General features: G+C 39.8%; 11 protein-coding genes across 37 annotated transcripts; 4 read left to right on the top strand and 7 right to left on the bottom strand.

Annotated features, from left to right (window-relative positions):
- The first annotated feature begins 37,723 nt into the window (after positions 1-37,723).
- LOC117213563 (transcription factor SOX-6) lies at positions 37,724-361,818 on the top strand. 4 transcript variants are annotated; one of them, XM_033459006.1, is made up of 10 exons: positions 37,725-37,835; positions 217,236-217,330; positions 311,082-311,807; positions 319,300-319,510; positions 353,204-353,488; positions 354,406-354,781; positions 356,147-356,371; positions 356,770-356,817; positions 356,960-357,112; positions 357,393-361,818. In XM_033459006.1, exons 1-10 carry the CDS (start codon positions 37,830-37,832, stop codon positions 357,884-357,886), a joined length of 2,619 nt encoding a protein of 872 aa, XP_033314897.1. In that variant the 5' UTR covers positions 37,725-37,829; the 3' UTR covers positions 357,887-361,818. The 4 variants fall into 4 exon arrangements, with proteins under 4 accessions (XP_033314900.1, XP_033314897.1, XP_033314899.1 ...); XM_033459009.1 differs by lacking the exon at positions 353,204-353,488 and having other exon boundaries at positions 37,724-37,835; XM_033459008.1 differs by lacking the exons at positions 37,725-37,835; positions 217,236-217,330 and adding an exon at positions 219,467-219,605 and having other exon boundaries at positions 357,393-357,886.
- A 1,220-nt stretch (positions 361,819-363,038) lies between these two features.
- On the bottom strand, positions 363,039-365,511 carry LOC117213565 (DNA-directed RNA polymerase III subunit RPC3). Its single transcript, XM_033459010.1, has 8 exons — positions 364,996-365,511; positions 364,811-364,929; positions 364,580-364,710; positions 364,234-364,468; positions 363,963-364,171; positions 363,722-363,875; positions 363,273-363,633; positions 363,039-363,198 (listed from the first exon to the last, which is right to left on the bottom strand). The coding sequence occupies exons 1-8, from the start codon at positions 365,140-365,142 to the stop codon at positions 363,064-363,066; spliced, it is 1,491 nt and encodes a 496-aa protein (XP_033314901.1). The 5' UTR covers positions 365,143-365,511; the 3' UTR covers positions 363,039-363,063.
- Positions 365,512-365,967: 456 nt separating this feature from the next.
- LOC117213798 (N-alpha-acetyltransferase 15, NatA auxiliary subunit) lies at positions 365,968-411,163 on the top strand. The gene is made up of 11 exons (XM_033459458.1): positions 365,968-366,161; positions 366,433-366,780; positions 366,920-367,054; positions 367,180-367,324; positions 367,416-367,673; positions 367,746-368,056; positions 368,136-368,417; positions 368,493-368,706; positions 408,856-409,049; positions 409,126-409,234; positions 409,387-411,163. Exons 1-11 carry the CDS (start codon positions 366,105-366,107, stop codon positions 409,902-409,904), a joined length of 2,571 nt encoding a protein of 856 aa, XP_033315349.1. The 5' UTR covers positions 365,968-366,104; the 3' UTR covers positions 409,905-411,163.
- LOC117213797 (adhesive plaque matrix protein) lies at positions 368,888-385,748 on the bottom strand. Of its 3 annotated transcripts, none has more exons than XM_033459456.1 (2): positions 385,216-385,748; positions 368,888-372,926 (listed from the first exon to the last, which is right to left on the bottom strand). In XM_033459456.1, exon 2 carries the CDS (start codon positions 372,924-372,926, stop codon positions 369,753-369,755), a length of 3,174 nt encoding a protein of 1,057 aa, XP_033315347.1. In that variant the 5' UTR covers positions 385,216-385,748; the 3' UTR covers positions 368,888-369,752. The 3 variants fall into 3 exon arrangements, with proteins under 3 accessions (XP_033315347.1, XP_033315346.1, XP_033315348.1); XM_033459455.1 differs by lacking the exon at positions 385,216-385,748 and adding an exon at positions 383,570-383,588; XM_033459457.1 differs by lacking the exon at positions 385,216-385,748 and adding an exon at positions 374,781-375,428.
- A 212-nt stretch (positions 411,164-411,375) lies between the features above and the next one.
- Positions 411,376-414,390, bottom strand: LOC117213799 (deoxycytidylate deaminase). Its single transcript, XM_033459459.1, has 5 exons — positions 414,213-414,390; positions 413,890-414,131; positions 413,576-413,789; positions 413,204-413,311; positions 411,376-412,973 (listed from the first exon to the last, which is right to left on the bottom strand). The coding sequence occupies exons 1-4, from the start codon at positions 414,260-414,262 to the stop codon at positions 413,215-413,217; spliced, it is 603 nt and encodes a 200-aa protein (XP_033315350.1). The 5' UTR covers positions 414,263-414,390; the 3' UTR covers positions 411,376-412,973; positions 413,204-413,214.
- A 2,880-nt stretch (positions 414,391-417,270) lies between these two features.
- On the top strand, positions 417,271-448,418 carry LOC117213586 (growth arrest-specific protein 2-like). Of its 5 annotated transcripts, none has more exons than XR_004488690.1 (9): positions 417,271-417,626; positions 430,220-430,654; positions 440,408-440,532; positions 440,695-440,836; positions 442,943-443,189; positions 443,661-443,922; positions 445,045-445,170; positions 445,499-446,831; positions 447,503-448,418. XR_004488690.1 is itself a non-coding variant. In XM_033459056.1 (8 exons), the coding sequence occupies exons 2-8, from the start codon at positions 430,435-430,437 to the stop codon at positions 445,703-445,705; spliced, it is 1,329 nt and encodes a 442-aa protein (XP_033314947.1). In that variant the 5' UTR covers positions 417,271-417,626; positions 430,220-430,434; the 3' UTR covers positions 445,706-448,418. The 5 variants fall into 5 exon arrangements, 2 of the variants coding, with proteins under 2 accessions (XP_033314947.1, XP_033314948.1); XR_004488689.1 differs by having other exon boundaries at positions 446,916-448,418; XR_004488688.1 differs by having other exon boundaries at positions 445,499-447,069.
- A 38-nt stretch (positions 448,419-448,456) lies between these two features.
- On the bottom strand, positions 448,457-450,958 carry LOC117213587 (septin-2). Its single transcript, XM_033459059.1, has 8 exons — positions 450,736-450,958; positions 450,344-450,461; positions 449,919-450,255; positions 449,716-449,827; positions 449,451-449,643; positions 449,254-449,381; positions 449,006-449,179; positions 448,457-448,930 (listed from the first exon to the last, which is right to left on the bottom strand). Exons 1-8 carry the CDS (start codon positions 450,763-450,765, stop codon positions 448,757-448,759), a joined length of 1,266 nt encoding a protein of 421 aa, XP_033314950.1. The 5' UTR covers positions 450,766-450,958; the 3' UTR covers positions 448,457-448,756.
- Positions 450,959-451,586: 628 nt separating this feature from the next.
- LOC117213639 (neurobeachin) lies at positions 451,587-868,516 on the top strand. Of its 18 annotated transcripts, none has more exons than XM_033459150.1 (53): positions 451,587-451,957; positions 719,508-719,612; positions 763,013-763,139; positions 763,233-763,333; positions 763,494-763,589; positions 765,066-765,187; positions 765,693-765,819; positions 766,318-766,437; positions 766,602-766,748; positions 767,091-767,198; positions 768,199-768,339; positions 768,885-769,030; positions 769,144-769,357; positions 771,363-771,615; positions 771,703-771,845; positions 772,124-772,314; positions 772,395-772,503; positions 772,568-772,649; positions 772,744-773,060; positions 773,132-773,353; positions 773,608-775,432; positions 775,657-775,822; positions 776,114-776,267; positions 776,386-776,565; positions 777,428-777,568; positions 777,746-777,853; positions 778,129-778,300; positions 780,185-780,556; positions 781,941-782,071; positions 783,319-783,432; positions 784,425-784,632; positions 785,176-785,523; positions 786,700-786,826; positions 786,953-787,061; positions 787,174-787,349; positions 787,578-787,852; positions 788,028-788,164; positions 845,614-845,731; positions 849,190-849,292; positions 852,205-852,320; positions 856,592-856,704; positions 856,778-856,918; positions 858,290-858,409; positions 858,492-858,644; positions 858,732-858,804; positions 859,728-859,912; positions 860,793-861,012; positions 861,093-861,173; positions 861,249-861,416; positions 861,528-861,791; positions 861,919-862,115; positions 862,264-862,415; positions 862,548-868,516. In XM_033459150.1, exons 1-53 carry the CDS (start codon positions 451,799-451,801, stop codon positions 862,636-862,638), a joined length of 10,068 nt encoding a protein of 3,355 aa, XP_033315041.1. In that variant the 5' UTR covers positions 451,587-451,798; the 3' UTR covers positions 862,639-868,516. The 18 variants fall into 18 exon arrangements, with proteins under 18 accessions (XP_033315041.1, XP_033315043.1, XP_033315052.1 ...); XM_033459152.1 differs by lacking the exon at positions 451,587-451,957 and adding an exon at positions 629,393-631,586 and having other exon boundaries at positions 767,091-767,147; XM_033459161.1 differs by lacking the exon at positions 451,587-451,957 and adding an exon at positions 629,394-631,586 and having other exon boundaries at positions 767,091-767,147; positions 771,393-771,615; positions 780,188-780,556; positions 785,176-785,514.
- Positions 829,783-832,035, bottom strand: LOC117213641 (protein mab-21). The gene has a single exon (XM_033459163.1). It carries the CDS (start codon positions 831,600-831,602, stop codon positions 830,505-830,507), a length of 1,098 nt encoding a protein of 365 aa, XP_033315054.1. The 5' UTR covers positions 831,603-832,035; the 3' UTR covers positions 829,783-830,504.
- LOC117213642 (protein mab-21-like) lies at positions 833,628-836,035 on the bottom strand. Its single transcript, XM_033459164.1, has one exon. It carries the CDS (start codon positions 835,637-835,639, stop codon positions 834,542-834,544), a length of 1,098 nt encoding a protein of 365 aa, XP_033315055.1. The 5' UTR covers positions 835,640-836,035; the 3' UTR covers positions 833,628-834,541.
- A 4,066-nt stretch (positions 868,517-872,582) lies between the features above and the next one.
- Positions 872,583-922,345, bottom strand: LOC117213640 (synaptotagmin-10-like). The gene is made up of 10 exons (XM_033459162.1): positions 922,255-922,345; positions 881,564-881,826; positions 880,590-880,733; positions 880,133-880,261; positions 876,534-876,688; positions 876,233-876,401; positions 875,740-875,860; positions 874,761-874,932; positions 874,472-874,672; positions 872,583-872,974 (listed from the first exon to the last, which is right to left on the bottom strand). Exons 1-10 carry the CDS (start codon positions 922,343-922,345, stop codon positions 872,971-872,973), a joined length of 1,449 nt encoding a protein of 482 aa, XP_033315053.1. The 3' UTR covers positions 872,583-872,970.
- Between the last annotated feature and the right edge of the window lie 5,290 nt (positions 922,346-927,635).

Raw genomic sequence — 927,635 nt, 5'->3', positions numbered from 1 at the left:
TATTAAGTATCGACCCCACTAAAATCATTCCACACGAACCTTCCATTTAACCTACTTTCATTTAATTTCTTCACCTCCAATCTTCCAATTTTTAATAAAAAAAAGCCACAATTAAAACCATGTGCTCACTCTCTAAATCATTTCAGGGGATTAAAGCCACGCCTCATTAACAGTGCACGCTGCAGAACATGCGATTAAGACATAAATTTCGATCGATCGGCGCGGAATGCGAAGCGACCGCGGAATCGTAAATGAAGTCATTTAATCGACGTGTGTGCGCGCGTACGAGAAAAACCTCGCGACCATGGGACAACTATCCCCGGTCTTGATTACTTTCATCTCACGTAGAGATCGTTTCATTGCGAGCGCGCGACGGAAATTACCCATGTCGCGCTGGATTTTCGCCGCGTTCTCAATGCGGCTGCTCCGCGCGACATAAAGGAGGACGAACGTCGGAGAACGAGGGCGAGCATTCGCGAAATTCATAAACTTCTCGGCTCTCCCCGTTTCCTGCTCCCCCTTTTCTCCCCCGTCCTCGTTCCTTTCTAGTCCTTTTCTTCGAGGCGTATAATGAAAGCTGACGGATACCGGCGTGCTCTTTAGAAACTATGACTTGCAGTACCGTAACGCCCTCCAACGAATAATTCGCCATTACAAATGGCTGAAGTTCCGAAGCTCTCTCTCTCTCTCTCTCTCTCTCTCTCACTTTCTCTCTCTCTTTCTCTCTCTCGCTCTCTTTCTTTTCCTCATTTAGTTCATTATCGACTTCTTCGAAAGGACTTCTTGCTCGCGAGATGCTCGATCCGTTGCGACGGTTACGGAGAATTCCCTGGGCGAACCTGCCCGTTTCGGGTCAAGGGATGACGTTTCAAGGAAATCGTGCTTGTCCGGCCTGACTGTCCTGTCGATGGAAATACAGTAATTTCTTGAAGGCTTGGAAAATACTTTGTCTTATTACTGGGATCGTTATTCGGTACGACTTGAATGGCTCGGGTTTGTGGTAAGAGGATTACTCCCATTAAGAAGATAGAAAGGTGCATGGACATCTTTGAGTTTCGGCAGCGAATTTCAAGGCAGATTATGTCATCTCCGGTTTCATTTGGATGATTTTTAAATGGAGTTTCAGATTTTAAGAGTCGAGCAGTTGGGAATTAATATCAGGTTCGAGAACCATGTAAAAATATGGTATTGTTAAGATCTTGAAGACTTTAGGACGTTAGACTTTAACATCTGAGATATTGGGCACCTTATGATCCTTATAATCCTTGACAGCTTAATTCAGGGACCGCTGGACTTTCACACTTGAAGGACTTTGTGCTTTTTCGAATAGCATTCGAACAGGTTTTAGGAAAGACGTATATAAAATTCATCCGACAGACAAAAAGGTTAAACATGAAAGGAATCAAGTAAGCACCTATATTTTGTCTTCAGTACATTACAATATCCCCTGCCTCATTTTGAAATTTACAATATTTTAATATTCTACGTTCCCTTCACGAAACACGACAAGTTCAACAAATACTTTACACAGCGGAAAACTCTGCGCGTTCCGAAAAGGCAGAAGGCAGAGAAATTTCGTTGGATATTGAAGTTGACGGTCAATTGCTTTCGGCTTATCCCTGAGTGACGTGCGCGCGCGCGCTTTCTTTCGGCGCGATTGCACGAATGCTCGAGCGTGTTCCTATAACTCTTTTCGGTGGTTGCACCCTTATATCAGGCGACTTTATTCCACGAGCATGCAGCGGCACGGTATATCATTCGGTTCGAATTCGACGCAGCGGCTGCTGTGTCGATAACGATGCCCGAGGTGAAAAGAAGAGTCAAAACCTGAGTCGATGCGGAACTCTCCTCTGCTCCTTCATTGCACGAACGCACGAAATCGAAGTCCATTCGTAACACTCGAGGTAATGGTGATTAATTGACCTTCGTTATAACGAGCGACGATAATAAATCGAGTAACGCAATTTTTATCGAAGTTCTCTTGATTCCCGAATGAAAACGCGTACAACCAAGCGCATTACCAATTAGAAATTACTTCGAAAGTTGGGATTGAGAACCGATGTAATAATTAAAGCGTAAATTCAATTACGCACGATACCTGCCCATCTTGTATCGTAGATCGTGGCCGGATAATTCGATGAACTTTAAAAGGAGCACGTTTAAGCGTCGGTTCTTGTGCCACAAAAGCCTGTTTGACTGAAGGAGATCGGAGGCGACGTGCAACTTTGTTGCCGATGCCGTTTTGGTCTTGCCCAGGCAAACCTGTTATCATCCAGGCAGCCGCAAAATTGACTTTTCGATGTATATTTTAAGTACGGGCTTAATGTCCTTATTACTATTGAGACTTAATCGTATTTCGATTGCGATTGATGCTTCCTGTTGCGAAATGATAAATATCGCTAAATTGAATTAATTCTGGTATTTTATTTATTGATTATCGCATGTTGACAGTAATTTTGTGGGTTTAACGAGACAAATTCGATTAAAACATTTTCTGAATTTGATCGTTAACGTAGCTATCTTACTTCTATGTGCCAATGTTTTCAAAGATACACTCGTGTTAATTTCTAGAACACCACCGAATACTGTTATCCTATAATTACGAATTATCGTGTCACTAATAATCAGAAATGTTTCTCCAAGGTTAATAAATATACTCTCAGACATAATCAACCATTCCATCCTACAAAACTGGTCTAAACAGGTGCGTTATGATTCCATGCATCGTGCAAATCAACGTTCTCCTTTCAATCGACAATTATCCTTTCAAATACGATCAACGAAAAAGTACCAGATTATTTCTATTCGAATAACACACCTTTTTCACTCGAAAATAACGTCCACTATATATAGTAATCGCACTTACGTACGCAATTTCACCGCGTGCGTACATGACACGTTAGGCAATAAGAAAAATTTCCTGTATTCTATCGAATAATTTTCTTCGTGCATTTCCAACAAGTAACTCCTTCGAGTATCGACTTTCGCGCGCAATGGCGCGTAGCGAGGTTAATCACACGACTGCAACACCGCCAACAAATTCGGCTCTTTACAATGCACGCGTTGACCTTAACAGGAGATATCATGCGGAAGTTCATTCATTTTCTCGCGTCGTCTACCCGTGAATTTACCACACGGAACATACGATACAATCGAACGATAGATACGAAAGGTCGTCGACTTACGCACAAGCTTCCTCGACGATTCCTGCTTTATGTTGAATAGCGTGTACTTATGGAATCTTGGTTGGGTTAAGGGCAATGGCAGTCACGGACGAGAGTATTCAGTAAGTACTTACGTTCATCGTGCTTGAAGCTAATCGGATGATTCCTTTGAATGGAATTGATCGTGTATTGGCTAACGAAACATTTGTGCTCTACGATATAGTTATTATTAGATGAGTTAGGGTAGCGCGCGGCCGTTTTAGTAGTCGAATGACTGACTGGTTTTATCCGGTGTTTATAAAGTGTTCTGTAAAGTCTATTATATCGTAGAACAGGGTATGATTTTCTGTAGAAGAACTAATCGAAAATGGAAAATAAATTTTTTTTTTGAGACTTCATTCTCCGGCTAATCGATCGTGGAAAAAACCACTCAGTTTTCTCGAAAACGAAGCTTTATTTATAAGAATTTCATTTCTTATACGAATCGTAAATCTTATCTTGCTCGATAGTCATACACTTTGCTGGACAACCTGTATAGAAACGTGCAGAAATTTGTAAACGGTTGAGTCGTCTTTTCCTTCTTCTTGCCTTAATGCAACCATTTTTTAAATATAACAGCAGACAGTATTTATTTGTAATATTATCTTTCTTTATATAACATGACTTCCATACTTAATATTGGTTAAAGTTTATTTCGATCTACTTAAATAAAGACTTTTGCACGGTACTGTATATCGAAGATAGCAGCAGGTAATGAAGTTTCCGAAGTGCATAACGTAGATAACTTGATTTCCTCATAAAACGTTATGCGAGCATGCAACGTTGCCTCTTTTTTTTTTACTTACGTGTAGAAAGCGTTTTGCTTGGAAACAATCGTCATTAAATTAACACATAATTGATGGTTAGTGCCGAATTAAATTCTCAGTGTATGAAAGTGGTGATGTTATAAAATAAGTAATTGATGTTATAAAGTACTACTGTATCAGATATAAATATATTTTATACGGAATTGTAATAGTATAATGATCGAGGGAAGAAAGAATGAAATTAATTTACTAAATAGTAATAAACTTCTGTGTTACGATGATGATTATAATGTTTCGCGTTGTAAGCAGATAACATAGTCGTTACACAACATTGTTATTAGGCTTCCAGAATTAAACCATTTACGTTTATCCATTTTTTGCTTCAAAAATCTTTAATATCGATGGTATATTGTATACCGACGCATCATTTTTAACGACTGTTTACACTACTATTAAAATAAATTTAAGGCTTTCCTGTTGACCTCGCGGAGGTCGCTGATGACCTGTCAGATCGTGGTGAAGTTAATTTTTAGCGAAGGGGAATCAGTGGAGCGAAAGGAAAGAACAGACGGAATATTAGGACAACAAATAAGAAGCAGAGCAACCAACATAGAGTAATGATACGGCTTGAAACAGTTCGAATTAAGATTCAAGACTGAATCAAGACCTTCAAGAGTTTAAGCTTCGAATACTATCCGAAGCAATTCGAATTTCTCGCAGCACTTGCGAACTGTCTCAGATCCCATCGTTACTCGCCACTCCATTATAATTTCGGACTAAGAGAAAGAAAAAGCAAAGAAGGAAATGGAAGGAGGGAGAGGAAGGAAAAGTCAATTCTTTTTAAACCATAAATGATCTATACCTCCTCTGAATTTTTTTTACCAACAATTAGAACATTCATAGGCTGAAGTCACAACATCCAAGACAATCTTAATTTATCTCTTACGAAGAACGATACTCAAATCTGGTCTTCAAATACCACGAGAGGTTCGTTGAACGCGGCCTCGCGTCATCCCCTGCTGCGGGTCGTAGTGTTAAAGCAGTAGCGTGACTCCTCTCGTCCATCCCCTCTGTTCGACCGGTTACACGGGCAAACAAAAGCGTCTTGCGGTCTGGCCAGGTTCCGTGACGACGCAATACGGCCGCGAGATCGCAGGACCACCCGATGCGCCGAGCATCCGAATTAATTATTTGTTTTAATATAAGATCCGCGGGGTGTGATTTAGTTGGCCGCCACGGGGCTAAGCAGACGGGTTGCGAGCATAAACAAGTCAGTCCGCAAGCTAAAACCAGCGAACAAAGTGCATGCCGATCGTCTTTTGCTTCGACGAGTCACTGGCCCCTGCGACGATCGCAAGGTGATCGTTGTGCGAGAACTGGCGTGCACCGAGCGTGGGATTCTGACGAAGCAGGGATGAAGATTTATATATAAAGTCGATTTTTGAAGGAGTTACGATCTGTGGATTAGATTCGATATCGTAGAATTGACAGAAAGATTCTTGACATCGAAGAAAATTTATGAATAAATTGTGAAAAATGATTTATATAAATTTCGTATCGTTGTTTGGTGGAACGATTTATTTATGAAAATAAGAATAGTAAATATGTATTTCTAAAATTCTAATATTTTTCAATGTCATCTATGTATCTTATTCATAATGTGTACATTTTCTGAAAATGAACAAGTCCTCTTGATGTTCCTTCTTTGAAGATATTTTAAATGCTGTTAGTCAACAACGATGAAGTAACATAGGATGAATCTGAATGCAACTATAGCAAATTGCCTTCTTTTCTAAAAGTGAAACTGCAGGATATTGGACTTCACTTATGAAATTTGATTTTTCCTACGTAGTATCCTTTTCACACAAGAAGAACTTCAAGTCTGCATATTTTATTAAACTGATCGTCAACATCGTTTCCACGATTGAACATATTAAAAGTCTGTGATTTGCATATTTAGGGTTTTATCTTCGTTTCTTTCTTGTTTTTTATCGAGTCGTCGCAAAGGATTAATTTATATAGAAAGTAGGAAGATAGAAGGATATATTCCTTTAAATCATTCAACTGCTTCCGCTGCTGTTTTTTTTTTTTTTTTGTTGTCCACGGCTAAGGAACAGACATAACTTGTTCCAGTTGCGTGACTCGTCCTGTGCGTTAAACTCGTTAGTAAAACTGCCTATGTTGTGCACCTGTACCAAGAAATATTTGATGTCAGGATAAAAGATTTATTTCGTGGCACCAGTGACTGAAATTAGGAATTAGTATAAAACTGCGTGAATGCACCATATAAACCATACATCTTCTTTATCTGTATGATTGGTCAACAATTTATCTCCAAGACTACAATTTTTTTTTAATTTTGCATCCATACAAATTCCCACAGCTGTGTTAAAGCTGTATTAACGTGTAAGTATTCGTACAAACATAAAAAACTCAATTCTAAAAATTATCAAGTTTCGTATTCTTAATTATTGTCCTCAACCAAATGCCGTACTATCCATGTAAGGCAGTCTCAATGAAACAAACAACCATTAAAAAAGATATTATCCAAGAAAATCGTCGCAGCTTTTCGTCCAGAAGGCTAAGTAACATCAGCGACGACTGTCGTCGACAATTACGAGTCAATTAATTAATTACGACAGACACACCGGGCGGTCGATCGTGCGCGAATATGTTGCTGGGCCCAACTAGTCAAGACCATTAAGCACGTTTATGCTGAAAGCGTATAAATTTCACCCTATCGGACGATCGATGCTGAAATCGAGCATAAATAAACGGCAAACTGCCTCAACAGCTGTCCTGCGCGACGCGTTAAAAGGCGCTCGTAAATTTCCCGCGTAGCTGTCAATAATGTAATTAGCATAAGAAGCGCGGACTCTTATCCATGGACACGACACTGGTTAATACTTATTGGTATTTTTATATTAATGAATATTAATCGTCTACCCTCCTGATAATCACTCGGTCGATAACGCATCGTTTGAATGTTAATACGACAGTCGTTCTGTGAATATTCGCAGAACCAAAGAACTTTATGAACTTGCTTTATTAAGAAAATTAGACTTTTGACACTTTGATATCGGTACAAGTGAACTGTTCAATAAAATTTGATTGGTTATTAATAACATGGAACGTATATTTGTATTGGCAATCGCAGAAAAGATGAGAAAATAAATAGTCGTTTTTTAATTATTTTAACATTTTCGGAGTTAGACTCCATAAAATATTTCTCTCGAAATTTGTTCTCTATCATAAGCTTTTGTAAGTGCAAGAGTCGAGAGAATAGTCATATGTAGTATACGAAATATAGTCTCGTGCAGAAGCATCGGAGAAATGGGAGGGCCTAAAATCAGAGTCGACCTCGGTCTGGGAAGCTCGTTAATGGAGGGAAGGTCGCGTGTAGAGGAGAGTAGCGTTTAGAGCTATTGGCCGGCATCAGGAGGTCGGCAGCCCACTAATCACCGCTAATGTTAATATTATGCAGCGACCACAATGCTCTACGTGAAACCTCGATAAACCACAGGCAGATCCGTCGAGATGCATGCACCGTTCGCATGCGAGCCCCTTGTTCATGGTATCCGTGATTCTTCTTCCTCTCGGCCGGGCGTAACACGATGGACTAGAATTGTTCGACGCTTCCGTGTTTCATCCTGTTTGAAAAGGATCTGCAGCTTTTTGTTTCCAGTTAACAGTGGCGGATTGCATGCGTTCCTCACGGAGAGGTAATTTCGTTGTAGACAGTTTAAATGGCTGTTATTTAGCTTCTTGATCCTTCTGTGCGCAGTGGATACGTCCAGTCTTGGTCAGGCGCTATTTCAAATAACAAATGAACTCGATTCGCGAATAATGAAAGTATATTGGTAAATACTCTATCCATCCATACGTCCAAAGATGTATCCCAAAATGAAATCGAAATAATAATAATCATTACGAATACAAGAATGTAATGAATAAATAAGTTTCTAATTCGTTTTAATCACTGACGAATTATAATTAAGCAATGAATGAAAAAAATGACATTTCATTAAATATCAGACACATATTAATCGAAGGTAATTGTTCAAATCGATCAAAGCATTCATATCGATAACCATCAAAACGATTACGTACTCTCAATCTCAACCTAAACACACTCATCCAACTCGAATATCCATCCCGAATGAAGCTCGCGTGCACCTCGATTCAACGCGAGGCGTAACATCGTTGCCTGGATTACAACATCGCCGGCTCGTTACCCGCGGGAATAATAGAGAGGATCATCGCTTCCGCGCGGAGAAAGCGCGCGGTTCATAGATCAGCTTACGGGTTCTGTAATTCCGGAAATTTAACATCGCTTGTAACGCACCCGCATCAAGTCATCCACGAAATCGTGGCCTGCTGCTGGTGCCGCGCAGGGGAAAATTAATGCCCCGGCGAAATTACCATTTATTTCCACGTCCCCGGCAATCAGGCAGCGCGCGGCTAAATGTTAATGGATGGCCACTGACAGCAAATTGAATACACGCATCGATTCCAAGGCGATACCGTGCGTGTACGCCGCGACGCGCCACTTCATCAACCGTTGACCTATCAACTCATTCGTCCGCCACGATGCGACAGACAGGAGGACGTTTCAAAGGAAACTCGCGGGACGCCGCGCTGCGCCGAGTTGCTACGGGTGGCCAATTAGAAATGCGCCAATTGGTGTTTGTGTGTATGTGTACGTGTGTGCGTGCATGCGTATGTCGCGTTTATTGACAACGCGACGTTTTATTCGTCGGTGAAGTATCACGGTTGGTCACGCGATTACCGTCTAAAAGGTAATAATAGCGTGCCGCAAGTGGCGCGTAATCGCGCATACGTATAATGTTAATTGCGCGGTATACCTGATTAATTCGACTAGCGGCCCCTTTTTTGGCGTGGAAACAGCAGGCGGGAACCGGCAGTAGTCTGCCGATTCACTCGCCTGAAGACGCTTTTCCATCCCCCGTTAGAACTCGCCATGTTTTTTTGAGACGTTCTCTTGATGTCGTATTTATGGCAGAAGCTTGAAGTTCGTATATTAGAAGGGATGGAAAGGATGAATACAGTTAAAGTTCTAATATTAGGCTACTTATTAATTATATCGCGTTTTAGTAATTTTTTGTTATCGTCCAAAGAAACTATAATTTTTCCTTCTTGCCAAAAGTATAAGTATAGCACAGCTTATCATCTTTCCAACCAACAGCCAATCAACATCCACTCTCGTTTTCTATACATGTCAAAATACGCGCTCGAACCTCGAAGAAGAATATCAAGAAGACAGCCGTCAGCTGATACAATCGGCTACAATTAGTCACCGGTAATCACACGACACGCTTCAAAATCACGTTCGCACAGTATCGACATAATACTCACTGTTCCTCGAACACGCAGGAATTCCGTTTCACAACACTCTCGAGTTAAACGTTGTTGCAACACATCCTCGCCTGAAATGTTGCCCGTTAATATTAATTTATCGTACGATCAGAGGGCACCTACCGAAAGAAGAACGAGTAGCAGCTATCCGCGACTCGGTGTCGCAAGGGGGAAGATAAATGGGGATTCGCGAGAAGATTCAAACGCGTACTCGAAGATAGCATTGTGATGTATAATAAGAAGTTTGACGCCAAAGGAAATTGCATGGATTCAACTTTACAATGGCGTCGTCACCGTGCTTCGATGCTTGTTGTTTGTTTGTTAGATACCTGTTTCGTATACGCGAACAAGCGTGTCTTCCATCGCTTGAAAGAGATCTCCTCGTCTACCGTGAATAATTTCTTCGATGAAGAACTTGCTCTAGGCGCATTCGATTCGTTGATACGTCGGTCGAAGATAAAAAGTGGGAAATGTTTTACGGAGACACATTGATCGGAATAAATTGATTTTCAAATAATGTTTTGTACGACAACCATTCAAATCTGATTTTCTAGGAAATTTTTTCATCGTTCTTGGTTTCTGTAATCGGATGAACACGGTTCGCGCAAGGCTTAACTATTAAATTAATTATTTCAGGTTTTTCCTACGGAAATTTTATCGAACCGAATGCACTCCGTCACTTCGTTGATTGATCACTTGGTATAGAGAAGAGAAAGATGGTTGAAACGTCGTTAATGGCTCTGTGAACAGTTCCTTCGGTAAATATCGTTGAAATATGTACTGTTTTTACGTAATAGTGTAATTTAGTGACATCAAGTTAGATCGAAAGTAAAAGGTAGTACGTGAGAATGGAATTTTAAATATTTTTCTATTTTTCTGCGACTCGCTGTACTCTCTGCCTTCTAACTCTATGTCAAATATAAAAATTATTTATACAATTTTTCTTTGCTTCGTTAGGCATGTAATTCAGTAAGTGTAATTCGCGTTAAAGGTTACAACACGAGCAACGATACAAATGATAGCGACAAATAAAACACGACTATTATAATTGCTCTCGTGTGGCAACGATTTTATGATTTATAAGTTTCGCTTGATACCCAGATTTGATTGATTTGCTCGAAGATTTTCCTCCTAATTACTTTGGAACTGGATCATTATCTAGCGGAAGAAGATAAAGATAAAACGTAATATTTTGCGCGAATTTAATCACTATCTCATTTACACATTTATTTTCTGATTTCTTAACATGTACTTTTTCCACCGCTATCCATCATTGCCATGTTCTCTCATTCTACTGTTATGGCCCGATAAGACATATGTAAAATCTATTCAATCTCTTTTATACATTCAAATGCGTTCCATAGATCGAATAGGTTATCCTCCACCACTCGTAACCATCAGTTTAACGATAACCAAAAACCGTCGATTCGAGACATCCTTTAATGGATCCATTATCTCGAGACTAATGAACCAACCTCGGCAATTTATCGTAAGAATAGCAGGTATCTTTCACGAGAATCCCCATCTATCGAGTCTACCCGGCGTGCCAATAAATCTAACCTCACCGATCGAACGAGCAACAACGGAGGAGATCGTATCTTCATTTTCTACGTTTCGTTGGGAGTCGAGACTCCAAGAAAGCGGAACGGTAATAAGAAACAAGAAGAAGCTCGGGGTGGCTGTGAAGAAGTTCGGAGCGCGCGCGTCTTAATTAAGGCGGCGCAATGACAAAGCGGCGTGCTTTTTCTCAGAGTCCGGTTGAACGTGAACGTGATGCATCCGCGGCTTTCTGTGCGCGGAAAAAAGTCGTAGAAAGAGAAACATTTAAAGCAGATAGCGGGGTGCGTAGAGGTATTTCGGAATTGGGCTACCTTAATTGGGGACGACCGGTGGGGCGCGGGGTGCGCTCTGTCAACGCGGCGCTTCCGTATTCACGTGATCGGGGCGTGAATTCCGCGTATTTAAGTGTCCGACACGGCGTGCTGGCTTTCTCCTGCCCCGGCTCGGGTAATGATCCCTTTGTCCGGCCCGAGTGAACGCGACTTTAAGTGAAAACGTCCATTCACCGAACGACAACGACGCTTTGCACCCTGAATATATTGCACCGATTGCGAGGGAAAGATAAGTACCGGAGACTGAGGTCCGTCGGAGCTTCTCTCCAGCTTCCGACGACCAGTCTCAACAGAAGGCCTTCTTTTTTCCACTTATCCTCCTACCTCCAGCGCTTGTATTCTTTCTTCCGTTCCTATACTCGGTATGGTATATATACATATATATATTCTTTCCTTCTTCTTCGTGTTCCTTTTTTTATGGGTGCCTCGCTTCCTTGTAGAAAAGGAACTTAACGCTCGGTTTCCGGATGCTGGGCAAGGGGACGTTATTCATCGGCCGTCGAAACGACAAAACACTGTCATAATGCGATCTCAAGGCTGGATGGGAAACGTTCACTAGCTCGTGACACGCTTTAAAATTCGCTTATTATTCGCGATGCCGCGAGACCGAGCACCACGTGCTTCTTCGATGGCGGACGTGTCACATGGAAACGTCAGTTGAAGTTGGAGAATGTATTGTATGATAAGCTGTTTGACTTTTGCATGGGGGCCTTCAATTGACTGTACGAGTATGGTTTGTCCAAGGATTGACCTTTGTCTCGGAAATTGGTCGGGAAAGTGGATATAAAGTTCCCTGTTTAACATGGTTGCATTTTCAATGGAAGCGTCTCCTTCTATCGATGGAGAGATATGTCCCTTCGTTGGTAGAAATGATTATTTGTTCAAGGATTTTCTCGATATCGATGCACGAATGCAGTGACAGGTGTTATGGTCTTAACACTTTCTTCCCCTTCTTTCCATTCCTTTTCAATACTTATTGAAACGGATGCGGTTGAATCGAGTAGTCTTTTTATACGGCGAATCAGTATAGCTACAATTCTGCTTAAAGAATGTTCTGTAACGGTAATAAAGCGCGTTTCTCTTTCAACGAGCCGAATGTTTCCAGTTAATTACACGGTGGAACCACGTGACGATTACATGAATATTCTACCTGGTCTTATTTGTTCTACATCCACAGCTGTGCATATTTTAGGAAAAGTATCGCTTTTTATGTTTGATGAATTTTGATGAAAAATTTTTTAAGAAAGAAATGTAGCGAGTAGGAATTTCACTTTCGTGCAACAATAGAGAGATTCTCACTTTCATACATTTTTTTCCATAACGATATATACAGATCTTTTCAAGATATAGCAGCTTAGCGTACCGATCATTCCACTTTCACGATAATGAAGTAATTTTCGTACTTCTACCAACGTTCTCAAGTACCAACAGATTCGCAACTCTTTGCTTTTCTCTCCCCCGTACATACCAATTCAACGATCCCGTTACGACATACCTACTCGCGGAAGGCCGAGCAAAGTAGACGTGGACAGGCGTGCAAAGTAGATCCGCGAAACGACACTGATCTAACGGCGTTACCAGCGTTATCAGCATCGACTAGACAAATATCGCCAGGAATTCCGTTCTTTTCTTTTCTCGCGATAAAACTCGCCTCGATTTACCAACAGGGCCGCGTTATCTGGTGGCCGCTGTTCTCGCGCATTAGTATAGCGTACGCCTGTCTTCCCGGTCAGGAAACCGAGACCAGGAGAGATCGATTCGACGTGTTTACGCGGTTGGACGGCGCGCTGGCAAAAAAAATTAATTAACACCCGCCCGCAGATAAGCCGCTTAGTTCAGATAATATTGGCCGGCCACCACTACTTAATAGACTGGTCGTCATGAATCTAGGCGGGAACCCGGGGCGTGTAAATAAACGCCTCGTGAGTGGCTCTATTAATAGGATTCCAGAGAGCTTAGCAGCCGGAACGCTTTTTTTCCGCGACTAGATAGAACGCGACGTGATATCACCGTTCTCAGAGTCGATCCAGGAGCCGATCTTGCCGCCAGATAATTGCGAAGATTTTACCGCGAAGTATGAGCATACAGTCAGCTAGTCAATGACCAAGCATCGCGTCCACAGACCTGACCCTACCGATCTTTCGATATCGGATCGAGCTTCGAGGTTGCATTGATTAGAATTTTGTGTGGATGTTATCGGAATTTATTGGATAAGCAATTATAGGATGAATTATAAATCTACATAGATTGCTTCACGAAGTATAATTGCCAATAGGAATGTAATTATACAGCATTCACTTTTTAAGGTTCGAGAGTGATACCACTAATAGGGTTATAAAAATATAACAACGCTAAATCTACGTATATTTATATAGTAAATCTGTATTATAAGCAGAACCAAACAAAAAAAGAAATAAATATGTCATACAATAATACGAAACTCTGGAGAGTTCTATGCGTTGCTGTGGAAGAGCTTCTTGAAATGAGGCACACGTAGATTTGACGAAGGAGTTGAATAGAAAGGGGTCCCGAGGTGAGAAGCTCTGACCTGGTGAACCAGATGTATATGCGATGATGTAATTGCTGGGTAGGTAAAGGAGTAGGTTTTGTACGCCAGAAGGTGGATTGTGACAGGGAGTAATCGGTGTTTTTTTGTAAACAAATCAGACATGTAATTTGTAAGTTATTAATTTCTAATTGAGGAAATGTTAAAGGGTTGTATTGTTAGGAATTCGATTACATAAGCACAAGGAGTACATTAAAAACGAATGTACTAATAGAAGTTAAATCTCGTACAAGTTGTTATTAACTGCTAATGTCTTTTTGTAGTTTAGTTGAATACAGCCTTTAATGATTGGTTTATGATATCCATCAGAATGCGTTTCAAAAGTCACATAACTTCGTTTAAAAAGTTCCAACTTGTTGCAAAATCATCAACCATTGCAGAATCATCACACGTATGCGTTAAGTGTTCTGCTCCTCTTAACATGCGTGAAACTCACAATTTAATTACAAATTCAAGATCTTTTGCATTGATCCGTTACTTATTACAAAGACTGTTAGATTCTTAGAATTTACACAGTATCTTTTAAAGAAATACCTCGTTTCAAATCTTGTCGAAGAATTTGCTTGGAAACAACAACCAAATAGACTAAAATACGTTGCAACAATAACAAAAAGCGACACTCGATTCCAGACATCGAAGAATCCAATTAATCCGTTTCCTGTCAATTCATCACCAGAAGCGCACATAGTAGAAGAACCATCATCGCCCATCAATTCACAACTCAGCCACGGTCACTGAAATACATAAAACAACTTGGGTTGCTGTGAGAAGAGAAAGAATGACAAAAATGTACCCGATCAAAGACACCATAATCATCGAGAATATGCAGATAACCAACCTGTTGAGGCAGGTACGCGGAGCATTGCATAAATCGCAGATGATAAAGCCAGGACTCGCGACAGAAATGGCCGTTAATTCAAGCATTATACGTTTAACGAAGGACTATTAATAGAGGGGGCTTGGAGCTCGCACGCGGGGAGGCGAGTAATGTCGCCTTTTGAAAAGCGGCCTGTAGCAACTCGCCACCACATATTTGCACGTAGCTGCCGCATAGATAGGCATATACCTGCTGGAACTTGGCGGTAATTGCAAAGACGGCTCAAAATAATGAAAATCTATTAGTTGGTAGCGGCCTGTTAGGGGTCCACTCGTTTCGAACGCGTGCGACCGTGTAACGAGACAAGCGAAAAGAGACAGCACCATACCAATGCCAAGTGGCTTGGTCGGTTCCGTTTCGCGTTAAGTGGACGTTTGTTAAATTGACGAGCGAACTGGCGCGTCCTTGTGGTCGGCCATCTTTGTCGTCTGATCAAAAGTTCACTGTTTTCGCTATTCGTTGATAAAAGCTTTCTGCATGACGACTCAGCAATTTTGGTTTCATATTTGGAATTCTTTTTACCTTTGACGAATTGGTTCAGGCTATGTTTAAGATGGAAGCTTATAAATCATACTATACATACTGTGAAAAAAGATTCTTATCTTCAAAGGCAAATCAAGCATGAACAGTTTCTCTACGCGTCTGCCACAATTAAGCCATAAGATTTACTACCCACTAATAACACCCATTACACCCACACTTGAGCAGCTTAACGCCTAAAAGTATTCCGGAAACAAAAACGCGAAACATCTCCCACTCAAGCAAACCCTCGTCACTTCACCTACCAAAAATCCATGAACATTATGCGCGCCATTCGCACCTCTCGATAAGAACCTTCTAACCTCCATCAAGAAAAATCAACACCTTTAACCCCATTACCCTTCCATCAGGCGTTCATTAATCCCCTTACCTTTCCCTCGACAAACCTCATCAACGACCAAACACTTCCACCCACGTAACATCCTCTCATCCTCCTCGAACGAGAATAATCGCGCCGCGTACAGTGCGTTTACTCTGGTAAAACCTCTTTAGAACTCGCGTTCCCCGAGTCGAAGGTGGAACGTACGCGGAGAGGAGAAACGTAAGTATAGGAAGAAACGGTGTCCCGCAGGAATGCGCGGACAAAGGAGGAAGAGGAGGCCCGGTCGCGTCGGGACGACGACGCTGTCGACGATCACGGAGGCTTGGTGGCTCTCTCGCGGAGGGATCGAGCGAGCGGCGTCTCGGTCGGTCGGGGTCGCTGACTCGAACGGTCGCCGATCCGTCAGTCGATTACTCCGGGGATCTTACGTGAACATGGAAACAGGTTCTTGGAATCCGGTTCTCGATTCTACATACGACTCTAATCAACGCGGCTAGATTGCTGCATCGTATAGGCCGCGGCGGCCTGCTATACCTGCACGGTGCGTTGCGTTCGTTCGTTATTCCCTTCGGTGCGGATCGTTCGTTCGTTTGTTCGTCGTCTCGAATCCGCCGGCTCGTCTCGCTTTCCACGCTGAACGACGGACAACGAACGATATACAGGGTGTTTTGAAATCGGTGGCGAAATTTGAGAAAGGATGAATTTACGCGGAAAAAGAAGTTGGGAGGGTGAAGTGATGTTTCGGAGTACGGAGATTCGATTTTGAGGATCTGAGAAAGATCTGTCCTTCAGTAAGCTGGAGAATAGTCCCTAACTTATCATCACGGTGCCCTCTTAATTCTTGCTTACTATTTCTCTTATTTAATTGTATATCGATCTGTCAATCCTACCCTATCATCGGTTCAAAAATGCTTTGTATGTCTCCAGAACCAACTGTACGTTCTATGTTAAAACGCAACTTTATTGGGAAGGTTCGGTTTGAGCTGCGTTCGAAGGCAATGGTTGTTGTCGCGGATCGGCCGAACCGGCCGCGATTTTATGCGAACGATTCGGTCGGTTACGGTAGCCGCCAATTATCGTTAATTGAGATCCCGAAATTGCAACGCGGACGGAGGCAGCTGCCGCATCGGATACGATCGAGAATGGAGATCCACCGGAGGAGGATCGACGCGCTCACCGGGGCAGAAATGACCGAGCTCGTCTCCTCCTGTGTGGCATCGTAAATGCTAATTTATATCAATCATAGCCTTTGCCTACAACGTTGTCGCCACGGGAGGCTATCGCTCGTGGCGATTCCCTTTTAGTACTCTTTGCAGCCAGAGATATGCGCGATTATTGTGCGTACGGTTACAAGATATGAGACGCGGATATGGAGATAAAGAAGAGATTTTCGGGTTTTACAGCGTTGGAAGACGTTTTTTGGTAGGTTAAAATTAGCGTCAAGCCACTTTCTAATTGATAGTCACGTTATACACTCGTCGATTTGGATGGTATAATGTAACTGTGAATTTATAATGAGCTGTCTTGTATGGTAGTATTCTGAGTATCACGTCGCATGTCTTATCACAATAAAGAATTTAATTCTTGCTGTTTAGACTAATTCTAATTGGTTAGTTCTAGCATGTCATAACATCCTAAGATATGTTTCTTTAGAAATATATTAGAATTAATATTGCATGCATTAACGACGATTCACTTACTTTCTATAGATTAATATCTAAATAGTATCTAGTGAAAAAGATTATATTTAACGGAGAGAGAAATTTAATATACAGGATGTTTCTTATAGCTGGAAACGGTAGAATATCTCACGAGGGATTAAAATTATCAGAAAAATGTTTGAACGAAAATTATATGGTTTGAAGGGGAACATCGTATAGGGTGGAGTAACGGGCGAGATTTTATGGCCAACGTCCTTTTTTTTAAATGGAACCATATATTTTTAACACATCAATCGAATGCCCTATAAAACACATCAATCGACATTCCCTATAAAAAGAGTATTAAACTATTTATGTGGAAGAATCATTTGTTTAACAGATATTTCAACTTCAACTTGTGAAATTTAACGTATGAAAGACAAAGACAACGCAAACATGGCAACACCTATGGCTGAGCTGAGATATTCTACCGTTTCCAGTTAAACGAAACACCCTGTAGATATAGAAAGTAGAGAACCACGCAACCGGTATAGAAATGCTCAAACAGCGAAATTGTTCAACTTTATATAAAATTTTCTAACGATTTCTGCGTTTCGTGGAATGTAAGGTGATTTCGAATCTTCAACTGACAAGGTACATTACGGGTAATGTCATGCACACATCGTTCGTTTCTCAAATCCTTGTCATTTCAGTCATTCGATCTAACGCATAAAATGTTCCTTCATTTCTGCATATACTAATGATACGTGTATATTAACAGCATGAGGCATTACAGTAAATATGTGCGTAGAGCAAGAGGTGAAATTCTGTCTTGTATCATTAATTCGTCGTAACTGTTTCAGCATAGACAAGTCGAAGCCATTGATGGAAAGGAACTATAATCTCTGACAGAACGAAGAAGTACGTATATATTCAATCGTCGTGGAAGAGTTTATCATAGTGCTGGATCATATTTCTTCTCCTACCCCCCCCCCTCCCCTCTTGTAATTTCTTCTTGTTCTCCATATTTAAACAAGTCACCCGGTACTTCGTTGCGTGGATGTAGAATCAACTAAAGAGGAACATCAGACCTGCTTCCAGCAGTGCAAAATAGCTACCGCGTATACATACTTTGCTTGGTATCAATTCATCGCTCAAGGCCATGAAAGGGTAGATAAATCCACTCTACCCACATTTAACTCTATTGCTCTATCCGTTTCAGAAACGAAACACACAATTTTGCAACCATAGATGGTAATAATAGAAATTACTTGTAATATTCTTCATACTGGAAATATTAATTTTGAACGACCCAAAGATCCACATTTACTAGATCTTTCAAGAAGAGTATAAAATTCTTTGCATGATTATATAAGTTTCATGGACAGTATATTGAATTTTAAAATTGCTTTCCTCTAAGAGACAAAAAACATGACTTATTACACTCTTTCTCTGTGGTCCAACAGGCAATTACCAAATATAGACATTGAGTAATCTAAGACAGAAGAAAAACTGTACATATCGGTTTATCGGTGTCAATGAGATGCCCACGGGCCACAGTCCTGGTCCAAGGTTGTCCACCTGCTGCGCTATCTATCCGATACACGATGTGTCCAAGACCGTCCGGCGAGTCCACGCCCCGGCTTGGGCGCAAACGTCGCGATCGTAGCTGCGCGTGCGACACTTCTAGCCGTCCTGTCGCCTCCAATGAAGACATCCTGTTTCAATAACGTCGTCAAATCTAAGCAAAGTCACTGACGTGATGCGTAGATGCGTTCAGGAAATCTTCGATCTACGATACGAGGATCATAACGAACAAAACGGACAGATCAATTAAAGTCATAAGATAAGCGACGTCAAAACCGTAGAAATATGGTAAAAGGTGCCTCAAAGATGCGGGACACTGCTTCTACAGACTCTTAATATCTGTTTGGAAGCTGTTCTCTTACATTTTTGTAGCTTTAACGCAAGTCATGCGGATGCTTTGAAATTGCCACAGAACGCGGAATAATTAAAGAAATCTTTCGCATTTTTTTATTTAGAAACAATCCATTGCTAAATGACGTCATTATGTACTACTTAAGTCGCAGATTAAGTATAAAAGCAAAGCATACATCTTGGAAATTCGCAATCGTTACGATCGATCGTAGAAATTTTTCATGTTGGCGTGACCGAACGCATGGTCTGACCACGTCACCTATTCTACTGTGAATCTATCGCGTGGAACATACGCCACCGAGTATTCTGCGTCGCTCTGGCTGCTCTCGATACGTTCATAAAAGACGATACAACAAGAGGAACGTGTTTTACCTGCTCGAACCGTTTCCATTTGTTCACCTGTTGTTTTCGTCTCAGGAGGCCCGTCAAGGGATTATAAGGATTTCGTGGATAGCAGAGCCAGCAAGAAGACCAATTAAATTTCGCCCGTCACGAAGAGAATCCCTCGGTTAAAGAAGCTGCTTGCTTAGGGCCCCCTCGAGAATAATGTACCGCATTCCAAATGAGGAGATTTACACAATCGGGGCGGCGGCGGACCCTCGCTCGAAGCAACAAGTCTTTTTGCCGGAATCGTTCCGGTGATCGTTTTCTTTGCTGATTCTGGCTTTCTTTTTGCCACTTGGTTCCACCGTCGCGGCAATTAGGAAGTCCTGATTTCTGAATTACGTTCTCGGTGGTTGTTTTTATTCTGTAAACCGCGAGGGGCCAGAGACGAAGAACAATCGACTTCTACGATCGCGAGATGGCGAAACCAGGAGAGAATACAGAGAGGAGCGTTTAAGCGAGCATTAAGCGGTCAGGCGTTGTTTCGACGTCATTACCCACGAAAACAGGTTTGGGTATTAAGCGTTTGAAAATATCAGCCCCGCTTTTCTCCCTGGTATTACGGTCGACGCGGAATTACGCATTCAGCGTAAAGTGGATTACGATTATCGCGAGCTGCGTTGAGCGTTTACCGCTTAAGAATATCTTGGTCTTCATAAAGGCGCACAAGAATGCGTAAGAACCTAGCTGACGCGACGGGGTGGATGAAACGTGGATGACACGATGCTTGGAGAGCACGATATAATCATTAAGAGAATCCTGCTACGAAGTATGTATTATATCTCGAAGCGATATACGATTTTATTATTACTATTATTTATTGTTATTTCTAGTGGTGGATTTAGCTTGGATGTGAATCGAGTCTGAATTAATTTTGATTTCTTTCGCAAAGACAAAGAATGTATAATTTTTCGTTTAACTTCTCCTCTCTTAACTTTTCAATTTGTTTGCGCGGCATCTCATCAGAGCTTACAAACTTCGTTATCGAAAATATGTTATTTATTTTACTCGTTATTTTTTTTCTTTAAATATTATTTTTTATCGCTTGTCTTACCTTGTATTATTAATCGAAATTACTCAATCCTGCTCACAACACACACTCCCTTTTGACGCATCTCATTCGCTTAAACACAGTCATTGTCTACACGCGAGCTTTTCGAAACCGCTCGAAAAGTCGGAGGCAACATTCATCATAGTCACCGTAGCCGGATATTCTAGCGAAAGATTGCTTTCCTCCATAACTATATCGACAATCCACTACAGTCATTTGGAAAGCGGGTACGTAATACATCATCATGGTAGAATGCAGCGACTCGACGAGATGCAACTCGATCGTCACTACGTGCCGGCAGGTGTTGCCGGTTTACTGCAATTTTGCGAACCGGGTTGCAATTTCGAAAGGCAAATAACTGACACAGAACTCGAGGGGGTATGATTGCGATAAGTGCATTGGTCGCGGTACGAAATCCACTGGACGACGATCGAGACTGTAATCGCGTCGATTGCGAGAGACACGTCCGTCTGTCGTTTGTAACGCGACGAAACGCAATACATCAATCGGATGGTTGTAGAAGATCGAGCGTAAAAATATCGATGGGGCGAGTTTCGAATGAACTTAATAGCATCGACGTTATATTCTACGCAATTGTTCTTTCTTTAGCTAGTTCGATGAAACGTATACTGAGAAATATTTGTCTGTGATATTTTTATGTCAAACAAACGCGTGATAATTGATTCGTGATTGGAATTGTAGAAAAACGTTCGTTTTCTCTAGAATAAAATAAAAAGTGTAAATTTACATCAACTATTGATACGAATATTATAGTGTTAAATGTAATAAGATAATAATCGTGAGACCCAAGTACACTTTGATTAAGTTCTATCGGATTCTTGTAGTACACTCGATACTCTTGGTTTATAAACCTAGCTAACTCGATATTTTAAGTGGTTTGCATACATTAAGATAAATATAATTTAGTATGTTTAATCTAAGGAAGAATATGTAGCGTGTGTGTATGTATGGAGGACACTTCTGCATTCTTTTAATTGTAGGTAATCATGCGTGAAGCTAGAAACACAGCTCGACATTCTTGATTCTTTCGCTTCTTTCTGTATCTGTCTCGTTAATTATTAAACATATTGTCGCAAGTACCGTACGAATGTTGTCTCGAGCATACTTTGCATTCAAGCGGAAATGAGATTACTGGTTCTTAGCGACAACTTCTAAATGGCCCAGTCACTGAACTTTGTTTCTGATATTCTATCCGAAGAAGTTAGGATTTATAACATTATTAAAATATAAATTATCTGTACATAAGTAAATTGTTAAGAAAACGTTACAGAAAGATTGAAAATGGAAAAAAGTTATACGAATAAATGATGGAAAAAAATAGATACTTCGATTTTCTAATCCTAAAATTGTATTCACATATTTGTATTCACCCAGCATATAATCCCGATAACGTCAAAACTATTTCATGCATTTCCTATTTTGGACAATTTTACTCGCTCCTCGTGGCAGCATCGGAATAAGCGTCTCATTTGCGGTTTATATAACCGAGCCAGGCCGATTCCTTTTCAGATCAGGGATCGAAAATGCGCATAACTGTTTTTGTGCCGCGCAACCCAGCCGGAGGTGTGAAACGCGATTATGGCGGACGCGGCTACAGTGCTTCGCTTCGAATTTGGTATCGATTAACGAGATCATCTAGAAGACCTCGTATATGGTGAAGTTATTTGCGATCGCCGTCTCCCATTTGGAAAAGTTGCCGCGGACTGCGACTCTCTTCCGCGTTCCCCCGCGCAACATATTTCTCGTTAAGATGTTTATTTCATACCGGTCGCTACGAGGGATTCAATTAATTTCCTTCCTGCTCTCCTCTTTCTCTCGTCTTCTCGCACACGTTCAAAGTTCCTCGATAACTCGAGCAGATTTCCGACGAACGAGATAAAAGAGGATCATTAAGAATTTAAACCGGGTTTCTCTTCTTCCTCTGAAACGTATCTACATGCGGTCTACTTTCTCCGACTTGATGGCATATCATTTTTAAAAATATCTCCGAAGCTGAAAAAACGATTCTAGGAATGATCCGTGTCGCGACGTAACAATCGTAACGAGAATCGTAACAAACGTAACGATATTCTTCGTTTGTTCGATATTTTGTGTAGAATGACCAAAGACTTGGAGACTGGTATCTATTCTTATTCGTTGACATATTGATTGGAAAATGATGTTAGGCCAAGAAAATTACTAACATTTAGTCTAGCTTTCAGGATTGCGATAACACGTCAGTGAAAAATATTGTTTCCCACAATATTTGCTGCGATTGTTTTCTATTTAAATCTTATTCGTATCGTTTCCCTGTCTTCTTCAAAAAATCCATAAGAATTACTCGATCGATCCATAGCCAATGATACATAAATACACCTAAAGTGTCCAAATCGTACGACGTTTCATTGCGCTCTCCCATTCTGCTACATTCGTGACATCTGTAACCGACAACAGCCAATGTGTTCCGTCTCACATGGCCTTAAAGGAGACGCATACGGTTGCGGTAATACGCAAAAGTGAAACAAGTTAGCCGGAACAGCAGTTAGGTCGAATGGACATCGAGTGGTCTATTGGTGGAGTGGTGACGCGACCTGGGGTCACGGAACGATCGGAGGAAACACGTGCAGCTAGCACCGAGCATCCGCGGCTAGCCGTGACGCGGTGGTGCGGTTGAGTTGCGTGTCGGTCGATCGCATACCTGTAACAAGACGGACAATAACAGGCGTTGCAGCGCGTCGTGCAGGTCGAGGATGTTCGACGTGCACCGTGCACACGACGCATCTCCGTACGCACGGGGCGACGAGAGGGGGAGAGGAAAAGAGAAGAGCGAGGCAGAGCGAGAGGCGATCGCGCGACACACGGCGAACAGAAGAGAGAGCAGCGCATGGCTCGCCGAGAGACGACTAGGAAGGAAAAAGAGAGAAAGGGAATGGAAAGAGCGCGATACCTTCTCTCAGCCGGTGGGAAAGGAGAGGCCTGTAAGAGCGGATCGAAGATGTAAGGAGGCCCGTGCATCACCTGTGTCGGCCCACGGCTCACGGCTATTGCCGCTGGCGTGCCGATGCAACCTGGCGGCCCGAACGAGGGGTGCAACACGAGAGGGAGATCAATGGCGAAGGGAATAGTGGGGAGCAGACGCGCTGCGTGTGTGACAAGTGAGGCCCCGGGAGGTATCAGCAACCACCACACAATCGTGTAGACGCATACGTGCCGGAGGATGTGGACCGGGAGGAATCAGTTGGAAGATAGAAGAGGAGATGATTATGGAATGGACGAAGACCGAGGGATCGAGTATTCTCTGTTACCGCGAGGGCAAAGGGTGGAGGGAGAAGCGTTCTGGAAGCGAGAGAGAAACCTCGCGCGGCTGCCCTCCGGCGCTCGTCCGACGGCATTCCTTCCACCGACCGAGTCGTCTCTTCATTCTTCTTATCGGCTCCTCTTTCTTCCTCCCCTTTGTACTCTCGGCCGCTTCTCGTTCGTCGGCTCCCACCCTGACGTTCGATTGTTCAGGTCCCAATTTTAACCTGGGAAGACGTCTAAACGCCCGACTTTGTCACCTATCGCCCCTTGACCCTCGTGCTCTTCCCTTCTCGGTCCTCTTCTCCTTCCTCTGAGTGTGGCTCGATGACCACATGGTTTGTATCGTAACCAACGATTCTCCGGATCTATCTCGGTCAGACGAGGTTTCGTTCTCGTTACGCGGTCGATGATCGATCGTACCACGCTCCAGACACTGGACAGGATTTTCGTGGTTTCGCTCGTAAGCACGGTTTGCTCGCGTGATTAGACAGCTTTGTCAGCGTCCCTCTAGTAACGGAAACTCGAGTCGAGAGTAATGGCACGCGTTTGAGTAAATTCCGTTGTGCGTGGCACTTTCGTCATGCTCCCAAACACGGTGACCAAAACGTACGCGTAGAAGGAGAAAGTTGGGGGAAAAAGAAAAGTTCAATTGTCCGACTGGTTTCACCTATCGTTCGACGTTAGTATTCGTGCTCAAATGAGCGTTCGTTTGAGTAGATGAGGATAGATATGCGTACTACTAAGATAACGAGATCTTCGTCAGAACGGATGATAGTCAGTAAACGAAGACCGACGATGAAACTTTTTGTGCAATGCTGCACGAATATAAATATTCACAATATAGTGAAAATTTGTCAAACAAGTAACAAAACATGATACAACTTGTTATCCAGGAAGACTGTTCAAGATCCGACCGATAATCCTCGACAAGAACTGATCCTCTGGCGACGACGTAACAGATCCAGCAATGAGCGCAACGAAGGAGAAAGAGATGAATCTCGGCGGCGTAATTAAAAGTAATTTCCTTAAGCAGCGTCGGTATCGGCCGGGGCTAAATTTCAACGCGAGATAACATCAACGACGCATAATTTATACGAAGCGCAGAAAAACAAATACATTTCCGACGGCCGGGTCATTATACGTTGCGTTATTTATCCTTGATGATCATGAAATACCGGTTCCCCGCGGGCCGGCTTACGTACAATAATTAACGTACGATAGTAATAACGATAATTCGAGATCTCGCGCAGCATTCCGCGCTACCGGACAAGCGACTGCTGGCACAAGAGCGCGACCCTTCATTCATCGATCCTCCGGCTCGAGCTTCGCCTAGGGACGACGCGCGCTCTGCTTCGCTCCTTTCGACTTTATCATCTGTTACGCTGTATCAGTGCCGTGTTTCGATATTCTGTTATCTAATCGTGGTGGTCATGCCATGCGCTTCTACCACGCCATTCGTTCTCCGGCCTAGTTGTTCGCCTCGTAGACGTCGTCGTTCCGGCGAACGGACGTCTGTAAGAGTTTGAGGCTACAGAGGGCCCCGGTGGTGTTTGCGCGCGCGAGTATTCCGATGCGTACACACGCATGTACGTATAGTATATATATATATATATATATATATATAAAGGGAGCATTGCTGGAACGAACGCCGCGGGTCGTTTCCTCGGTGATTTTTACTCGCGGCAAATAATAAATTATCGGCCGGCCGTGCGTAATCGGGCTGGAATATAATCTGCGCATGGACAACCGTATCGCGCTGCGGTAGCTACGGAGGCTCCCTCTTAGCCTACAATCTGTCTTACATATTCATTATGGCTGCAGGCTGAGCAGGTATTATCTTAGATGGTCGGTTTGGAACAACGTATAGCTTGTAATTTTCAGGGGGCCCCATGGACTGCCCCTCTTTGCTCTTCCACGTCTTCGTCTCGTCTTTCTCTGACCCTTGTTTCTCTCTTTCTTTCTTTCTTTTCTCCCACACCTCACCCTATAACCTCTCTGCCTGATCTCATTCCCTTTGTTTTGTTTTCTCGATGTTTTAAAGCTACAGGAGGGTAGACATTTTGAGAATCATGCGAAGAGAAGCAAGTACGCTCCTCAGCGCAGTGATCACAGATGTCATTGAGCAGGTAGGCTTAACGATCGGAGGATTTCGAGTGTGGTTCAGCGTACGCGCGCATGCGACCAACAGATGATATCCATGGTTAACCGTAATTGCCGACCCTGCGCCCATCGTCTACCTGCTCCGCGACCATCCTGGCATTCCCGGAACTCTGAGCGGCGCCTTCCCCGGAGAACAATCACTGTACACCGGCCTTGCGATCGTACTAACCGCGTCACGGTTGCTCGTAATGCGCGCTTTGCATTTAAGGGGCTAGTATGTCACTTCTGGAACTGTAGAAAGGTTGAGAGGACACTGGGCGATCTCGTTGGTAATGAAGGACCATTTTCTCGTTATTAAGGAATTGAGAACACTTGTATCGTTATATTTATCGCAACTGAGTATCGTGATATACAGATATTTAATTTAAAAATAATATCGAACGATTCTGTATATTGAAACTAATCCGTGACACGAGTACTTTTTATAATGAAACTGATAATAGTTGAACAAATGCTGACAGAATCAGTTTAGTATTCAATGGAATAATGATTAAAGGTGAACGTCTTCTGACTTTGAACCAGACAATAAGGTGAAAAGTATATGAAGGATAAAGGTAAGAGCTACAGCAGCTGACCATTATGACGGGATGTAGGTAGCCTTTAATACCTGTGAGCGGGTAATTGATTTTGGACGAACTATAAGCTGTACTATAATTAGGGTCAAAGTTTCTGGCTGTCCGAAATTATTCCCCTGATTATAAATCATGCCAGGTATGGCTCTTACATCCTCGTATTAATAATTCCATTGTGCGTTTCATTTTTTTGTTGCGCACGATTTCTTTGACACGGGTATTCAGCGCAATCTTGTTCTACATTCTTCTTCCATTGCAAAGAATACCGTAACGTGTCTAAAGTATATATGAAGCAGCGCGTATTTCTCCCTCAAATCTATAATTGTTCTCATAGATTATAATAATCAGATTAAAGTAAAATAGAACTATACAGCCGAACGGTTGCACATAAAGAAGGCGAAATAAAACAATTGGCTTACCAGCGAAGAGCGTCGATCGATAACGGCGGATACACGGCCAGAAATCGCGAGGAGTCGGCTACCGAGGATGTAAAGAGGGGAGGATACCCCGGAGATCTCTGCAGCGCGAATTACGCTTCGGTTCTGTGGCTCCTGATAGCGTGTTTTCTTGACATCTCGCCGTCACTCGACGGCGGTACGGCTCGGTGTGCTGGACGGTTGCACGGACAGAGAGGAACAGAAGAACGAAGAGAAAGGAAGACAGGGAGAGAGAAAGATCCGTGGCACAGAGCAGGTGGCACGTGAAGTGAATGACTGGAGGGACGATGGTGGTGGCTGCTCCGGAGACGGAGAAGCGGGGAGAAGGTTTAGCGAGTAGCGTGAGTGAGGTGTGTAACTCGAGTGAGCGGATAACGCGAGTTTGGTGAATGAGGCGAATGAAGTGAAACGCTCCAAGTCGACGGCGCGTGCAACGAGTGGGTGATACGCTTTCTAATTATCGAGATTAATCCGACAGGAAATAGAGACGGCCGGTGTGTACCAGGTTCGCGCGCTTTGGCCGAGCCGCGTCGTTCTCTTTTTTTCTCTCCCTTCGACTGGGGCGCGCTTTGCACCGCCACCAGACTTGACACCGGTTCTGTTATTTTCCTGCGTGCATATAACCCCGCATCGAGCGCAGCATGACCTGCATTCGCGCTTGTTTACGCTCGCCACTTTGATGCGGAATAGACAGATACCTTTGGTCCTTGTAACTCCCGTTTCCACAATTTTACGCATGTATTTTGGTCACGATATAAAGTGAAATCGCAAGCAAATACATGTTCGGTGATGTTTCTAGCTTCTGATGAATTATAAGTGTACGCATATACGTATATCTTTTGGTGCAAATGTCAATGAAACGAAATGTAAATACAATGCTATGGAGCTTGATAATGGTATTAGCAGATGGTTGATTGTCCGAGAAAAAATGGTTCAATCGGAATTACGGTGTAAGTTCTTTTTGCATTTCTAAGAAAAAGGGAAGACTTCCTCTATTCACACATCCTGTTCTCACACATCAAACTAATCTGTCACAAACTCATTATCCTCTCTTAAAACAGTATCTCTTACTTTTTCTTCAATTTCGTCAAGCACCATTTATCAACAATAAACCTACCATGTATCCTTTTTTCCGAAATCAGAGACCGCAGAGCCGGTGCACGTCCCGTGGCGCGCCATACAAACACAGTGGAAGCAGCATCCAAGAAAAAGCATTAAGAGACAGACTCTGAAGGCGCATTAGCATTGTTTGTACCGGCGACGGCCTCTTACAAATTTCCTAACATGGAATGTTGCTGGTACGAAACACCTTGCGAGCCGCCGCTAGCTGGCTGGGACCTGGAATCAGGGCATACTTGTCGTTCGCCAAGGCGGGGTAGCAAGTGCACCGGCAACAATAATCAATGGAGTTGCTGCATTGGGGTGTGGCGCGCAGTACCGGCGCCTCCTTGCTGTCCGACGTACTTCGATCGTACCCCCTTGCCAATCCTGCCTTTCCCTCTCAATCCCCTCGCGCTCCTCACTCTCGCCCCGTCTCTCCTTTTCTCGTTCTACGTCAGTTCTTCGCCCACCTATCCCCCCTTTTTTCGCGGATATCGACGAGCCACCTTGTGCCCTTCTTTCTTCCACTTGAACGCCGGCTGAAAGTTGGTAAGACGTCGTAAGAAGAAAGATTGCTTGTCTCGAGAAAGAAGGTTTTGGTGTCTTTACTTCGTTTTTTGGTGCTCGCCTTGAATTTTATGGACGTTGAAGCAGAGATCGAGTTTTCAAAGTTTTAATTTCTGGGCGGTTTTTTGTTCGCTGTATGATTATTTTGCTTATCCGATTACTTTTGATTATCCCGTTGCACGTTTTATTGGAGATTAACGAAAGATTATGCGGATGGCTTTATCGTGTAACGATCATTAAGGAATATTTTTGTACGAATGGTGTACAAAGGAAATTGATAAGGATAAAGTCATAGAATCTTCTTATCAACTAAATATAGAAATCCTGGGATAATAGCGTTCATCAATTATGTTAATGATTCAATTGAAATACCAGCTTTAAACATTAAGGGTTCTTAATAGTCACGTATTTCAATTCTTATTCTTAAACAAAGATATTATCAATGTTTCAAAAGCATAATCTTCATAAATAACATGGAAGCGTCTGTCGTATAAATAGAATTCTAGACTTGGTTCCTCGATCCATCACTTCACATAAAGCATTTCGCGCAATCACACCCACGTGTATCCGCTTCGTCTAATTAATTGAATTCCCATAATAATTAGCCGGTAACGAACAAGGTTGGGCAGTGGTTATCAGCGTATTAAGACGGTTAAACACAGGCTGTCACCGGGCTATCGACAAATACGGGTCTTTCGGGTGTCGGCGGGCTAGCGGCCAGGTAAAAGTGTGGCTTTCAGCCGGCTTTGGGACTGGTTCCAACGGCGAGGGCACGCGTGGGTGGAAGACCAATCACAGTAGCGGCAGCGGCGGCGGGCCGCCGGTGTGCATTGCAGAGCGTGTGCAGGTGCAGCGCAACGGAACAGTGGCAAAAGAAGCGGCGTTGCGCTGGTCAGCGCTGACACGCCCGGTTGGCCGCGCTTCCGGCGCCACCGTCGTACGCGCCACGCTCCACGAGCTGCCGGCGCCTACGAATTTGCAATTGCACACGCTCCGGCTACCGCGAACTGCAAGTCACGTCCCGTTGTAAACATAAACCAGCAACGTGAAAGAACGTCGTACCGCCTAGCCTGCTCCCGTGTAAATATCCATCCTGACGTACCGTAGAAATTTCGCCGAAGAGGAAGTTACGAAGAGGCGTAACAATTCTGTTGCAGATAATAACTGCGGCTAATTAGGCTTGAACGATTGGGTGTGGAAATGTGGAGTTCACATTGTGTAATTGTGGTTGAAATTAAGGTGGAAATTCCATTACTTGTGATTTTGTTTGGAACAAGGGAAGTGCATGGAAGTGAGATATTCTTGGACGCGTCATAATTTTTGTAAATATTTCATTAAGCTTTTGTAGCAATGATTATGTTTTTTGTAAATTTTGCTAACATGGCTCCCATTTAGAATCTTCATTACATTCTTTTCATCCAGAGCTCGATATATTTGTAAAAAGATTCCATTTCTCTGTTCTATTCCATATTAACAAGTCATCTACCATATTAGTCTTCAGGGGCGAACACCTATAGTTAGCGATAAAATATCCTCGAAGAAGGATTTTAAGCCTTTCCACGGAAATCTTAGCGATAGGGAAACGACGATGAAGCGGGCAATTTGAATGCGCGCGATCGTTTCTAAAATGCCGCAGTTAATTAACATAAATAACATGTACACACGCTCGCTAAGACGCGAGCGTGCACGGCGAGCGTCGCGTCGCGGATGTAATGTTTAAACGACAGCGTTTTCTCCGTTCGATGCAATTTATTCGAGATGCAATTACCGCACGGTAAAGCTATATGTTATTACAGCTAATTGGAAATCGACACTATCAGACGCACAGAAAGCATCGTGTCTTATAATTCCTGCGTTAATCACTTTAAGTGGAAGTCGGTAATTAGTACTAAGCGCGGCAATTTCGCCTTTAGACGTATTTACTGTGCAGTCGCGATTCATTTTGATAAATTTAATCGTGATACGTCCCTGTTTGATCGTCCGCAATGCTGCCCTTTTCAACGACGTTGCCATTGTCTCGACGGATAACGTCTTTAAATGTTAACGTGGATCCTATCGTTCTCGTAAAACCTCCACGGTTCATAGAATGCTTATAGGATGTTACGCCAAGCACTTCCTTATTGCTATAGAGATTACACGTCAATTGAAAATTGTTTCGTGCGAACGGTAAGTAAATTGCGCACCGAGAGAGGACGATAATTAACACCGCTATAATATACCAATGTGCTCGATGGCGCTAGTGTTCTCTGTTTGGCTCGTTAGAGAAATCATATGTCTCTGAATTTCTTGTATATAACATTTTTTGAGACATAGAAATTGCTTTCGAGATTCGCTAACTAGATGATCATGATTTCAACGCATCTGTAACACTTAAATCGCGCGTGGAAGCTAATAAAATTATGGTTAATTGCTACTTCCATTTGTAAGAATTAAATAGATGTAATACGCTGTTCGATTTAATCTTTTAACGAATAAAAATTTTCTTGCATTTTTTCACACACAGCAAAAATATAATTCTTTCGTCATTACGTAAAAAGAGGAATGATAACTTTTCGATAGAAACCCATGAATTTTATTTAAAGAATGAAAGTAAGTTTAAAAGTTTTGCTGATTCATAGTGATGAAGGGCTGACAAACGTGACACGCTGTTCAACATGCGATACGCTCGCTGATTGAACGTCCGAATGCCTTTAATTTATAATCGTCGCTTGTACACTGATCTTTTTTTTGAGTTTCCCGATAAGTCTCCCATTCCATTTACTCGTTAACATCGTTAAACGTATTCTGGACCATCATCGTAGAACGCCAAGATAACGTGACCATTTTGAACGTGTAAAGAAACGTGACGCAACCGTTTCAACGCGCTCGTGTTACGCGGCATACTTTTCTGCTTCTGTTATTAATTACGGCATACGCATCAGATAAACGCGGCAGCATTAATTCCTGTAACGATTATTGCATTTAATGATACCTACATCGTTCCTGCCTTTTTTTCACCGAGTAATTTTTGTAATATTACTAGCAGTGTGCACACAAGTCACGTGCTTGTTAGGCACGAAATTAACAAAAGGGTCGATACACTTGTACCACTTTGCCAGAGGTAGACGTGTCTCGAAACGATCCCGTATACTGGCACATGTATATTTCTTTAATTCGTCCATAATTCTGAAAGTTACGATGAATATCGTCTTTACGATGATATATTTGATGAAATATTCGTGAAAAAAAAAACAAATAATTATCTTTTCTGGTCTTATTAAACTCGTTTCTAAAGAGGTTAAAGAAGAAAGGGTCCGACAAGGACGCCGTTCGAGCGGTAGCGTTGAAAAAGGTGCTTCGTTCCCACGTGTACGTCAGACAGTAGTTTTTCCGATTCACGATGAGCTTGCAAAGCTAAATGCTCGGTAGCCTGAAATCCCAGATTGTAATACCAGGCGGAACTCGCCGCGCTATTGTGCGTTCATTGTCCCGCTGAATGAGGAACATTTTTAGACACCACTTAGGCGCTCCACCTTGGGGTGACACACAACCGCGACTCATCCTTATCTCTGCTCCGTCTTTTTTCGTTCTCACGCGCCTCGTGTCCATTGTCTGCCACGAGCTTTTAGAACGGCACGTCATCCGCATTCTAAGTGAGCGTCCAGCTGGAAGGAAGTGTGCATTCGATCAGAGATTTCAGTTAGTTTATTGGTACTGTATCTGTTACTTTTGCTGATGCAAATTTTGTTTCCTTCGAATATTAGTGTCTCGTCTGTACGTTCGAAGGTAATTCAAGATCATGGAGGAATATTCATTTTTACTACGAAAAAAACTTTTTATCCGGACAATGGCATGCTATAATATCAGTAAAGCGTTTCTCCATTTCTAAATTGTGCAAAATGGCAAGGCAGGACGGAAGATGCAAATTACTGACATCGAAGGTTACGGTTGATTCGGCGATTATGGTTCGACGAACGAATAAGAAGTCCAATAATGGAACAGCAAAGGTGCGAAACATCGTGATGTTCAACGATCGATCAAGCGATCGTTAAACGTCAAACAATATGCAACCGAGTAAGTAGATAGCATTTATGTACCAAGGGCCATTTATATTTTGCGCGGTCTACAATTTCGAAACACCTTGCGCGACGGTGCTCTTTTCACGAAGGCTGCGTTAATCGCCACGCGCGTCCGTCAAGCTGAATAAAGTAAATTGCACGAACCGATGCTTACGTGTCGGGAATTCTATGTGCCAGCCCTCATTATTCTAACAGCCAGCATTATTCAGTACAGTGTTCCGTATTGTCCGGAAGATAACAGCCTGTGGATTTATACTGTTCTTCGTTCTCTGGTCGACGGTTTTCAGTCTGCATGAAAAACTTGATAGCCTTAAGATAGCGGTGGAAGTTCTAACCTCCGGCAATCTCGAATTAATTTCATTTCTGCATTATCAAGTTCCTTAATGTCTTAAATTCGTGAATATTTAGTGAGTTGAAGCATATCTATATGTTTTAACTGTAGTATTTAAATATTTATTAAAAGTTACTTCGAGCTTTAATACATTTAATCGATTTAACTTTAATAATTCAATGATTCTGACTCGTTACATTAGTCTAAATTTATAATCGGAGATCGTCTAAAATTCTTCAAATAATTAATCCAATCACAAGAAGAATTGTCAACCAGCAATATAATTTTAATCAAAATAAATTCAAATTCCGCGATATTTATCCCGTGGTCAACGAAACCAGCCAACCATATAACTTCGACTAATGGAACATCTAGGCACAAGTTTCACGATTCGATCATTGTCCCATCGTCACTGTTCCTACGATGATCGTTGGATCTTCGTCAAACGCGTCTCTACTCGCCACATCTCTCGTGCAACAATGCATTCTCCTCGTCGTTGTCTTGGTGCTCTGTCCTCGTGTATACCGGTCCAGGTTGCAATCAACGTTGCAACGAACGTTGTCAATCTCGCAGACGCAAAGTGTACTGGACGAGATGGCGAACGCAGCGAAACGATTTGCCGGAGCAGCCGGCGGGTAAAACTTCGTTTAGCATCGCATCGGGGTGAAACAAACCGGTCGCGTGCGTGTTCGCTGCGTACACGCCGAGCGGGGCAGAGGGTCAATCTCCTCGCGTCTTTTTCTTGTTCTTCCTCTTCGTCTTCTCTCTTTCCCTTCCGCGTAACTATCTTCTTGTTTCTCCTCTTCGCCCGTCCTCCGCCTCTTCTTTTCTTCTCTTCACCTCCTCCTCTTCACTCTCCACCCTCCTCTTCTCACCCTCTCCGCGCTCGTCTTCTCCGTTGTACCCGCGTGTACGCTTATTGGCATCGTGCCTTTTTCTGCTCATCTTTTTGATTTTCTTCTACCACTCCTTGCTCTCCTCTATTCTTGTTCTTCCTGTTTCCCTTTGACCACCCGTCTGCGCTTGTTCGCTCGGCCGGAGGTCGGACATCATTGTCCCTGGACGTTCGAAAAGGGAAAGCAGCTTGCTCGGAGTGAGAGGGTGTAGCTACGGGGGAAAAAAGAGGAAGATGACGGAGGAGAAGAAAGAACGAGACGCGTATTCAATCCGGTAGACGCGAGAGGTAATCAGTTACTTCCGTTGGGCTGCCATTAAACGCGCGCTAATTACGATTTTATACGGAGAACAGGCGCGCGCGCGCTAAGACGAGCTCTCGTACTGCTTCGCGCGGCCAGTGGAAATGTATTATTATGTCTCTATCGACGGCCGCCAGCCGACTATGAAAGCACAACGCACCGCTACTAAATCGGAGCTGGATATTTCTGATTTCCAACGAGCCATGAGAATAATAATCACGACATAATTAATTGTTGGCGTGCACGATGGATAATAATTAGAGGATTCTGGCTAGAGGCGGTTTAAAAATCAGATGCTTGAATTTATTGGCTGTTTAGTGTGTTCGTGCGACTAACATATTCAGAGCTTTGACGGGTTGCGGACGTGAATGAGTCATTATGGAAAATTATATCGCGGATTTGAATATACAGCGATGAGACGGTAATGGGGGAAATCTGTTAATTACATGTACGCTGTTATTTTGTGCATCGGTTCACGATCAATTTATCATATTTATTTTCGTTTGCTCTCATCGTATTATTTTCTTAGTTTACGATTTGAAGCTATGATACCCTAATTGCTTCAAGCGATACACTTACGACTGATGGGCGAAATTATAGTGGCGCGCGTAAAGCGTTTGTATCGTTTAATTTTATTTTAGCGTTTGTGGCTACATTTGCTTGAAATTGCACGATTAGTTGAGCCTACATTTTTTTAATTTCGTATTATTCAGATATATTTCAATTTAGCTAGAACGCGAAATGTAAATTTACAGTTTCATACGAAAAGTACGATTGATATGACATACATTCGTTGTAACACGATGAAATTCAATGTAATTCGATTTCTTTGGATTTTATTAAGTATTTTTTCGTTTCTCGTTAATAATGCATAAGCGTTTGTACAATTGAAAAGATAGAATACGACGTAGAAAAAAATTCTGTGATTCTGCTCTCGCGAATGAAACGTATCTGTTCATTCTTCGAAATTGAAGAATTCGCAGTTCGCTGACTCGATACCTCTGTTATCTGCTGAAATGAACAGCAAGAAAGCAATGTAAAATACTAACATGTTCGACGGCAATGTTACTCAGAATAGCCATTCAACGCTATTACAGCCTTCCATAAGTCTCTAAAACAAATTCTACGCAGGCATTCCGCGTGCCCTCCCCGTTACACGAGCGATCATTAAATTAACCTAGAGATTACGCGCTAAATTTCACGGAATACGCCGAACGTTCCCGTCGCCTGGCTAATTCATAGTATTATCGCGAATGTATCATCATAAATTTGCATACGCTATTACGACAATCCACGACGTCACGCGAAACGAATTTCCATAGACCATTAAGGCCGTTCTGACACGTTTACGTCCAAAGAAACTGCACCATCTACAACGAGTATAATCTTGAATTCTCTGACATTGTAGGAAATTGCTGAATTAATTTCCATTTTAAGAGACAATGTTTTATGAATAGATTCGTTTGAGAATAAAGTATAAAAAGTTGTCAGGTTCATTAACTCTAAAATATTATTGATGATAATTGTAGAATCTAAATGTCTACAATTTGATTACAGCAGAACTCCATTTCAAACTAATCAGACCTAAAGAAAAGGTTCAGTGGAACTGTATCGTATGAACTGTGTTGCCCTAATGAGACATAATAAATGAAATTCTATTGCAAGTGATTCTACGCCAAAATTCTATAACTGTTATGGATTTCTATCCCATCATTGCGAACAGAATTCAACAATGGACATAACTTCAGTATCCTGCCCATGATATCTCGTCGAAATCATAGAAGCAGAGCCAAATTCTTTCTTTTCTTTCCTGGCTAAGTTAGCCAACTCTTTGGCGTTGTTGCACGCACGTGTGCAAAGGAATCGCCGTGAAACGCTAACGTTATAATAACGGTCGTAACAACGGGCAGAAGTCGTAATTTAAATTGAGTTTCTCGCTTGTCTGGCTGTAATAGCTCTATTGCACGCTACTTGGACGGAAACGCGAAGGAAAGACGAACGAACAGAAGATCGAGAAGAGGACGGAAAGTGGAAGAAGGACCAGATTAAGCTGAGAAAATGAGACGCTAAAGGCGTGAGGAGGATGACGAGGAGAGAGAAGATGGATCATAGCGGGTGGGTGTGAGTGATATCTGGCGACCCAGGTTGGGGTGCGCTGATCTAATTGATGGCCGTGCTGGGGACAGAGCCAGGATATGACGCGAATCCATTGTGGCCCACATTATTATAATATATATTATATACGTATCCTCTACGATCGGACAACGAGCGAGAATCACGCCACGGGGAAAGAAAAGAGACAGAGTTACGTGGTTGCCCGGTGTAATAATCCGGCGACATTGTTCAACACGACAGTTAGGGAGAGTGGTCAGTAAGTGTCAGACAGATTGCGGGATATATCGGCGATAAGATAAATTGTGGTGTTTCTTCGTAGAGGATGTCGCGAAAATGATTTTTAAAGATTTCGAGGGTGACTGCTCGGGGACTAATAGCGTGAGGTGCTCTTTTGTAGTAAAATGGTTTGTACACTGTATTTATTAATTAAATTGGTACGCGAGATGATGAGTGGAAAAGATTGGATTCTAAGGTTTGGTATTGCGGTTATGCACATTGCCAAGAAGATATAAAATTCAAATTTTGGATACAGTAATATAGCATCGAAGAGAGTGGTGTCACTTATGAAGATTTATTTCGTGCTGGAAAGATAACGACGACTTTGAAGACACAACGTTCGGTTACTAGCTGAAATGCACGTCTGAGAGAACTTCCAGGGAATTTTAAATTGGAAAAATAAATTGAAGCTTTCTATTAACTTGCCGGAAACTTAAAATAACGGAGTCGGAAGGTGAAATTGAAGAAAGTTCAGTTCTTCGGAACAGAGTGCCGACCCAGCCTGTAACTTTCTTTCACTGTGATACTCTGCCATTACCAAATATTTAAATTACATCAATTACAGAGATACTGTTCGGTAATTTACTTAAGGCAATCTAATCTCACTCCACCAATTTTCCACTCAACTGTAATAGCACTATCTATGAATTACGAGAAGGAGTACGTACCATCGAGACATTTCTACTCAATTTGCGGTGTTAAAACAAGTGCTCAACAAGGCTAGCAAACGAACAAACAAATCAACTACTTCCATTATCTACTCGCTATTCAACAATAACATCGCGAGTTGTGAATCATTAAGAGAAAACATTGTGCCAAGATATATTTCCCTTAATCACTTTTTAGAAGAATTTCAGAAAAGGCAGTAGTTTCTGTATCGGTGTTCTCCAGACAATACTTCGGTGTTAAAACAGCAGTGCTCAAAAAGATTCAAAGACAAACAAACACGTCAAGTGCCTCCACCAGGATTCTACTCGCAACATCCGAGGTCCCAGCAGGCTGAGTTGACCCTCGCTGGCGGCAAGATCCCCGGGGGCGGCATGGCGCAGCACGGCGCAGCTGGGTTTCGCGGCGGTAAATCTGAGGACGTGGTGCGCGCCGGTGGTGCGTCTTCAAAGTGGCAACTGCCGATCCCTCGGGCCGGCGATTCGTTAAAAGACATGCCGGTAAGTCGTGCATGCCTCGCGAGCGTGAAGCGAAAATTGAAGCGCAACCACTCGAGAACGAGAGAGCGATGCGCAGTCATGGCCAACCTTTCCAGGGCGAAAGTCTTGCGAGCCACTGGTTCTCGGCAGCGTTACGCCGTTCTGAAACTTATAATGAAGAAAATCCTCGAGACGATCGAGTATAGGAGTGCGCGGTGATACTAAAGCGAGAGCAACCGTGTGCAAGCATCATCCTCCTCGTCCTCCCCCCTTTCGAACGACGCGCACCCTTCTCCGAGTTCTCCACCCTTTTACCAGCCTTCGGATTCAAAGTGTCCTCGTTATAGCTGAGTGGATGTCGCTTGAAGCGAGACTGGCTCGCGCGACGTGCGCTACCATCTAACGTTTAATTGCATCGGACTTTGGCACCGGATATAACTTCACTGCCGGAAATTAACAGGCTTTAACTATTGCCCGTGAGCGGGGACACACGCGTGTAAATTATAGACGCGCCAGCTTCCACAGAGAGATAGAAATAGATATTTGTACCAGGTCTCTGATACGTGGATAAATGTATACATGTGTGTGTACGTATATATATATAGGTCGGTGGTGGAGGTTCACACGTGTGAAATTAGGCTATGGGAATAAGCGTGCACGCGGTGAATTGGTCGAGCTTATAAGCGTGTCCGCCTCTGGACGCCCGTTATTAGAAGATCGAGCGAAACGTCACGGCATGATAATTAATGTCCCGATACGCTAAGGCGAACCGGCCGACCGGGCCGGGGTTATTACCGATTATGCAATATGTTTGCGAACGCAGCCGGGATCGCAGCGAGTCCCGATCTTACTCCTCATCGGTTGCTCGTTTCAATTAGTTTCGCCAGCGCCGATCCCTCGTTCCAGCAATAAGATTTCGGCACCCGTGTGTTTAGTATCGAATTTTGTTGATAAAGCGTTGGTAATAACTGTTGATTTACGACTTTTGATTATTAAGCAATACTCTTGCGTTTTCTTAGATAAAATACTTTTTATTTATTCACAAAAAGAATTTAGTTTTTGAGATATTTACTTCAACGCTTAACGACTACTATTGTTTAAACCAAATTATATACGTCCCCGCAGTACCTACCTTTTTTTATCGATTTTCAACTTCTTACAACTTCTCCCCATTCCAGTCCTTTAACACCAACTTACGAAAACACTCCTTAACTTACCTACTTTCCGTCATATTCCCTTTAACACTCCATATAGAAGCTCAAACAATCACTAATTCAACCAAATCATTGAACCTTCCAGACAAACCGGTGTATTTCCAACAATTAACAAAAATATTCACGAGTTCGAACCAAGAATAATCACATCCTCTGCGAATATTCATCGAATATCTATTCAAGCTTCACTTGGAACGTTTAATTCCTAATCCGCAATATCCAAGCGTTTCAGCAACGACTAGTCAAGACGCGAGATGAAAATTCTCCTGTAAGAGAATGAAGAATCTAGAATGGGGAGACCCGTGGTAGCACCGCGAGCGGTGGTCTCGGGTTCGAACTTATCGGACACCCGATGGGCACGGCCAGGGCCCGAAATAATTGCCCGCAGTGAAATATAAATGATACCAAGATTGTGGAGCGGTCCGAGGGGATGGGTTACGCGTTTGCCGCTCTACGGTGTCCGTGGCTTCTTGCCACGTGTGCGCGTATGCGTGCGTGGCCCGTCGACTGGCTACTTGGTACGCGAGACGTACGCGCACGTAATTGCGTGCCCGTCCTGAAATTATTCATCTCCCCGACCACGGCTGATCCCAGGCACCGCACGGACCGGCCAGCCACCACCGGAGCCAGCCCCAGCGGTATGATAATGCATAGAAGTGCCAGTCATTATACTTATACGTAGCCGGTGTATCCACTGCCCATCCTACCTACTCGCTACGTAGATTACACCACCTCGAGATCCCTCTTCTCTTTGCCTCGTCCTCCTGTTCCTCCTCGATTCTCTATGTTTCTCTCTACCGTTCTTTTACATTCGCTGGTCTCTTCTTCCTTCGTTCTTTATTCTTTACTCCCTTCGTTCACCATCGACGCGCACGTAGACGCGACTATCGCGTGTTTTGCATTGCATTGCATTGACATTTGATTAGTGTGCGTATTTGTGAGCGTATGGTTGTATGGTAAAATTTATGGAAGTACGCAATAGAGAGGGATCCGAGACAAGTGTGCAAATTTTTTGAGTGATATTCGCGATAACCGACAGACGTTAAGAGGGTTTCAAAGCATTTGGGAATAGATATTTCTGGAAGAAGCAAATTGATCGATAGAAGCGGTGAAACCCCTCTATCGAGGTGGTATGTCTAGCTATTAGTCTTAGTTCTCGAAACATTACCTCCGTGAAAGCCTGTTTCACGGAAACCAAATACCAAAATTAGTTCGTCGAACGATCGAAACGACACTCAGTTCGAACCAACACGACGCAGTTAGTTTGAATAATATTTAACGCTTGCTCCCCATTAAGCGTAATTCCTCGATTCCAGGCATTCGTCCAGCGCAGCTAGTTGATCTTGTAATCTCGAGCTGAGCTGGTAACATGCAATTAGGTACACACGCGCGCGTGTGTAACGTTTACGGCGTGACGGGTTGGACGTGTCGCGTTCCGGCACAATGTATCCTCCCTCCTTTCCAGAAACTTCAATTACACGCGAGCGGCAGCGTGCAATTACGCGTGTACGCACTCTCGCGTGTGCGACAAGCGTCGCCCTGTTCTCTTGCGCTCTTCGTTCTCGTTAAGGCGGCCCGGAGAGCCGTGAACGACCCTGGACAACCGTACGATTAACCGAATTTCCGACGAAGTTTCGCGTGTTCTCCGCGGACACGGCCGCGGTGCCACGCTCTGATTTGAGTCATTAAAACTCACTTAGGATAATACCCGGGTGATTCGTTTTTAAACGGAACTCGCTCCCCCGAAGCAATTTATACCGAATTCTCGCGGTGCCCCGTGGCTCCACCGAAATGATATCGTCCGAGGTGGACGCTTCCAGACATGTAGCACCAAGAATAGCAATTTTGGGCCCTGCTCGGCATCGTAAACGAGAGAAAGAAACATTTTATCGCTGGTTCACAGGGATATTCAAACACAGTTCGAGTTAATGGCGAACTGATTGCGAACTGGCTAATCGTATTGTAACACATGGTCCCGGGGTTATTTTCCGAATTCTTCTGTGAGATTGTTTAGATAGTTACGTGGTATTCGAGGATAATGCGAATTCGAAGAAAACCCTCCAGATCTTAATTTTAGTCATCTAGGTCGGGCAAAGTTCTTTACTATTTGCCGTGTCAAAGAAACGGATGTTTATCGAAACAGTAGGAATCGCATGTAGGAATCGGAAGGATAGGAAGAGCACATACGCTGCGCGTGTAGAGCGGAAGTTTCGCGGCCGATTCGCGATATCCGACGTTCTATCCCTCTCGCGGCGCCATTGCTGTTCCCCCTGTGGCGTCCTCTTTGTTTCTGGGGGCCCCGAAGATAATGAACACAATTACGGCAAGCTTTTTGTTCTAGAAATTACACAGTAGTGCTCGAATGCATCTCTGCGGCTGATTGCTATGCCCTGCCATCCTTACGGCGATACATCGACGTCCACCGTACTCCTATATACACTCTATTCCCTACGTGCATGTACTCTCGAACGCGACTACACGGACGCGTTTATCCACCAGCACCAGTGAAGAAACGAAGGATTACGGCAGGATACGAGGCTGTGTATGCGAGACTCGAACCACCTCGACGCGAGAAGACGAAGAGGATGAGAAGGGAGAGTCGCGCAAAGGGGCAGGCGGCAGGGGGACAGGGACACGGAGTAAGCTCTAATTGCATTCAATAAAGCAAATAATAGCAAGCTCATTAGAGCAGAGAGAGGAGCTGGCGAGTTGACCGCGGCTCGTATGCCAACCTGCCTACGCTCTCGGACGAAGGAAGAAGAAGAGGACGAGGATGAGGACGAGGAGGATGAGAAGAAGTAGGCTGGGGATGAGGACGACAGTGGGAGTGGAAGCGAGACAGAGATCGGAGCCAGAGAGCAGAGAAACCGGGTAGAAACTGGCGGTCGTGCCGTCGTATCGTCGCGAGAACCACGGTCCAATGTCATTTATTGTCCCTGGTGGACAAGCGCAGTTTGCCAGAGCGCACCCCCCCGGCCTGGCCACGAACAGAAGAGAGAAGCTGAGAGAGGAAAGGAGAGGAGAGACGAGGCGAGCCGATGGCCAGCCGGCCTGGTCTATATGAATGGGCAATAGCCATGCAACCATTCGCGTCCTTCGTTAGCTATTTATCCCCGTTTATTATTATTCGACCGCATCCCATATATACTCGCGATCCCACTCAACACTGTATACCGCGTAATCGATGAGTAGCTATTCCCAGGGAATGTCAGCCCGTTCCCTGGGATCTGGGCATCCACGGCAAGTCTTTTCGTCTCTTTCACAACACCAATCTTGCTCCTTCCCGTCGCTTGGTATATGTCACTTAATAGTTGCTCTTTCGTGGTAGTTGTGTTTTGATTCTGCTTTTCGCTGCTTGGTGTTTTCTTGTCGTGGATGAGAAAACAATACGGCATGAGTTTGAAGTTTTGTTGGCAGATGGACTATAGTTCAATTCACTTTTAGTAAAATCTTCTTGTTCTCGTAATACAAAATGCAATTAAATTCAACGCATTCGATGTAAAGTACTAGAAGGATAAAAGTAAATCGTAAATGTAGAATACGATTTTCCTGCATGGTAGTTGGCTTTCGAGTTAATTGAATTTGAACATTCGCCCAACACTCGATTAACTCCGGACTTAACCCTCTTCAATTCAATTCTTTTTCTACCTGCAGGCTTTTCAAATCCGGTTATTTTCCTGGGAGACATGCGTTATACTAACAAGCCATTTAAACGTATCATTTACGAATAAGACATCAATAATGAATATTGAAGAGTCGCGTTTATCAGCTGACAAATAGAATTATTCATGCTACGTATAGAACTCTGTATGCTACGTTGCACGGAGCTGTATAAAACACAATTTTCATTTTATTTCATAAAACGAATTGCTCTTCTTAAAATAAACAAACGTTCCTAGTCGCCAGATAATTTGGGACTGAAAGGATTAATATGTAAAATTCATTACACCTCTTCAACTCCTATTTAAACAAAACCGCAAATTGTTCAAATTTGACCAACCCACGTCCCGTATCTTCCCACGCGTCCATTCAGCGCGTAATTACTATCTCTACCCACTAGTCACGCGAACCATACGAAAAACCAAAAAAAAGGAAAGTAAAATGCTAGAAAGCTAAACTTGGAGTAACGTCCATGGCGCCATTGACAACCGCGTGAATTCCAGCTCGGAGGCAAATTAATCTACTCGTTTCCCTATAGATGTAACAACGAGACGAAAGGAAGAAAGAAAGGAAGAAGGAAAAGATGTGACGCTAACAGTCGCGCGCGCCTCGCGAACAGCGTCCGTTTTTTCGTCCTCGGCCATAAAGGACAACACCTGAACCGGATCCTATTTCAGCTTAACAGGGAGCGTACAACGAAGACCGCGGTTGTGCCGTGTCGTTCAGGGACGCGAACAATGAACCACGCATGGACAGGAAAGCTCGTTCCGAACAAATCGAAGCCGTCCTTCGTGGAACGGAGAGGCCGAACAACGGACAAAGAAAACGGAGAAGGAGAGAGCGAAAGATCGCGGGTTCCCAGTCGGTGGAACGGAGATAGATGGTAGACGAGAGCGGAGGAGAATCGGCCGCCCCCGACGCGAGTAAACGCCGGTAAGAATGGCGATTCGGCTAATGTATTCCGCGGTTCTGCGCGCTCATTATTCAGCGATAATTAATTGACGGCTATAAATAAGCGGCGCGTCCCGGCACCGCGTAAATAAATGGTTCGCGCGAACCGGAATGGTAATGGTGACTTTGACGGACCGTTTAAACTGGAATAAAGCTGGGATACCTTCGTTCTTCCCCCTGGGGTTTCCGTGCCTCTTCAACGACCCATCCGCGCACTCCACCTAACGAATATAACTCACCTGCCGAGGCACCGCTACCCTGCCTCGACCCGTCTATACGGTGTCGTTCTATACTCTCCTCGTCTAAATGCGTTTGTATACCCCACAACCTCTCGCCACTATCGCCAGGTCTAGGCGAATATTTACTCGTCCGGCCGCTCCCTTAAACGTCGACCACCCTGTCCATCCTCGCTTCGTCCGACGCGACCCTCGAGTTTGCGCGGCAGTTTAGCTCTCGGCTCGTTTTACACCTCCGCGACCTGCGATCGGGTTCCTGCCGAGGACAATGAAACCACGATGTAATCGTTCGCTGTAATTCTTGTGTAGCTTGCTATTAACTGAGGGGAGAACTGGATAGATTAATCGTAAGCGGTTAGGATGAATTATGGGTGTATCGATACTTTGTTAACGTGGGTAATTGTCATTTAAACGTTATTCGACTCCTGTTGAATCTAGAACGCTTGTTTCCAATAGACGTGGTTCTAGTCGTAACTTTAGCAGAATTTTTACATTTTTATGAGTATACTTATAATTCTTCGATTATCGAATATCTAGCTTCTATTTTCGAAACCGGAGTTGCTTAGACGATTTGATTATTTCTATAAAGACGCACATTATTGGACAAATCTAAAACAGAATAGCTCTACTTCTTCCAGAAGTATATCGTAACGAGTAATTGCCTGTTAATCCATTATTTTTTCTGTTATTTATCGTAATTACATAATTACCACTACGTACATCGTGCATATTTCCTAAGAAACGAAGACGAAAATAGATAGTAATCGATAGATTTCATCGGAAATCGACGACTGTAATTAGAAACCAGAATTAAAACATTCTTTAATAGCCACATTCCTTTCGATAAATCTTGAAAATTGCTGAAGGTGCATCGAAAAAACAATAATACTTGAAAGAATCTTCCCAACATAGTTTTCTCAATCCATCGCATCGCTAGTATATTCGACGAGTCGCAATTTAGAAAATTGTAGTTATCAAGCCAGTTTCTGGCACTGCAAACAGCGGTTAATTGATCGTTATTATCAACGAATTGCCTCGGGGATGCTGATTACGCCTGGAAACGTTCCATTCAGCCACACTGTTCAGCACGCCGTTGCCTAATTCTATTTGCAACAAGAACGCCAGACAGAGACAGGAATTACGAGTAGCTCGAGGACGAAGAGAGGGACAAGGCAAGCCTCTCATGAAAGCGGTACAAGTTATTATGGCCCCGAGTTCGTAATAACCAGTGGCTTTCCTTCACTTCCTCGTTCACGCCCACTGTTCTAACGTTGGACAGTGCACAATTAATTTCCAACGCAACAGTAACTAATCGCGGCTTAATTCCTCCATCGTGTACGCGGAGAATCGTTTCTTGGCGAGAAGCAATTCAACGATCATCCTTCGTCCGTGAGCATCTGAAAGATGGAGCTTCTACTCGACATGCTTGAATTATGCGAACCGGCCAGTAACCAAATTCGACATGGCGCCTGGTTTCTGCTGAGAATCAATAACGAAGCTGAGTGTTTAGTAAGCTGATATGTAAGGAATTAAGATTTGAAATGTCCATCAAGATTAGTACGTAGTATGTATTTGATAGAATAATAAATTACGAAGCTAACAGTATCTAATTTCACCTTTTTGTTTCGTCAAAAAAATATACCTACTTTTAATATTAACTCTAGAGTAACCACAAGTTAACAAATCTTTTTAATAACTTCGAGCAAATAACGATGAATACAAAATACATTTTATTTAAAATCTCTATCTCCTGTCTGCAGAAATAATTTTCAGTAATTTTCATAAAAATCACTTACGATAATAAACCCTGATCCTTAACCAATAACTTAATTAAATTCACAAGTAAAATTCGCTAATTTAAATTCATTTACGTATCCCTACCCAATATTTTCTGTCCTTGTATCACCGTTCTGAAGACCTAACCAGTCACCTCATTCCTTCCTCCGAATTCACGGAGCAACTTCATCGGTCTACTTCTTACCAGCTTTGCTGGTCGTATCTTACGTACATTGCACGCATCCAAACGAATCGGCTTTCTTTCCAACTTGCTTCCCAGGGTTCTTCTTTATCGGTGGCAAACTGCAACCGGACAGCAACAACGTCAAGAATGTTCGGTGGTCGCTGTTTCCATGCGACTGTATCGTTCCCCCCGAAACGCGATGGCGGACACGGTCCAGCCGCGGGGCGAAAAGGGTACACAGATGCGTATCTGTATCCGCGCGAATCGCCGAAAAAAATAATACAATGAATCGTGGGCCTCTATCGGGCGCGTAATCTCGGGAGGACGCGGAATCCCGCCTAATAACCTTTCCGTCGATCGACATTGTTATGGGCTGGTCATTAGAGCCTCTGCCCCTCGCCCAACCTCCGCTCTCACTCGCTCGATGCTGCTTCTGGCCGCTGCCCTGCTTGGCCAAAAAACGTAGTGCGTCGTTTATCGGGCCCTTGCGCCGTTGGGTTTCATCGGCGTGCACTTATCTCAAGGGACTTGAAAATCCGGTCGCATTAAGATATCTATCGGAACAACGGATGTGCGCCATTAAACTTTTACTTTATTTAGCGCTCGGAGCGGCGGGCACTCTCCGCGCGAGTCAACGGGAACGGAGAAAGAGACAGGTCGGACAACGGCAACCAGAAAATCGACCGGAGGATGGGAAGATGAAGAGAAGCGAAGAGAAGGATGGCGGGAAGCGAAGAAGAAGAAGATCAGAACACCTACATTATAATTTAGTATTGATATTGATAGTTATACGTTTAACGATGATATATGTAGATTAATTAGTGACACGTAGTAGGTTAGAGATTTCATAATTTTTAGAATCGACTATTTCAAGAATTTATAATTTTACACTGAGTAGATCGAGCAATTGATTTGTAATTTGTAAAATTGACTTGTTTTATCATTGAAATTGCAATTCGGGAGGATTTACCTGTGACTTGTAAAATTTTCATTAATACTATTTCGATTTTACGTAAAGGCTCGCGTTGGAAGTTACGAACGACGTAAGGACAAAGAGAAGAAAGGAACGAAAGACGAGCAAAGCGGTGGCTCGTTCATGAGCTTGTATTTCTTCACGTCAAGCGATTGTTCTTAGCCCTCGAACGTGTAATTATTATTTACGTTTACTCCTAATGACCAGGCCTCGCACGACACCATTTAGAATTGCTAATGACCGCGCATCTGCGCGCCTCGGCTACTGTCAATAGATACTAAAACTCATTACCTAGCCCGACAACTAATTGGATACATTTGGATTGACGGAATGCCCGCGTACGATTGGTTATTAAATCGCCAACTCGCCGGGCACCAGCCAAGAGAATCCTTATGTTAATACCACTGCTACCATTACGGAATAGGAGCATGTACACGCGTCGCTCCTGAGTTTCTTTTATGTGGAGAACGCAGAATGGTTTATTAGTCTCTGACAAACGTTTCTTCCTAGGACATCGTACGAAGAACTCATCGGTAAAGAGCAAGTAAAAAATAAGAAGAGCGAAAGAATGTAGGAAGAAAAAGAATCTACGAGAATACGTAATTCATTTCTGAAATAAAAATACTGTTTGATTTATAACTTGTCGTGCCTATCGCTGCTTTGACAAAAGAAACAATCTGCGTATGAATTTTATTAAAGTCTATGTTGTATGTTAGTCAAGTTAGCTAGTACAAAATGTTTTGAATTAAATGATAGTGCACTGGATCTGATCGTTTCATGGCTGATAGCCGCCAAACATATTAAAATTGTACCTGTATTCCTTGAAGCTGAAATCTATGACTCCCTTCTACTCCCCAAGAGATCGTCATTTCCACTTTCCATTGAAGACATTCGGAAGATCGTGAACAATCGTGCAAATACTCGGCTAATATACAACAATTTCATAACCTGACTCCGGAGCCTCGATACTTTTATGAAACAAATCACTCAGGTATCAAGAGACAAAGATACAATCCAATTAAAGAAATTCAAGAGAAACGAAGAAGCGTTAGAACAAATCGCGTCACAACGCCGGAATAAATCAACACGCACACGCTCAAGAACAGAAGCAGAGTTTTCCATTCGCTTCCATCGGTCACGCTCGCAACAAAACCCCTGAAAACAGAATGAAAACGAACGTCCTGCCGACGTAAACGATTGTTAACCGCTTATCTACTCCGAAGCAGTCGGTTTAACCGGAGAGTTACGAGCCTCGAACTCGTTACGCATGCATAGGCGTGAGCATAAAACACTGGAATTGCGCGCATGCTGCTTGCCTTCGTCCCTAAACAAGAGCTCTTCGTTCTCTTCATTGCCCTCTTCGTCACCCTTTTCCACTCAACAACGACTCGACCCGCGAGATTTTTCCAATTTCTTTCAACATCGAACGCCGACCATTCCGGCCACCATGGAGACTCGTCTTAAACCACGTCCTTAACCGTGCCAGCGAGACACTTAAAAGCATCCAGACGTTTCCTTCTCCGGATGTAGGGGAAAGTTTTTCGCGGAGGTTGTCTCATGGCGAGGCCTTCCGGCGATTCGCGGGCGAGAAGGATGTCGGGCAAGGGCGACGACGGGCGTCGTTACTCGCGCTGATTTAGTTGAAGGCAGCGAATTTACGGATCCACCCTTTTTGCGCGCACGCCGGAGCCGTGCGGAATGGAGCGGAGTCTGCCGCGGCGAGGCCTTTCTCGTTAGCCGCCTACATTATATTACCCATCGAGGGGCATACATCATTCCCTCTTTATGTAAGTATCTATAACAGCCCGAGAAACATTTGCAGCTCGCGCTGCCTCGCGATCCACGGGCCGCAGACGCCGGCCCATGGAGAACGCTCGCGTGGGCAGCCGCGGCTCGCTCGCGGAATTGATGTACTGCGACTCAAGAACAATGCCTCGTACCTGGACGACGGACGCGCGTTGTCTCGGTCCGAGCCCACGTGCCCCTCCCGTCCTTTTCCGCTTCGTCTTCTCGTCCGACACCGAGTCCTCGTCTGCGAGGCTTGAAATTGCTATTCTTTTTTGCCAATTCTTCTTAGGGTTGAAAGCGGTCGCGATAGTATAGAAAGTTGGTGCGATTGATTGATTTATTTAATTTTCATTTTTTTTACTTTGTTATATAGTTTATTTAATTGTTCATTCCATACAATTCTATATTTTTCTGTATTTTATGTTCTTTTACAACGAATACATATAAAAGGTATTCGAATTGGAGACCGTTGCAAAAACAGAGTTATTCGTTAATAAATAATTAAATTGAACAAAAAGAAGAAGAAGGAAAGAAGCAATGGCCAGAACAGTAAAAGAAAATCACATAAATCATTGCACAGAGAAGTGAAGCACAGCGCTCTAAAACATTACAGATTCTTAGAGAGCCATAAACGAGCAGAAAATCTACACTACATTTATAAAGTTTTACAGGAAACAAAGAAAAAGATAAATGCTGAACAAATTATGTCTATAAAACCTCTCAACAACCAGTTCATAGATTTTTGTATACTACACTGAATGTATAATACAGTGTATACTACGCATGGAATGGATAATTAAGCGTTAAAGCGGACTACTCTCGCGATTACCCTTTGATTCCATCTCGCGTTGCCGCTAATCGGAAGACTCCTATACAATGTTGTTGCCCCGTGTAATTCTCGATAGAACGATACGTCTCGATGGTATCTCGACGAACGGACATTGTCGTGAATCGTACTAGTCGTCCCGCCTTTGCAGATTACGCAAGAGCTATAATTATTGCCTCACATTGGCAGAAAAAATGATAATTACTTTACATGCTTAATTACGTTCTCTCTCTCTCTTTTCCTTTCTCCTTCTCTGTTCGGAGGCGGTATGCCCAGGGACCGGTAGGCAGCGATAGCGCTTTAATGGCAGAAGAATTAATTATACACTGCACGCGATACGAAGAAAGTACCTCGACTCTTTTTACCCGCGGGAAGATGCCGCATTAGGCGCTTAATTGATCGGACATTGCGTTAACGAAGATCAATGGCAGCTACGCCATCCGCGATCGGCCAACAATCAGATCGAAAATCGAACAAATACTTCAATTACGCGTCACTACGTATCGTCGAAGGACAAAAATATTTCAAAAATTATATTATATATCGTTCATGAAGAATGAGTTTACGCTACACTGGCTCACGAAAATATTTGAACGCTCATCGTAAGAAACTTTTATGTCAAATCATTTTAAAACTTCGCCGGTATTATAACGAGACACGACAGTCACGATTATGTTAGCTAAATTTGAAACCAATCTGAGAATTTATATAAGAATTATGATGTATTTATTGCAAACATATATCTAGTAGGAAATTTTAGTATACAGCATGAAAATCGCATTTCCCTTCGAAGAACGATCGCAGGTTCGATTTTGTCAACAATTCACCGGATTACCGTAAATTTTCCGCGACATAATAGCCGCGACAGTTGCGTGACGGAGATTTACGCTGGATGCACAGGTAAGATCAGCTTAGCCAGGTTAAGATCCGACGGTGTAGCGTACGTATACCAAATTGGGAGCAATCGTACGTCTCATTAAGTATCGAACGGTTCGGCCGATCCCGGGGGCAGAGACAATTACCGCGTGAGCGACAGCAGGCCCGAGATAATCGGCCGGATAGAAGGCGAAACGTGGACGTATATTTCACGTGGCCGTGGGTTCCTTCGATCCGTTCGTTTCCATCCGCGGCCCGCCGGTGTCTTACAATTCACGACAACGTCACCGGGCCAGATACCATCGCGGCCAGCGAGCAACAATGCACCGGTGCCGATGCATGCGACGTTCCAGCTACGGTAAATGTTTCGTCCGTGCACCTTCCCTTTGCCTTCACGGAGATTTTCTGCGATAGTCTTTTTGCCTCGTTCCTTCGTTTCTGGTTTTTGTTCAAACTGGGTGGACACTGACGAAGGTCAGTTAAGGGGTAATTGCACGAATAGGAAAGTCTTTCCAGGTTTGGGAAGATGATGGTTTCACACAATGTTGATGTTAAGAGGTATATACTTACTTACTATTATATAGCTAGCCCAGGAATCAAATACAATAGATAAGGAATAGATACGACTTGCAATAAATTTAGACAGTCATGCCCTGGGATAGCTGGCGTGTACGTAGTTAACAAGAACAGTTACTCGCCAGATTGTACGTATTGTCTACCATCGGAAGTCTACGACATGATTCACGAGAGATGTCTATCTTTGAAGAATAATCTCTTGTTCGACTATACCACCCTCCTTCAATTTGAAATTAATTAAACAAAAAATATGAAGAATACTAATTCGCTGCAGAAAAACGTTGCTTAATTGATCACTCTTAATCAATCAACAAAGCTTCTTATGATCAACCTTACGCTAAAATAATTTTCTCCGTACTTCGTGCCATTTCCGCCGAACCAACTCAAACACATTAACCCTGTACATTGCACTGCAACTATTAATGAATATTTGTGAATCGACCAACAACATTTAAGTTGGAATAACTTCTAATTTGAGCGTCTCTAGGGGGAGAAGATATCGTGGAGGAATTCGAAACTGCCCGAAACGCGAGTCGCAAATCAGTGTTGACAGAGAAAGCTGAATATATATTCGCGAAGCAGTAATCCATCGTGAATCGATCCGCAGATATATCGGGCCGTGCGAACTGGAGAACCGTGGCTCGTCGTGTGGCCATGCCACATGCATGTGTAATACTTATATACGTTGCCCGAGTATCGATTCGAGAACCGATGCACGAACCTAGCGTATAATCTGGCGTGCTCGTGACGAGCGCGCAACTTATCTCGTTACACAATCCGAATCTTTCGTACCCGATGAACACGCGCTTGCAAATTAACACGCGTCCTAACAATCGCGAGAACTGGGGCAATGTTTCGCAAATGGGATGTCGTTTGGTTTCTAGCGCATTATTCGAGTAACATTATTCGATGGCATCTTTTGTCGATCGTTGTATTACAAACTTTTTGAGAATGATCGCTTTGGTGATTAGCGAGGATTTGTGCCGAGTATTTTCTTTAATAATATTATTTTCATACTCTTTGATGAGTATTATTTAAGAGATAGCTAAGTTGAACATTTATAGTCCTTTCTGAATTATTGCATCAGACGTGTACATATTGGTTTTCGAATCGCGAGACTCGACTTGAAATATGTTACAGGGAATGAAAATTATGATTTAAAAAATGTGAACTGGCTAATAAGTTTCCCCTTTATGATTAGTTTAAAATATGCTTCCGATAGTCAATGTCTTGAGATTGACAGAGATTTAAACGAATTCCTCTAATTTTACATTCTGCAACTGGTAACAAATCGTGCATGGGATTCGTTTCGCAACACAAATTCTCATAATCTCGGTGTAGCCTCGAGCGACCGTTTAACGATTGAATTCTTTGAACAGTTTCCGGGGAAAAGTTGCAGGTAGCGAAGTAAGTCAACAAGATTCGAGTCGCATAAATGCCGATTACGTTCCGTTCTGGTGTTATCATGTTTCTGGGTGATCATCCAAGAAACCTCATTAATTACAGACCTTTTAAATTTTATAAATTCAGACAGATGTTAAAAATGGCGCCTAGAAATGCATGATTACATTAAGAAGTAGTTTAGTTGAGTAATTTCTAGGATCTATAATAAAAGGATTACATATTTAAATTACATTCTAGAAACAAGACAATGCCCCATGGTACATAAATAATGGGTCAATTATTTTTAACATTGTAATTGGCCGACTAATTGATAGCAGAAAGTCAGTTACAATTTAGCCATTACTAATTATGAAATAGGTTCGTTACCTGTACTGAATTGCTCAATAAAGCAATCTGTCATTGTTACTCAGTTCTTTGAATGTTAAGTAGTAATGTAACTCACCGACAATGAGAAGATGGTGTTGAAATGTTATCTATGACTCACATGTCAACGTCACATTGCAAGAATAACTAAGAAATTGAACAAAAAAATGATAGCAAGTGCATTGATGAAGAAATATGAAGATGTCTGACATCTGACAGCTGATATCGCTATATGCTCGCTTTAGTCAACTAAACCTTGTATGTAGGTACCTAATTGGGTTAACACGCAACGCGCAGCATCACTTGCCGCAATTATTCATTTAAATCAATGATGTTTGCTCCGATATTAATTTATTAAAAAATTAATATTGCACCATATGCTACGCATATGATACACATGCTAGAAACATACATTTGATAGTAAGTTGGAAATTAGAAAAGTTTAATACTTGTATGTAAGTCTTTCATCGGAGAAACTCGAAAATCATACAAAAATTTTGACATTAGGAAACGCGTAAGAATCATTCACAAATAAAATAAAACTTATGTACAATTTCATGAGTACCCTCTGTTCAGAACAACTTTAAAACCATCCAACCAGCCCATAGAAGCAAAGAGATCAACAATACTGAAGGAACAGTACCAGCATACCAACCCACGACATACCACTATCTTCCAATCCCAAACAACTTAGCGCAAAGACACAGAGGAAGAACCAGAAACGCATCTCGGTCTGCATGGGATCCAGCAGAGGATGGTAAATTCCAGCGAGTGGGTCTCGCGAGGATTTTCCCTCGGTCAGGAAGTACAAATCCTGAACAACCATTCGTCGTTCCGATGAAATTAATCACTGAACACGGGACTTGTCTTACCGGGAGAGGCAGAGCCGCGGACGACGACAACAAATAGGTACTTAAGGCCAATGGGATGTTCGGCCAAGGGAACAAGCGTGGATTCTACCGGTTTTTAATAATTGTACTCGGCTCAGCCCTCGTGGAATATACACCCGGTTGCTTATCTGCCGCAAAACATTGGCGAGGGAACGAAGGCTCAAGAGATGCCTGGATAATTCTTGCATATCTTCGCGTTGACGCAATGGCGCCCGGCGGAAACGCGTGGCCGTCAGAGGCGCCGCGCTGAGCTGCGCCGCTCCGCCGCGATGCATTAGCATCGATGCACGAAGGATTCCTTCGGTCCCTTAAACGCGCCGATACCGCGGCGAGGAACCATTAAAAACGGACGTCTCGAATTATTACAAATTCCTCGCGACGCGTTTCGCGCGCTCACTCGTCGTAAATACTCGGTTTTACAGCGCGAGCGGCGCGACCGACGATCGAGCGTTGATCATAAACCGCGATCCTTAATAAACCGACGCTCGAAGCAGCTTTTAACCGGTGGATGAGCGTCAGGTGACGAAATTGTTGGGTAATTTGTATGGTAGTAATTGACCAGTCGTTTTTGTGAGTATTGCGGAGTTAAAGAATGTCCTCGCGTCTCGTTCGAGGTCACACGGGTGGTAAAGCTTGTCAGAAATTTTAGCTACTTTGTTGGTTTATTCTTTGTTCGTATGTAAAATTATGAAAAGATAACGACGAGGTTTTAATTGACCAACCGATTTTCAAAGAAGGATAAAGATTTTTCTGTATATTAACGTTCCACGACTGTCGTTGCAGCAATGTACTTTGTTGGTAATTACAGATTTCCGTAAAAGGAATTCCGCTGAATGAAAGTTCGCGAAATTTCATTCTAAGAAATAAAATCCGAATTCAATGTTTTTAATTTACGAAGATATCGATCTTCTACTTATTCGTATACGTAACGTATATGTTTGTAGACAATTTAATCTTAAGAAGCTTTCAATACTACTGCAATCTTCAACGTTTTCAACAACTTTTTTTCATAGTATAAACCAGTATAAACCAGTTACGCCGTTTTACATAAACCTTCCTAACCATTCCACTTCTTCACATCTATCCGAACTCCACACCTGTATGATCGAGGATCGTCCTGCGATCATCAGCATCACAGCAACCACGCAACTGCAGGAACTCGTCCGATCTAACCTGAGAAGGATCACGGAAGAGCGTGACACCGAAAGGAACCGAAAGGAGGGAAGACAAGAGACAAGAGACGAGAGCAAAGGAGTTACGGGAGACTCGAGGCCCGCCTGACAGTGAGGTGTCGGGTGGTCGGGGTCCAGCTCGCTGTCAGCTTGTCAGCCTGTCAGCCCACGCACGTTGGCACCGCGCCAGTCAGCCCCGTGTGGATTCACACCGACTGTTCGCGCGGCGCATGCACACAACCTCACGGCTCTCCGCTCGACACGCATTGTTCCGAGCACGCCGCACGTATATACCTACGCTTAACGCGTAGAGCAGTCTGACGCGTCGGATCCGCGGCTTACACGGCCACGTCATTAGTCGCGGGACCACGGACGTCGTGTCCGTGCCTTCGATCCGCTTTAACGAGCGCTGCTCGAAAATTCCGCGCGCGGTTCTCACCCCTAAAGGTGTTCTTCTTTCGATTCTGGACACGAGCTGTCCTCGCGCGCGATGTGCCGGATTCCTCGCGCTGGACTGCACGCATCGTGCCCAGATTAGCGATCTACGAATCGAGAGGAATCTTTTTTCGACGATTCAGGCTGATTCGGCTGGCGTTAAATCGGTATTTTACGTGGCAGATCGGTTTGATATTTTGGGTAACGGGTAACGGTAATTAGAATAGCGTTGGAAGAATTTTTATTTTAATATCTTTGTGGAAGCTAGAATCGTGGAGAATTTATTAAAAAGGGATGAACTTCTTACAAATGTTTTTTGTAGATTGCATAACACGCAATCCTATTCCCATATCTACATCGAATCATTAAATCTACGCTGAATACCCGCTCGACAATTCTCGTCCATGTCGACATTCAGGAAGAAAGAGGAAAGACGTGCGCACGCAAGGATCGACGAAATGCGCGTAACGGATGGAAAGGCGTCCGAGACTGTGGTAATTAAATATAATCGGGATCTACGCGAGGCGGAAAGATGGCTGCTTGATTAATTAAAAGGCAGTAATTGGCTAATTAAATTTTATAGGCTACAAATGTGAACATTATCGAGGCTGGGGTTACCCGCGCGAAATTTGCTTCAATTTGCAGGATATAGGCAACCCAACCACCGATAACACGAATTTATAAACTGCTTGGGTCGTCTGAACTTTACATCGCGTACTGGACATTGTGAAATATAACATTTTAAATGGTATCATTGGAATATTCAAGTTATCGCGTAATTAAGTTCTGCAACTGTTCTTGCGAGATTCTGTAAAAGAAAATGAAAATAACGAAGAATTACGCAGTGAAGTTCGACTGTAATAAATGATAATTAAATAAAGCCAAATAAAGAAACAAATATGTGTTTGTCGGTAACAAACGTGTGTTTTAAGGACTCCTTTCATGTTTAAAAGCATAGTCGATGAAACGCAATTAACGAATAATTTTGTAACGATGTTGTTGCATTATAATCAACAAGAAAAACTATTCGTATCATCTGATAACCAACAGCCACTCGATGGCGACCGGTGCCACGTCGGAATTAATATCACGCTGCTGACTGCGATACCAATCTACGTAACTGTTCGTTTATTGTATCCAGACCAGGTAGTCGTTCCCCTAATCTTTCCTCGTTGACGTCAGAACGCTCTTTTTCAACCAGGTCGATGCAACCGGTTCCTGACTGCTAGCAAAAAAAAAATACACATGGAGTCACGATGAAAAGAAAGAGGTGCGAAAGTAGGCAACCGCTGCGTTGTTCGTGCTACTCGCGGTTAAATTGCACTTTCATCAGAGTTACTTCGCTTGGCAGTACGAGTACGCTATTAATGTTAATTATTATGCGCCACTTTACAATTTATTGAGTCATAAGCTGGGAAATCATTTATGTAGATTAGATGGAAGATCATTTACCTTGATGTTATGGCAGAACAATGTAGAGAATAAGAAGAGTCATTTAAGGGGTTGTTAATCTGGAAAGTCGGTGAAATTTTAGGATATCGGGTTACAGATACTCTCTACGATGATCAGAGTTGCCTACAGTTTTATTCAAATAATACGTGGATATTTTTAAATTTAATAATTAAAATGTTAATTTTTGTCTATCTTATTGTATCTGTTCGCTGCGTAAAGTCCAAAATTAATAAGCTACTCAAAACCACTTCCTTCATTTTATACAGTTCCTTCCACCACTTTTACACAGTTTTCAGATTATAAATTAATACACGGAAAATATATATCTGCGGACTTGTATAGCGGTTCTTACACGCTACATTATAAATGTTAATTATATACTTAGATTTCGAGTCGTTGATACATGTATTAAAATCTAATTTTTAAAAGAAATATGATACTGCTGGTTATGACTGATTTATATAGCACATTTACTTATAACGATGTACCCCCAGAATTTTTAAAACCTTCGCACATTTTCACTCTGTACGAAGCATTCAATCATTTTTGCAATATTTATCTCACACCCACTATAAATTTTATATCACGTCGTTGCATTAATCGCTATTGCTAGTTCACGCGAAGACGCTCGCGCATCGATGTCACGATCGCCAATTTCGCTCGAAACAATTTGCACCGAGCATCGTAAGTAAGTCTCACCGAGTCTCACCGAGTGAAGTCGATCCGTGACAGTTGCGAAACGGCTGGCAAAAGAAGAACGCGTCCACCCGATAAGAGACCTCGATCGCCGCGGGCGTCTATCAGCTTACTATTGAATTATTTAATTTATAATATAAGAGTCCCGTTTCAAAGTGCGCCGCGACTCGGCTACGCCAATAAGTCACGGCTGGAGATGATTTACAAGCCGATCTACAATGATAATGCACGCGATAATTAATAAAATTCCTGATAATTTACGATCCTACCTCTTGCACGGACACGTCACGCGTAATATACCTATGTACCAACCTTCTCACCGATCCAGCGTCCGGCTTAGAATCGGTCATTGGTTCCGTGATCGAGGATCGTTCGAGCCCCGTTGTTCCCGCACGTACTACGAGCTTCCTCAATCTCGAAAGGGCTCACCCCCGAACGTATCATTATCCGGTAAGTCATCTTAATTGACCTAACCCCGAACGATGCGTGGTTAGCTGGTAATCGGCGCGATTAAATCGGCCGATCGCCGACGCAGCCAGCGCATATGATAATTCAGTGGGTAACCAAAGGCGGCGGTCAATGGTCGCGCACCTGTTCTCTAAACTCTCTACCTTCTCTGTTTCTACCACAGCTCGGCTTCGTTCGCCTTCTCTTTTTCTCTTTCATTGCCGCTCGCCGTGGTAGTGTATGCTCTCTCTTTTTCTCTCCCGTGGGTCACGGTACGTCTAGGTTGTTGGGAGGCCGTTTACCCCTTGGCACGGTACACAACACACCCGTCCTTTTCTCTTTCTCCCTTTTTCTCCCTTTCGGTTCTCTCCCTTACCGTTCGCGTTATTTCTTTCTTTTCCTCCGCTTTTTCTACGTCTGCATCATCCCTCGATGGTTACGTTCGTGTACTAACCGCATATATCTAATAATCTCGTTCCATCGAGTCCCGTAGAACCGGGACACCGCGCCGCGCCGGTCCGATCGACGCGGGTTAGCTTTCGACCGGGTATTAAATGCCAGGATGCGTGAAACGCGCGAACACCGACTGGACGGCTCTTCCGGAGATTAATGGCGGCGCGCCGACTCGGTCGCCCCGGAATTTAAATAACTCCGAGTTGACGTTTGCTTTAAGAACTATCAGTATCTGGCTTTTTCTCGTCTTGTGTACTTGGGTACTTGGGAATTTTTTGGTTAGATGAAAATGAAATTTCGAATGAAGATTCGAGGGTGTAGGATTGAATTTCTCTGACAGATTGTTTTCTGTAATCGATATCTATAATACAAACAATTTTTCCGTTGTTCTGAACAAGTAAGTTCATAATCTCTTACTCTTTTTGTTAAGGCAATCGATCATTACTTAAGCAATGCGCGACTATCATTATTTGTTTACTTCAGTCTCGCATAAGAACTATCGCATTAATTATGATTTGCAAGCAAGTTATGATGGAATGTGCATGAAACGTCGACAAATAAAACTTTACGACTTTAACACGAATATGAAAGATACGCAGATTATCGGAGGCAGTAAATGAAACGTAAACGATTGCATCGAGTGCATGGAAAGATTAAGAGAATATATATTCGAACGTAAATAAACAATAAAAGAGAAATAGCAAGGAAACGCAGGCCGGCAAGACGAATTTTTCAAATTGTACATCTTTACGACTTAAAATTCCTTCGAGTCGATAAGACGTATAAATACAGGGTTTTACTGGAAATTTCAATGGAAAAACGTAGAAAATATTAAATACGTTTATCACGAGAACCGATACCTTTCATAAATATTCGTATTCTTACCTCGTTTCGATATTGCAATATTCATTCGATATCGCGGCGATAAATCTCGTTAACAGCACCTTTTTTGATTCAATTGATCCAACTCGGAGTGTCGATCGGATTTAGCCGCGAACGTCACGAAGGACAGCCGTAGCTGGTCGACGGGTGAAAGGTGAATCACTTCAGATGCGGAAACGTGTCGTTGGATTGCAAGGTTCCGGTGCACGATCATCGTGACACAGTCGTCTGCTATCTCCGCGACGGATACCGGTGCCTTTCACTGACCGACGTTCCCGAAGATTTAATAGACAAATAGAAAGACGTTCGCGCGCGTAATATATGATTATCGTTGGATACTTTCCTGCTAAACTGCCGTAATACATGGTTGAATGGTAAATAATTGCGGCGCGCGAATAGAGAAGACAGAAGGAAAAAATACATTGACGGAGAAACCAAGCGATGCAATGTCGCGTATAATAGTTAATAAATATCTGAGTAGGCTATCGCGACCTATCAGAAGTGCGTATCGCTTACGCGAAAGCCAATCTTGTTGTCACGGCGACTGCTCGATTAATTATCTTTGACGAAAGCTTTTCACCGACGCGTCCGACAACTGTTCAGAATTAATTACTTATTCTCTGACCGACTGGTCGACGACAAGGAGTGCAATGTCACCGATGCAAGGTCAACCGTGGACGAGGCAAGTCATCGAACGCTATCTTTCCCGTCTCTCCTCTCTCTCTTCGTCGAACACGAGAATAACGGACAATATATATTTCTCGATTATTCGCCGGTCGAAGCGCAATCGCAAGCACAACCGCGCATCGTAGAAACATAAAACCATTAAAGAGATATCGACGAAGGAAATTAATTTCCTGTGCGAGAGCGTGCTACACACCAGGCGCTGGTTTCTATCGGGCGAAAATAAAAAGGCGGTTTCCACGTTTTATCCGGGAGCCAGAATGCTGCTACGCACTACCAATTTGTAGACGCGTGCATGCGTGGCGCGGACGATTCGCTGGCAGGGGGAGAGATCAAGAAGGAGAGAAAAGAGCCAGAGAGAGAACGATGATTCGACACGGTGGTGGTGCGTACGCACGCGAGAACACCTACACGACAACGTCCGGTTGCGGGTATCCCAGCCCGTTGTAGTCCCGGTTTCTCTCCGCGGCATGCGTTATAATCTCGATATCCCATATATCCACGTACAAGACATGCCTCCCATTTTAAATATACCATCGTGTAATTCATAATAAATGACTTATAAATGCAATGTACTTTTTGTAGCGGAGCATCGCGCGCCCGTTGTGCGAGCAACCACGCCGTGGCTCCTCCTTTTCTTGCAACGCGCGGTATCGCGCATGCGCGCCAGCTTTCACGCATGCGCCTCAGACACGCTCGCAGCACGAACGCATGCGTACCCGCGTGACGCGTTGCTCCTCGCTTTTTGTTTCTCCCATTGCGACGCGCGCGTGTAGCGGCGCATTTTTACCGCCGCGCAGCGCTTCTTCTCGTCCTCCTCTTCTTCTTTTTCCACCGGTTCTTCTCTTCTTTCTCTTCTTTCTTCTGCTTCGGTGATTTAGATGAATTAAAAGTGTATCGCGTAACGCGTCTCTACCTCCGCCTTTCAGTTTTCCCATGGATATCGCGTGCCGTCGTTTCACCGTTCCGCCGGTTTGATTTCGATCCTAGAGCAAATTGAATCTCGTGCGTGGCTACGTTCCGAAGCCATGTTCAGCGTTTGCACTGCTTCTATCGTAGAATATCGTCGCGCAACGATTGCTATAGAAACTCAGACACAATCGTCGCGTTCAGCGTCGACTGTGGTGTTACGTGGGCGGACGGATTAAAACGAGTAATCAGAAACCTAGACGACCACGCGACAGACCGTGCGATTCGAAAGGACGTTGGACAAGAAACGGAACAAAACTGAAACGAAGCAAAAGAAGGGAAACACGCGACAACGGACGAAAAGCCGTCTATCGAGTGATCTATCTCCGGCCGGTTAAACGGTTGTCGCCGATACGAATTACCGAGTAGTCGAGGCCCCGGGATCTTTGTGTTTCTCGTGTATATCCACGGGATCCGAGTGGGACGAGCGGGGCTGCGTGACCGTGCCTCTGGTAAAAGACACGGCAAGATTTATCGAAACCCGATGCGGCAAATGCGCCGATATATGTATGTCGAGGGCCGTTCGAAAACGCTCGAAGAATCGTTCGATACGAAAAATAAAGGATCGTCGCGCCTCGGTCGCCGGGCACGCGGTGTCTGCGCGAGCTCGCCGTACGTACCAGCAGGGGTGCGATTAATCGTCGTAAGCAATCGCTTATATTCTGGAATTTTAATTCGCAGTCAGTTAAGCGAGCTCGTTGCCTACGGGACGAACAAAACGTCTGCGAGTATTGCGAAAAGCGGGATTCAAGCGGCGCGAGAGCGGTCGTGTATCTACTTGAGAGAGCCGTCGAACAGCACGACGCACGCTTGAAATCTAGCCGGCTCGGCTCGACACCTGCGTCGCCCCGCCGGACGAAGCGGTCGTACCGGTCGGGAATACCATCGGGAAGGTGACGATGATATGTGCCGCGTTAACTTCGCAACTACTCTGGGATGAAAATATGTACTTATCAAAGGGAAAGGAACCAATCGAATGTCTGGTAGAGCGGGATTCGATGGTGGATCTTTCGGATTGACCTCCTAACTCAGTTTGCAGGTTCCTCGAGTCTGCCTTTTCTACCTGCTTCAAATTAACTCATTGGCTGTCGTAGTTTTCATTTGGAGATCGTACAGAAAAATTTACGTCGATCGTGCTCTTCAAATTAATACAGATTTACAAAGTATTGACCATATCGATCATAACAAAAAGAATCATTGAACATATAAGGACATATCTAAAGCACCAATGACGGGTTTGAATTTTTTGCGATACTATAAAATATTACCAGCTTTGAGTAGTGTACTGATATATAAATGTTTCGTTACAGTACAGCTTCAAATTTATACGTAAATTTATTTTGATATCGCTACGTCAACTAATTAGAGTTGATCCAAAATTATATACTTTTTTCGATAGTAATCGATGATATTTGAAAAGCAGTTTAATGAAATAAAAAATTTATTACAAATATTATATCAATTACTAGCGATCCAAAAATGATATATAATCCAAAAATAAAATATGTAAGTATACGAAATAAAAGACTAAAAGGTGTACGTATTGTATCTTTAGAAACTCATTTCTAATGACGAAACAAACTACTATACGTAAAACCCCTTTTTATAAAAATGCGCATCGTCTAACATCTTCTTAGGAACTAAACACACGGAGGTCGAGAAATGTCCTCCGGTGGTCGATGGTTCAGCGTCGGATCCCTATATCATTTCGCAGTTTCCTCGTATTCCCGTGTTCGTCTGCATCGTCGGGACGGGCCATGCCTCTTTTTCGCGTGGAACGGTTGGAAAGTACGCGAGGCATGTGTATTACTTATAATAGCCAGCCATACGCCGCTGGTGTACAAAGATGTAAAACGCGAGTTGCGCGCCGGTATCCGGCCAGATTCCACGTCCCCCGCAGCAGGGCGCCGCCGCTAAATAATGCAATAACATAAGAATTATGGCAACTTAATGATACTTTATGTATAATTATACGGCTGCGTTACAGGACCGCGTCGCCTGGCTATTCTGTCTCCAATCGCGGGTGGTGGAACCGCCGCCTATTCCCGTCTTTCCAATAAATCCCGATTCGCTTTGCGTCGTGTGACTTCCCGCCTTGCGGTCATTCCGCCATTTTCGAGCTTAAGAGTCACGCTTTAATCGCCAATTAATTTACCCGTGACTATCATAAATGTATATTCGATAATAGGATGTCCAAGTATTTAATGAGAAGTGTTAAGGAAAATTGAAATCGTGGATACTTGGTATAAATTTTTCATGTCGATACTCCTCGAAGAATTACTCTTTGCAATCGACGATATTCGGTGTTATTCAAATCACTAATCAAAGACGAGACGAAGAGTGACGTAATAATACCACGAATCGAAGCTAAAATCGACGACAGAACTCTACCAAAAGGAACGCAATCTGCATCCTAAAGAAGCATTACACAATTTGCTCTGCAGCCTTTTCTCGCCGATTCCACGAACGCATTAGCATATTCGCTGAACATTCGTCGACGAGGAAAAGAGCACGAATGTCGCTTTTTACTCGTCGTACGTCGTCCTGGCGAATTATTCTCGCATAATACGAACGACATTAAGTTCGCGTTTTCGAAACAAACACTGTCGCCTCGAGTGGAGGAGAAGAAGAGGTGGCCTCATCGCCGTTAGGCACCCCGCGGCGAACATAATCGCGGCAATTTGGTAAGAATCCCTTTCTACTTTGTAAGGCGACAATGTCCGAGCAAGCTTAATGGGCCAATTGGGAAAGTTCGATCGAATATTCAATATTTTTCTCACGCCGAACTCGTGACGGCGCCTGCATTTTGTTTTTCGCTTCGATTAGCGCAAGACGATGTCACGCGAGCGCTTTGACGAGTTCTCCATCGAAGGAGACTTTGTACGGGTTTTCAGATGGCGAGTTAAAAGCGGCACGGACGGTTCATTTAAAACACGTTATACGCGAGTGGTAATGGCCTGTCGACCATAATTGTCGATCCTCTTAAACATCTCTTCGATGCGTGTTCACGGGTTTCGAGGGAGCGCCGTTTTTTACTTGCATTATTAACTGCAGATACATCGATAAGCGTGCAGCTTCTCGGGTTTTTAGTCGTCTTAACGGAATACGAGCGAGATTCGCGAGAGATGTGCGCCAGTTCACCACCTTCCTTCCAGTCCCGATGGCGCACACCGCGTCAAGTCACTGGTATTGCTTAAAGGTTTTGTCGTCGTGTGAGTTTTTTCGCGAAACGAGATCGTTCCGTTGCTTCCGCGACAATTAGTCCAGTGTCGGAATCCTCGGCTGAGATTGGGATGTCGGTCACGATTTTAATCGTTGGAAATGTTGTTCGTCTTTTATTGGATCGATACGTATAAGATATCGTTCTCTTGAATAATACTTTGACCACACGTGCGGTTTCTTCGCCGCATAACGTATTTAATTATATTTTGTACACCTTTTACAATGATTAATTGATTTATTTATTCCGTCCACTTATTTATTTTAATTGATTTATTCGAATGCTGTTTTATGGAGAGAACGATTTATTCGTTAAAGAATTTTTACGGGTACCGAGGAAAATAGACAAATGGTCGTAAGATCAAAGGCAAAATTTTGTAAGCTGATACTTAAGGACTTCCTGTGGACACTTCTCTTATATATGACGCAGGATGTTTACAACGCCATCCACGTTAACAAACAACAAAAATCGGAATTACAGTATCACAGTGCAGCAGCTTCTGGGCATTTCCAATCGAACGGAAACCTCAAGGCCCTGGTGTTATCAGAAGGCGATCGAAGGCTCCCAAGATTCCGCAAAAGCGCAAAAAGAGAGGCATCGACGGCAATCAGGTTGTCCCTGGTGTAGTTTACCTAAATTACAGGTCAGACGTTCGTAACAACACGTTGCTCCTTCTCTCTTTCACCACCGATCTGTAAACATCGATCTAATAGAACGTGGCCGATGTAAACTGCTGCCATGTTGACCGCCGGTGGTCGATCTTTCTTAACGAGGTGTTATTTTCTTAATAGATTTCCACTATTCGTAACGTGTTCGTCACGCTTCGGCGACATGAGAACGAACGACACCATATACGAACAACGCGGACACGAAACAGCAAAATAAGAAAAAGGAACACGTGGAAGAAACGCAAACATTTCCTCGTGAAACTGGTGAAATCTCTCTGATTACTCGTCTACCTGTCCACAGGTAGAACGAGTGGAGAGATAACGAGAGCCGGTACCCTTCGAAACATTTGACGAGTGCGAGCGGTTTCGTGCGGGCAACGATGAGGAGGATGCGGCCCTAAAAAATCAGCCCACGGAACGAGCGGGCACGCGGTGAGGCGCGAGGGACGCGCGAGGAACAGGGCGGGAGGGAGACAAGGAGAAAGAGGGAGAGAGAGAGAAAGACTGGTAATTTATAATGTGTAATATGTAAAGTGGTAATGGACGGCCGGTTGTAGTGGTCGCGTTCGATGCAACCTGGAACTGCAGGTTGAGAGAGTCTCGAGGCAGTCGAGCAGCCACAGCCAGCCAGGCAACTGGCCACGGAGATGTTGCAAGGGGGCACCGTGGGGCGAACGGGGGGACCCCAGGGGCGTCGTATGGGGTACCTGGCCCCGTGAGGGCAACGACGGTGGGGGATGAGGGACGAAACGGAAAGGAGATAGAGTGGAAATCGGACAGTGAGGGAAAGAGAGAGGGAAACGCGCGGCGACCACGGCGGTGGCGGCGGCGGCGGCGGCGGTGTTGGCGGTGGCTATCGAAGGGGGGAGACCACGGGAGAAAGAGAAAGAGAACATCAACCGCCACTGCTTGCGTGTCGAGGCTTAATGAATGCAAACCACGATCCGGAGGCAGCCCGCTCGACCTGTTGTTTTCCAGTCCAGATAGCCTATAATTTTTATTGTCACGGGAGAAATAGCAGCCTGATGGAGGCACGGCTTATCTTGCTCCTCGTTTTGCGTCCCGGCAAAGCATGTTCCATGCGTTTTGTTGCCCACTCTTTAGCCCTCTCCGGCGTCCTCTCATGCTCCCTCCTTCTCTGCCCGCCAACACCCTTCTCGTTCGTGCTTTCTCACCACCTTCCCACCTACCAGAACAAACCAACCCCTCGTGATGCTGCTACTCGCTTTCTCGCTTCTGTTCGTCTCGTTTTTCGAAATCGACCAACATCCCACGAAGGAGGATCGCCTCGCGATGCGATTAACTCGAAAGAGATAAACAAGGGAACGAAAGAGAAGGAAACAGAGAGAGAAAATCGAAAGCAGAGTAAAAGAGGAAGCTCTCGATAATGGTGAACCGAAGCTACGACCATCGCAACAGTGCATCACGGTGTTCTGGCCGCAAATCCGGTAACTGGCGCACGAACAATCGTCCATTATCCGAGATATCGATTTCGATGCGGCCGGTCGAAGCTCAGCACGCACGGTAGGCCCAGCTACGATCGCGGATACAGAAGAATTTCGAGCGCGGCTCGGTGCCGCAGGTGCACAGGAACGCGATGATCGCCAGAGAGACCGAGAGCTGGCCGGCAAAGATCGAAGACTCGTAATCGGCTTCGAGGAATCGCATCGGAGTGGAATCGATGAAGACACGTCGGATCGCCAATAACGATTATCCTGGCTACGAGGTATATCGTTCTACCCGCGTGGTATTCAACGAGCCTTGTTATACGCTCGTTGCGGCGGCGCATTGTCGATCGAGCTTCAATGGTTTCGTGGAATCCTACTCGCGGTGGCCGCCGATCGTAACAGCGACGACGCTACTAGCGGAATCGATCGGATACTCGTGTGTGCAACCCGCGAAATCTGTTTCTAGAACGAAGCTTAAATTTGTGGGAAATCGAGCTCTTCGATTCGATTGGGTTCGTTTAACGTTGCCATTAGCGACGATTATCCATGAGAAAGGTCTCTTTTTTAACGGTGCTGTGTAGTCTCTGGACAATAATGTTGGAGCGATTGTTGCGGTCGTTTCAAATCTCAAGAAGATCGAAACTGTTCGAAACTACCAGTAAACGTTGTTTCGGTACTTGACAGAATCACATTCAAATGTGCAAAGTCAAATTTTCCTATTCCATTACTAAATTATCAAAGCAAGAATTCGGACCTAACGTGACAATAGTATGCTACCTATTCCCCCTTTATTGGTTAAAGATTCAGATATATTTACAGTCTTCCGTATCTATTAATAACATCTCGTATACTCAAGATTTCAACAGAGTTCGGTTAAAAAAACATCTATAGGCCATACAATCAGTACCACTGCGCTTTCTTCAGTCTTCGAAATGGCAACAATAATTTTCATCAAAATATCGTGTATCTAATTATAATTATCACACACGTTGCCCACCATCTACTGACACACGTATTAATAGAATGTAGAACGTCATCGAAAGAACGGAACTTGTCTACGTGCGTGTAGCCGGTGCTGCGTGTGGAACGGCGTCATCATCATTATCATCGTCATCATCGGTTGAGCCGCGTCTGCAAGAAATTCCACCGGGCGAACGGTATAGCGACCGCAGGGCAATCAGCGTTAACAATGTTTTATTGTTACGTCACGGATCGGATCGGCGTGCACGTAGCAGACGAATGGACAGCCGTGCATTAAGCTTATCATAACGGTTTGCCGTTAAGTCGCCGTCAGGCCGAACTCTCTTCGCACAGGGTAAGATAAAAGAACGAAAGACAGAGGAGTAAGGGGTTGCCAGAGTAAAAAGAAAAGGCGTATCGAAACGATCGCTGCTGGGATTCGTCTGCACACGGAAATTTCAAACGGAGAAAGTTTGCAGACCGTGAAACGCCTCGACCGAATTTTTTTCCCTCATTTGTTTCGATGTGACGAAGTCGCTGAAAACGCGACCGCCCTCGCGTTCACTACCTTTATTCGATAGTATACAGCATATAGATAATCATGCATGATCTCGAATTACGGCAATAGGTATATCACCTCTATTGGTATACCAATAAATGTGATAGGAACATACGAGCTGAAGTGCACTTAATGTAATGACTCCATGAAAGGTTCGAGGTAGAATGCTCAACGATCAGTGGATTGGCCGAAGTGGAGGACTAAAATGACTAGCTCGTTCTTTAGATCCTATCTGTGCTTAGATTACACGCGATGATGCACAGCAAGAAGATCCCGTTTTGTATCAATGACAATTGATATCTGTCGACAGATATCGAGTTAGCATCGATGCTCGCCACATGTCCGTTGCTTTCCCGTATTAAAAGAAAAGAAAAAATATCAAATTACATACGCCTACGAAATATATTATACCGAAGTGATAAATATATTAGTTTCTCCATATACAATATTCATCGAGTATTGGCTCACGATATTTATTAAGAAGAATAAAACAATATTTAATCAACATAAATTTTAAGATTTATAATCACTAAAATGCTTCTAGTAGAGATACTTGATCAGCTTGAGTTATTTCACGTACTTGACTTATTTGATTTAACCATAATAAATAACATTGAAAATTACGATTAGTTGAAATACGACAATGAGCTCATGTATCCCAGAGAATATAGGTATCTCGAAAGCATATTTGTCGATCCATAATTTACACATGTGAATGTTATATTCGAGTGAAAGGAAGACGCATAAAACATCTCTTGTGAAAGAGGAAATAAAGTTTTATGTGTTTCTATGATTTTTTGTTGATACTAGTAATAACCTCTTGTCACGACACAATATTCTTGTCTTAGATTTCTTTCGTCAATTACGTTTAACATGCACATACGATGTAGCTACAAAATTACATTTTATTTCGGAAAAATTGACTTCGCGTTCTATGTCGGGTAAACCTGTTTTACACTGTTCACTTAGTAACACAAGCTCTTACTTCGTATCATCCTATACAATAAACTTCACAGCAAAAACTTTACATCTTCGATACGATAAAAAGAAACACCGACGCAACATCTTCGCAAGTTCGATCGTTGCATGATATGGTGTTCCAGAGAAGCTTCGAACGATCAAAAGAAGAAAGCTTCGAAGAATGGAAAGAAAATATTTGACACCCTGTAGATGCTTTGGCGAATGCTTCGTTTCCTTTCCGCGTGCGGCGATCGCAAAAATTGCACGTTGGGGGGAAAAGAAAGTAACACCTTTGGGCGCTTAATGCAACCGAACGTTTCAGTTAACTGTACTCCTATATGATAGGTTGTTCGTTCTCTCTTAGATCGACTAATATATGGCGCATGAAATGAGCAAACCCGTGAGCCGGGATGAACGGTGGGGGAGTGGATGTCGAAGGGGGGTAAAGGTGTAACGGAACCCCGATGATCCACGTATTCATCATGCGCGACCTTAAGCGAGAAAAAAGTGACAACCAATTTATAACCGAGATAATTACAATATCAAGTGGCTGGCTTTTAATATATGCTTAATAACCAATAATGAGCGTGTCGACCAATCGATGCGACCGATCGACCCGCTCTTTCTATTTATGGATTCCCTTTACAGGATCGACGAGGAAACCGTTTCCGCGAAAATTACACCATTATCGCAATTTCTTCTTTAACGAAAATCCCCGTTACCTTCCTTTCCTGCGAAAATTTGGCATTTTTTGGAACAATTAGGAGACGCGATTGCCTCTCATAACAGTAAAGATAGAGAATTTTCGAAATATTTTGACGCAAAGCAATATTTTAAAATTATTGCTGTCTTAATAAAAGGTAATAATTATTCTCTTTCATTATACCTGACAATAGATAATTAAGGTTTCGACCTTCCATTCGTCAACCAGATGTACTGTCATTAGATTTCAATGGCTTCCTGCGATAAATCACTGAACTGTACAGCATGTTTCCAAGCGGTAAGATACAGCTTTGAAATTCGATACAAAGTGTCAGCTTAAAAAATGATTAAAAAAATGTTAACACTAAAATTTACACGATTTATCTGTTTGTTACAGTGAATTATAAAAGATACTCGTAAATTTACCCATAAAAGTATTTAGTACCTTGTTATTAGCAAATTAACGACTACTAAAGTTGTTCCTACCGTTCGTACATAGAATTGTACGCTTTCGCTATGTTAGAAACCAATCCTCCGGCTACTTAATGCTAAACAAACTACATCTACTAGTTTTTCCTAAACACAACGATTCGAAGTAGTTAGATGTAACGACAGTATACATTAGAGAGGTTCAATTGCATCATACGACAAACAACATAATATTCTACGAACACAAAGTGTCTTAGCAGTGACTTTCTAAGAAAATATTTCCAAACCCATACTTACGGTTTTTTCTCGGAATCGCATTTCCTGTCATATTCTATGCAGGCGTCTTTGCGTTTCACGTATTATGCAGCCTGAAGGACGATCATTATGCTACAACTAACATTAAGTCCGTAAAAACATTTTGTTCCCAATGAAAAGGAGATCTAAAGTAGTATATTAAGAATGAACCATGAGAATTGTAAAAAGACTGAAATGATATTCTTTCAATTATTTCTTCGCATCGTGTTCCATAAAACCAATTCTTCTACAAATATATGTAGATAAAGTGTAACTTCAATCAAAATAATATACAACGAACATTAATCAATATTAAATGGACAAAATTGCAATTGAATTACGAGCTCTTATCTTTTTCTCTAGAGACTTGATCCATTAAAAAGAGAGATTCTTGCTTTCCCCGTCATATTCTCTATTCCAGATTGCACTCAACCTTTTTCAAACAAGCGAACACGCATCCCAAACACAGAACAAAAAGCGCCGTTTCGCGTTTGCCACGCTAAATGCGAACAACAGGCAACCGACGTTTAATGCGTGTCGCAGTACAAGTATGTCATTGAAACGAGCGAATCTCACGGCAGAGGACTAATTGACAAACATTGACGGACCGTCGGTGTAATGCCCGAAGTGGCCTTTGTTGACACGAAGACCTTTACTTCGACAACGATCGTACCGTCTCCCACAAAAGCCCTACACCTTCCAGTCCATTTGCTCGTCGCCTCGTCCACTACTCTCTTGCATCAAACCTGCAATCGCTCAAAACACGGACACGCGATATCTCTTTCCCCTCGCACATAGAAAACAATCCATTACGGAAACGTTCGTGAAATTCGTCACGGAGAAAGATTCGTCGCGTTAATTTCTAACCGCTAACATTAAACTAATGGTGGATGATATCTTGTAAAAAAATGTTCTCCCTTATATTATGCATTCTTCCCTGTACCTTCCGTTTCCATTTCCTTAGTACAAGTTCTACGTTACAGCGATCAGTAGTTTCAGTATCAAGCCTTTCATATTTAATGTCGCTTATATACAATTTTCTTTACAAAAGTATTCCAAAACGTATGTTCTATTAATAATTAGTAAAGAAAGCAATTTTCCGCACAGTCTAAAAACATCCGACCCTGAAGGGATTAAAAAGAAAAGGATCGAATTTCCTCTTGGTTGTTTCCACCTCCATTATAATTTAATCTCACCTTACACCCTGGAATTTGAGTGGAATTCGGGGACTTCCAACGCGATGGGTATCTCGTCGATCATGGGTGATTGGCTCGAGATGATGATACATTGGCGGAACGATGACAAGATAGCTCGAATCGGGTGGGAAATTTGTGGTTACATGACGATCAGATGGGACGAGAGTACCTACGATGTCACACGGAAAGATGTTTATTTGCACGAGACAGAGAAAGGGAGAGGGCAAAAGGATTCCCCGATAATCTGATGCAAATTGTTAAAGTTGAACCATTAGCGGGAACTAATGTTGTTCTCCGTGGATCCGTGCGAAGACGGGTCGAATATAATATTGATGGGTTTGACATGGGGCTTACAGCGTTCGATTGGCCCGATAGAGCGAGGGTTTGAACCCCTCATTATTTATTAAATCATCGCCGCGAAGTCGCAGGCAGCCGCGCCTCTCGGAAATTCGTTTTGCCTGAATAAGGCGAGACCGCTTTAAAGATTGGCCCCGCGTGGGGCGTGCATTATGCAAAATGATCACCACGAGAATAATGGTCGCCGCTTTTAGTCAAGCGCACCTGTCCGCCGTGCGTGCCGTTAGAACATAGGAAAGAGGAAAATAGACAGGAAAAGAAAAAATAACCTGCGTTTATGTATGTACATACGTTCTACCGAAGGCATTTATTAATTAAATTTTTGAGAAAATTGCATTTTAATGTACCTTATTGTGTCCATTGTGTCTGTACGAAAAATCTTTCTATAAATATCGAATGTTACCTTTAATTTGACAGTAAGTTTTTGACTCGATATAAGAAAACAAAATTTCTATCAAATTCGATACGATAGTTTTCCAAAAAACGAGGTATTATTTGCTACTCGAATACCGATCAAATGACATGAAATGAAACGTGGAAGTCTGAGACGACCTTGATCCTTGAAACACAGGATGTCGATGCCAGCATCTTACCGATGCAGATCACGTTGTCGAAGCTTAAAAAACGAAACTTTTACAAGAGAGCCTGGCAATCAGGTAAGCATCATCTTCGACTACGCTTCAGTTACGCTTGAATCGCGTGAGCCAGTCGAGCGGTTTATTTTCACCGACTTCCTGCTCTTCTTCGTCGACGTAACCCCGTACGTCACGATGCAGATGTTATCAATCATCCGTTTTAATTGCTAGACAAATGGACGTATTAGGCTACGTCCTGGGAATATAAATAGTATCTTCGTGCAGGGTGCACTTAATATTCTATTAGCTTCGTCGCGTTCTCTTTCTCTCTCCCTCTCGGTTTTCCTTCGTTCTCTATCCACCTTGGCAAGCCAGGCTGGTTGTGAGTTTGCCAGTTAGTTTAGAGCCTGAAAGCAACGCGTTCTTGCACAATCTTCGAACACAATAGTTTCGTTGAACCCGTGACGAGAGTAACGCGCCTTTCGTTCCTCCGCTCATCTCCGTTTTTTCCTTGTGTTTCTTCCGTCTCCTTCTAACCTGTACACTCTGCTCGAATCCGGGAATCTTTATGAAAGGCATAAACGGCCATCTTCCGTAACGGTACCGGACCGGGAATGGTATTCATAATTATACAGTTGCGACATACGCATTATTTGTTCAGAATTGTAATGGCCGAGGTCTTCTTTCATTGAATCAAGCCAGCGACCAGTATAAAACGTTAATCGCCGTGCCACGGCACGATGTCCTTTACGACCGATTATAAATCGTCGCTTTCTCACCGCGTTATATTCCACTCGCCTGATAGAATAATCGCATTGGCCGGCCCGGCCTCGGTTAATGGGCGTCAGTCGAATTTCGCTGATTCTTTTCACGATTCTATCGATCTTCACCAAACGAATGTATCGTAACATTCACAGCAATGTATACGATTTGCCACGTTGGAATCTTCCATTCGTACTGGAATCTTGGGTTAAGAGGTGAGGAGAATCGTGTTAATGGTAAGAGCATTCTTTCGATGAGGATGTAATTTTAGAAGATTTCTTTTTATTTTTAAATCGTCGATAATGGAAGATGATTTGATAATACGATCGATTTTCGTTGAATTAAGCGAAGAGTAACGAGAAAATTCGGGAGGATTATTTACGATTATTTACAATTTGGGGAATTGGTAGAATCGGGCAGCTCCTGTACAGCAGAAAATAATAAAGATAACTGTGTTATCGATTATCTGCATTCGAACGTTATTTATAAAATGAAGAAAGAAATATTTTTCCGTGAAATTTAACGATACTCGATTCTACGTAGAATGTTTTCCATGATTTTATTCAAAATTTATTTATTCCATAGAATCGTCCATCAACAAACGATATTCAGAGTTTGGAAAGCTACTTGATGATCTCTACATGATTCAATATTATACTTAGAGATATTACCTGGTTGCTTGCTGTGTCAAATACAGGCGGAGAAAGGAAAAGAGAAGTCAGCACCTGACACGCGATTCGTGCAACGATTAAAATTAATTCAAAAATCAATACTTTGGTGGTTCGTGTCACGTTTTCAATACCTATGCAGGGATAACAGCTTAACAATAAAGTGCACAAACGCAAGAACGCGGTGAAGTATTATATATACGCGTGTAAACGTTTCAAAGAAATCGCCACGGTGCATCGAAGAACTAATGACAGTGAACGGTTCGTTCCATCTTTTCATCGCCGATACCAGCAAACCAACGTCTTCTGTGTAATCGCGTGCGTGCAAAAATTCGTCCACGTAAATAAAACGAACTCTTTTGAGGCTGTTTCACTCGTGCAGACAATTTCCTTGCCAATCGAAAGCAATTTAATCGTTCCCTCCTGTCGGCCACCACGGGCGAAAACAGTCAACGTGAAACAGTCGCGCTTCTACTCTGCAAATAATGCAGGTTCGTTGGCCAGCCAGCGACGTTTTCTCTTTTCTTCTGTCGCTCGTTCGTTACACCTTCTCTGTTCGTCCATCTCTCTTTCTCTTGCATTCTGTTTCTCGTCTCGTCTCTTTCCGACACACTTCGCGACTTGACTGAAGCGGAGAAGAGCTGAGTTTTTGTCGCCCCATTGTGTTAGTCAGGGTTGCTGCCACTTCTGCTCTCCTATTGTACGCATTCATCAGCGTATTCATTCATTTCGTTCGCATTGTCTCGCCGCTGTCCTCGCCTAAGGTCCTCTCCTCTCGCTGCTTTTCCACCTCATCCTCCTCGGCTCATCGGGTCCGGCATTATGCTCCGCGTTAACGATGCCCAAGTCGTGAAAGGACAGCGACGGAGGAGCGTCGAAACAAATTGCGCCGTGCGTGCAAGTTTCCCGCCGAGTGATGGTAGGGTTTCGAAGTTTAGAGAACTTGTTGTGTTCTGTCTACGTGTATATGTAAGTTAGCTTTGTGGAGGAATGCTAGTGACATTATACCGTACATAAATATTATTTCATTTTGAATAATTCTGAAAATTTATATATTTAACGCAACTTTATATTAAAGGACTTCAAAGTCAATTAAAGATCAAGAGCGAAACTACAAACTTTTATCACTCGCTGTCCATTGCAACGATCACATGCACCAACTTTGTCAAAGCAACGCTTCACCCTCGACAACATATTTGTACAAGTTCCAGCTAACCCCAACCCATATCTTGACGACATTGTCGCCCGCTCGATAAACAGTTTACATCCCCTTCTTCCGGAATTCAGCTGGTTGCCGGTCGTAGGTGTGTAACAACATCCGCCAGCGACTTCCTTGGACGAACTTGGCTCCCCCGGTTGTCGCGTTCGCGAGGGTGAAGTAACAATCGCATTTCCCTGACGAGAATTATCGAGCCCATGCAATATCGTTGCGGATATTGTTTCGACTCGGAGCAACACGGTTAGAGGCCGGGTTTGGTATAGAAAACGACAATAGCGTATACCCCATTGCATTGCCTGGTGGGTAGAACGTGGTAAAGGGGAGTTCTGGATCGAAGGCAGAGAGAACGAGACACGGAAAAGAGAAGTTGACGCGGATCGAAGTGGATTAGAGAGAACGAGGAGAAATACAAGCGGGAAACGCGTGGCGTGGGAGGACGTTCATTGTCGTGGCAGCGCGAGCCATTTTCCCATCAGTGGCAGTCAATCAGGTCTCTCTCGGTTTAGTTAGTCAGTCAGTCAGTCAGTCAGTCAGCCAGCCGTGGCTCGAGTAGTCTCTCGCTACTTGCCGACCTACCGAGCATGGAAATACAATTACCACCGGCGGGAACACTATGCCTCGCAGCTCTCCGCCATTACGAAGCGCGGCAGCCGCCTCTCTCGCGCTCCTATTCAGTCCTACCGTCCGTAATGACGTTTGATTGTGCGCCACCGACGGATATTCGATTAAACAAACAATATTAGATTCGCAGTCGGAATTCGCGACATCGTCGCGTTCTCGTTGTCCTGATCTACCGTCCTCGTTATCCCGCCGTAGCGGCTGTTTCTAAGCGCTGGGCTCTCAGCGAGCTCTAGGCCTCTTTGGAACTGAAATAATGACGTGAAAGGATGAGTGGATGGAACGCGTTTATGATGGGTTTATGAAGTGAATGTGATTGGTTTATTACTTCTAGAGATTCGTATTTCTATTCTTCATTTGACAGTGCGTTTAAGGAACTTATATCTTTGTTCATGAATTAGGTGGATATTATAATTTTAGAGCGAAAAGAAACTTTGATGGGAATTTTAGAATATTATGTAGGAATTGTGTTGAAAAATGATCCATAGAAATTCGTTCAAATCTTCAAAAGTGTATCATCCGAGATCGACAACGATTTTGTGAAAAATTATGAATTGATCATTTTGATCATTCTGGTAGATCTAGTCTTAATACAGTAACCGTAATTTGTAGAACGGGGAACAGAAAACTCTGGAAACTCGGGGTCGATCGACCGTCAGGGTAGCAGAAGCTAAGTTGCTCGTTCGTTGCCAACCAAGGGATTACCAGTGGATAGCACTCATCAGTACCGTTACGCTCATTAAATATAATATCGACGTCTAAAAAATATGATGAGTTAATAGTGATGCCGGTTGCCGTGAACGAAGGAAGACTTATGCCTCCGTAGTAACAGGATGCTAGATATAATATCGATGCATGCGCGCCGTTGAAACGCAACGTTCCATCGAAAGGCAATAATTTCGCGATTTATTCGCCGTCCGGATGAAAAGTGTTCATTGTAACCTCCGTGAACGTCTCCCTTCTCGATTACGTGCGACGAGTTTCGTATACGCGATCGTTTGAGAGAAAGGCGGATTCCTCGAGCTCGCAGAGAGAAAACCAGATCGTATAAAGCGGTATAAAGTGGATTATCCATTAAAAAAGTAGTTTGTAATGTGTACCAATTGGGTGGTGGGCGCAAACAGAAAGTATTTAAGCCCGATTTCGAGGGGATCGATAGTCTCGCGCGTCACGAGCAAATTCAAGGCTCAAAGACCGATCCGTTCGACCAGAGCGTATTCGCGTTTCCATCAACTGGTTTTTTATCGCGACGTGGGTTAAATCTCCATTAAACGTATTTACAAATGTTCCTCCTCGAATCTGCCAATTTAGATTTGCAGACAGTTCGAGCGTAGAATTCGTTTAACCGATGATGAAATTAAAAAATTCTCGAGAACCCAGCACGATGATGAAATTCGTTCTAGAAAAATCCACGCGATTCGTCTATCACGTTGAACGCGTTCGTGTGGCATTTCGATAACAACGATTTATTTTCCTGGGCTGCATCGGTCGAGCTAGTTCGATCTATCGATGGAAACAGAAGAAAACTCGGAAACGAGTAATCTTAGTTGGCGAACTCAGGCTGTCCTGGCAATCCCTATGATTGAATACAGAACTCGATTTCACTGGAACGTCACAGCGTTCGCGGAAGTTGCTTCTTTGCTAGATCCACGAGTGTCTGCACGCACCAGTGTTGAACTGATAAGGACGTAAGCGAGGGTAAATTCGTTCCTGAGTCATATCCTGAGCAGAACGCCTGCAGACAAGCGGAAATCTGAAAAATTGCTCTGCCTCTCGGGCAACCACGTTTTTTCCCGGTTGACAAATGCACTTAGCTTCTATTTTTCTTACACCCGCGGTACGTGCATATATCCTATTTTACGATGGAATCGATCATGCATGTTTTTTATTTTTTTTATTTTTTTTCTTTTTTTTGATACAGATAATTGAAGCTGTGGCACACGTTGTACTTAATGCAATGTATGTGTTCACGTGTAACTTAATACTGCAGCAGAGAAAGTGCAACTACAAGTTGACGTGCTTTATTTATATATGAAATATAATTATCCTGCATTTATTTTTATGCAAATTTACTCTGTCGAATATTTTACGTATAACATGTATGCTCAAAAGATAAGCAAAAGTATAATTAATAACTTGCGCTCTTTGTTCCTGGAAATGCTTAAACGTAAGATCGCGTAACAAGCTTCGTATTCCTTATAAGCCATTCGCGTTAATAGATGGGTGCAAACACGTTTGACTTTGTCGATAACTTCGCACAAAAACGCCCCGCACATCTTAATGAGTTTTTATAATATATTCCATGCATGCACTTTACAGGTGTTCTCCTGCACTTACGAACAAAGTAAGGTTGCGCGAAGATGAACCCTGATATGCCATTCAACTTTTTTCTACCTACGATAAAACAGCTACGAATGGCCTTAGCCTCGTTATCTGTCTTCTCTGTGAAAACCCTATACATTATGTATATAATATCTCTTTTCTTTTGCGAGTTGGAAACCTTCCATTCTATATCTAAAAAGTATTTTTTCTTTTCTTCTCTTTTTAGACGAAGAGAACAATACGTTTTCTCGCACTCAGTTTTTACATAGCAATGCCAATCTACGCATTGTATAAAATATGTTATTTAGCACAAAACGTCGTTATTTAATACAAACGTCAGACCTAACTGGTGGCGTAGCTTTAATCTACGCAACTACCCAAAGTTTTCAGGAAACGCGAACGTATTTGAGAGAAGAGCTCAATGTATACCACCCCGATTCATCGATAGATATGCATCGGTATTAAAACTTGTACAATTTATAAAAACCGCTACGAGCTATCGATTTGAGTAAACAACCGAATTACCGGGCTTCGTTAAACACAAGCACGAAATGGAAATAATTTAATAGGAAAGTATTGCACACGATATCGATACGGATACACAAACACGATGGCCGGTCAATTAACATATCGGCCGCGAAAGTATTCCTTCCTTTGTATCGTGTTTACCAATCACCATGGTCTGTATTTTCGTTTAACCCGTAGCCTAAGGACTGCTACGTTATCCGTCCGATATTACCGGCATTTACCGCCGATACTAAGAAGCCCTTAATAATTCACCGTCCACAGCCGAGAGCGTATTATTTGCGCGACCACCGACAAACGTTGCGATTACATTAACTCAGAGTGCGAGAAAACGAAAATCCAGGGAACCCTAATTTACTTGTTCCTCGCGAGCAGATATCGGGCTAGATTACCGTGTGCATGCGAAAAAATTCATTAGACGACTGACTGTTTCACGAAGAGTGGAACCCTGGAACGGTGACGATGGGAGTTATTTCGCCCGAAACAGTGAAATTTGGTGTAATTGATTTTTTTTTCAAATACAAATCTCCGATTCTTATTAAGTCGTAATTATTGTTGCCTCGAAAAGTTTTCTAATTTTGCGGGGAAATGAATCTCGATATACCGTAGGCAATATCTAATAATGGAACTTACTTTCGTGCAAAATTAGGAAATTTAAAAATATATTCGGATCAAAGTAGGAGAACGAAGGAGATTTTTCGTGATAAAAAGAATAAAAAGGATTAGGTATCGAGATGGAATTATATCTTCAATGCAAGTTTAATTTGCGTGGCTAATAAAATTGTCAATTACTTTGAAGAACTTCATTCATTATTTAAACTCTGCAATGAGGTTATGATTAAATTATACTTCAGTTTGATGTACAGATTAATAATCTATTCGTACATCAAGTCTAATTACGGGATAGAGTTCCCAATAAATTGCTCAAAGATTGATATGATTGACTTGTGATTTCCGAGGTTGAATACACTGAATTATTATTTGACGAGATATCTAAGCTTAATAAGGAAACGAATCAAAAATGAACAGAGTAGAAAATCAACTAATATACTAATCAAAGATTTAAATAAAACCTAACAGCAACCTAACCCTAGCCTCTCGGTAAATCGATCTAAAATATTTATTTCAGTAAACTTTTTAAGCAATGAAATAGCTAATACAACAGAATAGGGGTTGAACAGTACAATGAAACAATAATTTGATCGCATTACGTTGCGACCACAAATTTATATCGAATCCTACCGAGTTTTCCTCTCTCCTCCTCTTCGACGCATAATTAAGGAGGAAAAGCGTCAAGCAGCGTCAGATTCGGGACAAGAGGTCTAATTATTGCCGACATTATTAGCGCTCGCGGTAACAGAAATCGTTTAGAATGAAGGCTGGCTGAATAGGTGTGTCGGAGGGTAGAAAAGCGATAGATGGGTGACTTCGAGACGCTGCGTCGGCTTGAGGAATACTTGGCGAAGGAAACCAGAAGCTACTGACTATAGAAGAGCATTATGTCTCCTTTCGCCTTGCAACGCACCGTGTGACGTGACGTGAGTGTTCCAGACAACCTAATTACATCACAACATAGCTCCACGGTATGGGCCACCCTCCTCTCCTATATTCTCGTCATTCCACACCTACAAACCGCCTTTCCCTTCAGCCTCCCCTTTCTCCTTACCCCTACCATCGTCCAACCCTCTTCCATATTACTCGGTTACATACTTTCAGGAACAAGTGCGATATAATTCGTTCTGTCTTTGTATAGTTTGCAATATAATATATCGTATATCGGTCGATTCCTTTGATGATAGTGAGATGTAAAAGTGTTGTTCGTGGTTCTCGTAGCGCTGGTTGTAGATGTCGCTGATGGGGTACTGCTATTTTTTTTCTAATTTAGATGCGTGAAAGAAAAATCGGACTCTGGTTGCCAGGATTTGAACCCGGGTTCCGAACGTTCGCAACCTAAGGCGCTAACCACTGCGTTGCCGCCTTTCGACACTAGTTAGTGTCGAGTGGTGGTATTTGCTGTTGAGTGCCGCCACAATAGTTACAGGCTTCATTCAAGTATGTACTTATTTTTTGAAGTTGTTCCCTGATGAGACCGTCGATGATCTGCATATCCTCTTTCTGCCAAAACCATAGAATAAGATAAGGTTATGTGCAAGTTTTCATTGTTTTTGCAATCAAGAACAGACTATCCTACTTGTTAGTGGCATCCATAATTTATCTACAAAGGTAAAATTTGAATTTTAAGATGTTAAAACTTTCCTCATAGTTGACCCAAAATAACCCACTTTACGTTAACTAAAGCAACTCTAGTTACTACAGTGTCCTATCAACAACATATTAAAAACTAGATAATCATATTAATCGATATGCAAAACCAATAATAGAAAATTGAACGCGGACTGAGTATCCACGAGTATCCATGTGATGCTGAACGCGTGAACCACCCATACAACGGTCATTCATAAAGCGGGCAACGAAAGCGTTTCAGTGTGCCCTTTCGCCGTACTTTCACCGATAGGTAGGCCGAGTCAAGGGCACTTACGGTCACGAAACAGTTAATCGGGCGCGTTCGAGTTAAACATCGTCCGGCAATCTGTCGCGGCTATCGGTCGGCTGCGCTCGACGTGAAAAGCATGGCTGCTCCCGCGGAGACTAATCGTTCGGTATCGCTATCGGCGACGTGCACGCCGCTCGTCGTTTAAACTAGCGGATCGCGACGTACCAATTAACGGACGGGACGTTTCAACAGATTGCACGGGAGGAACGATGCCGAAGTGGTCGTCCGTTAGCAATTTTTCGCGCACGCCTTCCTGCATCCGATAAATCGAAACCCTTTCGTAATCGACTGAAAGCTCGTTTCGTAGATAGCGTCGATGGCTAGAGAGTGCAGTGTCGGGGATTAACGACATGTTAAGTGGAACACGACCTCGTAATAATCGACACGAGCTGGATCGCTCGATGGATATGCGTGAGGACGTGGCGCGAATACGTGATGCATCCTCGCGTTTTGGTTATTTTCTAGGAGCAACGCGATATCGCTCATAGTAGGTAAATTGAAGAAGATGGAAAAAGGAAATTGCATTTTATAACGATTAAAGAATCAAGTTTAGTATGATATCTTCACGATATCACGGTATACCAAACAGTATACCAAAGATAGAGCAACCGCAAATAAAATTCAACGTATAAAGAAACATGTATCTCCTTCATTAGGAATTTGTTAAAAATACAGCATAATAGCTCACAAATAATCAATTAAGAACGAATTCCAAGTTTATACGTAGTAATTACTTTGCAAAAAACAGAAAATTTCTCATAATTACCCTCATAAGAAGTTACAAACCAACATTTGACTAATTTGATAGTTCTTTTACTGCCACCTTAATAACCATAGATACATCATCGCGCAAATCCAATGGTATCCGTTAGATTTCCCTAGATTTACGACAAGTGATCGAACGGATTTCATCGCCGGTTAATTAACGGAAACAGAGAGTCCGACGGACTTTCCCCGATACGTTTAAACGCGAAGTTGGATGCCGCAGCGATTACGTGTGGCTGAAAGATTAAACTTCCAATGATATAAAGGTTAATGATTGAAAACTGACCAGCCAAGGTGGGTATCAATCATTCGCGTCACGTACACAACGATCAGGCGGGAGTAAAATTACGAGCCGTCGTTCCGCGTGATTTTCTGCTCATTTTTCAGATTGATCCAGGTTTTTCAGGAATCCCCGTCGGCTGTGGCGGCCGAGTGCCTTCGATAGACCCAGCGATTTATCTCGACGGCGTTTAACGTTATTTATGGACTATATGTAATGGCGAATCCTATACCGAGGAATTTTCTCGCTGGGATAAACAAGTTTTATGCGCGCGGAACCGACGTCGCCTTCAAGTTGTTGCAGAAACTCGTATAAACACGTGTCACTGATCTTCTCCCGTGTTCGTTAGCTCGAACGCACATCCGTGGGATTATTCGGATTGGCTGGAGAACGATTTTATTTGACAAATCGGTGTACGTATCGGATTTTTCAAGCGAGATTTCTCTACTCCTTTGAGAACGAAAATTACGTTAACTTTGCTTACGAGGGGTAATAATTGGTACATAAGTAGAGATGGTAATAGGTAATTTTATTAAATTCATAATAATTCAAATATTCGAAATTGAAATATTTAAAGTTCAAATTTAAACATACAATAGCTATACAACTTTTCGAACGTCCAACTCGATGACAGTCCATAAGTTACCCAAGTATTCGCAAGCATTCCACCGAGCTCGCAAATATTCAAAAATAGCGCTGAGATTCTGAGGAATTCGTTCAGAAACATAACAAGCCGAGTGTTTCTAGAAGACCATCGGCTACGAAATCAATTAAGGGCGTCCGGCTTCCTTCCCCGACGAGTACCATTAACCAATTAGATCTATGCGTACGCTACGCGAAGCATTTTGTATAATTAGAAAGGAAATGCCGGGTAACATCTACGAAGCGCAATTATATTTTCTTCGGTGCCGTACTTTTCCCAAAACGTCTTTGTCGGTAGCCATTACCGTGAAAGCATTGCTGCGGATATTCAGACGCAAAGAAAAAGTGAAGTGGATAAGTAAGGAACTGTGACTAATAATGAACGGTAGCCGCGTTATGTTCACCCGTTAGCGGCTGCCCGACTCCTTATGTAATGCAAATAAACACAACCATTTTATTACAAGCATACAGTAGCATATCTGTTACGTTAAAAAGTGTATTCCTATTACGAAGAATCACAAAGTGATCTCTTGCAATCGTTTCCTAAGCAAATTATAACGTAAGGTAATCTTCCGAAAAATCGTTCGTATACTAATTTGCATTTAAACGCACGTTCCCTGGTGTTTTGCCTACTAATGTTGCACCGTAATTGAGATATATTCTTTCGGAACGAGCCAAAATTTTTCTGTTCTTTGGCTCGATACGAACGAAAGATCCGTCAACAGTGATCGTTTTCTAACATATTCTACATTTGTTGTATACTTTTGTCGACTATTTGTCATTGATCTCTATGACTTAAATCAGATTTCATTAAGAATATCCTCCACCAAGTTCTAGCCTTCTCCTGTAATCTAACGTCTATGATAATCAAAGAGCAATTGCTAGTTATTCGACGAAAAGATAATAATTGACAAAAAGAAGGCTGTATTTTCGCTTGTATAACTTCTAGCCTGAATCATTGCTTACATCAAATAGATATGATCAGTTTCACCTGACTGCCATGAAAATGGTCATTAAAACTAGATCACCCATAAATAACGCGATCATTACGACAAACCTCGAAGGCAACCTCGAACTTCGCTTCGACGGGAAGAAAGAAACGGAAAGATGGAAGAAATCGAACTGTCGTTTCGCTTAGAAAACTCATCGTGGCATTAATATTAATTCCTTGGCGCATAATAGTGGACGGTGCTCGTTCCGCCATTAACTCCCCGTTAGAGACGTTAAACGCGCTAAAAACGATCGCGTGGGAGTGCAGCGAAGTGCAAACGCGCCGTTTCATCGGTCACTTCGACCAGTTCTTGGCACAGCTGGCCACTGACCTTCGAGTAAAAACGAGCCAGGATATACCGGCGCGCGTACTTCAACGAAGGAAGGTTGTCATTAGGCAAACGGAATGAGTCGTAGCCGTGGCTGTGACGCGCTCTCGCGATTCCGCTCGATTCGCGTGGATCTCTCGCGAGAAATTACATCTTTGTCTCGGTTCGGGGAACTGGGATGGCTCGCGGCGAGGACCCGGCAATTTCGTTTTTCCACGTTTCTCGGGACTTCAATCGGAAGGCGGCTCGTTCCCTTGTGCGCTCCGCTTTTTGCTACGTTACGAGAGGAAAGAGTCGGAAAGATGAAGACTATGCGTAAAAATTGCCCCGAGGTATTCGAAAGTAGTTTCAGATAATGTGAAATGTTACGTTAATATGTAGCGCGGTCGTGTTATACGTAAGTTGCTATTGAAAATTTTACACGTTATGAGAAAATATCCCATTGGTATTATTATATTAATCTCCAAAGTTCTTCGTTCTAAATAATATTCATATGAGAAAAAGAAAAAGGAAAATGCGTTCCAAGTACTGTTTTCATAATAATATAATCTAAAGAATAATACAGATAAAATGAAATTAAAAATTGATTCGGGCCATCGTAAAACTTTATCCCCTTCTATTACTCATAACTCTATCACTTACGAGGAAAACGCAGGGAACTAGCAACCTGAATATTCTACATGTAAAGGCAATATAGAAAATTTCTAAAATTCCTTGCATTTTTAAGTAAAATTAAAAATTGGAAATCAATAATTCGTCAGCGCTTATCTACTATATACATCATGAAATTCTATCAGGACAGTATAATAATTTTAATAGAGAAGCATGTGAATATAAGGAGTAACGTAGGAAGCAGAATTTAATATGACATTGAAGAAATGATAATGTATAAGCTTACACGTTTTACAGCGACGTGCCTCTGTTCATAAGTCACTGGATATTTCATAAGTTTGAGTGAGATGTTTCCTAGGTTAGGTTCTCCGTGCGATTTTAAAGAAGCGCTTAATAGTTTGATATCTCTTATAATATGAATAATTAATAAGCAATAAATAGGTTTACAATCAAGAAATTTTACAACTAAAACACGAATATAGCCTTATTCTAGACGTAGCTACGAATCGTAAATATTCGATGAATTATGAACAGCCGTACGTACGTCTAAATCTGATCCTTTAACGTACAATTCTGAGAATACTTAATAACAAAAAAAAAAAAAAAAGAAACAAAATATAGACATTTTCTTACATTTTCTTACATTTTCCACTGCTAATAAATCCAGTCAATTCTCCCTAAATAATCCTCACGTCAGGAAATTAAACAAATATCGTCAAGAGTGAGTTTAGGAACTTGTGAAAAGACAGTTAAGAGTCCATCAACATGACCAATAAAACTCATCGTTGCAGCGATTAGTTACGCGCTCGTCGAACCCGCACCGCATCGTAACAGCGAAACGAAACAATCGTCGGCATAGTAAGTTCGTTCGACGAACGATCGCATAATAACCGCATAAATTTCAGCGAGACGCGCGCAACATACTCGGACGAGCTTGTTCTTCGGCATCGAACTTGGTCACGCAACGGGGCCGTTTGCGTACCACGCAGACCATCGCCAGAGACACGCGAGACGGTCCACGTTCGCGTCACCGGTGTTTGCTTTCAATGGAAAATTTCGAGGGAATCGGGCCAGACGCGCGCCAACAGGCCTCCTTCAGCGTGGCGTGTCCAAAAACGGGCAAGCTGACCGCGATCGAGCGCAGGCACCGATCGATGGATCGATCGATCGCGGCTGTACGTCGCATTCCAGGAGATCCGGCGATCGGTGTGCACGGAATATAATATGTAGTCGAGCGTAGTTAGCCAAGCGAGCCGGACGGCCGCAAGAAACCGCTGCCATTCCTGAATCAGGTCGTGCGGTAGCCGCACGTCCCGACAGCTTGATTAATAGCCTTAATTAAGATATTTAATTGCTTTTATTTTTATTTGCCGTCGGTGCTGTTCGTACGGAACGGCACGACGCGACGTCGCGACAGCGCCGAGAACAGGGTGAGATCGAGGAGGAGGCTCGAGGGGATCCAGACCTCGGTGTTGTAGCTACGTGGACGATGCCAGAAGGAAATCGGGCCTGACAGAGGATAGCGATAATGCAGGTGCAGAGGAGGGCAGAATAGAGTGTTTAACGATTAAAGAAGCAAACGTATGTGAGTGATTCTGCAATTATAGCCGGTTGAATGATAGTTGTGGATTAAGAAAAGATCGCGAGAAAAAAGACAGAAATTTTATAAAGGTGGAAAATTAAAAGGTGGTTCATACGCTCGTCGAAACTTTCTATTTCCTTGCGGCTGATGTCTGGATAAATAGATACGTGATATAAAAAAGTCGATCTTCGCCATCAAAGTCCTCCTTGGATTTCGTGTACCGAATCGAATGCAGTAAGGACGAATATTTAACGCAATGTCCAAACAATACTTATGTTTTTATAAGGTAGACAATATAAACGAACGAAATATAGAGAAACCAAACGTTGACTCTATTATTTAACTACAACAATTTCTCGCTAGAGTTGTTCTCTCCTTTTCGCAAAATTTTTCTCCACGCAAAATTAATCGCCGCGACCTCGATACTGAGTTCTCGTCGCGCGCGCATTGTGAGCGATCCAGCGGTGTGCTCGCGGCACGTCGTACAGAGCGGGGTGTCTTGAAAAGGGAGCGGGCGACAGCGTGATAAACCGTCGGTCCATTGTCCGCCAGCGGCGGCAGACAATACGGGCAATCACGTATGAAGGAATCGGTGATTGTTTCGTTTTCGTCTCGCGCCACGGTTGCAGAGAGGGTTGTTAGGTTAGGCGCGGTCTGCAAACTGCCACGGAAGCCGTGCTATAGACTCGCCACTTCGTGTTCTTCCCATGTATACGTACGACACACCACGGGTGTACGAATCGGACACGGATGGACGTGGTTTTCTCGATGAAGCACGGCGCGAGGCGACGCGACGCTGGTCGTACGTGTGCGCCTCGAGTGTAGAGGAGTCGGGGGATGCCTCTCAGAATGGAACAATCAGGCGAGAATCAAGCGGCCGCTTGTTCCATATGCAGGGACCGCTCGTCGCTCCTCCAAGTGGTCGAACAATACAAACCCGCGACAATTATTGCAATTATCGCCCGAAACTCTGTCAGAGAACGCGCAAGGATTCGCGTGGCGGACGTTAAGTCGCACCATTTCCATGCAAATGCCGCGCCGCGTGTTTCGGCGTAGCTTCGCTTCGTGTCGAACACGAGACGTGTTGCCGTGGTGTAATATTTCGGGAAACTTGTGCCTTTGGACAAACCATGTTGTTGTCTTAGTCGCGTAGATGCAAATTGATCCGATATACGGTCGCTGGCGTGGAACGACGTTTGTGGGTACTGCATGGGTTAGAACGCGTCGAACACTCGTTCTCACGGAGAAGTTGATTGAGATTGCAAATGAAGGCGAAGGCTTTAGGTGCCTGACAGCTTGGAATGGAAGACGATTTGGAGACATGGTATCGCGTGAATAATACACAGAGTGTACAACGTATTAATGATAATTCTTCCTCTCGTAAAAATAATATATAATTTCTATTGTACTTGAAATTGATTTAAGATTCGCCTATGTGGACAGACAAAAATGTAACGGATAAAAATTTACGAATTACACGATCAACAGAGCTCTCTTTAGAAGTTACCAGTACAAGTTGAAAATCCAACACATTGGAATGCCCGTCAAAACACGAAGCAGACTCGCCACTCGAAATCTCCCGAAAGGAACGCCGAGAAGAAAGCGGGGGAGCAAAAGCGTCGAACGCCAAGAATCGTCAACGTCGAAACAATGAGCCGCGAGTACGAAAGGGCGGAAAAAGCCATGACCGAGTTCGAAAAAGAGAGTCGACAGCGATCGGTGGCAAATGAACGCGCTCGTTCGTGCGATTCCCTCTAAGCCGATGTAGCGCAGCACGAATACCGGCATTGTCGAGTCGGCATCCACCACGGTCGGCGGTGGAGGGTCACGGAGAAGAGACGACGGCAAGCGCTTTTTTCCGCGACACGCGGATTACACGTCGGCTGGTGTGCGGGGATGCGCACTAACACTGTGGTGGCACGAGGGCCACGAGAGAACCACGACGACGATGTCGACGACGAAAACGATGGCAATGACAACGGACAAAGAGAAGAAAAAGTGCACGGCCAGACAAAGAAACAAATTTCTAAAGAGGACGCCTCGTCGTAGTTGCTGGTTCGTTGCTGGCGACGCCGTCGTAATGTTGTACGCACGCGATCGCGACTAACGATGGTTAGGGATGGCCGTAGAACAACCGAGAGAGGCAGGGACACGCGAGAGACAGAGAGAGGAAAGAACGCGCCTACGGAGAGAAAAAGTCACAAAGGGCGTACACGTATCGCGCATATAAATGACAATGCCGGCTGCCGGTGGAACTGATGAGGTGTCGCGTCTGTGTTTCTCACTCGTCCACCCCTCCAAACAACCACCCACCCCCGTGAGACTTTGTCGTCGTCGAAGGGATGGTGACTTCTCATCCGTCGCCTCGCCCTCACACCTCGACGCCGAGGGTGGCGGCGCGACCCTTCACGAAGGTTATTGTTGCGGTTACCAGAGAAGCCCTCCGACGACGGAGTTAATTGAGCGACGATTGTGCTGCCGCCGTTGCTTTTCCTTTCTCTCCGTGATACACGCGCGCGTTGACCTCTCGCGCCAACGCGACCCTGACCGAAGGGGAACAAAGGTTGCGGATGGGTTTCCGCGCTTCTTTCCAGAACCGAGAAATCACGAACGCGTCGTGAGTTAAGGTTCCTGGTAACGATGCTGTTGTAAGTTGCCGTTGTTTGAGAAAGTTGGAATTTTGAGGTTGGCGAGTGTTTGGTAATGAGGTTGGAAAGGTTTTAAAGTAGTCGTGTAGCGGAAGAAGTAAAAGTCTATTGTTGGAAATCTTTGTATGGCTGGTGTTAAATTCAGATGTGAATTTTTAATGTTTCGACGCTTTTCTATATGTAATTTTGTTATTAAGAGATTTAAGATATAAAGATTTTTACAAATTGATGTATACATTATGTAATGCAACATCGAACAAAGAGAAAAGAACAGACACTCGAGTTTCGAAACAAAGGACTGTTTTTCTTATTGTATTCCAATTTAATTGGTATAATCTCACGATTAAATAACACACCGCTATAATATTTTCCGAACAATCGAAACTCCTACGCATTGTCCTAGAATTGCAAACACCGATTTAACGACATTAACAATACCTTTTGTATTTGATACCAGCTCGATGGGAACAATATTTATATTTATAGATACATCGTCTGTCACGTAAGAACATCTTAATTAAATATAATCTGCGACTATATAAATATATAGCATTGTTGTTTATCATGAATATCTATCATGAAACAAGTCACGATTAAGCTTCATGGAATTCCTATAACGTTAAATGATTCTACTCTTTTTGCGTAAATGTAAAAATGTAGAGGGAAAAGGAAGAATGAATCCCCAATATTTTAACGTGGTCGATATAATTTCCATCGTTCGTACACAGAGCATAGTGGATCGAACAGAAACGAATTGAATTTTTGTCTGACAGTGGAAGTTCTGCAACGGAACTTCTATTACGAGCCATTCAAATCCCCGATATCGCTGAGCCAATAGTCACGTCACGCCGATCAATACTACGCGCCCTTTCATTGATTTCGACGTAATTGCATTTACTTGGGCGTTTTCGCCCAGAAACCTAGTGACATTGACGTTCACCTTCGGGCTATTCATCTATCGCTCACCACGCGCTCCCGGCACCCTTGTAAGTGAAGTCAATGAAACTGACCTTTCTCATGTAAATGCGTCATGATTGGCAGCGCGCGTCCCGCAACCAGAGAATTAAAGCTTTAAAGATAAGCGAAACGTGAACCGAATATAGCATCGCCGCTCCGGAAGAAAAGCGATGATTAAAGTCGCCATGAAATTTCTCGTTATGGAAACTGGACGGTTAAAGGAGTTTTGACAAAGGTAATAAATATTTACGCTTATAACTACTGCATTACTAAATCTGTCACTAATTCGAAAAAATTCTGTCAGTAATGTAATACGAGTAATAAATTTTAAACTTTCTACATAAATTAAAAGCTATCGCCAGAAGAAACTGTTGACTTTATGATTCAAAGATTTGCACGGTATATGGTGTAACCTAGAAGTATATATGTATAAGAGTGTGACACCAGCAATAAATTTTTTTTCGATAATGAAAACATATATTACCGAGCAACTGACATTTAACGTTGTTTCGTTGTTGTTAACGAAACGAATTATCGAGAAAACTTTTCGTTGATTGGGGTTTAAAAACATCGTACGAAATAATTAATTTAAAATTAATTACCCAACGAATCGGTGGTAGGCGAGCGTTAGCGAACAAACGAGCGCCGGCCGAACGGTGAAAGCATCGCGCCCGATTTTTCTGCGTATTTCGCCAACGAGCAGGAAGCAATTTCAACGAGGAAATCGTTGATATAATTCCATCGGGAAAAATAATAACGCGAGACAGCCCTGAAACCGTCCGACCGGTAATCGTACAAAACGGCCGGCCGCTGCATTTCCGTAGATTCCTTAATTGCGTTTCGCATTATTCCGTTCAACGGCGAATTCAATTTGATCCGTACCGTCCTCCTTAATTATTCCAATTACAAAACCAGCCGACATGACCGAATCGAAATTATATAATCAACGATAAAACAGAAACGCGTGAGCGCGATTCGTCTTCATTAATTAAACGGACATCGTGCACGAGTCTTGACTGACGTGACGGCAGCAGAAAAGGAAAAGAGATGGCAGAAAAGTGTTGGAAAGAAAAAGAAACAGAGATAACAACTACTTCCGTTTCGACACAATGCAATTAATCACATTCGCGCATTTACATACGATAAGGATCGGCAGATACAGTTTACTTGACAGGAAAAGAGCGGCCTATTACAGACAGACACCTGTCGCCTCGATATGGCGCGATCAAAAATTCAACCTTCCGCAGGAAAGAATTCCTTTTGTTCCATAGGGTAAGAAAACACATTTTTGGATCGTTTGCTTGGCCACCTTCCGATGGTCCACAAGATCCTCCATCTGTGTGTATGCATCTGTGCATTCATGCACATACGATGTACATTGTGCATACATATACAATATAGGCACATATACGGTTACACAAAGGGTCGCATACGAGCATGCACAGCGGAGAGCCGATAATACCTATGCGGCACGCAACCAGCACACGGACACCATCCAACGACTGCGCATTGTTCTTCGGGGAGGCGCTCCCGCTAATTGCGCATTGTATACCATTGTTGCTCTCAGCCGGTTAACTCCTATCGACCTGCTATCTTTATATAAAGTAACACAAAACAACGTAATTAATTACCAGTCTTCCAGGCATTGTTAGACGATAAATAACGCGCGCCGGGGCCTACGTCCAATTAAAATATTCAGCAAGACAAACAACAATGGGACGAGACTCGGCCGTGTACTCTTGGCCGCCGCTTCCTCCTGCCGCGCTGGCGAGCGTACTCGTCTCCTTCTTCTTGCGTCCCTTTTTCTGCCAGCGATCGCGTACGATTCCGCTATTCAGTAGCTAGATAACGCTTCTGTGCGTTTTTCGCGGTTGTGGTTAACAGAGGAAAAACTCAGTAGACGTAGGGGTTAGAAATAAAACTGCTCTGATCGGAAAGAATCGGCTTTTCTTTAATTCAAGATTAATTATTTGGCAAGATGCAATGATCGTCGCCGTTAACAAGTGTTCCCGTGTGTATGTAATCTTTTCACGAGCAATTAACCTCAACACTGTAGTTATGATGTTCGGCTAAGTATATGTTTGTAGAAACTTTATTAATACCAAGCGGTTTGTCACTTATACTTGGCTGATTCGTGAATTTTCATGAGGACTTCAGTTGCCTTTAAATAAATAGCGATCATTTTTTTCAAGTCATACTTTTCAGAAGAATCATTAATTTTTCCGAACTTTATACAGTTTCATATTTCATGACTTTCAACATCTCAAATGTTACTTGTCAATCAAAGTATCAAAGAGGCATAATTCATCTTTATAATTTTCAATTAATTCCAGAAATTAGTACCTTTAATGTAACTACACTACAACATTTCTAAATGCCATACATAAATTTACTAAGAACAACTTGGACTACCCTGTATATCTTATCTTCGTACACAGTCGGAGCGGCATCGAACCTGAGGCGATCGCAGAAGACCGCTTCTGGTCACTGACGATCGGCAACCGTGTTTCGCGGAATACGCGCACAAAGCGAACGCAATCGACGAAACCGATCCGATAGAAGAGATCGTTACGCGTGACTCGTAGAAAGCAATCGAACGACCATTGTGTCCTGAATGGATACAAGTGGAATGGTGGAACATCTCGTAATTTAGATTGCTGGGAACATCGAGAGAGAGAGAGAGAGAGAGAGAGAGAGAAAGAGAGAGAGAAAGAATTACAGGAATAGCACACACGATGGAAGAATATTGGTACGACTCGGTGGTGATCGAGCGGTGAGCGGAAACGCGCGAAGGAAGCTGTCTGCAATGACGTTATTGTCGATCGTGGTGATCATTTAATAATGATTGGCTGCCAACTACCGCGGCGGCCGATTCTACTGCAAGTTTATCCACAGACACTTTTCCCGCGGCTCGATATTCACGCGTTCGCGCGACTCCTAGACGTCTTGATTACAGGTTGCCCACCAGTTCCCACTTTCTAATGCAACGTATCGCTATGCTTTTTTCGTTTTCGAGTGAAACTCGTATCGACGAAGCCGATAAGCTCGCGCCCGATCGTCGTGCTTGCGTAACCCTGTTGCCTGTCGTGTTCTCTTGTTTTGATTTGACAGCTGGCACGGCACGTCGCGTTAAGTTATATCGCGCTATGCTACGCTACTTCACGCCGATTGGATCGGCTGATTTCGAGAACGAAAACATATCTTCCGCGCCTTCCGGCTACCGGAGAACGTTTCAGTCGGACGCGACACGGGCTTGGTAGCGCAGGTAGCCACGCGTCTGTCTTTCGAGAGTGACGGCGATATTTCATAACTCACCGGTGACTGATGACCCTATGGAACGCGGTGCAACGGAAATCATGATCTAGTCGAACGGGAACGGCGCGTTGGAGCTTGGCGGGCCGTTTGTAACCGGTGGTGTTTGATCGACGATGACAAATGCCTGCTCCCAAGTAGTAATCGATGGTTGCGATTTTTTCGTTGTTTTTTTTTTTTTTTTTTTGTTTTTGCCAGACAGATGAACGAAGGTGAGAGCGGACCTAATTAAGCGTCTAATTCGTGTCGATGACAGTGAGAAAGTAATTCGGAGCTACGAATTCCTCGCGCTGTGCATCTTCGTATTAGCATACTAAGAAGGCATAGCCAAAGAACAAGTACCTACGATGAGCTCCCTTGATTTTCCCTTATCAGAGACGACCACTCGCGAATGGCCAGAGTAATTGCAGGCAATCGTTCACACGGTTGCGTGGCAATTCGTTTCCCCGGTTGTAACTGGCCGTTGGAAGGAGGAAACGATTTCTTCCAGTATATGTATTCCTTCCAGGATGGCCAGGTCGTGTTTCGTACTTCCATCCATCGCGTTCTCGCTTCGGCTCGCGCATGCCGGCGACTTATCAGCAAGAAATTGCCTCGGAGAAAACAAGGCACTGCATTCTCGCACGCTCTAACGACGCGGCTAACTTTCAGGGGCAGGAGGGAGCGGTCCAGAGAGAAAACCGTTTTCCCCGCGTGTCCAGAGAATGAGATGCCCAGAGAAAGAGGGAAGAACGAGGGAAGAAAGTGGGAAGGAGTGGCCGTTGAACGCTCGCGTACCACACGTACGCCCATTATTAGACATTAGAAGAAGCTGAGACGGTTCGCGGTTTACCTGCGAATAATGTAAATTCGCTCGGCCATTGTAACGTGGTATAACGTTTACATGTTCACGCAGGCGCGAGTCCGCTTACTCTAACACGCTTCATCTCGCTCGAGCAACGAGTTGCTTCGCAAAGCTCTATCGCTGGTATAATGCGAGCCTCACCTTCATCTGCTATTTTACTTCCCTCCAAGTACAGCTCCCTGTCCGCCCCTGTTCCTCGCATCGGTTCTTCGTCTTCTTTCTCCGGAGTCTCTTCTTTTCATCTTTTCTTCCGCCTGTTCTTCTTCTTCTTCCCGTTGTCCCTCGCTCCGCCTCGTCCCCCGTTCCCCCGACTGGCCGCGTTATTTATTGCCAGCAGCGCAACGGCCGCAAAACTTAAAGCCAGTACACGCGTGTACACTTTCTGCGTACGGTTTTTACACCGTGCATTACAATGCGCGCGCATGTACGCATTATACTGTCCGCGTGATTCATTACCGGCCGATCCTCCGGCTGCTTAAGAAAATACGGAAACTATAATTGCGCGAGACTTATGATGCCCGGCTGTACACCACGGCGACCACTCTCGCTTTGCGAGCGAACGAGTGGATAACCGCCAGATAGGAGAGCGTATGAGGAGTGAAGAAAAGAGAGAGAGAGAGAGAGAGAGAGAGAGAGAGAGAGAGGCTCGTACGAGCGTTTATGATCGCCGAGAAACTTCGCGAGATCATATCGCCGGATCTCTTCATCCGTGGAGCCCCGTTCCCTCCATTGAGTCGTCCATTGTCGCTGATTGTGACAGTGCGTAATCGTTGCTGTTTTATTGGTGGTTGTAAAGTAATCAGTCGGTTGGAATGTTTAGTATTTAATCACGTGGACGATGATGTACACAGGTGTATGACTTTACGTGCACGTGTACGTGTATATATACGTCTGTATATACGTATGTACGTATGCATGTGATGCTTCCGTGAACGTTCATAGACGCGTCGCTGGTATTTTGTAGGAAAGTTCCTGTTGCCACGGAGGATACTCGTTTGGACGGGAAGCGGTGATTATAGATAAATGTGAGTTTAATGGCCGCAATAATTGCGGTTAAACGTAGCCTGTTATTACCGGCAAGAACGTATTTCGGGGCGACAGAAAGAACAGCCGCTCATGCCGCGTCTTTTATCTTTATATGGGCTGATTGGATTTTTTATTTTTCGATCTGCTCCGTTTCTTTCTCTTCCTTTTTTTTTCATTTTTCAAAGAGAAGAAAGGAGTCTATTAATCGGCTTTGTGGGAAAGAATGTTCGGGCTCGTGGAAACGTGATCCTTGATGGGCGAGTTTTTAATGGCAAGGTACTGGCAAAGAGCGATCTAATTTTGCTTCAATAGTATCTCTAGCGATCGACAAGAAACCAGCGGACGGTATGATCGTTACGCTGATACAGCATCCTCGCCTCGATTGGTCCTTAATGAAGCAAACTCTAACGCTTGCGAAACGTCCACGCGTAATCCTGGCTGGACACAAATCTATCCCTGGAGCCATCTTTGATAGTCGCGATCTTTCACTCTCTTGGTTGCAGTTTCTTAAGAGTCAATGTGAATGCGAGAAGCAGGGTTTGCTGGGAATATTCAACGCGAGTTTGTTCTTATTCTCATTTAACTTTCGTGGGGAAATATTAAATGTGATTTACGTGTACCAATAAGTACAGGAAAATGTTCTACACGAAAATATATCTACACTTGAAATAGCAAAAATTCTGAAGATTTTAAACCTCGTAATTTATAGATAAGGTCGAATTCCACTGCATCGCTCGATTCTCTCACTCAGCTATTTGACCGCCGACGTGCCTCGATACAAGGACATAGTGTACATATTATTCTGAACAAGACGTAACATTGTCATTAAGAATATTCAGAAGCGTCTAGCAATTATATGACAGATGATGACAGTCCCCCTACCGTTACACAGTGTACATAATACTTAACTCTATCGTACATTTCCACGATGCGTCTATTTATCAACGAAACTCTTACGATACCGTTCGTTTACAATACCAGTGAGTATCAAATTAAGCTTCAACCTAATTGAAAACTATTCTGCGTGGTAGCAGGGGAACGGTAACAGGAGGGCATGGCGCTCGCGGGCCAAACGCGGCCCACGGTGGCGACACAGCCTCATCCGGGCACGATCTAGCCTGCGGATAAGTCGTAAGCAGAGATCTCTCTGTTCTGTTACGTGGCCACGCACACGCACAGGCGCGTATCTGCTCGGCTGTCTGCCCGATTCTTTCTTTCGCTCCATTGCTCTCTTACCATATACCTTTCGCTCGTTCTCTCCTTTTTAAACTCTTACTCCGTCTTTTGCACGCGTACGGCGGTCCCGTCGAGTCATCAGCATTGCAGTCAGGTGCCGCTACTTGCACAACCTGATGAATTCCATCTCTGGAGCCGGATGGAGGAGACCACGGGCCTGAATAGTAGCGGTTTCTATTTTCTGCCATCCCGGTGTGTTCGACCGATTTCATCGGGCCGGCCTCTAGCCTATGTCGATTTATAGTATCATGGCCCATTAGAGATAATTGTTGGGGCAGTGGCTCGAGCGGACACGGACCACGCCACGCTCGTTTTTCCTCGTCATCTAGCCACCAATCCGGACTGGACCGCGTCGATGTCTGCGCTGTTCTTGCACGCGTATGGCCACCTAATACAGGTTGGTTTATTACGTGCGAAATTTTTCTTTCAACTATTTTCCACGTGCGTCTGGTGCACGCTTATTTTACGGTGGCGCCGTGGTGCGACGTCAGGTTCGCCATTAGGAATGCAGCTCCGTGCGATTAAACTATTAGAATGATACGCTGCGTCCCGTCCGTCTCGAGAGTTTCAACTTATCGACGCCGATTTCTTATGTGCGGCGGTCGATGAAAGGAATTTGTTTACAGCTCTCCCATATTCAAAGGAGATTAAGTCTTTTATGGTTTTCGATGTGAATTTTTGGGGATCTGTGACTTGGTTTGCTATTCTCCCAATGAGTACAGGATATTCTCAGAATACAGTATATTCTCTATATCTGTGTATGTATATTACAACAGTTTTAAAACTTTCTATTCATTAGATAGTCTTGTTTAATTTATAGATCATAGATCACTAAGAATCACGATAATACCGGAGTATTTGCTATCTTAATAAGCGTTAAAGCAGTTCCAAGCTTATAATGGATGGTACTATGAACGGAGAAAGCCTGGATTTTGACATTTCATTAATATCGCAGCTGGTATTACAATAAGCTCCGAGAGTACTCTAATCTTAGCGTTGTATTGTCATTAATATTTATGGATTGTCATTAATATCTCATTCTGAAATGTTGAATTTTTCCTTGTCGTTTTTAATTGAGATAGACAATCCTCATTTCCCAGCCCTATGCCTAATTGCAAAGTTATAACGGCAATGATCATTAATTTGTACTCTGTCATAAAATAAACTGTTAAATTTGCATTTTTTTCAGAGAGATTTTACATCAATGTTTGCAAGGAAAATGCATATTATGGATTAGACATGGGTAGTAGCAGACAATTAACCGCAGCACTAACCATAGTATTTCATTTTTCTTTTTATACCGCTTTTGTTCGCCAGTTCCGCATTAGGAAGGTCTGAAGAATTTTTACATTCATTATTCTAAAGTTATACTTGAACAAACGTAATGAGGATTTTCCGTAATCACTAAAATGTAATGTTGATTCATTAGACGCGAAACCGAATGCAACAGATTGGATTAATCGATCAACTGTACGTCATATCTCTGCCGACTTTTCTTCTATCCTTATCTTCCGCATTTGTTAAACGTAATAGAACGTCATCAAATGTCTCGATGACTAATTATCTACTTCCTTCTGTCCAACTACGATTCGTTTTTGCTAACATACCAATGGTAGATTTGCTCGACCGAATCTTCTTCGTTGAACAATGGAACATAACGTTTAAATTCAAAAGAAATATGTAAGATGAGAACATTAAGATAATTTCAGTAGGTACTAAATTTTATTACTGTCATGCACAGATACTGCAACTATTATACGTGTCATAGCATTTACCTGTCCTAAAAACTAAACTATTTCGTCTTGATTGATGAATTTTCTCTAGTCGAAAGTACGAATGTCAAGCAACCACTTTTTTCATCTATGCAGAGAAAGTTTCCAAGGCTAATTTTCGCCATCAACACTCGCCCACATCCAGTCTCGAAACCCAGACACGCAGAACCTAATACACCAGTAATGATACACACATCTAACAATAATTGAACCTTTCTCAACCATGATGCATCCACTCGAACGAACACTTTAAAATTCAATTTTGCTACTCGATTAACTTTTATATTTTCCAAATAACGCTCTTTACGTACGATTTACTCAACAGAGAAGAAATCAACAGATCTTACATTTTAATCTCGTTTCTTGCCCCTTTTCCACTAACTTTAACTATTTAAGATAACGTCGAACCAGATTGCCAATCGGTAGTCCAGTTACGGCTCGGCTATTAATCTTACGCAATTCATCTCGTTCGGCCTGTCCGGTTTATTAATCCTAGTAACGACGAGGCGATTCGCTTTTCCGAGATTCCGTTCGAGGCTAGTTCCACAGCAGAGCAAAGAAATGACATAGTCCAACGTTCCTTCTGTCGTTCATTTTTCTCATCTTGCGGTTCGCAACGCGTGGCGTCCGTATAAATTCCAGCTGTAATTTAGATAATTTCCCCGACTGGTAATAAACTAATGCAAGGGAAAAAGGAGCACCGTGGCCACAATATTTCGCTGGTGCATATAATGAAAAGTCGGAAGGGGAACGGGCAACGAGAGCATTTTATTTCTAATTGTAAGAATCGAATGTATCACACAATAGGTCATCGTCAGATTACGGATGATAACGCAATATTTTTGTTAATATAGGTAATTAAAAAAATGGAATCTAATCAAAGATTCGTATTTTACTTCGGATATTTTCTCAGTACACGTCAGAGAAATTGAAGTAGAGTCAATGAAGAGGGTGGAAGATAAAAAGAAGGAGTAAGAGATTGCAATTATCGTAAAATAAGACTCTTGTATCGCGATCGTCAACGAATTCTCGTTAATTCCGGGGAAACTGTATCGAACGGCCAAACCAATAAACGATAACGAAATAACACGCGCGTTACGACTTCCCGTTATTCACCTTTGAAACCGAAGCGACTCTTACGGGATTCCACGAAGAAGCCGAGTTTCATTGCAAATATACACGCGCGTGTACATACGCACGAAAATTTGTCTTACGTGGCTCTCGTCCAATTGTGACGTTTGCCAGAACAAAATTCGATGAAAGAAAAGAGGGAATAAAGGAAGAGGAGAGGATTATAGCAAGGAATGAATTTAAACTCGTGGAAATTAGCAATGTAAACGCGAGGCAACACGTTCTACTTCTACTCTTGCTCACTTTATCGTTTATCAAAGGAATATGCAGATGATGAAAAACGCTGTGTGAAACAGGAAATTGAGACGAATAAATTTACAAATGAAAAAATGTAGAAAAGAAATAGGTAAAATATATAAATAAGTTAACTTTATATCCAATGTGCACTAATATATAATACTTTAGATTGACATTTCTATATCTTAATTTAAACAAATTGTTTCTATCACACTTATATACTAAGCCTGTTATTTTAGTACTCTGAGAAATCAAAAGACACTGTATGAGTATACGTACATCAGTATAATCACGCGCAAAACCGCAGTACGTTTCGATGAAGCAGTTGGCATTGTTGGTTGACAGTAATATTCGAGTGACCATAGAAAGTGCCAGTATGCTTTCCTATTTTCCTCCGTAGCACTTGAAAAGGCGAAACACGGAGTGCAGCTGGAGCGTGCACGCACGCGGCCATGTGGTTACATCCTACTGGTACAACAATTCTCTTAAACCGGCCAGTTTACGTTCCGCGGCAGCCAGCAGCGATGCTTGTAAAGGGGCGACGATTGATTGATATTCCTTCCACGGCTGTCTTTACCCCATACATTTTTACACAGCTTTGTAACGCGGTGCTCCTGGAACAGGGGCGGCCATCAGCCCGAAATGTGCCATCTATTCGGCCGACGAGTGATGCACTCCACGCACCCTCTTCCTCGCTCTTTCTTCCTCTTTCTTTTCTTCGCGCCCATGTGTGCCACCAGCACTTCCGTCTTTCCCTCGTGCATCATGTGACGAAGGAAGATTCTTCGTTCCACGCAGGGAACTTATCCCATCGAGACGAAAGTTTCAAACGAATTCCTCTAATCGGGCCTGGCATCTTTCAGATGACGCTCCTCTTGTCTCGTGACAGATTTAAAATCCGTTTTCGTTGTGGAGACGAGTTCTGGATGTTTCTTAAGTAGTCGTTTCTGGGTTATGGGTGGCATGGGTTTTTGTTTTGGAAATATGGATAAAAATAGAAACGAGAATAGAGGTGGTCAATTGGAGCGCCGATGGATCGACGTTCGAGTTTGAATCGGTTGTTTATCGAGTTACTGTTCTACTGTTTTACCGAATACTTTTGGATTGTTTGTTTGAACGATCAATTGTTTGAGATAATGTACAAATGTACTACAATTAAAGTAGCTCTCATATTTCAGGTTTCATAGCACAGCATTATAAGTTCTACTGTTCATAACTATTCGATTGGCTTCCGAAACGAATAAATGCTACCTGAATAGGTTGTATTTGATATACGTAGAGTTGCAACGAAAGATGTAATAAGAGAAGTGTTTATTTCAATGAACATATGATATCGAGAAAAGCCACGGATCATTACTCATATTCTACAATAAAGCCGAGGTAAAATGCAAAAAGCCCTATCTTTCTATTAATTACAAGCAACATCGTACATCCTCGTAAAACAGCGCACACGATCATCGTCCTCGCGAGGAATGTCCTTAGAGGCAATCCACGCGTTCGACTTCCCGCGCTCATTTCTTTTTCTCGTATCGGTTGGATAGAGAAGTTTAGCGCATTAATTACATGGAAATGATATATCGACTGAGAACTTATGCGACAGCCAGGCCAGAAAGGGTTCATTAAATCGGGTGTACCGTGGAAAAAAGCCGTAATTGATTCGCGCGTTTCCCGTGATTTATATGATTTACGCCGTTCATTAAGGAAGCGTCAAATAACTTCACGCGGCCAGTATCACGGCACTACGAACAGCCACGACCAACAAATGCAACACGATCTCTGTCGCTTGAATAGCATTCCGAACGCAACGAGAGAAAGAGAGAAGGCGAGAGTGAGAAAAAGTTTTAGGTCGTTCTGTCGCGCGAAACGTGTTCCCTCGAACGCCGGCATCGCCGCTCGTATACACGGGGATTCACATGCAACGAGGCGAACATTGCATCACCGTGGACTCGCCACGGCCTTATACGTTTCTTTGCTTCCACTGGCTTCCTACATCTCGTGATAACGTGCTTATAAGGCTCGATCTTCGAGAAACCCGGCCCCGACGTAGCGAGCGCGCCGATGCCGAGCAGAATCGAGCTCGCGGGCAAGACGTCGCGCGTCCAGCATCGCTACAATTGTAACTTCCGATTTCTTCGGCCGATAAATTATGGAAACTCAGCTCGTCGTCGAGGGACGAGCCCCAGCGCAAACGAACCGGCCACGTTCGTTCAGACTCAGCCACACGCTTTCGTAAAAGTAAACGTAAGTACTCGCAACACGCACCTGTACAAGCGACAGACGCGGGACAAACCTTAAGCGTACACACGTGCGATCGCGTTTCGCAACCGTGCGCCGTGTTCGCGAATACGGTAATGGGAAGGTGGATTCCTATTCGAATTGCCAACAGTTTCTTGTTTTCGTGTACCTTTGCTAATATTGTTGTTGACTCTAGACTTTTAAGCGTTGCGGCTTGGCAATTTTGTTTTGATGAAAATCAGAAAGATTGCAATGGAACTATTAATAAATTTGATAAATAATCATTGTTTGATAATTGTGTCTTATAATGCGGGAAAATAGAAAGATTGCCGTGGGATTTTTTACGATTTAAATTTAAGAAATTAAATTGCAAATATGCAGCCTGAGTCGCGTAACGTGTTACGAGTTCGATTTGTTTCTCTTAATTAAATGAGACAGAAAGCATCATATCAGAAACATCGTTACTTTGCTTCATTATTTAACGAGCACACGATACACTATACGATCTCATTATCAATTGTAGAAAGTTTACGAGACCGAAACCATTCTCTAAGTTGTAAGTAGTTTTCAACACTGTGTTTCCGCTATTTAATATCTGTAATTGTTGACTTGCCTATACCGTATTTCTTCACTAATGAAGCTGCATTCTCAAGTACTACAGTTATTTCGTATTTAATTGCAATAGTTAGCATAACGCGTTTCCGTCTTGGCGACATTAGACGTACCTGTGGTACGATTATGTAAACGATTCGGCTCATAGATTTAAAATAAATCATATGCCTATATAGATGGATTATTGGATAAAAGTTTGGAACCACTACGCATTTCGTACGACCTAAGAAGTTAGAAATTAGTAACAAAAAATTTCTAGTAATGCATTTACAACGTTCGAACGACAAAACCTTCAAATCACAGTGTATTCATAAAAAAAAAAGAAAATATATATATATTGCAATAATAAAAGTTCCACTCCATCGCTCGAAGCGGCGATCACCGGAATCGATGTTATCAGACCAAACATTGCTCATCGAACTTCCTTCGTCGAAAGGTAATAAACCGCCTGAACGCGAATGACAACGCGTTCTTTGTGGACGAAACGGCGGAAAAACGGCGAGAACAGGAAGGACTCGTAGTCACCGCGTCCTGTGGAAGGCCAGCCTTCCGGCGCGCAGAGTTATTTCACTGTCGAGGAGTCGTAAGAGAGTGCGAAGGATATCTGGCAGACACATTTCTACGGTCGGGCCGTAAAGCCGGCTAACAGTGGCGCAGCAAAGTAAATGTTATAACAAACACGGTGAGCAGAGGCCGCGACGCCCCGCTATTTAACATTATTTAGTTTGCTTTGTGGACGTTTAAACAGTGCCTGCCTACTTTTTGTATGGATATTTGATGTGGCTCGGCCGGCCTCGAACCCGGGTGTGTATATAAACGAGGATCGCGTGTTTGTTTTCTAGGAGGCACTGCTCAAGCAAGGATAGCCCTATCGTTCTCTATGCATACGTTACGCTGCGCGTGTATGCGCTACTATGGAAGTCGCGTCTTTGGCATCATCATCGTCGCGAAACGGTGTTTAACACGTTCGGCATCGAGTATGCTTTACCTGGACATTCATTTGCACTTGGCTCGGTATTTTGCATTGAGAAACACAACTTTAGTCCAATTGACATAAATATCATGGATATAACGTAACTGGCACGAATTGCATGGTTTGATTATACGGTACGATTGACATAAATTAATAAATTAATAATTTATGTCGTTAATGTCGTAGATAATCGCTATTTTCTTTCTTTTTTTTTAACTAGAATATACGATATATAGTTTCAAATATAAGGTGACGTATGTCGACTATGTTAAATTTGGAGTGAGTGAAATATTTCCACGTGTTTAATAAGGCGTGGTCAATACGATTTCTGATTAGATACAGACAAGATATCGATGGTTGTAAAACCGTACGAGATAATATTATCACGTTACGGAAAATTCAAATAGGAAGCGAGGTAAAATGTATTGATCTTTTGGTATATCGTTTTATTTATATTTGCTCGTACTCGATACAGCAAGCATGTTAACAACGCTCAAAGGACTGAGGGACAGAATGTATTTCTTTGTAACTTTATTTTACGTCGGACAATTTCCTTATTTATTCCCAGTTTGATTCTTTTATATTGATGAAATAAGTGTAAATATCACGCATCGACGAAGTAACATTAAGATCTTGATCTTTGAAAATTAGTTTACTGTCAGACAAGCTATAACTCAGAACTTTCGAACAGCACATATTTTATTATAATTCGCATCGTTAGATACTGCATGTCACTTTCGAAAGTCTATGGTTAACGTGAAACAGCGAAAATCAGTTTGATACTTTCTCTACCGGATGAAATATCAGTCGCTTTACACCCCCGTAAATACCTATCATTTCCTTTATATTTTTGTTCCTACACTGACAGAACAGATACAAAATCTAATAGTGGTATTTTACACGGCTCGAAAGATCCCTGCGAGTTTCGAAAGTCTCCTGTTCTTTGAATTGAAAGAAACAACGATTGCTAGGTAACGGGATCTTATTTCTAGGCCCACACTTTCTTTTCTTGTACCATCTTCTTCATTTCGTATCGGACAATACATCCATTCGAAGACAACTTGAGTATAATCTGTTTCAAATCAGATAACTCGATTTGTACGAACACAAACTTAAAATCAAGTTACTCGAATTCGCTTGATCGAGTCTGAATTTCACCCCTTATGAACAATTTGGCTATACGTTATCCGTATATTTTTGCATAAACAAAGGATCTCACAGTTATCTATTGAAGTTCCATTTCGTTAGTGAAAATCCAAAATTGTCAAAGAGTTAGTTATTCACCAGACATATTCGCGAACAGGGAGCGTTTGAAAAAGAATCAGAGAACTGCTGGTCTGGGAAAGTAGCGGCTCTTCCGATTCGGAACGATAGCGATATATTTTTCCCCCGATGTAAAGAACGCGGCTGGCCGTGACCGGGGGAAGATTTACACGCGTATTAAATTACCCCGCGACTTCGTGACACGCAAAGCGGCCTTTTCTGGGTGGAGCGGCACGACGAGGCGTGTTTCGTTGTAAGAGTGCCGCGGCTCGTTGTCCGGGAGAGCATAGAAATCAAGATAGAAAGCTCGTGTATACCTGGAGACGCCGGAGACAAATGGTTGTGACGTACGGCGCGGATCCTCTCTCTCTTTCTCCTTCTTTCTCCGGCTCTCCGCTTAAATCACACCCGGAATATTTACGATACGGCGTATCACGTTTCAATATATCTTATTGTAGTCGCAGCCCGCATCCCCCGGAACGAAAAAATCGTTTATGTAACGCGTCATATTCGCTGCTTCCCCCTGAGAAATTAACGGTGTCGTGTAATGATTTTTTATACGCGATTGTAGAGTTTAAAAGTTGAACTAAATAATGAACCATCATCCACCATTTACAATTAGTTTCCGATCTTAAGTTGTTTCTTGGTCGGTATCAAATTGATATGAGGGATAAATAGGAATTCATACAAATTCTCGAAATGTTGAACTACACCGCCGATTCGCAACTTTTCGGAAGAATATCAATATATTTATTTTTGACCGATCTTCGTTTCTTCACTCACTCGATCATTTAACATTATCACAAAAACATTTTAGAAAACAGAAGAAATGATTTTAGAAACGTTTGCAATAACCTTCGCTTAGAAAATATTATTTTAAACAAAAATGTCCTTTTGCAATGTACCAGATAAATAATTATAACAAAGCAGAAATTATACCTGCCACTTTCGTTCACATTGTAACGAAAGCGTTAATCGCAATCGTGAACCGTATAATAAAAAGAATTGTTTATTTCCATTTAATAATACCTGTTAGTTCTGACCACCGCGGTCGGAATGAACACGCGACTAATTTCATTAATTCGATCGAAATGACCATGATATTATATTGGAACAGGGATCGGTATTCGTTATTAACGAAAGGAAAATAGAGCTCTTGTTACGAAACACATCTAAATATGGAAGTGGTGTGTCGTGATAGTTGACGTTGTGCAGTACGAGAAATTAACCTTTTGTGGTATTAATTGTACGTTCTTGGGTAGGATTGATTTGGATCGAGGAATTTCAGGTTTCTTGAAATATTGGGTAATGATATAAATTTAATTCGGAGTTTAATTGTCACCAAGTAAAAAAGACACGAAGTTTCTTTATCTGTCATAGTATCAACGATCGATCGTTATCTCAAAATTCAGATCCAAGCAAGTACATATCTACAAAATACAAAAACCCAAGGAATATACCGACGTTACGGAAATCTTTCATAAAGCTTTCGCAACGAAGGTGTCAAATTAATAGCGATTCTAAGCACGAAATACTCGACAAAGAACGTTTCCCTTTTAATTCACCAGTTTCTCGTTACAGAAGGCGCTCGTTTAAGAGCAAAACATAAATTCGTATACCCGGTTCCGAAAACGTCAAGAAACGAGCGTCCATTGAACGCAAGGATAGCAGGCGCCCGCGCTCGTTACGCGCAAAGCGTAACTGTCAGGAAAGGAGGCAACGTCTTCCGAATCGGTGAAGTTGCGAACGGCACGGCGGCAAGAAACGCAGTGCCGTCAGTCCACGTTATAGTTGGCGTTCCGCGGTGCTACCGTAACGGGGTGCAGTTCTAGAGACCATTCTCGCGTTACGCAAACCCTCATTAGACATCCTATTCTCGAGCGCGATTTAATCGAACCGCGGCTGCGTACTCGCTCACCGCGTCCGGTCCTTTTAACCTTTTCTTGTAAATGTAGTACAGATATACAGGATGAATCTTAATTTATGGTACAAATAGGATGAAAAAGATTGTCTGACTCGAAATAAGACCAAATCAGGAATAATCAAATTGCGTTGGAAGCTTCGTTTTCGTGAAAAGTGTCGCGTAATACTTGTCTGATCATTGACTACCTATTTCACTGCATGTGTCTGGCTAACAAATTCTTAATAATTTCATTGCACGGTTTTATGGGTCGCAGAAAGCTATGAATTTCTCATTCTAACGAGTCTTTTATATCTAGCGTAGTGTTAGGAATTGTAGGAAAAATTGGAAAACATCATTAAATATTGATATACCATCTCAGAAAATGAACCATAAAATAGGAAAAAAAATTGCTTAACGTCTGTACCATGTATAATACATTCTCGTAACTCAACGATTGGACGTGATACATCAGGGAATAGTTAGTTTTGATTTGAGTAAAAGAGCCGAGGAGGGACCTACTTTCTATCGTAGTTAGCCTACTATAACGCTGCTCGAGTATCCGGCAGCGCCCCGGGCGATACTCTCGCTTTGAGACGAGCTCCAGAGAACTCGGACGAAAGCACGATGTTCCTTGTCTACATCGTGTCCATCCGTTGTCGGTTTCCCAATATACGTTGAGTTTACCAGTCTTGCTTTTTCTATAGGCTAGGATAACTTTATTAAGTGTGATGAATATAATTTGCAATAGGTGTGCTGCGATGTTTCTCACCGTGGAAATTTATCGACATAGTGTGAACTCACACTAATGTTCTAAACTGTAAATATTCATGTTTATCAAGATAATTTTCGAAAAGAATGGGACCATCATTTTTCAAATAGAGTTATTAATAGAATTGTTCAAGGATGTAATAAATCAATACATCGAAGATCGATCTTCTGAATATACAATAGAACATGAAAAATATTTTTTAGACGTTCAGGAAAAGTATTGCATGTCTTTGCATATTCAGTGCTGCGAATAATTGTACGCTCAAATACATTTTTTGTTTTATTTATTTAATATTTCGAAGGAACTGATCATGCTTTGGTATGTTAAATAAAAGTGTTTTCGTAAAAGATAAATTGAACGTTATAGGATATCAGGAGATGTTACGTGGCGAATTATGACCTTTCATTGAATTTTTCATTGAATTCATTTTTCAAAGTCATTTTTCATTGAATTGAATTGAAATGGAAGACAAAAAGATAATCTTTTCAATAAGACGATGCTCCTATTCATACAGCCGCCACTACGCACAAGTGGTTTCAAGATTTCCGAAAAGATTTATTATCATGACCAACAATGAATCCTGATTTGAATCCGATCGAGAATCTATGGTGGATTCTAACGAAAAAAAGTTTACAATCAGGAGAAGTCACCTATAGAGAGCATCGTTGAACTTAAGAAAAAAATTGAAAAAAATCCAATTCAAAACGAAATTTAAATAAGTTAGTGGATAGTATAGCTAAAAATTAATCAAAAACAAAGGAAAATTCACTAAATATTTCATGAAAACGCAACGAAATAACAATGAGTTTATATTTACCAATGGCCAAAGACACGATCTTAAGAGGAAATTTAATTATTAACAAACTTCAAAAGAAGATCTTTGTTTGTTGCACCTTCAGTTTTATTTTATATTCAATATTTTAAATATAACTCAATTTTTTATACATATTTCAATCGTAACTTTAAAAACCAGTCGAATTACAAGCTTCTCGAATACGGATAAATCGAACTCCACCAGCGAACAAATCACCAAAATCGAGGACGGATGACCTAACGAAGATAATGCCTAGTGGCCAGAGAAGCACACGCTGGTTATTTCCGATTCACGGTGCGCACGAGCTTGCCAGTGTCAGATGGTCGCGTCGACGCTGTACCGGCGAACGAGACGGAAAGTTGCGTAACGACTGGCATCCACGTGCTGGAGATCACCGACGACGGTGGATGCCCTTCGTGGAAACCTTGCCAAGGGTTATCGCGAGTACTTCGCTGACTGAATGGTTAATTGTCGACGAATGGAGGTACACGATGCTTGGAAGCGATACGGTGTACAGATTCGGCCCCAGCCACTGTCCCGACTGCTTTTTGGATTGATGCATTTTGCTCGTGGAAGCTTTTGTTCGCACAGAGGAATGCAAACTGCGAATGGAGATGTATCATTTGTGCGGTTTTATATCTACTGTTTTGCATCTGTGTTTGTAGAATGAAGGGAAAATAAAGACAGTGATATACAGGGTGTTCTGTAACTGGCGGTACAACCCGGTAAGGGATGATTCTTCGTGAAAAAGTTAGTCGAAAATGTAGACTGAACTTTTTTCATATATCGCTTAGTTTCCGAGAAAATCGAGTTTGAAAATTTGTCGAGTACACTTAAACTTGGCTAAGTATTGACTAAGTATGAGTAAACAATCAGTAGGAGGTTATTCTACATGGGAAAATAAGTAAGAAATGTAAATTAAATTTTTTCCATTAAAGGTCTTATGTTGAAGAAAATAAAGTTTAAACATGTTTAGTTAAGAACAAGTCTAGTGTACACGCATGGTACATTTTTAGATTTATGTTTCTCAAAGGTAAAGCGACTCACGAAGAAATTTTAGTTGACATTCTAGTGTCATCAGTGACCGAACACTCAGTATTGTCGTAGACAATGTATATTTTTATACATTGAAGACATTGAAAATTTGAAAGTTTCTGGTATTAGAACGATCATCCTGTAGACCTAATTGAACATTATTGAGTCATTTAGCGCCATATGTTATGCCAGAGTACACTTACGAGTAGCTGAAAAATTAATGACTTAATCAGAAAAGAAACCTACGAATCACAATACCAGTAGCAATTCCAGTTACAAAACATTCCATCGCTTTACGCAATTTTCTCTGCTAATTAAAACCAAACACCTTTGCAATAACTCCGACTACAAGTATCCTGGGTTTGACAGCTTGCGTAAATCGAAGCGTTTCCACTTGTTCTAGTTGTCTAGCGACGAGGGGAGAGGCGTTGAAAAACAAGAGAAGGGAGGGGAAGGGAAGAACGTTAGAAACGCTATTCGCGAATCGCAGCCTCGATCCGACACCGCTCGCCATTATAACCGGATCAGGCATCGTTTCGTGGCTGAAGTTAATCCAGTTGACGAAACCCGATCCACGGCGCGGCACGGCGTTCCATTTACGCGCAACACCGACAATCGATTTCTGCAACACATCCACAAATTTCAGAATCGGTCGCGTGTCCGATCCTACCTGTTTTTCTGGTTCGTGTCGTTCACTTGTTCCTTCGACTCTACGTGTGTATAAGTAGGTGCTTGTGTACTCGCGTCGTAAATACACTAAGTCTGAGTGGAATTTGCGAACCGAGAAGTATCAACGTGTACCAGGGATACATTAGCTGGATTCAAGTGAAGGGACGAGGGACGAATCCTGAAGAACACGAAGGTGTAAATGGAGTTTTAAGATTGATGTGGGTGTGAGCCACAGAGGATTTCGTCGATATGAATATGCGTATGATGGTTAAGTAGTCATAGAGAAGATTTAGAGTTAAATAGAATAGAATTTTAAAGAGCAACTTTTTTTAAAGAAAAATGATACAGCAGAAGGAGATTATCAAAGAACTAATTCAATAATTAATTTATTCGTAATGATTACATTTTAAATAAAAACATAGTAGATGCAGCGTAATCTGTACATTGATTTGTTTGTAGTTATGTTCCGTCTGTGTACTTTGCAATTACGTACTTGAATGGAGTTGAACAGAAAGTCTCACGAGGTGTGTACACTACGTTAACCCTTTGATCCCTGTTCCAGCACATATGTCCCTTGAGATGTTTAGAATGCTCTTACGTGGCATTATCATGCAAATAGTCATGGTATTTAACTATAATAGTAGGTTATAATCAGATTCAAAGGGTTGTCAAAATATTGCCTGAATAGTAACGTTGCTAAATATAATCCTAACAAATACGTGTCCGTCTTCTCGTGTTAATTATTAATTAATATCTATTGATCTATCTGTATCAAATTGCTCGCATTTCCTTACGAAAAATTATAGAAGATCAGATTTCTCACAATTCCTATTGAAAAATTATTCTCACTAAAATACAGAATACCGAAATTTTTGGTATTGTATATATTATTTATGTTCATTATCACGAATAAATTACTGTTACTGCTTGTCCGTGACAAAATGTGTCTTAAAATCGACTTTAAGCAGAAGGTAGCACTCGTATAGTCACATTGTGCTCCGTTGCATTCCTGGAGGCACAAATGTCGGAATGTCAAGAAGAAAATCACTCGGAGGAAGCTCGGGCGAGGCAACGACAGCGGTAACGCAATGCACGCAGACATCAATGTTAACAGAGTTCAGTTGATGGAAAACCGTTGGTATGCCCGGCAGGCCACAAAAGCCATTTCAACGACCACAATGCTCAGCGCAGGCGTGCGCGAGCACAACGATACGCGTGCAGGCCCGCTCGTCTCGTTTAGATGCGCGCAATATGCGCGCCACCGCAGACTCGCGGAAAAATCCCCGAGGAAAGCAGCGGAGTAACCGCACTTATTAAGACGTCGTGCCTCGGCCGGAATTTAAAGTAGCTGCCAGTGGTCGGGCACGAGCTGATGGTCTGCCCCTAGCGACCTTTTCTACCGTTGCAACCGCGTCTCTCCGCTTTGCTGCTCGCGAAAGGGCTGGAAAACGAAGGGACCGGTTCCGATTTACGCGAAAATTAATGTTCTCATTAGAATCCCAATGATCAGTCGGATGACTCCGAATGTAAGGGGCTGTGAGATCGTTTCGAGGTGACGTTTAATGGTATCCTTTGCTAGCGTTTGCATATAAGCACAGTTGAGAAGAAAGCCTCTGAGGCGTGAGGACGCGTGAGCTCGTGTTGTAATATAGAAGCGCATAAATTTAGTGAAATGTCGACTGATTTAATGTCATTGATGTTACATATACGAAGCATTGGAAGTTACGATTTGTAAATTGTGCGCTGTCAAATTCATTTTGCGTCGTTATATTTTCGATATAACGATGGTGTGAAGGATTCAAAGAAGGAAAAGCAATTCGGAATGTAACATCCTATTCTGTTTCAAAGTATTCTACCTAATAATTGCAAGTATCATTGAAATCGCATTCTCAATTTATTAATCTACATTCAACAAACGCACTTAACTCACTTTTCAAAAAAATCAATTCCAGTCAAAGAATCAGAAAAGAAGCATCCTTCCCTTATTAAGTACACCAAGTACCAGGCAACCAAATCTTCATCAAAGCTCCACAAACTTCTCTCACCCTCTCTCATCAACCATCTCCGAGGCACGTTTACAAAATACAATATCGAAAATAAGAAAGATGCGCCGAGAAAAAATCAGGGAGAGAAAAAGGAGCGAAAGCTGAAACCCTACAAATGAGAGGAGAGAGAATTTAGGAAGCGACGTGTCCATGGCCGAAGCATCGGTGCGGCGATCGGTCAGCAAAAGGGACGAGCAACGGAGGGTCGCCGTTCGCGATGGGGTGAGTCGCGAATTTCTGAATTACTGGAAACAAATAGCGGGAGGGAGTGGCGCAACGTCGAAACGATACGAAGCTACGCGTGGACCAACGAATATACACAGAGAGAAAGAGAACAAGGGAGGAAGAGGAAGGGAGAAGAACCCCTTTTTGGTCCGTAGGTGGGTACGTGTCTCGGTTCGCGTAGCCGATGGTGGGAGATTTGGGGCGGTGGAGAAGAGAACGGCTGGGAAACAGGAGGGATTCGAAGACCCGGGTGAAAGAGGGACAGCCCGTGTCGTGTCGAGGAAAGAGAGGTAGAAACCGAGGGACAGAGGGAGCAAGAAGTGCGAGAGAGGAGTACGAGGAATGGGACGGGTTGGAGGAGAGAGGCTGGGACCAAAGCGGCGTACACGGTAGCTCACATCAAAGAGTCGTCTTAATAGAAAGCCTTAGAGGCGTTTGTTCGAGTCTCCTCATCTGACTAAATATTCCTGGCTGACTGAGGAGATATCGGCGGGCCAAGATACACAGAGCGCGCCGCGCAGATCTTACGTATAGAACAAACAGCCGCGCGCGCCCGTGCCCCGGGATTACGGCTTCCGTTCCCCGTGTGCCTCCTGGGTAACGATCGCTCTCTCCCGCATAAGTTTCTCCGAGTTTCTGCAATCTGCGTGTATACATATCGGGAAGCCGGGGCTTCGACGAAATCCCCGATAGCCGTGTTTCGCCGCGGATAGAGAGAAACAGAGACCGCGGATGGGATGAATCTATACATATAAGGCAGCATGGAGCGTGCTAGCGGGAACGCGAGCACACCAACACTCGGGGGATGAGGACCGTCTTTGCTGTCTCTCCCTCCTGCGTGCGACGATATCGCGAAGAATTCAACGGACAGACGTTTCGCCAACAAGCAAACGAGCTCGATTCTCGGCTAATTGATAGCGTTCTGTAAGATCGGTAAACATTCAACGTCGAAGAGTTTGGTTCTTGGTACGGCGAAGAAAGTTTAGATTCGTTTGATATATGATTGTAGAGGAGAGGTAACTCTTGATTGTGTTATGTAGGCTGTTGGAAAAAAATTTAAGAAAAATCGACCACAATTATTGCCAACTATGTTCAAACTGTTTAGATTAGAGAATGGATGTTTACCGAGCTAGGGGATGTTTATTTGTTCGGCTAAAAAAACAAACCAATTTATGCTTGTTGGAACTTGTAAGGTTAAAAAGAGGATAATGGTAATGATAATAATGACAGTAATAATAGTAATAACATAATTTAAACAAATATACGTGTAGTGAATAGAAATATAGTATAATAAGCAAACGTATAAAGTTTCTCCATTTTTACATAGTTAAAAACACAGTACATTTACGATTGATAATGATAGTAATTATTCAACAAATATAGCAAGATATACTCCCAGATAAAAGCAAGTGAATAGCCTTAAATTAAACGTAAAGTTGCAAGAGATGGAAACAGAAATAAAAGCGAAAGTTGTCTTCTTTTGAATGCCAATTCGAATCGACAGACTTGACCTTTCTACCTTCTTCATCGGAAAAATAATCGACTATTAATTTTAATTGCACCTAATCAATCTTTGATAGAAATCTTGTAGTCACAATATGTACAATGTCAATATGTACAATTTTTCAATATGCTAATAAGTCACGGTGTATTCTATATTATACACTTAATACACGTGCTCAATTAATTTCTTTAACAAGCGAGAAAAACATTTCCTTTGCTAAAGAAATTATATATTCAAAAATCTTAATGTAGGAATTATAAAGATCTTTTTTCTTATTGTTGCGTGCCATGGTTCTTACCACGCATTAATTACTTACAATCATCTTCGTTAATTCTGTAATTCTAATTTCTAAAGACGATCCTAAAATTAATTCCATAAAAAGTCTATCTAAGCTACATACGTATATGCTAATCAGCCTTTCTCTGCCATTTATAGAGAACTGTTTCAGCGCAAAGACTTTGCCCCAAGAATATTCACATACCTTCCTCGTTCATCTTCCTATCGCCTCAATTTCACAGTACGCGCCCGCTCCCGTTGCACATTGTCGATTAATACCTGCGGATATGCGACCGCATATCCGAACGCGGAGCCGTGTTTGATTGATTTAAATAGCTCCCCTTATCCTCTGACAGATATAAATGAATCGGATGCGTCCGTTACTAAGCGCCATACAGATGTAATCCTTTAAAGGGATATTCGGCCTGTGTTTCGCTTCGGTTAAGCTGTACAAATAGACGTGGGATGTTCGCAATCAGCGTTGGCCTCTCTCCGGACCGGCGGGTTGGGTCGTCGGCTATTTATAAATGAATCGTCGCGCGGGACACACCCCTCGGCGAATCAGCATCCTTCCGTTTATTATTCGAACGGTTCAAGGACTATTCCCCATTATATCCTTTCCGCACAAGCCTTGTTCCTTTTTCGCCGTGGTTGATACGGTCAAAGCGCGATTCGTCGAAAAGACGTCGAATCTTAACGTCAATGACGACCGATCAAACGGGAGTTGCGTGAACGACTTCGTTCGAAAGAAATTCGACAAAAACTCAATTCACCGTGAAACACCGTGGGGATGGATGAAATACATTGCAACCGAAATCATGAGACTTGTATCGATTTTAAGACAATAAAAAAAAGAGTGTATAGTACGTGTAATGGTATAGTAGTATGTATGTAGGTCAATTTGATCAGGATACTCGGAGTAATTGTTGCACCCAGGACTAATTACACCAATCTGGCAAACAAGAAGACTCTAAGTCTTTAATTCGAGCATCCGCGGAGGCAGGAACATTACGGTTAACAATTATTCGAGCACGAGCCAAGAGGTTGGCTTGTGAATTTAACAAGATCTATCAGTGCCTTGCTCTTCGTTCGTTGCTATCCCGCCCCTCCCACAAAGCAGGGGCGCACTCCAGTTCTCGCAAAGATCTTACTGCGAATCATCGTGCCAAACGACCTCGTCGGTAACGACGAAGCTTCCGTCGCTTGTTTGTACGCTTACTTTGCTCCTCTTCTCTCTGTGTCTCTGTCTCTGTCTCTTCCTCCCTCGTTCATCTTGTCTACCCTTCCGCTTCTCTCATTCGCTCTCCCGCTTCGAATCTTCCGCCATTGTTTAAATACAATTTTGTCGTTTACTAATTAATGCGCTGTACATCAAAGAAGATGTTTATTGGTTCATGTGATACTAAAGAGACGGTAACGAAGAGGTAACTCGCTAAGGGAGCGGTTGAAGGAGTGACGAAGGGTGGCAGGGGCAGAGGAACAGGTTTGGGGTAGAGGCAAGAGGGCGGGGGGTGGTTCGAGGCAACGAGAGACGCCGTACGCCCATGAAAATATCTATATAGAATGCTGCAAGTGGTGTTCCTTCTCCCACCGGTTGCCGCTCTTGTTTGCAGCTGTCCTTCTTTCTCTCCGTTTCTGTTTCCACCCCCTTGTCCCGGTTCTCCTCTCTGTTCCTCTCTGTTGCTCCATCCTTTTATCCCCGACAAACGACGCCAGCCACCCACAGACTCATCAGCTAACTCTGTTTCAGAGTTACAGGACTTCTGCTGCTTTCCTGCCATCTCTTTCTCGTATCCCGGCCGTGTCTCGCGCTTCACGGACCTCGCCTCCCGCTCGAAACCCGGTATCGTGCCGCCGAATCAGCCGTAGTTACCTACGGTAGTTCTCTCCCACTCTTACTCTCTCTTTCCCATCCCTTTCTATCCATCGAGTCGTCGACGTCAAACGAAAAGCAGCGAGGTACAAACATCGTCGCAGACGTAGAAGCAAACGCCCGGTAGGCGTTCGTGAGTCGGCGGACGCGGAAACCGACCAACTTGTTTAAGCGTGTAATTTGAGCGCGACCTTACTCCCTCTTGTCGCTGTTCAATTCGATAATTCGTCCGCCTCGACTTTTGTTCGTCCTTTGGAATTGGTACAGGGTTGGGAATACGAAAGTAATGGATGATAGCAAAGGAGAGTAGCCAAGCTCCGTGTGAAGTTTGGTTTACAAATCGAAATTAAGGTGTGTTGTTTAAATAAAAATAATACGAACAAACATGCACGTATCAATAAAGTATGGAGCAGACAGAAATGATTACAACTCGCCATAAACGTTCGTCTGAAATTCCAGTTCACACATATTTTTCCAGGAGAATCTGTTCAGTTCGATATCCTGTATACTAGTTAAATGATTCGAACAGAAATACCAACGACCGATGAAATAATCTGTGCAAGATAATCCCTGCTCATAATCCTTCGTCCACGCTCGCGATCGGTGCGCAATGAAGCATGCGCGATCAGCAAGAAATTCCACGCGACATTGAACGTTCCTCGTCGAAGTGGATACAGCGTACTCGCAACATGTCTCGAGAAACGCTTATTAAGCCTATCGGCCCTCGCTACCAATCGACTTTCTTACACGATGATGCAGAACCCAAAGCGGATCGGTTCGCTTCGCGTTCAGATGAACTCGTTCATTGGCGCGACCACCGATCCGACGTCGTTTTTCTTTCACGGTACGCACTGGGATCGCCGTTCGATCGACTTGACGCGGAATACTCTGGAGCGTCATGTAAATTTCTCGCGTGACGGAGCAACTGGATCGTTACACCGGCGCCGCGACGTGTATGATACGTCTCTTGGTTCTTCTCCTTCTTTCTCGTCGAGGAATTCCAAATGGACGAACAGAAGCGTCTCTTTCCGCGCTCCACGCCCTTTCCCTTCCTTTTCACGCTGATCACTATCCCTCCGTTTTAATCTTTCTCTGTCTTTCTCTTTCGTCTCGTTTCGCTCATTAATTTCCCGTTCGCGCAGAGAACAGTGAACCGGGTCAACCGCACAATGCGCAACACCTTGCCTGGCATAATGCAAAGGGGTGAATTAGAAAATGCAATCTTTCCTAATGGATCAGAACGAGGGGGGAAAATGCGGACGAGCGATGATACAGGGCGGGAGGGGAGGACAGAGAGTACAGGGGGGAGGCATAATGAATGCGGGGATCATAGCGGTGGTAACGTGACGATATAAAGGAGGCTTAGAAAGCCCGATGGAACAAAAGCAGCCGGTGATTGATCAGCCCTCTAGATGCAGCCTGTTGATACTACCGTTCGAGAGCCGCCGATCCATAGAATTCCCGCCGGCCTCGAACGGGAACGAGCCGCGGACCGCCGATAAAAGAGGCCCGAAAAAAGGGTAAGAGCGCGAGGGAGGTCGAGAGGAAGAATTGAAATCGAGAGGCAAGTTCGAAGGAGTGGAGCGAAAACAGAGAAAGAAGAGAAGTAACCGAATGAAATCGCATAGTGATATGAACGATACCTGACTTAATACTGTCTGTTCTTAATTCCATACCCATCAGGTTTACTAAAGTATTGGAAAAATATTAAGACATCTAACATCTGTGTGGAGAAATTAATTTAATAGAACTTCCCAATTGACCGTAAACTAATTTCCTTCTGACAAAACTAAGTCATAATTTCTCCGTTTCCCACGAAAAATATATAATACAAACCAAAATCGCGCAAAATATAAGAGATATGTCTCGTGAACTGCCTCGATACGGAATGGAAAATCAACGAGTCCAGGAATACCCTACCAGGAAAGGAAAAAAGTAAACGGTGAAAGTAGGATGGTGAAAGGGGAAAAAAAAGGGAAAAGGGGACAAGTACATACGTGGACAGACGTGGCCTGTGATTTCGTGAATCCACGACGCGATAATGTTATGCTCGACGGACCGAACGAAAAACCTAGGGAGCCAGGGGATCGGGCAACGGGACCTATTATGCTGGATGGAAGAGGAGAGCAGCCCGCTGCCCGGGTCTACCCTGCCCTTCCTGTGTCAATAGGCTCGATTTCCCTTTCAAGTTGTCAACTCTTTTTGTGTGCACGGCAAATTGTCGCCGCCGGTACAGAAGCGGCGCAGAGGAGAATCAGGAGAAGCAGGAACGTCGAATGGGGTTGGGTGGGGTTAAATTAACATTATTGTTGTGACAAAGAGAGGGGGCGGCCCTGGGCCACCCAGGACGGCGCGCACCCCGGGGGACTCGTAGCTAGGTAAACAATTCCACTTGATGATCGGCTCGTTTGATGTCGCCTGATTACCCTCCGCAAACAATCGTTGATTCTCCGCGGAAAGGAAGATATCTTTTCGTTCGAACCGAGCCAGGCCCGGCCCAGCTTTCGCTCTCGACCATCTTCGCGAATTGACCGCTCGTTCTGCATCATTTCCGTTTCTTTTCTTTCCTTTTTTTCTTTGCGCTTTTCTGCGCTGCCCTCTGTGTTTTTTTTCGTTTGAAAAGAAATATCGATTCGAAGCATAAAAGGACCGCGAGAGTCAAAGGGAGCTTTTGTGAAAGTTCACCTTTGACTGTGCTCGTATCAGAGAGCGATCCTCGAGGACCAAGAAAGGCAGAAGTGGTTTCGCGTCTCGCCTTTGTTGTATCAACGTGGAATTTGATATTCCAAATGTGTTGGATATTGAGATTAATATTGCGAAGTTAGTCCGAGTTAGGAGATTTTAGAATAAACTTCTGAAATTCCTCGTTTGAGTACAAGTTTTAAAAATATATTTATGTCTTTTCAAACATGTTTCTATGTTACAATATAAATTATTTTAATGCGAATTTATATATCGTAGAGTGTAATCAAAAAAAGTATTACCGTTAGAAATAAATTTGAAACATCATCTTAATCACTGACACGAATGGTGTAGTAGCTGTTGCATATTTATTCAGATTATGTATATCTGATAGTCTAAACGATACTGCAACTCGATACGCTTATATTTGAAATATAGTTATTTAACCATTACGTTATGAGTGTAGAATTTAGTAGAATTAATTCTGCGATGCAGACACGCCTAACTGGTTACTCTTGGATCTCTAGCAGACATAATTTCCATAGAATTTCATTTTGTTTTCTAACTTGAGAAAATGTATCCGGTAACATTTTATTTGCATCATAGCATGAACTTATACAATAAAACTGCGTTAATTAAGTAGAATTTACCGTAATCTTATTCATGCTTCTAATTATCTATAAAGTATTCCATTATTTTCAACCTTTCCATTACCAAAAATGCTTGTAGTTATGAAACGTCCAACGTTTACTATAATTCGCAATACTTCGCCACAGCGATAAAAGTTTATTTTTAAAATAACCAACAACATTTTCCAAACTCGGCAATGAAAGCGACACCATCAACGATACTTAACGATATTTCGTCCGACATTTGTCTCGAAGCGATAAATCACCGACATATTCACCATGCTATCTGTCCGTCAACGTTCGCAAAGAAGAGGACAGTTCGATACGACCGATCTTTCCACATTCGTTTTCGACTTGCTGAAAAAGGGTGTTCGTGCACGCTCGATCCCACACGAGACTGACCGTGACGCAAGAACAACCTCGAGGAAGATATATACACCTCCGTACGCTTAAACAGCAACCCTATCCAACGAGCCGTCGCCTACATATCGGAACCTGTTCTTACGGCGATGCTTCGTTGATCAATCTTATTAATTAACACCCGAGACCGTTCACCATCGTATGAAAGGACGCCGCTGGGAATTTCCATCGTGTCCCATCTTTCATTCGTTTGACGGGTTTTACGTGAAAGTAAAGACACACGCGACTTCGATTTTTCCGTCCCCCCATCTACTTATAAGCACAAAGAGAGAAAGAAAGAAGGGAGAGGAAGAAAAAAGGAAACCCGAATACCTTTGCTCGTATATAGGAGCCCTCCGATTGGCCAAGAACCTGAAGAAAGTCGAAGTCAGTCGATGTCGGTCAGAGGCCGCGGTGGCTCATTAATTAACCTTGGTTCGAGTCACGCCGCGCTACCCTTACGTAAGCCCTGTCATGCGGTGACAATGGGCGGCGATTGGCAATCATAAAGAGATTCGCCGTTTTGCGCGAGCGTCGCGCAATCTGAATAAAATATACGATCGAATCGATAGATAAAGGACAATGCTCTTTTCAACGGCGACTGGAAGGAGAGCACCGCGAGCTGCCGCCGGCATGGGACGAGCAGAGGGTGCACGCGCACGAAGAAACGCGGAAAAGAGAGGGAACGATCGAGTGAGGAGCACTCCGACTCTCAGCCAGTCGACAAAGAGGCTCCTTCTATGCAAATTAAATGCTGTTTCCATAACCATTCGTCCGTTCCATTGAGTGAGGTTCGGCTCGCCCGTTCGCCCGGTTCTTTGTCATCAAGGTAAAGGGAACTTTCACAAGGGGCCGCTCTCGCTCGCTCGCTCGTTCGCCCGATCAACCAGCCAACCAACCGACCCAATCCACCCACCCAAACCACCACCCATCCGCCAACTACCCTCTCTCCATTTCAATAACCGAAAACTGAGCTCTCGCTCTTCTATATGCTATTAATCAAAAGAACTTCCCCGACTTTTTTCGCTCTGTCTCCCTGCCACCCTCGCAGCTACCCTGTGTTTTTCCTCCCTTGTGCGACCGTTTGTCTCTACTTTACACTACCCAGCATAACTCAGGGAAAACGAACGGTTTGTTCCTGCTTCTCGATCGTACTATCGCGAAAGTTTTGGTGTATCGTTTCAAGCTTCGCGATGAGGTAGATAAAAATTGCATCGGGATTGGACGACCGAAGAGTCGAGATTGGGTCGGTTGTCTCAGATGATCGAATATATCAAAGAATTATCAACTATGATATTGCCTGACGTAGGTATTGTTTATTCAAAATTTCACGTGAGATCGGTATTACGGTACCAAATAAAATTTCCGACCCTTGTTTTATTCACCATATATCTTATCTATGGAGATACTTTCACGTATATTACATCCGCCTACCATTATTGCTCCCATTCTTCCGTTATACATTCCCTTGACAGTCGATACTTGAAACAGCAAAATACCCTATTTTGCTACATTTTTTCATATTTCGAGCTAGTGTTCTTATTACTTTTAACTATCACATAAACATTGTTAGTAAACATAATTAAGTATAAAAAGGTATCTATTTTTACCAAGCTCTTGTCAAAAACGTTTCTGTCTAATATATAAACAACATACAAGGAAATTTTTGACAAACGATTTCTGCTAACAGTAACACACATTTTGACAAGCCGTCGCTCGAGAGAAATCGATTTCGGAGCATTTTATTGGCGACATTCATAGACTGCTAGTCTATAGCCATTAAAGAAATCTACGAGCTTAACGATCCACTAAATTATCGTACGTGGTCGTTCGCCACCGTAGGTCGCCCTAGCTCATTGCCATTAAATCCAATGTCCGGATTGTTAGTGCTCATTAACGGCGGGTGTCATAACACCGAGCGCAACGGAGCGGAAGAAAAAATGGAACAGTAGTTGATACTCAAATACGGATAATCGCGCAATACATTCAGCTCTGTATTCCATGTCTGATTTGCCCCCACATATGTTCATGTGTTTGCTGTATTCGCCACGTTTAAAATCCTATTTATTACCACGAACAGCGGGTCAACCAGACCAATCATGGACATTTAAAGTGTCACGGATAATACGCCATTTTCTCGTTTTACGACGTTTAATAAACATGAAGCAATAAAGACATGGGAATATGATATGTTACGGAGTGGTTTGAGACGACGATAGTCTATGAAATCGAAATTGATGCGAACTTCAACATAAAATGTATCATTTAAATTGAAGTGAGATAAAATTATGGAATTTAATTGAAACTCTTACGAATCCTCTACGACCTAAGAATGCAAATTGAAAGCTGATATTACTCTATCTGACGTTTCAAATTGTGTCTTTCAAAAATTGATTGAAATATCGATATAAAAATTTAGGGTTAAATTTCATAAGAATAAGTAGAAAATGACATCCTGTAGAAGGAACATTCAGAAAGTAAGAAGCGCACAATTCCAGAAACAAGATCACTCAACCTTCGTTCTACCATTTTTCGAAACCTGGAATCACGCGACATGTTAATTCCTGTCACAATGGCGAACACTAATAGCGGCAAAAAAAATGAAAAGATTTTCCGCCGGCAGTATATCGGATCGAGACGACCCGCGCTCTTCTGTCCGAGCGAATGCACGCCGATAGCAATGAAATTACGCCCGGTACAAAGAGCGCCGCGGGCGCACCGTCCCGTAATGATGCAGCGCGTTTATGTTAAGAGCACGCCAGTTGCCTCCGAACAGAAGCAGCCACCTCTTACAGCTCATCGGCTCATATACGAGCGTCAGTTCGTAGCACGCGTGCACACACGGGCGATCGTGCGCTTTGCGTGCTAGGCCTATTCTAATTTGCAAATGTCGTGCGGACCCACAGGAAGCTACCGTCAAGATTGATACTATTAGTCTGCCAGAGAACTACTACCTTTTGCTTCTAGTACCACATTGTTGATTCGGATTTACCATTCAGGTTTTCCTGTTACCTATACGTTCGGTTGGTTTAGTAATAACGAGATGGGCGGTTTGTTGAGTTAGTATAGACTACGTACGTAGATGGAAAGATAAATAATTTTGCTTTGGAGAAAGGTGAAAGTAATGGAGCATGGTAAGCTTGCGTTTGTAATACGCAATTTTGTAAAAATCAAACGCACTGGAGGAAAAAAAATTTGTCGGCGAAATCATCGATATTGCTACTTAGAAAGCAGACACATTTCAATTAACATTGATTTACCTTCTAAATAATCAATTTGTATTTGTTAACAGTATCGTGTATCTACGTAAAATATTTAAACGCGAGATAGTAAAATTATTAAAATGAAATGTTTCTTAAATAATCACGTAAATTCATAGTTGATTTAGAATTATTGAAAGCGTGAAAAGTATTTTAATGATAATGGAGATTACAAGATAACACGCGCAAGGAAACTATGTAAATGTTGTCGTAGAGAAGCCTACTCAGTTTAAGTTGCTAAAAATACAAGTATTTATTCGCTGCTTAAAGCAAAATCCACATTATGGCATTGAATAATCGCGAGATATTCTTACACGTCGGGCTCCAAGTATGCTCAGCAATTATTACTACAGTAATGGGAAACTACTAAATGAACTGTAGACTGGACTAGCAAACTGTCAGACGTTGAATTGCGCGCCAGATAAAATCCAAAAACTATTACTAGGTTATCGTAATTCTTGTACCTTTTCTTTTACACCTTGTGAATTTATTAAACGTAACTGAATATTATCAATTTCGTCGGTGATTAATTTATTACTCCTAGTGGCAGTCATAACGCGTTGACGTTGATTATCACTATGCTAATATGGCTATATGCATTTAGAAGTTCTCCAAATAGTAATTAGATCAGTAATATATGAAATTACGTGTTGGCTGCGTAAATTAAATGGAATAGACAAATTCCCTAACTTCATGATAACCTAATCATTATTTAGGATTAAATCAAATGAAAGGGCAGGGTCTACAAACTGATTACGCAACAAATTAATGAACCATGTTCTATGATAGAAACTAGAATCATACTACAAAAATAAAGTAAGCTGAAACTTCACTGATATTTTCCAATAAGAACATTGCCATGAATTCCTTAATCCATCATCCCCTCGTTCAATTAACGGGACTCCAGTTAACAATACCGTACTGACAACACTTTCAGAAAATTCCATTCCTCTCCATCATTCTTGGCAAGCCTGTACCGAGACAGGACCCATCCGTTGCTCATCGCAAACGTCGATAGGAGACAAGTGGTCGATAATTAATGGCCGATTACCGAAAAAGGTTTGCGAGCGTGAACAAATGGGAAAATGAGAACGGGGGCGCGGGGTTGAGGGAACAGAAGGACGGCTCGTTAAGTTTCTATCAGCTGGCGGGACGGAAGGACGAGCGAGTAACGAGCGTGGAAAAGAAGGAGTAAAACAGAAGAACGCCGAGGGAATGGCGAGGCGTTGCGGAAGGTCCGAACGACGGTGAAGCCTTTAACCTATCACCTGGCACGATGCCTCTGTGATAGTATTTCCGAAGTGGTCGTCGGAGTACCGTACGCCGGTGACGAAAGGTTAACCCGTAATTGGTACGTCCGCGAGGCGAATAATTCGCACGGGCCTCGTTTCGCGCGCGTTCTACCTGCTCTCCACGCGATAAGATGGCTCCATTAAATCAGGAACGCCATGACGTGGAACACGATCGCATGGAAATCGAAGGAAATTACAGAAGCCAGCCGGCCGCGCATGATTTATATTTGTGGGATCGGTGGAGCACGACCCGGCCCATGAGCACCGTTTCCCTATCGCCGCCACTCGGCGAGAGCTTGGCTCTCGTCGTCCGGCTGAATGGCTTCTCCGCAAACTGCGACGGTAACGCGGTTCGAAACGATATTAGACACGCGCCGAGTTGTGTGCTCGTCGAATCGTGGCCGAAGCCACCCGTAACCTTCCGCCGTGACGTTATGGCCACTCAACGAGCAGAATATCGGTTAGTTGGTTCGCTGCTCCCAATCTCTTTAACGTCTAGCATTGTTATAAGCCTCTACTTCTTGTTTCCTGACTACCCCGCTAATTGCTGAGAATGTTATGGTTGATTTAACACGAGAACCAAGCCAGAACTGCTAAAGGCGGTTTTATTCCTATGTGAAATTATTCGATCGACTGATTTATTTTTCCTGTTTTCTTTAAATAATTATACAGTTTTCTTTCAACTTTACTCTCAGAACTATTTCTATAATATTTGAAATTTCATAAAAATGTCTCGTCCGAAAGTTGCATAGTGTTTCGGGAGCAACATATATACGAATTTTGAAGATTAATTGCTCTGCCTTTTCTTGAATTGAATATATTATATTTTCGGTTTATTAAGTTAGTAAAGAAATTATAGAGAAATGAAATTCTGCGTGTAATATTTATTGAATCTTCATGACCACGACAATCCCTTGCATAATCTCTCCTTGCGTTAACCGCATTTGACTACCAGCCGTGTAACCACTAACCAGAAACCGTTTTTACATGGACACCAAATCACCAACTATATACTGCCAGTACCAACAATATATTTACCTATCTAAGCGGTAACCGCGTCTAATTTACCTTCGTTCGAGTACCAGACACGAGACGAGGCTTTCTCAAGGCAGAAACGACCTAGTCTTTTTCTACGCGTAGCCTAATCAACCGCAAATCTATCGTAATAGTGCAAAAAATCGTAACAGCTAAAACGCGTTCGGCTGAGTGATCAGGGATTGTTTCTTCGTCGATAAGAAGAAAACGAGGCCGCGGGCGAGTATGAGTCGAGTTAAAGGAAAAGGCAAAGGAGCTCGCCCGCTCTCTTCCTCGCGTGGCGATCGTCTTACAGCGAGCACACGACCTTGCGCGCAGTCGCGTTCAGCGTTTGGCATCCCTGTTTTTATCGTAGCAGAAAGCTGCTCGTCAACGGACCGCGTCATGTAAATCCAGTTGGATTTAAGACCGACTACGAACTGATCGACAAAAACAGCCATAACAATATCTACGTAAGGCACATATGCTACGACGAATGCTAGTTAGCAAGGCGTTTCATTAGGCAGATAAGGCAGCCAAGAGACCCGCCGTCTGACTGGTTAAATTGCGCATGCGCGCCTGCAAACCGACGCGGTCGTATTTATTTCGCGTTCTTAACCTTACCGCGTGTTCTTACATGCTGTTACCATCCTAATAAGTGCACGCTTGCATCTCATATTTCGTTCACGATAATCTTTCATGCTTATTCGAGTTTTGGTTCTTATAAAATTGAGAGCAATTAATGAAATACGAATTGTCAATCGTTATTTAGAGGTTTATGCTTAGAGGATGGTAACCGATTCGCTAAGACAGTGTATAAAATAGGATCGCTAATGACTCGTTAATTAGATCGCTGATAATTCGTTGATAACTGGTTGATAACTGATCGACAACTGACTGTAACTCATTTCCTCGCGATCGCGTCTGCTTATTTATACCGCTGGGGGGAGAGTCGGAAAATTGAAATTCGTCTTTGTTCACACGGTTACACGTAGCGGCAACATTGTTTTGCTCGGAGTCTGTTTATTCTTACGTTACGTGTATCCTAACGATCTTGATACTCCGAGGCAAAACATCAACATGATTTGAATTGATCTCTAACTCATGTGTCGCTACAGTTACATGCAATCACTATGACACTCCATAAGCAATATATTAGAAATAAAACTTGACTTACGATAGGTGAATCGTAGAGCTCAAAAAGATAGATCTCTCGCTTCTCTGAACAAAACCTGAGACTGCAATCACTTTCACCCACTCTTTCTCGCAAACTTTCAAAAACACTTATTCTCACCCACGCCGCACATTGCTACTGACGTTCGCCATTCGATTTCCTCCATCCGCGCATGCGCAGTTTCGGAACCGCTAACTTTTCTAACATGGCGATTACACTTTAACTTCGAAAAAAACGTTATTCTTGCGCGAGTGAAGCAGTCGAATTTCGGTCGTTTATTTGCAGCTTGAAGTCGTATAAGGTTGTGCGAGATAAACCTGTAGAGGATGTATCTTATCAAATATCACGAATAACAGTCTATATGTTTGTGAGCAATTTATTAAAGATATTACTTTGACACAAAGCACAAGTCCAGGTATAATAAGTTTTACGAAATAAATACGCGCGTGTCAAGAGACTCCGTATACACGTATGATGCGTCGGTATGCTTATGCTGCGGACAGTCGGAAAGTTTGAACTCGACTGCGTTTGACGGTTGAAAGTAGCGGCGGCATTGTTTTGCCGGAGTTCATTACTCCTTGCAATACCCGTGACCTAACGGTCATGGTACTCCGAAACAAAACAACAATAAGATTTGAATCTGTCCTGCTCGCGTGCCGCTACAAACCTGCCTGGCGTTGGCAAATCGGTAGCTGGGTCGGTTATCCCAGTACACGAAGGCACCCCGCGCATCCACGATTGTCCCGATATCTTGAGGTCGGCCCACGTGCGAGACTGGGGAACCGCGGCAGCGTGTTACGCACTTCGAAACGAGCGTGAGCGCGCGCGCACTCTTATGCAGACCGGATATCTCCAACATCCTACGTGAAAAGTTCGACATGCTGTACCATTTGCTCGTACGATGTAGTATACTCGTTCGGATCGTGCACTTCCGTGACTGTCGTGCGAATGTCCAGTTTGATATGCTGCTAGGAAATAATTAGCTTGCCAGGTTTAAGCGAATACCTATGCTTCCGTCAAGGTTTGGTAAGTTAATTTGATTTCAGTACAGTGTTAATTTGATTTCTAATTTGGTAATACTTTTAAACGAATGATACCACGCACGCACACACACACACATGCCGTTGTTACGTTATGTTTATAAAATACCACAGAAAGTGTGAAAGGAAGAATTGAATTTATTTGAGATTTTTGGTTATCTAACAATCGATCATTTAATATCTTGATATTCTTAGACACTCGATCGTATGAATTTCAAAATTCGATTTCACATTTTAATTGCCATTATGTGAAATAACTATATTTCATTGATGCAGCAACGCTATCATTTTAAATATCTCCAGAACATTTAGTTTCACCTTCCTAACCTCAAAAATTAGAGATACTCGATGCGTTCCGATTAAAAATCAATTTTGCCTCTTACTTCTTCGAGAATCTATTCGTGTTCTTGGCCGTTGATTTACGACGAGCGTCGTAAGTCTACATTAAAATGATCGTTGCAAATACGTAGTCACATCGAATCATCAAACATGTCAATGCGGTAATTGTACCGTTTCACTACGTAACTACCAGCAATTCCGCGCGGCGTCCACCTAGCTTGCACCGACTAATTAGGAAAGTTCGTGCGATTCGAAGCACTGGTCGATCGCGTCGCCGAGTAAATCTTCCGATTGATTACCACCTGTCATTCGAGTATACGCGTCCACGCACCTGCTTCGTGCAACGTTCGATCTCACTGAAATTACTGAAACGTAGTTGAGCGTGAAACGCACCGAGAACCTAAGGTAAGACAAGAAGAAAGAAATGTATACGGAGGTAAACGCTGTTTAAATACCGTATATAGTTCGTATCTTCTTGGCATTGGTATTTTAATCGTGTAAAAACTGAACCAAAAAGAAGTCGTTGGACACAATGTATCTTTGTTAATTTTTCGATCTCGGAATTCAAGTTTTCCTTATAATGTTACTAAATCAAATGGCGTACTTTAAAGAAAGAAAACAGAAGATTACGCATTAAAATTTCAATACTACTAAAACTTAGGCGATACATATTTATAAATTACAAACACAGACGTCAGCTCGCGAGTCGCGAAGTTCAACCAGTAGTAACACGTAACATACAACGAAGTCCGCGCTGTTCAGCGAATCTTGTAACGTGTCACGTCCATTGAGATCGCTAGTCTTCGACGGGACGAGTCGTGGCATGGTCTTTCTAGACTTAATAAAGCGATTCACGCTTTCGACGCTCGTCCAGGCGTAAGGAGCTTGAGCAAACTCGAACAAGCGGCCAAGAAACTCGTACAAGCGTGCACGCACCGGTATCCTCAGCTCATTTGCGCACCGTCAAACCAATCACCTGCCTTTTTCCACGAAACTTGTATCGCGCAGGCTGTTCAGCACACGCATATAATTAGATGCCACGGTTATCATCATTTTTACAGGAAGCAGATATCTTGAACCGATCGTCCGGCTTCTCGATCTCGCGTAATTAAAGCCGCATTACCATGTAGCTCGGAGGCAAATTACGCTCTATAAATTCGGCGAATTCTCCTCCGTGAAATTTCGACACCAATCTTCAGGTTTTCGACTGATCGATTTACCGTGAAACGCGCCGCTTCCATGACTCTCGATAATTGCGCGAAATTAAATGAGTCACGTGCTCTCCCGTATGCGTAGTCTATTGTAGCAAATTCAATTAAATCAGCCGATTCGTATCGCAATCGAGTGAAAGTGTGCGGTTAAAAGGAACGTTTATACGAGATCCATCGAAGTCGGTCGTAGCACGAAACACTTTCTGATAAATTCGGAAATAATATTTTACTTTCTTTTATTATTTTACTATTTTATTAACTGTTAAATACGTAAAAATTTATAACTACCTTTGTTACACCGATACGAAAAAACCCAGGGAACGCAAAATGACAACTCTATTAATAAATTAAGGAATTGCTTTTGTTAGATACAGAAATGATTTATCAATACTTAAATCAGTCTAGCCTTACAGATCGCTATAAATCAAACTACGCTTTAACAATCTAACCCAGAAGCCACGCGCGTTCACCGAAAGCCGAACCTGTCTCGCGAAACCTCAATGCACGTATGTTTATATCCTTATCGAAGTCGTAAGCCTCCAGAAACGTACACGAATCGTACATTCTCCGTGCAGGCCGAATGGAAGGGACGAAGCCGAGCGTGGGCCGCGAAATTTCACAATTATTTCACTTGCGATTGAATCGCGGAGCGCTCGTGACTTCAACTCCGGCGCGAATAATCGCGTTTTCTTTTCGCACCTGACTGCCGTCGCTTCGATCGGTAAATCACGCCTCGCATGATACACACGTGGGCAATTAATGCATATCCATGGACGATTAGGTGCGTTCAGGATTACGAGCGCCTCCGGGAACCATTCGTGGTGGAATTGGTCGCGTGGGCGTGCAAACGAGCGGCCGTGAAGCAACGGAAAAAAACCTGTCGAACGGTGACATTTATCACCCGCGTTATCTCGCTGGATTAAATCGTGCTCCTCTTTAGCATTCCGCTCCTGCGTCTTCCACGACGAGTATATTTAACTCGATTATTCTATTTTTCCAGATCGCGATTCGATCAACTATGAAAAGCAAAGAGGCTTTTTAATCGCTTGCATTCGTAATAGAGCGGCTAGATCGTGGTATTGAAGGTTGTCCGGATTGTGTGTGGTCGAGGTTTCATATCTAAGCGTATTAAGCGAGATCGCACTGCGATTAGTGTAGTTTTTATCGATTAGCAAGTATTATAGGAATTTCTCTTAAAGTTGCAAAAACTATTTTAAGAGTTGTGATGTTCTATAATATTATACTGCATAGAACTACAACGATATAGTGGTTATCGAAAGTTTGCGATCTTAGCGTAGTTTTATTATACAGTATTTACATTAATATCATGTAATATAATTTATTATAAAAATTTATGTGGTGACCTATAAGCCACCCTGCATTCATGCGTAACCTGTACTCAAGGGGTTAATTCCGAGGCTATGAAGAAACGATCAGAGTTCAAAGCTTTCTGGCGATATCGTAGACACTCTCCATGGTAATTTTTATCCATCGATTCTATCAGACAACAAGGTTCACGATCCCAGTGCTCTCCGTAATATCGGCACGTAACATGCACACAGGAACGTTTCCCTTACGTCGGATTACTTTGTCCGGGCGCGCTTCGAACGTCTTCCCGCCGCACATTCCACCGTGCCACGTTTCGTTTAACTATCCGACAAACGTACACATTCACGTGCACACATCGGTTTCGTATCCAAGAATCTCATTGCTCGTTCGCGGCCACATGGGACAGCACAAAGTAAGCGCGCGTATAAAGGCGCGACCTTCCTTCCAGACTTCGTCCCCGACAGCGAGCTCGGCCCACAGACCGCGCACAGTGGTGTGTATTGCGGGAACGCACATATATTTTCTCCTGATCTGGAAAACAATACGCTAAGCGTGGATTTATATGCACCGCGGCCCGAGGCAATAACTTGCGAGGCGAAACACTGTCTCTTCTTTGGCGTTTCCCTGCTTACCCCGGACGTGTCCCTCCTCTAAATAAGGACACGACGGAAATGGCTTCCCATTTCTTTTTCCTCCGCGTCTCCCGCGTCTCTTCGCCTGGGTACGGATAATCCACCGGCGTCGCCTCTCTTCTCGCCGTTCCTGCGGAATTAACCCTCCACGTCGTTGGCTTTTTAGAGAAGATCATCCGCTTCTACACCGAGCATATTCGTTTTAGTCCCTGCTTCCGAAATTCTTTTAAACACGAAATTGTTCGTCTTCAGCGAATAGATTCGTTGAATCTTTCGTGCGGTTTCGGAGTGATTTTTTCGTTAACGAGTTAGTAAAGTTCTTACTGTGGTTTAAAAGAAAGAAAGGGAAAGGAAACGTATCGGGGGAGTGATTTGTCGGAGTATGGATAATTGAATAATGTTAAAATTGTAGCACAATATTGGTAGAATATAAACTACGCTGATTAATACAAATTATCAATTAACAAGAAGCAATTTTTTCTCTTTCAAAAGAGTAGTACTGATGCGATATTTCTAATTTCTCGAACTATTAGTTTTTAACTTAATACTTTTATGCGGAAGCAAATATACCAAAAAACGAATAACACCACAATATCAACCAGAAACTATCTCGATCAATTTCCCGGCTACTTCGCCGTGTATTATGCGTGTTTCCTGAGACGTGGCATCTATAAAACATAAATTCAGATTATCGGTGATATTTGTGCGATAGATGGCCGGGCAAACGGCACGCGATAAATCGAAGAGGCGCGTGTGTTCCGGGCCACGAAGAATGGAGTTTCCCCGACAAGCGTCGATTTGTCAAGAAGGGCTTCGAATGCCTCTCAATGGCAACAAGCGGAAAGCTCACCCTCTTCGGGGCGCCCATTCCGACCGCCACAATGCCTTCAATGCGTTCTTTATCCCACCGCCAAGTGAAACGCGCGCACCCGCTCGCGGGAGAAAGCGGCGAGTCAGAAAGAAGAATAAATTCGGGCTCTCCTTTCGCCGATCGGGCCGAAGCCTACAAAATTTACTTACCTACGCGAGCCGCTCTTTTTCCTCCGGCATCGGCCCATTCAGCTCGGATAACTGTATTACGTTCCATTGTGCGCCGCGTCCATCGCCCATTGTCGGCTTCCCTCGCCATTTCCACGGGAAACGTCGTTCGTTTGCATTTTTGCCAGTGACCCAGTCAGTTCGGCTTTTGCACCTACGCAACTTAGATTTTTTATGAGTGTTGTATTCCTTCGTCTTTTAATCTTTTCCTTTCTTCTCTTTTCTTTCTCTTTTGATGCAGCCTGGTGGAACATAAACTTATTATTAGCATCGCGTAATCGTTGTCGAATTTAGAACACGTACGCTAAGCAAAATGAATCTAGTGTTTGCAAATATCTACGTACAGATAAGTTGTATGGGAAATGAGCCTCCAAAATGATAGATTATTTCCTGATGAATGGAAATAAAACTGTGTCGAATCTTGATAAGTCATCTCTTTTTTGGTCTGATACGCGGATAACGACAACACGACGAGGCGAGCAATTATTCAGCCAACGAGCGCGTTCATACTTCGCACATGTTTCCAGATTCCGCGTGCTCAAAAGCACCAGTAATCTCTTTTACCACTTTGTCGCTTGGTTGACACTTCGTCAGAACCTGCTGCGTCGAGTCACTGTAAAACAGCAGCGACTATTTTCTCTCCCACGCGTCGCATGTGCGTGGATGTTACAAAGCTTGAACGAGAGAAAGGTGACTTTTCATTTCAAGGATTACATTTTTGTAAGTGACTACTCACCCCTATGCTATGAAGCTTTTTAAAATTCAGAATTTAAATATTTCAGTATTTAATTACCATTATCGTATTTAGTTTGTCATTTAAAAAATTCTAAAGTTTATTTTACCCTGAACTACGAGTAGTTCTATTCGCTTCCTATTTTATGCTAATAGTAACTAATAACTAAAACCTTGACAATAACTTCATCAATACAATAACATTCTTAATAAGCTTTACCTTTCACTAATCGTCTGACGAATCGCGCAACTTCGGCTCGGAGCGAAACACAGTCAATTATTCCGATTCCTGTGAACCGGACACGAAACGCGACCAAACGGATCCATTACCAAGCATTGTTTCAGTCTTAGCTGTCGCCTGACATTTCCGCGTCGATTGTCACGCCAATAGATCGATTCGCGCTCGTTCCCTTTCCCCGAGGAGATTTATATCGTATGCGCCTCGGGATCGCCTATAATAGGTTGAACGACCTCGACTTTATCTCGCCACTTGAACCTGCCAGGTCCGCGAACAATCGATCTCTCCTCCACAAGATCCTCCGCCGTGGCCGCAGAAGGACGGGGACCGTGTTTCACACACGCTTGCGCTTCGTGCGTGCGAAAGGTCACGACTGCGCTCGCTGCTCGAGAGTTTTTTCCACTTTCTAATACCTTACCACTCGCTCGCCGTACGGGGTTAACGATAACCACGATTCCCTGCCGCCGTTGGCCATGGGCAACGCGACGACGTCCTCTCTTATTCGCCGCGATTACGTCGATTGCTCGATCTAAGCTACCAGCATTGGCAGCACCACGATTTCGCGGACTTTTCTCTTTGGAATACCGTCAATCACGATAGACAGAAGATAGTGGTATAAGAAGAGGTGAAAAGGAAAAGGTTCGTTATCAAACGAAGAGAATTTGAAAATTTTTAGAGTAGAGTAATCTAAAGTATAAGGAACGATTAAAGGAAGAACTACTGGTACCATGATTTTGTAAGTTTTGATGGAGCACTGTCGGTTAAAGTAGAGACGAATAGAGTGCCGATAAAAGAAGGAAAACACGCGTTTCCAAATGGTGCATTGACAATGGAGGAAGTAGGCTATACTAATTAAGAACAATGAAAGACAGAAAAGCCCCGCAGTGATCGAAGTTACTGGCATCGCAATTTCGTAAATCTTTCCCTTTGGAACAACGTCGGTGAGGACAGATCCGGACAGAACGTCAATACACATAAAGGAGAGACGCGTTATCAAAGCTTCCCTCGACGATTGAAAAGATATACTAATAAAGGACGGTGAAAAGAAGAAGAGTATCATGATACGACGAGGCGATTAATTACGTGACGTTCGCGACGCGAACCGTTCGAGGCGATTCGAATTCACGTTCGAAGGAACAAAGAACGTGGAGGAGGAAGGTGGAGAAAAGAGATGCTCCTTTGTGAACGCTAACAAGCGTCGACAATTTAATGGTATAACTTCGTTACATTGACGGGGAGGCGTTGCGCCGCGATAGAGATATAATAGGACTGGCGCTAATTAATAATTAATAACCCGGATCCGAATTAAATGGCTGTAAGGGTCGAGGGTGGCCGCTGACACGGAGCAATGAATGCCGCAGCGCGCGTGCTGTATCGGAAATGACGTATAGGGTGGTCGGAGAAGGCACGTACACACCTACAGGCATAGACAGGGGGTTGCGAGGGTTGTGAAACGAGACAGGCTGGCAACTCCGGCGTTCCAAGGGTGGCCCGCCAGCTCAGAATCGCACCGAGGGGTGTTGCATTATTTATGGCCGCCATCGATCATCGTCCGGCTAGCAGTATCGCCGCCAACACCCCACTAATCGCCATATGACAACCGTATTTATTTTAAAGTCGCCTACGTCGACCTACGATGCATTAATTCTAATTGTTTGATCCGGCCGCCCGTATACGCGGGTGCCTCCTCATTTTGGGGTGACTCGTGTTTAAATTCTCGTTATAACCGCGAAACCACCGGCCTTTGCCTAGGGCTTAGGGGATTGTAATTTATTCTTGAGAGTGGATAGAGACAATTTATGAGAAGTAGCGTGTTTGGAATCGGGCGTGTTCGGTGATGAACATTTGTCATAAGATGATCGATTCGAGTACCATATGAAATGTAGCAGATTCTTTATATTAACTTCGTTGCGAATGTGTGTCGATACAACTTGACGTTTCCTGTAAACAGATACAAACCTGTTCGTGATTAGAAAATGTACCTAACCTGGTATCTTACTTATACGTAATTAATTTAGGAGACATTTAAATTTCAGCATTAAGAGGTAATACGGACTACTTTGTATGGAAATTTTAAAATGATATATGATATTTTTATGATATAGAGGATGATGAATGAAACTATATTTTCTAGATAATTAGCATGGCATAGGTTCAACTAAGTAATCTTCTCCTATATGACCTTTATCCGTCCAAGTTGCTAAGAACCTTCTGTAAGAAACTAACATTTTCACTTAATGTTACTTCAATTTTCTTTTATTATATAATGCTGCAAGATCGGATTAGATTTATGTGAAATCTGCTTCGTTCAAACTCTTTTATTTATTGAAATTAATTACAGATTGAATTAGACGTTAAATTTCTATTTAATCACCCTCGATCTTCCATTACTTTGTAATACTAGTTCTTCCAGCGTCTTTTTATCACACGAGAAATACTAATTTTATCCCATCTTCAAAATTAAACCTGTACTCACAGGTTCGCGCCGTGTACGACCTTTCTCAATATTTTGTCGATAGAAGCCGAATAGAATATCTTTCGTTCATCGTCTAATTAAATATTATTCATTCCCAGACAAATCTCTGTTTTTTATACTGTTACTACACTCATATGTGTATCTCCTAGTCAATATGGTTCATAAGAACAGCCTGTACCGCATAATCAAGTGACACGCTAATGAAACGTCAATACCGATATCTGAATAGATCGTCCGACGCAGAGCGTGCGCTCTTTGACCGTAGTCAGGGTTAGGAGGTAAGACGCGAAGCGAAGGAGGTCGATGATGCGACGTACGCGATGGAGTGTGCAGAAGAGAACCGTATCGTGGGTATTGCCGTAAAATATGCATAGAGAAAGGGCTGACAGAGGGAAGGTGGAGCATGGCGAGGAACTACGAAGAAGAAGGGACGCCCGAGGACGAGAGGTGGTTGATGTGCGAGAAACTGGATGCTCGGGGGTTGACGGGGAATTACGCTGCATTCGAATCTCAGATGGGTGGATAGGAGAGACAAGGAGACTGCTGCACCTCGGCGAACATCGGCGGCTAGAATGCCTGCAACGAGGGTGCGGATGCAAGAGAGTAGAAGATGGTGCGAGCGTTGCTTCCACATGAAAAGGGAGTTGTCGTAGATGTCTGCGAAAGGAAGTAGGAGAAGGGAGGACATTTTATCCCCCCGTGTTACACATTCACGGCGTAGGTCGTCCGTTGACCCCGACCGCCTCGCGTGAACCTGTGACGCGAACTATTATCTCCTGACCGTACAACCGTGTGTTTGGCGTGTACGTCGGAATCGAGTAATAGGCTTTTGGTTAGCGTGATGGGTGTTCTGTTAATGGGTATAAATGTATCGAGGGCGATGTAGGGAGATTTGTAGGGTAGCACGGAAGGGAAGGGTTGATCGGAAAATGTATTCCGTTTTGCATGAAAGTGAGATACAGATTCCTGTATTTCTTTGATATACGGATCGGAGGATGGTAAATAATTTAATCGAAGTCGTTGAAGATTTCTATTTATGACATCGATATTTCGTTCTGATACTGTTACTATTGTCTCTGAAATTATCTTATCTATTTGGAAGTACTTGTACCTCAGAAAGAGACACTTTCTAAACTTACGGCTACATGACATTTCCTTACGTTTCAAGTAAATTAGCGAAGGCATTTCCGAAGTCTACTTATTTCTGAAACATCTTTATACCTTAATGGTCGCTGCTCAAATTAAGAAGCGGGAACTTTCTCTCTAACTAGTTGCAAGTTGCCAACTAGTTTCCTTTTTAAACACCGTTCGCTACTTTTCCTTTCTCTGCTTCGTATTTTAACACGGGGAAAGGTGGTTTTATCGTTTAGTAACGTAAGTAACTTAATATCGCTACTAAATTTTAATATATATTCACCTCGAAGCTTTAAATCGTCTTTTACTTATCAATGGTACAACATTCACTTCTGTTCTTTTTACAATTAATCTGTCATGCAACTCATTAACTGAGTAGGTGAAATAAGAAAATAAGATCATAATAATATATTTAAACGATACGCAGTTCTATAAATTAAATGATATATAAACTGCTATCGTAACACACTCGGCAACTTCATTTAGTTACTGACACACACACATATATATAGATCCTATTACCAAGCAATTAAATTCTTAAATTTATTTATCCTCTCAAACCTCAAAACCATGAAAAATTCTGACCGTACTACAACCCATCGCACTCAACAGCTCCTATTCACTCATTAATATATACATACACGCAATCAATAATCATCCATCGATATCTCAACTTCATTTACCTATCCACCATAACAAATTCATAAAGGTCTTCAGGAAGTCACGCACCTCTCGCTATTTAAAAAGACGAATTGGCTAACGAATCCTCAACATTTCAAGAAGCAGTAATCTAATACTTCCAGCAAGAATCAACTTCTACTACGCCACCCACTACTCGCAATCTTTTCCATTTCCCTGTACAACCTGTTTATCCACGGTGGCTGCAAAGTAGCCGGAGGACATCGGTCGCTACCAGAATGAAATCGATTTCCGTCTCCGCCGGCCGGCGTTTCACGGTCCATCGAGCTTCATCCGCGCGCGATCCTCGAGGAAACAACAAGAAGGAGAAAAGGAGAAGGGAACAACGACCGAAGGGAGACAAAATGTATCCGGCAACGAGAGTAACAAAAAGGACAAGCGAAGAGGTGGCTGTAATACGCGAGGCGAGTCGAAGACGTCCGTGTCTCGCAAGGTTGCTGGCTCGCGAAAGCATGGGTCTCGGCGACTGGCATAACTTGTTCAACACGTTTCTCGCGCGATGGGGTCACCGACGAACGAAAGATGCATCGACCAGCGGGGTCACCACAGGGTTGCGCTGCACACGTGGCAGCCTGCCGCCGGCGATTCGGTTGCCGCCAATACCATCCCGACCGGCAAGATTTTGACCACCGTGGCGTACGCCACTCTCCGTATAAATCACTCGAGATAATCGCGGCCGATGCCCGCTTAATCGTAGGATGTATCACCGGGTCGTGGGGCAATCGTGTGTTCCGCTCAAATGCGATATCGCGCGAGTGGTTCGTGTGTGACTAGCCAAAGTTTTCAAGGTGTGACGGTGACTGTTTGATGAGCTTTTGCTTAGAGTTTGCAATATTAAAACCTTATTTTAGGCCCAGACAGATTACGAAATGTTTAACATTAAAGTTATGGTTCTCCTTTTTGGAATACGACATTTAGTCGAAGCTATTGTAAAATATCGGTTCGAGTTCTGTTAAAGTGATTTTTCAAAGATATTATACTTCTCGCAGATATCACTTCACTTTTTATAAATTTCTTTCGTCTGTTCACGACTAACTTTTAAATGGATATCTTTCGAAAATATAACTGTAAGATTCTGGCCAATAGAAGTGATAAACGAAGGTTTCAAGATAGGACTCGATCAGAGAAAAGATATGCGACAAGTTGCGGAAAAGTTCATGAGAGCGTTAGGTTGAGAGCAAGGACAAGATGGCCCCTATCGAACGGCAGGTGTTCGAGGTTGTAATCGGGCATCTTATCCGGCCGAAATCTCGTTAAAAGGGTAAACGATTGTGTTAAGCGAATGGCCACGCAACGGTTCCCTGGTGAATATCATCGACAGGCCCGGATGAAGATCGTACGAAATGGTGATTTATTGGTCGGCGTTGAAAGTAAACAGCCGGCCGGCTGAGAGCGCCAATGACGTTGGAATTGATTCGACGGTTTAAATGGAATTGTCGTTTACTAATGAAACGGACTGGCTCGATAGCATCGACGGCTGAAAATTCATTTATAATTCTTTGCGGCGGAATAGAAACGTTATTTCGAATTCGAGCTTTTATTAGGTAGCTGCGTTAGTTGGATTCATTGATTGAAACATGAGAATTCATTTTTCATTCAGTACGCTTCCTTTTTATTCCTCTTTTTTTTTCTCTTTTTTGATTTAACGTAATACGTAGATGAAATGCGAATGGGTGAACGAAGTTGAATAAAAACGAAATGAAAGAATTTTCGAACAATCATACACATTTAATTATTTATAATATAAATTGCTTGGTAATACATGCAGTAATACGTGCATTTTATTCGCACAATTATACGAACACTCGCCCTATCCGGTTCATGTACATACAGTTCATGTACTTTAATGGATAAATCGAATTTCTAAAAGAACCTCTGCAAAAAACCAAACTGTATACACCGACTCAACAGTATCGACGAATGATCGAACAATGCGTTTTTTCCCCAATTATCGTTCTTCTTGTATCTCGTAATTAAGTCCGGCACGGTCATCAAAGAGCGTAACAAACAGAGAAAACGAAGAAAGAAGAGAGGACAAAGATCTTGAAGCTTGGAGGTGTCAGAGTAATCGAGTTTTCGGAGTTGCTACTTCACGAAGATTCTTTCTAATTTCTCACCGTACTCTCTGTCTCTCTCTTCCCCTCTACTTTGCCCTTGCGAATCCGGATAATATGAGAGCGGCGAAGCTGGAGGGCGGCCACCTCCGTTACTTTTCTAATGACAACGGCGCCAATCGGGCGACCCGCGACAAAAGCAGGGTAATGAGAGCAGAAGTAAATCATGGGCCATTGTGAGGTAATCTCCGGGTATTGTCTGCCGCTACGCGCGTGATGTATTATGTTATTGGGGCTAGCAAAAGACCGTGCCCCGTCACAGAGACGCCACAGACTTCTCTCCGCCGTCCCTCCGTTCTTTCGTTTCTTCCGATATCGGGGTATTTATACGCCTCGTCATTTCCAAATTCATCTCTGCAACGGGACACATCCGCTACGTGGCTGTTGTGATAGTTACATCACCGATGGTCAAACATCGTTCGATACAAATGACGATAGATGAGAAATATATCGTCGATCCCCTCGTCGAGATATCGTTTCGTAGATCCTACATTCCGACTTTGCTTCGCCACATGAAGTATATAAATGATGCCTAAAGAAGCGGAAAAGAAAGCAAGAATATCGAACATATTATTATTTGCAACGAAGAATTCCAAACGCTTGTAGAGTTTTTCACAAAAAATAATCTGTATATTCATTATATCAACATTTGCTCCACTTATCTTGCAAATTTCACGCAACTTAACAATCCAACCTCGCGTCATCATAGATACAAGCTCGTTTCATGCTAATGTTATGGCCGACTGAACAGCAGTCGGTACCACATCGTTTTTTCCCCTATCAATCATTCCAACGATTATACAGTGTTCACTATGGTTGTTTTATTCCTATAAAATCAGCGGGGTGTATTCATATAAATGACGAAATCGTACGCGAATAACGCCTCAGCTGCTTTAAACGATCATCAAGGTGACAAGAAGACACGCGAAGCACCTTACACGATTCATCAACTACGACTCCGCGTACTGTACAGAAACCTTGCAGCAAAACGAGAAGCACAAAGTGAATTAGTAAATTTCTAAAGTAACCAACGGCTGTTCGAAGATTACCGGAAGTCGTTTTCTGTGCTGCATTCGGTTATGTCGAAGTTCTCAACCGTCTCGATAGCGTCTATCGATCAGCCAGAGAAACTTAACCTCGCGGCAGCCGATTCTGCTCGTCAGACACCTACGCGAGTCGCGTTTCTTTAAAGGGACGTACGTATGTTCGCACCAGCGATACTGGAGCCACTTCCGTGTCGGGCCGTGGTAAATCGAAAAGACAACGTACGGCCATTATTACCGTACAATTCCGTGCACACGCCTCACTCGAGATTCCCGCGATAAGCATCCTCAACGACGAGGATTTTTCTGTTTGATGAACCGTGAATTGCACGGGTGAATTCGTAACGCGAGAGACGGGGAGCTTTAATCCCGGCTTTTCCAGGATCTGACTTTACTCTAGTCGCTCTTACAGACGATTGACTGTTATAACACCGCGTCCAAGATGGTCGATCGTATACACAAGAACGATCATAACGGGTTTTCGAATTAACAGGCTGGTTTTTCCGTAATCAGGACTCGCTGCCGAGAGCCTACGTAAAGTATTGGATGTACAAAGTTCTCGAAGATGGCGTGTTAGACGCCGAGTTGTTGGATAAGGATTTTCAGGTTTCCGCGGCTCGATACGGTGTCAATGCGTTCGTTGGCTTCTGAAGAAGTTAAGTGCAATGTGGGCGAAACATTGGACCGCGATTTTAGCAAGATAGGGTTTACTGTTATTGCAAACTGTTCATAGTTCTCGTTGTAAAACTTAGAATGATTCGATTGCGACATTTTAAAAATTTGAATAGGGATTGTGTCGTGTCGATCGATATGTCGGTATATCGAATCTGATTCGGCTTAAGTTGAATATGAAAGGTACGTGGAATGTAATCGAATAGTTTCTGAACGCACAGTTTCGTGGCTTACGTTATCCAGAGAACATTGACCGAAGGAGACGCGGTAGTCGGTTCGACAGAAAGCGGCGGCGAGCTAATCTATTACCTCGAGATGCGTATCCCGTTTCGGCCGACTGTTTCTCGAACAATTGACAAGACCGGCATGCGTTCCCGTTAGATCGAATTCACTCGGCTTACAAGCATTATGCTTGCGATCTTTAACGACCGCGAGATAACGATGAGCAATATAACGATCTACGTTCGGGAGATCGAGCAACGCGTGCCTCGATCCCGTTACTGTCCCGGACGAGAGAAGTTTTCTCGAATGATCGGTAAATGGAATGGCACTTGTCTGTTTCTCCTTTATGTGGAACAACGCGTTTTGGTTTAACTTGTGTACATTTTATAGTCGTGGATATATCGACGAGGCGCGTCCGTTATATTTTCCTGAGTCGTCGATTTGTTGCTTTTTTAGACATTTTAGTATTTCTCATGCATGTTGTATCAGAGTTACGATATATGTAACGTCTTACGCAGCAACAATGATCAACAGAACTCCAGCATTCGCCTCGTGAATTCGTCCTATTTGTTCACTTTTCTTATATAGCTCTTCTCCAAAGAATTGAGCGAAGAATTTTTCCTCCTTATCAGGGAAAAGCGCATCGAAGGCAAGGTCGATGATTCCACGCAAATGGATCGATTCTTCGCGCTGTGTTATCCACCTGCAAGCGCGGCCTTAACGAGCCACAAGGACGTCTCGTGTTTGACGAAAAGGGATTCGAATCTTGGTAGGCGATCGAGAGGAAGCGGAACGCGAAAAAGAGGAAGAAGAGACCGACGGTAGACAGTGGAGTCTCGCTTTCCGACTACGAGAGAGAGAGAGGGAGAGAGAGAAAGAGAAAGAGAGAGAGAGAAAGACAGTACAAAGTGTAGGACGCGCCCGTTAAAGGAAAGGCAGAAATATATCGTGTCTCATCTCCGCGCGTCCGTTCCGGCTATCTTTCGTTTCTTTATCGCACCCCGGCTCTTTATGCTCTGTGTACTTGGCTGCGTTAATCTAAAAAGTCATACGGGAAATGCAAATAACCCACGTGTCCGTCTTTCGCCCCTTTCTCTGCACCCTCGTGTCCGCTTTTTCTTCATTCGTTCTTTTCTTCCCAGTTTTTCCTTGATATACACAGAAAATGTTGGTCCGCGAGTATACGAGAGCTTATCTTCCGTCGACGTGGTCGGAAAAGGTTGTTGCGATCATCCTATATCCGTCACCAGAGAAATATACAGAGAATCTGGCATCATATATGAATAATTGTTAAATTTGATCAGATAAACAATCGATTAAACTTTCCTGGTTAATAAAACGATTCGCCAGAAGATCAACAAGTCCACTGGCAGGTTCTGGGCATAATTCTTTTGCTTTTCTCTTCAGTTTCTTTCTACCTCTCTTTCCTATCATTACAACGCCACAAGAAGGTCACGAAGGGCTGACCGGTCGAAAATCACTTTATTATATGGTAACGAGTGGCGCTCGAAGGTTTGTCTGGGCCTGACCAGGGCCCATTAATACCTTATTTACCACATGCTGGCCCCCACGGAACGGTCGGTTCATTTTCAGTGGGGAAAATCCAGCTGTGTATTTTACCGTTTATGTAAATCGAGCTGTAGAACGAAGAATGCATGCAACGATGGGAACGAGGCTTGAACGAAGGCGATGGGCCTGAATGGGTGTTTCTACTCGAGGTTTCAGGGATATTTGTGCGATAGCATAAGGGGAATGAGTGATTGAAAAGTTAACAAGCGGTATATTTATGGTGCGTACCGTTATAAACGTTTAATTGGATTTTATTTTCTTTGGAATGGGAGATAGAGATTTGGTATCTCTCGAGCAATAGAAATAAGTACTCGATAATATATCAGTCTAGAATACGGATAACCAATAAATCGATCTGCATAAAATTCCTTACGAATGATTATCTCTTCGTTCATTTCTCACGTATCTTTAAACAAGTGCAACTATTCGACCCCTTGATTATTTCTAAAGAAACAATAAGATATACTATTCTGCTGGTTGCAGTATATATATATTGCGTATCTATCCAATAGGCTAAACTCGAAGGAGCAAAATATCACGATTTAGACAGAACACAGTAAACATTGGAAACTATAAAAGTTCACGCCAGTTTGCCACAAGTCGATTGTTTCCGAGATACTGCCTTTCTCCATATTTGGTCAGTACGAGCAATATCCGAGGATAGGATCGTCTCGATTTTCACGAGCTCTCGACCAATGCATATTCGCGTGCGTGTGCACGCACAAACAGGCAGGTAGGAAGGCTGGCCGGTGATCGGGTAAATTTAAACCGATGCGGAGATACCGTTACCGCCACTGTACCAGCGATATAGTCGTTGCTACTGAAACCGCACTCTGTTTCACCGTAGGCTGCGTCCGCGGAGAGCTCGGCTCGCGCTCACGCAGCTTTTTTTCCAGCGGCGCGTATACAGGTCCCCGTTATCGCACCTCGACTCCTCCGCCACGCGTAATGTTACAATTTGTCTTCGCACGACTCCGTACTCCCACTCGTTCTCGCCTCGCGCGCCCGTTCGACCGCCTCGCGGTATAATTGAGTATCGACGCCAGTTAATAAATCCTTTCAACGTGTTCTTTCAACGCTACTCGCGGGGAAGGGAACGTCCGAGATAGAAGGTTGTCAGAGGTGTTCGCCAACGAAGAGTTACATCGGGTGTCGTTCGATGACAATTGGTAAATTGGAAAATACGTATTAATTGGCGGATAGCGACTACGTTTTACTATAAGGTTACGGAGACTAGTTGAGATGGTTATGACGTTGATGTTAGATGGATACGTCGAAATAGTTTGTGTTGCGGTTATTAGATGTATAAACAGAACTATAAACGCACGCTAGCAGTGTTAACCTATAACTGAAAACCCCGATGCCATCGTCGCCTGTCTACTGTCTATGGTCTGCCTTCGTCCCAGTCTATTGTTTATACGCTGTCGATGGCTTCAGTGCTTGAGAAAACTAAAAAGACCAGATGTAGAGTTTTCTTAGAAGTGGTGACCACTTCAAGAGTTTGGTACTAGAAAGTGAGGGATTTCTGATTTTTTGTATAATTGCTGCAGATACGTAGCTACCTCTAACAAGCTTAATATTTATTTTCCTGGGTATAGATACGTGATTATTAGTTCGTTAGTTGGTGCATTGATTGTAATCATTTATATAAGATGCATCTGGGGATACGACAGAGATTGGTAATTCTAGTGCTGTAGAACAAAGTGTATAAAATGCGACAAAGAAGATATAAGAAAGAGATTATCTAAACAAATCAAAATCATAATCGTTCGGTTCGAAACGTGATAGGGAGGCGGTAAGGGCAGTAAGCGAACGGTAACACGGGAATAGAGAGGAAAGTAGGGAGAAAAGGGAGGTGTAACGAAGATAAGGAAGAGGCGTATCGTGAAAGAGGAGCGCGGGCGAGCAAGCGGCCAGGGATAGAAAACAGCGGAGAGGGCCGAGGCAGGTCGGCAGTCAGGCAGAGGCAGAGAGGCAGGGCAGAGGCACGGCAGACTCGTAACGTGGGCTAAACTACACAGCCTCGGTGGGTATAAGTCGGGCTATTATCGGGCTATGCGCTGAGAGCCCTCCGCTTTCATCCGCTAATGGGCAGCTCTCCGCCCGTCTGCTCCTTTACTGCGTCATTAATACAAGTTGCACATGTCGAGAGTCGGTGCGCTACAATAATTTACATGAATGGAATTGAAAATTTTCTACTCCGCGGAGGAGAAAAAGACACGAAAGAGCGAGAACCGACGTCGAGAGAGAGAAAGAGAGAGAAAGGACGGACAAGAGACGGGGTGAAGGAGGAACGAATCGAGAAAGAAGGAGGAAGACAGTCAGAGAAAACGGACACAGAAGGGAAAAGGAGGAAAAGAGTGCGGGTAGAGAGAAATTCAGGGGGAAGAGAGAAGGCGATCGGAGAGACCGCGAAGTTGTAGGTGGGGAACGGAGGAAAGGAAAGGGCGAAAATCTTCTGGCATTTTATGTCAGTAATTACATGAAAGATGGTATAACCTATCCGACCGACCGACCGCCCGATCCCCTTCTCCCTTCGTTCCGTTCGGAACCAACCAACCAACACGCGACCTCCTCTTTCAGTCGTCGGCCTGAACCCCCTTTAGCCCCCGTTACTCATCTTTCCGACTATGTCTCTCTATCTCCCGCCCTCGCTTTTCTCCCTCTCTTATACCCCCGTCCTCGACTCTCGCGGCCCCCGCAACCGGATGGCAAGGGGTTTTTTTATGCTTTAATTTGTGCATGAAGTGTGTCCGGCTGAGTGGAGGATTTATCTACGCGGTGTACGTCTGAATACCGTTTCTGCCCCTCTTTCAAGACGGAGCTCGTTTCCTACGTGCCGTGGCCGTTCATCCTCGACCCGAGTCCGATTTAACTAAAACGCAGATCGCTACAACCACTCGGCAGTCTTCGTCGACTATTGTTGACCCCGTGCACTTTATTATGCGCAGTGTCATGACTTTACCGCCGCATATAATGTCATCGTAAAGCAATCAACCAACCCTGCGCCATCCCCACGACTCCTACGCGCCAGGATTCTCAACGTCACCGCGTTCGTCGTCGAATCTTCTCTGAGGAGGTCACGCTGCCGCGTGTGCATGTAAGTATTGCCGGTACATCGACGCGGATTGCATATATTACGCATGGTGTGAATTAACACGACGATCCGACTAACCTTCCCGGAATAAATCCGCGATGGCTACGTGTCCCTCCGATTCTTCTAGCACTTAACGATCGCCTGACAAACAACTATTTGAAACCGCGTCTGGCTGGACTCGCGCCTGCTTGAAATGGCACCCAATGCTCGTTGTAGAATCTTAAATTAATTTACCATCTTCCAGTCACACTTTCTAATTGTTACGTTACAATTTCGTAATAATTTCGTGGTACGAGCAATTGGAGCCCCGAGCGTACCAGAACAATCTTTGTCTCTTTGACAAGATTCAAGGAAGTTCTCTAATCTTACTACTCGAAACAGTCTATTCCAAATGTTCGACGAATTAGTCAATAATCTCTGAGATTTCTTCGCAATTCTCACGAAACGCAGCATCAAGGTGTAACCGCGGTATCCTCGGGAAGAAGCGCGTGTCTAGAAACCATAGCTATGCGAGCGGTGCGTTAATCACGGCAGGCGATTGTTGGTTACATTGTAACACAACGACTGCAAGATTACAGAGGCGAATCGAGATCGTTGCACTTGGGTCTAATTTCGCGAAATTACATGGCGAGGCCCATACGCCGACGAATCTGAATAATAACGCGTCGGTCACTCTCTTCGGACGTTATAGAACGATCGAGGATTATTCAGTACACGTGGCCGCGGGCTGTCGAGCGATTAAAGATCGACACGAGCGAGATCTTGAAAGAAAGAGCTGGGACACGTACTTTGCGTTCTCCCTGTATATGGAAAGTCGTTGCCAAGTACTTCTCCGGCATCAGCAGCGGGCCTCTCGGTAGCTATACCGGCCATACGTCAACGTCCATTACACTTCCACCCTGCTGCTGGCTTTAATGTTTTCGACTCGGCCACTCTTTATCCCACCTTGCAGCTAATTAGCGAGCCGGATACCGGACACGCGCTCTCTCACTGCCTCCCATCCTCTCTTGTTCGTGTGTACATACGTAGCCTGCTCGTGTGTATGCCTACAAAGTCGTCCCCGTACATTCGGTTCTCTTGCCTTACTCTCTCTTTTTCTCTTTTTCGTGCTTTGCCCCTTTTTCTCCTCCGCCTCTATCTCCAGCCCTTTTCCTTCTTCAACCCCGTGGTCACATCTCTGCGCCCGCCTGGTCATTGCGAGGCGAACCAGACTCCGCGATTATTCCAAACTCATTTTAACTCATTACACGGGTCCACTGGCACAGAATGGCGCCCGACAAGTGTGCTCCGCTGCTCACTAGTCTCCGTAAGCTCCTTCCCCCATCCTCGAGACATTGAAACGTGAACCTCGGAAATTCGCATCGCGTGGTCTGACTTGTGGCCCGTGGTTTTTCGCTTAAATTATCCACTGAGCGATTATTCGTCCGGAGAAAATGCCATCGATGAATAGAGATTACGAACCGTGCGATTCCTGGCTGGTTAACGAATAATATTTAGTCCTTCTTCTTTCACATTTCTTGGGCGTCGTTCAGGGTTATCGTTACGAATCGTTATCTATCCGTCAAGGATTCACCAACATATTCTTTCAGTGTTCGGAAGGGTTTGAAGAGATCGTTTTCGCGACAGAAAAGTCGCGACGATCCAAACCGTTTAATTTCACGCTTCTCCCAGACTCCGTTAACTACTTTCGCGAAAGGATCTTGAGGAACGATTTCTACGTCAGGCTAAGAAAGGTAGAACTAGGAGAGAAAGAGAGAAATTTCTCTTAGGGGTGTACACGCGGCATCGGGATAAGTTTCGAACTGATCATTAGGTAAGTTTAGAAAAAGGGCCAATCCGAGGAGGTTTCATTAGGAAATGGATGAAACAGTGGATATAGGAGGATTGGAAAGGAGGCGGTTCTGTGTGGAAAGGGAATGAGTAGAGCTTTGAAGCTCTCGCGATGACTCGAACTGATAATCCATTAGGATCCGACTACTTAGAGTATAACATCTATTTGAATGCAAATCAATAGGGAATGGGAAAGGACGGTAGTCAGTAATTGGTCCGGCTTTATTGGAGCTCTCAGTGTCTCAAAGAGCATCTCGTTCGGTCATCTCCTCTGGCTCCGCTTCGGCCTCTCCTACTCCCTTTTCCCCTTTCTCTCTGCACAGAGTCCAGCTCCCATTCTCTCTTTCCCTCTTTCTCGCCGAGTCACTTCGTTTCCTCTTCCTTCAACTTTGCAAACCTCTGTCGTTTCCTCCGTGTTCGGCCTCCTTCTGTAAAATATATACATATAGATGTATATGTATACATAAGACTCGACAGTAATTAACCAAGAACTTGTCCTGTCTGGCCACTTCACTGAAGTGGTAGATGCGTACGAACGACTCAAGAATATTGCGGCTACCGTGATGTAGACCAACTGTGTTGCGCGTTTGTCTCGAAATCGAAAGGAACAAACAGACTGACGCGACACGTCGTAACACCGGAGTACAGCAGCCATGGCGTACGCTCGTTTATGGCTGCAATTTTTACGCTTCTCGAGCGTAGATACGATCGATGACTTTAGAATCGGTTCTACGAAAGGAAATAATCGGAGGGAGTATAGTTGTGGACAATGGCTATTTGAGATTCTTTCTGCATCATGGATTAAATTTTGTTATTTCTATGGTCGTACTACATTTTGAATAAAACTCGTTACGCGACTGACTTGGGTCAGTTGTTAATGATTTACAAGTTCCGTTTGGTATTTACCACCGGTTGAGCAATCGGATCGCCTCTAACGATATACACCGAACGTTAACGAAGCTCTTGAACAAATTGCCGTTCCCAATGTCTGTCGCAAGAAGAAGGGGCACATGGTAGGTACAGTTTGCCCCGTTGTCTTTGCACCGAGCAATCGGTAATGACTCTTTTCTAAGCAGGTGCAGAACCATTCATCCGCTGTGGTTGCGTGAGCGCTAGCAGCGTAGCAAGAGATGAAATTAATTCCAACCACGTTCATGCCACTCAATGGCTTCTTACTTTTCCGTCTTCGTACTCTTCTAGCCATCGTCACCGTCATCGTCGACGACGCGACGCTTTGCGATCCAGCGAGTACCCGAGTTCTCGTTCGGTAATGGTTTGTAAGAGGAAACGGGCGAAGATTTATTGGTTGCCAGAACGAAAATGTATGTGAGTCAACAATACGTCGATACAATATAAGGGGCGCGGGACTCTGTGTGGCTAGTGGTGCCGGTGGTGGTACTTACATAGCACACCCGAGAACGCCGACAAAAACGCGTGCACACAATCGACCCAAGCGCGATTTCCAATGGAGTTTCTTTTTGCTCGACCGCATGATTAACGATTGAACGCACTCGACTTCCGATCCGTGCCGGCTCGACATGGCCAGAACGGTAAGGAACGCTTGGCGGTGTCCTCGATCGTGTTCGATTTTTATTTCTCCCCGCGTACCCCCTACCCTGTTCTGTTGCCACTTTTCTTCCTTCGCTCTTTGTCCGTTTCGCGCCTTCCAGTTTCTTGATTTATCGTCGCCCGATGCGATTCGACGCCGCCGCAAAATCTCGCCTTCGAGCTCCGTAAGAGCGACGCCATGACACGAGGTACGGTCGATCGCTCGAATTCTCGCGGACGATGGAAGATCGTTCGCTGTGGTCGGACCGAAGGCACCATACTAACGCAAAGAAGACAGTGAAGTATAAATCGAACGATACGAGATAGAAAAGACTTTTCTGGGGATTGCTCTTGTCTTAGCCGTAAATTAAACTATAATATATCAACGTAACGAGTACGCGACTTTTCTGCGGCGATTGCGTTCAAAGGGTGGGCTATATCGACCAGCAACAGCGCGTAATGAGCTTGAGACATCCTGTTGAGGGTGTTACGCAAGCGATATTAACGGAAGAAGAATGAGATCGCTATTAAAAGCGGCGTTCGAGACCAGGCCTAATGTCTTTATTCTTGGCGTGACGGGCGCGTTCGCCGAGTTTTGCGACGTGTAGCGTATTAGTTATGATATATTAATAGTCCTAGCGACTTCGATGCCGCGATAAAATTAGTATTCCCTTCCGATGAGGCGCACCGAGCGATTCACCGTGCGATTCATCGTGCGTGCCTCCCTGATCTATCCGCTTGTACATGGAGCCAATTCACGATCGTTGCGATCTATCCAACTACGTTTCGTCGATGAATATAGGGGTTACCGGAGAATTGTAAAATAAAATATAATCTTAACGTACGAAAGAGTTTAGAAGAGAAAGTTCAAAATTTTTTAAAGCGGGAACTATTATATATTTCCTATTCTTTCGTCACAAACAGTTGCAAATGCATCACTAAGTAATTACTTGGAGTTTACATCAAACGCTTTCCAACCGTAACAAACTCCAGTTTCACGTGTTTCGCAAGAATCGGTCAATCAGCATACGCGTATCGATCGCGACACGATTGCAGAATGTTAAATGTTTTAAGCACGAGGGCATAGCGGAGCTTGATTTAAACGAGTAATAAGATATTAATTGGGCCAGGATTTCGATAATTCGAACAAACACGATTTACATAAATGACAGACACGCGAATATCGGCGGGTCGATCGGCGTTCCGAATCCGACGTTAATAGATTGTCAGCCAATGTTGTTTCGTCGTCGTGCAGTTAAGTTACAGCACCGAAATTCGAATCTATCAATGGCTATTGAACGAGACCCATTCGCTCGATAGATCGATCCGCGGAATTTCCGCCGGGGGCTACGCGCGCCACATCCACGCAACTACTCAATGTACAATTTAATCTAACAGTTAAGCGGCTCTTTCTTCCTCTTGCAAAATGTTAAAAAGCTGCACGAGAATCGAATCGACTTGGACGTTTGAAAGGGGAAATCGATTCGATTTGTGACTTAACGAGCGTAAACAGCAAGGAGCTTTGTGAAACAATCACGCTTTATTTGCAATTAATACGAAGAGTTCGGATATCTAAAATTTTCTAATATATAATAGCAATCACTTCTTGCCAGAATTGAATATTTTCACGTAAAATTGAGAAGGCTGGGATGAACCGAAATAATTATTAAATTAATTATTTGTTTTGCTGCATTCCGTATTAAAAACAATACTATTTTGTGTAATATTACTACCGTGTAATATAAATAATTATAATCCTCAAAAATGTAATTGAATGAAGTAACAGCGGTGCGTAATATTCTTACACGACAAAGGTTAATACGATTTCTGCTAGACCGGTGCCATTTATCGCGGTATAAATTACTTTCATAACAGCCGCACGGTTTTTAACAGAATTATTGCGGTTCTACGATCGTAGGCTGGCCAATGAATGCCGGTAAAATTGAAATATTAATTCCGCAGTTCGGGCGTGGCATTTCGCGCGGGAAAACCGACTTTGTCGTAATCTTTAAAAGGTATCGCTTAATCGGTATTCTTCACGAGTAATTAAATACGAAGGTTTCATGGAGTAAGTCATTGACCGCTCGGAAAGTCGGTAAAACATTGAAATTATTCGCCCCGTAAAATAGCATGACGTATAGCCGTGCGTTCGTACAAATGAAACGCCATTCAAATTACACGTCGAACGACAACAGCCCCGGTAAGTGTCTTTAAGGAGACTGCAAAGAGATCGTTACTTCTACCGTATAATTTGCCCGTTACGCAAGCAAACGTAACTACTTGAAAATCTTGTCATCGCCGACTGTATAAATCATTGCGATTGCGTGCCACGCACGTTTTCCTGTTTGTCAAAAAATATACCAATTCGTGTCAAAAAGAGAGAAAAAGGAATGCGGTTGCAATCTTTTGGACACTGACCTTTTCAAGTTTGTAGACCTACTTGGTATTTTATTTTCGTTGCTTTATACTTAATGGAAAATGTTAGGAATAGAATAGCAATTTCTACTGTATATAGGATCGCTCAGATGTAAGAGGTTATACACGCTTCACACACCAGTCCAACTTTGCGTGAGTCTTCCTATAGAAAAAAATAGGATGAAAATAGATAGGTTCGAAACCATTCACTCCAAAATTGACGAAGGTGATGACATTACATGCTTGGTGATTTGCTTCGATCCGCCTTACGCTTTCAACTATCGTGTCTAAAATCAACGGTAGAAGTGCTGGAGTAAGAAAATATTCCTGATGCAAATAATGAGAAAAGGTTTCTAGTCTAAATCTTAATAAATCACTAAAGTTGAGATAAAATTACCAATAATAAAACATCTAATTTATAATAAGCTATCTACGCTTAGAATATTGAAGATTCTTTACAATTACATTTAATATATGCCTTAATCAAAACGAAATAGAAGAACAGACAGACATTCATCAATCTTATTTCCCACGTACACATTTTACAATGTACAGCAGATAAACTGCAAGTGCCTTCTTTTCCACGGAAATCAACGACAGAAAAGTGAAGGTAAACAATTGGCCAGTAAAGAATCGCACGTTGCACTCGGACGAGGTTATCTGCTCGTCTGCACTTTGCAGCCTCTCGTAGATTTCCTCGAGCTGTACGCGCTGGTTCGCGCGCTTATTCGCCATCGAAGCCGGTGTACCGCGCGAAGTGAAAGTTCTCGTAGTCCCTCGTATAGTCCCGCGAGCGAGCTATTCTTTTTTCCCCCGATTGTCTCGTCACTGGGCGCATACGCGGCATTATCGCCGCTGACGTGAAGAAGGAAACGCCGAGAGAATGGATGCTGAAACGGCGTCGTTGATCCTGAACGATCTCCGATCCAGTCCCCGCCGAGACAAATTCTCACGCTTCGCGGCCCCCAGCGCATACACCAGTCACCATCATGCAGGTTAATAACGCCCGGCTCCGCATCGTTCGCGATATAAATTAACGCCTGACCCGGACGAAACGATCCTCCGCTCTTTTACGTGCTCTCTAACCGTGTCCTCGATGCCTCGAGCGTTACGCTTTGCATTATCGTTTTATGTTTCTTCTTCGAGGATAAGACTGGTAGATCGAGTTATTGGAATAGGAATAGGAATTCCAGCTTCGTTTAATGTCTAAGATCTGGTTTAGATGTTACTGTCACTAGATGTTTATTCAATTTAATTTATTAAACATAGAGAGGATATTTCGGATTATTCTGAAGTTTAGTGGTATCTTTATATGTCATTCGTTCGGTAGAATCTGTAAAGGATAGTTAGGACGTGAGGTTTAAAGGAAGAGATTGCTCGCTGTTGAAACCGTCGAATGTATTTAAAATAATAAATTAATATACAGCCGTATACGTGAGTCGTTAGTACAAAGTATAAATCGCAAAATAAAATCGCGAAATAAATACTCATTAATGCTCGTCGCGTAACTCGATAAATACTCGCAAGATACTCGGAGATACTCTGTCGTTCGCGATCGCGTTCGTTTATTTATACTGGTCCGTGGGAGACGGAAAATTTGAATTCGTCTTCATTCGATGGTTGCATGTAGCGGCGACATTGTTTTGTCCGGAGTTTGTTTATCATTACATTTCTGCGTCAAGGCTGAGTCAATGTCCTGAGGCAAAACAACAGCATGAATCGCTCTCGACTCGCGTGGTCCTTTGACACCTGTGCCGCTACAAATCTTTGCATGAAGTAAATTGGTAAAGTTGTAGAATTTTTTTAAACTGAAATACGTGGCGTATATACTTGACACAGAATTGTCAATAGGCTTTCTCCATTGAACTTGATCGAGACTTACTGTCAAGTGTAAGCTGTACGAACAATGGATGTGAAATATGTGGACTGGATGAGTGATCATAAATACAAATGAATAATATCGACAAACATCATAAGGTATAACCACTGATTATGGAAAGAATTTGTACACTGTTAAACGAATCTTTCTCTCTCCATCTTTTTCTCGTTTATTAAGTTAATTAATTCATATAGATAATACCTGACATTATACTTTTTACAAATAAAGTATCAAACTATATAATTAAATCAGTCAAACGTGCGTGCCGACCGTACCTAATTCCGACTTGACATTTGGAAATGGTTAGGTAAAATAAAACAAATCGAGCGTTGATCCCGAGCGTAACCAGTTCGCTGGACGATGTTAGCTTCACTAACGCTAGTTAGTCGAGCAATGCATAATCGAAAGTCGAAAAATGGTAAGACGACGAAGGAAACGTGCGCAGGTCTGGGTCACAGCGGGGCCGATCGAACGCGGTCCGCTAACGATCCACGGCACGCCGATAGATTTTCGTCGAGCGATTTTTAGCTCAGCCGGCAGCTGAGGGGAAGCGAGAATTCTGCAAAACAAGGTTTCGCGAGAGAACAGGTCTCCTCGTTGTGCTCACGGTTCTTACGTGCTTTCTAATGTAAAGTATGCGCCCGGCTAATGGCTCGGAGGAGAACAGATATTGCATCGGGACGCCGCCGGAGCCGTGGTAAGGTGCCACGGCAGGCAATTAATTCCTCCGGCAGACTTCCGTATCGGAAAGAGATAAACGTTGGACGCTCTCGGTCGGGACCCTAGGATCGTATATTACGCCGCTGGTTTTGCGAAGAACTTTTTCCGAGGCGATCCAACCGTGTGCCGGTGAGAGCTGCAACTTCGAACCAAGAGGAAGAAGCCACAGAACTACGCGTCCTCCACCTCGTCGTCTTCGTACTGCTCTCTGGTCCTCCGTGTTCTGTCCTTTCCTTCTTCGACAACGTATAGAACGTGTCGGGATGGTACGCTTGCAGAACGAGTGGACTGGCGCCAAGTAGATGTCGCCACTACCTATTTGGCAACACAAGGACGCGATCTACACGCACGCGAGCGCTGCCCCGCCGTGTCCTCTGTTCCCTATTCCGAACTCCCCTTTAATCGGATGCCTTAGATTCCATTCGACTAATTAACCAAGCGTTATGCTAAATCTTGCTAAATTTAACTCTGGATCGGCGTGCCGGGGCCGGTGCTCGCGACGGTTCATTAATTGCATAGCCATCCTAAACGGAGACACGTCGCTGCGGAAAAATCTTCGGAACTCTTCAGAACTCGTACCGACGCCGTAATTACTCCGGCCGCGTAATATCTTACTTCGCGGTGATCTGAATTACTAATCATACCCGCACCTTGAACGAATCCTGCTCATGCGACGGACGGACGTGAATCTATTAACAACGTGTTGCAATTCCCGTCGAACTTGTAGAAATATTACAATTCTAAGCGATGCTGGAGGTGATATCAACGTTAAAATGGAAAATGCGTATCAAGATTTTAATTTTTAGTGTGTATGCTCTGACGAAACGTTTATAGTGGATTGAAGACTCATCTTGTTTTTACAATTCGTCTTTATCTTCGGAGTCACAATGTGTCGCTATTTCTCTTATCAATTGAAAGACGTTGTATTTAAGCCTTCCGCTACTACGCCTCACATATATGTGACGCATTCTAAAAGCCGCTTGGATTGTCTACTTATCATTTTCTATTATTGTATATCTAAAGCTATTTGTCGTATTATGTAACATATTAAAAGTTTGAAATTTTCCCTGCGAACAACGACTTTTACTTAAACTGCGGTAACGAAAGGGCCTTCATATTATTAGTTCTTATAAATTATTGGCAAATAACATGAGCCTCTGAATTACATTTAAATATACTTCTTAGATTCGTTGCTTTGTACCCTATTAAAAGTAATTTATTCTAGTGAAGTCTATAGTTACCCAATAGAAAACTATAAAAGGCAACGGCGACTTAAGTAAAGTAAGGAAACAGTGATACATCTTTATTAAAACAGCGTAAGCCATACTCGCAATGCCAATAGCAATGATTCACTTACCCTTCTAACAAGAAATCATTTCAATTATCTCAACATCGCAGCGACGCTTGAGCGCGCACTATAATTTCGAATTTTGCCGCTAGAGAGACCGCGGCGCGTCATCTGTCAGTCAACAGACAAATATGGCTGCGTTCGAGTTGTTGCCGCGTGTAGCCGGTCGAAAAAGGTTCGTTTTTCCGTAAATAGTTGTTGTATCGAGCAGAAGTTACGTACACACGACGACCGTATTTCTGAATAACAAGTGCTGATTTACGTGATCGTTATATCGTATGTGATTCGTCGATCACATTCGTTAACAGTCGCATACGAATTTACGCATTTGACCGCGTCGCGTGTGGTTATACGGTAAACAATCGCTGTGACGCACATGCGCGACAACATATTTCTGACATCTACGCTTACATACAGTGTTTACAAACTTGACATCTACGAGAGATTTTCTGGCCAATGAACGCAGTACTTCGACGGGCACCGGTAAGTTCCCACATTCTTTTCCCCTCGAATGAACGATCGTTTCAGACGTTCCATCAGATAATAAGCCCGCGGGCTGATTCGTGAAACGTGCAACAACCTCTAACAAAGAAATCAATGGTAAAGGTACGTCGTATCGTCGATATTGACGAGCTGACACGTACGACAGTAGAATGCAGCGATTGTCTCGGAGGTGAGTACGAGCCGACTTTCTATACTTTGTGCCGACTTTAACATAACTCAAGTGCCCCGGACAAAAGTCAAGGGGAATCGTAGAACGTTGGCATTCAGGGACGGCGCGTAGCTTTACCCACGGGGAAAACATTTTCGCGCGGTGCAATGCAGCATCGCGATAGACTATCGTGGCGGAGATCGCGCGATAAACGATTCGCAATGCGAGGAAAGACTGGCGCACGCGTCGATGAATTAGAGAATCGGCGCGGATTTGACGTAGAACGTTGTCGAACCGAATGTCGACTGTCGGTCGAGTCTGTGTACATACGTACATGTGTATATGCGAAAGCTTTGAAAACTCGCGGCAGCATTCGCCTGTGTGATTAACGAGTTGTACACCGCGGGCACGACTGCTTTTCAGTGGCAGTCCTGCTCGTTTCGAGGCTCGCCATTATGTAACGGGAACGGTGTACCCGATGGTGGGGAGAAAAACGGCGCGAATCGCCGCGCGCGCGCTCGAATTATCGCACCTCACCGTACTCACCGTTCGTTGTATATTACCAGATGCGGAGATAAGGGAACGCGCGTTAAATGTTTCATTACCGGCCGGGCTCGCGCAACGTACGCCGGGATTGAATGTCCGGGACGTTGATACAACTTATAGCGTGAATTTCAAGCAGCCTGCGTGTGCACGAGCGAGCTAGCTAACTCGCTGCCGGTGCACCGCGATTCTGCCTCCTTAATAAGCGTGAAAGTTTAGTGTAACCCTTAACTGGCGAGGTGTATTTAACGGGAAAATTGCGATTTTCGATTCTGACAAGTTCTCCGAAGGGGGAACCGTGGAACAGCTCGGTGCGTGCGAGATGTTAAATGAGGTTTGTTGCTTACTTATTAAAGAGAACGTCAGCGTGAAAAATGACGTCGAGTGAGTAAGTGCACCGGTAACTCGACAAAATCATTTATGGTGGCTCAAGGGTCGAATGCACTTACGCATGTTAGATTAGTTTAGTATCGACGTCTCGAAAATTGGGTATTTCGTAGCAGCTAGACATCTGTCAAGAGTTATAAGCAATCTAACGATTATTTTCGATTTATTAAACGTACTTGGTACGCGATACCTTTAACAATACGATAGTAGTTTAAACTCATTATTCTCTTAAGCAACAACCGGTATATGATCACTTCGATGTCTCATTTTTCCAAGGATATAAAGATAACATGTCAGCGTATTTTCCTAATTAACTTGTGTATCCTGTTCATATTGAAATGCATGGAATTAGCACAGGTAAACTAGAAAGAGGCGTCTTGCAACATAGAAGCGATTAATTTGAATTCCAAAGTATAACAATTAAAAGCAAATAATCTAACAACAAGATGCATAATAGGTATGCATAATAGGTATCGGTATTACAATCTATCCATAGTAACGAATTTATGACAATAAAGTATAATAGATTTATGTGCTTCTACACTGTACATTGCCATACATTCGTATAAGATTTATCGGCGGTCGGAAAAATTGTCATTAATTAATTTCATTTGCTTCTCAATGAATCTGTCCCTTTTATCCAGTCTGAAAATAGAAATCAAACCTCGTCCTATAACTTGGTGTCGGTAACAATCCGGCGTTGCATAAGTACAATAATAAACACCTGTAATCGGTATGAAACCGGTTCTTTAAAAACAGTTTGAACGCTGCAACAGCGTAAAAACTGGCGGACAGGCGTTTCACGCGGTCGCGGTTAGAGCTGTTGCGCTCGAAGAAGAACGAGCCGTCCTCTCGCGCCATAGTCGATGGTATATTTCGCTTTGTCTTATCCCGCCGGGGTGTAGGGTGTAAAATGCGTGTGGAATACGTGCTAAGACAAGGGTCACCGATACACCTGCCCCGGAGCTTCTAGAGCGCGATAATATAGGATTCTGATCCGACAACTGCGACCGGTATCTTCTTCTTCTCCCCTTCGCATCGTTCCAACCCATCCAGAGAACATAATGCCGTGTAGAGCAGCCGCTCATAACGCTCGGCGAACCTGTTGAGATATAGCCCGGGTAGTGTTTCAATCGCTAGGCCACGGAACGTCGACAATGATACGTACGCGCGCGTATATACCACGTATGCAAAACGTATTACAATATTGGATAGCCGGCCCATGCATCACGATAGTCGAAATAAATCAACCGCGAACAAGCACAGACGTGGCCGGCGGAGTCTTAAATAATTTACTAATTTTTCAATGGGTCGACCCTAAAGGTCGAGTCCGCGTCGAGTACCGCGTAAATCCCTTTGGCTATGCCTCTCCCGGCGAGCCCTTGCGTCTGAGTTCAATCCCAACCCGTTCGAAACTACGCGAGAAGTCTCTACGTACTCGTACTCTCGGATACGGTACGTTCAGCCCGTTGGAAACCGAGGGAAATCGCGCGATTGGTACCGTTGAAAAATCCCTACGAAACGCGTATCCCGTGCGTACTGTACTCTACGAGCTGGCGATAAAGAGTCATAGTTCTCTCTCTGTCTCTCTTTCCTTCCTTCGTTTTCTGAGTCGCGAAATGTTTCCGCAAAGGGACCAACAAAACGACTTGAGTTCGCATCGTTGCCGTGGCTGAACATAATGTAAACATCGGAACGAGCAAAAATCCTTACTTATTACCTTCCACGAGCTTTCCTTCTGGCCCAGGGTCACGACTCTCCATTTCCAAGCAGAGCTAAGCGACATTAGGTGAATTCGTTCCTCGGGATGTTTTATCGTTCTCTGCGTATACGGGAGGCATTCGAATCGCTGGCTGGCAGCGATGCGCAAGATCTTACAAAAGCGAGGGCATCGTCGGACCGGACAATGCCACTTGATCCCTCAGCCAGTGGCTCTGCGTTTCTGGTCTATTCCTCACCCCACGTGTCCTTTTTATTCCATCCCCTTCCCGTCGTCTCTGTTGCTCCGCTTTCGACTCGTATCTCTTTCTCACTCTCGTTATAATGGGCAAACACATAATAAAGAGGGTAAGCGCGGGCCGCGTACGCGATATGTGGGGCGTTTAACAATGGAGCACACCTGAGCACGGGCCGGTGCGTTTGAGATGGCTTTAGGGAGGTGGAGAAAAAGAGAGAAAGGGAGAGAGCGAAGGTACCGCATGGTGCATCGGTATGAAGCGTAGTGGGACGAAAAACGAGCGGTCCGCGGTGTACGGTGCGAGGGGCGCGGAACAATGCTTTCGACCTCTTCTTCTTCTTCCTTCTCCTCCTCCTCTACCTCCTCATCCTCGTCTTCGTCGTTGTTTCGTCGCCGTCGCCGTCGCCGCGTCGTCGTCGTCGTCGTCATCGTCGTCGTTGTCGTCGTCGTCGTCGTTCGTGGCGGTGTCCCTTTTCCTCCGGCATCTCCTCGCCACCGAGCCAGGGTGCCGGCACGATGCTCTCCCATTTGTTCGCGAAACACCGAACACAGGCAGTCACCTCGTACGCACGTCGTCGTAGCGCAGCTTGGCATTGTCCGCGACGCTCCCCCTGAACCGGCCGCGCATGTGTGCGTCACGTATCTCTTTCAACTGTACCGGCTAAGCTGCTGCGCTGGAAAACTGCCACCTTCGAGTGTCCGGTCTGTACTTCTTTTTTCTTTTCGTTGCTCTCCTTCGGTTTTTCTCTTTAGTTCCTTTTCACTTGTTTTTCTTTTTCTATGAAGATGTTGGCCAAGACGTTAGTACATACCTATATATACTTACGTACGTCTGTCCGGGAAACTGGTGATTCTGAATGATGAATGTTCTTTTCAATTTCTCAGTCTTAATTTTGCTTCCTTTTCCGTTTCTTTTTTGTGGAAAGAATCGGTAAATCGGTAAAGGAAAAGAAAAATTAATTACACGCTAATTACACGTAAGAGTAAAGTAATGTTATACGCTGAAATAAAATTATCCTATTAATTATTAATGCCTTTATTGACGTTTTCGTTGAAGTCTCGGTAAAAAAAACAAATTATGCATATTTAATTTGAATCCAAGAAATTACAAGTAACAAAATATTCCGTACAGTGCATATCTGAACGTTGTAAAAAAATGTTAATCTCATTCTAAAAATGATTTGCATCGTGCCTGTGCAGATAATTATAAATAAACGTAACGTATATGTAGGTATATTTAAATAGCGAAGGAGGAGCAAAAACGATCATTGCAGATTTATCGAAGTATCATAATATGCAACGCGATGGATTTAAATAAAACGATAATAGATTACCACAAAAAGTAATATCACGACTTCATGGACGAAAGAAGTAAGACAATTTATACATGTCAGAACTTAATTAATCGTTCTAGAAATAGCAAGATTTTTTCGATTAAATCCTTTTTACACGTTCTGTAATTTTTGGTGATAGAATCATATTTGCAATGAGATCTCTCTAATTAAAAGATTCGGAGTTCAGAATACAAAAATATCGCAAAGCTGTTGCAACAGAATTTAAGATTAGTAAAAAGTGAACCTATAAAGACTGAGATTAAAAATAAAATGTAATAGTGGTGGAAAATCAAAGTAGGTCGTTAATCTTTCATTCCGCTTATTGAACCTGTGTCAACAGCAGCACGAATGATCGTTATTGCAAAGCCTGGGACGATAACGCGTAGAAACGAGCATAGCGCGCTTACGTTGCGCTGTGAGCGGGTCGTTAAATACGTTCGTTTACACGACAACGTCTTATTAGTCGCATTCGTTCGTTACGTAACAATGATTCGAATCGTTGGTCGCGTTACACATTAACAGAACGGAATACATCGTCGTGTCGCTCAAAGGGGAGGAATAATGAACGGTTTCGATCTCGAGAACCCATTTTTCTCCACCGTTGCGCGAACGCTCCACCCTTTATTTGCTTTTTCCACGTAAAGTTGTGTAACCAGGTCATCGTATTACCGAAAAAGAATACGCACAATTTGGTATTTGTTGTAGATAACGATAGAACAGATTTTACATTTATCATTTAGGATTCAATTGTTTGAAGCTGTTTGTGATTACGGATAGTAGTATATATATACATATACCAAACAGTTAATCACGAGAACAAGCAACTTAAACTAATACTGTCATCTATACTCATTTTTATTCGCATTAGCGGTAAAACCCCGTTTTTGTTTTTTCCATTTTTTCTTTCGATCAAATATTATTATGCTCGCCTTAGAGAGATATTGGTCGAGAGAACGTCTTCCTTCACAACAACGAGCTGGTTTTCCATACGATTTCTCGCAATGGTCAAGAAATTTTTTTATTGTGACGTTTATTCGAGCGGGAACGCGAGCTTCTGCTCGTTCAACACGTATCTTTAACGACGGATATCGCGGCCCAGGTCGTTTCACGTTCGACAAAACCGGTGACGACGTTAACCGCGTTTTACTTTGATCTGTTGCACCACAGGCACTTTCAGCGTTAATTTTTCTCTCTTTCTCCAGCAAGGGTCCCGCTCTGTCGCGCTCTCCGCTCGTGACGAGAGATCATTAACCGGCTTGCGGACTCGCCGTGCTCGGATATTAGAATTTAAATCGTCGCTGATATAATTACGAGCAAAAGCTGAATATCTCGGCCGCGGAAGAAATTACGACGGCGATCCGCCCGGGCGAAAAATTAATAAGGAGATCCCACAGGGTATTCTACGCGGCCACACTAACGTTGTTATTAACGCGTTCGATCGTCAATCCCGATACACACTAGCTGCACGTCTATTTTCAACTACAAAGCCATCTTTCTTCCTTTTCTTCGTTCCTCTGCTCGCTACGCATCTCGCGTATCAGCAGAATAATAATAATAATGATAATAAAACCACTTGCTCGTGAAACAACTCTTAAAATGATCAATCGAGCGTTCGATTTGCGGCATTATAAATCCAGGGCTAATTAAGGTGGATGGTGAAGCTCGACGGGAAGATCGAGACGCGGCTCATCGAGTCGGCAACCCGTTCCACGACCAAACGGAATGTTAACAGGCACGTAGATTCGTATTATCTCCTGGAGCCAGGATTTTCCATGACTGACATTGTATCTGGTGCGTTTAATCGTCGCGGATTCTGCATCCGCGGGTCTCTTTAGTCGTCCCGCCCGAATTACGATAAACGACCGCATAAACTCGCGTACAAACCGCAGGTAATGTCACGAAGACCGAGAGAAGTTTCTTGGCCGAGGGAATCTCGATGGCTCGAGGTATCGTTCGGAATGCGCGTAATCTAACGTCGATTCGAAAGGAGAAGAAGCTGGGCTCGCCGCTCGAGTAACCCATTATCGTGCTAATGAACAAGCTCGACCGAAGATGGAACGCTTCAGAACGGATTCGTGAGCAATGAATCCGATATCGGCTTCGCGGAATATTTCCGTGGACCGAGTATCCGGCGATAGCATCCGACGAATGGGAGAAATCGCCTAGTCATCGTTCGGAATGATCCCCGCCCCCGACTGCCCCTCTCTTCAATGTCCTCGTCGTTCGTACGAACCTCCGGGCGAAAGTATTTTTTTCACGGGAGCCGCGAGAAAGGAGCGGACCCTTAAGTACCGTTCTTTCGTTCCTCGTCGACGCACCGCTCGATTCGTGCACGCTTTCATTGCCGTTGGAATGCGATGGTTACTTCTCTCGCCCGTATGCGCGCCGTAGGATCGCTCAAGGCCGCCGTGGCTCAGGTGAACGGATGAATGGATTTGTCAGATGAATGCTCGGCATATAAGGGCGCATCTTCTTCAATTACCACTCACATGTGTCCAAATACCGTGTTTTCTTTTCGTTCCTACCCATGTTTGCTATCAATAGCAGCTGTGTTATGCTAACACTATCATCGAAAGGTGGTCGGCTACTATTGGTGGTTATTTGGTTAACGGAAGAGATATGTATAGCACTGATTAGTTATAGCATTGTGACAGGACCTTCCTTCGTACAATCTCAAAAATAAGCATAGTTTCATTATTAATTGGAATGATCAAATCTGCAAATCGAGTAATGTAGCAACGTAAGATGAGAATGAGCAAGCTGGTTGTATTCTTTGTCCCTATGCCGATTGTGTATCGGTAGTTAACTCTCCTTGTGCTCCACGTGTCGTGTCCACGTTGAAAGCGATTGTTTGCCGTTCGACGCGGCTAGATGAATCGATTCGTTTCTGCGTGTCGGATTTCTTTTTTTTTTTCGATTCGCCGTAGACACGATGAGTCGTGTTTTCCGTGGCTGCTTAATAAGTCGGATTAATTCCGCGTAGATCGATATTCATGAAGTTACTCCACGTGTGTGCGCGGTCATTACATACCTTGTTAGCAGTAAATTAGATTCTTCGTGGTGAGAGATACGATGAATTTGAGATATGAGATTCTAATGATATCATGGCTGAATATTGCAATAATTCATTCTAAAGATGCACCGCATTCGTAGGTTTATCTTTTCGATAGCGTTGCTATCTTTCTCTAATTGCATATTCTAATCTAACTGTTCCTCAATCGTTCGCGTGTTTTTAACGCTCTATCAAATTGCACACTGCTGCAGTTGTTTTTACGAAATTGTAACTATGGTAGTTACACACTATATCATTCACTAAATTCTGCTACAAGTGTTCTTAAATTATTAATTCTCCGAAATGTTCTAGAAAAATTTTAACACTGATCCATCATTACAAAGATAGTTAATCTTTACACCGTGTCTATTTCATTCGATTCCCTGTAAACATTTACAATCCCACTGTCGATATGACAAGCAGAAATGTCAATTTACGATCAGCAACGATATCTACAATTACCAAGTACTTAGGTATTTATTGCACAAAGATCTCCATATCTGCGATCTACAACGAGAACGACACGTTTCTAGCAACATAAATTATCCTAATACAAACTCTACAAACATTCTCTCTCCACATTACCAATTCCTCTACATCCATCTCAGTTATGCATTCTAACCACCACTTTTAACATTCATTTCCAAAAAATTCAACTCAAAGTCCACGAAAAAGTTCCACTTGTGTCGTCGAAGGTTCGAAACGACCTCCGTAAACATCTGGTCCTGATAGTGAAAATCGTGAGCAACCTGATCCGAGGGTCGGAGCTGGCCTAGGTCCGCATAATGGAGGCAGTCCGTTAACAATCGCGTAGAAAGACGCCGCGGCGGTCGGTTTTAGATCGAGGAATATTGGGGTATTGTAGGAGCGGCACCTAGCGCGGTGTGTGCGTGTGTTGACAATGGGAAGCCTAGTGGGTGCGTTAATCCCATATGTAAGCTCGCTCTGTGGGAATATTTCGTCAGGCTGTTGGGGGTGGGTGTGCTGACGAAGGGGCGGTAAAGAGGGGAAGGGACAGAAACGGTAGAAGATGCTGGAGATCGGGAAGGAGGGTAAGAGGGACTCTGGGTCTATTGTTGCATCCTGGCGATATAATCTGGGGTACACGCGATGCCTCTGTCGGCGAACCGAGACAGACGGAGGTGACTCGCGCGCTCAAAGGATCGCGCGGTGCGTTCTTCCAGGCTCCTTCGTAATTGCCGCGAACGAACGAACGATCGTAAGAGCGAGCGAACGAACGAACAAATCGCCGGACAGATCTCCGCTCGCGAGCTTATCGGACTTCGCGGCGCGCCTTTGTTCGAAATCGATAAACACGTTGCCGAAGAATCATTTTCCATTTTCACTCGGCGATCGATCGACGGCCGCGAGTACTACGCGCGAGATACTCGAGACCCGATAAGGGTCGCGCGAGTCGAGGGGTTACGCTTAGAGGCGTTTCTCACGCGTCTTTTCTCCGCCGGATAGAAGAGAAATCAAGTGAGGAAGAATCGAATCCTGTTAGGTGAGATGGAACCGTTGTTTCTTGGTAAGGCAACGTGTTCGACGGGTTGGGCCGTGGAATTCGGGAAGTTTGCCTGTGATGTATTTCTCTTATCGTTGTGTAGGAGTGATGCATGATGCTGTCAGAGTATGGTATGTATTAATTATGGTTATTGTCTAATCGGAAAAATTTGAACTGATGGATCGAAGAATAGGAAACATTTCGCGCGAAAATCAAATGATAAATACCCTCTTCGTCTCTCCTCGTATCGTTTCTCGTTAATTTTCTATTTAAACTGGACAGTAAAACAATTTTCCTAGTTTCTGGGAATAATTCTCTGATACAACGTAAGGCAAATAAACGACTAGATCTCGTGTAAATAAAAACCAGTACGATTATAAAGGGTGGGTTTAAGATGACGGGTTAAAAACGCATTCCGTGTTCCCGTACGTAAGAAAGAAGATGAAGAGCACGAAGACGCTGAAGAGGAAGGGTCGCGGTCCCATTCTGGTAGCAATTTCTGCTTGTCTTTTCCCGTTCTCGAAGGAGCCATGACCGTGCCGTATCTCACCTGCAATTTCATCCTTTCGGTCGAGTGGTTTCGAAATTCCAGCTGTGACGGACGGGCGACGCCAACGACGCCGTTCCGCCCGTAAGAGTTCTGGGTCTAATCTCGAGTCCGGATATCGAGCCAGTGTACGGTGTCGTCGGTGATCGGTCAGGGGATCGGTCTCTCGGAAAAGTGGCTGGCCACTTTTGTAGGCGCACTCTGGCGAACGTGGGAATGATTTTGAGAGAAGGGCAAGCCGCGGCGAGATCAGGACGAACGCTAGACGGAGAGGGAGAATCGAGGAGATAAAGAGGGACAGAGAGAGAAAGCACCTGAACGCCTCTTCGAGCCAGTTCCGTGGCGTCTTGCTTCCAAGTCTGTGTGTGATCCACAGCCTCGTGTATATACGTGTACATAGACGCCAGAAGAGAAAGAGAGAGAAGGATGGAGAGAAGGAGATGGAAGGATGCGGAGGCAACACACGTGTTGTCCCGTGTATGCGCGTTCATGCAGTTTGTAACGCGCGGAACAGGTATTCCCCCATTGAAATAAGGTAACGTCGCGAATATGAAATATACCCCCTTGTACAACTTGATAATCCGTGGTTACCATAAATCCTGAGTGATTATCCGCGTGTCTATTTATAAGCCTCGTGGCGTCGCCCTCGCCTCTCTGCCCACCCCTCGTCTTCGCGCCGTTCGTGTATACCTCCCTCCTTATCCCTCTTCCTCCTTTGTTCGGATATTCATCCACCCTCCCAACCCCCGTCCTGCCGACTCGTTCTCCGTCGCTATTCTCTCCTTCTTCAACCACTGGCGAGGATGATCGCGCCCAAAGGACCTCTCGCGCGTTTCTACCTATATGCGTGTCACGGCCTTTCATCCTCCTGTGTGTCAAGCAGAGAGAGAAAGAGAATAACAGGGAGAGAATCCTTTGGAGATACGCTCGATAGGATTAATCGGCTTACGAAGACACGCTCTCTCCGCCTGCCGGTCGCCAAGAGAGAAGAATATGATTTGTTGCCGAACATTCGTCCGCACCTGCGACAAAAATGGCGTTCGCCCGATGACGGGGCTGAGAGAGCTTTCTCCTTCATCGAGGAGAGACGTACTTGTGGTAAACTGTAGATGTTCAATGATCCAAGTTGTCTTTCCAAGTTCTTACAGCAACGAATGTTTCCTGTAAAATTCAGTCTGTCCCTTAATTTTTTATCGACGTAAAAACGTTTAACATCCAATCGTTCCACATTACGAATGATAAACGCGGTAATTCGTCCATATTTCAATTGAATATCGATAACCTCCGAGAAGAAAAAAATAAGAGAGTAATAATAATAAATGACAAACTTCTGTACATAATAATCGTGGTCGTTTTGATCGAGTGGCGCAAGCACGAACGGGACGTGAACGTATACACGCGTGTGATACGTTGCTTAACGTGTGGCGTGGTCCGAGAGCCGGAAACGGTCGAAACGCGAAACACGTCTGTGCACTGTCAGATTAATTGCACCCGATTCGTTCGCCGCTGTATCTGCGCGCTCTCGGGAGGCGATCGTTCGAACGTTAATGCATGGAACGAATTAACAGTTTGCGTTTGAAAAAAAAGGTCGCGATAGCGATCTGTTTCGAGCGAGATCCACTTCTCCGATGTCAAACGGAATTCCACGAGCTCGTGTTACGGTTATGCGAGCAGATGTACGCCTTTCGACGATAACAAGTGCTCTTCCGGTTTCGCCTGGCCGTCCGGAAACCACGTTCGATCCCTTGGCGCTCGCGTCGCACGCCATTCCGTCTATCGTTTCTGTTTCTGTTTTCCTTGCAAAGCTGTTGCTGCCGCGCGCTGGAAATATCGGCGCCGTTTCTCTTTTGTCAAACAGGAAACGCGTTCCACGAGAGTGTATAAAATTATATCTGCTCTCAGACATCTAATCTTCGTATCGCATCTATAATATATCATTCCTGACAGGACCATGCCTCGTTGCGTAATTCCGGGTTTCTTGCGAATGAAATTGCTCGCGATCTTAGCAAACCAGCCCGTTTTCCTACTACCAGACGTAGTTACATACATAGGTACACAGGCTGATTTCTTCATTAACCGCCTTCCTCAAATTCCATTCGTGCTCGATACGATCCTCTAAGGATCGTCTAGATGTTGAATAATCTTATTCTTCGTATCTTCGACTCGATGCGTTAGTTTTGTCATATCGGAGGTTCATAAATTAAGAAAGAATATTATATTTATTGGTTTTGTGAATTTGAAGGTGTGAAAAATGTAGTAACTGTAGCAATAAGAAAGAAATATGTTGGATCGTGTGTATCTTTACATTTCTTTTCGGACGATAAAGCAGCACAGGTTATTTTTCATTTCTATTCTTATAGAGATTAACGGACCGTGAGGAATTATAACGTCTTGACAATCTCGATAAATTTTGAAGTTAGCGATACTCGTAAGTTCGTTTTCATCGTGCACCTGGTGCAAGCGAATTAACATATAGCTCGTATCTCATTATGAGATGTATGTTTTTTGATACGACTCGTGCTTTAGTTCCTTTCAGAAGAAGATTTAACAGAATGGCATTTAATGGTACATGCATATTACCTGTCGTTGAAAGTAAGAGCATTTAATTCAAGACTCGATAAATTTTATTTTGACGAGGGGAGATAGTATTCCATTTTTAAAACGCGATGATGCTATAATTTTAGTTAGTAATTTGTGTTATATTATTTATGTTCGCTTTATCATCTTGATGGTATCGATATCATTATTTCATACTCATCGCTATTTCATCAAACTTTCATTTCCAAAATTAAACTCGGAGAACGAATAAAAGTCGTACCTTTGATATTTCGATTAATATCTTGGGATCAGATAAAGCGTCGATTTGTGTCAGAAAAGTCGAGGAAAAGGGGTTCGTTCGAGCGTCTATGGTTCGCGTGGACTTTGCGTCTACGGGACGATATCGGGGCTATCCTCGAACATCGCCAGAGGCGCTGCGTGTTATGCTGCGGCAAGCTATTAAAAACCCAAGTTATGAATGAAAGCCGAGCTGAAATAGAATGGCACGCCGTGCTCCGCCCACAAGAACAGGTACAAACACCACGAACGATAAGCTTAGCTCAAGTCCAATGTCAGAAGATTCCCTAGAGGCTAGAAACGAATCCTTGTTCGCCAACCCGAGCTGATATTTCACGCGGAAGCGAAAATTATCGGTTTTTTGGTGTTCGGTTAGCGTGGCAAACGGTTTTCGATGATTATGATTTATGTCATTATTTTAAGCTGGAAAGTAATTTGATGAACTCGAGGGACAAGAGAAAGTCGGTTCTGAGAAGATTTTTTAAATTCTGATATTTTGGTAGAAGGCTATGAAAATTATGTATAAAAATGGGGTGCAAAAGACGTTAGATCGATAAAACAAGCTGTCATCGTTAATCGCTTCAACTTATTCGTTTAACAAGAAAAATTCGCTTCCCTTCATGCGACGTGTACAAATGAAAAATTTCTCCAATTTCGTATACCTTAGCTCCGAATTGCTTAACTTAATTCGTCTTACGTGAACGAAAGAATTCACGGAAGTACCGACAAGGTCACGAGGAAACATCGTTCGATCGTGTAGCGTTGATTTACTCCGGTCGGCGGTGTAAGGGGTTCGCGCGTCGTAAACCCAAATCACGGCGGAGCAAATTATGCGTAAACGAGCTGGACGGAACGACGGGCAATACATCGGAATCGTACGGCGGGTCGCCGGAGGTTCCACGCGGAGGGATCGTGAAAAGGGCACGATGCCCGACTGTCTGTCACATTCTTGATGTCAGCGGGCCGGAGAAGGGCCGGTAGTCGAGCATCCTGACGATTCAATTAGGATTCAGGCATGCAGCAGAGGTCCGGATCTCTCCTCCGTGTGCTGTTCGCCTGGCCCCTCTCACCTCCTTCCTGCGTCAGCTTTCTTTACAGACCCTCCTCGGCTATAATCGATCGTCGATTTCACGAGAGATCCGGCTGGCCGTTCGCGTGGCCATTGATGTACGGGGGCTGATAGAAAAATACTGAGAATTCTCGCGTATGCCGATGAGAATCTTTATAAACATTTGCAATTTTCTCCGAAGCAATTACCGATCGAAGTCGTCTGATATTTTGAAGATCTTCCGTCACATTCGAATCGTTTTAGAAAAACTTTATCATCGAAAACACTTTTATATTCGATGAAATCTGTTTTGATTTTTGAAATAAAGTTTAATTTTATTCCGTGACTTCTTTATCCAAGCTTATCGTTGCTACTGTCAACATTGCTGAAAAGTAGATTGTTAAACGCGTCGAACAATGTCTCCTGTATCTATATCGGGAGAATTCTAGATTTCGATTCACAAATATCATCGACGTAGCTACGAACACCGGAGATTTTACGGAAGTTATCGAATCGTTGGCGGCTAGATGGTCGCGGGTGAGCTTCTTCGAAATTCAATAACTCCCGCGTCCCTGGCTCTATGATTAACGAAGGCTGCGACCGCGTCGATCGATACAGAACTATCCCTTTTACGTATGGAAATATCGTTATAATCGTGTACACAAACGAGTCCGCCGCGGTGAGACTAAGGAAGAGGAAGCAAAGCGTTGAACCAAGGGGTTGAAAGCTTGGACGAGGCCCATCGGCGAGAAGCGTCGCGGGACAATGGAGCAATCAATAGGGTAATGTGAGGACACTTTATCGAATTATCGATGCGGTCGACACTGGCGTACCTACGGTCAATGGACACGGGTACCCTGCTTTTCGAACGAACCCTTTCCCCTTCCCTCCAACACCCCCGCGCGGTCCTCTTGCACTGTCTTTCTCTCTTACTTCTGACCAACCGTTCTCTCGCCTCTGTTAACGTTCCTCCGGCGCTGCTTTCTATCTGCCTATCCGTCTCTCTTTCTCACGGTTTCCCGTCAATGTTCGTTCGCTGATAAAGTGAAGCATCCGTGCCGTAACAAGCTCAGTCGCCCTTGACACTTTGCCCAGTTAATGTCCACCGGGCACGCGATAAATCCGCCCTCGAACGCTTTAATAACCGTGTCGTGTTTGTGTGTGCGTATACGTGAGCATGTGGTAACACGCGAGTGTCTTCCCGTCGCGAAATTCATTATTCGGTTCGCGTTCCGTGACCTCGTTCCTCGATCGTAAATATCGTCTAGAACCCCCTCGAACCTCGAATCTTCCTTCGCCCGTGTCGGTCGACCGATGGAAGTCTTAACGAACTGTCCAAAGACTTGAAATTTGTAAAGTACGATGTTCTTTTCACAGCGGAAATATTAGATCTTTTTGTCGAAGTGGATCGATGGAGGATGGGCAAGAACGTGTTCTCAGATTCTTCTTTTCTCTACGCACGGAGGCGATCGCTCGCACAGGTGGCAGGGATCCTCGCGTGGAGCTCGGTTCTCGTTTCACGGATTCTCGATCCGGAGATCATTAATCACGTCGGTTCTCCCCCCGGACGAGCTGAAATCTCTTGGCTCGCGACGCAAAAGACTGCGAAACGCAGCTAGAGGAAACCCGGTCGCGAGTGGGTTTCGCGGACACTTAACAGGGACGATGGTGGGCCGATGCTTTTTACGCGGACGCGATCGCATATTTCATGTCACTTCGACTCGATCGCTTTTTCGTTTTTTTTTTATTCTTCTGTCAGCTCCGCTCTGTTTCTATATGTCGAATATACTTATAGGGTGAGATAAAAGTAACGCAACTGGAAATATTGTATAGAAAATGCTGCGTATCGTGGTTCATTATGCATCGAGAAGTTAGTCTTTGAACAGATTTGTGTACCAAATTCTTGGCTGATTCTAAAGGAGCAAATCCGCCAGAGGTGAGGGCAAGAAATTAGGTAATGTTTTGGAGAATAACGAATTTAGCGATACGTATGAACATGGAGGAATAGTTGGATGGTAAAAATATCAAAGGGGAAGAACTAGTTATACTAAAGTCATCGATGGTAAATTGCGCATTGAGTTTGTTTATTAGTCGACTGATAAGCAACTTGAAAAAAATGATAATTCAATTTCGTCGTTCGTGTAATTTAGCAAACAGGATAATTGCTTCAATGAGACATAAAACAAAAATTCCCTGCAACGACTATCTCTTAAATCGTTTAACAAGGACAGATACCATAAACTTCTTTTACCATTCCTGATAGTTTCATTGTTAATCATTTTAAAGCTGTGTTACTTTCGCGTCACTCTGTATACGTACATCGTTCGAGCATGGCAAATACACACAGAAGCGTACGCAGTTGTAATTGCCGCGTTCGGTGTTCGGTGTTCTTATCTGGACGGTGTGTCCGCGGCGAGTCGCGTCGGGGCCGTGTCGCCTTGGACTCGGCGTGTCCGATTGACCGCGTGTGAGAACACGATATCGCACGAATGAGTTATGATCCTTATTCGAGGATTTGCATACCGATTCATTATGCGCCGGTAGAAGTCAAAATTGGAACGCGACGTGGCGCAACGGCCGCGCGATCGCGCCACCTCAAGGCTCGCGGAACGCGACCGAACGATAAATCAAACACCTTCCTCCCCATGGCCCGATTTTTTATTTTTGCATCGATCGGTCACCGCACGTACCATCGTCCCTCCTTCTGTAATATCGCTGCTGCGTATAATATCAGGATACATAATCAAACGAGGTAAAAGGTAAGCGCTGCAGAGAAAAGACTAAGAAGGAAAGAGTAGGCATGGCGAGACGAGTGTAACGGACTTTTCGAAAACGTCCTTCGGCGGTTTGCCGCGCGGCAGGTTATTATCACGAGTGTGCCTACAAACACGGCCGGCGAAGGCCGTGCGCACAGATGTTCTAAATTGCGCGCAAACAAATCACTTTGGTACCATCGACGCACGCAAATACAGTTGTGCAATGACTCGGCCTGTTAGGTAATTCGATTTATGTAACGGTGCCGCGTCTATTGTTCACGCGTGTCGCTATTTCGCGCGTGATCCGTTCGACAGCCGCTCAGGAGAAAGAGTACTTATCTTCTGGTATTACGTTATACTCGATTCTTGCCTAGCTGTTACCGCGAGAAATACGTATAACGAAGGAGAGATATTTATTTCCGTTGCACACGTCGCACGGGGTATCGATTCAATTAATTTCGCGGTCCTCCCTGGGTAGAACAGAGGCAAAATAAAAAAAAGAACGAAGCGAGAGCGTCTCAGCTTCTCTCTCGAGAAACGAGACGCGGAGAAACGGATGAACGGATTGTCCGAGATAAGAAGAGATGACAGGTAATTCGGCCGATGGAAACGAGACAGCCGGTTACGGTGCCCTGAACGCGAGCCGATCGCCCTCTCCGCGCGTCTTAATCCTTCTTGCGTTCGATTTGCCCGCTTTTATCGATCCTTCGCCGCGATAAGGCCGACCGGATCTGTCGGAGCTGACGGATTTTTCGCCACGACTAATTGGCCGATGCAGATGTTTCCGAAACTTGTTCGAAAATCGTATACATTATACCGGAACGATAGTCACGATATATCGTCCTCGTATAACACCGTCTGATCGGCTTGGAATCGGTTTCAAGTCGGTTTCGAGCATTTTCACCAGGCACCTGTAACCGAACCAAACTCGTCCGATCAATGAACAGAAAACAGAGGTCGATACGCGTTCTGCTCTCCGGGCTTTACCCCACTTTCATCCCTAGAACAGAAGTTCTAGAAGGTTGGCAAGTCGATGGGCGGAGGGAGGAGAGCGAGATAATACTCGCGCGACTGCCTTAAAGCGTGCGTACTCGCGGCTTAAACAGCAACAGCAGCATCAGCAGCACCGGCAGCACCAGCAACGAAGTACACCCCTCCACCAGGTCCCGCAGGCCGTTTCTTCTCCTCTCGTCTCTTCTCTCTGGTCACTCTCTTCTCTTACCTCGCTAGTGGTTAGTCTTGGCTCCCTCTTTTCTCCCTCTAGCCTTCTCGCTCTCTCCTGTCCACGTACCTTGTCTCTAGCGCTCTCTCCTTCTCCCTCCGCTCTCCCTCCCCCCATCTCACCTGGTTCAACCTGCGAGCCGCGTCTCGGCCCTCTTTCTCCGTCGCTCCGTCACCATCTCGGTTCCGCCACGGCTTCTCCCCGAGTCTCTTTAGTTTTGTGCGCTACCTGCCTGCCTTGTGGCTCGCTCGTATCGTATCGTATCGTATGTAAGTGAGGCGAGGTGCCGTTGGCGGGATGAGGCGAGGCTAGCCTGATGCTGGTCTATACCTGTGTGTGCCGCGGTATGGCGTTGTCTCCTCGCGTGTAGCCGCACACACTGCCCTCTTTCTCTCTTTTGCTTTCTTCCTCTCTCTTCTGTTGCCTTCCCTTCTCCCTTTCGCTTGCTCGCGTGCGCCTGTACGCGAACGCAGGTACGCACCGGCGCAGGTACGCAGCCACGACGACGGCCACGCACACCGGTGCCACGGTGCGAGCCAGAGCGAGAGGCCAAACACGCGAGAGCAAAGACACGCACCACAGAGGAGACGTTCCGTTCTGTTCGCGGCGCGCGTACCTACATACCGGTATGTACGTATGTATGCACGTACTTAAGTCCCACTATGCATGTAGGTAATGCGAATCGACGAATACACGTCCGATACGGTCCCGTCCGCGTGTATATACGTACAGCGAAAGCACGTTAGCCGTGGCGCGCGCGAGAGAGAGCTCACCGATTCCACCGCGAGAGAGTACGCTTCGGGCCTTGTCTGTGTATGGAGTCGAGGCACGCGATTGTGTGTGGCCGGTGCACAAGAGCGTGCTAGCTCCCCTCCCTCCGGAGCCACACTCCACCTCCTCCTACCTCTCTCAGCCTCTACCTCCTTCTTCTACCTGCCGGCCCGGCCGACACACATGTGTATGTGTACCTTGGTCTTCAGTGTAAGATCTGAACCAGCGGAGAACGCACGCTATTGTTATATCATTATCATTGTCATCGTCCGTGGCGATTCGCGCCCGTCCCCACCGTGTCTCGCGGACCGTGTTTTCGCCCGAGTGTCTCCGCGAAAACAGCCGGACCTCCCGAGGAAATTCGACAGCCCGTTCGCCGCAACCTCGCATTTTCCGGGTGCAAGCGAGCCCGCGGAAACCAGAGGAGAAACCGCGCGATCAGGAGAGATCGCGGTGCACGCGCCGCGCGACAGCCGGCGCATCTCTCACGCGCGACAGCCACGCTGCACCTCACCGCTCCTCCCGATCTGTGCACCGGGTCAAAGGATGACGGGACAGACGGCACCTTCGCCGCGCCCTCTGACAGCAAGCCGCGCACGGGGCGGCCCGCCCGTCTGAACACGTGGGAAATCGCTGCCACCGACACAACTCGCCTCCTCTGCTTCCTACTTTGCCGCCCTTTTTCGGCGCGCCGCGTGACCAACTTTCACGATCCACCTGTTCGAAAGTTCCGATTTTCCTAGTGCTTGCTTACCTTCGATCGTTTAGTGTCACGCGTTCAACCACGGAACTTACGATCGATACTCGATCGATCGCGGTCGGAGTAACGTCGTCGAGGAGTCGTCGATTGGATTGTGATTAAAAGAAAAACGTTTGGCTCGATAAAAGAGCAAAAGTGCGAGTATAAATCGACGAGAAAAGCTCGGTCGATTCGTTTCCTGCTAACTCCCGTCCCCGTCCCCGTTGCTAGCCGATTTCTCCGTCCGGGACACAGAGAAAGAAGACGTCGACTGGTCGATTAGAATCGAGGGGACCCGATGACGGGGAGGAAGAGAAGGAGGTCTCGGGACTCGACGAACGAGATGGGCAGGATTGATCGGAAAGAGGCTATGCTTGACGCCTAATTAAATCGATTAGACTTTGGGGTTAATTGTTCTGGAACGTGAGTTCCCTTGCACGCGTCTGTCGCCGCTACCGTTATCGTCGTCGTCCTCGTTATTCCGTGCTTTCAAGTGGTGGATCGTGTGTACGCGAGACGAACGATCGGTTCGGCCATTCGGTGGACGAGAGGGAGAAATCGACGCGTCGCCGATCGTATCGAAACTATTACGGATCAGATCGGTCGGCCAGTGAGTCTAGGAAGAAATTTCGGTGCTAAGTGACGATTCGTGTTCGACCACGCCGTATATTTGGCATTCGTATCGGCCGAACCGCCGGTGTCACTGCTTTTTCACCAGCGTACTCTCCCCCGTTTCTTCTCTTCTTTTTTTTCCGCTCTTCTGCTTCGTTCGTTTTTTTAACGTTGTTGCCCTCCCAATTCCGGTTCTTTTTTTACTCTCGTTTCCCCAGGCAGTTTACTCTCGTTTCTAATCGTTCCTTTTCTACGAGCCCGTCCCGATCGGATTGAACCGTCAACGACACCGGTTGTCATCGGCATGTGAGTCAAAGTGAACAACAGCGTGAACAACGACTGGTGTCCATTGTTGCATTCCGTGGTCAGTGCTCTGTGTCTTGCTATCCTTTCTCGTTGACAAACAGCACGGGTCTTCGTGGCTGTAATCGTGGTTGGCCCGAGTGACAGGCCTGCGTAGACCGGCTTCCAAGAGCCGCTAGAACGCCGCGGCTCCGACCTCGATGATTACTCAATTAGTTCAAAACTCGTGCTCCCATAGTGTAAACTGTGAAACGATTCGACTAGGTTCCAGAGTGACTGGGTGATCGCGTCAGTGTGAACGGGATAGTTCCTTGGAAGCGAAGTTTCGTGTGTCATTCGTTGCTAAATATCGTGATCCGACCTGGGAAATCCGATTATGCGGACAAACAGTCGCGGTGATCGATGATCCACGCGATCCTTGACGCTTCTCACTCGCGGAAGCAGCCAGTTGGAACCGACGGTGAGTCTACTAACGAAATTTTCACGATTTTTATGCGGGACTAGCTCTTCGCGAAAACGATGACGCTACGTTAGACGCAAGAAACTTTCCAGTTTCCCCTCGAAAAGGTAACTCCTGTCCGAGGTCTGATTTAAAGTGACAAAAACGTGGCCTGACCGGGAGTGTATCTGTCGAAAGGTATCTCCTAATAAAGCAACGTAGCGATAAGTGAAGAGGAATCGGCACGCCGACACGAGAGCAACGTTCCACTGCGGTGCATCGTGTGGATGCGACGTGTAAGGAGTTCCCTCTGCTTGGATCTGCTTGGTTCGTTTCGCGAGTCGTGAGTCCCGCGAATTCGAGGCGAACGCGACCGGCAAATGGAACGATAAATCCTTCGATTGTCGAACGTCGATAATCGTTTCGCGGCGGCGCTCCGTTGTAGACACGCCGAGTGAACAAACATCGTCGGACCCGACTTGTTATCGGTCGCACGTGATCGGCCCCGGCCGATTTCAACCGGTGAAAATATTGCCCGGCTGTGCTCGGTCACGTTTATAATGTAACGCCGTCGATCGCGACACACAGTTGGGAATCTTTCGGTGAAACTTCATGGCGTGATTATCAGCCCGGAATTCGTCACAAAAATGCTTCGAAAACTTCTTACGTCTTGAGTGGATCGTCGCTTTTCAATTTGGTACTCTTGACGATGGAAGTTTGTGTGTGATTACCTGGAATGGATTACCTGGGCAAGGTTTTGTTCGCTGAATGGAACTTTGTTGAGTCGAAGGGTTCGGAGGAAGTATCGTAACCCTTTTAACATGAAGAGTATTGTGAAAATCTTCTATTCGTAGGATATCCATAGAAAAGTGAATAATAGAAAATATCGTATTATGACGCACGATATCACATAATGCAAAAATATTTATATCTATCGAAAATTCCATAGTAAAGAACTGGAAAGAAACGTAATGTTACCGTAACTGAGTTTAGTTAGAGATAATCTTAATTAAGATACGAAGTATGATTCACGAAACAATTAACAATAGCATCCCCACGTTCTTCGAGAATGAATATCGTTCTGACAACTCTACCATTTTTATCTACGTATACGGAAGCTGAAGCTGAATCAGCCGCGTCATCATGCAATATGACGAGTAGAAAACTATGCATTTGAGAATCATCGTCGGAGAATTTACAAATATGCAAATATGTTGTGTATTTTTCTTGACGTTCTACCGGCATTTTTCCAGAAATTTTCTTAAGTTATTGTCTACTACCGAATGTGATGCAAATATGTTATTATCAGAAGGTTAAAATGCATTGACGTTGAAGCAGAAGTTGTTAAAACTTTTTCCTATATGACGAATAGACAGCTTTGCCTGTTACATTTTTTGTACTTATTGTTATGACTATTAGGAGAAGATCACAAATTTGCTTAGTATTCATTTCTTCATCAATAAACGTTCCAGTGATTTTTTTCTGAAAGTAACCTTTCGTTTCCTTTAGTTTACCAACAGTACGATGTTTTCTTTGGAAATAGGTTTCCAGCAATTTCTCCGCCTTGCTATATTGGCAATAATCTTTTTGCTTGGTTCAATCTTAAACTCTTTTTTCAATTTCGACGTAATTTGAGTCGTCATTCGTTCCTTGTGTCAATTTGACATGTTATAAACGTAAAAAAGCAATACCCTGCACATCGTTTTATTTTCTTATGGTCGATATTAGCAATCCTGTATCTGGATATGCAAGAATTTCATTCTTTTGTTTTTGATGAAAGTCTTTGCACATGTACGATATTTTACATTATTATGTAAACCTGAAATTATAAAAGACGAATTAAGTGAGAAAAATGAAGGCTAGATGAGGGTTAAAAAAGGTTTTTGTATTAGTTATCGAGAAATGCCACTCGTAATCGAAAACATCTAGCACCGTACACCAATCTAATCTCTGGCTTTTGAGCTATAATTTATACTTCCTCTATACTCTGTTTCGATTTGTATCTTTTTGTTCTCAAACAAGTTTCTTCTTGTAGCTTCGTGAAATATAACGCGACGAAGTGTTCTCGGGCAGAAAGCATTCGTTCCGCGAGACGTGCGTTCCGACCCGTGGAAGTAGTAAATTATTAATCAGTGTTGCTAATTACACGTTTCTATCCTGACTGGAAATTCCCTGATATCATTGCTGCTTGTTATTGATCTCGCAAGACACCGACCTTTTCTAATGCGTTTAATTAATCCGATTGCGTAAGTAAAACGATCGGACCGATGCGTTTTCGAAACAGAAACCCGCCGAGCATAACGATTTGATCTTCCTGCAACAACCTGTATGTTCAGGATGCGAATTAATGCTCTCGTTATTTCTGGATTTTTTGTCAACCTCCAAGGCAAGTTCCCTGTTCTTTCGAACCTAATCAACTAGCATAAGACAGGTAAAAAAAATTGAGTATAGTCGCTTGATATTGTCACGAATTTCCTCGAATTCTTCTTAGCTTTCCATTCTTCTTGAGAAATAGGAAAATGTCACAGCAGCGTAGATCCAGCCATTTAATGCTGGCTGCGAAATTTCTGAAAGACAATCGCGCCCCATCCCCCGCGATACGAAATGATTTTTACCCGGTTGCACGGTGAACGGTGGCCACGTTTAGTGGCCATATTTCCAACTTAAAAGGAGCTGCTGTCAGCGGTGATTTGGGTGGCGAGTGAAGTGCCGCTTTTATAGTACGCACAGGAGGAGACAGTCCAATTAAGGGCACATTTGTATACTTAAGTGCACCGATATCGATGTATAAATCGGTCCGCGTTGCACGATTTATGGCCGCGCGGCGAACGTCGTAAAACGTCCGGCAGCCAGATATCGGTGAGGAGAGGCCAAGAAAGTCCTGGGGCCTCCACGTTCCTGGAACCATGAACCCACGTCTCGCGAATGTTTGAACGGACGCCACCAGAACCAACTGTCCCCCGTCCTTTCCTTTCCTCGCCTCTCTACTCCAGCCTCCTTCTTTTTCCTCGTTTTAATTGCTGAAAAAGTCCATTCTCGGCGGGCCGGTTGGCCGTCACACTCGTATCATTCCGGTCTCGAGTCGTGAATGAAATATCGAGATGAATCGGAAACGCCGGGGGACACGCGCGACGCTGGCGGCCGTTCCTCGTCGGTTCCATCAGCTCCACGTTTCTCAGCGAACTTTAGCGAGCATCGCGCGCGTTAAACTTCTCACTTTCTCAGACTTTCTCCGTTAATGGTAATATTTTAATTACAAGAAGTGACTGCCTACGTTGTACGTTGACGTTAAACCGCCTAGTGGTACGCTCTTCATTGCGAGTAACTTAATACCGTTTCATTCCTTTTTTCTTTCTCCAACTTCCTCTTCTTCGTCGTCTTCTTCTTCTTTCTTCGCCTCCTCGATCGCGTCTTCGTACTCCTTCGACAGCATTTCACTCGGTCTCCTGCGTGCACGCGCACGTTTCATGCACCTGCGAGCGTTCTAGAGGAGCCAGTCTCGCGGTTACCGTAAGCCGTACGCAACACGGTAATGAGTTTCGAGTCATTCCGGTCTCGAAGAGGCTTGAAAACGGCTCGCCGAGGCCGCCGTTAGAAACTCGCCGGCAATTTGTCGCGCGTAACGCTGAAAAGCACGAGATCCGCCAGCGAACGGTCACCTGGATTTTCTAATCCGTTCCGTACGATGCCAGGAGAAGCGAAACACAACACTGGTGAAATCATCCTGGACGGCTACATTGTCGATACTTTCTATCTGATCCCGCCACCGGTTTATGCTTGGAAACACCGACTAGATTAAGACAGTCGATTTTAGAAATTTGAATTTTTTCTTTTTTGGTACTTCGTGGTTTAGAAAAATTCTGATTTAAAAAAATCTGGGCACCATTCGTTTTAATGCAATTGGAAGATAATTAGTTCTAGTTCCACTAATTTTTGAAGAAAAACTAAATGGTTTTGTTTATTAGTGTTTACTACTACCGTAGTTTACCTGTTAATATATCTACAAACTTTTGATCCTATACTTATACGCAAATTATTCTCGAGCATATGCATAAATCCAAATCTTTCTCTTTTACTTTCTTCTTTTGCAATTACTCCACTACGATTTACAATAAAGACATAATAATAACGTTACGCGTCCGAAATAAATCGAAAAACGCTCAGTGTTCGCAACGTTCATAATTATGCAAATTTCACAGACCTTCGATTACCACTTCGATACACGGATCCAGGAGACACACAAAGAAATTATATCCATATTCTTGATTCCTTTCATTCCAGATATCTGAATCGGATAAACCAATGCACAAACTCGTGACGCTTTTGAATACTCGTATCAAAATTACGAACAACCACCAAGAAGTAAATGTTAGAAAAGACAGGACGAAAAGAAGAAATAGAAAAAGAGAAGTCGTGTATCCAGAGACCGTGTCGGTAAACAGTTTGCGAAGAAGCGTCGTCTGGCGGAATTCGCCGGGTAGAATCGGAGGGTTAAACCCTTTACGCGCTACATCACAAAGGAGAGCGAGTTTGCAGCCCCTGCGACGCACCAGTCGTCCGCACCCCTCTCTCATTCTTCTGCGACGGAATTCTCTGTATGGCAGACAGGCCGGGAAGGTATATATTTCCCTTGTCGTAAATCTTCTTCGCTTGTTTCTCGCGTGCTCTTCAACGATCGCCGTTGAGTTACGCTCGTCTCGGTGACTGCACCCCACCCGGCGCGCCGCGCCGCAACTCCGTGTGTTAGCGACTCGTAAACGCTCAAAATGAAATCCTTTAAACCATGGTATATTCATTTCGTGTCTAGCAATTTGCATACAAATCTGACACGTTCGAGCGCCGGTATTGACGTTTCGCGCACCTCCGTTATCGGTACTCGCGACGTATGCTAATTGACTCCTTGGCGATTATTCTCTTTTCTTTTAACCGTATCCTTCTCTTCTCTGCGTTTAGGGTGACACCGAAGCTAGCGATTGTCCGCGGTTAGGCTGTGTGTTACGTTCCTTAAAATTTCAATACTTTAGAGGTATTGGTACACTGTGTAATATTATTGAGCGATGATTTTATGAAGTGTGGAGTACTTGAGCCTGTCAGTTACGTTTGTTAAAATATACTTCTCCCTCCGTGAATCTGTGATATCTTTTAACGAATATACGATCGATATAGTGAAGTAATTATAGCTTTGACTCTCCCAAACTTCCAGTAATAGTTAAGATTTTCTTTTAATAAGTGCGCGTGTTAATTACGTTTTGATATCTTAAATTGAGTTTGAAGAAGAAGGTTACGGTGTTGGAAAGTTATAGCAGCATATATAGTAAAGTTTCTTCTAGGGATGTAATGTTGTGGGTAAAATATGTACACTCTGTTTGCGTTATTTCTTTAAAATAGAACGCAGAAAAATGAATATTTTATTAGATATTATGAACCGCGTTATATCATCTTCCATGTTGGCAGATCGTTTTACTGAATCCAACGCTTTAATATTCAACAGCGATTGTCGGTGCAACGTATTAATGATTTCGTATTCAAACATGCTGCTTAGACTTCATGACGGAAATAAGATGCAAAAGGCACAGATATATGACTACGTAACTTGTAACAATAAGTTACATAAACAGTATTATAAAAGGTAGTATTTCACCGCTCCAGATCATCGCGTCAAAGTTCCGCGTACCCCGAAAGGATCGTAGAGCACCAATCGGGACGAATATCGACGAGTGGAATCGTCGTTTTTCACGGTGTAAAATGCAAATATTAATTATCTAAGATCGGTGAGGCGCGATCTTGAAAAACGGCCGTGTAGTACCGGGCCTGTACGTCGCGCTCGCATAACTAGTCGCGATAATCAGATCCGTGCCGACACAAAGAGAATGAAAGTTACGTTTCTCGACGAAACAGCGTGTATACGCGGTGTACACGACCGATAGAGGCCGCGCGAGCTCGGATTTGAATATGTTTACATTCTTGTTTTGTTTATCGGGCTACGATCGTCGGTGAGCGAGGCAAAATGCATCGCGGATCGCCGATGGCGTCTGACTTTTGCGAAACAGGTGGTTTTCACCATATAGACTGGACGAACACAATGAGACGTGTCTCCCCGTGGACCATAATCCATCTTGGAAGTCAATCCAGTTTGCCTTGGCATGGAAAATGCCGTGTCTTCGACGAAACTCTCTATTGTTGTTGCCGGCTGTTCGATGTAGAACAACGTACCGACAAGAGTGGGCTGGTTGCCGATCCTGTTGGTTGCGTTTCGAATCGATCGATCAATCCACGGCTTTACAGCGATCGCAATTTAACCGATTTGGGTTGGTTGCCTCGCTGGATCTCGTTCAGGATGGTGAATCTCTTCGTAACGTTGCTTTATACAGAGCGTTAAAAAATAAAAGAATATAAGTTTCAAGGTTTGTACGATACACGGAGAGGAATTCAAAAATGTTGGACCGATATCTGGAATGCAAAATTGAGCGTCTTGGAGTCGAATAAAATAGAATTATATCTGTAACTTATCTTCTCTCGTCAAGAATTGAAAAATACGGATTCTAAAAATTGTTAACCCACATGCAAAGCTCGCGTTTAAGCTCTCCTCGCAGTCGCTTTATAGCTTCGTAAATATCTTTTTTTCATCGTCCGATTTTTCGTTTCCTGACTCGGTTGAAAACGCGTTCACTTTTATCCGGGCAAACGCGAAGAGTCGCGCGCGCGTTTATCATTCGCGCCATATGAAACAACACGCGTGTTCCCGGAGTCATCTGACCCGTTCGCCCACTTAAGCTCATCGAATCACGCTTCTACGAAGCAAGTATAAAAGATCAAAGCGTTTCGGGTTTAATGCTCGCGGAGAGGATTCGAGCCGTAAAACGGCCAACAACTGAGAAATAAAGTAAGGCAGAGACGGTTCTGGGCTGCCCAAAGCGATTCCCGTTTTTAATTTCGAAGACAACACGCCCACTAAACTATTTACGAGTAGAAACAGATAGAATCTTGCACGTTGCGCTTTCAGCTTGGATTAAATTAAGCTTCGAATAAATTGTTACTATTAGTTTCCTTCGTTCTTTTAATCAACAGTAGATCGATTTCCATTCGCAGAAACGATATTATTTCGTTAATTATTTCGATCAATCGGAATACGAAAGAGGTTCGCAGAGAAAAAATCAAACAGGTTTATAATAATAAAATCGGAAGAAGGGACCATCGTAACGATAATATCCCAAAATTACACATCCGTGCGTAACGTTGAATCCAAAAGCTGCGGACGAGATGCGTTGCCTTGCTTTGGAATTCTTACGAATTTCCATCTAAAAGCGGAGCACCTACCTGTGAAACCGAATCGTTTACCTGCAGCTGCTTTGCTGCGTCGATGAAGCGGTCATCGACCCGAGGGCCAAACACTTTCGACTTAACAAGTTTACCTCTTAAGGTCTATGGTATGTCTACGAAGGTGTCCGAACTTCGACCGATCCTCCGTTAAGATCTCCGTAGAGAATCTTCCTCTAGGAGATCCTCTTCCTCTAGGATCATGTTCTTCCTTAATTTCCTTGTCGACATCGACAGTGTTCCGAAAATCGCGGCTTCTTCCTTTGACGTAGTTCCACGATCGTAAAAGAAGATTGGGGTAGCGGCAGCACAGAAGCGGAGAAAGAGAAAAACGCGTGGATCGTTTTCGAAAAAGGAAAGGAGGTTCCCGTTTCATCAGGTTCCCGAGTTTCGTTTGTCCGGTTAGTCCCTCGAAACGATGGCTATTCCACGGATGCAGGGCCACGAGCACGACGACAACAACAACGACAACGATTTCTTCAGGAAGAGGCGAATTCCAATGGGTGGGAGGTCGATATCATCGAAGAAGGGTGACGCGACGGTGGAAGCCAGGGGGCGACAACGCGAGAGTGGCTTGTACAGAAGGAGAGAGAAAGGCGGAGGGCAGGGCGGCGGTGGGCCTAATTAGTCAGGGATATATCTGGAATCTCATGGAGGCTGAGTTTTGTAGGCCTCCTTCAGTTTTATGTACGCAGGCGGATTTCTCCGGTGGATTAGCATACAAATCGATTTAAACTCGAGATAAATAGCCACTCAAAGGCTCCTCACACGGAGCCGACTCCGGGCATTATCTTGTCCACCGGTGAGATTAACGCTTAATGCTTTATACTTTACAGCCAACGGAGCTCTGCCTCCCCGCGCTGCCTCCTGCAGTTACCACTATATGTATGCTTAAAGTATACGTACCGTCGTTTTGTTGTTGTATCCGATCGAGAGAAAACCTTTTATCCTCCCCTTAATTCTCCCCTTCTCTCTCTCTCTCTCTCTCTCTTTCTTTCTTTCTTTTCCTTAATTTACCTTTCCTTCCTCGCGAAGTAGCAACGAAGAAGCACCATTCTCGTTCAAACACCGACTCTCCTCTTCCGATTAATCGAAACGTCTGGTTATCGTTGACGCAATATCGAGCCGTCGATGCCCGGATCGTTTACACTTTACACCCCCGATGAATTTCATGGGAGTAGCGTTCGCACAGTGGCGAAGGAGAATCTACTGGCTAAGCGAGAACGATAAAATCTCCATCTTCCTCTTCTGTTCGTTGTACGGCGCGATGATCCTCGAAGCGTATCTCTGTCCAGGCCGCTCGTGAACACGTCACAATTAACCGGCGAATCGCCTGGTTGCGAGCTCTCCTTGTCTCCTCCGCGAGAGGGACGCTTATTAAAAGGGCGAGACTCGACGGGAACCAGTCGCGCGGACTTTTCTTTAAATACGTTTATTAGGATTTACGTGGGTTGCTCTTTTTGTGGGATGGGGCAAGCTTTTTGTTTGGCGCACGGGTGTCGTGGATGCGAGAGCTCCTTTTTAGCGTCCTGCTCGTTTACGAGCGCTGGCTCCCGCATGCCGCCGCACACCCCTTCGCGTTTCAACGAATTATTATCGCAAATTTATTCGCGCGTTGATGATCTTTCGCGATGCGATCCGCACTTGCTTCATGTGAAAAGATGCGCTTTCGTTTTTTCGTTTCTTCGAGTTTGACGAAATTGCGAAAATTTTGTGCGTGCGTACGATGGTATATTTCTCGAAGATTCGTTTTTTACGATTGGTATTATCATAAGGTTAAACGAATTATATTGCTAGCGAGAGTAAGAGGAAGAAAGAAACATCATAAAATAATTTCCTCAATGAATATTTAACCTCCCAAGGATGTAATATTAAATGTAAGCATTCTTAGGTGATACGATGGTTAGATTGAGAACGATGTTTTAGTGCGAGATCGCGTGGATTTAATGGCGCCACAACGGCGCCGATAAATACGTACATACATATTTCTTATACAATTCGATAGAGACTTCTAGGAATTAAAAATAGTAGGATGGATATATTAAATAAAAACCACAAAACCGCAAGAGTATATAGAAAAGCAATCGTGAAATATTTAATATCTGTCTGTTAAGACGATAACTACCTTTTACTATTCTGTCAGATTTTTATCTATCACCGAATATAAGTTTTATTTCCTTTTCAATATTCCAGTTTTTAAGAACGTTTTGCTTTTCGTCCGCGTCTTTCAAATTCACGGTAGCAACAAGGATATCAATTTTCGCGCGAAATCTGCATGTTTCTTACGTTCTTTCGCGGTATTTATGGAACCGTCGAGATTACGAAACATTCACGTTCTCCCGTGTCCCGAGATCCAACGAGCGAACAATTATGACGGGTTGTAAAGCGAAATTTATAGCGTATCTATTGTGTTCCGTTCTTTGAATCGCCGAATCCACCTCGAAGGTTTATGATTCCGTCGGAGCCGCTAATTTATTCTTTCTTCTTTGAATCTTACGATCTATCGCTCGATGAACGATGTCGTCTACTGAATCGCCTAGAGAAAACGAGTTTCGGACGGAGCCTCGTAAATGCACGGCTTTGGTCCCCTCTGTTTTATCGAGATATTTCGATTATTCATGATTGCTCAAGGTCTAACGGGCAGAGCTGAATCCATGGCTTCAGTCATTAAGTATTAAGCATGGAACACGTGGACAACGGGGCGTACGAGTGAAAATCATATACTCCCTTGGAGATTTGTCGTATCGTCTCATAGCGCTCGTTAATCCTCATCGTTTTTATCCTAATTTATCCCGTTATTCGTAGCTTGTCCAGTTTAATTGGCTCTTGCGCAAACATATGAATTAACCATATTGAGCAAGCCTATATTTTTCTCTCTCAATTTTTCTCTTTTTATTCTGCTTAGCTTTGTTCGTTGATATTTGCTTTTATATTCAAGATGAATCGAAAGAAATAATAGAATTATAATTGCGAGAGATGGTTGTGGTTTGGAGAGAAGAATAAAAATCGTCTTCTTGTATCCTTCGATAGCGCAAAGTTTATTTGCTATTTATAAGAATTTTCCGTATTTGTAAAATGTTACGCCAATTCACTCTGTAGATAGAGCTAATTTAGAGACCTTTCGTCGAAGAAGTAAAGTTAAACACGCACGTAGTTGCATACACTTATGTTGTTCGCAAGAGAATTCAAATGACCAACGGGAAAAATTATTGACGTGGATTCTGGAGAGATGAAGTTTCGCCGAAGCACGAAACAGATAGGATGTTTGATTAGGGAACGACTATGCTGAACATCGGGCCGCGAGATTGTGTAACTTTATCGACGTGTTTCTGTTTATTGAAAATTTCCTAGATTTTTGTAGTGGAACGAATACTTTCGCTAATGATTGGATCAAATTCAATAAACTACCATTACGATCTTTCGTGTGATTTCGATGCGAGCGGCAATTGCCTTGTAAAATTTCATTGATAATTAGTTCAATTGTGCAAAAAAATATCGATATAAATTTTTAATACATTACACGAAATTTATGCCTAGATCATGCAAATAATAACGAAGAATCGTCGGTGTTTCGCGATAAAAGTATCAAGGTATTGAAAACACGTACAAAACAAAAAAAAGATAAATACAACCCACGATTAATATGAACACGTATCAGGAGTTCCCTATTTATAGGTTCCCAATAAAACGAGTTAAGTCTGTATGACGAATCGTTTGCCACGGCATCCGCGTCTCCATACTTTATCGTAATATTTCATGCAAAAAAACCAATGGAAACGTTTCAGCGCCGGTGTATATAAAGTTATTCGACTGAGGTAAAGAGCCATTAGGACAATTAAACGGCATGCCGTTAAACAAGAAGTATAAAGACACGGTACGGAGGCCATTACCAACAACGGTTCATCTAAATAAACGTTAACGATCGACGATTGTGATACTGGCCCCGACGAGGTTTCACGGGGAGATGAGCGAAGAAGCTGTTGGAACGTTCGTCGAACGAGGCTCTAAATAATTACTATTACGCGAATCGAGAGAGTCGAAGACGCTCGTTACCTTGATCGTTCTATTAAGCGGCGGATTACGTGTACGTGATAAATCGATAGAAGTCAGGCGATTCGAGCGGAAACATCGTTCGGGGACTGGATGAATGAGAATGAACGGAGCGAGGAGGCTGATCTTTTTCGGTCGTTAAAGCCTTGAAAACGCAATAAGAGTACAATGGGCAGCGATCGCGCGCGAGCCCGCTACATACTACGTACGCGTAAGCGGGCATAAAATCGTTGGTCAGATTCGAACGAGCGCGTTTATTTGATAGTTAGCGTTAAAATTGGTGTCTCGGATAATAGTGGCTTCGCTGGAAAATAAGTATGTTATACGCGGCGCGGCAATAATTGCGCGTTTGTATAATACTTCATTTACATTAAGTGAGACATGTACGATGGAACAGAGCTAAGACTCTTTCGCTACACCCCTCCATCTCTCTGGCTGTTTTAGCAATTACCATAATTTAGTTAATTAAGATGCATTATCGGAAACTGAAAAGTAGCTTAAAGGGTATCCACGAACGGAGATGGTATCGTATCACCATGCTTATCCGCCGTAACGATACCACACTCGTTATTAAGCAGTTATCACTCTAATTACGTATATGTTTAGCAAAAGAGAAATTTTCATTAGGCGATACGTGTATACGCACGCTACCGTAGCAGTGCCGCCGCCGGCGATCATCGTTCTTCATTCATTTTTATCACCTGTAATGACATACGGGGAACGTCGATGGTTGGGCCGACTGGTGAATTTGGCCATGAGAAAACACAACGTGGCTACCGGTATCGTGATATTGTTCTCATTAACGCATCCATTAAGAAACCACCGTCAGACGCTACTGCTTTTTTTCTTTCAATTTTTGCGCGCAACCGTACCGCGTCCGATCACACGCACCGCGCATGCGTGTAGCGGGAACATTTCGATTCGAGCTGATGCCATGAGCGTACGCGCTATGATTGGATTTACGTATTATCGAATGATTAAGATCATAGCTCTTTTGAACTGAAAGCTAAGTTGGTTCGAAAGAAAAACGATTCCTATATATGTATATAGTGAAAATATTATTAATCGCAACTGTCCTTATTAATGGCACGATAATTTTAATCGAAGCAAAAGCTGTATAGGAACACCGTTAGCGAAGACGTGAAACCATGAACTTTCATTCGCAATCCTAATACGCTATTCACTCTATTAATTTCGTATGCAGCATCAAGTTTCACATCGAAGGCAATCAACATGCACTTTCATTTATCAAAACTATAACATTAAACATCGTATTAAAATGCAGCGCACTTGCATAATTTGCACGCTTTCTCCTCAGCTCTATTCAAATATCCTTGACCGATGCCCATAATTTAACGAATCGTCTTTCCTTCTTAAATATTTTATTCCGGAGTTGTTTTGACGAAAGGAAAGATCTTTGTACTCGATGTTTGTATAATTCGTCCTGTTTACGAGTATAGATCGATAGTCGAAGACGCAAAAGCTTCGATTCTGTTTCAATTCCAATATCTCAATCATACGCATATCCACGAATTCGTTCGCAACGTCGTGCTTGGTTAAGCATGCATACACGCGGCAATAAGATAATAAAGCGAAGGGCGAGATAAAATCACAGCGAAACGATATTTCCCAACAGAGTGTGAGCATAGAGAAAATAATTTGGTCCATTCGTGAGACAGATGAATAGGAGCATCAATGCCAAAACAGGAGAGAGAACAGCAAGTATGAAATGTAGAAAGTGGAAAAATTGGTGGATGAACAACAAGAGACGCAGAGAAAAGGAGGCAGAGGAGAATTCTTGAGCGTTTGGCGAGAGTCTGGACCAGCTGTTGTCGTCGATCTGCCCGGCACTCCGCCAGATCATCTTCTACGTGGCCTATGGACGCGATGAAAACGATGCCACTAAGGTTCTGAAAATTCGGCGAAACTAATTTACGAGCGGATTATTGTTATGTAACGCGGCAACCTGCTGATAGCCTGTTGAATAATTGCGAGCGAAGAAACGTGAAGCTCTGCTTCGAGAATTATGAGCCATAACTGTTCCTTTCCTTAGGCTACGTGCTTACGAAAATTGTTACGTATGGTTCAATGTTCGTAACTGTTCAACTAGGATAACTAACATACGTTAAAAACGTCCAATTTTCGTTTATTCAGCATCTCGAGAACAAATTTATGACTTTATACTCGATAGCTGCTCTTGTTAATCGCTTGTCTTTGAAAGATCCCGTACACGATATTCACGATTAAAGAATTCTCCCTTACTTAAAAATTCTTGGAAGAGGAAACGAAGATAGGGAGCATTCGAGGTTTGCGAATTAACGTTAAGAAGGGGACAGATTCAGAGCAGAGATAACGATACACCTGTCGGATAAATAATTTCGACTGGTTCCGGAGACTGGTTTGGCTCGGTTGATTTCTGGCATCGCGAATCGACTGGATCGACTGCGTATCGCCTTACTCGCGTGTCGGCCGCGGAATCGCGTGTACCAACGATCGAATCGTCGACACTGGCACCGTTGACCCCAACCACGGTGTCTCCTGCGTCCCCGAGGAAGAAGCGCACCAGCCAGACCGGCTACTTTCATACGTTAGCTGTTAGCTCGCCAGCAAACGGAGAATGAATGATCGACCAGCTCGATGTTAAATCGGTAGAAACCGTCCCGGCTAATAAATCTCCGCAGATACATTCCCAGCTGTAATACGCTCCCGGATGAGAGTTATGTACTATTGATAAGGCATCGCGCAAAACTGTAATTTACGGCATCGTTTACGCGACGTGTAATTGACTATAAATGAAATCGCAGAGTAGGAGGAATGGCGCCTTTGTGACGAACTCGATGCTCGATTTTCGGGTTTGAGAACGTGAGAGAAGAACCGAGGGAGAAAGCCTCTATGGGAAGGATTTTACTGAAAATTTCAGATTAATGTGTACAATGAAACTGTATTGACTGAAAGGAAAGTTTACGAACGAAAAATAATAAATAGTGGAGAGATTGAACTTCTATTGTTTGTCCAACGAAGAGTTTAGGTAAATAAAATTCTACTGTAATGGATAATTGAAAAATTTAATCTAAAAAATATTATGCAATCTGACAGTTGAATAAAAAGCAAATAATTGGAATAAAAATGCGAGTAATAGAAGCTTGAAAAACATTATTTAGTGCGATTCAAAGTACAGTTGTAGTCACGACAAAACGAGTAAGCGAGAATACACTGGAGAATATCACTCTGTTGCGCACAATGTCTAGACTCGAGAAACTGACGCTAACTGGTGTAATGTAATACCTAATCTAGACATAGCATAGACTCAACTTAGATTTATGCTAAATGAAGCGGCCCACAACGTATACGCAGGTATCGCAACGATGAAAAGTCAGCTGAAATTCAGTGCGTAATTGAACATATGTAACGTAACGTAACAATTTACATGTATATAGAGTTAGATCAAACATAGCCATAGTGTTATCTTGTTGCACGTAAAAATAATGCTATACTGTATGGACACGAGAAATTGACGCTTAACTTGTGTAATGTAATACTTGATCCAGACATAACTCAAACCAAGCAACTGATAGCGTAATCATGAGTATCACATAGTGGCGGCACTCTAACCTAGCTAATGTAACTAATAGGGAATTCAGATTCAATTTGAAGCGAAATTTGCAAACTTAAATATGTCATAATGTCGTTCGAACTTATTGTTAGTCGACAGTTATATGTGATTCGAATCGAATAAACCAGGGTAGGATTGGTACGTATATTAATATCCCACAACGTATGCTATGCAAGCTAATTTACACAATCTGATCTACGCAAAAAAAATTGGAAAGAATAGTGCAACTATAAAGTACACGTGCGCCATAAAAAAATGAGAAAATATAATTCTTTTTGAATCATTTACATTTCACTCTAAAATTTCTTTCTGATTGCGATCAGGCGAGACCTACAACTCGATCCAGTTGCATGAATCACCCTATATAGCAAAAAAAAAAAAAAAAAAAACACTTATTTCGTGGATATAAATAACAACGAAGCGAGTTTCGTCAGGAGGCTCGATGCATCCTGTAATAAGTTGAGAAAGGGTTTCACCCTGCAAAGGTAGGCCTAAAAGAAACAGTTCACGAGGGATTTTATATCGAATGGCGGCCCACTCTTCGGTCGCATCTTTCGCGTGATGGAACTTAATTTTAGAATAGCCGTGTCCGAGTCTGGGTCTGCCGCGTATAGGTAATGCGTGACACCGTTGAATCGCTGCTACGCGGCAAGGTGTTGAAGCTAAAGGCTCGTATTTTTGTCGCGGCCAGCACGTCGGCTCGGCAAAATCCTTTCGGCTGTCCTGGCGATAAATCCGTATCTTTATGAAACGACGTCGAGCTTTCCTGCTTATAAGGGCTGGCTCCTTTTGTTCGGCTAAAACGCTCCACAGGACCCACTTTACTCCCTTCCTCTTTCTCTTCCACACATTGTACTGTCAGTGGGATCAGCGATAGCGAACTCGAAAAGAGTTCCACGTACCAGGTAATTCGGTATAATCGAATTATCCTTGTATTCTTGGGATTTTTTTATCGAATTTCTTCGTGGACAACGAGACATTAATTGGAAGGCTCGTTAGTGAAAAAGTGATACAAGCATGCTTCTCGTACGAAATTTTGTTCATCCAAAGAATTGTGTTGTGAATTTTTAAATCTTCGTGACAAATTTTGTCTAGTTTATCATCTATGTTATTATTAGTCTCAACAGATTCTTTCATAAATATCATTTATTAGACACAAATCTAAAAAGGAGAACTTGTCTGCATACAGTTGTCTTTCTCATAAGAATTCCTTTATTACAACCGGTTGCTTCCAAGCTCCAAGAAGTCAAGTCGATCCACTACAACAAGACAACACCATGGAATCCTCGATGTAACGATATCGAGATTGAAATTGGAACGGGGTCCTATTAGCATCAGCTTTGGGAACCACTGATACGAACCGTTCCCCAGGGAACGGCTTCTCTCGCCAGTCTTAAAACTACATTGACACATATACACACACACGCGCATATCATCAGTATCATTGGTGGATTTGCTTTAATAGATAGGGGTCGATCGTAAATCGAATTTTGAGATACAAGGAAACGTCGACCCTATCCAGCGAATAAGTACCTCTATTCCTTTGTGAGGCTCTGTTATCCGGTACTTAGGTATCCGGTGTATCCGTGTAAAGGCCCCTGACGATCCAATCTTATCGTGACGAAGGGCCCCGGGACTGCTGCGCGTCCTAGGCCCTCCCCACCTTTTTCGTATAAATTACCGCCACGAATTTCGAAATGCTCCACCTCCTCCGCCTCCCTTTCTTTCTCCTCGTTTTGCGGCTCATTCCCAATGTATCCTCTTAAAAGTGCCGTGGAATTCGACGCATTGTGACTACAGCTCGATCGTGGTCACAGCTCAGCTGTAAGCCGAGGAGAAAGTGGGGGTATGACGATGGACAACGATGTTAGTGGTGGGAGAGAGATTGAAAAGGGCTCCTAATCAAAGAATGACGGTAATCACCGAAAGTAATGACCCGACGTTTCGTAGACCTTTAAAGCCTACGTACGCATCGTCTTGTGCAACTACGACGGCCGATGGGCAATAAATTGTTGGCTCCTACGCGCGAAACAAGATTTCCGTCTCTGTCGAGCGCGTACCAGCGAACGGGACGCATCTCCGTCTCCGTGGCCCGACTCGTTTCACTCGTTCCCTTCCGACCGATCACGTTCGAGACACCTTAAGACAATAATAAGGGGGATAGCTTCGTTGTTAATGCGTTTCCTTTCTGTGCAAGACGTTCTGGACCGTGACCAATGAGAATAAATTTATGGTGGTCGGTCGGAGCGCCGAGCGCAGACTCGTTCGCGTCGACTGATTAGGGTAATATTTTGTTTATAAACGCGAGCTACGACCATGTGAACCTCCATTGATTCCCTTCTATTTGTTTCTCCGGATCTTTTGAGGAAGCGCATTTTGTCGGCTGTATAACGTAACGAGTAGACGTTCGAACAGAGGTGTCACTCGTCTGAAAAGACCTTTTCGCGATACTTCCATGGATGGATACTTTGTGAATATTGAAATTTCTATTTGATTATAGAATATTAAGCTATGCTTAAGGATATGATGTAAAAGTTGGGACCAAAAAGTAGACGTAATAATAGTGGAAGTTTTTAAATACGACGAGTAATATACCAGTTATACGTATATTTTCGCACAAAATCTGACATGTATGTATACGATCTTTGGAATGACACCGTTGAAAGGTCCAGAATTAATTCGTGTTCTTTCGTTGACGTGGAAAAACTTGCTACGGTTAAATGAAACGTTCCATATTCGCGGCAAGAAAATTGAATGCTCTCAGCTATATGTTGGCTCCGTGTACTGCAAAGATATATGTATCTGTCAATATTTCAACGACTTTTCGCGAGGAATTTTTTTCTCCGCGACTATTTGAAAACAAGTACCTGCCTATCAGGGAATCTAATAAGATTTATAGTAAAGAAACTGAAAAATCTTACAATTACACGAATAATTCCACTTTCCAAATGTGATTTCTGTAATTATATGCGTACTATCATATTGGGGATTTAATAGATTTATTTCGCCTGTATATAAATTTGTTTCGCAACGAGTTTTTAAAATTAAGGGCATGTTCGAATCAAATATCGTGCATAATTCATTTTCCTGTTTTTACACTAATACGACGTGTAACATATATTCTTGGAGAACACGTGTGTCTGAAAGACGTTTAGTGCACCGATAAGTTCGAACAAGCGTAACCTCGTTGCGCCGAACGCGTGAGTTATTGTCGCTCCTAAGCAACTTAGACAATGCGGCTAAAACAGAGTGTATGGCTAGAATTTGAATTTCAATCGGGACGTCCATGTAAAAGTTATTTGTAACTGTCACGACGTTGTTTTCAAGCCGCTCGTTCCCCCCGGTTCGAATTGAGAGCTTTTGCAAATGCCAGCAATTATTCTCGCTTGAGTTTCCGTATTTTCTAACTGACGCGTATTGCCCAATCGACTAAGGACAAAAGGATCAAAGGAGATTCTTATTGAAATAGAAGTGCCTCCTGATGTATTGATATATGTAGATGAAGAAAAGGAAACTTCTTTTCAACCGAGATGTCGTTCGTGCTTTACCTACGTCCGCGGCGTAAAAAGAAACGATGAGAATGAAAATGCTCTATTGTTCGATATTTGGAATAACTGCGTCAAAAGGAATTGAGTCGTAAGTTTTCAACGAGAACTGTTTGTTTGAACATCAAGAAAATTGATGTTGCGTTCGAATTATTACTCGGCCTGTGAAGATGAGACCATCGGTTGAAAGTGATAAATAAAAGAGTCTTTTGCTCGTTTTGTTATTCGTTTCTAAGGCCGTGGACATACAGAGATCAATATGCCGTACGCGGTAAGCGACAAAATTGGCATTTGGAGCATTGGTATTGGTTGTGCCATCACTTGTTTTGCCACCGCTCCGTATTCACACGGCATAACATTTGTTTAATAGTCAGGTTTAGTCGTTTCATTCACACGTATGAACACGGGAGAAAAGATCGAATTGAATACTTTTTTTTTTTTAAATAATACAATCACGATCTGCGTTCGATCGACGTCCATTAAACTTCCAATCGTTCATTATGCAGCGACGACCAAAAATTCTCTCAACCACGAGTTCATCACGCGAAAGCAAACATCGTTTCTCGTCTCTGTGGCTATACGGAGTAGTTTGCTCGTAACCGGGTTCTTTTTCATGGCAATTTCGCGGCAATTAAATATGCTTTACATCGACCAGCAACAGAGCTTCTTGTCATGGTTCAGTGTATATTAATATTCATCTAATACTACCTATTGACCATCCACCGACGACGAAGAGCAGAGAAACTCTTTGCCTCTCTGTTTCTTTCCCTCTTTCTTCTACCACTTTGCATCGCGACCACTTAAGACGCGCAATTATCGAACTCGTTCCCAGCCGCGTTCACCACGGTGGAATCGATAGAAGAATTCGCAAAAGGAATATGGCGAGAGGAACAGAGGGAAAAGGGGCGACGCAGATGCGACCGATACCGTTAGCGGAGCCTGTAATAAAGTAAATAAAGAGCCCGTTCGACAAGTTGACTCGCCGTTCGGTCCGGCCGCACTTTTATTTCCTTCCGCTGGAGTCTCGTGGCGGCGCGCGCACCGAAGAGAAAAAAAAGGGGCAAGATAGCACCCTGGGACCAGTTTCGAAGACGCAACGTGGCCCCGACGCTCGTTATGCACTATCATCCTTGATATCGTTTGTTGATTATGTAATTGACGTGCGCCACGGACCTTGATCTATACTAATTCAACGACACCTGCTGATTTCTTCGTCAGCCTCGCGTGGTCGATTGGATTTCTCCTTATTTCCTTTTTCCTTTCCTTTTCTTCATCTTGAACGTTTTACACGTCGCTTTCAGTCAACAACATATATATGTATATATATAATAAAAGCGATCGCATTCGCATACTTTATAGATACGTCTCCGTGATACGCGGCTTAAATGAGACGATCCAACCGGTCTGATAGTGGCAAGACACGTCCGTCCAAAGGTTGACGTTGTTCAAAATTAAGATGGACCTCGCGAACCGACTGGACGTTCTTCTCGAGCGATCGTTTGCACGCCGATGTAACGCTATCCTTTTTCTTTTTCTTCTCGCGTCCTGTTTGGTAGCCTATGTAAAAATGTCTGAATCTTAAGTGACGTGGTTAATTATAAAAGTAAATACCATCGTCCGATGATAAGGGGAATTCCTCTACGCGCTGTTTCTCGATTGGAGATGTACATGCTGTGACGTAATTAAGTCGAGGTGTCGGTAAATCACGGATGAGCTTCGTTTTCTATGGAATCGACATGTCTGCTTTTCAAATATAGAAATCTTGAAAGAAAATATTGTTCAAAGTTTTAGTGAGAATTCGATTAGGTCAGTGACGTTAAGTGATCGCCATTTGTTAAAGTTTCTATATTACTGTCATTACGGAACCAGGCCCGTAGCCAGCCTCTCCACGTACTCACGACTCGCAATTTACAACCGCGCAACGAATAGTCGCGACGGTTTCCGGGTGAATAAGTCACTCGGATAAATGTCGTTGCACGATATTACAGTCTCTGCTATCATCTTTATTCCATTCGCGTAATTCTGCTTGTTAATGGGAGAAGGTAGATGATCAGTGTTGTACCATCAGGTATATTTTATTCACAGGCAGAAACTCAGTGCTGCGCGATTTTCCAGCGTTAATTAGGACCGTTTCTTCGGTCGATCGACTATCTTTTTTATTCCTCTTTTTGCCCACGACTGTTGGAATCTAATTGGCCAACCACGGATAGAAAACGTGGTCCACGTGTGGAAAACTCGCGCAGGAAGTCGATTGTCTCGTAAACGCTGGAATCTAATTGGTCAACTAATAGATATCAATTTATCGGATGTGGATACGATCTTATTTGATACGTTTTAAAACGTTTCAGATGCTCGACTCAAGAATATCTCCTCTGTTCTGATATCTATCAGATACGACGAACCTGTTCATTACGAGCATCGGCAACGTTCGATGTTTCCGGTGAAAATAGCATCGCTGATGGGGAAACGGCTCGACGCGTTTTATTACCATTCTTTCTCCTTCTGGACTGACAACTTTTCACTCGATTAGCGACGGTTTATGTATATTAAATCTTCGTGCTTTCGCGTGCGAATCGAGCACAATCTCTGGATACGATGTTGCTGCTACGAACGGATTAAAGATTGGATCGTGTTGCTCATAAAGGCAGAAATGGCACTCGATAGCTGAGCCAATGGGTACAGGTTTTATGTGCAACATCGAGAAGGTGGTTACTTATCCTGATTAAGAATTCTGATAAGATGCGTTTCCTTGGTAACATCCTATGCGTTAACGTTGGATACAATCAAATTCGTTAAAGGTATTTGCAAAGCGTAAAAATATTTTTGTAAAATGATGTAAGGTATTTGAAAGCTTGCTAAAAGTGCAAGAATTCCATTGCAAAACTTGAATAACCATACTGTACTTCATAGTGTGAATGACCACTGACCACGCATCTTGTATTTATCTTACATCGACAGTGCCACTTCTATGTTCCATGTTGGTGGACGATGCGGTTGAAGCCTAATGAACAATGGCGAAACTACTACCTCACAAGTACTGTATCTCGACAGAATAGGAAGAAGTTAAATTTACGTCGATGAAAAAGTTGAACTTACAATATATCGAAGAAACGAGGAATGACAACAGCATTGTCATATTATATTTCCCAAAATTAAAATTCAGGTTAATAAGAGATGCGAAGATTGTAAGAGAACTTAATTTAACGGAGCATACGGATGTATTCAAGTTCGCGTAACGAAAGTAGCAGCTGACTTCGTTCGAAGATGGCATCTAAAATAATTTGTCAATTTTAATTTCCTTTCGGAGTATCCATTAATATATATTATGTTCTAACTCATTACTTCGTTCTATCACATGTCTTAAAGACAAAAATAAAATTTCCTGCGTAGTGCTCGTTTTTATATTCGAGTTAATTCGATCCGTGCTAATTTTTTAGAGGAACGAAAATAATCTTAGTTTCGCTTTCCAGATGATCTGTTGTTTTATAGTTCCTAAATCCCATACATCTTCTACCGCTTCCAACCAACGGTTGTAATACAACCTGCAATGACCCTCCTCTTCGTCGAAACGCATACCAAAACCCCCCATAAGTAGGTTCACATTCATCTTCTGGTTCTCAATCAAACGCCGGGTCACCGTCAAAACTCGTATCTCGATTTGCATCGCGAAATAGTCAGATCGTGGAGAATGCTGAGCAATATGTATTTCCGATTGACCAGGTGCACAGCAGCTGTCATCGTATAATCAGTGCACCGCGTTCCCGATTATTCCCAAGTTGCCGCCGCCGCATAGCACCTGTAGGCCGCGCGATGCAGAAACGCGTCCTCAAAAGCTGGCACATTGTGTTCCATTTGGAAATAGGGCACGGAACAAGTGCACGTCTCGGCACGGCCGTGATAATCAGTGGCCTCGGCTGGCCGAGGTCCGCATCTGCATACAAGCAAAGGCAGTGCGCACGGCTTTCGAGCCAGTGACAACGGGTAAGGGAATCAGTCCGTAAATGTAAAGTTGAACGAGCGGTGCAAAAACCGCGAGACACACTCGTGCATCGGGCAAGGGGCCGTTTGTTTGGCTAGAGGCCGGAACGAGCGAGCCTTCTCTCCTCTTCGACCGTGTATATACCCCTGTGTGTTCTTCTGTTACCCGGTGTGCTTTCCGCCGGTTGTGTAGTGTCTTCTCCTCCTCCTCCTCCACCGCCTCCTTTGGCATCTCCTGCTCATCCTCCCCGTCCCGGGCAAGCTGTTCTTGCGCGTACTCTCATCTCCATTCCGTCCACGGTGCCTCTTCTCTTTTTCCTTTGGCCGCGTCCACGATCCCGGAAAACACGCTCGGCTCGGGATCGGCTCGCTTGCTCGTCCGCTCATCCACGCCGCATTATCCTCTCTCGCGTCTACCGAGACTTTCCCTCGGCATCCGCTTTTTCTACCAGCTTTTTCCTGCCCATTTTCTCTCTTATCTTTCCTCTTTCTTTTCACCATGACAAGAGAAAAAAGAAATGCGAACAACCGTATGAAAATAGAGACCTCTGGGCAAGTAGTTTCAGAATGTTTCATCCAAATGTGCATGAGTATGTTCAACGTTCTTTCTCTAGTCTGCGTTGTTGGCAATGGAATATAAAAATGGTCGAAAGAATGGCTGTGTCTTGCGAGTGCTAAGAGAGGATCGAACGTTTTGACGCGCTTCTTAAGCACGCGTGAATAATTACTCCGGATAAGGAGCGGCACTGTTGCCAGCCTTTTCTCTTTACACACTTTATTAACTCGGTAGCCTGAACGTGCGAAGGATCCGAACAGAAGAACGATTGTACGCCGCGACGCCGTTCGGCTCGCGTCGCTTTTTCTGTAGGCGGCAGTTTCCGGTTGCTGGACACGCTGCGGAACTGCGATCGATCTGTCCGACTCGTTTCTCGAGTTCCGAAGTTCCGGGCTGAATATGCTTGTTCTTTGTTAACGTTTATAGTTGCAGTATTATCAAAAAGTATGAAGATGTGTAGCTTTTGGGATCGTATACGTATAAAGACCACAGGGAAAGAACATGATAAATTATCGGACGTTTAACAGGGAAGCTACTTTAAAATTCAATTCACTGCCAATCAATCACATATTAAAACTGGTTTTCTACGCGGTTTTAAGATTAAATATCTGTTATAACATTGGGTATGCTCTTGGCTTTTTAGAAGACTTCACAGGTTTATCACTCATTTTTAAAAGACTCGTGTCTTCGACTTGCAAGATTGTTCCCTTTCCAAATATGTCACGTTAATATGCTCCTGTTTAGCTATCAAGCGAATTTACAATCTCTAGGTCAAACAATAAAATGAGATGGGCTTATCTATCATGTTCCTTGCTAATCGAGAACCTTTCCTATTTTTTTTTACATGTATTACTAAATATCGGAAGTTATAATTTTAACATCGAAGTATTAGCAAATTTCTAAATTTCTCACCTAGATATAATAGGATTTTAATTTTCATGAAGAATTCCAAGATCGTGCATTCTCAATGAAGCTAACTTTGTGAAATCCATTTACGTTCTAGCGCAACCTAAGCCCGTGTTTCTCGTTTATCATATTTACAATTCATTCAATTCGTTCCTCTTTCCTGCTGAATTTTAATCTCAATTCAAATGAATTCCGTTATACGATATTATTTCAAATTATCTTTGTTCTCCCTGCTTGTTAGTAAGAAGATACAAGATACACCGTATTTATACACGACTCGATTCACATTTTTTTCTATAATTGCGCGCATCCTATTCGCAGTTATGCGGAGATTCGAGCCTGCGATTCTGTCTAATTTAGACTCAACCCACACGCGCGTTACCGGGCAAACTAGCCGTAATATTCTTATATACAATTTATCGATGAACATGGTTAATTAATAATAGTGTGCGAACGTTTCGATATCTTTTGCGTTGGTTTACACGATACTGACACTTCGCTAACGAGCTATATGGATATCCTCTTTTTCTTTCGAAACTTATTTCCTGTTTTCTTTTTTTTTTTCTTGCTATTCGTGAAGAAATTGATATCTCAGATAAAATCTTTGTACACACACACATACACACACACACACACACACCAAGCTTCTTAATATTCAAATTCCCAAAAAAGGCCTTCGTCTTGCGAAAATAAAATATTGATCGAATCTTTCTAAATCGTCGTCGAAATATCTCTGAAGTATCGAAAATGGATACGCGTGCTGCAAAGAAATATTTTAGCTAAGTGAAAGCACTCGTTGTAAAACATTGCTCTTACGAAATTCCCGTTTGATATTCCAACTATGCCATGATTTATAAGCGGACCTTCCACTAAAGCGAATGAAACAAAACTATGCCACATTTTATGCCAAGCTGACCAGTGACGATTATATCTCGCAAAAGAAAGAACCCGGAAGTGTGTCCCGAACTCGACACAAACCTGTCCAAAAATTAAGAATAATATTCCAATTACCATAAACTACAGTCGTTTCATCGGCAGCTTGATATCCTTCCGATATTAATCGCAATTTAATCGAACCACGTAAGAGATCAGGGAGTAATCACCTAATCATCATAAATTGACTTCTCTCGTCGCGTCATGGCCAGTAACGTCGACGATAAATTAACCAATCCACAATCGATCTGGCATAAAATCCTTACATTATGGATTCGTTGAAAGGAGAGAAGCAAAAGTTCGTACAAACGCAAAAACGTTCACCAGGCGAATTCTTTCGCTTTATCGTGCATTGATCCTCCGGCGCGTCGGATCTTCTTCCGTCGAGGAGGCAGCAAAAGGCGATGCGCGATGGTCGGAGAAGGAAGCATTCGGTGAATTGAATTATTTAAAGGCCGCGCAAGAACAGGCGCCTTTTATGAGTGTCCCACACAATGGCGGCTTTGTGGGCTGCGCGTTGGGTACACGTGTTGCGTGCACGCGCTCACGTACAACGGTGGCGGGTGGCGGGTTGCGGTGTGCCACTGCCGCCGCCGCCACCACGTGAATGTGCTAATAATGAAGGTAAATTTGTTCCGAGGAGTCATTAATTAAAGTATTTTGTAACAGAAGGCAGAAATGGCGACGCCACCGGCCGTCACCGTCGACGCGTCCTCTCCCTGTCTGCGCACGAATTTTCCGCATCCAGCGGCGTGTCGCGCCGCGTAATAAACAGCGCCTGGGCGATGTTCGCGACCACTCTCTTTCTATACACACGGTAATCTGGTGTATACGCGTGTGTCGGTGTGCTCTCGCGTACAGAAGACGGACGAATAGAGGAAGACCTGGAGGAAGGCAACGAGCCACGCCACCGCGCCATGCCACGGCAGCCCGTATAAATAAAGGTGGCGATCATAGAATTGCTAATGTTTCAAAGAGAGATATTATTCTTTTCAGAAGATGACAGGGCATGCGACTCGGCGAGAGACCTTTCAGAGGGTCGAACAGAGGGTAGGGGGCGCAAGAAGAAGAGAAGAGGCTGGGAGGACCGAGAGATGCTCGGGGACAGGGAGAAGTTAGTGGTAGCACCGGTGGTGGTTGGTGGTGGATGATGGTTTGTCGAGCTCTGACGGTGGTAGCCGGATAACTCTGGCGCCTTCTCCCTTTCTCTCTGTCTCTCTTCTTTCTCTTCTCGTGTATACAGGCGACTTTGCCAGATTCGCGTGTATAAGTCCATACGAGCGAACCCGGCTGTCTGTCCGTCTCTCTCTTTCTCTCTCTCTTTCTCTCTCTCTCTCTCTCTCTCTCTCTCTCTCTCGCCATACTTATATATTACTCGCTGAGACGCGCTCGCCCCCTATACGAACGTCCTACACGCGTCCGTACACAGAACACCCGTGTCCAGGTCTGCGTGAATACGTATACATTATGCGTCTATACAAAACAAGCAGCCAGCAGTAATTCAAAGGCCTCCATTCAAGGCTCCGTCTCTATTCTTGCTCTCTCCTACGGTTTGTAAACCGTTTCGTTCGCCGGTTGCCCCCTGTTCCTCCCTGGCAACGATGCTTCTCCTCGCCCGAGCGAGTATACTAATAACTAATAAGGAACGCGCGGAGCCTCGGACCTTTCGAACTGTTTTCCGTTGCAGTGGCCTCGCCGCGAGAGACTCGCCAGAGTCTCTGAGAGACTGGCCTCATTATCGCGGCCTCATGCCACGCCACAGGGGAGAGAACGCGAATGCGGAAAATAACGGCTTTGATATTGTCTCTCCCGACTCGGTGGCGGAGTAATGGACAATGAAGATCGCATCAAGCGATTCAAAGAACGATCCCGAGGCCACGGCGAGAGATATCAGACGCGCGACTCCGCCGCGCCGCGCCGCACGGACAATGAGCCCGAAATGAAAGCGGAATAATCCGCACGCTGGCTGAATTAATCTTCATTCCTAGCCGCGCGACCGTATAACGCTGCTGGAATATTGGTCAGAATGGTTTCACAATTGACGTTTCCATCTTTCTTCGCTCGCTGTCGGCCTCTGATTGTTTCTTCAACCGTGTTTTCTACCGTGCTTTTCTGGGGGAAGTCGAGGATATTGAAGGGTGGTTCGTGCAAAGGGAACGTAATTTGCTCGATTTCCTTAAGAATCGTTCCTATATGGGCGAAGAAAATACCACTTTGACGTTGAAGCCGTTTCTCCCTTTGAACAAAGTTTGGAGACTTGAGATTCTTTTAATAAAAAACGTAAACGAAGATGATAGAAGTTTTAGAATTATCTAGTTTTATGATTACGATAATTCGAATCGAGGATAATTTTTCGTAGATTTTAACGATTCGCTTAAATGCCACTTTCGTCCGTTTCCTAGAGACGTCGCGCGATAGTACGGTTATCTATTAAAAGTCATCGGAGCCTTGGAAAGCTATAATCAAGCAGCGATAATCATCGACTAATGAATCCATTAGTAAATCGCAATGCCGTGAAAGGTCTTTTTTAATACTCCCTGTAATTTGTCTTGGAATAAATTCGAACCAAGTAAGACTGGGAATATTTAATGAGAAGTGGTCACGAGATTATACCTTATGTAATTTTTATTATCCTTCGTTTTTTGTAGTTTACGATCACAAGATAAGTAAACAGTTCACACGCAACAATTCAATTCGCGTTCTTCGATGATTACAGCTTTCGGTAACAAGATGTTAAAACATCTGACAAAATTTCCTCGGTATCCACGATCGAAGAACGGGGTGCGATACGATCAGTTTGCAATTTTCTTTTGCAAGATAGCAATTTTTTAACTTTAGACGATAATATTTCACGGTATTACGTGGATGGTGTTTGAAATGAAATTTTACGAAATTTTCTGTACACAATTCGTCGTTAAAATCCGCTACCTCTAAAAGTTACAAGTTAAGACACGTGATCGCTATAGCAGATATCAACGAGCAAACATCGTTTATTTCTCGTATACGCCACATGTCACAATTATAAAATCATTCTGTAATATCTGATTCCCGCGCACCATAATTAAGATTAAGTCAAACAACGTAAATCATGCGCATCCTCGCAGGAAGAACTTTTCCTGCTCTTGTTTCCATTCAAGTTCGATCCGAAAATATAAAATCTAAAAAGTTTATCTAACTTCGCAGTTGTAAAATGTGATATACTATTTCCCTTTACGTGATATGCCTTCCTGTGCAATCAGCAACGCTTAACTGTGAAATTATACATTACGCCAACGATTACCTTAATTGCTAGCTCGATCGAACATAAATCGCGTTCCTTTAAATTTCCTATCTACCTTAGAATCCACAATTTTCTCCAAATCGAGAAGAGACTAATCATCGACAGATCCAACCCAGTCTCGTCTTGTCTGACCGCTGACCTTACGCGTGTGAACGGAACCACTTTGAAATCAAAGTCGGTACAAACTTCGTAAGACGACAGGTATACTCGCAACTTCTCGGTGGCTGGCAAGGCCAAGGGAAGCCCATCGAGAGTTGTGATCTCTTCGGTAGTGTGAAACGAACGCGGAACAAACAAAAACGTGCACTTGGTTGGTCCCCGCGGCGGAGCAACCCTCATCAAGTTTTACGAGCCGGCGTCTCCACGCGCGGACACGAGCAACCTCGGTGTACTTACGCGTCGAGGAATAAATTTCTTTATTACTTTGTAGCAGAACCCTAATGAAATACTTAATAACAGTATTAAACCGGATCGTTAAGGCGAGTGGAAAACGATCGCGGTCTCGTGGTAAAAAGTTATACGCGCGCGAGTACGCGACCTGGTTTCACAGAACGAAGAAGACGAAAGCTCGTGGAGAAGCTGTAGAACGATCGAGCCTACACTAGCTAGAAAGAAATTAACGAGTAATTAGAGTTGTCTGTTCTGTTGCCAATAGAAGAGGGATTACGGGCCACCCTGTTGATAGTATCGAGGTAAGGATTAACGAGAATCGGTCGCGCAACGTTCGCGCGTGATACACAGGTTTGATTATCGACAGGGGATCGCTTCCACACGTTCGGTATTCGAACGTGTGCTTGATTGATCCGGATCACCGAGCAACGAAAGAAACAAAAAGCGAGAACCGTGCTTCGTTTGGTCATGATACACGGGATTGATTATCAATAGGGATCGTTCTCATTTTCACGTGTTTGATATTCGAACGTCCAAGTAAACGTGTAGTTGAGTTCGATCGATCCAGATCATCGCCTACTGAAAAAAAAAAAAAAATAAAAGAGGACAAAGGAAAAGAAGGAAGAAACTAGAAAAAGAAGAAAGGAAGGAGCTGAAAGAGAAAAGCACCGAATCATCGAGATAGCACGGGTTACGTCAGCCGAAGACGATCATCGATTCTCTCGAGCTAAACGAGGTGTCCTTGGTGGACACCTGTCAACGAGCCCCAGTCGACAGAACGATTACGGAGTGACGAACGAGTCGACGTTACGGCACGGTCTCGTGCAGGAAGAAGGGATCGAGGTGGCCGTGGAGGGAGAGGGAAGCTAGTCACCCTCGACTTATACACGTTGGAAGGTCGATGGAATTTCAGAGTGTCGGTCGAGAGGAGAAGATCGGCTACTAAATTGGTGAAGGGCGAGCACGCCGGAGGCTTCCATCCTGTTTCCCCCTTAACACGACCAACCCCCTTCTATCCACCCTGACACGAGGACTGCAACGAAACACGAAGCTCTCGATCGGGTTTGACGTCAGACAGAGGAAACGGTTTCGCGCGCTATAGTGATTGTCATTTTCCGGCCTGCATCCGGACCGTGTTGCTTTTTCTCCGTCGCCTCTTCTCCGCGCAGTCTACTTTCAATTATTTTTTACGATCAAGTATCCTATTCCCAGGATAGGCGTCTGTTCGACATCTGTTTTTGTGCTCGCCGTGATTGCGTCTCCTCTTTCGTCCGATCGTCCATCGACGAACAAACGATCGTCCCTAACGGATTCGTCCAGGGACTTAATCGACTTCTAACACGGAGTTTGTCTCTTTTCTTTGATGCCCGACGACGAGTACGATTATGGGCTTCTTGTTGGAGTTTCCGTGAGAGTTGTCCTTTAGAATTTCATATTTTAGGGAGTGTGAGATTTCTGGTATTTGGGGTAATTAGTTACGGCGGATAAACATAATCGTGTTTTGTAATATCTATGATGTTTTAACTTAATACTATAAATGTAAGTGAATCATTTTTTATTACTCAAATTATTAGAAATTTTAAGTACTAGATACCGAGAAATCGATACTTTCAAGTGTCAGGGTTTGATATTTTACGAGCTGATTAATTTCTAATGTATCTAGAAATAAAATTTATTATTCCCTTTCTAAAACGAGTTTTGTAATTTCATGCGAAAACAACGCGTTTACGCTTCTGCACATATTCCGTATAGTCGGAGGAATTTTTACAAGACCTGACTACCCAATTCGAAAGAAGTTCACTTCTTACAATAGACGTGACTTTCATCGAGCGGCCGCTCTCTTGCCGACGAGGCGATTCGTTCTTCCTCTGATTACGAGAATGATTCGAAATATTTTCTGACGTGTCATCTTTCTCGCCTCGGTTGTCCGTGCCTCTTTTGCGTAACAGCGTAAATAGTCAAAGAAGGTGGACGATCACCGGCATAAACTTCGAAGAAGTACGACGCAGGCGAGTTTATGTGACGTGCATAGCTGGACGTCTCTCTCAATCCCGGTTTCAAGGCTACTTCACATCACAATGGTCACCTAACGGTTAAAACTCCAGGCAGAGCAGACTTCGAGAGCGTTGGAACGTAATAATGGCCGTACCCCTCTATCGATGAGGAAGGATCGAACATCTCTCTGGCCTTATCGACGAGAGTTAATTATAATCGAAGACCGGTTAGTTGTTTGGTTTCGTTGAAAGCATCCGAAGACTACAAGGAACCCTCTGAACAAGGGCTAGCTCCCCCTTCGTCCGGTTCATTGTAAATTAATTACCTGGAAATGAGAAATCTCCGGTATACGTTCGCTTCCGTAAACGAACGAGCTCAATGGGAGGTAAAAAGTGTTCTTTAAGCGGCTCTTCGATGCGACTGATTGTCTTCCTCGCCCTGTTCGAGCCCTTTCATCGGTATCTCGGCTGATGTATTTATGCGCCACGAATGGGGTTGAAGACTTACTGGGGTAATAGTACGCCGCTGATGAAAGTGAGGCTGTTATCGGCGATTTGAAATAAAAGGAAGCAGTAATCGATCTACAAAGTGTTTGATGTATTAACAAAAATTATTATTATTATTCAAATAGCGCATACGCGTGTATCTATTTTTCGTATACCAGAATTGCCTTTGGGATCGAAAAAATATATCTTTACGCACCTGTAACATTACGCAAGAGACAAAAATCTCAAACTCCATCTCTGACAATGTCCTCTTTACCTACGTATATTCTGCATAAAAGAATCGGCGCGACGAGTTAGGCAAACGTTCTTTAACCTATAAAAATAGCAGTCGCGAAGTGGAAAGAAAGAGTGCGGGGACGCGGGTTGGACTACGCCTGAAAGGAACCGAAAATTCGCGAATCCTATCTAATTGAATCAGAAAACAATTGTCACGCGTTCTCGCGATGACACACTCGCGCGCGTAACCCGCTCGCGTCCTCACCTACGCAACCCGTCGTAGTACACTAGAGCGAGAGAATTTTCACCTGCTCAAATAGAGCCCGGCCTCGTCGAGTTAGCCGTGTCATTGTGTTTGCATTATTATGTTAATCACAACGAAGACGGTAACAATGCGTCAACCTCGATTTAGGAAGCGACTCGAAAAAACATATAGCTGAGCAAATATTAACTAAGCAAATCGTTAGTTTGCTCCTCGGTGACTGGCCACCTCTATTCCCCTCTTGCATGTGAAGGAAACGAACAGAGGAGAAGACCTTTTTTATGCCCGGCTCTGTGTATGTATACGTGATGAGCACGACGATCTCTCGCGGTTTTGCCGAGACACGAAGCCGCAACTTGCAAATTGAGCATACCTATTTACGGCGTCACAAGTGTTCTAGCAAACGACCTCGTGATAGCTAATTCGCGGGGGACGTCACGGGATTTTCGACACTGCCGATTCAACGTGTGAATCTTTGTTCGACGCGAGACTTTACCACTTTGCCGATAAATATTTGACCACAACTCGTAGATGGTCCTGGTTCCTCGAATTGATTATGTATCGGCGAACGTCGATTTCTTTTTTGATACACGGTATTTTAAGAGGAAATGGTGACAAATGTTTAATTCGCGCAGGAAGAGTCGATTCTGTGACTCGATTAACTGGTCACGGTAGTCGTCCACTAAGTGGAAGATCGAACGATAGATAGCTCTATTTGGAAACTTTGTTTTATCCAATCTTCTTTTTGTGATAGTTTAAATTATACCTATTCACAGGATACAACATCGTCGAGCTATAATTTAGCTCGATCTTCGCAAAAGAGTTTTAATGGTGACAAATTGAACAGCCTACAGGGATTTGCAAAGAATAAAAAGATTTTCAAAACACGAATCACGAAGTTACCGGATAATCGCCTAAGGTCATTCCAGTAAACGTTACTTGAAAGAATGCTAATGTCTTTAATTCCAACTCACAAGATAACGGATTATTATACACATATATTTCAGTGGTTAGCTTCCTCCCATGAAGAGATTAAGAAATTCTTCTAAATTTCACAACGAACGTTTCGAGTACATAATTCAACACAATGCAGCAACCATACAAATCTACAACAAAAACTCTGCTATCAACGCGAAAATCACCTCTCATCCAAGCAACAAGCAAAAACAACAGACTCCCTAGCAAGCGCCTGTAGCGGAGTCGTACTGTGAGAAATCAATCGACTCCGTTGGACCTATTCTTGGAGTCGCGAACAAAGCCTCGATACGAACATATTCGGCCGGGAAATAGCGGCACGCGATAAGCACGGCTCGCTCGAAAGGCGAGAGCGTGCTCGATCGAGGACGCTCGTGGCACTAATAACGTTAGCGTAGCACCGCTCGAGTAGTGGCATCGAGGAGCGGCCGAGTGCTTGGCGTAGACCACTCGTCCGAGCAACCCCCAACGTGCACGGAAGCCGCGACTCGACTCTGCCAGTTCCCATCGCCCACGATGCCAGTCATTCGTTCCGGTCCCTTCCACTTACTCCTTTCCCCTCTCAGGCCGACCTGTAACGCAATTACGATTGTTGTTTGAATGAACAATCAAGCGCCCTCGAGGCGCGCGCTCCCAATCATTCAATTTCTGTTCAATCGACTTGGAGCGTCGCCTGGGCCACCCCTTTGCGCCACGACGTCGTCTATCTTTGTCACGAACCGAGAATCGTGGAATAACTCGGTCGAAGGACAAGGATGCGACATTACGAAGGTTTGGCTTGGCTATTAAGGGCGAACGGTGAAGAAACGAAGGACAGGGAAGAGAAAAGTCAACGTGGTTATTGTTGCCGGCTGACAAAGAGGTCGCGTTCGTTCTGCTCTCCTTATTCACTGCCACTGACAGGGCACGCATTACCCCGAGAAAAGAAGCTAATAACAGCCGGTTGGAACAGCCGTCTGTTTATCGGCTACCTGCTTCGACGTGCGCCCCGCAGAAGTTGAACAGCGTAGTGCGGAGGACAGCGTCGTTTTCGGCGCATGGAATCCGGCCCGCGCGGCTTTCTTCGCGCGGACGCGCGTGCACCCGGACACGCCTCGTGAAACCCGGTTATTAGTTCCCCGCGGGAGGGCTGTCCCCCTTCTCTGATTCTTCCCACCTCTCGTGGACGGGTGCCACCGCTTGGAGACGAGGGGTCGTTCACGCGGACAACCGGCCTCCTGTTACTTCACTCGTGACGTCATTCAGCGACGATGAATTTCACTGTACCGTGGAATTTGATCGGTATCCGACTTAGCTCGTTCACAACAAACCCGTGTATACCCGCGTGAAACGCCACGAAAAACGCTTTCTAATTGGAAAGCTGGATTTCGTGACACCGAACGATGGGATCCAACGATAGCTACTTGATATTTGCATTTGCTGCTTTGTATTTGAGAAGATGAAACGCCAGTGTGGTTCTCGACGATGACGAAGATGAGTTTGCGTCTCCGTTTACGTGCATTTAAGTTTTATGGAAGCATTATCGATAATCCACAATAATCTACCTACGTAACTATCTCTTGGACTATTCGTTAATGTGGAAAATGATTCTTCAAGAGCTTCAGGTGAATTATTTTATTTCTTTAAATGGTACTATGTATTTGCGATTAGCAAATCATTTGCGGACGTACACATACGAAGGGATGGTTTTTTGAGTACTTTGCTTTTCTTTGAATCATTGGTCGATAGCATGTAAATGTTCTACAGCTCAGTACCATAAAGACCTATTAATGAAAAGGATGTTCGCATTGGAGATCTGAAAAAATTAATAATGGTGGGAAATATTTCTGGAAAGATGGTGTATTGATAAATTCAAGGACTGTCATTACCTTTTACAAGGAACGCTCATTACTTTTGCTCGATAATGATTTTATTATAGGATTTGTATAGATCATATGTTATTAACAAATAGTGGCATTTAATAACAAAAGGGCAGTGAATACAACACAGATGTAGTATAGAATTAACTTTAGCCGTGGTCACGAGAAACATATGAAGATCGTTCTTTTGTTGGCGGTGAACATGAATCTTACACGGATTTTCCAAGTGTTATGTCGAAATATCTGTTTCTATCGTTGACTGGAATTCCTTTCTATTTACGTACAAACTCTTTCATAATCCACGAAGAAAAATTTTCTACACGATTCGATGAATAATGCTGAATAAAAAGTACCATACATCTAAATGTACCCGAAAGAAACCACCAATCAATGAGACGCTATAATAAAGGTACAAGTATTTCAATTCTCAAATTATCAATCATGCGGATATAACTTTTCTAAAAAGGCCTTTTCTAAGAACTTTCGAAATATTAACCGTTTCATATTTAACATCATTCTCTTCTATCATCGATTGATGCAATATACTTTGATTCTCTCGTTATAAAATACATACTTTGTATTTCATAATTTTTATTAAATAAAGCACTTTCTCAGTTTCACACGTGAACTCTCTAAAGCAACATTCGATACCTAACGGTACATATAATAATAACACCGACGCTAATAATACCGATCGATCGTCCGATAGTTTCGACGTACACAATCATTGACAATAAACTAATCATCCGAATCATTGGCACTAATCCCCACCGTAGAAACGGTTAGTCGAACGAGTACCGTAGCTTGGATAATATTCATCAGGGACCGTAACACTGAAAAAAAAGCATCGCGCGCGGCCTTTTGCCGAGGCCTGAAATATGACCCGTGCAAGGATTGCCTGCGAATTACGGTGATCGTCCGGTCGCGATATATTGCTGAGAGGCCAGCGGGAAGGCTGAGGAAGCGTTAATGCAAACGAATAGTCGTAGATCGTGCGAAAAGTCTCGCGGGTCGTTATCGTTCACCTATTCGACGATTGATGTGGATTTCGGTTAACGTTTCTGACGTTTACGATCCGACTGAAATTGCCATGTGAAACCAGTTCTGATAGCAAATATCTGAATTCAGTCAGGAGACACATAAACAGAGAGTATTTATTAGCGACACGTAAAGCAATCACTGTCTAGAGGAAATGTTTCATCACACCGAGCAGTTCATGATTCCTTGATGGGGAAGGTTCTTCGGTGTCCCCCTTTGATTTTGATCTACTTTCGTAGAATGTTAGTTGTGTCATTCGCTGTTTGTAGGGTAGGGATGGATTTAGATGTGGAAATGGGAAGGTGCCTCTATCATTTGCATCGTGTCTGGTTTGTGGTGTGACGAAGTTAGTGATAGTTCCAACGGGATTTTTATTTTATTGGGATTTATTCATGGGATTTATTTATGTAATACTTTGATTTAATGTTGTGGAACGATATTTGTTTGCTTTCAAATCTCAATGACCATCGATCGCTTGATTCCCAAAGCTCCAATTCTCTTCCTCTTTACCATGGTAGAACCTGTAAACACGCCTGCAAATCGCAAATATCTCAACTAAGAAGAGGCTATCCAAACTCTACGGTCCCACGACCGAGACATAGGCGTTATCGACAGAAAAAAGATGCGAGCGCGCTTTTTCCGCGCGGCGTAACAGGCCAATTATCGTGTTAACACGAGCACGAGTGCAGCGCGTCGATTCGAGGCAAAGTAAGTACAAATACCGGTGTAACTTACTTAGTTAAGTCGGTGCTGGTGCCGTGCTCGGATCTAGAAGACAGGGAGACAGCCGCCCAATGAAACACTGTGGATGTGGATGAACAAAGAGAGAAACACTACACGAAGAACGGAAGGAGAGAGAAAGCGTGGAAGAAACAGGTGAAGGAGAGGGAAGGGGTAGCCAGGGAGAGCCAGCAGAAGAGAGTCACAAGAGCTTGTGAGAGACGAACGAAGTCGCCTGGAAGAGGTAAGAGGGCCGCGTGATTCGGACGCGAGGGAGAGAGATCCGACGAGAAAAAGAGAGGACAGAGGGAAGCAGGATCAGTGGAAGGAGGGGGAGGGGAGTGGAACGGGTGAACGGGTGAACGGCCTGCCGCGTCCTTGCGAACCACCTGACCACACCGGCCGTGCCGCCACCACTCGGCCTCTCCAGCATCCTTCCAGCGGCTCGGACTCGCCTTCCAACCGGCAAACAGCTCGCCTACCGGGCTCCTACCTGACCGATCGCCTGCCTCGCTCCGGTCCCGATTCGCTTCCTCTCGACCGATTGTTCCTGAATCTTCGAACCGCTACTCCTTTTCTCAGCCCGAGCAAATACATTCTTTAATCAGCTGTTCGTCTGCTGCCGCCGCTACCGCCGCCGCGCCACTCAGCGTGCCGCTCGTTCTACGGACCAATTGCATGGATCGCTACTCTCGTGGACGTTCGTTCAGACGGTCGTTTTCGAGACTCGGTGGTTTGATCGAGTTTGTGAAGAGGATTCGGAGCTTTTGTTTCATGGAACCTTTTTGGAACTAAGAAGTTCTTGATATTGACGAGGACGATTTGCTTTTATGGTAGGTTTATGGTGAAAGAAATGGAAGGGTTTCGTAGAAAAGTAGTACAAGTAATGGGAATCCACGTCCCTGATTCCGCTATGAAACTTCTGCATTGTGTACAAGAGTCGCAACAATTTTATTACCGTGTTATCTAGGAGCGCCAAGAAACTTATTGTGTTTCCAACATCCTGCTTTTAGATTGAAATTTATTCTCCAATATACAGCTATACAATGTCCTTTCACGTCCACACATTTCTATTTCTTTCAAACAAACGATACATCCGATTCTATACGATCCATATATTTCGTATCGACTCTCTCGAACATTCTTAATTTATCCAATGAAATTCCGAACGATAGGCCAACTAAAGGAGCTTTGTTACAAGACTTCGGCGAATGTTTCAAACTGGAAACAAGGCTGTTTCTGGGACATCAACCTGTGATGCATATGGTTCCACTAGAAGGTACTGTTCGCAGCAAGGTACTGTTCATAGCAAGATTTCGCGAAGTGTAATGTCACCGGCGCGTTTCGCCCACGCTCAGGAACTACAATAGGAGTAACAATGATGCTATAAATTGCTGCGTGTGTTCTTCGCGCGGTCTAGAAATCGGAGCACACCTAAATTCCTGGGTTAGCGAGCCAATCTGTTTGCCCGTAAATAATGGCGCTTTGTCTAAGCGTTCGCGGTTGCGTTATCCCGGCCATCTGGACACCGGTAACGACCGTTTCGACTGATAACGTTTGTTACTGACGAAAAGCAAAGAGAAAACAAGGGAGGAGAAAAAATGTTCGCGAGACACGAGGCTAGAAATTTCCTGCGACTCCATCGAGAAGAAACAAGAAACAGCGAAACACTGGTCTATTACGTTTGACCAGATCCAAAAATGGCTGGGTAGGTTGCTGGTCGCACGCTTCCTTATTTCTTAAGAACACCCACGCGTTATTAGCATATTAATGCAATAGCGAAAACTCGAGGTGACCCGGTGTTTTTGGAAGACCTAAATGGCAAAGAACGTTTCTTTCGCGTGGTGTGGATGATGAAAAGAAGAGAAAGAAAGAGGTAGCCGTCTGATTTTGATGCGCCATTACGCTAGGCGTTATCCGGGAATTACAACTTCCTTCTTGTTGCACCGCGCCGGACGGCCAATAAACGCGCGATTGCTGTGCACCAAAAAAGCCGCGGCCTCCGTGAAATATGCTCAGAAAATATGATTCTTCCTGCTGGTAATGGCGCGAACGTTACATTTATCAGGAAATAAGATTCGCCGTACGGTTCTCGAGCAATACGCGGAGAAGAAGAAACGAGAAGGCGGTGCATTATCGTCGGTGCATTCGCAATCGTGCCTCCAACTACCATTACTGCCGTGAGCTTCTGTCGGCGACCCAGCGCAACCGACTCCCATGTCCGACGATTTGCGCGTAATACAAGCCGAGTTTACGTATTTTTCTGTTCGGCCGCGGTATACAGCTCGCTCCCGAACTCTATCCCCCTTTCTCTGTTACTTCGAACGGAGCTAATGTTCCAACATCACTTTCTTCGCCGGTCGAAAGTGGCCATTTAGCGCCTTTATGACCGCCTCTTACTACCGCCAGGTGTCGCGCTTCTATGATCATCGATATATCGACTGCCCTATTAACGTAGTTGTACTGACTGCATTCCGAAGATGCAACGAGAATTGTCCGCGGTCCGATGCGATGTTCCTGTTGCAGGTTGTGTTGCATCGACGCGCTTTAATCGGATGTCTTAATCGTGAGCTGAAATACTGGCGAGTTCGAGTTCAAACATAAGGAAGGGAAATGTAGTGTATTAATAAATATACATAATTCGTAGTAGTATTTAATACGAACAACGTCAGATTTAAATTAAAGTGACAGGTATCTTAAATAACGAGTACAAATCGACCACATACATATGCATATCATTCATATTTGTATCCTAAGGTATAGAGCGTTGTAGCTTAAAAGATATGAACGCTGGAATTTATTTGACGGAACAAGCTCAAATTTAATAGACGATTATACGTTACAAACTATGTATCGTGCAAAACGTACAAGCATTTTCGATAGTAAAACAGGCCTTTTAACGCGAGACCAATGCTCCGCCACTTGGGTTGTTTGTTTTTCTACAAATCGCAGGTATGCGGTGCTCGCTGACTAGGCAGAAGTTACAGAAGGATCCCCAAGGCTAATGATCCATCATCTCCTTATTTCCAAGTCCGAAGTGGCTACTTAACGACTTTACGGCTCCCTGCTAGCCAGGAACGCCCACGTGCCACAGGTACCCCGGTCGCCTCGACTGCGAATTGATCGGTCGCTCTTTTAATAGAGCGAATCACCACTGCCAGATCGTCGTAGTGGTCGCACGGGAACATGGGAACGCTCAGTTAGGAACGTCGTAGTCGGGACGTGGTTAATGCGCCTCGTATTTCATTGGAAAGTTTCCGTGAAATTCGATGTACGGCGAATCTTGCAAGATATGGAGCGTTTCAGTGATGAACGAATCTCTTGGCCGATTGTTTCAATTAAATTTTACTCACGAAGTACTATTTCAAAATCGCTCATAGAAATTAATGAAATCAATCAGCATTTTGTATTCGATATCTCTCTCTTGTCCTACTACCTTCTAGACTTGAATCAAATATTTTGTTAACATACAATTAAATACAATTAAATTTCTCTTTCTTACAGCGATTGCGGGTAATCAGATTCGAAGTAGATATATTTACACTATCAGAAGTAGCCTTCTCTCTCTCTCTCTCTCTCTCTCTTTCTCTAACCAGTGTATCTAAATACCAAAAGAAATGAACAGCGTATACAAATACTTTCTGCATCTCCTTCGGCTGTTTTTTCAAAAAGTCTCTCCCCAAAAAACAACCTCGTCCGCATCTCGACAAAGAATCAGCATTCACCCATTACCATCCGTTTCATCCCGCCTAGTTCGTTTCTTAACAAAAGAGGGAAGAAAAGAAGGAATCCCCCGGCAGTGTGACACAAGTTAGAGAGAAGCACCTGCTGTCGGGGCATCGAGTTCCCATTCTCGTCAGCGGGCACTTTCGTCGGGGCGATCAGTCTCGTCGAGCGATTCGGGAGATTTCGGCCGGCCGTAAATTACGGAAACGGAGAAGAATGTTTAGCGGACATTATATTTCCTCGGGACGGTTCATTTAACATCGTTGGATTCCTCGCGGCGGGAGGAATGCCGAGATTTCGAGTCGAAAACCACCTCGCGGCGTCCGATAGTCGGTCGCGCGCGCGCTCCAGACCAGCACAGGATGAGCAGAAGAAAAAGACAGTGACGTAGTGCCCACCTTCGGTGGAATCTCGTGTCATCTACCAGGTACTTCTCTCCTACTACCTCTGAATCATCGTCCTTTGTCTTCGCACAGGATCCTTCGTATCTGTCGGTCGCGACCGCGGGCCAAGACTCCACCGACCTCCATGCAAATCCTACGCGTTCGTCGCTGTGTCGCTGCGTTATCAATTATCGGAAGGTTGGATAATGGAGTCCTACGGGGACACGTTAGTAACGGTTTCTTTTCTTTTTATTGGAGACGATGGCGAGGCTTGGAACCTTTAATTTGTGAAACGTTTGGCGAGGTTTGTTTCTTTCGTTTTTTACCGAGTAAGTTTGCAGGGAGTGGATTCTTTTGGATTCGAACTTTTTAGAGCGGTTAAGCATGAGATACGTTTGATGCAGAAGAAGTGTTAGTGATGTTGATGCGCTATAGAAATTTGATGGATGTTTCCTTACAATTTTCGTCGTATCGTACGAAGTAAGAGAGACGACAAATTTTGTTCTAAATACTTATTTATGAAAGTGAAAGGGATGGTTATGATCTTAATCTATTTATAAAACTATCTATACTAATATGGCGTTAATACTTCTTTACGTAACGATACTTGATTAAAAACAACTATGAATGAGCGTACTACGATTTACGCCAAGCAAAATCCCGTTTCTACTCAAACATGTCTGATCCACCGCAAAATATGTACTCGCTTTGATAACCCTTATCAGCTTTCAAGATATCATAGCAAGAAGGTGTATATATAGTCTACAGCCTACGAAAAACATCTTAATTTTGCAACAATTATAACAATCAGTTTCGAGCGATAAACCTGCGTATCTATTACTTGATATTATACACGGTGACTCACTGAAACAAACTATATTCGTAAAATGATTAGAAATAGGGGAGAATGAATAAATGACAAAGCAAACTGAGAAACCAAATTTTGGAATTTACTAAATTATTTCTGTGTTTAAACACTATTATAGAATTATATTTCTTTTCGTAACATAGTGTGACAAACTTTCTTTTCATATTCCGTTCTTCGTGTTCAAGACATTCAACAACCCGTATAGAAACATATTGTATAGGTACACACCTAGATTCTTCTTTACAAATTCACGAATCGTTCCGTCCGACCATAACGTTAAACCGTCTATCACGGATTACTAATAAAACGATTTTCTTCTGCCCGCAGAACGGTGTGCTTCCTGATGTTCGCCGTAATTGTTCGACGGTGGATGGGGTCGTCACGGCCATAAAGCCGATCAGCTGGAAGGAGATTCGAAGCCGGTGAGTCGAGCACCAGCACCTGCTTATTGCGCTTGTTCATTCAGGATGGGCCTGCGTCGAGGCGCCGAGCTCTCTATTCACCTTGAAAAGGCGCGAACGCGTCCCTCGATCCGTGTAAATGCCGTCGTATCGCGATAAACCGAATGAATCAGGATTCTTTGTAACTTGGAGTGGAAAAATTCCCTTCGATCGAAGCTATCCACTAAAAAATCCTCCGTTAAATCATTCGTTCTTTTACAAAATCGATAATTAAATATTCGAGTGGATAGCTCCGCCTATTCTGACAAATCGACATTTTACACATTTTTATTTCCATTTTTTATCTTATGCTTGTACTATTTCTCGAGTCGTGGTCGCGTTTCCGCGACAACGCGGAACGGCATCACGCGTTTGATCTAGCTCGATCCTATTCGTAACTATTCATATTACAAATCCATTTTAAGCGGAAGTTCGGATGGCGAACTGTGTGGTGATTTTTCCACTTGATATGCTCGCTCTATGTCTACACTGGCAAAAGGTGAACCGCTGTGAAAAATGGACGAGGTCGCTTGCGGCCGCGTACGAACATGGCGGGGCACGCGCGGACAATTACAGCCGGCCGGACACGATTTTACAATAACTCAATTCATTTCCGAGCGTACGTAAGAACGGGCTGACAAAAAAGCGCGGCTGGATATAGTTATTGCGGCTGTGGTGCACACGTGAACAGGTCAGTCCGGTCGAGCTGCGGAACGACGCCGGGAGGGGGGAGAGGACAGGGATCGAGACAAGGGGACAGAAGGAAAGGTAAAAACGTAGACGGAGAGCGACCAGTGGAATCAGGTGGAAATGAAAGAGAGCGGGATAGATACAGAAAGAATTCTCTTGCGAGTACCACGAGCAACCTGAGCGACAAAGATCACTGTAAAGTCGGTTAAAAAGAGATAATACAGAGAATGAAAGGAGACCGCTGAAGATGACGACAAGGAACGAAGAGACGTTCGAGTGAGATTTTCTATAAACGTAGAATACGTATTGATGCGAACGTGACAGTCGCAGATCGTTTAGAAATGTGCTTCTTTGATACATCGGAGCACAGTACAATTTCGTTTGTATGAATTTCATTTACCGGAACGAAATCTTACTTAGCGTCTAACTGCTACCGTTTGAAACTACTTATCTGAACGCGAGCTTCTATTATGTGAACGAATCCTATTATATTCTCCTATTATACGAACTGCGACAATTATAGAAATTATTTTAAACTCTCTCTAAAGATTCTTATAAAAAAAATTCTACTATACAAACATCTTGTAGCGATATGTCATTTCTGTGTGTAACACTGTGTCCAACTGAAAATGTCTATATATGTAGATGCGTATGTATGTACGTTTAACGCTTATAGGAAATCCTACTTTTAGAATAATCCCACAGTGCAGCGCAGTGTGTTTGCAAAAGAGTCGATATCTAATCGGCAAAATGCTCGTCGAAAAGTAAACCCGAGAAACAGGGTGGAGCACAGGCATGCACCTCTCGTCTCGTTTCGTCGTCTCAACGTTTTCGTTGGCGCGCTCGCTGTACTCCCAAGCGTATGGGACAGTACTACGCACGAGACAGATCCTCTTCGCGGGAATACCTGACAGTACTTGCTTCGTTCCTTTCGTTTGTTTCGTTCGGTGGTTGGTTCGGTTGGTTCGGTGGACCCGGTTCGCGCGTCTACGTTTACATACTCGCGCCGTCGTCGCGTACGCGCGCAGCGTACTGCGCTCTCACACGCACGCGCACGCACACCATATTCCGTGTACACCAGTTCACTGGTATTGTATAATGCAGCCATTGATAGCCGTCCTCTCTTTCACGCACGCGATCTGTTGCAGTCGCTGCAACCCGTGTCCGGTGACAGCGTCCAGTGTCCAGTCTCCCTCCCGGTGAGTGTCCACAAGATTTATTTTCCCATGCGATATACGGGGTGACACCGCGAAAAGTGGACCTGATTCGTCGATTACGGCGAAAAATCACTCGCTATCTTTCTGTTATCATCGTAGTTACAATTGCAACAATATACGTATTAATGAACGCAGTCTTTATCATCAGTTTCAAGATCTTGTGTTTTACGTGTACTTTATAAACAAGAAACACGCATCCACGTGACGATACATACCATACGCGTGTACGAGTGCATTCGTGTTTGCGTATTCTATGTGTACACCAAAGAAGACGCATAGAAGTTAAAGAGAACGCTTGCTGCGCACCTTTCGCCGATCGGCGAACGCATCGTCCGTATGGATCTCATCGGGTACGTAGTCCGTTCGATCGCTCGAATCGATGTCTGAGCGTGTTGCATCGTGTCGCAAACGTTCAGTGGAGACGTCGTCGATCGCGGCGAAGAGGGCTCTGGATCGCGGCCGTAGCTCTCGGATACCTTTTCCGCCATTAATTGCGACCGCGTCACGTTTTATCGTTATTTTCTCGATCTCGATCTCGATCCACGCCGGATTGCTTTCCAGCCTCGTCTCTCCGAGGAGGCTGCTGCGGTACTTAACGAGCAGATCGCTTTCAGTCGGGACGCGAGCCGCGATCAATTTACAAGCGCTTCGAGATCGTACGAAGTTAGCCGATCTCGGTCTCTGATTCCAGAAAGATTTCGAATGCCTGGCTCGAATCGAATGGATTTTCGTCGATCTAAAATCGATCTTACGTCTGAGCTCCATTTATTAGTCGTGCGAAATATTCGCGAATGTTCGCTAATATAAATTTGCTTCGGTGAAGACGCGATGTGTAAACGAATAAAAAAAAATTGCGAAGGATTGTGGGCGTTTGGGAACGTTTAGAGTAATATTAATATACCAAAGAAAATTTATTGTTCATTGATTTCGTACACGTTCGATCAATTTTTTTATTAGTTGAATCAGCGACGAATGTCTGCGATCACTTTCGCTTTCTCCAACTACATATGCGTAGCGCAAATACTCAACAAATGTTTATTATCATTTGCTAGCGCGTTTAATAGATAATCAGTTCTAGACGCGATGCGACATCGTCATGATTCATATTGCTAATGATAAAACGCGTATTGTCGTAGAAAATATAGATTCGCTGAATCGTCCAGCGTCTACGCTGTGAAATCGTAACAGTGTCGTCTTGTTTGTCTGCGTCGAGTCTTGATTAGTGGACCGATCGCCCTCTCGCGCGGAACACCCGTTGCGTCGCGAGCTTCGCGAATGCGAAACCACGATTCGACAAAATTGCGTAAAGGGAATCGAATTACGCCTGTTCGCGAAGCCCGCAAGATTCGCCCGTTAGGGGAGAATTATCTCAGCTACGGCCACGATTTACGCGTTCTCCGAACCGGTGACTCGTGTCTGTCTGAAGCGTGGCTGCGAATAATGTGATTTTGTTCCCTCGTTCAATGTTAAACTGCGTTCTTCTACTTTAATGGAATTTCTCGATACTCGGTTCTTGGTACGTTTCTTTGATTTTTGCAATTTATTTATGCTTCCTTTATTTTAATATGTAGTGTTTCATTGACTTCATCTTTCTTGTTCTCTTGTCCGAGCTTGTTCGATGTTTGTTGTCTTTTGTTGCGCTTTATTGCATTTGTGTTGTTTTCAATTGTATTACATAATTAATTTAAAGAAACTCTTAAGAAACGATTTCATTGCACGGTTAATTAAAAAATAACAATTATTAAAGAGGCATTGGAATCTTTCAGACATCTATAACTGTCTGAAGAAAACTCGTGTGCACAAACTGTATTAAACTTTCACCATAAAAAGACTCGACATTACAATTTGACCGAACGTCCTTCGATTCCATGACAAGTTCCCAATATTTACCCGAGCTCCTAATCTCCGCGAACTTTACCGGTGGATTATGTGTCCGCAAAATGAAAGCAAACATCTGCGAGATAATTGTACAACCACCTTCAAATTCCAAGATCCAATTACACGCACATACAACTCATCGCGCCTCGGTATTTCCCTCCACAATCGATATCGACCGATCGGAATCAAAAAAAAAAGAAGAAGAATCTAAACATTACATCACTATTTCCAAAGAGGAGTCCTATTGAAATCGCACGTCCCTTTCCACGATCGAAACGTAAAGAACGAGTATTATCTAAAAGCAGATAGCGTGGCCATGAAGAAATCCGCGAACGCATCTCTGACACACGTAATCGACGATTCCCAAAAACCGAGAAAAACTATCGTCAAACTCGTGACTCTATTAGCGCCTCTACTTTGTTTGCTTCGAAGAATATTGTACGATGTGTTACCGAAGAGAAACAAGAAGCTACACTGTTTATCCTTTCAATTCGATCGTACGCTGCCCCACCTACCGGAAGTGGAGGAATGGTGATGTAACGCAAAGCGAAGGAACAGTTTGCACGGGGCTATCGTTTCGAATCGAACGTCGTTGTATTCGTAAAGATATTGACACGTTACGCTACCAACGGGACAGCGCGAGCAAATAACGCGCGGATAAGCTGCGATCCTCGTCTTCGCGCTCGCCTGTCAATAAACCGCGTATCGTTAGCGATAAAACGCGCCGCGAGAACGTGGAACGGTTTAGCGATTTTCGACGGTGGGAAAAGTTCGTACCCTTAATCTTATCTTTGCGCAAACAATCGAACGATGTTCCGCGACCGGTTACTGGTTCCCGTTGCCCGAGCCGCGTTCCATCGATTTCTTTAGAAGGAATCACGCCAGGCAATGAGCGAAAGAGTAGGTTGAAGAGACGAGGAGTTAAATTCGGAGCAAATGGCGAGGAATTGGCGTCGGGGATCCGACGACGCCGTGAAAATTGTGACAAAAGCCTTTGGTTATTTTTTACCGCTCCCGCCGCTCGTAATTCTTTTCGATTCGCGGATCTCTTTGAATATTACGGCGCTTTCGCATTGGAAAAGGGGAACAGGTGCGTAATCCTCTGTTTAACACTTTGCTCCCTGTTTTATGGTTTTCTGAGGAATGATAGGGTGATTTCGAATTTGCCGCAGTCATTGTAATATCGTAAGTTTGATACGAAGTTAACCTTTGAAAATCAACATCCTTAGGAACAATGAATTTCGCGTTCAACTTTAATTTTTGGGAGCCGATGGAAATTTGAAAGTTATATCGCTATATGTAATATTTGAATGATATAGCAATTCTAATTAAAATTCTACTTGAATTATTAGAAATACAATTGGGAATTTTACTTAATCAAACGTTTCAATCTATTTACAAGTACAATTTGTTTATTTACGTATTTCTTTTCGAAGCACTAGCGAAATGTTTCAAATATCCTACTAAAATTCGAAGGTACTTGCGATACACTTGATCCCATCGCTAATCAGGGGATCCCGTAACGGAATCCGCGCGCGGAATGCAGTCGTAAATAAAGCGCGAGCGACGAACTCTCTCGATGCGCGGCGGCATCGAGAAAATTGAGGATCGAGAAAGAAACGTGGACGAAGAAGAAAGGAACGGGAGAGAAAGGGAGCGCGCTTTTGTCGGTACGTCATTACGACATCCGGTCACCGTACGGTCGTCGCGAACGGTATTTCAAAAATATCGGATAAAATACGAGGATCGAGAGAGAAAGAAAGAACAGAGAGGCTGGCTTCTGCTATTATACTTGGTCGATGTAGCCACGTATTTCATCTTTCGTTGAAAATATCGTTTCGAAGGGTTATTTTTGGATGATTCTATTTTTCTTGACACTTTTGACGCAGGGGAAACGCCGCTGGCAGCGCGCTCATGCTTCGCCACGAAATTCCTTTGGTACCTCGTAGCCCATTGTGGTTGAATATCTTATTGAGAGTTGATTCGTGCATATGCCTTGGTATGCGTGACGTTGAAGCGTACAGATGTTCGTTTATCAATGTTTCACCGTGGCAAGTGCAGTGTGAGATATGGGTGTAATTTTTGGTGCGATGTTTTTGTGAGAAATTCTTGGGAAATTTTTGCATTTGCTGTACAAATGTGAAAATGAGTGCTCTGCTACTTTCTTTCAGTGGAGTTCAAAATTGTAAGTGTATAAAGAAGTCTTCAAATTATATTATTTGGGATATTAGTTCAAATATATCTTGATATTATCTTATTACTTTAGATATTTTCCATCAGGAACAAATAATGCAACTGTTAAATGTATATATACTTTGTTGCACTCTTCGTGGTCCTTTTCATCATTTTTTCCTAACACTGTTGAGAAAAGAGGAAAAACTCATTTTAAGTTGCGTGGACTACTCTGTACAATAGAAATACAACGTCAGTATCATTAGCGAAAACGTAACTATAAGTGTTTGTCAATAGATTTGTAAATTCTCTTCTGATAATGCGTGTATACTTTGCAAATCAGCATTATATTTGCATTATGTTTCAGGCAAATTGCGTAACAAGAGTCATAATAAAATGGCAAATGCAAGGAAATTACTGCAATTTATGAATATTTATCATTTTATCGTATTTTATTTAACAATCAGTAGATGTTCTATAGCCATTGTGTTAAAACAGATTCATTTGTCTATTGATTTTTGCCGATAGATTCTGAAAACGTTTCTTTATGTGACGGCCATTAACATGTCATATAAAAAAGACTATCTTAGGAGATGTGGTACATGTAATTATTGCAAAGTAGGGAAAATCGAATACTATTTGTTAGGAATGACATCCCAAATAGCGTTGCTAATCGCTTGCTTTTGAAATCAAAATTTCACATTACAAGACGTTTGCTGGAATCATCATAAGCGCAATAGGATTAATTCAATAACACGATAATTTATACGATATTGGTAATTAATTGTGGGTTTAACGATGATTTATCGCCAATTAAAAAATGAGTTATACGACAATGGAAACGCTGTTTCCTTCAGCAGGAAAACTGTAACGTAGCTATTGTGAATTATATCAAACGAAATTCAAGTAGTTATGACTGTTCAAGAACCTACTTTGAAATTCCTATTATTTCCAAACTTTCTATTTGTAGCGTATATCATTCCAATATTCGCATTCTTATTTTTACCTCGAAACACTTATTTGGACAGATCATAAATCCAAAAATTGTAAACAAATCCAGCAGCTCTAAAGTTTAATCAGAATGTGCAATCGCATAAATCACGTATGTCAGGAAGCACAATAAACAATAATTTATTCATCCAAACGTGCACATGCGCGTGTTGTGGCACCAACAGTCAATGCCTAGCTTCGTCAAATAATCACGGATTACCTAGAGAGGCTCGGTTTCGAGGATTAAAACGGCGGGATTCTATGGATGCTAAAAGCTTGCCTATTTAATTCAAGGATCTCGATTTATGTGGAACTCGCCGGTCGTTGAATGCTGCTCCCCGGTAGGCTCGCGGCCGTGTGCGAGTCGAGAGCCGATCGTGAATCTGTCGTTGACACCGAGCAGCCAGGCTGTTTGACAAAAAAAGTAGGCAGGCATAATCGTAAAGTGCGAATGTTATTCTCTGGACGATGAGCGAACCCAGGGAGAGAAAGAACGAGGGGACACTATAGGCGCACGAACACTAACCAACGCGAATACGTATACACACATTGATACGCGTACACGCACTTGACACCGGTATTATAAGCATTTCTTTTATTCGTCTTTTATTTTGTCGGTTTTTGCTCGAAGCGTATAATGGGACGACGTAAAATAAGAATTCGTAGCGGAGACAGAATTCTTTAACGGTTCCGCGAGCGGCGAATTAGGACGGTTCAATGTTCCCGCGAAAGCGATATAATTGCGTCATTAGCGAATTTCGCCGGACATCAAACCGGTCCTCGCGCGTACTCCGATCGAAAGAACGAGAAACAGCCGGAGAAAAGAGGAATCCTCTTAAGGATCGCGAAATCGTTTTACTGTTCATTCTTAAATCGTTCCGTTGGCCGCCACCCTTTTGTTTCGCGGATATTGCTCGGAGGAATTCGAAAGCGGGACCATAGAAAGATATCGCCACCCTTCGATTTCCATCGAAATGCAAGGAGACAGAGGAGAAGACGGCAATCGCGAACGCGACCGATTCGAGGAACAGAGCAAGAAACAGAGAAGACAGGGCTGGGAGACGGACAGACAGGCAAATTCAGTGGCTCGAAATTGTACAAGCGGATTATACGTTTTCCTTCGTATTAAAATACGGCGGGTCTCAAAGGGAAAATAATGTCTCCCTGATTACTCGCTTCGGTTCAACTCGAGCCACCCCTGTGCGTCGATCTCCGTTGCCCTGTCCCGTGTTCCACCCCCTTTCTATGTCCCTTCGTTTCGCTCCGATCTCTATCTTCGTCTGGCTTAAACGCGTCGACGCGACGGTCGCCCTGTTCACGACCTCTCCATCTTCTCCGCCTACTCCCTGCTACCTTCACCGAAACGGGGATTAAAATGATGTTTGCGTGAAAGCCAAAAGCATTACCGACTTTATCTTCTGAAGTGCGTCGTATTACTCTCCCTTTTATCCGTCCTCTCTTCCACAATATTTGTTTTCTTAATTTCCAAGAACGCCACCTCCGCGATTTCCTTTCCATTTTTCTGTTTCTCTCCCTTTTCGCTTGTTCGTTCGTCGATTCGAATTTTTCCACAGAGCTTAGGAATTTTATTCTTGCTTTTCGTTCATTCCTCGTCCTCTTTTCTTGTTGACAATCGTTAGCATGGCAGAATGCACGTTACTCGTTAGATAATTTGTTTTTCGATCGTAGCTACCGTTTGGCGCAGTGTCAAACGAGTTGCAGCAGCGTTGCAAAAATGTCCGACGTAATGACTCGGGCGTATCGGTCTGCCTGGCCAATTATGATAAACCGGTTCATCGGTGAATGCGAAATGCCACTTTCTAAAGTCGTTGCGCCGCTGAAAGGAAGAAACTCTTGTTCCCTCGGTCCTTTTTGTTCCAACAAACTCGATCGGCTCGCTCGGTTACGTCGGTCTTGACTCCTTACGACTTCATTATCCGCGACGGGGGAAAATCGGTGGCGGATCGTGAATCTCGAAACTCTTGCACTTGAAAGTGCATTTGGCAGCGTGTACTTGGGTTGTGTACGGAGGTATAAAAAGCTTTTGACCTTTGCGAGAAATACAAAATCTACGAACTATTTTATTGCTTCTATCATTATTTGTTAGCAACCCTTACAATCGATCGATTAATTCGAGATTAAATTACTACACGTTAACTACGCCGTAATTATTCTCGAATCTAAGCTACAACAACCGGGAAACATTTACACGCGAAAAACAAACCGAGGATTGGATTAGGAAAATCAGTGATCGAAAGGGCAGTGGCATCGCGGCACTACGTGGGCGGCTGATCGAAACAGGATGTTGCGAGAAACCCGGTGGCTCCTCGTCCATAATATATGGCGGCCGCGCGAACATAAAATTCTCCAATTGCAAAATTGATGCGTCTTATGTTACTTCCTCTTTCTTTATCTCCCCTATCTATGTCTCTATCTTTCCATCGACACCTTCTTCTCTGTCTCTATCTTTGCTTCACGTTCCCTGTTCACCGGGTACATGGTGGAGCCACGGGTCTCGCGGGTCCCCTGCTCGTTTTACTGTAAAGCAACTCCTCATATTGTACAGGGACGCGTAATTCATTTTTTACCGGACTCGGCTCAATTATTTATAAATTGCTGCTCCCTCGGGTAGGACACAGGCAACCTGTCATCCTCCCTCCCCTTCGCGTCGCCGACCTCCCTCTCGATACTGCTCTCGCAGTTCTCTCTGATGGCACTGCTTCTCCGGTGCGGAATAAAAAGGAGGGAACAGCGAAAGGGAAAGAAAAGGAAAGGAAGACTGTGAAACGGAACGAAGAAGAGCGAAGAAGAGAGAGAGAGAATGGGAGGGAGAGAATGGGAGGGAGAGGGGGAGGATGGTAGGAAAGAGCAGCGAGTACTTGACGAGAGCGAAACGTGCACTCCGAGTACGAAGCACTTTGGACGATCGAAGCAGAGGTACAATTTACCGGTTTGCCTCGCTCTGTTTATTTTGTTAGCGTGCTAATGGAATGGTTACGATTCCGAACGGGGCAGCGCTCCCTTTTCCCGTCGATAAGGCGAATTATAAAGATTGTCCAGGAATAAAGTTTGACAGCCACTAATGGTGATTCCCCCGAAACACATGAATCAATTAAAACGGACGAGAACTAGCAGTGGCAACGTTCGATCGGTTAACAGCGGTTGTCGTTGCTCGTGGTTTTTCATTCGCTTATTCCTCCATCGATACGGTTCACGAAGTCGAGACCAGACGACAAAGGCCTCTGGTTGAGAACGATGATCGTTATTGCGCAGTGATAATTTGTAACGAATGCGAGACGTTTCGAGAACGCGGCAAAGAAGTTTATATATGATGGTTTTTATTGGCCGGGTTATGACGATCGTGTAGGTGATAATGAAGATGGAAGTGTTAAACGCAGATCGCTGGTAGTCAGGTTGGAAAAGGTGATCATTGTCGAGTAATTTCGGAACGACTATGAAAGAATATAAAGGTGATGGCGCGCAGCTTGGTTTGCATCATAAATTTTTTCCTTTGTCGTAATACGCGAGTTGAAGTGATTAAATGCCTGTTCCGCTTAGGTATAATTTAGGTAAATTGGTAGTTGGAAGAATAATGTATTGTGCCTTCTGTATATCCTTCCTAAGATTCTAGTTAGTAGCAGGAATTATTTCCTTCGTTAGCCAGTGTATCTGTTCAAAACCATAACCCTACCTACTCAACGTTTATTCATCGAAATGATTAAAACAGATGCATGTACCTTTATTATACGTGATCTTGCAAATTAATTACACACATCCAATTAAGTTTATCGCTCAGTCGAACCGCAAAGATCCGGTGGCGAAGTCGCGAAGTCGACGACACGCTCAACCTCACGGAAAATCTCGGCGGGTCGAAGCGCGCGAGAAAGCCGCGCGTAATCCGGCGGCGGGGAGGAGTTCGGGATCGTGCGTAATTCGCGATCTTAATGACTCGGCCGGTCTACATAAATTCGCGTGTAATTGGAAGCTTCTTCGTGGCGGCGTATAAATTTAAGGCCAGCGGGATGCGCGCAGACACGCGCGGCCGCCTCGTTTCGCCCGCGCCTCGCGTCTTTGAGGAATTAAAAAATCTCGAAATATCGCGCGACGGCTCACTGCCACGATAACCGGCCATCCGGACGTGTTTCACCTGACGCGTTAAGAGATCGCGACTGTTTTGTGCACGCATGTTATACGCGAATCCGCTTCGCAACTGCGAATGAGCATTAATAAGGGAATGGAAGCAGCAAGAAGATAAATTCTTCTTGCACATAGTTGTATCTATCTGTTACATTTTTTAGCTAGTTTCTGTTTAAATGGGAAGGAACATATTCATTTCATTATGTTTGCTTTGCTTAAGCTAACTCTCGTAAGAAGCAAAAATATGTACAAGAATGTAAAAAATGTAATGTAAAGAAATGTACAAGAATAGCGAAAATAGTTGCATAAAGAAGTAAAGAAGTATCGTTAATCATAATTGTCTTACATAAGACAGTGCGATTTGATAAGTGAAACACGATTCACATAGTTAAGTAGAATGTGTATCTGAGGAGGTTCAGACAGATCGACTAGGTATTGTCATATATAGTCGATGCAAGTAGAATGTATCTATGCCCTGCTAGTCGCGAAAACGTATTGCATTCAGGCTTTGAATAAAATGAAAAAAAAAAGTAGAAAATTTGATTCGTCTTTATAACTTTCTCTAATTAATAACTTTCTTCGCTCATTACGCAGTTAATAGCGAATAAGTTTGATCCATTGATATTAAAATAATGCATGACGATAACATTCGTATAATTTTATGTCTTGATGCTCAAAAAGATTTGTATTAGAACAATTTTATGGAGGATTTGGCTTTTATTTGTATTTTTTTTTTTTTTTTTTTTTTTACACAGTCTTTCCCATAAAACTTTGAAATCCGATTTGCAATTATTTTTGTATCACCCTGTAGTTTAACCTTCGTGATTATACCTTTAGCGTATATGGTTAACTAACTGAGCGGTTAAAATTGCTGAACGAGATAATCTGGCGGCTAGCTATCGTGTCTTAATTAGACGTATAATGCATCCTCGATTTATGTAAGTTTTTTTCATTTTGGTTTCGATTAAAACGCGATTAGATTTTTCTGCTAGTTCGTGCAGTCTGCGCACGCAGAGTCCGATAAAACTTTGATAATTAAAGTATGGGATTTTATGGTTCTCTGGCAGAAAATTGTGTGTGTGCGTAAAGCGGGTTTATTACGTTAATTTTAACGAGAATTTGTGGGTAGGTTGAGAATTGGTAAGCGTTTAATCAAAGTTGATCGCTGTGCGTGGAGATTTGCCGGCCTGTGAAGTATTTCAGGGTGTGGATTATGTTTTATGAACTAACTGCGGGGTTTTTTAAGTAAAGTTACTGGCCAATAAAAACGAATTTGGTTCTACTTTTTATTTAAAAAGTAAATTGTTTCTTCTCTTATCTTTAATTTCTTCTTTTTCAAAATATTACTTGAAACGAACAATCAAATGTACAATGGAAGGAAGTACCATTCGTTCTTTTAATTTGTCATAATAAATTATCTATTCGTAATACTAATAATATTATATGATATAGTATATCATTTCTACAAATAAATACCTATATACTATCCAAAAAATTATAAATAAAATGAATAAGTTCACTGTCTGTTCCCCGTTCAATTAAGATTAATCCGATGACATCGATAACGCCGTCTCTATTTACTCATTATAGCGCATATCTTCGACGACTTAACGCTTATAGTGTGTGTTATGTATGCCATGACTAAACCCATAAACAATTAAAGGTTACACGCGTAAAAATCATGATGCGTTTTATCTCATCTATGTTCAATACGATCAAAATAAAACAAAGGCTATATCCAATTCGCAAATGGCTATTGAATCCTAAAATAGGAATAATACCTATCAAATTAAAAAATTGTAATTCATCCATAATCACCATTTTTCTCGCAAAAGGCAAACAAACAAGAGTACTTTCAAGTACTTTCAAGTACTTCGGCATAAATCGCATAATTTTCTCAAAAGTCATCAAATAATAGATCAAGCGACTAACGCTTTTCCATGCTGTAGCTATTAATCGAGCTCAAGACCTTCGACCTCGGGGTTGCAGCGGAAACGTAAGCACCAGATATTAATAGGAACAACCTTCCTCCTAGACACACAGTATCCAAGATCAATCGAACGTCTCCTCTTTGTTTTCCCTTATCTAAGATCGCAATCGACGATGCTCGGTGTACTATAATACTCCGGGCCACGTCGGAGAGCATCAGTTTGTTTGATGCTACCGGATCGTCGTGACAAGGGCGACGTTACTTTGACTACTCCCCTGAGAACAAAATCTCCCTTTCCGCTTGCACGGCTGTCCCTCCCTTTCGTCAGTTTCTCTCTTCTTCGCCGTCCATCCTCGTTTTCTCCGCGCCCTTTGAGTTATTCCACTCAATACACGTTCTGGTCTTGTTTGCAAATCGCGTACAATCATCTTAGTTTTTTTCCAGGAAACCGTGTGATGTTTCATCGAAAAACGGAGCATTTTGACCGCGCTTCATGATATAGTTAAATAGTGTGTCGAAAGTTTTTTATATCTTCTGCGCAATGGTAGACAGCAAAGGCGAAGGTTTTCAAAAGCTATGCAATTAACGTGTTTAATTTTTTAATGTGTCTTTGAAACGGAAAATATTTTAAAAGAAATGGATTGATGCCTCGAAATTACAGCGCAATGCAGTATTGTCGATTATTAATCCTACGTGCTACACATTCCAACACTTCTAAGCCTACTGTCTTCAAACACTGAAGATTTTATCTGGTAATTATACGGTACAAAACGTGTTAACTGATTCTACGAGCGGTGCTTTTCTCTTTACGCGATCGAACAAATCGTGGATTTTAGAGCGAGAGGTATCTATAATTGATGTCACGTCATCTACATAATTGATGTTGCTCGAGTTTCTGCATGATTACATTCTTCAACGTCTATACGAAACGTGGCTGATGTAAATTCTTCGCTCGAATTGCCATTAATTTGTTCGATAAGATATCGGGTTAAGTGAAGTATACGCCGTTTGCAAGTTACTTAAAGAGCTATGGGAGATGTCGATTAGTGAATTAGAATCAAAGGGTGTGCCGATGAGAAAGGATTTCAGACTCGAATCGAAACATCTAGAACCGTTTCCTTTTTCTTCCTCGTAACATTACCGTCGAGAAGGTTCAGATGTCGTAATTTGTTGGATGTCGTGTGATTTTCTTATACGACGCGATGGAGTTCGTTATCTTAAGTGTGGTGTTGATATATGAGCGTACTTACGCTTCTCAGATGCAATAAAGAAAATCGGAGTATATGTTTCCATTCATTAATTTACCTATTCAATAGAGAAATGGAAACTGGAAAACATTATCGTGCATTTGATATACTTTTCTCTTAAAAATACGTTCTTTAATCAATTACAGCAGAACATTCTCACGTTAGTAGATCTCTGCGTTATAAATTATATATTTCGTTCTATATTATATCAACTTCAGCTTCATGTAATACTATAATCAATATGATTACTTCTAAGCAATATATATGTTGTTATATTATAGAAACAGACAAGTAATCTTAATACCTTGATTATAATTCATCAACATAACCGTGAAAAGATTACAACTTTATTATTATCTAGTAATCCATTGAAGCATCAATGTATTCTTATACCGGCAATAACATTTAACAGAGAATTTATAGAGGCGCGCTGTCATATATGGTCTATCTATTCCTGAAAATATATCCACGCCACGAGTAGTGGCGATACAGACTAAATTTAATGCGAATAATTCATCAGAAGGTAATAAGCGCAGCTGCGGATAAGTCAGAAATAAATTGAACTCCTGACGTAACAATAATACATCTTAAGACTAAACCAATCGATCCTAGACCATCATTACCAAGTTACGTCCAATATAAGTACTGCTTAAAATAATTCAAACGGAGAAATCAATATCTCGTGCATTCAGTGAAGATTCCGTGACACAAAATGTATACTGTGTTTCCTTAATCATTTCATCTTTGAGATTTTCCAATTAGTCATTTAACCATAATACTTTATCCGAAATTGGCAAATAAGAAAAAGTGATAGAGTCACAGTTTACTAGGTTCATCATATAGCTATTAATTGAAACTCGATTGTTTCCTAATTTAGGTTTATTTACTTAAACAATTTATAAAGTGGAATATAAGTTATCGAATTTCTCGATCGAATTTTCTTACGATAGAACATACATGCATAGATATATATATATACATATGTGACGTATATCCCTCTTTCGTTTTCATTCCATTACCTATGATAAAATGACAAAGTCGCCTGGACACGTGCAAGTATCGATGTCGAAGTCAAAATCCTTTAGTCGCGGGTTTCGCTAGTGGAGCACGATCCCGCCGACTACCCTTCAAAGAACCTTGATATTAACCAGTCGCGTAGGGGCCATTGTCGGGCCGGCACTATGGACATTGTGCTCTTTGAGCGTGCCACAAAGAGGCGCAGCTCGCACGCTCGGTGTGCGTGCGGCATTCAGCGGGAACGGGCTATCCGTGGCCAAGCCGTAGTTAAATCGCCGCCTAAGAGCCTCGCGCTACCATTGTGCTCTTCAGCCGCCTCTCTCGAAATACACGTAACCGACTAGAAATCGCTCGGGTCGTCTGTATCCGCTGGAAACAACGAAGCGAAAAAAAGGTGTCTCTCCCAACAATATAGAAATCGTAGAGAAACGGACGAGGACGGCCATTTTTCAAGCCGGTCATCCACCCACGCGCGAGGAAAGAGACGAGTGGCGACAATGGACACGAGGAATTTCCTGCGGCGGAGATTAATTGGTCACGAGGATTTCGAGTCGCTCTGAATTCGAAGAGTCGCCTTCGAAGCATCGAGCCGCGTTGAAGGAACAGGATGGAAGAAAAGGAATAGTGAAACGAAGCGAGCAGAGGAGAAGGCAATCGCGACGTTCGCACGAAGCTCGCCCTAATGCCTTAAGCTCCTTGGCCGGTGAACGCGAGCGCGCATGCGTGCAAGAGACTAATGCACCGCCGGTAGCACAATGCCGTCGTCGTGGCCCGCGATGAATGTGAGCATTAAATGATTATAGCCAGGGATTTGTACGAACAAATGGATGACAATGGTAGCGCGTCGGTGCGTGGCCGAGAGCTCGTTTGCCGACGCCGCGGCCTTGGCTTCTTCTTCGCCTTTCCGTTCGTCTTTCCGCTCGATCACTCTGGCCCGATTAAGGGTTAGGAGACGCTGGCTTTAATGATACCTCCGGATCGAGTGTCCAAGCTGAAACGCAGTCGATGAGCAGATTTTCACTTGGTGCAGCTCGAGAAATACAGAAAAAGCTAAAGAAATATAATAACAAACTGTATCGTCATTGCAACAACTAAGCCTGCGACCAATTGACAAGATATTGCTTGCTATGTTTTTTTTACTACGATTAAATAAAAGATCATCCTTGAAGATTACTGCGAAGCAGGAACAAGGATTTTTATATTCCATTCCATGCTAATATCTCTATCTACCTGAAGATTATCAGTTTAATTACTTTATCAGTTTATAGACATCTCGTCTCATATTTGCTGTAAATTCAACTACACATCCTGCGTTTGAAATTAATTCAAACGCAACCAGACCATTTACTGAGATCATCGAACAAAAAGAATATTCCACTTTCCACTCAGAACATAAGGCTCGACGAATATAGGGACAAATACAATAGATCAGAACAAAAACAGAGAATCGATATCCATACTAAGTGATGCACGTGCATCCAACGTTCGTTTCTTAACATGTACCATGTTTTTCGACCGATAACCAAACGATCGGCATTGGTACCAGGATGATCCGCGCTGGATTCCATCGTGCAAGCGCCTCCCTTCCTCGTTGCTTCCGCGAATAAACACGACGATAACGACCGGTTCGCAGGAGCAAAAGAAGTCGGGGCCCCGTTCGAAGAAAGAGCGGACGTTGGATGGAATCGGTCGGTCCGGTCGGGGCCATCTATCATGCAGCTGTTGCTTCCATTGTGTTGTTAGTCTTACGTTACGAGTCGTAAAGAGAGAAACACGGCTCTGGAGAGACAAGGCACGACGTCTTGGACTGGAGCAGAGGGACAGAGAGGCAGGCCGAGGGTTGTAGAACGAAAGAAGCCAGCAGCTTCCCCAACGACGGCCGAGTGTGCAACATGTGTTTGTCTCCTCTAGATCCATCTTTCCTCCTCCTCCACCGTCGTTCTTCCAATATCTCTCTTTGTCCCTCCCTCTCTACGCCCGTTATAATGTTATTCTTCGGACTAAGCGGCTAAGAATACGCGGTCAAAGGACGCAGAGACGTCGATACAATGGATCCGTCTGTGTTTCGTCCGGCGCGAAAACGCGCTAAAATCGTTGCCTAGCCAAACAATCCAGTCTCTTCATAGTCGTCGTTCGAAGTTAATGACCGCTGTTCCTCTTAATTTCAAGCGGCACGTGTTCTTTGTCGAGCTGTCTACAATTGTCTACGAAACAATCAACCGCGGCAAACGCTATTCACACCGGCACTCTATACATTTGGTTTCGTGATTTTTCATGGTTTTTTCTTCCCACGTTGCTTCCTCTAGCCAGCCACTTTTCAACGCTATTATACAAGAAAGCCTGGTCAAACTGGGATATCGTACGAACGGGGCACGATTTACTGGCGCGCACCCTGGCAGAATGCGCGGCTTCCGGCGGCGTTTCCATCGTCACCGCAAGTATCGTGGTCAAAGAAAGGCGGCGGCGGAGTAATTTACAAATGGTCATTTCTCGGAAGCACCAAAGCCACGCGCTGCACGGGAGGGAAGCACACGGCAAGCAAACCAGAAGGAGCAAGACGGAACGAGCGAGGGAGGAAACGCTGGTAGCCCGGAAGGGAGACGCGGATAGCCGGGTAAAAGACAGGCGAAAGAGAGAGCAAGAGAGAGAACGAGGTCCCCGTTAAAGGCCACGGGAAAGGAAGAAGGAGAGAAAGAGAGGCGAACAGGGAGAAAGATAAGTCTTTGATGTCTAGCGGAGATATGATGATAATCACGATGTAGGCTTCCGCTTGCATGGTACAGCGGAATCCGCGCCTCCTGCCACCTCCCTGGCATCGGCGAACATGCTCGCGCGCGCACGTGCTTTCATGCCAGGTATCTTGTGTTCTCGCAATCAATATAGCGGATGTACCGAGACGTTGATGTATTCGAGACTGACTTCGTGTCCAAACACAGCCGCGAGCTGGGACCGATGAGTCAATTCCGAGGAGCTGGGAAGTCACGTTTGTCGATCGAAACGTTCGTTAGAGAAGTAATCCCGATCGAAGGGAAATAGTGTTCGCGGCGACGTCCTCGTTTACGATGTTTCCTGTCAGGGAAATAAGAGAGAAGCTTCGTAAGTCCTATTATTTAAAGCGACTGGAGGATTTTGAGAAATTGCGCTAAAATGATTTTTGATTTACAAACATTTGACATGACAGAACGAATGTTATTTAATTAAATATTTGGAAAATCGGTAAGAAAGCTTCGAATATCTATAAATAAATACTGAGACCGAAGAGATCAACTTTGCACGACTAAATATTTTAAACACATACATAAAATACTAGACTCGCTACAGAAAGACGAACTTCCACTTATGGACAATCCACGCTCTTCTAAACACCAGAACCACAAACCACACAAAACTTCTGCCCTTGGGAAAGAAGATTTCAAGATTGCACTCCCTATTTCTTAATATATACATTTACCCATCTCCATTAAATATAGAAAGAAAAAGCAGAAGCTCTTGAAGTTAACGATCCCTGCGTCACAAACCACCAGACAACAGCCAGGCTCGAAAATTCGTGTCCCATTAAGAGGCTTGTTTCCGGCTAGAAAAGAAGAGACTCCCAGCTATCGTTTTCGAAGCGGGCGCACGCGATACAGCGAGAATAGAAAGAAAGACGCACGGAGAGCCGACGAGTTGGCAGCATTATACGGAAGGAGATACTACCGGGAGTCTGCTATCGTGAGCAATAAATTGATCTGTCCTTTTTTCCCATCCCTCAGGCTACTTTTTGCCCCCGTTGTCGTAACGTGGTTGTCCACGTTCACGCGAACACACTTATACGCGCCCATCTATGAACGATATGTTCAGTGGCAGACCGCGGTTGTCTGGTCTAAGATACATACAACGAGAAGCACAATAAACACCGACGATACCGTGTGCGTGTGCGTGCGTCTGCACACGCGAACGTACGCAAGAAGAAGTGCGTCCTGCTTTCACGACAATCCAATGCGGGCACGAGAAAGTAGTCGGTCCATCCGCCTTTATACATACCAATGGAATAGAAAGCCAGATAAGTTTTATAGTTGATCGAAATCGTAAAACGGCCGGCCAACGAGTAGTTTTAACGAGCGATCCGCCGCGATGTCGCACGAATGCATTGCCATACGTCTGCCGGTTCGTCTTTCGGATGATGCCAGCAGGAATCGAACCGCAGTAGATATCGGATATCGACGTTGTTCGTCCGTGGAGAATGTTAATCTATTAAGGGATGTTGGTGGCCCAACGAAGTTCAGTGAAAACAGAAGAGTCGATTAGATTTAATGAGCGCTTTTGTTGCAAACTTGGGGGATGCTTTCGAGGATCTGTTCGATTAACTTCTACATAACTTTGTGTCTTCGACGGGTTATAAGATACGTTTTAAGGATATAGAAATAGGAGTGCATTTGTCGGACTCGTTCGACGACATTTTTTAATTATCTGATCGGAATAATCGAAACATTTTATTATACACAATATAATTTACAATTCGTCAGAGTTCTTTAAATGTACACGATATGCAGGTGTGATTTACAGCAAGTTTACACGCAAGGATATCTTGTAGAAAACTAATAATTAATTCTATCTCCTTTCTTCAAAATATTTGGCAAAATCTACCGTCGTAAGATGTTATCTCGTTTGAGAAAGTAACGGAGAAATCAATATCTTCGAATCGACACCACTTACGATATAAATTCTTCTTATCGCACGACGTGTCCTTGTTGTATTATGCTAAATTTACTTCGAAGTAGTTTTATTTTTCTAAATTGCTATAAATTTGGAGAGATTCGAGGTGATAATGGTCCGTATATCGCTATCGATGTTCGGTGAAACCGGCTTGTAGCTAGTGTTCTAAGTTAATAAATTGGAGATCGAGAAATCCAATTTCGTTAGCATAAGTATGTCTGTTTTTTAGCGGATTTTTATTCGTAACATGCATTATTAATCATATTGCTGTTCCTGTCGAGCATCGACCTGTAAGTACGTCGACCCGACACTATTGTCATTAAAAACCATATTTTACACGACAGTCGCTGAAGCTTATCGACGATCAAAAATCAAAAAAATTAATAGTCTATAATTTTTCCTATTGCAATTATTCTTGTGAAATCTCAAAAAATCTGTCTCTTGATCTCCATATACATATTTAGACGATTCTTTTTCTGTCGTATAAGAAACCACGAAACGTATGTCAAAGTTGTATAATTGAATTTTAGAATTCACCAATTATTTACAAAAGAAATTAAGGACCAATCGCGTATTTAGCCGGAAAAATTGTCAAGAAAGCGCAGAATGTTATGCCGCAGATCCATTTATTTTAGTCACACCCTGTATAATAAAGACATTTTCCTTGGAATAGCAAGCTTGGCGTTTTGAAAAGACGAAAGCAAGCGTCGAGAAGCGCGAAGAATGTCTTCGCTTCTAGGATTCGTCGACCGGTCATCGCGAGTCGCACGCTTTCATCGAATCGATGCCATGTACTCGCTCGTTTGCATATCTATAGATAATGCGTATTTTCAGGCACGAACATGCCGCAAACGCTTTCGCACGCGGGATTATTGAATCGGTTTCCGGTGATTTCACTGGCGCGCACGAGCGCGCGGATTCAGTCCTTCGACGTGTCAATTTTTACGCGCCCGACGCCGTCTCGCTTGTTTTCTCGTACTCGCGGATCTGCGAACGAATTATAGAAAGCGTACTTTCGAGTCTCGGGAGGAAAATCACACTCCGCCGGTCGTTTTCACGCGGGAAAATCTCTCCTCTCGCGAACCGTCTATCACGGTGGACGATGGCCTATCGGTAAGATTCGAGCACGTTGTAGAAAATAAAATCCGTGGAAGTTGGCGTCGATGAAAGTGTTCTTTTTATTCATTGGTCGTGAGAAGCAGTATTCTTTGTGATTGCAAAACGATAGATGAACATTTCATTGATAGCCCCTGGGTCTTTATGGAGCCAGTAATCAGCTTTCTTTTATCCATATCTTCGTTTAATTTTACATAGCGCAGAGATGAAGTTGATCAATTAACTAGTAATAAATATTCGTCTGGAGTTGCAGACTCTTGCTTACGAAACTGTACATATGCCGATAAGATTACACGAATTGATCGAAATAAATTGTAGAAAGTCGCTTTCCAGCATCGCGAGGATGATACTTTTGTTAGTTGTGTTCCAGTTATGGAAAAATCTGCCGTTGAATCGTGCTTATTAGCGTAGATCCCGATTGACAAGTGATAACAAATCGATGTATATAATTTCTATTAGATTAATAGAAATATAATTAACGTAACAGTATCTGCATTTAAAAAATTGTTACAATACATTTACGCAAGCAGATACCTGCATTAGCAAAGAAAGTTTCGCAGAGAACATTCCATATGCTTCCATAACAACTTCCATAGAATATAATTTATTTTTGAATAACATTCTTCTTGCCAAATCACAATTTATCGAAGAAAATTCGATCAATGTGATCTAAGAGGAATTCCAACCGTATATATCAGAAAAATAAGGTTAGTTCCACGAAGGGCGGGTACACGTGCGCTGGACGTCGTTATTAAAACATTAGGCGATGCGGATAAATGGCTGCAATAATCCGGCTGTGGGGCTCGCGTTTCGATTGTAGAGTAAAAATCGACGGAAAACGCGGCGCTGCGTCGCCCTTCCCGCCATAAATGATCGCTCTTCTTTCTTGGCAGCGTTTATACTCCACGGGCCGATAAATACGGGTCCGTTATAGGGCGAAGGCGAGACTCGACCACGAATTATAGGCGTTTTAAAAATATTGTTCCATTACTTATTCAGTAGACCGGCTAAGGTATCGCTTTCCAATAGTATCCTTCGATCACAATTTCCCAGCGTCTGTATTATTGAAGCCTGGCCACGAAACTCCGATAGGATAGACGCCGGAGGGGGTGGATCGTCTGTTTAGCTAGGGTAGCTCGACTGGATAAACGGATGAAATATGACTATTGAGAGGCAGAGGAGTCGGTGCTACCTTCGATTGTGTCCCGTTTCAAAAGTGCATTTCCCAGAGTGCATTTCTGGCTTCTTTAGAAACGTTTTCGTTAGGTTTCTGGGAATTTTCTGCTGGCTACGTAATATTTATGAAGAAAGGAAATCGTTTCGTAAAGAGATTTATGTAATTGACAAAGATAGAAGCAAGATGAAATTTATAGCTGTAGGTTATTGTTCTGTGTATCGGAAGATATTTTTGGAGCGTGAGACTATTGTAGAAGTGCACTATCGAAGTGATAAATGAAATTAAAAAATATTTAGAATTAGACAAAATCAAATATGTATTGAATCGAACAAAATATTTAGTGTTTACTTTAATATTTAGTGTTAATATGTAGTATCTTGATAACAAAATTATTCTAGTTGTCTTCACTCAATTTATATGTATAACCGCATATGTAATAGGGAATATGTAGTAGGAATATGAAGTCTGAATTATTTCCTTGTACTGGAATATGTATATAATTTTAGCTTTTATTATAGTTTCCTTCTTCAATTTATTATTTCTTTTAGCTTTCAACAATTAACAAACAAAACGACATGTATTATTTATTATCTTAACGCTTCGATGGACACACAGAACAAAATGTCGCGTTAAAGAACACTCACATGTCAAACGACTCGATTTTTCTAGCTTCGCATTAATATTAATTCAGCAATATTTCAACTGTAATCGTTTGCGAAACAGATGAATTATTCCTAACATAAACCGTCTGTTGAGTCAGTGCTTTTTGCAAAAGCATCAAATCCGTCATTAAATTTCAGTCCACCGTCTTCCGGCTGTGCAGCGGATTATCCGCTTCTAATCTACCGTGGAACAGGAAGTTTTGATGATTTCATCCGAACTTTGAGATCGCCTCTGAAGCATTCGTGGTCGTCCTCGCATGAGTCGTCAGAAACCACTGCGATGAAAAATTGCGAACAGGTATTAAATTTCTTTTTCCGTGATCATAAACCTGACGCGATCCTTGACGTTTATCGAGTAAAAAATGTCAGGGAAGAAATGGAAGACGATGATCTAATGTATCATTCATTAGAGCGATACGTTGTCGCAACCACGCTTTAAAAACCACTTCTGTGACAAACAGAAAAAAGACTCTTACGACGTTGCAGCATTGATTTGTCTTTGTTAGACAAAACGTTCTTTAGGATTCTCTAAAGTTACCAACTAAAAGTGATGAGCATCGCTTTTCTTGAGGATAAAATAATCCGTTACGACTATCGCAAAATCTTTCCAAAATCTTTCATTGAAAAGGATTCCAAACGACGGAAGAATGTGTCACGAAACAATCCTACTACCTCTCAGTCATCTACGCTCGAAACATCAAGCAGGCTAGACGCAATTCTGCAACTACTCTAAGCTAAACCGCCTATCTGCTATAGGATTATCGAGCATCGGCAGCCTGTTTTATTTGCGTGCTTAAAGAGCGCCGATACAGGCCGAAGGACAAACCATGAGGTCTATATCGTAGTTCCCCCGGTGCGCGACAGGATCAGCGAAGAAGACCGGTCGTTCGAAGCGCAGTCGCCTCGACGAACTTACACGAACGCCGACTGAACATCCAAACGGACGATCGGTCTCCGAACATACGTACATATACATAAACTTCCATATGTATCTGCACGGAATAGCGTAGTTCGCTCTCTCGATCCAGGCGTTAATGAGCAGAGGCGGTCCGCGGCGGCATCGTGCATACATTAGAAGCACGGCGATCACGGTAACTCGATCGGATCGAGCGACGACGGAGGAGAGAGAAAGGATTGCTAGGGGAGGAAGATCGGCTTCCGTCCGGCGATCGAAGCGCCGCCACTGTCGTACGCGGTAGAGCGGTTCCGATCGTAGCGCGAAGAGCGCGCACAGCCTCTATATAGAGAAAGAGCGGTTGCAGTCGGATGAGAGTGGCTACCGGTGGCATCCGTAGCGGCAGAAGCAGCGGGAGCAGCAATAGCGGCGGCACCAGCCGTCGGGAATGGGAATGAGAAGCTCAAGCGGCGCTTTCAATTATTCCCTTCGAACAATCCCGCCGCTTGTTTCCTTCGGCGATTACATCTCCGAGTATTTATTCGCTGCCTCCCGTTCTCGGCGTCCCACACCTCTTTTCCTCTTCCATCGTTCCCTCGCTATCTATCCGCTCTTGCTCATCCCCTTTTCACCCCTCCGCGCCGCGCCGCTTCACTCGCTGCCTACCGCCGCCGCCACCGCCGTTTCTTCTTCTTCTTCGATTGTTGGCTACCTGGTCGCTACTGACGCTGGCTGCCTACTCGTTCTTGAGTCACTGATCCTTTCATGCGGCCCACGGAATACTCCGGCGAGCTTGCCATCTATCTAATCGGTCCCGAGCCACTCCGGGACTCCCTAGGGGAACCAGCAGTCTGTCCTGTCGCGAATCAGCCAGGACCGCTTGCTCGCCACGCTACGGGACAGGGAATCGTTTCTTACCGGGCAACGATCGTTATGTTATGTTTCTAATTCTATGGTGCACTGGGGTTTCAAGAAGAATATCGAGTACAGTGGAAGATTTGTTGGAACCGAAGGACAAATGATTTCTGTATAATAATAGTCGTCCGTGGTCAGTCCACTGACAGTATGCATATATTGTCCATTAACAATTTGCAAGCAACGGAACAGAAAATCCAAGTCAAAAGAGTTTATGAACGTTCTGTCGTTAGTCTGTGAAATAGAAAACAAGTGACAGCGCGCGTTGTCACTGAAATAGAAAACAAGAGAAAGTATCTGCCGACAATTGTCTGCGAGTCAGTTGACGAGCGTCTAGGTTAATCTCCGTTAAAATACATTATTCTCGCTTCCTCAACGAGACTTTGCTTTTCGAAGCTATTTTTTGAATCCGAAAGCACTATCCTGCCAAATATATACTCAGAATTTTAATACCTCCCGATTTATCCCTCCGGAGAATGATTTACTTTTGTTGGTTTTGGACAGCGGCACAGCAGTTCGATAGCTGGATCGCGGCCGGTAATCTCGCTAGCAAATAATCAGTCTTATTTATGTAGTCGGCCAGGCAATTTATGGGGTCGTTACGCGAGATTTACGAGATTCGGTAACAATATGCAGCGAGTATTAATTGCTCAGGCTCGCGGTGGCTAACGCGGCGCAGAAACAGCTTAACGAAGTATGCATGCGGTTTGATATTGCGCGTGCAAGGAATTGATGTTCCATTAAACGGCTGGCAATAAAGCAGCTCGAAAGAAGAATACCCCCGCGTCCCGTTCACTTTCAATGCAATCGTTATTCTTTACGCGATTCATTAACGAATTACCCCATGTGTTCTGTCTGCCCACCTACCTCCTTTCTCGTCCTTCCTTGCTTCTTCTCTTCCGATCGTTCCTCGATCGTTCTCCAACAACGACGACCCGATCGCGAGATCCGAACCACCGATAACATGCACGCGAATTATTAAGAGTTAATTGCGAACTTAATTAAGGGGAAAGGTTGACGAATTTCTTAGAACGAGCAGTTTCGTATTCCGAGAAATCTGCGGTAGATCTTTAATTAGAGATTAATGTGTGATGTAGTAGGATCGCTAGTTTTTGGAATTGTTTTTGAAGATGTGTTGCCGTTTTCGCTTAAGTTTCACTTCATATCTTGTACATGCATCTGATAAATGCGATGCTAGTCGAAGATTAATATATCAAGTACCATTCAAAGATTATAAGAATTCTTTCTTGTTTTCTTATTATAGAAGTATAATTACTATATATAATTATTTAAACAGCATCTCAATTTTTTTATGTTGTTCTCTCCTAATTTATCACAACCTAATTTATTCAATGATCGTCTTAACTTTTTTCCATGTCATTTAATTTCCCACGCATCAACTCCCTGAAAGGATAGCAGAACGCTTCACCCCGTATGCGTTGCTCAAGGCTGCGTGGAATTCAAGTACCACGTTATTGGACTAATGTTTGCGCTAAATAAATCACAAACGCTAGTGGAAAGAAAAGAATCAAAGCAACGAAGATCGAAGAATGCAAGTGGCGGAAGTGTCGGTACGAGACTCGATTCGGTGGATGGTCGCACGCGTTGATCGAAAAATGGCTTTCACTTATACAGCGTTCGCAAGTCGAGCATTAAGACTGTAGCATAACCGAACGGTAGCTTCGGAGCTGAATCCCCGTCGCGTCTATCTATCTGCGGACCGGCTACGTACGGTCCACACGTGTCTAAATTATTATTGTCTGAAATACGCGCACTGCATGTACAGCGGTGGGCGTCCGCGTGTTGGTGTCGAACGCCGTTTAAAACTGGTTACCTTGCTTCGTGGTAGTCATCCATCTCGTGGTCCAACAACGATGTTCCATTAAATTATGACATCCTCGATTTATATTTCGCGGGAAGAACAACGGAGTGCACGGGAGAGAAAAGTAGACACGCGGTTCTACGCTCAAACCTTAATCACCGACCTCTGATTTTTACCGGAACGAAGGACTCGTCGTTGATTATCGATTAAGTATGGACGATCTTGACCGCTATCATCGTATCGTGTATTTGACTATTAGATATTTGAATTGTTAACTATTATGGCGTAAATCGTGCGTATTCATTCGATTGAAGTCGATCTTCGATGGTTTGAAAATTATTTCGTTGCCTGCTGAGATTTTAAACTGAGATTTCTTATCTCAGCTTCAGCAGGGATTCTGGGATTCTCACTTTTCGGAAGGCGACCTTAACCTATCCCCAGCTACCGTGTTCTCTGCAATGCCTAATTTCAAGCAGAACACGTTCTTAGCTGGAAATAGCGAGCAGACTTTGGTAAAGGGAAGGACCTGCAGCGCGTCATGGTGTAACGACAATTAGGCATAAGCGGTTCGTCGACGCGAAAAAGATTCCGTCTTTTGGCACGCAACGGCGGCGTCGATGCACCGGATGTCGAGTGGCCGCGAAAAGGTTCGCGGTATATTTATTGTAGCAACGCTACAACTGCGGGACTAACGCGCGTTTCACGCCGTCAAAGATGCAGACACTCGTCGCGCGTCGTGCACGCGCATCCCGTACATCAAGAACATCGATGCGTCGCATCGTTGCTGCTCTAAATTTATGTCTCTACATTGTGTTGCTGGTCTCGAGAAGATATCGGATAGTCTCGTCTGAAATTAGGCTGCTTCTCATTGTTGAAGTCTATAGAGCATGAAGTAGCATTGTGCGGACTACGAGTTGCGACAAATCTTGCTCGTTTTTTATTTGGTTCACCAGCTTTACGATGATGATGTTGCGCCCACTGTACGAATACTCACAAGTAACAATGTCCGTTAAATATGTCATTTGTTCTTGTCGTGAATAATGAGGTGTTCGTACGTGGTAATTTATTATGTTATGTTAAAGTAAATTTAGAGAAATCTGCATGCACTTTGGAGAATAATGGAGATTCTTCGAATAGTCTTGCAACCTTGTAATTCTTTTGGAAATACTGTCAGTAGACGAAACAAGAATGAATATGAAAGGAAAGTAATGGGAATGAGGAGAAAGGAGGGAAAAAGGAACAGAAAATAAAAGAGGAGAATGAAAGGGAGGAAGCAAAAAAGAGAAGGAGGAAAGGAGGAGAAGGAAGAAAGGGAAAGCAAGAATGTACATGGTGAAGTATTCAGATACTAATGTAATTCCTAAAGTATTCCATAACAAATTCCATTAACTGATAAATATTAATTAGCCGAAACTCGATCGAAAGTTGATCGGTAACGCTGCGGCGGCGTATCGATGCCGCGATTTATATCGAGGCTCGCGCATCGTTTTCACGCATCGTGCGCCGCGCATCTTAAAACACCGCGACCGAAGTCATTAATAACGAAAGCGTATTTGTATACATAGTTAATAACTCAGGCCACGGTGGTCATACATCATCCTCGTTGCGTCTCAATTGCTTTATTTGCTCATTTCTCGATACCACGGTTCGTTTATACTACCTATACCTTCTCGATATGCTGAACAGTGTGACGTCCTAATAAACATTGCTTGGAGAACAATTAAGGTGCAACTACACTCTAGCAGTTTTCAATTTTCTTACTGAAACATGTTTTTAATCGTTTTTTCATAGCAAAATTAAATATAATTCAAAAAATTGTTCCATATTGTTCATCAATATCGTTCATAATTGCTCAGTTGCTCTGCATCACGTTCTAAATATTTTTTAATTCGAATCTAAAAATTATACTTAACTTGCGTGTCATTCTAACAACTGTTCATCATATCGCTCACGCGCGTCATTAAAATCCTCATCTCTGAAACGGAAATGAAATCGTATCATTGACACTAGTAGCTTTACCGTTACCAATCTGAAAGTTATATCGGTTAATGTCGAGTGTAAACTGAACCGTTAAGCGTTTCGATGGCGCGTCAATTTCCCAATTACGCACGCACGCGTTCCACATCGCGATTATCGAACAACGGTATATATGCGGCAGCAATGAGGAAACGTTGTCCGCACCTCGCGAGCGTCGACTATTACACGGGCCACGCATCTCCGGCTAATGATTTCCGTCAGCGAAGAAATCCTCGCGGACGATTGGTCGAGTTGTGATACTCGACAACGTCTGACACGAGGAAAAACGTCCGAGCGACACGATATCGTGTTCCAGCAGCCGGCGTTCAAGCCAGGAAAGAAAAGGCCGATTGGCATCGGTCGCCTTGATGGATATTCGATCTTGCTACCTTTCCTGCGCCGGATGATTGCTGTTTAATCAATTAACATGGCTGCCATGCTGACCGGTACTTTCACTCGAACGTTGCACTGTGGAAGGTTTTGTTGGATATCTGTATGATCATTTCCATGATTCAATAGCGTAAAGTTTTACAAAACTAAAGGGATGTATTTATGTACTTATAATTTTGAAGAATTTTCAAAATTTTCCTGGATGTTGAGGTTTGAATAAAATACAAATATCGATAAATCTAAGGATAGCTGTTCTTGAGTTAAGCTGGATTCGTTGTCCTTTTGGAGTACTAGGAGATTGGATTTTGATCGAGGCTTTTAGATCTGCAGAGGGGAAATAGCGTTTAACGATTGAAATGAATTCTTCATTTTGGAACGTCAGCTATGTGGCAGGTCCGCATTTAACATGACCATTTACTTCTGAAAGCACAGCAAAAATTAAACGATTTCCAAAGAATCACGTAAAACAAAGAATAAAATTTCGTTCATATTTCTCGCGAACAAATGTCCAGAAAGTCATAGTATACAGTCAGCTCTATGAGGATTTTGCTGGTCGCATTCAACGTCGCTCTCAGATTATGAAATGAACAAAAATACAAAGTTGTAAGGAGATAGTCCAAATTCTAGTACCTGAAATTCCAGTATACAAAGACGAAACTAATAGTGTTTGTATAAAATAACACGAATAATACTATAGTAACAAAATCAAGAAGCTTGTAAACCAAGTATCATGAATGCCACCTAATCCTGAAAAACGAGAAGGCTGATGAATCAGCGCGAAGGTGCGAGATTTAGTGACCGTCCCTGACGCCTGTTCACTCTAACGAGCAATCGTCGAATCGAGTGAAACGACACGCGAATCGTTAAACTAGTCGTCGGATGCGCTCCGTTAACTCGCGAACCAGCGAGCGCAGTCGAAGTTTCCGCGCTTCTAGCGCCGATCTCGCTGTCGGTCAATTAGCAACGTACCGCGAGCAACTGCTAACAAATCACGCCGATTCGTTCAACCGTCACAATCCTCCGATTCTATTAATTCAACCTTACCCGAGGAAACGTATAGCAGCTTCGACGATATTTATACGCGATAATGTCGAACGTTTGGTAGTTTGTAAACGCCAGAGAACACGCGACGACCGTTGTCGAATAATGAAGATCGTGAGTTGACTGTCTGAATATCGAAGATCAAACGCAAGCGCGCACTTGAATGCGTTAACCTTGTTCGCAGGTACATAATTAGGAGAAATATAAATTTATTGCAACTAACTGACCGTATGTAAATTGACACGTTTCAGAATTCGTTGATTAAAAATTAATTAAAATTATATTTGTCATGTAGAACGTTCGCAGATGTTCGATTATAGAGACACTCTTTAAAAATACTAAAAATACGATTATTTAATTTCTCTACGAGTGCATATCAAACGCATTTAAACATAAATTAACGCATTAACCACAAATTCCGCTCGGATTTTGTACACTTTGAGTCCTCGCGCCTTCTCCCACGAGGTTTCTTTGTGGCGGCAATTAATAGTAGATTACTAGCTCGTAGGTGGCGCAAGAAAGGCAAACGAGATGCATCTAGCGAAATCGCAAATCTAACCCGAGCGGTGTTAGAAAGAGAGAAGAGTAGAATCGAGAAAGGACGACGAGTGTGACGGGGAGTTAGGGAAAGGTCGAAAAAGGGGGTTGGCAAAGGGGCATAGGGAGCAGGGCACAGGGGTAAAGCGGTGGCGGAAGGAGGGGGTGAGATTACACACGCCGCCTCGGGGATTACCGCACTCTGATTCTCCGATAAGAATGTCAAAATAAGCTGCCTCTCGCTTCGCCACGTGTAATCCCTCGTGTTCCTGTTCCGCCTCCCACACCCACCCCTCGTCGCTCACGAGCCGCGTAATTACATTGTACGACAATTCCGACGATCGGTCGTCTGATCCGTCGAAACGATCATCGCCAAGTTCTGACGACCACGATGACACGGGTTCTTTCCTCGTCGATAGAGAGTGGAGCGTGCACGCGGCACAAGGAGAGGGATTAAAGCGGTCGTACCGGTGCGTAAATTACGTTTAACGCCGCTTCTGTCGTGCAAATAAGTCGGGACTTTGACCTTGTGGTACGCGCGCGGAATTCGAAATGCACAGTGAGTGAGTTTCGACGTCACCGGGGACCATAAGTGGACGAGGAATTGTGAGTATTGTAGACGATAGGACATGGATTAGGCGATTAGACCATTGGCGGATGGACCTTCTATCGAAATGTACGTACATGTTCTTTTAAGAGAAATGACTTTGGAAAAAGGGTGCGAAAGTGGAGTTTAGAAGAGGATTAAATCATAGGATTAAAAAACGCGATAGAAGCTTCTGGAAAAATTTTGTTTTCGCGTAAGTGAAAAGGGTAATCATCTTTTGTTATAGAATTAGCTTTTTTGAGGATGGTTCATCCGAATCAAGAGAATTATTATGGAGAGAACAAGATAAAAGATTCGTAATAATTACAGAACGATAGATTTCAACATCTGCTGCAAAATCTTCCTCATGCGATCGCGTACCTCCCACACGACTACCTACACAAAAGAATACCTTCCCCTCCGAGCCTAACGACTCAATCACCGTTCTAATTGCAATTCGCGAATCGTCCCATCTCCCGCTACCATTATTCTCTCATCCCCGAAACGTTCTTTTCATGTACACGGTTGTATCTATCGAGGCCGAAGTCGCGGCCCGAACCAACCGCAATGAATACTTATAATCAGAGGACATGTGCATTATAATACCCCGACGTGTGTACGCCGATCTTCACCCCAAATCGCTCGAGGCTTTTACGAGGAAACGATACAATGCTTAGAGAATGGCGATTATTCAGCTTGGGGTGGATTATGGGACGCTTATTGAGGCTAGCTGCTGTCCCCAGCGGATCCGAGCGAGCGCTCGCGCGCACACAGAACCGATACACGGACAACAAGAAGCAGGACGATGTTGACATTAGCAGATCTGCTCGCGGATTAAAGCTTTGTGTCGCACAAAGCGTTGTCATAATGGCCGGCCCGTTGGTTGCGCGACCTTATGTAGCCCCAACACCCAGTCACCACGTAATAACTCTGTCGATTTCCTATTAAGGATTCAGACGTACTCCACGACTAGATAGCTATCAATCCCTGCTCCATCGGATCTGAAACGGCTCGCGTTCCTATCTTGCTCAGAGAATTGCCTCGTGCAAATTGTGCTCCGGGTACCGATGAAATTCTAGTTTATCGTGGCTTTGATTAGCGCTGGAAAATTTAGCAAATTTTCTCCTTATCACTAATATAAACATCGTCGTTTACAAATTTTCGAGTTCCGAATTTTCCAGCAAGTATATACAGAAAACAAGTGAAATCTAATCTAAACGGTAAACGCTATTTCCTCAACCTACATTGTACCAAAGCTAAGAGACAGATCGTCCAAACATCCAGCAATCTCCCGAGCTAATTGCTTCCCTTCCACCTATCGCTGAGAGCGCTGCGCCCATTCGGCAATCCACATTATCCGAAAGTACCCAGCCAGGGAGAGTCATAACCTTCCACCCCATCGTTTGCCCGGGTCACGCGTACAAGATGCAACGATCTTTTACAGCGCGGCCGTGGCGTATCACGGCGTTAGCCTTACTTCTATAACTACTAATACTTGTCTCGCGTATCCGCAATGGCCGTTCCCTCTGTATTTTTAGTGTTCTACGAAATGAAGTTGCGAAAAGTGAGATGGTCTAACGTCTGATGCCCGCCGCTGCTAGCGGACCTGCTACGTAATATCTCCGTAAGCTCCGTCTTTTATGACAGGACTAGAGCGCCTCTCAAGGATATTGGTAATCTTCGAGCTGGCTGTAATATTGGCGGCGCAGTGATCTCTCGCCCCGAACACCTCCACAACCCTCTGCCTCCTCTGCCTCCTCTGTCCTCGACATCGTCGTCGTCGTCGTCGTCGTCGTCATCGTCGTCCTCGTCGTCGTCGTCTTCGTTGCTCGCCACCCCGTCTTCTCACGAACCCAAGTCCGTTACCCTCTCTCCCGCTGCCACCCAAGAACCACCCTCAACCAGGCGCTCCTACGCTCGCGCCTCTGCCACCCTCTCGCATCATCCCCCCTTCCCCCTCGCTGTCCCTAGCACAGGCAAGCGTATTGACGCGGCTTTGCAGCCACATTCCGGGCTAAGGACATGGAACGCGGATGTACATCGCCCAGCGCTACTTCCTCCGGATCTTCGATCTTTTATCATACTCTCTTGCAATATAGGAACTGGCGAATCTCTCATTTCCTTGAAAACAATTCCAAATTCTTTAATGTCTATCGTTAAATATCGACACTTACGAAATCTTCACGTCACGCTATTTTTCGTATTCTTCAATCTACATGTAGGGGAAATTTATGATACTTTTTTACCTCATTAAGAAACAAAAATCTAGATTTTCCTCTTTCGTCAGATTTATTATTTTAATTGTTTGGCCAAAATTATTTCATTGACTTTTTAATCTTAAGTACCAAGTAATACTCCGTTCACGCCACTTGTGGTACGCGCACGCACTCGGCAATTCATTTCGACAAGCTTATTGTAAGCAAGAATTATAGCCTGGTCGTAACGGGGCGTCTATCGGTTCGTTATACGGCTGGCACACCGCAGAAGATAATTGGATAGTACTCGTCGAAGTGCTTGAGCAACAATGGAACCAGGCATAAGAAGACTTACGTTCGTCGTTCTGTTTTTATTATTATCTCGAGCCCAACTACCTAACCATAACGACGATCTTCACTCCGCTGGTATCTCGTGAATATTCGACGTCTGCTTTGAATCGGTCACAGAAGCTGTGAATAGAGGCATGCGCGATGAAACGTTCGAGAAAGAGCGAATAGAAACGTTTAAGAATGTTATTGACAATATATTCAACAAAATAACAGAATGCAAGAAAGAAGAGAGAGAAAGAAGCGCATAGAAATTTTCTACGTGTGAAAAACCATAAGTTAGCATTGAATCCGCGTGAGGCATTCACGGTGGTGGCGACGTTTGTCGAAAAAAATTTCAACGACCCGTATAAAGAACACTTCCTCCCCCTTTAGAATGGCAGAAACAAGTTTCACAACGATAAACGTTCCTGCATATTTGCGACTTTTAAGGCGAAGCGCGAGGAAGATCTAGTTATTCAAATAGTCTTTCGTTAAAGACTCCAGCACGGACATTTATTCGCATTAACGCGTCCTCCTCATGGTTCCGGACAGGTTATAGCGGAGTTACATTATTTAAGCCGCGATTCACCGAACAAGAGGCTTTTTCTACAGCGTCCGTTCGCGGTGACGTGCAGGAAAGCGCGCGAGAACCCGTTGCAACCCTTATTTAGCACGAGACAGGGAGCCGGCGGCCGCTTAATTGCAAAAATTAACGCCGCGCCAACGCGCGGCCACGGCCGTGCCCGCGGCCGATTGTTGAAAACTAATTAGGGCCGAGATTTTATTACACGGGAGCATATAATACGCTTTCCGTTTGATAGCCGCGCTTCATAAAGATCCAACCCAGGAACGGGTGACTGCTTCTCCCTCCCTCTCTCCCTCTCTCTCTCTCTCTTCCCTTATCTTCCGTCTTTGCCTCTTTTCTAGATTCGTTCCCGGACATTTTCCTTCTTGTTTCTTTCACGTTTCTCTCTCTTTTCCGCTTTCTTTTCCTCGATTTCTCTATTTCGCTCTTCCTCGCGGTCTCTTGTGAACAGGCGACAGTGTGTGAGCCGGTAAGCCGGAGCGTAGCGTGCGCGAGATTAACACGAGAGTAAAATAAAGGCTATTGAATCCCCCACGGGTCTCTGAACAAAAATAGCCTCCAATGAGAAAAGGAACCTTACAGTTTCTTTTCAACGCTTTCATAAAAATTTCTGAAAACTAATTTTCCTCTTATACGGACGGCACAGCGGGGTGCTCGTGTATATAAGGAAAGGAAGGAACGGCCTTCGCTCGTTCAACCCCCTCTCCCGTTTTCCTTCTTCTTCGAATACTGCTGCTATTGCCTCTTCTTCTTCTTCTTCTTCTTCTTCTTCTACCTCCTCTTCTTCTATACCGTCTCTCCTCCCACCAAACCGATACCTCTTTGTCGATCGTCCTTTTTTCCTCTCGCTCCTTCGTTCACCCTTTCTCGCCACCTCCATCGACTCTCCTACAACCACCACCCTTCCATCGACAACGCCGCCACCTACCTCCAACCTTCACCGTGTCGCCACCTTTCCCTCGAGTTTCATTCCCGCTACAGTACTTTTATACGAGGTGCTAATCTTCCAGACAAGCCCCCAGCACCCCCCTTCTCATCTCATCCTCCTCCTCTCTTTTTCACTTCGTCTCACCCCATTCCATCGTTTTCTCCTTCTCTGTCTTTCTTTGGCTATTGCTCGCTTACCTCACGAGGCAACCTCACCATCGTCGCCTCGCTTCGCCTCGTTCATCCACCCCTTCTTTTATAGCCTCCACTAAAGTCACTGTCGGGATTATAATATAATATTGCGCTTACAGGGGTGAACGCGAGCTCCACACTGGTCGCGTCCTCCGAGAACCGGGGGACCAGCCAATCTGTCGATCGTATCGGATTTGCTAACGTTTCCTTTTGTACTTTGTCACTCTCGTTCCCCTGCGTAGACAGCGCGAAAAAAATGCTCCGCGGCGCGTGAAGGTGTAAAATAAAAAGAAACAAAGCGCGATGAGATTCGCTGATAGCTTGTTACGTTTCTTTTGATGTAACATTTTTGAAAGATGTTTGAATGATTTTGTTAGATCTAGTGGTCGATATAATCTTTATCAAAGATCATCGTTATTATGGCGTTGTTATTATGACGTGCGAATGTTGAAATTTTAGGGGTTTATCTTTGGACTTATATACTTTCATTTAAATCCGATTCTTGTCCATTAGTAAAGCGTTGGCAAAAAATTTTAATCGAAATATCACGAATTGCTATCGGCTCAGAAAATACACGTTGCTGGAGAATGGTCGGAAAAGCTTTTGAATTTTAATGCAAAGAAAAGAGGACACGAACGCCACCATAGAAACAACGTTTCGTCACCCACAAGCGAAATTACACGGGAATTTGTCGGTTCCTTCTGGGCTTGGCAGCGTGACGGTGTTTCGCCGTTTATTATCGGGGTCGGGTCACATAACTCGTCATTGCTTCGACTGTCCCAGGGTCCCACGGGACCTGGCAGGATCCACGTCGGCCATGGGAACAATGTGGCTGCCTCCTGAATTATTCTCTTTGATTGCTAGCTTTCGTCTCGGTTCGCTCGACACGACTCTACGTTCCTTCTTCTCTTCGTGTCTCGTTCCAGACCCCGCGGTAAAAGAGCTTCATCGATACCTCCTGTGAGAACTCCTACATAGTTCGTGAAGTCTATTATTTAGCAAATACACGCATTATTTTTCCAACACGAACATCGTACAAATATTTTATATCAGATAGGGTGAACCAAAAATAATCTAACATCTTAAACTCGAAGTTAGCCATCTTCTATATTAATAAATATAAATTTTGATAATCTAGTGATCAATAGAAAAAAATTCTTTCCCTGCTCTTGGGACGAGTCAACTCTTTATAGATACGTATACGTACAGTTTTCAGATAACCACGCATACGATCAGAAATCTTGTAGTAGGTAGGGTTAGTACAATGTCCATGGAAAATTCGAAAAGAATTCTAAGAATTATATTATACTTATACCCAAATATATATTTGCAAGCTGTTCAAAATAAAATTAATATCTGCAACAAATACTTTCGTCTTCTGTACGATTGTGTATCGGTACTGTTCGCTGAACTGTAACGCGAAAGGCCACCGCATCACCAGGAGGCTGTGGCGCAAAGTACGACCTTGTGTCGTCCAGTGAAGAAGATAGGGCTTGAACGGTTGTGGATGGGCAGGATGCAGAGCGGCCATCGAGCGCCCATTAATACGACTAAGTGGACACGAACCTCCGTGCCGCGAGATTTAACCTACGTTTCATTTTTTCGCCAGCTTTTTCCCTTCCTATTTTTCAGCAGCCCGCGTGTACCATGGCTAGACGGTTGTTGCCACTTGCTTTTGATATTGAAGCCGACTTTGATGTCGCGCGCTGTACAAATTTCCTCCTGATGTTGCCGATCGTGTTTCTGCCGATTTTTTCGCTGAAGGCCAAAAGTGGAATCTCGTTGAACGCGTCCGTTGCGAAATGGGCGCACGTTAACGATTATAACTGTGTCTCAAAGGACGATATGTATAGGAGGTAAGTTCTCGCGACGAAATATATTTTCATCGAAAAATTTCGTTCGACTAAACACTGAAGTGTATCGATACGAATGTATCGTTTATTAATACGTAGCGCGTGGAGTATGAGTCGACGACATCGATTAAATCCCGACTGAAACCTGACCACTTCCGTGACGAATTCGTGTGGAACCACCGAGAATCGCGGTGCTCTATCATACCCAGCACAAAAAGACCTTTATTGCTCGACAGTGGAGCCATTATGTTACGCGTACGCGTGATCCATCTCTTCAAGACAGCCGGACAATGGCTCGATAACGCTCGAACGTTTGATCGTGTGACGTTTTAAGCCTCTGGAATTAAAAGGAGGAGGGGAGGATTGACGACGCAGGACGCTTCTCACGAAATTCGCAGGCCTCTTCGAGAAACGTAAAGAAGTAGAATGGGAAACGTGATTAAATGAGATACGATTTGTGAGCATTGCTAAGCTAAAGAATCAATTGACGTTTGAAAGTTAAGAAAGTGCAGTTATAATATACTTTTGACGCAACTTAATAAGCTTGTGTAGAAGTAAAAAATCAGGTCTACCGAGCAAAAGCGAAGCATTCAATGTACATATCCAAATAGATAAAGAAAACTGGGCCTGAAATCTTTACAAACCCACAGTGAAGTTAAGACGCTTTCCTTCGCTTCTCCTTTTCGAACTAATTAGCTGCGACTATAGGAGTCTTACCTCATAATTAACAGATTGTCGGAGATGTTCCACGGTATCGTTATTCTACTTTAATTCCTCCAAAGAATTTCGCTGTTTGCTACACTTTATTCGCGCAATTGACGCTTCAAAACGAAAGATGCTCAAGAAATTTACTTTTTACGTAACATTGCTGCATAAAGTGGAGGAGCCAGCCGAAACTTTTGAAAATGACGAGGGAAATTTTTTAAAGACCTTAACTTTCGTTAAAAAGCAGCAATATCTTATTCTTCGACGAACTTTCTTGCAAAAATTGTGCCACGAAAGGAGAGAAAAAATCGCGGGTCAGATCGAAACCTGTAGCTCGACAGATAAGAAGCTAATGAATAAAAGAGGAATGAGTAAGCTGAAACCGTGCTCGATGAGTCAGCCTTTCGTCGAGCTTCGTGGCGAACATTATTCGCGAGCGCTTCTTTCTCGTTCGTCATTCATTAAGAGAAGATCGCGTGAAATCGGATAGAAAGAAGTCATTTAGCGATTAGATGCCGGAAATGTCTTATAGATTCGACGGCGATCAATGTATCACAAATCGTTTCATACGAGTCTACTCCTAAATCCTAAAGTTTTTACCTCAACCTCATTTCACTGAGTTCTTTTGTGACCCAGATTTTGTAGGTTACGAAAACTTTCGAGTCTCCTGTGGCTCAAACGGGTAGTCGAAACCTGCATAAAAGCCGCGAACCATTGAAAAACCCATTTCTTGCCAAAAATCCCCTTAGGCTGGCCGATTATAGATCTCCCCTTTGAAGCCCGAGACACCTTTCACAATTAACAGGCAAGTCCGCCCGGGCTGAAAAGCTTTTATCCGGGACGCGTCTAATTTCGATGTTACGATAGCGATCGGTCTGAATCGGTTCAAGGGCCCGACGCTCTGAAAGCATTTACGCGATATTTATTGAACGTTGTATTGCCATAGGCGTCGTGATAGTCGGTGAATGGGAAACGAAGCCAGTGGCGCGGAGAAAGATAAAGGTGGCGAAGAACAAGAGAGTCAGAGACACGAGATAGAGGGTTGGAACGTGAACAAGCGAGAAAGAGAGTCGTGCAACGCTGGAAAGAGGGAGGGAAGGAAGGGAGTCGAGTGAAAGCACGGCTTTGGCAGAGCACGAATAGGCGAATCAATCATCCTGCGACTCATTAGCTCCGTCGGTGTGCCCACCTTCCTCACCGACACCATCTCTGTGCTGTCTGCTTCCTTCACACTGTGCTTGTTTCGCCTTTCTTCTTCTTCCTCCTCCTCCTTTTTTTCTTTTTCTCCTTTGCCCCGCTCTCTTTTCCAGGATACCTGGCTTCTTGTATCCGCCGCCTTGTTCCTTCATCGCGGATCCTTCGTGGCCTTTCAGCGACGCCCCCGTTACAGGAACTTGCTCCACGGCACTCGTTATAGCCCGTTTCTATAGTCGCTCTCTCACAATGCGGATCGTGAAGCGAGTGGCGAAACAAAACGATAACACGAACGAGTTGTCTGCGAGAAAATGGCCATTGGGAACGGAACCAGTCATGGAAAAACGAATCTGGACGTCTCGCTAGCCTCCTCGAACGGCGCTTGTTCCCTTTCAAGCGAGAAGCTCGTGCACCGCTGTCCGTAGTCCTTCGGGGGATTATTAAAACGTTAATTAAGGGAAGAGCACAGGGGACGAGAGGAAACGCGACCTTCGGTCATGCAATTAACGCCACGGTGTACGCAGAGGCGTCTGGTGGCGACGCGTTCGGATACGATCCACCTTCCGCTGCGAGAAGAAACGAGTCCCGGCAGGTGATTACACCTGCGTTACATAACACGTTCGTTAGCCACGGCCCGTTATTTGCCGGCGATTTGATCGAGCTAACCGTTTATCGCGAAACCGGTAATCTCGCCATGTTTCATCGTTTTTCACTGTACCATCTTTTGCCGCACTTCGATCGCTTACGCCTCTTTTTTCCGGCTTCCCGATTTCATCCTCGGTGCGTCTACCTTCTTCTCCTTTTCTTTTCTTCTCTCTTTCTTCCTAGATATCGATGTGACTTGAACCAAGTGCGTGGAATTATGTATTTCATGGGGAAATTGCAGTTTAATTTTTGCAAACGTTATCGACGGTCGAGGGAAGTTACGTTCAAAGGAAACGTACTTGCATATCTCTTAAAGATGTTTGGTAGGGAAGTTACTAATACCAACAACTATCAAGATCATCATTTCCCTTATGCTCTCTACCGGTCTCTCCATTTTACCAATATCAATTTTCCTACTCTGAAATATCCTCGTAATTGTAGTAGAAGAATTTATCAATCGCGCCAAGGAGAGAACAACGATGGAAAGAATTCGAAACATTCGTTTCTTGAGAAACATCTCGGACACGGGCGGCTACGAAATCCCGCGACATCGCTTCTCATATAAGACACAGGCTGGGGCCGTTCCATCAACGTCAACAATGACTACTAAAGCATGTCGTTGCATAATACATTCGACGTAGCGCGAGAGAACGATGGACAGAAAGAGAGAAGAGACAGGCACGCGCATCGAAGCTGTTTCTGCTCTCGCGTCGAACTTCCTGCATGGCATACAGGGACCGGACCCATTAGCAGGATATATCGAGTCCCGTAGGATTAGCCTAGTTGCCCCGCAGCGGCTCTCCTATCAACTCAAAGGACAAACATAACTACTTTAGTCCCGGCCGCAAACTCAAGGGTTAAGCGAGCCTCCGTTCCGCTTTACGCGAGTCCTCACGCACCCCTCAGGATATACGAAATCCTTCGAGCCTCGTGCCACGGCCCTCCCTTCGACCTTCGACACCCCTTCGTCCCGACTCCTTTCCTCGCTGCCGGTGTATTCTCGATAGCGTAGCTTCGTTCGTCCCGGGCCAGAGAGTCAGGGATTGATTCCGGTTGAATATTTCATAGCGAGCCGGGACCGAACTTGTTGGCCCCCTCGTAGTTCATTAAGGTCATTATTGTATGATGAATTTATCGTCCATCGGTGCCCCCCGTCGATCTCAGCCATATGGACACGCCGAACTTAACGAGCAATTACTCGCCAACGTTAATGATTGTTGGGGGACGCTTTGCTTCGGAATTCAATTCGAATGGCTGTTCCTCCTTTTTTCCCTTTGACTCGTTCGTTTTCTCTTTTACCTTCTCCTGTTTTTTTTTCTTTTTCTTTATGATTAAGTTTGTTTAAGGAATGACGAGGATAATGTGAAGTGATGGTTAAAAGGTGCGGATTAAAAGTACGTGTTACGCTTTGAAAGTTGTATAACAGAGAGTATTGGGCCAAAGGAGCGTAGGTTATCAAAAAATCAACATATTCTTAGTAATAAGAAGAACAAAAAGTCCTCGTCACAATGAACGAGTGAATATTCCATTGCTCGCAATATACGCTCGCCTCAAAGTGTCCGAAGAATTCGCAAAAGCGGCAATCGAACAACGAAACACCGATAAAACGACGTTCCGAAACATAACATGTGCCATTTAACATTCAGCGTTCGGAGTTCGTCAGAAACAGCGGCATGATGGCGAGCAAAATAAACTGGTGCTCCAGGTAAATACTGATTAAATGCATCTGGCCCGACTCGATAGCAGTCGCGGTCACAACGCGAACAACAAAGCGAAACCGACCTGGAAACAAGTCGAAATTCGAATGCGACTGCGTATCGGCCGTAACTCTATGGAAAAGCTCGATTATTTGATATCTGTAAGCTTACTGAACCGTCACGCGGCAATCTAATCAATAGGACAGGAGCCGGTTGCTAGGGCAATGCGGTGCGCATCGCTGCAATATCGTAATTATAATTATTAGCTAAACACAGAGAGTAACATTTCGGTATATACCTATACGTGTGTTGGCGATAGACGTGGCGGGTCCTCTCTTTCTCTCTCTGCAATCCATACCTTTCCACGCTTAGCCGGGGGTTTTACCGTGGTGTGCGACTGCGATATATCCTAGGTATGCATTATGCACGGCATCCTCTCATTGGCTCGTACCGGTGCAGTCGATACTCTCCGCATTCAATAGCTATCTATAGATGAAACGGTCTGGCGGCGCTGTTGCGTTTTGTTGCGATCTATTAAGCGGAAATATTCGGTGCCGATTCGTAGGATTCAACCACGCGCGCTCCAGGAACTAGATTTTATTTGACGTCGATGGGTACCGCGGTTTCCACAACTATCGACCAATCGCGATGTTTTTCTCCGCGTGGGAATTACACACGACGCTTGAAATTACCACGCGACCGCGCCGTTCGTTCTGAATCGTGATCTCGCTTCTTACTGTATAGAGTGTCTAGACGTGCTCTCGTGTCTGGTCTTGTTGGATAGATGACGTTAGCTCATATTGCTAGGAAAAGGTCAAGAATAAATTTCCTTTGGATTAAATGAACTAGGATTAGCACTTCGGTAGCTTGGACGAATGAATCGATTAATAGGTGACAGTACGATTTATCTAGACTCGTCAGTTTATGATAGTTATGAGCTGAAGACGTAATTCCGATTGCGATGCAAATATATAAGAGCGATTTATAAGAACTTTGGTTTTGTAAGGTATTGAACCTTGATGAGACTTAAAAATATATTTACAGGAGAAATTTATAAAAAAAACATGTCAGGCGATTGAATATAAATAAAAAGCTCGCAATGATTAGTTCTACAGATTTTCATTCGTTCATCAGAAATGATTTTTCGATTTAATAATATAAAAACTGGTTGGAATATTTAAATGCGTTAGCATAAATTTTAATAAGAAAACATGGTGAATTAAATCTTCACGTCGTACAAAAACCAATGCTTGGTTCAGACATATTTCATGACACCAACCAGACAGATGCCATTAGTTTGATAGTTGTATATTAATCTTGGAATATATAGTCGGCAATGAAGTCTCCAACAGTGATTGAAACCTATTCTAAAAACATACAAAAAATAACCTATAAGACATTTCGTGGCTTGTTTAAAAAATGTTACAACAATCAATGGCATTCATAGACAATATTATTTTAACCATTAACCTTTAGATAATATTTTACAGATAAATTTCTGCATATGCATTTTCAAGTAAGCTGCATATCATAACTTGAAAATCTCTGAAAAAATCCTCGCTCTTTCAAGTGTCAATCACGAGAGTAGCTAGAGACGGTCAGTGCGATATTGAAACGCATAAAAACTCTTCGCAAGAGGACATTTTTCACTCAATGGTCATTAACTACCTATGCAGTATATATACGAAAACGATAATTTTGACGCATCCAACATTTAACTCGTACCAATATCTATTCGAAGTAAAGTAGAGGTACCATGAAAAAGCCAAAACCTCTAAAAAGTAGCAACTCCGCTCGAAAAACCTCACTCGATCAATCGCCGTATTCAATCAGCCGTGGGAAATTGACCCGACGCCTTGAGCCAACGTAGAATCTTGGAAAATTACAAAACGCGCCGGCAGATTGGAAAAAGGACTCGCCGGGCTGGAAACGTCGTTAAAGCCGCGGCCTCGGTCAATTTTGAAATAAGCAGTCGGTTTCTTGCCCGTCGAAGCTCGTTCGATTCTCGCCGACATCGGCTAAATAGCCGTGCAAGAGCGCCCCAGCCCACGGCCGCGTTTCTCATTAACTTTTTATTTTGAGAACACGAAAAGTCGCTTCTTCGGATGAACTTCGTCCCGGCTCCTTCTTCTTCCCCGTTTCCCCTCTCATCCTACCCTCGTCTGAGCTCTCGTCTCTTCCGCCCGCGTTCTATCCAGCGTTCGCGTCTCCAGACACAGCGATCTCCCTTGGAAAAAATTCGCGAGGTCAGAACGTCTTGCAATACCGGGAGCGTCGAAACAAACGCGCCAGCAGGAGATCAAAGTGCGCCACGGGCTCATTGGACGAAGCTGATTATTTTTATGACGTTACACGACGAGATGGCTGTCCAGAAGATGAGATGCCTCAGACCCTCGATATCTCGAAGAGCCTTTGCCGTGAGCCACCTCAGCCACCCTTCGCTCTGTCTCGTGCTGCTGACAGTGCTACCAACACGGCCTGTCCCGTGACCGGAATACATCCGCGTCTCCTGCTCTGGCTTCCGTCTTTTATTCCGCGTCTTTCTTGCGTTATTACCGACCAGACCTCCATGTCAGCCTGATGAATTAATGGACATCGGGAGCTCAGGGTGGGAACCAAGAAATTGGAAGGGGAGCATTATGTTCTTGGGATCAAAGGGGATTCGTTCACCGGGATCAGGAAAAACTCGAATTGGAATATTGTAGGCGTTGAATAAAAATTGCAAGGAGACGGTTATTGGAAATTCTGATTTTTTAATGGGGTTGCTTCCTGTAACAACTCCTATAGAATCGGTTTTAAATCGTTTCTCTTGAGTAATTACATATCTATGATCATAATCAGTATACTTCTTGTTGACAAATTGGCAAACAGCGATATCTTCGTCAACAACAAAAAGTAACTTTCTGCTTACAACTGGAGTGAGGAATCGTGCAACTTCTCAATGTCAAAATTGATCTTATCCCTCTTACAATTTCGTTGTCCTTAATGATACTCCATGCAATCTACATACATATGTTACACCTGTATAAAACGTGGACATAGAATGTTGATATCCTCTTCCTTAATTAAAACAAGGTACCTCGACGATGAAAAATTGTTTCCCGATGCGCGAAGATGTCTGCAAGGTTTTTAAAAATGCGAGAAAATCTCCGACCGAGAGAAGCTTATATTAGTCAAGCTGTCAGCCAGTATAACGGCGGTTTTTGCGTCGATAGTATATTCGCTGGCTCGTTACATAATAACGGAACGTCGACCCGACAAAAAAAAGTGGTCGATGTAAAAATGAGGAAGCCGGGTGTATATATATGTATATTGATGAGCGCGATGCGCGCCAACGATGTCATTCCTCGTATTCTTAAGCAAATGAGAGACGACGCGCGACAAACGGAGGCGGTATCTGGTCTGACCGGTGACGGCCCCCGCCTCTGCGAGCGTATCGACGCGAAGTCACTTCAAACGATGTCGCGAGCATACGAGAATAGTGCCATACAAGGTGTTTATGCTATTGATTGCCAGCATTGTTTTCCATAAATAACGGATTTGTAAGGACAATTGAAAAAGAGTACGTTTTGCTATTTTTTTAAATACAATACCACGGTCTAAATAATTCTTGTTAATTTCTCTTACGCTACATAAAAGCGGTTGTTGCGACAAGAGCAACAGTCTGGAATCTAATAATACTCCATATCCGTGAAATAAAAAAATAAACAAATCTTTTTTCCAATGTTTAATGAAATAATTGAACTAGTGTCGAGTGTCTAAAATAAATCGAACTTCGTACTATAAAAATGTGGAAAATATTTATTTCATATTTGTGTGTCAGTAATCTTAAGCTTTATTGTGTCGTAAATTATTAAACCTATTTTAGTACTTGCTTTGCCCTTTATTTTTTTTTTTTTCTTTTTTACAAATCTATTCAATATTACCGATTTGTAAGAAAAACCCTGGAATATTGTTAGTTCCTACTTACTAGCTAATGCTATCGCACGAATACTTTGTATAGGTGCTACGCTGATTAGTTTCGAACAATACGGAATCTCTGAAGATTGACGGCCGTGGTTAAAAAAAAACCGAGGCTGTCATTGTCGTCCTTTTGTAGCTTCGAACAATCACCGAGAGAATACACGTTTAGAATTTTTAAAATGACACTAAGCATTCTGAAATCAATTTTTTGTTTACGTACGCCACTTTTGAATATCACCTTCAAGTACGTAACAATCATATTGTGTTATCAGCTTTTATGATTATGGTAATTACTTCTTTTTATTTTAGAACTTACGATTGTATTGTTGAAATATAGCTTTGAAAACGATTGTATTTTATTACTAAGGTTTTCCCAATCAGGTGATTTTGACGCCAAACATCACTAGGTCGATTACGATACACCTCTTAAGTATTGATTATTAATTATTTTACTTGACTAGATGATTCTGGGACCATTTTCTGCTACACAACTTACAAGCGTTAAAATCAGTAGATTATGAATATTCTTAGACCATAAGTGCATTGGAAAACTGTCGAAGACCGGAACTATTTGATATATAGCTCGATTCGTAAGGTATGAACGCAATTAAAATTACATTTCTGCGTTGATTTTCTTATAAAGTGTCGCTGCGAGTTTATAAAAGCTAAGGTAATTCGTGGAGCAATGAAAAATCGCTGATAAGCAATTTTCATCGCTGCGTAATACATGAATTTCAAACGATTCTCAATCATATCAGCCAATCTCGAACGATCAGATTTTCCTTGAAGAAAAACGCGTAAATGGTGAGCGCACCCTTTCGTCGCGGCACGCTTACGGGGGCGCGCGGAAGACGCACCGAATGACAGACAGACGAACAGCGTAGGTAAAGTTATATACATTAACAAGGGTGCCGTGTCAGCGGGGGCGGAAAGAAATGAATTACGCTTCTCAGCGGTGTGTTTCCAGGCACGATGCCGAATCGCTACGGCTGAGCCGCGTTTATGCTCGAATGTCTGCCGGTATTTCTTCCACGAAAATAACGCGCGGTATTTATAGGCGGGTTTTTATGTGAAAAGCTAAGTGCTAGTCGTAAAGTTACATCAAGAGGCTGTGCACCGCGGGCTGTGTATCAAGCCTCCACGGATTTCGTTTTCTTCGACCATGCAAAATATTCGTCCTCGTCTCTCGCGCCAATTCGCTCGTGTCATTGTAACGAGGGCTCGTTTGTTAATGGAACTTGTGTTTATATACGAGTCTACGTATGCGCATATACGCGAATACCGTTAATTGATAGGATATCGACGCGAATGTCGTTTCATGGATGCAGTTTTTCGAGTTTATTTTGCAAACGCCTATTCATTAACATCTTTGTAAAACTGGTTCCCTGTTATCGTTTTTGTTCATACTGTAAACACTCTGTCATTTGGTGGCGATTTCAGATCATTTTCTCGGCGACGGCAATTAACGGTAAACGGGGAAAACGTATGCTGGACGCGGATAACGACCATCCACATTTTCTGCTCGTTCTCCGGCCGATAAGTGCAACTACGAGAAATCGACGCGTCGCGAATTGTTATTAAGAGTACCTTGCTCTATTTAGGAAGGAGCACGTTTATCGAAGGGTGTGGCCTGAGTAATGGGCAGAAATATTTCGCGGATTATTTATTATACCGCAAACCGATAATTAAAACGGCAAGAATCTTTTAGGAGGGATTTTTAATTGTTCTTGTAAAATTATGGGTACTAACTACATATGTGGCGGATACGTTTATGTCGTACATATCCACGGTACATTATTTCCTTTTTTCGATACATAATTCGAAATACGTGCATTTTATTCTCATATTTGTGCATAATCTATATTTATATATTTTTTACACCTGCGGATTTATGGATTCAGTTCAGACTTAATTATTCATACGGTAATTATTCAAAATTCATTCTGAATAATTAAATATCGTTTTATGCTAAATAAATCAGTAAATCATCGCACGATCAATCACTTTAGTGCTTAGTAAAACTGAGAATTTTATCATTGTAAACAAGCCAGTCTGCTTACGATCTACATTTTGTAGTAACTTATTACGATATATCATAGTAAAATATCAGACTTCATATCAAACTCGATACTTTATCCTCGCGATATCAAAACTCAATTCTATGACGTCTTATCACCCAATCCATCTGTACCATAAAGTAATTCCTCGCTCGAGCTCTCTCTTGTAGAATTTACATACATTCGGATCAAAAACAAGTCCGAACGCTATTATCACTTACCCTACGAAACGTATTCCAACTTTTACGATATTTGCCACGGATCGTTAGCCGATGCACAGAGAATGGTGCGTGCACGAATCGTAGGCGGTATAATTGAGCCTGGCCACTGGAGTCGATCAGTGTACTCGAGCCCTTCCCGACCGTCCCATTATTCGCCGATCCCGCTAATACGGACCACGTGTTTTGAATAGCAAGGCTAGAAGACGAAGGGGACGCTTGAGAGTCGAGCACGTGCATCGTTCCAACCTTCGACATCCTTTCACCTACTCCTCCTTCTCTTTTCCTGTTTCCTCTGCCACCTACGGCTGGCCATTAGCCTTTCCACGTCAAACAACAGCCTCGTTGTGTCCGCCACGATTTACATATGCACTTGCTCGACGATTTCGTGCATGCTTGTCTCCTTATGTTCTCGTATGGGGACTTTGCGGTGGGTCTTGTTTACGATACTTCTCCAGGTACGCGTACTTCGGGAAACGGTACTTCTGCATCCTGTTGGTGGTCGTTTTGAGGAGATTCTCAGTTGCAAATGAATCGTGCATGAGTAAATATCTGCGATTGAATGGAACTTTATAACTACGTTGATTAATCATAAAAATATTTTAACAAAAATTTGCTTTTACACGAATAAAGTCAATTTTCAGGAAATTAGAGAAATTCTACTGCTGGAATACACGTACAAAAACTGGTTCGTATCAAAGTTTCTTTAATTCTCTTAGTGTTTGTTACATAATATAGTATAGTATATAGAATAAAACAGCTGGTTTCTAAAGAAAATGATTAAAGTGGGAACTCGAATGACTGAGATCCATCTGTCGAAACTTTCCGGTTGACCTTGTCCGCTTGCCAAGAAATATCGAAAGACGATGGAGCAGTGCCGATGGCGGGATATTTAGAAACCGCCCTATCGCGAACAGTCGCTATTAAACGAGGAGCGACGGCCCGCGTCGACTGGCAATTTCGCGTTTGAAAGGAGTTGAAGAACGCACCGAGGTCGGGAAAAGGGGGTTGGATCGGAGGAAGCAGAAACGGGGTAACGTTGTAACATTGAACCTGTCGGTCGATTTTACAAGAGGGATTTCACATTCGCCGGCCGAACGGCAGCGCATCCTCGACCTTTATCTACGAAAAGTCGAAGACAGCTATAAAGGGAGGGGAGGAAATCATTCCTATAGAAACGTTAATAATAATAATCATAATAATTCTCTTCTCTTTTCACGATGTCTGTTCGACGCGGCCTTTTCATCGGGCCATGAATGGGTCGAACGAGTTGAGCCACATCCTCTTCCAGCTCCCTTTTTCCAACCTCCGGCCTCGCTATCTCCACCATCATCGCCGTTCGTTGCTCCCCCGCCGCCCCTTCGCCAACCCCCTTCTACGATTCTGACAAGGAACATCTACTGTGAGACTGCGAGACCAATTGTACCTGGTCTCGGTACCACCGATCTAGGAACTCACGTATGAAAAGAGCCACGAGTTTCTCTATGCTTCTTCTCCTTCTTCCACTTTCCACCCTTCTCTGTTTCTCGCTCCCTTTCTACGAGTACCTTCCGCTTTTCTTGGAAATTTCATGCTAGGAGAAATGCACTTTCTCTCGTTCCTTTTTGCCCGAACGCCGCGTCGATCCAATTTTATCGCGATTCCGTCCCGCGCCTTTCAAACACCGGACTACGAGCCACAACGTTAGCTCGCGCGTGTTTGTTGGTTCTGCGTTACGATTGAAGGTAGGGCGAGGGTTGAAGTCGGGCTTTGCTTAGTGGAAATTGGATGGGAAGATGTGGTAAGATGTTTGGTGTCGTAAGTAGGATTGTTTGACGGGGTATGTAAGAAAATGGAAATGGAACAGAGAATCTGCCGATTAAGGAAACACGACTTGCGCAGTGTCGTAAACGATTTTACCAAAGCAATTCACGATATTCTTTGTACAAGCATATTTCCAAGGCGATGAATGTAATTAATAACTACTCGCGGAATTTAAGAATTTGTTATTAAACGAAAGTCATTTGAAAACTTATGCAAACACGGTGTATCGCAACTTGAGCGAAGAATGTTTGCTGATCTAGATGCATTTACGCGTTAAAAAAAAATCTCTTCAAGGAATACAACCTCCTTAGCTAACAAGTTGACACGTAACAACAGCTTAGACTTGTTTCTATCAACGAACACCGTATAACTACAATTATAGTAACGAACCTAAGGAATCTAGCAACACTACGTCATCAACAAACTCGTCACGCAAGAAAATACTTCGTTATAAAAAATAACAGATGGTTCATCGAATCCCACGTCCAATGTACGTCGAGGTCATAGACACCGAGCAAATCCAAATCCGCCACTACCCGACGAGCCAGCGAATCCAAGGAATCAATCGAATAGTAATAACGTCACCGTCGGGGAACGAAATGCGCGGCGTGGCGGTGGGCACGTGGTTTGATTCACGGCTGAGGGAAAAGAGGCTCGAAAGGGTACATAAGAGGCAGCGATGCGAGCCAGATCCGGAGGAGCGGGAAAGGAGAAAGAGAGAAAAGCCGAGAGCCGGGTATAAAAAGACTCTCTTCTCGAATTCGCCCTCCGCCGACGTTCTCCCTCTTCTCCATCACGTAGCCTCGCGCAATACCGCTGTTGGTTTAGTTGCACGCACGGCAACGCGCACGTTTCTCCTATCCGTGGATACTCACGCGAATATCTGTATCGCGGAACAGAAGAGAGCGCGGGATATCGCGGACTATTATACCAGGGAGAAGCGACTCTATGGGCCCTGGAACGCGGCGCATGCCGGTAATCCGATCAAATGGCAAAGTGGATCGGAACAAAACGAGAAGGGAGGAGAGAAAAAAATGGGGAAAAAAGAGAAAAGGAAAAAGACGATGATCTGTATCGCTGGCCCGTCGAATTTCAATATGGGCCGGCATGCCCGAATAACCACCTATCCCGCGCAGAGGTATTCGTACGTGTTATATGAAAGGCGGATCCGGGGAATCCTTTGCGCCGCGAGACGTGAATACGGTCGCGTGCGCGCGCGCTCGCGTTGCCGCGAGCACGAGCCACCGAGCAGACCTGATACACCAGCCATCCTCTCCAATTGGTCTGCTCCGTCCTATACCGATCGAGTCACATCGACGCGGATAATTATGCCTCCTGATACACCGTTACTCTTTCCACACGAAACTCGGCTTTCTTTCTGTCGAGCTTCAAGAGGAACTCCTAATTGCGATCGGTAGGACCGCGATTGTTGACGTTACTACTTTCTGTGAGGCAAGGGATGGATGAATAGTGAAGCGAGGTGTTGTTGGTTGGGATGGATCGGCGTAGCTGCGTATCTGTTATTTTGCCAGCTCGACGGTCCCTTCTTTGATGCGGTTGCGTTTGTTTTGAGATAGATGAAAGATGGATTTTATGAGTGTGGTATAGGTTAGTTCTAAATAGCCTCTGCTACGCTATTTTTATATTTTCAACTTACCTATTGCTGCTAATCGGACTTATTAGAAAGGAAAGGAAAGTTGTAAATGTGTTTGCTTATTTTTAACATTTCGAAGGAAAACCACGAGTTTGTAACAAGAAAGCTTAGTAACGGTAATTATACAACGTCAAGTATTTTTCTATCCACGGCAGATATCGCTAATTAAATAAATTCCTCGTTAGACAAATGTACACGATAGCCACGAAGGCCGCAGATATCCTAAGCGCGCGGGATAACAAATTGGTCGAAGAGGCGAGCAAATGAGAAACAAAATGCGTGGAACAGGGCGAGGTAAGAGAGTATTTTCATTAACGAGGCACGATCGTTCATTCTCTCTCCTTGACACCTCGAAACACTGCCCACTTTCTTCGATACGCGGGGTGAGAGAGTCGATTAGCCTGTGCTGGTGGCAATAAAGATTTCAAAGGATTTATCGGGATGTTAATAAAATCGTTACGGTATCGGTAGGATAATTAATCGCCCCGCGCAGAACCATTAATAACTCGGATTATTTCTTCTCGAACGTTTGTTCTCCCCTACCCGAGTCTCTTTCTCTCTCTCTCTTTCTCTCACTCTTGATTTTTTCTCTCACAACCTATCCATGTCTCGTATTTCCTTTAACGAACACCCGTTTCACCGGATCACCGAACGCTCTCCGTCGTATTTCACCGTAGCGGACACTTCATCGTGATAGAGCGATAGCGCGATCCGTTGCGTAACCTCGACCTCGGTCTGGCACGGGAAAACGGTATCGAAAGGTCAGTAACGCAAAGGCAATTAAGTTTCAAGCCTATTCTCCGTAGCGCGGCGACCGGTGTCGATACTCTCTTTGAAAATTCTCCGGATCTGTACAGTCTTAACCATAGTAGAATCACGAAGAATTTTCTTTCCTTCGAGCAAATGTCAGTTCGTGCACCTGCTGTTAATCGTTCGAATGTTAATCGGCCAAAGTGTCTCTAGTCGCCGCTGGATTCCAACGATTTGCGCCGTCATAAACGGTCAGCCACGATTTCTCTCCGGTCGATACACGATCCTGTGTAATGTAATAGTTGTAAATGCGTTCCCCTTGATCGAACTCGATTGCACGGTTCGATATTAATCCGACACAGATGATCGCGTGTCGTTTAAGTCGATTCGGCCGATCGAAAACAAGAATCGCAGCGAACAGAAGCTCCCAGGAGGTGCGAGTGATTGACACGGATCGAGATTGATAGATCGATATCCCTGTGCTCGATTCCTGGCCGCTCCTAGTGTTACATTAACATGAGAAAGCTTTAGGCGATTTTGCATTTGATTCGAAGGAAAAGCGGGTTTGTCCGCCGATAGCGTAATGTCGGCTGAAAGAGGTCTTTCGATTCAGCGAATCGAGCATTGTTTGGAGAAGGTCGTTTCTAGAGTTCCTTGGCGTATTGTCTGGTGGTGACGTGACTTAGTATGGAAAGGAATTGTCAGATTCAATGGAAATGCGAGAAGAACGTGAATATATTTCGTGTTTGTACATCTTAACGCTTGTGTTTAATGATTTACAATGTTACGTGAATTAACTTCTATAAATTACGAGATCACTGTATAAGAGGAACGGTAGTTGTGTTATACACTTTGAAAACGTGTGTGATAAAATGTATACGTTGAGAACAATCTTAGCACATGGGGAATCCCCTGTACATTATTACATTAGCACTTGATACAAAATGGAATTAATTTTTCTCTCACGTTTGTTAGTCAATTTCTTTTATTCGACTAAATCAAACTATCAGGTATTACATTCTAGCTAAAAAATGTATCGAAGCATTTATCAATAATTTGATATCTAGCTTATTATCACTAAGAAAACTATCTTCAAAAATATTAATCTTCTGCTTCGAACACCCGATCCTCAATTTCTCAAATCTCCCAAACTTCGCACTCTTCGATATCGCTACGAGAGCATTTATCTCAAGAAATTGTCTCCAATTTCGACGCGACCGCTAAAAGTCCAGGAGACACTTTCACCCACGCAGCGCGGCAAGCAACGACGATGAACCTTCTATTTAGAAACCAATAGCCTGCAGACTCTTCGGGTTCAAAAGATTCGTTGGTCGTTTGGTTGAAAAAAAAAAGGGGAAAGGAAAAAAGGAAACGATAAAGAGCGTCGACTGAGGCACGATAGAGGAATGGGGTGTTCGAGGTGGAAAGAAACAGAGAAAGAGGGTGGAACGGGACACGTAGCACCTTCAGAGGAGCGGGAAGATGCGTTTTTGTCGAGGTCGTTAGAGAAGGGCGAGAAGGCCGTTTTCTCCTCTCCTCTCGTCTCTCCTTTCTTTCGTCGAGGCGGCGCATTTAAGAAAGCCCACCCCTCCCTTTCCCGTTCTTTTCGATCTCTCGTCCCTTTCTTCCCTTTCATCGCGGTAGCCGCGACTTGCCTGTGTCCTCGTCGTTAACGCGATCGAGCAACGCGCGAACCAGAGCGAAGGGTGGTACACCAACGCCGGACGAGAAACGTGTTTGTCAATAGCCTGTTAATGCGTTAAGCCATTAATCATTGCGGGCGCTCGCTCCTGTCACCGCGAAACCTTAACCATCCCCCGTAGCTACCATCGGCCTGGGGAGTGAAGTAGCGTCGCCCTTCACCCTCAACCCCGTCCCAACGCCAGCATCGAACACGTCGAGAGCCGGTCGACGTGTTCTTTCTTCGCGCGAACACCCTACTTTACGACCGCGACGAGCCGCGACGCTCTTTCAAAACGTACCAAAACCAGGATTAAACGCCTCGCGGCTTCGAACCGTCCGCTACTGGTAATCAATTATTGCCGGCTACTTTTTCGTGGAACTAGTGGATGCTTGAGCGGAGTTGTTGATAGTGGATATCGAGGGTAGAAACGATGGTCTTTGTCGAAGATGACAGCTATCTTTAGGAGTGTAGATAAATACAGTGGAGACACAAAAATGATAGTAAAGTGTCGTCTTTCTTGAATATATTAAATATCCTATTATTTAGAATCATTTACAGGAGACTAAAAAGAGCAATGGAAATTCTCGTAGCTATGTAATCGATCGTTTAATCCATTCTACGGTGGTTGTGGAAAAATCAAAAACAGTGGTGGAAATGCGCACGATAGCATAATAATATCTTGGAAGCACGGGTGCGGAAATTCGCTCTCTGAAATAACCGCGCGTTTGCGGGCGGTTTGCGCGCGCGTGTTGCTCGTGGAGATGATGATCGGACCGCATCTATGACGAGAGACAAAGAGCGAAGTACAGAGCTGTGGAGCAGAAGGGACACAGAGGAAAGTGAGGCAGAGGCACGAGAGAATGAGAGAGGATTCCGCCTATTTATAGCGTTCTATTCGTTTCGGGTGGCTTTCGGTGGCTGCAGGGATCTGGCATGATGGAAGGCATTATTATGGTAAACCAACGGACGGCGCTTCGTTTATTATCTTCGAGTTTATTGTGCTTCCGTGGCCGATTAACTCGTCTAGTCTCGAGATCGGAACCGCTCGTGATCTCGCATACACACGACCTGGCTGTGCGCGTTCTCTAGCCTTTTGATGCTGTCCAGCGTCGCGGTGCGATAGGAGCCGTTTGCCGGATGAAGACGAGATTCCGTGAAAATAATAGAAATAAACAAGTAATGAGAACGACGTCGACTGATTCTTTGGTAGTGGTAGAGTGGCAGAGAAATTAAGATAAAATATGTTTTAAAGAAATAGGAAAACTATTATATAATAGTTGGTTTAATCAGGGGATTTTTTAAAACACACGTAGAAAGTAGGTACGAAATTTAAATAACAGTTTAATAGCAAATGTTTAATAATACGAACTTGTCGTTTTGGAAAGTCATTAATTAATTCCTAATAAGAATTTTCAAGCGGATATCGATTGTTCTCTCATTCTTCCTATAAAATTTCTGTACAACAGCAAATAGACCCATCTGAAACATCTTATTTACTCTAGGTCGAAACGGTATAACAAGATCGTACGATAAATCGAACAAGACAGAAACTACAAACGTTTCGATAATAGAAACATCAACTCGAAAAATTTAGGAACGAGAGAAATAAGAAAACAACATAAATCGACAGCAATGATACTATAATTTACAACCTCACCATGTATCATCGAATTTAAGTATCACGCATTTCCTTCTTTCAAAATGCGCTTCAAACGGTAAACTCAACACTCAGATCTGATCGTGGATTACATGGCTGGTTCTTCAATTTGTCCCGGATGCGTGCAACTTTCGCGGATGGACGATACATGATCGCGAAAGGGACGAGAGCACGTTGCCATCCGTTCGACTACAAACTGCTTATTGTTTTTAAACGTCCGCGTCGGCGTAACGGCGCGCGAGGCTGCAAAGAATGACAGAGGATGAGAACGGAGACGATAATAATAGCCGCGTGCGAGAGAACGGCACAGGCATCGGGTTTGCTTTCGCGGCCGCTACTCGCTCGCGCCGTTTTCTCGGCTCGCCTTTATGAAATATCCTCGCCATTCTTTCCAGCCTGACTCACCGGCACCGGGCTTCATTCATGAACGCAGCCGCGCGGAGAACAGTGATCCGTACTGTGCGGCCACGCCGCTTTAATTGCGCGTGTACACGCGGCCACGCGCGCGTGTCAGTAACGGATACACCGTTTTTATCGTGGCAACGAACCGATCTTCTGTCTTTGTATACACTCACGCGTGGTTGCCTCGGAAAATTTTCTAGAACGATCTTTTTAATCTATTTTTTATGCTACCATACTACGAATGGCATATGAACTGATACTTGTTGGAAAACATGTACAGTCCCGTACATAGGTATTAAGACATTTGCTGGCGTCGTACAGGACGTGACAGCTAACCTAGATTACCGGACAAATGATTAATTGAACTGAATTTTGTACTAATGCAAGATAACGATGCAATGACAGTTTGTAAAAATGACGAATCGTGAATCTTATTGTTGATTTTCGGAAAGTGCAAAGCGATTAAGAAAAGTTTCAATTTTTCGGATAATCGACTTGAAATAGAAAATACAAAGAGGACGATTATTCGTTACACGACCATTTAGTAAAGAACAAATTTTCTTCTTTTTACGATTCAATTTAATAGTCTGAATTTCGAATTTTGTGTTAAAGGACCGCAAATGTACAATTTGGCTACATACTATATTATCGTCGTCGAATATTGGATCTCGGTTCGCATGAAACATTTATATTTAAACGATGTTTGAATAGATATTGTTTAGATAGCGATACAAAAGTTACATAATTAACATCGAAATGTACTACTGTATCCGCTACTACCATTGCCGCTACCCTCGCTACTAGCCTGATTCAAATCTCTTGGATTTCCCTTTGATATCGAGAGTATTGTAAATATTGTTGTAAACCTCCTGAATACAGCATTGAAACAGAATGTCAAATAATTTACAAATATACCTAGAAATTGTAACATATTCGTCATTCATCGTTACGATACACAAGCGTTCGTAAGATAAATATAAATACGAATCGAAATATCGATCGATAAGAAAATCAAATTGTATTAGTTAATTCTATCGTAATTTTCTAACTTCTATGCGTATTTTCAGATTGATTTTTAATTTTTAATTTAATTTTAATTTGCTCGATAATGATAATGATAACAGTCTCGTCAAAGCGTTAATAAAATTTCGATACGTTTTATATAACATATTCGATATTGAGATGACAATTTTCTATCGTAAGTGTTCAAATACCTTCGTGTGCCAGCGTACGAATATCGGCTGAGGAAGGTTACATTTCTCACTAACCTTTCTAGTAGTCACTGTCTCCATCCTCCTGCAAGCGTATGCCACTATCTGGGATGCACGAGCATCACGGCCAGATAGATACAAGGTTACAAGAGAGCTGAGACTATCGAGATATTGCCGCCGCAGATTCCTTCGACATTCCCGGCCATATTCGCACGCTCAACGTCCTTATCGTGATTTCGAATCAGCGCGGGCGAGACGCCATTGTCTGCTGCCACTTTAAACGAAGAACAATTAGACGCGCTCGCGGAATCGAAACCTCGAAGAAGCAGGTTCTTTATGGTCTAAGACTTCGATACCAGTCGTTTGATACAGCTCGAGTGATCGCTCTGTGCTCGAGCATGAGAACGGATGCGGACCGAACAAAGGGTCCAGTCTCCGCTCGATCTGATTTTCTGTAAGCGTTACTCTGTGCCGCTGTTCGCTTCGCGTGTCGCGATTAAACGAGCTATTGAAGAAGGGGAATGCGTGTCGGCGAAACAATGATACGCATCCACTTTACAGGAGACGAGAAAACAGAGGTTCTTTGGTGGCACGTTGCTCGCAGAGTTAGTTTCTGCTTGAACGTTCTCCGGTATCGCCTTTGCCAGCTGAATCGACAAAGAGTGGAAGCAAAGAGAAGCAACTGTATGTCTGTGAATTTGTATTTACAATGCGTTGGATTAAAACTTCGTGGAAGTATAGAAATAAAGTACACGACAGGAATTCAAGCTTACAATCATGCTGTTCTCTTGATGTAATACAATTACTTTTGCTATGGTTAGTGATTTGGAAAAGTTCCTCGGTGAACTCTTACCAAAAATTTCTTATTCTGCCGATCCAGCATCGTACGTAGTCCAATTTCCAAACAAATTCTACGCGACAGTTTATGCCAGGCTTATCTCAAACCAACGCCAAAACACATTTTCTGCGATCGTTTATTAATTTCTGTTCGAACAAATTGCCGAAAGAATGTCGCTCCTAAACCCACACACCTTCACTTCACCTCGATCGATCCACATAATCCACTAACGTGAACAAAAATCCACTGCAATATAAGAAAGAAAAAACTACAGGAAACCCGCTCTTACAAGATACGTACATTCATGTAAATACTCTCTCGCCTAATTGCCCGGACGGAACACGCGCGACACCCGTGAACCGCTTCATTTTACTCCAATTAGTCGGCTCCGCTCCAGATTCCTCGGAGACTGGCCTCGGAGCACCTGGTCAACAGGTATCTTACGAAACTCCTGTCAATCAACCGTTGATCAAATATACGCTACTTCATTTGTCGCTGCACCACGCGGATCTCTGGCGCGCTAATCGGTCATCGACCTTCTAGAGTCTCTTAAACACCTCAACCAGTCTCCTTTCCGCCGTGGATAGCAACGACAATGCGGGCGGCCGCGGTTCGCCGGTTCCCGTTATTTGCTGCGTCGCGATGCACGCCCACGCGCGCTTCCATGCATATGCACGAGGCGGCGCGTGCACTCGCCTATTATGGCCGCGCGGAATACGCTTCGATTTCGATCGCCATCGGACACCTGTCACGCGTACTCGAGCGATCGCGTGGCTTTCTATTTATACGAGCGCGCGTTTACCGATGTGTGAGTTCGGTTGGCGAACGAGTCATCCTTGTAAAAAGTCTTTCAACCTCGCGAAGACAGTGGATGTAGACGCGCGCGCGAGCGCGTAGAGGGTGGAGACAACCACGATGAAACGATAGAGGGCCAAAGAAAAGCGTCCGACAAAGGTTACTATTTATAATCAACGGGACTCGCATCACCGGATGGGCCAGGCGGGGGTGCGCGAAGAAGAACCAGGCAGAAACGTCAGAAGAAGAACACGACGACGAACACGAAGGCGAAGAAGAAGAGGAGCCAAGGTGAAAAAGGAAGATACGGAACGATGCAGAGAGAAGCGGCTGGTCACGCGCAGCAACTGCGATATATTAATAATGGGAGCAACAAAGCGACAAGGAAGAAGCATAAGGGACAGCAGGGGCAAAAGGAAGAGAAAAAGGAGAAGGGGGGCGAACACCGTAGTCGCATCCTCTTCTATTCCCTTTGCTCTCTCGGTTCCTGTTCTAAATTCGTCGCAGGCCTCGTTGCAACCGTTTGGCTTAAGGCTAACGGTCCGTTCGCTCTCTTTCTTCCTCGCTTTCTCCCTGTAGCCCTCTTCGTATCTCCGTTACTCCTGAAGATTCCTCTAAACGCGTCTCCTTCTTCGTCTTGGGGATCGCGGGAGTCGGCGACTCTCATTCATGAGAAGAGCAGCGGAGGACGCTAGAGCACCGAGAGAATCCGGCGAAGGGACGCGGCAAAGCGGTGACCGAACAACGAGACAGAGACGCTAGAGCCGCGCGAGGAGGACCCGAGCAAGCGCGAAAGAGAGCGCCGGAAACGGTCGCGAGCCAATGTTCATTCACAAGCGGCCACGACTGCCGGCTGCCCGTCTTCTTGGTCCTCTTCTTCTTCTTCTACCGCTGCCACTGTCGCTTGCCTCTGCGTCCCGTATCGTTCTCCTCCATTTTTTTTTCTTCTCCTCTCTTCGTCCAACAGCGTCGTTGTCGTGCTCGTGGTCGTTGTTGGTCCTGGTCGTCGTCGTCGTCGTCGTCGTCGTAGTCGTCGTCGTCGTCGTCGTCGTCGTCGTCGTCGTCGTCGACGTCCGGAGCAAAACGTGCCGACGCCGCGTCGTTGTCGTCGTCGTGCATAAATCTCGTCCTCTCTGTCACGTGGCTCGCGTCCCTTCTCGCTTCTACACCCACTACCAGAGGCCGGTAAATCCATGGAAAGGAGGATGCAATACACGTACGATACTCATTGTTCTTGTCTGCTCCCGCACTCGGGAGGCCGGTTACCGGAATAGAATGGTATCCCGCGCGGGTTAATACGGTGCAACGTATAACGATGACCCATCTCCTCCTCCGCGACGAAACGAATCGTCGTACGGACGAACATTTCAAATCCTCCGATGCATATGCAGTCTAAACACAAAACAACGAACTCACCGGTTTTGTTTCGATCGCACCGGGGAAATTTAGACCGCGTTTCCGCTTGTCTGATACTCAAGCGACAACTTTGTGTGGCATCTTGTCGCTTTATTGCGACGATAATATCGCCCCGGGGGAATGTCTTTGTCGTTGTAGGAGATGAAGAATAGCTGCTACTGAGAGGATTAAAATGGATTATGAAGGAACGCTTACTTGTTATTCCTATTGGTGGTTTGGTCGAGCGCGTCTTAATTTTGAAATCTGAAAGTTTGACTGCAGTTCACGTTTCAAGTTGCTTTTAATTTAAATAATTGTTAGCTGACACGATGCGTGTATTCGTATAACATGGTGTAGCAAAAATTGCGATAATTTCATGCAATATAGTACTTCAATTACATAGTTCTCATAAAAAATATCAGAGAACACAAATGTCATGTTTCTTTGACTTTTAATTATAAATTTCATATAACACGATTGTAAACAACAAGAAATCATTTAATTTTGAGAAACTTATTAGAAAAACGATTGTTATACTTGGATCTATCCGCTAACGCTGGATGTCTGACTAGAAACTGTACCTAATCTACTTACGATACAGTCTACCGTAACTCTCGACTCTTTCATAAATGTAGCGTAACTTATTTTCAAAACATGAATATATTCTTGGAAAATACGTTATATAATATCCGTTATATCACGAATAGTAACAAACCAACGTTTCATAGGAAGTAAAAAGAAAACCTATTTCCAAGCGTATCGCGATGAAACAGTCCAGCGAATATTGAGTATAATAAATAAGATAACCAACATAATATATATAATACATATAATTAACACTTCTTCCTATGGAAGCAACAGTGATATAGATTTCCGCATGAAGCACATTCGTATCGTTTGCCAATCTTAATAAAACCTACAATTAGAAACCTTTCGTGCGTTCGAACCGAAAGACGTTCTAAGTCGTAGATCGGTTATCGTGGTATTGTTTTGTAATTAAGTTGGTACTGCTACTCGCTAAACGGCGATACTGCTGTTTTGATAATATTCCACAATAAGGAAACAGCTATGCCGCGATATAAATATAAGTGGAACAAACGGTGTTTGTTCTTATGTTGCGATGCACCAGGAAACTCATATTTTCCGCAGTAAGCATGTCCACGTGGAACGATTCGCCGAACGGGACCAAATACGTTGCGAGATCGTTCGTGATTTTACGGCTCTCGCGTCAGGCGCTCAAACACAATTAAAATTTTTAATAGTTAATTAATCAGCGTTCCATGGCCGAGTCGATCTCGAAACACGGGGAAACACGTAATATACGCGGGTAGTCGGCTCCTCTTTCATCAGAAAACGCGTGTATACGCGTCTCGAGTGCGGCGTTCAGCGTTCTGAATCGAAATAACCTTCGCAAAACGATTCGAGGACCGCATTTTGGGGAGAGGCGTGCACGTAGTGGCCCAAAGAAAAAAGCGCATCGCCGCGTTTTGTGGCCGTCGATAAAAAGGCTGCATCCGCGAAGTGGACGAACTTCGTTGCCTCGCGGTACACGTGTACGAGAGAGCGTGTACACGCGTGTAGGATGGCGCGCGCGCTCTTGAGCGTATGCGTGCACGTGTACGTGTCTGTTCTGTTTAGCTCACCGGTGGGGATGGTAAGGGGCGCAAGTCAAGGGTGCATTGGTGCGGAGGACGAGCAGCAGCCAAGAGAAGAGGGGGAGTGGGTTTTGCGGAGGACATGAAAGGGATGCGCGCCGACGCCATTCTCGTCCATTCCTCTCGCCGCGGTAGGAACAGCGAGGGTGGCACGGGGGGTGCGCGCTACGACCCTCATACAGTGCCAGCGTAAATGTGTACCTGTGCGTGCGCGATGAGGACGAGACAGGATATACTATGTGACACGGCCACGACGAAGGCAAATGCAACCGAGAGATCGAACGCGACTCGGCTGAAACTGAGCGGCGAGAACGAAGGAACCCTCGCCGGTTCGCTCGCTCTGACGCACGTAGGCTTTGAGTTGGCAGATTCTGTGGCCGCGTTTGAATCGTGGACTTCGCAGAATAGACGCGGGAACACGTAAAGTTTTTTCATTTTTTCTTCTCAGAGTAAGAAAGGATCAACTTAATGATATTGTTGATTGTCGATTTTTAGTGTAACCATAGATTTTCATAATCTTTCTTGATATTTCATTATTGTTTTCAGTATCGTCCTAAGTTGTATTAGAATTCTTTCCGCCTTTCCTACGTAGAGCAAACGAAAACTAAATCTCCACAGACTTTTTAAATAGTTTGAGGATTAAAGCGTTGTCTGGTTGCAAAACTGGATAGATTGCCAATTTTTAATTTGATATGTAAAATTTGTGTTCGACCAATTAAACCATTAAAGGGTACAAAAATCGTGTTGCAATAAATATCGACGATATCTTTGAATTTCTACAATACGGTCATCCATCTTATCTCTTTAATATCGTTAACAATATCAAAAACCCTCATAGCAAAATCACATAGCGAGGCTCCAGATTCACAAAATGGAGCAATGGCGCAACCGAACACCTGCAGAGATTTCTACCTGACCGAGCTGCAGGGAGCAGCGCCGGGCGGAGGTGGAAGAAACGATCCAGGGATGTGGGCGGACAGCTCGGCGACAACAATAAGCATTGTGATTTGCGCGGGTGTGCCTCGACTCTCATTGGTCGGCTTCCACCACCTCCACGGCTCTGTCGTAGGGCCGTCGCCGGCGGCCGGGGGTTGTGCCGCGACCGCCGCCTCCGACCGAAACAATAGACAATGCGCAGCACCGCCGCCGCCGCACCTGATCCGACGGGATTCGAGCGCCAGTCGAAACGCCGGTCGCGAGCCATTTCATTCGCCAACCCGGAAAATCGAAGGGGACTCGATTAATAGTCGTTTCCCAATGTCGAACCAGCTACATTTATTGGAGGCTGGGTTCGCAATGGGGTTGGAAGAAAGAGTTCATTGTAATCGAATGTTTCGGAATATGAAAGGTTCAAGGATGCACATTTGGTCGATTATAGACAATTACGAGATTTAGCGAGGCAGTAAAAATTTACATTAATTTGTTTTATAATTTATGTACGATGCGCACCTACATAAATTTAAGAAGAAGCACCTAATTCTTCATACGTACAGGATATATCTGAAGTATTTGCTACAAAGCGATAACTCCTGGAGTCGCATTTAGAACCCTATCCTATAAACCACCTCGAGTACGTAAGTTACGTTTACCAAGTAGGATAAATAATGTTTGGACCTGTGTCAGGATCGCAAGCTCCGTTAAAAGACACGCGTTACGTCGCCGGCGATCACTGTCTTCGCGTGCCACGTGATACGCGTCGTTCTCTCCGCTTGCCCTATTCATTCGCCAGGAAAGGGAGGAGCGAGAGCTGCTAGGTACAAAGACGATGAAGAAAAAGATAGTCGAGAAGCTAAGAGCTGAGGCAACATCGAACACGGCAGCGCTACAGCGTACGCTGCCCATCCTCGGCGCTACTACTACGCCCAGCTTGGCGTCCGTGGCTCGTGTCCTCAGAAAGGGCTGGCAGAGGGTGGGAGATCTCGTTATACAGACTAGGGAAGGACAACGAACGGGGTAGGGGGGTCATACGGGAAAAGGGATATCGGCGGGCGTGCACAGGTGAACGGAGATCCTCGCGAAAACCCGACGACAACGAGCGTCGGCGCAACACGAAGACGACAACGGCAACGACCACTACGACGACGAAGCGTACGTCGACGACAGAGTGGCAGCGCAGAGAAGCCAGAAACGAAGGCGTAGACGAGGACGAGGACGAGGACGCGAACGAGGACGACGCTGACGGGTCGTGGCTGTGCCGCGGTGGTGGTAGTCTGGCAGTGCAGTGTCGGGCAGAACGCGCGCCTTCGCGTGGGTGTCAGAGGAAGAAGGCGGGACGTACGCCCGAAAAGGGGCGTGGCGGGCAAGAGAACCCGCCGCCGCCACCGCCGCCGCGGCCGCGCGTCGGCCCGTCCGCTGCCGAGCGACCGCGATACGAAACGAACGGCCACCGGTGCGACAGAGAAAGGGAAAACCGCTGAAACGAGAAAGAACTAACGAACGTGCCACGCGACGAACAGAGACGACTTGATTCGCGTCGACTAGCGATCGTAGTAGCGTAGAAGAAGGAAGGGGCAGTAACGGCGGAGTGCGAGCAAGCGCGACGAAGAGGAGGCGAGGCGGGTAACAAAAGCAAAAGGAAGAGGGAGCGAGCGCGGGAGATCGAGAGAAAAGACGAACACAGGGAGAACAGTAGCGGGGAGGCGAGAGTGGCGCAGCGCGGGCGCCGAAGCGGCGCGGAGTGGCGCGGAGTGGCGCGGCGCGCCGCGCCGGCCGCCACCAGGCAGCGCCTCCGAATCTCATCCCGTTCGGTCCTCGGGGGCTTCAGTCAGTCAGCCGACGCTCCGAGACGCGGTGATTATTCCCATTGTATGCCCGCTGCTCGAGGGGGGGTTTCTTCCACCACTGACTCTCGTTTCCTCTCTCGCTCTCTCGCCCTCGCGGCCTACTGCTGCTACCGCTACCGCTACTGCTGTTGGCTGCTGTTCTGCTGCTCACCGTTGTCTACGTCGTCGTCGACGCGTTTCAGAGCAGCGCGTTCTCGCGCGTTGCAGGCATCCGCGATAGTGTCGAAAACCGGGAAACGGAGCGTCGGTGTCGATCGTAAATTCGCTCTCGATCCGCGACCAACAGTCGTTCTTAATCTTCTTACTTGTTCTTCTTCCGCTTCTCCTCGTCTTCTTCTGTTGGACAAGGGAAGATCCGGGCCAAAGACACGCGGATCAACCGGATTTCCAGCCGTGCGTGCGTATGTGCGCGCGCGCGCGCTCCCTCCGGAGCTACATCGATCTTCCTGTCTTCCTGCGAGTGAGAGATAGATCGGCTGTTACGTCGCGACGGAACCTCAGCCGTCACCAAGAACCATGACGTAAATACGTGTTTGGGACCAGCCGGCGTTTACGGTCGTCCGAAGACTGGAGTACTCTGCGTACGCAAGAATTCTTACCGGTTATACGTGGCCGACTAGTGAAACGATTATTCTCCGACTTCGCCGCATTGAGTGCTGTTTGACGTCCGATCTGTCGATCCGCGGCACAGCCGACACATGCTCGTCTCTGCAGCCTCGGATCGTTGGTTCTCGTTCAAGTGCCGGTTCTGTGCGGGGGTGTAAAGTATACGTATATATTTTGTAATTACGTGACAAGTGCCACGAAGACGTCGAAGGGTAGTCGAAGCTACCAGCGCGCGAGCAGGATGATATGAGCACGCTTGGCAGGTGAGTGAGACGCACGAGCACGTGACCGCGTTGCGAGAACGATACCGGTGTACCGGCGACGGTGTGTATAGTCGTTGCTTCTGTCACTTCCCTTTCTCACTTTCGATACCAATTAACAACCGCCTTTTCAAAATTTATCAGATTGTCATCTACGTATACTCGCTCTCTTTGTCAGCCACTCTTCGGTTTCAAATTAATGCCACATTGCCTACGATCGTTTGGAGCATTATTTACAAATTATTCCAAATGTGTGCGTACTCTCCCTGGAGCACGCCGCTCAGCGTAATCTGTCCAATACTCGAACGATAACGGTAGTGGGGCGCGTGTGTGCGTGGCCAGCGTGTGTTCCTGCCAGACAGCCCGTGTGCACACGCAGGGCCATGTGTTCCCGGCGAAAGAGGAGATCGACAGCGAGAGAGAATTGGGAATACGAAGAAGGGTGGCCGAGAAAGAGAGGGAATCGTGCATCGCATCTGACCCAGTGACCCTCCCTTGACTGTGCCTGTTTCTACCGTTTCCCCTTAATGCCGCTACCCTCTTCTTTTGGTTTCTCCGGCTCCTTCCTGCTCTCTATCGTCGTCGTCGTTGTCGTAGCTTGTATCCTACGCGACCCTCCCAAAAATCTCGAGCGATTTCGTCTTTCCTTCTCGGTCGACCACTTGACGCACTCTACAAATCCTCTGTCTCTGCGTTCAACGTGTCTGAACATCTTGTCAAAAGGGGACAGCGAATGATCCCTGGGAAATAAAGTCGACTTCTTCTCTGGAACGTGACCGGCCTTGCTTATTCTGCATCTTAGGAGAAAAACAAAGAGAAAAACGATTCTTTTGCATGGGATAGAGACACGAGTGTCGATGGAATGATTATCACGGTGACAGATATTTAAACGCATTCGAGAAGTGGAGGATTTTCACGGCAGATTTTAAGTTTGCTGTTTCTAATCGTCGAGTGTCATCTCGTGGAAAGCTTCGTTTCAATTTTCCATCTTCCGGTTCATGGATAGGCAGACTGTAATACGCTCGAGATCGAAAGTACGCGGCCTGAAAACGTGCATCGTGCGAGCTTGCCCCGCGTCGACATCAAAGGGTAAAGTCGCTGGTTTGCATAAACAGCTAAACCGGAGCGCGAGGGGACGTCGATGGGAGCAGGATAAATCTTTCATCGTGTCCTTAATTAAAATCGGTGTAATGGTATTTTTATTGTAGAACCACTCGGGCTACCCTTTGCGTTTGATCGAGTTTCATGACAAACTCACCGTCGAATGGAAACTATTTTCCGATGTTTGATGATTTTGGTATCTTCAAACGTGTCAATGCTTTTGATACGTTAACCATGCCCGTGAATAATAATCCATGAAACAAAGTGTTTGTGAATTATTATCGAGGTTCCATAAATACCACGAAAATCCACGTAGTAATATTTTTATCGGACTACCATTAAACTTATGTGTTGGATCACGTTTCTGAACGAGTAGATACATCCCCAATTCCGAGCGCAACTCTTTTTGTCACTTGATGGTATTAATATATCGATAATCATTGTTACGAATAATAAATCGCGAAACAAGATACGCGAATTATTCCCGGGGCTCCGTAAATATCATGAAATTTCGCGTAGACAACAGACAGGCGTTTGCACAAGCACGAAACTAACATAGGATGCTACAGCGTCGCGAGGTTAGTTGGGCTGACTATCATCCCAAAATAAAACGCGACTGTCAACGTTGCATTGTGTCTACTGAACAGTTGAACACAATATCCGTGGTTGTGTCAAGTAGAGACAAAATTCCGAGAATCAAGCAACATCTCGCTACTCTATCTATCTACTCCCACAGCCTCTACGCTCGTGTGTAGTGATATTAGAATAGAGATGTGGACGAAGTATATCTCGTGCAACGTACACAACGTAAGGAAGCACGAAACAAAAAAGTTTCCAGCACCAAGAACATCCGAAACGGAGCTTCGGGGAACGAGTTATTGGACGTGTCTTACACACCGTAAAATTACTACTGTCGTGCCACTAACTCCTAGCGTTCTTCGTATGGCCCCGTGCAACAATCGCTTTCTTGCGAGAATTCGGCTATTAAAAGGTTTGTTTGGTCTTTGCGAAAGTTGAAAGAGATTAGACGCGATCCGGGATTCATGCGTAATATACATATTGTTTGGATATAAGATTGGAATAGAGGGAGAGAATTATTGTTATTGAGTCTTTGTGTTATTTGATTAGACGTGTAACAGTTGCGCAGTCTACTTATAGAGATGTCGGTTCGCTGATTTAGATATTGAACAGATGCTAGAGTATAGAGGAAGCCGATGAAATTAAGTGGAATTCGAGTTAGGTGTGGGATTTATCGATTGGAAAATTCAGGTGGGACAGTGGTTGACATGTAAAATCTGACAAGTGACAGAGATTGGTTAGCGTTTAGATGAAATCTGAAAATAGCTAGAAATTGATACGAATATACCTAATTATAAAGTACGAAATAAATGTTGCTCGTTCTGCGATACTGTGATTAATTAGGAAACTTAAGGATCATAATTATTTTGATCACAATCGCCAAACTTGATACTGGTGTATTTTCGTACATTATACGATATATTAAATTATATATTTAACACACGAAGTGGTTAAACGATAAAAGTAAAAATAAATAGAATTAGTTATCTTAACGCGGGAGTGTCTTTCATCCTATGACAGTTTTTATTCAAGAACAATCACTGTACAATTCTAACATTCTAAAAACTTACCTTTTAAAATCAAAGAAGAATTTTCAAAATTAAATCTCTTCTTAATTTCTTCTTCAAACTTTCAGTTTTCTTTCACGCAAAATGTTTCTATTCCGCTGTGATTTATCGCGACACTATACCCTCGCGTTTTACAGTCATCGTCTCTTGGCTCCAATCTGACAGCTTCGATAATCGAAACCGTACAAAACAGAACAAAGAACAAACTACAAGAGCCTCTGAATAATTGAATTCCAGCAAAATCCTGCACTATTCTACGATATTTAGTTTTATCGATCACTCTGAAGCGTCTTAATAATCAATTAGCCAGGTTTCCGAGCAAAGCTCTGTTACCCTCTCCGAGAATAATCCGCGGATTCTAGGTGCGCACTGCCGAGCGTACGCCACGGTTCACGCCAAAAATACCGAATAATCTCGAGAGGAGCGTGATAATTAACAGCGAACGCATGGTGTCGAGGAGCGTTCGTGCAAAACGCCTCGTGCACGCATTGTTGCACGCGCGTTGCATAATTAGGATGTACCGATCGATAGCCAAGCGAAAATGAAGGTGAAAATGAAAAACCCAATCTATCTATACGAATCTCCGCTTTGTCTGTATTTCTCCATTATTCATTGTATTCTACGATATCGACTTTATCGAATCTTGCAAAAGGCTCCGTAGATATCGGTTTATTAGTCCCTGACGAATGAAAGCGTCTCTGGTAGACGATCGAAGAGGTCGAAATAAATGATTTCGATTCCTAATTAGGTCAACATCGGTTTCTGTTGCATTAACTCGAACTCGCTCGAAGGAAGGGTAACAGACGAAGGAGATGATATCGGAGGAAGCAAAACGGAGTCATGAAAGATCAGTCCTTTTCTGCGTGCTCGTCTGCAAAGATTCGCAAAGATGCAAAGTGTCTTCAGACACGATACATCATATGTATCTGCTTTCCGATTCTGTCGTTTTTTCTATCCGTTCATCGGACTGAATGAAAAAAAAATGCAGAAGGAAAAGGAAAAACAGAAGATAAAGGGAGGAGAAGAAGGCGAAAAAAAACAAAGGCCGGAAGTAAAAAAAAGTGCATGTGAAAAAAAGAATATAGGCGCGTTTCTTTACGTAACGCCGCGTTCACAGCAAGTGCGTTCGTTTCTGCATTTTTCCGCGTCGTTCACCAGAGTAAAAAGGCGGGAAAAAATGCGAATGGAAGAGATCAAATGACTACACAGAGACAGACTTTGTTATCGAAACGTTTCTATATCTCTATCCATATTCATCGACCGCCTTTACATTTGTATGACCTCTCAGCGCGCGCCACGCGTAATAAATGCCCGCGTTGCATGGATTATTAGGCCCGGCAGCCTCTTTCTCTCACTGGATATATTATACCTCTGATCAATGACCAGAAACAAGATACCTGTGTGCACGTACGCTTTTGCTGGCCGCGGTAAATAAAATGATGATAACGATGCTGTAAAAACCGCGACTCTAATCGGCTGCGTAATGTTGCAATGGCCACGCGTTTTAGTTTGTCGCGCTCGAAACACTTGAATATCAGTTACGAAGATACGTGAAACGTATAAAAGCCATCTCGTTCATTTTTTTAATTATTTTTCGTTTCGTTTCAAAATATTGCGTGCCTTGATAATGCTTTATAAGAACCATAATCTAATCTCCAACCGCTTACATAATATTAGAATGGCATTATCTTGCGTTCCTCTCAGATACGATTCTTCGAGACGTACACGTAATGTCGAGACTTCCAATAAATTATCGTGCCGTTTAGATTTCCTTTCGAAAACGTAGAACTGAATTTTCTTCGATTATTATTACACTATGGATGTTTATCCATATTCATATTTTCGCGAACGTTTGGCTCGTAACTTGTAAAATGTATTTGTTTTATTGTAATAAGAAACTTGTTATTATTATATTATGTTATTGTTATTATATATTGTTATAAAAGAGAATTTAATGGTATTGACAGTCTGTAACAATTGTAAGAGATTTTTGTGTATCTACGTCTGAAATATAGAGCATACGTGATTGGACAATGCTTCGCAAGAAGTACGATTTAATTGACAATTAGTCTCGTGCTGTAATAATATTAATTAGTCTTGCTCTCAAGAATATGCTTATAATTCATTAACGTAACTATAGTTAGCGACTAGAATCGTCTTCGTTCTGTTTGACTTCGAGAAATAGTAGCTTCTTTCCAACTGTAATATCTACGTCTGAAGCACACAAGGGGCCGAGATAAGAACGAGACAAAGGATTTAAAGCATTTATAGCGAGGACACTGATAATTGGAAACTGGATTTGAAAATTGGCAGTACATTTGAAAATGACGAATATAGTATACTTATTTAGAAAAAATCACGATTATTCAGAGTTTCCAGAAAGAACGTAACTCGCATCTTTGTAAAATGTCGGCGTATAATTTTGGTGCTCGTATTTAGTAATACAAAATAAAATATAAGCTTAGTTTCGTTTAAGCGGTTTCATAAACTGCGCATCAAAGATCGCTGAATGCATTACGGTCGAACAAATTTGAATTGCAAAAATCATGTAGGTCATATACTTTGACTTTCGTCTGTAACTTAAAAGTACGTATTATTCTAGTTTTTTTCCTCAATGCGTAACGTAAAGAGTATAATTATACCGATAATTGACAATAATACAACAATCTAATCGCAGATTAGTTGTGTGACGCAATGATTCTGATATTTAAATCTGCTGTATAACGTTTTCAAACTTAAAACTCCATTTTCTTGTCCATTTAATTTAACATGTCATCTATCAGTATAATAACTTTGCAACCAGAGTAGCTACAATGTCCACCGATAAGATCGATTATTATTTCTTAACTTCATATTTGCGTTTAAATTATGTTGCAGCCTATGATTAGATAAATACCGTACAGTATTGTCAAATTTTCTACTATTTATCTGCGTGATAGCTCTTTAGAAGATGACAGACTAACAATCCGAAATCATATCTCTTTGACGTTTTCTTTTTTCCTTCGATATCAATACATTGTCAATTATTCGAATTGTTTGTCTTCGTATTTGTAGAAACAAGTGTAAAAAAGTTTCATAAAGTTTCATGCGTTCGGCATGAAACGCGAAGACAAAGTTCATCGTATCTAACCATAAACGTTATGAAACGAAATTTCTTACAATGATATATTACTTGTTACAAACGTTACAATGTGGTAGATTACGTGGAATATCTGCGATGTTGAAGTGACGAATGTTTATTTTCAAGTAGATGATTTTTCTGTTAAAAAGATAAAACAAACTGAAGCACAGCAAATAGGAATATTTCTAAGTTTCGCATTACACGTCGTTATAACGTTATAGGACAATTAAAATCTACTATACTTCATGAAGTACCACTTAAACTATCTGCCAAAGCTTTAAAAATGTATAGTACAATTGATATCAGCAATTGACGAACTATCGATCCTTATTCCAATAAGCTCCAACACTCACGAAAAAACTTAGTTGATGAAACAAGAAGCGAAACTCGAGAAATCATTTTATTTGGCGTGAAATACGTGGACGGGTCTATAATTACGTGTGACACGTCGCGTCGGTCCATACGAATTCAGAAACGTATGCATCGTCTTCACAATGTTTCTCGCGCGGTTGCGTCACTACGAGGCGGACAAAACGTGCGCGCGCGCTATCCCCGAAGTGTCAAAACGTGCGAGCGCGGCCACACTCTTCGTGTATATCTTCGTCATTGGCGAAAGAAAAAAAGTCACGATAACGTGGTCCAGGCAGTATCAACGAAAAGAACACACGAACCGTTGTTGCGCAACCGGCGACTAACAATATGTATAAACACTATACAAGGGCAGAGCGTATCTCTCGCGATGATGCTCGCGCGAGCATGAAAATATATTCGTGAGATAAGAGGTATTCTTGTCGAGGGAAGAAGTTTAGGAAAATGAAAGAGATTTTATGGGTCAACGGGGGATAATTGTTGAGAATTTCTTGTCGCTTAATGTGTATGGTGCTCGAAAAATAGATAATTAAATTTCGAAAAAATGTTCTACTTTATTCGAATTTTTCGACTGCGTCGAACCTAATATGATCCACAGCGATGAATGCCTAATACATTGATGAACAGCGTACGGGCAATCGAAACTTTGCATTAATTCGCACGCCATTTTTTCGCAGATGCTCGTTAATGAATAACCAAGTAGATAATCGAATGATCGTTTTACGTGATATCCTTTTAATCTGAAAACGATATATGTTGGAATGAAAGAAGATACATATACGTGAATGATAATTAGATCTGATAGCGCGTTTGATATTGACATTATGTATGTATCTTGGATAATTATAGAACATATTAATTACAAATTATTTCCTATGAGTTATTGTTTGTTGCTTAAATTGGTTTCCATTTAAATAAATTGTATGCTATTAAAAATTCGAAATTCTGATTCTTGTTTAAATTACAATTTCAGACGATTTTTCTAATCTGATTTCCGTATGATACTTCTCGGCTTAATATGGAAATATAAAATGGTATAAAAATTCTCAGAATATCTATGAGATAACATTTCCAACCTTCAACTTTTCAAAGCCTTTATTTTTTCATAAAAAGTGCAACATTAGTCAAGAATAAAAATGATGTCACATAGTGCAAGCCAATCTAATATAGTCTCTTATATTAACCTGTATTTCTATTACTTCACAGACTTAATCTAGAATAATATTCTGTATTTAACTTCCTCAGACACAGAAATGAAACGTTTTTACAAAAACACGTGCGACGTAGCTTATGCATTTTAACGCGAGCATGAGACATCCGTACACAAATATAACGTACAAAGCAAATCCGTCCTCACGCAACTCGTGATTTTTCCGTTTTTTCGATCCGAGTTAAGCTTGATCATACCGGTGCCGACGAAAATCTGTCAGCAGTTAAAGGTCTCGTCGCGCGGCTAATTAGCCTGAAAACAACGGCAAACTTCCAAAGCAAAAGAGAAGCCGGGGAAAAGGTCTGTGCTCCAATTACGACGTTTCCATGAGATCGATGGATACGCAACGACCGCTTTTTTACCGTGATCCCAAAGGCAAAAATAAAAAAGAGAAATAAAATAAAAAAGGGGGCAAAAAGAAAGAAAATTTCCAGACTGCACTCACGTTTCCGTTTCTGCTTTCATCGACGCAACGCGTGTGTGTCCTGGTCGTGAGGGCAAATAATCGTCGATCGCTCAGCGGATACGCAATCGTTGATCTGGTTCTCTGTAAAGTTGCGCAGGTAGAGACGTTGCAACGATTTAGAGAGAGAGAGAGAGATCGGGATAGATTAGAGTGAGTAATGAAAATATTCGGATGCTAAAAAGTATGAGTGAGATGCGTGTTTATTTTTAATATCTTGTGAGTTGAAAAAGAAAGAAAAACGAAACGAAGGCAGATCTTGCGTTTTGATGGATGAAATAAGGAGTTTATTAATTCAGGAGCTATGCCAAACTTTGGATGTACCAAACCGTGCAGTGGTATTTAACTCTCAATCAGTTGAGTCATTGAAGATCACAATAGTAAAGGTTATATTTAAGTTGGGTTATTTAATATTAATTGGTATTCTATATCACACGATATGTTGATGCATCCTATCACGTAAAACATGGAACACAAATTAGAATCAGGTATTTTAAAAGCTTGCTCCAATTATACTAATTGAGGAACTTAAGATTAAGAGCTAGACAGGCAGCTAAAGAGAATGGGAATAGCATCGATACCAAGGAGGCTTCTAAATTGCAGAGCAACGAATGGCACGAATTTAGTAGGCAAGCCTAATACAATGATTTTGATCTCGCTTTTGATAATGCTCGTGTATGGGACAATTGCGCATGGGAGCGCAGGATTGTCATCGAGAAATCGTACGACCTTTTCTCGGAAGGTAATGAGGTAAGAGGCCGATTACTCTATAATCGACGTGCTCGTTGTGCCGTTACAACCGAGCATCCGTGGCACAATATGTTAGTGTAACAAAGAAATAGAACGAGATCTGTGTAGGATAGTGATACCATGGTATCAGTGCGCCTTCGGGTCTTTTGTAACGCCGTGGTATCAATGTGTTCTTAGTATCTTTTGTGATACCGGTTAAAGCAATGTTGACGAAATGTTAGAATTAATTTTTTGATAAGTATCATCGTATTGTTGGTGAGCTGTAAATGGTTTTGAACTTAATCTTATATAAACGGCGCAAGAAACAAAATCGTCAATACGAAACTCGTTATCAGTGCATTCATTTGCAATTAATTTTGCAGTAACCACCGTTTCGTTTTCTACATCTGCATCTATAGTTTATCCATAAAATTTGTTCAAATTCCAAGTCACAGAATACGCACATTGGATCCTCTAACTCTAATGATATCGGTACATTATTAAAATTGCAACAATATTTGGAAATTGAAAAATAGCGGCGTAGAATATACACAAAATAAAGCGTAGAATATAAATATATAGGTATGTACGTAACTTATAGAGAGATATAGAAAATTATAAAACGAAGGTTGGTTACTAAGATAAAATGTTAAATATTAATCCTTTGATTTTGTTTTCATTGAAGTTCCGCTGATGAATCGTACTGCTATTAATAATTCTTCGTTGGAGGATATCTCTGCTCATTTCATGCATATTTAAAAGGGTCTAAATTACAATCTGCCGATACTTCGGTGTCATATTGCGCTGCCACCGCGATTGCTTTCGATTTATCGGTGTAATAACTTTCGAAGACTTCCAAGCAGATATTGATTATTCATACACATGCGATGTTGTACCGCTTCATCGAAGATTGATTTTCGTAATTAATAGAAAACACAGCAAGACTGTTTCTATTTTGCATCTACCACCATCTTCCTCCCCATTGATTTCTTTCTAATGGAAATTCATATTTTTATATAAAACGATCTACACGATCGTGTCTCTGCTTTATTGTAATTATTAATCGTTCGAATTAATAAAATTCCGATAAAAATATGATGTTACTGCAATTGTGAAAGCGATAATCACAAAACCAAATGACTACGTAGTCTCTTAATACTTGCCATATTCTTGTACGCTAAATACAACAGTAAACGAAACAACGAGAATTTCCTACAGCTAGAAGTTGCTTATTCAAGTCAGAAATATTCATTCGTGATAAATACAATCTAGCTTCATGAAAAATATCTAGGATCATGTAGAAATTCGTAATAACAGATCCTATTTATTGAAAGGGTAGAAAGATTTGCAAAACCAGATGATAAATTAACCGATAAATTACACGCAACGCGTAAATATCTTTTAACGTGGCTTCTGTTAGTACGTGTCGATCCGATTAAAAGGCTAAGTGTTTCGAAGTTACGACATACCGGGCCGGTTGTGATGTGGAACAACGGATTAGGTTTAAAAATAAACGAAATAATGTACTGCAGCGGGGAAAACAGATGTCGCTTTTCAGCCACCGGAATAGTGACTTTCAAATGCAAGCGGCGAAAGCGACGCGTAAATATCATTTATCGCCGGCTGTTTTACCAAAAGTCATCTAAGACGGAGCTTTTTCACTGTCTCGAGTCCTCTCTCTCTCTCTCTCTCTTCTCTCTCGCGAGCAAATCGTCCGTAGCACAGAGAGTTTAAAAATTGCGCAGCCTTGTTCAAATATCGTGTGACAAAGCGTTCGAAGACGTATGCATTAATAAAAAAATATTTTACCGCTGCATTTAAGCGAGAACAGAGAAATGATTATTCGGTGATGTTTTTAGCAGAGTAGTCGAGATAAAGGGAACAGGGAAATATAGAATAAACGCGAAATATCTATTGACAAATATAAAAATTTAACGTCTCCCTCGATAATTTCCGATAATTAATCTCCCCGATTGTCATAGGTAGATATACATAATTCACTTAAACGAAAACATTTGAAAGTCCAAAAAATTCGTAGTTATTTTATCAGCGGGGACAGAATTATAGGAACTAAAACAACATATGGCTCGAAACAAAAAACGACATTCGAGTCGAGTGGAACTATTTCTTAAGATACGCGATAAACTAAAATTTCAATGAAACTAAGAAACAGGAAGTTGCATCTCAATAGCAGCTCTTGAAAAAAACGTTTGAGTCACTGTCTCCACCCCAATCCTTAACAAGGACAAGGGTATCCACGCCAAGAAGTCCATCAAGGCACACAAGCACACAGTCGTATAGCCAAAGCAGATCGCCTTTCGTATTCTCTCTACTGTAAAGTCAGCTCTATCGAATCTTACTTGGAATAGTAATTTGTGAAATTCTAAGAAACCAATGCATGTTCTAGATGTTTCAACTTCTTCGTGCTATTTAAGATACTTCCATTCAAAGCACTATCGTTCCAAGAAAGTTACTCACTTTTATGATATACGGGGTGGTTGGTAACTGGTGGTACAAGCGGAAAGGGAATGATTCTACGCGAAAAAAAAAGTCGAAAATATAGAATAAAAATTTTTCATTTGAGGCTTTGTTTTCGAGAAAATCGACTTTGAATTTTCGCTCGGTACGCGTGCACTTTATCGCGTCTCGTTATAACGGATTTCACTGTAGATCGTTGTCTCGATGGAACAATTTAAAAAGAAACAAGAAAAATTAAAAAAAGAAAATTTTTATTCTATATTTTCGACTTCTTTTTTCGCGTAGAATCACCCCCTTTCCGCTTGTTTCACCAGTTACCAACCACCCTGTATATTATACGTCTACAAAAGTTTTCAGGATCTTTTTATTCCTATACATAAAGGCACCTTACAAAACATAAAAAAACCTTCACAAGTATAATCTTCATTTAAATTCCTTTTAATATCAAAATATCAACCTTTATCCGAATTAATTTTCTTACTATATATAAAGTTGCTTTTATGTGACAGAATTTATGACACGAGTATGCATAATATTCGTGCATGCCAACGTCACCGTACTCTCAACATCGTCTCAATTCGTACAGATTAGTTCCACATTCCTTTGGCCTCGCAGCATCAACGTTCTAACATTCATCTCACGAAGATAAAAAGCCGCATTCTTTGGTTCAAGTAGCGCACGCACGTGGCCGTTTTGATCCGCGACGAATTTTCGTTCCCTTGACTGCGGTCCTTGCCGGGCGGATCCGTATCCGCGCGGGCCGACACGCGCGTGTGCGTGCGACGCAGCCGAATGACGGGGGCGGCTGCCCGGAGAACACTAACGCGTTCCAGATGCTGCCCGCTTTGTTCCCATCGATGCTCTCTTTCTCTCAATGTCTAAAATTTTCTCCGTCTTGCCGTCTACCGAATCATCGACATCCTTCTCCGTTCGCCAGCATGTGCAGTCGTTTCACAACCTTAAGTATTTCCGTTCGATTGTTTTTGTATATTTACTCTCGCCAGGCATGCGCTCGGTTCTTGCCTCGCGCTTTGTTTGGTTATCCGCGCCACGAAGAAAACGTCATCTAATCCTTCTGGAAACGCGGTTCTGCGTTTCCGTGAACGATGAATCGCGACAAAAGTTTCGAGCGACGCGTGCACACGCGTTTAACATAAGCAAGAGTAGAATGAGGTTGTTCGCGGTCGTTTCGAGCAGAGTGTTTGGAGCGCGGAAAGCCGAGCGTGCGAAGCAGGACGAAGCGGAGGACCAGGCTAAGATTCGAGCAACTTGACACTGAACACATGGCCCCACTTCTCGAGCCCACACTCGGCCAGAAGACCCTCCGTTTCTTCTTGCGAGTTTCGCCCTTTGCGCCGCTGTGTCGGTATCCTTCACTTTTGTTCCAACCGATGCCGTTCCTCCTTTCTTTCACCGATTCTTTCGTGCTCTCGCATACCGATGCCCTCCTCAGTTTTTCCATCATCGAGATCTGGGCGTAGGAGAAAGGTCGAATTGAGAGTGTTAGTTTTAGTGACACAGTTTGGTATGGTCTTTTTTAGAGCAGAACGAATGAATAGATTTGAAGTCGCTAGGAGATTCGATGGGAATTTGGAGCAAGAATTCTTTTGAATTAATGCGGAAAGAATAACTGTTAGACTGTAGATTTTTATACATTTATGGGGAACTTAAAGATACAGAATTGCGTAGAAAACATCGTACGATATTTCTTATAATATTTAGCAAGTGAAGAAAATATCTGCTTATGTCCTACATTTTTATTTCTTTTCATAAAGATATAAATGTGTATCGATATTTGTCGCATAATTATTTGTAATGCCGTGTTCTTTTTTGACGTTATGAATATTTTAATAGTATAACATGAAGATCTTCATAATTTCATCGAGGTGTTCCAGTAGTGTTTTTCTAGAATAATAGAGTTGGCATAACAGCTTCGGATTGTTATTACTGATAAAAATGAAACTCCGATAAAAAGAAATTTTTTAGGAATAGTGTGAGAAGAAAATATTGTTTGAAGTTCCATTTCAGAGATGATGTTATTATGTTGCATCGCAGGCTTAGGAAGAAATGCATAACATGGTAGAAAATTATGGCAATGACGAATCAGTTCTTGTAAACAAGATATGCTATCTGCTACTATTGAAATATCAATCTGTTTCTCGCTACAGATCAAGATCTTGTCATTAATTTTATTTCTTTTATTCACCTTGTTGACAACTATAAACTTCTCGCGACAATGTTGATTCATACCAGTGACGGGTATGATGGTCGTCATTTTTCAGCTTCCCGTTTCTAGTTTGATTCACGATGATCCTTCGTTGCTAAATAATAGCAACAATATATAAATAATAGCACTAGGTAAATTAATTTTAGACGCTTACATATTATCCTAATATACACACGCTATATACACGCGGTAAAAGAAGTCGAACTAATTTTTTAAACTTGTGATTTCCAAATTATGGACATTTACAAACTTGTAATGTTCCAGAAGTAAAAGTTATTATTACGAGAAAAGTATACCAGTGCTACACCAACTATATAAAGAAATAACGCGTTGAAAATCTACTATTTAACACTTCATTTTTATATCTGACCGGAAACACAAGAAATCTTGAGGATAAAGAAATAATTATTCATCAAGTTGTTCATTTCGCTTTCGTGGTTACTTTATTACACAATCAAAGAATGAGAAAAAGCTTCAAGAATAAACAACGGAAAAACAGTATTTACATTTTCCGTATCACGTAAAAAATGTCTATTTACTAGATGTTATTGCACAAATTTTCCATGACGTTGCAACTTATCACAAATAATAGGACTATAGTTCCAGCGTATCTCGAGAGCATGTAAATGTCATGAAGCTGCAAGCATCAGCCGCATCAGTCGAGCATAGTCGGATGCCGACAACGAAATATGCTTCCTGCGTTCCGGAAAACAGAAGACAGTTGCATTTCGTTGAGACAAGGGTCGGTGAACTGGTCTTTGTAACATTTCCAAAACGGAAACGCGGATTGCATCGGACGAAATCCGGTTGCCTGTCGCTACAGAAAAGCACAATTTTACGAGAGGTCGAGTCACATGTGGCATCTTGCTATCCATACTATTGATTAGTAACTGATTAGCAACTGTCCGTCGAATTTTTTTTTTGGAACGATACGAATGATACAGGTCGCTGTGTCTGTGTTGATATACAGGATGATCTTGAATACACAAGCTCACGAAAGTATTCGATCTCTTGTAAACATTTTTTACGAATACGTTATGCGTGTTACAAACACTTCGAAATTCCATTAACACTATATGAGACACGGTTGTCATGATTATGTTGGTTATAATACTTATGGAGATAAAGTTATAATATGTATGGACATTTGGACGTAAGCTATGGGTATACAAATTTTCTATGGTAAGTTCACACAGTAGGTTCGAATACTTTTGTAAGCCAATGCCAGTAATCTTTAAGATTGTCAAAGAAATAAACGAGTAAATTTCAAATGATTATGCATACTTAAACATCGTATGTAGAGAGAAATGTATCCTTATGTACATTCGTAACTCACTCATAATTCACAGATAAAACGTTAAGACACTCGACAAAATGAATTATATCTGGTAAAAATATCCATCTTTAATTACAGGCTAATTATATTAATTTAAAACGATTTGCATTTCAATAATTTAGAACCGCGAAAAACCGATCGTCCAACGAAATCGCTGGACAAACAACGCTCGAAACTTGGACCATCGATCACGAAATCACCCTGCATTCGAATCAACGTTCAAACTCCCTTTCATCCCCGCGATCCTCGTTTCTGTTTGTCGAATCGAGTTAACTCCGATCGACAGTGACGCACAGTGCGACTTCTTAAATGAATAATCTCGTGTCGATGAATCGATCGAAAGGGAGGCGCCATCGTGGGGCTTTCAACGTCGAAGAGAAAACAAAAAATCGAATCAAATCGTATCGTACACTGAGTTATGAATATCCCGCCGAATCACCGCCGAGATAAGGCCGTACGCATTCGTATGTGCATGCGTTGCAACGCGCGTCGTAAAAATGATTTTTACGTAATATCAGCCGCACATGCCAAACCGAGACGCCTGCGTTCTTTCTTCTGTTTCCACCTTTCTCCGTACATTTAATTGACAGATCTTTTGGTCACGCGTTTACCTTCGTATTATTCTTCGCGTTTTCTCGACCAAATGAGGGAACGAATACGTTGCTGGTGCTCCAATTGTTCGAGAAATAATTTCTATCGTTTGAAAAGGAGGCGTCGATTTTACTTGTTGCGTTTTCTTCGATTTAGGTTCGGTTTTCTACGGATTCCGTAAATTGTAACTCTTTCTTAGTCTCGTTTGCTTGACGATAATATTTTGTTATAATTGTATTCGTGTGGTAATTTCGTGTATTAAGACGAGGCAAGGTTAGCCAAAACTTATTAAGAGCTGCAAAAATCGAATCTTTTCTTGTAAATAAAGAGATAAAAATTAGTAGTAGAAATATTAAGAAATATACATACATCAATCTTTGCTTATCGCTTGGAATAAAATTTACAGATGCGATTATTTAAATGAAAGTATTCTTCTAGTATTGGTTTCTTATAAAACTAATCATAATTCTACTGACATTAATCTATGTAAAGAAAGTTCGTCGTAAACGTAACTTCCTCAGTCGGATTGGCCATTCTTGAGCAACGTGATATATTCTCCTCTTGGCAGAGAGTATTTGTTTTTTCAGTAAGCCTGATCCCGTGCTAGATTTCGGATTTTCGGCAAAATGTAGGAATCAGGTAAAAGCAATATATCATGTAGACGTTTATATAGAACATTCATGCGATCCAGACGTAAAGATATAGGCATGTACGTGTGATTTAGCGTGTAAACATATAAATTCGTGATTGATCGACGTATTTGAGGATCTGCATCGAGTTCACGGAAGTTGAAGTGTATCGTGAATAAATAAGAAAAGATCTTTTTTTATTGGAATTAATCAACCAGTCACATAGTCGATTACAATTTTTGATTATAATTTCAAATGGCAATTTGGTTAATTTTTAATTGTAATCCTAAAACAATTGCCTCACATCCTTATTGACCTTATTTTTCTCAATTCTCATTTTATCCGTTTAGTATTGCATTATTGTATTGTGTCATTATTTTAACAATTATTTTAACTATATTACCGACGAACCAAACCTCATTTCGCATATTCCGTACACACATCGTAACACAATGCACGCTTCTAAGCACCCAATTGCCTATTACAATGACAAAAGTTTCGCTCGCTGATCAGCGTAACGAGGCAGGCAAACCGGCTGGCCGCGAATATCGAGAGGCAGCGGCACAAAAGGCGCGGCATGCGTCCAAAGAACCACGACAATAATAGTTGCCGTCCGAAACGTCCAAAGGAATACATCAACTGTCTCACAGATCAACTAAACAAAGAACCCGTCTAATCTATCTAAACGTCTCCTCCAAAACCTGACAATTTTTCAAAATCAACCAACCTACGCATTCTTCTTTCTTCTTCCTTTCGATTATACCATCTGTGTGTTACAAAAAATACAAATAAAGGAAACTGAAGAATGGGAAAGGGTTCGTGCGACGATTCACGGAATTTTTACGAAAAAGCCGATCTACATGACGAAACAGGAAAGAATGACGAAAGATATAAATAAGAAATTTCAGAAGTTAACCAAAGGATCCGGATGGAGACAAAGTTAGTGGAAAATTGGATAGCAAGGGATGACACAAATAAGCGACTTTACAAGTTAAGAACGGTTCGTGGGAAGCTTCGTGGAATTTACATATCTGAAATTTTCCCAGAGAAAATCGTGTCAGATGCTGGAATGAAGTGGAAAGTGAGAAGAGTAGACAAATAGGAAACGAATAAGCGGAAATTAGGTAGGAATTACGTAAAGATTCGTTCGCTCGAAGGGTGGCTCAAAAAGCAACGTGAAAGATATAAAAGACTAGCAAAACATATAAATAAGAAATTTCCAAACCTAGAAAAGCATCACGCATTAATTCGTAGAACTTTTGCGAAGGAGTCGCGGCAGATAACTGCTCGAAGAGTGGAAAACCGTGTGGAAAGGGCTGACGGAGCTCCGCTGATAACGTATTCTCGGTACAGAGAGAAAGACTGACGGAAGATTGCTTTTACAGTGGCCGACAGCAGGCGTGTTGTCGGTTCTCGTGAATGTGGCTGCTCTCGTCGCTTCTGCATTTCTCCGTCGTCGAGTCGTGTCGTCGTGAAAACCGACGAGGATTCGGGCTCGGGCTCGGGACAGCTTCCCGAGGTTGCCTGGCTTGGCTAGCCTCTCTCTGACGATGATAGCGTCGCGACGCGACGACGTGCCTGACGACGCTGTTCACGACGTCCGTATTTGTGTGCGTAGTTCGTGGTTCGGTGTGCGCGGGTGTGGTCCGCGCCCGCTCATACATAAACAAGAGATCGGCCGACGCGGCTTCAAAAGAAGAGACGTTAGCTGGGACTCCATTATGTAGAGCATATCCCACGGCGGTCCTATAAAGAATACTAACGATATGGCTTTCTCTCCTTGCCAAGGTTTCCCCGCTCCTTCGACTTCGGAGAGCGAGCTTGAGAACCCCTGACTTCTGTTCGAAAACACTACCCTTCCGTTAGGAAACATGCTTGTTTTTCTATTCCTTCTTTACGCGGGTCTTTGTGGTTGATTTTCCTTTAGTTGAGTTTTATTTAAGGGGTGTTTCGCCTTGTTCCTTGCGTAGTCGTGACGTATAATGTCGCGTATTAAATACATATCGAACAGTTTAAGATGGGTAAAACGATTGGGAATGGTGATCGAGGGGAGAATCAATCGACTCTCGAGGATCGGGAATGGTCACACGTATCAGACAAACCGAGACATTTCTGATATTTTGGTAGTTTCTTCGTAGAGTTCGTAGATTTATTATTTTATTTGCTAATCTCCTTTATTGAATTTGATGCATTTATCCAGAGTTCTAATCATTCGCAATATTAAAAATTTCCGAACACTCGATCATTGTATCGTATTTCACAAACAGCTTTTCATCGCTCACTCACACGATCTTCTTTACAAGCCAAAGATAAGGCGACAAAATCCGAAAGTGAGAAAAATGAAACTTGTAGTAGCTACCGATACAAGGCTGTCTCAACTTTTCCGCAATTCCCCCAATGAATAATAACTTTTCTCACGACGGAAGATTTCTCCATCGCCTGATCATTCATCATTCTTTCAACGAAGCACGTGTAAACGTTAATTCACGTCGTGTTCGTCCGTATTATTTCTCCACCGCTTCTTTTGCTGCCTTTCCCGCGAATCATCGTGGAAGCAAAAGAAGTAATTGAGATAACGAGAACAGAGAATACGAGAAATACGAGAAAGTAAATTAATGATCTCTTATCGGTATTGTACGCGCGCCTCGAAGGCCCTTGGACTCCGACACCGCGAAATTAGTCAATAGCGCATACCTTCGTTCCTCGTATATCGCGTAATCAGTGCTTGCTTGACTTAATTATAAAGCACTCGGGGTACCAGAGCCGCTCCCATCGGTCCCCGGAATATAATGAATTTAAAATTTAAACCGCGATCGCGCACCTCCGCTTTCATTCTGGAAATTAGTTTGGCGTGTCGAACAATCGCGCATTTATATATTCTTTGTTACATTCTATTGTGTACAGGGTCCGTTCCCTTTTTCTTTACTAATTCGCTAGCAACATCATTTCATGATCGCTAATTTTCTATAGCAAAATTCGCAATACGATTTAGTATAATGAATGAATCATCAAACCGTCACACTTTTGTTCTGCTTTCTTCAGAGTTCACGGTAATTAACAATGTTCATTGAACGCTTCATTCTGCAAGATTTGACTTTTTAATTAACATTTAAATTACCTATAGGCGATAGCAATTGGTGTCTTGTCTGAAGTAATCACATTACACGTTGTTTTCTGAAATATAAAGACAACTAGTGATTCCGTATAATCTGTTGATCATGTGTATATCCATGCACATCGTAAATCACACGTAAAGTATCGATTTCATTTCGTACGATCCCTTAATTTTTTCCCGTGTCGCTCAATTTTCTCTGAAGCAGCTTGGGAACTTCCGTTCCCCGAAGGTCCACTTTTCAAGAAAACGTCAGTGACCGCGCCCCTTATTAGACGTCCGTGTCCCCGAGGACGTCTCGTGTGCATCGCAAGAACAGTGACGGAAGTCGACTCGAGTCACGCAGCCACGCTCGAACCTTTCTTCTCACTGCCCCCTCTGCACCAACTGGAATACACCATCACCACCCCTGCGCTGCTACTTGAGCCCGAACAGATGCTGCATCCCCAAAAAACCACACTTCCATTGTGCCACTAATAGAAAGTCAAGCGTCGGCTTACGGCTCTGGCTGGCGGTACGCGCGTTCGAAAAATTTCACTGCCGGTTATGCAGGCCCTTTAATTGGTCTCGACACGACCGAGGGGATCGAGAATCACCGATCGTGTAACGCGATTTTCGCGTCGATTGTTCCCGATTCGTTTTTGTCATCGAAAGAACGGCGCGTCCTTGTGGAAAATTTAGTGAATCGTTTTGTTTTATAATAATCGGTTCTTCGAAGAAACTCTTACACGGTGAATTTCGATTGGTATTCGATAGTGAAGTTTGTGAAGTGTCATCGAAGTTGAGATCGTTGAATGAACAAAGTATTTCATGTTGTATGTGAATATTAATCTTTCCATAACAGAAACGCGTTTTTATGGCCTATGACGATGAGAACACACGACTTCTGATAGGTGTGGCCGCAAAGTAATTTAATAAATTCAGAGGTGAATTTTAAATTTCTGAATTGGCATTTCATTCGCGGTAGTCACGAGTTTGTGACAAATGTCGTTGGGATCGAGGCTGTCGAGTAGTAATCGAGGTATTAGTTAGTTTGTAAATGTTTGATTGAATCGTAAATACGTGCGTACGAAGTGGTTTTCTTAGGCTGAAATGAGTTTGACTTATCGATGAAACAACTTTATTAATTACAGTCTTCGCTGTTCGGAGTAAGACACTTCAGCAGAGTTTACGAGGCTTTGAGTTTCGCTTGTACAGATGTCTAGCGACTTGGAAAGCTTTTGATCGTAGAAAGTAGTCTTTCGGAAAATCGTTGAAACGGCGGAAACTCGGATGGTCGATACATTAACGAATCGATGACTTTATTCTCCTTTTACATAAAATCGAACTCTTAATTGCACTTCTTAAAATTCTATTTCAATTTTTATTTTAACGATTCGTTTGTAATTAATTTCTTCACTATGGCGACTCAATTTTTTTCAACTACGCTTCAAATACTAGACAAAGCAGAGTAATTCTGTTTTTTTTTCGTACAATATTAAACCGCAAAATTCAAAATTAGAATCTAATCTCAACCGTGCTTCCATTATGGAAATAACTAAAATAATTCATCAAATCGTTAATTTTTACTTTTTTTATTTCCATCCCTGCTTTATTCCATCCAACTACGTCGACCGTTAAATTGCGATTAAACAACATCGTCTCGAAATATAATATTCCAAGTATCCGCGATTCGAGAATAACTTTGCAACTTCCATCTCTGGAAAAAAACATATTTTCCCACTCTTCTTCTCGTTTCATCATCGATCTTTGAATACATAGAAACTACAATGCAGGGATCACGAGGGAGGCGATAACAATCACGTGTCGTCGCACTCGGAGTGGAAATAGTTAAAGACAGAAACCAAGCTCTCTCTCTCTCTCTCTCTCTCTCTCCTCTCTCTCCTTCCTTTTTTCTCTCTCTCCCTTTCCCTCTCCCTCTCTGGTGTTTTTCATCTCGAAAAACGTTAGCACAATATCAGAGTAACACTCTGATCGAATCGTACCATTTCCTCGTTCCATTTCGACCAATACAGGAAGCAATGTTCGATCCAGAGCGAACGATAATGAGGCATTACGGTCGCATCTGCCGATGATATGCAAGCACAATTTTAAATGCAGCCATAACATTGGTTCCGATGATAATTTATCTATGTAATAAATGTAACTGGGATGTTCGACCTTTCCTGATAAGTCGAGGAGCATTGTATTCGCTCGTACGTCGAGAACGTAAGATAATTGCGTCTCGATTCTCGATTTACTATACGATCTAGAACCGAGAGCAATTTCATAATGACTCGCCACGATAGTCGTAATAACGCGATTAAACCATAACGCGATCAGTCTCATTTCCAACTGTATCTTCGTCTCGTTCCTTCTTCTCCCTGTTATTTCTCCGACACAACGCGCGTGCAACCGATTCTTTCCTATTAATTACTTCACTTCCCTCCGCTATCTTTTTTTACTTTTTTTATACTCGACTATTGAGAAACTGGGCTCGTTGTTCCGTCGATTACATAGATAACCGCTGAGCTTCCAAGAATTTTATATATTGCGGTGTTCGAAAAAGGGAACGACAAAAAAGGAAGAAATAACTCGAGGGAGTAGAATCGTTCTAAGAAACCGATTTCGAGAAAGAAAAAAGAGACGAAAAAGAAGAGGGAAAGGAGAGAAGAAGAAGGTTTATTATCAGCTTTTGTGCAAGTTTCTCTTTCATTGGAACGACTGGAACGAAATAGAACGCTACTGACATTTCCATCGGTGGAATATCGCGAATCGAGAGATAGCTGTTTGACAGGGAAAAAATTACAGAGAGACACGCTGGAAGGGAGAAGCGACCTCCACGCGTGGAAGAAGGAGCAGAAAAAAAATTACTTGTGTAATTGCTCATTTCAGCAAGTTAATGAATCGGTATCTGAATGAATGAAGATTGCATGGCGGCTAGCAAAAGAGAGAGAGAGAGAGAGAGAGGAGAGGGCACTTGTCGAACAGAAAAGGGGAGATCCGCTGATTTATCTCGCGTTCGCAACAGATGAGTCCACGGTTTATCGATGTCGGCCCACTATCAAACTCTTTGCTCTATGGAAGAGCTATGCACGTTCGAACGCCCGAACTCTGATCTTCAAATTGTGCTTCACTAATTTCTTCGTGCCGATCGAACGAACAAGCAGTGAAGTTTATTCGCCTTCGTAACGCAAAGAACACGCGCAGTTTTGTCCATTCGATAATCAAATGATATGTTACGATTATTCTTGCAGATTGCGATTGTTTAGTCGTTCCCATAAAATATTTTCCATTTCCTTGCTCCTCGAATTTCACTAGAAAAACTCTTTGCGTGTACCATTTGCGAAAATACAAACGTACACAATGGGATTCTTCGAGAAGAAGAAATTTGTATGTATTATACATTGGCGACGGGACGCCCTCCTCTTTTTCGCGATTTTCTCGCACGATTTTGGTCCTTGACAGCATCTGGCGGTTAAAAATATTTTTTCCTCGTGTTTTCGTTCCGCCTCCTAGACGGCCTAGGCTTAGATCTGCGTTTCGCGGAGTAATTACGCGGCGCGCGAGACCTCTTCCTCCTCTCGCTCTGTCCGTCCCCCGCGACAGAAATACACTTCTCTTCTATAAGGACGCTAGGCGGGCGTGCGAGCGAACAAGCGAACGAGCAAGAGCGCGTAATACGACGAAAACGTGCCGCGAGAAATCTAGAACGCGCCCTCCGTCACGTTTAGACAATGGAAATGCAGAAACGAGCCGCGGCAACGTGACAATGATAGAAGCACGGTCTCCGCGTGAAATTTATCTCGCGATTTCACGCGGTCTGCACGAGCGCGCACCACCGAGCCGGTTTCCTGCCGCGTCGACTCGCGACAGACGCTGATATTTCGTACGACGAAATTTTTATTACAAAGAACTACATACGTTGTATATTTTAGTGTTATAATAGAAAAATTTGAAGATGTTTTGATTTTATAGAATTATTAGACTTTAGGGAACGATGTTGAATTAGACGAATTTTTGGTTTGAAATGCTATCGTTGTTAATTAGTATGTCGTGTCTAGTATCTTTTTATTCTCTAAGGTATGTTAAAATATTAAAAATCTTCTTTGTTTTTTGCCGTTTGAGTAATATTACAAAAATTGTTATGAAATAATGATCAAATAGCTTAAATTGAATGTGAAGAAACAAAGACTGGAGGAAAAGATAATAACGACGAAACAACGTTTCGAAATTTTAGATAGGACGTTTGAAGCAAGGACCACTATTGAACATTTATGACGAAAAATATTTGTCTGAAAGAATCTCTTTACCGAAATTTAAAATTCGATAAAAAGCTGAATAGAAAAATTGTTTCGAATTAAAAATGCTTTGAAGTCCGCAAATTCTTAATTATGTTATTTTTTCTAAAAATATAATGAACGTCAGAAATATTCCCCTTATCCAAACAGTCACATCTGTTGGTTGGAATAATAGAAATTCTATCATGTGGATGATGAAATTGCGTTGTAACATGTAAAGTATCTATTTTCCTTCTTTCAAAACGTCCGAAATAAAAGCATTTCCTGTTCTTAACGAGATAACCTACGCGATTAGAGTATTTGCCGTTGAATCGAAGCATTCTTACTAACGAGTTCATACGCCTTGACTTCTATAAATTTGTAATAGACATTTTCTGTGTATCTTGTTTTATAAAATTGTTTAGATAGTTAATGAAAGTGATAATTTATTGACGATAAGATCCTCTTCCGGCTGAAAGAGTTTTGGTGCAGGCAAAGACCGACTCGATATAAATAGAAGCATTGATTTTGCTACGCTTTCTATCTTACGTTGCATCCAATTTAAAACATTGAACAGCCTACTCGCACTTTTTAGTGCAATGAAATTTTTTTCTTTTTTCAAAGCGTCGTTGCTGGACTTTGAGCTGTTCCGCGGGTTAAAGAGTTTAGCTTTACACAAGCCTGTTCAAATTACTCGGTTTCTCCTTTTAATTAACCGACTAAAACTTGGTTGCCTCTTTTAACCAAAAGACGCAAAGTTTCTGTGTCAAAACTCTGTGCCTTTTTTCTTTTTCCATTTTATTCTTCTTCAAAGATACGGATCCTATTCTCTAGAAATTTTAGTTTCAAGAGAACAAAATTTGCACGTAAACTGTTAAGGATAAGTAATTACTCGACTCGATAAAGTAATTTCCTACTCGATGATTAATAACTTTTCGTTCGTCATCAAATAAAATTGTTAGATTTTTTTATTCAGTTATATTTTACGATTACGATCGATTAAATTGAACTCTAACACTTACCCATGAATGAACTTTTGCTAATTGACGAAGCTTTTCCCACGAATAGATGACGTCGATGAACCATTCCTTCCGTAAAAGTTGAAAGTCCCGGACGTAATAACGCGTCTTTAAATTTCGGCCAATGTCTCTGACGTAGTACTACGTCTTTTGCTACGTATCTTATCTGAAGAGGCAAAGGCTAAGACGAAGGACACTCGAGCTACGAATATGGTTGCTTACGGCTTACGCAATCGATTCTTCACTTTAAAAAGTCTGGCTCTCGACAGTACACGCTGACGAATAAGAATGGCTGTTCGGTTCGTACCGAGAATATTTAGATGTTAAACACTAAAAACGTATAATCTGCGTGAAAATAGCTCCTCTCTTATGTCAAACGCCATAAAAGTATACGAATACAAACGGAGAAGAAATTCGGCATCTGTACCGCGATTATCTCGAGTCCGGGATCAACGAGGACACCCTATGGACTTTTGACCATAGTCTGCTCATCCTAAATTCATCACGCAAGACTATTGACTTTTGGATCAAGCAATTGAAGTGAAAATTCAGAGCATAAATAATTATCCCTATTTTATACGTTTATATTATCCTACTGTGGGTATTGTCAATATTTATTGATGATTTATATGAAAGATACTTTTCCGTAAAATTCCTCTATTTTAACAACATGCTACTCCAGCCACAATTCTTTCACGCGTGGTCGATTCATCGGTGAAGAACTATACTGCTTTATTGAAATCCAGATTTTTCGGGCGAGCTACGAGCGTACCACATGCTGCTTCTCGCGAAGAAGCACGTGTTCACCGCACCCAATCATCGAAGAGACGCGCGCGTGCATTCGTGCACGTGTAGCTTACGCGTTTCTCGCGACCAGCAACGAAAAAACTAGTCTCTTACTCACATATGACGAGGAAGAAAGTTATGTGAAATTCATCGACGCGTCCAGATGTCGATGGATAGAACGTTATCGTCGTGTTGAAGAAATTGGAGAACGCTAGAGAAATAGAATCGTACAGGGGTTGTCCGAAATTGGAGAAATAAGATTTCTTTTACAAACATCGTTCTGTCGGTAATTATCGACTTGAGGATTTATCAATAATTGACAAAACTTGACAATTTGATGATTTTTACTTGGAAGATCGGTCTAATATGAGATACCCACAACGTTCAATTAATAAACGTTTACGCTTTGTTCGTCTGCACGAGGTGGGTACATATTTCTGTTTGTAAAACAGGAAAACTACTTTGTTTCCTCGTAAAAAACAATGATGGAGCACAATTAATTGTATAATTATCTAATTTGTAGTTTTTTTTTAGCTTAAGAAACTGATCCAATCTGAAGTATCATCCCATTTCCGGATTGAACAAGCTCGTAACATTTAAACCGTGACTGCTTCTCAGAATCAGATAATTGTATATTATTTCCCTGGACGAAAGATGGAAACAGCGATGTGATTCATAAGTCGATAGATATCGGTTTGTCTATTTCATAAGTGAAATTAATTCTGCTCTCAGAAACTATTCTACCTGTTAATTACCCTAGAACTAAAGTGTAATATTTTCCTTCTAAGAAGAGAATAAATATACGTTACGTATATTACCTCACGATCATTGTATTTCGATGGAATCTGATTTCAATTCGATTCATCTTTAGATTAAAGTAATACGCACTAAAAATTCTGACGTTTACAGAAATAGTTCTACGAAATATTCCTTCTGGAACTAACGTATATAATGTACGTTATTCCTTCATATTATGAAACACAAACATTCTAGTTTACCAGGAATAATAACCAGGAAAACAATGGGAATCGAAAAAATCTCTTTCTGGTGATTACCGTGAATGATTCAATTCCTCCTCTGATTTAATTGTTCACGGTATTTATTGAATATCGTTTCTTCTACTACAAGAAAAAAGAAAGATTCCGAAAGAAATTAAATCTAATAGAATCTAATAGAACAATTTTCCTATTTCTAATTAAGTATAAGAGTGAGGAGAACTAATTTTACTGTCAAATGAGGCCTGATTCGAAGATAAAAAGAACAATTTTCTAATTATGGAAAAAATAAAAGTTGTTATCCTTAGACTAAAGATTAATTGGCGTAAAACCTGAACTTTATACTAATGACTCATTTTTCTAAGGAAACAGATAGTTTTGTCAAGAAAAAAACGCGATTCGGTCAAATATAAACATCAAGGGTGACAGTAAGAATAATCGACGGCAAATATTAAAAATATTTATCGTGTTCTGAAATCAAAATCAAGCAACAGTCGATCCGATCAAATTTCTCGAAAAGAATGATCGATTTCAATAGAAGAACACGATTTCGGAATATCGGTTCGTCGGATGATTTTGGAGCTGAAAGAAGTACCGGATCGTTGAGTTGACCTCGCAACCTTCGCTCGTCTTCACCAGAAGCCGAAGATAATCTGCCGACCATTTCCCCCGCCCGCAGGCGCGCCGATTGATGGATAGACCGTGTTACAACACGCGTACACAACAATAATCCATGCTTAATAATCACGCTCGATTATTGCGCCTTATGTTCGATTATGTAATTCTCTACGGAGCATCACGAACTCTCAGCCGGGTCCGATCGATCGCGAGATTTAGATTTAGATTTGGTAATTTGGAGACGGAAATTGGTGGACTAGTCTGGACTAGAGTCCGTTGCTAAATTAGTGACAGATAGAGTTTAGACGATGTATTCGGTGAATAGGTGTAAGGAGGCGATCTCGAGATTTCTACTGCTTGCCTGAAGTTGGTGTATATCTGTCTGTCCTTGAATTGAGTTCAGAGGATGGGTTAGAAGGATGGATTGGTAATAGGGTGCGAGATGTTGGTATAATTGTTTTTGGAACGATGATATATATTTCTTGGTTTATTCGTTAATATTTTACTATTATTTATTATTTATTCATTAATACACGAAAGGATTATTGATCCTAAAATTGTGGTTGAGACTGAGAAACGAAAGTTTGCAATGATGGATGAGAATTTGAGATTCTGTAAAATTATTTTTAAAATGATATCTTGTGTCTTCCGTTCATGGAATTAATTGTACATTTTTTGACTAATCTTTTTATACGAAAAATAAATATTGTAACCACGTATCTTTAAATTAGGTTTGAGAAATGACAGAGGAAGATGCATAGATAATTGGAGATGGAACGTTAGGGAGGTTTAAGTTAATATTCCTTAAATGACTTACGACGATCAAAGTTTCTTATTAATATTTAGAAAGAAGAGAAAGAATTTTGAGTAAAACCTCTTATGCCGCGTAATATTCTGATGACTATGAAAATTACTTGTTGACAGTCTTGCTAGCTATTTTAAGGGATATGAAACAGTGACTGGTAATGTGAAAGACGTCAGAGTAATTTTTTTGTTACTAGTTTCAACATTGTTGCTATAAGCGTGAAGACAAAGATCAATTGATTTGCAATTTAGTCGCAAAGGCAGTGTTCTTCTCCTCTCCTATTGAATCACCAATGAAGAATAGGCTCGCGATCGTCTATCGACGGCATAGTAGCATTAACCGTGACACGTGTCAACGCGTTACATTATGAATTATAATTAGATTCATGAGTACTCATTTAACGCCGACGGAGATAATTCCGATCATTGCGCGACACACTTGCTACTTTGTAGACGTTATGCAACATCATATGTGACACGAGGAAACAAAGTACTAATCGTGCCACGTGATAGAAGAAGAGACAAAAAATGAAGTGTCGATATCGTTCATACCTTTCCGTATATATAACACGTGGCAATTATGCGACACAGAAGCATCTCGAATAATGAGCAAGAAATATACAATTCCTCGTCATCGGATTAGGTTAAAAAATATATCACTTTTTTAATTATGATATTGGATTGTTCGAGTTATTGAATATCAATGTGTTATAATATATGTATATAGCAATTAACTTGTTATTATATCGTGTGACAGAGCTAAATCCGACACAGAATTCCTATCATCGGAGAACATCGCCGTACAAGCGCATTCATCACCTGACTGCGATAGAATTCCATTTATCTAAATTCATTAGAAGATAAACGATTTATACGTAACTGGAGTTTATATATAGCAGAAGTTCACTGATTCTTCTCGCTATGATTTTCCACACAGCAGGAGTTTACATTCAGATAATTAGATTCGATCGTTTCTTCGGGGGGCTTCTTTACAAAATTACATCGATGCGAAGGATCAAAGAGCTAACCATTTGTGTTTTCGTTTTTCGTTGCAGACTGAGGATGTCCTCAAAGAGGAAGTCACCACCAACGAAGCTATCGGAGGGCGGGGGCGGTACGGGTACAGTGGCAGGCGCCAACGAGGAGGAAGAGGATACGACCTCGTCGGTGACCGGTGGTCCCGGTGGCGAGGTAGCCGTCGGTGAAGAAGGTCCTACCACCCCCGTCGATATCGAGGAGTGTTACCCTCATCAGAGGGGAGGTGACTGCGAGTCGTCCGGCTGTTCGTCGCCGGCGACTACCAGCGAGCCGGATCTCCGAGATTCGCCCTCGCCGTCGTCGAATTCCCTGCAAAGCAAACGACAAAGGATCGTTTTATCCAGCCAGGAGACTCTAGCCTCCTACCATTATCCTCACCACCATCACCATCACCATCATCATCATCACCATCACCACACGAACACATCATCGTCGTCGGGTGGTGTCGTGGAACCGGCCAGCTCCTCGGAGTGTGGCTCGCCGCCAACCCCCTTAACCGTCGACCCCTATTACCCGAGCCATCCTCACCACAACAACAACAACAATACCGTCACGCAGAATAATAACAATAACAACGGCGGTAACGCAACAACTGTTACGAGTAAGAGATCCATGGACGACGTTCTCAAGAGGTTAACCTGTAAAATGAACAGCGAGTCGCTGTCGTTGCAGGACGATACCAGTAATAACAGGCGGAACAGTCCGCCACCCTCCTCTACGCCGACCGGACACAACGCGCACTGGTTAGTGTTTTGTTCATGTTCTATTATGAACGAGTTCTTGGGGATTTCAGGGGGATGAATCGGGGTGTGTGTGAGATATTTGGAAATGAAATGGTACGAACTTTGTGAATATGAAAGAATCGCTCTTGTTTTATAATATTTTTAACGTGTTTATGAAAGAAATAGCTATGGTAGAATATAATAATTACCGATATAAATAATAATTAATATGGAAAATAATAATTACCATTCGTAACATAAATTTGTGAACATCTCATACAAAGAACATTTAATTTTTCTTACTTGCTTCTAATTTCTTATCAAAGAAATTTCTTTCCATCAGATATAATATCGTAAACTTTCTTACGCGATCTAAAGGAATCTATATAAATAGGATTTAAAGTTAGCGACAATAATCGAAATTGTCGAGGAAACAAACTTCGATAAAAATTTAAGCGAAAAATTATATTTTTCTTTACGCTCTCTCGATCTAAAAACTAAATGACAGCGAACAATTTTCGTTAAAATGTATCTGTTATCGCGCAGCTACTTTTTGTAATCATTCGGCATTTCAGATATAAAACCTGAAATAACTCTTCTTTGACTATCTTCATTATTCGCGATAACCGCACAATATTTCTCAAATCTCCGAAGAGAGAATTTTCCTTGATATCCCCTCGTGAATTATCTTCCGAAAAAAGAAAACATCATTTAAAGTTCACCATTTTGTAATATAGAATCCAAGGTATCTCGAGTAACTTTACAAACATCGGAGTGTCCATCGTTAGAAAATGGAGTAGCTCCAGCTGTCGCGTATCGGCTATTTACAGTTTTCCTTTCTGTGTTTCTACCACGATAGTGGACGACATTAATTAAACGGCGCCAGGAAGTGGCCAGTCAGCCGGGGGAAATGAGGCCGACTCCATTGGCGAGCGTTCCTTCCTGTTTCCCAGATTCACCGCGCGAGTTCTGACGAGATCCGCCACGGTTTCATGTACGTTGTCGTCCATATTACGCAATCTGTATCTCCTTTTAATTAGCAGATATTGTTTCTGTTCTAACTGCCGCTCGTGGCTGGTGGATTCGTCACGATGTTGCAATCGTCACGCTTTTAATCTGCTGTTGTCTTCCGACCAGCTATCTGCCACTTTTATACACTTTACATAATCCATAAATACAGCGGTTATAAGAAGTATATTTGCACATATAGCACAACTTCGTTTATTTGAATGGAAAAAATTAATGTAGCTTATATAGGAACGATTAAACGAACTCCAATTATACAAGCTACTCTTTTCCCGACAAGTTCGTCCTTCAAATTATACAACATTAAGGCAGAATTTTTAAAAGAAAATCGTCGTGGAACAAATTATTTTTTACATCCATAGTGATGGTAGAATTTCAAACGTTCAAACATTATTTTTCGAATAGATCGTCCAATGTACAAATATTTCAAGTATTTTTTTAGCTGTTTTTTTCAAACACGACCCTTCGAATAGATCGTCCAATATATAAACTTTCCGTTTTGTAACGACGAGCATAGAACTATCGCTGTTCAAATATAAAAACTGTCATTGGAAACGTTCATCATTGATTTTTACTTTTCAAGCCTGCATACTACGCTAGATCTCTATACAGCTTGAAACTTCATTTCAAGAAGTTGAATAAGGGTAATTTTAAAAAATCTGAACGCGTACTTCAATTTTCTAGGTTCTATATTAACCACACAATCTTAAAATCGATCTGAATCTCAAGTTATAACTTTCTCGCCAGAATATTTAACGCTAACAGAAATATCCTTGCGAATGTTTGTTCGATGTGAATTAGAATATTTCTCGAGTCGTAATTCGCGTTCTTCTCGAGACTCTCTTTCGAGATTCAACGTACGCGAGAAAAACCCTAACATCTCCGATAGCAACGTCAAGAGTTACAGCAGAAGTATCGAGCTTCTATTCTGTCCTCTCCTCTGTATCGGCCGCGGAGAATAACAACGCGAACTGCTTAAATTTGGCCCCGCAAGTGGCCCACAAAAGCGTCCATTGTTCGAAGAACGACAAGATCCACAGATTCCAGTCGTAAACTGACTCTTCGTTACCGAACGGAGATCCATCCGTGAAATACAAAGAGGAGCGAGCGTAAAGGAAGTCGTCGAAAGACGGGAGCGAGGGCCGAGGGCAAAAAAACAAAGGGTCCACAGAGAGAGAGCCTGAAAATATCCAACTTCTCGGCTCAGGGACAAAGAAACGCGTCCGAGGAGAGGACGATAAGAAATCGGACGAGTCGACATTTTATCCTGGACTATGCCTTCCTTCGTTTCCATTTCACGCGAACGTTAAAAACGTACAGGAAGATCCGCGAAGTGTTAGGTACTCGTGGATTTTGATGAAACTCCATGAATGGGCTGAAAGTTGGAAAGTGATTATGCTATTATCAATGTAGGCATTCATACTAATTACTTGGAAAATGATTAGAATATACTTATAGGCAATATTGTGTTTCGAGATTGTTAATGTATTTACATTCTTAATTCTAATTTTATGGCACTGGTTAATTTACATTAGCTTACAGTAAACATGGTTTCACAACAGAAACTAGTAACATATTGCAATATTCTAGATAAAAAGTAATATTTTTTTTATGTGCATTTAGATATGACTTTTATAATGTTGATTCGATCGAAGTTTTATTAAAAAGTAAAGGTAACACCAATCGTGATCTATTAAGATAAAAAGTATGCAATCGACGAGCATTAAAATTTGCAATTTCAAATTGAAAACGAGTTGCAGGATAAACTTGTAAAAAAAAAGTGGTTCTAGCAGTTATTCTCGTGTTAACAAGTTTCACTCGACATTGACACATGCCACTTTACAAATGTTGCAAATATTTCATCGAGTCCTGATTGATGTAGAATAAACTAAAGTCAGAGGTATGTTCAAAATCAAAATTTTCATTTTTAATATTATATTTCAGAAAGCACCGTGTTTATCTCGCGAACAGTAACGAATTCTATCTATCTATTAGCTTTCTCTTTCCGTAATCATGATAAAATCATAATAAATTCCGACAAACTCTCGTTAGTAACGAATTAAAAAAGTAACACACACGAAGAGAAATTTACCTTATTATAAAAAAGCCTAGTGTGGAAAGACGGAAAAAAAGTAAAACGAGCGGGATTTATCGTGGATACGATAGAGGCGCGTGTGTACGTTATCGCGAAATACGATTAGACTATATTCAAAGTCGATATCGCACGGTCACGTAATAATAATTGCTCCATGTAATCAGGCTCGTGAATGAATTGATTCTTTGTATCGGCGCGATGGGGACGCTTGGAAGTTTTTCCGTTCTCTCTGAACATCTCTCGCACAATGTACAACGTCGAGGATACAGAGTAAAGATTATCCGCACGTGGCTAATTATGGATCACCGTCTCGTTGCGAACTTCTTTTGTACAGGGTGATGAAAGAACTCGACTAATGTCCAGGAACCATACATACATTCACATGTGAAGATAATTTTCTTCTATATTTATTGGAGTATCTCGGTTTGGAACATGTTATTTTGGCTGTGTTGACAAACTACAATATGCCTTAATTTAGAACCATGTATATGTATATATATCTTTAGAAAACTGTGCATATTATTAGAAACACGAAGGTGGAATTAACCTTTGGTAGTAAAAATTGCCATTGAGTAATTTTATCGTCGTGTTATAGAATACTTTGCCTACAATTAGAATTTTAGCTGCGCCGTGCATCTCGAGCATTTTGCGATCCAATTGTCTCGTTATTTTGGTAAAGAAGTTACCTAATTCTGACGTAAGGAACACGAGAAACTTGTTATCACTGTCAGTATGGTAATCATAAAATTGTTGGAAAACAATTAAAACAAGGAGATTTCAAGTTTTATAATAAATTTAAAGAAAGTTTAAAGTTCAACGACGTTTCTAAATATTAAATAGAAAGAAAACGAAAAGCACAGAAATTGCTAAGAAAGTCATGAAAAAATTTCAACGGGATGTGCATGACCTTTCCAACCGAGAATCGGAATCATCTGCCAAATATGCCACAGTGATTCGTCCACGCGTATCTTTCGTTCTATAATTCCCTCGTTTTCCTTTCCGAATCATCGGCCACGAGAAATCTACCAAACATTCCTACCGATGATTGAAACAAAACTGTCGCGCGGAATCTTCTCTGACTGGTAACATCGAGCCTGTTCGAAAAGCAGACGGAACGTGGCAGAATGCAATCCCCGAGGCAGCGTGTAACCATTGAAAGCAAACCGGTGAACTTGGCAAGCACGAACGAGCAGACAGAATCGTGCCAGCCCGCTGCCCACACGCCGCGTGGGTATCGGGGCCAAAATTCTTCCAAAATTCAGCCAACTGTACGACAACTCGCACTTACGTGACGTTCACCCGCTTTTTGGATTACATTCAATTCTGGACCCGACCCCGCTCCGATAGAAATACTTGTTTTAACGACCGATCGCGAACTCGAGCAAATTGCGTTTACTTCTGATCGATCGACGTAGGCAGATTTTTACACACATATGTTACTAACGCCGGCAAATTGTTGATATTTTGATTTATTATTTGTTATCGTGGAGATTTTACAATTTCTAACTAGCGACGTAATTTGACAAATTTTGCGCATAGATTCGACTCAATTTCGAAAAATTTTCCATAGGAATTTTGGTAAATTTTATTCCGTGTGATCGAACACGTATGTCACTTATTTTCGCAGATGCCATAATTTATAATTTAGCAAGCTAGCCACTGTACACTTCGTTGTAAGAAATATATCACTAGCAATATTTATTAAAGTTCGGATGTTTAGATTTCAAGCTTGATAAAGTAGTTTTACTTCTCAAGCTGATTCAATAAAACCATCTTATTCGAAGCTCGATGACGCGGTTGAGCCAAAAACTTAATAAAATCAAAAAGATTTGTCAAGCAGTTTATATCGAAAAGTTGGTTTTTTTTCGATCAGGAAATTTTCGATCAATTAAATCGAAGGTTCAGAAAGAAAATCGTGGATCGTCAATGTTCGTTTGTTCTGCAACAAGAGCGTTGTTATTTTGTAATCATTCTCTGCTTAGATATTCCGCGATGGCTTTTCAAACTAAATCAAACAACACCAGCATTATTCGCTGCTCGAAGCAGATTGCAGCTGCTATACCGTGAATCATTAAACCGTGGAAAGAAGTGGATCGCCAATAGGCAATAAATTTGCCTTATTTCCTTTACAATTTAACTTCTCTTACGCTTGATATCAAAGTCAATGGTAGAAGAAAGACAGAAAGGAAAAGTATTACCATATACAAAGCTTCAATACATAGTCTTTAAAAACCATAAATCAAGAAGGGATTCTACGTTCAGTGGAGAACGACAGAGATTCAAATGGAATAAAACTTGTTAATCGAAAGTATATTAATCCGTATGTGATGTCTGTAAACGGAGACGCGCGTGGAATTAAAATGGGCGCGTCGCATTTAAAAATCCGTATATTATTATTACACGCTCCACTTTTGATACTAATATCTGCTTGCCAACTTCCACCATGCGTGTCACGCGTGTGCAAGCGTTTAATGATATAAACCGTCGAGTACACGCTGCAGATAAAAGTATCATCAATTTCATAATGAATGTAAGCTTCGACCAAAATTACGTTATAGCATGTCGTGCGATAAAACACATAACCAACAGAGGCGAAAAGTAAAAACAAGGGGAAAAGGAAAAGAGATAATCGAAAGCAGTCGTTATTTACGCGTAATCCAGTTTTATTTGCAAACTTATCGTACGATCGATACACAAACATTTGATGAAACGTTTGTGTCGCGAATCGTTTTATTGGATGTTCGATGATCGAAGATGGAGTACCCCATCGACGAAATTAAACTAGTGCGCTTCTTATCGTTCATTCAGCTCCGTAGGTGACCTTATTTTTAACCGCGTGACCGCCGAAAATAACGGTATGTCGCAAAATTGGCGTGACAAAAGAAGCAACACGCGTGACATGGCCTATTTTTGGTCAGCCGGAAAGGCTAAGTCCTACGAACGTACGGCGTCGCCAGCGGGGATGATAATAGCGACAGAATGAGCCTTTTGTTGCCTGATACTGAGGTCAACAGGCGCGAATAGAATCTTGTAGCCGCCCACCGAGCGTTATTATCTTTCGAAAGAAAGCCACGCACAGCAAGGGTCTTTCATCGGTCGCGCAAGGATAAAGGACGTATCTTTTTTCTCGATAGGTAACGGTTTTATGAGGCGCGATTTTTGTGCCGTTGATGAGTCGCGAGGAACGTGTACGATGTGTACTTTAGGGTCTAATTAAGCTTGCATAGCGTATAGAACTCATCCAACGACTTTCCCTTTCTTCTAAATATTTTTCTTTCTGCTATTTTTTGTAAGGATTATTACATTTGATACCTATAGCTTTCCATAAATAATCGATACCTTTTTAAGCTATAAATTCCTTAAAAAAGTTCAAAACTATCCCGAAGCTTCGAACAAACACCATGGATCTACCATTGCGACATCGTTCCGTCAAAGAATAGGAAAAACTATAGCCTTTTTCTTTTGTTGCAAAGTAGATTTCGTAACCATTCGCGCATCACGCGGTAAGAACGCACACCTGAATCATCCAGCGAGGGTCGGTCTTTAAAATTCCAGCGTCCCTTTAACCGTTGACCCCGTAAGAAACGCCATACAGTTCGGGGCGGAACAGTTCCGTATATGTATATTGCCCTAGATTCCAGAAGGCGCGGTTCTTTCAATCCTCGTCCTTATCCTCTGGTTCGACGATGTCCTTCACGATTTCGTATGCTCGCCTCTCGTTGCATAGCCCATCGCGCTGCCGCTGCTCCGGCACAATGCGTCCGTATCACTTATTCGTGGTCCATTTTCCTCGGTATAAAAGAGAGAGGAACGAGAGCTCCGGGCGTAGACCAGGAGGGCACTTTAGAAGGAAGAAACCGCGGTGAAACGAGGAGAAAGGTGCGCGAGAGCGAGCGAAACGACTACTAAAGGCAGAGGAAAGGAAAGAGAAGGAGAATAGGAGGGTGGGTTGGCAGAGAGGGATGGAAGGAAAGAGCGAGGAACACCCCATCACGGGGGCAAACACTCGGGCTACCGTGATTGCGCGGCCGCGACCCTATCTATTATTCACCTGGCTCCCGGCCCTATGTACGCCAACTACTATCCCATTCCAGAGACCGGCAGAGCCACTGGAAACTCTTGCTCGCACGCGAATAGCCTCGTACGTGGCTGATCTACGTACCAGGACTGCTTGTGCAGCTTCCTCTTCCCTCTTCCTCTGTTTCTGTGTCTGTTCATCGCCTTCCCTCTCGCTCTCTTACTTTTTGTCCTTTTTTTCCATGTTGGCTCTCTCGGTTTCTCTCGCCCGTTGTGCACCGTGCCGTGCAAACTACAGGGACGAGAAACGACCTCCCTACGCGTGTACACGTACGTAAAGCGTAATTGACCGTGGTTTGATGGTGTACGTTGCAGCGGAGGCGTCGCCAGCGTGGCGAACAGCGTGCCACCCTCACCCCCGGCCTCTGGCAGGATGCAGAACACGGAAAGTCAGGTCCAGCAGGATAGCGCGTCAGCGTTCCTCTTCACGGAAAGCTTCGCAGAGAAGGAGCGCAGGCTCTCCGAGATGATCCTACAGCTGCAGCTGCTCAGGGAACAATTGCTGCAACAGCAAGATCAGTCGAAGGTAGGAGGACTTGTTGATTTTATTTCAGGTTTGGTGGGGTTTCTACTGGTGAGGAAGAGAGAATTGCGGATTTTTAAGTGTAAACTAGGTTTTCTGGAAGCTCAGGTTAATTGGTTTTTTGTATAAACTTGTTTCTCTCTGTGAATTTTGGATTAGCTTTTTGACCAACGTCCTTGTGACCGAGATTTTAGAGACTTTCGCAAACAGTTACAATCTACTTTACTATTATTTAGTATAAACGAGTCTCATGACGCGCGATCGTCAATCAAATCGACAATGATATCGTCGATCTGTAACTTTATGCTACCGATCAACCTCAAAATCACGATATCAACGCTCGTTATTCTTAACACCCGCGTTTCGTGCTTCCAAAAAATATAGTTTATACCGAGAGTCATTGGACCACGTTAATCACAACACTTTCTATCATGGAATTTCATGGCTTTGTGGATAAGAAAATGGTCAAGTAGATCAATTATATTTGTTATCAATGGCAGGAAAGAAAGAATGTTAACAAGCGATACAAAGCACGATATACATGCGAAAGTAAATTAATCGCAAATATTTGCGGTTTTCTACTTTCGAATTTTCATAAAATCATCATTGATCGTATCATTAGATGAAGCATTAGGTACCGTATTATTAGGTATCGTCGGAACCTGTTTGAATGGATCGATTTTACGCGGGTTATAGATACCGGCTTAGCTGCTACGATCTAGCAGCGGAATTATTTTCGGCTAATCGAGGCCAGCAGAGAAATTGATTGTCTGAGACACCGTGGTTGGCAAGCTAATATCGCCGATACAAAATTCGAACGTACACGCGACGTGACGAGCTAACGATGCTCGCGTATGACTCGCGAGATTTATCGATCAACCGCAGAAGAGGGACGAGGTTCTAAATTTATATATTAGCGGGCACGAATTTACCGAGATCGGAAAGCGACTATCAATAGCCGATAATTTGTCTTGTACTATTAAGCCGTTTCGTGATCCAACTTGTCTGTGTTATACCGTGACATTTATCTCAGTCTCGCGGGATACGGTAATCCGCTGATCGATCTCGCTTCCAACTTATGTTTCACTTAGCGATTCGACGTATAACTATACCCTAACGGGGATTTAATTAACGCAACTCTGGAACACTGTTATCGACGAAAGTCGAAGATACGAGATTTGTTAGATTAGATCTGCAGCTCGAATAGAGGAAGAAATGTACATAATAAAGTAGGGTTATTTGAGTTATCTCGCTAGGTAAGTCAAATGTGTAGTTCATTTTCGGGCGTAGATGACTTAAAAATTGCTCGTAGCCGAATTTGACGAATTACAGGAAAGTTACTTGGCTTGAGTCAAATAATCATATTTTATTTCATCATTAAATCTCACGTATAATCGTAAGTGAAAACTTGTCAATTGTCCAATTCGTAGTTGCTATGAAACATTTGAATTTGAAGAAGACAATTTTTATGCAAGAAGATTATTGACGCGATGACGAAATAAACGAAAAAGTATTAAGGAGGATAATTGCACCTTGTCTAATTTAACTCGGTTCTGTATGAAAAAGTTACTGACTCGATATTAGCCAGCTGTGAGCTTAAACAAATATCGTTGCTTTACAACTGCTCCAATTAAATCTTGCAGCGATCGTATACACAATTAAATTTAATTATCCCCGCTTACTGTTTCGCTAAACGGGATCGTTAGTCTCGGGCGACGCGGAGGGGGTGATACGTTTCAGGGATCCGCTAACGAAAGAACAAACGATAAAGATCGGCCGTGGTGTCTTCAATGCTGTTTCGCGTGCAACAATCTAGACTAATCAGCAATTATGCAAACAGTTGCAAAACCGTGGGTGCAAATTTAAACCGCTACTAGCGGACTAGAACCCGCGAGAAAAAGAAAACGAAGACGATCTGATTCTGTGCCTTAATGAATAACGTAAGTACGTTAAACGAACATTTATTATTTATTATTTGTCCTGATAAATATGATAAATATGTAAAAAATGGGAAATCAACGTAGATAGATAAATGTAAATTTAAGTTAATTCGCGATATTTGAAGAAACATTTCTTCTATCGTGTTTCCAATATTTTGAGGAATCGCTCGCATAAATGTATCATCTTATTCGAGCAACATGAATGAAATTTTTCTTGTGTACACTAGACGATATTACATTTATTCCATGTGAAAAAAGGATATACTACATTACGTAAATAGACCTAGATAATTTTCATTTCTCTTTAATACCTTTGCGTAAAGTAAAATGAGCATGCAGCTACACTAAAAAGAGCTTCTTTAAATATTGGACGTAAGAGGAACATTCTAGATGCATCACTCCACAGTAGGCTCTTTAACGCGTTTAACGTTATCGATGGACACATCGATTCTTTACGAGGGACCTTATAACCTTCGAAATGTAAAAAAATTCTAAGATATTTGTCTACGTACAAGTATCGTTTTATTTATTATTCTTCGTATATCAAACCCAATTTTAGGCTAACTTATCATAATCATCGTTTAAAAATATTATAAATTCTGGTCCCACGATCGAAATATAAACTGTGGAAATACGCGAACAAACGCAAAAATATTAAGACGTATGTCTCTCGCAACTCTGCGTAACATTGAAACGAATCGAAGCCCATTACAGCATCGTGCACCAGAGAAACTCATTATCCGTGGCAATGCGTGGAAGCGGACACGGCGTTCTCCTCGATGGCACGCGTCTCTCTCGTGCAGGGCGTCACGCGCGAGTTCATCGCATTCCTCTCGAATCCTCTGCACGAACCACGGCACATCTCTTACCTCTCTAATTTCCATATTTGTTAAAAGAAACCTTGTACAGGATACGAAACACGCGAACAATGCTGGATTCTCTCTTTTGATTCCTTGAGGCGAGGCGACGTCTCATAGACATGAACGATCGTATCAGCGGCATCGCGATGACTGGATACTCCGCGCGACCTGAAAAACTGCGGGTCATCGCGTGGAAGCGAGGAACGGCTTGCTCGCTCGCGGGAATCGCCGAGAAACCTGTCTGTTCGCAAAAATGCGAACGCGTGCAGATAATACCCGATGTATTACCGTTATTATGCCAGTCATTTACGTGCTGCACACGCGCAACCCCGTCGCCCCGGTCCGCCCCGCTGTCCCGCTAAATTCATCCCGCAGCGAGATTCTGCGAACGCGTTTTAAGCAAACACGCTCGTACTGGCGTGGCCCGCTATACCTGGATGCATGGTCAGCCTCGTGTGCGTCTCAACGCCGTGGGATCATCTGGTAGCTGCGAGCATGTCGGTTTTAGTCGATTGGTAGCGACTATCTCATCGGGTTTGATAGATTTTCAATTGCAGGTTATGGATGAGACGCAGAGATGGAAGGTAGAGACGAGATACGAGGCTTGTGTGTTAGTCATCGATTATGTTAATTATACTTCATGACGTAGATCGTCTGTAAGTCGGTCTTATCTAGCTAATTTCTACTTTTTCGTTTTGCGTGTCTTATCTGATACTCGACGCATCAGTAATCTTACGTTAGAGTCAATAGTCTTGAGAGTTACAGCATAATTGATATGTATAAGATGCGAACATATTACGAAGCAAGAATTAGAAATTCGTTCATGCACGTGGTCGTGGAGTTTCTAGAAATTGACAGATTACTGTAGCGCATTTAATTAACATACACCTTTGCTTTTCAAAATGTTTTTATCGGCAAATGGCGAGATCTTTTTTAACGATTCTTCAAAGTCGATAAAATAAGCAAAGCCATTTCTACGATAACGCGGTACAAATACATATTTCAAATCGAACTATCGCAGACAATAAGCATACAAAATTCCTCTCTAGACTAAATCGCCTTATGCCTTAAAACAAACTATTACAAACAGCATAGAAAATTTTTCTCGCAGACGAGCTACTCGTTCCTTAATAACTCCGCGAAGAAGAAACTCGATGAGACAGGAAACATTGAGGATCCTCGTCGCGAGCGCTTCTCCAGAAACCGCGTTACAAGCCGGGGCGGGTCGGCACTTTGCAATCTCTCCGCAGCGTGTGTCGCCGCTCTTGCAAGGGTGGAGAACGTTTTCTCGTCGGCCATTTCATCGGCACCAAGTGAAAACGCGTTTGTCGGCGGCGTTTGCGCGGCAGCGGCAGCCGCCTCGAGAGTTAGCCGACGTTAAAACGGAAGTGCGACCGTGAAGGAAAGAAGGACAGAGACGGATAAAGCGTCGAAGAAAGACAAGGATAAAAGAGAGAAAGAGAAAGAGAGGGAGAGGGAGAGAGAGAGAGAGAGAGATGGATAGAAGAGAGAGAACGTAGGAGGAAGGCGGTAGTCTGAACGTTCTCCTCCTCTCGGGTCCCGGAGGGCGTATAGTTATGTTCGAGTTGGCAGACTCGGGGTCGAGTGGGGATCTCCCTCTCCTCTGTTCCCCTCTCTTGCTCTCTCCCGCTCTCTTTCCGCCTGTTTCTCTTTCTTTCTTTCACCTTTCCACCTGTTATGCGACTCTGTGCCATGCTGCATTGGCACAGGTGTGCAGCCACGTACTCGTTCTCGAAAGCACACACCACCTTCGAAGGCTACACCTTCGACCTTTTTCTTCCTCCTCTCTCAACGTGCATACGCTACTCTCTTCCCCTATATCCTCTACGGCTCCTTTCCACGCTCCTTCTTTCCTTTCCTTCCGTTCCGCTCCTTTTCTTTCCTTTTCCTCTACTCCGCCGTCGTCTCTTTGCTCCTTTCTCTTCCTCTCACGAAAACCCCGTCTCGCTCGTTCTTATATTCTGTCTCATTCGAGGAACGAGCAAAGCGATCGCGTGGGCGGTGAGAGCTCTCTTCGTTCCTCTTCCCTGAGGCGCCTCGGCGAACCTACCTATACCTTTGCTCGTACACCTGTGCAGGAGCATATTGTCACGCCCAGTGGCTCGAGCGTACAGACGAGATGCACCGGCCGACGCGCCGCTCCCGACCATCGCTCCTCTTTTATTTACAGCCCCGGTCCGCTCGCTCGCCAAGTAACGCGTGACCCTTTCCTACGATTGTCTATATCGGACACGACAAAGATGCGGTGAGATCGGCCGATGACAGTCGATGGTGCGCGTTTAAGTTTTCATGATAGAGCAGAAGAGCAGAAGATACGAAGAGGGTGTGACCCGGAGAAACGAAGGGTAGGTGGTTCATGCGGTTCCGTAGTAATGGGAGTAGTACGTTGACACTATTGCGAGAGTTTTCGATGTAAGTATTTTGTAACTTGGGGGAAGTTGGTCCTAAAATTTGGAAAGATCGTGCGAGCATCGATAAGAGACATTCCTTGATTAAGTGACGATGGAAGCTAAGAGATAAAAGATATTGTAAAGTAGAGAATTGCAATGATTAATTGAGATTTATCTTGGACATCTATTGATGTTCTAAAGGATAGGTTTATTGATCATATAATCCTGCTTGATCAGGTGTGAATACATTAACGATAAATAATGCAAATATTACGAACGTATTGTTAGATGATTTATGATGTATCTATGTTACCAGATCTACCATCGAAAATCCATAATATTACCGCAGCAAAACATTTAAATATACTACTTCTCTGAAAGACACTTGCTATTAGCATCTTGCTGATGAAAATCTTAACCAAATTAATTCAAAGAATGTATATACATTATATATGTTTGTTGTCGTTCTCGAAAATTCGCCACGTTGACTAGGAGAATATTCGATTCTGCAGAGCGCAAGAATTCGATCGATGACGTTTAGAACGCATCCTTGATACCTGGAAAGGAACCTGCGACACGCGATGCAGGTTTATTCATCGATTCTCATTCGCCGGTTTCGCGACTTATCTTCTTACCTGTTCGGACACGTATAACCTTCGTCATATAGATACCGATATTTGATGACTCTCCAGGAAACTGTGGCAGGTGAGCGTGAAATTTCTGCTTGCTATCCAAACGTCTGTGTCGCACATGTTACACCGTCAGCGATTAAAGTTGAATTCTATGAAGTAAACTGCTCCATGTCGCTAAAAATGTCGAAACAAGTCTGGATATTAGATATAATTGAGAAATTTGTATTTTATCAAGAGCCACTGCTTTAATTTCGCGTATCGCTATACATATTTATGTTTGTAACTTCATAGGTAAAGTGCGTTTCTACATTTTGATATTGCTTTTAATGAAGTGGAATGATAGAGGAAGATCTGTCTGATTCGGTGCTTGACGTGAGTGTAAGTATTATATCTCGAACTGTTTCGTAATACTTTCAAGCCACTTTAATATCATCGTTTGTTATTTTCATGCTTGTGCGCCGTAATTTATTTTTGACCTAGCGCAAATATTTAGATTGTTTAATTTTATCGTAAAATTGGTAGAAACCGCTCCCAAACAAAGTGTTTTCGTACTTCAAATACAACGACGGATGAAATCGTCAAAATCTAATTTGCGTCTTCTATCTATACGATTTATATTCGTTATTTCAATTCAAAAGATCAAGCATTGAGAACGTTCAAAGACGTCGATGGGATGAATTTCAAAAATGTTTATCTGAAATCTTCCATAATCTATCATATTAATTAAAATTTCGAAACTAGCCACGTGTAACGCGATCGGCATTTTGTCAATTGTGTTGCGTAATATGCAAAGTATTCGTTGCTTCCAGGGTAAACATATCATCGTCGATGGACGTTAAACATTTCAATGCTCTTAGAAAACCTACGTTTCATCATCTTAAAACAAAACTCGAGCACAAATTCGCATTTTGATTTAAACAAAAAAGCTGGGAACCGTCGGACATCACGGCGCATTTCTGCGCGACCGTGCCGTTATTACACGCTAGCGTAATCTACAAAGGCGGGGAGCTCAAAAGCGAGAAAGAGACCCAGAACAAACGCAAAATAGAGAGAGAGAGAGAGAGAAAGCCTGGTCCGCGATATGCGAGCTGCGAATGCCGGGTTAGAAACGTGGAACAAGAGGGGGAGTGTATGGCGTGCGGTGTTTGGCCGGTGAGCGAGAGAGGCCAGGGGCGCTTGTGCGTATGTCCATACGTTTGTCCATTTGCGTATCGGCCGGCGCTTTATGGGAATTAGCGGCGTATTGTGGGTCGCCGGTGGGCGGTCTGTGTGCACCGGTGCACGAGAAGCGTCCACGGGAACGGCCACCACTCCCGGCCGACGGGAGCGTGAGGGAAGTTGCAGCGGCGCATACACCCGTGGGGGATGATCGGACAAGGATGGCAAGTTGCGAGACCGAGACGCGCAAGACAGGGACAGGGAACGCGTAGACGCGCAGAGAAAGGAAGACAGGGGTAACGGAAGCGTCCGGGAATGGGGATGATTCTCTGTCCCTCTCTTTCCCTGTTTCCCTTTCTCCCATTCTCTCTCTTGTCAATATACGAGCGATATGATCACCAAGTATAATCACCGGCGGACCGGAGAGCGTCGAGCTCTCTGTCAATAGAATGCTACTTTGTGATCCCCGTCCCCGCCCAATCCGACCGCTTATATATTGTATCAAACGTATCCGTGCGTTTTGCTTCTCTCTGCAGAATGCCGCCGCTCGTGAAATCCGTATCGACCGACAATACCCGCGAAACGCGTTGGTCAGCCGCGCAAAAATACACCCGACCACCCCCTCCCGTCCCACCAACTACGACAGCTCGCCACTGTCCTGGTAATATCGAACAAAACCGCCTCCGGGGGTGGTACGTTTTTGTTCTTCGCCGATATGGTGATTCGTCCTGCCGTCCTTTATCATCGATACTCCTGTCGGTGTGCACTATTGGCCAGCACGGTGCGCTATCTTCATATTTGCTTTGTTTTACGTTTCAGTAAATGGAGCTAGTGTGGTTCTTTGACGAGAATGCGTTGTGAGGAGAATTGTTGCGTTTGACGTGCACTGGAAACGCGGTGTGTACAATATTTGCGATGTAATGGAGTGAGAATTTACAATTAATTTTGGGAAATACTATAAAATCACAAAGTCGATATCCGTCGAATAAATTCATACAACGATGAAAGAAATGGTAATCGATTCAAGCCAATGCGATTTATCCTATTCCTTGTCGTGATTTTAAAATATAACACCCTTCTGTAATTCACACACTTCAAACGCCACAAATCAGGAACATCCGTGTAACAAGCATTCGTTGATCGAACAAAGTGACGGTCGCGACTCTCCGGTGGTCAGCGAAGCGTGTACGAACGCGCGATTTCGTATCCTGCAGTCGTCGCAAGAGGCATGCCGCCTAAACGGGGGCTAAATGAACGCGCGCGGCTGTCTTTTTTTCTCTATGTGTGTATCATCCTCCCTTCTTGTTACTTTTTGCCCGCGCGGAACATCAACTTACGCGACCACCTCGCTTATCCGATTCACCGGGTTTTTCTCGACGGATAGGGTACGGTGCGGTGGCTGTTGGAGACGCACGCGCGCGCGCGCGGAGAGGGTGCAATCCAGCAGAGAGGGTTGGCTCGTCGGAGTGTATCTTTTCGAGCGATCAAAGAATTATCGCAGTGGAGCGACAAGCCGACGGTGTTTGTCGTTTGATCGCGAGGCAACGATGCGTGAGTTTGCGCGTTACCTGCCGCGAGAGACGAGCAAACCGCTCGGCTCGGCTCCGCTTCGTTCTGTGTCGTGCGAATGAGCGCGCAGGCACAGTGTACCAGCGTGAACGGCTAACGCGTTAACGCATTTTAGCCAAGCTACACCGTTTCTTCCGCATCTCGTGCTCTTCTTTTTTTCTCTCTTTTCTTGTCTGCTACTCACTCTGCGTATCTCTTTTTCCCCTCTTCGATCCTACCCACCAGCTAGCATCCTGTCCTCTCTTTGTATCTCCTTTACACCGCATCTCGTTCTCTCGTCACGGCTCTCTCCACTCGTCCTCCTGCTCGCGTTCCACCCTCTGGCCACCCTTTTGCCAGGCTCATACATCGAATATCTCTTGCAGAGGACCGAGGTCGGGTCCGCTGCCCTCGTCATGTCGTACTAATGCATGTAATTGCAGCTAACCTCATTAAACCCGCCGACTGATGCCACTCGCTCAAATTGCGTCCCTCTACCCCTTTGCTTCCTATATCCCGAGTCTCTGTCACTATCTCGCTCGTTCCTTTTTTTCACCCCATACTCTTCCTGGCTGTTTCTCTGTTTCGACCGACTCTTCGTTTCGTTATCCCTGTACTGCGTTCTCCACGATTCTCATCCATGTTTTCACCCCTGTCCCCCGTTTTATCCGTCTGCGTTTCAACGTTTCTGTTTGCCTCTCGCTTCGTCCCGCCTTTGGCGGATTCCTCGCCCGGTACCGAAACCCCGCACCGCTGTCCTTGGCTAGTCTCGGTTTGCCACCTATGCGATAAACCCTTCGAATCAACGATGGTGGTTGAATTTTTTAAATTCGTTTAACCTTCTTTTTAGATTTCCAAGATCAGGATTTATTGGATCGGTCGAGTCTGCATTAGTTTCGATCATTCATATCGTTGTTTTAATATTTCAAGTTTTAAGTTGAAGCTATTGATACGTAAACTTTCTGTATAAACGTATTTTAACCTGTTAATCGAGTCGTCTTTTAATCAAAAATTCCATTTGGCAGTAGTTTTAGTTGCGCTAGTCTTGGTCTTTGAAAGTGTAAATACGATGTAACGATGAGTTAAAACAACAAAATTCCTCGATAAAGAAATGATTAATTTTAAAATCTAGGCAAGCTGGATGACGAGTTTAATCACTCTTACAATACACATTTCTTAGCTATGATCACGTATCGCTTACACATCGTTTCTTACGTACATTAATCATATTCATGCAATGTCAATAACACCATTTTATACAGCCGTCCAAGATTCTAAATATAACGCTGATAACGTTTAACCCTTTTATTCATAATCTTTGGAAGTATTGTAATACAACACTTGTCAACTCCTTTTACGAAAGTGTTATATGTATATACGAAACATTTTGAAATTTCATTAGCGCTATGAACCGGTGTGTATGTACGTACCGCGTGGAAGAATTAAGCAATCCTCACACCAAACATTCTACCGTATTCCTGAATGAAGAAACAGGGGTGCCAAAAATTCTAGCATCCTCCGCACCCTCGACAATCGAGGTCCTTGTTCGCCATTTATGTAAATCGAAAGAGGGTGCTCGTACGGACGTTCTGTCCCATTCCACGATTCGCCTATGAATAGCTCACTCCATTAAATAACACCGGTACATATGCCTACAAGCAAACAGTTTGTTGATGATTGAATATCGGAGTAGCATCCGGTGTATTTTAATCGAAACGATACGCGGCTGGGACCTCCTCGCGAAATACACAGTTGCTGCTTGGAAAACGCTGTTCGTATTGATCCAGCGTAAGCCGGCCGGGTATCACTTGTAAAATGTACCGAGTCAATTTCGAACATTACGAAACCCAATATATCGGCCGCGATATTGAAACCGATATGTATAATGTATATTGGCCGACAGATTTCGGCCAACTCGCTGAACGCTCGAATTCTCGTCATCGTTTTCTATTCAAAAGGCTCGATCGAATTACTTTTGCGGCTCGTAACTCGTTCATTCTCTGTCCTGGATACGACAGTTCCGAGCAACGGTGCTCGTGGAAGGCTTCTTGCACGCGTGTCGCGTCGACGTTTCCGCTTGGTTCGAGGGCGCTTTGGGCTTTCGACTCACGCAAACGCCGACGTTGCAACCGATGTTCGGTCACGTAGATTCATTTCATTAGTCTCCCCCGTGGTCATTTTTCCTCTTGAATGGTAATAATCCAAGATGTGTGCAACGTGAGTGTGTAATATCTCGAGTATCTATAAGAAAAGTAGAGTTTCTTGGAGATTTTACGAGAAGCTCCGAGGAATTGGTGTCTCTTGATACGATAATTTTTGGACATGGGCAACTTGCGATGCTCTGACTTAGTACGAATTTAAATAGATTTTCTTAGAAATATGGACGACTAAGATTTATTTTGAAAGTCAAAGTCTCTGTTGAATTATTTTACAAATATTTTGAGGACGGAAACTTAACTCTGCAAAGTCCTAAGAATTCTATCATAATTCGTGGCGTATCTGAGAAATACTTGAGGTTGACTTCGATCTACGATTCAGTGCCAAGTTTGCATAAAACTTGCACGAACATAGAATATGTTCTTCGAGCTCGTTGACTTAAGTATAACACACGCAACTCGCACAAAGTCCGTGAACAACTCAAATAGACGACACGAATCAACCTCCAATTTACCATTCGAATCGATAAATTCCTGTTAACCATCGCGCGATTAACCAATTTTCTGCGATATATCGAGTAAACGAAACGATATATTTCCGAGTGGTCGATGGAATTTCTCGTTTCCCTTTGATACGCACATATACTGTACGGAGTGTTCCTAATCGTAACACGAAGGTAGAGGAACGGTTCTGGCATTGCAGTGTCGTGCGTACGACGTTAATTACAAAACACTTATGTCGAACGGACGTCTTAACACGTAGGAGGACGAGATTTCGCTTGTATTAAGGGTGAAGGCGTCGCCAGTAGTGCATGCACGACGACGTCTGGACCACTTGGCGCTCGCATTACGGACCCCTTTCTACTTGGTACTCTTCCTTCGTTGCCGGCGGGGGCACCAGCACCTCCTTCAATCTCCGCATCCGATTTTCTGGAGGAAGAAAATGAACTCTCATATAATTATTTTCCTCATTAACATTGTGGCCCATTGTTCGCGTCGATGAGAGGCATAGTCTTGCCGCGCGGTATTTTAATTACATTCCTATGTGCAGCCAGGCCTCAACTCAAAGGCGACCGTTCACCATTGTACTCTCTCGCGTCTTTCTTTCTTACTCTCTTTCTCTTAACCAACTGCGGGATCATCCGATAATAATTTTTTGTTGTCTCCGTCAAGGGTGTTCTTGGAGACACCCTTTATTCTCCTGAAGAAAGTTTTTTTTCTATTATTTTTTTTTTTACCTATATAAAGTATTATTTCTTATGGTGTAACACGCAGCAAACGTATAACAAATATGGGGATATTCATAGGGTTGATTTTAGGCTTCAAAATAATGAAACAGGTTCATGTACGAGAATATCGTCAGAGCACTATGTTTCGAGTTGCAAGAAATTGTATTTTACAATGGAAATATAATCAATGGATCAGCTAACGTTCTTTACATCGCCCTATGTGCACGAGGTTTACAATAATTAAAAACATCGGTTTGGATTACACGAAAGAGTAAATCGCGCCTCAAAATATAAATCATGTATAACTAGACTCGATCGCGTGGTAAAATTCGACGTGTGAAACAAGTCGACGATCAGACGATCTTTGATCAAGATTGCATACCGCCGGTAATGAATTTCTTGATACGTATTAAGCCTTGGGAGTCTGTTAATTTCGACGACTGCACATTCTTCCAAGTACTCCTTAGATCGTTAGCATTCGAACACGCGTCAAAAATAATAACACGGCCTTTAGGCTAAATTACACGTGCTTCCAATTACGAGTATTATTCACGCACGATAACCGCGTCTCTCTCGTTCTCGCTCTCTTTCAAACGAGCGCGGTCCACGAACGCGGCGCCCAAGGATTTTATAATTTTCTCCGGAAAGTATTTCGTCTGTTCCGCTAGACTTAATCATCGACCATCGTGACGAGCGATAAACAAACTATTAACCAACGACACCGGGTAGAGACCGCAAGATAAAAAGAGAAGGAGGAGAATCGTCGAAGAACCCAACCTCGTCACCAATTATAGAATTTTTCACGCGCCACGTTTTCTCTCCTTCTATTCTTCTTCTTTTTCTTCGTCTTCTTGCTCTCTCTACACGCATTTTTTTTTTATTTCCCAAAGAAGGTCGAAGAAAAAAAAGAAAAAATGACCTCTCATGATCGTCGCATCCGCTCGATGCAAAAGAATAGTACGAAAAGAGTTGGTGAAAAATTGGTACAATGTCTCCGTGCTGCGCCATTACCGCGCCGTTTCCATTATTCTTCTTCCTCTCTCGGTGAACGAACCACCGTTCTTCCTTTTTTCTTTCCATCCGATTGAAAAGAAAAGATTCTCGAAGGGATCCGCGAACGTTGGAGTGCGAGCCTCCGCGGCGTCTCGACGGTCTTATCTAGCATGGCGTCCCCATGCTCGCTACACGGATTGTTAACTGAATCCGGCAGCCGGCATTGTTTCACCGCCGAGAGTCCCGAGCACAACAGTGCTCCATTGTATTCCCGGTCGCGTTCATTCAGCTTTTTCTTCCTCTTCGTCGCTCGTATTTTTTCGTTGTTTTTTTGCCTCTCTGATCCATCAGTAAGCTCCGTATGCGATTCCTGGTACAGCTGTGGACTCGAAAATGTTCTACTCTTGTTAAAGAAGAGTGGTGTCGAGTGTCTCGGGCCTTGTGACTGCTGGTCGATCCACGAAATATATCTTTGAAACTGAAACTCCCGAAACTTACCATACCGTACATTCGCCACTCTTCGTATAGCTAATCTTTCAAACTTCGTGTCCTAAACTTGGTATCTTCACAAGCATTATCTAAATTTAACATACTATGCATCTTATTACCAACTTTTCAATTTTCAAGTCTGCAGATTCGTATCCTGACGACTGTAACTTAAACTTACAAATACTAGGTACATCGTTCTTCGTTCATCTAACCATGCAAACCTCAATTTCAAAAATTAATATCCTCGTAGTTTCAAATCTACCACTACTCCACTCGAAGGTCTTCTTTTGCTTTTAAAAAATGGTAACATTTTCCCCTCGATCTGCCTTCGAATTCCTTTACTTTCGCTCAGCAAATCGACCTTGAAGTTAAATTGCCAAATTCAATGGGAGTCTGCCTGTTCACGCGACACGCAACTCTTTCGATTAAGACGAACGCCGATGGTTGTTTCCCGTCTCTTTTCACCAGTTCGGTGGATCGAGTGTTGCACGGCGGATATTTTCGTGCCTGGGCATCGTTTATCGAGGATATCAGTCGGTTTCCTTGGATGATGCGGCTGCGAGCCGCAAGTACACCGTCGTCGTGGCGGCGGCGACGGATAATGTGTGTTTCGGCCGCGGTGCCGAGAATAGTTCAAAGTAAATAGCATGCCGTGAGTGGTGCCCTCTAATCTTCTTCTTCTCCTTACCACGGGGGATATTCTGATTGCATTATGACCTACCACGGCCAGATACCACTTCTCCAAAGGGATATTCAAGCGTGGCTGATGTAACGTACACGCCGTATACTCCGACAGGCTACCAAGAACGATGGTAAGCATTGGTGGAACGAGCATTTGGATCATCTTTGTTGTGTAACAAAACGAGCTTTATGAGATATCGGTTTCGAGTATATGTAGTACAGAGCTGAAACAACCGGCCGGATCGAGATAACGCGTCGGCAAGTTTGAGTTAGTAAAAGCGTTCTTTCCTTTTATTAAAGAGTCGTATAGTTTGTATGTTAGTGATTTTATCGCTTACTCTTTTAACGTAGAGAAGAATGGGGGGTTGATTCGTAACTCTTAGAAATTTGGAATTAAACTGGTTCCGATATTCCATTTGTGTTATATTACTTTCAGTTCTTGTGTCATTTCGTGGTATCTTATCGAAGGTCTAAATATGTCTTGAAAAGGATGAAAGATATAGTTAAGGGAACTAAAAGGAAGTGTTGCTTTGCCCCAACGTTAACTCCGCTAGAATCTTACCATTTTAAAACTCGTATTCTTGGTGCTTATTTTTTTGCAAGTGATCGTTCTTTGTATATGGCACAATGTTTTGCGAGGAAAGATCGTACCTACCTAAGTATGATGAAGTTGAAAGGATTTGGAATATTACATGTAGCATAGCGTATATGATAGATGCGCTAATAATAAAACGGATACGAATAGATGATGTTTCTGATGCTCGTCCATTTGCTAATGCTCTCTTTAGACTCTAGCTTGAAATTCTCTATCTAAACTCTCTCTTTAGACTCTCACTCGTCACCCACTGTTCATCCTTAAGAACCTCGCCTGTACACATGAATATTTACAGGCATAATTCACCCATATTGATAGCCCAGCTCGTTCTCGAAATTTTGAATAGATAGAAATTTTCTTATCGTTGTCTCTTGTAACGGTGCAGTTTTCACTTTACTTGCTTCCTACAGCGAGAAAATACAATCTACGCGTGTGCCGATTCTGGAGATTTGGGATATCTTTGGATATCAAGCATCCTCGCAAAGTGTTGGTTCGTAAAACTTAATAGAATATTGAAAATGTTTTTGTCTTAATTTCGATAGCTTCGTTAAAAAACTGGAAACAGTTGGAGCTCTATATTTACGCGAGATTTCTAAGCCGACTTTCTAAACCTAAATTTCCAACATGACCGACACCCACGCATAGTTGTCAAGCCACACGAACCACAGAAATATTATCTTTTCGTTTCGATAATCAGGGAAACCGATCTTACCTCGTAAATTTCTTGTGAAACGAAACGAACGAAAATGAGAACCGATATGTAATTAATTATGAAAATTTCATATTCGATGTCCTTATGATTTGTGACGCGAACCGTGAACCACGTAGCTAGACAGTTGTTCACGGAAAGAGATCGAATCCTGTTTGTTAATTAATGCCGGTTGTTTCAGTGTATACAGAGAAATCCAAGTTGAATTTATCGGTTTGTTCGAAGGAAAAATCACCGGTCGACGCATAGTGCGAATACCTTTATTCGTGCGCGTCGGTTTTACAAGATCCGAAAGCAGACATTTCATACGTTACCAGCGGAATAATATATCGCGGCTGGTTGCAAGGTTAACGCGGATGCGATTAAAGTAATCGGCCGTAGAATCGATAAGGCGGGGCTTATTTAGGAAGTGATAATTGCAATATTTATGAGAGGTTGTTGCAGACAACACAGGTCGTTAACGTTGTTCGTTAAATGTCACTTAGCTGCTAAACCAGCTCGAGCTTATCTCAACCGATAAGAAAATATTTCCGGCCTCACGGTGTTATTGATTGGAAGAGAAACTGAAATTCACGTTTCATGGAACTCAAACGAATGACAAGAATTGAAGAATATCGACGGAAGAGACAAAGAAACTGATATTGCCGAATACAATTCCGAGCGCAGAATGAACATAAACATGTTATTCTGTTTCTTGATACTTAAGAAAAACATCTGTATAATACACCTTTCTTTATAAATCCCTATTGAACGTCTGAAGTTCCAATCTCTCCTGCGAATTAAATTCAAATTCGTACAAATAATATCGAACAAAACTCTTAACATAGAGTACACGACAGCTCACAAATCTCGTGTGAATCGAATTGAAAATTAATCGATCAACAACGATCCTTCCGGCTATTCTTACCTAGAATCTTAAGATACGATTCTCCGCAAGTTCTCTCTAAATTTCCTCCAATGTTTCGCATAGATTGATCTCTTCTCGCGTTATACCACCGATTCGAAAACAGTCTGTATAACTGTATACGCGGTTTGCAAACGTTCCAGAATGAAATGGAAGTAGGTACTGGGCGGGCATTGAGTGCGGTTATACTTGTAACTCTGACGGCGACCCCGGGGGAAACCGCGAGAGCGCGCAGCGCGGTAGTAAGAATTCCAGTGTGCGCGGATGTGAATGAGCCCCGCAGCTGCTACATTCCTGTGTGCCATCGCCGGGGTCTGTGTTTTTCTTTTATTTACGTTCCTCCTTCAATATTTTAGCCGAACGTACACCAGAAGAGTGGAGAGAGGCGCGCGCGCGGCCCCCGGCCCCGTCAGATTTTTCCTCGGCCCGCGTCCAAATCTTCCTTCTTCGCCCCTTACTCGTCGCCGTGCAAATTTTTCGTCGGCTTCGTTCTTCTACTACAGTCGTCATCGGGGGAACAACCTGGTAGGCGACTGCCACCACCGCCCCCGCTAATCGTTTTAAGGCCGCGGCTTTATTACGCCCTCGAAACTCTCCGTTTAATAGACGCGTGTTTATTAACGCGGGGATTAATGTCGTCGGCAGCCGGTGACCAGGTTCGAGAACTCTAGTTTCGTTCCGGCAGCAGTTTTGAATGTAGCGAAACGCTAAAATTACCTGCCGCCTTGCGGGATGCTCGTATGGGATAGCAGTTCGCGTGTACGCCACGAGCGCCGCTTTGATTATGAATCGACCAGCCAAATGGAGAAATGCTAATGAACGGCGGGATAGAGAAGCGATAATAATTAGGCAGTTAGTCGGACACTCGAGAGACTGATATGTGATTTAGTAAATAATAATATTAGGGTTTTACAGTTTTGTAATTTCTACATGAATAGAGCAGTTTAGTCAGATCGGAATTTGTAAGATTCATTCGTTTTATTAGCAAACTTGACAGTGCGGGACAATTAACGAGCACGAGTAGTATTCGATCTACGTAGTACGAATATACTGTTCTTCGGCTATTTTTTTTCGTTTATATCTGCTTGTAATTTTCATCGTGGATAGCCGGTAATTAACCTGATATCAACTAGCCATTAGATAGTTTCTCTTGTTATCTACAACTTTTTCTACGAGTAAAAATTCTATTTTATGACGACGGAATGATCTCTCTTCCTAGGTGATGAAATCGACCTACTTTCTTATCTTTTTCTCTTTTCCGAACTTTTTCCGAAGAAACGTTTAATCAACTGAACTAGGTAGAAATCCCAAGACTGCTTACGCCGTCGCCGTTTTAAAAATTTACCTTAAAATTTATTATTGTCCGTGTCATTTTCTTGCGATGGAAGTGCTTCAAAGTCACTTGTTTCTTGAGAATTGAACGTTGATCGTGCAACGAAGCTAAGAAACCGTGGGAAGGTGGACTTGATCAAGCAAGATGAAAGTCAGAAATCACAACCCCATCGAAGCGGAAGCGAGGAAAGCGTGGTTAGAGGATGTTGGTTGCGCGGAGCAACGGGTGCAAAAGGTCAATCGGTCTGTTTAGATAATTGAAGTGTAATTCGAGCGGCTCGAGGGGCAATTAACAAGCGCTATTCCAAAACGAGCACGCCGCTGGCCGGTGTTCCCGCCGTTGCGTTGCCAGGATGCGAGTTTCAATTCACGCGTATTTCTGGTTTACCCCGGTTCCCGCGTGTCGTCCGAATCTTTATTTCGGTTCTCACGTTTCGCCGGCGGGACGCGCGAGTGGAGGCGCGTGCGCCGAAATAAATATTGCATATTTCTGTACAGATGCACCGCGCCGGAACGCGACTCATATCAGCTTACGATACATGGCACGCGGCGACGCGACAACTGTTCCACCCCTGGACACACAATGTGGATGAAATCGTTAACGAACCGGAGGGTCGATCTCCTTCGAATTTCTGAAGCGACTCGGCATGTTGGAACGATTTGTTGTCGGATCGTCTGAACACACGTGACGTTTTCACGGTGTTGGAAATAAATTGGCGGCGAGCTGTTGGTTCGTCTTTCTCTGCTCTGAAAATATATATTTTTTGATTCAGGATTCCAATACAGGATAATGATGATTTTTCCATGCAAAAATCTTGTGAAAAAGATTGTGAGAAAAAGAGAAACGGATAAAATTTTATTAGTTACACGATGACCTAAGGTTTTAAAAAATTTGTATGACTTCCCTGCGACGAATAAACAACGGATGTTTTTCAGTATTCCGGAAATTGCTATATTAACGACGCCAGAAATATTCTGTTAAAGGTGTTTATGAAATATTCTGTAACTTTACACAATATGGTACAAAAGAAACGCATATCATTCATAATAGTTACGACTCATTTGTAATTCATTTATTCATTTGTTCTACATTCACTAGTTACAGTAAATTCTTTCAGATGTGAAATTCAAGTCTCACTCAATTATTGAAATGTCCTTATCATTTATTAAATATTCTCCTTATCCCGAGTAGGTTATTCGTTATTCATTCACAGTTGTCATTTCATGCCTACTAGCGATACTAGTAGCGATTTACTGACTAAACGGTGATGTATGACAACTAAGAATGCTGAAACACGTGTCAGGTATGCATTCTGCTATATTGTATATTTTACAACACGTTCTAATAGAATCAATCATAATTAAGCTATTGGTCCGTGAACACCATACTAGCCGTATTTAACACATTCGATGTAATCGTATCTTCAAGGGAAACTTTTCTTGTGGAAGCAATATAATTTCAGACGATCAATATCCATAAAAACGTCAATACTCGGATCTCTGGAAGAATTATGTTTATCATTTACATTCATGTTACGTGTAATCTATATGATAATAATACGGAAATATTTTCCAAGTATGAATGAAAATTAAATCGTTTAACGATAAATCTGCCATGTTAAGTCAACAGAACGTATCTGCGATATTCGCTTAGATCAAGTCGTTGCTGCAATATAGCACGAAAATAGCTTATCTATACGTACATTAAATAAGAAAGCTGTACCTGCATTGAAACCGAAGATATAATGGTTTATATTTCGAACGTTTGTGAAATCGATGCCTGGTTGTTAAATACTAAAAGTCATTTTTCTTGAAGCCATCTTTTGACCAGATACGCCTAGTTAAATTAACAAATTAGCAAAAATATTAGTAATGGCTTTGCCAAAGAAAATAATTTCGATACAAACGTTTAAGGCCGCATAAAATGAATTCCAAGACGAGCTATATAGAATTATCTTTCACTAAATCGAAGACCTGTTCATCTAACGCACTTTCACGATCACTTTTACGAGGCTCGATCTCCGCATCTCTCGACCATCATCGCAATTTCATCCTCCTCGAAGACACAACTTCGACATAAAGAAACACATAAAGAAACAATCGCCCATACAGGCTGACTCGACGAACATAGAGCCGATTAAATAAAAGAATCGAGAAAAATCCAGGGAACGCTTAGCGTATCAATTAAGATCGCGCAGCGCGATAGAATTGAGCACAGGAAGAAGCGAGCGCGCTTCTCCACAGCCGATTAACCGATCGCGCGGCTCAATCAGTCGAAGAAGCATCCAAGCTCGAGCATTCCCTCGAAGCAATGTCGCATTCCAGCCGGATGTTGGCTCCTTGCGTGCGCATAATTTCCCAGCGTCCACGAAACGTGCTCGTTCAAACAGCGATTCGATATACGTATCTTCTCTCTTGCCATTTTTCTATGCAAACAGAGCAAACCTGCCGCAATACCACGACTCGAAGGAACGAGCGATAGAAAACCCAGAATGGTCGGCCGCGAACGATTCTCCCCTGAGTTCTCGATGGTAAAAAAAAGTGGCTGGCGTACAAAGAAAAGCGCGAACGTCGCGGAACGATGAATTACAATCGCGGTTTACCAAGGGGAGAGGAAGAGAGTCCACCGTGGCACGTGCATCCTGGGTATTATTCTCCTTCTCGAGTGGCGATCCCCGGAGTTCTCTCTGTTTCTCTGCGCGAGAAACACGAGGCTCGGCTCGAACAACCGACGGAGAATTACCATGAGAGAAAGAAAGACCGTGGAAACGGAGACGCGACTATATATCGAGGGCTGCTGGGAGTTCGAGGGGGCAGAGCCAGAGAATAAAGAGGAGGAACACAGCTCGGTGGTGCCCTGTGACTTCATTCTCGCGGCCGCGTGGCCGCAACACATATAAAATTAATTAAAGTCGGCGGAACCCAAGGGGCTGTTTATTGTACCTCTCCCCTTGGCAAGGAGCTCGAACTAGGGGGAAGGAGGTTGTGGGGTAGTGGTGGTAGTAGCTAGGTGGGCGCTCCGCATTGTAGTGTTTTCTACCGTCTCTCTTTCTGTCTTTTTTCTCTTTCACTACCTTTCCTTTTTTACTCCGTCGTTCTCCACTCGTTCGTCCTTCTCCGATCTCGCGCTACCTCTCAACCCCGTGTGCCGCGGTGGTCGCTCAAGTGGCGAGAGCAAAGCTCGCCTTGTTAGGAATTAATCACTTTCTAGGCGGCGGAGACGAGAGGAAACGACATCTTCCAGCGTTGTTTTAATTGTGAGCGAATTACCAGATGTTGGGTGTCGTTGGATGACGATTTGTAAGGTCGCGCGACGAACCCAATGGTGGTAACGTTACACGATCGAATCTTCGTCGAGAATTTATTCGAAGTCGAATCTGTCGCTTGGTTACGTACTTCTAAGGTTCTAAGAATTCGAATTTACGATCTAGGAGGACTTATGCGTAGTATTCGGATACAGTCAGTGTCGCGCGAGAAAGAACGTCATTGGTCGACCATTGAATAGAACAGAGATGGGAATAGAAACTATTAATACAAAAGTGTTGGTACGATGGTACGTTCGTTACTTTTTCATTTTTAAAATACCTTCGATACCTTATAGTTTATAGCGACATTGTCAGTTATTGGAAAACAAGTTCGGTTCTGCTTCTCACGTGATTCGTTCGCAATCGACTATAGTAACACAGAGAAGACGATTGTATCATCACTGGCCGACTGATTAATCTCTTGACAATGTCTTGGTTGTTATTTAAAGAGGCATATACATACGTGATACGCGCGAGTGAAACAATCGACTTGTTCGAGTTGGACGATGAACGTCGGATGGGATGCTGTAGCATCTAAAACAGTACTGTTCGAGCTAAGCTTCGGGGCTTAAGAGGCTTCCTCTACTTTGTCTTCGTTAACGGTGGTGTTAGAACGTTAATGCCCCTTGGTTTGCCGGCTGTAAACGACGTCACGAGTGACCCAATCCGTAGCGATTTCGTTGCGTGGACAGCTGTTTTCAGATGCTATTCAAAGGTGACTGAAGTATTTACAATTAGTAGGGTAGTAGGTAAATGGAAAACAAAAGGACAAGAACTGAGTGAATAGTATTATCTAAATTAAGCTGTTCGCGTTGCGTTACGCTTAGAGATTACGTTATATCGTTAATTTAGCTTGTTCGTCATAATGTAACACGAACGATTTCGGGCTGTTGTTTGATACACGTATAGGATGACAGAAGAAGTACGAATATGGCAGAATTAATTTATCCAAGTCAGTTTTATAATTTTAAACAACAACACATGCCAGCTTTTGCAATACTGTTACGCCTTTTGTAAAAGTTGTATTTCTACGAGCTTGCGCTTCAAACTCTTAAAACAAATGAACGTGAAAGACAACAAACGAAGCAGCGGAGTAGCCAAATAGTATCGCTAGGTATATTCCTCTTTGGCCTTGGATGATTATTTTAGATTTGAAAGATTATTTTCGACCGGAGAGTATATCACCTGAAACAGCGCTGTCTAAAACTATAGCATAATAATTCTGACTGATGCCAAATTATACGCGAACAATTCATATTCAGCGTATATAACTCTCGCAAAACGAGCAAATTTGCGAATACCTCTTTGACGAATCATCGCCCACAGATAACTCGACAGTTTCCCAACAAAAAAGGAACCAATAAGAAGAGAACCACATATACACACGTCCTCGCTTTCTCTCAGAGCCATCGTTCTCCTCTCGAATAAATATTTTTTCAAATCGAGCGTCACAACAGCGTCGACACTCTCACGAGGAATGCACTCCTCGGCGATACGTCCGTCGTAACGACAACGGAGCACGTCGCCACGTTCCCATAAACCAATCGAGGTGTCGAAGATGGCAGAGCAACGGTGTAGTGGTTGACGGTTGGAAGAAACCGCGTCGACGAGAAGGAGAATCCTCTCGAGAAGAGGCGAAACGTTGACGGCAACAGCGACGATAGGACAAAGACGAAAAAAACGCAAGCTGTGTTCGCGGCTGTCCGTTGAAAAGGGGTTGGGCGCGGAAAAAGAGTCGCTGGTAATACGCGTCTGAGATGGATCGCTGTCGGAGGGAAGAAGGCAGCAGAGCAGAGAAAGAAGCGAAAAAAGGGATCGACGGAAGAGGATAACCAGAGAAAGAAAAGAGAGAAGAGGGAAAAGACTGAGGGAGAGAAAGAGTGGCGACGACAGCGAAGAAAGGAAGAAAAGTCGTGACGAAAAGGAGGTAGCAACGATAGGACTGCTCAGTTGCTCGAAAGGTGACGGGGTTGGTTCAGTCGCGTCCCGACGTCCCCCAGTCCCAAGGGAGCCACGTCCGTCGTTTCACGTACGACGATCCTCGCAGAAAGAGCTCCCCGTCAGAGATAAGAAGCCAAAGACAATAATCCTACTGACAGTCGGGTCATCGTCGCGGCTTATTTCGACCGACGCGCGTCTCTAGCTTTCAGCCGCTAAGAGGAATATTCTCCTCGATATCCGCTGTCAACCGTGCACCATCATCGTACGATCTTTAATGCTGTTAATGCAACTCGCAGTCCCTGGACCATCGGGTATGGAAGCAACGCGATTCAGAGACGTGGCCCGATAAAATAAAAGAAGAATGCTATACGTACAGCGTGTAGAACGTCCAACAGAAATATGTATAATGTGTGTCGTTGTGAACGTGTAGGCTGACGCGCCTTGTCTGATTCTACTTGGAATTTCCTTGCAGTTTGGCGAATGAACGCGTGCTTTTAGCGAATTTGTTTTACATCTATGAGCTAAAGGGAAATCGAATGGAGATTATGAAGGATAGAATATCGAATTATTATAATATATCGTATCTATGTGCTACTTTAAAAGTATAAATAAAACGAGCATCTGATTAAGAAGGATGAGAATAACCAAAGCAGAGTATGTCTATGGAATATTCAATATTTTATCATAACGTCACAATTTCGTATAAGTAACCCCATTACCCCTAATTCGGACAGAAAGTTTATTCGCGTAAAAACCTTCAACGGTATACTACTCTAGCGAAAAATTCAGGCGAACTCTTGAAATTTTAATTATTTATATTCTCGTGCTTGATAAATTATCTGAATCGTTGGTAAGTCAGTCTCGTCAAAACACAATTCGACAGTTATATGGTTATGATCAAACCACTATTAAAAAGTTACACGGTTACATAGTTATTGTGGCAAAGTTATTAGACCATTGTGCTCATTGAATACATATGATCGACACGGTCGATGGTCACGTGTTTATATAAATTTGAATGATTACAAGATTATAATCTACTACTTTATTCTCTGTGATTCTGTACTGAATTTACGACTTCTAAATCTCTTTCACCGCCCACCAAAATCACATCGTTGACAAATCGTTTCCTGATCGAAAGTCAAACAGAATCATAATTTCGATTGCATAAACTCGTGTCGACAACCCGTTATCCATTGTTCCATTACACGAGTTCGATTACCACGATGAACGTTTGGTAGGATGTTTACGAGCGGCCGAGCACGCGCTGACAAACATCGTTTCGTGCGCGACGCCGATTTCGAGAGTGCGAACGCCGCTTGAACACGCTCGCTGTCGGCCACGGTATTCGTGTCAGCTCGCATGGACGAGGTGGAACGCGTGGACAGGGAATCGTAAAAGATAAGAGAACGCGGCGTTGGACAGCGAATAAAACGGAGTGCGCGGTTTAAGGCGATGAAACCGGCGCGCTTATAAAGTATTCCCGGCGCTGTTAACGTCAGCCGCGGTGTTTGCCGTACACGCTCAACAGTACTGAACACACGATAACTCTATTCGCCTTACCGTGTGGTCCGTGCTATGCTACGTTCGCGTACTCCTGAGATACGCGGGTTAAAGCGTCCTAACGAGAGCAGCGAGTGCCCCAGAGAAGAGATTTTTGGGGTGGAATTAGGATTCGAGCAACGGTAGTTGTTAAGTTGATCTATCTACTTTGACGTCTAATTCCTGAATACTCGCACACAAATCTTACGATGCGTTCGACGATACATTTACGAGCGTCGATATAACGTATAGTTGCTCGCGAAAGCGTTGGAACATTTGTAGTAATCTTTTATCAATATATATTAGTAGGTATTAATAATAAAAGGATTAAATATTAAGTCAAAATAAAATGATTATCGATTACGTATAATATTACTGTAAGTGAAATTTTTAAGTAGAACGTATGTGTTTGATCTGATTGATTCAATTTTTAAATACAATTTTACAACAAGACGAATGGCACGCTTTTTAAAGGAATTCTACGGTTCATTGATACATTCTGCCGATGAGTTATGAGCTTCGTGCCGTACAGGCGCCGTACGTTTCCGGAAGCATAAATATTATTTCATGCTATGCCGCCTCATTTAGTTCCCGCGTCACCAGTCAGGGGGTTCAGCTTTCGTTTAGAATAAATCGAAGAAAGATTTCCTCTATCTTCCTGAAACTGTTTTGCGTCCACTGTGAAAAATATATATCGATGTCGGCGTTGATGTTGATGTATGTATAATAATTGCAATAAGGAAGTATTATTCATAAAGAGAATTCTCTGAAGTCAAAACAAGCATCCAGCATGTTTTCCGAGACAAACAGTTTTATTGTTAACATTTCACACAAATACATAGTTACAATTTCACCGCATACTTATAACATTTTCTTTTTCATGACAGAGAAACATGACACGTGTATATCGATATCAACAACTCATAGTCATAATATTTATATACAGTTAGTGCACTTGACCCGTAAATCAGCATCGCAAGTTTGATATTACAATCTACTATGTTTTCGTGCCATTTATATGTATAACTAAATAAAAAGAAATTCTACTTACACACGTAGAACGTGGCAGCGTACAGTACAGTCTACAGAATACAATTTTAGAAAACCAATTAATTTATCAAACATCCGTGCGTATTTTACTTCGGTGTATCTACATACAAGAATTTTTGCATAGAACAAGTCGTTCAAGAATATCGATTAAAAGCAATTTCCTATCACATATATCTTTCATATCGAATTGCAAAAATGTTAAAACTCATAATAAATCTCGAGTTCGTGAATTTAACAAATTGTCTATTCGCTATGGAAATTATTTGCCAAGAAAAAGGAAGGAGTCGACATGTACAAAACGGCGAACAGACAAGTAAGAACATAGTCAGTCGATCGTACTGTTTGCACGTAACCATATCTAATCCATCCGAAAGATTGGCAAACGCGGTCTGTTCTCCAGACGCGAGCACAATCGGTGAGAAGCGACGTCGCGCCAGATGAAAACGAAACAAAGTCGTCTTTGTGACGTGGTTGAAAGGCTGGTGTGTATATTGGTTGCAGCGGTATGGAAGACGGGTCCGTTTAGTCGGATAATATTGTAGTCGATAGAGCCGCGGCGGTGCAAAGGGAATTATTAATATTACCGCTTTCGAGAAGCTGACCCCGGGAGAAGGTTTCGCAGCACGCCGCGCGGTGATCGTGCAATTTGTTTATCCGCCGATGGGGAATATCAAAAGGATTAGAGGCGGCGGAATAGATAATAAACATCGGCCAATAAAGTCGCCCGAAAATATCTTGGTTGCAGCGTATCGCCGCACTGCCTACCGTCTTCTACGTGTGTGCTTCGCTCTCTCTGTGATCTATGATTATGGATTCCGCGATGTCGATACCAAACGTATAGCCTCTGACGCGTGCTCACGCGTTTCTCGGAACCAGAAGACCGACGGGGAGCCCGCCGTTTGTAGTCAGTCGAACTCCGTTTGCGTCGTTCCTGTGATTCCGCTTAAACAAATTATTCTTTATCGTTGGATGTTGTTCCGTCAAAGGGCGTAGCAACGATGGGTTGGGGTATAGGGACGCGAAATAGCCATTTCATTTTCTGTCCTAAGGGATCTCTCGCCTATAACGAAACGTGGAAAAAAGGTAAAATTTTTGAAACGCTTAAAGTGGGAGGAAATGTCAATGACGATGATAATAGAGGCAAAGCAAGAAGCAAACTTCGTTCAAATTTGATAGAGTTATTGCAAATTGATATTACGATCTGTCGCGACGAGGCAGTTAATGTCTTTCAAACTTGACAGACAATGATATACACTGCTGGCAATCGAGAGAAACGAGAAGTGAGTTATATACGGAAGATAAAGTATAATTTCATGGTAAGAAGCAGTAATGGTAGAATAATTCACTCTGACTAATTGTTGTCTAATGTTACTTTGTACGGATGAATATTCCTGTTTCTAATTCTGAAAGCTTTATATTTTCAACACTTCGAGAATTGCTTATAAAATTGAATACAATTTTTTCGACGATAAAACGTTGTACATTTCACGAGTATAGAAGTTTCGGTTTCTTTTATCTTATAAAAGTATTTCGGTAATCGATTAAGCTCTAAAATCGTTCATATCGAAAATTCTGCCAACAAGTGACAAACTCGATATCAGAAACTTCGTTATCAACGAATCGTGATGCCATCGAGTTAAAAAGAAATCCAGTAGAACAAACCCTAAAAGCCAATATAAATGTACAAATAGAATCGCGAAGAGGAATCGCGTGGAGCAAGAATCCAGCAACGATTCTCGTCCCGCGAGCGTCGCCACGGAATCGATGCACGTTGTCGAAGACTTGGATTTTTCATGGTTCCGAGGCAAAGAATCTATCAGGGTGCTGGATGGCCGGTGGGCCTTCCTGGCAAAATAACGCGCTGTTCCCCGGGTGGAAAAGCCCGGCCACGAAAATACCGCTTCCGGTTGCCCTAGATTCCGCATTCACAAGTTTCATTGCAGAAGCGGCCAGCAACGGGAGAAGCGAGCTACCGAGCGAATCCCGTTCAAAGCGGTCCATAATTTATGTATCCCCCAGGCCACCCCTGCGTGTCGTCGAATTCTGGCTTCGCTCTTTTAAAATTCCATTAAGAGTGCAGGCCAACGGCTCCTCTTTGTCGCGTCCGTTCTTTCTCTCTGTTGGCGCTCGTTTGTTTCGCGTTGCATATTTCACGAGGGAATCCGCGTTTCGTTCGAGTTTCGTTTTCCGTCTGGTTCGATCGATTCGCGTGACAGTTTCGGAGGTGGCAGGGGTAAAATGCATAGCGATATGTTTCGAATGCAAAGACAAAAAAACACACATATGTATATACATATAAAGGGATGGAAAAAAAGATCGGTATATCGTCCGGCAAACATTGTACATATCTTCGATCCAGCTTTTGCTAGGCTTGTATTCAAGCCACTGTGTTGGCTGGCCCGTCGTAATTTTAGACAGTGCCACAGTGACAGTCTTTATAACGCACGTGAAGTATGAACCGCTTCCGGTGGATCTACGTCATCCCTGGTGTGCATGTCCCCTTGCACTCCAGTGGCTCCGATTCTAAATCTAGATTCAAATTTCGTGGCCTTTAGCCTTCGTCTTTCGTTACTAGCTGGCCGCGGCCGCGACGAAAGACCATTTCGCGAACTCCATAACACGCGTTTTCAGTTCGTCAAACTCCGCGTCGTTTGTATGGGAAAAAATTCCGAAACTGATAATGTTATCAGTGGTAAGATGAATGTCAATCCTATTGAAAGACGCGCGGTCAACACTGACCAGGTCAAGCGGCGAACGTTCGTCAAAACTGTGGTTTAAAATTACCATCCCGTTGCGTCGTTTCAATATCTGTCCTGTTCGATCGCCTCGTCTTGACGAGAAATCAAGCTCAACGCTGTCAAAGTAGAATGACACCTCGTGGTTCGACGCATCGCGAATGCATCAATAAATCGGGCGACAGCGGCTGAATACGCGTGGTCCGATCGAAAACAGCGGCGGCAGAGATAACCGGCAGAAGAGCGATTATGGGGGTAGGTATGTTTCAGTAATTGCACGGCTAAGTTTAGGCGGTGCAGTTGGCGTCAATGCGCGGATGCATATTCAGAACGGGGCTCCTCATATTCTTATACTCACTTACTGAAGCGGCGAGCGCGTCGCCTTGTGTGTGGATGTGAATGTGAATGGAACTTGCTGGCACCCCGCCTGTTTATATTTAGCCACTGTGGGCGGTATAGCTGTCATGGATACGTATCATCGGCATAACTGAACTTTGCAAATGAATAATGAAGTTCCATTGGCTGTGGTGCCGGTATGCCGATTATAGCTGAGGCCGTTAGAATGGTTCCTGAAATTGCACAGCCGTTTATTGTCCGACGTCGGGCATTGTTCGCGTTTTCGTGTCGCCGCACCAAACCACGACTAACACGACCGAGACGACGAATCTGTTAATGAACGCACGCAACCGCGTCGTTTCTTAACTCTCTACAACCAGAACTTTGTTTGCTTCCAAGGAAAATAATTATTGTTGTTCTTACTTGGGTCTGAAAAAGCATTAGTTGCTTTAAATATCGTTTGCTAACGATATAACGATGCGAAACTAAAATACGATAAGACTACGAGTTGTTCGATAACTTGTACCTTGAAAGTAATGTTCGATTCGATGTAAAATATAATACTCTACCGAAAATGGTAATATACGTTTAGACAAAACATAGCAAACGTAGCAGAATGTAAAATTTTATTCGACAGTTTGCCAAAGATCGGTACCACGCATCTTCGTTAATCTTCCAGAGAGTCAAGCGTGCCTCTTCCAACTCGTTGCCAGCAAAAATGTTATCCGTTATTATTGGCAATATTGTCGTTACGATCCTGAACATCGGAAATATTCCATAAGCAACAGGACTCGAATGGAAAAAAACCGATTGTCCGGCCGGTTTTTCTCGCGATCTTCACGGTGTTGTTTTTTTACGGCGCACACAACGCGGCAATTAGCGCGGCCGCAAGAATAATTAGTGCTAACGAGTGCATTTCCATACAGAGGCTGTTTAATATGCGGATCCTACCGATAGACGTGAATATCGTACCATCGATGCAGGTAAAACAATGAAGCCTAACTCTCGAAAGATACGTCGATCGATGTACTCGATAAAAGTACCCAACGATCTGCCCAACGATCTTTGTGGGTTGAACGTTGTTTATGAGCGAATGCGGGGATATTTTTATTGTTTTCTTCTTTAATGGCGACCGTATTCGAAGGAATTTGTATCGTCTAGATTTTAAGTAGAAGTAGCAACCATTTCCTTGTTACGGTAGACGAAGATAATGGTACTAGAAAGTTAATGATACTGTAGTTAGATTTACTAGAAATGAATGGTAACGATATTGACGAGGGATTTAATGTTCATTGTTTAGAAAGTATTTCACTACGCATGTAATGTCATGTATATTTAGAATCACTTAGAAGCTTTCTATGAAGCAAATGATTTTTACGCTTAATGATAAGAAAAAGAGTAAGTATAACGAGGACAAAAAAGATTTATTAGGAAAAGACGCCTTCATCGTGACAAGAATGCGCGAATAGTGATATTTCTCGATCGTTTCGCCAGTTTTTCATGGTGGTGATATTTTTGGAGGCGCACTCCCTTATGAAGTGGCCTAGCTCGGTTCATTCAAGAACAGAGCTCGAGAAAACTGGTGACTCGTCTTTCAAGCTCTAACAAATAATCGCTATCGTTCAACACATTTACGACCACGCAACAGATAAATCGATGAATTTTTCGACATTTCGCATTGCTGTTACAAATCGTCATTACACGGAAGCCAAACTGATTTCCATTAAAATAAATCTTTTCGTTTCTGAGAACATAGTCCCCATTCACATGCTGTGACATTAAAATTGAGGAATTTGTAAACAGTAAAGTTGACCAATTTGACTTCTGTTTCGCTTTTATCAAATATTATAAATAACTCCACGAAACCGTTAACACTTTACATTCTTTTCCTCTCATATCCCGACAACGTGAATCATCAGGTTCCCCTGAAAAAAGTCGAAAGTCACATGGTAACGTTCTTGCAAGGAAAGGCAAACACCGAACACATTGCTCCTTTCCTCCTTCTTTTTTCATCAGAAAGAAAAAAAGAAAAACGACCCTTTGCGAAGAATACAAGCGGTTTATCCAAACGAATCCGTGTGTCCTATGGCGATCGTAAATCATGGCTCGCGATCTTCTACAATCCGCGTCGAGGATTAATAATCGCGCGTCGAAAGGCAACCAAAGAGAGAGAACGAGAAAGAGAGAGAGAGAGAGAGAAAGGAAGAGAGAGAGAAATAGAAGGATACAGAAACGAATGAAGGAGAGGGAACCTGCTCGCGCGCTTAATATCGTGCATATGTGACGTTTCAGCTGGTGCCCAGGCTGGATGAATAAACGTCTTCCTTATCGTCTAAAATAGACTTTAAACTTCAAGCATATCTGGACCACAGCCAGGTCGTAGGAAAGTACAATGATATTAGCCACGTTGAATTGTTACACCGTGGTGGAAACGGGAGCCGCGTTGAAAACCTGTCTCGTTGAATTAATAGCGGCACCTAGTCGCCTCTGACTAATGGACACCGCTGGAAAAGAAATATTCCATTCGGCCCGGTTTCTACCGGTCCAACCGCGGTCACCTTAACCCTTGGCTATCCACGATGGGCGTGTATTTACGTCCTACTTTCACAGGAAAAGGGTCAACGTTGTACACGCTTTTACTTTGTACTTCTTGAAAAGCATCGGAGGAAAATTGTACTTTCGTTGGAACGCCGAGGCAAATAATCAATGATCTAATTATCGGGTTACGTACAATATTACGTGCGTATCTGGAATATCATTACACCCCGCGGTATGGAAATTTGTACAACTGCACGGGGATGTAAATTTGGATATTGGATTTATTGTATACAATGTGCACTCAAATATTTTGTACGTAGATGATTATCATTAATATTATTTCGCCTTCCATAGAACTATAAATAATCGACTAGTTTAACTAGAAAGATATTATTTCTATTCGTAACGTTGCATTAAAATTACTAGTCTTGTTTTTAAAAATTCCGTATACTTTGAAACACATACTATTCCCAAAGATTAGTCTGCAACACGCATGTTTCGATGCTAAATCAGAACCAGATTTTCCCCAACATTCGTATAACTTTGCTTACTCGCTCCTCTACTTACACCCCCGAATGTTAATATCTCTTGTTTAACATATTAACAACCGCAACATTACGTCAACGACTCCAAATGATATTTGAAGGGAACTCTTCAAGTTGCTATGTTTGTCGTAATTACAGAAATTTGCGGTTTCCTACTTCAGGATTTCCCTAAAATTACCAGCCACGAACGCGTTAATAATAAATCCTGTCCGCATTCCTTGATATTTACATTTAACATTCCCAACGAAACGTTCGACGATTCGCGAAAACTTAAATTAACCCACGAAACACGGCTAGAAGCACGAAAACTCGAGCGTCACACCCACGCAATAAAAGCGCCGAGCAAGCGCCGATCATCCCAGTTTCCCTATTCGGATTATACAACGAATCGTTTGTGCGACAATGACGGAACAATCGAAAATATCGGCCCGATTACGTGTTCAAGATCGCTTGCTGCAGGTTTTCACGGGCATTCAATGCAAATTGCCGGAACAATGAGTCGAATCCGTTCCGAACGATCGTCGCGGCGGTGATCACCAGGGGCGCGTGAAAAAAAAAAAGAATGGAAAACAGAAAAAAGATTAAGCGTGGTTACGTTACGCTCGCGAGTGAATTAATAATGCGCATAATACGAAATTTTCATAAGCATAAATAATGCGTTCCGCACCATCTACATTGCATAAGCGGAGTCGGAAGTTTCGTGGGAAATAAACCGTGAATATCACTCGAGCTTGTTATATTTTGCGGAATATTCGCTGGATCATCAAACTAGCATTTGCCTGGACGATATCTCGCGATTGACATCGATGCTACACAGCTAAAGTAGGTACGTTTATGTAAGTATGGACGAGAACGATTAAGAACGTTGGTTAAAAGAGAAAACTGGCAGATTCCTTCCTGGTCGCGTTATCACTTCGAGGTAAATAACGTTCGTTTTTCTGTCGCGTTTTTCTCGCTCGAGCTAGCTTCCGTTTTACGCATTCGATAACCAATAATTAAAGTCAATGCCTCGTGTGGTGCGTCGATCGCGTCTTTTATTACGCTTTCTGGGAAAACTTGGACTGGAACTGGTTTCGTGAATCGATGCTTAGATAAAAAAAAAAAAAAAGAAAAAATGGAGCTTTAGTCCCGATTTCCGTGGAAAATATAGTCGCGTAGAATAACCTGGTAAAACTTGGTTTATAACGATAGCTGAAACTTTGACGCGATGGAGATTAAATTATAGTTTGAATGTTAAAATATGTATTGCGCTTGCGTTTGCGAAAGCGTATCGACGCTGTCGTTATCGGTGTTACAGAGGAAATTATACGGTAATAAATCGCGTAGCTGCCTTGTCGACGGCAAGTTTGTGGAAAAATATTACTGTCCCTTGCGTAGCTTGTATCATGGTTTTAGATTAGTTTCGACTATATTACAATATCTATGTTTATTTTACATACGTACATGTGCAGTTATTTGTGAGAATCGATGTCAGGTCATTCTTATCATCTATTTCCACTATCTTTCTAACGAAAAGAATAACGAAATTCGTAAATGTATAGGTATTTTTGAGATTACAAATACTAGACACTTTGTGCGTTAATAATGCATTTGTAGGATTAACACATTGCGAAGTTTCCTCTTGAACGTGTAAATTGCATATGAATATACTTATGCCTGTCTTCGTTACATTTTATGCCGTGCGTAGTCGAGAAAATTTCTACGACACTCGATCGTGCTTATACGAAATTGTTTAAGAACAGAATTTAATTATCAATTTTCCATTGGAATTTCGAAACGAATCTGAAACAACATCGTTACGCTGCGAGGAAAACGGAATAAAGGGAAATATTGTCGTTCTTCCTCGAAAGATTAAACCACCCGTGAATCTAACAATTTTTCCCACGTTACATTTCCTCGTCCTTGTCGTTCCAACTGAAAAGCAGAAAATGAATACCCGAGCGTAGCGGGCTACGCTGTCTTTCGTTTTCCAGAAAGCAAAGATGGAAGGGAAATTTCATTCTCTGTTTTTTGCCCGCCACAACGTGATTCATCATCCCTCTAATTGCTCGTCCCATGGCTTTGCAGTCGTATCCTGCGCACATGACCGTCGACTCGCAGAAGCAAATCGAGATACAACGGATGCAAACGGAGCACTTGAAGCGGCAGCAAGAGCACATCATGCAGCACAACATCCAGGAGCTACAGGCTCAGATGACAAAGAGCCAGCTGAGCATGTCGGGGCCGCAATCCTTGATGTTCCTACCGTTTCTCGAACAGCTCAGAGGGTTGCCGGTGCAATCGCCTATGCCGCCACCGCCGGCTACGTCGACATCAACCACCACCAACAAACATATCAATTCGATCGCTAACGTACGTAAACCCAGCGCAATCCTAATTTCCCCGCTCATTCCTGCGTTCGACTTTGATCAACGTTTATACCAAGCCTCGTGTACGCGCACCTAACGCGTAGCACCGAGCGTTTAAACTTTAAAGGCGGTTCACCATCCGCTCGATTCGATGAAAAATTCACATAGCATCGTTGCGCGACATAGGTGGCGCCACCGACAAGGAAGTGGGTTGATAAACGGCATAAAAAAAGGAAGTTGGAAACGCGGAAATTCACGGTTCGAGGCGCGTCGATCGACGATCAGCAGGCAGCGCGGTATAAACGTCACATTAACGAGATGGTTTTCTCCCTTGGGAAAAAATTTATTACTAAAAATATGATCTTGGCGGAGGTGGCAGTGATCCGTCGTGGGTAGCAAACAAAGTTGTTCGACCGTTGCGAGAGGTAGATCCGCAAATTACATTGGCAACAGTTAGTATGCGTTTGATTTAGATCGGTATTTTAAGCATTCAGTTACAGTGCTTTGAACTATTCCTATTAATTTACAGACATACTGGGAATACCACGTGCTCTTAAAGCCGACTTTTTCAAGGGGGAGATGTTGTCCATTTTCGATTTATTTTTCCATTAAAAAATCATGTCTTGACGTCTCGATGTTACGAATGTACTTCACGTCTTGTACGATATCATTTGCACGTATTATTTACATCATCCCACAGTATTATCTAAATCGTTTGTCACAAATAAACATTATAAATCATAGTATAAGTCTAGACGCTGCTCTTACGTTATAAAAACATGTGAAAAAATGTAACTATACAGGCTGAACTTGTAGTAGTCGATGCGACGTATAAAACGAGAAAAGAGAGAAAAGGCACAGAAATATTGACATATTGTCAAGATCTTCGTAGAAATAAACGATAGACGATGATTGTTACAGATGATCAGCAGTCACCGGGAAGGACCGAGCTGGGCGACGGCGCATCTCGCGCAAATGACCACGCAGATGGAGAAGGAAGCGTCGCCGACGCCGATCTCGTCCGCCGTAGCACCAACCGCACCTCCTCTGCAGGATCTCGACGCACCTCTCAACCTCACCAAGCCGAAATCCTCGTCGTCGGGAGCCACGGCATCTTCCTCGTCACCTGGTAGCGACTCGCACTCGACAGGGGCCGGAAGTAGCGGTCAACAGGAGCAACCAGTCGCGGCGACCGCGCCGAAACTCTTTCCGCCTGGTCTACCGATGCCACGGAATTATCTCACAACCCTTCCTTACGCAGGTCTGCCACCTCATCTGAGCACCCTCTCCTCGCCAAGTAAGTAACATCTTCCGTTAAATTGAAATAGTTCATCCATACACTGTGAAAAATACAAAATAGACATCTTTTACACACTCGACGTAACTCCCTTAACAATAAAGAGGTCTACTATGTACAAAAATGTGAATCAGAATTACAAACTTATTTTTTCGTACGTCGCGATTTAATTAATAAAAAAATGGTTACTATTACGATGGAAGAACAACTAGCGAAACCATGATAGAATAGCATCCAGTTACGTTCGAAACATCTGTTGCTTTAATCGGATGGCTGCTTTAACGAGGTTCGTATAGATATCACGATGAATTTCATCATTAAAAGTACAAGCGAGTCTGATAGAAATTCCGATCGACCGCACGAAAGTAGAATATCGATGTATCGATTCTCGTCCGATCGGTAAACGCAATTCACTGGCCGTTGGCGTTTATAAACGCGACAAAGTGTACCCTTTTCGGGGGACAGGCGAGGCCGTGTGGGACCAACCGGAAAAAATTCGATCAATACCCCATAGAATACGCGGCGGGATCAGAAACGTACGGTTAATTATCTTCGGGTATGCGCGCGCGTTTACCTGATTGTTCGCGATCGGCTTTTTCTTTTCTTTTGCCCCCAAGTAAACCTGTTCCCTTTCGCGGCCGGTTTTTGCTTTCGGTTTAAAGCACAATCAACGACGCGTAACGTGATTCTAAGATAAGGCTCGGTGCACCGCGTATCCTCGAGGAAAAAGACACGGGCAGGGGAAAACGATGGGATAAAAAGCAGAAGAAGAAACGAGCCTGCGGATTCCACGAGCTGTCACTCGGATATTAGATTGCTGCGTAAATTCTCCTCGTCGGCTTCCTGGTTTGAAAAAACCATCGATATCATATATAGTTTTTGCAACATAGAAATGTTGTTTGAAAGAAGGATCGATATAGTGTATAGTTTTTGCGGCATAAAAATGTTGTTTACCTTTAGTAATTAGCAAAAAGAGCAAGTAAATTAGTATAAAGTACGAAGTATAAATAGCACAGAAACTAGTATGAAACATAAAGAGGAAGCAATATTATTTTAATAATTGGTATAAAAAAGAAAGCTTGAGAGAGATATTTTTCAATTCAGCTAATCAGTTCATCGCTTGTTTCGATAACTTGAAAATAAACTTTTCCTTTGATATAATCTTACGATATCGAATGTCTCACCCAGTAAAGACCTAACCCAACATCTTAACATCAGAGGAACGGTCGATGGTGCAATCCTCGCGGTATATCGTTGCTTGTTTGTACAATGAGACAAGACGATGACGTTAGCGTGATACGTTGATTTTGCCATAAATGTTTTCCCTCTATCTTTTCTTATCTGGCTTATGACTTATCATTGCAGTGGGCAAGGTAATGGCCAAAGACGAAGCGGCTGGACCAGGAGGTGCCGTGACTGCCGCCGCGGTTGCCGCCGTCGAGAAGCATTTCGCTATGCGTGGCATTTACGGGATACCACCGAGTGCTGGTGCAATGCCTCCGTCGCCGCAGACTCAACGACCGATCAAGCACTCCGGTTCCCGGGAGGAGGCTGCGCAGGAGGAACAGGATTATCTGTCCACGCCCCACAGTAAATACATTTTCTCATCCTTCGCGCTCTATATTACTTTCATTATTCTGCTAATTCGAGATAGTATTATTGGTACTGCCTTATCGCCGACCCGAAAAAGTAATGACACAGCTGTGAAATTAAAAGTATTTGAGAGGATATTGTAAATACATCGTTGGTATTTGAAATATTAGATTGTTGGAAAATGCGACAAAATGACGTTCAACTATTAGACGTTCTAAATTTTATTAAAATCCGGATTAAAAATAATTTATTTGTAACGATATGATAAATAAACCGTAAAAAGGGATACCCATTCGATGAACGATGTTGCATTCGGATCGCTCCGATGATTTCTCATAATCTGCTCGGAGTTGCTGTTGCAAATTATAACATGCTGCGATATTCTGAAATTACAGTGTGGCGGGAGCCGGGTTACAAGGTACCGGAAGACATAACGGAAAAAGGTAAGCAGTCTTTTGACGAGCCACGAGGCTGACGTTACGCTTTTGTTTCGAGAGCGCCAGGTGATGCTCACGAAATCAGATTCGCTTCTCACGGGAGGAAGCCAAGCGACGTTGACATCTAACACGTCTTCTCTCTGTTCAGCTAAAATGGTGAGACAGCAGAAGAGGGAGGGTGAGAACAAGCCACATATCAAGCGGCCTATGAACGCGTTCATGGTGTGGGCCAAGGACGAGCGTAGGAAAATTTTGAAAGCCTGCCCGGACATGCATAATTCCAACATATCGAAAATACTCGGTAAGAAATTTTCAATCGTGATTTTCTTAAATTAAAGATCTCATCGCTTGTGTCGTATTTTTCCCGTGCCCCTCAAATGTGATATAACGCAAACATTGGGATCGATCCTGTGATTCTCGAAATTTTCAATTTCCCAACATTACCATCCCTCGCAGAAACGCTTTTTTAAAACTCCCTTTTATATATAGATATAATAAATAGAATAGACTTTTCTTCCTACATTAGAAAGCCAGTGTCGCTTTCACGATCATTTTCAACGATATTCCTTTTACTTGCACAGGTGCTCGATGGAAAGCGATGTCGAACTCTGAGAAACAACCATACTACGAGGAACAATCACGGCTGTCGAAGTTGCACATGGAGAAACACCCCGACTACAGGTACAGGCCGCGACCAAAGCGCACCTGCATCGTTGATGGGAAGAAGATGCGCATATCCGAGTATAAGTCGCTGATGCGGCAACGACGGCAGGAAATGAGGCAGCTCTGGTGTCGTGACAGCGGGCCAGAGATGAGCTTCCTGTCTCCGGTGGGCTCGGACCTCAGCACGCAACATCATCCGGGAACGGGGGCGGCCGGACCATCGGCAAGGCCTAGCGTGTCGCCGCCGGCTACCATGTTGAACGGCGGTGCGGCTGGTCCCAGTTCCGATCATCCGTCGTTCTACTATACGCAAGACAGTTTATCGCCGTCGGATATGATGAACTTCTCGCCGGAGAACTCGGGCTCGATCGGTGGCTACGACGCCAGTCCGCGACATCACGACGAAGATTGAACCGCAGCTCCGGGTCAGCCGCCATGGCCGCCCGGAGCATCATCTTCAGCAGCAGCAGCAGCAGCAGCAGCGTCAACGTCGAGACTCGGCCACGAGTTGTTCTGGTAAAACTTCTGGTGGTTCGCGTGAAAAGAATATATACGCATGAACGCGTGTATCGTCGCGTGAACAGGAACGTGGGAACGATATATGTAGTCGATTGTCGGGGGATAGAAAAACGTTCTCGAAGAGTGACTGAGCGTTTCGAAGCCTCGCTCGAGAGGTTGTGATATATAACGATTCTGTGCCATCGTACGACGCGTGGAGGCCCTCCCGCGGATTCGAGCGGCGATGTGTCCTGCTTCCTTGGATCCGCCGTCGTCGCGTCATCGTATCGCCCAATATGTCGCGCGATTCGTTATGAGATACGTTGCTCGTGCACACATGGCTGAAAGATCGTGCGTAACTCGGACATATGCATCACGACTCGAATCTTTGGGACAGAGTGTCATGATGTAGAGTCACGTGACCGATATCGGCCAACCAACCCTTTCTCGCTATGCGCTACGTATACATGTACGTCGAACGATTCACGGGACACCGGTGAACGTGAGCTCGACGTGGATAACGGCATCGTGCGGAGCTCTGATGGTTTCCTGCTTGCTTATGCTATTACTAAGAGGAATGGGGTGGGGAAAGCAGGCGCGACGGTTGATCCATGCCGACGGGACAATGAACACGACGGCGGCACGAGAGTTTACCAATGATATATTCCGTTGGTGTAATCAAAACTGCGACCAAGGCGGCGCAAATCTGCGAACGATAAGGTCTAATCGTCGTTAGGTAACGTTCTAGGTAACGAGATATGCGCGTGAGTAGAATTCTCGATCAGGTAACGAACGTCGATTCGCGTGTCAACGTATGTCGGTATCCATCTCGCGGGTGTTTTCCGTACGCGGGAGCGCAGAGTAACATGAACGCTAGAATTATACATAAAAAATAAATGAGGTAAATAAATACAAATATAAAACGATATATATATACACACACATTTTATATATATATATATATACACACATACCTGATTTTTCGTAAGACTGCCATGTGTCACATGTGTGCGCGCGCGCCAGAAGGATCGATCCGATGCACTCTCCCGCCGATGCTCGATCGAATTCGTTTCTATCGTGTTTCGTATGAGCCGCGTTTCAACACACCGCGAGACGATCGCGACACGTATTTCTGTGTGTACGTGCGTGAGTGTGTGTACGAAAATACGATGAGCGGCCAAAAAAGTCTTGTTCCTATTCCTTCTAGTGTGTGTGTGTGTGTGTGTGTGTCTGTCTGTCTGTCTGTCTGCGTGTGTATGCGCGTGTGCGTGTGCGTGCGCGTCTATAGCGATACGCCATTCCGGTCGGCCGTGTCAATACGTGAGAAACGAAGATAAATAGAAACGACAGAAATAAAAATGAACAAAAGATAAAATGTAAGAAATTGAACGTAAAAAAGAGAAGTAAAAAAGAAAGAGAAAAAAGAAAAAGCTGTGGTCCGTTAGTATCCTGCAGCATCACGCGTTTTCCGAGTATACGCGGCAACACGCGTTATTAGATCGTATAGTTATCCCACGTTCACGGCGGACGGTCCTTTTTTTCATATTCACATGCAATCACTGATATCCGGTGTATCGCACGAGGACCGGGACAGAGGACGAGAAGAAAATGTGGAATTCCACATTCCGTCACGCGATATGAACCCGCTCGAGTCACAGGGGTGTGTGGCCACTTCGTTTCGCGTCTAAAAACACACTTATAGTACTTATAGTATTTTTCGCAATTAATTTATGGACCTAACGTTAAGCGGAGATAGCGTTAAGCGGAGGCAAGATGAAGAGAATTTTTTTTTCTAAATAAAAAAAACCAAAATCTAAGGAGAAGTAATCGAAGTGTATTATTAGAAGGAAAGGAAGTGTGTATGTATAGGAAGAATGAATAGAGAGAAAGTGAGAGAGGGACACGCGCGGCGTCAATTTTAGTACAATGTTATTGCGTAAAATTACGGACGGGGAAATTAGCGTTATTTATTGTAAACGATGTAAACGAACGAATAATCAAATTCTAATACGACGTTGTGTGTTTTGTTTTTCGATGTTTTCCGAACACACGTTGTTACATTTTTTCTCCGTTTTTCATTTCCTTCGAGTTGTGCGAATTCGTGAAAGCACGATCAACCTGATGGGAGCCGATCGAGAGAATCTAGAGACCGTTGTTTACCGTGATGTTAGTGGATGTCATAGAAAAAAAAAAGGAAGGAAAGGAGGAAAAAACGAGCACCGTCTCGTAACGAGAAAAAACAATATAGAACTATAGGGCGTAAAGTCTCGTATGTAATTCGGGAAAACGAATTGTACCGAAACTGGAAAAATCGGGAGCTCGATGTGATAATACTTATGTGCCAAATAGCGTTTTCGCGGACCGGAGGTTTGTGGCGATATGACGTCCCTTCCGGTTCCCGGGTCGGCAGAGTTGGCTCGACGTGAAAAACTCGATAACTTCTACATCTCTTTTTTCACCGTTTTTTCTTTTCTCTTTTTTTTTTTTGTTATTTATAATCAGTGCAATTCTATACAAGGTACCTAATATAATTTTATAAAGAGAGCCAGTATCCTCGATATATCTGTGCCCGCGTTTCGTCGGGTGCTTTTCGAATACCGCGGCCGGCGGCAGATAGGATAGCTTAATGTTGATAATAATTTATTTTATGTATATACATGAATTTGTACAACTGCGTCGGCGGTGTGTTCGTCGATCGAGAAAGAAAGCACGAGAGTGTGAACGGTATTGAGAGGATGAAAAAGAGAGAGAGAGAGAGGGAGAAATCGACCGACGCAAAAAAAGTGTCAATACTATTGAATGTACAGTGTAACTATATTGTGATGTATCTTGCATAGCGCCACATATATGTAATTTACTCGAGAACACGTAGACTTAACGAAATGTTAAAAATGCGATGCATATTCTTATTTTCATTTGGTCATTATTATCTCTATTATTATCCTTAATATTATTATTGTCACATCAGTTTTATTTAGTACTATTATTATTATTGACTATTATTATGATTATTATTAATATTATTATATTATTTCTCTCTCTTTTTTTTTTAAATAATTATCCTTATTACGCATAGCAATAGAAGTTGTACGTGCCAGTTCAGATGACAACGACGACGACAACGGGCGACATGAAGCTCGTCGATCATTTGCGTGCTCGAATACTCAAAAATTTTCAATGTCGTATCGCTCACGCAACAATTAGATGTTTTTTTTTACATTTACACTGAAACGTTTTTTTTTTTCTTTCTCTTATCACGTCCTGGAAAACCGAAAGGTGCACTTTCGTTAGACATTTCTACGTTTCCTTCGAGCAATTGCGTTTCCTCCTTTCTTATTTTTCCATTTCCTTCTTCTTCACCAATTTGACCTCCAAATAACAATAATTTAACCCTATTCATTCTACAAATAACCAATCATTCAATAAATCAATTGATATGTGGAGGATATAAACGCACCCATTGCATGTTATTTCCTATTGTGCCATATATTCGTAATCTTTCAAAATAATTCGCTCTTCTCATTTTTCTACCTTCTTCCGCGATTTCTTCCGCCCTTTTACATTCAAGAACGCATTTTCGGATAGCGTACGTACAATTAAGCTGTTAAGAAATTTTCATCGAATTTGATTATCGCCAGCACGTGGTTTTCTTTATAAAGTTCAATTCTGCATTTCATGGACAGATCGGTTTGTCAGGAACGACACATGCTAAGTACACAATTTTTTCCTCCTTTTATTTTTCTTTCTTTTCGTTTGTATACCTAGAAACGAACGTTTTCACGATAATCTCAATGCACTCGCTGTAAATTCATCGGATTTCAAAAGAAAAAAAAAAAAGAAAAGAAATGCAACCAGTGCGAATGCAAACTGTAAGAATAGTAAATTGTAAAACGAATACATTACTAATACTATAGTATATCTAACGTAACGAAGAAAAAAAAGTGAACACTAACATCCAATCTCAATATTCCAAGAATTCACTTCATTTACATGTACGTTGTTGTTAATGGTATGAAAAAAATATAATAAAATAACGCTTTACCGAAATTCAACCTTAGTTTTAGGTATACAACGTTATTTCTAGAAGAAACTTGTATGTACGTGCAATGTACATAGTCTATGCAATACCGTCTAAATGAGAGAAGAACATGAGAGGGGAGAGAGAAAGAAACAGAGAGAGAGAGAGAGAGAGAGGGAGAGAGAGAGGGTGTGTGTATGTATGCGTGTGTGTATATGTGTCATGAAAAGGGAAAAAGGAAAAAGTATAAAATCAGTCAGATGCATGTTTGAATGCGATTACACGTTCACGATCATCTTATCACTACTCGCGACAGATGTAGTACACGTTATTAATTGGTGTCAATAGCGTACAATCAAAATATATATATATTTAAGATCGGTGAATCTTCACTGTTAACACTATCTACTTTGAATTTTTATGATTAATAAATATTTACAACGGAAGAGTCCGTTTTCATCGCGGTAGTGTTGAGATGAACGTATAAAGTATATAATAGGAATTAAGGGAAAATCATACTTGGAAGTAAAACGTACGGTAGTAATGACACACCAAACATAATGGTCTCCAGTCTTTACATACATACCGTAATGGAATTACGTTTTAGCTAATTATAAATAGCATTTGCAGCGTTCGACTTATTTACTGATCCATAAGGCACCTTGAGCTGGCTGTGATTCATAACTCTAATAATTTGTTTCTAATCAACTAACATACATTCATATCGCATAGATCAAAAGGTATAATTACACGAAGTGTTTGTCAATGGTAGAACATTTAACGGTGTGTACTCCAAGATCATTTTCCCTAACAGATAGTGACATCAAATGCACTGTATCACATAGAGAGCAGCACTATTATAAACATAGATATATGATTATATTTATTACAATAATTTGAAAGTTAGGTATTCTTTGTTGTTTGTATTTTACAAGCGTAATCATTATTATACATAAATAAATAACTATATAAATGAATGAAATTTTATGTACTTGTTCCTTCATGAATAGTGAAAATGAGTAGCATCGTTAACATTTATCACAGTTTCACATATTTAAAAAACATGTCTTTATTTAATGGTAACGTAAATACATTGTCAATAGGAACAAAGTATCGTCAATCTGCAATTCGGTAATACCTAATTTCTTAATCCTATTTTGAACTTTTTCTAATTGTTGTTTCTCAGACGGTGTCATCATTTCTGCAATCTGTAAACAATTTGAATGGAGTTAATCTGTTACTGAACAATTACAAAGAATATAATAATGAAAATTATATGCACCTCTGCTAATTGCTCTTCGCTAGCACCGTGTTCTTTCAAATTAGTCGTAAGGGTTTGCATTCGCAATTGTTTATCGATCATCCGCTTATTGCTGCTTGTTTCATACTCTCGTCTTTGCATAATATTGTACAGTGCATGATAACAGTGCTCCACTTCCATATGAACAACCAAATTTAAATCAATATGAAATAGGAAAAATGTTTTTATTGGTGCAGCTGATACTCCAGATTTCTTTATTTCCTGTATTTGTAAATAATTCTCTTGCAAGAGAGTATACGTCAAATGCTTCGCTTCTTTTGCCGGAATCATCGCCAGTTGTTGAATTTGCTCCTGTTCAATGTACTTTCTATTACGCACTAATCTGTATAGTAAAATGAAGATACTTAAGTTAATCAATGTTAAAATCCCAAAATTCCTACCTAAAGTATAATGTTAAAATCCTGAAGTACCTAAAAATTCTGGCTGCTTTTGAACCAAATCGCTCCGTTACAATATTTTCTAATGTGGTCCATGTTAATTGTTTAAACGCCTCTTTCATATTAACGCTATATTGACCACCTCCCGAATCCCCAACTCGTTTTAAAAATTGACTAGAATCTTCCTCTGAAACAATACATTTAGCTAAGTATTATGCAATGTTCTTCGAAATATTTAGGCAGTTTAAAAGTACACTTTTTACAATGTTTATACCAATTAGACGTAAATATTGATCAAGATATTGTATAAGTAATGGACAATCGACTTTTCTAACTGCTTCTTTTATTTCTGTAAGAGGTATTGGATTGGATGTGTCTTCCCATGATGCTGTCCGTAAATACATAAGAATCAATAACTGTCTCATCAACACTCCTGCATTTTCGTCAAGTCGTCTGCTTATAGCTGATATAATAATTTGATCCCTATAGATTACATTGCAAATTTCTCATGTGTTTTATGTACACAATAGTTTTGCAGCTCTTACCTAAAGTCCTGAGTAAAACGATCAAAATTAACTTTCCAATAAATTTTACTATCTCCACAATCAATATCATTTCCTTCTATTCTTTTAGTAATAGCAGCCAAATTCAAATCTGGTAATGTAAAATTACATTTTTCATTTCTCTCTTCAATTGTACCTAAACTGCGCATTAAAAACTGGTTTTTGACAAGTAATTCAAATTTCTCTTTTAAAACTGGAACTGATGGTTGCAGATCAGCTAAAAATACAAGTACATAGTTAATAGAACAAAATCTTTTATCAAAATTATTGTAATATAATATATACAATTATTTTTTAAGTTAAAATTTAAAACTATAAATTTACATACAAGGTGATTGTTCAATCTTTTTATATGTCTTTGCGATTGCTTCTGAAGCTGTTATATATCCATTCATTAATACTTCTTCGAGAATCATCTCGCACTCATTTCCACACATTGATTTTACAAAGAATATATACCTATTAAAATTAAAACATTTAAGTTATATGGATCTTTCTTATTTTCATTTATTTGTAAATTGAAAGCAACAAAATCCATGTTATATAAATTACATATTACCTTGGGTAACGAAGAATGAGTAAAACATTTTCTATAATTAAAGAATATTCCATCCCCTTTTCTGCTTGATTGTACGTAACAAGACCATGTTTTATTAAAACGCATAATGATTCTTTAATCTAAAAACAACATTAAACATATGTCATAAATGAGAAATAAATTAATTAAAATAAATTAATGTATACCTTTGTTATAGGAAGATGTGTTGCATGACGAATTAATCCTATTGGTCTTGCACCATGTTTAAATAAATCTTCAGCTACAGATTGCACAATCTGACCAAAGTGCTCAAATAAAATAGAAAAGCACAACTTTCTACACATTAATGACATGTCGTTATTCTCTTTATACAAATTTTGCTAACCAAACATTTATAAGCATAAATTACTGTACATAAATCACTTAATTCTAGAAGATATAAAGCCGAGGACATATGTTTTATGAATTAACATCTTTTGTTAAAAGTTCGGCCATATTGTTTTCATAACCTCTTACGAAATTATAATTACGAAATAAACGCGCAACTACAATTCAAATCTACAAAATCAAATGTACAAAAATTATTATCTCCATATATATTTTTTTACAACCATATAGAAATTTTAATACAAATTATACATTTGATTCTTTATGTACAGTACACTAACTAACGTACACTACATTAGTTCGAACAATTTAAAAGCCTTCTGATTTGAAGACCATGTGCTTATACAAAATATAAGGTTAATTTCTAAAAGTAGACCAATCATGGAGTAAACAACTTGTAAATTGCACTTAATGTTATAGAAGATTCCAAGGAGTATAAATAATGTTTTTATAACATATTTATAATATATTTACATAATTCGTATAGGATGTATTTAAAAAACAACCTTGTTATATGTATACGTTAGAAAGCTAAATTTTTCTTCGCGTACGATTCAAACGATATCATATCCTTCATAACCTTTGTAATTTCATAGAAATGCTTCTTAAGTATCATTGGTTATCATTACTTAGAAATTCGTATTTCATGCAATTCCGAAAAAGGTAAAATCATCGAAAGCATCAAAGATAGCGAAATATAAACGCGAACGTACACAAAGAACGTATTATTCTTGTTAATAAATTTCTAAAAGCTATATAATATATTAAAGTGTGCGGCACCGTGGATGTAGAACTTCCGGCGGAACAGCATTGTCGCAGATGATCACGTGATCGAAGATCGACTTCTTCGTTTGTGGCCACGAGGTTTTGTGGTGAAAATTAAGTTTACCGGGTGGAAAAGGCCCTATATTTTTGTATTTATACAAAAATGCCCTCCAGCAATCCCTTGCCACCCAAAGAAAATGCCTTGTTTAAACGAATTCTGGTGAGTAATATGTAATCAAAACGCTCTGTTTTGGACCCCACTCTCCGGTTAATAAGAGTATTCATCATGCTGTAATGATGAAGCACTCTTCGAAAAATTGTGAAAAATTCACTGGCAATCATGGGTCATAAAAATTTTACCGATCTTATGAATGAAAACATGATTTTTTGTTTATCTTTTACGATACTTTATAATGCCAGTTTATTGAAGTACATAGTATTGAAATCATGAAAACGTTTTATCCTATGAAACGTATTTATGTTTCTTGCAGAGGTGTTACGAACACAAACAGTATAAAAATGGGATAAAGTTTGCAAAGCAAATTTTATCAAACCCTAAATTTAGTGAACATGGAGAGACCTTGGCAATGAAAGGTCTCACTCTGAACTGCTTAGGTCGCAAAGAAGAAGCATACGATCATGTCCGGAGAGGTCTTAGGAATGATTTGCAATCTCATGTTTGTTGGCACGTTTATGGACTTTTACAACGCTCGGATAAGAAATACGATGAAGCCATTAAGTGTTATAGAAATGCCCTTAAATGGGACAAGGATAACATTCAAATTCTTAGGGACTTATCGCTGCTTCAAATTCAGATGAGGGATCTGGAGGGCTATAAGGTAAATCCTTTATATGAAGGACCTTATTTCTATTTATTGTATATGTATAATTTGTTTTATTCTTGTTTCTTTTTCATTAATGGCATTATCAACGTAATTTTTATTTAATAGTAGTATTTATTTCCATATTTTTTTTTAGGACACAAGGTACCAGTTATTTATGTTACGTCCTACACAGCGTGCTTCATGGATTGGTTTCGCTATATCATATCATTTATTAAAGGACTATGAAACAGCACTTAAAATTTTGGACACATTTCGAAATTCCCCAATGGTATGTATTCTAATATTATGTAAAAAGAAAAAATGTTGTATTAAATAATGCAATATCGAATTTATTTTTTTTTAATATTGATAATATTATAATATGTAATATTGAGATATTTTTAATATTTGCAGATTTGTTATGATTATGAGCACAGTGAGTTGCTATTGTACCAAAATATGGTTATCCAGGAATCAGGGGAATGTGAACAAGCATTGAAACATCTTGACAAGTATAGTGATCAAATTTGTGATAAAGTTACTGTAAAAGAAACATATGGTATGTTATAAATTTCTACAACTAAATTATGAAAACTAATTGTAAGTGTTTTACAATAATTTTTTTTAAACTAATTTCCTGTTTTTTGTAGGTAAATTAAGATTACAATTAAAACAATATGCAGAAGCAGCACAGGTTTATAAAGAACTTTTAAATATAAATCCTGAAAATACAACTTATTATGCTAGGCTAGCAGAGGCTGAAAGACACACAAAACCTGAAGAAACATTAGCTATGCTCCAAAGATACGAAGAATTGTTTCCTCGAGCGTTAGCGCCGCGTCGCTTACAACTAAATTATGCATTAGGGGATGAATTTAAAACATTAGTAGATCGGTACTTACGAAGAGGTACGATTTGTTTATTGAAAATATTTTTACAAAGAGTCTAAGTAACTTATTGATATTTTATTTACACCATAGGCCTTCATAAAGGTGTACCACCCCTATTTGTAAATCTTCGTTCTCTATATAACGATCAACAGAAGGTTGATACTATACAGTCTTTGGTTTTGGAATACAAGGAAGCATTAAAGGCTCATGGGCATTTTAGCGACCAAGAGAAAGACAATGCGCGAGAGCCAGCTTCGGCACTGTTATGGACTTATTATTATTTAGCACAACATTACGATCATCTTGGACTTACAGAAAAAGCGCTAAATGAAATTGATGCTGCCATAGAACACACACCTACACTTATAGAACTTTTTGTTACCAAAGGCCGCATTTATAAGGTAAATTCCGTGTTCGGTTTTTGTAATGTATATTTATATTTCTTCAATAATGTAATTAATTGTGCGTGTACATTCTTAGCATGCTGGTAATGTTCAAGAGGCTTATAAGTGGTTAGACGAAGCGCAAGGATTAGACACAGCAGATCGATATATTAATTCTAAATGTGCCAAGTATATGTTGCGTGCAAATCTCATCAAAGAAGCGGAAGAAACGTGTGGCAAGTTTACTAGGGAAGGGGTTTTAGCCATGGAGAATCTAAATGAAATGCAGTGTATGTGGATTCAGACAGAAGCAGCTAACGCTTACAAACGCCTTGGAAAGTATGGGGAGGCATTAAAGAAATGTCACGAAGTTGACAGGGTAGGTTTTAACATCCTATATTTGCAAGTAATAATTTATTATTAGCCGCTCTCAAACGATTTCTATCAATTCTAGCACTTTTCTGAAATCATAGAGGATCAATTCGACTTTCATACCTACTGTATGAGAAAGATGACCTTGAGGTCTTACGTGGGTCTTCTAAGGTTAGAAGACGTGCTACGAGCTCATCCATTTTATTTTAAAGCAGCAAAATGTGCAATGGAGGTTTATTTACGACTACACGATGAACCATTGCCCGATCCGACACAGACGCAAGAAATCGACACCGGTAAGTCTACATTCTTTGCATTGTTTATTTTTATCAATCAGCTACTAACTATCGCCGAGTTGTTTATATTTACTACATATTCGTGAACAATAATTAAGGGTATAGTGCTCATGTGGTTTTACTTATTTTTGCCATGGCTTCTAAGGAAGGGCTCATGAATTTGTGTTTGGAATTTTTTAGATTTAAATATGTATTTATTTTTATGCAACTTTAAACGATCGATTTCTTAAAAATCATTTGTCATTACATTGGAAGTCACGTATTGTTTAAAAAAGATACTTTACAACCTATTTTAATCCTACAATAATAATACCATCTATTAAGAACGTCACTTATATTCATCGCATATATATTTACAATAAATTCCTCGAATAATACAAAATTCGTAGAGTATCATACAAGAATTAACATAAAATAATACCGATATTATAATCGAATGTGAGCACCATATATGTGATTTTTCTAATAATATGTCATGCTTTTATCAATATTTTGCTTACAAGGAAGGAAACTTTGTCTTTCTAAGCAATGTTTATTTCATGCATGTTCGAATATAATATATTTCATGTAACACGGTTTATGAAAAATGCACTCGGAGCTCTATAATTGAATCTCTACATCGTCAATCATAACTATATGTACACGGTATGCGTTTACTATCGATCATTAATCACAGACAACGCGCGAGTACATGACGGTCATTCAAAGTACTCGCGCATACCTATCGTCGCACACAAGCGGCGTTACACACAATATCGCATCTGTATCAATCTAAAGCAGGGTTGGGGAGAAGGGGAGAAGTTAGGTCACATAAATTAAGCATTTTATATAGCGTAACTGAGGCGTCGATAACCATCTAACTTAATTGTACATTACGCATACAAGATATATCCGTATATATATTTACACATAGAATAAATATCCTAATAACGGTACACAACGTTCTGACGTTGATTTCCGCGTCGCGTTCCATATGACACGCATTTCCATCGTGCGTCCCCGATGATTGGTATGGCATTGTGCGGCTGCCTTGTCGCGTACACGTATCACACGTTGTCTGGCCTCCGTCGACGTCTTAGTAGCCTCGTTCCTCTCGACTTTGAGTAGAGGTGACCGGCGTTCTGCTCCGGCCTCTGCGTGATCGCCTGCGGCGTTAGGAAGTAAAAGTGACCCCCATCGCCTGGCAATCTGTACGCGAAATAGGCCTTTGGCTTCTCCGGCTGGTTCTCTTGCACTGGAATCGGGTCGATGAATTCGGCGTCTGGATTTATAGTAGGTCGTGGGTGACGGTAGTTCACTTTGATATCGTCTTCCAACGATATGGGTAGCTGGGGATACGTGTCGTCTAGCTCTTCCGGAGATTCTACGACCGGTACGTAGTTGGTGGGTGGACCGTTTCTTGGACTCACGAGTGGCTGCGGTGGATAAGCGCGGATCGCTGCCAAGGGTTGGTCATCCCTGTTGGGTATTCTATAATTGGGTGGCTGTTGTTGGTTTGGATCGACCACCGTGATGAATTCACTGTCGGGATTAATAGGAGGCAGAGGTCGCCTGTAGTTGACAAGAATGTCGTCTTTGAGGGAGTATGGTCTCTGAGACTGGTCTCCGTAATGCACTTTAACCTTAGGTGTCTTATACACAGGCGATTCGGGGGTGTCGTAATTCTCCACATAGGTATTCACGTAATCCGGTCTTTCGGTAATACTGTTCGTCTTGGAGTACATGGGAGTCGTGCTCGGTATACCCTTATGCGGTATCTTCTTGCCAAAGATGGTGAAATACTCCTTCGTGACATCATCCAGGAACTTCTCGTCCTGTTGAGTATAATAAGCATGTTGAGGATTGTCCGTGGTACTTATCGCTGAATGCGCTGTCGTCGAAGGATAGATCGGCTGTTGATTCTTATACGGTTGCGGCCTGACTCTCTTCTGAGGCACTGATTCATTCTCATAATCGTATCGATGATTATTATACCTTCCATCGACTTTAACGTTCTGATACTCGTTGAATGCGTTAGTTTGCTCTTGTTCGTACTGCTGCCTTTGATTTCCATGCTTCGAGTAGTCCGCTGCTTCGAAACTGTACTGATAAATCGGCTTTGATTTCGCCTCTTGCCTGTAATAAGCCTGTGGCTTTGAGGTGGTGTAATAGGGCTGCACAGAGACGGCTGGACGAGCAGATATGGCTTGATAGTAAAGAGGCGCGTGATCAAGTAACATTCGTTGACCCTGAGTTCTCGTCGAGCCGCTCTCGTACTTCGGTGAGCTTTGCGTGACTGTCGTGTCACTGTAGCGAATGGGCGCGGAATTTTTCACCGGAGAGCCGATAAACTTGATACTGTAGTCCTTCGATGTTTCTCGCGACGGAATTGCCTCCACGTTGTAATACTGCTTTTTCTTTTCCTCGGCTCGTGGTTGCGTCACAGTTTCATAAAAAGGCGATTCGGTGGTAGTCTTGTAATAAATCGAATTTGGAGTGGTATGAAAAGGTGGTTCGTGAGATTCTTCGTAAAAGTAGTAAGAAGCCTGACTGGGCGATCGTTCCGGGTTGCTAGTGGTAATAATACTCTTTATCGAGGCCGGCGTTACTTCCACAGGTCTTTCCAAGGTGGACTGCGTGGACGTGTAGTACGTCACTATCGGAATCGTTTTACTGGTCACTAGACGCGACCACGCTTCATTCTTCTCCTGTATATTCTCTTGATTGGTTACGTGATTTTGTGCTAACGAACCGATGTTGTAGAATTCTGGGTTATCAAGCGTAGTCGATTTATCCGGCGTCGATGTCGTAATTTCTATATAAGGGACTGTCCTTACGTTGGGCTTGGCGGTAAAATTTTTGTCCGTAAAATTTTTATACCTTGTTCGACCGTACGTCTTTGTAACACCCGACATACCAATGGACGTCCTGGATTTTGTGGTTTGCGTTAGGTTTGGCACTGTAGTGGAACTCTTGTATTGCTTCGTAGTTAATTTCCTAGGTGGTAGATAGGTAGGTCTGGGTCTTGGTACGGGAGTAGTTTCTGGTCGCTTCGTGTACTTCTTCGTCGTGGTCTTCTTGTCCTCGAGAGCAGAGAAGAAGTCCGGCGGTGGTGGGAGTATAATTCCTGGAACCAGAGGACCCGGTGGCACAGCTGTCGTATTATCTTGCTGATATTGAAAACTGTATGGCGGTGGATAGTAAATAGACTGATCTTCTTCGTCATACTCCGACTGATTATTCGGCGGTGGCACGAATACTGCACCAGGTGGAATTGCGTGATAGAAGGGTGGAAAACTGCCAGGTGGTACGGTATCTGTCTTATCGTCCTTACTCTTTATGCTTGAATTTTCTTCCTCCGAAGATGCGTTCTTTGAATTCATATCGGACATTACGATAGTCCCGTTGGCTATAACAGCGAAGAGTGGATCATCCTCCGATAGTAATCCCTTGGTAAATAAAGGATCCTTTCTGTAGTCAACGGTGGCATTGGCGATCTCCTTGGTGCCATTCGGCCCGATGATCTGTATCGGGCCGCCCTCTGTGAGTTGAATGGGAAAGGGCGGCGGTACCTTTGGCTTGGATGGTATCTTGACCTGTCTCCTGGGTGCTTTGTAATTGTCGATCGGTGGCCAGGTCGGCGTGCTGTCTCCGTTGGCTTGCGGCGTCTCATGGCCAGGAAATTTCCCTCCTCTCAACACTAATACGTGATTCTCAGCCAACCAAATTTCATCCTCATCGAGACCACCCAAATTGTCGATCGTGTCCTTTGGTACTTCCGGATTGCCTAAGTAACTGATTATTCCTGGTCGTTTAGGTTGACTTCCGTAGATTTCGTTCTGTATCAGACCGTATTTCCCTTCTTTCACTTGTTGAGAGAGAGTTTTCTTCTCGTCATCCTCGTCTTTACGATTAGCCTTCGTCTCCCTCCCGTTTCCAGCAGACGATAAGAGGATACCGTCATCCCAGAACGTTTCTTGCTTCGCATCCGCTCGCAAGTGGCCTCCAATCAGTTTGTGCGACACTTTCCTTCCGGCTTCCGTAGTTATCTCGTTGTCTCTGCTGGTCGATGACTTGAAACTACGGCCGGCTGGTGTGTGCGTCCTGTCTGCTCCATGACTAGGTTCGTCCGCACCGACATTCCGTCTCTCCCTGCTCGATGATGATGTCACGATTGACAAGCAGGTCGCTAACACTGCTACCAGGAGGAGCTTTCGCACAGGAAATCTTCTCGGCATCATCTGCAACGGAAATTAAGCAACTCTTGACGTTTCGTTCAGTATGATGTAAATGGTATTCATTATTTTTACTTCAGTATCTATGAAACAGTATCTTCGGTATCTTAATATCTAAATGTTTTCATCTGGCATATTCATATAGCATCGGTATCTTTTTTTCTTAGGATTTATATTTTATTGCATAAATACGATATATTTATGTCTCCCAAGAAAAATCAAAGCGACTGTTTTGGTGTGAATTACTTAATGAGGTTTGACTACGATCACGTGAATTATATTCACAGTCGCGATGTATATCGTACGGTAATTTTGATAATACCGTTCAATCTTGTAATCGCATCATGTGTCTTTTAGAGCAGTTCGAGTTGTTCGTCGCAAGGCATACGGTGACTGCCACCTGGCGCAACGAAAGTATAAGTTTATTCTGTGGAGGTGTTTCCGTTCCACGGGAGTAACTTTGCTTTCCCCATTGAAACGGCAACATTTTCTCAACTATTGCATGGAAATAATAATTCCTGTTATTAGAAACTGATATTAAAATACGCGGGAGACTCTTCGGACTGAATGACGAGCTTGAACGAGAATCTACATGTACGAACTTTCGATTTTACATTATACTTCTCCTATACAGTTCCACGAAATCAGTAAAATGATGTAAATTTCGTAAATTTAAAGAATAAGCAACTTTCCCCTAGGATCATCGATAGAATTTCTGAAGAAGAGTTCGATGAAATTAGGAAGATAATATTCTTCGAATCGTGACTAGGATCTCAGTGGAAGAATCGACATTTCTTCCTATCGTTAACGGAATCTCCCCGTCAATTTTCACTTTTCTATTTTCTAAATGTATTTCGATAAAATCAGCAGAATGGAACGCGAGAAATTGAGTAAAGGTTCCCTCATCGAACAGTTACTAAATTTCCGAGGAACGTTGAGACCGCACGGTTGAAATTGGCGAATTCGTCAGGCCCATTTACGTGAATTGCAATAATATGGGAATGTGGGACCGGAGGGGACCACGCCTTTCCCTCGTGAACAGTCGGTGAGCGGTCGACAAACATTCACGGGTCACTGGAGTACTAGCGCTCGTAATCACTTGCAACCGAATAACAAACCTAAGCTCACGTTTCTGCATTCGCCCAGCGCACGTTGCATTAGCCAGGGCCAACGTCAGAGTCGTCGATATCGCGGAAGTAACTTTGTCGTACCAAGTTTCCGACAAGAAACTGAATTTACTGCCTTTTATTTTTATCCATATCCCTGCGGATCTTTGAATGCGGTAAGCAAAGTCGAAGGATGTTTGAAACGAAGTTAATTGAGCTTTGTGATTTATTGCCATCGGTAAAAAGGATAATGAAGCTGCAGTTTTTGTTCTTATTACGATGAATGATAATGGTAATGTTGGCAATTAGCTGTTTACGGTCCTTTGTAAATGGAATGACGACGATAGTCCTTGAATGAGGTATTAGGAGAGTAATTGATGGCTTGGACATTGTTTGAGGGACGAGTTAGAGAGAAGTTAGTGAGTGTTGAAGAGTTTCGTAATTGGAAAATGTTAATATGGTTGAACATCGACGAAAATAATTTATCTTTTCAAACTGATCCAAGGGAGGAAAAAAGACATTTGGTTTTAAGAAAATCCTCAAGACTATTAAAAAACGTTCGATATCAAAAAATTTGCGACCTATAAAAAATATTTATAAAACGTGTTAAAAAGACACTTGTCTATTAGAAAATATTGAAAAAATACCACCGTCGGTTCAAGATTTCACTGTTCTCCGCGAGACTGTTGTATCGGAAACGTCTTTTTAAACTATCAAATACACTGATAGCATGTTGCGGGGACTAAAAGAGTACCTTTCTCTCGGTTTCCGGAGCGGTCGCGAATCTGGACGATAATCGTTCAGCAGGACGTCGTGAATGGTGTGTAATCGAGTTGCCACACGCAATAATGCGCTTCTTCCGAGGGGAACGTAGGTTTTTCAAACGAAGAACGAGCACACACGCACACGCGATGATACTTTACCACGAGTGCCAGCGATTTCTCTCGGCGAGCGGCTTTTTAATCGAAACGGAACGAAAACGTGACGGAATCGAGGAATTCCTCCGCATGGAAATCGGCTTTGTTTGATTCCGTCTCTGTCTTTAAATCATCTTCTTCGGGAAGCTATTTGACGCTCGAACAGATAACGATTAATCTAATCCGCATGCCGACGATTGCTCGCTTAACGCGTCCCGATCGAGAGCTAACCATCGCGTGTATTTTGCTTTCTCCACCTCGGAAGCAATGACTTTGAGATCGGCTGTCCGGCACGAATGCAGCAGTCCGCTAATTTAAAACGCATTTGCTGTTCTCGCGTCAGCTGTTCGCTTTCCTCGCGACCGCAAGACCTGCTTCTACCACGAGGAAGACTCCTGTCGCCAGAACGCGTCTTTCGAAGGTCAGTCACGTCTCTGGAGACACGATCGTCTAACTTTTCCTTGGGAAACACTTTCAAACGTCTCACCAACTAATACACGACCACTGACAATATTCGTTTCACTCTCCTTTGAGAAAAAAAAGCACGAACGAAGACGTACGTCTGAACCATCTAACGCATTCACGGTATTCTAGGTGTAAAAGTCGAGTAAAACGTTTTCTAATCCTTCTATCGAGCGCTCTGATGTGTTGTCCCGGTTCATAGACACTTTAACAGGACAAACATCGATCAGAAAATCAATGGAACGTGCGACAAGAAGGCGAAGCTGGCGAACAACCGCTCGCGCCGGCATGGTACACGTGACTGGCCGGTTTTCATCACCTTTCCCGGTGCACTGGTTCGCTCAAGGACGTTTGTTCCGAAAGGTGGAGCCATTTCCAAGCGATACGTCTAGCTGGAAAGGAGGAAGTCGTTGCCAGTTAAGATTCGTACGGTTCACGCGATCGCGATCGCCGCCTCTTTGCTGGATGGCGATACCGTCTTGTTCGTCGAACGTTCGCCTCGATCGGGCGGCAGGTAGCATGAATCCACTTGGCTCAGATCGCTATACGAAAAACGATTTCGAAACGTAGGCTTTCACTTTCGTGCACCACGCATTGTCAGCCTTTTTACTCGATAAGGGATTTAAATGACGCAAATCGGGCTACGGGATCAAGCTTTCTTTAGTTCAGGCAACGATGTCTCCGATCGTTGATAAGGCACTCTGATAGTTTCATTCTGATAGATTTACTTAATGTTCTGATTTTTAAATCAGTTTCAATCGAAATGCAAGATGCTTTGTTAAGTGTTTCTTGGAACGTTTTAATCGATGCACGCGGTTTTCACCTTTCAGCGAATTGGACTAAGGAACGTTTTAATACAGTTGTGGCATTAACGAGAAGGGGTTAATTCGTTGTAAGCAGATCTGATTACTTAATTGGATTCTAAATTAATTTCCTACAGACTTGAGAAATTGCCAGTGGCCGTGTGGACGCGGTTCGTTGATATTAATAATTCACTACCTTTGAATAAAATGAGATTCTAAGAACAGAGCGATGAGTTTAATTTCTTGATAGTTTTGCATAGGTCTTTTACATTCTTCTTATGTAATAGATTCGTTCTTAGCAATTTACTTCTCATCTAATTTAATCAGGAATTTCCAGCTGAATTCAAAACACGCTGCTCTGCAAGAACAATGCACAAAATTTAGATTCTTCTCGACTTTAATAATAAATCATAGATTAAACGTGAAGGCTAACTTACTCATATTTTATCTGGAGTTCGGCAACAGGTTAAGCGCAACGTATGCGAAATTTCAAACAAATAATTAGCATAACCGCTCAGATACGACATTTCAAATTCACCGTAGAGGTGATTTTAATTTCATCCTACTAGTCACGGACTGAAAGCCCTTCGAGTCAAAAAGAAAAAGCTTCGTTTCTCCCGGTGCTCCATTTCTGGGTGTTCGCAAAGGGCCGACCGATTTGACGAACTATCGTAAAATTGACGAACGTCGTACGCCGGGCGGTTCTACGCGTTCCGCAACGCGGATTGTCGATTTTTCGCGACGTGATGTAAGAAGAACGATCTCTGTGGCGTGGTAAGTGCGGTTACGCTATCGTTGCGACCGAACCTGCCGTATTATCGTTTCTCGAAGCCAGATTTTCTAGTCCTGCCACTGTGCAATTCTTGATCCGAGCGATTTCGTTTCGAATAGCTCGAGGAAAGTCGCGTACTCGGCTAGTAGTAAAGTCACGTTTGTAATTCAGTGTCTAGAGTAACCATAGTATATCATGGTCTTTGTAGATGTAAATAGGTATGGGAATGAATAGCCGAATGTACGTAGTTAATTTTTTTAGTTTGTTTCAATTCTGCGCAGTACTACAGCGCATTTGAAACGATACTGTTATCACAATATTTAGATTGTTAACACATTATTTCACATTGTGTATGGGATCAAGTTCGCGTATAAAACAGCGTATTTATTGAAAATGTTTGGGAAGACTGGGAAATGTAACTCGAATGCACGATGTGTTAATCATTTCGATACGATCACTGACTTTACTCGACAGTCACCGGTTGCTTACGTACTGTCGTGCATTGACTTCGGTGTTATGGCGATTCACGTAAATTCTTGATAAGATATTCATATAACTTCCTTGGTAGCTTCGATATAACATTCGACGAAGTATAGCGACAACGTCATTATATTTGGAAATGAACCTTGATACGAAAAAATTATACGTGTCCGGCTTACGTTTCCAATTTGACCTCATTGAAAATTATGCCGTTAGTTCGATGACACTCTATAGAAATTTTACAGCCAGAAAAATATAAATTTATGAAATTGGATAGGTTCACACTATCGATCTCGTTTTTGGTCGCGGTTTGACGGCGCGCGCTAGCACGTGGCCTTGAATGCAGGTCATCAAAAGCGTGTGCAACGATATGGCATTGAATCGCGGTGAGGGAACGACGCGGCGGCGGTTCGTCAGAGGCGGTGAAAGGCTGTGTGCGGTTCAGGAGCCGATTCCAACAGCGATTTATCCATTAAATATCGTTCGATTGAAACCTCGGAAACGCCATGAGGAGTGAGAAGCCGAGGAACAGAGAAAGAAAGAGCCATACCGAGGCAACACGTTGCATAGCTCGTGTGACGAGCGCGCGTGCCTCGCGTAAGGCTCCCGCAAAGCGCGTTATCCAATTCGATTTACGCTTTCAGCTACTTTCCTTTTTGTTTCGCGTCGTGCTCGCTGAGCAGCATTAATTCCTTAACGCCGTGCTAACACCTGCGAGCAACTTTCGGCGCGTCGCTCGTTTAACTATGCTTCCTGTTATGACAGAATGACTTTACCCTCCTTCGTCCACTTTATCACGGAATTAAGCTTGTTAAATTATAGTTATTCTGTACGAGTATTTTGAAGGACTGTTACTCTGATGAATATTTTAGAGCAATCAAACGCGAAGAACACAGAAAAGATAGGATAAAAGTCTATTCTTTCTGATATTCTGCCTATTATGTTACTTGGTGGTTAAAAATATTTCGATATAAGATAAATGAAAAACTAAATAACCTGATGATGGTAGATTTAAGTTTCGTTTTTTTATCGTTGTTTCTCAGTGTAAATAATTGAAATTGAAATTAGAGTTTAAGCTAAACTTGGCCACAGACGTAACTTGCTTTTATCGAATCGGAACTACATAATGGTTACAACATGTGTGATTCAATGTTACGCCAACTATTAACATATTACTTATCTATGGTTTCTAAGTCATTGACCCATAAATATATTGTCTGTTACATTGCACTGTCGCACTGATCAAGAACCAGTCTATCACGCCATAAGACAAGATTTGTGATTTCTTTCGTCATCTACCTGTCGATTCTTTTTATGTCATAATTTCTTGACAATCTCACGCCTTTGACATAGAACGTGTTCTCTTTCCTTGCACCAAAGGAACAAAGGTTGTTTTCTTCATTTTGCGATTTTGTTTGGAATTTATTCTCGTTTGGTTTATTTTCATGCTTTTTGTTTTCGAAGCGCACAAGTCACGTATTTTACGATGTACGTTGGACAGAAAGCTTTTCATAATTTTCTTTTTCAACATCGACGTTCGAAGAAATAGGATAACTGTAGGAAATTTCGCAAATTTCCAAATTTTCACACTATTCGCGTTATTCACGACTTTGCATTTATGTAACGAAACGGTGAAAGCTGAATCCAGCGTCGACTTTGACTTATTTTTGTCACGATGTTTAATAGTAAAGTGGAGTATCTGTCTCAAATGGAGGAATCTAATTTTAGAAAAGAAAAGGGCTTTTTGCAGAAAAACTGTTGCAGATAACCGAATTTTTTTTAAAGATATTTCGATAATTGCGTAATATCTATTTAATGTAAATAATCATCAGGTTTTTGTTTCATGATTTTAGTTTCTTGTAAAAATTGAAAAGCCTCCGTATAAATCGACGTCATTCGCCTTTCGAAATATTTATAGACGTCTCGAAGAATTCCAGATATTTGGCTAATGAGTTTGTATCGCGTATGTATTAAAATTTCTGGAATTAATTACCCGGAAAGAATGTGAACAATTTCAAAAATATTGGTCTGCAGGTACACACGTCGAATCTTCTTCCAAGCTCGATTAATATTCTGCGAAATTACAAATTCAAACCTCCATTCATTTTCTGAAACTTTTTTATGCAAGTTCTGCATCTTTTCTTAATGCTCTTTTCCAAATGCTTAATACTCAGAGTTTCTTTTCGTTTCGAACTCAATTATTTGGCTCCAAGTCGGTCGTTGCTTTGTTTCGAAATTTTCTTGTTATGTAGTCTCTCGAAAAATTTACTATCCTTACACGTCAAGTTGCTTTATCTTCAACTCGAGCGGCCAGCTGGCATACTGCCTCGTTAATTCGCCTTCGCGCGATCCAGACGATCAGTGATTCAAGAACTTATTCGAGGTTGATTTTCGCTTCGAAGTTATCGGTGATGAGGTTGCCGGCTTGAGACTAACAGAGACGAGTATCAGCGACCGTAGTTGTACACCTTGGCATTGACCGGCTTGCACTGCAAGGCAACTCGCTTGCATAATATGCTCGTCTCGTTCATCCCGCGGCTCTACTGGATTATTCTCTTCTCTCCTCGGCACCCGTAGCTCCTTTAACGGTAGTGTGTATTGCACGCGAGAACGCGATGTATCTGCCGCATCTCCGTTTCGATGAACACAGCTATTCGGATATAATGTGTACGTGACTCATCATGTATATAGCATTCTGTTGTTTAGGACTGTAGATTCTGACGAACAGGATTTGCTCGAGGCGCTATTACGGTTGTAAAAAAACAATCAATTTCGATGATTTTTTTGTCGTCGAATATCTTCTATTCTATTGATTGTAAAATATGAAATATGGAAATTAGACAACGCTTATTTCAACACTATCATAGCTTTAATTTATGAATCATTATTTTATATCACAAAATATCTTTAATTTTTTCACATAAACGCTGCAGGATATTTATAAGGAAAGAATTGATTTACCCTTTTTTTTTTTAATTTTTCTTCCATAATTACGATGTTTGCATTTTAATGGAGCTTTAATAATATGCGGAATCTTTAATTTACATTCCGCAATTTGTCGTCAGAAAGGAGAGAAATGTTTATGACCGATTTTCTCCATAATACGATTAACCAAAAGGGAGAAATGTCGTTTTTATTAAAGATATTCCGACGCGCATTATACGGAGGCTTATCAGGATGCATATAGCGTATGCGACCAATACCGGTTTACGTTTTTGTTGCGACTGTAAAAGCTGTAGGTACCGGTCAGACAAGGTTAACGGCCCAATTTTTCCACCGCGCGAACATCGTCATTTTTCGTTTTCATTTTTATCCCCCTTTTTGGATTTATTATTGCAAACAAATGACGAAATTTTTCACGGCGCAAGGATATGCAGATTTCTCCTGCCTTGAATTATTCCTGCGATACCTGTTCCGATCGTCGATAGAAACGGTGTATTGTTCCAAGTAATTTAAGGAAAGCATTCATACTTTGAAAATTACTCGCGCCATCACGCAGCTATATTTATTCTCCAACTTTTTATCGAAACGAAATAATAATTTGCACATTGTCAATGTCCAATGACATCAAAGCGTCGATTGTAACGTAAAGAGTTAAATTATTTTTAACGTGACTTGGCTTGAGAATAATTTTCGCGCGAATCTCTGCTACTGACAATGAGCCAAGCAATGACAAACTATGGACCTCTGTGGCAGTAATTCGTACGATAAACACGGCTTCGCTAATTTCATCAGCACGTACGTGAACAATTTCGCTCTTCGTTCGCTCACCTGTTCGCCTTCGAAATAAACGCAGGGACCGCGAACCGGTACCGTATTTCGAGAAAATAGTCGACTCTGGTGTATGACCTTTCGTCACGTATGAGGTAGATGTCCCGGTTAAAGCGTCCGTTTTAGGCAAAAATCGATCCCAAGGACTGTTATATCCACCAATTAGCCGTTAGTTTCCAATTAGTCACCGATTAGTCGGACTTTCAATGATTTTTAACATTTAATAAACCTCGTTCCGACCAAGGTCTTCATGCTGCGTAAGTTGAAACGTCCTGTCAATGAGCGTTATAATTCAACTGGTTACGGCTGGAAAACGCAATTATTCGTCACCTGGCCTGTTAACAACTGCGTGGTGCCTAGTAATATATTTTATGCGATCCGACCATAACGTTGCCTATCTTAACAAATCTCTTGACCCAATAAAACAACGCGATAAACCTTGCAAAATTTGCTTACGTAATTTCGATATCTTCTTCATCTTCTTTCGCTTACATAAGTTTTATGGTTGTCGTATAATAATTTGAAATAAATTTTTTAAATGCTTCTTCTCATAGCTTTGCTCTATCGTTATACGCAGTTCATGAAATTTGACTATTCAAAAATTTGATAATAATACAAACGGTTAGTAATATCTTTTAGTCATTAGTTTCTCACTAACTTATAAATTTTAATAACGTTCTTCTATGAATCACAGCCAGATGACGGCGGCTGGGAATCGTTTCTCTGTGATGTGTTCGATCTGTGTTCCGTTTTGCGCGCATTCCCACGTTTCCTCTCGACCCTGTCGAGCTTGTCGTCATATCACGCCCGCGACTCTGATAGCCGCAATTAGGGACCAAGAGGGAAAGCGCGCGACGAAGGTTACGCCAAGGTTCGTGTCACATATTTTTACTCGTCGCGTCTCTCTTTTCGTTCCTCGTGCTCTCGTACTCCAGATCGCAAGAATTTATCGTCGACTCGATGCGCTCGTGGTCATTCGCTCCGCAATTTATTACCCAGTCGACTTTTATTCTAGGCATTTTTTATCAGATAACACAGTTCTCGCTCGAGTAAAACGCAACACGTAGTTTCTTGGAAGAACAGGCTCATTTTATCAAAGCTGTCGCAGTCAAAGTTGACGTTAATAGAATCGCTTCGAGGTAATTCATCGAAGGGCTTGCTCGCGTTTGTTCCTTCCCAGAAAAGCAAAAGAATTTCATCTTTAACGTCTTTAACGTCAATTATTTTCAATAGAATGTATCTGGAATTTTACCTGAAAGGGCTGTATCCGATTAAACACTAAATCGATTTCTCAGTCTAACTTTGAATTCGTTGGGAGACACGTTTCCATCTTATTCCCCGTGATAAACCGTTTAAATCGTGAAACACAATTTACTAAACGCTTTGTCGCTTTCTCTCTGCGGATAGCATTTTTCTTTTACTCGACAGAAAGGGAAATTACGCAAGTTTGATAAATAGTTGCGGTTCCGGTGCTCCGATCAGCGATTCTATTTCATGACGCGTGCACGAGTCTGTCGATCGTCGAACGTAAATAACACTTTTCTTGATCCGGTGGTCTCGGTCTAAATGCGATAACTCGGAGGAATACTCGAAGGAAATTAGATTCCTAGATCGTAATTTGCTCCGCCCCTGTCTAGCGCGAGGCGATCTTAGACCTGCTGAAGAAACAAGGACGCGTTGCTCAACCGATGTTGCTGGAGTTCACGATGCTAATAATCGCGAAACGAGCACGATCGTTTGTTACAATTCCATTTAATTGCTGAACGATAGGCGAATGGACATTGGCTGACACGCTTAATTCGAGGGTACCGAGACAAACGAGCTCCCAATTGAATCCGTGCTACGCCCTCTGATCCGTATTTAGCGATGAATATCGTGTTGGTCACCAGAGGCGATCTTCATTGTTCAATTATTTATTATTAATATATTTCGTAAATGGATTGGTGATAAAAAACAAATTTATTTCGTTTTCGAATTATCTTTTATCCTGGCAAAGATTTGGGTATTCTGTATTAGCGAATCTGATCTCTATGTTAATCGCTGTTTTATAGCATTCTATGAATTATTTAGGAACTTTTTTTAGAAATACACACACACACAGAGTCGAGAAGTACCTAATCGTTTAGAAATAATTTCGTATTATGTAGCACGAATTGTAGCAGGTCTTGTTTTGAAATTAAATAGTCAATTATTTATTTCTTATAATAGAAACACTATTATAATCCGATAAAAATCTCGTAGAAGGTACATTTACATAAATTCTCTTAATCATTCTTTCAAGCTGAATCTAATCTTGGAGCAAAGTATGCATCCTCCGAATACTTTGTAGCCAACTTACCATTCATCCATGATCCGCCTACTCGCGGTTATAGCTACGTGGTATATTATGCCTTCACAATTTCTCAATAGGACCATCAATCCTTCGATGTGACAAGAAAACAAGAGCGAGCGATAAAAGTTTTCACACGTACCAAAGTACGATACAATAGCATTGTAAGTACGTGTCAAAAGATACATTTGGAAAACCATCGAGGAAGAGAGGTGTAACGAAAGTTATAGAAAAATTTAATACAAGGTATCGTGTTACAAATCGCTAAATGTTCCCATATATCTCTCCGTATTATATCCCCAGTCAATTTTTACGCGATCTAGACACGATTTGTCCGCTAGTCCCTCAAAAATATGTCGCCGGTTTTTGCCTTCGTTTTCATCGTTGCAGTTATGTCAAAGTGAAAGCTACCGGTTAACGGGGAATAGGAAGCACGTCGATCTCCGCTGTGTTAATGACGAATCTACGTTGTAATTAAGCGGACACGTGACGAGGGCCTCGCCGTATACGCGGATCGATCTGCCGGAAATCTTAACTTTCGCGGTACGTGGAACTGACCGGATACTGTGGACGTCTAATGCGACGTGACTACGTGAGAATCGTTGCAAGCGGAACGAATCGTTTTCCTTTTCTTCGATTTTCCATAGGTGTCGCTATAGATTTTCATGATGAACGATTTCTTTCTCTAGACTGGTCGACAGTCTTCCGCGTTGGGAGATCGGAGAAACGTTTCCCCCTTCTATGAGTCTGCCCTCTTCCAACGAACAATAATAATCCACATCCCGTCGAGCATAATTCCACGCGTTCGAGCGAACCTGTTTCTCGGAAGTGTCACGACATTTTCGTTCGTCCGATAAGAAGAAAGGTACTATAAATTCGATCAACCGGTAGTCGGCGATCGGTAGCCACGGTTTGTTATCGCGCGTGTCTAAATGTCACAAGTTGTACGGGAATATTTTCCGTCGTCGATTTGTGAAAGCACCCCGGCCTGTTTGGAATAATATTAGTCACAGCATCGATCATTCATTACACGCGAGTCTCACGATCCGGTTCTCTCTATCGTCCGTCGTTTCTACGCGTCCGGTCATGCCGACAAACCGATCGCCAACGACTTCGTTCCTCCGGCACGATATTTATCCCCCGCTGACTAACAATTATCGTGTACGTCCGTTCGATAAAACGAAGAAAAAAATGTTGTCGATAAATATTCATGCCGGAAAATGCAAGGACTCCGATCTTTTACCTGACTCGTTGTAGGCTCGCGACACGTGAACCGCTATTCGACGATGATTCACGAGAAGCTATGCCGATCGTGCCCGTTATATAAATTTCCTGAGCAGTATGCAGTCGCAAAGACGCGTCAATTCGAGTACCAGAAGACAGACGCGCGTGTCTTCGTTAGCCTTTCTTTATCGTAATTGTCGTAATATCCGAAGTGCACTTACTTCGAAACGATATTACGTCGTTCTGATTCTCTCGATCGATACCAAAATGCGCGTCAACGATTCTACGTACTTTTATTACGTTGCTTCACAGAAATCTAAACGTTATAAATCAACGATTAAGACGATCAAAGATAACTTTATTTCACTGAGACCTCACACAGTTGTCGCACGAAGTTGACGATGAATTTGAAAGGAAAAAAGCGGACTCACGATCTTCTTCTAAGCTCCGATCCACTGTTCCAGTATATCTCCCTCGATTCGACGCTACTCAGCGCTCATCTACGCGAACCAGTTACACACGCGATATGATATAGTCTTTCCAACTAATTTCAATCGATTAATTTCAACAAATACGAACGAAACGAATAGAATAGAACCGATGTATAGGACTTGTTATCACGGAGATGAGCCCATAACACGGGAAAGCAGCTCGCGGCCGCGCTGTACCACTCACTGTCCTGCTGCACTTGGACGACGATGAAGAAACGAGTAACCTCCCGGCTCGTGTGACCGTAGATCTTTATATCGGTGGATCCTACTGGCCCTGCGCCAGTGTCCCACTCTCCAACGCGCGACACGAGACAACCGGAGGAGGCCCAACGCCGTGTACACCGTGTATATGTGTATATAGTTGTGATACGATCCGCGAATCAGCAAGAGAACGACCGTGTTACTCGCGGCAAAAGGGATACACCAAGTGGATCGTGTGTGTCACGAGGCTCTCCTACGACTGCCGCGCCAGACGCGATCACGTTGTTCCGCTTGCACGCCTCTTCCACCCTTCCTTTTTGCGCCCGATACGCGCCTCTCCCCACGTTCACCACGCTGGAATTGGTCCACGCGGCGGGAATAAACCGCGATCATAGGAAAATCGCCGCGCTTTCCACCTCCTCATCGTCGATGAGTGATTAGAAATTACTCCTACACCGAGGTGGATTTTGTGGTTTCAGTGTTCCCGATGATTTGGAAGTGGGACCTTCTATGTTGTTGCGAATGGTAATATAGTAACGTAAGGTTATTTGAAGCAGCTTCGATTTTGAATTTTCTACGGAATAATTAAATTTGTTGCAGATATATTAGGAGAGATCATTAGTCTGGAATGTTGTAACGAAGGAAGGAGAAAATATGGCGTAGCTTAGATCCGACAACAGAAGATATAAGAAACGCGGAAATGATTCGCGTAATTCTATATTAGGATTATTTGAGTCAGGGAAGAGGTATGATATAAACAACAAAATAACTTGCAGGAATAAAGTAATATCGAAGTTTCCTCGAAGAAAAGTCGTAGGATATTGTATTACGTCTAGAGGATTCAGCTGGTGCGTTTTATTTTTGAAAGGACATAAGTTTTGAAGAAAAGTTTAAGAATTAGAGTGACGTATCGTTTTGTTTCAGCTTCGCTGACACTTGGCAGGTAGTCTACGGAATTCGTATTTTTACGTGACAGCCACGATATGTGTTAATAATATTCGAGGTTCTCGAGTGTAAACTGTGTTCTTTTTCACCATGTTTCGTCAACATTGTGATTAGGTTTCCTCCAAGCATGTGAACGCGCCGTTACCAAACTAGATCTTCTATTTACAATTGTAGTTATTCTGATCGCTAATGAAGCTAATTCGTGTTAATGGAACGTTAGAAACTGCTTTCGTAAAGAAACCAGGACACATTTGCCAATTTCAGGATCGTCAAATATTAGAATTTAACATTCTTTCTAGTTTTTTATAAATTATGTAAGCCATCCAGAAGCTTTGACTTATAATTGCGTAAAGTGTAAAAACCAGTTTCACAAATATTTAAGTTCGTCATCGAAGATCTCGAATTTAATCCAGTGATTTCATACGGTCACCAGAATGGAAGGCTTTGTCAATGTTCCGTATCGTACGATCTACTGACAAAAGGTACTAATTGATTATAGAAGAGATTCCTTGATCGACGAAGATGAGTAAGCAATTTACCTTTGAAGAATCGGCACATTAACGATATGACTCTTAATCCTCGATTATCAGTGTTGCCAAACACATTTAATGTTATTCACCTAGGAAATCACGTTCTCAAATTAACTCTTTCACAATCCCTTGATACTCTATGATCGAGCAATATTGTCATACATCGTGTCCATCCAATATTTGACAATTTGTCGTGTCTTGATATAATAAATGCTTACGACATTCTCTGTATAGATCTATTCACAATAGCAATGTTAGATCGTAGAGGTTAATCATTAGTAACAATACGACAGAAGTTACTTGGAACAGGATTCTAATCCATTTGAGGCAAGAATTCTCCCGTCGTCGACCAATATTTCCATCAAGTTGTCCAATTAAATAATTTTTTCGTAATACCACTGATGCAACGCGATACGATCGCTTGTTCGCAGTCGTAAACGGAAACGAGCTTGGGAAAACCTGCTTTTTACCGATCGATTCCGCGGTGACTCTATGAAATAGGTATTCGCAACTGGTCTTCTCGTTCGCGTGGCCGTCGAGACGGCGCGCGAGATTTTTGTTCGCGATTCGCGAGTTCGGAAATAACTCTGTTACGTCGCGAGACGCGTGCTGCGCTCCTTTACGTAAATCCTTACGTGTGTCTCGTTAGGCTCTCGCGTTCCTTCGCCCGTGGCGGGTTAATGTCTCAATCGAGCAGCCACGATCTGTCAAAGGACCACGTCAGGGTCCATAGAATCGCCCAACATTCCACAGTGGACGCTTATTAGGCGACCGATCGTGTCACCGCGGTAACAAGCACGGAAACAGACACTTCGGGTCTATCGACGATCGTGCCACTCAGGAATCACCTCGCGTGAATTGTAAGTCGCGCGTCGGTTGCATGTTAATTGACGTGGCCACTGATCTCGGCTAACAACTGTCGCGTGTTTATTCCCCTTTCTTTCGCTTTTTCTTTTTCCTCCGCGTTTTATTGCCAGGTCCTTTTATAGTGCGAACGTGAAAGCACGGTAACGAGACACAGCAAAGTTGTTGAAGCGTCTCGTACCCTGCAATCGCTGCTTTTGATAATGCCCGAGGTTTCCAGGTCATCGTGTACTTTTTTGGCATAAAGATTATCAAGAAACTTCTGTCGCGGTGTGTGAAAGATGTTTGTACAAAGTAGACGTACGGAACGAAATAATACTCTACCGTATGTAGTAATCATTCCTATACATGATAACTGAGTAATTCGACAATGAATGACGGATTCTTGCCTGAGCATCAACCAAATATGTCTGACGTGGCAGTCATTACGTTAAAGATTCTCAGGATTGTAAATTCTAAAACTCATAAAAATGTCAAGAAGGGATTGAAAAAATGAATCTTTATTTAGATCGCTAGAAAGGTTAATTTACATTCCGACGAAAACACGCCAACCTTTTTTTAGCACTATCAACACCAAGTGTAAATAATTTCCGTTTACATATAACTCCTGCAACTTCAGATAAATTGTTTTATAATTAGTGATTAAGAGCGACGTGCTTGCAATTCGCGTGACAGTGCAAATTTTCTTTTTTATGGCACGTGCATGAGTCTATATCAGCGCGCGAAAGAGCGCGCATAAATGTTCCGTGATGCCGGTCACGTGCAATAAACACGATCGTGCGCGGAAGTTTGGCCCACTTGTCCAATACGCGTCCACGAAATTTCATCGTCATCTTTGATAAGCATCGGCCATGTCGAGTCACGAGCACGATCGATCTATGTATATTATTCCACAAGGTCGGTTCCTTTTTCGTTCGGTCGAATTTCGAGTTTCTCAAATTTATTGTTTCTACATTGTATGGCACGTTTGTATTCTCTTAGGACTCTTTCCCCTAGAAATAAATGATACGAGTAGGAAGAAGAGGAGGAGAAAGTTTAATCTGTTTTTATTACGTTCGTTTAAATAAAAAGTAAATGTGAAAAGAAGCGTCGCAGACGTGAACTTGAAGACCAAACGTATCACGCAAAGTGCGATCTCTGATGTTACAAGTGATTTATCCACTTCCGTTCGTCACATTGTGTAAGGACTAGGAATTATCATTAACGACATGGAATTGTTTTTTTCCTTCTTACCTTCGTTTGTGTGAAACGCGTTTTAGACCCAAGAACAATTTGAGTTTCTTCATATATATTTGCTTGTATTTCTTAAATTTATTAATACTTTTCGATCTAACATTCTCCGTCTGTTTGTGACTTATATTTTAAATATCGGCAGGAGGAAAATTTTCGAGAGTATTTAAATCAGTGGACTTCTCCGTTTTATTCGTACTTTGTCGTAAATTTGATATAAACCTCGACGATCCAAGTTTAGAACGTTTTTATCGCAAAATTAACTCTGAGAGATAATTCTTTTGATAAATATTCGGCATTTTTATTTATTTACTTAAAATGAATGCTTTTGGTATTGATAGAAGCCTTTCTTTGAAATCTACCGAGTTTTAATATTAAAGAAGTTTTTTTGAGATTATTATGTAAAAATCTTCACTAAATAATTTTTACTATCGATATTCCGATATCTAAGATAATTTACCAGAGTTTTAATATTTCCATAGACAATGAAGCACAAATTTTCGGCATGTTTTCGACACAGTTCCAACAATCTCTTGCTCACGAAGATCGTGAAATTTACGATCATAACAAAGTAAGGCATGCTTTTTTTTTATACTGTTTTGACACGTCGCGAGCAAAATCAAAGGAGAAAAAACTCATTTCTCATGCAACGACCAAAAACTGCATCCCAATCAAACAGACCAGACTTTCGATCCTACGCTCGTACATTTGCATTTCTACTCGCCTCGGATAATTCAGTAACACGAGGATTCGCATTCCCCAATGCCTTATTTAGTATATGCCCGTGCATCGTCCCCAAATAGGATCGAACCAGTCGAATTTCTGCAGCAATCGATCTATCCAAAATTCCAAGCTCCGCTTGTCAAAACCGCTGCATCATTATCGATCTTAGGATCCGATCTCGCTGACCATATTTGGTGGAACGCACGCTGCTCCACTCGATGATCCATCAATTCCTCTCGTGTCGTCACGTCCTGTATGCAATCTTCTATGCCGACGTCGATGACATAGTATTCTCGGTCTCTGACGGCATCGTCGAGCCGCGGATTATGACGAACAATCGAGTGACGCACATCCTGAAACAGTAGCTAGCCAGACTGCAACGGTCAGGAGGTTATTTTTAAGACTTGATCGTTCATTCACGTTTTTCCCAGGAACCTCTTGAGTCAGCACACACGAAACTAAGGACGTTCCGAAGTCGGTTCGATTCCCGCGAGAAGATCGCCGGCCGCATGAGGATGCGTGTTTATTTCGAAGCGGTGTGTCTAGCGTGCGTGAGTCATCGGAAGAGATTCTTGGTATCAAGGTCGCCGATGGTCGTGACCTTCCTCGGCCACGCCGCCGTTACCGATATTCTGGCGCCATGCTGTGCCACCCGAAATATTTCCCAAAATTTTTTTCGTGGTAGAGATAGTATCAAAGATGAACATAGTGGTTGGGAAGGTCGTGGTTTGGAATTTTTGCGATGATCGAGAGAGAACAGACGATACGTTTATTCGGTTGTCAGATTTTTGATAACGTTTATTCGGGACGCCATTAATACAGTCTGCATTAAGGATAGCTATTGCGTTAACACGACCTTTCATTTTCAATTCTTTTTCGGTCTATTTACATTATCGAATTCTGTTTTTCAACGTTCTGGCTACGAAAATGAATTTCAAAGATTCCCTTGATATTTCCTTTTTCTACTATTTTTTCTATCTATATACTACAATTTTATGAAATTGAAAAAAAACTGAAGTATTTGTAACGTTACGATAGCCTTAGTCTTTAATGGGTTAAACGGAGTTTGATTGCTTCATTCAGGATACGACCGAACTATTATACAATAATTAAACGTCGCTTAAACGATCCAGATATATCCAATACGGAAGCAGGAAGCTTACCTCGTGTACCTTATCAATTTACTACATTTACTTGTCGCGATCGATCCGCGAATAGCTCTACGTCTACGAATCAACAACACGACCAATATCTCGACGTTATTAAGATTCATATCAGCCTCTCTAATTATGTTTAATTAGTCACTGTGCGTCTCGGAAACGCAGTCAGCGCGCACGAACCGAGAGAGACCAATTTTCAGCATGAATAATACGACACTTCCTGATTTTCTTCTCTCGTCTGAATAATACCCAGGGAAACTCGAGAAATTTTCTTCGTTGTAATTTCATGAGAAACGACCGTGCACCTCGAATCTCTCATTAACACGATCTCGCGCGGTGCTTGATCTACCAGCTTCTGACAAACAGTTGCCGCGATGATTTCGAGACGAGCGGTCCTAACAATGGAACGCGATAAATGTCGACGTTCGCGAGCTCTTAATTAAACCTGTCCAGTATTCCCGTCGTTTCGATAGTTCTTTCTTTTCCCCACGACACGCGCCCATTGTCGTCCAACTCACGAGGTGTCTACGCGCCAGCGTATTTTCCCGCAATTTCGCACAAAAGCCGAGAATGCTGTTTCTCACAGGTGACTTATCGTGGCGTATCTTGAGAACCGGGACGGGCTGGTTAATTTCAAGATCACGGCGAAAAGGTTGTTCCCCGGTGCGTAGCTTGATGTCACGGCCTTTAATCCTGTAGTGGTACGCTCAGCTACAATATACGCCGACGCTTTTGAAAATAATGTTACTTTGTTATTAGACATATTAAACGGTTACTCTTCAGTATCTTCCTATTGTACGCTTCTTGTTTCAAAGCAAACGCTTTTATCGCGCAGCTGAGATTATGAGAGAAATTTGTGTTTAATTCCAGCTCGGGTAAAATTTGTTTCGAAAATAAGTATGAGTAACAATACGATATAATATCTCCTTGGATCTATAGTAATATAATTTCTGAAAAAATTGGTCGCGAGATGTAACAATTCACTGCATAAGTCTCAGCTTTCTTTTTCTCGCCATAAAGTCACCAAGTTAACTGCGTTATCCCTGTTTTTGCTTTTCTCTGTCAATCTGTGACGTAGAAATCTGGGGAGATACCCTGTCGCTTTGTTTTTCCTTTTTCTTTTTTTATTTTTTCGCTTTCTGGAACAGTGTACCGGTGCTTGTACAATCATTCAACACGAACGTGACCGAAATAGGGATGAGCAGTTGCATTCTTTTTCTTGGAATTCTGCTCGTTCGTTCCGGTGATTTGAACGATGGGACAGAAGAGATTCCGAGGTTCTCGTGCTGTTTCTCGCGACAGCAGCGATTGTGTTGCGTAGAATCGTATACAATAACATGTAAACTTCCATTAAAGCCCATCTTAGTAGTGGGAATAAGAACAATTTCAGAATTGATTTTTTCTATTTTTGATATACTTATTCGGTTTGGATAAGTGGGAAAGCTATAGATGCAAATTGATCGGTGAAATTGAACGATGTAATCTAACGTGTGCGAATGGTTAGAACGAAAAAATCTTCAGCACAGTAGTCGTTAGGACGTAGGTTCGTCGAGACGATGATTGTTAGTAGTTGAATAATAACTATGAAACTCGTGGTTCGTTAGTTTGCGATTAGAACTAATCATTTAACGTGACCGTAATTGAGTCAACGACAATGGGACGGCATGGAAGATCTCGATGCGAGCGTAATTTTCTGATTGCGTGCAGTTGAATACACTGTTTCTCTTTAATAATATCTAGCAGTTCTTTTCTCAAACGTTATAAATAAGCCGTATAAAATTTTTATGCGAAGAACGAAGAGCTTCATTCACTTGTGGCGAATAAATCTTCGGAGAACATTGTGATAAAATACGGCTGCTATAAAAACTAGGCTTACAAACACGCGAGTTCGATAACAGAATGATTAAAGCAAACGGATCTCAGCGCAAACAAGAATCTACGAAAACAGTTTTATAGTGTTTGTCCAGTCGTGTTAATGCAAATTTGGAAATTCTTGCGTAAAACAAGCTATAACGAGATAGATCGATACGTCTCATACGTTTAGTGGAACGTGACGTAGAATCTGAATAAAGAAAGGCAACTTGGATACTCGTAAGCTTTTAAAAAATCAAACGGCATTACATACGCCTTGCTGACTTCTCTTTGCCTCAAGTTAACGAAGCAAGGACATTTACTTAATGAATTAGTGTTCACGAGCCGTGCACTGATGAAGGATATAAATTGTATTTGCCATGTATACAAAGCTTATAAAATTGTTCCATCATTGAATAAGTACAGATATTTATTAACGCGTGTCATGTACGGTATAAAAAAGAAAAGTTACAACAGAACGTTCAGATCAAATACAAAAATCATATTGATTAACATTTGATATATGTGTCCGTTGCATACGTCTTGGATCAAAACTGATATAGATATATAATTTTTTTATTACACGACTTTCATTGAATTTAATTTAAAGCAAAAGGGAAATTAGAAAATGTAACTGGTCTTAAAACTATTTAATGTACAGGTAATCGATATTTCGATACAATACGCGATGCTTCATATACAAGCAGTCAATAAGAATTATCATCTGATTTTCTTGTAACTAGGTCACGATTTAATTAAACATCACAAGGAACTATGCGAATCATTCGGTCAAGGCAATATTCTCGATAACTTGAGAACAAATCTCATCTACTCTGATCTGAATGTGCGTGAAAAAGGACGATGCGACGTGTGTCTGCTTTGCGATTCATCGGCATTGCCGGCAGAACTTTCCTCCGACCGATTTTCCCTTTCGCTCGCGGAATTAGAAATTCTACTTAAACGCGGCCGCTCTTGTTCCATCGCTCATTACGAATTCCGTCAGCGTGTTGTCTGTATTTTTACACGTACAATGACCTTCTATAGAAGAAGAAGAGCGACTAGCGAAAGTGTCATTGCTCGCCGCTGCATATTACCGCTAACATCCGTCGCTTTCGCCGCGATTTCGTTGAGATTCAACTCGCGTCCTTTCCTTTTCGGTGTTTTCCGCGCTTGTTCGCATTCGATCTTTACGCTCGAACCGCCCTATTGTCTTCTTGCGAGAGTTGACAAGCTTTCAGGTCTTGTCGCCTGGAAAAGTATCGGAGAAAGGGCTACCTACATTATTAACGCGTATCTTGCTATACGTGTGATCATTGTGAAATCGTTGTCGTTCGGTTGGAGGTTCTTGAAAAATTTGAAGACACAGGAAGGTTGGAAATGGTAGGAAATTCTCCAAAATGCAGGAAAATCTCTGAAGTTACATGAAATTTTCCAGAGAAAGAATGCAATAGCATCAAGTATTTCATACTATATACATAGGAATTTCTTTTATCTTATAGTTGAGAAACGGACGACATCATTGAGGAACATTTCCCGTGACTAATAATTAAAAATAGAATGTGCATAATTGTGAGAGGAAATATTTTACAGCGAAAATAAATTTATGAAAATAATATTTATAATTCTCACTTTTCTATGCATTTAAATTTATGAAGTTGATAAGTATAGCTTCTGAGAATATTATTTCATATCTCTGTAATATCTGTACAAAGGCCTCTTTCACTTTGAATTCACGACGCTGCAATACCTAAAATAATTTCCAATACTTCGAGCCAATTACCAGTCATCGGATATCGAAATCGTTCGTATCCTATAAAGGTAAATCGTTGTGCTTTCCACGGTAAAAACTTGAATTTATACGAATGCATTTCTTTATGAGAAACGCGAGATATCGGATGCACGTCATAGCTGCATTCGAAGTAAATGTAGAATGAAGGAAGAGAAAAATGTACAACGGCGGCGATTATCGGTGAACGTAACCTTAATTGTTCGTGCGTTTTATGCGTAAAATCTCCGTATTCGTGCGTTCTCATTCGTAGAATTTGCCTATTCACGTCTAGGTATCTATACGTTTTCCATATTAGTCAACCGAAAGAAATCGCGTATTTGCAGTTCGTTCGAATAGCACGCAACGCCATTAATGCTGTAAAGAGGGAAAAATATCAAGACTTACGAGTCTATACGAGTCGATAAAAAACAGGATATTTAAAGGGATGCAAAATGTGACAATTTTTTAAACAAATGCTATTGAATTTCACGGAAATATAACGCGAAGAATTATCGTTACGGTGAAAGTTTACAAGAAAGCAAAGACTTACTGGAGAAGATTTAAGGCCATTTTCTTTCCCTATTTGTGGCTCTTTCGCGAATTGTAACGCGAATTTATTTCGTTGTGCTCTCGTAACATACGCGAAATCCTCCACCATTGTTTGACGAGTGAAGAATCGAAGAAACATTACGTCGCTGTTTCTCTGAAATTCATCGTATCCTAAGAATAGCATCGTCAGATCGAACCTAGTTCTTACTTCTCGTCAAAAGGAGGAGATTATGAATTAGCGGTATTCGTTCGTATCGTTTCGTAAGGAATTTTATCGCGACGGGACTTTTCGTTCGTGAAACGCTGGAAATAGTTCGGACGAAATGTGTTTTGCATTCTCGTCTGGATTATAATGCATGTTGAGCCACGGGCAATGAACATTAATATTCAGGCGCTGTTTCGTCATTCAATTTCTCGTATTCGCGTTCCTTTGTAGCGAAAATGCCTAAGGAACTGTTACGTGGCGGTAATTCATGGCGCGAGCCATGAATATCGCGATTATATCGCTCGGGACGACTCGTCCGTTTCATGAAACATTTTCGTTGAGACTTTTGACAAGACCTTCCAGGCTGCTTACTGGGAAATTCAATTCCATTGCTCCCGTAATAAAGGAGTAATATTGGAAGATCTTGGTAATAATGGAAATCATAGTTAGTCACTTATGTTGTAGTTATAACACTCTTCCAGTACAATATACGATCTACAACAGTTTTATTAAGAATACAGCGGCATTCAGACATATGAGGTGAAAATTGTAGGAAAGAAAGTGTAAAACAAAGATTATGCATATTTTATAGCTGCACAGTTAGAAATAGTTTCCACTTATTTTTAAGTAGACTTAAAGGATAGAGATAAATTAATGACTACTTGTCAATTGCTTGTTGCACAATCACCGGATTGCGGTGATTAACTTATTTCTCTACCGAAACACCACCGATTCGATAAACACGCGTAACCAATGCGATCGCTCTCCAAACGGTTACTTTAGCCAATTCAATTACAAATTTCCCTTTTTTTGATACTTCTCTCGAGCGTATACAGTATACTTAGAAATAATTGCTGAATAAACGATTAGTATCGTAACATCTCAAAAAACTAAGGATTTACCTCTATAACTTCATTTATTGCAAGGGAATAACATAAACAATCGTAAATTTTCCCATTACAGTATTTAACACATTCTTCTTTATTCCCTGATTATTCACGTAGTCGATCAATTTTGTTTCTGAGCGATTCGTATCTGCTTCTGCGCTGTTCTCAGCCGAAAAAGTTGGATACAATGGAAATGATGGCCAAGTCTGACGCATGATATTCAAACGGACGTAAAGAAAAAGAAAGCAAGGAGGCAGGACAAAGCGCAGGGAGGATCGTCGAAGAGCATCCTGCTGATAGAATTTGAAAAAAGGCTTGTCGATGCACTCTCTCAACATGGTCGGGGATCACGACCTTGCCACGGCGAATCCGGGATTCGATCACGCTCGCCTTGCCGCGAGAGACCCGGTCGAAACTGGCCTTTTCTTTTCGTGCGTCGATCACGAAACCCACCATGGGAAGTTAACATTCCGGTGGCGTCGCTCCAGCGGTAACGTTAAGGCCTTTCCAGTCGATATTGCCACGAGAGAGAAAGAGAGAGACCACGGATCCCTTTCTTATTTCTCCTCTATGAGCCACGCCTAGCACTTGCTCCGTGTAACCATTTGCACACACCCTTCACTACATATAGAACACGAGTGGGAAACGTGGGCGAGTCGTCGGCCACGATATATCTCGGCCGATGATATCGCTGGCAGGTTATCGGGCAAAATCCGCCGATCCCGAAACGAGAGGAAAGCTCTGAAGAAAAATTTCCGATGGAACGCTGGTGAGATCGTTTGCCGAGGTTTCAATCGAAGTTGTAGTTGCGCTATGGTCAGGGGAGGAAAGGTCACGGTGCGGTGGGATTTACGTACTGACTATGGTAGAGATGGAAGGTGAGCTTGATACGGATCATAAATTCGATCGATTGTTAAATCGTAACACGTTTTAGCAATTGATGCTTCGGGCAAAACGGGATCCAAGCGTCAGCGTATTGCAATTGCAGATAAGAATGTGATACGGTTGCGTTTAATTTAAAAGCGGATGGGCTATTCTGACGTAAAAGATAGGCAAATTTCACTGATTGCACGTTTTAGTTAATAGGTATTTTACTTATTAACGCGCGTGTAGGTTTAAGACAATACTCAATCGCTTAAATTATTATAATACATCGTTAACTTGTGAAGAGTGAAGATAATAAAAAGTATCGTACTACCTGTTATTTGCCGAGGATATTGCAGTTTGATGACAAGGCTAGCTCAGTGTTTGCGTTCATTCGACAACGATCCTTATATGTATTTTCATCTTACGTCATAACGGCCAAGAATAGAGTAAAAGTAAAACAATTTCAAACAGTCTCAAACAACTCGGAGAGACGAAGACCGATCGATCCACGAAACAGGCATTTCCTCTATGGACCTTGTTCTACTCACTATATCTGGACTTATTGCTTGCTGCTATTTGCAAAATTTGATGCAACGCGCAGACGAGACCGAGGCACTGAAATCACGTTTCGCGTGAAATCTATTTTTCACCGGTTTCGCGCTCGTTATGAAACAAGAGTGGCAGGTCGAAGTGAATCAGTGAGAATCGATGAAGAAAAAGGCGAACGAATCCAGCTCCGATTTGCGTCACAGACCGAAAGGGGATAGTCTACGAGCGGATTGATGCACTTTGATCGCTTCGTGGAAGACGGTACGAAGACAATCCAGTTGATGATCATGGAAAGGTTCCACTTCTCGCTTCTAAACATGGATCGTCTCCATTAAAAATTTCATGCCAGAAAATAGATCAGCCTGAAAGATTCTATTCTTAAGTGTTTCTCATGCTTAATGGATAGGACGTATAGTAATAAATGGCACAGCTGAGAATGGGGTGAATAGTTTCTGTACCTTCTGAGAATAGATCCTCCATACGCAATCAAATAGAATGTCTGGAATAAAAGTTTCGATAAATTTCTCAATTTGGCGTACTCTTTATTACGTTTTTATAAATTTTGAATATTTATATGGAGAACTTTTTAAAGTTCTCGATCGAAACCGGGAACTTTCAAATTGTAAGATCGCTGGCTACGTATATTCGTGTTCTAACTGTTCCAAGTCGACGGAATCGCTTATGGCTATTTGTTCGAGGACAAGCGAACAATTGGCCAGAATGAAAATCACAATAGCACCGAGCCATTGTTGAAATTTGCCTAGCGTTTCTTACATACGTTTCATTCATCTTACGTTCCGAACGTACTTCCTTCTTATTTCGAACAATGTTTCTTATAACGATTTCCTGTATATTTATAAACTATTCCCTGCCATTAGAAAAATCATGTTTCGAATCGTTATATAAACGGAGCAACGACGTCTCTCCTCAAATTTCAATTAAGGACAATAGTATCGCTGTTCCACTCGGTGTTTATAGTTAAAGATCGATCGACAGTTATCGAGCTCACAGTGGCTTCTACATCAATTATAAATCATTTAACATCATTGCACCATGATATATCGTATCGAAGCGCGTCGAACGATCGAGCAAAGTCGACGGGAAGGCGCGTGTACGCAAAAACATCGGGAACTGTCCGGATCGATGATGAATCACGGTTCTTGACCGACCCGCGAATGTGAATAATCGATCGCAGCTTTCTCATGGAAGCGAACGAAGCTACGATCGTTTGGGCGTTCGAATGCTCGATACGCTTTGATCGGTCGTTGCTTCGGTTGACAATGCATTCGTCAGTGGTGCGTTCGAATTGTTCACCGTCTCATACACGCCATTACGGTCACGATACTCTTCGAATACGTAATATACCACTGAACCCACTGAATACCAGTCGTGTTCTTCGATCTGCATACAATGACCCGACGAGATACGAAGAACATTGTCGCAATTATTATCAGAACGCGTGCATCGGTTTTGATTTTTAAATATTTCATATCTAGTCGTTCTCTTTCTTCCTTTTTTTCTTCTACTTTTTATATACGTACATTGGCTACACACGCCCGTGGTTCTAGGAGGAATTTAACCTTTCTCCCATTCTTCTCACGAACGTTCGACTTCGTAAAAACGGGGGCATTGGTAACGTATTACGGCGATAAACGAGAATCGTGATTTAGTATAGAAGAGAATCGACACCACGAATTTTAAAATCGAACGAGTTTACTTTTTCATATCGCGCTATTTATTGCTGTTACGATATTGTGGATAATATCTGTAAAAGCACGGTAAAATGGCGATGCCTTTGGTGGTATCGGCAAAAGCGTCAGATACCCTTTTGAAGTTACGTCAACGCGGTAGATCGAATATAAATCTTTGAACGTCATCACGATTATCATCAGACTTTCAGGGGTTAGACTCTTCAGTTACCTGTTTCGGCGTTCATTGTTCCTTTGTGCTTCCCATGGCTTATGTCCTTTTTGTATGCACTGCCGTCGCTCTTTTCGAATTCGTTTATATCGTTACGAACATTCTTTTCGCTAAAAATCGCGTGGTACTCGTGTATCACTAAAAATATCATGTTTGAGTAATTTCTGCAAAAATCTACGTAAAAATTGTCGAATCGGCATGAGTGGAAACATTCGATATTTACACTTGGGAATATTTTCTACCTTTTATATATTTTTATTTAAACGATTGCTTAAGCGTTGCAGTAATCGAGAAAAAACGTTGATATACTCGCAACAACTCTAACAATCCTCAAATTGCAAACTAATACAGTAAGAAACGTTAAGAAATAACATAAAATGACTCACTACGTAAAATATTCGCTTTCAAGTACGAAAAAATTTTCTCTTAAAAATCGTACGAGCCAATGAATGTTTCTAGATATACAAAATTCACTAGCTTTCTACGACCATACAAATCGGTGGAGCATAAAATTGACCTATTCTTTAACCAAGCTGAGCACCAATTAATTTATTTGCACGATAAAAAGATTTACCGATGACAAGCAACATTTGTAAATACCACTTGCGCGAACGTATCGACTCGAGAATTGAGTTAACCCACGATCAGGAGATTAGGATCGCTTATCCCAGCCAGAGAACCGCCTCCCCTAAACGCTTTACATTTCACGTTCTTCGAATAATTCCGTCAGAAACGATCAGACAGTCTCGTAACTCGTAAATATCTGCCAACACGGATGAGATAGTACACGAATACCAGAAATGTACTGTTGCCGCTTACATAATGGACATGCGCATAAACAACAAATCTCGCGATTACTCACGGTCGAGCATTTGATTGAAAACGCATCTCTATTCATCTAATAACTCAATAAAGTCGCGACATTGGATAACGTTAATTGAAATTACAAGCGATCCATTTACGTTCCAGCAACTTCGCACGGCGAAGAAGAAACGACGTCATCGAATACGCGGTTTTTCCTTCGAGTTTGATTCTCTCTGTAAACGCGTGTTAACGAATCCTCGCTAATTTACACGAATATTTCTGAATGATAATTTGTCCAACGTAACCCCTGCGTGATCCTTTGACATCGATATTTTTTGTTTTTCAGATGAATACGGATAATCATGTTTCAATGATTATTTCTTCAGATTCGTTGAGAAAATGTTCCTATGGGCATCGCGTCTATAAATATTAACGTTAGACTGTGAATATTTATGCAATTCGAAAACAAAGGAATAGAAAGATTTTGCATGAATGAATGAACTATGGAACTAGGAGAGGCTCGTGCTATTAAAGACGAACGGCGCTGGTAATTTCATCATAATTTGTCAGACCTTGTAACTACGCTCTACTACGACAAAATGAATAGTCTATATCCATGGTAATGGATTACGAAATGGAAAAAAACATGAGGCGGCACGCGTCGCAACGACGATCATAGGAGACGCGACTTTTTCTTAGCGATTACCGTCATTTTCATGGAGGAGCATTATCGTTCCTCGTTGCGTTCCTTATAATCGTGAAACACACTCGTGTAATCGACAATTTCTGCATCGTCTGTTAATGGTGTACTACTTGCAGTCGCCGTTTCTTAGTATTGTTCAAGTACTTGGTAGAGAAGAGACATCGATGAGAGTTGTTTCTAGGACGATGTCGTATGATCTGGAAGATTCTTCTGTAGTCTCTAACCGTCGAGTAATTTTTATTTCAGTTTAACATAACGTTATTGATAGAGATTCATGATGATTCGAGATTGAAGAATTATCGCATTGCGATTAGGGTTTTTTTGTTAACTGTTTTATTATTTAGTTGAGGCTGATCAATCGCTCGTATATTCTACGATTATATATAGAGCATCGTGATTGTTAAGTTTCTGGATATCGTGTATCATAGAAAGAATGTGATGACGTTGAGGGCGTTGCTTCTAAAATAACATTGCGTAAGCTGAAGAATTCAGTCGTGTGGTTGCCTTTTTTTCTCATTTAAGCGATCTTCTGTCAAGTTATAATCTGAACTTCTACATTGATAAATTTTTTATTACAAAGTCGTTACTTTAATTTTGAATTTCTATCGTACCTTTCGTACCTTCAATTATCCATAGTCGATATGTATTGTCAATTAATGACAATCAACGTAACGTCACGTACTGTTGTCACTACATTTCCTAGTAGCACATGTCATTGAAATCGTATGGAAATGTCTGTGGCTATTGTATCTGGCATGGCATTGTGCAGTTCGGGGAACCATTATTATGTCTAATCTTCGACCATTTTTGCTTTCTCCTTGAATTTTAGTCGAACGTACACGTGACCACACATAAGCGATATTTATTTAAAAAATCATTAAAATCTAGATACTACTTTTAAATTTAAATAACATTCTCTTTTGAGTTCAACATTAGGTAATCGATGGTTCTGCTCGTACGTAACGCCTTCCAAGTATTGCAGTTGTATTTATTGTTAAATATTGTACGACAACAATTGTCCAATTTATGTCTAAGATACAATCAGCGTTGTGCAACATAATGGATCTCAAAGTTACATTGTTGTTAGTTTTTTCCTGAATCTGTATTCTTGTGTGATCGATATTGTTTACGATTTTTACAGACACACATTGTTGCGTACCACGATTACGTAGTTCCAATAACTTTCGTTGTTAAGTTTTGTTTTACACCTTTCTCCGCTTTCAATTTCATATAACCGATAATCCTGGTATTGTCTCGTAACGTACAGTAATAAATAATCGGTTCCATTAGATTTCGAGGCGTTGATAACGTTCGAAACACAGGAAATCGCAATGGTCAGTTTGTTCTTGAGTCAAAGAGGTCCAATGCAATTTTATCTGCTCGTATAATAGATTTCTCGTTTTATCTAGAGGCCGTATTTTTCTATTCTAAAGTAAGTTTCAGTAAAGTAAGATACGCTTGTTCTCTGGAAAATTCGAAGAAACCAAGTTCGTTCGAAATAAACGTCAACCCGGAACAAAGCTCGATTGTTTCGATGCAAAGTGGTAAAAGTCGCTACGTACAGTTACGAAATCTTTTCATTTTGAATTCACCTGGATTTCTGTCAACCGATTCCCCTCGACACTGACAAGCCTGCCGCATCGTTGCGTGCATTCCGATTGTTGACCGTATGTGCGTTCTTGAACTTCCGCTTGTACCCGTATTCACCACGAAAGTATCCGCACGACTCTACTTAGTGCTGCAGTAGAAATTACGCAACTCGAAACCCCGCATAACTTCAAATTAATAATCTTCTTTTATGTTTTTCAATACTCGATAGAAATATCTCGCGTTCCTACCAAGACAGAGTTATGAATAGCTGAAAGAAAAACTACGCGGCCATTAACCATTGAACGGCAAAGCAAAGTACTTCTTACGTAACGTATTACCTCGATAAATTTAACGTTATTGGACAAGTGGATGAAATGTGTAGTTTGTATGGCGTTAAGTATAGAACTAATTAAGCGCGGATGAGAACAAAGCTTTTCACTGGCCTCCCTTAGATTTAGCTTCTTCTTCTCTTTATAAAAGATATTCTTTATTCGTTTCAGATAAGCTTTCTTCGATATTCATTCAAAATTTCAACGTAGAATGCAATTAAAAAATAAAAAAAAAAGAAATAAATTTAGACTAATATCAATCAGTTTTCAAGGCTATCTCTACTCTCTCTAATATACACAATGTCTGGAAACGATACTTCACGATACTGTTAATTGCCTTTACTCTATGACATCAATTAAAGCTTTATTCTTCGCTCACTCGTTGTAACTTCATCAACGTTATTCCTTTATCGAGTATTGAGCAACAGATTACCAGTATCGTTTATCCATTTCCGCGTTCGACTTTCACCGAACGAAGGAAAACTTCATGGCGACATGATGTGATTATATGCGTGCAAAGGGCGCGAGGAAACGAAGGAAGGCAGCAGCGCGTCTCCCCGCGGCAAAAATCTAATTATTTATTGCCTTCGTTGTCCGTTAGATTGACTGAATACATCGAGGCTAGCGGTACCGCATACTAGACAACGTGCGAATTAATATTCAATGGCCAATACATTTGTGTGGATTTCTTGGAAGCGCAACGATCGATTTCAATCGCTATTAAATTTATTCCTCCGTTTGACATGTTGATATATGTCGATATATTCTATCGTTATTTGATATGCTATTGATCTATTGGTATGTCGGTATCGAACAATTTAATACGAAAGTGTTAAAAATCGAGTCATCTTCTAATCAAAAACTTCTGTAACTGTCAAATTTCGAACACCCTGATCTAATACGTTCATTAAGAGTGTTCGGATAGAATATACGAAAAGAATAACGTGTCTAAAAGGAAAACGTGTATAACTTCATTGAAAAAGAACTGCAACTGTTACATTATAGAGTGCATCGTTGCATTAAAAAATAACAAACTACTGCAAATATGGACATTTCGAAACCATTCGACTTTTCTCTTTATTCCGGATACAGTTGAATTTATTGAGGTCCCCTGCGACGTCGATTAGCAAAAGTCGATTTTCACGATAAGCTAGGAAACCGCAGGAAGAAACAAAAATGGCTCGTTGAGGACGCTCGTGGGCGCATGTTTGCGACAGCGTGTGGCTAGTTAAATCGAAATAACAGCTACACTTCTGTGTACTCGATTACGAAGATAAAAGCGTCATTTGAACATTTTTATTCGCCGTTCTCTCGTTGTTTCTCTCCCAGCGTTTTAATGACGGCGATTTAAGCGAGACGCACTGCCTTTTTGTATCCACCAACCTTGCCGCCCCCGTCATTTGCACTACTTGCTTGCAGCGTCTTACCTAACCGTAATTATTTCACCTAGCAAAACTGGATCCGTTGCACGCGTCAGATGCGTTTTATGCAAAACGAAATTCCGACGTCGGTGCACGTATTTTTAAAACGCTGACGAGGACGTTTCGTACGGACGACAAATGGGGGACGTTGAGTTTTGGACAGCGCGTGCCGTTTGGGTTGATCGGTGACCTATTTCTAAGATGGGATTCAGGTTTATCGCTTTATCGAAGTGACCTGATTTAAAAATAATCCAGATACTTGAAGATGGAACTTGTAAAGCAAGGAAGAAAGAAGCGTTGAGATTTTAATTTGCGACGAAAAATAGAGATTATTTTCATTTTGAACTCACATTGGGTAATTGTACTATATATAATTTCAGGTTCAGGTAGTGCTTTTGTACGTATACTTATTGCGTGTATTTCTCGCTTGTTCCTGAGTATTTCTCAATATCTTCGCGAAAGGTAATAAATAAATATTTCTTTATGAAACTCAATCTGAAAGTTTTGAAAAATATGTAAATATTTTTTATTTGATAAAATGTTTTAAAGAAACAACGTTCGACAAGGATTTTACCGAAATTGATTGTCATTTCTACACTTACTGTAGATATAGAGAATTTTTTAAAGGAGGTTGCAAAACGAAAAAGATGAAAAGTAATGTTAAAGGCTAGGATAAAAATACTCGGCATAGCGCTAAAAATACAAAATACGATCACGTAGGAAACAAAGGGTGTGACGATCCTACACAAGCAAACACGAAAGAAATTGCCGAACACGAGTTTACTCGCGCTTACTTTCTACAGCTATCAGAATCGTGTGAAATTCGTCAGACGCGATCCAAATAGAAATCATCGATCGTCGAACCGCGAGGGCCAGCATGCGCCATTTGTGTCGGAATTCGACGCGCAATTACGATGCTCCTCTACAACGTCACCACTTTCGTAATGGAAAGAGGGCCTCGTCGATAAAATCGAATTTTCGAGGCGTTGCCCATAGCAGGAAATCGCGATTCGGATCGATTTCCTCGATTAACAAGGCCGTGTCAACGCATATATTTATGAGCCTGTAGGAAGATTAAAAAGTGCAAAGCATTCGTACGCAGAAACGTATGAAATGTCCAAGGTATTGGTTATAATTTAATCGCAGATATCTATGCAAATTGAAATATCTTTACCAATGTAATTTAAGAAATGTAATTTAAGAAAAGAACCTAAGATCTATTTCGCCTACCAAATATTTTAACGAATATTCTTCTTTATAGTTTCGAGTTATTAAATGTGCATTCTATACATTTTTGTACCTTCAAATTTGTATAAATGAATAAAAATCCGCGGTTTATTTTGGAGTTAAGCAAAAATGATTTAGGGTAGCATTTCTTTAGTTGCGTTTGCAAAAATAGGAATTTGCATAAAAATCCACGATCTAATGATCACACTGTGGTAATCGATGGGGATGAGATTTGCATAAACGTCGTTGCGTGCGGGTACCGCCTGTTGCTCCACATTCCGCAACGCGGTCGTAATGCACGCTGGCAAGGTCCCCCTTTGTCAAGGATGAAAAATTCTTCGCCTGTCAGCCGCATACCGGTCCCTAATTGCCGACGATATTTTCCCGCGCCACTCAGACCAATTAAAATCGCTGACCGTTCGATACTAGTCTTTTGAAACGAGTTAGATCTATTGTAGGTATAAGATGATTGATTGTTTGGAATAGAAGTCCGAGGGATAGCCCTTGCGGCGCATTTATGGAATTGCGTAAATCAAATTTGACGCGTGAAGACTTTTTATGTACAGTCCTTATTCTTTGAAGTGATTGATTCGAAGTGATAATATATCGAAGATACAGACAACGATACAAGCGAAAGTAATTTTTCTTCTTGTCATTGAAAACCAATGAAAAATGTAAACCTATATGTGTGTATATATATACACATACAAAAATAAACATGGAAATATTGTATATTGTTATAAACATACTCGTAGGAAGGGAATAAAAAATGAGACACGAGTAGAAAATAGTGGGAAAAGAGGGTTAAATTGAGATTTTGTAAGACAGCAATACCACGAATGATGTCCAAACACTAAGAATGACACGCGCTAAGATTTATTCGTCGACTATTTTATGAAGACGAGAGAGAAAAAGAGAGATAAGCACTGATTACGTCAAAGTCTCTAATTATCCTCTGTGTCTCCGTTTTTACCATTGTTTGCACAAATTACGTTATCATTTTGCGTGGTTGTGCAACCTAAGGCTGGAGACGTGATACGTTTCGGATATATTCAATACATCGTCAATGATAACCTTTATTTTTTCACGCTCGATAAATGTAAAATAGGAAACCGAATTACATCCTCAAGATTGAATGGAACAAGATCGAAGAGATCGAACAAAGATGAACAAACCAAACTTCTATCGTGCACGATTATGATCGATCATATCTTCGAGCTCATTTTGATTTTTTTCTCGATTATCTCGTAATATTCGCGTGTTGTCGTGTTCTCGTTGGACGTCATCATCACTGTTTTAACCATTGTTTTCGTAAAATACGTTATCACGGTGTGTGATTGTACAATCTGACGGTGGTGTAATATGTGTGTTTTAAAAACACAGTCAATGATAATCTTTATTTTTACACGCTTAATGAATATAAGGAAGGAAGCCAAATTACATCTTCAAGGTGAAATCGAACAAAATCGTGGAGATCGAGCAAAGGTGAATAAATCAAACATCTATGTATTGTGTACAATTAAGATCGATCGTATACTCTAATTCATCGATTTCTTCCTCGTCTATCTCATAATAATCGCTTGTTATCATGCTCAAAAGACATTAAAAAAAAAAAAAAAGAATCAAATGACACATCGTCCCAGAGACAACTGCATAACATATTGTGTAAATATTATTATTTCTATTTTATCACGCGATTGAACTATCGAATATTCTTCGTTTCTACTTGCTTCCAAAATTTCTTTCGTTTCGATATCGTTTGCAAATATAATTAGACCTCGTGATGAAGATCGTTCGATGGCTACAGGAAAAGAACAAGAAATCATACGTGCGTAGTCACGAATTTACGAAGCATAGAGCCAGTCTCTCTTTCTACCGCGTCCAAATAACGCATTGACTGTTCCTTACATAATTGGAAAGCGCGCAAGTGATTTTCGTGTTATAAAACTGCATTAATAGGACGGTAATTAAGCCGTTAATGCCCACTGAGCAAGTTAAGTGTAGGGGAATTAGCGCAATAAACTCGAACCTCCTCGACCGCTTCGAACAGTACTTTCCACGATTAATTATAAATCAGAGTGATCGATGCCGGGACTCGTTGCAAATTTTCATCTAATTAGAAAAGAAAAGTTTTCGTCAGAAGCCTGGCTGTTACGAAGCGCCGATCCTATCGATAAACACGATGTTGCAACCACCTCTTCTAGCATCCTTGTTTGAATATTTTTATTAAAATTATACGTTGCTTGCGTAATTACCTTTCTTTCTTTTTTTTCACGAAAAAATCGATCTCGAAAAAAGCTTCCTGACACGGGGTCCGTCTTACTCAATTCTTGCACGGTCTGACAAAATTTTACAAGGCACGGTCGCCAACTAATATTTCGTTTTTATAAATGGAGCACCCCTATACTATAAAGTTGAAACTATAAAATCTATTCGGGAAGTTGATCGTGATCACGATCGCGATAGGGACAGGTTCCACCTTTCCCTCCGGTAAGTTACGATCTCTCACGGGTAGTGTCTGCGGGACTGCACGTGACTGCGGTGCACGCGTGACACGTGCACGCATGCCAGACCTACAAACAGCTGTCAGTAGGTCTGACCACGACCAGAGGCGAGGAAAAGTTAGAAAACGTTTTGCGAAACCGACCGGAATCGCTTTTGCCGCGCGACGGAACCGCTTGACCTTGGTTCGACACAGCTCGGGCGAGCTCGCGCCGGTAAAAGTGGTGTGCGTGTCGAAACCGCGTCGGGGACAGTTTCAGCGTTCACGTATTTATCATTGCTGCAATTACGATGATATTACGGTACTTGAAAATTCAGGACAACAGGGGAATTTCTGCTGTTAGACGCAATTTACGTGCGCTCGCTGGAAAAAAGGTACAAGGCGGCTCGTAAACTAGTTATTGAATAAACCGTTGAATAAACGCGTGTTTCCAGCCTTAGGGCGATTGAATGAGTTTAGATCTTTCAATTAGGGTACGATGAATTGGCATTTTGATTCTTTGCCTATAGACAGCAGTGTTGAATTAAGGGAATTCCTGAGTGTAATTTCTAAGAATTGATGAAATTCTCTCCAAATGAATTTCCAATGACAAGAATAGTCTTCGACATCGTTGATGTATCATGTAATGACGGCTGCTTATCAAGTTTATCACTGGATTTATATTTCGTTCAATCATAGCAACTCAATTTATCGATAATATTATTACCATCGTAATCGTGCATGTTAATAACTTGTTTTCGTTTTCATTTTACAGAAAATCTAGCGCCATCAGAATTGAAGAAATTGAGAAACAAGCAAAGAAAACAACGTAGAAAGGCTGAACTGGAACGACAACAGGCTGCCCAAGCCCAAGAAAAGAGGGAACAGCACAATAAGTCGCGGCAACAGACCGATCCCGATTTAGAACAGCCTACGCTAGATGAACTTATACCAGAGAAATTGGAAAGGGTCAGTAAATCGTGTAAATCCGACGAGTTAATGTCCTCGAGATGATATGAAATTTGATTCGAGCTATTATTTTCAGGTTGAGGATCCTCTCGAGCAAGCAATCAAATTTTTACAACCACTGCAAGACTTGGCATCGAACAGAATAGAGACGCACCTTATGGCATTTGAAATATACATTCGTAAAGGTACGTAGCAGTACAGCATTGGCGACACAAATCATTTGTAACATTCTTGTTAAAGAAAAAGATTAATAATTATAGTTGCAAATAATCATTGATTTTTAAGGCAATGTATTTTACTATTAGATTTCATTTAAAAAATTAAACGCCTTTTGCAGGTCGTACGTTGTTAATGTTAAGGTCGATAAAACGTGCGCATGATCTAGATCCTAACAATCCGGACCTCCACACGTGCCTGGTACGTTTCATGTTGCATACTAACCGCTCGCCGTCTGAAGGACCAGTAGGCGAGGTAGTAAAGCGACAAACTGCAGGAATCTACTCGACTTCAACGCCCACTCAATTGAACGCGGAATTCCTAAAAAAGAATCGAAACTCACTGCCGCATTTGCTTCAGGGTGCGAGGATGTTGTACGTCCTGGACCCGTCCGCTCAAACAAAAGCTCTCTCCCTCGCCACAAACATTGATGATCTCGAAGGTGTAACACTACAGAATTGTACAAAAGTATTGGAATCGTTGCGCAATGGTGACTTTGGCCATTGCGACTCTACAATCGCCGACTATATGGCGAAATGTCACAAATACTTCCCATACGCGACCGCTTTTCGACCGCCGGAGACAAAGCTGACGGTGACGATCAAGCATCAAGAGAAAGAGAATTCCATCAAGAACTGATCCAGGCACGCGCTATCCAGCGTTAGCGAATCATTGCGTAGTTAGACGACGAGGCAATGGAGGAGGAGTGTGCTGAGATTCGCTCTGATCTACGTTTAAGAAAAAGAACAAAAAAAAAAGAGCAAAGAAACTAACGTTGAATGTAAAAGGCACGCGGACGAATGAACATATGTAGTGAAAGAAGAAGCGAAATTGGCGGATTTAATATTGATAATTATTAAACATGTATTATATACGAACTGTTCCTGGGAAGATTCATGTAGTGTGAACAGTGCTGGGACAGTGCTGAATAAATAATCTTTAATAATAAATTATAACACGATGGGACGCGAGACAAGCGCCTCTGGCACGGTCCCGAATTTTAGGTGAACGAAGAAAAGGATGGCTTTAGCTAAATATTAATTAACAATTGGAACAGAACGAATTAAACGAGCACTCTATCAACAGAGCGGTCACGTTGAAAAGAAGGATTGACAAAGTGTGAAAATGTTTAGTGCATAGATGGGATTGGGGCAGGGCAGGGAGGGATGGGGTGAAGTACAGTGTGTAAAATATATGACGTGCGTAAACTAACACATTGGTACAAAATACAAGACTTGTATACATTCGTATGCGCGTTCTATGAATATTTCTACTTGATGTTAAGGTGTACTATTTTCAGCGATGTCTACATAAATACTCTACTGTGTAGAGTTGAGAAACTAGACGATCATCGAGCACCGATAATTGTACCACGCATGTTCGTCGCTACTTTTTGAGAATAGACTTTGTTCCAAGTCATATACTAACTTCTCCAGTTCACTTCATTCGCAAAAACCGTTCAAACTTGTCAAGTGAACGATCTAATGTTTTTCTTCTAGAAACACGATTTTATTCCTGTGTTTAAAGCCAGGGTAATAATCTACGTTTGGATTGGAGCCCTGATATTCCATCGAGATAGCAGTCAATATGGAAATAGCATCCATTTGCGAAAGTCTCTGTGAAAGTTATTATAAGAACAATAAAAGTGCATATATTGTGTACGCAGATTACCAAAGTATATGATAAATCGAAAACAATAAGTGTCAATAGCAAACCAAGCAAACGAAAAAAATATCATACATCTGTATGTCAACGGATTACAGAAATTTTAATAAAAGGTAATGTTCAAATTTACCGATACAAATCGAACGATGTTATGATTGCCTCGTTTATTTTTTGAAATACCAGTACATACTTATAAGTCGTGAGTTTCCTTGAATGAAAAAAAAGTAAAAGAATTCAATAAGATACAGATACTAAAAACTAGTGATAATGTTTGTATATATTTCACCTACTACTTTAACGATATATATGTATAAATACATATACACACACATTTCCTATCTTATTTAAGTCATAGAGTATAATTTTGCGATTAGTTAATATTATGCCAATGTTGAAAGCTCATTCAAAGTCGACTTAATGGTAATCATAAAAATAAGATATTTGCATCGAGTCATAGTAATGTATATTTAACATTTCAATTCATTCGTAACATACAATGGACAAAAACTCAATACGTACATCCAAAGTTAATCGATGGAATAATCTTCTATCAAAATATAATGAACATAATTGTATTGATTAAACTGATACCTTCTGTAAATGCATGGAATGTTTCTCAGGGCTACATAAATAATGTCGTAACATAAGCGATAATGTAGAAGTTTTACTCATTCACTTTACCATTAGTCATTTAATTATTGTACAATGCAAAGGAAATATGATATGACCACCATGCTAGTCTATCGATATACGAAGTGTTTCTTCTTGTAAAAGACTATCATTAGAAAAATTAATGCATATTATCATACACCATTCGCGTCATACTCAACTTTTCGACCATGCATCTACCGAAGTGTTGCTATCTTTTAATACTATTTTTTTTTATAATACATTATTTACAGTACGCTTAAACTCCTGCATAATTATTACATTTCGAAAAAAAGATATATATATATACATTATATATATATTAATTGCTCCAATCTTTATCGGAGGTTGTTACCTCAGTATAAAAATTTCTACTCCGCTCATAACTAATTATTAAATCTTTAAGAAATAAACAATGTTGATTAAGGATGGTACATTAATTTTTAGAAGATTCAGTTTAGATTTGCCTTTGAGTCCTTGATTTAATCGTACGAGCAAACGATAAGCATGGGTACCTCAACCCATATCCTCTTCCATCTCCTCATGTAAATGAATTCATCATATAGGCTTCATGCAAAATTTTTCAACGTATACGATTACGAAAGGACATAAAACAGAAAAGAATAAAAATTGGAAAATGAAGTCAATGATTATTTAAATGTGGTTATTACTTTAATCATTGTATTAGTAATATACTGCCATTTGCAATAAGCTGTTATTATATTTTCTGCAACCGCTATTTACAGATTGAATAGTTTATGATTTGTGCAAAAATTGCCCAAATTTTATGGTATTAAAGGATAACGTTTATAGCCAAGTACGCTTTTTACAAATGTTAATATCTGTGTTTATATATAAAATACCCATACATTTTTACAATATTAAATATTTTTCTATATGATGAATTCAATCATCACGTATAATTACTTTCTTTATGTAACTTTTCTTCATTATAGCGGTGTTTACAAACGTGAAGTAATATTTTAAAGACAAGAACATGGATATGTATAGTATGTATATAAACGTATCATTATCGTATGCATCAAAACTCTGTGTTCAATTCCTGTTTGTTGTTACATTAATAACAAGTCAACATGAAAATATTATATCACGTATCAACAATCGCCTCTCCTTCAGTCGTTTTGTAAAAAATGATATTGAAATATTATTTTATCATGGAAATGATACACACTTGTTACATGTTTCTACCATGCCATATTTGATCATACTACTATTTACACTTGTACAGTACATCGTTTGCAATACTGTTGCAGATAATATTACATCTTGATAAAAGTATAGTATCTTTGTATTATTGCTAAATTCTTTCATTTTCTGTACATTGTTTTATTTATTTTCCATATTATATGGATAATGTTAAAACTACAAATAGACCTGTAAAAATCTAAAATAGGGGTATTTCTATTTTCCATTTGTACCTAATTTAGTTTTGCATGTAAATAATGGTAATCAGTCTTTTTACAGTAAAACTGTAATTCATGTTTATGTTAAAGAATTAATATTACAGATTTAAATCTGCAAAATGTCATTAAAAAATGAAATAAATCATGAATATATACACTGGAAAGCTTTTCATTACAGACATTGTCATCTTTGTCACTTACATTATTTTTGTTCAACTACTTCCATTTTCAATATTTATTTCCTTATCTTCAGTAGAGTCAATCTCATCAAAATCAATAATTAACTTTTTGTGCTTAGGAATATATTTGCTAGAAAAAAAGATTTACAATGTTATTAAATAATACTACAACAATAGCGTAATATTATAAATGAATTAATGTTAATACAGTTTAGACGTACATTCTGCACATATTGAAACGCATGTATTAAATACTAGAAATTTGAATTTTAATTAATAATTTTAAGGAAATAAATCATGTCAAGTAATACAAGTCTTATGGTTTCTTGCCATAATCTGACACTTATACAAATTTAATAAGAATAAATATATGCAATCTGCATAATTCAAATACCTGTATGTAACGCCTACGGCATCAAACATTCTTTTTGCAGCTTGAATTTTTTTCTTCTTTGCATATTTATCTGACACATATTTGACTGTTTTTATTCCAGACTGTATTATTACTTTAGCACATTCATTACATGGAAATAGAGAAACGTATATGGTACAATTTTTAATATTTTTACAGCCCGTATTTAAAATAGCATTAACTTCTGCGTGACATACTGCAAATTCATTATTATCATTGTTACAATACAATATTACACTATATTATATAATACAAATATAATCATGTTGAAAATTAATGAGATGTTATTAGCTCACCATATAAAGTCTTTGTTTCCAATGGATCGACAGACTCTTTAGTCCAAGGAAAGACATCATCGCTACAACCATTGGGCATTCCATTATATCCAATACCTACAACTTGCTTCTGTTCATTTACTATACATGCCCCAACTTGAGTACGAGGATCTTTGCTACGTTTTGCACTTAAAAAGGCGAGAGCCATAAAATAATCCTCCCAATCTATATAGCTTTTTCTTTTATTGCTACTAGGCTGCTCACTATAAAGATACAAAATTCAGGTTACATCAATTAAGTAACTATTTATTTTATTAAAGGTTAGAATATCGTATGTAATATACCTTTCAGAGTTGATTTTTTCGATAATTTTGTTGTCATTTTTTGATGTCATTTTTGTTAAATTTTATAATTATATAACTTTTACAAAGAATTTCTACTTGTAGTTTAATTCAAACTACTTAGTTAATAAATAACAACACGGCATGCTACTGTACACGTTAGAAATTAAGACTAAAATAATATTTTACCAAGATAGGAAATACACCCTTGAAGTAGTCATTAACAAGAAAGGCGTGTTCAAAATTCCGTCATCCAGTTAAACTATTACAAAAGACCGGTTTCATGTTGCAAGCATATATAGAAAACAAAAATCATTGCATCATTTCAATATATACTTAGGATTCAATAACTAATTATTTAAAGTGCCTATATAGTTATTTAAAACACAATTATTCTATCATTTTGGAACTTTGAAATTAAAATTTTAAACTTGTAGTTGCGCTATCTACAGAGTAATAGGTGAACTACAGTAAAGGTGGCGCTATCTACAGAGGAACAGGTGAAATACAGTAAAGGTTGCGCTCTACAAACTGTACAGGGTATATATTTTCAGATATGAGAAAGATTTCTTTACAGCCGGATTATTCATGATAAAGTGTCAAACATATATATAATATCTTATAAAAAATAAAATGACATACCATACAGCATTATTCTAATTTTCTTAAATCTATTGAATTACATTAATGTCAGTTTGGAAGGAAACAATAAATAAAATTAATTTATCAAGATTGCAGAATAATTGATCTTGAAAATAGTAAATCAACAATTACTTTTAAAGTATGATTCATACATGTAATAATCGGTGCATGGTAGAGCTTAGGGCAAGTTTCTTAGACACGACAATGGTAGTTCCTGGTACCGATAAATCATTGTTTTCATTTTAAATTTATTCTTATACTCATCTTCAGCACATTATAAATTAGTACATAGTATATGTTTTAATTTTCTATCTATTATACTTGTATATTATTTTATATTGAAATCGATTTAAAGTATTTATAGATAGTTTCGTCGGAAATAATATTGTATGATATATATACATATTACCATTACAAATTGAACAAGTGGAATACAGATAATAAACAGAGGAGTTACATGCGAATCGCGAAATCGGAAAAAGTGCCAATATTTCATGATATGTTTCGTGAGCCTCGCAATTGAATTTGTGAGATAATGCTTGGTGAGTGGCTTATCGAAACATACATTTACTGATAATTTGTCAGTTTATTATGATAAATTTAAAGAGTGTAATATTTCTTAATTATTCTACTTAATATTAAATGTTAGTTATTGGGGAAGATATTTGTTTTTTATATTTCTATTCTCTTTTTTTTACAATTAAATCACTATGCTTTAAAGATGTATATCTGTATCTAAGTGAGGATATTTGTTTACCATCGATAATAAATGATAAACGAGCTAAATCGTTCGGAATCCCAAGCTGCTGAGGCTTTTTTAAACGCCTGCTACACAAATGAGTATACTTGGGCGCGGCACTGTAGACACGTTTTTCAGGCCTCAAGTATACTTAGCGCTCCCTATAAAAAGGGCTAATAATTCGTGGATTACAACGCCCTTTACATAATCAGGAGGTTGTAATTAGTTTCCGCGTTAAATGAAATTACTTTCTTATAATTGTATGAATTTTAACTAGTAAGTAATCACGAACAATGGGATCTGGTATTTCCCAATATAACTTTCTAATGCTTTACGTATTAAAAGAATAATATTTTTCAATAATAAATAGTTTTATTGAAAACAGTATCTAATATATAGATTATATAATATATAATAATGTAAATCTAAATTTCAACGAGAACTTATACATTATATGCTAAAATATTCTAACTGTACTTTACATCATGAGCAATGAAAATACTGTTTTCAATGCATGCTTATTCTAGTCTCGAACACGCTATAATATTTTACGATACGTCAGTACGAGTAAGAGTGCAGCTACTGAATGAAAAGAGGTTTCTTCCGCCAGGTAACGCGGCTAATAAAGTAATTTGCAGGATCGTGACGCTATTCTTTGGGGAACCATCACACCCTCGGAACTTTCTTCACGCACGTGTATTACCGTTTAATTGTTCCCCACATCCCTGTTGTGCATATTACATCTCCTCTCCTTTATTCACTTTATATTAAATTAATAACCACGCAATCATAATAAAACTCAATTAATCACAGAACTTTCAACTCATTATATTTCTTCCTGCAACTGTATAAATAGAAGAAAACGTTAAAATTATCCATCGATCTTCTAATGCTTTCTTCCATATATTTTCTGTTAATATTTCTTATTTCTCTAGAAGGTAAACAAATAAAGTACTGAAAGCATCGAACTTGAACAACGTACGCACACACGCAGAGAATCGAATTTCTCGGCAGCACGAAGTGATAAGGGGTAGCTCGACGATGCCGAAAGTTGGTCCAGGGAGGAGGATACGAAGGATAGTATTCCTGGCCGGCAGAGAACGGCGAGTATTGATTAAGGGGTTCGTAGGGAGGTATCCTCGTAGTCGAGGGGATTTGCTCTGTGAATGCGCGCGGGGTTAAATGGAGGGGGTAGTCATGGGGTTGAAGAACACCGACACGAGCCGACGGGGGTGTTTGGCCGATGTACTTGTTCGGGGGATTGCACCCAGTGGATGCGTGTAAAACGCATGCGCGTCGTAACTCCGCTTTCGTACGCATGCACATTTCTGCGTGTATTTACAGTGCACGGTTGCCGAGCCGGTACGCATTGGCGGTTTGCACGTGGCATTCCCGGTGATTGACGGACAAAAGAAAGGGGGTTCGAGCTGCAAAAACTACGAAAGTAAAAAAGAGAAAAGGCAGTCAAAAGAAAGGTAGCTTGTCTCTCGGGCCGTATATATATATATAATCTTTCGAGCAAGACGTATACATCTTCGTAGCGAGACTCGCGTGTGAACGATCGCCTATCTCTCTTCGACTCACAGTCCGAGAGTAACGAGAGTGATCTCTGTCAAAGTCGCGTCTCGCGTGGCGTTTAGTGTACGCCGGTACATACGTGAAATACGCAATATAGTGGCCGTCAGTTCGGAGCGTGGTCGGTTGGTGAAACAGCGGGAGGTTCGTCCGTCTCGATAACACCTCCTTCTCGCTCTCCTTTTTTTTCGCATCCGTTCGTCTCGCTCTTTCGCCGTCGCTTCCCTCCCTCTTACTCTCACAGCGGCAACAGAACCGGCACTGGCACACCGAAGGGCTGCAGTTGCGATCGGATGATCGACGAGTACGCGTCTGTTGTGCGCACTGTTGTGTGTTCGTCCGGAATGTCAGGTGTCCTCTCGATTCTTCGAGTCTCCTATCCTCGGTGAATTGGAGCGACAGCAGAGCTGAAGCTTTGAATCAAACAACGAGTATGAGCGATGTTCACGAGGATCCGTGAGGTAAGGGAACTCATGTACTTACGTATTTTCCATTCGCGAATTGTAGGTTATACACGATGGTTCCTATAGTGGTTACACCGGTTTAGTCGCTATACAGATTTGTTTCACAGAATTGTTCGATGCGTGCCGAAATGTGCTATTAGTTTACGTTTGTTTCCAAGAAAAGACTCGAACGGGCGAAAATGAGTCAGTAATCGGAGAATTTTATCGAGCTCTTATTGATTATTTTCTTGCTATACCTTCGGCTCTTCTTTTCCGTGTAATCGTGGTCAATGTGATTTAACGTTTTGGACGAGTCTAAAAGTCCTCTCTCGAGGACTATCATGCGTATGAAAGAAGGAATCTGAAGAGAAGAAGTCGGAGCTAAACTGTTGCTTAATATAATTAAAAGTAAGGATATCTATAGTAGATTTCGTAGAACGTCAGAACAGGGTCCTTGGGAGAAACTAATAAGTGTCACATACTCGATGTAACAATTAGTCGACGAAGTGCGAGATACTCTCGCAATTCTTTCCGACTCGATCGATATTCGCGTCTGAGTAGTGAGTAATTAATCGACTAGTGGTATGATAGCACGAGGTACTTGACGTAGCGAAAGTGGCAGCAATAAGTAAGAGTTATCCCGGCGGTGATAACCCTTTCTATTTGCGCGATAAAATGTTTAGACGCAAATTGAATGCAATTGAGACGAATTGCGAAGAGTTACCAACTGAACGGGGACTAGTGAAAAACCGTTTATACACATATACCACGTTGACCATCTGTATATTTTAATTGACACGATGAACATCGTTGTTCGTGCTTCGCGTTAGTTTATTTATCGTGACTGTTCGACAGTGGTTATACGGGAGCCGAAGCTGTAATCTTGTCCCCACGTGTTTATCCATTATTTCAGTTGAAGCCTCGCTTACACTTTATTAACACTCATTGTTGCCAAGTGTTTACCTCTTTAGATACGAGAATACGCATTGATTGGTAGTAATTGTCATCGACTTGATGCTTATTATCTTCCTTTGTACGACCTGTCGACTTTAAGCAACATAGTAACTACGTTAGATTAACAAAAAAAAAAAAAAAAAAAAAAAACACAATGAACATATGCGATTTAAGATTCAGACAGAAGTTACGGTATGTATATGTTCTAATTTTTTAATCTTTCTGTCCATGGACAGCGAATTTTTATGCATTTACGTGAAAGTACGAAATATCCAAAGAACGATACTTGTCATAATATGTAGTGGATAAAACAAATCGTTGCCTGGACTCTGCTCTTTTGGCATTCGCATAAATATCCACAGCCTACTGGTAATTGGACTTCTACGATTTTTCGTTTATACATATAATAGGAGTTCGTGTTGAAATTCAATCGGTAGGTGTTCATTTAATTAAATACAAAGAAATAATATAAAGAAAATTCTTGGTGTAAAGTAAAATTGGAGAGTGAGGGGTCCAGAAGAAGATTCTCCGAGATACAGATGCGGGATCAAGTTTGTAATTGGAAGGTAACATCCGGTCCGGTTCTCACAGCAGGACGATCGGCTTTCGTTCGGCCGTGAACACGCCGTGGTGGAGGCGACGCAGGATCGTGAAAAGACGCCAGGCGAGAATACGGCCGCGACGAAGCTTAAACGTCGTTTGCTCGTGTGTGCCGCGCACATAAAGTCATTAAAGAATTTCTAAGGCGTCGGACAACGGCCTGCCTCCGCGAGCTTCGTTACACGCCATTGGCGAGCGTACGGTGGACGATGTAACATTTACGCGTATTTCGTCTCCTCCTGGTGATTAGTGGTCGACTTTAACACTCATCCGTTTCTCGTGTCTAATTGACACGTTGCGACAAACCAGCGAATCGCAGCTAGGGGATTCAGCTCCGTTTGCTTTCCAGCGATCTGAGTAAATCAAAAACAGACCATTCAAAAATCAAGTGTTGGAATACTTTCGTGAATGTGTATATAGGTCAACCTGTGTATATAAGTCGAATCTGGTTTTCGTGACGATGAAAAATTTGATACTGCGTTTGGTTATTCCTTCGCAATCGAATTTTCATTTGCTTACGAGTAAGTAATTGCAGGTGATTATAGTTTTTTATTCTGACGCGAGATGCAAGGATTAATAATTGGTATAGGTAGACTGTTTAATGGCGGAATAAACACACGAGGATAATATAACGAAACAAAAACCCGAAACACGTACATATTACGGTTATAAAAATTTCAAAATACGTATTATGGATACGTCTGCTGTGTTTAATGGTTAAAGGTAAAGGGTTTATAGATAAAACACGTAAAAAAAGGAGGTAACGATACTACGAAACTGTTTAAGATTACTGGGTCGATCGGAGAATTTACACGCTAACAGACATCGCGTTTAATAGACATAACTTTCCTGTTGAAATATAGTCGTTGTTACGATAATCAATAGACTGTAAGTCGTGATTCCAGGATATTTTTTACGTTCTTTTGTATTCTCAAATATTTCGATTACTGACATAAGTGAAAAAAAGGAACAAAAGCTCCGAAGAGATTGCCGTGGCAAACTTTTTCTTCTTTCTGTCCACTCATTTAACTCTTTCTTCGTATCTTTCGAAAGCTATTCAGTGGTATTGCATATGCATACAATTGCAGGTTTCGATGATTCACAGCAGTTACATTTTCCTCGACGATAGCGTGTCAACTAAACACAAGATCTTTTGAAATCGATGTTCTCGGAATCGATGTAATTACTCAATCCGAAGCTTTCGATTAATCGATTGCATAATATGTTCCCTGAATCCGTTGACTTTGCCATATAAGCGCAAATCTACGCGGGTGCATCTAAATTGCAAACCAGTCTGGTGAAAGAAATTTTCTCTTTTCCTTCTTGTTTTAAAATATGAACGTGGTTGAAATTTTAGAGGCAAAACGTGTGTTTACAACGAAACTACCATGGTGTAAGTTTAACGAAGTCACGACTTCGAAACCTACGTGTTCCGCGAATGCCTACTGCATACAAAGCACTGTAAATAATAACAAAAACGTTTACGGTGAAAATCGATAAAGCGTTCGATTGTCGAGAATACGTTTTGGTCTTTGTTTAACAGGGAACAATGAAGAAGAAGGCTATTTTCAGATATTTTTAGAGATTCTTAAGGTATTATATACGATAATTCTAGTTCTGTTCTAAATTGGTTTCTTTCGTTACCTAGAATGATTCATCGAGCAGAGTAATTAGGATATCATCTACTTAAATCTAATCTTTAGTGAAGTTTAGCAAAGAAAAGTTGGAACGTATTTGTAAGGGTCGGAGTAAAATGGAAGGTAGAGTACAAATGGATATAGTACATACGCTGCACGAGGTCTTTGGTATAACAATGGGTACTTATGAGCCTTACGGGTCAATTTTTAACCTCTGAATCACAGGGTTCATATTTAATTGACCTTTCTCTTTCAATTTATAATCACATTTACCTTTGATAAGTACATTGACTTTGATAAAGTTAAATAGGTGTAGGAATGTTGCGCCGTTGATTAATATTATTTCTCTAAAGTTGTATATATCGTATAATTTATATTTCATTTTTTACGATATCACGATCGGTGATTTCATTTTTTTTTTTTTTTTTTTACTTGAAGATGACAAATAAGACACAAATTCTCGTAATAACTCCGTGTGCACCGACTTTCTGATTAGTAGAACGTTCTGTAGCACATCGCACGGACATACTTATACGCGCTTACTATGGTCACGCTCCAAAACTGTTACTTATTACTTCAATCTTATTACCGCTAACGGAGCATTACCGCGTTTTAGAATCATATCTCCTCAGGTCCTCTCCAATCTTAGCCAACAGAAAATTTCCTATTCACGAGAAACGTTATTTCTTAATTTTCTCGTTTTGTCTCTACGTTATTTCCCGAATTACTTTCTACCAAATATAAATGATTTCCATTTCCACCATGACGGTTGCGCTTTACAATCAGAATGTTACAAGACGACCTGTTAGACAAAGATTGATAGAACTAATTACGATCAAACGGGTTAAAAGATTTTAATCGACCAACCGGTCTGGTTCTTAACTATAATTTTCTGCCGGTCTGTTTTCTTTGTCCCTTGTCAGGATCGTTGGATAGCGGGTTAAAAGGGCGTCCCATCCCATCTGTTTTATTTCCGCGCAGCATATTCCCGTCAGCGACGAGGTATTCTCGTTCTTCCTCGTCTTTTTTTTCGACAGTATACAGGGACAATCCCAATAACTCGTCAAACGACCAGGAAGAGGCAACACGGTACCTCAAACCACGCAGAAACGTATGGCCTCGTGGAACGGTAATTGGATAGGCACGCTCTGTTTATGCGATTTAATTAGACCCACAGAGCTACGGCGTTTGTAAATGGAATCCTGCGCACGGATTCCTTCCATATCTTTTCTCATTGACTGACATTGAAATAAAAAGTGCACCATGTACGTGTTCTGGAGCGGCGCCGGTAATCACGATGGCTTTCTACGCTCCTGAAATCGAACTCGATCGGAAGTCGATGGCGTGCCTCGGTGAATACGTTCCTCCACTTGGATCGATCAGTCGCCACGCTCGAGAATGATGATTAATTGCTTCGTTCTATCACAGTTATTTAATTTGATGATTTCAATAAGTGAATTTTTAAACCTTCAGAAATTAATATATTCGGTTAGTTTGGTTGATTTAGTTGGACTATCCTAGTAAACGTCACGCTTTACGATTTTATTTGATTTTCATTTCTCGGATATTCCACGATTTCTTCTTCTGTGCCGTGAACAGATCCCCTAGATCTTTAGAAGATGAATATATTAAGAATCGAGCCAGCAACCACTCAATGCGTTTGAAACTCGTACGATCGGATCTTTTATAGGTAATTCTTTTATTATTCAAATCAGAGGCTTTCTCGGGGTTTTTATCACACGCTATGGAGCCGACACATCTCGCTGTCTTGTTATAATTTAGAAAAGTATGTGTCTGGAATTATTTTTAATAATAAACGATCATTGGAATATCGTCGTATGAGAAATAGTAACGAACGTTGTTACCATTCTTGGTCTGCGAAATATTTACAAATTCGAAACGAAGACGTAACTTTTGTACTCGTCTTCGCGTAAGTTTACTTTGTATCGTTCGACGCCTATGCACACGGATTTTCCTGTATGAAAGTCTACACAAAGTCAAGAGAAGTTGTGCGAGGAAACGTTCACGTTGACGCGGTCCAGTTCGCCCGTTGCATTCAACATTCAACGTGTATCTTTTCGCTACCCTTGCGGAGGAGGAAAACCCTTAATTAGAGCAGCCATGTAATTATTCAAGAAGCTTGGCTTTTTAGCCGACAAAAAAGACCGTGTGTAACAAACGATGGAATGAATAAAACTGCGTGTTTGCAGGTTTGTCGGAACTTTGAACGATAATACGTGCCGTGCAACGTTTCCGTTTTCATCATCTGATTCATTTCCCTGGGATCGAAAGTGTCGTTTTTGGATATTGCTATTGGAAATTCGAAAATTCAAATTTAAAATTTAAAACGTTAAAGATCAAGAAGTTTGAATATTTAAAAATTTAGAAATTGAATTCGTATAGTTTATAGTTTGTAGATTTGTACAGTTGAAAATTTACGGAATTCAAGATTTGAATATTTGAAAGTGTGAAAATTTAAAAGTTCGAGAAATTATGTAGATTCGAAGTAAAGATTTCTCTTAGAAGTTCCACGATAAGGATCGTTTTCTCTCTCCTTTTGCTTGGTGCTTCTACCGCGGCAAAGGCTGTTATTATATTCAACCTGACGAAGTTCATCCGGCATCGGAACTATAGCAAAATGCGTCGAGCATGTTTCGACGTTGAAATTCATTCAAAAGGCAAATGGAGTCGCAACGAAATATCCGATGTGGGACGCGGAATAAGATAAATTACATACAGCAGTTTATATTCGCATTTCAAATGAAAATATTCATCACTGCTTGGTAATTGAGGAAAAAACGATCATAAAAAACCGAAAATAGCATTACATCGTTACGTAGCAGTCTCATAGTATACAGTCGTTCATTTAAGATACCACTGTTCACGTTACAGACCATTGACCACCCTCAACGAGCTCTTCTAATTGCCTGACCGGTCAATCTCAACAACCGCAACACTTGAGATAGCAAGCATCTCGGATCATTATCGTGTCATTATGCTAAACTAAATGACATCGAAGCGAAAGATTTTTCAGCGCTTCCAGGAACAAACTCTGTGTATTTTAATGACACATAAATCAAGTCGCGTTCAACGATGTACACATAACGACGTGCAAAATTTTATCAAATCGTACTATATTCAAGATTTCTGTCTTCATTCGTTAAAATTCCATTCGCGAGTTCCACTGTTTCTCAAATTTTTCATCTGCCGACAAAGATCCTCAAATTTGTTAGTAACATTCCTCGTAGTTTCCTCGAACAGAACCAGCCAACTCGAACTTTTTCATTTTATCGTTCGAAACAAAGCTTGACACTTGACCAAAGTCTTTTCCATCAAAAGACTGGCTGAACAAAAAGTTGGTTGTTTTTTGCCCCTGTTTATTCCCAGGCATCTTCCAACTCGACTTGTTTTCCCCCGCGCTCACAGATTGTCTGAATGGAGAACAACAGAAGAAGAAGCGGCGCGCTTCCGGCGGATCCAGTCGTATCGCTTTCATCGCGTTTCTACCGGGGGCCGGGCACGCGACTTTGTCGGCGCCTTTTACGGATCACAACGACGGTATCTTCCAGCGTAATCCGCCACCCACGTGTCCGAGTATTTGCCGCGCGAACGTAAACATCGATCGTGCACACGTGAACGTGTATCCTATCGATTCGATTCGCCTCGTAGTTCCATTGCCTCCGTTCACCACGACGCCTTCGGTTTTCGTTAAAATACACGTGACCTTGTTCTCCGAAATTACGACTCTTGTCCGGATAAAGCGACACGTGGGTCAAATCTCTCGCGGATACTGTTGACGCAGAGTACGCAATGTGCGTCATCGTGAAGCTGCTCTTTCGAAAAACGCACCCGCTACGGGGTTAATGGCGCAGAATTGTCAACACGGTGTCAGTGTGTTACACACGTGGTCTCAAAACGTGGCGTGGCGGATGATCGCTCACGCGTGAGTCTCGTGTACTTACTTACTACGTACCGGACGTGCACACGCCGGCATGGATGAGATTGTTGGTACGGTGTCGTGCGTTTTCGCCGGTTGAACGAGCAGTCGAGTTTTCTGGGAAGCGTCCGGGAAGCCCGACGACCGATCGACGATCCAATTCAGCGATTATCCGAGCCGCGGGTACGATTGTTAGCCGGTCGTTGCTCTCTTCGTACACGCGTGCTTCGATGTGGCTTTCCTACGACTAGCTTATCAGCTGATGAATATCGTTATCAAGGAATAAATGTGTAAAGAATATACTATGCTAATAATGGTGGAGAACGTTGGTGAAAATTAGCAAGTGTTCCTCAACATATGGCGTAATATTTACATAGCAGGCAGTGGTATTTGTCCATGAAGTGGTATTCGCAAGAGAAGGGGAGAGTAAAAATGAATTTGATGAAGTTGCTAATTTTCCATTAACAGGGACTATACTGCGATTTTTCTGTCTGCTCGCAAACAAGCGCATACATGTCGAATCTCATTTTTTCGTGGAAAGAAAGTTGAGTCGCGATGTTATTTGAAATGTTGGTATTAGAGGGCACGGAGAAGTTTAATTTCGAATTCTACTTGAAAGTGATTTTCAACTGCGCGTGCACGATTCGGTGCTTTCGAATGGCGGACTAACATGACCAAAGCATCTGAAACGTATCGCGTTGGAAGTAATTAGGACTAATTTGTCTAAGTACATGCTAAACCGTGTAGCAATTACACGTTAAATTTCATATTTGCTATTAATTGAATTTCTGGTTATTTGTTAAAACACGGTACATCGCAATCACGAGTTATTCAGAGTAATTAGCAGAGAAAAGTTCAAGGATGGAGCTTGTATATCGAAGCAATTTTTATGCACGGAATTTTGCAATCAATCTGTGTATCAATCTGTGAAGCGAACTGAAGTTTTAATTAACGTTTTCCAAACATCAAATTTTTGCCACTTCGATGTATAAAAAGTATCCTCGGTAATCCAATGACAGGTAATTTAAGCATTCCTTTCGTTATTTAATTACGAGCTAAAAGAAATTCTTCACCTTCCGAGGAATGTTACTTTTGCGGTTATATCGTACTTATTTGTATTCGTGAAAAGAGCACGTTAGAGGAACTAATGAAGTTAAACTTCATTAATCCTCTTGCATCTTATAAAGACTGGAAAGCAACCGATATGCACTTCGATAAGTTAATTGAAAGAACGCAACCGTAACTTTCTAAAGGATGAACCCCGCTACAAGTTCTTTCACCAAAACAATCTCACGAGAATTTCTACGTAATCATAATATTTACCCGTTTCGTTACATCATTCGCGCGAACGATAGAAAAAGCAAAAAAGCAAAACGAAAAAAGCAAAAGTAAAGCGATGAAACGCCAGTGGAGGAACGCTTGCAGAAACTTTTCCACTTTCCAATACACATGGTGGTACGAGAAAAAACGTTGGATTAGCGTGGTTTTCTTTTTCGATTGAGCGCCACGATTACGTCCGTTCGTGGAATACTTAGGCACGGCAAGCCGCGTTTACAATCGAACACAATTTCGCGCGTGGCGACGTCGCGTTTCGCGCCTGGAGACTTAATTAAAATCGGCATAATTTATTGGGTGCGTGGGTGCCACCACGCTCGCGACGCTGTTCGACGATCGACTCGAATCGAATACCGCGATTATCCCGCGAAACTTGCCATTCGTAAATATACGTTACCACGAGTCGGACAGCTTGTGTCATTCTGTGGGCGATGATCACGTGTTCCGTGTTAAATTGATTGACCACGTCGTAGAAACAAATTGCATCGGGTAATCGGTACGTTTTCATGGACTTCAAATTGCGAGCGATAACATTTCGCGATTATTTTCCTGATCGAATTCACGAATAAGCACTTCAGATGGGCGTTCGATGAGTGTGATCGTGGGTGTCGTGTATTGCGTGTACAAGTACATCGAAACGTAGCGGATGAAAGGATATGTACATAGTTCCGTATGAGATAAGAGTCCCTGTTCTACCGTGATTTTTAAGAAGGTAAGGGAAATTGGAATTACGTGGAATTTGTTAGATTCGAGAAATTATGGATGTGCATTGTAAGAGTATAGAGTATATGCTTTGTTATTGGCGAATTTTTTTAATAAGTAATGTATTTTGGTATTTATATTTATGCATCCACGTATTTATGATATACACGTACGTTTATCATTTTTTAAAAAACATATTGTATCAATGACGGAACGTCTGGTATCTTTGAAATTACTCTTTCGATAGTAATTGCTCGAATCGCGCTATCAAATGACTGACGTCTTCGAAATGTAGTGTATAGGTAAAGCTATATATCAATGACCTTCGAATGGAAGTTAACTGTGAATCGCTTAGAGCGACAATAACACGCAAATTCGTATAACTTCAGAAATAGCTACTATCTTATAGTAATTAGAGAATGCATTTGGTGTCACCATGAACACTAACACTACTTCGCCATATTGAAATTAAAACACTTTTGAACCGTATAATGACTTTCTCAAGTATCTCTGATATCATCAACTATTTCAAAGATTTTATTTAAATGGTTCATCCTGTCTCGTTTACACCTTTCATCAGCGTTGCCAGCAGCACGACCGTTGCTCCAGTTACAAAACACAAAACGACGGATGTCCAATTTTCAATTTCTCCAAAGGAACACATAGATACACACGACAGCGAACGTATGTACGCATAATTAAGAGATATCGGTGGAAAAGCAAACAAGAGCTCGCTCGCTATCTTGGCTCGATTAGGTTGCATCGACGCTTCACCTTGAGGCTAACACACTCGCTTCTCTGCTCCATTTGTCACGATAACGCGAAAATGCTATTAATTGGCCAGCTGTCGCCGGTAATAATCGATCACCAGGGTCGGTTGATTTACGAAAAACCCTATAACGCTCGCCCACCGAATATCTGGTAATTACTCAAGAATTCTCTATTTCTCTAAAATAACGACACACGTCGAAACGAGTCGGTTATCCGAACACATATTATCATTTATATTACTTTCCGTTTGTATCTGATTTAGTTTTGTATGCAAAATAATGATAATCGATTCTTGAGTAAATGAATATCCAGTAAAACGGTGAGTCATGTTCATATAAAAAGAAAAAAAAATTGAAGTTAATTACAGACTTGAAAAGAATAAAATACCATTAAAAATGCAACAGATCATCGATATACAATATACATGCATATATGGAAAATCTTTTCACTACAGATATTGTGATTACAGCTGCTTACATTATTTTAGTGCTAATAACTCTGTATTTACTCTTTTAATTCGAAGAAATTAACGCGCCTCCATATCTTAGTTAGAAGAATCGAACTATGAATAACTAATTCTGACCTCGAACCTGTTAACACATTAATAATCGCTAATGTATCATTGCACTTTTCCACGATTAAAGCAAGTCCGTGAGGATCAATTATCAGAAATTTGGAAAAAAAGCGTTTCGATTTCTTATCTTAATTTTTCGCGGTTCTTGTGTTTGAAGATTTCGGTAAAATTCAAATTACCAGTCTCTCGAACATAATAATATGATAATATATGAGATATCGAGGTTACACGATCATTTCAATAACTCTACACTTTGCTATTTGCAATTATCGTGCGACGCACGAGACACCACGTGATCTATCCGCAATTACGTTAACAAATCATATTTCCAGGCATAAATAGGGGAAAAAAGGAGCGAAAAAAGAAAAGACTAATGTTGCTTGCACGCATGGTCGAGGGTCCTCACCTGTTTACGACGGATTGCATTACATCGAGCAAATATAGCGACAGCAAGTTAATAGATCGATATCGAAGGACATACGTAGGTTTGCTCGTCGATCACGAGAATATCATCTGGATTTTCATTTCATCGATTCGAATAGATTCGACTTGATTTTCCTACTTTCAGGATTTTTACCTACATAGACATGTATATGTAAGTTCAAAAGCGCAAGACGCGAAAATATCGTTTTACAATTATTTCTCTTTAGAAATATAAACTTTGCCAATCTGCTCCGAAGCAATGAGAAGACCAAGTTTTTACAAAATTGAAATTTGAAATTTTTATTTTGAAGCAAACTACACGTATCCACGTGTGCTAACTCGAACTTCTAAGCGATTTTATAATCTTTCTGTATCTCTTTCGCTAATAGTAAAGCGTATTGAACGCTTACATCAGACAGCGTTCGCCATTAGATTTACGTCACGCGAAGGCGATAGCGTTCTCCGTGGAAGCTTAGAAGGATTTATGAAGATTTCATTTTTTTCACCCATTTATTCTCTTCTGTCCTGCTTTTTTTTCCCATTCCCCTCGTTCGATCGTTCGATCGTTCGAATCCCACGCAACGATTCAGTAAAATCGCGAGGTTTCTGCGTGAGACGTCTCGCGTTCCCCGGGGGCTGTCGATGAATGCTAATGGCGTCGAATGTCGTTTAAATACAGAGGCGTTTGTGGACATTGTGAACGCGAGCCTCGTGGAAATTTATGTTCATTCCTTGAACCGCGATCTACCAACGACACGTCGGTGACTATATTTATTATCAGGCTGCGAATATTTATGCAGATTAAAATTTTGTGAACAGAATTGAAGAGATGAAACCTAAACAGAGATTTATTTCATGCATTGGATATTAATCATGACTGAGCCCCTGCATAATAAACCGTGTAACAAGTTTGCAGTATCCACCTCGAGGTCGAGAAGTCTCATTCTGCAGTCTCATCCCTCTCAGGGCTATTACGAAAGATTGTCGACCGGGATATTATAAACAGCTCCGCGTAACATAAAACCCATTCATTCCCGAAAACGCCACTCGAGGCTCGTTTTCCTTGCTGCCAGTCATTCGTGTCAGACTCATCTCTTGGCCAGCGGCCTCTTCATCTCTTGGCCCGTTTATGGTTAACTTATGCCCGTGTCTTCCGGCATGGATCTTGCGTCGTTTATCTATCACATTAACAAGGAAGTTAGAGAACCCGAAAACGAAAAAATATTTAAAACTCTGTAAATACAGCCTTCCGCATTAAAATTAAAACAAGAAAAAGAGAAAGGCAGTTCCACGAAACAGATAGTTTTCGAAATAAAAATCCGTAGATGTATCGCGATTCCATAAAAGTCGGTCGAAATTGCAACATTCAGAGGTCCGTGTTTCTCAACTAAATTCGACCAAAAAGATGACTTATACCTTAAACCCTATAAATTTCACGTGCACCGCAACGTATACCACTTGAAAAATGGCCCTGGTAACTGGTTAGATAAAGCGAGTAGATAAAACCCATAATCAGTTAGCGAAGCACTGTTGTATCTCAGCTGGTTGAATCGCGGACGGCTTTCCTGGTATTCGGATCATCAAGATCGCTTCCTTCCTTGCTCGATGGCAAGAAGAAATCGAGGCAACATGATCACGTTAAGACGCACGATAAGACAGAGAGGGTTTTGGTTTTCAGGCTCGCGTAATCGACAGACGTGCCGCATTGCATCGCCGGGACTCTTTAGCAGTCGAGAGGAACCGGTGAGAAATCGGTGGTGCATCCGAAGGAAACCTGCAGACACCAGACGGGCGAAAAGAGAAGGGAAATATTAAATCTGGTCTGGTGGAGGACAAGAGGAAGTGGGGCCGGTGCGGGCCACCGGGACGCTTCTCGGTCCTTTCCGCCTCAGGATGTCGTACGCCAATCGATTCCCGTCTTCGCAGCACACCCGTTATCGTAGCAGCTGGGGACCCTCTTCAGTGACTGTGTTCAATCGCGCCGACGTGCCCAGGCCCTCGCCGGAAGAGGAAGAGTACGCAGAGTTCTATCACGAGCGTCTGCACTCGGCACAAAGCAGACAGTTGCTGCCGCTGCAGGAGGACCTCGCCGATTGGATCAATAAAACGTTGAGTGAGTAGCTGTCTCATTTTATATTGCGAGATTTCGAAGGGAAGTAAGGGGAGGCAGGGTGGGACAGGAATGTGCAAGCTTGCGGGGTTGAGACGTGTTGGCATTGCTGGATGGTAACCAGAGAAACATGTGGGATCAGTGGTAGCAGCGATGACATAACATGCTTGTCAGGTGGAATTGTTGTATTGGAGGAATTAGACGAAGCTAGGATTAGACGTTGATGTGGCTCACAGAGTAATCGCTTGATAAGGAACAGCGAAACCTTTGAAAGGGACTGTTCTTTCTTTGTTTTTGCTTCTTATGGAGGTTTGTTCGCAAACCGTGAATCTTTGCAATTACGTTCCCGGACCGTGAAGAATTAAAAGTAGGAAATACTACTTCAGGATTTGAAGTAATTTTATTCTACTTAAAATGCATACTTTTTATAATTCGATATATAGGGTAGTCTGAATAATTCCTGATTATATCAATTCTTGAATAACATAGTAAATAAGAATTGGATCACCCTATGCATGCCGCTGTGAAATTTTTCGATCGATGAACTAAATTCGTCCATCGTCTTGATTTGCGAGAGGTGACTGGCGCGGAAACTCGTCGTATCCGCTTCCCGTAATCTTTTATCTATCGATCGATGTTTCAATCGGTTTGTGAAAGCCTCTCATAAATTCACGTAATATTTATCACGAGTAAAGGATATTTGTCTTTTTAGAAAGAAATCACAACGTGTGAATTTTGTTTACATCCAACGTTTAAAATTTCTATATTTAGAAAAAGCTCATCGTACTTGAAATCTCATAGTGATTTTCATGGACATTTAGCAAAAGTAAATGTTGAAAATTCCAGACCGTGGAAGCATTTTCTTATCGTAACAAGTAAGCTTCTATTTTTACGTGCTTGTGAAAGTTACGAGGTGCAGAAAGGAATCGACATGACGTAACGAGGATCGCAGTTCCGTGCGTGTACTCGGCTGCTTTTTTTCCGTGACCGCGTGTTTTCTTCGCGATGTGGGTTCGCCTTAAAGGGACGGAGGAAAGAGCTCGTCGCTCGGCGGTATACAAGGCGTGCGTACACGGCTTTCGTAGCACACAAAAGGTTCGCATCTGGCGCGACGTGGGAAAGGATATTCGTAACATTTGGCCTTTCGTTCCATCGCGTTTTTGGCGGATGGTTTCGCGAACGAGAACGTATCCGTATTTCCCGATACGAAGATTTTTCCAATTTAACGATTTGATAGTCGACAATTTTAATAGATCGTTTTGAATGTACAGCAAGAAATGTGATAAATGCGAATAATAATTGATCGATCAATTTACCGTGCTTTGGAGTTATTAGAAGTAAAGATAATCGGAATATGTTATGCAGAATCGTAGAGGTAATTAATGAAAGCGATGAGATCATAGGAACAAAGATGAGAATAAGAATAATAAGTATGTGGAACATTTATGTAACGTGTATATTGTTAATATAATAAAATGTATACCGGATGATGAACAAAGATGGGGCAAAGTGTTAGAAATATACAGAGGAAATCGAGGCTGCGATTTCCAGACTTTGTAAAAACAAAGCAAGCGATCGTAATTAACAAGGGATTGAAAAATAATTCCATTTTGGATTCGTTGATTATAAATGAATTAATATCGTTGAATTTGATTAATTAGTAATGGATGAAATGTGCATCGGTTAACCGGCGTGGATTTATTGCCGAATAATTTGCATCCGTAAAATGGAATCCATTATGACGATGCAAATCCGGCTGCATTGGTTAAGATCCCTGAGCCCATGCATGATTCAAGAAATCCTATAAGGATCGACGATCGATGTCGCATCTTGTAGCAGATTTATGTGTTTCGCACAGTGGAACGATAGAGTGATATTTGGGGAATTTTTGAATTGTTAGATATATTAATACGCATGTCTGAGATATTCCTGTAGGATGTATCTTCGTTCCTGATGGATTCTTATTGGGACATTCGACAGAAGTTTGCTAATGATATCGTATAAAGATCAAAGTATTTTCTCGGTTTTAGTATTGGAATATCGGTACAAAAATGTACAAAAAGTACCGTAAACGATGATTATTATTATTATTAATGCAAATAAAATTCTATTCGTTAGAAATTCAAATAGAACTGGTTTAATTCGCTGTAACTGCCTAATTTAAATGAAGAATTTAAATAGAAATAGGATAATTGATACCTATAATCGTCTAATTTGAATAAAAAGTCTATTTTAGACAGAGGCATGTTCCGATATCTTCGTCTCAGATTCGTTTTTTTCTTCTGGATAGCTTCGTAGATCAAACAGCAACATGGACTAGCCGTCGCATCGACTAAGATAATCCGCGAGATCTCTGGCGCGATACATTAACGAACTTCAAAGTGGGTGAAAGTTCTCTTCATTGACTGGATTACACGCAAAGATCACGAAACGCGCGTTCTCAGAGGCAACGTATAGCTAATACTACGAGAATCTTAAACCCTTTCCGCTCCATTCCATCCGAGAAAACAGTTGGTGGGTGAATTCGTAGAATACGTATTCGTTTTCTCGTTCGATCCATTTACCTAGCGTTCGCTTGAAATTGTTACAGTTCCTAATTTCTCTGACGCTTCATACTTTGCCATTGCTTTTACTAAATTACAGAAGAATTGATTTTTAATTTGTAAAAAGATACGGAAGAATTTTTAAGAAGTACGTGAAACGTTGAAAAGGTGGATAAAACAGATACTCTTTCTCTACCACAGAAATGGATGTTCCTGCTTTCTTAGAAACTAATCAGTTCACGGAGAGTCTAGCGCTTTTTTCGTCTCAGGTACCAGTGTGACCGCCTTTCTGAACTACTACTTTCCTAATACGGCGATAATACGAGCCGTTGCGTAAAATAGAACCGCCCCGATTCATCGAACGTCGCACAAAGTCACCATTCTGACTTATACTACTTTAAGTAAATAACTTTAGCTATTTGATAGCCTACTTTTGCGTTGCTGTTAATAATCTGCCTAGAGGCATCCTCCAAGACTCGTAATTCACAAGACTCGCTTACGTAGAGCTTCTTTTATCGGCGAACTTATTACAAAACTTGATCGATAATCCGCATTCGAGTATTCATCCTGCCGAAGGACTCGATGTCTCGAACTGAAATGGAACAAGCTGCCGTTTCGTTGTTCTTTTTTTTATCTGGTTTACCGGCAACGTTGTTATCGATGTCAAGGAAGGTTGTTTCCGTACGAAATGTCTGTAACATGTTGCCATATATTTTGGTGAACGGAGCGTTCGGACGATCGCGGTTTCATGCGACCTCGAAGAATCCAGCCGCAAGATCTGGACCACCATGAAGGATTACGACACGAGCGGTCTCTCGAAGAAAAACGACTAATACGCGCGCCGACTGGTACCGTGTCGTCTTTCGGGATGCGAACAGATTGCTTTGAATTACGCGAAACGCGGTTGCACGGAATTTATTAACGAAACGACTCGCTGTTACTTTATTAGCTCGCTATGGCGGACGCTTTCGATCTACAAAGTATGTTACGCCGCGCGACTCTCTGCCTGGCCCAGGTCACACACCGCGGGCCAGACGGACACCAGAGGTCCGCTCTTCCGTACGGCGTACCCTCAATAGCCTTAAGCACCGTCCATAAATCATAGATTTACGAGAAAAGGTCCTTTAAACAAAACAAACATCTGGTCCCGAGGAGTTTCTAAATACTATTGTCTACCACGGCAGGACAAGGGAAAGTTGTTTTTTTGTCACGTACGCGGCAACTTTCCCCCCATTAATCACTTTCTCTCGAGGGCAGTTAAGACCCTTCGTTTGAGCAATTAAAAACGAAGGCTAATCCCTCGCTCTCCCAAATAACATCGGCTCGAACAAATCCGATGGTCCCAGGGACGAGACTGATCCTTAGCCTTCCTCCGAGACAGCATCGTCTCCCAAGAGGCACTGATTTCACATCCTTCGAACGGTCAACATCCTTCGAGCGGGTATACACACCCGCAGATGAGTCACTCACTCATCTCGTACACACGCACCAGTGTAACTATCCTCGTTAGAAGTTGTGGAATAAACGGTGAAATATAACTTACTACTGTGTCATATTCAATCAACCACCTCTGTTATCCTAACCGAAACAGGGGAACGACTACTTCGCGGCGTCGATTCACCGAATCGTAGCGAGAATTTACGCCTCTCGCTGACGCGTTTTCCTCGCGACCGCGTCTCTCCGCGAACGGTCGTAACAAAGTACATTTTGAACGTGGAATGTGGATCTTTCGATTTTATTTCTTATCCGTTTGATAATCTTTCTCTATCTGATTCTATTATCGAAAAGATTTAGAAAGCATCGAATCGATACAATGTGTAGGAAATCGGCACTGATATCGAAAGTAGCTTGATAAATATCTTCGTTCTTACGCGTACATAATACGCTTGTGCACTTATAAGACGTGAAGTACTTTTGAATGCAGACGATAAGAGATATTATTATAAACACGAGAGAAGAATAAATAAAACTAACGCAGAATTAGAAAAGATTAAAAAGAAACTTTCTTTTTCAAACTATCTACTTTGGTAGATACGTGTCGTTTTGAAATTCATACTCTTAATTATCACACGGCCGCATATCGAATGACCAAAACTGCGATAATTAGTACAATAATCTTTCGTTATATCGACGTTGAGCAGTACTTGCGTATCTAATTATATCGCGTGGTAATATCACGTTGGTTTCTCATCGCAGCTTCAAAGCTGCAGCATTCTAGAGAGAAAAAAGAGGAACAACGAGAGAGAAAGATAGGTCGGCAGCCTTTGCTCGCGGAATCGTGTGTGGGTACCTCTGCCGTGTCGTTACTATTCTCGTTCCGCCGGTGCGGTGTACGATTGAAGCGTGCATACCCACACCCACGCCAGCGTTAACGGAGGAGGAGACCGTTTGAAATGCAGCGTGGCGGTCAACTCTCCCGTCTGCATTCAATCGAGGGGGAACTTAATGCGCGAGGGTGAGCCACACGCGGGGTGTTTACGCGGGGAAAGATAACCAGGGGCTTGACGACGTTTCGCTGTTTGAACTGAATTATTTCGAGTGTGTCCACGACTGTCGCTCCAATTAGCGTTTCGCGTGCACAAGGTAAATGAACGCGCAACGCGACTACGCTTCGAAACAGCTTCAATGATTAACGATTATTGACGGTGATATGAATTCTGTAAAACAAAAAAAAAAGGAAAAAAAAAAGAAAGTGTTACGCCGCGCGACTCTCTGCCTGGCCCAGGTCACACACCGCGGGCCAGACGGACACCAGAGGTCCGCTCTTCCGTACGGCGTACCCTCAATAGCCTTAAGCACCGTCCATAAATCATAGATTTACGAGAAAAGGTCCTTTAAACAAAACAAACATCTGGTCCCGAGGAGTTTCTAAATACTATTGTCTACCACGGCAGGACAAGGGAAAGTTGTTTTTTTGTCACGCACGCGGCAACTTTCCCCCCATTAATCACTTTCTCTCGAGGGCAGTTAAGACCCTTCGTTTGAACAATTAAAAACGAAGGCTAATCCCTCGCTCTCCTAAATAACATCGGCACGAACAAATCCGATGGTCCCGTGGGCTAGACCGATCCTTAGCCTTCCTCCGAGACAGCATCGTCTCCCAAGGGCACTGTGTTTGCATCCTTCGAACGAGCAGCATCCTTCGAGCGGGCTCTCCACCAATCTCGTATATACGCACCAGTGTAGCATCCTCGTCATAAGTGTGGAATAAACGGTGAAACCTAACTTACTACTGTGTAATATTCAATCAACCACCTCTGTTATCCTACCCGAAACAGGGGAACGACTACTTCGCGGCGTCGATTCACCGAATCGTAGCGAGAAGTTACGCCTCTCGCTGACGCGTTTTCCTCGCGACCGCGTCTCTCCGCGAACGGTCGTAACAGAAAGACTAATCCTCTTGTGGGATATAGATAATATTTTGCCGCGTTGGTTGGATTCTTCGTACTGTGGAACGAATTAGTTCTCTATAAACGAATGCCTTTTTGTTTATGTAATTACAGAGAAGCTATGGTTTATTTTTAGAGAAAATAAAATATAAATTAGTAATTGTTATCAATAAGAGATTAAAATATGGATAGTTTATAAGAGGAAATAGAATCGTTGTACACCCACATGTATCCCTAATTCTTTGATTAAATTACATCCTGTCAAAAACGAGCTAGTGTCCAGATACTTGTATGAGGTAGTGCATGTCACGAGGAGTGTCGTAATTGGATGATTGGTGGGGATTGTAGTTTGTTGGAAGGTTGGTGATTTATGGTGATAAAGTGGGTTTGATTAGTGACATTGTCTCTCTTTGTCTAAAATCTAGTTGATTGTCATTTATACAGTAACTTTAACATTTTCTTTTACCACGTGATTAGAAGAGAATTTTCGACCAAAAGCGTTGGAAGATTCTAACTTTATTACTTCAATGAAAATCGTGTTTGAAAACATGAATCCGTCACGACTAAAAAATCGATTTCCTATTTGTAGCCTTATTGATAGCGACGACCGAACATATTATAATTGGATTTGTTCAACCAAATCCGGACATCTAAGCTTTCGATGCGGCTCTCGATTTGGTTGTTCAAGGTTAACAACGTGAAAGATTAACAACGTCATTGCAACGAAGGAAGAACTACGTTTTCCATTGATTCAGAATCTCTACTATACTGTAATATTAACGCGTTTAAATTGCTGGAAACAACCATCGTATTAAACCCACCAATTGGAAATAAGTTATCTTGGAAACAATCAATGTTTATCCCACACGATCTCGCCGACCGAAGTGCCTATTTTCAATCATCTACCGTTTAACACATGTCAGCCTTCCAGTGAATCATCAAAGACTCATTAAATTCTTGCAAAAAACTTGGCAACTGTGTCACCCACGTCTTCGAATCCGGATTCCAAATGTTTCACTTGTCAAAATACGTAAGCTTAAAATTGTCTACACTTCTGAAGGATAGTTGAAGAAATGAAATTCACATAAAATAAAAATCAAAATTCTAAAGTTGAAAGTCCGCCATGACGAATATTTAGAAATAAGGAGAGAAGGATTATACTTACCCATCATCGAATTATCATAATCGAAGGAAGGGCTGTCCAGTTTAGGGCAAAACGAAAAATCAGCGAATTTCCTGTGGCGATTATTAAAATAATACGAAAGGACGGGACCTTTCGACCCACACCCTGCGTCTGCGCCGGCTGCAGCAGCGTCTGACTCAACCGGAAGTCTGCCGGGCACCCCTCTTCCTTCGTGCCACTTCTTCTCCCTGCATCGTGGCTACCTGAAGCCGCATTACGCATAATGGGCGTACATACGCATAGCCGACACGCTTACGCGTGTAAAAGGGGCTCGATGGATCGTGGATTTAAAAAGCAGGGGACGTTCGCGAATAGGTTGCTTATTCCGCATGGGCCATGGAGGGCTACCGAACCGTGAATCGCACCGGTGTAGTGAGACCTTCGACCCTGGTGCCGATGGTGTTGCACGAATTCAGTACGAAACCATTATAATCCATCCTTCCAAAAAATCCTTCACAAGTGCGAAATTACGAATAACTTTGTAGACTTTTCCTTCGTACTGTCTATTTTGGGGACAAACTGTGTGAGGTCCACGCGATGACGAAATAAAAGCTGTCGTGTTGCCGCGTGTTTTATGGTAACTGGTTATTGCAGTAATGTATCGTACTCGAATTAATGCATCGATCGAACAATGCCAAGGACGATATCGGCGGGATACTCTGAAAAAGGCTCGAGCCGCTGTTTAAAGAGGTCAGACGAACGTTAAAATCGAAGGGTAGCGTACCAAGGATAGTAAGAAAATGGGGGTCACGGTGTACGGTTGTTATCGGCACACGTAATACCACGCTATTAACCCAGTAGAAATTATACTTGTAAAAATTCTGTCATAGATTGCCCGATGTCTCTGAGGGATACAATTATACGAATACTCAAGAAAAAATAGGTAAAGTTATATACTGAAAATGTAGAACGTAATAATCTTACGTTAGACAAATACTAGCTCGGTCGTGCAAAAGATTCGCACGAAAATTCATCGTTTAATTATCGAATACTTGGACTTCGCCCTTTCCCTTAAACGGCGTCGCGTTATCAACTCGCATAGTGTCGAACATAACTACCGCAGTCGGTTCCGGGTGACCGAGTTGCTGTTGATCGTCGCGCGGTTCGCACTCAAATACGTTCACGCCCGTGATCTTTCGTAAGATCGAGCAAGGGTTATACATCCTATGAACACAAGTATGAGAGCAGTCGTTATCACGAGCTCGTTGCACTCGGTTTGCCATTGTGTGTCTCCAGGCCATATGCGAACGATACTCGCGTACCAGATCTGACGACGACGTCCGTATGCACGCCGTGTTACCTGTACACGTGTGCGCACACGTACACGTTGCATACACATTGGGCCCACGTGTGTGTCCCACGAAACAACATGTGATGGACTTTACTCCATAAGCCTGCCCGTTAACAATTTTTTTCTCGTTCTGCCCCGGGTGCAACCCTATTGTTAGCAGGTCGAGTCACGAGCCACGACGCTGGTTCTCATTACCATCCGTATCTACGAGGCTTTATCGTTCCGTCAGCCCAACCTAGTTCCCATTTCCCATCGTATCCTGGCTATATCTATATACATGGCACGGATCGTGTCGTGGCCCATCGGGTTTTCCTTAGATTCTCGACCGTCTCCATCTATCCCAGCAGCGTGGGAGAACCGTGGGTGCCTCTGTATTATTTCTTTCCCTCTACGTAGCGTAACTCTGCACGTGTGCGTCCGTAACGCTGCATCGCGATGTCTGCTTCTGGTACAGAACGCGAGGCGTTCGAAAAATCTCGGCCTTGATCCTGTTTACAAGCCAACGAAGCCGGCAAACGAAATTGAAATGATTTCGCGTAGTCACGCACGAATTGGCCTATCGTGAGAGTGTCCTAGCTAGATCGTTTTTCGCTTGACCGAGCACGCCACCGTGAAACGGTTCTGGCGTTCCTAGCAATCAATTTTTCGTAGGCTGAGAAATTGACTACCGTGTACTAAATACAAGCGAGGGTGGATGTGGATGTACGAGTGGATGTGGATGTACGAGTTGAGAAGATCGAAGGAAGAGTATGTACGAGGATTGATTCGAACGGAGATTCCTTTAGTAGGTAGAGGTTCTATAGATGAATCTGAAGCAATCCGTTGAATGGTTTCTCACGTTCTCTGGCGGTCGTGTCATCTTAGAGACCTTTGTCGCCTTTGATGAGCCGCGATAGCGCGTCCTATGCATTCGCCAGGGTTAATTCGCTTTCTCCTTCGCGCGATAGCGAAGCGCAGTTGAATAGTTCAACACTCCGATCGATTATGAACTTTTCGCTCTTCAATGTACGAATTTTTGTAGATTTTGTAATTGAAAAGGATCGACAAGATGTGTTATAGGAGAAAGTTGCAAAAGAGCGTAATTACATTTTTATCAACCCCTCGAAAACTCTGAGAAGCTGTAAAGCGAAAGTCACCCTGCTATTGCCGGGAAGAATTTGACTACGATGGAGAGCCCGAGGAGAACTGCCCCATTGTTTCCAACAATGACGCCACTTCGTCGATGCTCTTGGCTGCTTTCGAGAGGCCATTTGCGTAATACGTTGAATCGACACAAAGATGAATCGTCGGCTTGTTAGTAGACTAAAAAGAATAAATTTTATAAGTGGACCGCATTTTTTTTTATTTCAGACTCGGAAATCGTATCGGGAGACAACTTCTTCGACGCCTTGGACAATGGCGTGGTGGTGTGTCGATTGGCGAGGGTTATCCAGGAAAAGGCGAGGACAGCGATTGATGCTGGAAAAGCGAAAGGGGTGAGTAATCGCTCTGTTGAGAGCCTACCCTTAACATTCGTGTAAGATGGACTGTGCGAGCAGTATCGATCAGTTCGCGTATTTCTTGTCAAATGTTTCATTTCCTCGTCTTCGCGTAATAAGCATTTTTTCAATGATCGATTCCTCGCGATTCTTTTTCAGCCTATGCCGGTGATAAAGGGCCGCTGCTGGGAAAACGCAGCGCGTCGCAGTTTCTTTTCTCGGGACAACATGGAGAACTTCATACAGTTCTGCAGACGACTAGGCGTACACGAGAATCTTCTGTTCGAGAGCGACGATCTCGGTAAGAAAGTCAAGAGCTAATCAATCTTAATTCGTTGTAATCGACTTGCCTCGTTTATTAGCCGCATTTCGCTTGCTATAGCTGCAACTCGACCATAACTGAGCCGATTAAAAGCGAAATCCCGCCAATTATGCCGCGTAGCCGGCTGTGCGTGGCTATGCAAATGCAAAGCTACCACGAAAGGAAGAATAATCGCCGCGAATTAACCGCGTCTCGCGGTGGTAACGATGAAAAAGAGTTGTTTTTCCCTCGTAGCCGACTGACTTTCAATGCAACGACGAAAAACAATGAGCGCTCGTAGCTGATGTAATCTCAGAAGCGAAGAAGCTTCAGAGTTGCGAAAAAGTGATCCACTGGGTCATGCGTTATGGGGATGGTTGTCGTGCAAAATGGCGCTGTCTATTTTTACTTTCGTATACATACGTACGTATACTGGAATCTTGAAGTACGATAACGGTGAAAGAACAATGGGTCCATAAAGAATAAGTTACGAAGTTTACTTTCCCCTAACTTTGCCTTTCAGTAACTTCGAACTTCTGCCGTTACTGACCTCTATTCTCCTTTATACTTTGTCTTCCTTTTACGATCGTTTGGTACACATAGCTCTGATATACTGCCGATTCAGAAGTTAAGGGAATGAAAATAATATTGAAAGATCTCGTATCAAAGACGATTGTATTGATTTCAATTACTACTGCAACATCCAATCAGTATCTAATAAAATAACATACGTATTTTTCAAGAATGTTTCGAAAATTGTGTCTGTTATTATTTCATGGTCTAATTGCAGCAGTAATTATTTTTTAATTCTTTCACTTTTCATTCTCTGTGAGAAGAAAAATCCGATTATAGAAGATTAATATACTTACGTTTCTATTAATAACACGCGTTTCTCAAATATAACACTTTCATCGAATATAACGCGTCACTCTGCTTTGCTTTTGCTACAATATTTCAAATGGAGTGCCACAGACTTTAGATTTAACTTGGATAGGACCGATGTAGACGTTGAAATACTGCTGGCGTTCGAAGCTCGATACAGTGGAACGAAATATAATGGCGGGACTTTTCCTTTTTCCTTTTGTTTCGTTTCACGGTGCTCGTCCCGTTTGAAATTCTTTTTCGTTGGAACGGAAACCTGTGAATGTGGATTTTCGTGTCATGCTCGTCCTCGTGCCACAAAAGTAAAATCATTAGGCACGTAGATTTAACGCGGAACAAAGCTTTTGTCTCTTTACGAATCCGCCGACCATAGGAGAAACGAATAGCTCGAGGAAGCAATTGGGGTAGATTAAAGAGCTCATCTATTATCCAAACAAGGATAAATTTTGTATATTCTTCCGTTGAGAATAGTTGTCTTAGTATATGAGGAATTTTTTTTAGTTTGATCGAAGATGCGATATTTTTTTCTGAATTAAGAAGTAGCTACTATTTTATTGCGAATAATATGATGATCATTTCGTTTGGTTAAGACGATCTATTTTAATGAATAAATGAGATGTACCGCGAAATGTAGGCTAAATTGGTCAATTACAATGGTAGTTGAAGAAGGTCGAGGGTGTCATCGCTTACGTTCTGTAAATAGAATCTACATTTTTTTTTTTTTTTTGGTAGCGTGGATGAGACGGTCGTAAAGAGACTGGTTTCTAGGTTGTCTTGTAATTTTCACCATGTGGACTGCGATGTATCACGTAGCCCGATATAGCAATCGGAGAAACTAAAATATCGGAAAGCTTCGAAGCACCTGATAAATTATGAACGTATAAAATCTTCTCATATGTTGTATAAATTCAAGATAGAAAGTTTTCATTAAAATGCAAATCCTTTTAACGTATGTTTCACTTGGCCTTGTCTGAATTCTAACGATTTTTTTGCTCCAATTATTTTTTTCATTATTTATGAATAAATATGTAGTCGGCCACTGTATAAACCATTCTACGGTAAATTGTAAATTAATGTAAACTTGCACGTACGTAATTATGGAACGACCATTTCCAGCGTTTTCTCTGCAACTAGATAAACATGTAACGCAATAAAAAATTGCTAGAGTCTATCGTAATACATACGACAAATTTTTCATTTTCTTTAATATTTTTAATTTTACAGTCCTACACGGACAGCCACGGAACGTGGTGTTGTGTCTGTTGGAAGTGGCACGATTGGCGTCAAGGTATTCGGTCGAACCGCCGGGACTCGTGCAGCTCGAGAGGGAAATCGCTGCCGAACAAGAGCGAGATCTTCACTGTCTGTCCGATAGTGGTATATCCCATAGCAGCTTGGTTTCTTGGCAGTTTCAATCACCGTCCCCGACCGCAACACCCAGACCTCCGACAGAGAAGATCAAACACAGCAGGTATTGTGCCTTTTGATTTCTCCATTCCCATTTACATCTCCGCTTTTGACGACATCGCTGTCATACAATTGGTATTTCAAGAAGATATTCTGTTTATAATTAACAACAATTTTCAATTCTTAACAATTCTGTAATCGGTTTGTGTTTGTTGAATCAAACATCAGGGAAGTTTATAATTTTCAAGTGAAGACGTATACTATTGATATTAACTCGAATAAATTTTGATGATCTATATCTTAATGGAAATTCAAAGGCGATGAAAAGCACGTGACGCGAATGCAATACAGTATCTGAAAAATCGAAAAATTGGTGATGAAAAAGTTTCTCAAGAGTGTCATCGATGTTCTCGATTTGAGAGCATTTAAAGCTTCTAGTACCTACCCACTTAAAATTTAGGTAACAGGACAAAAGAATCCTCTTTTATGTTGAATTTCAATGGCATTTCGACCCAATTTGCACCATATTTTGCAGTTCAGCATCGGAAGTCGCGTTGACGGCGACGCGATGGCTGGATCCAACCACCGGTGTGACGCACGAGCCCGAAATGAGAAGGTCGGTGAGCGACAATGGGCCAACGGGTAGCGACGGAGTACCCAGCGATACGACGGAGGACGATTGGTCACGAGGAAGCGCGGAGGACCCGGACGAGCTTCCATCGCCATCGAGTTCACCTTTGCCCTCGCCAGCCGAGCCGCCGGAACACACGGGTCCCATAACGGAACTCGATCGTAAGGTACGCTGATCAAACCGTTTCTACGTCCGATATAAAATTAAATGTTTGGTATTCAAGTTTCTCATTCCCATGCTTTAGACACTTCTCTGACAGAAATTTCTGATCGTTAAATAATTCGGAAGCGAAACCTTGGAAAGTAAGCTTTCGTCGTTTTAATATACATATTTTCTAAAACAGATCTAATTATAAATTGAAACACGGGAATATCTAAAAAAAATATCTTAAGCACTTAATCGTAAATTTAAATTAGAACTTTTCATTTATCGATTTCTCGGCTTATCGGCTAAGCTATTTGGGTCATCACCAATTACTTTACTTTGATTCTGGTATCGGAAGCTACAAATAAAGCAATTTAATTCATCATACGCGCCCCAATTTCAACGATCTCGAAATAAATTTAAACACGGCTTGCTTCATAAATAAAATCAAATGAAAACACACGTTCAACGTTAAAATCATCTACAACATTTTTTTTCTATTTCACTTACGTGCATCCTACAGTAACAAGCATATAAAAGGTATAATGTTGCATTCATCATGAACTCTGAAGTCTACTCAAAAGCTAGTCGCGGAACAAGTGCAAAATTAGAACTGCTTATTATTCAACGAATAATGCGCGTTATTACCTTTTTCTCTTGTTCTCGTTTCATTAACATACGCTACCAATTGCGCCAGAAACAATTTATCTCGTTTGACGAGGGCTCAAGTTGACGCTCCAAGTTTTTTGAAAGATTAATTCCGCTTTTATCCGTAATAAATGCAAGTAATACTGACTAGGAGCGTGCAATTTGCTCGGTAAGTTGCATCGTGTCACGTTCGCCACGAACGCGCCCGTTCACGTGGAAGGGAGAAGAAAGAAACAATAGGTACGAACGGGACGCTTTAAGCTTTTTCACGTATGCGTTTACACGTTCGTGGATCCTCGCGTGTCGGATTCCTGCATGCCGCAGAGCGGATGTTCCGAGAGGCCGCTGTAGCAACTTTCCCCGCGACACGTCGAACCGATTTATCTCACGATGAAGGTCGATCACTCTTTGTCCGTCTGAGCATCGTCTGTCATAACGTTATTTGGATTCCGTGGCCAACTTTTACATCGCGATGTGGCCTGTTTACTGCTTTTAGGTGAGAAGAGCCACAGAGGCCGTGCAGAGACTCTGCCAGTGCCCATCCGAAAGATGCTCCAAACTGAAGGTGCGTAAAGTTGGCGAAGGACGGTACCATATCGCTGGACGAAATGTCTTCATCAGAGTATGTATTATCTATCTGATCCTTTATCTCGAATTAAGATTTGAACTATATGTGCGTATAGTATTATTTCGTATCATTGATCTACCTTTCATTATGCGGTAATCAAAACTCGTAAAATTGGACTTCGTTACAACATCGTTGTGACTTCATATCGGTGGTTCTGTACATTTCTAGAAACGCAATGCAGACATCTTATTATTAGAAACACACCTGCATCAAACAATCCTGGCAGCCTTCAAAAAAAGCTTTTTTAGATCGTTAACCTGCCGGGTACAGTTGGAAGTACATCTTCCGTTACTAATGACAATATTACTCGACGTGTTCGCAGCTTTTGAAGGGAAGACACATGATGGTCAGAGTGGGCGGGGGCTGGGACACCTTGGAGCATTTCTTGGCGAGGCACGATCCCTGTCAGGTGAGGACCCTCAACCGCGAGAGCACGCCGCCTTCTCCTCACGGCAACAAGCACACCAACTTTCTTCCTATTCGCGCCAAGTATCGCAGTCCTCCACCGGAATCCGTCTCGGCCCGTTAGCCTAAAAGCACAGTGCCTGTTTACAAGTCCACGCTACTTCACGTTCATGCTGTTGTTGGTCCGTTTCGTACAAGTCAAGAGACAATTCGATAGGGTGGCTTCTTCTGAAAAAGGATGAAACTTCTGTTCCGTCTTTTCATTCGGATCAGACTTTTATTCGATAGAAGCACGAGAAGTTACGAGAGTATCACGCTGATAGATGAACGGCGGGAACGTTACATACTTGAATCTTTATAAAATACACAAAGATCAGTAACGTCCCCGAGAAACGACGTCTTCCTTCTTTCCAACCGCTGTCTATGGCGCGTTGACGATATCGAGGGATTGGATAATTCTATCTCTGTGCTATTCTCGTGATCAAATATAGTAGAACTTGTATTAAATGCACCACTGTCTCTCATATACATATGCATATGTTATACAGGGGATGGCACTATTTTTCTTACATGTCATGTAATATGGCTGGGGAGCACTAATATTACACGTATATCCTGACAAGCGTGTTAATATGCCATCTTACTCTTAAGTAGATTCCCGCGATATTCGCTGATTCTTACCATTTTTACATCCGTACGAATTTTTGACGAATATATTGTATAGATCTATAATATACATTCGCTCGTTATTTTTGTACATTCACATCGAATTATACGTTGTGTTCATGCTACAATGTATGTACTATATGTATATGTATGTACGTATAGAAATGCGACTTGTATTTATTTGTACTTTCCTACATGTTCGTGTAAGTTGTTCGTTTAGAAGAACAAGGACTTGCCTTTCGTATATAGGTATCAACGATTCCATCGGTTTCGATTTACGACCCGTAAACGGTTAAGTGTCACACATTCCACAGATGACAGGCATATTAACGCTTGATTTGGAAATTGTCTAACAGAAATAGACGGGAGGGCAATGCACCTGGTAGAGGTAGTCGTAAGACCGCAATGACCAAAGTTCGTAATGGTGTACGTATGTTGAAACGACCACGGGCAATAAAGGCTTATCGGAATGTCGTTTACATCGAAGATAACGACCAACACAGTGTATTCGCTGCGAACGAGCTGCCTCGGCTTCGAAGTTGACCCATGCGTGTAATTAGAAGAAAGTGCAATTAAGGACTCAGGTAACATTTTAAATCGAGCTTGTCGGGCTAAATAGAGCTACAGGAAATTGAACTTACCGATCGAACGACTCCGTCTTTTTGTAGAAATGCAAGCTTTAAAGGTTAGGTAACCGGTTACAAGAGTGCGGGATTATTATTCTGAAAAGGGGATGAAGCAATTAATTATTACTTATTTATACTTGGTCATTGCTGCGGCCCGCACGGGCGAATCTCGTAGTGCACTTAAATATTTCTCGCGGTAAGCAATGTAAGGCACATAGATTGTAACAAATAACAGGGTCGGTTACATCGATTAATTCTATTTGAAATATTAGATCATTTATTGTTATATTATTATATAGCAGTGTTAAACGAGTGACACGAATGATTATTATTTTCATGCTTCACGTTCAAAGGATATCTTTGAACCTTTCTTATCATTGAGAAGAAAATCTATCTTCTTATATCGTTCTTAGACACATACATGTGTATCTACCGACACCGACCCTGACGATAATTCTTACACTTTGGCACATAATCGATACGTACTAAATTTGCTAACACGCAAAATGCTTCACGATAATTGCCATAATATATGTTTTGTACTTTTATAATAAATACATAGGATAAGGTGTAACAAAGGACGTATCGTAGCGAAATTACAAGGCGACATGTGTTTATTCGGTTCACAGAAATGCAAGGACACAGTGTGCAAAGGAATACCAAAGCAAAGAAATATACGACGAGCAATGTCGGCACGTTGAGGCTATTAACGTTGCCGTTCAAAGCTTTCCTTTTTGTTAGACTTTTTCCTTTCTATCGTCTAAATTGATTTTGTATCATAGCGTTGTACGTTTCGTAAATTAGTATTCGACACATAGTATGTAATCTATTTCGTTTTAGATATTTCGCTCGTATACGCAGAATGTATTTATTTGTAAATTATAACGCAATCAGTTCTAAACGTAGTGATCGAAACAGATTTATTTCACGAGTATGTTGAGTGTCATTATTGCTACGCGCGAATGAAATGATTCCGCCATATTATATTATTATCGTAAACGCGTTACAGAATAAGTATGTCTATAGTACGGTTAAGTTGTACGTACCTGCTTAATTAAACGCAGAGTATTCTAGAGTATTTTTCGTTAAACGAAATTTTATAATTGAGAATGATTTCACGCGTTTCGTTTATGTTTGTTCTCGTGTAAATTTATCGTGTGCAATGCTATTTATTCTAGCATCAAATGGATTTTTGTCCTGCAGATTTTTGTTAAGAACTGAAATATCGAATTTATGAGATTTACGAATCAGTTTATAAGTATTCCATTGCACGATGAACATCGTGATATCATTGCAAACATAGTCTGTTTATTTTCTCATGATTTGTAATGTGATATGATTGTGTTGCACATCCTACTTTCATTTTTTACTTAACGTTAGTAATCAAAACATGCTTCTATAAAAGTAGCTCGTAATCAGTTCGTGTATTTCATATAACGTATAAAATATGCCGCTAATAACGTTAGTTTTATTTAAGTACGATACTATTGTGTTAATTGTTATATTTTGTTGAACAATAAAATATTTAATTATAAATCTCTTAGACATCTGTATAGTAATTATAATTGATTGCTAAACGGATGTATTTGTAAGTAACAAATATATCTTTATTTTTCTCAAAGTGCATATGTTAATACAAAAAGTAAGTTAAATTTGGTAAACATCACTTTTTTCATGATAGTCAGTCTGGTATAAAATAACATCTACGAGTAAAGAAATACATAAGAATGCAATATAAATTATAACGTTCGAAAACGTTTGATAATTTAATTTTAATCTCAGTGATCAAATATTATGCGATTAAAGTAACAATATTTATACGTGTATAGAGATATAAAATGGAGCATGGTATTTATTTATTGCAGCATCAATGGTGGACATTTCTACTTCTTTTTACTTTTACCTAGTGTTAACGTATGATGTTGAGGTTGTTGAGCGAATTGAGTTTTTCGCCTATTGAATTCCAAAATATCGTCTTCGAGCTTCTTTCTACTTTCTTCCAACTTTTTCTTTTCCTCTGTGTGATCTTTTTTCAGTTTATCGAATTTGTTATGAAGCTAGATAATACATACAAAAATGAAATTATTATATGGATCTTCTACAGAAACATTAAAAATTATAAATACTATTACCTCTTTCTCTGCCTCCTTTAATTCAGCCTCTTTCTCCTTTACTCGTGCCACGAACATCTGTCGCATTTCATCCTCCTTCTGTTGGAGCTCTTGCAGGTGAATGGATCTTTTTGCTTCGCAGGTTTGTTGGAAACTAACTGGTTTATTTTCACTATCAACATCGCTAAATCCCATCTGAAAATTATAATTATAAATAATTGGATTATGTAAGCCAGATTCAGAAATTTTTATTTTGTGCAATAAACTACCTGTTCTAGTCGCTTCCTACGATATAGCTCATAATGACGACAATGTGTCTTTTCTCTCATGTCTTCCATATTCGTCCTTATTAACATTTCACGTAATTTAACAAAGTCACAATGCGATTCATTCTCCACTATAAAAAGAACAGCATGGTTCAGGATAATTCACATATTTTAATAATAGCAAATAATTGTAATTTTACCTTGTACTGTGCCCCATGGATATTGACGAGAGCGCATCATTTTGTTACCAACTCGAACAAAGTCTGTGCTACCAACTACTGCAAAAGGTACATGGGCATTCATACTAGTATTTACTTCTGCAACATTTTCGTCGTCCGTAGGAAATTGATAAATATGAACTCCATTATTTTGTAGTTCAGATATAATTTTAGTCTGGAACAGACGAGAAAGAAAAAAGCTGCAATAGATTAATATATCTATAGATGACTGTAACTTCTGCTATACCTTAAACTTCTGTAATTCCGTTTTAGATATTGTATCAGCTTTGGCAATAATTGGAATAATATTGACTTTCGTATCCAGTTTTTTCATGCAGACTAGATCAATTGATTTTAATCTATAATTATATATTTAAATATTAATAAAGACAATGTCAGAATAAAAATGATAAATTTTTCCATAAGAAATATTTTACACCATATATTTACCCATGTCCTGTTGGGCAAATAAAATATAGGCAAACATGAATACGACTGTCATGATAAGTTGGCAAAGATCGTTTTATCTTCAATTCCTCTTGTAAATATGCTTCAAATTGGGCATCTATGTAATCAACAACAGCTTTGAAGCTGTCCTCCTTATTAATTTGATCTCCATAACCAACCGTATCGACAATAGTGAGCTTTAACCTAACGTTACTTTCTTGCAATTCATAGGTATGTGCTTTAAGCTTTACAGCAGGGAGATTATGTGGACTTGGCATAGACTCAAAACTTGTATTAAATAAAGAATCCATAAGAGTCGACTTTCCAAGTCCAGTTTCACCTATTAAAAGTACAATTATAAATGTTAACAATCAGAAAAATTTATAGTACACATATGTATTAAAAACTAACAAACATATTTGTCTTACCGATACAAAGAATATTGAATACAAATCCATTTTGAACGGATTTATTTACCAATTGATCTGGAAGACTGTCGAATCCAACATGACCAGACAATTTTAAATTACGTAGGGTAGATTCCATCTGAAAATATGAAAAGGCCATGATTATTAACAGTTACTAAGTCGGCCGGAAACTAGCAGTACTATCCATATACGGAGAGCTTTATCAAGAATACTGTTGTTATGACAGAATAGAGAACCAACGCCCTTCAAATTATAAATATTACGTGTATAAATCAAGAACTGAATATGTGTTTATACATGAAAACAAACATTTGTACACGTGATTCTTCCCAATAGGAATAATCGCTAGGTGTAGCGTAATATAGGCGGAAAATTTAAAAAATGACACTTACCTTAGCACGTTCAACATCCGCCGACGCCATTTTTACTACTAGTGACGCATGTGTTACTCATACCAGTTCATACTCATACCGTAGTTCTCTGTAATACCGTATACATACACATCGTAATTTATTATAATCTACAATATTTATTCATTAAAGGTAAAATCGAGTGAAATCCGTATATATGTCGGATATCTCTGCAATTATTTCGGTTTGAATAAAAGTGATTCTATAAGCATGTCATATAAATATTCATACATTTTGTATATCTTATCGGTATTAATCGAGATTATCGGGAATAAATCAATAGTATTATTGCCAGAAGTTCATATGTAAGCAGCAAATCAAACAATGCATACGACCAGACATCATTTACAGGTTAATTAAACAAAAATAATTCATAATTATATCGAGTTAAAATTTGTATTTCGCCTTTATGTATGTTATCATCGTGATTATTAACACATTGATTACTGGATGAATTTCGTAATTTCGTATACCTTATTCATTGCTTATTTCACATGCATTGTTATATACATATATGCATGATATATATTCCACTAAAGGAACAAAATTGTTATTATACATTTAGTACGTTATATTGTTATTTCTATGATAAAAATATTACAAATTTTACGAGTATAATTTTTCTTTCATTTAAATACTTTAATTAATTCCATGGCACAGCGTAGGCATGTTATTGGAACTTTAATATCGAAAAGGTAAATTTAAATTACGAATAAACAAAGCAGCGTGTAATATTTACTGATTCATATGGGTATATAAGCGGTTCGTAAGCCGCGCCCTCCCCCCACCACAGCGGCGTACGCCGCTCAGGTAGGAATTTACGGGCTCAGTTAGTGTTGGTATTGCGACCGCGTCGCTAGGGTGTTTCGCGTTGCCGTACTGGCAGGCTCCTCATAACAGTGTCTACTTTCTAACATGGAAGATCAATTTGTGTTGTATTATCATGTGACGGGGAAAAGCTCTCGTTCATAAGACGGTCTCTGTGTAAACTATCGTATATTTTCCTCGCGAGGGAAACGTGTTACCAGGTTAAATAACCGTCGCGATGGCGGACATGAAAAGTCCACCGTTCAGTGACATTAAACGGCCCGAGGAGGTGGTGGCGATGGCGATGAACGACAGCCTGAAATTCGCCGTGCTGATCGGGCTGATCGAAGTGGGACAGGTGTCGAATCGGGAAGTTGTCAACACCGTGCTTCATCTGGTGAGTAACATTGAAATTCCATAGATTTATCCGGCGTGCCGGCTATCTATTTCACGGTCATTCCCGCCGATTTTGCGACATCCGACCAAATCTGTCAGCCGGAGCTGTCAAACCGTGTTCGCGACAATCGACACGGTGTGCACGACCTTGCATACTGTGAAATATCTCGTCGTTTAATCGAAATTGAAAGTAATACAGCGCGCGTCGTTTCAGAGAGTATACGATACGAAACAATCGCGCTTCTTTCCGTTACGATCACATTCAATGTTTGCCTAAAAATCATCATCAAACGTCATGCTAACTTTATGGTAAACAAGTCCCTGTTTGCACGTTTTTCAGTGAAAACAATTTCCAAAATCGAGCCATATGTCTCGTTATCTTTTATCGTTATTTTTAAGATTCGAATAGATTCTTAGATTAAAATATTAATACTTTTATCGTTTGTTTGCTTAAAGCCATTTATTGATATTTCTTACCGCAATTACGTTCTTAACTCCAGTTTTGTTTTGATTTACTCCTGTAACGACCAATTATTTTTCCGAGGACACAAAGAAGGAAAAAAAAGTATGAAACGCGGCAATCGAAACGTAGTGTAGCCACAAAAAGTTTACGGTCGTGTTTTTATTGCGTTAAATCACGCGTTTCGTAGTCGACATTGCGCTACGAAGCGCTGTTTACTCGTCAACGTGTCGCGTTCACGATATTGTTCTTATTTCCCCGGGGAATTCGGCTCGCGTTTAGGTGTCCGCGCGCCACGTAGAAAAACATGCTTATCAGAGCGATCTTGTCGCGCACACCGTTCCCGCGTGGGATGCGAGTTAAAATTTCCGTCGATCGTGCGCTCCAAACGATCGAATATCATTTTATTTGTCAACTGTCGATCGTATGATTAAACGTTTGGGAAATATTCGTGTTGTATAAATTTCAGGATAATTATGGAAATTTTTTGGCTGGAATTTTAGATTCAGCAATGGAAGCTAATTTTTGCAAACACAAAATTTGTTTACGAAGGTGATAAAAAATGATGATACACATGAAATTTCCAATTAACGTTTGGTCAATGTTGAGAAATACAAAAACAAATGGAATATTTTAAAATTCTTTCGACACGCAATTGTCAACGGAGAACCTTTCTTGTTCTAAATTGGTCAGAAATCGTGATACAGATAAAACTAAGATTTAGATAGGACCGAGAAAGAATTTTATGATATTTAAAATACGATATATCAGATAAAATCCACAAATTCTTTCGTCACGCAAATGTCAGCGAACATTTTAAAATCTTGAAAATTCCTCGGAATAGCTGGAACTCGAATACCGCGTAAAGATTTCGTTCGAACAACCAGGAACCATAGGAACATGTATAGACGGTGGAACGTGGCCGGTTCTCGAACTGGCGAAGACAAATAGGTAGCACGTGGCAGCGATTAATGTCGGCCGTCACGGTTACACGGAGTTACGATCGCGCCGCTTTTCCGATTCTGTCCGTCTCTTCGTTGTTGTTCAAAGAATTAGCCAGGGCTCCGATTTCTGCCGTTTTCCATTGATCTTCTCTCGGAGGTTGCACAATCTAGAGATACACGAACTCGCCAACATACCGATTGTACGGTTTACTTTGACCCTGAATCGGTTAGCGTCATCGACGATCACGACAGCGTCACGATCAATGTACGTACTCATTAGTTGGCTGCTATGATAGATAATGCTGGGACTCTGGAACAGACAGAGTTTTTGCATTCATCTAACAATAAGCGCGAAGGAGGATGGCGTGTGGTTAATTTTCTGGAGAACGATGTTGTAACGGATAGTGAAAGTATGCGTAGGGAGGTGGCTGTGCGTGGCAAGATGAATGGTTATAACGAGGAGTTTTTATGTGGTTTTCGTGATGTAGGAGATTGATTTCGATGATGCGCGAGGTAATTTTCCCATGGTGTGTATAAAAACGAGAGTGGTATAAAATGGAAAAAGAATGAGGATAGCACAGATATCTAAAATTATTTTTAATATATCAACGAGAGATTTTTTTCTATTCCTTTTTCTCAGAATCCTTCGATTGTGTTATCTTTAAGCACGTAGAAATTCCTTTCGTGAAAAGAAAAGTGTTTCTTATGTTAGAATTGAAAGGGAAAGTGTTTTACCTTTAGACTAGATGTATATGGCTTCAAACTCTTACCTTTGTACTTATTTATCGATTTTGAAGAATATTCGTACATTTTATGTCTTTGTTTCATGAATGGAAGTCTAAATTAGATCCATGACTAAATTCCATTTCGATAGGAACAAGCGTTTATCGTGTTTGGACCGTAGTCCGAATCGTGTGTAATTCATATTATGTGGCTAGGAGCGAAGGTATTCAACATTTTGATTGTGGTTAAAGAGGCTTTGTTAATGGTCACATTTGTGTCAATATATTGTTAATAAATAGTCGCGATTATTAACACCACTTGTGAGACGATTTAAAATAGCGAAATTTCAGAAATCCGTACAAGATTCTTTTTTCTTGACATCGTTATCATTTGTATTAAGTTCTTTCCATGTTATACGTAACCGTGCTATCTTTAACGGTTAAGAGAAATTTATGGAAACTGTAACTAACTGAATTTAAAAATAAAGAGATATATAAGTATAACCGTTAACTAGTAAAATACGAGAGTATAAGTAAAGTATAAAGTGGCAGTAAAATTAACTATATGCACGCGAAGTTATTTGTAACTAAACGTCAAATATAATTTGATTTTCGAAGGTTCGCTTTTGTGTTGCGAAATGAGGTGAAAAACTTCACTGGTGACGTTATTATCTCGCTCCGTATAGAACATTCAAACCATATAGTAGTAAATTCAATCTTAAATTTCACTAAAAATATTCCACCGTGAAAGCGGTTTCAATTTTCTGTCAGATTTTAATTTAAATTTTATATTATTTCGCGAAGTTAATAAAATATTCCTACACAATTGAGAGAAAAATAGGATAATTTAGGAATATACATTGATAGGAAAAACAGCATTCTGTTGGTAGCAAGCAAAATTGTAAAATCGTCGAATCACAAAATGTGAAAAATTTAAAATAAACGACTAAAAATTAAGAATGTTTAAATGGTATATTATCTCGCTCTTCTAACTTCTACTATTCTACTATTTCTGATTAGCATAAGTTTGAATTACGTCAGTAATAATGAAGCTTCATGCGCAATAAGTGAGCGGGAAACACAATATTCGACTATTGATAGAACGACTGGATATTCCATCTTTTGGTAATAATAGAAATGACGTCCTTTTAATTCTTTCTCGCTATTCTATGGCGTGAAACTTAAAAAAATTGAGACAATTTAAAAGAATCATCTTTTCGCATATCTTTTCTCACTATTGTTTTTTTCGAGTTACAAATTTAAACTGGTCGAACCCAGTTTCATCATTGATGGATCAAAGTATCAGAAATTGGTTCTTGCAATAAATATATTTTGCGATATTCTTTCTTCTATTTTTTAATTCTGAATTACACCTATAATTCCGATAGTCTTAATGACTCTAGTTTAAATATTTTCGTAAATCACTGTACAACTTCTACAACTGTCTCGCAGATAAATTTGTTCAAGTAGCTCTCTTATTGTTTAATTATTCTAAAGTGGCATATTTATACGCAAATAGTAACGCATTAAAAATATTCTTATCCTTGAGCCAACGTGGCCGGAAGCGTCCAATAAGAAATTTTCGCGACATTACGCGTCGTCGACGACTTTATCGACTACGCAGGAACGCGTCGCATTTCGGAGGTGAAGGTCGTACCAACCTTGTTCTGAATGCATGTGTACACCATTTGATGGGCAAATTTGCATAAGTAACTGATAAAGTGGTAGCGGTTTCGAGTTTCTCCGTACCAGGAATTATCCGTTTACTTTTCCTATACGTGACGCAATGAAATTGGCTAATTAGTCCGCCGACTTTTTCGCCTCTTTTTCTCCACACTTTCTGGTTCTTTCTATGCTGCTGTTCTGATTATCGAACCGAGAGTCAGAGGCACCGATGACGCGTTTTCCAAGCGTCCCGAGGTGTCGGAACGAAACGCGTTTTCGTTGGTTGCTAGATATCTGAAGAAGTTTGTCGAGATTAGATTAGATTCTTTGGCTGCCTCGAAGATAATTCGGTTTTCTCTTCGTAGAGTTGTAATCTTGTGCATATTGTCTGTGCACTTGCTACGGCTTTATTGTTTCTCTTTAGAAGGAAGTTTTATTTGAGTTCTGTTTTTGTAGAAAGTAACTTGCGTCTCGTAAGTTTAGTTTAGAGAAGGGAAATGGAAATGCAAGAGTGAAAAAAGTGTCAAAGCACATAGCTTAATTAAAAATCGCAGATAGAAATGGCGATGCTGATCTCGACGTAAGATAACGCGTATTTCTAAAGATTAGATTGTAGATGTAAGGAAGAAAACTGTATTTGCGTAGAAAGATATTAAGAAATATTTAATTTAATTCGAAATTGTCAAATTAGCAATAATTTCATTTTTCATTATTACTGTAGCAATAGGTATATCGTAGAATATCGTTCCACGATAAAATTTATTTCCAAAAATTGCAACCGGTAGGTTCATCGATCAATTGAAATATGTATACGTACATAGATGCAACGACTACAGCTGCGCAATACCTTTCGTGATATAATACATCAGTATGTCGTTATGACATACTAATGATACAATTATTGTTAACGAACTGCTAGACGTAGAGATATAATGATAGCATTAGAATCGATAGTTGCTCTTTTACTATGCTAACTTTTTTTATGGTATGTTACACATTTATATTATTAATGTAGACAACACGTTGCGGGTATATTGTAGTATTCTCGTATTAGTAATAGCGTATTATTACTTGTATGTCACCAGTGTTACGTACTAGTTAGCATCATTAAGCTCTAATAGACGTTTTTATTTTGAAACATCTGTATTCATACCTGTATCCCATCACACTGGTATAGGTATCTTCTGCAGAATTAACTTCCGCGATATCTATTTTGGAATTTTATAAATACGTTTACGAGTAAAAATAATGTTTATTGACGTCAGTATATTTTACCCGCGCTACTTTCCAACGTCACGGTAAATAACATTTTCTTTTAACCCTTTTATGCCAGTAAAAAATCTAAAATTGAGCGCTTAGAAACTTCTACATGTTGTGTAAAATGTATAATGCAGTTACGCTCGTATACCTCTACGGTAGAATAGATATTGAACAATGTTACACATTCGTGTCACTATATCGGTAGAATTACTACACACGTTATACTAAATCCTACACGTTAAACATACATGACCCATTGTACACCATAGTATTTAACACACGATGATGTGCTTTATTCTAAAAGCTAACTGCACAATACGGTAATTTATGCCAATTGTGCTTGGTAAGTCACTCATTAACCTCGTATCACCGTTTGAGTAATCTGGAATAATGGAAAATAAATTGCTAGCGCATTGAAAATTTTAATGTACGATTAGAAAATGCAACATTTATCGAACGTTGTAAAGTAAAGAGTAAACTTTCTATCGGAATGATCTCTATCGAAGTTTATTCAGCTTGGCATTCTCGCGCAATCGTTAGACGAATAAACCTATTTCGATCATTTTATCCGGACCATCGACACCTCCTTTCTTCGTTCCAATTTCGTATCTTTGGAAAAGCATCGTCCATCCAGTTCACACGTATAACACAGGTTGTCATCCATTGCACAGCGCTCGCTTATGCTACCAAGTCGTGCGCCGTTGAATCGGCTTTTGTTACGTCCACGCACAATTAATCATGCGGACAATGCACGTCGAGCGGAGCCGCGGCGATAGAAATGGAGGTAGACGGGGGCTTTTTAGCAATTGATAATTAATGTAAGCGAGAAACACGTTCCTTCGATCTACCCACGCGCATTCGCGTGATAATATCTTTCAACGTGTTCTCGCGTGTAATGCGGCCAATTCTTTTGGTTTCTAGTAGAGCAAAGGCTTGTTCTTTCATATTCTACCAATCGAATTCACTCGCAAAAGACAGAAGACCTTTTAAAAGTCCAAAAGATTCGATAGTTTAATATTTAAAAGAATAGGAATTTTAAATGACCAAAACAATTGAAATTCTTGTAAAAAGTAGGTATGTACCTACTTCTTCTTTTGATCGAAATAGTGCTGTTAACAAAGTTACGGACATTTTATCGTACTCTATGAACTTAACCTACATATATCTATATAATAGAACCCATATTCTATAAAATCGATAGCCGTATTATATGAACCTCTCAGAAGCCAAATTGATCAATTCTACTTTTTATCAAGTTATCAATTTCACATTATCTATGTAGGTACGTAATTAGTATTCAACATGTGAAGAAAGAAATCTTATAATATAGAAGGATGTTCTTTATATTGTAGCGCAATTAGTTTTCATTCAGAAGACGTCATTATTTCTCCAATTTACAATATTACGAAAATCGATCTATGAACCATCGTTCGTTTTTATTTCTCTGTGCCGTGTTCAATACAGCTGATTTTGCAGCCGATATCTATCAGTGAAACGTGTTTCTCGTCGTGTCTCACGATCGTAATTCTTCCTGAATGGGATATTGTTCCTGGATGGAAGTGCAGTCTCGGTGACCGGTCGAACGTGCATTTTAATCAATTTTTCGAAAGGCACCCGTCGAGTTTTATGTTTAGCCGCGATATCGCGAGTTGAAATCTTGAAGTTATTGCGTTACAGTACATGAAAGTTCGCTGTATTTGTAAACTGCCAGGTGATTCTGTGTAGCGACTTGTTTTTGGGACAAGTTTGATTTAACTCCTGTACATTTGGGAACGTGATATTTCCCAGCGCGATGTCATTCGTGCAACGCTTTGGTCGTGATATCTCGCCTCTCTATTTTTCAGTATTTATTATTACATTGTTGTAAGTGTTATAACTATACATTGCACATGTCGTTTCAAAAAAAAAAAAAAAAAAAAAAAAGAGGATGGAAAAGTTTGTTTTTGGAAGAAGAATGATGTTTAATATTGCGCTCGCTCATTCGCACGAGATGAATGAGATGTCTCGCGAACTGATTTTTCTTTCGAACCTTTGGATGAGATATCTCACGGTTGAATGAAATAACAGGCGTGATGTCTCGTACGAATGACACAACGCGCGACGTCACGTCTACGAAATGATCGAGTCTGTTGTGAAATTTGGTTTCTAGCTCGAAGAAAAATATCGTTAGAAATAGGATTTTTGTTTGTTAAAAATTTTCGTTGATACAGTATCTTAGAAAAAAATGTATTACTCGGAAATCTGGAACAACAAATAGAATTCTTTCTCTCTTTTTTGATAATTGTGTTACTCTTACTCGTACTTTTTTCCCTATTCTAGTGTTCTGTGTTTTTATTTTCATTGTTGAACACATTCTTGGCGGTGCCATTGAAATGGTAATCTTGTTTGCCTTTCTGCGACAAGAAGAATCTATTTTAGAACTGTCGCCGTGATGTCCGACCTTGTTTAAATGTTTTCATTTTTTAAGGATAATATATGTACAGTTAAAATCAAACATCGAACTAGTTTTCGTTACAAATGCTGAATTTTGGGAGAAGGATTATTAAAAGTATAGACAGAAAGTACAGCCGTATTAATCGTAGAATATACAGTAAAATCAGTACCACCAGTTGGGTATCGTTGTTCAAATAAAGGTCATGAACATTTCAGTGTTCGTTAAATACAATGTAACAGATAGTTTTTAAGCTACGCTGTCGGTATACGGAATTCGTATTGCCAGTTTATATCTAGACAAACTGCATAGAAATAAACAGGCATTGCTTGCTCAGAAGCTTATTGTTATAACTAAAAATACAATTGGAATCTTGCACATGTTTGTACATTTCTGTCTGACCAGAGATTTTATTCGTTAATTCTCTTATTTATTATAACTTTTTTGGAATTTAGTATGATTAGATTTTACAATGGCTCTAAATTAGCCGACTTAGAGTAAGAATAACAAGTTTTACACCACATTAAGTATGTCATATTAAAATTCAATCTGTTAAACATTAAATAACACGAAAAGCATCTTTCTCCTATAATCTTCAGTCATAATTGATCGATCGTTATTTCTTAGTCTTTCTCTCTCTAGTTGATACATAGCATTTAATATGTATTATCCCGATAATTAAATACCATGAATTTTCGATCCAATACTTTCTAAAGAGCATCGTATTTTCTTAGCGCGGCCCCTCTAACTTTGCAAAACTATACACTTGAAATCTCCCTCATTTTGTAACCAGTGAAAATTTTTCTTCATCCACCTTCTCGAAGCGGAAGAAAACTACTCGTTCGAAAGTTGGTCAGTTTCGAAACTAATTTTCAAAGTGCGATTCGTTACATCTGTCGGCCTGACGACTTTACTCTTCCGGCTCACCTGATATCGGAGAATTCCTTATTGCTCTCGGCGTCTTCGTGACAAAACCAGTCAACGAATTCTTGTCGATCTCATCGGGCTCTATAAATAACGTCCACTGTCTCCTTCGTAGAGATCGATCGCCGCTAATTGATTGGACAAACGTGTGATTCCGTAATTTCCATATAAATGGGAATGCAGATTCGGCGTGTTGCAAGATCGACCAGCGGAATTCATGGCCTATTGTCATCGTTCGTTTCTATTCGGCAGGCGTGCTCATCGATCGTCTGGCCGAGCGCTACTGTGAATCGATTGTTTGTCATATTGCTTGGCCACGAAATTTTTAAATTCACGCGACGGTCACGTGAAAAAATACCAAGTTGGAATTTTGCGCGGTTGTTCGGAAACTTTCAAGGTTCGACGAGAGCGTCGGTTAATTGGGAACGCTTTTTTTCTTTCCGTATTTTTGCTTGGAAAATATTTACAAAAAAGCTCGGGATTCTAGAGAATTTCTACTGTGTTCGTTGTTAGAGATTTTGTCCAGAAAATTTTTTTGGATAAAACGATACAATGAAAATTAGGTTTGGAGAAATACAAAGCTTTTTTTGTGTCTTAACGATGTTTCACGAGATGTCGGATGGTATAAGCGTGATTTTGATAAAACTTCGTTAACTAAAAGTACTTAGAAAATTTAATATACATGTTATTAAACAGATGTGATTTCTAGTGACTAAATTACCAGTTTATCGAATTTTCTGCGGACTTTCACCCTGTTAACCTTTACATTTGTATCTTGACACTGTCATGTCTGACTTGCAGATTTGAATATGTCACGGTCTCGAAAATTTAATTTGAATGCGTTAGTCAGTGCTTTATATTTATTTCCTCCAGCCGTAAAAGTGATTCGTTCGGAGATATCTTATCGCACAAGCATATCTTACACGACTAATATTGTTCGAAAATGTATCGGTAAATTATCGATAATTCCAATGGTCGAATCTATAGAACAAACGGATGCTTTCTAGAAAATGTTCTTTTTTCAATAATATCGTTGTCGAAGATCCGATATCTCTAGATTGAAATTTCACGTTAGATAAAAATTCACTTATCACGATTCAATCGAATAGGAATCGAATCGGATAGGAACGAAAATAACAAAAAAGACGGTATTGATTCGAGAGCCCGAATTGGCGCCAGTCAAGGATTTGTCAGTGGTTTAAACTGTCGCTCACGGTATTGACACGTTTTGGCGCGTAATTAGTCAGCGCAATTTCCGTAACTCGAACGACTATCGCGTTGACTGTCATTCGGATCGGTGGAACAATTTTATGGCCGCAACGAGAACAGCAGAGTGGCCAGTAATTAATTCGGCGATCGGATTCGTATTATTTGCTGTTCGTGGCGAAACGAATGGCATTGGTACACGATGGAACGCTGACGAGATCGTTTCGAATGGACGAGGTATTCGGTCAGCGTTCAAGATAATTGTTGCAGGTTGGCAAGACTGATAGCTTGAAGATTGCGTTCTCTTCCGTAATTGTCATGGTAGTTGGTGGAAAAGCGAACGGTGTAATCTGTCTTATCGTTGATTGGACAAATTATTTCACGAAATGCACGGTTTTGAAAGAGCTCAGCCCCTCTGCTGTGCGCATTTCAGAGCAAAGATTTCTTGCTTGTTAAATCGATTTTTAGTATCGTAAATGAAAGTGCCCTAAATATCCATAATATGTCCCTCCTAATCACCGTGTAATCTACCAAATCGATCGTCAATCTCATTAAAAAAATTATAATCACTTTATCCAAATATAAAATATTCAACCACTCGACGACAAGTTCCAACATTTCCGCTTAAAATCAAAGCTACTAATTAAGATCTAACGAGAGATCGCTCTACATTCCGCTGTCAGCCCTGCAACTAATTGGTGATATAAAATTGTCGAGGAAGCTTAGCAGTACGAGTAATCCTCGTAATTGGTTACAACATATCGATTTTCATCCGCGCGAACACTGATTTAAAAAAAAAAAAAAGAGAGAGAAAAGGAGGAAGGAAAAAAGGAAGGTAAAGCAAGTCATCGAGTAATATTTTTTTTTTAGCTAAATTTACTCCTATATTTATAGGCTTGGTACACGTGGGGGTGTGTACGAGCGTGTTTTTCGCGCACAACACCGCTTCCGATAAGCTGTCAGTCCTTGTGTATTTGATCATCAGGTTTCGGATTCGGCGTTCGTTTCAAAGCATCGAACGCGTGCGTGCCAGTAGGAGTGTTAGGAAAATATTTGCGAATTGTAACACGTGTCGCGAGTCGGGAAAAAAGTAACCAGGTAAATAGAAGTGGAAGCGCGGAACGCTTGTCGATTCGGGTTACCATTTACGTTTTATTTTACTCGCGCGATCATTTTTTATCCTTCCTTCTTTCCGTCTCTTTCAATTCTTTTTTATCTCGATCAGGGTAAGGTAGCGAGACTAGATTAGTATACAGAATGGTTTTCAATTTTTCTTACACGGGACGTCTCCATCAGAATAGAACACCGGTAGCTTTAAAAAAAGTAGGCAAAAATTTCATTACTCGTGCAATAAAGTGTGACATTGACGAGAATTTGTATATTAGAAATACTTGGAAATTCGATTTCAACGCGTGGTTGTATTCGAGCGATCGTTAGCACCATGTCGCATAATAAACGATGATTAATTACCGAGCACGTTGTAATAACAATCGTATACCTTAATTCCACCTACTACTAATTAGTCCTCATTGTAATAGCAGCGTGCTTTCATTGTTTGTAACGCAGCGATTCGAATTAAACGGAGGCTGACTGCGGGAATCTTGTTACGTTATACACGTGAAAGTAATTATTATGTGACTGGCTGAAAGACCAAATGAATCGAATACTCTAAAACTAAAGTTCATTTCATTGATATCAGAAAAACGATGAATCGCGGCTCGTTGTCCGCTTGGCTTCTATTTCAGAACGATTTCCGTTAATAGACAATGGGAAATATTCCTAGATTTGGATCTCCAATACACGCAAATGTAATTTACGTTCTAACGAATTCAATCATCACGGTTACTTAGGATCAGTTAATGGTATAAATAAAGAGAAAACGGTAAAATAATCACTTGAAATTTCCATTCATTTCTCGCAATTCAACCTAGTTAACTTCGTATTGAATCAAGATGATGTAGTCTATATATAAGCAAGAGTAGGTAAAAAACGTAGATAAAATTTCCTTCTTCAACGCTTCGTTTTCGAGAAAATTGTGTTTGAAATATTTGTCGACGACACTTCGTCGATAGTCAAACATAAAGTTACCTAAGTGCATGTGTACCCAGCAAATCTTCAACCTCGATTTTCTCGAAAAAGCGAGATGTCCAGCCGAAAGCTTTACTCTTTCTTCTCTACATATTTTTGAGCGTAAAAGAACCTGCTGACTTTTCGGATAACCATCCATTCTGAAACACTCTGTATTCATTGCTAATAGGGTTAAGAACTGCAAACAAATTACAAATTCTATCGAACGTTATATCTCTTTCTTCGTGGTCGTACAATCTCTGTTTCCTTTTTCAATTAGAAAATTATTATCCTCGACTCGTGACGCGAGCGTACCGGCTAGACAAGCGAAACGCGGGACGTTTCGTATTTGGTTGAATGTCTGCGACAGCGATGACATAACTGTGTCTTAACTCGATAAATTGGTTGTGGTTGTACAGTAATAGGTTAGAGGAGATTCGCCGATGTTCACTGGTAGAGCATTGATTACACACGCGCACGTACAGCCGGTCGCGTTATCAAATCATATTCGAAGCAATTTAGAGGTCAGCTAGCTTATCAAGATAATATCGCGGCTGGAAACCACGGACAGGATCTGAACGGAAATATACTCTGCTCGCGAATACTCGGGATGGGAACTATGACACACTGTTTGATAAAGTTTGCGATTTTCCGATGAACGCAAATGGAAATACGACGAAATAAGATGAAACAGGGAAGATCGTGTTTGGCGATAATTAGGAACAGTGGCTGCATAAAGAATTCGACGCTACTATATTTATTATGGCATTTACATGTTAGTTAATTAGGGCCAAGTAAATTTCAATTTAAATTTTGTATCGTATAGTGATACTTTCATAGGTTACTTAAATTTGACATTATGAAAATGAAATGTATAGAATCAGAGAAGAAAATGCATCATTGCAATAAATAAGGATACGTGGCAATAATTTTTCTAGCTATTTGAACATGAAAGGTAAGGTGAAAATCTTTTGTGCTAGTTTTTTCATCGATACAATTTATTTGACAGTAACTACGTTAAGTTCAATTATGTCGGAGTAATTTTATTAAAGCAATAAAGATTCTGTGCTCGTTACTACCTTCCATGCGAAATTAATCTACTTGAGTTATTCATAATCGATAATCGACTAAAGAATAGCTTTCGTATGAGTATTTTTTTCTCAATCTACGGAATTCTCAATGAGTTTACCGAACAACTTAAACTAAACTTTTGTGTATAAACAGAAGACAGACACGCAATAGTTAATCAGTGGTTAGAAACTTGGTTGGTAAACACGTTTTTAGACGTGCCTGATTACATCGTATAGAGACATGATGAATACGGTCCGTAGTTCTCGCTTCTTAAATCTCGATCCATCATTATTCCTTATTGTTACTCGACTCGTCATTATCCTGTATTTATTAAAACTTTTTTACACCGACTTTATTGAAATGTCTACTTTTCCGCGCCCGATACGAGCATCGTTTCTGAAGAAAAGCGATATAACAATACGTTAAACTTATCGAAATCCTCATTGAAACGCTATTACATATCTACCTTTATACCTTATTACAATTTCAAACAGAACTTGGCGAACAAAAGCACGGCGATAATAAGCTCCGTTATTGATCGACTAGAATGAATTCTTTTTCGCTTTCCGGTTTTTATATTTCACTCACCGTGGGGTTTCTGATTTTATTTTATTTTTTCTCATTTTTCCACTTTTAATGGAGCTGGCGCTCGCGAAGCGTAGCCTGGCGTTCTCGTATCTTGCGAAGGAAAAAATTGCCACGATAAGCGAATTTGCTATCGATACGACATGCTTAATCGCGTTAATCTCCTTGTGCAAATAGTACGGTATCTCTTGATTTGTTGCATAGTTAGCTCGCGTTCGAGCCTGATCTCATTAGGCCGTGAATTTTGTCGTACAAGGTTATTCACAGTCATACGCGCGTTTGTGCATCAGCCTGCATCATTCGATTTCTTACATTTTCGTTTTGCTGCTTTTAGTACAAAAATCCTTGGAAAAAGTGAGAATATCCATGGAGCATTCTGACGGAAAGCTTCGCTATATCGTGGGATCACATACTAACGGAGAATATTCGATATTCTCGCGAAAAATGGTAGTTGAAAGCCAGGAACTTTTTACTGTAAATTATCGCGAAAGTTTCAAAGAACTCCCTGAGGTCTGAGTAAGATACGTCACTGTTGTTTGAAGACATAGGAAAATTGTTGCGACGTAGAAAAGTGCGGAACGATGTAAATAGTTACTTATCGTCAATGTGATACGATCTAACTGACGATAGTGAGTGAGCGGATTGTAACGCAAGCCGTAGAAAAATCCAGTAATTTTATATTACGTGATTGCTTCCATCTTGTAATTAATGAATGTAAAGATGTATATATCTGATAAAATAGTGATAACGAGAAGATGGTGTGAATATTTACAAGGAAAACTGAGAGTCCAGCCGTTTCACTCGTATTGAACTTGATGTTTTAGAATCGACCTGAATATACTTCATACAAAACTAAAAATAGGTAGATCGTCAAATTTTATAGCAAAGCTACGATAATCGATACTATTTACTCATTTAGAAAGAACGAAGAAGAGAAGAAAATTAAGGAAATGAATATTTCTCTATGGATTTCAGTGATCGAAATGACTGGGTGGAATTGTATATGGTGACAGGTACGCGGAGCAGGTCCGTGGCCGCGAAATTCTTTTTCCAGTTGGCTCGCTGGAGAAGCACCTTGAGTAATAGCGCTATAACGATCGAAATTTTTGGCAGCAGTCCACGTGTACTCGGTCCGCGCCCGGGGAATTTTTCTGTCGCTTAAGGGCAACGACTCGGGAGACAAATTTTTCCACCGCATTTTACACCGGTACCAGGATGCACGCTAGAAATACCACTCGAATCCCCGGGAACCGGCTTTATTCCAGCCCCCGAGACTCTCTCCTAGATGAAATTACCTGTTTATATTCGACTGTTCCGCGCGACTTATTGGGGAGTTGTTCGAGGGGCGATGCGCGTTACGCTTTTATTACGAGCACAGAGGTCGATATCGGTGCATCGATAAAAGTAGCTGGCTTTGATCCAACTCAGTGTATACCGCGTGAATGTTTTCTTTTTCCTTTGATAAAATAGCGCAGGAACCTCGCCCTTTGAGATTCCGTCGATTGAAGATTCTTTCCTCTTTTCTTTCTCTTGCTTTTTCGTCGACTTTCTGTAAGTTAAGTGTTGGGGAAGAATTATGTGATCGAGGAAAAGTATAAATGAACCAATAAATGAACTAGCTAGCTATTAAAATTATGTTCGGTTGGTTGCATCTAGTTTAATCTTTTGGATTAATGATAATAATTACACGTTAGCGCGTTTCGAATAGAGGTAGTGGTAATGGATCGAATTAGAAGAGGATTGAGATGTTCTATCGGATAACGTCGTTGGAATTTGTGGAACGAGTTATTCGTTTGTAACACCTTTAGCAGGAAAGAGAAGGAAACAAGGGAAGTTTTATGAGAGATACAGTTGGATAGATTGATGTAATGGTAGTAGACGTAGAACAGGTATTTTAGGTGGAAATTTCCAAGTGTTGAAAAGTTCTTGCACGCTTCTACGCTCGCTAAATGCCGAAAGTGGCAGACTCGACTTTTAAACCACCTGAGACCAGCTCAAAAAGTAATTCCGTTTTCGATACCTTCTGCTTTCAATTTAACCGCATCCTCCTTCACAGAAATAAACGTTAATTCATTATGTCTTATACAAACCTAAAGATCTTACTATATATTTTCTATTCTAATTCTTAATTGAATCCACTAGAACGCTTTCTACGCATCTAAACGAAAAATATTCCCAGTGAGTAATTTCACTGCATGCTCCGATACGTCAACCTGCATCGAGCGAATGTATGAGTCAGCGCGGTTTGTAAGCGCCGCATGTCTAAAATCGATAAGCGCATCGCGGTCGTTAAATTTGATTAAAACTATCGTCGACGTTTATTCCTCGTCGAAACAGTGTTCGCTTGAGAAATTCGCTCGTCGAATTATCGAAGCAGCGGCACAAATTCTCGCCTGTTCCTGTCCCTGTTCTCGGTCTACCCGCCAAACGTTCGTTCCTGGTCGCGTAGATTTTTCTGTCCGGCTGTGCTTTCGGTACACGTTAGAAAAACTCGTTAACTCGAGCAGCATATACGGAGGAGCAAGAGAGAGAGAGAGAGAGAGAGAGAGAGAAAAAGAGAGAAAGAGATGAAGAGAAGAGAAGGGTTCGTCGTATTAGCGAGAGCTGCAGTGGCTCGGTCAATAGGAGCCGACTCCACTTGTACTGGACTTGTGCTGATGCAGCTTCTCCCCGTCTATATTTTCGTCGCGCATTTTGCGTCGAAAATTCGCTAGCATATGATACGATTTTGTCAAACGTAGAGCCATTACGTCGTCGATTATAGACATTTAAGTTTGTTAATGAGATGCGAAATTCGTTTGTACGAAGCTCGTTGCTAGGCAAGATTCGATGCAGACGAGGGACGCAACGTTGTTGAAATCATAGAATTTGTATCTTCGCGGTGATATCACAGCGCTTTATATCGAGTGTTTTATTTTTTGCGATATAATGCAGACGAGTTTACGGCCCCATTATAAGAGGGCCCTGTGTCGACCAAGAATGTAACGCCGCGTCGCGTCATTGCAATTTATATTTCTGAAATTTTATGACGCGGCGCACTGGAATATGGGGAGATCGTAAGCTTCATATCACCGTGGTGATATCACGGCATTTGCATCAGACCTTATACTTCTATACAACGATGTAATATACATCAGCGGACGACATCATTATCCAAAATATAAGGCCCACTGTAGAACAACGATGCGACCTCGCTGCGATTTGGCACCGGTATCCCTTTCCGAGTCGACTATTTTGTATTTTTGAAGTTTTACGATGCAGTACATGCGAATACAATTTGATTAAGTGCATCGAATTAACGATAAGATAATAATTAGAAGCAGCAGCTTTTGTCAAGTAACAAAATAGCTCTATCAGATTGGACAATTATTATTGCACATTGCTTTTTAAAAACCAATTCAATTGTGCCGCAGTATTCTGTTGTGCGTAATTATGATGGTCGCAAGTAATAAAATTGTTGCAGTGTGATTTACCTAATGAAAATACATAGCGTAAAGAATAATCAAGTATTCGGCTACTTTCCAACGCCGATGTACAAAAGATAACAATTTACGTCGCTAATGCAAAGTTACGATGACATCACAGCGCTATTCTGAACCAGGTTTTGTATCTCTAAAAGTGGGATCGTACCACTCGTACATTGTTAGAAATATATAAACGACATTGTTCCGATTTCCCTGTGACGTTATGCAGTTCGGAAGCTTTATACTTCTAACGATGCAGTGCACACGGACGTGTGATTCCGTTATTGGAGATATAAAGCGATGGAATCGTTGCGCGATTGCGATGGCGTGAAATTACAACGACACAACGTCGCGTAGCTTGGTTGCACCGGGTCTAATACACAGCTGAAGGGTTTTTATATATGTATGTAGATGTTGGATGTGTCTGCGTTTTTAGCACGCGGATTTGTCTGGAACTTTTAAAACGCGGTCACACGACCGTTGAAATGATGGATGCCTCTATGGACATCGTAACGTTGTAACACGTACGAACAGCTACTAGAACGATGTTCGTCAATTTTGACGTCTGTGCAATGCAACGATGGACAACGCTACGACGTCGACCTAGCAGCATCAGAGTTTCACGTATTCATCTGGCCACATGTACGATCAGTTGTGGTTTGGTCTCGGTGAAATAATTTTTACACGTTCCCGTTTTGAGTTGTCGACTAATTCATCAAACGATGACTAAGATTAATGTGACACTTAGCTCTACGCGATAAGTTATGCAATAAATCTCTATGTAGGAGATTATCCTGATCCCATTTATGTACTTTAGCATTTGATCTTTAGGACTAGATTTGGTCGCGAAATATATCAGAGAACTGCATTTTCTATGTTTACGTATCTTCATCGGTGGGTGGTAATTTTTCAGGTAGCGAATGTGACAGTAATTGCTTAGAAAATGCGGATTCTGATAGCGCAGAGCGCTCGTGTAACGATCGTACAGGTACAGGTGGGAAATCTGTTGTTAAGGGTGGTTGGAGACAGCACGTTAGGTAGGCTATAGTGAATGTAACGACTGGCGAGGCCATCGAATGCTTTTAGAGCAGACGTTTAAGGCAAGTGTAACGAGGGTGTTCTCGAAAATATTTAGGTCTAAAGAGAGTAATAATTCTATTTAATATTTCACCGTAATCGCATTGTCTGCTCATGTTTGGTACACGTTACGTTAAAAGTAGGAAAATTTGTTACTAGTTTGATTCAAAATCGTTAGCTAATCGCGAAAGATAATAGTAGAATAATATACAAAGAGAATCTCAATATGTACTATGTTTTTTAAATTAATCTTTAGTTCTTGAATAATACTATTTCTCGTTTTCTTATCTTCATCATCCTCATCTTTGGCTGTAATATATATAATCTGAGAATTTTCATTGTCTAAAGATAAATGCAATTTCCTATGATGCTGACCTACATTACACATACCTATGTTCAGTTGAATGAGCAAAGATTCAAGTAAAACAAGAGCTGCACATACTGACATTCTTACCTTGTTCTGCAATCTTAAATAATTTATAGAGCAAGATTACCATTTTGTTAGGCAAATATTTAATCCTAAAGCACTTTAAACCGACCGTTGAGCAAACGAAGTACGATCGTTACAAATAAAAATTTCTATAAAGGGCTACACTGTCTCACAAAGGTATTTGAACACTCACCATAGGAAACTTGCCTGTACAATTTCGAGATATATCGTATATCAACATTATTGTATTCCGCTTATTTATAATATTCAATACATAATTCACAACAGTTTAAAAAAGAAAGAAAAATATATCGGCGCGTTGAACATCACAGCGCGCGAAAATAGACGACACAATTCTCTCTCGAAGCGTGCCATGAATACGACAAATAAACACGTAAAGAGCCGACGTATCACCGCGAATGATAAAGCAGCTTCAGCTGTACGCTTACCGCGGCCAGGGGCAAGTTTTGTTAACAGATAACGAGAGGCTTTCAAACGGCGCACACAGACAACAAGAGGTATGTACACAGGTAGCGAAAGGCGTTATCTAATTTATTCCCGTCACTGCGTGTAATTTTCGGCGAAATTAAAATTCGCAACGTAGCCGTCTTTGTCGCGAAGAGTTTGCAAAGCGATCGTCAAACATTTACCGCCTTTTGTCATGTGCGTCGTTGGATAGCGACGGTATTACTAATGTAATGCTAAGTGAAAGAGGAAGACCGCGAAATTGAATTGCTGAGAACGATTGAAAAGGATTGGTTGTTTCGATTCGTTGTGGATGAAGTTTTGTTTCTCTAGCCTCTTTGTAATAATAGTTTACTAAGTAGCCATATTAGCGAATTGACAAGCGACGAGTTGTAAGTACACTGCGGAGTTTTATGTATGTAAATTTATATTTTTATAAATACGTCTAAAGAAGTGAAATTTAAATAGCGATGCATTTAGGTATTTTATTTGATAAACGTTCGCGATCTAGTTATAGAAAATCGAAAAAAATACACAGGTACTTTGTTACGTTAATGAGTATAGTCGTTGCAACGCGATCGTTATAATGCCTGTTACACGACGTTCAGATATAGCGATTTTTAATCGTGATCAAAAAATTGCTGGCTCGGCGAGGTAAATGGCATGTACGTTTTATCTAGTTAAGCATGCTGTTTAAACTAATTAGAGGATCGATCAACTATTTAAATAGCTTTATCGCTTGATAAGGTGCTTAAATGCTTTAAAAATTTCCGCTTACCGTATAAATTGAAAGAGATTAGTGTTATGTCATACCACACTGTGATATATAAAAATGCTATAAAAATTTTCCACCAAATTTCGTTTTGTTCTTTAACACTTCTCCGTTGAAATTTATAAATCTTTAGAAAATATATTTTTCATATGCTTTTCAAATGCTAAAGTCCTCTAGGTATTAAACAATATCGCGATTTAAAAGAAATCCAATATTAAAGCAGATTCTTTCGTGAAAATCGCGGACGATCGATTTATACTCTTGTATTACGTCTTTCAAACTTCATCGTTTCAATCGCCATAATAAAAGCAAGCATACATTAATCGTTATTGAATTTCAAATCGTCAGTCGATACGTTCTTTGCGAGGTACAGAAAATATTTTCAATCGAAGCATTTCCACCTCTCGCGCGCGCTATTCTCTCGCAAACATTTTTTTCTGTTTTTTTTTTAAATAAGCTTCGCTTCGTTTCAATGAACCCTGGTTAATTTTCCACGATATTCAGAACGAACTGTCTGTAACTCGCAGTAGCTTTTTCCATTCATCGGTAAGACAATTCAGAGTTAATTATTGATCGTAGCTGCGAGTAACGTCGGAAGCGAAAGTTGCAGAGAGCCTGTTGTAGTTCCGGCTTTGTGCACTTTGGAGAAAGACAGAGAACGAGAGAGAGAGAAACGAAAAAAAATAAAGAAACTTCTTCGCGAGTAATTTATCGTGCGTTGATGACAGGCTGCAACTTTTCCACGCCGATCAACTAAAAATAGGATTACAGTGATTTACGGCGACTCGTAAAACCAATATTTCATACGCTTGTCCAGAACCTAACTTTGACTCGAGCCGGACCGGATATCGAGGATGATCGATTCCTGCGAATGAAAATATATTCCACGTTCTGCGTTCCGCGCGGCGCCGCACGGAACAATTTACATGCGCACAGTGATCCGATAAAAATGGATTACCTTCGCGTTTTCTGTCGCTGGAACGTTGCGAAAGGAGACAGAGAAATTAATAGAGAAGGAGAAGATTACGTCGTTTCCTTGCGTATCGAAGCGTTGATTCTTGTTTTTTAATGCTTTTCCTCTGTTACTGTATTGGAAGTTTATTTCAATATGTACAATGTTTGATCCTATGTACAATTCTGTTAACATTATATTGGAGGACTGTAAGTAATTAATTCCCGCAATGTAATGTGTATAATTTAAACGATAATCTTTCTAAAAATTGATCAATTTTGTAAATTAAGAAGCACAGGAAAGTGACGACCGACATAATTAATTAATGGAACGTGGGGTTTATCTGTTGGACTTCCGAGAGGCTTATATGTAACGTAGTTCGTATAACTTTTGCACTCGCATGTTCAAAAAGGAAGGAAACAAAAACACTTTTAAAGTCTTCATGCATGGTTGAAAATTTAATTAACTTTCGCAATTGGTTCCGGGTTATTAAAGCGTGAATGGAGTAGTGCTATATAAATTAATAAGTAAAAGATTCAATTTTTCCTAGACTTTTAATTTTACTCACTTTTATAATTATTAAGCTCGATATAAATAGGCAGTGGAATCTTTCAAATAATAGAATTTTTCAATTGAAATTGAGCAGAATTTTCATTCTCGTAACCTTGTTTAATTGAAGACCGCGTCGCGTCGCGTCGTTTGAAATTTTTCATATGTTCGTGTTAATTGATTCGTTTCCCTTGAACGTCCTATCATCAATTTCCCAACAAACGTTCAGAATACGTCAGACGAAACGTGTTTTATCTATGACATCGTTTATTAGCCATTCGTTTTCTGCTAATGACTTTTTTTATAATGCTGGTATATCAGCGAAAGCGCTATCGGCATTGGTACATGGCCAGTCGGCAGTGAATAATTCACTATATTTTTCATACGCGTTCAAGCATCAATAGTGAACTATCGGGCGTGCTATATTCACACGGTATAATTACGTACCGTTGTCAAAACTTCCGAAGTAATACTTTACAAATAGCACATTATCGAATGTTCACTCCTGTGGGATGATGTGTTTACCGGTAAATTAATAAATTCATGCTGTTATGTCATGCGATGAATAATGCAGAACTTTCCGAAGATAGAAAATATCGACTAATATGTTTGTAAAATGACATAAATTAGTCACGCTATAAGTATGTTTGACAACTATACGTAGAACGTTGGGAAAAAAAATAGCAATTTTTAAGCTTGAATATTTCCGTGGTAGATATTTTTAATTTATTTTATTGCGAATTTAGAAAAAATGATTTTAATGCAAGGTATATCAGGTTGTGACAGGCAAATTTCGCATAGAAATAAAATAAAAGAATTCCAAACATACATTATTTGCTAGCGCTTCGTTTTCCAGATATAACGATGTGGAGTTGTGCGCGATTGTCAAAGAGCGTTGCTCGAAAATTAAACGAATTGGAGCGGTTGTAGGTTTTCAAAGCAAGAGCGACATTTTTGTGTAACAATTATCAAATTATTACGAACGGCCAGTTCAACAAATTTCCCTTGTAAAATCCATTATACCGTATATATAACGCGCAACATTTTTTTTTATCAAAAATATATACTAGTTATGATTTTAAATTGGTAACACGAACCTCACTAAGGACGTTCTATTTTCTTAGTTGTGTCGAGAGCAACGTCGTACATCATCCCCTTAACGTACTAGTAAGTCGTGGGAATGGGTCGTCTGGCTTGTTGACGCGATACGTCGTGGAATGTTTCGCGAAGGAAACGATCACGGAAGCGAACAACATGCGCTTCGCCAGGACGAAACGCAGAGAGTAAGCCGAGCATAAAATTATTGACACACCTGTCGATAACATCGTGTGATAAGGGCAGACTTACCCTCTCTCTATCTATCTGTCTCGTTTCCAAGTCCCTTGGACCTCGTTTAACAACGGCGAGGAAGGGAATTTCGCTTGCGAGATCTCGCGGCTTTAAAGTTTGTCCGAGAAGCAGCCAGCTTGGGATTTAATTTGAGAGGCACGAAGAAGAAGCTGCTGGACGGAGAAGCAGATAAGCTCACCGCGAACTTGGCGCGAACACTATAACGTTTCGAGTCGTGGTCTCTTAATAAGTTCCACCGTATCTGACTAAACTCGATGTAATGTCGAGGCAGGAGCTTAACGAACGAGCACCGTCCCTGTATAATGCACTCGTTCTCCTCTGTTCTTCGTGGTTCGGAAGGCGTTCGTAGGGAAATTGGTTGCGTTAGATTTTCAGGATTTTCGCATGTTTAACCTCTTCGAACTTATGCGCTCTTGTTGACAAGGTGAATTAGGGAACTTGGAAATTTAAAAAATTCAAAGGATAAGAAAATTCAAAGCGATGAGGTAGAAAAGAAAGGAAGGGAGAAAGAAACGGGAAGGAAGAAAAGGAAAGGTAGGGTTGATTCAACGATTCGATCGTTTATGACTTTATGAGTTTTATAGGGTGGATTATTTCCTGTACTTTCGGCGTGAATGAAGTTCAGATGCTTCGACTATGAATGGGAAAGTTTGAGGAAGAGCGGGAGAGATCGAATAGCTGTTCGGAATATGAAGTTCGATTTTGTGCAAGATATGCGTCTGAATAGTTTCTAGGAATGCTCATAAAGTTTCCTATGTTCCTAAGGACGCTTATATAAATGTATACAAAAAGAATTAATCTTTTAGAATAATTTTAATGATTTTCATTTAGCTAGGTACTTCGATTAAACGTGCAGCTTGCTTTTACCCTTCCTTTTAACGTTATCATTTTCAACGGTTTTCCGTATTACGTAGCTGGTCACGTAACAAGCAAAAACGTGTTACCAAGCAAGAATTCGAACTAGGATTCTTCCCTTGCAATTAATTTAACCAATTACGCTATCCAGCTCGTCCATGAGTTCTTCGTTCCTGAAGCTAATATCCGAAATGGCCGCTAACCACAGACCATAAAGACTGCTATCAATTAGTAGAAATCTCTAACAATACGTCCACTTGGAGCTCCTTTATATCATTCCTCGATCATCGTAGCAGCTACATAAATCATTGTCCCTTTACTTCAACACGAGCGCACTGCTTTCAGATATCGCATTGGAACGTCGATTCTCGGAGACATAGACACACTCTTTCGTAGAATGAAATTGTTCTTTATCTAGAGTTAATGAAATTTTATATAAAGAAAAAAATTGAAACAGCGCTATGAGTTGTTCGTTTAAAGTTTCAATATCTTTTACTCTATAAATATGAATAGAGCGGTAGATTGCGAATAAAAAAAAGTCCATATTATTTCAATCAATGCAATTTGTTACCATTCACGTTTTTGAATAACAGATACAGAGCTTGTTTGCAATTCTATTCTCTTTTAAAATCCACGGTTAAATCATCAAATCCGAACCATTCAATTGTAGTAAAATTTCCTTTGACGTGTTTCTATCTACGCAGACACGAGTTTCATAGAAATTAAACTTTCGCCAAGTCAATCTCTTCGTTGGTTTATTATTCAAGGTTTAATTTTCAATTACATTCTGTATCCGATGTAATCAGATAGAGGTCTTTTTACTTTGAATATCGTCTCAACTTGTCAAACTCTCTCGATCAATAAGGGAAATCATTCCTCGAAGCGTAAAGCAAAATTGGAAACTGGTATTCGTCGATGAAATATTCACCGGAAATTTAAAGTTTAAGGGTTAACGTAGACAGAACCAAAGTGTCGGAGGGATTAATATCGCATGAAACGTAAGTTCGACGAACGTCATTGTTCGAACTTGAAACTTGGTGAAAAACGAATGTTACGATCTATAGGGTAACGTCGATTATTTTCCAATGTTTCATCGGTAACAATTGAAATATTTGTATCTTAACAGAGGAAGCAATCGGCAGATTCTTCCGAATAGGCGCGTCAATTATAACAGTATCGTCAATTGGTTTCCCAGGAAAACGAACAATTTTGCTGTGTTTTTGATTGATGGACCAGAATCACGAATTAAACGTATCGTTTTTCATCCGACGGAAATGCTACGCAGACAAGAATGCCGGCTGTTTTCAACGAAGGATATTGAGTATTTAAAAACTGCCGGATAGCTCCAGAACTATTAGTTGTAGGCTGTGTGGTTGTCAGATGCCCCGACGAACGAATCCATGATTCAAATTGACGAAGATTTATTTCGATCGTAATAGTCGATTCAACTGTGGTTGCCCGACTTTTCAATGGATCGGATATTTTGAATTGGTAGGATGAACGACTACAGTGAAATCAGTGGCAGAACGTGTCTCGAGAATACTAATTGATGGCACGTATAAACATTTTGTCATATTTCTTAGAAATAAATGGAAAGTAATTGGATTTTATTTGCTTAGAGAACCAAAATGAAATATAAGAACCATTATGTCAAATACAAGAATTTTGTACGTATAGAATATATATACTTATTATTAATACTTTATTAAAAATTCATCGATGAACGAAATTACATCAGGAGAAGCTTATAAACGAGCGCTCGTTTCGAACGTTTGCGACGAAAGCTTACATTTGTTTGAATAATAAAAATACCTGCAATTTTACATACGTTGTAACGTAACAGAAATGTATTACGCTACACAAGAAATATCGCGAGGTAACACGAAACATAACGAATAGCTAACAAATTTGAAATGTCTATATGTCAAATCATTCAGAAAAAAAGATCAGGTGCAACAATTTACACAAGTGCAAACGCCCATGTTTATTCGGTATCCAGACTCTTTTTTTATCGTCAGGCCACGAAACTCCCACCCGCAATTTGCAACGAGCGCTTACTCACGTGTCGTACACACCCAGTGCGCTCGAAAATAAAATTACCACCGCATGAGTCAGAGGAGGGTAAATACGGCGTAACGCGCGCCCTTTCGCTCGCGGAACGTTCGATCGATCGGCGTACTTATACGCGAGCACGTAGCTGCACACGTTCGACACTGGGTTAATGACTCGAATGGTGAATGACAAGACGCGCGCTCCGATCGAGTCATTGTCATGCGGCCGGCCGGGGACACGCCGTTCGAGTCTTTTCACAAGCGGAAACTTCAATTTCACGCCGAGGGAGCACGAATCGCGCGCTATCGTTCTGGAGATCGGCGCCGACCCCGTGTCGTCCCATCTGCGATTTTAAACGACGCCCGATAAAAAGATGTCACTTCGTCGAGACGATTCCAAAAGTTGAACGAGGTTCTCGCTGGCTGTCGAAGGGTCGCTCGATCGTCGTAATAGCGATTGCAGGACAGATTTTAGAAGAAATGGACATTCGTAAGATGGCATTGGACGATCGCGTTAGTGGTCGTTGAATAAATTTTATGGAGAAACGAAGATCTTTTACGATCTTGTTGGATTCTTATGACAGTAATTGTTATATAGGTTTTGGGAAAAAATGAATATTTATACGATGGTGTTGAATAATCGTAGCAACGATTGTTGAACAGATACTGATGGGAAATATATGTATAGAAGGGAAAGCAGTATTTCATTAGACTAGAAACACGAATTGTTTGATAAAAAGACAGATATTTTGTAAATAAATTGCTTAACACGTTTTGCAGAAGATGATCAGGACGATACCAACAAATATTAAAGCATCGAGAGATTAGAATCTTTTAGAATCTTTACAGTATACGTACTGACACTTGCCACTATGCTAACGAAGAAAAAAGATTGGATCACAGTCGCTTAGAAAATCTCGCGTAATTTCTTTCAATAATGTTGGCTGGATTCATCGGAAAAAGGAAAACGCGGAAAAACCATCCGTCATGGAGAATCGAAAAAATTCCGTGCACGTCCGTGTGGAGCACCTTGCCACGGTAGTTCGGTGAAAATAAAGGGACATCACAGCAGCCCGATATGCATATCGAAGAGGCGGCTCGTACGAACGTAATTGTGGCCCGGCTATCGGAAAACGAACTGGTTCGCTTTTTAACAGGGTCCGGTAGTCGCGGCGGAGAGTAGACATTCCAACTGTGCACCAGATGCGCCTTCTGGCAAAAAGCGACCCGCATAATGCGAGGGAACTCGAGGATTTCATTCGAATGAGAAACGCGTGAGTTCTCGCTTCTCGCATTGCGCCCACGATTGCGAAAATATTTTTCCCGCCATCCAACGCTATTCAGATTCTAGACGAACGGTGAATCTTTTTTCATTGCCGTGATCCTTTCCTTTTAGCAGGGTGAATCAGCATCGCTACGATTTTTCCAGGAAATCGGACTTAACCCATCTAGAGCTCAACATTTTAAGGGATAAGTCTATCAAATGATGATTTTATTATAGTGTTTAGAATTTTTTTTAACCGATTGTTTGCAGTCGAATCGATTATTAGGTGTAGACTATTAACAATTGGAGATTTAGGATCATAAATCGAGATTTATAATTTTCGGAAAAGATTTAAAAATTTTCGCATTTCTAATTAAAACGTGTACAGCGCGATAAAACTCGTCTGGACTACTTTTTTCAAAGAGAATTGCGTTTTGTTAATGACGTAGCATATTTAACGCAAAACTTTAACGAATATAAAGAATTCATTCGACGTATCGTTCTTTGTACCATTTTTAAAATAATTTTTATCTTCGCCCTCCTTTTGATTCTGTATTTTTATCGATATGGCTGCCGGTTTAATCATTTCGTGATAGAATTTCGGTACGCGCGTGATGAAACGCCTCTCCACGGTGGTACATTCCAATTTTGGTTTTGAGGGGGGTAGGCGAATTGGATGCTTTCTATGATTGATAGAAGAGGAAAATGAAAAAAATTATTGCGTATAGATAATGAATAAAAAATATTTTGCAAATTAATATCGAATATTTTCTATTTTAATATTTGTCATTGTCATTGATGTTAAATGTTGAATACTTTTAATGGTAGCAAAAGAGAATGTCAATGAGAAATTTTCTTTATCCCTTCTGTGAAATCCTGCATACACGGTAGGTATATAAGTTTGCTGCATAGGATATGCAGGTGTGCAATGCGGAAACGGTGCACACGTCCCTAAGCTATACAGGAAACCTTTGCAAAGAAGTCAGTCACGTGCTTTGGAAATCTGGCGTCCTCGTGGATTGGCGATACGTCAGTCGCTATTGAGAGCCGAATAGAACCACCAAATTTTCCGCATCTGAGTCAGGGTTTTGAAATTTCTGCAACTAACGCAAACATACGAAGTAAGCTAAAATAAAAGAAGAATTTATAATTTTGTAGCGTATTTCCGTAGTATGTTTACTATACGCAATCCTCCATACGTGTTTTCGTTTCCTTTTTAAGCAATTACAGAATAGAATCTTGTCTATCCGCATTTCGTTTATATAAACAAGTCCTGAGAATCATTTTCTATCGTAGTTGTTAGAAATGCACAATTAGAAGACAATAAATTAGAATGAAAGACTGACCGACAATTTGATTCCATTTGATACATGTATTCATTTGCTTTATAAATGTATATGAATTTTGTAATCGAATGGCTGCATGAACGAGCTTATTATTTAGATTGTGGGTAGATTTCGACGTGTTCTGCGTATTAAACGACGTAATATAGGCGGCTGGGTGGCAGGGAGCGCCGCAAGCCTCTATTGATTTTGTCCGAAACTGGTCAATCAGCGGCGATATATTTCTTCTCAGCCGCGAAATGAACCTTTTTGCTCCTAGCGAGCAGCCCCGTCTGGAGCTGTGATTTCGCTCGAAATTGAAACGAGGCTGCGTATCACGCAAAAATATGGCCACATTTAGGAAGAACACGTATGCGTGTTCGTTGCAATGTGTCGTGCAAGTAAAATATGCGATTGATGCATAGAAATGATTGCTTTTCGGACACATTTCATAGATAGATAAATTTCATGCTATAAATTTCGGTTGCAGAGTTTTGCTTGAAATTTTGATTTTGGAATTGTTGGCAGAATAGAAAGAGTGGATAATAAGAACGGGTATCTCTTAAAGTCTTTCACGATCGTTATAGCAGATGCACTTTAAAACTCTTATCTATATCCAATCTTGTTTGACGTTTCACATATCATACAACAAGAAGAAATTCTCATTAATTTTAATTACGTCTGTAATAACGATCTTTCTATTATCGAATAACCTTCAGTTTCATAAAATTTGAACAATTCCGCCTGTATATGGTAAATTGCAAGATACTGACGACAGCATAGATGTACGCGGAGATTGGTCGCGTCAAGTGGATACTTACGCAAAATCGTATCCTGTGGCACAGCGTCATAAATTTAAACGTGACATTCTGAAGAAATCGATCCCCAGTATAACCAAGGTGAAGCGTAAGAGGTTACTTCGTCTCTTTATTAGCTGACATTTCATACTTTTATTCGTCGCTATTTTTACGGATCACGCGGGTCAGCGAATTAAACGGACATGTTTCACTGATTTCTCAAGGAACTCGATTGTAGAACTTACTTTTCGTTCATTCCAGTAAATTTTTGATTCAGGTCAAGCTTATGCTGATTCGGATAAATCGAAAAAATCTCGCGGGCCATACATATTGAATGAACAAAACAGGCAAAAGATGAAACATAAATCAGCTTTATTCAGAAGAATGTATAGTTAGTTACGAAATTGATTGAACAGTCGTAGAAATCCTTTATGAATAGGTATATTACGTATACTATATTTCGAAATTGCATTAGCGCAGTAACGAGATTCGACTATGATTTGTATCATTGTGACGAGATTCATGATTTGTATTGCTGTTATCTTTTAACAAATTTGAAAATGTTTGTAAAAACTACAAGATATTTAGTGCAAGTATATATTTCGTAAAGATCACAAAACTTATATAGCACGATATACATGTAAAAGATTCCTATGGCAAGTGTCCAAATATTTTCTCGAGCCACCGTATACCAACCATAAAGTTCCATTTTTTAGATTCTTCCTAGATTTTAGATTTCTTCGCGAAAATTCTTACTGTACTTTTCTTTGAAATTCTCGATTTCCTCCAGGGAATTCTTATCTCCACGTAGAAACACACGCTCGTGACTATATTGCTTGGTTAGACTTGTGAGACGTGTTCTTAAGACATTTATTTCTTAACACCACAGTCACATTTCACCTTTACATGGAAACTCCAACGTGATTGACTATCTTCGTACGAACTTAGGAAAACTTCTTAACTTTACAGTTCCCGATAAGAAGTTCGAATCGTGGAACTTCTTACTCTTTTAACACATTAGTAACAATATCTCGTATTCGTTTCGAAAAGTGGCGGGAATATCATTGGTCAAATTGATGTAACCGTTTAGCATGTAATTAACGAGATATGTATTGTGTGCTCTCCTATTATCCATTTACGCTTGATTTGAAACGTAATTTGTTCTCGTTTAACAAATTACGTTCTATGAATTTGTCAAATAATTTTCTGCTTATTTAACATGTTGTTTCAAAAAGGAGAAGGATAATTTGAAAAGGGTAAAATGATTCCATGAAGCAGTAAATGGGGAATTATGCAAATTTCTTGCCTACATATTTCTGCAAGAAATTATTTCCTAAATTTATGATAAACTCGGTTTAACTCCTTAATTCGAGAATTCTTGCAACTTCGAAGAATTATCTTCCTTTCTAATTTTTCTATCTTTCAAAAATTCTACCAAATCGAATTTCACGGATTTCCAATACTAAGCTCGCGAAGAAAAATATCCAGGAAATATCGCGCCAACTCGAGAAAATGAAGGTGCGTCGAGAAACTCGGCAGAGTCGCTTTTCTTTTATGTTCTCGTTGCAGCGTTCAACGAAAAAATAAAAAAAATTGTTTGTCGCTACTATTCTCAACGAGATTAAGGAAAATCTAGAGACTTGGCGCGACACGGTTGGTCCGCGTTTCACGCGAGCCGAAAGATCCGCGGAGCAATGAATGGCTGAATGAATGTGGGTCAGGTCAGGAAATGGTGAATACTAACTCGACCGCATCATCCAAGGTGCCGGGAGGAAAAGGGAATCAAACGAGAAGAATCCGGAGAACAACATCCACGTTTCTCATTTGTTCTCTCTGGTCGTATTACGAATGCATCGCCGATAAAATCTCGATCTCCGTGAAAAGAACAGTTTTTGAACGTTCAAAAGAGCTTCGTCCGGCTCGATCGATTTTTTAATACATCGCAGTTCTAGAAGAACTATCTCATGTTTTATTCCTCCAAAAAAAAAAGTAACAATTGCGAGTAATCGTGGATTTTTTTAAAAAAATCATTCTCGTGGAGATGGAAAGAAGTCGTGTAAATTGTTGCGAAAGTGTAAATTCATCGTACAACAAATATTAGCACATCGCATTATAGCATTTACAAACTAATTAATTAAGTTTTAGTACATTGGATTTTAGTATATATATAGTAAGTATATCGTTCAGTAGTAACAGCAGATCTACGACAATTTACTATTATGCAAATAAAATGAACCTGATTAAAAAATGCTGGAGGTAAAGGTACCTGCAAATATTCTTTCTAACCTCTATAGATCTGTAAAAGTCCGCATAGTTTTGCGTAGAAACATTTTTTATTTGCATGGGAATTTCGCATGAGTTGCTACACTGGTCAAATGTTTGAATAGAGACTGATTTACTGCGACATGAGTTAGCTTCAATGTCAGAACGATTTGCTCGGCCATAAGTAGTATAATTGTTTGAAGAGAAAATAGAAACTGATAACTATCGCTGTATTTTAGTACGATTGCGTTCCTGCGAAATTTCAATGCAGGTAAGAACTATTCTAATTTTAAAAAGAAAAATTTTCTGCGGTTAAAGGATTTACAACCAATACAGACATTTAAAGCGAATATATTGTATATTAAACCGAATCGGAAAAATACGTAGTAAATGTTGCATCGTCGATTGCGTATATGTTAATGAAGTTTATTCAGTTAACTTTGGATTTCATTATACGTGACAATCTTAAGAATTGTGTACACTTAATTACAGGCAGAAATTGCCGAATTAATGGGAACTTGATTGGTAACTTTTTTAAGTGGTATCATAAAGTGAATTATAATTTTGCGATTAAAATGGCGATAATATCTCTGCAACTTTTCTTGGGACAATTTCATGACGTGCTAGGGAAATTCTCGTTAAATTTGCAAAACCGTCCGGTGCGCAATTAACATGAGTCTGCCGCATTATGCTAATACTACATCGTGCATATTGTATGTGTATTATATCGTAGCATACTGCTATTCAATCGATCATACAGCAAACTTGATTTCTTGCACTGTAATATTGAGTTACATTTGTGACACAGATTAGAGAGCCAATGAAACAAACGCAGGGATTATATTCCCCCTGAAGCTTAATTTCAATTCTAACAAATATGAACAATATTCCTGGCGGAGCTTGACTTTAATCCCAAATTAAATTGTAATTAAATCAAATACAGGATTACCTAGCGCGAGATGCAATATTTCGACGCTTTTCATCTGTCATAATGTTTGAACAGAAAATAGTAGAATCTAGCTCTATGTAAAGTCATTAAATAAGTTTTGTATTACATAACGAATGAAAATTTAAATTATCTAATTTCAAAGAATTCTCAAAAAACAAATCAGATAATTCAACGACAGCTTTATGATAAATTATATTTAATATGTGTTTTATGTTTAATAATTTATTCAGATATTCTTTCTTCCTAACAAAGAGTCAAGAAATTTGACTCACCGATTTAATTGATGTTTTGAACGCTGATAGATTTTATCATTTTTATCAGTCTTTTTATAAAAGAGCTCCACTACAGATTGGTTGACTGCGGATGTTTCATAATGTAAATTTGTACACATTCATAAAAATATAAAATTGCACAAATATCCGTAGCTTATGGATATAGTTACTCACTCGATACAGTTACTCACTCGATAGCTTAAAAATATTTTGCCAGATATTTTTTCATTCCACAAACATCAATGTATGTTCATGCAGCAATGAAATTTTCATCACGGATATCGATAAAAATATTGCGTATCTGATCCTACAAAGGGTAAACAAACAGATGTTAGTAAACAAAATAGCAAAATGTAGTAGCGTTTAAATTTCAACCAAGTTGATTATCCAAATCTCTCGTATCGTCCTTGTTTTGCAATTGCGCAGTAGATATCGAATGGCTATCTAGGATGTGAGGTTGGACCTATTTTAGGGGGAACGCGTGTTTGAATAGTTCCTAGGAATGTAAATGGAATTTCGGGCGTAAGGAGGTGCGTGTGGTATGACCTGCGAATATACATACATATAGTGGCTGCGCAACGAGGTTCCCGGGGGGCAGGGGAAGCAAGTTTAGTTGAATTTAGTTCAAGCTGGAATAGAGATGGAATTCAAATACACGTACAATGAAAAGAATTAGAGGGGAAAATTAAGAGTTGAAGAGATAGTACACAATACGTGAAACGCAATGGAAAAAAAAACAAACAAGAAAACGTTAATACATGGTAATCCCTAGTGTTCCTAACTCTCGTTCGTTCGTTTGAAGTAGCTCTACCTTCTACGGTTATCCGTTTTTGTAATGCTGCTGCAATAAGGGTACTTACGTCCGTTGTAATATATTTTTGAGGAAAGTTGAGCACTGAAACGAATATTTTAATGCAACGTACGTAACTTTAATGAAGGAGAGAGAGTATTCTAATATAATTTTCAAAGGTCTGCGTAATATATAAAAGTCCATAGAATTATTAGAGTTGTATGTATTATAGAATTTTTAATGCATAGCTGTATATTTTTCGTACATTATACGTAGCGAAAAATATTGATTATGTTCGATTATTTACACTTTAATTTGCCTTTACGTCTGCCTTGCTTAAGCAATGAATTAGAAGGTGTGTTCTCAATTAACGCGAAGCACGGGAGTTACACGCTGCACGAAACGTGTCAACCCAATCTGTCGTGAGGATGCACACTAATTCGAAAATTAGAGCGTCTCTGTACTTTATCAGTATGCGTAGATGCACTTAAGCACATCACTCGAAGGTTGATGAGCCTGCTGGATTGACTCGTAGATCAGTGTTCGCGCGACAGAAATAATGGACGAAGCCTGTCGTTCAACGTGTCAGTTTTAGTAACTTGATTGCATGATCGCGTATCGAAGTTTCCGAGAACGAGTTCACGAGTTTCAGCTCAGCCCGCGGCTTGACTTGGCACCGGTTACGACTCCGACGAAAGGAAGTAAATGGGAAGACCGCTATCATTGTTTAATTCACTTACCTTATCGCTTCATTAATTCTGCGGACACGCCCCTGCGATAGCGACTGTGAAATTTATTGTTGGCGTAACTAGATGAGCAAATTTTAAGATATACCAGGGAATTTTCAAATCCGGATCAAAGCTTTGATTTCGTGGCTCACGAAGGTATTTGAGTCATTGTGTTTACAAGTCACAGAATATTTAGCGAGACCATTACTTTAGCACTACTTTTATGTTTAAGACCACTGTTCTTATTGTTTATTATTTTTTATTATATATGTATGTGTGTGTGTGTGTGTGTGTGCGAACAAATAGTTTCAAATTTTATCAATAAAATGATGACAGTCGTGTCTCATTACAGTATTAATGAGATTTCAAAAAGTTTCGTATAACGCACACGATGTATTCAGACAAATTTTCCATGATGAGCCATTGTGTCCTGTTCGAAAATATAAATTTTAAAGCTCCGTGATCATGCGCTTCAACATTCGCAAAATCCTTCGCTTCCTCTAAAAGATATTTCGCCATGAGACGATGTCATCATGAGTCGTACATGTACATCGTTTTCTGGAAAACTTCGCTGAAGTTTTATCCGGCATGAATGATCTTCTATCGAAAAATTTCAATGTATCCAACTGACTCAATCTCTTAGACCGAAGATATGTTATTCATCCACGTGGGACGTTGTTGCGCGCTAAGATATTTAGTTGACGGGCACCGCGTCCTTGCAACGACGCTATAAATTTCATGAAGCCGACCCGGGGCTCGTAAAGTGGGCTTCTGGGTGACGGTTTCGTTGGTAAATCGAAGAAAACGCAGCACGGCAATCTGCTCGTCGATATTCGCGCCGCTCTCGCCTCCTTCCGATACGATCCTACTACCGGCGGCAACCGAGATTTAAATGGCGACTGGTAATTGCGTTCGGGAACGAGATAGCGCTCGAGCTTTATCGATGAACTTCTCTATGGTTTTAATAACGATCCGAGTGCATCCCCGTGGTTTCCTTCTACGAGTCGGCTCGAGTGTCGTCTTTGCATGTTAACGCGTTCACAGGTAAATGAATTTACGAAGGGACTACTCTGTACGTGATTTGTTCGCTGTGAAAAGATCTCGTGATTTTGAGAGAGAATTTAGAATTTGCTGGATATACCGTAGATACTCTTTTGAATGAGAATACGGCGAAACATTGAGTTAGAAGACGTTAGAATATTAGATAGGATAAAATATAGCTATTCGAGTATCATGAGTTATTATAACTTGTTGATTAATTACTATCATTTGTATAATATATCATATATACGTAATATAATTATATAATATATAAAAAATATTTTTCTTGGTTCAATGCTGATGTTTGTCGTATTAAGAGGGCATTTTCCTGTGAATGTTGAATTTGTTTTAAAGTGGCGGTACGTCTAACGTTGTAATTTTTTTTTTTTAGTTCATTTAGTTACTTTTTATACATAATAATTTTGTATACGGTCTTAGTAGTTTCTTGGTTTTGTTTTGCCTACAATGTACGCGTGTTTGAAGATCTTATCTCGCTGACGTAGATAACTGGAGTTCTCAGGATGAATTAAGACAATAAAATCAAGAAGATTCTTCATCAGTATGTCTATCGTTCTTTTTTTGTTTATTTAACAATTACCATGAAAGAATGAAATTTCGGAATTTGTAATTTAAGCATTCGCTATTTTGTCATTTTTCAACATGAGCTGTTTAGTTTGGTACGGATGATAACGATAAACATACTGATTAAGTATCTTCTTGATCTTCTTTTGATTTCAGTCTACCCTGAGGGTTTCAGTTGCCTGGCCAGCGGGATACCATTTCTAAACATGCGTTTATCGCGGACGAGATAAAATCCAGAAACAATTAAAGTCCTATAAAAAATTGTTACGTGTGACGAAAAGATAATTAAACGAACTAAAGAAAAGATTATTACGTTAGATGTATCATCGCTTGAAACGAAATATCTTATAAAATTTCCACTGTATTACTTTTACTTTGGAATAAACATATTTTGTTTCATATTATTCGAAAAATACAATTTGTGTTTGTTAATTCTATAGTTTTTACGATTACAGACGTGGAAACGATAACATGGTAGCGGATGCTTCCGAGTTCGAACGCGAAAAATATATATCTATAGAATTGGCAGTTTAGCGATATTTCAAAGGCTTAATTTGTGTATGAATTTTCGCAATTTTCAGAGTACCGAAGCACTCAGTGCGTTAATTTACGGTGTGTTGGAATTGGAATTTACAAATTTTTTATTCGTCGAATAGCTACTGTGCAGGACAAAAGGGAATTCGAAAAATTTGTATATTTTCGAGGATTAACATTTAAAAATAATGTCTAGAAAATACTGTCTAAAAATAACGGCGAAGGAAAAATGTATTTTTAAATTTCTAAATGGAGTACTGTCGTATTTTTACATCGTACGTAAGCAACGCTGGATAAAAGCTATTCGACAACAGTCGTTTGACGCAAGAGTGGTTGTCATAAAGCATAAAAAAGGAAAGCGATAAAGAGAAGATTTGCGAATATTACTGTACATCATTCAAAGAAACAAAACAATATTAACGACCTTTCGAAACAGGTATTTTATTAAACACCCAACTTGTTTTTTACAAGTTCTTGGACCGTTATCAGCAACGTATACTTCTCTCATCTTCGTGCAATAGAAAAAAACAGATAGTCTGTTATTCAAACGGATATAAAACCATATCTTTATCTCCAAACACTTTATATTTATACTTATATTTTTATAAAATGAATTTATGTAGCATTTATTCACCATGTCGTTTCGATACGTACTCATTGTTCACGCGGAGGTTTGTGAAACACAAGCAGTGTAAAGCTAGGCGTTTGCGTGAACATTGTGGTGAACGCTACTCGGTTATTAAGCAGGAAGGAACACCTGTAGTAACAACGAAGCCGTCGCAGTGCCGCTGGATTTATTACGTTTGTTCATTAGGGATTTCGATGAATTTCGAGTAAATAATTAGAGACGAAGTCGTTGTAAAACTCATGGTGCACGCGTGCGTTCCGCATTGTAACGTAATTATCGCGAATGTTGTTCGTTTGCATCGAAATATTCACGACAGGCACGGAATTGTTCCGTCGCCGAAAATAAACGCTCGCCAACATCTGCGTCCTGCCGTCAATGTTGTTGCTGCGAGTAACGAGATTTTTTCATTTCGTTGCTGAAAGGCTAACATCACAGTGGTTTATGAATGCATGAATCACGAATAAAGGGGCGATTACCTTACGCGCCAAACAACACGTTAATTCGAGGAATATTTCACTTTCCTTAAAGCTCTTTTAATACAGCATTATATAATATAGCAATATACGTTACTTGAGTTTTGTTACTTTCGGTCGTGATGACGACTTGAAACGTGTTTCACGATATTTTAGTTTTCGTATAGTTATAATCGTAAAATTAGAGTTGAAAATAGGAGCGGAGTAATAATTAATTTTAAACCTATTGTAACGGATAACGTGTGAGGTATCCTGCAAAAGTGTGAAATTGGTTCTAATCTAAAACAATTTTTAAGTCTGGAAGGTTAAAGCGGCCGAGAAGGAATCAATTCGTAAGGAATGCTAACTTGTTGAGTTCAGACGAGTAGCACGGGTTCTAGAATTAGAATCGAATCGATTCGAAGAAAGAGTAAACAGTTTAAAGATACTACGCGAGAGATCGTTCAGAGGGAAAGAAGTAGGTTGAAGAAGAAATTAGCACGAAATGGTAAAAGCAGATAGAAGCATATCTGCAATTCGCTGACCAGTAATATTATTCGAAAAATTTAATTAAGGAACCGAGGCCGGGCATAATATTGCAAACCTCGACTCTTCCATCAAATATATCGAATATAATTTCACAAATTCAGAGAGCTCGTGAAAATGTTCGTCCTAAATTCTCCTTCGGAACCGTTCGAAACTCGGTGACATAATCAAGCCGACACGACGATAATTTCGAGCGAAATAAACTCCCTGGAGATCGAGCGAATTCACGAGTGGATTCGTACACTGTTCGATTCGCTTTGGTTATTGCCAGCCTAACGCATCGTCGATCAAACAATACGTCGCGCGCAGAAATGACAGAGTCGGGCAACTAGACCGAACGAAAACGTGATAAGCGGCCATGATGTCCATGTGTTTTTTGTTACTTTTAATCGTCGGCATGTAATCGAGCGTGTACGACCATCGGTGACTGGATCACCGCGGTTAGCGCAAAAGATAGAGCGAAGGACAGTGACAAAGGGGTGAAAAGGAAACGCGAACCGGGGCTGGTTCACTGCGGTTATTTTGTTCGGAGGAGTAGCTTGTCTCCGTCCCTTACACGACATTTCCATTTTCGTTAATGCTAACGGACTACGTAATTCCACGGTTCATCTCGGTGGCTGGCGCGCGTCTGCTTTTTTCCTATTTTTCGGCGAATCGCAACACGACTTCGTTTTGTTCCCAGAAATTAATTCAACCGGATTCACCTGCGGCGCTTAACCACCGACGATTTACGATTCCGTGCGGCAGCTATCCGTGAATATTTCCCTCGTGCATACACCCCACGCACGTCGTATTTTTGCTCGTTCTACTAGAACGCCAGTCGCCCTTTGCCGAGTATGGTAAACGATGTAAGAAAAGTCGAGCGTCTAACGAGGGACACAGGGGTGATTGTCATTCGTGCTGTGAAATTCAGGCACCGATTTTGTTTTAATGATATGGCCTGTTATATTTGCACGGTGGTTTATGGAAATCTCATTGGGGGAGGGGGGAGGGGGAGATACGTAGCGCCAGAGGACGCTTCGAATTGGAAATTTATGGTTTAATGCGTGCTTTCTTCGTTAGTGTAGTGGGCTTAATCTATTAAGAATCAGACAGTGAAATATTACGCGATAGTTACGTAAACGCGACATTATTACAGAAACGCAAATCAAGTAAATTGTTTCGTTAGAAATTTTTGTTGAATTTAGAATTTGGAAAAATTGGTATCGTGATAAATATCGAGTGATTCGGTAATGAAATTTATTCGATAGTGGTAAAGATTCAAAGACAGAAACATTCGACAAATTCGTGTGCCGGTGTCTGCAGGCTATAATAGCCAGCGATTGGTGCGGCTCCATGATAGCCGTACTGGTATTCGTTTCAACAATGTTCGCTCGTAAAATCCTGGAGATAACACTTCCCGACTATTGGTCACTTTTATAACTCTGACAAATGTTATCGTCCAATTTTTCCCAGACAAAGTGGATTTTTTCCAAGTTGCAGCGAATGCGGAAAATCTCCACGTTACGTGATCGTCGATTTTACAACACTATTTTTGGCTGCATTTTTTTTTATAGTCAGAACGTAAAATCTATACTACAACTTGTAAGCCGTTGTAAGCTCTATAAGAGAACGTGTTTCGAAAAGTTTACCAAGTCAACAGTCGCGTATTATTCATTGAGAATTTAACCATTCTTTTTACTTTCTTTGGTATTCTTTTTTACTTTGGTAGATCACGTAGTTTAGAGTTTCGAGACCTGGCCCTTAAACCCACAAACTTGGATTTGAAGTTTAGGTTACGAAACTTTGGATGCTGAGCTTGAGTGGATTTGTTCTGTATTTGTAGGGTTGAGGCTTGGATTCGTGTTTCGAGTTTTGTGATCTAAACTGTGAGATTTATAGCTTACGCTTGACGTCTAAAGTCTGCGAGCTTGTGATCCCATAGTTACTGATTGAAGTAGTTCTGAATGGATACAGCCTATAGCTCACTTTGGTACATTTTTGATATTCCATATCAAAATCATGGTATTTAATATCTCATCTCTTAGGATAATCTTAGTCTGAGATGCTAATTCTCAATATTCCGCAATTTATTACCGTAAGTAAGCGCTAAGAATTCTCATTGAACTTTGCTTTCATTCTCAACTTTTCGAAATTTGCATGTTACGAATTCTTCCAGCTACTATAATTTTACTTTAGATGATGTACTACAACTTTACTTTAATTGCTAAGTACATTTAATTATCCACTTTCTATCGCGATTCTGTCATTCCATTACAACGCAGGAAATTTTTGTAAACTCGTTACGTTTCGAAATATCATTGTGATCTCAGCTCTCAGCCACGCTAACTCGGTATCATTGTCCACGCGTTTTGTAATCAGGCTGCGCAACGTGACTGGTTTTCCAGCGGTTACTGCCTCAGCGAGGTTACCACTGCATTGTTTCAACTTATTTTTCTCGCTGGCTCCTTTTGTGTCTTCATCGGCCAGCAAGCGGGATATGACACTTAATTTCGTCCGCGTTCGTTCTTTATCCTTATGGGTCGTTGAAACACACGAGAAGGAACAGCAAGGAAGAGTAAATTCACGCGACTTGACTCGACAAGTTTTTAATAAAAGTCCGACGCGCGAAATACGATCGCAGCTGTGTCGCAAACTGTATTTGTCTATCGTAGATACTACTTCGATCCTTGCGCTCTGAATCCTCCCCGTGCAAAATTGTTTTTCAATCTACGCTTTTTTCTATTTCGTTACATTGTCCTGTTTATTTTCGATACTGGCTATGTTCGCGCCGAGCTATTCGGATGGAAGAATTGAATAAATGAAAAGTGACGTGTCTCCACGTGCTATACAGTATTGGAGTATTTGAACTATTTTAGGACGCGCAGGCGATTCGAGATTCGTTGGTTTCACCTGCGATTCGATACTTGTTTCTACGAAAATACGAGGAAGAAGCGAAAGATTCGTTTACTGTAGTAAATGGATCGAAAGATCTTTGTTGCTTTCGGAGATGTGGACAAATTTTTGGAAGAGAAATCTGTTGGAGTAGCAAAGTGTTGGTAAGGATATTGAGGGAATCTTATACGCGTGTGGTTTTTTAGTGCAAAAATTGAAATGGTTCTTTCTGATGAGAACCTCGTTTCGTGTTACTTACTAGTCTGAGGTTTTTTAATTGCATTTATGTAAATGAAATCACCGAATAAGTTCTTTCCCGGACACTTGATTGCACCATGAGTGGTAATAAAAGCCTCTTGTGTCGCAACGTTAAGTGCTTACTCAGTGAGATGATTATATAATACGTAGCATTAAACGATATATGCACATACTGATTAAGCTAATATTCATCCTTGCACTTTAGTTATACGTTACGTGTGAGTTGCTATCAGTGATCTGCAATGTTTCATACTGCGGTTTATCTTTTAGACTCAACTTAGTGTTATTATTCGACGCTTCATTATTTTACAACGATTTTTCGACTCATTCTCAAAATTATATTAAGAATTCAAATTATTCCATGCTACATTCACTAAATACGTACTTAGATGAAAAAGATATCTATTTATAGCTTTGTTAATGTACAGATATTAAAACTGTCTTGCAATCTAATCTTTCTCTGTCAACATTATATTTGATGTACTACCGGCTCATGAGCAGTCAGATACTTTCAAAGACTATTGCATGCTATTTACATAATAACAGTGTATGAACATACAAATGAATAAACCAATATTCTATAAACATAAATTACTTATGATATGATATTGTACTACGTACAACTATACTGAAAAGAGATTGTAAACATCTCAAATCCATCCACTCGTTATTCTGGAATTAAATTATATAGTCTACATGATCAATGATATTGATATTCTGTAAATGTTTAAATGACTGAGAAAGGCACATTTAGTCCCAAAATCAAATGCAAAATCGAATTATTTAAGAACGTATTGAACTTTAACAGTTGCTCTTCTAAAAAAAAAAAAAAAAAAAGAAAAGGGGGAAAAAAGTGAAGTGCGATTTATTATGTAATCTTCATATAGAATCACTTAGTTTTTTCGCCGAGTTTTATCCCAGGATAACTTTTTTTACGCTTAAACAGCCTCTTAAATCTTCTTCTTCTTTCTTACGTTGAAGCAGCGCCTAAAAGACGTAAGAACGCAGCGGATAAAAATGTATCGTGTCGGTCACTCGAACGATGGCTCCAGCAGGTTCTCGAGCTGCCTCTTTTCTGGAATGAGCAGCACAGGCAGAAGCAAAAACAATATCCGTGAAGCGGCCAGCACGCCGGTAAATGGCGAACGGTCTCGAGTTCCACGGATATCAAGGATAATATAAGATCTCGAAACGTCTCTTGACTGTACGCTCCGTTTGCTCGTCTTGTCTGTTCGTGATTAATAGTTTTGTGTCAGACGATTCCTTGTATCCCGGATTTCCGAGCCGCTTCACAATCTCGATTCGTGCCGTCATGATACAATTAATTCGAACGCCAGAACCTTGCTATGATTGTTTTCATCGATGAAACATAGTTCGCCACAGAAATCAAGGGCTCGTGATTTTCTTTTCAATGGTAAATGGTACGATACGAGTGCCTTTTCATTTTGTTTGCCTTCATTTTATTATATATTTAAGAAAATCATTGTTTCATTTGGGCGATTCTTTAATGACAGATTTTAAACTATAATTGATGAAAATCGTCGTGAGTTATATTAGAAATGCCAAGTTGAAATAATTTTTCTATGCGAAGCATTTGTGGTTTGTTCCACAGAGGTGGATAAAGAGATATGGTTTTTTATTTAGAGACATTGAAAAACTCTGCGCAATGAAACATATTGCTTCTCTTTTTGAGAAGTGAAAGACACAGGGACATAGCACGCTTCTGTTCTTATTTAGAAGTCTTTCAAATGCGCAGCCAAATATAAATTGCATCTGGTTTGATAATTTTCCATTTATTTTAATTTTCTGATTCTTTTTCTCGGAAAATTTCTCTTTTGCTTGTAATATAAACCGCTGCGCTTTCGCTACCAGTAATCTCTTTGCTCAATGGCAGAGAATCGCTAGTAGATATTGTCGTTTTATTTTCTCGCCATCCGTTTGCTAACGAAATGTATATCTATTAAGAAGACAGACATTTTAGGTTAATAATATATTTTTAAGTTAATAATAAATTAAATCGTATCTCGAACCCTTTCGTGATTGAAGCAGGGAGGTTGGAAATACGAATACTCATTAAACCTCGTTACCGTGGATTATTTGTATACTGAATATATTTATTGCTTTCGGTACTTTTATATTAATGCACTCAGATTAAGCCAGGTTTAATTCAGATTCAAATACAAAAGAGCAATCAACGTTAATTTTGAAGATTAATCTAGTATTACTCCAAAGATATTCCATTTCTCTTTTATATTATTTTTAAACGAAGACACAGACGACGTTTCTTTTCAAGTTACCTACAATTCCTTAAGCTTGCACGTTAAAAGTTGGATAGAAAACAGTACAAGTTTCTACGTAAGTCCCAATTAAACTTCAACTTTTCCTTGATCCGAAGCGGGTTCGGCAAAATAAGAGAAGAGAGGAAAATCCGAATGAAAGATCATTGCAAAGGTCATGTCACCAATTTTAATAATTTACAGTTTTATGCGCTTACGTGAGACATTGTTAAATGTTACAGTGAATATTTCATATTACCATCTTGAAATCTCATACGCTTTCGTGACAAATTGTTCAACACAAAAATGAATTTTTAACCAAACGCCAATCATACTAGGACTTCCTTTTCTAATATAGTTCGTTCTACATATTCTAGAAAATATTTATCAGCTTTTATATTTCATTTTCACTATCAAATTTCTATAATTATACGAAGATACTAATAAATGCAACGAAATTAAATAAACTCGGAACTCATAAACCGGTATGTGAGTGTTGTAACACTGTAATATATACAACGATGTACTATTTATAACCACTGTAGTTTGATCAACAACGACCTATGATATTACCGCAAACACCGGATGAAATTTCCGTTACATTGCTCGAAACTCGAGCGGAATCTCGTATTATCATAAAACAATTTCAACTGATTTTCTTTCATCTTAGAACGAGCCATTCCAAGACCGAAAGCTTTTTATGCAGTGAAAATTTGTTCCCGCGTCGTGTGTATTAAAGCGAGTCCGTGAAAACGTCTGGCCGGAAGATTTATTCTGCTTCTTTCAAGCGAGATGCCGACGAAACTCGCGATGGATTCCATATGAATTTAAATGGATTTGATTCAAGGGGTTGGCTAGCGTGCTCTCCGTCAAATCCTTTGACAGAAACTAAATTTGCTTCGAAGTTTTGAAATCTTTTGCGCACGCTAGCGCGCTTGTGTCACCATGGAAAAAAGGAAAGCGAAGCACGAGATCGAAGCTCTTCTATATTCGAAGCGATAGCCGTAGAAAGCAGGAGAAAAATAACGGTTAAAATGCGGCCTTATGGAACCTGGAAAGTATTGCCTTAGGGTTAGGGAAAGCGTAAAGTATATGCGGAAGGTATACAGAGGCCAGACGGAAGGGTAGCGTTGCGTACGTCAACCCTTACAAGTGGTTCCCGGATATATGTCAGACACCTTATTCTCTCGTATTTCTGATTTTTTTGTTAGTCACGGTTAGTCGCGATTCAATACCATACTCGTGATTATTATTCAAAAATTGCTGCTAGGAATTACCACTGATTAGCCGTTCTTTGAAACGTTTTCAGGTTTATTTGTTTTTCTGACATCAAAAACGTCTTAAATTCGAAAAGAATATAAACGAATCGTTAGGTGCATAGCTTGAACACTTGTAGACGTTACTTATGAATATATGCGTAAGACGGCTATTCACGCCTGTATTAATTTTTACTGCCTGTATATTAATTTTTTACCATTAACAATTTATACCTATGCTTGTATAAAATTTCTTTCTTTATAACAAAATTTCTAGATCCTTTGCGTAAAATTTTTGTCTTTGTAACAAAATTTCTAGATTTTGAATAGAGTTACCGAGAAGAAAGAACGCTACGAGAAGGAAGAACGAACTCGCTAATTGCAGAAAATCATTTTCTTTCACCGATATTCAAGACGTTGCTCAGTGTGATACAACGTTATGTAACAAAAAGTACTAATAGAAGTGGCATCCTATGAAATAGCGTTCGGTTTTTCTATCTTAGGATCAAGTTCGTCGTGTAAACTCATTGAACTTGTCGACAGGTTAGACGAAGAAACGTGATATATGATTCGAGCGAGTGTCAAGCATTTTGCAGGCGAGTAGCAAAAACGGATGCCTTAGCTCGGATGTTTTAGTCTTTTTTATAACCGAGTCTAGTAAATCAGAAAGGAAAAACTGAAAATGATAAACGATTCCGCTCTGGATGCTCGAATATTTTTGTAACCAAAAGAGGAATTCACATTGATAGAAGTTTTTTCAAATAAACATTCGATTTGTTGTTTAATTTCACGTTTGTTACGTGAAAATCGTAATATTGCCTTCGTTAATTAGGTTGTTATCTGATTAGAGAATGTCACCCGTATTTGGAATACACAATAATCGAAATTAATCGATAGTATAGCAAGTTCGGATATTATATTAATTTATTCTCAATACATATGTTGCGATAATTATATCATTAAATACGCTGGAATTATTTATTTACGCGAACAAGATACTTGTACTGTTATAATTATAGAGATGCATCTTTATTTTACGATTTACAAGAAAACAGATAGAAACAGGAAATAAAGATGAGTTTGCTCGTGGAAAGCTAATAGAAATAAATCGTAGAATTCTACACGAACGAATGCTGCGTATTAAATATACGTACAATTTTTGAATTTAAAACGTTACAAATCCCCCCATCTTTTCATTAATATCACGGATGATATTTTACGAACAAGTGAAAATATGAACAAAGAGGAAATGAAAGAATATAAAGAAGAGAGCGATATCTTCATGTTAAAGCCATATTTTCTTTCCATCATAGCTTCATGTTTCTACCATAATTTCTTCAGAAAATTGCAAAACCTTTATAACTCTTATGGGTTTAAAAATTACAGTAATTTATATAAAATGACGATATTATCGGTTCAATCGCTCGTATACTTCTCTCTGTAAGTCGAACTCCGATACACGATGATGCATCAAACAAAGCACAACACGGTTCAGCGCTTTGTAAACGTCTTAACACATTGTGGAAACGCGTTACTCGTCCGTGTTCGAGGAGACATCGATCGACATAAGGGGTATGTTTTATCAGAGTCCACGCGGATATTTCGCGTTGCATAGAGGCGATTTTGCGCTGAATTATATCTATTCATCTTTGTAAAGATAAAGGGGCTTCCGTTCTTCCCGAGGTAGGTATTTTCTTGTTTGCGTCGTGTTTGTCGAACAGCTTCATCGGAACTCCTCTCAAAACTCCTCTGTATACTCGACCAAAGAAAGATTTTCGGGGAAACACACAAAACCTTTTTCAATTCTTCGCTTTAGTACAATTTTCCACGCTTATTGAGTTTCGGTCGACATGATGGCTTTCACAACGTGTCAGAAATGTCGCATTCGGTTCTTTTTGAAGGGAAAACGTAGCTATCGGAATTTGTTGATTATAAAATTTCGGAAGCTGTGTGTTCAAAAAAGGGAATGTTAGCCAGAGGAATTTTATACGAGCTGTAATGTTGTAAATTGTTGGAAAATCCTGTTGAAAAATTTGTAGGTATATTCCATGAAGTGTTCCGCTTACCTTATGTGCTACTTCACCTTCGTTATGATTAATAGCGTAGAATAGTATGCGAGGAAAGATATTTTAGGTCATCAGTTTCATATATTTCAAAGTCTTAAAGTCCACTCCCTTATGACATCGTACAAAGTGCTTGTTTGATATTGAAATATATTTTTGTTATTTTTAAAGGTAGTGGAGTTTAGACTATTACAAGATACAACAGGATTATTAGGTTTGTGGAAACTTATTGACGTCAGGGTATTTTAGTATTCCAAGATCATCTTATATTAGTATATTGTAGTTATCGATAGTAACTTCTTGAGACAAGTTATATTTACGCAGAGTATCTTCCCGTTAAGGAAACTATAATTCAATTAGTATCTACTTGGAGGTCATTGAATGTCCTTGATCTATTCTACTTCGGTAGAAACTTGCGAGAAATTGCAGGAATGCATAAGCAATGTGGGTGATTCAGTTAGAAGGCTTTTAATGGAGGCTATCTCGAACATTTGCCATAAAATCAGTCACTTAAAGTAGTTATACCCCTAAATCAGGATATTCGTGGGACCATATTTTATTCGAACTTCTTGTTTTTGTATCTGAGTTATAAGGTAGAAGCTGTATAATCTGATCAAAATAATATAATCAAGATAATCAGAGCACAGCTAATATGTTTTCCAATTTGGTTTGTGCTCTTTTAGTCTGTTTTTCACGCTAAACTGTTTTGTTTCAAGAGAAGAGAAGATAAAGTTTATCATAGGTCGTTCGGTTCGCATTGATATTGCTGTCTTCTTAGTAATTCATTGATCGAGGTCTAAATAAAATTTATAGCTTGATCGGCGCCATTAACATCAGCCAATGTTGTACACAGCCCCTGCACATTCGTCTAATTGTGTGTCTCTAATTGGCCATTGAATACTTTTCAAGGATGATGACACGAGTTACCAACAAGGGCTTTTTAGTAACAATAGCTTAATTTAATTTGATTCGTACAATCCTTTCAATAGGACAACTCATAACGATATGTAGCACTATTCGAATTTTTTTAATCGCTAATCGAACTTTTTGTATCTTAGATTTTCTTCTTATGATAAGACAGGTTAGCTCTTTTTATCTCCGCATGAATCATTTCACGCTTCATTTCAAAGATTACACATGTACGTAGATGTATAATTAACGACATCAGCCATTAATTGCAAGCAATTTGTTGCACATTAAAACTAGACTGGAGCAAATTATCTTTTCACATTTTTCTTTTATTTTTCTATTGTTCTTTCTTCACAAGAGTTAAAACAGTTTGTCTCGAGAGGAGGAGAAAGTAACAGAATTAACCATGCTACACTTTGTGCAAATTTTCTACAATTAAGAACATGTTCAACGTTTCCGTGTTATTACATATATTCTTATGACTCGCATGACAGTTTCTTCCGAGATGTATGCAAAATTCAGGAAACTACAGAAAATATCCCTCGTTAGCGTCTTCGCATCTCCGCTTATGTCTTTCAAGGGTGTCTCGGAAGGAAGGAATTAAGGGATCACGCTCAACGCGCAACAGCAGTTTTTAGAGTGAGAATTATTTAGACTCTGGAATAGGGTTATCTTGAATTGTACTCCATGTCGAGCTTCTATTCGAATTAAGCTCTAGTAGAAGCATGTGATTTAATGAAATATTTAAGATTAAAATGTTGGAACTTTGTCACTGAAATATTTAGGAAGCCTTACTTTGTTTCAATTTCAATGAACATTTTATATTTTAATGGAAATAGTACATCACATCGAACATAATTTTCTTGAGATTAAATTATAATTATAATTATAGAAAAAGACATTTAATATTTTATAAAGCATTGTGCAACAGAGATTTACACTGATTCAGAAAAAACATTGAATATTTTAAATTATGCAGTAATAAGTAACGATATTCACGCGAAGGCTAGAAATAATAAAAATGGCGAACTTACATAACAGGCTGTTTTACCAATCTCTATTCGTCAACACTTGCTGTAACGTATCATACGTTTTTCAAACTCGTTATCAAACCTATATCACACGAACCTGTCATTCGAGCACGTTGGTATTCCGTTGCAACGTGTCAGTTACATAATTTTCAATGCTGTACGGGTTATATATATGGGTTATATATAGTTTTTTCAGAACTGCCACTGTTAAGTATTCTATACTCTTTCCATGCTATCTAAATATTTAATATTTATAATATTTATAATTTTAATAAGGTATCTTGGCTTTCCATTTTTAATTTTAGAATAAAATCTCGTATAATTTTAATTTAGTTAGTCATAACGCAGAAAACAAACAGAAATCAGAAAATTAATTCTGACATAAACCTGTTAAAAAATACATCCAGAAAAGGTTCTTCACATTTTTGTAATTTCGTGAGTGAGATTCCTGCAATTACTATACCTCACGCTAGCAAGCTCGACACGTAACAAAAAGGAACGAGAGAAACGCATGACACGAAGAAAACGCAACTCGTTCCCACAGCGAATGTACACACAGTGTACACTTTCTTCGGGAGGCGGGAACAAATCCATGACGCGCCGCGGAAATTCAACATGCATCGCGTGTTGGCTGTTCGAGGCAAGAAATCTTGAGGCGATGTTGGTCGATGGCTCTCCGGCAGCTTCTGCACCCGTGTACCGGAGTGGTAACTATTTGTCGCGCGATTTCGAGTCGTCCCTCCGAGTGGCACGCCACTTATCCGAAAGAAGATAGTATTATAGCGCAGAAGGACGTCTGTGCCTAAAGTTCTCGTCGACGCGACGGAGAAGACGTTTAAGTCGCGAGACGACGTTGATTCGAACGGTGCTTCCCATCCTAACGCGGAAGTCTGCGAAACACTTAGGCCATCGATGTTGTTCCGAGCGAGAACAAACGATAGTTCAAAACCAAAACTATCTCCGACGAACCCGCTCCGCTTTGAAGAACTTTATCCGATTAAAGTCGCATCCCCGCGATGTCATTCCCCTTCGTTCGATGCTCCAGGGTTTTTGATACGGGTTCTCAGCCGGAGATTCCGATGTCGAGAGGCTATGGATCGCTAGATAGCTTCTTGAGTTGTTTTCTGCCGTTTCATGGCTCAAAGTTTCCGTCCTACCGGCGTACGTACTAGATTATTCCGTGTTAAGAAGATTACATAAGATGTAATTTAGCAAGGGAAACGTGTATAAAGTGTTACGGTATAGAAGCATAAAGCTGTATACAGCTATCTACTTACATTTTTAATTGTGTTCTTCTTACATTTATAAAGCGAGAGAAAGCTTCACGATACTTCGATTATTTGGTTAGAAAATACATTCGATGCCCGTATATTCATCTTAGATCTGTAGATTGTTTTTTCAGAGAGCTCCTCGATCATTGCCGAAATTAAAGTCGTTCTATATTTTATGTTGCTTGAAGATGAAAAAAAAAATTGTATTTTAAGGTACTATATCACAGAATACAATAGAAATAAAGATTTTCACAATAGAATTAGTAGAATTTACGGGGAAGCGTATCTCTGTTTATACGCTTGTCACTTTTGGGTTGTAGGATGTGTCTGACCCAACACGGTTCGGCGCTTATTCTACTTAAACTCGCGTAACTCGAAGTCAGATTGTTTCTTTTGAGAAGTGTACCTCTGTTTGCATATTCTACTATCGTTGTAAGTACGTACGTTCTCTATGATTCTTTTTATCATAATTGGAAAAATTAAGCTACCTGACTAGGAAATAACCTCGACACTATAATACCCCACGAAAGATCGATTTGTACGAGACAGATTTACGACGTAATTTGCGTAAACGCACTCACGAAATCACGTGTTCGCTTATGCTTATGAATTACAAATCGTACGTTGAATTGCCGGTGGATGTTGATGTAACGTTGGTGGAACGCCAAGTTCCGAGGTCAGGGCCGAAAGTATTTCCGTCCAGACGCAGCCGCGAACGCACAAGCTCATCCAGTCGGCGCATCAATTATTGCTTCTACCCAGGTGAATTAGCGACGGCTTAATTAAGCCTGCGTATAGAATACCGGTGCGAGACAACTATTCCTTGCTATGCGATCGCATTGTACTAGCCGTCCAGTTTCACGTAATGGGTTATGTAACGCTTGTCAGATCGACCGGCATACTAGTGTAACATTCGGAATGGATATGCTTGTGGAATGAGTAGCGGTATTTGCGTTGGGTTTTCCCATTGTGTAATTTTTAGCAGACTATGTTGGGGAATTTTTACAAATGAAATGTGGGGAGGGGGAGCGGAAAGGATGATTGGGATGGGAATTTGTTTGGCTCGCTTTTGAAGCATTTGTAACGTGGTGAGATATCTCGTTAAAAATTATTTCTACTTCAAATCATATTCCCAGTTAAATTTGGTCTCGAAACCAATTTCGTAGCATTTTCTTCGGTTAAATTTTCGAGAGACTAGATTACAGAAATTTTGCGAATGAAATGATTTTCTTAGTGGAAGGAGGAATTTGAGTATTTTACGATGACAATTCGCTCAAACACAGATGCAAAGTTCCACGATTGACTGAATTTCAAGTAACTACTAAATCTAGAATTCGAATATTTCTCGCCCTAGTACTTACAATAATGTGTGTTATTCGAATCTTACGGCTGCTCGGAAATAAGTCTAAGAATTCGATATTCCGAATTTCGAAGTACCCTTTTATTAAATCCGATATGCATTACTTTAGAGCTATCAACTTTTATATGACTCACGTTACTGAGCTATCAATGTCATGTCACAGAAAATTGTGTTTCTGTATGTTACGTCGTAAAATAGGTAAAATGTTGTGGCTTTAATATTATCAAATTACCAAAGTAATAGGGAACCGCGTGAGTATTCACGAACGCGATCGTTGTAGACTCGGTTAGTGTAATTGACGTTGATCGAAGAATTTGGAAATTCAATCTAATGTTCGATGGAACTTTCGATCTCAGATGCTTACGTATATTGGGATTCTTCGGTGGTTTCTGTTTAATTAATTGATGAAGCGAGAGTTTTGTATTACCTAGAGTTGGAAACTTTGCAAGTTTGTAACTTTTCAGATTTAACTATTGAACGAGTTGAACAAAAACGTTCGATAGATAATACGAGTCAAACGACGACATTTTGTCTATTTTTATTGTAAAAGTAAAAGATTATAGAAATTCTACACATATACTATTAAACCTGTTTTACACTTTCATTATAAGAATTTCTTTCGAAAGACGCAACATCGCAGAGTAATAACGATCAATAAAAACTAAGTTACATTATATAAATTTCCACGTCTGTTCGCTTCAAATACAAACATCTTATGATGTTTCATGAAAAAGAACCACTTCTTTCTCAATATTTACCCTACAAATCGAGATGCTAATTCACATCCAAACAGCGTTACGAAACCGATCACGACACAACGATAAAATCATTTTAAAAGAGAAAAAGAAGATACCGTTAAAGGGAGACGACCGTATAAAGGCAACGTGGAACGAAACGTAAAACGAAACGTTCACGGGGATCCGCCACTTTTTCCCTCGTTTCTCGCCTTTCGAATGAAGCTAATTACGCCACACGGCACGTTAATTTCTCGGTCGCCCACGCATCGTTTCAAATTAAAGACCGTCAAAGAATATCAGCCTACGGGCGAAAAAAGTTCTGCTTTAGACGTTCCATCTGGAGAATGTTGAGAAAGGATGGGAAAGAGAGAAAGGGAAAATGTCAGAATACGACGAAAGTTCGGAGTTAAAGTTTCGTTGACGAAGATGAAGATTCTCAGACCGTCTCCAATTAGCGTCCCATAATTACGATCCTCGCGAGACACGAGGACCCGGTTGCAATTCTGTCGACAAAGAATTATTTCTTTTCCTCCCGTCTTTTCTCTTCTTTTTTCTAACACACATATATATATACACATGTTTCTCATTGAGAGCGTACATAATTGTTCTATTTTTCTTTCTTTTTCTGTAAATATGTCAATTGTGCTCTCTGAATTTTTCCTCTTTTTTTGCACTTTGTGCAATTCGTTTCATCGATCATTTCGTTTCGGCAATTTTAATTTTGAAAGTTTATTCATCATTTGATCCTTTTGTGTTTGTTTCAGAGTATAGATTTAGATTAAGTTGAATTAGTCGCTTGTTAATGACACGTCCTGTATAGGAGATGTTGACTGAAAAACAGAGGATATTGTAAAGTAAATCTTTCAGTGTATTTTTTACCGATTGATAGCATTTAATTCACACGGTAATCGATTAAATCCAAAAACATGTTTCATCGCTATGCTATAATTGTTATCGATGCTTCCGACTTTAACAATTTGTCAAGTATAATGATATTCTCTCTATATTTTGAAAAGTACAGAAAATGTCGTTTCTGTGAAAATTGTAAGTACTCAGCAGATTTTAACCTTCCGAACAGATACAAAGATTTTAATTGGAAAAGTTTTTAAACTGAGAAAGATTTGAAAATAGTTCGTATTGGAAACCCGACGATTGTAAAGCAACGTGCACGGTTAAAATATTCGACTTTTCAAAAACACCAGATGTTTCGCTCATATTGTAGATTTGGTACAACCCGCTATCCTTGATACACATCCCCGAGAAACCGCGCTTGTTTAATTCTTCCTTCCGTTTTGTATAAAGAGTTAAACGAGCGCATCTTACAACGCTTGTCGAGCTACGCTACGTGAACTTGTCTTCTTAAAACCTTCCTCCAACGTTCATTCGTTGCATGTAAGCGCGTGGTATATACCTAAAGGGAGAGAAAGAGTATCACAGAAACCGGGAGAGAACCAGAAAGAGATAGGGAAAGAGAGGGAGAGAGAGCGAGAGGGAGGAACAAGACCGCGCGTCCGCGAAATGAACTCGCGAAGTGAATACGCCGCGTCGCGCGTCGGCGCGCGGTTTAATAAATAAACAGCATGACAGTCGATATACTGACTCGAATGCGGCCGACGGAAATCAAGTTGGATGCGTTTCCTGTGAAATGTCAGTAAACGCTTACTACTCTGAAGCGTATAGATTCTATAAAATCAGCAACTGTCCACGGCATCGTGTGTTGCACGCTTGCTACAGATGCGCGCAACTCTGTACGTAATTCCAAGGAAGTTTCGAACACGATTTTGTAGAAATAGCAGCGAAATAATAGCTGCACTCGCTCTTGAGCATTTAAAACATTTCTTGGAAATGAGAATGTTCTGATATCTGCTGATATGTGTATCTGATATGTGATCGTTTGAACGTTGTAAAGGGATTAAACGTTATTGGTATAAGCTTTTAGTATGTTACAACGAAATATCGACGATTTACGAGATCGCATCCCAATTTTTCGCGCCATAATTTTTCCTTTATGTTAACCTTTGGGAGGAACATGGGTGGAAATATTCCATCGCTCCGAAATTCCATTTTTTATAAATTATGGTTCAGCAGAAATGTGTTCGGTTGGGTATTGAGTTTACCGATATCGATGGAAAAGGAAGGTACACATGGATGCAGAACAATTTCGGGAGAGAGAGAGAGAGAAATTTACTGAACCGGGGTGAGAGCGTCGCAGTCAAAGAGTTTCAGTTAGAGTACTACCCATTGGGAAATCAAAATGGCCGGAGATTTACTGGTTGGTCGGTATCAATGAAAAATGACGAACATCTAGATCTTTGTCTCATCACAGTTCGCTGCTCTTCCGTACCGATATTTCCATAAGATTAAATCCATTCCATCGCGATCGATCGGCAAAGGATAAAAATGACGCCGCTCTGTCCTATGCAAATAAGGTTACCCGATACTGATAAGGTCCGATAAACCCGATGTCCCAGATACGATACGTCTGCCATCTGCACTGATAAAAATTGAGATGTTCGACAACCTACATTGCATCACTCGTTCGCTGCATTTAACTTTTTATTTTCTTCTCTCACATTCTTCTCGTAGCCACGTTTTCACACCACCATGTTCCACTCGCTATGTTTTATATTTTCTTTCCAAGCTCAATCTTTTCTTGGTATCTACAATTTCTTGCCATTGTACTCCCCAGTATTTTGTTTCATGCTACTCGGAAGAAGAAGACGACTGTTTATTTAAAAAATGTTTAATATTTTTGGGAGAGAAGATGATTCGTTTGATAAAATCAACAAAATATTAACAGACTAATATTTTTATTCTCGAGTTATTTTTGTTTAGATATGACAGACTGTTTAAAATAAAATATCTATTCCAAGATAGTGAAAAATTAAATATAATTAGGTATATGATTTAGTTACCTTGTTACTTTATATTTTCACTTCACGTTTGCCCGGTTCTATTGTCTCGGGACCAAGGTACTCTATTTTCCTCTTCCTTTCCTCCTTTTTCCGTTTTCATCTTCTTTACCACTTCCTTCCCTTTCTTTTTTCTTGTGTGTATTATATTCGTGAATATACCATGCAGCAATTGTTTCCAGTAGAATAGCTGTGAATAGTTCTGAACCAAAATGAATCATAATTAACATATGTACACTATTTGATGTAAGACATAACAATAATTTCAATATTCACGCTCGAAACATTTTTCAAGCAGACTTCGCCTCGTCTCACACATTTGATTCCCGCATTGTCCAGAAACCCAGTTTCGTAATTGTTTCGAGCGGTTTATCTCCGGCCGTTTCCCATCCCGGCTTCAACAACATAAACTACAACGAAGCATACGCTCGAACGACGCAATTGCACCGGGCGATATGCATCACCGACGAATTTCCTAGCCCGTTTAACCGGCTAGTAAAAGCCATATTAATCGTGTGTCGCGCGAACGGTTGCTCGCCATTTCGCGCTCGCCATTTCGTGCCGCGTATAAACGATGGACGCGATAGAATCTCAAGGCGGTCTATTCGAATTGCTTCGTTCGAATCACTTGGTTCAGGCACCTCTAATTCATCCGATATCGATACTTTGCCGCGAAATAACCCGTTTCCACTCGCTAGAAAACTTTATACATTCCGTCGCTACTTGATATCGCGAAACTGCATGAGCGGTGCGCTTCTACGATCATTCCACGACGCTAACGTCCTTTTTACGAGTTCTCGATTTCTTTATTGCTTCTTGCACGCGTATTCCCAGACCTGCAAAATGAATATTTATCGGGAACATAGGCGGACGGCCTACATTAGAAAAGAAATAGGAAATTCACGACCCTCCAGCCACGACTTACTAGATATAAACTTACGAATTTACAGTATGACCGACTTACCCTCTACAGGAATGGTAGTGTATTGCGAACGAAACCGGAGAGCAGATACCACGGACGTGTTCCGTGTGTGTACGAACCTCGCGTTTCTACCTGAGAAAAACCCATAGCCACATATATCGCCTTCTCTTTTACCGTCCCAGCAGTAGTTTTGCAGTATCTCGAGAGTTCAGCGAATCTGCTATCTGTTTTTCGAGTTACAACGTTCTGGTATCAGCAGACGAACTTCCTTCCTATCTAGAAAGTGACTCGGACGGTTGGTCGGACTGTTATTAATAACTGTAATTTATCTGCCTCGTAAGAGTTGTAATTACGCAGCATATGGAAACGGTGCTGATCACGTTGTCGCGGTTAACCATCTCGTTTAGCGAATATTATTCATTTTCAGTGGATTTTGTGGATTCGAACGACCGCGAGAATCGCACTTTATCGGATTTACGTAAATTATAATGAAACATTTAGGAACCCTAGATGCATGTAAAATAGTTTTTAGGTTAAGATTATCCAATCGAATACTAATTTTAATCAACGCGTTTCGAGAAATAAGTTGGTCGAGCAGCTGTATCATAAAATTCTCTTCCAGAGGAATGTGTTTTATAGACTGGCAGAAAAGAAAGAGGCAGAGTCGTGTAAAGGTATCACCTGTGAACAGCATTAGTCTACAGGAGTACAAAAGCTTCTTTAGACTTGCTCTAGAGGCTACAATACTATTGTCAACGTAGGAGTGAAGTCTTACGTGGCATTGTCCACTTCTACGCGCTGTGGGTAAATCTGTGGAGAATCGACACTTCTTTCCAGGAAGAAATAATATTTGCTGAATAGTACACTTCTTTCTTGTTTAATATTGCGTCAGTGCCTTCATTCTACGGCACTCGTACACATTTGCAGATCATTTAAACCTGAATCCTTTATCGTTTCCCTTTTCACTTGAATTCTTAAATTCATTCACGTGCACATTCTTAAACTTAATGTTTTAAAATCAATCTTTATCAGAGCCTTTCATCGCTTGGTTGGCGCAATAAAATCTTTTTTCACATCTTATCCAATTTTACAAAACTGTAAAAAAAAATTCTACTCCCGTTTGCTTCATAGACAAATATTTCCATAATCCACTAACGAATTAATCAAGTGACTTTAAGCGAATGCTCGCGTACAAAACTGCAAAGTTTAAAAAAGCGAAGTGAGCGATGCTGGAACTCGCAGCGTTCAACGATCAATGCTAAAAGGGAACACTTTGGAAAATTACATCATCAAACTTTAGTCTAAAACCGTTTTATGTAGAATGTAAAACGAACTTCCGTTCCGGCTGAAAAATAACTAGATCGTTACGCCGTTAAATTATCCACCTTCGTAGGATTATTTTTCGCTGCCAGAGTCGTCTTCTAAAAGCATCTCTCCGCGAATGCTTTTCCGGATCGGATATTCTTCCGGCACACGAACGTGCCAATGTTTTCCTTACAAGTTTTCCCGGGACAGCCGGGATTTACTTTGCTGTTGGTAGTGCATGCATTTTGCCACGAGCCCTCTCGATGCACCGTCGGCTTTTAATACTTCGCTCTTCAAAGGGCGAGGAGAAATACGATTCCCCTTTACGCTGCCATGCTCTAAGAGGCATTGAACGGCTCCGCTTATACCAATAAGTGGTAGTCCGTTATCAGCCTCCATCTAGAAGCAAGTATATTCCCCATTTTTCGATGAAGAATCGTTACATCAAAGTTCCGTAAAGTTTTCTTTAAGCTAGAATACTTCTTCAAATTCAATCTGCTTTAAGTCAACTGAGAAAGAAATATATTTGCGGGAAAGTATGGTAGTTTGGAGTGTATGGGATAGTTTCGTGTTTTATTAGTCGTCCGTGATATTTGACGAGGGTTGAAGAATTATAGATACATTCTTCGTTGATCGATTATTGCTTCATGAATTGTACATATGCTTTACGTCAGAATACAGAGCTTATAGGCCCAAGGTTTGTTATATTTCTTTCGTAGATATATTCAGTTCTTGTCAGACCATTATTTAATCCTATTACGGTCTGTGAATTTTTATGCTGAAAACAGGAAGTTAGGAAATTTTGTAGCAATAGAAAAACAGTAATAGTAGCGTTATATAAATGTCAATCGACAAATTGGTAGACAAGAGAAGAAGATTGTAAATCTGTAAACAAGTTACTTCATTATATTTCTTCCGAGAAAAGAAATACATTCGCATTAGGTAGAGGACGAATCGATAGATTTTTGGCGAAGTACTCTTCGTAGAAGTTTACGACTTTCAGAACAATAGACCCGGGATTGGACGGTGTACGGAAAATAGTAGACTCTTCTGAAATCATTTGAACACGATCAGGAAAATATTGATCAACTCTTTTTTTCTTCGAATGTCTTTCAAGCACGAAGTATATACGCTTGAGAGACTTCAAAATTCTACGCGTTACTACTTTCGCAATAAAAAACCCCAAACATCCTCTTCGCTTCTTACACTCGAACTTTTATTCAGTTATAAAAATGATCTTTCTTCTCTCTGCTAAATTTGAACAGACCCTAGTCAAAAGAAATATCATTAATAAGAAATGTATATATTATTCAATAAAATGTGAATTCTATAAAAATACATTTTCTTCAAATCCGATCTACTCACGTACAAATGTTACTTCATTACAAACTTTTCGAATAATCTGATATGTATTTTTCTTCTCATCCTCTTTTATCCCGCGTCTTAAATCTTGTGTCCAATTTGCGCGAGGATCCATCGCACCCCCGTGAAGTTTTACATCCACCATCAACCCTCTATAAAGTATAAAATCCACTTTTACTGTTTATACTGAAAAATTCCCGCGTCCCTCTCGAAGAAAGAAGTCGAAAGTCGGTATTTATTCCTAACTTATTTCACTACAAATTACCGGTAGCCCGGCATATTCCGTGTCGACTGGTTCCCGCGGGAGTTCTCCGCGAGAAAGTTTCACAGTTCTCTCCGTCGATGGAGCTCGTTCGCCAGTTATTAGCGCGGGCAAACAGACGGCAACGCGACGCAACGACGGGACGAGGTCTGAGCGGAAACGCGTGGCGGTGCGTGCGGCGGCGCATTCTGCGCCAAATTTCCGACAACGACGCAACGGCCAGGCCTTGTGGCCGGAAACCACTGTCTCTGTTTCCCGAGCCGAGAGGCCGGGTTTGGATCAACAGTGGACTCGCAGCATAGAAGGGGTGGTTCGTGGGTCATTTGCACTTGCGTTGGTAGCGAGTATCGATGCACGACGAGATGTTCCGATTGGACCCTCATGCGGTTTCAGCGATGTTGCGGAGGATGGAGTTAAAAGAAGAAAGAACGGACAGGATAGGATAATGGGAAATAAAAGAGTGAGAGAGAAATATATGAGAGAAATTGAAAGGAGATTGTGATGCGAGAATGTCGAGTAAGAGAAAGGAGAATTGAATGCGTATTTTTATGTTTCAAGGGTTGAAATTGGTTTTTTTAAGCGTATGTATAACATTGAAAAAATAGATGGCTGTCTTCGTATAAGTTAAGAAATTTTTTGAGCAAAAATGATATAATGGTGAAAAATGTATATAACGAAAAGATGAACTTTAGCGAAATCGTTTTATTCGCAGAAAGCAAAGCAGTGTACAAGACAGTTCTTTTAATTGCAACGTATCGAATTGTCACAAGGATTAAGTTTGAAAATGTTCGCCTGTCGCAGTAAATTTCATTTTGTCAATGTGAACGATATTCAAATAGTTTATTCGTTTTATGCTTGCTGTGACCGTTTCGTTAATGAGGAACGCGATACCTTGAAAATCATATTTCTCAGTTGTTTTCAAATATTGTAGCGTTATTTATTACGTAGCCCCTTTTTCATATAAAATCAAACAAGTATTCCAAAATATTCAAAGGGGCCTTTGAAAGATATAATTTATTCGAGACTTTATTGATTAAATATAATTTTCTTCTCTCTTTTGTATCAACTATAATCAACAATTTTTTTCCTTCTACGTATCATACGAGTCTCGCAGCCGTTTCAAATGACACAGAGAAAGTACATCGAATATCTGAACGAGAAAGCTGGAATACATCACGATTATTAAATATCTTAAATATAAAACGCGAGACAAGGGCGAACACAAACGATAAAGAGGCAAGAATGTTGCAGTTGAAAAAGAGAACACGTAGAAAGGAGTATGAAAAAGGAAAGACAGGAAACTAACTGGAAAATGAAAGCTAGAGAGCAGATGAGATCAGCGGAGAAAGATAAAGCATCAAAAGGAGGACTGATTAAAAAAGAGGAAAGAAAAGGGAAGAGTAGAACGACAGAGAAAAACAAATGAATAAGGACGAAAAATAGAGCATGAAATAGTAAGGGACAGAAAAATGGGAGTGAAAGCGAAAGTGAAAGAAAGAAGAGTAAGCGTACATACAATGATAGAGTCAGGAAGGAAAAGAGAAGATCGGAGATGGAACGGGATAAACAAGAGAACGAAAGACACGAATAGGAAGGATGAGCAAAGGGGTGGGTGGCCTGTAATAGTATCGCTACTGTGTGCCCGTACTGTTGGTACGTATGAACGGTAGGACAGACAGAGGGTGGCAGAGGGGCTGACAGTACGAGTCGGTCGATACGCGCCCCTTTGGCGACGTAGCGTGGCCCATCCTCATGCTCCCTTCGCCGGGTACAACACCCTCCGAGCATTCTTCCTCTGCTGCATCATCGTCCTCGTCGTTGTCGTCGCCTTTGTCGTCGTCGTCGATGTCATCTTGTTGTTGCCATGAGCATCTACGTGGACACCGTTGTTGTATTCGCTACCATATTCGCTTCTGTTCCTATCGTTTCCGATTATAGTCATCGAACGAGACACGTCGAAAACGACTTGGTTGTCTAACCGAGTTCACGTGTTTATTTGCATGGGTTTCACAGAGAATTTTATGCTCCAAGAAACTTGGCTAACGAACGAGCAAAGGAAACTACCATTTATTCTGTGGCCACCTAAGAGCCACGCGTATGTTTTGTTGTGGTCGTTTTGACGGATACAACGGAAGTTTGCCTGGTTGTTTGGGATTGTTTCTTTGCTTTGAATGCTGCAACTTACGTAGCGGGGTTGTTATGTAATTGATCAAGCAGAATTTAGGGTTTCGGACGCGTTTAAAGAGGGAGGTGCGGTGGAAGTTTTTAAATTTAACGTCATATTAAATGATATTTTTAATCTTTAACGTTAATCATCTTTTTACCCAGTTGAACGATACAATTCTAATTTTTCAGTCGTTACAATCACGCGCGTCTACGTATTTCTGTCGTATCGATCTGTTGAAATAACTCGTCGAAAAACCAGCGCGGAAATTTTCGCTCGACGATAATCGAACTTTTTTCCCATTTCGTGTAAAACTCGATGGGCGAGTTTCACGTGGAGCATGGCAAGTTTCAAGTAACCGACTGCAATAACCAATTGGTCGTTCTGAAACAGAACACTACGCGTTTCGTATTAACTTGCCCCTGCTCCAAACACTATAGCGATTACTGTTTCGTAAAAGTATTTTTATTTATACAAGAAAATGTTAATTACGTTGGTCTTCGTGCGAGAAAAGTGTAAAGACAGACGCTGCGTTTCGTAAGTACTTTGAAGTCAATTTGAAATGCGTAGATAAATTTTACTAAAATGGATAAGTTAATAGCAAGGAAATAACTATGAATACCAATATCATTTTTAATTTTCTAGTTAAATTATATCCTGTCGAAGATACTTTTGAGAGATATTATATATCCGCCCACATTTCTGTGTCGTTCTCCGCAATTCCTTCATATCACAGGTGAATGAGAAATGCCATTTACGTTATGCGATGCAGACGCTCATTATTGGTCGACCAATTACTGTGACGGTCTACGTGCAGCAACCTCACTATCGTCTAATAAATTTGAGGAATGTCGTTGTGTACGTGGTTGATAATGAGTAGGATGTCGAATGAATTGAACGTTCAAGATTGCCGGAATTAAGATAGTGTATCGAGTGATATTGTAATAATATAGCACTTGTTAGTGCAAGTGTGAGTTTCCTATTTCACATTTATCTATTCTTTTATTTTCGTATTTTGGTTTGTACTTTAAATTAGAAATGTGTCTACTGTTTGAATAACGAAGGGTATATTTTTGTCAAATTTTCGCAGAACATTTCACAGACGAATCTGTAACTATAAAAGTTCAGGAAGGCGTGAAAGGTCAATCACTCGTAATTCAGTATCTGAAATCGTAACCAGAAAGCTCGAGTCTTCAAAACTATTCTCCATCTCAAAGTCTGCGTTCGCACAAAATTGAACTGACTCGCTTAGCGGCCAAGAGTTAATCACTTCGCTTTCCAAATCTTCTAATTTACACTTTAGACGAAACGAAGTTTTACCCCGTTGCCGGTAGTGTTTCGTATCGCTAATTCTTGAACTGGATCCAATCTTTAAACTTCCTATCTATCTCCGAGCAAGCAACTACTTTCGAAGTACATTTATCGGCGTAATAAACCTGATTTTCGAGTATCTTATCCAGCCCGTAAAAACATCGGTTTCTCGTTGCTTTCGAGTTTCAGAGACCACTTTTCGTTCAACAGGATCCTATTAAAATACACGACAAATTAGTACGCTGTTAGATTTCGTTTTTAAACAACCGCTGAAAATTATTATCACGGTGTTACAGAATCAATTAATTAAAAATGCGTGGTAAGTACTAGTTCGACGAGCTTGTTCATATTCTTGAGCGACTCCAGATGTTGATACCATTTACATAACCTGTTACATGCAACTGTCTTTTCACGTTGAAATTTATACCGTATTCGTGAAATATTTCGCGCGGCAAATTCACTCTACACGGACGCGATGAAGCCTTGCGATTCCATCATGAAATCGATCGATCGATGGATCCTGACCTTCGTGGTTTCGTCACTGAACCATTGATGATTAACGAGGGCTTTGTTTCGGTGATTGTGCCAGTTTACCGCTCGATGGATTTTAACGCATGATTTTATGGAATCGTTGTGTTTAAACATTGCTATGTTTCATGGGTGGCTAGTTACATGGAGGATATACTGGGTGTTGAGAAAGGAGAGATAAAAATTTATGATTCTTTTTTTTTATCACGTAGGATACCCTTGCTATAATTAAAATTTTATAATATTCAAATATTTCTATAATAAACATGTTTCACATAAAAGTTTATAGTATCGCGGGTACTATCTCGTGGTAATGCTACTTTCATCCTTTCAAGAAATATCAATAAGATAGTTTCTTATCAAAACTTATACGAATAAAATCTTCTATCTTATTTTGACTACCATAGAAGTTGATATGCTAAAAAATGTAAAAAATAGAAAATGTGACATATAATATTCTTCACATATGTATATTTGTCATTCAGTTCGACGAGTATCATGACTTTTGCAAAAAGTGGATAGATTTCTATTGCCACCATGTATATTATCAAGAAAATTAAGTTCATGTGCTTTGGTGTCCTCCTGAGGCGATAGCGTGGCGTGTATCGATCGTTATCTCGATATGTACTTAACACGATTTCTCCACCTTATCCTCCGAATGGCTTCCTAAATCTTAAGAGATGACGACGCGGGAACGAGATGCGATTTTTATGATATTCGCGGCCACCTTATCCTTTGGAGAGCACGGGGGTTACGAAATGATGATAATAAGACAATGAACGAGGGGCTATCGCGCGATGATTTGCATTTAAAGGATGTCGACTAAGTTTGCGCTGTTCGCGTAACTCTCGCCGTTAAATCTTTTCATTTACGTTTAACGAGATGTGCGACGTATTAACAGTTCATATTTCACTCGTCGCGTTATACAGCGTCTTATCTTCTAAGATAACGATAAAAGCGATAACAAGAAAAGTAAAATTTTTGCTCGGAAGTACTTTAGGAAGGAATAAAAAATGAACGAATTATTAATTTAATTAATTAATTTCAATTGTGTAATAAATACTATAACATATATACGTAACACATTTTTATGCATTTTTGCACGTCCTAATTTTCTATTGATAAATGCATAAAAATCTGCAGTCTTATGATCTTCCGATTAAAAAGGTTGCTCGATTTGTAAAGATTTGGAAAAGGAGACAAATTCTTTTCTATTTTATTAATTAACCATCTTAAACGTCGCGTTAAATTTGTATATGTCTGTCATTTAGGACTAGTGAAAATTGAATGAGATGGTAATGGGAAGAATAGAGAAAGGAGATAAAAGAAAAGGGAGGAGTAACAAGAGAGCAGAAAGGAAAAAAAGGGAAGGAAGTTAATTATTAATTCCATCGTTATAGGGCATAAGAACGTGAATCTTCATCCATCTTTCCTTCAATGTCAGACGATCGACAGTTAGGAATAATGGACAGGCAAGAGAACCGATAAGTTCCTCTTATTTCCTGTCCCCCTATTTACAAAGAATACACTGCCGTCATAAATACACTTACGCGAAAGAATACTCAAATGTTGTTGACTGTTTGCGCAATCAGACTTGTGTAAATTCCAGCTTGAGCGATGGAGTTGATTCGACCTTAGAAGACGAAAGTTGATTGTCAATTGCCTATAGTCTGTGTTGGAAACTTCTTCTTAATCGATCGATTCTTGTCGTTGACTAGTCTATAATATTCAAACAGATCAGGAGATATACCAGCAATTAAAGTCCCTTCGATATTCTTATCTAACTTTAAAACATTGTACGGGATAGAGATACTGAAATTTTAAAATAGATTTCTTGGAAAAGAAAATTCATTTTAAGATGGAACAGTGATAAATTAAATTAATAGAAACGTTACAGTCTATATCAGTACTACTCAGGTTAAGCGTCTTAATTTCTTCTTGTAAAATGTCTGGGAAATTTCACGATGACCAATCAAATTATTTCCATTGTCGCGATCGCATAAAGAGCGGATCACGTTCCGAATCCTCGTTCTTGTGTCTCGTACGTATGCAAGTGATATGCGGTTTTACGATGTAATAATACGATGCGAACCGACAAGAAAGAGGAACGTACAAAGGATACAAAAGACACAGTGAGACAGGACGCAGGATTCATGCTACTTGCTCATTATAAATGGGAAGCATAATCTTCCTTGAGCGTGCAATAAGATCGCTCGCAGCTGTGCAGGACGACACTCAAACGCGTTTATACTGCTTTCAGCGATGCGTGATTACTAATTAACCACAAACAAGGGACAAACAGGATCTGGTGCTCTCGTTGAAAGAAGAAGAATTAATTCTTCTACAGAATGCTGAATTATTTTGTTGCATTATTTATTATTTTGCATCATGTTCGTTGAGATTTATCGAGATCATTGTCTCCAAACCATGTTTAGAAGCCATGTTAATTAGCTCCAGGAATTAAAGTGCAGAGAAAACTGATGAATTCGTCACAAATGACGTTTTGTTATGATATTGATTTTTCGAGAGCAGTCGTGTAGCTATTGCATTTATATTTCGTACTCGCACTTTGCACTTGCACTTGGCACTTGCACCTTGCACTTGCACTTTGTGCCAACGTTTCGTAGACATTGCAGGGCAGATCTGAAACTGAAGCTTTCAGGCTTGGCTTTCAGGCACATTTTCTTCGTGTATACGAAACGTTGACGCAAAGTGCAAAGTGCAAGTGCGAAGTATACACGAAGACTGAAGCCAAGACGAAAGCCAAGCCTGACAGCTTCAGTTGCAGGTCTGCCCTGCAATGTCTACGAAACGTTGGCATAAAGTGCAAGTGCAACAGCTACACGATTGATCATCGATCAACATCGATCATCGATTGACATCTTCTTTATTTGCACGAAATAAACAAGAAGTGGTCATTCGTCCAAACTTCATCTACATTCCTGAACTCAGGCAGAACTCATTTGTCTCCTTTCTTTACCCTAATTCCAGTCATGTGACGAATAATTGTAGAATTGCATAGTTTCATTTGAAACGCTATTTCTCTTGCTGTTTCTCGCGGATTAGTTTCAGTAACGTTTCGTGAAACACTATGTCTATGTCATCTTCCGTTCTTGCTGTTCATTCATTTCCTAATGAAAAATTACTAGTCTTGAATTTCTCCAATTACCATTTGACTGCCTTAACTTTTACTTTTTCGAATATTAAATGTACCTAGTAACTTTACTGGTACTTTTCCAATTCCAAACTTAAGTAAGTAAAGCGAAGAAAATTTGAAAATTTTTCCAGAGCACAGTTCGACGAATCGACTGAAATAATCGTGTGATGTATAATCGTTTGCTATTTTCAGTTTCCACGAAGATTCTAGGAGTTGGAAGAAATAGTACGAGATTAAGAGAGGTGAAGCGACCACTGAGCGGCTCTGTGGAAATTCTATTTTATATTCAGATTGCTTGTTTATCTAGCTCTTCTACGGTTGACTTTTAAATAGATTCCGGGTGACCGTAACTTCGTATCGATTCCTTCCTCCACTCTCGTGGCTCTGACGCCCACTTTACTTTCGTCTCGGATTTTTTGTAGCAGCGTCGTCTCCTCTTTCTTAGGTGTAACAGTACAGATTAGAGCCGATCGGTCGATTACTGTATCGAGGGGTTGGGAGCTTCGGCACCCTATAATATCACACACAGCTTAGAGACCAAGTAGACCAGGCTAGTGGCAAGTGTTTAACGTAACGAAGTGATGTAAAGTGTGTATCATCGTATAATTTATCAGTGTGTAACTTTGCTATTACGGCGCTAATGCAGTTAGGGAACTTTCGAGAAATTTCAAAATCGCTTCATCGTAAACCGAAATTATTCTGACGGATTATTTATTCTTTTTCTCATCTCATTGAATAAATTCTTTGTAAATTGTACTTTACATTTATAAGCTTCGTTGCATCTTTCTACTTCATAAATTAAACTTTGCATTTATGTAAGTACACCTTGCTAGTTATTATTTTTCAATAAACTTCATATTTTCAATTATATCGCTATAAAGGATCTCGTTATATTTTCATCTAATAGCTACGTTTCCTTCAAACACGAAAGTAGTTATTAATAAAGACAAATTGATTCACTCTAGTCTTTGAAAATATTACAGTATAATACTTTCATAAAAGCTGGAAGCCCAAGTAAATAAATAATAAGGTGCACAATAATGTAAAAGCGCAAATATCAGCGATACGAAGTTAATTGGCGAGTAACTACTAAATAATTCCATTTGTAATTTCCTGTACGTTTTACCCGTAGCTTACTACATCCCGGCGTCGTCGTACAAAAATCAGCTCTCGTTAAGGATCATTGTTTAACTCTGACTTTCTAGCGAGACACAAGGGATTTTTCTCGGTGACCAGGCTGGTTCGTTAAGCCGTTCGATTCCTTTTATCCAGCATAAATATTTACCCAGCTCTATTCCCGTAGCTCGTTACTTCGTTAACGGGACATCTGTCTCAGACCTCGATCCTCTCTCATACCGTAGCGCAGCTAACGTTTCGACAGCTTCCTTTATCCTTCCTCTTTCCTCTCCCATTAAAACGACGTTGGTAAACGAGTTTTCATGGACGGCGTATCTTCAAATGGATGATAAATTATATTCAGAAAAGATAATGGTTCGTGGATGGTGTCGAAGCGTCGAAGAACTGCGTTTCTCGAGTATCCACTCCGACCATCGGTCTCTTTACCTTCACTAACCCCTTCTGTCATATTGAAACGGGGAAAAAAATTAATTAGTCGAAGCTGGACCGATCGTTACGGTACCAGCTGACATTTTCCCTTTCGATTCTTCGTTTCCCACCGTCTTAACGTCTTTATTTATTCTGTCTCGTGCTTCTTAACGATCTGTTCTCAACCCCCACACCCTCAACTTCGATATTCAACGCGTTCTTCGAGCGAACTTTCCGCCCAGTTATTGCTATATTATGCGCGATACTCGAGCGATAGGTAATCGGCGAGTTAATTAAAAGATTCGAAGCTTTTCGGTGCATTGGTTCGGGTAATCCGATCAACTTTCCGCTCTCGGGATATTCGATCACGGTGACTGCAGCGTTTCATCCTGATGGACCTTTGAAACGGTTTGTAGTCGTACGTGTAATTTTATGTGGTCTATGTTTGGTGTTTAAAGTGGCACTGGGTATTGTCGGATTTGTGTTTTTAATTTCGTGCTTTTAAATTTGAGTTGCAATATTCAAGTGGTAGAGAAGAAGGTAGAAAAGAGAAGGATAGAACGCGTGTGTCGTTCTAGGGATAAATATTTTGTATCTAATAATATTAATATTTGAATATTTTTTATCTTACAAAGAGGTAGAAAACATTAGTTAATTTGTTAACGAAAGGAAATAGCAAATATGAAGAGGTATTCAGAATATAATGGATACGCCAAGTGGAATAATTAATCGGACATTGAATAAAATGTTTATCAGACTGCTTATATAATATATGAAGTTATTAATAGGGTTATCATGAAGTTAAGTACTGCAGTGAAGTGGAATTCATTAAGACCTTTGTCAATGTTATATCAGAATAAATCCAAGTTTAAGCGACATTGTAATTTGCGAATTCAAATTTGTTTCCAACTGTATGTTATAAAATATATATTCCAAATACTTCCCTTTATATATATTCGCAATAGATGGCTGCTAAATTATTGGTTTGCTATCCAGCACTATAACGTATAACGCAGTAAATATCACAAAATTTATCGTTACATATATCCATTTGACATTTTTATTCAAATGTTATCCCCTTTCTTCCAACATCTGTCGGCATTCAAATGCTTTTAACAACGATTTAAAGAATTTCGAGGATCTAGATAATAAAAGAATATTTGTTACAAAAGCTTTCATATTTTATAAGCAGAAAATAAAAAGAAAGATAATTTTAAGATTAAAAGAACATTTCGAGGGAAGCATAACGACCTTTTAGTTTCAGGATTTTAATGTAATTACCGGTGCTCAGTAAACAACGTAACAAAGTTACACAGCGAAAAGGGCATTGTCCATGTAAAATTTCTTGTGGTAAAGAATATCCTCCGCTTCGTGCAACTCATTAACGCACCATCTGGCTGTTTAAAACTCGAAAACGATCGTCGATTCTCACGGAGGTTTTCCTCGTGGCGGTGAAATTTTCAGTGCCAAAACCTTATATTTTCTGTGTCCTGGGCAGAAATTGAAATTACACCGACGAGAACGCCGTCTGTTTTGTCCGTTACTACGTTTACATTCATTAGTTAAGCGACGACTGTGTCGGTTTTCGCCAGGCAGGCACACCGGGGAACCTTTTATACGACGCATCGCAAGCCGTTTAACGAACAACGAAAAGAACACGAGCCATTACTGCCACGTTTGCCGATTCTTTCTGGTGATGTATTTTTTCCCTCGAATCCCTGAAACGTCCACGTTCGTCCGTCGAAGCGTACATTTAATTCGAATAAAGAATGGAAGGCTTTTTCCTTGCTGCTGTGCGAATCAATGATCGATCGGTGGAACCGAGTAAGAATGGTTTTGTAGATCGTGATTTGTTAAGGTAAATGGACGCGTAGAATGTTTACGCGGAAGCCGTCGGCTTCTGTAATAGAACTGCTTTTTTACTTTCGAAGATATGGAGAAAATAAATCTCATATCGGTGAATGTTTTACTCTTCCCGTTTTCCATTTGGTGTGCTTTCTTACTGATTTTTCTATGCGTTTCCTGTGCCTTATTGCGTTCTGATTATGTTGCGTTTACGGAAATATTGATAGAGGTAAGGTCAAAGGTTGATCAATTAATGATCTTGTTTAATGACATGTTTGAGTAGTTTTGTGTGATATTTAAAAGTCATTCGCGATTACTTAAGATATTTCTGTATCAATTTAAAGTGATTCGAATGGCATTTGAAGACACCTTTGTCATTTGTCAAACGATTCATAGGCACGGGACACGTCTTAGAATTTTTGGATATCAGTTTTCCTTTGTTTAAAGTATCAAAGAAATTCTTAGGTATGTAGGTATATCCGTGGAAGTACAAATGTTCCGCGACTTATGGCTTTGTATAGTCTTGTTTGCCTGGCACGATTTATGTTTTAGGCGAATTTATACAACGCTCCGAAGCAAATTCTCTGACTGTGAATACCGGACGTGTAAAAGTAGGTCGATCGATGAAGTATAAGATCTTGATAGGTTTAAGACTTCCGCTGCTTCCGGCCTATAGATTGAGAAATTCTGAAAAGTCTGTTCTTTCAATTTTCGAAAAAGTTATTAGAATCCGTGAGTATCTTTGGCAACCTTGATTTATATTATTCATGCAATTGAAAAGTGTTGTAAGAGACAGAAGTTCATATCCAATGCAAAGATTGATTATCGAACATTTGCGAATTTCAATATTTGATCATTTGACGAAATGGCAGCTATTTAAAAGTCGCACACCAAGCTTTATATCGTAAATATAAAAAATTCATTACGAGCTATTATAATCGTTTATTCAAACTACAATTTTTTATGCAATTTGCTCGAGAAATTATTCTATCCTATATGTCCCTTTTTCCTACAAAAACTGCTCGATTTAAATACGTAGTAATTTAATTATACAACATACTACTAATTCAAAGAGAAAGGAATTTTATTCTTTTGAAAATATACTCGCGTATATCTCGTACGTCTATTTACCCTTGAAACAACGCCAGAAGGTCTATCGAAATTGTCGCAGAATGGAATGCTTGATCGAATCATCAATAATTTCGAAATTTCTAAATCCGTGTATCAAGGTCTTGAATCTCGGAAAATCCATGAATAATTGAGGAAAATGGTATGGTCAAAGATGGAAACTCGGTAGACGTAGGAACTGTCCGAAAACCACTATCCTACAGCATTGTAAAGGCCATTATTATGCAGAGACCCATCCACATTAATCCTTTCTGCTAAGCTTCTTCATACATCGTGTACGTTACAAAGGTTATTCGTGAATAATTATTTCGCGAGGAACAGACGTTGCCTGACGATAAACTAATTTCACGTATCTCGACGATTTCGCGGGAATTGATCGGTTAATTCGCGTGCAGTCTTACGCAACGATTGTACGAATTGGATGGCAATCGGCAGTGACGTCGGTGAAAAAATGGTAAAGGACCTCGAAAAACGTGGAGATTGGAAGGGTTGAGGGGATTTTGCGGGTGGCACGGTGGTTGGTTTTGATGGAATAAATTGTACAGCACCGACGACTTTTCCATTTCCTTCGCCGCAGGAAATCGAAGAGTTCGGTTAAATGCTATCGATGTGTATCGAATTGCTTGAATATTACGACACCAGTTTTCATGTGGTTCACGATGTCGCGCCGTCTCGACCCCGCTCCTTTTTTCCACCGTGTCCTGAACGAACTGTACGGCTGCCATCATTGTTGAATCGATCTGGAACCTCTCGGACTCGATTATGCGATAGATAAAATAAAACCACTTGATTCGTGTATCGGTATGTATGATTAAAACAAATACAGATTACGTCTGTCGTAGAAGCGACTCTACTACTGTAGCTTCGATGAAAGAAATAAGAAACTATTTTATGAACTTTAATTTGCAAACTGCAAAAATTTCTCCCGTTCTTGCTACTCTTTTCTTTCCTACGATATAAATCAAGTTCATTATAATCAAGAAATATTTCAATTTTCGCGTTAACATCAAACGAAATGTCTCGATTTTCCAACCAGTTCTGAAGTACATTTTAAAGTTGGATGATGTTTTCGTCTCAACATTTGTCTTTCCTTGAAGAAGAATCCTCGGAGAATTCACCGTCGTATAAAATATTCAATGCAACACCGAGACACTTCTTCATTACGTATTTCTTATTCCGTAAAATATCGTTACATTCATTTTACGACAATTGCACGAAGAAGAATTCTAATAACAAGTTCGTGTTTTCATCAATGCATATACGTGACTATAATTCGAAAACTAAATTATATAATAACATTCTGGTTTCATCTTCCTATTCTAGGCACAATTATTCATTTCTAATGATTATGAGCAATATGATCCCTTGAGACGTATCATCAATTCCGAATTGACCCTATCTTGCGAATGAAATGCACATAGAAAACGGGCTACATATTCTTTCGACTTCTTCGTACGCCGTTTGCCTATGTAGTAGCGTGCATAGTGGCGTTAGTTTCGCAAGCGATTCGGACAATCGTTGTTTCATGTAAATTTATTGTCTTCGCAAATGGCGAAAATGGCCGAGTTGCTAGATAAAATGGAAAAAGATCAAATTTTCTTTCGTATACAGAGTTATTCGCCAAAGATCTGTGTTTACGATTATTTCTCTTTTTATGGCGTTATTTTATGGAAAATGTTTCAAGCACCGCCAAGAAAATATCGTCGCACTGAGATATAATGGCGTTTCAAATTTCGGTTTTCTAGTAGAGACAAGAGCTATAATGTGATGGTTTCATGTACACGTTATTCCCCCATCGTAAACTACATACGACATCCTGTAATTTGATAATAACGATAAAACAGTGACCGTGCCGGCAGCGTGTGGTTGCCATTAACGAGATGATCACGGGACATGTGTATTTGCTATATTATCTTCGGACAATGATAAAATTTAGAAATCGCGTGCAATTCGTAGTTTATCGTAATCGAATGATTATAGCTTAACTTTCGTATCTTTCTTCTCCTTTTAATCTCTTGAAAGATATTCAGAATTCTCCATGTGAAATGTCTTTTTGTTTTACACTCTTTAGGAAAGTATAATAATTATAATTTCAATCTCTTTAATAGATAAACGAGACTTATTTCCATCCGATGACCTCGAATCGACGATAATATTTCCAAAACTTTACTCTCTCCTTAGAATTCCCCAAAAGATCTCCGAAACAAAGGTTATGAATATGCATAATTAATGTCCACTATGCTTCAGAAATCTACTTACGTTGATGGAAAGTTCCGCTATGTTGTAATTTTCATTCACAGAGAACGAAACACATCGTCTAGGAGGCTTTGTGCGGGCAAAGCGGTTAAGTATACAAGAAACACGGGCACGTGCGCGAATTTCATGAATCCTCTTGGCAAACAGCGCCCTTAGCTCAAATTCAAACAAACGTGGCCGCGGAAACGAGGTTCAACGCGTCATCTTCGTCTGACCGATAGATAGTTTCCAGTTGGCGTTAACGCTCGTAAAAAGTTTATTAAGGCAAAATAAACTCACGATTTTTCTCTGCTCCTTCAACGACGTAAATTATGCATAGCCAGGGCGCGAGATCTTGAATTTCCTGCTTTGTGAGATAAACTCGATGCAAATATGGAGCAAGGGTAGGTTCTTTGCTCCTTTCGGGTTCTGTAATATAGCGGGCAGCTCGTTCGATGCACGCTTCACAGCTGGGAAATGTGATTCTTCGGAGGCCGATAAAATCTCCCCGACATGACGCGGGGAGAGCATGAAAATATTTGCGGGATTTTATCGGACGTCTGGGATCGAGAATCTGTTCGGTGAATTGCGAACCTTCTGCTAGTTTCTTGTTTGTTCCGGGTGAGAATTTTCTGTTACGAAAATTGTGATTTTTAAGTTGCTTATTTGTAAATTAGTGGATAGATATTTTAATGAGTGCTTTCTGCATGTTATGTTTCTATATTTACGAAATTATAATACGAAAAAGTCGTTTAATGCATTATTTCATAGCTATTTTAATGTTTAAAATAATCAAAGAGAAACTTCATACACACGTTAAGTTGGTGAAAGTCTCCTAAAATGTATCATGGAACTAACTTTGCTTCCGAAATTCATAGCGATGATGTATTGTAAAATTTATTTACATTTGTACCAAGTGATGTAGGAAGATGAAATTTGCAAGAATTACGTTATATCTACTTTGACAATGATAGATTAGAAATTCTAACAACCAAGCCATTAATATGTGGCGAGTGATACAGCAAAAGTTAGGGGGTTAAAGTTGGGAACAGTACTTAATATCAGTCGGGATAGTTATCAGTCGGTTCTTATGCCGCTTAATTAATTGGCGGGTACCATTTCGGATACCCGAACTAATTAGTTAGAATTTGCCTCAATTAGAAATAATCAGGATAGCTCAAGAAATGATCAGATTTTACCATTGTGTTCCTGAACTTCAGTGATTGTGCAATGCTTCAAGGAGACAAAGCAATAAATCTTTGTGATATATCGCAGTTTCAACAACTTTATTGTGACATTTATCAAATATACAATGATCTATAATTAATTTAAATGTAACTGATTGCATTTTAATTTATATTTGAAGTATTAATAATATGTGACAATAATTCACAAGTTCTTTCATCGATCACATAACAATGAATCTACATTCAATCATTTCTTCTAATCACATTTCCTTTAAATCCATGTCAGAAACTAAAGGTATATATAAATCAAAGGAATAAGCGATTGAAATGGCAGGAAGTACTTTAACTTTAACTTCAATCTTCCTCGTTTCTTCTGCGAGTTACGCCAGAAATTACATACACTCACTCTAAAGCAACCGTAATACTGGAAACTTGGTCTTTGAAGAATTAGCACTTTCCAAGTACCCGTTCCGTTCGACGCAGTCCGACGATTCCAAAGCGATACAGAATTTCTCATAGTACTTCGAGGCTGTACTAAATTCACCAATCCGCAGGACTTACGATCCGCCAATTTTCTTCCCGTTCGCTACTGCCGCAAACTCCATAATTCCTCTCGATAAAGCCCTCCGAAACAGTTCAAGTAGAATTTCTCTTCAATCTTTAAGAAATTATTCAAGTGTCCCTTTCTCCGAAATTGCCAAGTGACTTCAAATACCATGGCCGTGGCATAAACCGTGTTAACAGTGATCGTCGACAGATGGCTTTCATTCAGCGATTCAGAATCGCGGTTGAAGGTTGTCCAGGCCGTGGCAATTTCCCTCGACTTGAGTCGAATTTCTGCCTTCGTAACTTCCTAGGCGAGATTAATGAAAGTTTCCCATTAAAAGAATGCCCTCTGTTCCGGGTAAAAAGCCGGTCCCGGTTATATGGCCGCATTAACGTTGGAAGAGTAATGCGGCAACTCTGAAAAGTCTGCGAGCTTACATTGAATGGCTAGACGGCCGGCACGAGGGTGCTCTTGAACTCTATTCATGCATTTCGCTCTTTTCACCGGCCTTCTCTTCCCTTCCTGACCCTTTCTCTTGCTCTCTTCCTTTCTCTCTAGCCACGTTTACGCGGTTCGTTTCTTTTTGTCTTCCTTCCACGTTTCCTCTGACCCTTATCCATTTCTGGTTATCATAACGCTGCCACCGCGGGGGCGCAAACGTGGTCCGTCTGCGGCCAAGTATCGTAGCGGAGCAGGATTAGCGTGGCTTGATTATTCATAGCCGACGAACAGTAGAACACGTCACGCTGGTCAACCTTGGACCGCGTGTATTCGACGACAGAATTATGCACGATGCGCATTTTTTGGCGCAACACGTTGCTCATCCACCGTTTTGAATCTTGTATGGGACAGAGTCCGTGACCGTGACAATCCTGTGGTTGCTCGCGGGATCCTCCAAGTTTGACCGGATGTGGGAATTTATGGCTCATACAGAGATGTACGTGGTTCCACCTCGATAAGTTAAGAGCGAAACTATGTTGCTAGTTGTATTCAAGTTTTAGAAGGTTTCATTCCAGTTGGTCCGAAATATTCTTTTCCCTATGTTATGTTCCTATGCAAATCTATGTTAGGTTTGGAAATGATGATTTATTATGAACGATAAGGATTGTGACTTTTGTTCTGCAATTTTTGGATAACTATTGTAGCTATGTGGTTACTATTATTTTTCATCTTTCACTCATTCAAACATTCAGCGATTTTTGCTTTTAATTATAATATGCTCTTTATAAAACTGCCCAAAGGTGGCAGGAAATTGGGTAATTAAAATTTTGAAGAGAACGAAGACTGCCAATATTTTCGTAACCGGTAATTTCTTCGCTTCTTTATAATTAAAAGAGAAGTAAATTTAAAGAATCCTTCTTCAACGAGATATAAATTACAAAATTTGTTTGAAGATATCGTCAGAAGCTTTCGAATAAAATTTTAACCTTTTCCTTACATCTTCATGCTGCTTTCTTACGTCTTTCTGTTACTTCGTAAACTTACGTAATTTATGAGCTACGAACCGGTTGCAAATGTTTGAAATTCGCTTAGATGCTCGTGTAGGTTTCGAAGAATATTCGACAGAAAAGTTCATGAATTGATTGAGCAATGTTTATAGCGAAAAGAAAGTCAAGGCCTTGGAAGTTACTTTATTCCCACAGAATTTCCACGTTTTCATCGAGCATCGAGTCTCTGTCCTCAATAGCAATTGATGCGAAGCAAAAGCTCCAAAGTACAACATGGGGTAGCATTCAGCATCCTAAAGGACTTTACTACAATGAGAAACATGAGTGCAATGGTGAATGCTTCGTTCATTAATTTGACTGTTTTATTTCTCTGTTTCTCGAGATGCATCTTCCATTTAGACACACAAATATAAATACTGCAATAATCTAAAATTATTTTTATGTACATCTATACAAGCATAACTCTGCTACTCTTCGAATTTTTATATTTTATATTTGTATTTTCTCGTTGTCATTTTAGCAAACAAAATGAAACCGAATATAAAATTGAAATGAGATAATTTTTTCGTGTTTTCTTTCAACTTCAAATACCTTTTAGCATTAAAAAGATACAGTCAAAGCATGAACCGCAGCAGGGTTGAACACTTAACACGCACTCTTTCTATTCAAACAAATATCCTTATCTGAAGTGATAGAGACTCTGATCTATAGACATTCTCGAATACCCGAAAACAAAGACTTCGTACTTGTAAATTCTGGCAATTCGAGCAGCAGTAATTACAACGCAATTGATCGGGAACACCTCTAGGATCTTATCGAGCAAACGGCCATCGTCTGCCGAGTGCCTGGCCAGCAAGTTCCTCCATTTCTCGATTCTCCGCCAAAGACTCCCCGTAGTGCTCTTTGGAAAGCGTTGTCCAGCTCGGAAACCGATGCATGATAACTGGAGTCTGTTTGCATTCACAGATGGTATCGATAACTTCCTTGGAGCCGGGGGTAGAATCGTTCTGGTCGGCTGGAAATTAGCGTGTACATGCCCTGGTCGATAAATTTTCGGCAATCCCTGGCTATTAGCTGGAAACGTTCATCGATATTTGCCTTTCTCGTTCCCTACATCGAGATAATTTTCCTACGTTGTTACTGGACTAAGCGGGATGTAAATAAATCGGGGAAATTCGCGGAGAAAGGGGTGAGATGGAAATTGAAAGAAGACAGAACGAACAAACGAATGCATGAGTGGAAGAAAGAAAAGGAACGGCGCAGGAAGGAAACAGGATGGAAAGAAAAGAAGAAAAGTTGGAACGAAGGGTTGCGTAGTCACTCGGTGGCACCGCCAAAAGCCAATACGATTTCCCGGGTTACAACGGAATGGAAAACGGCCAAAAAAGGGGATAAAGAGCGAGGGGTGCTAAGTAATCCAGGGTGTTGCCACGGAAAAGGGAGAGAGAGAGAGAGAGAGATAAAAAAAGACGCGAAGAAACAGTAGCCCTGGCCAAGAGTGAATGGCTGGTCGTATTTAGGATCACAATTGAGTGGAGTCGTGCTGCACCCGTTGTTCGTCAGCCTCGTCACAGTCCACGGGATGAAAACTCTCGTGGCTTAACGTTTTCTAATTCCTTCGGTGTTTTTCAACGGCGTTCTAACGGCACGTCGCGTCGGGGCCAACAATGGCGCCGCTCGCCAACGGGATCTCTAATTGCCACCGGACGAATTATTCCGCCCACGAGTAGCTTAATCGTCCACGTTATTTCACCTGTGAAGGTTAATTGGCCTGATCGCGAAGGAGGGATTTACGTGATGGTTACAAAGAATGCACTGTTGCTTTCACGTGTGCGCGACATCGAGTATGGGATGAAAGGACGTCCGGGAATCGAACTCGATGGAATTTTCCTGGGACAGTTGAGTGGTCGAATGAAGTGTTTCGCGAATATAGGTCAAAGAAGAGTTATTGAGTTCTTCTTTTAATTCGTTGCTAGCGCACACGCTGTCGGTAAAATGTATAATTTATACGAAATGCGAGTTTAATGATCGAAATTATTTTCGCGTTATGGACCGTTTCGTAATCGATCTGCAATTTTGCAATCAAGTCGTATTTAGTTAAAGACTTACCGAAAGCTACTTTTAAACGGCAGTGTACTAGCTATGTATGGGATTAAAGAATAAACAAATAGGATTATCTGTTAAAAATAGTTTACAATGGGACAATCTGGTATTACTACCGTATAAATTTTTATCTTGTAGAGAGATTTGTGAAGTGTCGATGAATTGTAAAAATTGGTGATTGAAATCAAAATTGTATATTTATAGCGAAAATTCAACAAATTCGATATTGAGTGTGAAGAGTGATTACTTTAATTTTTCAACGATTTGAAGCGTATAGTAACGAGGATGGCCTACATTTTCCGCTGCCAAATCGAACGTAACGTTGTATAGTACATAAAGAGATTTTTACTATTCACTAGATCCGTTTGGTTATTAGTTCAGTTGTGAAAGTCCAGGAGCGAACACCACAGTTTTTTACCATCCGTACATTAACTCTGATTTTTCGATCATGCCAATAATCCTTCGAGTTTTTGTTAGCATGTTCATCATAAACAACGCGGATGTGATTCGAATCGCGTGGCCACGTGACGAACGGTCGGTTGAAAAAGCGTTTTGATTGATTCGTTGGCGTTTTTACGAAGAACGTGTATCGTTGGGAACGAAATGAAGCGCTTCATGGACAATGCGCCAGCGTTCGTTTCATTAATCAATGCATTCCCCTGCAGCGCGATAGTTTTGCGGTGAGTTATCAGCCAGCGGGATCTCTGGTCGCGGCAGATTAACTTTCCCGATCCTACGGGCCCCAACTTGACGTGGACCCGTGGCCGTTTTCATCGTTCCAGTCGCGCGTGCAACATTTTGTTATTCACGTTCCGTTGCCTCGATATTGTCGACCATATTCTGTCGTTCTTCGCTGCCTCTATGTACTGTTCTGTCTATCGATGCGCGGATGACATATGCTTTGCTTCCACATTATTTTCTGGCCAATCAGAATGTTTTTTGGGATCACAGAAAAACGTATGCGGATTTTAATCTTTGCTATTCGTTTTTGGCTAAAATTTTCGACCAACAGAGAGACGAATCGTGTTTTTCTATTGTTAAAATTCTCTTTAAGATTGAAGTTCTTTTTCTAAAACGTTAAGAGTATTTTTCTTTAGCGAAACAAAAATGAGATTGAGATAGAAAAATTCAAGGACCATAGCAGCACCGAGTTTATACGAATAGAAGTTTTATATATTTAACACCTTACGTAACCGACTTATGTTGTTGAATGAGCTGTGTTGCTCGCTCATGTCACGTTTCAAAAAGATGGTAAAGCCAGAAGAATAAGAGTAGAAGCGTAGAAGAAACAAACGAAAGTCCAAGATATGCATTTACTTTGCAAGAAAGTCTTACGACACAATTCTAATTTAATATTTCCCAACAAACTAAGCACTTGGCGCATGTTAATAGATAAAGCACCTCTATACGAATTTCTCAGCGGCGCACCATAATCTGGAATGCATTTCCCTAAAGTCCGCCCGTTCTAATTGGTTTGCCGCGTTTCGTTGGTGTTTACTTATTTATCGCGTGTCAAGCCCTCGTCAAGATGGGGTTGTACAAGAGTAGACAGTTCTCCTGGCTCGTAGCCAGTCAAGAAATGACGAGGTTACACCCAAGATAAGCGTGTTCGTGAATTAATCGCGACACAGAAGATACTTTCCCTGGTCGCTGAACATTATTTTCTTGTCCTTATCTTCGATATTTAATTCTAGCTCTATTTTTAGCCGGGTGTTAACGACGTACAGTGACTGAAAAAAGTGTTCCAACACTAGGAACGTTCTATGAATACACCGTGCGAAATATTTAGTAGACATACGATACGGACATAAAAGTTTTTTCTAGTAAATGTTTAACTCGATAACTTTCGTTAACTAGTTTACAACGAGGACATTGAAAATAGAGAAGGAAATTTTCGTGCTACGAACCAGTTTGCTTTCTACGCTTTCCAGTAAGGATAATTTTCACGATGTTGCTTACTTGCGTACGCGATATGAAAAGATTTTCAAAGGCAAAGATGATACGTTTTACTATTATCGTTTCTTCACCTCGCGTTCAGTGCATAAAAGAATTTCGCTGTCGTTACTTTTAATTAGAGGATTCGGTACACCCTCTTTCCTAAACGTTGTTCCAACCGCGAAGTAGAAAATCGCCAGCCATGAATATTAACATCCGCATGAACATTAAACGTCGCACAATGAATTAACTTCGTCGCGGATTGAATTAATTGAATTACGGAGATTAAAATGCAGAAACGTTACTATGGAAATCCGACGAACAGGGATGATGGTCTTTTGGTTGATATACCTCGATGAGCGCTTGTATGTTGCACGGTTAGAACTAAATATTGTCGAGATTAAGTATACGAAGTGTTCGGTTGAAAGATCACCGTGATTCTTTTGCCACTTGTAAGACTTGAGTGGTGAAATGTTATTGAATTGAAGACCTGTGTCGATCGAGTAACATAGAATGATAATTTTTCCCAATACAATGATATTGCTTTTTACGATTAAATATGGAAACGACAGAAGCTAATAATACGGATAGCTTTTCACGCTACTTTCATCGGAAATGTAATTGTAAATCGCCGTATGCTGTCACCGGTGGTATTCTTTTCGTGCTAAACGATATCCATCAATTGACAAACGTTCTCGTGTTCGTGGAGTTGCTAATGTTGCGTCAGATTATAATCAGCTACCATTAGCGGATTATCAGGCTGAACATTAACTCAGCAACACCGATAAATCGATGGGTAATCCTGCCTACGCTTGTAACATCTAGTGTCATATCGAGCCCAATTTTCTGCTGTTTGCACGAAATCCAGTAACGGCTGATCCGCGAATTTTCGTTGCAATTCCGGTGTTTATATTAGACTAAGAAATTTCATAAAATAATTTGTTTTTTGACTAAAAAAATGTACTCGACATTTACAGATCTACAGGTCTTTTTCTCAAACTTTAAACAACTCTTCTACCTTATTCCAAAAATTGCTGAATACCTCAACCAAAAGTCTTCCCTGCGTAATAATTTATGGACTAACTAACCAGAATCTATCGTCTCATTTAAAGATCGCCCCTTAATGATTACCCCTATAAATGACTTCAATTCCAGCAAAAGTGGAGCATAAAATCCTTCATATTGTGGCTAACGCCACACGGATGGGTATCAATGTCCCAGTTCAATTTTCCTTGCACGGGTGTTAAACCACGGGTAGCTTAATTAATCTCGCCGCTGTACCAATGCCGTTACTAATTGACCGATTGTTTGTCGTCCGGTGGAGGGTTCGTATTGAATCTTAAATGCGAGTTCATGCACTTTCCAACAATAAGATCGATCCTAGCCGCCGTGGCCGTTTCACCGTGGCGGGATTTTCGAATAAAATCGTCGTCAGCCCACAATGCTAGTTAAAAGCAACAACGCATTGTTTGCATCTCCCCCTTGGTTCTTTTACCGGTCTCTCCGCGAATTACTTGCCGCGAATCGAAAATAGGCTATCCGCCGCATGCAAACAGCCGCGTTTCCGTGACATAGTACGCGGAAGGTTGTACCTGCCGGCTGAATTGCAGGGTGAAATTGAATAGCGTTCAATGGTGTAAGGATATCCATTTCTGATATTGAATTTTAAAGGATGGAAATTTTGTGGGTTTCGTGAAGTTTTATTAATTAAAAAGGCAAAACCGTAACTTTTTGTTATCACAAAGGTCGAGGGTAGATCTTTAAGTTGATTGAAGTGCTTTTGCTAATTTATATAGCGAGGAAGGATTAAACGCGTTGGGAGGCGTTTTATGGATTCGAAGTACGAGGAATTTTATAGCGATAGTTCTGTTGTGAAGTGTGACTTTTGTACTTTGGATGTACATTGACTCGAGAAAGTATTCGAATATTTGTAATAGGGAAAAATTGCTAAATGTTAATAAATACTGTGTGTCGCGTAGAACATTTTAAATTTCATTAGCGTCTGTAACGAGGCACGACTATCCTGATAAAGAAATTTTACTAAATATCATTGAAAAAAGAAACGCAAGAAGAAGGATTTTGAAGTTAAAAGTTCTTAAGAATCTTCGTCATAAGTCCCCTCAATCCCCGAGCGTCCGACATTTTATTTCTAAAGGGACGCTTTTGATACTTTCATTCAAGAAAAAGGAAGAAAAGAAGGTCTTTTTATACAAGTACCAAAGAAGAGAATGCCTCAAAGTGACTGAAAAATGTAGCGAAAGAAAATTACAAATCGAGAAAGTAGAAAGTAGAAATTTTCACGAGATAAAGTATTGTAGAATCGGAGGGACCTCGGTGAAGCTACGTTTTAATTCAACTCGGGTAGGTGAGCTAATTGTTAAACTATTTTTCTCGGACGCGATTAAAGTTGGTCGTTGCACGCTGGGAAGATGTTCTCGTAACTCGTTTTATACCAAGTTGCTGCGAGGCTTCTGTGTAATCAGGTTCATTTAAATCTAGTTTACGATAAGGCTAGTTAACACTTAATGCGCCGTATAATGAAAGGCCATTCTTTATTGTAAACGCATTAAGAGTGTTGCCGTTTAGAGAATAAAAGGCGTGGCAGCTTAAATTTTCGTTGGAAAAGTGGTTTCGGTAGCTCGAGTATCTTTGTGCTTCGAAATTGTATCAGAATTATGAAATACGCCATCTCGATTATATTTGTTCGCTGACACATTTTTTTTTTACATTAAATAGCAATGGATTATCGTGTTCAATAAGTAAAACGACTTTGATTTGTTAATATACCAAACAATTATTTAACATATCACACAGTTATCTAATTTACGAACTAATTAGCTTATTTTGAGGAGCAATGAATCGTAAATGTTATCCTAGTTGCCGCGCCTCGTTTGATTGGAAGTTCATATGCACTCAATTATTTCATTAAAGGTAATAGTCTATAACATATGTACGTTTTGTTCGATCATTTATACACAAAGGATGTCTTATATACGGGTTGATGTTAACTTTAAAACGTTCGTAAAATTGGCGAAACTTTCCATACTTTTCCTTCCTTTTTTTTTTGTAGTATGTTATTGTACATTTTACCTTTGGTTATATGTTATTTGATTAATCAATAATGAATTTGTGGCCATGAAAATTAACATTTAAATTACATGTTTGCAATTTACCGTAGTGTATTGCAGTAATGAATATTTATTTATTAATATATGAGTTAGTAAAAAGTTGTTTTCTTGCTCTTGAACTGTGAAAAAAAGCTGTGCATAGTTCGACGAGTCCGTTGATGGAAGTGACGAAAACGATCATGAAGCGTCAAACAGCAACTGGAACAAAGTTTAACCGATTGACTTGATCAGTGCAGAACGCAAAAAGCCTGACTCAGTTAAATACTGTCGAGTAGCCGCGTAACTATAGATGTTCTCTGTTCGTCGGTGATTTAATATCATCTAAAAGATACCTTCTGCGCTAGTCCAGCGTACAAAGTTGCAGAGAAAAATGAAAGTAAGCGAACTCTCCGGGGAAACATCGATCGTAGTTGTCCCTCAAGAGAGCTCTAAACCCATAACGCACGCGATAAATTCTCTTAGTGATAAATTTCCACTACATCGACAGTATATAAGTGCTCTACTACAATTAAAAACTCATGCACATTCTTCGTTCTTACATACGGAAGCTATTATTTTATAATATATTAACTAGCTTTAAGAGGATGCAATTAAGTATTAATAGTTAGCATAAAATCCTAGAATTTCACGAACCATTTTCTTTCAAACCACTGTAGAAATTTCCATGAAATTTTGGCCGAGTATGTCGAGTGAAAATAAAATTTGATAAAACATTTTGTCATGTCATATAAAAGATGCGTACTATCAATCATACGAATTAGGGCACCTGCTACTATTTCGTATAAATTGAAAGCTTTTCATTATTTTTCTTCTCCGGTTATTTTACTGTATCTGTTATTTCATTTCCATCGTGTCAGAATCTAAACTGATCGACTGATCTACTTTTTGTCCATTTCTCGATTTCTTCTCGAGTCTCACAATCAGCCTTCATAAATATGACACCATCGTAAAATTTGACTCTCTGTAGACATGTTACAGTTGTCTTCCTTGATAAAATTCAAAACAACAGGTTCCGCGTGTTTTACACGATAACGCGATAACGTTTGCGAGGTCCGATTCAGGCTATCTGTCAGGCCATTTGAAAAAGTCATGCACAGCCGGCGGACTTTTAGAGGTTTGAAAAAGCGGCTTCGAGCCGTTCGCGTTTGTCGTGCTCGCGAGAGATTAGGTTGGCTCGTCTGATGAGAGCAACTCAAACACGTACTTTTTAATGAGGGCCTCGGCTACGATGCAGCGTGTTCGACGAGAGCGGAAATGGGATCATGCGGAGGATGTTTGATACTTTCGTTTTCCATCCTCCTCCTCCTCCTTCCGTCTTTTCGGTCTTTGCTTTTTGAGCGGAATTACATGGCCGCGCTTTAACAGTTGTACGGCCTCGGTTAAGTTGCGTTCTCAATATTCGACGCGCGGACAGAACAATTCCTCCAAAAGTTATTTCGCGTAATCTATCGAAATACCGAAATGCATCGAATTTCTACGATGCTCATGAACTCCGTCCAATTTCGACAGCGTCGAACATTTCGAATGACTGATCAGGCAATATTCAACGTTTAAAAATTATTTGCTCGCAGTTCGGCATACTCTTGATCACACCATTAAGCGTTAACGAATCTTATTGCTCGTTGATTTAACGCGATGCATCGCGTTTGTACCGGTACGAGTGCACATGGATGCTTGATACGAAATAAATTGCCGCTTAAAATGCGTATTCTGTGATTTGGATACATACGTTATTGCGGTGATATTTGTATCGATAATTATCGATCATTATTGTTGTCTGCGGAGTAGTTAGATTTTAGGCAATTATTGGTCAGCATATTAATTTTTAAAATTGGTCTTCTATAAAAAGTGGGGAATATGATTTGTCCTGTTTTTCACCTGCGGTCTTCATCCGTTAATAGTAACAAGGAATTTTTATTTATAGTAGCTTTTACAATAGAAATCATGTATTAAATTGGTTCTGTATATTTGAAGCTGAGCCGAATATTTTCACATTTCGATTGGCACAGAAAATAGCGAGTTTAATATTGTTCGTTAGCAGTTAAATTGACAATTTATTGATTTGCGTATTTTCCCAATCAGTGTTAGTTAGTTAAATTCCTGATTTGCGAAATAACCTGTTGTTACAGTAGGCAAATTGTTTGGGCTTCTAAATGTGTAAATGGTAATCTCTGGGATGAAGGGTCTTGGAATAAAGTGAACTAGTAGGAGCTTTGCAGCTGGAGCGCCGTTCCTGACGGTATCTTTGTCGTTAGGCAGTTGTATTATTCATTAAAAGTACTTAAACCGCGGAAAATCTTTGGTACACGATATCTTTTTTTCTATCGCAATACTATTTATCTTTCATAACATTCTAATTGTCGTTTTGCAACTGTATTTACATGACGAACTAGTCATGTTAATTTATTGTACTTTATCTCAGGAAATGCATCGTTAATAAAACAACGAATGCGTATTCACGAGCGATTTTTTTCTTTTTCATTAAACGAGCGAACTTAAACGTATCACATTTATAATTCTAACGAATCGTAATTCGCAATGATTAAATAGAGAAAATGTGTAGCTTCAATAGACTTCTGTAACTCACAGGAGAACTTTAAAATAGTAAGAAGAAAGTCGGAATCCAAGACATGAAATCTACACTTGAAAATCTGAACGTAAATTTGAATTTTAAGATTCCCCCATATACATAAGTAGATTTCCTCAAAATAGCGGAAGTAACGCGAATATCAACAAAGACAGCATGTTAAGATTGTAGAAGGTGTATGTAAAATTCAGGAAACCATAAAAATATGTTTTATATTAGCGATACCACACTTTTACTTCTGTGATTCTTCACGAATATCCTAAATTGAGTAAATCGGGATTCGAAAATACTTTTGCTAGAATACCTTGATTTCTCGAATTGACGTATATTATGAATTTCGGTGATACTGTGTAACTATTGAATTTTTACATTTTTTATTATATACAGTTTAGAATTTGAACGTCGTGTTTTAATCAGTCATAGAATTGTACACTTCCTGCATTCACTTTGTGAAGTTGTAATCAATTCAAGTGCCTCAAGTGCTGCAACAAGTATTCGCGAAGCAATAGTCGAATCTTCTGTGCGTATCTTGCGCAGCTAGCTAACTTTGCGCGTATAATTGAGAGGTAATGAATGGACTTATCGTAGCGTAAAGGAGAAAGTTACTTTCATTGTAAAGTTGAAGAAATGTAGAATCTTGGAACTATGTAGAACGAAGAAACAATGGCGTTCGCTACTTCGGTGTCAACTTCGAAACTTGTCTGTTTGCTCGAGCAATGTTATGATTTTAATACTTAAACAAGTTTATAAATAGGGTGGATGAATAATATCAGATACCAGATTTTCTTTAATACTTTAAAAGCTTCTATGAAAAGACAATCTATAATTCCTCCATGAATATTTTCCATTGATTAATAATTTTCACAATTAATTTAACAGCTGATATTCAAAAATAAATTCATTCAATATAGTCGAAGGCGAATTCAAACGTGTAAAAATCAATTTATAGATTAAAACTTTCTCCTAATTTTATTTTATTAATAAAGACTAAAGCTGTTACTATTATACAAGAAAAGTATGGTAACTTATAATATGGTAATTGTAAAATATTTGTCTTAGTAATATTCAACTATATCCAATTGGCCATGAGGGATCTTGAATTGTAATTTTGTGCAAACACAAAGGTATTCGAGAATCCCTGCCGCAAACCAACAGAAGGTTAAATATAAACGCAGACCTTGTTAGCGTAAAATATTCAGAAATTCTTTTCGTGTAGCACATTTATACAAAGACACGTATATCTACATCCTTTCCCCATAGACGATCCTATTTCGAGAACCGGAGAGTCCCTTGCCTCACGGAATCATCGCGCCTTACGAAACACTTTTGCACGCACACTCGCAGGATAATTAAACTGCTACTCGCAGCCAGCATTGTAGAGGGACAAATTAATTAAGTCGAGAAGTTTCCGTCATACCCGGACAATTTAATCCCGTCGTCGAGGGCTGTGGACGATTCACGTTTGTCGCGGTCTCCATCTGCAGGTCGACATTTCTGTGGGCTAATCCTTGGGAAATGTAAAATCGATGCCCGCGCGCCTTGAATAACAATGCGTTGAATCGCGTTTATTACACCGCTATAATTACGATTCGATTCCAATTGAAAATTCGTTCTGCGGCTACCAGTCTGCTTTTTCAATCTTTTTAGCAGGCGGTTTTACTTCTCGTTTCGTTGCATAGTTTACAAGTACATATTGGCTAATGTTGGTTTAGGATAAATTTTTCCTTCGAGAACAACGAATAAAAAACAGTTTTTTATTCGAATGTTTTATCTGTGTGTGTGTATGTTATAGCGATTTAAATTCCTGTTTGTTTATTAGTTATTTGAAAAGGGAATTTATTTATTTATTAGACTATTTACTAGACGTAATTAATATCTTTAAATATATATGTATTCATGAAAACTGTCAAAATGTAAAAGAATTAAAAAGAAAAATAATGTTCCTAACGCCATCACATTTCTTGTACTTCCCAATTTATGGAGTTGATCAGTGACTTCAGTGTATCACGTTCGATTTTTATCGCAGAGGCAAATAAACTTTTTCAGTATTTTGATTAAAATCGAATGAACAGGTATACTGCGGCGTTCACTATAGTCAAACCTTATAGCTTTGTGTGCAAGCATTATGTTAAATAGACCCTTTAACGAACTCTAAATAGTATGTATGTTCCATAAGCTCAGTTTGGGAGACGTAGGAGATTCATAAATTTCGATTTCACCGTCGGAGAACGTCCATGGGTACACGTGTCTTCAAAGTCACACGCGTAATAGACCCATGAAGTTCGTAATAGCTTCTAGATTGTTACTATCTACGAAATTTCTGCTCGTACAGCATGCACTTAACTAACAAGGTGAAGAACAACTAAAGGCCAAACTTTGCATTTTCAGATGTAGTTAAGGGAAATTTCTACTTCCCAATATCGTTACTCGAACAAAAATGTCACTAAGAGAGGAACGCTTGGTTTCTGTACCTTTCGTGTCCACAAATTTCGAGTATATCGCACACATTTAACACCAAGAGTACTAGACATTTCGAAATGTAAGAAACATAATTATACCATTTTATATCACCATAGTAATCTTTATCTCGTTTTACGTTATTACAAATGTACAAAGATATTTCCGGGTTAATATTTTTCCCGGAAAACTATCTGGGCAGTTAAGGGAATCCAGCAAAGAGCCGTATAAACGAGCGTTCTTAAGAATCATTCCATCACGTTCCAAGAAAATCTCCTAAGTGGCACCGTGCAATTCGTTATACCGTGTGACTAGCGATTGCAGCGAGGAACGATCATAGAGACTACCTTCGGCCATCGGAGCAAAAATTAGATGATAAATTTCATTGTCCGAAGTATCGCGACTTGGTGCAAATCGTTTCTATCGATTCCCCCTCCAAGTGTCCTGCTGCTTTGCTCGTCTACTATCCGCTTTTAACCATTAAAACGTTGAAATCGGGTCACCGCTCGACCGATATCTCTTTCCCCCTGTTATTTTAATCTCGTGAATTACCTATGTTTTTTTCTTTCTTTTTTCACGTGAAAATATAGATTCGATTTTTAATAATTTAAGCGTGCATGAGAACACCAGTTTGGGATTAGAAAACTTTACCTATTTTCAAGTTGTACGAACAATATCCTACGACTAGCTATACCAGAAATGAATTGTTTTACGAAAGAACGTGTAGGAGTTAACAGCCAATAGCGTAGCATTCAAGTCGTATATTACGTTGATAGAACTGCTTATACCATAGACATATGTAGTCATGATATAACCTTTATTAATTTTTTAATTATACTTTCTCCAAGTTTTGCTCACATTTCGTCTAAAAGCTTTCGATCGTTGTTGCACAAGAAGTTTTCTAATATTTTATCAAAGTATGTCGTTAGTTCAAAAACAAAAAAAAAAAAAAGAGAAAAAAAAGAAAAGGTTCAAAAAGGGAATAAGACATAAAGTATCCTCTAATATCTGGAAAAGCTTCAAAGTTGAACCAAATAAACAAAGAAAAATAAATAAGGTGAATAGTATGACAGTAAAGAGCTCGAGATGTGACATTTAATTCGGCGGGGGATGGCGTCTTAAAGAACCGGAAGTCGTTCGTAAATCACCGCCGTTTCATTACCGTCCTCGCCGGTAGCGGAGACAGCGCTTTATTTCAGAGATACCGCGCCAGGTGGAAAATAATTCTATCACTACTGAACAATATCTGGTTGCTGAACTTGTAGTCTGGTTTTGACTTTCAAGTATGTATAGTGCAAGTCGTTATGCAGAAACGTTCCCATGCATTGGCGATACCAACATCCTTCTCTTTTTCTTCCTTCTTTTTTCTTGGTCCTTGGTCTTTTCCTCAACCACTCATCCTTCTATCTTTATCGTACTACGTGACTAACCCTGGAAAATGTTCTTCAATTTTAGCCGTGGCGCGGTTAACAGCGAGAAAAGATAAATAGCCCCTTACGCGGCACGTTCTTTCCAATTCGAAAGAATGATCTATCCCTGTCGTCTTGACGAATGTTAAATATTTCTGATGAATATAATCTTGGAGAAAGGGTGGATAGAATGTTGTAGTCGCGTAGAATATAACGATTGGTATCGTAAAGAGTAATTTTATTTCTTGTGTTACAGTTTATTGCTAAGTTGCTCAAATTTTTGAGACATGTTTCATATTATAATTAGACTGCGAATATTTGTATAGATTTATATTTTTATCAACACGATTAATTTTATCTGTCAAAGTATTATAACTTGTGTTCTACTACTTCTACTTTTTAAATCATATTCGTTATTCAACCGTAACGTTTTTTGACATGTTTCAGGTAAGTCGAAACCAAAGTTTTGCAACGAGGTCATTTGCAGAAGCTCCTACTGCGGTGGTAAGTGCACTTGCATAAAGTTTCAATCGGACGAGAGTTACGAGAGGTATTGTGTCTGTATGGCTATTTAGAATGTTGACCAAGGCTGTTTATTCATGTAGACGAGGCTATTGACATATTGAGATCCTCGATACGTATCCTATTGAGATTCTCGAGCTCATATATAAATTTCATTGTATTGTGAAGCCTGTTACTTGTACTTCAATAAACTGATGACACGAACAGTTAATTAGGAAACATAATTACAAGTTTGGTCGGTTAATTAATGGACAGAGGATTCGGTATTAAAGAGCTTCAATGTTCTGCGCAAATTAAATATTCGGTAGAAATTACCGGTGCACTGGTTATATTAAACATAAATTTGCATTTGTTCCTGTCATCTTGTTCATTTTTATAAACCGTCCGTTCGTAAATGTTTCCTTCTTCTTTGAATTTTTATAACGATCGCACATTTTATGATTTTTGCACAAAGTTTTTAAGAGCGTTCAGTTTCATTTCTATTAACGCGTTTTGTATTAAATTCTTCCTCAGAGGATTTCAAACGAGTTTGTCCAAATTTTTACGATATTTTAAATTCTCTTTTTACGTTCATTTAATTTAATCAATTTTAACAATTTCCAAATTATAATGGATTTTAGCTTGTTACTGATTTTTTCACAAACCGAAAACGCGACAAACGAGAGCGCGACTTCACTGTCTTCAATACTGTCTAAATGCAGGCCATTTGATCACGTGTCGTTACTTTCATTAGTTGACTGAGTGAACGTCATTGCGGATAAACGAGATCATTCAACAGTAAAGTATTGATTATTCTCCACTTAGTTTCATCGTGTTTCAGGTGTCTTTCTCTTTCTATTCTCATTTTTCTCCTTTTTCCATCCTCGCGTTTCGCCATCAACATAAATCGTCTCGTCGCCGTGTTTCGCGTGCGTTCACATTTTCCCTCGCGGAGAAGTGCATTAATTATTAATTGTACCGCGTGAATTATAAGATTGGCATTAAATGATCGCACGCCAGACACGGGACTGGTCTCGAGCCGGAAAAATCTTTTATTTCGCGACTATTTACAGCGGCCGCAGGACAAGCGAATGAATAAGTGAATCCTGTGAATTAGAATTTTTTGGAATGGCACGATGAAGCCACGGAATTAGCTTTCTTATGATTGTAGTACATTTTAGAAGTATTTTAATTTTGTTAACTGCGAATTTGATCGCTATGCGTTGCGATAGTAGAATGTTGGATGAATTATTAAATAAAATTGAAATTTTGTTCTGATTCTATCAACCTCCAACCTTATTTTAGCTTTTCTACCTTATTTTATTTTGCAGATTTATTTTCCCTGATTATTCGATATCTGTAAATTAGATTTATATGCATATAGTATTAGGAAAATATGAACTTTTTAAAATAAAATTCAAATTTTATTTAGTTACCCACGTATTCAAAATTTTTTTTGATTTAATTATTCGAGAATTTTTTCTGTAATTTTATTGTACACTGAAAATTGTATTAGAAGTATCATACAATCATATTGTACGGCCGTGTAGGAGAAAAATCTTATATGCATTCGTTTTGTTGTCGATTTATAAGTAGCCGTTCTACCTCTTGAACGCCACAGGAAATACTTGTTATGCGTACTTGGCGAGAAATGCATTCATAGTCCATATTCGAAAAGTTCATTCGCTCCTGTACGCTTAACTTGAATACTTCTCCCTTAAATGAGAAATTTGCCCTGGATCATGCAGCGGCGGCTAACTAAAGAGGGCTTCTAGTTTTGTAGTTACTAGATTATTATAGCTGCTTGCCGTTATATGTATGTTGCCTTACAAAAAAACAAGGAGTTTTAAAGCTACACTGTTAATCCTGTTGCAGCCTTTGCCCCGTTTTTAATGCAACGCTATCTTTTCGTCGAAAATATCTTTTTATTAAAGGAACATATGCACAAATGGTTGTTAATATATACGTTTTCTCGTGTCTTAATATCTTGTTTGAATTTGTGTTTTTTTTTAAAGAAACGATTTTTTAAATAAATAAATTTTTAATACATTTTTAAATAAGAGAAGGGCGTTATTGTGACAAAAATATTATCAAAATAGTGGCTGGGTTAAATTCATCTAAATTACAGCAACATGTAATGTAAACATTGTTAATATTTAGTAATCAGTTAAAGCAAATCCCTGCTACAACTGTTTTTTAAATAAAAAGAAATCTCGTGCATACATATATTACAAAATTCCATTAAAAAGGTCATCCTCGGGGAATCTCATTTAATTCCTCTAGTACTGTACGGTAGTATCCTGCTGAAGAAATATTATACAATATTCTGGGAATATTACACCACGCAGTTACATTAAAAAGCTTCGCTACTTAGTAATTCACTGTACATTACCTGTTTCACAAACACGTGACCTTAAAACAACAGAACGAAGCTCACGTACCTTTTTAATAGTGCATTAAATATTATAAAATTCTGTCTGCAGAAAATATACTATAAAATATTATTACGCTTCTATTTCCAACATTGAATATTATAGAAATTTAAACTAAAAGCGAATAACGCTATTACAAATTGCCGAGCTCGAGGTTCGCCATCCTAGTAGATACTGGAAATTCACTAAAAAGAAATCGATCGAGATCAACCGTCGAGGACTGGCGAAAGCTCTCCTCGCGAGCAGTGTAAATATTAGAGCATCCGATGTGGAGAGTACTTCGAGCCGGCAAATCGAGTACCTGGCTCGATTGATATTCGACAATTATCGTCGAACGACTTCGATTCTAGATACGATCGTGCGCGCATTGCCTTTAATTATTGCGATTAGCAGCATATCGCTATTATTCCCTGATGATGCGAATGCTCAGTGAATCCTGTCGATCAGACCCCATGGGTAATTTGGAGGGTTGAGCCGAGACGAATGTCAGGCTGAAATGAATCAACTATGTTAAGGTTACGACGCGACGTGTCTCCGTGTCTCTTGACGCTTGAAACGTGACACGAAATGTACGTACAAGATGCTGCAAAATCCTAAAATTTATAGGCGAATATCGTAGCTTCGAATTGAAAATTACAAATTTGACACGTTCATTATCGCCGATGTAAAATTACGTCTTCCTACTACGCAAGGTGAAATTGTGTCGTTTTACGAGATGGCAAGCTGGATGAAAAAATAAATTCTCTGAAATATCGTCTCGTAAATCATGGCCATTTGGAACGTTTAACAAGCCACATCACTAAACGCTCTAATTAACTGCGCCTAATGTTCCCGTCAATGGTGCGTGATTAATCGTTCCTTCAGAATTTCCCCGTCTCTCCTCGTACAGTTATTGCGTCTGAATAACATCCGCGAGTAAGTTTCCGTTGCCGCGAATCGTCAATTGAAAACACGTCAATGCTCAGTAGGGATTCGTGAAATTGGCTCGCAAATGTGCTCGTGGTTCGCATATTACAGGGGAGCACCCGCGATTTCATTTTCGGCGTATCGGTGATGCGTAGCCATCGGGATTTCCCTCTGGACCAACTTAATACTGCCTCATCGGTATCAACCGCAAGCCATTAAATAGAAATAAAGCTCTCTTACAAGATACCAGTCACTCGACTCAATGTCGGAACACGCTGTTCGTTAATGTATTTCTATATACGCTGCTTTGAGTTGTGCAGTCGTTTGACACAGTGGAATTCTTGTATTTATCTGAATTTCATTTACTACGACGAAATTTTAGTTAGTACGTATTTGATTTAACGTTTTCGTTGCTAGATATGCTTTACCTTGCTTCAATTATTTAAATGGACACAGTGCATGAATATTAAAACAAAAGAGGTGCCTTTTGATGCAACGATACACTTTCATTCGACTATTTTATCGTTCAGGCCAGTCATATATTTATAATTCGCTATGTTATATCTGCTTGTTTTCGATTCGTCGGATGATATTGAAAATGTAGCCAACGAATTTACCGTGCCATTAAATTATTTTGACTTTGAGGTAAAAGTTGTGAATAAAATGGGACGAATTGGGCGAGCGCAGAAGGTAGAAATCGTGGAAATTACCAGAAGCATAATTGGTGTTTGCGCTTGGGCGGTGATCGTTGAAAAGTTCACCGATGTTTCCGATATTACGTTAAACCCGTTTTATTTGCATGTTGCAGTTGTATTCTGTTTCTGCCGCGTAATTAGATATTAAACCGACATTGAAATATTCGCAGAGAACATCGCCGAAAGCTCGTGAAACAAGGGAATCGCGGCAATTTTAATCGTTCCGTGGAACTCGTACATCGTGAATTAACTATTGCTGCGTTCGCGAGATTTTTCCCCATAACTGAAATATCTCCTCTCGTTTTCGTTCGAACTCATCACCTGTGTCTGGAATAATTCGTTCAATTTTGATTACCACATGCCTACGAACTATTCGTTTTTCTAAGAATATTTAATTTTCCCTTCGTTTCTTTCTTTTTTTTTACGTATTTAAACTATGTCTCTTTCAATTCGTCTTTATAGAATTCGATATACAATTTGTATAGATTCGATAATCGTGTAATTGTTTCTCTATCATCGTTTATTGTCAAAAATGAATGTAATTGAGACGATGAATTGGAAGTATCTATGGACCTATCCGTAACGGCGATTCGAAATTATTAGCTTTGTCAATACGCGATTGATAGCAGAAATCTGGGACACTATTTTTGAATGCCAAATATCGATTAATGTAAACTAGTGTTAAGTGAAGTATAGAAATACTGTAGTCTATATTTAGAACTGGAAGTGAAATAAAACAGGGTCGGTGTCCCGGATCCTCAAAATCAAGCGACTTACCAAATTTGGTTACGAGCAAGATTTAAATGATCTACATATCTTTTTTTGCTGGATCTAACGTACACAATACTTTCCTATTTTTTCGTTATTATATCGGAGATTAATGTCGTCCAGTGTCTCTTAATACGTATACAAGTTTGATTATTTCAAGTGTGCAAAATTTAAGATTGAATATTCAGCTTAACTGGCTCAAACAATTCCACCTTTCTACATTTATATGACATCAAACAAAATATACACGCACACATAAAGGACAAAAATAAAACAGGAAACTTTTATCTTTGCCTAAAGTCACAGTTCACCGGACAACTGACAGCTCAATCAGAGAATGCGACAACATCGAGTGAAAAGCACACTGTGGCGGAAAACAGGTTGAGCCATAGAGACTAACGTTTGTAGCCGTTTGATCTTCGACTCGACAGAACGAGATACACTTCCGGCTGACCTGTCGTCGTTTCATGCGCCATCCACCGTATCATTTCTACTAGCAACCCCTTGCTCTTTGCTCTTCTGAGTTTTTGCGAACGATACAAACGAGGGAATTAACATCGTCGTTGCGGCGTTTCCAATACGAATCGTTTCACGCGATATTGGTTCAGAGTTGGGAGCGCGCGAGTTAAGGGCGAGACGAGCGCGCGAACGAGAGACTCGCAAAAGCCAGGCTTGTTCGTGAGAAACGATGCGAAGTAATTAAAAGTCGATAGAACCTAGTGCCCTGCTCCGCGCACTTTCTTTCACTCCGTCTCCCATTCACTCAGGTCTGTTTCTCGTTGCCTAGTCGCGTGCACGCGCGTGCATTCACGCCCAAATCGTGTCAGATATTCGCGTCTTAAAGAGCATTCGAACTTTCGTGTCGCTTCCTCTGATGTATGGCCATGTGTGTTTTCCAGGTATTAAGTTTATAAGTACGTTTTCAATGGCTGCTTTGTGGGGAATCTGTTGGGTATGATGTTTGTTCGAGAACGATGTTCTGAGCAGAGACGCGTGTTAATACAAATACCGCTGACTAACGTAAGCTAAGCAAGTTTTTCTAGTATAGATAGTAGGATGGTTTCATATAGTTAATAGTAAAAGACAGACTGCGTTATAACGTATTAACGCACCCGTTTTCCTAACTTAAAGTGAAAGAAGAAAGCTAAAGTTTTATCACTTTCGTTCTGCCATCTTCGTTTCACTGCCTTGTTCATTGCGTGTTTTTCATTACTTTCAGCGTCTCGTTATTTTATTTTTTATAAGTCCGTTACTTCACTCACGTCATTCTGCTCTATAATATAAAATACAGAATAGAATAGCACTTATTAAAGCCAACAACCGCGTAACGAGTAGCTGTCTGAATGAACCTATGGCCCGCATTATACATTCGGAACAGCCAATATAAACGAAACTCTCGAATACACAACGATGCGTCTCTCCCTCTCTGTTACCAGTGATTCCTGCAACGCGGAAAATCCTACAAAATTAACTCGTTCCGAATTCTGAAAAATCAACGCGGCTAAAGTGCAACCCCATAAAAAGACGTCTTTTTTTTTTATTCGTCTCATATTAATAAAAGTTGGCGTGTGGAATGTAGAACAACCGCCACAGTAGCACGGGCTCTATATTTCTGCTTTATTTGTGGCATAAAACGGACAATGGTAGTTCTCTAGCGACGCTAGCGCTGGCCCCTAGCTACCTAGTGAGTTGTCGTTATAAAAAGCGTTCTTCTGCCGCCGCAAAATCGATACTGGCCTGTTTTATATACTTGAATGCTGACTTGCTGTGCCGGAAAACACGAGGGAAACCCGTTGATTCCGGTTATTTTCGTTATTAGAAGGTGGGCCACCGAGTTTTAGCGATCGTTGCAACGTTGCGGGGGGTTGTTTTGGGGCGAGGAGAAACACGGGAGTGTCACGCCCGTCACGTGCATTAATGGATAGGAAAAACGAGGGAGCTGGAGTTTTGGTTTATCAAACGACTAGAGCAATTCCATCGAAACGCAAAAGAACATGTCAGTCAGCCGAGTTTCTAGAGATTTTCCTTTTTTATAATATTTTGGTATACATTTTGTGATATTTGATATTTATTTTACTGTATTTATTAGAAGAGAGAAAAGAAGCGTAGATTTCATATTGAAAAGCGCAAAGGCTTTTTTTTTTTATTACGAATATTATTTGACTGTGAATTTATAGCACGTTTCAAAAATTGATTTGGTTTTCACTGATTTTGAATTGTTTTTTGTTGGCTTTCTCAGATTACTGCAGCTGCCAGCTTTGTCTTCCTAGAAGAAAATTGTTAAAAAGAGTAGAATTAAAAAATGAAGATACAGTTTTAGATAACTTAAAATGTTTCGATATTTTTTTCGTGTTACATACGTGTCTTTACATAGTCTTTGTTATCGTTGTTCAGGATAACGTCTCTCGGATTAAGCTCGGAAGCTTAAAGAGTTTTTCGTATTCTAGGTTAGCTATCATGGAGTACAAATTCTCACTGACGTCACGTTGCACGAGATACGTGTTAGTGAATATGAATACGGTCCCGCGAGTATGTGTTCATTTCGTTCTTTCCGACCGACAACGAGGGGACGAAATCGTACATCAAGGGGCACCAACTACGAATGATATTAGTTTTGATCGTCGTGTCGGACGAAATTTGTTATTTGTAACAACCAAATGCGATATCTGTATAAGCCTAAACTAAACGGCTTGAAATACGAATTTATAATTTGCAGAAATTCGAAGGTCTTCAATTGATATTCGGAAATTATAATTTGTGTAGAAATATAATTTTCAGAAATTGGAGTTGATCGCTTCTTCTGAGTGATACAATTATCCTCCACTGTCTCGTGATCTTTAATTTTCTTCGTATTGTGATCGGTACATTTCTTTTCCTTTTATTCTCGTTATTTCCCAAGTGGATTTTCACACTATTAGCGTATTATTTTGCACGCGTATACACGTACCTTCTCACATCTCGATCTTCGTATCATAGGTGATGTAAAAAGGAGCGAAAAAGGAGCAGCGAAGTGTCGAACGTCACGCTGGAGTTTTTCTCACGATAACCTTGAATATCGAAAACTCGTTCGAGAGCTTCTGCTTTCGTATCATAATACAGCGTGGCAAGGGCTAGCTCACAAATCCAAGAATCTGTAACTATTGAACACCTCGTGTGCCACCCCTATATGGCAATCCTACCCTCGAGAAATACGCGGAGGAAAATGTCACGGTGCCAATAACGCGAGGAAACTTGAAGAAAACAATATTTCACTAGGCGATAAAATTTAAATAATCCTTATTTTTCATTTCTCATTTCTTCCGAGTTCTGAGTTTCTATATTTTTACCTGTATATAAATGCAATATTGACGAAATGTTTAACTAAATAGAACAGTGGAACTTGAATCTACTTATCTCCGAATAATATTATTCCCGTTACGTTTTCCTTTCTCGCGGAAGCGTAATATTAAAAGAAAAAAAAGAAAGAAGACAATACATTTTCTCACGTAAACTTAAAGCTACTTCAAGGTTAGATCTAAAAAAAAAAGACTATTCTAGGCAGCGTAGATGAAATTACCTAGCACGACAATTCAGTGTTACGTAAGATTGGAAAATGAGACAAGTTTCTTTCTGGACGAAGATAACAATCCGAATCTGAGAGAAGGAAACGAAGTAACTTCTTCGTGAAATGGCAGATAGCACGTCATGTTGAACGACATAATTTCTTGAAATTATTCGACGACCGCTCATCATTCTGGTCGCGCACGGTATCGATTGCAGCGTGTAAAACGTCCAAGGTCCTGCATGTGACTATATACGTCAAAGCAAAGAGGGTCGTAGCGCATAATCGATATTTATTCCCGACGTGCTTAATAGCGTCTAATTACTTTACTGGCGCGTGTCAGCGTCATCGGTCGATACATGGCAACGATGGAGGAAAGCCTGCTGTCCGATTACATATCGCACCATATCTTCTGAATCTGTCTATTATGAAAAAGTATTCTTCGATCGCAATTAGATACTTTTTAATGTTTTCACGATTTAATACGAGAGATTCGGACAAAACGTTGAACTCGACAAGAACATATTTCTTTTTCTTTCTTTCTCGAAGAATATTAAAAACAAAGAAATGAAAATTAGTATTTTCTTTTTAAAAATTTTTCGGTTTAGAAATTTCTAATTCTGCTGTTATGATCTAGGAACTTCTTTCTTGCTATAGATATCACATTTTTGAAAGTTCTGTCAGACGTGTTTCACTTGTAAGAAAATTGGAAATATGAGCGTTGTAATATTTGTGCGAACTGCAGGATGTTTCGATCGTACGAAACGAAATTTATCCAGGAACCGAATCTCTGTCACTCGTACTCCGTTCTCATGGAATTTATTGCCACGTGAAACAGCTTGAACAGATTGAAACAATCGAGCCTGGCGAGATTACTCCACGTTAATGGACCGATCCCGTCGCGATCTTCGAAACGATTCTACCGTCGTTCTAGAAAGCTTCCATATATTCGCAAAGGAAAATTGGGTCTTTCCACTAGGAAGTTTGGAATTTTATTCTGGCGATCTTGCGCGAGTGAGCAAACTGGGTGACAGGGTCACGGGAACGTATGTTAATTTTAGGGACGAAAAAAAGTTTATAGATTCTATTTTGTAATACCATTGTTTCCTTAAAAATATAAACAAAGTTGATAGCGAGATCGAAGAAAAATGAAAACATAACTTATCTTTATAACATCGATATTTATTCCATCTGCTGGAATAACCACCTGATCCTTTTCTCGAAAAACTTTTCTTTCCCAGTAATGAATTCCTTCAAGTACTCTTTTTTCAGTACGCCTCTTGCATATTTAATTTCTTGTCATTAAAGAAAGTTTCATGAAGACCAGAATAAATAATAGTGGAGTTGCGCTATACCCGATGAATAGAACGGGCAGGGTTGAACATTGCAGCTAAGGCTCAACGTCTTTCGCCTGCGTTTCATCGATACACCAAACTGTCTTTTAACTTAACCTGTCTCATGATATTCTTTCTATTTCTATTTTTAACCATCAGTCCTTGATTTTTCTCTAATTAGTAGATAGTACCTTAATAGTATTAGTAGTAACTATTAGATAGTATCTTAATAAGGTTTCAGTATTTAACGTGAGTTATCGATCAAATGATATTGCTTCGTAGCTTCTGAATATTACTTGATCTTTTCTAGTTTCCAAGTAAATATAACAATCGTTTTACGACTTTGAAAGAGAGCGTAAGTAAAAATGTGTTAAAAATTTTGTCCATCTACTTGGTTCATGCTCTCAATTTGATCTTCGTATGATGAACATCAGCTGTATATCTATGGCGTGACAGTTTCCGTACTAAATAACGTAAAAGGATTTTAGAGACGACGTTCGTGACGCATGACCAGTTTGCACGCTTGAATAAGGTTCGCCTTGCATTTCCCTCAAGGGCGGTTTTCGCCCGAAAACACCTCGGAATTGGCTCGTTAGAGTGGTCGGTTATCACGCTAGACGCTTCTCGCGCCAACATCCACTCCACGGAGATAAAGGGCCAGTTCGATTACGTGTGCATCGTATTAGTTTTCACGGGATCAATGATTCCTCCGTGAGTTGAACGACTCTACGATGTTCGATTCGGCTATTTCGTGAAAAGGTTTCGCTTTCCACCAATTTCCATTGACCTCGGTGCCCGGAATTCGCTTTGAGATTCATTCGTACTTGGATTTCGATTCGTTTCGTTTCAAGTTGTTTGACATACTCGCTTCAAAGTACAGCTACTTCATACTTGAAATCACACTATTTTTTCTTCACCAACCAAGTGTCTTCGTTTGATACGATATTGCAATAGTTCAATGAATTACGATGCCTCTCCCTCGGGTTTTCGTTGTAACGGAATTTTATTGATTTTCGATATTTTTTTATGTCTAAAATTTATATCGTTGCCTTCTCTATTTGCAGACGAGTTTATAGCATAGATTTTGGTATCGATTTCGAGGGCCGTAAACAAAGATGGAACGAGCGTACCAATTTATTTGCAAGTAATAGTTTTTTCTCGGAAAAAAAGGCACGGTATAACTTTTACTGCATAAACACGACTGGTTGTTCCATCCGTTTTATAAAGTATCGTATCGATCGTACTAATCCCGCTTGTTTTATATTTTCACATTTACGTTTCTTTTTTTCACGCCAAAATAATACGCTTACCTCTTCAATTTCACTCATAAATATTGATCGATATACGTACCTATGTTTATTACGTTTATTATCTGAAATCATAGTCAGAATGTGTATCACAAATTTTTCTATATTTTTTATTTTTTCTTCTTTTTCTTTGTCTCTATGTTGCGAATTTATTTTCGCTATGAATCTTTTTTCAACTATCGAAGCTATAAAATTTGTCTTTAGAAAGATTTTAAGAATTTTGCTAATAAATATGGAAGGAAAAGAGAAACACTGGTAAGGAAGTTTACTTTGAAAACGCGTGTACGCGTCTATACAAATAGGGCGAAGAAGGAAAAAGAGCGAGGTCACAGGAAAATAGACCATACCGCTTCGACAAAATAGAAATTACGGCCGTGTCACTAGCGTGACACACCCTGTACAATTAAAAAAACTAGCTCAACGATATATGTATAAACGGACAAGAGAGCCCATTGAATCCCACGAGCAACCTCGTTTACGTTACCGGTTCTATCCGTTTGGCTAGTAGAAATTTTCTGCCAGACAAGCAAACAATCGGACCAGTTGAGACAGTTTAGAAACGATCGAGGAATATTGGCACGAATCGGCGGACCGGAAGTTCTGGCGATGTTAAGCGTTCACCTAATCGGGGATTGTTCCCTTCCTATGCGCAATCGACCCATGAACGACATAATTCGGCTATTAATGCGACGAGTAGCGAGGCGAAGCATCGATTTGCTTGTCCAGCTACCGGTTCGCGTAATGACGCATACGTGTGTATTGCGCCAAGCGCGAATTACATACCGAATAATCTCGTCTGTCCAGGTTCGATTTCTTGGTTTGCACACGGTGCATGGGGGCTGTGAAATCACGGTAGGCTGTTTGAATGAAACACACGCGCGTTTTCATGAAAGGGATGAAGAGGGCTGACCGATGAAACGATGAATGCCATTTCTACTTTACAAAACTCAATAGCGAGTGCTCGTCGAAGCGAGTAAAGGCGAGCAAAAATTCCACCGAACAGGTCCCTTCAGCTACGCAATATACTTCAAAATTGGCTAACTTTGAAATACCAACTCGTCATGCCCGTGATCAAAACTCACCTTTTTTTTCGTGCTTTTATTCGTTGCACGTCGCTATATCATATTTTTTCCTGCTTCACGGTACAGGCCTTCTCGACTCGTTGTTTATTCTCTACATTCGTATCGATGTATCATTTTGAGACAACTTCAATATTTGCAATAGTATAAATAAATGAAGTACGAGCATCGAATTGTTTTTTTCTCTCTTTCTTTTCTGGTGATCTACTGACATGGAAGCGTTGGGTGCCGAACGTCGAATTAGCGTTACGTCAGCTTGCCGCGACATTCGCAAGCGCACGTGGTACGTTGATCCGAATAATTCCCCAAGTTTCTGTTAGATAGTATTCTCGCGATTATCGCGTCCTCTACCTGTGGAAACCAGCTTTATCCCTAATCTAGTGGTAAAGGACCATGTTGGTACGGCAGGAAACCGTTTTCCAGAGAGTCTGAGGGAAAGGAAGTTCTTTATTCGTAGTCGATTTATCGATTTTCTTTCTTTTCTAAATTCTTATATTAGATATCCATTAATTCGTTTTATTGAATGTTGTAACTTTTATTATTATTAACCATTTATTTCATCAAGTACATATATTAATTTTGTAATAAAAAATATTACTATTGTACGGACTGTAGGTAATTCCGAAAAATATTTTACCGGTCGATGGTACAGAACGCTGCTGCTTACCGACTAGTAACTTTTCTGCTTTCTCCATTGGCAGCACTATCCGTAGTACCATCACCGACGAGGAATACTAGTTACGAACCGGTAGACCGTCGAGACCTACCTTTTCGTGTTCCACGTTTTAGGGGTTACCTGATTCTCCCATATCATTTTTGTGTCACATGCGACGTTATCGATTCAGTATATTTGTGGTTTGAATTAAAACTAACGTCTTGTTTGAAATTACAAATAAAATATAGGACAGGATATCCTAAGATGCACGTATCCCACGACGTCCTTACGATATCCCACAGCTTCCCACGATACGTTGAGAGTTCAGTCTAGATTACCAAAAAGTTCTGAAAAGAATTTTAGATAGACTAGACCGGATTGTATTAAAGTAGTCTTAACTCGATATCGTTTTTTCAAATAGTAATACTTGGAAATATTAATATTGATACCGTTTCACAAATAGTAATATATTTCTTTTTATAGTAAAAATATAGTAATAAATATAGTAATAAATATAGCAATATATATAGTAATAAATATAGTAATATATTCATGCAAGATTTTGTTTGTTCTAATTCCATAATCAGGATAATAGTTTAAATATCATAGATTAAGTGGTATAAATTAATAGCCTGAAGGTTATTAGTTCATAGCGTAAGTGTCATATATTGATATATGAAGATTTTCTACTGATAAATGTTATCAATTATTATCGTAGACGCTATAAATTAATAGTAGTTTAATTCTTACAGATTAATAGTATAAATGTTATAAATTAATAATTAAATTGTTAAGAAGTAAGTCAAGGTGTTCTTCCTATCTCTACCGTGTGGGAGTTGAAACAAAACTCTTTTTCACTCGAACTTTGCTTTCGCAAATGGAAAATCAGTTTCTGATTAAAGACATTTTTAAACAAAATCCTGTAACAATTAGCGCATTGTCGTCCATCAATGAAAGTAGACATTCGCTAATGAATCTAATGAAAACTGGTGCCTCTACCATCCGTCAAAATGAAAAAAGTCATCGCGACTTGACGTCACAACGAATTCCAGGTTATACGGTTACACGTTTGAACGTCGCGTTACCATCGTTTAATCGAAATTCGATGTCGGTTCTTTTACATCTATACTGGGCCAGGGCAATGTAAAGTGACGGTAAAAAGATTTTGCTCGATCATAAGCCCTGCTGTAGCTAGATAATATGTGATATGATTAAAATCAATCGGTTCTAATCCTTCGATAGTGTACGCAATCTAACTTTTTTCCGCTCATTTATCCGCTTTAAATATTAATATGAAAATATCCTGAACACCCGGGGAATCCCTGTAGGTTTCTAATTAACGTGGCTTCCACTGAGGGAATTCGAACAATGCTCTAGCTCGTTTGGTAGCTTTAAATACGTGATGTATTCGGTAAAACGAACCTTTCTGTCGCAATGGCGTGACAGGGATCATTTCTCTTTGCCACCGTTTCTTTCGCATTTCATTCTTTTTTTTCCTTTTTATCCCTATTTTTCTTTTAGTCCGAAGCTGTATTTTTATTTTTTCTTTCTATACGTACGTTGAAGGAATTTTCAGATTTTTTTCTCTTTTCTTGTAATTCGCTTTTACTTCTGTTCGTATTCTTTCTTTTTATTTCTTTCGTTTAGTAGTTCGATGCAGTTCGTGTTCATAGAACTTGCTCGGTACCACCGTTGGTTTCGAGATCTCTTTCCGTTACGCCATCCCTGAACCATTGTTTTGAAATTCTTCTGACGTGCCGACGGCGCGGCTGAAACGGCCGAAAGCCAATCTTACTGCAGCGTAAACGCAAGAGTTTATTTATGCGGATTCGGTGTAGCGAACAAGAACTATCGCTTTGATTCTCGTAGCAGTATCCTGGCTGTATTGTTACGTTAAGAAAAGCAAGGCAGTTGAAGAGAGATAAATATTAATGGTGGTCGAGAGTTGGTCGACGAGGGATTTCTTATCGGTGGCGCGCGCCGGTTATTTAAAAGTTCGTTCGCCAGCATTCGATGCTTGCTTGTAAAAGTGTTGCATGAAATGCGGTGGTGGTGTGTTCTGAATAATAATAATTTCTGAACTCTATCGATCTTGAGGAACTCTGGAATCTCGTTCATTTGAATAGTCCAGATTCGCGCATATTTCGAAGATTCTTGGAAGATCGGAAGGATAATGGAGATCGGTGAATATTTGCACAAGAAAAAGTAATTTCAACTTCTATTTCGCTTATATGAGAAGATTTGAACTCCTTGCTACTAGATAAACTCTATGCACAACCAAAAAAAGGCGAGCAGTTACTAATGAACGAAATTAAAGCACTTTGCATGATGGTAGACTTTTCGACCCTTTTGTAAAATGTAAATTTTTATAAAGGTACACAGACGAGAGCTTGGCACAGAAGACGCCTTTAAACGTTGAAAATTCAAAGTCATCAGATCGACACATTCACGTTTTAAATATGCTTTCGCTGAAAAACTACTGACCTGGATATCAAAAAAGGAATTTGTACAGCCGCGTATACGTGCCTATGCACCAACACTATCAAATTGGAAGTAACTTTTTTGGATAAAAATACGTTTACGCCACTTGTTACACAAACTGTTATCGAAAAAGAAAATGAAAAAAGATAAAAACGCGGATGGTGGAAAAAAACCAAAACTCTCGAAAGAAACGCATCAAATATTAAATACGAGCGTTTTAAGCAGCAGACCACTTAATCCCAGCGATGGTTGTTCCCACGTTTTTGTAATTTTCCTGGCAGACGCGGACTCGGCGAAATAACTGGCGGGGGTGCTGCCGCGTTATTCGGTGCTCCAATTCGCCTCTATGATACCACTTTGTCCTTCTCCTCTGGCCTTTTTACTCTTTCTTCTTTTTCTGTTTTTCTATTTCTCACTTTTTTCTCCATTTTTCCTTCTTTCTCCTTCTTGCTCCCTCTCTCCCTCTCCCCTCCCCTTTTTTTTACTTTCTTTCGTTCGCCTGCCTGGCTAACGATGCTAATGAGCGACAACCGCCCCGAGAAGTGGCGGCCCATATTAACACACGCCCCCTTTCCGGACGAAACCAGCGAGCTTCGTAATAATTACATGCAAATACAAACAATTATTCGGCCAACGGAGCGCGAGGATACGGGATCTGCGTACAGAGTGACAAGTGGATGCTCGCGTTACGTGCTTTGGCTTCTCCGTTCTCTCAACCGCCGCCTTCTCTTTCGTTGAGATATCTTCATCCTCTGGTTGAATTTATGCCTCCAAGATGCTATGTATCGTGTGAAACTCTTGGATTCGGCAGAGGTCTCGAAAAGGAAATAGAATATCCTGTTGATGCTATCCTGTAGATGTATTTAATTCTTTGAAGCACCGAATGTTATTACACATTCCGAGAAACAAGAATACAACCGCGTACATTTTATTTTGTCTACCTGAGATTGGACATTTTTTAATAGTCTGCACGTAAGCTCTTGGCGGGAGGAGTCTCCGATTTGTTGGAAAATTCCGCCGGGTTAATTCACGCTTAATAGAGGAATAAAACGAAAGCAAGTTGTTGAATTAAACGGGTGGATCGACGGAGTGCAGACAGAGGAAACAAGAAACGAAGGAGAGGATTTTCTAAAGGTGAATGGAAGTCTTAATTAACACGTGGGAAAAATAATTTGTTTCGCGAACGATATCCTGAATATTTGATGATCGCCGTTGGGAACCGTATTAAACACAGGTCATTAGATTTTAATCCAAGGTCATCGATATTCCTCCGCATTCAGGAAAGTGATAAAAGCGTTTAATCTCGAAATCAAACACAAACAGTTCTGACGATATAACTCTGGTTGACAGCGAATTAAATTTTAAAATTGCTCTCCTGCCAAAATAACTATGACTTATCCATACTCTTCCCCTGTGGTTTTTGAACGAAAAGTCAATTTTTATGATACGAGATTATTCGACGTTAATATTCAGTTTAATGTGTCTAAAATTTAGGATTCGAATGGAAATTAAATTCTCAAATGATAAATCTCTAGTAAATACCATTGTTCGACGTCTGTATAGCTGGATATATTTGGAATCTGCCGACAATATAACGTAACAACGTTACACGTTCGTGTCGAGATGCATTTCCGTGTGCTGCATGCATTTCGAAATATTTTACGAGACGATCGAAAGGTTTGGGTCAAGCGCACTTCCGGCATACCGTATATAACCTTTTTGCAAATAGATTCTTCGCATAGCAGCCATAGGAAGGCCAGGCAGGATTACGTGTTTGCAAGCTCCATCTGAAACGTGCAATTGCACAACTTGGAAATGAGTTCTGTCCAATACGCACGGCGGCTACACACCGTGTTTATTACCGTGTCCCTCTCTCCATCGTTGTTTCTTTGAAATGAAACCGCCCACCCCTGAGGGATTCTCTTCATTTAAATCGTAAAAAAAATAAAACGTTTGGCGCGGTGCATCGTCCACGTTCCTGTTACATCCGGGACGCGTTTTGAATATCGAACGAATTGAAGAAGAACCGTGTGAAAGGGCGAGAAAATGGCGCTTAGAAATTCGTTTCGTTGTCACAAACCTGGAAATGATTTGCAGTTTTATGCGAAATTGAGTATTTCATTCTAAGTCGATCGACTCCGCTTTCAGTAAAAATTCCATTATCTGTATCACGATTGACGTGTAATTTCTGGAACATATAGAACTTGTTTTTCGAATTTTGTTTAGTGCAAGAAGATGCATGCACAGTGTTGAAGTACATGGTAAACTTATAAAACCGATACGTGCAATGTCGTCATATTTTTTCTGCTTTTCATTTTTGCAATTGGTCAATACGATCGAGCAACTTATCTGTTCATTCGTTAGATTTCTCTGGAAACGAATGAAAGTAGTAAAAAATATAATAATTTTGTGTTGTAATTTAATATAAGTGTTCTAATTTTTTATAATAACATCGCAAAGAAATATTTGTCGTTTTGCAACATTAGAAAATTACAATAAGCAGCGCAGAAGTTATAAGGGAAGGTTAATGCAGTGAATCGGAAATTATATAATTTAATTAAAAGCAGTATAAAATCGTTGTAGTTAGATAGAAAGAGTAAAAGTTTTTTAATTAACACTGTTAAGTGAGCCTCTATTAACTATTTTAATAGCCTACATTATTTCGATTCTTTTACGAGGGAAATTTTCAACAGGACGTTACGGTATAATTTCTGATCGAGGTCCGTTCGCGAACGTAAAATTGCTTTTTAACTCATGAATACTAATATATTACTCGCACGTTATGGCGACCGTCATAAATGACTGGTCCGAATTAACCTCGTATACTATCTACGATGGTCAAATTGAGAAACTTTGTCCGGTTATTAAAACGACTATATTTCGAACGTTCAGAATATTATTTGGACACGAGCACAAAAAGCTTTAACAAAACATCAATTGTTTAAAGTTGAAATTCTATAGTTTTTATTCTGTCGATTGCCATTTACGATAAATCGAAACGATAAATCTGTCTGCGACGTTTTTTTACAGGTAAATTTTTACAGGTTTATAACACGTCTCGTTATATTTTCGTAAGCGTACAGTCCTTGCGTGCTGTCCAAAGCGACAAGTATAGCGGCACAATCGAGAATCTAGCGTAGCCGGGAAAAATTGTTTTCATTTGGAAAACGTCGGCAGGCCGTCGCGGCCTGTCGAAATAATCCGACTCTATCGATCAAAGTTTCTGTCAGCGACAATGCGGCGGATCGCCACGCGGAGTTTCAACAATACGTCGAGTCGCTTGACATTTTCGAATGCACGTTGCAAACCTAACTGTAGATTAGAGATGCACACATTGTTCCCTGATAGCCTATTGTTTAATACGTCAACTCTACTCTGACCGAGCTGTGAACGTTTATCGGCGCGAGCGTAATTAAATGGCCTGATCCGATCGCGCGTTCACACGCGATTTTATAATTTTCATCTGTTTTCATTCGCAATAAAAATCCTGTTCACTCTTCCTGTAGTCTTTGAGAAATCTTGAATTGAATGGTCTCGAGTGTAATGGCCAATCGATGACAATTTACCGATCTTCAAATGACTTTGAATCATGAACCATTTTGTCTTTTGAACGATCTTTCATTTCTATGATCTTACAACAAGGTTACGATCGAATAAGTTCATTTTCGATTCTTCTTCTTCTTACGTTATCTTTTTAGAAGGTGGAGTATCTATAAAAAAATGTATGCTGAAAATTCCTTATGGTAAATAGCTTTTTTCATATGGAAAAGAATATGTACTTTGAATCATACCGATACAGGTGCATGAATTATAACGTTGCACACGTTGAATAAAAATCTGCAATTTCAACGATAGCATTCCTCTTCCGAAGTGAGCGTTTCACTGTAGTTCTTCTACTCCATTTACGTCTTATTTCGATAAGTATATTGTATTTCGATTCCTATTCGAACAATCGCTAGGAAAAAAATTCAATAGAGGTTCGTTAACTCAACTTAGTCAATGATGGTTCTGTACCGATTTACATCTTGAAGAAAATACCCGTAGATCAATTTTGGAATACTATATGGATCCTTTTTATTCGCAAAACAAGCTTATACAACGCCGATAGAAAAGAAAACAAAAAAGTTCACATAGTATCAAGTATTAGCATATTCCTTTCAAGTTCTTCGAAAGATACGTGGCAATAGTCCAGTCGCATTTCGCTGAATCCCAGCTTGAAACCTAATCCGAACCACGGTCAGCATCGGCGTTATTTTCATAGAAATGGAAATCTCGTTCTTTTCGAGGGCGCTGTCGTCGACCAACTTCCGATAGCTATTCGCGGCGAAGGGAAACCCGTTCGTCGAGGATAGCCATCCCTCTATACGCCGCTGCGCTTTTCCTACGTACGTATACGCTTTCAAGCTCAGATAGAATTCTGCCGTTGTGGGTTCCTTCGGGATAAGGTTTCTCCCGACGACGCGTAATTGGAACAAAGGGAACGACGACGCGTGGAAAGCGAACCTAGGTGCGAAAAAACCAGAGAAGGGAAAGAGCATTTCGTATAGAAAAAAGAACGAAGAGAAGAAGAGAGAGAAAGAGTGTGGGAGCAGAAATGCGATAAGAGAAGAGAACGGAGTCGATTTGATTCGAAAGAAGCAGGTTTTTCAGCGTGAGACAAGGAGAGGAAAGTCGATTGAAAAAAGAGAGGAAAAGAATGAGAGGATAGAAACGCAGCGTTCGGTTCGGTTGTCGATACCAGATGCACGCTAACTGCAAGTATCGACCTAGTTTAAATATTCTCAACAGCCGCGGTGTCCTCTTCAATAATTCATTTGGAAAACGTCATCGTATCGGCCATTTATAATGAGGCCGGTGAAACTACGCCCGCCTCGAAACCGTGTCAACTATGCCTGGTCCCTGGAATTTCTATCGGCCGACATAGACGCGCGCGTCCCTCCCTCAGCCTGTCCTCCCAAACTTATGCTTCTTAGCATATCTTTCGAATCCCTTATTCGAGCTTCAACTTAAGATCCAGTTATAACACAGCGTTTCCCTCCTCTCTTGTGTTCTCAACAATTATATTATGGTACCATGTTAAGCTCTTTTCCTTATCGTCCAAGTCGTAATCCTTTCTAGAAGTTCTAGGAACATGGAGTTCTGGCATTCTTCAGAGCCAAGTTTTATGGTGTCTCGAGTTGTTCTATTATAATTTTGTGCTTAACTAGAGTTAAGACTGGTAAGGACTGTCAAGACATCTAAAGGGATTAAGTGGAATCCGTGAGGCGTAGAGGAAGATAATGATAGATTTTAAGGGAAACATTGAATTTGACGATTTATTGGGTTGACAACTAAGTAATTGCGGATTTCGTCAATATCGTCTAATGGCAAAATCCAAGTTCAGGGTGGCAACTAAGTAATTGCGGTTTTTGTCAATACCGACTAATCCGTATTCCTTAGTTGCGAACTCATTAAATTGCACATAAAATACATAAAGACCATCCATTTGATAGGGATCATACAAATTTGGCATCTTTGGGGATGGCAAATTAGTCGGTGCGCCGCTCAGGGTGGCAAATAGGTGAGTGCCAGACTTGAACTTGGATGTTCTAACGTTTGTAGCGCAATGCAGTTAAAAATTGTCAGATTATAGGTTGCAATTTGAGTAAAACCTGGTAAAACATCGATCATGCTATCGTGATAAGTGTTGATAAAATAATTGTTGTTGTGGTGGTCGATCTACATATCTCTGTTTCACGAAGAACTCGACGAGACCGCGAGGTTCCAGAAGATATATCCGGCTATGGCCAGGAAGTTCACCGGTGGAACGGCCGCTCCCCTTTCATTTTCTGCATGACATCGTTCGGCCGTGAACGATCTCCGTTCTTCAGCGCTCCAAGACCATTCGATTTCTCGACGTCGAGTTTATCGCCAAGTGGACGAAAACAATGACTCGTTCAACGATTTCTCTCATTCGCCCAAGAGATTCGCCCGACAGAGAAACTTCGAGTAGGTCGGGAGAATCGTCGAACGTGGAGAGAAAACGATAGCCGGAGAAACTATTTCTACACCGGTCTTCGTAGTCCGGATTTACAGTCTTAATTACTTTTAATTGTATTTTGCCCGCTAGTGAAACTCGATCGGGTTGCTCTGCTTCTTTTCTCTAGCCAAAGTTTTTTAAAACTTCCGAATGTTTGCAGAAGCATCTAGCAGAAGAGTATCACAGAATTTTAAGATATCGGTGTGATTAGCAAGCAATTCTTAAAATCCTCGTTCACCAAGTGTTCGTTACGAGTGCTAAATTTTCTGAACACTTAGATGGTTTTTCGGTCTAAATTAATTCGAAAAAATTCAAGTTAATAATTTGGAAGAATGAAGAATACAATCTTACGAAATATTCAAATTAATTGAGGTATTGACGATTTCTTCAAATTGACGACATATTACATGCAAATTTAAAACTGTTATAAAAATAATATATCAACGTGGTGTATGTTTGTACAGCACTTTAGATTGGAAATTGCCAATTAATTGGAGCTTTCGTGTTTTCGTGTGTGTATCAAGTGACTGTTGACCTTTTGTTACGACCGTTCGCGGAGAGACGCGGTCGCGAGAAAAACGCGTCAGCGAGAGGCGTAAATTCTCGCTACGATTCGGTTAATCGACGCCGCGAAATAGTCGTTCCCCTGTTTCGGTTAAGATAACAGAGGTGGTTAAATGAATATGACACAGTATAGTAAGTTATATTTCACCGTTTATTCTAACAACTTATAACGAAGGCAGTTACGCTGGTGCGTATGTACGAGATGAGTGAGTGACTGATCTACGGGTGTGTATACCCGGTCGAAGGATGTTCACCGTTCGAAGGATGTAAAGTCAGTGATGTGGCGGAGGAAAGCTAAGGATGGGTGTGTCTAGCGCTCGGGACTATCGGATTTGTTGGTGACGATTTTGGCTAAGAGAGTGAGGGAAATAGGCTTCGTTGTTAATTGGTTGAACGAAGAGTCTTAACCGCCCTCGAGGGAAAGTGGTTAGTGGGAGGAAAGTTGCATCATACGTGAGAAAAACTAACTTTCCCTTGTCAAGCTGTAGTAGACAATAGTCTTTAGAAATGCTTCGGAAACAGACGTTTGTTTGGTTTGAAGGACCTCTACTAGGAAATTCCTGAGATTTATGGAAGGTACTTGAGACTATTGAGGGTACGCAGTGAGTATCCGAAGACATCTGGTTGTCATCTTGCCCGCGGTGTGTGGCCTGGGCTAGGTAGAGTGTTACGCGACGTAACACCTTTCGTTCAGTGTTAAATGTAGAAATGTACTAATTATATAGCGGTTGGTCGAGTAAATTTCAGTGATCTTTAAATAACAAATTTGCAAAAAGAAACAGAACATACACGAGTGTTGCAAGGGTTAAAAATTGAGTTGATCAGATATAACTTGAAATAACGCAATAAAGGAAGGAGCATCTCACGAGAGGTATGAATGATTTGACCTGCAACAGTTCGCGCAAGATTGAATTTTACGAAATGAGTTTCGTTTGAAAAAGCAGAGATTTGTGATTGCACGGGCAGAGTTAGTTATTGTTCTTGCCGAAGGAATAGAGATACCTGTGGTGTTGATGTTTATGTGTTTGGTAGAGTATTAATTGTTTGTTGGTAGGGACATGTGTCTTAAGTTTGGACAGTTCGGAGTTTATAGCCGTGCAGAAGGCGTGGCGGTTGGGATTGTGGTCGAACGTTATCTTTGTAGGTTTTGTTGCAATACTTTATGGCTGTAATTTTACGACCAATTTTTCTTTTCAACGAATTATTGAATGCTTGATGCGAATGTTGAAGCTTTCGCAATTTTTTATTCGACTCGTAAAATCTTTAAAATTTGTTGGAAATTCCTTGAAGTCTGCTTTTAATGCTAGAACTAAAGATTAAAGGGTTGTTTCTGAAAGTTCGTTACTTTCAAGCAGTAATAAAATCTCGGTAAGAAGTTGGTAAAATCTCAGGAATCGCGGCGATACTTGCGAGTAAAAATATAGGAGCAGACACTATTACGTACTAACCGCTAAAAACACAACGTTCAGTTACAACAACTGTATAACAAGTTAGAAACCACATTCTAACAGTTTGATATATTTCGAACAACTCTCTCTCGAAATCGTTAAAAGCACCAGCAATTCCATGTTTTATATACGCTTCAAATGTATGATATTTTAACTGAAACTACATTCTGTCCATTGCATATTGTGTACTTTTTAATTAACAAAATATACGATGTGCAATCTGGTAGTAGAATCCAGTAATACGATGACTTCGTTCTATCGTTACTTTTTATTCTGTAAAACAGTTACTTCTCCTGGTTTCATTCGATTCAAGAATTGAACCGTTTCGATTAGTAGAAAACCGTAAAGAGATATTTTCTCAAAGATTTAAACGGTTTAATTTCCTGCCGAATAGATGGGCATTCGTGTTTGTCAGCTATGAATGATCTGACCGAACCATTCTTTTTCTACTTACAACGTTAAAGTGAATATCTTGTGGAATAGAATAAATTAGCTCCACTTTTTCTAAATTTCTTAACTTTTTTTGACTGTATACGAGATTAATATTCGGCTTAAGAAAAAAAGGATAATTGACTGACACTTCCATAATTTTATTTATTAAAGTATGATATAAATTATACATTCCAAGGGTTAAATATCAAAGAATATCTGTAACATCATCACTTCTCTCTAGCTTTTAATTTATGAAGTTGATTAGTAAGTATATCTTTTGACGATAAGTAGCTTACGCGTTTGACTTTCTGAGAAATCTTTTTTTTGTAGAAGTTTCCTTAGTGAAAAGATTTTGAACGTTGACTGAATCTGTATCAATGTATATCTTTTCCCATTTAAAAATAAATTCTTCCGTCAATTTTATTTATTAAAGTATGATATAAATTATACATTCCAAGGGTTAAATATCAAAGAATATCTGTAACATCATCACTTCTCTCTAGCTTTTAATTTATGAAGTTGATTAGTAAGTATATCTTTTGACGATAAGTAGCTTACGCGTTTGACTTTCTGAGAAATCTTTTTTTTGTAGAAGTTTCCTTAGTGAAAAGATTTTGAACGTTGACTGAATCTGTATCAATGTATATCTTTTCCCATTTAAAAATAAATTCTTCCGTCAACGTTGTTGTATAGCAGCGTGGTTACACGATTGCACGCTGATAAGCGCGAAAATGTATAATTGTTATGGTGAAAAGAAACAGCTCGAGGCTCGATCGCTGCCATTCGATCTTTCATCGCGGCTGTCCTCCCAGTGGAAATCAACCGGCAGTCCTCCTTCGTTCTCTGCCGCCGATGATTAGGATAAATTGAAGCTGAGATCCACGGATGCAGAGCCACCTTTATGCTTGCTCAATTTCTCGTTTCCAATATTGTCTGCGACTCCTCGTAAGCTTTTTCATCCCTCTCTTCCAATTATCCGCAAGCTGCCATGCCTGTTCCGTGCTTCTCGATCGAGAATTACGATTGTTGAACACGTGCCACTGTCGACACGAGATTCCATTGTCTCGCATAATCCTAGTAACGATCCTCTTCGCCCCTTTAGATTTCGTTATCTTTCTTTTATTCTTGACACGAAGTCTCATAATTCATGGGTGTTTTTTCCCATGGTTAGTTGTTGTTTTGTTATATGGTAATCAATTATAAAATGTATTAAGATATAGAAAATAGTTCTGTGCTTTTAGTATTACATATTTTGTTATGTGGAATTTAGGTATCTTACAACTGAAATATCTTCTAACGTGTTTATAATATTTAATTTTTGAAATAACACTATAAAGTTAACTATTGTGATTGTGATAGAGTTGAGAAATAGTCGTAAATAAATCAATATATAGTGATAATTAAAAATTTCACGATAGGAATTTGTTGGTGCGGTTTTTTTTTTATAAAACCTAAGCAAAAAAGTTCTTCTTGTAGGAAGTTAGTCAAAAGTGTATCCTTGATAATACATTTTTATTTAAATCGATATCTCAATTGGTTCTGAAGCACTATAAAGTGTAACGAATGTATCGAAGTCTACAGAACCATGAATGGCAGCCTGCAGCGGTCCGACCTACATTTTGTCCATGAAATAGTACGCTTAGTAGCATTATAGAAAGTATAGTATAGTAGCAGTATTATAGAAATAGTAAAAAGTCACGGACGCCGTCTGTCATTGATCAGAGCACTATTAAAGAAGTTGGGATTGGTCAGTGACGCGGTGCGGGTGAAAATTCTGAGCGTGCTAACGAGATAGAGATAGAGAAATATTGAAAAATTCGGCTCCTTTCAAACGATGGTATCTCAGCAACGGAAAGTCGGATCGAAATAAAACAGAAAGAAGTTTGTACGTGAAGATGTCTCCTCTCTGACGACTTCAACTATATTTGAAGATTTTCATTAGTCTTGAAACAATAATTGTTTAAATTTAGTAATTTATTATTTAGTAAATTTTAATAATTTAAATAGGCGTTACTCCTATATAATCTGGATAGACAAAAGAAGCATATAATAAAATACACGTTTAACTGTGTATTTTCTTCACATTTTAGCTTAATGAAACCACTGCTCAAGCTCCTGAAACGATCTACGTAAAACCAAGGGTACAAAATCGTTTTTCACTGACTGATTCATATCTTATGCGATAACAACTAAAAAAATCATTTTATTTTTTCATTTCATGTTTTCGATTCATGTTTAACAAGATTTTCGGTGCAATGACCAACGGCTGCTAATTCTCATTATACAAATCAAAGTTCGTATATCGACCATATTTCCACGGAAAAATATTCACCGGTGTATCCGCATGAATCTAATGAACATTACAAGCGTAATTATTACTCGCTGGATGCTCGAATAATTCTGTGAAGAAGAAATTCATATTTTTCCCTTCCACTGGTATTCAATTCGATACATACGGACATATTCTCTTTCCTTTCTCTCTCATAGAATTTTCTGGCGATGTACTCGGTTATTCCCTTGGAAACGGTTCGGTCCTACGGGCGTTAATTAAGTTTCTGTTACGCGCACATTCGACTCGCCAGCGTAGCGTATGGAAGAACGAAATTTAATACGGATTCGCGATTAACGGGGCATTATGCGGGAATTTTCATTTCGAAATGAATTCTGCGAATTTTCAACCGGACGTCGAGCCATGATTTCAATTAAAGTTCACCTTGAACCATCAGTTTTCGCGCGTCTCTCGATAGATAATTTGATATCGTTACTTTGTACTCGGACACCATTCAAATATATCTCCAGGCGGCCATGATTACTCTTGCGCTAATGCCTTTTTCGATATTAAATTAAACTGCGACTCGCAATTTTCTAGTTGTCTGCTGGCAGCCAGACGATCCTTTCAATTAAGCATATTTTCGACTTGTTAAAGGATTATATAGTGATTCAAAGCTGAGAAACGTAGTTATGTTTTTCTCGTATTTTATTTGATTCTCGAATGGCGTAGACTGCTCCAATTCCGACTCCTGCAGATATTTCATGTTCATTACTTTGATTATCGCATAGAGATAGAAAGCCTTTTTAGTCGGATCTTTGCTCTGTGGCTATGAAATAAAATATTCGATGCTTGAGACGACGATTTGCGATTAGTTGACGATGTTCTGAATTGCAAAGTTGCTTTCCTGTAAAAAAATAGGAAATTCAACTTATCGTGCTCTTCCCTCTTAATCGACATATTAAAGTCGATAGATAGATTTGTTACTCACCTAACATCGATACCCTTTAATGAAATTCAGAGAGCTTTGTAAATATTTAAATATTTGTCTCTTAGTAACGATCTCGTGACTGTGGCGAAAAGTTGCATTATTAATTTCAGCACGGTTCTGCCTGTTTAGTTCTCTCGAGCTTATGGTTAATGCATTCGTTCGAGCGTCTTGCCAAGCCGCAGAAGACGACACAACAACGAGACAGGGACTACGCCCTTTGAGACGGCACTATCTAATCCTGGGAATCGATTGTACGTTTCGAGCATCTCCAGAAGGTTTTGATGTAAAATTACCCCTAGGAGATGTAATCTGGAGCAACGTAATGGTGATAGTTCAGAAAACGCTGGAGGAGAGAGGTTGAAGAATAGAGGGGTTTCCTTTAGCGTTCAGAATTGGAGAATCTCGTGTGACGTGTACGTGTTTTATGTAATAATTTCGAGACAGAAATCGGAGATACACGTCAGAAGGAGTAAGATTATATCCACGTTTCGCTGGTGTAATTTATGTAATTATGATTGGTGTAATAAATGTGATTAAGTGATTAAAGTTAACTTTGATGACGTCTTAGATGATACTTTGGAGATTACGAATCAAGCTTGCAGTGCAGCAGTTTTGAAAAGCATAGGACACTGACAACGTTACAAATATCGGCTTTTTTAATTTACCTTAGAATTTACCGTTGTTTATCTCATTTTCTTGCAATAAATCAACTTGTGCAAGTAAATTTGTTTCCTGAGAATCGAAGGTTAATCGTGTATTTATGTAATGAAATTAAAAAAATTAACAATGGAGTTGATTCGCCTTCTAAGAAACAAAATTATGAAATTCAACATTCACAAGGTTCAGTCCTCTACTATGAAGATTCTACGCTAGATTCCACATTCGCTTCTGTAGATTTTGGTTACGTTGCGTTGTTGAAAATGTTCTGGGTTGGTAGCGATAATTAGTATTCTCCGGGGTCATTGCTATGTCGCGAGTCGAGGAATACAAGGATCATTCACTTTCTCATAGCAACCACAATCTAATTACCGTACTAACCTCGTTCTACGTTAAGTCGACTTACCGTCCCTTCCGTAACTTCGTAAGGCGACTTTCGTTCGCGACTACAGAGAATAATTGATCAGGAACGATAGATTTGAGAATCGTTCTTTGCTTTTCAGGAATGTAATCTTTGATTTCGTTTGCTTAAATTAGAGACCAAATTGGCAATCTTGAAGTTGAGACTTCTAAAAGGATTGCAAAATATTTCCCGAAGACTCGTAGTAATTATTGATTAGAATTATTTGTACAGAAAACTTCAGCGCGAAGCTTTTCAACTCTTATTTATTTCAATATGGCTATTGTAGCAGAAAATAGTTCGAGTTTTGTACGTCAATCCATATTGAAATGAAAGTTGAATATTAATAGAGGACGAAGTGATCGTTGAGTGGAAATACGCGTATTTTGAATTCAGCTAGGCGAAGTGAAACGAAGCGTTGGCTAAAAATATAATGGAAATATTGAGAATGGAAAGCTAGAACGGCGTAGTATTTAATCAAGTGTTATCAATTTAGAACTGTGAGTGCGCTGTAAAAAATGTTTTCAAAAATCCTGGAGAGTATAGAAAATACGAAAGATCCTGAACTATACGTTGATAGATCAATTATTCACAAACTAAACATTTATTTTATACATCTGCATTTCTCTTTCATCAGATCACCACTATAACAGATCCAGATATATCCGACGTTCGGAATATTACCCCTTTCTAAATCTAATAACCATAATGTGTACTGTCCACAGTACATTCTCCTATCTAAACACGAATGTTGATACAGGCAATGTAGATCTATTACTCTTGGTAAAATCAATCGAATGACGTCACGTCATATCTATCACGAACACAGAAATGTATCGAGTTTGCAAATTAGAGTAATCAAAGAGACCGTTGAAGTTTGTGATGAAACAATTTTACAATCCTATAGAAACAAAAAAAAAAAAAAAAAAAATTGGATGAATTTCTTCAAGACTCGATGAAACGATATTAATAATTAGCAGAAGTCTATGGTTTCGAATAGAACAATAAGGCAATAATTAGCGGTGTTTTCAGCGTAATCTGTTCGACGTTCAATGGAACAAGCCACTCGTTCTTCCTTGGCTTGGTAACGCCCCTGAAATTAATTAAGACGTTCGCGAGCGGTTTCGTTCGTAGCTGGTCTATCGTGGCTTGGATCGTTTAGATGAAAGCCTGAGCGCGCAATATACTCTTCGCGTAGCCGGAAGCAGCACCGCTGGAAATCTCGATCCGAATTATTTGGCGCGAGGCGAGAGAAACTAAAGGTAGGTGGATGCGGCAGTAGATCCGGGATTTCTCAAACTCGAGAGTCTTAAGCGGTTCCTCGGGATAATTATCTTGTCGACGATACGCAGCTGGAAACTACGGCCAGTCGACGTAACGTCGATACGCGTAACTCTATCGGAGGTGGCGCCCAGAAATTCATGGAGCCACGTGGAATTCGTGCCGAGCCTGATTTTCAACCACAAGTAGGTTACTTGAGCGTTACAGGTTCTAGCAATAAGAAGACCAATTTTTAAATTGCAGATTGACTTGGTTGGAAAATTTCTATGAGACTTTGTTGTATTCTGTTTATTACATATCTAATCAGGTTTCAAGAGAGTTGTTTATCATGTACCTGAACAATACTAATTCCAGTTGGATATCAAACATTTCAGTAAAAAAAAAATTTCTGGTACTGATCAGTAAAACGAATGTCATTTCTTAAGAAGAAGAGGAAACCTTATATTTCGATAGAAAATAAAAGAAGTTGGTTATTCATGAAAATTGTATACCATTGATTCCCATTCTGGTATTTTTACAAAACATTTTTTCATGATAAGGAACTATACTACTATTTACTATACTATCTATTACTTATCCCATTTATATACTATTATATATTATATATTTTTTCCGAAGATTAAAAAAATTACGTTATGTAATTATTTGGAAAGAGATCTGAAATGAGAAAATGTATTGTTAACGGAGAGGATGGAAAAGGTATTTGTAAAATAGAAAATTAAAATATGGAGGACGGAGAAGTGTAAAAGTTTATCGGTAAAGAAAAACTGAAGTACGGAGAAAATACGAAAAGGGAAATTGAAATTACAGGATCCCAAGCAATCCGACCGAAATATCAAAATTCGTACGGAACAAAGGAAATGCCACTTCGGTATTTGCGAGGGCGGAAACGCGATATCGAGAAACGTCTGTTCAGATCAAATTTATATCTCGTCAACAGCATAAAATTCCTACATGCATTCTCAACCGTAAAATCGAACACGTGCACTGATTTTTCTATCTTTGAGATCTTGCTCTGCCCTGTTCTTCTGAAATCACGATATCGCTATTTCCAACACGCCTTCTGTGCTACGCGGATCGTAACCTGCAACTATTAGATGGAATAAAGATTTTATTAAACAGAGAAAAATGATGAATCATTGAGCATACTATTTATTACTGTGTCAACTATATAGATAGACCATATAGCAAAATATAAAAAAATAAGTGCAACATGTCAGGAATTCGGTACAATCGCAGCTGTCTATTGTGATTTAAATTAAACCCATTATGACTTTAATGCAAAAATGAAACAGTATAAAAAAAAAATAGACTTTCATTTTTTCCCAGTGAAATCGACAAAACGGTATTTCTCCTTACTTTTCCCCAATTTACGTTACATTAATGCAAATTCTCAAATTTCCTTTATAATTTTACCAATGATATTAATCTTTTCACGGCAGAAGATACGTCAACGTGAATCGTGTATTTGGTATTGCGATGATCGAAGTTTATTCATGCGAACGTGAAGGAGCCATAGCTAAGGTTGCCATTATGGCCAGGCAATAACGCGGAAGAACGACATCCATTAATCAATATGACAAGACTGATCATTGACCATGCTTTGGTTCGCTTTTCGATCCACATGTCCGTTCTCATGACGTTCGATAAAACGGACGCCTCCTGTCAAGGAGAATAAACGCGATACGTATTATTTCCTTTTACCTGCATTACTGGTTTCTGTTCGTCTCAATGCGTCGTTCTTGTTTTCTTCTTTCTATCTTTTTTTTGTTGCGTGGTCGATGTTTTTTCTCTTTTTCTCTGTTTTAGTACTGGGACAGATGGTAAACGTTGTTTCCACTCGTCAACAGCCTGGTACATTATTCAAATCGCGCGCCACGTCCGCTAATGAACTTCATTAGCGGCCTTTGTAGTCTGGACTAATTACGCGACTACTGGTGAAAACTTTAATCATAGATGAGATGGTTCTTTGACGTGTCTCATTTAGAAAGAACGTTTCGTTCCTGAAAGAAACTTTCGTTCTGGTGCAATTTCGAGCGTAAATGGCATCGATGATAGTAAATTTCATTGAAGATTAAATGTTCATTTTTAAATCAAAGAGCATGAATGAGATATGTTAAGGTAAACTCGATGTTAGAGAAACGTAACCTAATTATAAGTTTTTTTATGATTCAACAGTAGGCATGTCACAGCTTTGAATTTGTCTGCAGACTTCCAATAATGATTTTGATATCGTTTATTTGGAGAACCTTGCGAATCATGGAATTGATTCTGTTACTAAATGCAGTATTTCATTCTTCAATTCTTGATAATGTATCACATAAATTTTATTCGTATAATCTTGTCTTCATTTTAGATTTAATTTCTTTGATACGCCATGCATAAAGTGTTAAGCTACAGAAAAACTGTTTCAATTATACGACAGCTGAAAGAGAATAAATACGGAGTTTATAAAACAATAATGATTTTGTAAAAAGTGGCTGCTCTGCTCCGTCTACAAGCACTGGCCAAAAGAAACAGAAGGAAAGCTCAAGTTTTATCCGGATCAACTGTACTGATGTGTGTCGGGTGCAATTAATCGTAATTAAAATTCGCGACTAATCTCTGAGTGGCGCAGTTTAATTAATTAAACGCATGACGTTCGGGCTTTGTAAAGGCCAAATGGGAACGTTTAATTAACGCGCTTGCTCACGAGAACACACCGTTTTCCTGTTTCTACTCTTTCACCAAGGTAATGTCATTAAAGTCATCGAAGAAGTATTCGTATCTCCCAATTATTAATTTTATGTTACTTTAATATAGTATTTTTCTTCAACATAAAGTTTAATTTATTATTATTATTAATAGCAAGCAATTGAATCAGAATCGTATACACATTGCAAATAAACTAGTAGTGTTTACAGACTTTGGTCGGACTATGTCATCGGCAAGAAATTCGGAACTTTATGGCTACTACCATGGCACTCTTTAATTCTTCGATATTCCTTATTTTTTTATTTCATCTATAGAGGAATTCAATCTTACAAATCAAAGTCAAAAAGTGACCAAATCGTTTCCAAGTGACCAAAGAGACCACCTTGTATTCGCGTATCTTCGCATATATCCGCATAGCCAACCACACTACACAGAGAATCCATCCAATTTAACAAATTCTCTTACTCCAAATTCCTAATCCGTCATTTGCTGCCTCTCCATGCTGATTATTCGAATTGGTCAATTAGTAGGATCGAAAGTTCCATTTGTCTCCGCGTTAAACGCGTATTGCCGCGTGACTATGTCTGGGATAAATTCGATCGCGGATCGACTGCAACGAAGATTCGCGACAGATAATCAAGGCATTGTTTTGTGGGAAACGCGGTCGCGATCGAAACCCCTTTGTCCTTTGGTGTACGAATTTAATTCCAGCCTGACCAGTATCCGATTCATCAGAATTCAAGTGTTCTGAACCGTATATACATTTCATATCTCTGTTAATAAATATGTGTTAGAATATTTCGAGCGAAACGAGATAAACGTGACATATCATTAAAAAATTATTAATGTCGTTTGGAACATTCGACTGCAAGGAACTGATACATAGTACGCTGTAATAAAGATCTTACCAATTTCTTCTATCGTAATCTATCATATTTTGCGTGTGATATATTATATCAACATATAATTGTTAACATTGTTCGTTATTTTGTTCTAAAGTTTGTGCAAATAGTTCCCACAATTGGTTGATGTATGCTTTGGATTGATGTTTTGTGTAGATACAAGATTCGAATCGATTAATTATCGATTGGGATCAATTATGACATTCTGTACAAGATCAGGAGCGTACGTACGTTTGAAACAATCGAAATCCGAGTTGCAGTTTGCATGGTACTTTATTGATGTTCGAATTGACCACTCGCCAATTCGCTAATACATATATGACAAACAATCTGTTTATTTGTAATTGGCAATTAGGAACTGTACCTTTGATCAAGAGCCGAAAACAAAGGGTCTTTGAGAACATTAATTTTAGGTGGAATGTTTCGAGAATGGAACTGTTTCTCGCGGAAAAGATTATTCAGCGTGGTTTCCACTGAAAGGGGAACGTGGGACAAAGGTCTTGATTATTGGCGGTGATTGTTGTTCGGAGCTATTCGACTACTCGAACGTTCGAGTGGGTTGAGTGGAGCTCGCGAGTAAAACTCGTTGCGTTCTACTTGAGTGTTCGAATGTTTGAGAAATAATTCCGGGTGAAGGATTCCGGAAAAAGGATTTGAGTAGCCTGGATGGGTTGCACGAGTGAAAGAATTTTCGATAATTTCTTCAAATTTCATATTTGACGAACTTTAATGAATTTTTTTAATGAAGTCTCCGTAAGGTTGTAAACAGATACAAAGCGTTATAATACGATTAAAAATTTGAGCTTTCCGAACATAATATATTTCTGAGATAAAATGGATGCAAATAAGTGTACAAAGTGAAATATGCATGATTATATAGCATCTTAAATGAATAATTATTGTACGTTCTCCATTAGCGATACGCGCGGAATAATATAGCAACGTTAATCCCGAAACACAGTATACTATAATGTACACTTTGAGAGATAGATGATATTAAACTTATCAATAGATAAACGCATTATACAACACAAAAAGTTACGTGGATGCATTCCGAGTATTTTGGAGATAATCTTATGTAAAATGTATATACGTTTACCTCGTTGCCCATATAGTAATTTGATTCCTTTAGTGAAATCTAATCCTATTTTTTTTTTTTTTTAATGAAGTCTATTCGTAGTCGGAACTTGATTGAAGAGAGGGTTTTTGATCGCACTTATTCCAAACAAATTTTAAAAGCTACAAAAAAATCCTATTCTCTACTAAGTGTCAGCACAGTATCTGACGAAATGTAAGGAAGGATAAATGATTTCTACACGATACTTACGAAAAGAATGAGGAGATTGTTTTCAGCATTGGCGCTATTTAAATATCATTGTATGTGCTTAGACAAAGATAGAAATAATGAGCCTGAGAGTAGGGGAAATATTAAGAAAAATTTTATGAACGAACTTTACACCTCTACTCGGATCTGCTGATATCAAGTTTCAGGAAAACTGTACATTATATGCACATTTTTATCTTTGTCCGAAATCCTCATTCGAATTCCGCACTGTGAAACATGAGAGCGCGCTATGCAAATGTACAAACGTTGCCTGCGAATTTTGGTTCTTCTCCCGAATCCTTACTCAAATACCGTACTGTGCATCATTTTGTAATAGAAATGTAGTATAAAACGTTATAAGTGTACTTAAGATCATTTTAGAAATTGCTGAAAATTCTGCCTCAATTCCAAGCAAGAATCCATTTAAACGATTTTTTAAAACCTTGGTGATTTATACGTACGTCGATTTGTAACTCAGTGAATTCTTTATGATATTCATTTCACTTGTGTATGGCAGTTGTACCAATTTTCACATCCCCATATGGGGTCCATAGTCTAAGAAGTCCTGGTCTAGAGGAAACGCTTTGTATTTTTTAAAATTGTTCTGAGCAGCGCCTGTGTCATAAATTCAGTCACCTTAACAGTTGTGGAATTATTGGGTACAATTCGTAGGACGTAAATTTAATCTCCATGGCGACGGTGAACGTGGCGAGCTTAATTGTTCGTTTGTTAGGAGAACGGTACGCTACCGCAAGCACGACACCGCAGCATGCGGCTCGTAGTAACGGCGCTCGTTAGGCGCGGATTTGCGTTTCACGATTGCTAATTACTTTCTGATTCTTAAGCGGGCTTCCAGCTAGCCTGTTCGGGTACAGCGCCGTTTCGCGCGGATTCGATTCGCTTGGTTTATGAAACGATGGTGCAACATGCGAACCAAATTGATCCTTTGGCTGAGAATTAACCTCGCAACTCTTACTGAATTGTATAGGTATATTTTATTGTATATTGGTATAACGAATTAGTAATCGATCTTCCGATATCAAAATTCAGGAAATTCCTGTTCATGGTGTTGTTTACACGAATAGAAAATTATGCGTACGCGAATCTATATTTTATAAATTTTATTCTATTCGCTAATGATTACCTATTTATCCGGACGATTTCATGCATTTTGAAATCTCATTGTTATTGTAGTAAAACACGATTACATCTCTGCAATTTCTTTTGAACTTAAATTTATAATTGATGGGGTGTTTAGTTAAACAATTTCATCTCCTACGATTATTTGACATATACTACAAAAAAATAATTTTAAGTTTACGAGAAATAACTACATCTACCGAATAGTACACATACACCGTGGCGTTCACACATATTGAAAAAATTGAAACACTGAATTCTTACTACATTAAACTATTTTTGCTCATTTATTCGAAATCACTTGTTTCCACAGAATCAGAACACGAATTATTTGTTGTTTCATGTTTGCATGTATTTTTTCTGACCTTTTTATTATTCCAATTTTTTATTTTAAGGATATAAAAAAAATAACTGTAAAATAAACATATTTAAATAGTATATGTCTAACGGAATATGTGATCGTTGAATTAGCATTCACTTGCACCTGGTTCAGATGAGATTTGCTGGAATTATGGTCGATAAAATTTTCCGAGCGCCTATAGACGGTTACATTATCACAAGCGGAAATTTGCTAAGCTCCTTTAGGCGCCAACAAATGATCCTACAGTCGGAAAAATTTAATTTACTATCTCATTACCGTTACATTATTTTGGGAAGCAATTGGGGTTGCATGTAACGTATTAACACCCTGTTTGCCAGTTATTTACAACGATACACGCTCAACAGAGCCTAAAAGAGGAGACGAGGTTTTCGCAGGAACATGGGAAAGCGCTACAGGCGGTTTAGTAATAAATCCTTCCATTTAAATCTACACGGCGCAGCGATAACGTCAAGTTGTTAATGGCGACATAATAAAATTTTACAGCCCATTACGGCGGGACTATCAAATCGCCACGGTTATGGGAAAATTAAGAGGCGTCGGCTAGAGTTTATTAGATTCAATACTGCATCCTCCCGATTCTACCCTCTACATACACGTGCACGACCAGCTAACACGTTTAATCCTGGCCTGCATTATTTTCAGACAAATAACGAACTAGTTCGGTTCTCGTTCAATCGAATTTCCGTGCCAATATTGAAAAAAATATCTCTTAAACTGCAAATATCGCGAGTAATATGCAACAGCCGCCGATTATAATTTCAGTTACGATATTGCCCTTCTGACTGCCACGTAGATCGATTCTGTCAAGTCGAATATCGTTCGATAAATGTTACACTTTGTTGACAGTGGATATTGAACCGCGCACGTCGAATTATGCGAGCTGCGTGATACGTGATGAACGAGGACAAAGCGCCTTTGTGATATTTTAAATATTGTATTATTTTAAAACAGATGTATGAAGACGTAAAAAGTGAAAGATCGACAGGATCAATGATTATATTAATTCCGAAAATGTGAATTATAGGATATAAAAATCAAGCTCTGTTCGATGTGAATCTAAAATGTGGAACTAATCCTTCGTTTTTAATTCGTATTTATAAATTTCAAGTTATACAGTTGCAAAATTATTCGAACCACTTGTAAATAGCTTGTACGAATATATTATATGCGTTGTCCGAAACGTTTTGAAATTCCATTCATCTCATCATCAGTTGATATCTTATTAACAACACCTGATCATTGTGTCAACTGTACGTTGCAGCATCAGACGAAGAACTAGTTACGGATTAAACCACTGATAAGTAGTACAAACAAACGAAATGTACGAAACGGCTAGATAGAAGCACTGTGGAATAATCAAAAGACTAACGATCAGCCGATAAAACTCGAAATCAGGGATTGATCACCGGCTTGTAGTTCCTCTCGGTTCATTAGCTGTTAAGTAACGTCTTTCCATTTACGTCTCGTTCATTTGTTTCTCGACTTCGTTGCCTCGTGCCCGGCGTAGTTAGTTTTGAATATCGACTAAGGCTTAACTTTCATCCGCGGCGCGACTCCAACAAAATGGTAAGGGGCGCCAGCTCGTATTCGTAGTCGTCGTCGTCTTGCTTGCTCGTTTTCGAAGCAAAAATCAGCGACTTTCGTGAATCGACGATGCGACTTTACTATTCATGGGAAAAGTTTTAATTTGCGTGTGGTTGTCGTGCCGCCTGGCATTCAGAATCGTGTTCGCGTGTGCTTCGATGAACTTTCATGGGAATCAACAACCAAGGTCTTCTTCCGCTCGAGAATTGGCTACGACTACGAGTTAAATCGCCGTGACGGCGTTAATTTGCGTGATTAATAGTCTCTTTCGTTGGACGAAAGGGGAACGGGGGAAAGGGGGTCTCAAAGCGGGGTTGGTTTAGACATAAAAGTTATAGTTGACTGGAAATTAATATTATAGTAGGAAGAGATGTCTTGAGTGGGATATTTTTTAACAATTTTTGCTATACTTTTTTTCATTAATTTGTTAATGAGAATTTAATCATTGGCGAAGGTTCAAATTTTGTAACAATTTTTGATTCATTGGCTATTAGTTTATTTGTGAAAATTTAATATGAAATCCGAAATATGAGCTCCGAAATTTATAGTACTCGAGAGATTATAAACTAACTTAGAGATCTCATAGCCGCCAGATCAGAGCGAAATGGTGAAAATAAGGGACACATATACATCAAAATTGAAAAAAAATACAGATGTTTGTGAATTCGACAAAAATATGAATTGGATACTAGTTTTACTAGCAGAAATTTTTAACAGAAAGCAGTAGAAGTTGTCGAAAAATTATGCAGTATGTAGGATAACGAAGTATCGAGTATTCATTGATCCTCGTCGTCAGCCGTGCGTACCGGCAGTACTGTTCATTCGATCAAATGAGAAACGAGTTTGGAAAGGCTGCGCGATATTAGTATGCATAGAAAAAGTTTTAATTTCTGGTCAAGGTTTCCGCGGAACGTTTGCGACCGGCATTCAAAATGGGCTGACGATCGATCCGATGAATCTCCGCGTTACAAAATCTGTCTCATTTTCCCTCGGTCTTAACAGCTTCGAAATTGAACCGCATTTCGACGTTCGCTAGAGCATTTTTTAACGAGGACGAAGAATTTCCACCGTTGATCAAACTCCACCTGGCCACGAATAGAAAATTTAATTATTTAACAATCAATCTATCTACCTAATTAAAATTTCCAAAGATTAGGGAAACGTGAAGTTTCTTTTGTTGAATTTTTTGGTACCATTTTCACGGTTTGACGCGTCTATTGTATTACCTACCTCTCTCAGTTCTATATAATGGTCAGCTATATTTTTCTTCACTTGGTGAAACAATTTCATAATAGCTACGTTTTGTTCGATGTCGCATTCAACGCATTTATCGTGGAACCTATTATAGCGCTTTCTACTTATTTTTAACTGGACGTTGATACGAGTCTTTATTCCAGAGATAAACTTGATATTTCACGGGAAAATTGAAATAATGTATAAATATTAATAACTTTTATTTCATATTTAAAGATCTATTCGTCTGATGGAATGCATTAAATTTTGTGAATAAATAGCTAATCGTTATTTAATTACTGTCATTTTATTCGCCTTTACTTAGCTTAAAATCTAAACAATTAATCAATGAACTTCACGTCATCTTTATCTTGATATATCTCTATCTTTCGCTTTACTTTCTGTTTATTTCTCCGTCTTTCCGTATCTTTCTCCGTATTTCGTGACGTTTAAAAATATTCCACGATACGAAACTTAATATCGCATGGACGAGGTCGTATACTCGCTGGGTAATTACAGACGAGATTACAGGAGACAATAATAATGCAGAGTAATGCACACCAGTCACATACCGGGTGGTCCACTTAATTTCATCGTTTGGAATATCTCGCTTGTTTTTAAAAATACCAAAAAATATTTCAGATAAAAGTTCAATAGCTTCAAGGGGATATAATTTGGCATAATTTTTTTTTTCGTAAGTGAACACACAGAGGATATATGAAGATCACCGGTGTTCTTTTTTAAATGAAGTCATATATTTTTTAATAATCTCGAAATTTAACTTGTATCTGAAACGTTTTTTAATATTACCAAAAACAGGCCAGATATTCCAAACGATAAGGTTAGGTAGGTCATTCTGCATAATGAGTACATAATAATAACCGTGGCAGACAGGGTGGCACGAGTTAAAGGGATTTTGCGAATCCTTTCGAAGTTCCGCGTGAAATTCTCACTGAAGCGAAAGTAATTAGAGGAACTGGGAGAAATCGAGACAGTATTAAACGTTTTCCAATTTCACCGACTTTAATTTTCTGTTCGTAACCATCCTTACCTATTGTTTTTATATCTTTAGTCGTATCTTTGCTATTGTTCCAAAAACTGATACGCAAAAATGGTAAAACTGTAATCTTAAAAGAGGATGATTCTGTAGCTATTATTTTCTAGAAACAGCCCATAGTTCGCAGAACATAATAGAACATCAGCCCAGTTCAAATGCTCGACACAGCGAGTCTACCACATTTAACTTCTTCAAGCTAAAAACTACTTTGAACTCGTACAGGTACTTTCTCATGGCGTTCTCGAGCAGAAAGTTTCCCCAACTACGGAATCGATATCAACATCCAATTGCTTGCAACAATTGATCCAATTACAGTCAGGCCTCTTTACCCAGCAGTGTCTTCATAACCCAGCGTGTTGACTTGGCGAATCGACGACAGACGAGAGTCGTTCACCGTTTCTCTAACATAACTTTCTCCTTACCATCGATCCACAAGTAGCTCTTAGCGATCGCTTACAAAATACAACACGGAGAAGAAAAAGCGAATCGAAAAAAGAAAGAAACCAGAAAAAAAGAGAAAAAGAAGAAGACTGATCATGTAGTGGTACTCGATAGTTGCAACTATTGAAGAGCTTCTGCAGCCGGGTTTTTTGTTCGCTGAAACGTCGAACGGAAGCGGCTTGTTAAAGGAGTTAGAAGCACGCGTGGATCACGGGGGAAAAAGTGAGCAGGGCCAGCTCGGGCTGTTGGGTAATGCGCCACTAAAAGTGTTGCACGTCGCATCCGAGGCTGCTTTGAAATTTATGGACGATACACAGGGCTGGGAACGGAAAATCCGCAGACTCTGCAGAGAACGCCAGGCTGGGGCGGGTTTCAAAGCGACTTCACGCATGCCAATGAAGATTAAGCGACGCGCGCCGCATGGAACGACGCGACTCGATTCCAAACCAAAACGCCTTTCCCTCTACTCTGTTTCGGAATTACATTTTCTAATGGGATAATCTAATAATTCGTCGTCGACGAGTTCGTTCTCTGTTTTTCTGCAGACCCATCGCTTACGAAACGTTTCTGTTGTTCGTCACACGATTTCTCAAGTACCTCTTCCCGTGATGCGGGTTGGCGAGTACGATATAGAACTTCTACTGAAGAAATCGAAGTGGGAGATGTATTAAAAAAATACATAGTGTAAGGAGAGAAACAGGCTTTTATTCTTTCTCTTTTTTTTAAATTATTAGAATTTTTATTATAATTAACTCATTGGTTTGATTGCCTATTTCTTGGACATAATAATCTCTTTTTCTTTAGAGATTCTCTATCTTGTCTGTTGTTTCTTTTCTCTTAAAAAATCAGTTACATTATATTTACATTTGCGAGGGTTAAAATCGGCTTTTTTGCTTTTATTTTTGCACTCTTAATAATCAGAAATTTGTACAGAAATCACATATGTAACACCTCGACAGCAGAATCCAAACATTCAAATGTAAGTCGTATTATATGTAAAACACTCTGATGTACAAGTTGCATCCAATCTAAACACTCAAATGTGGAATCCAAGCAAATTTCAGGGTACTCAGCTCGTCTAGATGACGAGGGATGCGGTTAACTTTCAGGTCGAGTATGATTTCTCGCATGACTCCTCGACCCCGGGTGATTCGTGTGTCCAGAAATGCGAACTCAACAGCGGCTCGTGGAACAGGATAGGAACGGAAGAGACAGCATGCACGACAATTCAGGATTGTCTGAATGCGACGCCAGAGAGTAATCGAAAGTGACGTAAAGAGCACAGCATTCGCCTACAATGACCATGTCAATTGAACTTTGCGAGCGAGCTGATCTGTCACGAATAGTTTCTCAGCTCGAAAATGTTCTATGAAAGGGGTGAGAGTGTGAAGAGCGATGAAAACATTGTTCGAGCGTGTATTGGAGCGTGGCATTTGTATTGGAGTTTCAAGTGGATGAATATGTTTAGCTCATAAATGTTGATAGACTATTGTATACGTTTAGGAAATAGGAAGAATGTTAGGATATTGATGTCGAAGTTTATATGACTTTTATTCGAATTTCTGGATATCCGATATCGAAGTTGTTTGTAGATTTAACGAGCGTGGAAAAATTTAACGAGTATAAGAAAATAGTAAATTATACAATACAGATTTTTCAGCGAGATCGATATTCGAAAAATAATTCCTGCAGCAATTTTGTTCTGGAAAATGTTATTTGTTACTCGAATCGATTTCTTTTGTAGGGGTGAATTTAAGCCCGCGATACATTCCCTCTCTTCGAATAAATCTTCGATACTGCGTCATCAGCAAATTCCATTTCCTGCGAGGCCATTCTGTTCCCGAATATTACTTACTCTGTTTTCTCTTAATTCTTGGCACGACTTTCTTGATCTTCCAGTTACAGCATCGAACAACGCTATTATTCCATTTTTTGAAACTCTTGGCAGAATCATGAAGGCCGTTGTTCTTGATCTACTTCAAGAATTTGTTCTTTAATGTCACTGAAGACTTTATACTAACAGAGAATGGTTAAGAATTTCTCTCATCGTTGAAAACCTTTTTTATGCTTGCGCGTTTCAATTAATTAGACTTGCTGTAAATTAGATTGCACGAGAATACATTTTATTATTAATCAGAAATAAAGCTATCTTGAAATTTGAAATTTCATACGAAATTATATTCATATTAGTGAAACATCACAATAAATGAATTCACTCGAATTGTGTACCTATTCGTTTATTAAAATTAACTGTGCAGTATAACTAAGCGAGTGTAAAACGAGTAATGTAATTGGTTCTTGTAGCAGACTTTAATTTTCTTTTAACATTTCGATTGCATGCACGTTCTGTAATTAGTTGAAAATAATTTTCATACAAATTGAAATACAACCAACTAATATAAGTTGCAGGTAAATTTTAATTATTGCTCTAATTAATTTAATTATGTTTGTTGATGAAATTCGTCGTTCAAATCTAATCATTAAGTAAAAGTAAAATTAGAGATAAATACGGAACGTTTGTTTTGAAAGTGATGTAGGTCCACCTGTGTCTGTTTTAAAGTTTTTGCGTTTCCAACGATTGAAGAATCCTGATAAGATCTACTTAGTTTGCCCACATCTCTGTGTGTTTAAGTAGATGCAAATTGATTATACTCATAGCTTTTTTTTAGAACTAACTAGACCAATATCTTTTTCTGAGATCATGAATGGACTTACATCACTTTCGAAATTAGTAAATTCCATAATTAATTAAATTTTAATTATATAAAATTCCTGTTTCATGCTTCAATCTACTCTTGTTTCTGAATTATCTATACGATATTTAAAAATGAACATAAATAGGGATAAATAGGGGTTATTGTAATATCATTATGTTAGAATGCTAGATCAGATTCTAATATTAATCCGAAGTTATCCATCGAGAAAAGAAAGCAAGATAAGATATCCAATTTTAGATTTGCACTTTGATATGACTCGACCTAAATGTAATTAATTTAATAATACTTTAAATATAATGATGATTACATTTAATTACAATAATAACAATTTCATTAATGTAGTAATGACTTACGAACATATCAGGTGTCGAATGATATTTAAGCAACTTGTTCACATCCGTACATGAAATATTATGTGAAATATAGAGGGTAGGATCACATTCGCTATCATTTGTTTTTGATTATTGGTGCCTCGACTGTTTGGACAGGGTACAGACTACAAGAAACGGACTTACATTTATTAACAAAATTTCGATTAATTGAAACAAACCAATATTTTGAGAATAAAATTATAAATTGTTCATACACAGGAAATTCACATTAAAGTACATGCAAATTTTTTCTGAGTTTTTCCAAATCTATATTCACAGCACTTTCAAAATAAACGGTCCATATATGTATGAAAGCATCCAAACAATCCAGTGAACCTTGTACAAATACGGCAAAAGAAAAATACAAGGCGGACGCAATTTCTCGTATTTAAATAATAAAGATACGAATCCCCGTATTTCTAAAATAAACTTCCTTAAATTCTTTCTGTCATCGTAAACTCTCGGCTGACCCGTTTTTCGAAACAGACACTTTTACTTATTGTACGTCTTACCAGTTTACCTTATACTTTGTTCATGAATTAAACATATCTATTATTAAGGAGGCTTCGCACCAACTATTCTCTCAAATTTATTTTTACAAATTCTGTAAGAAATTACAAAGCAACCAAACGTTGACCATACCGACAACAACCCTTTCATTGAATTTATCTATTGTACAAAATATTGCTGAGGGTTCTCCTAATAGGGACATCGAGTCCCACGTGTACCTCTAGTACCCACTTTCGTTTATTTGCCGACTTTTTTTCGGTCAAACAACGCCGCAGAGCATCTCCTCTCATTTGGCAACTACTATACAGTTATATAGCCTGTTTCATTTTAGAAAAGCCTGCCAATTCAATCCGGGACCGTTTTCCCTTACATTCAATTACTAATGAGGCCGAACGAAGCTGGGAAACGCGAGCAAAAAAGAAAAAAAAGAAAAAAGCGAAATCCGAGTACCGGTGAAACACGATATAATGAGCAATAAGCCAAGATAATGGCTCCTCCAAATTTCCAGCTGTGCAACGCGCGCAACTGTATGCAATGATTTTGTCGATAATTTACGAACCAACCGAGTGAATGTCGTGGCCAGACTATCAGGCCACGCCCATTTATTACCTCACCGACAAATGAAGAACTGTTTCAAACGCGTTTTATACCAGATCGTTCGATTCGGGGTCCGGAGCATTGGTTAAAGGCGAGTTTCCGATTGATCGAGGTGTTTGCACATGGAATTTCGAAACTCTGTTCGATTCGCCTTTGTAAAGTGAATCTACCGTCTGTTATACAGTTGTTACAAAATGGTATTGGTATATCATTGTATTTATTACAGCATTTACGTACTAATTAATTAGTAGTAATGTAGAAAATGGTAAAAACCGATTCATTGGAAAATAAGGGCGCGTGTCAATAGCTTTAATAGCCACTGTAATTAGCTTTCAATATAGTATTGTACAAGTATTAATAAGAAAACCATAACAATCACTCATGAAATGGAATGAAAGAAATAAAAAGATCTCAGTAGATGTAGAAATATGTATAACAAGTGTTACCTGACAGAAGAAAAAATTGTTAGAAATTAATTATGTGAGAAAGTAAAGAGAAAAGGTTGTATTTAAAAAGAAAATTACATAGTCTAAGTCGAGCTGGAAGAGAGGACAAGAATCGAATCAGATAAAGGAGAAAGAGAAGAAAGACTAACGAGAAAGGAAAATCTGAAAGAAAACAGAATCCTTTCGCATTCGTATTTCCTGGGGCGGCACGTGTGCGCTTTCAAAGCTGCACAAAGAGAGATTCTTGGAAGTAAGGAGTCAAAGGAACAGGATACTGAAAGTGTGTAGGAAAAATTAAAAAAAAAAATGGAAAAGATTTTTCCCAGAGCACACTAGAACACTGATTGCCGTAGTTATTTGAAATGTCACATGCACGTAACAGCATTACACGCGTTTTATTATTAGATTCAAGGAAAAGCGCTCGAATGATGACAATTGATTAATTATCTTGCGAAGTTTATATAATGATTTACATTGTATTGAATCATCAGTCGAAACTTCACTTTTCAGACTTTTCTATCTTGATTACACTAACTAAAGATACAAAATCATTGAACAAAAAATTGTTAGGGAGAAAGAGAATAGTCAATCTCCATTATCGTTGGAAGATCGTACGATCAATCAATTTTATTTTAATCAATGAAATTAAACTTGTAAGAAACATTATCCTGAAACCACGGTAGAAAAGGATATTCATGGACGGCCTAAACCGAAGATCTTCGCTCTACTTCAAACAACAGAAATTTCTCGATCTTAAATATTAAAGTATTTGAAGCGATGTCTCGTACCGGATGCCAGCAAAATATAACTCGATCTGTCAAGCATCGACGCTTTCGTGTCATGTCGTCGAAGAAATCACAAAGCACACTTACCTTGGCTTAATGTACTTAAAGACGTACTCACGGGGAAAACATTTTGAGTACGGTTTCGTGCAAAGAACGGGCTTCATTTGAGGATTTAATGGACGTATTAAATAAAGTATTTGCGAAATTGGCAAAACGCCGATCGAGCATTCCTCGCGGCGCGCCATCGACGTGGATCGTCAAGCCTGACAAAAGCACTCGATCGCTAATGCTTGGTAATTTTCGACGAAGGTCACGTCATTCTGTCGAAGGTGGCTGGTATCGATTCGATTTCGCGATAACCACGCGGCCGTGCGCCGGGAATTGCATCGGTCGACGATCAATCATTCGTTAACGAGTGACGCGACGCGCGCATAATAACGCGATGCACGCGAATCGGTTAACCCATTGAGGCCCGTATTCAATGCTTTGTGCATTCACGTCAACTCGGCTACATTTGTTTTCGTCAACCGAGTGGCTGGTAAAATGCTACAAAAAGGAAAAGCAAGAACTGTCCGCGCGTGAAGTGATAAATTAAAGTATCGAACGATACCCTTAACTTCATTTCATAGGGTTTAATTTAATCTTGTAGGGCTCTTGTTATATTCAAAACTATTAAAAATCTTGTTTTGTAGTTTTAGAAAGATCAGAATAAGATAGGGAATACTGAAATTCCATGTAACGCAGATTCTTATTATTTCAGCACCCGCATAGTCGAGTACACATACTACTTCCATTCCGATCAGTTTGAAACTTACATCACTTGTTTGATCGTTTCACCGTGTCTCGCATAAACTTTCCTTTTTGCAATTATTCTCACTCCAGTTTCAATTTCTATATTTCGATTTTTACTCTAAGTATAGATCTCTATGAAGAATTATTACCATTATAAATACGTGTAAATTGATCTACCGATAAATATATTAATAGAAATGTTCAACTAATATGATCGCATTTGGAAACTTTTCTCTCTCCATTCCTACTTTATATATCTGCATTAACAGATAACACTTACCTGTATTACATGTGTTCTTCTAAACGTCTCGTTAATAATTAACAAATAGTACAAGTACAACAAGTACAACCCATTGCTATTTACAAAATTCCAGGACGACCTGTTCTTTAAAACTCTTCTCTGCTATTTTCACGATCGATACAAGTGACGAGCTACCACCATCGCGGATTTGTCGTCGAACGATTGAATCGCAGGGTGAACTCGAACGCGAGTTTCCGAACTTGAAACTGTTTTCGAACACGCAAAAAACGATGAACATGAGCTGGTCCCATCGATCACGCAGCTTCTCGTCCACGAATTCTCCAGCTCTGTGGAAATCGATCACGAGCGCCAGAGAGTTTCCGATTGGGTGCGTCCGCGATCCCGTGGGGTCGATCTTCTTTGGGACTCGTCTCAAGTTGGAAACTTTCAGCTGCTTTACTGCTGAAAACGGCAATAGTCGCCCGTAGTAAAATAATTTCTGGATATTCCTGAGAAGGGCAAGGATTCTTAATAATCCGTATCTTAATGATATATTTATTTTAGAGAGCGCTGTATTTAATTCAAAATTTCATTCTGTTTAACGTTCCATATACAAATATTTATATATAATATTCCATGATTAAAGTATTTTATACAATGCAAATATATGCGTATGGAAGCTAATACTAATGAAAATAGTTTATATGTTGGCTAGCGTCAAGGTTTTGCCTGTTTATTTAAATTCGACTTAACTTTAAATTAAGCTTCGCTTTATTTAACTTTAACTGAAATGAAATTCAATTACGAGTTCGTATCTATCTTTTTCAACAATGTAATGGGAACGTACGTATTTGGTTTTTCTGTGGTTAACACGAGTCGTATGACGCGTCCAGCCGTATCCTAATGTTGCCAGGCAGACCAGGGTTTATGGTTGCTATTGCAGGGGCACGTTTATAGTTAGTTCTGCACTCGACATGAACTAGTTCAAACAATTTTAATTTATGGTAATCGTGGAAATGTCTTCAATTTAATTTTGTACAGCTTTAATCTAATTTTCTATTTACCATTAGACGTAAACCGTACTTTATTATATCGTATTCTAACAGCAGTTGATTGCTTTTTATTCAAGAAGAGAAAAGCAAATTGAAATTATTTTGTAAAGAACTCAACTGGATAACCCAGAAATTAGAATTTCAATTATTTAACTAAAACTAGAATCATTTAATATCGAAAATTATTAGTTAAAACTAGAATAATTTAATTTTTAATTTTCTGTAAAATCAAGCACGGAAATATACGTGCCCAGCAAAGCTTGAAAATGCTGGAAACGTACTGGTGCACGCAAACTGTTTATTCCCTGTAGTAAAGTTTGCAAACATTTGCATTTCGAAAACAGTAATAACAGTTTAATTGGTGCACTCGCGTGTTCGATATCCTCGATTAATTATTGAATTCGCGGAACTCTTAGAATGTTTCATTTTGTAAATTGATATGTTTAAAGGTTTCTCGTCAATTTATTCCCGGAATGATTATTAATAAATTATTAATGGCTTCGTACCATCGTAAAAAGGAGTACGCTATGTTAGCATGAGATATAGCACGATAATGACTTTTGTTGTAATAGCATTTCAGCGGTGTTTTCAGTTGGCTGAAAATTCGACGCTCCTTCGTCCGTATTTCACAATCAACGATCTAGGCGCAGTTTTATACATTGAGATTTAGTTTCCACCGTTGGATTTATATCACGTCGCGGGCCGCGTAAAATACACAAATTTATAATTCTAGCATTCCCTCCGCCTTGCTTTTCCTTCCTTTTATAACACGCGTAAATATCCGTGCGAACATTATATCACGATTAACATAAAATAATCCCTGCGACTCAAATTCGTAATAACGACCGACGCTAAAATCTCAACGATATTTTAAAAAATATGTGCCGAAATATAAAATTAGAAATTACTGTCACGTTGAAATTATTCGTGTAAATATTCGTTTAAGTATAAGAAATATAAATTTTGACATTATAAAATTATTTTTAAATAAATGACAAAGAGAAAAGCACGTGCTGTTTCCATTAGAAACAAATCAAAATGTAAGTTAAGAATAGTATGAAAAATTAAAATAAAAAAATAAAATTCATATTTTATTAACGCATAAGGATTAGTGCGAATGAAGAATTATTTGAATAAAATTTATCGTATGAGGTACAAGAAGAGATTTATATCTGAGACACTATCATACGCAACGTTTATTTTTTTATACGGTTTGGAAAACATATGTACTAGAAATCCATTCTAATACTCGCAAGTCTCTACCTCTATTCTCTTGAATAAACTCAACCAAGTTCCCTGTACACGACGGATACAAACGAAGAATATTTCTCAAGAGTAAACATCCATTGATTGTATTAGCTCGATGCTTGTGAAATGTTTCTTCTATGTTTGAATTTAACTACCCAATAACGTAGATTATTTGAAAACTTTATATTCTATTGAAAATACATTATCTTCTGCGACGATGCAACAATTTGCAGTAAATATAGAATAAAATATAGCAGAATAATAAAGTTAGTCAAGCATTGGGAAAAGTGTTTAGAATCACGTGGAAACTATTTTGATTAAATACATGATATTTTAGTGACTGAACCTGTATTTTAAGAAATTAAATTTCATATATGCAAATGTATATCAATTTGATATTTTCCACTGTTTACATTATGCACCAAATGCATTATAGTTTATCTTTATTAAACAGGATGTCTCTAAATGATTGCTTGCTGTTTTATTGCAACCAGTGAAAAAGGTTGCCCACTAAAACGGTTCATTAATAAATCACGAAAACAAAAAGTGTGCCTTTCTGGGTAACAGAATCCCGGTGATCGGAAAATGAACCGTTCGATAAATCGAGGTGGCTCCAAGTCGTTGATAACGTGCATAATTCATTATTTTAATTCTGTCGTTACTTTTTAGTGCAGCTTTATGAATGGGAAAAGTTAAAACGCGGCTGAGCTTTGATCATGACGCATTGAGCGATAACGCATCATCGAAATGTGTCCATTTTGTTCGTGTCTTCGTTTATGGTTTTCATTGGGAGTTGTTTTTGCGTGCAACAGTTGAGCTTTTACCATGGTCTGCATGTTTAATGCGAAGTTTGATTTTCGATCCTGATGATTTTGAAATGAACCAAATGTCGAATTTTTGAATAGGTTCAGAAGTACATATAAAAGCTGCAAAACTATCTGACTGTGCTTGTATTGGATATTTTAAAAAATTAAATACTTGAAACTTCTTGCACAATTTATCAACTAATAATACGAGCAACTTGCCAAAAGCGTTGCAAGTTATAGATTATGAACTTCTTCTCTACAATTCAGATAATCAGATACTTCATAGCTTATGGAATAACTAACTAATCTAGTTCTTACTTAGGGCTCCTGGCATTTGTTATTTCTCGTGCGACTTACTCTGAACATTACTACTACTAGTTAAAACAAAAAGTGTTTAAACCCAACTACTTGCTATGTCAAAATTCTACCATGAAAAGTAAGTTACTTAAACAAAAGTTCCAACCCCCTACGAATTCAACATTAAAAAGCCACCGCCGAATTTCTACCAATCGTGAATTACAAATCCACTCCCAATGAAAAGATTCTACACAGAGTCGTCCAAATGACTCTGCACAAAGCATATAATCCAGAAAGTACAAAGCTATCACCGAAATACCTCTGGCCGGAGCTTAACTTCGCGGCAACCTCCAATTTATGTATTCTCACTTGCTGGTAACCGGCACAACGCCGGTGGTAACAGCTCGCAGCATGGCTCCTTTATTAAATTCTACGCTGAGATTTCGGAATATACGCGAAGGTACGGTAACAGCGTGCTCGCAGGCACAGCCCGAAGGGATGCGCCGACGTAACCGGGGAAGAGGATCGTGGAAACGACCAAGAGCCACGGGGAAAAAGTGCATTCGACGTCGCGAGCATGGTCTCGCGCGATTGCAGGCCATTGTTCCCGTTTTTAGCCTCTGGTATTTACTAGGTCTTCTTTTTCTTCCTCTTTTCCCCTCTTTCCTTCCCTTTTTCATTCTCGTTCCGTCTTCAATTCCTGGCGCGCACGCTTAACGAGGCCGACAGGCTGATTTTTTCGACGCGAGTTTTTTGTGCTTGACGATCCTGACTTCGACCTTTTTCTATGCCATTCAACGTGATTCCACGTTGGATGGACTTGAATAAGGTATCACGCGGCCACGACACACGCACAAAGCGTCTCTACTACCTTCTGCCGCGTGTGTGCCCCTTATCCTGTGAAAATTCCTCGTGTTTTCTCCGAAGATTTTCTAGCTATCACTGGAACAACAAACCAACTGAATAGGACAGCGAAACGGATTGCGAGAACGTAGAGAATTCGAGAAGCCGCTTCTAGTGAGATTAAGATATTGATCGGTGGTAGTGATTGTTCGAAGAACCATAGTACTCGTAATTCATAGAAATACTCGTAAACGCTCCTATATAATACAAAAATTCGACTAACAACAAGGATGTTACACCTACGAGAGAATTCAAGAGAAGGTGTTAAATCACAAGACCTTTCGATGAAAACAAACCGATCATTCAACGCTCTCGTCGCTATCTCGGACAAAAGACGTCGTCTCTGGAGAAATACCCTATATAGTATCCACACGAGGCTTTAATATCGACATTACTCGGCCTAACAAGCAGAAACAGAGATTCAGATTTTCGTGCGGAGAAACATCGTACGATTTTCCTACGGTATATGTACCATGTGATCGTCACGTACTACTCACCGGATCTTGGCACGCGGCAAGTGCATCCGTGACGAGTAGACGGAAGCGGTATGCATCGATCTCGGTTCTCTCGTGGCGGCACTTTAACAAGGAGCATTGTCGATGCCTCCGTAACCCTCGCCCACTACCCACCATCGCAGCCATCGCCAATACCCAGGCTCTCGCCATTGGGACGTTTTCATCCGGGCTGCTTCGTTCTCGATTAATTTCCATTTATATTCGCTATGCACCTGACGACGTGTTTACAAGAGCCGGTAATTGCGCGAAGCCGCGTATAGATCGATCCGCTGATCGCATTCTACGTTCAGGCAGACGCTAAGTTTTAACCGTATCATGTTATTGTTCGTGTCGAGGAATATAACGTAGGAGAAACCTGTACCAAACTATACATCAGGCAAATATTGTGTTATTTTAGCGAATTAAAAAAAAATGACGGCCATTTGGCAATTACTTTTTACCATATCGAGGTGTCTGTAAATATAAATTTAGTAGAAATCTACGTTAGTATCTAAGTATTTAGTATGGAATGATTTGTTACAGATCCCTAACTGCTGCAAATATTGATATTAGTCCTTTGTACGTTTTATCAAACAAGATTTAAGAACTTACAACGATACTCATTGATTTTTCGTTGATCCTATTTTTCTAATTGGAAGGAAAATCGAGATATTCCTAAATCCCGCTATTAAACCAAAACCAGCCGTTAGTAAATAAACAAGGACACTTGTAAACGAAATAAGTGGCTGAAATCTCCGTTAATCTCGTGATCTCATGATCCCATATTTACGTTAACGAATTGCATGCAACTACAGAAACCTATTTTCTACACAACGAAGCGTAGTAACGAACATGAGCATTAAATTATTCGCGACGTCCGTTACCGGTGCTAAACCGCGGTCGCGATTTTTATCACTTTCGATGCTGCATCGCGCGATCATTCATTATACCAAACGAGGAAACAAAACCTAGTTGGAACCAACCGGTTCGTATTATTCCCGCGGCGTGCTCGCAAATAATATTTTAGCATGAAACCATGCGTGTACAGGCCGACAACGGTTCGTAGTAATACGATGGCCGCGCCAATTTACGCGTCTAGATAAATGTATTCGTTTGGTAACTGCAACAACTTATTGGGCAAAAGTTTAGACCTTTTACGGCCTTTCTCCAAGCTTCGCCTGATTTTTTACGAATATTATGAGATGTAAGTCAGAAAATCGTAACCTTTATCATGGTTTATTCCGTTTCATTAAACGTATTTTATGTAAATACGACCAATAATTCCGCAAAATAAATTTTGCCTACTCGCCATGCATCAATCGCTCTGATCTGGGGATTTCTGCACGACGTTACTCAACGAACGGGCGTTCCTCGTCGTTGACGTAACCATGCACGTCGTTCCTTTCGTTCGACGGCCGCTTTTCTCCCTTTTTGTTCCCGTCGTGACGCGTGCTTTCACGCAAACGATCGATTGCCGGTATGTGGTAATCCAGCAATGCTCGCGCCCGGGAAAATAGGTTGCATAAGCGTGAGATATAACGCGCAACTATATACCAGGAATGTATGGAAGAAGCGACGGAACATCGGAAAATCAGTCGACTGTTTCATACTGACAATTACGAAAATGTGATTTTTCTGCGAGAAATTGCATGACTATCATTGGAATTTATTGATTGTCAACGGATATATTCCAATCGATATCATTAAAATGTAGATGTAAATATATCTCAGAATATTTGGTTTCAGTATTCGATATAAATTTACTACCATTTCTGTATTCCTCGTTTTCCAAGAAAAAAAGAAGATATCGAGAGAGAGATACAAACGTAAAATAGAGATTCATTAGGGAGTCCACAAGTGAATGTACGAACGTCCGAAGCAAGTAGTAAAACGTAAATCTAACGCGACGTCGTTGAAATTCCGACGATTCGAAACACAACGATTTCGATCCACTTAAGAATTCGAAGTAGCTGAATCGAATTGAAATTTCGTAAGGAAATTCGCGGGCAGAGTCGAGTGGAAGTTGATCACTTCATTTCATTTAATGCCTGATTTATTTGCTTATATTGTACTTCCAGCTGACTTTTCAATCTCTTCTCCATGAAACATTGTAGAAGATTAAACTTTTCGTAGCACCAGTATAAAACGAAGTTCGCTGGAATGACCTCGTTAACGATTTCTGAATTTTCGAAATTACGAATGGCTACTTCGAGAATGACAGGTATCGAGGTCTGTGAAATATAAACTTCGGTGCATGAAGTTTTCGTTCAAAGCTCTGAGGATCGAGTTCGATAGAAACTGACTGTGATTCGCGAAGGAATTTCGATAACCTAGAAATTCTGATCCTTTTGAAATTTTGCTGGCTTAGTGGAAAAAGTTAATAGAAACGTCGAGCAGTTTAAACTTTTCAACTGCTTTTTGATATTATGAAGTAACGTAACCGAAGTATTCGAATAGAAATTGAAAACTATTAATGTTGGGAAGATCTTCTTTGGAACATACCCAGTTATTCTATTTTATAGAATTCATGTCTCAAAGATATGTATTAACTAACTATCATAAAAACAACGTGGTATAAAGATATTATTTCATACTTAAAAGTTATTAAGAAAAAAATGTTACGATCGATGCCTTCAAATACCACTCTATTTTATAATTTCCGCGAGAAGGTGTTCTTTTAAATCAGCAAACTTCCTTATTGAACAGCGTTGTAAAACAGGAACGAAACCTCCCATTTTTAATTTCATACGTAAACTATTCAACCTGAGAAGATAAGCGTCGCAAGTGAATAAAAAACGACGGAACAACAAATTCGAAGCCATTTTTCGAACATTTTCAGTCAGCCCGTATTTTCCACTCCGAGTCAATGCACTTTATTAAACCAATATTTTTCTGTTCTATAATACCGTGACTGGTTGTGATTCGTAAATAACGTACATTTTTCACGATGAGCAGGAAATTCGCCATTCGAATGATTGCGTATATAGCAAAGGGTAAAAAAGGGACCAAAGTTACTTTGAACTAGTTATTTTTTAGATGTAGTGGTTTCATTTGAACTTTGGTAACGTTTTAACGAGATAAAAGATCGATTTGTGCTTTACTTATTTTATCTTCTTCTTATAATGATTAAGTGAAAATATAATTGACAAAAAAGATAACAGTTTAGTTTGGTGTTTGTTAACTCTAACTCCAGAGCGTCCAAATAAATGAATAAAATATACTTGTGAAATTCGACATCTTACTATTATGGAAAGTTTTGGAAGTGCAAAGCCTTCGAAATGCTGAAGTTTCAGGTTCTATGGCAACGACTTCTACAATCGGTGGCGAAAAAGTTCCACGTTTTACGTCTTCGTGACCATTGGGATCGTATTTTCTGATCTCAGGATAGTTTGCATTATTTTAAATATCTACTGAAATAAATTTCCTTTACTAGTCTCTTCATCAAAATTTTTCCACTATTTATATCTATTATTACGTATATCCTTATTGGACTATATAGGTCATTAAATTATTCCTGACTTCATTATTACACCATAGTGATAAAAATAGTAGTTCTTTTTTGAAATTTAAAAAAAATAACAACTTAAGGAAGATATTCCCCCTGTTTTTTTCTTGCATTTTTTACTTTCCATATTATATTCAATGTACTGATACAGAAATCATATTGTCAGGCCTATCTTTAGGAATTGGAATATGTATGATACAGAATGCTAATTTATTAGGTCTTCTGATAGTCTAAATGATTTATAGTATGAATTAGATTCAAATTATGAATAATGTTTAATTTAAACGAATCTCTATGTTCTATTTGAAACGTTAATACATTGTATAATGTGAACAATGGCATGCATTTACTAAGCTTTCAATTTGTAGCGAATAAACATATTCCTGCACAGTTTCCTTGTCGTCTGAACATATTCATACATATATTCATAGACATTTGCAGAACAGGCAAATTCAGAAATCAATACAACGGATCAAAATTAGATTAAATATACGATCATCATTTTAGATCTTACATTCATAATTCAATATAAATATATGAACACAAATTCGTCGCTACTAAAATAACCTTCCGATTCCGTCCATTTCGCTTTCATTGCACAGAAAATTATAACCAATTTCGTATAAGCATGAACACTATTTTAATAGAACACTATTTTATGAAAGAGCGGTAAATGGAATTAAAGCAGTATGACTATCAACTAGTCAAATGGGAGTCGCTATACACGAGAAACATCACCCCGTTAGTTGCAATAAACGGCTTGGATACATGAAGGAAATAAATAATCAAAGAAGGAAAACAGCTGGTAAATAATCGAATAAAAATTGGATCCGTTGTAAATCGCATCGGAAATTCGACGCTTCTATTCTGTCATGTTTGTTCGACAACGAGGTATCTACGCGTGTATATTTGCAAAACCCAAATATCTCTCGTTCCAACCGGGAGCCGATGAATGTTTAATTTCTACCATGCTTCTCTGTTGTTATTTTTCCTTTTTTTTATAATAAATCTCTACGTACGCGCGTTTTAATATATTTTATTAAACGATTTCTCGATATGGCTGGAATCGCGTGTTTACGCGGATGCGAGCGCACGAAATGGAGAAACGGGGTTGCAAACAGCTCCCAGGGGCGGCGTTCGTGCCTTGGCTAGGCCTTTTATCAAACAGTTCGCTTTAAGTGCACCATGTGTCTCCGGTTATTTCCTCGGGCGCGTCCAGCGAATGCACCTGAGAATTGTGCAACGCGGCACTCTGCTGCATAACCTCTCCTTCACGAGGCTGAGTCGCGTAATAACGTTCGTAGGTTTGAAACGTGATAACTTCGCATAAACGATGCCGCGAGGAAGATGAAATTGAAACGGGAGAGAACAGGCGGTGAAAGAATTTTTCGTTGCCGAGTTGGAGAATCGTCGAAGCGATGAAACGTGGTGGAAAGGGGTTTTATTTTTCGGCAGTTTGCGTGCAGATGTAATCGTGTCTTTGACACCATTGGTTCTGAAATTGGAAGTTAGGTTCTTAGGTCGTTTTCGTGTTTGCTTGACTTTTAATTCTGTTAAAACTTGATTCTGAAGGAATATTACAACGTATTAACGTATTACGTATTAACGAATTTCATTACGATGCACATGAATATCATGTTTATTGTCTTATATTGTATAGGAAATTTTCTGACACTAACCATCTTAAGAATATCATATTTAATATATTATTTAATATAATACTTGCTATATCACTCATATTAATATTAATTATTGAATGAAATACAACGGATAGCCTTCAGAGAAGTAATTTTACCGAAATAAATTTAAATGTTCAAGATTATGAGATAAAAAGTATTTCACTCGTTGAAATTAGAAGCAGGAAGGAAAAAAAGATTAGTAGATGGTATGATAAAATACCATTCCTTCGTTGGAACTCTTACTATTTAAATTAACCAGCTTGTGTAACCAAGAATGAAATTTTCATAAGAGAAACGAGGAAGAATGACCCTATGTAATTAACATGTGATTAAAATAATGTACTTATGTTTTATGGTTATATACAATAGAACTAAAATAAATAAGAATCACAGATATTCTTAAGAGACATTCTTAAAATATTCTGCAGATAAAGAGAAAATCGTTTGATAGAAAAATTAACAAAATTAGATATTATGTGATATTACACATGACTCCATTCACGATTAATTATTGATGTCAGAGTAATACATAGTGAGATTGCGATTTCCGTCCATATAAATGTTTGAAACATCCTGCAAACTGATAAAATTACAATTTCTCTGTCGAGAATCTATCTTCGTACTGCTTGCTGTAATTCACTTTGTGCAAATGCAGGTACTTTTATCGCTCTACTTGTAATATTAAATTGGCATACTTAATGTCGATATTCGAACAGAATATGACTTTTTTTCAGCAAAAGAGCAGGGAATATTACGTACAAGAGAGTGAACGACCCGCTCGATTAACTCTCTGGAATAATTCTGAATCTTTGGTTGAACAATCCAGTTAATTAAAGCCAGACCTTCGTTAGTCGTTGACGTAGCTCGTTTCGCCCGTTCCAACGTGCGGATCGAAGATTGAATGATAAAACAGAATTACTTTAAAACGTTCAGTGTCGCGAGCCGGCGATACAAGTCGAGAACGAAGCTCGGACGCGTGGCTAACAATAAGGCAGATTTAATTTCGTTTGTTCTCGTTCGAATGTTTGTAACTGAACGAATGTATCTATCCAGCACGTGGAAAAGCAATGTTAATAAACAAACTGTAGGAATATTCTTCCAAATTGCCTTTCATCGATCAAGCATAGAAAAGTAATATTAATAAGCAAGTTAGTATTGGAAAGGAAGGGTGAAATATCTGCTTAGTGATTTTTGTAGATATTTAATATAAAATTATTTGACATTGCATTCAAATATGTGTGAATAATAAAGAAAATAGTTTATTGTACTGGGTGGTGTATCACAGACAAATTGTTTTAATAATATTCTGTTTATGACGTACACCTTCAACATAGGAAGATCGTTAGAGGAAAATGTCTATCTGATAACGGAATATTAGTAAATTTTATTAATTCAACATTTCATAAAAATCACGTATCAAGAAGTAGGGAAGTCTAATATGTTCAGCCATAAAAAGAAGCAGTAATTTCTACAATGTATAATCTACTACGCATTAGGTTTGGTTTTGCAAAGCAAAGTAATCACATTTTACTGCCTTTTTGCATTAAGGTGTAAAAAAAAGCTACAAAGAGACTCGTTTTACACTAGATTGCAGTTACGGGCTTTCTCCACAGAGAAGTGGCAATAATTTGCGATGAATCATTGATGTCGAAGAAAACATCGCGCCGCGTCGTAACTTCGGTGCAGGATGCGTTGATATCTCGTTAGAAATATGCATCCAGCGAACCAGCGGATGAAGAAGCGAATATTGAAATTTTTAATTTGAATTTAAAATATGAAACAATAGGAATGTATAAAGAAGAAGGTACTCGGACGATAAAACGACAGAATGTAAATTGTAGAGGGAGAAGGAGAAAAAGAGAACACGAGGATGCTCGTGGAAAAGAAAGGCAAAAGGTAGCGTCCTTGATTTGACACAGACCTCCCAATAGAGTGAAAATTTCAGAGGAAAAGCTTCGTGAAAAGCGTGGCTATCTCGAAAATTGATGAAAACTGACGGAAACTGATGAAATTGAAGAAGCCGAAGCAACCTGGCGTGTATCTTGTAATCGTATGGCTTTAATTGTTGCACTTTTTTAAAAACTATTTTTGTAAAACCATCACGACACGAGATCTTTAATTGAAACTTCGCGCGCATTACGCAAAATTGTACGCTGCATGTCACTTAGCCTTTTCCTGTTTCTTTTATCCACAATCACTGATGTTTTGGTTTTTGATACTGGCTTCTCTTTGAGATACTAGTGTAGATACTTCTGATACTAGAAATTACTAATTTGTTATTTTCTTTAAGAAGCAGAAGTTAACTTACAATACTGCATTTTTTGGGATTTGTTTATTTCTTTTTTTTTTTTAGATATATTAGATTTGATATCATCTACTAGTACTTTCATATAGCTATAACTATTTGCTGTTATAAAAATGAAACGTAGGATCAGATAAAAAGATGTTTCATTGGAGGATAAGGATATGTACCAATACCCTTTGTAACCATTGTATATCAGTCCATAATCTTTAAAAAAAATCTTAGTAATCTGGGATGGTACTGAATGGTACTTGTGAATGTTAGCATACAAGCATGTTGTTTGATTGACGTTTTATGAGAATGGACATGATGTTTTATGGAAATTCACGATCGAGTATAAATCCTGCTTAAATGGTCTTTCGTTATCGTTATACTCGAAATAGACTTAACATGATTTATTACTTGAACTCGGGACAGGATGAAGTTGGAACCTTAGTCAAAGTTTGGGACGCAAGGTGGATTACAGTTCTGGGATTGGGATGGATTCTTCTTGCGTTTGTGGACAATATATGGCACCGAGGAATTCGTGGAGAATTCGAATAATTGGTCCCGTGGTAGTATAATTATGCATCGTTAATATAGGTACAGAGTGTTTCATAATATGTAGGGACCACTTTAGTGGGGAATTGAGCGATAAAAGCAATGGAAGAAGATTGTATTAACATACGACGTAGATTTTCCCAAATGAATTTTGGCTTAACGAACAGTACGAAATTATTACACCCCTGTTTATTATGTTACGTGCTGATCTTACACAATGCGCGACAAATTTCAGTATCCGTGCAAGGCAAACCTATAGAAATGATGTAAAAGAGTCACAGTATCCACAATTCCTTGATTGTTAGATATTTAGATATTGAATCTGAATATCGAAAATTTTCCCAGTTAAAGATTGCAAACGAATTAACAGTTTTTAAAGGTTTCGATGACTTCCTAATTATTACCTGTGTCATCTAATTTTTTCATCAGTGTCTTATGAGTATAGTTAATAATAGTAATGTATAGGTACGTAATGAAGTAGACGTGTATTAATTTTTAATTATGAAATATCTTGCATGATATTTACGCTTCGAACCACATAAAATGGCTTTTCTCTACCAAAAAGTGTATCTACCGTGTATTTAATTAAAACGTTGATCATATAGAAAAGAACGTTATAACAAACTTTTGATTAACAAAGGGAATTACGATTGAAAGGTAAAACTAATTCGTTCTCTCGAACGTTCCTCCGAAAGAGATATCGGCTTGAAACTCGCAGCCACTGAGCGTATTGTAAATGTAATAAACTCAACCACGAGGCGAATGTAAATAACGTTCGTTCAGAAATTTGCTCATGTTTGATGCACACGGATCATCGACTACTTTTTTCATGCGATACGCACGTTTTAAATATTCGTCGTCTAAAATTCAAGGCAACACGTCTCTTTCTACAAAGCGAGCTTTGTTACGCTGCACGCGTGCGCCTCCTTTAAAAGAGCACTTTTTAAATTTCACCAGCTATTTAAAGGCACAAAGGGACCCGTTGAAATCAAAGAGAAAATTTATAATTTCCTACGAAAACTAAAACTGGCGAAACATGCCGGCGATGAGAATAAACGAGACAGATTTCATTCTGGAACTGGGGGAAAAATCAAGCATTTCCCTCCACGAAGAGGCAAGTCGTCTCGAAATCACGCAACGACGCTATCTTCTTTCGAACTTTAATTGAAGCCGTCGTCGCTACGATGACTTTATCGTTGAAAAAGAAACACTCGTCGACTCGATCGACGATGCTTTTGTTTAATTAATCTTATTCGACAAACTTCTGCTCTCTTCTTTTCCTTCGTTCATTGTTATCGAACGTTAACTCAAGGAAAACATCTCTCCAGCGTAGAGAAATTCAATGTATACCATTTAGAATGGTCGAGACTTGATTCTTGAACGCTCGAAATTTAAATCGTTACCTTTCGAGTTACTTCAGAAGCGACTTGAAGAAGAAAAGAAATCCTGAATAGGAATGGAGGGAAAAGAAGAATCAAAGATTCCAAGTTTTTCTCTTTATCGCAATCTTTGTATGCTTTTCTGACGTGGTTATGCAAAATCGTCGGACAACTTGGTCGATTTCCTTGAATAATTTCGTTAGTGGCTACTTTAAGCTTTTGCAGTTTTTCAAGTAGCTTGGATGAACCGTTCTTCCTTGAATGATCGGAATTTAAATAATTTTAAATAAATTAAACCGCCTATACCGAGTCTTGGATGGTTCCGATCTACCGTGAGATTCACTCGCTAGTGGAATGAAATGAAATGTGGCCAGGGATCGAACGGTGTTCATGGAAAACTCACTTGCCACGTAATTTTCAATTAGATCCCAATGTGGCGCGGAAACCCGCCAATAAAAGGCGTAAAGTTTTTTAATTAGAGACCTGTCCACCGAGTTTTAAATGAGTCGGTGTCGGTGACGGGTGGCGGACCGGAAGTCGAGGGGAGAAACAGACAAAAGAGGGAAAGAAAAAGAGGGAATACGAGCTTGAGCGAGATTGCGGTTGATAATGAAAGGATTAAAGGTAAAGTAATCTGCAACAACTGGAAAGTGGTTAACGTGACATCACGGTACACAACCGAGATTTTGTCGCTTCGTTATTGTTCTATTCTTTAATTGAAGAAAACACAGAGGAAAAAGAGAACAGCCAGAACGGATGAATCGTATATTTGCTGATAACGTTGATGGTGAATGAATATCTGGATTCTTCTTTTTTTATCTTACGGTGAGAGATTGCCAATAAAGGTTTAATCATTTTTTTCTTTTTTGCTTCTTTCCTTTAAACTTTAAAATTTGTTCAGTGGTAGCGCTATTATACAGATATAGGGATAGATTGAATTTTCGTTATGAGTGTATCGATTAATTACAAAGGTATTTTTGCGCATTTGGGGAAATATTTTGTTTCAAAGAAAAATCTACCCAATCCACCTACTGTGCTTTTTTATGTAATTAATCGTGCGTTGATATTAATTCAATGTACGCTTATATAAAAATCATAAATATGAAATTCAAAATCTCCCAAGTCAAAAATAATTTCTTCTCTAGAAAACTCAATCGATTCACAATAAACTGCAAGATATGTCATCCCTGGTGTAATTCTTCTCATGAAATTCGCAGTTCCGTCGCCGTGAACTACTAGAGTCATATCCATTTTTCGCATGGAAATCCCCGCTCCATTTACGCGGTTACGGATATGTGGGACCCGGTCGAAATGTTATTCAGTAGAATTCAGTGGAACTTGGGAATTTCGTCTCTAAAGTCGATCGTCGTTTCTGTTTCCGTACGTCGCAACTCGTCCCGTCGAAGTTGCCGTGCAATTCACGACTTCCCTATTTACATCGCAATCACCGCGTGAATTTTTTAGTTTCAAGATAGGTACTCGATGGAGTTTCCTACGGAAAGATGGAACTTTCTTGGCGATTCTGTCCTCGAGCACGAAAAGACACGTGTCTGATCGTTTCGAGGTTTTGTTCGCCGTAATGCGGGCTTGAAGGAGTCATCTACGAAGAATTGTGATGCAAACTGATAATTAACTATGAAAATGTTGATCATGAACGTTACTTGAGGTATCTCTCGATAGATATTTTTCTGGAATCTCTAACATTTTTATCTAACGATTTATTTCATACTTAAGATAACTCTTTTTTGTGTGGAATTTTCAAACACCTTACTTACATCACTACCTTTCATTTTTCCATAAATTCTATATGTTACAATTTCTGGACTTTTTGTTTTGTCTAATTAGTCTTTAATTGACGTTCAATTATCTACTAGCTCGACGACTGCATGATGAAACCGAATCGAACAATTCAATAACACTACGATACAGTTCATTACGTGGTAATTTTGTAGGAAACGAAACGACCCGTCGACATTCATATGCCATTAGTGCGCTATCGATGCACACGAAATCAAAATTCGAACAGGAATTGGAATCGGCCGGGTACTATGCGAATAAATTTCCAGGGAAATGTAACTGTAAACGAATTAAACATCGATTCTCCCTGGATTCGTTCTAAAGTGTGCTGAAATCGACATTAATCAGCTTCGCATAATCTGGACACAGATCTGGTTTCCCAGTTTCATTCGTCTTTTCCGTTTATTTTTCGATTTATCGTTGCGTTAATACGATTCGTATAACGTTTTGATGGTATAAACCGGATATTCTCGCTTTTCGTACGTCTTTCACGTTTTAATAATTTCACGTTTTAAGTAAAACTTAAAATTATAAACGCGAAAAGTATTATACTTCGCGATTTCAAGCAGATATAATTACATTATTATTCACACTTCATGGTGTGAAAATAATTTTGTAAATTATTTCAAAGATTTCTATCTCCGAGTAATACGCAATTCTAATTTCATACAATTCAACGAAATACTCGCTGCAAGTTTTCTTTTGTTCGATAATACAAGAACAAACAAACATTAAATCGTAGAAAATGAGAGACGCGGCTGTCGGACATTCGTTGGTAAACGGATTCAAACACACGAGCGATCATTGGAATCGCGGACACAATGATTCAATTTACTGTTGGCCAGCATTGATATCGCTATGCCATCGTATCGTTTGATATTTCACGTGTCCTATCTTATCAGAGTCGCTTTCAGCATAATTTCGTTTTCGATAGTTCAATACGTCCTGTAATAATTTGTATCACGTTGTTATACTAATTTGTGGATGTTTGTGCGCATTCACATCTTTGTAAATATGATTAAGGAAATGCAACCCAGGCAAAGATTCGTTTCACCTATCAAATATTATGACTACCTTATTTCGGATATTCTATGAATTTTTGTTTATTATGTCTATTTTTGAATCTTTACATTTTCCATAAATGAGTAAACATCCATAATTTACGTATCTCTAACTACTTTTTACTACATACTGAAGTAAGATCTTACCTTCCTCCATTCTCTTTCTGTTTCGTTATTGCTTTTCCCTGCAATGAACTACCCCAAACAATGCCCGAAAAGAAAGAAATATCCATTTTTCAAACGATTTTCTAAATTTGATAGATGGTTTAAGCTTACATTTACAACCATTTTGGTATAAAAATATTTCTCCAAACTCGCGTCATAAATTCCAAGTGCCACGATTTACGACATCTGTCCATTTAGCGGCAGGTTCGCGACGCTTTTTATCATGGCGAGAGAGCTTGAAAAGAAAGTAGGATGAAAGATGGTGGCGGAAGATCGTAACGTTCCTTCTGCAGCCGCGACAAGAAGAAGCGTAAAAAGGCAGCTGCATTTAACGTTTCACTTAGCGTCACATTTATCGAATGGAAATCCGGCAGGGATACGAAAGAAGCCTCGACCCGTAATTTCTATCGTCGACCAGCTTCACTTGAGTGCGTGTCTCGTTAACGTCGTAAAATACGATATTTGTGTCAGCGTTTCATTAACCGCCCGCGCTGGGTTAAACTCATGGAGCTGGCTATTCGAGAAGCTGCTACAAAAAGGTTGCATGGTGCCGTCTCTTTATGCGTCTGTAAATTGCGGCCGTTAATGCAATCTCAGCCGACCGAGACAAGGTTGCAAGGCAACAACGATGACCTCAGTCCGCGTCGCCTGGCGTAAAATAATGTTGCTAATTTAGGAAATGCTGGTACGTGGCGATAAATTACTCCTCGCTACCTCAAATGTCGTAGATCGTTTCCTGCTCGGCGAATTAGCCCGAGCGAGAAGACGCGCGGCGCTGTTCCGCGTTGATTAACTGATATTTGCCGCTGGTCAACATCTCGTTAGACTTAGACGATCATTCGATAAATCTTTCCCTCCTTCGTTAGTTTCCGTGTGTTGCGTGGTATGGGTCCTTTTATGGCGTAGATTTGTCGTTTCTTTTTATTGGGATTATTATTTTTATTAGTTTTGTTGCGTGGCAATAGCCGACGGTTATGAAACTGAAATGCTTACAGTTATTTTTAGGTTGCTCTGTTTTAGAATCGGCTATGAAATACAGCAGCAACTATTAGAGTTTATTTTCTGATAGAGGAATTTTCGAAGCAATAGTTCTCGATCATTTTTCGACCATTGTTACAGTTATATAAACATTTCACCTCTTTCGCGTCCGAGCTCCTTAACAATGAAATTTCAGTGTTCTGAAGTGAGAAAAAATTAAAGAAGGAAGTGGACTCTCTGCGAATCCTATTAACTCTCTGTTAAAGTCATTAAAAATTGTTGGAACAGAGAGCTTCATTTATTATTCAAAAATTTAAAAAACGCATAAAAATTCGTAAAAGTTGTGGAAATTACCAAACAAAGGATTGCGGTGAAATAAAATGCAGAGAATCTTTTCATGGTCTCTAACGATCGTGTGTAGATAAAACCACATATTCAGTTTGCAAAGCTTCGTGATATAGTAACGGATAACGTCAAAGCCCGACAAAAATGTCACGCGTATTGGTTCGATATGATCCATCGATTGTTAGTCTTTCTGGAAATGTCAAAGGATTCTGTTCGACGAAGTTGTTCACTCTATACATATATCTTGAATGCATATATCAGTATTTGCTCCGGACAAAGCTCGTTTTGAATGAGATTTCCTTTTCTGTGTGTAACATGTAACTCTGTATTCTCAACAGCGCTGTGAGCATAAATTTTAATCACAACTCATGAGCGTGTGACAAATGTTTAGAAACTATACTTCTATGAAACGTTTATTCTAAATTTATCTTTGTATTTGTTGTTTATTTATTCATGACGGATCAACTTGATTTGCTTGAATAAAGAAGAATTTTTAGATCTGTCATGTAAATATTTCCTTTTCCACCCTTGGGAGTGATCTTTTTTTCAATTCTCACAACGCTCTCAATACTGCATCTGTGTCGTACTCGTATACATCGCTTTAGGGATTTCGAAGGCGAGCAAAGTTTCTCATACGTGACAGAAAAAGGTAACAGAAAGTTCAAGGGAACCTGATCCCAATCCAGCAAAATATTCCCTTAGGAGGATGTTCTTACTATATAGAATATTTAGTCATTGTTGGAATGTAAATTTCAATGCTACTGTGGTAGAATTAATTTTAAAAGCAGGAAAAGTCAGACACTTATAAATCTATACAGAATTTCATGGAAAATTTGTCTTCTTTATAGGAAAATAATATTATTGCTCTCACAATTGGAACTCTCAGAACCAAAACTGTCCGGCTCTACTTTTTCTTAATTTCATTAAATTATACGGTAAATTCTAAGGTAAATTAAAAAAATAGCATTTGTAGATAAAGTGAATAAGGTTTGACGAACATGGCTCAATTAATGACATTAATAGCCAAGAGTCGATAGCCTTCTTTTACAGATGAACTTTTATATCTCCGACAATTCCTACGTACCATTATCCCAATGACACTACCATTTTTCTATCTTCACTGTCTTCAAGTATCCTACATGTACTCTTACCTCCTAATACCTTCACGTATCAGGATAAGATTCTCGAGGCTTAATCTGAACTTCTGCTCATCGAGATGAAAGAAGAAACAGACAGGCTAAAAGGAACTTGGAAAACGGGAAAGCCGAGGAAGCTTCTTCCCGTAGAACTCGGTCGAACAACCCGATTCTTGTTCGACTTAACGCGTCCCAAGGCTGACGGAGGTTGGATCGTGTCATTGCAGCCGGTGCGCGATTCACAGCTATCCCATGGCTGCCCAGGGATTCGTCGTCCGCTCCGCTGGATCCTCCAGGAAGCTCCTCGAAATGGGTTGAGCCGATGCAATCACCGGTTAGTATGGAAGTTAACCATCTTCGAGAAACTTAGTTGTCCACCGGAAGTGCCTATTGCCTTGGGCCACGTACGTTCGGATAAACTTGCCTGACCGAAAGTTGCGGATACGCCGAAGACCAGAGAGCCGTTGCCAGACTTTATGTTTCACGGATCGAGTTAATCGAGCATCGATCAAAAGATCCCTTGTAATCGAGATAAGGTAGCAGCTCGTTGGATCATCGTAATGTGGATTTCTCTTGAATTGAGATCAATGAACTGACCAGCTTCGATGCACCGACGGATTTCCTGGATTAAGCTTAATGAGCTATCGTAAAGAAAGGTGTATAGTCAGTGAAAGAGATAAAGGGAGGTTGTGAAATAGAATATCAGCTCAGGTTTATATATTTTAAGGGTTGAAATAATAAAATTATAATAAATTAAAATATTCTCGGAGGTATGAAGGATCTAAGATTTAATTAAGATTATAGAGTATGAATTTAGAATTTCATTTTTATTAACATGATTGTTATTGGAGTGGAGACTTGTAGTTTTAGTAGAATACTAGGAGCACAATACACTTATGAAGTATATGTAATAGTAGCAGCAGTAACAGTAACGGTATCATTAGTGGTAATAGTAACAGTAACAGTAATAATACTTTAGTTTACAACTTTTCTGAATCTGTTCCTCTAAAATATGCGCCAATGATGGTTTAACGATATTGATAGTGTTACTTTTAATCGAAGCTAAATTACTTGAACTTGAGGTCACTCGCGATATTTCTTCCGCTATCTGTACGTGGTGCGAAATAGAATAAATGATCAGAACCGTGAATGACCGTACTACTGGAATTCCGTCCGAGTTAATAGATTCCCGAGGGTCACGCTATCGGGCTAATCTCTCTATTAACGGGACCCCTTATTGGAATCCGAAGTGTAATTGTCGCCAGCCCGAGGCTCATACACGGAATTTATATTTAGATCGGAACTAATCCAGGAGTATTCAATTCGCCACTTACCACAAGAGACGTTGAACGATCAACGAATCTCGCATTAGATGCAAAGCGTCGACGATCGGGCAGACGACACGAGCCAAGTAATACGACCGGCTTGGGAAGGAACACGTGATATCCTGGTTTTATAGGATTTCGCGGCGTCCTAAGTCGTTGAATCGCGTGAGCTCTCTACATAACAGGTGGTAACGCGCGATTTTCCCTCGAGTTTCTTTCTTTCGTACGCCTTTGGAGACCAAGAATTCTGCGAAATCTGTCTTTGTCCCTCTATTTTTCCCTTTCTCTTTCTGCCTCTTGGGACTCTGGAACAAATCTAATAGGTGTTTTATTCGAAATGGGAGTTCGAACGTTTATGATAGAAAGCGATGGAAATACGGCAGACAAGTTGCGTAAGATATTGTATAGGTTGTTATAAAGCATGTGGTGGAATATGAACGTCTTTCATCGTTCTCATGTCTAGAATCGATCAGATACATATCTCTCACATATTTTGTAACACCCTGAATAGAACGATATGAATAAAAGGACATATGATTAATTTTTTGATGGATAAGTTATACAATATATTGAAGATGTATCGAAGTGTTAATAAAAATTTTATCTTCAACAGAATAATGAAGAAATCGTATAACTTCTTTGCAGAACAAAAAGTATATGGAACGTAAAAACCAACGTACGCATATCGACTACCGCAAAACAATTTTTCAAACTCCGGTAACGAAACTTTTCACGGTGTCGTATTCACCGCTGTCTAGTTTGCACTTTTAAAAGCGCGTGTCACTCGAGCTCTGTAACCTTAAACCTCGGTATTTTCAAACTCGTAATTATATTACAGAAGCCTTAAAATCTTGCAAATTCAATTTCAATTTTTCCCAAATCTTGTATCTTGTATATAATATCAAGAGTATATTTCGAATATAAATATCATCTTTCTCCAATATTCATCTTTCAACATTGTTTAATATCATAACAATTCGTTTCTCTTTTTCTGTTTCAGGTACGTATATGAATCCAATGAGAGCTTCCAGCAAATTTCGCTTGTGATCGTAAGTACAGGTTGTCGAAAACGTTGTCGAGAGGTTCTCTGGTCCCTTCGATATATTACTTCCGGGTGATTTAAGTGTCGTGGAATTTCTACGGATATCCAAGATCGTTCACATCACCCCTCGTTCCTTTATCACTCCTTCTTCCCTTATCAGCGTATTGTGTCTCATCTCTTTCGTACTACTCGCGATGAGATGGCAATTAAAGTGAAGTTACGTATCCGACCTCTGCAGAAGAAGGCTGCATTGTACCTACCCCTCTAACCGTGAAAGGATCCATTCACGTTTTCTTCGAAATAAAAGTAGAGCGAACTGTGAAATTCATCGCGGAGCTAATATCAGAGAGTATTATTTCGCGATAGAATCCTCCTCGCGATGGTACGAGCTTCTCTGGTAGCCATTATACGGAATTTTTATCGTAAATTCTTAAGTTACAGTGGCTTAAGGTTTATGAGAATTTTATTTTCAATTTAATTGGCGATGGGCGTAGTATTTTTAAAATTTAATAAGCGTTTTGTATCCTAAGTAATATGCTGATATTTTCACAAAACGAGAAACGTTTCACATAATAATATCGAGGCTTTAGAATATCAAATCTGGCCGTGATTCATACAATCTTTTTGTATTTTAATAGTTGCTATATCAACAACTGGAAATTTTTATTTTGTAAATAGAAATTATAGAATTTACGAGATCACATCTTCTCATACACCATAATCCTATAACAAACTTTCCTTTTCAAATTCATCCAAACGCTACTTTTGCAAACAAATTATATTTCAGAAAGCTGCGAATGTTTTGTACTCGCGAAAGAGAAACATTCTTGCAAATGTTATACGTAGCAAGAACAGAAGAAAACGCGTAATAAATTTTTCAGCGCGTGAGAAGGTCATCGAGTCTTAGAACAGTCGCGGAAAATGAGATTTCTTGTGCTTGCAAAATTCAAAAGCCGCATTCCAAGAGGAGATACGTGCGGATGAAAAGGAGAAGCAGTGAGAGAAAGGGCAGTAACCGAAGAAAATCAGTTCCCGCTTAAGAGAAAGGATCGAATAAAGGAAACGAATTTGCACTGTCGTTGTCTCCATTTCTATTCCCAAGGAACATTTCAGGGTCCTGCCCTTGCGTATCTCTTTAACGCCATCGTTTTCTTCGTCTACAGAGGTTAAAATGTTTTTTTAAGGAAGGTGCTTTTTGTCAAGGAGTGGTAATTTGATGGCGGTTTTATTCTGTCTTTCGTGACCGAGTTGGAGAATGTGTGTTTGTTCTTAGGTGGGATCACGTAGTCAGTTTGAGAATGAAACTTGGTTTCTTCAAATTTATATGAACGAGTGGAATTTGTGCAAATACACTGCAACTCGTAATTGAAAACTGGACATGAAAAATTTTCAATGAATTTGGAAGCAACATTCTTTAAAGAAATTTGTAAAGAAGAATTTTTATTCTCTTTTTCATAAATTTGGTCGATATCGAAAGAACGAATAAATCTGGTAGAGCACGTACGCACAAAGATGTACAAGACACGTACGTGCAAAAATGTAAAACGTAACAGGAATAAAATAGAAAGAGAAGTAAGCAAAAGCAATAGTGGCAACGTAGGATAAAGACAATTTTTACCTCACTCGTATTCCGGATCCCAGGCACGTTATCGAAAATGACAGAGCGTCCAATGCAACCACCTCGCTGAATCTCGTTTTGTAGTCAAAGATATGAAACTGGGTATATCGAGAACGATGTACGATTTTGGCAATTTTATATCTCTAAAAAATTAATTTTCTTCAAACCTTAAAACATTTCTTAAAACTTCTTTGAACAAACAATTCCATAAATTTTTCTAAAATTTTTCTATACTCCTCACAAAAAATTATAAACTGGTTTAAAAGGACCCCAAGTGATCGATTATTTCTCTGCTCCATCCACTTACCCTCCTCATCTTGTTTCCTCCGACACATTTCCTTCCATAATATACACCCCATCCACAACGTTAATCTGCATTCGTGTCGTAAATCATCAATTTCTTACGCACTGTGACTTTGTATACCTACTTGGAAAACGTAGTCTCAATCGGTATGAGAGAGTGTTACGCGAGAAAGTCACGTAAGAATCGATCGACAGTGTGACCAAATAAATGTATACGAACGTGACAAGTTGTCAGAAATTATTGGACAGAAGAGCGACGAGGCTGGTATAACATGTCGCGTATCACAAGAGACAGCGTCGACCTGAAAGCTAACGTATTCGTACTTTTCGAGAAGGGGATAAGAAGACTTAATGTCGACGACGATACTGTAGTCAGACAGAAAGAACGTATTTCCTTATGTTGCTCAACAGTCGCATCGATGCGATAAACAAGAAGCAAAAGCGTCAGAACTTCTACCAGATGAACGGAACAAGCCTGGTGTCGGCGCCAGTCCATCCCGTAATTCATCTTATCACTTAGCTAAAGACGTTTAAACAGAGACGCGCCTCTTTTCTACTTTTTCTACCGTTTTGTTTCATTAGCGAAGGCTTTTGGACGATTTTCTTCGATGAGCGATGAGTTTGAATTATAGGAGCTTTTTAAAAAAGTTCTATCGCAGAGAAGGTTCATAAATTGTTTTGAAAATTTGATGGATTCGCTTAGAAATTTGATTAGATCGATTGTAAGAAATTTCATTCACGCAATAAATTAGAAAATAATAGGAATAAAAATATAGTTTGTATTTGTATGCTTGATTATACTATGTATATTATGTTGGAAAGTCTGTATTGGAAAAACTTAATGAGGCAAATACTTCGTTCTTCATTAAAATTATTAACCGTTTCATTGTAGCAATTGTTACGTTAATGAACCTACTGAGAGAGAAACCGTAGAAATTAAAGCAGAAATAGTTAGTTTGATTGTAAAGCACTGAACCGAAAGTCATTATCTAGAGCGCATTCCAAGCATCCTATATTAAAATCTTCGAAGGGATTATTATTCAGAGAATTACCCTTTTAAGAAAAGAATTTTATAATTGGTCGTAAACAAAGAGAGATGTATAATCGGTCAGACGAAAATACGGCAACCTCTAAAACTGAACAACCTTTCCAACATTGGTCCAAATGTCTCTTTTCTTTAAGCTTCCGACCAATTGCAATTTTATCAAAAGTTTTCCGGTAAATTAATCTTTTTAACTTCTTAAAAAATTTCAAACTGTTTGGTTCAATCTAAAAAAAAGTTATTCTTTTTAAAGGTTGCGCAAATATTCATGTGACCAACTGTAACTACGAATATCATAGAATATTATATTCCTCTCCAACTGCATTCTTCTATTTTAAATGTTGCTTTTCACGTTCAGAAAATGGCAGATTTTTATTTAATACAGTCGCAAAGTAGGACGTTAAATTTTCTTTGGAAACACCATAATCCGTATATCAGTTTACCAACTCATCCTCCTTTCACTTTTACAAGTGGCAGGATAAAATTAAATCGACGTGTAAAATACGTATGCTACACTTTTTCCCGGTATCGTTCCAAAGATTATGCGAATTTCGCAATTTTTTTAAAGTAGTTTCGCGTCGTTCGCCGTAGCTCTGAAAGGAGCACGAATTTCAACGAGGGAACGAGGCTTTCCCCCTTTTCCTTCCTTTTTTCCACGCAAACCTTACAAAGCACCGGTGAAATTTAATTTCGGCGCCAGTAATTGAGTTTGCAGCCGGTCGCCGTGTTTCACGCATGGTAACTTTTTTTCTTTCTTTCCCTTTCTCTCTCTTTCGCTTTTTCTTTTTGTCAACTACGTTGTTTATTTATAAAAGAGGATCCGGTGTATAGATAATTTCACTGTTTTATTTCGCTTCGGTTGAAACGCGCTGTAATTAGGGACGCGTTTGTACAATGCTACGCGGATTGTTTCGAGATTCACAATTGTTTATACCACGACCGATGAATCTGAATTCCAACTAGAGGTCAAGAATGATTTTGTTACGGGAACATAGATCACGTATAAAATGCTTTTCAAGTTATGCATTGTAAATCAAAGCGCGTTTTATAATTCGTATAGTACACAATGTTATTTAAAAGTTCCCAGGCTCTCATTCACAGGTTCCCGCTTATTATTGCTGAAGTGTATATTAGATTTAAAGAATTTATTCTTCCTAACTTTCTGGCCAAATGTCAGATGTCTATATTTATGCTTTTGAAAGTTCTCATGGCAGGAGACTATCATGTTTTACATTTTTCTATCATATTTTTATAAATATATACAGAATCAAAATTCAAACTCCATTGAATATAATAACAACTACTCAATCAGACGAATAAACGTGATGGAGTGACAGCACGCAATCCAAAAATATTATAATCACAATTAAGAACAAAGGAAACCGAAGATTTGGTACTTTTCAGCATTTTTCCAGTTCCCCAATCTCCTTAGTCCCCACGTTATTGTCTTGTTCTAAAAGATTTTCCGCTAGGTTCAACGTCGAGAAGTCTTATACAATTACCATTTGGAATATTCCATAGAATTGAGTCGCAACAGTTCGTTTGAACGCTAAACTTGGTTGACAAAGTACACGGTTTGCCTTTTTCTTTCCCCCTATTCTCACCCTCTGTTAATTACTTCGAGAGGATTCCGTCATAAATTACAAACGGACCAGCTTTCTCCGCGACGCAGAATCTCTTTAAAATTATAACAATCGTTGCCTGGTACCGGTCAACTAGGGCAGAACTACTTTGTCTCTTCGTTTCTTTCCAGTTCGCTCGCCTTCGGATAATTTCTCTAATGAGTTCTATCGTAATTGGAGTCAGAAACGTCGATATTGCAACGTTCTACCTCGTGATCCAGTGAGCTTCGATCGTTTCTGTGATAGAATTTTATGGAACAATGTTAAGCAACGTTATACGATCTCCTGATAACACTGATAGACACTGAATTATTCATTGCTCACGAGTATGAAGGCATTTACAGAAAATAATAAATTATCAGAGATTATTAAAATTTTGTGAAATTGACATTTCTTTATGTTAGTGGATTCTCCATTGTATTATTTCTCGTTCGTTGGCTCTATATGTATAATATGTCTCGAATGATTCCGCCAGCCAGATTCAGATTTTTAACAGAAATCTCCGAATTTCCGGTTTAACTTGTCTAAAAATGAAAGATTGCGAACATCAATATATAATTACTTTATCTAAATCGTTATTTTGCATGAATACATAATTTTCGGTTATTTATCACGTTTTCTATAAAACCAGCCAACTATGAATAGGAGCGTACGTCGAAGAAGATCGAACGATCTTCTCCTTTCCGTCGATCCTTTCCACGATCCTCCGTATCCGTTCCCTAGGCTGGAATAGTGGTTTAGGGGTGTACGAGTAAATATAGAGAAGAGGGCAGGGATTATAGAGAATGGTTGGGTGGTCTGGAACGGGTACATATTCGGAAGTGAGGAAATTTACAATCCAAGTCTAGCCATATATTAGGGAAAGTTACTTCAAGTCGTAAACGTCGAAATATATCAATAGCAGAGCAGGACGACGTTTCTGTACGGTGATAGTGCTGGTTGTAGCGTGTGTGTGTGTGTGTATGCGCGCGTGCCCAGATGAGTTCGTACGTGTTAAATATCCCACCTCCGGCTGCCAGCCTCCGGTATAGTTATCGATGAAATCGTTTTAGTTAGCGGAACTGACCCCGTTCCCTGACTTTCAATGAATTGGCCAGCTTTAATGCGGTTGACAGTCGGGAATTAACGGGCTTTTTATTTAACCACGGACCTGTTTTTCTTGCGAGTTCACTCCACGGTTGGATTTACTTTATCGTTAGTCTGCCTTCATCCGCATTTTACTTAATCTTCTAATTCTCATACCTTATAGATTTTTGTAAATCTTTATCTCTATTGCTATAAAATATAATAGGTTTCGAAAGACTAGTTTTAAACATGCCTACAATATTCTCTTATTTTTATTTTTATTACGAAATTTGTTGGACTGTATTTCGTTATTTTAGCTGATCCACGCGGCAGAGCTTGGTGAGAAAAGCGATCGATCGAGTTACTCCGCCGGGTTTCAGTCGAGTGAACGAGTCACGCAGTTGTTCTTCGAGAATTCGCTGTTTCGCGGAATCCTTAATCGCGCTGGCACTGCGTAAACTGGACGATCCGTGAATGGACTATTTTTATTGGAGCAACTAGAGTCGATGAACAAAGTCGAGCGGATTTGGGATCGATTAAAACGTTGAATTGTTCATGAAAAATGTTGCAGCACTGGAATACTGTGTGATTATTGTAGCTAGTATTATTAAAATGTATCCACGAAATTTGATAGAATATAATCATCTTTTCTACTTGTCTACAAATATTTTGCTAACAAAAGGATAAATTTTTACATAAAATGGTGCACATTCCTGAAAGAGATTTTCATGTTTCCAGAAACTGTCTCAAGTTGTTTAGATGTTTCGATCTTTGAAACGTATAAACTTTATTATTTCCACCCAATATACTACTTGACGATAATCTATAAAGTGTACACATACGAAACAATCGTAGTGAACTTGATTTGTCGCAATCGATAATAATCTCGTGTAATTAATCTCGTAATATATCAACAAGGAGAAGTCCGAGTACAGAAGATAGTCGAGTTCTTGATCCAAATTAATCAACACCGATTGCGAAATTACTGTACACCAGGAATTGGAGAGCATGCTTGATCAGATCGGTTCTCTCTGTAGTACGCTCGAAACCACTGCAAATCTTTGCCACTTGCTCTCAGCCGTTCTACCGTGTAGTGGCTGCTGAAACTCTGTCGGTTAAACAAGAGAACGAGTTTGTTAAATTCGTTCTGCCCTATCGATTGAAATACTCGCCATCAAACTGAACGTTTCTTAGCCTTTGTGAGTATCGTGCGGAATTCCTATGATTCTCTGCTCGCTTTTCATCGAGAGAAAGCTCATACTCCAATCGTTTTAAAAAGTGGCATCGGTTTCATCGGAAAGTTGTCTCCAGTGTATCGTAAATATGTATCAATCTCGTCTTTCTTGCCTCGCTTTTAAGTTTCAAAGTATTTTGTTTTAAGGAACTTCCGATGCTTCTGATAGCTACGATGAAGTTCTTGATGCTGATTATATTCAGTTGGTTATTGGAGACTTGAAATTAGTTGGATTTTCTTGAAAGGTTGGGAAAATGATATTATGGTTAATTAGATCCGATATTGGAGAAAGTAATTAGGTGGAAGAGGAAATTCTGCACTTTTGTTTTTACAATCTACGATGTTTCAAGTAAAAATATTTCCTGGTATTTTTTAGCAATTGTAAGAATATCGTGGCACATTTAGAAACATTAGAGACGATATTCAAATGATTGTGAATATAATGGAAGCCGGCTGAATGGATATTCAACACCGTGCCTCTGTCCTTCATATTTTAATTTAATAAAAATCATGAATTAATAAATAAATTTCTGTAATTATTTCAATTTCAATTTATTGTACAAGCTTTTTCCTTCGAGGCAGATTTTCAAATTCGTTGCATTATGTATCATTCACAGTGGATTATATTTCGCGTAAAATGTGTACTTTTAGTCAAGACAAATAACCCATCACAGTATGCAAATATGTAACATGGGAAAGTAATTTTCACGAAACTGACTAACGAATTTTGTTACGTTTACATGAGTTTAAAGTTTACGTAACCTTACAATATTTCGATCTTCGTCCAAGATAATATATACGAAGTACGCTGTCATAGTAGGAAATTTGTTTCGTTTATATAAAAATTTAAATATTCAAAGATTCAGATATTGAAAGATTCGAAATTTCAAAGATTTTAAAATTAAAAAATTCAAAGATTCAAAGATTTATGATCTCAGATACTTAAAAATTCGAATCTTCAAATATTCCAAACTTCGAAAATTAAAATTCTAAACATAGAAAATTCAGAGATGTGAAAAGCTTTACCCTCAAACACATACTTCGATATCTCGGAATACCTTCGCAAAAAATATTTAAAATTAAAATTATAGCATGCGCTGCTATTTCTTCGCACTATCCAGGTCAGCTTTGGAACAAAGCGTTGTCATCGTACGCAGAAAGTACACCTATTCTACAAAGGAACTATGCCTGTCGCCGTTACTTCAGTGGAAATTTTTCGCTCGATTAATTCGCTCTCGCGACTCGGTAATCCCTGATCGTGTTATTTAACAGTAATTGTTCATCGATACTGCGTTAAATACATCTTTCAGTACGAACGTCTGGCACGTGTTATATTTCTTCCAAAAAGATGCGAATTCAATTGAAAACTCGCAGATGTTTCTTCATCGGATGTCACAGAACGATCACGAGATTGATTTATTTTTTCCTATTTCAACCATCTTATAAAATCGACAAGTGAACGACAGGAACAAGTAAAAGAGAAATATGTCAGCCGGAGAAGTGATCGAAAAAGTCACAACTTACTTACCCTTGTGCGAATTTCTGAGAAATTTCGAAATAGGAAGAAGAGAGAAGAAGAAATATTTAATGATTGTATTAATAGAAAAATACGAAGAAATTAATCCTTTGTCTTACGATATTAGGTAACACTCGCGATATAGATAGTAATTTCGATTCATCAAAAATACATTTACATTTGTATTGAACAAAGTTTCATTTGAATTCTAATTTTTATTTCAATTCGTTGGATTGAAAACTAATGAATAAAATTGTATATAATTTTACAACATTTTATATATAATACAGAATCAACCATTATAATCGTTAATTCATTTAAGTAGTTGATAAAAAGGCTGTAATGCAAGAGGTTAAGCGGAAGTTGGTAGATTGTATGAGTCTGTCGATGAGACGGTGACCTTATCTGAGTCGAACAGACACCAATTATCGGCTTACCAGGAAGCACTGCTCACACTGCCTACCTGTAATTACCTCGAGCTTACTGTGATTCGAGACCAAGACGGAATCCTTGCATGTGACTAGGCGATGTTACGCCAGCAACCTCTGCTTCAGCATTATGCACGTACTACGTTGTTTCGCGTGACGTTGTGACTGCGTGACTTCATTTATCTGCGTTCCCATGAGAAAATATACCTTGAAAAATCAAGATGAATTACAAATTATTGATAGTTACTTATTTCCAGTCATTTATTGGCAATAAATATATTGGGACTTGACAAAATTCTTACGTAATACAATACAGAAGATAAAATATGCACTAACAATAATCAGCATCGATAAATAGTTAGTCCAATAGTTTCTTCTTTTATTGTTTTATTTATTGCTATACTAGGAATATCAAATGTTTTTATGATGAAATTTATGAAGTTTCATTTTCTACTTAACTGCTTTGCTTTAGCAGAGATTGAAAAACATTTTCTCGTTTGAATGAATTTCTTATATTTCTAGTTCTCATTTTACTGCTTTACCTTAACGGCGATTTAAAGAATATGCTTGTCTTATCCTTGTCGCAATGATATTTTACGTTTAATTATCTTTATGTAATTTACAAAAGACGATATAGTAATAATATACGAAGTTTTCACATAATGCACGAAGAAGGCAGTACGCTTTACGAATATAGAAAAAGCAAATACGCCCGAGAAATGTGACAGAATATAAATGGAATTCTACTAATACGATACGTGACGATTTTTTATTATAACAAGGTGGATTCTGGCTTAAATATTATATGAGATTGTCGGAATTCTTTCCACACATTTCGCGTACTTATTTGCTGTATGCTAAGTAGAATAAGATCGAAACATATTTTACATTTTTATTCCTCCATCTTTGGCTTTGTAATCGTGCGTCTTGCGCACGTAAACAAAAAGTCAAACGTAAAAGTAAAAAACCAAAAATAATCGTGTATTAACAGAATTTAGGATGAAAAATAGGTATGTCCTTTTTATCCTACTACGAAGAATTATCCTAATATGATTTAAAAACACGAAAGGTATTGAAAACGCCCTTTTTTTGTTCGACGAATTTCTTATTTGCTTTGAAGAACGCGTCTAAAATGTCAAATATCGTTCGAATTTCGATGTCGCAGGAAATATGTGTAATACCCGTGATTTTAATGGAGTGGGAACTAACCCAACTAGGTCCGGAAAGTGCTTTTTCCCTCGTGCCCTACATTTTGTACATAGAAAAGCCTAAAGAGAGTAGGATGATCTAATGTAGGTATTTTTTCTCCTCTCTCTATTTTCTTCTTCTTTGTTTAATCAGTGATTCTATGTTTTATTCGTCAGAAACAGCATGTCATTGATGGATCGATGTGACATGAAAATATCGATATTTAAATAAATCATACTTCCCAAGCCAAGCACGAATTAAGCTTAAACAAGGTTTCCCAGGGAATTTTGTAATATTTCTATTACTCGCAATATATTCTTCAAAAGTCAAGCAGAAAAGCCAGAAACGTCTCCAACGTTTTTATCAAAGTACAAAAAATGTATCTTTAAATCTTATAGTACAGGAAAAATAGAATAAGAACATTTCAGAATACAATTAGTAGCAGCATTTTTCTATTTCTATGTTCATCGCTGTAGATTATAGGCTGCGTCTGACACGGTACGGTGCTAGTCTACTTAAAATCTCGAGATTCGTAATTGGATCGTTCCGTTTGAACATAATGTTCTTATTTACATATTCTATTAATAACATAGAAGTTTTCTGATTTCTCTTCTCATTACTAGGAAAATTAAACTATTTGATTAAAAAATACTCTCGTTACCTATTTACAATAGAACTATAGTAACCGACAAAAGTAGTCCAATACTTGTCGAAAACTTTTCTAAATATATTACGCGTGTTATGTAAAACGTTTTGATTTCGATGATAAAATTAGAAGCTCTTTCAGCGTTTCCATCAATTTCCTTCAAATCTACCAACCAATAAACACGTCTCTCCGAGTGGTACGTTACAAATTAAGTGGTGATCGTTCCCACGTCACTGGCATTGTTTCACATAGCGGGGGCAAAAATCTGTTGGCCATTAGGATAATTGAAAAGGAAAGCTCGATGAAGTACGGTCAAACGATCGCTCGCTCTCCGGCTTGTTCTCAATTATACCGAGTAGGACCACTCTCGGAATTAGATTTCCACGAGTAACGTGCAAGCGTTGGTCGTGTGACGCACTGCCCCTTCTGTCGTGCTTTACGGTGTTCCCTTGGTTTGAGGCAAAGGTCGTCTTAATCTTTGAACAGACTTGTCGAGACAGAGGAAGAGAGAGAGAGAGAGAGGGCAAAAGTTGGAGAGAGAGACTTTTCTCGGTGACTGGCTAGTTCATTAAAGTGCAATTAAACTCGCGTGAAACTTGCCGGAAACTGTTCGTGCAGCCGTCCGCGAATGCAAATCCTGTATCTTGCGAGACGTTGATTGACTGGTTATCAGAGCTTTGTAGTAATTACTAACTATATTTTTGTTTGTTGGATGCATATTGTCGGCGTTGTTTGATGTAAATTTGTAAAGTAGGGAAAGAGACAGTGATAAAGGAAAAAATATAAAACAAGTTTGTTTTGTTTTAAAAAATGTTTTTCATTTTAATTTAATGCAGAAAGGTAGTAAGCTATAGTACTGGTCTAGAAAGGTCAGTAATATATTAATTAACGTGAGACAAAATGTAGTGAATCTACTAAGCTGTTAAACTTTATGACAATTTGGTATAAACTGGTTGCTCAACAGATAGTAGCTTTGCCCGGATAAAGCTGGGCAATGATATTGATTTTCGGATTAAGCGTAATACGTATAAGGAACAACGAAGGTTTATTTAATTTCAGAAGGGATCGTAAGAATAAAGGATATCGAGTTTTCAATCCATGGCACTTTATTTATTATTTGTTCATTACTGAATGAAGGTTTTATTTATCAAATATGTTAACAATATACGCTAAGATATAGTTACTTTATGTACAAATGAATTACTAAGAAAACAAATAAATTTCGAAAAATTATTTATTACACAAGTTCACGTATATTCGGAAGAGAACAAAATTCCTTGCAATACAGATTACATCGAATAATTCCAATTTACGTTCCTTCGAATTACAGACCCAACAACAAGGGATTGAGAATAAAATCCCGGAGAGAGCGGTAGAATCAATACCGCATAAGACGACAAAAAACATAACGCCCAGGAAAAATAAATTGAACCTTCTCTTACACGATCTTTTATCCTTGAACGCTAACAAATGCTTCCACCAACGAGTCTCGATCCTCTTACCTACACCTTCCCTACGACCACGTAAACATCCCTTAAACTTCCGTATACATTGTGTCGATACAAGTCCACCGAGTCCTGTACCACTTAAACGCCACGTCGCTTTCTCCATATTCATGATCAGACTACTCTGTGTATCAAGTTTGTTGTCCATGTGAGACCACCCCTAAAATTCGTTTGAAAGGCCATCAATCAGAAAGAAAAAATCCATCTTTTTTAAATTCCATCTAATTACCAATGTGAATGTTAACTATCAGCACACGATACTTATTTGTGTATATATTTTTGTATTTATTTGTTTATTTATTACGATAGAATTCTGCTGATTGAATCGCTTATCTAAGCGAACTTATCAAAATAAGCTCCTATTTTGTTAAAAATTTGTGAAATTGTATTATATGATCCAATAATTTTCATATGGATAGAGTGAGTTTCAGTCAAGAAATACACACGGGTCATTAGAGAATATGTACAGAAACTACGATTACGGTAGTGTTCACTAAATTAATTTTGAAAATCGCGCCTGCGGAATTTTCAGCAAATGATAGGAAGCTGCGTTGCAGAGGAACGTTACGTTGAACGTCGAGTTGGTCGTCACGGAGAAAACAGTAACGAGAACACGATGCGTGAGATTCTGTAGAGATTCCAAGAACCAGAATTCATCTGTCGTGAAATTGTTATACGATGAGAAATGGGATTCTTAGATTGCAGTGCAATCACATCTGGAGAAACCACTCGGTCTTCTGAACCCTTTTCGCAGAAGTCGAGGTTTCGGATTGAGCTTTAAAAATCTTTGCGTAAATTGTCGAAGAAAGAAGGAAAGATTTTTTATTGTATATTGGATAATGTGAATTTTGCTTCTATTTTATATATATGTGTGTATATTTCATTGCAATATTTGAAATTAATTGGTTATTCTATGCGCTGAGAAACAAACTGTATTGCTTCGCTTAACTTTCAACAACGTTTAACCATCGGAGAAACCTGTACACGACGTATGTAACATAAATTGAAGTAATAAAAGGTGTAATTAGTGTATCTTCGACCTTGTTGCTTTTCTTCAACTTTCTAAATGAATAAAAAAAAACTCACAAGAAAAGTATTGAAAATTCTTTCTTCACAAATAGATCAACAATAAGTTAGAATATACTTAGAGTACATTCGTTACTAAGCGACAGTACCGCCATTGTCCGCAAGAGTATAAAGTTATACAACTTTCTAGTTGCCACACTACTTTACATCGTATTCTACTTATCGTTACACGATTTTCTACTTTGGCTGATACGTTATTAATACGCCGAGTAACAATACGTAATAGTGAAGACTAGCAACGCAAGAAATGATCGACGAACGTTTATTCGCGATGCTGCATAGCGACGCGAATGTTTGTTCAAAGAAACTGGGACATTACTCGGTATACTTTCTCCCTTAAGTGAAAAAGTAAGAAGTTGAGGCAAACGAAGATGGTAAAGTCCTATTCGTTCAAAAGAAATAGAGGACAAAAGAGAATGTAGTTTGCGAAAACGTCACTTTAAGGTAAATGTTCAATTTCCAGTATGAAAATTCATATTTATATTACATCTGAAAAATTCTGAAGTGCTTGAATTCTTTCAATTCAGTCGTACCTCCATTTTGTACCTAACATTAATCAACCTCGCTGTTTTCTTTACTTTCTGCATTAAATGTCCAATCAAGCGTAGTATCTATCCGAATTTCTCAAATGTCTTTCTATAAAAGAAATTCGTAGTGAATAATTGCCTTTCGATCTCGCCAAATACACAACGGAGTATATCGACTGTTAAAACTGCTATATATGTGAAATTTAATGCTATTGCACGTAATATTATCCAATATAGCAATTTCTCTCAACCGAACCGTAGAAACTTTACTAACTTCACAGACTGTCAAATAAAAAAAAAATTACCTGAGTTACCATCTATTTCTGTCCGAAACGAGGGGCCGCGGTTTTTCACGGGTTCCGTAACAATCGGAATTCCAGCTGGGGGAAGACGAGAAGTTGCTTTTTCGGCGTGAACACTGTGGATAATCGGGGCAGAGAACCTCGGCTTGAAGTGGAAACTTTTTCTCTCCACTGGATTCCGAAAACAATCGTAGTTGCAACTAGAAACGAGTCGCAACTAGTCGCGTTTTTTGCCTCCCGTTCCTGCGGGATCCAAAACAATCGGACACTCCCGATCGAAAATGCGAAATTTTTCCAGAGTGGTGCAGCTTGAAACGTTCACTGTCCTGTGGAACAGAATGAAACAATCGCGTCTTTCGACCGGAAATATCGATCCAACCTTTCCTGGGGCGCGATAAGCTTTGAGCAATATACTTATTTCGTTCCACAACAAAAATCAGTTTCTTTCGCTATTCTGTGTAATGGAATATCAAAAGACATTTTAAATCTATAAGAATCCTCTACTTTAAGATAAATACTTTAGTCCTTTTAACACGATTGCTACTCATTCTACCTATTAAAAAGATTCAAAGATACACGAAAGCGAATATAGAGACGCGTAAACGAGAAGGAAAGCGGCGTCGGTTTTTCATAGATTGCTTCGGTGGTCTTGTTCGCGATCCAAAGAGGACGACGACTGAGGTGGCGTATCGGGTGGATGGAAGAAAAATGGTTAAGAAGCGGAAAGAACGAAACGGGATACTACGGACAAAAGGAAAAGAGAAAAAGTATATGTTCCTCTAGTTGGCTAGCGAGGCATAAGCATGAAAAGCAGAAGGATCCCGAGGAAGCATGAAGCGTAGCCCCTAGCGGGACAAAGAGCACAAAGGGAAAAACGAGCGGTGGCGAGGACCAGCCGATCGAAGCAACGGTGAATAACGCGAGGAATTCGCGAGATGATACTCAGGACTTTCCTATTTTGTAATGGCTGAGCGTGCCGCTAACGTAATATCATGCTTTGTGCTCGCTGAAATTTATAGAAAATGCTTGCTCGTGGTCGCGAACGCTAAAATCTGCGTTGCTGGCATATAACGTGTCTGTTTCGAGTGTGATGTAATTTAAAACGAATAATTTTTTAAGGAAATGCAAAATACCAAATATATGGAAGAATCTTTGAATATAAAAATCATGCGTCGAATATCTCTTAGTTATATAAAAGTTATATAGAAGCACAGTAGCTTCTTAATACAATGGATAATCGACCGTTTAAATACTCTTGTGATCTCTGCGAAATGCAAGTATTTGAATATTTCCCTGACTTATTGTATATTAAGGAAAGAAAAATATGACGTTCTAGAGAATACCAGACTTAACGTTATTAATTTGGCTGTTTCATACGTTTAATTAAATAACTAGTTGGCTAACTTTAATACTCTTACTACTACACTTTCATACGTTACGTCAAACATTAATTTTCCCTTTCCTCGCTTTTAAACTTAGCAAAAAACGTTTCTCGTTCCGCAAGTATCGTTTTATCTTCGCATTTCACTTTAAGCTTTATTTTCTTCACGGTTGGTATGCCTTTAATTTGTAATTCGTGAATATGCAATTCCGCATTTACAGTCCTTTATCCTCAAACAGTCTTATTACCTCGACCTTAATGAAGACAGAGAATCCAACGAACAGGTTTTCACCTCCACATCATTTTTTAAAATCCATTTGCCTCCACTGAAAGAAGATAATTTTTTATTCTATTTATTTTACAAGCTTTAACAAATCCTTTGTTAAAAGCTTTTTAAAAATAAATAATTATTACTTTTATTAGAGTGACGGCTAGACATTTTCAGGATTGTCTCTTTTTTACTCTGAAAGATATATAATATAATTGGAAAACGTCACGTGAATACAAAATTATGAACAATACTAATTACATATATAGGATTCTTTTTTAATTTATATAAATTTTTCTTCTTTTCACATTTCAACCTCACAAAGTTGAGAGATTCCTTTTGCTTTTTATAATATATTATATTATAATCAAATTCCAACGAAGCATTTCAACTCGTAAATGTTGAGTTTTAAATAGAAGACTAAATACGAACTTTTTTGTTAGCTTGATATATTTCTAATAAAATATCATTATATTAGATCTTCAATGTCGATTAACATCAACAACATAAATGTCTTTAAGTTACTTTCTCTTCAGTATTCTCGTATGAATAATCAGTCGCAATAGAAGCGACCCCTATAAAGACACCATTATACACAAACAATACGAATAATTACCTAAGTGGAAGACAAATGGTCGAAGATGGCCTGATATATGTTCGATCGTGAAGAATAAAGGTTTCATCAAACGAAAGAGGGGATGGACAAAGACTGAGCAAAAAGAAGAAATTTCCGACTGAAATGCGTAGCGTATGTTTATTCTCGAAATACGAAAGGAAAACGCGGGGAAAATAAGAAATTTCGCTACGTCGAGTGCACGGAGTCACGAAAGTTTTAGCGCCTGAAGTAGATATACAGGGTGTTTCAAAAATACAGTTCAATTGAACAGTGAGTGGTGAAAAATATAGTTATGAATAGTGTAATTGCTGAGAATTATATAAAAAATTAAATGAGAAAGAAACTTTCTACATTCAATATAGAATTTGTTTTAGACCGAGCAATAAGGATTAATGCTTCATATAAAAATCATTTTAAAAAATAAGCAAATCAAAGGGAAACTTTTGAATAAAGATTCTATGGAATATCATAAAATTCCGTATTCAATGAGTAAAGTTAGTAAAATTATATCACTGGTAAACTGGTTTCCAAGATTTCAAGAAAATTTCTAAAAAGAGAAATTGAAATCGTCGTCGCCGTTTTCTGGGCGATTGTAGGAAGAAACGAGGTGAAATTACGAGGAGGAAACGTCAAAGCAATCCTTATATCTTATGATTAACGTGATACCCGAAAATTATTGGAGCACATAATCGAATATCATATGAAACGACGATATACCTAAATGGCGATAACAAAATTTTGAGGGAAGCGAAATTAAACCCGTACAATCAAAGCTCACCATGACTTTGACAAGAATAGCAGTTTGTTAGCGAGCATAGTTGAACGGTGGGAAGAATGTAGTTAGATTCCAGCCAGCGTATACAGTTATTAATCAAGAATGTATTCACTCAACAAGAATGCAGTTAGTCGTTGATAAATAGAGTTAGTCGCCGTAGAAAGTAGTCTTGAATACTGTATACCGATGAAATTCCAATCGAATGTATTCCAGTTGTGAAAAACAACGAAGACAGGGACATTCGCGTTGGTCGATATTGCGACGTGAATATAATGTATAGGAGCGTAATGGTATCGTTCATCGGTGAAAATAAATTCAGGTGTCGGAATACAAATACGTACGAGAACAGAGGCAGTCACGAACAGGGATTCTGTCAAATAGCGTAGTCAATACCAACGTCAGCAAGATCGCATTCAGTCGTCAGGGAACGTAGCAAATATAAAAAGGTACAGTCTGCGTCAGCAAGAACAGTTGGATGCCATCGAAATTGCGATCAATCATGCATATGTACACGCGCGTATTCAAAACACGCTTGTATGTACAAAGTCGCACTATGGTATCCCGTATTTTGTATGAAAACAGGATACCACTGATTTCCGCAAAGGACAGAAAAGGCTTCTATTCATTAATATCGAATGGAATTCAGAGAAAAATGTCGATCGTACGCTTCATAATCATTTCATTTACTATTTTGGGTGTTTTTGCGAATATTAAAAAGTATCGTTTCAATGTTCGCAAGTGGGCAAATCTTAAGGAACTGTTTCAGTTCAGTCGCCTACGAAACTACGAATCTTTACATTAGAACACAAATATAAACAACACGAATCCAAATTCTTCTGAAATTCATCTTCCATCTGGTTATTCGATTTGGTATAATTCCATCATCCGCACGACTATTATTTCCTAGAACTGAAAGATTGCTCCACGAGGCATAAAGACGTCCGTTACACAACTTTCCAGCCAAACATCGTTTCACCGCACCGCAGCCTACACGTCGAACCAGTCCGACGATATTAATTCCTCTCGATGCGAGAGCATCGAACGTCTCGCCGTAGTAGATCGAGCGTAGCACCCGATTCGCGTGCGTGTACCCCTTGCAGAATCGTGAAACAGAGAGAGTGGAGCAAGTCTGTGAGAAGAGAAGTAAGGAAAGGAGCCACGAAGGCGGAGAAGAATAAGGCCGACACGCTATCGTCGCTGCTTCCAGTCACGAGCGAACGAGAAACAGAGACAAAGAGAAAGGACGGCAGCGGCAAGAAAGACGGACGTACGGAGAGTTGGTGGAAAATGGAGCGGGACAGTGGAAAGTCCTGAAGAGAAAGAGAGACGGCAACAAAGGTGGAAAAGGGAAGGATAGCTAGAACGCGAGAGGCAGAGAGATCGGGAGGGAGTTGGTGGATTTTGCGAGCACAGAGGGGTCGGGGGTGGCGCCGCGGGCCGCGCCGTCGCCCAGCATCCCTCGTTTCCACCCGCCCACCCTCGCGAAGGCGCACCCTCACGCCGAGAGTATCTGCTAGTCATACGCTGGCCCGTTGCGAGCCCGCCGATATACCGTGCCTCTGTCGCTAGCTTTGCTCGCCTACGTGCACGCTTTTCTCGTTATATCGTGATTACTGCGTGTCGCGTTGACCTAGTTAAAGCGCGCGTATGGTTGGTATCGCGGTTGCCTCTCAACGCGTGTGCGTTTCCGCGAAGAATTTCTAGGAAATTATTATCCGAAAAAACAATATCATCATTTAACTCATTTTCCTGATGCAGCGGAAAGAACAGTGGTCGAAGAGTGACTTTGCGTAAGGCGTTTAGCCGAGACTGACGCGGACAGTTGTCGCGCAAGTTTGTCGTGCTCGATCGGCGACCGGTGGAGAACGAGAAACACGAGTGGCTCGTGCACCAGAGGGAAGCGAACGCGAGGGCCATCGGCGCAGCGACACACCAAAGAATTCTCCTCGAGCCACTCTTACCCACATGGTCTGTGTTTTGCTTCACCACCCTCCTCGTCACTCCTACGTGGCTCCCTCTCTACTATTCACACGAGCGAGACTAGCTCGCGTGTGACAAGGACACGCGAACATCACCTGGTCTCCTTCGTTGAGAGAGAGATTGTTGATTGGTCCCGCAGTGTGTATATTTTTCGAGTGCACGAGCCTCATTAAAGGCTGCAGGTGCCTCGAAGTGTGCTGCTGGCACTTCGTTCTACCCACGGGCTAGTGTTATGCGTATCGATGACTGTGCGAAGTTGCCTTCGTTATATATGAGACGCGTATGTCGATGTAGTCACGCTGGAATTATCGAAAACATTACGCTCCCGGTATCGCCGCGGTAATCGGTTGCTACTATCATCGATAGGACCCTTCAAACGTCGACGTTTGGATCGTAAACACTCATCGTGTTTGTAACGCTCGATTATTACGCGAAGGTACCAAGATCGCACGTTTCCAACATCGAAGGTACATCATAGACGAAGCTGGACTAAGAAAGTGGTACATTGTCAACGAGGCTACTAGTTTCTGATCGTGGCGGATAGTTCACGGGAAACTTACTGGTATGTTGGTGTCACAGTTGTAGGTGATTGATAATAGAGGAGAGTTTAGAACAGGACAACGAAGGGTAGAATAGAACAGCAGGATACAGGGGACGTTGATGCGGATACAACAGCATTTCCATTCCCCGGTGGACTAATCTGTTCCGCGTCTCAGAGGAAACGGTAATCGATACGATGGATACGTTCATGATAATAGGTATCTGCTTCCTGTGCTACGAGATGTGTCACTTGATCAGACGTCACGCCATACCGCAAACGCCGGAGCCTCGCCGCTTGAACCAAGCCTCTACAACACGATCCCCGATATTCTCGATTTCCCGCAGGTTGCAGAATCGTCCAGGTGAGCACCAGCATTAAGTCTCAGGATGATCCTTGTCTGTATCTCCTTTCCTTTTACCAAACTCATTATTCGCGTGCGTCACTTGGAAGGAACAGCAATGCGTGAGATAAAAGCAGTGGAAAATCTTGAAGAAAGCGCTTGAAATTCAAGAAACAGCGACAACGATCGTAACCTACCTCTTGTTAGAGGTTCGAAGTTATTTAAATAAATTCTTGACATTCGGATGGTGGGATATCCTAAACGAACCATTTACAGGAGAAGATTCTGAATCAAAGCAAGAAACATCCCTAACGATTTCAAGTTACGGCCAGTTGTCAGAGAAAATTTAAACAAATTCTCGTGGTTCATATACACGGACATTTACACGGTTCAAGATGGTCGCGTGATCTTAATAAAGCGCAGAGCATTTGTCACGCCCGAACTGTGACGGGTCGTCGTGATCTTGGAGAACGGGGCTAATCCGAACCGAAGGACGGAGCGGAATTCGCGCTCCCCTGACAAATGTACTTGGACATGATGGAGCGCATTCCGCGTTCAATCGATAGAGAGACGACATAAACGTGCGACGATCATTCTCTGGCTCCGTTTATCGCGATCAATGAGATTCCGATCAATCGAACCGAAGAAACCTTAGTGTCAGCTATCTGTTTGAAGGATCGAAACTCTGTGTGCGGGGTGTCGAATTGCTTGTTAAAATGCGTGCTTGCGCGGAGTCGAATGAAACCTTTGAACCGCGTGGACAACGAGAATTCTCTTATTGCGAGTATTTCTCGAACTGACAGAATCCGGATATACCTTCCACGAGAAACAAATTTCATTGGTTTACCGTCGAACGGATATTGTGGAAGGTGGAAGAATTTCGGTTGAGTCACTGAGAACTCGCGATTTCACTGCCTGTCTTCGAGGAGTAAACTCGGAGAAACAACTTCCTTTACGCTAGAATGGGTACTGCTTGGTTCAAGCCGATTATATGAAGATGCAGTACACGTCAACGATCCGTGAAAACATAAGGAATCAGAACCAGAGTTTGGGAAATACGGAATCGAAAATGTTCTACGTTTAGTCGGTCCCGTACTGCGCTGACTTCAAATAGTCGTTTGTTATCGAACGTTTCGATATTGATTGGAAGTTATCAACGATAATGTTAATGTGATCGATTAATCTGCTGAGGATTTCAGAAAATAACAGATTAGTTCGGTTGTATGAAGTTGTATCGATGGTATATACGTATGTCTATAGTTCTGAGTGTATCAGTTACATATTAAGAGAAGAATAATTGTTGAAAGATATTCTGCTGATTGGAGTTTGAAGAGGAGTAAGAGGTTGGAACGTGCTCGTTGACGAGCGGCTGTTGATCAAGTTCAGGTTGAACGAAGAAGACACGTCAGACAGAATCACGAAAATTGAAGAGAGATGGACTCGTTAGAGCGACTGATAAGCTCCGGATCGCACCAGCCAGCCCTGACGGCCGCCACGAGGTCGCAAAACGCCTTCGTGCAGGCCAACCTTTGTTCCGTGATCGGCCGGAAGGGTCGTCACTTGACTGGCACGTTTTGCTTAACGGGAGACACGATGGAGGGCATAATACAGTGTCTGGTGTTCCTGAAAGCATTCTCGGTAAGAGGATCTATTGTTTCTCTAGTTTCTCCGTTGTTTAGCGTTGTTTGAATCTTCGTGTAGGAGTAAGATAGTTTTCTACTAGATAGCTTTAAAAATTCAGATGTTAAGTCATTGTTTATGTAATTAAAAATTCGAATTTTGTTTATTGGAATTTTGATAATAAGTGTTTTAGATTCGATAGACTATAGTTTGCAATTATTGTGTGTTGAAAATATAATAGATATTAATTATTATTATCGGGAACTACACTAAATATTTTGTGGACTTTTAATCATTAAAGCCCTATAAACAGTATAGGGTTATAAACAATATTCTACATTCTGTCTGTCAAGAAACTAAAGACAATATTTCAGTCAATTTACATCTTGACAAAAGTCTTCTGTTCGTATAAAATGCGGCAGAGAATGTCAAAAAGTCGAGAAGTCCTTGGAAAGTTTCTGTGATGCGAATAGCTCGGCTTGTTCGAAAGAAAAGGAAGTCGATGTGCAGGCAACGTTTGCGGAATACCGAATACTGATACTCCAGAAAGCTAGCTGTCTATTTAACGAGCGTACATGCAGACAAGGAACAATGTCGAAATTGTTTAACCGGATATTCGAGAGACGTCTGCTTGGAGAGAGAGAGAGAGAGAGAGAGAGAGAAAGAGAGAGAGAGGGAGAGGGAGAGAGAGCATGTACGAGTGAAAGCAATAATGACAGCAATACATGCCGCAAACGCGCAGCTGATACACGTATACTACTGCTCAGAAGTATATGGATGTATAGTTGTTTATTTTTAACGCAATTTGAATTAATTAAAAGTTATTCAAAGTCAAAAACTTCCAACATTTATGCAAACAGTGATATTTGAATAACAATATACACAATGGCTACGATAAGTATTGGTACACCATTGAATTTATCATATCGTTTGCATACTAATTATAGGTTCAAATAAAGTGGCTCCAGAAAATGTTTATCATCGAAAACGTTTATATATGTATTGTATGTGTTGTATAAAACAGTTTGAAATTTCATTACCACTATAACGAAAGATGACTGACGTGACTGTATTAGTGAAACTTGAATCTAATCTAAAAGTGTATATAGGAGTTTATACATATGGAAATATTGGCCAAAATTTTTATACTCTCACTGGTACTTGGTACTTAGTTATTAGTAACGGTATATGATTTATGTTATATATGTATATGTATATGTATATGTACTTTAATTCGAAGAGAGTTTCCAATACTTTGCTACTGGAAAGTAGGATTAAATTTTGGTTCGTTCAAAGAGGCTTTAGTTTGTATCTCTGTTTTAACAGGATTTGTATCTGTTTCATACAGTAGGATATTATTGCTTTCCTGAATTGGTTGACACTCCTCTTTCATTTTATAAAATTTACTCACTTTGATTACATCCTTGTGATTTTCAAAATTTTATTAGATTTGATATTATTTCCTAGTATCCCGTTGGTCGAGTGTTTTTTTATATCTTATACGATTTAGCATTTATTACCTAATCTTTAATAATTTTGGGAATCTACAGAAAGGTATCTAAGCTTATCATAATATTGTACATGGTCCTGAAAAAGGACACAGCAAATACTACGTAAAACACTATACATTCCAAACTCTACTTTGAATGCGTTCCAAATTGAACTTCAAAAATCTGCAAGGCACCGTACCAAAACCTCTTCTCTCTGCAGAAGCAGACTTTCAAAATTGCTGCTCGAAGTCTCATAACAGCGTTCAATGACTTCCAATATGTAATCGTGCTCCTTATTTTCAAACACTACTACCAAACTCAAGCGTATCGCACTAGGATGCACATAACATCACGCTCGGCCGGTTAAATTCAATCGAAACAGCACCCGGTCTGAACGAACCCCAAAAACGTCCTCGATCTAATACACCCTCAAAGGATGCCTCGATGCACTGTTTCGCACGGAACGTGTGCACACATTCGCCGACAAAGGCGAATCCTCTTCTTCGTACTCTACAAAGATCGACCGGACTTTTCGTTTGCGAGACACTTCAATCTCCTGCCCTTTGAAGGTCTTCCCTCCCAGCGTTTGATATCTCGAAACGACTTACCTCTACTTGCTTCTTACGCGAGGGTAATGTACGGGCGAGCTTCTTTTCGTTGACAAAACCAATTGTCCCCGAAATGGAGACAAATCGAACCTCGAGAACTCGCGATTGATATCCACGAAAAACGCATCGTTTTCCTATCGTCAACGTGCAAACCACTGGAACAAATCGCCGACGTCAAATCGTCGATAATGAGAATTCGGTGGCGCACAGAATTATTCGGGAAAGTCGTGGGAACGACGTTCGATAGGGATAAAGGTGATCCAGGGTGAAAAGAGAAGAACCTGGGCACTAGCGATGGAATTAAACCATTCGCACGCATTTACTTCGTATCTCCTGCAGATAGTCATGTAGATGATAGTCGTGTCTCATTATTAGACTGGGAATTTTTATGCATTTGAAATGTATGAAATATTCACATGGAACAAATTCCTATCTCGATTCCAGTTTTTTAGTTATATTCATAAAAACATGAAATAGCATGAAGATTCGCGGTCTACTCGTGACACCGCTAATGAAATTTCAAAGTGATTTATATAATACGTATAATATATGCGTAAACATTATGCTACGTGTTCCAATATTTTCATAAGCCACTGTATAATTTTCATTTTTCCAACAGCTCCTCGATTGAAGAGGTGAAACATAAATTCTTACGAGTAGTAATCAAATCTTCCAAAGTGGAACTTTCGTACTAGACTTGAATTTGTGAGTACATATTGAACTTGATCCCATTCCAGTGTTTCCGTTTCTCTACGAAAGAAATTTTCTATTTGCGCTTCCTGTCTCCGATCCCAGAACCAACTGGGTCAAAGAATTTTAATCGCTTCGCCCCGATGCAAATTGCGCGCGATCTTTTGCGCGGAATAATTCTCGACCGAAAGCTAGCCGAACTAATTTCATCGGATAACGGGCCAGAACCAGGCTTCTCCTGGGAATCCCTGGTACCGGAAACCGCGCACCGATTCTCGCGTTCTTTCGTTTGCGCTCGCGGCAATTATTTTCGCTCGCGATAAACGGTTGAAGCACTCGCGGGTGAATAGATTTGCAGTTAATTGCTCGATAGTATTTTTGTTAAATTTGAATGTTGTTTGTCGAATTCGTTGGCTTGTATAATGAACAACGAATGAAGAACCAATCCGAATGACGAAGAGAATTAACTGTTGGTTAAGTTAAGTGATTTTGTCGAATTTATAATGTTATTTCTTAGTACTTTCTAGAAAGATAGATTTTATGGTTGATAATTAACATATCGTTGACCGACTAAAAGCATACCCATTTTTGTACACAGATCAATGTAATTATTGAAGTATAGAATTGTGGAAATTGTCATTATAACGGTAATGGATAATGTGTGTTAAATGATCTAGAAATTTAATTTTATTATAACGTGATGGCACACGTTAATTTTTGCATAGCATAGATAGTCAGTCATGTATTAGAAATCTAAATGTTGTTAAAGATTCATTGCCACTTAGTTGATTTTTGGAAAGTATCACTGTCTAATATTACCGTTTAGTTAAATTACTGATTAATTATCTACTCATTATAAATTATGTATTATTATATAGTCATTATAAATTTAAGTGCATTAGTTTATAGATATTTTATAGTCCTTGGAAATGCATTTAATATTCTATATTTTTACTATTAACCAGTTGTAATTTTACCTATAATCAACGGCCGTATCTATATCACGAATGGTTTAATTGGAGTCGATAGTGATTATTACTTGGATGTATTACGAATGAAAATTAGATATCGATCATCAGTCAACGTCACAATAATATCCACATAAATTTCGAGGATTGTAATGTTGCCAATATTATTCTCCGTTAATTTTCTAAATTGTTTGATTTCGATCGAACAGTGATGATTATATATACGCGCGAATCTATAATTCTATATTTTGTGTAGTCAACGATAATATAAATTTAAATAATTTTATTAAATTTCGAAACAAAATAAAAAATGTTATATGTTAAAATATTCTTCATCATAATCAAAAATTCATCTGATCTATACTTGGGATATTAAGGTGGAGACTAAGTCTTTGTGGAAGCAGGAATGTTCAATGGAAGCTTGAAATATGGATATTACAGCTGAGAAGTTTTTAGCGTTAAGTCAAACATATCATAGCAAATTTCTCTTAAAAGGCTGACACGGACGAAAGAGACGTAGAGAGGGACACGATTTTTAAACACTTTCTTCGACCCTATGGTTCTAACTCGTTAACTTTTCGATTCTCACTTTGCAACGCTTTAAAGTCTGATTGCACACTTCTTGGCTTTTTCACTGCTTTTCATTACTTTACTGTGCAACTATGATAAATATATATGTTGGCCCTTCAAAATTACACGTTACTTCTTGGTTGACGTTATTCACTATATCTTTCCTAGATGGTCGTTGCAATAAATATGAAAGACTATACACATGAACATTGAACTGTTTCGTATAATTAATTATAGTGTAACACACGTAAGTTACTGATTACCCGTTATACATATAAGGGTGTGTAATCGGATGCAAGTGAACAGGAAATAATTCTTTATGCAAAAATAAATTTTTGTGAAATAAATTGTGTGAAATAAATTTTTTCGCTTGATTCTGCGCAATTTCTATCGAAGGAACTCGATGTACTTGATGAGCAAGAATACACTACGTATCAAAACATCTCAAAATGACGATAGTCGTGAAACGCATTTGATTTGTATCAAATACTGATAGATATTTTAATTCACATAACCGATACTATATGTAGAAAATTAACTCAATTAATCTGATATCAAATTAACAATCCTATATCTATAATTCCGGAAACACTCGACTAGGATCGCTAAATAATAAAAATAAAGAACCCTGTAAGAATCTATTCGATCTTCGCTCTTCAGTTTCTGAAAAACCTAATCTCAAAGTTCCATTTATCACGAGACCTGACTTACGACGGTGAAGCTTCCTCGGAAGAATCTCCGGTGTTTTCATCGAGGGCCTTTAAACATATAGCCGCGGTACATGTATTTTGTAGTCTATCCATGAGCGACGTCGTTGACGATGGTCGCGTTCCTCCTCGGTCGAGTGGCTGGCATTCTTCGTTTCCTCCGCGCGGCCGTGACGAAGGGTGCGACGAAGGTGACGATAACATCTCGACGAGAGGAGGCTGCCTATGAATTTTTATCCGTTCTGGCCGTAGGCTACGGCCGGCTGAAACGAACGAATCGCGATGGCCCCCTATCAAGAAAAAACCACTTACCCCGGCGAGCTCGTTTGACGATCAAAGTTATTGGCGTGGTGACGTAACGAGGGTCGGATGCGAGTCTCAATGGAGGTTTGAGATGATGCAGCGAAAGTCGAACCTGCATTTTGATGGCAAAACATTTTGTGTTGGGGAAAAATTAACGCGTATATAATCGATGACATTATTAAGTTTTTATGTTAAAATGAAAGCTGAGGGAAAAATTAACACACAAAGAGGACAATAAGATTCGTACACAATAATTTACTAACTAATAATGTTACTAAATCGATAAGTTACAAACTAATAATTTGTAAAATTCGATTTATTTTGTTACTAAACTTGCTACTGTTACGTCAAAGAATGATTGCTTGTAATTTGCAATTTGTAATAACATTAGTCAACTGTACAAGAACGTCCTAATCTTTAGCGTTAAATTTCATGTACATTCATACACAGTATCATCTCCTCGTGGATATTTATTACTACGTAGTTTTATGAAAAAATTTTGAAAAACTTTATGAACGTAACTTTGCTTATTTATGGAGAGTTTGTCGATAATTATGGATCGCCGATAATCCAGAACGCACTAAATGCATTAAATTACATCCGATCGTAGACTTTCCAAACGAGTATCTCTCGTCAATCAAGGGAGTCCGCCCGCAATATTGAGTTATGAAGTTTCCACCGAACCGAAGTTCTAATATCGTAAAGTAAATTTTTCTTGAAATCCTTCCGTCGCTGCTCTTGTCCTCTCTCTCTCTCTCTCTCTCTCTCTCTCTCTCTCTCTCTCTCATCACTCTGTTACGTGCAAGTTCGTATTAATAAAGTTCCCGTTAAAGGGTCGACTGCAGGTGGTTTCGTGGTTTAACGTCGAAGAGGTATTAACATTCATCTGGATGCAAGATGGATGAATTGTGAGATGGTTTTTGAAATACCAACGTCTGCAAATTTTTTTCGAAATTTGCCGTTATGCTTACGCAATTATTTTCCAGAGACGACATTATCTTCTACACGATTATAGGAAACGTAATAACATGACGGTCATCCTATTCCCTCAATTTTCTCCTTAATAAAGTTTGAATTGGAAACCGGATTAGGCGAAACGGAATTAAGGGAAACAATCGTGGAACTTCCACGTAAACCTCCGCGGAGATAAAGCGTATCCCTCCGTGCGGGTATCAAGAAATAATTCACACGGCTATTATCGAACGACAGCGTAGCCCGCTTTTCCGCAGGAAAATCGAATCACTCACGGGAAAATCCCCCGTTTCGCATGCTCGCTCGTTGTTTATTTAAAATTTCGAGCCGCTCGAAAATATACGGCCCATCCTATCGAGCGTCCCTTCAAAATCGCGGTCGACTACCCTCGTCCCACCCCTTCCACCTATTTACATTTGGAAAATCAAATTCGCGTTTCATGGAAATTTAATCATCCGATATCGCGGATTACTACGCGTGACAACGCAAGCATATCCGTGCTAAAGGGATAGCGACGATGATGTTACCGTTCGGGTTGATCGCACGTGGATTGATTCTCGTTTTGGGGATGTTATAAAGGACTCTGCATTTTAATGGCAATTTTTTTGTTTACTCGAAATTTGCCATATATTTTGAGGATTTTTAGGATGGATCCATTTTTCCCTCATTTGTAATTAATTTTAATCTCAAATGTGGAATGTGCCTTTTCGTTATTTGCGCTAAATTTCTGTTTTGTATTTCTCGATTTTTGTTAAAACGGTAGCTTGAGGATTTTATAACAGACGTTTATCAAAGGAGATAAAAGTCAAATGTTTCAGTGCATTTCATATATGAACTTAAGTGGTCTTAATAGTGGTCTTAATAGTGGAACTTAAATAGTCGGAAGTTTAAGAAATAATGGGCAGGAAGAGTGATAAGTTGGATCTCTAATGGGGCGGAGAGAAACCATAGAAAATTCTCTTTAGCAAATGAGGATTATCTCCTTTCTCTATTCTGTGTAAAAAATAGAGATTCGTCATAGGTCATATTTTATGACGAATTGTTGAACTACAACAGCGACTAAAAGTTTGGAAACGTCCCAATTCCACCTGGACATCATATTTCAGGATCTCACAGTATCACTCAAAAATTAATCAAAATCACACCCAATCTCCAATTTCCAGCTCGCAAATTGCTTCAACTTTACCCTTGTACGTACCCTCATAAATTCACGAACTCATAAATCGAACGAAAGAAAGAGGACCACAACGAAGCTCCTACAAGATGAAAATCTCTCTGGTCCGACGATCGAAGAACGTTAATTACCTGATCGCGAGGGTAACTCTGTGAGGTGTCCGTTCAAGATAATTAAAGGAGTCTGCCTTTGTAGCACTCTAGCGGTCTCGCGGTCGGCTCTTTCTTTGAGGAGGGGATAGAACCACTGCCGGTGACGAAACTTCACCGATATTTTAGCCTCTTCGAGAGCAAGGGAGACAGGGGAGATAGTCTACTACTATCCCGCGGCCCCCTACTATACGGCCAAAGAGACGTTATTTCCCGATTCCGGTCGGATGTGCGCATCTGCGACAGCCGTTCGTGTCTCCGAGAGAATACGCTCTCGTGTCTTCGAGGCTTGACCTCGTTCCAGGTGTTCCGCTAGTCTATCTTGCTCCCTGTTACTTCCTCTGTCTCTCTGTCTTGCATGCTCGTATCCTCTGCGGGGCGTTCTCGTAATAATAGATTTATATGCATAGCTTTCCGCGAACGGTACAGGTGGTTCCGTACCTACAGCACCTCGTGCGTGCAAACCGTTTCACGAGTTCGGTAATGCAGCAGTGTAATAATTGTAATTTAAATGGCGACTCGCTTGCGTGTCACGAGGAAATTCTATCGTATTTTTATGTATTCATCGGCTCGGCGCTCTCAAACGAAATTTGATTATCGTAGAAATCACGTAATTCGTAGCTCGGTGTGTCGGCTGTCATAAATGTTGCGATTTAGAGGAGTCTTAGTTGGGAGTTTTGTTGGAACGTTAAAAGGAAACGCGTGTGCAATAGCTATGAAAAGTATTGGCACATTATTGTACGTATTATAGCATTCGCACTATATTTATTGTAGGAAAAATTTATGAACGGAGGAGAATGAAAATTGAATCAAGGTTTCCAATACCGGAGACTAACGAAACCACTTGAAATCATCCGCCACTGTATTTTGACGTAACACGCCAGGAATGAAACTGAGATTCGAGTCCTTGGCGCCCAAGAGTGACGAAAAGCAAATTTTCTAGCTCAGTGACCTATATGATTTTCTCATCATAGGTATGACGGAGGGTTTATGCATTGTTAGAAAACTCCAGTCTTCTAGATGAATAGGTTTATGAGTTTATACGGACTATAATCGGCTTTTTGAAAATCCCCTTGCTACTCCGGAAAGAATTCCTAATTAAACACAATAATTACAAGTTGTCTTTTCTGAAAACAGAGTATCCCAAACCAGTGAGTTTAGTAGCTCTAGTGTTAAAATGAATAGAAGTAAAGAGTGAAGACGAATAGGGACAATAAGAAATAAATAATATTTTTCACAAATTTCTAGAAAGAATTACTTTCCAACTACAGTGCCATTGGTAATACGCTGGAGCACTGTCGTCTCGTTGAAAAGAGGAAAGCTTATCGCGCGAAGCTTCTCCTTGTCGCGAAGCAAGAAGCTTAAACCGTCTCAAGTCCGGGAAAGCTTCGGCTAAAGAGGAAGAAAATATCTGGCTGGTTGGTAACTTTGATATTTTGTAAATATCGTGATTACTGAAACGTTTTTCGCGTGACTAGTCCCAACCTCTACTTACACGTAATTGATCGAGACCTTTCGCTGTTGAAGTCTTTTTATGGATTACGTGTCGAGCGTACCGATGACTCGATTCGAACTGGTATCCTCGGCCAGCAGTGGATAGAGCCAACTCACGAAGAAATATACGCGGGTTCGATAGCCTGTTCGATATTCAATATATAATTTAATAACGTAGCTGTATATAGGTCAAACGTTCTTTCTCTAACTTCTTTCCTTCTCTGCCCTTGCATTCCCTGACTTTCGTGTATCACGTATCTTGTCCGAATGTCGGAAACCGTGTGTGCTCGATAAACCGAATATTCCACGGTGTATTTGTTGAGGATGGTAAGAGGAGAATTTGATCGAACGATTTGAATCCCAGCCGTGTTAACTTCTTCGTGTGTGCCCGGGATTAATAAAACGATGGCTGTTCGGATCACGATCTGTGTCACTGTGTCCACTATGATGGATTTGTGGTCTATTTATGCTGCGTTTCGAGATTTTTTTCTCGCTTCTTCTGTATTCTGGAATCTTGCTCTTGACTGCAATTCTTGTAAATTCTTCAAGTTTTTAAACATTCAATTTATTTAATTTTCAAATTTTGTAATTTTGAAACGTTACATTTTTATTGACCTTCCTCCAAATCTTCAATCGTGTTCTATTAGCAAAGCGTCCCTGTTATTTCCGGTCATACATCGTCGTACGTTGTTCGTTATCGCTTAGTTCGTATATCGTTTGTTTGCTATAACTCTTTAACAATGCTTCCAGTGACATATATTTGTATGACATTTTTTTTATTTTGACCTATGGGATATACCGTTAACGTTTGGCGGAAAGAAACTAAGACAGCCTGTATAAACGCATACGTAGGTACTACAACAGTCTCTTTCTTTTTCTCTGGTTTTCTTCCATTGTTTACCATACTCCCTTGAACTCTACTTTAAACTCCTCTGTCAGAGCATGCTGACCGCCCCCAGGATACTCGAATCTTTACACGTACTAGCACAAATACGAACATCTGCACAAAAATCCTTCGCTGCCCTTTAGCCATGTTTGACTCACATACGCAACTCACGGATCTTTGCTTTTCAAACATCACAGTCATTTTAAATAGTATAAAGTCTTTGACTTCTATGATACAATGTTTGAGTACATACCTTGAAATCTTTGTTGTCTGCACCACAGAGAAGAAAGAAAAATGATGAAATATAACGCAATAGCTTTGAAAGACACGCTTTTGCTTTGGATAGAAATACTATAATACATGTAATAATTTATTATAAAATTTAGCTAAAAATATCAATTGATAAGAATAATATACGATTAATTATAACGATTCAATCGCAGAAAATGAAAACATTTCTCATAACACCGAATTCTCTTCATGGAATGATCTTAACTTCACATTTGTCTGATATATCATAAACTTATATTACTGTCACGATTAAACTACGGAGTTTTATGAGTTTCTGAAAAATTTAAATACATTAAATGCATATAATATGTAAAAATATGTAAAGTATCCTAAGTACAGTACTCGTTATAATATTTACTGCGTAAAACACATTTCTGGTTAGATTCCATTTGAATTTGCATAAGTATCCGTAGTATAATCACAACATATGCACTCCTTTACTTTCTTGAGAAATATGCTCAATCATATTTATACGTCTCATTTATGCGATGCCTTCCATTTTATTGTCATTAATCTTCCTCCAGTTTTATCTATGTAGAAAACTAATGTATGGTATTCACGTACTAATTCCTTGTCATTGCAGTACTAATTAAAATCTCTTCAATCATCTCCACTCGTATAAAATTTGTCTGGCCAAACACGTTTGCATGTCACTATGTGGTTTATTCGTTCCATTTTGAATTCAAAATTTCCAAGTCGCAGCGAGACTGTTTAAAAATCGATCGACCGGCATGAATGAAAACGCGGTTGAATCGTGAGGTCGTCGGTGCAAGGCAAATAGAAATGAACGTCGAAATTTCAGGCACCGTGAATGCAGTTCAGGAGCGTGGCGTTGTTTTTACTGGGTAAACGACGACGAACGACATTCACGGTTTCATTTAGCGGATGCGCAAACACCGATCCGCTGCCAATAAACACGGCCGGCTCTTGGTGGCTGGCCACTTATGTATTCAAAGCCTGTTCGAATTCCGCGATGCTTTCAATCCGGCTTGTTCGCAGCTTTGGAATGCTATCTGCTCGCGTTCCGTCGAGAATCCGTCTATCACCAAGTGTGCCATGGATAGATTATGTTAAGCACTTTGTTACGTTCTCGACTAAAAAGTCTTGAAACACCTCTTGCTTCCAAATCTAACCAATTGAAACCATCATTTCAATGTGATTGCAGTTAAATTACGAGCGTTGCATATAATTAAATAGATGATAAATGTAATGTCGTTTGAATCTTCATGTACACGGCAATAAATTTGTTTCATTACAAAACGACACAGAAATTAAACCAACTAACGAACTTGCTCAGTATTTTCACTCAGCTCGCTCCGTCGTGTCGCGTCGTCAGTTCTCACACCTACAATAATAAACGCGCCGCTAAAAAAGAAACAAAGAAACAGCACAGTGCCGATCGTACAGTCGATCAGCGTTCCACAAGCTTGCTCGACGAATCGTGTCACCATACATATCTCAACAACAGCTTAGAACGTTAAAATTCGCCCGCGTAAATTTCAAATGCTAGATCGTCTAAGAAGTCTGATTTTTAATTGGAGGCAAGTTCGATCGCGCACTTAAAGTAGATGCGCGAGCAGTAATTAAAGTTCGACTCGCGATGTAGAACCATGGTCGCGCAGCTGACAGAAACGTAGAGCGACGGAAAGAGATTAAGAGGGATGAAAGGTGCGCGTCTTAATTTCAGCACGCGCAAGTGCGAATCGAGTGCTCATTGCTTTTAGTGAATTCACCGATCGTGGAAAACGCAAACGCCTCGACAGATCTGAATCTAGGTCCCTAAGCTTTTGACGCTCGACGAACCGTATCGGCTTCTTCAGTGCCGAACGTGTTTCACGCTTTTTCGCCCCGGCCCATTTAAGCAAAAGCGAGACCTGTCGAGGAGATACGCGATGGAAATTGCCTCGCGAGATTTAACTTTTAATAATTTTTAATCTGCAACCCGGAAACGCCTTCAATCTGAATCTCTTCTTGGGGGATTTATGAAGCGGTTATTAAATTTGTAGGGTGGTTGTGTCCGCTGTTTTTAGAGTGAATCGGTGTTTAGAATGAAAAAGGCGGATATCCTTTTTAACGGGACAGTTTGGGTATAAGGAGGATTAAGTAGGAAGAATTACTGTTTAAATTCGGGTAAATTGACTGAACTGAATGAGGATTTAGGTATAAACGCTTTGTCATCTTTTTTTGTAACTTTGCTATGTCTCATTGTCTCCTTTTTCATTGTGAATAATTTTCTAATATCTCGTAATAACTACCTCAATCTATATACATTATTTCGAAATGTCAGATTTGTATAATTCCTGATTTCGATAAATATTTTATCAATCGATAGTTCGTTTTCTTCTTATAAGCATCAGTGGTTTTCTAGAAAAATTGCTTCTTCATATCTTTTTTTTTTTTCTAAATGAAGAATGAAGACTCATAAAGTAAAAAATTCTACGCGAATAATAGTAATTTATCTTTCTTGGTATAATTCCCTCCTTTAAATCTGACCTCTTGAAATTTTCATTCACGCTTATTCATATAACCCGCGTCATGTTGCTGTAAAATTTCCACGGGTTGACGCGAGCCGTCACAACGTAATAACATTTAACGAAGTTATAAGTTTGAAAATCTCGAACTTCTAGATTACGTAGTTTTAATAATTTCAGAGTTTGACGCAATTGGTCGGTAAGCTCGATTACTGAAAAAAATGCCCGTGGAAGCTGAGAAAAAATTACAAAAACTTCTTTTCACACGTAATCGTTCTTATTCCATTTGTACCAATGATTTAATAATACGTGATATTACAGAATTATGAAAAAATTCTTAATTAAAAATTAAAGAAAAAATTCCATGTTGTGACCTAATTTTATTATTAATATTGAACAATGGAGAACCTCGGTATACGAATTTAATAAATCCTCGTAACACATTCAAATTCACCACTGAAACAATCGATTGGCTGATAAACCTTTGCACAAACCTGATTAAGCCTTTGCGATTGAGTAATAGCGTCACGCAACAACAATTTTGTTGGAAATTGGTCGACTATATTCGTTACCAGCAATTTATGATACATTTCCACTTTCCTATCCATTGTTTCTGAATAGCTCTGGTATTTGGTAAATTAATTCGTATAATACTATTGCAGTAGCTTCCGTATAAATCCTAATATACATATGTAGATGGTGTCCTCATACATAGATTCATAAAGACTTTATGCACAGCAGTTTGAAAGAACCTTGATCAAAATTGCAAAAAAGAATTCTAATGAAAATAATAGAAATAATGAACAATGAAGAAAATAGGAATAACGGTTCCATTGAAAGGAAAGAAAGAAAAGATTTCTATAAATGAAAATATAAAACATAATTCCAATATTTCATTAAATTTCCGCCATTAAGCCCACCAACTGTTATATAAAAATTTCTTTTGCATTTTTACTAACTACAGAGATGTACGAACGTAACGTAGATATTTCTAATATTCGTGTATCGAATACTTTGATATGACGGACTACAAATCGAGCAAGAAGAAAGTCGATAGAGAGAAAAAGAGTGAGTTCACGGCAGCAAACTAATCGAATGAAGCTCGCATATTTCGCTTCTATGGGAAATTCCTTTTACCATTCTCGTGGAGATACACCGCAGATTTATTCGTTTCAACGGAGAAAAAAGTTCGGTGCGCCCGTGAAGCTGGACCGATGATTTTTCATCTCGAAAGCGGTTTCGTGTAACGTTCTCTCGGTTCTCGGGAGAACAGCTCGTTTCCGAGCGAGTCGTTGCCCTCTCGCGGTCGGCTGCCACTCGCAGCGAGTGCTTTTCATCTTCGCGGACGCAAACAAACCGCGGGAACCACCGCGTTATTAATCTCCGGATTATCAAGTAGGCCGCTCGAACGTCCGACTCTGAGAATATTTTGACCAAATTTTGCGAGATTCTGCGGCAGTTCTATGCTCGGTGCGGAGAAATCCGCTACGATTTGATGAAAAATACTACCATCACCTACTAATTACTTTTTCAAAGCGAAACTTGTTGATCCTACATGACGATGGAGAAGTTTCCGCGCAATAACTGGTAGAGGCGATGAATGAAATCTTTAGATTCAAACTTTTTCCATCTTTAGACGAAAAATTCTCTGATAATTAGCTTAACCTATATTGATTAGCTGAATTTATTAAATCCAAAGGATAATATTAATAATAGCCTATATGCAAATATATGTAGTTGGTACACAAACCTTGGATCAGAGTACTTGGTACACGAGTCTCGTTATAGATTAGTGGATTTATTAAGCGCATTTCACTCATGTTGATTCAAACGAAAATCACGTGTGCTAGAACGGTAGTATTTATACGATATGAAGATATAGTATTAATGAAGATTAACGAGATAATGGTGCCATTTGAATGCCAATTAATTGATTAATTAAATCTGCCTGTTAGAAACTTCATTCATTAGAGAGAGGTGTACATACCTATATATGCATATGCACATGTAATCATACTCTTGTGGACATAACAATAGCCATGACTATCCCCTTATAGAAAAGTGTATTACGTACATTTCATACATTTTTACCCTTTGATTTATTCCTCATAAATGTCGTACATACAAAAACTTAGAATACAAAACCGCGGATATTTATATAAATTCATATTTTTCATGTATCTTTTATGTAATTGAAAAACTGAAACTTAGAAAATTATTTTATCTGTCAAACATTATAACTTCATATACCTTCATTTGCATTTTTGAACTTTCAAATTTCGAATCTCTCGAAATGCGATGTCACTAAAAAATCTAAAGTTTCCTTTCCCTTTGCACGTCCACCATCAAACAAAGGCGCCTTTGTCGCACCCTAAATCGTAGCTGGTTAAATCTCAGTGGCCGTAACGACCCAATTTCGCGATTCGGCCCTGTCGATCCATTGTTCTCGCTCGTTTCGTGGCTTCTTCGCGCGGTGAGTTTAACCGTCTCTCGTTCATCTCGTGGAAAATTGTGGCTGCTCTGCTCGGAGTCGCAGTGATTATTGTAAACGCGGCTTCAACGAGAGAAACTAGGTCGAACGAAAGAGTGGCATCATCGATGGGATTGGCGGACGACATGGTCGTGGCGCCGCAATGGGAGCTCTGCGTAGATTTCTGTGTCTGGGGGCCAGACTTAATTACGGGAGGCGGCGCGTACAATAACCAGACGAGCTCTCCGATCGCAAATATCGCATGGCCACCCGCAATTATTAATGCACAATGAAATATGCGTTCATTAGTGAACGTTTTGGAATTGAGTCGCGCGTTCTTCCGGTTAATATCATTTTCGAGCGTGGCGCGCGGTAGGGTTGAACCTCTGCATGTTTCGGACGCTTCTGGTATCGGGTAAATGGGAGATTATGGTAACTGGAATAGTCGAATACTAGGAATTTCGCTACGATAATTTGGTTCCAGGTGGCTGAAAGAAAATGCAGTGGTGAACAGAAACATTGGCAAGTGTTACATTTTCTTATAATATCTCATGTAAATCTGTAAAATTTATGGTTCCTCGGTCAATCTTTTGATGATGATAAATGGTAGTTTTATTGAATGCATAAACAGAATTGAACATTTTAGGTAAAATCCAATATTTGACCTATCAACATTAGATAAACTGTAAACATTCTTCCCTTTCGTGATGTGCAAAAAGTTAGATCTGACTTGGTGTGAGAAAAAACCAAGATTGTTACTTTGTTTGGAATGGAAAGAGCTATAAGAAGGTACGATATTTTCATGGAGTTTTTTTCCGAGGAAATAAACACTGATAAGTAACCCTGAGGTATAACGATGTCGTTGTAACCCTCGCAGCGCGCCATTTCTCTCGTTCCTTAGGTCATCTATAGGAAACTCGGTCTGAGGATTTAACTTTTGGGGTGGACTTAATTCATATACATTACGATTTTTTCGAGCAATGGTTGCTTTCTTCCCTCGACTGTCTTTAGTAATAATCGTAAGCTTAAATATGAAATAACTTTTCATCGTCTCCTAGTTCGTACTTTTGTCACGCGTTGGTTAACTTTTGTTAGACACTTTTATTTACACTTTATTCTTCGAGACGTAGAATTTTTTGCTTTAACAGCTTCATTTTTTATTCATGATGTAAGTAACGAAATGTTTCGTTATTTTCGTGAAAGCTCTTTGGCCTCGTTTATAATGTAGTAGTTTTAATAACAGCTTCTATATAGCTACATTTACGATACAAAATTAAATAGATATTATCTTTGAAATACATGCATACAAAATGGAATTTTTATACAGTTACAAAATATAAACCCTTCCGCCATTATGCACATGAAACGTTATTACTTTTTAAAAAGAGCTATATTCACATGGAATTGATGGAAAATATAGTATTAAAATACGAATGGATTTGGGGATGCATTTGAATGGATATGGAGATATCTTTTCTTCGACAAATTGTTCCAAGCTTAATGTCAACATATATTAATAAAATGAATAAAATATGAACCAACTCCAAATATCTAATCCACGCATTATATATTAATTTCATCCACATACATTATCAATACAATATCATCTAAACCTCTACGATCTCTTTATAAATGCGTTCTAATCAGGGATGATCGTCAATTGTTATCGTTTTAGCATCGATGGCTAGATTCTTTTTCAACGCGACAAAGGACCTTTTCAATTTTAATATTACTACAAGTATCCGACGGGTAATTGCGTTCATGCTGGCCGCATATTATAACGACGTGCATTATTAACCTGCGTGCAGCCGGTTGATAAACGCGTAATGGCAGTTATTTGTTATGCGGAGAATATGTCCGCGGCAGGATGCAGCCCGCAAACATATCCGCACTGCCGGAACCCGGCGCGGTCGCCCGTTAATAAGTGTGCATTTCGACTTTTGGCGCCACGTGATCCGCTTCGTGAAAACGCGCCCAAATGGCTGATAACAAGCCCCTGCTTCGATTTAATGCCTGACCAGTTCGTGGATTAATTCAATTAGCTTTCAATTTTATGGCGGGACACGCGAATTATAGAACGAAAAATAGAAGTTTCATGTGATTATAAAATTATGATATGATAACATGGTACATTAGATATGAAAATATATTTAACAATAATATTATTATAGAACAGTAATAAAATGGATAGAAAATAAAAGTAATGAAAAGTATTTAATTTGACGAGTTAAGTCTAATAGTTATAGCTAGTAGCGTATAGATATATTTTGTATATCGATAAGGAGTACTAATTTTTTTAATTTTCTCTTACGATATACGTTAGCTCTGACGTTTCGCTCTGTGGCTGTCAAAATCTTGTAACACTATATTTGTTGTCAATTCTCTCAAAATCCGATTCTCCAATAACTCTTTTAACTTTTCAACGATTCCTGTAAAAGGAAAGAAAATTTCAGTATTTCACCATAATCTATATTATTTTCAAGTATTATAAGTAAAAATAGATCTTTATTTCTTTTAGTATCATCATTATTTTATATAGCACTATTTTAGTATCAAGTACTAACGTAGTTGTGTTGTGCTGAAACCATTGATTCTTAAAAGATTATTGATTCTTCCTTCAAATTCACAGGATAACGTTCTTTTTCGTTTACTATGGCATCTAGAGAATTTTTGGAGCGTGTGATTGAATCCTACCGTGGTTAAACGAAAAACATTCACAGCGGTACGAACATGCAAAATTATTCGGCCATGTTGGTCCCTATGAGAACGTTTGTTTGTGTTTTCTTGAGCGTATTTACCCACCTGTACGCGATCTCTGTTAATGATGATACTTTGTGAGTGCACGTAAACATCCCGCGCAATGAACGTTTATTTTCTTAGCGTGCTGGAACCTGGAACTGTGTCTTTCATCACTTGAAACACTACCATCGTTTTTCTAAGTGCATAAAAATGGCACTTCTCTCTGGATAACGATTCATTTCGAGAATTTAACTGGTTGAATTAATTATTCAAGAAAGATTAGATTAGATTTTCACGGTTTCATAGTTTTATATTAAATTACAGAGTTTCGGTCTCTAATTTATGAAATGTAGCGCTCAGGCGTAGCAGGACTAATGCTTCCAAGGTATACTACGAATATTCGAAAGATGTGCATTGTTTTAACGAACGTGCGAATCTGGACAGCGAACTTGTGAACGTTGCCTGCGAACGTGGTCTGCGAACCTGGCTTTAAAATGTATTTTCACGTTAGTTCGAGATTTCATATTTGTTTGGAAGTAGTCAGATTTGTAGAGATAATGAAATTATTAATGTGATGGGATTATAAGATATTAATTAATACGAACATTTGCATATAACATTTGTTCATTGCGAAAATATGGTATAAATTATTAAAGCTCGAGTTTGTTTTAGCTGCGCTGTCGTATTGTCAAAACCATCAGTCATCTTCATGCAAATTTAATTACTTTTAAATAATCCGTAGTTAAATATGCAAATAATTTGATAAGTGACAGGAGAATATAATCATTTGCCATATAATATATATATATATAGAATTATAGATAAAATTATATAACTCAAAGAATAAAATAACAGTAACAAAATATGCAATGAAATAGCTTACAGCTAGAGTTAAAATTATATAATTTAAAAGATGAAGCGAAATAGAGCTATTTTTAAAAACTAATCCTATATAAGGATATAGCTGATCTCTATTCTTTTAGTTGTTCAGATTCTATCGAGTATGACGATATGCGAGATAAATTCCACGGCACACAGAAAAATGTGGTCGAAGATTTTCTATCTATCTACAATAACTATTTTAGTATTGGGATCAGGGTGAGAGAACATACAGTCCGGGTGTCTCAATTTATAAAACACACGACTAAAAAACGAAAGGTTCCGGATTCATAGATCGAGTAATCCGAATAAGCTACGAATATTGCGAGGGAAGGTTAAATTTAACCTCAATTTTGTTTGAAAGGCTTAAGGTCGGAGTCTTCGAAGCAAAATATGTCAAACAAGAAAGAGAGAAAGCCTGTGTATATAGGCTGTTACTTAAAGTAATTGTTTTAGTATGCAGGAAGAAGGGTTTTATATGTACAAAAATTTGATGAAATTCCTTTCTGTTAAAAGGCTTTCCGAGGTAATTGAAATTTTTGCATCCTTTTACTTAGGTATATCAGGTCTCTTCTTTTATAACTCTCTTTACTTTCTTCAATTTTATGTAGATAGAGGTGTATAAGTGCACGAGTAAATATGTTAACAGAGTAGCTGAAGTGAAGGAAGTGAAACAAGGGATGAGAATTTGAATTGTCGATTAAATTATTCCTTCGTTAGAAACTTGCTTAAATACGAAATTAAAAGGATACGGGAAAAAATTAATCTTAAACAAATAGATAGATTTCATTTTTAGAAAATTATTAACGATATTTGAAAAAAAGAAACGATTTCCAGAAAGATAAAATATTAGTTTAAAATAAAATATTAGTTAGATAAAATATTATATGATACTATTTCATTAACATACAATGTTGTCTAATTTATATAGGTATAGATTGCGTATACATTATATACATTATTTGCAATTTTTTTAACTTGCTTACTGATATTATTACGACGAACAAGAGAATATTCATTTGATAAAGAGAGGTCATGCAACGAAAATATCTTCGCAATTGTTTCCGACATGCATGATGAGTAACAATCAGGTTAGCAACTTCTGCTAACCTTCGCTACAAGAACGTCCCTTATTTCCAAAATACAAATTTCTCTGAATAGCATCCGAAATGGTTCAGGCTGGGATTGTTCATCGGAAATAAACATGTCAGGTCCCCGGATACGAACTACTGAAAATTCCTCACGCTTGGATTTCTTGCGAAACAAAGAAGGGCACGAAAAAAGAAGAAGAAGAACGCGAACGAACCGGTACAAAACATTGTCAAATAAAGGCGAGACGCCTCCAAGCACCTCGCGAGCCATTTTATTAATGAAAACGGAATGCTCCATTTTATTTCGACGTGTTCGCAACATCGTTCGACGTGGATGACGATGGCCCCTACTCGTTCGGGCTATTATTCGTTATATGCCTCACGAAACTGGTACAATGAACACACAAGCGCTGAATCCATCCGGTCCTGATGAAGATGTGCGGCCAATCTCAACCAAATTGCATTGATAAAGCTTACACGACAGATATCAGCTGAAATTGCGTGAGGAATGCGGCTATTCGACCGACGACCGAGATACACCTCCACCGATTCCTCTAGCCTCGCTTATGCCGTGTCTGAGATCAGTATCGCGCGCGGGCCTATTGAGACCCGAAGACATAGCTCGACTTGACAAAGTTATTCTAGGATAAGGTTCCTTTCTTGTGAAACGGGGATAATCGATTGATCAATTCTTGCCTTTTAACTGCCCCTTAGGTTATCTCATAAGCAATTTGATTTTTGTGAGAGCTGGGTTTAAAACAATGGAAGTTGTTACTATGGGAATTTTATAAAATTGAAATGGAAAAAAGTAAAGAATTACACAAAAAAAAAAAAAGGGGAAATTGATTACTGATCAATAAACTAGAAACAACCTATTAAATACTATTATACGTAGAAAGATAGCTTCAGTGTTGTACAATGTAAAATTGAGCGTATAAAGTGCTAATTTTAGGAACAGGCAAGATAAGCATTCTGAAGTAAATCTTTATGATCGTTGTTACAGTTTCAATGTAAATTTTACTCCTTAATTAATATGTATACTATCCACTCTGCATATTCGTAGTAGTCCATAGCTTCAGTTATCCAATGAACTACCCAGCTTTATCTTTAATGGTGAATTACAATTTTTTTTCTATCATTACCTTCTCTTAATAGTTACTTATGATACAAACCTACACAGGCTTACGAAAGTATTTGAACATTTACCATAAAAGACTTTTGTAGATGTATCATCATATAATGAAATTTAACTTATCTGATAAAATTTTTTAATATTTTGTATAATACACATAATGTATTCATAAAAGATTTCTGCAAATGTTTAAATATTTTCGTGAACCTGAGTATACGCAGTAGGGTAATTTGCAACTGTTCCACGAATTTTCATGGTAGAAATTCAGCTGGCATTGTTTTAAGACAATTATACAAGATCGATGCGTCTGGTTCCGGCCGAGCGGTCGATCCAGGGACTCATCAGCCCCTTAATAACTTCCTTTAAACGCGCCACTTTTAAGAGAGGCTGACCTTATCGTCGAACGAACGAAATTCGAGGGATCTCACCTACAAAGGATCTTGTTTCCCCAACCCCATAGTGGTCTAAATTTAAATGGGTTCACGGGAACGTTGTCATTCGAGAGTGTATTTCGATGGAAACTGTTACACGCAATCGATCGGATAGAAGACGAGCTTTTCAACGAGAGAAAAGATTAACGCGTGCATCGAACGATCCGAGCAGGAAATTTCATTGAGCAGTTCGTTTCAAAGAGACGACTGTTTCGCGGAAAAGACCGTGTTTCATGGAAATTATTTCCCTCTGTTTGTCGAAACCTTTGTGAAACACGGGCGACAAATTATATAGGTATTGTACGATGAAATGAAACGATTCTTTTGGGCATTAAGCGAAATTCATTTCCGAGAACTGAAAGCTGCGAGTCTTTTACCAAACCTTCGATAATTTTGGCTTTCTACTGCTCGGAATACATAACTCGTCGTACAAATTATTCATGAAAAAATTATACTATAAAGAAGGAACGACAGTATGGTTGAAAGAAGTTCCTTTGCTTTTGTTTCATTTTAATATCTGTTGTAACTAACATTTTTCTTCTGGAATAATTTGAGGGATTGGGAATGTCTGCGAACATTTGAACGTATTTGATCAGTAGTCGATCGAAACTCGAATTCTTACCACAATGCCAAGTCGAGATATTGGTTGCTTTGCAAGTAGAGTAATTGGAAATTTACAATTAGAAACTTGAGCTTTTAGGTTCCTAACTGTAGTTTGATTGTTATATGCGATTGACCAAAGAGTTTTATTGGATTTGCGATACTTTGCATTGTATATTTAAATCTGGAAAGACTAAATTACTAAACTCTATTATTACTGGACGTAATAAATTTTAGATATGCCAGAATTTGCTCATCTACTTAAATTAATCTGTTATACAAAAGTACACAAACACTCAATCACATTATAGTTTAATTCCAATTCCTATGCAATCGATAATCAATTCTAAATTACATTCTAATTAAATTTACAAATTTACGTATCAGGTGTATATACTTAGCTATACATACTAAAACTATACTATAGAAGCAATAGAAAATTTATTATTAAAACTTCTAGTTACATTTTTATTTCTTCAACGTTTTACGCTTTAGTATTTTTATTTTCTTGTAATTCTATCACCAGTACCTTCTTTGTTCCTCTCTTTTTGTTGAAAAGATGATCGAAATTCGCACAAAAATCGCTGGAGAGTGGTGTAGTTCTTGTAAGACACGATGTTCAGTCTTTCGAGGAAACACAATAGCCAACATTCGATGCGTGTCATCCGTACAACGAGGGGGATAATGTAAAGGGCATATTTAACACAAAAGCTGCACGCTACGTAGCTACCTTGGATGTTACGAGAATCAGCGTGTAGACGTGTGTAGAACCGTGAACAATGTGCGAGGTAAACAATGAGTTGGACCGTAAAAAAGCGCGGATATTTAACAGCGACATGGATATACGTGTCACTGGTTACTTGAAAATCGATACCTGTCCAACTATTTTCCTATGTTTTTCCTTTTCACCTCTTAACCTAAATACCGCCGAGAAGCTGTCATAGAAAATGTAAACATTCCACGCTGCTCAAAGTACAAGCTAGATAATTAGTTAACCAAGGGCTTTTTATTTTATAATAAATAGATACGTTGTTTATTGGTATTAAGAATTGTAAATATTATAACAAAATACACAAACTGCTTTGTTGGGTATCGACCATTATAGGAAAAGCAAATTGTATAGTGTGATAAAATTCTTTGATATTATATTGAAATTTTATTTAAGCCTTAAAAGTTATCATGAACGAAAATCACGTTCCCGCTATTAGGACTGAAATTTTACTATGATAGATTTTTTATAAAGTCAAATGAATAGAATGAAATGTTTTATCATTATTCTGTTAACACTCAACGAAGAAATCCATATAAATGATTTTTTATTTCTTGTACAAACAAAACTTTTAATTGATTAAAGTTTTTCATTCTAATTTAAAGATCACAGAAAACCCGAGGCTCGTACCTGGATCAGTATTTTTCTACAATATCGAATTCAATTTTATATTACACAAACCCGATACGTTTAAGCCAATTGTTACGCTTCTTTCCTCGATCGTCAAACGAACGACAAAATCCGCCTGTTATCTCCTCATTTCTTTCCTTTCCCCGATTTAAATGGAGGTTTTAATTGGTCCACTGTTAACGCTACACTCGTTATACCGGGAATCGATCTGGCGTCGAATATTTCGGCCGGGCACAATGGTGTTCGCGAATTACACAAGCTCGCACGTCGCTCGCGAATTCAGAAGAGAGCGGTGGATCAAGCTTTCATCGAGATTATTTGTAACGCTCCAGTCGACCAGCATTGTATGGAAAAATAATCCCTACTGCTCGAACAATAGAAATGTGCTGCCCTTCACAGAGGAATCTTCAAAACAGGATATTCCTTTTTGTTTTTCAGATCAAAACGTTATTCTTTTGTTCTCAGTTTAAAACAATTCGAAACGCGTTCTTTTTCGTTTCTTTTCTGTTTCCTTTTTGAAATATTTTTAGAATATTTTCGTGTATAAGAAATTATTGGCACATTTAATGATATCGAGGGGCTGAAGTAAATTTATCAGGTCGCAAACTCGAATATGTCACATCAAGCAACAGTGGACGTTGACAATCAATAAAACATAGCCGTCTAACTAATGGCTTCGATATTTATTCAAATATATATAATTTTCAGGAGAACTCGTTCATGTAGTGCACCATTCCCCTTTCCTCCGAATATCATTGTTCAAATATATTTTTAGCCTTCGGTTAAATGTTCTCTGCTCGATTTCTGTTCTATTTCATGACGTTTAATTCGTGTAAAACTTGCATTCATGTACTCGTTTTAAATGCACGTGAGGCATGAAAGCATCCTTTGTAGAAGATTTAATTCGTTTCGTAGATCACTTATTTAATCACGCGTTCCTCTATTACATGATTTTTGATCATAGTAAAATAAGCTTTCGTAATTAATATTATTCGTTTCGCTATAAATACCAATTGTTTTGAGTTTTACTTGTTTTGGATGGCTTAGTTTAAATTAACTTTACGTGAATTCTATTTAGTACACAATATCGAAATATTATCTTTTTTCGCGCATCGCACGTGAACGAACATCAAAGCTATTGAAAAGTCGAAATATGAGGGAAATTTTAAGACTGATCAGCAACGATGCAATGTAGCGAGCACAGCCATCATGTTGATTTATTGACGGAAATACAACAGTGACAAGAAAACAACAGAAAACAGAAATCCAAGAGACACGCGAGGAAAGAAGAGGAAAATGGAGTATTTTTTCAAAGATTTAACCAGAGTCGAGTATTTGCTATTGCTGTGGAGAATTTTCAACATTCGGCGTGCGTGCAGTTGGCAAATGGAAGATTCTAGATGGAATCTTACTTATGAAGTTGGATGCTGACAGAAGTGACGCTACTTGGTAGAAGTCGTTCTACTTTCTTTCATTAGTTCGTCTCGATTTTTTCAAATAACGTGTTCGAACGTTGGTTTCTTTTAAGTTCACAAAGAAAACGTTGTCCGAGGAAAGCCATTTGCATTTCTGAAATTTTTAATCTAAAACTATTTTCGTTTATGTTCCTTATATATTTTGGATAAACAATTGAGGAACATTCTAAAAAGAATCCGTAATATAAACTAGTAAATTGAGCAAAACCAATTCTACTTTTTTTTATACTAGCTACATTTGAATTTAGAATCATAATAGTTCCTAAAGAATGTTGTTTTTTCATACTTAGAAAATAAATAAAAATTTCATGATACTTCAACTATTCGACTAATAAAAGAGGCTTACAGATACTTTCTTCAGACCCTGTATAATAACGTATAATAATTCATATCATTTAAGACTTCTCTAAAGAACTTGCAAAGCCTTTGAAACCCATACAAAGTATTTTCAATTGAAATGTGTTTAATTCCTTCAGAAACACCTTGGAAATAGATTTATTTTAATGAGTCGATTGATTATCCCTGCGCGAAAGGCTATAGCCAAACCAAAATATAGTTCGTTCTCGGGTGGCATTAGGACAAATTAGAAGCGTGCCTGGCTCGTGGAATCAATTGTTGGCCGCAATTCCCAGCAGCCAGGCCTGGCCTCTGGTCTGTGTTAGATGTAACGATCGGAACCCGGTGGCTTCGAATCCCTTCGGTCGATCGTACGGACTGCTTAATTGCTCCTCGTCCTACTCGTTGTAATTGGAATCGAAACGCGGACACAGTTAGGTGCGAAAGAAACCGCTGACGAACTGTCGCTGGACGCCCCTTTGTTTCCATTTTCGTTGTCCGATGAAAACAATCTATTCGTGTACGTGAGACGAAAACCAACACCACGGGGTTTGAATTCTTCGAGGTTATTTCGATTCGAAAGTATTGGCGGATGTGAAGGCGGTCACGAAACGCTTAATTGCGTTTCTTATGGTGTTTTTATCGAACGAAGGGGTTAGAGTTGAAGGATATGGGAAAATAAGTGGATCTTGGTTTCAGGAAAAATCCTGGTAAATGACGGAGGAAGAGTGAGTTAGATTAGTAACTATAATACTTTCATTCTGAGAATCTTTTTTTTTTTTTTGTTAAGGTTAGATTTGGATTGACGAAACTGAGCAAGATGATAAATTATAATACGGAAGAATCTAAGTATAAATTATTTGTAATCTTGGCGAAATATACATATACTTGCACTAAGTATCTTGTAGCTTCTATGTATATTTTCGGACTTGTTTCAAACTTTATCAATATAATTATGGTAGTCAAGACTAGCAACGCCAACGAAACTTCAAAATGTTACGTATTACATGCGCGATGTGTACATAAAAGGTGTCTACTTTCCTGAATTTCTGTACATATACTTCATTGTACCAGTTAAGGGTCGGAGATCCTCTCTCTAAATTCTTTCAATCACCTTCACCCATAATCACCACTAGCCTGGTAGACAGCGTCGATCGCGAATTTTCATATCTTACCAATTCGTCTCTGGCTACCTCGATCGAACATTCCTTTGATCATCTGCGAAAGGGAGAGGCGGATTGTTCTGGGAGCGTAGCCAGTGGCAGGAAATCGGATTCCGTTGCATCATCGATATCGGCTGGCCGCGTTGCGCACGAAGGCCCGTTTCTCTCGAATTTGGTGGCGCAGGGCATGTGGAGAATTCGGCTCGGCTGGTGGCCTCGTTAGGAAGCGGGCAGAGCCCGCGCGCGTCATCGGGCGGGCGCGAGCGTGTTTCAACCCCTGCACGCGACTCCGGCCGCAAATTTTCACGGGCTATGAGCTTGGAAATCGACTCGCGGCCGCAATTACCGGACAAACCTGATATAAACGCCGTTTCCGCCACGATGGAATCGGGACCGACGTGAGTCTCGCGGCCTGGTTTAATCGCTTTATCCTTCACCCGTTACGATTGACACGCTGTTCTAGTTTAGGCTTTAAACTTTTCACATGCGTTAATTCTAGTAGAAGATTCCAAGATCTGCTTGTCACGTTGACTTCGGTGTGTAGATTGTAGAATTTGAGTGTCAGATTTCGTAACTTAACTTGTCTAAACTTATTTCGTGAAGTTGGGAGCCGGGAATGTATCCTTCTTTTACTACATAAGACTATATTTTTACCAGGAATAATTGCATCGTGGAATTGTCAAACGAGACAGTTCTATATACACTGTTTTTCATCCACAATCTCGACTTCTATTTTCTCACCCTCTTTCGATAGATTCATCGTTGCAATGAATGCTTCGTAACCTCTACAAACGTCATTCGCTTTAATTCGAGTTTCATGTATACAATTCGGACAGTCGTATCTTACGGTAGTTAAAACTTTACTCTGAAAACTCGACCCTGATGTATTATTGTTACTTGAACTTTCAATAACATGTATTACTAGAATAGTTGAATTGAGTGTACTAGGATAGAATGAACATTTCTCAGAAAATGAAGTCGATCAATTTGATTTTAAATAACTCATTTAAATATACTACTTTTTTGTGTACATAGAGTTACACGTATAAAATATTTCGCCTTTAATACTAAAGGCGGAATCCAATCGCCTTGAAAGGGGAAAATCAGAACGAACTGTGACTAATTAGAAGATAAATCGAACGGATTTTTTTCGCGTACAATTTTCCACGTTTTACTGGAACGTACGATACTTCTGCCAATCCAGAGTCGTTGGAGGATAAATTGAACAGGCACCGCGAGAAGCCACGAAATCAATTGTCAGCCACAATTTCCTGCTGGAAACTCCGTTAAACGATTAAGACCCGAGAAGATACGATTCAGGGAACATCGCGGTTACATCGTATCCCTTCGATCGCTTGTAAGGACACCTTAATTACTCGCTAGTGTCCTCCCGCGCGATTGCAACCCAACTTTACTGCTCTACGTAACGCCACATGATCGTAAATGTTAAACCGTATGTTCCATTCTATCTTTCCTTCGTTCAAAAAATTATCTTTCTGGCAATCCAAGCTATTTCTCAATTTTGGTTCAACTAATTATTAAACATTAAGTAATTACCAGGCATGATATACATACATGATAGACATACCGAACTTAAGAACTGATTATGATGGATTTTTACGTCATTTTTCTGGTTGATGTCGAATTTTCCACGAATGTAACATTTATTTCATCGTTTACATCGAATTCTATAATTTTAGTCGTTCCATATTTATCCAAAACTAATTTAACGTTTAATATCCTTTGTATGCTTTCTACATGGTACTGTACAGAAGATTATTGCAATGTGCTGGCTTTCTATTCGAACAGCTGCAAGTACGATCACATCGTTACTATGGTAACTATAAATCCGTGACGATCACATCACGGTTCACATCACAGAGGAGACAATCTGAGGATCGACTGATAAACTGATCGTTGATTCAACATCTGTCCGGAACATCTATATTGTAATCTCTCAACTGTTGGTGAAAGGCATCAGAGCTCGAAGGATGTTTCTGAGAGAAAGTGAAATGAACGAGAGCATCAGAGACTAGAGAAGGGCAAGAGGGAGTTATGTTTGATGTTTTGCAATAGGAGCCGCTCTATGATGAAAGGAGTATCGATGTGAATTAATATTGATCGATAGACGTGCTTCAAATTTCGAAATTTATGAAGATTTGGAATGCTCTGAAGATACTATATTAACTTAAAAAAAGACCTATTGAGAAATGGAAAATGGAAAATAAAATAAATGTAAACGATAGGAACTTACAAGGAATAGGATCATAAATCTCACGTTTATCATTAATGAACCGTGGTTACTATTATTAACTGTAACAAAAATAAACATTATTTTTATATGATTACATACTGTACAATTCATAACATTCTATGGAATGTTAACTTTCATGTGACAACAAGTCTCTCAATGAACTACGCAACAAGGAAGCAGTGAAGTACTGAAGTGCTGAATACTAAAGTACGAAAGTACTAACGCACTAAAGTGCTACCAAAGTATCAAAGTACCAAAGTACTAGCAAAGTACTACCGAAGTACTAGATACTACCAAGGTACTAAAGTACTACTAAAGTACTACTGAAGTACTAAGGTACTTGAAGTTGAAGTTGAAGTTGAAGTTGAAGTTGAAGATGAAGATGAAGTTGAAGTTGAAGTTGAAGTTGAAGTTGTAGTTGAAGTACTGAAGTACTGAAGTGCTAAGATAGTGAAGTGCTGAATACTAAAGTACTAAAGTACTAACGCACTAAAGTACCAAAGTACTAAAGTACTACCAAAGTTCTAAGTACTAACAACGATATGCCAGACAAGTAGTATGTACCGCAGAAATGTCTGCCAAGTAATATAACACGAAACTCTATCAGACAAGTAGTAGGTATAAGTTTTTCATGTCTAACCTGAATTGGTTTCCCTAAGCCATTCAGCCGACTGTATGTGACGTCATACGTGACCTCTTCCACAATTTCGATATACTCACTTTTAATTACAAAATTGACACTATAAATTACTATCAATCGATAAACTTAGTTTCCAAATATTCCACGAAATATAACTTGGATAAAATTGAAATGACAATCTTTGTCAAACTTTAAACGGTAAAAAAGTTAAAGCAATAAAAAGAAAAACGTCAGAAAGTCGCAAAAAAGAAATTAACGATAATAAATTAGCAAACTATGCAATCTATCAAGCAATCTATCTTCGTCCAATTTTAGTGGAGGGAAGCAACAGTTTGTTCTCGAACGATGATAGCCTAATTACGAGGCGGTCAAGTTCGTGGTCGTCGCTCGATGTCTGATCATAATTCATGAACATATTAGGGCGGTTCTTTTCAATGGGAGTATCGTGACGACCGAGAAACGGTCATAAACGAATAAACGGTGCCTCGACTTGGCTTTGTCTGACAATCTGTCATCGACGACAAGACGCGAGCGTCGAACGTTCGAGGAGGAAGTTGCTGGAAAAGACACTTCAATAAACAGCCTTTTAATTCGTTCTTGTCAATCATATGGGACAAAACTTCATTATAGAATAATATATATAGAATGATGAAGGAATAGGTAGTTTTTTGTTATCCATAATGCTTCTTCTAGCGGAACTTATGAAGATTGAGGGTGCGCGAATATTGACGACGATTTGTGAAAATGGTTTTAAGCTGAATTTATGAGCCTGAGTGATAGTAATGGTGTCAGGTCATTCAACAAGTTTGCCTATGTTTTCTTATGGTTTCGTGACGAAAAATGTTTTATGAAGAATGTGATGAAAGGAATAGAGAATTGGAAATCGAGATGAAATGGGTCTTATATGTAATATATAATATATCTTATCTATAATATCTAATATATATAATATCATACAATATGATAGTGTAATAAAGTAAAGAATTTTGTAGAGAATAATATAATCAATGATAAAACAAATAATCCCAATAATGCCCTACATTTAATCAACATGCAAGTTATACGTAGAACTATCCGTAGTTTATCTAGCAAAACCATTTTTCATTATTTTAAAACAGTAGATTGTTAATTTGGATAGTACTTTCGCTAATGAACTTTCTGCGTATATCTTCTTGTATATCGCATTTTGTGCAATTTTGCATCAGCAACGTAGTCAATACGAAATTATTTATTTTCGTTATTACATTGGCACGATTAAATCCACCCGGGAAAAGTATGGTTATGATGATAACGAAAATTTGGAGGCATTATTTTTTCCATGTAAATGATGCGATTAATGGATTAATTTAAACGTTCACCAGTGTAATGGACTACAATTTTCATCTCAAGCGAAGTTTTTAATTTTCCTTGAATCCATTATCCTGATACGATCAAAGAGAGACTTTCTCTGAAAAGCACCCACTTGCATGTAACCCCACGTGCGTCATCAGCTGATAAAAATATAAACAGTTAATATGCGTTGTGTTTCAAATGAATATTTTTTGAAATTTTCTTTTCTTGTCTACAATTATTTTTAAAACTGCTCAGTCATAATCTCAAAACGACAACAGAAATTATCAAGTAAGCTTTATTCTACCGTGCACTACGCTAAAAACTTTGAATCATTCGTAGTTCTTGCCACAAAATTATTTTAGAAACTACGCATCATAATCTTAAAACGACAACAAAAATCCTCCCGTCCCATTTCACATCTAACATTCAGAAATCCGTAATAAATTCTGGATTCGTTTCGTCGCCCCATCTATTCGTCCATTCAGTTGAAACGAAGTAGGTCGTAGTGTGACATGGTGCGAGGCTTGTAAAAACTTATAAGCACGTGCTTGAAAAATAGTTACGTGGTAAATCCGCCGACGGGAATTTATACGACTTATTCACGGAACTTATGCATCAAGGAACGTTGTTCTGGGCGTCGTTGCGAGAGCAGAACCTGGTTCCGCTGTACTGCATAATTTCCTCGTAAAGATAGCGACGAAACGATGCTTTCGGCCGCTTTATGACCACGCTAGTGATAATTCCGTAGCTCCGTCTCATGATCCTGTTGCAACGAGAAATGAAATCTACCTCAGTCCTTTTCTCGCTGCTACCCTGTCCGCAATTAACGTTGTGTTACAACTGATGTCTGTTGTTTGTCAGTCATATTACTGGCAAGATATCGCCAAAACTTTTGTTTCAAACGGATGTCGAATTGTTGTAGTGGAACTATAATGGTGAACATGATTAAAAAGCTTTTTTTAGGTACGTGATCGCCTGAAGGATAATAAAGATAGCGTTCTGAAGTGTTTGTTTCATTGTTTGATTGAGGGTGGCGATGTTTGTTATCACTTTGAGCAAACTGATGGATACCACTGAAAAATAGTAGTTGTTTTATTTTTAACCGATATGTTCGTCATATCTTTATAATCTTTTATCGCATCTTTGTAAAGTCCGATAATTAATAATCGACATCAATGTATCTCATGAAAGTTCAAAAGTAACGTTTACATAAGTATTATAGAAGTAATTTGAGGACTACAGATATCAAAATTTGATTGGTTGCTCTGCGATCCACTTTTTTGGAGATATCAGCCTGCGTTTCTTAAGGTTCAAGCAGAAGGTGCAATTTATTCCACACGAACTTTCCGTAAAAATGATTCTATAAAATCAAGGAAATTAAGCTTTGATAGCTTATCTATTGTCTCTCCTGAAAAAAACTTAACTCGATTTTATGGAAGGGTAACTGAAAAAAGCACACGTTACTTCACATTTATTACACTACACAAGTCTGAAAATCAATCCTAATTAAACTCATTTGCCTGTTTCAGGTATGTATACAATAGAAGAACAAGCACGAAGGGCTTGGTAGAAGTGATCCGCGCGAATGTGGTGAGATGTCGCCGAAGCACGTAACAAAGGCTCGGCTAACGCTCTGTAAACGACCGTAGAAATGCAAATAAATCGTTTACCATATCATTCTCTTTCACTCTGTTACACACTATGCTTTCACGAATTTTCGCGTGGCCAACGGTACACTGTAATCGATGATCGACACGATTCGTTTTTCCACTCGTGCAAATTGCTAATTCGGTTAATGGACGTGGAATCGGATCGGTCGTTAGCGCGTTTATTTCAATTAGCCAAACAAAATCCTACGAATTACGTAAACTTGCCTGAAATTTAATGTCTCCTACTTGTTCGAGCTGAGATCTTGTACAGAATGGTACGACGAATCTCGTCCCGTTATTCGGTCGTTATCCTCGTTATCCTCGTTAACAAGTGAGTTGTTAGGTAACTTAATTAACGCATCGGATTCGTAATGGTACATCGATTGCAGCGGACGCTGGTGGCGTTTGCATGGAAAGAATTGTGAACTGATTATGTGTTGACGAAGCAGGTTTCTTTTGCTCTTCTTATGTGTTAATACACGTGTAGGCGGCGGAGGAGCCGTATGGTGAGTTGTAAATTTGTTTTAAAAGTCGGAGGAAATATTGATTTTGACTTAAGAAGGAGTACCTGAAGTATTTAAGTGTTTTAAGCTAGAGATTTTGTTTCTCGCGTTTGATGTATAGTATGAAGAAGAAGATAAATGGAACAAGCTCGAAAGGAAGATAAATGGAACAATGAAGCAGTTAATCTCTTAAATGATAATCGCACAGCCCCTTGGATTTTTCAAGATTTATTTCCACCACTTCTTAAGAACCCTTATGAATCGAATGAGAAATAAAAATTCTAAAAAAAGTAATATTTCATCCTTTAGCGATAACGTTACTTTTGACCATTCCAATCTCTGGTAGTTCTCAGTCTCCAGAGTCTCGTCAATTTAACAGTGCAAAGTCCAACTGGTGTTCGAGATATATAATCCTCCATAACACCATGGGACTTGGGAATTATATATACGTATACACCTATATTCGTACCTCTAACATTTTTATTTACTTATTTCTTCGTTGATCCGACTTATGAATAATATTTTATTGATACGTTATTATACTGGGACCATAGAATCGTTTTATAGCAGCTGTTAGTTCAAATTAATGTAAAAATCTAACGTAGTGTGTTATAAGCTCAAAATTCTTCGATAATTATAGAAAGTTAAAATTATCGTTAATTAGCTATCGAATTTACACCTCACTGTACGCCTCCTCTATCAACAAAACACATTATATAATATGATGATTAAATTGATCACTCATAATGATGCAGATGCTATACAAGATATATACGTGTACTTGCTATTAGAATTATGTGTGAGGATTATAAAATTATTGTTCCTCGAGTATTTATTAGATTGTTATAAAAGTCGCGTATGTAGACGCGTTTAACGTACGTTGATTATGTTTATGGATCAAATAAAACAAAGTTCGATGTACGTACACTTGGCGTTCTGACTCATTCCATCGAAGCCTCTGTTTTCGATACATGTCTGAGCGTTCTAATGACTTTTGGCATTATTATTTCTACGTACATTCGAAATCACGATGAAAAAAAGGTAAGAGCTTCTTTCTTTTGAAGATTTGCTCGACACTTGAAAGTATGGGATGATCGTGGATAAAAATTTGGCGATTATTCAAGTTTGAAACTTCAAAAGTTTGGAAAACTAAATTTTAAAAATGAGATATTTAACTTCGTAATTCATAATTTTAATATTCCGATAGCTCAGCTTTCGTTATTCTCATATAAAAATTCAATATTAAAGCGGTCGGTAATCGTAAAATTGTAGGAAAATATTTGATTTTGAAAATTTTTTGCGAGCACTCTGAATAATAATTCAGATCGTTGACACGAAAGTTCAAGTACGTTGGAAATTAAAATCGTTTTATTTTTCCGCGTCATTAATCATTCATTTCTTGCGCACGTAACATTCCCTGCAATGGACGACACGATATTTAAAGTCGATTAACGTTTCACAAGCTAGGTAAGTTCAATTATTCTCATTATTTACAACGATCCTATTCACAGTGAGGCTTTATGTTTTCCACCGCTTCTGTGTCATTCGTTAACGCGACACTGTGTGATTCCGGAATCTTAATGCAAATATTTGCTGGACACTTTGAACATGTACTCGCGCTGGTTGTTTATTCTCGTCAGAATACCGCGTTTCTTCACGAAAAAAGAACACCCGATATAAAACATACATTTCTGTTTCTTTTGACCCATTGAATACGCATTTTCAAACAATTTTCTCTTTCTATCTCGTTGTTTTTGTTTCGAATCAATTAAATAATTTTATGTAAAATTTGAGCTCATTTTTGTAATTTTTGAATCACACGTCGAAGATATTAAAAATCTTTGTATCGGTATCAAAAACGATCAGAAAAGTATATACTTGGATTTCGATATTTCTAATTTCAATCAACTAGGTTAAGATAAAAATGGCGCGGAATTTCGTCGTTTCCGTTAAACAACGTAGGTGCTCCGTGGTGCTACGTACATTTCTTTTGTATAAACTACTGATTTTTACTCCGCGTTTCGTACAACGCGGCGTGAATTTTTGAGAGCCTCGCCTGACTTCCTTTTATGTTTCAACCGGAATACGAGGGATGCGGGGTGGTTTATGTTGACTGTGCCTGCTATGAATAATCGAACGAGCACGACTCTGCGTACAAATTTATTTTCACTACAGCTTGCTATGACGTCAGAATAATAGGATTTTCCTATAAAAAAGGGCAAAGTTTTATGTTTACGATAGAATTTTCTCTATCTGTATCCAAATATTTTTTTAATATTTCCAAAATGAAGAATATGCTTGTCTGACTTGGATATTTTCCGATAGTTTGTTCCGTTTATTTTAAATGATTTATTTAAATGGTTTTGTTGCAGTTGCATCGAGTAATTGGTTTTATAATTCATAATCCGAAGTAATTATAATATCGAAGGACAGAAATGCGAATACTCGTTGGTACCTCAATTTATGACGATTATTCACATTACAAGATTCTTTTATTCCTAACCAATAATTGCTGGTAAATGCTGTGATTTGCAATTATATGAAATCACGTTCTTTGTCTGTCGAGAAAATTATTTTAAATGCGTTCTACTTTCTTAATTATTTATGATCGATTAATTATAGATCTCACATAATTGATAACAATTTCAATCTTGACTGAGATTTCTGACATATTTTTACAATCTGCAATCAATAGAAATTCTATATTTTATACACAAGGACGTGTACGTAAATTTATTTAAAACACTTGTATTCATCAACCATTCGCAATTCATCGGACGTTGTCACAGATTTAACGTATATGATACTTCAAAAAATATCTGGAAATGATGAAAACTCCTGGTTATTTATGATCTATGTATTTTACAAATTCCGAGTATGTACGAACGATAAAAACTGCTTAAATGTTACAGGTTTGTGAACAACTTTTGCGATCGCTTTAAACTGACGTACCTATTTTTAATGATTTTATTTTTACTAAAACGTATTAATTGACTAGCTACGATCTTCGAAATTACGGCACTTATAATGGAAAAGATAGTTTCAATCTATTGATGATAAAGGTAATTGAAGTGATCTTATTACGCTTACGCCAAATCTCGTTACTAGATTAGAATCAAACAATATCATTGTAATCGCTATCAAAAAATCCAACATCATCATTAATCTACCATGAATTAATTGAACGACATCTATAATAAATTTTTTATAATACTTGGAGAGTTAAACAAATTTCGATTTAGAGAAGAATGTGAATTTGCATTAACATCCACAATCTATTAATCGCCGATAGTTACTAAAATCACAAGCTCCTTTTTCAATCTTCAAAATATGGTTGCCTAGTTTAAAGCGAAGTTCGATGAAAAACGTCCCTTTGTCAGGTGCCTCTGCAACAAGGCTAGAATTTGCTGTGGTTAGGTGCAACAATTTCACGAACGTCTGCCACAGGGATGGAAGTTCGCCATATTTTCACACATACACAGACACAAGACACTGACATAGCGAGAGGGGCGATGTTGGATGAGTTTATCCGATCTACGGTCGTCGTACAAAAGGCGTGCAGCCTTTAGACGAAGCGGAAGACCGGCGTAGGGTGCAGAAAATAGCAAAATGTTCGGACCTTTCGCTGAACCGTGCACGCTCTTTGGATAAATAGAGCGAAGGGCGGTGGAGAATCAAGTGGAAAACAGAGTCTTGGCGATCGAGGGAACGGGGATGAAAAAACGGCGGTTGCTTCGACAGATTTGATTGCCTGGAAAGAACCGTTGTTTCGATACTGTTCCCGAGAAGCTGATCCGGTGGTTGTGTCGATATTGATTATATCTGTTACTTCTGGTTGCTAGTGTTCGTTCCGGCCATTTTATCTGTCGTAATACGAAAGGAACGTAAATCAGCGAGACAATCGGCTGCTACAGTCTTTTTTACCGGCTTGGCAAGTGTAGGAGGTGTATCGAGAATTGATATATTTTGGTATTTATAAAGTGGTTGTTTCATAGATGTACGTGTGCGATGTATATTATTTAAAAGGTGTACAGTAACCTGTTTCAAATGAAAATGACATATTTTTCTACATCACTCCAAATGTCACTCAATTCCGATTAATAGAATCATATAAATTGCATCGAGTGATTTGGTGGATTATACAAAATTGACAATAAATGACCTGTAAATATTTTCGAATCACGGTAACAAATTTTCAAAGGTACGACGAAATTTTCACACTTTCGGCTATCAAAATATCTAAATAAAAATTAATTAACAGTAACATACGTATTAGATCAAGACCGAAAATACTTGAAATAAGATATGAGTAACAGGTTCCTATTGAAATCTTCCTTAAGATACAGAAATTGAAAATTCCCAAAATGTCTAAACAATAGCTTCATACATCATACCTGAACCAATAACGATTAAGAAACTCTGCATAATTCATATTTTATCTCTTTCACATTCTCCTGCTTTATGTTCCGAATTTCACTGATACTGACATACGATTAAGCATTAAATTTCGTTCTATCTGTAAGAGATTTTTAAGAACCAAGGAACATTGTTTACATCTGTGAAGACAAATGTCAGGTGAACTACGAGAGAGGAAAATTCTTAGCACATCGATAGCTACAGAGATCACGTAATCCGCGCCGGGTGCGCTTAATAGCATTCGCTTCGAAAGTTCCCGATCGTTTGATCTCTTTTCTGTCGTCCCATCGTTCCGAGCCAAAGGAGACGATAGCTATAACGTCTTACTCGACGGTTCGATGAATGGTCCCAGCATAAATTCTTCTTTCGAGTTACCAGCGACGCTTGGTTGCTCGTGGAAGGCTTCGTTGTGGTTGAAATGTCTGATTCTTCGCGAATTTTTATGGTTAGGGGTCTCAGAGGTTATTTTGTATGGAACTTTGAATATAACACTTTTTTTTTATGGAAGAAACGATCTTTCTCTCGTAATAACTTTTTTATTGTATATTATATTTATTGGAACTTTATCGCCGTCTTTAATTTAAATATTCTATTTGCCATTTCGTAACGTCTAATTCAATTCTGTAGTCGAAAAAGTGTTGAGAAACGATCGATAGTCAAAGGACCGATTCACGCGAAGCGACTTGACTAAGTAGTTTCAAAGCAAATTTCTCGACCTTCCTGGCGTAGATGCTCGCTACTTTGATAAGTAGGAAAGATTAGGATTTAGCGTCTAGTTATAGTTCTTGCAAGTCGCTCTTCGCTTACTACACCAATGAAGTCGAAGATTATAAGTCCATAATGGAAAAACTTTCCTCCTAAAGTATGAAACTGTCGATTCTTTCGTGAAAACTGCTTACGTTCCTTTGCTTATCTTTACAGCCAGTTGAACCTAACAACGAGCATTATTTAGAGAAGAAACGCCTACTGAACTGAATTAAACTGTATTTCTCATATTGTAAACGTTGAAAACCTTACTGGAACACGTTATTGCAACCTAAAGTAGTTACAATATAAAATTACAAAAGTATATCAATCAATTCAAAACTATTAAAATAATTTTTGGAAGAACGGATTATGATACTCATGTTATTTTAAAAAAACTGAATTTTGAAAACAGTGGAGAATTTGTTTTTTGTTTTTGACTCGAGGTTTTAACTCGTGAATTCTCAAATCTCAAATATTATCATAGTGGATTTTAATTTTCCCACCGTGTGGAAAAAACTTACCAGTGACAAGTGCTAACAATCTCGATCGCAGCAAATATACGTCGACCATATACTATTAACTAATAGTCACGGCGCTTGCTGAAAGAAGAATAACTCGCGTAGAAAGGGAAAGTACAAACTCCAACCATCGCGATCGACGCGAATGTTATCGAACGACTGATGTTAGTCGATTAAATATCGTTTTCCTCCTTAAACTCGGATTACTATTACGTTAGCCCGGGTTTTATTTTTTTCTTTTTTTTTTTTCACTTTTTCGCATAGAAACTTCAGCCACAATACGATCAACACTATCTCATTAGCGAGTATAATTCCGAGAAATCGACACTTTCGTATTCATGAATAGATCTCATATTATATTTGACAGAGATATTTTGCCTGTGTTTTTATCAATCAATTTGTGTAATAGAGAAAATATACTCTCATCACCAAATATTTTGTTTATTACATTGAAAATGTAAAAAAAGAATGCATAAAATTTTACGTTCGACGTGAATACACGCTCAAATTTTGCCGTGGTTCTTTGTATCATTAAAAATAAATACGGAGGTACTCCGTTATCAATGTAAAGCAATTAATATTTTTGATAATTTCACGATAAATTTCTATTGATAGGCGATAAAGACGCGCCGCTTGAGCCATGGTCATGATTCTTCAACTCTGATTAATATTCGTTAATCGAGGCGAGCCATGAGAATGCTTTGCTTCCAAACATAACGATTTTTCCAACTGGAAAACTAACTAGACACGGATCTTAAACTCCCTTACGAGTTTCTATCCTATTTTTGTTAACATATTTTTGATTCGTTTACAATTCGTAAAATGTACTTTTATATATGTAATATAAATGATTAAAAGTTTACGAGATCTGGAAAAGTTTGTCCAGTACGTTCCTTCGCAATTAAGAAGGATTGCTTACTTCGGTTGAGTGTATTATTTTTCTGTTCCTGGAACGATCGGACAAAGTTTCAAACGAAGAAGACGACCCTTGAATGAAAGGACGATCCTCTCGTTAGGCGAAGAAGCAGGCAAGTTAATGTCGTGTTCACAATTTTATTTTCTTCATCGTTTCTCGAGTTGATACTCTTTTAATGGCGAGCTCGACATAGATTGCTATTGTTCGAGATCGAACATTCGTTTGCAATATCTCTTACATCATTAAAATCGTCCCCGTTGGAAGGGCGTAATTTTACAAGTTCTTTTTTGTGTATAATTATATTCAAATAATGGTTGCATGATAATAAGTTTGACAATTTTTTATTGCAATGAATTTACCATTAAAGTGATTATCGAATTAAAATATTTTTATTGAAATATTTGTTATTGTTATTAATAATATCATTAAAATCTTATCATTATTATATTTGTTATTATGTTATTAATAATATTGCTAATAGAATGGAAATGATACAAGAAAAAGAAACCGATTGTAGGAGTTGCATCTTCGTGAAGGATATCGATATAATCCTCGATTTATTAGCAATTTTATCAGCAGTTTGTCAATAGTATCTTCAGTGAAGCAATTTTCCAATATCAGATCCAAGTTTGAACGTAGGTATTAGAACTCATTACTTGTATATCGGAATCAATAGCCATAGAGATAGGAATCTATCGAGAAGCTTTTCAACGGCAATTGCAAAAAATATCGCGACAGTACTTATTACGTTTCAACTGATTATTCGCTCAAGCTTTTTTATTCTACGATATAAAACCATACAGTATTTTATTAAACCGTCCTATAATTTTATTGCTTTCTCACAAAGTGAAACGAATTCTTCTGAAACATCGTCGCGAGATAAATTACACTGAAGAATTTCTGTATCTACTGCGAAGTGGATAACTTCTGATCGCAATTTCTGTTGAAGTAACTCTACTGCCTCAACGCGAATTTCCAGCGCGTAGAATATTTTCCGTGTAAACGAACGCGCATATTTACGCACGCAAATTCTTGGTGCTAGATGTGAGAGCAAAGATCAGGACGATTCTCGCGGAATGAAATCCGGTGTGCTCTTGATTGAAGCGGAATGAAGATGAATTCGCGGCTTTGGCGGATAAACGTTGGAAGCGTTAGAAGAACGATTAATAAGGAGTGATGATGTGCATGTTCATCGATCTTCTTTTATGACCTATTTTTGTTGATACGGAATGAACAAAAACGCGGAATCCTTTATTCGTGAAATTTTTATATAAAAAATGCTGAAAATTTTTTACTAATTTTGTGAAAAAATTACTGTTATTTAGGTGATGCAAGTTTGAAAGAATTTCAATTATTGTACAATATACAGATGGACTAAAAATTATCAAAAGGTTATAATTGTGAATGAATGTGTTTTTAATAACTGCAATATCATACATTTTTACATTTGTTTTCACAGATGTAAATTGTTATCAACGAAGAAAATAAATTTTAATACCGTAAGTCAAATATTTACGAGCAGACCATCGATAGAAAGTGACAATTTTTCCGTAACAGCACGAGGGACATAAACGACATTGTGTCTCAATAACGAAATACAGTTAGGACATTAATTATCTGGACTGAATGGAAGCCAAGTTAGCTCAATAAATCAGTGTTACTGTAGTTATTCGATTATTCGAGCCGCAGTTTCAGTATCTCCGTTATGAAAATTTATGATTTGGTACATATTTCCATATTCGACTGCTGAAGGATTAACATCCGACTGACTAATACGGAGATGGACAGTGTCTTTTCAATTATTTTATCCACGAACGATAGATACTGTCAAAAAGTTTCAAAGATTAAAAATTAGAAGTTGTCCAAAGATGAAACGCTTCATCAGTAATTCTTTAACAGCTCGTTCATAACAAGTAGCTGAAATTCAGTTAAAAATTATTTATATAAATTCCAGATTAAGTCCGTGGATTTTCTATTTACAAAACGTGAAGTCTCAGATTGAAGCAGCGCTATATGCATATCTAGACACAGAATTGTTAATTATGCGAAGTTTATAACTTTTAAACGAAAGATTCCGGTCTCCAGTCCAGTCTGCGGAACAAAGAATAATCGGTGCATTTCCTTCGAGACCGATCGTAAATCCCGAATTCGTTCCGATCACCCAGCGAGTTCGTCCCGAACTATAAATTTCAGTATCGAGGATCGCATCGCTCGTAAAACGAAATCGCCACTAAAACCGTATCAGTCAACGAGACCAGCTAACACGGCAATTTTTCTTCGCACGAATTTGGACAAACGGGATTTTGCAACATCTCAAATTAACACTCGCAGAAGATTAAAAAAGAAATTCAACCAATGTTCACATCCTTTTCAATTAAATTTCTCACATCTAATGAATAAAAGAAAAAAAGACGAAAGAACGAAAAATGTGGTACTGTGATTCTAACAATAAATGAGGCAGAAATTACAATAAGAGAGAGAGAGAGAGAGAGAGAAGAAAGAAAAAGTACGAGTCACTGATAAAAAAATTCCAGCTCCATTGGAAAATTCATCTGTTGATCATATTCGAGCTTAGACAAAGGATGGGGCATGTAATCTGTTTGAAAAATAGCCTCATAGGAGTACGAAAAACAAAGGAAGGCTTTTTCATACATATAGAGGGTGTGTTGCGAATTGTCGTTGATATTGAGAATCGTTGATCCATTTGAACGCCAAAAAGGCGTCTATCGACTTTTTTTATCGTATCAAATGGAAGATTGATTTTTAGCTTATTTTATTCAACATCACTTGTCAAAGCTCGCAATAAATTATTATGTGTTATCCATAATATTCGAAATAGAGAGGTAAAATAGAAATATATACACTGGAAGTTCTCCGAGGAATAGTCCGCGGTGTATGTAACACGCGAGTTCCGTTTTCAAGGCGAGCGTCTTTTAGTTCGCTCAACTGTGCTCCACTGCAATTCGACGGGAACCGGATGTGACATAGCACGTGACGCCGCCTCGCGTCCCTTGAAAGAGTTGCAAGGGGGGAAAAAAGCGTTTCACGACCTCGTTTTGCCGCGACCCTTTCTCTATGCCTGTACAGCAATACGTGCCTCGAATTACACCAGCCTGTTTTCGTTTTGAAGTTTTTGTCGCTATACCGCCCTTTATTCATCCCAGCAACCGATTTTAGAACTTCGGGATAGTGCGAATTGCGAACTGGCGAGGTCCGCAAGACCACCGTATTGTCATTGCTTCAGCGGCGCAACTGACAGCGCGCTCTTTTTCATAGCTCGTTTCACTGAATTTTAAGGGGAATATCAAAAATCCCAGTTGGCAGAATACCAGAACCACATGGTACGGAAAAGTCGTAATTTTCGCAGTGATAGTATCGCGTGGAATCAGATTGAATTTATCCGACTTCGATGGCGTTGCGTTAGGTAGCTGTTATTAGCTCCATGCAATATTTGGATCGAGTAAGCGAATTTTTGTGTACGTTTGTTGTCACGATATAGTCAAGAGAGTAATTTGCCTACAATAGATTTTGTACTGGAATAAGTTGGTGAATTCACTCGATTTTTGAAAACTTCGGATATTATTCTTTTGATTTTTAGCTTATATTTCGGTTTAATAACAAATTAAAATAATTTTACAATACCTCATTTTCTATACAAAAAAAAAGGAAGATTAGGATACCTTGTGATGATCATTTTCTAAAAATTTCCTTTATACCAAAATAATTAACATAAGAAGATAATAAAAAGTAATTTAACAAATAAATTTTCACGCGAAAGAGTTAGGTACTGTATAATTAAAAACAACGTAACAGAAATGGTAAATAGCGTTGTACCAGTCAAATGGCTGGGCGGAATCTAATTAAAGGTCGGCTACTGAGTCTGACTAAAGTCGTTCCGTAACTACTGGTTCTGCTTGTGATACTCTTTCACCAAGCAGTTGACTGCAAAGGCACGTGATCACCGGACTGCCTACTGAACTTATACTACTTCGAAGTACATTTTCATTACTTAATGCATTCAGTAACGTGGTTTCAGTAGTGACGTAATCGGGAGTCCTTCATTGAGACCAAATACGTCATCAGTGGTGTATTTGAGTACGTGGATTTTAAGAACGTTTCGTCATGCTCCAGTAGTTTTCATTTGAAATTCTGAACTACGAAATTTCATCGGTATTATTAATTATCACTAATGCTCGACATGATTGTGGGATTATATTTTGTTTTATAGATTTCTATATTTCTCCTCATCTTTGTAGCATACGTAATTTTTTTCGAACGAATGAGGTTGGAGCACGTTTTTCTTCACAATATTCTCATTTAGATTCATATACAGGTAGATAATATATAACTTGATATTTTCAGTTTGTATAAACAGATGTTTTATATATAATGTTATATTTCAAAGATATTTAATAAATTCCCTTTGACGCGCTAAACATATTTCCGATCGAATCTGAGTATTATTAAATGCATTCTATATCGAATATTTTATCAAAATATACTTAACAATACAACTAGTTTCAACGAGTTTTCGAAACACCATCAACCTAATTCATCCAAGGTAAAATACGATCATCATGACTCGACAGAGGATCTTAAAGATTTAACACCGCAAACAAAATATCCTCTCACGATAAAACGGAATGGAAGCGACTGTAATTTCGCTGGATGCTTGGCGACTACGCGAAAGAAAAGTCATAATGTTGAGTTATAAGTGGAAAAGCAAATGTAGGGGCTAGCCTTTTCCTCGAGAGTCGCGAGGCGCGATATTAAAACTCCGTCTTGTAAAGTTCCGGCACAAAAGCACGAGCGAGATAGCGGCCAACGTAAGATTTTCGTTTCGTAGATTTCTTCACGCCTTCTTTCGGCGTCGTTGCTCGAAGCGTACCACGAAGACGTACGCCAGTTTCCTTCATCTGCACGCCTTTGTCGATGAAAAGCCACAGTTCCTTCATGAGTCGCGTCTAAAATCTTAACCTTTGTTCTTGTCGTGATTTATCTTCTGATATGGACCAGCTTTATGATGAATGAGGGTAAACCGAGCTCGAAACTTCCATGTTGTTTCGCTGCGCGTAAACCTGTCCCATGTAGCAACAGAATGTAGCAGAGAACGTAATTCGCGCCGTGGCACTGTCCTCCATTTTTGGTTGATACATTTAGTAAGTTTGAATTCTGGACGTACGTACACAGACTTACGAAAGAGTTCGGACAGTTGTAAACATTCACGTATATATTATTTGCGTCGAGAGGTCGTAAAATTTCATTAGTGAAGTTATTCGAAGGAGTTAAAAACATTTTGAATAAAATTATATAATTTTTAATATTTGTAAATACCGTTCAGATTGAAATCTACTGTCTTATCAATGAAGAATACTAGTTTGTAAGCAATCTTTTCCAAGAGACAAAAACGATTTATTTCATTTTATAAGAGAACAATCGGTATGATATTACAATATAAATTTCACGCAAATTTCAGATCGAATTATCTCGTACCGATTAACCTGAATATATAAAAAGCGATTATAAGACCCGCTTGCCAACCAGAATTTAATTAAAAATATAAAGGTTGGAGTCTCGTTAAATCGATGCAACTCGTTCAATCATTCCCCTGCGAACGCTTCCAATTCTTTTCTTTTCTAATTAAATGTACACGATAATATCAGCGTTTTCCGAAAAGTTTCTATCGATTGATAATTAATCTTATTACTTGACGTTAGATGGAATGCAGACATATGTCGATTTTTATAAAAACAGCATCAAATTATCAATTGCAGTCTCGTTATTTCTTCTTCGATGAATATGAACATTTAACGTGAATAAAGGTTACATCGTTGGAAACATGCTCACATTTCCTGCCTTCCCTTGTGCTGTATTTCTTCTGAAATATTTAACTGTATGTGGCATTAACGTAAAAATAATTTTCGCTTGATAAACACTACTTGATCTGTGTAATTATGCTCGAAGTTTAAAAATTGAAACACAAGGTGAATTTCAAATATGTCGAATATAAATTGCAAAGATAAACACTTGGATGGATAATGTATTTGTTTTTCAAACATGTAATTACTTTTCTACCGTATTATATAACGACGCACAGGAAATTATGAACAAAATGTAATTTATTCTTCGTTTGTTTATTCCGGTTCAATATTGATAAAAGTTTATACTGCATTCGTATCGTCTTGTTTACAAAATTAAGGTGAATGTATAAATAATACTTCGACTGAAACGATACATTATTGTTTTGCACTAGTGCTTTATCGCACTATTAACATAACATAACATTAAGTGTATTGTACATTATATTTCGATAATTTAAGGCGATAGAAAAAAAATTACATTCTTCTCAAAACTTCCAAATCGGACCGTTTAAGTCTACATCTAGTTATTGTTCTAAAATAAAAATTCTGAGATACTTACTGAAGCCTTATCCATATTTTCCATAAACCAGCTACAACACAACTCTCACAAATACTCAAATCCTCCATTTCCTTCGTTCCAGAACTTTCGAGTAAAATAAACCAATTCAAATCCACGAACAAAGGTATGTGAAAAACAAGCATCTTTTTTCCAGGAAGAAACCAGAACCAATTCTAAAGACTCGGAAGAAACTCTGTTCGTAAATATTGCGTTAATGTGCCGAGCTGTATCGTGGGTTCTGTGTGGAATTTTACGATCTCATAGAAGAAAATCTTGGAAGTTACAACTAGCTAGATAGGCGTAGGATGGCGCAAGTTTATTTGTCGCATCGGGTCCCATTTGAAATTCTGTACAATATAACTGGTAACTTGTGCATCGTCGTGACACAAAGGTGGAGGTTATAGAGAATAGAAGGGGTCGGATCCTCGTGGCAGTGGTGGTTTGCATATATTTCGGTAGCCGCTTGAAAATCTCCGTCGCGAACTACTCCGCACGCCGTTCAGAGTTTACAATTTGCGCGAGCTATGCAATTACTGTCGTTAAGCGCGCCTTGGTTAGTCCATCCGCGTCCAAAGTTCACCGATTATTGTGTCTGGTTGCCTTATCGGCCGTTCACGGCGTTCCTAGGTAATAACGTTGAGAGATAGTTTCGAATAGAACACGCCCGATTAAAGCGATTGCTATGGACAATGCAAGTTGATGTCGCTAGAGTAATGTTTAGATTAATAGGTTTATATGAAATTGGTTATGCGTCATGTGCGTCATACGAAAAGAAAGGTTATTTTTTAGGATAGTTGATCATCTTAACATTCGCGATACGGGGAGTAATATTTGCCACTTTTGAGACTTGGAGCATTTACATTCTTCCTGAAAAGTCTTCGAACATTTCCTATATTTCATAAAACTTCGATATTGAAAAACATCGCTTCTTCTAAACTTGAAAGAAAAAGAAGAAGAACACAGATAGTAAATAAAATATTTCCTACATTCATGTCAATATTTCTCAAAATATAGTAAGTATTATTCTGGGATGGAACGACTTGCTAGCACCCTTACTCATCCATTGGCAGCAGCTTGCGGCCGCGTCGGAAACTTCTCGACGGGGAAAGGTTTCAAGGGTTGGATAAAAAAGCAGGCTGTGTATCTCTATGTACATACATTTACCGGTAGATGTTGAAAGCGCAGCTGGCAGGCTCTGTTAAAAGAAGGGCTAAGACGGATCGTTCAGTCTTCTATTGGCAGATCGGAGATGGTTAACTTATTTCTCCATTCCCCATAATGGGGAGTTCGTTTCCCAGCTCGAATTTCGCTCTTTTCTACTTTAATAGTTTGCTTCAAATTAAAAGCCTCTGTTTTAATCTAATTTCTTGAACACATGACGATTCTTTTCGGGTAATTATTTCTTCTTGAGAAATATTTATCATGTTGTCATAATTTATCGTCGGTATAGTAGTGTACGGAGATTTACCATTTTATAGTAGCACACTCATTATTATGAGTGTAGTTGTAGTGTGTGAATGATCGAAACATAAAAAAAGATAAATCAAAGAAATTTTTCTTCGCAAAATTTATTCAACGTAAGTATAGACGGAAAATACAGTAGTAGTAAGCTATTCTTGATAAAGATACAGAGTTGGTTTTTACTTTTAGATATCCAGGAAAATATCTCATAAATTTAAAATCTCGAATGTTTTCACGAGCCTGTGTAGAAATACATATAGAATTACAAATTGATTAAATTCTAGATCCTGTTAAGAAACCCCTTGAGCTCGTAAAATCTTCCTTCTCTGAGCAATATTCTCTTGTTTACGAGAAACTAAGTCCTATACACGCAGAATTTACGTAGCTTGCAATCGAACGGAAGGAAACGGTGTACGGTCCTGGTGAATGTGCGCCAAGGGAAAAGTTCGTTCCCTATTAAAATGTGTTTTACAAAGCATCCAGGGGAGAGACGTATAAAGTGTTCGTGAACAAGATAATGAGCATAGCACGGTGATATCTGGCTGCTTCCACGAGGGTATTTTCTGTTCGTTGATTTATCAGTTGCGAATCGATTGTAAAGAACAACAGAACTGTTTATATACTGACATTGAATCATACACTTTCAAGCAGTAAAGATGCATTAGTCGTCGATTAAACTTTCAGATCGTCGTCCCTTTACTTCCCTCTAATCGTTGATTAAAAAATTTTCCATTTTCCAGGTTGCTACTATTTAATGGATCGTTCTGAATAAACACTTCATATAATGTCGAAATTTCTACATAGAAGATGGATCAAAAACCGGAATTTCTGCAGTTTGAAATTTTTTTGCACATTCATTCCGTTTTAAAATTATCCATTCTCACTTTCAATTTGTTATAATGCGTCTTGCAATTATTTCAACGTTCAAAATATCGAAAACACATTCGACATGAAGGCTCGAACTGCTCGTGCTATTATCAAGCCATTAAATATAATTCCATCTTGCCAGAAACGAGTGACACGAATCAACGCTTAAAACAATACAATTCGCTAATCCAGTGCCTATGCTAGATTTTTAAGTGGCACGGAAACAGGAAGAGAAGGAGCGAAACAACGGCGGCGCATACACGATAACGGAGAGAGCCAGTTAACCTCCTTTCTGCCGCACAATTATGTCCTTTCGCGCCACTTCCGCGCAGCGATACATGAAAAGTTGCAAAAAAATAAGCAGCACGATCCGACAAAGTGGAATTTTCACGGCATTGAAACGAATTGCTGCTTATCGCACCGTGAACGTACATTCCATATTTTTAAGTTTCTGGTATAGCGCCGACAACGTAATCGAAAGAACGCTGAATGGAAGCTCCAACAATTGTTCGATACAAGGAATTGTACTCTGTCGTTTGAATTAAGCTCCACGCGATGTAGAGTAATTTCGTGAGTTGAACACTTCCTCGCTCCAGATAGACATGTATAGATTGTACTTTTATCGGTTCTTTCTTCGTTTGGTATCACGGTAGCTTTTTGCAACGATGATACATAGAAACGATAGATCATAGATAGAAACGAGCAATGTAAATGAAATAGTAGGAAAGGTATTTGTGAGTTTAGAGGAAGCGTTTTTTCTTTGGAATAATATTGGCAGTTTGGTATGTAGGTAGCTACGTTTATTTGCTTTAAAAATATATATTCTTTAAAAAAATATATTCCTTATGTTTACTCTTTCTTCATCGCATGAGAAATTGGGACCATGTATACCCTTCGTTGATTGAAAATCGATCTCGCAATAACATTTTCAATATTCTTGAAGCATTTTTGAATTAAATTAATTACATGTATATGTGCTCGAATATTTCTTAATGAATATCTTTTATTCTTATTAAATTTTAAAAAACTGATCTACGTAAATTACGTCTCCCACATTCATACGTGAAGACAATTTTTACCATTTTAGCATAAATGTAAAAAGAAGGAGGTTGAAAGCATCGAAGCCACAAATTTGTTTCATCAAAAACTCGATATTTCAAACCAATTCTTTCCATCCATAATTTTCCACAGTAACGCGATTAAATTATTTACCCGATGTATTTTGGCCAATTTCAAAGCGAAATTTTCGAGCGAATCGTGCGTTTCCGTTGGAACGGGATGGTTTAGCCAGCATTGTAAGTGCATTAATCCTCACCAGAGCGAGGAAATAGATACGCTTAATGAAATGCGCTTTCGTAGGGTGCGCGCGCGCGCGCACTTGCTGCCTAACTCGATTTATACCACTGCGGTAACCGGGCTCTGCAGTGCGTACACCGAGCCGCGATAAACGCGTTACCATATTTCCCACATGATAAACCACGAAAAGCCAACAGTACACCGGCTGCGGCCCGTGGAACTTGCCACGATTCTCGACTGACGACTCTAGATCTTGATTTTTGCTCGGTGACTCGTGTACGCTGCTGTTGCTGCCTACGTCTGTGGCTCTCATAATTCAGTGCATCGTGTATATCGTGTGGATATATTGCATCTGCTCGGATGGTTGTGAAAGATAGGACGTGCGAATGGTAAAAATAAGGGCGGCGTCGTAAAATCTAAGTAGCAAAGATAACGACGTAAGAAATATTACGCCAATCCTTGGAATTCTCTTCTATACTCACTACGTTAGGGTTATAAAATTATAAATAGCAAAATTTCGTAATATAAACTGATCGAAAAAAATTGCAGATGAAATGTTGCATTGGCCGTTACTGAGTTAATTCGAAGAAACAAAAAGTTGAGCTGAAATTGAATTGAACGAAGAAAATAACAATTCGTCACTTTTATCGCAAAAATTCTAACAAAGAAAAATCCGTCTTCTCGTAAAACGATTTTCCTTAAGAAGAACTAACTACGTAACTAGAATTTGATTTGCTATTAGTATCCAAGACACAGAGCTGTTTCTGGCCGGGGGAGGGAGGGGGGGGGGGGGGGAGATGGAAATTTCTTGCTCCCGCATATCGGTGATAAAGATGAGGTAGAATCCCCGCGAACCGATAAAACCGTTCGTGTAAATTTTTGCTCGCAAAGAATCGACAGAAAGTCGATGAAAAGCACAAAATCACGAGGCAAAGGTGAAATTTCTCTTTTAGCTATTGGACCAAGAGGAATCGTTGTCTTTTGCATTGGCTGAATCGAACCGAAGAGCGATGAACCTGAGTAAGATGAGAAACTTACAGAGTTAAGAGAAGTGAAAATAAGCGGATAATGGTAATAGTTTCCTTCTCCGCGTAGATTTTCACCGCACTAGATTAGGGGTTGCGGAAAGGATGACGGAGAGGGAATTGTTCCAACTTCTTGAGGGAACTTTGAATACCAGGTAACGACATTCGATCGACTTCTAGCACAATTTCGATCTAAAGTAATTTCAATGTTTATCCGCGGTCTCATTAACACTTGTTAGCAACTCTATGCTGCGTTGCATCGAGCTTTAACTATCTTAATGTGGTTAATGCGGCATCACGTCGACGTTGAATGTGACAATAATTTTGCGAGAGATTCGAAGTTTATCGGTACTGATTCTTACGACAACAGAAATTTGGGTTAGCTGATTAAAACCACAGGATAATCGGCGTTGTCTTCATCGTTTAGGGGAGAATCTTCGATCAGTTGATGATAATTTTAAGAAGTAGAAAAATATCTATTCTTGGAACTATTGATAATGTCAATAAAATTACTCGTTTTCTTAAACTTTTGAGTTTAGTATCTAAAATGAACCATTTTATTAAGCTTATCTTGAAGCTCCGATTAATTATAATAATATGTATATGAAGAGAGCTTTGCCAGTAAGAACAGAGAGGACCAAAGTAACCAGTATTTGAACAAAATTCAAGACAAGATCCAATTCGTTTTTCCAAAGGAATAACGGAAATACCCAAGAGATCAAATTTACATAGTAAAAATCTATTTACCGTATTATACGGATATTCCGCTCTCCGCACTATATCCAAGACATTCAAATAACCTTGAATCTTCCTCCTTACTGCACTTACACTCTAATCACATTTAATACTTGGAAAGAAAGCGATTTCGAAGCAAGCTTTTCTTTCTCCCATAACATCGTCCAATTCCTAATCTCGAGGATGGAAAAGTTATTACCGACAAGCTTCCAATTGAATTCAACCTCCGTGGACAAAGTATTTCTCTCTTTGCCTTCCTCCTTCTTCGACGAATGTTCGTGTTTCCCATTATGATTCGTCGAGACACGGTCTTCAGACCTCCAAGCTACGTTCCACATAAGAAGAAAGGATAAGTAGCCAGAATGGTGTCGACGCTACTCAAGAGTTTCCTGTGGTATTGTGTCGCTCACATACGCGGACAGAGGCAACACAGCTGTCGTGATAGCATCGCCTTCGGGTCGCCATGCCGATTCAGGGTATCTCTTGAAAATGGAGAAAGAGAGGTACACTTAGACTTTAACGGCACAGCGTGCGGCAGCTCGTAATACGTCGAGTATACTCGTCGAGCATTTGCTAGACGAGAGAAATATCTGTTTAGGAACCAATTTATCATCCATTTGACAAAGTTCATAAAAATTTGGAATTTTTTGAGCTGGCAAATAAGTCGAGACACTATAATAAGACATTGAGAATTTTGGAAGATTGAATACTTCAAATTATAGAATGAATTACGAGTTAGTGGTAAAATAACACTTTTAAGAGACGTAGTCAATAAACGTCTGAATAATTGAGGGGGTAGTTGCAATAAGGAAGCAGTTGAATTCTTCAGTAATTTGAGTAAACCAACAGCAATTAAAAATCAAGTATCTTTTTAAACGTGTTATAAATTTACAGTCAACTAACGCCCATAGAAATGAGCTTCTGTCCATTTGAATGCGAAACCTATACCTTTCTTTCTCTTTCAATCGATAGCTACGACGCCTTTTCCTCATTTATAAATTATTCCACTTAAAAACCTAACATATTGTATATACGAATAAAAAATTAAACGAAAAACCAAAGCTTCAGAAATTCAATACTTAGAACGTAAACTCGCATTACATGTCGCAGGATAGCGAAATGGGCGCATTGCGGCATGAAAAAGGATCGGAAGCAGAGGATCGAACACGCCTCTAAAAATCGGATAATGTCCGAGTTCGATCGCATCTAAGGTCGTCGTTGATATCAACGTCACAGACAGCATTCTTTTAGTAAAAGAGAAAAAAAGAAGCGTAAAAGCGAAGGGTCAAAGAAAACGTGGAACAATAGGTAGCCCGACTATAACGTGCATTCGTATCACGCGCCATCTACTCTCGCTTCTATAGAAAATCCTATGCTCCTGAGTTAACCTGTTTGTTCGTCTTCCTCGACTTTCTACACCTGCAACAAGAGCCTCGAGTAAATCAAGAATACCCTGCCACGTTCCATCGTCTTTCTATCGTTTCTTTATCTGTTTTCTTCGCGTTTTTCCTGGTATTTCCTGGTCCATAAGACATATAGCTTAATTGAAGTAAAGTGAAGTTTTTAAAGTGAAATTACCTATTATTTATTTTTTAAAAGCGTCATTGGTTTTTTCCTTTCTGTCAATAGATTTTTTCCTTCAATTTTAAAATTCCGAATAGAACGTTCTAACTAAGGAGGGCAATGTACTACGTAGAGATTACGATAGTTAATCTATCAGATACATGGGAAATCTTACTACCAAAATCCAAATACGTCAAATATTTAACTTTTACTATCTGAAAATCTCAGTGACTTAATTTCAAAAAACGATGAACCCCTACGATGATTGTACATCGATATCCATTAATATTTCCTGAACGGTGTTACGATATTGGCATTCAGCATTCGCCTGCGACGACAGATTTTGTCGCGTCGAAAAAAGGGAATCACGAAAATATATGCAATCCGTTTACGTACACGTAAACGCGGCCACGAAGATGAAATATCCGCTGTTCCTGACACAAGCTTTCTTCGGGCTTTTCATGGGCGAGATATGAAAGGGATAGAGATTGAAAAGTGTGTTCCATTTATATGACACACGGTCCCGACATGCAAATGTACGCGTGCACGTTTTCCAAATCTTTCGGATTGGTCCCAGGCTTAAATAGATTCAGCGACTTTTCATCCTTAAGAATTTCTGCTTTTCGCGCCGTTGGAAAGCTTGATCGTGTGGTTTCCGAAGAATTAAACACTGATCGTGTGTTTTAAGACTAAAATTAAGAAATTCTCCAAAAATGCAGCTGATCAGTTTGTTTTTTATGTAACTCGTATAACAATGAAATCGCAAGAATGGCATTTTGTTAAAAAAGAAGAAAAATATTAAAATAACCTTGAGAAGTTGACTCACACTTGAAGAAAGATTGAAGGTACTCTCCAGCAACGGTTTACCAAACTCTCCCTGTAATATTATCTGTAAGCGGACAATTTCGAAGAACCGTCATAAAGGATCTCATCCAAAGGATTCCGGACTTCTCTGATCACCGAACATCTCGTGGATGGAAAAAGTTGGTACGACGTTGTTCGTCCGATATATACCAGGCAACTGGAAAAGTCAAAAGACATAAGCGTTCCTTAAGAATTTTACAGACGATCAGCCTGTGCTAAATAGAACATAAAATTCGGCGAGCATTTACATTCTTCCGCGTAGCGGGGGAAAAAATTCAAAAATAGAACGCGTTCCAGAGCAACTTTTTATTACGCTTCGGAAAGTTTTACATTCTCCTCAAAGGAAGAACTGCTGCGGACTGGTGATCTATAATTTCAAACGAGAGGAAGTTTCGAGCGAGACTAAGAGAAGACGCGTTTCCTAGAAACTGAAAGCCTTCTATATTTCTCCTGCAAGTAACAAAGATTGAGTTTTTCAAAAAAGATAACGTGAGTAGGGTATAGAGTGGGCGGTTTGACGTTTTGAACTTCGATTGAATTATCGGTAATTAAACGAGTATTAGTAATTAAACGAGCTTCGAACCGTGCGCGTTGGAAAGTTTTTCTTTGAAGCGGCTGTTCTGTTTATTTGCCGATACTGAACGTGAAAGGTATGTGGGAGACTGTGAACCCTCAACGAATGTTTTTACTACGGATTTCTTATGGGAAAAATCTGGGAAATTTCTTTGATGCAGGTGCAATTGAAATATGTTTTAATTTATACTCTCTATTATTCTTCACGGACGCAATTATTTTTCAATCAATTCGATAAAATAAACGTTTTCAAAATTTAAAAGAGTTTCGATAGAACATCGAGTGGATTAAATTCACGATGTGTAGGTTGTATTTTCGAGTTCATTTATGGATTATTTAATTCAAGGCAAGAAACGATTTTATTCTAAATATTAATCTGCAGTTTAATAATACAGACGAGAAGAAGAATATTTTTTTTAATCGTGTTACAATAGCTGTGTACTGCATAAATTGGTGTTTTTACGTATGGTTACGCTCTAGATCATCCAATAACGTATTAACGATTCATTACTCGAACAGTTTTATGAATTCATGGATATAATTCGCGTACATCACTGGATACACGAATAATCCGTTAAATTTATATCTTCAGATATCTTTGAAACGCAATCAACAAATTGATACCATTTTCAAATTCGAAGCACAATGTCCAAGAATACCTAGATACACGAGATGGGAATTGTCAACAAGTCAAATTTAATCAGAGATATCTCGTCGTCGAGAGAAACGTCATTATGAAATTCTACACGTCCTTGTTGTCTTTCCGACGCTATAATTCACGCTCATACTTCTCTCCCCTCCCCCTAATTCTGTTTCTGACCCTTCGTTGAACGAGTAGCTTCTTCGCCAGCTGTCTCGCGAGTTCCACGAGTACACAACTAATTACTATTCGTCTCGCGAATACACCCTTCCCTTGGTCGACTTGGTGTAAACAAGTTATTGCAAGGGATACGTGAAAATTCTCAGTTTTATGGTATCGTCGAGGTATTCGCCATTTTACTCGTGTTTCTTAGACAAATACGAAGTTTTGTCTTGTTTCGTACTTAGTTCCGTGTCTTCGAGAAAAATGGTCTTTTTAAATGGAGGTAGTGACAGAAGTACGGTTAAACAAAAACGAGTTAAGGACTTTCAGACACTTTTCGATGTAATTGTACTTTTTCATTGCACTCTTTTTAATATTGCAACTCTTACAAATTATTTCGCTGCTTAGTTCTTAATGGCTTAATATCTGAGATTCAGTTTGTCTGAAAGTATCAGGAATATTTTTGTTCAGTTAAAATAGATACTTGTTCCACTAGTACAGCTGACTTATATTAATAAAATACGTGAAACAGACAACGATACATGAGGTGTTAATGCATGAAAATGGTTGCAAATGGAAGTAAGTTCCAGTATTAGCTGTGAATTATTACTCTAAAATTCTATTTCGGGTTATAAAACGACGAATGTGAAAAAGGAGAGTCTTTTGTTTCGAGTAAATCCATTGAGGCTACTATATTAAATCAAAAAGTATATTAAATCCAAAAATGGTGGTAAGCTAAAAAAAAGAGCGTATTATAGAAGTTTTAATATATGCATTTAATAAGAAAGATTTAGGCATTTGAAACATTATATTTATATACCTGAATTAGTACAATAATGACTAAGTATCCCGAAAGCAAAGAAAGTATTACGTTATATTCCTTCATACTTTTAGCTCTGCGCACTCGGTATGTAAGCCCAGTACAAAGCTCTACGTTCCAGAGAAGCTTGTAGTAAAATCCATCAAGACAAGGCATAGTCAAGCACGTGCACATGCTACGTGTTGTCTGGCGAGAGTTTCTCAAAGAAAAGAAAATGGACAGAAAGAATTTAAGACTCCAAATCGTGCCAAACATACACAGAATTTCACTTGTCCAGTGTGAAACTTTTTTGGTTTCTTTTTAAATGTCGAGAAAAAGTGAATTACGTAGTATTATATACACTTTATATAGTCTTTTAATATAATTTTGTAAAAAGAGATTTTTAGCATAAAACTTGGAAAGAAATTGTTGAAAATTTTACATTTGAGGTAACATACGAACAATTTTGAAATCGTACGCTTTCCCTTTATGGAACTGTTTTTCTGTACAATTTGCTCAACGTACACAATGTCCACTCTATTGTTGAGCAAATATATCTGGTAAAGAAAAGAGGGCTATCAGGATTTCTCAGTACCATTGTAGTCAGATGTATTCGAGCCGACTCCTTAAGTCTTTACATCGAAGGATCTCTCGTTCTCTTAAATCTCTCGACAATGGTCCAAAATGAATCGTAATCGGATATTCTTCCTTTCCGTGGAGTTTTCTTCCATCATTAATAGACGAAAATATTTCAAAGGAAACGAAGAAAAGAGGACATAAATCACAGAATAGGTGACTTTTCACTCGAACTATCGATCGAATTTCAAACTCTGTTATGTAAGTTACGATCGTTTATAATAATTCATTGCAATATCAATCATACGACAATTTAGTAGAGCCATAAAACTTGAATCAAATCATCAGAGTCTGCGATCATATACAATCGAAACATTTCTTCCAATAAAAAATTTATTACGAATCGGAGGACAATTACTATAAAATGAAAAAGAAAGAATCGCTGCAATATGAAAAATATTCTTTTTAGCTCGTTACTTTAATATTCGTTATATATGACATATAAGTAAATGACGTGATCAAATAGTAAGATGAAAATTTAATTACATAAATACTCAATAGGATTGCAATACAAATTCGATATTTAAACAAATCTGTTTACCTAACGCGAAACTCGTCAAAATTATACACGTATAAATGAGTTTCGCTTCTGGTTCGTTCAGAATTGGTGTCGCGTCGATACTGCAACGATTAAGAATCCGGATGAAAGCAAGTGGAACAATTGTCCGAAATATTCGAAACGATTCCATCAAGAATTGTCCGATAAATACCGCATTGCTGTATCACGAGTCGCGCGTTACAATTAAACCTTTTCCCGATAATTTGCGACCAGGCAAAGACGGAAAAGAAATAAATACAACTGGGCAAGAAATTTCGCTCGGATAAAATAGTTGCAGCGCGGCACCGTTCGATGCTCTCATTTATATTGGACTGTCGATAAAACGTAAATAAATTTCCGCTGTTTACCGAAGTTAATGCATCTCATTTCCGCCTCTTTGCATTCTCCCGCGTGTTTAAATGCCATCCGCCTTCCTCTAAACTGTTTCCGCTTTTTCTTGGCCGTAATCACGGACATCTACGAAATGAGATGGATAATTAGTTCTCCACGAAGCTTTGCTTCTTAATAGATGCTAGAGAAAACAGGGTGCGAAACGATGATTTAATCGCACTAAAAGATTACATACGATGTTATGAAGACTATGACCGGAATGATAAATGGAAAGACTTAGAGTCTTTCGGATAAAAGGAGCAGCAATGGTTAAAGAGAAAAATGTGATTTATATCCTCGGAATTGTACAAACAAGACACATAAATATCAGCAGCTTCAATGCCAGATTTTTGGTAATGTCATTGAGTTTTCTTAGCTTCCTTCAATGACATCGTGAGAAACCCATTCGTTTCCCCACATGCCATATCTATGTCACCATCTTTTTCAATCTGTTCCGATTTTTCAACTGATTTGTCGTGCTCGACATTCTTCAAATTCCGTTACACCAGTGATGACCAACTATGCAATTTTTTACTGCAATTTTTTACTCGAAATCTTTTACACAATTGAAACCGAACAAGTTTGAATTATCGCACGTATAAACTCTAATACGCAATCATAAATATATGAATCGTTCGATCGTACGATGCTGAATATCAAAACTTTAATTTGGGAGGAAAATGGATTAATTAATCGCTGATACTAGGAGAGTATATATCAAAAACATTTGAATTGTTTAACGCGACACATTTTTTAAAATCTTCGAATGTACCTTCATAAAAATTTCACAGTCCTGCACTAAAACAAGTTTCATATAGAATTTGTTACGCAGCAATGGCAAATTTCACGATGCGAAGCACGTCAGATAAATTTATCGTTCCGCTTTCGGTGATTCGATTTCGACTAACGCTATTGATCAACGCAATTCCTCTATACGAAATTCACAATCTTGGCACTATGATAAAACGGAACTGCACAAAGCATCGCGCATTAGAAACTTCTCTACGTGATTTGTTAACAAGAGCACTCTATCTGGCACGACTTAACGACGTTGCAGCTTCGTATCTCGTGTCACGATAAAATCAATTTGAATCGAAAGGAGGAACAGCTGCTTGGAACGAATTCCACGATGCTCAAAATTCCACTTCCCCCGTCCTGTACGGTTCTTGTTGTTCTCCGACAGGCATGCTAATTCAATTCGTTCCTTCTTCCGCGACGAACGCCTCTCCTCGTTTGCAAGTCTGTGCTTTTCGCAGCGAAGTTGCAAATTAGCGGGAGTGTCGACAAGCAATTAATTTTCAGAGTGAGACGGTCGAACACGAACGATTCATTTGATTTCACGAGATACCAAATGCTGGTAATACCAACTGTTTTTTAATTATACGATAAGAGGATTCGATCAACGTAACGTAAGATTGCTCGGAAAGAAATTATGACGAACCTTACCAATGAGTAATGTATATAATTGATGATGATGAAGATAAAGTAGGCTGCAAGAAGATTGAATGAGTTAAAGATTCAAACTTAAGTTTGTTGAACTGAACTGAATGTTAATTTCTTGATGACTGAACTATTGCGAAAAGGTAATTTTGAAGGTAGATGCTTTATGTGGAAATAATACACCAAAAGTATCGAATAATTTTTTTTAAGATTGATGAGTTAAATAAAATATAAGTTTCTGTTTTATTGCACTTTATTAGAATCAATTTCTCGACGATAAAATGATTCTCCCTTTTGAAAATGAAAATGAAATCAAGTTTTACATGCACATGCAAATTTCATCAGCTAAATATAAATATACTGTGGTATAAAAAGATGTAGTTTACATTTTCAAAGTTTATGTTTTATACATAACTCACCGTGTTTTAAATTTTTTGATATAAAAATTCATACATTCATTTCACTTCTCCAACGTACCAAGTAACCAACCACGGCGAGTAATATCAGAAAGCAAACGATAAAATTCTATCTCGCAGAGCAAAGCATGCACGACCTAAAATCTCGTTAAAATTTCGCGTTGCACAAAATCATATGTTTTCGAGAAACACCAGGGTGCATCTGCCAAGAAATTAACTCGCTAATCGTACAATCTTCGCAACGATGGGTACGAAGGGACGAAGATCGCGCATAATAGAATTTACCATGGTTGTCGCGAAGTGGCTGCAACAGAAGATTTTCTTATTAACGCTAATGCGAGGAAGTCGTATTTTCGAAGATTAAGCGGCACGTTACACGGGACACCGGGCGCACAGGTAGTCGCAAAGTTTTGGGTAAACTCGGAGTTTCGGTATGCGGTCGAGCAACATACGCGTCGAGTCTCGGAATCGAGACTAACGACTTGGAAAATTTCGCCGCAGGAAATTCGGCCCAGAGAACGAAGGAAATATTTTAAGGAACATTCTTATGTTCCTTAAAATCTGCGAACATCCATGCGTACGAATTGATGTTTTATCTTGGAAAGTTTTCATGTCACACGCACAATCTCATATAGTTGATAAAATTCCGCACTTTACTAATTTCTTAATTTCATTACATAAACATACGATAAATATTTGACTCTCAAGAAACGAATGACTTACTTTTATAAATTCATTCTCATTGTACAAGTGATATTATGCAAATCAATCTTTGTATGTTTTTGGCCCGCTGAATGATGAGTTAATGAAGTAGAAATATCCCTCACATATCAGCCATCGCAAAGGCTCTCGATCATCCGCAACGCTGCCTAATTTTTCCAACTCGGAGTGATCCATAATGCTTCAGGACAAAAATATTCCGTTATTGTTGCGTGCATATTGGTACAACTCATCTTGATTCTCTGGGTGGTAATAGCACACATGATATGAGTTTCATGAAGTGGACACGAATTACGGCTTCAATGAAGATAAAGTTTCTCGATGATTTCAGTGCATTTCATCAAGAAGGAAAAATGAAAATAAGAACAGAGAAAGGAAGAAAGCCAAATGAAAACAACTGGAAAAAACGAAAAAATAAAAGAAATAATACAGGTCGAAGGGAAAAATTGCACCAACTTCGAACTTATCGATCGACGCGCCTTACCCCTTCTTTCAAGCACGCCGTAACTCTGATAAACGCAACCGCGGAATTTACTGGCTGATTCAAAGCTCTCGAAGGGTTTATCGAGTTAAGCTTAGGTCAAATCACGATTCACCCCACTGCCTTTTGGCGCACTGTGCTCGGCAACACAGGAAAATGGTAGAGAGGATATATTCTGGTAGAAATATTCGCCAATTCAGGATAGAAAGAGAATTCGGTCCTCTTAGCGAGCCAGCTAAGTTGATAGGTAATGAAGATAAAAGCGCGAGAGAGGACGAAGAGAAAGGACGCGACGAGGAGCGAAACGAAAAGGGGGACAGTACTGCTGGGAATTCCGCAATTAAATCTTGTGCCCCGCCTATTCTTCTCCTTTTCTCGCGATTCATCGTTTCTCTATCCTTTCGTTTGCCTCAAATCCACCGTTCCGTTTTCCCTTCACCCCCACCCTCTTCACCATCTATCCACGTGCTTCCCCTTGTTGCCCACCGCGTTACCGCCTACAACAGAAACTAAATCCTCCTGCTGGAATAGATACCCGCTGGAAGTAATTCCGGATTTGTAAACCGTTTTACGTGAAATCTCCTTTTTTTTTTATCCAACCCCCTCTTTTTCGTATTTTCAAACTTCTTTCGCTCTTCCACTTTCTAGCCGCGCTGCTGGCTCCAATCTGTCCCTTTTTGCTTTCCCTTTGCCTGTGGCAAAGAGTAAATTACATCGGGCGTATCTCGCTGGTCGAATAAAATAGCCACGCAAGCGTTTCGAAACTCGAGTTAACCGGTCCAAAAAGAATTCTGACGTTCCATTGGAATTCATGGACTCGTCGTGTTGGTTGCGCCTCCGCCAAGCATTTTATGGCAACCTAGACTGCGTTACATTTCCAGATAGTGGGTTTGTGAAGTGTGTTCATGACCCTGTTGCCCAATTTACGCACGTGCCACGAGAGTTCTCGCTGGATGCGTCGTTTAACCTCGCTTGTCAAAGAGATAATGAGGCTGCCGTGTGCCCGGCTGCGTTAACGTTGCGGAATAGACAAGAAATGAGAGTAAGAGGGTTTTGTGCAGAATGTTGGTTTTGCGTAGGTTTGTTGTATATTGTTTCTTGTCTGGTCGAGAAATATGGGAAGAACAGATTGAACATTTCAAATAGAATTTGCGTCGAGAATTTCAGAGAAAATTTTGACGAATAATTTGGAATGAGATTGATGAGGAAATTAGAGGAATGGATAGAATAGGGTCCAAACTTGTTAATATTTCGTGGTTGACAAGTTTCATGCATTTCACTTTATTGATTTATATTGCCTTTATAATATCGTGCTAATGTACCCAACAGAAAGTGGTTAAATATATAAGTAATACAGGAAATGGGATGAAATAAATACTAGCGATAAATTAAAATTTTGCTTACAATTTTCAGCTGGTATCGTTTGATCATAAATGATCGTAATATTTCAAATTAAATTTAAGTCAGATTTACGAACAACAAAATTTATTTAGCATTCTTTATCGTATCATAGATACTATGCAATCTCATCTATGTTGAAAATGCGATGTAATTCGTTGTTCTTCGTAAAAAAGACAACGATTTCATTTGAAGAAGTCTGTGAATTCCTGAGGGTAAAACGCTCGGCGAACAAAAGTTTACAAAATGTAACTGTACAGCGCTTAAACCTATATGGTCCTCGACACCGTATGTCCCACGAAGAATTCCGTGTTTTGTTGCACATTCTCGGAATCCACCAGCTCTGACATGCAATAAACCTGGGCTGGCTCGAGTCAAGCTTTCGTTGCCTCTGTACGCAACTTGAAACACGTTTTTGACGTGGTTGACTACAATTTTAGAAAACTACCTTCCATATCAGCCGCGTCGTTTTACTGAAGACATCGTATAAAATTCCCATTGTAAACGTTGCTATAAAGACAACCTGGAACCTTTCATATTCCTTTTTTTCCCTTAATAGCATGTCGTATCCGCCTTATCTGATGGTCGGCATGGAAAATAATGGGTTATGTTCTGCTTTAAGGTCCCCATTTCAGTTTTCGTAAAAATATATATTTTTAGAATGCTTCAGTTGTACATCTACTATTTACATTTAATACTGCCACAAGAATCAATTCTAGTCATAGCATCGTCCATAACAACTTGTACTAAAAACGTGAAAAGAGGAACGATCTTTTTCTCAACCTCGACGAGAACAACACACAAAGAACACGTTTCTAACGCAGTGGATTTTTCTACACTGCGCTAAATGTAGAACATTCCCAGTGATAAAATTCCCATGCATACAGTCAGTATAAACGTTCATACTTCTGTCACATCAAAGAGTAAAGCAAAGCATACTACATACAATGAAATAGCAGAATAGTAGAAAACGGAAAAAACAGACAAGAAGTACGTACGACACATGTACGCAACATTTTCAAAGAGATTTGTCACGCGACACGTCTAGCAGCACTTTGCATGTCAGTTAACAATTTATAGGAAAAGAGGAAACGTCGTTTTATCCGTTTTAGTGTCTGTAACGTTAGAAAGGACACCGGGTTCTATTTCAAAGTCTATTACTTGCAACCCGACGCTTTCCTGGAGCTACTATCCGAAATGAAAAACTGCAAGGGTTAACGCCAAGTGCTGTGACACACGGTGTCACAGAAGTTATTTAGAAAATGCGATTATTAACATGGGTCAAAGGACATCCGTGCGACTACCACCGCTAAAAACCTAGCCAGAGGCCGCGCGTTTACCTCTCGAATATTTCTGCAAGAATCCCGGAGAGATTCGCGCGAAAGAATTCGTACGGGAGAGCCCTCACAATTAACGAATTCTCCTGGAAACTTTGTAGTCTCGTTCTTTCTAGCGGTAGGAATTTTTGTTCGATCAAACGGCGTCGAATGAGGAAGTGTTGCGGTAAGTTGAGATAGGTTTGTGATAGGGGTGGCTGGAAGTGGTCACTTTGAAAATTAATGAAAGTTTTAATATGGACGAGCTGATAAGTGAAAATAAATTTTGATATCTAAGGTTATTGATCTTCGTTTGTGTAAAAATTGTGGTCAATTTTTTTACACGTGCATCGACCTATAGTCGAATGGTATCTACTATCGCAAAAAAGAGAGTCAAAGGAAAATTCAGAATTAGGAAAGCAACACTGAATAATTCAATTCGGACATACAAGAGTGATGTCCTATTTTTAATAGTAAAGAGGGGTTTGTGAGTGATAAGTGGCGCCGTGGAACTTAGGTTCCTGACCTTCTCCAAGTTGAATGCGAGGAATAATTTATCTATTGGATAGAATAATTTATCTCTATAATACTAAGATTTTGAGAATAGATCCATGCTCTAAGAGATCCGTAATAATCTTGTTTACGCAGTCGTAAATATACATATCTTTTATGCTTTAGAATGATGGCATTCTAACTATAAGATAGTAGCTGTTATATATTCATATCTTCTATCCTTTAAAGAAGATAAATTTACTAGAATCCATGCTTCTTTGAAAACCAATTTTCACACATCGATAAAAATATTCTCATATATTAATATAAAAATGCGTCTCACGTTATTTTCGATAATTTTTCATAAAAACAGACAGTCTACTATTCCTTATCAGATCCATGACCCATGCAAAGTCAGAATCCAATTTTTTCAAACCATCTTCGTTTAATTCATCGACATTAATTTTCGTCATTCTACGTTTTCCCTGGACGAATCCATCTCTGGAATGGTGGAAATGCGACATTGCCAAAAGAAACCCTGAAACCATCAGTGAGGAAGGGTTTGACTGCAGGAGAAGACGAAAAATGTTGGCGGGGGTAGAAAAGTGGAAAGTGCGGGCAAAGGAGCGGGGTTGCAGCAGCGTGAGGTGCGGAGTAGTGGGTGAGGTAGGGATAGAACGTGATTAATCGATGCTAGCGGGCAGACGAAGCGAAAGAGGGCGCCGTGACAAAGGGCGACTTCGCGATGGCGCCTGTACGCATAGCGCCATTGGATTACCGAGAGGTAACGAGTTAACGACGGAGGCCAACTCCCGTCGACACAACGCAGCCCATTACCCATGACAAATACCGTGACGTTGACTTTTCCTCACTGGTTCGCGCTTACCCCCGCCCCTTATTCTCTACGATCCTTTTATGCCTCGTGATATGCTTCGGTGGTCTAAACGATTCTTCCCAGCGAGCGAAATGAATCTCACCCCTAGCTTGAAATTTTTTTCCCCTGATCCTGACGTGACCAATAACAATTTCAACGATACGACGATCTTTTATACGAGACAGTCTGAATAGGAAGAACACAGCTCTGTTTCCTCTATTATGTATGAGCCTTTTAGAAGTCAAACTGATCAATTCTCTACCTTTTTCAGTGTCATTTTTCAGTTTCATTATTATATCTACGGGATTAATACTCAATTGTGAAGAAACGAACGTGTAACGAGTAGCAGCAAATTTGTGGGACCATATTTAACTCTTACTACATGTTTAAGATAGCTATTCATGACGTGTATTCATTTATTAAATGTAACACCTGTCCAGTAATTAGCTTGACATCGTAAAATTCTACTAATCCCCAATTCTTCACATCTTTCCACCCTTTCCTACAACATTTATAAATTCCTAAAACAGTTTACACAATCCAAAACTGGGCCTAGATAAAAACATTTTCAGTTAAAGTAACAAACATTGAAAATTCGCCGTAGCATCCACGACAGTTGGTTGTCATTGGACGAATCATCGTTAACCGAGCAAGGGAGCGAGCAGACGTGCATAATTAACGCGAGACTCGTCGCCATGGTCGTTAATCCGCGTCGAGCTAACCCGAGGAGGCCGCGTGCTGAACACGCAATCTCTTTTCATCGGACACAATGGACACTGGATAATAGCGTCGGCTGGCGTGGAGGTCGCACGGAACCTCTCACTGGACGAAAGGAATAGGAGATCCAGCTGAAGGAAAAAAAGTCGAGAAGTAGGCAACGATGTAAACTGAATGGCGTCGTAACGCTGGGCTCTGATTTTACATTATCATCCTGCGAGCACGCAGAACCGAGCGTAATTGAAAATACCGAAGCACGCTTGAAAATGTCGATAAATTTACGACAGGGACACCTTTCCCTTCTTCCTTTTTTACCTCGCGTACCAACGAGTCTTTTTGTGCCGCGAATTTCATTTACTGAATGACGAGAAGCTGAAGGAAGACGAGTGAAGATCGTATTACTTTAAGAATGGTGGAAGTGAAGAGAGGAATGTATGGTCGAAGTCGTGTGGTATATTCGTGAAACTACGGACTACGGTGTTTGGACATTGAGTCATTTAGAATCAAATTGAGAAGCTACGCTGAATTTAAAAATTGCGTGTGTATGAAACTTGAAAAGTGTGATTTTATCGTGTTTTAACAAGTAATTAACAAAACATTATTTGCAAAACCATCTTTCGCACGAAGAGCAAAATATCCTATGCACAAACGCATAAAGGGAAATTACACGAAATTTTATTCCGAAAGAGCGTATTTCACAAAGTGAAACCGCAATTCCTGTCACTACGCAGCAATATCGAATCGTAATTACCACGATACAGCAAAAGGTTAAAACATGCGTCAATTGTACTCGCAATATTCCTGAAAATCGCGTAATAAATTATCAGGGCCATCGTGCACGCAAGCGCGCAATTATGTATCCGAATCGACCGGATGTCGAGCATTTCTCGGGTTAATAACGAGACGAGCGATCGTGATTAGTGATCGCGTTGAAAAGAGACCCGGTCGTTTCCGTTTATAGAGTCGCGTTCTTGAGCGAACGAACCGCAAACTAACGAAACCGCGAACTATCGAAACGCACAGAGGCTTCCCAAAGAGAGGATGAATAGGAGAAAGTCGGCTTTTGGCTCCTGTGCGCTGACCAGCTTGCATTTCTCATCGCTTGTTCGCCTTGTATCTTGCCAGCAGTAATATAAATTGAGGTGCGGTTAATCGAAATTGCAACACATTAACGGGGCCATTAATCGTATCGGCAACTCTCATTTCGTTCTCTCTCTACTTGATTCCGCAATTCCTCTGCTTTTGGAGGAAAAGCGAGCGAGCAAGGGACAGAGTAGAGGAACCGGAGGACAGAGAAAAATCTGCCTGGCTGAGAGACAGAATTGCTATGTTGATCTGAGGAAGCCCTTTGTTCGTTCTATCTTTTTTGCCAGGAATGAACGATCTTTGATTTCTCTTGCTATTGGGGTGTTCTCTTTTGAATCGCTCATCGATGCGCTCCTGGCAAGCTGTTATTTGTAGGTAGGACAAGTGTGAAAGTTGTTTGATGAGTTGAGGTACTCTTTTTAGAACGTAAAACGTAGTTATGGAGTGTTTAGGTTCGTTTAGAATTTCAGAACTTCTTGTGGTAAATCACTCGAAGTAAAGATAGAAATGTAAATGATTGTTGTATAAATTCGGTTTGATTTTATTCTATAGTTTTAGTGTTCTATAGCAAGTGTATGAGATTTAAATATATTAGGTTAAGTAAAAAGTTCTGAGCGTTTTTCGCTAGATGTCTTTAGTGAGCCATATCTCACGATGTGCACATCGCATCGAGTCATAGTATACACCGATTTCAAGGTGATATTACGCATCAAAAAGGTTCTTTGTCAGTTTTGTGTTCGGTGAAGCCAGTTGTGTGTTACAGCGTTCGAAAATGGAGATAAAAAAAGAGAAAATTCGATACATTCTTCAGTACCACTACGACCAAGGTGAAAAGGCGGAGCAGGCGGCCAAAAAAATTTGTGCTGTTTATGGACCCAGTACAGTATCGAATGCAACAGCAAAGCGGTGGTTCCAACGATTCCGTTCTGGTAATATGGACGTCGAAGATGAGGCACGCTCTGGTAGGCCAATCGTCGAAAATGTGGATAAAATCATGGAAATCGTCGAGTCGGACCGGCATGTGAGCACTTATTCCATTGCCCAGGAACTGAAGATTAGCCAGAAAACCGTTTGGAACCATTTGCATAAGGCTGGTCTCAAGAAGAAGCTCGACGTATGGGTGCCACATGAATTGACGCAAAAGAACCTTTTGGACCGAATTGATGCCTGCGATTCTTTGTTGAGACGTAACGAAATCGACCCATTTTTGAAGCGGATGGTGACTGGCGATGAAAAATGGGTCACATACGAGAACAACAGCCGAAAAAGATCGTGGTCCAATCGCGGTGGGCCGGCCCAAACGATCGCCAAGCGTGGATTAACGGCCAAGAAGGTTTTATTGTGTGTTTGGTGGGATTGGAAGGGAATCATCCATTATGAGCTGCTCCCATCGGGGCAAACACTTAATTCGGACCTCTATTGTCAACAACTGACCAGACTGAAGCAGGCGATCGACCAGAAGCGGCCAGAATTGGCCAATAGGAAAGGTGTTGTGTTCCATCAAGACAACGCCAGGCCGCACACATCTTTAACGACGCGTCAGAAGCTCCGAGAGCTTGGCTGGGAGGTTCTATCGCATCCGCCGTACAGTCCAGACCTGGCACCAAGCGATTATCACCTTTTTAAGTTTTTGCAAAATTTTCTTGATGGTACAAAACTGGCCTCAAGAGAGGCTTGTGAAAATGAGCTGGTCAAGTTTTTTACCAATAGGGACGAGGACTTCTTCAACCGCGGAATTATGAAATTGCCTTCAAAATGGACAAAAGTAATCGAACAAAACGGCGCATATTTAATCTAAATCGAATAATCTTGACTATGTTAATTTCATCGTCGAAATAAAGCGAAAAAGCGCTCAGAACTTTTTACTTCACCTAATATATATCTGGAATACGTAATATCTTCCTTAGTTCCTTTTGCTCTTTCTTGGATAATCTTTCGCGTGAAAAGATTGATGATGATTTTCCTAGGTGCTTGAATAAAGGTGCATAACAACGTTGTATATTGAATTCCCTTGAAATATCCATCATCCTCTGATGTCATGTTGCTGTAATTATTTTTAATTTCCACTACATCACTGCTGTTTTTAATACTTCCCTCTTTTCATATCTTTATTATATATCATTTATTATATGCCAATGCCCGAACAATGAATTTTCGAAAAATATGTTTTTGTTAACGAAGTTATGGACAATTGTTTTGTCTATTTATGCAACCTTAAAAGCATGGCGTTGCAATATTACAAATTCGATAAAATTGTTATCTCGTTATTATAACTTAAAATGAATATATATAAACCATAAAACCTGCCAAAAACGTGCCGTCGACATTTAAATCAACGATGTTAAGCAGTACAGAAAAGTAGAAATATTCTTCTTCGCCATAAAGTACGGAAGCATTTACTGCATATACAGGAATGAATAAATTGTGCGATTTGAAATTTATCGAGTAATCGTAAGTAGTAGCGTTTGTGTGTCGCCGCCGGCAGAGTCATTGATCTCTTTCCCTGGGGATTTTCCTATTGCTGCACAGCGAACGCCGACATGCCCGAAATATTTCAAGGTAATAACACAAAGGTGCACGTAAACCACCCTATGCAAGGACGCTGCTATTATATCCGAAGACGAAGTTACCCAGCAGAATTTACGACATTTATGTAAGAAATATTTAAATCCTCACGTAAACTAAGTACATTTTCGAGCCATTTAAAATTCGGTAATGTAGTGTCTGTGAAATAACTATCTCGAATATTCAAGTTTAAACTCGATTATTAACTTTATTTAAGACTAAATTGATTTGAAAGGAAGATATTTTCCGAGAATAAAAATATTTGTTATGAATCAATTCAAAAAGGTGTAATGTTCCTAGTTGTTTCCGGTCATAGCACGCACCTTCCTCTTTTGACACGGTTCTCCACTTTTCTGGTTGATGTTGACGCAAGCGACACACTCGTGACATCGTCGTAGTCGACTCTTTTCCTTTCTCTTTTTCCATGTCGAATGGAACAAAACGGAGAGCGTGTACGACACACATGCAGCGTGGTATGTAGTTTATTGGAACGCTGGGATTTTGTCTTTCAACATGTACACGACCGAGTTCACCGTACTTTTCGTCGAAATCATGTCCAAATGCGTGTTTCTACGAGGAAACACGCATTTTCCCCCATACTTTGAAAATTGAATTCTTTTGTGCAAAACTCTTTCTTCTCAAAATGTGAAGCAGAAATTTTATATAGAAAGAAAGGAACGTCGTTTTATATACTATTGCAATTCAATTCTTCAATATAGTTTCCCTTCAATACATAGCACCCTAGTTTCCCTTCAGCACTAATGAACTATAAATCACTAGTAGAAGAAAATTAATTTGGTATACATAAAAAGTGATGCGAAATATTCAACCTGGCTTTCGAATTTTACATTGACACGCAGTACATAATTAACGTCTTAATTAACAGTAATTAACATCGCATCGATTAGATTCTCACCAGGCAATGTGCCTAAAAGTGCGTTTACCTACTCATTGTCAGTTTACTCCACTCTACTTCCCCCTCAGCCAGCTACGAATTATTACTTTATACAATTCTAAACCATCGATCTTCCACTCGGTATAACAAATATTTACCAAAAGTTTCCCCTCTCTCTTCAAGAAACAAGTCGCTAAATTCACGAAAACAACCTTACCTCTGCCATTCTCTACAGCCAGCGAGAGAATTAATAAGAAGAGTTTCGCTTTACGCCCTGAAAGACGAAGAGAAATAAAATCCCGTCGGTATTAAAACTTGGAGGATCACATCGGCATCTTTTTTCCTACGCGCGATAAAATGCGAAAAAATGAATGGTAGCAGAGCGACTAGGTGGGACGAGCGGTAGTGCATGGCGACGATAGGAAGGAAGGAAGGAAGGAGCAATTTCTGAGCTGAATGTAACGTTTCAACCCTCGCGTTTCGTTTGATCCTATCTACGGTAGCAAACGTTCGTCCTGAAGCGTTTCTCCGTTTCGCCATCAGCCAAGCTCTGTTCCTATTCTAGCAACTTATCGTCGTGCATTCGTGCTGACGTCTTTTTCTTTCTCTCTCCCCTCCCCCCTCTCTCGTCTCGTCAGTTCCATCCTCTGGCATCTTCATCCTCTTAGATGTGTTTTTTCCACTATGTTTCTCCCGGTCTTTCTTTTTATCACGCGCTAGCAGCAGACGAATCACTTCCGGTGATGCTGACTCGCTAGAGGGTACTCGCCGAGGTCGTCATATTGTAATCGCACATGCAATACCGAACTGCATTTCTACACAGATCAAGATTAAAGCACAGTAAACGTATTTGTAAAGTACTTCTAACACGAATATCGTCCATCTTGCCGATTCTTCTTTCTTTTCTCCATAGCCTCTTTTCGTTCCGTGTTTTATCCTTTTTGTAGATACACAACGGGGAAAGAGAATCGGGAAAAATGGAAACAGAGTTTCCGCCGCTGATTCGCCGAAGCCGGGTTATATCGACCGCGGAACGAATATCTTTAATAGTCGTCGCGCCTGGCCACTTTCCTGTCGCCTCCGGTGTCGTTCGTCCAGATTATTGGTTGCCGATAATATGGAAATCATGTTTGCAGACTTTTAGTACTTTTATATTTGAGAGCTTCCCAGATGGATTTTCGTACGGAGAATTATTGGAATTAGATTAAAATTTGATGTTGGTGATTAGGGTAGGTGTACGTTTATTTCATAAATGGATTGCGGATGTTTATACATTAATGGAAAATTTAAAGATGTAAGAATACATGAAACGCATATCGTTCGCGGAATATGAAAATATATGCAACGAAGATATATTCAAAATTATAATATTTAGTGAGTGAAGCAAATCAAAAACCATTTTTTTAATTGTATCCATCCGCATTCTATTTATAGTATATACTATCGGTAATGGTGATTTTAAATGAATCATAACGCGAAAGAAATGTATACCGGAAAAAGCAGAAGCTTTGTCTGAGAATGCTTCAGGCTTTGAAACATCACCGATAAAATGATAAATTCTGTGGAAATCTACGAAATTTTCAAAGAATGGAATTATGAGAGAGTCTGTGCATTTCGATATCGGAGGGAAGACGAATTGAGGGATAAAAATATTTGTGTTTCGTCTGAGATTTGTTGTTGTTTGATGTCTCTTACGGAATCCTTTAGAAAATTCGTGACGAAGATTTAGTAAATCGAATATCTGTTTTACGTGCTCAGACGTTTTCATTTCCAGATTATATTTCATACAGTGTGGCGCCTTTCATCATCTAGATTTATGAAGAGAAGATCGTAAAAGTGCTTAGAGTGGCTGTTTACTACCCTGTTACCCCTTTCCATAGATGGACAAGTCAACGTCCTTGAAAAAAGTTAAACCAAAAGTCACTCGTTAAAGTGTAAGGTAGAAACTCCATAAATTTCACGTCACTCGCATAAAATATACAACAGAAAGATCTGTATAAAAATGTTACAATTTCTGATTGAATTTTTTCGCAGTTATGATTAAAAGCATTGCAATATTTTAACCAATATTAGTTACATACGAAACACGCTCATATCCATCTGTAAACAAGATCAAGTCACGTTAAACACTTTCTATATTCAGCTTCCATTTTCATTCTCTTTGTACATCAAATGCCTCTCTATAGAGCCTATAGGAAACAAATCCCAGAAACCTGTTCGAACTAGTGAACATCACTCCAGTGTACCTTTATACGCGCATTTGTGTATTTATCACGCATTACTCTCATATACACGTTATTTTGTAACGGCGTAAAGGTATCGATCGGGCCGAGCTGCGATCGAGAGATTTTCATCGGTAATAAGCTTGTACTGATCTGACCTGAATTCAAAAGCAAACTGCGAGTGGCCAGAAACTGGCGAGCGATGGAAACGTACCTCGTGATAAGAAGCTTCCATGTAGATTTTCTGTTTGCCAAATCAATCTTTGTGCATGCTATGCATACTATTTCAAAATATCTGCGTATAAAGTTGATAACGTATACTGGCTGACGAAAGTATTTGAACACTTACCATAAAAAATTTTTATATCTACAACGTAAAATACAGCAAAATTCGTGTTACAAGCGAAAAATCTGCTGGTAATTTCTCATGTAGAAGCAAGGTGAAATTTTGAAATAAATTTTTTTCTACTATATGTAGGATATTTTCTCTGACTATGAGCAAATTGTTCTTCTTGTGTTTACAGACATGATTGCGTTTCATATATTCTATCCTTATCATCGTCGTAATTATCAACGAGACACTTTAGAAATTTTTTTGCCAATGATGCTACATGTATCATGGAATATCTGATGTACACATGGTGAACTATTACTCATTCGTTATAACATAGATATACTATCGGACAGAGAATTAATCTCGCCTCGTAACCATGCAAATTAACCCGCTTGATATCGATCATTTTTTCGAGAAACTCCTGTATTACCTTGCGCTGTCTATGTGTTAGTCCCGACTGTCGAAGCCGACTTATTTCTCATACAGCTCGCGTTTATGCTTCGTAGAAACTTCTCTTACGATTTGTAGCTTTTTAGCGAAATGAAATTCTGAATGTAGAGAGCTTTCAATTATCATATTAGAATAAACTAGGAGAATATTTATAAATGAATAAAAGTTTCTGTCACGAGATGTAATTTTATGTAAAATTAAACTTGAAGAACGTTTCGTCAAGAGTTTGTATGAGTGCCTCGATAAATTGCTTTTCCTCGCATCTTCCTGTATAGAAGTGTTTATTCGACCATTCGCGGAGATAATCGACGCCACGAACTGATCGATCCCCTGATTTCTGTTACGATAGTAGGGGTGGTTCAATTGAGTTTACACTGAATTAACAGGTATAAATTAATGTTTATTCCAACAACTTTGTAAAGAAGATAATTACACTGATGCGTATGTATAAGTTAAGTAAGTGATTGATTTAAGGATAGAAACCCGGTAATGACATGTTGACTATTCTAACGATGAAGAATAAGTAAAGTAAAGTGACGATTCTGTGTCGGAGGAAAGCTAGCGATGGGTGTGTCTAACACAAGGAACCATCGGATTTGTTGATGACAATTTTGGTTAGGAAAGTGAGGGCAGTAGACATTGCTTCTGATTGGATAAAAGAAGGTTGGTGGACTAGGAAGGGTCTTAGCCGCCTTCGATAGAAAGTTGCTAGTGTGAAGTATCATACGTGAGAAAAATTAACTTTCCTGTGTCTTCCCGTAGTAAACAATAAGCTTTAGAAACGATTCAGTAAGAAGATGTTTGTTCGGTCTGAAGGACCTTAGCTAAAAAATTCCTGAGATTTATGATAGGTCCTTAAGACTATTGAGGGTACGCAGTAAGGATGTGCGGACATCCGGTTGCCATCTTGCCCGCGGTGTGTGGCCTGATCTATGTAGAGTTGTCGCCCGATGTAACAAGAAGATTGAATGTGAGCGAGTATTGCGTACGAACGTGTAATTAAAAATATACGCAATCATACGTGAAACAAGCCATTATCCAGCTTTTCATTACGACTTCCTGAATCTCTATGTAAATCATTTGTCCTGGTAATATTCAATGAAACGAATGAGGTCTCAATGCTACTGGTCCGCGTTTTACTATAAAGTAGAAAAGGTTAATAATAACGGGTTTTGAATTTCCTCTGAATTTCATATCTGTAAAATTTCTTTCCAAGAAATACAGAGGATTTATTAAAGGAACGATAGGAGCACATAGAAATACATTTTTACCAATAATTCGTAATGCAATTTTTTCCCTGAATTATATTTGCTTCTCGCGTGTACAGAAGCAGAGAGAGGAATATAATCAGAAAGCTTTGAGAAATTCCAAAGAGCGCGTAATGGCTGTAGCTTAGCTCTGCACATGGTCTTAAAACGAGATTGCGCGGACACAAAAGGAAGAAAGAACCGTATCCCGCCACTTTAATACAGATTCGTATCTGCTTTTACACGTCACGAAGTTTTATACATAATCGAATGATAGCATCGTCCGCCCCTTTAAATTGATACAAAGACTTTAATTTAAGTTTCTTTAAATTCCGTTCACGTTCTTAAATTGTGATCGTGTCCCTTGAAGAATTTCTATTTTTTGACATTTTTAATATTCTTTGATAGTTCTAACGATCATTTTCAATAAAAGATAGTAATTAAAGTTTCCTCCAACATCTCTGTTATAAACTCAGTTGTGTCAACACATAAATCAGATTGGCGACAATTTTATTCCGATTTTCTGTTTTCTTAATAACTAACAATCCCATCGTCCGATTTACCAAAATCAACTGGAACCAATTTCTCATTCAAACCTTCCCCTTACATAAATCAGCAAGTAAACATTCATCGTTCTATAGAACACATCTACGCTATTGAACGGAAGTTCTCCCCTCTCGAAAAACTAGGAAGACCGAAATAAATCGAACGAACTAACCATCGTTCACTCTGCACGTTATCAATTTTATTTCAATTCCGTCATAGAAAATCGCTCCCGATGCGATTCTCAATTTCTCTCCCCAAGGTAAACAAACTGCAAATGGACGATTTTGAATTCGCATCACAAACACCGCGACTAGATGTATCGACGACGTAATCATTTCATCGACACCATTTTACTTCTGTTACGCTATACGTTCATCTATAAATGATCGTCAATGCTTTATCATTCTCTCTGAATGAAAATGAACGTGTCGATGAAAATATTACCCGTAAAACGACTGTCAGTAATCTCAAGGCATATAACTCGAATCGTATCGCATCGATTCTTCGTCGTATTCGGTTATGCCACGCCACGCGCGATCCCACCCCTTTAATACCTTGATCTCAGTTTGTCAGGGGCGTAGTCGATGTCTAAGCATACGGATTACAAATTACTGGCGCCTGGCCACCAGTGCCCTCGCGTCGCGACGTGAAATTACGAGCCTCCTCTCGTCTCCAATTAAGCCAAGCTTCGCCTCGGTGTCTCCCTCCTAGTTCTGTCTGTCTTTCTCCATCGTACACACTCGACCTCCCCCGTGGTAAAGCACGACGGGTGTCTCGGTAACACGAAGCTCCTGCCATTCCTCCTCTCGTTCGCCCTTCACATCTCTTTTCGTTCGTGTTGCTACCGGTATATCTCGACAGGGTCAAGTGGCATGCTCCCTGTTGCCACCTTATGTCACGCAGAGATACTCACCGCAGGATACGAATCTGGTTAATTGACCCATTTAATTCTAATGGGCTTCTTTGTGGCTGGACCCGCGACCTTCTTTCACAATTTCACAATTTCCTCTTTCGTTTGAGTTAGGTGAACGCATGGTCATTTGCGAAGGAAGAAACGTCGTTATTCAAGGAAGGACGATTAATCACGTGGTCGTCGTGTGATGTGCAACGCGGTTTTTATTCGTTCGTGCTTTTTCTTCGAGGCTCGGAATAAGTGAAGTTCGCCTGGTTGCCGCCCCGAAGAAATGATTAAAGGGAAAAAGTGTGATTAAGAAGGGTAGTGAGGTTTTATCTTTCGTGCGATTTGGATGGTAGACGGTGAATGCTTGGGTTTCTTGTTTGTTTTTCTTACGTTGGTATTTAAAGTTGGTTTAAAATAGTGGAAAAATTAGGAAATGTTTGTAACGTTTTTTGGATCCGGGTATTAGATTGGATATAGCTTTTACGTTAGAATAGACAGCAACAAGGTTGAAAATTCGTGTTGTATACATGCACTAGACAAACTCACAGGTTACTATACAGAATGGCACTACCGAACAAGGTGTTACTTTACACTCGAAAGTAAATCGAAAATGTAGGAGAGAATTTTTTCGCTTGGGATCTCGTTTTTGGAAAACATTTGAAATGGAAGTTTGAAACGTCAAGTCTGAAATGGGAGCCGTCGAAACTCCATGCCACATGCCACACTTTGTTTTAGCAGTTAACAATGTACATGTACATTCGACGTATTTTTAAACTCGATTTTATCGTAAAGGAAACGTCAAACGGAAAATTTTCCCGTTTCTCGATACATCTTTGCTTTTAGGATCTCTTCCTGTTCACAACTGTTCTCACTTATTACAAACTGTTTCGGTGTTAACAAATTCTCAAACAAATATGCGTGAATAATATTTCACAGTGTCTTGCTGGTCAGTAAAAATACTTTTGACTAGAAGGAACCGCATCTAACTGGACAGTTAATAGGACGAGACCAGGTGAATTCCCATTCGACCAGAAAGCATTCTGCGTTGCACGAGAGCGCTTCTCTCTGCGATGAATGGTGCTCGTGTACCGGTCCGAGCTAACACGATTGAACACAAACAACCCTGTGGCTGGCCAGTACCTCCAGATTGAACCACTAGATTTCATTGCGTGGAGATGAACCACTCAAAGCACGCTCGCCACGACCAGGCCACTCGTCCCGATTAGAAGTCAGTGGCTCGCGCGACCCGTGTGTTATTATATCCGGCCGCTAACAAGACCCTCTTGCGAGTGAAAAACCCAAGTAACCAGCACAAAGGGATAGAGAGGTTCGATCATCGCGTTTGTTGTTGTCGGACGTGATATCTGGCTCTCGTTTGTATGGGTCAGTGGTATGCTCGTCGATTGAATCGTTTTTTGGTCCAAGAAGACAGTACTGGATGATAATAAAGAAAAATTAAGTTTTCAGAAATGTAAAACCTCTAAATAAGATTTATGCGTTTATGCAAATGAAACGAAATGTATATGAACCATTAGAAATTTGAGAGAAAATGAACAAATGAATGAAAGGTTTTATTTGGCCACGTATATGTGATTTCATTTCTTTATGTATTTAATGTTGTATTTTATTTTAATACATATAATCTTTCACCAAATTTAATTGCTTGAACTAAAAAGAGGAACCTGCGCGTTAATTAAAATGTGAAATTTTTTCTATATATTTGTATAAAAACCAATAGTCATAGAGTTATAAAAAATTGTACATAGAACAGTCGGAATCAAATAATTTTCCATTTTTCTCCTCGATGAGAATCGAACTTTCTAATTCGAAATTAACGCGAAAACGGTTTCCCAAAGCTCGTGGGCCATCTGTTGCCACGCTAATTGCGAATGGTTGTCAGCGCGAAATGTCCACGTGGAATGAAATACGAGCCACGGTTTCAGCGCGGAAAGGCGCGTGTTAATTGTTTTTCGTCAATTATTCATCGACTCAATTATGTACTAGGTCTTTGGTAAATTGAGAGAAACACTCTGTTATTTGTTCTCAATTACAATGATCGACTTGCTCCGACTATTCTGTTACAACGAATAAAACTTCCAACATATTTCCCCGGGATTTTCAGGTTTATTAAAATGTAGAAATTTCAATTGTAGAATTTACAAAATGTGTAATACTCTCTCGATATTTTATTTTACATTCTTCATTGCACCGTTGGTGCTTACAGAATCCCCGAAACAATAATTTTTTATGAAATCCAATAATGAATTCAACATTTTAATCAACGATTAAAAATGTCCAACGACTACGAACAGGCGACGATCGATTCTCGTCAATTGTATTTTCATAAGCGACATGCTCCCATGTATCAGTGACAGTAACAATCTTTCGCGCATTTGTTATTCCGAAGAGGGATGAATTGGCAAACACCGGCTCTGCCATGAAATCCGTGCTTGAATTAATATCAGGAATATCGAATGGCGTTAATGCATTCACTTGCTCACCAACATCTCTATATCGATTGCGTACTGTTATTATTTTTAGAAACGATAAAAGATTTCATTGGTATCGAGCAGTCCTGATTATTCCACTCGATTCCACTTTTACATTCATATTTTCTTTGTCGTGTATTAGCGATTCCTCTGCGAACGAGAAGAATAAGTTGTCTAATATTATTATGCATAGTATGACTGTTAATAAGCTTGGTAATCGCAATTGCAATGGTTTTTACTTTACACCTTCATCATCTGGAATATTTTTTTAAAGAAACACTGGTTTTCTTCGTTTTCGCTCTTTATCGAATAGATAAACAACGAGTTGTATATCAATTTTTTAAATGAGTAAAAATATGACATCCTGTGCTTTTTATAAACATCATACGATGATTGCGCGAGTATGATACCCAGTAATTAGGAAACAGTCAGGAGTTAGGGGCCGATCGTCACGAAGCCTACTAATTGCGGCCCATTAGAGGCCGACAGCTCAGTTTCGAGTTTACCGATGCTTACAGCTCATCACGCACCACGAAACGGGGTAACTGCGGTGTCAGCTCTCTCTCTCTCTCTCTCTCTCTCTCTCTCTATTTTTTCAGCAAACGAATGCCAACGAAGCTTGTTAATCTTAAAACATGTAATTAACACGCGGTGAGTCGATGTAGAAGAATTTTTACTCGAATTCCAATGTTGAAAAAGTTGTAACTTGGTTAATTACACGTTGTAAGAAACACGACAGGATGATATTTTTATCGTCAATTAATTTTAATTTCTAAACTTTGACCGATGGTCAATTACTGAAGAATCAAATTTTTAAGCTAATCTTCGTGCTATATAGACCAAGCTGCAATAATAAAGACGTGTCGTAATAAAAATATCGTTTCATTAGAAAATATGAGTATGTGCAAATGCTTTCTGTATCTAACAGCGCGTTAATAGAGCACAGAACCATTATACTGACTACGAAAAATAACAAAATTTATTAAACATACCCATCTTAAACCGCGTTATCTATCCACATGGACACATACTAATATAGCATTCACAAATACATAGTCTCAAGATAAAAGCGCGTGTTTCACAACAATAATCAGGAAATAATTGCTCCACCAGAGAAATATATTCGGCCTCCGGAAAGACGCAGGACGATAACCCAGAGCAATTTTCGGTCCACGTCCGTGGATTGTTCGATAACAGAGAGAGAGAGAGGGAGAGAGAGAGAACGGAGTGAGGAGGATAAGTTAGACCGTTTCGTAAATACGGCGGGTTGGAGGTGGGACGTTTCTCGACACGTGGAAACACAGGCCAGTTGGATTGACCCGGGCTCGAACATTGTTCCGAATGCAAATCGTAGTTTACACCGAGTCTCGGTCGGGACCACCCTATCATACTCCCTGATGCAGCCTCGAGAACGTCAGCCGGCATCTCGATGCCAGAGAGCGAGTATTACTTCCAGTTGGAAACCGGCGGAACGCTTGCGTGGCAGACCCTCGCGGTCCAATTCCGCTCTCAGGGATCCCTTTCCTCGATATCTCGACTCGTCGCGACGCATACGAATCCTGTTTGCGAGCTGGTAATTTCTACGATCGTCTCACTACTCGAGACGAAGTTGGGGAAATGGTGGGTGTCGAGGGTTTCTTTTGGTTGAGGTTGCCGTCCTCTTTACAAAGGACGCGGAATTGAAGTTTCAGGTTGGTTATGTACATCGGATAATGTCAATGTTGGATATGGTTATTTTGAGGGTTCTTACCTTTTTTACCTCTTTTAGAACCCATTGTTGGAGGAATTTGAATTCTTATTGAAATATTATGAGAATGCAAATCATTTCGTAGTTGTATCTGTAGGTATTTCTTAACGAATATTTCAGAAATTTTCATGGAACCATTTAAAATCATTGTAATGAATCTAAGAATTAATAAGTTTGGTTTAATATTCGATTAAAGTTATTCGTATCACACGAGTTCAAAAAATTAATATGATACAGAAAATTTTGAGGAACAACAAGCTGCCGAGAGAAGTCTACTAACGAAGAGACTTACTCGTCGAAAGTGGTTAATGCTCGTTTTTGTATTTTCGATGAAGTTGTTCATCATCGATGCAAGAACTCCGCGTTATACTTCTCTGAAATATTTCAGGCGGGAATTCACTTTACCTCGAACATGAACGTCGATAGGATGATTTTCATTTTCTTCTCCGACGTAGCCGCGCTTAACGACGAAAACCATTAAAAAGCATTCACGCTGAAGCATCGTTGCGCAACGTCGTTAACTCTTGGTGGATACACACCGGGAAAGACGGTTAAAGTGTCCATGCTTTCGAGATCTCATTACCCACTCTGCTTAACAATCACTCAACAAGTTCATGAACGTCTCGGAGGATTATGGTAACACGAATAGTTTGACGTAGTACTCTTAAAGCACTGCCCGCATAATTAATTTAGAATAAAGAATAATTGAAAATGATTTCTACTCAAAGGAATTCGCATCTAAGAAGCATGAAGAAACTTATCTTCGCCAAATGCAAACTTTCGAAAAATATTGAAATTCCAATAATCCGACATCTCGCTCCAATGCGGCCAAACCAAAAATACTTGGCGGTGTGTCGATTAATTGAGAAAGACGTAACGCCTAAAGGGAACAATACGTATTTTTATAATCGATAAGGGAAAAGACGGAAAGTCTGGAATATTCGCTGGCCATTCCCAAAAGAGAAGGACCGAAAGCATGACTTGGCCCGACCAGAACAATGCTTGTGAATTTAGAGCTTGTCAAGATGGCGGCCTAATTAGGAGGAACGCAGCTTAAATATGAATGTCGGTCAGAGAGAGAGGGGGAGAGAGAGAGAGAGAGAGAGAAAGGACACGAGGTTTATGAAGAGAAAAAGACGAGCAATGAGAGGCCAAGGGTTGCGTACCATAGCCAATGAGCTCGCTTCGCGTTCCTCTTCTTCATCTTGCTTCTACAAGGGTTAAAAGCCGGGGTTATTCACCTGGTTATGCATAATGCACCGTGTGTGATGGATGATTTATGTTGTGCGTGTGCTTTTGTAATGACGTGCTTTTATATAAAAAATATCGAGCAAAGGGATTTGTCATTCTAGAAACATACCGTGATGCACTTAAAGTAGAGATAAAAGAAAGTATTACTTACTATGGAATTATAAAATTTATATCGTAAAGGAAAATACCTTTACTGTTGATTTTATCATTTGCTACATTATGTAATTTTTTAAAATTACCGATTGTTTATTTGGAATATTTATACGTACATAGGTATGTGCATTTGAAACTTAATAACATTTCATCATCTCATTAGTCTGAATTAGCAGTGATTCCATTTTTCTCTTTTCCTCTCGCATTTTATCTTCCATTATCACAAATTTTAGAAGTGGGTATACATTCAAGCTTTTAAATTTTCCAATAACTTGTTATCGACTGTTCAACGTGTGCTCCAGTGTCTCTTAATTAAATATAAGCTATCAAGACACGTCCAATGAAATGGAGTCAGAGGTGCATGGTCGGGGTTAGCACCGATTTCGCGACGAACACTAATTGCTCTCGAGAATGAAGATTGATCCCGGCCTGACATCTCACGGGTTTCATCAAATTGGTCACCCATCAACCGGCTGGCTAGTGGCTGTCTGCCAATTCGAGGAACGATTAGGGATTAATGCAAGTAAATAGATGCCAATGCTAAGCCATCCTTGCGCCAATCTGAATTATTCATCAAGTACTTTATGTACTCACTACGAATCTATTATTTCTCCTTATCGTTTAATCTTTTAGAGGATTCCTATTATTTCTACGTGTTTGTCGCTTTCTCTTTACATTTGAGAAATTCTTAATGTTTCCTTAGCATTACAATGTTTATGCTTACCAATTTAATATTTCCCTAAGCTCTTCATATATAATGTAACATATATAATTCATTGAAACTGTTTACTATCAATATAAACAGAGTGAAACGAAAAAATGTGGTTTTATTTTACGAGTAAAAAGGAGTCGCTGAAACAAATAGCGAGCCAATTGATGTGGCTTACTGGATAGGCGAAAGGAGAACGAAAAATGCGAATACAGAGAGGGAAAAGGAACGAAAAGAAAGAGAAACGATGACAACAGGCTGCCCCCGCTGAAATTCTGTTTGCAAATGTTCCGTCGAAATAACCTCTGGCGTATAGTCCCGCGGAGAATTTACTTTGGCGGGACGAGGGGTTTCCAGCTATAGAAAAAATTGCTGCTGAAGGTCGATCGAATCGAGCCGGATCGAGGAATTATACGGGTAAACCATTTTACTCGACGTGTAACTGGTGGTCTTCTTTTATAGTACGTTATCAGAAAGGATTTAAAGGAAGAATTGAAAATAGGGAAAGTAGGAAATAAAAAATAGAATTTATAATATCAATCACGTACGAGTTAAAAGAAATTTAAAAACAAATGTAGGTGTCCTTACCTTTCTATTTCATTACTAATTATTTAAAATTTTTAATGTGTTTATAATTTATTTTTATTAATAACCGTTTTAATATATTTGTTTAATTTTTAAAAAACGCCAAATCTGTTCGTTTTGTAAATAATTTTTACACTTATCCACGCTTTTGATTTTCTAGTTGACCGTCGATTATTATCTTAACTTGGACCAATTACAATTATATGCATAACAAATATTATAACAAGCGATAGTGAACACCCTTCGATAAATTCAACGAGCTCAATCACACACGCTTATTCCTATAAAATCCAGAATTGCTTACCACAATAACCAGAACGTCACGCACCACAAATTCAAACTACCGTCCGAACTATGCTTCCCGACATTAATTCTCTATAGAATTGACATCCTCAAATACGCTTTCAGATCTTTGCGTCAACGTTAACACTCTATCCGCTCAAAATATCATTCGGCTATCTGATCGCCAAGCGTGATAGTTTACAATGTCATTAAATCGTCATTGTATAAAAAGGATTCCTCGCAACAAGGACGAACTACTTAAAGAAATATCCATATAAATGAAATAGAAATTGTTTTTCAAAATCATCTGTACCAGACAGAAGCCAAGAGATTAGAAAGATTTCCCATTTAAACAATCCAATATGCATATTCCAAAGAGTATCAGCAATTCTCAGAAACCGATCCAAGTTTTAACCACTTCGAAGAGAAAAGAAACAACGAAATTCGATTGTAAGGTTCTTTCGATAGTTTTTTTTAACAACATACTCAAAAGCGTTGACAGACTCGTCGCGATTTCGTGAGAGTAAACGAAAGCTGTTGTTTTTGTATCACGATTACAACGCTGCAAAAGAAGAAAAAGAAGAAGAAGAAGAAGAAAGAGAGAGAGAGAAGTCCCCCTCGACATAATACATTCTTAAGAGGCAATTGAAAACCTTTCAAACCGTGCAAACAAGCCTCTGCGAGGGCCTGCGCGTTAACTCGATCAAGATCTTTCACGTGTGAACAGCGTGAACTGGACGAGTCCTTTGGGAACCCAACCGAATATCGTCGAATATATTATCCTGTAACCAGACAAGTCCGCGAACAGCCATCGATTCTCCGACAGAAAATTTACCCGCTCTGGCGAAACGCGGCCGCTAGCTCAGTTTGTAATAAATTATGCCTCGGTAACGTAGCGGAGAACATTCGAAATTAGCTATCGGCTTTCAATAACGACGCGTTATTAACTAAAGTTGGAATAGTTTCACCTAACAATTACATGGTAGGCACTCGCAGTTTGCAGCTGGTTAAGGAAGAGAGTTATAGTATGTACATAGCAGCTGAGAGATTTAACGTTTGAAGTTTAGATACCTTTGCTGAGAAATAGGTTGGCTACTTTCCAAAAGTATTGATCTAGAAGTTGTTTCTAACTAAAAAACAATAATAACTTTTAAGAATACATATTTACGTATCACAGATCGCGTATTTGCACACGTTAGTTACAATATTAATAATATTGTAATTACAAACTCCAGTAGTAATCCATAGTCCAATTATTTATAATATTTACTTGTATATATATACTAAATTATTATATATATAATAGATTCTTAACTATACTACAAAATAAATTACTAAAATCCACGTGTAACATTTCGGAATCTTCAACGTTCATCCCGCGATTTAACCATTCGCTTATCTAAGCGTTCATCCTCATATCCAAATCCAAGAGGACCATTCACTGTGTCACTAGTTGATAATTCGTGCCGTATATCGATTCTCCAGTGAAACACAATCGGCACAGTCATCCCGTTGTTCTTATTAGAATTATATCTCGTGGCTCGCGAAATGAGCAAGCCTACTGTTTTCGTTGCCGAATAAGCAAATTTGGCACGTACCGGGAGGCTCGTTGACCGTTTTCCACTGACAGAAACATAGAAGGTGTAAAAGCCAGTGGTGTCCAATTAGCGGTCGGCAATGCTGACCGGCCCTAATTCACCGAATCCCATTCTACCTTCCGTTGAACGCCCATTTTCCCACGAGTTAGTGTGCGGATGCGGTCAAATACGCTTCCAGTCCGCGTACTATCGCGCGGAATCGGGCAATAGCCGAAAATCATAAGTCACGCGAGTCTATATATTTCTTTTCTCTTCTTTCGATTTTGTTGCATGGTTCAACAGAGAAAGGGAGAAAGAGAGAGAAAGAGTAGTTTATTACAGCAAGCGATCCTTTGGTGTGGTGTGTAGACGCGTTGTTTATGGAAATTTCGCTGGCGAGTATTTGCGTAGAAAAACAATTCAATCGATCGAGACTCTGTTTGTTCTGACGCAATCAATTTGATGGGATGCGTTACCATCGAGTGTTGGACCCGGTACGTAGCAGTTGGAACTTTATTTTAAAGAGAGAAATATCTCGTTTGAAGCGACACGGTGTTAAGGATAGAAACGATATTTTTTCTTTATTTGAAATTGTTATCGGCTTGAGAAGGGTTGAAGATAATTTGTCGGGAGTTTCTTTTTCACGGAGACTATGTCTACCCTTTATTGGCGTAACAAAGTTTATTGCTTTAAAACTCCTATCAATCTCTTTTAGATACTAACTCCGACTACTTGTACCGACATATTTGTCACAGCTGATCGAAAATTGTTTTTGTTGTTCAAACTTGAGATGGAAAAATGGATAGACATGTTTAAACGCCTTTTTAGCAAATAGTGGTCCTAATTTTGTTTATTAGTACATTCGATTCGAAAAATCTTCTATTGAGGGGTACTATTGACTAAATGATGAATTTCTCGCTGTGTTACTTCTTTGTATTATATTATATTATCTTCAAATGTAGTAGAAAGGAACAAAAAATATTTCTAATTTATCTTTATATAGAAAATATTCTACTGTTCAAACAGAAACAGCCTTTATAATTCCATCCACCACAAAAGAAGGCTCAAACTATGCCCTGAAATCGTACTTCGCCTCGTCAAATACTTGGCAAAATCTCGTTTCATCTCGCACATATCAGCAGCATTTTGGCAAACGGTAGAGATCGATATTTCTGGTAACCCTCCTATTTTTCAACGACCTACTAGCATCCCCTTTGATACCAACACTCAGAATTTCAACGAAAGACGCGGATTGTCTGGAAAGATAGCCACGGCGTCGAACGTGAAATCGTCGTAGCGTGGCACTCGTGACAACAACCTCTGGCTTCTTGCCGCGAAATTTATTTTTCTCGGAGGTCGCTCGTGAACGACGACTACGTGACAGTCAAGACAGCAGAGGGAAAACCGTGTGGCAATAACCCCTTCGCGTTTCAAACGAATCGCCCGCAGAACGAGGGTCAATGCCTAACCCTTATTGCGCTCGTCTCTCGTGCGCGATCTTGAGAATTTCATAAAAAGAAATGTTTTTCGCCCGAATGTTTATGTAGCTCAAGGAATTCGCTCGAATAGGATCGAACGTGGTAATGGAAAATGGGTTGACAAATGGAAATCGACGATAACGATATTGCGTTTTTCAACAGTCGAAAACAGAAGGTGAATCAGAGATACAGGGCAGTTATGATAATATCATTAGAAGTTATTTATCGAAGAAGCAATGCAGTTTGTTTTTATCAAAGTTTGAAGGTGCGATCATAAAAGTACCAAAAATTTGGCCATTCGCTATTAATTCGTTGTAACATTTTCCGTCATTACTAGATTATGTACGTTTGTAGCGCAAAACTGTGTAGGATATCCATTATATGTAAAAATATATAAAATATCCAAAAAAATTCCCCTTACAATATTTAGTAAGTAAAACAGATCTCTGAGTAGATTCTATTTCTTTAATAATGGTTATAAAATATTTTAAACGCTCTCTGCTGGTTTTCAAATTTTAAGCTACTTTTTTCCAATTTCATACAGATCAGCGTGTTATTCGTGAATTTTTAGAAACTTCGGATCGTAAAAAGTGCTCGTGACCGCGTCTCGTCCACGTAGATATAAGCAATTCATGACCGATTCATCAGGGCTAGTGTTTGGTGGAAGGCACGACAGGGAATAGCGAAGGAAGAGATACTCCACCGGAAATTACGCTCTCCCCATGGAGACAGAGCTTCCGGTTCGGCTGTACATAAGCCATCTCTCTGTAAGAAGACACCAGGAACACAAGTGCACACATATAGATAGCTTCATAAACTCATAGCCTCGAATTTCCAACGATTCATTATCGCTCCTCTGTGCGATATATAAGAGAAGGTTAGGTAGCATCGAATGCATTTTTGTGGTCTACGATTTAATTTTCTATAGAATTTAAACAGTAGTAGTAGCATCAATGAAAAATAAATGTCTTTCTAAGTTTAATGTAGATAATTCAATCGTTATGACAATATTCAGTGTCCACGAACAATTATTAAATCATTAAAATCTTGTAACATTGCAAAAATGTTCAGTTCATGTAATATTCAGTTTAATTAATAATATTAATATTGATACTACCGTATTATGGGAATGAAGAAGTAAAAATTCGATAATAGTTTGTCTCAGATTCTATAGGATGGTAGAATAAAAATAGGGTGGACAAGGGCTATCAACTAAGCCGACTGATCTCTCGTCTGTCCTATTGGCATCTCAGAATCGGCATGATTAATCTCTCGATCTGTCTAATACGAGGGCGTTAAATGAGCTTCCACATTGCTTCCGTAACCCTTGTATCTATAGGCAACGATACGTACATAATTCACGCGAAAGCCCGAAATCGTTGCTCATACTACATATAATAAGTTGTCTACCATACCAGCTTATAATTTATTATTTCATATTTTTATTTTAATCTTATGCTTTCAACAGTTTGTTCGAAGTTGTTTTGCTTTCTTTTGAAGCTCATATTTAAATCCACGCTGCATGTTGTTTCTGTCGAAAATATTTTCTCCGAAGTCCATCGTATTTTATGTCTTTCGGTATCGATAAGTCATCGTTCCTCCCGACCAATGAGAAAACTCATAAATTTTTTGCACACGAACGACGTGAATGTTTCACGACTGGAAATTCATTGCCAGTGCACGCTCGTTTACTAAATGTGTTGGACCTTCCCGTCGGAAATGTGTATACGGATGTTATATGGCCAAACGCAGTTCGATTCGACAGGCATTACCTCTTTTGCTGCGAGTTTAAATGGATGGGAGGAGGCAAAGTAGCATAAATTCAAACGAAATCGATTTAAATGGAAACATCCCTTGAAATTATGGATGGATAGCGAAATAGACTTCAGGGTAATGGGATCGTCAAATTTGTTGCGATTGATTTTCATTAAATATTGGTTTCAATCTGAGCAAAAATATATTTGAATTAAAAAAGCTAAAATTAGAGTTACGATATTAAGAGGTTCGATAGATATTATTTTAGAAAGAAACATGATTTTCCTGTGCGAAATCTATACTCTACTCGATGAAGGTCTGAAATATGATAGAACATATTGAAACACGCTTCTAATAACGATTTGTTTGTTCTGATTACAGCTGGTGGGAGGCGAATTCGACATGGAACTCAACTTCGTAATTCAGGACGCACAGAATATCAGGCACATGCTGGAACTGCTCGATCATTGCCCGCCCAATCTCCAGGTAAGCATTGGGCGTAACGTTCGCCTCGATCAAACTAATTATCCAAGGGGCTGGGGTGTTATACCACGCCACAAATTTGATTCTACGAAGGAACACACGATCACTGCGATCAATACGTCAAACTTGCTCCTAATTAATTTCTTGCTCGCCCGCTAATATGTAGACCATTTCTTTGTCCCCTAAGAATCATAATTTTCTCGTGGTTTAAATATTGAAAATGGATAAAAGACACAAAAATAAATCGAAGACGTAGAATAAAATTTTTCTATTTAATCCCGTTAAATCTACCAAAAAATGTAAAATTTACGTAAAGATCCTAATCACGTTCAGGAAAGTTACAGACCGATAAGCTGCGTGCTATATCATGATATACCTTTTTCTCAAACTCGCGGTTGGAAAAAAGGGGAAGTTCAAAACTCTGAACGCGCTCGACGGGAAAAAAGAATTGAAATCCATTACGTCGCAAATTTCGTTCGAGGGAGGAAACGAATGCGCAGAACGCAAATTTTTTTTTTCACCCACCGTGAAGCCACGGGAATTTATCAACCTCGTCGACGTCGCTTGCATTGCTGTCTCGATTCAGACACGTTACCAGTTTCAAATCGTTACCAGTTTTCTTCCGTGATGGAGAAAAATGGAACTCGCGAAATAGCGATATGATTTGCTGCACGAAAATTGGTATGATTCTATTCGTTACAAACGGTTGCAAATTAATCAAGATCAGACACCAATCGTTTCGAACTGTTTTATTATTCTTTTACTTGTTATAAAAAATATACGACAGTTCGTGCAATTATTCGAAAACTTGTAGAACCTTCTTATAAATATATTATGTGTTATGTATAGAAAATGTTGAAATTTAATAAAAATTTTTGTCGTGTCTGTATACGCTGCTAATGAAATTTCAAAATATTTTATGTAATACATACGATATACAAAATCTTTTCTGTGTTAAGCGTTCAAATACTTTCGTGAGCCCCGTATATACAGAAGGCATAGAATTAACTGTGTAAAATATATACGTACAAAAAGTGAAACCATCAGTTAGTCCACGCAAAACAATGCTCGTCCATAACACACGATGCAAGAAATATCGTTCTCGTTCGAGTTGGGCGTGCAAGAAACGTCGAACTGCTACGTCGCGCCGTTTTCTTCGCAACGTCGATGCATCACGTGTCGAAAACGGTAGTCGTGAAAAACGCAGCACTATTACGGGGCTTCGAAGTCGTTGCATTCCGTCTCGTTAAGGGAGCCATCAGAACGACGAGATACAGGCATAAGGATAAGAAAGTTTCGTAAGTAATAGCCGGTGCTCGGCCGCCGCGTCAAGCGAAGAAAAAGCCATTTACTCTTTCCACCGACGCGACGAGTTGTTAAACTTGCGCGAGCTGCTTGCGTCGTGGCGAGAAACTTTCGATGTAAAAGTAAATAGAAATTTAAACTGTGTACACGGAATAAGTTATAAGAGCCTTGTTCTACCGTTTCTCGCGTCCTTTGATCATAACAGAGGAAAACGTTGTTGTACGGTTCTGAACTTAACAATAGAATCTAATTTGTCGCTTCATTGATGCAAGTTTCACAAACGAACAATTTGCCTCCCATTGTTTTCATCAGTTTTATATACACGTATTGTTATATCATAATCTAATATTTAACCAGTCTGACAAGATGGAATGTATTAAACTCTAGGAACTTTTATTGTTATGTCCGGTGACTCTCTATACAAACTAAGCTCCACGCCGCAGATAAGATGGTTGCTAGATATCCACACACCCTCATTGCGATAATAATCTTAAGGACCCACCATAAATCTTGACATTTTCATAATTAAGGTCGTTCAGATCAAACAAGTATCTTCTTACTTCAAGTGTTCTTTAAATTTATTGTCTACTCCGGAAAGGTACGATGTCTCCCGCTACCAACTTTTTCTCGGGGGCGGCTAGAACCCTTCCTTGTCCACCAACTTTTTCTTATCCGAACAGAAGCAATAATTATTGCCTTCACTTTCTTAGCCAAAATTACCATCAACAAATCCAATGGTCCCGTACGCCAGACACACCCATCAATAGCTTTCCTCCGCCACAGCATCGTCACCGAACTTCATTGGTTTTCCATCTTTAGATCAGTCAACATCTATCTTCGGTTTTTCATGCGTTGGCCAGTCAATGTCTTGACTGGTTTATCAGCCTTAGTTCAGTCATCTGTTTAGCTTATATCTATACACACCGAGCGTAACTGTCTATGTCTACAAAGTTGTTGGAATAAAGTGTATATTATAACCTGTCACTTCAGTGTTATAATCAGTTCAACCATCTCTATTATCCTAATCGAAATAGGGGATCGATCATTTCGTGGCATCGATTATCTAATCGTAAAGAGAATTTACGACTCCTGTTGTTCGCGATCGCGTCTCTCTGCGAACGGTCGAACATTTATTTTTGTGGAAATTCCGTAAAATTTTTGAATCTAAGTGGAAGAAATAGTATCGAAAAAGATATTAAACAAATTCTTGAAATTCTCTTCTATAACCATAATGTTGAAAAACAGAAACCGATAACTTAAATTGATTGGAAAGAATCGTAAATGAGATGTTGCGTTCGCGCGACGAATGAAGATACAAATGTAATGGGAAGTTGATTAATTGGATAATGTAAGTCGAGTGATTAATTTGTTAACCAGAAAACACGTTTTTAAATATTGTAACTTGGATAAAAACAAGGATGGTTTAATTTCAATGCAAGTTAAATCGGAAAGTGAGAACAGCTCCTACTTTTATATTCCATTTCCAAACATATCCCAAGTTCTTTCATTAACGTATGCAATTGAATAATGCTCCCTTTTGCATCATTTGACACGCTTTGGCATTTCAATTTACATAATCGAATAATCGATAACCAGAATATCAGTTTCCATATAATTTGTACATGGTCGCTTAGGTAATTGACGTCCTACAGTACATTAACTGTAGAGTATGTGTATCTTTTAATATCTACGAGGTTACGTTCGTTTTGCTCATCTTCGCGAAATCTTTAATTATTTTGAACATGAAAAAGGTTATAAAACAGACATGTTTCTCGTTTTATCCATCTACATGTTAACATCAGGGTACTCCAGAATGTTTTATACATCTCAATATTTTTATTAACTGACAATGAGATACGAAACGAACAGGGCATGTAGAAATAAAACAATATACCATCGTGATCAATATATTATGTAATTTCAATGTTGTTAAAAGAGAATATAGAATTATTGAAAACAAAGAGGTACCACAGGATACGAATGAAAATAAGTTGTTTGAAACATCGAAAATAGAATGGCAGAAAATATTAAAAGTTATTCAGTGAAATAATAATTCCCAGGAAACAATTCTCAAATTAAAATGTTACCTGTAGCAAATTCGATCATGTCTTTGATATCATTTCAGTTGCGCCCAAAATAATTTTTATATCGTCGCAACTATAGAGAACTGTCAAGTGATCCGCTTTAAGTAGTACATCTTATAACATGAAATAGTAATAACTAGAAATAATGATCAAAGCTGCGATATATTTATTCTAAGGCAATTTAGTAAAATTCAATATTTTACTCGTTGTTCGCGATTGATAATAAGCGAATCATCGAGAAATGTGTATTAACGGAGGATAATAGCTCAGTAATACGAATCTACGGTGTGAATTCGCCGTATCATCTTGACAGAATTGCCTGTGGCTGATATAATCTGTTGGGGATCGGTTTCTGGTGTCCTCAGAATCCGGTTCGAGCACGTTCCTGAAATGTTAATACTGTTAAGGGAGTTTCCTCGTTGATGTCTCCAGCTGTACAATGCCAGTTCTCTACATATGAGTGTCTTATATGTACGTATATGTATAGGAAATGTCCTGAGAAATACATATGCATGTACATAAATACACGTACATAGAAGGCTCCAGTCATTGAAATCTAAGCCAGGCACGATAGAGTATGCAACGTGTTACTTCAACGAACGTTTCGTGTATTCTTGTTGTCGGAATAATTGAAGGAGCACTTGATTTGTAAATCTAGCTTTTTGTAAATGACTTTTTGTAGAGAATATGTAGCATAGTATGGGAATAATTGAAGATTTCCGATATTTATGACTTGTGTGAAAAGAATGTTCTTCCTCTTTAGATTTCTGTAAGAAAATACAGAAAAGAAGATTTAAAAGGTTAGGAAAATATTTGGAGAAACGTAGAAAAGTGTTCAAGTATCAAAAGAGTTTCGTACTGTATCAAACCAAAGTAAATTAGTGTTCATATCTGTACTATTAATTTCGAAGCGATGAAATTTAATAGGAGGTTTAATATTGGTATGATTAAGCAAGTAAATTTCAATGTTGATCTGGTGTACATAGAAACTTTCAAAGTTCCTCTGTTTATCCACTTCAGTCCCTTTTCCAACGTTGAATTTGGAAATAGAAGCAAACGGCTATATGCGAATATTTATTCTTTGAGTCCTACAAACAAACTGACAATAACCAGCGGCGAAACCTTTAAACGAGATCAATAGAAACCAAATTGAACTTCCCGGTACAAAGACCAACCAACAATAAACCGTTTCCGTCCTTGCGCGACTAGCTTGTACTTGAATATCAAGACGAAGAGAAATAACGTTTCAATAATTTCCATCGAAGGTTTTCTCGGCTGGGGTCTTTGTACCAATTTACAGTCAACTGTTATTCACCTCGGAGGCAGAGGTTGACGTTCCTCGAAAGATACCAACTAGATTGAGAAATGCACAATTAAATGCCGACTATGTTTCTTCGTTATTTACCGTGGTAACCTCGTTGCAACGCGGTAAGATCTACAAAGAGGCAATTAAAATGAATGAAACATCGGGTTACGGACTTGAAAGGTACCAGTCAGAGACAAGAAAATGTCGCTGCTCTGTAAAGCCGGTAAAATCAACGAAAACAACAGAAATATTGAATCTTTTCATTAAGCAACGTGCTAGTAATTCGGTAGAATTCCAATCGAATTTGCTGTGTCCATTATCGCATGGTTGAAGGTTCAAAGGCGCGAATCCCTGTAACCGTACGCGACTCGTTATAGAACCTATTCACAGCAGAGTTTTAACATGCATTGCCATTACGCTTTATACCACGTTACGATATAACGAACACGATTCGAAATTTTCTTGTATTAGATTTTCTTCTTTTTCGTTCATCGTTGTTGAACAGCATGGTTGAGATACGTTTTGGAATTGAAGTTTTTAAAGTTCGTTTTAAATTACATTACTTATGTATGCATGTGTTTTGATGTTTACCAACCTGGATGTATTTGCAAGAGAAATTTAGTTAATATGCATATGACAATACATAGCAAATGATAATTAAATTGTGAATCTTGTGGTATATTGAGATATTAACGTATTTAGTTACCAGCGTAATTCGAATATTCTTTAGAAATTTTCAAACACATATTTATATTCATACGGTCAAGTTCAAATCTAAATATTTAAATAAAAATTCAAATTTTCAAATTTAAATTACAGCGAATTACCATTTCTCTAACGTGATTTATGACAACTGAATACTGAACAGAGTTAATTATACGATAGCCAACCTGTTAATTTCATACTTCGGTAAAGTAACGTTTCGTATGCAGGAACCTATCACTGCACTTGAAATCCGAATAAAATCATATCGGCGGACGATTGTTACTGTAGGTGCTAGCTCGGTGATCTCAATTAATTACCAGGTCTGGCAACGTTGATACAGCTGGTGGTTAACCGTATTCCGGAGGAAGTACTTCAGATACAACCATTTACCGGTGTCGTATCGATGAAATGTAAATTTGGATAACTGCTTGCAAACGTCATTCATGTCGGTGCAATCTGCACACCGAGCCGTCTATCTCATGCATATGCCTCTGGCAGACTGCGCTATCGCTTTCTCCTGCTATATTCGCTTTTAAGGAATAAATGCGACCCGTGTTTACAAGTCAAGGGACACCGAGGTCGTATTCGTATAGCGAATTTGCAAGTAAATATCGGACACGCAAATTTCGCAAGTTATGACATGGGTTATGATACCCCAAGAGTCGCGTAAACTGTTTATGAGTGGATCGTAGTTTTATAAGTGGTATCATAGTCGCAATATAGCCGTAAATTATATTCCTAATATACATTTAAAGTATTTAAAATAGCAGTGATGTATTTTCTAATCTAAAAATAAAATTGGATAATGAATTATTCATTAGATATGTAGATAGTAATAACGTGACTATTTTTAAATATTTAATGTCTGTCAGTGTATACATTTTTAATATTAATCTAGCCATGGTAAAACCTGATTTTAATATTAATTTAATCTTCATGTTGCAAAACCGTGAATACCTTCTTTATAGAAATTTCACCAGCTACGATTTACTTTTCCGATAATTCGGTAAACTATGAACTATACCTACTTCAGTGCAAGCTCGAAACCATTTGTCAAGGTGCAAATTACCAGTTAAGTCAGACAAATCGCGACAATGGGAAAACGCAGTCGCGCGGAATAACCGGAAGGCAAGGTATATGCAATCAGTCCGGACTGACGCCGACGCAATCTCGAAGAACAGCAAAAATCTCTTCCTCTCCTTCTCTCAATCTCTCTCTCTCTCTCTCTCTCTCTCTCTCTCTCTCTGTGTGTGTTTTCTAAAAGTGATTGCGAGCAAATTTATACGACAATTATACAATTGGACATCGGTAAACTGTTAAATCCGTTCTAGACAAAGAAACGTTTGAGTTTGAGTCATACTATGCGCTCTTTGTCCCAACAGTTTGACGTAGATGGTTGCACCGAGACAGATTTAACAAGTTCTTCACGGGATTGCGAAGTCAATGAATAACACTCGCGTTTCGCGAACTATAATGATATAGCGATATAACTCGGATATCGCGGGATTACCGGATGACGCTAGCTTTCATAAATTTCAGCCTGAGTTATGGACATAACAATTCCATTCTGCCATGACAGTTGAGCATCGAAAACACGTATACAGCTAGTCGGACATAAATTTGGATTAATTTCGTGATAGATCAACGAGATGGGGAGATGAGATAGTTCGGGATAATATGTTTGGTGTTTTAAATAAACAAGTAAATGTTAAAATTCACGGGAAAATCGTGTAACACTGATCAAAGTATGGCCCGAATTTGATCGTGCATTAATATGGAATATCGCGTGCATTTTAGCATTATGACAGCAAATACAATTATGCAAACCGAATTCTATTCCGTAAATAATGAATAATGTATACAGTATAATAAGTATAACAGTTATAACAAAGTAAATTGAATGCGTAAAAATATTAGAAAGTACAATAAAATGAGGTATAGACAACAGTATAAGAATCGCCTAAATTCTAAAATTAAAGGATATTTACTACAGGTGAAATTTAATTAGTCAAAATCCTTCATACAGATACAATTTTATATAACAATAATAATAATATTTTTTCCAAACACTCATGATATTTGTAAAGAATCATACATTTTATGTTATGCGTTTGATAGAGGATTTGTAATTTTTATGTCTTTAATATTTATTCGCATATTCAAAAATGTAAAAAACTATTGAATAAATAATATATCTTTCACGTGCATATACTAACTTTTAATTTCTGTTGCATACCGACAGCATGTTGCTTTGAAAGAGGAAAGCATATTGCAATGAAAAAGGGAAGAAAAAAATGGAGATGAGAAGCAGAGGGGAGGATTTACGTTTCATCGAATAACCATTTATCAGAATTTCGAGCTAGACTAACAAAATACAGACGCGGCCTGTAACGCGTTACACAAATCTGCAATGTTGCGGCGCTGTTGAAATTGGACGATCTCCAAACGCTTCCAAACAGCGAAATAAATATGGACGACGTATGAAGTTGCCAGATAAAATTTCCCGATGAATTATTACGCGATCGTGTAAATAATCGGTGGAAATCAAATTGGACAAATAAAATTCGTATGAAATCTATAAAAAATTCGACCGTACATGGTTTATCGTTTATAGAGAAAATATTTCTTAAAAAAAGATACCTGAGTGACGTTTGATTTTTTTAGAAACATAAAATGATCTACTACCATAATATCTTTTGCGGTCAACACTCTTTTAGAATCGGCAAACTACGAAAATTCATTCACTAACAATTTATTCAACGTCAATAAACTTTAGCGCATGAAATTAATAACGCACAAATAATTCAGCATTCATGGTAAACAACGAAACAACCATCGAACACAATCGTTCGTATGACAGGATCGAATCGATCGAATTACTCCTGCAAATTTCTGCAATGAAGAAACTAACGTATTCGCAGCCACGTCCGATCGTGGGATACGCAGGTGTACGCGCATGCAAATGAAGATCTGTTCCGAAATGAAACGTCGAAGATAAAATCTGTTAGCGTGAAAACGGAGTAACAACACGATTCAACAAAGATTGAAAACCTTATCTTCCACGCGATGCATTAATTTCGGTTTGTAAATTATGTTCTATCGAATGCAACGTGCATTTCATTTACTCCAGCGATAAATTAATAGTACGAGAGTTTAGTTGGACGCCACTTCGATCGCTGGACAGACACGTCGAACATTGTCAATTCAGTGGTGAGAATGCTATGTATCCTACGGTCTGTCAGTATTGCAGTGAGCCATGCTGTCGTTAATCTCTGCCCTCTATTTTCCATTTCGAATCCTACGTCGATCGATATCCTAAATTTACCGTAAACAGCTTTGGCGTCAAAATGTCCAACGAATTTAATTTTAAATTTTATTTTTAATTCGAACGATATTCCAACTCTGCGAATTTAATATAAAAATTCAAAGCATTCTGAATAAAAAATTTGAATATTGAACAGATCACATGAAATTCTATAACTGTGATATAAAATACCAGATTTAAATGATTTTTGCCCTAAGAAATTCAATATAGACGGACGTCGATTCAAGAGAATCGATATATCATTCTTGATTTAGGAGACTCGATAGTGACACCTTTCTGGACTCGAAGTAATAGATACAAACGATCTTGGATTCGACACATCAATCTAAACCCAAGGGATCTGATACAGACTACCACAGAGCCAAGAAACTTAATTTAGATCAGTGCTGGTCCCCGGGATTTGGTGTGGATGACCTGGATTCTTGGACATACGTAGTATATACGCCACCTCAAGGTCCAAGGATCGAGATCGATTCGTTTAGATGTTCAGTAGACTGTCCAGTTTCCTCCAACGTTATTTGTACGGAGTTCCTTCGGTGAAAGTAAGGCTGCCAGCATCGTGTCCCTTTGAGTTAGGGTCACTTGTATCGCTTGTGTCACGTATTATTTGTCCCAACCCCTTTGAGTCAGAATTGACTGTTCTCCATGCCACTCTTTGAGTCAGGATTATCTATCTTTGATCCGAACTTGACTACGTTGGTCTCCTTTGATCTGGAGCCGCCTTTAGTAATTCGTTTTGACGCAGAGTTGCAGATCTAGCGCTGCCTTTGAACCAAGCTACCGTTATCCTTCTCTTGTTTCATCTATGACTGCTTTTGTTAACTTCTTTCAATCTAGAATTATCTATGTTAGACTCTTCCGATTCGAGATCACCTTCCCTCAGTCATTCTAATCCAAACTCGGGTGTGAGAGGTTTCTGTAATACAAAAGTATCCTTTTACGCTATCTTTTTGATTTAAAATTATTTATACCAGATCTTTTCCACTGAAGTTTTTTAAATCGAACGGGAAGATTGGCAGTAACAAACCTTTTATTATCGTAACACTTTCATAGTGTGATCGTTTGATACAATTTCTTGATTTTTAAATATCCAATATGTACAACGAATATCTAATGTCAGAGTTTTATCGAATATAGCTTTTTAAATAAATTTGTATGCTTAAAAGGTAAATCAATTGGTATTAGAAAGTTTCAAAGTTGCATATTCATATTAATTTAATCTTTCCCATTCGGCAAATCTCAAATGCATTCTACCGCAGAATGCTACAACGCAATCTACTTTCCAAGCCACAAGTGGTCAAATCCCTTCACTCTGCCACTTCGCCATAACTCTGCCAAGACATTACAACAAATAATCCATGACCTAGTACCAAAGATAACGAACATTCGAGACCGCGAAACTTCACCCAAGTTCGTTACAAAGTCATTAATCATACAATTTAACAGATGTTGGAGGCGCTTTCAACCCTATATCCTGCATGTACGCCAACGGTACAAAATATTTTACGTGGGCCTGTTAATACCACGCGTCGTCAGCATTATTCGGCCGTATAATGCGAAGCGAGTATAAACAAGCATACATATACTACAAGTTAATACCGCGCTACAGAAGTGAAGCTGAAAGCGCAAACGCGTTTACGAAACGTCGGGTCAAGTTTAATGACTCAACTTCGCTGCGTTTCTCTCAGAAACACGATGAAACATGGATGTTTCCAGTCAACAGGATTCGCCGCGCATCACCGGAAGCAGCGAAACTCCAAGGCTCGTTGCCAGCTTGTGAGCTTTCTAAGCATAGCTATACATTACCATTGTTTTCTTTTCACATTTACTTAATGAATATGTTTGTGTAATTTTTGCGATGATTATGACGCAATCGTTTTTATTCGTCGGATTTCAGAGAGCCTCTTATAGAAATCTTATGGAATGAATGCATATTTGAATGTGTCTATCGGTATTTGTATACATGACAAAATGAGTCGTGAAATATGAAAAGATTCGTATAATTATTGTGAAGCTTCGATGAATGACAAACGAATGAAACGACTAACATAAAAGTCGGTGAACCTGTTAGCGAAGCAACCAGAGCTCGAGAATCGTACTGTCCACATATACAACGCGTAACGTTTGAAATCAAAATTTTCGAATGTTTGTTCTTTTCATAAGTTTTTTAAAATTTCAATAAAATCGCACATCTGTCAAGTATTTATTCATCATCAGGTATTTACTCTTGACTCCAGCACCAAAGAACGGTAAATGCCTCGCAGTTATAGGCTTAATTCGTTGCAAACGCGCATTGATATTTTCCAGCTGTTTCACGATTGTATTCGCACGACGAGTATACATTCGCATAACAGGAATGTCTTTAGTTATTAGCCAGGTCGGGATATTAATCCCGGTTAGTGGCAAGTGGCGCGATAATAACGACACTTGCGTTGCGGTCAGCTCGAATTTATGTCGACCGAGCTCTTGTTGTCGTAGGTTCTGTCGGTCGGAAGCGAGTCATTGTCGAAACATCAGAGCATCGACGATAACCACTCTTCGTCGGCGATGCTCCATGTACCGCAGACAGAGCCGACTAGACACACCAAAAGCTTCGTGTTGCAGTTAATTACTCGCGGATCGAATCGCCGAAACGATGGGGATTATCGGAGAAATTAAAACATCAGATGGTAGCACGATAACATATTTTCTGTTGTTAGCGTAGCCGATCGTTAAAATTTCATACGGCAGCCGGAAAATGTAATCACCAACGGTAAAACGTTCCATCCTCTCACCCGATATTCGAAGCGAAAATTGTGGAAACGCAAGGCGGTAATATTCGCGATATCATCTTGTGGTATTGTGTATATGTATATTACTTTTGAAATTACCATTGGAAACTTCGGGCTTGTTAGTGAAACATTAACGTGATTGCGGGTAATTAGTATATATATTTATATATGTATGGTTAAAATTTAAGATAATATTACAGTTGGTAGGTTGGAAATATTAACTTCCCTGTTTGTTATGTATCTTTAATATTTGAATTTCTGAAAATACCACTCTTCAGTGTGATATCGTGGGAACCAACTTTCAAATTGCTTTCAGTAATCGTATTTTGTTTTTTTTTTTTTTTTTATTTACGAGCTACAGATATCCTAAAATCACATAGATTGACCATATCTTTATAAGTAACGTTAGACATTTCAAAAGAATGAGATTGAAAAGATCGTTTTTCGAACTTCGAACTGCAAACTGCATAGAAAGTTATAGAAATTTATTTATATACTTATTCGTTCGTAGGAATCCGCCCATATTGTTACACGTATTCCGAGAGGGAAGGAAATAATTTGCATTGTGAACGCTACGATATCGAGAATACAACATAAAATAACAAGCCTAAACTTTTGAACGACGGTGTACACATAAATGCGTTTAACAGACCGCATCATGTGTTTTCGAGCTTGAAGAAAAATCACGTTAACAAATGTGTAATCCGATGGTGGCGGCTACGAAATCAAAGTTTCCAGCTCGATGCCACTATTTGTGCATAAAATAAACAGCGCGGTTAACGATGGAAGATTTATTGGCGCGCCAGTATCAAATATTTCATTTAACTGTTTGTTTTTTTAATCCGAAACACCCGTTTATATATTTATACGTTCTTTCGCGTCTACACGATATTTATGCGCATGTTCGGGAGTCGCGAGCACGCGAACCAGAGTGAAGAAATTATTACACTCTCCTAACAGCGCTGAAACTTTATTATGAATGTGTGGCAATATACTTTTTTCCACTGAGTAATTTTTTATTCATTTCGAACACACGTAAACCGCAGGAGCATTTTCTCTCTTATATTATTTTTTCGTTTAGTTTGAACGAGAATTTCTTCTCCCTCTTTCTTTCTCTGTGCAAGTCAACTTTGTCGGTTGGTCGAATATTCTTTATTAACGCTTGACTAAAATCAGCCGCAGCAAGTTTTTAAACGGGTCAGAAACTACCGTTGAAATTTTTGGAAACTTACCGATGCTGCATTTATTAACGTACACCATTGTTCATCGAGTGAAGTTTCGTTGAAAATTCGCCGTAAATCAGGCAACCCGAAGGTGTATGTCTTCTCTGAGCACGTAAGGAAATTCTGTTAACCGACTTGGATAAATATTAGGTTAAGTAAAAAGTTCTGAGCGTTTTTCGCTAGATGTCTTTAGTGAGCCATATCTCACGATGTGCACATCGCATCGAGTCATAGTATACACCGATTTCAAGGTGATATTACGCATCAAAAAGGTTCTTTGTCAGTTTTGTGTTCGGTGAAGCCAGTTGTGTGTTACAGCGTTCGAAAATGGAGATAAAAAAAGAGAAAATTCGATACATTCTTCAGTACCACTACGACCAAGGTGAAAAGGCGGAGCAGGCGGCCAAAAAAATTTGTGCTGTTTATGGACCCAGTACAGTATCGAATGCAACAGCAAAGCGGTGGTTCCAACGATTCCGTTCTGGTAATATGGACGTCGAAGATGAGGCACGCTCTGGTAGGCCAATCGTCGAAAATGTGGATAAAATCATGGAAATCGTCGAGTCGGACCGGCATGTGAGCACTTATTCCATTGCCCAGGAACTGAAGATTAGCCAGAAAACCGTTTGGAACCATTTGCATAAGGCTGGTCTCAAGAAGAAGCTCGACGTATGGGTGCCACATGAATTGACGCAAAAGAACCTTTTGGACCGAATTGATGCCTGCGATTCTTTGTTGAGACGTAACGAAATCGACCCATTTTTGAAGCGGATGGTGACTGGCGATGAAAAATGGGTCACATACGAGAACAACAGCCGAAAAAGATCGTGGTCCAATCGCGGTGGGCCGGCCCAAACGATCGCCAAGCGTGGATTAACGGCCAAGAAGGTTTTATTGTGTGTTTGGTGGGATTGGAAGGGAATCATCCATTATGAGCTGCTCCCATCGGGGCAAACACTTAATTCGGACCTCTATTGTCAACAACTGACCAGACTGAAGCAGGCGATCGACCAGAAGCGGCCAGAATTGGCCAATAGGAAAGGTGTTGTGTTCCATCAAGACAACGCCAGGCCGCACACATCTTTAACGACGCGTCAGAAGCTCCGAGAGCTTGGCTGGGAGGTTCTATCGCATCCGCCGTACAGTCCAGACCTGGCACCAAGCGATTATCACCTTTTTAAGTTTTTGCAAAATTTTCTTGATGGTACAAAACTGGCCTCAAGAGAGGCTTGTGAAAATGAGCTGGTCAAGTTTTTTACCAATAGGGACGAGGACTTCTTCAACCGCGGAATTATGAAATTGCCTTCAAAATGGACAAAAGTAATCGAACAAAACGGCGCATATTTAATCTAAATCGAATAATCTTGACTATGTTAATTTCATCGTCGAAATAAAGCGAAAAAGCGCTCAGAACTTTTTACTTCACCTAATATGTACTGCATCCGTCATCGTTGAGGTTGATCTACGAAAGCGAGGAGAGAGTAATATTTTAAGAAGCTGCAACGTCAAGAATGACACGTACGTGTGATCGAGTTATAAATATTGTTAACCATGCGTGAAAACGATAAAGTACCTATACCATCTGAAAGTTCGTGTAGTTTATACACTGATTTACATATAGAGTTTACTACGAAATTTTCTATACTGCATTATGATATTGCTACAATTTTCATTAAATTAACCACAACTACTCACGTATAGTAATTGTTTAAACCGTAATTAAAATTTATATATTCGTTCGCTATTATACAATATTAAAATATCCCAAGAAACATAGCGCAATTTTATAAGTTGTTTATCGAGAAAACTGTGACAAAAGCTTCCTCGAATTAGGATAGTAGATAAACGTTTCACTTGTTTAAAGTAGAAATGTCATGTTTTGCCGTAATCTCGCGATGTTTTCTTCTGCTTCAACTACCTCTTTCTTTCTTTCTATAAATGATTCGTCTTACACATATAAAAGACCAGTCATGTTTGTACTGTGTATGTGTGTGATCATTACTATTGTTAATGCCATTAATAAATTGAACAGAAAAGAGCTGTTCTGTCTCGTTATTGTTAATGCCACTGAGAAATTAAATAACAGAAGAATAGCATCGCAATTACACGATTCCTTTTCTTTTTCTTTACCCTACTTTAACAATTTATCTTTAAAATACGGATTATTTCCTGAAACGTTTAACGTTTTGATATCAAATAAAAGACATTAATACAAAAGACATTTCGTAACGCTTATTACAACACATTAAACTTACATACGTCGCCTTATGATCATTCTCGAGCGCTTATTCCAATCTCGAGACATTAAGGAATATCTTCGAAGAAAGAATAAAAGGCTGTTATCCTCCGGGAATAAATATACACAAGAATTTCCAGAAAACGGCTGCGTCATGAGCAAAGAAAAGTAATTACGGATGTTCTTAGTCTACGCTATCTTCTCAAACGTTACCAACTAACGAGGCAACCTCATTATTGCGCGGCAGTAATGTTAATCTCTCGAGGCGTCTCAGAATTACGTTTTTAATTAGCTTGGTCCTGTGCACCATTGATTAAGAACAGAATACGCGTGATATACAATGCCTTTCTGTGTCCCACGGAAGTACATATCTTTAATCTGACTCTTTTTTATCATTTTTGTGTCACGTGTGACGTTATCGATTCAATATAATAACGATTTGAATTAAAACGACAGTCTTCTTTGAAGTTACAAATAAAATATAGAATAGAATATTCTGCAATCGCAAACGAAAAATTTAATTCAATATTTCCACATACTTCTGATTCGGAAAATCGCGGAAAAGAGCGAAAAACTAACGAAAAGAGCAAAAAAAAAAAAATACCAATGAAAGGAACAAAAAGACCAACGAAAAGAGCAAGAAGATCACCAAGAATCTGTTTCTGTGGATAACGCATCGATTTTCACATAGATAGTAAAACTAAGACTGTATAAAATATTAAATCCAGCGACGCAGCTTTCAATTAAGACTTTAAAAGTATGACTTAAAATTAACGACGCAATTTAAAACGAAGATTTAAAAGTAAGGCTTAAAAATTAAGATTTGAGAGACTGAAGTTTAAAACTACGATTCAAAACAAAGAATAAGTCCCTTGTTGTCTCATACAAGTGAAATTATTTTTTCTTTAATAAATGAGTCCATCTTTAAACAAAGATTGTAAACAACAAAAAGTTAAACATAGAAAAACATAAATCGATAAGATGATTTAATAATACATAGAAATTGAATTTTTCATTTAATTTCTGATGCTCCAATATTGTATACTATAACAATATGAAATTATTAAATCCACTAGATGACGTAGAGAAAATACTTGTCAACAAGTCTCAAAATAAACGTTACTTGACTTAATTTACTTTCATGATTATCAATACAACTAAAAACATTTCACCTACAGGAGATATTTCAAAACACATTTTCACGAAAATAACATTATTTCCATTCCATTTCCATTCCACTAAATCGAGTTGAGAAGCGAATTAATCTACTTATTACTGTGCAAAGCTGATTCATGTATCTCCGTTATAGCGAACCGAAACACGAGGAACCAAACGATCCTGCGTTCATCGTACAATCTGCTTTTCCCTTTCGCCGAATCTATGTCGCTAACAATTTCGCAGAACCGCGCGTTGCAACGGGAGTTATCGTGAAGAGGTCTATTCAAACAGCACAAGTCCTCGAGCTGCGGTTGCTTGAACGTTCCTGGGACGTAATCTAGTCGACGGTGCACGATTGTGCGACCATAGAACGGTGCCACGGAAATCGTTCGCGGGACAACGCCCTGGCGCGTCGCGACGCATTCTGTTTGTGTCCCTGCTGAATAATCAGTGGGGATGAAAGGATGGCTGGGAAAAAAGTGTTTCCGGTATCCTGTTTCGCTGAGAAAACAACGTTTCAAGCTACACGAACGTGCTGCATCATTTCGCTTCTTTTACGATTTTTGTGTGTAGAATGTATTGTAAATTGCGCGGGTTGATGAACTTACATTCGCTGGAAATTAAATTTCCATTTAGAAAATCGTTAATATCTTTGTAGAGGTGAAAGCGTTTACAAACGATTAGAGGATCAATGTCTAACACGTAACTAATACTATCTGCTTGAATGAATAAATAAATACAATACTTTAATTTCTATTTTTTACCTGATTTTCTCGATTATTTTTTCTTCAAGACGAAACAAAAGTCAACTATTATCATCTGTATCTTTTGTTTTAAGTTGAATTACTAGTATTATTTGTACATTTTCATCGAAAAATACTTTCAATAGAATGATTATCGGTGATAAACGAATTTATCGACGAGATTAATTATCGGGAGTAAAGTTAATCGAAAAGTAGAACTGTCATTTGATAGATGCTATCGGTATTCCTGCTTTGTGATTTACGCAAACTCTGATTCTATGCCATGTCAGCATACAAAAGGGTTCATTTATTCGTGACGTTTTCATCACCGATACAGTGATCATTGCAAGTCCGATATTGCCTTTCGGATTAACGAAAAAATGCGCTACCTTTCTTTCGTCCATCCGTCGGGACATCCATTGCTTTCATACGGGAAACATTAGTATGCAAGCCGTATAAACTGACTAATAGCTTTCGCTGGACGTTTCGGTCCCTCGAAATATCCAGCTCGTTCTTCCAAATGTCGAATAAACGAATCGAAGTGTCTCATATATCGATCTCATGATCAAAATTTTCCTCGTGAAGAATCGAATTAAATTGAAGTGTTTTGTCAGAAGTGAAAATATTAATTTGAAACGCAATAGAGTAATAGAATTAAATTAAAATAAAAATATCGAAATCTTAACTTTTCCACTTATCTTGTATTCCGTTATAATTAAAATTAGTCTCGTTCTCATTCAACCAACATTTTTCGATTCATCAAATTTTAAATTCACCGTCTCATTGGAGAACTCATGTAAAAGAACCAAATCATGAAGGACGAGCTTCCACGGAAGCGTATTAAGAAAGGAAGAACCGGGTTTTATTAGATACTCCCGACCTATTACAAGAGAAGTAAGACAAATCGTTCTTAATGAGCGACGATTTGTTACGGGATATAGGGAGAAAAGGAAACGTTCTACCAGGCACCGTATCACGGAAAAGCTTTTTGATATCGGTCTACATGGACGATCCAACGGGTTAGTTTTGCCAGGCAAAGGGAAAAACGATAAGAATTGCAGCGTCTCATAAACAACGTTGGTAGACAAACACTGCAGGATTCTGGAGCGGTTTCCGAGCAACATTTCCGATTTAGACAGCCATGCGTTTCTCGAGCAAATAAGAGCAGGAAGCGTGCTGGAAACGAGATCGTAAAGCGTACTCTTGCGGCAGAGGCGATGTTTTATTTGTTTTCCTTTTATTGTACATTAGGACGAGTACTTAGCACGGTCTTTTCGGCTATCTAATGCCGCTTCATTTAATGTAGCCTAATAACGAGAAGGAGTTCATAGAAAAAAAAATGGATAAAAGATTTTTCTTTCAAAAATAAATTTTTCCATATATACCGCAAATGGTTTGGAAGTCCTATTAAAATATTATAAATCGAACAGATTTTTTTATTATAACTTTATTACAACGATATTATAATTTCAGTTTAATAGATTTCTTAATAGCGAATACAATTCACCGGAAAAAGTTTTCGATATTGAAACAACTACATTAAAAATCCGCTAAAAATTGAAATAAACCCAATATTGTAGAATAAAACGTTCAAATCTACAATTTACAAGACCACAGACAATATTCCCATCGTCCTGTCAAGTGCAAACACTCAGCGGCCCAAAAACAGACGTGTTAATTGTCTTTCAGTTCTTAATCGTTTCTTGTGCTCAAACTATCAAGCCCACGTTTAGTTTCTCCAGCCAACAGCATTGGTTTTGTGCATCGATATCATTTGAGACAGCAGAGAGGCGGACGCCTGGTTAATTCTAACTCGCCATTAAACGCGCAGAGCTCTACGCTCTTCCAGTCCGTTGGCTACGGTTCCACGGCCCGACAGAAATTTCTCAGTTATCGAGAATGTGACGTCACGACGGCGTTATCGCTCAGCCGATTTCGGGGGCTCGAAATCGGTGGCTGGTTCCGTAGCAGTTTGTGCCAAAGCCCGACTCCCTTTCAGAGGAATAATTTTCCAGGAGGATGGATTCGCGCGGCCGAGTACACTGGCTCGTGCTGAACGGATCGTCGTTGAGCATAAGACAAAGGAGGAGCAGACAGGGTGGGAAAATCGAAGTATAAGTGCATCAAATGGAAGTGTTGAGATCGAAGGAAAGACAGTCAAGGTTAGGTTTATCTCTTCGCTGAATCTTTATAAACCGTTCATATAGTTCTTTCAAATAAATACATCAATAGATGTGATCTTATAGAAACATCTTCACGTGAAATTTATTTAAATGATGATCGAAATATTGAACGAAAGAAATAAATCAGTAGGTGTGATTTTATACAATTGTCATCATATGAAACTAATAATAAACAGTTGAGCTAACAGGAAACTATTGGAATATTTGATGTTTGTCAATAGACAAAGTAAACGTGAAACTGAATTCTCAATAGTGTATTAACACGACCTCTGGTTCAGCATGGAACGCGATTACCTCTTGAAGGACCTTGATGATCACTTTCGTGACGCGATTTCGACGTACATCATTGTCGTCGTGGGGTTCGTTCGTTTCGAGGAAGCGAACAAATAAGATGAAGTGGAAAAATTTCAAGTAAGATGTCATAGATAACGAAGAAAAGTATCTCAATTGATCAACGAGAGATTTTTCTTGATTCGCGGACTGTGATTGTGTTGTGAGAATGAAGATAGATTTGAAGATAGTGTTCATTGCATTCTAAGAATTTGATGTTTAGTGTAGGAGATGGATACAAGAGATGGAATACTCTGAAATGTTTGTACTATTTTGAAAATTACAGTAAAATGAATAGACTTTGTGATACAATTCCAAGTTACAATTCTATTCTTACATTTCTCATTTTACACCAACTAACTTTAACCGCAAACTAAACTCGTTCTTCGATTTCATTCTATTCGCAAAGCCATCACCATCAAGCCAAACGACTCGTTATATCGGAAACTCCATGTGTTCTCTATCCGTACAATCCATTTAAAGTCGTATCTTGCCTGAAACACTGCCTTCTACGCCAAACAGCAACTTGATCCCATCTATGCTTTCCTAAACACTTGTCATTTACAGGCAGTAGTGCAACGAGACCTTCATTCACATCCAACGTCCGAGAAGTTCATTCCCACCTGCTACAATTGCGAGCATAGGTATACTATACAAGACCAATCCTCCTTTGTGAACTTTTAGTTGCGTTGTTTCGCAATCTGGATTCTATGCCCATTGCAGTTCCTCTCTTTGTAAATTTGAACAACGATTTCAATGGAGATATCTTTACTGAATTGTTACGTTCTGCTCGATAAAAATTTGCGAAAAAAGGGAGCATTTCATGCGTAAAATATACTATAGCAAGTCACTTTTGTAAGAGAATACCTATGCAAAGAAAGATTTGAAATATTCTGGAAATATATTATACAAGTTAAACTAAAAAATAACATTTTTTGAATGTAATTATTGCCAGCTATTGATGTTTATATTGATGTTATATATATAGTGTTGTAGCGGCACATGAATCAACGGAAGATCCGAATCGGAGAGACTCATATTGTTGTGCCTTGGAGTGCCAATGTTGTTTTGGTTTGCTAGGTTCAAAGGTAAACGAACTCTGGACAAAACATTATCGCTGTTATTTGTAATCGTCAACCGGAGTTACATTCGACCTTTTTGTAACATCACCGATCAATGTAAATAGACGAACGTGCTCTCTAGGGCAATCAGTATATTTATTATAGCGAGTCCTACAGTCGAATAGCGAGCGTGGAGTTGAACAGTAGCATTGTGATTTTAATATAACTGACAACTACGAATTCCTCGCTTGTCTCTACAATAAACCAGCCAACACGTATAATAGACCAGTGTAATAGAATCGTAAATGAAGCTCTCTTCGAAAACTCGTTATATTGATTATACTATAACGCACTAATTAATAACAGTTAACAAAAAGACACTGTCAGACCGCAAAAATAAAAAGCCGCCATTAATGTTTATGTGAATGAAATTTGTTATCGATAAGCTTTCAGGCAAAGTTTATTATTAATCGTGCATAGCCTCACAGGTTTTCTCACAAATTGATACTAACAGTTGTAACGAAAGGATTCCATATCACCACAGGACAACTCAAATAGACAGAATAACAACGAAATATGAGTATAGTATAAAGGCTGAAATTGTTAACAATATTATCCGCTAACAAATCGTTATTTATACCAGCGCAAATACAATGAAACGCAGAAGACGACGATTTAACGTCAGCCTCAGAGACGAAGCAATTAACGTTCAAGAGGCGACGTTTAAGAATCGACGGCTTTGGTTCAGTGACGACAGCGAAATACGCCTCTCATTTACTCGTTGCTCTCGAACGATGTCTTGACTCGGGCCAATCGTGTTTTATTGCCAATCAGGGGCCACGACGAGGAACGGTGCTCGTGAATTCGTAGACCAAACGAGCTAAACGAAAATTTCGCCGAAAACGACTACCCTCTTTTACCTCGAACATTTCACGAAGAGGGAAACCCACCTCGGGCTATATTCTTTGCATGAATCTTGTTGATTAACAGTCATCGCGACCGACTTTCTCAAAACCTCGTACTATGCAAATCTTTATATTTGAGCAGCTAATAGTACGGACGATTTATCTTCGAATATAAAACGGAATTTCACGGTTTCGTACGTATGTAAAAGAATTTTCTATACTATTTTCGTTGATATATTCTCATAAATCATATCTGCGCGTTGAGTCGAGCCTTTGAAGGAAATTGCTACCTTCGTTGTCTATAAAGGCCGAGTTGCACGATGAAATACGGTAGCCGAGACACGGCCGAGTTCAAGTTAAAAGGATTTTCAAGAGTAAGTTTCTTGTAAGAACGTTGCACAAGTTGATAGCTTTTATGGAGGAGGATAGATGGAAAGTATTGCGAAAATATCGTCAAGTTATTTTTACATTATTTGATGATTCGTGATATTTTTGCTGTTAAACAGCTAAATTACATTGGATATGTAATAATAATTTGAAGACCATAGAAAACATGATGAGTCAATTTCACATTAAAACTATCTTTTCGTTTGATTTTCAGATTAAGTATGCGTGTTTGTCACTTTGTGGATCTATCACCTATTTTCATTAAGTCTTATCTTCCAACCTATCAGTTTATTCTCATCTTCGAAATTTTATTAAAATATTCGGCCTCAGCTACACAGTGGCATAGAAATCAGAAAATCAAAAGAGAAGAAAGATGTATTCAATGATTCATTCTACCTTAACCGAAGTTCTACTAAACTGTAAATTCTGTAATAGCCCCGAGTTTACATATAAGTTATTGTAGCAGACTCAAATTCGTAGTGAACTGGTTCCAAAACTGCTTGTTTCGTGATTTACTTACAGTCTGGAGAACACAGTCAGCGCGTTTAATAACCGTCAGTGTGATCCTATTATTGCATCCTCTCGTCTATTCCCGATGTCGGGCTTAATTAATGTTATTTCGACTTCGCTATAGCCGTCGTATACTGGAAAGTGGTTCGCGCGGCAAACTCGCTAGCTTCTTTAATTTAATGCATTGTCACGACGGGCCGCGGCCCCGGAATAATAATTCATTATCGAATGACCCGAGAACACTATCCTCGTTATGTGTGATGCCTCCTCGGGGATGCCTCGCTAGGAAGAAACTTTTCATTCCTATTTCTCTAGAGATTGCCGTCACTCTCTTTGTTCGCGCGTGGTCTATTCGTTTACGACTGTTTGCCTTCACCAACACAAAACCAGACAATCCGACGAGTTTACGATAACACGACTGGCTTCGGGGAATCTAGACAATTTTGCCTGATATTTTGGAAATCGATGTTTCCCATTTTCATGTTACCAAGCAATGCGTGTGCGTGGTTTATCATGATGTTGCAAAGATGTACATCCAGTTCTTTAAATTTCATATGATTGTAAAATCTAGAAAGAAGCTATAGCGAGGGAAAAGGTATCAGGTGACGTAAATTAATTGCGAAAATTGCAAACGAAATGTTGTGTTAACGCAACGTCGCCATTTAATGGATTAACAAGAAACAAGGGATGCCCGTAAGCAAAGTGAAGAATGGCTGGAAAAAACGCAGATGGTCGAAAGATCCTGCGTTTATTTAGCATTCACCCTCGCGCTCGTTTATAAAGTTGCATTTCAATTCGCAAAGTGGGAAAGGGAGAACGAGAGAAGGGGGGGCGGAGGAGTAACGTGTGCAAGGAAACCGGTATAAAATATCCGTCAACGTGGCTGGAATAGTGAACAGCGTTCAATCTTATTTCAGTTTATCTCCATAAATCCCCGTTAAAATTGAACGCGGCTGAGATCTGTGCTCGACCGATCGCCGCGAAAATTTCCATCTTGTCGAAATTGACTCCGGAGTATAGGGACGCGAAACGTCGGGAAAGAACCAGAGAAAATCTCAGAGAAGGAGCGGAGTCACGTGGAAAGGGGAAATCGCGAGGAAATATTTCGATGTGAAGGAGAGAAGCCGCGAGGGTCGTTACTCTGGCCGCGTTTATGGACAGCTTCTTGATTATAATTTCAAATCAGCTGCTCCTTCAAAACTTCTCTAGAACAAGATTACTACGTTATCGTGTCTCAGCTTTCGTGAGCCACTATCTCACGAAATTGTGGATGAACATTACGACACTACGCGTTACCCAAGGGACTCGGGGTACCGTTACGGACTCGGTATTTAGGTAAATGAGATTTGTACCGGGATTCGGCGTTAGCTATGCTAGTTGACGGATACAACGCGAATATCTAATACTTGTGAGTAAAATTGTCGAAATGCTTTTAAGTGTTCATTCATAAGCATAGATTGTCAGAAGAGACATGTATTACATGTAGAAATTAATTGGATAACTGATAGTTTCAAGTACACGAGTTAAACAAATTAGTATAGCACTTGATAGTGTTCAGTGTTCTCGCGTCGTTCGAGATTCATTCGAAAATCATTATCTCTGTTCACTTAGTTTAATTGTAACTTCTTTGGAACATAATAAACGCATATTATTTTGAAAATATTTATATAATGAAAATTTTGAAATAATATTCTTTTTTAATATACAGACGCTAAGAAACGAACAGGTTCAGCCGTACTTCTTTCTGTATTAGCATTCGTTCCTCTTGACCTGTTTGATTAAGCAGCGAGACAGAAAGGATCTCTTCCTCCTTCTTTATGAACTTATCCTTACTGCAGAAAATAGACAGTATGTTTATGCAATTTCCTTTCCTCGGTGTCTACTTCTTTTGCGAGCACTATGATTCGATTTTTAATATTACTCTTTTACATTATATTTATTATTAAAGCAGGATAACTTTTCTCCTATTTATTTCTTCGTTAAGATATATACGGATAATGCGCTATACACAATCAATTCGGAGTATAGGCTGGCAAATTTTTTAATATTTAAAAATTATGTACTTGTTCGATAATTAGCAAATTATAGTTCATAAAATATTACTACATGAAACCCCCTAAAACTCAGATTTGCAATCTTCATAACGGGTTTTCCCGGTGTTAAGTAGGTGAATAAAGTATATGTCGCCTTCGACAATGTTTTACCGATAATTTTTATTTTTACGAGATAATCGTAGAATTCAGTGTTAAGGAAATAAAAGAAAATATTTCGAAAGAAGTATACGATCTCTTGCTTCTACTCCCAAATGTCCACGAAGACATCTTGCACTTGACCTCCGCTTTCTCAGCCTCGGCCAGGAGAAAAATTGCCCGTTTCAGTTGTTGGAATTTTCCTTTCCACACAGGAAAGTGGAAATTCTTTGCGGCAATCTTACTCGCTATATATCTTCCCTCGAGACAATTAATCTTTCTTTACTGGTAGCGTAGAAAAACGCATTATCTATCCGTAGAAATAGTGCTTCTGCTGTAATTGATATATTTAATCGAATCGGACGGTATTTTATCCCTCGAATTTCGAGTAAAATCGCTAAGCACTTCAGCACATGTACAGCTTTGACATAACATAGAAGTCGTTTATAGGATAATATCGAAAGATTATTGAGCCGCGAATATTTCGTTGATACGACACAATAAAATTGTTCGTATAAATACTAAACTAATAGTAGCGCGAAACGTGTTGCAGAACGATAGGTGCGCTAGACCTGGAAAATTATTTTATCTGCGAGTGCGACGTTCATGACTGATCGAAGGTGTTTAATTTGTGGTGTTCCATCGATTCCACGAACGAATGCACACGTTCCGATTCAATAGCCTTTTAAAATCGGCTCTTTGTCTGGCCTGGCGAATATTTAGGATTGATCGAACCTAAATTATTTTGCGATATTGTATTACGCCGCTTTGTAATATTCTATTATCCTCGCATTCGTATTATTTTTGACATTTCTCTCTTCCATTTATTCCGCGGTTCTCGATGAAAAAGAATCAACAAATTTTCAGCGAATAATAACTACATTTCTAAAAGTTAGACGCATCTCACTATTTCCATATAAGTAATATCTACTAGACGAAAAGATTCGAATGGTAAAATGCACGAATTTGCATTTCGAATAAATCTCAAGATTATTCTATTCATATCTATGAAGTTGAGAATGATTGGAGTTTCGGAAACTCTGAGGTCTGGATTCTCTTCGAGACTTTAAGCTCGAACCACCTAAGCATCTTCCGATTCGAAAATCTCGTTTAACCTTACGACTGGTAAATCGAATCGAAGTTCAATCTTTTAACATTATTACCATTATTTTTCAGATAATCGGTCGCAGACCTTCTCAAGTACGGTAACGACGAACAAAAATGCACTCCTGATAGCTTTATTATTAGAAACAATTCCCTCGGTTGCTCTCGATACTCGCAAACCGGAATCCCGATCTACAAAACTGCTAGGATTTCGTTTCTTTCGATCAGGATCAAAAATAAAGAAGGGTCGGGTGCACAAGATTGCCGTGATTCCATGAATCTAAACGTGGATCACCGCATACGTGGCGATACTTTCGACGAGATAGCCACGAACGAAGGTCAAGATACGTAGGAATAAATCCGCCTGATGTATGGAGTCGATAAGGACGTGATGAGGCGATGAAGTTGGAGCTGGCCAACGCTGCGTGTGATAGCCTCTCGCTCCATTGCATTCTGATCGAGCCAATTCCACCTCAGCAAAAAGTCCTCGGAATATTCCGTTCTCTCTTACCTCTTCGCTATCTTATTAAAAAGCGATCACGGTACTTTTACTATGAACTGCTCGTTACACGGTAAATTAATCTCGCGAGAATTGCTGTTTCGATAGAATCGAGAAGCTTGTTTTAAAAGTGCTTAAATATTTGGTATTTTAATGGAAGTTTATAACCTGTAATTTGTAACTTGTCTAAGTAATATTACGTAGTTGGTAAATTATGGTGCAAGGTTAAAACGCGTTCAATTAGTAACAAAACTAACAAGAAATTACAAAGTTGTTTATTGCATAACGATTATCCAATTGTGATACCTACGATAATTAAAGGAATTCGTTGTAACTCATAGACATCGAGGAACACGAATCATTTCTCGTATCCGTTTAATTTAACTTCCTTATGCCGAGGCCGGTGACAATCTTCAAGCGAGATGGAGAAAGGGGGTAGTTGCATCGAAATTCAACTCTCGAACGTAATCATGGAAGCGTGTAACGTCACGAAGCTTGAATCCCGAAATTACATCGAAGTCGTTGAAAATCTCGAGCTTGGTTGCTCAATTTCATTTATCTTGTATACTCGCACGAATATTAATTTTCCGGGACGAACGTGTCAAATGCTCCGCGAACTGAGCAAAACAGTTAATCTTCCGAGTCACATTTAACACATACCCACATAGGTGTTATTATCGCGTCGAGTCTATTGTCATTTCACGTGTACGAGAACGCATCGAACGCGTTCGAGGATCTCGTAGTTTCTAATTTCCGTTTCGTATTCCGAATATTCGTGTCGATCCGAATTGCAAAGAGTTCGAGGGGTTTGACGTCGATGAATCAGAAGTTGCGAAGAATACCACACGGCCATCGATAATCCTCGAAATCGTTGATCCCTCGGTGCTTTCGATAAATGCCGGCACAAAAATAGGATTGAATCGGGCGATTGCGTAAAAGCGATCGTTAAATCATCTACGTAAGCGAAAACTTGTTCAGATGTAGGAACCTGAGAAGCGTCACGTTGCGTAATCTTGTTCAGACTGGAGATCGATAGACGGTAGTTTAGAGCAAGAAGTTGTATTAGCACAGATAAGATATGGGATAAGATGCGAGATTTATCAACGAAACCTATCAACTGAGTTTCCAACACTTGGATTATGATATCAAGTTCTGTGTCTTGTTTGTGGCTACGTCTCCTAAGAGAGTTGCAAAATGTCCTTTGATGTGTCGTATTACTTTCAGTTCCAATTATTTTTATAGAAAATTTCATCGCGAAGATTACATTAAAATATTAAGGTGGAATGATATTCTAAAAAAATCTATCTTTGCTATCTTCTCGATATTTTATTTAAAAAATAGAGCTAACGATAATGTGTGATAGAACAGGAAATGGTGAAATTGGATTAAAATTATTAACAAAACGTTATTCACATTCTCTTTCGAGTAAATCTTGTGAATCTATCTCACCATTTCTACCTTAAAGTTAAAGCAAATTACATGTACATGATGACAGTAGCTAAGGAAAGTTGTGCCAACATTCTTGCACCACCTCGAGGAATTGGCAAATACCAATGACAAGGAATTGCTGGAAGCTAACAGTTGCCTTTTCATTGACCTGTTTAGAAAATTCGACGACGTGGAAGGTAGGATGTCAGCTTCTGGTTTACTGCTCCGATGCTTCTGTCGTTTCAGCTTCTTGCTCGCAGCTCACTACTTTATTTTTCGAGTTCTTTTTCGATATATTTTCACGACACATTCACGGACGTCACGATTCTAAGCGCTTTATAAGAATTTTTGTGGTCAGCAGTTTCACTTCGACTTGTTTTATCCACAGTTCGAAAAATTTCTAGAGCATTATACAAGATTGAACAAATTTTACCAAGTTGATAATAATTTTACCATAAGAATAGTAATAATAAAATAAATGAAAAATATGGTAGTGAATAAATTAATTGAACTACATAGATATACAAAGATAATAAAAATACTAAAGTAAACTTGCTCTCTACTGATATTAAAAATCTATCGTTATTACAAATCAAACAGATACGAATAATATTATCTTTTAATATACGAAGATCTCTGAAATTTTCAAAAATTTTTATTTCGTTCCAATAAAAGTTCATATTCATTCAGCTTATAATTCTTTAGAGAAATCTGATCGTTTGCACATCCTCTGAAATCCACCGATGACCTACTGAACGACTGTCGATGACGGCGGGATAGATTTGCGATTGCGTGTAAAACACGATATCGCAATTTTAGGAGACATGTACTTGGAATTACAACGAGGATTCGATCGATTTAGGAAGCAGCCGGCACGGCACAGATCCAATATCTTCCGATCCGAACCGCATCATTAGGTTACGTTCGCACGGTAATTAACAATTCCACGTGCAATTTCCCGTTCGCGTCAATCCACTCCACCTGCGTTATTATCGAACCGTGTGTATCGTATCCTGTTTCGTGGCACTTTTCGCAAATCGTCCTAAATTATTGCAACTGTTCGAAAATAATCTTTTGAATTTTTCTATTGAACCTATTTGAACCTTTCCTATTACAATCTTGTATATATAAATGTGCATTTCTTAACAGATGTAATATCGTGTTATATGCAAAATATTGAAAAACTATATTTTATATTCGATAAGATTTACTGAAGAATTGAAGTTAAAATTAAAAAATTGATATTTTTTCCTACAGATAAAATCTGTCGAACCATAATTCACAAATATTGAAATTAGTTTTTATACGACGCAGGTGACGAATTATTTTAATCGGACACAAAATAACGTAATTGAATTCTGAAATCTGTTTTACCGGGCATTCCTCCGACGCGTATTTCGTATCATCGACAAAAACAAAATTATTGCGTTTTCACCGTGGAAACGTGGCACATTGCTTGACTAATTGGTTTGCTTTTCCACTCGTTGTGCATGTTTAAGCGCATGAACGAAAGGCAAACAGGCAAACTGCGGAAACGTTATTTCAACAGCAATAACTCGAACGAGTTTGCCGATCGTTTTTAAACGCCCCGCCATAACCTGGCGCGCGTGGAAGCTCTTCCGATAACCAGAATCGTGGATTATAATTCGAACAAATCGCTTTCGATCTGTTTTTCTTGGAACTCGAAGTTAACTCGCTCGTAAGCGGATTATAAACGCTCTAACGAGCTGCAACTTCCCGGTTCAATTCGAACTTTTCCGACGATAGCGTTGTTCTTTCACTCAGCCAGTTAAACGCATCTGAAAAGGAAACTTCCACGTCCTTTTGCTTCCACGCAATTAAAAAGTTAAATAAAAATCGCGCAGTACAATGAAAGTCTCGTTTCATTCAGATTCTAATCTTTTTCAAACTGATACAAGTAGTACAAACTAGCAAACACTTACACTGATTCACGAAAGTATTTGAACACTTACCATGGAAAGCTTTCATATCTCCATTTACCATTTTATCCGATGGTTAAATGACGAAGGAAAATTCAAGTCACACGTTTCGTTCAAAAATCTTGTTTGTTTCCGATTTAGCGTCCGGGGACGTTTTATTTCGCGTTATTTCAAAAGAAAAAGGGATGTACGAAGTGAAGAATAACAAGATACCTTTGTGGAAATCCAAGCCCGAACGAACGCGAGTCAAACAACAAGAGATCCTCAAAAATGACGAGTACAATCTGATATCGGACGTCTAGGGAGGATAACCGTAGGTATTGATTGACACGTTCGAATCACTGGGAAAGTAGCGTCATTAATCCGCAGCACGATTCCATTTCCTCTCTCCTTCAGGAGCTTTTCCTCGTTTCATCGTCCTGTCCTTTTTCTCCCTCAATCATCCCTTCAACTATCTTCTGTCTCGCCTTCGTTTTACATGAACGTTGCTGACAGAAGCACAGAGCGTTCTTTTTTCTTTCAAGTTATCTCGTTACCGTCTGACACGGCGGTAATCGTACTCCTGCACGTTTGTACGTGTCTATGGGAAGCACTCTTTCGATTTGCGTAGTCTGCGGAGATCGCGATCGACATTTCTATCAACTTTCGCGAAACACCGACGGAATGCGTCTAAAACGAAGAGAAAGCTTCTTTATAGATTTAAACTGATTTAAAGTCGGATAAAGTTTGGTATAGCCCGATGAAAAATTTAAATTAACTGGCGTTTGATAATTTGTGAATATCGTAGTATATTTACATTTCAAGGAATCTTTGTTACTTTTAATTTATTGAATAAGACTCTTATAGTCATATTTTTCCTACTCTTATAGTCATAACTTCGTTCTGTTGACGATCGATTCAACTTTATGAGTTCAATTTTATTACGTCAAAATATAGAAGTGATAAAAGTGTTAAATTAGAAAATATGAAGGGTTTATTTAAGTGTATATACCACGTTAAGCTGTTGGCTTCAGGTACTTACTTCAGACCTCCTCGACTTTTTAATATTTTCTTGTAAACTCTTTTACTGCAGACTCTCGTATTGCTCCCTCTTACGAAAATTCGCCCTCATATTTAACCAGCCCGGGAGAGCTTATTTGAAATCTCGCAAGTGAACATGTTACGTCTAAAATTCCTGTCCTTCGACCATCGTACTCGGACTTCGTTTAAAAATTCTTGTTCTTGCACGAATTAATATCAAAGGAAGACAGTATTTTCCTTCATGCATTCTGTGCATAGAAATTTAATTCACAGGAACTAAGATTTAATCCTAAAGGAACAAAAAAGTTCTGCAAATAAATAATGAAATTGTTAATTAAGCTATAGACGAAGCATTAATTGAATGAAACATCCAATACACTTTGACGTTATACTGCTTCGTCAAAAACAAAATTAAATTTTGCACGATTCGTCGAACGAATTATCGATCGTAGAAGCTATTTGAACGCTGAACGATTAATCACTGAATGCTACGTTAAGCTTAAGATTGAATTAAAGATCTTGAGATCAAACTGAACGTGATTCAAGATCCAAGTACGGCATAGCAATACGCGTTAACGAGAAATCAAAGTTCACGTACTTTACAGTTCGATAGTTAGCAATTGTGATTCTTCGAAACTAATTTAAAGCTATTGCTCAGTTCCCATTTCCCCTAAAGTCTAAGGTATTCTTAGAAGATTGTGAATAGCAGTGAGATCGTGAGAGTGCCAATGAAGATCCTCCGAACGGTTCCCTCGATTTTACTTAAGTGCAACTATGCAATGCTACCTTTCGGAAATTAGAATCCCTGTAATCTCTGTTTGAAATCTTGCACTCCGTGAAAATGTGGTAACGTGAATACTATCGAAGAGAGAAAAGAAATTGTAAGTCTGAAACCTTTTCTTCCTAATTGATTCGAAGCTTTTTCGATCATAAGAATTAAGCTAAAAGGAACTTCGAAACAAAGGTATGCAAATACATGATTCATCTTCTTTCAACTATTCTTATTAATAATTGTTGAAGTGATCACCACTTCTAAGAAAACTCTACATCTGGTCTTTTTAGTTTTCTCAAGCACTGAAGCCATCGACAGCGTATAGACAAAAGACTGGGACGAAGGCAGATCATAAACAGTAGACAGGCGACGTTGGCTTTGGGGTTTTCAGTTATAGGGTAACGCTGCTAGCGTGCGGATCTGGACCAGCTCAAATCATATTCCTACTTGTACTTACACTTCTGTATTAAAATATATTTTCTACCTTACAATTTATCCACGCGTTTGTCTGTTTATACATCTAATAACCTCAACAATAATCGATCATTTCTAATTAATAATTTCTCACCAGAATTAATTACGATATTTTTCTTCTCGAGCAAACAATGGTATCTGATCAAAGGAAATAAAGTCACGCATCTTTCACCCCTTAAATACATAATTCTCTCGAAAGTCGCTATAAAAATTTCATTGTTTACTAAACTTCTCTTACAGTTTCTTACTTAAATACATACACAAATATATCTTCCAAGAAAATAAAAAAAAAATTATGCCGTCGATACACCTATTCTCATAATACTTTAATCTGCACGAAATAGGTTTATCGATGACTTTCACAAAATTGAACGTGCTGGATACAAAGAGGATAAACGGTAACGATCAGGCAATCATAATTACGAAGCAATCGAACCTCGAATATAACAGGCGTAACCGCGATGAGCGTTTTTCTTTTTTTTTTTTTATCTAACTAAATCAGTGTACGGGCGTGCTTCCAGCCGAGGCTTCAATTTACGAAGATTGGAAATACAGCCGGGAGAAACGAAAATCGTGTATCCAAGGGGGTGTGGAAGTAAGAGGAGGTGTAGGGGAGAAAAACGCAATCCGGACGAAAGGCTCGAGCGCTCGCGTCTCGTCCCGATGAGATAGAATCTAAATTGCGTTCCGGTAAAAGGGAAACGGTCCATGTCCTGCATCCAGCGTCGTCGTCATATTTATCTAGCTCCCGCGACGCTGCTCCATACCCGTGGGCTTAGGCAAATTCCGTATATCGGTTTAGGTAGTTGCGGGACGGCGGAGAGACCAACCACCGAGGTAATTGAAACGTAGCCATTCCATATAGCTCTATTTTCCTCGAGCTGCTAACTGTGAACGAGTGGCTTTCACTATATATCGACGCACACGTCAAGTATCGATCGACAAGCAGATTATGGCTTCGCAATTTAGTCAGAATGTAAAATGTTATGTATAATTAATTATTTTATATCAAGGATCAAGGGTTAACGATTAAAATTTTAAGAGCTGCGGTCTTCCTAGAATATGGCTAGGAGGAATTTTAATTGAATTTCGTGGTATCGTGTATTTGTTTCGATTAAGAATTAAAGCTTGATGACAAAAGAAGCGAGAAAAGAAAGAGAAAATACAAAAGTATCGGAGGATAAAAAACGGAAGAATGTAGTTATATTTTTTGATTTACATATATTATAATTAATAATAAATGGTAGGATTTATTTCCGAATTAAAAATTATTAAAGTTCGTGAGACACGAGAAAGCTACGCATTGCAGCTCAATTCTGTACCTTGTTTGTCTATCTTCGAATCAGTGTGTAGTAATCAGACGCAGTAGTATAACTAAATGATTGAATCGACCAATTCCGTCTTACGACTATATCAAAGAAATTTCGTTACCTTTTAACAGAAAGAAATGTTTCTTTCTTTGCTTAGTTGTTATTCAACACAAAACCTAATTATTTATGAATCAAGCAGAATTACTTTCAATTTTTAGAGACCAAAATTCATCAACTTTCGCAATGTATCAATTAGACTACCGTGTTAGTATTCCAGTGCTCTGTTTGTAATACGGTGGCGATTATTGGCCATGACAGGAAGAATTTTCGCGCGAAGAAAGATCAATGGTTACGAGTCGAATTCGGAGCAAAGTTCTAGCGAGAACGGTGTCGACAGGACGTTCATCAGAACAGACGAACACAGGAATTCACGGCATCCTCAGACCAATTCCCAGTTGTTCCGGAGAATGCCGCAAGCCTTCGTGCTATCGCTAAGTTATGACATCTATAATACCAGTTGGTATTTCATTGTAATCATTTATGAAACGGCCATTCCATTCCTTCTTTCGCAATTAGCGCACGAACAGCTTTTTTTCGCGCAAGCTTCCAAGCAGTTGTGAAATCCATTCTCGTGTCTCTATCTCGTGTCTCGTAATAATATCCTCCGTAATTATTATTTTATAAATATTTCATAAGATGTCCGATTATAATTTTTCTGTTATATTTCAAACATTAGTGTAATGAGAATATTAGCTTAATAAACATTTGAAGTTCCATAGTTAGTTACTTTAAAATAGACTCATTCTAATACAATTAAATGTACATAAATCGATGTCCCTGGTATATCGTTAGAAACGAGCGTAATCATAAGTTTACGACTCTGCGAAATTCGAAAACAGCGAATCGCGTTGAGTAGCAAAGATATCTTTTAACATAAATAATCTCCTCATATTTTTTATTTTCCACGATATTAATATACAGTACAAGAATCTCTTTATGAAAAAAAACTCTTTCTTTATGAAGTACAAGAAATTATACGGATCGACTTCATAAATTTATTATCCTGAGTCTATTTCAATAAGGAATATCAGCAATTTTCCAGGTCATTACACCGACTACCTCATCCTGTGCAAAGCTTTTCGCTGTAGCGCATTCCTTTTCCATTGCTTGTAGTTCCATTCAATAGTAGACGTTTTACGATGTCGACGATGCGATGGTACCTAAAAGGAAATATCGATTTCGGGCAGAGCGAACACGAGATCACGGGAGAAGCAAAGCGAGCCGTTACCGTTACGACCGAAAGTAAGGTCATACAGGAAATGCAAATGAAGGCCATGTGCAGCGTGAATGTTTGCCATCTGCGAGGACTAGGAAACTTATTCTATCCATCGTTCTCTGACCATCACTGGTAATAGTGGCCATCTTGCTTCGATTTAACTTGCAATCTACATAAACACAAACACATCCACGACACCGTGTCACAGTCATTTAGAGCACACAAATTGAATCCCTTTCATTTCACGCTTCAACGAAGTGATTTTGCTCACCTACATACGTTTTCTCTTTATCCTTCCATCGTCGATATTTTCATGTTACACTGTGTCACTATAAAACAGTAAAATTTGAAGAGTATTTACATTAAGAATATATCATGCGATTTGAAAGACAGATAAAAAAATGATGATGCGAGTTATATATATAATTTGCTGTTTTGTTTATTGAATTTCTTATAGATTTTAAGCAGAATTAATGATACTTAAAAGAGGTTAAGAATATTAAGAATATTATCTGGAGAATCCGGATGCTGTATGTTGATTAAGATTTTACAGACTCATAAGTTAATTACGTAGTAAATATAAATGTATTCATGAAATTATTTAACCTGACAACTGTATTTTATTATTAAATTGTTATGTACAATCAGAAATATTATTTATCGGAATATGTTGCTTATGTATAAATATGTTTCAATTTGATGGCAATTTAAAGTTCCAAATGAGATCTGGACATTTTATATTAGAAAATGTATTGTATAATATACCTTTATTTTTCTTTTATAATTATGCGACCGTGTCAGGAATGAAATTCTAATTATTAAAAGAATTTTTAATATCTAATGATGATATAAGCGGATATTTCTTTTAAAATATTTTTAAAATATTTATTTATAATATTTATGTATAATATAATACTTTATTTAAAATTAAACAAGAGAAATCTGTGATAAAAATACTGTTTGCTAATTTTATAATAATAAAACAATATGGTTTTCGTGTTTTGGCAACTTATAATTTTGTATATTTTATATCTATCTTCCATCGTCTCTAATTAATTGGCCAATTAAGGCAATTTAGCAAAAGGTTTCGTAAGGTAGTTTTAATGACTGCATTTTCTTTCGTTGACATGAAGATAATTGCCGTGTTCATTATTAGAAAAGACAGAGTAAAGCGGACCGATGAAAAATAAATGAGTGCCATTGTTGCTTTGACGTCCTGTTCGCGAAATGAAAGAGAATAGAGGAGAATTATGCCGTCATTATGCTGCTCTTTAAGTCGTTCCTTCTAACGTTCCATTATCTGATAATGTTGCTGTTGGAAAAAACGTGTAAATCGGGTAGCGGATCTTTTTACAAAGAATAGTTCAATAAAGAATATTTAAATTACAAGATTTATTTTAATAAAATGCTCTAATATGAATATTTTAATACGCAAATGGGAGAGTATGATAAACATTCTTCTTTAAATAAAATTATCTCAAAGATCTTCCACTATCAAGAAGAAATATTTCGTAAGGGACCAGATAATACCAGATTATACGGAATATTTGGTTGTTTTGTTTTGTTTTGAAAGCACGAACGTTTTGTACAAGGAAATATTGATGACCTTGCGTATATACCTTCATCAAAGCTCTATAAATCTCTCGATTATATCTCCTTCGTTTTGCTATTATTGACGCAAACAATTATGAACCTTTGCAATTACGAGCTTATCACTGAAGTACCATTGTGTGAGATTCTCATTTACAAGCATCGTTAGGATGTCAGCAACTTCAAACTCACCACCGACGATTAGTAAAATTCGATCTATCGCCGTAAAATTACATTTTGTAACAAATTACAATATAGTTTCAAAGTAAAGTAATTACAAAATAATGACAAAACGATAAAAAGTAAGATAACGAAGTAACTACAGTAGCTCACAAAAGTATTTGAACAGTCATTGAAAAGTATTCATGAAAGGTCTCTGTCCGAATACTTTCACGATACACTGTACGTGACGCAGCGAAATTCATATCGCGCCAACTTGGAGCAGCCAATTGATTTTGGCCATTAAACCGATCCTCCATCTGGAGTGAAACTTTTTACTCGGAAATCTGCCAGGAAAGAAAATTATAAACGCGACGGACGGTATCTTAGCCAAGTCAATTAAAGTCAAAAAGTTGATTAAAAGAAGCATTGTTTGTTTGTTTCTCTAAATGAACTAGCCGTCTCTTCGTTTACCACGCCGCTTGTCATCACACTGCTCGTCGAAAAATTTAACCAGCTCCTGGCAGATCTTTATTTTCTCTTCCCCTTGATGAAAACACGAAGATTCATACATCTATGAAATCTCGCGTGATCTCGCGTAATCGTTTGTTTGCTAGCGCGATATTGCGAACCGAGTGGGTTGAAATCACGCGGACACGCTCGACGGTTCGCTGAAAAACAAAGATCCAAACGACAACACGGTTGCACCGGTGTAGTGTGAGGCAATGCGCAAGAAGATTTAATACAAATGGCACGATTCAGAAATAGATTAAGAAACGAAAGAAAAGCACTCTGAGTTTTTCATTTTATTTATCTGGAATGTTAAGCCACGATTGAATTTTTTTTATATATTCCACATTGGATTTTTTAATAACAGGCAAAGATGTGAATGAAAAATATCATCATATTAGCAACAAGTAATTTTTAAGATATAATGTACCCAATGAAAGAATTCAATTTTTATTTACTTGAGATTCTACTTGAGAATATAAACCAAACATATTTAACAATGTATGATCAATGTTAGACACTAATTAGTCTGTGTGCAGGCTCCCATGAAGATCTAACACAATGTTAACGAAACTCTATAGAGATACATATTTTAGCTTCATCATCGAGTTTCATATTTCACATCCAACATTCTCTATCTCGAGTTTCAAACGTTTTCATAACTAGCCTCAAGCAACGACCATCACATTCGTATTCCAATACTTTTGATTCAAAAGAAAAAGAAAAAGAAAAGAAGTACAAAGCGTTCTCTGTGCAAACTGAAAATATTTTCGTAACTTGTGCAAAGTGATTACTCCGCGGTTCACTTCTCTATTCCGCCGCAAACCACTTCAAACAGTGTGTTCTCGAAAATTGACTGAGTCGAAAACAAATTTGCAAGAAGATTAGTCCGAGGTCAGCCGCAAGGAAGCTTTGTGACTGATAGAATTCGCGAGAGCGATTTTTACTGAGTCTCTCTATGAACCTGTCTACGGAGCGATAAAAGCTTACTTTCTTCTCTTGCATACGTTTGTACCTGTGTGCAGGCTCGCATTTCCTTTGATGCGAACCCTCATGGCCCTAATCTAAAATATGATGCGGAGGCCAGCTGTGGAGAGTACATTGAACTTGCCAGAAAGGAAGGATATCGTAAAGGCTTCACGGTGTTCACGGTTCGCCAGTACCGAATTTGAATGTTCCTAGCGGAAGTTAATCGTTTATCACGCGAACTGTGAACGATCCGCGGCGCCCTTTGTACCCGGCAAACATTCCAAACATATTTGATTTTGCATCGGGCCACATACCTGCGCTTATCCAATCGATTGTGTTCCCAGGTAGAACGAAGACGATAAAGGGAATAAGTAACTGGGTCAACGTCTCTTTACCGTGAAAAGCTCCTTTGATTAGCGAAGTTGAGCCGCACGCTGGTCATTCGTGGCGCTTGGTTAGCTGATTATGTTGCCAGCATAAACGATGGAAGAAAAACAGATCGTTGAGAAAATGTTGATATTGCGGTGATACTTACCAAGGGTAACTTTGAATGAAAAATACATATGACCAATTATTTTTCTGTATTATGTTAAAGTATTCGAATACTTGTAGATATTTTTTATGAATATATTACGTATATTATACGAAACATTTTGAAATTTCAATAGCGCTGTAATAAGACTGGATTATATTCCGCAGAGATTACGAAAGTATTTAAAGTGTCATTTATCCATGATATTAATAAACCTCAATATTCAGTGAGTTTTAGCAATCGAAACTGATAAATATCAAGAAAGGAACAAAGAGTGTAACGAAATAAAGTCTCGTACGCTTCGTGGCTGGAAAGCCCGCAAAATTGGCAGTGACGAATGGAAAGCATTTCGTGGGAGCGATGTCTCGATTATCGGTAAAGAGAAACCAAATATCGAGCTTCCGGGCTATAAGGTATGAAGGAAGAGTGGCGAAGAATGAGATTCAAATAAGATGTCAACGGTATCGTCGGTTACGGTATCGGTTGATTCAATTTATTCACGAAGGGGTAGCAGAGGACAATATCGACGAAGGGATCGAGAAAGAAACGCGAGAGAGGAGAATTTGATTAAACGGGAACCCATGATGGGACTTTGATAAAGGTTGTTAATTGCATAAGGGTTACTGATTTCATAACGATGTAATTAACAAGGGGTCGAGAGGGGAGATCGTCTGTGGTTTCGTTTCGCAGCCACGTCGAGAACGCTCCACGGTTCTTCGTCCTCTTTCAGCCGATACTTTCGCGATTTTCATTATCCGATGCAACTACAGCGCCGAGTTATCAACTCGAGCGGCAATACTTAATCAAGAGGCTCTCGGCGTGTTTAAATATGCAAACGACCGAGGTGCACGTCGTACCTAGAATAATTGAAAGTATCCGCAACGATCTAACGATACGAGCGGATTTTTCAACGAGCAGATCTCGAAATAAAGTTTTAAAACGCGAGGTCATTAGTTTCAACGAAACTTCTTGGATCTCCTTCTATTAGAACGTCATTAACGGTTTCTTTGGATCGCAAAGAAAATGCAATCAAGACTGTTTTTCAATTATCACATTCTTCTGGTGAATTTGAAATTCTTTCTAGATCTTCTTAACGAAGAAATATTTCTTACTCTTTTTTCAAACTTTTCACTGGGTCGAGTATCGTATTTTTTTTTCTGTCTTCAAAGGAACGCTGTAAATGGAGTTCGGATTTTTTGCTCCATCGTTCCGCGATATTGCCGGAAGATTACATCGCCAACGTCACTCCCGTTATCGTAATTCATCCGAAGACGTATTGAGATTAAAATCGTTCAGGAAAAACAGACCACGTTGATATCTTCCTTTGGATTCATGCTATGGAAAAATGTAAGGTCATGAAAGATGGATGGTTGCGAAAGATAAACACGGCGTAACGAAATATTTTGTTCCCGATATTATCTTTTTCCATTAGGACGTCTCAAAGATAATAGACAATGAAAATATGATCCCACGAGGATTAAAATAGTGTGGATATAAAATTGGAAAATTGAGATTCCTTTTTATTCGTTCGGGTATCACAACTGAATCTAAGATACCAGATTCATTGCAAAGTATAAAAATATAGGAGATATAAAAGACGTTGAACTCGCAACGACGTTCAGTGGGTTATCAAGTAAATATTGAAATAAATTAATTCCATGAAATATTACTAACTCCTTATATTAAAATGGACGGAGCAAGTACCAAATTTTGCAAATAGTTTCTAGGACATCGTGTTTAAAATTAAATTGTAATATCACGCTTTTCTCTCAAAATCGTCCATGTTTTACTGATCCATTTTCTTCAAGTTGACCTAATTCCAGTAAACCATTTCAATGCACACGAAGGATCGTGATATAAAACCATATTACATTTACAATATACCATTCACAAAATGGATAGATACTACACGAATTTAATATGAAAGGCCAATAAATCGATCTTACGATCAGAAGAATATACGAATGTAAAAAGAGGCGCTGAAGTGACGTCCATCAAACATGGTAATGTTCGAAAGAATAGCGCTCTTTGGTGTCGCAATCAGCTTTAAAAGCCGTACACGGCTGGTAGCTTTTAGCGTGACACGGTTGTTGAAAAGTGGGTGCCAGTCCCGCAAGTACAGTTTAATGCACCAAGCGAAATGGACGGAGTCCCAGAGACGAAATTGAACGATCCCATGAAAAACATGATTGCGCGAGATCAGCTGGCATCCTCGCGACATATTTTCGCAATATTCATTAGAGCTTGAGACGACAATTCTAGGAGAAGAGGGGAAGAATTTTTTTGTCATGACTGATGAATTGCAGAAGAAAATGCGCGATGAAGAAATATTGTTCTTCTATATATTTTATTTCTATTAGAAATTCATTAAAATGTTGATTATTAATTTTCTATTATTGTATATATTCCATATATGTAAAAAGAAATATATATAATACTTAAAGACCTTATATTCATTAACAGTACATATTTCAATATATATGGAATATGGAATATATGTAATATATATATTGAAATATGTATTGTTAATGAATATATATTTAAATTTTCTATAAATGCATAAATATCCACAGTCGACTAATGAGCAACAGACTTATTTAACCCCTTAACATAGCCCGTTGTAAGATGATCGGGCCAAATATAATATATAATATAATATATAATACCTTGTTTACGTTTTTGGGTCCAAAATTCTCGAACGTAAATCGTAGGTTAAGGGGTTAACAGTGGTTAAATTTTCGTCGACATCAATAATACCTACGTGGTTGAATCAATACATCAACACAAATTGGAGAACGACAACACCATCGGTCGATCAAAGGAGAGAAACGTTCTTGTAATAATAACAAGCGTAGCGAGACGAGAGCCGTAGTCTAAATTCTGTCGTGCGATAAGAAAGGTGTGTTAACACAAAGCCGCTGCTACAGGAGAAGCCTGGTTCAATCTTTCCAACAAGTAAGCGTTAAATTTATAGTAATATTACATATATTTGACGGTTCTGGGGTTTCTCCCTTGTTGTTTTCTGAAAAAATTAATGAAAATTTCACGCGCAGAAATTTACGCGAATTCACGGAGGGAGGGCATCGAAACCGTCAAAGAATTTAATTTCATCGAAGCACGTGTAATCGTCTTCGATCGGGCGATATTACCGATTCACGCTGAATTCGGTGTTACACGAACGACGCATAGTTTCGGTTATATTTCATCGTTTACGTGCCCTGATGCGCAATACACTGTCTTCGAAACGCGGTATTGTAACGACATCGTTGTGGAAACAATGCCATTGTATTATTACGGAAAGACATTCATTGAATAAATTCGATATCCAAGGTAATAACTTTTACTCGTTACGAATTCTACGCGATGTGTTTCTTAGTAGTTTTCAACATTCCCTCCTATTTTCTATCGAAGACTGTTAGAAACGTATTTTTCACGATTTTAAGCGACGTCAAAAAGTTCATGTTCGAAAATAGAATATTATGTTAAATAATTGATCGTTTTACGTTCATGGAAATGTAAGGATATCGAAATTATTTCAACGTCGGTGATATATTATTGAATAACGTTTATTATATTTATTAAAGATAGAAATAGTTTCGTCATACAACCTATAAATGAACGGTAAAGACAGGAACGGTAGTTTAACTGAACTAAAATTTCTTTCTTTTTAAAAATTGAAGGGGAAAACGAAATGCCAATTTAAAAACTCGATTACACGACTATATCTATATATACCATCCATATTCCTTGTAGAGTACGGAGATGAATGCTGCGAAGTATTGAACGTAATTTATGATGTAAATTTCTGTGTGTAATTTATACCGGGCCGCAGTACTTTCATTACTTTTAAATTCTTAATTGATAAACTGTTTTAAACGTATGGGATGAAATCGGAGTGGGAGAATTATCACGCGTCTTTGATTGAAAATTAAAGAGAAGAGAAGCTGTACGTTCTCTCACCTTCTTTTTTTTTAAATAGCTATTAAAACATATTTATACATCTATATTTTATACATCTATATATATAAAACATATTAAAACATCTATATTTTAATTAGTCTGTGTACAGCAAATTTATTAGCGAAGAACAGAAGTATTCCAATAACCTTTGGGAGATATTACTACTCAATGTCTTGGGGTTCTATCTATGAAACTAATTAACTGAAACGTTGAACACTGTAAAGTAGAGACATAAAGTTTTGCTGTAAGACGTTAAAATTGCTATTTAAAAGTCAATCAAGCAAACCTGCACCAAACAACGTGTCAAGACTACGTCATTTGTTTTTAATTAACCGACATCATACACGCTACAAAGATTGTCACGTTACTAAAGCTAGAAAATTTTCCCAAAGTTCATTTTGTTTAAATTTCGCTCTTTATTCGCCATAGTTTCTCAACTTAGATTTAATTCATCGTAATTATTCAGGAAAAGGATCGATTTACTTACGGCACGAGCTCGTTTATCCTCGCATCGGTATCGATAGAATTGTCACGAATCCCCAAAGAGACCAAACCTCGAATGTTCTACACAAAACGTCTTTCCCTCGGGGATTAACTCGAGTTGCGGCGCCCCTTTAATTCCATGCACGTACGAAAAACCACCCTATCGCGTTATCCGATATACATAGGATACCCTTAAACTCTCGTTCGGCGAAACTTCGGAAATTCCAAGCCGGTGAAATTTCCACCGCATTTTCGGGATTTCAACGGTGTCGGCGGTCGCTGGATGCTTTTCAGTTTGGCCTCCTCTTGCTTTCCACGATTATGTCGCTCCGTGACGTCGCTCACGTATTAGTAACGGATTAAAAGCGAGTTCGTTCGTTGGTTGTTGCTTCACTTCTGATCTCTTATCCAATGACTAAGCTTGGATAACTTTAACCAATAGCGCTGTATAATAATTTGGATATTAACTACCACCACTAAAGTAGGCCTTATGGTTACCGATGCAGCTCGCGTTAATGTATCGTTTAATACTTACGTAACTCGTGATTGGGTATGGGTTTTGGAATTTGTTATAGTTCAGTGGAAGAGGTTGTAAGAACGGGCTCATTTAGATTAACTTGCAGTATGGAAGACCATTTTTTAAGAAACAGCGTGCAGCATTTGTTGTTGTAAAAATTTCATTATATTTTTTCAAGTCACGTACACGTATCGCAGCAGAGAATAAAGTTATAATTATTCTGCTTAATTAATTAGGCTAAAGGGATTATACCTTTAAGAATTTAAAATACCTGAATAAATTTCAAATTCTCCAGATCTTGACTTACACTCGTACGATTTTCAGTCCGTCGTGTGAAATTGCAATCTTTTAAAAATATTTTTACACTTGGAGAATACATTCATGGCAATGAAATGATACTTTTATTTTTCTCATGTTTTGTATCTTTTGTTTGTTACAGGCTGAAATATGGAGCGTGTTCATCGCTATTTTAAGGAAGAGCGTGCGCAACTTACAAGCGTGTACAGACGTAAGCCTCATCGAACACGTGCTGCTTCGTCTGTCCCGCGCTGAAACTGTCGTCGCAGGTAAATCCTTATCAAACGATTCTAATCCTGGTCGCGTCTATAATAGTCCATACGTGCAATTTACACAACAAGCAACGTTCCTCTGTTCGATAGATCTACTGATCGACATGCTTGGAGTGCTGGCCAGTTACAGTATAACGGTGAAGGAGTTAAAACTTTTATTCGGTGCTATGAAAGCTGTAAAAGGGAAATGGGTAAGAAGGTCCAAAAGATATAGAAATACAAATTTTCTTTCGAAAGAGAACTATTCACGTTCAAAGAAACTGACGAAACTTTCCTAAGACTTTTGAGTAGAAGTTTATATCTCGTATGATGTATTGTGTAGAATTTTTATTGTATTCTTGTATGTCACAGCCACGACACTCGGCAAAACTGTTAAACGTTCTTCGTCAGATGCCGCAACGGAACGGACCCGACGTGTTTTTCAGTTTTCCCGGCAGAAAGGGATCGGTAAGTCGATTTTCATCCTTCTCTCAGCCGTTCCTCTCCGGCACCGGATATTCCTGTTACGACCTCGCGGAAGATGCCATTCGATTCTGAACTCTATTAAACTTTCGATAAGAAAATTCGCCTTGTTTCATGGAACTTCCACTCGCGCTTAATCCGTCGAATCAAATGACCTATTGATTCTTCGTCCAGTCGAACTCCATAGACGAACAGCTGGAAAATCATTCGAAATTATGGATGAACCTAAAACTCGATCAAGATTAAACGTATATCTTTTTAAACGTAAAGGATAGAATCCAAGACGTAGTTCGCAATAATTTGAAACAGTTTCCGTACGAGTAAATTTTTCTAAGACTCCTTGAATATTAAGTAGATATATCAGATTTTTTTGGATCTTGACACTTGATTCATCTTGCATTTCAAAAATTTCTTATTTCAATTCCCTTTTCTCTTAAAAAGAAATAAAAGCGTTTGATTTATGTAACACAGAATCACCAATGTACGAGGTGCCAAGTTTTGGAATTATGTTCCACTTCTTAAAGCTATAAGAATTATTCCTTTCAAAATTAAACAAAGCTTTTTTCAAGCTTGCACATTGAAGAGAATACTTGAACAAATTTCTCTAGTATTAGAATAAATGTTATTTTAGCATCGACATAGCAATCCATTTCATGATCGAACAAAAAGACGAATGTAGAGCAAGAACATAAAACTCTCTGTGAAAATCCATCGGAACAGATGTCGTCCGGTGCAGACGTTGGTAGCTATTCAATGAGTTTTAGAGACAGAAACTTTCGATATGACAGAAAATGTTAAGGAAAAGAAGTTTCTTATTCGGGGGAACTGTTTCGAGCGTTTCCTTTAATATATAACTTTGAAAGAGTACAAGTCAAAGGGGAAGCGTCTACTACGAAGTTTGAATAAAGTTTTTATGCAGTGAGTACATACTTAAGACAGAAATTTTAATTCATCGAGTAAAAATTCAAAATTTAGCTCATTTTAAACGAGCATTTCGTATATCTTCATGAAGATCGTAAGCTGTAAGTCATTTATTAAAAATTATATAAATATGAGGAAGAAAATGAATATTCGTTAAAAATACACACAACATATTGCCAAAGTTTGGCAGCTTATTTTCCAAATACACCTATACCTAAACCTGATTATCGTGAATATATTATATATATATTATAATATAATATATATTATAATAATTATTATATTGAAGAATTGCACCATATTGGAAAACTGCACGATCCATCCATGAAATACCTAATTTCATTAACATAACATCCTCTTCAGACAAGATCACATCAATTATTAAGTAGTTTTTGACGTCTTTCTATGTCAGAAAACCAGGAGGTATAAATAAATAGCTAGAACCAGTATAAATGGTAAATGAAGTACCTATCTATAATATAATACAATAAAATTCTAATTCTACTCGAGCTTATTTAATTATTTCTGCAACATTGTCAGGCGATCGTCCTTCCGCCGCTCGCGAAATGGCCACACGAGAATGGATTCACGTTTACCACGTGGTTCCGTCTGGATCCTATCAACTCCGTTAATATCGAACGAGAAAAGCCGTACCTCTATTGGTAAGTGCTCTTACATCAAGCCCTCTTGCGGGAACACTCTCTCGAATCGAAGTGGCCTGGCTAGTACTGGCTACCTTAAAGAATCGTTTACGTTGCCGTCTTTCACGAACGAGAGAAAGAGAAATACACGGAACTTGGAATAAAACAGAGGAAATTGGGGCCAGGGGAAAAACGTGCCGATCAAATTCCTTCATGTTCGACCGTTCGAATTTGATTAAACGCAGCTCCGTTTGAGTTAGCGCGAAAAAAGGATTCCTATTCGAACGTTGCATCGTGCAACAATTTGATCGCATTCCGTCACGCGGAAACAATTCGATTTCCATACAATCGACAACTGTTGTTTCCGTTTACAAAGTACATCGTTATTCGGAAGAATAGGAATAAAATACAGAGGATCGAAACCGTGTAGAGCAGAAAGATCGTTGATGAATTTTTATTGACATTCCAGATATTTCTAGTCGGCACCATTTACGTTCACAAAGCTTGTACGTTCCTTTGTTCGCAGTTTTAAAACTAGCAAGGGAGTAGGGTACTCCGCGCATTTCGTAGGGAACTGCTTGGTCCTCACATCTATGAAAGTGAAGGGCAAGGGCTTCCAACATTGTGTCAAATATGAATTCCAACCACGTAAGGTAGGCCACATTTCTATGTTAATTCTGTGGAAATTTATTTAACATATTCGGTGTTAAGATCAAAGTACGATGTAACTCGAAATTTACATTAGAACATTTAATTCTTTCATTCCCAAATTATTTAGATATTACAAACATTTGTGTGTAACTTTCTTACTCGTCGTATGTTTCTATTGATCATATGATCGGTAAAATTTATATGAACATTGTGATAAAAACATTATGGAAACATGGGCAAGGAATATTTTAAGTAGAATAAGATATGTCTGAAGATAGAAGCATAGTATTTCATAATTCTAAATGTGTATCGTGCACTTATCATGGGAATGAAAGTGTTAATCGTATAAAACTTCACCACTTTTTGTAACATTTCTTCCGTATGTGTTGTCAGAATATTTAATAAAAATTGCTCCTGTTAAATCTCTTTACAAAACGTTCAACTCAAGGACAGTTTATTCGAAACATTTTCAAGAGAACCAATAACGTTTACTTTCACAGTGGTACATGATCGCCGTAGTGTACATATATAATAGGTGGACGAAGAGTGAAATTAAATGTTTGGTCAATGGTCAATTGGCTTCGAGTACCGAAATGGCGTGGTTCGTTTCGACAAACGACGTAAGTAAATTTACGTATTGAATATAATTTCGCCTATTAATTTTACGTGTTTGCCGACCGCAATTAAAACTGGTCGTTGCTCGAAACGCATTGAAATTGTGGTCTCTGGCTATGAAATGTTGATCGAAAATGAAAGGAGCTATATAGCACGTTCTTCTTTGCAGCCGTTTGACAAATGTTACATCGGAGCTACACCGGAACTGGATGAAGAGCGCGTGTTTTGCGGACAAATGAGCGCGATTTATCTGTTCAGCGAAGCTCTGACGACGCATCAGATATGCGCTATGCATAGACTGGGGCCTGGATATAAGGTACATTGAGTTTAGAAACATAAAACTTTGCATAGATAACAGGCTTGAAAAAAATTCTTCCATTAAACTTTCCTTCTTCGTTCGTAATTATGGATACATGTTCTAGCTAAATATGAATTTCTTTTAAATAGAATTTGCGCTCTAGTAATTCAAAATATAGAGAATTAACATAAAAGCAGATTATAATTGTGAAAGAAATTCCTTTCACGTATTTTTTCATGAAGATCTTTAATTTTCTCTGATACTTTCTCCGTGTTCTTCACAAAGGCATCTGGAACTCGGATTTATGTAGATTCATTAGATATTCAACATTCCGTGTTCCCATTCCCGTTCTGTTCACAGAGTCAGTTTCGTTTTGACAACGAGTGTTACCTGAATCTGCCTGACAATCACAAAAGGGTGAGTGATGAGCCGGAGCTCACGAGCATGGTGGACCAAAGTATGCAAACTGTAAGCATTTTTATTTTCTTTTTCTCCCGTTTACATTTGATTTGCACATTGTTTAATCACTCTGTTACTGCGTTCGAGTTTCGTCAGAGGTAATTACCCCGATTATCGACCATCACTACGAATATCTTTTCCCCAGAACGTCACGTTCCGTTGGACGTTACTGCGATTCATAACGTTTGTATCTATCCATTGCATAATTTGCTTCTATTTGTGGATTTTTCTCTTTTTCGTTTATTACACACACGACTCGTTACTCATACGAGCCACAATTTTCTGTTTTGCCTGATGCTTTCTTACGATGTAGGCCTATAGCAAGACCCTGATTAATTTATAGCCTATTAAACAGTTAAGTTTTTTCATAAATCTGTCTGTTTAATCATTTTGCTGTGATGTGTGTATTTTCGTAGTAAAAGATTTTTCATAGGTTGTACGGACGAACATATACTAAGTTATACCTGTCATACTTTAGTTAGTGTTTCTTTAGTAGGCTGCGGATGTTTATTCATTTATGAGAATTCTAAATATGCAAATATATGTAAAATATCCGAAAGTAAAAGTTAAGGAACAAATCACTGTTTAGGATCAGAATATGAATTTGTATAAAAATCTGCAGTCTAGTTATTAGCAATGGACACTGCGACTAATGGATATCCTGAGTTTGGAAATTGTTTTAAGTCCGTAAGCGTCCCTCTGAAGATTTAACACAGCCTGTCTGACCTAAAATCACGTACAGTTCGGTTTATGATGTGTGGCACGTTTGTCCATTTAACATGTAGATATTAATTTAAATAGTTATGAAAATTTACTTTGAAAGTCTACTTTTCTACTTTTTAATTTCCAATATTAATCTATAATTGAAAATGACAAATTTCCACAGGTAATTATATTCATTTCTGTTTGGTAGGCTTTCAAAGATAAATTGTGACTTGTTGTAGTGGAATGATTTTACGACATGCAATTAGAAAGACACATCGACGGTATTAACAACGCTATTTTATAGGTGCTTTACGATGGTAAGCTGTCGAATGCGATTGTGTTCATGTACAACCCGGTAGCAACGGATTCTCAACTATGCTTGCAAAGCGCACCGAAAGGCAACGTCTCCTATTTTGTACATACACCACACGCCCTTATGCTGCAGGTATGATATCGAACACGCTATACTTGTAATTAAATAAAAAAAAAAGAAAAAGATAGGACGCTCGGAAAATGTCATTCATCTAGCAGTCTTTTTTTTTACAAATTTTCATGTAAAAGCATTTTTCGCTGTAAGGCACGACGTTTTTCATATCGTAAACGAATGACACAAAAATTGAATTTTTCCCTATTAAAATGTTTTTAATCTTTTATGTTATTTTATAGTTTAATAGTTTGAAATATTGAAAAGAAAATAACTTCTAGTTAGTAGTTTCTAGTAGAAAGAAAATAGTTTGAAATATTGAAAAAGGAAATAACCCTAGTTTCAAACATTCAACCTGGATACCAATACAAAAAAAATACTTTATAATTCATAAAAAATAAAAATTCCAGTGATTTACACTCGAATGCAGGCTGTCTCTTTGATACAAAAATTTAAAAGTGTTGCTTTTCTGAGCGTCCCAATTTTTTTGGTCCTTTTTTATTTTGCAACCGAATGTAGAACATCGAACTTGGAAAACATGCGAACATTTTACTGTCTATTTGTAGGATGTTAAAGCTGTCATCACGCATTCCATTCATAGCACGTTAAACTCGATTGGCGGCATTCAAGTGTTGTTCCCTTTGTTCTCGCAACTAGATATGCCTTACGATTGCATAGCGCCCAACGATGTTAAACGAGACCCAACGTTATGGTAAATATCTACCAAAACTCTTCACATCGAAATTTTCGATGGAACAAGTATTCGGCTTGTATCATAGCCGAATCATGTTTCTCGATCATATAACACGACAACTTGAATTTTAGTTCGAAACTGTTGGGGTTTATTTGCGATTTGGTGGAGAGTTCACAAACCGTTCAACAACACATGGTACAAAACCGTGGCTTTCTAGTGATCAGCTATATGCTGCAGAGAGCGAGCAGAGACCATCTAACTACGGAAGTTCTCGCGTCCTTTTTGGAGCTCACGAAACATCTGGTTACCTGTCTCAGCGCTAACAGCGACTTGTTATTGAAACAGGTATCGATTTAGTCATTAGTTTAGTACTCGTACGAATTAGAATTAAATTAACGTTAAGAGTAATTAGCGATAAGTTGGATGAGAGGTAGAGATCATTGAAGGTAGAATGGAACTTTCGATGGAAATCGGAGTTCAGTTGGGTCCAAGTAGATTTACGGAAGTAAGAATGGGCAAGCTTAGTTTGCACGAAAGTAATAAAATACATATAACGTATATCGTAAATGTATTTGTACTAGGCGAATACACATCGTTTATCAAAATTAGCTAAAATAATTCATCTTTGCATACATTTATAATTTATTCGATAATTTTAGAATAATATTTTCTAATTTGATCTATTGAAGATACAATTTTGTGTAATGAATCATTCATGAAATCTATTTTTTTCATCCTTTTTCACATAATTATTCAGTTTTACCCATATTTTATAGGACGAATTATTTTAGCTAACATATCTTAAGAATTCAACATAAATTTTAACTCAATTAAATTGAATTAAAGCATACTACCAACTCTACTACGAGACATATGGTTACTCTCATAATTAGAAAATCACATTGTGTTATTAGGGTTTGTATCTAAATGTAATAGCGTAGGTACATTTAAGCTCCCTAGTAAGTTCATCATTGAAACAGTCTAGCGATTTCTCCCATAAAAATTTCGTATGTTATGATACATTTACGTAACTATTCCTCGTTCTCCATTCTCCTCTTTTTGTTTTACCCACGATACAGTATACAATAGCATGAACGAAAGAACTATCAAACGCAGTTCTAGCGTATTATAATTTACTCTCTCTCTCTCTGCCTACTCCATATATAATATCTGTTGCAATAGCTTGTACGATAAAAACTGCTCGTAGATGCTCTGTATGTTATATGCTATTTATAACGTATGTGTACATATTTTCGTTCATTCGGGTTTGATCCGTTCACACACAATGCATTACGATTTCAAGCATGTACTATTTATACTTTTTCTCATGGAAACGACATTATGCTACCCGAATCTTTGGATCGCATGCAATCTACCGACTTTTAGGCTTCCTGATTTCATAATATGGCTACGCAAGACTATATATTTTTGTTCACACTAAATATTTGCTTCCATACGAGAATCTATCTACTTCTATTGTTTTTTGCAACGCTGAAGAATATTATTATTCTCTATTTGCTGTCTGACCGATCTGTCTAAGTTTCTATTTCGAAACGGTGCTACATGAGAGCGTACTTACTGACAATTTTGACTTTTCGTTCGAATCTACAATACTTCGCTTCATATTCTTCTATCGAGGATGCCTATCGCCTTCAGGAAAGCTGTTTCATTATTTTCTTTCTATACGCAAAGTTCAAATATTGGGACATCCTTTTCTCGCGGTGAACAGCTAAATCATGAAAGAAAGGAAGACTTCTATCTCAATATTTGCTTATAAAAGTATATTTATATGGTCTGAAATATCAAAAATTAATATTAAAATTTATAATTCATATACGTCCTGTGGAATATTGATTGGTTCTGTGATTTTTATGTAATTTTTCAATTTGTCTCAATATTGCCTTCAGAGCTACCAAATTCTCAATATTGATTTTTCGATGCATGAATGTTTGACATGAATTGTCATCTCTATTCTCCTCAATCTACTTTTCTTTTTAATAATGTGTCGCAAACTCTGTACGATGAATTTATCGGCACTCTCAGTTTCTTTCTTATTTTCAAATTTCCCTCCTATGTATTTTCCATTCTACGGTATACATATATACCCTGCTGCACAGTTCTAAATGTTAAGTTCCTATTTTAAATTCACCATAACGAGACTGTATGCTCGATATAACGAGCAAAATATTATTATCCGCTGGTACGATTATTTAATTTCCATCCGTATCCATGAAACTGGAGAAATGTATCTAAGAAGCAAGAACAAAAAGACCACGTAAACAAATAAGGAATACATAAAAGTCGGCTAGATTGGTGTGTCCGAAGAACAGGCAGATCCATGGTGATGTAGTTGTTTTACTTTTCATTCCTAACATGGCAGCTATTGGACCACGTACTTTTTAATGCCGCTCTGTGGATTTATACACCGGCGCCGGTGCAAACGCGGCTCTATTCGTACTTGGCCACAGAGTTCCTCAGTGACACCCAAATATATTCAAATGTAAGGAGAGTCTCCACAGTATTACAAACAGTGCACACGCTTAAGTACTATTACTGGGTTGCCAATCCGCGAGCGAAGAGTGGAATCACACCCAAAGGACTTGGTGAGTAATTTTGAATACATGGAAATATGTATTTCCATAGGGTTCGATAGGTTATGGCGGATTTATGACGTTTTCGATTCATTGCAGATGGGCCGCGACCTCAACAGAAGGATATTTTGACAATACGTTCTTATATTTTGTTATTTCTGAAACAACTTATTATGATCGGGAATGGAGTAAAGGATGACGAGTTGCAGAGTATTCTGAATTATCTGACGACAATACACGAGGTATAATGCTCGTAATTGATTGTGTAAAAATGCTTTTGATGACATAAAGTTTAACCTTAACCTTTGATGAAGGATAAGAATAGAAAAATAAAAAGAATTAATTTTGACTTGTCTTTGTTTCTGTATGTCTTACTTACGTTTGTTTCTCGTATTGTTTCGAATGTTGAAATAAAGAGTATTAAAGTTTGAAAAAATAAGCTTTTTGTTTCAAATATTATAATAATAAGAGTAAGTTTGTTGATCCCGCCAATAATATAAAAATTTATATCTTTTCACAGGACGAAAATCTACACGATGTTTTGCAAATGCTTATATCATTAATGTCGGAGCACCCATCGTCGATGGTTCCAGCTTTCGATGCGAAGCAAGGCGTCAGAACGATTTTTAAGTTATTAGCGGCGGAAAGCCAATTAATACGTTTACAAGCTTTGAAGTTATTGGGATTCTTCTTAAGCCGCAGTACACACAAGTAAACAAATTCAATAAATTAATTAAAAAAAAGCAAAGTATTTATTTGATAGCTATTAAGATTCATTTTTTGAATTCCAGACGAAAATATGATGTTATGAGCCCTCATAACTTGTACACATTATTGGCCGAAAGATTACTATTGAACGAGGAGACATTGTCACTACCCACCTATAATGTTTTATACGAGGTACTATTTTCAGTAAAAATTTAACTAATCAATTACTATTCTAATTTATACAATATCCTTTCAGATTATGACAGAGCACATTAGCCAACAGATCCTTTATGCCAGACACCCTGAACCAGAGTCCCATTATCGTTTAGAAAATCCAAGTAAATCATCAAATCAGTTAATTTAAAATGATAGGATTATAAATCTATATAAAAGCATATCTCATGATATTAACAATTACATACATAATTGCAGTGATTCTAAAGGTAGTAGCGACGTTAATTCGACAATCAAAGCAAACGGAGCAACTGTTGGAAGTGAAGAAGCTGTTCCTCTCGGATATGACATTGCTGTGCAACAACAATCGAGAAAATCGTCGAACTGTTCTACAGATGTCTGTATGGCAGGAGTGGCTAATAGCCATGGCCTACATTCATCCGAAGAACACGGAAGAGCAAAAGATCTCGGATATGGTGTACTCGTTGTTTCGTATGCTTCTGCATCATGCTATAAAACACGAGTACGGTGGATGGCGAGTGTGGGTAGACACTCTGGCCATCGTGCACTCCAAGGTAAATATTCTAACATTGTGGACAAAATTAAAGACAATTCCTACGGTAAGATTAACGTTGCACTGTTCCAGGTATCCTATGAGGAATTCAAGCTTCAGTTCGCTCAGATGTACGAACATTACGAGAGGCAACGATCAGATAACATTACGGATCCCGAGTTAAGACAGCAAAGGCCAATCAGCACTATCTCCGGTTGGGATCAACAACATTCAGGGAATAATGGATATAGCAAACCATCACCCTGGGGCAATCAACAGAACCACGAAGTGCAACATGTAGAAAGGAATTACAAGGTTGGATATCAAGTTTTTTTAGGATTAAGCTATTTATGGGGCTTACTATGTTAGTTAAACTCGTGTTTGAAGATTCTGCGGTTTAAGAAATGGAAAAAGGGAATAGATATTTACATGGCCGAGAAAGTAGGAATATTTCATCCTACTATTTTCTGTAGATGAGGAACAAATATAAAATACCTTCTTGAAATAAATGATATATAAGCACTAGAACATCAATTGTACTATGTCATGATAACTAACTCCATCTCCAGGAGTTCGATGCAACCGAGAGCAACGACCGTTTGGAAGAGTCCTGCAGCTGCGACTTGAACTCGATAGACAATACTGAAAGCGATGGCAGTCCAGCGATCATCAAATCGCACAGCGAAACCCTGGACACTGCTCAGTCGAGCGAAGCGATATCCCTGGACTCCAGACTGAGTGACAAACCAGAAACACCGACAACAGCGCGTGAACTTCATACGGACACGCCGACAATTCTCGAAGAAGGAAACAGCGATGCTGTCTCTATTCCAACGACTCAGGAGACCAGCGAAGCGATATCAATAGAGAGCTCCAGTGATTTCTATAGCGAGGTTCATAAGATCGAAGGTTCCAGCCCGGATTCCTTGGCGGTGCAGGAAGTCCTGAAGAAGGACGACGATCCTTCAGAACAGAAATCACAGGAGGAAATCGTCTCTCAATTATCTCCCGTTGAAAAGATGGAGGAAAGTGTACAAACTAAACAGGAAGACATTGAACAGATGGAAGAAACAGCATCGGTATCTCAAGACAATACAGATGCGTCCGGTACTGGTGTTTCTAGCGTACAGAAGTCGCAAGATGATGAAACTGAACCTGAAGGTGAGGTTGAAGCTGAAGCTGAAGCAGAAGCCGAGGCGGAGACCGAAGTTGAAGCTGAGGTTAAAGCTGAAACCGAAGTCGAAGCTAAGGTAGAAGCTGAGGTTGATGCTGAAACCGACGTTGAAGCTCCTACAAAACAAGTTGATGAAACGTGTAAAGAAAAATCAAACGTGGAAGATAAAGTCACTCCCAGTGATGAGATTTCTTCTGACGCGGCAGAGGCTTCCGAAAAAATGGAACAGACTAGCAAACAGATAGTAGAGGAAGATTCCACAGACGTTGTTGTTTCAACGGAACAGATTGATTCGGAATCAGTGCTACCTATTTCCTCCAGCGAGACATCAGAGCCATTGACCATCAAAGACATCGAGAAGCTGCAATTGGAGAATGATCGAGAAGTGATCGACAGCGATACCTCAGAAGCGTATTTAACACCGACGGAGAACCAAGACAATTTGGGTGATATAAAGTCGAAGGAGACGGATAAAATTGACGATAATGTTAACGAGGACATTGAACTCACGGAAAAGACAAGCGTCGACATTGAGAATAGCGTTGAAAACGATACCGAGGAAACCGTGAAAGATTCCAATTGCTCAACTAGCGTAATAGAAAATATCGAGACCGGTAAGACGAAGGTAGATGTAGAAGACAAGAAAGTGGAAACAGTAGTGACTAGTGAGTTAAGTAGTGAGAAATGCGCCGTGAACTCTGTAACAGAGGACAAAAGTGCTGTTATTAATGATAACGAGGAGAAGGTAACTGAAAAACATTCAAGGGTGCCGTCCACTATTTCTACTAACGTAAGTGATAATCAGTCAGACATTCCGGTGAGAACTGAAACCGAGGTAGAAGTAACAGATAGTGTTTGTAGTAATAGCGATATTCAAAGTTCTGTAGATAATGTGACGCAAGTGCCAAATCCTAAACAGCAAATTCCAACAATATCTACGGTCTGTGATGCAAATAAAAATATGCCCGACGGTGTGCCTCAAATCGTTAGTTCTACAGTGGTTGCGAGGGATAATTCGTTATTGAATGATTTAACTCCGGATCACGTAGATGCTCATCGCAGATCCAGCTTACCAGCTGTATCCACCGAGACAACCACCGATGATAATCTAAACAGTAACGAACCTCCTTCTTTACCCGTACCCTTGCGTAAAACATCGTCGCCACAGAAACGACCAAGGAGTGCCTCAACGTCCACGCAAGTGGATCCCAATCATTTCGGTGAGAATTTCCATAACATGTTTATTCTTTGCCTTCTGTTACCTAATTATTAGATCGTGGATGTTTATGAAAATTTATATTTTTGTGAATACAATTAATTATTTTCGATATTGTAGACCTTTGAGTTTCCATAAATACATAAACATTCGCAGTTTACTAATTATTTAATCTATTATATATCGTGTATTCAGCACATTATACAAAACTGTTGATATTTATTATAGAATCAAAACGATCGAAGCAAGGTAATCCTTCTACAAGACCAATGTTTAGTCCAGGCCCGACTCGTCCTCCTTTCAGAATACCAGAATTCAAATGGTCTTATATACATCAGAGATTACTCTCGGATGTCCTCTTCTCGTTAGAGACAGACATTCAAGTCTGGAGAAGGTACATAAATATCTAATTCTACCATGTACTATTAGTTGCAGCAATATTTCATTCACGTTTTTTTTAAAAAAACACGTCACACGTTCATTAGTATGAAATCTTTCGAATCAAGGATTAATTAATTTATTTTATTTCTCTATAGATTTACATCTTTTATCAAAAAATGCAAATAACTGCATGTTTACAATTTTAAAAAAATTTTAAAGACGAACGAATTTATTACTCGACTCAATATAATAATAAACTTGCGATACAATTTATTGCTAAATTCAATATTCCACTGTGTTCCAGTCATTCGACGAAGTCAGTGTTGGACTTTGTAAACAGCAGCGAGAACGCAATATTTGTTGTTAATACTGTTCACCTAATTTCGCAACTAGCTGACAATCTTATAATTGCCTGCGGAGGATTGTTACCGCTTCTAGCATCGGCGACCTCACCAAATGTATGTATAAACATTTTTCCATATTTTTCCCTGATTTCACATAGAAGAGCATATCCCAGGTGGAAAGTTCATTTTTCACGGATTCCTTTTTTTAATTGGTGCTTGGATATATTCATAGAGCGAATTGGATGTAATTGAACCAACTCAGGGGATGCCAATTGAGGTAGCGGTTTCTTTTCTACAAAGACTAGTCAACATGGCTGATGTACTTATCTTCGCCAGCTCTTTAAATTTCGGTGAACTGGAGGCTGAGAAGAATATGTCTAGTGGCGGTATTCTAAGGCAGTGTTTAAGACTGGTTTGTATTTATCGTCCACGTAGTATTTTTCGTTTCTCAAACAGATACATCACTATTATACCACACCGTGTAATTCGAATTTCATGAAAAGCTCGTTTTCTGTGACATTTATATATAGTTGAAGAAATTAATTCTTTCTGTGAATATCGTAGAATGTCGATAGAACAAACAAATGGAGTGAGATTATTGAAAAAGACCATATTAAGTGTTTTCGATCCATATTTCTTAGATTCGCTGTTATCAGTGCGCATCCTGATAAACGAAATTCCTTACATACATTATTATATACACAAACACTAATCGATGAACTTCGTCTTTTGGCATTTTAATATATTTCCCCTGAGAGTAAAAATTAAGGTTTCTACACGACTTTTATTATTGATTTTCAATGTATCTCCTCTCATATGAAAGACGAAGTTAATTAAAATTCTATTATAATAGAATTATCATATAGATTGTGCTTCGCATTAATTTTTTTTATCTGTATATACATATTGGTGTTTCATAGTGTCATAACATATAAACTACCTATATAAAAATTTACGTATAAAATTATCACATGTTTCGATCCAAAATCAAAAATATAATTATCTGTTGTAATATACATATTATAATTCTCTTGAATGTTGATATCTGAAAATAATAAGGAATCATATACTTCGCGTAAAGAAAATTGAAAGCCACACTCACTTTAACACTATCGTAGTCTATATTTTTTATCAATAGAAATAGTTCTTATATCAGCAGTGTTTTAAATAGCCATAATATTTTTAGTTCTCCGTAAATGTATAACATAGAACTTCAACATGTATGTGTACACTATATGTTTTTGTTATATTCATCTGATGAAATGCTTCTATAGGTCTGTACATGTGCCGTTAGAAACTGCTTAGAGTGTAAAGAACGTGGCAGATCGTACAGCATGTTAGGTCGACAGATTGGTTCTAGTAATAAATCACAGCACATACAGTCTCTTATACGTGGAGCTCAAACATCACCCAAGGTATGTTTCATCTGATCGAACTTAATTTATCTAGAGAAATGTGTTATTGTCATCGATATTGACAAGTTACATATCATGTACTTATTCGAAGCCGTATCGTATAGAGAATAGCATTCACAGTGATCCGTTAACATCGGTTACCAACGGTCAAGTAAAGTATCGTCTCTATTTTTGTAGAACATAGTGGATAATCTGGCACATCAATTAAGTCCTGTAAAAGATCCAGAGAAATTACTGCAAGATATGGACGTGAATCGCTTAAGAGCTGTGATATACAGAGATGTTGTAAGTATTTAGAATATTTCGCGTGTCATTCATTCTGCTACACTCTTTGTATTATTTCCCATCGAATTATATTTTTTGTCGTTAAAAAATTGTTTAGATTTAAGAACATAGTTGTTCCTCATTTCAATTATATGTCGAAAATTTTCTTAAAACATTAAATTTTTTCTGGCTGTATTCAGACATAAAAAATTCGATGACTTCAACAGGGTTAATAATAAGAATAGTAATATGTAGATATTACTAATAAGAAGCACGTTTTCCTTTCTTTATTTCAGGAGGAAACCAAGCAGGCCCAGTTTCTGTCCCTCGCTATAGTTTACTTCATCTCTGTACTAATGGTATCAAAGTACCGTGATATATTGGAACCACCAATATCACAGCGGCCACCAAGTCCAGTTCAAACAATACAGACTAATGGTGCTAGTTTAAGACCAGGTAGCCCTTCAGGTAAAGTATACACTATTATCTTATTAAACAATCTGTTTACACTAAAATTATACAAGATTTGGAGAAACTTAATTGATAAACGTAAACACATGATGCCTAGTAAAAGAGAAATAAACAATTCTTTAATATTACTTTATCCAGGAGCATTGTTTTCATTGTAGGATTTATTCTATTTAAGCGTTGAAATGCTTAATGCTACATGTAACTAAATTACGCAAAAAATGATCTAATTACAATTTATGGAGGTGACTATAGATCTTGCTATTTGTAGGAACTTTGTACGGATTTTAGAAAAAACGTTAGTAAAGAACATGAAAATCTTTGAAATTAATGTTGACATTAATATATGCGTGTTCTATTTCGAATACGTATGTGTTGCCTCTAACAAATTTTACATAAGAAATACTAATTGTTTGTTTAAAAAAGATTAATAGTAATAGTATCAAATTATTACTTCAAAACTCTTACATGTCAGATATATATTATCATATTTTCTGATTATTATATTAAATAAGAAAACTTATTTTTTCTACATTTTAAATGTGACATAACATTATGGCATGATTGTTATTGTTAACAACTAAATGAGCATATTTCCCATGATATTCATATTTCGAAAAGAACTATATTTTTTCGAATTTAAATGTAATTTTAATTCAACAAATATAGGATACAAAGAGATACATAAGAAATTATCACTACGATAAAAATAAAATTAAAAAAAATCAAAGTAATTGGACAATTGAAAAGTGAAATAATAGATCATTTTGTGAATAACACGAATATATATGCAAATACGTAGATGCTGTGGAACACTATGCACTTTAATTGTGTAGCAGCAAATCGAACAGCACATTACACTGAATAGAGCGCATGTCGAATTGCACTGTATGAATTATTTTTCTATGTATCTGACAGTGAGAGTTTTGATGTTTGTCGAATGCATTAGCACTCTTTCTGTTCGGTTTAGATATATATATTATTTAAATGTCGCTATTATTTTATATTATAAAACAAACAATTTATTTGTGTAAAACAAACTCAAAAGATGTTGACCATAAATGATAATGAAACAAGGTAACATACATCAACTACGTCTGTTGAATGTTTCTTTAGAAATAATTGGATGTTTGACGACATATATCATTTAAATGTTCTATTTCGATAATATATGTTATATTTGAACTATGCGATGCTCCTAAAGTTAGTATCTTACACTTTCTTATATAATTCAGTAATTTAATTGTTCTTTAAAAAAACTGCAGAGTTTCACATTGTATTCTTTGCTGAGTTTCACTCTGTATTATTATCTCGTATATATATTTGAATTAAAAATCTTAAACGAGATTTTAAATCTGTATTTGAAAATGATCGATGAAAATTACAACAGCGAGAATCTTGTTTTTATAATAATTGAAAAGTCTCTGTGACAATAAAAATTAGCCTTAATACGATATATTCAATTGAATAAAAAAAATAATGGTAATTGTGAGCAATACGAATGAACTACATATCTGTCTTAATGTTACACCTGTGGTATTTATCTTAGATATATATTATAGTTAATATCCGTTTTAGAAAGGATTGATATAGATAACGTTTCGAGTACTAAAGTAAAAAGACAAACACTCTAAACAAATTATTAAAAAAAATTAAAGGAAATCCCAATTAATTATGACCCTATTTAGATGTGAAATATTACTATCTCCCAACGCTAGGGCAATTTGGAAAAATTACACGCTTTTTTAAGAAACAGAGAGAAACCCAGTAGAAGGACTAAGGGATAGTGACACGTTCAGATAATTAAAAAGATCAAACGCATGACAGAAACACGGAGGGCATATGGTCTCGAATCGTGGTAATGTGGTAAATGTGGTTCCTCAGCAGATGGGAATGGTGGTGGAGGAGGGCGGCCCCTGTTTCCACAGTGGTCTCACCACGTGTACCCACAGTTCCTCCCGGGATCTCACCCTAACGCCAATGCGAATGTCAATGCCAATGCCAACCACCATATGAACCAGCACCACCACCAGCACCCGCTACCGGCTGCCAGGCACTCTAATCGCCAGCCCCCCTCCAACTATTATCTCCCGAATCACCACAGTAATCATTACAACCATCATCCGAATAACCATAACTATCATCGGCATCATCATTACCATCATCATAATAACAACAATCACCATCATACGCTTCAAAAGCATATCGATCAGCCCCGAAATCTCTGTCATAGAAACTCCGGTGTTGGTCTGCAAGGTAACTCGATTGCCCGAACGTTGTGTTCCACGGAATGCTCGAGTTTGTTTCTTTATCGCCTGCTCGATATTTTTCTTACCGTCTACTACTGGCCAACGAACGAATTATCGACACTAATTTTCTTTTATCATGCCTCCCTTCAATTACTTATTCTTTTATATTTTCGTATATTCTTCGATTATTCTTCCTAGTTTGTTTTATCGATATCATCGGTGTATCGATATTTTTGTCTGCATGTTTGCCGTTCACTAACCAGTTTGAGCCAACCTGAGGTTTGACTTTTACACATGGACATACACATGCACGTACTTACACACGCATAAGCATCGTTCTGATTATTATTATTTGACGAGTCTTTTGTTTGGCAACGAAAAAATATTTGATTGGATATATTTGATTCTAGAGAATTATTTTATAAATTAATTTCAGCTGCCATATTTGTTTTTCCTATTGTTTTGCGACAGGAAAGTAAAATTGAATTGAAATTCTGGATAATTTCGTTCGCAGACGTTGCAATTATATGATGCGTTATACGTTGATTCTCTAATGTGGTTTGAAAGCTTAGAGCACAAGCTGCGAATGAAAACTGCACCACTTGCGATTTGCGAGCAATCGAAAAGTTTGCATGTTGCGGATTGCAACTCACAATGCAAGTTTGCGTGATGTTGATTCCATTAAACGCATCCACTATTCTGATCTAACGCAAGACTATTCTTCTTGCTAACATATAAAAGTTAACTTACGAATAAATGATAGTTACCGTTAAGTTTCTTCACCAATGACAGTTGCACGTTTCAGATTATTTTGCCGGCTGAAAATTTGACAAACGTGCATAAACCAAAACGATATTTTACGAGAATACTAATATAATTTCTACTGCGATAAAAAGAATCTCTAGAAAGCGTCGACGCGTGCACTATTCTTACGTATTTAAAACATTGGCAATAATTTTCTTGCGTTTATTACAATTATCAAACGTTATTTCATTTGAAAATACGCTTTGAAGAAAAAGGAAATGCAAAATATTAAGAAAGTAATCGAATAAAATTTCATTATTCTAGGAACTACTTCCTTCTTCTTCAAATTGTTGAACAGGTTTGAATGCTTTGTTTACGTTCCTAATTACGCTTCGTATTTTCCTTTCCGTTTTGAGTTCATGCACTATAATGCATCTCCTCTCCCTACAATGCGATCGACGTCAATAATCCAAAGACATGAAATATGATTAAATGAAATATCAAAGATTTATTAACTAATACAAAGACAATATTTATCATTAATAAAATCGTCGATCGCATGATCGTTCATGTCGGCCTGCTTTGCAAGATGAAATATCCCGATACTTTTAAGTACAGATCATCACAATGGTGAAATATGTTTCCAGGAAGCGGAGGTATAATGAGCCAAGCTGGTTCTCAAGATGACGGTGAATACGAAGTGATAATCGTCGACGAGAACAATTCGTCGATCTTGGCAGATCACGACGTTACGTCGTCAGGCCCTCCATCAACGAAGGTAAGTGACCAACAAATGTCCTCCTTACCCCTTACCTATTCGATAAGATATTGCTGTACAACTATTGCTGTACTTCGTTTAAAAAACGTGCTACGTAAAAGATCTACCCATACGAAAGATGCATACGTCGGAATTAATTGATCCGTTGTTCCCAGGTAAAAAGCGAAAAATATCTTGTGAATCTCTCCTCAGTGCTGTTTCTACGTGAAAGTATACGAAAATAGCGAAACTTTTTGTTTTGTTTTTTGATTTTTTGATTCTCTCTCGGTACACATGTATAAAACCATCGATGCTCGAGATGATTTGTGACAACCTTACTTGAGATTGCATGTCTTTGATGAGATACAGTCATGTTTCGTTGTGTATTTCGCCGAATTAAAATCTTAAAAAGATGTAATGGTCGTTTCGGAATCCTGATCTTGATATATATATTTGATACGATTTTTACGACATTTGATATTTCGATGGCGACACGATTCTCTTGCACCTTTCTTGTCACGCACGATCTACTGTTACGATGGAATTGGCACTCTCCAGCCCACGCGATGCGCTTTGCATTTCGTTTACTCGACTTGTCATTTTCCGATTCTTCTACTGTAGATACTTGACTTAACTTAAATCTCTACGTGTCTCTGTTGAAATTTCTGATCCAACGAACAATCTGCATGCATCCCGAGTATTGATAGCCTGATAACAAACAGTAGATCTTTAACAAAACTGTAAAATTAAGAAACAGATCTCAAGGTATGAAATTAATCGATATATCACAGTTTCAATTCTGAAAGTTCTCCTTAGAAGTAGTTCAATTATACCCTGAGTAGCTAACAGTCGTTAATCGATCCCGAAGTAATTCTCTGATCTAAAAACGTAACAGTTCGAGCTACATCCAGCACGTAGTGTTTACTTTAGTGAAATATTTAACGATGTTCTTTCGCACTTACGTAGTCAAAAGTAATTGTACCAGATAATTCCACACATAGTTTCGTTCTCGCACGTGAAGTTCAAAAGTACATTTAAAATTTCCAACGATTGCGATAAAACTATGAAACATGCCCTTCTTTGAAGCTCGATTCGAATGTGTACGTATAAATGTAATCCTCGATTATCCCTGAGGATATTGTATCTCTATTTTGTATCTGTGCAACCTCTGTAATTATTTCGAGCATGCGACACTTTTCTCTTTAATTTTTCTCAACGTTAACTTCCTCTGCTTGCATTGCTATGCGTACTAACTACTGGTTCTGAAGGGAGGTCACAGTGGTGTACCTCGGCCACGGACAATTCTCGAGGATTACACCTCGTCAGAACCAACGCTTGGCTCTTCGACAAGACCTACTGAACCACTGCCACGAAATGTCCAGGTAAAAGTTTGACTTTGAGTACGGACACGGAACAGAAAATCTCATAAACGAGACAGGGAACTTTAACGATGTACTCTGTCAAAGAAACAAGCTAAACAAGCTAAACAATCGTCTCGACATGATCTTTTTTTTTTTTTTTTTTTTTTAGAAGGGGATTCGAAAAACTATTTCGATTTTTTTACATAATCGATGTATTTATATTTCTTTTTCTTCTTTTTTCACCTATCGAAAGTAAGAACGAATGCCCGTTTGACGGCTACGCAATTAACGATAGAAAATAGTACGAGACTAAAATCGATTCGTCTTACTGTACGGTGGCTTATCCACGTATATAATCTTCCCATACGTAACTGTATTTTTGTTACGTACGATTTTATGGACGTAATCAAGCGTAGCCATTACGATATTACGTTCGCCGTATCGTGGCTTGAGAATCTAGGAAGCTTTTATATTCCTTGTTTACACGTATATTAGATGACTGCGTATTAGTGTTGTTACGATTAACTGCATGTCGTCGAGTAAATGCATAGCACGCGAGACTTAATCAGTAAGCAGAACATGTCGTTTGATTCTCTTCTGAAGTAAACGTTCCTAAGACTTGTTATTATATCATAGGTATTTATGATTAAATAGTGTGTTCAGCGGAAGCTACGCTTTCGTTAGAAATAATACAGTATTCAGTATTAAGTAGCCAAGTAGCCGTAGTGTTGTTTGAAATTGTCTCGATTAAAAGTAATGTTGTTAAATACACTTCTTTCACGATGTATCTATCTTAAGAAATATTCATTCAAAGAATTATATAACATGTCAACAATATGAAACAATATTTTATAGATAAAATAGAATTTTCTTGAAATTCAATATACACACAACCGTGTTAAAACCGATCGATCCTATTTTTTTCGATTTTCTTTAATCTACGTACTTAATAAATATATGTATAACGAGTATATTTTGTAAACACACCGAGATGTTAATGTCGTCCCTTTTAGAGCAACGACTCCAGCGAAGAAACGGTGCATCGTAGCAATATTACCGCGGATGCCAGTCCTTCCGAGGTTGCCACGGATAATGAGAACAAACACAACTCGTCCGAGGAAGCTTGGACCGACGTAAATCTTAACGAAGACGGAGACACGATCCCAATGACGAATCAAAGGGAAGATCCGCGAAATATTCACAACATGGCGCACACTCGCGGTAAGAAATCCATTTGATGTTACGAGAAAAGGAAGGTAGATTGGCAGGGTATTTATCCTTTTATATCCTTTTGTTTCGTTTCTCTATTATCCCTAAACTAAATTTCTACTCTGAGACAACTTTCAACTGTTAAGACCAAAGATAAGAATCTATAAACTACCTGTCTGGCGGCAGTTTTCTCAGAAGATTTGGTTCCAAATTCCAAACTGACGATACCATCGCCAACTCTTTCCCTTTCTACGGCTTAAACAAATTCTGCTCTCGTACTTTTACCTTCTCTCTTTCTTTCTGTTTGTTAATCTTTTTCAATTTGAAATTCTCAATATTGTCTAAATTCCTCTAAACCAAATACGTTGAAATTAGACATTGAAATTAAGAAAAATGCGTTTTTATACAAAAACGTTACTATATCGAATGTGCATTATTTTTCGCCTGCAGTTTGCATGTGAGATGCTTGCTGATACTGAACGTGTTAGTTTAGAAAACTTCGAAATGGAAATGTGGAATGAAAAATGAGAACTGTGATCTTCCCTCCTGATACAGGTGAGATTCAAGATAGCGAAGGAAACGTTCTGGAGCAAGGGATGCTAAGTAACGCGGAACGCGGCGAGAAACCTTCCGGGGAAATCTCAGTGGTTCGCGTATCGGATAGATTGGTGATGACTTCCGCGTCGCCACGTCCGGACGAGTTACCGATCAAGGGACTGGTCGACCATCTTCCAGTTCCAACACCATCGCGCGAGGCGTCGCTCACGCAAAAATTAGAAATGGCATTGGGTTCTGTTTGCCCGCTTTTGCGGGAAATCATGGTGGACTTTGCCCCTTTCCTCTCGAAAACTCTTGTCGGCTCCCACGGACAAGAATTGCTGATGGAAGGCAAAGGTAGGACTCGTAAGTGCAATCTCATCGACTAATCTACTAATATGTGTGTATTGCTTGGTATTAATACGTTTTTATTTTAATACTGCTAAATTTTGTTGTAGAATTTGGTTATGTAAAATAGTTTGAGCTTTTGGTTTTAAATGTGGTAGCGGTTATCTAATGTAGATTATCTTATACGAATTATCATTTAATTTCAAGGTATTTTGTGAGTAAAGATTGTACGTTTATTTATATGTACATGTATCGTTTAACACATTGTGAACGGATTGCGTGTCTTCTCTTTTGAAAAGTACCAATGGACAGTGGTAAAAATTGGTCAGTTTAATCTTTACTTTTTGAAAATGAAATTCAAAAAGAAATATCTGAGAAATGTCTGTTCTTAATGTGTTCGTAGAAAAATGTGACGATATATAGTATTATATATTATATAATATATGTTTTGGAGAAAAATGCATTAGACAAAAGTAGATCATAGCTTCGAGTAACGCAAGTTATCCTTATTTCACAAAAACACTTATTTACTATTCATAAGAAGAATTGAAGCGATAATCCCGTGTAACGATCTTCTCTTCTTAGGCCATAAACTGTGACACATATGTCTCCTTATTTGAACGGAAACTTTTACAGTCATTAAATGAACTTTATCGTGCAACATAGTCGGGAAATTCTAGAGGAAAGTCCAACGTAGTGGATCCTTAAGTCGCTTTGCATCAACACCAGGCTCGTATATTCCTTTCGTTTTATCTGTGTCGATTCATCGCAGCGAATGTATTCAAATTAGTCAGTTTATGGTTCCGCTTAGAAAGATGGAACGCGTATTCCGGGATAATCGTTGAACATTTGTATTCACGTGACGCGGTCGCAGTCCATGGCACTTCGCGGGGATTTTATATTCGTGGAACGTCGCGGATGACGGCCGTGCCACGTATCGATGCACTTTTATTTTTAAACAACAGCTCGAGAAGCGATACGTTCACCGGTCGTTTATAAATCACCCGGCCGTCTATGCCTTTCCTATTTCTTTCTTCCATCCGTGTCCCGCTGCTTCTTCTCTGTATTTTACAACTGAATTTCAAACCCCGCGACTTCTTTTTCCCCATCCATAATCCCATCGTTTTCTCGACCATTCGACTGAACGACCAAACGAGACATTTTTAATGATTCGATCCTCCTGTTCCACGTTAGGACTGACCACCTTCAAAAACAGCAATTCCGTGGTGGAATTGGTGATGCTACTTTGTTCCCAAGAATGGCAGAACTCCTTGCAGAAGCACGCAGGCCTGGCTTTCATCGAGCTCATTAACGAGGGAAGGTAAGAAGGGCTCGTTATACGATGATCGTTAGAACGACAGAGTTATAGTGCGTGCAGTAAACCGCGGCTCGAACTACGCTGGTTCTCGTAACGCAAATCGTAAAAGTTCGCGTTTATACTATGCAGGTTACTGTCTCACGCGATGAAGGATCATATAGTGCGAGTGGCCAACGAGGCTGAGTTTATCCTGAACCGTATGAGAGCGGACGACGTGCTCAAGCATGCCGACTTCGAGGTATCTGTTTTTTACGTATCCTTAATTATATTTCTTGACGTAATTTGCGATTACTGTTTTTTGCATTGGTATATGAAACTTTGTGATAATGATTTTGAAATTTTTGGCTCAGTCGCAATGCGCGCAAACATTGCTCGACCGACGAGAAGAGGAACGAATGTGCGATCACTTAATCACGGCTGCACGGAGACGAGACAATGTTATTGCCAGTAGATTGTTGGAAAAGGTCCGTAATATCCTGTCGAACAAACATGGTGCTTGGGGATATATGGATCCAATGGCTGCAAAGTGAGTCGTCGTATTTCTTTGGAATGTTGTTAGGATGTCGAGAATTGTATTAAATAGTACAGAATTATTTTAAATAAAACAAATATTAAAGATAAATATATGGAGGATTGACTTGCTCAATGTTTTGTTTTATATTATACGGTTCATTGAATTTCTTTAACTTCCATCTATTACTTAAAGATTAAATTTAAAATATACATATAAAAAAAAAATCTTGTTGAAATTCAGATTGGCCGAATACTGGAAGCTAGATGCTTGGGAGGATGATGCACGTAGACGTAAGCGTTTCGTGCACAATCCACTAGGCTCGAGCCATCCCGAAGCTACACTGAAGGCGGCCCTCGAACACGGTGCACCCGAGGATGCGATTCTGCAAGCGCGTGAAGAGTTTCACGCGCATCTCGCAGCCTCGCGTGCACATCAACAGCAATTGCAGTCGGCGGATCTGATGGACGACAGTGAGCTGTTGTCGGACGACAGAGACCTCGATAACGATCTGACAGGTTAGATCTTCCTTCATTTCATTTCATTTTATTTTCTCTTATTTCCTTTGCTTGCATATGTAAGCGAAACGTGACACGTTCTATCGTTTAAATTATGTTACACGTGTATACGTTTATGTATACACATATACATGCGCGGATGTATGTGAGTAAGAACGAGATTGTGTTCTGTCAGGCCCGGTGAACATCAGCACGAAAGGAAAATTGATCGCGCCCGGTATCGTGGCTCCTGGTATTATCTCCGTGACGTCCGCGGAACTGTACTTCGAGGTGGATGAGGACGACCCAGAGTTCAAGAAGATTGACAGTGAGGTAAGTACATACATGAATCTTTTTCTATTGACATTGAAATTATTGGATGTGCTGATACAAAGGGAAAGTTAATGTTCGTACATAAATAATGGAACTTGAATCATATGCAACGATACAATTCCTTTAATCAAGTTGGAATGAATTGCTAAAAAATTGTTTTTCCTGGATCTGACGCACTCTGTGCTTAAGAAAAGTTAAGTTAAATTATGTAAACCACTATATACCGTTATCTAAATTAAAGTAAAATAAAAAATCTTTATTTATTTAATGAAAATTTTATTTATACTAATTAAGATGACCATTTTGTATGACACGAAACATATTGTAGGAATATCAATTACAGAAACGTTCAGTAATTTCGTCATGATACCTCTTAAAGATAAGTGTTTATGTAATTTGCTACTCTTGCTGGTTCTTTGATGTATAAATGGACAAAAGGAAATATTTGAGATCAAAAAGAATTCTAATTGATTCGCTGACTAATCACTCAGTTGTTTTTCGGATTACGACAGAAAATCTGAGATTCGAACAGTCATTATGTTTGTCACTTTTCGCGTTATATATTGCGACTGTATTCCCTTGCTTACATTTATCACTTGTCACACACAATCTTAATGATTAATCATTGTGTCAGTTTGTCCGCGTTAAGATACCGTCTATTACATGCATTTGGAGCAACTTGTTGCGTTTGCGAAGCTATCTCTTTGAAATATGGTTACTGGTCTCCATGCAGATAACGTTCCCTCGCGCTCTGAAATGTAGGGCCACGCAGAGACTCACTTTACTCGCCAGAGAAAATTTTTCTACAACAAATTTATGCGCAAATTTTGCAAATATACAAATTGAGACATAGGTTGTTAATTAGTAATTGGGCAAACAACTCGCTTCATTACGATTCTTCTGATAAACTTCCTCACTTTCTCAAGAGACTTATAGGTGAAATTTTTATTGAAAATTCTAGGAAATATAACTGGAGCTACATAATATTTCAATAAGATTTATTATAACACGCATAAATCGGTCTTAATCGATAACAATTTAAAAGGAAATACAAATATATTAGTCGCATGATTTGCGTATTTTTTAAATTAAAAATTCTCAGAATGATGTACGAAAAAATTTAAATTCGAGATTGAAGTTCATATCAAAATTAATTATGCAGAATAAGAAAGTTAATCGAAAAACAATGAATAATATTTTGATTAAACGGTATCCCATTTACCAAAGATTCAAACTACTCAAATTTTCTACGCAGTTACCAAAAACGCTATCGACCGTGTTTACGACTCCAGAAATTCTCAGAAGAATTTTACTATAAATAAACTTCGACTCCGAGAAGAATGACGAGGCAGACCACTGGCAGCGTTGGTTCGCGACAAACAGTATTAATCACAGGTCGGAGCAAGGAATTTGAATAAATGCGAATCATAAATGATGAGACGTGGCGAAAGCTTCCACAATAACGTAGTTGGAATTGGTTCGGACGTGTCCCTGTCTATCAGCGTGCATAATGTAGTCACGTCTCGCGACGGTGGTCATCCGACCGAGTGAAAATCAAAAGAGAACGAAAAACGGAATAAAAAAAGACGGGAAGAAAGGAAGTAAATAAAATGGAGATTAAAAGGAGAGAGAAAAGGAGTTAGAGCGATAAGAGGAACGAGAAGAGAAGCGAGAGACTGTGGACCCTGGAGAGAACTAGAGGCCGATTATCATATATCGGTCGTAGATCTCGCGTTTGTATAACTAGGGAATAAAACAAACAGAGGAGGGCCCCATGGGGTCGGCCGATCTTCAGGGTCGGCAATTATGAGCCCCCCGCGGGGCCCGGTATCTACCTTACTCCTCTCGTTTTCTCTCTCTCTTTCTATTTGCTTTCTGCATCGCTCCACCACGTACTAAGCACACATCTGTGGCATAGGTGGGCATACAGATTCTCAGGAATGCACTGGAACTACCACGCTTCCCCTCCTATCTAGTAACTATTGCACGTTTACCGCAGACATCCTGTTTGCGCGATCCTCTTCGCGATCCAATGGGAACCGATGGATCGAGAAGTATCTCTCGTCGATCGAATTCCACCTTGGGTATTTATAGAAGCGACTTGAAAGCTTCGAGTTTTGTAAATGAGAGGCTAGAAATATTGTGCTCTGCTTTGTGTAAGATGTTCGTTTGTATGGTTAATGGACGGTTGGGAAATAGATGAGAGGAACAAACTGGGTTAGGATTGTCCGTGTTACAATACAGAGATGTACCTAATTGAATTCTTATACACTCATTTTAGTATCGGTGAATAACTAGTAGATAAAGAGGAATGATATAAATTGTCGAAACGTTTTGTAATTTTTAGTTGTGTAATACTAACTTTGAAATTTATCTGTATGCAATAATTCGAATGAACATGAATAACGTGATTTTGATGAATCGCGCAATGTTTATTTTGAGAGAGCGAAAAGAGGAGAAGAGACTCCTCGAGCATATCTTGCTCATCTTCATCGTATTCTATGTTTTGGAATACGTACACGAATGAGTTGGAAACAGATCAGTAAATTAAACCTTATAGAAAGGTATACCTTTTAAAGAAAAGGATGAATAAGATTTCGAAGAAAAGATATATTCGCTGTGAAAAGGTTATCCACTTATTATTATGTCACGCGTTTGAATCAATAATAATCTTCGTTTTATAAGGAATGAATAAAATAATAAATAAAAAAGAAGCAGAATTGCAACGCAATATTTCTATCTATTCGTGGAAGAAAAAATGTCACTTTAATCGCTGAATTTCAATCGTTCGAAAACTGGACACAAAAAAGTTAAACACGAAAGTGTCGCGTCTTGGGTCCGATTCCAGGGTCACCAAGAATTCCTACTCTTCCCGACGATTTTGTCATGTCCACCTGTCATCTCCTATATATCTCGACCAGACGAGTCTGTGAATAGGAGCACGGGCTCGTCCCGCCTCTTAATTGGAATCCTGTTTAAACAGAAACACGCTGAACGCACCTGGAAGCGTGGATGACTGGAACGAGTAAAGAACTGAGCGAAAGACGAAGAAAACAAGCCAACCAAACAGACCAAAAGGAAAAAGAAAAAGAATGAACAAGGAAAGAGGAAGAGCTAAAAGAAAGAAGAGCGAAGGAAGAGTGAAAAGGCCGAGATAGGAGCGGAGAAAGAGAGGCTAGTGGTTCACGATCGAGACACGCTCATTAGTCGAGGATGTCCCGAGGGTAGGCGGGAGGCTTCGTCGAATTCGTAGGCGATGGATCACTCGATAGTCGAGTCGAGACTTAAGCGATCGTAATGCGCGGACGTAGAAGAGAGGAGGCTGCATCGGGAGTGGCCCCAGGGAGGGACTGCATATCGGTGAACTCTCGGTTCACCAGCTTCGGCTGACTGGCCTCACCTTGTTCGCCGATCGCGCCGATTCTCCTCCTCTCCCGGCTCGAGCTTTTATAATGGTCCTGGGCAAACGTATTTATCGTGATTTATTGTTTACACGGGTCTCCTTTCTCTTCGGTTACCTCTATCTTCCTTTATCCTATGTCCATGGACTCTCTTTCAACGGGTTCTGCGCTAGAGATAGAGGATGCACACCGTGCGATTACGTCCGATGTAAATTATTGATCGTCCACGAGGAACATTAATATCTAAAACAAATAATGGACCGTTACATCCTGAACCCTTTTGAGTTCTGCGCGCCCTCTCTCTTTCTTTTCGTTCACTCCAACTCCCCATTGATCCGAGTAGATTCTACCGTTTGTTTTATCTTTTGCGATTTTCTAATTGCTTCTCTTTCTTTCTCCATTTGCATCTCTTTTCGTTTCGATCGGTTCGAATCGTTGTTTAGTATGGTAATTAATATACATTTTGGTTACGTTGGTGAGGAGTCTGATTCAGGGCAAACGAAGTAGGAGGCAATAGTATCGTGCGCAAAAGTGAACGTGGGTTTCATGAATTCCGAGGAATCGCAATTTAAAGAATCGTTGAAGGATACGAATAGTAGCTCGTGGTGTTTAAAATTCTGCCTTTACACAGTTATTACATCTCTTTACTGTATTTGCACGACGTTGCACGGCTTACGTGCTCTGTGGAAAGTGGCAGCTCGATAATTGCCGTACTTTCAAGCACGCACGGTACTCTCGTTACGCCAGCCTGCCCTCGAGATCCGCTCGTCTTATACAGAATCTTCGTCCTTGCTACATACTCTGCGGTCATTTATATGCGGCGAGAATCTAGAAGACACAAGAATCGTAGAGCGTAAATAAAATTATGGAGACGATCGAAAAGCTTGGGAATAAAAGGAAATTATTTATATAAATATTTATTCTGAATTTCTTTTCGAATTGATAATTTTTATTTTGATTTTTGCTGTGAACCAAGTTTCATCCTCTTCGAAGAATTACCCGAGAATGGAATTGCTTAATGCAAATTAACTAATAAATTAAAGATTTCAAGTACTGTGAATGTGTAATATATTACTCACTAATCTAATCGAAGAGTTGTTACGAGGAAAAGTATGACAAACATAGAACATCACACACATGACTGCTTAGAAATATACCGTTCGATTGTCATCACCATTCAGTCTGCATAACGGATGGATACATTAACCGCTAATCTAGTAAATAAATGTTTCTACAATCCACCATTTAACTTTTTCCTTTATACACAACTCCGTTACATAACATTCAAGAAAATGACCAACAAATTTCCATCTGTCCAATCTTACACGCGATTCAACGTTTCGACTCCAGCACATGTTCGCCATTAAAACCGTTGAAAGGTACCGAGAACGGGTTACAAGAGCAAGCAATCACGGAAAGGAACGCGATGCGAGCTAAATGCCTTTAAACAGGATTCCATTTTCCACGATTCACACTTACTTCGCCATACAAAAGATACAAAAAGCATCTTATTGAGGACAAACAGCCAGGAATGTTCCGAATGTTGAAATTCACAATTGCTAAAAAATATAAAAGAACACTTGTTTGAATATAAATTGCCATATTTTCGTAACAAGGCATGTTTAAACCCTTCATTAGAAAGTACAACGAGGTATCGAATTGCGACGGTACCCTCGTGTCTTAACATATTCAGTGCATAAGTTCCGGATTCGAGCTGATTTCGACGATATGCATATGAACAGTTCAGGAGGGAAAGGATCGTAATTTACTGTTAGACGAAATTGAAATCTTGGCATCACTTTTCAAAGAGGTGTCAAATTAAGAGAACGGAACGGGCACGACTGAAAAGAAAAATTTAAGGGTCAAATTTAATCCTAGGTAAGGACGATCAATGTTAAATTTCTCTAATGGAAAAATGATCACCGTTGCATAAGTAACAAATAATTTTTAAGAATACAATCTAACGGCGATAAAAATGAGAAAAAAGAAGCTTCCATAATAATCCATGGTAATATTAATAAGTATATATCCATAATACATCTATAATGATATCCATAGTAATCCAAATTTCGCGCTGTACAAATAGCTTTCGTCTGTAAGCCATTTTGTATTAGCACATAGAATATGCAACAAAGATCTAGTCGGCAGTAAATGTTAAAGCTCGCGGTATCGTGACTCGTCGGAGCTCGCATTTTTATGGAAACGGAGTGGTTGTGGCGCCTAAAGCTCGCAAAGGCTGCGGTATAGCTATTGCAAACGCATGCTGCGAATATCCCAACGGGATACTCGCATGGTACGCGAAGAATGGAACAGGAGGGGAAAGAAGGGAAACAGACCCACCGGACAGGTGGTCCGTTGGTGTATGTTGGCGCGCACTCATTGCCAAGTGAGATGCCATTAACGGGAGTACAATATCGGGAAAAATCGAAGAAACCATCGGATCGTTTATCAGCGAATGCAAGACGAGCTACGCTGGTCATATATCATGTTGCGGTAAAGATTTTCGATTTATGGATAGGGAATATTGCGGTGTACGGTTGCCAGTCCGTGGAAAAATCGACGGATGGTTCGTGGTAGCGAGCAACAGCGAGGTTTGACGAGGATTGAGGAATCCTGCAAGTTAATGGTTTTATAGGTGTCCATGCTGTGGCTAGGGGATATTAATTATTCGTTTAATTTATGGTCGGAGAATGTTGCGAGTTCGAATTACCACGAAACAGGCAGTCGACGTTTATTGTCGGGAAGTATGTGAGACTCGAGAGGTTTTGTGGATATCTAATCTTTTGTGAAGTGAAATTAATCGTTGGTTGGATCATGAGATTTATGCAATATATGAAATATCGTTGTTTGGAACTGTTGATAACAGGAAGAAATCTATGGTGAAAATTTGTATGAAATATTGGGAGGTTCTTTAAATATATATGAATGCGAAGATTTTTATCGAACGTTATTGTAAAGTGATACTTCATTTCATCTAAGTAACTCTTTCTTCTCCGTAGTAAAAACTTAATAAAGTAAATAATGGGCAAACCGATTCTTCTAAGATTCAAACCGGCTAACTTCCTGATAATAAAGTACAGTAATGAATAAAACATTGAAAATATTTGTCACATGCCTGTAAATTACTTGAAACATGTATAATATTCTTGTGAAAAGCACTAGTCAACCGGTCCCTAATTGTCAATCACGATATCCTTCATATGTTATCAATGAATATGATATCGGAGTACCTTGTTTATTTGGGAAAAGTCGTACGAGTATAATATAGGTTTTGCATCAATGAATAATCGTAGGAACTGGTTAGAATACGCTCGTTAAACATTGGCTATCTAAAAAGATAAATGTCGCAACGCGTATTTTCAATTAACAATTAACCTTGTTCTACGAAAAAACAGTTTTTACGCATGCACAAACAACCGAGCATACTTGCGGTCGATTTGCCATTAACAACAGCCGTAAGCTATCTTATTTTTCAATCCGTAAACACAGCAATCTGCACATCTAATAAACAATTAATTTTGTTTTATGCAAAAGAGTTACTGTAGTTTACCATAGTTGTTCGAATTATTTCTTCATTTTTTATATTTTTTCTTACTGAACCTAACGAACGCGATATTTTCTTTCTCCCCTTCCATTATTATATTAGAAACTAATGGTGTCTCACAGTATATAACGATTGTTTCGTACAAATGTCAACACTGGATGTGTAAGACGGTAAAGCTTACCTGACTCAAATACTATTATACTATATCCCGAAACGCAAAAATTAACGATACTATTACGCGAAACGATCTCATAATCGCATCCCGATGTGAGTTCATCGTACGTCGGACACGCGCACGGTTTGCGGGCAAACGAAATACAGACGTAGGAAAGAATGATCGCGGAGGGCGTGCACCACGCGAGGAAAGGTCGAAGAGAAATGGCAGGAAGGCGGGAAAGTAACTGTGAACGAGCGCCGATTTAATGTTATGCGATTATGCCCCTCCGCGGCGATGCATATGCATGAAATCCTGGTGATATATCGTGAATGACGTTGGCAATAATGCAACTATAATTATCCTGTGCTCGATACAGACTGATTTAAAAAGTCGCGTACGCGTTCGAAAGTAAATATACGGCCATCATGAGCGCGACCGTAAGTTTCGTTGCGCTAGTTCGATTATATATTATCTGTCGATCGATGCAGATCAGTTACGTTCGTTTAATAAATAATAGTTAAGTCACATTCACTCGACGCTTGCATTGTGTCGATCGGTATCGGAGTACTTACCGTGAATAGAGGATTATTCGTTGAATTCGATGTTGAATAGCAATGAACATATGGCATCGTGCCACGATTACCGCGGATCACGAAGTATAGTTACAGTTAATTATTCTGCCTTTGCTTTAAACGATTGTCGCTCAGAACGATTGAGTAATGTGTCCCTTCTTCTTCAGTGGTTATGACCTTTTCCACTTGACCTTTTCTTTCTCTTTTTTATATCTTCACCTTTTTCAATTTATTGTACCTTTCATACTTTTAACTTTATCAAACGATCGATTTCTACGATTTTTATCTGAACGATTATCCACTTATCGTATTATACACTAAGAATGAAAATTTATCCAGTACCTCAAATACATAACAAATCAGAGTTGTACATATGCGTACATGCGTATACATGCACGACATGTGAACGTCGTGTTTTAATCCGCGAGGCCAAAGATTTTGATGGAATTCGACGTTATAGTAGCTCACGGCTAGCAGCCAGGCTGCACGACGACCAGGCAGTTAGTTTGGTAAACATCCATCAATTCGTGGGTAGGGCACCGTAAGGCAAAACAGGGTTGAGCCTGAACAACAGGCAGTCTAGAAGGAGAGCGGGCGGATTCATTCTCAACAAGGCAGGGTAATCACTGCTATTAGCGCGGACATTACTCCGGTGGTCCGCCAATCTCCTTAGCACTCCATCATATCGCTACCTTGAGGGCCTTCTCTACTTCAGCGCGTAGAGAATAGATTGTATACTCTTTGCCAAGCAACAAGTCTCCGCTTGTTTATATTTCAGTCGACTAATCATTATGCTTGTCCACTATACTTTTCAACGATATATGAACCAGGTGTGGAATTATTAAACAAAAAAGAAGAAAAATATATAGAAAATGACAGGACCGGTTAGAAAGATACGTAAGTTAGGAGAATGGAAAGTGAGTTGTCTCGTTGACAGCATTGACAACCGAGAGATCATTCGATGGAACTGGCTATGGCACAGGATTTTTTCGTTCGTACGATATCCTTCGTTGGCTATTAGAGGCGTGACTAACGATTATCCTCGAAAGGAGCGATGATGGATATCATAGGCAACTGTCTCGTGCCACATCAGCGCTGTCAGCAGCTGCAGGTAGGCGGAAAGATTGTGGGTGTAGCCGTGTACCGTGGATCCACGGTGTACCGCGTAAAGTCGATGCTCCGAGGCGCAGATGTGTGCGAATCCAGTGACGCATTTTGCTCCGATTCACCCCACTTTGAAATGTTCAAGTTAATTTTAGAAATCTATCGACGAAGTTAAACTCTAATAGAGAGATCTGTATTCTTTTAAACTCTTAGCAAAATTATCCAGATATATACGAATAGCATACATCGTTTTCCGTATTTAATTCATTTTTGACGAAAGAAAAAGAAAAAGAAAAAAATATATTTATACCACTTTTCTAATGACTTCCTCATAAATCACAAGTATTGATATTTATTCGTCTCACTCGATTCACTGCTTAAAATTATAATACAACAAAACTTCTTGTCACCACGACCACGATCTCGCGCGAGCAGGTAGGCGTTTATGAGAATAAGATACGACGGAGACTACTCGCGTCGATTGAATCGAATCCACGAGCTGACAATTTGTGTATCACGGGGCGCCTGGTTACCCTTTCGAGACGAGCCTGGTGTGGAAGAATGCTAGTCGGTAAATAGGCGGAGCCGGCCAAGCTGGATCCGATTCAGAGTGTGACGGATGGCGCCCACCTGTGGATTCATTCACTAATCTGCTCGCTAAGCAAACAGCCCGAACACACCCCATCATTATCGCTGACGGCGTAAGTAGCGCCCGATCTCGTCCTTACCCGATATTTATTATGCCCCCCGGTCCTCTCGCTGCCCCCTTTCCTATACCCCTACTTTTATATGCTTTTTAAGGGGCCACGGATCGAACGTCCAGTCTATTTTCGCGTCACCCTGCTCTTGCATTGGGTATCGATGCTGTTCAGCCCCGTGATTATCCGTGGCAAGCTGGTACCAGCGCGTATCGCTGGTTGCGTGTGCCATATGGATCTGCGATCGAACCCGATCCGGTTGTTTGACTAATTGTAACGCAGACTCTTGGCAAAAGATGTTTGTGATTTGTATAGGATGGACGAAATTGCGCAGAATATTTATTTTTGTTGTCTGTTATTTTTGGAAATGATTCATGAGATCGATATTTTACTGAGATTTAAGTATAGTGCACGAATATCCACTCATTTTTGCACAATGGTATATTCTAATACTAATAGTATAGTATATTCTATTATTAGTATATTCTATTGTTCTAGTATATTTAAAATATTCTAATATTGCTACCACTTCGTCGTTCATTCTAAGCGCCATAATCGCAGTATGAATTGCATACAAGGCTTGAAAATTGACATATGAACAGACCGCAAGTGTTAGGAATACGAAAGCCTAGGAATAATAAGAAGGTGCACATAGTGGTTAAGATATTACAGGAAACACACCTGAGTTTACCTATAAGTGCTACAATGTATAGCTCACGCATGACTGGATTACATATGCCTAAGAATATTAGCTGTAGAATATTTACTTGCTCTGTTCACAGTATAAAATACACGTACTTATAAACATTCTAATACAACTTGATACATTTAACATAAACTATCACGAGATGATACTATATCTAAACCTGTCCTGTGAAGACAACATAAACAAGATAATAGATCCAGAAATATAAATACGTTGAAGAAATTGCTACCAACCAGTCGCTAGTGAAAGCAACAGAAGATGGAGCAATCAGAAAATCACAGGACAGAAATTCGCTTTTCCGTATTTATAACGAAGGTAATATTGTAAGCAATAAATGTCTCAGCGAACAAGACGATCCTGAACGGTAGGGCATGCACAGTATAATTATTTTTATCCGCGTGATTATACGGTGGAGGGTTAGAGGCGAGCCGTGTTCGACATTAAGGAGCGCATTCCCGCTGGTTGGTGCTCGTAACGATGGAAAAACGAACGGACGCAGCTGCGACGCTCTAAAACAGCGAATAAACCAGCCGCCAGTAGATAAGGGAAAATCTACCTGCGCCTACCTTTCCCGCCTTTTCTGTCATTAATCATCGGTAGGTTGCGTGCAGACACGCGGCGGTCGAGGCACGTTTTCAAGCATTGCGAAACGGCCACGTGACAACGAGGTCGATTAATATTAATGAACGGACGAGCGCGCGAATCGTCACGCGTATAGGAACGCGTATTTTCGTTGGCTCGTCGCTAAGTGGACATAATGTTAACTGCGTAATTTTCTTTTCGCGTGCGTCATCCATCGGGAAGAGATTCGCAGATATTCATAAAAAAAAGATGGTCAAAAGAAAATTTTTCATGGGACTAATTCCTTTATTTGAGGACTTCCACTTCACAAGAACTAACACAGCATTAAGACGGAAATTAATTTGTCTGTATCAATTTTCAATTCCATGATCAGAATGATTAGGAATTTCTGCTCAAAGGATAACACTAGGTTAACAGATTAAAAGGGAATTCGTAAAAAAGTTTGCAAAATGATTTTTGAGATTCTACTTATTAATACAGCAAAATTTGCGAAGAAACTTGTAAAAAAGAAAATCGCTAAGGAAATCGTAAAAGAACTCGTAAAATAACGATAAAGAAAATTGGAAAGTCTCAAGCTATCATAGAATATCGTAAACATTTTTCAGTATAATATATATGTAGTAATCGAGTTAGATGGCTCATCACATATACAATATTTTAGCTCTATAGCTCTCTTTTCAACAATTTTAAGTAAGCAATTAGTAATTTTTTATTGCTTGGCAATCCATTTCCTGCCAATCTAATGTTTCTACGAAATCGCGAATGTCGATGTTCCATCGAGCGTGACGAGCATCTAGCCGTTTGGATCGGATCGATAAATCCGTGAAACGAGACGCGTCTACGCCTGCTACCGGTGCAAACACCATAAAACCTCGAGAACGTTTACAATTCTAAGTGTGAATCACGGTTCAGCGAATACAACCCATTCGAGCGCTGTTTTTCAAGGCGTGTGGCCAAACAGGAATGTCCAGTCACCGGGAGGAAATTAAAAGTAACAAAGTACACCGAAAAATGAGCATCTCTCGGAGGTTTTACGAGTCGCTGGTCTCGCGGTGTCCTGTAATTTAGCAACCGCGCGAGATTGATTTTATTTTGCCCGCTAGACGTTATCTGTCCTCAACAAAATATAAAATCATACGGCGACGTAATTGCCTGATCAAAAGTACCGCACAATCACGTCAATACCAAGACGGAACGTTTCTTTTACGACTCGTGCTCTTTCTCTTTCTCTTTGTTCGGGGATTATCAGCTCTTGAACGCATAATGTTGTCGTTTAAAAATATACTCGTGTTTTCTCACACTACCTGTCAACGTGTTAGTTATTTTTCTATAGTTGTACGACACACAAATTCACATTTTCAAAATTGTTTTACTATCTCCAATAAATGCATCTAAGAATTAATTTATTCAATCGCGAATTGTCATATATAGTCGGATATTTTTCCTTTTCCCAATCTATTCATCTATCACGGATGCTTTCAAGAAATTCGGCAGTGACTCTCGGTGCGCCAGGAACGTCGCGTCGTCCCGGTTGATGAAAATTAATGGCTTACGTGTCGTCCTCTCCGGGATCTTAGAAACACGAATAAAATAACAATTATATACGTTTGGTCGTTGGTCGATGTTTTCAGGTGAATTTTATTGTCCCATTAATCATCGCGAGCCCCGATAACGTTAGCTAACCAATGTCCCATACAATTTTTGTCCGCGAGTCGAATAATTAATTCTGTATCGATTTTCATCATACCAGTAACCCAAACGCTGTTTTACCAAAAAGAAAGAAGAAAGAAATGGGGAGAAAGACACAGAACCGAAGCAAGCTGGCAGGTATCGAGAGAAACAAGATGGGCCAAATGGATAGGCAGAAAACGGGAATGTCGGCGAAAGAGCCGGGGGAAGCGGGCTGGTAGTTAAAACTGTACGCATCCCATAATTTAGCGATTATTTTGACAAGGGTATGATCTCTTGACAGGTTGTTGGCCTTACGGCTACGTTCTGAAATATAGCTATTTAAATGGGCACTTAGGCGTTCCGTAATGAATACATACTTTCGAATGCACTGTTGCATAGGAAATTTTGCGGAGAACGTGTGATTTCGCCTCGTTCACTTTCAGTCGTTTGTTTCTCGAAGCTTTCCTCTTCCACGCTACGTAAATTCGAACAAGAGCTGCGATGACTCGGAATCGCGTGTGGACTCTGTTGTGCCACGAAGAGAACATGTGTTGGACGTGGAGTATGATACTCGATGACAAGCAGTCGTTGATTTGAGACATATGAATATGCGACGCACGACATGATGTTTTTTAATTCTGTCCAAAGTCTATAAAATAAAACAGAGTAAAGAATATTACGTAGCGCTAAGCGGTATAGTGAAGAACCACTCTAAACTAGAATAATACGTAAGAAAATGGAATGGAAAACAATTCTAAACCGTGAAGATGAAAATAGACTAAATAATAGATTAAAATCGACGAATGATTTTAAAGAATAAAGTCGTCGAGGCTATCAACGATGCGAGCAATTATCAAGTAGTCTAATAAACCTCTGAATAGCGTTTATACCAAGTGTGCTCTTAAAAAACCTACGAATAATAAAACGCGTTTCGTAATCACACAACCACGCTAGATGCTCGTGACAGGTGTTGCTCGGAGCTTGGTCGTATGACGTTAATTATGGTAAATCAGTCGCGACTCGATTATCCGCAATTTTCACGGATCCTCGAGAACGCGCTCGTTTCGTCTAATTACGTTCGTTATGCTAGCCTATTTACCTTGTACTTTATTGCGACAGTACGTAGTCAGGCTACACGATTATCCGTGAGATCAGGTAAAAGGGACGGGGATATGTGGTCGCGTAAGTTACTTTTAAACGAGCCTCAATTTATCGCGAATAACGGTCACGAGACTATATCCTTTCAATTAATTCTCGTTAAAGCTGATAATTTGCAATCGAAATCGATTGTTTATTATATACAAGCACGAGTATTTATCTGGCCATATCTTGTATACGTACGGTTCTTCTTAGACCCTTCTTAGACGGGAAGTAAGTTTTTAAAAGATCGCTCGATGGAGAGGAGGGCAAAGTAACAAGGTTGAAACGCGGTGGATTTGTAGCGGCGTCGTTTAGTGCAGAACTGTGTAAACCGGTGGTCAAAGTTGTTTTGTTGGGCTTTTCGAAGACGCTCAGTTACACGAGGTAGCTTCCAGGTCTCGTCGGTACTATTATCCGGTTGTTAGTTAGGCTCTGAAGTCGATGGTAGGTGGAGCTCCTTCCAATTTCGCTCGCTACATGATAGCGCCCGCGTGATCCGTTTACATTTTCATCCTGTAGGTAGGATAACCACGTTATTTCATGTAAATATCAGGTGATGCTGCCTGGAGGATCTTGGACGGAAGACATATAGCCCTGTCGAGAGATCGAATTTTTGTCTGCGCTCTTCGATTGCTGTTTGCGTTGTATGTCTTATGTCCTCTGTAGTTGGAGCCTGAAATCTAACAGCTGGAGGCTGTTGAAAGTAGCCTTCGCTATATACGGCTTAGTTCCTTTATTCGTTTTGGGGCTTGCTTTTCTACCTTTTATATTTTTTCACTCAAATGATTCTTGGCTTAAAATTGAAATTCCAACCAAGAGAATTTTGAAACGTAAAATTCTATTATACATCTATTGTTACCTCGCGTTTCCATTACCGGAAATTCTAAATATTCTCCTATCACAAATTTGTTAAATAAAGCATAGATGCAATACTTCGGAGAAGAGAAGCGTATGAGAAAAATTCGCATCCACAACCATACGAAACATAATCTTCATATACAATGTCTACAAGTCCGGAACACATCTTATCGATTCATCTCACAAATGGTAATATACATTACCTTCGATCGAAATAAGAGGCTATAAGAAACAATTAACTCGAAGAAAAGCTTTAATAAACAATCACTTTGTTCGACATAAATATTCATGGTGGACGGTTTCCCAAGCAATTATCCGATCTTTATTCGGCCGTGTCCATACAATTTTTCCCTTTAACGACACGCCGCGAAGTAACCTCTCGTAATAGCGCGTCGCGGATAAGCGAATCCGTGAATACACAAATATCTCGTTTGAAAGGAGGTGCGTGTGCATTGAAGAGGAAGGGGAAGGTCTGCCCGCGGCTGGAGGCGCGACGTACCTTGAGTTATGGCGCAGGTTAATTATACAAAACATTCAATTATACCTCCCCGAGAACGCACACAGGACCGTGGTTGTTTGCACGGACACGGCTACGTAGACGTTCACATACGGTAGAGACAAGCGAACGGTCGACCTGGGAGGATGTTGCAGAGTCGCAAACATGAAATCGGTCGCGAGGATCGAAGAGAACGATCCCGTTTGTTCGAAAAAAACCCGTGCGATATAAGTACTCCAGTAGATTTTTTCAATGGTCCAATGAAACAGATGTTACCAGCTGCAGAATTCGATCGGGCTATGAAGAATCGATCATGGTATACTGACAGGAAACCAGCAGAAGCGTAATTACAACGAAGAACAAATTGAAGAGCGTAAAATATGGAGAAAAAGAATAAGCTGGTGTTTGAATCACGGAAAAAAAGTTGCGAAATTGAAATCGTCTTTTAGATTGAGAATTATTATGAGAACATTTACCCCCCTATATCTATAAAGGTAATGAACGCTGAGAGTTCATGTTATTTGTATAATTAACTATACGAGTGCTAAAATCTATAGCTAATTTGTTATAAGCAAAAAGACAGGATATATAAAAACAGAATGATTATACACACTGATTATAACTAAATACACGAAATTTAACACACAAACTTCATTAAATCTACTAAATGCAACAGTTGCTCGAAACATAATCCAAAAGCGTGTCAACAATTCAAGTCCCATTAAAAAAACGATCATAACTTCGTAAAAATACAGAGAAAGACCTCTATCACGGTTCACGGGTCGCATCTCGTGCAAGAGAACCGTGAACTTCATAGTCCTTTTGTCATCTCAAAGATCGATCTCTGTCCGGCCAGTTCAAGTTGTCCGGTTCTCTGGAGGCAAATAATCGCGGCGGCTGGTGTGTCACCGCATAGTCGCACGTGAAGTTACCGATCAGGCCCCGTTGGGAAGGGTACCATTTATCACGTCCGAGGGATCCTTGGGATGCCTTCTTAAAACAAAAGCCCGTGGTAAAGGCCGCGCAGAGACGGGGTATTTCGAAGCGGAACAGGGCGAACGATACTGCAAAGGCTGAAGGAAGAAGAGAGAAAGATGAAGGGATAGGGAAGCAGAAGAAGAGGTGGCGGAGATTCCTTGGCGAACGGCGTGGGGCCTGGTATATAGTGGTTGGGGACAGGTGGTGGTGGGAGGCGAGAGGGGTCTCATAAGGCAGAGATTTTACGCGCCGGCGCCGGCGCCCCCCGCGGTCTCAGACGCCGCAACCATAATGCTGAACGAAGCTGAACGCGTACCGGACTATCTCTGGGACTATCACCGCTCGGACCATAGGCCCTTCCTCCGGACGTCTCGAAACGTTTTTATCGATATTCTCGTTACATAACGATCGAATTACGGAAACTTGATTTTCTTCTTTGCGCGAATGTCCAAGACCAACGTGGCTGGATTCTCCTCTCTTCCACACATCCCTTTGCCAGATTGTAAGTTCCCTGGCAGTTACATGTTACCTTCCCTTTTGTATACATATGCACAGTGTCGCAATGTGTAGAAAAGGAACACCGTATACGATCCGGGAAATATCCTCGTGATTAATGGCGATATTTAAGATTATTTTACAACGCGAACCGGTGCCGCGCCGCGGTCGTATAATCGGCGATTCTTCCTTCGTTCGATGTTTGTAACAGCGGCACGTTGTCTTTCGAGGATGAATGATCGGTCGGCGTTCGTTTAAAAGCGGATTCTTCTATATCGATCATGTCGCGGGGACGATCGATCGTCGTGCATCTATCCGACCGCGCAACCACTGCCGCGGTCACGTGATACTTCGTTTTAGAGCGGTCCCGCGATCGGTCATTAATTATCAGAGGGGTTATTAATCGCGGTGGGGGGAGGTAGGTATCATTGCGCGTGGAACGCGATTTAACCGGTTCCCTTCGCTAACCGATTGATTTATTCCCTGACCTTGAACTTTCGTTACACGCTACGAGCAAAAGAAGCGCGGGACAAGCGGATACCGGTGAGTTTGGTCGTTGTTGCCGTGGCTACCGATTGGGATACCCTACCGGAGGATATAACCGCCGGCACGTTGGAAAAGAATAATCGCGTTTTCTTTAGGAGCTATCTCGATAGTTTAGGACAGCAATTTCACGATTTCTAGGTCATTGGCAATAATTTAACGTAGATATTCAAGTTATGTTAGTGGTAACATGCGTACTTAGAAGGGTGAAAAATACCACTTTTGTCATCAACATAATCTTTCACGCTGAGAAGGTGTCTTCTAAAATATTATTTCAGTACGTTCGGTTTTCACTTAAACATCTATTTTCATATATAGGGTTTCTTGGAAACAGTGCAAAAATACTAGTAACCTACATCTATTGCAATATGAGTCGACGATCATCTTTCTTCCCTTGTGATAGAAATCTGGGAAAACGCAATCTGTGTATCATTGAACCTGGACATCTCATAAAACGCCTTCCGGAGGACCGATATGGCGACACGCATATTCGATCCGCAGTCTCTGTTTTTGCCTCGATTTGCACGCACGTTCTCTCGATTTCGCGGCGAGGCCCATTACCGCTGAAACATCGTCCGCTGTTGGAAACAGGTACAACACGCAAACGTCGTGAAACGAGAGAGAAACAAGAGGAAGAAAAGGCCCTTCCTGCTTGCTGGTTCGTGGCATCTCGGATTTCTGGAGTCCTTGAATGCCTTCGAAAGGCATCCAGGGGCCGTATTATACGCGTTGTCCGAGATCGGGCCGATTTCTTAAGGATCTTCTCACGAATCAACGAGGACTTAACCCCGGAGACACCGTAAACATGATATACCGGTATTCAAGGCAGCGACACAGCCATTGGTTCTATCCGCGGGACGCGTCCCTCCACAGCATTCGAAACCTAACCTATTCATTGTTTTATAGGAGTCGTAAAGATGTCAGGCAATTAAAAGATTCGCTTGATTTGTTGCGTGGGTGTTTAGCAAGCGGTAAGAGAGAGAGAGAGAGAGAGAGGATCGGGTGGGTAATGGGTTGACAAGTCGGTGGAAGACGCTGTGAAACGGCAACGGCAGCATGTGCCCACGTGAAACACCGCGTCGGGGACACCTGACATTGTACCGTCGCTGTCCTACAAAAGGCGCCTTCAGCTATGCTCGTAAACGTCCAAGCACCGCGACCAGAATCGTGATATATAATAAGCTATATATTACACTTGTAACGCGCAATGGTCCCGCCAGGCTTTCACCCGAAACTGCCGTTCGTTTTGTATTTGATATCACCCATCGCCGGATACCTTCTTTTGAGATACATGTTTTCGATTGCCTTCACTTAGTGAGTTCTTTTCTGGTAATGGAACAAGTGTTTAAAGCATTTGATTGATCCTTACACTACTGAAACCGTAATAATACGATCTCCTGAAATATGTATCTATCATACGCTGAACCCCTACAAATTTATCAATGAAAGGGTGAAGGGCTCGAGAAAGTTTGGATGTATTGAATGAAAATTGGAAAGGTTTGGATTGTTGCCAGTCCATAGAGAAATAATAAATTAAGCTCGTAAATACTCCACGAAAGGAAATATACAGTTACATTTTACACGAAAAACATCACTCTTATGTTCTATGTTGATCAGGCATCTTTCATTCCCCTTAATGTTTTTCTCTCAACACCCCGTATAATTTCGCCCCGTGGTCCATAATCCACGGGTGAAATATTTACAATACATTTGCGTTACAAAACGAAAGGGATATCATAAATCGTGGAACTATCCACCGTAGAGGATATTCTCTTTCTATATAATCTCCCATCATTTGTAACGCGGCTAACAATCGCGTACGAGTGATGAATCGGACCGGATGGTTATTTCGTTTACATTAAAGACCATAAAAATGGTAACACGGCGCAAGAAGCCAAGTTCGTTCGCGTGAACAGCTCGGCCCGTAAACCCGTATTTAACTGAAAACACGACTCGAGACCTAAATGTGCCTTAGATCCTCACCCGAGGTTTCGCTCGAATTGCCGGTTCGCGGGGCAAAACGAGAAGAAGGAAGCCTTACCGTGTCTGTCTGTACCAACCCGACGACGACAGACGAAGCAACCGCATCGCGTGGCTTCCTTGCCTCTCGAACGACAGCGTGATCAATCTCCGTGGCAAACGGCGGCTCGTATCTTTGCTCGGCACCTATGTTTCTGGCCAAGAAACCGGCGCAACGAGATCGTATCTACCAAGAGAAGAGCTCGCGTTTGCGCCATACAACCGATGAGAGGAACTGTTGCTTGGTCGTAGGTTAGTCACGTCGAAACGGACCATCGGGAACCAGTAATACGACAACGAAAGAGATAGGAAAGAAGGAACGAAAACTTTGCGTGTTCGTTTATGGAAGAAGGAAGGATAAAAGAGGAGAAAAAGGAAAGAGGAGAGAGACTGTTTCGGTGGGAGATTAAAACAATGCGTCCGGCCAGATAACGCGGGTGTGACAGCTCTCCGTATCCAGAGACCGGAGACTCGGCTACGCGGATGGACCTTAACGAGGTCCTCTAATAAATAACCGCCAAGTTTGAGTTCCCCATCCTTCTTTCTCTGTCTGATCGTTAGTTAGACTTTCTTCATCTTTTGGCCTCCTCGTGTTTCAAAAGCCGCACGAGGATGGAAGACCATAGGGATGGACCTAAACAGGCCCGAGCACGAAGATGGATGCGTTGCGAGGCGCCGCCGTCACCTGGCAGCCCTTCCACCAGACTCTACCGATACTTTCCGAGGGAATCGATGTGTAGTGCAGGATCAACCGTGACACTTTGCTCTTTAGAAAATACTGATGATTTTATTGCTATCTGTACTTATTAATTATAAAAGACTAAATATGGAATTGAAATCACAGTCTTTCAAGGGCATTTCTTCGATGACAAGTCAGTGATATCAATGAATGAAAGGTTACGTAATTTTCTTTCTCTTAGTATAAGAAGAATTCATAAGATTCGTAGCGGAGTTATAAAAAAATGGAAAGTAATGTACTTTTCTTGGATTACTTTTTTTATCATGTATTAGTTTCACGAATCCCTTACGGAAAAAATTCATTCCTTCGGTAAGAAGATTACTCTTTGTACAAACTTACATGATCCCTACCACAATCGTAACTTACCTCGAACCGTTCGTTGCAATGACACAAATCTACAACGTCGTTCCCAATCGTTAATGTCTCCTGTCCCGCGCGATGTTGCCTCTTGACAGACAAACTCATTTCGATCGTGGATCGTCAACGAAACATGACTCGTCGGAAAAAAAGGCCAAGCGACTGAACGTGGGGTCACGATGAATAAGACGTTCCACGAGGCAACAAACAACGCGTCACGTACCGATCGAATGATCTGCAATTCAAGCCGCGCTTCGTTCTCCGCGCCGTTCCATGTCGTTTATACGATTCCTCAAGGGCCATATTGATAAGGAGCAAACCTACACCCATGAAGAATTTATCTGGCACATATTTTACGTTCATCCAGGAACCCTGTTTCGCGTCGTCGCGATAAAACAGAAATAAATTCGATCGATTCGACTGAAGACGTTCGAGCGGTCATTAACGATAAAGAGCCGATAAGAGACGTGGATGTCGCATGGTTGAATCGCCAAGAAAATGCAAATGTACAGCTTGCACAACAGGTGCCACGCTATGGCCAACGTTACTGGTGGGTTTGAAGTTTGAAATAGCTTCGTCTCGCTTCTGGAAGCTAGTACGAAAGATTTATTGCGATGGACTTAGAGATGTTTGACGTTTCGATCGTCACTCGGCAATGACGTTCAATATTCTGTGAGTTACTGTTTGCTATTTTGGAACAGGTGTATGGTATGGAAGCTGGCCGATGGATTATGTTGTCATGATAACTATTTGCACGCGTAACGGGCAGGTATAGAAATTTATATTAAAAAAAGATTCTATGTTTTCACAGTTAATATTATTCAGATATCCCAGCACTCTTTATTATAATTTATGTGTCGACGACTAATCTTTAAAAGATCGTGTTCTTAAAATAGATTTTGATTAAAAACGATCAGCCAAGTTGGTCAAGACTATACTGTGGAAGCTTGGAATTAAAGATGAAAAGACGTCATTAACATCGACGATTGAAATTATTTCAATTTTTTGAGAATGAAGATATATCTTGTTTACAATAACACAGAATTCTTTTCAACATACACACATATCTAATGCTTCGAGGATTAAATTAAACATCCAGTTAAACGAGGAATTTAACATGCTAACTAGGTTGTTTTTTAATCACAAAGTTCTTTTAGATTCCGAAACTAGACTTTACTCCCAGTTTTTAATATACGACTAATTATGTATTAAGGAAACCGAGAATCTCTATGTAAATAAATTTAAATGTTGGTAATCGAAGTGACGAGTTAACTCTCCTTTCCCATTTAATAGTTTAACATGTTATTGGAGAATTTGTGATTGGGAGCGTGTCCGAGATATACGTTTCTAATCTTTACATAAATTTATGTGACTTATTAGACAGAAAACATTATTTTACTTTAATAGCGATCAAATATTTTTCGATTTCTCATTGCTTTATAATGTTTCATTAGAACCGGTTAGAGCTTATGCAATTTACCATTTCAGTTCAATTTCTTGTCGTTGCGTTATATGAAAATAAAAAACGCGTATTAGTTCATTAATAATTAACCGCGAAATCATAAGTTTCCTAAGAATTTTATAATATACCGTTAAGTTAAACATGTAAGTTTATCATTTGATTTCGATTATAATTTTCTTGCCACATTACGTACCCTGTTTTATAAATATTCAAAAGATACAAAATTCCTGTTATTTGGCACTATTTTTACCAAATCGACAAAAATAAATGTCTAAGAATTTTCGAAACGTCCAACGAGAGACATATTAATGTGACTTCGTAAAATCTCAATTCTTAAACTTAAAAATTCCAAAAAATCCCCATATAAAACAGGGAACCTCCGAAAAAATGGAAAACTTTTGAAACAGTAAAAAAATGAAACCTTATTCACAAAGCCATCGTTATCGCACCAAAATTCGTGCTTCTTTCCCATTTCCTCATTATTCAAAAATTCAAATCCCCAAATTCGTAGATCGTTATTTATATTTGTGGGTTGGCGAGCATGCGTGCGGTGTAGCATCACGATTCCCGGTTCCTGGCTACCGATAATATACGCACTTCAGATTCTATTAGGTCGTCGGTAGATCCTCGATACCTGCTTGACTCGGTAACCCAAGGGTTTCACTTATCGTGCAGCCGATCTTCTTCACGCATATTATACTCTCAGGAAAACAGTGAGGGTAAAAAAAGGGGCGGATAGCAGGAGCAGCAGTCTCGAGCTGGTGAGCTCTGCCGCGCGAATAACAGGATCAGGTTACTCTTTTGGAAAAAGGAAAAGGGACCAACGCTGGTATTTCTCGGAGGATCACCCCCGACCCAGTGGCGGCCTGTTTGAAAAACACGTAACTGGAGGAAGAGAGTGACCGATCTTTTTCCGGCGCATTGCACGCGAGATACGCTTCGTTATTTACTTTTTATCCTTCTCTTTTTTTTCCGTCGGCTTGAACCTTGTGAATTTCGCGATGCCGCTTCCCGAACGCGGCCATGCGAAACGTTTACCATGATGAAATTTGCTGAAAGATAACTTCACGGTATTTTATTGATCGCGATCAACAAGGAAAATTTAGAGAGATAGCTAGTGATAAAAGGTTTGGAAGACTTCGATTTGCTGGGATATGTTACATGTGATGAGAAACTAGAATCGTTTCGAATATGATTCGGCGGATTACAAATCTTAGTGATATTATGAATGCACGTCCCAACCAATATTCGTTTCAACTAATAATCTTCGTCTGTCTTAAATAATAAGATACGATAGAAACGAATCGTTGCTTCCTCACTATCGCACCCCATGTGACACCTTTGTCTCGCTCAAATTCAAGCATACTATTACACAAAAGTATCGACAGATCTACGGTATAAAACACGTATGCTATATAACAATAATTATATTACTACTACTCACTCACTCGACATTATTTGCTAACGAATATTCACGCAATAAATATAATTATCAAACTCGAAGATTCCTCTACCGCTCGTATAAAAAGACTAGTTGCAATCAGATCATCGGGATGCACGGGTTCGCGAGGTTATTAAAAATTGTGTCCCTCTGGATGGGCCACCCCGATGTTCGGTGGGAAGCATAAATCTTCGCTGGATCGTATGATTGACGTCTATTTAATAGAAACGCAACTATACATGGATGGCGCGGAATAACATTAACTCGTCCAGGAGTCGAGGGGGCTGGTTTCGCCGCGGCGGGTGGCCATTGTAGCCGGTGGACCCCTGCAAGCCACGGCCTTTCTCCCATTCTCGTGGCTGCCAGCTCCCTCGTAAAGTCAAACGTTGACACTAGCCGCGGGACACCGGCTCCGTGGCCCAGGGACCTTTCTTTCCCTTTCTATCCGCCTCTTTTTCACCTGAAACGGACTTTCTCGTGCGTCGTTATGTTATTATTACCGGCCTCGAATAATAACCGACCGGTCAAGTGGGCGTGGTGTCATCGACCTACCGACTAGAATCAAGGGTTACGGCCTGGCAAAAATCTGGCGAACGCTTGATTGCGTGTTTGATGCGTTTCACGTATGCTTTACGTTGTTTTCTATTTGTTCTTCTTATTTTTCGGTTAATTTTTTCAATCCTTAGCAATTAGAGTAATTTAATTTCTCCTAGTGATGAAGAGAGTATGTACATAGTGTGTGAGAAGCGTGGTAAATTTATAAGTATGGACACACGTAAATGAGACCAGAACAACCGTGTTCGTTAAATTAGAAACTTTATGGCCGCATTAGCGAGCCTAACGACCTAATCAGAACGGCACGGCATCAGAGAAGCCGCGATGGATTGACGTAATCGTGCTGACGCGAGCTCGACGCCTCAGGCTCCGACCATTCAACAAACTGTATACAGTAGAACTCCATTTATCGCAACGAAATTTTGGTTAGTATCTGACTAACTGTACACCAGCCGATTAAATTCACTTATCCGAATGGGAAATCATTGTTTGAATGAAAAATCATGAACAACAAATGATATATGCAATTCATAAACTTCTATTAATTAAATTAACCCCAGTTATATGAACTGTTAGGCTCGCAACAGATTTCTACCATATTTCTAACTTCAGCAATAATTCTTTCGTTCTTCCGTACAACTAACAGTCAAAAAATCGGGATATAAAAACGCAATAAGCAACAAGAAAATGATTGAAATTCGACACGAAATTTTCGAATTTCATTCAACTTCCCACGCTATTCGAACCTTATTGAATTCGAGGAAAAGATCCGAGCGAAAGGCCGGTTCGTGGAACGTGGTAACGCGATAGCAAAGCTGAATCTTCCGAGATCGAGGCTGCGGAGGTTCGCCGGTGACCGGCTGGTGAACTGGTCGTGGGTAGGATCGCGAAGAGGGGGATGGCGAACGGGTCGCGCGCAACAAGATGAACACGAGGCCGTGGAGAAAAGGAAAAAAGGTGGAAGAGGCAGAAGAATGGGCAGCAAAGAAGGTTTGCTTTGCGCTTCGTCGGCGAGATCAAGGTGGCGCCACGCCTCCGGACCGCCTCCTCTAATCATCGGCTCATTACTCATTAGCACTAATGAGCCACGCGCGCCATCTATACCTGTGCTATACAACGATACACAACACCTAGAAAACTGACTGAATACCTGGCCACAATGGCCCCCATCGGACTACCGGTTCTATGTGCTCGTGGTAAAAGTGTGCGCCTCTATGATACTGTGCACGCAACCAGTTGCCAGTCACGTAGATCCTGGTGGAGAGAGGAAGAGAAGGAAAGGGTGGTCGATAAGATTGTTTTAAAGTATATCGTGAAATGGAACCATTTAACGGAAGGTCGGTTGATGATGATTAACGATGCACCAAATGGAGAACGTCTCCAACCGTTCGCGTTTATTAAGGAAGGCCCGTAAGTCTAGACCCCGTGTTTCTTGTAGTTCCTTTGAGTATTGGACTCAGGCATTCGAGCGTAGGCTAGTAGGATACATATATTTTACATATTTTTTCCATTCCATTTGGCTGTAATTAGGTTACGTCGAGATGGGCTTAGAATTAATAAGTTTGCTGGAGAGCTTCCTCCATTTGGCTAATGCACGACGATGAGAATTAGATTGAGTTGTTTTAGATCATAGCGTCATGCTTGGTTTTATCGGCGGATGTAGATCTGATAATAAATTTGGTGCGTGAGAATACTTCTTATACTTTAAAGACCTTTATATTACAAGCGATATTTAAGTGAGAGATTTAATTGGATGTGAGCTGAGAATTTTTTATTGATTTTATCGTGCGAAGTTGGGATTTATCAACCCAAGCATCTGAACTTGAAAACATTGAAAAAATTCAGAAAGAACATCAGATGAAACGGATATCTATCTCGAATTTTTGTAACGCCTAGTAAAATCATACATATTACATAAAATACAAATTATAATCATATATATTACAAGCTTCGTTGCTACGATGGTAATGAAACACGGCTGGGAGATCAACATCTGATGTTCCGTTTCTGATTTTCACAGCGGGGTGTTGGTTATCGTATTACTGTTTATACAAATTCCTGTTATCGATCGACTATCAGACAGAATTGCGCCCAACCTTCGGAACCACATACTTATGCAATTGAAAATTGTTAGTATCTTTATCCAAACGAACGACGAGAATGAAATTACCTTCAACCGACTAATAATTATTCTATGTCTGAAGAGTATCATTAAATAATAAACAATTATATTTCGAATATTCACCATACTGGGATATTTTCTTCTCAATCTCATTAAACGTGCACTAGTTCCTCGGTTCAGTGCCAAAGGGGATGATTTTTGATCTCGCGAACGAAGCATCCACCCCCGTTTCCCATAAAATCAGCCATGACATCGTGCCCAGCGAAGCGACCACGTGTGACGAACGCTCGCACAGAACTGCGTCTCGTTACATCCGTCACAGCCGTCGGTCCGTAAAATTGGCGCCACCTGCCACCCTCCCGAAATCCAGCTTCCCGTTGCTGCGGATTCTGACTCATCCCATCGCCTTCCAGTATTTAATGCATTTATAATACTAGGCTTAATGACCCCTGGCCCATCTTCTCTCGCCTGGAATTTATTACGAATTGAACATTCACCGATACCATTGAGTTTATATAACACAATTGGACGATACGTCAATTTAAGGCAACTCTTAAAATTTCCAGCTGCGGTGGACTGTTTCATTTCATGCTGCATTAATTTGAATATTTTTTACAAAATCCTAGTATCTCAGATATATGTAATTGCGGTTTTAAGATGATGAGCAAGTACGGTAGATGAATGTTATTGTCGCTGAATATGTGTTTAATTACACTGAAATTGAATACAACGCGATTAAAGGTCACCCTGTATAATATCCTTGAGTTGAAAATGACTTAATTAATGCATCAAGGGTCCAGCAGTCATTAGTCCTTCCAGCTTAAAGGAATAAAGAATCATTACATTACGTTGGCCCACCCCAAAACAAGGGTGGTATCGTGGAAGGGATAGACAGAGAGCTCGATGTACAAAGTATAATGTGATTGTTTCCGAACCAACGGCCCTGCTGGGGCTGCTGTTTCGCTCCACCGGTGATGACTTCATCCCCATCTGATCCCGATTTCCTCTTCGTTTTAGAGACTCCTACAAAACCATCAACATTCGTTCTCAAATAAAACGTCACTTGCCTTCTCCCCTATGGTGTAACTCGAGTGTTCCCAAAAACAAGCTTCAATTGACACGCAGAAAATATGTAGCCATCTCTATTGTACTGAACAAATCGTCGTCCATTATCAGAGTACATCTGACATAAAGTTCGAAATATTTTACTAACTTATTTTACCACTTAATTTTTACCACAGAGTGTCATCTATGTGAGTGTCATAAAAATCTGTCGTGTCACCTATCCGTTATAAATAACAAATCTTTCGCAAAGCAACAAAAACGACGTTCCTCTCCTTCTGAAGCGAATAAAAAAATCTATCTCATATTCGCAATGACATCGTAAAAAAGATAATTATGCAGAATCTGTTGTATTACCTTATTACATCATCGTGAATAGACTTACAACCCACAAAGGATATCAGTGAACTTCCTGTTTGCATGAAAAACATGTGGCAGTGCGAAGGTCGTCCGCTTCCTGGTGGATGGGAAGTGGAAGCAACATTGGGTGGCTGGCAGTAGCTGATCGGAAAGAACAAAGAGCACAGATAGAACCCGGTTGTATTGTCCTGCGGGCTGTTTGCGTCCGTTTCTGCTCTGGTGTACAGGAACGACCGACTCTTTGTGCTTCTGGGTGTTTTCGCCATCGTGCACCATCGGGTGCTCCCGCCAACTGCGGCCAAGGGATTACCAGTGAAATCCTTTAATGGCATTGTTGGCATTTGAATAACACGAAATACGATACGAGATCAGAACCTAGTCGTCCTCTCTCCACCACCCTTTCTTGTTGGCTTCATCTTTAAGCTCGAACTTAGGGGGGTCCTCTACGATATAGAGTTACGGTCCCGTTCCACGCCGTTGTCCGTCCGGATTAATTGTTGGCAGTTCGTCGATGTACGTTCGAGATACCACCGAAAAATATTCCCTTTTTCTTCCTTTTCCTGTGTCTTCGCAAACTTTCTCGCTGACAAACTGGTCATAGTATTGGCGACAATTGAATTTCAAAATTCGCATTTATTAATGTTGCTACATTTTCATTGCTCGGGATTATTAGAGGCGTTTACATGAATATTAAGATATCGAAACACGGTTATTGGCATTTTTAGATTGTCGCTGTAAAAATTTGTTGTGTCGTTATTTACATAATTATCTTGGACATTAACTTCTGTTTCCAAGAATTCTTTAAATTAATTTATGACTTGAAATCTTATATCTATTTTATTATAGCTCGTAAATCGTTATTGTCGTTCGACCATAGCTCAAAAAGTATTTACCCAGGATTGATATCCGCGACAGCGACATTGTAGTCTTTTCTATTTCCACAGAGGATATTCTCCCTCGTGAATTCGTGACAACGGGATATTATTCGTAAATCGTTTGGCTGTTCCGCAATTGATCCGACACAGAGGTAAACGGGCGCCGCGAGCAACGCCGAGAAGCAAGGAAGGTTTCGTGCGAGGTAGCATTTGAGACGCTAAGAAAAACGCGAATCACGCGGAGTTAGGTTCTCGTTGAAGAGGAGGAGAGGCAAATGAAAAGGGACGCGGGGCTATAAAGCACCCGGTGGCTTGGCGAAGTGAAAGGACTAGCACGAAACCGGCGAGAGACAATCTACACGAGGGCGAGAACGTTTGAAAAATCGAATGCCTAAAACGTAGTAAGTTATTACACCGGAGAATCAACTTGTTAACGTCATTTCGCGCGTGAGCGACTACCGGTCACCTCGCTGCGTTGCGCTGTGACTGCTATTTTTTCCGAGAAACGTCCATAAACCGGGCACTTTAGACGTACAACGACTGCACTACGATCTATTTAGCATTCACGTCGCCACGTCGTGTCTCGACGACCAACGAATACCTTGCTTCGGCTTCTCTCGCCCTCTTTCTCTCTCTTTCTGCTCGCTTGTCACCCGTTGTCGCGACCATAAAGTTTATTTTTACCAGTTTAACCAGCGGAATCGATGAGATAACGCTACGACGCGCGAGCGGTTCCTATGAAAAAGAAACGGACGAAAGTTGTTAACGCCGGTCTGATACGCGACTCGAATTTGCTAATGCGACACGGAAATGCATTCACCTATATTAACGTAATCGCAGGTATATTACCGATACGCGTCATTAATAATCCTCCACGTATATGTTTATCTATATGCACGATAACTACTCGTATTTATGCAATCTGTTATTTTTGAGACTGCTTTTGAGATCGTTGTGGTGGTTTTTATTCTGTTAGGTTTGGGATTCGGGGAAATAAGTTGGAATTGAAATATTTTTTTTAATGAGATTTAATTAATGAGATTATTATTTTATATTAAATCTACGTCGTGTAACAATAACGACACGAACCAATTTTTTTAGGACACCTAAAACGCCCAAAGTACTGATTCGATTTGTATCATTTTCATAAGTTCATGCATTATAGTTTGATAAGTTCATGTAGTGGAAAACTACTTCAGCGATAGCATTAACGCTGCCTCTTTATCACTAACGATACACAAATAAACCCAGCATAGTCGCATTCTTTTCAATTCTTCATACATTTCCCTGTCGCGAAATCCTCTTCACCCAGTTTAACCCTCTTTGTTCTTATTTTGATTTCAGGTGAGTAATCGACGAACTTTCAGTTTCTTGCAACAATTTGCCACGATCACGAGCAAGGTCGGTAGTTCAGTCGATGTCGGTGAGTAAATCACATTGTTTATCCTAAAACGGTGGATGACGTGCCAAATTAGACTACGAGAAAGCTATCGTGCGTTTGCTTAAATCCACTCGCAGAAATGAGCTCCGGATAAAGTAGCTTTATGGTCGTGGCCACGAAGTTACGACTGTAAATAACCAATATAGACGACGATTCGTGAGAATTAAGGAAGATCGAGTACGACTGCAAAGTTTCGTTGTGGATGTTTCTCGAGTTGAAGGGCTGTTTGTGAAAACAGCCTAAAAGAGCAATAGGAAAACCGATGAAGTTAAGATGTGGAGAGTGGGAAAAAAAGGAGGGAAGGAATGGCAGGACTCGGTAATAATTCAAGCAAAAGGACGCATCAATCCTGATGGCCCTCTGCCCCTCTTGTTCTTCGAGGATGGCTCGGCCAGAAATAGAGCGATGCCCGTAACGTTGTTTTACGCTGTCCTCCTTCCGTCACTGTTCCCACAAGCTCATCCGTGCACTCCCCAGGGAAAAGCTAGATGACTACCGATTTTCCCTTATTGCCGCTTGCCACGCGACACCCCCGCCCATAGCCTCGCACTTTTGACACATAAATCTCCGCTCGTTCGGACGTAGCTAGCGCCGCCTCCGGAACTAATCGAATTTTCGGCCGAACTCGGACCGGTTTACAATCGAAAAACGTGTCATGTGAAACGAATCGATGTTGGTTTCGCTAAATGAATCTGTTCTTGGTTTTTGATACAAAACAATCGGCCGTAGACAGATCTTTTACGAACAATAGGAAAATATTTTGTGAGAATCGTTTATGAAGCTTTTGGGATAATTATACATATACAATTGGGTTGATTATTAGACTATGGATTTTTATATACTTGTGGTAAATGATTGTGAGTAAATGATTGTGGTAAATGATTTCTCAGGAGAATAATTAGAGTGAGAATTGCAAGAGTGATAAGTTTTGAAAACAAAAGTTGTGCTTAGCAAGCGAGGAATTATCGCTTCTGTTTGTTTGTCTCATCGGTGACAAATTATATTTGGACAGCACTTAGCTCGTCCGCTACCCCTTTCTCTGGTAACGATGTTACAGAGGTTGTCGCTGGGAGGATGATTCAATTTACTTACCCCTTTCAACGTAAAGAATTGAAATTGTGTGTACGAAAGTAATTCACCGATGTCATATGGATTTTCTTGTCTTTTCCTATTTATTCTTCGATAGAAGAAGTTATTGATTTTTCTTATCCATCATAAAATTACAGCGAGTCTTGTAGACCATCGTAATTCATCGATCGAACAGCTAACGGGAGCAACAACCATTTATATCAATTCACACAATCCGTCGCCGTGAAATATAACTCCCACGAGCCAACTTTCTCTCAAGATGGCGTTCAAAAAGTAATGCGGACACGTGGCCCGCTGCGAAACTTTAATAACCAAAAGTGTTTCTCGTCATAAAAGAAACTCCTATACTCTCGTCTTTATTTTCTCTGCCGCTGAATTATTCAATCAACCCCCCCTCCCCAAACGTTCTTCGGCGATCACACGACCAATTTTTAATTAAAAAATTTCACTTCATCTACATTCTGTCGTCTCTTTGTCTGCAATACTTTACTTTCTAGATTTTAGGAGCTTTTAAAATAAACTCACATTCTGCCCCTACAAAAGTTTAGAAAAAAGTAGGATTGAAACCTATACTTGCAAAGGTAATGTTTATCAGCTACATTATCCCAGATTTTTAGTAAAAGATGTTAAAAGTTACGTAAGAAACTCCATCGATAAACGTTTCTTTCCACAATACGAGTATCAAAATTCTCGTTGCCCAGAAGACTGAGATAGAACATTTTCACCCAGCATATGTTCGAGTTTTAATTAAAGACTCTTTCACAAGTATCTACTTACAGCTTCTTCCCTCCTATTTTATTCTTTTTTATAACACATGAATGTGTGAATACGAGGCTTCCGTCACTTAAAAGCTCTCAGTCGCGCTACGTCGACGATTTAAGAGGGTAGTTACACTCTCGACGCGAAGCGAGCGTCGCTGGCCGGAAGATCGGTGCTGTGATTTATCGGGGCGCGTTTTCAACGCATTCAGCCTAATACGTCTCACAGTGGACGCGTAGGAGGAGCAGCGCATCAGCAAGGAGCGGTGTTTAGACGCGGCGAGAACAAAGGGAGCCGTCTGCTCAGCGGCGGAGCCGAACATTAGCCAGATCACCGGATGCCCGTGACACTTTTCTCACCCACTCGGCCCGTCGTTATCTGTGCCGTAAAACCAGCCTCCCTTTCTCGTGCCTCTCGTTTCTTATTAAAAAGTCGCCCGTTAATTTCGCATCTGCCGGTGCGTGGCAAAAAACTAAAAGACCCAAGAATCTTCCGATTATCTCGGACGAGATTGTCGAAAAGCATTCGGGAGTTGCTTTTGGTGGAACTTGCAAATAAGTCGAAATGATGCGGACTATCCGGTGCTGGTATCGTAAGGACAACATTAATTGTAGATACTTTGTGCTCCAGTATATTTAACCGGTCGAATGGACCTGTTGGACTTGTTGAACGATACCCAAATCGCGACTCGATCGTTCGCTAAGGTGATAACAACTCGTTCACGGACTTCATAAACGAAAGATTACCTAACTGGTTACCTTATTAAGTATTGATACACGTTTAGTCAGTCCATTTACGGTCGTATTCATATCGACCGCTTAAACATCTCAGATAAATCCTTCGACTCTGAGCAGCGTGGCAACTGAGACTGTGGCGACTATTAAAGTAGGACTTTTTTTAAACATCAGGCATGTACTTACATATGGCGGCGGGTATGCGATACTTGAAATATGCTTATTAATAGATTACGGATTGTTATGAATTTATAAGAACTTTGAACGTGCAAAAATATAGAAGATGCGCGTGGTTTATAAAAATCAGAAAGAATCTTCAAAATTGAAGTACTTGTTGTAATATGTAACGGATGAAATAAGTCTTTGTATAGGTTTCATGTCTTTAGTTATATTAATAAAAATATGAAATTCTATATAGATCCACAATTCGCTTATTAGGAAATCCCATTTTTACAAAGTACAAAGAAGATAAATTGAACGTAGATATCGTGGCAATAAGAACGTAGATTCGCAATGGCATTATAGAAATTCTCTTCGAGATCTTTTTGTCGGAGTGTCTGCTAGAACTGGTAGAGGAATAAACGTAAAAACGTTAGATAGGAGATGAGCATCTCGTTGATCTCGTAGAGTAGACATTGCGTGACAATGATCCCTCAACGAAGGTCGCTATTAATATTGCTGCAGCAGCTTTTTGTTCGACCAGAGACCACAGTTCGTGGTCGATCCGGTTCGAAGGATTTCGCGTGACACAATATTTTCATGAGTCCAAGACGCAGCGTATCACCCCGACCTCGACTTCATCAATGTTTCATACGCATGCGATGACCCCAACCTCTTGCGCCAGCGATACACTAAGTGGTTTTGCTCATAAAGCTGTGACGGTTCGTAGGATAATGTCGCTGGTAAGTGGTCTCGAGTAGTGGGTCGGCTAACATGTTGGCGAAAGCGCACATGTGACCAAGGAAGTGTCGCTTGAGAGAAATGTTTTCCTATTTTGAGGGAGTTTTAATGATCTCCTTCCGTTATTGATCAGAATGTTCTATAGCTTTTATTCTTTTAAGGTGAGAAAAAAGAAATTAATTTATAAAGCGAAGTTTTTATTATTTACTACTACTACTCGTGCTTATCCTCCCATCTGGCAATTAACGACATTCAGCAACATAAATTGTTAGTTTTTGCATAAAATAGTCGGCCAACAGTGTATTAAAAGCTAGATTTGTTTTTTTTTTTTTTTTGTTTTTTTGTGACAGTGTAAGTTTCAAACTATTACGATGAAAACCAATTTATAGTTTTCGCTTTAAATTATTATATAACGTTCAAAGTTTTTAGTGCCCATTATGTAGCTTAGTGTTAAAACAAGTAACAGAAATTCTTGTTTAGATGGTAATTCGTTGATGATATCTATATCTCTATATTACCATTGAAGAAAAGTGGTTTCTACGAGAGCCACGATGACAGTATTTATTTCGACATTCCAGTTTTATCAGAACCAGCTACGCTACCGTGACGTCGATTCTTTCAAACATCTAGTACCAAAGAAGGTAGCTAATATTAATATCGATTGCTATTAAAATCTCGCTATCTTAGAAGTACATGTAAGTACGTAAATATCAAGTAGGGTCCAGTATTTGTATAATGCATATTCGAAAACATTCTCAGAATAAAACTATTTCAATAACTTACGTTGAGAAGATACATTTACTACGCCGCTTAACTAACGTAATAAATGAATAAGAATCAAAACCAGCCTGCATTTGCATTGAAAAGAAATAAATTACGCTACAACGTATACGAATAGGTACATTTATTCTATTGAATATACAGTTGACATGGTTGCATGTTGCAATGGCTTTCATAGTAAAATGGCCAGACACTTCTTACGAAACACGGATATGCACGTTTTTCAATTGCGTTCCCGGAATTTGTTCAGCTTCATGAATTTCAATAACAAATCAGCTTTTTGCGTGATTATCCTTCTGTATGTAAAAATTCTATCTATCTATTGGCTCGTAATTTTTTCTTTCACTCGCAGCTTTATGTCACACTACGCTGTGATTAATCTTTTCACTCCAAGTATCCTCCATCTTACTAATTAGCCTACATAAAAGTACTATCCCTCTATTTCCAACAGCCAATCGGCTTAGACGGCCGCCTTTTATACTCAGTTGGAACGAAACCACCAGACTGCACAAGATTAAGAACTGCATAAATTCTGTCTCCTTGACTTTGGGTTCAACCATTTTCGTTTAAAATCACACGGAGTCGCTATACGCTATGCATATAATTCCATGGAATAGCTAATGAAACGATCTAGGAAATACAAAATACGATTTCATGCGCACGATCAGGCAAGTTAATTCATCGAGCATCTTTGAATTTTCAAGTAGAACTATCGTGTTCCTTATTAAAACGCCAGCATTCTAATACGAATCACTAGAACGTGTAAAAATATGAATAGTATAGCACATGTTACGTCTGCCTTCACGCCATTTCTTTAATTAACTTTATAAACACCGAATTTTATGGCATAAATACCCGCAGTCTAACAACAATCAATATATAGACATCGATTCGTATGGTAAACGTATTTGCAAACAAAAATTCCCAAAAATTAGCGAATATTTATCAACGCGCAATATAGAACCTGCAAAACCTGATTCATCTGCAATCCTGCATCCGCCCCATCGTACTTATATTCCCCCTCTGAAACAGTGCACTCTAAAAAAGTTTCGAATTTCAAAGCCTATATTTTCCCCCTGTTTTCGACATGATTTGAAGCCGCGACATGGGAACGGGGGTGCGAGCGGGGACACCCGCGTTATTTTTACAATCTCGTTTTGCCGGCTCGAAGGCTCGAGCGGTCTCAGCGTGTCGCTGCTCGGTCTTACGCGCGTGCATCACAGGAGAAAAAGGAATCGTTCGTGGGGTATCGCGTTACCGATCGGTAGGTAAGGCCCTTGTCTCTTCTCTTTTTCTCCTCTTTGGCCGGCAGGGCCGAAAAGGGGTGAAACGTGTGTGCGAGCGCGCGAGGGAGCACGACCGCGTTCCCGGGACCGCCAATAAAACTCGGGGATGTCGAGGATGCGACATGTTGGACAATGAAATGAATGGACGGGTCTCGTTGAAATAATTATGCCACCGATCTGAAAAATATTTTCTGGATCCCTTTTCACGGAATCTGCCGTTTCGTCGATCGAATGCCATTTGTTGCTGCGGTTACTATGGTCGAAAATGTTGAAATTTAAAAGTTCATGATAATTTATAAGTCTACGATCATTTTGATCTCGGAACGTTGGACCGCTTTTCGGAAAGTGCCTTTCGCTTTTTCTATAATCATCGATATAGTATGTTGGCGAAGTAGATTTTTGTTCTGATGGTTTATTCGCAGAGGTAAAAAGTTTTAAGTATAGGATACCTAATTTTAATCTGTGTCCTACATTTTACAATAGTTAGCGATAAATATTATGGTGACTTTTATCGCGTAAAACAACTAAGTATATAATTTAACCTAAATTCTTATCGGCGCCTTGCGATCCAATTGAGGGTTAACAAAATTTTAAGTACGATAACGAAACTGACGCATGTCCTTTGAATGATCAGCCTGTCGATCTTCTTTTTACGCCCACACACACTCGTCAACGAACGTCAGCACATATGCACGAAGATTGACGTACATGGCAGGTTGGCTGCGATCCGTACGATCGATCGAAGCTGTCGATGAAGCGGAGAGAGGCAGTTTAATGAGAGCCAGAGCCTCTAAGATAAGCATAGCTCTACCTACAGCCTCTGCAATGTGGCGTATTCATCCGTGCATTCCTGTCTGGTTATCTTCTTTTCTGTTCGCGCACCCGTCGCACCCTTTCGATCAGTTTGCTGTCTCCGATACTCCCCTATGTTGGACGCGTGTTTTGACTTTCTCAAAATTTCTCAATGTTAGCTCTATCCTCGTTTGTTTTTATAATTTCCTACTTCGTAAAGTAAAACACTGATTAGTACGTCAGAGAAAAGCATTTTTTAGCGTTAGCGACGAATCCAAACATTCTCTCCGAAATGAATCGAAAAATAATTACATTGAATGAAAAAAACAACCATCAAATAAATAAGAAATTGGATGAACAAATAATGGATATCTTATTTTATAAAATTCTGTTCTTCGTTCAAACGAAAATTTATTCGAATAATATCGAACACCGCTTTCTTCTCTTGGCTTCCTTCCCTCCTTGTTCGTTCCTCCGTCCTTGTCGATCGGTCCCTGGATTCGCGAGTCCTGGCCCTTTACTTGTTCCTCCGCGTCGTCCACCCCCGGCTTTTGTCTTATTATTTGGTCGGCGGCCGCACGCGGGCAGGTATATCTTTCCTTCTACACGGCACTCCTCTCGCTGCGATCCACGCATATAAACATCGCGGCTTTATCTGAGCGTTTTATAGCGGTGGAGGTCTCGGCAGCCGTGTGGACCAGCCGCGAAGAACCGGAGGACGAGCCGCGACCGCGGCCTCTCTGCCTACGCTCTTCTTCTTGTGTTTTCTGTTCCTCTGTGCTCTGCTTCTTCTTTGTGTCCCGTATATATTCTCTTCTGTCTCTTTTCTCTTTTACATTAAAAAGATATTTCCTGGATAGAGTTTCCTCGCGTTCGCGAGTTGTTTCGTTCATTTTTTTCTGTTCCGTTGACTTTGAAAACCTGTATTATAATCTTGCTCTTAGTTAAGATGTCCTATCTACCATCTCAGAAGTGAAAAAAAAAGAAACTAACGATTTCCCACTTTCTCGTTTTCCTTCGATTAGTTTAGAATATTCAGTAATTATCTCGTAACAGCTTGTATAATTGTGGCTTTTCTTATAAACTAAAAGGAAGAGTAACTTGAAATATTTCAACATTACTTGAAAAGTAAAAGAATATTAAGCAGAACGTTTTAAGTAAGAAAATATCGAGTTGCATGTTTTTCCTTGAATGCGCAGGTATTATCGACTAGTTCCTTCCAATGTAGATAAATAAAAGTTTAGTGGAGTGCGATTTGGTGGAAACGATCATGATAGCGCTAATGCGTATCCTCGATTTGTGCAGAGAAAATGGATGGATAAATTATTGCCAACATATACTGCCCGTGTTCCTGCAATTGGCATTCTAGTTATATATGGCGAGCTTATTTGCAATTTACCTAAGATTACAAAATGGCCAAGTATGTAATTAGCCGATGATCAGCAAAAAAATCTCTTATTAACTTCTTTTTATCCCTACTTTCCCTTAACCCTCTGTAACTGGATGTTTCCTTGTTTGTAAAACAAGTAAATTATAGTATATTATAATTTTCAATTTTGATGGGAAAGATAAGAATTAATAACTAGCTGAAACGGATGGCTCGTTAAAACTGTAATAATAAAAGGTTAAAATAAATGCATACAATAATAACAAGAAAACTAAGAACATAGATACACATGCATATAACGTTTAAATCGCACGTTGTTAAAAATGGACGACTCCTATTTTTAGTGTCATGATTGCTTGGACTTTATCAACATTGATAAAAAAAAGAAAACAGGTAGACAAATAGATTGTCAGTAAATAATCGCCACTGTAGAATTTGTTAACGATTTCCTGAGTATCGAAGTGTTTCGCCTAGATAAAAATTAGGTAGGATATTAGAACACGGTATTCTATACCTAGATAAGGAAAAGGAGAACATTACTGCGCGTACAACTACAAACAGCTTTTGAAAGTAGTTTACTATACACGAACCAGTTCGCACCACTTAAACTAAGATATAACATGTAGAATGCAACTCAAATTCCAAAGAATTAAGATGAATTAATACCGTAAAACATCGTTCGATTCTAATATTGTGACATTCGTGTAAGCTTTCGTAATTCAAATTTGCTTTTAATTGTAGTCTCTTTTCGTTTCGAAAATTCTTCGAGCGAACGAGAGAGAAATAAAGAGGATGACTCGTGAACGTCCATCCCAAGAAAAGAAGCAGACGTTCATCCACCACATGTTGTCTTGTCTCAGTTTCTCTTCGATTATCTTTAAGGATCGATACCGCCAATCAAGAAACCCGTTTCCGCGGATCTTGAGACAGTGTTTTCACGGGGGTCCACGGCTAAGATCGATCTCGAGATCGCCCATCGTGGACCGTGAGAGGCGGCTCGACGCGTCGAATCTGTTGCGGGCTTCGCAAAGAACATCGCGGCAAAAACAAGGAAAACGGCTGGCTTCATTAGCATACCGTGTCTGGATCTTTCCTCTTCCCTTCCTTTTACTTTTTCTTTCATTTTTTCTGTTTTTTTTTTCTTTTCCTTTTTACGTGGGGACCTCATCGTTCCTCCGCGATTCTCGCCACTTTGATAATTTCGACGGCTTCGCGGCCATAATTTTTTCCCCGCTTCCTCCTTGGCGAGTACGCCGAATTTCGTAATGTGCTTTACTCACCGCGAGAAACTGGCTTCGAAAAGGAGGACGCGTGTTCTGGAGTCTTGTGGGGGAGGTACGTAGGAGGTACTTGAAGGCACTCGATCGTAGAGAAGGGATAAAAGATTATATTATATTATATTAAAAGAAAGAAAGTATTAATACGATTGGGATGCGGTAGAAAACGTTGTTTGGCCTGGGTCACTTTATTTTTAAATCATTTGTTGGGACGTAAAAATAGTCAAATACATCTTAACATTCTTCGCGAGATACGATGGAGAAGAATATATACATATAACTTCTTACGAAAGAAATATCTACGATCTTGAGAGGATTCGAAAAATACGATAATATCTTCTGATGAATTAGATTTGAGTTAATTTGGAATAATTTGAACAATTTGAATTTCAATAGGTATACGATTTAAATCATCTTGTCAATACTATTTCCCGCTCGATAAACTGAATCTTGCATACATTGAATTACAAAAACCAAAATAATTTTGTATTCTGCATCTGCATTCAATAATTCTGCACAATCCAGACATAACATGAGTTCAGAAAATACATTTCTTTTTTCTTTCGGGGGAAAATCGAAAAATTCCTTAACGGTGATCTAACGTATTTTTTTTTTTAGATCGGAAAAGATTTATTAATAAAATTGCACTGGAATTGTGGTATGCTTATAGAGTTTCTTCGTTGTTCACTGAAGGCTTTTTCGACGAACTTACCAGTCAACTTTTGTTTTCCTTCTACTGAAAGTCGTGGTATTAACTAGATAAATATGTAAATTTATTCACCGTGGTAATTTGTCGCACGCATGACTGCTTAATATTTAATCCACGAACGCAACCACGGACCGGCGATAATGTTCACGCTACGAAATTGTAAATTTGGCAAAGGAGCTTGTTAATATTGTCGCGTGCGTCGCTTGTTTTCGTCCTTAATTTAAATTATGTATTTTCCATTTCTATTTCATCATTTTCTTCTCGTTTCATGCTTAGAGATTGACGAAATCGTCGCATGGTTGCTTATTCTTCGAATAATCGCGTTCTATTCGTTCGTTAGTTGACTAGAATGCCGCCGATCGCGAGATTAGCGTTAAACTAAAGACCAACGACACGCGAATTTTTCATGAAAATCTAACACGCGATAAATATTTTCTATTTCTATATTTGTACAAGAAAAAAATTTCTTTCGGAAAATAGAAAGTTAAAGAGAAACTGTCTAGTTCGCATTCTAAAACGCATAAAAGTCTACTAGTAGCATATAATATACCTAAAAAATGTTTATGATATTATAAATTGGTAATTAAGAAAGTGCGACGTAATATTCAAACCATGCACTTCCAACGTGAAAAATGGTTTTCAACGAAAAAATCACTTAATTCTCTTCTAATTACCCTAAGCATCCACTATGAAACTAATTTAATATAAGACTAGAACAAATTAAAGCAATTTCCCATTCTTAACAGCTAGTGGTCACGTTTAGATTTTTATAAACAACTCGAAAATAATATGGAAACGAATCAACGAGTAACTTGACTAAATACAACGATAATTTCAAAACATGGACGCGGTTTTGCTCTAATTTTACTTATTTTATTCGGAACTCGGCGAACACTTATGTAACAGTCGCGAGTCATGATTAATCAGGTCTGTTTGCATATTAGACAGAAATATTAATTAATATACTATGACTGTGACTATTTCTTGATCGATAACCGATATGATTCCATTGGACGTTTACACTTACGGACGCTTACAGCTTATGGTGGATTTTGCGAACGTATAAATTAAACGCGTAACAAACGACTATTTGAAATTTTCTTGATGCACGCACTGTAAACACGGATATTAGCGATTTTTGTTTGAATTGTTGCCAGTTTTCCGCTGCTTCACATCACTCACGCGGACGTTCGCATCCGCAAATCGATTACACGCGTACATCCGCTTCGTACATTCTACGATCCTAATTTTTGCTAATCCGACGATTACTAAGCTAACGAACAGGTTGTATTTAAAGTGTCGTTGCATACTCATCCCTATATCTTCTTGTAATTGACACGAACGAAAATTAGGAAAAACATAATGTAAAATAACAGAACGGTAATTGGCTAATAGATAACATTTTTTTCGTTCGTTTTCATCATTTTTGCTTATTATGCATATATATATATATGTATGTACATTGCATATGTGTCATATGCAAGACTATTCGAATAGTTAGTTTTATTTCTAGTTTTATCATGAGTGATAATGTAAAAATTTCATAGTGAAAATTTTTACATAGTTTAACATATTCTCTACTCGTACAGAAGAATGTATTTTGTGAGAATTTCAGATTTCACGATACAAAAGAATACTTTCAAGATATTAAATCGGTGAAACATATCACTTAATTGAATCTCTCAGTTCGAATATTAGGCACTCTGTAACAATTAAAATATGGTACTTTTCTATGGAGTTTCAAATTTTAGTATTAGCTTAAGTTCCATTTTTCCTCTTCATCTTAATGTAGCTTTTAAAATTTATCAAGAACCATAGCTGGGACGTTACATAATCCCCAAAGAATTTCAATGCAACATTTCTTTCACAGAACAAAATTCGTTATTCACAGAACTAATAAAAATTACATGTAACAAGTGTAGTTTTCGTGCCTGATGACAAACATGGTTAACTGTGTATAAGTTCAGAAACTAGTATAACCCGGTTATATAAATAACGAATGAGTCCCCCGTCCTGTTAAGGTGCAATTTGCCTATCAGCAAACAAAACCGGGCAGGAAAAAACAAGAACAATAATACGACACTGGCAATAACGTGAGAAGTAGTAACTCACGTTTATAATCCATATCATCACGACTAGAAGCTTCTTTTCTCTCACTGCAAACTTTATTTCTATTCAATTTTATATAGTAAAGACAAATGGAAGATTGCTGTGGCGACAGCAATCTGTTTAAAGCGAAGACTAAACACAAAAAAAAAATACACTTGCCTGAATACTTTATCGAAATATCCACTGAAAAGCAGCTGAATCGAACGACGAGAGATTCTATTTAATTTTAAGTTCCGTTTCTCCGGCGGTGAAAAAGCGCGAAAACAAAATTTACGAGAGCTAACCAACGACATTAACGTACGCGAACCATTTAATGATACGTCCAAAGAATATTTACGCGAGTTCGATTCCCGTGTAAATTTCGAGTAGGTAAGGAGTGGGTGTTCTGCTCTTGACAGACGAAAATGACGACTTTGGATACGGTTCCATATAAATAGCATTGTATTTCACATACCTCGTGTACACTTTCAATAAATATCTTTCAAATAGTATGTACATAATGACAGGAGAAAAGGGACAGTTCGATCAGAGAAGGAAATTAAGCATAACCCGTAACCGATGACTCTGCCGTAATTTTTCATTCCTAACTTCATTTATAATCATAAATAATTTTAGATTTACGTCGAATCACTTGTTTCTTCCTCGAATGTTCGACGGTGCCTTTAACATATTTTAATTAAAACGAAACGATATAACAACGGAATGGAGCAACAAATCGAGTAACACCGGTTAAGAGTTAGGTATCGTTCGAGTATCGTAATTCAACATAGCTGCCGTCGGCGCGGCGACTCGAAACTAAAACGGAGACTCTCGACGTCGGCGTATTTATGGCACTGGTTCGATCGTCCTCGGGCTTCGTGAATCACAAAATCACACACGCGTATTTTCTCTTTCGAGCACACACAGCGCAACTTGCAAACGAGAATGGCCGAGCAGCTTCTTGAAAATTCTTCCGGCGGTGTCCAGAAGTTTAGGTTTCCATTTCAACTCGCGTTTCCAATATATAAGATCGCTGAATGGAAAACGATCTTCTTTGATCTCAGCGTTTCATTCGATCGCTCCTTTGATTAATTCATAGAGCTCGAAATAGCAAATACTCCCTCGCTCTTGGTGATCCATACACATCAGAATTTTTCTTCGCTACAGCTTTTCCAGAGCTCGACTATTCGTTAATAGTTCCCTGGTGAGTCTCCACACTTGTTTCGCCGCGTTCTCTAAACCACTAGGCGACTTGCCCTTAAATAGATCCAAGTTTGGCAAAAAATAATGTGGGCATCTGCGACACTGCAGACAGGAGATCAGTTGCAAAAGAATGCCATTAATTCGATCTGCTATGCACGTTTCGTCCCATTCTGCTTCGTGCGGGTGTTTCTCGCACTCGTACAATAATAAGGTTTTCATATGATAGCTGGTAACCGGGTTCCCAGGTAGATCGAGATGTCTGTCCCTGAGAGTTTTCAAAATGCTTAAACAACGCTTTCTACTGCCACCCTGAAGCAAACGATTCTCCGCGTCTATGAACGATAACGCCCAGGCGTCGCCCTCCATAGCGGACTGTTTCCCTTGCAAACCAATGCACTCCTTCGACAACATGTCGAAGCCTTCTGTCTTCACTTCAGCCACGATATTAGGATGTGGCCAAGGTATATGTGCGATGGGCCAGTGAGAAGCTGACCTGGGCCACAGACCAGCGCATTTGAACGCTGGCGTAATTTGTACCACGTACCGCTCTCTGATTCGAAGTTTCACTTCTGTTGTATCTGCTATCATTTTTACCGAGTCCCTGTAGGCACACTTATCACAAGCCTGTGCTACCAGAGTTTGAAATCTCGAACGGATTTTCCGGGCGGACAGGTAGCCGGACGCGGTGATGAACTCCACCCAGAGGGACATGGATCGCTTTCGACCGTCGCTGAGCTTCAACACCGCGCATCCCGGCAATGTTCCATCGTCTACGAAATTCAGTACCCCCATTTGATTTAGGTAGATCACGATCTCGAATTCCGTCGGAGATATCACGTCCAGACCGTCGAAGCGACCATTGTAGTCGGTCAAAGAGGAGATGAACCTCGGCTCCTGTACCTCGACTTCCTTCAGAACGTCTTGAACCACGCGACACACTTCTTGAATCGTCTTCATCACCTGACTCTTTCTAGTCATCACGCGTTCTCCGAAGTACTTGTTGATTTGGTACACCATCTTGGATTGGGCCGACAGCATATCAGCCGGCAACAGCATCGCTGCGGCGGCCTGAAGCCTTCGAAGGCTTCTCTGTCGCGGTTGCTATTTTCTTTTACCGCATTCTGCCTCAAAACTTTCCAAACGATGAATTTTCTTGCGATTTTAATCGAAAGTTCTTCTTCGCTCCCTTTCCATTTGCTCCTCCGTCTTCCTCCTATCTCACTAGCTTTGCGTTTCAAGTCCAACTACTCGATACCTGAGAAACGAATCGAGAATTGACCCCGTTGGTTCTTGAAAAAAAAATGACGATGTTCCTCGCGCGTCGCGTCGCTTAAGGACGCCGGTCCTTGCGGCGGAGACACGAACGAGTAGCGAGAGGAAAAGGTGTACGAGCGACTCCGTGCCGGAGCAGATAGTCGACTGCGCTGTCGTTCACCTCCTCCGCGCCACCCGCTCTTCGAGTCGTACGAAGACGTGCGGTGGCCTAGGTGGTCCCTCCGACAGGCTACGCCTTATACCGCGCGGTTCGACCAATCCCGTGACGCACTAACCGCGCAGGCGTGGCCTGTCGTGGTGCGCCGACCGGATCGATCCGCACGAACCGTTCTATCTATATGTTACAAACGCCTCGCCGAAGGACGAACGGAGCGGCGGCGGCGGCGGCTAACCCCAAACGCAAACCCCTTTTCCCCCATGAATTATGCAGATCCGACTCGTTTTATTTCGTGCTCATAGATACCATGGGGCTCGGCCATTCCTCCGCAACCCCTTCGAACCCCCAAATTTTCGTCATGGTGGAAGATTCGCCGATCACGCTTCGTTACTTAAGCGAAGAAACCTAGTCGTAGTCGTGGCGGATTTTTAGTTGTTTCTGGTTTGTCGATTCCCGATCTTCGTTCGGTCGGATATGGTTTTCGTGGTTTCCTCGAACGATACTACTCTGTCGCTATCTATATGGTCCCGGTAACATTTCGCGAAAAGGTGCTTCGACTTGAAATAAGAAATTCGCGCGCGACGCTGACGCGGTCGGTTGAGTTATCGAAGATGGGGCACAGTTTCGTTTACGAGCGTTTTTATTGAGGACCGGACGCACGCGGCGAAAAAAGCTCCGTATAAAATGTACATTTAACGACGACAACGATAACTCTCCCATTAAGGCTTGTAAATCGCGAGGCAACTGCCCGATACGGCGCGCGTAAAGTGTTGCCGCTCGCGAGCGCGAGCTCTCCGGTTCCAACGTTTTCCTCTCACTTTGTTTTTACGGGCCAATAATAATAACGTAAATTCCCAAACGATCGGCGTGCAGAGAGTGAGTGGCAGCGGTTAACGAATGTCATTGCGCTGGGAAGATAAGGATGGAAGTTTCTGGGAAGAATTAAGATAAGGGACACGGCTCGCGCCTCGTAGGCGTATAATGACCATGAAACTCGGTAGCGATGCCTTTGACGAGGTCGTTTCGGCATCCTGCGCACGAGTGTTAATATCGTAGATAATAATTACGCCGTGATGGTTTTTATGTTCTCGTTTAGAACTGGCTACGATTGAAATCGGACGACTGTACGAAATTTCGGATCTCGTTATTTGGAATGCAAATTTTATGTTTGATAGAAAGATTGTTATGGGAGGATAGTTGTGAAAGAGATTTGAATTAAGCGACAGTCTTTTATCAACTTCAGTCTAGCTGTAGAGGATCGTCGTCAGAATTGTTAATATTCACTGATTCTTCTAATGCATCGTTAGATTTGTATTGAAAGTTACATAAAATACACGCCACTATTGGACTAAAGTTACTTTGGTGGGAGAAACAATTGTTGAGAAACAATTCAGTTACCGGTTTATTGAAATTCTCCGTTTTCCGATTGATTTATACGATGAAAGAAAATTATTTGGATAGTTCTTAAGAATGAAGGAAAAGTTTAGGGATGTTTTTGAAGACATATGATTTATTAATTCAAACAATTAATTTCCATCTTTTTCGATTTAAAATATTTATGATGTTAAAAATTCAAGTTTTAATAATCTCATATTAATCACAGTAACTCGAAGCAAAGGTTTCAAATCAATTACATGCATTCTTATTATGAGACGAAATGCATTTATTAGTTTATATTTACATTATGTGTTCGAACAGCGATTCTCTTGAGAAATAAATATCGTTTAAATAATATAAAGAATTATGTACATACAACAATATGGTGGCCAAGCTACCGTCGGCAGCTCGATTGCTAACCGATCATAAACATTAGATTAATTTAACGATAACGGATCACACGACAATTCACATTAGCCATTAGACGAATAAGAGTAGCTAACCGAGTATCTATTTAATCTCTCGCATACTGCAACGCTACGTAGAAAAATCGTTCGAGCTGCGTTAATAAGCAGGAGATTCCGCTCCAAGCGAAAGCTTCAGTCGTATAAAAAACGCAGTAATACTAATATCTTCCAAACTAGTACGTATTTCTAATGATCGGTGGACACCTCGATTAACATTCGATTCAGTCTACAAAATTTAACGTGCCCATTTCGAAATGAAATATTCGATTTATACAAAATCAACGTAGAACCTAGCAACAATTGCTTTCGTACGAAACAGGACACTGGCTGTACGATATTGCACTGGAACGAAACGTTGCACTGAACAACGTTTGACTCGCATTATTCGTACCATGGTTTAAAAACTATTAAATAATAGAAAAAGAGAAGAAAGGAAGAGGAAAGGGATAACCGTAATGAAACTTGTTACACCGTCCCTATACCCTGGTACGCTGCAGCGTGTGCAAGAAGATAGCGAGTGAAAGTAGGTTTCCCACGTTTACGAGGGTAAAAAGCAGGCAAAGAACTGTCGCGAAAGCAGCATCCTGAAAATCGTGATTCACGCGAGTCACCGAATCCTTCAACGTTCCTCCAACGTTCCTCCAACTTTCGCTTGTCTCTGTCTTTCTCTTTATTATATTCCTCAATTTGGAACTTCAAAAGCGAAATTCCCAGTTCAGCTAAAGTTTCTCCAGTGCACGACTGTTGGTTAGTAATTCTCTCGTCAGTCTCCACACTTGTTTAGCCGCGTTTTCCAAGCCGCTTGGCGACTTTCCTTTGAACAGATCCAGATTAGGCAGGAAATAATGAGGACATCTTCGACACTGAAGGCAGGATATCAGCTGCAGGAAGATTCCGTTAATGCGATCTGCCAAACATCCTTCGTCCCACTCGGTTTCCAAGGGATGTTTCTCGCATTCGTAGAGCAACAACGTCTTCATATGATAACTGGTCACTGGATTTCCCGGAAGATCCAGGTGTCTGTCCCTCAAAGTCTTCAAGATGCTTAAGCATCGTCTACGACAGCCACCTTGCAACAATCTCGTTTCTGCCTCCGTGAATGAGAGAACCCAGGCGTCACCCTCCATGGCCGACTGTTTTCCTTGAAGCGCCACGCTCTCTTTTGACAGCAGGTCGAATCCTTCCGTCTTAACCTCCGCCACAAGGTTCGGATGCGGCCACGGTATATGAGGAATCGGCCAGTGCGCCGCCGATCTTGGCCACACGCCGGAACATTTAAACGCCGGCGTGATCTGCACCACGTATCTCTCTCTGATACGAAGCTTTACCTCCGTGGTGTCCGCTATCATCTTCACGGAGTCCCTGTAGGCACACTTATCGCAAGCTTGTGCCACCAGTGTTTGAAATCTCGAACGAATCTTCCTTGCGGACAGGTAGCCGGAGGCGGTGATGAACTCCACCCAGAGCGACATGGACCTCTTCCGACCGTCGCTGAGTTTCAACACCGCGCAACCCGGCAGGGTGCCGTCGTCGACGAAGTTGAATACTCCCATCTGGTTCAGGTAGAGGACCACCTCGAATTCGCCGGGTGAGATAACCTCGAGGCCCTCGTAGCGGCCGTTGCACTCGGTCAAGGAGGAGATAAACCGTGGTTCTTGAACCTCGACCTCCTTCAAAACCTCCTGCACCACCTTGCACACTTCCCGGATGGTCTTTTGTACTTGGCCCATTCGAGCCTGCACCCGCTCGCCATAATACTTGTTCATCTGATACAGCATCTTCGACTGGGCTGCCATCATATCTTGAGGTAGCAACATCTTGCCTTAATATCCTTTAATCGATATCAACGAAGATTCTTTGCAGTCGCTTCTCTGGAACCGGCGAGTCTCATTCTTTCGCGTGGACGCGCGTTTCTTCGATTAATTTGCTTTTACGATCCATGATACCGAGCTTTTTTCGGTCCAGGTATCTTTCTCCCTAAAATGGTCTGATCGATCGATTACGACGATGACAAATAGGGTTAGCACTTTCGAGAAGGAGTCACAGGCAAGAGGACGAACAAAGCGTGCACGAATGTACGGCGATCGGCGGCGGCAGGTGTTGTTCGTGGAACGAGCGCGACTCGAGGTGCTCCGCGCGCGCGACGACAGAGAGAGCACCGGCGACCACCAGCCCGTTCTACTGCCCTTGTAATTGTGTGCCGGCTCCCGAAGTCCCGCCTTCCGGAACGACAGGGTCACGTGGAGTGTGCGCGGTTTTGCCACGCCTCCTGTCGTTTCTTCTCTCTCTCTCTCTCTCTCTATCGCTCTCTCTGTCTCGACCCGGTGCCGACCGACCGCGCACACCAAACCGTCACGGCCTCTCGCCCTTTCGATCCGTCGAATTCTTCATCCCGCTTTAGTTATTTACGCGGTTTCTTTCGTCGTTAACGAGGGACATGACACAGGATCTCTAGGGTGGTCTAAGGGGATAGGTAATGCGGTACATAGTCCGGATAGAATTTTGTGGACAGTGAACGAAATGTATCGATTACACGGGAGTTATTGTATAGTTTCAAAATATCGAGTGGAATTTGGGGAGGATTTGGCTGGGCTACGATACGTTTAAAGATCCGATTGGTTAAAGTTGACCGGTTTTGAGTAGCTAGTAGAGAGATCTTCTTCTCTTCTTTAAGATGGTCTACTATTTCGAAAGAATTGAACATCCTTTTAGTCAGAAATATTCTGTTAATTCTTTCATTAAATATAACTTTATTCGGTTTAAAGTGCATTTGCACGTTATATATTCCATTTAAGATATTTGTAGAACCCATAAAGCGTATTTAACTCAGCTTTCACCTGAAACTCCGTCGCTATTTGGCCATGAACTATCACAATGTAAAAAGTGTACGTAAGAAACGCATAAAGCGCACATCGAGAACGTTGGTATACATACAATTGTCCCGTCAAACAGCAGGACGCATAAACATAGTAGAAAAAAAGACAATAATGCCTTGGCACTTGTTCTTCCATTCCTAATGTCAAGGAGACATCGACGCTTTTCTGCGATGTATCAATCCATCGACTGTCCCTGGAAATAAATTCCTAGGGTAAAAACAAGTTGCGAAAGAACGCATTGTTCGGGCTATGAGATCGCGAGAGGATTCCACGCACGATCATTCGAGCCGATAATTCCATCGTGAGGGTCATTTGAATGTTCGACGTCCGAATAAGAAGCAGATCTGTGTTCGTTTTCTTGTTTGCTCGCGAATAACAAAAACAGCCCCCGCGGTCCGCAATATGGCAGCGGTGCGCTGGCAGATGTTTTTGAATAAGAGTAGCGATCCGCCAACGTGAAATGCACCGCTTTCCTTTTATGCGTTGATCGTAAAAACTCGTGACGCGAATACCTGCGTCCAAAAATACCGATAACCCGCCGAGATATCCCATACGTCGAACGTCCCATAAGATTCCGGAGATTACAGCTTTCGTATGACGAGGTAAGATTCGGAGATTCTCTTCTTTGACCTCCTTAACCCTTTTGTTATCGGAAAATCTAGAGACACGTTGTTGGAGACGGTGTTTTATTTGATGAATGGTGGGGTTGTTGAATGTTTGGTGCTGTTGAAAAGGGTGCTCTTAGTTGGAGGGTGGTGTTAAAAAGGTTTAGCGCCTGTGGATGTACCTACGCTCTGGTTTAGAAGTTCTAGAATAGGACACCGTTTTTAATAAAACTTCTGTATTCGGGGTAGGTCACAAACTATATATTTTAGTAAAATTGTTAATTATAAGCGTACTAGCACTTATCTTTTTTATGGTATAAACTATCGAAAGAAATAATATTTTTTTGTGTATTTTAAGGATTCATATTACTAATAATTATCTAAATGTACCCGTTTTAAGATTTTTGTGTATTTCACATGAATTCTTTTAATTCGAGTGCTGTAATTTTATAGGACGTTAACTTCTAAAATTCTTACGTGGAAGTTTGCTTCCCTCGATCTTGATATTATCAACCAGAAAGTCTCCAATCTCGAAAATATTCAACATCATATTAACAATCGAATCAACGACCAAGAATCTTTTCGCGAATCTTACTCTATTACTAGTGATTACTTTCCACGCACGAAGACGCACAGGACTAGTATTCTAACAATAGTCGGAGGAAACCTTCAACGACGCGTTTCTATCCGCTTCGCCTCCAGATAATCGAATAAAGTTCAGAAATCCAATCTACTCGAAGTTGGAGTGGTAGATTGGTACCTACCAGGCCTGCTATGCCTTCGCTAATACGACTTGATTCATGAGTCAAGCACGTGTATCTCTTTCTCCCTTTCGATCTCACCCTGTCTTTTACCCTGGCGCTGTTTTCGCGCAAGACGAGGGGTCAAACGTTCTGCTACATCAGCCCTCGCATTAATGCAGAACCCGGCGTCTCGTTGTGCCCTAAACGTGCCTTTCATCATCTCGTTTCGACGTAATTCGTTTATAATCTGAATTATTTGTACACCAACAAGATAACTCGGGTTCAGTTTCGAAATGATGCCTTCGTGTCTTTCATTCGATGATGTTTTGGTAGTGGAGAAAGCTTTTCGAGTGGTTGAAAGAAAATTGTAGAAAAATATGCTGTGAGAGTAACATGTTGTATTCTTCATATTGGAGTTCTCGATTTTTATTTGACATAAAATTTCCAAAGGTTTTTATTATATTGAACCGCTATTAGGCTAAAGGATAAATTTCAATGTGTAATGAACTTTTTTTAAGAGAATTCTTGTCTTTTTCTGAAACTTGTCAGTATTTAAATGTTTTGATTGTAATATGATTTGTCACTAGTTGGGGATTCATAAATCATAGAGTGCCTTATGTCAGCAATGAACAATATTACATTTTGTGTGGATTTTCTAGAAACTTCTATCATCATATGTTAATTTTGTTTTTTAAATCCGAAGTAGAGAGCATATTAGTAGAGAGAAAATAGATATATTACCTAATCACAATCAATCTGAAAATCTAAATTTCATATTCTGATTAATATTCGTCCAAAAGACATACATATATATTTGCAATTGTATTGCTATTACGCATTACATAAATAATTCCTATTAGATATCAATTACTGCACAACGTAACCAGAACAAAATAACATATTAAATATGTATAATCATGTTATTACTCTTTTTGCCATAGCGTATTGAAATAGACATACATAATCGATGTTTCTACAATTTCAATGTCATTTTCATACTAATAACTCGTATTTGACGTAATAAAGATCATTGTTATTAACCGATCTTCATGTTTAAACACGTACTTTATTCGCGAACTTATATGAATCTTTAAAGATCAAATTATAAGTAACAAGGTGAATGATATATATAAAAATACCTATATGCTTGTACAAACAGTTACTATTTTAATATCTTCATTAAATCCCTATGTTTTAGAGTTCTAGAATATTTCCAACACTACAAAATGCCTTCGGTATTCGCGAAACTTCCAAGTAAAATTTTCGAGGATCGTTTCCAGCGACTGCACTATTCACTGGACTATATCTAATGTCCCGATCGCGCCCAAAAAGATCGAAGTTCCAAAAGAGCAATCCTAGTTGAATGCAGTTTGCCAAAACATACTACTACGAAGGCTCGTTTTACACGACAGGTATAAAAGTCTCGAACAGTCTCTTATTACGTGGCGTCTCATTGTATAAGATTTTAGTGTAGAAACGACGACAAGTCCCTTTTCGCAAGAGGCAGCCAGCCGAATTGAAGTATACGCAGACGGCAGCCTTGTAAATCAGCTCGGATGAACATCCTCGCGTAATCCTCGAATAATCCTGAGCTCAGTCGTCGAGCTCCAACAGCCGGCAATATTGGAGAGCTCCATCGTGTATTTTACGGTCTCCTTGGTTAATGACACGTGAACCAACACCGATCTCTCGATTCGATCTGCACGAACGGAACAGCGACCGCGAATTGCGAAATTCCTTGCGCAGATAACACATTGAATACAAGTGTACAGTTAAGTGCGTGAAATCACCGCGACGAGGAAGTGAAACTCTGTATGATTTTGACAGAGGCTTGTGGTGGAAATTATGATTATTATTACCTATAATTTTCATTTGGGATTTCGACAAATTCTAATTGGTTTAGTTAATGCTTGGAATAGATTTTCTTGGATTTCTATAAAATTGAATTAAATTGATAGTATTCCGCGCTGACACTTTTGAAATTGCATATTTTGGAGATTTTGATTATAATTATAGATTCATTTCTTGTAAGTAGATGAGTAGTAGTAATATATCGCGTTAGCGCTTGAATATATTTTTCTATGAAATCTTAGCATTATTTCGCCATCAAACGAAATCCATCATCAAAGTTGAAACACAGCTGCAAACTTACTTAAACTATCGACCTTCCACAAGAAAAATTACCATTTTCCCACCAAGCCGATTAAAATACTACTCTTAAAAAATCTTAAAGTACTACTTAAAATAAATTAGTTGCAACCAATACAATTTTACGCGGTGTCGAATCTTTACGACAAAATTTAAGTTAATAAACGTGTAATGATCGAATAAAGATCGTGTAGACCAGATTATCGATACGTGAATGGTTCATGGTTCAGTAACGGAAGTACTGGTCCAAATCGAGTGACGGTCTACTCGCATCTGTCGGTCGAAGTGAATAGCGTTATGCGTTGTTTTGTAATATCCCCACACTCCGATATGGGTTCATCAAAGGAAGAAATGTCGTCGTTCGGCATGTACCGAGCGCCATTAGCTCGGCTCGTTCTGTCCAATTACTTTCATCGAGGCTGACGACAAGACAGGAATCCGCATTCCAAGTCGGGTACTTGAAAGTATTCCGTTCACGAATCAACCTTCTTCGACGATAAATTGTCGACAGATATTGGAAAATGAGTATATTTTCTCGGAAAATAATTAACTACTGTATTACTTTGTGCGTGATGCTGGTACATCGTTTGAAACCAGTTTTTTTTTTTATTGTGAATAACAGTAGTGATGTTCTTTATTCCTATAATTTAAAATTTTCAAGGTAAAATATATTTTTAATTCTTCTTAAGCCAGTGTAAAATATAATAACTTCGCGATTCGAAAATAAGCGACAGATCACAGAAAGCGATAAATGAAGTACATAGCAGAGAAATTATAAGATATATGTATAACACTTTCAAGAAGTCTTCGTATAAACTATGCTTTTTAATGCATCTATGCAAAAATTCAAAAGGAACGAGTTGGATTCACGGTGGATGTCGGTTGAGACACTGCTTTGTCTCTCTGGTAGCAATTCTACGTTTATTAGGGGCAACAGGACTAGCTGCATCACCGGGACCTTTGTGCGCCGGATGCCGCGATGCGTTATCTCGTGCGAGATACGGTAATAAAGGTATGAGAACACGCAGGTGGCACGTATAACTCATTGCCGCAGTGGATGGTCTTGATGGTTCTCGAACGTTTTCGACGCATCAGCCGACGCGTTCACGAAACGAGGGTCGTTAGAATGGAGTAGACACAACCTTTCTTGGAAATTTGACGACTGACGTTGCGTTTGTCACGTTACTATGGCTACCGTGTTCGTCATACAAGAGAAAGAAATAAAAGATCTTAATCTTACGCTTATATAGTGTCCAAAATAACGCTACTTCGATAAAACAAACGAAGTTAAAGTTGATTTTACTTTCTCGCATCCACCTTTCCCACGCAAAACTCATTAGGAAAACAAATATAATCTCAACGAATTCCTCTATATTCTCAAAAAAAATTTTCTTCTCTCTCGAAAAAAAAAAATGCCTATGCACATCTCTCAAGTGCTAACTTTCCAGAAGAACCGAAAACACAAAACTCTGGAGCCTCATCCCCGTTGCTGCTGCGTATAATTAATGATCAGGCCACTTCAGGCATATACACCGAATCGAATAAACCACCATTCTCTCCGCCTCCCATGTTTTGTTCGAGCTATCGTGATTTCGAGTGGTTCGCGCGCCACGAGAACGATCAAGAGGGTGTTCGAGAACCTATGCAGCCGAAGAGAGACGGGGGGTCTATTATTGTCCGGTGCTTAATCTGTTTGTTGTATACCGGGCTGCTAAGTGGTACCCGTGGTTCTATGGTGCCCTATGGTGTACATAGAGGCGAGCAGCGAGGGGCCCTTGTGAACGCGACACATGTTGTTACATCACGACGCCCATTGTCGAAGCACGCTGCTGCGCAGCCACGATTTCGCTTCGTTGAGAGATGAACGCCGCACGGGGAACACTAATCGCGCACCACTTGACACTCTGCCAGAGACGCAGCTCTTTTTGACCACCGTCCTTTTTCGTTTTTCATCTTCTCTCTTCCCTTTCTCTCTCTCTCTCTCTCTCTCTCTCTCCGTGGACGCTTCATCGAACGTGTAAACATATTAGTCGCGCGAGACTGCTGGCACCCCGTGATACGCCGGAACAGGGGTGTCCCTGTTATTTTAACGACTCACTTTTCGGTCGCGTTGCTGCCGTGGAAGAGTGTGTTTTGGGTGAATGATGGTGGCTAAGTGTTTTCTGGATAATCTTTGTTTTCTTGTTTTATGGGGTAAGTTTGTTTAGTGGCGCGCGTTATGGGAACTATACATATACCTGTGTATGTTTGTTTTACGCGTAATTCTTCGTGACATTGATGAGTTTTGTGAAACGGTTTTAGCTGACGAGATTTCGAGATTAAATCAGTACAGATTTTATTACCGATTATTTGTGCGTTTTGTAGTAGCCAAGAGATGCAATCTTTAGTGATATCGCCATGAGACGAAAGGTTCTGTACGTTTTGAAAACATTGCATTTCTAAAGAACATAAATATTAGTTAAATGTTAATAAAGAACATAAAAGTTAATAAAGAACATAAATATTAGGAAAATGATCTCAGGAGATAACATAGAATGCACGCGTGTCATATCTACAGCCAGATTGCAACCATCCAAATAATGAATTCCGTATCACGGCGCGTTCTTATCAGTTACTGGCAATGTTTGCGAAGAGCTTGCGCATTCGTTCTTAGGGGTTGGCTCTGTGCAGCCACCCCCGACTTCTCTTACAATCTCGCGCATGGAATCCACTGGATTCCGCTATGAAATATTTTTACACATTTATAACGCTCTACATATTTAACTTAATATTTGTTCGAATTATCATTTATAACTGCATATAATAATCTTCTGTTATTTTCTAAAAATTCTCACGATAGATGACAATAATTAACCCTTCCTGACAATATTATAAAGTTCTTTAATGAGTTATTAATACAAGCAGCACGCGTTCTACTTAATCTTCCCGAGTTGACGCGACATTTATGGTCCCTGGAGATTTCGAACCGCTTATGTGCTAATAATTAGATTTCCATGTGCGTGCGTTGCACCCTAAAGTCGTCTCCCGTGTTTATTTGATCTCCTGCGTCTCGTAGGGAGCACTCTTCTCTGCTCTTCATGGAAACTTACCTATTTGTGTGTCGGATATCCTTTGTTGTTTCGCGTTACGCTCATTAGACGTCTATCTTTGTTACTACCGAATATAAGGGTAGCTTAACTTTTTAACTTTGTTTTTGGATACGAAGTCTGAATAGAATTCAGTAAAGTCTATGAAACTTTTGAATAACTTCTATTTGTATATATTCATTGGCAGACCCTTTTTCATGAACGCATTAGCAATTTGCGAAATACGTAGCACAATCGTACCGCGAGAAAACGTAGAATTCTACAACTTGGAACTTCAAAGCTAAGCAAATACTTAGCGATAAAAAAAAAAAAAAAAAAGAAAAAGAAAAACTCCTGACGCTACCAACGTCTTAATTCTTCTATGATTAATATTTTTGTACAAGTACTTTAACTCCTCCCTAATTTCACGCTTCTGTACCAACGATTCTCTCTTAGTTACTTAACAAATATCTGCTGCATTCCACCTAATGGAACGTTGCTTTTAATACCTATACTCTTCTGGCATCGCCGACGAAGCACCCCAGGGAGTACAAAACACATCAAAATCCTCGGCCATCAAATAACTTTTCCCGCTCTCGTCCAACTACCAAGCTATCCAGTCGTGGCATTAATTTCAATGACTGCTTGGTAACACCCATCGCTCGGTCAAGTTCTCGTTATACCACCGAAGAACAAGAAATTCGACGAGCGTCGAATCATCAAACAGATACGATCTCGATGTTGGGGACACGGGTTGACCGCGCTCATTCCGCGTTATATCGAGGATAATTTCATTTGGCGCGCACGAGGACATCGCGACGGCGGCGCTCGTTAAGCGGGAAAAATTGAAAGGCCTGTTAGCCGCGTCCCGGTAAATTGCTTCCTCTCCGTCCTCGTACGGACCCGCCGCCGTCAGCCTCGTCCTTTTTCTACCCTCCCCCTTTTTCGCCCACGAGTTGTTCACGACTCGTTCGAGAGCGCAAGCCCGCGAAGTCCTGGGATCGATTCCCGGCTCAGCAGGAGGCTCCTCCTACCATGACGGCCATCTTGCGACCGGCACCGGTCTCACTATATCACATCACACTTCACTGAATACAGCTTGCATACTTACGGTCAGCCATGCGATCGCCACCCCGACTTTTGTCCCTCTTTCGATATGAATCCGATCATTCCATCCGGGTGGTGGTTATGGATCGAGGCTTAGATAGCTTTCGGCTTCGTTTGAAAAATTTCTGTCTGTGAGTACGTTAACACAGAGACGAAAGGAAGCAGCTTTGCACAGGAGCAAGGGAAATCGTGTTCTCTGTCGCTCAGCGTCACGCAACGTTACGTTGTTTTGCTCGTACATGTCACACGTTCGACCAATACGCGCGTTTATCTTTACGATCGCGCTAAGTCTCAAAAACAAGGAATCGGCACCGCATTCCTTCCAGAGAACCGCTTTCCATCTCAGCACAGTGGAATAGGTACATTTAGGTACATTAGGCTTACACTTTTTGGGGGTGGACGTCGGTGGTTTTGAACGAGGCCAAGGTTTTAATTAATGTTTCGTGGTGTTTGGAGAAGGATTTTGTAAGGAGTTCGGGGTAAGTTTTGCACAGGGATGAAATGTTTGCATAGAAACGAACTGGGATTTTGTTAATCTTTGATTGGCGAAGGAGGTGGTGAATTCACCCTTTGAACGAATATTACTATTTATGAAGGAAATCTGTGAAGATCAACAGTAACATTCTTGTAATTTTTTACTCGTATATACCGTACACGAAAGAATTTTGAGAGTTTGAACATTCTTTTCTTAAGAGTATGAAAGGAAAATTGCAGAAGAACATGATTTATTTGAATCGCTATTCCGGATTCGCGGTTGAGGTGATCCCATGAAGGATGGTTTCCTAAAGCAAGAATTTTTTGTGCAAGATAGGCACTGAAATGTGAACCTGAATGTTATTATTCCCATAAATCGTAACATGGATTTATTACTTCTTCACTTTCAGCTTCTTAACAAGGTTTACGGATTTAATGAAGACATTCGAAGACGTATAAAAATATTTTTATCGTGATAAATAATCATGAATTATGCGATGTTTTATCTGAATCATTTGAGAGGAAAAGTAATTTAGATGAATTTTGCACGTTTGCTTAATAATTTTTCAGTCGAAATTATGTTTGGTTATAGTTTTAATAAGCGAGCTTCTAGTGTTTTATATTCTCCTATACTATTGTATATAATTATTGTATTAATTAATGTATTGTGTATAATTAATATAATAAATAATGAACTATATGTATAATTAACACAATATTTCATCGACATTAAAGGAAAGAAAAATATTTTTTAATTTTGTTTCTCGTTTCAGGTGCTCAAGTACTGCGACCATTTGCACGGGAAATGGTACTTCTCGGAGGTGCGCGCGATATTCTCGCGCCGTTATCTGCTCCAGAACGTCGCCATCGAGATCTTCTTGGCCAGCCGAAGTAAGTCGTGCTTGATTCGTCTCGTTCGTTTTCAAAGGGGGCGGCGGGCCCTTTTCGAAAGGACGCGCATTCCGTTTCTTGCTCGATCGCCTGCGTTATTTCACACGGTGTGATCTAATCTGGCAAAATGGAAACGGAATTTCGAGCTCGCCGCGAGGTGTGCACCCCCGTTTACTTTTTACGCAATAAATATCTTCGCCCGCATTACGGTATCCGTTTTTTCGATGCCGATTTATCAACCAATTCCAGTTACACCTGCTGCGCTTCTTGCTTTTAAATATGCATAACATTTGAATGCATTTAGTTTAGTGCATTTGGTTTAGTTTCGTGGCCATGGAAATACGAACTTTCGAGGAAGCTGTGTAAATTAAAGATGTTCAAAATTAGTTGGAAAATTCGCGATAATTTTCGGCATTTTAGGTTCGAAATAACAGTCGAAAACTTTGAAAATAACCAGACTTTTTTAAATACGCACATTGCGGTCGAATGTCCTAATCAATATACATAAATTGAATATGAGATATTAAAATCATACAAACTTTGATACTCTTAATAACTGAAACGGTATGGACGTATTAATTAGTGTTAGGAATATCACAAACAATTTACATATTTTATGAATATTACGCAAAAGCAGCATTAACACGTATCAAATGCAGTAATTGCACTCGCAGTAATTAATATTATAGTTGTTCATTATGTTTATTACTTACTCTTCATTTATATCGTTAATCGCAAATGGATCTCGATCAGATTCTGAAATTCCAACTATCTTTCTTACTTAATCTCGAATTAATTTCTTAAATTATAGGACTGCGGCGTACACCATGAATATCACAGTTTTACATCAAATGTACTCGAACGGTTTAATTCTGTCCTTGCTCATAAGTATTTTAATAATTACCCCTGATTATTGCTATTGCATAGGAAACGTCATAAAATCCATCATCTTCAAGTTCGTTTATCACACTTTCTGCAAATGTAGATAAATATTACGTATCGATATTTTCACAATGACAATCTTCGATACACTCGTTATTTCACATTCCACGCATTTAATAATACTTCTCGAATTTCAATTCACAATATCTCTACATTCTCACTGGTAATAATTTTCTCTTATTCGATCATTAACATCTTCTAGCCATCCCTTTCTCGCGACACACGTACAAAGAGAAAACCTTTCATCCTCGAATAGACTAACAGAAAGTAAAGAAAAATTACGACAGTACCAAATAGGAGAAATAAGCGGAGCCGTCGTTATCTCGGTTTCGTAAGGAGGTGTTAAAACATTCCTAGAGGACGGCGAAGCATCGGGATACGTAGCGTTTCACTTGAAATATAGTTGTCGTTCTTTCGAACGTCGGTTCGTCGGTGGTGCGCGCATTTCGAACAAACGCGCCGTAGGAATTACCGGTATACCTGCGAGCTCCGTTGGACCCGCAATCCCGCTGATTATTTCTCTCTTGGCCGCAGATAAATTTCACGTTTGGACGTTCCTCGATTCTAATCTGATATCCCCCAGACTTTCGATGAACCGGGGGAATGTCATCCGCGCGTGTTCGTCGTTCGTTATAAAAATTAGTAGAAACGGACACGCATACATTGGCGTTCTCGTTAACCGATGCGCGGTTGGATCATATTTATCGTTTTGTGATAAATCTTTGGACGATTAGAAAGGAAATACGAGCGAGTTACGTTATGGTAAAATAGTTTCGTGGAACTTTCACGGATATTTAAAAGATGTAATCTGGACAAAATGATTGGGGAAATATCATCTTGCGGTTTCCTTAGGTAGAAAGTGTCTGTGGTCTTTGATATTGAATACAGGTTTAAAGTCAATTTTTCCGATTTAGGGCAGGCGAGATTATCTTGATGTAATATGCTTGTTTTATCATGACGTGTTCAGTGGATTTGATAATTAGATAAGTGTTCTCAGAATTGTGAATCTATTTATATCTATTAATAGCAGTAAATACATAGAATATGGATATTATTTTGTATGTTTTAAGATTTAATTATAGAAAAATATGAAATCGACAGAAGAAAACATTCATCTCTTCCAGGATTTAATTTAAATACAAAATGAATTACTCAATTCACAGATTGTTTTCTTCTCTAACACCATTATTATGAATGAGTCATATATAACCAAATGAAAGTTATCTTATCTAAAACCATGACCGACTATTAATCAACCTTCAACACGTTCAACTTCTCAAGGCATAAATCTTTCATACAACGTGTATTCTGGATAACAATTATCAAATAAGTTTTGCCTTATTCAATGTTTTCATGTTTTTCACAGAAGAGGTGTATGCTATAAGATGTATTCAGTATGGTTCGCTATTCACACGGCGAAGAAATGAGGTCAAGAAATTTTTTGATTCCCGCGCCTTTCTGTGATCGCGCCTTTTACTATCCTTCTTCGTTGATTAAGACCGACTCGTATATTCCAACCCTGTATTCGAAGTTACATAAATTACCGGCAAGTATTTATGGTAACTGTCTCTTTGCACGCTACTCTTTGAACTCACGAGACTGCTTCAGCGATGCTATTAAAGCCGTGAAATTAAGTCCATCGTATACTCCCTTTTCATATTTCCACGTTTAACCAACTACTAAATTCGTTCTAAATGCCTTTACCATGCGTGTCCAAGCACGAGGTACATTTCGATGAATCATTTCCTTTGGTTTAGCAGAAATATGTATCTAAACTTCTCGTAGTAATTTATAGTATAATGGAACAATGATATTATTGCATGAAATAGGAAACAATTTACGCTGTTAGTGGTTTAAATATTTCTATTACTTTCAAAGAATTTTTGTTTGCTCGGAAGGAAATTTGAATGCGATACTCAATTACGAGGAACTTCAAAATTTACACAGCTTTCTGTATATGTTATAACGAAAATAAGAATCAATTAACGGAACATATGAACAATACGTATGCATAATAGACACGAGTTTTACACTTCACCCGTTTGATCTTCATATTTGGTATGTAGAACAGAAATATTTAAGATTAAAATTCAATTAATCGGCAGATGAGTACAAGTTCTTTCTAAATTCATCTTACAGTATCTAAATCCTTAAATTTAAAATACAAAGTTTCACGATTCCCTCTTTTTCAAATACTTCTTTTCAATTTCAATCTGTTTGCCATCCTTGCGTTCCTCGTTCAACATTCACCCTTACCTCCACGCACCTTCCAAAAATTATCACTTTATTTCTCTCCCGAACCAGACCATGCATCATCCTAGCCTAATTCCTAGAGGCCAGTAACACTCGAGACAATTCCGTATGAGGTACCTTCCTGACAGAAGAACCGACCGCCAAGGCAATGCGAGTAAGAAACGCATCCTCGCCTGCCATCCTTCCTCGAATGATTGACACACGGCCTGTCTGCTGGATTGGCTTCGCTTATAATCCGCACTTTAACGCCTTTTTGTCCACAGCCTCGATCCTGTTCGCGTTCCCGGACCAGATGACGGTGAAAAAGGTGATCAAGGCGCTACCGCGAGTCGGCGTGGGCATCAAATACGGGATTCCGCAGACTAGGTAAGGAACCACCGAATCCCTTTCGCCGCCATCTGAATCCGAGGGATCTAGAGGTCTCGAGAAACACGCTCGTCGCATTCCTCCTCTCTTTTCTTTGTCCCCTTCTGTGGGATTCCGCTCGCGATCGGCTCCGGATCTTCGGCCCTTTCTTGTTCGAACCCGAACGTTAAGATGAATCGAACGATAGAGTTCGATGTTGGAATTGTATTGAGAAATACATACTTCGAAGACTAGATGTCGATCGTACCGATGTCCTGATCGCCGTGTCGATAGTTTTGTTGGTTTATTTCGAACTTTATACGATTAAACGATTGGGAGAGTCGTCTTTGTTTTGTCGTGGAAGTTATCTTATTGTTAGGATTCGCGGTTGTTACAGCTGATGTAGGAATTAAATGTGAGCGTTTTTGAGATAAAAGAAGGACAATTACGGGATGTGGAAACCAATTTATCTGAACTCGTTGGGAAACAAGCAGTTGTTTCAGGTATTTCTAGCAAATTATCCTACGTGTAAAATTCAGTCGGAAGAAAAGAATAAAACAAGGGATGTGTGTCCTCTTCTACGATACTTTGTGTAACTGCCATTCATACAATACAACCTGATTGACTCCTCGTACTGTCCATGATTTCTCCTTCGAATAATACGAATTTACGTTTGGATAAGTAGATCCAGTTCAACTAATCAGACATTAACTAAGATTTTACTGCAATAAATGCAGTTGTACTGTATTATAATGGTCACTTCAGACAACGAATTAATATGGAGAAACGAGAGGCAGGTCGATTCGTCGAAACGGTTGCGAAGATCCCTGCGCTTTCATCGCGGTCGAGCTTCGGGACAAGGATCCTATCTCGATACCAATACTCCTGTAGCTTGGACGAGGACAGGCGGCGAGAACAGAGGTTCGCGTATCCGCGTTTCGATCCATCCATTAAAGCTCTCTTATACATGGGACCGAGAGAAGGAGAAAGAAAGAGAACCGACGAGAAGGATACGCCGGCCATAAATATACGGAGGCCGAGTCGGACGTCTGATCCAAGGGAGATTCCTGGCCAACAAAAATAATCCGCCGGTATATAAGACGTGCATCCGCGTCGTGACGCTCTGTAACACGCTCGCGTCGCGGGAAAAATAAATCCGCCTTCGTATCGAAGCGCTGTATTGCCTTTAATATGAGTTGATAAGATAATTGGCAATGATTCGCGATTTTTCTTGGAAATCAGGAATTTTGTTTTTGTAAAAAATGACTTTTCCATCCAGGATTAGTCATTCGTGCATTTGGAATAGATATCTGCGTTTCTCAATTCTGGATTCAAAAACATCTATAACACGTTGACCCGTTAATTGATACATTTCTTAACCAAAAGATTCTAAAACTATAGGATTGAAAGCTAATAGAGACAAGTCAGTTCCAGCCGAGACGATTCTACTCTCTGCAAAATTAAATATATTTAAATTTAGTTTAAGAATTTCGAACTTCCCAAATTGCAATTTTTCAGAATTGAATCTATGTGACTCGTCAGACTTCAGTTTGAAAATAGGATCGTTTTATTTTTCTTTGTGAAATAATCATCTTACATCTCTGATGTTTCCTGAAGCGACTCGTCTTTATTACTTCACATTGGATGGAAAATTTTCATAGTTCCGCAAGATTTGTTATTAATGTACGCAACGCCAGAATTTATACATCCGGCTGCAGTCGGATGCTTCTCTCCTTTAATGTCGTCCACCGCGTACCGTCTATTAAAGTCTCTCGTATAAATCCTAAATCAGTGATACTCGCGTTCGTAAAACGCACTTGCTGAATTTTATAGCATTAATATACAACACCAAACTGTATCTTCAGGAAACGAGACCGACTGTTCTTGCGGATAATTACCTTGTGAAACTTTTTCCTCGAGTAATTATGTTCAATGATTCTCAATTTACCTCTATGTCTATTTTGCTATTCTTCGCTACTTTATACTATTTTTCGTATTAGATGCTTTCTCGTTCACGACGATTTATAGCCATCTATAAGCAATGAATAATAAATAATGATATGGATAAAAATAAAAATCAGATTAGAGTAGGTACATACGTATAAGGTTTCCTTTATACAGACATATCGATCTATGTTCTTGGATAGAGCCTCTTCAGAATTAATCGACAGCTCAGTTTTAGTTAGAAGGTTTCATTATTCAATTGCTTCGTTCTTTTGCTGTTTGAATTGCTGGAGATTGTAAGAGGTAGGAAAATAAAGTAAAAGACAAAAAAGTAAGAGAATTAAAAGATAAATTCGTGCAAACTGAGAAAATACGAATGCTGTCATGATTGGGGTTAGAAGCAAAATTGTTAGAAATATTGATATCTAAAAAATCAATCTTAGATGAAACTAATTCTTGTCCAGATGCGTATATACACGGTGGACCATTAATTTATTACGTAAACAATATGAAAAAATTATATCATGGCAGTAACCTATTCAGAAGAATTCATTATCAATTTCGCAATACTGATTTCAAATAAATTTATCATTAAGTCAGTCTCGCATAACAACATACCTATGTATAAGTCCACGTAGATAACTTTTCATAAAGTCGTATTAACCGATAGCAATCGTACAGTTGCAGTTTCGATGGATCAATGATAGTGTAAATTTAGTTAGACAGGTATTAATTCATCTATCGTATGTAACATAGTGTGTATCAAACGCTACAATCGTGAATAAGTTGTTACACCGGTTTTGACATCATTTGCAACGATGGATAAAGGATAATCAATTCTAGGATAATAATAATCTATGTCATCGGTAATACCTCCTCTCAATACGAACTTATTATTAATGATATTAATCTTACAAACGTATCGTGTTCGACATTTTGATCGATGAGTTCTCTAACAGGAATATTTAGAATTCGTCCTATTTTTGCAGGAGAGCGTCGATGATGTCACCTCGACAACTAATGAGAAGCTCTAATATGACGCAAAAGTGGCAGCGCAGAGAAATATCCAACTTCGAATATCTCATGTTTTTGAATACCATTGCTGGTAAGTAGAAATTTATACGAAACTTCATTTTTCAGCTTCTGTTCGCTCATATATTATAAAGTTACACTGATTAGTTTCGCAAGTTATAATCGTAAAAATCTTCATAAAAATATGATATGGAATCCAATTATAGGAAAAAAGAAAATAAAGCAAAACCTAAAAGTAGCCGTCCACACACGTGATATCTCATTTGATATTAAATGTACATCAAAAAACGGTATCAACGAAACCCTCTAAGCACTTCACCACGTAAAAACCAATACAATAACCGTGATAAAAGGGGAGTTGTTCAACGGCTAAAAAATCATATCGGCTTACGGGTTGCGGAAAGAAAATGCGACGTCTGCGGATGGTCGATAGTTGTTCGATCACGTCGCCACGGTTCAGATAAGATGGAACGAGAGAAATCATAGTAGAGTATGAGTTGGAAAAAGATGGAGAGTCTATGGCTGCACACGGCCGGATGGAATCTGTCGCGGTGTATTAGGGATGTTCTCAATCAGCTCCGTGTTCCGTTAACCACCCCATACGAGTAATCCCCGGCTCGTGGGCCCTGGTAATCCTCTCCCGAGGGACCGGTGTTCTCCGCTTCCCTACGCAGAGTGGAAGCCGCGCCTTTGTTTCTCCGTCGGTTTAATATCGGCTGCCCCTTTTGTGCGTTCGCGTCGTAATCTAAATCACGAAACTCGAGACGTTGGTCCCTTTACCTTTTTTACTGAATCACATTGATCAGCCGTCTCGACAAGTAGCAAACATCCGCAGCGTACTTGTGGCGCGAGAAACGTAGCGTGGTGTCTGATGAAGTGATAGGAAAGCTTAATAACGTGACGTTCGATAGTGGAATCATCCGAGGATAATGTATTCACAGGAGGAAAGATGTTTATAATTAGAAATTAGAATGTTTTTCTATTTTTAGCGAGCATAAAGCGGAAGATAGGGTTCAAAGGATTCGAGCGTTTGGAAAGTGTCGATGGCAGAACATTTCTTCCAAACTCATAATAATTACAACAATCTATTACCAGCAAATTTCCAAATTCTTTTATTTCCAAATTTCCATAAGCATATCCGCTATAAAAGAAGTACTGGTATATCAAATACTATCGATGGATTTTCAAATCCCTATATTTCTAAATTTGCAAAAACTTCGATTCATAAAATTTTAATTATACAAAACTCGAGTCCCAATCTCATCTACTTGTGGGAAAACTGATCGTAAAGAAAACACATGCAATCGCGAATTATGTAAACGTAAATTTTACGGTTGCTCACGCGCACGCGCACTGGAATCACCCGTCTAATGACGAGGATCATCGTGGACGCGTAATTATTTGTACATCGAAGAGAAACGCCGCTAGACGCCGGAGGGTGACCGTGTATTTACGAGCGTTATATATTAATTGTGCGAATAAATAGTCCAACAGGGTAAAGAGGGGTGAAGAAGAAGAGGAGGAGGAGGAGGCGGCGGAGGGCGCGCGCGATCGCGAGCGCAATGCAATTGGGCAAAGCCCGGCGGGAGAACACGTTGCGAAAACGAACCGGTCCTGCGGCCAGGCTCCCGCATACGATCCATTCCTGTTTTTTATTTGCTTTTGTTCGCATCGGTTTATTAAAAATTAATGATAGTAGGGCCGATGTAAATATGATAGGCTGCATGTCCCGATGCAAGCTGGTTCGCGTGGGTGTACACACCGCCGGCTACGCCGCCACCGGTCCATCGGCGTTCTTCCTGTTGATGTTCGCCGGGGAGAATTTCTTTAATTAATTGTTTGCTTGAAAATGTTTTGAACTTCTTTTTAATCGTACGAGTATATGTGTGTCTGGAAAGGGAGAGTTAATAAGAGCGTTGAATAACGTGAATGTGGTTTCTGCTGGAACTATCGTGAAGATTTTTAAATACGGGTGTACAGCAAGGAGAAATATATATGGTTACATGTGCTAAGATATATACAAACATTTAGATAAATAATACAGTCCGAACAAAATAAAACGGAATTTCTAGTATAGACTATATCACACACGTCGCGTTGCTTGGTTCTGTACTTGTAGTATTTGCGGTCGAACAATAGGTACTTATGGATTGTATCGTTCAAATTTTGCATTGGAAGTACTTAAGAAAGGAGTGTTCACGGTGGAATGCTTATACTGGGTTTCAGGTTTCCTGTGAATTGTACTTTCCGCTTATACCACTCTAGATCGCGATGCCTATCTCGTTTTAATCGACGAGCCGTTCTTAAGTGAAAAACTTTTCTTTGAATGATCTCAATATATCTAGTCTTATAGTCATTGTAATCGGACTATAGGTAATTATGTGTTCTTAATAACAGTACGTTATCGGACTTAGAAAAGCAGATACACGAGGATATTTGATCGATAATTTATTTCATTTAATTTGATCGAAACCAAAACGCTATCACCGATAGTCACAATGTTAAAGACCAACATCAACTTTCTTGCTTGCAGAAAAGAAAACATCAATATTTAATTAACAATCACTTTAAATAGTTTCTCAAAATATATTCTTCAAGCAAATGGGAGACAAGCAGCGTAACGAGGCGAATAGTCGTCTGGTTGAAACCATTTCGCAGGACTTCCTGCCAATTTTTCTACGTAGACCTGTGTCCCTTTAAATCTCGGCAAGTGGTGAGTTAAAAACGAGCCTCTCGTCGCGGCTAGCACTTATTATAACGTTGTTCTGTGAGGGACGAGGGTGGCGGAGCTGGAGTTAGGTAAAAAGTAAAGGGCAAAGGGAGGCGAAGGCGAGAGGGGACGCGCGTGTCGCGGGCATTCCAGTGTCGGGAAGCGTTCTGAGAGTACTCACTCACCGCGACGCTACCATTAATAATCACTTTGATGCATAACGCGGCCTTACTATTATTTACGTCCGACCGGCGGTCGTGCAGCGTCACGATTTACGATGCATTGTGGCCGAGTCTTGTGCACACACTTGCCGACTCTTGCCGCCGAGTCTTTCCTTTCCTCTCTTTTCGCTTCTCTCCTGTTGCTTTTGTTACAAGCCGAATTGAGTACTTCATGCAGTTCTTAGAGACGAATCAGCGGATTCTTCAGAGACTTCGTGATTATTCTTGTGTCTCTATGTGTGATGGGAGATTGTAACTTTTCCTTTAATATATTGGAATTAGGTTTCCTTTGGTCGATGTTCAAAAAATATAGTATTCTTTGATTAGAAAAATGGGAAAAAGAATAATTGAGAAAGCAAAATTAGATCTATCTCGAACCCGAATCGGCATTTTGAAGATTCACGAAAGTTTGTAATCTTCGTCTTCGCATCCCCTATAAATTATCCTCTGTATTTTCATTCCGCCATTAACACCATATTGTTATCTATCTGACTATGATTTCACTTGGACGTAAACACACATACATTAAGTGAAAAAAGTCGAGAAACAAAGGAAAATAATAAAAAGAATGTCTCGCTATTCGTTGAAGAAGATATACACTGCTCAAGAGCTGTTGACGGATCGGTAGATCAAGCAGAACGAAATAAGAAGTACGAATTAAACGCTCGCGTAAACGATCCGACGCGAAGGTCTAAGAGGGTGGGAGGATAGGCTTCGCCTGACAAACTTGCTGACGGGTTTTAATTAGCAACAGGGGAGGAGATTAGACGAAGTCAGGTTCTCTTGCAGCCGCGCTGCCGTCACTAATGCATCTTGGAATGGGATTTCGGGGGTGGAAGAGTGAGACCTCCAGAAGTGACAATTTCAGGAACGATTAGCCGTCACGCTCTGAGTTATGCGCTTACTAAACGGAGCACCTCGCACCCTACGGAACTGTGGCATGCATTTCGTAAAAATAGAATTAGAGGGTCTACGAGTATGCATCCATTCTCTCTCTCTTCCTCTTTTTGTCATTCGTTCTAGTGCGAGGGTGGCGCAAGAAAGAAGAGTGACCGCGGCTGAGCACAACAAAAAATTAGGCCGGTGATTATGCGCATTAAAAGGAATACACCAATGATAGCTTATTTATTTTTGGCCTCGTTTAAACGAGAATTTTTGGTATATGGGACGAATCCCATACATAGATACATCGTAAATGATATTTAAGTCATTTCTTCGACCTTCGAGTTTTGTATAGCTTTCCATTAGATATTGTGATAGGCGAAAGGAAGAAAAATGACGGTTTAATATTTTAAATGTTAAGCCATCTAATCAAACGAGTGAATAGAAATATATATCTAATAATTTTTATAGAAATAAACGAATCGCGTGTGAAATTTTATGGCGATAGATTAAGTGTAAGTTATATTTTAGGTCGAACTTACAATGATCTGAACCAGTATCCTGTATTCCCTTGGGTGTTGACTAATTACGAGACGAAAGAACTCGATCTCAGTCTGCCTAGCAACTATCGTGATTTATCAAAGGTATAAAACACGTATATATTACGAATGTAAATGATACTTCGTGCGGTGCTTAAATTTTGCTATATCTGTTCAGCCAATCGGAGCGTTAAACCCAAGTAGAAGAGCTTACTTCGAGGAACGCTTTCAAAGTTGGGAGCATGACAGTATACCGCCGTTCCACTATGGCACACATTACTCCACAGCTGCTTTTGTTTTGAACTGGATGATACGTGTGGTAAGTGTTTAATACCTATTTTTAATACGACTAAGAAAATTCTATTTATCATAAGTTTACCACTCGTCTAAATAAAATGCTTCCTTAATTCGATATTTTGTAAATAGAGTTCAATCTTACGCGATGTATTCCCAATTTATCAACGAACGCTTCTAAAACAACGCGGAATATCTGGACGAAATCGTCGATTTTCCAGCTGACTATTTTAGAAACCTGTCCACCTTGAGCCATAAATTTTGTCGCATTCGGTAGTACATATCTACACACTAATTTGGAGGCGTCGAAACGCCCTAGAGGCAACGAAGCTCGCCTTCCCGTTAAATGTGTACATTTCTTTTCTGCTGCATTTCCTCAGATTCTCCCTCTTCTTCCATTCCAAGGATACGCGTAAAAGTACACCTCTCACCGCTTATCGCTATAATTTTTATTACTTCATCGATTAGATACATTAATTTTATTATTATTAGCGTGCCGAGTAAGTGGTGAGAAAATGAAGACAAGAAAAAAATAGCATTTACGTTCATGACTCGGTTTATCGCTGCTTCTAGTATAATCCATTGCACGTTCAATGATAGTTATTGCGCATACACGCGCGCGACACGTTCGATAGCGATTGAATCTCATGTAAATGGTGAAGCTTGAACGAGCAAGCATAATTTCCACGCATTTACATACAAATCGTCAATAAGCGGTTTTACTGTTGTTTCACTGGCGAGACGCCCTGGTGTTCCTTGTAAGGATATACTGCATCGTAAACAATTTATTGCTTTATAACTGCACCGCTTCTTGTCTCTTTGGGCCCGTTTCCATGAGCACCCTCGACGCCCTGGTCGCGATCGACCTGTGGTGCGGCGAGATAGTTCCAGTCTCAAACTGCTCGTTTCTTGGATCATTGTAAACGTTCCAGGCACATCTTGTCGAAAATCTCGTTCGCCGACAGGGCTGTAAATCATGGCTGTATCTTCGACGCCTACGCGTGAAACTCTCGCCGATCACAGGGGGTCCTCTGTTAACATTCATCAGCCTGTCAGTGAAATGAACGACGGATAGGACTTTAAGCGCGAAACCATATAACAAAGTAGCGTTTCAGTGGTCTTTCCGCATGATGGTTTAAGGACTTTTTGCTAGTGGTCGTGGGAGAATGCGTGACTCTAAAACTTTTAGAGAATTCGATGCTGATTCATTATACGATGGAGGATTTTAAAGAGTGACGTTGTTCCGATAAAATGATTAAAATTAACGCACAGTATCAGAAGGAAGAAAAAATCATGCGACTTTAATCAATTATTGAATGCCAAAAGAATTTCAAATTTGGACGTACGAAGAATTTGGATGTCAAATTATTTATCACGATAAAATTTGGTATTTCAGGAGCCCATGACAACGATGTTCTTGGCTCTACAAGGTGGCAAATTCGATCATCCGAATCGGCTGTTCTCCTCGATCGCTCTATCTTGGAAGAATTGCCAACGCGACACTTCGGATGTCAAGGTTTGTTCCATGCTTCATTTTTTAAAGTCGCTCACTAATTTTTATCATCTATTGTCTATTATAATAAATTATTCGTTAACAGGAATTAATTCCGGAGTTCTTCTTCCTACCGGAAATGTTGGTGAACAGTAATCGCTATCGCTTAGGTAGGCAAGAAGATGGTAGTGTAGTTGGTGACGTTGAATTACCTCCGTGGGCATCGTCCCCGGAAGAATTTATACGAATCAATCGAATGGTATGTTCAAGAAATTTTATTCAATTAAAATGCATATATTTTAACACGTATCGGGCAAACTATATTTTATTACTTTAATTGCTACAGGCTCTAGAGTCAGAATTCGTGTCCTGTCAATTACACCAGTGGATTGATTTAATATTTGGCTACAAGCAGAAAGGTGAGACCAATCTATATTACAATGTTAATCTGATTACCCTTCTTTAAAAGAATTATGTAAAAGGAAATATAGCCAACAAAACATAAAATTTTACAAAAAATATTCCTCAATATCTACTTTGTTGTAAATACAAATACTTCAAATCAGAAAAGAGCTACAAAAATAAAGTTATTAAAAAAGAAGAAAGACAATTCGAATCCATAGAAAGTATTACAAAATCTCATTAATTTTTCCGCGTAAATTTTTCGAAGGAATCAACGCGATATCCGTGCAATGGTGCGAGTAGTAGGCTAGACCGGGTGTTGGGACACGCGTGGTCGAGTCAAATTAGATTTCCACCGGTGGTAATTGCCGGTGGCGCCTCTATATCCGGCGCTTCCCCGAAGATGTTGACGCCAAGGAGGCAGCGGGTGCCGGCGCTCACCGCGCGTATGGAAGGAATTAGTTTTTAGTTAGCTTCCTCCCGGTCTTGTCCCAACCAATTAGGCACGTGTGCCGGCCGCGACAATGCGCGCCACCCCTAATACGCAACACGTTTACAGTTGGTTGCACGAGAGTACAGGCAACCGGATATACCGGCCACGAGCAATCGGTAGCGGCTTGAAAGATATGCAACGCGAAAATATATAGATTTTTTGGTGTTAAAATTAAATTTAATGGTTCGAGAACACGAAAGATGTATTTTCAAGCGGTCATCAGATTTATTTAGTGCTGAATCACAAGGAGATAATATGGTCGCAACTCTTTGTAGAATAAACAAATATTTGCTCTGTAAAAACTGTGACGACAACAATTATAGGTGGCTGATTAACTTGTATTTAAATGAAAATTTGTTTAAGTTAATTCGTGTTAGAAATATAAATGTTTTATTGGAAACTAAAATTTGCCTTCCTTAAAAATGTTTTCCGCGAATTTTCTTTTAGGTCCGGAAGCTGTTCGAGCAACGAACGTTTTCTACTATTTAACGTACGAAGGTAGCGTGGATCTAGATACGATAACCGATCCAGTTATGAGGGAAGCCATAGAAAATCAAATTCGAAACTTCGGTCAAACACCCTCGCAACTTTTAATGGAACCGCATCCTCCGAGAAGCTCGGCGATGCATTTGGTAAACAATGTTCATTTCATAATACGTCATGCTTCTCAATAGTCAAATCATTGTTTAGCATCGTAGAACTATGTAATAAGAAGAGTGTGCAATGTATCGTAAGTAATATGTCTAGAAAAAGGAGCAAAAGATCTCTGTGAACTAGACTAACAAATCAATAGGTTCCAATAAGGATGTGAAGTCTTAAAAGTATTCTGTTAGTTTTAGAATAGTAGTACTAATCTCTAGAAGAATTCATAAATTTATTGAGTTAGTTTAGAGTTTGATAATTTAGATCTATCATTTAAATTTTATCATGCGGTACCTTTGTGGTTTTTGTTAGATAGTGTCCTTAGCGTCAAAGCATACTCTTTCCCTTCGAAGTACCTATGTTCTAAAACAAAATTATTACGCAAGGAAGTGTCTAAAATTTTAATGCAATTTTCATTTGTGCTTCAATGTGATTTAAATATGCTATTTTTCATTATGTCATAACAAACTTCATGTGTCCTACTAAAACAAATGATCAATTAACGAATTTTAAACGAAAAGGAACAATTTTTATGATGTGAATATTTCCAAAGATACGATCTTTTCAATATTAGAAATTAACTTGTTATTTTAAAGAAGCCTTATAATTTATTTCGTACGATCAATATTAAAGAAATTTCGTAGCTAAAAATTACACTAGATTTATATCATTTTAAAGCTGCACCGAACGTATGATAAAACTTAGAAAAATGCAACATCTAGCATACTTAACAGAATACTAAATTGCATCTTCTACATCTCTAACCAAGCCACCCTCGAATCATGCAACAACGAGTCACTATATATATATCTACCTACAGAAGCGTACAATGCACGCTTTTCTTTCTGTTCAATCGTCCCGAACGAGAAGAGTACCGCGATGTTTGACAAGACGTTGCCAACCGTGTTGCAGTCGCCGATGATGTTTTCGAGTATCCCAGACGATGTGTGTATGACCATCAAATTCCCATCGAACTCGCCGATCTGTCATATTTCGGCTAACACGTATCCTCAATTACCTTTACCATCCGTCGTAACAGTCACTACTGGTCAGCAATTTGCTGTCAACAGATGGAACACCAACTACGCAGGTATTTATTTTAATTTTATTTGTCATTTTATCATCCTTAAAAATCCTTAAAAATTTATTAACATGTGAAATAATTTATAGCATCTGTGCAATCGCCAAGTTACGCAGATACTCCACAAGCACAAGCTGCTAATCAACCATTGTCTATGGATCCTGTTCTGTGTAAGTATAACGAAGAATAGTAAGAAATATTCCGTGGAAAGAGTAATATAAAAATTCCTACAATATATTTCATAGCTCAAGCAGCGAATAGTCCGAATCCCACGTTACGTCGTCACTTGGGTGACAATTTCAGTCAGAAGTTGAAGATAAGGAGTAACTGCTTCGTCACTACAGTGGATAGTAGATTCTTGGTTGCGTGTGGTTTCTGGGATAATAGCTTCCGCGTATTTTCTACTGAAACTGGTAATAAGGCTTATGGATATGTATTTGCGTTGAAATACGAACAAAGCGGAACCTCAGTTTGGAGAAAAGGAAACAGGAGATCTTCTCTAACATAATTATTCCTATTTTCAGCAAAAATCGTACAAATAGTGTTCGGTCACTATGGAGTTGTTACATGTTTGTCACGTAGTGAGTGCAATATCACTTCTGATTGCTACATAGCATCTGGAAGTGCCGATTGCACGGTCTTGTTGTGGCATTGGAATGCCAGAACACAGACGATTGTAGGTGAGGGTGAAGCACCAGCACCTAGAGCAACCCTTACGGGACACGAGCAACCAGTGACTGCTGTTGTCATTTCGGCTGAACTGGGCTTGGTCGTTTCTGGATCTTATTGTACGTAATTAACAAATGTTTGAAGTTTTCATTGTTGGTTGAATTTTGGTGTATTAATCAAGACATAAGCTTATAAAACAGTTTCAATAATGAGAACGGAATTTAATGAACTGTGTACTATTTGCAGACGGACCAGTTCTTGTACACACAACTTTCGGTGATCTTTTAAGATCATTGGAAGCACCAAATGGATTTTCTTCGCCTGAAAATATTTCAATGTCGCGAGAGGGTGTCATCGTTGTAAATTACGAACGTGGACATATAGCAGCTTTCACTATAAATGGAAAACGACTTCGTCACGAGTCTCATAATGATAATCTTCAGGTAATTCATATTAGTCTCAACAACGTGATAGTATTTCATTCCTTCTTTTATCGTCATAGAATTATGCTGCTGCTGAGACAAGTACCGGTATTTTTTAGGCTCGATAAGAAATCAATTATTGTGTTACAAACAATTTTTGTTCTTCCAGTGTCTACTCCTCAGTAGAGATGGCGAGTACTTAATGACAGGTGGTGATAAACGAATTGTAGAGGTGTGGAGGACGTTCAATCTAGCTCTTCTCTATGCATTCCCAGCTTGTGAAAGTAGCGTACGTTCTCTGGCACTTTCGCATGACCAAAAGTAAGTGTAGCTAAATTTCATATCATTCATATAATTCAACATTTTTTCATCTCTTTTCCGATTATCATAGGTTGAGAGAAAGAAATTTATTACAACTGCAAATCCACAATTGCAATTTATTTAACGTTTTAGGTTTCTTCTAGCTGGTCTGGCCAACGGGTCGATCGTGATCTTCCATATCGACTTTAATAGATGGCATCACGAGTTCCAGCAACGCTACTGAGACTGTTTCGCGTACGTCTAGCAAAGTCGAACGAGACACGAACGTAGTTCATCTGTCGTTCGTCTTCCTTGTACAACATCGACAGATTTCTCTCAGTCATATATGAGTAGGAACGGTAACATCCACTCAAAAGTCAGTTTCGCAACATCCGATCGTGTGTGCAATTTCATTCGAACAGATCTACGATTCGATCGCAACGTATCGAATTTGAAGAAAAGGAAACCGCATCGTGCAATAACGCGAGGATTGGACAAAGCGTTCATCGACTATCTCAATCGTTCAAAATAAAAAAAGAAAAAGGAAAAAAAAAGGAAAAAACGATTTCGAGCATGGTGAACGAACTCTGATCCTCTAGTGTTTACAGATAGGAGCAACGAGCAACGACGCTTTCGTAATCGTTTATTACAATCAAGTAGTGGGCGCAGAGAACAGTAGTCGCCGAGCAGCAGGTATACTTATGATATTCAGCGTTTTAGCAATAAACAAAAGAAAAAAAATAATATTCGCTTTCTCGCGATTCTATGGGAGAATATTCGAGTGCTTCCGTGAGATGACGCGTGCGAATCGATTGACCATGCGTAAGTGCACTAAGGTTGAAGCGAAGTTTCGAGCACGGGGGAACTGGCCAGGCTCGAGCACGCGTTATTCTACGATTTCGATTGGTATCGATACTTGCCTCGAGATTTCTAGCCATGCAAAAACCGAGAGAGAGAAAGAAAGAAAGTATCCACGAGGACTCAACAAAGAAAAGAGAAATAGATACGAACCGCATCATTCCCTCTCTCTCGAACCGCTAGTCAATTACGAATACATTCAAATTTATCTGTACGCTTGCGAATACTCGAAGGCCGATTCTCTCGACTCACACCGTTCGAGGGTGCGTGGCGCAATGATGTAATCGTGATCAGATCCTCGGACAGTAAACTCGCAACGACGTAATCGCGAGTATCTCTGTGTGGCATGCCGTAACCACGTTATGTTTCTATTTCTCGTACGAAAGGAACATGAGCGTGGTTATGGTCCTCCGGTGACACATGTCTAGTGCTAGAGTAACGTCCCGTGTAAATACGATTATCTCTACGGCGTATAAATATACATAAAATATATTATATATTATATATTATATACGTACACGGATAATTTCGTGTTAAGGTGTCGAGCGAATGAGCGACAGATGAGGGAGAGAATTGTATTTCTGCGCTGATGTCGTAATTGCTGCTCGTGATAATGAGACACTTTTTGGCTAAGCACTTAGTGAGTTCAGTTTTACGAGACATAGGACCGTAAACGACACACGTACACGTGTACTTAAAACACAATTCCCCCTATAGATCCCTTCACAAAAGACACATCTTCAAATCTTTACACGTTTGCACAAAAAGGCACTTTCGCAGGGACGATCCACGCTTTTTTCGCAGAGCCGTGCACTGGGTTGCCTCAATCTCGAGGAATACCCACTCATACACACAAGCACATACACACATACAATATAATACTATTCACCGTAATCGTTACTATCATCCCGCAAACACTTCCTATTCCCCAATATTCACGTCCTTTGAAAGAGATCCTAATTTTTTATCAAAGCCGTCCAGCTTAACTTTTTGCGAGGATATTTCTTGGTATTTTCGCACGCGATGTATAATTAATCAGCAGAGACGAAGAATTATTAATAGGCTTTAAAACGAGCGAGTCTGAATCACGTGGATTTACCCGAATTCGTTGACGTCGATCCTATAGTGATTGCTAGAGATCGACGTCGTTCGTGTGTGAGCGTGTCGCCCGTATGACGATTCGAATGGGACAGAAAAAGGCTAGGATTGCACCTCGTGAACAATTGCAAGATCAAAGAACGAAAGAAACAAAGATAAATGTGTAAATACAAAGATCGGTCAAATTGGATGGATCATCGAAGAAGTAGGAGGAAAATGTAGGACGAATTTTTCGAGAAATAACAATATCGCGAATGATCCATGCGACTCTCGTCTACTCGTCGTTTCGCTGTATCACGAATGCTAGTCACTCTTTCTTGGATAAAAATCGGTGTTCATCACTGAACTAAAGAAAACGCGTGTGTGCACAGCTTTTATTGTTTACGATTGATATTGGATCGGCATAAAATGTCGTTCACTTTCTATGGTATAGTATGCTAGCGAATCGCTTTTATCCAATGGATCAATGATTGTTCTTTTTACACGCACGCTTGTTAGTCATCTCGGTAGATCGGAATGTGTTTCTCTTCGGTAACGATCAGTGACGTGATATTAAAGTCAGACGGTATTCGTAAACGAAGGAATGAAAAGTCAGGGGAAAGAGTGGCGAAGAAACGGTGGACAAAGTGTGTGAGGGCGCGAAAAGAGGTTGGCGTGAAAGGAAAGGTGGCGTAAGTGAGAATAATCCGGAACGTGAGTTTTGTGGCCACGTCGGTAATCGTCGCGACGTGATATCTCGCGAGTCTACACAGTGGCGTTCGATAGGATAGAGACTTAATTTCGATACGATTCTGTGCGATTACCACGCGGAAAGTACTTAATATTAAAGGAAGACAAATTAATCACGATGGATTACGAGAATGTATTCTTAAAATAGAAAAATTGTCCTGAATTACGATATAAGATGTAAACGTCTCAGGATGCATCTAGTCAAGATTCGCGACGAGAAACGTGGCGGATTACCGATGGATCCCGAATTTCTTAGATGTCGATACACTTAAAAAAAAAATAATCATATTACAGTACCGTCTACATGGTAGATCTAAAGTAAGTGCATGGTGCCGTCGTTTTAGCGATCAATCACTCTTGAGCTTGCGAAACAAACAAACAAAGAAGAAAAAAAAAAGATGTCACGATGTAAAGTTGTAATAACGATTTATCATAAAAGTTTTAGTGTTGGTTCTTGTATCATGCACCCGGTTCGCTGCCGGTCTCGTTAATCGTACAATTTATACACGCATAGGACAATGTTACGTGTGCAACAACGTGTTAAACAATGGTATTATCGCTACTATTCGTTATGGGCGTGCTTATTGCATGATTGTTCGTGTTGTTTTGTTCGCGTGGGGAAAGAGAAAGAGAGAATGTGTATGAGAAAGCTTGCTGGCTAAACAGAGGGAGAAAAAGGAGAAATGAAAGAAATAGGAGGAATAAATGCGCACGTTTGCTGTATGCGTGTGTGTGCATGTGTGCGAGAAAGGGAATCGTGTCTGGTGCTTTGGATAATGTTAATTTCTCGCGTACACGTGGTGATAGCTTGTCACGCGTGCAACTGTTCACACATTGTACTTAATGTACAGTCCGCGTATTATCGACACCTTATTTTCGCTACAATGGAATTAGGAATGGGCAAAGGGAAATATGAAAATGGGTAAAAAAAGAGAGAAAAAGAAGACAGAAAAGAAGAAACATACGTGTCATTCTGGCTGTATTCTCTGCTTCTCACATAGTGTTTTTCAATCGAATTTAAATCTCTTCGAAGGTCGAGAAAAAGGAGATTTGAACAAGTTCTTTCGAACTTCCCAAATTTGAAAGATTTGTGAGAAATTAACACGTCTGCACAAAAATAAACATTTAACAAGTGCGAAGCAGCGTAATCAGTGAGAATGTACCGTGATAAACGAAACCAAGAACTTAAAAAAGGAGGATAAGGAAAACAAAATGATATGAGAGAACGAGTGAAAAAACAAAACAAAAAAAGAACAAAAAGATTTTAAAAAGAGGACTTTTTATATTTGTTTATAGGTGTGTGAGAATGCTACACTTTTCGAGCAAGTTGTTAGTAAATTCCCTCCATATTGCTATATATATATATAACATTATATATATATATATATTAAAAAATATATATAAAGGAAGTTAACAAAAAAAAATCAATTTTCTGTCCGTACTCGAACTTCGGTACACGTAAGAGTAACGCTACTATTTTAAATAACGCTAAGTACAACGCTACAACAAAGGTTTGCCTATATAATTATTATTACAACTACACTTTATTCTCATTATTAATTCATATGGTTATTATTAATTACCATTACTATGATTACGAGGTATAATTGATTAGTGTTCTTGACATCACACGCGTTTGTGAATGCATTTTGACATGTGTACTTATTAAGAAATATTATAATAATTGAATCGGTAGACGCGAACGATACAAAAGAAAAAGCGAACACGAAGAAGGTAAAATAAAAAAAAAAAAGAAACAAAGATTTGTACAATTCGAGAACGAGTTAGGGTTCGTCCGATGGTTTCCAAATCGAGCCAAGAAAAGACGATGTTTGCGTTATTTACCGTGAATCATCAAGAAAGTGCGAGGTAATTACGAACCATATGCAAGATGTTAGGAGAAAAATTACGCAAAAAGGTAAGAATACAAAAAAGGAAGAGGAAAATGTAAAGGAAGAAATAGATGGAAGAAAATAAATACACAAGAAGATTAAACGGTTCGTTTACATACGGAACTGCCCGTAGAAGTACTTACGTACGGATTTAATCAAACGTTCTAAGCGTAATCACGGGCGGATGAGAGGGACAAGCGCATAAATGTCACGGGATAACACTTACTCGGACGCTTAGTCGTTAGAATCGTAACCTCTTCAGTATTTAACTGCGCCGCGGTTGAAGAAAATCGTGACGACGACGTGGAATCGATTCGATAGCGAGGAAGATCGAAACGTGTATCCGTGCAATTTGGATTCGAAATCCTTGGCGATTGTTTCGTGAAAGGGGAAACTGTACCGTCGTTGCGAGCTTCTTCTCGAACGCGAAATAATTTTCCAATCAATCGATAAAAGTCAATATATGCGAGATTGTAGAGAGAAAACTAAAACTAATAATAATGCAAACAGAGAAAAATACGATGATGAAGAAGAAACACATACACACAGAGAATAATAAGGACATGTAGCGAAATCATGTAGAACTGCGATTGTTTAAACGTGATCATCGAGTTCATCTGCGTCAAGTAGTGTTTTATAATCGTGAGTCCGTTTCTTATGGTAAGCGATACGATTTAAATAATTGTACAGCATTTGTAATGCTACACGAGCCATCCGCTCTGGATTAAGCTTAAGCCCATCCGGTTCACAACACAAATAAACCAATTTAATCACTGCAGTTACATTTCTTCAAAGACTGAACATCGTTCCGCGGCATATTGTTTTCTATGTATGCATAATGTATATTTCACCACCACGTTACGCCATGTCCATTGTTAATCGTAATTTCAAGCCAGCATTTAGAATCCTAATATTCGCTCTGAGAATGTTCGATTAGCAAATTGGGGGTGAAGTGTGGCAAAAAGGATAAAAGGAAAAATTATGGCGTGGAGGGGGGGGGGAAGTAGAGAAAAGAAATGCAAAAAAGAAAAATAATCGAGATACGAAGAAAGATAATAATATGGCCTAACTTTTTCACAACTTACGACGCGATGTAGATGATACGTAGAACGCCATAAAATGAAACAAAAAGAAAAAAATATTAAAATAATAATAATAATAATAATAAAAGAAACAAAGATGGATCGATGTTCGATCGACGAATAAATGACTGCAAAATTAATTACAGTTTTAAATGAAACCTCGATGCTTGTCTAAATATGATTTCCGATCGAAAGCCAAAATTGTAACTGCGACATCATACGTCGGTCAGTCTCGTCGAAGACACGGGCGACGCAGGTTAATTCCCGGCACTTTTAACAGAGTACTATTAAGTAGAGGTACTTAAGTCATTGCTACATACCAATATAAGCTCTATTGCTTATTTTATACTTAGTATTATCGTAACGTTTCGATTAGAGGTAACATAATGGGAAAGTTGTATCTTAGCATAAGGTAGACTAATCTGTAAAGATAAGTAGTCAAATAAATGAAAAGTACATTTGATGTTGCAGATGGTTTTTCATTTACTTTCACTTTCACTGTTGTATTAGATACTCTAATGATTAAAATCTACATTGATTGATGGGCACTCACTAACCTTGAAGCGGCCTTCAGTGCCATTTACATGACCTCGATGACCATGAACAAGATTTCAAGGTATTCATTTTAATTTTGTTTAAAAATAATCGACAAAAAATCATTGGAATAGGTTTTCAAGAAACATAGTTCTATATGGTACCGATTTATTTATTTTCATTCACAATCACAAGAGGACACTGGCGTGCCCGGATATACAATATAGATTATACACACTCGTTAGAAAATAGGTACATGTTACCAGCGGTACCGGGTTACTCTCTCCATTCGAAAATCACTTGCCCAGTGAAATATGTAAATACTCGTCAGCCCGTTCGTTCGTCTCGTGATATGATATGCATGCGCATCCCACACATATCGATCATCCACGATCGATATTTCATCGGTTTGACAAATCCAATGGAACGATGCGAAGTGAAACGACATCGTATCGTTCGACGTTACTCGAAAAATCCGATTACGGTACAAAAAAAGTAACCCGCTAACTCGAACATTGACGCACAATAATAGTATACAGGAACGAATAGAAAAATGCCAGATTGAAAAGAATTTATACACTGACGATGAGTATCACGCAGGTCGACGGCTTCACTTACATCGGGCGTCGCTAACTTTTAACTAATTCTCGTATTCAATGTTATAATAATAGCTACCAGCATCGGTTGCTGAAAGGATATTACTCGACTTAAAATTAATACTGTCTCAATCCTTTACCTGGACTTGTTTGAGAAACCAGGACGCTAATTTTACTCACTAATAGGAGAACATGAAATATAGTTGGCTATTGTTAAAGAAATTATAAGTAGAAAATGAACAAGAAAGTATTGAAGAGGAAAATACGGAAGGGAGCACGGGATTGGAAAATATCGGCGAGGTTGAAATTCTACTGCAAAGCAATTAGGGATATACTGCAGTATAGCAAAGCCATATGAAAGATGTTACATGTAATCAGACAGCACTGATCGTAAATTTTAATGGTATCTGTTGCTGTAGCTCGGTTCCTCTTTTTTCGCAATATTATATTCCTCTTCATAGTTCCTCATGTCTATAAGAACACGTTTTCTGTGACTACTTTTCTGCTAGTAGCACTTATATCTAGTAACACTTATCCCTCAGTAACCTTCACTAGTGAATACTGCTGACCTTAGCTACAGTATTATGGTATTACAGATCTATTCTACCATGTATCTATTCCTTGCATATACATAGAAAAGAACGTTCTTCAGTCTCAGTACGTTTGAACGGCTACTCCAATTGCAAAACGATGCAGGCATCGCGATAATTACGTTCACCGTATGAAATTGTTCGGATAAGTTCAGTCTGTAGTACAATGCTTGTAATTCGTACGAAAGAATATAATAGTTATGTTAATTTTGTCTGCCGTGTAACCAACGATGGGCGTCGCTGGAATCTCAAAGGACGATCTCGAAAAACTCACCGGCAGCTAAACTATCAAATTGACTGGATACGCGTATTAGTACAACGATTATACAAATATACGTATATATGCGTGTATATGCTCCGAGGATTAACCACTAAAAGCTTATGACGTTCTGCGCTACTTTCTACGATACTACACTATTTTGCGGCTTGGCACATTTTTATCGTGTCTCTACTGTACTTATGTTATCACCATTTTCTTTTGCAATTAGTTCAAAAAATTATCATTCTATAGTACCTCTTGCACAGTAATCTATGTTTCGATACAGGTTAGATATACTTTCAACTACATGGAACACAGAGTGTCTTTACAAACGAAATCTCATACCTTAATAATTAAGCAGGCAATTATTTTGTCTTACGTATACATTGATTGCTCGCTTCTCGACGATCCTCCTCATCCGTCTGTCTTCCAAAGACGCCCATGTACATGCAAGAATGCAGTTTCTGTATTTTTCATGGCTGATCGATCGTTAACCGACATAAAGTACGAGCCATCGCGGTCGATCGATGTATCAATAGACGCGTGACAATTGGTATCATTTTACGCGCGCTCCTCTTTCACTTTCCTCTCCCCGTATTCTTCAATTTTATACTTGGTTATTATACCTGTTATACATGTTTCTTACGATACATCATAATGTCGCTTGTATACGTGTGATATACACGCTCCGCATCGTTCGCGTTGATTCATTTCTTTACGACGCAGCCCTTCGCACGTGCATGCAACGTTACCGAGTAGATACACATGTATTACAATAAAGTTCGATAAATGTTCCTAAATAAATTATCCATGCCCCTACGAGACGCTCCTTTAACTTTTCTTTATTAACTTAGAACGTCTCTATTTCTCTCTCTCTCTCTCTCTTTTTCTCATGCTAGTCGATTTCACGACTTTTCCACAATTTTGTATTTTTTGAATTACCATTAAGAACGCTTACCTTCTAAATCTCCTAAATCTATAAGATTCCCAAGAAATCCTCTCCTTCCTTCCTTTTCCGAGAAAAGGATAGCTGAGGTAGACAGGCGCCATAATAGAAATTACCTACAACGGCCTTCACCGATACAAACTCGTAAACGTAATGATATCATTGTCATTACATTACACACTTTCCTTGAAAGGACTGTACTCGCTCGTTTCTGTATGTGTGTTTATTTGTTCGTTTCATATGAATGCACGTACCTCCGGGCGCGTTATCACAAACAGTGCCCTTCGACGAGCCTCATACCGAAACACGTATCGCGTTAAATAAGAACATTTGCGCGAAATTGGCGTAGGAGCGTGAATTAGTAAACGTCGCTTTCGCTACATCTATTTTTATCTTGTTTTTTCGTCTATATTATCCTGCTCTTCGTTTGGTTGCTTCCCGTTGTGTTCGTGTCACACGATTCACATAGAACAACGATTAGTAACGTTCACGGATACGTTTACGTTTAGGAAATATTGCTCTATTCGAAGTCTACAGGATTTATTTGGTTAAATCGGTTATTGTCCTTAGAATATTTCCTCGTGGCATCATGCATAGATTAATCGACAGAAAGAGTTAACTTCGGAAGCACGAAAGAGGTGCTTTGATTACACGATAGGATCCATCCGGTGGATTTCACGAAGATCACTATCTGAAGCGATTATTGTATGTATCGTGTTGTTTATTTCGTATATTGTATAGCAAGCCAACGAGTGCAGCATAATTGCTGTGCAATAGTGTTACGTACATAAGTAATATGCAACCATATATGTTTCACATTGTATAACTAACAAACTTCATGCGTTGTTGACATCGTATTTGTAGATCTCAGCGAGTTTAAATATTTACGATGCTCGTTACATAGGCATGCAGAGATAAATGATCCGACTGAATCGGAGCTTATAGCAGAATATTTCTGTTTCGTAAAATACAAATTATTTGTAACAATATTTTTGAACAGCAAAGGATACTAATATCCAAATTAAAGAAGATTTACAATTCAGGTACAGTTAAGGAAGCAAAGATAATGCTATACAAATAAATTTTAAATCGCCAACGAGTATTACCTTTCGTTCCTTTTGTTCTTACCGATTATTTCGAAGTGCTGTGTATATAGCAAAGCTTATTTTCTCTATTCACAATTCTACTATTCTTTATATTCCGCCAGACAATTATTTTCCAATATTGTCTGTAGAAATTTCACGTGTCTATAGGGATCCCAATCGTTATCCTGGTATCTTGGTCGTATTGTTCGATTGAAAAAAAGGTGTTTGTGAAAGTATCGAGCAGCGAACAATTCGCGTGTTCCGTTATTTTGGATCATCATAAAATTTTGCTCCATTCTCAACCATCTACTGGGTCAGTGAATCTCTTTTCTCTTGATGATAAAATATATATGCTCGTGGTATAGTTGTTAAACTATATTTCGTATTCGTGTGTACGCTTGAATACAGGACCAGCCTGGATTCGTTCTCAAAAAATAAACTATTCTATCTTTTATTTCTATCTTGCTCTCTTTCTCTCTTTCTTAATATTGTTTTTTTATACCTATATATATATGTATATTTTTTCGTTACTTTTTTTGCAAAGATAGTTTGAGCAACCTGGCCATCCATCAACTCCGCTATCATATTACGCTTTTACAAACATTCTACTACGATCTACTGTTTGTTTACTATTTCACGCTCGCCACGCTTGATTATATTCCAAAAAGCACAGAGTGTGTTATGTCTTTTTTCTGATTTTTTTTACATTTTTGCTTTTTTTTATTTTTGGTTTGGTTTGTTTTGTTTCTTTCGTGTTTCTTTCTCGAGCCCTTCTTTTTTAAGATAGGAATTGTACTTAAGTCAGTCAAGCGGTGTGCATTAAATGACGACAGAAGGAAACAACGCCCAAGCCGACGTCCGACAAGAACTGCGACTTCCCGCGATACTTATTCCAGCCGTGCTGTTTTCATCTGCAAAAGATTCGCGCTATTCCATATCGATATTTCACTTCTACGTACGTCCGCTCTTAATCGCCCAATATTTCAATCAAAGTAAGTTGAGATTGCTTAATTCTTCTCTTTAATCTTGTAATCTAAGGTTTGTCCCAAAATGATAGAATCATCCTAGTAAATGATACTTCTCATTGTACGATACCCTATATGTTAAACAAAATTATAATAATATGTAACGTGGTACACTACTTGCTTCATTAGGCATGTTGTTAACAACGGAGAGTATTCAATTAACAAAATTGCAAGAGGACACGCATTAACAGAAGTTGCGAAAGGTCAGATTATCGAAATGTTTAGAAATAATCGTTCTATTAAGGGAAATTGCAAGAAGGATGAAACGTTCGCGGCATATAATTTCGGATTTTTGTTAATTTGACGATGCATATGGTGATTAACCCAGGTGATGCATATGTACATTAACAACTTATCAAAAAAGGAGAATTCTAAGAGAAATAAGCAATTCCACAATAAGTGTTCAGCAAGTGACCAGGAATTGAAGCCGTAAAATCAACAGTACGAAGATGTTACCACATCGGGTCAAGGACAAGTTGAATGTGAGCGTATGAAAACGCAACCATCTCTAATGCAAACAAATAAAACAAACCGGTTGAACTGGACCACATTATACATATGGCTTGGAAAAGCAAATGAGAAAATGTCATCTGGAGTGAGAAAAAGAAATTCAATTTAGACGGTCCAGATGTCTGAAGAAACTATTGTCATAATATTCACAAAGGAGAAAGAACATTTTCAAAACGCTAATAAGGTAGTGGAAGTGCGACAACGTGGAATGCATTTTACGGTGTTATTAGAGCAGATCTTATTAGATCTTACTTCAAGTAATATCAAAGCTAAAGGTTGTCGAAACATATTTCAGAATAATCTATCAACATTGACGCAATTAACAAACTATTAGAAATATTATAAAGTGACTGTATCATTTTGAGACACATTGTTTTTTCTTTTTCTGTTTTGTATTAAAAAACGTTTTATTTTTATTTTATTTATGTATATATTATATAAGTAAAGAAAAAACATTCCTGTAACGTGATATTTCAATTTTTCTTCCAACATGCAGCGGTCTTTCAGAACAGATACTTTCAATGATGATCCTGTCATGTTAGGACTTAATTCTCCCTCACCTTCGCGTAATATTCTTTTCATTACATGACTCAAATTTGTTCTCCAAATCTTGAAAATCGTCTTTAAAGACTTTCTTAGTCAAAATATCTTTCCAACTTTACTATTTAAAGAAAAAAAAATTGAAAGAAGAATCAAAATGCCAAAATCTCATTACTAGTATGGAACTTCTTTTTTAGTTAAATATCTTAATTTGATCCTATTTTAAAATATCAAATATACAAAGAGTCTTTATTTCTACTCAAAGCTAAACATGTTAACCAACTCCCAATTAAAATTACTTTGACAAGTTCAAAAAGCTATTCATTCACTTACCTGCTGTTCAAGCAGCTCAGACTCACTGGAAGAGGTTCCGAACTCACAGCTGGAATATGGCCAGGAACCGTTTCCATCAGTGGATACCATTGCGTCACCGGTTTCCTTGGATTCTCCAGCATTTTTAGCCATTGTTCGCGTCCAATACCAATGAAATCAGCGCCAATCGCTGTGCAGCCCATTAATTCGTTCGAACCGATTCTACGAAGGAAATCAGGTCGTAGCCGATCGTTGATTGATCTGCGATCGAAACTGCGTTTCACGAAAAACGCATTTCTGTACCGCTTACCTGTCGTAATCGATTACTTTTACTATGAGACTGACGTCCTCGATGTTTTCCGCCGGTACGTCGAACACCAAGATCTCGTTGTACACGGGAAACAACGTGTTCTTTTTCACAGAGGTCTTCTTCTTTTTGATTCGTCTGTCCTGGCACAGCAGGTACACCTTCACGTATGGGTCTAAAAATGTCGCACGTTAGGTATTTTCTGCATGTTATTGCAGGAATAGAGAGAGAATGGTTGTTGGAATATTGATTCTCTGTGCGTTTTTTTTTTTTTTTTTTTTATAATGGCATGGGACGTGAGAATGGTGCTGGTTAAGACGTGAAGTGTAGTTTTTAGGAGAATATGTTAAGTGATGTATTATAGCGAACTTTATGATAGAGGAACATCGTGTTGAGAGAGTGTGTGGTTCTCTTTTTTACGTGAGTCACTGCTGGTTCACGATAAAAGTTCAACTTATGAAACAAACGACAATATTCTTTGTAATTCTTTCGTTCGAGTTGCTAGCAAAATAGTAGAAGTGTTACTTTTCTCTAATGAGAGAGTATAATGTAAATTTCTCATTCGGATTAGCGAACGTTCTTCTGAAACATTTGTCGGAGCACGTATTAATAATTCAAAATAAGTGAAATGTTTAATTTTATGACATTTTCCATCGCGACGAGAATGCATACATTTTTGAACATTTTATAAATCTTGTATTCTCATGTTGTTCATCACTTCCTCTTATATTGAATGCAATTTTGTACTATATGTATATATAATATGCTATAATTCTATTTATATAACCCGAGGGTATCAAATTATTTTTAAACAGGCAAATCACATTACATACTCAGTCATATAAGGATAAAAATTGTGGCTTGTTGCCTAAAATAAACAATTTAATATATAACGTAGTCGCACTTATCGACGCAAAAAATTTCACGTCACGCATTTTACCGCTTATCGATGATCGCGAGGGAACAGTTCCAAGCAAATTACCTGACGATCCTGTTATATCCATAGCTTTCAAGTTTCTCGCTTTAATTACAGTCACTGTTAGCCGGCCAGCAGTCGGTAGGTAGCAGAGCGACAGCATCAATTTTCCCAAGTCCACTTTGTCCTAAAGGAACGTGCAAAAACCGGTTCAGTTTCTAAAGTACAGGAGGCTAAGATGATGTCCAAAGTCGAGGTCAAAGTATAGACCTCGTGAATTTTTTGCCGCAACTAGGACAGATATTACTCTGCTATCTTCTACTTTTCGTGTATCTTTCTTTTTCTTTAAATACATTTTTAGATACTAAAGCAAAGAGCGTGAGTTCTATTTTCATTTAATTTAGATCCATATCCATTCTTTCTTCTCTTTATAGAAATATTATCGTACTCTAAGTGAAACTATGAAATTTTAAAACGCGCTGAAATACTGAAACACGCGGTCAAAGTATTTCAATAAAATCAAATGATAAAAAACACGTTTCAGTGACATATTCGCTACCTGCATGGCGCACAGAATGTCCATCGTATACTCAATCTCTTGTTCGAGGTCGGTGCAGTCCAGCAGTTCCTTCCATACCACTTGCCCGATTAAATCGTTCCGGGAAAATCGATCGAAGTCGTAAACGGAAAACTGAAGATACTGCTCCCTCAGTTCTTCATACGATACACTGATGGCAGATAATTGTATTGGTATCATGAAAAGTCCACATGTAAGATGATAATTTATAAAACTACAGATGGTCCAGGAATTTTTCTTTTAATACAATTATTTTAAAATTTGTTCGATCGCGTGTGCTAACCTGAATATAAACGTTTCGTTGAATACGGGATTTAGATTCTTTCGATGCACTTTCGTCTGATACTTCTTCTTTCGGTCTGGTAAAAGATACACTTTAACATAAGGATCGCTGCTACCAGTCACATCCTTCACTGGTAATTCTCGAGCTTCTAGAATCTGTAAGGGATATTATATTTTTGGATTACAGTGATTGCTTAAAATATTTCCAAACGTTCTTTCCTTTGATACGTATATCTTAATTAACTCGGTTGAAACGTATCGAAAGAACTGTCAATAAAGGGAACTGGTATCAAATGATCGAGCATGTCGATCTGATTTAAAAGATCCCATTAAAAAACGTACATGTATGCAAATGATTTTTTGTTCTTCATAGGTATAATATGATGGTGATTTGAACTGTCTGTTGGATAACGAATAAGAATCTAATTTGAAACGACTTGCAAAAGTAGGTATGGAAACTTATATAAATATATTTCGATGTAATATTGGGAGACTGGTCATCTGTTCCATCTGTCTGGAATTGTGAAGCTACTTGGTATGCAGAAAACTGTGAAACCGATCCGTTTGAAGGGAAGTGTATTGTATGTATGGAAATGTGCAAGATTGATGTCAGCTGTGTCTCGAATAAAAATTTAAGTAGATTGAGTTGATATCTCTGTATATCTCTTATTAAGCTACTGAGAAGACATTAACTTAAGGCAATGGTTATTAAATGTTATACATTCAAAGGGATTCGCTTAAATTTGTATCTAGGACCTGAAAAATACAAGTTCCCGTTCCGAAAATTAAACAAAAGAAATAAAAGATTCGCAGCACATAAAAAGTATTAAAGATAGTAAAACTTTTAACTTTTAAAGATAGTAAAAAAACTGAATTTTGAACAAAAAGCCGATAGAATAAATTCTTTACAATACTTGACAATACCTCGAATAATAAATGGATGCATAATGCGACAGTGTTCCTAATTCCCATCTTATTCAACCTAATGCCATTTAATCTGGAATATTATTACAATCGCGCAGCGATGGAAGGGTTGACGAAAAGGAGGGAAATAAAAAAATTCAGGTCCCGGTGGGTTTTGCCAGCGTTCCTTTATACTTTCGTCCTCGACTAAATTTATGAATGAGACCGATTACGTGGCATGCATACATCCAGTCGCGTTTACATTTCTGTGCCACGAAACGTGGGTTCCGCCCTGTTTAGAACGAATTCAATCACCTTCAATTCCATTTTGTGAACTCTAACACGTCGACACGTTATTTATTAGTCAAACAGCGACGACAGAGTTACGATAGCATCGGGTGCTAATTTAACCAAGAACACTATCCATCATAGTACCATCACGTAGATACTTTATTATCATTATCGAATAGTTCACACTAAATATGGCGACCAGGTAATTAGCTCGCTCGAGTGCAATTGCGAGTTGAATTTACCTACACACGTATAGCATCACGAAAACGTTCTCATTCTGACAGTCTCTGTAATAGAATCGGTGTCCTCACATTGACGATCTATTTTCAGCGTTCGCCACAATGGTGGTTGTTTGAACGAGTGGGTCAATTATGCACCGTGGAATAGTGTAATTGTCGTTTCCATTACTTGGAATATTACTTTTATTTCTTGGAAGCTTCAAAGTTTTTCGCAATAATTGTATCATGTGTATATGTATATGTGCGTTTCTGATTTTTACACGAGAGTAATTTTTGGTTTCAAACAGTACGTGTTGAAGGTATCGGGATAGAGTTTAATACTTCTACTTCTTCCTACTTCTTCCCCTTTTAAAGGGTTGATGATTTAAAGATAACCTGAATGTCCTTATCAATGTTCATATTTCCTCAAGGTTTTTAAAATTGATCATATTTATTAAGATAAAAGTATTCTTTAGAGTTGCACCGACTAGGGTTTTGGCCGACTAGTCGTCTCTGTCGATCATTTTTAAACATCGCTCCAAAACGTGTCAAGTTTATAATATAAGGAACCTAAGAAAAAGATTTTTTAACATTATTCGTTAGATTTATTTTATTACGTCTTGTTTCGTCTTTTAGAAGGGTTTTTTTAATTAAGAAATTAAAATTAAGAAATAATGGGCAATGCTTCTAGTTAATTGGAACTTATTTAGTTTCTCTCAATGAATACTAATTATTATTTTTAATCTTTTATGTTACGTACAAATATGTATCCATAAGGAAGTATACTACATATTAAAAACAATTAAAATTATGTTAATAACATAAAGAAACATTGTATTTTGATTTCTATGCTTCATCAAATTATTAGTAAAATCAAAAATTTAAGACCGATCAATCAGCCTTTTTCGCCGACGATTAGTCACCGATTAATTGCAGACTACAAAAATAACCGACTATCCGGTCACTAGTCGGTATATCCCTAGTATTCTGTTACATTTAGTTTGCATTGTTAATTCATGTATTCACTACTCATTTACTCTACACTCGATATTCCAGAAGCTATTTTACTAATAATATGTTAACAACATCTACTACCGATAACCTACAAATATCCGCTTAAGTTCCATAATTGATTTCAGTACAGATTCTCTATTGGAAAACCAGTTCTTAGGTAATACCACTCTCGGCTATGAATATTCAGTGCAGGATTAGTACCTAGATTCGAGAAGGAATTATGTATTGAGAAGAGCGGTGATCGTTCTTTGACGTAAATCATCGACGAAGGACACGAATCGTTCGCGTAAGGATGAATACCAAATGAATTTTGATTCGATCGGATTATGCATCATCGATTCGTTTATGCATCCCCGTCTTTATCTATCTTGAAAATTTTTTCTCGGATGCGTCACGACCTTGGATGAATGTGCAGTTTAATTGAAGCGGCTGCACGTGATCGAACGTATCCTAAATCGAGAACAATATGATTTTGAAACAAACGATGAAACTAGAGCGCGCATGTCGGTCATCGTGCCAATAAAAAGAATTTTCTGTGTTCCACGTTGATTTCGCGAGGTACGTGCGTCGCTTTGGAAAGAAGCTCGGCACCAGCTTCCGTCGATAGAGACACTCGATATAAAGGAATAAGAGCGTGACTACCAGGCACGTACAGCGGTTTTCGATACGCCGATAACTGTGTTCGTGGTCGGATCACTGCTGCGTCGCGTCGCGGCACGATAGTTTAATTTCGTGCCTCGCGCCTTGCCTTCAAGAATTAATGGCTTAAAAGGTGTTTTAATTTTGAGTTCGGGTGCTTATACTTTTGTTAGTAGTGAATTAGCAGATCTGAGGTTGAAACGATGAAGAAGGGAAGCAAAGATGGGGAGAAATTCCTTGAGATCAATAACTCTACAAATATTAATCAGTCATTCAGAGGGGCGTGATTTATCTGTCAGTAATTATAATTACTCCAATATTTCTCTCTGTGAAGTTAATACAGCCAACGACCGTAAATCGAAATACTCTTCGCTTGTCTCAAGAGGTAGACCGCGGTAAGTTAGATCTTAATCCTCGGGGCATAACTTAAGCAACACTAACAATGACAACTCCAGTTGTACCTGGAATGCTTTCATGATATATACGAATGACTGCAAACAAAATATAGGTCCAGTTGGAATATCGTGAAACTCACTTTGACCACAAGACCCTCCATCTCCTTGTCATAGCGTAAAGCAAAATGTAGCTTGCCAGCGTATTCCATCTCCGTGGTACTGCAACTATCCGCGTCCTCTTGTCCCAGCTCCTTTTTGTAAAGTTCCGGCTGAAAATGCGGAGACGCACGTTTAAAACTTCCATGAAACTGAATTTGCTAGTTTGTTTCATTTGTCTGCACGTCGTTTCGTTGGTACATTGTCTAGTCTGTGTCAAATTCTTTCGGAAGATCGTTCGAAGAAAAAACTTCTATCAAATCGTTAAAATTTTTTGACGCTACTATTGTTTATATTGTTGTTACTATTGTTGTATTGCTTTTAGTTTCTTCGTTTAAAATCAAATTTTTCCTTTAGAATTCTGTGATAGATTTTCTGATTAACTGTATTTCACTTCTATAAAAGTAAGAAACAAAAGGGATTTACTAATGCTAAGCGTACCTTGATTAAGCCAAGGCTGGAATCGCTACGATTCTCCAGACTGCAAATGCTAAACTTAATCGGTAGATCGAGACGATGGGAGAGTTGTCTTTGAAAACTCTGGTGTCTCATCGGTACAATGGGTAGGGTCGTCTGGCGCAATACCTATAAACAAGCCACAGCGTAACACGTTCATTGCGTCTTAATATCTCAGGAGTTTATCCTGAAAGTCGACCGCCTCTTCGTTAGCTGCTCAATTAACAACTTTCTTCGGTAATGTTTCGCTATTTGAAATTTCCATTTACGCGTTTCGGTATTGTTACAAGCAAACTTTGCGCGGTAAACAAACTAGACAGTGGAATAATCTTTTTAATATAATTTTCGTATATAATACCTACAAGGAAGAAAGATGGTTACTTGAATTTCTAAATTTTACTTTCTTAAGAAAATAATTTTGCTGAAATTGAATTGAAGCTTGAGTGCTAAGAAAAGTAATACTCAAGCGATATTCGAAAGTATCTTCGAGTTTCGTAAAAACCTGTCTATTAATTTTCTTTTAAGTTCAGTACTTTTTATTCTTATTAACGGCTTCATAACTTCGCCGTAGTTCCTAGTGTTTTTGCTGTAGGATATTAATGATGGATAGTAGATGAGATCAACTGACGTTATCAAGTGAAAAATAAGATTGCTATCCCTGTAGAGTGTTCGATTTGCGTATTACGTCGTAATCTTCGTTATCTTTAAATAAAGCGAATATCTACATACAAAGATGCGGAAGTTTTCTATATTCTTTGATTTTGAATGTATATTTAAAATTCTTCGAATATTCTTAAACATTATTCGTATCTACAGCATACGCAAAGTAAAACTTCGCACTACTCTCTTCTAGACTAATAAATTCATATTCATAATCGGTACACATGAAGCATATTCATAGTACACAAAGAAAAGAAGAAAGCAGCTCATTTCTACTGTACACATATTATCGCTCATACCTTTTTGCTATCTTTTTGCTCTTGGACGTACTCGTGAGTGATTGGCTCTGATTGGAGATCCGGCAGAGAATGACTGATACGTATAGCGTTTTGTTGCGATAGGTCGCTCTCAGCGTCTTGCTCCTTCATGTGCCGTCTCACCCTCATTAACCATCGCCAGGTAGAAGAACATTGGAAGCTCACGGCGGCTAACAGTAATAGAGCCATCAACGCTACTCCCGTTCCAACCAGCAGCTGATACGGAAACGTTTCCGTCCATTCTTCTGCGAGAAAATTCACAGGACATTAACACGGAACAATTTCTTCTAAAGAAAACGCAACAATCCCTCTCATATGTTCTTTTTTTCTTTTTTATTCGTTAGATTTCGCTTTCAATTAAACCACCATGATTCACTGACGGACGGTTAATAGAAAAGACTTTGAGGTAATATAACGAAATTCAACGTTAATTACCAGACATAGACACGTTCAAAGGCCTAAGCTCGTAGTTAATTAAATTAGACAAGAGACAGCGAGATAAGGCGCCTAACGGAGCTAAAAATTTTAATCAAGGGAAGGAATGTCTTTTCGTCTAGAGATTAGCAAAGCACGCGAGGAACTCACGAAATTAGTATACCAGTTAAATCGAATAAGCTGTTACATGGTACCGATCGATAGTGGAAGATAGACACCATCCAGATCCTTAATTGCGCAACTTTGGATAATTTCGAGTTGTGTGAAACAGTGTTTAGAACGGTTTCTCGATAAGATAATTACATTTTTTGAAGAATTGAGAAAATTCTAATGAAATGAGTAGCACGGCAAATAAAGAATATTTTCCAGTATCGATTTAAATCTGGAAGATAAATACAGTGAAGACGATCAAACATTTTAATTCGTATGGATCAACAATAGATACACTTCAATACGGTTGAATCTACCTAATGACGAAAGAATAAAATTACATTGTTCTATCTTCCAATTTTAAGATAGTTGATCATTTCGATATAAATGAACGTCACAAATTTCATGTTTCTCTGCTATGTAATTAATTAAAAATACAAATCCACTAAGAAAAAGAAGTAGGAACATTCTTTGATAAATCGCGACATAATAAAACATTCCCAAAGTTGCTCGTTTTGCCTAACAAGCGCCTTCACTCACGGCAAAGAAAGGAACGAAAAAAGAAACAGAAAAGAGCGTAGGTAAAATGTTTATTGTCCATGCCTTTTAAGCCTACAATATGTCACACGGTGAGTCATTTAAAGTCCGACGGCAAAAAGTCATAGATGATTTTCGCAACGTCGGCAGAAGTTGATGCAGATGAAGAATAACGCTTCGTTTAAAGCACATGCACAGTGATTAATGTAACATATAGCGTTGCGAGTCGCCCACGAGAAAATGAGAGCCAGATGGATTTTCGCACGCGCTAAAACATGGACTACGTTTCTATTTTGGGGAATTTGATATTGATACATAAAATGTAACAAAAATCTACTCAAAAATTAAAGCTGGTTCTGTAGGATGTATTTAGGTAAAATTGATGAAAATTGGAAGGGAATGTGCGCTTTAAAAGTAGATATATTTTACTATAGCTGGGATGAATAATTATATTATATTTATTATAATTACAATCAATAATTAGATCCAAGACAGCTGTGAATTTGTCAGATTTAATATACAGAGTTCCACACACATACATACACACACGCTAGTAGTTTTTCCATCACAATATACGGTCATGAGCTGCTCATGCCTGCGTTAGACACATCTTCACATAAACGAGTCTCGAGTTGAAGAGCGTTTTGTTCTGCCGTCTTTATTAATCGTGTCTTCAACGCCCATAATGACAGGAACTCGTCGCAACCACCTGGATCGTATAATAATACAACGAGCGCCTCGAATAATGCAAATAGAATGAGTTTCCAACGGGTAGGATGCTTCATTAGGCGTTCGCGTGTCCGCATCGTTTTGACGAACAATGATTTTCCCACTACATCAGCGGATGTCGACGCCTTCAGGTTTTAAACTTGGTTCCCTACTTCTGAGAATTTGAATCCTCTACTTTAGGTTTTTGCATTGTGATTACTGGGATCCTGTGAGTGACTCATCAGCGTAGTAGGTATTTAATCGTAGGCTTATTTGACACTTCGAAAGAGATTATATAATTATAATTTTTAAAAAATTAAATATTTAAATATTTTACATTTATTTACTTACGTGGTTAGGGTATTTAGTTTCAATCTAGTTAGCGTCGGTGAGACTATGTGTAAGTACGGTATTGCCGAGTTGGGTAACAAAAAAAGAAGTATTGGTAATAGTTAAGTGATTTGCTATATTTATTTCTTGTTGTTCCAAGACAAGACAATGTTTCAAGGATAGGGTTGCTTCAAGCTTGTTACCGAAGGTAAAATACGATACAGATTCATTAAGTGAACATCGGGATTCAGTGATGTTTTAAAAGTAATTATTATTTAATTTTTAAATAAGATGTTAATTTGTATTAATTTTGCTCTTATTAATGTTTTGCTAACGTGCTATGTAATTTATTGATCCAAACCATTTTCTACAGTAATCAATTAGAGATAACTGTCATGACCTTGTCTAATATAAGCCTCTAATCCTGATTGAGGGACATCTTTTGGATGCATTATGTTTAATACCAAGCTATTCGGGGCACCTAATTTACTAATTTAGAATGGCCTCGAACAATCTTAATTAAGCTATTTTATGATATGTAGGAAGAGATATTTGAAAAATTTTACTTCCTAAAAGATTAAACGTAATCAGAATAAAATGGAAACCTATCTAACTTGATAACTAAGAAACTCATTAACGGAAGAGACCGTAACGCGCTTCACACGGAATGGCAACTCTCATCTTTTGTGAACCGTAGGAGGATTAACAAGCGATCGAGTATATTAAAAATGACTATAACTTGATACTTAAATCTGATTCCTTCTATATATTCTTTTTTAACTAGTAAAGCTAAATACAATTGTTACGGGCAATGGTTAACGGGAAAATCTGCAGAGAGGTTGAAGTACGACTAATCGGATTAATACAATCAAATCGATTTTCCAACTCGTCGATTTTCTTTATTATCCAGATTTGTTTTAATTAGCCGTCTTCATTATTCGAAGGACTTGTATCAATCAGCGATATTGATCAATATAAAGTCTGTTAGTTAATTATAAAAAGTAGAGATTTGAGAAATGGAGAAAAGGAGAAATAGAAATGGAGAGAAATATTAGAGAATATTTCGAGGTTTAAATAAATTTGAATGCTTAGGAGTTTAGAGAAATTCTATAATTAGAGCATTCAGCTTCTTTGAAGTTAATCTACCCTGTGTAACAAACTTTTTCCTTAATATTAATTTAGGAAACGTATATATAGTCATGAAATTTCAGTAGCATTTTAAAAATAAATCTTAATTGTTTCAAATAAAGAATTCATTACATTTTAGTATGGATGATTTGTGCGAATCAGAATTTATTCTATTCTATACAATTTTTTGCGTCGAACTCTCTATGACACGATATCTGCATTTTTATAAATTTCATTGCGCTTTTACATAAATCCTCAGGTTATACGCATGTCAATACAAAAATGTATTCGATGCTCGTATATCATATATGCAGCCATTTTAAAATAAAATATCGATTCCGCGGCAAGACAAAAGCAACGCGTACAACCATCACACAAATATTGTTTTTGGAATCGGTGAGGATGCTACCGTATGATTGATTGGATTAGAACGATTGAGCCGATATATGAGCCTGGATTTTTCGTTTGTTGGATGTACCTTTTATCGGACTAAACAATCCGGATTATCAACTCTACAATTTTTATATAAATACGGCTGTTTCAGCGATTTATTTAATATACGAGAATCGTTTCGGACGCGTATGTAAACTTAAAATTTAAAAACTTAAAATCATCCCTAAAAATTGCGGCTAGAAAAGGAGTGGCCGACCAACCGAGTAGATAGTACTTCGAGCCCTAAATTTGAAGGACAATTTAAAACAACGTATGAACAGTTCATATTTTTTGATTGATAAATATATATTTATCGTTTGTTAATAAATTCATCTTTAGTGGATTTGGAGTTCAAATTAGAATTACTATGTAACTATAATAGGTACAGTTATCTCGATTAAAACCATATGAGTACCTTGCATATTACGATATAATTTTCATACAATATACTACATCCTAATTAAAATGAAAATTTAATTTATTGTCCTGTTTAAATTTAATAATTTACTCAAATATTTGGATCTCGCACAAGAAACAAACTGTATCGGATACACAGATTTCAAATGCAAGGTTAAGTAGCATGTAACACTTGCGAAACATAAATTGCCCTATTTAAATAAACAATCCTTTAATTACATAGCCCGACACGACTAAAAATAATTACAACCTATTCGATCCGATATTGTTACGAATTACGTGCGACCATGTTGTTCTCTGTATTCATAATGATTGTAAATTTGTGTGTCACTGAATGTATAAATACACGAAGATTTGCAATCACCGCATTTACACAGGCCCGTTATAGGCGGTCATAGGTAGTCCATGTAGCAAGGACTTTTTCCAAGAATGTACTACGATAAACCAGAATATCATCCATCAAACGGCACTTTCGTTTTTCTTTCCAATTCCTACGACTTTTTACGATAAATCTACGCTTTTAGACTGCACTTGGAAATTTAAAAAAAGAACGTACATACAATTGTTTATTTATCCAAAGGAAATTTTAGGTTGATGGATTCGATGAAACACTCCCAGTTTGGGAATCATAATGCATAAAATTTACGGTGTATATATATATAACTTTTTATGATTTCTAGATAGGAATCATAACAGTAAATGGGTTAAGTTATCGTTCGTAATAAAATAGAATATCGATAAAGCCGTATCGGTATTCCGGGAATCAGTGTTCTACTCTCTCTCGCGTCTTCAATAAGTTTCCTACGCCCTTCTGACTTCCACTGGTTTGTTTTTCACCCTATCGTAACGAATCGGTAATCGCGAAGCCACGCACCAGAAGGTCGTAAAAAGCTTGAACAGCTGAGTTCTACCAAGGTCTCTTCATTCTTCTTATCTAGTGGAGCAAGGTAGCGATGATCGCATGACGAAGGTGATAATGTGCGCAAGTTTGGGCGTAAACTCGATTTACGGCCCATTCGTTCGAGAATCGCGGTCTCGAATGCCATAGCATCTCTGCGTGCACGCCTAAGTGATTGATGCTAGCGAATTACGTCTTTACCCGCCTCTTAATATTCGTTTGCAACAGGGTGAACACGGTCCAGCCTGCATTTTTTAGTAGTAGCAAAGCTCTCCGAGGCCATTTTCTGACCCATCCCCGCCCACCATCTTGATGTATATCGCTCGGTGTGCGGTGCAACAGTTACGAGAGTTACGAGTCGTTTCGCAAGAGGATATTTTATTTTCGTCGACTAAGAGGGAATAGTTGAGAGGAAAAAGCTCGAGTTACTTTTACAGTCGATGTAGGCGCCAGCTATTTCAACGTGGAAATCGTTGAGACGCAGTCGAGGGATACGTAACTGGTGCAAAGGTAAAGCTAAATAGTTCAATAGTTCTAAATTATTTTCTGCTCTCTTTGTATCATTACGTAACGTATCAACTTGAGTTGCTTGTAATTGCATCTCTTCTTATAACTGAGTTTGACTGAGTTCGAAACTTAATTATTATATTATGGGAAGATTTCAACTACAATATATGCAATTAACACATTCTATACTGAAATTACAAAGCTTGGACATTCCTAGGTGTTCTTACCAAAAATGCTGTAAAGGATAAGGCTCTTACACGAGACCACTAAGTCAGTTTATAAAATTAGTTTATGTCCATTTAATTTTAATTTCTTTTATGAAATCCATCCGTCCTATTAAAATACTTTGTACACGATAACAATCTTGACACCTTACAATACACGATACCTCTGTCTCACATACAGACTGGCTCTTTAAAATGGTATCCGTCAGCGATAAATTTCCGTGCAATACCCTTTACAGTTGTTCTTTCCACAGGACGTTACAGTATATCTCCACTTTAGATTTATTGGGTGCTGAAATTCTTCACTTAACTCGCGAAATTAAAAAAGAAAAGGAGAGTTGGAAAGAGTATAAAATTCGTAACGCATGATTTTTCTTAAACTAGGTCGCTATTTTAATAAAGTTTCATATTCAGTCATATCCGGTATCAATGGAGTCCCTATTGAGTTGGAATATTATGACAAAGCATTGGAAACATCGAGTCCCGGAAGTCATTACATGCTCGGAAAACGTGCTGCATGGCTTTCCAGTGATATTTCAAATTGCCTAGTCATATGGTCCACCTTCCATTTGCGCAAATTCCCCGCCATACAGCCGTTCAATTATCGATTATCCTAGCTTTTTTCATCTTCCGCGTGGATTACATGCCAGCCTTGACCCTCGCATCCCGGTTGCGTAGGTGGCAAGGTTATATGGGCTGGTTTGTGCGTTGCACAGACACCTTACCATGGTAACGCGCAAATTTTTACCCTCTGCACCTAGTTCCAATTAAGCGGAACTTCACGAAGTATTTATGATAAACGTCCAGATTAAAGAGATATATTATATGTAAAGAGAGTTCAAGTAGATACAATAAGATGATCGAGTTTCACGGTACTGATGCAGGTTGGAATTCCGTCAATTTCTCTGTTATAGTTTAAAGTAATTTATTTTCTATTAATTTTTCTATTACAGTTCTCGAAACAATTGCTTGATCATCTATCACCCTTGTTTAATTTTTATAAAAATATTTTAGTCAATGAAATTATTGATAAATTTCTTCATCTTGTCGAATGAAAAATATTCTGTCGATATAAAATTTAAGTCAATATTTGCAAATTTCACAAATATAGGATTTCATCTCTTTCGTGACTGAACTGTTTTTTAATCAAATTACGACTCTAAAATTCAGCTACAGTGGTTATGAAGAAACGAAATTGGAACGATCCCTTTTTGATAGAAAACTCGTGATAAGACGATATTGGCCAATCGATCGAGAAATACAAAATACGAGCTATGTTTGAATTGGATATTTCAGATAGATTTTCATGACCATGACACGTGACGCACTGATCACTGTGTGACGAAATGTTCACGACCCTGACCTTACCTTTCTAACGTGCGCTGTAATCTACAAGAGGTTAGCTGGACTGTCACGTTTCACTTGCATCATCTGGGACATCGAACAATTTGATCGGCGACCTTTCGACCTACTATATTTCGTTTGTTCTTCGTCACGATTTTTCTGAGACCTTTAGGGACGATAATAAAAGTAGATTCGATGTAATTCGATTGATTCGATTTAATCTGATATCTTGGATTTTATGTAGATAACTTGAAGAAGAATATTTTACAATATGTCAAATATTATTCATATTATATGTACGTATATATATATATATATTGTTATACCGACAAAGTTTGGAAAGCGTAATTCTTCAACTTAATTAATTGGTAGCTTAATTGGAAGAAGCAATTTATGGAATAGCGAATTTGGATATTAATTATTGTGCGCGAGAATTTATGAAGTGAATATAATTTAATTCCGTTGTCTTTGTAACACGACATGAATATGTAATGAGTTGTTAAACGAATAATAAGTCTTTGCCTTTGTAAATAGTAGTGGATGATATATTGTAAAAAAAGAAAAGACGAATTCGTATAAAATTAATCAGCGATGTATAGTGAGAAAAACAATCATATTTTATTGTTAAAAAATATTTGTTTTTCGTTATACTTTGTATCATAATCAAAATATTGATTTTTATTACTTAAATTGTTTGCAATATCGAGAAGTATATTAAACAATAGATAAATGATTTAAAAGAAAAACTACGAAGTGCTATTTATCTTCCATTGAAAGACAATTTTAGAAAGTTACATAAAATATTAGATATGATAATGCAGTCATTAAAACTTGAGAAAGAAATTACTTGAAATTTCTCATGAAGCATTATCGTTAATCGAAAACCAATAACGAACAGTAAAATACCATTTATTATTTTCAGGTTATATATTTCACATTGAGAGACAATTTCAAAAAGATAGAAGTACTAAATATTGCAATACAATCAATAAAATTTGATAAAAGATAACTTGGAATTTCTCATAAAATATTCCTGTTAACTGACAATCAACAATAAACTCCAAAATGTTATTTATCATTCCCTCGTATATATTTTTCATCAGAAAGCAATTTAACAAAAATTATATAAGACATTAAAAAGTATTAATTAATATTATTAAAGTATAGTATTTCTAAATGCTCTCAAACTGAAATCTATCATTCGCTCTATTACAATTTATATTCGTTTGAAATTTCACTTGCATGCGATATTGGACACGATTCGAAAGCATCAACGGCGCGAAGTCGTGCGTGTAATCGAGCCAATTAAAATTCAAACGCGGGTCACGCGACAGATTTGTACCTTTTCGTCCGCACGAGAAACGATAATCACAGAGATGAAGAAGATTTCAATGTCGTATGCGGATGATGTTAACACTGTCAACTTATCGTCGAAGAATAATCCAGGAACGCCCCGAATATCCAAGAACGACTCTGCGGAGGAGGAACCTGTCGAGTCGAGTTTCAAACCGTGGCGCGTGTTTATCAATCATGTTGACAGCTATCACGGCAGAAAACTGGTCGATGTAAGCGTGAAAAGTTCACATTTGAACTTTATCAAAAGTTTTCATTCAAAAAAATTTATGGGGTCACTGTAATTTTACCAAAGATTTAATGTTAGTACAGCATTTAGATAGAATAATTTTGATACAGGTTATTACGAATGAGGTTATTATGATTTTGCCAACGATGAGATAAAAGTAATTTTTGTACGAGATATACACGTGAAACAAAATTTTTTCAAACCACGTGCAGTTTTTTTTTCAGAAAAACTCTTTATATTTTGATAAAATGCAAATCGAATTTTCATTTGAAAATAATTTTGTATTTGAACTCCACTCGCGATCCTTTAAAATTTAATTCAGTTCCAAGAAATATTAATCCGGCGATAAAAGTGTTAAATTTCTGATAAAAAGCTTTTATTTCATCATAAAAAGGTGTGACTATAATGATGTGGAAAGCGTGCTATAAACTAGCACATAAATAAAAAATATGCCATAAAAATATACATGTTATAAAATATACATACTTCTTCCTACATAAAAACTCATATATATCGTTTTGCATACATTCTGGTTGATGGTTGCATGCATTTATATAATATACCGGGTGTTCCGCTTAATCTCGATAGTCATGAAATATTTCAATTTAATAGTACAGTAAGGAATAAGCTCAAAGAAGTTTTAGAATGATAAATAATATCTTAAGATTCGTTTCAGAATTTTAATGTCAATTTTTTAAATATACAATACAAAACCTATATCGTTTTCCATTCCATAAAAACATGGAACAGATCATAATAAAATAAACTCAACGACATTCCATAATGTATCGTTTTATTCTAAACTTTTAAAGCGAAACATTTAGTTCCTCTTCAAATCGTAGAGACCATAAGAATTAAACTAAAAACACACATTTTAACATGTACTGGTATTGATTAATCATTCGAAATAAAAACACAAAGAAAAATATTATGAATTGAGGATTCGAAAGATATGCAACTATCGAAGGTCGAAAGAAGACAAGGTGGAGAACTAAGGTGAAAGAGTAAGGTCTCAGACTTTCTTTCATAACACCCCATATGCATGTCTCATGGTATCGATTTCGAATTAGTTCTAGCATATCCTCTTTAAACATCCTCCAGGTAGAATCTTTTTTTAACAACCGAGTGCAACGTTGGTTCCCCTTTGCCGGATAAGTGCTTGCAAATTACAGGCAAATTGTGTGTCAGTGAATTTGCGGTCGCGAATTGATCGATAGTCGTCGGTAACATCTAAGCGACTGGAGCTTACTTTCTCCGCGGCGCGTTCAAGCAATTAAGTAGAAAATGCAAATAATTCTCGTGACTGTGTACCTGGGACAAGGTGCGATATGACTTGGACAGATACGGTATAATTTAACGTAACCTCGAATAAGGATTTCACATGCATTTTAGATCAAATGGTGTTTTCCACAAGATATGGGTTTGCGGTCCTTTATTGGGCATCCTGGTACAAGCTGTGCGTAAATATTCCATCAGGAGACCGTAAATTATTGAGCAAATTTGAGCATCGTGTGTTCAAAATTTAAGGAAGAAGGAATTGAAATACCGAGCGATTTTAGAGAAACGAACTAAGTTGAAATTAGATATGTCATACAGTGGAAAATTATTATAAAATATTCTGAAAACATTGTTTTCTATATAGTGGTATGGTATCATGGTATTCTATATAGAATTTAGTCCAATTTTATTCGAATATTGTTCGGGTATTACGCTAGGTTAATTATCAATTACCAACGTAATGCGGGATTTCATTCTAGATTTTCATTAAATCTATGAAATTGTTTATGAAATTAAAATATCAACAGTAGGAGTTTGAGGAATTTGTTAATATTTTAATACCTGCGTGAAATAATTATGTAGTTGGGATCGTGGTAGTTCGCGAAAGATGGATTATTCATGTACCGTGCATACGTGACTGTTGTGCAGAATCTCGTGAATGGTGAATGAATTTTCAATCGACAATACTGTTCGTTTAACAGGAAACGGAGTTGAGATAAAGGAAGGACACCATTTTGCTTCCTATGCTCTAATTTTTCTCTATTCTTTAGGAAGACAAATTAATTGGTGTGTCCGTATGTGATTCACCGATCTTTAAATTCACTCAAATGACAAAAGATTTATATTTTGATACCAAAACTTTCAGACCTATTATAATATATATGTAAATGAACAAAACATAAAGAGTTTTGAGCAAATTTTCTAGAGAAAAGTTTATCGCTCTTATTATAATCCAGCAATGGATATATTTTATCCCCATACTTTGTTTCGTACTCATAAAAAACGACGGAAACATAAAAATCGTCGATACAGACGCAATATCTATAATGAAGCTATTATCCGCATTAAAGAGGCTACGATTCCACATTCTAAACAAGATCGTTCTACGTTGCCTGCTAAAAATAAATCAATCAATTATCTCATACATATAGATCGCATCAAAACGTACTATAATTATTTTTAATGTAGGAAGCAACAAAAAGAATGTTCCCATTCAATTAATTTAGTACAAGCAGGAAGTATACTGAGTTTCACAGCGAACCGCTTAATTGTAGCGCGCGCGTGAGCATACCTATACAATCAAATTTCCATGCGAACTACTCTTCCTAGAATAAATTACGCATCTCTTTTAAAGGTAACAATCGATAGGTCATTATTCTTGTACCCATTCGTGCCCCCTGGCCATGATATAATTCGATTCTCGATTGGTGACCCGTCAAAAAGTCGAACGAGAGAAACTACAAATCGAATTTCTTGCGCCATAAACTTGGGGAACACGATCGAAAAAGGTCAGTTTCAGAGCCAAATACCGTTAATTAAATGGCCTTTTGACCGATTAGATTTAATCGGGAATCCCGTCGGAAACTGCTAACTACGCTCATTTTAAACGGAAATCGCTCTTTTTGCTGCGTCATTGATACACCGGATGCAATAATCGTCTTTCTATCAGCGTAGCGCAATAAAGTTCTTTGATGAAAGGTCCTTTCCCGAAACTGAAGTGAAAGATCGATACATAAGATAACGCCGAACTGGTGATACGAAACGGAGAGATTTATGAAGTAGAATGAAGTTTTTTTATCAAGATTTATCGTTTTTACTGTTGAGATTGGAAATTTATGCATCCTATGCTTTAAACATATTATTATGCATATTGTGCGCCAATTATATACAAAATTTGAAAGCTGAGTGGTTAAACCAATTATTTTCACCTCCTCTTAGCTTAGCGGGTATTATCATACATAATCGAAACCCCGTGGGAAGAGAAGATGCATGACGAATTACTCGTCGCCGGATGCTCTGAATTTACATCCTCCAGGCAATACTATTAAAACACTAAGATGTGGATGATATATATGTTTGTTGGATAAAAAATATTTCTTCCGTCATTCCATATTATTTCATACTTCACTCCTTAAACAGATGGAAAAGAATACAAACGGAAGAAAGAGAACAAAATTTAATATGGAAAAAATATCACTCTATATCTTCTAGTTATTTTTTCATACAGAATCACTTGCTATCGTATCATGCTTTCAGTTTAGTAACATTATGCGGATCGACGCCCGTACACACGTAGCATCTTTCTTTTCAACATCGCTAGCAATTAAATTCTTCTTTCTCAGCTCTTATCGGATCGTGTATACGTTAATCCACAAGGGGAAGATTTGGGAGAGGAGGAGGAAGAAGAACTGGGAGTAGAGGAGGAGGAGCAAGAGCGAAAAGAAAGGTTTGAACAAACTATGAATCTTGTTGCAGGGGATGTAAAGCTTCAAGATTTAGCGGACTCGCCGAGAAAGTATGAAGTGATTGGAACAATTTCGTCTCCAGAGGTAAACGACACTCGCAACCCCCTTTTAGCGCGATTAACGCTTGACTGCTTTCCCCCCATGCTGCGCCACCATCTACAGTTCCCAAAGACTGGGATTTTTCGGTAAATTTATTTTTCTACACCGTCGCGACAGTCGGGGAAAGTGTTTCTATCGACCCCTTATTCCGTGCAATCATTTCTCGCGGTAGGTACGAAACGATGTTAAACGACCAATTTCGCGATATTCTTTTCGTTCGCTTTCTGCTCATACAAATTCAATGTTCCACTCCCTCGCCAAGTCTCTGGAAGACGCTTTTCTTGTGACCCCCCTCGGTTGGTTATTTGTCAAGTTTTCTTTCGAGTTTCCTTTTAACTCCATTCTAACACTTAAAAATGGTAGGAGAAACCCTCCTGTATATTTCAATTCGTTTTTATTGCGTGGAATTTCTTCCTTTCTGCCCTTTCAGCATTCTGCACCAGAGGACGTGGTTATGATTATAAAAGACGCGAGGAATAGGGATGCGCTTCTGCAGGAGCTGATGAAGTGCGGCATCGTGATATACGATATCACTCAGGATCAGGGACAGGTCGAAGAGACTCGATGGGCACTGAAATGTTAGTAGTCGCGAGAAGTGTCGGTTGAATTTCACGCATTAATCGTATCGAGCTCGCAAACGGCCAGCAATGGCGCGAAAGCTCCGCCCAGATTGTAACGAGTCGTTATTCTGCGAGGAAATTTCAATTCGAATCTGATTTTAAATTCTGCAACGATCCTCTATTTGCCTGGATAATTATTCGTGTAACTACTGAAGAGAGAATCTTGGGTCTGCAGAGAATATATTACCTCACCCTGGAGATAAGCGAACGCTTGATATAAGTAAGAGAACAATGAAGGGAGATGAATACCTGAATTATAATTTCTTCTAAAAACAAAGAGGAGATAAAAAGAGAACGTACGGGCCTTAAAAGACCCCGTGTTAAAAGCCGCAGATGTTCCACCGCGATGCGATTGCTTCGCGTTGACGGTCGTTTTATCCTTGAACCCGTTCCTGTTTCTCGTCACTATATCGGGGATGATATTCGTTTTATTGAGTCTGTGTGCGTGGACATGTATAGGTGCTATCATAATGCGTGGACATGATGATAATGGTAGATCCAGGACGCATAAAGTGTCATATCTATGTTATGGCGTTGAAAGGTCCATTCTCGAAGGTCGAGCCTTCTCTGATATTACCAAGGTAAAAGATCTAATGTTTAACAATGTTTAAGCTACAAGGGTTTCGAGTTACATAGTCTGAATTGTATGGAACTGATAAAAGTTTTTATGAAACTTAAGGCGAGTGTTCTTAATAGATTTCCTATACATACTTTTTTTCAATTCTTCCGACTGGTTTCAAAATAATAATTGAGGTATTAATGATTAGTATATATTAATACATATTAAAAATTATAATTGATCAGAATTCTGTATAATTAACAATTGAAACAATTTAATATTAAAATATGTAAAAATTTGCTTACCATGTAATAAGATATAATTTTCTACTATAAAATTTCTTTAACAGACCTATTTTGTTATTATTTAAAATCGATATAAATAATACATCTCAAGTACTCGCCCTTTTTACTATAACTTCGCCTCTAATATCCTGCTTACACACTTTAATAAACTTCCAAGACAAACAAAAAGTCATCAAAGTTCTCAATTTCTCATTTTATCCGCTTCTTTTAGACATCGTTCAGCAACTAGAAAAGATGGAGCAAATATCGCCAAAGGCTTTCAAACGTAACAACGAAGTACGAAACTTCATCCTGATATCTACTTTGATGACTTGGGCCAATACAAAACCATTGAATCCGGATGAGCCGGACTTACCATTCACGGAAGAAGACTATAGGAAGAGGAAGCCTCATCCAAACTTTAAGGAGCACATTCAGTGTGAAAAGGAAGTTGTGATAGTAAAAAAGAAAATCAAACTTAAAGACAAGTTGAAAACATTAGTGATTTGTTGCGGAGTGACTTATGGCGACGAGCAGGGTCCTTTGCATCATTTATTCAAGATGGCATGGCAGAACGCACCGTTTCTGCCGATCATTGGAAAAGGAAATAATAATATTCCATTACTGCATATTCGTGACCTATCCAAGTGAGCATGACGATTCATACACATATAATTTCGTGGAATGGTGTACATTAATAGCTCGATAATTCTAATTCCAGTTAAGCATTGAATGAAGTTCATGTTTGCTAGGATTTAACAAATCGCAGGATTAACACGACACCGATATTATACATCGTTTCCGTATATGTACCTCCAATCTAATTATAATATTTCAGTCATTTTGCGTGTTTTCTGCTATATTTCTTCATAAAGTATTAAAAAAAGAAGAGTGATATATTAAATGATACATTTTGTGTTGGTATACAGTGTAGTGCTGGATGTTTTACAAAATTGGCCTCCATTACGGTATATCGTAGCTGCGGAACAAGAGCCGACTTCACAGAGCGCTATTGTCAAGGTATTGTGGCGAAATCTCTTTTGTCGCGTATACTCGATTTATATATTTCTCGCGCTCTGTCATCTGAACTTGCTTTCTACAAATCTTCGAAGTCCCTTGACAGTTCTCTTTTCGCCTACTTTTACATTATTTTACGTGATACTTCATTTTCCTTCTATCTCCTTTCTTGTAGGTTTGAAGTTTTTCACGAGGGTTTCTCGTTTTAATACACTTTTATTATATGAACGATTACATCTTTGTTTCCTGCATAAATTCTAACTGGTTCAATGGTAGAAAATTAGAAGAGGAATTAATTAGTATTTTCAACAAATGTTCTCCTTTTGATTCGCACCTATTAACATTGAAAATTATCTCGAATATCTCTTCCATTATCTTTTGATTATCGAAATTTATACTTTCACGTTGTCCGGGAAAATTTCGATTCTTTTATCAAAATTTAAAAATAAGAAAAACATAAGAAACAAAAAGAGGTTTGATAAATGTATGTTCAATAACCGACAGTCTGAGAAGTGTTCAAGTTTTTAGTTCGCAAGTTAATAGTCCATCACGTGATCGTATACGGTATAAGATGACGGATAGCTTGAGAGTTCAACGCGTCAACAGGTAACAGATGATCTCGGAATGGATATGTCTTGTTACAAATTAGTTCTACTCACAGTTTGAGTAGCGGCATCGTTTCGAGCAATTGCAACAGAAAAGGTGTTGCGTGTTTTATGACATGTTTGTAATGTTAGGAATAACTTGTAAATTAAAAAACTGAATAACTTTGTATTTCAAAAATATGTTTATTAACACCTCTTTAACTCTTCTTCCGACTTTCGTTTATTTCTTGAATCTATCCTCAATAAAAGAGGAATTATATCTTACAATCAGATATTGTATAAAAGTCATTTTCAATTTTGTAGAAATACACGTCTTTCGATCACCTTCCCGATAAAAATAATAATGCGATGTTCAAAATTGTAAACCGTTCTTTCATCGTGATATTCGGTATTTGTCTTATATTTCACCTAATAAAAAAGTAGAAAAAGTTCGAAGTATATTTTTGCTGCAATGTATCATCGAGGCATATATAAAACTGTTTCGTAGAAAATAAGCAGCGCACTAACTACCGGCAAGGTGAAAAAGATCGCGCAGGAGGAAGCTTTCTTACTGCCGGAAATCACGCAACGAACTTACGATCTGATGACGATGAATCTAATAGTCGACCCCGTATATATCACAGACAGAATATCTTGGCATCTTGATACACCGTTTTCCGATAGTATCAATGCCATTGTCAGAGAATATAAAGCAGCGCGAAATCTGAATCCCATAAAAATAATAGTCCTCGGTCCACCAGCTTCTGGAAAATCGAAGGTCGCGCGTTATCTCGCCGATCATTACGAGATTCATTACATCCATGTGAAATCATTGATCGCGGATACGATTGAAAATTTGGTTAGTACAGATGATTTATAAAAAAATATTACACTAATGTTGAAATAACTTTGGATTACATTCAAATTTTTCTTAGACTACTTTCAGTTCTTGTTTAATTTTAACTTAAAAATATCAAAAATTAAGTATTCGACTTTATCGATTATAAGAAAATGATCTAACGTTCCAAACAGTCAAACGAGGTCGAGGAGGCCACGACTGCAGTAGAACAGGACGAAGCGGAGCAGACGCTCGAAGACGCGGACGAGGAAGACGAGGACGTAGAAGAGGATAGAGCCACTAAAGTCGAAGAAATGCAGGAACTGTTGGACGAAATAGAGCGAAACATGCAAAGAACCAATGGTCGTCTCGACGAGCCCCTTTTGAACAAGTTAGTGAAACACCTAAAAAAATATTCGTTGCGAATTGTTTTGAGGGTTCTCAAATTTTCATAGACGTTTGTCATTATTTTGTGCAACAAACGTATACGGATACAGGCTTGCTCGAACTTTGATCGTGTGATGTGGCCGCGAATGCAACTGATGTATGTACATCATGTTATACGTATCGATCGTGCGCATTTGCCACCGCCTAGTGGCAAATAATACGCTAAACGAATTGGACGTTAAACCAAATACATATTCAGAAGGCCGCGTTCATTTAGTTAACTGCTTCGCCCGTCTCTTGTCGTGGCCTATGTGGCAGCAATCGTTCGTCCACACGCAATTTGATTTATGGAGTTGAGATAATCGCGTCATAGATCGAACCACGAGCTTGCTTTAAAGGTTGCTTTTAATGATCGGTATTTCTGTGCAAGAAATTCAATTTCAAGAGAATCTTGTTTCTCGTAGACGAGTATACAGCGTTCACCATATCATAAGACAATGTTTTTCTATGTACGTGATGAATTTATGGGAAGAATACATTTAATATTTTTAAAATTGGCAATAATTTTTGTAATAAGAGGATGCGATCATGAGTTTTTTACGTTATACATTGTTCAAGATCACATAAAACAATTTCAACACTCTGCAACACTTTGTCTCATTTCGATGAGGCTAAGTATCAGTTCATATACACGGACAATAAAAAAATAAGGAATACTCGCTTATTATATTACTATTTCATATTTTAAAACAAAATAAAATTCTTAAAGGGGATACAACTAATCGAAATGTGTTCTAACTGTGTAATGTCATAAAAAGACAATGAAACATTTTCTTCTTTCACTTTCGTCATATTTTCACCATTTACGAGAAGAAACGTTGGATAATAACAACGCAAACACCCTGTACGTGATATCTGTGTTAACAAGATCACGCTATTGACCTATTCACCGTCCTCTTAAAGGCGTATTTTCACCTGTATAACGCGCTCCATGGAGCAAACGACGAAGGTACGCGACTTGTTTCGGGCCAATTTCGCGTTCCTAGCGCAAAATGTGTGTTACATGTTTCTTCGAAGAAATGCGTGCTTGCATTGTGTAACACGTTATGTACAATAGTCTTTCAACTCATATAGCTTGAATTTTAGGTCAAAATTGTTAATAAACATTGCCACGTCTGCATCAAATTGGATTAAGCCGTATTAGCATAATACATGATAGCAAGCACATTGTATATTATTGTGTTTCTATCGCAATATAATATAATGGAGTGATATCCAGACGAATTACGTATATTATGTACAGATTGCATCTTCCTGTTATACAATTTATAACAAGGACTATGAGATGACATTCTGTCCCTAAAATTCATGACTTCTCTTAATCTTCACTTTTGCTTGCATATAATAAAATATATTATAATTCATTACATCTGTTTGATTAGAATAACAGAAGCTTCTCATTGTAAATTGACATTTGGACGTTACTTTGATAATGTACTATTCGTTTAATAATTAATCTTTAATAGAAGCATAAATAGAACGTTACGCTTCCTGGAATTAGAGAATTCCTGAAATCAACGACGCATAGAATATCGCTCAAGGACAACGTTTGATGATGTTCCTTTCAAATGTAGGACATGATCGTAGACGTTTGCGTTATAATCGCATTTCTATGTGCAATGCACACCACGTTGTTTCTCTGAATGCATTCAAGCAAATGCGATGGCATTTGTATGTGCTTTGTGGTGGTCCTTCAGCATTTGAATGTAACCTACTTCATTGAAAATGCCTCTTCTTTTACCACTTTACGATATCATGTTTTATGTAACATGATTTATGAGTCCATAGAACTTACTACGTTAGAAAAAATATACGACCGTCTCGGATGCTAAACTGACAACTGCACTTCCTGTCAATCTCTCTACTTCACTTTCCTGTCTTTGCAATTAATATTCAATTTCTCAAGGAATAAATGACTCACTGCCGTAGCCTTGTTTATTGCAAGCGGATGCCATAAATAACTGAATATTTAAAAACAAATTTTAAAAGATATTTCTCTTTTAACAAATATTTATCTCTCTAAATTTATGAAATTGATCGGAGTAGTTTTTGGACAATCGTTATTGGAATTTTACTCCAAATACGGTAAAGATTGATCGATCCCTGGAGCACGCAGTATTTTATCGGAAATAATGTTCTAAAATGATTTGGGGCCGCTGTGTTATATCATTAAGTCTCGTAGAAATGCAATTTCCTAGCAAATTCAATGTCATCCTGCTCACTCAACTTGCACTAGAACTGCTCCGTAGTCATCCCTAAGCAAACTGAACTTCTGAGATTAGGAAACCCCCTACCCATTATCCTAGTACAGAAATATTGGTTATCGAACTGCGCTGTCAGCGAATGTAATTGCTTCCCACGAGAAGTGTCGATAAGTGTTTTCCCATAGCCAATAATAACATACAGTAAAAGAACATCCAGTACAACATCCTGCAACAATCTTCCGCTATACCTGCGTTCTATATTACGCGGATAAAAACGGGTCTCAATAAACGGCTAGGCTCTACTGGGTGAGATGCAATAAGCTTCCGAAGGAGACCGTAATAATCGAAAGTAGAAAATATATTGTATGAAATAAAAAGGTAAAGTTAATAAAGAAAGGAACAGGACCGTATGGATTAAAGAGAAGACGATGTTTATTAATTTCACGGAATCTTTGAGAATTCACGAATCATTTCGAGCTGTTTATTATATATGCGCATGTAACCGTAGGATAACCGAAAATGTTTCGCGAGCTGACGGTGCCACGCTGAAAGCGTTACGATACGATCGGCGGCGGCGTAACGGGAATGGCAGGCTGTCATGACTTTGTCAGCATTTTCAACAAGACTGTCTTCCTCTTCTTCTATCGACAGATTTAACTGATCTACAAATCGACGAACGTAGAAACGGTTATCCAATCCTGGACTCGATAAGGTTCGAGCAACGCGCAAACAGTTGCAGGAACGATGAAAAAAAGACAGACGTTTTTCATTGAGAAATCCTTTTCTTTTTTGTTGCTTTGTCTTACGGGTTTAACTAGTCTGGGAATCGAACAGCGATAGTCGCGTGTTTTTATGCTCGGCGTAGCTCGCTCGATGCACAGACAGTCGCAAGAGCGACGTCAACAAAAAAGAGCGTAGTTGCTTTGAAACCGACTAAAGAACTTGAGCAGTTTAAGCGCGAACGACTGGGGGGAAAAAGATGGCTATTCGTGATAAACGTTTGACCAGCAAATTAGATACTGACGCGAGAGCTTCGAGGAAGAGCTATTTGGGACAAAAAGGGGAGCTGTGCATGCTGGAAAACAGATTAAAAATTAAAAATAAAACGGGGATGGGTTCCGTACGCGAGAAGATTAGTCGTGCTTTATTTCTATTAAGTTCTAGGGGTAAAGTTCAAACGTTTGACTGTTCAATGTCGTATCTTCAAACGTCGAAAAGATAAAAATACTTTTTCATCTTTTAATCCTATTATTCTTGTAGCTTGAACTTTTATGCTGTACTTATTTTGTTCCTTTCTTCTTTTTATATCGTAGAGATTTACTGCACATCGTCTGTAAGGATCAATGTTATCGACTGTGTTGTATTTCTGATTTCATTATTGTTTCATGTTTATTTTGGTTTCTTTCGATGTTACGTAAAATCCCAGTCTTGGCGAGAGGAAAACAAAAATATCAAAGATACTACATAATATATGTTTTTCAGAGAAAATACGTGGTAAACTGCTTGTCATATCTGACGCAAAACAATCAAACAACAAAATAAATTAAAGTATATCTTTCTCGATGAAATTTTCTCTAAAAATAATCTCAACTAACAGGAATCACGTTTATCTCCTACAAACCATTGCACAATTTCTTTTAAGGGATCGTGATCCATGATTCCAAGTTAGATTCGTGTGTACTATGAATCATCTATTTGTTTCTCGATTTACATCCACGATAATCGAGCCATGAACGATCTAAAGTTGCATTTCATTTACTGAACGACGTCTTTTTTTTGAAGCTAAACGTACCTACTGATAGCAGTTATTAAGCAAAGCTGAAGCTAAGAAGGTTATATTATAATTGCAATTGGTTCCTTTTACGAATGTCACATTCATCGATCGGCTTACACGAAATTAACTATTCCGTATTATTATCATGGAACTGCTGAATGAACAATTAAATCACGTTTAATCCTTTCGTAGATTATTCCTGAGGAAGTTACGCTCGAAGGAATGCTTGAACCAAGGCTACGTTATGGACGGCCATCCGAAGACGCTGGAACAAGCGAAAACATTGTTCGGCGGAGAAAGTTTAACTGAATTCGACGAAGAATTGGGAGAAGATGCCGAGACAGATACGATGCAGTCGATTATGCCTGAGTTGGTGGTTTCGTTGGAAGCCAGCGACGAGTTTCTGAAAGAAAGAATTATTCAACGACCCGAGAAAGAGATCCAGGGCACCCATTACACGGAGGAACATATGATGCGCCGTTTGAAGGAATACAGGTAATCGTATGCGAGTACATCGCCGAATCCGGTTCGAATTGCGTCGATAATGTATGGCCACAGAGCTAACAGGAGGTTAATTAAACACGAGTCCCGCGGCAAAATTACCATGGTGGTTTCATAAAATTCTAAGAATTATATAGATGGAATCCAGTTAATAAAATCTTGACGGCGCAACGGCCAGATGCTTTGTAAGAATCTCGATGCTTCGTGAAATTATGTCGCGGTATTTCACCACAGTAAAGTTTTCTTGCTTATATTTGTGCTGTTTTATTTATGTCAGATTAATTATAAGATATTCAATATATTGCCTGTTGTGATTATTTAAAAGAAATTTGTTAGTATTACCTGAGAAAGGAGAAATCTTTTTAAAAAATGGATTTCAATGGGAAAGTAGCATATGTAGATTTTTGTCCAAAAACGAAGTATAGGAAACGATATATTGAATCTGTATTTGTTCAAGTGAAAAATGGCATAAATGGTTTTTCATGAAAGAATAAAACATATTTTTGTTCCCTACTTTTTAATAGATCTGTTATTTTAAAAAGAACGATGGTTGTGAAATTTTTTCAAAATAGGTGCAATAACAATTGGCAACGTTATTCGGCGCAGCGGAGGCAATAAAAAATATTATCAAATCACGCGGTAACTGATGACTCGGATTGTTATTAAATCAGAAAACTCGTTGCTATCCGGCCAATGTTTATTACGCGAAATATCAAAATTATTGCGTTGCAGTCCGTAATTTTCCATTTTTCCAGAGCTACCAAGACCAGATAAAGCTAAAAAATACTTCGCTTTCATCGCTTTTTTTCAGAAAGAGAAACACCGACGATAATACACCGTTGAATTTTTTCGATGAAATTGAAATTCATCCGCTCATCATCGACGTAGAGGACGATGTATGCCCCGATATGTTCCCCACGATTTATCAATGTCTCCAGAGAGTCGGCCCGCCGAGAAACTACGGTAAGATATGCCTTTGACATCGCCAAATTTGTCGTTTATCATCTGGTTGAGTAGACGGTTTTTCTTCGTTGTCAAGAAAAAGTATGTATATTAGGGTAACTTTTCTTACAGAATCTCTACCAAGTTTTCGTAAAATTCTGACATTGGATATATTAATCTCATCGGCGTTTATATGCACGAGCCGTTTATTAATTCCATTTACACAGATCACAGCAAACTGTAATTTGTGGAACTTGGAAAACAAGATCTGCATATTTTACATTTACAAACTTATGTACGTTAATTCGTTTTTTACTTCGGTCGTTAAATTCCTTTCTTAAACATTCAATTTCGTTTTCGTCGTGTTCGACGTAAATTTTTTACTTATTTTTCAGTAACACATTAGCATAATTTTCTATTGCATCTTTTACTTCATTAGGATTAACCGCTGAGGAAACGAGGGATGCGCGAGAGCGCGCTGAGGCGGAAGCGCGTGCAACGGAAGCTGCCGTGAAACTACAACAAGAAAGAGAATTCTTAGAACGCAAACGTCTACGCGAGGACAAGATGGAGGAATGGGTTAGAGTTTATTGTTTCGAATTGATGATGAAAATCGATTACTTAGATAGCAAGAAATTAAATCCCTTATTAATCATTCATTTTATGCTCTATAATATTATTTGTGCTGAAACCTCGAATAATTAAAGTGCACTGACATTAAAGATTTCATTACGTTACGGTCTCGTCGTAACATGCTCTGTGTATTAAAAAAATAGGAAGAAAGACAAATCGTAACAAATAACAAAATGTTTTTAAAAACGATTATTTTGAAGATCAGCTCTAATAATATTAGCTTGTATTAAGCGCACGCAAAATGTTTAAGGCGTTTAAATTAAAAAAAATGACACAGGGACATTTTTGTATTTCTGCAACTTTTCGAAAGCTATCCAACGAAAGAGTAAGGAACGTTTGACCTGGGGAAGTGATAATATGTCGCTATCAAATCTGGAGAGTACGCTGCTTGCGGAAGAACTTCCTAAGTTAACCCTAAATTAAGGATAGTGATTGGACTCACACGCGATCGAACGACTTGTCGTCGTTCACCGTGCTCACTGTTGTTCTGTGAGGTTATCGTCACCAATCGATCATAAAGTTGGCATTTCACTTAGATCAATGCCAAGCCGATAATTGCACGAAAAGTCGGGAAATTATATCGGCTCAAAGTAATTATACATGAACGCTTGAGAAAGAAACTAAAGCTTTTGCATACACCTAATATATTTACGTCTTAAACGATAATTAACCTCGATTTATCGGTAGCGAAGAAATAAAGATCAATTTGGAAGTATCAGTAAACCAAGTCTTTAGTGGATAGTTAGTAACTCAGAATCCAGTTGGCCAAGTTTCATCTAGCAACACATAACACACCTATTGAAATTTGTGGTCGATTAAAGTATCATACTTCATTTCGTTGGACGGCTTCTAGGAGGAAACAAACTCTGTTGATGGATATGCGAAGTGGTACTTTGACTTTCTTCGACGATTCCTATCTTACTCCTGCCATATTGAACGATTGTTCGAGTAACTTTCATCGAATATTCATTATGCAATATATCAATTTTATAAACTTCCAACCATAATCAATTTTTATTTATTCTACCTAATCCTCCAATTAAACGTGTAACTTTTACCATTAATTAAATGGATATTTTATTTTATTTATTTTATTTATTCAAAGAGAATAGATCAGTCGTTACAATCGTCACATATTTACACAAACAAAATAATCCTTCATCTGCGATATTAGCACAAGCTTTGTTGGACTATTCTGATGCAAGTGAATTAATGAATGATTTGTCGTCAAAAGAAAAGCCATTCAAAACATTCATGTAACCAATTACATACGACACGATTTTTTTAAACCTCCCAGCGCTTCCTTGTTTCGCTTTTGTTTCTCTATTTACAAATGTACATCCTTTCATTGTGTAGTTGGAAGGACACAGAGATCGTTGTGTTTCACGAGAACAGAGAGGCAATTCAATAATCTTGAATTAAAATGAACAAAAAAATGAAGAACTGGCTACAATAGATGAAATAGAATCGTGTTTATATCGATCCTTTGCCTCGTGTTGTTTTCTATTAAGCAGACGAGTTGTGGTATGTACGATATGAAATCTGATTCTAGTAGCGGTTCCTTTACAATGGTATTGTTTTAACGTCAAAAATAAAGTTTTTCTTCAATTTCATTTGCTTTAAACGCTTTGGTAACAAGGTATCCCTTCTTTCACAAACGATATCTGTATTTTTTATTCATCAGTTGTTTATCCTCAAATACGTAATTTCTATCTCAGATTTAATATTATGATAGCTAGAATGTTTATTTATAAATTCATTTGTTGTACTTCAAACCACGATTTCTTGCTTCAAAACTAAGTCTCGAATAAAGCTATTTAAGTTTAAAATTATTATATCTCAAACTAAAAATAAATTTGAAGTCGTGTTATAATGACAAACGAAGCGGCAGAGCCATACCCTGTTTATCTATAATTTTAAACTACCTTCTATAATATATTTTAACTTTTTTCATTATGCTCGTTATGTGGTAAATATACAGGGTGGTTTGTAACTGGTAGTACAAGCGGAAAGGGGGTGATTCTACGCGAAAAAAGAAGTCGAAAATATAGAATAAAAATTTTTAAAAAATTTTTTTTTATCTTTCCATCGAGATAACGATCTACAGTGAGATCCGTTATAACGAGACGTGATAAAGTGCACGCGTACCGAGCGAAAATTCAAAGTCGATTTTCTCGAAAACAAAACCTCAAACGAAAAATTTTTATTCTATATTTTCGACTTCTTTTTTCGCGTAGAATCACCCCCCCCCCTTTCCGCTTGTACCACCAGTTACCAACCACCCTGTATATAGACGTAATCAATGCAAATGATAAAAAATGGGTTACTAATTATATACTTATTATTTCTTTTTACAAGTCGTGCGATGATAATACACCCACATACATATATACATATATAATATTAATGAGAATAACAATAATGAATTTTACTTTATCAATTTGCAGTTTTCATTTTGCCATATATCGTACCGTATCGCGGTATTGTCGGTAACCGATGGTTTTTGCTATCTTGTACGACGTATACAGATTCGCGGCATCTTTTGTGCAACAAATCAAAAGGCTTTTCGTAGGTATGTGTGTTCGTTTCAGTTTCGTGGATTTATGTTATCGTTCCGCGACTCATGAAACTTTCAGCATTCGCAAAGTTACTTTCAGCAATGATAAAGTAGCTCGCGACAACGAATTTTGGAATCCGGTCGGAGGAACCGATAGATCCTATTTGTAATTCTAATTCGGTCTTCCTTCGTTTCTGTTAAAATATTATAATAAGTAACGTCTGTTGCGTAGAATGTGATCGAACATGTTTTTTGTGTAGCTTTTTGTATAAAAGTATTCTTCATTGATGCTCGATTAATTCGACATCGTTGGATTTCGCGCTGACCTTTTCAGCCAAGGTTTAGCGTTCCTTGGCCTGTTAAATGTTTCTCTTTCGTTTGTCATTAATAACGACACGTGATTTCATATGCGAACGAAAGGATATTATGCATGTAAAAAAAAAATTGCTTTTAAACAGAAAAGTCGATAGCGAGATGGTATTCTCTTCGGATCATCAGTCGCGAAAATTGAGAAGTTGTTATCGAGTAAACCTGTAATAACAGTTGGAATTCTGTTCAGAAATGGAACACGTAACCTTGTACTTCATCATTGACATTTCCTAAAAATGTTCCATGTAAAAGAATAATAAAGAAAGAGGTTGTTCATTTCTGAGAATGGTGTTCTTTCTAGTTCATTACTTTAATTATACGTTATATAATATAGTAAAGGTGATCCCCATCGCAATATCGGCACTATATTTCTTACCAGAGATAGGTGTTTAAAAATTAATATCTTCTATTTTATCGGAATCCTTTTAGTGTCTATAATAAAATTAACAAAATAGCTCCATTACAAATCGTAAAAGATAATTTACGATCCTATTATCGCAAAAAATAATTTTTCTTCGAATAATAAATTTTTCTGTCCATAGACGAATTTGATGGAGAAGTTGAAGGAAGAGCAAGAAGAAAGACTCTGTCTAGCTGGCTTGCCTCTACGCCACTATTTGATGAAGTACGTGTTTCCAACGTTGACGCAGGGACTCATCGAAGTTGCAAATTTACGTCCCGACGATCCTGTAGACTTTCTCGTGAGTCGAAACTTCTACCAATCGTCTTGTCACTTAAACGGGCGTTTGATGTTTCGTCGTAATTATCTGGGAAAGTTCTGTCCTTCCTGTACTCTCTTTTTGACGCAACTCATTTTCCTCTCGGTGGTTTAAGCGATAAGAAATGAACGTTACTTGTCGAAAAAAAGCAGCATCGTGCTTAGTAGAACTTCAAACCGATTAATTGTAGAGCACAAATGTTCAGCCGTGATGTTTAAAATTCGTACAGTTTCAGTATGAAATTTTGTACATAATTTTAAATTACACATGTTTATTAGATGTAAAATATTTATTGAGAGGAAGGATGAACTTTTTTACATACAATGTATTTTTCTTTTATTTATCAAGTTGCAAATTAACATAATTAAGCAGATTATTTAACAAATTTATTTCGGATTGTTTAACGAATTAAAGCTGTAAATTCAGTTTTTTCGATACGTAAAATATGTACCTTGACTTCTATTGTAAAATTTTAGTAGAACGAAAAAAATGATATAAAAATGTACCTACAATGTATTCCATCAGTTCTTTCTCCGTTTGAATAACCTAACCAAACTTTTTCACCTCTTTTCAAGACCCCATTACGTATAAAAATTCTCCACTGAATGTATTAATTAAGGGAGAGAGCTTTTTCACAAAGTACGTTCCCTGGTTTTCAATCAATTTCAAATATTTGTAAAAGTCACTATTCTCTTCTTATCAAGTAGCTTTATTTTTTACAAATAATGAACCATAAAATAAAAGGTGATAAAAAATTGAATCTTGCATATGTAGACAAATGGCAGTCCAAATATATTATATTACATTCATTCGAACATTTCTACCATTTTTATAGTACGTTAACGAGTCGATAAAAAAATCTGAAATCGTTTATCACGATGGATCACGCGTGTATTAAAGCAATTTCCGTTTCATCGGATTTATCGGGAATATTCAAAAATAATCGTCGATTGTTGATAAGCATGAAATGAAACTAATCGTCAGGGGGGCTGGATTAAAACGGATATTTTTTAGGCAACGTATCGATCCGCGCTGGTAAACTGAGACGCTATTGCCTGTCCAGAAGGGGATATTGAATTTCAACTAGTGGAATGGCCACTGATACCACATGGATGCCTCGCTTCAAAAACAGAATTCTCGTTGAATTTTGGTACTCCCTATCGTACTTCACGCATATTGATCGATAAAGTTGCCGTTTGCTTCCATTTGATCGAAATTATCTTTCATATGATATATGTAGTTATGTTCTTTATTCCTCAATTTCAAATTTCACGACCAATAATATTCTTTATCCAATATTTATCATTTAAAAAATTGATTTCTAGTGTCAGGGTCTAAATTTAAATGTCTATATATATAAATAAGCTTGTCAATTTTCTCTTTGTCTAAAGACTAACAAATAATTAGCATGATCGACCAGATACTAATATCATTTAGTTTCCACGGTCCACAAATATCTCGCAACATCAGAAATTCGTTAATTTTCTGTGAATTAACGTTTCTCTATTTAATCTTCAGCAATATCTACTTCAGCAACCTCATTTAACATTTTCACACTAGAATGCTGCTGGAACAATAACTGGCTATCACATCTCTAACTTTGACGTATCGACATCAGCAGATCCGCCTCTCACGATCAGTCAACGATCCACGTCGAGACATCGGCGATGGGAACGAGAGCGTGACGAGGTTCAGATTAAACTAGCGGTCGACCACCCTACTGTAACCCCTTTCGTCGTTAATTCTCGGTTCGAAGAACTTCGGAGCTTCGACTCCGAGGTCGAAGCACGACACGCGTATCCATCAAATGTTTGCATTGAAAGACATCGTCCTATCGATCAGCTTTTTTCTTTTATGTAAGGTGAATCGGGATACGACGAGGGACGCGGTCAAAGGGAAGGAAGAGTGAAATATCGACGAAGTAAATTCTTATTACCTTCACCGTTTTCCCGACGGGCTTCCAACGACTCGTGTCTCGCACTTTGGTTTGTGGTACGTCCTTCGACCGTCTCCTGTTTAAGGGGTTGCTCTGTGTATCGAGTCCTCGTTACGCGAACCGTTACTCCCCTGTACGTTCCGCGTTTTATGAGCACGTGCACTGAAACATGTCCTCGATTTCGTTGCCTGTTCGTTGCTGAGACACCAGCCTCGTTTCCAACCTTGGTGATCCTTACCAAGGTTATTTAGTAATAACAGAATTAGGTCAGGTTTTCGTACAATTTTCGCGAGATACAATAACGTTTACGAAGCTCACGATTTGAAATTAAGGATAGACTGTCTAAGACTTTGTATATATAGGAGCTTGTATTATTCACGATATTGGTTAATCTTGAAATCGAATTATTATTTTTTGTAAGTTTGTTAGGGAAAAGTGATAGGGAATTTTTATGCTTTTCGTCATCATTATTTCGACGAATAATAATAGTTGGAAGTTTTGCATTTCTCAAAGGACAAAGGAAGAAAATTTAGAAACGAGGAAACATAGAATTGGCAAACGTCTTATTATTCACTTTGAAGAGAGTGAATATCCACGATTAATAGAACACAGCTCCCTCGCACAAAAATTCGTCAATTAATAATATTAGTGTAGACAGGTTATAAATTTGAATCCATTTCACCGTATACTATCTAATATAACTATGTCCTGCCAATATTGAGTAACCAATATTGAGTTCCAACATCAGGTTTGATATTTTTTTTTAGAGCACGAGTGAGTTTCATTTCCAGCAAAACTTTGGGACTTCTGGACAGTAAAAGTCCAATGGCTTGACTCTCTCGACCCGTCCCGGCTGTCTGTCGTTTTAGCGACAATTTTCACGCTATAGCAGACCGTCCGTTGCATCATCAAACGTAAAAGCGTCAGTTGAATTGGCGAGAGAAGTTGCATGTAACGTGCGCGCGCGCGTGGTTCAATGTACTACGCTCTGCCGCGTGGAATTTTACGATATCGTCGCTCGGTAACGTGGTGAAAGTTTTCGCAGTCGTTACAACCGCGTGAACGTAAATGTAATACGCCGGGCGACGAACGGTGCTTTCGCGTCCCAGGTGTTTATACCTGGTGAATAATCGACGCAATATTGCGGCGAGCATTTATTATGATTTACCGGCAACGATGGCGAGCTTCGTTGTACGCGATTGCAAATAGTCGAATCGCGTAGTTGTGTAATTATTCGATGGATAAATGGAAGCTGTGCAAAGTAAAAAGAGGAAAAGCACTTATTATACCTTCCCGTTTTATTGCTTTTCCATTTTAATTTCTATATGGCCGTAGGTTTTGTAAATTTCTCTTATTTCGTACTTGTGCAGGACAATGTACAACTTTGCTTTTTTGCGTTATCAGATAAAAAGTTAAAAGGTTTTACTGAAAACAGAAGTCACGCGTGTTTGAAAGAGAATGTTGAAAGTGACGCCTCGTTAGAATTCGAAAGTTGATGCATTCGAATGTATTCTTTTTGAAATATTATATGTTCAGTTAAAATATTCTTTCCCCATTAGCTAATTTCATTATTCCATTTCTTGAAAATGCTGCTTCCACAGTTTTTTCGGTCCGGAATAATTTACTCGTTCGAAAATTGTCGATGTGTGAAAAAATGAAACTCTCTGGGTGCAAGATCAAGTATATAGGAAAAGTTTCATATTTTCCTCTCTGAAATTTTTAGTCTGATTATTTGCAACTTCACCTGATATTGCGTTATTCATTTCCTTTGCTCCTACTGATGGAGTCAAAAGAAGGATTTGGAACGCTTTAGATACCTCTCTCTGATCGTTGGATATTATTTCCAGCAATATATTGTGCGATCTTATTGTCGATTATATTTTCCGGGTTTCCCCTTGGTTCATTTTCCAATGAAATATCACCAGTCTCAAGTTTCATAAACCAACCAACCAATGTCGAGCTGCCTTCACATTTACGGAATCTTCTTCGAATGTTAAATTTATGTTTTCGGCAACTTCCGTAGCGTGATTCCCAAGTTTAAGTCTGTATAATAATGTCATGCGAATATTTTGACTATTCATGACAGTTGATAATGACATTGTAATATTTTTATCGTATATTCCATTAACTTTCGGTTGATATATGTCAGAATAAATTTCTTTTTTCCTATTTAATGATAGGATAAAATTTGATGGGTGATACTGACTGTCCCGTTAAATTTAAGCTTGGAGAAACCGTCATTTCATATGCATTAACCTAATATGTATTTCGAGAAAAATGGGTAAGGTAAGAAGATCTAAAGAATGCATTTTTTTTAAACTTTTATGTGAACATTTCTTTTGATGGAGTTAGCTAATATTTAAGCAACGCGATGTTAGCATTAACGATTCCGGTAAGTTGGAATTAATTTGAGTACCGGTAAAAGCAGTGTAATATGGGATTAAAAAATGCGAAGATGTAATTTGAAAATTTAACATAACGATATATTATTTATCAAGATTCATTTATAAAACGTTAAAGTAGAACAAGAGAGAAATGTAAATTCTATATTTTCTAATTTTTAATTTAAGACCAAGGAGGTTCATGCAAAATTATAAAATTATTAAAAATATCATTTTTAAAGATCAAGCAATATGTTATAATGATATTAATAATAATTTAGTACTTTGCGATATGGAACAACTAACCTAATATTTCGCAAATTAATCGGTCAAAAAATGTTACCACGATTAACAGGTAATATGTAACATTTTGAGAACAATACACCGTGTCGCCAATTTCTAATACAAGGCGCAATCTTGTCTGAAACGCACAATAAACGACATACTTGCGAACTGACTTTACTGTACAATATGTGTCATCCTTTGTTACGTCCTATGCAGAGTAACGTATAATACAAGTTGTGTCTATCTTACAAAAAGAAAAAAGAAGTTGATCAGATTATAGCCGAGACAAACAATAAGCCGGGGCTCAACCCATATTCTTCACAGATGACTGATTTGACCAATTAATCCATCTAGTTTGTCGACAAACTTTTCTTTTCAAAATTCACCATAAAAGCAGCTAATGCGTCCCTGTGGTGTCTGACAAATGCGGCGATTTTCAATCTCGAATTCCGTGTGAAATTGGTGTATTAGAAACGGTATTAAAAGGTGTCTCAATGCGTTGCTGTAACCATTAGGGATTATTTCTCACTGTTTATTTCTCACTATTCACAATGGCTCACGTCTATAGCGGAGTTTCTTAGTTACCTACAGATTAATTTTCTTAATTGGTCTAATGGATCAGTTTACAAAGCGATCTCGAAATGTTCACTGCAATGCAGCGATTTGTATTGTAGTTAGACTAGGAATAGTTTCGATATTGAAATTTAGATGAAGGGTTTCGTGGTTAGACTTTCTAAGACTGATAAGTAATTCGTGTATTACTTTATAGTATGTCATCTTATATTCTTCAAATTTCAAACATTATCATTATCTTTCTTTCGAATACCAATGAAATTACAGATTTATAATAAAATAAGTAGAAAATAGAAACAATGAAATTCCTTTTGTACGAAATATCAAAACGTCCTAATACTTGTGGCAGCAAATGAATATCAAACTAATCATTAAAATCACATCTAATTAATATCAAATTCAGATTACGTATATCCTCAAGGGAGCTCTTTTGAATCATCTCAATACTTCGTCGCGAAGTTTCCAACTAGTTGAACGACATATTACGACAAGTTAAATAAATATCAGAGAAATTTCAAAGCAGCGGTAGGTATCACTACCAAGAGACAACAGCCGTATTTCGCAATAACGACGATAGTATGCACGACACTACGTCGTTGTTACTTGGTGAGCTTTAATAAACAAACTTCTGTCATTCACCATAACCCAGACTCGAATTTACCCCCTGTAACGGGGATGTAAATTAATGATGAGCTGTGCACTGATTGCCTGGATGACATGTGACGTAAATTCAAATTACAAAACTAGACGTAACAATGCAACGTGACAGCCATTGAATCTCTGAATATCAATCTTCTTCTAAAATCTTCTTCGAGATTGTATCAATGCGGGAACTGAACTACTTAAAAAATATCGAGCACCCTTTCCTCGATAAAATATTACGTAAGGGTTCGTTAATGTTTGTTCCGTGTGATTCGACTGAATGTTATATCCGTCCATTTGGGTACAGGCGTATGCTTTTGTTCATAAATATGCTGCACGACCGTTGGCTTTATACAGAACGCGATAATTGTAATTATTTTATAAGACAATCATGACGAGTTGCTAAAATATTGTGTTCATTCAAAATAACGATCATGGACATACTGCAAAGATCTTCAAGAAAAGGTAAATTTAACGTGGAAGAAGTGAATTTGTACGAATTGCAGAAAGATTACGGATTAATAAATACCTACATATTTGCCTCCACAATTCTCTCATCTACAAATTTCATAGGGGAAAATTTGAGCTCGGAAACTTCGAAAAAATTTACGTAAAACAGTCTTCTATAAATTGTATTGTATTTAGTAATTGTGAATGGGGATGTTTGTAAGTTAATGTTACGTTAATTGAATTAACGTGCACCGAAATCATTGGTTCGTTGTAACTGCTTCATATAATAGAACAACAGGTCGAGACTGAAACGTATCTGTGCTTTCATACGCAATCAGGCTTCCGAGGTTGGCAGACATTATAATTCGCTTGCTCGTTCAATTACGCGAACCAACGAGATTGGAGTTCGAATGAGGAGATATACTCTTTTAATGAGGAAATTGATTTATAGGATCTAGTAGATTCTCCCGTTTGATGGTAATAGCTTCTTCGGTAAAATTTTATTGAATATCAGAGTTCGAGATACAGACTACTTCAGCAGAAAAGGAAGTGTTCCAAGTATACCATTATTCGAGACTTTGGTTAATTTGTGGTAATAGCTAATAGCAGTATCACCTTGTTGCGTGATCAATATATTACGAATGTAAGTTGCTCACGGTTTATAGTTCAATAGTTAAGCAGTAATTCGTGAATCTTAATACTGAAAGCGAGGAATTTATACTTAACGATTTAGAGAGAAATAAATTATTTTTTTATCATAATATTCTATCATACGCAATGAAGAATAAAATTATTATATTTTTGTCATCTATGATATTTAAATTAAATTGTATTCTGGCAAGGGTAAGTAAGTGTTGAGAATACGTTTCAGCGTTAACACGCGCAGTAATAATCTTTACGAAGTAACCTTGACTGAGCTTTAATTGTGAATCATTTTAGCGGAACATTTCCTACGTCCCTTTTAACAACCTTTAAACGTCTCCTTCGGCGAATTTCTTCTTTGAATTATCTCGACGTATTTCTGAGGAACGCAAAAAATATCACGAAAGTAAGTCTAGCATAAAACGGTTAGGTACTAAATGAAAACTTAGAAGAAATCGTTGATGCATCTCTCTTTTATTTACGCAGTTACTTCTAAATTAGAGTTTAAAAAGAATGAGAGGCTAAATTAATCTAACCGTAACCACTTTCGAAAGTTATTTAAAAGAAGTTAACTCTTTAGGCGGACGGTTTGCAAATTTCTATGAATAAACTGCGAACACTATTTGTCGTGCATATCGATTCTTCTCTGTTCAAACAACTCTCCTATTCCCTTGCAACCTTGAATTGTTCAAAGGTCTTGACATTCTGATTTATCGAATTTCTTTTCCTTTTCAATATGTTCATGAAATTAAAAAAATGCAACAACATAATCTTATCTTTGTAACTAAAAGAAGCAAAACAATGAATTTTTGATATAATTTGGAGAGCCTAAATAAAAAAAATAGCAGGTTCTAAATAAAAATTTAGCAGAAAATACCACTGTATTTTTCCCTTATCTCTTGCCTTCCATTAATTATTTAGTACAGCACTTATCTCAATACGTGAATGTTCATTCATAAATAAAAATGGGCTATCTCGTATAATTTTTCGTGTAACGCGAACACAACATCGACTTGTGGAATGGGCAGAACATTTCAAAAGGTAGCTGTTTCTCTTTTCTTTTTTTAAGGAGAAAATTTTGTTGGTAAAATAAATATGTACTTGCAATTCGTTAAGTTGAGTTATTTTTCTAAAAATCTAGACGATACATTTTCTTATGAAGATTGAATAAATTTGTTTATAAGTGGTAACAAAATAGAAAGCAAAGCTGTCAAAGAATAGAGGCAATATAAATAATAATTATTTAATAAATGGATTCCCATTAAATATAAAGGTAATTTTTCTCGAACGTAATTAATGAAAACAAATGACCGAGTCGCTTAAACTCGGTTTAAATTTCATTCGATACACACATACGCGTTACTTTGCAACCTGAACACGCAAGCCAACCTCTCAACGATTAACAGATACTTGATTTAAAAAGCGTATCTACATTTCACACCTCAATTTTAAATTACATCACTGCAAATTATAATAAAAGGAACTAGATTACAACCCTTCTTATATCGATTTATAGAAAATCAGCATAATTTTTCTAAATAAAAATTATATCCCACAAATTTGAACGTTTATCGCCATAAAAGAACTGCTAACCGATAAAGTAGGAGATAAAAAACAATCTGTCTGAGGATAAAAACAATAATCTCTCGAAATTTCAACGACCGTATCCATTTCATCGAGTCTATTCTCAGCGGAACAAATTCGAATAACTTTCGCGATTTGCCACTGAAAGTACCGACGGTCACTTGTGCGATTCTCTATTTCCGGAACTGAGGTCGTACTTTTTATTCCTCCTTTCCCTTTTTATTCGCCTCGATCCCGACGCGGAAACGTCGAGAAACAGGAAATGTGTTGACGAGCGTCGGAAGTTGTTCGTTGAAAAGTGAACACAATGTAACAAGGCCGGGGTAAGAGTGGGAGAAACGGGTCAGGGAGTTAGAAAACGGGAGGCGACCCATTTTTTAAAAGGACCACGTGCACGTATCATGCCAGTGCATCAATGCTTCCGGAAAGAATATCGAAAGATATTCCATTATTCCGACTGCATGCGTGTTATTTTCGTTACACGTCTCCATTTATTTCGCTAGATATAAAATGAGATACTAAGGATCGTGTTATTTATGGGGCGTTACTACTAGTTTTAGGGAATATATATTTACATAGGTTTTTCGTGAATAAAATAGTAGAGGAAGATTTCGTGGAGAAAGAAAGTCAAGCAGGATAATATCTGTAAATTTCTGTAGTATTTTCTTCGAAGAGCTTGGGATACCATCATCTATTGGCGGTCTTTTATTGGGCTTAATGGTCTGTAATACTTATTGGTGTTTATTTATTATTATTACTTTCAGTAATAGAAGTGATCGACACCAAGTCTTCACTACTGGCATATTAACTTTTATCGTCTCAGTTATAGTATTGAGCATCGTTGTCACGGAATCATCACAGTAAACAGTAGTTAACCATCTTCACAGACAATTCGATCTTTCATTCTACATCGAAATAACATGGTTGTTGGTCTATACGATTTCATCCACTTTCTAATCCTTTCCTAATTCAACTCTCTTCCAGGCTGAATATTTATTCAAAGAAAATCCAGAGGGGAAAATGTTCGAGCCAGAATACACAAACGCGATGGCCTCGGTTCTGGAAATGATCGACAAGTATGGCAGCTTCGTTCTTCCCGAAGAAGAAATCAGCGACAAAATGTCTGAATTTTTGAAGCGGGAGCGTAGCAAGTCGGAAGAAGTGATGGATAGTAGCGATATAGACGTGTGCACGAGTCGGAAGACCTGTATCACACCTTGTTTCACGTATGAAGACACGGACACGTACGAGGGAGAAGGAGAAACCGAACGGACAATCTCCGAGCAAATCTATGACAAGGAAGATTGACGAAGTTCGGACGAGCCAGACAGTTCTTCCCGAAGGACCTGGACGTTAGGTCGAATCGCATGGCAATTAATTAATCTACACGCGGTACGACAATGACAATATTTGACTGCCATCGTCACCCGAAGTTCCTGTAATCTGTTGAGCTCTGCATACTAATACCCTACGTCTCTCTTCAATGTGTTTAAGAGGACATTTATGTAGTGTGATGGCTGGACTATGGATGTTTATGCATTCATAGGAAATTTGAATATTTGAAAATATACAGGATACACGTAAATATACAGAATATTTAAAGCAAAGAATTTCACCACGTTCAGATGACGAAATAAATATTTAGTTTGGTTTTATTCATATAGCTGTCTTCCTAAAGATATTAATTTGCATAAATATCTGCAGTTTAGCGATCGGAATATTTGTTTACAATGTATTACTATATTTGTTTACAATGCTAATTACTATAAGTGAGAGCAAGAATGAGTTTTATGTTGTGATTGTGTCATGACTCAAAGTACATTTTGATGTAAGTGTAGAAATTGTCGATGCAGCAGATACGTAATATTTTACCAACACTAAAATTTACGCACCTATAGCAATATAAATAAACATTTGTTTCGAAGTCTGTCATATTGATTTCATTCTGACAGCAACAGATATGTTTTATTAGTTTAATATTGATATCTTAAGAAAGGGTTTATGTGACTATCTCTTTTAAACCTTTTTTGCGACCAACAGATGTCTGTTTAACAATATTGTTCAACCGATGGAAGAAACCCTGGGCTGAGTTACATCCTCCATAGATCAGGCAATTGATTCCAATATTTAAAAATAAAAAGTACTCTAATCTTTCTCTTTCATAAATATAAGGATATTCTTGCAAAATGCAATTACTTTTATAGACTTGAATAATCCTTTCTTGGACATTACATGTATAGTATGTTGGAATAAGGCGGACACTTTGCGAGACATTTAATCCAACAAGATTATTTAAAAGATGAAGTGCCCATTTCTTAACGCGAGAGACTTAAAAGAAACGAAACAAAGTAAATTACTTAGAACTATGTATAATTACCGTAATGGTAAAAACAATTTAGCATAATATGTTCATTCCGTTCCAATTAAATGAACCCACACATTTTGCAAAAGTGAAAAGACTTTTAAACTACTTATTATATACCGATTGCCTACATCATTAATTATACTACACCCACGTACGACATATTTTCACGGTAAAAATATAAAAATTCCTTTGAGCCATTTCACATATTCAACATGTAAGATTTTTTCGTTCTAATTACCTTCATATACCTAATTCCAACAAAAAAGCTTTTATATTTCAAAAGATATAAACAAAATATTATTTCCCAATTTTTTGTATGCCTTTATACAAAAGCTTTTGCTAAAAGAAATATCTCCAAAAAATTGTATATGTACTATCGAAATATTCTACGTTGTAAATGCATTAGAACTTCGTATTCCGAATTATCCTATCTTTCCAAACTAAAACACAGTAACCACGATCCAGCATCCTTATGAAAAGAAAACAATCTAACTACACAAATGCTATTTAAATATTATTAATCTATTTCCCAATAGTATCATATGTTGCACAGCGCACGAAGTAGAATGTACCGTTCGAGTCAGACGTAGCCTGTTGAACATCTGTCACCAGAAGGATGAAGCGACAGAAACCGTTCATATATAACCACAATTTACATATTTATAATTAAATTTAACAAACAGAGACAGTTCACGAGAAAATGTAAAAGTATGTGAGAAAGAATAAGTTATGCAGAAACGTAGAAATATAGAAATAAAGATATGAAATGTAAAAATATTCGAGAGTTCTACGTGTTCTACGTTAGAACCAAAGGACGAATCGTTGAATCGAATTTCTTTGACACGATACAGAATAGGAAACGCGTACGTTTCGAGTTCATCAGTCAAATGTTACAGACCTTGACCGACTCGCGGTCGCAGATCAGAGACAGAAAAATCTACCGTGAGAATAATTCGTCTGTCGCAAATTGCACTTCAAAGAGCCAATTTGACCCTTCCTCTGTGTATGCCGCTGAACGTAACAGAAAACCAATTATCGTAGAATCTTTTTCAGAATAAAAGCATTATATTATAGCCGTAGGATACAGGAAGACCAGCAGCATATTGCTGCATAGAGGAAAAGTCAAAAAGTGCTCGTCGATTGTAGCCAATAGCGTTGTTTAGATTCGTTTCGGATTCGACGAATGCGATTCCAATGCGATTATTCGTTCGGAGCACAATTACCGTTAATCTGGTTCGAAACGAAGATACATATAAAGTGGTTACATCGAAATGCAATAAAGAAACGAATGAAAAGTTGTTGCAATGAATCGCGAAAGCGTACGTTTGAATTATAAATTTATTTTATTGTACGCGTTTGTTGATCAAATGTATTTTTACGTGAGACTCGTTATGTTGAGTGGAAAATCTTGTTGTATTAATAAAGAAGGAAAAAGAGAAAAGGAATAAATGAAACAGAAAAAAATGAAAAGGAGAAATGTAGAGAGATGATGAAAAGGGAAACACTGAAATTTCCGCAAATGCAATATTTAAGCGGATCAAAAATCCCTGGTAATGGAGTACGTTGATTATCAGTTGGATGACACATTAATATTTCCCTGTGAGAACGCGCTCGTGAGCTTAAAATTCGTATCCAGAAGACTGTGAGCTCTATATCGAGCCGTAGGCGGTCTCGCGGGGCCAAGGACGATGCACATTGTTCCGCGTCTTTAATATGACGTAGGTTTGCTCCTTTCGCCGTGAGCGCTCGTAGTATCGCGGTTTATCTTTTTCGTGTTTCCTTTCAAAACAAGCGGTAAATTGTTTCACAACGTAACGGCCGGACAACGAATAGGAACACGCTTGTACTCCAACTTTCCATTTCCTTTATTGGTGTCGTAATATACGCATTTGGAAATGTTCCGTTAACGAACATCTATAAATATCGCGTGTATACTACGAATAATCGAGTAGTGCAATAAATCACAGAATTTACGTTGTCATTTTTATCATTCTGCTATTTTTGCAGCGTTCATCGCGCTGTTGTTTTTTCTTGCTCCCTTCCTTAATTTTTTATCGGACGGTTAAGAGAAGTTATTACTTTTAAACTTGACAACGAACCATTATCGATTCCCCGTAAACATAAATAGAATCAATGCGTGCCAAGATAGGAATGAACACAACGCCTACACGATCGTCCCGTATCGGCTGAAAATATGTAATGATAATAAATCACGATAGGCGAACGTTCCAAAGAACGCAAAAACTTTTCATAGGCAAACGAAGTTTAACTAAACTGTGGGGATATCGATGTGGCAGGAATCTGAGCAAGTACGTAGGAGGATGTCGCACAAATTAGTTTGACGTCAAACTTTGACCAACATTCCTTAAACCGAAGCCCTATATCTCGAATTAACAAGAACATAAAAATAAAACAAGAAAATATCGATACAATTAGCTTTAACAAAATACTCGTTCCTCATTTTCACGAAGTAGTTGTAAGAATTTTCAATTACGTGCTCGAACGATTGGGAATTGAATGCTGGGAACTCTATAGTACTGTGCTTCAACAGGTAAACGTTCCAACGACTCAGTTAGTTTCTCAAACAGCTCGCTTTGATCGGCTTTTAAATCAGAAATATCGATCGGCGATGATGGTTAAAAACAAAGGTACTTTTCATACAGGAGCATCCTTCGTTCGAACGTTGCCGACGTCGAATAATAGGACGATGGGTCTATTTAATGGGTCTTTGCGAAGCCGCAAAGCGCTAATTGGCCCTAAATCTTTGATTTTCCAGGGGAAGAAAGCATGCGAAGGGTTCGTAGGATCGAGAGGAATGCTGAATAATTTCGCAGGAACAAAGTCGTTCCGACGCGACGACGCCTCGTACGCCGTGAGCGTATATAGACGAAGCGCAGTCAGTATATCTGTATCTTCAAACACCTGTTAGCAACTCGTGTGGGCGGCTCGCCACATCGCCTTTAAATTCTCGCCACGATTAAGCACGAAAAGCCGCTTCCTCTCGTCGTCTGTTCACGATCCAACCGAATAGTAATGTCCCGTTACGATTTAACGTACGCATGCCGGACACGCGTTTTCCTTTTTGTCTCCAACGCGTCGTTTACACTTCACCAACCGTACAATAATATACCACTTACGATACGAACATAAAGTCGTACTATACGTAGACACACTCGCCGAACATAGAATAAATAAAAATTAAAATAGTAATGAAATAAAATATAAAAACTTACCGGCGTGGCCTTGCACGGAATAATTCGCTTCCTCGCTAGGAACGATAGTTTCCTCGAGGACGCTCTCAGAAGCGGTCTTAACGACGCCCATATCCGATCCTATTTCTTTGACTTCGCTGTGACGGTGCGTACAGTCAGCGTGGTACACACTCTAAGTGGATGCGACGAAGTGAGGTTGTTCGATGACGATTAACTCGGCTTGATCGTGCCGCGTTGTCTGCCGCTGCCGGAATGCGCGGCGCCGTTTCGTCAACTTATTGCGTCTGCGTCCGCGCCTGCGTCCTCCGCCTCTCCCTTGAGCCCTCTATCCTGCTCCTCTTCCCTCCTTGACCCTCACGCCGGTATATCCTACCCCTCTATTCTTCCTACCTCTCCGCATCCTTGTTCCTTGGCCAGCAACGCGTCACGGGATGGGGAGCAAGGCAATCCCTAGGCCAGGGTGAACACGCAGCCAAGAACGCAGGAGCGGGAAAGGGAAGAGAACGGTACGTATATGGTGGTGATGGTATACTAGCGATGGTTTGCCGGTGGTGGTACGTCAGTGATAGTGTGCCGGACTAGGCTGCCGTGGCTCGACGCGTCCGATAGCTACGGTAGGGGGTTGCTTTGGCTGCTTCTGCCGCCGTCAACACGCTCTCGCGCGAGATCTCGCGGCAGCGGCAGGGTCGGGCGGGGTGCGCCAGTGCCATGGCACACAGGGGCAATGTCGACCAACTGGGTCTCGGTGAAGGTCTCGGCTAGCACAGCTACTCGTGTTCGATAATGCATCCTTCTACCTCGCCGTTTTTCTTCTTTCGATCTGCGTTTTAACGTTCCTTCTCGTTCTTTCTCGATCCCTTCTCTCTTTCTATGATTTCACCGTCGACGAATCGGTGTTTGCGCCTCTTGCTCCGTAGCAACGTTGGCACTTCTATGCCTTAAGACGTCACATTTTATGTTTTATATATTATCATTACCGAGCAAGTCCATTCTATGGTCCCCAGAGGGTTGAAATTACAATATCTCTCTATCTACCTAAAATTAATATATACGCAGAAAGTATCTACAAATTATTGAGAGTATGCGCGGAAGATGTCTTTACCTGCGTAATCCTGCTCTAGAACATTTTGTGCTTCCCTTACGAGTAGGACTATCGGATCCAACATGTTTGCAGCACGTGCACGACCTTGAAAATGTGCGTCGCTATAGATAGACGCGCGGGTGCATGAACCACGCGCACTCTCTAATCTAATTGTTGCGTTTTATTCGCACGGTCCCAATCTTCGCCTAGTACGAAATTACCCGATATTGTACCTTTAAGCCCTACATTGACGTTCACCGACAAACTATCTCTTCCCTTCTAGCACGTGTTACGTGATTGCGAATCAAGCTTTATATAACGTAGTTCCTATTGGAAGTAGATAGATCAACGTAAGCCTGTGTTCCCTAAGAATTTACGAGCCTCCTAATCCTCGCAGCGATTAATGGAATCCCAACAGGAGCTTCCAGCATTTTCTTCGGTGCTCCTTAAAGAATAACCATGAAGAATTTATAAGCATCATCAAGTACTCTACCAAGGATCGTGTAAATAGCAGTCCAAGGATAGAAAGGCGGATAGATTTATTAATCGAGGCATTTCTCGCGAGACCCACCCCTTCCTCTTCTTTATTTCTCTAAAGCCCTCGGTATCCTGCGTCGATCCCGACATTTCATCCTCATTATCTACGCTATCTCATTGAATTTCGTCCCTGCCATATGGACGTCACGTGGCGCGAGGTCATGTGCTCCCTCGTTTAATCCTGCCGCGAGACTTGTTGCACGCAACCAACCCAGCCAGCTGAGCAAACGAGCGAAGAAGTCAGGCGAGCAAACATAAACTTAGCCTTTTCATGGGGAAAACCTCTATCTTACTTATTTCGCGTCCAATCCCTCTAATTGATGTCTAATCGACGTCGGCACGTGGACTTGATATCCGATAAGGATGCAAGGATTTCAAGGACCTCTTCGATCGCGGTTCATCCAAGGTCAACGCGTTCCTTTGCCTAGTTCTGGTTGGCTGCTTTTATTTGTCACGAACACGAAAGAGACAGAGAGAGAGAGAGACAAAGAGAGAGAGAGACAGACAGACAGACAGACAGACAGTCAGACAGACGGAAAGAGAGAGAGAAAATGCCCCTCTGATTTTCGACACCGCCACCACCATCGTTACACCTTCGTTCCACTTTCTCTGTTCCACAGCTTTCCCTAACATTGTCCTCCACCCCCCAGCATCACCGTTTGCCGTTCTCTGGCTGCCACCGGTTACCATCGATCGAGCGATCCCGTTGTAGCGCCCAGATTTGTGCTTGGTTTGCATCGCTCTATCCGTGTGTGTTTGTGTGTGTACATGTTGCCATACACATACCATGAGACGCGTGCATCGGCGCAACTGGTGTAGTAACGATCGATTTGAGTTCATTGTATGCCGTGGCGTTGCATCCGCGACTTTTTCCCCTGGGTTGTCTGGGACAACGCGAATATACATATATGTGCACGCGCTTCTGCGTCTTCAGGCACGTGTCCTAGGGCCGGTGCGCAGCCTGGAAAACGTCGTGCCGTGACAAGAGTCAAGGTGACGACGCTAATGCAAAATTCGTGGCAGGGTTAGACTGTTTCGCTGAATTTTGAATTTCGGGATAATTATTATCCCGAGGACTGGGTATGACCTCAAACCATTTTAGGGTTAAATCATGATAATCATTGGCTAGACGTCTGCCCTTGTTTTAAATTTAATCACTCTTAAATATGCAGTTAAGGTTCATCGATACTTGAGTCTAGCTTCTCGATATGCTTCTTAGTGCTGATTTTTGTGCAATGTTTTTTGAGTACGAGGGTTTTGTATTCCAATTATGTATTTGGCTGCCTGGATAATGCAAAGATTGCGGTAGTTAGATATTTTAGAATGTGAAAATTGGAACGAGATGTTTTCTTACGTTCGAAATTCAGAAATGAACGGTCCTCTTCAGAAATTGATCCTCTCTTTTCTGATATCTAATGAAATTCACTGAACTGTATTTTCTTTACTAATGGACTTAGGTATTAGAACAGAAGCCTTTTAAAGTTTTGTATCATTGCTTGTTCCTTTTAAACATCAAATGTGAGTTGTATTTAAAGATTTCATATTTGTACACTGTTTCATATCTTCAAATATAATACCGCTTGATAACCGCGCGTTTATGTTGAGACACATAGTAGAATATTGCCCTGCCAGTAAACGACAAAGGATTGAACTGCATAAAAACAGCTTTAAAAATTCAGAGGAATGTGCAGGAATGCAATAACAGTTTCTTCGATACAAGGTTATTTCAACAATATGTTCGTCTTAGTATATCCTTTTGCAGGCGACCGCTTTCACTTAACTCATTTAAAGGGTAACTCATTTAAAGGTTTAAATGCCAAACAAATAAGGAAAAACGCACAGTGTTCTTGACAGCTTGTCGCATGTAATTGCCTGATAGATATGAAATTCATTTTCGCAGTTTGATTACTAAAATCCCGTGTTTTCATAAAATACTAGAAAATTACATTCATTCTCGGCTTATTACTAGATCTAAACTAAATACAAGTGAATAAACCGCTAGAAATTAATGCGTTCATTATTACAGAACATGCGAAATGTTGAGGGTATGTAGGTATGTAAAGATCGTGCGGTATCGCTATTTTCTGTTCTACAAAAAATTACAAAGTAGCTGATGAACAATTACCTTGGACTAAATAATTTTCCCAAGAAAATTTTAGTGTCACGCTATGCAATCGTTTACCCAGAATGGCGAGTGCATTCGTACTGTCCAGTCTAGGAGGTTACGACATTCTTGTCACTTAATAGACGGTTTCAGGGAAATGCTGTAAATGTCGCGGTAAATTGTCGATAATAGGGTGTCATGGAAATAGATGAAAGTTTTTAATAGAATCAGGGAAAGGCCAGCACTCGCCTAATAGTTCTAGCTTGTCACGTGGATGAGAGTGACTAAAATTGTTTAATGGTCAAGAATATCAATCGATATCTACAATATGAACATGAATTTAAAGCAAATTACTGTTACGTCAAATTTTAAAGCCATCCTCGTCAAGTCGAACATTAATAGTAATTTTATAATGATGTATAAAGTGTTACTAAAATAATGATATGCTTAATTCGAAAAATAATTATACTATGTTGACGAGTATATTTAAAATGTTAGGTAATATTTCGCCATATGAAACTTGATTCAAAAGTTTACGTAGCTTATAGTTAGATATAATTCGTTATATTGATCGAAAATATTACATAAAACCATCGCATTCTTTTGAAACCAGATTAGCGTTTCTATAATTCAAGTTGCACGGGAGCACTACTATTATTTCTCGGGGGAAAGAATGAATATTATAATATATTCCTAAACCTATTTATTCAAAACTTTGGTGATAGCGTGTTCACCATGACGAAAGCTTATTTCTTTCAACAATAAAGTAAAAAGTGAATAACAGAAGAACAGAACCTGTTGCTCAAAAATTATCTTATATTAAAATAAAAATTACTGAAAACGATTCTCATCTATCAGCTAATCTATCCTAATCAATCGTGCCATGCTTTAATGATCGATATACATATACTCGACGAAATTCCGCCAGCTATTCATTCAAATATAAAATTTCTCGCGAATAAATATTTCTCTTTATTTTCTATATTTTCACCGTAATATTGCCGTTCAGTGAGTTATACCACTGATTCGGTAATATTATATAGAATTATGGAATTTGGCCGTTCGATCATCCATTTTCGATGCCGAGAGTGGCTGTTGCGAACAGAGATATTGCACGTTTTAAAAATATAATTGTCGTTTATTTTTACGCCTCTGTCACGGATATACACCGGTCGGTCTGGATTAAAAGTTCATAGGGTGTTGTTCGCTCGATGCATGCAACGCTGTACGTGACGTTCTATTGACAACGAGAATGTGTGCCAACATAACGAAGCCAGCCTTCAATCTGGCACTGTTAATACACGGAATTTAAATAGAACAGTTGATCCGTCACTAACGAACTTACATAACTGACACCACTTCCAATGGATCAGGTTTGACCATCAAACGACGATTTTTGTTCTCCAAATGCGTTTGTTTATGCTTTATGGGGCCAGTCGTATGTAAGTGAACACGCTTAACTCTTAAGAGCATACGGTGAAAGTACATCCCACATTTTCATTTTCATTTTAAATTCAAACATCAGTTTATGGCAAAATAAGTATAGGAGAAATTCTAAAACAGTTTCAGGATCTTGCAAAGAAATATTTCGTTTTTTCTCAGACGTTTGGAAAAGTAAAAGGAGACCCTGATGTTTTAGGAAATAAAGTGTCTACAAGCGTTTGAAGGTTACAGGCAGGT

This window comes from Bombus bifarius, unplaced genomic scaffold, assembly GCF_011952205.1.
Source record: "Bombus bifarius isolate JDL3187 unplaced genomic scaffold, Bbif_JDL3187 scf7180000009125, whole genome shotgun sequence".
Classification (NCBI taxonomy): Eukaryota; Metazoa; Arthropoda; class Insecta; order Hymenoptera; family Apidae; genus Bombus; species Bombus bifarius.
This window is presented reverse-complemented; position numbering and strand designations above follow the sequence as displayed.

Coding starts and splice junctions, on each gene's coding strand:
- LOC117213563 (XM_033459006.1), top strand. Junction 353,489..354,405: donor ATATCAATTCGATCGCTAAC/GTACGTAAACCC, acceptor TGATTGTTACAG/ATGATCAGCAGTCACCGGGA. Junction 357,113..357,392: donor CAACATATCGAAAATACTCG/GTAAGAAATTTT, acceptor TTACTTGCACAG/GTGCTCGATGGAAAGCGATG.
- LOC117213565 (XM_033459010.1), bottom strand. CDS start 365,142: ATGTCATTAATGTGTAGAAAGTTGTGCTTTTCTATTTTATTTGAGCAC. Junction 364,172..364,233: donor CGTTTTACTCAGGACTTTAG/GTAAGAGCTGCA, acceptor TGTAATCTATAG/GGATCAAATTATTATATCAG. Junction 363,634..363,721: donor AAAGCAGCCAGAATTTTTAG/GTACTTCAGGAT, acceptor TTTACTATACAG/ATTAGTGCGTAATAGAAAGT.
- LOC117213798 (XM_033459458.1), top strand. CDS start 366,105: ATGCCCTCCAGCAATCCCTTGCCACCCAAAGAAAATGCCTTGTTTAAA. Junction 367,674..367,745: donor AGATCGGTACTTACGAAGAG/GTACGATTTGTT, acceptor TTTACACCATAG/GCCTTCATAAAGGTGTACCA. Junction 409,235..409,386: donor TGAAATATACATTCGTAAAG/GTACGTAGCAGT, acceptor CGCCTTTTGCAG/GTCGTACGTTGTTAATGTTA.
- LOC117213799 (XM_033459459.1), bottom strand. CDS start 414,262: ATGACATCAAAAAATGACAACAAAATTATCGAAAAAATCAACTCTGAA. Junction 414,132..414,212: donor GAAAAAATCAACTCTGAAAG/GTATATTACATA, acceptor GTATCTTTATAG/TGAGCAGCCTAGTAGCAATA. Junction 413,790..413,889: donor GGAAACAAAGACTTTATATG/GTGAGCTAATAA, acceptor ATGAATTTGCAG/TATGTCACGCAGAAGTTAAT.
- LOC117213586 (XM_033459056.1), top strand. CDS start 430,435: ATGTCGTACGCCAATCGATTCCCGTCTTCGCAGCACACCCGTTATCGT. Junction 430,655..440,407: donor TTGGATCAATAAAACGTTGA/GTGAGTAGCTGT, acceptor TTTTTATTTCAG/ACTCGGAAATCGTATCGGGA. Junction 440,837..442,942: donor GTTCGAGAGCGACGATCTCG/GTAAGAAAGTCA, acceptor TTAATTTTACAG/TCCTACACGGACAGCCACGG.
- LOC117213587 (XM_033459059.1), bottom strand. CDS start 450,765: ATGGCGTCGGCGGATGTTGAACGTGCTAAG. Junction 449,180..449,253: donor GTAGGAAGCGACTAGAACAG/GTAGTTTATTGC, acceptor TATAATTTTCAG/ATGGGATTTAGCGATGTTGA. Junction 448,931..449,005: donor TAAAGGAGGCAGAGAAAGAG/GTAATAGTATTT, acceptor TGTATTATCTAG/CTTCATAACAAATTCGATAA.
- LOC117213639 (XM_033459142.1), top strand. CDS start 631,383: ATGGACTCGTTAGAGCGACTGATAAGCTCCGGATCGCACCAGCCAGCC. Junction 763,140..763,232: donor CGCTGAAACTGTCGTCGCAG/GTAAATCCTTAT, acceptor TCTGTTCGATAG/ATCTACTGATCGACATGCTT. Junction 777,854..778,128: donor CTGTGATATACAGAGATGTT/GTAAGTATTTAG, acceptor TCTTTATTTCAG/GAGGAAACCAAGCAGGCCCA.
- LOC117213641 (XM_033459163.1), bottom strand. CDS start 831,602: ATGCTGTTGCCGGCTGATATGCTGTCGGCCCAATCCAAGATGGTGTAC.
- LOC117213642 (XM_033459164.1), bottom strand. CDS start 835,639: ATGTTGCTACCTCAAGATATGATGGCAGCCCAGTCGAAGATGCTGTAT.
- LOC117213640 (XM_033459162.1), bottom strand. CDS start 922,345: ATGGGCGTCGTTAAGACCGCTTCTGAGAGCGTCCTCGAGGAAACTATC. Junction 876,402..876,533: donor AACGAAACGTTTATATTCAG/GTTAGCACACGC, acceptor ATCTGCCATCAG/TGTATCGTATGAAGAACTGA. Junction 875,861..876,232: donor ACATTCTGTGCGCCATGCAG/GTAGCGAATATG, acceptor ACGTTCCTTTAG/GACAAAGTGGACTTGGGAAA.